This window comes from Pan paniscus, chromosome 21 (assembly GCF_029289425.2).
Source record: "Pan paniscus chromosome 21, NHGRI_mPanPan1-v2.0_pri, whole genome shotgun sequence".
NCBI lineage: Eukaryota > Metazoa > Chordata > Mammalia > Primates > Hominidae > Pan > Pan paniscus.
In genome coordinates, this window is record NC_073270.2 from 33,000,200 (window position 1) to 34,153,632 (window position 1,153,433).

Here is a 1,153,433-nt window from a genome sequence, read left to right on the forward strand (position 1 = left end):
AATATTGAAAAGGAAAGGTAAATGCTAATTTGGAGATGGCATGGTTATGTACAAATGTCAACAATTATCTACAAACAATTAGAAATAAAAGCCAGTTTGGTAAGGTGACTGGATTTATAACAAATGCACAAAAAGCAAAAATCAATTGTATACCTGTTACACTTTTTATTTGATAAAGTAGAAATAATTCATCACAAACAAGGACAGAAAGGAAAGGGATTAAACACGTCCTTAAATTGTGTACCCTAGATGCCTCTCTTGCTTCACCCAAGGCTCAGTCCAGATGAAAATGGCTCATTATTTGTTAGAGAAATTTAAATTAAAACTGTAGTGACATGCCATTCTACACATACTAGTTTGTCTAACATTAAAAGACTAACAATAACGATTACAAATGAAGATACAGAACAAGGGAAATTCTCATAGACTGTTGGAGAAAAAGTAAATGGATGCAGCTACCCACTTACATATTTATACCACAAGATACAAGCAAGGATGTACATAGCAGCATTATTTGTTTAAAAAAAGATGAATTTTTAAAATTGCATATTGAATATTATTCAGCAATGAAAATGAACAAATTAGAACTACATGTAACAACATAGGTCAAACTCACAATGCATAATGTTAAGCAGTAAAATAAAATAAATGGGTGTGTATTTGTTTTCTGGGGCTGTTGTAACAACTTATCACAAACTTAGTGATTTTAAACAAGATAAATTTATTCTCTCTCAGTTAGAGAGACCAGAAGTACAACATTTGTTTCACTGACCTAAAGTCAAGATGGTAGAAGGGCTATATTCTCCATGAAGACTCCAAAAGATAATCCATTCATGGCCTCTTCCATCCTGTGGGCCTTCCTCTATTTTCAAAGCCAGCATCACAGCATCTTCAAACTTCTCCGTTTCTATTGTCCCATTGCCTTCTGCTCCCTCTGTCTCCTTTTTACAAGGACACTTGTGATGGCATTTAGGGCTCACTCAGATAACCCAGGATGATCTCCTCTCAAATTTCTTTTTTCTTTCTTCTTTTATTTTTTGTATTGTTTTGCTTTTTTGAGACAGAGTCTTGCTCTGCCACCCAGGCTGGAGTGCAATGGTGCGATCTTGGCTTACTGCAACCTCTGCCTCCTGTGTTCAAGAGATTCTCCCTGCCTCTGACTCTCGAGTAGCTGGGATTATAGGCGCCGCCACCACCACACACAGCTAACTTTTGTATTTTTGGTAGATACGGGCTTTTCACCATGTTGGCCAGGCTGGTCTAGAACTCCTGACCTCAGGTGAATACACCTGCCTCAGCCTTTCAAAGTGGTGGGATTACAGACATGAGTCATTGTGCCCGGCCTCAAATATCTTAAATACATCTGCAAATGCCCTACTTCAAATAAAGTCAGGCTCCATGGATTAAGACATGGACATGCCTTTCAGAGGCATTATTGGCCTACCACAGAGTGGGTATATAAATATCAAAACTTTAAGAAAAGTAAACTCCAAATAGTGGGTATCTTTCAAGACAAATGAAGGAGTAGTAATCTATTTTGCAAAAAAATGTTATTCTGAGTGTTTGTTATGGAGGTGTTTGTTTTGTGATAATTCCTTAAGGTGTATACATTTTCTTAGGATTTGACATTACATGTATATGTTTATGCATAAATTATTCATAGATATATATATAATTAAAATTTAAGACATAAATTATAATGATGCAATCTTCTAATATTTTTTAATTTTTTTTAAAAATGTGACCTTTTAGGAAATAATGCAGTCACATAGATAAATTTAATACTTCCAATTAAAAAAGCAGATATAGTATTCTTTTATTATAAAATTATTTTTTATCTATTCTGCTAACTCTCTCTCTCTCACTATACATATAGTTATGTATCTTCCATCTATATCCAAACTTTTTGGAGTATGAAATTTGAAACACATACAACTATTTTACAGCTATTATAATAATTGTATGTGCTTCTTCCTTTTAAACTTGAAAAATACCAAAAAGTGCAAAGAAGAAACAAAAAAACATCACCCAAATGAATTCCACCAACTGTTAACATTGGTTGTTTCTGAAAATTTGGGGTGATTTATTTTGTTTTCTTTGTACTCTTTGGCATGAAGCATTTTTATAAAATAAGCAAAGTCATTACTATAAAAATCACTGAAATAAAACCTATGTATAAATTGTAATAATGAAGATAACAAAGAGAGGAATCACTGCTTACATAGCCATTTATTTAGTGCTTCCCATCTACTATGCATTATTCAGTGTGTATTACGTTTCATTTTTCATCATCACAATAATTTTGCAAGATATATACATATATATAAAACAAAATATTGTATCTGTATTTATTACAGATGACAAAACAGAGGAGTTTTGTGAGTTTAAGTGACAGCCAGCAAACAATATTGCTGGGTTATGGTACCCAAGAGTTCAGGCTTCAGTGTGAAAAAAATATTCAATGTTTTCCACCGCAGCTCAGAATGATTCTAATTCAATTATGACTGAATCAGATGGATGTATTGACAATTCAGAAGTGCAGATTATTCAATGAAACCATGTACATGTGCATGTTTGTTTTCTCCTCAAATCTTGCTCCCCTTCCTCATTCTTTCAACCAACACCTAACCTCCCTCAAAACACACAATACACACAAACACAACTAATGCCTTGAGAGCTGAGGCCATAGCTGACACATATTTCAACACCAGAGTCTAGCACAGAATCTAGCACTAAAAGTCTCCCCCAGAGTGTTTACTATAAATAAAGTAGTGATAAGACTGTAGCTTAAATCCATGACTCTGCTCTTAAATCCATGACTCTTAAATCCAACTCTGCTGCCACACTTCCAAGCAAGAGTTAGGTCCATCATTGAAGCTATGTAGTTGTGATTTATGCAGAAGCTTTGTAAAGAAAACCAGAGCTTGGGTAGTGGGTAGCAGTAATCTCTTCTCAATTTCCCCTATGAAGAGATAAACTCATTGCAGTCTATAGCTACCAAACACAGAGGTCACAAGATTTCTGTGACAAGAACTCCCACTGCTATGGTCTTCCACAAATAATGCTAATGGAAACAGAGAGGAAAAACAATTATCAAACAATCAAATAAAGGTCTGACTGCAAGCTCTTTTTCAAGATTTTGCATCTGAGGATATCAGAAAGGAAAGCAATTCAGAGGTGCAAATTGCCTAATGTGCAAATCAATAACATGCTGATCTAATGCTCGATTTCATGAGATTGCTGTTATATAAATGTAGGGAAAAGCAAATAATCGGAGCCAAAATTGTCTCTTATCAGAGAAAGTTCATAATTAGTTTGCATTTTCACAGAGTTCCAAATAGTACTGATTAATTAAGCCAATATATATTCCAAGCAGCAACAGCTACGAAGAGTCAGCCTGTGTGGGGAGAAGCACAAATCCAATGAACTCAAATTTAATACCCCTAATTGTACCAAAGTAAGTAACAGTCAATGACTGAGCATGCAGCCCTTTCCCTAGACAATCTCTAAAATAGTTTTTAACTGAATTTTGTGAACAGTATGTAGAGAAAATCTAAGGAAAAGAACAGAGTGAAGGCAAGAATTCCCAAAATGCAAATCAGAAAACATTAAAATAATACTATGAAAGTTTGTTTTTCACAATTAGGGTATTTTTCAAGTTCAATTCACTTTCTCATTGTTGTATTTTTCTTTTAATTTTTCAATTTCTAGACATATTTATGCAATTATTTGTAAATCTGTCTAAATTCTAGAAAAAATTTTGCCCATTTGAATGTCATAGAAACAGAAATATAAAAGCAATTTTAAGGTATAAATATTCTTGAGGATTTATAACAAAATATTTTTATTCCTTATTCAACTAAAAATATTCCTTCATATCTGTGCCCCAATTAAAATAAAATTGAATAAAATGAATATTTTAAGATACTGGTTTTCAGCACTTTCTTACTTTTTTTGTAAATCGTACAAAACTAAGTAACCAGTTCTCCTTTGCATAAAGAACTGCTCACCACTCTCCAAGAACAGCTGTTTAATTCAGACAAAGAAGAAAATAATACTGATACACCTTTCTCTCCTCCAGAACAAAGCAAAGAGAAAGAGATCCAATTGGCAGAGAGTTGGAAGAGAGATGATTTGTTTTTGAAGACAGACATGAAAGGTCAAGATACGAATTTTAGAAAGTGTAAGAACTTGACAAGTGAAAAAATAATCAACTTTGTGATCGAGGTCAGGAGATCGCGACCATCCTGGATAATACGGTGAAACCCCGTCTCTACTGAAAAATAGAAAAAAAATAGCCAGGCGTGGTGGCGGGCGCCTGTAGACCCAGCTACTCGGGAGGCTGAGGCAGGAGAATGACGTGAAGCCTGGAGGCGGAGCTTGCAGTGAGGATCGTGCCACTACACTCCAGCCTGGGTGACAGAGCGAGAATCCGTCTCAAAAAAAAAAAAAAAAAAGAAAAGAAAAAAAAACTTTGTGATCTGTTATATACTTGTAATGTCAGAAAAAAATAAGATATTATGCTTCAACTTCAAACCGTCAACTATAGTACTGTAGTTGATGCAAGGGATGTAGATTTTAGGAAGAACAAAGAGACCATGAGCTAGACTTGAGTGCCCTTCCTCCAGGAGTTTTTTTGTCATCTTAATCAAACTAAGGCTCCTGTATATTTGGGATTCATTGCTAGAAGTTTAATCTGCCCCGTTGTTGCCTTTCGTCTGCTTCTTTGTTGCCTGAGCAGTAGATTGATTTATTGATTTTGATTTTTAAGTTCAAGAAGGATATTTTAGTGCCAGGCAAAAGTACCTAATTTATAAGGTGCTGAAAATGTGTGAAGATGCCACCTTTCCACTGAGTTTCTAAAAAACTTAATTGGCCTACTAAAATAATAGGCTTGATTTTGAGGCCTGACTGCCAGGTTACAAAGTGCTAGCTGGCTCAGATCTGTCCCTTTCAAGCTTAATGAACAGTCTTTGTTCAACTTCCAAACATTCCATGTGGTTAGTTCTTGATGGAACACAATATTTTCACCAAGAAAGAGAAGTTCAATACATTTACTCATAACTGCTAACTGAATAGCCTATAAGAGTCAAAATTTAGCCCATGTGTCTCTAATTTTTCTAATGAATTATATATATAGATTATATATATGGAGAAGTTCTATGTTCATATATATATATATATATATATATATATTTTGTTTTGGAGAAGTTCTATGTTCACTAGCTACTCTACTCTGGGGAACTTATATAAAATGGGCTGCCAGAACATGCATGATGGATTTGGTTTTGTCGCTGATACCCACAAAATCTTGATTTCCCTTGACTTTCTACTCAGCAAGCTAGTAAATAAATTTATTAGTGGCAATATCATAGCACTTTTCTCTGATGAGCTCAAAGTATTTTCCAAGCATCTCCTCATTAATCCTTACAATATTTCTATGAAGTTAAGTAGCAGAGATATATCTATTTTAAGGTAGAGATCAAATTGTTTTATGGATAGGTGAGTTGTCCAGAATTGTATAGATTATTACTGGGGAAGAAGGAAGAAAATTAGGTTTCCCATATCTCAGATAACCATATAATTTATTCTGCACACCAGGAAACTTGTGAAAGTGATAGGGACACTATTAATAATGATGCCTGGAGAACACTGACAAACTGAGAATACAAACATGCCACCTATATCCTACTGAATGGAATAGTAAGAAAATCACAATACCTAGTTGAAAGTTGTAAGCCAGAGGATTTGTTTCATTATTTTGAGTTGTTGTAAAATAAAATTCTACTATGAATAGTTTGTTGCATTTACTTCCATTATTTTTATATGTAATTTTTCAAACATACTTGGAATTATAACTTACATGTAATTTTGTATTCAGGATTTTTAATTTGACACTTCAAATTGTTTTGCTAATATACAAGAATGCTTTATAAACATTTACAAATTACCACATTATGTTAACAAACGTATATGGATTTACCATAATCAACATAACCATAGTTATTATTTACAATTTTTTAGATTTATGAATAGTGCTCCAATGAGATTTTTAGCATACATTTTTCATATAGCTTTAACAATCTCCTTAGGATATATATGTTTTTGATTGCCTCCAGTTATATTTTTAATCTTTATTTACAATTTATTCTAATTTTTAGGCTTTAAGTTTACCTTTTGGGGGAATTTATTCTTTAATCTTGTTAGAACTTGTTTTGGTGACTGGTAGATGGGAACAATCATGAATGGTGTCATTATTTGTCTTAGTCTGCTCGAACTGTCATCACAAAATACCACAGACTGAGTGGTTTAAACAGAAATGTATTTTCTTACACATCTGGAGGCTGGAATGTCCAAGATCAGGATCTGTGAATGTTTGCTATCTGGTGAGCGTTCTCTTGCAGACAGTCAAGTTCTCTCACTCTGTCCTCACATTGCAGGGAAAGAGAGCAAGCTCTCTGGTGTCTGTGTTATAAGGGAACTAATTCCATCATGAGAACCCTGCCCTGATGACATCATCTAAACCTTGTTACTTCCCAAAGGCCCTGTACCCAAACACCATCACATAAATTCTGAATTTTGGATTAAATTGCATCTATCTCATTATAATACTATTCTATTAATATTATTTAGTTGGTAATATATGTTGAAGTTTCTGGAGATTATTGTTTTTCTATTAACATGATAAATTATAGTAAACTATTTCCTAATAGTCATCCATTCTTGCTTACTAGCATGAACACTACTTGATTATGAAGTATGATTTTAATGGGATTGCAACTTTTAAGTGTAAAGTACAGCTTTAGAATATTTGCAGTAATATTTATTAGTGGAATAGGCCTATATTTTATTTTGTGTAGTGTATATGAGAGAGACGAAGGGAAAGGGATGGGAAGAGAACACATGTGTTCAGCTTTGGTCCAGTTTAGTATAAATACAATATTTATTCATAAATATATTTGGAAGTATTTTTATTTTCTTTACATGGAAACATTTAAAGCTATGGATTTCTCCTCTCCCTCTCACTGTCACTCTCGCTTTGTTTGTGTGTGCAGGCACATGTGTGTGCATGCATCATTTAGCTCTGCTGACTGATATGCCTACTTATTTATGATCAAGAGCCAGACATTGACCTAAGAGAAAAAGTCTTTAGATGGGATCTCCCTCCAAAGAAATTGTAGTTTTCTTCTGGCTTAGAGGTAGATCCTCTTGGTCCAATCAGGCTGAAATGCCTTGAGGCTAGATTTCAGTTTTTGTGGCAGCTGGTGCATTTCTAGTTTGCCTTTTCAGCTAGGGATTAGCTTTTTAGGGGTCTCAATGCCTAGGGAGATTTCTAGGTCCTCTGTTCCTTGTTGAACTCCAATTTTGTCTATCCTTTTGCTGAGAGGTCTGCTTAACTTCCTTTTAGTCGGGTAGCTCCATTTTATGCTAAGCTTCTTAGTTGCTCACCTTCTGCAACTAAAGAATCAGAAAATGCTGTGAAGGAAAAACAAAACGAAATTGTTTTGTTTCTACTGGCCCTTTATCAAGCCCTGGCCACCATGATAGTCATGAATTCCAATTTTTGTCTATGCAGGCCTATCAGATTTCTAACATCTCTGAGCTACCATTTTCTTCTTAGCTATCTGCTCAGCAAATGTATCCAAATGAAAGGTTGTGGAGAATGTTGAAATCAATTCAATGTGTTTCTCTTCTTTCTGGGAGCTTACACACTCAAGTTCTGGATACTTTGATTGCTATCAGAAGCCCTTAAATAGCTACTTATTTTTAATTAATTTTATCCAGCTTTCATAATTGTTCTAGCCAGGTGGGATGGCCTAATACAAATTAATTTGTCATAGCTAGAATTAGAAGAAGAAAACATTAACAGCATTGAGTTATCAGGACTTTCATGTCTTGATACATTTCTTCTTGAAAATGTTCATGCCTGCTGATTTGTCTGTTTTTTTTTTTCTGACAAACTCATCTTTTATTTTTGATGTGTGTGTGTGTGTGTGTGTGTTTTTAACAGGGATTTGGGGAATTATTTGAGAAAGCAAAACCAAATGATAACAATAGAAAAACTTCTAATGGTGATGACAGCCTCTTCTTCAGTAATTTCTCACTTCTTTGTACTCCTGTCCTGAAAGATATTTCAAGATAGAAAGAGGACAGCTGTTGGTGGTTGCTGGATCCACTGGAGCAGGCAAGGTAGTCTCTTTTATTCTTCATTATTAAGAACTTAATTTGGTATCCATGTCTCTTTTTTCTTCTAGTTTGTAGTGCTGGAAGGTATTTTTGGAGAAATTCTTACATGAGCATTAGGAGAATATTTGGGTGTAGTGTCTTGTATAATAGAAATTATTCCACTGATAATTTACTCTAGTTTTTTGTTTCCTCATATTATTTTCAGTGGCTTTTTCTTCCACATCTTTATATTTTGCACCACATTCAACACTGTATCTTGCACATGGCGAGCATTCAATAACTTTATTGAATAAACAAATCATCCATTTTACCCAGTCTTAACCAGAACAGACATTTTTTCAGAGCTGGTCCAGGAAAATCATGACTTACATTTTGCCTAAGTAACCACATAAGCAAATGGTCCCCATTTTTTTTCTTTAAAAGTTTTTATTTATTTATTTATTTATTATTATTATACTTTAAGTTTTAGGGTACATGTGCACAATGTGCAGGTTAGTTACATATGTATACATGTGCCATGCTGGTGCGCTTTCTGTTGTGGGGTGAGGGGAGGAGGGATGGATAGCATTGGGAGATATAGCTAATGCTAGATGACGAGTTGGTGTCTGTTTGTTGAGAGGAGAATGTTCAGAATTTTATATCTTCAACATCTTTTTCTGCATTAATAAGATACTGAGATTTTATAACTCTTGTCATTTTGGTCACTTATATTTTCATATGGAAAAAATCATATAATCCAGGGTTTCCAATATATTTGTGTAAAATTAAGAAAATGATCTTATCTAATTACTTGATCAATATCTGTGATTATATTTTCATTGCCTTCCAACTTTAATATTTGTTCTCTATTCCTTCTTAATCTGGATTGAGGTTCTGATTAATTATTTTAATGTTGCAAATTGTTTTCACTTTTTCCATAAAATGAGTTCTTGAGTTTATTTCTTTACTGCATCAATTTTCAAGTCATGAACTTCTGCCTCAATTAAAAAAAAGCCTCACCATTTCTATGAAATTGTTGTGTTCATATTTTATTTTTTATTTACTGTACAATTCAGTATAGAACATATAATATTATAAAATATGTAATAATAGGATAAAAAATAAGATACAAAAAGTAAGGGGTGTGAGTTTGGAAAATTATACTTGCTGATATGGTGAAATAACTCTAACCAAATTAACCTTCCAGCAATAAAAACAAAATTGGAAAACTGGATAAAATATACATGGTAACACGTTAGGTCAGCATTGTCTGTCTTCAAACAACTATAAATATTGTTCTACCCTTGTTGCCTATTTATTCTTTTCCATTTTGTTTTGCTCAATTTTTTTCTTATACCCATTTATTTGAGTAAATTTTGAAAATATCTATTCTTCATTTTTGCTGTTTCTAGTGTGGTATATATTTCTCAGATAAAAGGTATTTTCCCTTTTATCTTTCCCTAAACTCACACTACATATATTGCATTTATCTTATATCTGCTTTAAAACCTATTTATGTCCTTTTAGGTCACTTACATCAGAGGAGTTGTATTGGTGCGGGAAGGGGAATTTGATTTAATGAAACAATGCATTAAAAATTTGTACTCACTTTGTGATTCAATGATAGTCAATGTGGCATGTAATTTTTTTCTGTCTTTTAATATTATATTGTCTTTGTTGCTTTTCTCTAACATGAAATATATGTTACACAGGCACAGTGCTGGTGTCTTTTCTATTATTATCTTTGAATGGGACTCATTACTGTCTGAGCTATTTATTAAAATGGTGAAGGAAAAGATCAGTAAGGTAAATTATGTCAACAGGCAGTATCAATTTAGGTCTATTTTCCATGAATATTTTCTCAGCAACTGTGGTGTTATGATGTATATTGGTTTTCATCCACAGTTCCTGGCTTATAACTCCCCTAGCACTTGTTACAATCTTTTGTTATAATATTGGATGTGTTAGGTCTCAGGAGCAGGCCTCTCAGCTTCTCATGGCCTTTTTTCATTTTTATGTTCCTGCCTTTCTGGTTGTGGGTCTTAAGACCATCTCAGGAGAGAGTCCCACCCTATACCCTGGAGGGAGGAATGCTGTTATCATGAAACTTCCATGAAAATCCAGGAGGACAGGGTTCAGTGAGCTTCTGGGCAGTTGAACACATGGATGTTCCTGGAGGGTGGCCCACCCAGGGATGACATGGAAGCTCTGCTCCCTTCCCCCATGCATTGCTCTAAATGTCTCTTCATCTATGTCCTTTGCAATATCCTTTATAATACACCAGGAAATGTAAGTGTTTCCCTTAGTTCCGTGAGCCACTCCAACAAATTAATCAAACCCAAAGAGGGGGTCATGAGAACCCAACTTGAAGCCAGTAGGTCAGAAGTTCAGAGGCCTGGGCTTGTGGCTGGTAGGTTGAGGGTGGGCAGTCTTGGGGACTGACCTGTGAGACCTGACACTATCTCCAGGTAGACAGTGTAGTGTCAGAACTGAATTAGAGGACACTCAGCTGATGTCTGCTCCTTGGTATATGTATGGAGGAAAAAACGCACACATTTGGCCACAGAAGTCTTCTGTGTTGCTGATTGATCTTTGTGGTGTCAGACTAGAGGAAAAACATAGAGTGTTTTCTCTACACAGCAACTATATAATCTGTGGGAATATCTCCTTTTACAACTAGCCCTACATCTGTCTGGCTACAGTCATTTATCTGGCCTTGGGAAATGTGACCACAGAATCAGATATACACATGAGATTAAATAATACACGTGTTTGTCATTTAAATATCCAGAAAAGTTATGACTTCACCAGGTATGAAGAATATAAAAAGAACTCTGTCAAGAATCATACAGTAAATAGATTTTTGAATTTAATCTAGTACCTAAACAATCAGAGTAGGAAGGTTAGATATTAAAATCAGGCTAAAGATATAGGCAACATGGATCTAGAAAACATGGATTGCATGGCCATTTCACTTAGAGTTCATGGGCTTGGAATCTCTATTAACATAACTTTTACAACGTTAGAATTTGTTGCCATATTAATGAGGGAAAAACAAACAATTACCCTGAGTATCTGAAGCTCCAGATCTCATTTTCCAGTCAAAATCTCTGATAGGTAAACAACCTGAAAAAGTAGCCACAACTCGCTGAGGTGATAACCTCATTTGCTTAAGATAATATAATTGTTTTTAGGAAATTTTTTATCCCAGGAAAACATTGAAAAAAAGTTTAGAGATGATGAAGTATATGAAAACTATAATATTTATACTTTAGAGATGTGATATTTATTTATAATTGTAGTAGTATTTAAATATAGATTAGCATTTTACATTCCAATTTTAAATGTGTAACAGTATATTTTAGATATTGGGGTTTTTTTTAGTTTAAATTATAAGCAGCTTTACCGAGTTGCCAGTAATGGTTTAACATTGAAGATAATTTAAGATTCATGATTTTGTGGGTTTAATTTATTAGCTCTGTAAGGGTTGTTTAAGTACTCTGAAGGCTTTATTTGTTAGTCCGATAATTAAAATGTTCACAAGGATAATTGAACATATTAAATTTATAAATGTAGTTTAAAATCTTTAAGGGAGTTTAATTAACTAAGGTGTAAATGGACCAAACATTAATCAAAGTTCCTCTTAAAAATAATTTTTAATGTACTGGTTTTATAAATAGAACAATAAAATTTCTAATTTAAACTCAAAAAATTTTTAAATTGGTTAACAATTTAATATAATATGCTGCACATTAATTCAGAATATGAAATCTTATAAGCAGTCCTTTTTACATTCAAGAATCACATTGATAAACATCACAAAATGCCCACTGGCAACCACTATGAAACTCTTTAAGCGATAGGTCCTGTATGAATTTTACTCCACATGATTTGAAGATTATGCATAAATTCCTTCTTCTTGTTATTTTGTTTCCAATTTAGTCTTTACATAGACAAAACTCCTATAACAGAAAAACTGAAAACAAAGAGAGTGCATTCCTTCGCTTGCTTTCTGAGGATGCCCTACTCTAAAAGGCAGTAGCTTTCAATAAACTATGTCTTCTTCTCATTGTACTCGGTGACTCACCTTGAATTCTTTCCTGTGTGAGGCCCAAGAACCCTCTCTTGAAGTGTGGATCAGGACCCCTTTTTGCAGTAACACTAGTACTGTTATAATTAGGTAAATGTTACTCACACCTGAAACATGGAGCATAAATGATTGAATTTCATTTCTACACAATATTTTTTTCCTTAAACTGACAATTTTTTAAAATTTTTGTTTTTTTCATTTTTCTATGTATGTATCAATGTACCAACTCCAAACCCTACCCCAGTTTTCTAATGAGTCTCATAATACATTCAGAAGCATTAGACATTTTATCAGATTTATCTTTTTGAATTTTTTTTTCTAGATAGCTCTAATTTACACAGGTTGCTGTGTACACATACTACACATCTAACAACCAGGAGATTCCCTGTACTTTATACCCTACCCTGTCTTCATTTACTTTCTCATTTTAGTGAAACTCTTCTCCAGTAAATTCCGGAGATAGGATGTATTGGATGTAGAGTTTTAGAATCTTGCCGTGCTGTAAATGCTTATTATTGTTTCCTCCTATCTGATTTACAGTTTGGTTGGAGATACTATTCTGCATTAGAAATAATTTGTTTTGCAATTTACAAGGCTTTGCTTGTCTTCTAGTGACCACTTTTATTTCTCTTCTCTGGAAATTTGAAGTGTCTTCTTTTTTTTTTCCTGGAGTGTGCTGATTTGTGTGTGTGTGTCTGTGTGTGTGTGTTGGTCTAGGTCTATTTTCACCACTGGTTTGAATTCTGGTGGACACATTCTATGTGAAATTCATACACTTTAACTCTTACCCATTTCAAAAAATAATTTATATATATCATACTTCATTGTATTTTTTTCTTTTCCCAAATGCCTGTATTTTGTTGCTGGCCCTGTAGGACCAATTATTTAATTCATTAAACTTTCCATTTCTTATTCCCAACTCTGTTTACACTAACTTTTCTGGAGATGCAGTCAGCTTTACCTTCCAAATCTCCCATAAGTTATCTATTTCTGCAATAAATTTCTTAATTTTTAAGAATTCTATTTTTTTGAATATCCATTTTATATCACATCTTGTTCTTGTTGTATTATCTTATCTTCCCTCTCTGAGGAAATTAATAATTACTTTTTTCCCACACTGTATAGACTCTGTTTACTTTCAGATGTTTTGTTTATTTTTTGTTTCTGTGTTTGTTATTGGCTGTACCTAGAATCTCGTGATTGTTGGTTATCTGTTTGTGTTCAAGAGCAATACAATAAACGTTTACAGTAAGCTTCAGGTTCTTAGGTAATAATTGTCAACTGTGGCTTCCAGACAGGGCAATCAGGTCGAGAAGTTTTCCCAGAAAAGCCCCTCATGACATATCCACTGGACTATTCCTTTGGGCTGATCATGATCTTCCAACTAGAGCCTTCCAGTCTTCTCTGAGGGTATAAGACTAATAGACTGTTATGTTTGAATCTAGATAGAGGTGAAAATTGGGGAGATCTAGCTTTCAGTAGTTTCTGTTCATTTTGCCCCCCTAATTTATGTATGACCAATGAAGATGATATTGCCAGTACTAAGATTCCCTGTTACCTCTCTAGACAGAAAATGTCTACTTTTCCACCAGCAGATCCTAGAGGCACTTAAGAGGCTTGATGGAGTGGGCATTGGAAACAGTCTTTCAACCAATGTTCCTGGGTTTTAGCCCTACCTTTACTTCTACTTTCAGAGGTATCCTGTGCAACCAATTTATGAACATTTTGTAGAATCAGATTTCTCCGCTACTTACAATTTTGCACTTTTTGGTAAGCTAAGTCAGTTACCAGCCATTTATGGACATCCTATTTTCAAAAATGTTGCTGTTTTCTTTTTATATCACTTGAATAAGCCATTTGCCATCATGTTATAGCTTCAGGTGGGAAAATAAGTCTCTGTATGTGTTTAACATGCCATATTTGCTCAGGTGTCTGCATCTACTCTCACCATTTTTTGAAGAAAGGCTAAATTGTTATGGCACTGACTAGTCTTCATAGTTTGGTTTATAATTTTTAATGGTGTTTATTTTTAACAAAATTGGTGGAGTTTTTTTCTTTGTATGTTGATTTTTCTTTTGGTTTTCAGTTGTTTTAAGAAATAAATGGAGGGAGAGATATGCTTCCTTTGCTCCCATTAACCAAAAGAATAGTTTGAACAACACAGGAATTAACTTTTCCATTAAGTTTAAGAGGACCTTCTTGAGACACAGCTGGGCCTTGAGCTTTTAAAGGTGCTATAACTTCATAGCAGTTTCATTTTTTCTATTGTTGGTATCTTCAAATGTTCTCATTTCTCTAGATTTATTTTTATAGTTAAATTCTCCCTAAAAAATTAACCTCTTTATATATATTTTCAAATATAATGACCAAAAGTTACATATTAGATTCTTTTGAAATTTTCAGTTATCCAGTTTTCCATTTTTCTTGTTATATTTTAATAGGCTCTCTCTTTTCTGTCATCTAATTTATTTGTCTTTTCAAAGAAACATTTTTTTGGATTTATTGAAAAATTCCATTGTTGTTGGGATGGGAGAAGATTAAATCCTTCAAATAATAGGCCAGGCATGGTGGCTCACACCTGTAATCCCAGCACTTTGGGAGGCCGAGGTGGAAGGATCACTTGAGGACAGGGTTTCAAGGCCAGCCTGGCCGATATGGTGAAACCCCTTCTCTACTAAAAACACAAAAATACAAAAATTAGCTGGGCATGGTGGCACATGCCTGCAGTCTCAGCTACTTGTGAAACTGAGGCACAAGAAATCACTCAAACCCGGGAGGTGGAGGTTGTATTGAGCCAAGATTGTGCCACTGAACTCCAGCCTGGGTGACAGAGCAAGACTCTGTCTCAAAAAAATAAACAAACAAACAAAAACAAAACAAAACAAAAAAGAACTTTAAATAATAGTATATTGTTTTGCAGATTATAAGATGAATAGGTATTTATTGTAAAATGCACAAATAGTGCAACATTTCTTAAAGTAGACAGTGAAATACTTCATGTTGCCATGTTTCTCCAAGAGGAACTATTGGGCCTTCATACGAAGCAATTCTTCCTTATACAGGACTGTTTGTCTCAATGCACTGTTTGGCCCAGTGCGTGCTGCATGTGATCTCTACCCTTTACTTGTAAGTGCTCTTCATGTCTCTGTCACTGATACAACCAAAAATAACCTACATTTCCAAAATCACTCCAAAGGAATGGTCCTGAGAAAGAGTTGAAAATTCTCAACTCCTCAGATTAGATCTCTATTAAATAATTGAACAAGTGTGCTAACTAATATTTGCAAAGCTGTTCATTATACAAGTGTATAAAAAAATGCAAAGATGGTAATGACAAATTTTCAATAGACATGTTTTATAAAAATACTGTTAAAAATAAACAATTTACAGTCATTTTAAATGATGGCAAGATATCCAATGTATTTTCGAATGAAATATGAGGTCACTACAAATAATAATTAGCATAATCCCATTTTTTAAATAGTACACATATGCCTTTTTTGAGTGAGAGTATTTGAGTTCTAATTAAATTGTTGTCGGTGGATTTCTAAGGAATAGATGAAATGATGAGGCATGTGGGATTGTAGAGAGAGGGAGATTTCAATTTACATTTAATTCACTCCTGGAGTGTTTGAGTTTTTGTAATAAAACATTGTAAAACGTTATATCATTTACACTATGATCACTTATAAACTTTCATTTCAATTAAAAGGAAATTTTTAAAAAGAGGACTACCAAATAACTACTGCAGCCATTGTAGTTTCATAAATGACTTTTTCCTTCCTTCATGTTGTGTTAATGTGTGCCTGCTAGGTCAAGACCCAGATTTGACACTGTGTACAGTCAGGCTATAAGTATCAAAACAGAAGATTACCTATCTGGGTACCCAGCTTCCCCATTCCTGATCAAGTTGGGAAGCCATAGGGTCCAACTCTCTCAATATGTACTAATGAAACAGAGATTCTTTTGCCGAAGGATATTCTTCTTGATGGTAAAAATATTAGCTAACATTTGTTAGCTGAGAAAAATGAAGTATATTAAATATGCTAAGAGAAACTGTGGTTCAAGTGATAGAGATTTTTAATTCTTTTTGAGATCATGTTATTATACCCATGACAAGGTAAGTTTGATTCAGAATAATTTCTGCCAAAATAAAGGATGCTGTTGATGGCCTGCTCGTCCACTGCCTATTGACTATTATTCTCAAACTCAAGCAAAATTAATTTTTAAATAACAGGATAAGAAATATAAGTAAGCTCTGCCTTTTGGGGGCAGGTTGAAAGTATGGAAGAAATTCAGAAAGGACATAGTCAGGAATAGATAAGAAAAGAAAAATATATATTGGCCATTGATATGGTTTTGCTCTGTGTCCCCACCTGAATCTCATCTCGAATTGTAATCCCCACGTGTAAAGGAAGGAACCTGGTGGGAGGTGATTGGATCATGGCAGCAGCTTCCCCCATGCTGTTCTCATGATAATGAGTTAAGTTCTCAAGAGATCTGATGGGTTCATAAGTGTTTGACAGTTCCTCCTTCACATGCTTACTTTCTTCCTTGCCTGCCACCATAGAAGACATGTCTGCTTCTCCTCCCACCATCATGGTAAGTTTCCTGAAGCCTCTCCAGCATGCAGAACTGTGAGTCAATTAAACCTTTTTTCCTTTATAAATTACGTAGTCTCAGGAAAGTCTTTTATGACAGTGTGAAAACGGACTAATACAGCCATGAAAAATGAATATTGGTTAAATGGTAGGAATAAGAAAGAACATTCTTGGCCTAGAGAGTACAAAAGGAAAGCCATGGGGTTGGACCTAAAAAGAATACAAAGGAAGAGGAGAGAAGAGTACTCATTGTGCTATGGAGTTGAATTGGGAAATTTTTTACAAAACCAAGAAATACCAAAGTTAGTGAACTATTGTGGGACCAGTGAATAAAGAAATATTAAAGCAATGGAAAATAATTTAAGTAAATATGAGAAGAAAAATTAAGCATATCTGTATATTTTTGATCAAAGGATGTAATGATTAAAGTTACATTACAAATTATTCTATCTATGGAATTAATTATGGATTAAAAGAATAAAAGTCAGACAAACTATAAACTCCTGTCATTCTTTATTTTGGAACTTAAAGAACTTATGTATCTAAGTTAATCGGATATTTTTATGTTATTTTTACAAAAATAATTTACAAAATTAATTTTACAAAATTAATTTAGAAATATTTTTATTGTCTGTTTTCTATAAAAATAAAGTGTAAGATTTTACTACTTCAGATAACATTTGCTATAAGTCAATCTATGTCTTCCAAGAAAATCTCTTGGTCAGGGCTCATACTTCTCCACCATGTTTTAGATTTGATTTCTTTTCAGAGAGGTAAGATTTGTTACTGTGTCCCTTTAAATTGAAATAGATGTAATTAATGTGGCTATAGTGAGATTCATCTTCAATATAGTAATTGTGTTCTGAAACAGTTATCATAAAATGAAATATTTTCTCCTCTAACTGGAGTCCTTCATTTACAATTAACTTAAATTTTTAGTCTTTACACTGGAAACTCTTCTTTAAAGAAGATATGACTATTTTGTTCTCATAAAAGCTAGACTCTTGCAGAAGACAGAAACTGCAACTGCAGGAAGATTAATGTGGATCCTGGAATCTAGAAACTTGTCTACAGACTATTTAAAATGGTTACTGCAAGAAAGCTCAAAAAGAGAATAATCATTCAGAATAGGAAGAGATAGAAATCCTTAAACAATTAAAATAACGATACCAGGTATGTATAGTCAGAGGGAGAGATTTTGCCTATATTATTCTGGGGAAAGAAATAAAATATTTCTGTATAACATCATAGAAATGTAAATGGAGATATTAAACTTCTCTGATGGGTAGTTTGAGAAAAATTTTAAAAATTGAAAAGTTTTTTTTTTTTTTTCTTTGAGACGGAGTCTCGCTGTGTCATCCAGGCTGGAGTGCAGTGGCGCCACCTCGTCTCACTGCGAGCTCAGCCTCCCGGGATCATGCCATTCTCCTGCCTCAGCCTCTCGAGTGGCAGGACTACAGGTGCCCGCCACCACGCCCGGCTAATTTTTTTTTTTGTATTTTTATTAGAGACGGGGTTTCACCGTGTTAGCCAGGATGATCTCAATCTTCTGACCTCGTGATCCGCCTGCCTCGACCTCCCAAAGTGCTGGGAATACAGGCACAAGCCACCGTGCAGGGCCAAGATTATTGTTTTAAAGTGTGAAAATTAATATTGAATTCTTGTGTTTATATAATATGGTGTCCTATAATTTCTGTTTGGAATATAAAATCAGCAACTAATATGTATTTTCAAAGCATTATAAATACAGAGTGCTAAGTTACTTCACTGTGAAATGTAGTCATATAAAGAATATAATAATTATACTGGATTCTTTTTAAATGGGCTAACATTATATTAAAAGGTTTCCCCAGTAATTCATTATATCCAAATGCTCCTGGCCGGGTGTTGTGGCTTACACCATAATCCCAGCACTTTCGGAGTTCGAGGTGGGCAGATCCCTTGAGGTGGGGAGTTGGAGACCAGCCTGGCCAACATGGTGAAATCCCATCTCTAATAAAATAAAACAAAAAATTAGCTGGGTGTGGTGGTGGGCAACTGTAATCTCAGCTAATCAGGAGGCTGAGACAGGAGAATTGCTTGAACTTGGAAGGAAGAGGTTGCAGTGTGCCAAGATCACACCACCCCACTCCAGCCTGGGTGATAGAGCAAGACTCAGTCTCAAGGAAAAAAAAAATCTCGAAAAATGTTTGCTTATTTTGGTAAAATTATTCATTGACTATGCTCAGAAATCAAGCAAACTGTCCATATTTCATTTTTAGAAATTACATATTAAAGCTCTAAAACAAAGGATAAAATATATGCAAAAATATTTGTATGTCTGGATAAATTAGTTTCCTGAGTTAACTCCTTGACTGTTGACATTGAATCTATTTTAAATTAAACAAGGTGCTGATAAAACAAAAGACAAAGAAAGAAATTCAAAATAAAATTGAAGGATGAAATCAGAGCTTACCAGAGGTAAAATTTCCTCTGACAGTGTAAAAGAGATCTTCATACAAAAAGCAAAATTTATATAGTCTCTTTCCAAAAGACCATAAAACCAATCAGTTAATAGTTGATTTTTATGTGAAAAAGGAGAGTGTAAAAGAAAAAAATAATGACACCAAAATCCCTTTTAAATTCAGAGTCATAAAGTTTCAAAAATGTAATTCAGATAAGAAATTAATGTCAGCCACATTCCTCCACAGTAAAGGTTTGCATCAACTTTTCACCGAATAGTTTTAGCATTCATTAGAAAACTTGTTTCAACCATTATTTTACTAGGTGTTATAACTGGGTACTACATTCTTTCATTTTTTTCTTCATTTATTAGCTGGAATAATTTCTAAGAGAACATTTCCTCCCAAATGTGTATTGATTACACCAAAACACAGTTTGGACAGGAAAACAAGATAAGTAGACAAATGCTTGATTTTTATTCCCCTCCCCACTTTTCACCGTAATGAAGTAGTGCTTCAACAAACTTTAGTAGTGATTAAAAACTTATTTCCCATAATAAAAATTTTAAATATTTGTAAGTAAATGATAAATAATAATTTATCCAGTATTTCATGAGTACTTATAATCAGCCAGGATCCATTCTCCCACACTGCGGGGAAAGGAACCCAGTTTAAAATTCCTGTCAGGACACCAGCAAGATGATGAAATAGAAAGCCTCAAAGCCCCTCCACACTCCTCTCCAAGGAGACACCAGCTCGATAATAATACACAGATAAATCCCGTTTGTGAAAAGTACAGAGGCGAATTTAAAGACTCTGGATTCCCTGGTAGGCTTCAAGCCAGGCACATCTAAACCAGCAGGTAAATTTGCTGCACTCACTCATCCTCCCTCTGGAGTACAACGCAATGGAGAGAAAGCTCCAAACTCCCAGCTCATCTCTAGGGAGAGAAAGAAAATTCTAGACCATATGTCCAACATTTTGACTTTTTGGGAAGGCACTAGAACCTATCTACCCTGAATCTAAGTGCTAACAGGAAAGGATGCCAGATTGCATGCCTGCTGATAAAGCCACAGTTTGGACTGTCACTCAATCAGCATCATTCCTCCTGTGACTCAGTATAACAAATTGGGAGAATACTCTACAGTTCCTGATTCCCCCACAGAAGTGAAAGAGAATACTGAGACACACATTCAGTGTTCAGACTTCAGGGGAGTTGCCAAGTGATTGTTTTCTCTCTTGCCTGAATTTAAGTGCTAACAGGAAAGCTTTCCAGGTTGGGGATATTAAGAACAAATGAGTTGAGGCAGTTTGGGTTAGCATACATTAACTTATCATACTATCCTTCCCTGGATCAATATGCAATGAGTGGGAGAAAACCCTCAACTCCTGGCTTCCCCTTGGAGAAGGAAAAAGCTGGAGTGTGCATCCAGAATTCCAACTTTTCCCAGTCAGCCTGACGGACTGTTTTCTGTCTGACCGAATACTCTTGATGTCTGAGCACTGCTGAGAACAAAAGAGAGCTAGGGGGTTATAGCAACTCCAGATAATCTACAGTACTACAGATAGATAACAAAGAGAGCAAGAGATTACACGCTCCTGAAGAAAGACCTGCAAATTTTTCTAAGAATTTACACACAATTCCAGAGACAATACATTCATGGAAAGATTTGACACACTTCAGAATCTCTAGCTGGGCTGACTGGTGAAAGGATTTCCCAGTGCAAAACCAGTCTGTAAAGACAGAGAGAAGTGGTTATTTTTTTCAAATCCTAGAATCGCAGCATAAAATTAAAAGGTACAAAAGGAAACAGCGGAAAATGGCCCAATAAAAGGAACAAAATAAGTTTCAAATATCAACCCTTCAAAAATGGAGGTATATAAATTATCTGGCAAAGTGACATATCCTGACATATTCTCCAGGATAGATCACATGTTAGGTCACAAAACAAGTTTTAACAAATTTAAGACAAAGGAAATCAAGAACCTGTTTTGACCAAAAGTAGGATGAAGCAAAAATTCAATAGTAGAAGGAAAACTGAAACATTTACAAATATATGGAAATTAAACAACATACAATTGAACAACCAATGAGTCAAAGAAGAAATCAAAAAGAATATTAGAAAACAAGCTGACAAAAAAAATAAAAAACACAACATAGCAAAACTTAGAAATGCTCAAATAAACAACCTAACTTTACAACTCAAGGAACTAAAAAAGGAGAACTAAGCCCAAACCCAGCAAATGGAAGGAAATAATAAAGATTAATGCAAATAAAGGATATTTTCACACACATATTTTCGTTATAACCAGAAAGTAGAACCAATGCAAGTGAATAGATTTAAAAAAACTGTGGTATTACTATACAATGGAATATGGCAATTAAAAAGAGAAAAGACTCAACCAAATAAAATAAAAAATGAAAAAGTAGACATTGCAATTGATGCCACAGAAATAAGAAAAGATTATAAGAGACTGCTGTGAATGATTATGGTAGTAATTGGATAACCTAGAAAAAAAATCAAATTACTGGAAATATACAACCCACAACACTGAATCAAGAAGAAATAAAAATATGAACAAATCTATAGCTAGTAAGGTGTTTAAATTAGTAATCAAAAATCTTCCAGCAAAGAAAATCTCAGGCACAGGTGACTTTACTAGAGAATTCTGCCAACATTTAAGGAAGAATTAATGCCAATATTTCTCAAACATTCCTAAAAAATTAAAGAAGAAAGAACAATTCTAAACTCCTGCTGTGAAGCTAGCATAACCCTAATATCAAAGCCAGACAATGGTGCTACAAGAAAAAAAAGTTAAATATTCCTAATGAATGTAGATGCAAAATCCTCAACAAATACCAGCAAATGGAATTCAACAGCACTATAAAGTATCATCCACCATAATTATGATGGAATTTTTCCTGGAATGCAAGAAGGGTTCAACATGTGCAAATCAATATAATATGCCACATTAACAAAACAATTAAAATAACATGTTCATCTCTGTAGATGGAGAAAGAGCATTTGACAAAATTCAACATTCTGTCGTTAGAAAAACACTTGAAAAAATAGGAATAGAAGGAAATTATTCCAACAGAATAAAGGCCATATGTAAAAACCCACAGCTCACATCATATTAAGGAAGAAAAACTGAAATCTCTTCTTCTAAGATCAGGATCAGGAACAAGGCAAGGACACCTTTATGAAGTACATAAAGTCCTAGCTAAAATAATTAAGCAAGGAAAAGATATAAAAGGCATCCAAATTGGAAAGGAAGAAGTAAAATTTTCTCTATTCACAGAAAACATCATCTTATATATAAAAAAACCCCTAAAGATTCAACAAAAAGCTCTTAGAACTAATAAATTCAACAAAGTTGCAGGATTGAAAGTAAAGATTCAAAAAAACACAAACAGCAAACATTCTGAAAAGGAAATTAAGAAAACAATCCATTTGCAATGGCATCAAAATGAATAAAATACTTAGGAATAAACTTAGCTGGTGGGGGAAAGACTTATACACTGAATACTGCAAAATATTGCTGAAAGAAATTAAGGAAGACACAAGTAAATGGAAACCCATCTCATTTTCATGAATTGAAAGAATATTTACAAATTCTAATACTAGCCAAAGCAATTTACAGATTTGATGTAATCCCTATAAAAATTCCAATGCTAATTTTAGAGAAATAGAAAGGACAATTTTAAAATCCATATGGAACCACAACGGACCCTGAATATCCAAAACAATCCTAAGAAAGAAAAACAAAGTTAGAGGCTTCACATTTTCTAACTTCGAAATATACTACAAAGCTACAGCAATCCCAATAGTGTGATATTAATGTAAAACTAATCATATAGATGAATGGAAGAGAATGGATTAGTGGAACAGAATAGAAAGCCCATTGGAAGGCCAAGGCGGGCGGATCATCTAAGGTCGGGAGTTCAAGACCAGCCTGGCTAACATGGTGAAACCCCGTCTCTATGGAAAAATACAAAAATTAGCTGGGCATGGTTATGGGCACCTGTAATTCCAGCTACTCGGGAGGCTGAGGTAGGAGAATCGCTTGAACCCAGGAGGAAGAGGTTGCAGTGAGCCAAGATCACAACACTGCACTCCCACCTGGGTTACAGAGCAAGACTCCATCTCAAAAAAGAAAGAAAGAAAGAAAGAAAGCCCAGAAATAAACCCACTTGCATATAGTCAAATGATCTTTGACGAGGGTGCCAAAACCTTACAATGCAGAAAGGATAATTTCTTCAACAAATATTGTTGGGAAAACTGGATATCCATATGCAAAAGAATGAAAGTGAACCCTTATCTTACAGTGTTCACAAATGTTAACTCCAAATGGATTGAAGACTTAAATGTAAGAATTAAAGCTGTAAAGCTCCTACAAGAAAACATAAAGAAAGGCTTTATCACATTGGTCATGGCAATAATTCCTTGGATTTGACACCAAAAGCACAGGCAACCAAAGCAAAAATAGGTTAGGGTGATTACATCAAGATAAAATGCTTCTGTGCAAAAAAGGAAACAACGGAGTGAACAGGCAGCCTACAGAATTGGAGAAAATATTTGAAAACTGTATATGTGCTAAGCGCTTAATATCCAAAATATATAAGAAACACCTATAACTCAAAAGCAAATAAACACATAACCCAATTTAAAAATGGCTAAATTCTTAAATAGATATTTTTCAGGAAGACATGCAAATGACCAACAGGGATATAAAAAGATACTCAACATCATTAATCATCAGGGAAATGCTAATTAAAATCACAACAGGATTTATCACCTCATAACTGTATGACCATTTTTTAAAAAAGGAAAATAGCAAGTGTTGATGAAGATGTGGAGAAATTGAATTAGAACCCTATGTACTGTCAGTAGGAATGTAAAATGGTAGAGCCACTATGGAAAACAGTATGGAGGGTCCTCAAAACATTAAAAAAATAGACCTACCATATGATACAGCAATCCCACTTGTGGGCATTTTTCCAAAATAATTGAATAATTCCAAAATAATTGAAAACAAGATCTTGAAGTGATATTTGCATTCCCATATTCATTACAGAATTATTCACAATAGCCAAAAAGTAGAAACAATCTAAAAGTCCATCATCAAATGAACAGATGAAGAAAATATGGTATATATATATATATATGTATATATATATGTATACGTATGATATATATACATGTATGATATATATAGTATGGTGCATATATATGTATGGTATATATGTGTGTGTATATATATACACACACAATGGAATATTATTCAGCCTTGAAAAGAGAAATTCTGTCATATTTCAACATGTGTCAATCTTAAGGATATTGTGCTAAGTGAAATAAGCCAGACACAAAGACAAATATATCGTGATTCCATTTATATGAGGTATTGAAAGTAGCCAAACACATGGAAACAGAAGATAAAATGGTAGTTGTCAGGGCCTGGAGGAAACAGGAAATCTGGAGTTGCTGTTCACCAGGTGTGGAGTTTCAGTCAAGCAAGATAAAAACATTCTAGATTTCTGCTGTACAACAATGTGTATATCATTAACAAAATGTTCTGCAAACTTAAAATTTTGTTAAGATGGTAGATATTTTTGTTATGTGTTTTTTAATTACAAAAATTTCTGTCTGTATTTAGTTTACATTTTAGTAAGGAAAGACAAATAAGCTAATAAGTGGTAATGATAAATGCTGTAAGGATATCTAGAGCAATAAAAGAAGTTATGGATATGGGAGTATAATTTTAGATAGTGAAGATTTCTGTATTCAAATGCCACATGGAAAAAGAACTAAGGGGAATGAGGAGATTAGTCATATGGAATGCCCAAGACACAGAAGAAGGCAGGCAGAGAAAAGAACAAGGATAAAGACACTGAAGTAAAATCATGCTTTCTATATTTCAAAACAGCAGCAAGGACACTAGTGTGACAGAGAAGGAGTGATCAATGGGAGGTTGCAGATTTTGTCAGAGATATTGTCAAGGCTCAGGATCATACAGGGACTTGTAAGCCTGGAAATCACTTTGAATTTTATTCAGAATGAGATGAGAAGCCATTGAAAAGTTTTTAAGCAGATGAGTAAAATAATCTACCTTGTATTTTAAGAGGAGCATTCTACCTTCTCTGTGGGATAGAGAGGTGGAAGGGCAAAGCTTGAAGCAGAGAGAGCAGTGAAGAGTGTACTGTAATATTCTTATGTGAGAAATAGTGGAGAGAATGAGAGGTGGTCAGCCTTAAACTGCCATTTGCTCTCTGTATCAGGGCTCAGGGGCTTTCAGACTCTCCAGGGATTCCTTACAGTTTTTACATTCGTTTCTCAGTTGCAAACATAATTTATTCACTCTATGAGAACTCTAGATCTGAATCCTTGTAATGAGTCAGGAGTCCACTCTAGTTTACTCTGTGGTCAGTAACTAGACTTGAAATGTTTTGATATTAATTGATGTAGTAATACGATTGGTTAGAGAAGTAGCAAAGAGCGAGCATCCCCATCCTATGACCATATCAGCACCAGAAGAGAAAAACACATCTACACAGTTTTTCCCTTGGCATAGGCCCTGGTATTCTGTAAGGGAACAGGTTATAAAGGAAATACAAAGGGTCTTTGTAGTTACTTTCAGAATGTATTTTCTTTAACATGAAAAGAATCCAAGGCCTTATTGCTTCTAATTGCTTTTTGTGTATCTACTACCATCCCTTGCTAAATTATTTATACTTTTCCTCAAATCTCGGCATGATGTCCTACATTCCAAATTTTCAATAGCTGAAAATTTCACCTTTTCAGTGCCTTCATGTTTATCTTAGTAAAAATTTGAGAAAGACTGTAATAGAGTTATTTAATCAGATTTTTTATCTACCATAATTTTTGAATAAGGAAAAACATCAACAGTTTCTCCTTATTTGGCAAATAATTTCCATAGAGAGGAAAAAAACAATCAAAACAGGTACAAAATGTAACAAAACCAAAGGACCATGTGAGTTGAAATTTAAAATGAGAAAAATGTCCACATTACTTTGGGCAATGCAACTCCTGGGAAATAGTAACTCAGCACCTGAGAGCTAAATCATTCTATAGGACTAAATATATATTCTGGTACCCAAGGGGAAAATGACATCATAGAGAGGTTAGGTCTATTGAAACATATTTGTAGATGTGTAGGTATAAAAATGCTTTTAGAGATGGGAAGAGAAAAAACTCATTTATTTAACAAGTTCTGTTGGGTGCTTTTCACTAAAAGAGAAACATCAAATATTTATAACACTGAGGATGTAAATTGCAGTACATTTCAAATTACATGAGAAAATAAAGAAAATATCTGTTTCAAGTCACTGAATAATTCATCCTTATTTAGTGTTTGTCCCTAATTTCTGTGATTTTATGAATAATTCAGAGCAATGATTTTACCTTTCTCTACAGCTGTATTTGGCAAAGGTCCACATTATTTTTGTTGCAAAGATGCAGCCAAGTTTCTTAGAATAGGAACAATGTATAGAATGTATTTTTTCCATAATGAAAAATATTATGAAAGGGGCAACTAAGATATAGCTTACAGGTTTCTCTATTGTGATAACTAAAACAGACTTAGCCTCAAGTAAAATTGACATCTTGCTAATTGTTGGTGGTGAAGGAGAAAGAAGACAACACTGAACCAGACTGGGGAAAGATGAATTCAAATTAGTTAGAGATTTGTCACCCAAAGCAAAACAAATTCAAGCTTGAACTGAGTTGACATTGATAGTTATTATGAACTGCAAATCCCTCAAATTCATACGTTGAAATCCTAACTCTCAATGTATTGGCATTAGGAGGTAAAACTTTGGGAGGTAATTAGGTCATGAAGAGGAAACCCTCATCAAAGGAAAGTAGTGCCCTTCTAAGAGGATATACGAGAGAGATTTTTCTCTCCTCCATGTGAGGATAAAATAAGACAGCCATCTGTAAGTCAGGAAGACAGCCTTCACCAAGAACCCAACCATGCTGACTCCCTGATTTCAGATTTACAGCCTACAGATCTGTGAAAAACAAATGTTTGTTGTTTTAGCCACTCAATCTGTGTTTTCTGTTATAGCAGCCCACATTGACTAAGAAAATACTAAAGCCTTTATTTGATAGATGAAGATAGTATCAGACAAGGTATCATATGAGTAAAAACCTAAGATTTATGTGTGATCATTTTACATTGGAGCAGCTACTGAAACTTAAGACCAAAACCACTAGCTAACATCAGTATGTCAACCCAAAACATTTGAGACAGTAATGAAGTTACAGCAAATGAATTGTTTAAATATATAATCCAGGCAAAATTATCAGCAGAAATATAGGAAAAATATCCACTAAATTTGGTTTATGAGAAATTCATGATTCATTGTATACCTTGATACTGGGCTTAAAGCAGCAATCCTAATTCCAGATCTACCTTCAAGTCTGGGTCAGTGTTCTCAAATGCTGCCAGTTTCATGTCAGGACCGGCTTAATATTGAAGGTAACTGAGAATTGCTAATGTCTGACTGGAGCTGAAAGAGGCCAAAAGCAGGGTTATAACTTTCAGAAAACTGACCTGGTGTTAACTTCCATCCCTTCCATTTCAAACGGGAAGGTATCGCAATTAGAAACTATTAGCAGTCTTATCTAATAACTTGTGGATAATTCCTTTTTTTTTTTCTTTTTTTAAGAGTCAGGGTCTCACTCTGTCACCTAGGCTGGAGTGCAGTGGTGCAATTGTTATGGAATCTTTGGGGTGTCGATTTTCTGGTTGGAAAACTGTGGTTGGTGGCATCTTTGCACGAGTTCTTGTCCTGCATCCAGGAAGAATGGTGTAGGTAGACAAGTGAAGGGTTAAAGGAGAGGAGCTTTATTAAGTGCTAGAACAGCTCAGAGGAGACCCATAGTGGGTAGCTCCTCTCTAGGTTGTTGTGTCAAGTGTTCAGCTCTCAGCAGAAAGGGAAGCCCTGGAGAGGGTTGCTTCTATCTGCAGCTGTTTGTTCCCAGACATCTCTGCAGGTCTCTGAAGCATTCCGCAGAGAAAGTAGCTGGCCCTCCCATTGTCTCCAGCTATCAGCAGAAAGGATAACTCCTTCCTGCCTCTAGTCTTCCCTCCTCTGTCTTCTGCCCTGTTCTGGCTCATTCCTGGGCTTTTATGGATGTCAGAGGGGAGGAAGTGTATGCCCATTGGTCCATGGGCAGCCATGGGCGGGCCCAGGAAAAAGCACCATGAGTTTTGCTTCCAATCTGCAGGACTGGCAGCCTAGCCTGCAGGTGGGGCTTCACTGGGGACCCATTCCCTTCCACCCAGGAGCCTGTCTGCCTCCCACAGCCATCCATGGCACCCAGGCTTCTGGCATCAAAGGGCACTTGCAGGCCAGTGCCCAGCCACCCTCGGACCCCCTCAGCTTCCCCTCCCATGCTCCTGCTCCTCGGTGTCCAAAGTCCAGAGGGGGCTGAGGTGGCAGGGGACTGGAATCTCAGCACTGCTTCCAATGTGTGCACACCTGGCTGGGCTGTGACAGCACCCTGCTGGGTCCCAAACCCACTCTGAGATCAGAGCACAGAGCCAGGAGGTGGGAGAGACCAGGCAGCAGGAGGAGGTGCCTCCAAGCCTGCAAGGGGCAAGGGGGTCATTCCCAGCCTCCCCAAGAGTGCAGGTTTGCCTGAGTCTGCAGCATTGGTTTGGGTGGCTGGGTGGTGGGCTGGGGTGGGGACAGAGTAGGGGAGTTGGATAAAGTCCTGTCTGCTCCATGGAGTGGGAGGTCCAGCTCTACAGCTACAGCTGCAGTTTGGCAGCTGCAGCAGCACCCAGGGAGCTCCCATTCCAACTCAGAAAGGGCAGGGCTCCCACTTGTCCCCATCCTGCCAACTCCAGGGAGCATACAACCCCGGCCACACCTCTCCCCTGCAGCTGGCGTGAAGGCAGCAGCCGCTGCCATCACAATCATAGCTTATTGTAGCCTCAAACTCCTGGTCCCAAGTGATCTTTTTACCACAGTCTCCCCAATAGCTGGGGCCACAGGCATGTGCCACAATGCCCATCTAATTGTTTTTTATTTTTTGTAGAGAAGGTGGTCTGGCTATATTGCCCAGGTTAATCTCTAATTCCTGGACTTAAGCCGTCTTCCTGCCTCATCCTCCTACATGGCTGGGATTACAGGCATGAGCGACTGTGCCCAGCTCCTGATAAATCCTTTCTTAATCAAAGTCTTCATCAGCAGCCTTACTTACCACAGTCTTGCCAGATGATCTCAGGTATCCAAATAAATTAAAAGTAGCTACTGCTGACAAAACTGTTGGGTTCTCTGATATTGTGCAAGAATAAAATTATGCTAGGTCTTCCGTTAGCTAGCTCTTCTTCTGTAACAGTCTCTTTCTATGTATTAATCAAAACTGATGCAACTTTTTAAATAACTATTCCTAGAGACTTTCTTCCTTCCCAGTCAGAATTAATGTATTATTTATCCATTTAAAGGACTATATAAGTAGGACATGGTTTGGGTATATAACAGCACTTACGGCCATTTACTTTGTGGTTCAGTGATTTCTGTGTGCTTCTGACTTGTATATACTTTCAGCCCTTGTAGATGTAGTGGTGGTAGTTTTCCCAACTTAAATTTATCTTTATCATCCACCTTTATCCACAGTCCTCCTCATGATTAGCACATTGTCAATAAATATTTACTAAGCTGAACTGAAAGTTTTTATTATGCATAAATACTAAGATGTACATGTCCATGGTCATGCAGGACAGCAGAAGTCCTATTTTTTTTTACAAGTGTATCTATTGCTAACAATTGCTTCAAGGTCAGGAGCCAACTCATGTATAAGACATGTAAATCTTGTGAAAATATTCATATTGGAAACAGCATGTAGCAAGTGCAAACAGAACTAAATATATCCTTAAATTTATCACAGTCCCTTCAAAGTATGAATTCTTCTTCTAGCATTACATCAAATTTGATAAAATCCAAAAATATTTTATCTCAATGTTTCAAAAGTGTTGATGCTGTATACATTGAGTTGTTGTACAATTGAATGGAACCCACATTCAAAGTTTTTCCTCAATGTTAAAATTAAATGGTTCTCTCTGTGATTCTTTCTGTTTGCAGTTCTTCTCATTTCATTGTGAGAATTTGCCTCTACTAATGTAATTCATTTGGCATTGCAGACATTCTGATCTTTTCAAATGTGTATTTTGACAGGTGCCTCAAACATTCATCCTTGGTTTGTGCTGTGGGCTGAAAGTTTAAATCTCTCCAAATTTCATATATTGAAATCTAATTCCCAATATGTTGGTGTTAAGATGTGAGGACAGGCTGGACACAGTGGCTTACACCTGTAATCCCAGCACTTTAGGAGGCCAAAGTGGACAGATCACGAGGTCAGGAGTTCAAGACCAGCCTGGCCAACATGGTAAAACCCCATCTCTACTAAAAATACAAAAATTAGCCAGGTGTGGTGGCACATGACTGTAATCCCAGCTACTCAGGAGGCTGAGGCAGGAGAATTGCTTGAAGCTGGGAAGCAGAAGTTGCAGTGAGCTGAGATTGCGCCACTGCACTCCAGCCTGGGCAACACAGCAAGACTCCATCTCGAAAAATAAATAAATAAATAAATAAATAAATAAATAAATAAACAAACAAACAAAGAGGGGAGGTCTTTGGGATGTGAGTAGGTTAAGGGGGTTGGGGAGCCATCATGAATGGGTTAGTCCCCTTATAAAAGAACCCATAGGGAGCTACTTTGCCCCTTTTGCCCTTATGCCATGTGAAGATGTAGCAGTAAGTTTGAGAAACAAACCTCACCAGGTAACAACTCTGCTGGCACCTAGATCTTGGACTTCCCAACGCCCAGAACTGAGAATAATAAATTTGGTTTATAAGTTACCCAGTCTAAGGTAATTTATTACAGCAGTCCAAATGGACTCACACAGGTTGTAAACAGTTGAAAAATGAGTATCTGTATTGAATCGCATATTTTAGCCAAAGTTTGCTAGTAGGAATACAGCCTATGACCAAAGAATTAATAGTTGACTCTCATTTGAATGGCCAAGATTTGCTCTCTATTTCCAGTATTTTATTTTTTTGCCTGTATGTTGGATATAGGCAAATTTTTACACAACAAACCAGAAAAGTTCAATAGTCTTTCATTCTCTGCTTTCACTAACTTCTTCTAAGTATATTTCAACAATTATCTTAATAATGTCACCAGTATATTAAGCGTACCATTATAAACACTCTATTTCTATTTATTCAAAACTTGAATTGAGCTAGTCGCTAATAACATTTTTTAATTAGCATTGCAACCATATTCACCTACCATATTTTTCCCTCTCCTTTGATTTCTGGGTCATTACTTTCACAATTTGTATGTGACTCACCATTCTATACCTACTTTTGCCTTACCTTAAAATATTTTTCAATTTAATACATTTACATTTTTTCTCCTTTTGCTTTTAGAATTGTATTACTATCATGGAGAGTTTTCTTTTCCTTTTTCAAGAGTTTCTCAAAATTCTTGACCAAAGCCCTATCCCCTGAAGTGAGTAATATTCTTCACTATATTACCGCATCACATGTTTCCATCTAGCTAAAGTAAGAAACACTACTCGTGTTCTGTAGCTAATTGATAATTGTTAAAATAAACTTAACAATTGATAACAAATTATAGAAAATGATTATTTTAAGGTTCTTTATACTTGTAATATTTGTAAATAATATGAGTTATCACCTCTTTCTGTAGCTAATTGTATAGGGAGCACATGCAGTTAGTAGCATGTTTCTTAACACATTTCTCATATCAAGAATAACAAATACAATGCAGTGGGGAGTGGAGAAAAGAAATTAAATGTTGCTACATCTGTAAGTAACAATTGCAGCCACTTTGTCAAGGGTAAAACAATCATCCATGAGCTATACAGATTATTTGTCACCAGAATAACTGAATCAAGAGGTTCCAACTCATTAATTTGTTTCATTCCCATATACCTGAACATCTGGGACATGAAGAAATAGTGTGTATGTGTTAATAGGCAAAGCTGTAGTAATGACTTCTACTTACTAGAAGCAGTTATCTATTTTCCTGTTACTATCTAATTTTTACACAAAAATACTTCAGATGAATATTGACAGAAACTCAGAAAGAAGTATGGCATAAATTAATATGAAGGTAATGTAGTAATGGCAGACATTTACAGCTTAAAAGTTTTTACAGTGGGAAGATTATTGTAATAGTGAGAGCCATGTATAAGTTTGTTTTGAAATGATAATTTACAGCTAAAGAGTACAATACTCAAATTTTTGTATATGTAGTTTTTGTAATTCAACAAGTAGGGTTAAGAGACAATAAGAATTATACAGAATGTTGGATTTTATTTCACGTCTGTTCCTCTTGTGAGACACTGCCATCTTTCCCATGTTTCATCAGGTGTTCAGTAAGTTAACAACATTCACTCTGTGAAAAGTACGACATGATTTATAGTACAAATATAGTTGGAAATACACTGTGGTTCCTCATATCCTCAAGCTTATAATTCAGTTTGGAGACTACACTATATAAATGTAGAAATGCCATAATTATGCTTATAAATTGACTTTTTAAAACATGCAAATTAATATGGTAGAAACTGAATACATAAGTATGGGGGTGCCATATAAAATAATGATCAATGCCAGTGGGATTAATCAAGGAAAGTTTCTTGGGGAAGTGAATTCTAAACAGAATTTGGTATATTTGTTTGTTTAGCACTCATTTTATGTTTTCTAATTATAAATACAATGTATTCTCATATTCTCAAGGTAGTAAATTTGCAAATTTTAAATTAGTAGGAAGAGTAAAAGGAACTAAGATCCCACTGTCCAAAGGTAATCATTATTCAGGTTCTGCTCTTTTCCTTCCATTTGGTTCTCTGATATTTTCTTCATGGTTGCCATTATATCACATATTCAATATTATAACCCACTTTGTGTTTCAGTCAGTGTCTATACATACAACTTTGAATGATACAAATGTCTCATAGAAACTAAGTTTAATCAAATCAAGAAACTAAGTTTAATGCCAGTCTATATCAATGTACCATTTCCTTCTAGCTAAATATTTAGGCTTTTCCAAATTTTGTTAACATAAATAACTCCAAAGATATTTTTGTTAACATTTTCTCTTAGTGTTATTTTCCTAAGGTAGACTTTAACAATTTACTATAATAAATTATAGAAAATGATCATTTTAAGGTTCCTTTTACTTGTAATATTTGTAAATAATATGTTATCACCTCTTTCAAATTAGTTATTTTGCTTGATATTTTATTGCATTCATCAGAATTCCCAGAATTGTAATATAATGCTAATTATTAAATCTTACATTCCTTCTCATGTTAATAGTTATTATTTTGTAAATATGATGCTATTAGCAAATTTTAGATTGACATCCTTAATATATTAGTTAGACGTTAGTAATTCTACTTTTTCTTATAACTGTATTTTTCTTTTTAATCAGAAATCAATCTTGAGTTTTGTTCAATAATTTTATGATATTTATTCTGATTTTCATATTACTTCCTATTAACATATTGGTAAGTTTTTCTAAGATTTTCCATATGTTTATCTGAAAGAAGTTCTGTAATTTTCTTCACTGTTGCCATTATCAGATTATATATCCGATTTACAAAAGTTTTGTTAAAAATTTGGATCCCCCCATTTTTGTATGTCATTGAACATTTTGTTGACGTTTCACATTTCTTGATTATTGAAGGAAATCTATAAGTCCATTGCTTGTAAAGGTTTTTTTGGAGAAAAGTTACTCTTTTTTAGTATATACTACTTTGTTATTGCTATGTTCACCTATTAAAGTTAAATTATCTACTTTATTAAGACTTAAAATATTAATATATCATAGTATCAACTTTAAATATCTTCACATCTGTTGTTATATGCTTTATTTCTAATTTTAAATGTGTACTTTATCTTGATTAAATTTTATTGAAACTTATCTATTTTCTTATTGTTTCTTTTTTAAACAATCCAGTCAGGATTTTGCAATTATATTTTTTATGATTTATGATTTTATTGTTATTGTTACCCTCATATATCTTGCTTTTTAAATAAATTTGTATAACTTCTTAAATTTGATGCTGTTTATTTTCTTTTTTTAAGCAGACCTTTACCTATTCTTTCTTCACCCACTTACGTTTGAGTCACCTGCAATGTGTCAGCTTCTACTTTCCCTGAACTTCCTTGTTGCTTTCCCTTATTTCTTCCTATAATCCAGGTATGATGATCTTCCAATTGGCTCTCATGGCACCCTACACTTCTGTTATCACAGCACATGCTATTCCATTGTGCAAATGGATGGGCAACTAAGAGCACTTTCAGGACTTTATCATAATGTTTCAAAGTCATATTTTTTTTAAGAGACAGGGTTGTGTTCTATCACCTAGCCTGGGGGAGTACAGTGGTGTAATCATGGTTCCCTACAGCCTTGAACTCCTGGATTCAAACAATCCTCCCACCTCAGCCTCTAGACTAAAAGGGTGTACAGCCACACCCAGCTAATTTTTTGCTTTTCATTTTTGTAGAGATGGGGTCTCACTCTGTTAACCAGGCTGGTCTTGACCTCCTGGCCTCAAGTGATCTTCCCACCTTAGCCTCCCAAAGTACTGAAATTACAGGCATGAGCCACCACAACTGGTCTGAAAAATTCTTAAATCCACTCATGGGCTAACTTCTAACTGTTCCCTTCCTCTATTTATGTCTCCAGTAAATTTCAACTCGTTCTTCAAATCTGGCTTCTGAGTGACCTTTTCAGAGATTCTCCAATGTATTCAAGTAAATAAAATAACTGACTTCTATGTTTTTTCATTTTATTTTATGATTAAATATCAAAATATTGAAATAAACAATATGTCCTAAGTAGGTTTTCTTTCTATTTCAAGTTCTAGATTTTGAGGCCTTTAAAGTAGAAACAACGGAATCAAGTCCTTGAACACAGGAGTTAATCAGTAAGCACTTGTTGAATAAACAATAACAGGACATCTTTCCAATTTCCTAAAACTCATCAAAGAATTCTTACTCATTCTAATCCATCTTCCTTTATGATGAGACCAAACCACTCACTGTGGTCAACGGCATTAAAAAATAAAAAGTGGGGAATTTCCAGAGGTTAAAAAATGTGGACAAAACTATTTGAAATATTCATGTACTTATGAACTGATTCATTAAAAAATTTTCACTATTAATATTTGTTAAATGCCTACACATCATTAGGGACCATAAGTATAACAGAGAACAAAACAGAAAAATTTTCTGGCCACATGAAATCTATATTCTAGAGGACAGAAGAAATGGTCTGATAAGAATCAGGAAAGAACAAGATATGTCCAGATTAAATCATAACCTTTTTGTAGAATAAGAGTGAAATCACTGTAAGCTATGTTGATATTTGACCAGGGTACTTGAACACTTTTAGATAAGTGCTTTAAAGCTATTGGTGGCTTTTGAACAAGGAACTACTGTGGTCATTGAATTTCATGACAGAGTGCAATAGAAGTGGAAAATGTACATATAAATATTCTCAGGCCACAGTGTGCCATATCATGGAAACTTTGCAATTTTCCAGATGACAGAGAATAGAAATATGAGACATGACAATGGAAATGATAGTGAAAGGATGAATGTTAATACACTGCAGAGGAGTAAGAACTGGCAAGAATTGACAAATGATGAGTTAAACAAGGAAAATGAAAAAATGAGGAGTCAGGTGAGTAAGAAGGGAGGGGGAATAAAATCATGCATCGCTTAATAACAGAGATACTTTCTGAAAAATGCTTTGTTAGGCAATTTCATTTTCCTGCAAACATCATAGAGTGAACTTACACTAACCTAAATTGCAGCCCACTACTGCACAACTAGGCAATATGGTATAGCCTATTGCTCCTAGGCTACAAAACTTTATAGCATGTTACTTTACTCAATACTGTAGGCAATTGTAACACAATGGTAGATATTTGTGTTTCTAAACAAGCAACAACATAGAAAAGGTACAGTAAAATACAATAAGGTATTCTTATGGGTCTACCATCTTATATACAAGTCTGTCATTGACCAAACATTGTTATGGGGCGCATGACTGTAATATGGTATCATGTTGAGCAGAAACTCTCAACCTTCCCTGTTGAGGTACACTGATAAAAACTATAATAAGAAATGTATTACTGATTGCAAAATCTCATAATTATGAGCAATTTGTTCTTTCATAAATTTAAGAGAATTTCTCCAGAATAACAACACTCACTTTCATTGCTGTATGCTTGTCTTTAAAAGTAGAAGGAAAAGTTGATGAAAGTATGGCTAAAGTTGGAACTTCTCTCTCTTCTACCCTGGATGCAGCATTAGTGAATAAGTATAATTTTTATGACTGTAACAATTAAATATTTCTCTTTCTGGACTTTACTTTTCCAGAAAGAGAATCTTTGGAGGAAAAGCTGATCTGTGAGGCAGTAAAGGAAAAGTGTTAATGTTAATGCCATATGAACCTTTAGAAGAAAGTCATTTTCTGATGGAAGCTTGCTTGTATCAATACATGCATGCATGGAAACAAATACTCTCTTCTTCCCCATGTCTTTTGTATGCTATCCTATTCCACTAGTCCTGAATTAGTGCTTTTGCTCTGCAGCTAACTCTCTCAAGTTCGTCTTTCTGAAGTCCGAATCTCTCTCTTGAATGTTTCTGGCCTTAGTACCTACCCTGTAAATGCACTAAACCTGATCCATTTACAGATTAGATAGTTTTTTGTTCCAAAAGATAATTCATGGAATTTCCCTAATAAATGTATATTAATTTATATTACTTTAACAATTGATTTTCATTGATCCTGATGAGGATTGGCTATTAGTTGATTACTATGTGTATTTTGTAAAGATATACATGGCTGTCAGAAAAGAAGCTATTTTATGCCATAAAATATTATGAGACAATTTTTTAAAAATGAGACTATGTTTTTCCTGAAACAAGCTATTTCTACAAACATATGCTTTCATGAAATTTTATTTCTCATGCTACCTTTATGATTACCTTGTTGTATGCTGACTATATTAATAAAGTTAGAGACTCTATGAAGTTTTAAGAGATTTTCTCTCTCTTGTTTTTTTTTCTTTAAGTTCTGGGACAGAACATGTACAGAACATGCAGGTTTGTTACATAGGTACACATTTGTCATGGTGGTTTGCTGCACCTATCAACCTACGATCTAGGTTTTAAGCTGCACATGCATTAGGTATTTATTCTAATGCTCTCCCTCCTCTTGCTCCACACCCCCCAACAGGCCCTGGTGTGTGATCTTCCCCTCCATGTGTCTATGTGTTCTCATTGTTCAACTCCCATTTATGAATGAGGAAATGCAGTGTTTGGTTTTCTGTTCCTGTGTTAGTTTGCTGAGAATGGTGGCTTCCAACTTCATCCATGTCCCTGCAAAAGACATGAACTCATTCTTTTTATGGTTGCATAGTATTCCATGGTGTATACATGCCACATTTTCTTTATCCAGTCTATCATTGATGGGCATTTGGATTGTTTCCAAGTATTTGCTATTGTAAATAGTGCTGCACTAAATATATGTGTGCATGTGTCTTTATAGTAGAATGATTTATAATCTATTGGGTATATACCCTGTAATGAGATGGCTGGGTCAAATAGTATTTCTGGCTCTAGGTCTTGAGAAATTGCCACACTGTCTTCCACAATGGTGGAACTAATTTACACTCTCACCAACAGTGTAAAAGCATTCCTATTTCTCCACAGCCTTGCCAGAATCTGTTGTTTCCTGACATTTTAATAATCATCATTCTAACTGGCATGAGATGGTATCTCACTGTGGTTTTGATTTGTATTTCTCTAATGACCAGTGATGATGAGCGTTTTTTCATATGTTTATTGGCTGCATAAACGCCTTTTTTTTTTTTGAGTCAGATTTTCGCTCTTGTTGCCCAAGCCGGAGTAGTTAACAGCACGATCTCGGCTCACTGCAACCTCCGCCTCCTGGGTTAAAGTGATTCTCCTGCCTCAGCCTCCCAAGTAGCTGGGATTACAGGCATGCATCACCATGCCCAGCTAATTTTTTGTAGTTTTAGTTGAAACGGGGTTTCACCATGTTAACCAGGCTGGTCTTGAACTCTTGACCTTGGGTAATCCACCCACCCCGGCCTCCCAAAGTGCTGGGATTACAGGCGTGAGTCACCATGCCCAGCCCTCAATGTCTTCTTTTGAGAAGTGTCTGCTTATATCCTTCACACACTTTTTGATAGGGTTGTTTTTTTCTTGTAAATTTGTTTAATTTCCTTGTAGATTCTGGATATTAGACCTTTGTCCAGTGGGTAGATCACAAAAATGTTCTCCCATTCTTTAGGTTGCCAGTTCACACTGATGATAGTTTCTTTTGCTGTGCAGAAGCTTTTTAGTTTAATTAGATTCCATTTGTCAATTTTGGCTTTTGTTGCAATTGCTTTTGGTGTTCTAGTCATGAAGTCTGCTCATCCCTATGTCCTGAATGGTATTGGCTAGGCTTTCTTCTAGGGTTTTTGTGGTTTTAGGTTTTTAGTCTGTCTCGAGTTAATTTTTGTATGAGGTGTAAGGAAGGGGCCCAGTTTCTGTTTTCTGCATATGGCTAGCCAGTTTTCTCAGCACCATTTATGAAATAGGGAATCCTTTCCCTGTTGCTTGTTTTTATCAGGTTTGTCGAAGACCAGATGGTTGTAGATGTGTGGTATTATTTTTGAGGTCTCTGTTCTGTTCCATTGGTCTATATATTTGTTAGGTACCAAAACCATGCTGTTTTGGTTACCATAGCCTTGTAGTATGGTTTGAAGTCATGTAGCGTGATGCCTCCAAATTTGTTCTTTTTGCTTAGGATTATCTTGGCTATATGGACTCTTTTTTGGTTCCATATGGAATTTAAAGTGGTTTTTTTCTAATTCTGTGAAGAAAGTCAATAGTAGCTTGATAGGAATAGCATTGAATCTATAAATTACATTGAGCAGTATGGACATTTTCATTATATTGATTCTTCCTATCCATGAGTATGGACTTTTTTTTTCCATTTGTTTGTGTCCTGTGTTATTTTCTTGAGCAGTGGTTTGTAGTTCTCCTTGAAGAGGTCCTTCATGTCCCTTGTAAGATCTATTCCTTGGTAGTTTCTTCTTTGTAGCAATTGTGAATGGGAAATGACTCATTATTTGGCTCTCTGCTTGTCTATTATTGGTGTACATGAATACTTGTGATTTTTTCACATTGATTTTGCATCCTGATACTTTGCTGACGTTGCAGCTTAAAGAGTTTTGGGGCTGAGACGATGGGGTTTTCTACATATGCAGTCATGTCATCTGCAAACAGAGGCAATTTGACTTCCCCTCTTCCTATTGGATACCTTTTATTTCTTTCTCTTGCATGATTGCCCTGGCCAGAACTTCCAATCCTATGCTGAATAGGAGTCGCGAGAGAGGGCATCCTTGTCTTGTGCCAGTTTTCAAAGAGAATGCTTCCGCTTTTGCAATAAGTGTTTATTGTGTTGAAGTTTTGTGAAAATAGTAGATTAGGTTTTTCTACCAGTTGGGTATCTTAAAAAATCCTTTAGTACTCAGTTTTTAAGTTTTAAGTAAAAAAGATCACAAGTGACTAATTAAAATAATAATGAGAGTACTATAAGTATTCCAAAATAGTTGTTGCTAGTGGTGATATTTAGGGTGTATATTTGGTTCGGATTTTGTGCATATGTATTTCTAAGTTACCTACAGTGAATACATTTGTGGACATCAAACACTCTATGTTCCTTTTTTTGTGATAGCTTGTGCCTGACCTAATTCTACATTAGCGAACAGATTGAAGAAGTGAGGAGACATCAGATAGATGTAGACACTTCACCAAGGAGTCCCCCTGCAGTGCCACAGGGGCAGTAGGCTCACTTATTCCATATCCTTGGCATTTGCAGGGATAGACATACACAGGGAGGCACGGGGAGCTCCTGAGGAGCAAGGGCAGATGGTCAATGATGGGAAAAAATTGCAGTGCCATAGACCATCTTTCTTTTAATGGAAACTCAGGGATGGATGGTATGGCCATAAACTATTAATAGTACCTCTGGGAAATAATAATACTCAATACAGGGCCCATCAAAACTGTTTCTCAAATTTAAAGGAGCCACAGGGTTGCAGAACAGGGACTTAGAAATAGTAGAGGCAATTATATTTAAAATGGATGGTCACAAAACCATGATTCTGGGTTAGTATGGTTTGCCTCCTCAGTAATAAGACATGCAATCATAACAGTAAAAGTATTTTGAGTCTGGCATTTTACACATAGAAATGTGAATGCATTTTTACATTAAAAAATGCAAATCAATAGAAAATATGTGGTTTTATACATAGGATTTTTGTTTAAGGACTATATTTTAGTGAACAGTCTTCTACTTAACAAAATATATCTGCATTCAAAATAAATTATTTGCTATGAAGCAGAGAGTGAAATTTATCAGGGTCTTAATATTATAAGTTAAATTTTATATTTTGAGGTTATTAACCTGGTTTGGATTTTGTACATTTACACAACACCTTACAGAAGAGGTTTTCAAACCACATTCCACAGAATGTCCCTTTTTAAGGCTAAGTAATATTCCACTGTATATCTGTACCACATTTTGTTTATACATTCTTGTGTCAATGAATGCTTCCACCTTTTGGCTATCATGAATAAAATTGCTATGCACATGAATTTGCAAATATCTGTTGAAGTCCCTGCTTTCAATTTTCGTGGGTTTAAACCCAGAAGTGGACTTGGTGACGGATATAGTAATTCTATGTTTCATTTTTATTTATTTATTTATTTATTTATTTTTGAGATGGAGTCTGACTCTCTTGGCTCACTGCAACTTCCACCTCCCAGATTCAAGTGATTCTGCTGTCTCAGCCTCCTGAGTAGCTGGGATTACAGGCACGCAGCACCACGCCCAGTTAATTTTTGTATTTTTAGTTGAGACAGGTTTTCACCAGGTTGGTCAGGCTGATCTTGAACTCCTGACTTCGTGATCTGGCCACCTCAGTGTCCTAAAGCGCTGGGATAACAGACATGAGCCACTGAGTCCAGCCTATGTTCCATTTATTTTTAATTTTGGAAGAACTGTACTCTTTTCCACCATGACTATACCACTGTAGAGTCCACTGGCAATGTACAAGAGTTTCGATTTGGCTACATCCTCACCAACACTTGTTATTCCCTGCTTTTTTGATGATTGCCATCTTAATGTGTATGAAGTGCTATCTTACTATGGTTTTGATGTGCATTTCCTTAGTAATCAGTGATGTTGAGCATCTTTCATGTGCTTGATGGCCACTTGTATATCTTTTTTGGGAAATTTTCTATGTAAGTCCTTGCCTACTTTTTAATAGGGTTGTTTATTTATTGTTGAGTTGTAGGAATTCTTTATATATTCTGCATATTGATCCCTTATCAAAGATATTATATGAAATATTTTCTTCCATTCTGCCAGTTGTTCTCTGATTGTACAAAAGTTTTAAATTTTGGTGAAGTCCAATTTACTTGTTTTTTTCCTTTGTTACTTATGCTTTTGGTGTCAGAAATCTTTTAGTTTATAATTTTAACTATATCATGTCTCCTGCCTCATATGTACCACTGGACAATATCTCTTTTATGTGCTCTTCTTCTGTCAGAGGTAAATGTATTTTGAAGTGGAGAACAAAGATAATTGCAAAATTGGCCTGGAGAACTAAGGTAATTATGAAAGTTCCAGATACAAGGAAAGAGGGCTTAATATGCCAGCAGTTCTCTACCAATCCATCCTAGCGGTCTTCTTTTAGGATTGCCTAAATAATGCAGGGGATGGGTGCAGGACACACAAGTGTTCCAGAAGCATGTAAACAAGGTACAGAGAAAAGGATAAGATAAAATAAGATGAGCTAAGAATATTAGGAAAGCCCTGTTCAGAAGATTGCCTACAGAGGCAAAAGGGACAGTTTCATTTTGCTGAGGGAAAGAGGGTGGTAAGAAGCCTCGTGGGGAAGATCCGCGCTTACCCTGTTACAGAGAGGTGTAAAATAACGTAATGGGAGAGCATTAGGCTGAGATAGCTCCCATGGCCAGTGTTCCTACGTAGACAAAATGAAACAAGCTTAGCCCACCAACAAGTGGCCCGCTGAGTATTAGTTGTGTAATGAGAGACCTACCGCCAGGATAGTTCCAATAATGCAACTGCCCAAATTTTTGCCAAACAAATAATTTCTCTACTCTACTTCTACATTCACCCTATAAAAGCCTTCCCTACAAACGCCTCCAGTAGATCCTCCAACCACTTTCAGTTTGGAGCTGGCTGATCCATGAATCTCTGTTTGCTTAAACTCTTTAAAATGTTAATATGCTTACGTTTATCTATTTTTTTCTCATTTTTAAAAATTGAGATGGGATCTTCCTATGTTGTCCAGGCTGGTCTTAGACTCCTGAACTCAAGGGATCCTCCTGCCTCAGCCTCCTGAGTAGCTGGAATTATTGATGTGTGCCTCCACACCCAGCTTACATTTATCTTTAAACAAGGGTTTGACCCCTTTCTGAAATGTATTTGTGTTAAGACCTGTACCCTAAGTGATATGGCAGGCTCATTTTAGACCATTGGACACTTTTGTCTCTGGACCACAATTTGCCCTTTGTGACCTGCTTTCCTAAGAAATTCAAGTGTAATTCAAGTTAGTTTACCCTCTGCTGATCAGGGGAGATTGCTCTGGGTGCAAACTCAAGACAGGCACTCACACCTTCATTCACACCCCAAATCTCAACATCACACAATACACCCATGTAATAAACCTGCACAGGTACCCTCCGGAATCTAAAATGAAAATTGAAATTCCCTAAAATTGTAATTTCACCTTACTAAAAAACAAAGATAAATTTACTTCTTTCCAATTTTGATATACAGTATACTGACATACACACTATATTCTATAGTGAATTATGTTGATTGAATTTCACATTTTAAACTAACACTGAGTTACTTTGAAAAACTCTATTGGGTCATAATATATTATGTTTTTAATATATTTTAATACAATTTGCAAATATTCTGTTTTAAAATTACATCTATGGTCCATAAATAAATAAATATGTAAAAATAATAAATGTTTATATTATTCAAGTGAAGATTACAGCAATCTTTTTGAATATCTACTTAACCTCAGCTGGCTTTAAATTCAGAAGTAGCAACTCCATAGAAATTCAACTTATTTCTACCTTATTACTCATAGTTGTCTCCTTGAAGAAGCTTCATTGCTATCATCCAGTTTAGACTGGGATGTCACAGATCTCTAGACTGAGTAGTATAATACTCACTGTTCAAATAAAATCAAATTATTATAATGTTATGACACCTCCAAATACAAAAATGAAGCCCATGGATGTTAGTTTAAGGTATAGAGACAAGTATTCCTACTTACTATCTTTTAGGGCAGACATATCCCAGCTAAGGTGATTGCAAAATGAAATGGAAACCATATTGTGGAAGGGGACTTGAGACTCAGATTGGATTTTCATTCCAACACTTACATACAGAAGCTGCATGACTCTGGGTAAATTGCACATTCTCTTAGAGTTTCAGTTTCTTCATCTGTACAATGGAGGTTAATGCCTATGGGCTACGGCTGATGTGGGGATAAAAGAACCAACAGGGATGCACGGGCAGGACCTTGTCCATAAAGCAGCTGGCATCAACAAATGGAAGCCCCCTTCCCATCTTGTCTTTGCATGCACTACAAAATCTGGAATATGTGGGTATAAAAAATACTCTTATAAGAGACAGAATTGGAAACTTTTGCAAAAAGAGATTGGAAAGGTGTCACATCTTGTGGCATGAGGAGTTGTGGGCATACACTTGAATTTTGCGCTGTGAGATATCCACAGAACTTCAGTAGCTTAAGAGAACAGTTTAGATGTCATCTTATTCATCTACCATAGAACTTCCTCTTCTTTTCCGAGACTTCTAGACAGTAACTTTTACAGCTCTAATAATACAGTTCTCTCCCAATTGTTTGGACTATTCTAATAGATACAAAGCAGTATTCCACCAGCAGATGCTACTGCATTTCATATGATGATTTCAAACTGAGAATCCATTTACAGTTATGCAATACATATTTTTTGGAAATAGGGTGAAAGTACTTTAAGATTAAAATCCTATGAAATAGGTTTACAGTAAATAATTATTTGTTGCAATGTCTATCTTACTATCTTATATTCACACATGTATCGGTGTCCTAACAAATATATGTGGTGAGTGAAAGTTACTTGAGGGCAGAGACTGTGCCATATGTTCCCTGCACCGCTGATGCCTATATCAGCACGTGATATACAGTAGATGCTCAGTAAATACTTTAACTTAAAAAACGCACTAAGAATAAATCTTAGAAGATATCAAAATACATATGAGTACAATCTAGGGACATGGTCAGGAGCTCAAAATTCAATCTTATTTGTTTATTTATTTATTTATTGACAGAGTCTTACTCTGTCGCCCAGGCTGGAGTGCAGTGGCACGATCTTGGCTTACTGCAACCTTCCTCTCCCAGGTTCAAGCGATTCTCCTGCCTCAGCCTCCAGAGTAGCTGGGTTTACAGGTGCACACTAACACGCCTGGCTAATTTTTTTTATTTTTAATAGACACAGGGTTTCACCAAGTTGGCCAGGCTGGTCTCAAACTCCTGAGCTCAGGCGATCTGCCCACTTTGGTCTCCCAAAATGCTGGGATTATAGGCATCAGCCACCGCGCACGACCACAAAATGTTTTAATGTAACTTCAAAACCCCTTTGCAAATAGGCGTATTCATAACAAGATGAAAACAAGAAAACATTGAGCTTCATATAACAGAAGGGTTCTGCCTGGATTTGCATGTGGCCCCATCATTTGTTTGCTGTTGGGCCATGGTCAGGTTACTTAGCTGCTCTCTGCCTCCACATAGGCTTTATGCCTGTGCATCCCTCATCTAGAAAACGGGAATAATAAGAATATCTAACAGTTAGAAGTGGAGAAAACATATATAAAGGCCTTTGAAAAGATCTTGTCAAAGCTCAATAATTGTTCTCAATAATTGCTCTCAATAATTGTCAGCTATTATTCAATAATAATTATAATCATGGAAATGTATGACTCAAAGAAAGATTCCTACTTCATATCCAGCTTGCCAAAAGAATATCAGACATTGGACCTGTGAAAGGAATGACATTGAGATTTATTTTCACATCGCTAAGTTGGTTTTTTCTTTGCCATTCAATTTCTGCAGTCCCCACTCTAAGTCCATGGTCCACCTTTTTATTTTTCCTTCTAAGATGTCTTCCCTTCTTGTAAGATTTTCTTTGCCTTAAGAAGGGCCCTTTTCATCCACCCACTCTTTTACCCTTCCCAGAAGTTGGTTAATGGGCACAAAAATACAGTTAGATGGAAGGAACAGAAGAAGTTCTAGTGTTCAATAGCACAATAGGGTGATGATCGTTAACAATAACTTATTATACATTTCAAAATGGCTAGAGAAAGATGTGGAACTTTCCTAACACAAATAAATGATAAATATTTGAGGTGATGGATATGCAAATTATCTTGATTTGATCAGTGCACATTGTATGCATGTATCAAAATATCACATGTACCCTAGAAATAATTATAATTGTCATGTATCAATAAAAACAAAAAGGGCTTATTTCTCTTTCCTTCCTCCCAGCATTCCCTCCTATCCCAGATATGTGTTGCTCCTGGGGCTCTCCTTCTCCACGTTCAGTCAGCACTGAGCCAGCAGGAAGGATTTCACAGGTCATATCCTGAGATCAACCCTCCACCCCTTCAGGTAATGATCCTCCTGCTCTTAGTCATTTATATGCTTTGCTTCATAGATATTTTGAGTCAAGTGCCTTCTAACCGCTGAGCTACATAATATCCCTTGGTTTTTAAAGATAATACATAGTGGATTTTAGCAATAATCTTGAGTCTTCACAGAAGCTAATGAATTTGGGGATTCCATGAAGCCATCCAAGCACATAAAGCCCATTTCCTGGGTCCCTTTTCCCTATCTCAAGGCCACAAAATTCAGAACATGAATTCCAGCCCATATTTGCATTATGTCTAAATAATTATGAATTATAAATGAAGCTAAAAAATAGCTAAATATGTTCTATTCTTCTACTTCAATAACTATACCGCCATAATATCCCACAAGATCAAAGTCCAGTGTAGAATTCTCTGAGTTCTTGGTGCTCTGCATGGGAATGTGGTAGTAAAGGGAGAGCTTATCCTCAGCCCCAGGCTAAATTTTTTTCTTTCATCATAGCTAGCCCTGTCCTTACTTGAGAAGCCTTGCTTTCTCCTGTGTGGGGGACTCCCTAGGCCCCATGCAAGCTCCATCCACAATTCTCACCCCTTCAGACAGTAGAGCCTTGGGCACCACTTGGACAAGCATAGTTTTCACTTTGAAATAGACCCAGGGAAGAGGCCATGCAGGCTCAGGTACCTTTGGCCAGGGGCCTGAGTGCCCAGCGTATGCCCTAGAAGAGAGGGTGAGAGCTCTGGGTGGGCCGGGGTACAGTCAGTGGAGGGCCAGAGAGACACCTTCTCAAGCGCAGGATTCAGGGCGGGGGTCCTCTTGCCAAGATCGATGGCTATGATTCCTCCGTGCAATGACGACTGCGTCACGTCTTCTCAGCGCACCTTTCTTTCAGTCTCAGCCACGGTGAGGAGTTCCATGGAAGCACAGGCTTCCCTTGTGCTGCCAGCAAACTCAAGCTACATTTTCCGCCCCGGGACATCTCCACTATTGTAGGGTTTTGCCTAAGCACAAATACAGCCTAGAAACACTTGCAGGTTAACAGCCTCAGGGGAAGACCTCAACCAGTGTGGGACAGGTGGGCAAATGCTCGAGGCTCATGTTTCAGGTGGACAGTCCTGGATAACTTTCCAGAGCCTCTCGGGAGGTCCCGCATAAAAAAAGTCCATGGGAGCAGCCTCAATGGCATTCTATTATTTTGGCTTTTTTTTCTTGCCTGGCTCACTCTTCCCACATCTCACTCTTGCTTCTTGGAATCACTTCCCAAATAAATCATCCACACCCAAGTCTTAACTCCAGCTCTGCTTTCAGGGGTACAGGCACACCTTGGAGATATTGCATGTTTGGTTCTAGGTCATCACAATAAGGCGAATATCACAATAGAGCAAGTCACATGAAATTTTTTGTGAGTCACAAGAAATTTTTTGCTTTCTGGTGCATATAAAAGTTATGTTGCCGGGCATGGTGGCTCATGCCTGTTATCCCAGCACATTGGGAGGCTGAGGCGGGTGGATCACCAGAGGTCAGAAGTTCGAGACCAGCCTGGCCAACATGGGGAAACCCTGTGAAAATACAAAAATGGTGGTGAGCGCCTGTATTCCTAGCTACTCAAGAGGCTGAGGCAGGAGAATTGTTTCAACCTGGGAAGCGGAGTTTGCGGTGAGACAAGATCACACCACTGTACTCCAACCTGGGCAACAGAGTAAGACTCCATCTCAAAAAAGAAAGTTGTGTTTAAACTACTGTAGTCAATTAAGTGTGCAATAGCATTATGTCTAAAATATAATGTATATACCTTACTTTGAAAATACTTGACTGCCAAAAAATGCTAACCATCATCTGGGCCTTCAGCAAGTCATAATCATTTTGCTGGTGGATGGTCTCGTCTCAGTGTTGATAGCTACTGACTGATCAGGGTGATGGTTGCTGAGGGCTGGAGAGGGTGTGGCAATTTCTTAAAATAACACGACAGGGAAGTTTGCCGCGTTGACTGACTCTTGCTTTCACAAAAGATTTCACTGTAGAATGCTACGCAGTTTGGTAGCATTTTACCCACAGTAGAATTTATATCAAAACTGGAACCAATCTTCTCAAACCCTGCCACTCCTCTGTCAACTAAGTTTATGGAATATTCTAAGTCCTTTGTTGTTCTTTCCACAATGTTCACGGCATCTTCACCAGGAGTAGATTCCATCCCAAGAAACCAATTTCTTTGCTCATTTATAATAAGCAACTCCTCATCCATTAAGATTGCAGCAATCTGGCCAGGTGTGGTGGCTCATGCCTGTAATCCCAGCACTTTTGTAGGCTGAAATGGGTGGATCATCTGACGTTGGGAGTTCGAGATCAGCCTGGACAATATGGTGAAACTCCATCTGTACTAAAAATGCAAAATTAGCCGGGTGTTGTGGCACATGCCTACAATACCAGCTACTCGGGAGGCTGAGGCAGGAGAATCGCTTTAACCCAGGAGGTGGAGGTTGCAGTGAGCTGAGATCGCACCATTGCACTCCAGCCTGGGCAACAAGAGCAAAACTCCATCTCGGAAAAAAAAAAAAAAAAGATTGCAACAATTCACTCACATCTTCACGCTCCACTTTTCATACTAGTCCTCTTGCTATCTTCACCACATCTGTGGTTACTTCCTCTGCTATGGTCTTGAACCCCTCAAAGTCATTTATGGGAGTTAGAATCAACTTCTTCCAAACTCCCATTAATGCTGCTATTTTTACCTCCTCTGGTGAATCATGAATGTTCTTAGTGGCATCTACAATAGTGAATCCATTTATAGAGCATGGGTAGAGTAGATTTAGCATAATTCTTAAGAGGTGCCCTAGGATTTGTGGAATGGCAAATGAGCATTGGCTTGTAATAAGAGAGTCAGTCTGTCCTTTAAATCATTTTTTTTTTCTTGAGATAAGGTCTCACTCTGTTGCCCAGGCTGGATTGCAGTGGCATGATCTTGGCCCACTTCAGACTTGACCTCCTTGACTCAAGCAATCCTCCCACCTCAGCCTCCTGAGTAGCTGGACTAGTAGCATACACCACCATACATGGCTTTTTTTTTATTCATTTATTTTTGGTTAAAGACAGGGTTTCACCATGTTGCCCAGGCTGGCCTCAAACTCCTAAGCTAAAGCTATTCTCCCACTTCAGCCTCCCAGAGACATGAGCCACCCTGCCTGGCCTCTAAATTCGTGTTATGTAGACTGACTTTCATGGTTAAAATGTCCTGAATTGACTGTGGCTTGTTGGGAGGCGGGATGGAGGAAACTACTTATGGAAATTGAAGAAGAAAGGGAAGCACACCAGGAACAAGAAAGTGTCATTCGATTTTTACATCAAGGACTCCATGGTAAAGAGAAAGAACAGGTAGCCTGTTTTTGTGGCTGACCATTGGACTGCAGACTGCACCTGCATCTACCAGGTTCTTCTGGATAGTCCCAGTTTTAAATTTTTGACCTGGCATTCATGAACACAGTGCTACTGGTCAGACCTTTGTCCAGGTTTAAGCTTCAGAAAATAAGGTCTTCACGCAGTGGGAGGCCTGGTTAGGGTTATGATTCTGCCCTGGGGCATCTGACCCTTCTGACCTGGAGGTAAACTTGGCATCTACAATTTACCTCCACATTTGAACAGCCAAGGATGGGCTGAGAACAACGGCTCGCATCTGTAACTCCAACACTTTGGGAGGCCAAGGCAGGAGGATCGTTTGAGGCCAGGAGTTGTAGACCAACCTGGGCAATATAGTGAGACCTTGTCTCTATAAAAACAAACAAACAAACAAACAAAACCAAGGATGCATGGGTGGCAGGGAGCAGTTCAACATGGGAAACCATTAATCTGAGAGCTGGAAGGACCCTTAGACCAGCCCCCTATTAACAGATGAGACTGCCCTGGGATTATAGCCTAAGGTAATTCATTGAACTTTTCTAGAGATTTGAAAATCAACATTCCTAAAACCCCCAATCATACTGCTACTGTTTGCTATTGAATAGTGTTTTCTGGTCCAGGTGTGGTGGGTCATGCTTGCAATCCCAACAGTTTGGAAGGTTGAGGCAAGTGGATCACCTGAGGTCAGGAGTTCGACACCAGCCTGGCCAACATGTTGAAACCCTGTCTCTACTAAAAATACAAAAAGTTATCACGCCATGGTGGTGCATGCCTGTAATCCCAGCTGCTTGGGAGGCTGAGGCAGGAGAATACTTTGATCCTGGGAGGCAGAAGTTGCAGTGAGCTGAGATTGGACCATTGCACTCCAGCCTGGGCTACAAGACTCAAATTCCATCTCGAAAATACTAATGATAATAATAATGTTTTCCACAAGCAAGGGGTTACTTTGTACTGGGAACTGGTGTGAAGGGATCCACCATGTGTCAGCTTTTGGATTGATGACAGTTATTTCCAGATCATGGAGGTGGGAATGCTTGTTGATCATCTTCTATGTTCTTCGTTATATTGATTGATTTTTTAAAAAAGCTAGCATTTTTATAGCAATAAAGTCATAAAAATAAGTAACTAAAATAAAGTAAAATAATCTAAAAAGGCCAAGCGCGGTGGCTCACACCTGTAATCCCATCACTTTGGGAGGCCAAGGTGGGTGGATCACGTGAGGTCAGGAGTTCAAGACCAGCCTGGCCAACATGGTGAAACCCCATCTCTACTGAAAATACAAAAATTAGCCAGGCATGGTGGCAGGCACCTGTAATCCCAGCTACTCAGGAGGTTGAGGCAAGAGAATTGCTTGAACCTGGGAGAAGGTGCTTGCAGTGATCTGAGATTGCGCCATTGCATTCCAGCCTGGGTGACAAGAGCTAAATTCCGTCTCGAAACAAAACAAAACAAAAATCTAAATGTAATTGAGTTGAATATTTAAACTTTTAATTGACATTTCAAATTAGGTTCTAATTCCATTTAAAAGAGCATCTTATAGAAGCAAATGTACTCAATTATGTTAACTCTGTGGTTTCATTTAAGCAATTTGTTTTGTGAAGGGACACAAAGCCAACCAGATTTTAACAGTGTATAAATATGTATTTATTAATTTAATTACAATGACAATACTCTCAACTCCCCATTTGAATAAAGGAGAGCATCTGATCTGTGTTCTGGGACAGCGTGAACTGTAGGTGTGTGGAAATACCGGTGACCTCAGCTGTGTGGCAGGCTCAGAGGGACCTGGAGTGCAGGAGCCCCTGGGCCATTCACCTCTGGCCACAAAAGTCATTGTCCATTTACCCCCAACTGCTATAGAAATATTATTTTCAGTGGTTGTTATGATGCAAAAGAAAAGATGCAGGGAGATTTATTAAACCTTTACATATAAGATATGTTAGTAAATAAAGTCTACTTTCTTCTGGCTTAACTAAAAATCTTTACTAGTATTTATGCATTTTGGAAAATAAAGATGCCAATTTAAATATTATGAAGCAAAGCAATTGATTATTAGTTAAGACAGCCAAGTACAACTGCAGAATTGTAGAGGTTATGTGTTACATGTGTAAGAATATTTCATAGCAATAATCTTTTAAGACTCTGTGAAGACACTCCACAGTGAAGCAGAAATTAGAACAGAATTAATAATACTGTGTATGCTCTCAGTTCACCAATTTATCAAAACTAGCTTTGTAATTCAGGAGGCTGTCTGCTCTTTTGCAATTGGAAGAAAAGAAATAACATTTTATTTTTCAACTCTTTAGATTTTCTTCATTAAGAGTATTTCCAAAGCTAAGTAAGGGAATTGCCAGTAGCACCAAGAGAAAAAAGCAGTCTTGAGCAGCTTTTAAAAAATGGTCTTAAAATATGGAAAATGGAGCCAGGTGTGGTGGCTCACTCTTGTAATCCCAGCACTTTGGGAGCTTGAGGTGGGAGGATTGCTTGAGGCCAAAAGTTTGAGACCAGCCTGGGCAGCATAGCAAGATCCCCATTGTTACAAAAATAATATTTTTTTAAAATTAGCTGGATGAGGTGGTGCATGCATTAGAGTCCCAGTTACTTGGGAGGCTGAGGTAGGAGGAGTTCTTGAGCCCAGCAGTTCAAGTCTGCAGTGAGCTATGATTGCACCAGTCCTCAAGCCTGGGCAACAAAGTGAGACCTTGCCTCTCTCTCTCTAAAAATATATATAAATATATATAAATAATATATATCCATATATATATGGAAAAGGGAAGGGGCCAAGAATATCAAAGACATTATTGAAGAAGAGGAAAGATTTGTGCTGGCAAATATCAGAACTTTTATAAAGCTACAGCAATTAAGACAGTGTGGTCCTCACTGATAAACTGACTAATGAAACAGAATAGAGAGTTCCCAAACAAATCTCCACAAATTTAATCTTTGATATGTGATGTAGGTGACATGGCAGATCAGCAAGGAAAGAAAGGACTTTTCAATAAATAGAATAGAAAAATAATGGTTATTGATATAAGAAACAAAATGAAATTATATTCCTGCCTTGCTCTATATACAAACATTAAATTCCTGAGGACCAAAGACTTACATGTCAGAAACAAAACTTCAAAACTTTTAGTAGAAAATGTAAGTGAATGAGACACAAAAAGCCATTTAACCATTAAAAAAGATTAGACATTTTGACTATCACAAAATTAAGAACTTTTTACACCAAAAACTGGAAAGATAGGCTGGGCACAGTGTCTCAAGCCTGCAATCCCAACAGTACATCACCTGAGGTCAGGAGTTTGAGACCAGGCTGGCCAACATGGTGAAACGCCATCTATCCTAAAAATACAAGAAATTAGCTTGGCATTAGTGGCAGACACCTGTAATCCCGGCTACTTGGGAAGCTGAGGCACGATAATCGTCTGAACCCAAGAGGTGGAGTGAGCCACTGCACTCCAGCCTGAATAACAGAGCAAGACTCTGTCTAAAAAAAAAAAAAGAAAAGAAATTAAAAAATAAAAGTAAAAAAGTGAAAAGATAAACTATAAATTAGAAGATATTTGCAGTACCTAAAACCTATGAAAGATTACAATCAGATCAACTAAGTATAAGGAGCTCCTATGAATTAATTTTAAAAATAGCAACCCAACAGAAAATTCGGAAAAGACATCAATAGGGATTTCTCAAAAGATGAAGCATGCAAAATGTAAAAAAAATTCTCTACCTCATTAGTAATCAGGAAAATGCACAAGATACTACACATCTATTCTCCCCACAATTATTAAGAAATTTGACAATACCAAATGTATTAGTCCACATTTGCACTGCTGATGAAGACATACCTGAGACAGGGAAGAAAAAGAGGTTTAATTGGATTTAGGGTTTCACATGGTTGAGGAGGACTCAGAGTTACGGCAGCGGGTGAACAGCACTTCTTACATGGCAGTGGCAAGAGAATATGAGACGGAGGCAAAAGAAGCAAAAGACGAACCCCCTAATAATCCCATCAGATCTTGTGAGATTTATCCACTATCACAAGAATAGCATGGGAAAGACCAGCCCCAAAGATTCAACTACCTCCCCCTGGTTCCCTCCCCGAACACGTAGGAATTCTGAGCAATACAATTCAAGTTGAGATGTGGGTGGGGACATAGTCAAACCATATTTTTCCACTCCTGGACCCTCCAAATGTCATGTCCTCACATTTCAAAATTTATCACGCCTTCCCAACAGTCCCCCAAAGTCTTAACTCATTTCAGCATTAACCCAAAAGTGCACTGTTCACCGGGCACAAGCATGAACACAACTGTTTATTTCGCCGTCGCCCCATATGTCTCCGGTGACACACAATCACACCATCTGCTCTGGGATACTCCAGTACCACGCCTGGCCGCATGGTCTCCACCTCGGATTAACCCCTGTTCCTGTTTGCTCGTGTCCTGTAAAGCACTCTCGGCTTTCTGGAGGCCCAGAGCTTTTAGAAGCAGGGCAGGCCCCTGCTCTTTCAAAGGAGGAGGGAGGCAGAGGGCTGATGGATCAGTGAATTTTCAGCTGACAACACGCCTTGAGACTCATGGGATTGATTTGTGCTGCAGCGAGGCCCTGCCTGCCTCATCAGGAGTGGTGAGCCCATCGTATCTCACTCGGAAGGGGCCAAAATCGCATCTGAAGGGGAGTCCTGAAGCTCCCCCTCCCTCGGTGGAAGTCCGCCCAAGGAGGTCCTGAGGACAGGACTCTTGGGAGTTTCGTGCTGGGACAGGACCCCCGCAGCCTCCTCTCAAACGCCACCCCCAACTGGACCCCGGGTCCAGCCACCACCGTGGCTGCAGGAGGAGACTCGCTGCCGACGCTTAGCTGTGGACTTATTTAAAGGGGATGCAGCCTGAGTCGGCGCAGCCAATGCGCATGCGCAAGGCGCGAGCGGCTTCTCCCATCACAGTGCTTCCTGCAGTTGTCTTAGAAACCAGTCCCTGAGGCTTGGCAGAGCAGGAGCCCTCCGTGGCACTGCTTGGGTGTCGGGCTCTGAGGCTCTGGCCTGACCTCTCCACGGGGTCGACGGGAACGTCTCCGGATGCCAGGGGTCGCAAAGGGCCGACCAGGATGCGGAAACCCCAGGTGGAGTTCGCGGGAAGCAGCATGGCATCCCAGCCTCAGGCCTGCCTGGACCGCGTTGGGGTGAGTCTCCCCAAAAGTCGTGCCGCCGTGGTCTCGAGGACAGGTCGGACTGCGTGCCCCTGGGCTTCTCCCTCACCCGAGGGTCGTTCTCGTGGAGAGCAGAACCCCGCAGCCTCAGGGGTTGCCTGGGGGTGTGTGTTTCAATGCCTCTGCTGTATGACTCTGTGTGTGTGTGTGTGTGTGTGTGTGTGTGTGTGTGTGTGTGTGTGTCTCCCATTGTCTCTTCTCTCTTTGTCTCTCGGTCTCTTGTGTTTCTTTCCCTCTCTGTGTGGGTGCCCGCGTGCGTGTGTGTCTTTGGCCGAATGCACACTGTGCGCCACAGAGCGATTTCTCGCATGTCGGCCTCTCTTTGGTGAGCCTCTTTCTGTGTCTCTTCCTAGGTCGTGCGTCCGGTTGTCAATCGTCTTCACCGCCGCGGACCCGCTTTGGGTGTGTGAAGGCCTGGCCCACGTGAGGAGATGCGTCGGTCCCGGAGCAATTGTAATCTCATCCCCATCCTGAGCGGCCTCTTTCCTAGGATCAAGGTGAACACACTGCAGCCAAGGACAAGAGACCCACAGGAGCTCTTCGTCCTGCAGGAGAGGAGAGGACCCACGTCAGTGAATATGGTTGTATCTTTTCACGGCTCTTCTCTGAGAAATGAAGCCACACCACGATACAGTCTGCAAGAGGAAGCCGGTAATGGGAGTTGGCAACAATCCCTGTCACTGGAATGCTGACATCTCTGGACAAGCCACCCTTTTGGAACCCTACCCTTATGCCAGTGGCAGTGGCACGGTTCTGTATCCTGCCTGGGCTCTGGGCTCTGGCCTCTGCTCTGTCTTCCCTCTTGCTGTGCCTCCCCTGTTTCTCAGGGGCCTGGATGCCTCTCGCTCAGGCCAAATATCTGCAACGAAGATGACTTCCCAGTCCTTCAGGGAGACACTTCCTGGAGATCAGTGTCATGATTGTTTCTCTCTCCAAACGTGTTTCTGCTTGAATGGGGAAGTTTTGAAACACTCCTTTTGTTTAATCTGCTATTGGATATTTGGGGCTCTGTGAGACATTCGATGGAATCAGGAATATCTTCACATAAAAACTAGACAGAAGCATTCTCAGAAACTGCATTGTGATGTGTGTATTCAACTCACAGAATTGAACCTTTCTTTCAATGGAGCAGTTTTGAAACAGTCTTTTTGTAGAATCTGCAAGTGGGTATTTGGAGCGATTTGAGGCCTATGGTGGAAAAAGAAATATCTTCACATAAAAACTAGACAGAAGCGTTCTCACGAACTTCTTTGTGATGTGGGCATTCAGCTAACCGAGTTGAAGCTTTCTTTTGATAGAGCACTTTTGATACACTCCTTTTGTAGAATCTGACAGTGGATATTTGGAGATTTTTGAAGCCTACATTGGAAACCACAATATCTTCCCAGAAAAAGTAGACAGAAGCATTCTCAGAAAGTTCTTTGTGATGTGTGCATTCAACTCACGGAGTGGAACCTTTCTTTGCATAGAGCAGTTTCGAAACACTCTTTATGTAGAATCTGCAATTGTTTATTTGGAGCGCTTTGAGGCCTATGGTGTAAAAGAAAATATGTTCACATAAAAACTAGATGGAAGGATTCTCAGAAACTTCTTTGTGATGTTTGCATTCAACTCACAGAGTTGAACATACCTTTTGATAAAGCAGTTTTGAATCAGTCTTTTTGTAGATCTGCAAGTGGATATTTGGAGCAATTTGAGACCTAGGGTGGAAAAGGAAATATCTTCACACAAAAACTAGAGAGAAGAATTCTTAGAAACTTATTTGTGATGTGTGCATTCAACTCACAGAGTTGAAACTTTCTTTTGATAGAGCAGTTTTGAAACACTCCTTTTGTAGAATCTGCTGGTGGATATTTGGGGCTCTTTGTGGCCTTCGTTGGAAACGGGAATATCATCACATAAAAACTAGACAGAAGTATTCTCACAAACTTCTTTGTGATCTGTGCATTCAACTCACAGAGTTGAACCTTCCTTTTGATAGAGCAGTTTTGAAACATTCTTTTTGTAGAATCTGCAAGTGGATATTTAGAGCAATTTGAGGCCTATGGTGGAAAAGGAAATATCTCCACATAATACCTAGAGAGAAGCATTCTCATAAACTTCTTTGGGATGCGTGCATTCAACTCACAGAGTTGAACTTTTCTTTAGATAGAGCAGTTTTGCAACACTCCTTTTGCAGAATCTGCATGTAGATATTTGGAGCTCTTTGAGGCCTTCGTTGTAAACGGGATATCATCTCATAAAAACTAGACAGAAGCATTCTCAGAAACTGCTTTGGATGTATGCATTAAACTCACAGAGTTGAACCTTTCTTTTGATAGAGCAGTTTTGAAACACTCCTTTTGTAGAATCTTCATGTGTTCATTTGGAGTGCTTTGAGGCCTATGGTGGAAAAGGAAATATCTTCAAATAAAAACTAGACAGCAGCATTATCAGAAACTTCTTTGTGATGTGTGCATTCAACTCACAGAGTTTTACCTTCTTTTTAGGAGAGCAGTTTTGAAACAGTCTTTTTGTAGAATCTGCAAGTGGATATTTTGAGACATTTGAGGCCTATGGTGGGAAAGGAAACATCTTCACATAAAAACTAGACCGAAGCATTTCAGAAACTTCTTTGTGATGTGCGCATTCAGTTCACAGAATTGAACCTTTCTTTTGATAGAGCAGTCTTGAAACACTCCTTTTGTAGAATCTGCTAGTGGCTATTTGGAGCTTTGAGGCCTTCAATGGAAACGGGAATATCTTCACATAAAAACCGGACAGACATATTCTCACAAACGTCTTTGTGAAGTGTGCTTTCAACTCACAGAGTTTAACCTTTCTTTTGATAGAGCAGTTTTGAAACATTCCTTTTGTAGAATCTGCAAGTAATCATTTGGAGAGCTTTGAGGCCTATGGTGGAAAAGGAAATATCTTCTCACAAAAATTAGGCAGAAGTACTCTCAGAAACTACTTTGTGATGTGTACATCCAACTCACAGAGTTGAACCTTCCTTTTGATAGAGCAGTTTTAAAACAGTCTTTTTGTAGAATCTGCAAGTGGATATTTGTGGAGATGTGAGGCCTATGGTGGAAAAGGAAATATCTTCACATAAAAACTAGACAGATGCATTCTAAGAAACTTCTTTGTGATGTGTGCATTCAACTCACTGAGTTGAACCTTTCTTTTGATAGAGTAGTCTTGAAACACTCCTTTTGAATAATCTGCTAGTGGATATTTGGAGCTCTTTGAGACTTTCGTTGGAAACGGGGATATCTTCACATAAGAACCAGACAGACGCATTCTCGCAAACAGCTTTGTGAAGTGGGCTTTCAATTCACAGAGTTTAACCTTTCTTTTGATAAAGCAGTTTTGAAACATTCTTTTTGTAGAATCTGAATGTGTTCATTTGGAGCGCTTTGAGGCCTATGGTGGAAAAGGAAATATCTTCACATAAAAGCTAGACAGAGGCATTCTCAGAAACTTCTTTGTGATGTCTGCATTCAAACCACAGAGTTGAGTTTTCATTTTGAGAGAGCAGTTTTGAAATAGTCTTTTGTAGAATCTGCAAATGGATATTGGGAGCGATTTGTGGCCTATGGTAGAAAAGGAAATATCTTCACATAAAAACTAGATAGAAGCATTCTCAGAAACTTATTTGTGTTGTGTGCATTCAACTCACTGAGTTGAACCTTCCTCTTGATAGAGCAGTTTTGAAAGTCTTTTTGTTGTATCTCAAAGTAGATAATTGGAGAAACTTGAGGCTTATGGTGGAAAAGAAAATATCTTCACATAAAAACTAGACAGAAGAATTCTCAGAAACTTCTTTGTGATGTGTGCATTCAACTCACAGAGTTTAACTTTACTTTTCATAGAGTAGTTTTGAAACACTCCTTTTCTAGAATCTGCTAGTGGATATTTGGAGCTCTTTGAGGCCTTCTTTGGAAACGGGAATATCTTCACATAAAAAGTCGACAGAAGCATTCTCAGAAACTGCTTTGTGATGTGTGCATTCAATTCACAGAGTTGAATCTTTCTTTTGATAGAGCAGTTTTGAAACAATCTTTTTGAATAATCTGCAACTGGACATTTGGAGGGCTTTGAAGATTATGGTGAGAAAGGAAATATCTTCACATAAAAACTACACAGAAGCCTTCTCAGAAACTTCTCTGTTGTTTGCTTTAAACTCACAGAGTTGAACATTCCTTTTCACAGAACAGTTTTGAAACACTCTTTTTGTTGAATATGCAAGTGGATATTTGGACTGCTTTGAGTCCATCGTTGGAAAGGGATAACTTCACAAAAACTAGACAGAAGTATTCTCAGAAACTTCTTTGTTATATTTGCATTCAACTCACAGAGTTGAACCTTTCTTTTGATAGAGCAGTTTTGACACACTTTTTGTAGAATCTGCAAGTGGACATTTGTAGCACTTTGAGGCCGATGGTGAAATAGTAAATATCTTCACATAAAAACTAGACAAAAGCATTCTCAGAAACTTCTTTGTGATGTCTGCATTCAACTCACAGAGTTGAAACTTTCCTTTGATAGAGTAATTTTGAAACACTCTTCTTGTAGAATCTGCAAGTGGACATTTGGAGTGCTTTGAGGCCTGTGGTGAAAAACAAATATCTTCACATAAAAACTACACAGAAGCATTCTCAGAAACTTCTTTGTGATGTGTGCATTCAACTCTTTCTTTTGATAGAGCAGTTTTGAAACACTCTTTTTGTAGAATCTCCAACTGGACATTTGGGGCGCTTTGAGGCCCATGGTGAAAAAGGAAATATCTTCACATAAGAACTACATAGAAGCATTCTCAGAAACTTCTTAGTGTTGTTTGCTTTCAACTCACAGAGTTGAACATTCCTTTTCATAGAGCAGTTTTGAGGCACCCTTTTTGTAGAATTTGCAAGTGGATATTGGACCGCTTTGAGGCCTTCACTAGAAACGGGATATCTACACAAAAACTAGACAGAAGCATTCTCAGAAATTTATTTGTGATGTGTGCATTCAACTCACAGTGTTGAATCTTTCTTTTGATAGAGCAATTTTGAAACACTCTTTTTGTGGAATCTGCAATTGGACATTTGTAGCGCTTTGAGGCCTATGGTTAAAAAGGAAATATCTTCCCATAAAAACTAGACAGAAGCACTCTCAGAAACTTCTTCATGATGTGTGCATTCAATCCCCAGAGTTGAACCTTTCTTCTGATAGAGTAGTTTTTTCACACTCTATTTGTAGAATCTGCAAGTGGACATTGGGAGCGCTTAGAGGCCTATGGTGAAAAAAGAAATGTCTTCACATAAAAACTTCACAGAAGGATTCTCAGAAACTCCATTGTGTTGTTTGCTTTCAACTCACAGAGTTGAACATTCTTTTTCATAGAGCAGTTTTGAAACACTCTTTTTGTAGAATTTGCAAGTGGATATTTGGACCACTTTGAGGCCTTCTTTGGAAATGGGATATCATCACAAAAACTAGACAGAAGCATTCTTAGAAACTACTTTGTGATGTGTTCATTCAACTCACAGAGTTGAACCTTTCTTTTGATAGAGCAGTTTTGAAACACTTTTTTTGTAGAATCTGCATGTGGACAATTGGAGCGCTTTGAGTCCTATGGTGAAAAAAAATCTTTAAATAAAAACTAGACAGAAGCATTCAGAGAAACTTCTTTGTGATGTGTGCATTCAACTCACAGAGTTGAAGCTTTTCTTTGATAGAGCAGTTTCGAAACACTCTTTTTGTAGTATCTGCAAGTGGAAACTTGGAGCGCTTTAAGGCCTGTGGTGAAAAAGGAAACATCTTCACATAAAAACTACACAGAAGCATTCTCAGAAACTTCTTTGTGATATTTGCTTTCAACGCAGAGAGTTAAAAATTCCTTTCACAGAACAGTTTTGGAACACTCTTTGTGTTGAATTTCCAGTGGATATTTGGACCGCTTTGAAGCCTGCGTTGGAAATGGGATATCTTCACAAAAGCTAGACAGAAGCATTCCCAGAGACTTCTTTGTGATGTGTGCATTCAACACACAGAGTTGAACCTTTCTTTTGATAGAGCAGTTTTGAAACAATCTTTTTGAAGAATCTGCAACTGGACATTTGGAGGGCTTTGAGGACTATGGTGAAAAAGGGAATATCTTCACATGAAAACTACACAGAATCATTCCCAGAAACTTCTCTGTTGTTTGGTTTAAACTCACAGAGTTGAACATTCCTTTTCATAGAATAGTTTTGAAACATTCTTTTTGTTGAACATGCAAGTGGATATTTGGACTGCTTTGAGTCCATCGTTGGAAAAGGGATAACTTCACAAAAACTAGACAGAAGTATTCTCAGAAACTTCTTTGTGATGTGTGCATACAACTCACAGAGTTGAACCTTTCTTTTGATAGAGCAGTTCTGACACTCTTTTTGTAGAATCTGCAAGTGGACATTTGTAGCACTTTGAGGCCTATGGTGAAAAAGGAAATATCTTCACATAAAAACTAGACAGAAGCATTCTCAGAAACTTCTTTTTGATGTTTGCATTCAACTCACAGAGTTGAACCTTTCTTTTGATAGAGCAGTTTTGAAACACTCTTTTTGAAGAATCTGCAAGTGGACATTTGTAGCGCTTTGAGGCCTACGGTGAAAAAGGAAATATCTTCACATAAATACTAGACAGAACCATTCTCAGAAACTTCTTTGTGATGTGTGTGCTCAACTCACAGAGTTGAACCTTTCTTTTGATAGAGCATTTTGAAACAATCTTTTTGTAGAATCTGCAAGTGGACATTTGGAGCACTTGAGGCCTGTGGTGAAAAAGCGAATATCTTCACATAAAAACTACCCAGAAGCATTCTCAGAAACTTCTTTTTGTTGTGTGCTTTCAATTCACAGATTTGAACATTCATTTTCATCGTGCAGTTTTGAAACACTCTTTTTGAAGAATTTGCAAGGGGATATTTGGCCCGCTTTGCGGCCTTCATTGGAAAAGGGAAATCTTCACAAAATATAGACAGAAGTATTCTAAGAAACTCCTTTGTTATGTGTGCATTCAACTCACAGTGTTGAACACTCCTTTTGATAGAGCAGTTTTGAAACACTCTTTTTGTGGAATCTGCAAGTGGACTTTTGTAGTGCTTTGAGACCTATGGTGAAAAAGGAAATATCTTCATGTAAAAACTACACAGACACATCCTCAAAAACTTTGTGACGTGTGCACTGAACTCAGAGATTTGAACCTTACTTTTGATAGAGCAATTTTGACACACTCTCTTTGCAGAATTTCCATGTGAACATTTGGACCGCTTTGAGGCCTTCGTTGGAAAAGGGATATCTTCACAAAAACTAGACAGAAACATTCCCAGAAACTTCTTTGTGATGTGTGCATTCAACCCAAAGAGGTGAACGTTTCTTTTGATAGAGCAGTTTTAAAACAAACTTTTTGCAGAATCTGCAAGTGGTCATTTGGAGGGCTTTGAGGCCTGCCATGAAAAAGGAAATATCTTCACAAAACAACTACACAGAAGCATTTTCAGAAACTTCTTTGTGATGTGTGCATTCAACTCTCAGAGTTGAACCGTTCTTTTGATAGAGCCGTTTTGAAATACTCTTTTTGTAGAATCTGCAATTATTCGTTTGGAGCACTTTGAGGCCTATGGTGAAAAAGGAAATATCTTCACAGAAAAACTATACAGAAGAATTCTCAGAAACTTCCTTGTGTTGTGTGTATTCAACTCTATCTTTTGATACAGCAGTTTTGAAACCCTCTTTTTGTAGAAGCTGCAACAGGATATTTTGAGGGTTTTGAGGCCTATGGTGAAAAAGAACTATCTTCACATAGAAACTACACATAAGCATTCTCAGAAACTTCTTTATGTTGTTTGCTTTCAACTCACAGAGTTGAACATTCATTTTCATAGAGCAGTTTTGAAACACTGTTTTGTAGAATTTGCAAGTGGATATTTGGACCGCTTTGAGGCCTTTGTTGGAAATGGTATATCGTCACAAAAACTAGACAGAAGCATTCTTTTATTTATTTATTTATTTTTTATTGATCATTCTTGGGTGTTTCTCACAGCGGGGGATTTGGCAGGGTCATAGGACAATAGTGGAGGGAAGGTCAGCAGATAAACAAGTGAACAAAGGTCTCTGGCTTTCCTAGGCAGAGGACTGTGCGGCCTTGCAGTGTTTGTGGCCCTGGGTACTTGAGATTAGGGAGTGGTGATGACTCTTAACGAGCATGCTGCCTTCAAGCATCTGTTTAACAAAGCACATCTTGCACCACCCTTAATCCATTTAACCCTGAATGGACACAGCACATGTTTCAGAGAGCACAGGGTTGGGGGTAGGGTCATAGATCAACAGCATCCCAAGGCAGAAGAATTTTTCTAGTACAGAACAGAATGAAGTCTCCCATGTCTACCTCCTTCTACACAGACACAGCAACAATCTGATTTCTCTATCTTTTCCCCACATTTCCCCCTTTTCTATTCCACAAAACTGCCATCGTCATCATGGCCCGTTCTCAATGAGCTGTTGGGTACACCTCCCAGATGGGGTGGTGGCCGGGCAGAGGTGCTCCTCACTTCCCAGAAGGGGCGGCCGGGCAGAGGCAGCCCCCACCTACCGGACGGGGCGGCTGGCCGGGCGGGGGCTGACCCCCCACCTCCCTCCCGGCTGGGGAGGCTGGCCAGGTGGGGGCTGACCCCCACCTCCCTCCCAGATGGGGTGGCTGCCAGGCAGAGATGCTCCTCACTTCCCAGATGGGGTGGCTGCCGGGCAGAGGGGCTCCTCACTTCTCAGATGGTGTGGCTGCCGGGCGGAGGGGCTCCTCACTTCTCAGACGGGGTGGCTGCCGGGCAAAGGGGCTCCTCACTTCTCAGATGGGGTGGCTGCCGGGTGGAGGGGCTCCTCACCTCCCAGATGGGGTGGCCGGGCAGAGGCGCTCCCCACATCTCAGATGATGGACAGCCAGGCAGAGACGCTCCTCACTTCCTAGATGGGATAGCAGCTGGGAAGACGTGCTCCTCACTTCCCAGACTGGGCAGCTGGGCAGAAGGACTCCTCACATCCCAGATGATGGGCGGCCAGGCAGAGATGCTCCTCACTTCCCAGACGGGGTGGCAGCCGGGCAGAGGCTGCAATCTCGGCACTTTGGGAGGCCAAGGCAGGTAGCTGGGAGGTGGAGATTGTAGCTAGCTGAGATCATGCCACTGCACTCCAGCCTGGGCAACATTGAGCACTGAGTGAACGAGACTCCATCTGCAATCCCGGCACCTCGGGAGGCCGAGGCTGGCAGATCACTCGTGGTTAGGAGCTGGAGACCAGCCCGGCCAACACAGCGAAACCCCGTCTCCACTAAAAAAATACGAAAACCAGTCAGGCATGGTGGTGCGTGCCTGCAATCGCAGGCACTCCGCAGGCTGAGGCAGGAGAATCAGGCAGGGAGGTTGCAGTGAGCCGAGATGGCAGCAGTACAGTCTAGCTTTGGCTCGGCATCAGAGGGAGACCATGGAAAGAGAGGGAGAGGGAGACCATGGGGAGAGGGAGAGGGAGAGGGAGAGGGCTAGACAGAAGCATTCTCAGAAACTACTTTGTGATGGTTTCATTCAACTCGCAGAATTCAAACTTTCTTTTATTAAAGCAGTTTTGAAACACTCCTTTTGTAGCATCTGCAAGTGGATATTTGTAGCGCTTTGAGGCCTATGGTGAAAAGAAAAATATCTTCAAATAAAAACAAGACAGAAGCATTCAGAAAAACTTCTTTGTGATGTGTGCATTCAACTCACGGTGTTGAAGCTTTCTTTTGATACAGCAGTTTCAAAACACGGTTTTTGTAGAATCTGCAAGTGGAGATTTGGAGAGCTTTGAGGCCTATGGTGAAAAAGGAAATATCTTCACATAAAAACTACACAGAAGCTTTCTCAGAAACTATTTTGTGATGTTTGCCTTCAAATCACAGAGTTGAACATTCCTTTTCATAGAGCAGTTTTGAAGCACTCTTTTTGTAGAATTTGCAAGTGTATATTTGGACGACTTTGAGGCCTTCATTGGACAAGGGATATCTTCACAAAAACTAGACGGAAGTATTCTCAGAAACTTCTTGTGATGTGTGCATTCAACTCACAGAGTTGAAATTTTGTTTTGATAGAGCAGTTTTGAAACACTCTTTTTGTAGAATCTGCAAGTGGACATTTGCAGCGATTTGAGGCCTAAGGTGAAAAAGGAAATATCTTCATATAAAAACTAGACAGACGCATTCTCAGAAACTTCTTTGTGATGTATGCATTCAACTCACAGAGTTGAACCTTTCTTTTGATAGAGCAGTTTTGAACCACTCTTTTTGAAGTATCTGCAAGTGGACATTTGTAGCGCCTTGAGGCCTATGGTGAAAAAGGAAATATCTTCACATAAAAACTACACAGAAGCATTCTCAGAATCTTCTTTGTGATGTGTGCATTCAACTCTTTCTTTTGATAGAGCAGTTTTGAAACACTCTTTTTGTAGAATCTGCAACTGGACATTTGGGGCGCTTTGTGGCCTGTGGTGTGGTGAAAAAGGAAATATCTTCACATAAAAACTACACAGAAACATTCTCAGAAACTTCTTTTTGTTGTTTGCTTTCAACTCAAAGAGTTGAACATTCCTTTTCATAGAGCAGTTTTGAAACACACTTTATGTAGAATTTGCAAGTGGATATTTGGACCGCTTTGAGGTCTTCGTTGGAAACGGGATATCTTCACAAAAACTAGACAGAAGGATTCCCAGAATATTCGTTGTGATGTGTGCATTCATCTCAACGAGTTGAACCTTTCTTTTGATAGAGCAGTTTTGAAACTATCTTTTTGTAGCATCTGCAAGTGGTCATTTGGAGGGCTTTGAGACCTGGAGTGAAAATGGAAATATATTCACAAAACAACTACACAGAAGCATTCTCAGAAACTTCTTTGTGATGTGTGCATTCAACTCAAAGAATTGAACTGCTCTTTTGACAGAGCAGTTTTGAAACACTCTTTTTCTACAATCTGCAAGTGGACATTTGGAGCGCTTTGAAGCCTATGGTGAAAAAGGAAATATCTTAACATAAAAACTAGACAGAAGCATTCACAGAATCTTATTTGTGATGTGTGCATTCCACTCCCAGAGTTGAACCTTCCTTTTGATAGAGCAGTTTTGAAACACTCTATTTGTAGTATCTGCAAGGGGACATTTGGAGTGCTTAGAGGCCTACGGTGAAAAAGGAAATATCTTCACATAAAAACTACACAGAAGAATTCTCAGAAACTTCTTTGTGTTGTTTGCTTTCAACTCACATAGTTGAACCTTTCTTTTGATAGAGCAGTTTTGAAACTCTCTTTTTGTAGAATTTGCAAGTGGATATTTGGACCGCTTTGAGGCCTTCGTTGGAAACGGGATATCGTCACAAAAACTAGACAGGAGCATTCTCAGAAACTACCATGTGATGTGTGCATTGAACTCACAGTGTTGAACTTTTCTTTTGAGAGAGCAGTTTTGAAAAACTCTTTTGTAGCATCTGCAAGTGGACATTTGGAGCGCTATAAGGCCCGTGTTGAAAAAGGAAATATCTTCACATAAAAACTACACGGAAGCCTTCTCAGAAACTTCTTTGTGATGTTTGCTTTCAACACACAGAGTTGAACATTCCTTTTCATAGAGCAGTTTCAAAACACTCTTTTTCTAGAATCTGCAAGTGGACATTTGGAGCGCTTTGAGGCCTGTGGTGAAAAAGTAAATATCTTCACATAAAAACTACGCAGAAGCATTCTCACAAACTTCTTTTTGATGTTTGCTTTCAACTCACAGAGTTGAACACTCCTTTTCATAGAGCAGGTTTGAAACACTCTTTTTGTAGAATTTGCAAGTGGATATTTGGACTGCTTTGAGGCCTTCTTTGGAAAGGGGATTTCTTCACAAAAACTAGACAGAAGCCTTCACAGAAACTTCTTTGTGATGGGTGCATTCAACTCACAGAGTTAAACCGTTCTTTTGATAGAGCAGTTTAGAAACACTCTTTTTGTAGCTACTGGAAGTAGACATTTGTAGCGCTTTGAGGCCTATGGTGAAAAGGAAAATATCTTCAAATAAAAACTAGACAGAAGCACTCTCAGAAACTTCTTTGTGATGTGTGCATTCAACTCCCAGAGTTGAACCTTTCTTTTGATAGAGCATGTTTGAAACACTCCATTTGTAGAATATGCAAGGGGACATTTGGAGCACTAAGAGGCCTACGGTGAAAAAGGAAATATCTTCACATAAAAACTACACAGAAGCATTCACAGAAAATTCTTTGTTTTGTTTGCTTTCATCTCACAGAGTTGAACATTCCTTTTCATAGAGCAGTTTTGAAACACTCTTTTTGTAGAATTTGCAAGTGGATATTTGGACCACTTTGAGGCCTTCATTGGAAAAGGGATATCGTCACAAAAACTAGACAGAAGCATTATCAGAAACTACTTTGTGATGTGTTCATTCAACTCACAGAGTTGAACCATTCTTTTGACAGAGTAGTTATGAAACACTCTTTTTGTAGAATCTGCAAGTGGACATTTGTAGCACTTTGAGGTCTATGGTGAAAAGAAAAATATCTTCGAATAAAAACTAGACAGAAGCATTCAGAGAAACTTCTTTGTGATGTGTGCATTCAACTCACAGAGTTGAACCTTTCTTTTGAGAGAGCAGTTTTGAAAAACTCTTTTGTAGAATCTGCAAGTGGACATTTGGAGTGCTTTGAGGCCTGTGTTGAAAAAGGAAATATCTTCACATAAAAACTACACAGAAGCCTTCTCAGAAACTTCTTTGTGATGTGTGCTTTCAACACGCAGAGTTGAACATTCCTTTTCATAGAGCAGTTTCGAAACACTCTTTGTATAATCTGCAAGTGGGCATTTGGAGCGCTTTAGAACCTATGGTGAAAAAGGAAGTAACTTCACATAAAAACTACACTGAAGCATTCTCAGAAACTTCTTTGTGATGTGTGCATTCAACTCACAGAGTTGAACCATTCTTTTGACCGAGCAGTTTTGAAACAATATTTTTCAAGAATCGGCAAGTGGACATTTGTAGCGCTTTGAGGCCTATGGTGATAAAGGAAACAACTTCAAATAAAAACTAGACAGAAGCATTCTCAGAAACTTCTTTTTGATATGTGTATTCAACTCACAGAGTTGAACCCTTCTTTTGATAGAGCAGTTTTAAAAAAATCTTTTTGTAGAATCTGCAACTGGACATTTGGAGGGCTTTGAGGCTTATGAAAAAGGAAATATCTTCACATAAAAACTACACGGAAGCATTCTCAGAAACTTCTTTGTGTTGTTTGCTTTCAACTCACCGACTTGAACATTCCTTTTCATAGAGCATTTTTGAAACACTCTTTTTGTAGAATCTGCAATTGGATATTTCGACTGCTTTAAGGCCTTCGTTGGAAATGGGAATATCTTCGCAAAAAAACTAGACAGAAGCATTCTCAGAAACTTCTCTGTGATGTGTGCATTCAACTCACAGAGTTGAACCTTTCTTTTGATAGAGCTGTTTTGAAACACTCTTTTTATAGAATCTGCAACTGGACATTTGTGGTGCTTTGAGGCCTACGGTGAAATAGGAAATATCTTCACATTAAAACTAGACAGAAGCATTCTCAGAAACTTCTTTATGATGTGTGCATTGAACTCACAGAGTTGAACCTTTCTTTATATAGAGCAGTTTTGAAAGACTCTTTTTGTAAAATCTGCAAGTGGACGTTTGGAGCGCTTTGAGGCCTGTGGTGAAATAGGAAATATCTTCACATGAAAACTACACAGAAGTAATCTCAGAAATTTCTTTGTGATATTTGCTTTCAACTCACAGAGTTGAATGTGCCCTTTCATGGAGTAGTTTTGAAACACTGTTTGTGTACAATTTGGAAGTGGATATTTGGATCGCTTTGAGTCCTTTGTTTGAAACGGGATATCTTCACAAAAACTAGACAGAAGCATTCCCAGAGACTGCTTTGTGATGTGTGCATTGAACCCACAGAGCTGAACCTTTGTTTTGATAGAGCAGTTTTGAAACTCTCTTTTTGTACAATCTGCAAGTGGACATTTGGAGCTTTTGAGGCCTATGGTGAAAACGTAAATATCTTCTCATAAAAACTACACAGAAGCATTCTCAGCAACTTCTTTCTGATGTGTGCATTCAACTCTTTCTTTTGATTGAGCAGTTTTGAAACACTGTTTTTGTAGAATCTGCAGCTGGGCATTTGGAGTGCTTTGAGGCCCATGGTGAAAAAGGAAATATCTTCACATAAAAACTACACTGAAGAATACTCAGAAACTTCTTTGTGTTGTTTGCTTTCAACTCACAGAGTTGAACATTCCCTTTCATAGAGCAGTTTTGAAACACTCTTTATGTAGAATTTGCAAGTGTATATTTGTACTGCTTAGAGGCCTTCGTTGGAAATGGGATATCTTCACAAAAACTATACAGAAGCATTCTCAGAAACTTCTTTGTGGTGTGTGCATTCAACTCACAGAGTTGAACATTTCTTTTTATAGCGCAGTTTTGAAACACTCCTTTGTAGAATCTGCAAGTGGACATTTGGATCGCTTAGAAGCCTATGGTGAAAAGGGAAATATCTTCACATAAAAACTACACAGAAGCATTGTGAGAAACTTCTTTCTGATGTGGGCCTGCAACTCACAGACTTGAACGTTTATTTTGATAGAGCAGTTTTGAAACACTCTTTTTGTAGAATTTCCAAGTGGACGTTTTGACCGCTTTAAGATCTTCGTTGGAAATGGGATACCTTCACAAAAAAACTAGACAGAAGAATTCTCAGAAAGTTCTTTTTAATGTGTGCATTCAACTCACAGAGTTGAACATTTCCTTTAATAGAGCAGTTTTGAAACACTTTTTTTGTGGGATCTCCAAGTGGACATTAGGAGCGCTTTGAGGCCTATGGTGAAAAAGGAAATATCTTCACATAAAAACTAGACAGAAGCATTCTCTAGAAACTTCTTTGTAATGTGTGCATTCAACTAACAGAGTTGAACCTCTCTTTTTATAGAGCAGTTTTGAGACACTCTTTTTGTAGAATCTGCAAGTGGACATTTGGAACGCTTTGATGCCTGTGGTGAAAAAGGAAATATCTTCACAGAAAAAATACACAGAAGACTTCTGAGAAACTTCTTTGTGATGTGTGCTTTCAACTCACAGTGTTTAACCTTTCCTTTTGAGAGCAGTTTTGAAACACTCTTTTTGTAGAATCTGCAAGTGGACATTTGGAGCACTTTGAGGCCTATGGTGAAAAAGGAAATATCTTCACATAAAAACTACACAGAAGCATTCTCAGAAACTACCTTTGATGTTTGTTTCAACTCACAGTGTTGAACATTCCTTTTCATAGAGCAGTTTTGAAACACTGTTTTTGTAGAATATGCAAATGGATATTTGGGCCGATTTGAGGCGTTCGTTGGAAAAAGGATATTTCACAAAATTTGTCAGAAGCATTCTCAGAAATTTCTTTGCGATATGTGCATTCAACAAACAGAGTTGAACCTTTCTTTTGATAGAGCAGTTTTGAAACAGTCTTTTTGTAAAATCTATAAGTGGACATGTGGAGTGCTTTGAGGCTTGTGCGGAAAAAGGAAATATCTTCACATAAAAACTACACAGAAGCATTCTCAGAAACTAGTTTTCATGTTTGCTTTCAACTCACAGAGTTGAACATTCCTTTTCATAGAGTAGTTTTGAAACACTCTTTTTGTAGAATTTGCATGTGGATATTTTGACGGCTTTGAGGCTTTCGTTGGAAATGGGATATCTTCACAAAAACTAGACAGAAGCAATCCAAAAACTCCTTCGCGATGTGTGCATTCCACTCAAAGAGTTGAACCTTTCTTTTGATAGAGCAGTTTAGATACACTTTTTTTGTGGAATCTGCAATTGGACATTAGGAGCTCTTTGAGGCCTATGGTGAAAAAGGAAATATCATCACTTAAAAACTTCACAGAACCATTCTCTGAAACTTCTTTGTGATGTGTGAATTAAACTCACAGAGGTGAAACTTTCTTTTCATAGAGCAGTTGTGAAACACTCTTTTTGTAGACTCTGCAACTGGAAATTTGGAGAGCTTTGAGGCCTATGGTGAAAAACTAAATATTTTCACATAAAAACTTGACAGAAGCATTCTCAGAAACTTCTTTGTGATGTGTGCATTCAACTCACAGAGTTGAACTTTTATTTTGATAGAGCAGTTTTGAAACACTCTTTTCGTAAAATCTACAAGTGGACATTTGGAGCGCTTTGAGGCCTCTGGTGAAAAAGGAAATATCTTCTCATAAATACTACACAGAAGCATTCTTAGAAACTTCTTTGTGATGAGTGCTTTCAGCTCAGAGTGGTGAAACTTTCTTTTGATAGAGCACTTTTGAAACACTCTTTTTGTAGAATCTGCAAGTGGACATTTGGGGCGATTTGTAGCCTGCAGTGAAAAAGGAAATATCTTCACATAAAAACTACACAGAAGCATTTTCAGAAACTTCTTTGTGATGTTTGCTTTTAACTCACAGAGTGGGACATTCCTTTTCATAGAGCAGTTTTGAAACATTCTTTTTGTAGTATTTGCAAGTGGATATTTTGACCACTTTGAGGCCTTCGTTGGAAATGGGATATCTTCACATAAAAACTAGACAGAAGCATTCTCAGAAACTTCTTTGTGATGTGTTCATTCAACTCACAGAGTTGAACCTTTCTTTTGACAGAGCAGTTTTGAAACACTCTTTTTGAAAGATCTGCAAGTGGACATTTGGAACGCTTTGAGGACTATGGTGAAAAGGGAAATATATTCACGTAGAAACTAAACAGAAGCATTGGCAGAAACTTCTTTGTGATGTGTTCATTCAACTCACAGAGTTGAAACTTTCCTTTGATAGAGTAGTTTTGAAACACTCTTCTTGTAGAATCTGCAAGTGGACATTTGGAGTGCTTTGAGGCCTGTGGTGAAAAAGGTAATATCTTCACATAAGAAGTAGACAGAAGCATTCTCAGAAACTTCTTTGTGATGTTTGCTGTCAACTCACAGAATTGAACATTCCTTTTCATAGAGCAGTTTTGAAACACTCTTTTTAGAATCTGCAAGTGGACATTTGGAGCGCTTTGAGGCCTATGGTGAGTAAGGAAATAACTTCACATAAAAACTAGACAGAGGCATTCTCAGAAACTTCTTTGTGATGTGTGCATTCAAATTGCAGAGTTGAACATTTCTTCTGATAGAGCAGCTTGTAAACACTCTTTTTGTAGAACCTGCAAGTGTACATTTGGAGCGCTTTGTGGCCTACGGTGTAAAAGGTAATATGTTCACATAAAAACTACACAGAAGAATTCTCAAACAGTTGTTGTGGTGTCTGCTGTCAACTCACAAAGTTGAAAGTTTCTCATGATAGAGCAGTTTTGAAACCCTCTTTTTGTAGAATCTGCAAGTGGACATTTTGAGCTCTTTGAGGCATGTGGTGAAAAAGGAAATATCTTCACAGAAAAACTACTCAGAAGCATTCTCACAAACTTCTTTGTGATGCTTCCTTTCAACTCAAAGAGTAGAACATTCCTTTTCATATTCCAGTTTTGAAAGACTTTTTTGTAGAATTTGCAGGTGGATATTTGGACCGATTTGAGGACTTCGTTGGAAACGGGATATATTCACATAAAAACTAGACAGAAGCATTCTCAGAAACTTCTTTGTGATGTGCGTGCTCATCCCACACTGTTGAATCTTTCTTTTTATACAGCGGTTTTGAAACCCTCTTTTTGTAGAATCTGCAAGTGGACATTTGGAGCACTTTAAGGCCTATGGTGAAAAAGGAAATACCCTCACATAAAAACTACACAGAAGCATTCTCAGAAACTTCTTTGTGATGTGTGCATTGAACTCACACTGTTGAACCATTCTTTTGATAGAGCAGTATAGAAATACTCTTATTGTAGAATCTGGAAGTGCACATTTGGAGTGCTTTGAGGCCTAGGGTGAAAAAGGAAATATGTTCACATAAAATTAAACAGAAAAATTCTCAGAAACTTCTTTGCAAATTGTGCATTCAACTCACAGAGTTTAACCGTTCTTTTCATAGAGCAGTTTTGAAACACTATTTTTGTGGCATCTGCAAGTGGACCTTTGGAGCGATTTGGGGCCTAGGGTGAAAAAGGAAATAAATTCTGATAAAAACTACCCAGAAGCATCCTGAGAAACTTCTTTTTGATATGTGCATTCAACTCACAGATTTGAACCTTTCTTTTGATAGAGCAGTTTTGAAACACTGTTTTTGTAGAATCTGCAATTGGACATTTTGAGCGCTTTGAGGCCTTCGTTGGAAACGGGATATATTCACAAAAACAAGACAGAAGCATTTTCAGAAACTTCTCTGTGATGAGTGCATTCAACTCACAGAATTGAGCCTTCCTTTTGATAGAGCAGTTTCGAAACACTCTTTTTGAAGAATCTGCAAGTGGACTTTTGGGAGCTTTAAGCCTATGGTGAAAAAGGAGATATCTTCACATAAAAACTAGACAGAGGCATTCTCAGAAACTTGTTCGTGATGTCTGCTTTCAACTCACAGAGTTGAAGCTTTGTTTTGATAGAGCACTTTTGAAACACTCTTTTTGTAGAAAGTGCAAGTGGACATTAGGTGCGCTTTGAGGCCTGTGGTGAAAAAGGAAATATCTTCACAAAAAAACTACACGGAAGCATTCTCAGAAACTTCTTTGTGATGTTTCCTTTAAATCACAGAGTAGAACATTACTTTTCATAGAGCAGTTTTGAAACACTTTTTGTAGAATTTGCAAGTGGATATTTGAAATGCTTTGAGGCCTTCGTTGGAAAGGGGATATCTCCACAAAAATTAGACAGAAGCATTCTCAGAAACTTCTTTGTGATGGGTGAATTCAACTCACAGAGTTGAAACTTCCTTTTGATAGAGCAGTTTTGAAACACTCTTTTAGAAATATATGCAAGTGGACATTTGGGGTGCTTTGACGTCTGTGGTGAAAAAGGAAATATCTTCACATAAAAACTACACAGAAGCATTCTGAGAAACTTCTTTGTGATGTGTGAAGTCAACTGTGTGACACTGTGCAGTGAGCTGACAGTGTTGAACCTTTCTTTTGATAGAGCAGCTTTGAATCACTCTTTTTGTAGAATCTGCATGTGGACATTTGGAGCGCTTTGTGGCCTATGGTGAAAAAGGAATTATATTTAAACAAAAAATAGACAGAAGCATTCTCAGAAAATTCTTTGTGATGCTTACTTCCAACTCACAGAGTTGAACGATACTTTTCATAGAGTAGTTTTGAAACATTCTTTTTTTAGAATCTGCAGGTGGACATTTGGACCGCTTTGAGGCCTTCATTGGAAACGGCATATCTTCACATAAAAACTAGACAGAAGCATTCTCAGAATCTTCTTTGTGATGTGTGCATTCAACTCACAGAGTTGAACCTTTCTTTTGATAGAGCAGTTTTGAAACACACTTTTTGTAGCATCTGCAACTGGAAATTTGGGACGCTTTGGGGCCTATGGTGAAAAAGGAAATATCTTCACATAAAAACTATGCAGAAGCATTCTCAGAAACTTGTTCGTAATGTGTGCATTCAACTCACGGAGTTGAAGATTTCTTTTGATAGAGGAGTTTTGAGACACTCTTTTTGTACCATCTCCAAGTGGACATTTCGAGCGCTTTGAGGCCTATGTTGAAAAAGGAAATATCTTGATATAAAAACTACACAGAAGTATTCTCAGAAACTTCTTTGTGATGTTGGCTTTCAACTCACAGAGTTGAACATTCCTTTTCATAGAGCAGTTTTGAAACACTCTTTTTGTAGAATTTGCAAGGGGATATTTGGACCACTTTGACGCCTTCGTTGGAAACGGGATATCTTCACAAAAACTTGACAGAAGAATTCTCAGAAACTTCTTTGTGATTTGTGCATTTAACTCACAGAGTAGAAACTTTCTTTTGATAGAGCAGTTTTCAAACACTCTTTTTGTAGAATTTGCAAATGGACATTTGGAGCGCTTCGAGGCCTAAGGTTAAAAAGGAAGCATCTTCACATAAAAACTACAAGGAAGCATTCTCAGAAACTACTTTGTGATGTTTGCTTTCAAATCACAGAGTTGATCATTCCTTTTCATAGGGCCGTTTTGAAAAACTCTTTGTAGAATTTGCAAGGGCATATTGGACCGTTTTCAGGACTTCATTGGAAACGGGATATCTTCACATAACTAGACATAAGCATTCTCAGAAACTTCTTTGTGATGTGTGCATTCAGCTTCCAGAGTTGAACCTTTCTTTTGATAGAGCAGTTTAGAAACACTCTTTTCGTCGTATCTGCAAGTGGACACTTGGAGCGCTTTGAGGCCTATGGTGAAGAAGGAAATATGTTGACGTAAAAACTACACAGAAGCATTCTGAGAAACTTCTTGTGTTGTTCGCTTTCAACTAACAGAGTTGAACATTCATTTTCATAAAGCAGTTTTGAAACACTCTTTTTGTCGAATTTGCAAGTGTATATTTGGACCAATATGAGGACTTCGTTGGAAAAGGGATATATTCACAAAAACTAGACAGAAACATTCCCAGAAACTTCTTTGTGGGGTGCGCATTCAACTCAAAAGGTTGAAACTTTCCTTTGATAGAGCAGTTTTGAAACACTCTTTTTGTAGTATCTGCAAGTGGACATTTGTAAAGCTTTGAGGCCTATGGTGAAAAATGAAATATCTTCACATAAACACTAGACAGAAGCATTCTCAGAAACTTCTGTGGGATGGATGCACTCAACTCACAGAGTTGAAGCTTTTTTTTGATAGAGCAGTTTTGAAACACTTTTTTTGTACAATCTGCAAGTGGATATTTAGAGCGCTTTGTGGCCTGTGGTGAAATAGGAAATATCTTCACCTAAAAACAACACAGAAGTATTCTCAGAAACTTCTTTGTGATGTGTGTACTCAACTCACACAGTTGAAAATTCCTTTTCATAGAGCAGTTTTGAAACACTCTTTTTGTACAATTTGCAAGTGTATAATTCGACCGCTTTGAGGCCTTCATTGGAAAAGGGATATCTTCACAAGAACTAGACAGAAACATTCTCAGGAACTGCTTTTTGATGTGTGCATTCAACTCAGAGAGTTGAACCTTTCTTTGATAGAGCAGTTTTGAAACACTCTTTTTGTAGAATCTGCAAGTGGACATTTGGAGAGCTTTGAGGCCTATGGTGGAAAAGGAAATATCTTCACATGAAAACTGGACAGAAGCATTCTCAGAAACTTGTTTGTGATGTTGGCATTCAACTCACGGAGTTGAACATACCTTTTCACAGAGCAGTTTTGAAATACTCTTTTCGTAGAGTCTGCAATTGAATATTTGGAATAATTTTAGGCCTCCGTTGGAAACGGGAATATCTTCACATAAAAACTAGACCGAAGCATTCTCAGAAACTTCTTTGTGATGTGCGCCTTCAACTCACAGAGTTGAAATTTTCTTTTGATGGAGCTGATTTGAAACACTCTTTTGCAGAATCTGTAAGTGGACATTTGGAAAGCTTTGAGGCCTACGTTGGAAAAGGAAATATCTTCACATAAAAGCTAGACAGTAGCATTCTCAGAAACTTCTCTGTGATATTTTCACTAAACTCACACAGTTGAACATACCTTTTCATAGAGCAGTTTTGAAACACTCTTTTTGTAGAATCTGCAAGTGGATATTTGGACTGCCTTGAGGATTTCATTGGAAATGGGAATATCTTCACATATAAATGAGACAGAAGCATTCTCAGAAACTTATTTGTGATGTGTGCATTCCACTCACAGAGTTGAACCTTTCTTTTGGTAGAGAAGTTTAGAAACACCCTTTTAGTAGAATCTGCAAGTGGACATTTGGAAACATTTGAGGCCTATGGTGGAAAAGGAAATATTTTCACATAAAAACTAGACAGAAGCATTCTTAGAAACCTCTTTGTGATGTTTACATTCAACACAAAGAGTTGAACATACGTTGTCATAGCTCAGTTTTGAAACACTCTTTTCGTGGAATCTGCAAGTGTATATTTGGACAGCTTTGAGGCCTTCGATGGAAACGGGAATATCTTCACATAAAAACTAGACAGAAGCATTCTCAGAAACTTTTTTGTGATGTGTGCATTCAACTCACAGAGGTGAACATACTTTTTCATAGAGCAGATTTGAAACATTCTTTTCATAAAGTCTGTAAGGGGATATTTGGACTTCTTTAAGGCCTTGGTTGGAAAAGGGAATGTCTTCACATAAAAATTAGACAGGAGCATTCTCAGAAACTTCTTTGTGATGGTTGCATTCAACTCACAGAATTAAACATACCTTTTCATAGAGAAGTTTTGAAACACTCTTTTCGTAGAATCTGCAAATGGATACTTGGATGGCTTTGAGGCCTTCGTTGGAAATGAGAAAATCTTCACATAAAAACGAAACTGAAGCATTCTCAGAACCTTCTTTGTGATGTTTGCATTCAACCCACACAGAGATGAACATACTTTTTCATAGAGCAGTTTTGAAACACCCTTTTCATTTAATCTGCAATTGGATATTTGGACTGCTTTAAGGACTTCGTTGGAAGCAGGAATATCTTCACATAAAAACTAGACAGAAGCATTCTCAGAAACACCTTTGTGAAGTGGGCATTCAACTCAGAGAGTTGAACCTTTCTTTTGATAGAGCAGTTTTGAAACACTCTCTTTGAACAATCTGCAAGTTGACATTTGGGGAGCTTTGAGGCCTACGGTGGAAAAGGAAATATCCTCACATAAAAACTAGACAGAAGAATTCTCAGAAACTTCTTTGTGATGTTTGCATTCAGCTAAGAGAGTTGAACATACCTTTTCATAGAGCAGTTTTGAAGCACTCTTTTTGTAGTATCTGCAAGTGTATATTTGGACTGCTTTGAAGCCTTCGTTGTAAACGAGAATATCTTCACATAAAAACTAGACAGAAGCATTCTCAGCAACTACTTTGTGATGACTGCATTCAACTCACAGTGTTAACGTTTATTTTGATAGGACAGTTTTGAAACACTGTTTTTGTAGCGTCTGCAAGTGGTCATTTGGAGAGCTTTGAGGCCTATGGTGGAAAATGAAATATCTTCACATAAAAACTGGACAGAAACATTCTCAGAATCTCGTCTGTGATGTTGGCATTCAACTCACGGAGTTGAGCAAAGCTTTTCATTGAGCAGTTTTGAAACACTCTTTTCGTAGAATCCACAAGTGGATATTTGGACTGATTTGATGCCTTTGTTGGAAACGGGAATATCTTCACATAAAAACTAGAAAGAAGAATTCTCAGAAACTTCTTTGTGATGTGTGCATTCAACTCAGAGATTTGAACTTTTCTTTTGATAGATCAGTTTTGAAACAGACTTTTTGCAGAATCTGCAACTGGACATTTGGGAAGCTTTGAGGCCTATGGTGGAAAACGATATACCTTCACATAAAAACCAGACAGAAGCATTTTCAGAAACTTCTCTGTGACGTTTGCATTCAACTCACAGAGTTGAACATAACTTTTCACAGCGCAGTTTTGAAAAACTCTTCGTAATATCTGCAAGGGGATATTTGGACTGCTTTGAGGACTTCGGAGGATACGGAGGTATCTTAACATAAAAACTAGACAGAAGTATTCTCAGAAACTTCTGTGTGATGAGGCCATTCAACTCACAGAGCTGAACCACTCTTTTTAAGGAGCAGTTTGAAACATTCTTTTTGTAGAATCTGCAAGTGGACATTTGGAGAGCTTTGAGGTCTACTGTGGAAAAGGAAATATCTTGACATAAAAACTGGACAGAAGTATTCTCAGAAACATCTTTGTGATATTTGCATTCAACTCACAGAGTTGAAAATAACTTTTCATAGAGCAGTTTTGAAACACTATTTTCATAGAATCTGCAAATGGACATTTGGAGATCTTTGAGGCCTATGGTGGAGAAGGAAATATCTTCATATAAAAACTAGACAGAACCATTCTCAGAAACTTCTTTGTGCTGTCTGCATTCAACTAATAGAGTTTAACATACCTTTTCATAGAGCAGATTTGAAACACTCTTTTCGTAGAATCTGCAAGTCTATATTTGGAAAGCTTTGAGGCCTTCATAGGAAATGGGAATATCTTCACATGAAAACTACACACAAGCATTCTGAGAAACTTCTTTGTGATGTGTGCATTCAACTCAAAGAGTTGAACCTTTCTTTTGATAGAGCAGTTTGGAAACACTCTTTTCGCAAAATCTGCGAAGTGGATATTTGCACTACTTTGAGGCCTTCATTGGAAACGGGAATATCTTCACATAAAAACTAGACAGAAGCATTCTCAGAAACTTCTTTGTGATCTGCACATTCAGCACAAAGAGTTGAACCTTTCATTTGATAGAGCAGTTTTTAAACACTCTTTTTGTAGAATCTGCAAGTGGACATTTGGAAAGCTTTGAGGCCTGTGGTGGAAAAGGAAATACCTTCACATAAAAACCTGACAGAAGCAGCCTCAGAAACTTCTTTGTGTTGTTTGCATTCAACTCACAGAATTGCACCTTTCTTTTGATAGAGCAGTTTTGAAACACTCTTTTCGTAGAATCTGCAATTGGATATTTGGAGTGCTTTGAGGCATTCGTTGGAAATGGGAATATCTTCACAGAAAAACTAGACAGAGTCATTCTCAAAAACCTTTTTGTGAGGTTTGCATTCAACTCACATATTTGAACACACGTTTTCTTAGAGCAGTTTTGAAACACTCTTTTCGTAGAATCTGCAAGTGGATATTTGGACTGCTTTGAGGCCTTCGTTGGAAACGGGAATACCTTCACTTAAAAACTAGACAGAAGCATTCAGAGAAACTTCTCTGAGATGTGTGCATTCAACTCACAGAGTTGAAGCTTTCTTTTGATAGAGCAGTTTTAAAACACTCTTTTTGTCGAATCTGCAAGTGGACACTTAGAGAGCTTTGAGGCCTATGGTGGAAAAGGAGATATCTTCACATTAAAACCAGACAGAAGCATTCTCACAAACTTCTTTTTGATGCTTGATTCAACACACAGAGTTGAACATACGTTTTCATAGAGCAGTTTTGAAACACACTTTTCGTAGAACCTGCAAGAGGATATTTTGATGGCAGTGAGGCCTTCTTTGGAAACGGGAATATCTTCCCATAAAAATTACACAGAAGAATTCCCAGAAACTTCTTTGTGATGTGTGCATTCAACTTACAGAGTTGAAACTTCCTTTTCATAGAGCCGTTTTGAAACAATCTTTTTCAATAATCTACAAGTGGACATTTGGAGAGCTTTGAGGCATATGGTGGAAATGAGTTATCTTCACATAAAAACTAGACAGAAGCATTCTCAGAAAGTTTTTGTGATGTTTGCATTCAACTCACAGAGTAGAACATACCTTTTCACAGAGCAGTTTTGAAACACTCTTTTCGTGGTATCTGCAAGTAGATATTTTGACTGCTTTGAGGCCTTCATTGGACTTGGCAATATCTTCACATAAAAACTAGACAGAAGAATTCTGAGAATGTACTTTTTGATATGTGCCTTCAACTCAATGAGTTGAAACTTTCTTATGATAGAGCAGTTTTGAAACACTCTTTTTGTAGAATCTGCAAGTGGACATTTGGAGAGCTTCGAGGTCTATGGTAGAAAGGGGAATATCTTCACTTAAAATCCAGACAGAAGCATTCACAGAAACTTCTTTGTGATGTTTGTATTCAACTCACAGAATTTAATATATTTTTTCATATATGAGTTTTGAAACACTCTTTTCTTAGTATCTGCAAGTGGATATTTGGGCTACTTTGAGGCCTTCATTGGAAACGGGAATATCTTCACATAAAAACTAGACAGAAACATTCTCAGAAACTTCTTTGTGATGTGTGCATTCAACTCATAGAGTTGAACCTTTCTTTTGATTCAGCAGCTTTGAAAAATTCTTTTTGTAGAATCTGCAAGTGGACTTTGGGAGTGCTTTGAGGCCTAGGGTGGAAAATGAAATATCTTCAGAAAAAAACTTGACAGAAGCATTCTCAGAAACTTCTTTGTGTTGTTTGCATTCAACTCACAGAGATGAAGATACCTTTTCATAGAGTAGTTTTGAAACACTGTTTTCGTAGAGTCTGCAAGTGGATATTTTGATTGCTTTGAGGCCTTCGTTGTAAACAGGAATATGTTCACATAAAAACTAGAGAGAAGAATTCTCAGAAACTTCTTTGTGATGTGTGTATTCAACTCACAGAGTTGAACCTTTCTTTTGATAGAGCAGTTTTCAAACACTCATTTTGCAGAATGTACAAGTGGTCATTTGGAGAGATTTGAGGCCTATGGTGGAAGTAAATGTCATCACATAAACATTAGACAGAACAATTCTCAGAAACTCCTTTCTGATACTTGCATTCAACTCACAGAGTTGAACATACATTTTCATTGAGCAGTTTTGAAACACTCTTTTTGTAGAATCTGCAAATGGATATTTGGATTGCTTTGAGGCCTTCGTTGGAAATGGGAATATCTTCACATAAAAACTAGACAGAAGAATTCTCAGAAACTTCTTTGTGATGTGTGTATTCAACTCACAGAATTGAACCTTTCTTTTGATAGAGCAGTTTTCAAACACTCATTTTGCAGAATCTACAAGTGGTCATTTGGAGAGATTTGAGGCCTATGGTGGAAGTAATTGTCTTCATATAAACATTAGGCAGAATAATTCTCATAAACTCCTTTCTGATACTTGCAGTCAACTCACAGAGTTGAACATACCTTTTCATTGAGCAGTTTTGAAACACTCTTTGTAGAATCTGCAAATGGATATTCGGACTGCTTTGAGGCCTTCGTTGGAAACGGGAATATCTTCACATAAAAACTAGACAGAAGCATTCTCAGAAACCTCTTTGTGATGGGTGCATTCAACTCACAGGGTTGAACCTTTCTTTTGATTGAGCAGTTTTGAAACACTCATTTTGAAGGATCCGCAAGTGGACATTTGCAGAGCTTTGAGGCCTATGTTGGAAAGGAAATATATTCACATAAAAACTAGACAGAAGCATTCTCAGAAACTTCTTCTTTGTGAATTTTGCATTCACCTGACAGAGTTGAAAATATCTTTTCATACAGCAGTTTTGAAACACTCTTTTCGTAGAATCTCCAAGTGGATAATTGGACTGCATTGAGGCTTTTGTTGGAAACGGGAATATCTTCACATAAAAACTGGACAGAAGCATTCTCAGAAACTTCCCTGTCATGTGGGCATTCAACTCACAGAGTTGAACCTTTCTTTTGTTGAGTAGTTTTAAAGCACTCATTTTGTAAAATCTGCAAGTGTACATTTGCAGAGCTTTGAGGCCTATGGTGGAAGGGAAATATCTTCACATAAAAACTAGATAGAAGCACTCTCAGAAACATCTTTGTGAATTTTGCATTCAACTCACATAATTGAACGTACCGTTTCATAGAGTAGTTTTGAAACACCCTTTTCGAGCATTCTGCAAATGGATATTTGGACAGCTTTGAGGCCTTCGTTGGAAACGGGAATATTTTCACATAAAAACCAGACAGAAGCATTCTCAGAAATTTCTTTGTGATGCGTTCATTCAACTCACAGATTGGAACCTTACTTTTGATAGGACAGTTTTGAAACACTCTTTTTGTAGAAACTGCAAGTGGACATTTGGAGAGCTTTGAGGTCTACGGCTTAAAAGGAAATATCTTCAAATAAGAACTAGACAAAAACATTCTCATAAACTTCTTTGTGATGTTTGCATTCAACTCACTGAGTTGAAGATACCTTTTCATAGAGCAGTTTTGAAACATTCTTTTCGTAGAATCTGAAATTGGATATTTGGACTGCTTTGAGGCCTTCGTTGGAAATGTTAATATCTTCGCATAAAAACTAGACTGAAGCATTCTCAGAAACTTCTTTGTGATGTGTGCATTCAACTCACAGAGTTGAAGCTTTCTTTTGATAGAGCCGTTTTGAACACTCTTTTTGTGGAATCTGCATGTGGATATTAGGAGAGCTTTGAGGACTATGGTGGAAAATGAAATAGCTTCACAAAAACTAGACAGAAGCATTCACAGAAAATTTTTTGTGATATTTGCATTCAACTCACAGAGTTGAACATACCTTTTCATAGAGCAGTTTTGAAACATTCTTTTCGTAGATTCTGCAAGTGGATATTTGGACTGCTTTGAGGCCTTCGTTGGAAACGGGAATATCTTCACTTAAAAACTAGACAGAAGCATTCTGAGAAACTTCTTTGAGATGTGTGCAGTCAACTCGCAGATTTGAACCTTTCTTTTGATAGAGCAGTTTTGAAACACTGTTCTTGTAGCATCTGCAATTGAACATTTGGAGAGCTTTGAAGCCTATGGTGGAAAGGAAATATCTTCAGATAAAAACTAGACAAAAGCATTCTCAGAAACTTCTTTGTGATGTTTGCATGCAACTCTCAGAGTTGAAAATACCTTTTCATAGAGCAGTTTTTAAGCACTCTTTTCATAGAATCTGCAAGTGGATATTTGTACTGCTTTGAGGCCTTCATTGGAAACGGAAATATCTTCACATAAAAACTAGACAGAAACATTCTCAGAAACTTCTTTGTGATGTGTGCATTCAACTCACAGAGTTCAACCTTTCTTTTGACAGAGGAGCTTTTGAAACACACTTTTTATAGAATATATAAGTGGACATTTGGAAAGCTTTACGGCCTTTGGTGGAAAAGGAAATATCTTAATGTAAAAACCGGACAGAAGCATTCTCAGAAACAGTTTTGTGATGTTTGCATTCAAGTCACAGAATGGAACATACTTTTTCATAGAACAGTTTTCAAACACTCTTTTCGTAGAATCTGCAAGTGGATATTTGGACTGCTTTGAGGCCTTCGTTGGACATGGGAATATCTTCACATAAAAACTAGACAGAAGAACTCTGAGAAACGACTTTGTGATGTTTGCATTCTACTCACAGAGTTGAACCTTTCTTTTGATAAAGTAGCTTTGAAACACACTTTTTGTTGGATCTGTAAGTGGATATTTGGAGAGTTTCGAGGCCTTTGGTGGAATATGAAATATCTTCACATAAAAACTAGAAAGAATAATTCTCAGAAACTTCTCTGTCATATGTGCATTCAATTCACAGAGTTGACATTTTCTTTTGAAAGAGCAGCTTTGAAACACTCTTTATGTAGAATTAGTAAGTGGACATTTGGAGAGCTTCGAAGCCTACAGTGGAAAGGAAATATCTTCACATAAAAACTAGACAGAAGCATTCTCAGAAACTTCTTTGTGATGTTTTCATTCAATTCACCGAGTTGAACATACCTTTTCATAGAGCAGTTTTGAAACACTCTTTTTGTAGAATCTGCAAGTGGATATTTGGACTGCTTTGAGACTTTCGCTGGAAACGGGAATATGTTCACATAAAAACTAGATAGAAGCATTCTCAGAAACTTCTTAGTGATGTGTGCATTAAACTCACAGAGTTGAGCTTTTCTTTTGATAGTGCAGTTTTGAAACACTCTTTTTGGGTGCTGGGAAAACTGGCTAGCCATATGCAGAAAGCTGAAATTGGATACCTTCCTTACACTGTGTACAAAAATCAATTCAAGATGGATTAAAGACTTAAACGTTAGACCTAAAACCATAAAAACCCTAGAAGAAAACCTAGGCATTACCATTCAGGACATAGGCATGGGCAAGGACTTCATGTCTAAAACACCAAAAGCAATGGCAACAAAAGACAAAATTGACAAATGGGATCTAGTTAAACTAAAGAGCTTCTGCACAGCAAAAGAAACTAACATCAGAGTGAACAGGCAACCTACAAAATGGGAGAAAATTTTCGCAACCTACTCATCTGACAAAGGGCTAATATCCAGAATCTACAATGAACTCAAAGAAATTTACAAGAAAAAATCAAACAACCCCATCAAAAAGTGGGCAAAGGACATGAACAGACACTTCTCAAAAGAAGACATTTATGCAGCCAAAAAACACATGAAAAAATGCTCATCATCACTGGCCATCAGAAAAATGCAAATCAAAACCACAATGAGATAGCATCTCACACCAGTTAGAATGGTAATCATTAAAAAGTCAGGAAACAACAGGTGCTGGAGAGGATGTGGAGAAATAGGAACACTTTTACACTGTTGGTGGGACTGTAAACTAGTTCAACCATTGTGGAAGTCAGTTTGGTGATTCCTCAGGGATCTAGAACTAGAAATACCATTTGACCCAGCCATCTCATTACTGGGTATATACCCAAAGGACTATAAATCATGCTGCTATAAAGACACATGCACACGTATGTTTATTGTGGCATTATTCACAATAGCAAAGACTTGGAACCAACCCAAATGTTCAACAATGATATACTGGATTAAGAAAACGTGGCACATATACATCATGGAATACTATGCAGCCATAAAAAATGATGAGTTCATGTCCTTTGTAGGGACATGGATGAAACAGGAAATCATCATTCTCAGTAAACTATCACAAGAACAAAAAACCAAACACCGCATATTGTCACTCATAGGTGGGAATTGAACAATGAGATCACAGGGACACAGGAAGGGGAACATCACACTCTGGGGACTGTTGTGCGGTGGGAGAAGGAGGGAGGGATAGCACTGGGAGACATACCTAATGCTAGATGACGAGTTAGTGGGTGCAGCGCACCAGCGTGGCACATGTATACATGTGTAACTAACCTGCACAATGTGCACATGTACCCTAAAACTTTAAGTATAATAATAATAAAACAAACAAACAAACAAACAAAAAAAACCATATTTGACATATGTTAATGCTCCCCAATAATACATCAGTGCAGAAGATATTCTTCTGATTTTCAAGTATGGATATTGACACACAGACCCATTTTCTTTTGTATGATGCTCCTCTATTCCTCAATTGCCACTTATTCTAACAGCACCACCAATAACAACAACAACAACGACAACAACAACAACAACAAAAACCAAACTGGTAAAGTATTTTAAAATAACTACAATTTTTATATTTATGAAAAGCATTATATAAAATAAAAATATACCCTTTATAATTAAAAAAAAAGAAACACTCTTTTTGTAGAATCTGCAAGATTACATTTGGAGAGCATTGAGGCCAATGGTGGAAAAGGAAATATCTTCACATAAAAACCAGACAGAAGCATTTTCAGAAACTTTTTGTGATGTTTGCATGCAACACAAAGAGTTGAACACAAGTTTTCACAGAGTAGTTTTGAAACAGACTTTTCGTAGTATCTGCAAGTGGATATTTTTATGCACTGTGGCCTTCTTTCGAAACGGGAATATCTTCACATAAAAACTACACAGAAGCATTCCCAGAGACTTCTTTGTGATGTCTGCATTCAACTCACAGAGTTGAACCTTTCTATTGATGGAGCAGTATTGAAACACTCATTTTGCAGAAACTACTAGTGGTCATTTGGAGAGCTTTGAGGTCTATGGTGGAAGTAAATATCTTCACATAAAATTTAGAGACAAGCATTCTCAGGAACTTCCTTCTGATGATGGAATTTAACTCACAGAGTTGAACATACCTTTTCATTGAGCAATTTCGAAACACTCTTTTCATAGAATCTGCAAGTGGATATTTGGACTGCTTTGAGGCCATCTTTGGAAACGGGAATATCTTCACATAAAAACTAGAATGAAGCATTCTCAGAAACCTCTTTGTGATGGGTTCATTGAACTCACAAAGTTGAACCTTTCTTTTGATTGGGCAGTTTTGAAACACTCATTTTGTAGGATCTACAAGTGGACATTTGCAGAGCTTTGAGGCCTACGGTGGAAATGAAATATCTTCACAAAGAAACTAGATGGAAGCATTCTCAGAAACTACTTTTTGAATTTTGCATTCAACTCACAGAGTTGAACATACCTTTTCATAGAGCTGTTTGAAACACTCTTTTCGAAGCATCGGCATGTGAATATTTGGACAGCATTGAGTTCTTCCTTAGAAACGGGAATATCTTCACATAAAAACCAGACAGAAGCATTCTCAGAAACTTCTTTGTGATGTGTGCATTCAACTCACAGAGTTGAACCTTCCTTTTGATAGGGCAGTTTTGAAACACACTTTTTGTAGAATCTGCAAGTGGACATTTGGACAGCTTTGAGGCCTACGGTGTAAAAGGAAATATCTTCACATAAAAACTAGACAGAAGCATTCTCAGAAACTTCTTTGTGATGTTTGCATTCAACTCTCTGTGTTGAAGATACCTTTTCATAGAGCAGTTTTGAAACACTCTTTTCGTCGAATCTGCAAGTGGATATTTTGACAGCTTTGAGGCCTTCGTTGGAAACGGGAATATCTTCACATAAAAACTAGGCAGAAGGATTCTCAGAAACTTCTTTGTGATGTGTGGATTCAACTAACAGATTTGAACCTTTCTTTTGATACAGCAGTTTTGAAACACTTTTTTTCTAGAATCTGCAAGTGGACATTTGGAGAGCTTTGAGGACTTCGGTGGAAAAGGAAATCTCTTCACATAAAAAGTAGACAGAAGCATTCTCAGAAACTTCTTTGTGATGTTTGCATTCAACTCTCTGTGTTGAAGATACCTTTTCATAGAGCAGTTTTGAAACACTCTTTTCGTAGAATCTGCAAGTGGATATTTTGACAGCTTTGAGGCCTTCGTTGGAAACGGGAATATCTTCACATAAAAACTAGACAGAAGGATTCTCAGAAACTTCTTTGTGATGTGTGGATTCAACTAACAGATTTGAACCTTTCTTTTGATACAGCAGTTTTGAAACACTTTTTTTCTAGAATCTGCAAGTGGACATTTGGAGAGCTTTGAGGACTTCGGTGGAAAAGGAAATCTCTTCACATAAAAACTAGAAAGAAGCATTCTCAGAAACTTCTTGGTGATATTAGCGTTAAACTCACAGAGCTGAACATACATTTTCATAGTGCAGTTTTGAAGCACTCTTTTCATAGAATCTGCAAGTGGATATTTGAACTGCTTTGAGGACTTCCTTGGAAATGGGAATATCTTCACATAAAAACTAGACAGAAGCATTCTCAGAAACTTTTCTGTGATGTTTGCATTCCACTCACATAGTTGAACACACCTTTTCATAGAGCAGTTTGGAAACACTCTTTTCGTAGAATCTGCAAGTGGATATTTGGACAGCTTTGAGGCCTTCGTTTTAAACGGGAATATCTTCATATAAAAACTCGATAGAAGCATTCCAGAAACTTCTTTGGATGTGTGCATTCAACTCACAGAGTTGAGCCGTTCTTTTGATAGAGCTGTTTTGAAACACCATTTTTGTAGTACCTGCAATGGGACATTTGGAGAGCTTTGAGGCCTATGGTGGAAAGGAAATATCTTCACATAAAAATTAGACTGAAACATTCTCAGAAACTTCTTTCCGAATTTTGCATTCAACTGACAGAGTTGAACACAGCTTTTCATAGAGCAGTTTTGAAACACTCTTTTCTTTTCTTTTTTTTTTTTTTTATTGATCATTCTTGGGTGTTTCTCACAGAGGGGGATTTGGCAGGGTCATAGGACAATAGTGGAGGGAGGGTCAGCAGATAAACAAGTGAACAAAGGTCTCTGGTTTTCCTATGCAGAGGACCCTGCAGCCTTCCACAGTGTTTGTGTCCCTGGGTACTTGAGATTCAGGAGTGGTGATGACTCTTCAAGCATCTGTTTAACAAAGCACATCTTGCACCACCCTTAATCCATTTAACCCTGAGTGTATACAGCACATGTTTCAGAGAGCACAGGGTTGGGGGTAGGGTCACCGATCAACAGGATCACAAGGCAGAAGAATTTCTCTTAGTACAGAACAAAATGAAAAGTCTCCCATGTCTACCTCTTTCTACACAGACATGGCAACCATCCGATTTCTCAATCCTTTCCCCGCCTTTCCCCCCTTTCTATTCCACAAAACCACCATTGTCATCATGGCCCGTTCTCAATGAGCTGTTGGGTACACCTCCCAGACGGTGTGGTGGCCGAGCAGAGGGGCTCCTCACTTCCCAGTAGGGGTGGCCAGGCAGAGGCGCCCCTCACCTCCTGGACGGGGCGGCTGGCCGGGCAGTGGGCTGACACCCCCACCTCCCTCCTGGACGGGGCGGCTGGCCGGGCAGAGGGGCTCCTCACTTCCCAGTAGGGGCGGCCGGGCAGAGGCACCCCTCACCTCCCGGACGGGGCGGCTGGCCGGGCGGGGGCTGACCCCCCCACCTCCTTCCCGGACGGGGCGGCTGGCTGGGCAGAGGGGATCCTCACTTCCCAGTAGGGGCGGCCGGGCAGAGGCGCCCCTCACCTCCCAGACGGGGCTGCTGGCCGGGCAGGGGGCTGACCCCCACACCTCCCTCCCGGACGGGGTGGCTGGCCGGGCAGAAGGGCTCCTCACTTCCCAGTAGGGGCAGCCGGGCAGAGGCGCCCCTCACCTCCCGGATGGGGTGGCTGGCCTGGCGGGGGGCTGACCCCCCCACCTCCATCCCGGACGGGCGGCTGGCCGGGCAGAGGGGCTCCTCGCTTCCCAGTAGGGGCGGCTGGGCAGAGGCGCCCCTCACCTCCCGGATGGGGTGGCTGGCCGGGCGGGGGGCTGACCCCCCCACCTCCCTCCCAGACGGGGCAGCTGGCCGGGCAGAGGGGCTCCTCACTTCCCAGTAGGGGCGGCCGGGCAGAGGCGCCCCTCACCTCCCGGACAGGGCGGCTGGCCCGGCGGGGGGCTGACCCCCCCACCTCCCTCCCGGATGGGGCGGCTGGCCGGGCGGGGGGCTGACCCCCCCACCTCCCTCCCGGATGGGGCGACTGGCCGGGTGGGGGGCTGACCCCCCACCACCCTCCCGGACGGGGCGGCTGGCCTGGCAGGGGCTGACCCCCACCTCCCTCCCAGATGGGGTGGCTGCCAGTCAGAGATGCTCCTCACTTCCCAGATGGGGTGGCTGCCGGGCGGAGGGACTCCTCACTTCTCATATGGGGCGGTTGCCAGGCGGAGGGTCTCCTCACTTCTCAGATGGGGCGGCTGGGCAGAGACGCTCCTCACCTCCCAGACGGGGTCGCGGCCGGGTAGAGGTGCTCCTCACATCCCAGACGGGGTGGCGGGGCAGAGGCACTCCCCACATCTTAGACGATGGGTGGCCGGGCAGAGACGCTCCTCACTTCCTAGATGGGATGGCGGCCGGGAAGAGGTGCTCCTCACTTCCTAGATGGGATGGTGGCCGGGCAGAGACGCTCCTCACTTTCCAGACTGGGCAGCCAGGCAGAGGGGCTCCCCATGTCCCAGACGATGGGTGGCCAGGCAGAGACGCTCCTCACTTCCCAGATGGGGTGGCGGCCGGGCAGAGGCTGCAATCTTGGCACTTTGGGAGGCCAAGGCAGGCGGCTGGGAGGTGGAGGTTGTAGCGAGCCGAGATCACACCACTGCACTCCAGCCTGGGCACCATTGAGCACTGAGTAAACCAGACTCCGTCTGCAATCCCGGCACTTTGGGAGGCCGAGGTTAGGGGATCACTCACAGTTAGGAGCTGGAGACCAGCCCGGCCAACACAGCGAAACCCCGTCTCCACCAAAAAAATATGAAAACCAGTCAGGCTTGGTGGCGCGCGCCTGCAATCGCAGGCACTCGGCAGGCTGAGGCAGGAGAATCAGGCAGGGAGGCTGCAGTGAGCCGAGATGGCAGCAGTACAGTCCAGCTTCGGCTCGGCGTCAGTGGGAGACCGTGGAAAGAGAGGGAGAGGGAGACCGTGGGGAGAGGGAGAGGAGGGAGAGGGAGAGGGAGAGGGAGAGCTGAAACACTCTTTTTGTAGAATCTCCAAGTGGATATTTGGACTGCATTGAGGCCTTCTTTGGAAACGGGAATATCTTCACATAAAAACCGGACGGAAGCATTCTCAGAAACTTCTTTCTGATGCTTGCATTCAACTCACAGAGTTGAATCTTTCTTTTGATAGGGCAGTTTTGAAACACTCTTTTTGTAGAATATGCAATTGGTCATTTGGAAACTTTGAGGCCTGTGGTGGAAAAGGAAATATGTTCACATAAAACCTAGACAGAAACATTCTCAGAAACTTTTTTGTGATGTGTGCATTCAACTCACAGAGCTGAAACTTTCTTTTGATACTGCTGTTTTGAAACACTCTTTTTGTAGAATGTGCAAGTGGACATTTGGAGAACTTTGAGGCCAGCGGTGGAAAAGAAAATACCTTCACATAAAAACTAGACAGAAGCATTCTCAGAAACTGATTTGTGATGTTTGCATTCAACTCACAGAGTTGAAGATACATTTTCATAGAGCAGTTTTGAAACACTCTTTTCATAGAATCTGCAAGTGGATATTTGGACTGATCTGAGACCTTTGTTGCAAACAGGAATATCTTCGCATAAAAACCAGACAGAAGCATTCTCAGAAACTTCTTTGTGATGTTTGCATTCAACTCACATATTTGAACATATCTTTTCATAGAGCAGTTTTGAAACACTCTTTTCATAGAATCTGCAAGTGGATATTTGGACTGCGTCGAGGGCTTCGTTGGAAACGGGAATATCTTCACTTAAAAACTAGACAGAGGTTTTCTGAGAAACATCTTTGATATGTGTGCATTCAACTGAAAGAGTTGAACATTTCTTTTGATAGAGCAGTTTTGAAACACTCTTTTCGTAGAATCTGCAAGTGGATATTTGGACTGCCTTGAAGCCTTCGTTGGAAATGGGAATATCTTCACATAAAAACTAGACAGAAGCACTCTCAGAAACGTCTTTGTGATGGGTGCATTCAACTCATAAATTTGAATCTTTCTTTTGAAAGAGCAGTTTTGAAACACTCTTTTTGTAGAATCTGCAAGTGGACATTTAGAGAGCATTGAGGCCTTGTGTGGAAAAGGAAATATCTTCACATAAAAACCAGACAGAAGCATTCTCAGAAACTTCTTTGTGATGTTTACATTCAACAAACAGGGTTTAACATATGTTTTCATAGAGCAGTTTGGAAACACTCTTTTCGTAGAATCTGCAAGTGGATATTTTGATGGCATTGAGGCCTTCATTGGAAAAGGGAATATCTTCACATGAAAACTACACAGAAGCATTCTCAGAAACTTCTTTGTGATGTGAGCATTCAGCTCACCGAGTTGAACATTTCTTTTGATACAGCAGTTTTGAAACACTCTTTTCGTTGTATCTGCAAGTGGATATTTGGACTACGTTGAGGCATTCGTTGGAAATGGGCATATATTCCATAAAATCTAGACAGAAGCATTTTCAGAAACTTCTTTGTGATATGTGGATTCAACTCACAGTGTTGAACCTTTCTTTTGATAGAGCAGTTTTGAAACACTCTTTTTGTAGAATATGCAAGTGGTCATTTGGAGAGCTTTGAGGACTGTGGTGAAAAAAATATATTCACATAAAAGCTAGACAGAAGCATTTTCAGAAACATCTTTGTGATGTGTGCATTCAATTCACAGAGTTGAAAATATCTTTTCATATAGCAGATTTGAAACACTCTATTTGTAGTATCTGCAAGTCTATATTTGGACTGCTTTGAGGCCTTCGTTGGAAAAGGGAATATCTTCACACAAAAAATAGAAACAGTCTCACAGAAACTTCTTTTTGATGTGTGCATTCAATTCACAGAGTTGAACCTTACTTTTCGTAGAGCAGTGACAGAAGTAGTCTCAGAAACTTATTTGTGATGTGTACATTTAACTCAAAGAGTTGAACCTTCCTTTTTTTTTATTATACTTTAAGTTTTATGGTACATGTACACATTGTGCAGGTTAGTCACATATGTATGCATATGCCAGGCTGGTGTGCTGCACCCACTAACTCGTCATCTAGCATTAGGTATATCTCCCAATGCTATCCCTCCCTCCTCTCCCCACTTCACAACAGTCCCCAGAGTGTGATATTCCCCTTCCTGTGTCCATGCGATCTCATTGTTCAATTCCCACCTATGAGTGAGAATATGCAGTGTTTGGTTTTTTGTTCTTGCGATAGTTTACTGAGAATGATGATTTCCAATTTCATCCATGTCTCTACAAAGGACATGAACTCATCATTTTTTATGGCTGCATAGTATTCCATGATGTATATATGCCACATTTTCTTAATCCGTCTATCATTGTTGGACATTTGGTTTGGTTCCAAGTCTTTGCTATTGTGAATAATGCCACAATAAACATACGTGTGCATGTGTCTTTATAGCAGCATGATTTATAGCCCTTTGGGTATATACCCAGTAATGAGATGGCTGGGTCAAATGGTATTTCTAGTTCTAGATCCCTGAGGAATTGCCACACTGACTTCCACAATGGTTGAACTAGTTTACAGTCCCACCAACAGTGTAAAAGTGTTCCTGTTTCTCCACATCCTCTCCAGCACCTGTTGTTTCCTGACTTTTTAATGATTGCCATTCTAACTGGTGTGAGATGGTATCTCATTGTGGTTTTGATTTGCATTTCTCTGATGGCCAGTGATGATGAGCATTTTTTCATGTGTTTTTTGGCTGCATAAATGTCTTCTTTTGAGAAGTGTCTGTTCATGTCCTCTCCCCACTTTTTGATGGGGTTGTTTGTTTTTTTCTTGTAAATTTGTTTGAGTTCATTGTAGATTCTGGATATTAGCCCTTTGTCAGATGAGTAGGTTGTGAAAATTTTCTCCCATTTTGTAGGTTGCCTGTTCACTCTGATATTAGTTTCTTTTGCTGTGCAGAAGCTCTTTAGTTTAATTAGATCCCATTTATCAATTTTGTCTTTTGTTGCCATTGCTTTTGGTGTTTTAGACATGAAGTCCTTGCCCATGCCTATGTCCTGAATGGTAATGCCTAGGTTTTCTTCTAGGGTTTTTATGGTTTTAGGTCTAACGTTTAAGTCTTTAATCCATCTTGAATTGATTTTTGTATAAGGTGTAAGGAAGGGATCCAGTTTCAGCTTTCTACATATGGCTAGCCAGTTTTACCTGCACCATTTATTAATTAAGGAATCCTTCCCCCATTGCTTGTTTTTCTCAGGTTTGTCAAAGATCAGATAGTTATAGATATGTGGCATTATTTCTGAGGGCTCTGTTCTGTTCCATTTGTTTATATCTCTGTTTTGGTACCAGTACCATGCTGTTTTGGTAACTGTAGCCTTGTAATGTAATTTGAAGTCAGGTAGTGTGATGTCTCCAGCTTTGTTCTGAACCTTCCTTTTCATAGAGCAGTTTTAAAACACTTTTTTTGTAGAATCTGCAAGTGGACTTTTGGAGCTCTTTGAGTCCTTCGGTGGACAAGGAAATATTTTCACATAAAATCTAGATAGAACCATTCTCAGAAACTTCTTTGTGATGTGTTCATTCAACTCACAGAGTTGAACCTTCTTTTTGATAGAGCAGTTTAGAAACACTCTTTTTGTAGAATCTGAAAGTGGAGGTTGGAGCACGTTGAGGGTTATGGTGGAAAAGGAAATATCTTCACATAAAAACTAGACATAATCGTTTCAGAAACTCCTTTGTGATGTATGCATTCAACTCACAGAGGTGAATATACCATTTCATAGAGCAGTTTTGAAACACTCTTTCTGTACAATCTGCAAGTGAATACTTGGAGCACTTTGAGGCCTATGGTTGAAAAGGGAATATCTTCACATAAAAACTAGACAGAAGCATTCTCACAAACTTCTTTGTGATGTGTGCATTAAACTAAAAGCGAATGTAAACCTCAAAAAGAAGTTTGTGATAATGTTTCTGTCCAGTTTTATGTGAATTTATTTCCTTTTCTACTATAGTCCTCAAAGCTCTGCAAATATGTACTTGCAGATTTTACAAAAAGATTGTTTCAAAACTACTTTTTCCAAAGGACTCTTCAACTCACTGAGTTGAGTGCACACATCACAAAGAAGTTTCTGATAATGCTTCTGTCTACTTTTTATTTGAAGATATACCGTTTCTACCATGGGACCTAAAGAGCTCCAAATATCCACTTGCAGAATCTGCAAAAAGAGTGTTTCAAAACTGCTCTTTCAAAAGAAAGTTTCACCTCTGTTTGTTGAACACATCACAAAGAAATTTCTGAGAATGCTTCTGTCTACTTTTTATGTGAAGATACTTCCTTTTCCAACATAGACCTCAAAGTGCTCCAAATATACAATTCCAGATTCTACAAAAAGAGTGTTTCAAAACTGCTCTATCAAAACGATGGTTCAACTCTGTGAAGTGAATGCACACATCACAAAGAAGTTTTTGATAGTGCTTCTGTCTAGTTTTTATATGAAGATGTTCCCGTTTGCACCGAAGGCCTCAGAGAGGTCCAAATATCCACTTTCAGATTCTACAAAAAGAGTGTTTTGAAACTGCTCTATGAATAGGAATGTTCAACTCTGTGAGTTGAATGCAAACAACACAAAGAAGTTTCTGAGAAAGCTTCTGTTTGGTTTTGCAGTGAAGTTATTTCTTTTTTTTTTAATTTTATTTTTTATTGATCATTCTTGGGTGTTTCTCGCAGAGGCAGATTTGGCAGGGTCATAGGACAATAGTGGAGGGAAGGTCAGCAGATAAACAAGTGAACAAAGGTCTCTGGTTTTCCTAGGCAGAGTGTTTGTGTCCCTGGGTACTTGAGATTAGGGAGTGGTGATGACTCTTAACGAACATGCTGCCTTCAAGCATCTGTTTAACAGAGCACATCTTGAACCGCCCTTAATCCATTTAACCCTGAGTGGACACAGCACATGTTTCAGAGAGCCCAGGGTTGGGGGTAAGGTCATAGATCAACAGGATCCCAAGGCAGAAGAATTTTTCTTAGTACAGAACAAAATGAAAAGTCTCCCATGTCTACTTCTTTCTACACAGACACGGAAACCATCCGATTTCTCAATCTTTTCCCCAGCTTGCCCCCTTTTCTATTCCACAAAACTGCCATCGTCATCATGGCCCGTTCTCAATGAGCTGTTGGGTACACCTCCCAGATGGGGTGGTGGCCGGGCAGAGGGGCTCCTCACTTCCCAGTAGGGGCGGCTGGGCAGAGGCGCCCCTCACCTCCCGGACGGGGCGGCTGGCCGGGCGGGGGGCTGACCCCCACCTCCCTCCCGGACAGGGCGGCTGGCCGGGCAGAGGGGCTCCTCACTTCCCAGTAGGGGCGGCCGGGCAGAGGTGCCCCTCACCTCCCGGACGGGGCGGCTGGCCGGGTGGGGGGCTGATCCCCCCACCTCCCTCCTGGACGGGGCAGCTGGTCAGGTGGGGGGCTGACCCCCCAACCTCCCTCCCAGATGGGGCAGCTGGCCGGGCGGGGGGCTGAGCCCCCACCTCCCTCCCGGACGGGGCGGCTGGCCGGGCAGGGGGGCTGACACCCCCCACCTCCCTCCTGGCCGGGGCGGCTGGCCGGGTGGGGGGCTGACCCCCTCACCTCCCTCCCGGATGGGGCGGCTGGCCGGGTGGGGGGCTGACCCCCCACCTCCCTCCTGGACGGGGCGGCTGGCTGGGAAGAGGGGCTCCTCACTTCCCAGTAGTGGCGGCCGGGCAGAGGCGCCCCTCACCTCCCAGACGGGGCGGCTGGCCGGGTGCGGGGCTGACCCCCCCACCTCCCTCCCAGCCGAGGCGGCTGGCTGGGCAAGGGGCTGACACCCCCACCTCCCTCCCGGATGGGGCGGCTGGCCGGGCAGGGGACTGACCCCCCCACCTCCCTCCCGGACGGGGCGGCTGGCCGTGCAGAGGGGCTCCTCACTTCCCAGTAGGGGTGGCCGGGCAGAGGCTCCCCTCACCTCCCGGATGGGGTGGCGGGGCGGCTGGCTGGGCAGGGGGCTGACCCCCCACCTCCCTCCCGGACGGGGCGCTGGCCTGGCGGGGGCTGACCCCCACCTCCCTCCCGGACGGGGTGGCTGCTGGGTGCAGACACTCCTCACTTCCCAGACGGGGTGGCAGCCGGGCGGAGGGGCTCCTCACTTCTCAGATGGGGTGGTTGTCAGGCGGAGGGTCTCCTCACTTCTCAGACAGGGCGGCCATGCAGAGACACTCCTCACCTCCCAGACGGGGTCACAGCCAGGCAGAGACGCTCCTCACATCCCAGACGGGGTGGCGAGGCAGAGGCACTCCCCACATCTCAGACGATGGGTGGCTGGGCAGAGATGCTCCTCACTTCCTAGATGTGATGGCGGCCGGGAAGAGGCGCTCCTCACTTTCCAGGTGGGATGGCGGCTGGGCAGAGACGTTCCTCACTTTCCTGACTGGGCAGCCAGGCAGAGGGGCTCCTCACATCCCAGATGATAGGCGGCCAGGCAGAGACGCTCCTCACTTCCCAGATGGGGTGGCGGCCGGGCAGAGGCTGCAATCTCTGCACTTTGGGGGGCCAAGGCAGGCAGCTGGGAGGTGGAGGCCGTAGCGAGCCGAGATCACGCCACTGCACTCCAGCCTGGGCACCATTGAGCACTGAGTTAACGAGATTCCGTCTGCAATCCCGGCACCACGGGAGGCCGAGGCTGGCGGATCACTCACGGCTAGGAGCTGGAGACCAGTCCGGCCAACACAGTGAAACCCCATCCCCACCAAAAAAAACCACGAAAACCAGTCAGGCGTGGCGGCGCGCACCTGCAATCACAGGCACTCGGCAGGCTGGGGCAGGAGAATCAGGCAGGGAGGCTGCAGTGAGCCGAGATGGCAGCAGTACAGTCCAGCTTTGGCCCGGCATGAGAGGGAGACCGTGGAAGGGAGAGGGAGAGGGAGACGGGAGAGGGAGACGGGAGATGGGAGACGGGAGACGGGAGACGGAGACGGGAGAGGGAGACGGGAGATGGGAGATGGGAGACGGGAGCGGGAGAGGGAGAAGGAGACGGGAGAGGGAGAGGAAGACGGCAGAGGGAGAGGGAGACAGGAGAAAGTACAACTTTAATGCATCTGCAGCCAGTTTTTCGAAGTTATTTCTTTTTTCACCACAGGCATCAACGTTCTCAAAATGTCCACTTGCAGATTCTACAAAAAGAGTTTTTCAAAACTTCTTTATCCAAAGAAAGGTTCAACACTGTAGGTTAAATGCACACATCACAAAATAGTTTCTGAGAATGCTTCTGTATAGTTTTTAATATGAAGAAATTTCCTTTTATACCTTCGGCCTAAAAGTGCTCCAAATATCCCATTGCAGATTCTAGAAAAAGAGTGTTTCAAAACTACTCTGTGAAAAGCAAGGTTAAACTCTCTGAGTTGAATGCACACATCACAAAGAAGTTTCTGAGACTGTTTCTCTCTAGTTTTTATGTGAAGATACTTCCTTTTCCACCGTATGCCTCAAAGCTTTCCAAAAGTCCACTTGCAGATTCAACGAAAAGAGTGTTTCAAAACTGCTCTATGAAAAGGAATGTTCAACTCTGTGAGTTGAATGGAAACATCACAAATAAGTTTCTGAGAATGCTTCAGTCTAATTTTTATGTGAAGATATTCCCGTTTCCAATGAAGGCCTCAAAGCGCTCCAAATATCCACTTGCAGATTCTACAAAAAGTGTGTTTCAAAACTGTTCTACCAACAGAAAGGTTCAACTCTGTGAGTTGAATGCACACATCACAGAGAAGTTTCTCAGAATAATTCTGTCTAGCTTTTATGTGAAGATGTTCCCGTTTGCACAGAAGCCTCATAGCGCTTAAAATATCCACATGCAGATCCTACAAAAATAGTGTTTCAAAACTGCTCTACAAAAAGGAATGTTCAACTTCGTGAGTTGAATACAAACATCACAAAGCAGTTTCTGAGAATGCTTCTGTCTAGTTTTTATGTGAAGATATTTCCTTTTCTACCATAAGCCCCAAAGCCCTGCAAATATCCACTCGCAGATTCTACAAAAAGAGTGTTTCAAAACTCCTCTATCAAAAAGAAGGCTCAACTCTCTGAGTTGAATGCACACATCACAAAGAAGTTTTTGAGAATTCTTCAGTCGAGATTTTAGGTGAAGATATTCCTGTTTCCACCAAAGGCCTCAAAGCTGTACAAATATCCACCTCCAGATCTTACAAAGAGTGATGCAAAACTACCCTATCAAAAGTAATGTTCAACAATATGAGTTGAATGCGAACGTCACAAATTAGTTTCTGAGAATGCTTCTATCTAGTTTTTATATGAAGACATTTCCTCTCCTGCCATACGCCTCAAGGCACTCTACATATCCACTTGCACATTCTACAAAAAAGTGTTTCATATTTGTTCTATGAAAAGGAAGGTTCAACTCCCTGAGTTGCATGCTCACATCACAAAGAAGTTTCTGAGAATGCTTCTGTCTAGTTTTTATGTGAAGATATTCCCCTTTCCACCATAGTCCTCAACGTTCTCCAAGTATCCACTTGCAGATCCTACAAAAAGAGTGTTTCAAAACTGATCTATGAAATGGTATGTTCACCTCTGTGAGTTTAATGCACACATCACAAAGAAGTTTCTGAGAATGCTTCTCTCTTTTTTTATGTGAAGATATTCCCGTTTCCACCGCAGGCCACATAGAGACCAAAATATCCATTGCAGACTCAACAAAAAGAATGTTTGAACACTTCTCTATCAAAAGAAAGATTTAAATGCATTAGTTGAATGCACACATCGCAGAGAAGTTTCTGAAACTGCTTCTGTCTACTTTTTATGTGAAGATAATTCCTGTTCCACCATAGGCTTCAAAGCTCTCAAAACGTTCACTTGCAGATTCTACAAAAAGAGGGTTTCAAAACTGCTCTATCAAAATAAAGTTTCAATTCTGTGAGTTAAATACACGCATCACAAAGAAGTTTCTTAGAAAGCTTCTTTCTACTTTTTATGTGACGATTTTCCCGTTTCCAAGAAAGCCTGAAAGCAGTCAAAATATCCCCTTGTAGATACTATGAAAAGAGTGTTTCAAAACGACTCCATGAAAAGTTATGTTCAACTCTGTGAGATGAATGCAAACATAAGAAAGAAGCTTCTGAGAATGCTTCTGTCTGGTTTTTATCTGAAGATATTTCCTTTTCCACCACAGGCCTCCAAGCATTCCAAATGTCCACTTGCAGATTCTACAAAAAGAGTGTTTCAAAACTGTTCTATCAAAACAAAGGTTCAGCTCTGTGAGTTGAATTCACACATCACAAAGAAGTTTCTGAGAATGCTTCTGTCTAGTTTTTATGTGAACATATTCCCGTTTCCAATGAAGGCCTCAAGGCAGTCCAAATATCCACCTGATGATACTATGAAAAGAGTGTTTCAAAACTGCTCTATGAAAAGGTGTGTTCAGCTCTGCGAGTTGAATGCAAACATCACCAAGAAGTTTCTGAGAATGATTCTGTATAGTTTTTATGTGAAGATATTTCCTTTTCCACCATAGGCCTCAAAGCTCTCCAAATGTCCCGTTGCAGGTCCTACAAAAATTGTGTTTCAAAACAGCTCTATCAAAAGAAAGGTTCAACTCTGAGAGTTGAATGCACACATCACAAAGAAGTTTCTGGAATGCTTCTATCTAGTTTTTGTGTGAAGATATTCCTGTTTCAAACGAAGGCCTCCAAGCAGTCAAAATATTCACTTGCAGATTCAAAGAAAAGAGTGTTTCAAATATGCTCTAAGAATAGGTAAGTTCAACAACTTGAGTTGAATGCACACATCACAAAGAAGTTTCTGAGAATGCTTCTGTCTAGTTTTAAATGTGAAGATATTCCCGTTTCCATTGTAGGCCTCAAGGCAGGCTAAATATCCACTTGCAGATTCTACGAAAAGACTGTTTCAAAACTGCTTTGTGAAAAGGAATGTTCAACTCTGTGAGTTGAATGCAAACATCACAAAGAAGTTTCTGAGAATGCTTCTGTCTAGTTTTAAATGTGAAGATATTCCCGTTTCCATTGTAGGCCTCAAGGCAGGCTAAATATCCACTTGCAGATTCTACGAAAAGACTGTTTCAAAACTGCTTTGTGAAAAGGAATGTTCAACTCTGTGAGTTGAATGCAAACATCACAAAGAATTTTCTGAGAATGCTGCTCTCCACTTTTTATGTGAAGATATTTCCTTTTCATCGAGAGGCCTCAAAGCTCTCCAAATGTCCACTTGCAGATTGTGCAAAAAGATTGTTTCAGAACTGCTCTATCAAAAGAAAGGTTCAGCTCTGTGAGTTGAATGCACACATCACAAAGAATTTTGTGAGAATGCTTCTGTCTAGTTTTTATGTGAAGATATTACTGTTTCCAACAAAGGTCTCAAAGCAGTCTAAATATCCAATTGCAGATTCTACTTAAAGAGTGTTTCAAAACTGCTCTATGAAAAGGTATGTTCAACTCTGTGAGATGAATGCACACATCACAAAGAAGTTTCTGAGAATGCTTCTGTCTAGTTTTTTTGTGAAGATATTCCCATTTCCGACGAACACCTCAAAGCAATCCAAATAACCACTTGCAGATTCTACGAAAAGAGTGTTTAAAAACTTCTCTATGAAAAGGTATGTTCAACTCTGTGAGTATAATGCACACATCACAAAGAAGTTTCAGAGAATTCTTATGTCTAGTTTTTATGTGAAGATATTCCTGTTGCCAATGAAGGTCTCAAAGCAGTCAAAATAGCTACGTGCAGATTTTACGAAAACATTGTTACAAATCTGCTCTATGAAAAGGTATGTTCAACACAGTGATTTGAATGCAATCATCAAAAACAAGTTTCTGAGAATGCTTCTGTCTGTTTTTTTATTATTATTTATTTATTTATTTATTTATTTATTTTATTATACTTTAAGTTTTAGGGTACATGTGCACATTGTGCAGGCCAGTCACATATGCATACATGTGCCATGCTGGTGCGCTGCACCCACAGTTTTTATGTGAACATATTTCCTTTCCACTTTAGGCCTCATATCTTTCCAAATGTCCACTTGCAGATTCTGCAAAAAAGAGTGTTTCATAATTGCTCTATCAAAAGAATGGTTCAAATCTGTGAGTTAAATGCACTCATCACAATGGAGTTTCTGAGAATCCTTCTGTCTAGTTTTTATGGGAAGACTTTCCCGTTTCCAAGGAAGGCCTCAAAGCAGTCCAAATATCCAGTTGCAGATTATACAAAAAGAGAGTTTCAAAACTGGTCTATGAAAAGGTATGTTTAACTCTATGAGTTGAATGCACACATCACAAAGAAGTTTCTGAGAATGCTTGTTTACACGTTTTATGTGAAGATATTCTCGTTTCCAACGAAGGCCTCAAAGCAGTCCAAATATCAACTTGCAGATTCTAGGAAAATAGTGTCTCAAAACTTCCCTATGAAAAGTTATGTTCAACACTGTGAGTTGAATGCACACGTAACAAAGAAGTTTCGGAGAATGCTTCTGTCTAGTTTTTATGTGACGATATAACCGTTTCCAACGAAGGCCTCAAAGCAGTCCAAATATCCACTTGAATATTTCATAAAAAGAGTGTTTCAAAACTGCTCTATGAAAAGGTTTGTTCAACTCTTTCAAGTGAATGCAAACACTACAGAGAAGTTTTTGAGAATGCTTCTGTCTAGTTTTCATGTGAAGATATTTCCTTTTCCACAACAGGCCTCAAAACTTTACCAATGTCCACTTGGAGATTCTACAAAAAGAGAGGTTCAAAATTGCTATATCAAAAGAAAGGTTCAAATAGGTGAATTTAATGCACACATCACAAAGAAGTTTCAGAGAATAGTTCTGTCTTGTTTTTATGTGAATATATTCCCGTTTCCATCGAAAGCCCCAAAGCAGTCCAAATACCCACTTGCAGATTCTACGAAACGAGTGTTTCAAAACTGCTCTACGAAAAGGCATGTTCATCTCCATGAGTTGAATGCAAACAACACAAAGAAGTTTCTGGGAATGCTTTTGTCTGGTTTTTATGTGAATATATTCCCATGTCCATCGAAAGCCTCAAAGCAGTCCAAATATCCACTTGCAGATTCTACGAAAAGAGTGTTTCAAAACTGCTCTATGAAAAGGTATGTTCAACTATGTGAGTGTAATGAAAACATCAAAAAGATGTTTCTGAGAATGCTGCTATCCAGTTGTTATGTGAAGATATTTCCTTTTCCAACATAGGCCTCAAAGCTCTCCAAATGTCCACTTCCAGATTCCACAAAAAGAGTTTTTCATAACTGCTCTGTCAAAAGAAGGCTTCAACTCTGTGAATTGAATGCACACATCACAATGAAGATTCTGAGAATGCTTCTGTCTAGTTTTTAAATAAAGACATTCCCGTTTCAAAGGAAGGCCCCAAAGCAGTCCAAATATTCACCTGCAGATTCTACGAGAAGAGTGTTTCATAACTGCTCGATGAACAGTAAGTTCAAATCTGTGAGTTGAATGCAAACGTCAAAAAGAAGTTTCTGAGAATGCTTCTGTCTGTATTTTCTGTGTAGATACTTACATTTCCACCAGAGGTCTCACAGCTCTCCAAATGTCCACTTGCAGATTCTACAAAAAGAGTGTTTCAAAACTGCTCTATCAAAATACAGGTTCAACTCTGTGAGTTGAACGCACATGTCACAAAGAAGTTACTGTGAATGCTTCCGTCTTGTCTTTATGTGAAGATATTCCTGGTTCCAATGAAGACCTCAAAGCATTCCAAATATCCACTTGCAGACTCTACGAGAAGAGGGTTTCATAACTGCTCTATGAACAGGTAAGTTCAATTCTGTGAGTTGAATGCAAACATCACAAAAAGTTTCTGAGAATGCTTCTCTCTGGATTTTCTTGGTAGATATTTACATTTCCAACATAGGCCTCAAAGCAGTCGAAATATATACTTGCAGATACTACGAAAAGAGTGTTTCAAAACTGCTCTATGAAAAGGTATGTTGAAATCTGTGAGTTGAATGCAGACATCAGAGAGGAGTTTCTGGGAATGCTTCTGTTTACTTTTTATGTCAAGATATTCCCTTTTCCAATGAAGGCCTCAAAGCAGTCCAAATATTCAATTGAAGATCCTACGACGAGAGTGTTTCAAAACTGCTCTATGAAAAGAAAGGTTCAAATCTGTGAGTTGAATGCACACATCACAAAGAAGTTTCTGAGAATCCTTTTGTCTAATTTTTAGATGAAGACATTCCCATTTAAAATGAAGGCCCCAGAGCAGTTTCAATATCCACTTTCATATTAACAAAAAGAGTGTTTCAAAATTGCTCTATGAAAAGTGATGTTCAACTCTGTGAGTTGAATGCACACATCACAACGTAGTTTCTGAGAATGCTTCTGGCTAGTTTTTATGTGAAGATATTCCCGTTTCCAACGAAGGCCTCACAGCAGTCCAAATATCCACTTGCATTTACTACGAAACGAGTGTTTCAAAATTGCTCTATGAAAAGGTATGTTCAAATTGGTGAGTCGAATGAACCATCACAAAAAGTCACTGAGAACGCTACTGTCTAGTTTTTGTGTGTAGATATTTCGTTTTCCATCACAGGCCTCAAAGCTCTCCAAATGTCAAATTGCAGATTCCACAAAAAGAGTGTTTCAAAACTACTCTATCAAGAAAAATTTTCAACTCTGTTTGTTGAACGCACACATGACAAAGTAGTTTCTGAGAATGCTTCTGTCTAGTTTTAATGTGAAGATTTTCCCTTTTCCAAAGAAGGCATCAAAGCAGTGCAAATATCCACTTGCAGATTCTAAGAAATGAATGTTTTAAAACTGCTGTACGAATGGTATGTTCAACTCTTTGAGTGGAATGCAAACATCACAAAGAAGTTTCTGAGAATGCTTCCGTCTAGATTTTACGTGAAGATATTTCCTTTTCCACTGTTGGCCTCTAAGCTTTCCCAATGTCCACTTGCAGATTCTACACAAAGAGTGTTTCAAAACTACTCTAACAAGAAAAAGTTTCAACTCTGTGTGTTGAACGCACACATCACAAAGACGTTTCGGAGAATGCTTCTGTCTAGTTTTTATGTGAAGATTTTCCCGTTTCCAACGAAGGCCTCAAAACCGTCCAAATATCCACTTGCATATTCTATGAAAAGAGTGTTTCAAAACTGCTCTATGAAAAGGTTTGTTCAACTCTTTCAATTGAATGCAAACATTACACAGAAGTTTCTGAGAATGCTTCTGTCTAGTTTTTATGTGAAGATATTTCCTTTTCCACCATATGCCTCAAAGCTCTCCAAATGTGCACTTGGAGATTCTACAAAAAGAGTGTCTCAAAACTGTTCTATCTAAAGAAAGGTTCAACTCCTTGAGTTGAATGCACGCATCACAAAGTAGTTTCTGAGAATGCTTCTGTCTAATTTTTATGTGAAGATATTTCCATTTCCAACGAAGGCCTCAAATCAAACGAAATATCCACCTGCAGATTCTACGAGAAGACGGTTTCATAACTGCTCTATGAACAGGTAAGTTCAACTCTGTGAGTTGAATGCAAACATCACAAAAAGTTTCTGAGAATGCTTCTCTCTGTATTTTCTCGATAGATATTTACATTTCCACCAGAGGCCTCAAAGCAGTCCAAATATATACTTGCAGATTCTACGAAAAGAGAGTTTCAAAACTGCTCTATGAAAAGGTATGTTGAAATCAATGAGTTGAATGCAGACATCAGAGAGCAGTTTCTGGGAATGCTTCTGTTTACTTTTTATGTCAAGATATTCCCTTTTTCAACGAAGGCCTCATTGCAGTCCAAATATTCAGTTGAACATCCTATGAAGAGAGTGTTTCAAAACTGCTCTATGAAAAGAAAGGTTCAAATCTGTGAGTTGAATGCACACATCACAAAGAAGTTTCTGAGAATCCATTTGTCTAATTTTTAAGTGAAGATATTCCCGTTTCAAACGAAGGCCCCAAAGCAGTTTAAATATCCACTTTCATATTAACGAAAAGAGTGCTTCAAAACTGCTCTATGAAAAGTTATGTTTAACTCTGTGAGTTAAACGCACACATCACAACGAGGTTTCTGAGAATGCTTCTGGCTAGTTTTTATGGGAAGACATTCCCGTTTCCAACGAGGGCCTCAAATCAGTCCAGATATCCACTGTCATTTACTAAGAAACGAGTGTTTCAAAACTGCTCTATGAAAAGTTATGCCCAAATTTCTGAGTCGAATGCAAACATCACAAAGAAGTCACTGAGAACACTTCTGTCTAGTTTTTATGTGTAGATATTTCGTTTTCGACCACAGGCCTCAAAGCTCTCTAAATGTCAAATTGCAGATTCTACAAAAAGAGTGTTTCAAAACTGCTCTATCAAGAAAATGTTTCAACCCTGTGTGTTAAACGCACACATCACAAAGTAGTTTCTGAGAATGCTTCAGTCTAGTTTTTATGTGAAGATTGTCCCGTTTCCAACGAAGGCCTCCAAGCAGTGCAAATATCCATTTGCAGATTCTAAGAGAAGAATGTATTAAAACTGCTGTAGGAAAGGTATGTTCAACTCTTTGAGTGGAATGCAAACATCGCAAAGAAGTTTCTGAGAATGCTTCCGTCTAGATTTTACGTGAAGATATTTCCTTTTCCACTGTAGGCCTCTAAGCTTTCCCAATGTCCACTTGCAGATTCCACAAAAAGAAGGCTTCAAAACTGCTCTATCAAAAGAAAGAAAGGTTCAACTCTATGAGTTAAATGCACACATCACAGAGACGTTTCGGAGAATGCTTCTGTCTAGTTTTTATATGAGAATATTCCCATTTCCAACGAAGGCCTCAAAGCAGTCCAAATATCCAGTTGCATATTCTATGAAAAGAGTGTTTCAAAACTGCCCTATGAAAAGGTTTGTTCAACTCTTTCAACTGAATGCAAACATTACAGAGAAGTTTTGGAGAATGCTTCTGTCTAGTTTTTATGTGAAGATATTTCCTTTTCCACCATATGCCTCAAAGCTCTCCAAATGTCCACTTGGAGGTTCTACAAAAAGAGTGTTTCAAAACTGCTCTTTCAAAGGAAAGGTTCTACTCTTTGAGTTGAATGCACGCATCACAAAGTAGTTTCTGAGAATGCTTCTGTATAATTTTTATGTGAAGATATTTCCGTTTCCAAAGAAGGCCTCAAATCAATCCAAATGTCCACCTGCAGATTCCCCGAGAAAATTGTTTCATAACTGCTCTATGAACAGTAAGTTCAACTCTGTGAGTTGAATGCCAATATCAAAAAGAAGTTTTTGAGAAATGCTTCTGTCTGGATTTTCTGTGTAGATACTTACTTTTCCACCAAAGGTCTCAAAGCTCTCCAAATGTCCACTTGCAGATTCTACAAAAAGAGTGTTTCAAAACTGCTCTACCAAAATAAAGGTTCAACTCTGTGAGTTGAATGTGCACATCACAAAGAAGTTACTGTGAATGCTTCCGTCTTGTTTTTATGTGAAGATATTCCTGATTCCCATGAAGGCCTCAAAGCATTCCAAATATCCACTTCCAGATTCTACGAAAAGAGTGTTTCATAACTGCTCTATGAACAGGTAAGTTCAACTCTGCGACTTGAATGCAAACGTCACAAAAAGTTTCTGAGAATACTTCTGTCTGGATTTTCTCGAAAGATAATTACATTTCCACCGGAGGCCTCAAAGCAGTCCAATTATATACTTGCAGATTCTACGAAAAGAGAGTTTCAAAACTGCTCTATGAAAAGGTATGTTGAAATCTATGAGTTGAATGCAGACATCAGAGAGGAGTTTCTGGGAATGCTTCTGTTTACTTTTTATGTCAAGATATTCCCTTTTCCAACGAAGGCCTCAAAGCAGTCCAAATATTCAATTGAACATCCTACGACGAGAGTGTTTCAAAACTGCTCTATGAAAAGGTATGTCCAAATTTCTGAGTCGAATGTAAACATCACAATGAAGTCACTGACAACACTTCTTTCTAGTTTTTATGTGTAGATATTTCATTTTCCACCACTGGCCTCAAAGCTCTCCAAATGTCAAATGGCAGATTCTACAAAAAGATTGTTTCAAAACTGCTCTATCAAGAAAAAGTTTCAACCCTGTGTGTTGAACGCACACATTACAAAGTAGTTTCTGAGAATGCTTCTGTCTAGTTTTTATGTGAAGATTGTCCCGTTTCCAACGAAGGCCTCCAAGCAGTGCAAATATCCACTTGTAGGTTCTAAGAAAAGAATGTTTTAAAACTGCTGTACGAAAGGTATGTTCAACTCGTTGAGTGGAATGCAAACATCACAAAGAAGGTTCTGAGAATGCTTCCATCTAGATTTTACGTGAAGATATTTCGTTTTCCACTGTAGGCCTCTAAGCTTTCCAAATGTTCACTTGCAGATTCTACAAAAAGAGGGCTTCAAAACTGCTCTATCAAAAGAAAGAAAGGTTCAACTCTGTGAGTTAAATGCACACATCACAAAGACGTTTCAGAGAATGCTTCTGTCTATTTTTTATGAGAGAATATTCCCATTTCCAACGAAGGCCTCAAAGCAGTCCAAATATCCACTTGCATATTCTATGAAAAGAGTGTTTCAAAACTGCCCTATGAAAAGGTTTTTTCAACTCTTTCGATTGAATGCAAACATTACAGAGAAGTTTTTGAGAATGCTTCTGTCTAGTTTTTATGTGAAGATATTTCCTTTTCCACCATAGGCCTCAAAGCTCTCCAAATGTCCACTTGGAGTTTCTACAAAAAGAGTGTTTCAAAACTGCTCTACCAAAGGAAAGGTTCTACTCTTTGAGTTGAATGCACGCATCACAAAGTAGTTTCAGAGAATGCTTCTGTCTAATTTTTATGTGAAGATATTTCGGTTTCCAACGAAGGCCTCAAATCAATCCATATATCCACCTGCAGATTCTACGAGAAGACTGTTTCATAACTGCTCTATGAACAGTAAGTTCAACTCTGTGAGTTGAATGCCAGCATCCAAAGGAAGTTTCTGAGAATGCTTCTGTCTGGATTTTCTGTGTAGACAGTTACTTTTCCTCCAAAGGTCTCAAAGCTCTCCAAATGTCCACTTGCAGATTCTACAAAAAGAGTGTTTCAAAACTGCTCTACCAAAATAAAGGTTCAACTCTGTGAGTTGAATGCGCACATCACAAAGAAGTTACTGTGAATGATTCCGTCTTGGTTTTATGTGAAGATATTCCTGGTTCCAATGAAGACCTCAAAGCATTCCAAATATCCACTTGCAGATTCTACGAAAAGAGTGTTTCATAACTGCTCTATGAACAGGTAAGTTCAACTCTGTGAGTTGAATGCAAACATCACAAAAAGTTTCTGAGAATGCTTCTCTCTGGATTTTCTTGGTAGAGATTTACATTTCCACTAGAGGCCTCAAAGCAGTCCAAATATATACTTGCAGATTCTACGAAAAGAGAGTTTCAAAACTGCTCTATGAAAAGGTATGTTGAAATCTATGAGTTGCATGCAGACATCAGAGAGGAGTTTCTGAGAATCCTTCTGTTTACTTTTTATGTTAAGTTACTCCCTTTTCCAACGAAGGCCTCAAAGGAATCAAAATATTCAATTGAAGATCCTACGACGAGAGTGTTTCAAAACTGCTCAATGAAAAGAAAGGTTCAAATCTGTGACTTGAATGCACACATCACAGAGAAGTTTCTGAGAATCCTTTTGTCTAATTTTCAAGTGAAGATATTCCTGTTTCAAACGAAGGCCCCAAAGCAGTTTAAATATCCACTTTCATATTAACGAAAAGAGTGTTTCAAAACTGCTCTATGAAAATTTATGTTCAACTCTGTGAGTTGAACGTACACATCACAACGAAGTTTCTGAGAATGCTTCTGGCTAGTTTTTATGTGAAGATATTTCCTTTTCTACCATAAGCCCCAAAGCCCTGCAAATATCCACTCGCAGATTCTACAAAAAGAGTGTTTCAAAACTCCTCTATCAAAAAGAAGGCTCAACTCTCTGAGTTGAATGCACACATCACAAAGAAGTTTTTGAGAATTCTTCAGTCGAGATTTTAGGTGAAGATATTCCTGTTTCCACCAAAGGCCTCAAAGCTGTACAAATATCCACCTCCAGATCTTACAAAGAGTGATGCAAAACTACCCTATCAAAAGTAATGTTCAACAATATGAGTTGAATGCGAACGTCACAAATTAGTTTCTGAGAATGCTTCTATCTAGTTTTTATATGAAGACATTTCCTCTCCTGCCATACGCCTCAAGGCACTCTACATATCCACTTGCACATTCTACAAAAAAGTGTTTCATATTTGTTCTATGAAAAGGAAGGTTCAACTCCCTGAGTTGCATGCTCACATCACAAAGAAGTTTCTGAGAATGCTTCTGTCTAGTTTTTATGTGAAGATATTCCCCTTTCCACCATAGTCCTCAACGTTCTCCAAGTATCCACTTGCAGATCCTACAAAAAGAGTGTTTCAAAACTGATCTATGAAATGGTATGTTCACCTCTGTGAGTTTAATGCACACATCACAAAGAAGTTTCTGAGAATGCTTCTCTCTTTTTTTATGTGAAGATATTCCCGTTTCCACCGCAGGCCACATAGAGACCAAAATATCCATTGCAGACTCAACAAAAAGAATGTTTGAACACTTCTCTATCAAAAGAAAGATTTAAATGCATTAGTTGAATGCACACATCGCAGAGAAGTTTCTGAAACTGCTTCTGTCTACTTTTTATGTGAAGATAATTCCTGTTCCACCATAGGCTTCAAAGCTCTCAAAACGTTCACTTGCAGATTCTACAAAAAGAGGGTTTCAAAACTGCTCTATCAAAATAAAGTTTCAATTCTGTGAGTTAAATACACGCATCACAAAGAAGTTTCTTAGAAAGCTTCTTTCTACTTTTTATGTGACGATTTTCCCGTTTCCAAGAAAGCCTGAAAGCAGTCAAAATATCCCCTTGTAGATACTATGAAAAGAGTGTTTCAAAACGACTCCATGAAAAGTTATGTTCAACTCTGTGAGATGAATGCAAACATAAGAAAGAAGCTTCTGAGAATGCTTCTGTCTGGTTTTTATCTGAAGATATTTCCTTTTCCACCACAGGCCTCCAAGCATTCCAAATGTCCACTTGCAGATTCTACAAAAAGAGTGTTTCAAAACTGTTCTATCAAAACAAAGGTTCAGCTCTGTGAGTTGAATTCACACATCACAAAGAAGTTTCTGAGAATGCTTCTGTCTAGTTTTTATGTGAACATATTCCCGTTTCCAATGAAGGCCTCAAGGCAGTCCAAATATCCACCTGATGATACTATGAAAAGAGTGTTTCAAAACTGCTCTATGAAAAGGTGTGTTCAGCTCTGCGAGTTGAATGCAAACATCACCAAGAAGTTTCTGAGAATGATTCTGTATAGTTTTTATGTGAAGATATTTCCTTTTCCACCATAGGCCTCAAAGCTCTCCAAATGTCCCGTTGCAGGTCCTACAAAAATTGTGTTTCAAAACAGCTCTATCAAAAGAAAGGTTCAACTCTGAGAGTTGAATGCACACATCACAAAGAAGTTTCTGGAATGCTTCTATCTAGTTTTTGTGTGAAGATATTCCTGTTTCAAACGAAGGCCTCCAAGCAGTCAAAATATTCACTTGCAGATTCAAAGAAAAGAGTGTTTCAAATATGCTCTAAGAATAGGTAAGTTCAACAACTTGAGTTGAATGCACACATCACAAAGAAGTTTCTGAGAATGCTTCTGTCTAGTTTTAAATGTGAAGATATTCCCGTTTCCATTGTAGGCCTCAAGGCAGGCTAAATATCCACTTGCAGATTCTACGAAAAGACTGTTTCAAAACTGCTTTGTGAAAAGGAATGTTCAACTCTGTGAGTTGAATGCAAACATCACAAAGAAGTTTCTGAGAATGCTTCTGTCTAGTTTTAAATGTGAAGATATTCCCGTTTCCATTGTAGGCCTCAAGGCAGGCTAAATATCCACTTGCAGATTCTACGAAAAGACTGTTTCAAAACTGCTTTGTGAAAAGGAATGTTCAACTCTGTGAGTTGAATGCAAACATCACAAAGAATTTTCTGAGAATGCTGCTCTCCACTTTTTATGTGAAGATATTTCCTTTTCATCGAGAGGCCTCAAAGCTCTCCAAATGTCCACTTGCAGATTGTGCAAAAAGATTGTTTCAGAACTGCTCTATCAAAAGAAAGGTTCAGCTCTGTGAGTTGAATGCACACATCACAAAGAATTTTGTGAGAATGCTTCTGTCTAGTTTTTATGTGAAGATATTACTGTTTCCAACAAAGGTCTCAAAGCAGTCTAAATATCCAATTGCAGATTCTACTTAAAGAGTGTTTCAAAACTGCTCTATGAAAAGGTATGTTCAACTCTGTGAGATGAATGCACACATCACAAAGAAGTTTCTGAGAATGCTTCTGTCTAGTTTTTTTGTGAAGATATTCCCATTTCCGACGAACACCTCAAAGCAATCCAAATAACCACTTGCAGATTCTACGAAAAGAGTGTTTAAAAACTTCTCTATGAAAAGGTATGTTCAACTCTGTGAGTATAATGCACACATCACAAAGAAGTTTCAGAGAATTCTTATGTCTAGTTTTTATGTGAAGATATTCCTGTTGCCAATGAAGGTCTCAAAGCAGTCAAAATAGCTACGTGCAGATTTTACGAAAACATTGTTACAAATCTGCTCTATGAAAAGGTATGTTCAACACAGTGATTTGAATGCAATCATCAAAAACAAGTTTCTGAGAATGCTTCTGTCTGTTTTTTTATTATTATTTATTTATTTATTTATTTATTTATTTTATTATACTTTAAGTTTTAGGGTACATGTGCACATTGTGCAGGCCAGTCACATATGCATACATGTGCCATGCTGGTGCGCTGCACCCACAGTTTTTATGTGAACATATTTCCTTTCCACTTTAGGCCTCATATCTTTCCAAATGTCCACTTGCAGATTCTGCAAAAAAGAGTGTTTCATAATTGCTCTATCAAAAGAATGGTTCAAATCTGTGAGTTAAATGCACTCATCACAATGGAGTTTCTGAGAATCCTTCTGTCTAGTTTTTATGGGAAGACTTTCCCGTTTCCAAGGAAGGCCTCAAAGCAGTCCAAATATCCAGTTGCAGATTATACAAAAAGAGAGTTTCAAAACTGGTCTATGAAAAGGTATGTTTAACTCTATGAGTTGAATGCACACATCACAAAGAAGTTTCTGAGAATGCTTGTTTACACGTTTTATGTGAAGATATTCTCGTTTCCAACGAAGGCCTCAAAGCAGTCCAAATATCAACTTGCAGATTCTAGGAAAATAGTGTCTCAAAACTTCCCTATGAAAAGTTATGTTCAACACTGTGAGTTGAATGCACACGTAACAAAGAAGTTTCGGAGAATGCTTCTGTCTAGTTTTTATGTGACGATATAACCGTTTCCAACGAAGGCCTCAAAGCAGTCCAAATATCCACTTGAATATTTCATAAAAAGAGTGTTTCAAAACTGCTCTATGAAAAGGTTTGTTCAACTCTTTCAAGTGAATGCAAACACTACAGAGAAGTTTTTGAGAATGCTTCTGTCTAGTTTTCATGTGAAGATATTTCCTTTTCCACAACAGGCCTCAAAACTTTACCAATGTCCACTTGGAGATTCTACAAAAAGAGAGGTTCAAAATTGCTATATCAAAAGAAAGGTTCAAATAGGTGAATTTAATGCACACATCACAAAGAAGTTTCAGAGAATAGTTCTGTCTTGTTTTTATGTGAATATATTCCCGTTTCCATCGAAAGCCCCAAAGCAGTCCAAATACCCACTTGCAGATTCTACGAAACGAGTGTTTCAAAACTGCTCTACGAAAAGGCATGTTCATCTCCATGAGTTGAATGCAAACAACACAAAGAAGTTTCTGGGAATGCTTTTGTCTGGTTTTTATGTGAATATATTCCCATGTCCATCGAAAGCCTCAAAGCAGTCCAAATATCCACTTGCAGATTCTACGAAAAGAGTGTTTCAAAACTGCTCTATGAAAAGGTATGTTCAACTATGTGAGTGTAATGAAAACATCAAAAAGATGTTTCTGAGAATGCTGCTATCCAGTTGTTATGTGAAGATATTTCCTTTTCCAACATAGGCCTCAAAGCTCTCCAAATGTCCACTTCCAGATTCCACAAAAAGAGTTTTTCATAACTGCTCTGTCAAAAGAAGGCTTCAACTCTGTGAATTGAATGCACACATCACAATGAAGATTCTGAGAATGCTTCTGTCTAGTTTTTAAATAAAGACATTCCCGTTTCAAAGGAAGGCCCCAAAGCAGTCCAAATATTCACCTGCAGATTCTACGAGAAGAGTGTTTCATAACTGCTCGATGAACAGTAAGTTCAAATCTGTGAGTTGAATGCAAACGTCAAAAAGAAGTTTCTGAGAATGCTTCTGTCTGTATTTTCTGTGTAGATACTTACATTTCCACCAGAGGTCTCACAGCTCTCCAAATGTCCACTTGCAGATTCTACAAAAAGAGTGTTTCAAAACTGCTCTATCAAAATACAGGTTCAACTCTGTGAGTTGAACGCACATGTCACAAAGAAGTTACTGTGAATGCTTCCGTCTTGTCTTTATGTGAAGATATTCCTGGTTCCAATGAAGACCTCAAAGCATTCCAAATATCCACTTGCAGACTCTACGAGAAGAGGGTTTCATAACTGCTCTATGAACAGGTAAGTTCAATTCTGTGAGTTGAATGCAAACATCACAAAAAGTTTCTGAGAATGCTTCTCTCTGGATTTTCTTGGTAGATATTTACATTTCCAACATAGGCCTCAAAGCAGTCGAAATATATACTTGCAGATACTACGAAAAGAGTGTTTCAAAACTGCTCTATGAAAAGGTATGTTGAAATCTGTGAGTTGAATGCAGACATCAGAGAGGAGTTTCTGGGAATGCTTCTGTTTACTTTTTATGTCAAGATATTCCCTTTTCCAATGAAGGCCTCAAAGCAGTCCAAATATTCAATTGAAGATCCTACGACGAGAGTGTTTCAAAACTGCTCTATGAAAAGAAAGGTTCAAATCTGTGAGTTGAATGCACACATCACAAAGAAGTTTCTGAGAATCCTTTTGTCTAATTTTTAGATGAAGACATTCCCATTTAAAATGAAGGCCCCAGAGCAGTTTCAATATCCACTTTCATATTAACAAAAAGAGTGTTTCAAAATTGCTCTATGAAAAGTGATGTTCAACTCTGTGAGTTGAATGCACACATCACAACGTAGTTTCTGAGAATGCTTCTGGCTAGTTTTTATGTGAAGATATTCCCGTTTCCAACGAAGGCCTCACAGCAGTCCAAATATCCACTTGCATTTACTACGAAACGAGTGTTTCAAAATTGCTCTATGAAAAGGTATGTTCAAATTGGTGAGTCGAATGAACCATCACAAAAAGTCACTGAGAACGCTACTGTCTAGTTTTTGTGTGTAGATATTTCGTTTTCCATCACAGGCCTCAAAGCTCTCCAAATGTCAAATTGCAGATTCCACAAAAAGAGTGTTTCAAAACTACTCTATCAAGAAAAATTTTCAACTCTGTTTGTTGAACGCACACATGACAAAGTAGTTTCTGAGAATGCTTCTGTCTAGTTTTAATGTGAAGATTTTCCCTTTTCCAAAGAAGGCATCAAAGCAGTGCAAATATCCACTTGCAGATTCTAAGAAATGAATGTTTTAAAACTGCTGTACGAATGGTATGTTCAACTCTTTGAGTGGAATGCAAACATCACAAAGAAGTTTCTGAGAATGCTTCCGTCTAGATTTTACGTGAAGATATTTCCTTTTCCACTGTTGGCCTCTAAGCTTTCCCAATGTCCACTTGCAGATTCTACACAAAGAGTGTTTCAAAACTACTCTAACAAGAAAAAGTTTCAACTCTGTGTGTTGAACGCACACATCACAAAGACGTTTCGGAGAATGCTTCTGTCTAGTTTTTATGTGAAGATTTTCCCGTTTCCAACGAAGGCCTCAAAACCGTCCAAATATCCACTTGCATATTCTATGAAAAGAGTGTTTCAAAACTGCTCTATGAAAAGGTTTGTTCAACTCTTTCAATTGAATGCAAACATTACACAGAAGTTTCTGAGAATGCTTCTGTCTAGTTTTTATGTGAAGATATTTCCTTTTCCACCATATGCCTCAAAGCTCTCCAAATGTGCACTTGGAGATTCTACAAAAAGAGTGTCTCAAAACTGTTCTATCTAAAGAAAGGTTCAACTCCTTGAGTTGAATGCACGCATCACAAAGTAGTTTCTGAGAATGCTTCTGTCTAATTTTTATGTGAAGATATTTCCATTTCCAACGAAGGCCTCAAATCAAACGAAATATCCACCTGCAGATTCTACGAGAAGACGGTTTCATAACTGCTCTATGAACAGGTAAGTTCAACTCTGTGAGTTGAATGCAAACATCACAAAAAGTTTCTGAGAATGCTTCTCTCTGTATTTTCTCGATAGATATTTACATTTCCACCAGAGGCCTCAAAGCAGTCCAAATATATACTTGCAGATTCTACGAAAAGAGAGTTTCAAAACTGCTCTATGAAAAGGTATGTTGAAATCAATGAGTTGAATGCAGACATCAGAGAGCAGTTTCTGGGAATGCTTCTGTTTACTTTTTATGTCAAGATATTCCCTTTTTCAACGAAGGCCTCATTGCAGTCCAAATATTCAGTTGAACATCCTATGAAGAGAGTGTTTCAAAACTGCTCTATGAAAAGAAAGGTTCAAATCTGTGAGTTGAATGCACACATCACAAAGAAGTTTCTGAGAATCCATTTGTCTAATTTTTAAGTGAAGATATTCCCGTTTCAAACGAAGGCCCCAAAGCAGTTTAAATATCCACTTTCATATTAACGAAAAGAGTGCTTCAAAACTGCTCTATGAAAAGTTATGTTTAACTCTGTGAGTTGAACGCACACATCACAACGAGGTTTCTGAGAATGCTTCTGGCTAGTTTTTATGGGAAGACATTCCCGTTTCCAACGAGGGCCTCAAATCAGTCCAGATATCCACTGTCATTTACTAAGAAACGAGTGTTTCAAAACTGCTCTATGAAAAGTTATGCCCAAATTTCTGAGTCGAATGCAAACATCACAAAGAAGTCACTGAGAACACTTCTGTCTAGTTTTTATGTGTAGATATTTCGTTTTCGACCACAGGCCTCAAAGCTCTCTAAATGTCAAATTGCAGATTCTACAAAAAGAGTGTTTCAAAACTGCTCTATCAAGAAAATGTTTCAACCCTGTGTGTTAAACGCACACATCACAAAGTAGTTTCTGAGAATGCTTCAGTCTAGTTTTTATGTGAAGATTGTCCCGTTTCCAACGAAGGCCTCCAAGCAGTGCAAATATCCATTTGCAGATTCTAAGAGAAGAATGTATTAAAACTGCTGTAGGAAAGGTATGTTCAACTCTTTGAGTGGAATGCAAACATCGCAAAGAAGTTTCTGAGAATGCTTCCGTCTAGATTTTACGTGAAGATATTTCCTTTTCCACTGTAGGCCTCTAAGCTTTCCCAATGTCCACTTGCAGATTCCACAAAAAGAAGGCTTCAAAACTGCTCTATCAAAAGAAAGAAAGGTTCAACTCTATGAGTTAAATGCACACATCACAGAGACGTTTCGGAGAATGCTTCTGTCTAGTTTTTATATGAGAATATTCCCATTTCCAACGAAGGCCTCAAAGCAGTCCAAATATCCAGTTGCATATTCTATGAAAAGAGTGTTTCAAAACTGCCCTATGAAAAGGTTTGTTCAACTCTTTCAACTGAATGCAAACATTACAGAGAAGTTTTGGAGAATGCTTCTGTCTAGTTTTTATGTGAAGATATTTCCTTTTCCACCATATGCCTCAAAGCTCTCCAAATGTCCACTTGGAGGTTCTACAAAAAGAGTGTTTCAAAACTGCTCTTTCAAAGGAAAGGTTCTACTCTTTGAGTTGAATGCACGCATCACAAAGTAGTTTCTGAGAATGCTTCTGTATAATTTTTATGTGAAGATATTTCCGTTTCCAAAGAAGGCCTCAAATCAATCCAAATGTCCACCTGCAGATTCCCCGAGAAAATTGTTTCATAACTGCTCTATGAACAGTAAGTTCAACTCTGTGAGTTGAATGCCAATATCAAAAAGAAGTTTTTGAGAAATGCTTCTGTCTGGATTTTCTGTGTAGATACTTACTTTTCCACCAAAGGTCTCAAAGCTCTCCAAATGTCCACTTGCAGATTCTACAAAAAGAGTGTTTCAAAACTGCTCTACCAAAATAAAGGTTCAACTCTGTGAGTTGAATGTGCACATCACAAAGAAGTTACTGTGAATGCTTCCGTCTTGTTTTTATGTGAAGATATTCCTGATTCCCATGAAGGCCTCAAAGCATTCCAAATATCCACTTCCAGATTCTACGAAAAGAGTGTTTCATAACTGCTCTATGAACAGGTAAGTTCAACTCTGCGACTTGAATGCAAACGTCACAAAAAGTTTCTGAGAATACTTCTGTCTGGATTTTCTCGAAAGATAATTACATTTCCACCGGAGGCCTCAAAGCAGTCCAATTATATACTTGCAGATTCTACGAAAAGAGAGTTTCAAAACTGCTCTATGAAAAGGTATGTTGAAATCTATGAGTTGAATGCAGACATCAGAGAGGAGTTTCTGGGAATGCTTCTGTTTACTTTTTATGTCAAGATATTCCCTTTTCCAACGAAGGCCTCAAAGCAGTCCAAATATTCAATTGAACATCCTACGACGAGAGTGTTTCAAAACTGCTCTATGAAAAGGTATGTCCAAATTTCTGAGTCGAATGTAAACATCACAATGAAGTCACTGACAACACTTCTTTCTAGTTTTTATGTGTAGATATTTCATTTTCCACCACTGGCCTCAAAGCTCTCCAAATGTCAAATGGCAGATTCTACAAAAAGATTGTTTCAAAACTGCTCTATCAAGAAAAAGTTTCAACCCTGTGTGTTGAACGCACACATTACAAAGTAGTTTCTGAGAATGCTTCTGTCTAGTTTTTATGTGAAGATTGTCCCGTTTCCAACGAAGGCCTCCAAGCAGTGCAAATATCCACTTGTAGGTTCTAAGAAAAGAATGTTTTAAAACTGCTGTACGAAAGGTATGTTCAACTCGTTGAGTGGAATGCAAACATCACAAAGAAGGTTCTGAGAATGCTTCCATCTAGATTTTACGTGAAGATATTTCGTTTTCCACTGTAGGCCTCTAAGCTTTCCAAATGTTCACTTGCAGATTCTACAAAAAGAGGGCTTCAAAACTGCTCTATCAAAAGAAAGAAAGGTTCAACTCTGTGAGTTAAATGCACACATCACAAAGACGTTTCAGAGAATGCTTCTGTCTATTTTTTATGAGAGAATATTCCCATTTCCAACGAAGGCCTCAAAGCAGTCCAAATATCCACTTGCATATTCTATGAAAAGAGTGTTTCAAAACTGCCCTATGAAAAGGTTTTTTCAACTCTTTCGATTGAATGCAAACATTACAGAGAAGTTTTTGAGAATGCTTCTGTCTAGTTTTTATGTGAAGATATTTCCTTTTCCACCATAGGCCTCAAAGCTCTCCAAATGTCCACTTGGAGTTTCTACAAAAAGAGTGTTTCAAAACTGCTCTACCAAAGGAAAGGTTCTACTCTTTGAGTTGAATGCACGCATCACAAAGTAGTTTCAGAGAATGCTTCTGTCTAATTTTTATGTGAAGATATTTCGGTTTCCAACGAAGGCCTCAAATCAATCCATATATCCACCTGCAGATTCTACGAGAAGACTGTTTCATAACTGCTCTATGAACAGTAAGTTCAACTCTGTGAGTTGAATGCCAGCATCCAAAGGAAGTTTCTGAGAATGCTTCTGTCTGGATTTTCTGTGTAGACAGTTACTTTTCCTCCAAAGGTCTCAAAGCTCTCCAAATGTCCACTTGCAGATTCTACAAAAAGAGTGTTTCAAAACTGCTCTACCAAAATAAAGGTTCAACTCTGTGAGTTGAATGCGCACATCACAAAGAAGTTACTGTGAATGATTCCGTCTTGGTTTTATGTGAAGATATTCCTGGTTCCAATGAAGACCTCAAAGCATTCCAAATATCCACTTGCAGATTCTACGAAAAGAGTGTTTCATAACTGCTCTATGAACAGGTAAGTTCAACTCTGTGAGTTGAATGCAAACATCACAAAAAGTTTCTGAGAATGCTTCTCTCTGGATTTTCTTGGTAGAGATTTACATTTCCACTAGAGGCCTCAAAGCAGTCCAAATATATACTTGCAGATTCTACGAAAAGAGAGTTTCAAAACTGCTCTATGAAAAGGTATGTTGAAATCTATGAGTTGCATGCAGACATCAGAGAGGAGTTTCTGAGAATCCTTCTGTTTACTTTTTATGTTAAGTTACTCCCTTTTCCAACGAAGGCCTCAAAGGAATCAAAATATTCAATTGAAGATCCTACGACGAGAGTGTTTCAAAACTGCTCAATGAAAAGAAAGGTTCAAATCTGTGACTTGAATGCACACATCACAGAGAAGTTTCTGAGAATCCTTTTGTCTAATTTTCAAGTGAAGATATTCCTGTTTCAAACGAAGGCCCCAAAGCAGTTTAAATATCCACTTTCATATTAACGAAAAGAGTGTTTCAAAACTGCTCTATGAAAATTTATGTTCAACTCTGTGAGTTGAACGTACACATCACAACGAAGTTTCTGAGAATGCTTCTGGCTAGTTTTTATGTGAAGATACTCCCGTTTCCAATGAGGGCATCCCAGCAGTCCAAATATCCAATTTCATTTACTATGAAACGAGTGTTTTAAAACTGCTCTATGAAAAGGTTTCTCCAACTTGTGAGTAGAATGCAAACGTCAAAAAGAAGTCAGTGAGAACACTTCTGTCTAGTTTTTATGTGTAGATATTTCGTTTTCCACCACAGGCCTCAAAGATCTCCAAATGTCAAATTGCAGATTCTACAAAAAGAGTGTTTCAAAACTACTCTAACAAGAAAAAGTTTCAACTCTGTGTGTTGAACGCACACATCACCAAGTAGTTTCTGAGAATGCTTCTGTCTAGTTTTTATGTGAAGGTTTTCCCGATGCCAACGATGGTCTCCAAGCAGTGCAAATATCCACCTGCATATTCTAAGCAAGGAATGTTTTAAAACTGCTGTACGAAAGGTATGTTCAACACGTTGAGTGGAATGCAAACATCACAAGAAAGTTTCTGAGAATGCTTCCGTCTAGATTTTACGTGAAGATATTTCTTTTTCCACTGTAGGCCTCCAAGCTTTCCCAATGTCCACTTGCAGATTCTACAAAAAGAGGGCTTCAAAACTGCTCTGTCAAAAGAAAGAAAGGTTCAACTCTGTGAGTTTAATGCACACATCACAAAGACGTTTCAGAGAATGCTTCTGTCTAGTTTTTATGTGAGAATATTCCCATCTCCAACGAAGGCCTCAAAGCAGTCCAAATATCCACTTGCATATTCTATGAAAAGAGTGTTTCAAAACTGCCCTATGAAAAGGTTTGTTCAACTCTTTCAATTGAATGCAAACATTACAGAGAAGTTTTTGAGAATGCTTCTGTCTAGTTTTGAAGTGTAGATATTTCCTTTTCGACCATATTCCTCAAAGCTTTCAAAATGTCCACTTGGAGATTCTACAAAAAGAGTGTTTCAAAACTGCTCTACCAAAGGAAAGGTTCAACTCTTTGAGTTGAATGCACGCATCACTAAGTAGTTTCTGAGAATGCTTCTGTCTAATTTTTAAGTGAAGATATTTCCATTTCCAACGAAGGCCTCAAATCAATCAAAATATCCACCTGCAGATTCTACGAGAAGACTGTTTCATAACTGCTCTATGAACAGAAAGTTCAACTCTGGGAGTTGAATGCCAACATCAAAAAGAAGTTTCTGAGAATGCTTCTGTCTGGATTTTCTGTGTAGCTACTTACTTTTCCACCACAGTTCTCAAAGCTCTCCAAATGTCCACTTGCAGATTCTACAAAAAGAGTGTTTCAAAACTGCTCTACCAAATTAAAGGTTCAGCTCTGTGAGTTGAATGCGCACATCACAAAGAAGTTCCTGTGAATGCTTCCGTCTTGTTTTTATGTGATGATATTCCTGGTTCCAATGAAGGCCTCAAAGCATTCCAAATATCCACTTGCAGATTCTACGAAAAGAGTGTTTCATAACCGCTCTATGAACAGGTAAGTTCAACTCTGTTTGTTGAATGCAAACATCACGAAAAGTTTCTGAGAATGCTTCTCTCTGGATTTTCTTGGTAGATATTTACATTTCCACCAGAGGCCTAAAAACACTCCAAATATATACTTGCAGATTCTACGAAAAGACTGTTTCAAAACTGCTCTATGAAAAGGTATGTTGAAATCTATGAGTTGAATGCAGACATCAGAGAGGAGTTTCTGGGAATGCTTCTGTTTACTTTTTTTGTCAAGATATTCCCTTTTCCAACGAAGGCCTCAGAGCACACCAAGTATTCAATTGAAGATCCTACGACGAGAGCGTTTCAAAACTGATCTATGAAAAGAAACGTATAAATCTGTGAGTTGAATGCACACACCACAAAGAAGTTTCTGAGAATCCTTTTGTCTCATTTTTAAGTGAAGATATTCCCGTTTCAAACGAAGGCCCCAAAGCAGTTTAAATATCCATTTTCATATTAACGAAAAGAGTGCTTCAAAACTGCTCTATGAAAAGTTATGTTCAACTCTGTGAGCTGAACGCACACATCACAACGAAGTTTCTGAGAATGCTTCTGGCCAGTTTTTATGTGAAGACATTCCCGTTTCCAACGAGGGACTCACAGCAGTCCAAATATCCACTTGCATTTTCTATGAAACGAGTGTTTCAAAACTGCTCTATGAAAAGTATGTCCAAATTTGTGAGTCGAATGCAAACATCACAAAGAAGTCACTGAGAACGCTTCTGTCTAGTTTTTGTGTGTAGATAATTCGTTTTCCACCACAGGCCTCAAAGCTCTTCAAATGTCAAATTGCAGATTCTACAAAAAGAGGGTTTCAAAACTACTTTATCAAGAGAAAGTTTCAACTCTGTGTGTTGAACGCACACATCACAAATAAGTTTCTGAGAATGCTTCTGTCCAGTTTTTATGTGAAGATTTACCGTTTCCAAGGAATGCCTCAAAGCAGTGCAAATATCCACTTGCAGATTCTAAGAAAAGAATGTTTTAAAACTGCTGTACGAAAGGATTGTTCAACTCGTTGAGTGGAATGCAAACTTCACATAAAAGTTTCTGAGAATGCTTCCGTCTAGAGTTTACGTGAAGATATTTCCTTTTCCACCGTAGGCCTCTAAGCTTTCCCAATGTCCACTTGCAGATTCTACAGAAAGAGGGCTTCAAAACTGCTCTATCAAAAGAAAGAAAGGTTCAACTCTGTGAGTTAAATGCACACATCACAAAGACGATTCGGAGAATGCTTCTGTCTAGTTTTTATGTCAGAATATTCCCATTTCCAACGAAGGCCTCAAAGCAGTCCAAATATCCACTTGCATATTCTATGAAAAGAGTGTTTCAAAACTGCCCTATGAAAAGGTTTGTTCAACTCTTTCAATTGAATGCAAACATTACAGAGAAGTTTTTGAGAATGCTTCCGTCTTGTTTTTATGTGAAGATATTCCTGGTTCCAATGAAGGCCTCAAAGCATTCCAAATATCCACTTGCAGATTCTACGAAAAGAGTGTTTAATAACTGCTCTATGAACAGGTATGTTCAACTCTGTGAGTTGAATGCAAACATCACAAAAAGTTTCTGAGAATGCTTCTCACTGGATTTTCTTGGTAGATATTTACATTTCCACTAGAGGCCTCAAAGCCGTCCAAATATATACTTGCAGGTTCTACGAAAAGAGAATTTCAAAACTGCTCTATGAAAAGGTATGTTGAAATCTGTGAGTTGAATGCAGACATCAGAGACGAGTTGCTGGGAATGCTTCTGTTTACTTTTTATGTCAAGATATTCCCTTTTCCAAAGAAGGCCTCAAAGCAGTCCGAATATTCAATTGAAGATCCTACGACGAGAGTGTTTCAAAACTGCTCTATGAAAAGAAAGGTTCAAATCTGTGAGTTGAATGCACACATCACAAATAAGTTTCTGAGAATCCTTTTGTCTCATTTTAAGTGAAGATATTCCCATTTCAAACGAAGGCCCCAGAGCAGTTTAAATATCCACTTTCATATTAACGAAAAGAGTGTTTAAAAACTGCTCTATGAAAAGTTATGTTCAACTCTGTGATGTGAACGCAGACATCACAACGAAGTTTCTGAGAATTCTTCTGGCTAGTTTTTATAGGAAGACATTCCTGTTTCCAACGAAGACCTCACAACAGTCCCAACATCCACTTGCATTTACTATGAAACGAGTGTTTCAAAACTGCTCTATGAATAGGTATGTCCAAATTTGTGAGTCGAATGCAAACATCACAAAGAAGTCACTGAGAACCCTTCTGTCTAGTTTTTATGTGTAGATATTTCGTTTTCCAACTCAGGCCGCAAAGCTCTCCAAATGTCAAATTGCAGATTCTACAAAAAGTGTGTTTCAAAACTACTGTATCAAGAGAAAGTTTCAACTCTGTGTGCTGAACGCACACATCACAAAGTAGTTTCTGAGAATGCTTCTGTCTAGTTTTTATGTGAAGATTTTCCCGTTTCCAACGAAGGCCTCAAAGCAGTGCAAATATCCACTTGCAAATTCTATGAAAAGAATGTTTTAAACCTGCCGTACTAAAGGTGCGTTCAACTCTTTGAATGAAATGCAAATATCACAAAGAAGTTTCTGAGAATGCTTCTGTCTAGATTTTACGTGGAGATATTTCGTTTTCCACTGAAGGCCTATAAGCTATCCCAATGTCCACTTGCAGGTTCTACAAAAAGCGGGCTTCAAAACTGCTCTATCAAAAGAAAGAAAGGTTCAACTCTGTGAGTTAAATGGACACATCACAAAGACGTTTCGGAGAATGCTTCTGTCTAGTTTTTATGTGAGAATATTCCTATTTCCAACGAAGGCCTCAAAGCAGTCCAAATATCCACTTGCATATTCTATGAAAAGAGTGTTTCAAAACTACCCTAAGAAAAACTTTGTTCAAGTCTTTCAACTGAATGCAACCATTACAGAGAAGTTTTTGAGAATGCTTCTCTCTAATTTTTATGTGAAGATATTTCCTTTTCCACCATATGCCTCAAAGCTCTCCAAATGTCCACTTGGACTTTCTACAAAAAGAGTGTTTCAAAACTGCTCTACCAAAGGAAAGGTTCAACTCTTTGAGTTGAATGCACGCATCGCAATGTAGTTTCTGAGAATGCTACTGTATAATTTTTATGTGAAGGTATTTCCATTTCCAACGAAGGCCTCAAATCAATCCAAATATCCACCTGCAGATTCTACGAGAAGACTTTTTCATAACTGCTCTATGAACAGTAAGTTCAACTCTGTGAGTTGAATGCCAACATCAAAAAGCAGTTTCTGAGAATGCTTCTGTCTGGATTTTCTGTGAAGATACTTACTTTTCCACCAAAGGTCTCAAAGCTCTCCAAATGTCCACTAGCAGATTCTACAAAAAGAGTGTTTCAAAACTGCTCTACCAAAATAAAGGTTCAACTGTGTGAGTTGAATGCGCACATCACAAAGAAGTTACTGTGAATGCTTCCGTCTTGTTTTTATGTGAAGATATTCCTGGTTCCAATGAAGGCCTCAAAGCATACCAAGTATCCACGACAGATTCTACGAAAAGAGTGTTTCATAACTGCTCTATGAACAGGTAAGTTGAACTCTGTGAGTTGAATGCAAGCATCACAAAAAGTTTCTGAGAATGCTTCTCTCTGGATTTTCTTGGTAGATATTTACATTTCCACCAGAGGCATCAAAGCAGTCCATATATATACTTGCACATTCTACGAAAAGAGTGTCTCAAAACCGCTCTCGGAAAAGGTATGTTGAAATCTGTGAGTTGAATGCAGACATCAGAGAGGTGTTTCTGGGAATGCTTCTGTTTACTTTTTATGTCAACATATTCCCTTTTCCAACGAAGGCCTCAAAGCAGTCCGAATATTCAATTGAAGATCCTACGACGAGAGTGTTTCAAAACTGCTCTACGAAAAGAAAGGTTCAAATCTGTGAGTTGAATGCACACATCACAAAGAAGTTTCTGAGAATCCTTTTGTCTAATTTTTAAGTGAAGATATTCCCATTTCAAAAGAAGGCCCCAAAGCAGTTTAAATATCCACTTTCATATTAACGAAAAGAGTGTTTCCAAACTGCTCTATGAAAAGTTATGTTCAACTCTGTGAGTTGAATGCACACATCACAACGAAGTTTCTGAGAATGCTTCTGGCTAGTTTTTATGTGAAGACATTCCCGTTTCCAACGAGGGCCTTACAGCAGTCCAAATATCCACTTGCATTTACTACGAAACGAATGTTTCAAAACTGCTCTATGAAAAGGTATGTACAATTTTGTGAGTCGAATGCAAACATCACAAAGAAGACACTGAGAAAGCTTCTGTCTAGTTTTCATGTGTAGATATTTCGTTTTCCAACACAGGCATCAAAGCTCTCCAAATGTCCACTCGGAGATTCTACAAAAAGAGTGTTTCAAAACTGCTCTATCAAAGGAAAGGTTCAACTCTTTGAGTTGAACGCACGCATCACAAAGTAGTTTCTGAGCATGCGTCTGTCTAATTTGTATGTGAAGATATTTCCGTTTCCAACGAAGGCCTCAAATCAATCCAAATATCCACCTGCAGATTCTACGAGAAGACTGTTTCATAACTGCTCTATCAACAGTAAGTTCAACTCTGTGAGTTGAATGCCAACATCAAAAAGAAGTTTCTGAGAATGCTTCTGTCTGGATTTTCTGTGTAGATACTTACTTTTCCACCAAAGGTCTCAAAGCTCCCCGAATGTCCACTTGCAGATTCTACAAAAAGAGTGTTTCAAAACTGCTCTACCAAAATAAAGGTTCAACTCTGTGAGTTGAATGCGCACATCACAAAGAAGTTCCTGTGAATGCTTCCGTCTTGTTTTTATGTGAAGATATTCCTGGTTCCAATGAAGGCCTCAAAGCATTCCAAATATCCACTTGCAGATTCTACGAAAAGAGTGTTTCAGAACTGCTCTATGAACAGGTAAGTTCAACGCCGAGAGTTGAATGCAAACATCACAAAAAGTATCTGAGAATGCTTCTCTCTGGATTTTCTTGGTAGATATTTACATTTCCAGCAGAGGCCTCAAAGCAGTCCAAATATATACTTGCAGATTCTACGAAAAGAGAGCTTCAAAACTGCTCTATGAAAAGGTATGTTGAAATCTGTGAGTTGAATGCAGACATCAGAGAGGAGTTTCTGGGAATGCTTCTGTTTACTTTTTATGTCAAGATATTCCCTTTTCCAACGAAGGCCTCAAAGCAGTCCAAATATTCAATTGAAGATCCTACGACGAGAGTGTTTCAAAGCTGCTCTATGAAAAGAAAGGTTCAAATCTGTGAGTTGAATGCACACATCACAAAGAAGTTTCTGAGAATCCTTTTGTCTAATTTTGAATGAAGATATTCCCGTTTCAAACGAAGGCCCCAAAGCAGTTTAAATATCCACTTTCATATGAAGGAAAACAGTGTTTCAAAACTGCTCTATGAAAAGTTATGTTCAACTCTGTGAGCTGAACGCACACATCACAACGAAGTCTCTGAGAATGCTTCTGGCTGGTTTTTATGTGAAGACATTCCCGTTTCCAACGAGGGCCTCAGAGCAGTCCAAATATCCACTTGCGTTTACTACGAAACGAGTGTTTCAAAACGGCTCGATGAAAAGATATGTCCAGATTTGTGAGTCGAATGCAAACATCACAAGGCAGTCACTGAGAACGCTTCTGTCTAGTTTTTATGTGTAGATATTTCGTTTTCCACCACAGGCCTCAAAGCTCTCCAAACGTCAAATTGCAGATTCTACAAAAAGAGGGTTTCAAAACTATTCTATCAAGAAAAAGTTTCAACCCTGTGTGTTGAACGCACACATCACAAAGTAGTTTCTGAGAATGCTTCTATCTAGTTTTTATGTGAAGATTTTCCCGTTTCCAACGGAGGCCTCCAAGCAGTGCCAATATCCACTTGCAGATTCGAAGAAAAGAATGTTTTAAAACTGCTGTACGAAAGGGATGTTCCACTCTTTGAGTGGAATGCAAACATCGCAAAGAAGGTGCTGAGAATGCTTCCGTCGAGATTTTACGTGAAGATATTTCCTTTTCCACTGTAGGCCTCTAAGCTTTCCCAATGTCCACTTGCTGATTCTACAAGAAAAGGGCTTCAAAACTGCTCTAACAAAAGAAAGAGAGGTTCAAATCTGTGAATTAAATGCACACATCACAAAGACGTTTCGGAGAATGCTTCTGTCTAGTTTTTATGTGAGAATATTCCTATTTCCAACGAAGGCCTCAAAGCAGTCCAAATATCCACTTGCATATTCTATGAAAAGAGTGTTTCAAAACTGCCCTATGAAAAGGTTTGTTCAAATCTTTCGATTGAATGCAAACATTACAGAGAAGTTTTTGAGAATGCTTCTGTCTAGTTTTTATGTGAAGAGATTTCCTTTTCCACCATATGCCTCAAAGCTCTCCAAATGTCCACTCGGGGATTCTACAAAAAGAGTGTTTCAAAACTGCTCTATCAAAGGAAAGGTTCAACTCTTTGAGTTGAATGCACGCATCACAAAGTAGTTTCTGAGCATGCGTCTGTCTAATTTGTATGTGAAGATATTTCCGTTTCCAACGAAGGCCTCAAATCAATCCAAATATCCACCTGCAGATTCTACGAGAAGACTGTTTCATAACTGCTCTATGAACAGTAAGTTCAACTCTGTGAGTTGAATGCCAACATCAAAAAGAAGTTTCTGAGAATGCTTCTGTCTGGATTTTCTGTGTAGATACTTACTTTTCCACCAAAGGTCTCAAAGCTCCCCGAATGTCCACTTGCAGATTCTACAAAAAGAGTGTTTCAAAACTGCTCTACCAAAATAAAGGTTCAACTCTGTGAGTTGAATGCGCACATCACAAAGAAGTTCCTGTGAATGCTTCCGTCTTGTTTTTATGTGAAGATATTCCTGGTTCCAATGAAGGCCTCAAAGCATTCCAAATATCCACTTGCAGATTCTACGAAAAGAGTGTTTCAGAACTGCTCTATGAACAGGTAAGTTCAACGCCGAGAGTTGAATGCAAACATCACAAAAAGTATCTGAGAATGCTTCTCTCTGGATTTTCTTGGTAGATATTTACATTTCCAGCAGATGCCTCAGAGCAGTCCAAATATATACTTGCAGATTCTACGAAAAGAGAGCTTCAAAACTGCTCTATGAAAAGGTATGTTGAAATCTGTGAGTTGAATGCAGACATCAGAGAGGAGTTTCTGGGAATGCTTCTGTTTACTTTTTATGTCAAGATATTCCCTTTTCCAACGAAGGCCTCAAAGCAATCCAAATATTCAATTGAAGATCCTACGACGAGAGTGTTTCAAAGCTGCTCTATGAAAAGAAAGGTTCAAATCTGTGAGTTGAATGCACACATCACAAAGAAGTTTCTGAGAATCCTTTTGTCTAATTTTGAATGAAGATATTCCCGTTTCAAACGAAGGCCCCAAAGCAGTTTAAATATCCACTTTCATATGAAGGAAAACAGTGTTTCAAAACTGCTCTATGAAAAGTTATGTTCAACTCCGTGAGCTGAACGCACACATCACAACGAAGTCTCTGAGAATGCTTCTGGCTGGTTTTTATGTGAAGACATTCCCGTTTCCAACGAGGGCCTCAGAGCAGTCCAAATATCCACTTGCGTTTACTACGAAACGAGTGTTTCAAAACGGCTCTATGAAAAGATATGTCCAGATTTGTGAGTCGAATGCAAACATCACAAGGAAGTCACTGAGAACGCTTCTGTCTAGTTTTTATGTGTAGATATTTCGTTTTCCACCACAGGCCTCAAAGCTCTCCAAACGTCAAATTGCAGATTCTACAAAAAGAGGGTTTCAAAACTATTCTATCAAGAAAAAGTTTCAACCCTGTGTGTTGAACGCACACATCACAAAGTAGTTTCTGAGAATGCTTCTGTCTAGTTTTTATGTGAAGATTTTCCCGTTTGCAACGGAGGCCTCCAAGCAGTGCCAATATCCACTTGCAGATTCGAAGAAAAGAATGTTTTAAAACTGCTGTACGAAAGGGATGTTCCACTCTTTGAGTGGAATGCAAACATCGCAAAGAAGGTGCTGAGAATGCTTCCGTCGAGATTTTACGTGAAGATATTTCCTTTTCCACTGTAGGCCTCTAAGCTTTCCCAATGTCCACTTGCAGATTCTACAAGAAAAGGGCTTCAAAACTGCTCTAACAAAAGAAAGAAAGGTTCAAATCTGTGAGTTAAATGCACACATCACAAAGACGTTTCGGAGAATGCTTCTGTCTAGTTTTTATGTGAGAATATTCCTATTTCCAACGAAGGCCTCAAAGCAGTCCAAATATCCACTTGCATATTCTATGAAAAGAGTGTTTCAAAACTGCCCTATGAAAAGGTTTGTTCAAATCTTTCGATTGAATGCAAACATTACAGAGAAGTTTCTGAGAATGCTTCTGTCTAGTTTTTATGTGAAGATATTTCCTTTTCCACCATATGCCTCAAAGCTCTCCAAATGTCCACTCGGAGATTCTACAAAAAGAGTGTTTCAAAACTGCTCTATCAAAGGAAAGGTTCAACTCTTTGAGTTGAATGCACGCATCACAAAGTAGTTTCTGAGCATGCGTCTGTCTAATTTGTATGTGAAGATATTTCCGTTTCCAACGAAGGCCTCAAATCAATCCAAATATCCACCTGCAGATTCTACGAGAAGACTGTTTCATAACTGCTCTATGAACAGTAAGTTCAACTCTGTGAGTTGAATGCCAACATCAAAAAGAAGTTTCTGAGAATGCTTCTGTCTGGATTTTCTGTGTAGATACTTACTTTTCCACCAAAGGTCTCAAAGCTCCCCGAATGTCCACTTGCAGATTCTACAAAAAGAGTGTTTCAAAACTGCTCTACCAAAATAAAGGTTCAACTCTGTGAGTTGAATGCGCACATCACAAAGAAGTTCCTGTGAATGCTTCCGTCTTGTTTTTATGTGAAGATATACCTGGTTCCAATGAAGGCCTCAAAGCATTCCAAATACCCACTTGCAGATTCTACGAAAAGAGTGTTTCAGAACTGCTCTATGAACAGGTAAGTTCAACGCCGAGAGTTGAATGCAAACATCACAAAAAGTATCTGAGAATGCTTCTCTCTGGATTTTCTTGGTAGATATTTACATTTCCAGCAGAGGCCTCAAAGCAGTCCAAATATATACTTGCAGATTCTAGGAAAAGAGAGTTTCAAAACTGCTCTATGAAAAGGTATGTTGAAATCTGTGAGTTGAATGCAGACATCAGAGAGGAGTTTCTGGGAATGCTTCTGTTTACTTTATATGTCAAGATATTCCCTTTTCCAACGAAGGCCTCAAAGCAGTCCAAGTATTCAATTGAAGATCCTACGACGAGAGTGTTTCAAAGCTGCTCTATGAAAAGAAAGGTTCAAATCTGTGAGTTGAATGCACACATCACAAAGAAGTTTCTGAGAATCCTTTTGTCTAATTTTGAATGAAGATATTCCCGTTTCAAACGAAGGCCCCAAAGCAGTTTAAATATCCACTTTCATATGAAGGAAAACAGTGTTTCAAAACTGCTCTATGAAAAGTTATGTTCAACTCTGTGAGCTGAACGCACACATCACAACGAAGTCTCTGAGAATGCTTCTGGCTGGTTTTTATGTGAAGACATTCCCGTTTCCAACGAGGGCCTCAGAGCAGTCCAAATATCCACTTGCGTTTACTACGAAACGAGTGTTTCAAAACGGCTCGATGAAAAGATATGTCCAGATTTGTGAGTCGAATGCAAACATCACAAGGAAGTCACTGAGAACGCTTCTGTCTAGTTTTTATGTGTAGATATTTCGTTTTCCACCACAGGCCTCAAAGCTCTCCAAACGTCAAATTGCAGATTCTACACAAAGAGGGTTTCAAAACTATTCTATCAAGAAAAAGTTTCAACCCTGTGTGTTGAACGCACACATCACAAAGTAGTTTCTGAGAATGCTTCTGTCTAGTTTTTATGTGAAGATTTTCCCGTTTCCAACGGAGGCCTCCAAGCAGTGCCAATATCCACTTGCAGATTCGAAGAAAAGAATGTTTTAAAACTGCTGTACGAAAGGGATGTTCCACTCTTTGAGTGGAATGCAAACATCGCAAAGAAGGTGCTGAGAATGCTTCCGTCTAGATTTTACGTGAAGATATTTCCTTTTCCACTGTAGGCCTCTAAGCTTTCCCAATGTCCACTTGCAGATTCTACAAAAAAAGGGCTTCAAAACTGCTCTAACAAAAGAAAGAAAGGTTCAAATCTGTGAGTTAAATGCACACATCACAAAGACGTTTCGGAGAATGCTTCTGTCTAGTTTTTATGTGAGAATATTCCTATTTCCAACGAAGGCCTCAAAGCAGTCCAAATATCCACTTGCATATCCTATGAAAAGAGTGTTTCAAAACTGCCCTATGAAAAGGTTTGTTCAAATCTTTCGATTGAATGCAAACATTACAGAGAAGTTTTTGAGAATGCTTCTGTCTAGTTTTTATGTGAAGATATTTCCTTTTCCACCATATGCCTCAAAGCTCTCCAAATGTCCACTCGGAGATTCTACAAAAAGAGTGTTTCCAAACTGCTCTATCAAAGGAAATGTTCAACTCTTTGAGTTGAATGCACGCATCACAAAGTAGTTTCTGAGCATGCGTCTGTCTAATTTGTATGTGAAGATATTTCCGTTTCCAACGAAGGCCTCAAATCAATCCAAATATCCACCTGCAGATTCTACGAGAAGACTGTTTCATAACTGCTCTATGAACAGTAAGTTCAACTCTGTGAGTTGAATGCCAACATCAAAAAGAAGTTTCTGAGAATGCTTCTGTCTGGATTTTCTGTGTAGATACTTACTTTTCCACCAAAGGTCTCAAAGCTCCACGAATGTCCACTTGCAGATTCTACAAAAAGAGTGTTTCAAAACTGCTCTACCAAAATAAAGGTTCAACTCTGTGAGTTGAATGCGCACATCACAAAGAAGTTCCTGTGAATGCTTCCGTCTTGTTTTTATGTGAAGATATTCCTGGTTCCAATGAAGGCCTCAAAGCATTCCAAATACCCACTTGCAGATTCTACGAAAAGAGTGTTTCATAACTGCTCTATGAACAGGTAAGTTCAATGCCGAGAGTTGAATGCAAACATCACAAAAAGTATCTGAGAATGCTTCTCTCTGGATTTTCTTGGTAGATATTTACATTTCCAGCAGAGGCCTCAAAGCAGTCCAAATATATACTAGCAGATTCTACGAAAAGAGAGTTTCAAAACTGCTCTATGAAAAGCTATGTTGAAATCTGTGAGTTGAATGCAGACATCAGAGAGGAGTTTCTGGGAATGCTTCTGTTTACTTTTTATGTCAAGATATTCCCTTTTCCAACGAAGGCCTCAAAGCAGTCCAAATATTCAATTGAAGATCCTACGACGAGAGTGTTTCAAAGCTGCTCTATGAAAAGAAAGGTTCAAATCTGTGAGTTGAATGCACACATCACAAAGAAGTTTCTGAGAATCCTTTTGTCTAATTTTGAATGAAGATATTCCCGTTTCAAACGAAGGCCCCAAAGCAGTTTAAATATCCACTTTCATATGAAGGAAAACAGTGTTTCAAAACTGCTCTATGAAAAGTTATGTTCAACTCTGTGAGCTGAACGCACACATCACAACGAAGTCTCTGAGAATGCTTCTGGCTGGTTTTTATGTGAAGACATTCCCGTTTCCAACGAGGGCCTCAGAGCAGTCCAAATATCCACTTGCGTTTACTACGAAAGGAGTGTTTCAAAACGGCTCGATGAAAAGATATGTCCAGATTTGTGAGTCGAATGCAAACATCACAAGGAAGTCACTGAGAACGCTTCTGTCTAGTTTTTATGTGTAGATATTTCGTTTTCCACCACAGGCCTCAAAGCTCTCCAAACGTCAAATTGCAGATTCTACAAAAAGAGGGTTTCAAAACTATTCTATCAAGAAAAAGTTTCAACCCTGTGTGTTGAACGCACACATCACAAAGTAGTTTCTGAGAATGCTTCTGTCTAGTTTTTATGTGAAGATTTTCCCGTTTCCAACGGAGGCCTCCAAGCAGTGCCAATATCCACTTGCAGATTCGAAGAAAAGAATGTTTTAAAACTGCTGTACGAAAGGGATGTTCCACTCTTTGAGTGGAATGCAAACATCGCAAAGAAGGTGCTGAGAATGCTTCCGTCGAGATTTTACGTGAAGATATTTCCTTTTCCACTGTAGGCCTCTAAGCTTTCCCAATGTCCACTTGCAGATTCTACAAAAAAAGGGCTTCAAAACTGCTCTAACAAAAGAAAGAAAGGTTCAAATCTGTGAGTTAAATGGACACATCACAAAGACGTTTCGGAGAATGCTTCTGTCTAGTTTTTATGTGAGAATATTCCTATTTCCAACGAAGGCCTCAAAGCAGTCCAAATATCCACTTGCATATCCTATGAAAAGAGTGTTTCAAAACTGCCCTATGAAAAGGTTTGTTCACATCTTTCGATTGAATGCAAACATTACAGAGAAGTTTTTGAGAATGCTTCTGTCTAGTTTTTATGTGAAGATATTTCCTTTTCCACCATATGCCTCAAAGCTCTCCAAATGTCCACTCGGAGATTCTACAAAAAGAGTGTTTCAAAACTGCTCTATCAAAGGAAAGGTTCAACTCTTTGAGTTGAATGCACGCATCACAAAGTAGTTTCTGAGCATGCGTCTGTCTAATTTGTATGTGAAGATATTTCCGTTTCCAACGAAGGCCTCAAATCAATCCAAATATCCACCTGCAGATTCTACGAGAAGACTGTTTCATAACTGCTCTATGAACAGTAAGTTCAACTCTGTGAGTTGAATGCCAACATCAAAAAGAAGTTTCTGAGAATGCTTCTGTCTGGATTTTCTGTGTAGATACTTACTTTTCCACCAAAGGTCTCAAAGCTCCCCGAATGTCCACTTGCAGATTCTACAAAAAGAGTGTTTCAAAACTGCTCTACCAAAATAAAGGTTCAACTCTGTGAGTTGAATGCGCACATCACGAAGAAGTTCCTGTGAATGCTTCCGTCTTGTTTTTATGTGAAGATATTCCTGGTTCCAATGAAGGCCTCAAAGCATTCCAAATATCCACTTGCAGATTCTACGAAAAGAGTGTTTCAGAACTGCTCTATGAACAGGTAAGTTCAACGCCGAGAGTTGAATGCAAACATCACAAAAAGTATCTGAGAATGCTTCTCTCTGGATTTTCTTGGTAGATATTTACATTTCCAGCAGAGGCCTCAGAGCAGTCCAAATATATACTTGCAGATTCTAGGAAAAGAGAGCTTCAAAACTGCTCTATGAAAAGGTATGTTGAAATCTGTGAGTTGAATGCAGACATCAGAGAGGAGTTTCTGGGAATCCTTCTGTTTACTTTTTATGTCAAGATATTCCCTTTTCCAACGAAGGCCTCAAAGCAGTCCAAATATTCAATTGAAGATCCTACGACGAGAGTGTTTCAAAGCTGCTCTATGAAAAGAAAGGTTCAAATCTGTGAGTTGAATGCACACATCACAAAGAAGTTTCTGAGAATCCTTTTGTCTAATTTTGAATGAAGATATTCCCGTTTCAAACGAAGGCCCCAAAGCAGTTTAAATATCCACTTTCATATGAAGGAAAACAGTGTTTCAAACCTGCTCTATGAAAAGTTATGTTCAACTCTGTGAGCTGAACGCACACATCACAACGAAGTCTCTGAGAATGCTTCTGGCTGGTTTTTATGTGAAGACATTCCCGTTTCCAACGAGGGCCTCAGAGCAGTCCAAATATCCACTTGCGTTTACTACGAAACGAGTGTTTCAAAACGGCTCTATGAAAAGATATGTCCAGATTTGTGAGTCGAATGCAAACATCACAAGGAAGTCACTGAGAACGCTTCTGTCTAGTTTTTATGTGTAGATATTTCGTTTTCCACCACAGGCCTCAAAGCTCTCCAAACGTCAAATTGCAGATTCTACAAAAAGAGGGTTTCAAAACTATTCTATCAAGAAAAAGTTTCAACCCTGTGTGTTGAACGCACACATCACAAAGTAGTTTCTGAGAATGCTTCTGTCTAGTTTTTATGTGAAGATTTTCCCGTTTCCAACGGAGGCCTCCAAGCAGTGCCAATATCCACTTGCAGATTCGAAGAAAAGAATGTTTTAAAACTGCTGCACGAAAGGGATGTTCCACTCTTTGAGTGGAATGCAAACATCGCAAAGAAGGTGCTGAGAATGCTTCCGTCGAGATTTTACGTGAAGATATTTCCTTTTCCACTGTAGGCCTCTAAGCTTTCCCAATGTCCACTTGCAGATTCTACAAAAAAAGGGCTTCAAAACTGCTCTAACAAAAGAAAGAAAGGTTCAAATCTGTGAGTTAAATGCACACATCACAAAGACGTTTCGGAGAATGCTTCTGTCTAGTTTTTATGTGAGAATATTCCTATTTCCAACGAAGGCCTCAAAGCCGTCCAAATATCCACTTGCATATTCTATGAAAGGAGTGTTTCAAAACTGCCCTATGAAAAGGTTTGTTCACATCTTTCGATTGCATGCAAACATTACAGAGAAGTTTTTGAGAATGCTTCTGTCTAGTTTTTATGTGAAGATATTTCCTTTTCCACCATATGCCTCAAAGCTCTCCAAATGTCCACTCGGAGATTCTACAAAAAGAGTGTTTCAAAACTGCTCTATCAAAGGAAAAGTTCAACTCTTTGAGTTGAATGCACGCGTCACAAAGTAGTTTCTGAGCATGCGTCTGTCTAATTTGTATGTGAAGATATTTCCGTTTCCAACGAAGGCCTCAAATCAATCCAAATATCCACCTGCAGATTCTACGAGAAGACTGTTTCATAACTGCTCTATGAACAGTAAGTTCAACTCTGTGAGTTGAATGCCAACATCAAAAAGAAGTTTCTGAGAATGCTTCTGTCTGGATTTTCTGTGTAGATACTTACTTTTCCACCAAAGGTCTCAAAGCTCCCCGAATGTCCACTTGCAGATTCTACAAAAAGAGTGTTTCAAAACTGCTCTACCAAAATAAAGGTTCAACTCTGTGAGTTGAATGCGCACATCACAAAGAAGTTCCTGTGAATGCTTCCGTCTTGTTTTTATGTGAAGATATTCCTGGTTCCAATGAAGGCCTCAAAGCATTCCAAATATCCACTTGCAGATTCTACGAAAAGAGTGTTTCAGAACTGCTCTATGAACAGGTAAGTTCAACGCCGAGAGTTGAATGCAAACATCACAAAAAGTATCCGAGAATGCTTCTCTCTGGATTTTCTTGGTAGATATTTACATTTCCAGCAGAGGCCTCAAAGCAGTCCAAATATATACTTGCAGATTCTACGAAAAGAGAGCTTCAAAACTGCTCTATGAAAAGGTATGTTGAAATCTGTGAGTTGAATGCAGACATCAGAGAGGAGTTTCTGGGAATGCTTCTGTTTACTTTTTATGTCAAGATATTCCCTTTTCCAACGAAGGCCTCAAAGCAGTCCAAGTATTCAATTGAAGATCCTACGACGAGAGTGTTTCAAAGCTGCTCTATGAAAAGAAAGGTTCAAATCTGTGAGTTGAATGCACACATCACAAAGAAGTTTCTGAGAATCCTTTTGTCTAATTTTGAATGAAGATATTCCCGTTTCAAACGAAGGCCCCAAAGCAGTTTAAATATCCTCTTTCATATGAAGGAAAACAGTGTTTCAAAACTGCTCTATGAAAAGTTATGTTCAACTCTGTGAGCTGAACGCACACATCACAACGAAGTCTCTGAGAATGCTTCTGGCTGGTTTTTATGTGAAGACATTCCCGTTTCCAACGAGGGCCTCAGAGCAGTCCAAATATCCACTTGCGTTTACTACGAAACGAGTGTTTCAAAACGGCTCGATGAAAAGATATGTCCAGATTTGTGAGTCGAATGCAAACATCACAAGGAAGTCACTGAGAACGCTTCTGTCTAGTTTTTATGTGTAGATATTTCGTTTTCCACCACAGGCCTCAAAGCTCTCCAAACGTCAAATTGCAGATTCTACACAAAGAGGGTTTCAAAACTATTCTATCAAGAAAAAGTTTCAACCCTGTGTGTTGAACGCACACATCACAAAGTAGTTTCTGAGAATGCTTCTGTCTAGTTTTTATGTGAAGATTTTCCCGTTTCCAACGGAGGCCTCCAAGCAGTGCCAATATCCACTTGCAGATTCGAAGAAAAGAATGTTTTAAAACTGCTGTACGAAAGGGATGTTCCACTCTTTGAGTGGAATGCAAACATCGCAAAGAAGGTGCTGAGAATGCTTCCGTCGAGATTTTACGTGAAGATATTTCCTTTTCCACTGTAGGCCTCTAAGCTTTCCCAATGTCCACTTGCCGATTCTACAAAAAAAGGGCTTCAAAACTGCTCTAACAAAAGAAAGAAAGGTTCAAATCTGTGAGTTAAATGCACACATCACAAAGACGTTTCGGAGAATGCTTCTGTCTAGTTTTTATGTGAGAATATTCCTATTTCCAACGAAGGCCTCAAAGCAGTCCAAATATCCACTTGCATATTCTATGAAAGGAGTGTTTCAAAACTGCCCTATGAAAAGGTTTGTTCACATCTTTCGATTGCATGCAAACATTACAGAGAAGTTTTTGAGAATGCTTCTGTCTAGTTTTTATGTGAAGATATTTCCTTTTCCACCATATGCCTCAAAGCTCTCCAAATGTCCACTCGGAGATTCTACAAAAAGAGTGTTTCAAAACTGCTCTATCACAGGAAAGGTTCAACTCTTTGAGTTGAATGCACACGTCACAAAGTAGTTTCTGAGCATGCGTCTGTCTAATTTGTATGTGAAGATATTTCCGTTTCCAACGAAGGCCTCAAATCAATCCAAATATCCACCTGCAGATTCTACGAGAAGACTGTTTCATAACTGCTCTATGAACAGTAAGTTCAACTCTGTGAGTTGAATGCCAACATCAAAAAGAAGTTTCTGAGAATGCTTCTGTCTGGATTTTCTGTGTAGATACTTACTTTTCCACCAAAGGTCTCAAAGCTCCCCGAATGTCCACTTGCAGATTCTACAAAAAGAGTGTTTCAAAACTGCTCTACCAAAATAAAGGTTCAACTCTGTGAGTTGAATGCGCACATCACAAAGAAGTTCCTGTGAATGCTTCCGTCTTGTTTTTATGTGAAGATATTCCTGGTTCCAATGAAGGCCTCAAAGCATTCCAAATATCCACTTGCAGATTCTACGAAAAGAGTGTTTCAGAACTGCTCTATGAACAGGTAAGTTCAACGCCGAGAGTTGAATGCAAACATCACAAAAAGTATCCGAGAATGCTTCTCTCTGGATTTTCTTGGTAGATATTTACATTTCCAGCAGAGGCCTCAAAGCAGTCCAAATATATACTTGCAGATTCTACGAAAAGAGAGCTTCAAAACTGCTCTATGAAAAGGTATGTTGAAATCTGTGAGTTGAATGCAGACATCAGAGAGGAGTTTCTGGGAATGCTTCTGTTTACTTTTTATGTCAAGATATTCCCTTTTCCAACGAAGGCCTCAAAGCAGTCCAAGTATTCAATTGAAGATCCTACGACGAGAGTGTTTCAAAGCTGCTCTATGAAAAGAAAGGTTCAAATCTGTGAGTTGAATGCACACATCACAAAGAAGATTCTGAGAATCCTTTTGTCTAATTTTGAATGAAGATATTCCCGTTTCAAACGAAGGCCCCAAAGCAGTTTAAATATCCTCTTTCATATGAAGGAAAACAGTGTTTCAAAACTGCTCTATGAAAAGTTATGTTCAACTCTGTGAGCTGAACGCACACATCACAACGAAGTCTCTGAGAATGCTTCTGGCTGGTTTTTATGTGAAGACATTCCCGTTTCCAACGAGGGCCTCAGAGCAGTCCAAATATCCACTTGCGTTTACTACGAAACGAGTGTTTCAAAACGGCTCGATGAAAAGATATGTCCAGATTTGTGAGTCGAATGCAAACATCACAAGGAAGTCACTGAGAACGCTTCTGTCTAGTTTTTATGTGTAGATATTTCGTTTTCCACCACAGGCCTCAAAGCTCTCCAAACGTCAAATTGCAGATTCTACACAAAGAGGGTTTCAAAACTATTCTATCAAGAAAAAGTTTCAACCCTGTGTGTTGAACGCACACATCACAAAGTAGTTTCTGAGAATGCTTCTGTCTAGTTTTTATGTGAAGATTTTCCCGTTTCCAACGGAGGCCTCCAAGCAGTGCCAATATCCACTTGCAGATTCGAAGAAAAGAATGTTTTAAAACTGCTGTACGAAAGGGATGTTCCACTCTTTGAGTGGAATGCAAACATCGCAAAGAAGGTGCTGAGAATGCTTCCGTCGAGATTTTACGTGAAGATATTTCCTTTTCCACTGTAGGCCTCTAAGCTTTCCCAATGTCCACTTGCCGATTCTACAAAAAAAGGGCTTCAAAACTGCTCTAACAAAAGAAAGAAAGGTTCAAATCTGTGAGTTAAATGCACACATCACAAAGACGTTTCGGAGAATGCTTCTGTCTAGTTTTTATGTGAGAATATTCCTATTTCCAACGAAGGCCTCAAAGCAGTCCAAATATCCACTTGCATATTCTATGAAAGGAGTGTTTCAAAACTGCCCTATGAAAAGGTTTGTTCACATCTTTCGATTGCATGCAAACATTACAGAGAAGTTTTTGAGAATGCTTCTGTCTAGTTTTTATGTGAAGATATTTCCTTTTCCACCATATGCCTCAAAGCTCTCCAAATGTCCACTCGGAGATTCTACAAAAAGAGTGTTTCAAAACTGCTCTATCACAGGAAAGGTTCAACTCTTTGAGTTGAATGCACACGTCACAAAGTAGTTTCTGAGCATGCGTCTGTCTAATTTGTATGTGAAGATATTTCCGTTTCCAACGAAGGCCTCAAATCAATCCAAATATCCACCTGCAGATTCTACGAGAAGACTGTTTCATAACTGCTCTATGAACAGTAAGTTCAACTCTGTGAGTTGAATGCCAACATCAAAAAGAAGTTTCTGAGAATGCTTCTGTCTGGATTTTCTGTGTAGATACTTACTTTTCCACCAAAGGTCTCAAAGCTCCCCGAATGTCCACTTGCAGATTCTACAAAAAGAGTGTTTCAAAACTGCTCTACCAAAATAAAGGTTCAACTCTGTGAGTTGAATGCGCACATCACAAAGAAGTTCCTGTGAATGCTTCCGTCTTGTTTTTATGTGAAGATATTCCTGGTTCCAATGAAGGCCTCAAAGCATTCCAAATATCCACTTGCAGATTCTACGAAAAGAGTGTTTCAGAACTGCTCTATGAACAGGTAAGTTCAACGCCGAGAGTTGAATGCAAACATCACAAAAAGTATCCGAGAATGCTTCTCTCTGGATTTTCTTGGTAGATATTTACATTTCCAGCAGAGGCCTCAAAGCAGTCCAAATATATACTTGCAGATTCTACGAAAAGAGAGCTTCAAAACTGCTCTATGAAAAGGTATGTTGAAATCTGTGAGTTGAATGCAGACATCAGAGAGGAGTTTCTGGGAATGCTTCTGTTTACTTTTTATGTCAAGATATTCCCTTTTCCAACGAAGGCCTCAAAGCAGTCCAAGTATTCAATTGAAGATCCTACGACGAGAGTGTTTCAAAGCTGCTCTATGAAAAGAAAGGTTCAAATCTGTGAGTTGAATGCACACATCACAAAGAAGATTCTGAGAATCCTTTTGTCTAATTTTGAATGAAGATATTCCCGTTTCAAACGAAGGCCCCAAAGCAGTTTAAATATCCTCTTTCATATGAAGGAAAACAGTGTTTCAAAACTGCTCTATGAAAAGTTATGTTCAACTCTGTGAGCTGAACGCACACATCACAACGAAGTCTCTGAGAATGCTTCTGTCTGGTTTTTATGTGAAGACATTCCCGTTTCCAACGAGGGCCTCAGAGCAGTCCAAATATCCACTTGCGTTTACTACGAAACGAGTGTTTCAAAACGGCTCGATGAAAAGATATGTCCAGATTTGTGAGTCGAATGCAAACATCACAAGGAAGTCACTGAGAACGCTTCTGTCTAGTTTTTATGTGTAGATATTTCGTTTTCCACCACAGGCCTCAAAGCTCTCCAAACGTCAAATTGCAGATTCTACACAAAGAGGGTTTCAAAACTATTCTATCAAGAAAAAGTTTCAACCCTGTGTGTTGAACGCACACATCACAAAGTAGTTTCTGAGAATGCTTCTGTCTAGTTTTTATGTGAAGATTTTCCCGTTTCCAACGGAGGCCTCCAAGCAGTGCCAATATCCACTTGCAGATTCGAAGAAAAGAATGTTTTAAAACTGCTGTACGAAAGGGATGTTCCACTCTTTGAGTGGAATGCAAACATCGCAAAGAAGGTGCTGAGAATGCTTCCGTCGAGATTTTACGTGAAGATATTTCCTTTTCCACTGTAGGCCTCTAAGCTTTCCCAATGTCCACTTGCCGATTCTACAAAAAAAGGGCTTCAAAACTGCTCTAACAAAAGAAAGAAAGGTTCAAATCTGTGAGTTAAATGCACACATCACAAAGACGTTTCGGAGAATGCTTCTGTCTAGTTTTTATGTGAGAATATTCCTATTTCCAACGAAGGCCTCAAAGCAGTCCAAATATCCACTTGCATATTCTATGAAAGGAGTGTTTCAAAACTGCCCTATGAAAAGGTTTGTTCACATCTTTCGATTGCATGCAAACATTACAGAGAAGTTTTTGAGAATGCTTCTGTCTAGTTTTTATGTGAAGATATTTCCTTTTCCACCATATGCCTCAAAGCTCTCCAAATGTCCACTCGGAGATTCTACAAAAAGAGTGTTTCAAAACTGCTCTATCACAGGAAAGGTTCAACTCTTTGAGTTGAATGCACACGTCACAAAGTAGTTTCTGAGCATGCGTCTGTCTAATTTGTATGTGAAGATATTTCCGTTTCCAACGAAGGCCTCAAATCAATCCAAATATCCACCTGCAGATTCTACGAGAAGACTGTTTCATAACTGCTCTATGAACAGTAAGTTCAACTCTGTGAGTTGAATGCCAACATCAAAAAGAAGTTTCTGAGAATGCTTCTGTCTGGATTTTCTGTGTAGATACTTACTTTTCCACCAAAGGTCTCAAAGCTCCCCGAATGTCCACTTGCAGATTCTACAAAAAGAGTGTTTCAAAACTGCTCTACCAAAATAAAGGTTCAACTCTGTGAGTTGAATGCGCACATCACAAAGAAGTTCCTGTGAATGCTTCCGTCTTGTTTTTATGTGAAGATATTCCTGGTTCCAATGAAGGCCTCAAAGCATTCCAAATATCCACTTGCAGATTCTACGAAAAGAGTGTTTCAGAACTGCTCTATGAACAGGTAAGTTCAACGCCGAGAGTTGAATGCAAACATCAGAAAAAGTATCCGAGAATGCTTCTCTCTGGATTTTCTTGGTAGATATTTACATTTCCAGCAGAGGCCTCAAAGCAGTCCAAATATATACTTGCAGATTCTACGAAAAGAGAGCTTCAAAACTGCTCTATGAAAAGGTATGTTGAAATCTGTGAGTTGAATGCAGACATCAGAGAGGAGTTTCTGGGAATGCTTCTGTTTACTTTTTATGTCAAGATATTCCCTTTTCCAACGAAGGCCTCAAAGCAGTCCAAGTATTCAATTGAAGATCCTACGACGAGAGTGTTTCAAAGCTGCTCTATGAAAAGAAAGGTTCAAATCTGTGAGTTGAATGCACACATCACAAAGAAGATTCTGAGAATCCTTTTGTCTAATTTTGAATGAAGATATTCCCGTTTCAAACGAAGGCCCCAAAGCAGTTTAAATATCCTCTTTCATATGAAGGAAAACAGTGTTTCAAAACTGCTCTATGAAAAGTTATGTTCAACTCTGTGAGCTGAACGCACACATCACAACGAAGTCTCTGAGAATGCTTCTGGCTGGTTTTTATGTGAAGACATTCCCGTTTCCAACGAGGGCCTCAGAGCAGTCCAAATATCCACTTGCGTTTACTACGAAACGAGTGTTTCAAAACGGCTCGATGAAAAGATATGTCCAGATTTGTGAGTCGAATGCAAACATCACAAGGAAGTCACTGAGAACGCTTCTGTCTAGTTTTTATGTGTAGATATTTCGTTTTCCACCACAGGCCTCAAAGCTCTCCAAACGTCAAATTGCAGATTCTACACAAAGAGGGTTTCAAAACTATTCTATCAAGAAAAAGTTTCAACCCTGTGTGTTGAACGCACACATCACAAAGTAGTTTCTGAGAATGCTTCTGTCTAGTTTTTATGTGAAGATTTTCCCGTTTCCAACGGAGGCCTCCAAGCAGTGCCAATATCCACTTGCAGATTCGAAGAAAAGAATGTTTTAAAACTGCTGTACGAAAGGGATGTTCCACTCTTTGAGTGGAATGCAAACATCGCAAAGAAGGTGCTGAGAATGCTTCCGTCGAGATTTTACGTGAAGATATTTCCTTTTCCACTGTAGGCCTCTAAGCTTTCCCAATGTCCACTTGCCGATTCTACAAAAAAAGGGCTTCAAAACTGCTCTAACAAAAGAAAGAAAGGTTCAAATCTGTGAGTTAAATGCACACATCACAAAGACGTTTCGGAGAATGCTTCTGTCTAGTTTTTATGTGAGAATATTCCTATTTCCAACGAAGGCCTCAAAGCAGTCCAAATATCCACTTGCATATTCTATGAAAGGAGTGTTTCAAAACTGCCCTATGAAAAGGTTTGTTCACATCTTTCGATTGCATGCAAACATTACAGAGAAGTTTTTGAGAATGCTTCTGTCTAGTTTTTATGTGAAGATATTTCCTTTTCCACCATATGCCTCAAAGCTCTCCAAATGTCCACTCGGAGATTCTACAAAAAGAGTGTTTCAAAACTGCTCTATCACAGGAAAGGTTCAACTCTTTGAGTTGAATGCACGCGTCACAAAGTAGTTTCTGAGCATGCGTCTGTCTAATTTGTATGTGAAGATATTTCCGTTTCCAACGAAGGCCTCAAATCAATCCAAATATCCACCTGCAGATTCTACGAGAAGACTGTTTCATAACTGCTCTATGAACAGTAAGTTCAACTCTGTGAGTTGAATGCCAACATCAAAAAGAAGTTTCTGAGAATGCTTCTGTCTGGATTTTCTGTGTAGATACTTACTTTTCCACCAAAGGTCTCAAAGCTCCCCGAATGTCCACTTGCAGATTCTACAAAAAGAGTGTTTCAAAACTGCTCTACCAAAATAAAGGTTCAACTCTGTGAGTTGAATGCGCACATCACAAAGAAGTTCCTGTGAATGCTTCCGTCTTGTTTTTATGTGAAGATATTCCTGGTTCCAATGAAGGCCTCAAAGCATTCCAAATATCCACTTGCAGATTCTACGAAAAGAGTGTTTCAGAACTGCTCTATGAACAGGTAAGTTCAACGCCGAGAGTTGAATGCAAACATCAGAAAAAGTATCCGAGAATGCTTCTCTCTGGATTTTCTTGGTAGATATTTACATTTCCAGCAGAGGCCTCAAAGCAGTCCAAATATATACTTGCAGATTCTACGAAAAGAGAGCTTCAAAACTGCTCTATGAAAAGGTATGTTGAAATCTGTGAGTTGAATGCAGACATCAGAGAGGAGTTTCTGGGAATGCTTCTGTTTACTTTTTATGTCAAGATATTCCCTTTTCCAACGAAGGCCTCAAAGCAGTCCAAGTATTCAATTGAAGATCCTACGACGAGAGTGTTTCAAAGCTGCTCTATGAAAAGAAAGGTTCAAATCTGTGAGTTGAATGCACACATCACAAAGAAGTTTCTGAGAATCCTTTTGTCTAATTTTGAATGAAGATATTCCCGTTTCAAACGAAGGCCCCAAAGCAGTTTAAATATCCTCTTTCATATGAAGGAAAACAGTGTTTCAAAACTGCTCTATGAAAAGTTATGTTCAACTCTGTGAGCTGAACGCACACATCACAACGAAGTCTCTGAGAATGCTTCTGGCTGGTTTTTATGTGAAGACATTCCCGTTTCCAACGAGGGCCTCAGAGCAGTCCAAATATCCACTTGCGTTTACTACGAAACGAGTGTTTCAAAACGGCTCGATGAAAAGATATGTCCAGATTTGTGAGTCGAATGCAAACATCACAAGGAAGTCACTGAGAACGCTTCTGTCTAGTTTTTATGTGTAGATATTTCGTTTTCCACCACAGGCCTCAAAGCTCTCCAAACGTCAAATTGCAGATTCTACACAAAGAGGGTTTCAAAACTATTCTATCAAGAAAAAGTTTCAACCCTGTGTGTTGAACGCACACATCACAAAGTAGTTTCTGAGAATGCTTCTGTCTAGTTTTTATGTGAAGATTTTCCCGTTTCCAACGGAGGCCTCCAAGCAGTGCCAATATCCACTTGCAGATTCGAAGAAAAGAATGTTTTAAAACTGCTGTACGAAAGGGATGTTCCACTCTTTGAGTGGAATGCAAACATCGCAAAGAAGGTGCTGAGAATGCTTCCGTCGAGATTTTACGTGAAGATATTTCCTTTTCCACTGTAGGCCTCTAAGCTTTCCCAATGTCCACTTGCCGATTCTACAAAAAAAGGGCTTCAAAACTGCTCTAACAAAAGAAAGAAAGGTTCAAATCTGTGAGTTAAATGCACACATCACAAAGACGTTTCGGAGAATGCTTCTGTCTAGTTTTTATGTGAGAATATTCCTATTTCCAACGAAGGCCTCAAAGCAGTCCAAATATCCACTTGCATATTCTATGAAAGGAGTGTTTCAAAACTGCCCTATGAAAAGGTTTGTTCACATCTTTCGATTGCATGCAAACATTACAGAGAAGTTTTTGAGAATGCTTCTGTCTAGTTTTTATGTGAAGATATTTCCTTTTCCACCATATGCCTCAAAGCTCTCCAAATGTCCACTCGGAGATTCTACAAAAAGAGTGTTTCAAAACTGCTCTATCACAGGAAAGGTTCAACTCTTTGAGTTGAATGCACGCGTCACAAAGTAGTTTCTGAGCATGCGTCTGTCTAATTTGTATGTGAAGATATTTCCGTTTCCAACGAAGGCCTCAAATCAATCCAAATATCCACCTGCAGATTCTACGAGAAGACTGTTTCATAACTGCTCTATGAACAGTAAGTTCAACTCTGTGAGTTGAATGCCAACATCAAAAAGAAGTTTCTGAGAATGCTTCTGTCTGGATTTTCTGTGTAGATACTTACTTTTCCACCAAAGGTCTCAAAGCTCCCCGAATGTCCACTTGCAGATTCTACAAAAAGAGTGTTTCAAAACTGCTCTACCAAAATAAAGGTTCAACTCTGTGAGTTGAATGCGCACATCACAAAGAAGTTCCTGTGAATGCTTCCGTCTTGTTTTTATGTGAAGATATTCCTGGTTCCAATGAAGGCCTCAAAGCATTCCAAATATCCACTTGCAGATTCTACGAAAAGAGTGTTTCAGAACTGCTCTATGAACAGGTAAGTTCAACGCCGAGAGTTGAATGCAAACATCACAAAAAGTATCCGAGAATGCTTCTCTCTGGATTTTCTTGGTAGATATTTACATTTCCAGCAGAGGCCTCAAAGCAGTCCAAATATATACTTGCAGATTCTACGAAAAGAGAGCTTCAAAACTGCTCTATGAAAAGGTATGTTGAAATCTGTGAGTTGAATGCAGACATCAGAGAGGAGTTTCTGGGAATGCTTCTGTTTACTTTTTATGTCAAGATATTCCCTTTTCCAACGAAGGCCTCAAAGCAGTCCAAGTATTCAATTGAAGATCCTACGACGAGAGTGTTTCAAAGCTGCTCTATGAAAAGAAAGGTTCAAATCTGTGAGTTGAATGCACACATCACAAAGAAGTTTTTGAGAATCCTTTTGTCTAATTTTGAATGAAGATATTCCCGTTTCAAACGAAGGCCCCAAAGCAGTTTAAATATCCTCTTTCATATGAAGGAAAACAGTGTTTCAAAACTGCTCTATGAAAAGTTATGTTCAACTCTGTGAGCTGAACGCACACATCACAACGAAGTCTCTGAGAATGCTTCTGGCTGGTTTTTATGTGAAGACATTCCCGTTTCCAACGAGGGCCTCAGAGCAGTCCAAATATCCACTTGCGTTTACTACGAAACGAGTGTTTCAAAACGGCTCGATGAAAAGATATGTCCAGATTTGTGAGTCGAATGCAAACATCACAAGGAAGTCACTGAGAACGCTTCTGTCTAGTTTTTATGTGTAGATATTTCGTTTTCCACCACAGGCCTCAAAGCTCTCCAAACGTCAAATTGCAGATTCTACACAAAGAGGGTTTCAAAACTATTCTATCAAGAAAAAGTTTCAACCCTGTGTGTTGAACGCACACATCACAAAGTAGTTTCTGAGAATGCTTCTGTCTAGTTTTTATGTGAAGATTTTCCCGTTTCCAACGGAGGCCTCCAAGCAGTGCCAATATCCACTTGCAGATTCGAAGAAAAGAATGTTTTAAAACTGCTGTATGAAAGGGATGTTCCACTCTTTGAGTGGAATGCAAACATCGCAAAGAAGGTGCTGAGAATGCTTCCGTCGAGATTTTACGTGAAGATATTTCCTTTTCCACTGTAGGCCTCTAAGCTTTCCCAATGTCCACTTGCCGATTCTACAAAAAAAGGGCTTCAAAACTGCTCTAACAAAAGAAAGAAAGGTTCAAATCTGTGAGTTAAATGCACACATCACAAAGACGTTTCGGAGAATGCTTCTGTCTAGTTTTTATGTGAGAATATTCCTATTTCCAACGAAGGCCTCAAAGCAGTCCAAATATCCACTTGCATATTCTATGAAAGGAGTGTTTCAAAACTGCCCTATGAAAAGGTTTGTTCACATCTTTCGATTGCATGCAAACATTACAGAGAAGTTTTTGAGAATGCTTCTGTCTAGTTTTTATGTGAAGATATTTCCTTTTCCACCATATGCCTCAAAGCTCTCCAAATGTCCACTCGGAGATTCTACAAAAAGAGTGTTTCAAAACTGCTCTATCACAGGAAAGGTTCAACTCTTTGAGTTGAATGCACGCGTCACAAAGTAGTTTCTGAGCATGCGTCTGTCTAATTTGTATGTGAAGATATTTCCGTTTCCAACGAAGGCCTCAAATCAATCCAAATATCCACCTGCAGATTCTACGAGAAGACTGTTTCATAACTGCTCTATGAACAGTAAGTTCAACTCTGTGAGTTGAATGCCAACATCAAAAAGAAGTTTCTGAGAATGCTTCTGTCTGGATTTTCTGTGTAGATACTTACTTTTCCACCAAAGGTCTCAAAGCTCCCCGAATGTCCACTTGCAGATTCTACAAAAAGAGTGTTTCAAAACTGCTCTACCAAAATAAAGGTTCAACTCTGTGAGTTGAATGCGCACATCACAAAGAAGTTCCTGTGAATGCTTCCGTCTTGTTTTTATGTGAAGATATTCCTGGTTCCAATGAAGGCCTCAAAGCATTCCAAATATCCACTTGCAGATTCTACGAAAAGAGTGTTTCAGAACTGCTCTATGAACAGGTAAGTTCAACGCCGAGAGTTGAATGCAAACATCACAAAAAGTATCCGAGAATGCTTCTCTCTGGATTTTCTTGGTAGATATTTACATTTCCAGCAGAGGCCTCAAAGCAGTCCAAATATATACTTGCAGATTCTACGAAAAGAGAGCTTCAAAACTGCTCTATGAAAAGGTATGTTGAAATCTGTGAGTTGAATGCAGACATCAGAGAGGAGTTTCTGGGAATGCTTCTGTTTACTTTTTATGTCAAGATATTCCCTTTTCCAACGAAGGCCTCAAAGCAGTCCAAGTATTCAATTGAAGATCCTACGACGAGAGTGTTTCAAAGCTGCTCTATGAAAAGAAAGGTTCAAATCTGTGAGTTGAATGCACACATCACAAAGAAGTTTCTGAGAATCCTTTTGTCTAATTTTGAATGAAGATAATCCCGTTTCAAACGAAGGCCCCAAAGCAGTTTAAATATCCTCTTTCATATGAAGGAAAACAGTGTTTCAAAACTGCTCTATGAAAAGTTATGTTCAACTCTGTGAGCTGAACGCACACATCACAACGAAGTCTCTGAGAATGCTTCTGGCTGGTTTTTATGTGAAGACATTCCCGTTTCCAACGAGGGCCTCAGAGCAGTCCAAATATCCACTTGCGTTTACTACGAAACGAGTGTTTCAAAACGGCTCGATGAAAAGATATGTCCAGATTTGTGAGTCGAATGCAAACATCACAAGGAAGTCACTGAGAACGCTTCTGTCTAGTTTTTATGTGTAGATATTTCGTTTTCCACCACAGGCCTCAAAGCTCTCCAAACGTCAAATTGCAGATTCTACACAAAGAGGGTTTCAAAACTATTCTATCAAGAAAAAGTTTCAACCCTGTGTGTTGAACACACACATCACAAAGTAGTTTCTGAGAATGCTTCTGTCTAGTTTTTATGTGAAGATTTTCCCGTTTCCAACGGAGGCCTCCAAGCAGTGCCAATATCCACTTGCAGATTCGAAGAAAAGAATGTTTTAAAACTGCTGTACGAAAGGGATGTTCCACTCTTTGAGTGGAATGCAAACATCGCAAAGAAGGTGCTGAGAATGCTTCCGTCGAGATTTTACGTGAAGATATTTCCTTTTCCACTGTAGGCCTCTAAGCTTTCCCAATGTCCACTTGCCGATTCTACAAAAAAAGGGCTTCAAAACTGCTCTAACAAAAGAAAGAAAGGTTCAAATCTGTGAGTTAAATGCACACATCACAAAGACGTTTCGGAGAATGCTTCTGTCTAGTTTTTATGTGAGAATATTCCTATTTCCAACGAAGGCCTCAAAGCAGTCCAAATATCCACTTGCATATTCTATGAAAGGAGTGTTTCAAAACTGCCCTATGAAAAGGTTTGTTCACATCTTTCGATTGCATGCAAACATTACAGAGAAGTTTTTGAGAATGCTTCTGTCTAGTTTTTATGTGAAGATATTTCCTTTTCCACCATATGCCTCAAAGCTCTCCAAATGTCCACTCGGAGATTCTACAAAAAGAGTGTTTCAAAACTGCTCTATCACAGGAAAGGTTCAACTCTTTGAGTTGAATGCACGCGTCACAAAGTAGTTTCTGAGCATGCGTCTGTCTAATTTGTATGTGAAGATATTTCCGTTTCCAACGAAGGCCTCAAATCAATCCAAATATCCACCTGCAGATTCTACGAGAAGACTGTTTCATAACTGCTCTATGAACAGTAAGTTCAACTCTGTGAGTTGAATGCCAACATCAAAAAGAAGTTTCTGAGAATGCTTCTGTCTGGATTTTCTGTGTAGATACTTACTTTTCCACCAAAGGTCTCAAAGCTCCCCGAATGTCCACTTGCAGATTCTACAAAAAGAGTGTTTCAAAACTGCTCTACCAAAATAAAGGTTCAACTCTGTGAGTTGAATGCGCACATCACAAAGAAGTTCCTGTGAATGCTTCCGTCTTGTTTTTATGTGAAGATATTCCTGGTTCCAATGAAGGCCTCAAAGCATTCCAAATATCCACTTGCAGATTCTACGAAAAGAGTGTTTCAGAACTGCTCTATGAACAGGTAAGTTCAACGCCGAGAGTTGAATGCAAACATCACAAAAAGTATCCGAGAATGCTTCTCTCTGGATTTTCTTGGTAGATATTTACATTTCCAGCAGAGGCCTCAAAGCAGTCCAAATATATACTTGCAGATTCTACGAAAAGAGAGCTTCAAAACTGCTCTATGAAAAGGTATGTTGAAATCTGTGAGTTGAATGCAGACATCAGAGAGGAGTTTCTGGGAATGCTTCTGTTTACTTTTTATGTCAAGATATTCCCTTTTCCAACGAAGGCCTCAAAGCAGTCCAAGTATTCAATTGAAGATCCTACGACGAGAGTGTTTCAAAGCTGCTCTATGAAAAGAAAGGTTCAAATCTGTGAGTTGAATGCACACATCACAAAGAAGTTTCTGAGAATCCTTTTGTCTAATTTTGAATGAAGATATTCCCGTTTCAAACGAAGGCCCCAAAGCAGTTTAAATATCCTCTTTCATATGAAGGAAAACAGTGTTTCAAAACTGCTCTATGAAAAGTTATGTTCAACTCTGTGAGCTGAACGCACACATCACAACGAAGTCTCTGAGAATGCTTCTGGCTGGTTTTTATGTGAAGACATTCCCGTTTCCAACGAGGGCCTCAGAGCAGTCCAAATATCCACTTGCGTTTACTACGAAACGAGTGTTTCAAAACGGCTCGATGAAAAGATATGTCCAGATTTGTGAGTCGAATGCAAACATCACAAGGAAGTCACTGAGAACGCTTCTGTCTAGTTTTTATGTGTAGATATTTCGTTTTCCACCACAGGCCTCAAAGCTCTCCAAACGTCAAATTGCAGATTCTACACAAAGAGGGTTTCAAAACTATTCTATCAAGAAAAAGTTTCAACCCTGTGTGTTGAACGCACACATCACAAAGTAGTTTCTGAGAATGCTTCTGTCTAGTTTTTATGTGAAGATTTTCCCGTTTCCAACGGAGGCCTCCAAGCAGTGCCAATATCCACTTGCAGATTCGAAGAAAAGAATGTTTTAAAACTGCTGTACGAAAGGGATGTTCCACTCTTTGAGTGGAATGCAAACATCGCAAAGAAGGTGCTGAGAATGCTTCCGTCGAGATTTTACGTGAAGATATTTCCTTTTCCACTGTAGGCCTCTAAGCTTTCCCAATGTCCACTTGCCGATTCTACAAAAAAAGGGCTTCAAAACTGCTCTAACAAAAGAAAGAAAGGTTCAAATCTGTGAGTTAAATGCACACATCACAAAGACGTTTCGGAGAATGCTTCTGTCTAGTTTTTATGTGAGAATATTCCTATTTCCAACGAAGGCCTCAAAGCAGTCCAAATATCCACTTGCATATTCTATGAAAGGAGTGTTTCAAAACTGCCCTATGAAAAGGTTTGTTCACATCTTTCGATTGCATGCAAACATTACAGAGAAGTTTTTGAGAATGCTTCTGTCTAGTTTTTATGTGAAGATATTTCCTTTTCCACCATATGCCTCAAAGCTCTCCAAATGTCCACTCGGAGATTCTACAAAAAGAGTGTTTCAAAACTGCTCTATCACAGGAAAGGTTCAACTCTTTGAGTTGAATGCACGCGTCACAAAGTAGTTTCTGAGCATGCGTCTGTCTAATTTGTATGTGAAGATATTTCCGTTTCCAACGAAGGCCTCAAATCAATCCAAATATCCACCTGCAGATTCTACGAGAAGACTGTTTCATAACTGCTCTATGAACAGTAAGTTCAACTCTGTGAGTTGAATGCCAACATCAAAAAGAAGTTTCTGAGAATGCTTCTGTCTGGATTTTCTGTGTAGATACTTACTTTTCCACCAAAGGTCTCAAAGCTCCCCGAATGTCCACTTGCAGATTCTACAAAAAGAGTGTTTCAAAACTGCTCTACCAAAATAAAGGTTCAACTCTGTGAGTTGAATGCGCACATCACAAAGAAGTTCCTGTGAATGCTTCCGTCTTGTTTTTATGTGAAGATATTCCTGGTTCCAATGAAGGCCTCAAAGCATTCCAAATATCCACTTGCAGATTCTACGAAAAGAGTGTTTCAGAACTGCTCTATGAACAGGTAAGTTCAACGCCGAGAGTTGAATGCAAACATCACAAAAAGTATCCGAGAATGCTTCTCTCTGGATTTTCTTGGTAGATATTTACATTTCCAGCAGAGGCCTCAAAGCAGTCCAAATATATACTTGCAGATTCTACGAAAAGAGAGCTTCAAAACTGCTCTATGAAAAGGTATGTTGAAATCTGTGAGTTGAATGCAGACATCAGAGAGGAGTTTCTGGGAATGCTTCTGTTTACTTTTTATGTCAAGATATTCCCTTTTCCAACGAAGGCCTCAAAGCAGTCCAAGTATTCAATTGAAGATCCTACGACGAGAGTGTTTCAAAGCTGCTCTATGAAAAGAAAGGTTCAAATCTGTGAGTTGAATGCACACATCACAAAGAAGTTTCTGAGAATCCTTTTGTCTAATTTTGAATGAAGATATTCCCGTTTCAAACGAAGGCCCCAAAGCAGTTTAAATATCCTCTTTCATATGAAGGAAAACAGTGTTTCAAAACTGCTCTATGAAAAGTTATGTTCAACTCTGTGAGCTGAACGCACACATCACAACGAAGTCTCTGAGAATGCTTCTGGCTGGTTTTTATGTGAAGACATTCCCGTTTCCAACGAGGGCCTCAGAGCAGTCCAAATATCCACTTGCGTTTACTACGAAACGAGTGTTTCAAAACGGCTCGATGAAAAGATATGTCCAGATTTGTGAGTCGAATGCAAACATCACAAGGAAGTCACTGAGAACGCTTCTGTCTAGTTTTTATGTGTAGATATTTCGTTTTCCACCACAGGCCTCAAAGCTCTCCAAACGTCAAATTGCAGATTCTACACAAAGAGGGTTTCAAAACTATTCTATCAAGAAAAAGTTTCAACCCTGTGTGTTGAACGCACACATCACAAAGTAGTTTCTGAGAATGCTTCTGTCTAGTTTTTATGTGAAGATTTTCCCGTTTCCAACGGAGGCCTCCAAGCAGTGCCAATATCCACTTGCAGATTCGAAGAAAAGAATGTTTTAAAACTGCTGTACGAAAGGGATGTTCCACTCTTGAGTGGAATGCAAACATCGCAAAGAAGGTGCTGAGAATGCTTCCGTCGAGATTTTACGTGAAGATATTTCCTTTTCCACTGTAGGCCTCTAAGCTTTCCCAATGTCCACTTGCCGATTCTACAAAAAAAGGGCTTCAAAACTGCTCTAACAAAAGAAAGTAAGGTTCAAATCTGTGAGTTAAATGCACACATCACAAAGACGTTTCGGAGAATGCTTCTGTCTAGTTTTTATGTGAGAATATTCCTATTTCCAACGAAGGCCTCAAAGCAGTCCAAATATCCACTTGCATATTCTATGAAAGGAGTGTTTCAAAACTGCCCTATGAAAAGGTTTGTTCACATCTTTCGATTGAATGCAAACATTACAGAGAAGTTTTTGAGAATGCTTCTGTCTAGTTTTTATGTGAAGATATTTCCTTTTCCACCATATGCCTCAAAGCTCTCCAAATGTCCACTCGGAGATTCTACAAAAAGAGTGTTTCAAAACTGCTCTATCACAGGAAAGGTTCAACTCTTTGAGTTGAATGCACGCGTCACAAAGTAGTTTCTGAGCATGCGTCTGTCTAATTTGTATGTGAAGATATTTCCGTTTCCAACGAAGGCCTCAAATCAATCCAAATATCCACCTGCAGATTCTACGAGAAGACTGTTTCATAACTGCTCTATGAACAGTAAGTTCAACTCTGTGAGTTGAATGCCAACATCAAAAAGAAGTTTCTGAGAATGCTTCTGTCTGGATTTTCTGTGTAGATACTTACTTTTCCACCAAAGGTCTCAAAGCTCCCCGAATGTCCACTTGCAGATTCTACAAAAAGAGTGTTTCAAAACTGCTCTACCAAAATAAAGGTTCAACTCTGTGAGTTGAATGCGCACATCACAAAGAAGTTCCTGTGAATGCTTCCGTCTTGTTTTTATGTGAAGATATTCCTGGTTCCAATGAAGGCCTCAAAGCATTCCAAATATCCACTTGCAGATTCTACGAAAAGAGTGTTTCAGAACTGCTCTATGAACAGGTAAGTTCAACGCCGAGAGTTGAATGCAAACATCACAAAAAGTATCCGAGAATGCTTCTCTCTGGATTTTCTTGGTAGATATTTACATTTCCAGCAGAGGCCTCAAAGCAGTCCAAATATATACTTGCAGATTCTACGAAAAGAGAGCTTCAAAACTGCTCTATGAAAAGGTATGTTGAAATCTGTGAGTTGAATGCAGACATCAGAGAGGAGTTTCTGGGAATGCTTCTGTTTACTTTTTATGTCAAGATATTCCCTTTTCCAACGAAGGCCTCAAAGCAGTCCAAGTATTCAATTGAAGATCCTACGACGAGAGTGTTTCAAAGCTGCTCTATGAAAAGAAAGGTTCAAATCTGTGAGTTGAATGCACACATCACAAAGAAGTTTCTGAGAATCCTTTTGTCTAATTTTGAATGAAGATATTCCCGTTTCAAACGAAGGCCCCAAAGCAGTTTAAATATCCTCTTTCATATGAAGGAAAACAGTGTTTCAAAACTGCTCTATGAAAAGTTATGTTCAACTCTGTGAGCTGAACGCACACATCACAACGAAGTCTCTGAGAATGCTTCTGGCTGGTTTTTATGTGAAGACATTCCCGTTTCCAACGAGGGCCTCAGAGCAGTCCAAATATCCACTTGCGTTTACTACGAAACGAGTGTTTCAAAACGGCTCGATGAAAAGATATGTCCAGATTTGTGAGTCGAATGCAAACATCACAAGGAAGTCACTGAGAACGCTTCTGTCTAGTTTTTATGTGTAGATATTTCGTTTTCCACCACAGGCCTCAAAGCTCTCCAAACGTCAAATTGCAGATTCTACACAAAGAGGGTTTCAAAACTATTCTATCAAGAAAAAGTTTCAACCCTGTGTGTTGAACGCACACATCACAAAGTAGTTTCTGAGAATGCTTCTGTCTAGTTTTTATGTGAAGATGTTCCCGTTTCCAACGGAGGCCTCCAAGCAGTGCCAATATCCACTTGCAGATTCGAAGAAAAGAATGTTTTAAAACTGCTGTACGAAAGGGATGTTCCACTCTTTGAGTGGAATGCAAACATCGCAAAGAAGGTGCTGAGAATGCTTCCGTCGAGATTTTACGTGAAGATATTTCCTTTTCCACTGTAGGCCTCTAAGCTTTCCCAATGTCCACTTGCAGATTCTACAAAAAAAGGGCTTCAAAACTGCTCTAACAAAAGAAAGAAAGGTTCAAATCTGTGAGTTAAATGCACACATCACAAAGACGTTTCGGAGAATGCTTCTGTCTAGTTTTTATGTGAGAATATTCCTATTTCCAACGAAGGCCTCAAAGCAGTCCAAATATCCACTTGCATATTCTATGAAAGGAGTGTTTCAAAACTGCCCTATGAAAAGGTTTGTTCACATCTTTCGATTGCATGCAAACATTACAGAGAAGTTTTTGAGAATGCTTCTGTCTAGTTTTTATGTGAAGATATTTCCTTTTCCACCATATGCCTCAAAGCTCTCCAAATGTCCACTCGGAGATTCTACAAAAAGAGTGTTTCAAAACTGCTCTATCACAGGAAAGGTTCAACTCTTTGAGTTGAATGCACGCGTCACAAAGTAGTTTCTGAGCATGCGTCTGTCTAATTTGTATGTGAAGATATTTCCGTTTCCAACGAAGGCCTCAAATCAATCCAAATATCCACCTGCAGATTCTACGAGAAGACTGTTTCATAACTGCTCTATGAACAGTAAGTTCAACTCTGTGAGTTGAATGCCAACATCAAAAAGAAGTTTCTGAGAATGCTTCTGTCTGGATTTTCTGTGTAGATACTTACTTTTCCACCAAAGGTCTCAAAGCTCCCCGAATGTCCACTTGCAGATTCTACAAAAAGAGTGTTTCAAAACTGCTCTACCAAAATAAAGGTTCAACTCTGTGAGTTGAATGCGCACATCACAAAGAAGTTCCTGTGAATGCTTCCGTCTTGTTTTTATGTGAAGATATTCCTGGTTCCAATGAAGGCCTCAAAGCATTCCAAATATCCACTTGCAGATTCTACGAAAAGAGTGTTTCAGAACTGCTCTATGAACAGGTAAGTTCAACGCCGAGAGTTGAATGCAAACATCACAAAAAGTATCCGAGAATGCTTCTCTCTGGATTTTCTTGGTAGATATTTACATTTCCAGCAGAGGCCTCAAAGCAGTCCAAATATATACTTGCAGATTCTACGAAAAGAGAGCTTCAAAACTGCTCTATGAAAAGGTATGTTGAAATCTGTGAGTTGAATGCAGACATCAGAGAGGAGTTTCTGGGAATGCTTCTGTTTACTTTTTATGTCAAGATATTCCCTTTTCCAACGAAGGCCTCAAAGCAGTCCAAGTATTCAATTGAAGATCCTACGACGAGAGTGTTTCAAAGCTGCTCTATGAAAAGAAAGGTTCAAATCTGTGAGTTGAATGCACACATCACAAAGAAGTTTCTGAGAATCCTTTTGTCTAATTTTGAATGAAGATATTCCCGTTTCAAACGAAGGCCCCAAAGCAGTTTAAATATCCTCTTTCATATGAAGGAAAACAGTGTTTCAAAACTGCTCTATGAAAAGTTATGTTCAACTCTGTGAGCTGAACGCACACATCACAACGAAGTCTCTGAGAATGCTTCTGGCTGGTTTTTATGTGAAGACATTCCCGTTTCCAACGAGGGCCTCAGAGCAGTCCAAATATCCACTTGCGTTTACTACGAAACGAGTGTTTCAAAACGGCTCGATGAAAAGATATGTCCAGATTTGTGAGTCGAATGCAAACATCACAAGGAAGTCACTGAGAACGCTTCTGTCTAGTTTTTATGTGTAGATATTTCGTTTTCCACCACAGGCCTCAAAGCTCTCCAAACGTCAAATTGCAGATTCTACACAAAGAGGGTTTCAAAACTATTCTATCAAGAAAAAGTTTCAACCCTGTGTGTTGAACGCACACATCACAAAGTAGTTTCTGAGAATGCTTCTGTCTAGTTTTTATGTGAAGATGTTCCCGTTTCCAACGGAGGCCTCCAAGCAGTGCCAATATCCACTTGCAGATTCGAAGAAAAGAATGTTTTAAAACTGCTGTACGAAAGGGATGTTCCACTCTTTGAGTGGAATGCAAACATCGCAAAGAAGTTGCTGAGAATGCTTCCGTCGAGATTTTACGTGAAGATATTTCCTTTTCCACTGTAGGCCTCTAAGCTTTCCCAATGTCCACTTGCGGATTCTACAAAAAAAAAGGGCTTCAAATCTGCTCTAACAAAAGAAAGAAAGGTTCAAATCTGTGAGTTAAATGCACACATCACAAAGACGTTTCGGAGAATGCTTCTGTCTAGTTTTTATGTGAGAATATTCCTATTTCCAACGAAGGCCTCAAAGCAGTCCAAATATCCACTTGCATATCCTATGAAAAGAGTGTTTCAAAACTGCCCTATGAAAAGGTTTGTTCACATCTTTCGATTGAATGCAAACATTACAGAGAAGTTTTTGAGAATGCTTCTGTCTAGTTTTTATGTGAAGATATTTCCTTTTCCACCATATGCCTCAAAGCTCTCCAAATGTCCACTCGGAGATTCTACAAAAAGAGTGTTTCAAAACTGCTCTATCAAAGGAAAGGTTCAACTCTTTGAGTTGAATGCACGCGTCACAAAGTAGTTTCTGAGCATGCGTCTGTCTAATTTGTATGTGAAGATATTTCCGTTTCCAACGAAGGCCTCAAATCAATCCAAATATCCACCTGCAGATTCTATGAGAAGACTGTTTCATAACTGCTCTATGAACAGTAAGTTCAACTCTGTGAGTTGAATGCCAACATCAAAAAGAAGTTTCTGAGAATGCTTCTGTCTGGATTTTCTGTGTAGATACTTACTTTTCCACCAAAGGTCTCAAAGCTCCCCGAATGTCCACTTGCAGATTCTACAAAAAGAGTGTTTCAAAACTGCTCTACCAAAATAAAGGTTCAACTCTGTGAGTTGAATGCGCACATCACAAAGAAGTTCCTGTGAATGCTTCCGTCTTGTTTTTATGTGAAGATATTCCTGGTTCCAATGAAGGCCTCAAAGCATTCCAAATATCCACTTGCAGATTCTACGAAAAGAGTGTTTCAGAACTGCTCTATGAACAGGTAAGTTCAACGCCGAGAGTTGAATGCAAACATCACAAAAAGTATCCGAGAATGCTTCTCTCTGGATTTTCTTGGTAGATATTTACATTTCCAGCAGAGGCCTCAAAGCAGTCCAAATATATACTTGCAGATTCTACGAAAAGAGAGCTTCAAAACTGCTCTATGAAAAGGTATGTTGAAATCTGTGAGTTGAATGCAGACATCAGAGAGGAGTTTCTGGGAATGCTTCTGTTTACTTTTTATGTCAAGATATTCCCTTTTCCAACGAAGGCCTCAAAGCAGTCCAAGTATTCAATTGAAGATCCTACGACGAGAGTGTTTCAAAGCTGCTCTATGAAAAGAAAGGTTCAAATCTGTGAGTTGAATGCACACATCACAAAGAAGTTTCTGAGAATCCTTTTGTCTAATTTTGAATGAAGATAATCCCGTTTCAAACGAAGGCCCCAAAGCAGTTTAAATATCCTCTTTCATATGAAGGAAAACAGTGTTTCAAAACTGCTCTATGAAAAGTTATGTTCAACTCTGTGAGCTGAACGCACACATCACAACGAAGTCTCTGAGAATGCTTCTGGCTGGTTTTTATGTGAAGACATTCCCGTTTCCAACGAGGGCCTCAGAGCAGTCCAAATATCCACTTGCGTTTACTACGAAACGAGTGTTTCAAAACGGCTCGATGAAAAGATATGTCCAGATTTGTGAGTCGAATGCAAACATCACAAGGAAGTCACTGAGAACGCTTCTGTCTAGTTTTTATGTGTAGATATTTCGTTTTCCACCACAGGCCTCAAAGCTCTCCAAACGTCAAATTGCAGATTCTACACAAAGAGGGTTTCAAAACTATTCTATCAAGAAAAAGTTTCAACCCTGTGTGTTGAACGCACACATCACAAAGTAGTTTCTGAGAATGCTTCTGTCTAGTTTTTATGTGAAGATGTTCCCGTTTCCAACGGAGGCCTCCAAGCAGTGCCAATATCCACTTGCAGATTCGAAGAAAAGAATGTTTTAAAACTGCTGTACGAAAGGGATGTTCCACTCTTTGAGTGGAATGCAAACATCGCAAAGAAGTTGCTGAGAATGCTTCCGTCGAGATTTTACGTGAAGATATTTCCTTTTCCACTGTAGGCCTCTAAGCTTTCCCAATGTCCACTTGCGGATTCTACAAAAAAAAAAGGGCTTCAAATCTGCTCTAACAAAAGAAAGAAAGGTTCAAATCTGTGAGTTAAATGCACACATCACAAAGACGTTTCGGAGAATGCTTCTGTCTAGTTTTTATGTGAGAATATTCCTATTTCCAACGAAGGCCTCAAAGCAGTCCAAATATCCACTTGCATATCCTATGAAAAGAGTGTTTCAAAACTGCCCTATGAAAAGGTTTGTTCACATCTTTCGATTGAATGCAAACATTACAGAGAAGTTTTTGAGAATGCTTCTGTCTAGTTTTTATGTGAAGATATTTCCTTTTCCACCATATGCCTCAAAGCTCTCCAAATGTCCACTCGGAGATTCTACAAAAAGAGTGTTTCAAAACTGCTCTATCAAAGGAAAGGTTCAACTCTTTGAGTTGAATGCACGCGTCACAAAGTAGTTTCTGAGCATGCGTCTGTCTAATTTGTATGTGAAGATATTTCCGTTTCCAACGAAGGCCTCAAATCAATCCAAATATCCACCTGCAGATTCTACGAGAAGACTGTTTCATAACTGCTCTATGAACAGTAAGTTCAACTCTGTGAGTTGAATGCCAACATCAAAAAGAAGTTTCTGAGAATGCTTCTGTCTGGATTTTCTGTGTAGATACTTACTTTTCCACCAAAGGTCTCAAAGCTCCCCGAATGTCCACTTGCAGATTCTACAAAAAGAGTGTTTCAAAACTGCTCTACCAAAATAAAGGTTCAACTCTGTGAGTTGAATGCGCACATCACAAAGAAGTTCCTGTGAATGCTTCCGTCTTGTTTTTATGTGAAGATATTCCTGGTTCCAATGAAGGCCTCAAAGCATTCCAAATATCCACTTGCAGATTCTACGAAAAGAGTGTTTCAGAACTGCTCTATGAACAGGTAAGTTCAACGCCGAGAGTTGAATGCAAACATCACAAAAAGTATCCGAGAATGCTTCTCTCTGGATTTTCTTGGTAGATATTTACATTTCCAGCAGAGGCCTCAAAGCAGTCCAAATATATACTTGCAGATTCTACGAAAAGAGAGCTTCAAAACTGCTCTATGAAAAGGTATGTTGAAATCTGTGAGTTGAATGCAGACATCAGAGAGGAGTTTCTGGGAATGCTTCTGTTTACTTTTTATGTCAAGATATTCCCTTTTCCAACGAAGGCCTCAAAGCAGTCCAAGTATTCAATTGAAGATCCTACGACGAGAGTGTTTCAAAGCTGCTCTATGAAAAGAAAGGTTCAAATCTGTGAGTTGAATGCACACATCACAAAGAAGTTTCTGAGAATCCTTTTGTCTAATTTTGAATGAAGATAATCCCGTTTCAAACGAAGGCCCCAAAGCAGTTTAAATATCCTCTTTCATATGAAGGAAAACAGTGTTTCAAAACTGCTCTATGAAAAGTTATGTTCAACTCTGTGAGCTGAACGCACACATCACAACGAAGTCTCTGAGAATGCTTCTGGCTGGTTTTTATGTGAAGACATTCCCGTTTCCAACGAGGGCCTCAGAGCAGTCCAAATATCCACTTGCGTTTACTACGAAACGAGTGTTTCAAAACGGCTCGATGAAAAGATATGTCCAGATTTGTGAGTCGAATGCAAACATCACAAGGAAGTCACTGAGAACGCTTCTGTCTAGTTTTTATGTGTAGATATTTCGTTTTCCACCACAGGCCTCAAAGCTCTCCAAACGTCAAATTGCAGATTCTACACAAAGAGGGTTTCAAAACTATTCTATCAAGAAAAAGTTTCAACCCTGTGTGTTGAACGCACACATCACAAAGTAGTTTCTGAGAATGCTTCTGTCTAGTTTTTATGTGAAGATGTTCCCGTTTCCAACGGAGGCCTCCAAGCAGTGCCAATATCCACTTGCAGATTCGAAGAAAAGAATGTTTTAAAACTGCTGTACGAAAGGGATGTTCCACTCTTTGAGTGGAATGCAAACATCGCAAAGAAGTTGCTGAGAATGCTTCCGTCGAGATTTTACGTGAAGATATTTCCTTTTCCACTGTAGGCCTCTAAGCTTTCCCAATGTCCACTTGCGGATTCTACAAAAAAAAAGGGCTTCAAATCTGCTCTAACAAAAGAAAGAAAGGTTCAAATCTGTGAGTTAAATGCACACATCACAAAGACGTTTCGGAGAATGCTTCTGTCTAGTTTTTATGTGAGAATATTCCTATTTCCAACGAAGGCCTCAAAGCAGTCCAAATATCCACTTGCATATCCTATGAAAAGAGTGTTTCAAAACTGCCCTATGAAAAGGTTTGTTCACATCTTTCGATTGAATGCAAACATTACAGAGAAGTTTTTGAGAATGCTTCTGTCTAGTTTTTATGTGAAGATATTTCCTTTTCCACCATATGCCTCAAAGCTCTCCAAATGTCCACTCGGAGATTCTACAAAAAGAGTGTTTCAAAACTGCTCTATCAAAGGAAAGGTTCAACTCTTTGAGTTGAATGCACGCGTCACAAAGTAGTTTCTGAGCATGCGTCTGTCTAATTTGTATGTGAAGATATTTCCGTTTCCAACGAAGGCCTCAAATCAATCCAAATATCCACCTGCAGATTCTACGAGAAGACTGTTTCATAACTGCTCTATGAACAGTAAGTTCAACTCTGTGAGTTGAATGCCAACATCAAAAAGAAGTTTCTGAGAATGCTTCTGTCTGGATTTTCTGTGTAGATACTTACTTTTCCACCAAAGGTCTCAAAGCTCCCCGAATGTCCACTTGCAGATTCTACAAAAAGAGTGTTTCAAAACTGCTCTACCAAAATAAAGGTTCAACTCTGTGAGTTGAATGCGCACATCACAAAGAAGTTCCTGTGAATGCTTCCGTCTTGTTTTTATGTGAAGATATTCCTGGTTCCAATGAAGGCCTCAAAGCATTCCAAATATCCACTTGCAGATTCTACGAAAAGAGTGTTTCAGAACTGCTCTATGAACAGGTAAGTTCAACGCCGAGAGTTGAATGCAAACATCACAAAAAGTATCCGAGAATGCTTCTCTCTGGATTTTCTTGGTAGATATTTACATTTCCAGCAGAGGCCTCAAAGCAGTCCAAATATATACTTGCAGATTCTACGAAAAGAGAGCTTCAAAACTGCTCTATGAAAAGGTATGTTGAAATCTGTGAGTTGAATGCAGACATCAGAGAGGAGTTTCTGGGAATGCTTCTGTTTACTTTTTATGTCAAGATATTCCCTTTTCCAACGAAGGCCTCAAAGCAGTCCAAGTATTCAATTGAAGATCCTACGACGAGAGTGTTTCAAAGCTGCTCTATGAAAAGAAAGGTTCAAATCTGTGAGTTGAATGCACACATCACAAAGAAGTTTCTGAGAATCCTTTTGTCTAATTTTGAATGAAGATAATCCCGTTTCAAACGAAGGCCCCAAAGCAGTTTAAATATCCTCTTTCATATGAAGGAAAACAGTGTTTCAAAACTGCTCTATGAAAAGTTATGTTCAACTCTGTGAGCTGAACGCACACATCACAACGAAGTCTCTGAGAATGCTTCTGGCTGGTTTTTATGTGAAGACATTCCCGTTTCCAACGAGGGCCTCAGAGCAGTCCAAATATCCACTTGCGTTTACTACGAAACGAGTGTTTCAAAACGGCTCGATGAAAAGATATGTCCAGATTTGTGAGTCGAATGCAAACATCACAAGGAAGTCACTGAGAACGCTTCTGTCTAGTTTTTATGTGTAGATATTTCGTTTTCCACCACAGGCCTCAAAGCTCTCCAAACGTCAAATTGCAGATTCTACACAAAGAGGGTTTCAAAACTATTCTATCAAGAAAAAGTTTCAACCCTGTGTGTTGAACGCACACATCACAAAGTAGTTTCTGAGAATGCTTCTGTCTAGTTTTTATGTGAAGATGTTCCCGTTTCCAACGGAGGCCTCCAAGCAGTGCCAATATCCACTTGCAGATTCGAAGAAAAGAATGTTTTAAAACTGCTGTACGAAAGGGATGTTCCACTCTTTGAGTGGAATGCAAACATCGCAAAGAAGTTGCTGAGAATGCTTCCGTCGAGATTTTACGTGAAGATATTTCCTTTTCCACTGTAGGCCTCTAAGCTTTCCCAATGTCCACTTGCGGATTCTACAAAAAAAAAGGGCTTCAAATCTGCTCTAACAAAAGAAAGAAAGGTTCAAATCTGTGAGTTAAATGCACACATCACAAAGACGTTTCGGAGAATGCTTCTGTCTAGTTTTTATGTGAGAATATTCCTATTTCCAACGAAGGCCTCAAAGCAGTCCAAATATCCACTTGCATATCCTATGAAAAGAGTGTTTCAAAACTGCCCTATGAAAAGGTTTGTTCACATCTTTCGATTGAATGCAAACATTACAGAGAAGTTTTTGAGAATGCTTCTGTCTAGTTTTTATGTGAAGATATTTCCTTTTCCACCATATGCCTCAAAGCTCTCCAAATGTCCACTCGGAGATTCTACAAAAAGAGTGTTTCAAAACTGCTCTATCAAAGGAAAGGTTCAACTCTTTGAGTTGAATGCACGCGTCACAAAGTAGTTTCTGAGCATGCGTCTGTCTAATTTGTATGTGAAGATATTTCCGTTTCCAACGAAGGCCTCAAATCAATCCAAATATCCACCTGCAGATTCTACGAGAAGACTGTTTCATAACTGCTCTATGAACAGTAAGTTCAACTCTGTGAGTTGAATGCCAACATCAAAAAGAAGTTTCTGAGAATGCTTCTGTCTGGATTTTCTGTGTAGATACTTACTTTTCCACCAAAGGTCTCAAAGCTCCCCGAATGTCCACTTGCAGATTCTACAAAAAGAGTGTTTCAAAACTGCTCTACCAAAATAAAGGTTCAACTCTGTGAGTTGAATGCGCACATCACAAAGAAGTTCCTGTGAATGCTTCCGTCTTGTTTTTATGTGAAGATATTCCTGGTTCCAATGAAGGCCTCAAAGCATTCCAAATATCCACTTGCAGATTCTACGAAAAGAGTGTTTCAGAACTGCTCTATGAACAGGTAAGTTCAACGCCGAGAGTTGAATGCAAACATCACAAAAAGTATCCGAGAATGCTTCTCTCTGGATTTTCTTGGTAGATATTTACATTTCCAGCAGAGGCCTCAAAGCAGTCCAAATATATACTTGCAGATTCTACGAAAAGAGAGCTTCAAAACTGCTCTATGAAAAGGTATGTTGAAATCTGTGAGTTGAATGCAGACATCAGAGAGGAGTTTCTGGGAATGCTTCTGTTTACTTTTTATGTCAAGATATTCCCTTTTCCAACGAAGGCCTCAAAGCAGTCCAAGTATTCAATTGAAGATCCTACGACGAGAGTGTTTCAAAGCTGCTCTATGAAAAGAAAGGTTCAAATCTGTGAGTTGAATGCACACATCACAAAGAAGTTTCTGAGAATCCTTTTGTCTAATTTTGAATGAAGATAATCCCGTTTCAAACGAAGGCCCCAAAGCAGTTTAAATATCCTCTTTCATATGAAGGAAAACAGTGTTTCAAAACTGCTCTATGAAAAGTTATGTTCAACTCTGTGAGCTGAACGCACACATCACAACGAAGTCTCTGAGAATGCTTCTGGCTGGTTTTTATGTGAAGACATTCCCGTTTCCAACGAGGGCCTCAGAGCAGTCCAAATATCCACTTGCGTTTACTACGAAACGAGTGTTTCAAAACGGCTCGATGAAAAGATATGTCCAGATTTGTGAGTCGAATGCAAACATCACAAGGAAGTCACTGAGAACGCTTCTGTCTAGTTTTTATGTGTAGATATTTCGTTTTCCACCACAGGCCTCAAAGCTCTCCAAACGTCAAATTGCAGATTCTACACAAAGAGGGTTTCAAAACTATTCTATCAAGAAAAAGTTTCAACCCTGTGTGTTGAACGCACACATCACAAAGTAGTTTCTGAGAATGCTTCTGTCTAGTTTTTATGTGAAGATGTTCCCGTTTCCAACGGAGGCCTCCAAGCAGTGCCAATATCCACTTGCAGATTCGAAGAAAAGAATGTTTTAAAACTGCTGTACGAAAGGGATGTTCCACTCTTTGAGTGGAATGCAAACATCGCAAAGAAGTTGCTGAGAATGCTTCCGTCGAGATTTTACGTGAAGATATTTCCTTTTCCACTGTAGGCCTCTAAGCTTTCCCAATGTCCACTTGCGGATTCTACAAAAAAAAAGGGCTTCAAATCTGCTCTAACAAAAGAAAGAAAGGTTCAAATCTGTGAGTTAAATGCACACATCACAAAGACGTTTCGGAGAATGCTTCTGTCTAGTTTTTATGTGAGAATATTCCTATTTCCAACGAAGGCCTCAAAGCAGTCCAAATATCCACTTGCATATCCTATGAAAAGAGTGTTTCAAAACTGCCCTATGAAAAGGTTTGTTCACATCTTTCGATTGAATGCAAACATTACAGAGAAGTTTTTGAGAATGCTTCTGTCTAGTTTTTATGTGAAGATATTTCCTTTTCCACCATATGCCTCAAAGCTCTCCAAATGTCCACTCGGAGATTCTACAAAAAGAGTGTTTCAAAACTGCTCTATCAAAGGAAAGGTTCAACTCTTTGAGTTGAATGCACGCGTCACAAAGTAGTTTCTGAGCATGCGTCTGTCTAATTTGTATGTGAAGATATTTCCGTTTCCAACGAAGGCCTCAAATCAATCCAAATATCCACCTGCAGATTCTACGAGAAGACTGTTTCATAACTGCTCTATGAACAGTAAGTTCAACTCTGTGAGTTGAATGCCAACATCAAAAAGAAGTTTCTGAGAATGCTTCTGTCTGGATTTTCTGTGTAGATACTTACTTTTCCACCAAAGGTCTCAAAGCTCCCCGAATGTCCACTTGCAGATTCTACAAAAAGAGTGTTTCAAAACTGCTCTACCAAAATAAAGGTTCAACTCTGTGAGTTGAATGCGCACATCACAAAGAAGTTCCTGTGAATGCTTCCGTCTTGTTTTTATGTGAAGATATTCCTGGTTCCAATGAAGGCCTCAAAGCATTCCAAATATCCACTTGCAGATTCTACGAAAAGAGTGTTTCAGAACTGCTCTATGAACAGGTAAGTTCAACGCCGAGAGTTGAATGCAAACATCACAAAAAGTATCCGAGAATGCTTCTCTCTGGATTTTCTTGGTAGATATTTACATTTCCAGCAGAGGCCTCAAAGCAGTCCAAATATATACTTGCAGATTCTACGAAAAGAGAGCTTCAAAACTGCTCTATGAAAAGGTATGTTGAAATCTGTGAGTTGAATGCAGACATCAGAGAGGAGTTTCTGGGAATGCTTCTGTTTACTTTTTATGTCAAGATATTCCCTTTTCCAACGAAGGCCTCAAAGCAGTCCAAGTATTCAATTGAAGATCCTACGACGAGAGTGTTTCAAAGCTGCTCTATGAAAAGAAAGGTTCAAATCTGTGAGTTGAATGCACACATCACAAAGAAGTTTCTGAGAATCCTTTTGTCTAATTTTGAATGAAGATAATCCCGTTTCAAACGAAGGCCCCAAAGCAGTTTAAATATCCTCTTTCATATGAAGGAAAACAGTGTTTCAAAACTGCTCTATGAAAAGTTATGTTCAACTCTGTGAGCTGAACGCACACATCACAACGAAGTCTCTGAGAATGCTTCTGGCTGGTTTTTATGTGAAGACATTCCCGTTTCCAACGAGGGCCTCAGAGCAGTCCAAATATCCACTTGCGTTTACTACGAAACGAGTGTTTCAAAACGGCTCGATGAAAAGATATGTCCAGATTTGTGAGTCGAATGCAAACATCACAAGGAAGTCACTGAGAACGCTTCTGTCTAGTTTTTATGTGTAGATATTTCGTTTTCCACCACAGGCCTCAAAGCTCTCCAAACGTCAAATTGCAGATTCTACACAAAGAGGGTTTCAAAACTATTCTATCAAGAAAAAGTTTCAACCCTGTGTGTTGAACGCACACATCACAAAGTAGTTTCTGAGAATGCTTCTGTCTAGTTTTTATGTGAAGATGTTCCCGTTTCCAACGGAGGCCTCCAAGCAGTGCCAATATCCACTTGCAGATTCGAAGAAAAGAATGTTTTAAAACTGCTGTACGAAAGGGATGTTCCACTCTTTGAGTGGAATGCAAACATCGCAAAGAAGTTGCTGAGAATGCTTCCGTCGAGATTTTACGTGAAGATATTTCCTTTTCCACTGTAGGCCTCTAAGCTTTCCCAATGTCCACTTGCGGATTCTACAAAAAAAAAGGGCTTCAAATCTGCTCTAACAAAAGAAAGAAAGGTTCAAATCTGTGAGTTAAATGCACACATCACAAAGACGTTTCGGAGAATGCTTCTGTCTAGTTTTTATGTGAGAATATTCCTATTTCCAACGAAGGCCTCAAAGCAGTCCAAATATCCACTTGCATATCCTATGAAAAGAGTGTTTCAAAACTGCCCTATGAAAAGGTTTGTTCACATCTTTCGATTGAATGCAAACATTACAGAGAAGTTTTTGAGAATGCTTCTGTCTAGTTTTTATGTGAAGATATTTCCTTTTCCACCATATGCCTCAAAGCTCTCCAAATGTCCACTCGGAGATTCTACAAAAAGAGTGTTTCAAAACTGCTCTATCAAAGGAAAGGTTCAACTCTTTGAGTTGAATGCACGCGTCACAAAGTAGTTTCTGAGCATGCGTCTGTCTAATTTGTATGTGAAGATATTTCCGTTTCCAACGAAGGCCTCAAATCAATCCAAATATCCACCTGCAGATTCTACGAGAAGACTGTTTCATAACTGCTCTATGAACAGTAAGTTCAACTCTGTGAGTTGAATGCCAACATCAAAAAGAAGTTTCTGAGAATGCTTCTGTCTGGATTTTCTGTGTAGATACTTACTTTTCCACCAAAGGTCTCAAAGCTCCCCGAATGTCCACTTGCAGATTCTACAAAAAGAGTGTTTCAAAACTGCTCTACCAAAATAAAGGTTCAACTCTGTGAGTTGAATGCGCACATCACAAAGAAGTTCCTGTGAATGCTTCCGTCTTGTTTTTATGTGAAGATATTCCTGGTTCCAATGAAGGCCTCAAAGCATTCCAAATATCCACTTGCAGATTCTACGAAAAGAGTGTTTCAGAACTGCTCTATGAACAGGTAAGTTCAACGCCGAGAGTTGAATGCAAACATCACAAAAAGTATCCGAGAATGCTTCTCTCTGGATTTTCTTGGTAGATATTTACATTTCCAGCAGAGGCCTCAAAGCAGTCCAAATATATACTTGCAGATTCTACGAAAAGAGAGCTTCAAAACTGCTCTATGAAAAGGTATGTTGAAATCTGTGAGTTGAATGCAGACATCAGAGAGGAGTTTCTGGGAATGCTTCTGTTTACTTTTTATGTCAAGATATTCCCTTTTCCAACGAAGGCCTCAAAGCAGTCCAAGTATTCAATTGAAGATCCTACGACGAGAGTGTTTCAAAGCTGCTCTATGAAAAGAAAGGTTCAAATCTGTGAGTTGAATGCACACATCACAAAGAAGTTTCTGAGAATCCTTTTGTCTAATTTTGAATGAAGATAATCCCGTTTCAAACGAAGGCCCCAAAGCAGTTTAAATATCCTCTTTCATATGAAGGAAAACAGTGTTTCAAAACTGCTCTATGAAAAGTTATGTTCAACTCTGTGAGCTGAACGCACACATCACAACGAAGTCTCTGAGAATGCTTCTGGCTGGTTTTTATGTGAAGACATTCCCGTTTCCAACGAGGGCCTCAGAGCAGTCCAAATATCCACTTGCGTTTACTACGAAACGAGTGTTTCAAAACGGCTCGATGAAAAGATATGTCCAGATTTGTGAGTCGAATGCAAACATCACAAGGAAGTCACTGAGAACGCTTCTGTCTAGTTTTTATGTGTAGATATTTCGTTTTCCACCACAGGCCTCAAAGCTCTCCAAACGTCAAATTGCAGATTCTACACAAAGAGGGTTTCAAAACTATTCTATCAAGAAAAAGTTTCAACCCTGTGTGTTGAACGCACACATCACAAAGTAGTTTCTGAGAATGCTTCTGTCTAGTTTTTATGTGAAGATGTTCCCGTTTCCAACGGAGGCCTCCAAGCAGTGCCAATATCCACTTGCAGATTCGAAGAAAAGAATGTTTTAAAACTGCTGTACGAAAGGGATGTTCCACTCTTTGAGTGGAATGCAAACATCGCAAAGAAGTTGCTGAGAATGCTTCCGTCGAGATTTTACGTGAAGATATTTCCTTTTCCACTGTAGGCCTCTAAGCTTTCCCAATGTCCACTTGCGGATTCTACAAAAAAAAAGGGCTTCAAATCTGCTCTAACAAAAGAAAGAAAGGTTCAAATCTGTGAGTTAAATGCACACATCACAAAGACGTTTCGGAGAATGCTTCTGTCTAGTTTTTATGTGAGAATATTCCTATTTCCAACGAAGGCCTCAAAGCAGTCCAAATATCCACTTGCATATCCTATGAAAAGAGTGTTTCAAAACTGCCCTATGAAAAGGTTTGTTCACATCTTTCGATTGAATGCAAACATTACAGAGAAGTTTTTGAGAATGCTTCTGTCTAGTTTTTATGTGAAGATATTTCCTTTTCCACCATATGCCTCAAAGCTCTCCAAATGTCCACTCGGAGATTCTACAAAAAGAGTGTTTCAAAACTGCTCTATCAAAGGAAAGGTTCAACTCTTTGAGTTGAATGCACGCGTCACAAAGTAGTTTCTGAGCATGCGTCTGTCTAATTTGTATGTGAAGATATTTCCGTTTCCAACGAAGGCCTCAAATCAATCCAAATATCCACCTGCAGATTCTACGAGAAGACTGTTTCATAACTGCTCTATGAACAGTAAGTTCAACTCTGTGAGTTGAATGCCAACATCAAAAAGAAGTTTCTGAGAATGCTTCTGTCTGGATTTTCTGTGTAGATACTTACTTTTCCACCAAAGGTCTCAAAGCTCCCCGAATGTCCACTTGCAGATTCTACAAAAAGAGTGTTTCAAAACTGCTCTACCAAAATAAAGGTTCAACTCTGTGAGTTGAATGCGCACATCACAAAGAAGTTCCTGTGAATGCTTCCGTCTTGTTTTTATGTGAAGATATTCCTGGTTCCAATGAAGGCCTCAAAGCATTCCAAATATCCACTTGCAGATTCTACGAAAAGAGTGTTTCAGAACTGCTCTATGAACAGGTAAGTTCAACGCCGAGAGTTGAATGCAAACATCACAAAAAGTATCCGAGAATGCTTCTCTCTGGATTTTCTTGGTAGATATTTACATTTCCAGCAGAGGCCTCAAAGCAGTCCAAATATATACTTGCAGATTCTACGAAAAGAGAGCTTCAAAACTGCTCTATGAAAAGGTATGTTGAAATCTGTGAGTTGAATGCAGACATCAGAGAGGAGTTTCTGGGAATGCTTCTGTTTACTTTTTATGTCAAGATATTCCCTTTTCCAACGAAGGCCTCAAAGCAGTCCAAGTATTCAATTGAAGATCCTACGACGAGAGTGTTTCAAAGCTGCTCTATGAAAAGAAAGGTTCAAATCTGTGAGTTGAATGCACACATCACAAAGAAGTTTCTGAGAATCCTTTTGTCTAATTTTGAATGAAGATAATCCCGTTTCAAACGAAGGCCCCAAAGCAGTTTAAATATCCTCTTTCATATGAAGGAAAACAGTGTTTCAAAACTGCTCTATGAAAAGTTATGTTCAACTCTGTGAGCTGAACGCACACATCACAACGAAGTCTCTGAGAATGCTTCTGGCTGGTTTTTATGTGAAGACATTCCCGTTTCCAACGAGGGCCTCAGAGCAGTCCAAATATCCACTTGCGTTTACTACGAAACGAGTGTTTCAAAACGGCTCGATGAAAAGATATGTCCAGATTTGTGAGTCGAATGCAAACATCACAAGGAAGTCACTGAGAACGCTTCTGTCTAGTTTTTATGTGTAGATATTTCGTTTTCCACCACAGGCCTCAAAGCTCTCCAAACGTCAAATTGCAGATTCTACACAAAGAGGGTTTCAAAACTATTCTATCAAGAAAAAGTTTCAACCCTGTGTGTTGAACGCACACATCACAAAGTAGTTTCTGAGAATGCTTCTGTCTAGTTTTTATGTGAAGATGTTCCCGTTTCCAACGGACGCCTCCAAGCAGTGCCAATATCCACTTGCAGATTCGAAGAAAAGAATGTTTTAAAACTGCTGTACGAAAGGGATGTTCCACTCTTTGAGTGGAATGCAAACATCGCAAAGAAGTTGCTGAGAATGCTTCCGTCGAGATTTTACGTGAAGATATTTCCTTTTCCACTGTAGGCCTCTAAGCTTTCCCAATGTCCACTTGCGGATTCTACAAAAAAAAAGGGCTTCAAATCTGCTCTAACAAAAGAAAGAAAGGTTCAAATCTGTGAGTTAAATGCACACATCACAAAGACGTTTCGGAGAATGCTTCTGTCTAGTTTTTATGTGAGAATATTCCTATTTCCAACGAAGGCCTCAAAGCAGTCCAAATATCCACTTGCATATCCTATGAAAAGAGTGTTTCAAAACTGCCCTATGAAAAGGTTTGTTCACATCTTTCGATTGAATGCAAACATTACAGAGAAGTTTTTGAGAATGCTTCTGTCTAGTTTTTATGTGAAGATATTTCCTTTTCCACCATATGCCTCAAAGCTCTCCAAATGTCCACTCGGAGATTCTACAAAAAGAGTGTTTCAAAACTGCTCTATCAAAGGAAAGGTTCAACTCTTTGAGTTGAATGCACGCGTCACAAAGTAGTTTCTGAGCATGCGTCTGTCTAATTTGTATGTGAAGATATTTCCGTTTCCAACGAAGGCCTCAAATCAATCCAAATATCCACCTGCAGATTCTACGAGAAGACTGTTTCATAACTGCTCTATGAACAGTAAGTTCAACTCTGTGAGTTGAATGCCAACATCAAAAAGAAGTTTCTGAGAATGCTTCTGTCTGGATTTTCTGTGTAGATACTTACTTTTCCACCAAAGGTCTCAAAGCTCCCCGAATGTCCACTTGCAGATTCTACAAAAAGAGTGTTTCAAAACTGCTCTACCAAAATAAAGGTTCAACTCTGTGAGTTGAATGCGCACATCACAAAGAAGTTCCTGTGAATGCTTCCGTCTTGTTTTTATGTGAAGATATTCCTGGTTCCAATGAAGGCCTCAAAGCATTCCAAATATCCACTTGCAGATTCTACGAAAAGAGTGTTTCAGAACTGCTCTATGAACAGGTAAGTTCAACGCCGAGAGTTGAATGCAAACATCACAAAAAGTATCCGAGAATGCTTCTCTCTGGATTTTCTTGGTAGATATTTACATTTCCAGCAGAGGCCTCAAAGCAGTCCAAATATATACTTGCAGATTCTACGAAAAGAGAGCTTCAAAACTGCTCTATGAAAAGGTATGTTGAAATCTGTGAGTTGAATGCAGACATCAGAGAGGAGTTTCTGGGAATGCTTCTGTTTACTTTTTATGTCAAGATATTCCCTTTTCCAACGAAGGCCTCAAAGCAGTCCAAGTATTCAATTGAAGATCCTACGACGAGAGTGTTTCAAAGCTGCTCTATGAAAAGAAAGGTTCAAATCTGTGAGTTGAATGCACACATCACAAAGAAGTTTCTGAGAATCCTTTTGTCTAATTTTGAATGAAGATAATCCCGTTTCAAACGAAGGCCCCAAAGCAGTTTAAATATCCTCTTTCATATGAAGGAAAACAGTGTTTCAAAACTGCTCTATGAAAAGTTATGTTCAACTCTGTGAGCTGAACGCACACATCACAACGAAGTCTCTGAGAATGCTTCTGGCTGGTTTTTATGTGAAGACATTCCCGTTTCCAACGAGGGCCTCAGAGCAGTCCAAATATCCACTTGCGTTTACTACGAAACGAGTGTTTCAAAACGGCTCGATGAAAAGATATGTCCAGATTTGTGAGTCGAATGCAAACATCACAAGGAAGTCACTGAGAACGCTTCTGTCTAGTTTTTATGTGTAGATATTTCGTTTTCCACCACAGGCCTCAAAGCTCTCCAAACGTCAAATTGCAGATTCTACACAAAGAGGGTTTCAAAACTATTCTATCAAGAAAAAGTTTCAACCCTGTGTGTTGAACGCACACATCACAAAGTAGTTTCTGAGAATGCTTCTGTCTAGTTTTTATGTGAAGATGTTCCCGTTTCCAACGGAGGCCTCCAAGCAGTGCCAATATCCACTTGCAGATTCGAAGAAAAGAATGTTTTAAAACTGCTGTACGAAAGGGATGTTCCACTCTTTGAGTGGAATGCAAACATCGCAAAGAAGTTGCTGAGAATGCTTCCGTCGAGATTTTACGTGAAGATATTTCCTTTTCCACTGTAGGCCTCTAAGCTTTCCCAATGTCCACTTGCGGATTCTACAAAAAAAAAGGGCTTCAAATCTGCTCTAACAAAAGAAAGAAAGGTTCAAATCTGTGAGTTAAATGCACACATCACAAAGACGTTTCGGAGAATGCTTCTGTCTAGTTTTTATGTGAGAATATTCCTATTTCCAACGAAGGCCTCAAAGCAGTCCAAATATCCACTTGCATATCCTATGAAAAGAGTGTTTCAAAACTGCCCTATGAAAAGGTTTGTTCACATCTTTCGATTGAATGCAAACATTACAGAGAAGTTTTTGAGAATGCTTCTGTCTAGTTTTTATGTGAAGATATTTCCTTTTCCACCATATGCCTCAAAGCTCTCCAAATGTCCACTCGGAGATTCTACAAAAAGAGTGTTTCAAAACTGCTCTATCAAAGGAAAGGTTCAACTCTTTGAGTTGAATGCACGCGTCACAAAGTAGTTTCTGAGCATGCGTCTGTCTAATTTGTATGTGAAGATATTTCCGTTTCCAACGAAGGCCTCAAATCAATCCAAATATCCACCTGCAGATTCTACGAGAAGACTGTTTCATAACTGCTCTATGAACAGTAAGTTCAACTCTGTGAGTTGAATGCCAACATCAAAAAGAAGTTTCTGAGAATGCTTCTGTCTGGATTTTCTGTGTAGATACTTACTTTTCCACCAAAGGTCTCAAAGCTCCCCGAATGTCCACTTGCAGATTCTACAAAAAGAGTGTTTCAAAACTGCTCTACCAAAATAAAGGTTCAACTCTGTGAGTTGAATGCGCACATCACAAAGAAGTTCCTGTGAATGCTTCCGTCTTGTTTTTATGTGAAGATATTCCTGGTTCCAATGAAGGCCTCAAAGCATTCCAAATATCCACTTGCAGATTCTACGAAAAGAGTGTTTCAGAACTGCTCTATGAACAGGTAAGTTCAACGCCGAGAGTTGAATGCAAACATCACAAAAAGTATCCGAGAATGCTTCTCTCTGGATTTTCTTGGTAGATATTTACATTTCCAGCAGAGGCCTCAAAGCAGTCCAAATATATACTTGCAGATTCTACGAAAAGAGAGCTTCAAAACTGCTCTATGAAAAGGTATGTTGAAATCTGTGAGTTGAATGCAGACATCAGAGAGGAGTTTCTGGGAATGCTTCTGTTTACTTTTTATGTCAAGATATTCCCTTTTCCAACGAAGGCCTCAAAGCAGTCCAAGTATTCAATTGAAGATCCTACGACGAGAGTGTTTCAAAGCTGCTCTATGAAAAGAAAGGTTCAAATCTGTGAGTTGAATGCACACATCACAAAGAAGTTTCTGAGAATCCTTTTGTCTAATTTTGAATGAAGATAATCCCGTTTCAAACGAAGGCCCCAAAGCAGTTTAAATATCCTCTTTCATATGAAGGAAAACAGTGTTTCAAAACTGCTCTATGAAAAGTTATGTTCAACTCTGTGAGCTGAACGCACACATCACAACGAAGTCTCTGAGAATGCTTCTGGCTGGTTTTTATGTGAAGACATTCCCGTTTCCAACGAGGGCCTCAGAGCAGTCCAAATATCCACTTGCGTTTACTACGAAACGAGTGTTTCAAAACGGCTCGATGAAAAGATATGTCCAGATTTGTGAGTCGAATGCAAACATCACAAGGAAGTCACTGAGAACGCTTCTGTCTAGTTTTTATGTGTAGATATTTCGTTTTCCACCACAGGCCTCAAAGCTCTCCAAACGTCAAATTGCAGATTCTACACAAAGAGGGTTTCAAAACTATTCTATCAAGAAAAAGTTTCAACCCTGTGTGTTGAACGCACACATCACAAAGTAGTTTCTGAGAATGCTTCTGTCTAGTTTTTATGTGAAGATGTTCCCGTTTCCAACGGACGCCTCCAAGCAGTGCCAATATCCACTTGCAGATTCGAAGAAAAGAATGTTTTAAAACTGCTGTACGAAAGGGATGTTCCACTCTTTGAGTGGAATGCAAACATCGCAAAGAAGTTGCTGAGAATGCTTCCGTCGAGATTTTACGTGAAGATATTTCCTTTTCCACTGTAGGCCTCTAAGCTTTCCCAATGTCCACTTGCGGATTCTACAAAAAAAAAGGGCTTCAAATCTGCTCTAACAAAAGAAAGAAAGGTTCAAATCTGTGAGTTAAATGCACACATCACAAAGACGTTTCGGAGAATGCTTCTGTCTAGTTTTTATGTGAGAATATTCCTATTTCCAACGAAGGCCTCAAAGCAGTCCAAATATCCACTTGCATATCCTATGAAAAGAGTGTTTCAAAACTGCCCTATGAAAAGGTTTGTTCACATCTTTCGATTGAATGCAAACATTACAGAGAAGTTTTTGAGAATGCTTCTGTCTAGTTTTTATGTGAAGATATTTCCTTTTCCACCATATGCCTCAAAGCTCTCCAAATGTCCACTCGGAGATTCTACAAAAAGAGTGTTTCAAAACTGCTCTATCAAAGGAAAGGTTCAACTCTTTGAGTTGAATGCACGCGTCACAAAGTAGTTTCTGAGCATGCGTCTGTCTAATTTGTATGTGAAGATATTTCCGTTTCCAACGAAGGCCTCAAATCAATCCAAATATCCACCTGCAGATTCTACGAGAAGACTGTTTCATAACTGCTCTATGAACAGTAAGTTCAACTCTGTGAGTTGAATGCCAACATCAAAAAGAAGTTTCTGAGAATGCTTCTGTCTGGATTTTCTGTGTAGATACTTACTTTTCCACCAAAGGTCTCAAAGCTCCCCGAATGTCCACTTGCAGATTCTACAAAAAGAGTGTTTCAAAACTGCTCTACCAAAATAAAGGTTCAACTCTGTGAGTTGAATGCGCACATCACAAAGAAGTTCCTGTGAATGCTTCCGTCTTGTTTTTATGTGAAGATATTCCTGGTTCCAATGAAGGCCTCAAAGCATTCCAAATATCCACTTGCAGATTCTACGAAAAGAGTGTTTCAGAACTGCTCTATGAACAGGTAAGTTCAACGCCGAGAGTTGAATGCAAACATCACAAAAAGTATCCGAGAATGCTTCTCTCTGGATTTTCTTGGTAGATATTTACATTTCCAGCAGAGGCCTCAAAGCAGTCCAAATATATACTTGCAGATTCTACGAAAAGAGAGCTTCAAAACTGCTCTATGAAAAGGTATGTTGAAATCTGTGAGTTGAATGCAGACATCAGAGAGGAGTTTCTGGGAATGCTTCTGTTTACTTTTTATGTCAAGATATTCCCTTTTCCAACGAAGGCCTCAAAGCAGTCCAAGTATTCAATTGAAGATCCTACGACGAGAGTGTTTCAAAGCTGCTCTATGAAAAGAAAGGTTCAAATCTGTGAGTTGAATGCACACATCACAAAGAAGTTTCTGAGAATCCTTTTGTCTAATTTTGAATGAAGATAATCCCGTTTCAAACGAAGGCCCCAAAGCAGTTTAAATATCCTCTTTCATATGAAGGAAAACAGTGTTTCAAAACTGCTCTATGAAAAGTTATGTTCAACTCTGTGAGCTGAACGCACACATCACAACGAAGTCTCTGAGAATGCTTCTGGCTGGTTTTTATGTGAAGACATTCCCGTTTCCAACGAGGGCCTCAGAGCAGTCCAAATATCCACTTGCGTTTACTACGAAACGAGTGTTTCAAAACGGCTCGATGAAAAGATATGTCCAGATTTGTGAGTCGAATGCAAACATCACAAGGAAGTCACTGAGAACGCTTCTGTCTAGTTTTTATGTGTAGATATTTCGTTTTCCACCACAGGCCTCAAAGCTCTCCAAACGTCAAATTGCAGATTCTACACAAAGAGGGTTTCAAAACTATTCTATCAAGAAAAAGTTTCAACCCTGTGTGTTGAACGCACACATCACAAAGTAGTTTCTGAGAATGCTTCTGTCTAGTTTTTATGTGAAGATGTTCCCGTTTCCAACGGAGGCCTCCAAGCAGTGCCAATATCCACTTGCAGATTCGAAGAAAAGAATGTTTTAAAACTGCTGTACGAAAGGGATGTTCCACTCTTTGAGTGGAATGCAAACATCGCAAAGAAGTTGCTGAGAATGCTTCCGTCGAGATTTTACGTGAAGATATTTCCTTTTCCACTGTAGGCCTCTAAGCTTTCCCAATGTCCACTTGCGGATTCTACAAAAAAAAAGGGCTTCAAATCTGCTCTAACAAAAGAAAGAAAGGTTCAAATCTGTGAGTTAAATGCACACATCACAAAGACGTTTCGGAGAATGCTTCTGTCTAGTTTTTATGTGAGAATATTCCTATTTCCAACGAAGGCCTCAAAGCAGTCCAAATATCCACTTGCATATCCTATGAAAAGAGTGTTTCAAAACTGCCCTATGAAAAGGTTTGTTCACATCTTTCGATTGAATGCAAACATTACAGAGAAGTTTTTGAGAATGCTTCTGTCTAGTTTTTATGTGAAGATATTTCCTTTTCCACCATATGCCTCAAAGCTCTCCAAATGTCCACTCGGAGATTCTACAAAAAGAGTGTTTCAAAACTGCTCTATCAAAGGAAAGGTTCAACTCTTTGAGTTGAATGCACGCGTCACAAAGTAGTTTCTGAGCATGCGTCTGTCTAATTTGTATGTGAAGATATTTCCGTTTCCAACGAAGGCCTCAAATCAATCCAAATATCCACCTGCAGATTCTACGAGAAGACTGTTTCATAACTGCTCTATGAACAGTAAGTTCAACTCTGTGAGTTGAATGCCAACATCAAAAAGAAGTTTCTGAGAATGCTTCTGTCTGGATTTTCTGTGTAGATACTTACTTTTCCACCAAAGGTCTCAAAGCTCCCCGAATGTCCACTTGCAGATTCTACAAAAAGAGTGTTTCAAAACTGCTCTACCAAAATAAAGGTTCAACTCTGTGAGTTGAATGCGCACATCACAAAGAAGTTCCTGTGAATGCTTCCGTCTTGTTTTTATGTGAAGATATTCCTGGTTCCAATGAAGGCCTCAAAGCATTCCAAATATCCACTTGCAGATTCTACGAAAAGAGTGTTTCAGAACTGCTCTATGAACAGGTAAGTTCAACGCCGAGAGTTGAATGCAAACATCACAAAAAGTATCCGAGAATGCTTCTCTCTGGATTTTCTTGGTAGATATTTACATTTCCAGCAGAGGCCTCAAAGCAGTCCAAATATATACTTGCAGATTCTACGAAAAGAGAGCTTCAAAACTGCTCTATGAAAAGGTATGTTGAAATCTGTGAGTTGAATGCAGACATCAGAGAGGAGTTTCTGGGAATGCTTCTGTTTACTTTTTATGTCAAGATATTCCCTTTTCCAACGAAGGCCTCAAAGCAGTCCAAGTATTCAATTGAAGATCCTACGACGAGAGTGTTTCAAAGCTGCTCTATGAAAAGAAAGGTTCAAATCTGTGAGTTGAATGCACACATCACAAAGAAGTTTCTGAGAATCCTTTTGTCTAATTTTGAATGAAGATAATCCCGTTTCAAACGAAGGCCCCAAAGCAGTTTAAATATCCTCTTTCATATGAAGGAAAACAGTGTTTCAAAACTGCTCTATGAAAAGTTATGTTCAACTCTGTGAGCTGAACGCACACATCACAACGAAGTCTCTGAGAATGCTTCTGGCTGGTTTTTATGTGAAGACATTCCCGTTTCCAACGAGGGCCTCAGAGCAGTCCAAATATCCACTTGCGTTTACTACGAAACGAGTGTTTCAAAACGGCTCGATGAAAAGATATGTCCAGATTTGTGAGTCGAATGCAAACATCACAAGGAAGTCACTGAGAACGCTTCTGTCTAGTTTTTATGTGTAGATATTTCGTTTTCCACCACAGGCCTCAAAGCTCTCCAAACGTCAAATTGCAGATTCTACACAAAGAGGGTTTCAAAACTATTCTATCAAGAAAAAGTTTCAACCCTGTGTGTTGAACGCACACATCACAAAGTAGTTTCTGAGAATGCTTCTGTCTAGTTTTTATGTGAAGATGTTCCCGTTTCCAACGGAGGCCTCCAAGCAGTGCCAATATCCACTTGCAGATTCGAAGAAAAGAATGTTTTAAAACTGCTGTACGAAAGGGATGTTCCACTCTTTGAGTGGAATGCAAACATCGCAAAGAAGTTGCTGAGAATGCTTCCGTCGAGATTTTACGTGAAGATATTTCCTTTTCCACTGTAGGCCTCTAAGCTTTCCCAATGTCCACTTGCGGATTCTACAAAAAAAAAGGGCTTCAAATCTGCTCTAACAAAAGAAAGAAAGGTTCAAATCTGTGAGTTAAATGCACACATCACAAAGACGTTTCGGAGAATGCTTCTGTCTAGTTTTTATGTGAGAATATTCCTATTTCCAACGAAGGCCTCAAAGCAGTCCAAATATCCACTTGCATATCCTATGAAAAGAGTGTTTCAAAACTGCCCTATGAAAAGGTTTGTTCACATCTTTCGATTGAATGCAAACATTACAGAGAAGTTTTTGAGAATGCTTCTGTCTAGTTTTTATGTGAAGATATTTCCTTTTCCACCATATGCCTCAAAGCTCTCCAAATGTCCACTCGGAGATTCTACAAAAAGAGTGTTTCAAAACTGCTCTATCAAAGGAAAGGTTCAACTCTTTGAGTTGAATGCACGCGTCACAAAGTAGTTTCTGAGCATGCGTCTGTCTAATTTGTATGTGAAGATATTTCCGTTTCCAACGAAGGCCTCAAATCAATCCAAATATCCACCTGCAGATTCTACGAGAAGACTGTTTCATAACTGCTCTATGAACAGTAAGTTCAACTCTGTGAGTTGAATGCCAACATCAAAAAGAAGTTTCTGAGAATGCTTCTGTCTGGATTTTCTGTGTAGATACTTACTTTTCCACCAAAGGTCTCAAAGCTCCCCGAATGTCCACTTGCAGATTCTACAAAAAGAGTGTTTCAAAACTGCTCTACCAAAATAAAGGTTCAACTCTGTGAGTTGAATGCGCACATCACAAAGAAGTTCCTGTGAATGCTTCCGTCTTGTTTTTATGTGAAGATATTCCTGGTTCCAATGAAGGCCTCAAAGCATTCCAAATATCCACTTGCAGATTCTACGAAAAGAGTGTTTCAGAACTGCTCTATGAACAGGTAAGTTCAACGCCGAGAGTTGAATGCAAACATCACAAAAAGTATCCGAGAATGCTTCTCTCTGGATTTTCTTGGTAGATATTTACATTTCCAGCAGAGGCCTCAAAGCAGTCCAAATATATACTTGCAGATTCTACGAAAAGAGAGCTTCAAAACTGCTCTATGAAAAGGTATGTTGAAATCTGTGAGTTGAATGCAGACATCAGAGAGGAGTTTCTGGGAATGCTTCTGTTTACTTTTTATGTCAAGATATTCCCTTTTCCAACGAAGGCCTCAAAGCAGTCCAAGTATTCAATTGAAGATCCTACGACGAGAGTGTTTCAAAGCTGCTCTATGAAAAGAAAGGTTCAAATCTGTGAGTTGAATGCACACATCACAAAGAAGTTTCTGAGAATCCTTTTGTCTAATTTTGAATGAAGATAATCCCGTTTCAAACGAAGGCCCCAAAGCAGTTTAAATATCCTCTTTCATATGAAGGAAAACAGTGTTTCAAAACTGCTCTATGAAAAGTTATGTTCAACTCTGTGAGCTGAACGCACACATCACAACGAAGTCTCTGAGAATGCTTCTGGCTGGTTTTTATGTGAAGACATTCCCGTTTCCAACGAGGGCCTCAGAGCAGTCCAAATATCCACTTGCGTTTACTACGAAACGAGTGTTTCAAAACGGCTCGATGAAAAGATATGTCCAGATTTGTGAGTCGAATGCAAACATCACAAGGAAGTCACTGAGAACGCTTCTGTCTAGTTTTTATGTGTAGATATTTCGTTTTCCACCACAGGCCTCAAAGCTCTCCAAACGTCAAATTGCAGATTCTACACAAAGAGGGTTTCAAAACTATTCTATCAAGAAAAAGTTTCAACCCTGTGTGTTGAACGCACACATCACAAAGTAGTTTCTGAGAATGCTTCTGTCTAGTTTTTATGTGAAGATGTTCCCGTTTCCAACGGAGGCCTCCAAGCAGTGCCAATATCCACTTGCAGATTCGAAGAAAAGAATGTTTTAAAACTGCTGTACGAAAGGGATGTTCCACTCTTTGAGTGGAATGCAAACATCGCAAAGAAGTTGCTGAGAATGCTTCCGTCGAGATTTTACGTGAAGATATTTCCTTTTCCACTGTAGGCCTCTAAGCTTTCCCAATGTCCACTTGCGGATTCTACAAAAAAAAAGGGCTTCAAATCTGCTCTAACAAAAGAAAGAAAGGTTCAAATCTGTGAGTTAAATGCACACATCACAAAGACGTTTCGGAGAATGCTTCTGTCTAGTTTTTATGTGAGAATATTCCTATTTCCAACGAAGGCCTCAAAGCAGTCCAAATATCCACTTGCATATCCTATGAAAAGAGTGTTTCAAAACTGCCCTATGAAAAGGTTTGTTCACATCTTTCGATTGAATGCAAACATTACAGAGAAGTTTTTGAGAATGCTTCTGTCTAGTTTTTATGTGAAGATATTTCCTTTTCCACCATATGCCTCAAAGCTCTCCAAATGTCCACTCGGAGATTCTACAAAAAGAGTGTTTCAAAACTGCTCTATCAAAGGAAAGGTTCAACTCTTTGAGTTGAATGCACGCGTCACAAAGTAGTTTCTGAGCATGCGTCTGTCTAATTTGTATGTGAAGATATTTCCGTTTCCAACGAAGGCCTCAAATCAATCCAAATATCCACCTGCAGATTCTACGAGAAGACTGTTTCATAACTGCTCTATGAACAGTAAGTTCAACTCTGTGAGTTGAATGCCAACATCAAAAAGAAGTTTCTGAGAATGCTTCTGTCTGGATTTTCTGTGTAGATACTTACTTTTCCACCAAAGGTCTCAAAGCTCCCCGAATGTCCACTTGCAGATTCTACAAAAAGAGTGTTTCAAAACTGCTCTACCAAAATAAAGGTTCAACTCTGTGAGTTGAATGCGCACATCACAAAGAAGTTCCTGTGAATGCTTCCGTCTTGTTTTTATGTGAAGATATTCCTGGTTCCAATGAAGGCCTCAAAGCATTCCAAATATCCACTTGCAGATTCTACGAAAAGAGTGTTTCAGAACTGCTCTATGAACAGGTAAGTTCAACGCCGAGAGTTGAATGCAAACATCACAAAAAGTATCCGAGAATGCTTCTCTCTGGATTTTCTTGGTAGATATTTACATTTCCAGCAGAGGCCTCAAAGCAGTCCAAATATATACTTGCAGATTCTACGAAAAGAGAGCTTCAAAACTGCTCTATGAAAAGGTATGTTGAAATCTGTGAGTTGAATGCAGACATCAGAGAGGAGTTTCTGGGAATGCTTCTGTTTACTTTTTATGTCAAGATATTCCCTTTTCCAACGAAGGCCTCAAAGCAGTCCAAGTATTCAATTGAAGATCCTACGACGAGAGTGTTTCAAAGCTGCTCTATGAAAAGAAAGGTTCAAATCTGTGAGTTGAATGCACACATCACAAAGAAGTTTCTGAGAATCCTTTTGTCTAATTTTGAATGAAGATAATCCCGTTTCAAACGAAGGCCCCAAAGCAGTTTAAATATCCTCTTTCATATGAAGGAAAACAGTGTTTCAAAACTGCTCTATGAAAAGTTATGTTCAACTCTGTGAGCTGAACGCACACATCACAACGAAGTCTCTGAGAATGCTTCTGGCTGGTTTTTATGTGAAGACATTCCCGTTTCCAACGAGGGCCTCAGAGCAGTCCAAATATCCACTTGCGTTTACTACGAAACGAGTGTTTCAAAACGGCTCGATGAAAAGATATGTCCAGATTTGTGAGTCGAATGCAAACATCACAAGGAAGTCACTGAGAACGCTTCTGTCTAGTTTTTATGTGTAGATATTTCGTTTTCCACCACAGGCCTCAAAGCTCTCCAAACGTCAAATTGCAGATTCTACACAAAGAGGGTTTCAAAACTATTCTATCAAGAAAAAGTTTCAACCCTGTGTGTTGAACGCACACATCACAAAGTAGTTTCTGAGAATGCTTCTGTCTAGTTTTTATGTGAAGATGTTCCCGTTTCCAACGGAGGCCTCCAAGCAGTGCCAATATCCACTTGCAGATTCGAAGAAAAGAATGTTTTAAAACTGCTGTACGAAAGGGATGTTCCACTCTTTGAGTGGAATGCAAACATCGCAAAGAAGTTGCTGAGAATGCTTCCGTCGAGATTTTACGTGAAGATATTTCCTTTTCCACTGTAGGCCTCTAAGCTTTCCCAATGTCCACTTGCGGATTCTACAAAAAAAAAGGGCTTCAAATCTGCTCTAACAAAAGAAAGAAAGGTTCAAATCTGTGAGTTAAATGCACACATCACAAAGACGTTTCGGAGAATGCTTCTGTCTAGTTTTTATGTGAGAATATTCCTATTTCCAACGAAGGCCTCAAAGCAGTCCAAATATCCACTTGCATATCCTATGAAAAGAGTGTTTCAAAACTGCCCTATGAAAAGGTTTGTTCACATCTTTCGATTGAATGCAAACATTACAGAGAAGTTTTTGAGAATGCTTCTGTCTAGTTTTTATGTGAAGATATTTCCTTTTCCACCATATGCCTCAAAGCTCTCCAAATGTCCACTCGGAGATTCTACAAAAAGAGTGTTTCAAAACTGCTCTATCAAAGGAAAGGTTCAACTCTTTGAGTTGAATGCACGCGTCACAAAGTAGTTTCTGAGCATGCGTCTGTCTAATTTGTATGTGAAGATATTTCCGTTTCCAACGAAGGCCTCAAATCAATCCAAATATCCACCTGCAGATTCTACGAGAAGACTGTTTCATAACTGCTCTATGAACAGTAAGTTCAACTCTGTGAGTTGAATGCCAACATCAAAAAGAAGTTTCTGAGAATGCTTCTGTCTGGATTTTCTGTGTAGATACTTACTTTTCCACCAAAGGTCTCAAAGCTCCCCGAATGTCCACTTGCAGATTCTACAAAAAGAGTGTTTCAAAACTGCTCTACCAAAATAAAGGTTCAACTCTGTGAGTTGAATGCGCACATCACAAAGAAGTTCCTGTGAATGCTTCCGTCTTGTTTTTAGGTGAAGATATTCCTGGTTCCAAAGAAGGCCTCAAAGCATTCCAAATATCCACTTGCAGATTCTACGAAAAGAGTGTTTCAGAACTGCTCTATGAACAGGTAAGTTCAACGCCGAGAGTTGAATGCAAACATCACAAAAAGTATCCGAGAATGCTTCTCTCTGGATTTTCTTGGTAGATATTTACATTTCCAGCAGAGGCCTCAAAGCAGTCCAAATATATACTTGCAGATTCTACGAAAAGAGAGCTTCAAAACTGCTCTATGAAAAGGTATGTTGAAATCTGTGAGTTGAATGCAGACATCAGAGAGGAGTTTCTGGGAATGCTTCTGTTTACTTTTTATGTCAAGATATTCCCTTTTCCAACGAAGGCCTCAAAGCAGTCCAAATATTCAATTGAAGATCCTACGACGAGAGTGTTTCAAAGCTGCTCTATGAAAAGAAAGGTTCAAATCTGTGAGTTGAATGCACACATCACAAAGAAGTTTCTGAGAATCCTTTTGTCTAATTTTGAATGAAGATATTCCCGTTTCAAACGAAGGCCCCAAAGCAGTTTAAATATCCACTTTCATATGAAGGAAAACAGTGTTTCAAAACTGCTCTATGAAAAGTTATGTTCAACTCTGTGAGCTGAACGCACACATCACAACGAAGTCTCTGAGAATGCTTCTGGCTGGTTTTTATGTGAAGACATTCCCGTTTCCAACGAGGGCCTCAGAGCAGTCCAAATATCCACTTGCGTTTACTACGAAACGAGTGTTTCAAAACGGCTCTATGAAAAGATATGTCCAAATTTGTGAGTCGAATGCAAACATCACAAGGAAGTCACTGAGAACGCTTCTGTCTAGTTTTTATGTGTAGATATTTCGTTTTCCACCACAGGCCTCAAAGCTCTCCAAACGTCAAATTGCAGATTCTACACAAAGAGGGTTTCAAAACTATTCTATCAAGAAAAAGTTTCAACCCTGTGTGTTGAACGCACACATCACAAAGTAGTTTCTGAGAATGCTTCTGTCTAGTTTTTATGTGAAGATGTTCCCGTTTCCAACGGAGGCCTCCAAGCAGTGCCAATATCCACTTGCAGATTCGAAGAAAAGAATGTTTTAAAACTGCTGTACGAAAGGGATGTTCCACTCTTTGAGTGGAATGCAAACATCGCAAAGAAGTTGCTGAGAATGCTTCCGTCGAGATTTTACGTGAAGATATTTCCTTTTCCACTGTAGGCCTCTAAGCTTTCCCAATGTCCACTTGCGGATTCTACAAAAAAAAAGGGCTTCAAATCTGCTCTAACAAAAGAAAGAAAGGTTCAAATCTGTGAGTTAAATGCACACATCACAAAGACGTTTCGGAGAATGCTTCTGTCTAGTTTTTATGTGAGAATATTCCTATTTCCAACGAAGGCCTCAAAGCAGTCCAAATATCCACTTGCATATCCTATGAAAAGAGTGTTTCAAAACTGCCCTATGAAAAGGTTTGTTCACATCTTTCGATTGAATGCAAACATTACAGAGAAGTTTTTGAGAATGCTTCTGTCTAGTTTTTATGTGAAGATATTTCCTTTTCCACCATATGCCTCAAAGCTCTCCAAATGTCCACTCGGAGATTCTACAAAAAGAGTGTTTCAAAACTGCTCTATCAAAGGAAAGGTTCAACTCTTTGAGTTGAATGCACGCGTCACAAAGTAGTTTCTGAGCATGCGTCTGTCTAATTTGTATGTGAAGATATTTCCGTTTCCAACGAAGGCCTCAAATCAATCCAAATATCCACCTGCAGATTCTACGAGAAGACTGTTTCATAACTGCTCTATGAACAGTAAGTTCAACTCTGTGAGTTGAATGCCAACATCAAAAAGAAGTTTCTGAGAATGCTTCTGTCTGGATTTTCTGTGTAGATACTTACTTTTCCACCAAAGGTCTCAAAGCTCCCCGAATGTCCACTTGCAGATTCTACAAAAAGAGTGTTTCAAAACTGCTCTACCAAAATAAAGGTTCAACTCTGTGAGTTGAATGCGCACATCACAAAGAAGTTCCTGTGAATGCTTCCGTCTTGTTTTTATGTGAAGATATTCCTGGTTCCAATGAAGGCCTCAAAGCATTCCAAATATCCACTTGCAGATTCTACGAAAAGAGTGTTTCAGAACTGCTCTATGAACAGGTAAGTTCAACGCCGAGAGTTGAATGCAAACATCACAAAAAGTATCCGAGAATGCTTCTCTCTGGATTTTCTTGGTAGATATTTACATTTCCAGCAGAGGCCTCAAAGCAGTCCAAATATATACTTGCAGATTCTACGAAAAGAGAGCTTCAAAACTGCTCTATGAAAAGGTATGTTGAAATCTGTGAGTTGAATGCAGACATCAGAGAGGAGTTTCTGGGAATGCTTCTGTTTACTTTTTATGTCAAGATATTCCCTTTTCCAACGAAGGCCTCAAAGCAGTCCAAGTATTCAATTGAAGATCCTACGACGAGAGTGTTTCAAAGCTGCTCTATGAAAAGAAAGGTTCAAATCTGTGAGTTGAATGCACACATCACAAAGAAGTTTCTGAGAATCCTTTTGTCTAATTTTGAATGAAGATAATCCCGTTTCAAACGAAGGCCCCAAAGCAGTTTAAATATCCTCTTTCATATGAAGGAAAACAGTGTTTCAAAACTGCTCTATGAAAAGTTATGTTCAACTCTGTGAGCTGAACGCACACATCACAACGAAGTCTCTGAGAATGCTTCTGGCTGGTTTTTATGTGAAGACATTCCCGTTTCCAACGAGGGCCTCAGAGCAGTCCAAATATCCACTTGCGTTTACTACGAAACGAGTGTTTCAAAACGGCTCGATGAAAAGATATGTCCAGATTTGTGAGTCGAATGCAAACATCACAAGGAAGTCACTGAGAACGCTTCTGTCTAGTTTTTATGTGTAGATATTTCGTTTTCCACCACAGGCCTCAAAGCTCTCCAAACGTCAAATTGCAGATTCTACACAAAGAGGGTTTCAAAACTATTCTATCAAGAAAAAGTTTCAACCCTGTGTGTTGAACGCACACATCACAAAGTAGTTTCTGAGAATGCTTCTGTCTAGTTTTTATGTGAAGATGTTCCCGTTTCCAACGGAGGCCTCCAAGCAGTGCCAATATCCAATTGCAGATTCGAAGAAAAGAATGTTTTAAAACTGCTGTACGAAAGGGATGTTCCACTCTTTGAGTGGAATGCAAACATCGCAAAGAAGTTGCTGAGAATGCTTCCGTCGAGATTTTACGTGAAGATATTTCCTTTTCCACTGTAGGCCTCTAAGCTTTCCCAATGTCCACTTGCGGATTCTACAAAAAAAAAGGGCTTCAAATCTGCTCTAACAAAAGAAAGAAAGGTTCAAATCTGTGAGTTAAATGCACACATCACAAAGACGTTTCGGAGAATGCTTCTGTCTAGTTTTTATGTGAGAATATTCCTATTTCCAACGAAGGCCTCAAAGCAGTCCAAATATCCACTTGCATATCCTATGAAAAGAGTGTTTCAAAACTGCCCTATGAAAAGGTTTGTTCACATCTTTCGATTGAATGCAAACATTACAGAGAAGTTTTTGAGAATGCTTCTGTCTAGTTTTTATGTGAAGATATTTCCTTTTCCACCATATGCCTCAAAGCTCTCCAAATGTCCACTCGGAGATTCTACAAAAAGAGTGTTTCAAAACTGCTCTATCAAAGGAAAGGTTCAACTCTTTGAGTTGAATGCACGCGTCACAAAGTAGTTTCTGAGCATGCGTCTGTCTAATTTGTATGTGAAGATATTTCCGTTTCCAACGAAGGCCTCAAATCAATCCAAATATCCACCTGCAGATTCTACGAGAAGACTGTTTCATAACTGCTCTATGAACAGTAAGTTCAACTCTGTGAGTTGAATGCCAACATGAAAAAGAAGTTTCTGAGAATGCTTCTGTCTGGATTTTCTGTGTAGATACTTACTTTTCCACCAAAGGTCTCAAAGCTCCCCGAATGTCCACTTGCAGATTCTACAAAAAGAGTGTTTCAAAACTGCTCTACCAAAATAAAGGTTCAACTCTGTGAGTTGAATGCGCACATCACAAAGAAGTTCCTGTGAATGCTTCCGTCTTGTTTTTAGGTGAAGATATTCCTGGTTCCAATGAAGGCCTCAAAGCATTCCAAATATCCACTTGCAGATTCTACGAAAAGAGTGTTTCAGAACTGCTCTATGAACAGGTAAGTTCAACGCCGAGAGTTGAATGCAAACATCACAAAAAGTATCCGAGAATGCTTCTCTCTGGATTTTCTTGGTAGATATTTACATTTCCAGCAGAGGCCTCAAAGCAGTCCAAATATATACTTGCAGATTCTACGAAAAGAGAGCTTCAAAACTGCTCTATGAAAAGGTATGTTGAAATCTGTGAGTTGAATGCAGACATCAGAGAGGAGTTTCTGGGAATGCTTCTGTTTACTTTTTATGTCAAGATATTCCCTTTTCCAACGAAGGCCTCAAAGCAGTCCAAATATTCAATAAAGGTCCTACGACGAGAGTGTTTCAAAGCTGCTCTATGAAAAGAAAGGTTCAAATCTGTGAGTTGAATGCACACATCACAAAGAAGTTTCTGAGAATCCTTTTGTCTAATTTTGAATGAAGATATTCCCGTTTCAAACGAAGGCCCCAAAGCAGTTTAAATATCCACTTTCATATGAAGGAAAACAGTGTTTCAAAACTGCTCTATGAAAAGTTATGTTCAACTCTGTGAGCTGAACGCACACATCACAACGAAGTCTCTGAGAATGCTTCTGGCTGGTTTTTATGTGAAGACATTCCCGTTTCCAACGAGGGCCTCAGAGCAGTCCAAATATCCACTTGCGTTTACTACGAAACGAGTGTTTCAAAACGGCTCGATGAAAAGATATGTCCAAATTTGTGAGTCGAATGCAAACATCACAAGGAAGTCACTGAGAACGCTTCTGTCTAGTTTTTATGTGTAGATATTTCGTTTTCCACCACAGGCCTCAAAGCTCTCCAAACGTCAAATTGCAGATTCTACACAAAGAGGGTTTCAAAACTATTCTATCAAGAAAAAGTTTCAACCCTGTGTGTTGAACGCACACATCACAAAGTAGTTTCTGAGAATGCTTCTGTCTAGTTTTTATGTGAAGATGTTCCCGTTTCCAACGGAGGCCTCCAAGCAGTGCCAATATCCACTTGCAGATTCGAAGAAAAGAATGTTTTAAAACTGCTGTACGAAAGGGATGTTCCACTCTTTGAGTGGAATGCAAACATCGCAAAGAAGTTGCTGAGAATGCTTCCGTCGAGATTTTACGTGAAGATATTTCCTTTTCCACTGTAGGCCTCTAAGCTTTCCCAATGTCCACTTGCGGATTCTACAAAAAAAAAGGGCTTCAAATCTGCTCTAACAAAAGAAAGAAAGGTTCAAATCTGTGAGTTAAATGCACACATCACAAAGACGTTTCGGAGAATGCTTCTGTCTAGTTTTTATGTGAGAATATTCCTATTTCCAACGAAGGCCTCAAAGCAGTCCAAATATCCACTTGCATATCCTATGAAAAGAGTGTTTCAAAACTGCCCTATGAAAAGGTTTGTTCACATCTTTCGATTGAATGCAAACATTACAGAGAAGTTTTTGAGAATGCTTCTGTCTAGTTTTTATGTGAAGATATTTCCTTTTCCACCATATGCCTCAAAGCTCTCCAAATGTCCACTCGGAGATTCTACAAAAAGAGTGTTTCAAAACTGCTCTATCAAAGGAAAGGTTCAACTCTTTGAGTTGAATGCACGCGTCACAAAGTAGTTTCTGAGCATGCGTCTGTCTAATTTGTATGTGAAGATATTTCCGTTTCCAACGAAGGCCTCAAATCAATCCAAATATCCACCTGCAGATTCTACGAGAAGACTGTTTCATAACTGCTCTATGAACAGTAAGTTCAACTCTGTGAGTTGAATGCCAACATCAAAAAGAAGTTTCTGAGAATGCTTCTGTCTGGATTTTCTGTGTAGATACTTACTTTTCCACCAAAGGTCTCAAAGCTCCCCGAATGTCCACTTGCAGATTCTACAAAAAGAGTGTTTCAAAACTGCTCTACCAAAATAAAGGTTCAACTCTGTGAGTTGAATGCGCACATCACAAAGAAGTTCCTGTGAATGCTTCCGTCTTGTTTTTAGGTGAAGATATTCCTGGTTCCAAAGAAGGCCTCAAAGCATTCCAAATATCCACTTGCAGATTCTACGAAAAGAGTGTTTCAGAACTGCTCTATGAACAGGTAAGTTCAACGCCGAGAGTTGAATGCAAACATCACAAAAAGTATCCGAGAATGCTTCTCTCTGGATTTTCTTGGTAGATATTTACATTTCCAGCAGAGGCCTCAAAGCAGTCCAAATATATACTTGCAGATTCTACGAAAAGAGAGCTTCAAAACTGCTCTATGAAAAGGTATGTTGAAATCTGTGAGTTGAATGCAGACATCAGAGAGGAGTTTCTGGGAATGCTTCTGTTTACTTTTTATGTCAAGATATTCCCTTTTCCAACGAAGGCCTCAAAGCAGTCCAAATATTCAATTGAAGATCCTACGACGAGAGTGTTTCAAAGCTGCTCTATGAAAAGAAATGTTCAAATCTGTGAGTTGAATGCACACATCACAAAGAAGTTTCTGAGAATCCTTTTGTCTAATTTTGAATGAAGATATTCCCGTTTCAAACGAAGGCCCCAAAGCAGTTTAAATATCCACTTTCATATGAAGGAAAACAGTGTTTCAAAACTGCTCTATGAAAAGTTATGTTCAACTCTGTGAGCTGAACGCACACATCACAACGAAGTCTCTGAGAATGCTTCTGGCTGGTTTTTATGTGAAGACATTCCCGTTTCCAACGAGGGCCTCAGAGCAGTCCAAATATCCACTTGCGTTTACTACGAAACGAGTGTTTCAAAACGGCTCTATGAAAAGATATGTCCAAATTTGTGAGTCGAATGCAAACATCACAAGGAAGTCACTGAGAACGCTTCTGTCTAGTTTTTATGTGTAGATATTTCGTTTTCCACCACAGGCCTCAAAGCTCTCCAAACGTCAAATTGCAGATTCTACACAAAGAGGGTTTCAAAACTATTCTATCAAGAAAAAGTTTCAACCCTGTGTGTTGAACGCACACATCACAAAGTAGTTTCTGAGAATGCTTCTGTCTAGTTTTTATGTGAAGATGTTCCCGTTTCCAACGGAGGCCTCCAAGCAGTGCCAATATCCACTTGCAGATTCGAAGAAAAGAATGTTTTAAAACTGCTGTACGAAAGGGATGTTCCACTCTTTGAGTGGAATGCAAACATCGCAAAGAAGTTGCTGAGAATGCTTCCGTCGAGATTTTACGTGAAGATATTTCCTTTTCCACTGTAGGCCTCTAAGCTTTCCCAATGTCCACTTGCGGATTCTACAAAAAAAAAGGGCTTCAAATCTGCTCTAACAAAAGAAAGAAAGGTTCAAATCTGTGAGTTAAATGCACACATCACAAAGACGTTTCGGAGAATGCTTCTGTCTAGTTTTTATGTGAGAATATTCCTATTTCCAACGAAGGCCTCAAAGCAGTCCAAATATCCACTTGCATATCCTATGAAAAGAGTGTTTCAAAACTGCCCTATGAAAAGGTTTGTTCACATCTTTCGATTGAATGCAAACATTACAGAGAAGTTTTTGAGAATGCTTCTGTCTAGTTTTTATGTGAAGATATTTCCTTTTCCACCATATGCCTCAAAGCTCTCCAAATGTCCACTCGGAGATTCTACAAAAAGAGTGTTTCAAAACTGCTCTATCAAAGGAAAGGTTCAACTCTTTGAGTTGAATGCACGCGTCACAAAGTAGTTTCTGAGCATGCGTCTGTCTAATTTGTATGTGAAGATATTTCCGTTTCCAACGAAGGCCTCAAATCAATCCAAATATCCACCTGCAGATTCTACGAGAAGACTGTTTCATAACTGCTCTATGAACAGTAAGTTCAACTCTGTGAGTTGAATGCCAACATCAAAAAGAAGTTTCTGAGAATGCTTCTGTCTGGATTTTCTGTGTAGATACTTACTTTTCCACCAAAGGTCTCAAAGCTCCCCGAATGTCCACTTGCAGATTCTACAAAAAGAGTGTTTCAAAACTGCTCTACCAAAATAAAGGTTCAACTCTGTGAGTTGAATGCGCACATCACAAAGAAGTTCCTGTGAATGCTTCCGTCTTGTTTTTAGGTGAAGATATTCCTGGTTCCAATGAAGGCCTCAAAGCATTCCAAATATCCACTTGCAGATTCTACGAAAAGAGTGTTTCAGAACTGCTCTATGAACAGGTAAGTTCAACGCCGAGAGTTGAATGCAAACATCACAAAAAGTATCCGAGAATGCTTCTCTCTGGATTTTCTTGGTAGATATTTACATTTCCAGCAGAGGCCTCAAAGCAGTCCTAATATATACTTGCAGATTCTACGAAAAGAGAGCTTCAAAACTGCTCTATGAAAAGGTATGTTGAAATCTGTGAGTTGAATGCAGACATCAGAGAGGAGTTTCTGGGAATGCTTCTGTTTACTTTTTATGTCAAGATATTCCCTTTTCCAACGAAGGCCTCAAAGCAGTCCAAATATTCAATTGAAGATCCTACGACGAGAGTGTTTCAAAGCTGCTCTATGAAAAGAAAGGTTCAAATCTGTGAGTTGAATGCACACATCACAAAGAAGTTTCTGAGAATCCTTTTGTCTAATTTTGAATGAAGATATTCCCGTTTCAAACGAAGGCCCCAAAGCAGTTTAAATATCCACTTTCATATGAAGGAAAACAGTGTTTCAAAACTGCTCTATGAAAAGTTATGTTCAACTCTGTGAGCTGAACGCACACATCACAACGAAGTCTCTGAGAATGCTTCTGGCTGGTTTTTATGTGAAGACATTCCCGTTTCCAACGAGGGCCTCAGAGCAGTCCAAATATCCACTTGCGTTTACTACGAAACGAGTGTTTCAAAACGGCTCTATGAAAAGATATGTCCAAATTTGTGAGTCGAATGCAAACATCACAAGGAAGTCACTGAGAACGCTTCTGTCTAGTTTTTATGTGTAGATATTTCGTTTTCCACCACAGGCCTCAAAGCTCTCCAAACGTCAAATTGCAGATTCTACACAAAGAGGGTTTCAAAACTATTCTATCAAGAAAAAGTTTCAACCCTGTGTGTTGAACGCACACATCACAAAGTAGTTTCTGAGAATGCTTCTGTCTAGTTTTTATGTGAAGATGTTCCCGTTTCCAACGGAGGCCTCCAAGCAGTGCCAATATCCACTTGCAGATTCGAAGAAAAGAATGTTTTAAAACTGCTGTACGAAAGGGATGTTCCACTCTTTGAGTGGAATGCAAACATCGCAAAGAAGGTGCTGAGAATGCTTCCGTCTAGATTTTACGTGAAGATATTTCCTTTTCCACTGTAGGCCTCTAAGCTTTCCCAATGTCCACTTGCCGATTCTACATAAAAAGGGCTTCAAAACTGCTCTAACAAAAGAAAGAAAGGTTCAAATCTGTGAGTTAAATGCACACATCACAAAGACGTTTCGGAGAATGCTTCTGTCTAGTTTTTATGTGAGAATATTCCTATTTCCAACGAAGGCCTCAAAGCAGTCCAAATATCCACTTGCATATTCTATGAAAGGAGTGTTTCAAAACTGCCCTATGAAAAGGTTTGTTCAAATCTTTCGATTGCATGCAAACATTACAGAGAAGTTTTTGAGAATGCTTCTGTCTAGTTTTTATGTGAAGATATTTCCTTTTCCACCATATGCCTCAAAGCTCTCCAAATGTCCACTCGGAGATTCTACAAAAAGAGTGTTTCAAAACTGCTCTATCAAAGGAAAGGTTCAACTCTTTGAGTTGAATGCACGCGTCACAAAGTAGTTTCTGAGCATGCGTCTGTCTAATTTGTATGTGAAGATATTTCCGTTTCCAACGAAGGCCTCAAATCAATCCAAATATCCACCTGCAGATTCTACGAGAAGACTGTTTCATAACTGCTCTATGAACAGTAAGTTCAACTCTGTGAGTTGAATGCCAACATCAAAAAGAAGTTTCTGAGAATGCTTCTGTCTGGATTTTCTGTGTAGATACTTACTTTTCCACCAAAGGTCTCAAAGCTCCCCGAATGTCCACTTGCAGATTCTACAAAAAGAGTGTTTCAAAACTGCTCTACCAAAATAAAGGTTCAACTCTGTGAGTTGAATGCGCACATCACAAAGAAGTTCCTGTGAATGCTTCCGTCTTGTTTTTATGTGAAGATATTCCTGGTTCCAATGAAGGCCTCAAAGCATTCCAAATATCCACTTGCAGATTCTACGAAAAGAGTGTTTCAGAACTGCTCTATGAACAGGTAAGTTCAACTCCGAGAGTTGAATGCAAACATCACAAAAAGTATCCGAGAATGCTTCTCTCTGGATTTTCTTGGTAGATATTTACATTTCCAGCAGAGGCCTCAAAGCAGTCCAAATATATACTTGCAGATTCTACGAAAAGAGAGCTTCAAAACTGCTCTATGAAAAGGTATGTTGAAATCTGTGAGTTGAATGCAGACATCAGAGAGGAGTTTCTGGGAATGCTTCTGTTTACTTTTTATGTCAAGATATTCCCTTTTCCAACGAAGGCCTCAAAGCAGTCCAAATATTCAATTGAAGATCCTACGACGAGAGTGTTTCAAAGCTGCTCTATGAAAAGAAATGTTCAAATCTGTGAGTTGAATGCACACATCACAAAGAAGTTTCTGAGAATCCTTTTGTCTAATTTTGAATGAAGATATTCCCGTTTCAAACGAAGGCCCCAAAGCAGTTTAAATATCCACTTTCATATGAAGGAAAACAGTGTTTCAAAACTGCTCTATGAAAAGTTATGTTCAACTCTGTGAGCTGAACGCACACATCACAACGAAGTCTCTGAGAATGCTTCTGGCTGGTTTTTATGTGAAGACATTCCCGTTTCCAACGAGGGCCTCAGAGCAGTCCAAATATCCACTTGCGTTTACTACGAAACGAGTGTTTCAAAACGGCTCTATGAAAAGATATGTCCAAATTTGTGAGTCGAATGCAAACATCACAAGGAAGTCACGGAGAACGCTTCTGTCTAGTTTTTATGTGTAGATATTTCGTTTTCCACCACAGGCCTCAAAGCTCTCCAAACGTCAAATTGCAGATTCTACACAAAGAGGGTTTCAAAACTATTCTATCAAGAAAAAGTTTCAACCCTGTGTGTTGAACGCACACATCACAAAGTAGTTTCTGAGAATGCTTCTGTCTAGTTTTTATGTGAAGATGTTCCCGTTTCCAACGGAGGCCTCCAAGCAGTGCCAATATCCACTTGCAGATTCGAAGAAAAGAATGTTTTAAAACTGCTGTACGAAAGGGATGTTCCACTCTTTGAGTGGAATGCAAACATCGCAAAGAAGTTGCTGAGAATGCTTCCGTCGAGATTTTACGTGAAGATATTTCCTTTTCCACTGTAGGCCTCTAAGCTTTCCCAATGTCCACTTGCGGATTCTACAAAAAAAAAGGGCTTCAAATCTGCTCTAACAAAAGAAAGAAAGGTTCAAATCTGTGAGTTAAATGCACACATCACAAAGACGTTTCGGAGAATGCTTCTGTCTAGTTTTTATGTGAGAATATTCCTATTTCCAACGAAGGCCTCAAAGCAGTCCAAATATCCACTTGCATATCCTATGAAAAGAGTGTTTCAAAACTGCCCTATGAAAAGGTTTGTTCACATCTTTCGATTGAATGCAAACATTACAGAGAAGTTTTTGAGAATGCTTCTGTCTAGTTTTTATGTGAAGATATTTCCTTTTCCACCATATGCCTCAAAGCTCTCCAAATGTCCACTCGGAGATTCTACAAAAAGAGTGTTTCAAAACTGCTCTATCAAAGGAAAGGTTCAACTCTTTGAGTTGAATGCACGCGTCACAAAGTAGTTTCTGAGCATGCGTCTGTCTAATTTGTATGTGAAGATATTTCCGTTTCCAACGAAGGCCTCAAATCAATCCAAATATCCACCTGCAGATTCTACGAGAAGACTGTTTCATAACTGCTCTATGAACAGTAAGTTCAACTCTGTGAGTTGAATGCCAACATCAAAAAGAAGTTTCTGAGAATGCTTCTGTCTGGATTTTCTGTGTAGATACTTACTTTTCCACCAAAGGTCTCAAAGCTCCCCGAATGTCCACTTGCAGATTCTACAAAAAGAGTGTTTCAAAACTGCTCTACCAAAATAAAGGTTCAACTCTGTGAGTTGAATGCGCACATCACAAAGAAGTTCCTGTGAATGCTTCCGTCTTGTTTTTATGTGAAGATATTCCTGGTTCCAATGAAGGCCTCAAAGCATTCCAAATATCCACTTGCAGATTCTACGAAAAGAGTGTTTCAGAACTGCTCTATGAACAGGTAAGTTCAACGCCGAGAGTTGAATGCAAACATCACAAAAAGTATCCGAGAATGCTTCTCTCTGGATTTTCTTGGTAGATATTTACATTTCCAGCAGAGGCCTCAAAGCAGTCCAAATATATACTTGCAGATTCTACGAAAAGAGAGCTTCAAAACTGCTCTATGAAAAGGTATGTTGAAATCTGTGAGTTGAATGCAGACATCAGAGAGGAGTTTCTGGGAATGCTTCTGTTTACTTTTTATGTCAAGATATTCCCTTTTCCAACGAAGGCCTCAAAGCAGTCCAAATATTCAATTGAAGATCCTACGACGAGAGTGTTTCAAAGCTGCTCTATGAAAAGAAAGGTTCAAATCTGTGAGTTGAATGCACACATCACAAAGAAGTTTCTGAGAATCCTTTTGTCTAATTTTGAATGAAGATATTCCCGTTTCAAACGAAGGCCCCAAAGCAGTTTAAATATCCACTTTCATATGAAGGAAAACAGTGTTTCAAAACTGCTCTATGAAAAGTTATGTTCAACTCTGTGAGCTGAACGCACACATCACAACGAAGTCTCTGAGAATGCTTCTGGCTGGTTTTTATGTGAAGACATTCCCGTTTCCAACGAGGGCCTCAGAGCAGTCCAAATATCCACTTGCGTTTACTACGAAACGAGTGTTTCAAAACGGCTCTATGAAAAGATATGTCCAAATTTGTGAGTCGAATGCAAACATCACAAGGAAGTCACTGAGAACGCTTCTGTCTAGTTTTTATGTGTAGATATTTCGTTTTCCACCACAGGCCTCAAAGCTCTCCAAACGTCAAATTGCAGATTCTACACAAAGAGGGTTTCAAAACTATTCTATCAAGAAAAAGTTTCAACCCTGTGTGTTGAACGCACACATCACAAAGTAGTTTCTGAGAATGCTTCTGTCTAGTTTTTATGTGAAGATGTTCCCGTTTCCAACGGAGGCCTCCAAGCAGTGCCAATATCCACTTGCAGATTCGAAGAAAAGAATGTTTTAAAACTGCTGTACGAAAGGGATGTTCCACTCTTTGAGTGGAATGCAAACATCGCAAAGAAGGTGCTGAGAATGCTTCCGTCTAGATTTTACGTGAAGATATTTCCTTTTCCACTGTAGGCCTCTAAGCTTTCCCAATGTCCACTTGCCGATTCTACAAAAAAAGGGCTTCAAAACTGCTCTAACAAAAGAAAGAAAGGTTCAAATCTGTGAGTTAAATGCACACATCACAAAGACGTTTCGGAGAATGCTTCTGTCTAGTTTTTATGTGAGAATATTCCTATTTCCAACGAAGGCCTCAAAGCAGTCCAAATATCCACTTGCATATTCTATGAAAGGAGTGTTTCAAAACTGCCCTATGAAAAGGTTTGTTCAAATCTTTCGATTGCATGCAAACATTACAGAGAAGTTTTTGAGAATGCTTCTGTCTAGTTTTTATGTGAAGATATTTCCTTTTCCACCATATGCCTCAAAGCTCTCCAAATGTCCACTCGGAGATTCTACAAAAAGAGTGTTTCAAAACTGCTCTATCAAAGGAAAGGTTCAACTCTTTGAGTTGAATGCACGCGTCACAAAGTAGTTTCTGAGCATGCGTCTGTCTAATTTGTATGTGAAGATATTTCCGTTTCCAACGAAGGCCTCAAATCAATCCAAATATCCACCTGCAGATTCTACGAGAAGACTGTTTCATAACTGCTCTATGAACAGTAAGTTCAACTCTGTGAGTTGAATGCCAACATCAAAAAGAAGTTTCTGAGAATGCTTCTGTCTGGATTTTCTGTGTAGATACTTACTTTTCCACCAAAGGTCTCAAAGCTCCCCGAATGTCCACTTGCAGATTCTACAAAAAGAGTGTTTCAAAACTGCTCTACCAAAATAAAGGTTCAACTCTGTGAGTTGAATGCGCACATCACAAAGAAGTTCCTGTGAATGCTTCCGTCTTGTTTTTATGTGAAGATATTCCTGGTTCCAATGAAGGCCTCAAAGCATTCCAAATATCCACTTGCAGATTCTACGAAAAGAGTGTTTCAGAACTGCTCTATGAACAGGTAAGTTCAACTCCGAGAGTTGAATGCAAACATCACAAAAAGTATCCGAGAATGCTTCTCTCTGGATTTTCTTGGTAGATATTTACATTTCCAGCAGAGGCCTCAAAGCAGTCCAAATATATACTTGCAGATTCTACGAAAAGAGAGCTTCAAAACTGCTCTATGAAAAGGTATGTTGAAATCTGTGAGTTGAATGCAGACATCAGAGAGGAGTTTCTGGGAATGCTTCTGTTTACTTTTTATGTCAAGATATTCCCTTTTCCAACGAAGGCCTCAAAGCAGTCCAAATATTCAATTGAAGATCCTACGACGAGAGTGTTTCAAAGCTGCTCTATGAAAAGAAATGTTCAAATCTGTGAGTTGAATGCACACATCACAAAGAAGTTTCTGAGAATCCTTTTGTCTAATTTTGAATGAAGATATTCCCGTTTCAAACGAAGGCCCCAAAGCAGTTTAAATATCCACTTTCATATGAAGGAAAACAGTGTTTCAAAACTGCTCTATGAAAAGTTATGTTCAACTCTGTGAGCTGAACGCACACATCACAACGAAGTCTCTGAGAATGCTTCTGGCTGGTTTTTATGTGAAGACATTCCCGTTTCCAACGAGGGCCTCAGAGCAGTCCAAATATCCACTTGCGTTTACTACGAAACGAGTGTTTCAAAACGGCTCTATGAAAAGATATGTCCAAATTTGTGAGTCGAATGCAAACATCACAAGGAAGTCACGGAGAACGCTTCTGTCTAGTTTTTATGTGTAGATATTTCGTTTTCCACCACAGGCCTCAAAGCTCTCCAAACGTCAAATTGCAGATTCTACACAAAGAGGGTTTCAAAACTATTCTATCAAGAAAAAGTTTCAACCCTGTGTGTTGAACGCACACATCACAAAGTAGTTTCTGAGAATGCTTCTGTCTAGTTTTTATGTGAAGATGTTCCCGTTTCCAACGGAGGCCTCCAAGCAGTGCCAATATCCACTTGCAGATTCGAAGAAAAGAATGTTTTAAAACTGCTGTACGAAAGGGATGTTCCACTCTTTGAGTGGAATGCAAACATCGCAAAGAAGTTGCTGAGAATGCTTCCGTCGAGATTTTACGTGAAGATATTTCCTTTTCCACTGTAGGCCTCTAAGCTTTCCCAATGTCCACTTGCGGATTCTACAAAAAAAAAGGGCTTCAAATCTGCTCTAACAAAAGAAAGAAAGGTTCAAATCTGTGAGTTAAATGCACACATCACAAAGACGTTTCGGAGAATGCTTCTGTCTAGTTTTTATGTGAGAATATTCCTATTTCCAACGAAGGCCTCAAAGCAGTCCAAATATCCACTTGCATATCCTATGAAAAGAGTGTTTCAAAACTGCCCTATGAAAAGGTTTGTTCACATCTTTCGATTGAATGCAAACATTACAGAGAAGTTTTTGAGAATGCTTCTGTCTAGTTTTTATGTGAAGATATTTCCTTTTCCACCATATGCCTCAAAGCTCTCCAAATGTCCACTCGGAGATTCTACAAAAAGAGTGTTTCAAAACTGCTCTATCAAAGGAAAGGTTCAACTCTTTGAGTTGAATGCACGCGTCACAAAGTAGTTTCTGAGCATGCGTCTGTCTAATTTGTATGTGAAGATATTTCCGTTTCCAACGAAGGCCTCAAATCAATCCAAATATCCACCTGCAGATTCTACGAGAAGACTGTTTCATAACTGCTCTATGAACAGTAAGTTCAACTCTGTGAGTTGAATGCCAACATCAAAAAGAAGTTTCTGAGAATGCTTCTGTCTGGATTTTCTGTGTAGATACTTACTTTTCCACCAAAGGTCTCAAAGCTCCCCGAATGTCCACTTGCAGATTCTACAAAAAGAGTGTTTCAAAACTGCTCTACCAAAATAAAGGTTCAACTCTGTGAGTTGAATGCGCACATCACAAAGAAGTTCCTGTGAATGCTTCCGTCTTGTTTTTATGTGAAGATATTCCTGGTTCCAATGAAGGCCTCAAAGCATTCCAAATATCCACTTGCAGATTCTACGAAAAGAGTGTTTCAGAACTGCTCTATGAACAGGTAAGTTCAACGCCGAGAGTTGAATGCAAACATCACAAAAAGTATCCGAGAATGCTTCTCTCTGGATTTTCTTGGTAGATATTTACATTTCCAGCAGAGGCCTCAAAGCAGTCCAAATATATACTTGCAGATTCTACGAAAAGAGAGCTTCAAAACTGCTCTATGAAAAGGTATGTTGAAATCTGTGAGTTGAATGCAGACATCAGAGAGGAGTTTCTGGGAATGCTTCTGTTTACTTTTTATGTCAAGATATTCCCTTTTCCAACGAAGGCCTCAAAGCAGTCCAAATATTCAATTGAAGATCCTACGACGAGAGTGTTTCAAAGCTGCTCTATGAAAAGAAAGGTTCAAATCTGTGAGTTGAATGCACACATCACAAAGAAGTTTTTGAGAATCCTTTTGTCTAATTTTGAATGAAGATATTCCCGTTTCAAACGAAGGCCCCAAAGCAGTTTAAATATCCACTTTCATATGAAGGTAAACAGTGTTTCAAAACTGCTCTATGAAAAGTTATGTTCAACTCTGTGAGCTGAACGCACACATCACAACGAAGTCTCTGAGAATGCTTCTGGCTGGTTTTTATGTGAAGACATTCCCGTTTCCAACGAGGGCCTCAGAGCAGTCCAAATATCCACTTGCGTTTACTACGAAACGAGTGTTTCAAAACGGCTCGATGAAAAGATATGTCCAGATTTGTGAGTCGAATGCAAACATCACAAGGAAGTCACTGAGAACGCTTCTGTCTAGTTTTTATGTGTAGATATTTCGTTTTCCACCACAGGCCTCAAAGCTCTCCAAACGTCAAATTGCAGATTCTACACAAAGAGGGTTTCAAAACTATTCTATCAAGAAAAAGTTTCAACCCTGTGTGTTGAACGCACACATCACAAAGTAGTTTCTGAGAATGCTTCTGTCTAGTTTTTATGTGAAGATGTTCCCGTTTCCAACGGAGGCCTCCAAGCAGTGCCAATATCCACTTGCAGATTCGAAGAAAAGAATGTTTTAAAACTGCTGTACGAAAGGGATGTTCCACTCTTTGAGTGGAATGCAAACATCGCAAAGAAGTTGCTGAGAATGCTTCCGTCTAGATTTTACGTGAAGATATTTCCTTTTCCACTGTAGGCCTCTAAGCTTTCCCAATGTCCACTTGCCGATTCTACAAAAAAAGGGCTTCAAAACTGCTCTAACAAAAGAAAGAAAGGTTCAAATCTGTGAGTTAAATGCACACATCACAAAGACGTTTCGGAGAATGCTTCTGTCTAGTTTTTATGTGAGAATATTCCTATTTCCAACGAAGGCCTCAAAGCAGTCCAAATATCCACTTGCATATTCTATGAAAGGAGTGTTTCAAAACTGCCCTATGAAAAGGTTTGTTCAAATCTTTCGATTGCATGCAAACATTACAGAGAAGTTTTTGAGAATGCTTCTGTCTAGTTTTTATGTGAAGATATTTCCTTTTCCACCATATGCCTCAAAGCTCTCCAAATGTCCACTCGGAGATTCTACAAAAAGAGTGTTTCAAAACTGCTCTATCAAAGGAAAGGTTCAACTCTTTGAGTTGAATGCACGCGTCACAAAGTAGTTTCTGAGCATGCGTCTGTCTAATTTGTATGTGAAGATATTTCCGTTTCCAACGAAGGCCTCAAATCAATCCAAATATCCACCTGCAGATTCTACGAGAAGACTGTTTCATAACTGCTCTATGAACAGTAAGTTCAACTCTGTGAGTTGAATGCCAACATCAAAAAGAAGTTTCTGAGAATGCTTCTGTCTGGATTTTCTGTGTAGATACTTACTTTTCCACCAAAGGTCTCAAAGCTCCCCGAATGTCCACTTGCAGATTCTACAAAAAGAGTGTTTCAAAACTGCTCTACCAAAATAAAGGTTCAACTCTGTGAGTTGAATGCGCACATCACAAAGAAGTTCCTGTGAATGCTTCCGTCTTGTTTTTAGGTGAAGATATTCCTGGTTCCAATGAAGGCCTCAAAGCATTCCAAATATCCACTTGCAGATTCTACGAAAAGAGTGTTTCAGAACTGCTCTATGAACAGGTAAGTTCAACGCCGAGAGTTGAATGCAAACATCACAAAAAGTATCCGAGAATGCTTCTCTCTGGATTTTCTTGGTAGATATTTACATTTCCAGCAGAGGCCTCAAAGCAGTCCAAATATATACTTGCAGATTCTACGAAAAGAGAGCTTCAAAACTGCTCTATGAAAAGGTATGTTGAAATCTGTGAGTTGAATGCAGACATCAGAGAGGAGTTTCTGGGAATGCTTCTGTTTACTTTTTATGTCAAGATATTCCCTTTTCCAACGAAGGCCTCAAAGCAGTCCAAATATTCAATTGAAGATCCTACGACGAGAGTGTTTCAAAGCTGCTCTATGAAAAGAAAGGTTCAAATCTGTGAGTTGAATGCACACATCACAAAGAAGTTTCTGAGAATCCTTTTGTCTAATTTTGAATGAAGATATTCCCGTTTCAAACGAAGGCCCCAAAGCAGTTTAAATATCCACTTTCATATGAAGGTAAACAGTGTTTCAAAACTGCTCTATGAAAAGTTATGTTCAACTCTGTGAGCTGAACGCACACATCACAACGAAGTCTCTGAGAATGCTTCTGGCTGGTTTTTATGTGAAGACATTCCCGTTTCCAACGAGGGCCTCAGAGCAGTCCAAATATCCACTTGCGTTTACTACGAAACGAGTGTTTCAAAACGGCTCTATGAAAAGATATGTCCAAATTTGTGAGTCGAATGCAAACATCACAAGGAAGTCACTGAGAACGCTTCTGTCTAGTTTTTATGTGTAGATATTTCGTTTTCCACCACAGGCCTCAAAGCTCTCCAAACGTCAAATTGCAGATTCTACACAAAGAGGGTTTCAAAACTATTCTATCAAGAAAAAGTTTCAACCCTGTGTGTTGAACGCACACATCACAAAGTAGTTTCTGAGAATGCTTCTGTCTAGTTTTTATGTGAAGATGTTCCCGTTTCCAACGGAGGCCTCCAAGCAGTGCCAATATCCACTTGCAGATTCGAAGAAAAGAATGTTTTAAAACTGCTGTACGAAAGGGATGTTCCACTCTTTGAGTGGAATGCAAACATCGCAAAGAAGTTGCTGAGAATGCTTCCGTCTAGATTTTACGTGAAGATATTTCCTTTTCCACTGTAGGCCTCTAAGCTTTCCCAATGTCCACTTGCCGATTCTACAAAAAAAAAGGGCTTCAAAACTGCTCTAACAAAAGAAAGAAAGGTTCAAATCTGTGAGTTAAATGCACACATCACAAAGACGTTTCGGAGAATGCTTCTGTCTAGTTTTTATGTGAGAATATTCCTATTTCCAACGAAGGCCTCAAAGCAGTCCAAATATCCACTTGCATATCCTATGAAAAGAGTGTTTCAAAACTGCCCTATGAAAAGGTTTGTTCACATCTTTCGATTGAATGCAAACATTACAGAGAAGTTTTTGAGAATGCTTCTGTCTAGTTTTTATGTGAAGATATTTCCTTTTCCACCATATGCCTCAAAGCTCTCCAAATGTCCACTCGGAGATTCTACAAAAAGAGTGTTTCAAAACTGCTCTATCAAAGGAAAGGTTCAACTCTTTGAGTTGAATGCACGCGTCACAAAGTAGTTTCTGAGCATGCGTCTGTCTAATTTGTATGTGAAGATATTTCCGTTTCCAACGAAGGCCTCAAATCAATCCAAATATCCACCTGCAGATTCTACGAGAAGACTGTTTCATAACTGCTCTATGAACAGTAAGTTCAACTCTGTGAGTTGAATGCCAACATCAAAAAGAAGTTTCTGAGAATGCTTCTGTCTGGATTTTCTGTGTAGATACTTACTTTTCCACCAAAGATCTCAAAGCTCCCCGAATGTCCACTTGCAGATTCTACAAAAAGAGTGTTTCAAAACTGCTCTACCAAAATAAAGGTTCAACTCTGTGAGTTGAATGCGCACATCACAAAGAAGTTGCTGTGAATGCTTCCATCTTGTTTTTATGTGAAGATATTCCTGGTTCCAATGAAGGCCTCAAAGCATTCCAAATATCCACTTGCAGATTCTACGAAAAGAGTGTTTCATAACTGCTCTATGAACAGGTAAGTTCAACGCCGAGAGTTGAATGCAAACATCACAAAAAGTATCTGAGAATGCTTCTCTCTGGATTTTCTTGGTAGATATTTACATTTCCAGCAGAGGCCTCAAAGCAGTCCAAATATATACTTGCAGATTCTACGAAAAGAGAGCTTCAAAACTGCTCTATGAAAAGGTATGTTGAAATCTGTGAGTTGAATGCAGACATCAGAGAGGAGTTTCTGAGAATGCTTCTGTTTACTTTTTATGTCAAGATATTCCCTTTTCCAACGAAGGCCTCAAAGCAGTCCAAATATTCAGTTGAAGATCCTACGACGAGAGTGTTTCAAAGCTGCTCTATGAAAAGAAAGGTTCAAATCTGTGAGTTGAATGCACACATCACAAAGAAGTTTCTGAGAATCCTTTTGTCTAATTTTGAATGAAGATATTCCCGTTTCAAACGAAGGCCCCAAAGCAGTTTAAATAGCCTCTTTCATATGAAGGAAAACAGTGTTTCAAAACTGCTCTATGAAAAGTTATGTTCAACTCTGTGAGCTGAACGCACACATCACAACGAAGTCTCTGAGAATGCTTCTGGCTGGTTTTTATGTGAAGACATTCCCGTTTCCAACGAGGGCCTCAGAGCAGTCCAAATATCCACTTGCGTTTACTACGAAACGAGTGTTTCAAAACGGCTCGATGAAAAGATATGTCCAAATTTGTGAGTCGAATGCAAACATCACAAGGAAGTCACTGAGAACGCTTCTGTCTAGTTTTTATGTGTAGATATTTCGTTTTCCACCACAGGCCTCAAAGCTCTCCAAACGTCAAATTGCAGATTCTACACAAAGAGGGTTTCAAAACTATTCTATCAAGAAAAAGTTTCAACCCTGTGTGTTGAACGCACACATCACAAAGTAGTTTCTGAGAATGCTTCTGTCTAGTTTTTATGTGAAGATTTTCCCGTTTCCAACGGAGGCCTCCAAGCAGTGCCAATATCCACTTGCAGATTCGAAGAAAAGAATGTTTTAAAACTGCTGTACGAAAGGGATGTTCCACTCTTTGAGTGGAATGCAAACATCGCAAAGAAGGTGCTGAGAATGCTTCCGTCGAGATTTTACGTGAAGATATTTCCTTTTCCACTGTAGGCCTCTAAGCTTTCCCAATGTCCACTTGCCGATTCTACAAAAAAAGGGCTTCAAAACTGCTCTAACAAAAGAAAGAAAGGTTCAAATCTGTGAGTTAAATGCACACATCACAAAGACGTTTCGGAGAATGCTTCTGTCTAGTTTTTATGTGAGAATATTCCTATTTCCAACGAAGGCCTCAAAGCAGTCCAAATATCCACTTGCATATCCTATGAAAGGAGTGTTTCAAAACTGCCCTATGAAAAGGTTTGTTCAAATCTTTCGATTGCATGCAAACATTACAGAGAAGTTTTTGAGAATGCTTCTGTCTAGTTTTTATGTGAAGATATTTCCTTTTCCACCATATGCCTCAAAGCTCTCCAAATGTCCACTCGGAGATTCTACAAAAAGAGTGTTTCAAAACTGCTCTATCAAAGGAAAGGTTCAACTCTTTGAGTTGAATGCACGCGTCACAAAGTAGTTTCTGAGCATGCGTCTGTCTAATTTGTATGTGAAGATATTTCCGTTTCCAACGAAGGCCTCAAATCAATCCAAATATCCACCTGCAGATTCTACGAGAAGACTGTTTCATAACTGCTCTATGAACAGTAAGTTCAACTCTGTGAGTTGAATGCCAACATCAAAAAGAAGTTTCTGAGAATGCTTCTGTCTGGATTTTCTGTGTAGATACTTACTTTTCCACCAAAGGTCTCAAAGCTCCCCGAATGTCCACTTGCAGATTCTACAAAAAGAGTGTTTCAAAACTGCTCTACCAAAATAAAGGTTCAACTCTGTGAGTTGAATGCGCACATCACAAAGAAGTTCCTGTGAATGCTTCCGTCTTGTTTTTAGGTGAAGATATTCCTGGTTCCAATGAAGGCCTCAAAGCATTCCAAATATCCACTTGCAGATTCTACGAAAAGAGTGTTTCAGAACTGCTCTATGAACAGGTAAGTTCAACGCCGAGAGTTGAATGCAAACATCACAAAAAGTATCCGAGAATGCTTCTCTCTGGATTTTCTTGGTAGATATTTACATTTCCAGCAGAGGCCTCAAAGCAGTCCAAATATATACTTGCAGATTCTACGAAAAGAGAGCTTCAAAACTGCTCTATGAAAAGGTATGTTGAAATCTGTGAGTTGAATGCAGACATCAGAGAGGAGTTTCTGGGAATGCTTCTGTTTACTTTTTATGTCAAGATATTCCCTTTTCCAACGAAGGCCTCAAAGCAGTCCAAATATTCAATTGAAGATCCTACGACGAGAGTGTTTCAAAGCTGCTCTATGAAAAGAAAGGTTCAAATCTGTGAGTTGAATGCACACATCACAAAGAAGTTTCTGAGAATCCTTTTGTCTAATTTTGAATGAAGATATTCCCGTTTCAAACGAAGGCCCCAAAGCAGTTTAAATATCCACTTTCATATGAAGGTAAACAGTGTTTCAAAACTGCTCTATGAAAAGTTATGTTCAACTCTGTGAGCTGAACACACACATCACAACGAAGTCTCTGAGAATGCTTCTGGCTGGTTTTTATGTGAAGACATTCCCGTTTCCAACGAGGGCCTCAGAGCAGTCCAAATATCCACTTGCGTTTACTACGAAACGAGTGTTTCAAAACGGCTCTATGAAAAGATATGTCCAAATTTGTGAGTCGAATGCAAACATCACAAGGAAGTCACTGAGAACGCTTCTGTCTAGTTTTTATGTGTAGATATTTCGTTTTCCACCACAGGCCTCAAAGCTCTCCAAACGTCAAATTGCAGATTCTACACAAAGAGGGTTTCAAAACTATTCTATCAAGAAAAAGTTTCAACCCTGTGTGTTGAACGCACACATCACAAAGTAGTTTCTGAGAATGCTTCTGTCTAGTTTTTATGTGAAGATGTTCCCGTTTCCAACGGAGGCCTCCAAGCAGTGCCAATATCCACTTGCAGATTCGAAGAAAAGAATGTTTTAAAACTGCTGTACGAAAGGGATGTTCCACTCTTTGAGTGGAATGCAAACATCGCAAAGAAGTTGCTGAGAATGCTTCCGTCGAGATTTTACGTGAAGATATTTCCTTTTCCACTGTAGGCCTCTAAGCTTTCCCAATGTCCACTTGCCGATTCTACAAAAAAAAGGGCTTCAAAACTGCTCTAACAAAAGAAAGAAAGGTTCAAATCTGTGAGTTAAATGCACACATCACAAAGACGTTTCGGAGAATGCTTCTGTCTAGTTTTTATGTGAGAATATTCCTATTTCCAACGAAGGCCTCAAAGCAGTCCAAATATCCACTTGCATATCCTATGAAAAGAGTGTTTCAAAACTGCCCTATGAAAAGGTTTGTTCACATCTTTCGATTGAATGCAAACATTACAGAGAAGTTTTTGAGAATGCTTCTGTCTAGTTTTTATGTGAAGATATTTCCTTTTCCACCATATGCCTCAAAGCTCTCCAAATGTCCACTCGGAGATTCTACAAAAAGAGTGTTTCAAAACTGCTCTATCAAAGGAAAGGTTCAACTCTTTGAGTTGAATGCACGCGTCACAAAGTAGTTTCTGAGCATGCGTCTGTCTAATTTGTATGTGAAGATATTTCCGTTTCCAACGAAGGCCTCAAATCAATCCAAATATCCACCTGCAGATTCTACGAGAAGACTGTTTCATAACTGCTCTATGAACAGTAAGTTCAACTCTGTGAGTTGAATGCCAACATCAAAAAGAAGTTTCTGAGAATGCTTCTGTCTGGATTTTCTATGTAGATACTTACTTTTCCACCAAAGATCTCAAAGCTCCCCGAATGTCCAATTGCAGATTCTACAAAAAGAGTGTTTCAAAACTGCTCTACCAAAATAAAGGTTCAACTCTGTGAGTTGAATGCGCACATCACAAAGAAGTTCCTGTGAATGCTTCCATCTTGTTTTTATGTGAAGATATTCCTGGTTCCAATGAAGGCCTCAAAGCATTCCAAATATCCACTTGCAGATTCTACGAAAAGAGTGTTTCATAACTGCTCTATGAACAGGTAAGTTCAACGCCGAGAGTTGAATGCAAACATCACAAAAAGTATCTGAGAATGCTTCTCTCTGGATTTTCTTGGTAGATATTTACATTTCCAGCAGAGGCCTCAAAGCAGTCCAAATATATACTTGCAGATTCTACGAAAAGAGAGCTTCAAAACTGCTCTATGAAAAGGTATGTTGAAATCTGTGAGTTGAATGCAGACATCAGAGAGGAGTTTCTGGGAATGCTTCTGTTTACTTTTTATGTCAAGATATTCCCTTTTCCAACGAAGGCCTCAAAGCAGTCCAAATATTCAGTTGAAGATCCTACGACGAGAGTGTTTCAAAGCTGCTCTATGAAAAGAAAGGTTCAAATCTGTGAGTTGAATGCACACATCACAAAGAAGTTTCTGAGAATCCTTTTGTCTAATTTTGAATGAAGATATTCCCGTTTCAAACGAAGGCCCCAAAGCAGTTTAAATAGCCTCTTTCATATGAAGGAAAACAGTGTTTCAAAACTGCTCTATGAAAAGTTATGTTCAACTCTGTGAGCTGAACGCACACATCACAACGAAGTCTCTGAGAATGCTTCTGGCTGGTTTTTATGTGAAGACATTCCCGTTTCCAAGAGGGCCTCAGAGCAGTCCAAATATCCACTTGCGTTTACTACTAAACGAGTGTTTCAAAACGGCTCGATGAAAAGATATGTCCAGATTTGTGAGTCGAATGCAAACATCACAAGGAAGTCACTGAGAACGCTTCTGTCTAGTTTTTATGTGTAGATATTTCGTTTTCCACCACAGGCCTCAAAGCTCTCCAAACGTCAAATTGCAGATTCTACAAAAAGAGGGTTTCAAAACTATTCTATCAAGAAAAAGTTTCAACCCTGTGTGTTGAACGCACACATCACAAAGTAGTTTCTGAGAATGCTTCTGTCTAGTTTTTATGTGAAGATTTTCCCGTTTCCAACGGAGGCCTCCAAGCAGTGCCAATATCCACTTGCAGATTCGAAGAAAAGAATGTTTTAAAACTGCTGTACGAAAGGGACGTTCCACTCTTTGAGTGGAATGCAAACATCGCAAAGAAGGTGCTGAGAATGCTTCCGTCGAGATTTTACGTGAAGATATTTCCTTTTCCACTGTAGGCCTCTAAGCTTTCCCAATGTCCACTTGCAGATTCTACAAAAAAAGGGCTTCAAAACTGCTCTAACAAAAGAAAGAAAGGTTCAAATCTGTGAGTTAAATGCACACATCACAAAGACGTTTCGGAGAATGCTTCTGTCTAGTTTTTATGTGAGAATATTCCTATTTCCAACGAAGGCCTCAAAGCAGTCCAAATATCCACTTGCATATTCTATGAAAGGAGTGTTTCAAAACTGCCCTATGAAAAGGTTTGTTCACATCTTTCGATTGCATGCAAACATTACAGAGAAGTTTTTGAGAATGCTTCTGTCTAGTTTTTATGTGAAGATATTTCCTTTTCCACCATATGCCTCAAAGCTCTCCAAATGTCCACTCGGAGATTCTACAAAAAGAGTGTTTCAAAACTGCTCTATCAAAGGAAAGGTTCAACTCTTTGAGTTGAATGCACGCGTCACAAAGTAGTTTCTGAGCATGCGTCTGTCTAATTTGTATGTGAAGATATTTCCGTTTCCAACGAAGGCCTCAAATCAATCCAAATATCCACCTGCAGATTCTACGAGAAGACTGTTTCATAACTGCTCTATGAACAGTAAGTTCAACTCTGTGAGTTGAATGCCAACATCAAAAAGAAGTTTCTGAGAATGCTTCTGTCTGGATTTTCTGTGTAGATACTTACTTTTCCACCAAAGGTCTCAAAGCTCCCCGAATGTCCACTTGCAGATTCTACAAAAAGAGTGTTTCAAAACTGCTCTACCAAAATAAAGGTTCAACTCTGTGAGTTGAATGCGCACATCACAAAGAAGTTCCTGTGAATGCTTCCGTCTTGTTTTTATGTGAAGATATTCCTGGTTCCAATGAAGGCCTCAAAGCATTCCAAATATCCACTTGCAGATTCTACGAAAAGAGTGTTTCAGAACTGCTCTATGAACAGGTAAGTTCAACGCCGAGAGTTGAATGCAAACATCGCAAAAAGTATCCGAGAATGCTTCTCTCTGGATTTTCTTGGTAGATATTTACATTTCCAGCAGAGGCCTCAAAGCAGTCCAAATATATACTTGCAGATTCTACGAAAAGAGAGCTTCAAAACTGCTCTATGAAAAGGTATGTTGAAATCTGTGAGTTGAATGCAGACATCAGAGAGGAGTTTCTGGGAATGCTTCTGTTTACTTTTTATGTCAAGATATTCCCTTTTCCAACGAAGGCCTCAAAGCAGTCCAAATATTCAATTGAAGATCCTACGACGAGAGTGTTTCAAAGCTGCTCTATGAAAAGAAAGGTTCAAATCTGTGAGTTGAATGCACACATCACAAAGAAGTTTCTGAGAATCCTTTTGTCTAATTTTGAATGAAGATATTCCCGTTTCAAACGAAGGCCCCAAAGCAGTTTAAATATCCACTTTCATATGAAGGAAAACAGTGTTTCAAAACTGCTCTATGAAAAGTTATGTTCAACTCTGTGAGCTGAACGCACACATCACAACGAAGTCTCTGAGAATGCTTCTGGCTGGTTTTTATGTGAAGACATTCCCGTTTCCAACGAGGGCCTCAGAGCAGTCCAAATATCCACTTGCGTTTACTACGAAACGAGTGTTTCAAAACGGCTCTATGAAAAGATATGTCCAGATTTGTGAGTCGAATGCAAACATCACAAGGAAGTCACTGAGAACGCTTCTGTCTAGTTTTTATGTGTAGATATTTCGTTTTCCACCACAGGCCTCAAAGCTCTCCAAACGTCAAATTGCAGATTCTACACAAAGAGGGTTTCAAAACTATTCTATCAAGAAAAAGTTTCAACCCTGTGTGTTGAACGCACACATCACAAAGTAGTTTCTGAGAATGCTTCTGTCTAGTTTTTATGTGAAGATTTTCCCGTTTCCAACGGAGGCCTCCAAGCAGTGCCAATATCCACTTGCAGATTCGAAGAAAAGAATGTTTTAAAACTGCTGTACGAAAGGGATGTTCCACTCTTTGAGTGGAATGCAAACATCGCAAAGAAGTTGCTGAGAATGCTTCCGTCTAGATTTTACGTGAAGATATTTCCTTTTCCACTGTAGGCCTCTAAGCTTTCCCAATGTCCACTTGCCGATTCTACAAAATAAGGGCTTCAAAACTGCTCTAACAAAAGAAAGAAAGGTTCAAATCTGTGAGTTAAATGCACACATCACAAAGACGTTTCGGAGAATGCTTCTGTCTAGTTTTTATGTGAGAATATTCCTATTTCCAACGAAGGCCTCAAAGCAGTCCAAATATCCACTTGCATATCCTATGAAAGGAGTGTTTCAAAACTGCCCTATGAAAAGGTTTGTTCACATCTTTCGATTGCATGCAAACATTACAGAGAAGTTTTTGAGAATGCTTCTGTCTAGTTTTTATGTGAAGATATTTCCTTTTCCACCATATGCCTCAAAGCTCTCCAAATGTCCACTCGGAGATTCTACAAAAAGAGTGTTTCAAAACTGCTCTATCAAAGGAAAGGTTCAACTCTTTGAGTTGAATGCACGCGTCACAAAGTAGTTTCTGAGCATGCGTCTGTCTAATTTGTATGTGAAGATATTTCCGTTTCCAACGAAGGCCTCAAATCAATCCAAATATCCACCTGCAGATTCTACGAGAAGACTGTTTCATAACTGCTCTATGAACAGTAAGTTCAACTCTGTGAGTTGAATGCCAACATCAAAAAGAAGTTTCTGAGAATGCTTCTGTCTGGATTTTCTGTGTAGATACTTACTTTTCCACCAAAGGTCTCAAAGCTCCCCGAATGTCCACTTGCAGATTCTACAAAAAGAGTGTTTCAAAACTGCTCTACCAAAATAAAGGTTCAACTCTGTGAGTTGAATGCGCACATCACAAAGAAGTTCCTGTGAATGCTTCCGTCTTGTTTTTATGTGAAGATATTCCTGGTTCCAATGAAGGCCTCAAAGCATTCCAAATATCCACTTGCAGATTCTACGAAAAGAGTGTTTCAGAACTGCTCTATGAACAGGTAAGTTCAACGCCGAGAGTTGAATGAAAACATCGCAAAAAGTATCCGAGAATGCTTCTCTCTGGATTTTCTTGGTAGATATTTACATTTCCAGCAGAGGCCTCAAAGCAGTCCAAATATATACTTGCAGATTCTACGAAAAGAGAGCTTCAAAACTGCTCTATGAAAAGGTATGTTGAAATCTGTGAGTTGAATGCAGACATCAGAGAGGAGTTTCTGGGAATGCTTCTGTTTACTTTTTATGTCAAGATATTCCCTTTTCCAACGAAGGCCTCAAAGCAGTCCAAATATTCAATTGAAGATCCTACGACGAGAGTGTTTCAAAGCTGCTCTATGAAAAGAAAGGTTCAAATCTGTGAGTTGAATGCACACATCACAAAGAAGTTTCTGAGAATCCTTTTGTCTAATTTTGAATGAAGATATTCCCGTTTCAAACGAAGGCCCCAAAGCAGTTTAAATATCCACTTTCATATGAAGGAAAACAGTGTTTCAAAACTGCTCTATGAAAAGTTATGTTCAACTCTGTGAGCTGAACGCACACATCACAACGAAGTCTCTGAGAATGCTTCTGGCTGGTTTTTATGTGAAGACATTCCCGTTTCCAACGAGGGCCTCAGAGCAGTCCAAATATCCACTTGCGTTTACTACGAAACGAGTGTTTCAAAACGGCTCTATGAAAAGATATGTCCAGATTTGTGAGTCGAATGCAAACATCACAAGGAAGTCACTGAGAACGCTTCTGTCTAGTTTTTATGTGTAGATATTTCGTTTTCCACCACAGGCCTCAAAGCTCTCCAAACGTCAAATTGCAGATTCTACACAAAGAGGGTTTCAAAACTATTCTATCAAGAAAAAGTTTCAACCCTGTGTGTTGAACGCACACATCACAAAGTAGTTTCTGAGAATGCTTCTGTCTAGTTTTTATGTGAAGATTTTCCCGTTTCCAACGGAGGCCTCCAAGCAGTGCCAATATCCACTTGCAGATTCGAAGAAAAGAATGTTTTAAAACTGCTGTACGAAAGGGATGTTCCACTCTTTGAGTGGAATGCAAACATCGCAAAGAAGTTGCTGAGAATGCTTCCGTCTAGATTTTACGTGAAGATATTTCCTTTTCCACTGTAGGCCTCTAAGCTTTCCCAATGTCCACTTGCCGATTCTACAAAAAAAAAGGGCTTCAAAACTGCTCTAACAAAAGAAAGAAAGGTTCAAATCTGTGAGTTAAATGCACACATCACAAAGACGTTTCGGAGAATGCTTCTGTCTAGTTTTTATGTGAGAATATTCCTATTTCCAACGAAGGCCTCAAAGCAGTCCAAATATCCACTTGCATATCCTATGAAAAGAGTGTTTCAAAACTGCCCTATGAAAAGGTTTGTTCACATCTTTCGATTGAATGCAAACATTACAGAGAAGTTTTTGAGAATGCTTCTGTCTAGTTTTTATGTGAAGATATTTCCTTTTCCACCATATGCCTCAAAGCTCTCCAAATGTCCACTCGGAGATTCTACAAAAAGAGTGTTTCAAAACTGCTCTATCAAAGGAAAGGTTCAACTCTTTGAGTTGAATGCACGCGTCACAAAGTAGTTTCTGAGCATGCGTCTGTCTAATTTGTATGTGAAGATATTTCCGTTTCCAACGAAGGCCTCAAATCAATCCAAATATCCACCTGCAGATTCTACGAGAAGACTGTTTCATAACTGCTCTATGAACAGTAAGTTCAACTCTGTGAGTTGAATGCCAACATCAAAAAGAAGTTTCTGAGAATGCTTCTGTCTGGATTTTCTGTGTAGATACTTACTTTTCCACCAAAGATCTCAAAGCTCCCCGAATGTCCACTTGCAGATTCTACAAAAAGAGTGTTTCAAAACTGCTCTACCAAAATAAAGGTTCAACTCTGTGAGTTGAATGCGCACATCACAAAGAAGTTGCTGTGAATGCTTCCATCTTGTTTTTATGTGAAGATATTCCTGGTTCCAATGAAGGCCTCAAAGCATTCCAAATATCCACTTGCAGATTCTACGAAAAGAGTGTTTCATAACTGCTCTATGAACAGGTAAGTTCAACGCCGAGAGTTGAATGCAAACATCACAAAAAGTATCTGAGAATGCTTCTCTCTGGATTTTCTTGGTAGATATTTACATTTCCAGCAGAGGCCTCAAAGCAGTCCAAATATATACTTGCAGATTCTACGAAAAGAGAGCTTCAAAACTGCTCTATGAAAAGGTATGTTGAAATCTGTGAGTTGAATGCAGACATCAGAGAGGAGTTTCTGAGAATGCTTCTGTTTACTTTTTATGTCAAGATATTCCCTTTTCCAACGAAGGCCTCAAAGCAGTCCAAATATTCAGTTGAAGATCCTACGACGAGAGTGTTTCAAAGCTGCTCTATGAAAAGAAAGGTTCAAATCTGTGAGTTGAATGCACACATCACAAAGAAGTTTCTGAGAATCCTTTTGTCTAATTTTGAATGAAGATATTCCCGTTTCAAACGAAGGCCCCAAAGCAGTTTAAATAGCCTCTTTCATATGAAGGAAAACAGTGTTTCAAAACTGCTCTATGAAAAGTTATGTTCAACTCTGTGAGCTGAACGCACACATCACAACGAAGTCTCTGAGAATGCTTCTGGCTGGTTTTTATGTGAAGACATTCCCGTTTCCAACGAGGGCCTCAGAGCAGTCCAAATATCCACTTGCGTTTACTACGAAACGAGTGTTTCAAAACGGCTCGATGAAAAGATATGTCCAAATTTGTGAGTCGAATGCAAACATCACAAGGAAGTCACTGAGAACGCTTCTGTCTAGTTTTTATGTGTAGATATTTCGTTTTCCACCACAGGCCTCAAAGCTCTCCAAACGTCAAATTGCAGATTCTACACAAAGAGGGTTTCAAAACTATTCTATCAAGAAAAAGTTTCAACCCTGTGTGTTGAACGCACACATCACAAAGTAGTTTCTGAGAATGCTTCTGTCTAGTTTTTATGTGAAGATTTTCCCGTTTCCAACGGAGGCCTCCAAGCAGTGCCAATATCCACTTGCAGATTCGAAGAAAAGAATGTTTTAAAACTGCTGTACGAAAGGGATGTTCCACTCTTTGAGTGGAATGCAAACATCGCAAAGAAGGTGCTGAGAATGCTTCCGTCGAGATTTTACGTGAAGATATTTCCTTTTCCACTGTAGGCCTCTAAGCTTTCCCAATGTCCACTTGCCGATTCTACAAAAAAAGGGCTTCAAAACTGCTCTAACAAAAGAAAGAAAGGTTCAAATCTGTGAGTTAAATGCACACATCACAAAGACGTTTCGGAGAATGCTTCTGTCTAGTTTTTATGTGAGAATATTCCTATTTCCAACGAAGGCCTCAAAGCAGTCCAAATATCCACTTGCATATCCTATGAAAGGAGTGTTTCAAAACTGCCCTATGAAAAGGTTTGTTCAAATCTTTCGATTGCATGCAAACATTACAGAGAAGTTTTTGAGAATGCTTCTGTCTAGTTTTTATGTGAAGATATTTCCTTTTCCACCATATGCCTCAAAGCTCTCCAAATGTCCACTCGGAGATTCTACAAAAAGAGTGTTTCAAAACTGCTCTATCAAAGGAAAGGTTCAACTCTTTGAGTTGAATGCACGCGTCACAAAGTAGTTTCTGAGCATGCGTCTGTCTAATTTGTATGTGAAGATATTTCCGTTTCCAACGAAGGCCTCAAATCAATCCAAATATCCACCTGCAGATTCTACGAGAAGACTGTTTCATAACTGCTCTATGAACAGTAAGTTCAACTCTGTGAGTTGAATGCCAACATCAAAAAGAAGTTTCTGAGAATGCTTCTGTCTGGATTTTCTGTGTAGATACTTACTTTTCCACCAAAGGTCTCAAAGCTCCCCGAATGTCCACTTGCAGATTCTACAAAAAGAGTGTTTCAAAACTGCTCTACCAAAATAAAGGTTCAACTCTGTGAGTTGAATGCGCACATCACAAAGAAGTTCCTGTGAATGCTTCCGTCTTGTTTTTAGGTGAAGATATTCCTGGTTCCAATGAAGGCCTCAAAGCATTCCAAATATCCACTTGCAGATTCTACGAAAAGAGTGTTTCAGAACTGCTCTATGAACAGGTAAGTTCAACGCCGAGAGTTGAATGCAAACATCACAAAAAGTATCCGAGAATGCTTCTCTCTGGATTTTCTTGGTAGATATTTACATTTCCAGCAGAGGCCTCAAAGCAGTCCAAATATATACTTGCAGATTCTACGAAAAGAGAGCTTCAAAACTGCTCTATGAAAAGGTATGTTGAAATCTGTGAGTTGAATGCAGACATCAGAGAGGAGTTTCTGGGAATGCTTCTGTTTACTTTTTATGTCAAGATATTCCCTTTTCCAACGAAGGCCTCAAAGCAGTCCAAATATTCAATTGAAGATCCTACGACGAGAGTGTTTCAAAGCTGCTCTATGAAAAGAAAGGTTCAAATCTGTGAGTTGAATGCACACATCACAAAGAAGTTTCTGAGAATCCTTTTGTCTAATTTTGAATGAAGATATTCCCGTTTCAAACGAAGGCCCCAAAGCAGTTTAAATATCCACTTTCATATGAAGGTAAACAGTGTTTCAAAACTGCTCTATGAAAAGTTATGTTCAACTCTGTGAGCTGAACACACACATCACAACGAAGTCTCTGAGAATGCTTCTGGCTGGTTTTTATGTGAAGACATTCCCGTTTCCAACGAGGGCCTCAGAGCAGTCCAAATATCCACTTGCGTTTACTACGAAACGAGTGTTTCAAAACGGCTCTATGAAAAGATATGTCCAAATTTGTGAGTCGAATGCAAACATCACAAGGAAGTCACTGAGAACGCTTCTGTCTAGTTTTTATGTGTAGATATTTCGTTTTCCACCACAGGCCTCAAAGCTCTCCAAACGTCAAATTGCAGATTCTACACAAAGAGGGTTTCAAAACTATTCTATCAAGAAAAAGTTTCAACCCTGTGTGTTGAACGCACACATCACAAAGTAGTTTCTGAGAATGCTTCTGTCTAGTTTTTATGTGAAGATGTTCCCGTTTCCAACGGAGGCCTCCAAGCAGTGCCAATATCCACTTGCAGATTCGAAGAAAAGAATGTTTTAAAACTGCTGTACGAAAGGGATGTTCCACTCTTTGAGTGGAATGCAAACATCGCAAAGAAGTTGCTGAGAATGCTTCCGTCGAGATTTTACGTGAAGATATTTCCTTTTCCACTGTAGGCCTCTAAGCTTTCCCAATGTCCACTTGCCGATTCTACAAAAAAAAGGGCTTCAAAACTGCTCTAACAAAAGAAAGAAAGGTTCAAATCTGTGAGTTAAATGCACACATCACAAAGACGTTTCGGAGAATGCTTCTGTCTAGTTTTTATGTGAGAATATTCCTATTTCCAACGAAGGCCTCAAAGCAGTCCAAATATCCACTTGCATATCCTATGAAAAGAGTGTTTCAAAACTGCCCTATGAAAAGGTTTGTTCACATCTTTCGATTGAATGCAAACATTACAGAGAAGTTTTTGAGAATGCTTCTGTCTAGTTTTTATGTGAAGATATTTCCTTTTCCACCATATGCCTCAAAGCTCTCCAAATGTCCACTCGGAGATTCTACAAAAAGAGTGTTTCAAAACTGCTCTATCAAAGGAAAGGTTCAACTCTTTGAGTTGAATGCACGCGTCACAAAGTAGTTTCTGAGCATGCGTCTGTCTAATTTGTATGTGAAGATATTTCCGTTTCCAACGAAGGCCTCAAATCAATCCAAATATCCACCTGCAGATTCTACGAGAAGACTGTTTCATAACTGCTCTATGAACAGTAAGTTCAACTCTGTGAGTTGAATGCCAACATCAAAAAGAAGTTTCTGAGAATGCTTCTGTCTGGATTTTCTATGTAGATACTTACTTTTCCACCAAAGATCTCAAAGCTCCCCGAATGTCCACTTGCAGATTCTACAAAAAGAGTGTTTCAAAACTGCTCTACCAAAATAAAGGTTCAACTCTGTGAGTTGAATGCGCACATCACAAAGAAGTTCCTGTGAATGCTTCCATCTTGTTTTTATGTGAAGATATTCCTGGTTCCAATGAAGGCCTCAAAGCATTCCAAATATCCACTTGCAGATTCTACGAAAAGAGTGTTTCATAACTGCTCTATGAACAGGTAAGTTCAACGCCGAGAGTTGAATGCAAACATCACAAAAAGTATCTGAGAATGCTTCTCTCTGGATTTTCTTGGTAGATATTTACATTTCCAGCAGAGGCCTCAAAGCAGTCCAAATATATACTTGCAGATTCTACGAAAAGAGAGCTTCAAAACTGCTCTATGAAAAGGTATGTTGAAATCTGTGAGTTGAATGCAGACATCAGAGAGGAGTTTCTGGGAATGCTTCTGTTTACTTTTTATGTCAAGATATTCCCTTTTCCAACGAAGGCCTCAAAGCAGTCCAAATATTCAATTGAAGATCCTACGACGAGAGTGTTTCAAAGCTGCTCTATGAAAAGAAAGGTTCAAATCTGTGAGTTGAATGCACACATCACAAAGAAGTTTCTGAGAATCCTTTTGTCTAATTTTGAATGAAGATATTCCCGTTTCAAACGAAGGCCCCAAAGCAGTTTAAATAGCCTCTTTCATATGAAGGAAAACAGTGTTTCAAAACTGCTCTATGAAAAGTTATGTTCAACTCTGTGAGCTGAACGCACACATCACAACGAAGTCTCTGAGAATGCTTCTGGCTGGTTTTTATGTGAAGACATTCCCGTTTCCAACGAGGGCCTCAGAGCAGTCCAAATATCCACTTGCGTTTACTACTAAACGAGTGTTTCAAAACGGCTCGATGAAAAGATATGTCCAGATTTGTGAGTCGAATGCAAACATCACAAGGAAGTCACTGAGAACGCTTCTGTCTAGTTTTTATGTGTAGATATTTCGTTTTCCACCACAGGCCTCAAAGCTCTCCAAACGTCAAATTGCAGATTCTACAAAAAGAGGGTTTCAAAACTATTCTATCAAGAAAAAGTTTCAACCCTGTGTGTTGAACGCACACATCACAAAGTAGTTTCTGAGAATGCTTCTGTCTAGTTTTTATGTGAAGATTTTCCCGTTTCCAACGGAGGCCTCCAAGCAGTGCCAATATCCACTTGCAGATTCGAAGAAAAGAATGTTTTAAAACTGCTGTACGAAAGGGACGTTCCACTCTTTGAGTGGAATGCAAACATCGCAAAGAAGGTGCTGAGAATGCTTCCGTCGAGATTTTACGTGAAGATATTTCCTTTTCCACTGTAGGCCTCTAAGCTTTCCCAATGTCCACTTGCAGATTCTACAAAAAAAGGGCTTCAAAACTGCTCTAACAAAAGAAAGAAAGGTTCAAATCTGTGAGTTAAATGCACACATCACAAAGACGTTTCGGAGAATGCTTCTGTCTAGTTTTTATGTGAGAATATTCCTATTTCCAACGAAGGCCTCAAAGCAGTCCAAATATCCACTTGCATATTCTATGAAAGGAGTGTTTCAAAACTGCCCTATGAAAAGGTTTGTTCACATCTTTCGATTGCATGCAAACATTACAGAGAAGTTTTTGAGAATGCTTCTGTCTAGTTTTTATGTGAAGATATTTCCTTTTCCACCATATGCCTCAAAGCTCTCCAAATGTCCACTCGGAGATTCTACAAAAAGAGTGTTTCAAAACTGCTCTATCAAAGGAAAGGTTCAACTCTTTGAGTTGAATGCACGCGTCACAAAGTAGTTTCTGAGCATGCGTCTGTCTAATTTGTATGTGAAGATATTTCCGTTTCCAACGAAGGCCTCAAATCAATCCAAATATCCACCTGCAGATTCTACGAGAAGACTGTTTCATAACTGCTCTATGAACAGTAAGTTCAACTCTGTGAGTTGAATGCCAACATCAAAAAGAAGTTTCTGAGAATGCTTCTGTCTGGATTTTCTGTGTAGATACTTACTTTTCCACCAAAGGTCTCAAAGCTCCCCGAATGTCCACTTGCAGATTCTACAAAAAGAGTGTTTCAAAACTGCTCTACCAAAATAAAGGTTCAACTCTGTGAGTTGAATGCGCACATCACAAAGAAGTTCCTGTGAATGCTTCCGTCTTGTTTTTATGTGAAGATATTCCTGGTTCCAATGAAGGCCTCAAAGCATTCCAAATATCCACTTGCAGATTCTACGAAAAGAGTGTTTCAGAACTGCTCTATGAACAGGTAAGTTCAACGCCGAGAGTTGAATGCAAACATCGCAAAAAGTATCCGAGAATGCTTCTCTCTGGATTTTCTTGGTAGATATTTACATTTCCAGCAGAGGCCTCAAAGCAGTCCAAATATATACTTGCAGATTCTACGAAAAGAGAGCTTCAAAACTGCTCTATGAAAAGGTATGTTGAAATCTGTGAGTTGAATGCAGACATCAGAGAGGAGTTTCTGGGAATGCTTCTGTTTACTTTTTATGTCAAGATATTCCCTTTTCCAACGAAGGCCTCAAAGCAGTCCAAATATTCAATTGAAGATCCTACGACGAGAGTGTTTCAAAGCTGCTCTATGAAAAGAAAGGTTCAAATCTGTGAGTTGAATGCACACATCACAAAGAAGTTTCTGAGAATCCTTTTGTCTAATTTTGAATGAAGATATTCCCGTTTCAAACGAAGGCCCCAAAGCAGTTTAAATATCCACTTTCATATGAAGGAAAACAGTGTTTCAAAACTGCTCTATGAAAAGTTATGTTCAACTCTGTGAGCTGAACGCACACATCACAACGAAGTCTCTGAGAATGCTTCTGGCTGGTTTTTATGTGAAGACATTCCCGTTTCCAACGAGGGCCTCAGAGCAGTCCAAATATCCACTTGCGTTTACTACGAAACGAGTGTTTCAAAACGGCTCTATGAAAAGATATGTCCAGATTTGTGAGTCGAATGCAAACATCACAAGGAAGTCACTGAGAACGCTTCTGTCTAGTTTTTATGTGTAGATATTTCGTTTTCCACCACAGGCCTCAAAGCTCTCCAAACGTCAAATTGCAGATTCTACACAAAGAGGGTTTCAAAACTATTCTATCAAGAAAAAGTTTCAACCCTGTGTGTTGAACGCACACATCACAAAGTAGTTTCTGAGAATGCTTCTGTCTAGTTTTTATGTGAAGATTTTCCCGTTTCCAACGGAGGCCTCCAAGCAGTGCCAATATCCACTTGCAGATTCGAAGAAAAGAATGTTTTAAAACTGCTGTACGAAAGGGATGTTCCACTCTTTGAGTGGAATGCAAACATCGCAAAGAAGTTGCTGAGAATGCTTCCGTCTAGATTTTACGTGAAGATATTTCCTTTTCCACTGTAGGCCTCTAAGCTTTCCCAATGTCCACTTGCCGATTCTACAAAATAAGGGCTTCAAAACTGCTCTAACAAAAGAAAGAAAGGTTCAAATCTGTGAGTTAAATGCACACATCACAAAGACGTTTCGGAGAATGCTTCTGTCTAGTTTTTATGTGAGAATATTCCTATTTCCAACGAAGGCCTCAAAGCAGTCCAAATATCCACTTGCATATCCTATGAAAGGAGTGTTTCAAAACTGCCCTATGAAAAGGTTTGTTCACATCTTTCGATTGCATGCAAACATTACAGAGAAGTTTTTGAGAATGCTTCTGTCTAGTTTTTATGTGAAGATATTTCCTTTTCCACCATATGCCTCAAAGCTCTCCAAATGTCCACTCGGAGATTCTACAAAAAGAGTGTTTCAAAACTGCTCTATCAAAGGAAAGGTTCAACTCTTTGAGTTGAATGCACGCGTCACAAAGTAGTTTCTGAGCATGCGTCTGTCTAATTTGTATGTGAAGATATTTCCGTTTCCAACGAAGGCCTCAAATCAATCCAAATATCCACCTGCAGATTCTACGAGAAGACTGTTTCATAACTGCTCTATGAACAGTAAGTTCAACTCTGTGAGTTGAATGCCAACATCAAAAAGAAGTTTCTGAGAATGCTTCTGTCTGGATTTTCTGTGTAGATACTTACTTTTCCACCAAAGGTCTCAAAGCTCCCCGAATGTCCACTTGCAGATTCTACAAAAAGAGTGTTTCAAAACTGCTCTACCAAAATAAAGGTTCAACTCTGTGAGTTGAATGCGCACATCACAAAGAAGTTCCTGTGAATGCTTCCGTCTTGTTTTTATGTGAAGATATTCCTGGTTCCAATGAAGGCCTCAAAGCATTCCAAATATCCACTTGCAGATTCTACGAAAAGAGTGTTTCAGAACTGCTCTATGAACAGGTAAGTTCAACGCCGAGAGTTGAATGCAAACATCGCAAAAAGTATCCGAGAATGCTTCTCTCTGGATTTTCTTGGTAGATATTTACATTTCCAGCAGAGGCCTCAAAGCAGTCCAAATATATACTTGCAGATTCTACGAAAAGAGAGCTTCAAAACTGCTCTATGAAAAGGTATGTTGAAATCTGTGAGTTGAATGCAGACATCAGAGAGGAGTTTCTGGGAATGCTTCTGTTTACTTTTTATGTCAAGATATTCCCTTTTCCAACGAAGGCCTCAAAGCAGTCCAAATATTCAATTGAAGATCCTACGACGAGAGTGTTTCAAAGCTGCTCTATGAAAAGAAAGGTTCAAATCTGTGAGTTGAATGCACACATCACAAAGAAGTTTCTGAGAATCCTTTTGTCTAATTTTGAATGAAGATATTCCCGTTTCAAACGAAGGCCCCAAAGCAGTTTAAATATCCACTTTCATATGAAGGAAAACAGTGTTTCAAAACTGCTCTATGAAAAGTTATGTTCAACTCTGTGAGCTGAACGCACACATCACAACGAAGTCTCTGAGAATGCTTCTGGCTGGTTTTTATGTGAAGACATTCCCGTTTCCAACGAGGGCCTCAGAGCAGTCCAAATATCCACTTGCGTTTACTACGAAACGAGTGTTTCAAAACGGCTCGATGAAAAGATATGTCCAGATTTGTGAGTCGAATGCAAACATCACAAGGAAGTCACTGAGAACGCTTCTGTCTAGTTTTTATGTGTAGATATTTCGTTTTCCACCACAGGCCTCAAAGCTCTCCAAACGTCAAATTGCAGATTCTACACAAAGAGGGTTTCAAAACTATTCTATCAAGAAAAAGTTTCAACCATGTGTGTTGAACGCACACATCACAAAGTAGTTTCTGAGAATGCTTCTGTCTAGTTTTTATGTGAAGATTTTCCCGTTTCCAACGGAGGCCTCCAAGCAGTGCCAATATCCACTTGCAGATTCGAAGAAAAGAATGTTTTAAAACTGCTGTACGAAAGGGATGTTCCACTCTTTGAGTGGAATGCAAACATCGCAAAGAAGTTGCTGAGAATGCTTCCGTCTAGATTTTACGTGAAGATATTTCCTTTTCCACTGTAGGCCTCTAAGCTTTCCCAATGTCCACTTGCCGATTCTACAAAATAAGGGCTTCAAAACTGCTCTAACAAAAGAAAGAAAGGTTCAAATCTGTGAGTTAAATGCACACATCACAAAGACGTTTCGGAGAATGCTTCTGTCTAGTTTTTATGTGAGAATATTCCTATTTCCAACGAAGGCCTCAAAGCAGTCCAAATATCCACTTGCATATCCTATGAAAGGAGTGTTTCAAAACTGCCCTATGAAAAGGTTTGTTCACATCTTTCGATTGCATGCAAACATTACAGAGAAGTTTTTGAGAATGCTTCTGTCTAGTTTTTATGTGAAGATATTTCCTTTTCCACCATATGCCTCAAAGCTCTCCAAATGTCCACTCGGAGATTCTACAAAAAGAGTGTTTCAAAACTGCTCTATCAAAGGAAAGGTTCAACTCTTTGAGTTGAATGCACGCGTCACAAAGTAGTTTCTGAGCATGCGTCTGTCTAATTTGTATGTGAAGATATTTCCGTTTCCAACGAAGGCCTCAAATCAATCCAAATATCCACCTGCAGATTCTACGAGAAGACTGTTTCATAACTGCTCTATGAACAGTAAGTTCAACTCTGTGAGTTGAATGCCAACATCAAAAAGAAGTTTCTGAGAATGCTTCTGTCTGGATTTTCTGTGTAGATACTTACTTTTCCACCAAAGGTCTCAAAGCTCCCCGAATGTCCACTTGCAGATTCTACAAAAAGAGTGTTTCAAAACTGCTCTACCAAAATAAAGGTTCAACTCTGTGAGTTGAATGCGCACATCACAAAGAAGTTCCTGTGAATGCTTCCGTCTTGTTTTTATGTGAAGATATTCCTGGTTCCAATGAAGGCCTCAAAGCATTCCAAATATCCACTTGCAGATTCTACGAAAAGAGTGTTTCAGAACTGCTCTATGAACAGGTAAGTTCAACGCCGAGAGTTGAATGCAAACATCGCAAAAAGTATCCGAGAATGCTTCTCTCTGGATTTTCTTGGTAGATATTTACATTTCCAGCAGAGGCCTCAAAGCAGTCCAAATATATACTTGCAGATTCTACGAAAAGAGAGCTTCAAAACTGCTCTATGAAAAGGTATGTTGAAATCTGTGAGTTGAATGCAGACATCAGAGAGGAGTTTCTGGGAATGCTTCTGTTTACTTTTTATGTCAAGATATTCCCTTTTCCAACGAAGGCCTCAAAGCAGTCCAAATATTCAATTGAAGATCCTACGACGAGAGTGTTTCAAAGCTGCTCTATGAAAAGAAAGGTTCAAATCTGTGAGTTGAATGCACACATCACAAAGAAGTTTCTGAGAATCCTTTTGTCTAATTTTGAATGAAGATATTCCCGTTTCAAACGAAGGCCCCAAAGCAGTTTAAATATCCACTTTCATATGAAGGAAAACAGTGTTTCAAAACTGCTCTATGAAAAGTTATGTTCAACTCTGTGAGCTGAACGCACACATCACAACGAAGTCTCTGAGAATGCTTCTGGCTGGTTTTTATGTGAAGACATTCCCGTTTCCAACGAGGGCCTCAGAGCAGTCCAAATATCCACTTGCGTTTACTACGAAACGAGTGTTTCAAAACGGCTCTATGAAAAGATATGTCCAGATTTGTGAGTCGAATGCAAACATCACAAGGAAGTCACTGAGAACGCTTCTGTCTAGTTTTTATGTGTAGATATTTCGTTTTCCACCACAGGCCTCAAAGCTCTCCAAACGTCAAATTGCAGATTCTACACAAAGAGGGTTTCAAAACTATTCTATCAAGAAAAAGTTTCAACCATGTGTGTTGAACGCACACATCACAAAGTAGTTTCTGAGAATGCTTCTGTCTAGTTTTTATGTGAAGATTTTCCCGTTTCCAACGGAGGCCTCCAAGCAGTGCCAATATCCACTTGCAGATTCGAAGAAAAGAATGTTTTAAAACTGCTGTACGAAAGGGATGTTCCACTCTTTGAGTGGAATGCAAACATCGCAAAGAAGTTGCTGAGAATGCTTCCGTCTAGATTTTACGTGAAGATATTTCCTTTTCCACTGTAGGCCTCTAAGCTTTCCCAATGTCCACTTGCCGATTCTACAAAATAAGGGCTTCAAAACTGCTCTAACAAAAGAAAGAAAGGTTCAAATCTGTGAGTTAAATGCACACATCACAAAGACGTTTCGGAGAATGCTTCTGTCTAGTTTTTATGTGAGAATATTCCTATTTCCAACGAAGGCCTCAAAGCAGTCCAAATATCCACTTGCATATCCTATGAAAGGAGTGTTTCAAAACTGCCCTATGAAAAGGTTTGTTCACATCTTTCGATTGCATGCAAACATTACAGAGAAGTTTTTGAGAATGCTTCTGTCTAGTTTTTATGTGAAGATATTTCCTTTTCCACCATATGCCTCAAAGCTCTCCAAATGTCCACTCGGAGATTCTACAAAAAGAGTGTTTCAAAACTGCTCTATCAAAGGAAAGGTTCAACTCTTTGAGTTGAATGCACGCGTCACAAAGTAGTTTCTGAGCATGCGTCTGTCTAATTTGTATGTGAAGATATTTCCGTTTCCAACGAAGGCCTCAAATCAATCCAAATATCCACCTGCAGATTCTACGAGAAGACTGTTTCATAACTGCTCTATGAACAGTAAGTTCAACTCTGTGAGTTGAATGCCAACATCAAAAAGAAGTTTCTGAGAATGCTTCTGTCTGGATTTTCTGTGTAGATACTTACTTTTCCACCAAAGGTCTCAAAGCTCCCCGAATGTCCACTTGCAGATTCTACAAAAAGAGTGTTTCAAAACTGCTCTACCAAAATAAAGGTTCAACTCTGTGAGTTGAATGCGCACATCACAAAGAAGTTCCTGTGAATGCTTCCGTCTTGTTTTTATGTGAAGATATTCCTGGTTCCAATGAAGGCCTCAAAGCATTCCAAATATCCACTTGCAGATTCTACGAAAAGAGTGTTTCAGAACTGCTCTATGAACAGGTAAGTTCAACGCCGAGAGTTGAATGCAAACATCGCAAAAAGTATCCGAGAATGCTTCTCTCTGGATTTTCTTGGTAGATATTTACATTTCCAGCAGAGGCCTCAAAGCAGTCCAAATATATACTTGCAGATTCTACGAAAAGAGAGCTTCAAAACTGCTCTATGAAAAGGTATGTTGAAATCTGTGAGTTGAATGCAGACATCAGAGAGGAGTTTCTGGGAATGCTTCTGTTTACTTTTTATGTCAAGATATTCCCTTTTCCAACGAAGGCCTCAAAGCAGTCCAAATATTCAATTGAAGATCCTACGACGAGAGTGTTTCAAAGCTGCTCTATGAAAAGAAAGGTTCAAATCTGTGAGTTGAATGCACACATCACAAAGAAGTTTCTGAGAATCCTTTTGTCTAATTTTGAATGAAGATATTCCCGTTTCAAACGAAGGCCCCAAAGCAGTTTAAATATCCACTTTCATATGAAGGAAAACAGTGTTTCAAAACTGCTCTATGAAAAGTTATGTTCAACTCTGTGAGCTGAACGCACACATCACAACGAAGTCTCTGAGAATGCTTCTGGCTGGTTTTTATGTGAAGACATTCCCGTTTCCAACGAGGGCCTCAGAGCAGTCCAAATATCCACTTGCGTTTACTACGAAACGAGTGTTTCAAAACGGCTCGATGAAAAGATATGTCCAGATTTGTGAGTCGAATGCAAACATCACAAGGAAGTCACTGAGAACGCTTCTGTCTAGTTTTTATGTGTAGATATTTCGTTTTCCACCACAGGCCTCAAAGCTCTCCAAACGTCAAATTGCAGATTCTACACAAAGAGGGTTTCAAAACTATTCTATCAAGAAAAAGTTTCAACCATGTGTGTTGAACGCACACATCACAAAGTAGTTTCTGAGAATGCTTCTGTCTAGTTTTTATGTGAAGATTTTCCCGTTTCCAACGGAGGCCTCCAAGCAGTGCCAATATCCACTTGCAGATTCGAAGAAAAGAATGTTTTAAAACTGCTGTACGAAAGGGATGTTCCACTCTTTGAGTGGAATGCAAACATCGCAAAGAAGGTGCTGAGAATGCTTCCGTCAAGATTTTACGTGAAGATATTTCCTTTTCCACTGTAGGCCTCTAAGCTTTCCCAATGTCCACTTGCAGATTCTACAAAAAAAGGGCTTCAAAACTGCTCTAACAAAAGAAAGAAAGGTTCAAATCTGTGAGTTAAATGCACACATCACAAAGACGTTTCGGAGAATGCTTCTGTCTAGTTTTTATGTGAGAATATTCCTATTTCCAACGAAGGCCTCAAAGCAGTCCAAATATCCACTTGCATATTCTATGAAAGGAGTGTTTCAAAACTGCCCTATGAAAAGGTTTGTTCACATCTTTCGATTGCATGCAAACATTACAGAGAAGTTTTTGAGAATGCTTCTGTCTAGTTTTTATGTGAAGATATTTCCTTTTCCACCATATGCCTCAAAGCTCTCCAAATGTCCACTCGGAGATTCTACAAAAAGAGTGTTTCAAAACTGCTCTATCAAAGGAAAGGTTCAACTCTTTGAGTTGAATGCACGCGTCACAAAGTAGTTTCTGAGCATGCGTCTGTCTAATTTGTATGTGAAGATATTTCCGTTTCCAACGAAGGCCTCAAATCAATCCAAATATCCACCTGCAGATTCTACGAGAAGACTGTTTCATAACTGCTCTATGAACAGTAAGTTCAACTCTGTGAGTTGAATGCCAACATCAAAAAGAAGTTTCTGAGAATGCTTCTGTCTGGATTTTCTGTGTAGATACTTACTTTTCCACCAAAGGTCTCAAAGCTCCCCGAATGTCCACTTGCAGATTCTACAAAAAGAGTGTTTCAAAACTGCTCTACCAAAATAAAGGTTCAACTCTGTGAGTTGAATGCGCACATCACAAAGAAGTTCCTGTGAATGCTTCCGTCTTGTTTTTATGTGAAGATATTCCTGGTTCCAATGAAGGCCTCAAAGCATTCCAAATATCCACTTGCAGATTCTACGAAAAGAGTGTTTCAGAACTGCTCTATGAACAGGTAAGTTCAACGCCGAGAGTTGAATGCAAACATCGCAAAAAGTATCCGAGAATGCTTCTCTCTGGATTTTCTTGGTAGATATTTACATTTCCAGCAGAGGCCTCAAAGCAGTCCAAATATATACTTGCAGATTCTACGAAAAGAGAGCTTCAAAACTGCTCTATGAAAAGGTATGTTGAAATCTGTGAGTTGAATGCAGACATCAGAGAGGAGTTTCTGGGAATGCTTCTGTTTACTTTTTATGTCAAGATATTCCCTTTTCCAACGAAGGCCTCAAAGCAGTCCAAATATTCAATTGAAGATCCTACGACGAGAGTGTTTCAAAGCTGCTCTATGAAAAGAAAGGTTCAAATCTGTGAGTTGAATGCACACATCACAAAGAAGTTTCTGAGAATCCTTTTGTCTAATTTTGAATGAAGATATTCCCGTTTCAAACGAAGGCCCCAAAGCAGTTTAAATATCCACTTTCATATGAAGGAAAACAGTGTTTCAAAACTGCTCTATGAAAAGTTATGTTCAACTCTGTGAGCTGAACGCACACATCACAACGAAGTCTCTGAGAATGCTTCTGGCTGGTTTTTATGTGAAGACATTCCCGTTTCCAACGAGGGCCTCAGAGCAGTCCAAATATCCACTTGCGTTTACTACGAAACGAGTGTTTCAAAACGGCTCTATGAAAAGATATGTCCAGATTTGTGAGTCGAATGCAAACATCACAAGGAAGTCACTGAGAACGCTTCTGTCTAGTTTTTATGTGTAGATATTTCGTTTTCCACCACAGGCCTCAAAGCTCTCCAAACGTCAAATTGCAGATTCTACACAAAGAGGGTTTCAAAACTATTCTATCAAGAAAAAGTTTCAACCATGTGTGTTGAACGCACACATCACAAAGTAGTTTCTGAGAATGCTTCTGTCTAGTTTTTATGTGAAGATGTTCCCGTTTCCAACGGAGGCCTCCAAGCAGTGCCAATATCCACTTGCAGATTCGAAGAAAAGAATGTTTTAAAACTGCTGTACGAAAGGGATGTTCCACTCTTTGAGTGGAATGCAAACATCGCAAAGAAGTTGCTGAGAATGCTTCCGTCTAGATTTTACGTGAAGATATTTCCTTTTCCACTGTAGGCCTCTAAGCTTTCCCAATGTCCACTTGCCGATTCTACAAAAAAAAGGGCTTCAAAACTGCTCTAACAAAAGAAAGAAAGGTTCAAATCTGTGAGTTAAATGCACACATCACAAAGACGTTTCGGAGAATGCTTCTGTCTAGTTTTTATGTGAGAATATTCCTATTTCCAACGAAGGCCTCAAAGCAGTCCAAATATCCACTTGCATATCCTATGAAAGGAGTGTTTCAAAACTGCCCTATGAAAAGGTTTGTTCACATCTTTCGATTGCATGCAAACATTACAGAGAAGTTTTTGAGAATGCTTCTGTCTAGTTTTTATGTGAAGATATTTCCTTTTCCACCATATGCCTCAAAGCTCTCCAAATGTCCACTCGGAGATTCTACAAAAAGAGTGTTTCAAAACTGCTCTATCAAAGGAAAGGTTCAACTCTTTGAGTTGAATGCACGCATCACAAAGTAGTTTCTGAGCATGCGTCTGTCTAATTTGTATGTGAAGATATTTCCGTTTCCAACGAAGGCCTCAAATCAATCCAAATATCCACCTGCAGATTCTACGAGAAGACTGTTTCATAACTGCTCTATGAACAGTAAGTTCAACTCTGTGAGTTGAATGCCAACATCAAAAAGAAGTTTCTGAGAATGCTTCTGTCTGGATTTTCTGTGTAGATACTTACTTTTCCACCAAAGGTCTCAAAGCTCCCCGAATGTCCACTTGCAGATTCTACAAAAAGAGTGTTTCAAAACTGCTCTACCAAAATAAAGGTTCAACTCTGTGAGTTGAATGCGCACATCACAAAGAAGTTCCTGTGAATGCTTCCGTCTTGTTTTTATGTGAAGATATTCCTGGTTCCAATGAAGGCCTCAAAGCATTCCAAATATCCACTTGCAGATTCTACGAAAAGAGTGTTTCAGAACTGCTCTATGAACAGGTAAGTTCAACGCCGAGAGTTGAATGCAAACATCGCAAAAAGTATCCGAGAATGCTTCTCTCTGGATTTTCTTGGTAGATATTTACATTTCCAGCAGAGGCCTCAAAGCAGTCCAAATATATACTTGCAGATTCTACGAAAAGAGAGCTTCAAAACTGCTCTATGAAAAGGTATGTTGAAATCTGTGAGTTGAATGCAGACATCAGAGAGGAGTTTCTGGGAATGCTTCTGTTTACTTTTTATGTCAAGATATTCCCTTTTCCAACGAAGGCCTCAAAGCAGTCCAAATATTCAATTGAAGATCCTACGACGAGAGTGTTTCAAAGCTGCTCTATGAAAAGAAAGGTTCAAATCTGTGAGTTGAATGCACACATCACAAAGAAGTTTCTGAGAATCCTTTTGTCTAATTTTGAATGAAGATATTCCCGTTTCAAACGAAGGCCCCAAAGCAGTTTAAATATCCACTTTCATATGAAGGAAAACAGTGTTTCAAAACTGCTCTATGAAAAGTTATGTTCAACTCTGTGAGCTGAACGCACACATCACAACGAAGTCTCTGAGAATGCTTCTGGCTGGTTTTTATGTGAAGACATTCCCGTTTCCAACGAGGGCCTCAGAGCAGTCCAAATATCCACTTGCGTTTACTACGAAACGAGTGTTTCAAAACGGCTCTATGAAAAGATATGTCCAGATTTGTGAGTCGAATGCAAACATCACAAGGAAGTCACTGAGAACGCTTCTGTCTAGTTTTTATGTGTAGATATTTCGTTTTCCACCACAGGCCTCAAAGCTCTCCAAACGTCAAATTGCAGATTCTACACAAAGAGGGTTTCAAAACTATTCTATCAAGAAAAAGTTTCAACCATGTGTGTTGAATGCACACATCACAAAGTAGTTTCTGAGAATGCTTCTGTCTAGTTTTTATGTGAAGATTTTCCCGTTTCCAACGGAGGCCTCCAAGCAGTGCCAATATCCACTTGCAGATTCGAAGAAAAGAATGTTTTAAAACTGCTGTACGAAAGGGATGTTCCACTCTTTGAGTGGAATGCAAACATCGCAAAGAAGTTGCTGAGAATGCTTCCGTCTAGATTTTACGTGAAGATATTTCCTTTTCCACTGTAGGCCTCTAAGCTTTCCCAATGTCCACTTGCCGATTCTACAAAAAAAAGGGCTTCAAAACTGCTCTAACAAAAGAAAGAAAGGTTCAAATCTGTGAGTTAAATGCACACATCACAAAGACGTTTCGGAGAATGCTTCTGTCTAGTTTTTATGTGAGAATATTCCTATTTCCAACGAAGGCCTCAAAGCAGTCCAAATATCCACTTGCATATCCTATGAAAAGAGTGTTTCAAAACTGCCCTATGAAAAGGTTTGTTCACATCTTTCGATTGAATGCAAACATTACAGAGAAGTTTTTGAGAATGCTTCTGTCTAGTTTTTATGTGAAGATATTTCCTTTTCCACCATATGCCTCAAAGCTCTCCAAATGTCCACTCGGAGATTCTACAAAAAGAGTGTTTCAAAACTGCTCTATCAAAGGAAAGGTTCAACTCTTTGAGTTGAATGCACGCGTCACAAAGTAGTTTCTGAGCATGCGTCTGTCTAATTTGTATGTGAAGATATTTCCGTTTCCAACGAAGGCCTCAAATCAATCCAAATATCCACCTGCAGATTCTACGAGAAGACTGTTTCATAACTGCTCTATGAACAGTAAGTTCAACTCTGTGAGTTGAATGCCAACATCAAAAAGAAGTTTCTGAGAATGCTTCTGTCTGGATTTTCTGTGTAGATACTTACTTTTCCACCAAAGATCTCAAAGCTCCCCGAATGTCCACTTGCAGATTCTACAAAAAGAGTGTTTCAAAACTGCTCTACCAAAATAAAGGTTCAACTCTGTGAGTTGAATGCGCACATCACAAAGAAGTTCCTGTGAATGCTTCCATCTTGTTTTTATGTGAAGATATTCCTGGTTCCAATGAAGGCCTCAAAGCATTCCAAATATCCACTTGCAGATTCTACGAAAAGAGTGTTTCATAACTGCTCTATGAACAGGTAAGTTCAACGCCGAGAGTTGAATGCAAACATCACAAAAAGTATCTGAGAATGCTTCTCTCTGGATTTTCTTGGTAGATATTTACATTTCCAGCAGAGGCCTCAAAGCAGTCCAAATATATACTTGCAGATTCTACGAAAAGAGAGCTTCAAAACTGCTCTATGAAAAGGTATGTTGAAATCTGTGAGTTGAATGCAGACATCAGAGAGGAGTTTCTGGGAATGCTTCTGTTTACTTTTTATGTCAAGATATTCCCTTTTCCAACGAAGGCCTCAAAGCAGTCCAAATATTCAGTTGAAGATCCTACGACGAGAGTGTTTCAAAGCTGCTCTATGAAAAGAAAGGTTCAAATCTGTGAGTTGAATGCAGACATCACAAAGAAGTTTCTGAGAATCCTTTTGTCTAATTTTGAATGAAGATATTCCCGTTTCAAACGAAGGCCCCAAAGCAGTTTAAATAGCCTCTTTCATATGAAGGAAAACAGTGTTTCAAAACTGCTCTATGAAAAGTTATGTTCAACTCTGTGAGCTGAACGCACACATCACAACGAAGTCTCTGAGAATGCTTCTGGCTGGTTTTTATGTGAAGACATTCCCGTTTCCAACGAGGGCCTCAGAGCAGTCCAAATATCCACTTGCGTTTACTACGAAACGAGTGTTTCAAAACGGCTCTATGAAAAGATATGTCCAGATTTGTGAGTCGAATGCAAACATCACAAGGAAGTCACTGAGAACGCTTCTGTCTAGTTTTTATGTGTAGATATTTCGTTTTCCACCACAGGCCTCAAAGCTCTCCAAACGTCAAATTGCAGATTCTACACAAAGAGGGTTTCAAAACTATTCTATCAAGAAAAAGTTTCAACCCTGTGTGTTGAACGCACACATCACAAAGTAGTTTCTGAGAATGCTTCTGTCTAGTTTTTATGTGAAGATTTTCCCGTTTCCAACGGAGGCCTCCAAGCAGTGCCAATATCCACTTGCAGATTCGAAGAAAAGAATGTTTTAAAACTGCTGTACGAAAGGGATGTTCCACTCTTTGAGTGGAATGCAAACATCGCAAAGAAGGTGCTGAGAATGCTTCCGTCGAGATTTTACGTGAAGATATTTCCTTTTCCACTGTAGGCCTCTAAGCTTTCCCAATGTCCACTTGCCGATTCTACAAAAAAAGGGCTTCAAAACTGCTCTAACAAAAGAAAGAAAGGTTCAAATCTGTGAGTTAAATGCACACATCACAAAGACGTTTCGGAGAATGCTTCTGTCTAGTTTTTATGTGAGAATATTCCTATTTCCAACGAAGGCCTCAAAGCAGTCCAAATATCCACTTGCATATTCTATGAAAGGAGTGTTTCAAAACTGCCCTATGAAAAGGTTTGTTCACATCTTTCGATTGCATGCAAACATTACAGAGAAGTTTTTGAGAATGCTTCTGTCTAGTTTTTATGTGAAGATATTTCCTTTTCCACCATATGCCTCAAAGCTCTCCAAATGTCCACTCGGAGATTCTACAAAAAGAGTGTTTCAAAACTGCTCTATCAAAGGAAAGGTTCAACTCTTTGAGTTGAATGCACGCGTCACAAAGTAGTTTCTGAGCATGCGTCTGTCTAATTTGTATGTGAAGATATTTCCGTTTCCAACGAAGGCCTCAAATCAATCCAAATATCCACCTGCAGATTCTACGAGAAGACTGTTTCATAACTGCTCTATGAACAGTAAGTTCAACTCTGTGAGTTGAATGCCAACATCAAAAAGAAGTTTCTGAGAATGCTTCTGTCTGGATTTTCTGTGTAGATACTTACTTTTCCACCAAAGGTCTCAAAGCTCCCCGAATGTCCACTTGCAGATTCTACGAAAAGAGTGTTTCAGAACTGCTCTATGAACAGGTAAGTTCAACGCCGAGAGTTGAATGGAAACATCACAAAAAGTATCTGACAATGCTTCTCTCTGGATTTTCTTGGTAGATATTTACATTTCCAGCAGAGGCCTCAAAGCAGTCCAAATATATACTTGCAGATTCTAGGAAAAGAGAGTTTCAAAACTGCTCTATGAAAAGGTATGTTGAAATCTGTGAGTTGAATGCAGACATCAGAGAGGAGTTTCTGGGAATGCTTCTGTTTACTTTTTATGTCAAGATATTCCCTTTTCCAACGAAGGCCTCAAAGCAGTCCAAATATTCAATTGAAGATCCTCCGACGAGAGTGTTTCAAAGCTGCTCTATGAAAAGAAAGGTTCAAATCTGTGAGTTGAATGCACACATCACAAAGAAGTTTCTGAGAATCCTTTTGTCTAATTTTGAATGAAGATATTCCCGTTTCAAACGAAGGCCCCAAAGCAGTTTAAATATCCACTTTCATATGAAGGAAAACAGTGTTTCAAAACTGCTCTATGAAAAGTTATGTTCAACTCTGTGAGCTGAACGCACACATCACAACGAAGTCTCTGAGAATGCTTCTGGCTGGTTTTTATGTGAAGACATTCCCGTTTCCAACGAGGGCCTCAGAGCAGTCCAAATATCCACTTGCGTTTACTACGAAACGAGTGTTTCAAAACGGCTCGATGAAAAGATATGTCCAGATTTGTGAGTCGAATGCAAACATCACAAGGAAGTCACTGAGAACGCTTCTGTCTAGTTTTTATGTGTAGATATTTCGTTTTCCACCACAGGCCTCAAAGCTCTCCAAACGTCAAATTGCAGATTCTACACAAAGAGGGTTTCAAAACTATTCTATCAAGAAAAAGTTTCAACCCTGTGTGTTGAACGCACACATCACAAAGTAGTTTCTGAGAATGCTTCTGTCTAGTTTTTATGTGAAGATTTTCCCGTTTCCAACGGAGGCCTCCAAGCAGTGCCAATATCCACTTGCAGATTCGAAGAAAAGAATGTTTTAAAACTGCTGTACGAAAGGGATGTTCCACTCTTTGAGTGGAATGCAAACATCGCAAAGAAGTTGCTGAGAATGCTTCCGTCTAGATTTTACGTGAAGATATTTCCTTTTCCACTGTAGGCCTCTAAGCTTTCCCAATGTCCACTTGCGGATTCTACAAAAAAAAGGGCTTCAAAACTGCTCTAACAAAAGAAAGAAAGGTTCAAATCTGTGAGTTAAATGCACACATCACAAAGACGTTTCGGAGAATGCTTCTGTCTAGTTTTTATGTGAGAATATTCCTATTTCCAACGAAGGCCTCAAAGCAGTCCAAATATCCACTTGCATATCCTATGAAAGGAGTGTTTCAAAACTGCCCTATGAAAAGGTTTGTTCACATCTTTCGATTGCATGCAAACATTACAGAGAAGTTTTTGAGAATGCTTCTGTCTAGTTTTTATGTGAAGATATTTCCTTTTCCACCATATGCCTCAAAGCTCTCCAAATGTCCACTCGGAGATTCTACAAAAAGAGTGTTTCAAAACTGCTCTATCAAAGGAAAGGTTCAACTCTTTGAGTTGAATGCACGCATCACAAAGTAGTTTCTGAGCATGCGTCTGTCTAATTTGTATGTGAAGATATTTCCGTTTCCAACGAAGGCCTCAAATCAATCCAAATATCCACCTGCAGATTCTACGAGAAGACTGTTTCATAACTGCTCTATGAACAGTAAGTTCAACTCTGTGAGTTGAATGCCAACATCAAAAAGAAGTTTCTGAGAATGCTTCTGTCTGGATTTTCTGTGTAGATACTTACTTTTCCACCAAAGGTCTCAAAGCTCCCCGAATGTCCACTTGCAGATTCTACAAAAAGAGTGTTTCAAAACTGCTCTACCAAAATAAAGGTTCAACTCTGTGAGTTGAATGCGCACATCACAAAGAAGTTCCTGTGAATGCTTCCGTCTTGTTTTTATGTGAAGATATTCCTGGTTCCAATGAAGGCCTCAAAGCATTCCAAATATCCACTTGCAGATTCTACGAAAAGAGTGTTTCAGAACTGCTCTATGAACAGGTAAGTTCAACGCCGAGAGTTGAATGCAAACATCGCAAAAAGTATCCGAGAATGCTTCTCTCTGGATTTTCTTGGTAGATATTTACATTTCCAGCAGAGGCCTCAAAGCAGTCCAAATATATACTTGCAGATTCTACGAAAAGAGAGCTTCAAAACTGCTCTATGAAAAGGTATGTTGAAATCTGTGAGTTGAATGCAGACATCAGAGAGGAGTTTCTGGGAATGCTTCTGTTTACTTTTTATGTCAAGATATTCCCTTTTCCAACGAAGGCCTCAAAGCAGTCCAAATATTCAATTGAAGATCCTACGACGAGAGTGTTTCAAAGCTGCTCTATGAAAAGAAAGGTTCAAATCTGTGAGTTGAATGCACACATCACAAAGAAGTTTCTGAGAATCCTTTTGTCTAATTTTGAATGAAGATATTCCCGTTTCAAACGAAGGCCCCAAAGCAGTTTAAATATCCACTTTCATATGAAGGAAAACAGTGTTTCAAAACTGCTCTATGAAAAGTTATGTTCAACTCTGTGAGCTGAACGCACACATCACAACGAAGTCTCTGAGAATGCTTCTGGCTGGTTTTTATGTGAAGACATTCCCGTTTCCAACGAGGGCCTCAGAGCAGTCCAAATATCCACTTGCGTTTACTACGAAACGAGTGTTTCAAAACGGCTCTATGAAAAGATATGTCCAGATTTGTGAGTCGAATGCAAACATCACAAGGAAGTCACTGAGAACGCTTCTGTCTAGTTTTTATGTGTAGATATTTCGTTTTCCACCACAGGCCTCAAAGCTCTCCAAACGTCAAATTGCAGATTCTACACAAAGAGGGTTTCAAAACTATTCTATCAAGAAAAAGTTTCAACCATGTGTGTTGAACGCACACATCACAAAGTAGTTTCTGAGAATGCTTCTGTCTAGTTTTTATGTGAAGATTTTCCCGTTTCCAACGGAGGCCTCCAAGCAGTGCCAATATCCACTTGCAGATTCGAAGAAAAGAATGTTTTAAAACTGCTGTACGAAAGGGATGTTCCACTCTTTGAGTGGAATGCAAACATCGCAAAGAAGTTGCTGAGAATGCTTCCGTCTAGATTTTACGTGAAGATATTTCCTTTCCCACTGTAGGCCTCTAAGCTTTCCCAATGTCCACTTGCGGATTCTACAAAAAAAAGGGCTTCAAAACTGCTCTAACAAAAGAAAGAAAGGTTCAAATCTGTGAGTTAAATGCACACATCACAAAGACGTTTCGGAGAATGCTTCTGTCTAGTTTTTATGTGAGAATATTCCTATTTCCAACGAAGGCCTCAAAGCAGTCCAAATATCCACTTGCATATCCTATGAAAAGAGTGTTTCAAAACTGCCCTATGAAAAGGTTTGTTCACATCTTTCGATTGAATGCAAACATTACAGAGAAGTTTTTGAGAATGCTTCTGTCTAGTTTTTATGTGAAGATATTTCCTTTTCCACCATATGCCTCAAAGCTCTCCAAATGTCCACTCGGAGATTCTACAAAAAGAGTGTTTCAAAACTGCTCTATCAAAGGAAAGGTTCAACTCTTTGAGTTGAATGCACGCGTCACAAAGTAGTTTCTGAGCATGCGTCTGTCTAATTTGTATGTGAAGATATTTCCGTTTCCAACGAAGGCCTCAAATCAATCCAAATATCCACCTGCAGATTCTACGAGAAGACTGTTTCATAACTGCTCTATGAACAGTAAGTTCAACTCTGTGAGTTGAATGCCAACATCAAAAAGAAGTTTCTGAGAATGCTTCTGTCTGGATTTTCTGTGTAGATACTTACTTTTCCACCAAAGATCTCAAAGCTCCCCGAATGTCCACTTGCAGATTCTACAAAAAGAGTGTTTCAAAACTGCTCTACCAAAATAAAGGTTCAACTCTGTGAGTTGAATGCGCACATCACAAAGAAGTTCCTGTGAATGCTTCCATCTTGTTTTTATGTGAAGATATTCCTGGTTCCAATGAAGGCCTCAAAGCATTCCAAATATCCACTTGCAGATTCTACGAAAAGAGTGTTTCAGAACTGCTCTATGAACAGGTAAGTTCAACGCCGAGAGTTGAATGCAAACATCACAAAAAGTATCTGAGAATGCTTCTCTCTGGATTTTCTTGGTAGATATTTACATTTCCAGCAGAGGCCTCAAAGCAGTCCAAATATATACTTGCAGATTCTACGAAAAGAGAGCTTCAAAACTGCTCTATGAAAAGGTATGTTGAAATCTGTGAGTTGAATGCAGACATCAGAGAGGAGTTTCTGGGAATGCTTCTGTTTACTTTTTATGTCAAGATATTCCCTTTTCCAACGAAGGCCTCAAAGCAGTCCAAATATTCAGTTGAAGATCCTACGACGAGAGTGTTTCAAAGCTGCTCTATGAAAAGAAAGGTTCAAATCTGTGAGTTGAATGCAGACATCACAAAGAAGTTTCTGAGAATCCTTTTGTCTAATTTTGAATGAAGATATTCCCGTTTCAAACGAAGGCCCCAAAGCAGTTTAAATAGCCTCTTTCATATGAAGGAAAACAGTGTTTCAAAACTGCTCTATGAAAAGTTATGTTCAACTCTGTGAGCTGAACGCACACATCACAACGAAGTCTCTGAGAATGCTTCTGGCTGGTTTTTATGTGAAGACATTCCCGTTTCCAACGAGGGCCTCAGAGCAGTCCAAATATCCACTTGCGTTTACTACGAAACGAGTGTTTCAAAACGGCTCTATGAAAAGATATGTCCAGATTTGTGAGTCGAATGCAAACATCACAAGGAAGTCACTGAGAACGCTTCTGTCTAGTTTTTATGTGTAGATATTTCGTTTTCCACCACAGGCCTCAAAGCTCTCCAAACGTCAAATTGCAGATTCTACAAAAAGAGGGTTTCAAAACTATTCTATCAAGAAAAAGTTTCAACCCTGTGTGTTGAACGCACACATCACAAAGTAGTTTCTGAGAATGCTTCTGTCTAGTTTTTATGTGAAGATTTTCCCGTTTCCAACGGAGGCCTCCAAGCAGTGCCAATATCCACTTGCAGATTCGAAGAAAAGAATGTTTTAAAACTGCTGTACGAAAGGGATGTTCCACTCTTTGAGTGGAATGCAAACATCGCAAAGAAGGTGCTGAGAATGCTTCCGTCGAGATTTTACGTGAAGATATTTCCTTTTCCACTGTAGGCCTCTAAGCTTTCCCAATGTCCACTTGCCGATTCTACAAAAAAAGGGCTTCAAAACTGCTCTAACAAAAGAAAGAAATGTTCAAATCTGTGAGTTAAATGCACACATCACAAAGACGTTTCGGAGAATGCTTCTGTCTAGTTTTTATGTGAGAATATTCCTATTTCCAACGAAGGCCTCAAAGCAGTCCAAATATCCACTTGCATATTCTATGAAAGGAGTGTTTCAAAACTGCCCTATGAAAAGGTTTGTTCACATCTTTCGATTGCATGCAAACATTACAGAGAAGTTTTTGAGAATGCTTCTGTCTAGTTTTTATGTGAAGATATTTCCTTTTCCACCATATGCCTCAAAGCTCTCCAAATGTCCACTCGGAGATTCTACAAAAAGAGTGTTTCAAAACTGCTCTATCAAAGGAAAGGTTCAACTCTTTGAGTTGAATGCACGCGTCACAAAGTAGTTTCTGAGCATGCGTCTGTCTAATTTGTATGTGAAGATATTTCCGTTTCCAACGAAGGCCTCAAATCAATCCAAATATCCACCTGCAGATTCTACGAGAAGACTGTTTCATAACTGCTCTATGAACAGTAAGTTCAACTCTGTGAGTTGAATGCCAACATCAAAAAGAAGTTTCTGAGAATGCTTCTGTCTGGATTTTCTGTGTAGATACTTACTTTTCCACCAAAGGTCTCAAAGCTCCCCGAATGTCCACTTGCAGATTCTACGAAAAGAGTGTTTCAGAACTGCTCTATGAACAGGTAAGTTCAACGCCGAGAGTTGAATGGAAACATCACAAAAAGTATCTGACAATGCTTCTCTCTGGATTTTCTTGGTAGATATTTACATTTCCAGCAGAGGCCTCAAAGCAGTCCAAATATATACTTGCAGATTCTACGAAAAGAGAGCTTCAAAACTGCTCTATGAAAAGGTATGTTGAAATCTGTGAGTTGAATGCAGACATCAGAGAGGAGTTTCTGGGAATGCTTCTGTTTACTTTTTATGTCAAGATATTCCCTTTTCCAACGAAGGCCTCAAAGCAGTCCAAATATTCAATTGAAGATCCTCCGACGAGAGTGTTTCAAAGCTGCTCTATGAAAAGAAAGGTTCAAATCTGTGAGTTGAATGCACACATCACAAAGAAGTTTCTGAGAATCCTTTTGTCTAATTTTGAATGAAGATATTCCCGTTTCAAACGAAGGCCCCAAAGCAGTTTAAATATCCACTTTCATATGAAGGAAAACAGTGTTTCAAAACTGCTCTATGAAAAGTTATGTTCAACTCTGTGAGCTGAACGCACACATCACAACGAAGTCTCTGAGAATGCTTCTGGCTGGTTTTTATGTGAAGACATTCCCGTTTCCAACGAGGGCCTCAGAGCAGTCCAAATATCCACTTGCGTTTACTACGAAACGAGTGTTTCAAAACGGCTCGATGAAAAGATATGTCCAGATTTGTGAGTCGAATGCAAACATCACAAGGAAGTCACTGAGAACGCTTCTGTCTAGTTTTTATGTGTAGATATTTCGTTTTCCACCACAGGCCTCAAAGCTCTCCAAACGTCAAATTGCAGATTCTACACAAAGAGGGTTTCAAAACTATTCTATCAAGAAAAAGTTTCAACCCTGTGTGTTGAACGCACACATCACAAAGTAGTTTCTGAGAATGCTTCTGTCTAGTTTTTATGTGAAGATTTTCCCGTTTCCAACGGAGGCCTCCAAGCAGTGCCAATATCCACTTGCAGATTCGAAGAAAAGAATGTTTTAAAACTGCTGTACGAAAGGGATGTTCCACTCTTTGAGTGGAATGCAAACATCGCAAAGAAGTTGCTGAGAATGCTTCCGTCTAGATTTTACGTGAAGATATTTCCTTTTCCACTGTAGGCCTCTAAGCTTTCCCAATGTCCACTTGCGGATTCTACAAAAAAAAGGGCTTCAAAACTGCTCTAACAAAAGAAAGAAAGGTTCAAATCTGTGAGTTAAATGCACACATCACAAAGACGTTTCGGAGAATGCTTCTGTCTAGTTTTTATGTGAGAATATTCCTATTTCCAACGAAGGCCTCAAAGCAGTCCAAATATCCACTTGCATATCCTATGAAAAGAGTGTTTCAAAACTGCCCTATGAAAAGGTTTGTTCACATCTTTCGATTGAATGCAAACATTACAGAGAAGTTTTTGAGAATGCTTCTGTCTAGTTTTTATGTGAAGATATTTCCTTTTCCACCATATGCCTCAAAGCTCTCCAAATGTCCACTCGGAGATTCTACAAAAAGAGTGTTTCAAAACTGCTCTATCAAAGGAAAGGTTCAACTCTTTGAGTTGAATGCACGCGTCACAAAGTAGTTTCTGAGCATGCGTCTGTCTAATTTGTATGTGAAGATATTTCCGTTTCCAACGAAGGCCTCAAATCAATCCAAATATCCACCTGCAGATTCTACGAGAAGACTGTTTCATAACTGCTCTATGAACAGTAAGTTCAACTCTGTGAGTTGAATGCCAACATCAAAAAGAAGTTTCTGAGAATGCTTCTGTCTGGATTTTCTGTGTAGATACTTACTTTTCCACCAAAGGTCTCAAAGCTCCCCGAATGTCCACTTGCAGATTCTACAAAAAGAGTGTTTCAAAACTGCTCTACCAAAATAAAGGTTCAACTCTGTGAGTTGAATGCGCACATCACAAAGAAGTTCCTGTGAATGCTTCCGTCTTGTTTTTATGTGAAGATATTCCTGGTTCCAATGAAGGCCTCAAAGCATTCCAAATATCCACTTGCAGATTCTACGAAAAGAGTGTTTCAGAACTGCTCTATGAACAGGTAAGTTCAACGCCGAGAGTTGAATGCAAACATCACAAAAAGTATCCGAGAATGCTTCTCTCTGGATTTTCTTGGTAGATATTTACATTTCCAGCAGAGGCCTCAAAGCAGTCCAAATATATACTTGCAGATTCTACGAAAAGAGAGCTTCAAAACTGCTCTATGAAAAGGTATGTTGAAATCTGTGAGTTGAATGCAGACATCAGAGAGGAGTTTCTGGGAATGCTTCTGTTTACTTTTTATGTCAAGATATTCCCTTTTCCAACGAAGGCCTCAAAGCAGTCCAAATATTCAATTGAAGATCCTACGACGAGAGTGTTTCAAAGCTGCTCTATGAAAAGAAAGGTTCAAATCTGTGAGTTGAATGCACACATCACAAAGAAGTTTCTGAGAATCCTTTTGTCTAATTTTGAATGAAGATATTCCCGTTTCAAACGAAGGCCCCAAAGCAGTTTAAATATCCACTTTCATATGAAGGAAAACAGTGTTTCAAAACTGCTCTATGAAAAGTTATGTTCAACTCTGTGAGCTGAACGCACACATCACAACGAAGTCTCTGAGAATGCTTCTGGCTGGTTTTTATGTGAAGACATTCCCGTTTCCAACGAGGGCCTCAGAGCAGTCCAAATATCCACTTGCGTTTACTACGAAACGAGTGTTTCAAAACGGCTCTATGAAAAGATATGTCCAAATTTGTGAGTCGAATGCAAACATCACAAGGAAGTCACTGAGAACGCTTCTGTCTAGTTTTTATGTGTAGATATTTCGTTTTCCACCACAGGCCTCAAAGCTCTCCAAACGTCAAATTGCAGATTCTACACAAAGAGGGTTTCAAAACTATTCTATCAAGAAAAAGTTTCAACCCTGTGTGTTGAACGCACACATCACAAAGTAGTTTCTGAGAATGCTTCTGTCTAGTTTTTATGTGAAGATGTTCCCGTTTCCAACGGAGGCCTCCAAGCAGTGCCAATATCCACTTGCAGATTCGAAGAAAAGAATGTTTTAAAACTGCTGTACGAAAGGGATGTTCCACTCTTTGAGTGGAATGCAAACATCGCAAAGAAGTTGCTGAGAATGCTTCCGTCTAGATTTTACGTGAAGATATTTCCTTTTCCACTGTAGGCCTCTAAGCTTTCCCAATGTCCACTTGCCAATTCTACAAAAAAAAGGGCTTCAAAACTGCTCTAACAAAAGAAAGAAAGGTTCAAATCTGTGAGTTAAATGCACACATCACAAAGACGTTTCGGAGAATGCTTCTGTCTAGTTTTTATGTGAGAATATTCCTATTTCCAACGAAGGCCTCAAAGCAGTCCAAATATCCACTTGCATATCCTATGAAAAGAGTGTTTCAAAACTGCCCTATGAAAAGGTTTGTTCACATCTTTCGATTGCATGCAAACATTACAGAGAAGTTTTTGAGAATGCTTCTGTCTAGTTTTTATGTGAAGATATTTCCTTTTCCACCATATGCCTCAAAGCTCTCCAAATGTCCACTCGGAGATTCTACAAAAAGAGTGTTTCAAAACTGCTCTATCAAAGGAAAGGTTCAACTCTTTGAGTTGAATGCACGCGTCACAAAGTAGTTTCTGAGCATGCGTCTGTCTAATTTGTATGTGAAGATATTTCCGTTTCCAACGAAGGCCTCAAATCAATCCAAATATCCACCTGCAGATTCTACGAGAAGACTGTTTCATAACTGCTCTATGAACAGTAAGTTCAACTCTGTGAGTTGAATGCCAACATCAAAAAGAAGTTTCTGAGAATGCTTCTGTCTGGATTTTCTGTGTAGATACTTACTTTTCCACCAAAGGTCTCAAAGCTCCCCGAATGTCCACTTGCAGATTCTACAAAAAGAGTGTTTCAAAACTGCTCTACCAAAATAAAGGTTCAACTCTGTGAGTTGAATGCGCACATCACAAAGAAGTTCCTGTGAATGCTTCCGTCTTGTTTTTATGTGAAGATATTCCTGGTTCCAATGAAGGCCTCAAAGCATTCCAAATATCCACTTGCAGATTCTACGAAAAGAGTGTTTCAGAACTGCTCTATGAACAGGTAAGTTCAACACCGAGAGTTGAATGCAAACATCGCAAAAAGTATCCGAGAATGCTTCTCTCTGGATTTTCTTGGTAGATATTTACATTTCCAGCAGAGGCCTCAAAGCAGTCCAAATATATACTTGCAGATTCTACGAAAAGAGAGCTTCAAAACTGCTCTATGAAAAGGTATGTTGAAATCTGTGAGTTGAATGCAGACATCAGAGAGGAGTTTCTGGGAATGCTTCTGTTTACTTTTTATGTCAAGATATTCCCTTTTCCAACGAAGGCCTCAAAGCAGTCCAAATATTCAATTGAAGATCCTACGACGAGAGTGTTTCAAAGCTGCTCTATGAAAAGAAAGGTTCAAATCTGTGAGTTGAATGCACACATCACAAAGAAGTTTCTGAGAATCCTTTTGTCTAATTTTGAATGAAGATATTCCCGTTTCAAACGAAGGCCCCAAAGCAGTTTAAATATCCACTTTCATATGAAGGAAAACAGTGTTTCAAAACTGCTCTATGAAAAGTTATGTTCAACTCTGTGAGCTGAACGCACACATCACAACGAAGTCTCTGAGAATGCTTCTGGCTGGTTTTTATGTGAAGACATTCCCGTTTCCAACGAGGGCCTCAGAGCAGTCCAAATATCCACTTGCGTTTACTACGAAACGAGTGTTTCAAAACGGCTCTATGAAAAGATATGTCCAAATTTGTGAGTCGAATGCAAACATCACAAGGAAGTCACTGAGAACGCTTCTGTCTAGTTTTTATGTGTAGATATTTCGTTTTCCACCACAGGCCTCAAAGCTCTCCAAACGTCAAATTGCAGATTCTACACAAAGAGGGTTTCAAAACTATTCTATCAAGAAAAAGTTTCAACCCTGTGTGTTGAACGCACACATCACAAAGTAGTTTCTGAGAATGCTTCTGTCTAGTTTTTATGTGAAGATGTTCCCGTTTCCAACGGAGGCCTCCAAGCAGTGCCAATATCCACTTGCAGATTCGAAGAAAAGAATGTTTTAAAACTGCTGTACGAAAGGGATGTTCCACTCTTTGAGTGGAATGCAAACATCGCAAAGAAGTTGCTGAGAATGCTTCCGTCTAGATTTTACGTGAAGATATTTCCTTTTCCACTGTAGGCCTCTAAGCTTTCCCAATGTCCACTTGCCAATTCTACAAAAAAAAGGGCTTCAAAACTGCTCTAACAAAAGAAAGAAAGGTTCAAATCTGTGAGTTAAATGCACACATCACAAAGACGTTTCGGAGAATGCTTCTGTCTAGTTTTTATGTGAGAATATTCCTATTTCCAACGAAGGCCTCAAAGCAGTCCAAATATCCACTTGCATATCCTATGAAAAGAGTGTTTCAAAACTGCCCTATGAAAAGGTTTGTTCACATCTTTCGATTGCATGCAAACATTACAGAGAAGTTTTTGAGAATGCTTCTGTCTAGTTTTTATGTGAAGATATTTCCTTTTCCACCATATGCCTCAAAGCTCTCCAAATGTCCACTCGGAGATTCTACAAAAAGAGTGTTTCAAAACTGCTCTATCAAAGGAAAGGTTCAACTCTTTGAGTTGAATGCACGCGTCACAAAGTAGTTTCTGAGCATGCGTCTGTCTAATTTGTATGTGAAGATATTTCCGTTTCCAACGAAGGCCTCAAATCAATCCAAATATCCACCTGCAGATTCTACGAGAAGACTGTTTCATAACTGCTCTATGAACAGTAAGTTCAACTCTGTGAGTTGAATGCCAACATCAAAAAGAAGTTTCTGAGAATGCTTCTGTCTGGATTTTCTGTGTAGATACTTACTTTTCCACCAAAGGTCTCAAAGCTCCCCGAATGTCCACTTGCAGATTCTACAAAAAGAGTGTTTCAAAACTGCTCTACCAAAATAAAGGTTCAACTCTGTGAGTTGAATGCGCACATCACAAAGAAGTTCCTGTGAATGCTTCCGTCTTGTTTTTATGTGAAGATATTCCTGGTTCCAATGAAGGCCTCAAAGCATTCCAAATATCCACTTGCAGATTCTACGAAAAGAGTGTTTCAGAACTGCTCTATGAACAGGTAAGTTCAACACCGAGAGTTGAATGCAAACATCGCAAAAAGTATCCGAGAATGCTTCTCTCTGGATTTTCTTGGTAGATATTTACATTTCCAGCAGAGGCCTCAAAGCAGTCCAAATATATACTTGCAGATTCTACGAAAAGAGAGCTTCAAAACTGCTCTATGAAAAGGTATGTTGAAATCTGTGAGTTGAATGCAGACATCAGAGAGGAGTTTCTGGGAATGCTTCTGTTTACTTTTTATGTCAAGATATTCCCTTTTCCAACGAAGGCCTCAAAGCAGTCCAAATATTCAATTGAAGATCCTACGACGAGAGTGTTTCAAAGCTGCTCTATGAAAAGAAAGGTTCAAATCTGTGAGTTGAATGCACACATCACAAAGAAGTTTCTGAGAATCCTTTTGTCTAATTTTGAATGAAGATATTCCCGTTTCAAACGAAGGCCCCAAAGCAGTTTAAATATCCACTTTCATATGAAGGAAAACAGTGTTTCAAAACTGCTCTATGAAAAGTTATGTTCAACTCTGTGAGCTGAACGCACACATCACAACGAAGTCTCTGAGAATGCTTCTGGCTGGTTTTTATGTGAAGACATTCCCGTTTCCAACGAGGGCCTCAGAGCAGTCCAAATATCCACTTGCGTTTACTACGAAACGAGTGTTTCAAAACGGCTCGATGAAAAGATATGTCCAGATTTGTGAGTCGAATGCAAACATCACAAGGAAGTCACTGAGAACGCTTCTGTCTAGTTTTTATGTGTAGATATTTCGTTTTCCACCACAGGCCTCAAAGCTCTCCAAACGTCAAATTGCAGATTCTACACAAAGAGGGTTTCAAAACTATTCTATCAAGAAAAAGTTTCAACCATGTGTGTTGAACGCACACATCACAAAGTAGTTTCTGAGAATGCTTCTGTCTAGTTTTTATGTGAAGATTTTCCCGTTTCCAACGGAGGCCTCCAAGCAGTGCCAATATCCACTTGCAGATTCGAAGAAAAGAATGTTTTAAAACTGCTGTACGAAAGGGATGTTCCACTCTTTGAGTGGAATGCAAACATCGCAAAGAAGTTGCTGAGAATGCTTCCGTCTAGATTTTACGTGAAGATATTTCCTTTTCCACTGTAGGCCTCTAAGCTTTCCCAATGTCCACTTGCGGATTCTACAAAAAAAAGGGCTTCAAAACTGCTCTAACAAAAGAAAGAAAGGTTCAAATCTGTGAGTTAAATGCACACATCACAAAGACGTTTCGGAGAATGCTTCTGTCTAGTTTTTATGTGAGAATATTCCTATTTCCAACGAAGGCCTCAAAGCAGTCCAAATATCCACTTGCATATCCTATGAAAAGAGTGTTTCAAAACTGCCCTATGAAAAGGTTTGTTCACATCTTTCGATTGAATGCAAACATTACAGAGAAGTTTTTGAGAATGCTTCTGTCTAGTTTTTATGTGAAGATATTTCCTTTTCCACCATATGCCTCAAAGCTCTCCAAATGTCCACTCGGAGATTCTACAAAAAGAGTGTTTCAAAACTGCTCTATCAAAGGAAAGGTTCAACTCTTTGAGTTGAATGCACGCGTCACAAAGTAGTTTCTGAGCATGCGTCTGTCTAATTTGTATGTGAAGATATTTCCGTTTCCAACGAAGGCCTCAAATCAATCCAAATATCCACCTGCAGATTCTACGAGAAGACTGTTTCATAACTGCTCTATGAACAGTAAGTTCAACTCTGTGAGTTGAATGCCAACATCAAAAAGAAGTTTCTGAGAATGCTTCTGTCTGGATTTTCTGTGTAGATACTTACTTTTCCACCAAAGGTCTCAAAGCTCCCCGAATGTCCACTTGCAGATTCTACAAAAAGAGTGTTTCAAAACTGCTCTACCAAAATAAAGGTTCAACTCTGTGAGTTGAATGCGCACATCACAAAGAAGTTCCTGTGAATGCTTCCGTCTTGTTTTTATGTGAAGATATTCCTGGTTCCAATGAAGGCCTCAAAGCATTCCAAATATCCACTTGCAGATTCTACGAAAAGAGTGTTTCAGAACTGCTCTATGAACAGGTAAGTTCAACGCCGAGAGTTGAATGCAAACATCACAAAAAGTATCCGAGAATGCTTCTCTCTGGATTTTCTTGGTAGATATTTACATTTCCAGCAGAGGCCTCAAAGCAGTCCAAATATATACTTGCAGATTCTACGAAAAGAGAGCTTCAAAACTGCTCTATGAAAAGGTATGTTGAAATCTGTGAGTTGAATGCAGACATCAGAGAGGAGTTTCTGGGAATGCTTCTGTTTACTTTTTATGTCAAGATATTCCCTTTTCCAACGAAGGCCTCAAAGCAGTCCAAATATTCAATTGAAGATCCTACGACGAGAGTGTTTCAAAGCTGCTCTATGAAAAGAAAGGTTCAAATCTGTGAGTTGAATGCACACATCACAAAGAAGTTTCTGAGAATCCTTTTGTCTAATTTTGAATGAAGATATTCCCGTTTCAAACGAAGGCCCCAAAGCAGTTTAAATATCCACTTTCATATGAAGGAAAACAGTGTTTCAAAACTGCTCTATGAAAAGTTATGTTCAACTCTGTGAGCTGAACGCACACATCACAACGAAGTCTCTGAGAATGCTTCTGGCTGGTTTTTATGTGAAGACATTCCCGTTTCCAACGAGGGCCTCAGAGCAGTCCAAATATCCACTTGCGTTTACTACGAAACGAGTGTTTCAAAACGGCTCGATGAAAAGATATGTCCAGATTTGTGAGTCGAATGCAAACATCACAAGGAAGTCACTGAGAACGCTTCTGTCTAGTTTTTATGTGTAGATATTTCGTTTTCCACCACAGGCCTCAAAGCTCTCCAAACGTCAAATTGCAGATTCTACACAAAGAGGGTTTCAAAACTATTCTATCAAGAAAAAGTTTCAACCATGTGTGTTGAACGCACACATCACAAAGTAGTTTCTGAGAATGCTTCTGTCTAGTTTTTATGTGAAGATTTTCCCGTTTCCAACGGAGGCCTCCAAGCAGTGCCAATATCCACTTGCAGATTCGAAGAAAAGAATGTTTTAAAACTGCTGTACGAAAGGGATGTTCCACTCTTTGAGTGGAATGCAAACATCGCAAAGAAGTTGCTGAGAATGCTTCCGTCTAGATTTTACGTGAAGATATTTCCTTTTCCACTGTAGGCCTCTAAGCTTTCCCAATGTCCACTTGCCAATTCTACAAAAAAAAGGGCTTCAAAACTGCTCTAACAAAAGAAAGAAAGGTTCAAATCTGTGAGTTAAATGCACACATCACAAAGACGTTTCGGAGAATGCTTCTGTCTAGTTTTTATGTGAGAATATTCCTATTTCCAACGAAGGCCTCAAAGCAGTCCAAATATCCACTTGCATATCCTATGAAAAGAGTGTTTCAAAACTGCCCTATGAAAAGGTTTGTTCACATCTTTCGATTGAATGCAAACATTACAGAGAAGTTTTTGAGAATGCTTCTGTCTAGTTTTTATGTGAAGATATTTCCTTTTCCACCATATGCCTCAAAGCTCTCCAAATGTCCACTCGGAGATTCTACAAAAAGAGTGTTTCAAAACTGCTCTATCAAAGGAAAGGTTCAACTCTTTGAGTTGAATGCACGCGTCACAAAGTAGTTTCTGAGCATGCGTCTGTCTAATTTGTATGTGAAGATATTTCCGTTTCCAACGAAGGCCTCAAATCAATCCAAATATCCACCTGCAGATTCTACGAGAAGACTGTTTCATAACTGCTCTATGAACAGTAAGTTCAACTCTGTGAGTTGAATGCCAACATCAAAAAGAAGTTTCTGAGAATGCTTCTGTCTGGATTTTCTGTGTAGATACTTACTTTTCCACCAAAGGTCTCAAAGCTCCCCGAATGTCCACTTGCAGATTCTACAAAAAGAGTGTTTCAAAACTGCTCTACCAAAATAAAGGTTCAACTCTGTGAGTTGAATGCGCACATCACAAAGAAGTTCCTGTGAATGCTTCCATCTTGTTTTTATGTGAAGATATTCCTGGTTCCAATGAAGGCCTCAAAGCATTCCAAATATCCACTTGCAGATTCTACGAAAAGAGTGTTTCAGAACTGCTCTATGAACAGGTAAGTTCAACGCCGAGAGTTGAATGCAAACATCACAAAAAGTATCTGAGAATGCTTCTCTCTGGATTTTCTTGGTAGATATTTACATTTCCAGCAGAGGCCTCAAAGCAGTCCAAATATATACTTGCAGATTCTACGAAAAGAGAGCTTCAAAACTGCTCTATGAAAAGGTATGTTGAAATCTGTGAGTTGAATGCAGACATCAGAGAGGAGTTTCTGGGAATGCTTCTGTTTACTTTTTATGTCAAGATATTCCCTTTTCCAACGAAGGCCTCAAAGCAGTCCAAATATTCAGTTGAAGATCCTACGACGAGAGTGTTTCAAAGCTGCTCTATGAAAAGAAAGGTTCAAATCTGTGAGTTGAATGCACACATCACAAAGAAGTTTCTGAGAATCCTTTTGTCTAATTTTGAATGAAGATATTCCCGTTTCAAACGAAGGCCCCAAAGCAGTTTAAATAGCCTCTTTCATATGAAGGAAAACAGTGTTTCAAAACTGCTCTATGAAAAGTTATGTTCAACTCTGTGAGCTGAACGCACACATCACAACGAAGTCTCTGAGAATGCTTCTGGCTGGTTTTTATGTGAAGACATTCCCGTTTCCAACGAGGGCCTCAGAGCAGTCCAAATATCCACTTGCGTTTACTACGAAACGAGTGTTTCAAAACGGCTCGATGAAAAGATATGTCCAGATTTGTGAGTCGAATGCAAACATCACAAGGAAGTCACTGAGAACGCTTCTGTCTAGTTTTTATGTGTAGATATTTCGTTTTCCACCACAGGCCTCAAAGCTCTCCAAACGTCAAATTGCAGATTCTACACAAAGAGGGTTTCAAAACTATTCTATCAAGAAAAAGTTTCAACCCTGTGTGTTGAACGCACACATCACAAAGTAGTTTCTGAGAATGCTTCTGTCTAGTTTTTATGTGAAGATGTTCCCGTTTCCAACGGAGGCCTCCAAGCAGTGCCAATATCCACTTGCAGATTCGAAGAAAAGAATGTTTTAAAACTGCTGTACGAAAGGGATGTTCCACTCTTTGAGTGGAATGCAAACATCGCAAAGAAGGTGCTGAGAATGCTTCCGTCGAGATTTTACGTGAAGATATTTCCTTTTCCACTGTAGGCCTCTAAGCTTTCCCAATGTCCACTTGCCGATTCTACAAAAAAAGGGCTTCAAAACTGCTCTAACAAAAGAAAGAAAGGTTCAAATCTGTGAGTTAAATGCACACATCACAAAGACGTTTCGGAGAATGCTTCTGTCTAGTTTTTATGTGAGAATATTCCTATTTCCAACGAAGGCCTCAAAGCAGTCCAAATATCCACTTGCATATCCTATGAAAGGAGTGTTTCAAAACTGCACTATGAAAAGGTTTGTTCACATCTTTCGATTGCATGCAAACATTACAGAGAAGTTTTTGAGAATGCTTCTGTCTAGTTTTTATGTGAAGATATTTCCTTTTCCACCATATGCCTCAAAGCTCTCCAAATGTCCACTCGGAGATTCTACAAAAAGAGTGTTTCAAAACTGCTCTATCAAAGGAAAGGTTCAACTCTTTGAGTTGAATGCACGCGTCACAAAGTAGTTTCTGAGCATGCGTCTGTCTAATTTGTATGTGAAGATATTTCCGTTTCCAACGAAGGCCTCAAATCAATCCAAATATCCACCTGCAGATTCTACGAGAAGACTGTTTCATAACTGCTCTATGAACAGTAAGTTCAACTCTGTGAGTTGAATGCCAACATCAAAAAGAAGTTTCTGAGAATGCTTCTGTCTGGATTTTCTGTGTAGATACTTACTTTTCCACCAAAGGTCTCAAAGCTCCCCGAATGTCCACTTGCAGATTCTACAAAAAGAGTGTTTCAAAACTGCTCTACCAAAATAAAGGTTCAACTCTGTGAGTTGAATGCGCACATCACAAAGAAGTTCCTGTGAATGCTTCCGTCTTGTTTTTATGTGAAGATATTCCTGGTTCCAATGAAGGCCTCAAAGCATTCCAAATATCCACTTGCAGATTCTACGAAAAGAGTGTTTCAGAACTGCTCTATGAACAGGTAAGTTCAACGCCGAGAGTTGAATGGAAACATCACAAAAAGTATCTGACAATGCTTCTCTCTGGATTTTCTTGGTAGATATTTACATTTCCAGCAGAGGCCTCAAAGCAGTCCAAATATATACTTGCAGATTCTACGAAAAGAGAGCTTCAAAACTGCTCTATGAAAAGGTATGTTGAAATCTGTGAGTTGAATGCAGACATCAGAGAGGAGTTTCTGGGAATGCTTCTGTTTACTTTTTATGTCAAGATATTCCCTTTTCCAACGAAGGCCTCAAAGCAGTCCAAATATTCAGTTGAAGATCCTACGACGAGAGTGTTTCAAAGCTGCTCTATGAAAAGAAAGGTTCAAATCTGTGAGTTGAATGCACACATCACAAAGAAGTTTCTGAGAATCCTTTTGTCTAATTTTGAATGAAGATATTCCCGTTTCAAACGAAGGCCCCAAAGCAGTTTAAATAGCCTCTTTCATATGAAGGAAAACAGTGTTTCAAAACTGCTCTATGAAAAGTTATGTTCAACTCTGTGAGCTGAACGCACACATCACAACGAAGTCTCTGAGAATGCTTCTGGCTGGTTTTTATGTGAAGACATTCCCGTTTCCAACGAGGGCCTCAGAGCAGTCCAAATATCCACTTGCGTTTACTACGAAACGAGTGTTTCAAAACGGCTCTATGAAAAGATATGTCCAGATTTGTGAGTCGAATGCAAACATCACAAGGAAGTCACTGAGAACGCTTCTGTCTAGTTTTTATGTGTAGATATTTCGTTTTCCACCACAGGCCTCAAAGCTCTCCAAACGTCAAATTGCAGATTCTACACAAAGAGGGTTTCAAAACTATTCTATCAAGAAAAAGTTTCAACCATGTGTGTTGAACGCACACATCACAAAGTAGTTTCTGAGAATGCTTCTGTCTAGTTTTTATGTGAAGATTTTCCCGTTTCCAACGGAGGCCTCCAAGCAGTGCCAATATCCACTTGCAGATTCGAAGAAAAGAATGTTTTAAAACTGCTGTACGAAAGGGATGTTCCACTCTTTGAGTGGAATGCAAACATCGCAAAGAAGGTGCTGAGAATGCTTCCGTCGAGATTTTACGTGAAGATATTTCCTTTTCCACTGTAGGCCTCTAAGCTTTCCCAATGTCCACTTGCCGATTCTACAAAAAAAGGGCTTCAAAACTGCTCTAACAAAAGAAAGAAAGGTTCAAATCTGTGAGTTAAATGCACACATCACAAAGACGTTTCAGAGAATGCTTCTGTCTAGTTTTTATGTGAGAATATTCCTATTTCCAACGAAGGCCTCAAAGCAGTCCAAATATCCACTTGCATATTCTATGAAAGGAGTGTTTCAAAACTGCCCTATGAAAAGGTTTGTTCACATCTTTCGATTGCATGCAAACATTACAGAGAAGTTTTTGAGAATGCTTCTGTCTAGTTTTTATGTGAAGATATTTCCTTTTCCACCATATGCCTCAAAGCTCTCCAAATGTCCACTCGGAGATTCTACAAAAAGAGTGTTTCAAAACTGCTCTATCAAAGGAAAGGTTCAACTCTTTGAGTTGAATGCACGCGTCACAAAGTAGTTTCTGAGCATGCGTCTGTCTAATTTGTATGTGAAGATATTTCCGTTTCCAACGAAGGCCTCAAATCAATCCAAATATCCACCTGCAGATTCTACGAGAAGACTGTTTCATAACTGCTCTATGAACAGTAAGTTCAACTCTGTGAGTTGAATGCCAACATCAAAAAGAAGTTTCTGAGAATGCTTCTGTCTGGATTTTCTGTGTAGATACTTACTTTTCCACCAAAGGTCTCAAAGCTCCCCGAATGTCCACTTGCAGATTCTACAAAAAGAGTGTTTCAAAACTGCTCTACCAAAATAAAGGTTCAACTCTGTGAGTTGAATGCGCACATCACAAAGAAGTTCCTGTGAATGCTTCCGTCTTGTTTTTATGTGAAGATATTCCTGGTTCCAATGAAGGCCTCAAAGCATTCCAAATATCCACTTGCAGATTCTACGAAAAGAGTGTTTCAGGACTGCTCTATGAACAGGTAAGTTCAACGCCGAGAGTTGAATGCAAACATCACAAAAAGTATCTGACAATGCTTCTCTCTGGATTTTCTTGGTAGATATTTACATTTCCAGCAGAGGCCTCAAAGCAGTCCAAATATATACTTGCAGATTCTACGAAAAGAGAGCTTCAAAACTGCTCTATGAAAAGGTATGTTGAAATCTGTGAGTTGAATGCAGACATCAGAGAGGAGTTTCTGGGAATGCTTCTGTTTACTTTTTATGTCAAGATATTCCCTTTTCCAACGAAGGCCTCAAAGCAGTCCAAATATTCAATTGAAGATCCTACGACGAGAGTGTTTCAAAGCTGCTCTATGAAAAGAAAGGTTCAAATCTGTGAGTTGAATGCACACATCACAAAGAAGTTTCTGAGAATCCTTTTGTCTAATTTTGAATGAAGATATTCCCGTTTCAAACGAAGGCCCCAAAGCAGTTTAAATATCCACTTTCATATGAAGGAAAACAGTGTTTCAAAACTGCTCTATGAAAAGTTATGTTCAACTCTGTGAGCTGAACGCACACATCACAACGAAGTCTCTGAGAATGCTTTTGGCTGGTTTTTATGTGAAGACATTCCCGTTTCCAACGAGGGCCTCAGAGCAGTCCAAATATCCACTTGCGTTTACTACGAAACGAGTGTTTCAAAACGGCTCTATGAAAAGATATGTCCAGATTTGTGAGTCGAATGCAAACATCACAAGGAAGTCACTGAGAACGCTTCTGTCTAGTTTTTATGTGTAGATATTTCGTTTTCCACCACAGGCCTCAAAGCTCTCCAAACGTCAAATTGCAGATTCTACACAAAGAGGGTTTCAAAACTATTCTATCAAGAAAAAGTTTCAACCCTGTGTGTTGAACGCACACATCACAAAGTAGTTTCTGAGAATGCTTCTGTCTAGTTTTTATGTGAAGATGTTCCCGTTTCCAACGGAGGCCTCCAAGCAGTGCCAATATCCACTTGCAGATTCGAAGAAAAGAATGTTTTAAAACTGCTGTACGAAAGGGATGTTCCACTCTTTGAGTGGAATGCAAACATCGCAAAGAAGTTGCTGAGAATGCTTCCGTCTAGATTTTACGTGAAGATATTTCCTTTTCCACTGTAGGCCTCTAAGCTTTCCCAATGTCCACTTGCGGATTCTACAAAAAAAAGGGCTTCAAAACTGCTCTAACAAAAGAAAGAAAGGTTCAAATCTGTGAGTTAAATGCACACATCACAAAGACGTTTCGGAGAATGCTTCTGTCTAGTTTTTATGTGAGAATATTCCTATTTCCAATGAAGGCCTCAAAGCAGTCCAAATATCCACTTGCATATCCTATGAAAAGAGTGTTTCAAAACTGCCCTATGAAAAGGTTTGTTCACATCTTTCGATTGAATGCAAACATTACAGAGAAGTTTTTGAGAATGCTTCTGTCTAGTTTTTATGTGAAGATATTTCCTTTTCCACCATATGCCTCAAAGCTCTCCAAATGTCCACTCGGAGATTCTACAAAAAGAGTGTTTCAAAACTGCTCTATCAAAGGAAAGGTTCAACTCTTTGAGTTGAATGCACGCGTCACAAAGTAGTTTCTGAGCATGCGTCTGTCTAATTTGTATGTGAAGATATTTCCGTTTCCAACGAAGGCCTCAAATCAATCCAAATATCCACCTGCAGATTCTACGAGAAGACTGTTTCATAACTGCTCTATGAACAGTAAGTTCAACTCTGTGAGTTGAATGCCAACATCAAAAAGAAGTTTCTGAGAATGCTTCTGTCTGGATTTTCTGTGTAGATACTTACTTTTCCACCAAAGATCTCAAAGCTCCCCGAATGTCCACTTGCAGAATCTACAAAAAGAGTGTTTCAAAACTGCTCTACCAAAATAAAGGTTCAACTCTGTGAGTTGAATGCGCACATCACAAAGAAGTTCCTGTGAATGCTTCCGTCTTGTTTTTATGTGAAGATATTCCTGGTTCCAATGAAGGCCTCAAAGCATTCCAAATATCCACTTGCAGATTCTACGAAAAGAGTGTTTCAGAACTGCTCTATGAACAGGTAAGTTCAACGCCGAGAGTTGAATGCAAACATCACAAAAAGTATCTGAGAATGCTTCTCTCTGGATTTTCTTGGTAGATATTTACATTTCCAGCAGAGGCCTCAAAGCAGTCCAAATATATACTTGCAGATTCTACGAAAAGAGAGCTTCAAAACTGCTCTATGAAAAGGTATGTTGAAATCTGTGAGTTGAATGCAGACATCAGAGAGGAGTTTCTGGGAATGCTTCTGTTTACTTTTTATGTCAAGATATTCCCTTTTCCAACGAAGGCCTCAAAGCAGTCCAAATATTCAGTTGAAGATCCTACGACGAGAGTGTTTCAAAGCTGCTCTATGAAAAGAAAGGTTCAAATCTGTGAGTTGAATGCACACATCACAAAGAAGTTTCTGAGAATCCTTTTGTCTAATTTTGAATGAAGATATTCCCGTTTCAAACGAAGGCCCCAAAGCAGTTTAAATATCCACTTTCATATGAAGGAAAACAGTGTTTCAAAACTGCTCTATGAAAAGTTATGTTCAACTCTGTGAGCTGAACGCACACATCACAACGAAGTCTCTGAGAATGCTTCTGGCTGGTTTTTATGTGAAGACATTCCCGTTTCCAACGAGGGCCTCAGAGCAGTCCAAATATCCACTTGCGTTTACTACGAAACGAGTGTTTCAAAACGGCTCGATGAAAAGATATGTCCAGATTTGTGAGTCGAATGCAAACATCACAAGGAAGTCACTGAGAACGCTTCTGTCTAGTTTTTATGTGTAGATATTTCGTTTTCCACCACAGGCCTCAAAGCTCTCCAAACGTCAAATTGCAGATTCTACACAAAGAGGGTTTCAAAACTATTCTATCAAGAAAAAGTTTCAACCCTGTGTGTTGAACGCACACATCACAAAGTAGTTTCTGAGAATGCTTCTGTCTAGTTTTTATGTGAAGATGTTCCCGTTTCCAACGGAGGCCTCCAAGCAGTGCCAATATCCACTTGCTGATTCGAAGAAAAGAATGTTTTAAAACTGCTGTACGAAAGGGATGTTCCACTCTTTGAGTGGAATGCAAACATCGCACAGAAGTTGCTGAGAATGCTTCCGTCTAGATTTTACGTGAAGATATTTCCTTTTCCACTGTAGGCCTCTAAGCTTTCCCAATGTCCACTTGCGGATTCTACAAAAAAAAGGGCTTCAAAACTGCTCTAACAAAAGAAAGAAAGGTTCAAATCTGTGAGTTAAATGCACACATCACAAAGACGTTTCGGAGAATGCTTCTGTCTAGTTTTTATGTGAGAATATTCCTATTTCCAACGAAGGCCTCAAAGCAGTCCAAATATCCACTTGCATATTCTATGAAAGGAGTGTTTCAAAACTGCCCTATGAAAAGGTTTGTTCACATCTTTCGATTGCATGCAAACATTACAGAGAAGTTTTTGAGAATGCTTCTGTCTAGTTTTTATGTGAAGATATTTCCTTTTCCACCATATGCCTCAAAGCTCTCCAAATGTCCACTCGGAGATTCTACAAAAAGAGTGTTTCAAAACTGCTCTATCAAAGGAAAGGTTCAACTCTTTGAGTTGAATGCACGCGTCACAAAGTAGTTTCTGAGCATGCGTCTGTCTAATTTGTATGTGAAGATATTTCCGTTTCCAACGAAGGCCTCAAATCAATCCAAATATCCACCTGCAGATTCTACGAGAAGACTGTTTCATAACTGCTCTATGAACAGTAAGTTCAACTCTGTGAGTTGAATGCCAACATCAAAAAGAAGTTTCTGAGAATGCTTCTGTCTGGATTTTCTGTGTAGATACTTACTTTTCCACCAAAGGTCTCAAAGCTCCCCGAATGTCCACTTGCAGATTCTACAAAAAGAGTGTTTCAAAACTGCTCTACCAAAATAAAGGTTCAACTCTGTGAGTTGAATGCGCACATCACAAAGAAGTTGCTGTGAATGCTTCCGTCTTGTTTTTATGTGAAGATATTCCTGGTTCCAATGAAGGCCTCAAAGCATTCCAAATATCCACTTGCAGATTCTACGAAAAGAGTGTTTCAGAACTGCTCTATGAACAGGTAAGTTCAACGCCGAGAGTTGAATGCAAACATCACAAAAAGTATCTGAGAATGCTTCTCTCTGGATTTTCTTGGTAGATATTTACATTTCCAGCAGAGGCCTCAAAGCAGTCCAAATATATACTTGCAGATTCTACGAAAAGAGAGCTTCAAAACTGCTCTATGAAAAGGTATGTTGAAATCTGTGAGTTGAATGCAGACATCAGAGAGGAGTTTCTGGGAATGCTTCTGTTTACTTTTTATGTCAAGATATTCCCTTTTCCAACGAAGGCCTCAAAGCAGTCCAAATATTCAATTGAAGATCCTACGACGAGAGTGTTTCAAAGCTGCTCTATGAAAAGAAAGGTTCAAATCTGTGAGTTGAATGCACACATCACAAAGAAGTTTCTGAGAATCCTTTTGTCTAATTTTGAATGAAGATATTCCCGTTTCAAACGAAGGCCCCAAAGCAGTTTAAATATCCACTTTCATATGAAGGAAAACAGTGTTTCAAAACTGCTCTATGAAAAGTTATGTTCAACTCTGTGAGCTGAACGCACACATCACAACGAAGTCTCTGAGAATGCTTCTGGCTGGTTTTTATGTGAAGACATTCCCGTTTCCAACGAGGGCCTCAGAGCAGTCCAAATATCCACTTGCGTTTACTACGAAACGAGTGTTTCAAAACGGCTCGATGAAAAGATATGTCCAAATTTGTGAGTCGAATGCAAACATCACAAGGAAGTCACTGAGAACGCTTCTGTCTAGTTTTTATGTGTAGATATTTCGTTTTCCACCACAGGCCTCAAAGCTCTCCAAACGTCAAATTGCAGATTCTACACAAAGAGGGTTTCAAAACTATTCTATCAAGAAAAAGTTTCAACCCTGTGTGTTGAACGCACACATCACAAAGTAGTTTCTGAGAATGCTTCTGTCTAGTTTTTATGTGAAGATTTTCCCGTTTCCAACGGAGGCCTCCAAGCAGTGCCAATATCCACTTGCAGATTCGAAGAAAAGAATGTTTTAAATCTGCTGTACGAAAGGGATGTTCCACTCTTTGAGTGGAATGCAAACATCGCAAAGAAGGTGCTGAGAATGCTTCCGTCGAGATTTTACGTGAAGATATCTCCTTTTCCACTGTAGGCCTCTAAGCTTTCCCAATGTCCACTTGCCGATTCTACAAAAAAAGGGCTTCAAAACTGCTCTAACAAAAGAAAGAAAGGTTCAAATCTGTGAGTTAAATGCACACATCACAAAGACGTTTCGGAGAATGCTTCTGTCTAGTTTTTATGTGAGAATATTCCTATTTCCAACGAAGGCCTCAAAGCAGTCCAAATATCCACTTGCATATTCTATGAAAGGAGTGTTTCAAAACTGCCCTATGAAAAGGTTTGTTCACATCTTTCGATTGCATGCAAACATTACAGAGAAGTTTTTGAGAATGCTTCTGTCTAGTTTTTATGTGAAGATATTTCCTTTTCCACCATATGCCTCAAAGCTCTCCAAATGTCCACTCGGAGATTCTACAAAAAGAGTGTTTCAAAACTGCTCTATCAAAGGAAAGGTTCAACTCTTTGAGTTGAATGCACGCGTCACAAAGTAGTTTCTGAGCATGCGTCTGTCTAATTTGTATGTGAAGATATTTCCGTTTCCAACGAAGGCCTCAAATCAATCCAAATATCCACCTGCAGATTCTACGAGAAGACTGTTTCATAACTGCTCTATGAACAGTAAGTTCAACTCTGTGAGTTGAATGCCAACATCAAAAAGAAGTTTCTGAGAATGCTTCTGTCTGGATTTTCTGTGTAGATACTTACTTTTCCACCAAAGGTCTCAAAGCTCCCCGAATGTCCACTTGCAGGTTCTACAAAAAGAGTGTTTCAAAACTGCTCTACCAAAATAAAGGTTCAACTCTGTGAGTTGAATGCGCACATCACAAAGAAGTTCCTGTGAATGCTTCCGTCTTGTTTTTATGTGAAGATATTCCTGGTTCCAATGAAGGCCTCAAAGCATTCCAAATATCCACTTGCAGATTCTACGAAAAGAGTGTTTCAGAACTGCTCTATGAACAGGTAAGTTCAACGCCGAGAGTTGAATGCAAACATCACAAAAAGTATCCGAGAATGCTTCTCTCTGGATTTTCTTGGTAGATATTTACATTTCCAGCAGAGGCCTCAAAGCAGTCCAAATATATACCTGCAGATTCTACTAAAAGAGAGCTTCAAAACTGCTCTATGAAAAGGTATGTTGAAATCTGTGAGTTGAATGCAGACATCAGAGAGGAGTTTCTGGGAATGCTTCTGTTTACTTTTTATGTCAAGATATTCCCTTTTCCAACGAAGGCCTCAAAGCAGTCCAAATATTCAATTGAAGATCCTACGACGAGAGTGTTTCAAAGCTGCTCTATGAAAAGAAAGGTTCAAATCTGTGAGTTGAATGCACACATCACAAAGAAGTTTCTGAGAATCCTTTTGTCTAATTTTGAATGAAGATATTCCCGTTTCAAACGAAGGCCCCAAAGCAGTTTAAATATCCACTTTCATATGAAGGAAAACAGTGTTTCAAAACTGCTCTATGAAAAGTTATGTTCAACTCTGTGAGCTGAACGCACACATCACAACGAAGTCTCTGAGAATGCTTCTGGCTGGTTTTTATGTGAAGACATTCCCGTTTCCAACGAGGGCCTCAGAGCAGTCCAAATATCCACTTGCGTTTACTACGAAACGAGTGTTTCAAAACGGCTCTATGAAAAGATATGTCCAGATTTGTGAGTCCAATGCAAACATCACAAGGAAGTCACTGAGAACGCTTCTGTCTAGTTTTTATGTGTAGATATTTCGTTTTCCACCACAGGCCTCAAAGCTCTCCAAACGTCAAATTGCAGATTCTACACAAAGAGGGTTTCAAAACTATTCTATCAAGAAAAAGTTTCAACCCTGTGTGTTGAACGCACACATCACAAAGTAGTTTCTGAGAATGCTTCTGTCTAGTTTTTATGTGAAGATGTTCCCGTTTCCAACGGAGGCCTCCAAGCAGTGCCAATATCCACTTGCAGATTCAAAGAAAAGAATGTTTTAAAACTGCTGTACGAAAGGGATGTTCCACTCTTTGAGTGGAATGCAAACATCGCAAAGAAGTTGCTGAGAATGCTTCCGTCTAGATTTTACGTGAAGATATCTCCTTTTCCACTGTAGGCCTCTAAGCTTTCCCAATGTCCACTTGCCGATTCTACAAAAAAAGGGCTTCAAAACTGCTCTAACAAAAGAAAGAATGGTTCAAATCTGTGAGTTAAATGCACACATCACAAAGACGTTTCGGAGAATGCTTCTGTCTAGTTTTTATGTGAGAATATTCCTATTTCCAACGAAGGCCTCAAAGCAGTCCAAATATCCACTTGCATATCCTATGAAAAGAGTGTTTCAAAACTGCCCTATGAAAAGGTTTGTTCACATCTTTCGATTGAATGCAAACATTACAGAGAAGTTTTTGAGAATGCTTCTGTCTAGTTTTTATGTGAAGATATTTCCTTTTCCACCATATGCCTCAAAGCTCTCCAAATGTCCACTCGGAGATTCTACAAAAAGAGTGTTTCAAAACTGCTCTATCAAAGGAAAGGTTCAACTCTTTGAGTTGAATGCACGCGTCACAAAGTAGTTTCTGAGCATGCGTCTGTCTAATTTGTATGTGAAGATATTTCCGTTTCCAACGAAGGCCTCAAATCAATCCAAATATCCACCTGCAGATTCTACGAGAAGACTGTTTCATAACTGCTCTATGAACAGTAAGTTCAACTCTGTGAGTTGAATGCCAACATCAAAAAGAAGTTTCTGAGAATGCTTCTGTCTGGATTTTCTGTGTAGATACTTACTTTTCCACCAAAGGTCTCAAAGCTCCCCGAATGTCCACTTGCAGATTCTACAAAAAGAGTGTTTCAAAACTGCTCTACCAAAATAAAGGTTCAACTCTGTGAGTTGAATGCGCACATCACAAAGAAGTTCCTGTGAATGCTTCCGTCTTGTTTTTATGTGAAGATATTCCTGGTTCCAATGAAGGCCTCAAAGCATTCCAAATATCCACTTGCAGATTCTACGAAAAGAGTGTTTCAGAACTGCTCTATGAACAGGTAAGTTCAACGCCGAGAGTTGAATGCAAACATCACAAAAAGTATCCGAGAATGCTTCTCTCTGGATTTTCTTGGTAGATATTTACATTTCCAGCAGAGGCCTCAAAGCAGTCCAAATATATACTTGCAGATTCTACGAAAAGAGAGTTTCAAAACTGCTCTATGAAAAGGTATGTTGAAATCTGTGAGTTGAATGCAGACATCAGAGAGGAGTTTCTGGGAATGCTTCTGTTTACTTTTTATGTCAAGATATTCCCTTTTCCAACGAAGGCCTCAAAGCAGTCCAAATATTCAATTGAAGATCCTACGACGAGAGTGTTTCAAAGCTGCTCTATGAAAAGAAAGGTTCAAATCTGTGAGTTGAATGCACACATCACAAAGAAGTTTCTGAGAATCCTTTTGTCTTATTTTGAATGAAGATATTCCCGTTTCAAACGAAGGCCCCAAAGCAGTTTAAATATCCACTTTCATATGAAGGAAAACAGTGTTTCAAAACTGCTCTATGAAAAGTTATGTTCAACTCTGTGAGCTGAACGCACACATCACAACGAAGTCTCTGAGAATGCTTCTGGCTGGTTTTTATGTGAAGACATTCCCGTTTCCAACGAGGGCCTCAGAGCAGTCCAAATATCCACTTGCGTTTACTACGAAACGAGTGTTTCAAAACGGCTCGATGAAAAGATATGTCCAGATTTGTGAGTCGAATGCAAACATCACAAGGAAGTCACTGAGAACGCTTCTGTCTAGTTTTTATGTGTAGATATTTCGTTTTCCACCACAGGCCTCAAAGCTCTCCAAACGTCAAATTGCAGATTCTACACAAAGAGGGTTTCAAAACTATTCTATCAAGAAAAAGTTTCAACCCTGTGTGTTGAACGCACACATCACAAAGTAGTTTCTGAGAATGCTTCTGTCTAGTTTTTATGTGAAGATGTTCCCGTTTCCAACGGAGGCCTCCAAGCAGTGCCAATATCCACTTGCTGATTCGAAGAAAAGAATGTTTTAAAACTGCTGTACGAAAGGGATGTTCCACTCTTTGAGTGGAATGCAAACATCGCACAGAAGTTGCTGAGAATGCTTCCGTCTAGATTTTACGTGAAGATATTTCCTTTTCCACTGTAGGCCTCTAAGCTTTCCCAATGTCCACTTGCGGATTCTACAAAAAAAAGGGCTTCAAAACTGCTCTAACAAAAGAAAGAAAGGTTCAAATCTGTGAGTTAAATGCACACATCACAAAGACGTTTCGGAGAATGCTTCTGTCTAGTTTTTATGTGAGAATATTCCTATTTCCAACGAAGGCCTCAAAGCAGTCCAAATATCCACTTGCATATTCTATGAAAGGAGTGTTTCAAAACTGCCCTATGAAAAGGTTTGTTCACATCTTTCGATTGCATGCAAACATTACAGAGAAGTTTTTGAGAATGCTTCTGTCTAGTTTTTATGTGAAGATATTTCCTTTTCCACCATATGCCTCAAAGCTCTCCAAATGTCCACTCGGAGATTCTACAAAAAGAGTGTTTCAAAACTGCTCTATCAAAGGAAAGGTTCAACTCTTTGAGTTGAATGCACGCGTCACAAAGTAGTTTCTGAGCATGCGTCTGTCTAATTTGTATGTGAAGATATTTCCGTTTCCAACGAAGGCCTCAAATCAATCCAAATATCCACCTGCAGATTCTACGAGAAGACTGTTTCATAACTGCTCTATGAACAGTAAGTTCAACTCTGTGAGTTGAATGCCAACATCAAAAAGAAGTTTCTGAGAATGCTTCTGTCTGGATTTTCTGTGTAGATACTTACTTTTCCACCAAAGGTCTCAAAGCTCCCCGAATGTCCACTTGCAGATTCTACAAAAAGAGTGTTTCAAAACTGCTCTACCAAAATAAAGGTTCAACTCTGTGAGTTGAATGCGCACATCACAAAGAAGTTGCTGTGAATGCTTCCGTCTTGTTTTTATGTGAAGATATTCCTGGTTCCAATGAAGGCCTCAAAGCATTCCAAATATCCACTTGCAGATTCTACGAAAAGAGTGTTTCAGAACTGCTCTATGAACAGGTAAGTTCAACGCCGAGAGTTGAATGCAAACATCACAAAAAGTATCTGAGAATGCTTCTCTCTGGATTTTCTTGGTAGATATTTACATTTCCAGCAGAGGCCTCAAAGCAGTCCAAATATATACTTGCAGATTCTACGAAAAGAGAGCTTCAAAACTGCTCTATGAAAAGGTATGTTGAAATCTGTGAGTTGAATGCAGACATCAGAGAGGAGTTTCTGGGAATGCTTCTGTTTACTTTTTATGTCAAGATATTCCCTTTTCCAACGAAGGCCTCAAAGCAGTCCAAATATTCAATTGAAGATCCTACGACGAGAGTGTTTCAAAGCTGCTCTATGAAAAGAAAGGTTCAAATCTGTGAGTTGAATGCACACATCACAAAGAAGTTTCTGAGAATCCTTTTGTCTAATTTTGAATGAAGATATTCCCGTTTCAAACGAAGGCCCCAAAGCAGTTTAAATATCCACTTTCATATGAAGGAAAACAGTGTTTCAAAACTGCTCTATGAAAAGTTATGTTCAACTCTGTGAGCTGAACGCACACATCACAACGAAGTCTCTGAGAATGCTTCTGGCTGGTTTTTATGTGAAGACATTCCCGTTTCCAACGAGGGCCTCAGAGCAGTCCAAATATCCACTTGCGTTTACTACGAAACGAGTGTTTCAAAACGGCTCGATGAAAAGATATGTCCAAATTTGTGAGTCGAATGCAAACATCACAAGGAAGTCACTGAGAACGCTTCTGTCTAGTTTTTATGTGTAGATATTTCGTTTTCCACCACAGGCCTCAAAGCTCTCCAAACGTCAAATTGCAGATTCTACACAAAGAGGGTTTCAAAACTATTCTATCAAGAAAAAGTTTCAACCCTGTGTGTTGAACGCACACATCACAAAGTAGTTTCTGAGAATGCTTCTGTCTAGTTTTTATGTGAAGATTTTCCCGTTTCCAACGGAGGCCTCCAAGCAGTGCCAATATCCACTTGCAGATTCGAAGAAAAGAATGTTTTAAATCTGCTGTACGAAAGGGATGTTCCACTCTTTGAGTGGAATGCAAACATCGCAAAGAAGGTGCTGAGAATGCTTCCGTCGAGATTTTACGTGAAGATATCTCCTTTTCCACTGTAGGCCTCTAAGCTTTCCCAATGTCCACTTGCCGATTCTACAAAAAAAGGGCTTCAAAACTGCTCTAACAAAAGAAAGAAAGGTTCAAATCTGTGAGTTAAATGCACACATCACAAAGACGTTTCGGAGAATGCTTCTGTCTAGTTTTTATGTGAGAATATTCCTATTTCCAACGAAGGCCTCAAAGCAGTCCAAATATCCACTTGCATATTCTATGAAAGGAGTGTTTCAAAACTGCCCTATGAAAAGGTTTGTTCACATCTTTCGATTGCATGCAAACATTACAGAGAAGTTTTTGAGAATGCTTCTGTCTAGTTTTTATGTGAAGATATTTCCTTTTCCACCATATGCCTCAAAGCTCTCCAAATGTCCACTCGGAGATTCTACAAAAAGAGTGTTTCAAAACTGCTCTATCAAAGGAAAGGTTCAACTCTTTGAGTTGAATGCACGCGTCACAAAGTAGTTTCTGAGCATGCGTCTGTCTAATTTGTATGTGAAGATATTTCCGTTTCCAACGAAGGCCTCAAATCAATCCAAATATCCACCTGCAGATTCTACGAGAAGACTGTTTCATAACTGCTCTATGAACAGTAAGTTCAACTCTGTGAGTTGAATGCCAACATCAAAAAGAAGTTTCTGAGAATGCTTCTGTCTGGATTTTCTGTGTAGATACTTACTTTTCCACCAAAGGTCTCAAAGCTCCCCGAATGTCCACTTGCAGGTTCTACAAAAAGAGTGTTTCAAAACTGCTCTACCAAAATAAAGGTTCAACTCTGTGAGTTGAATGCGCACATCACAAAGAAGTTCCTGTGAATGCTTCCGTCTTGTTTTTATGTGAAGATATTCCTGGTTCCAATGAAGGCCTCAAAGCATTCCAAATATCCACTTGCAGATTCTACGAAAAGAGTGTTTCAGAACTGCTCTATGAACAGGTAAGTTCAACGCCGAGAGTTGAATGCAAACATCACAAAAAGTATCCGAGAATGCTTCTCTCTGGATTTTCTTGGTAGATATTTACATTTCCAGCAGAGGCCTCAAAGCAGTCCAAATATATACCTGCAGATTCTACTAAAAGAGAGCTTCAAAACTGCTCTATGAAAAGGTATGTTGAAATCTGTGAGTTGAATGCAGACATCAGAGAGGAGTTTCTGGGAATGCTTCTGTTTACTTTTTATGTCAAGATATTCCCTTTTCCAACGAAGGCCTCAAAGCAGTCCAAATATTCAATTGAAGATCCTACGACGAGAGTGTTTCAAAGCTGCTCTATGAAAAGAAAGGTTCAAATCTGTGAGTTGAATGCACACATCACAAAGAAGTTTCTGAGAATCCTTTTGTCTAATTTTGAATGAAGATATTCCCGTTTCAAACGAAGGCCCCAAAGCAGTTTAAATATCCACTTTCATATGAAGGAAAACAGTGTTTCAAAACTGCTCTATGAAAAGTTATGTTCAACTCTGTGAGCTGAACGCACACATCACAACGAAGTCTCTGAGAATGCTTCTGGCTGGTTTTTATGTGAAGACATTCCCGTTTCCAACGAGGGCCTCAGAGCAGTCCAAATATCCACTTGCGTTTACTACGAAACGAGTGTTTCAAAACGGCTCTATGAAAAGATATGTCCAGATTTGTGAGTCCAATGCAAACATCACAAGGAAGTCACTGAGAACGCTTCTGTCTAGTTTTTATGTGTAGATATTTCGTTTTCCACCACAGGCCTCAAAGCTCTCCAAACGTCAAATTGCAGATTCTACACAAAGAGGGTTTCAAAACTATTCTATCAAGAAAAAGTTTCAACCCTGTGTGTTGAACGCACACATCACAAAGTAGTTTCTGAGAATGCTTCTGTCTAGTTTTTATGTGAAGATGTTCCCGTTTCCAACGGAGGCCTCCAAGCAGTGCCAATATCCACTTGCAGATTCAAAGAAAAGAATGTTTTAAAACTGCTGTACGAAAGGGATGTTCCACTCTTTGAGTGGAATGCAAACATCGCAAAGAAGTTGCTGAGAATGCTTCCGTCTAGATTTTACGTGAAGATATCTCCTTTTCCACTGTAGGCCTCTAAGCTTTCCCAATGTCCACTTGCCGATTCTACAAAAAAAGGGCTTCAAAACTGCTCTAACAAAAGAAAGAATGGTTCAAATCTGTGAGTTAAATGCACACATCACAAAGACGTTTCGGAGAATGCTTCTGTCTAGTTTTTATGTGAGAATATTCCTATTTCCAACGAAGGCCTCAAAGCAGTCCAAATATCCACTTGCATATCCTATGAAAAGAGTGTTTCAAAACTGCCCTATGAAAAGGTTTGTTCACATCTTTCGATTGAATGCAAACATTACAGAGAAGTTTTTGAGAATGCTTCTGTCTAGTTTTTATGTGAAGATATTTCCTTTTCCACCATATGCCTCAAAGCTCTCCAAATGTCCACTCGGAGATTCTACAAAAAGAGTGTTTCAAAACTGCTCTATCAAAGGAAAGGTTCAACTCTTTGAGTTGAATGCACGCGTCACAAAGTAGTTTCTGAGCATGCGTCTGTCTAATTTGTATGTGAAGATATTTCCGTTTCCAACGAAGGCCTCAAATCAATCCAAATATCCACCTGCAGATTCTACGAGAAGACTGTTTCATAACTGCTCTATGAACAGTAAGTTCAACTCTGTGAGTTGAATGCCAACATCAAAAAGAAGTTTCTGAGAATGCTTCTGTCTGGATTTTCTGTGTAGATACTTACTTTTCCACCAAAGGTCTCAAAGCTCCCCGAATGTCCACTTGCAGATTCTACAAAAAGAGTGTTTCAAAACTGCTCTACCAAAATAAAGGTTCAACTCTGTGAGTTGAATGCGCACATCACAAAGAAGTTCCTGTGAATGCTTCCGTCTTGTTTTTATGTGAAGATATTCCTGGTTCCAATGAAGGCCTCAAAGCATTCCAAATATCCACTTGCAGATTCTACGAAAAGAGTGTTTCAGAACTGCTCTATGAACAGGTAAGTTCAACGCCGAGAGTTGAATGCAAACATCACAAAAAGTATCCGAGAATGCTTCTCTCTGGATTTTCTTGGTAGATATTTACATTTCCAGCAGAGGCCTCAAAGCAGTCCAAATATATACTTGCAGATTCTACGAAAAGAGAGTTTCAAAACTGCTCTATGAAAAGGTATGTTGAAATCTGTGAGTTGAATGCAGACATCAGAGAGGAGTTTCTGGGAATGCTTCTGTTTACTTTTTATGTCAAGATATTCCCTTTTCCAACGAAGGCCTCAAAGCAGTCCAAATATTCAATTGAAGATCCTACGACGAGAGTGTTTCAAAGCTGCTCTATGAAAAGAAAGGTTCAAATCTGTGAGTTGAATGCACACATCACAAAGAAGTTTCTGAGAATCCTTTTGTCTTATTTTGAATGAAGATATTCCCGTTTCAAACGAAGGCCCCAAAGCAGTTTAAATATCCACTTTCATATGAAGGAAAACAGTGTTTCAAAACTGCTCTATGAAAAGTTATGTTCAACTCTGTGAGCTGAACGCACACATCACAACGAAGTCTCTGAGAATGCTTCTGGCTGGTTTTTATGTGAAGACATTCCCGTTTCCAACGAGGGCCTCAGAGCAGTCCAAATATCCACTTGCGTTTACTACGAAACGAGTGTTTCAAAACGGCTCGATGAAAAGATATGTCCAGATTTGTGAGTCGAATGCAAACATCACAAGGAAGTCACTGAGAACGCTTCTGTCTAGTTTTTATGTGTAGATATTTCGTTTTCCACCACAGGCCTCAAAGCTCTCCAAACGTCAAATTGCAGATTCTACACAAAGAGGGTTTCAAAACTATTCTATCAAGAAAAAGTTTCAACCCTGTGTGTTGAACGCACACATCACAAAGTAGTTTCTGAGAATGCTTCTGTCTAGTTTTTATGTGAAGATGTTCCCGTTTCCAACGGAGGCCTCCAAGCAGTGCCAATATCCACTTGCTGATTCGAAGAAAAGAATGTTTTAAAACTGCTGTACGAAAGGGATGTTCCACTCTTTGAGTGGAATGCAAACATCGCACAGAAGTTGCTGAGAATGCTTCCGTCTAGATTTTACGTGAAGATATTTCCTTTTCCACTGTAGGCCTCTAAGCTTTCCCAATGTCCACTTGCGGATTCTACAAAAAAAAGGGCTTCAAAACTGCTCTAACAAAAGAAAGAAAGGTTCAAATCTGTGAGTTAAATGCACACATCACAAAGACGTTTCGGAGAATGCTTCTGTCTAGTTTTTATGTGAGAATATTCCTATTTCCAACGAAGGCCTCAAAGCAGTCCAAATATCCACTTGCATATTCTATGAAAGGAGTGTTTCAAAACTGCCCTATGAAAAGGTTTGTTCACATCTTTCGATTGCATGCAAACATTACAGAGAAGTTTTTGAGAATGCTTCTGTCTAGTTTTTATGTGAAGATATTTCCTTTTCCACCATATGCCTCAAAGCTCTCCAAATGTCCACTCGGAGATTCTACAAAAAGAGTGTTTCAAAACTGCTCTATCAAAGGAAAGGTTCAACTCTTTGAGTTGAATGCACGCGTCACAAAGTAGTTTCTGAGCATGCGTCTGTCTAATTTGTATGTGAAGATATTTCCGTTTCCAACGAAGGCCTCAAATCAATCCAAATATCCACCTGCAGATTCTACGAGAAGACTGTTTCATAACTGCTCTATGAACAGTAAGTTCAACTCTGTGAGTTGAATGCCAACATCAAAAAGAAGTTTCTGAGAATGCTTCTGTCTGGATTTTCTGTGTAGATACTTACTTTTCCACCAAAGGTCTCAAAGCTCCCCGAATGTCCACTTGCAGATTCTACAAAAAGAGTGTTTCAAAACTGCTCTACCAAAATAAAGGTTCAACTCTGTGAGTTGAATGCGCACATCACAAAGAAGTTGCTGTGAATGCTTCCGTCTTGTTTTTATGTGAAGATATTCCTGGTTCCAATGAAGGCCTCAAAGCATTCCAAATATCCACTTGCAGATTCTACGAAAAGAGTGTTTCAGAACTGCTCTATGAACAGGTAAGTTCAACGCCGAGAGTTGAATGCAAACATCACAAAAAGTATCTGAGAATGCTTCTCTCTGGATTTTCTTGGTAGATATTTACATTTCCAGCAGAGGCCTCAAAGCAGTCCAAATATATACTTGCAGATTCTACGAAAAGAGAGCTTCAAAACTGCTCTATGAAAAGGTATGTTGAAATCTGTGAGTTGAATGCAGACATCAGAGAGGAGTTTCTGGGAATGCTTCTGTTTACTTTTTATGTCAAGATATTCCCTTTTCCAACGAAGGCCTCAAAGCAGTCCAAATATTCAATTGAAGATCCTACGACGAGAGTGTTTCAAAGCTGCTCTATGAAAAGAAAGGTTCAAATCTGTGAGTTGAATGCACACATCACAAAGAAGTTTCTGAGAATCCTTTTGTCTAATTTTGAATGAAGATATTCCCGTTTCAAACGAAGGCCCCAAAGCAGTTTAAATATCCACTTTCATATGAAGGAAAACAGTGTTTCAAAACTGCTCTATGAAAAGTTATGTTCAACTCTGTGAGCTGAACGCACACATCACAACGAAGTCTCTGAGAATGCTTCTGGCTGGTTTTTATGTGAAGACATTCCCGTTTCCAACGAGGGCCTCAGAGCAGTCCAAATATCCACTTGCGTTTACTACGAAACGAGTGTTTCAAAACGGCTCGATGAAAAGATATGTCCAAATTTGTGAGTCGAATGCAAACATCACAAGGAAGTCACTGAGAACGCTTCTGTCTAGTTTTTATGTGTAGATATTTCGTTTTCCACCACAGGCCTCAAAGCTCTCCAAACGTCAAATTGCAGATTCTACACAAAGAGGGTTTCAAAACTATTCTATCAAGAAAAAGTTTCAACCCTGTGTGTTGAACGCACACATCACAAAGTAGTTTCTGAGAATGCTTCTGTCTAGTTTTTATGTGAAGATTTTCCCGTTTCCAACGGAGGCCTCCAAGCAGTGCCAATATCCACTTGCAGATTCGAAGAAAAGAATGTTTTAAATCTGCTGTACGAAAGGGATGTTCCACTCTTTGAGTGGAATGCAAACATCGCAAAGAAGGTGCTGAGAATGCTTCCGTCGAGATTTTACGTGAAGATATCTCCTTTTCCACTGTAGGCCTCTAAGCTTTCCCAATGTCCACTTGCCGATTCTACAAAAAAAGGGCTTCAAAACTGCTCTAACAAAAGAAAGAAAGGTTCAAATCTGTGAGTTAAATGCACACATCACAAAGACGTTTCGGAGAATGCTTCTGTCTAGTTTTTATGTGAGAATATTCCTATTTCCAACGAAGGCCTCAAAGCAGTCCAAATATCCACTTGCATATTCTATGAAAGGAGTGTTTCAAAACTGCCCTATGAAAAGGTTTGTTCACATCTTTCGATTGCATGCAAACATTACAGAGAAGTTTTTGAGAATGCTTCTGTCTAGTTTTTATGTGAAGATATTTCCTTTTCCACCATATGCCTCAAAGCTCTCCAAATGTCCACTCGGAGATTCTACAAAAAGAGTGTTTCAAAACTGCTCTATCAAAGGAAAGGTTCAACTCTTTGAGTTGAATGCACGCGTCACAAAGTAGTTTCTGAGCATGCGTCTGTCTAATTTGTATGTGAAGATATTTCCGTTTCCAACGAAGGCCTCAAATCAATCCAAATATCCACCTGCAGATTCTACGAGAAGACTGTTTCATAACTGCTCTATGAACAGTAAGTTCAACTCTGTGAGTTGAATGCCAACATCAAAAAGAAGTTTCTGAGAATGCTTCTGTCTGGATTTTCTGTGTAGATACTTACTTTTCCACCAAAGGTCTCAAAGCTCCCCGAATGTCCACTTGCAGGTTCTACAAAAAGAGTGTTTCAAAACTGCTCTACCAAAATAAAGGTTCAACTCTGTGAGTTGAATGCGCACATCACAAAGAAGTTCCTGTGAATGCTTCCGTCTTGTTTTTATGTGAAGATATTCCTGGTTCCAATGAAGGCCTCAAAGCATTCCAAATATCCACTTGCAGATTCTACGAAAAGAGTGTTTCAGAACTGCTCTATGAACAGGTAAGTTCAACGCCGAGAGTTGAATGCAAACATCACAAAAAGTATCCGAGAATGCTTCTCTCTGGATTTTCTTGGTAGATATTTACATTTCCAGCAGAGGCCTCAAAGCAGTCCAAATATATACCTGCAGATTCTACTAAAAGAGAGCTTCAAAACTGCTCTATGAAAAGGTATGTTGAAATCTGTGAGTTGAATGCAGACATCAGAGAGGAGTTTCTGGGAATGCTTCTGTTTACTTTTTATGTCAAGATATTCCCTTTTCCAACGAAGGCCTCAAAGCAGTCCAAATATTCAATTGAAGATCCTACGACGAGAGTGTTTCAAAGCTGCTCTATGAAAAGAAAGGTTCAAATCTGTGAGTTGAATGCACACATCACAAAGAAGTTTCTGAGAATCCTTTTGTCTAATTTTGAATGAAGATATTCCCGTTTCAAACGAAGGCCCCAAAGCAGTTTAAATATCCACTTTCATATGAAGGAAAACAGTGTTTCAAAACTGCTCTATGAAAAGTTATGTTCAACTCTGTGAGCTGAACGCACACATCACAACGAAGTCTCTGAGAATGCTTCTGGCTGGTTTTTATGTGAAGACATTCCCGTTTCCAACGAGGGCCTCAGAGCAGTCCAAATATCCACTTGCGTTTACTACGAAACGAGTGTTTCAAAACGGCTCTATGAAAAGATATGTCCAGATTTGTGAGTCCAATGCAAACATCACAAGGAAGTCACTGAGAACGCTTCTGTCTAGTTTTTATGTGTAGATATTTCGTTTTCCACCACAGGCCTCAAAGCTCTCCAAACGTCAAATTGCAGATTCTACACAAAGAGGGTTTCAAAACTATTCTATCAAGAAAAAGTTTCAACCCTGTGTGTTGAACGCACACATCACAAAGTAGTTTCTGAGAATGCTTCTGTCTAGTTTTTATGTGAAGATGTTCCCGTTTCCAACGGAGGCCTCCAAGCAGTGCCAATATCCACTTGCAGATTCAAAGAAAAGAATGTTTTAAAACTGCTGTACGAAAGGGATGTTCCACTCTTTGAGTGGAATGCAAACATCGCAAAGAAGTTGCTGAGAATGCTTCCGTCTAGATTTTACGTGAAGATATCTCCTTTTCCACTGTAGGCCTCTAAGCTTTCCCAATGTCCACTTGCCGATTCTACAAAAAAAGGGCTTCAAAACTGCTCTAACAAAAGAAAGAATGGTTCAAATCTGTGAGTTAAATGCACACATCACAAAGACGTTTCGGAGAATGCTTCTGTCTAGTTTTTATGTGAGAATATTCCTATTTCCAACGAAGGCCTCAAAGCAGTCCAAATATCCACTTGCATATCCTATGAAAAGAGTGTTTCAAAACTGCCCTATGAAAAGGTTTGTTCACATCTTTCGATTGAATGCAAACATTACAGAGAAGTTTTTGAGAATGCTTCTGTCTAGTTTTTATGTGAAGATATTTCCTTTTCCACCATATGCCTCAAAGCTCTCCAAATGTCCACTCGGAGATTCTACAAAAAGAGTGTTTCAAAACTGCTCTATCAAAGGAAAGGTTCAACTCTTTGAGTTGAATGCACGCGTCACAAAGTAGTTTCTGAGCATGCGTCTGTCTAATTTGTATGTGAAGATATTTCCGTTTCCAACGAAGGCCTCAAATCAATCCAAATATCCACCTGCAGATTCTACGAGAAGACTGTTTCATAACTGCTCTATGAACAGTAAGTTCAACTCTGTGAGTTGAATGCCAACATCAAAAAGAAGTTTCTGAGAATGCTTCTGTCTGGATTTTCTGTGTAGATACTTACTTTTCCACCAAAGGTCTCAAAGCTCCCCGAATGTCCACTTGCAGATTCTACAAAAAGAGTGTTTCAAAACTGCTCTACCAAAATAAAGGTTCAACTCTGTGAGTTGAATGCGCACATCACAAAGAAGTTCCTGTGAATGCTTCCGTCTTGTTTTTATGTGAAGATATTCCTGGTTCCAATGAAGGCCTCAAAGCATTCCAAATATCCACTTGCAGATTCTACGAAAAGAGTGTTTCAGAACTGCTCTATGAACAGGTAAGTTCAACGCCGAGAGTTGAATGCAAACATCACAAAAAGTATCCGAGAATGCTTCTCTCTGGATTTTCTTGGTAGATATTTACATTTCCAGCAGAGGCCTCAAAGCAGTCCAAATATATACTTGCAGATTCTACGAAAAGAGAGTTTCAAAACTGCTCTATGAAAAGGTATGTTGAAATCTGTGAGTTGAATGCAGACATCAGAGAGGAGTTTCTGGGAATGCTTCTGTTTACTTTTTATGTCAAGATATTCCCTTTTCCAACGAAGGCCTCAAAGCAGTCCAAATATTCAATTGAAGATCCTACGACGAGAGTGTTTCAAAGCTGCTCTATGAAAAGAAAGGTTCAAATCTGTGAGTTGAATGCACACATCACAAAGAAGTTTCTGAGAATCCTTTTGTCTTATTTTGAATGAAGATATTCCCGTTTCAAACGAAGGCCCCAAAGCAGTTTAAATATCCACTTTCATATGAAGGAAAACAGTGTTTCAAAACTGCTCTATGAAAAGTTATGTTCAACTCTGTGAGCTGAACGCACACATCACAACGAAGTCTCTGAGAATGCTTCTGGCTGGTTTTTATGTGAAGACATTCCCGTTTCCAACGAGGGCCTCAGAGCAGTCCAAATATCCACTTGCGTTTACTACGAAACGAGTGTTTCAAAACGGCTCGATGAAAAGATATGTCCAGATTTGTGAGTCGAATGCAAACATCACAAGGAAGTCACTGAGAACGCTTCTGTCTAGTTTTTATGTGTAGATATTTCGTTTTCCACCACAGGCCTCAAAGCTCTCCAAACGTCAAATTGCAGATTCTACACAAAGAGGGTTTCAAAACTATTCTATCAAGAAAAAGTTTCAACCCTGTGTGTTGAACGCACACATCACAAAGTAGTTTCTGAGAATGCTTCTGTCTAGTTTTTATGTGAAGATGTTCCCGTTTCCAACGGAGGCCTCCAAGCAGTGCCAATATCCACTTGCTGATTCGAAGAAAAGAATGTTTTAAAACTGCTGTACGAAAGGGATGTTCCACTCTTTGAGTGGAATGCAAACATCGCACAGAAGTTGCTGAGAATGCTTCCGTCTAGATTTTACGTGAAGATATTTCCTTTTCCACTGTAGGCCTCTAAGCTTTCCCAATGTCCACTTGCGGATTCTACAAAAAAAAGGGCTTCAAAACTGCTCTAACAAAAGAAAGAAAGGTTCAAATCTGTGAGTTAAATGCACACATCACAAAGACGTTTCGGAGAATGCTTCTGTCTAGTTTTTATGTGAGAATATTCCTATTTCCAACGAAGGCCTCAAAGCAGTCCAAATATCCACTTGCATATTCTATGAAAGGAGTGTTTCAAAACTGCCCTATGAAAAGGTTTGTTCACATCTTTCGATTGCATGCAAACATTACAGAGAAGTTTTTGAGAATGCTTCTGTCTAGTTTTTATGTGAAGATATTTCCTTTTCCACCATATGCCTCAAAGCTCTCCAAATGTCCACTCGGAGATTCTACAAAAAGAGTGTTTCAAAACTGCTCTATCAAAGGAAAGGTTCAACTCTTTGAGTTGAATGCACGCGTCACAAAGTAGTTTCTGAGCATGCGTCTGTCTAATTTGTATGTGAAGATATTTCCGTTTCCAACGAAGGCCTCAAATCAATCCAAATATCCACCTGCAGATTCTACGAGAAGACTGTTTCATAACTGCTCTATGAACAGTAAGTTCAACTCTGTGAGTTGAATGCCAACATCAAAAAGAAGTTTCTGAGAATGCTTCTGTCTGGATTTTCTGTGTAGATACTTACTTTTCCACCAAAGGTCTCAAAGCTCCCCGAATGTCCACTTGCAGATTCTACAAAAAGAGTGTTTCAAAACTGCTCTACCAAAATAAAGGTTCAACTCTGTGAGTTGAATGCGCACATCACAAAGAAGTTGCTGTGAATGCTTCCGTCTTGTTTTTATGTGAAGATATTCCTGGTTCCAATGAAGGCCTCAAAGCATTCCAAATATCCACTTGCAGATTCTACGAAAAGAGTGTTTCAGAACTGCTCTATGAACAGGTAAGTTCAACGCCGAGAGTTGAATGCAAACATCACAAAAAGTATCTGAGAATGCTTCTCTCTGGATTTTCTTGGTAGATATTTACATTTCCAGCAGAGGCCTCAAAGCAGTCCAAATATATACTTGCAGATTCTACGAAAAGAGAGCTTCAAAACTGCTCTATGAAAAGGTATGTTGAAATCTGTGAGTTGAATGCAGACATCAGAGAGGAGTTTCTGGGAATGCTTCTGTTTACTTTTTATGTCAAGATATTCCCTTTTCCAACGAAGGCCTCAAAGCAGTCCAAATATTCAATTGAAGATCCTACGACGAGAGTGTTTCAAAGCTGCTCTATGAAAAGAAAGGTTCAAATCTGTGAGTTGAATGCACACATCACAAAGAAGTTTCTGAGAATCCTTTTGTCTAATTTTGAATGAAGATATTCCCGTTTCAAACGAAGGCCCCAAAGCAGTTTAAATATCCACTTTCATATGAAGGAAAACAGTGTTTCAAAACTGCTCTATGAAAAGTTATGTTCAACTCTGTGAGCTGAACGCACACATCACAACGAAGTCTCTGAGAATGCTTCTGGCTGGTTTTTATGTGAAGACATTCCCGTTTCCAACGAGGGCCTCAGAGCAGTCCAAATATCCACTTGCGTTTACTACGAAACGAGTGTTTCAAAACGGCTCGATGAAAAGATATGTCCAAATTTGTGAGTCGAATGCAAACATCACAAGGAAGTCACTGAGAACGCTTCTGTCTAGTTTTTATGTGTAGATATTTCGTTTTCCACCACAGGCCTCAAAGCTCTCCAAACGTCAAATTGCAGATTCTACACAAAGAGGGTTTCAAAACTATTCTATCAAGAAAAAGTTTCAACCCTGTGTGTTGAACGCACACATCACAAAGTAGTTTCTGAGAATGCTTCTGTCTAGTTTTTATGTGAAGATTTTCCCGTTTCCAACGGAGGCCTCCAAGCAGTGCCAATATCCACTTGCAGATTCGAAGAAAAGAATGTTTTAAATCTGCTGTACGAAAGGGATGTTCCACTCTTTGAGTGGAATGCAAACATCGCAAAGAAGGTGCTGAGAATGCTTCCGTCGAGATTTTACGTGAAGATATCTCCTTTTCCACTGTAGGCCTCTAAGCTTTCCCAATGTCCACTTGCCGATTCTACAAAAAAAGGGCTTCAAAACTGCTCTAACAAAAGAAAGAAAGGTTCAAATCTGTGAGTTAAATGCACACATCACAAAGACGTTTCGGAGAATGCTTCTGTCTAGTTTTTATGTGAGAATATTCCTATTTCCAACGAAGGCCTCAAAGCAGTCCAAATATCCACTTGCATATTCTATGAAAGGAGTGTTTCAAAACTGCCCTATGAAAAGGTTTGTTCACATCTTTCGATTGCATGCAAACATTACAGAGAAGTTTTTGAGAATGCTTCTGTCTAGTTTTTATGTGAAGATATTTCCTTTTCCACCATATGCCTCAAAGCTCTCCAAATGTCCACTCGGAGATTCTACAAAAAGAGTGTTTCAAAACTGCTCTATCAAAGGAAAGGTTCAACTCTTTGAGTTGAATGCACGCGTCACAAAGTAGTTTCTGAGCATGCGTCTGTCTAATTTGTATGTGAAGATATTTCCGTTTCCAACGAAGGCCTCAAATCAATCCAAATATCCACCTGCAGATTCTACGAGAAGACTGTTTCATAACTGCTCTATGAACAGTAAGTTCAACTCTGTGAGTTGAATGCCAACATCAAAAAGAAGTTTCTGAGAATGCTTCTGTCTGGATTTTCTGTGTAGATACTTACTTTTCCACCAAAGGTCTCAAAGCTCCCCGAATGTCCACTTGCAGGTTCTACAAAAAGAGTGTTTCAAAACTGCTCTACCAAAATAAAGGTTCAACTCTGTGAGTTGAATGCGCACATCACAAAGAAGTTCCTGTGAATGCTTCCGTCTTGTTTTTATGTGAAGATATTCCTGGTTCCAATGAAGGCCTCAAAGCATTCCAAATATCCACTTGCAGATTCTACGAAAAGAGTGTTTCAGAACTGCTCTATGAACAGGTAAGTTCAACGCCGAGAGTTGAATGCAAACATCACAAAAAGTATCCGAGAATGCTTCTCTCTGGATTTTCTTGGTAGATATTTACATTTCCAGCAGAGGCCTCAAAGCAGTCCAAATATATACCTGCAGATTCTACTAAAAGAGAGCTTCAAAACTGCTCTATGAAAAGGTATGTTGAAATCTGTGAGTTGAATGCAGACATCAGAGAGGAGTTTCTGGGAATGCTTCTGTTTACTTTTTATGTCAAGATATTCCCTTTTCCAACGAAGGCCTCAAAGCAGTCCAAATATTCAATTGAAGATCCTACGACGAGAGTGTTTCAAAGCTGCTCTATGAAAAGAAAGGTTCAAATCTGTGAGTTGAATGCACACATCACAAAGAAGTTTCTGAGAATCCTTTTGTCTAATTTTGAATGAAGATATTCCCGTTTCAAACGAAGGCCCCAAAGCAGTTTAAATATCCACTTTCATATGAAGGAAAACAGTGTTTCAAAACTGCTCTATGAAAAGTTATGTTCAACTCTGTGAGCTGAACGCACACATCACAACGAAGTCTCTGAGAATGCTTCTGGCTGGTTTTTATGTGAAGACATTCCCGTTTCCAACGAGGGCCTCAGAGCAGTCCAAATATCCACTTGCGTTTACTACGAAACGAGTGTTTCAAAACGGCTCTATGAAAAGATATGTCCAGATTTGTGAGTCCAATGCAAACATCACAAGGAAGTCACTGAGAACGCTTCTGTCTAGTTTTTATGTGTAGATATTTCGTTTTCCACCACAGGCCTCAAAGCTCTCCAAACGTCAAATTGCAGATTCTACACAAAGAGGGTTTCAAAACTATTCTATCAAGAAAAAGTTTCAACCCTGTGTGTTGAACGCACACATCACAAAGTAGTTTCTGAGAATGCTTCTGTCTAGTTTTTATGTGAAGATGTTCCCGTTTCCAACGGAGGCCTCCAAGCAGTGCCAATATCCACTTGCAGATTCAAAGAAAAGAATGTTTTAAAACTGCTGTACGAAAGGGATGTTCCACTCTTTGAGTGGAATGCAAACATCGCAAAGAAGTTGCTGAGAATGCTTCCGTCTAGATTTTACGTGAAGATATCTCCTTTTCCACTGTAGGCCTCTAAGCTTTCCCAATGTCCACTTGCCGATTCTACAAAAAAAGGGCTTCAAAACTGCTCTAACAAAAGAAAGAATGGTTCAAATCTGTGAGTTAAATGCACACATCACAAAGACGTTTCGGAGAATGCTTCTGTCTAGTTTTTATGTGAGAATATTCCTATTTCCAACGAAGGCCTCAAAGCAGTCCAAATATCCACTTGCATATCCTATGAAAAGAGTGTTTCAAAACTGCCCTATGAAAAGGTTTGTTCACATCTTTCGATTGAATGCAAACATTACAGAGAAGTTTTTGAGAATGCTTCTGTCTAGTTTTTATGTGAAGATATTTCCTTTTCCACCATATGCCTCAAAGCTCTCCAAATGTCCACTCGGAGATTCTACAAAAAGAGTGTTTCAAAACTGCTCTATCAAAGGAAAGGTTCAACTCTTTGAGTTGAATGCACGCGTCACAAAGTAGTTTCTGAGCATGCGTCTGTCTAATTTGTATGTGAAGATATTTCCGTTTCCAACGAAGGCCTCAAATCAATCCAAATATCCACCTGCAGATTCTACGAGAAGACTGTTTCATAACTGCTCTATGAACAGTAAGTTCAACTCTGTGAGTTGAATGCCAACATCAAAAAGAAGTTTCTGAGAATGCTTCTGTCTGGATTTTCTGTGTAGATACTTACTTTTCCACCAAAGGTCTCAAAGCTCCCCGAATGTCCACTTGCAGATTCTACAAAAAGAGTGTTTCAAAACTGCTCTACCAAAATAAAGGTTCAACTCTGTGAGTTGAATGCGCACATCACAAAGAAGTTCCTGTGAATGCTTCCGTCTTGTTTTTATGTGAAGATATTCCTGGTTCCAATGAAGGCCTCAAAGCATTCCAAATATCCACTTGCAGATTCTACGAAAAGAGTGTTTCAGAACTGCTCTATGAACAGGTAAGTTCAACGCCGAGAGTTGAATGCAAACATCACAAAAAGTATCCGAGAATGCTTCTCTCTGGATTTTCTTGGTAGATATTTACATTTCCAGCAGAGGCCTCAAAGCAGTCCAAATATATACTTGCAGATTCTACGAAAAGAGAGCTTCAAAACTGCTCTATGAAAAGGTATGTTGAAATCTGTGAGTTGAATGCAGACATCAGAGAGGAGTTTCTGGGAATGCTTCTGTTTACTTTTTATGTCAAGATATTCCCTTTTCCAACGAAGGCCTCAAAGCAGTCCAAATATTCAATTGAAGATCCTACGACGAGAGTGTTTCAAAGCTGCTCTATGAAAAGAAAGGTTCAAATCTGTGAGTTGAATGCACACATCACAAAGAAGTTTCTGAGAATCCTTTTGTCTAATTTTGAATGAAGATATTCCCGTTTCAAACGAAGGCCCCAAAGCAGTTTAAATATCCACTTTCATATGAAGGAAAACAGTGTTTCAAAACTGCTCTATGAAAAGTTATGTTCAACTCTGTGAGCTGAACGCACACATCACAACGAAGTCTCTGAGAATGCTTCTGGCTGGTTTTTATGTGAAGACATTCCCGTTTCCAACGAGGGCCTCAGAGCAGTCCAAATATCCACTTGCGTTTACTACGAAACGAGTGTTTCAAAACGGCTCTATGAAAAGATATGTCCAAATTTGTGAGTCGAATGCAATCATCACAAGGAAGTCACTGAGAACGCTTCTGTCTAGTTTTTATGTGTAGATATTTCGTTTTCCACCACAGGCCTCAAAGCTCTCCAAACGTCAAATTGCAGATTCTACACAAAGAGGGTTTCAAAACTATTCTATCAAGAAAAAGTTTCAACCCTGTGTGTTGAACGCACACATCACAAAGTAGTTTCTGAGAATGCTTCTGTCTAGTTTTTATGTGAAGATGTTCCCGTTTCCAACGGAGGCCTCCAAGCAGTGCCAATATCCACTTGCAGATTCGAAGAAAAGAATGTTTTAAAACTGCTGTACGAAAGGGATGTTCCACTCTTTGAGTGGAATGCAAACATCGCAAAGAAGTTGCTGAGAATGCTTCCGTCGAGATTTTACGTGAAGATATTTCCTTTTCCACTGTAGGCCTCTAAGCTTTCCCAATGTCCACTTGCGGATTCTACAAAAAAAAGGGCTTCAAAACTGCTCTAACAAAAGAAAGAAAGGTTCAAATCTGTGAGTTAAATGCACACATCACAAAGACGTTTCGGAGAATGCTTCTGTCTAGTTTTTATGTGAGAATATTCCTATTTCCAACGAAGGCCTCAAAGCAGTCCAAATATCCACTTGCATATCCTATGAAAAGAGTGTTTCAAAACTGCCCTATGAAAAGGTTTGTTCACATCTTTCGATTGAATGCAAACATTACAGAGAAGTTTTTGAGAATGCTTCTGTCTAGTTTTTATGTGAAGATATTTCCTTTTCCACCATATGCCTCAAAGCTCTCCAAATGTCCACTCGGAGATTCTACAAAAAGAGTGTTTCAAAACTGCTCTATCAAAGGAAAGGTTCAACTCTTTGAGTTGAATGCACGCGTCACAAAGTAGTTTCTGAGCATGCGTCTGTCTAATTTGTATGTGAAGATATTTCCGTTTCCAACGAAGGCCTCAAATCAATCCAAATATCCACCTGCAGATTCTACGAGAAGACTGTTTCATAACTGCTCTATGAACAGTAAGTTCAACTCTGTGAGTTGAATGCCAACATCAAAAAGAAGTTTCTGAGAATGCTTCTGTCTGGATTTTCTGTGTAGATACTTACTTTTCCACCAAAGGTCTCAAAGCTCCCCGAATGTCCACTTGCAGATTCTACAAAAAGAGTGTTTCAAAACTGCTCTACCAAAATAAAGGTTCAACTCTGTGAGTTGAATGCGCACATCACAAAGAAGTTCCTGTGAATGCTTCCGTCTTGTTTTTATGTGAAGATATTCCTGGTTCCAATGAAGGCCTCAAAGCATTCCAAATATCCACTTGCAGATTCTACGAAAAGAGTGTTTCAGAACTGCTCTATGAACAGGTAAGTTCAACGCCGAGAGTTGAATGCAAACATCACAAAAAGTATCCGAGAATGCTTCTCTCTGGATTTTCTTGGTAGATATTTACATTTCCAGCAGAGGCCTCAAAGCAGTCCAAATATATACTTGCAGATTCTACGAAAAGAGAGCTTCAAAACTGCTCTATGAAAAGGTATGTTGAAATCTGTGAGTTGAATGCAGACATCAGAGAGGAGTTTCTGGGAATGCTTCTGTTTACTTTTTATGTCAAGATATTCCCTTTTCCAACGAAGGCCTCAAAGCAGTCCAAATATTCAATTGAAGATCCTACGACGAGAGTGTTTCAAAGCTGCTCTATGAAAAGAAAGGTTCAAATCTGTGAGTTGAATGCACACATCACAAAGAAGTTTCTGAGAATCCTTTTGTCTAATTTTGAATGAAGATATTCCCGTTTCAAACGAAGGCCCCAAAGCAGTTTAAATATCCACTTTCATATGAAGGAAAACAGTGTTTCAAAACTGCTCTATGAAAAGTTATGTTCAACTCTGTGAGCTGAACGCACACATCACAACGAAGTCTCTGAGAATGCTTCTGGCTGGTTTTTATGTGAAGACATTCCCGTTTCCAACGAGGGCCTCAGAGCAGTCCAAATATCCACTTGCGTTTACTACGAAACGAGTGTTTCAAAACGGCTCTATGAAAAGATATGTCCAGATTTGTGAGTCCAATGCAAACATCACAAGGAAGTCACTGAGAACGCTTCTGTCTAGTTTTTATGTGTAGATATTTCGTTTTCCACCACAGGCCTCAAAGCTCTCCAAACTTCAAATTGCAGATTCTACACAAAGAGGGTTTCAAAACTATTCTATCAAGAAAAAGTTTCAACCCTGTGTGTTGAACGCACACATCACAAAGTAGTTTCTGAGAATGCTTCTGTCTAGTTTTTATGTGAAGATGTTCCCGTTTCCAACGGAGGCCTCCAAGCAGTGCCAATATCCACTTGCAGATTCAAAGAAAAGAATGTTTTAAAACTGCTGTACGAAAGGGATGTTCCACTCTTTGAGTGGAATGCAAACATCGCAAAGAAGTTGCTGAGAATGCTTCCGTCTAGATTTTACGTGAAGATATTTCCTTTTCCACTGTAGGCCTCTAAGCTTTCCCAATGTCCACTTGCGGATTCTACAAAAAAAAGGGCTTCAAAACTGCTCTAACAAAAGAAAGAAAGGTTCAAATCTGTGAGTTAAATGCACACATCACAAAGACGTTTCGGAGAATGCTTCTGTCTAGTTTTTATGTGAGAATATTCCTATTTCCAACGAAGGCCTCAAAGCAGTCCAAATATCCACTTGCATATCCTATGAAAAGAGTGTTTCAAAACTGCCCTATGAAAAGGTTTGTTCACATCTTTCGATTGAATGCAAACATTACAGAGAAGTTTTTGAGAATGCTTCTGTCTAGTTTTTATGTGAAGATATTTCCTTTTCCACCATATGCCTCAAAGCTCTCCAAATGTCCACTCGGAGATTCTACAAAAAGAGTGTTTCAAAACTGCTCTATCAAAGGAAAGGTTCAACTCTTTGAGTTGAATGCACGCGTCACAAAGTAGTTTCTGAGCATGCGTCTGTCTAATTTGTATGTGAAGATATTTCCGTTTCCAACGAAGGCCTCAAATCAATCCAAATATCCACCTGCAGATTCTACGAGAAGACTGTTTCATAACTGCTCTATGAACAGTAAGTTCAACTCTGTGAGTTGAATGCCAACATCAAAAAGAAGTTTCTGAGAATGCTTCTGTCTGGATTTTCTGTGTAGATACTTACTTTTCCACCAAAGGTCTCAAAGCTCCCCGAATGTCCACTTGCAGATTCTACAAAAAGAGTGTTTCAAAACTGCTCTACCAAAATAAAGGTTCAACTCTGTGAGTTGAATGCGCACATCACAAAGAAGTTCCTGTGAATGCTTCCGTCTTGTTTTTATGTGAAGATATTCCTGGTTCCAATGAAGGCCTCAAAGCATTCCAAATATCCACTTGCAGATTCTACGAAAAGAGTGTTTCAGAACTGCTCTATGAACAGGTAAGTTCAACGCCGAGAGTTGAATGCAAACATCACAAAAAGTATCCGAGAATGCTTCTCTCTGGATTTTCTTGGTAGATATTTACATTTCCAGCAGAGGCCTCAAAGCAGTCCAAATATATACTTGCAGATTCTACGAAAAGAGAGCTTCAAAACTGCTCTATGAAAAGGTATGTTGAAATCTGTGAGTTGAATGCAGACATCAGAGAGGAGTTTCTGGGAATGCTTCTGTTTACTTTTTATGTCAAGATATTCCCTTTTCCAACGAAGGCCTCAAAGCAGTCCAAATATTCAATTGAAGATCCTACGACGAGAGTGTTTCAAAGCTGCTCTATGAAAAGAAAGGTTCAAATCTGTGAGTTGAATGCACACATCACAAAGAAGTTTCTGAGAATCCTTTTGTCTAATTTTGAATGAAGATATTCCCGTTTCAAACGAAGGCCCCAAAGCAGTTTAAATATCCACTTTCATATGAAGGAAAACAGTGTTTCAAAACTGCTCTATGAAAAGTTATGTTCAACTCTGTGAGCTGAACGCACACATCACAACGAAGTCTCTGAGAATGCTTCTGGATGGTTTTTATGTGAAGACATTCCCGTTTCCAACGAGGGCCTCAGAGCAGTCCAAATATCCACTTGCGTTTACTACGAAACGAGTGTTTCAAAACGGCTCTATGAAAAGATATGTCCAGATTTGTGAGTCCAATGCAAACATCACAAGGAAGTCACTGAGAACGCTTCTGTCTAGTTTTTATGTGTAGATATTTCGTTTTCCACCACAGGCCTCAAAGCTCTCCAAACGTCAAATTGCAGATTCTACACAAAGAGGGTTTCAAAACTATTCTATCAAGAAAAAGTTTCAACCCTGTGTGTTGAACGCACACATCACAAAGTAGTTTCTGAGAATGCTTCTGTCTAGTTTTTATGTGAAGATGTTCCCGTTTCCAACGGAGGCCTCCAAGCAGTGCCAATATCCACTTGCAGATTCGAAGAAAAGAATGTTTTAAAACTGCTGTACGAAAGGGATGTTCCACTCTTTGAGTGGAATGCAAACATCGCAAAGAAGTTGCTGAGAATGCTTCCGTCTAGATTTTACGTGAAGATATTTCCTTTTCCACTGTAGGCCTCTAAGCTTTCCCAATGTCCACTTGCCGATTCTACAAAAAAAAGGGCTTCAAAACTGCTCTAACAAAAGAAAGAAAGGTTCAAATCTGTGAGTTAAATGCACACATCACAAAGACGTTTCGGAGAATGCTTCTGTCTAGTTTTTATGTGAGAATATTCCTATTTCCAACGAAGGCCTCAAAGCAGTCCAAATATCCACTTGCATATCCTATGAAAAGAGTGTTTCAAAACTGCCCTATGAAAAGGTTTGTTCACATCTTTCGATTGAATGCAAACATTACAGAGAAGTTTTTGAGAATGCTTCTGTCTAGTTTTTATGTGAAGATATTTCCTTTTCCACCATATGCCTCAAAGCTCTCCAAATGTCCACTCGGAGATTCTACAAAAAGAGTGTTTCAAAACTGCTCTATCAAAGGAAAGGTTCAACTCTTTGAGTTGAATGCACGCGTCACAAAGTAGTTTCTGAGCATGCGTCTGTCTAATTTGTATGTGAAGATATTTCCGTTTCCAACGAAGGCCTCAAATCAATCCAAATATCCACCTGCAGATTCTACGAGAAGACTGTTTCATAACTGCTCTATGAACAGTAAGTTCAACTCTGTGAGTTGAATGCCAACATCAAAAAGAAGTTTCTGAGAATGCTTCTGTCTGGATTTTCTGTGTAGATACTTACTTTTCCACCAAAGGTCTCAAAGCTCCCCGAATGTCCACTTGCAGATTCTACAAAAAGAGTGTTTCAAAACTGCTCTACCAAAATAAAGGTTCAACTCTGTGAGTTGAATGTGCACATCACAAAGAAGTTCCTGTGAATGCTTTCGTCTTGTTTTTATGTGAAGATATTCCTGGTTCCAATGAAGGCCTCAAAGCATTCCAAATATCCACTTGCAGATTCTACGAAAAGAGTGTTTCAGAACTGCTCTATGAACAGGTAAGTTCAACGCCGAGAGTTGAATGCAAACATCACAAAAAGTATCCGAGAATGCTTCTCTCTGGATTTTCTTGGTAGATATTTACATTTCCAGCAGAGGCCTCAAAGCCGTCCAAATATAGACTTGCAGATTCTACGAAAAGAGAGTTTCAAAACTGCTCTATGAAAAGGTATGTTGAAATCTGTGAGTTGAATGCAGACATCAGAGAGGAGTTTCTGGGAATGCTTCTGTTTACTTTTTATGTCAAGATATTCCCTTTTCCAACGAAGGCCTCAAAGCAGTCCAAATATTCAATTGAAGATCCTACGACGAGAGTGTTTCAAAGCTGCTCTATGAAAAGAAAGGTTCAAATCTGTGAGTTGAATGCACACATCACAAAGAAGTTTCTGAGAATCCTTTTGTCTAATTTTGAATGAAGATATTCCCGTTTCAAACGAAGGCCCCAAAGCAGTTTAAATATCCACTTTCATATGAAGGAAAACAGTGTTTCAAAACTGCTCTATGAAAAGTTATGTTCAACTCTGTGAGCTGAACGCACACATCACAACGAAGTCTCTGAGAATGCTTCTGGCTGGTTTTTATGTGAAGACATTCCCGTTTCCAACGAGGGCCTCAGAGCAGTCCAAATATCCACTTGCGTTTACTACGAAACGAGTGTTTCAAAACGGCTCTATGAAAAGATATGTCCAGATTTGTGAGTCCAATGCAAACATCACAAGGAAGTCACTGAGAACGCTTCTGTCTAGTTTTTATGTGTAGATATTTCGTTTTCCACCACAGGCCTCAAAGCTCTCCAAACGTCAAATTGCAGATTCTACACAAAGAGGGTTTCAAAACTATTCTATCAAGAAAAAGTTTCAACCCTGTGTGTTGAACGCACACATCACAAAGTAGTTTCTGAGAATGCTTCTGTCTAGTTTTTATGTGAAGATTTTCCCGTTTCCAACGGAGGCCTCCAAGCAGTGCCAATATCCACTTGCAGATTCGAAGAAAAGAATGTTTTAAAACTGCTGTACGAAAGGGATGTTCCACTCTTTGAGTGGAATGCAAACATCGCAAAGAAGTTGCTGAGAATGCTTCCGTCTAGATTTTACGTGAAGATATTTCCTTTTCCACTGTAGGCCTCTAAGCTTTCCCAATGTCCACTTGCGGATTCTACAAAAAAAAGGGCTTCAAAACTGCTCTAACAAAAGAAAGAAAGGTTCAAATCTGTGAGTTAAATGCACACATCACAAAGACGTTTCGGAGAATGCTTCTGTCTAGTTTTTATGTGAGAATATTCCTATTTCCAACGAAGGCCTCAAAGCAGTCCAAATATCCACTTGCATATCCTATGAAAAGAGTGTTTCAAAACTGCCCTATGAAAAGGTTTGTTCACATCTTTCGATTGAATGCAAACATTACAGAGAAGTTTTTGAGAATGCTTCTGTCTAGTTTTTATGTGAAGATATTTCCTTTTCCACCATATGCCTCAAAGCTCTCCAAATGTCCACTCGGAGATTCTACAAAAAGAGTGTTTCAAAACTGCTCTATCAAAGGAAAGGTTCAACTCTTTGAGTTGAATGCACGCGTCACAAAGTAGTTTCTGAGCATGCGTCTGTCTAATTTGTATGTGAAGATATTTCCGTTTCCAACGAAGGCCTCAAATCAATCCAAATATCCACCTGCAGATTCTACGAGAAGACTGTTTCATAACTGCTCTATGAACAGTAAGTTCAACTCTGTGAGTTGAATGCCAACATCAAAAAGAAGTTTCTGAGAATGCTTCTGTCTGGATTTTCTGTGTAGATACTTACTTTTCCACCAAAGGTCTCAAGGCTCCCCGAATGTCCACTTGCAGATTCTACAAAAAGAGTGTTTCAAAACTGCTCTACCAAAATAAAGGTTCAACTCTGTGAGTTGAATGCGCACATCACAAAGAAGTTCCTGTGAATGCTTCCGTCTTGTTTTTATGTGAAGATATTCCTGGTTCCAATGAAGGCCTCAAAGCATTCCAAATATCCACTTGCAGATTCTACGAAAAGAGTGTTTCAGAACTGCTCTATGAACAGGTAAGTTCAACGCCGAGAGTTGAATGCAAACATCACAAAAAGTATCCGAGAATGCTTCTCTCTGGATTTTCTTGGTAGATATTTACATTTCCAGCAGAGGCCTCAAAGCAGTCCAAATATATACTTGCAGATTCTACGAAAAGAGAGTTTCAAAACTGCTCTATGAAAAGGTATGTTGAAATCTGTGAGTTGAATGCAGACATCAGAGAGGAGTTTCTGGGAATGCTTCTGTTTACTTTTTATGTCAAGATATTCCCTTTTCCAACGAAGGCCTCAAAGCAGTCCAAATATTCAATTGAAGATCCTACGACGAGAGTGTTTCAAAGCTGCTCTATGAAAAGAAAGGTTCAAATCTGTGAGTTGAATGCACACATCACAAAGAAGTTTCTGAGAATCCTTTTGTCTAATTTTGAATGAAGATATTCCCGTTTCAAACGAAGGCCCCAAAGCAGTTTAAATATCCACTTTCATATGAAGGAAAACAGTGTTTCAAAACTGCTCTATGAAAAGTTATGTTCAACTCTGTGAGCTGAACGCACACATCACAACGAAGTCTCTGAGAATGCTTCTGGCTGGTTTTTATGTGAAGACATTCCCGTTTCCAACGAGGGCCTCAGAGCAGTCCAAATATCCACTTGCGTTTAATACGAAACGAGTGTTTCAAAACGGCTCTATGAAAAGATATGTCCAAATTTGTGAGTCGAATGCAAACATCACAAGGAAGTCATTGAGAACGCTTCTGTCTAGTTTTTATGTGTAGATATTTCGTTTTCCACCACAGGCCTCAAAGCTCTCCAAACGTCAAATTGCAGATTCTACACAAAGAGGGTTTCAAAACTATTCTATCAAGAAAAAGTTTCAACCCTGTGTGTTGAACGCACACATCACAAAGTAGTTTCTGAGAATGCTTCTGTCTAGTTTTTATGTGAAGATGTTCCCGTTTCCAACGGATGCCTCCAAGCAGTGCCAATATCCACTTGCAGATTCGAAGAAAAGAATGTTTTAAAACTGCTGTACGAAAGGGATGTTCCACTCTTTGAGTGGAATGCAAACATCGCAAAGAAGTTGCTGAGAATGCTTCCGTCTAGATTTTACGTGAAGATATTTCCTTTTCCACTGTAGGCCTCTAAGCTTTCCCAATGTCCACTTGCGGATTCTACAAAAAAAAGGGCTTCAAAACTGCTCTAACAAAAGAAAGAAAGGTTCAAATCTGTGAGTTAAATGCACACATCACAAAGACGTTTCGGAGAATGCTTCTGTCTAGTTTTTATGTGAGAATATTCCTATTTCCAACGAAGGCCTCAAAGCAGTCCAAATATCCACTTGCATATCCTATGAAAAGAGTGTTTCAAAACTGCCCTATGAAAAGGTTTGTTCACATCTTTCGATTGAATGCAAACATTACAGAGAAGTTTTTGAGAATGCTTCTGTCTAGTTTTTATGTGAAGATATTTCCTTTTCCACCATATGCCTCAAAGCTCTCCAAATGTCCACTCGGAGATTCTACAAAAAGAGTGTTTCAAAACTGCTCTATCAAAGGAAAGGTTCAACTCTTTGAGTTGAATGCACGCGTCACAAAGTAGTTTCTGAGCATGCGTCTGTCTAATTTGTATGTGAAGATATTTCCGTTTCCAACGAAGGCCTCAAATCAATCCAAATATCCACCTGCAGATTCTACGAGAAGACTGTTTCATAACTGCTCTATGAACAGTAAGTTCAACTCTGTGAGTTGAATGCCAACATCAAAAAGAAGTTTCTGAGAATGCTTCTGTCTGGATTTTCTGTGTAGATACTTACTTTTCCACCAAAGGTCTCAAAGCTCCCCGAATGTCCACTTGCAGATTCTACAAAAAGAGTGTTTCAAAACTGCTCTACCAAAATAAAGGTTCAACTCTGTGAGTTGAATGCGCACATCACAAAGAAGTTCCTGTGAATGCTTCCGTCTTGTTTTTATGTGAAGATATTCCTGGTTCCAATGAAGGCCTCAAAGCATTCCAAATATCCACTTGCAGATTCTACGAAAAGAGTGTTTCAGAACTGCTCTATGAACAGGTAAGTTCAACGCCGAGAGTTGAATGCAAACATCACAAAAAGTATCCGAGAATGCTTCTCTCTGGATTTTCTTGGTAGATATTTACATTTCCAGCAGAGGCCTCAAAGCAGTCCAAATATATACTTGCAGATTCTACGAAAAGAGAGTTTCAAAACTGCTCTATGAAAAGGTATGTTGAAATCTGTGAGTTGAATGCAGACATCAGAGAGGAGTTTCTGGGAATGCTTCTGTTTACTTTTTATGTCAAGATATTCCCTTTTCCAACGAAGGCCTCAAAGCAGTCCAAATATTCAATTGAAGATCCTACGACGAGAGTGTTTCAAAGCTGCTCTATGAAAAGAAAGGTTCAAATCTGTGAGTTGAATGCACACATCACAAAGAAGTTTCTGAGAATCCTTTTGTCTAATTTTGAATGAAGATATTCCCGTTTCAAACGAAGGCCCCAAAGCAGTTTAAATATCCACTTTCATATGAAGGAAAACAGTGTTTCAAAACTGCTCTATGAAAAGTTATGTTCAACTCTGTGAGCTGAACGCACACATCACAACGAAGTCTCTGAGAATGCTTCTGGCTGGTTTTTATGTGAAGACATTCCCGTTTCCAACGAGGGCCTCAGAGCAGTCCAAATATCCACTTGCGTTTACTACGAAACGAGTGTTTCAAAACGGCTCTATGAAAAGATATGTCCAAATTTGTGAGTCGAATGCAAACATCACAAGGAAGTCACTGAGAACGCTTCTGTCTAGTTTTTATGTGTAGATATTTCGTTTTCCACCACAGGCCTCAAAGCTCTCCAAACGTCAAATTGCAGATTCTACACAAAGAGGGTTTCAAAACTATTCTATCAAGAAAAAGTTTCAACCCTGTGTGTTGAACGCACACATCACAAAGTAGTTTCTGAGAATGCTTCTGTCTAGTTTTTATGTGAAGATGTTCCCGTTTCCAACGGAGGCCTCCAAGCAGTGCCAATATCCACTTGCAGATTCGAAGAAAAGAATGTTTTAAAACTGCTGTACGAAAGGGATGTTCCACTCTTTGAGTGGAATGCAAACATCGCAAAGAAGTTGCTGAGAATGCTTCCGTCGAGATTTTACGTGAAGATATTTCCTTTTCCACTGTAGGCCTCTAAGCTTTCCCAATGTCCACTTGCGGATTCTACAAAAAAAAGGGCTTCAAAACTGCTCTAACAAAAGAAAGAAAGGTTCAAATCTGTGAGTTAAATGCACACATCACAAAGACGTTTCGGAGAATGCTTCTGTCTAGTTTTTATGTGAGAATATTCCTATTTCCAACGAAGGCCTCAAAGCAGTCCAAATATCCACTTGCATATCCTATGAAAAGAGTGTTTCAAAACTGCCCTATGAAAAGGTTTGTTCACATCTTTCGATTGAATGCAAACATTACAGAGAAGTTTTTGAGAATGCTTCTGTCTAGTTTTTATGTGAAGATATTTCCTTTTCCACCATATGCCTCAAAGCTCTCCAAATGTCCACTCGGAGATTCTACAAAAAGAGTGTTTCAAAACTGCTCTATCAAAGGAAAGGTTCAACTCTTTGAGTTGAATGCACGCGTCACAAAGTAGTTTCTGAGCATGCGTCTGTCTAATTTGTATGTGAAGATATTTCCGTTTCCAACGAAGGCCTCAAATCAATCCAAATATCCACCTGCAGATTCTACGAGAAGACTGTTTCATAACTGCTCTATGAACAGTAAGTTCAACTCTGTGAGTTGAATGCCAACATCAAAAAGAAGTTTCTGAGAATGCTTCTGTCTGGATTTTCTGTGTAGATACTTACTTTTCCACCAAAGGTCTCAAGGCTCCCCGAATGTCCACTTGCAGATTCTACAAAAAGAGTGTTTCAAAACTGCTCTACCAAAATAAAGGTTCAACTCTGTGAGTTGAATGCGCACATCACAAAGAAGTTCCTGTGAATGCTTCCGTCTTGTTTTTATGTGAAGATATTCCTGGTTCCAATGAAGGCCTCAAAGCATTCCAAATATCCACTTGCAGATTCTACGAAAAGAGTGTTTCAGAACTGCTCTATGAACAGGTAAGTTCAACGCCGAGAGTTGAATGCAAACATCACAAAATGTATCCGAGAATGCTTCTCTCTGGATTTTCTTGGTAGATATTTACATTTCCAGCAGAGGCCTCAAAGCAGTCCAAATATATACTTGCAGATTCTACGAAAAGAGAGCTTCAAAACTGCTCTATGAAAAGGTATGTTGAAATCTGTGAGTTGAATGCAGACATCAGAGAGGAGTTTCTGGGAATGCTTCTGTTTACTTTTTATGTCAAGATATTCCCTTTTCCAACGAAGGCCTCAAAGCAGTCCAAATATTCAATTGAAGATCCTACGACGAGAGTGTTTCAAAGCTGCTCTATGAAAAGAAAGGTTCAAATCTGTGAGTTGAATGCACACATCACAAAGAAGTTTCTGAGAATCCTTTTGTCTAATTTTGAATGAAGATATTCCCGTTTCAAACGAAGGCCCCAAAGCAGTTTAAATATCCACTTTCATATGAAGGAAAACAGTGTTTCAAAACTGCTCTATGAAAAGTTATGTTCAACTCTGTGAGCTGAACGCACACATCACAACGAAGTCTCTGAGAATGCTTCTGGCTGGTTTTTATGTGAAGACATTCCCGTTTCCAACGAGGGCCTCAGAGCAGTCCAAATATCCACTTGCGTTTACTACGAAACGAGTGTTTCAAAACGGCTCTATGAAAAGATATGTCCAGATTTGTGAGTCGAATGCAAACATCACAAGGAAGTCACTGAGAACGCTTCTGTCTAGTTTTTATGTGTAGATATTTCGTTTTCCACCACAGGCCTCAAAGCTCTCCAAACGTCAAATTGCAGATTCTACACAAAGAGGGTTTCAAAACTATTCTATCAAGAAAAAGTTTCAACCCTGTGTGTTGAACGCACACATCACAAAGTAGTTTCTGAGAATGCTTCTGTCTAGTTTTTATGTGAAGATGTTCCCGTTTCCAACGGAGGCCTCCAAGCAGTGCCAATATCCACTTGCAGATTCGAAGAAAAGAATGTTTTAAAACTGCTGTACGAAAGGGATGTTCCACTCTTTGAGTGGAATGCAAACATCGCAAAGAAGTTGCTGAGAATGCTTCCGTCGAGATTTTACGTGAAGATATTTCCTTTTCCACTGTAGGCCTCTAAGCTTTCCCAATGTCCACTTGCGGATTCTACAAAAAAAAGGGCTTCAAAACTGCTCTAACAAAAGAAAGAAAGGTTCAAATCTGTGAGTTAAATGCACACATCACAAAGACGTTTCGGAGAATGCTTCTGTCTAGTTTTTATGTGAGAATATTCCTATTTCCAACGAAGGCCTCAAAGCAGTCCAAATATCCACTTGCATATCCTATGAAAAGAGTGTTTCAAAACTGCCCTATGAAAAGGTTTGTTCACATCTTTCGATTGAATGCAAACATTACAGAGAAGTTTTTGAGAATGCTTCTGTCTAGTTTTTATGTGAAGATATTTCCTTTTCCACCATATGCCTCAAAGCTCTCCAAATGTCCACTCGGAGATTCTACAAAAAGAGTGTTTCAAAACTGCTCTATCAAAGGAAAGGTTCAACTCTTTGAGTTGAATGCACGCGTCACAAAGTAGTTTCTGAGCATGCGTCTGTCTAATTTGTATGTGAAGATATTTCCGTTTCCAACGAAGGCCTCAAATCAATCCAAATATCCACCTGCAGATTCTACGAGAAGACTGTTTCATAACTGCTCTATGAACAGTAAGTTCAACTCTGTGAGTTGAATGCCAACATCAAAAAGAAGTTTCTGAGAATGCTTCTGTCTGGATTTTCTGTGTAGATACTTACTTTTCCACCAAAGGTCTCAAGGCTCCCCGAACGTCCACTTGCAGATTCTACAAAAAGAGTGTTTCAAAACTGCTCTACCAAAATAAAGGTTCAACTCTGTGAGTTGAATGCGCACATCACAAAGAAGTTCCTGTGAATGCTTCCGTCTTGTTTTTATGTGAAGATATTCCTGGTTCCAATGAAGGCCTCAAAGCATTCCAAATATCCACTTGCAGATTCTACGAAAAGAGTGTTTCAGAACTGCTCTATGAACAGGTAAGTTCAACGCCGAGAGTTGAATGCAAACATCACAAAAAGTATCCGAGAATGCTTCTCTCTGGATTTTCTTGGTAGATATTTACATTTCCAGCAGAGGCCTCAAAGCAGTCCAAATATATACTTGCAGATTCTACGAAAAGAGAGCTTCAAAACTGCTCTATGAAAAGGTATGTTGAAATCTGTGAGTTGAATGCAGACATCAGAGAGGAGTTTCTGGGAATGCTTCTGTTTACTTTTTATGTCAAGATATTCCCTTTTCCAACGAAGGCCTCAAAGCAGTCCAAATATTCAATTGAAGATCCTACGACGAGAGTGTTTCAAAGCTGTTCTATGAAAAGAAAGGTTCAAATCTGTGAGTTGAATGCACACATCACAAAGAAGTTTCTGAGAATCCTTTTGTCTAATTTTGAATGAAGATATTCCCGTTTCAAACGAAGGCCCCAAAGCAGTTTAAATATCCACTTTCATATGAAGGAAAACAGTGTTTCAAAACTGCTCTATGAAAAGTTATGTTCAACTCTGTGAGCTGAACGCACACATCACAACGAAGTCTCTGAGAATGCTTCTGGCTGGTTTTTATGTGAAGACATTCCCGTTTCCAACGAGGGCCTCAGAGCAGTCCAAATATCCACTTGCGTTTACTACGAAACGAGTGTTTCAAAACGGCTCTATGAAAAGATATGTCCAGATTTGTGAGTCGAATGCAAACATCACAAGGAAGTCACTGAGAACGCTTCTGTCTAGTTTTTATGTGTAGATATTTCGTTTTCCACCACAGGCCTCAAAGCTCTCCAAACGTCAAATTGCAGATTCTACACAAAGAGGGTTTCAAAACTATTCTATCAAGAAAAAGTTTCAACCCTGTGTGTTGAACGCACACATCACAAAGTAGTTTCTGAGAATGCTTCTGTCTAGTTTTTATGTGAAGATGTTCCCGTTTCCAACGGAGGCCTCCAAGCAGTGCCAATATCCACTTGCAGATTCGAAGAAAAGAATGTTTTAAAACTGCTGTACGAAAGGGATGTTCCACTCTTTGAGTGGAATGCAAACATCGCAAAGAAGTTGCTGAGAATGCTTCCGTCGAGATTTTACGTGAAGATATTTCCTTTTCCACTGTAGGCCTCTAAGCTTTCCCAATGTCCACTTGCGGATTCTACAAAAAAAAGGGCTTCAAAACTGCTCTAACAAAAGAAAGAAAGGTTCAAATCTGTGAGTTAAATGCACACATCACAAAGACGTTTCGGAGAATGCTTCTGTCTAGTTTTTATGTGAGAATATTCCTATTTCCAACGAAGGCCTCAAAGCAGTCCAAATATCCACTTGCATATCCTATGAAAAGAGTGTTTCAAAACTGCCCTATGAAAAGGTTTGTTCACATCTTTCGATTGAATGCAAACATTACAGAGAAGTTTTTGATAATGCTTCTGTCTAGTTTTTATGTGAAGATATTTCCTTTTCCACCATATGCCTCAAAGCTCTCCAAATGTCCACTCGGAGATTCTACAAAAAGAGTGTTTCAAAACTGCTCTATCAAAGGAAAGGTTCAACTCTTTGAGTTGAATGCACGCGTCACAAAGTAGTTTCTGAGCATGCGTCTGTCTAATTTGTATGTGAAGATATTTCCGTTTCCAACGAAGGCCTCAAATCAATCCAAATATCCACCTGCAGATTCTACGAGAAGACTGTTTCATAACTGCTCTATGAACAGTAAGTTCAACTCTGTGAGTTGAATGCCAACATCAAAAAGAAGTTTCTGAGAATGCTTCTGTCTGGATTTTCTGTGTAGATACTTACTTTTCCACCAAAGGTCTCAAAGCTCCCCGAATGTCCACTTGCAGATTCTACAAAAAGAGTGTTTCAAAACTGCTCTACCAAAATAAAGGTTCAACTCTGTGAGTTGAATGCGCACATCACAAAGAAGTTCCTGTGAATGCTTCCGTCTTGTTTTTATGTGAAGATATTCCTGGTTCCAATAAAGGCCTCAAAGCATTCCAAATATCCACTTGCAGATTCTACGAAAAGAGTGTTTCAGAACTGCTCTATGAACAGGTAAGTTCAACGCCGAGAGTTGAATGCAAACATCACAAAAAGTATCCGAGAATGCTTCTCTCTGGATTTTCTTGGTAGATATTTACATTTCCAGCAGAGGCCTCAAAGCAGTCCAAATATATACTTGCAGATTCTACGAAAAGAGAGTTTCAAAACTGCTCTATGAAAAGGTATGTTGAAATCTGTGAGTTGAATGCAGACATCAGAGAGGAGTTTCTGGGAATGCTTCTGTTTACTTTTTATGTCAAGATATTCCCTTTTCCAACGAAGGCCTCAAAGCAGTCCAAATATTCAATTGAAGATCCTACGACGAGAGTGTTTCAAAGCTGCTCTATGAAAAGAAAGGTTCAAATCTGTGAGTTGAATGCACACATCACAAAGAAGTTTCTGAGAATCCTTTTGTCTAATTTTGAATGAAGATATTCCCGTTTCAAATGAAGGCCCCAAAGCAGTTTAAATATCCACTTTCATATGAAGGAAAACAGTGTTTCAAAACTGCTCTATGAAAAGTTATGTTCAACTCTGTGAGCTGAACGCACACATCACAACGAAGTCTCTGAGAATGCTTCTGGCTGGTTTTTATGTGAAGACATTCCCGTTTCCAACGAGGGCCTCAGAGCAGTCCAAATATCCACTTGCGTTTACTACGAAACGAGTGTTTCAAAACGGCTCTATGAAAAGATATGTCCAGATTTGTGAGTCGAATGCAATCATCACAAGGAAGTCACTGAGAACGCTTCTGTCTAGTTTTTATGTGTAGATATTTCGTTTTCCACCACAGGCCTCAAAGCTCTCCAAACGTCAAATTGCAGATTCTACACAAAGAGGGTTTCAAAACTATTCTATCAAGAAAAAGTTTCAACCCTGTGTGTTGAACGCACACATCACAAAGTAGTTTCTGAGAATGCTTCTGTCTAGTTTTTATGTGAAGATGTTCCCGTTTCCAACGGAGGCCTCCAAGCAGTGCCAATATCCACTTGCAGATTCGAAGAAAAGAATGTTTTAAAACTGCTGTACGAAAGGGATGTTCCACTCTTTGAGTGGAATGCAAACATCGCAAAGAAGTTGCTGAGAATGCTTCCGTCGAGATTTTACGTGAAGATATTTCCTTTTCCACGGTAGGCCTCTAAGCTTTCCCAATGTCCACTTGCGGATTCTACAAAAAAAAGGGCTTCAAAACTGCTCTAACAAAAGAAAGAAAGGTTCAAATCTGTGAGTTAAATGCACACATCACAAAGACGTTTCGGAGAATGCTTCTGTCTAGTTTTTATGTGAGAATATTCCTATTTCCAACGAAGGCCTCAAAGCAGTCCAAATATCCACTTGCATATCCTATGAAAAGAGTGTTTCAAAACTGCCCTATGAAAAGGTTTGTTCACATCTTTCGATTGAATGCAAACATTACAGAGAAGTTTTTGAGAATGCTTCTGTCTAGTTTTTATGTGAAGATATTTCCTTTTCCACCATATGCCTCAAAGCTCTCCAAATGTCCACTCGGAGATTCTACAAAAAGAGTGTTTCAAAACTGCTCTATCAAAGGAAAGGTTCAACTCTTTGAGTTGAATGCACGCGTCACAAAGTAGTTTCTGAGCATGCGTCTGTCTAATTTGTATGTGAAGATATTTCCGTTTCCAACGAAGGCCTCAAATCAATCCAAATATCCACCTGCAGATTCTACGAGAAGACTGTTTCATAACTGCTCTATGAACAGTAAGTTCAACTCTGTGAGTTGAATGCCAACATCAAAAAGAAGTTTCTGAGAATGCTTCTGTCTGGATTTTCTGTGTAGATACTTACTTTTCCACCAAAGGTCTCAAAGCTCCCCGAATGTCCACTTGCAGATTCTACAAAAAGAGTGTTTCAAAACTGCTCTACCAAAATAAAGGTTCAACTCTGTGAGTTGAATGCGCACATCACAAAGAAGTTCCTGTGAATGCTTCCGTCTTGTTTTTATGTGAAGATATTCCTGGTTCCAATAAAGGCCTCAAAGCATTCCAAATATCCACTTGCAGATTCTACGAAAAGAGTGTTTCAGAACTGCTCTATGAACAGGTAAGTTCAACGCCGAGAGTTGAATGCAAACATCACAAAAAGTATCCGAGAATGCTTCTCTCTGGATTTTCTTGGTAGATATTTACATTTCCAGCAGAGGCCTCAAAGCAGTCCAAATATATACTTGCAGATTCTACGAAAAGAGAGTTTCAAAACTGCTCTATGAAAAGGTATGTTGAAATCTGTGAGTTGAATGCAGACATCAGAGAGGAGTTTCTGGGAATGCTTCTGTTTACTTTTTATGTCAAGATATTCCCTTTTCCAACGAAGGCCTCAAAGCAGTCCAAATATTCAATTGAAGATCCTACGACGAGAGTGTTTCAAAGCTGCTCTATGAAAAGAAAGGTTCAAATCTGTGAGTTGAATGCACACATCACAAAGAAGTTTCTGAGAATCCTTTTGTCTAATTTTGAATGAAGATATTCCCGTTTCAAACGAAGGCCCCAAAGCAGTTTAAATATCCACTTTCATATGAAGGAAAACAGTGTTTCAAAACTGCTCTATGAAAAGTTATGTTCAACTCTGTGAGCTGAACGCACACATCACAACGAAGTCTCTGAGAATGCTTCTGGCTGGTTTTTATGTGAAGACATTCCCGTTTCCAACGAGGGCCTCAGAGCAGTCCAAATATCCACTTGCGTTTACTACGAAACGAGTGTTTCAAAACGGCTCTATGAAAAGATATGTCCAAATTTGTGAGTCGAATGCAATCATCACAAGGAAGTCACTGAGAACGCTTCTGTCTAGTTTTTATGTGTAGATATTTCGTTTTCCACCACAGGCCTCAAAGCTCTCCAAACGTCAAATTGCAGATTCTACACAAAGAGGGTTTCAAAACTATTCTATCAAGAAAAAGTTTCAACCCTGTGTGTTGAACGCACACATCACAAAGTAGTTTCTGAGAATGCTTCTGTCTAGTTTTTATGTGAAGATGTTCCCGTTTCCAACGGAGGCCTCCAAGCAGTGCCAATATCCACTTGCAGATTCGAAGAAAAGAATGTTTTAAAACTGCTGTACGAAAGGGATGTTCCACTCTTTGAGTGGAATGCAAACATCGCAAAGAAGTTGCTGAGAATGCTTCCGTCGAGATTTTACGTGAAGATATTTCCTTTTCCACGGTAGGCCTCTAAGCTTTCCCAATGTCCACTTGCGGATTCTACAAAAAAAAGGGCTTCAAAACTGCTCTAACAAAAGAAAGAAAGGTTCAAATCTGTGAGTTAAATGCACACATCACAAAGACGTTTCGGAGAATGCTTCTGTCTAGTTTTTATGTGAGAATATTCCTATTTCCAACGAAGGCCTCAAAGCAGTCCAAATATCCACTTGCATATCCTATGAAAAGAGTGTTTCAAAACTGCCCTATGAAAAGGTTTGTTCACATCTTTCGATTGAATGCAAACATTACAGAGAAGTTTTTGAGAATGCTTCTGTCTAGTTTTTATGTGAAGATATTTCCTTTTCCACCATATGCCTCAAAGCTCTCCAAATGTCCACTCGGAGATTCTACAAAAAGAGTGTTTCAAAACTGCTCTATCAAAGGAAAGGTTCAACTCTTTGAGTTGAATGCACGCGTCACAAAGTAGTTTCTGAGCATGCGTCTGTCTAATTTGTATGTGAAGATATTTCCGTTTCCAACGAAGGCCTCAAATCAATCCAAATATCCACCTGCAGATTCTACGAGAAGACTGTTTCATAACTGCTCTATGAACAGTAAGTTCAACTCTGTGAGTTGAATGCCAACATCAAAAAGAAGTTTCTGAGAATGCTTCTGTCTGGATTTTCTGTGTAGATACTTACTTTTCCACCAAAGGTCTCAAAGCTCCCCGAATGTCCACTTGCAGATTCTACAAAAAGAGTGTTTCAAAACTGCTCTACCAAAATAAAGGTTCAACTCTGTGAGTTGAATGCGCACATCACAAAGAAGTTCCTGTGAATGCTTCCGTCTTGTTTTTATGTGAAGATATTCCTGGTTCCAATAAAGGCCTCAAAGCATTCCAAATATCCACTTGCAGATTCTACGAAAAGAGTGTTTCAGAACTGCTCTATGAACAGGTAAGTTCAACGCCGAGAGTTGAATGCAAACATCACAAAAAGTATCCGAGAATGCTTCTCTCTGGATTTTCTTGGTAGATATTTACATTTCCAGCAGAGGCCTCAAAGCAGTCCAAATATATACTTGCAGATTCTACGAAAAGAGAGTTTCAAAACTGCTCTATGAAAAGGTATGTTGAAATCTGTGAGTTGAATGCAGACATCAGAGAGGAGTTTCTGGGAATGCTTCTGTTTACTTTTTATGTCAAGATATTCCCTTTTCCAACGAAGGCCTCAAAGCAGTCCAAATATTCAATTGAACATCCTACGACGAGAGTGTTTCAAAGCTGCTCTATGAAAAGAAAGGTTCAAATCTGTGAGTTGAATGCACACATCACAAAGAAGTTTCTGAGAATCCTTTTGTCTAATTTTGAATGAAGATATTCCCGTTTCAAACGAAGGCCCCAAAGCAGTTTAAATATCCACTTTCATATGAAGGAAAACAGTGTTTCAAAACTGCTCTATGAAAAGTTATGTTCAACTCTGTGAGCTGAACGCACACATCACAACGAAGTCTCTGAGAATGCTTCTGGCTGGTTTTTATGTGAAGACATTCCCGTTTCCAACGAGGGCCTCAGAGCAGTCCAAATATCCACTTGCGTTTACTACGAAACGAGTGTTTCAAAACGGCTCTATGAAAAGATATGTCCAGATTTGTGAGTCGAATGCAATCATCACAAGGAAGTCACTGAGAACGCTTCTGTCTAGTTTTTATGTGTAGATATTTCGTTTTCCACCACAGGCCTCAAAGCTCTCCAAACGTCAAATTGCAGATTCTACACAAAGAGGGTTTCAAAACTATTCTATCAAGAAAAAGTTTCAACCCTGTGTGTTGAACGCACACATCACAAAGTAGTTTCTGAGAATGCTTCTGTCTAGTTTTTATGTGAAGATGTTCCCGTTTCCAACGGAGGCCTCCAAGCAGTGCCAATATCCACTTGCAGATTCGAAGAAAAGAATGTTTTAAAACTGCTGTACGAAAGGGATGTTCCACTCTTTGAGTGGAATGCAAACATCGCAAAGAAGTTGCTGAGAATGCTTCCGTCTAGATTTTACGTGAAGATATTTCCTTTTCCACGGTAGGCCTCTAAGCTTTCCCAATGTCCACTTGCGGATTCTACAAAAAAAAGGGCTTCAAAACTGCTCTAACAAAAGAAAGAAAGGTTCAAATCTGTGAGTTAAATGCACACATCACAAAGACGTTTCGGAGAATGCTTCTGTCTAGTTTTTATGTGAGAATATTCCTATTTCCAACGAAGGCCTCAAAGCAGTCCAAATATCCACTTGCATATCCTATGAAAAGAGTGTTTCAAAACTGCCCTATGAAAAGGTTTGTTCACATCTTTCGATTGAATGCAAACATTACAGAGAAGTTTTTGAGAATGCTTCTGTCTAGTTTTTATGTGAAGATATTTCCTTTTCCACCATATGCCTCAAAGCTCTCCAAATGTCCACTCGGAGATTCTACAAAAAGAGTGTTTCAAAACTGCTCTATCAAAGGAAAGGTTCAACTCTTTGAGTTGAATGCACGCGTCACAAAGTAGTTTCTGAGCATGCGTCTGTCTAATTTGTATGTGAAGATATTTCCGTTTCCAACGAAGGCCTCAAATCAATCCAAATATCCACCTGCAGATTCTACGAGAAGACTGTTTCATAACTGCTCTATGAACAGTAAGTTCAACTCTGTGAGTTGAATGCCAACATCAAAAAGAAGTTTCTGAGAATGCTTCTGTCTGGATTTTCTGTGTAGATACTTACTTTTCCACCAAAGGTCTCAAAGCTCCCCGAATGTCCACTTGCAGATTCTACAAAAAGAGTGTTTCAAAACTGCTCTACCAAAATAAAGGTTCAACTCTGTGAGTTGAATGCGCACATCACAAAGAAGTTCCTGTGAATGCTTCCGTCTTGTTTTTATGTGAAGATATTCCTGGTTCCAATGAAGGCCTCAAAGCATTCCAAATATCCACTTGCAGATTCTACGAAAAGAGTGTTTCAGAACTGCTCTATGAACAGGTAAGTTCAACGCCGAGAGTTGAATGCAAACATCACAAAAAGTATCCGAGAATGCTTCTCTCTGGATTTTCTTGGTAGATATTTACATTTCCAGCAGAGGCCTCAAAGCAGTCCAAATATATACTTGCAGATTCTACGAAAAGAGAGCTTCAAAACTGCTCTATGAAAAGGTATGTTGAAATCTGTGAGTTGAATGCAGACATCAGAGAGGAGTTTCTGGGAATGCTTCTGTTTACTTTTTATGTCAAGATATTCCCTTTTCCAACGAAGGCCTCAAAGCAGTCCAAATATTCAATTGAAGATCCTACGACGAGAGTGTTTCAAAGCTGCTCTATGAAAAGAAAGGTTCAAATCTGTGAGTTGAATGCACACATCACAAAGAAGTTTCTGAGAATCCTTTTGTCTAATTTTGAATGAAGATATTCCCGTTTCAAACGAAGGCCCCAAAGCAGTTTAAATATCCACTTTCATATGAAGGAAAACAGTGTTTCAAAACTGCTCTATGAAAAGTTATGTTCAACTCTGTGAGCTGAACGCACACATCACAACGAAGTCTCTGAGAATGCTTCTGGCTGGTTTTTATGTGAAGACATTCCCGTTTCCAACGAGGGCCTCAGAGCAGTCCAAATATCCACTTGCGTTTACTACGAAACGAGTGTTTCAAAACGGCTCTATGAAAAGATATGTCCAGATTTGTGAGTCGAATGCAAACATCACAAGGAAGTCACTGAGAACGCTTCTGTCTAGTTTTTATGTGTAGATATTTCGTTTTCCACCACAGGCCTCAAAGCTCTCCAAACGTCAAATTGCAGATCCTACACAAAGAGGGTTTCAAAACTATTCTATCAAGAAAAAGTTTCAACCCTGTGTGTTGAACGCACACATCACAAAGTAGTTTCTGAGAATGCTTCTGTCTAGTTTTTATGTGAAGATGTTCCCGTTTCCAACGGAGGCCTCCAAGCAGTGCCAATATCCACTTGCAGATTCGAAGAAAAGAATGTTTTAAAACTGCTGTACGAAAGGGATGTTCCACTCTTTGAGTGGAATGCAAACATCGCAAAGAAGTTGCTGAGAATGCTTCCGTCGAGATTTTACGTGAAGATATTTCCTTTTCCACTGTAGGCCTCTAAGCTTTCCCAATGTCCACTTGCGGATTCTACAAAAAAAAGGGCTTCAAAACTGCTCTAACAAAAGAAAGAAAGGTTCAAATCTGTGAGTTAAATGCACACATCACAAAGACGTTTCGGAGAATGCTTCTGTCTAGTTTTTATGTGAGAATATTCCTATTTCCAACGAAGGCCTCAAAGCAGTCCAAATATCCACTTGCATATCCTATGAAAAGAGTGTTTCAAAACTGCCCTATGAAAAGGTTTGTTCACATCTTTCGATTGAATGCAAACATTACAGAGAAGTTTTTGAGAATGCTTCTGTCTAGTTTTTATGTGAAGATATTTCCTTTTCCACCATATGCCTCAAAGCTCTCCAAATGTCCACTCGGAGATTCTACAAAAAGAGTGTTTCAAAACTGCTCTATCAAAGGAAAGGTTCAACTCTTTGAGTTGAATGCACGCGTCACAAAGTAGTTTCTGAGCATGCGTCTGTCTAATTTGTATGTGAAGATATTTCCGTTTCCAACGAAGGCCTCAAATCAATCCAAATATCCACCTGCAGATTCTACGAGAAGACTGTTTCATAACTGCTCTATGAACAGTAAGTTCAACTCTGTGAGTTGAATGCCAACATCAAAAAGAAGTTTCTGAGAATGCTTCTGTCTGGATTTTCTGTGTAGATACTTACTTTTCCACCAAAGGTCTCAAAGCTCCCCGAATGTCCACTTGCAGATTCTACAAAAAGAGTGTTTCAAAACTGCTCTACCAAAATAAAGGTTCAACTCTGTGAGTTGAATGCGCACATCACAAAGAAGTTCCTGTGAATGCTTCCGTCTTGTTTTTATGTGAAGATATTCCTGGTTCCAATGAAGGCCTCAAAGCATTCCAAATATCCACTTGCAGATTCTACGAAAAGAGTGTTTCAGAACTGCTCTATGAACAGGTAAGTTCAACGCCGAGAGTTGAATGCAAACATCACAAAAAGTATCCGAGAATGCTTCTCTCTGGATTTTCTTGGTAGATATTTACATTTCCAGCAGAGGCCTCAAAGCAGTCCAAATATATACTTGCAGATTCTACGAAAAGAGAGCTTCAAAACTGCTCTATGAAAAGGTATGTTGAAATCTGTGAGTTGAATGCAGACATCAGAGAGGAGTTTCTGGGAATGCTTCTGTTTACTTTTTATGTCAAGATATTCCCTTTTCCAACGAAGGCCTCAAAGCAGTCCAAATATTCAATTGAAGATCCTACGACGAGAGTGTTTCAAAGCTGCTCTATGAAAAGAAAGGTTCAAATCTGTGAGTTGAATGCACACATCACAAAGAAGTTTCTGAGAATCCTTTTGTCTAATTTTGAATGAAGATATTCCCGTTTCAAACGAAGGCCCCAAAGCAGTTTAAATATCCACTTTCATATGAAGGAAAACAGTGTTTCAAAACTGCTCTATGAAAAGTTATGTTCAACTCTGTGAGCTGAACGCACACATCACAACGAAGTCTCTGAGAATGCTTCTGGCTGGTTTTTATGTGAAGACATTCCCGTTTCCAACGAGGGCCTCAGAGCAGTCCAAATATCCACTTGCGTTTACTACGAAACGAGTGTTTCAAAACGGCTCTATGAAAAGATATGTCCAGATTTGTGAGTCGAATGCAAACATCACAAGGAAGTCACTGAGAACGCTTCTGTCTAGTTTTTATGTGTAGATATTTCGTTTTCCACCACAGGCCTCAAAGCTCTCCAAACGTCAAATTGCAGATCCTACACAAAGAGGGTTTCAAAACTATTCTATCAAGAAAAAGTTTCAACCCTGTGTGTTGAACGCACACATCACAAAGTAGTTTCTGAGAATGCTTCTGTCTAGTTTTTATGTGAAGATGTTCCCGTTTCCAACGGAGGCCTCCAAGCAGTGCCAATATCCACTTGCAGATTCGAAGAAAAGAATGTTTTAAAACTGCTGTACGAAAGGGATGTTCCACTCTTTGAGTGGAATGCAAACATCGCAAAGAAGTTGCTGAGAATGCTTCCGTCGAGATTTTACGTGAAGATATTTCCTTTTCCACTGTAGGCCTCTAAGCTTTCCCAATGTCCACTTGCGGATTCTACAAAAAAAAGGGCTTCAAAACTGCTCTAACAAAAGAAAGAAAGGTTCAAATCTGTGAGTTAAATGCACACATCACAAAGACGTTTCGGAGAATGCTTCTGTCTAGTTTTTATGTGAGAATATTCCTATTTCCAACGAAGGCCTCAAAGCAGTCCAAATATCCACTTGCATATCCTATGAAAAGAGTGTTTCAAAACTGCCCTATGAAAAGGTTTGTTCACATCTTTCGATTGAATGCAAACATTACAGAGAAGTTTTTGAGAATGCTTCTGTCTAGTTTTTATGTGAAGATATTTCCTTTTCCACCATATGCCTCAAAGCTCTCCAAATGTCCACTCGGAGATTCTACAAAAAGAGTGTTTCAAAACTGCTCTATCAAAGGAAAGGTTCAACTCTTTGAGTTGAATGCACGCGTCACAAAGTAGTTTCTGAGCATGCGTCTGTCTAATTTGTATGTGAAGATATTTCCGTTTCCAACGAAGGCCTCAAATCAATCCAAATATCCACCTGCAGATTCTACGAGAAGACTGTTTCATAACTGCTCTATGAACAGTAAGTTCAACTCTGTGAGTTGAATGCCAACATCAAAAAGAAGTTTCTGAGAATGCTTCTGTCTGGATTTTCTGTGTAGATACTTACTTTTCCACCAAAGGTCTCAAAGCTCCCCGAATGTCCACTTGCAGATTCTACAAAAAGAGTGTTTCAAAACTGCTCTACCAAAATAAAGGTTCAACTCTGTGAGTTGAATGCGCACATCACAAAGAAGTTCCTGTGAATGCTTCCGTCTTGTTTTTATGTGAAGATATTCCTGGTTCCAATGAAGGCCTCAAAGCATTCCAAATATCCACTTGCAGATTCTACGAAAAGAGTGTTTCAGAACTGCTCTATGAACAGGTAAGTTCAACGCCGAGAGTTGAATGCAAACATCACAAAAAGTATCCGAGAATGCTTCTCTCTGGATTTTCTTGGTAGATATTTACATTTCCAGCAGAGGCCTCAAAGCAGTCCAAATATATACTTGCAGATTCTACGAAAAGAGAGCTTCAAAACTGCTCTATGAAAAGGTATGTTGAAATCTGTGAGTTGAATGCAGACATCAGAGAGGAGTTTCTGGGAATGCTTCTGTTTACTTTTTATGTCAAGATATTCCCTTTTCCAACGAAGGCCTCAAAGCAGTCCAAATATTCAATTGAAGATCCTACGACGAGAGTGTTTCAAAGCTGCTCTATGAAAAGAAAGGTTCAAATCTGTGAGTTGAATGCACACATCACAAAGAAGTTTCTGAGAATCCTTTTGTCTAATTTTGAATGAAGATATTCCCGTTTCAAACGAAGGCCCCAAAGCAGTTTAAATATCCACTTTCATATGAAGGAAAACAGTGTTTCAAAACTGCTCTATGAAAAGTTATGTTCAACTCTGTGAGCTGAACGCACACATCACAACGAAGTCTCTGAGAATGCTTCTGGCTGGTTTTTATGTGAAGACATTCCCGTTTCCAACGAGGGCCTCAGAGCAGTCCAAATATCCACTTGCGTTTACTACGAAACGAGTGTTTCAAAACGGCTCTATGAAAAGATATGTCCAGATTTGTGAGTCGAATGCAATCATCACAAGGAAGTCACTGAGAACGCTTCTGTCTAGTTTTTACGTGTAGATATTTCGTTTTCCACCACAGGCCTCAAAGCTCTCCAAACGTCAAATTGCAGATTCTACACAAAGTGGGTTTCAAAACTATTCTATCAAGAAAAAGTTTCAACCCTGTGTGTTGAACGCACACATCACAAAGTAGTTTCTGAGAATGCTTCTGTCTAGTTTTTATGTGAAGATGTTCCCGTTTCCAACGGAGGCCTCCAAGCAGTGCCAATATCCACTTGCAGATTCGAAGAAAAGAATGTTTTAAAACTGCTGTACGAAAGGGATGTTCCACTCTTTGAGTGGAATGCAAACATCGCAAAGAAGTTGCTGAGAATGCTTCCGTCTAGATTTTACGTGAAGATATTTCCTTTTCCACGGTAGGCCTCTAAGCTTTCCCAATGTCCACTTGCGGATTCTACAAAAAAAAGGGCTTCAAAACTGCTCTAACAAAAGAAAGAAAGGTTCAAATCTGTGAGTTAAATGCACACATCACAAAGACGTTTCGGAGAATGCTTCTGTCTAGTTTTTATGTGAGAATATTCCTATTTCCAACGAAGGCCTCAAAGCAGTCCAAATATCCACTTGCATATCCTATGAAAAGAGTGTTTCAAAACTGCCCTATGAAAAGGTTTGTTCACATCTTTCGATTGAATGCAAACATTACAGAGAAGTTTTTGAGAATGCTTCTGTCTAGTTTTTATGTGAAGATATTTCCTTTTCCACCATATGCCTCAAAGCTCTCCAAATGTCCACTCGGAGATTCTACAAAAAGAGTGTTTCAAAACTGCTCCATCAAAGGAAAGGTTCAACTCTTTGAGTTGAATGCACGCGTCACAAAGTAGTTTCTGAGCATGCGTCTGTCTAATTTGTATGTGAAGATATTTCCGTTTCCAACGAAGGCCTCAAATCAATCCAAATATCCACCTGCAGATTCTACGAGAAGACTGTTTCATAACTGCTCTATGAACAGTAAGTTCAACTCTGTGAGTTGAATGCCAACATCAAAAAGAAGTTTCTGAGAATGCTTCTGTCTGGATTTTCTGTGTAGATACTTACTTTTCCACCAAAGGTCTCAAAGCTCCCCGAATGTCCACTTGCAGATTCTACAAAAAGAGTGTTTCAAAACTGCTCTACCAAAATAAAGGTTCAACTCTGTGAGTTGAATGCGCACATCACAAAGAAGTTCCTGTGAATGCTTCCGTCTTGTTTTTATGTGAAGATATTCCTGGTTCCAATGAAGGCCTCAAAGCATTCCAAATATCCACTTGCAGATTCTACGAAAAGAGTGTTTCAGAACTGCTCTATGAACAGGTAAGTTCAACGCCGAGAGTTGAATGCAAACATCACAAAAAGTATCCGAGAATGCTTCTCTCTGGATTTTCTTGGTAGATATTTACATTTCCAGCAGAGGCCTCAAAGCAGTCCAAATATATACTTGCAGATTCTACGAAAAGAGAGCTTCAAAACTGCTCTATGAAAAGGTATGTTGAAATCTGTGAGTTGAATGCAGACATCAGAGAGGAGTTTCTGGGAATGCTTCTGTTTACTTTTTATGTCAAGATATTCCCTTTTCCAACGAAGGCCTCAAAGCAGTCCAAATATTCAATTGAAGATCCTACGACGAGAGTGTTTCAAAGCTGCTCTATGAAAAGAAAGGTTCAAATCTGTGAGTTGAATGCACACATCACAAAGAAGTTTCTGAGAATCCTTTTGTCTAATTTTGAATGAAGATATTCCCGTTTCAAACGAAGGCCCCAAAGCAGTTTAAATATCCACTTTCATATGAAGGAAAACAGTGTTTCAAAACTGCTCTATGAAAAGTTATGTTCAACTCTGTGAGCTGAACGCACACATCACAACGAAGTCTCTGAGAATGCTTCTGGCTGGTTTTTATGTGAAGACATTCCCGTTTCCAACGAGGGCCTCAGAGCAGTCCAAATATCCACTTGCGTTTACTACGAAACGAGTGTTTCAAAACGGCTCTATGAAAAGATATGTCCAGATTTGTGAGTCGAATGCAATCATCACAAGGAAGTCACTGAGAACGCTTCTGTCTAGTTTTTACGTGTAGATATTTCGTTTTCCACCACAGGCCTCAAAGCTCTCCAAACGTCAAATTGCAGATTCTACACAAAGTGGGTTTCAAAACTATTCTATCAAGAAAAAGTTTCAACCCTGTGTGTTGAACGCACACATCACAAAGTAGTTTCTGAGAATGCTTCTGTCTAGTTTTTATGTGAAGATGTTCCCGTTTCCAACGGAGGCCTCCAAGCAGTGCCAATATCCACTTGCAGATTCGAAGAAAAGAATGTTTTAAAACTGCTGTACGAAAGGGATGTTCCACTCTTTGAGTGGAATGCAAACATCGCAAAGAAGTTGCTGAGAATGCTTCCGTCTAGATTTTACGTGAAGATATTTCCTTTTCCACGGTAGGCCTCTAAGCTTTCCCAATGTCCACTTGCGGATTCTACAAAAAAAAGGGCTTCAAAACTGCTCTAACAAAAGAAAGAAAGGTTCAAATCTGTGAGTTAAATGCACACATCACAAAGACGTTTCGGAGAATGCTTCTGTCTAGTTTTTATGTGAGAATATTCCTATTTCCAACGAAGGCCTCAAAGCAGTCCAAATATCCACTTGCATATCCTATGAAAAGAATGTTTCAAAACTGCCCTATGAAAAGGTTTGTTCACATCTTTCGATTGAATGCAAACATTACAGAGAAGTTTTTGAGAATGCTTCTGTCTAGTTTTTATGTGAAGATATTTCCTTTTCCACCATATGCCTCAAAGCTCTCCAAATGTCCACTCGGAGATTCTACAAAAAGAGTGTTTCAAAACTGCTCTATCAAAGGAAAGGTTCAACTCTTTGAGTTGAATGCACGCGTCACAAAGTAGTTTCTGAGCATGCGTCTGTCTAATTTGTATGTGAAGATATTTCCGTTTCCAACGAAGGCCTCAAATCAATCCAAATATCCACCTGCAGATTCTACGAGAAGACTGTTTCATAACTGCTCTATGAACAGTAAGTTCAACTCTGTGAGTTGAATGCCAACATCAAAAAGAAGTTTCTGAGAATGCTTCTGTCTGGATTTTCTGTGTAGATACTTACTTTTCCACCAAAGGTCTCAAAGCTCCCCGAATGTCCACTTGCAGATTCTACAAAAAGAGTGTTTCAAAACTGCTCTACCAAAATAAAGGTTCAACTCTGTGAGTTGAATGCGCACATCACAAAGAAGTTCCTGTGAATGCTTCCGTCTTGTTTTTATGTGAAGATATTCCTGGTTCCAATGAAGGCCTCAAAGCATTCCAAATATCCACTTGCAGATTCTACGAAAAGAGTGTTTCAGAACTGCTCTATGAACAGGTAAGTTCAACGCCGAGAGTTGAATGCAAACATCACAAAAAGTATCCGAGAATGCTTCTCTCTGGATTTTCTTGGTAGATATTTACATTTCCAGCAGAGGCCTCAAAGCAGTCCAAATATATACTTGCAGATTCTACGAAAAGAGAGCTTCAAAACTGCTCTATGAAAAGGTATGTTGAAATCTGTGAGTTGAATGCAGACATCAGAGAGGAGTTTCTGGGAATGCTTCTGTTTACTTTTTATGTCAAGATATTCCCTTTTCCAACGAAGGCCTCAAAGCAGTCCAAATATTCAATTGAAGATCCTACGACGAGAGTGTTTCAAAGCTGCTCTATGAAAAGAAAGGTTCAAATCTGTGAGTTGAATGCACACATCACAAAGAAGTTTCTGAGAATCCTTTTGTCTAATTTTGAATGAAGATATTCCCGTTTCAAACGAAGGCCCCAAAGCAGTTTAAATATCCACTTTCATATGAAGGAAAACAGTGTTTCAAAACTGCTCTATGAAAAGTTATGTTCAACTCTGTGAGCTGAACGCACACATCACAACGAAGTCTCTGAGAATGCTTCTGGCTGGTTTTTATGTGAAGACATTCCCGTTTCCAACGAGGGCCTCAGAGCAGTCCAAATATCCACTTGCGTTTACTACGAAACGAGTGTTTCAAAACGGCTCTATGAAAAGATATGTCCAGATTTGTGAGTCGAATGCAAACATCACAAGGAAGTCACTGAGAACGCTTCTGTCTAGTTTTTATGTGTAGATATTTCGTTTTCCACCACAGGCCTCAAAGCTCTCCAAACGTCAAATTGCAGATTCTACACAAAGAGGGTTTCAAAACTATTCTATCAAGAAAAAGTTTCAACCCTGTGTGTTGAACGCACACATCACAAAGTAGTTTCTGAGAATGCTTCTGTCTAGTTTTTATGTGAAGATGTTCCCGTTTCCAACGGAGGCCTCCAAGCAGTGCCAATATCCACTTGCAGATTCGAAGAAAAGAATGTTTTAAAACTGCTGTACGAAAGGGATGTTCCACTCTTTGAGTGGAATGCAAACATCGCAAAGAAGTTGCTGAGAATGCTTCCGTCGAGATTTTACGTGAAGATATTTCCTTTTCCACTGTAGGCCTCTAAGCTTTCCCAATGTCCACTTGCGGATTCTACAAAAAAAAAGGGCTTCAAAACTGCTCTAACAAAAGAAAGAAAGGTTCAAATCTGTGAGTTAAATGCACACATCACAAAGACGTTTCGGATAATGCTTCTGTCTAGTTTTTATGTGAGAATATTCCTATTTCCAACGAAGGCCTCAAAGCAGTCCAAATATCCACTTGCATATCCTATGAAAAGAGTGTTTCAAAACTGCCCTATGAAAAGGTTTGTTCACATCTTTCGATTGAATGCAAACATTACAGAGAAGTTTTTGAGAATGCTTCTGTCTAGTTTTTATGTGAAGATATTTCCTTTTCCACCATATGCCTCAAAGCTCTCCAAATGTCCACTCGGAGATTCTACAAAAAGAGTGTTTCAAAACTGCTCTATCAAAGGAAAGGTTCAACTCTTTGAGTTGAATGCACGCGTCACAAAGTAGTTTCTGAGCATGCGTCTGTCTAATTTGTATGTGAAGATATTTCCGTTTCCAACGAAGGCCTCAAATCAATCCAAATATCCACCTGCAGATTCTACGAGAAGACTGTTTCATAACTGCTCTATGAACAGTAAGTTCAACTCTGTGAGTTGAATGCCAACATCAAAAAGAAGTTTCTGAGAATGCTTCTGTCTGGATTTTCTGTGTAGATACTTACTTTTCCACCAAAGGTCTCAAAGCTCCCCGAATGTCCACTTGCAGATTCTACAAAAAGAGTGTTTCAAAACTGCTCTACCAAAATAAAGGTTCAACTCTGTGAGTTGAATGCGCACATCACAAAGAAGTTCCTGTGAATGCTTCCGTCTTGTTTTTATGTGAAGATATTCCTGGTTCCAATGAAGGCCTCAAAGCATTCCAAATATCCACTTGCAGATTCTACGAAAAGAGTGTTTCAGAACTGCTCTATGAACAGGTAAGTTCAACGCCGAGAGTTGAATGCAAACATCATAAAAAGTATCCGAGAATGCTTCTCTCTGGATTTTCTTGGTAGATATTTACATTTCCAGCAGAGGCCTCAAAGCAGTCCAAATATATACTTGCAGATTCTACGAAAAGAGAGCTTCAAAACTGCTCTATGAAAAGGTATGTTGAAATCTGTGAGTTGAATGCAGACATCAGAGAGGAGTTTCTGGGAATGCTTCTGTTTACTTTTTATGTCAAGATATTCCCTTTTCCAACGAAGGCCTCAAAGCAGTCCAAATATTCAATTGAAGATCCTATGACGAGAGTGTTTCAAAGCTGCTCTATGAAAAGAAAGGTTCAAATCTGTGAGTTGAATGCACACATCACAAAGAAGTTTCTGAGAATCCTTTTGTCTAATTTTGAATGAAGATATTCCCGTTTCAAACGAAGGCCCCAAAGCAGTTTAAATATCCACTTTCATATGAAGGAAAACAGTGTTTCAAAACTGCTCTATGAAAAGTTATGTTCAACTCTGTGAGCTGAACGCACACATCACAACGAAGTCTCTGAGAATGCTTCTGGCTGGTTTTTATGTGAAGACATTCCCGTTTCCAACGAGGGCCTCAGAGCAGTCCAAATATCCACTTGCGTTTACTACGAAACGAGTGTTTCAAAACGGCTCTATGAAAAGATATGTCCAGATTTGTGAGTCGAATGCAATCATCACAAGGAAGTCACTGAGAACGCTTCTGTCTAGTTTTTACGTGTAGATATTTCGTTTTCCACCACAGGCCTCAAAGCTCTCCAAACGTCAAATTGCAGATTCTACACAAAGTGGGTTTCAAAACTATTCTATCAAGAAAAAGTTTCAACCCTGTGTGTTGAACGCACACATCACAAAGTAGTTTCTGAGAATGCTTCTGTCTAGTTTTTATGTGAAGATGTTCCCGTTTCCAACGGAGGCCTCCAAGCAGTGCCAATATCCACTTGCAGATTCGAAGAAAAGAATGTTTTAAAACTGCTGTACGAAAGGGATGTTCCACTCTTTGAGTGGAATGCAAACATCGCAAAGAAGTTGCTGAGAATGCTTCCGTCTAGATTTTACGTGAAGATATTTCCTTTTCCACGGTAGGCCTCTAAGCTTTCCCAATGTCCACTTGCGGATTCTACAAAAAAAAGGGCTTCAAAACTGCTCTAACAAAAGAAAGAAAGGTTCAAATCTGTGAGTTAAATGCACACATCACAAAGACGTTTCGGAGAATGCTTCTGTCTAGTTTTTATGTGAGAATATTCCTATTTCCAACGAAGGCCTCAAAGCAGTCCAAATATCCACTTGCATATCCTATGAAAAGAGTGTTTCAAAACTGCCCTATGAAAAGGTTTGTTCACATCTTTCGATTGAATGCAAACATTACAGAGAAGTTTTTGAGAATGCTTCTGTCTAGTTTTTATGTGAAGATATTTCCTTTTCCACCATATGCCTCAAAGCTCTCCAAATGTCCACTCGGAGATTCTACAAAAAGAGTGTTTCAAAACTGCTCTATCAAAGGAAAGGTTCAACTCTTTGAGTTGAATGCACGCGTCACAAAGTAGTTTCTGAGCATGCGTCTGTCTAATTTGTATGTGAAGATATTTCCGTTTCCAACGAAGGCCTCAAATCAATCCAAATATCCACCTGCAGATTCTACGAGAAGACTGTTTCATAACTGCTCTATGAACAGTAAGTTCAACTCTGTGAGTTGAATGCCAACATCAAAAAGAAGTTTCTGAGAATGCTTCTGTCTGGATTTTCTGTGTAGATACTTACTTTTCCACCAAAGGTCTCAAAGCTCCCCGAATGTCCACTTGCAGATTCTACAAAAAGAGTGTTTCAAAACTGCTCTACCAAAATAAAGGTTCAACTCTGTGAGTTGAATGCGCACATCACAAAGAAGTTCCTGTGAATGCTTCCGTCTTGTTTTTATGTGAAGATATTCCTGGTTCCAATGAAGGCCTCAAAGCATTCCAAATATCCACTTGCAGATTCTACGAAAAGAGTGTTTCAGAACTGCTCTATGAACAGGTAAGTTCAACGCCGAGAGTTGAATGCAAACATCACAAAAAGTATCCGAGAATGCTTCTCTCTGGATTTTCTTGGTAGATATTTACATTTCCAGCAGAGGCCTCAAAGCAGTCCAAATATATACTTGCAGATTCTACGAAAAGAGAGCTTCAAAACTGCTCTATGAAAAGGTATGTTGAAATCTGTGAGTTGAATGCAGACATCAGAGAGGAGTTTCTGGGAATGCTTCTGTTTACTTTTTATGTCAAGATATTCCCTTTTCCAACGAAGGCCTCAAAGCAGTCCAAATATTCAATTGAAGATCCTACGACGAGAGTGTTTCAAAGCTGCTCTATGAAAAGAAAGGTTCAAATCTGTGAGTTGAATGCACACATCACAAAGAAGTTTCTGAGAATCCTTTTGTCTAATTTTGAATGAAGATATTCCCGTTTCAAACGAAGGCCCCAAAGCAGTTTAAATATCCACTTTCATATGAAGGAAAACAGTGTTTCAAAACTGCTCTATGAAAAGTTATGTTCAACTCTGTGAGCTGAACGCACACATCACAACGAAGTCTCTGAGAATGCTTCTGGCTGGTTTTTATGTGAAGACATTCCCGTTTCCAACGAGGGCCTCAGAGCAGTCCAAATATCCACTTGCGTTTACTACGAAACGAGTGTTTCAAAACGGCTCTATGAAAAGATATGTCCAGATTTGTGAGTCGAATGCAATCATCACAAGGAAGTCACTGAGAACGCTTCTGTCTAGTTTTTACGTGTAGATATTTCGTTTTCCACCACAGGCCTCAAAGCTCTCCAAACGTCAAATTGCAGATTCTACACAAAGTGGGTTTCAAAACTATTCTATCAAGAAAAAGTTTCAACCCTGTGTGTTGAACGCACACATCACAAAGTAGTTTCTGAGAATGCTTCTGTCTAGTTTTTATGTGAAGATGTTCCCGTTTCCAACGGAGGCCTCCAAGCAGTGCCAATATCCACTTGCAGATTCGAAGAAAAGAATGTTTTAAAACTGCTGTACGAAAGGGATGTTCCACTCTTTGAGTGGAATGCAAACATCGCAAAGAAGTTGCTGAGAATGCTTCCGTCTAGATTTTACGTGAAGATATTTCCTTTTCCACGGTAGGCCTCTAAGCTTTCCCAATGTCCACTTGCGGATTCTACAAAAAAAAGGGCTTCAAAACTGCTCTAACAAAAGAAAGAAAGGTTCAAATCTGTGAGTTAAATGCACACATCACAAAGACGTTTCGGAGAATGCTTCTGTCTAGTTTTTATGTGAGAATATTCCTATTTCCAACGAAGGCCTCAAAGCAGTCCAAATATCCACTTGCATATCCTATGAAAAGAGTGTTTCAAAACTGCCCTATGAAAAGGTTTGTTCACATCTTTCGATTGAATGCAAACATTACAGAGAAGTTTTTGAGAATGCTTCTGTCTAGTTTTTATGTGAAGATATTTCCTTTTCCACCATATGCCTCAAAGCTCTCCAAATGTCCACTCGGAGATTCTACAAAAAGAGTGTTTCAAAACTGCTCTATCAAAGGAAAGGTTCAACTCTTTGAGTTGAATGCACGCGTCACAAAGTAGTTTCTGAGCATGCGTCTGTCTAATTTGTATGTGAAGATATTTCCGTTTCCAACGAAGGCCTCAAATCAATCCAAATATCCACCTGCAGATTCTACGAGAAGACTGTTTCATAACTGCTCTATGAACAGTAAGTTCAACTCTGTGAGTTGAATGCCAACATCAAAAAGAAGTTTCTGAGAATGCTTCTGTCTGGATTTTCTGTGTAGATACTTACTTTTCCACCAAAGGTCTCAAAGCTCCCCGAATGTCCACTTGCAGATTCTACAAAAAGAGTGTTTCAAAACTGCTCTACCAAAATAAAGGTTCAACTCTGTGAGTTGAATGCGCACATCACAAAGAAGTTCCTGTGAATGCTTCCGTCTTGTTTTTATGTGAAGATATTCCTGGTTCCAATGAAGGCCTCAAAGCATTCCAAATATCCACTTGCAGATTCTACGAAAAGAGTGTTTCAGAACTGCTCTATGAACAGGTAAGTTCAACGCCGAGAGTTGAATGCAAACATCACAAAAAGTATCCGAGAATGCTTCTCTCTGGATTTTCTTGGTAGATATTTACATTTCCAGCAGAGGCCTCAAAGCAGTCCAAATATATACTTGCAGATTCTACGAAAAGAGAGCTTCAAAACTGCTCTATGAAAAGGTATGTTGAAATCTGTGAGTTGAATGCAGACATCAGAGAGGAGTTTCTGGGAATGCTTCTGTTTACTTTTTATGTCAAGATATTCCCTTTTCCAACGAAGGCCTCAAAGCAGTCCAAATATTCAATTGAAGATCCTACGACGAGAGTGTTTCAAAGCTGCTCTATGAAAAGAAAGGTTCAAATCTGTGAGTTGAATGCACACATCACAAAGAAGTTTCTGAGAATCCTTTTGTCTAATTTTGAATGAAGATATTCCCGTTTCAAACGAAGGCCCCAAAGCAGTTTAAATATCCACTTTCATATGAAGGAAAACAGTGTTTCAAAACTGCTCTATGAAAAGTTATGTTCAACTCTGTGAGCTGAACGCACACATCACAACGAAGTCTCTGAGAATGCTTCTGGCTGGTTTTTATGTGAAGACATTCCCGTTTCCAACGAGGGCCTCAGAGCAGTCCAAATATCCACTTGCGTTTACTACGAAACGAGTGTTTCAAAACGGCTCTATGAAAAGATATGTCCAGATTTGTGAGTCGAATGCAAACATCACAAGGAAGTCACTGAGAACGCTTCTGTCTAGTTTTTATGTGTAGATATTTCGTTTTCCACCACAGGCCTCAAAGCTCTCCAAACGTCAAATTGCAGATTCTACACAAAGAGGGTTTCAAAACTATTCTATCAAGAAAAAGTTTCAACCCTGTGTGTTGAACGCACACATCACAAAGTAGTTTCTGAGAATGCTTCTGTCTAGTTTTTATGTGAAGATGTTCCCGTTTCCAACGGAGGCCTCCAAGCAGTGCCAATATCCACTTGCAGATTCGAAGAAAAGAATGTTTTAAAACTGCTGTACGAAAGGGATGTTCCACTCTTTGAGTGGAATGCAAACATCGCAAAGAAGTTGCTGAGAATGCTTCCGTCGAGATTTTACGTGAAGATATTTCCTTTTCCACTGTAGGCCTCTAAGCTTTCCCAATGTCCACTTGCGGATTCTACAAAAAAAAAGGGCTTCAAAACTGCTCTAACAAAAGAAAGAAAGGTTCAAATCTGTGAGTTAAATGCACACATCACAAAGACGTTTCGGATAATGCTTCTGTCTAGTTTTTATGTGAGAATATTCCTATTTCCAACGAAGGCCTCAAAGCAGTCCAAATATCCACTTGCATATCCTATGAAAAGAGTGTTTCAAAACTGCCCTATGAAAAGGTTTGTTCACATCTTTCGATTGAATGCAAACATTACAGAGAAGTTTTTGAGAATGCTTCTGTCTAGTTTTTATGTGAAGATATTTCCTTTTCCACCATATGCCTCAAAGCTCTCCAAATGTCCACTCGGAGATTCTACAAAAAGAGTGTTTCAAAACTGCTCTATCAAAGGAAAGGTTCAACTCTTTGAGTTGAATGCACGCGTCACAAAGTAGTTTCTGAGCATGCGTCTGTCTAATTTGTATGTGAAGATATTTCCGTTTCCAACGAAGGCCTCAAATCAATCCAAATATCCACCTGCAGATTCTACGAGAAGACTGTTTCATAACTGCTCTATGAACAGTAAGTTCAACTCTGTGAGTTGAATGCCAACATCAAAAAGAAGTTTCTGAGAATGCTTCTGTCTGGATTTTCTGTGTAGATACTTACTTTTCCACCAAAGGTCTCAAAGCTCCCCGAATGTCCACTTGCAGATTCTACAAAAAGAGTGTTTCAAAACTGCTCTACCAAAATAAAGGTTCAACTCTGTGAGTTGAATGCGCACATCACAAAGAAGTTCCTGTGAATGCTTCCGTCTTGTTTTTATGTGAAGATATTCCTGGTTCCAATGAAGGCCTCAAAGCATTCCAAATATCCACTTGCAGATTCTACGAAAAGAGTGTTTCAGAACTGCTCTATGAACAGGTAAGTTCAACGCCGAGAGTTGAATGCAAACATCATAAAAAGTATCCGAGAATGCTTCTCTCTGGATTTTCTTGGTAGATATTTACATTTCCAGCAGAGGCCTCAAAGCAGTCCAAATATATACTTGCAGATTCTACGAAAAGAGAGCTTCAAAACTGCTCTATGAAAAGGTATGTTGAAATCTGTGAGTTGAATGCAGACATCAGAGAGGAGTTTCTGGGAATGCTTCTGTTTACTTTTTATGTCAAGATATTCCCTTTTCCAACGAAGGCCTCAAAGCAGTCCAAATATTCAATTGAAGATCCTATGACGAGAGTGTTTCAAAGCTGCTCTATGAAAAGAAAGGTTCAAATCTGTGAGTTGAATGCACACATCACAAAGAAGTTTCTGAGAATCCTTTTGTCTAATTTTGAATGAAGATATTCCCGTTTCAAACGAAGGCCCCAAAGCAGTTTAAATATCCACTTTCATATGAAGGAAAACAGTGTTTCAAAACTGCTCTATGAAAAGTTATGTTCAACTCTGTGAGCTGAACGCACACATCACAACGAAGTCTCTGAGAATGCTTCTGGCTGGTTTTTATGTGAAGACATTCCCGTTTCCAACGAGGGCCTCAGAGCAGTCCAAATATCCACTTGCGTTTACTACGAAACGAGTGTTTCAAAACGGCTCTATGAAAAGATATGTCCAGATTTGTGAGTCGAATGCAATCATCACAAGGAAGTCACTGAGAACGCTTCTGTCTAGTTTTTACGTGTAGATATTTCGTTTTCCACCACAGGCCTCAAAGCTCTCCAAACGTCAAATTGCAGATTCTACACAAAGTGGGTTTCAAAACTATTCTATCAAGAAAAAGTTTCAACCCTGTGTGTTGAACGCACACATCACAAAGTAGTTTCTGAGAATGCTTCTGTCTAGTTTTTATGTGAAGATGTTCCCGTTTCCAACGGAGGCCTCCAAGCAGTGCCAATATCCACTTGCAGATTCGAAGAAAAGAATGTTTTAAAACTGCTGTACGAAAGGGATGTTCCACTCTTTGAGTGGAATGCAAACATCGCAAAGAAGTTGCTGAGAATGCTTCCGTCTAGATTTTACGTGAAGATATTTCCTTTTCCACGGTAGGCCTCTAAGCTTTCCCAATGTCCACTTGCGGATTCTACAAAAAAAAGGGCTTCAAAACTGCTCTAACAAAAGAAAGAAAGGTTCAAATCTGTGAGTTAAATGCACACATCACAAAGACGTTTCGGAGAATGCTTCTGTCTAGTTTTTATGTGAGAATATTCCTATTTCCAACGAAGGCCTCAAAGCAGTCCAAATATCCACTTGCATATCCTATGAAAAGAGTGTTTCAAAACTGCCCTATGAAAAGGTTTGTTCACATCTTTCGATTGAATGCAAACATTACAGAGAAGTTTTTGAGAATGCTTCTGTCTAGTTTTTATGTGAAGATATTTCCTTTTCCACCATATGCCTCAAAGCTCTCCAAATGTCCACTCGGAGATTCTACAAAAAGAGTGTTTCAAAACTGCTCTATCAAAGGAAAGGTTCAACTCTTTGAGTTGAATGCACGCGTCACAAAGTAGTTTCTGAGCATGCGTCTGTCTAATTTGTATGTGAAGATATTTCCGTTTCCAACGAAGGCCTCAAATCAATCCAAATATCCACCTGCAGATTCTACGAGAAGACTGTTTCATAACTGCTCTATGAACAGTAAGTTCAACTCTGTGAGTTGAATGCCAACATCAAAAAGAAGTTTCTGAGAATGCTTCTGTCTGGATTTTCTGTGTAGATACTTACTTTTCCACCAAAGGTCTCAAAGCTCCCCGAATGTCCACTTGCAGATTCTACAAAAAGAGTGTTTCAAAACTGCTCTACCAAAATAAAGGTTCAACTCTGTGAGTTGAATGCGCACATCACAAAGAAGTTCCTGTGAATGCTTCCGTCTTGTTTTTATGTGAAGATATTCCTGGTTCCAATGAAGGCCTCAAAGCATTCCAAATATCCACTTGCAGATTCTACGAAAAGAGTGTTTCAGAACTGCTCTATGAACAGGTAAGTTCAACGCCGAGAGTTGAATGCAAACATCACAAAAAGTATCCGAGAATGCTTCTCTCTGGATTTTCTTGGTAGATATTTACATTTCCAGCAGAGGCCTCAAAGCAGTCCAAATATGTACTTGCAGATTCTACGAAAAGAGAGTTTCAAAACTGCTCTATGAAAAGGTATGTTGAAATCTGTGAGTTGAATGCAGACATCAGAGAGGAGTTTCTGGGAATGCTTCTGTTTACTTTTTATGTCAAGATATTCCCTTTTCCAACGAAGGCCTCAAAGCAGTCCAAATATTCAATTGAAGATCCTACGACGAGAGTGTTTCAAAGCTGCTCTATGAAAAGAAAGGTTCAAATCTGTGAGTTGAATGCACACATCACAAAGAAGTTTCTGAGAATCCTTTTGTCTAATTTTGAATGAAGATATTCCCGTTTCAAACGAAGGCCCCAAAGCAGTTTAAATATCCACTTTCATATGAAGGAAAACAGTGTTTCAAAACTGCTCTATGAAAAGTTATGTTCAACTCTGTGAGCTGAACGCACACATCACAACGAAGTCTCTGAGAATGCTTCTGGCTGGTTTTTAAGTGAAGACATTCCCGTTTCCAACGAGGGCCTCAGAGCAGTCCAAATATCCACTTGCGTTTACTACGAAACGAGTGTTTCAAAACGGCTCTATGAAAAGATATGTCCAGATTTGTGAGTCGAATGCAATCATCACAAGGAAGTCACTGAGAACGCTTCTGTCTAGTTTTTATGTGTAGATATTTCGTTTTCCACCACAGGCCTCAAAGCTCTCCAAACGTCAAATTGCAGATTCTACACAAAGAGGGTTTCAAAACTATTCTATCAAGAAAAAGTTTCAACCCTGTGTGTTGAACGCACACATCACAAAGTAGTTTCTGAGAATGCTTCTGTCTAGTTTTTATGTGAAGATGTTCCCGTTTCCAACGGAGGCCTCCAAGCAGTGCCAATATCCACTTGCAGATTCGAAGAAAAGAATGTTTTAAAACTGCTGTACGAAAGGGATGTTCCACTCTTTGAGTGGAATGCAAACATCGCAAAGAAGTTGCTGAGAATGCTTCCGTCTAGATTTTACGTGAAGATATTTCCTTTTCCACGGTAGGCCTCTAAGCTTTCCCAATGTCCACTTGCGGATTCTATAACAAAAGAAAGAAAGGTTCAAATCTGTGAGTTAAATGCACACATCACAAAGACGTTTCGGAGAATGCTTCTGTCTAGTTTTTATGTGAGAATATTCCTATTTCCAGCGAAGGCCTCAAAGCAGTCCAAATATCCACTTGCATATCCTATGAAAAGAGTGTTTCAAAACTGCCCTATGAAAAGGTTTGTTCACATCTTTCGATTGAATGCAAACATTACAGAGAAGTTTTTGAGAATGCTTCTGTCTAGTTTTTATGTGAAGATATTTCCTTTTCCACCATATGCCTCAAAGCTCTCCAAATGTCCACTCGGAGATTCTACAAAAAGAGTGTTTCAAAACTGCTCTATCAAAGGAAAGGTTCAACTCTTTGAGTTGAATGCACGCGTCACAAAGTAGTTTCTGAGCATGCGTCTGTCTAATTTGTATGTGAAGATATTTCCGTTTCCAACGAAGGCCTCAAATCAATCCAAATATCCACCTGCAGATTCTACGAGAAGACTGTTTCATAACTGCTCTATGAACAGTAAGTTCAACTCTGTGAGTTGAATGCCAACATCAAAAAGAAGTTTCTGAGAATGCTTCTGTCTGGATTTTCTGTGTAGATACTTACTTTTCCACCAAAGGTCTCAAAGCTCCCCGAATGTCCACTTGCAGATTCTACAAAAAGAGTGTTTCAAAACTGCTCTACCAAAATAAAGGTTCAACTCTGTGAGTTGAATGCGCACATCACAAAGAAGTTCCTGTGAATGCTTCCGTCTTGTTTTTATGTGAAGATATTCCTGGTTCCAATGAAGGCCTCAAAGCATTCCAAATATCCACTTGCAGATTCTACGAAAAGAGTGTTTCAGAACTGCTCTATGAACAGGTAAGTTCAACGCCGAGAGTTGAATGCAAACATCACAAAAAGTATCCGAGAATGCTTCTCTCTGGATTTTCTTGGTAGATATTTACATTTCCAGCAGAGGCCTCAAAGCAGTCCAAATATATATTTGCAGATTCTACGAAAAGAGAGCTTCAAAACTGCTCTATGAAAAGGTATGTTGAAATCTGTGAGTTGAATGCAGACATCAGAGAGGAGTTTCTGGGAATGCTTCTGTTTACTTTTTATGTCAAGATATTCCCTTTTCCAACGAAGGCCTCAAAGCAGTCCAAATATTCAATTGAAGATCCTACGACGAGAGTGTTTCAAAGCTGCTCTATGAAAAGAAAGGTTCAAATCTGTGAGTTGAATGCACACATCACAAAGAAGTTTCTGAGAATCCTTTTGTCTAATTTTGAATGAACATATTCCCGTTTCAAACGAAGGCCCCAAAGCAGTTTAAATATCCACTTTCATATGAAGGAAAACAGTGTTTCAAAACTGCTCTATGAAAAGTTATGTTCAACTCTGTGAGCTGAACGCACACATCACAACGAAGTCTCTGAGAATGCTTCTGGCTGGTTTTTATGTGAAGACATTCCCGTTTCCAACGAGGGCCTCAGAGCAGTCCAAATATCCACTTGCGTTTACTACGAAACGAGTGTTTCAAAACGGCTCTATGAAAAGATATGTCCAGATTTGTGAGTCGAATGCAAACATCACAAGGAAGTCACTGAGAACGCTTCTGTCTAGTTTTTATGTGTAGATATTTCGTTTTCCACCACAGGCCTCAAAGCTCTCCAAACGTCAAATTGCAGATTCTACACAAAGAGGGTTTCAAAACTATTCTATCAAGAAAAAGTTTCAACCCTGTGTGTTGAACGCACACATCACAAAGTAGTTTCTGAGAATGCTTCTGTCTAGTTTTTATGTGAAGATGTTCCCGTTTCCAACGGAGGCCTCCAAGCAGTGCCAATATCCACTTGCAGATTCGAAGAAAAGAATGTTTTAAAACTGCTGTACGAAAGGGATGTTCCACTCTTTGAGTGGAATGCAAACATCGCAAAGAAGTTGCTGAGAATGCTTCCGTCGAGATTTTACGTGAAGATATTTCCTTTTCCACTGTAGGCCTCTAAGCTTTCCCAATGTCCTCTTGCAGTTTCTACAAAAAAAAGGGCTTCAAAACTGCTCTAACAAAAGAAAGAAAGGTTCACATCTGTGAGTTAAATGCACACATCACAAAGACGTTTCGGAGAATGCTTCTGTCTAGTTTTTATGTGAGAATATTCCTATTTCCAACGAAGGCCTCAAAGCAGTCCAAATATCCACTTGCATATCCTATGAAAAGAGTGTTTCAAAACTGCCCTATGAAAAGGTTTGTTCACATCTTTCGATTGAATGCAAACATTACAGAGAAGTTTTTGAGAATGCTTCTGTCTAGTTTTTATGTGAAGATATTTCCTTTTCCACCATATGCCTCAAAGCTCTCCAAATGTCCACTCGGAGATTCTACAAAAAGAGTGTTTCAAAACTGCTCTATCAAAGGAAAGGTTCAACTCTTTGAGTTGAATGCACGCGTCACAAAGTAGTTGCTGAGCATGCGTCTGTCTAATTTGTATGTGAAGATATTTCCGTTTCCAACGAAGGCCTCAAATCAATCCAAATATCCACCTGCAGATTCTACGAGAAGACTGTTTCATAACTGCTCTATGAACAGTAAGTTCAACTCTGTGAGTTGAATGCCAACATCAAAAAGAAGTTTCTGAGAATGCTTCTGTCTGGATTTTCTGTGTAGATACTTACTTTTCCACCAAAGGTCTCAAAGCTCCCCGAATGTCCACTTGCAGATCCTACAAAAAGAGTGTTTCAAAACTGCTCTACCAAAATAAAGGTTCAACTCTGTGAGTTGAATGTGCACATCACAAAGAAGTTCCTGTGAATGCTTCCGTCTTGTTTTTATGTGAAGATATTCCTGGTTCCAATGAAGGCCTCAAAGCATTCCAAATATCCACTTGCAGATTCTACGAAAAGAGTGTTTCAGAACTGCTCTATGAACAGGTAAGTTCAACGCCGAGAGTTGAATGCAAACATCACAAAAAGTATCCGAGAATGCTTCTCTCTGGATTTTCTTGGTAGATATTTACATTTCCAGCAGAGGCCTCAAAGCAGTCCAAATATATACTTGCAGATTCTACGAAAAGAGAGTTTCAAAACTGCTCTATGAAAAGGTATGTTGAAATCTGTGAGTTGAATGCAGACATCAGAGAGGAGTTTCTGGGAATGCTTCTGTTTACTTTTTATGTCAAGATATTCCCTTTTCCAACGAAGGCCTCAAAGCAGTCCAAATATTCAATTGAAGATCCTACGACGAGAGTGTTTCAAAGCTGCTCTATGAAAAGAAAGGTTCAAATCTGTGAGTTGAATGCACACATCACAAAGAAGTTTCTGAGAATCCTTTTGTCTAATTTTGAATGAAGATATTCCCGTTTCAAACGAAGGCCCCAAAGCAGTTTAAATATCCACTTTCATATGAAGGAAAACAGTGTTTCAAAACTGCTCTATGAAAAGTTATGTTCAACTCTGTGAGCTGAACGCACACATCACAACGAAGTCTCTGAGAATGCTTCTGGCTGGTTTTTATGTGAAGACATTCCCGTTTCCAACGAGGGCCTCAGAGCAGTCCAAATATCCACTTGCGTTTACTACGAAACGAGTGTTTCAAAACGGCTCTATGGAAAGATATGTCCAGATTTGTGAGTCGAATGCAAACATCACAAGGAAGTCACTGAGAACGCTTCTGTCTAGTTTTTATGTGTAGATATTTCGTTTTCCACCACAGGCCTCAAAGCTCTCCAAACGTCAAATTGCAGATTCTACACAAAGAGGGTTTCAAAACTATTCTATCAAGAAAAAGTTTCAACCCTGTGTGTTGAACGCACACATCACAAAGTAGTTTCTGAGAATGCTTCTGTCTAGTTTTTATGTGAAGATTTTCCCGTTTCCAACGGAGGCCTCCAAGCAGTGCCAATATCCACTTGCAGATTCGAAGAAAAGAATGTTTTAAAACTGCTGTACGAAAGGGATGTTCCACTCTTTGAGTGGAATGCAAACATCGCAAAGAAGTTGCTGAGAATGCTTCCGTCTAGATTTTACGTGAAGATATTTCCTTTTCCACTGTAGGCCTCTAAGCTTTCCCAATGTCCACTTGCCGATTCTACAAAAAAAAGGGCTTCAAAACTGCTCTAACAAAAGAAAGAAAGGTTCAAATCTGTGAGTTAAATGCACACATCACAAAGACGTTTCGGAGAATGCTTCTGTCTAGTTTTTATGTGAGAATATTCCTATTTCCAACGAAGGCCTCAAAGCAGTCCAAATATCCACTTGCATATCCTATGAAAAGAGTGTTTCAAAACTGCCCTATGAAAAGGTTTGTTCACATCTTTCGATTGAATGCAAACATTACAGAGAAGTTTTTGAGAATGCTTCTGTCTAGTTTTTATGTGAAGATATTTCCTTTTCCACCATATGCCTCAAAGCTCTCCAAATGTCCACTCGGAGATTCTACAAAAAGAGTGTTTCAAAACTGCTCTATCAAAGGAAAGGTTCAACTCTTTGAGTTGAATGCACGCGTCACAAAGTAGTTTCTGAGCATGCGTCTGTCTAATTTGTATGTGAAGATATTTCCGTTTCCAACGAAGGCCTCAAATCAATCCAAATATCCACCTGCAGATTCTACGAGAAGACTGTTTCATAACTGCTCTATGAACAGTAAGTTCAACTCTGTGAGTTGAATGCCAACATCAAAAAGAAGTTTCTGAGAATGCTTCTGTCTGGATTTTCTGTGTAGATACTTACTTTTCCACCAAAGGTCTCAAAGCTCCCCGAATGTCCACTTGCAGATTCTACAAAAAGAGTGCTTCAAAACTGCTCTACCAAAATAAAGGTTCAACTCTGTGAGTTGAATGCGCACATCACAAAGAAGTTCCTGTGAATGCTTCCGTCTTGTTTTTATGTGAAGATATTCCTGGTTCCAATGAAGGCCTCAAAGCATTCCAAATATCCACTTGCAGATTCTACGAAAAGAGTGTTTCAGAACTGCTCTATGAACAGGTAAGTTCAACGCCGAGAGTTGAATGCAAACATCACAAAAAGTATCCGAGAATGCTTCTCTCTGGATTTTCTTGGTAGATATTTACATTTCCAGCAGAGGCCTCAAAGCAGTCCAAATATATACTTGCAGATTCTACGAAAAGAGAGTTTCAAAACTGCTCTATGAAAAGGTATGTTGAAATCTGTGAGTTGAATGCAGACATCAGAGAGGAGTTTCTGGGAATGCTTCTGTTTACTTTTTATGTCAAGATATTCCCTTTTCCAACGAAGGCCTCAAAGCAGTCCAAATATTCAATTGAAGATCCTACGACGAGAGTGTTTCAAAGCTGCTCTATGAAAAGAAAGGTTCAAATCTGTGAGTTGAATGCACACATCACAAAGAAGTTTCTGAGAATCCTTTTGTCTAATTTTGAATGAAGATATTCCCGTTTCAAACGAAGGCCCCAAAGCAGTTTAAATATCCACTTTCATATGAAGGAAAACAGTGTTTCAAAACTGCTCTATGAAAAGTTATGTTCAACTCTGTGAGCTGAACGCACACATCACAACGAAGTCTCTGAGAATGCTTCTGGCTGGTTTTTATGTGAAGACATTCCCGTTTCCAACGAGGGCCTCAGAGCAGTCCAAATATCCACTTGCGTTTACTACGAAACGAGTGTTTCAAAACGGCTCTATGAAAAGATATGTCCAGATTTGTGAGTCGAATGCAAACATCACAAGGAAGTCACTGAGAACGCTTCTGTCTAGTTTTTATGTGTAGATATTTCGTTTTCCACCACAGGCCTCAAAGCTCTCCAAACGTCAAATTGCAGATTCTACACAAAGAGGGTTTCAAAACTATTCTATCAAGAAAAAGTTTCAACCCTGTGTGTTGAACGCACACATCACAAAGTAGTTTCTGAGAATGCTTCTGTCTAGTTTTTATGTGAAGATGTTCCCGTTTCCAACGGAGGCCTCCAAGCAGTGCCAATATCCACTTGCAGATTCGAAGAAAAGAATGTTTTAAAACTGCTGTACGAAAGGGATGTTCCACTCTTTGAGTGGAATGCAAACATCGCAAAGAAGTTGCTGAGAATGCTTCCGTCGAGATTTTACGTGAAGATATTTCCTTTTCCACTGTAGGCCTCTAAGCTTTCCCAATGTCCTCTTGCAGTTTCTACAAAAAAAAGGGCTTCAAAACTGCTCTAACAAAAGAAAGAAAGGTTCAAATCTGTGAGTTAAATGCACACATCACAAAGACGTTTCGGAGAATGCTTCTGTCTAGTTTTTATGTGAGAATATTCCTATTTCCAACGAAGGCCTCAAAGCAGTCCAAATATCCACTTGCATATCCTATGAAAAGAGTGTTTCAAAACTGCCCTATGAAAAGGTTTGTTCACATCTTTCGATTGAATGCAAACATTACAGAGAAGTTTTTGAGAATGCTTCTGTCTAGTTTTTATGTGAAGATATTTCCTTTTCCACCATATGCCTCAAAGCTCTCCAAATGTCCACTCGGAGATTCTACAAAAAGAGTGTTTCAAAACTGCTCTATCAAAGGAAAGGTTCAACTCTTTGAGTTGAATGCACGCGTCACAAAGTAGTTGCTGAGCATGCGTCTGTCTAATTTGTATGTGAAGATATTTCCGTTTCCAACGAAGGCCTCAAATCAATCCAAATATCCACCTGCAGATTCTACGAGAAGACTGTTTCATAACTGCTCTATGAACAGTAAGTTCAACTCTGTGAGTTGAATGCCAACATGAAAAAGAAGTTTCTGAGAATGCTTCTGTCTGGATTTTCTGTGTAGATACTTACTTTTCCACCAAAGGTCTCAAAGCTCCCCGAATGTCCACTTGCAGATCCTACAAAAAGAGTGTTTCAAAACTGCTCTACCAAAATAAAGGTTCAACTCTGTGAGTTGAATGTGCACATCACAAAGAAGTTCCTGTGAATGCTTCCGTCTTGTTTTTATGTGAAGATATTCCTGGTTCCAATGAAGGCCTCAAAGCATTCCAAATATCCACTTGCAGATTCTACGAAAAGAGTGTTTCAGAACTGCTCTATGAACAGGTAAGTTCAACGCCGAGAGTTGAATGCAAACATCACAAAAAGTATCCGAGAATGCTTCTCTCTGGATTTTCTTGGTAGATATTTACATTTCCAGCAGAGGCCTCAAAGCAGTCCAAATATATACTTGCAGATTCTACGAAAAGAGAGCTTCAAAACTGCTCTATGAAAAGGTATGTTGAAATCTGTGAGTTGAATGCAGACATCAGAGAGGAGTTTCTGGGAATGCTTCTGTTTACTTTTTATGTCAAGATATTCCCTTTTCCAACGAAGGCCTCAAAGCAGTCCAAATATTCAATTGAAGATCCTACGACGAGAGTGTTTCAAAGCTGCTCTATGAAAAGAAAGGTTCAAATCTGTGAGTTGAATGCACACATCACAAAGAAGTTTCTGAGAATCCTTTTGTCTAATTTTGAATGAAGATATTCCCGTTTCAAACGAAGGCCCCAAAGCAGTTTAAATATCCACTTTCATATGAAGGAAAACAGTGTTTCAAAACTGCTCTATGAAAAGTTATGTTCAACTCTGTGAGCTGAACGCACACATCACAACGAAGTCTCTGAGAATGCTTCTGGCTGGTTTTTATGTGAAGACATTCCCGTTTCCAACGAGGGCCTCAGAGCAGTCCAAATATCCACTTGCGTTTAATACGAAACGAGTGTTTCAAAACGGCTCTATGAAAAGATATGTCCAGATTTGTGAGTCGAATGCAAACATCACAAGGAAGTCACTGAGAACGCTTCTGTCTAGTTTTTATGTGTAGATATTTCGTTTTCCACCACAGGCCTCAAAGCTCTCCAAACGTCAAATTGCAGATTCTACACAAAGAGGGTTTCAAAACTATTCTATCAAGAAAAAGTTTCAACCCTGTGTGTTGAACGCACACATCACATAGTAGTTTCTGAGAATGCTTCTGTCTAGTTTTTATGTGAAGATTTTCCCGTTTCCAACGGAGGCCTCCAAGCAGTGCCAATATCCACTTGCAGATTCGAAGAAAAGAATGTTTTAAAACTGCTGTACGAAAGGGATGTTCCACTCTTTGAGTGGAATGCAAACATCGCAAAGAAGTTGCTGAGAATGCTTCCGTCTAGATTTTACGTGAAGATATTTCCTTTTCCACTGTAGGCCTCTAAGCTTTCCCAATGTCCACTTGCCGATTCTACAAAAAAAAGGGCTTCAAAACTGCTCTAACAAAAGAAAGAAAGGTTCAAATCTGTGAGTTAAATGCACACATCACAAAGACGTTTCGGAGAATGCTTCTGTCTAGTTTTTATGTGAGAATATTCCTATTTCCAACGAAGGCCTCAAAGCAGTCCAAATATCCACTTGCATATCCTATGAAAAGAGTGTTTCAAAACTGCCCTATGAAAAGGTTTGTTCACATCTTTCGATTGAATGCAAACATTACAGAGAAGTTTTTGAGAATGCTTCTGTCTAGTTTTTATGTGAAGATATTTCCTTTTCCACCATATGCCTCAAAGCTCTCCAAATGTCCACTCGGAGATTCTACAAAAAGAGTGTTTCAAAACTGCTCTATCAAAGGAAAGGTTCAACTCTTTGAGTTGAATGCACGCGTCACAAAGTAGTTTCTGAGCATGCGTCTGTCTAATTTGTATGTGAAGATATTTCCGTTTCCAACGAAGGCCTCAAATCAATCCAAATATCCACCTGCAGATTCTACGAGAAGACTGTTTCATAACTGCTCTATGAACAGTAAGTTCAACTCTGTGAGTTGAATGCCAACATCAAAAAGAAGTTTCTGAGAATGCTTCTGTCTGGATTTTCTGTGTAGATACTTACTTTTCCACCAAAGGTCTCAAAGCTCCCCGAATGTCCACTTGCAGATTCTACAAAAAGAGTGCTTCAAAACTGCTCTACCAAAATAAAGGTTCAACTCTGTGAGTTGAATGCGCACATCACAAAGAAGTTCCTGTGAATGCTTCCGTCTTGTTTTTATGTGAAGATATTCCTGGTTCCAATGAAGGCCTCAAAGCATTCCAAATATCCACTTGCAGATTCTACGAAAAGAGTGTTTCAGAACTGCTCTATGAACAGGTAAGTTCAACGCCGAGAGTTGAATGCAAACATCACAAAAAGTATCCGAGAATGCTTCTCTCTGGATTTTCTTGGTAGATATTTACATTTCCAGCAGAGGCCTCAAAGCAGTCCAAATATATACTTGCAGATTCTACGAAAAGAGAGTTTCAAAACTGCTCTATGAAAAGGTATGTTGAAATCTGTGAGTTGAATGCAGACATCAGAGAGGAGTTTCTGGGAATGCTTCTGTTTACTTTTTATGTCAAGATATTCCCTTTTCCAACGAAGGCCTCAAAGCAGTCCAAATATTCAATTGAAGATCCTACGACGAGAGTGTTTCAAAGCTGCTCTATGAAAAGAAAGGTTCAAATCTGTGAGTTGAATGCACACATCACAAAGAAGTTTCTGAGAATCCTTTTGTCTAATTTTGAATGAAGATATTCCCGTTTCAAACGAAGGCCCCAAAGCAGTTTAAATATCCACTTTCATATGAAGGAAAACAGTGTTTCAAAACTGCTCTATGAAAAGTTATGTTCAACTCTGTGAGCTGAACGCACACATCACAACGAAGTCTCTGAGAATGCTTCTGGCTGGTTTTTATGTGAAGACATTCCCGTTTCCAACGAGGGCCTCAGAGCAGTCCAAATATCCACTTGCGTTTACTACGAAACGAGTGTTTCAAAACGGCTCTATGAAAAGATATGTCCAAATTTGTGAGTCGAATGCAAACATCACAAGGAAGTCACTGAGAACACTTCTGTCTAGTTTTTATGTGTAGATATTTCGTTTTCCACCACAGGCCTCAAAGCTCTCCAAACGTCAAATTGCAGATTCTACACAAAGAGGGTTTCAAAACTATTCTATCAAGAAAAAGTTTCAACCCTGTGTGTTGAACGCACACATCACAAAGTAGTTTCTGAGAATGCTTCTGTCTAGTTTTTATGTGAAGATGTTCCCGTTTCCAACGGAGGCCTCCAAGCAGTGCCAATATCCACTTGCAGATTCGAAGAAAAGAATGTTTTAAAACTGCTGTACGAAAGGGATGTTCCACTCTTTGAGTGGAATGCAAACATCGCAAAGAAGTTGCTGAGAATGCTTCCGTCTAGATTTTACGTGAAGATATTTCCTTTTCCACTGTAGGCCTCTAAGCTTTCCCAATGTCCTCTTGCAGTTTCTAAAAAATAAAGGGCTTCAAAACTGCTCTAACAAAAGAAAGAAAGGTTCAAATCTGTGAGTTAAATGCACACATCACAAAGACGTTTCGGAGAATGCTTCTGACTAGTTTTTATGTGAGAATATTCCTATTTCCAACGAAGGCCTCAAAGCAGTCCAAATATCCACTTGCATATCCTATGAAAAGAGTGTTTCAAAACTGCCCTATGAAAAGGTTTGTTCACATCTTTCGATTGAATGCAAACATTACAGACAAGTTTTTGAGAATGCTTCTGTCTAGTTTTTATGTGAAGGTATTTCCTTTTCCACCATATGCCTCAAAGCTCTCCAAATGTCCACTCGGAGATTCTACAAAAAGAGTGTTTCAAAACTGCTCTATCAAAGGAAAGGTTCAACTCTTTGAGTTGAATGCACGCGTCACAAAGTAGTTTCTGAGCATGCGTCTGTCTAATTTGTATGTGAAGATATTTGCGTTTCCAACGAAGGCCTCAAATCAATCCAAATATCCACCTGCAGATTCTACGAGAAGACTGTTTCATAACTGCTCTATGAACAGTAAGTTCAACTCTGTGAGTTGAATGCCAACATCAAAAAGAAGTTTCTGAGAATGCTTCTGTCTGGATTTTCTGTGTAGATACTTACTTTTCCACCAAAAGTCTCAAAGCTCCCCGAATGTCCACTTGCAGATTCTACAAAAAGAGTGTTTCAAAACTGCTCTACCAAAATAAAGGTTCAACTCTGTGAGTTGAATGCGCACATCACAAAGAAGTTCCTGTGAATGCTTCTGTCTTGTTTTTATGTGAAGATATTCCTGGTTCCAATGAATGCCTCAAAGCATTCCAAATATCCACTTGCAGATTCTACGAAAAGAGTGTTTCAGAACTGCTCTATGAACAGGTAAGTTCAACGCCGAGAGTTGAATGCAAACATCACAAAAAGTATCCGAGAATGCTTCTCTCTGGATTTTCTTGGTAGATATTTACATTTCCAGCAGAGGCCTCAAAGCAGTCCAAATATATACTTGCAGATTCTACGAAAAGAGAGTTTCAAAACTGCTCTATGAAAAGGTATGTTGAAATCTGTGAGTTGAATGCAGACATCAGAGAGGAGTTTCTGGGAATGCTTCTGTTTACTTTTTATGTCAAGATATTCCCTTTTCCAACGAAGGCCTCAAAGCAGTCCAAATATTCAATTGAAGATCCTACGACGAGAGTGTTTCAAAGCTGCTCTATGAAAAGAAAGGTTCAAATCTGTGAGTTGAATGCACACATCACAAAGAAGTTTCTGAGAATCCTTTTGTCTAATTTTGAATGAAGATATTCCCGTTTCAAACGAAGGCCCCAAAGCAGTTTAAATATCCACTTTCATATGAAGGAAAACAGTGTTTCAAAACTGCTCTAGGAAAAGTTATGTTCAACTCTGTGAGCTGAACGCACACATCACAACGAAGTCTCTGAGAATGCTTCTGGCTGGTTTTTATGTGAAGACATTCCCGTTTCCAACGAGGGCCTCAGAGCAGTCCAAATATCCACTTGCGTTTACTACGAAACGAGTGTTTCAAAACGGCTCTATGAAAAGATATGTCCAAATTTGTGAGTCGAATGCAAACATCACAAGGAAGTCACTGAGAACGCTTCTGTCTAGTTTTTATGTGTAGATATTTCGTTTTCCACCACAGGCCTCAAAGCTCTCCAAACGTCAAATTGCAGATTCTACACAAAGAGGGTTTCAAAACTATTCTATCAAGAAAAAGTTTCAACCCTGTGTGTTGAACGCACACATCACAAAGTAGTTTCTGAGAATGCTTCTGTCTAGTTTTTATGTGAAGATTTTCCCGTTTCCAACGGAGGCCTCCAAGCAGTGCCAATATCCACTTGCAGATTCGAAGAAAAGAATGTTTTAAAACTGCTGTACGAAAGGGATGTTCCACTCTTTGAGTGGAATGCAAACATCGCAAAGAAGTTGCTGAGAATGCTTCCGTCTAGATTTTACGTGAAGATATTTCCTTTTCCACTGTAGGCCTCTAAGCTTTCCCAATGTCCTCTTGCAGTTTCTACAAAAAAAAGGGCTTCAAAACTGCTCTAACAAAAGAAAGAAAGGTTCAAATCTGTGAGTTAAATGCACACATCACAAAGACGTTTTGGAGAATGCTTCTGTCTAGTTTTTATGTGAGAATATTCCTATTTCCAACGAAGGCCTCAAAGCAGTCCAAATATCCACTTGCATATCCTATGAAAAGAGTGTTTCAAAACTGCCCTATGAAAAGGTCTGTTCACAACTTTCGATTGAATGCAAACATTACAGAGAAGTTTTTGAGAATGCTTCTGTCTAGTTTTTATGTGAAGATATTTCCTTTTCCACCATATGCCTCAAAGCTCTCCAAATGTCCACTCGGAGATTCTACAAAAAGAGTGTTTCAAAACTGCTCTATCAAAGGAAAGGTTCAACTCTTTGAGTTGAATGCACGCGTCACAAAGTAGTTTCTGAGCATGCGTCTGTCTAATTTGTATGTGAAGATATTTCCGTTTCCAACGAAGGCCTCAAATCAATCCAAATATCCACCTGCAGATTCTACAAGAAGACTGTTTCATAACTGCTCTATGAACAGTAAGTTCAACTCTGTGAGTTGAATGCCAACATCAAAAAGAAGTTTCTGAGAATGCTTCTGTCTGGATTTTCTGTGTAGATACTTACTTTTCCACCAAAGGTCTCAAAGCTCCCCGAATGTCCACTTGCAGATTCTACAAAAAGAGTGTTTCAAAACTGCTCTACCAAAATAAAGGTTCAACTCTGTGAGTTGAATGCGCACATCACAAAGAAGTTCCTGTGAATGCTTCCGTCTTGTTTTTATGTGAAGATATTCCTGGTTCCAATGAAGGCCTCAAAGCATTCCAAATATCCACTTGCAGATTCTACGAAAAGAGTGTTTCAGAACTGCTCTATGAACAGGTAAGTTCAACGCCGAGAGTTGAATGCAAACATCACAAAAAGTATCCGAGAATGCTTCTCTCTGGATTTTCTTGGTAGATATTTACATTTCCAGCAGAGGCCTCAAAGCAGTCCAAATATAGACTTGCAGATTCTACGAAAAGAGAGTTTCAAAACTGCTCTATGAAAAGGTATGTTGAAATCTGTGAGTTGAATGCAGACATCAGAGAGCAGTTTCTGGGAATGCTTCTGTTTACTTTTTATGTCAAGATATTCCCTTTTCCAACGAAGGCCTCAAAGCAGTCCAAATATTCAATTGAAGATCCTACGACGAGAGTGTTTCAAAGCTGCTCTATGAAAAGAAAGGTTCAAATCTGTGAGTTGAATGCACACATCACAAAGAAGTTTCTGAGAATCCTTTTGTCTAATTTTGAATGAAGATATTCCCGTTTCAAACGAAGGCCCCAAAGCAGTTTAAATATCCACTTTCATATGAAGGAAAACAGTGTTTCAAAACTGCTCTATGAAAAGTTATGTTCAACTCTGTGAGCTGAACGCACACATCACAACGAAGTCTCTGAGAATGCTTCTGGCTGGTTTTTATGTGAAGACATTCCCGTTTCCAACGAGGGCCTCAGAGCAGTCCAAATATCCACTTGCGTTTACTACGAAACGAGTGTTTCAAAACGGCTCTATGAAAAGATATGTCCAAATTTGTGAGTCGAATGCAAACATCACAAGGAAGTCACTGAGAACACTTCTGTCTAGTTTTTATGTGTAGATATTTCGTTTTCCACCACAGGCCTCAAAGCTCTCCAAACGTCAAATTGCAGATTCTACACAAAGAGGGTTTCAAAACTATTCTATCAAGAAAAAGTTTCAACCCTGTGTGTTGAACGCACACATCACAAAGTAGTTTCTGAGAATGCTTCTGTCTAGTTTTTATGTGAAGATTTTCCCGTTTCCAACGGAGGCCTCCAAGCAGTGCCAATATCCACTTGCAGATTCGAAGAAAAGAATGTTTTAAAACTGCTGTACGAAAGGGATGTTCCACTCTTTGAGTGGAATGCAAACATCGCAAAGAAGTTGCTGAGAATGCTTCCGTCTAGATTTTACGTGAAGATATTTCCTTTTCCACTGTAGGCCTCTAAGCTTTCCCAATGTCCTCTTGCAGTTTCTACAAAAAAAAGGGCTTCAAAACTGCTCTAACAAAAGAAAGAAAGGTTCAAATCTGTGAGTTAAATGCACACATCACAAAGACGTTTCGGAGAATGCTTCTGTCTATTTTTTATGTGAGAATATTCCTATTTCCAACGAAGGCCTCAAAGCAGTCCAAATATCCACTTGCATATCCTATGAAAAGAGTGTTTCAAAACTGCCCTATGAAAAGGTCTGTTCAAATCTTTCGATTGAATGCAAACATTACAGAGAAGTTTTTGAGAATGCTTCTGTCTAGTTTTTATGTGAAGATATTTCCTTTTCCACCATATGCCTCAAAGCTCTCCAAATGTCCACTCGGAGATTCTACAAAAAGAGTGTTTCAAAACTGCTCTATCAAAGGAAAGGTTCAACTCTTTGAGTTGAATGCACGCGTCACAAAGTAGTTTCTGAGCATGCGTCTGTCTAATTTGTATGTGAAGATATTTCCGTTTCCAACGAAGGCCTCAAATCAATCCAAATATCCACCTGCAGATTCTACGAGAAGACTGTTTCATAACTGCTCTATGAACAGTAAGTTCAACTCTGTGAGTTGAATGCCAACATCAAAAAGAAGTTTCTGAGAATGCTTCTGTCTGGATTTTCTGTGTAGATACTTACTTTTCCACCAAAGGTCTCAAAGCTCCCCGAATGTCCACTTGCAGATTCTACAAAAAGAGTGTTTCAAAACTGCTCTACCAAAATAAAGGTTCAACTCTGTGAGTTGAATGTGCACATCACAAAGAAGTTCCTGTGAATGCTTCCGTCTTGTTTTTATGTGAAGATATTCCTGGTTCCAATGAAGGCCTCAAAGCATTCCAAATATCCACTTGCAGATTCTACGAAAAGAGTGTTTCAGAACTGCTCTATGAACAGGTAAGTTCAACGCCGAGAGTTGAATGCAAACATCACAAAAAGTATCCGAGAATTCTTCTCTCTGGATTTTCTTGGTAGATATTTACATTTCCAGCAGAGGCCTCAAAGCAGTCCAAATATATACTTGCAGATTCTACGAAAAGAGAGTTTCAAAACTGCTCTATGAAAAGGTATGTTGAAATCTGTGAGTTGAATGCAGACATCAGAGAGCAGTTTCTGGGAATGCTTCTGTTTACTTTTTATGTCAAGATATTCCCTTTTCCAACGAAGGCCTCAAAGCAGTCCAAATATTCAATTGAAGATCCTACGACGAGAGTGTTTCAAAGCTGCTCTATGAAAAGAAAGGTTCAAATCTGTGAGTTGAATGCACACATCACAAAGAAGTTTCTGAGAATCCTTTTGTCTAATTTTGAATGAAGATATTCCCGTTTCAAACGAAGGCCCCAAAGCAGTTTAAATATCCACTTTCATATGAAGGAAAACAGTGTTTCAAAACTGCTCTATGAAAAGTTATGTTCAACTCTGTGAGCTGAACGCACACATCACAACGAAGTCTCTGAGAATGCTTCTGGCTGGTTTTTATGTGAAGACATTCCCGTTTCCAACGAGGGCCTCAGAGCAGTCCAAATATCCACTTGCGTTTACTACGAAACGAGTGTTTCAAAACGGCTCTATGAAAAGATATGTCCAAATTTGTGAGTCGAATGCAAACATCACAAGGAAGTCACTGAGAACGCTTCTGTCTAGTTTTTATGTGTAGATATTTCGTTTTCCACCACAGGCCTCAAAGCTCTCCAAACGTCAAATTGCAGATTCTACACAAAGAGGGTTTCAAAACTATTCTATCAAGAAAAAGTTTCAACCCTGTGTGTTGAACGCACACATCACAAAGTAGTTTCTGAGAATGCTTCTGTCTAGTTTTTATGTGAAGATTTTCCCGTTTCCAACGGAGGCCTCCAAGCAGTGCCAATATCCACTTGCAGATTCGAAGAAAAGAATGTTTTAAAACTGCTGTACGAAAGGGATGTTCCACTCTTTGAGTGGAATGCAAACATCGCAAAGAAGTTGCTGAGAATGCTTCCGTCTAGATTTTACGTGAAGATATTTCCTTTTCCACTGTAGGCCTCTAAGCTTTCCCAATGTCCTCTTGCAGTTTCTACAAAAAAAAAGGGCTTCAAAACTGCTCTAACAAAAGAAAGAAAGGTTCAAATCTGTGAGTTAAATGCACACATCACAAAGACGTTTCGGAGAATGCTTCTGTCTAGTTTTTATGTGAGAATATTCCTATTTCCAACGAAGGCCTCAAAGCAGTCCAAATATCCACTTGCATATCCTATGAAAAGAGTGTTTCAAAACTGCCCTATGAAAAGGTCTGTTCACAACTTTCGATTGAATGCAAACATTACAGAGAAGTTTTTGAGAATGCTTCTGTCTAGTTTTTATGTGAAGATATTTCCTTTTCCACCATATGCCTCAAAGCTCTCCAAATGTCCACTCGGAGATTCTACAAAAGAGTGTTTCAAAACTGCTCTATCAAAGGAAAGGTTCAACTCTTTGAGTTGAATGCACGCGTCACAAAGTAGTTTCTGAGCATGCGTCTGTCTAATTTGTATGTGAAGATATTTCCGTTTCCAACGAAGGCCTCAAATCAATCCAAATATCCACCTGCAGATTCTACGAGAAGACTGTTTCATAACTGCTCTATGAACAGTAAGTTCAACTCTGTGAGTTGAATGCCAACATCAAAAAGAAGTTTCTGAGAATGCTTCTGTCTGGATTTTCTGTGTAGATACTTACTTTTCCACCAAAGGTCTCAAAGCTCCCCGAATGTCCACTTGCAGATTCTACAAAAAGAGTGTTTCAAAACTGCTCTACCAAAATAAAGGTTCAACTCTGTGAGTTGAATGCGCACATCACAAAGAAGTTCCTGTGAATGCTTCCGTCTTGTTTTTATGTGAAGATATTCCTGGTTCCAATGAAGGCCTCAAAGCATTCCAAATATCCACTTGCAGATTCTACGAAAAGAGTGTTTCAGAACTGCTCTATGAACAGGTAAGTTCAACGCCGAGAGTTGAATGCAAACATCACAAAAAGTATCCGAGAATGCTTCTCTCTGGATTTTCTTGGTAGATATTTACATTTCCAGCAGAGGCCTCAAAGCAGTCCAAATATAGACTTGCAGATTCTACGAAAAGAGAGTTTCAAAACTGCTCTATGAAAAGGTATGTTGAAATCTGTGAGTTGAATGCAGACATCAGAGAGGAGTTTCTGGGAATGCTTCTGTTTACTTTTTATGTCAAGATATTCCCTTTTCCAACGAAGGCCTCAAAGCAGTCCAAATATTCAATTGAAGATCCTACGACGAGAGTGGTTCAAAGCTGTTCTATGAAAAGAAAGGTTCAAATCTGTGAGTTGAATGCACACATCACAAAGAAGTTTCTGAGAATCCTTTTGTCTAATTTTGAATGAAGATATTCCCGTTTCAAACGAAGGCCCCAAAGCAGTTTAAATATCCACTTTCATATGAAGGAAAACAGTGTTTCAAAACTGCTCTATGAAAAGTTATGTTCAACTCTGTGAGCTGAACGCACACATCACAACGAAGTCTCTGAGAATGCTTCTGGCTGGTTTTTATGTGAAGACATTCCCGTTTCCAACGAGGGCCTCAGAGCAGTCCAAATATCCACTTGCGTTTACTACGAAACGAGTGTTTCAAAACGGCTCTATGAAAAGATATGTCCAGATTTGTGAGTCGAATGCAAACATCACAAGGAAGTCACTGAGAACGCTTCTGTCAAGTTTTTATGTGTAGATATTTGGTTTTCCGCCACAGGCCTCAAAGCTCTCCAAACGTCAAATTGCAGATTCTACACAAAGAGGGTTTCAAAACTATTCTATCAAGAAAAAGTTTCAACCCTGTGTGTTGAACGCACACATCACAAATTAGTTTCTGAGAATGCTTCTGTCTAGTTTTTATGTGAAGATTTTCCCGTTTCCAACGGAGGCCTCCAAGCAGTGCCAATATCCACTTGCAGATTCGAAGAAAAGAATGTTTTAAAACTGCTGTACGAAAGGGATGTTCCACTCTTTGAGTGGAATGCAAACATCGCAAAGAAGTTGCTGAGAATGCTTCCGTCTAGATTTTACGTGAAGATATTTCCTTTTCCACTGTAGGCCTCTAAGCTTTCCCAATGTCCACTTGCCGATTCTACAAAAATAAGGGCTTCAAAACTGCTCTAACAAAAGAAAGAAAGGTTCAAATCTGTGAGTTAAATGCACACATCACAAAGACGTTTCGGAGAATGCTTCTGTCTATTTTTTATGTGAGAATATACCTATTTCCAACGAAGGCCTCAAAGCAGTCCAAATATCCACTTGCATATCCTATGAAAAGAGTGTTTCAAAACTGCCCTATGAAAAGGTTTGTTCACATCTTTCGATTGAATGCAAACATTACATAGAAGTTTTTGAGAATGCTTCTGTCTAGTTTTTATGTGAAGATATTTCCTTTTCCACCATATGCCTCAAAGCTCTCCAAATGTCCACTCGGAGATTCTACAAAAAGAGTGTTTCAAAACTGCTCTATCAAAGGAAAGGTTCAACTCTTTGAGTTGAATGCACGCGTCACAAAGTAGTTTCTGAGCATGCGTCTGTCTAATTTGTATGTGAAGATATTTCCGTTTCCAACGAAGGCCTCAAATCAATCCAAATATCCACCTGCAGATTCTACGAGAAGACTGTTTCATAACTGCTCTATGAACAGTAAGTTCAACTCTGTGAGTTGAATTCCAACATCAAAAAGAAGTTTCTGAGAATGCTTCTGTCTGGATTTTCTGTGTAGATACTTACTTTTCCACCAAAGGTCTCAAAGCTCCCCGAATGTCCACTTGCAGATCCTACAAAAAGTGTGTTTCAAAACTGCTCTACCAAAATAAAGGTTCAACTCTGTGAGTTGAATGCGCACATCACAAAGAAGTTCCTGTGAATGCTTCCGTCTTGTTTTTATGTGAAGATATTCCTGGTTCCAATGAAGGCCTCAAAGCATTCCAAATATCCACTTGCAGATTCTACGAAAAGAGTGTTTCAGAACTGCTCTATGAACAGGTAAGTTCAACGCCGAGAGTTGAATGCAAACATCACAAAAAGTATCCGAGAATGCTTCTCTCTGGATTTTCTTGGTAGATATTTACATTTCCAGCAGAGGCCTCAAAGCAGTCCAAATATATACTTGCAGATTCTACGAAAAGAGAGTTTCAAAACTGCTCTATGAAAAGGTATGTTGAAATCTGTGAGTTGAATGCAGACATCAGAGAGGAGTTTCTGGGAATGCTTCTGTTTACTTTTTATGTCAAGATATTCCCTTTTCCAACGAAGGCCTCAAAGCAGTCCAAATATTCAATTGAAGATCCTACGACGAGAGTGTTTCAAAGCTGCTCTATGAAAAGAAAGGTTCAAATCTGTGAGTTGAATGCACACATCACAAAGAAGTTTCTGAGAATCCTTTTGTCTAATTTTGAATGAAGATATTCCCGTTTCAAACGAAGGCCCCAAAGCAGTTTAAATATCCACTTTCATATGAAGGAAAACAGTGTTTCAAAACTGCTCTATGAAAAGTTATGTTCAACTCTGTGAGCTGAACGCAAACATCACAACGAAGTCTCTGAGAATGCTTCTGGCTGGTTTTTATGTGAAGACATTCCCGTTTCCAACGAGGGCCTCAGAGCAGTCCAAATATCCACTTGCGTTTACTACGAAACGAGTGTTTCAAAACGGCTCTATGAAAAGATATGTCCAAATTTGTGAGTCGAATGCAAACATCACAAGGAAGTCACTGAGAACGCTTCTGTCTAGTTTTTATGTGTAGATATTTCGTTTTCCACCACAGGCCTCAAAGCTCTCCAAACGTCAAATTGCAGATTCTACACAAAGAGGGTTTCAAAACTATTCTATCAAGAAAAAGTTTCAACCCTGTGTGTTGAACGCACACATCACAAAGTAGTTTCTGAGAATGCTTCTGTCTAGTTTTTATGTGAAGATTTTCCCGTTTCCAACGGAGGCCTCCAAGCAGTGCCAATATCCACTTGCAGATTCGAAGAAAAGAATGTTTTAAAACTGCTGTACGAAAGGGATGTTCCACTCTTTGAGTGGAATGCAAACATCGCAAAGAAGTTGCTGAGAATGCTTCCGTCTAGATTTTACGTGAAGATATTTCCTTTTCCACTGTAGGCCTCTAAGCTTTCCCAATGTCCTCTTGCAGTTTCTACAAAAAAAAGGGCTTCAAAACTGCTCTAACAAAAGAAAGAAAGGTTCAAATCTGTGAGTTAAATGCACACATCACAAAGACGTTTCGGAGAATGCTTCTGTCTAGTTTTTATGTGAGAATATTCCTATTTCCAACGAAGGCCTCAAAGCAGTCCAAATATCCACTTGCATATCCTATGAAAAGAGTGTTTCAAAACTGCCCTATGAAAAGGTCTGTTCACATCTTTCGATTGAATGCAAACATTACAGAGAAGTTTTTGAGAATGCTTCTGTCTAGTTTTTATGTGAAGATATTTCCTTTTCCACCATATGCCTCAAAGCTCTCCAAATGTCCACTCGGAGATTCTACAAAAAGAGTGTTTCAAAACTGCTCTATCAAAGGAAAGGTTCAACTCTTTGAGTTGAATGCACGCGTCACAAAGTAGTTTCTGAGCATGCGTCTGTCTAACTTGTATGTGAAGATATTTCCGTTTCCAACGAAGGCCTCAAATCAATCCAAATATCCACCTGCAGATTCTACGAGAAGACTGTTTCATAACTGCTCTATGAACAGTAAGTTCAACTCTGTGAGTTGAATGCCAACATCAAAAAGAAGTTTCTGAGAATGCTTCTGTCTGGATTTTCTGTGTAGATACTTACTTTTCCACCAAAGGTCTCAAAGCTCCCCGAATGTCCACTTGCAGATCCTACAAAAAGTGTGTTTCAAAACTGCTCTACCAAAATAAAAGTTCAACTCTGTGAGTTGAATGCGCACATCACAAAGAAGTTCCTGTGAATGCTTCCGTCTTGTTTTTATGTGAAGATATTCCTGGTTCCAATGAAGGCCTCAAAGCATTCCAAATATCCACTTGCAGATTCTACGAAAAGAGTGTTTCAGAACTGCTCTATGAACAGGTAAGTTCAACGCCGAGAGTTGAATGCAAACATCACAAAAAGTATCCGAGAATGCTTCTCTCTGGATTTTCTTGGTAGATATTTACATTTCCAGCAGAGGCCTCAAAGCAGTCCAAATATATACTTGCAGATTCTACGAAAAGAGAGTTTCAAAACTGCTCTATGAAAAGGTATGTTGAAATCTGTGAGTTGAATGCAGACATCAGAGAGGAGTTTCTGGGAATGCTTCTGTTTACTTTTTATGTCAAGATATTCCCTTTTCCAACGAAGGCCTCAAAGCAGTCCAAATATTCAATTGAAGATCCTACGACGAGAGTGTTTCAAAGCTGCTCTATGAAAAGAAAGGTTCAAATCTGTGAGTTGAATGCACACATCACAAAGAAGTTTCTGAGAATCCTTTTGTCTAATTTTGAATGAAGATATTCCCGTTTCAAACGAAGGCCCCAAAGCAGTTTAAATATCCACTTTCATATGAAGGAAAACAGTGTTTCAAAACTGCTCTATGAAAAGTTATGTTCAACTCTGTGAGCTGAACGCAAACATCACAACGAAGTCTCTGAGAATGCTTCTGGCTGGTTTTTATGTGAAGACATTCCCGTTTCCAACGAGGGCCTCAGAGCAGTCCAAATATCCACTTGCGTTTACTATGAAACGAGTGTTTCAAAACGGCTCTATGAAAAGATATGTCCAAATTTGTGAGTCGAATGCAAACATCACAAGGAAGTCACTGAGAACGCTTCTGTCTAGTTTTTATGTGTAGATATTTCGTTTTCCACCACAGGCCTCAAAGCTCTCCAAACGTCAAATTGCAGATTCTACACAAAGAGGGTTTCAAAACTATTCTATCAAGAAAAAGTTTCAACCCTGTGTGTTGAACGCACACATCACAAAGTAGTTTCTGAGAATGCTTCTGTCTAGTTTTTATGTGAAGATTTTCCCGTTTCCAACGGAGGCCTCCAAGCAGTGCCAATATCCACTTGCAGATTCGAAGAAAAGAATGTTTTAAAACTGCTGTACGAAAGGGATGTTCCACTCTTTGAGTGGAATGCAAACATCGCAAAGAAGTTGCTGAGAATGCTTCCGTCTAGATTTTACGTGAAGATATTTCCTTTTCCACTGTAGGCCTCTAAGCTTTCCCAATGTCCTCTTGCAGTTTCTACAAAAAAAAGGGCTTCAAAACTGCTCTAACAAAAGAAAGAAAGGTTCAAATCTGTGAGTTAAATGCACACATCACAAAGACGTTTCGGAGAATGCTTCTGTCTAGTTTTTATGTGAGAATATTCCTATTTCCAACGAAGGCCTCAAAGCAGTCCAAATATCCACTTGCATATCCTATGAAAAGAGTGTTTCAAAACTGCCCTATGAAAAGGTCTGTTCACATCTTTTGATTGATTGCAAACATTACAGAGAAGTTTTTGAGAATGCTTCTGTCTAGTTTTTATGTGAAGATATTTCCTTTTCCACCATATGCCTCAAAGCTCTCCAAATGTCCACTCGGAGATTCTACAAAAAGAGTGTTTCAAAACTGCTCTATCAAAGGAAAGGTTCAACTCTTTGAGTTGAATGCACGCGTCACAAAGTAGTTTCTGAGCATGCGTCTGTCTAACTTGTATGTGAAGATATTTCCGTTTCCAACGAAGGCCTCAAATCAATCCAAATATCCACCTGCAGATTCTACGAGAAGACTGTTTCATAACTGCTCTATGAACAGTAAGTTCAACTCTGTGAGTTGAATGCCAACATCAAAAAGAAGTTTCTGAGAATGCTTCTGTCTGGATTTTCTGTGTAGATACTTACTTTTCCACCAAAGGTCTCAAAGCTCCCCGAATGTCCACTTGCAGATCCTACAAAAAGTGTGTTTCAAAACTGCTCTACCAAAATAAAGGTTCAACTCTGTGAGTTGAATGCGCACATCACAAGGAAGTTCCTGTGAATGCTTCCGTCTTGTTTTTATGTGAAGATATTCCTGGTTCCAATGAAGGCCTCAAAGCATTCCAAATATCCACTTGCAGATTCTACAAAAAGAGTGTTTCAGAACTGCTCTATGAACAGGTAAGTTCAACGCCGAGAGTTGAATGCAAACATCACAAAAAGTATCCGAGAATGCTTCTCTCTGGATTTTCTTGGTAGATATTTACATTTCCAGCAGAGGCCTCAAAGCAGTCCAAATATATACTTGCAGATTCTACGAAAAGAGAGTTTCAAAACTGCTCTATGAAAAGGTATGTTGAAATCTGTGAGTTGAATGCAGACATCAGAGAGGAGTTTCTGGGAATGCTTCTGTTTACTTTTTATGTCAAGATATTCCCTTTTCCAACGAAGGCCTCAAAGCAGTCCAAATATTCAATTGAAGATCCTACGACGAGAGTGTTTCAAAGCTGCTCTATGAAAAGAAAGGTTCAAATCTGTGAGTTGAATGCACACATCACAAAGAAGTTTCTGAGAATCCTTTTGTCTAATTTTGAATGAAGATATTCCCGTTTCAAACGAAGGCCCCAAAGCAGTTTAAATATCCACTTTCATATGAAGGAAAACAGTGTTTCAAAACTGCTCTATGAAAAGTTATGTTCAACTCTGTGAGCTGAACGCAAACATCACAACGAAGTCTCTGAGAATGCTTCTGGCTGGTTTTTATGTGAAGACATTCCCGTTTCCAACGAGGGCCTCAGAGCAGTCCAAATATCCACTTGCGTTTACTATGAAACGAGTGTTTCAAAACGGCTCTATGAAAAGATATGTCCAAATTTGTGAGTCGAATGCAAACATCACAAGGAAGTCACTGAGAACGCTTCTGTCTAGTTTTTATGTGTAGATATTTCGTTTTCCACCACAGGCCTCAAAGCTCTCCAAACGTCAAATTGCAGATTCTACACAAAGAGGGTTTCAAAACTATTCTATCAAGAAAAAGTTTCAACCCTGTGTGTTGAACGCACACATCACAAAGTAGTTTCTGAGAATGCTTCTGTCTAGTTTTTATGTGAAGATTTTCCCGTTTCCAACGGAGGCCTCCAAGCAGTGCCAATATCCACTTGCAGATTCGAAGAAAAGAATGTTTTAAAACTGCTGTACGAAAGGGATGTTCCACTCTTTGAGTGGAATGCAAACATCGCAAAGAAGTTGCTGAGAATGCTTCCGTCTAGATTTTACGTGAAGATATTTCCTTTTCCACTGTAGGCCTCTAAGCTTTCCCAATGTCCTCTTGCAGTTTCTACAAAAAAAAGGGCTTCAAAACTGCTCTAACAAAAGAAAGAAAGGTTCAAATCTGTGAGTTAAATGCACACATCACAAAGACGTTTCGGAGAATGCTTCTGTCTAGTTTTTATGTGAGAATATTCCTATTTCCAACGAAGGCCTCAAAGCAGTCCAAATATCCACTTGCATATCCTATGAAAAGAGTGTTTCAAAACTGCCCTATGAAAAGGTCTGTTCACATCTTTCGATTGAATGCAAACATTACAGAGAAGTTTTTGAGAATGCTTCTGTCTAGTTTTTATGTGAAGATATTTCCTTTTCCACCATATGCCTCAAAGCTCTCCAAATGTCCACTCGGAGATTCTACAAAAAGAGTGTTTCAAAACTGCTCTATCAAAGGAAAGGTTCAACTCTTTGAGTTGAATGCACGCGTCACAAAGTAGTTTCTGAGCATGCGTCTGTCTAATTTGTATGTGAAGATATTTCCGTTTCCAACGAAGGCCTCAAATCAATCCAAATATCCACCTGCAGATTCTACGAGAAGACTGTTTCATAACTGCTCTATGAACAGTAAGTTCAACTCTGTGAGTTGAATGCCAACATCAAAAAGAAGTTTCTGAGAATGCTTCTGTCTGGATTTTCTGTGTAGATACTTACTTTTCCACCAAAGGTCTCAAAGCTCCCCGAATGTCCACTTGCAGATCCTACAAAAAGTGTGTTTCAAAACTGCTCTACCAAAATAAAGGTTCAACTCTGTGAGTTGAATGCGCACATCACAAGGAAGTTCCTGTGAATGCTTCCGTCTTGTTTTTATGTGAAGATATTCCTGGTTCCAATGAAGGCCTCAAAGCATTCCAAATATCCACTTGCAGATTCTACAAAAAGAGTGTTTCAGAACTGCTCTATGAACAGGTAAGTTCAACGCCGAGAGTTGAATGCAAACATCACAAAAAGTATCCGAGAATGCTTCTCTCTGGATTTTCTTGGTAGATATTTACATTTCCAGCAGAGGCCTCAAAGCAGTCCAAATATATACTTGCAGATTCTACGAAAAGAGAGTTTCAAAACTGCTCTATGAAAAGGTATGTTGAAATCTGTGAGTTGAATGCAGACATCAGAGAGGAGTTTCTGGGAATGCTTCTGTTTACTTTTTATGTCAAGATATTCCCTTTTCCAACGAAGGCCTCAAAGCAGTCCAAATATTCAATTGAAGATCCTACGACGAGAGTGTTTCAAAGCTGCTCTATGAAAAGAAAGGTTCAAATCTGTGAGTTGAATGCACACATCACAAAGAAGTTTCTGAGAATCCTTTTGTCTAATTTTGAATGAAGATATTCCCGTTTCAAACGAAGGCCCCAAAGCAGTTTAAATATCCACTTTCATATGAAGGAAAACAGTGTTTCAAAACTGCTCTATGAAAAGTTATGTTCAACTCTGTGAGCTGAACGCAAACATCACAACGAAGTCTCTGAGAATGCTTCTGGCTGGTTTTTATGTGAAGACATTCCCGTTTCCAACGAGGGCCTCAGAGCAGTCCAAATATCCACTTGCGTTTACTATGAAACGAGTGTTTCAAAACGGCTCTATGAAAAGATATGTCCAAATTTGTGAGTCGAATGCAAACATCACAAGGAAGTCACTGAGAACGCTTCTGTCTAGTTTTTATGTGTAGATATTTCGTTTTCCACCACAGGCCTCAAAGCTCTCCAAACGTCAAATTGCAGATTCTACACAAAGAGGGTTTCAAAACTATTCTATCAAGAAAAAGTTTCAACCCTGTGTGTTGAACGCACACATCACAAAGTAGTTTCTGAGAATGCTTCTGTCTAGTTTTTATGTGAAGATTTTCCCGTTTCCAACGGAGGCCTCCAAGCAGTGCCAATATCCACTTGCAGATTCGAAGAAAAGAATGTTTTAAAACTGCTGTACGAAAGGGATGTTCCACTCTTTGAGTGGAATGCAAACATCGCAAAGAAGTTGCTGAGAATGCTTCCGTCTAGATTTTACGTGAAGATATTTCCTTTTCCACTGTAGGCCTCTAAGCTTTCCCAATGTCCTCTTGCAGTTTCTACAAAAAAAAGGGCTTCAAAACTGCTCTAACAAAAGAAAGAAAGGTTCAAATCTGTGAGTTAAATGCACACATCACAAAGACGTTTCGGAGAATGCTTCTGTCTAGTTTTTATGTGAGAATATTCCTATTTCCAACGAAGGCCTCAAAGCAGTCCAAATATCCACTTGCATATCCTATGAAAAGAGTGTTTCAAAACTGCCCTATGAAAAGGTCTGTTCACATCTTTCGATTGAATGCAAACATTACAGAGAAGTTTTTGAGAATGCTTCTGTCTAGTTTTTATGTGAAGATATTTCCTTTTCCACCATATGCCTCAAAGCTCTCCAAATGTCCACTCGGAGATTCTACAAAAAGAGTGTTTCAAAACTGCTCTATCAAAGGAAAGGTTCAACTCTTTGAGTTGAATGCACGCGTCACAAAGTAGTTTCTGAGCATGCGTCTGTCTAATTTGTATGTGAAGATATTTCCGTTTCCAACGAAGGCCTCAAATCAATCCAAATATCCACCTGCAGATTCTACGAGAAGACTGTTTCATAACTGCTCTATGAACAGTAAGTTCAACTCTGTGAGTTGAATGCCAACATCAAAAAGAAGTTTCTGAGAATGCTTCTGTCTGGATTTTCTGTGTAGATACTTACTTTTCCACCAAAGGTCTCAAAGCTCCCCGAATGTCCACTTGCAGATCCTACAAAAAGTGTGTTTCAAAACTGCTCTACCAAAATAAAGGTTCAACTCTGTGAGTTGAATGCGCACATCACAAAGAAGTTCCTGTGAATGCTTCCGTCTTGTTTTTATGTGAAGATATTCCTGGTTCCAATGAAGGCCTCAAAGCATTCCAAATATCCACTTGCAGATTCTACAAAAAGAGTGTTTCAGAACTGCTCTATGAACAGGTAAGTTCAACGCCGAGAGTTGAATGCAAACATCACAAAAAGTATCCGAGAATGCTTCTCTCTGGATTTTCTTGGTAGATATTTACATTTCCAGCAGAGGCCTCAAAGCAGTCCAAATATATACTTGCAGATTCTACGAAAAGAGAGTTTCAAAACTGCTCTATGAAAAGGTATGTTGAAATCTGTGAGTTGAATGCAGACATCAGAGAGGAGTTTCTGGGAATGCTTCTGTTTACTTTTTATGTCAAGATATTCCCTTTTCCAACGAAGGCCTCAAAGCAGTCCAAATATTCAATTGAAGATCCTACGACGAGAGTGTTTCAAAGCTGCTCTATGAAAAGAAAGGTTCAAATCTGTGAGTTGAATGCACACATCACAAAGAAGTTTCTGAGAATCCTTTTGTCTAATTTTGAATGAAGATATTCCCGTTTCAAACGAAGGCCCCAAAGCAGTTTAAATATCCACTTTCATATGAAGGAAAACAGTGTTTCAAAACTGCTCTATGAAAAGTTATGTTCAACTCTGTGAGCTGAACGCACACATCACAACGAAGTCTCTGAGAATGCTTCTGGCTGGTTTTTATGTGAAGACATTCCCGTTTCCAACGAGGGCCTCAGAGCAGTCCAAATATCCACTTGCGTTTACTACGAAACGAGTGTTTCAAAACGGCTCTATGAAAAGATATGTCCAGATTTGTGAGTCGAATGCAAACATCACAAGGAAGTCACTGAGAACGCTTCTGTCTAGTTTTTATGTGTAGATATTTCGTTTTCCACCACAGGCCTCAAAGCTCTCCAAACGTCAAATTGCAGATTCTACACAAAGAGGGTTTCAAAACTATTCTATCAAGAAAAAGTTTCAACCCTGTGTGTTGAACGCACACATCACAAAGTAGTTTCTGAGAATGCTTCTGTCTAGTTTTTATGTGAAGATTTTCCCGTTTCCAACGGAGGCCTCCAAGCAGTGCCAATATCCACTTGCAGATTCGAAGAAAAGAATGTTTTAAAACTGCTGTACGAAAGGGATGTTCCACTCTTTGAGTGGAATGGAAACATCGCAAAGAAGTTGCTGAGAATGCTTCCGTCTAGATTTTACGTGAAGATATTTCCTTTTCCACTGTAGGCCTCTAAGCTTTCCCAATGTCCACTTGCCGATTCTACAAAAATAAGGGCTTCAAAACTGCTCTAACAAAAGAAAGAAAGGTTCAAATCTGTGAGTTAAATGCACACATCACAAAGACGTTTCGGAGAATGCTTCTGTCTAGTTTTTATGTGAGAATATTCCTATTTCCAACGAAGGCCTCAAAGCAGTCCAAATATCCACTTGCATATCCTATGAAAAGAGTGTTTCAAAACTGCCCTATGAAAAGGTTTGTTCACATCTTTCGATTGAATGCAAACATTACAGAGAAGTTTTTGAGAATGCTTCTGTCTAGTTTTTATGTGAAGATATTTCCTTTTCCACCATATGCCTCAAAGCTCTCCAAATGTCCACTCGGAGATTCTACAAAAAGAGTGTTTCAAAACTGCTCTATCAAAGGAAAGGTTCAACTCTTTGAGTTGAATGCACGCGTCACAAAGTAGTTTCTGAGCATGCGTCTGTCTAATTTGTATGTGAAGATATTTCCGTTTCCAACGAAGGCCTCAAATCAATCCAAATATCCACCTGCAGATTCTACGAGAAGACTGTTTCATAACTGCTCTATGAACAGTAAGTTCAACTCTGTGAGTTGAATGCCAACATCAAAAAGAAGTTTCTGAGAATGCTTCTGTCTGGATTTTCTGTGTAGATACTTACTTTTCCACCAAAGGTCTCAAAGCTCCCCGAATGTCCACTTGCAGATCCTACAAAAAGTGTGTTTCAAAACTGCTCTACCAAAATAAAGGTTCAACTCTGTGAGTTGAATGCGCACATCACAAAGAAGTTCCTGTGAATGCTTCCGTCTTGTTTTTATGTGAAGATATTCCTGGTTCCAATGAAGGCCTCAAAGCATTCCAAATATCCACTTGCAGATTCTACAAAAAGAGTGTTTCAGAACTGCTCTATGAACAGGTAAGTTCAACGCCGAGAGTTGAATGCAAACATCACAAAAAGTATCCGAGAATGCTTCTCTCTGGATTTTCTTGGTAGATATTTACATTTCCAGCAGAGGCCTCAAAGCAGTCCAAATATATACTTGCAGATTCTACGAAAAGAGAGTTTCAAAACTGCTCTATGAAAAGGTATGTTGAAATCTGTGAGTTGAATGCAGACATCAGAGAGGAGTTTCTGGGAATGCTTCTGTTTACTTTTTATGTCAAGATATTCCCTTTTCCAACGAAGGCCTCAAAGCAGTCCAAATATTCAATTGAAGATCCTACGACGAGAGTGTTTCAAAGCTGCTCTATGAAAAGAAAGGTTCAAATCTGTGAGTTGAATGCACACATCACAAAGAAGTTTCTGAGAATCCTTTTGTCTAATTTTGAATGAAGATATTCCCGTTTCAAACGAAGGCCCCAAAGCAGTTTAAATATCCACTTTCATATGAAGGAAAACAGTGTTTCAAAACTGCTCTATGAAAAGTTATGTTCAACTCTGTGAGCTGAACGCACACATCACAACGAAGTCTCTGAGAATGCTTCTGGCTGGTTTTTATGTGAAGACATTCCCGTTTCCAACGAGGGCCTCAGAGCAGTCCAAATATCCACTTGCGTTTACTACGAAACGAGTGTTTCAAAACGGCTCTATGAAAAGATATGTCCAGATTTGTGAGTCGAATGCAAACATCACAAGGAAGTCACTGAGAACGCTTCTGTCTAGTTTTTATGTGTAGATATTTCGTTTTCCACCACAGGCCTCAAAGCTCTCCAAACGTCAAATTGCAGATTCTACACAAAGAGGGTTTCAAAACTATTCTATCAAGAAAAAGTTTCAACCCTGTGTGTTGAACGCACACATCACAAAGTAGTTTCTGAGAATGCTTCTGTCTAGTTTTTATGTGAAGATTTTCCCGTTTCCAACGGAGGCCTCCAAGCAGTGCCAATATCCACTTGCAGATTCGAAGAAAAGAATGTTTTAAAACTGCTGTACGAAAGGGATGTTCCACTCTTTGAGTGGAATGCAAACATCGCAAAGAAGTTGCTGAGAATGCTTCCGTCTAGATTTTACGTGAAGATATTTCCTTTTCCACTGTAGGCCTCTAAGCTTTCCCAATGTCCACTTGCCGATTCTACAAAAATAAGGGCTTCAAAACTGCTCTAACAAAATAAAGAAAGGTTCAAATCTGTGAGTTAAATGCACACATCACAAAGACGTTTCGGAGAATGCTTCTGTCTAGTTTTTATGTGAGAATATTCCTATTTCCAACGAAGGCCTCAAAGCAGTCCAAATATCCACTTGCATATCCTATGAAAAGAGTGTTTCAAAACTGCCCTATGAAAAGGTTTGTTCACATCTTTCGATTGAATGCAAACATTACAGAGAAGTTTTTGAGAATGCTTCTGTCTAGTTTTTATGTGAAGATATTTCCTTTTCCACCATATGCCTCAAAGCTCTCCAAATGTCCACTCGGAGATTCTACAAAAAGAGTGTTTCAAAACTGCTCTATCAAAGGAAAGGTTCAACTCTTTGAGTTGAATGCACGCGTCACAAAGTAGTTTCTGAGCATGCGTCTGTCTAATTTGTATGTGAAGATATTTCCGTTTCCAACGAAGGCCTCAAATCAATCCAAATATCCACCTGCAGATTCTACGAGAAGACTGTTTCATAACTGCTCTATGAACAGTAAGTTCAACTCTGTGAGTTGAATGCCAACATCAAAAAGAAGTTTCTGAGAATGCTTCTGTCTGGATTTTCTGTGTAGATACTTACTTTTCCACCAAAGGTCTCAAAGCTCCCCGAATGTCCACTTGCAGATCCTACAAAAAGTGTGTTTCAAAACTGCTCTACCAAAATAAAGGTTCAACTCTGTGAGTTGGATGCGCACATCACAAAGAAGTTCCTGTGAATGCTTCCGTCTTGTTTTTATGTGAGGATATTCCTGGTTCCAATGAAGGCCTCAAAGCATTCCAAATATCCACTTGCAGATTCTACGAAAAGAGTGTTTCAGAACTGCTCTATGAACAGGTAAGTTCAACGCCGAGAGTTGAATGCAAACATCACAAAAAGTATCCGAGAATGCTTCTCTCTGGATTTTCTTGGTAGATATTTACATTTCCAGCAGAGGCCTCAAAGCAGTCCAAATATATACTTGCAGATTCTACGAAAAGAGAGTTTCAAAACTGCTCTATGAAAAGGTATGTTGAAATCTGTGAGTTGAATGCAGACATCAGAGAGGAGTTTCTGGGAATGCTTCTGTTTACTTTTTATGTCAAGATATTCCCTTTTCCAACGAAGGCCTCAAAGCAGTCCAAATATTCAATTGAAGATCCTACGACGAGAGTGTTTCAAAGCTGCTCTATGAAAAGAAAGGTTCAAATCTGTGAGTTGAATGCACACATCACAAAGAAGTTTCTGAGAATCCTTTTGTCTAATTTTGAATGAAGATATTCCCGTTTCAAACGAAGGCCCCAAAGCAGTTTAAATATCCACTTTCATATGAAGGAAAACAGTGTTTCAAAACTGCTCTATGAAAAGTTATGTTCAACTCTGTGAGCTGAACGCACACATCACAACGAAGTCTCTGAGAATGCTTCTGGCTGGTTTTTATGTGAAGACATTCCCGTTTCCAACGAGGGCCTCAGAGCAGTCCAAATATCCACTTGCGTTTACTATGAAACGAGTGTTTCAAAACGGCTCTATGAAAAGATATGTCCAAATTTGTGAGTCGAATGCAAACATCACAAGGAAGTCACTGAGAACGCTTCTGTCTAGTTTTTATGTGTAGATATTTCGTTTTCCACCACAGGCCTCAAAGCTCTCCAAACGTCAAATTGCAGATTCTACACAAAGAGGGTTTCAAAACTATTCTATCAAGAAAAAGTTTCAACCCTGTGTGTTGAACGCACACATCACAAAGTAGTTTCTGAGAATGCTTCTGTCTAGTTTTTATGTGAAGATTTTCCCGTTTCCAACGGAGGCCTCCAAGCAGTGCCAATATCCACTTGCAGATTCGAAGAAAAGAATGTTTTAAAACTGCTGTACGAAAGGGATGTTCCACTCTTTGAGTGGAATGCAAACATCGCAAAGAAGTTGCTGAGAATGCTTCCGTCTAGATTTTACGTGAAGATATTTCCTTTTCCACTGTAGGCCTCTAAGCTTTCCCAATGTCCTCTTGCAGTTTCTACAAAAAAAAGGGCTTCAAAACTGCTCTAACAAAAGAAAGAAAGGTTCAAATCTGTGAGTTAAATGCACACATCACAAAGACGTTTCGGAGAATGCTTCTGTCTAGTTTTTATGTGAGAATATTCCTATTTCCAACGAAGGCCTCAAAGCAGTCCAAATATCCACTTGCATATCCTATGAAAAGAGTGTTTCAAAACTGCCCTATGAAAAGGTTTGTTCACATCTTTTGATTGAATGCAAACATTACAGAGAAGTTTTTGAGAATGCTTCTGTCTAGTTTTTATGTGAAGATATTTCCTTTTCCACCATATGCCTCAAAGCTCTCCAAATGTCCACTCGGAGATTCTACAAAAAGAGTGTTTCAAAACTGCTCTATCAAAGGAAAGGTTCAACTCTTTGAGTTGAATGCACGCGTCACAAAGTAGTTTCTGAGCATGCGTCTGTCTAACTTGTATGTGAAGATATTTCCGTTTCCAACGAAGGCCTCAAATCAATCCAAATATCCACCTGCAGATTCTACGAGAAGACTGTTTCATAACTGCTCTATGAACAGTAAGTTCAACTCTGTGAGTTGAATGCCAACATCAAAAAGAAGTTTCTGAGAATGCTTCTGTCTGGATTTTCTGTGTAGATACTTACTTTTCCACCAAAGGTCTCAAAGCTCCCCGAATGTCCACTTGCAGATCCTACAAAAAGTGTGTTTCAAAGCTGCTCTACCAAAATAAAGGTTCAACTCTGTGAGTTGGATGCGCACATCACAAAGAAGTTCCTGTGAATGCTTCCGTCTTGTTTTTATGTGAGGATATTCCTGGTTCCAATGAAGGCCTCAAAGCATTCCAAATATCCACTTGCAGATTCTACGAAAAGAGTGTTTCAGAACTGCTCTATGAACAGGTAAGTTCAACGCCGAGAGTTGAATGCAAACATCACAAAAAGTATCCGAGAATGCTTCTCTCTGGATTTTCTTGGTAGATATTTACATTTCCAGCAGAGGCCTCAAAGCAGTCCAAATATATACTTGCAGATTCTACGAAAAGAGAGTTTCAAAACTGCTCTATGAAAAGGTATGTTGAAATCTGTGAGTTGAATGCAGACATCAGAGAGGAGTTTCTGGGAATGCTTCTGTTTACTTTTTATGTCAAGATATTCCCTTTTCCAACGAAGGCCTCAAAGCAGTCCAAATATTCAATTGAAGATCCTACGACGAGAGTGTTTCAAAGCTGCTCTATGAAAAGAAAGGTTCAAATCTGTGAGTTGAATGCACACATCACAAAGAAGTTTCTGAGAATCCTTTTGTCTAATTTTGAATGAAGATATTCCCGTTTCAAACGAAGGCCCCAAAGCAGTTTAAATATCCACTTTCATATGAAGGAAAACAGTGTTTCAAAACTGCTCTATGAAAAGTTATGTTCAACTCTGTGAGCTGAACGCACACATCACAACGAAGTCTCTGAGAATGCTTCTGGCTGGTTTTTATGTGAAGACATTCCCGTTTCCAACGAGGGCCTCAGAGCAGTCCAAATATCCACTTGCGTTTACTATGAAACGAGTGTTTCAAAACGGCTCTATGAAAAGATATGTCCAAATTTGTGAGTCGAATGCAAACATCACAAGGAAGTCACTGAGAACGCTTCTGTCTAGTTTTTATGTGTAGATATTTCGTTTTCCACCACAGGCCTCAAAGCTCTCCAAACGTCAAATTGCAGATTCTACACAAAGAGGGTTTCAAAACTATTCTATCAAGAAAAAGTTTCAACCCTGTGTGTTGAACGCACACATCACAAAGTAGTTTCTGAGAATGCTTCTTTCTAGTTTTTATGTGAAGATTTTCCCGTTTCCAACGGAGGCCTCCAAGCAGTGCCAATATCCACTTGCAGATTCGAAGAAAAGAATGTTTTAAAACTGCTGTACGAAAGGGATGTTCCACTCTTTGAGTGGAATGCAAACATCGCAAAGAAGTTGCTGAGAATGCTTCCGTCTAGATTTTACGTGAAGATATTTCCTTTTCCACTGTAGGCCTCTAAGCTTTCCCAATGTCCTCTTGCAGTTTCTACAAAAAAAAGGGCTTCAAAACTGCTCTAACAAAAGAAAGAAAGGTTCAAATCTGTGAGTTAAATGCACACATCACAAAGACGTTTCGGAGAATGCTTCTGTCTAGTTTTTATGTGAGAATATTCCTATTTCCAACGAAGGCCTCAAAGCAGTCCAAATATCCACTTGCATATCCTATGAAAAGAGTGTTTCAAAACTGCCCTATGAAAAGGTTTGTTCAAATCTTTTGATTGAATGCAAACATTACAGAGAAGTTTTTGAGAATGCTTCTGTCTAGTTTTTATGTGAAGATATTTCCTTTTCCACCATATGCCTCAAAGCTCTCCAAATGTCCACTCGGAGATTCTACAAAAAGAGTGTTTCAAAACTGCTCTATCAAAGGAAAGGTTCAACTCTTTGAGTTGAATGCACGCGTCACAAAGTAGTTTCTGAGCATGCGTCTGTCTAATTTGTATGTGAAGATATTTCCGTTTCCAACGAAGGCCTCAAATCAATCCAAATATCCACCTGCAGATTCTACGAGAAGACTGTTTCATAACTGCTCTATGAACAGTAAGTTCAACTCTGTGAGTTGAATGCCAACATCAAAAAGAAGTTTCTGAGAATGCTTCTGTCTGGATTTTCTGTGTAGATACTTACTTTTCCACCAAAGGTCTCAAAGCTCCCCGAATGTCCACTTGCAGATCCTACAAAAAGAGTGTTTCAAAACTGCTCTACCAAAATAAAGGTTCAAATCTGTGAGTTGAATGCGCACATCACAAAGAAGTTCCTGTGAATGCTTCCGTCTTGTTTTTATGTGAAGATATTCCTGGTTCCAATGAAGGCCTCAAAGCATTCCAAATATCCACTTGCAGATTCTACGAAAAGAGTGTTTCAGAACTGCTCTATGAACAGGTAAGTTCAACGCCGAGAGTTGAATGCAAACATCACAAAAAGTATCCGAGAATGCTTCTCTCTGGATTTTCTTGGTAGATATTTACATTTCCAGCAGAGGCCTCAAAGCAGTCCAAATATATACTTGCAGATTCTACGAAAAGAGAGTTTCAAAACTGCTCTATGAAAAGGTATGTTGAAATCTGTGAGTTGAATGCAGACATCAGAGAGGAGTTTCTGGGAATGCTTCTGTTTACTTTTTATGTCAAGATATTCCCTTTTCCAACGAAGGCCTCAAAGCAGTCCAAATATTCAATTGAAGATCCTACGACGAGAGTGTTTCAAAGCTGCTCTATGAAAAGAAAGGTTCAAATCTGTGAGTTGAATGCACACATCACAAAGAAGTTTCTGAGAATCCTTTTGTCTAATTTTGAATGAAGATATTCCCGTTTCAAACGAAGGCCCCAAAGCAGTTTAAATATCCACTTTCATATGAAGGAAAACAGTGTTTCAAAACTGCTCTATGAAAAGTTATGTTCAACTCTGTGAGCTGAACGCACACATCACAACGAAGTCTCTGAGAATGCTTCTGGCTGGTTTTTATGTGAAGACATTCCCGTTTCCAACGAGGGCCTCAGAGCAGTCCAAATATCCACTTGCGTTTACTACGAAACGAGTGTTTCAAAACGGCTCTATGAAAAGAGATGTCCAAATTTGTGAGTCGAATGCAAACATCACAAGGAAGTCACTGAGAACGCTTCTGTCTAGTTTTTATGTGTAGATATTTCGTTTTCCACCACAGGCCTCAAAGCTCTCCAAACGTCAAATTGCAGATTCTACACAAAGAGGGTTTCAAAACTATTCTATCAAGAAAAAGTTTCAACCCTGTGTGTTGAACGCACACATCACAAAGTAGTTTCTGAGAATGCTTCTTTCTAGTTTTTATGTGAAGATTTTCCCGTTTCCAACGGAGGCCTCCAAGCAGTGCCAATATCCACTTGCAGATTCGAAGAAAAGAATGTTTTAAAACTGCTGTACGAAAGGGATGTTCCACTCTTTGAGTGGAATGCAAACATCGCAAAGAAGTTGCTGAGAATGCTTCCGTCTAGATTTTACGTGAAGATATTTCCTTTTCCACTGTAGGCCTCTAAGCTTTCCCAATGTCCTCTTGCAGTTTCTACAAAAAAAAGGGCTTCAAAACTGCTCTAACAAAAGAAAGAAAGGTTCAAATCTGTGAGTTAAATGCACACATCACAAAGACGTTTCGGAGAATGCTTCTGTCTAGTTTTTATGTGAGAATATTCCTATTTCCAACGAAGGCCTCAAAGCAGTCCAAATATCCACTTGCATATCCTATGAAAAGAGTGTTTCAAAACTACCCTATGAAAAGGTTTGTTCAAATCTTTCGATTGAATGCAAACATTACAGAGAAGTTTTTGAGAATGCTTCTGTCTAGTTTTTATGTGAAGATATTTCCTTTTCCACCATATGCCTCAAAGCTCTCCAAATGTCCACTCGGAGATTCTACAAAAAGAGTGTTTCAAAACTGCTCTATCAAAGGAAAGGTTCAACTCTTTGAGTTGAATGCACGCGTCACAAAGTAGTTTCTGAGCATGCGTCTGTCTAATTTGTATGTGAAGATATTTCCGTTTCCAACGAAGGCCTCAAATCAATCCAAATATCCACCTGCAGATTCTACGAGAAGACTGTTTCATAACTGCTCTATGAACAGTAAGTTCAACTCTGTGAGTTGAATGCCAACATCAAAAAGAAGTTTCTGAGAATGCTTCTGTCTGGATTTTCTGTGTAGATACTTACTTTTCCACCAAAGGTCTCAAAGCTCCCCGAATGTCCACTTGCAGATCCTACAAAAAGAGTGTTTCAAAACTGCTCTACCAAAATAAAGGTTCAAATCTGTGAGTTGAATGCGCACATCACAAAGAAGTTCCTGTGAATCCTTCCGTCTTGTTTTTATGTGAAGATATTCCTGGTTCCAATGAAGGCCTCAAAGCATTCCAAATATCCACTTGCAGATTCTACGAAAAGAGTGTTTCAGAACTGCTCTATGAACAGGTAAGTTCAACGCCGAGAGTTGAATGCAAACATCACAAAAAGTATCCGAGAATGCTTCTCTCTGGATTTTCTTGGTAGATATTTACATTTCCAGCAGAGGCCTCAAAGCAGTCCAAATATATACTTGCAGATTCTACGAAAAGAGAGTTTCAAAACTGCTCTATGAAAAGGTATGTTGAAATCTGTGAGTTGAATGCAGACATCAGAGAGGAGTTTCTGGGAATGCTTCTGTTTACTTTTTATGTCAAGATATTCCCTTTTCCAACGAAGGCCTCAAAGCAGTCCAAATATTCAATTGAAGATCCTACGACGAGAGTGTTTCAAAGCTGCTCTATGAAAAGAAAGGTTCAAATCTGTGAGTTGAATGCACACATCACAAAGAAGTTTCTGAGAATCCTTTTGTCTAATTTTGAATGAAGATATTCCCGTTTCAAACGAAGGCCCCAAAGCAGTTTAAATATCCACTTTCATATGAAGGAAAACAGTGTTTCAAAACTGCTCTATGAAAAGTTATGTTCAACTCTGTGAGCTGAACGCACACATCACAACGAAGTCTCTGAGAATGCTTCTGGCTGGTTTTTATGTGAAGACATTCCCGTTTCCAACGAGGGCCTCAGAGCAGTCCAAATATCCACTTGCGTTTACTACGAAACGAGTGTTTCAAAACGGCTCTATGAAAAGAGATGTCCAAATTTGTGAGTCGAATGCAAACATCACAAGGAAGTCACTGAGAACGCTTCTGTCTAGTTTTTATGTGTAGATATTTCGTTTTCCACCACAGGCCTCAAAGCTCTCCAAACGTCAAATTGCAGATTCTACACAAAGAGGGTTTCAAAACTATTCTATCAAGAAAAAGTTTCAACCCTGTGTGTTGAACGCACACATCACAAAGTAGTTTCTGAGAATGCTTCTTTCTAGTTTTTATGTGAAGATTTTCCCGTTTCCAACGGAGGCCTCCAAGCAGTGCCAATATCCACTTGCAGATTCGAAGAAAAGAATGTTTTAAAACTGCTGTACGAAAGGGATGTTCCACTCTTTGAGTGGAATGCAAACATCGCAAAGAAGTTGCTGAGAATGCTTCCGTCTAGATTTTACGTGAAGATATTTCCTTTTCCACTGTAGGCCTCTAAGCTTTCCCAATGTCCTCTTGCAGTTTCTACAAAAAAAAGGGCTTCAAAACTGCTCTAACAAAAGAAAGAAAGGTTCAAATCTGTGAGTTAAATGCACACATCACAAAGACGTTTCGGAGAATGCTTCTGTCTAGTTTTTATGTGAGAATATTCCTATTTCCAACGAAGGCCTCAAAGCAGTCCAAATATCCACTTGCATATCCTATGAAAAGAGTGTTTCAAAACTACCCTATGAAAAGGTTTGTTCAAATCTTTCGATTGAATGCAAACATTACAGAGAAGTTTTTGAGAATGCTTCTGTCTAGTTTTTATGTGAAGATATTTCCTTTTCCACCATATGCCTCAAAGCTCTCCAAATGTCCACTCGGAGATTCTACAAAAAGAGTGTTTCAAAACTGCTCTATCAAAGGAAAGGTTCAACTCTTTGAGTTGAATGCACGCGTCACAAAGTAGTTTCTGAGCATGCGTCTGTCTAATTTGTATGTGAAGATATTTCCGTTTCCAACGAAGGCCTCAAATCAATCCAAATATCCACCTGCAGATTCTACGAGAAGACTGTTTCATAACTGCTCTATGAACAGTAAGTTCAACTCTGTGAGTTGAATGCCAACATCAAAAAGAAGTTTCTGAGAATGCTTCTGTCTGGATTTTCTGTGTAGATACTTACTTTTCCACCAAAGGTCTCAAAGCTCCCCGAATGTCCACTTGCAGATCCTACAAAAAGAGTGTTTCAAAACTGCTCTACCAAAATAAAGGTTCAAATCTGTGAGTTGAATGCGCACATCACAAAGAAGTTCCTGTGAATGCTTCCGTCTTGTTTTTATGTGAAGATATTCCTGGTTCCAATGAAGGCCTCAAAGCATTCCAAATATCCACTTGCAGATTCTACGAAAAGAGTGTTTCAGAACTGCTCTATGAACAGGTAAGTTCAACGCCGAGAGTTGAATGCAAACATCACAAAAAGTATCCGAGAATGCTTCTCTCTGGATTTTCTTGGTAGATATTTACATTTCCAGCAGAGGCCTCAAAGCAGTCCAAATATATACTTGCAGATTCTACGAAAAGAGAGTTTCAAAACTGCTCTATGAAAAGGTATGTTGAAATCTGTGAGTTGAATGCAGACATCAGAGAGGAGTTTCTGGGAATGCTTCTGTTTACTTTTTATGTCAAGATATTCCCTTTTCCAACGAAGGCCTCAAAGCAGTCCAAATATTCAATTGAAGATCCTACGACGAGAGTGTTTCAAAGCTGCTCTATGAAAAGAAAGGTTCAAATCTGTGAGTTGAATGCACACATCACAAAGAAGTTTCTGAGAATCCTTTTGTCTAATTTTGAATGAAGATATTCCCGTTTCAAACGAAGGCCCCAAAGCAGTTTAAATATCCACTTTCATATGAAGGAAAACAGTGTTTCAAAACTGCTCTATGAAAAGTTATGTTCAACTCTGTGAGCTGAACGCACACATCACAACGAAGTCTCTGAGAATGCTTCTGGCTGGTTTTTATGTGAAGACATTCCCGTTTCCAACGAGGGCCTCAGAGCAGTCCAAATATCCACTTGCGTTTACTACGAAACGAGTGTTTCAAAACGGCTCTATGAAAAGAGATGTCCAAATTTGTGAGTCGAATGCAAACATCACAAGGAAGTCACTGAGAACGCTTCTGTCTAGTTTTTATGTGTAGATATTTCGTTTTCCACCACAGGCCTCAAAGCTCTCCAAACGTCAAATTGCAGATTCTACACAAAGAGGGTTTCAAAACTATTCTATCAAGAAAAAGTTTCAACCATGTGTGTTGAACGCACACATCACAAAGTAGTTTCTGAGAATGCTTCTGTCTAGTTTTTATGTGAAGATTTTCCCGTTTCCAACGGAGGCCTCCAAGCAGTGCCAATATCCACTTGCAGATTCGAAGAAAAGAATGTTTTAAAACTGCTGTACGAAAGGGATGTTCCACTCTTTGAGTGGAATGCAAACATCGCAAAGAAGTTGCTGAGAATGCTTCCGTCTAGATTTTACGTGAAGATATTTCCTTTTCCACTGTAGGCCTCTAAGCTTTCCCAATGTCCACTTGCGGATTCTACAAAAAAAAGGGCTTCAAAACTGCTCTAACAAAAGAAAGAAAGGTACAAATCTGTGAGTTAAATGCACACATCACAAAGACGTTTCGGAGAATGCTTCTGTCTAGTTTTTATGTGAGAATATTCCTATTTCCAACGAAGGCCTCAAAGCAGTCCAAATATCCACTTGCATATCCTATGAAAAGAGTGTTTCAAAACTGCCCTATGAAAAGGTTTGTTCACATCTTTCGATTGAATGCAAACATTACAGAGAAGTTTTTGAGAATGCTTCTGTCTAGTTTTTATGTGAAGATATTTCCTTTTCCACCATATGCCTCAAAGCTCTCCAAATGTCCACTCGGAGATTCTACAAAAAGAGTGTTTCAAAACTGCTCTATCAAAGGAAAGGTTCAACTCTTTGAGTTGAATGCACGCGTCACAAAGTAGTTTCTGAGCATGCGTCTGTCTAATTTGTATGTGAAGATATTTCCGTTTCCAACGAAGGCCTCAAATCAATCCAAATATCCACCTGCAGATTCTACGAGAAGACTGTTTCATAACTGCTCTATGAACAGTAAGTTCAACTCTGTGAGTTGAATGCCAACATCAAAAAGAAGTTTCTGAGAATGCTTCTGTCTGGATTTTCTGTGTAGATACTTACTTTTCCACCAAAGGTCTCAAAGCTCCCCGAATGTCCACTTGCAGATCCTACAAAAAGAGTGTTTCAAAACTGCTCTACCAAAATAAAGGTTCAAATCTGTGAGTTGAATGCGCACATCACAAAGAAGTTCCTGTGAATGCTTCCGTCTTGTTTTTATGTGAAGATATTCCTGGTTCCAATGAAGGCCTCAAAGCATTCCAAATATCCACTTGCAGATTCTACGAAAAGAGTGTTTCAGAACTGCTCTATGAACAGGTAAGTTCAACGCCGAGAGTTGAATGCAAACATCACAAAAAGTATCCGAGAATGCTTCTCTCTGGATTTTCTTGGTAGATATTTACATTTCCAGCAGAGGCCTCAAAGCAGTCCAAATATATACTTGCAGATTCTACGAAAAGAGAGTTTCAAAACTGCTCTATGAAAAGGTATGTTGAAATCTGTGAGTTGAATGCAGACATCAGAGAGGAGTTTCTGGGAATGCTTCTGTTTACTTTTTATGTCAAGATATTCCCTTTTCCAACGAAGGCCTCAAAGCAGTCCAAATATTCAATTGAAGATCCTACGACGAGAGTGTTTCAAAGCTGCTCTATGAAAAGAAAGGTTCAAATCTGTGAGTTGAATGCACACATCACAAAGAAGTTTCTGAGAATCCTTTTGTCTAATTTTGAATGAAGATATTCCCGTTTCAAACGAAGGCCCCAAAGCAGTTTAAATATCCACTTTCATATGAAGGAAAACAGTGTTTCAAAACTGCTCTATGAAAAGTTATGTTCAACTCTGTGAGCTGAACGCACACATCACAACGAAGTCTCTGAGAATGCTTCTGGCTGGTTTTTATGTGAAGACATTCCCGTTTCCAACGAGGGCCTCAGAGCAGTCCAAATATCCACTTGCGTTTACTACGAAACGAGTGTTTCAAAACGGCTCTATGAAAAGATATGTCCAAATTTGTGAGTCGAATGCAAACATCACAAGGAAGTCACTGAGAACGCTTCTGTCTAGTTTTTATGTGTAGATATTTCGTTTTCCACCACAGGCCTCAAAGCTCTCCAAACGTCAAATTGCAGATTCTACACAAAGAGGGTTTCAAAACTATTCTATCAAGAAAAAGTTTCAACCCTGTGTGTTGAACGCACACATCACAAAGTAGTTTCTGAGAATGCTTCTGTCTAGTTTTTATGTGAAGATTTTCCCGTTTCCAACGGAGGCCTCCAAGCAGTGCCAATATCCACTTGCAGATTCGAAGAAAAGAATGTTTTAAAACTGCTGTACGAAAGGGATGTTCCACTCTTTGAGTGGAATGCAAACATCGCAAAGAAGTTGCTGAGAATGCTTCCGTCTAGATTTTACGTGAAGATATTTCCTTTTCCACTGTAGGCCTCTAAGCTTTCCCAATGTCCACTTGCCGATTCTACAAAAAAAAGGGCTTCAAAACTGCTCTAACAAAAGAAAGAAAGGTTCAAATCTGTGAGTTAAATGCACACATCACAAAGACGTTTCGGAGAATGCTTCTGTCTAGTTTTTATGTGAGAATATTCCTATTTCCAACGAAGGCCTCAAAGCAGTCCAAATATCCACTTGCATATCCTATGAAAAGAGTGTTTCAAAACTACCCTATGAAAAGGTTTGTTCAAATCTTTCGATTGAATGCAAACATTACAGAGAAGTTTTTGAGAATGCTTCTGTCTAGTTTTTATGTGAAGATATTTCCTTTTCCACCATATGCCTCAAAGCTCTCCAAATGTCCACTCGGAGATTCTACAAAAAGAGTGTTTCAAAACTGCTCTATCAAAGGAAAGGTTCAACTCTTTGAGTTGAATGCACGCGTCACAAAGTAGTTTCTGAGCATGCGTCTGTCTAATTTGTATGTGAAGATATTTCCGTTTCCAACGAAGGCCTCAAATCAATCCAAATATCCACCTGCAGATTCTACGAGAAGACTGTTTCATAACTGCTCTATGAACAGTAAGTTCAACTCTGTGAGTTGAATGCCAACATCAAAAAGAAGTTTCTGAGAATGCTTCTGTCTGGATTTTCTGTGTAGATACTTACTTTTCCACCAAAGGTCTCAAAGCTCCCCGAATGTCCACTTGCAGATCCTACAAAAAGAGTGTTTCAAAACTGCTCTACCAAAATAAAGGTTCAAATCTGTGAGTTGAATGCGCACATCACAAAGAAGTTCCTGTGAATGCTTCCGTCTTGTTTTTATGTGAAGATATTCCTGGTTCCAATGAAGGCCTCAAAGCATTCCAAATATCCACTTGCAGATTCTACGAAAAGAGTGTTTCAGAACTGCTCTATGAACAGGTAAGTTCAACGCCGAGAGTTGAATGCAAACATCACAAAAAGTATCCGAGAATGCTTCTCTCTGGATTTTCTTGGTAGATATTTACATTTCCAGCAGAGGCCTCAAAGCAGTCCAAATATATACTTGCAGATTCTACGAAAAGAGAGTTTCAAAACTGCTCTATGAAAAGGTATGTTGAAATCTGTGAGTTGAATGCAGACATCAGAGAGGAGTTTCTGGGAATGCTTCTGTTTACTTTTTATGTCAAGATATTCCCTTTTCCAACGAAGGCCTCAAAGCAGTCCAAATATTCAATTGAAGATCCTACGACGAGAGTGTTTCAAAGCTGCTCTATGAAAAGAAAGGTTCAAATCTGTGAGTTGAATGCACACATCACAAAGAAGTTTCTGAGAATCCTTTTGTCTAATTTTGAATGAAGATATTCCCGTTTCAAACGAAGGCCCCAAAGCAGTTTAAATATCCACTTTCATATGAAGGAAAACAGTGTTTCAAAACTGCTCTATGAAAAGTTATGTTCAACTCTGTGAGCTGAACGCACACATCACAACGAAGTCTCTGAGAATGCTTCTGGCTGGTTTTTATGTGAAGACATTCCCGTTTCCAACGAGGGCCTCAGAGCAGTCCAAATATCCACTTGCGTTTACTACGAAACGAGTGTTTCAAAACGGCTCTATGAAAAGATATGTCCAAATTTGTGAGTCGAATGCAAACATCACAAGGAAGTCACTGAGAACGCTTCTGTCTAGTTTTTATGTGTAGATATTTCGTTTTCCACCACAGGCCTCAAAGCTCTCCAAACGTCAAATTGCAGATTCTACACAAAGAGGGTTTCAAAACTATTCTATCAAGAAAAAGTTTCAACCCTGTGTGTTGAACGCACACATCACAAAGTAGTTTCTGAGAATGCTTCTGTCTAGTTTTTATGTGAAGATTTTCCCGTTTCCAACGGAGGCCTCCAAGCAGTGCCAATATCCACTTGCAGATTCGAAGAAAAGAATGTTTTAAAACTGCTGTACGAAAGGGATGTTCCACTCTTTGAGTGGAATGCAAACATTGCAAAGAAGTTGCTGAGAATGCTTCCGTCTAGATTTTACGTGAAGATATTTCCTTTTCCACTGTAGGCCTCTAAGCTTTCCCAATGTCCACTTGCCGATTCTACAAAAAAAAGGGCTTCAAAACTGCTCTAACAAAAGAAAGAAAGGTTCAAATCTGTGAGTTAAATGCACACATCACAAAGACGTTTCGGAGAATGCTTCTGTCTAGTTTTTATGTGAGAATATTCCTATTTCCAACGAAGGCCTCAAAGCAGTCCAAATATCCACTTGCATATCCTATGAAAAGAGTGTTTCAAAACTGCCCTATGAAAAGGTCTGTTCACATCTTTCGATTGAATGCAAACATTACAGAGAAGTTTTTGAGAATGCTTCTGTCTAGTTTTTGTGTGAAGATATTTCCTTTTCCACCATATGCCTCAAAGCTCTCCAAATGTCCACTCGGAGATTCTACAAAAAGAGTGTTTCAAAACTGCTCTATCAAAGGAAAGGTTCAACTCTTTGAGTTGAATGCACGCGTCACAAAGTAGTTTCTGAGCATGCGTCTGTCTAATTTGTATGTGAAGATATTTCCGTTTCCAACGAAGGCCTCAAATCAATCCAAATATCCACCTGCAGATTCTACGAGAAGACTGTTTCATAACTGCTCTATGAACAGTAAGTTCAACTCTGTGAGTTGAATGCCAACATCAAAAAGAAGTTTCTGAGAATGCTTCTGTCTGGATATTCTGTGTAGATACTTACTTTTCCACCAAACGTCTCAAAGCTCCCCGAATGTCCACTTGCAGATTCTACAAAAAGAGTGTTTCAAAACTGCTCTACCAAAATAAAGGTTCAACTCTGTGAGTTGAATGCGCACATCACAAAGAAGTTCCTGTGAATGCTTCCGTCTTGTTTTTAGGTGAAGATATTCCTGGTTCCAATGAAGGCCTCAAAGCATTCCCAATATCCACTTGCAGATTCTACGAAAAGAGTGTTTCAGAACTGCTCTATGAACAGGTAAGTTCAACGCCGAGAGTTGAATGCAAACATCACAAAAAGTATCCGAGAATGCTTCTCTCTGGATTTTCTTGGTAGATATTTACATTTCCAGCAGAGGCCTCAAAGCAGTCCAAATATATACTTGCAGATTCTACGAAAAGAGAGTTTCAAAACTGCTCTATGAAAAGGTATGTTGAAATCTGTGAGTTGAATGCAGACATCAGAGAGGAGTTTCTGGGAATGCTTCTGTTTACTTTTTATGTCAAGATATTCCCTTTTCCAACGAAGGCCTCAAAGCAGTCCAAATATTCAATTGAAGATACTACGACGAGAGTGTTTCAAAGCTGCTCTATGAAAAGAAAGGTTCAAATCTGTGAGTTGAATGCACACATCACAAAGAAGTTTCTGAGAATCCTTTTGTCTAATTTTGAATGAAGATATTCCCGTTTCAAACGAAGGCCCCAAAGCAGTTTAAATATCCACTTTCATATGAAGGAAAACAGTGTTTCAAAACTGCTCTATGAAAAGTTATGTTCAACTCCGTGAGCTGAACGCACACATCACAACGAAGTCTCTGAGAATGCTTCTGGCTAGTTTTTATGTGAAGACATTCCCGTTTCCAACGAGGGCCTCAGAGCAGTCCAAATATCCACTTGCGTTTACTACGAAACGAGTGTTTCAAAACGGCTCTATGAAAAGAGATGTCCAAATTTGTGAGTCCAATGCAAACATCACAAGGAAGTCACTGAGAACGCTTCTGTCTAGTTTTTATGTGTAGATATTTCGTTTTCCACCACAGGCCTCAAAGCTCTCCAAACGTCAAATTGCAGATTCTACACAAAGAGGGTTTCAAAACTATTCTATCAAGAAAAAGTTTCAACCCTGTGTGTTGAACGCACACATCACAAAGTAGTTTCTGAGAATGCTTCTGTCTAGTTTTTATGTGAAGATGTTCCCGTTTCCAACGGAGGCCTCCAAGCAGTGCCAATATCCACTTGCAGATTCGAAGAAAAGAATGTTTTAAAACTGCTGTACGAAAGGGATGTTCCACTCTTTGAGTGGAATGCAAACATCGCAAAGAAGTTGCTGAGAATGCTTCCGTCTAGATTTTACGTGAAGATATTTCCTTTTCCACTGTAGGCCTCTAAGCTTTCCCAATGTCCTCTTGCAGTTTCTACAAAAAAAAAGGGCTTCAAAACTGCTCTAACAAAAGAAAGAAAGGTTCAAATCTGTGAGTTAAATGCACACATCACAAAGACGTTTCGGAGAATGCTTCTGTCTAGTTTTTATGTGAGAATATTCCTATTTCCAACGAAGGCCTCAAAGCAGTCCAAATATCCACTTGCATATCCTATGAAAAGAGTGTTTCAAAACTGCCCTATGAAAAGGTCTGTTCACATCTTTCGATTGAATGCAAACATTACAGAGAAGTTTTTGAGAATGCTTCTGTCTAGTTTTTGTGTGAAGATATTTCCTTTTCCACCATATGCCTCAAAGCTCTCCAAATGTCCACTCGGAGATTCTACAAAAAGAGTGTTTCAAAACTGCTCTATCAAAGGAAAGGTTCAACTCTTTGAGTTGAATGCACGCGTCACAAAGTAGTTTCTGAGCATGCGTCTGTCTAATTTGTATGTGAAGATATTTCCGTTTCCAACGAAGGCCTCAAATCAATCCAAATATCCACCTGCAGATTCTACGAGAAGACTGTTTCATAACTGCTCTATGAACAGTAAGTTCAACTCTGTGAGTTGAATGCCAACATCAAAAAGAAGTTTCTGAGAATGCTTCTGTCTGGATTTTCTGTGTAGATACTTACTTTTCCACCAAAGGTCTCAAAGCTCCCCGAATGTCCACTTGCAGATTCTACAAAAAGAGTGTTTCAAAACTGCTCTACCAAAATAAAGGTTCAACTCTGTGAGTTGAATGCGCACATCACAAAGAAGTTCCTGTGAATGCTTCCGTCTTGTTTTTAGGTGAAGATATTCCTGGTTCCAATGAAGGCCTCAAAGCATTCCAAATATCCACTTGCAGATACTACGAAAAGAGTGTTTCAGAACTGCTCTATGAACAGGTAAGTTCAACGCCGAGAGTTGAATGCAAACATCACAAAAAGTATCCGAGAATGCTTCTCTCTGGATTTTCTTGGTAGATATTTACATTTCCAGCAGAGGCCTCAAAGCAGTCCAAATATATACTTGCAGATTCTACGAAAAGAGAGTTTCAAAACTGCTCTATGAAAAGGTATGTTGAAGTCTGTGAGTTGAATGCAGACATCAGAGAGGAGTTTCTGGGAATGCTTCTGTTTACTTTTTATGTCAAGATATTCCCTTTTCCAACGAAGGCCTCAAAGCAGTCCAAATATTCAATTGAAGATCCTACGACGAGAGTGTTTCAAAGCTGCTCTATGAAAAGAAAGGTTCAAATCTGTGAGTTGAATGCACACATCACAAAGAAGTTTCTGAGAATCCTTTTGTCTAATTTTGAATGAAGATATTCCCGTTTCAAACGAAGGCCCCAAAGCAGTTTAAATATCCACTTTCATATGAAGGAAAACAGTGTTTCAAAACTGCTCTATGAAAAGTTATGTTCAACTCTGTGAGCTGAACGCACACATCACAACGAAGTCTCTGAGAATGCTTCTGGCTGGTTTTTATGTGAAGACATTCCCGTTTCCAACGAGGGCCTCAGAGCAGTCCAAATATCCACTTGCGTTTACTACGAAACGAGTGTTTCAAAACGGCTCTATGAAAAGATATGTCCAAATTTGTGAGTCGAATGCAAACATCACAAAGAAGTCACTGAGAACGCTTCTGTCTAGTTTTTATGTGTAGATATTTCGTTTTCCACCACAGGCCTCAAAGCTCTCCAAACGTCAAATTGCAGATTCTACACAAAGAGGGTTTCAAAACTATTCTATCAAGAAAAAGTTTCAACCCTGTGTGTTGAACGCACACATCACAAAGTAGTTTCTGAGAATGCTTCTGTCTAGTTTTTATGTGAAGATTTTCCCGTTTCCAACGGAGGCCTCCAAGCAGTGCCAATATCCACTTGCAGATTCGAAGAAAAGAATGTTTTAAAACTGCTGTACGAAAGGGATGTTCCACTCTTTGAGTGGAATGCAAACATCGCAAAGAAGTTGCTGAGAATGCTTCCGTCTAGATTTTACGTGAAGATATTTCCTTTTCCACTGTAGGCCTCTAAGCTTTCCCAATGTCCTCTTGCAGTTTCTACAAAAAAAAAGGGCTTCAAAACTGCTCTAACAAAAGAAAGAAAGGTTCAAATCTGTGAGTTAAATGCACACATCACAAAGACGTTTCGGAGAATGCTTCTGTCTAGTTTTTATGTGAGAATATTCCTATTTCCAACGAAGGCCTCAAAGCAGTCCAAATATCCACTTGCATATCCTATGAAAAGAGTGTTTCAAAACTACCCTATGAAAAGGTTTGTTCAAATCTTTCGATTGAATGCAAACATTACAGAGAAGTTTTTGAGAATGCTTCTGTCTAGTTTTTATGTGAAGATATTTCCTTTTCCACTGTAGGACTCTAAGCTTTCCCAATGTCCTCTTGCAGTTTCTACAAAAAAAAGGGCTTCAAAACTGCTCTAACAAAAGAAAGAAAGGTTCAAATCTGTGAGTTAAATGCACACATCACAAAGACGTTTCGGAGAATGCTTCTGTCTAGTTTTTATGTGAGAATATTCCTATTTCCAACGAAGGCCTCAAAGCAGTCCAAATATCCACTTGCATATCCTATGAAAAGAGTGTTTCAAAACTACCCTATGAAAAGGTTTGTTCAAATCTTTCGATTGAATGCAAACATTACAGAGAAGTTTTTGAGAATGCTTCTGTCTAGTTTTTATGTGAAGATATTTCCTTTTCCACCATATGCCTCAAAGCTCTCCAAATGTCCACTCGGAGATTCTACAAAAAGAGTGTTTCAAAACTGCTCTATCAAAGGAAAGGTTCAACTCTTTGAGTTGAATGCACGCGTCACAAAGTAGTTTCTGAGCATGCGTCTGTCTAATTTGTATGTGAAGATATTTCCGTTTCCAACGAAGGCCTCAAATCAATCCAAATATCCACCTGCAGATTCTACGAGAAGACTGTTTCATAACTGCTCTATGAACAGTAAGTTCAACTCTGTGAGTTGAATGCCAACATCAAAAAGAAGTTTCTGAGAATGCTTCTGTCTGGATTTTCTGTGTAGATACTTACTTTTCCACCAAAGGTCTCAAAGCTCCCCGAATGTCCACTTGCAGATCCTACAAAAAGAGTGTTTCAAAACTGCTCTACCAAAATAAAGGTTCAAATCTGTGAGTTGAATGCGCACATCACAAAGAAGTTCCTGTGAATGCTTCCGTCTTGTTTTTAGGTGAAGATATTCCTGGTTCCAATGAAGGCCTCAAAGCATTCCAAATATCCACTTGCAGATTCTACGAAAAGAGTGTTTCAGAACTGCTCTATGAACAGGTAAGTTCAACGCCGAGAGTTGAATGCAAACATCACAAAAAGTATCCGAGAATGCTTCTCTCTGGATTTTCTTGGTAGATATTTACATTTCCAGCAGAGGCCTCAAAGCAGTCCAAATATATACTTGCAGATTCTACGAAAAGAGAGTTTCAAAACTGCTCTATGAAAAGGTATGTTGAAATCTGTGAGTTGAATGCAGACATCAGAGAGGAGTTTCTGGGAATGCTTCTGTTTACTTTTTATGTCAAGATATTCCCTTTTCCAACGAAGGCCTCAAAGCAGTCCAAATATTCAATTGAAGATCCTACGACGAGAGTGTTTCAAAGCTGCTCTATGAAAAGAAAGGTTCAAATCTGTGAGTTGAATGCACACATCACAAAGAAGTTTCTGAGAATCCTTTTGTCTAATTTTGAATGAAGATATTCCCGTTTCAAACGAAGGCCCCAAAGCAGTTTAAATATCCACTTTCATATGAAGGAAAACAGTGTTTCAAAACTGCTCTATGAAAAGTTATGTTCAACTCTGTGAGCTGAACGCACACATCACAACGAAGTCTCTGAGAATGCTTCTGGCTGGTTTTTATGTGAAGACATTCCCGTTTCCAACGAGGGCCTCAGAGCAGTCCAAATATCCACTTGCGTTTACTACGAAACGAGTGTTTCAAAACGGCTCTATGAAAAGATATGTCCAAATTTGTGAGTCGAATGCAAACATCACAAGGAAGTCACTGAGAATGCTTCTGTCTAGTTTTTATGTGTAGATATTTCGTTTTCCACCACAGGCCTCAAAGCTCTCCAAACGTCAAATTGCAGATTCTACACAAAGAGGGTTTCAAAACTATTCTATCAAGAAAAAGTTTCAACCCTGTGTGTTGAACGCACACATCACAAAGTAGTTTCTGAGAATGCTTCTGTCTAGTTTTTATGTGAAGATTTTCCCGTTTCCAACGGAGGCCTCCAAGCAGTGCCAATATCCACTTGCAGATTCGAAGAAAAGAATGTTTTAAAACTGCTGTACGAAAGGGATGTTCCACTCTTTGAGTGGAATGCAAACATCGCAAAGAAGTTGCTGAGAATGCTTCCGTCTAGATTTTACGTGAAGATATTTCCTTTTCCACTGTAGGCCTCTAAGCTTTCCCAATGTCCACTTGCCGATTCTACAAAAAAAAGGGCTTCAAAACTGCTCTAACAAAAGAAAGAAAGGTTCAAATCTGTGAGTTAAATGCACACATCACAAAGACGTTTCGGAGAATGCTTCTGTCTAGTTTTTATGTGAGAATATTCCTATTTCCAACGAAGGCCTCAAAGAAGTCCAAATATCCACTTGCATATCCTATGAAAAGAGTGTTTCAAAACTGCCCTATGAAAAGGTCTGTTCACATCTTTCGATTGAATGCAAACATTACAGAGAAGTTTTTGAGAATGCTTCTGTCTAGTTTTTGTGTGAAGATATTTCCTTTTCCACCATATGCCTCAAAGCTCTCCAAATGTCCACTCGGAGATTCTACAAAAAGAGTGTTTCAAAACTGCTCTATCAAAGGAAAGGTTCAACTCTTTGAGTTGAATGCACGCGTCACAAAGTAGTTTCTGAGCATGCGTCTGTCTAATTTGTATGTGAAGATATTTCCGTTTCCAACGAAGGCCTCAAATCAATCCAAATATCCACCTGCAGATTCTACGAGAAGACTGTTTCATAACTGCTCTATGAACAGTAAGTTCAACTCTGTGAGTTGAATGCCAACATCAAAAAGAAGTTTCTGAGAATGCTTCTGTCTGGATATTCTGTGTAGATACTTACTTTTCCACCAAACGTCTCAAAGCTCCCCGAATGTCCACTTGCAGATTCTACAAAAAGAGTGTTTCAAAACTGCTCTACCAAAATAAAGGTTCAACTCTGTGAGTTGAATGCGCACATCACAAAGAAGTTCCTGTGAATGCTTCCGTCTTGTTTTTAGGTGAAGATATTCCTGGTTCCAATGAAGGCCTCAAAGCATTCCAAATATCCACTTGCAGATTCTACGAAAAGAGTGTTTCAGAACTGCTCTATGAACAGGTAAGTTCAACGCCGAGAGTTGAATGCAAACATCACAAAAAGTATCCGAGAATGCTTCTCTCTGGATTTTCTTGGTAGATATTTACATTTCCAGCAGAGGCCTCAAAGCAGTCCAAATATATACTTGCAGATTCTACGAAAAGAGAGTTTCAAAACTGCTCTATGAAAAGGTATGTTGAAATCTGTGAGTTGAATGCAGACATCAGAGAGGAGTTTCTGGGAATGCTTCTGTTTACTTTTTATGTCAAGATATTCCCTTTTCCAACGAAGGCCTCAAAGCAGTCCAAATATTCAATTGAAGATCCTACGACGAGAGTGTTTCAAAGCTGCTCTATGAAAAGAAAGGTTCAAATCTGTGAGTTGAATGCACACATCACAAAGAAGTTTCTGAGAATCCTTTTGTCTAATTTTGAATGAAGATATTCCCGTTTCAAACGAAGGCCCCAAAGCAGTTTAAATATCCACTTTCATATGAAGGAAAACAGTGTTTCAAAACTGCTCTATGAAAAGTTATGTTCAACTCCGTGAGCTGAACGCACACATCACAACGAAGTCTCTGAGAATGCTTCTGGCTAGTTTTTATGTGAAGACATTCCCGTTTCCAACGAGGGCCTCAGAGCAGTCCAAATATCCACTTGCGTTTACTACGAAACGAGTGTTTCAAAACGGCTCTATGAAAAGAGATGTCCAAATTTGTGAGTCCAATGCAAACATCACAAGGAAGTCACTGAGAACGCTTCTGTCTAGTTTTTATGTGTAGATATTTCGTTTTCCACCACAGGCCTCAAAGCTCTCCAAACGTCAAATTGCAGATTCTACACAAAGAGGGTTTCAAAACTATTCTATCAAGAAAAAGTTTCAACCCTGTGTGTTGAACGCACACATCACAAAGTAGTTTCTGAGAATGCTTCTGTCTAGTTTTTATGTGAAGATTTTCCCGTTTCCAACGGAGGCCTCCAAGCAGTGCCAATATCCACTTGCAGATTCGAAGAAAAGAATGTTTTAAAACTGCTGTACGAAAGGGATGTTCCACTCTTTGAGTGGAATGCAAACATCGCAAAGAAGTTGCTGAGAATGCTTCCGTCTAGATTTTACGTGAAGATATTTCCTTTTCCACTGTAGGCCTCTAAGCTTTCCCAATGTCCTCTTGCAGTTTCTACAAAAAAAAAGGGCTTCAAAACTGCTCTAACAAAAGAAAGAAAGGTTCAAATCTGTGAGTTAAATGCACACATCACAAAGACGTTTCGGAGAATGCTTCTGTCTAGTTTTTATGTGAGAATATTCCTATTTCCAACGAAGGCCTCAAAGCAGTCCAAATATCCACTTGCATATCCTATGAAAAGAGTGTTTCAAAACTACCCTATGAAAAGGTTTGTTCAAATCTTTCGATTGAATGCAAACATTACAGAGAAGTTTTTGAGAATGCTTCTGTCTAGTTTTTATGTGAAGATATTTCCTTTTCCACCATATGCCTCAAAGCTCTCCAAATGTCCACTCGGAGATTCTACAAAAAGAGTGTTTCAAAACTGCTCTATCAAAGGAAAGGTTCAACTCTTTGAGTTGAATGCACGCGTCACAAAGTAGTTTCTGAGCATGCGTCTGTCTAATTTGTATGTGAAGATATTTCCGTTTCCAACGAAGGCCTCAAATCAATCCAAATATCCACCTGCAGATTCTACGAGAAGACTGTTTCATAACTGCTCTATGAACAGTAAGTTCAACTCTGTGAGTTGAATGCCAACATCAAAAAGAAGTTTCTGAGAATGCTTCTGTCTGGATTTTCTGTGTAGATACTTACTTTTCCACCAAAGGTCTCAAAGCTCCCCGAATGTCCACTTGCAGATCCTACAAAAAGAGTGTTTCAAAACTGCTCTACCAAAATAAAGGTTCAAATCTGTGAGTTGAATGCGCACATCACAAAGAAGTTCCTGTGAATGCTTCCGTCTTGTTTTTATGTGAAGATATTCCTGGTTCCAATGAAGGCCTCAAAGCATTCCAAATATCCACTTGCAGATTCTACGAAAAGAGTGTTTCAGAACTGCTCTATGAACAGGTAAGTTCAACGCCGAGAGTTGAATGCAAACATCACAAAAAGTATCCGAGAATGCTTCTCTCTGGATTTTCTTGGTAGATATTTACATTTCCAGCAGAGGCCTCAAAGCAGTCCAAATATATACTTGCAGATTCTACGAAAAGAGAGTTTCAAAACTGCTCTATGAAAAGGTATGTTGAAATCTGTGAGTTGAATGCAGACATCAGAGAGGAGTTTCTGGGAATGCTTCTGTTTACTTTTTATGTCAAGATATTCCCTTTTCCAACGAAGGCCTCAAAGCAGTCCAAATATTCAATTGAAGATCCTACGACGAGAGTGTTTCAAAGCTGCTCTATGAAAAGAAAGGTTCAAATCTGTGAGTTGAATGCACACATCACAAAGAAGTTTCTGAGAATCCTTTTGTCTAATTTTGAATGAAGATATTCCCGTTTCAAACGAAGGCCCCAAAGCAGTTTAAATATCCACTTTCATATGAAGGAAAACAGTGTTTCAAAACTGCTCTATGAAAAGTTATGTTCAACTCTGTGAGCTGAACGCACACATCACAACGAAGTCTCTGAGAATGCTTCTGGCTGGTTTTTATGTGAAGACATTCCCGTTTCCAACGAGGGCCTCAGAGCAGTCCAAATATCCACTTGCGTTTACTACGAAACGAGTGTTTCAAAACGGCTCTATGAAAAGATATGTCCAAATTTGTGAGTCGAATGCAAACATCACAAGGAAGTCACTGAGAATGCTTCTGTCTAGTTTTTATGTGTAGATATTTCGTTTTCCACCACAGGCCTCAAAGCTCTCCAAACGTCAAATTGCAGATTCTACACAAAGAGGGTTTCAAAACTATTCTATCAAGAAAAAGTTTCAACCCTGTGTGTTGAACGCACACATCACAAAGTAGTTTCTGAGAATGCTTCTGTCTAGTTTTTATGTGAAGATTTTCCCGTTTCCAACGGAGGCCTCCAAGCAGTGCCAATATCCACTTGCAGATTCGAAGAAAAGAATGTTTTAAAACTGCTGTACGAAAGGGATGTTCCACTCTTTGAGTGGAATGCAAACATCGCAAAGAAGTTGCTGAGAATGCTTCCGTCTAGATTTTACGTGAAGATATTTCCTTTTCCACTGTAGGCCTCTAAGCTTTCCCAATGTCCACTTGCCGATTCTACAAAAAAAAGGGCTTCAAAACTGCTCTAACAAAAGAAAGAAAGGTTCAAATCTGTGAGTTAAATGCACACATCACAAAGACGTTTCGGAGAATGCTTCTGTCTAGTTTTTATGTGAGAATATTCCTATTTCCAACGAAGGCCTCAAAGAAGTCCAAATATCCACTTGCATATCCTATGAAAAGAGTGTTTCAAAACTACCCTATGAAAAGGTTTGTTCAAATCTTTCGATTGAATGCAAACATTACAGAGAAGTTTTTGAGAATGCTTCTGTCTAGTTTTTATGTGAAGATATTTCCTTTTCCACCATATGCCTCAAAGCTCTCCAAATGTCCACTCGGAGATTCTACAAAAAGAGTGTTTCAAAACTGCTCTATCAAAGGAAAGGTTCAACTCTTTGAGTTAAATGCACGCATCACAAAGTAGTTTCTGAGCATGCGTCTGTCTAATTTGTATGTGAAGATATTTCCGTTTCCAACGAAGGCCTCAAATCAATCCAAATATCCACCTGCAGATTCTACGAGAAGACTGTTTCATAACTGCTCTATGAACAGTAAGTTCAACTCTGTGAGTTGAATGCCAACATCAAAAAGAAGTTTCTGAGAATGCTTCTGTCTGGATTTTCTGTGTAGATACTTACTTTTCCACCAAAGGTCTCAAAGCTCCCCGAATGTCCACTTGCAGATTCTACAAAAAGAGTGTTTCAAAACTGCTCTACCAAAATAAAGGTTCAACTCTGTGAGTTGAATGCGCACATCACAAAGAAGTTCCTGTGAATGCTTCCGTCTTGTTTTTATGTGAAGATATTCCTGGTTCCAATGAAGGCCTCAAAGCATTCCAAATATCCACTTGCAGATTCTACGAAAAGAGTGTTTCAGAACTGCTCTATGAACAGGTAAGTTCAACGCCGAGAGTTGAATGCAAACATCACAAAAAGTATCCGAGAATGCTTCTCTCTGGATTTTCTTGGTAGATATTTACATTTCCAGCAGAGGCCTCAAAGCAGTCCAAATATATACTTGCAGATTCTACGAAAAGAGAGTTTCAAAACTGCTCTATGAAAAGGTATGTTGAAATCTGTGAGTTGAATGCAGACATCAGAGAGGAGTTTCTGGGAATGCTTCTGTTTACTTTTTATGTCAAGATATTCCCTTTTCCAACGAAGGCCTCAAAGCAGTCCAAATATTCAATTGAAGATCCTACGACGAGAGTGTTTCAAAGCTGCTCTATGAAAAGAAAGGTTCAAATCTGTGAGTTGAATGCACACATCACAAAGAAGTTTCTGAGAATCCTTTTGTCTAATTTTGAATGAAGATATTCCCGTTTCAAACGAAGGCCCCAAAGCAGTTTAAATATCCACTTTCATATGAAGGAAAACAGTGTTTCAAAACTGCTCTATGAAAAGTTATGTTCAACTCCGTGAGCTGAACGCACACATCACAACGAAGTCTATGAGAATGCTTCTGGCTGGTTTTTATGTGAAGACATTCCCGTTTCCAACGAGGGCCTCAGAGCAGTCCAAATATCCACTTGCGTTTACTACGAAACGAGTGTTTCAAAACGGCTCTATGAAAAGAGATGTCCAAATTTGTGAGTCGAATGCAAACATCACAAGGAAGTCACTGAGAACGCTTCTGTCTAGTTTTTATGTGTAGATATTTCGTTTTCCACCACAGGCCTCAAAGCTCTCCAAACGTCAAATTGCAGATTCTACACAAAGAGGGTTTCAAAACTATTCTATCAAGAAAAAGTTTCAACCCTGTGTGTTGAACGCACACATCACAAAGTAGTTTCTGAGAATGCTTCTGTCTAGTTTTTATGTGAAGATTTTCCCGTTTCCAACGGAGGCCTCCAAGCAGTGCCAATATCCACTTGCAGATTCGAAGAAAAGAATGTTTTAAAACTGCTGTACGAAATGGATGTTCCACTCTTTGAGTGGAATGCAAACATCGCAAAGAAGTTGCTGAGAATGCTTCCGTCTAGATTTTACGTGAAGATATTTCCTTTTCCACTGTAGGCCTCTAAGCTTTCCCAATGTCCACTGGCCGATTCTACAAAAAAAAGGGCTTCAAAACTGCTCTAACAAAAGAAAGAAAGGTTCAAATCTGTGAGTTAAATGCACACATCACAAAGACGTTTCGGAGAATGCTTCTGTCTAGTTTTTATGTGAGAATATTCCTATTTCCAACGAAGGCCTCAAAGCAGTCCAAATATCCACTTGCATATCCTATGAAAAGAGTGTTTCAAAACTGCCCTATGAAAAGGTCTGTTCACATCTTTCGATTGAATGCAAACATTACAGAGAAGTTTTTGAGAATGCTTCTGTCTAGTTTTTGTGTGAAGATATTTCCTTTTCCACCATATGCCTCAAAGCTCTCCAAATGTCCACTCGGAGATTCTACAAAAAGAGTGTTTCAAAACTGCTCTATCAAAGGAAAGGTTCAACTCTTTGAGTTGAATGCACGCGTCACAAAGTAGTTTCTGAGCATGCGTCTGTCTAATTTGTATGTGAAGATATTTCCGTTTCCAACGAAGGCCTCAAATCAATCCAAATATCCACCTGCAGATTCTACGAGAAGACTGTTTCATAACTGCTCTATGAACAGTAAGTTCAACTCTGTGAGTTGAATGCCAACATCAAAAAGAAGTTTCTGAGAATGCTTCTGTCTGGATTTTCTGTGTAGATACTTACTTTTCCACCAAAGGTCTCAAAGCTCCCCGAATGTCCACTTGCAGATTCTACAAAAAGAGTGTTTCAAAACTGCTCTACCAAAATAAAGGTTCAACTCTGTGAGTTGAATGCGCACATCACAAAGAAGTTCCTGTGAATGCTTCCGTCTTGTTTTTAGGTGAAGATATTCCTGGTTCCAATGAAGGCCTCAAAGCATTCCAAATATCCACTTGCAGATACTACGAAAAGAGTGTTTCAGAACTGCTCTATGAACAGGTAAGTTCAACGCCGAGAGTTGAATGCAAACATCACAAAAAGTATCCGAGAATGCTTCTCTCTGGATTTTCTTGGTAGATATTTACATTTCCAGCAGAGGCCTCAAAGCAGTCCAAATATATACTTGCAGATTCTACGAAAAGAGAGTTTCAAAACTGCTCTATGAAAAGGTATGTTGAAGTCTGTGAGTTGAATGCAGACATCAGAGAGGAGTTTCTGGGATTGCTTCTGTTTACTTTTTATGTCAAGATATTCCCTTTTCCAACGAAGGCCTCAAAGCAGTCCAAATATTCAATTGAAGATCCTACGACGAGAGTGTTTCAAAGCTGCTCTATGAAAAGAAAGGTTCAAATCTGTGAGTTGAATGCACACATCACAAAGAAGTTTCTGAGAATCCTTTTGTCTAATTTTGAATGAAGATATTCCCGTTTCAAACGAAGGCCCCAAAGCAGTTTAAATATCCACTTTCATATGAAGGAAAACAGTGTTTCAAAACTGCTCTATGAAAAGTTATGTTCAACTCTGTGAGCTGAACGCACACATCACAACGAAGTCTCTGAGAATGCTTCTGGCTGGTTTTTATGTGAAGACATTCCCGTTTCCAACGAGGGCCTCAGAGCAGTCCAAATATCCACTTGCGTTTACTACGAAACGAGTGTTTCAAAACGGCTCTATGAAAAGAGATGTCCAAATTTGTGAGTCGAATGCAAACATCACAAGGAAGTCACTGAGAACGCTTCTGTCTAGTTTTTATGTGTAGATATTTCGTTTTCCACCACAGGCCTCAAAGCTCTCCAAACGTCAAATTGCAGATTCTACACAAAGAGGGTTTCAAAACTATTCTATCAAGAAAAAGTTTCAACCCTGTGTGTTGAACGCACACATCACAAAGTAGTTTCTGAGAATGCTTCTGTCTAGTTTTTATGTGAAGATTTTCCCGTTTCCAACGGAGGCCTCCAAGCAGTGCCAATATCCACTTGCAGATTCGAAGAAAAGAATGTTTTAAAACTGCTGTACGAAAGGGATGTTCCACTCTTTGAGTGGAATGCAAACATCGCAAAGAAGTTGCTGAGAATGCTTCCGTCTAGATTTTACGTGAAGATATTTCCTTTTCCACTGTAGGCCTCTAAGCTTTCCCAATGTCCTCTTGCAGTTTCTACAAAAAAAAAGGGCTTCAAAACTGCTCTAACAAAAGAAAGAAAGGTTCAAATCTGTGAGTTAAATGCACACATCACAAAGACGTTTCGGAGAATGCTTCTGTCTAGTTTTTATGTGAGAATATTCCTATTTCCAACGAACGCCTCAAAGCAGTCCAAATATCCACTTGCATATCCTATGAAAAGAGTGTTTCAAAACTACCCTATGAAAAGGTTTGTTCAAATCTTTCGATTGAATGCAAACATTACAGAGAAGTTTTTGAGAATGCTTCTGTCTAGTTTTTATGTGAAGATATTTCCTTTTCCACTGTAGGACTCTAAGCTTTCCCAATGTCCTCTTGCAGTTTCTACAAAAAAAAGGGCTTCAAAACTGCTCTAACAAAGGAAAGAAAGGTTCAAATCTGTGAGTTAAATGCAGACATCACAAAGACGTTTCGGAGAATGCTTCTGTCTAGTTTTTATGTGAGAATATTCCTATTTCCAACGAAGGCCTCAAAGCAGTCCAAATATCCACTTGCATATTCTATGAAAAGAGTGTTTCAATACTGCCCTATGAAAAGGCTTGTTCAAATCTTTCGATTGAATGCCAACATTACAGAGAAGTTTTTGAGAATGCTTCTGTCTAGTTTTTATGTGAAGATATTTCCTTTTCCACCATATGCCTCAAAGCTCTCCAAATGTCCACTCGGAGATTCTACAAAAAGAGTGTTTCAAAACTGCTCTATCAAAGGAAAGGTTCAACTCTTTGAGTTGAATGCACGCGTCACAAAGTAGTTTCTGAGCATGCGTCTGTCTAATTTGTATGTGAAGATATTTCCGTTTCCAACGAAGGCCTCAAATCAATCCAAATATCCACCTGCAGATTCTACGAGAAGACTGTTTCATAACTGCTCTATGAACAGTAAGTTCAACTCTGTGAGTTGAATGCCAACATCAAAAAGAAGTTTCTGAGAATGCTTCTGTCTGGATTTTCTGTGTAGATACTTACTTTTCCACCAAAGGTCTCAAAGCTCCCCGAATGTCCACTTGCAGATTCTACAAAAAGAGTGTTTCAAAACTGCTCTACCAAAATAAAGGTTCAACTCTGTGAGTTGAATGCGCACATCACAAAGAAGTTCCTGTGAATGCTTCCGTCTTGTTTTTATGTGAAGATATTCCTGGTTCCAATGAAGGCCTCAAAGCATTCCAAATATCCACTTGCAGATTCTACGAAAAGAGTGTTTCAGAACTGCTCTATGAACAGGTAAGTTCAACGCCGAGAGTTGAATGCAAACATCACAAAAAGTATCCGAGAATGCTTCTCTCTGGATTTTCTTGGTAGATATTTACATTTCCAGCAGAGGCCTCAAAGCAGTCCAAATATAGACTTGCAGATTCTACGAAAAGAGAGTTTCAAAACTGCTCTATGAAAAGGTATGTTGAAATCTGTGAGTTGAATGCAGACATCAGAGAGGAGTTTCTGGGAATGCTTCTGTTTACTTTTTATGTCAAGATATTCCCTTTTCCAACGAAGGCCTCAAAGCAGTCCAAATATTCAATTGAAGATCCTACGACGAGAGTGTTTCAAAGCTGCTCTATGAAAAGAAAGGTTCAAATCTGTGAGTTGAATGCACACATCACAAAGAAGTTTCTGAGAATCCTTTTGTCTAATTTTGAATGAAGATATTCCCGTTTCAAACGAAGGCCCCAAAGCAGTTTAAATATCCACTTTCATATGAAGGAAAACAGTGTTTCAAAACTGCTCTATGAAAAGTTATGTTCAACTCTGTGAGCTGAACGCACACATCACAACGAAGTCTCTGAGAATGCTTCTGGCTGGTTTTTATGTGAAGACATTCCCGTTTCCAACGAGGGCCTCAGAGCAGTCCAAATATCCACTTGCGTTTACTACGAAACGAGTGTTTCAAAACGGCTCTATGAAAAGAGATGTCCAAATTTGTGAGTCGAATGCAAACATCACAAGGAAGTCACTGAGAACGCTTCTGTCTAGTTTTTATGTGTAGATATTTCGTTTTCCACCACAGGCCTCAAAGCTCTCGAAACGTCAAATTGCAGATTCTACAAAAAGAGGGTTTCAAAACTATTCTATCAAGAAAAAGTTTCAACCCTGTGTGTTGAACGCACACATCACAAAGTAGTTTCTGAGAATGCTTCTGTCTAGTTTTTATGTGAAGATTTTCCCGTTTCCAACGGAGGCCTCCAAGCAGTGCCAATATCCACTTGCAGATTCGAAGAAAAGAATGTTTTAAAACTGCTGTACGAAAGGGATGTTCCACTCTTTGAGTGGAATGCAAACATCGCAAAGAAGTTGCTGAGAATGCTTCCGTCTAGATTTTACGTGAAGATATTTCCTTTTCCACTGTAGGCCTCTAAGCTTTCCCAATGTCCACTTGCAGATTCTACAAAAAAAAGGGCTTCAAAACTGCTCTAACAAAAGAAAGAAAGGTTCAAATCTGTCAGTTAAATGCACACATCACAAAGACGTTTCGGAGAATGCTTCTGTCTAGTTTTTATGTGAGAATATTCCTATTTCCAACGAAGGCCTCAAAGCAGTCCAAATATCCACTTGCATATCCTATGAAAAGAGTGTTTCAAAACTGCCCTATGAAAAGGTTTGTTCACATCTTTCGATTGAATGCAAACATTACAGAGACGTTTTTGAGAATGCTTCTGTCTAGTTTTTGTGTGAAGATATTTCCTTTTCCACCATATGCCTCAAAGCTCTCCAAATGTCCACTCGGAGATTCTACAAAAAGAGTGTTTCAAAACTGCTCTATCAAAGGAAAGGTTCAACTCTTTGAGTTGAATGCACGCATCACAAAGTAGTTTCTGGGCATGCGTCTGTCTAATTTGTATGTGAAGATATTTCCGTTTCCAGCGAAGGCCTCAAATCAATCCAAATATCCACCTGCAGATTCTACGAGAAGACTGTTTCATAACTGCTCTATGAACAGTAAGTTCAACTCTGTGAGTTGAATGCCAACATCAAAAAGAAGTTTCTGAGAATGCTTCTGTCTGGATTTTCTGTGTAGATACTTACTTTTCCACCAAAGGTCTCAAAGCTCCCCGAATGTCCACTTGCAGATTCTACAAAAAGAGTGTTTCAAAACTGCTCTACCAAAATAAAGGTTCAACTCTGTGAGTTGAATGCGCACATCACAAAGAAGTTCCTGTGAATGCTTCCGTCTTGTTTTTATGTGAAGATATTCCTGGTTCCAATGAAGGCCTCAAAGCATTCCAAATATCCACTTGCAGATTCTACGAAAAGAGTGTTTCAGAACTGCTCTATGAACAGGTAAGTTCAACGCCGAGAGTTGAATGCAAACATCACAAAAAGTATCCGAGAATGCTTCTCTCTGGATTTTCTTGGTAGATATTTACATTTCCAGCAGAGGCCTCAAAGCAGTCCAAATATAGACTTGCAGATTCTACGAAAAGAGAGTTTCAAAACTGCTCTATGAAAAGGTATGTTGAAATCTGTGAGTTGAATGCAGACATCAGAGAGGAGTTTCTGGGAATGCTTCTGTTTACTTTTTATGTCAAGATATTCCCTTTTCCAACGAAGGCCTCAAAGCAGTCCAAATATTCAATTGAAGATCCTACGACGAGAGTGTTTCAAAGCTGCTGTATGAAAAGAAAGGTTCAAATCTGTGAGTTGAATGCACACATCACAAAGACGTTTCTGAGAATCCTTTTGTCTAATTTTGAATGAAGATATTCCCGTTTCAAACGAAGGCCCCAAAGCAGTTTAAATATCCACTTTCATATGAAGGAAAACAGTGTTTCAAAACTGCTCTATGAAAAGTTATGTTCAACTCTGTGAGCTGAACGCACACATCACAACGAAGTCTCTGAGAATGCTTCTGGCTGGTTTTTATGTGAAGACATTCCCGTTTCCAACGAGGGCCTCAGAGCAGTCCAAATATCCACTTGCGTTTACTACGAAACGAGTGTTTCAAAACGGCTCTATGAAAAGAGATGTCCAAATTTGTGAGTCGAATGCAAACATCACAAGGAAGTCACTGAGAACGCTTCTGTCTAGTTTTTATGTGTAGATATTTCGTTTTCCACCACAGGCCTCAAAGCTCTCCAAACGTCAAATTGCAGATTCTACAAAAAGAGGGTTTCAAAACTATTCTATCAAGAAAAAGTTTCAACCCTGTGTGTTGAACGCACACATCACAAAGTAGTTTCTGAGAATGCTTCTGTCTAGTTTTTATGTGAAGATTTTCCCGTTTCCAACGGAGGCCTCCAAGCAGTGCCAATATCCACTTGCAGATTCGAAGAAAAGAATGTTTTAAAACTGCTGTACGAAAGGGATGTTCCACTCTTTGAGTGGAATGCAAACATCGCAAAGAAGGTGCTGAGAATGCTTCCGTCTAGATTTTACGTGAAGATATTTCCTTTTCCACTGTAGGCCTCTAAGATTTCCCAATGTCCACTTGCAGATTCTACAAAAAAAAGGGCTTCAAAACTGCTCTAACAAAAGAAAGAAAGGTTCAAATCTGTCAGTTAAATGCACACATCACAAAGACGTTTCGGAGAATGCTTCTGTCTAGTTTTTATGTGAGAATATTCCTATTTCCAACGAAGGCCTCAAAGCAGTCCAAATATCCACTTGCATATCCTATGAAAAGAGTGTTTCAAAACTGCCCTATGAAAAGGTTTGTTCACATCTTTCGATTGAATGCAAACATTACAGAGACGTTTTTGAGAATGCTTCTGTCTAGTTTTTGTGTGAAGATATTTCCTTTTCCACCATATGCCTCAAAGCTCTCCAAATGTCCACTCGGAGATTCTACAAAAAGAGTGTTTCAAAACTGCTCTATCAAAGGAAAGGTTCAACTCTTTGAGTTGAATGCACGCGTCACAAAGTAGTTTCTGGGCATGCGTCTGTCTAATTTGTATGTGAAGATATTTCCGTTTCCAACGAAGGCCTCAAATCAATCCAAATATCCACCTGCAGATTCTACGAGAAGACTGTTTCATAACTGCTCTATGAACAGTAAGTTCAACTCTGTGAGTTGAATGCCAACATCAAAAAGAAGTTTCTGAGAATGCTTCTGTCTGGATTTTCTGTGTAGATACTTACTTTTCCACCAAAGGTCTCAAAGCTCCCCGAATGTCCACTTGCAGATTCTACAAAAAGAGTGTTTCAAAACTGCTCTACCAAAATAAAGGTTCAACTCTGTGAGTTGAATGCGCACATCACAAAGAAGTTCCTGTGAATGCTTCCGTCTTGTTTTTATGTGAAGATATTCCTGGTTCCAATGAAGGCCTCAAAGCATTCCAAATATCCACTTGCAGATTCTACGAAAAGAGTGTTTCAGAACTGCTCTATGAACAGGTAAGTTCAACGCCGAGAGTTGAATGCAAACATCACAAAAAGTATCCGAGAATGCTTCTCTCTGGATTTTCTTGGTAGATATTTACATTTCCAGCAGAGGCCTCAAAGCAGTCCAAATATATACTTGCAGATTCTACGAAAAGAGAGTTTCAAAACTGCTCTATGAAAAGGTATGTTGAAATCTGTGAGTTGAATGCAGACATCAGAGAGGAGTTTCTGGGAATGCTTCTGTTTACTTTTTATGTCAAGATATTCCCTTTTCCAACGAAGGCCTCAAAGCAGTCCAAATATTCAATTGAAGATCCTACGACGAGAGTGTTTCAAAGCTGCTCTATGAAAAGAAAGGTTCAAATCTGTGAGTTGAATGCACACATCACAAAGAAGTTTCTGAGAATCCTTTTGTCTAATTTTGAATGAAGATATTCCCGTTTCAAACGAAGGCCCCAAAGCAGTTTAAATATCCACTTTCATATGAAGGAAAACAGTGTTTCAAAACTGCTCTATGAAAAGTTATGTTCAACTCTGTGAGCTGAACGCACACATCACAACGAAGTCTCTGAGAATGCTTCTGGCTGGTTTTTATGTGAAGACATTCCCGTTTCCAACGAGGGCCTCAGAGCAGTCCAAATATCCACTTGCGTTTACTACGAAACGAGTGTTTCAAAACGGCTCTATGAAAAGAGATGTCCAAATTTGTGAGTCGAATGCAAACATCACAAGGAAGTCACTGAGAACGCTTCTGTCTAGTTTTTATGTGTAGATATTTCGTTTTCCACCACAGGCCTCAAAGCTCTCGAAACGTCAAATTGCAGATTCTACAAAAAGAGGGTTTCAAAACTATTCTATCAAGAAAAAGTTTCAACCCTGTGTGTTGAACGCACACATCACAAAGTAGTTTCTGAGAATGCTTCTGTCTAGTTTTTATGTGAAGATTTTCCCGTTTCCAACGGAGGCCTCCAAGCAGTGCCAATATCCACTTGCAGATTCGAAGAAAAGAATGTTTTAAAACTGCTGTACGAAAGGGATGTTCCACTCTTTGAGTGGAATGCAAACATCGCAAAGAAGGTGCTGAGAATGCTTCCGTCTAGATTTTACGTGAAGATATTTCCTTTTCCACTGTAGGCCTCTAAGCTTTCCCAATGTCCACTTGCAGATTCTACAAAAAAAAGGGCTTCAAAACTGCTCTAACAAAAGAAAGAAAGGTTCAAATCTGTCAGTTAAATGCACACATCACAAAGACGTTTCGGAGAATGCTTCTGTCTAGTTTTTATGTGAGAATATTCCTATTTCCAACGAAGGCCTCAAAGCAGTCCAAATATCCACTTGCATATCCTATGAAAAGAGTGTTTCAAAACTGCCCTATGAAAAGGTTTGTTCACATCTTTCGATTGAATGCAAACATTACAGAGACGTTTTTGAGAATGCTTCTGTCTAGTTTTTGTGTGAAGATATTTCCTTTTCCACCATATGCCTCAAAGCTCTCCAAATGTCCACTCGGAGATTCTACAAAAAGAGTGTTTCAAAACTGCTCTATCAAAGGAAAGGTTCAACTCTTTGAGTTGAATGCACGCGTCACAAAGTAGTTTCTGGGCATGCGTCTGTCTAATTTGTATGTGAAGATATTTCCGTTTCCAACGAAGGCCTCAAATCAATCCAAATATCCACCTGCAGATTCTACGAGAAGACTGTTTCATAACTGCTCTATGAACAGTAAGTTCAACTCTGTGAGTTGAATGCCAACATCAAAAAGAAGTTTCTGAGAATGCTTCTGTCTGGATTTTCTGTGTAGATACTTACTTTTCCACCAAAGGTCTCAAAGCTCCCCGAATGTCCACTTGCAGATTCTACAAAAAGAGTGTTTCAAAACTGCTCTACCAAAATAAAGGTTCAACTCTGTGAGTTGAATGCGCACATCACAAAGAAGTTCCTGTGAATGCTTCCGTCTTGTTTTTATGTGAAGATATTCCTGGTTCCAATGAAGGCCTCAAAGCATTCCAAATATCCACTTGCAGATTCTACGAAAAGAGTGTTTCAGAACTGCTCTATGAACAGGTAAGTTCAACGCCGAGAGTTGAATGCAAACATCACAAAAAGTATCCGAGAATGCTTCTCTCTGGATTTTCTTGGTAGATATTTACATTTCCAGCAGAGGCCTCAAAGCAGTCCAAATATAGACTTGCAGATTCTACGAAAAGAGAGTTTCAAAACTGCTCTATGAAAAGGTATGTTGAAATCTGTGAGTTGAATGCAGACATCAGAGAGGAGTTTCTGGGAATGCTTCTGTTTACTTTTTATGTCAAGATATTCCCTTTTCCAACGAAGGCCTCAAAGCAGTCCAAATATTCAATTGAAGATCCTACGACGAGAGTGTTTCAAAGCTGCTGTATGAAAAGAAAGGTTCAAATCTGTGAGTTGAATGCACACATCACAAAGACGTTTCTGAGAATCCTTTTGTCTAATTTTGAATGAAGATATTCCCGTTTCAAACGAAGGCCCCAAAGCAGTTTAAATATCCACTTTCATATGAAGGAAAACAGTGTTTCAAAACTGCTCTATGAAAAGTTATGTTCAACTCTGTGAGCTGAACGCACACATCACAACGAAGTCTCTGAGAATGCTTCTGGCTGGTTTTTATGTGAAGACATTCCCGTTTCCAACGAGGGCCTCAGAGCAGTCCAAATATCCACTTGCGTTTACTACGAAACGAGTGTTTCAAAACGGCTCTATGAAAAGAGATGTCCAAATTTGTGAGTCGAATGCAAACATCACAAGGAAGTCACTGAGAACGCTTCTGTCTAGTTTTTATGTGTAGATATTTCGTTTTCCACCACAGGCCTCAAAGCTCTCCAAACGTCAAATTGCAGATTCTACAAAAAGAGGGTTTCAAAACTATTCTATCAAGAAAAAGTTTCAACCCTGTGTGTTGAACGCACACATCACAAAGTAGTTTCTGAGAATGCTTCTGTCTAGTTTTTATGTGAAGATGTTCCCGTTTCCAACGGAGGCCTCCAAGCAGTGCCAATATCCACTTGCAGATTCGAAGAAAAGAATGTTTTAAAACTGCTGTACGAAAGGGATGTTCCACTCTTTGAGTGGAATGCAAACATCGCAAAGAAGGTGCTGAGAATGCTTCCGTCTAGATTTTACGTGAAGATATTTCCTTTTCCACTGTAGGCCTCTAAGCTTTCCCAATGTCCACTTGCAGATTCTACAAAAAAAAGGGCTTCAAAACTGCTCTAACAAAAGAAAGAAAGGTTCAAATCTGTCAGTTAAATGCACACATCACAAAGACGTTTCGGAGAATGCTTCTGTCTAGTTTTTATGTGAGAATATTCCTATTTCCAACGAAGGCCTCAAAGCAGTCCAAATATCCACTTGCATATCCTATGAAAAGAGTGTTTCAAAACTGCCCTATGAAAAGGTTTGTTCACATCTTTCGATTGAATGCAAACATTACAGAGAAGTTTTTGAGAATGCTTCTGTTTAGTTTTTGTGTGAAGATATTTCCTTTTCCACCATATGCCTCAAAGCTCTCCAAATGTCCACTCGGAGATTCTACAAAAAGAGTGTTTCAAAACTGCTCTATCAAAGGAAAGGTTCAACTCTTTGAGTTGAATGCACGCATCACAAAGTAGTTTCTGAGCATGCGTCTGTCTAATTTGTATGTGAAGATATTTCCGTTTCCAACGAAGGCCTCAAATCAATCCAAATATCCACCTGCAGATTCTACGAGAAGACTGTTTCATAACTGCTCTATGAACAGTAAGTTCAACTCTGTGAGTTGAATGCCAACATCAAAAAGAAGTTTCTGAGAATGCTTCTGTCTGGATTTTCTGTGTAGATACTTACTTTTCCACCAAAGGTCTCAAAGCTCCCCGAATGTCCACTTGCAGATTCTACAAAAAGAGTGTTTCAAAACTGCTCTACCAAAATAAAGGTTCAACTCTGTGAGTTGAATGCGCACATCAAAAAGAAGTTCCTGTGAATGCTTCCGTCTTGTTTTTATGTGAAGATATTCCTGGTTCCAATGAAGGCCTCAAAGCATTCCAAATATCCACTTGCAGATTCTACGAAAAGAGTGTTTCAGAACTGCTCTATGAACAGGTAAGTTCAACGCCGAGAGTTGAATGCAAACATCACAAAAAGTATCCGAGAATGCTTCTCTCTGGATTTTCTTGGTAGATATTTACATTTCCAGCAGAGGCCTCAAAGCAGTCCAAATATATACTTGCAGATTCTACGAAAAGAGAGTTTCAAAACTGCTCTATGAAAAGGTATGTTGAAATCTGTGAGTTGAATGCAGACATCAGAGAGGAGTTTCTGGGAATGCTTCTGTTTACTTTTTATGTCAAGATATTCCCTTTTCCAACGAAGGCCTCAAAGCAGTCCAAATATTCAATTGAAGATCCTACGACGAGAGTGTTTCAAAGCTGCTGTATGAAAAGAAAGGTTCAAATCTGTGAGTTGAATGCACACATCACAAAGACGTTTCTGAGAATCCTTTTGTCTAATTTTGAATGAAGATATTCCCGTTTCAAACGAAGGCCCCAAAGCAGTTTAAATATCCACTTTCATATGAAGGAAAACAGTGTTTCAAAACTGCTCTATGAAAAGTTATGTTCAACCCTGTGAGCTGAATGCACACATCACAACGAAGTCTCTGAGAATGCTTCTGGCTGGTTTTTATGTGAAGACATTCCCGTTTCCAACGAGGGCCTCAGAGCAGTCCAAATATCCACTTGCGTTTACTACGAAACGAGTGTTTCAAAACGGCTCTATGTAAAGAGATGTCCAAATTTGTGAGTCGAATGCAAACATCACAAGGAAGTCACTGAGAACGCTTCTGTCTAGTTTTTATGTGTAGATATTTCGTTTTCCACCACAGGCCTCAAAGCTCTCCAAACGTCAAATTGCAGATTCTACAAAAAGAGGGTTTCAAAACTACTCTATCAAGAAAAAGTTTCAACCCTGTGTGTTGAACGCACACATCACAAAGTAGTTTCTGAGAATGCTTCTGTCTAGTTTTTATGTGAAGATGTTCCCGTTTCCAACGGAGGCCTCCAAGCAGTGCCAATATCCACTTGCAGATTCGAGGAAAAGAATGTTTTAAAACTGCTGTATGAAAGGGATGTTCCACTCTTTGTGTGGAATGCAAACATCGCAAAGAAGGTGCTGAGAATGCTTCCGTCGAGATTTTACGTGAAGATATTTCCTTTTCCACTGTAGGCCTCTAAGCTTTCCCAATGTCCACTTGCAGATTCTACAAAAAAAGGGCTTCAAAACTGCTCTAACAAAAGAAAGAAAGGTTCAAATCTGTGAGTTAAATGCACACATCACAAAGACGTTTCGGAGAATGCTTCTGTCTAGTTTTTATGTGAGAATATTCCTATTTCCAACGAAGGCCTCAAAGCAGTCCAAATATCCACTTGCATATCCTATGAAAAGAGTGTTTCAAAACTGCCCTATGAAAAGGTTTGTTCACATCTTTCGATTGAATGCAAACATTACAGAGAAGTTTTTGAGAATGCTTCTGTTTAGTTTTTGTGTGAAGATATTTCCTTTTCCACCATATGCCTCAAAGCTCTCCAAATGTCCACTCGGAGATTCTACAAAAAGAGTGTTTCAAAACTGCTCTATCAAAGGAAAGGTTCAACTCTTTGAGTTGAATGCACGCATCACAAAGTAGTTTCTGAGCATGCGTCTGTCTAATTTGTATGTGAAGATATTTCCGTTTCCAACGAAGGCCTCAAATCAATCCAAATATCCACCTGCAGATTCTACGAGAAGACTGTTTCATAACAGCTCTATGAACAGTAAGTTCAACTCTGTGAGTTGAATGCCAACATCAAAAAGAAGTTTCTGAGAATGCTTCTGTCTGGATTTTCTGTGTAGATACTTACTTTTCCACCAAAGGTCTCAAAGCTCCCCGAATGTCCACTTGCAGATTCTACAAAAAGAGTGTTTCAAAACTGCTCTACCAAAATAAAGGTTCAACTCTGTGAGTTGAATGCGCACATCAAAAAGAAGTTCCTGTGAATGCTTCCGTCTTGTTTTTATGTGAAGATATTCCTGGTTCCAATGAAGGCCTCAAAGCATTCCAAATATCCACTTGCAGATTCTACGAAAAGAGTGTTTCAGAACTGCTCTATGAACAGGTAAGTTCAACGCCGAGAGTTGAATGCAAACATCACAAAAAGTATCCGAGAATGCTTCTCTCTGGATTTTCTTGGTAGATATTTACATTTCCAGCAGAGGCCTCAAAGCAGTCCAAATATAGACTTGCAGATTCTACGAAAAGAGAGTTTCAAAACTGCTCTATGAAAAGGTATGTTGAAATCTGTGAGTTGAATGCAGACATCAGAGAGGAGTTTCTGGGAATGCTTCTGTTTACTTTTTATGTCAAGATATTCCCTTTTCCAACGAAGGCCTCAAAGCAGTCCAAATATTCAATTGAAGATCCTACGACGAGAGTGTTTCAAAGCTGCTGTATGAAAAGAAAGGTTCAAATCTGTGAGTTGAATGCACACATCACAAAGACGTTTCTGAGAATCCTTTTGTCTAATTTTGAATGAAGATATTCCCGTTTCAAACGAAGGCCCCAAAGCAGTTTAAATATCCACTTTCATATGAAGGAAAACAGTGTTTCAAAACTGCTCTATGAAAAGTTATGTTCAACCCTGTGAGCTGAATGCACACATCACAACGAAGTCTCTGAGAATGCTTCTGGCTGGTTTTTATGTGAAGACATTCCCGTTTCCAACGAGGGCCTCAGAGCAGTCCAAATATCCACTTGCGTTTACTACGAAACGAGTGTTTCAAAACGGCTCTATGTAAAGAGATGTCCAAATTTGTGAGTCGAATGCAAACATCACAAGGAAGTCACTGAGAACGCTTCTGTCTAGTTTTTATGTGTAGATATTTCGTTTTCCACCACAGGCCTCAAAGCTCTCCAAACGTCAAATTGCAGATTCTACAAAAAGAGGGTTTCAAAACTACTCTATCAAGAAAAAGTTTCAACCCTGTGTGTTGAACGCACACATCACAAAGTAGTTTCTGAGAATGCTTCTGTCTAGTTTTTATGTGAAGATGTTCCCGTTTCCAACGGAGGCCTCCAAGCAGTGCCAATATCCACTTGCAGATTCGAGGAAAAGAATGTTTTAAAACTGCTGTACGAAAGGGATGTTCCACTCTTTGTGTGGAATGCAAACATCGCAAAGAAGGTGCTGAGAATGCTTCCGTCGAGATTTTACGTGAAGATATTTCCTTTTCCACTGTAGGCCTCTAAGCTTTCCCAATGTCCACTTGCAGATTCTACAAAAAAAGGGCTTCAAAACTGCTCTAACAAAAGAAAGAAAGGTTCAAATCTGTGAGTTAAATGCACACATCACAAAGACGTTTCGGAGAATGCTTCTGTCTAGTTTTTATGTGAGAATATTCCTATTTCCAACGAAGGCCTCAAAGCAGTCCAAATATCCACTTGCATATCCTATGAAAAGAGTGTTTCAAAACTGCCCTATGAAAAGGTTTGTTCAAATCTTTCGATTGAATGCAAACATTACAGAGAAGTTTTTGAGGATGCTTCTGTCTAGTTTTTATGTGAAGATATTTCCTTTTCCACCATATGCCTCAAAGCTCTCCAAACGTCCACTCGGAGATTCTACAAAAAGAGTGTTTCAAAACTGCTCTATCAAAGGAAAGGTTCAACTCTTTGAGTTGAATGCACGCATCACAAAGTAGTTTCTGAGCATGCGTCTGTCTAATTTGTATGTGAAGATATTTCCGTTTCCAACGAAGGCCTCAAATCAATCCAAATATCCACCTGCAGAATCTACGAGAAGACTGTTTCATAACTGCTCTATGAACAGTAAGTTCAACTCTGTGAGTTGAATGCCAACATCAAAAAGAAGTTTCTGAGAATGCTTCTGTCTGGATTTTCTGTGTAGATACTTACTTTTCCACCAAAGGTCTCAAAGCTCCCCGAATGTCCACTTGCAGATTCTACAAAAAGAGTGTTTCAAAACTGCTCTACCAAAATAAAGGTTCAACTCTGTGAGTTGAATGCGCACATCACAAAGAAGTTCCTGTGAATGCTTCCGTCTTGTTTTTATGTGAAGATATTCCTGGTTCCAATGAAGGCCTCAAAGCATTCCAAATATCCACTTGCGGATTCTACGAAAAGAGTGTTTCAGAACTGCTCTATGAACAGGTTAGTTCAACGCCGAGAGTTGAATGCAAACATCACTAAAAGTATCTGAGAATGCTTCTCTCTGGATTTTCTTGGTAGATATTTACATTTCCAGCAGAGGCCTCAAAGCAGTCCAAATATATACTTGCAGATTCTACGAAAAGAGAGTTTCAAAACTGCTCTATGAAAAGGTATGTTGAAATCTGTGAGTTGAATGCAGACATCAGAGAGGAGTTTCTGGGAATGCTTCTGTTTACTTTTTATGTCAAGATATTCCCTTTTCCAACGAAGGCCTCAAAGCAGTCCAAATATTCAATTGAAGATCCTACGACGAGAGTGTTTCAAAGCTGCTCTATGAAAAGAAAGGTTCAAATCTGTGAGTTGAATGCACGCATCACAAAGAAGTTCCTGAGAATCCTTTTGTCTAATTTTGAATGAAGATATTCCCGTTTCAAACGAAGGCCCCAAAGCAGTTTAAATATCCACTTTCATATGAAGGAAAACAGTGTTTCAAAACTGCTCTATGAAAAGTTATGTTCAACTCCGTGAGCTGAACGCACACATCACAACGAAGTCTCTGAGAATGCTTCTGGCTAGTTTTTATGTGAAGACATTCCCGTTTCCAACGAGGGCCTCAGAGCAGTCCAAATATCCACTTGCGTTTACTACGAAACGAGTGTTTCAAAACGGCTCTATGAAAAGATATGTCCAAATTTGTGAGGCGAATGCAAACATCACAAGGAAGTCACTGAGAACGCTTCTGTCTAGTTTTTATGTGTAGATATTTCGTTTTCCACCACAGGCCTGAAAGCTCTCCAAACGTCAAATTGCAGATTCTACACAAAGAGGGTTTCAAAACTATTCTATCAAGAAAAAGTTTCAACCCTGTGTGTTGAACGCACACATCACAAAGTAGTTTCTGAGAATGCTTCTGTCTAGTTTTTATGTGAAGATGTTCCCGTTTCCAACGGAGGCCTCCAAGCAGTGCCAATATCCACTTGCAGATTCGAGGAAAAGAATGTTTTAAAACTGCTGTACGAAAGGGATGTTCCACTCTTCGAGTGGAATGCAAACATCGCAAAGAAGGTGCTGAGAATGCTTCCGTCTAGATTTTACGTGAAGATATTTCCTTTTCCACTGTAGGCCTCTAAGCTTTCCCAATGTGCACTTGCAGATTCTACAAAAAAAGGGCTTCAAAACTGCTCTAACAAAAGAAAGAAAGGTTCAAATCTGTGAGTTAAATGCACACATCACAAAGACGTTTCGGAGAATGCTTCTGTCTAGTTTTTATGTGAGAATATTCCTATTTCCAACGAAGGCCTCAAAGCAGTCCAAATATCCACTTGCATATTCTATGAAAAGAGTGTTTGAAAACTGCCCTATGAAAAGGTTTGTTCAAATCTTTCGATTGAATGCAAACATTACAGAGAAGTTTTTGAGAATGCTTCTGTCTAGTTTTTATGTGAAGATATTTCCTTTTCCACCATATGCCTCAAAGCTCTCCAAATGTCCACTCGGAGATTCTACAAAAAGAGTGTTTCAAAACTGCTCTATCAAAGGAAAGGTTCAACTCTTTGAGTTGAATGCACGCATCACAAAGTAGTTTCTGAGCATGCGTCTGTCTAATTTGTATGTGAAGATATTTCCGTTTCCAACGACGGCCTCATATCAATCCAAATATCCACCTGCAGATTCTACGAGAAGACTGTTTCATAACTGCTCTATGAACAGTAAGTTCAACTCTGTGAGTCGAATGCCAACATCAAAAAGAAGTTTCTGAGAATGCTTCTGTCTGGATTTTCTGTGTAGATACTTACTTTTCCACCAAAGGTCTCAAAGCTCCCCGAATGTCCACTTGCAGATTCTACAAAAAGAGTGTTTCAAAACTGCTCTACCAAAATAAAGGTTCAACTCTGTGAGTTGAATGCGCACATCACAAAGAAGTTCCTGTGAATGCTTCCGTCTTGTTTTTATGTGAAGATATTCCTGGTTCCAATGAAGGCCTCAAAGCATTCCAAATATCCACTTGCAGATTCTACGAAAAGAGTGTTTCAGAACTGCTCTATGAACAGGTAAGTTCAACGCCGAGAGTTGAATGCAAACATCACAAAAAGTATCTGAGAATGCTTCTCTCTGGATTTTCTTGGTAGATATTTACATTTCCAGCAGAGGCCTCAAAGCAGTCCAAATATATACTTGCAGATTCTACGAAAAGAGAGTTTCAAAACTGCTCTATGAAAAGGTATGTTGAAATCTGTGAGTTGAATGCAGACATCAGAGAGGAGTTTCTGGGAATGCTTCTGTTTACTTTTTATGTCAAGATATTCCCTTTTCCAACGAAGGCCTCAAAGCAGTCCAAATATTCAATTGAAGATCCTACGACGAGAGTGTTTCAAAGCTGCTCTATGAAAAGAAAGGTTCAAATCTGTGAGTTGAATGCACACATCACAAAGAAGTTTCTGAGAATCCTTTTGTCTAATTTTGAATGAAGATATTCCCGTTTCAAACGAAGGCCCCAAAGCAGTTAAATATCCACTTTCATATGAAGGAAAACAGTGTTTCAAAACTGCTCTATGAAAAGTTATGTTGTACTCCGTGAGCTGAACGTACACATCACAACGAAGTCTCTGAGAATGCTTCTGGCTAATTTTTATGTGACGACATTCCCTTTTCCAACGAGGGCCTCAGAGCAGTCCAAATATCCACTTGCGTTTACTACGAAACGAGTGTTTCAAAACGGCTCTATGAAAAGATATGTCCAAATTTGTGAGTCGAATGCAAACATCACAAGGAAGTCACTGAGAACGCTTCTGTCTAGTTTTTATGTGTAGATATTTCGTTTTCCACCACAGGCCTCAAAGCTCTCCAAACGTCAAATTGCAGATTCTACAAAAAGAGGGTTTCAAAACTATTCTATCAAGAAAAAGTTTCAACCCTGTGTGTTGAACGCACACATCACAAAGTAGTTTCTGAGAATGCTTCTGTCTAGTTTTTATGTGAAGATGTTCCCGTTTCCCACGGAGGCCTCCAAGCAGTGCCAATATCCACTTGCAGACTCGAAGAAAAGAATGTTTTAAAACTGCTGTACGAAAGGGATGTTCCACTCTTTGAGTGGAATGCAAACATCGCAAAGAAGGTGCTGAGAATGCTTCCGTCTAAATTTTACGTGAAGATATTTCCTTTTCCACTGTAGGCCTCTAAGCTTTCCCAATGTGCACTTGCAGATTCTACAAAAAAAGGGCTTCAAAACTGCTCTAACAAAAGACAGAAAGGTTCAAATCTGTGAGTTAAATGCACACATCACAAAGACGTTTCGGAGCATGCTTCTGTCTAGTTTTTATGTGAGAATATTCCTATTTCCAACGAAGGCCTCAAAGCAGTCCAAATATCCACTTGCATATTCTATGAAAAGAGTGTTTCAAAACTGCTCTATCAAAGGAAAGGTTCAACTCTTTTAGTTGAATGCACGCATCACAAAGTAGTTTCTGAGCATTCGTCTGTCTAATTTGTATGTGAAGATATTTCCGTTTCCAACGAAGGCCTCAAATCAATCCAAATATCCACCTGCAGAATCTACGAGAAGACTGTTTCATAACTGCTCTATGAACAGTAAGTTCAACTCTGTGAGTTGAATGCCAACATCAAAAAGAAGTTTCTGAGAATGCTTCTGTCTGGATTTTCTGTGTAGATACTTACTTTTCCACCAAAGGTCTCAAAGCTCCCCGAATGTCCACTTGCAGATTCTACAAAAAGAGTGTTTCAAAACTGCTCTACCAAAATAAAGGTTCAACTCTGTGAGTTGAATGCGCACATCACAAAGAAGTTCCTGTGAATGCTTCCGTCTTGTTTTTATGTGAAGATATTCCTGGTTCCAATGAAGGCCTCAAAGCATTCCAAATATCCAATTGCGGATTCTACGAAAAGAGTGTTTCAGAACTGCTCTATGAACAGGTAAGTTCAACGCCGAGAGTTGAATGCAAACATCACAAAAAGTATCTGAGAATGCTTCTCTCTGGATTTTCTTGGTAGATATTTACATTTCCAGCAGAGGCCTCAAAGCAGTCCAAATATATACTTGCAGATTCTACGAAAAGAGAGTTTCAAAACTGCTCTATGAAAAGGTATGTTGAAATCTGTGAGTTGAATGCAGACATCAGAGAGGAGTTTCTGGGAATGCTTCTGTTTACTTTTTATGTCAAGATATTCCCTTTTCCAACGAAGGCCTCAAAGCAGTCCAAATATTCAATTGAAGATCCTACGACGAGAGTGTTTCAAAGCTGCTCTATGAAAAGAAAGGTTCAAATCTGTGAGTTGAATGCACACATCACAAAGAAGTTCCTGAGAATCCTTTTGTCTAATTTTGAATGAAGATATTCCCGTTTCAAACGAAGGCCCCAAAGCAGTTTAAATATCCACTTTCATATGAAGGAAAACAGTGTTTCAAAACTGCTCTATGAAAAGTTATGTTCAACTCCGTGAGCTGAACGCACACATCACAACGAAGTCTCTGAGAATGCTTCTGGCTAGTTTTTATGTGAAGACATTCCCGTTTCCAACGAGGGCCTCAGAGCAGTCCAAATATCCACTTGCGTTTACTACGAAACGAGTGTTTCAAAACGGCTCTATGAAAAGATATGTCCAAATTTGTGAGGCGAATGCAAACATCACAAGGAAGTCACTGAGAACGCTTCTGTCTAGTTTTTATGTGTAGATATTTCGTTTTCCACCACAGGCCTGAAAGCTCTCCAAACGTCAAATTGCAGATTCTACAAAAAGAGGGTTTCAAAACTATTCTATCAAGAAAAAGTTTCAACCCTGTGTGTTGAACGCACACATCACAAAGTAGTTTCTGAGAATGCTTCTGTCTAGTTTTTATGTGAAGATGTTCCCGTTTCCAACGGAGGCCTCCAAGCAGTGCCAATATCCACTTGCAGATTCGAGGAAAAGAATGTTTTAAAACTGCTGTACGAAAGGGATGTTCCACTCTTTGAGTGGAATGCAAACATCGCAAAGAAGGTGCTGAGAATGCTTCCGTCTAGATTTTACGTGAAGATATTTCCTTTTCCACTGTAGGCCTCTAAGCTTTCCCAATGTCCACTTGCAGATTCTACAAAAAAAGGGCTTCAAAACTGCTCTAACAAAAGAAAGAAAGGTTCAAATCTGTGAGTTAAATGCACACATCACAAAGACGTTTCGGAGAATGCTTCTGTCTAGTTTTTATGTGAGAATATTCCTATTTCCAACGAAGGCCTCAAAGCAGTCCAAATATCCACTTGCATATTCTATGAAAAGAGTGTTTGAAAACTGCCCTATGAAAAGGTTTGTTCAAATCTTTCGATTGAATGCAAACATTACAGAGAAGTTTTTGAGAATGCTTCTGTCTAGTTTTTATGTGAAGATATTTCCTTTTCCACCATATGCCTCAAAGCTCTCCAAATGTCCACTCGGAGATTCTACAAAAAGAGTGTTTCAAAACTGCTCTATCAAAGGAAAGGTTCAACTCTTTGAGTTGAATGCACGCATCACAAAGTAGTTTCTGAGCATGCGTCTGTCTAATTTGTATGTGAAGATATTTCCGTTTCCAACGACGGCCTCATATCAATCCAAATATCCACCTGCAGATTCTACGAGAAGACTGTTTCATAACTGCTCTATGAACAGTAAGTTCAACTCTGTGAGTCGAATGCCAACATCAAAAAGAAGTTTCTGAGAATGCTTCTGTCTGGATTTTCTGTGTAGATACTTACTTTTCCACCAAAGGTCTCAAAGCTCCCCGAATGTCCACTTGCAGATTCTACAAAAAGAGTGTTTCAAAACTGCTCTACCAAAATAAAGGTTCAACTCTGTGAGTTGAATGCGCACATCACAAAGAAGTTCCTGTGAATGCTTCCGTCTTGTTTTTATGTGAAGATATTCCTGGTTCCAATGAAGGCCTCAAAGCATTCCAAATATCCACTTGCAGATTCTACGAAAAGAGTGTTTCAGAACTGCTCTATGAACAGGTAAGTTCAACGCCGAGAGTTGAATGCAAACATCACAAAAAGTATCTGAGAATGCTTCTCTCTGGATTTTCTTGGTAGATATTTACATTTCCAGCAGAGGCCTCAAAGCAGTCCAAATATATACTTGCAGATTCTACGAAAAGAGAGTTTCAAAACTGCTCTATGAAAAGGTATGTTGAAATCTGTGAGTTGAATGCAGACATCAGAGAGGAGTTTCTGGGAATGCTTCTGTTTACTTTTTATGTCAAGATATTCCCTTTTCCAACGAAGGCCTCAAAGCAGTCCAAATATTCAATTGAAGATCCTACGACGAGAGTGTTTCAAAGCTGCTCTATGAAAAGAAAGGTTCAAATCTGTGAGTTGAATGCACACATCACAAAGAAGTTCCTGAGAATCCTTTTGTCTAATTTTGAATGAAGATATTCCCGTTTCAAACGAAGGCCCCAAAGCAGTTTAAATATCCACTTTCATATGAAGGAAAACAGTGTTTCAAAACTGCTCTATGAAAAGTTATGTTCAACTCCGTGAGCTGAACGCACACATCACAACGAAGTCTCTGAGAATGCTTCTGGCTAGTTTTTATGTGAAGACATTCCCGTTTCCAACGAGGGCCTCAGAGCAGTCCAAATATCCACTTGCGTTTACTACGAAACGAGTGTTTCAAAACGGCTCTATGAAAAGATATGTCCAAATTTGTGAGGCGAATGCAAACATCACAAGGAAGTCACTGAGAACGCTTCTGTCTAGTTTTTATGTGTAGATATTTCGTTTTCCACCACAGGCCTGAAAGCTCTCCAAACGTCAAATTGCAGATTCTACAAAAAGAGGGTTTCAAAACTATTCTATCAAGAAAAAGTTTCAACCCTGTGTGTTGAACGCACACATCACAAAGTAGTTTCTGAGAATGCTTCTGTCTAGTTTTTATGTGAAGATGTTCCCGTTTCCAACGGAGGCCTCCAAGCAGTGCCAATATCCACTTGCAGATTCGAAGAAAAGAATGTTTTAAAACTGCTGTACGAAAGGGATGTTCCACTCTTTGAGCGGAATGCAAACATCGCAAAGAAGGTGCTGAGAATGCTTCCGTCGAGATTTTACGTGAAGATATTTCCTTTTCCACTGTAGGCCTCTAAGCTTTCCCAATGTCCACTTGCAGATTCTACAAAAAGAGGGCTTCAAAACTGCTCTAACAAAAGAAAGAAAGGTTCAAATCTGTGAGTTAAATGCACACATCACAAAGACGTTTCGGAGAATGCTTCTGTCTAGTTTTTATGTGAGAATATTCCTATTTCCAACGAAGGCCTCAAAGCAGTCCAAATATCCACTTGCATATCCTATGAAAAGAGGGTTTCAAAACTGCCCTATGAAAAGGTTTGTTCAAATCTTTCGATTGAATGCAAACATTACAGAGAAGTTTTTGAGGATGCTTCTGTCTAGTTTTTATGTGAAGATATTTCCTTTTCCACCATATGCCTCAAAGCTCTCCAAATGTCCACTCGGAGATTCTACAAAAAGAGTGTTTCAAAACTGCTCTATCAAAGGAAAGGTTCAACTCTTTGAGTTGAATGCACGCATCACAAAGTAGTTTCTGAGCATGCGTCTGTCTAATTTGCATGTGAAGATATTTCCGTTTCCAACGAAGGCCTCAAATCAATCCAAATATCCACCTGCAGATTCTACGAGAAGACTGTTTCATAACTGCTCTATGAACAGTAAGTTCAACTCTGTGAGTTGAATGCCAACATCAAAAAGAAGTTTCTGAGAATGCTTCTGTCTGGATTTTCTGTGTAGATACTTACTTTTCCACCAAAGGTCTCAAAGCTCCCCGAATGTCCACTTGCAGATTCTACAAAAAGAGTGTTTCAAAACTGCTCTACCAAAATAAAGGTTCAACTCTGTGAGTTGAATGCGCACATCACAAAGAAGTTCCTGTGAATGCTTCCGTCTTGTTTTTATGTGAAGATATTCCTGGTTCCAATGAAGGCCTCAAAGCATTCCAAATATTCACTTGCAGATTCTACGAAAAGAGTGTTTCAGAACTGCTCTATGAACAGGTAGTTCAACGCCGAGAGTTGAATGCAAACATCACAAAAAGTATCTGAGAATGCTTCTCTCTGGATTTTCTTGGTAGATATTTATATTTCCAGCAGAGGCCTCAAAGCAGTCCAAATATATACTTGCAGATTCTAGGAAAAGAGAGTTTCAAAACTGCTCTATGAAAAGGTATGTAGAAATCTGTGAGGTGAATGCAGACATCAGAGAGGAGTTTCTGGGAATGCTTCTGTTTGCTTTTTATGTCAAGATATTCCCTTTTCCAACGAAGGCCTCAAAGCAGTCCAAATATTCAATTGAAGATCCTACGACGAGAGTGTTTCAAAGCTGCTCTATGAAAAGAAAGGTTCAAATCTGTGAGTTGAATGCACACATCACAAAGAAGTTTCTGAGAATCCTTTTGTCTAATTTTGAATGAAGATATTCCCGTTTCAAACGAAGGCCCCAAAGCAGTTTAAATATCCACTTTCATATGAAGGAAAACAGTGTTTCAAAACTGCTCTATGAAAAGTTATGTTCAACTCCGTGAGCTGAACGCACACATCACAACGAAGTCTCTGAGAATGCTTCTGGCTAGTTTTTATGTGAAGACATTCCCGTTTCCAACGAGGGCCTCAGAGCAGTCCAAATATCCACTTGCGTTTACTACGAAACGAGTGTTTCAAAACGGCTCTATGAAAAGATATGTCCAAATTTGTGAGTCCAATGCAAACATCACAAGGAAGTCACTGAGAACGCTTCTGTCTAGTTTTTATGTGTAGATATTTCGTTTTCCACCATAGGCCTGAAAGCTCTCCAAACGTCAAATTGCAGATTCTACAAAAAGAGGGTTTCAAAACTATTCTATCAAGAAAAAGTTTCAACCCTGTGTGTTGAACGCACACATCACAAAGTAGTTTCTGAGAATGCTTCTGTCTAGTTTTTATGTGAAGATGTTCCCGTTTCCAACGGAGGCCTCCAAGCAGTGCCAATATCCACTTGCAGATTCGAAGAAAAGAATGTTTTAAAACTGCTGTACGAAAGGGATGTTCCACTCTTTGAGCGGAATGCAAACATCGCAAAGAAGGTGCTGAGAATGCTTCCGTCTAAATTTTACATGAAGATATTTCCTTTTCCACTGTAGGCCTCTAAGCTTTCCCAATGTCCACTTGCAGATTCTACAAAAAAAGGGCTTCAAAACTGCTCTAACAAAAGAAAGAAAGGTTCAAATCTGTGAGTTAAATGCACACATCACAAAGACGTTTTGGAGAATGCTTCTGTCTAGTTTTTATGTGAGAATATTCCTATTTCCAACGAAGGCCTCAAAGCAGTCCAAATATCCACTTGCATATCCTATGAAAAGAGTGTTTCAAAACTGCCCTATGAAAAGGTTTGTTCAAATCTTTCGATTGAATGCAAACATTACAGAGAAGTTTTTGAGAATGCTTCTGTCTAGTTTTTATGTGAAGATATTTCCTTTTCCACCATATGCCTCAAAGCTCTCCAAATGTCCACTCGGAGATTCTACAAAAAGAGTGTTTCAAAACTGCTCTATCAAAGGAATGGTTCAACTCTTTGAGTTGAATGCACGCATCACAAAGTAGTTTCTGAGCATGCGTCTGTCTAATTTGTATGTGAAGATATTTCCGTTTCCAACGAAGGCCTCAAATCAATCCAAATATCCACCTGCAGATTCTACGAGAAGACTGTTTCATAACTGCTCTATGAACAGTAAGTTCAACTCTGTGAGTTGAATGCCAACATCAAAAAGAAGTTTCTGAGAATGCTTCTGTCTGGATTTTCTGTGTAGATATTTACTTTTCCACCAAAGGTCTCAAAGCTCCCCGAATGTCCACTTGCAGATTCTACAAAAAGAGTGTTTCAAAACTGCTCTACCAAAATAAAGGTTCAACTCTGTGAGTTGAATGCGCACATCACGAAGAAGTTCCTGTGAATGCTTCCGTCTTGTTTTTATGTGAAGATATTCCTGGTTCCAATGAAGGCCTCAAAGCATTCCAAATATTCACTTGCAGATTCTACGAAAAGAGTGTTTCAGAACTGCTCTATGAACAGGTAAGTTCAACGCCGAGAGTTGAATGCAAACATCACAAAAAGTATCTGAGAATGCTTCTCTCTGGATTTTCTTGGTAGATATTTATATTTCCAGCAGAGGCCTCAAAGCAGTCCAAATATATACTTGCAGATTCTACGAAAAGAGAGTTTCAAAACTGCTCTATGAAAAGGTATGTTGAAATCTGTGAGTTGAATGCAGACATCAGAGAGGAGTTTCTGGGAATGCTTCTGTTTACTTTTTATGTCAAGATATTCCCTTTTCCAACGAAGGCCTCAAAGCAGTCCAAATATTCAATTGAAGATCCTACGACGAGAGTGTTTCAAAGCTGCTCTATGAAAAGAAAGGTTCAAATCTGTGAGTTGAATGCACACATCACAAAGAAGTTCCTGAGAATCCTTTTGTCTAATTTTGAATGAAGATATTCCCGTTTCAAACGAAGGCCCCAAAGCAGTTTAAATATCCACTTTCATATGAAGGAAAACAGTGTTTCAAAACTGCTCTATGAAAAGTTATGTTCAACTCCGTGAGCTGAACGCACACATCACAACGAAGTCTCTGAGAATGCTTCTGGCTGGTTTTTATGTGAAGACATTCCCGTTTCCAACGAGGGCCTCAGAGCAGTCCAAATATCCACTTGCGTTTACTACGAAACGAGTGTTTCAAAACGGCTCTATGAAAAGATATGTCCAAATTTGTGAGTCGAATGCAAACATCACAAGGAAGTCACTGAGAACGCTTCTGTCTAGTTTTTATGTGTAGATATTTCGTTTTCCACCACAGGCCTGAAAGCTCTCCAAACGTCAAATTGCAGATTCTACAAAAAGAGGGTTTCAAAACTATTCTATCAAGAAAAAGTTTCAACCCTGTGTGTTGAACGCACACATCACAAAGTAGTTTCTGAGAATGCTTCTGTCTAGTTTTTATGTGAAGATGTTCCCGTTTCCAACGGAGGCCTCCAAGCAGTGCCAATATCCACTTGCAGATTCGAGGAAAAGAATGTTTTAAAACTGCTGTATGAAAGGGATGTTCCACTCTTTGAGTGGAATGCAAACATCGCAAAGAAGGTGCTGAGAATGCTTCCGTCTAGATTTTACGTGAAGATATTTCCTTTTCCACTGTAGGCCTCTAAGCTTTCCCAATGTCCACTTGCAGATTCTTCAAAAAAAGGGCTTCAAAACTGCTCTAACAAAAGAAAGAAAGGTTCAAATCTGTGAGTTAAATGCACACATCACAAAGACGTTTCGGAGAATGCTTCTGTCTAGTTTTTATGTGAGAATATTCCTATTTCCAACGAAGGCCTCAAAGCAGTCCAAATATCCACTTGCATATCCTATGAAAAGAGTGTTTCAAAACTGCCCTATGAAAAGGTTTGTTCAAATCTTTCGATTGAATGCAAACATTACAGAGAAGTTTTTGAGGATGCTTCTGTCTAGTTTTTATGTGAAGATATTTCCTTTTCCACCATATGCCTCAAAGCTCTCCAAATGTCCACTCGGAGATTCTACAAAAAGAGTGTTTCAAAACTGCTCTATCAAAGGAAAGGTTCAACTCTTTGAGTTGAATGCACGCGTCACAAAGTAGTTTCTGAGCATGCGTCTGTCTAATTTGTATGTGAAGATATTTGCGTTTCCAACGAAGGCCTCAAATCAATCCAAATATCCACCTGCAGATTCTACGAGAAGACTGTTTCATAACTGCTCTATGAACAGTAAGTTCAACTCTGTGAGTTGAATGCCAACATCAAAAAGAAGTTTCTGAGAATGCTTCTGTCTGGATTTTCTGTGTAGATACTTACTTTTCCACCAAAGGTCTCAAAGCTCCCCGAATGTCCACTTGCAGATTCTACAAAAAGAGTGTTTCAAAACTGCTCTACCAAAATAAAGGTTCAACTCTGTGAGTTGAATGCGCACATCACAAAGAAGTTCCTGTGAATGCTTCCGTCTTGTTTTTATGTGAAGATATTCCTGGTTCCAATGAAGGCCTCAAAGCATTCCAAATATTCACTTGCAGATTCTACGAAAAGAGTGTTTCAGAACTGCTCTATGAACAGGTAAGTTCAACGCCGAGAGTTGAATGCAAACATCACTAAAAGTATCTGAGAATGCTTCTCTCTGGATTTTCTTGGTAGATATTTACATTTCCAGCAGAGGCCTCAAAGCAGTCCAAATATATACTTGCAGATTCTACGAAAAGAGAGTTTCAAAACTGCTCTATGAAAAGGTATGTTGAAATCTGTCAGTTGAATGCAGACATCAGAGAGGAGTTTCTGGGAATGCTTCTGTTTACTTTTTATGTCAAGATATTCCCTTTTCCAACGAAGGCCTCAAAGCAGTCCAAATATTCAATTGAAGATCCTTCGACGAGAGTGTTTCAAAGCTGCTCTATGAAAAGAAAGGTTCAAATCTGTGAGTTGAATGCACACATCACAAAGAAGTTTCTGAGAATCCTTTTGTCTAATTTTGAATGAAGATATTCCCGTTTCAAACGAAGGCCCCAAAGCAGTTTAAATATCCACTTTCATATGAAGGAAAACAGTGTTTCAAAACTGCTCTATGAAAAGTTATGTTCAACTCCGTGAGCTGAACGCACACATCACAACGAAGTCTCTGAGAATGCTTCTGGCTAGTTTTTATGTGAAGACATTCCCTTTCCAACGAGGGCCTCAGAGCAGTCCAAATATCCACTTGCGTTTACTACGAAACGAGTGTTTCAAAACGGCTCTATGAAAAGATATGTCCAAATTTGTGAGTCGAATGCAAACATCACAAGGAAGTCACTGAGAACGCTTCTGTCTAGTTTTTATGTGTAGATATTTCGTTTTCCACCACAGGCCTGAAAGCTCTCCAAACGTCAAATTGCAGATTCTACAAAAAGAGGGTTTCAAAACTATTCTATCAAGAAAAAGTTTCAACCCTGTGTGTTGAACGCACACATCACAAAGTAGTTTCTGAGAATGCCTCTGTCTAGTTTTTATGTGAAGATGTTCCCGTTTCCAACGGAGGCCTCCAAGCAGTGCCAATATCCACTTGCAGATTCGAAGAAAAGAATGTTTTAAAACTGCTGTACGAAAGGGATGTTCCACTCTTTGAGCGGAATGCAAACATCGCAAAGAAGGTGCTGAGAATGCTTCCGTCTAGATTTTACGTGAAGATATTTCCTTTTCCACTGTAGGCCTCTAGGCTTTCCCAATGTCCACTTGCAGATTCTACAAAAAAAGGGCTTCAAAACTGCTCTAACAAAAGAAAGAAAGGTTCAAATCTGTGAGTTAAATGCACACATCACAAAGACGTTTCGGAGAATGCTTCTGTGTAGTTTTTATGTGAGAATATTCCTATTTCCAACGAAGGCCTCAAAGCAGTCCAAATATCCACTTGCATATCCTATGAAAAGAGTGTTTCAAAACTGCCCTATGAAAAGGTTTGTTCAAATCTTTCGATTGAATGCAAACATTACAGAGAAGTTTTGGAGGATGCTTCTGTCTAGTTTTTATGTGAAGATATTTCCTTTTCCACCATATGCCTCAAAGCTCTCCAAATGTCCACTCGGAGATTCTACAAAAAGAGTGTTTCAAAACTGCTCTATCAAAGGAAAGGTTCAACTCTTTGAGTTGAATGCATGCATCACAAAGTAGTTTCTGAGCATGCGTCTGTCTAATTTGTATGTGAAGATATTTCCGTTTCCAACGAAGGCCTCAAATCAATCCAAATATCCACCTGCAGATTCTACGAGAAGACTGTTTCATAACTGCTCTATGAACAGTAAGTTCAACTCTGTGAGTTGAATGCCAACATCAAAAAGAAGTTTCTGAGAATGCTTCTGTCTGGATTTTCTGTGTAGATACTTACTTTTCCACCAAAGGTCTCAAAGCTCCCCGAATGTCCACTTGCAGATTCTACAAAAAGAGTGTTTCAAAACTGCTCTACCAAAATAAAGGTTCAACTCTGTGAGTTGAATGCGCACATCACAAAGAAGTTCCTGTGAATGCTTCCGTCTTGTTTTTAGGTGAAGATATTCCTGGTTCCAATGAAGGCCTCAAAGCATTCCAAATATCCACTTGCAGATTCTACGAAAAGAGTGTTTCAGAACTGCTCTATGAACAGGTAAGTTCAACGCCGAGAGTTGAATGCAAACATCACAAAAAGTATCTGAGAATGCTTCTCTCTGGATTTTCTTGGTAGATATTTACATTTCCAGCAGAGGCCTCAAAGCAGTCCAAATATATACTTGCAGATTCTACGAAAAGAGAGTTTCAAAACTGCTCTATGAAAAGGTATGTTGAAATCTGTGAGTTGAATGCAGACATCAGAGAGGAGTTTCTGGGAATGCTTCTGTTTACTTTTTATGTCAAGATATTCCCTTTTCCAACGAAGTCCTCAAAGCAGTCCAAATATTCAATTGAAGGTCCTACGACGAGAGTGTTTCAAAGCTGCTCTATGAAAAGAAAGGTTCAAATCTGTGAGTTGAATGCACACATCACAAAGAAGTTTCTGAGAATCCTTTTGTCTAATTTTGAATGAAGATATTCCCGTTTCAAACGAAGGCCCCAAAGCAGTTTAAATATCCACTTTCATATGAAGGAAAACAGTGTTTCAAAACTGCTCTATGAAAAGTTATGTTCAACTCCGTGAGCTGAACGCACACATCACAACGAAGTCTCTGAGAATGCTTCTGGCTAGTTTTTATGTGAAGACATTCCCGTTTCCAATGAGGGCCTCAGAGCAGTCCAAATATCCACTTGCGTTTACTACGAAACGAGTGTTTCAAAACGGCTCTATGAAAAGATATGTCCAAATTTGTGAGTCGAATGCAAACATCACAAGGAAGTCACTGAGAACGCTTCTGTCTAGTTTTTATGTGTAGATATTTCGTTTTCCACCACAGGCCTCAAAGCTCTCCAAACGTCAAATTGCAGATTCTACAAAAAGAGGGTTTCAAAACTATTCTATCAAGAAAAAGTTTCAACCCTGTGTGTTGAACGCACACATCACAAAGTAGTTTCTGAGAATGCTTCTGTCTAGTTTTTATGTGAAGATGTTCCCGTTTCCAACGGAGGCCTCCAAGCAGTGCCAATATCCACTTGCAGATTCGAGGAAAAGAATGTTTTAAAACTGCTGTACGAAAGGGATGTTCCACTCTTTGAGTGGAATGCAAACATCGCAAAGAAGGTGCTGAGAATGCTTCCGTCTAGATTTTACGTGAAGATATTTCCTTTTCCACTGTAGGCCTCTAAGCTTTCCCAATGTCCACTTGCAGATTCTACAAAAAAAGGGCTTCAAAACTGCTCTAACAAAAGAAAGAAAGGTTCAAATCTGTGAGTTAAATGCACACATCACAAAGACGTTTCGGAGAATGCTTCTGTCTAGTTTTTATGTGAGAATATTCCTATTTCCAACGAAGGCCTCAAAGCAGTCCAAATATCCACTTGCATATTCTATGAAAAGAGTGTTTGAAAACTGCCCTATGAAAAGGTTTGTTCAAATCTTTCGATTGAATGCAAACATTACAGAGAAGTTTTTGAGAATGCTTCTGTCTAGTTTTTATGTGAAGATATTTCCTTTTCCACCATATGCCTCAAAGCTCTCCAAATGTCCACTCGGAGATTCTACAAAAAGAGTGTTTCAAAACTGCTCTATCAAAGGAAAGGTTCAACTCTTTGAGTTGAATGCACGCATCACAAAGTAGTTTCTGAGCATGCGTCTGTCTAATTTGTATGTGAAAATATTTCCGTTTCCAACGAAGGCCTCATATCAATCCAAATATCCACCTGCAGATTCTACGAGAAGACTGTTTCATAACTGCTCTATGAACAGTAAGTTCAACTCTGTGAGTTGAATGCCAACATCAAAAAGAAGTTTCTGAGAATGCTTCTGTCTGGATTTTCTGTGTAGATACTTACTTTTCCACCAAAGGTCTCAAAGCTCCCCGAATGTCCACTTGCAGATTCTACAAAAAGAGTGTTTCAAAACTGCTCTACCAAAATAAAGGTTCAACTCTGTGAGTTGAATGCGCACATCACAAAGAAGTTCCTGTGAATGCTTCCGTCTTGTTTTTATGTGAAGATATTCCTGGTTCCAATGAAGGCCTCAAAGCATTCCAAATATCCACTTGCAGATTCTACGAAAAGAGTGTTTCAGAACTGCTCTATGAACAGGTAAGTTCAACGCCGAGAGTTGAATGCAAACATCACAAAAAGTATCTGAGAATGCTTCTCTCTGGATTTTCTTGGTAGATATTTACATTTCCAGCAGAGGCCTCAAAGCAGTCCAAATATATACTTGCAGATTCTACGAAAAGAGAGTTTCAAAACTGCTCTATGAAAAGGTATGTTGAAATCTGTCAGTTGAATGCAGACATCAGAGAGGAGTTTTTCGGAATGCTTCTGTTTACTTTTTATGTCAAGATATTCCCTTTTCCAACGAAGGCCTCAAAGCAGTCCAAGTATTCAATTGAAGATCCTACGACGAGAGTGTTTCAAAGCTGCTCTATGAAAAGAAAGGTTCAAATCTGTGAGTTGAATGCACACGTCACAAAGAAGTTTCTGAGAATCCTTTTGTCTAATTTTGAATGAAGATATTCCCGTTTCAAACGAAGGCCCCAAAGCAGTTTAAATATCCACTTTCATATGAAGGAAAACAGTGTTTCAAAACTGCTCTATGAAAAGTTATGTTCAACTCCGTGAGCTGAACGCACACATCACAACGAAGTCTCTGAGAATGCTTCTGGCTAGTTTTTATGTGAAGACATTCCCGTTTCCAACGAGGGCCTCAGAGCAGTCCAAATATCCACTTGCGTTTACTACGAAACGAGTGTTTCAAAACGGCTCTATGAAAAGATATGTCCAAATTTGTGAGTCGAATGCAAACATCACAAGGAAGTCACTGAGAACGCTTCTGTCTAGTTTTTATGTGTAGATATTTCGTTTTCCACCACAGGCCTCAAAGCTCTCCAAACGTCAAATTGCAGATTCTACAAAAAGAGGGTTTCAAAACTATTCTATCAAGAAAAAGTTTCAACCCTGTGTGTTGAACGCACACATCACAAAGTAGTTTCTGAGAATGCTTCTGTCTAGTTTTTATGTGAAGATGTTCCCGTTTCCAACGGAGGCCTCCAAGCAGTGCCAATATCCACTTGCAGATTCGAAGAAAAGAATGTTTTAAAACTGCTGTACGAAAGGGATGTTCCACTCTTTGAGCGGAATGCAAACATCGCAAAGAAGGTGCTGAGAATGCTTCCGTCGTGATTTTACGTGAAGATATTTCCTTTTCCACTGTAGGCCTCTAAGCTTTCCCAATGTCCACTTGCAGATTCTACAAAAAAAGGGCTTCAAAACTGCTCTAACAAAAGAAAGAAAGGTTCAAATCTGTGAGTTAAATGCACACATCACAAAAACGTTTCGGAGAATGCTTCTGTGTAGTTTTTATGTGAGAATATTCCTATTTCCAACGAAGGCCTCAAAGCAGTCCAAATATCCACTTGCATATCCTATGAAAAGAGTGTTTCAAAACTGCCCTATGAAAAGGTTTGTTCAAATCTTTCGATTGAATGCAAACATTACAGAGAAGTTTTTGAGGATGCTTCTGTCTAGTTTTTATGTGAAGATATTTCCTTTTCCACCATATGCCTCAAAGCTCTCCAAATGTCCACTCGGAGATTCTACAAAAAGAGTGTTTCAAAACTGCTCTATCAAAGGAAAGGTTCAACTCTTTGAGTTGAATGCACGCATCACAAAGTAGTTTCTGAGCATGCGTCTGTCTAATTTGTATGTGAAGATATTTGCGTTTCCAACGAAGGCCTCAAATCAATCCAAATATCCACCTGCAGATTCTACGAGAAGACTGTTTCATAACTGCTCTATGAACAGTAAGTTCAACTCTGTGAGTTGAATGCCAACATCAAAAAGAAGTTTCTGAGAATGCTTCTGTCTGGATTTTCTGTGTAGATACTTATTTTTCCACCAAAGGTCTCAAAGCTCCCCGAATGTCCACTTGCAGATTCTACAAAAAGAGTGTTTCAAAACTGCTCTACCAAAATAAAGGTTCAACTCTGTGAGTTGAATGCGCACATCACAAAGAAGTTCCTGTGAATGCTTCCGTCTTGTTTTTATGTGAAGATATTCCTGGTTCCAATGAAGGCCTCAAAGCATTCCAAATATCCACTTGCAGATTCTACGAAAAGAGTGTTTCAGAACTGCTCTATGAACAGGTAAGTTTAACGCCGAGAGTTGAATGCAAACATCACAAAAAGTATCTGAGAATGCTTCTCTCTGGATTTTCTTGGTAGATATTTACATTTCCAGCAGAGGCCTCAAAGCAGTCCAAATATATACTTGCAGATTCTACGAAAAGAGAGTTTCAAAACTGCTCTATGAAAAGGTATGTTGAAATCTGTGAGTTGAATGCAGACATCAGAGAGGAGTTTCTGGGAATGCTTCTGTTTACTTTTTATGTCAAGATATTCCCTTTTCCAACGAAGGCCTCAAAGCAGTCCAAGTATTCAATTGAAGATCCTACGACGAGAGTGTTTCAAAGCTGCTCTATGAAAAGAAAGGTTCAAATCTGTGAGTTGAATGCACACGTCACAAAGAAGTTTCTGAGAATCCTTTTGTCTAATTTTGAATGAAGATATTCCCGTTTCAAACGAAGGCCCCAAAGCAGTTTAAATATCCACTTTCATATGAAGGAAAACAGTGTTTCAAAACTGCTCTATGAAAAGTTATGTTCAACTCCGTGAGCTGAACGCACACATCACAACGAAGTCTCTGAGAATGCTTCTGGCTAGTTTTTATGTGAAGACATTCCCGTTTCCAATGAGGGCCTCAGAGCAGTCCAAATATCCACTTGCGTTTACTACGAAACGAGTGTTTCAAAACGGCTCTATGAAAAGATATGTCCAAATTTGTGAGTCGAATGCAAACATCACAAGGAAGTCACTGAGAACGCTTCTGTCTAGTTTTTATGTGTAGATATTTCGTTTTCCACCACAGGCCTCAAAGCTCTCCAAACGTCAAATTGCAGATTCTACAAAAAGAGGGTTTCAAAACTATTCTATCAAGAAAAAGTTTCAAACCTGTGTGTTGAACGCACACATCACAAAGTAGTTTCTGAGAATGCTTCTGTCTAGTTTTTATGTGAAGATGTTCCCGTTTCCAATGGAGGCCTCCAAGCAGTGCCAATATCCACTTGCAGATTCGAAGAAAAGAATGTTTTAAAACTGCTGTACGAAAGGGATGTTCCACTCTTTGAGCGGAATGCAAACATCGCAAAGAAGGTGCTGAGAATGCTTCCGTCGAGATTTTACGTGAAGATATTTCCTTTTCCACTGTAGGCCTCTAAGCTTTCCCAATGTCCACTTGCAGATTCTACAAAAAAAGGGCTTCAAAACTGCTCTAACAAAAGAAAGAAAGGTTCAAATCTGTGAGTTAAATGCACACATCACAAAAACGTTTCGGAGAATGCTTCTGTGTAGTTTTTATGTGAGAATATTCCTATTTCCAACGAAGGCCTCAAAGCAGTCCAAATATCCACTTGCATATCCTATGAAAAGAGTGTTTCAAAACTGCCCTATGAAAAGGTTTGTTCAAATCTTTCGATTGAATGCAAACATTACAGAGAAGTTTTGGAGGATGCTTCTGTCTAGTTTTTATGTGAAGATATTTCCTTTTCCACCATATGCCTCAAAGCTCTCCAAATGTCCACTCGGAGATTCTACAAAAAGAGTGTTTCAAAACTGCTCTATCAAAGGAAAGGTTCAACTCTTTGAGTTGAATGCACGCATCACAAAGTAGTTTCTGAGCATGCGTCTGTCTAATTTGTATGTGAAGATATTTCCGTTTCCAACGAAGGCCTCAAATCAATCCAAATATCCACCTGCAGATTCTACGAGAAGACTGTTTCATAACTGCTCTATGAACAGTAAGTTCAACTCTGTGAGTTGAATGCCAACATCAAAAAGAAGTTTCTGAGAATGCTTCTGTCTGGATTTTCTGTGTAGATACTTACTTTTCCACCAAAGGTCTCAAAGCTCCCCGAATGTCCACTTGCAGATTCTACAAAAAGAGTGTTTCAAAACTGCTCTACCAAAATAAAGGTTCAACTCTGTGAGTTGAATGCGCACATCACAAAGAAGTTCCTGTGAATGCTTCCGTCTTGTTTTTAGGTGAAGATATTCCTGGTTCCAATGAAGGCCTCAAAGCATTCCAAATATCCACTTGCAGATTCTACGAAAAGAGTGTTTCAGAACTGCTCTATGAACAGGTAAGTTCAACGCCGAGAGTTGAATGCAAACATCACAAAAAGTATCTGAGAATGCTTCTCTCTGGATTTTCTTGGTAGATATTTACATTTCCAGCAGAGGCCTCAAAGCAGTCCAAATATATACTTGCAGATTCTACGAAAAGAGAGTTTCAAAACTGCTCTATGAAAAGGTATGTTGAAATCTGTGAGTTGAATGCAGACATCAGAGAGGAGTTTCTGGGAATGCTTCTGTTTACTTTTTATGTCAAGATATTCCCTTTTCCAACGAAGGCCTCAAAGCAGTCCAAGTATTCAATTGAAGATCCTACGACGAGAGTGTTTCAAAGCTGCTCTATGAAAAGAAAGGTTCAAATCTGTGAGTTGAATGCACACGTCACAAAGAAGTTTCTGAGAATCCTTTTGTCTAATTTTGAATGAAGATATTCCCGTTTCAAACGAAGGCCCCAAAGCAGTTTAAATATCCACTTTCATATGAAGGAAAACAGTGTTTCAAAACTGCTCTATGAAAAGTTATGTTCAACTCCGTGAGCTGAACGCACACATCACAACGAAGTCTCTGAGAATGCTTCTGGCTAGTTTTTATGTGAAGACATTCCCGTTTCCAACGAGGGCCTCAGAGCAGTCCAAATATCCACTTGCGTTTACTACGAAACGAGTGTTTCAAAACGGCTCTATGAAAAGATATGTCCAAATTTGTGAGTCGAATGCAAACATCACAAGGAAGTCACTGAGAACGCTTCTGTCTAGTTTTTATGTGTAGATATTTCGTTTTCCACCACAGGCCTGAAAGCTCTCCAAACGTCAAATTGCAGATTCTACAAAAAGAGGGTTTCAAAACTATTCTATCAAGAAAAAGTTTCAACCCTGTGTGTTGAACGCACACATCACAAAGTAGTTTCTGAGAATGCTTCTGTCTAGTTTTTATGTGAAGATGTTCCCGTTTCCAACGGAGGCCTCCAAGCAGTGCCAATATCCACTTGCAGATTCGAAGAAAAGAATGTTTTAAAACTGCTGTACGAAAGGGATGTTCCACTCTTTGAGCGGAATGCAAACATCGCAAAGAAGGTGCTGAGAATGCTTCCGTCGAGATTTTACGTGAAGATATTTCCTTTTCCACTGTAGGCCTCTAAGCTTTCCCAATGTCCACTTGCAGATTCTACAAAAAAAGGGCTTCAAAACTGCTCTAACAAAAGAAAGAAAGGTTCAAATCTGTGAGTTAAATGCACACATCACAAAGACGTTTCGGAGAATGCTTCTGTGTAGTTTTTATGTGAGAATATTCCTATTTCCAACGAAGGCCTCAAAGCAGTCCAAATATCCACTTGCATATCCTATGAAAAGAGTGTTTCAAAACTGCCCTATGAAAAGGTTTGTTCAAATCTTTCGATTGAATGCAAACATTACAGAGAAGTTTTTGAGGATGCTTCTGTCTAGTTTTTATGTGAAGATATTTCCTTTTCCACCATATGCCTCAAAGCTCTCCAAATGTCCACTCGGAGATTCTACAAAAAGAGTGTTTCAAAACTGCTCTATCAAAGGAAAGGTTCAACTCTTTGAGTTGAATGCACGCATCACAAAGTAGTTTCTGAGCATGCGTCTGTCTAATTTGTATGTGAAGATATTTCCGTTTCCAACGAAGGCCTCAAATCAATCCAAATATCCACCTGCAGATTCTACGAGAAGACTGTTTCATAACTGCTCTATGAACAGTAAGTTCAACTCTGTGAGTTGAATGCCAACATCAAAACGAAGTTTCTGAGAATGCTTCTGTCTGGATTTTCTGTGTAGATACTTACTTTTCCACCAAAGGTCTCAAAGCTCCCCGAATGTCCACTTGCAGATTCTACAAAAAGAGTGTTTCAAAACTGCTCTACCAAAATAAAGGTTCAACTCTGTGAGTTGAATGCGCACATCACAAAGAAGTTCCTGTGAATGCTTCCGTCTTGTTTTTAGGTGAAGATATTCCTGGTTCCAATGAAGGCCTCAAAGCATTCCAAATATCCACTTGCAGATTCTACGAAAAGAGTGTTTCAGAACTGCTCTATGAACAGGTAAGTTCAACGCCGAGAGTTGAATGCAAACATCACAAAAAGTATCTGAGAATGCTTCTCTCTGGATTTTCTTGGTAGATATTTACATTTCCAGCAGAGGCCTCAAAGCAGTCCAAATATATACTTGCAGATTCTACGAAAAGAGAGTTTCAAAACTGCTCTATGAAAAGGTATGTTGAAATCTGTGAGTTGAATGCAGACATCAGAGAGGAGTTTCTGGGAATGCTTCTGTTTACTTTTTATGTCAAGATATTCCCTTTTCCAACGAAGGCCTCAAAGCAGTCCAAGTATTCAATTGAAGATCCTACGACGAGAGTGTTTCAAAGCTGCTCTATGAAAAGAAAGGTTCAAATCTGTGAGTTGAATGCACACGTCACAAAGAAGTTTCTGAGAATCCTTTTGTCTAATTTTGAATGAAGATATTCCCGTTTCAAACGAAGGCCCCAAAGCAGTTTAAATATCCACTTTCATATGAAGGAAAACAGTGTTTCAAAACTGCTCTATGAAAAGTTATGTTCAACTCCGTGAGCTGAACGCACACATCACAACGAAGTCTCTGAGAATGCTTCTGGCTAGTTTTTATGTGAAGACATTCCCGTTTCCAACGAGGGCCTCAGAGCAGTCCAAATATCCACTTGCGTTTACTACGAAACGAGTGTTTCAAAACGGCTCTATGAAAAGATATGTCCAAATTTGTGAGTCGAATGCAAACATCACAAGGAAGTCACTGAGAACGCTTCTGTCTAGTTTTTATGTGTAGATATTTCGTTTTCCACCACAGGCCTGAAAGCTCTCCAAACGTCAAATTGCAGATTCTACAAAAAGAGGGTTTCAAAACTATTCTATCAAGAAAAAGTTTCAACCCTGTGTGTTGAACGCACACATCACAAAGTAGTTTCTGAGAATGCTTCTGTCTAGTTTTTATGTGAAGATGTTCCCGTTTCCAACGGAGGCCTCCAAGCAGTGCCAATATCCACTTGCAGATTCGAAGAAAAGAATGTTTTAAAACTGCTGTACGAAAGGGATGTTCCACTCTTTGAGCGGAATGCAAACATCGCAAAGAAGGTGCTGAGAATGCTTCCGTCGAGATTTTACGTGAAGATATTTCCTTTTCCACTGTAGGCCTCTAAGCTTTCCCAATGTCCACTTGCAGATTCTACAAAAAAAGGGCTTCAAAACTGCTCTAACAAAAGAAAGAAAGGTTCAAATCTGTGAGTTAAATGCACACATCACAAAAACGTTTCGGAGAATGCTTCTGTCTAGTTTTTATGTGAGAATATTCCTATTTCCAACGAAGGCCTCAAAGCAGTCCAAATATCCACTTGCATATCCTATGAAAAGAGTGTTTCAAAACTGCCCTATGAAAAGGTTTGTTCAAATCTTTCGATTGAATGCAAACATTACAGAGAAGTTTTTGAGGATGCTTCTGTCTAGTTTTTATGTGAAGATATTTCCTTTTCCACCATATGCCTCAAAGCTCTCCAAATGTCCACTCGGAGATTCTACAAAAAGAGTGTTTCAAAACTGCTCTATCAAAGGAAAGGTTCAACTCTTTGAGTTGAATGCACGCATCACAAAGTAGTTTCTGAGCATGCGTCTGTCTAATTTGTATGTGAAGATATTTCCGTTTCCAACGAAGGCCTCAAATCAATCCAAATATCCACCTGCAGATTCTACGAGAAGACTGTTTCATAACTGCTCTATGAACAGTAAGTTCAACTCTGTGAGTTGAATGCCAACATCAAAAAGAAGTTTCTGAGAATGCTTCTGTCTGGATTTTCTGTGTAGATACTTACTTTTCCACCAAAGGTCTCAAAGCTCCCCGAATGTCCACTTGCAGATTCTACAAAAAGAGTGTTTCAAAACTGCTCTACCAAAATAAAGGTTCAACTCTGTGAGTTGAATGCGCACATCACAAAGAAGTTCCTGTGAATGCTTCCGTCTTGTTTTTAGGTGAAGATATTCCTGGTTCCAATGAAGGCCTCAAAGCATTCCAAATATCCACTTGCAGATTCTACGAAAAGAGTGTTTCAGAACTGCTCTATGAACAGGTAAGTTCAACGCCGAGAGTTGAATGCAAACATCACAAAAAGTATCTGAGAATGCTTCTCTCTGGATTTTCTTGGTAGATATTTACATTTCCAGCAGAGGCCTCAAAGCAGTCCAAATATATACTTGCAGATTCTACGAAAAGAGAGTTTCAAAACTGCTCTATGAAAAGGTATGTTGAAATCTGTGAGTTGAATGCAGACATCAGAGAGGAGTTTCTGGGAATGCTTCTGTTTACTTTTTATGTCAAGATATTCCCTTTTCCAACGAAGGCCTCAAAGCAGTCCAAGTATTCAATTGAAGATCCTACGACGAGAGTGTTTCAAAGCTGCTCTATGAAAAGAAAGGTTCAAATCTGTGAGTTGAATGCACACGTCACAAAGAAGTTTCTGAGAATCCTTTTGTCTAATTTTGAATGAAGATATTCCCGTTTCAAACGAAGGCCCCAAAGCAGTTTAAATATCCACTTTCATATGAAGGAAAACAGTGTTTCAAAACTGCTCTATGAAAAGTTATGTTCAACTCCGTGAGCTGAACGCACACATCACAACGAAGTCTCTGAGAATGCTTCTGGCTAGTTTTTATGTGAAGACATTCCCGTTTCCAACGAGGGCCTCAGAGCAGTCCAAATATCCACTTGCGTTTACTACGAAACGAGTGTTTCAAAACGGCTCTATGAAAAGATATGTCCAAATTTGTGAGGCGAATGCAAACATCACAAGGAAGTCACTGAGAACGCTTCTGTCTAGTTTTTATGTGTAGATATTTCGTTTTCCACCACAGGCCTGAAAGCTCTCCAAACGTCAAATTGCAGATTCTACAAAAAGAGGGTTTCAAAACTATTCTATCAAGAAAAAGTTTCAACCCTGTGTGTTGAACGCACACATCACAAAGTAGTTTCTGAGAATGCTTCTGTCTAGTTTTTATGTGAAGATGTTCCCGTTTCCAACGGAGGCCTCCAAGCAGTGCCAATATCCACTTGCAGATTCGAAGAAAAGAATGTTTTAAAACTGCTGTACGAAAGGGATGTTCCACTCTTTGAGCGGAATGCAAACATCGCAAAGAAGGTGCTGAGAATGCTTCCGTCGAGATTTTACGTGAAGATATTTCCTTTTCCACTGTAGGCCTCTAAGCTTTCCCAATGTCCACTTGCAGATTCTACAAAAAAAGGGCTTCAAAACTGCTCTAACAAAAGAAAGAAAGGTTCAAATCTGTGAGTTAAATGCACACATCACAAAGACGTTTCGGAGAATGCTTCTGTGTAGTTTTTATGTGAGAATATTCCTATTTCCAACGAAGGCCTCAAAGCAGTCCAAATATCCACTTGCATATCCTATGAAAAGAGTGTTTCAAAACTGCCCTATGAAAAGGTTTGTTCAAATCTTTCGATTGAATGCAAACATTACAGAGAAGTTTTTGAGGATGCTTCTGTCTAGTTTTTATGTGAAGATATTTCCTTTTCCACCATATGCCTCAAAGCTCTCCAAATGTCCACTCGGAGATTCTACAAAAAGAGTGTTTCAAAACTGCTCTATCAAAGGAAAGGTTCAACTCTTTGAGTTGAATGCACGCATCACAAAGTAGTTTCTGAGCATGCGTCTGTCTAATTTGTATGTGAAGATATTTCCGTTTCCAACGAAGGCCTCAAATCAATCCAAATATCCACCTGCAGATTCTACGAGAAGACTGTTTCATAACTGCTCTATGAACAGTAAGTTCAACTCTGTGAGTTGAATGCCAACATCAAAAAGAAGTTTCTGAGAATGCTTCTGTCTGGATTTTCTGTGTAGATACTTACTTTTCCACCAAAGGTCTCAAAGCTCCCCGAATGTCCACTTGCAGATTCTACAAAAAGAGTGTTTCAAAACTGCTCTACCAAAATAAAGGTTCAACTCTGTGAGTTGAATGCGCACATCACAAAGAAGTTCCTGTGAATGCTTCCGTCTTGTTTTTAGGTGAAGATATTCCTGGTTCCAATGAAGGCCTCAAAGCATTCCAAATATCCACTTGCAGATTCTACGAAAAGAGTGTTTCAGAACTGCTCTATGAACAGGTAAGTTCAACGCCGAGAGTTGAATGCAAACATCACAAAAAGTATCTGAGAATGCTTCTCTCTGGATTTTCTTGGTAGATATTTACATTTCCAGCAGAGGCCTCAAAGCAGTCCAAATATATACTTGCAGATTCTACGAAAAGAGAGTTTCAAAACTGCTCTATGAAAAGGTATGTTGAAATCTGTGAGTTGAATGCAGACATCAGAGAGGAGTTTCTGGGAATGCTTCTGTTTACTTTTTATGTCAAGATATTCCCTTTTCCAACGAAGGCCTCAAAGCAGTCCAAGTATTCAATTGAAGATCCTACGACGAGAGTGTTTCAAAGCTGCTCTATGAAAAGAAAGGTTCAAATCTGTGAGTTGAATGCACACGTCACAAAGAAGTTTCTGAGAATCCTTTTGTCTAATTTTGAATGAAGATATTCCCGTTTCAAACGAAGGCCCCAAAGCAGTTTAAATATCCACTTTCATATGAAGGAAAACAGTGTTTCAAAACTGCTCTATGAAAAGTTATGTTCAACTCCGTGAGCTGAACGCACACATCACAACGAAGTCTCTGAGAATGCTTCTGGCTAGTTTTTATGTGAAGACATTCCCGTTTCCAACGAGGGCCTCAGAGCAGTCCAAATATCCACTTGCGTTTACTACGAAACGAGTGTTTCAAAACGGCTCTATGAAAAGATATGTCCAAATTTGTGAGTCGAATGCAAACATCACAAGGAAGTCACTGAGAACGCTTCTGTCTAGTTTTTATGTGTAGATATTTCGTTTTCCACCACAGGCCTGAAAGCTCTCCAAACGTCAAATTGCAGATTCTACAAAAAGAGGGTTTCAAAACTATTCTATCAAGAAAAAGTTTCAACCCTGTGTGTTGAACGCACACATCACAAAGTAGTTTCTGAGAATGCTTCTGTCTAGTTTTTATGTGAAGATGTTCCCGTTTCCAACGGAGGCCTCCAAGCAGTGCCAATATCCACTTGCAGATTCGAAGAAAAGAATGTTTTAAAACTGCTGTACGAAAGGGATGTTCCACTCTTTGAGCGGAATGCAAACATCGCAAAGAAGGTGCTGAGAATGCTTCCGTCGAGATTTTACGTGAAGATATTTCCTTTTCCACTGTAGGCCTCTAAGCTTTCCCAATGTCCACTTGCAGATTCTACAAAAAAAGGGCTTCAAAACTGCTCTAACAAAAGAAAGAAAGGTTCAAATCTGTGAGTTAAATGCACACATCACAAAGACGTTTCGGAGAATGCTTCTGTCTAGTTTTTATGTGAGAATATTCCTATTTCCAACGAAGGCCTCAAAGCAGTCCAAATATCCACTTGCATATCCTATGAAAAGAGTGTTTCAAAACTGCCCTATGAAAAGGTTTGTTCAAATCTTTCGATTGAATGCAAACATTACAGAGAAGTTTTTGAGGATGCTTCTGTCTAGTTTTTATGTGAAGATATTTCCTTTTCCACCATATGCCTCAAAGCTCTCCAAATGTCCACTCGGAGATTCTACAAAAAGAGTGTTTCAAAACTGCTCTATCAAAGGAAAGGTTCAACTCTTTGAGTTGAATGCACGCATCACAAAGTAGTTTCTGAGCATGCGTCTGTCTAATTTGTATGTGAAGATATTTGCGTTTCCAACGAAGGCCTCAAATCAATCCAAATATCCACCTGCAGATTCTACGAGAAGACTGTTTCATAACTGCTCTATGAACAGTAAGTTCAACTCTGTGAGTTGAATGCCAACATCAAAAAGAAGTTTCTGAGAATGCTTCTGTCTGGATTTTCTGTGTAGATACTTACTTTTCCACCAAAGGTCTCAAAGCTCCCCGAATGTCCACTTGCAGATTCTACAAAAAGAGTGTTTCAAAACTGCTCTACCAAAATAAAGGTTCAACTCTGTGAGTTGAATGCGCACGTCACGAAGAAGTTCCTGTGAATGCTTCCGTCTTGTTTTTATGTGAAGATATTCCTGGTTCCAATGAAGGCCTGAAAGCATTCCAAATATCCACTTGCAGATTCTACGAAAAGAGTGTTTCAGAACTGCTCTATGAACAGGTAAGTTCAACGCCGAGAGTTGAATGCAAACATCACAAAAAGTATCTGAGAATGCTTCTCTCTGGATTTTCTTGGTAGATATTTACATTTCCAGCAGAGGCCTCAAAGCAGTCCAAATATATACTTGCAGATTCTACGAAAAGAGAGTTTCAAAACTGCTCTATGAAAAGGTATGTTGAAATCTGTGAGTTGAATGCAGACATCAGAGAGGAGTTTCTGGGAATGCTTCTGTTTACTTTTTATGTCAAGATATTCCCTTTTCCAACGAAGGCCTCAAAGCAGTCCAAGTATTCAATTGAAGATCCTACGACGAGAGTGTTTCAAAGCTGCTCTATGAAAAGAAAGGTTCAAATCTGTGAGTTGAATGCACACGTCACAAAGAAGTTTCTGAGAATCCTTTTGTCTAATTTTGAATGAAGATATTCCCGTTTCAAACGAAGGCCCCAAAGCAGTTTAAATATCCACTTTCATATGAAGGAAAACAGTGTTTCAAAACTGCTCTATGAAAAGTTATGTTCAACTCCGTGAGCTGAACGCACACATCACAACGAAGTCTCTGAGAATGCTTCTGGCTAGTTTTTATGTGAAGACATTCCCGTTTCCAACGAGGGCCTCAGAGCAGTCCAAATATCCACTTGCGTTTACTACGGAACGAGTGTTTCAAAACGGCTCTATGAAAAGATATGTCCAAATTTGTGAGGCGAATGCAAACATCACAAGGAAGTCACTGAGAACGCTTCTGTCTAGTTTTTATGTGTAGATATTTCGTTTTCCACCACAGGCCTCAAAGCTCTCCAAACGTCAAATTGCAGATTCTACAAAAAGAGGGTTCAAAACTATTCTATCAAGAAAAAGTTTCAACCCTGTGTGTTGAACGCACACATCACAAAGTAGTTTCTGAGAATGCTTCTGTCTAGTTTTTATGTGAAGATGTTCCCGTTTCCAATGGAGGCCTCCAAGCAGTGCCAATATCCACTTGCAGATTCGAAGAAAAGAATGTTTTAAAACTGCTGTACGAAAGGGATGTTCCACTCTTTGAGCGGAATGCAAACATCGCAAAGAAGGTGCTGAGAATGCTTCCGTCGAGATTTTACGTGAAGATATTTCCATTTCCACTGTAGGCCTCTAAGCTTTCCCAATGTCCACTTGCAGATTCTACAAAAAAAGGGCTTCAAAACTGCTCTAACAAAAGAAAGAAAGGTTCAAATCTGTGAGTTAAATGCACACATCACAAAGACGTTTCGGAGAATGCTTCTGTCTAGTTTTTATGTGAGAATATTACTATTTCCAACGAAGGCCTCAAAGCAGTCCAAATATCCACTTGCATATCCTATGAAAAGAGTGTTTCAAAACTGCCCTATGAAAAGGTTTGTTCAAATCTTTCGATTGAATGCAAACATTACAGAGAAGTTTTTGAGGATGCTTCTGTCTAGTTTTTATGTGAAGATATTTCCTTTTCCACCATATGCCTCAAAGCTCTCCAAATGTCCACTCGGAGATTCTACAAAAAGAGTGTTTCAAAACTGCTCTATCAAAGGAAAGGTTCAACTCTTTGAGTTGAATGCACGCATCACAAAGTAGTTTCTGAGCATGCGTCTGTCTAATTTGTATGTGAAGATATTTCCGTTTCCAACGAAGGCCTCAAATCAATCCAAATATCCACCTGCAGATTCTACGAGAAGACTGTTTCATAACTGCTCTATGAACAGTAAGTTCAACTCTGTGAGTTGAATGCCAACATCAAAAAGAAGTTTCTGAGAATGCTTCTGTCTGGATTTTCTGTGTAGATACTTACTTTTCCACCAAAGGTCTCAAAGCTCCCCGAATGTCCACTTGCAGATTCTACAAAAAGAGTGTTTCAAAACTGCTCTACCAAAATAAAGGTTCAACTCTGTGAGTTGAATGCGCACGTCACGAAGAAGTTCCTGTGAATGCTTCCGTCTTGTTTTTATGTGAAGATATTCCTGGTTCCAATGAAGGCCTGAAAGCATTCCAAATATCCACTTGCAGATTCTACGAAAAGAGTGTTTCAGAACTGCTCTATGAACAGGTAAGTTCAACGCCGAGAGTTGAATGCAAACATCACAAAAAGTATCTGAGAATGCTTCTCTCTGGATTTTCTTGGTAGATATTTACATTTCCAGCAGAGGCCTCAAAGCAGTCCAAATATATACTTGCAGATTCTACGAAAAGAGAGTTTCAAAACTGCTCTATGAAAAGGTATGTTGAAATCTGTGAGTTGAATGCAGACATCAGAGAGGAGTTTCTGGGAATGCTTCTGTTTACTTTTTATGTCAAGATATTCCCTTTTCCAACGAAGGCCTCAAAGCAGTCCAAGTATTCAATTGAAGATCCTACGACGAGAGTGTTTCAAAGCTGCTCTATGAAAAGAAAGGTTCAAATCTGTGAGTTGAATGCACACGTCACAAAGAAGTTTCTGAGAATCCTTTTGTCTAATTTTGAATGAAGATATTCCCGTTTCAAACGAAGGCCCCAAAGCAGTTTAAATATCCACTTTCATATGAAGGAAAACAGTGTTTCAAAACTGCTCTATGAAAAGTTATGTTCAACTCCGTGAGCTGAACGCACACATCACAACGAAGTCTCTGAGAATGCTTCTGGCTAGTTTTTATGTGAAGACATTCCCGTTTCCAACGAGGGCCTCAGAGCAGTCCAAATATCCACTTGCGTTTACTACGGAACGAGTGTTTCAAAACGGCTCTATGAAAAGATATGTCCAAATTTGTGAGGCGAATGCAAACATCACAAGGAAGTCACTGAGAACGCTTCTGTCTAGTTTTTATGTGTAGATATTTCGTTTTCCACCACAGGCCTGAAAGCTCTCCCAACGTCAAATTGCAGATTCTACAAAAAGAGGGTTTCAAAACTATTCTATCAAGAAAAAGTTTCAACTCTGTGTGTTGAACGCACACATCACAAAGTAGTTTCTGAGAATGCTTCTGTCTAGTTTTTATGTGAAGATGTTCCCGTTTCCAATGGAGGCCTCCAAGCAGTGCCAATATCCACTTGCAGATTCGAAGAAAAGAATGTTTTAAAACTGCTGTACGAAAGGGATGTTCCACTCTTTGAGTGGAATGCAAACATCGCAAAGAAGGTGCTGAGAATGCTTCCGTCGAGATTTTACGTGAAGATATTTCCATTTCCACTGTAGGCCTCTAAGCTTTCCCAATGTCCACTTGCAGATTCTACAAAAAAAGGGCTTCAAAACTGCTCTAACAAAAGAAAGAAAGGTTCAAATCTGTGAGTTAAATGCACACATCACAAAGACGTTTCGGAGAATGCTTCTGTCTAGTTTTTATGTGAGAATATTCCTATTTCCAACGAAGGCCTCAAAGCAGTCCAAATATCCACTTGCATATCCTATGAAAAGAGTGTTTCAAAACTGCCCTATGAAAAGGTTTGTTCAAATCTTTCGATTGAATGCAAACATTACAGAGAAGTTTTTGAGGATGCTTCTGTCTAGTTTTTATGTGAAGATATTTCCTTTTCCACCATATGCCTCAAAGCTCTCCAAATGTCCACTCGGAGATTCTACAAAAAGAGTGTTTCAAAACTGCTCTATCAAAGGAAAGGTTCAACTCTTTGAGTTGAATGCACGCATCACAAAGTAGTTTCTGAGCATGCGTCTGTCTAATTTGTATGTGAAGATATTTCCGTTTCCAACGAAGGCCTCAAATCAATCCAAATATCCACCTGCAGATTCTACGAGAAGACTGTTTCATAACTGCTCTATGAACAGTAAGTTCAACTCTGTGAGTTGAATGCCAACATCAAAAAGAAGTTTCTGAGAATGCTTCTGTCTGGATTTTCTGTGTAGATACTTACTTTTCCACCAAAGGTCTCAAAGCTCCCCGAATGTCCACTTGCAGATTCTACAAAAAGAGTGTTTCAAAACTGCTCTACCAAAATAATGCTTCAACTCTGTGAGTTGAATGCGCACGTCACGAAGAAGTTCCTGTGAATGCTTCCGTCTTGTTTTTATGTGAAGATATTCCTGGTTCCAATGAAGGCCTGAAAGCATTCCAAATATCCACTTGCAGATTCTACGAAAAGAGTGTTTCAGAACTGCTCTATGAACAGGTAAGTTCAACGCCGAGAGTTGAATGCAAACATCACAAAAAGTATCTGAGAATGCTTCTCTCTGGATTTTCTTGGTAGATATTTACATTTCCAGCAGAGGCCTCAAAGCAGTCCAAATATATACTTGCAGATTCTACGAAAAGAGAGTTTCAAAACTGCTCCATGAAAAGGTATGTTGAAATCTGTGAGTTGAATGCAGACATCAGAGAGGAGTTTCTGGGAATGCTTCTGTTTACTTTTTATGTCAAGATATTCCCTTTTCCAACGAAGGCCTCAAAGCAGTCCAAGTATTCAATTGAAGATCCTACGACGAGAGTGTTTCAAAGCTGCTCTATGAAAAGAAAGGTTCAAATCTGTGAGTTGAATGCACACGTCACAAAGAAGTTTCTGAGAATCCTTTTGTCTAATTTTGAATGAAGATATTCCCGTTTCAAACGAAGGCCCCAAAGCAGTTTAAATATCCACTTTCATATGAAGGAAAACAGTGTTTCAAAACTGCTCTATGAAAAGTTATGTTCAACTCCGTGAGCTGAACGCACACATCACAACGAAGTCTCTGAGAATGCTTCTGGCTAGTTTTTATGTGAAGACATTCCCGTTTCCAACGAGGGCCTCAGAGCAGTCCAAATATCCACTTGCGTTTACTACGGAACGAGTGTTTCAAAACGGCTCTATGAAAAGATATGTCCAAATTTGTGAGTCGAATGCAAACATCACAAGGAAGTCACTGAGAACGCTTCTGTCTAGTTTTTATGTGTAGATATTTCGTTTTCCACCACAGACCTCAAAGCTCTCCAAACGTCAAATTGCAGATTCTACAAAAAGAGGGTTTCAAAACTATTCTATCAAGAAAAAGTTTCAACCCTGTGTGTTGAACGCACACATCACAAAGTAGTTTCTGAGAATGCTTCTGTCTAGTTTTTATGTGAAGATATTTCCTTTTCCACCATATGCCTCAAAGCTCTCCAAATGTCCACTCGGAGATTCTACAAAAAGAGTGTTTCAAAACTGCTCTATCAAAGGAAAGGTTCAACTCTTTGAGTTGAATGCACGCATCACAAAGTAGTTTCTGAGCATGCGTCTGTCTAATTTGTATGTGAAGATATTTCCGTTTCCAACGAAGGCCTCAAATCAATCCAAATATCCACCTGCAGATTCTACGAGAAGACTGTTTCATAACTGCTCTATGAACAGTAAGTTCAACTCTGTGAGTTGAATGCCAACATCAAAAAGAAGTTTCTGAGAATGCTTCTGTCTGGATTTTCTGTGTAGATACTTACTTTTCCACCAAAGGTCTCAAAGCTCCCCGAATGTCCACTTGCAGATTCTACAAAAAGAGTGTTTCAAAACTGCTCTACCAAAATAAAGGTTCAACTCTGTGAGTTGAATGCGCACGTCACGAAGAAGTTCCTGTGAATGCTTCCGTCTTGTTTTTATGTGAAGATATTCCTGGTTCCAATGAAGGCCTGAAAGCATTCCAAATATCCACTTGCAGATTCTACGAAAAGAGTGTTTCAGAACTGCTCTATGAACAGGTAAGTTCAACGCCGAGAGTTGAATGCAAACATCACAAAAAGTATCTGAGAATGCTTCTCTCTGGATTTTCTTGGTAGATATTTACATTTCCAGCAGAGGCCTCAAAGCAGTCCAAATATATACTTGCAGATTCTACGAAAAGAGAGTTTCAAAACTGCTCTATGAAAAGGTATGTTGAAATCTGTGAGTTGAATGCAGACATCAGAGAGGAGTTTCTGGGAATGCTTCTGTTTACTTTTTATGTCAAGATATTCCCTTTTCCAACGAAGGCCTCAAAGCAGTCCAAGTATTCAATTGAAGATCCTACGACGAGAGTGTTTCAAAGCTGCTCTATGAAAAGAAAGGTTCAAATCTGTGAGTTGAATGCACACGTCACAAAGAAGTTTCTGAGAATCCTTTTGTCTAATTTTGAATGAAGATATTCCCGTTTCAAACGAAGGCCCCAAAGCAGTTTAAATATCCACTTTCATATGAAGGAAAACAGTGTTTCAAAACTGCTCTATGAAAAGTTATGTTCAACTACGTGAGCTGAACGCACACATCACAACGAAGTCTCTGAGAATGCTTCTGGCTAGTTTTTATGTGAAGACATTCCCGTTTCCAACGAGGGCCTCAGAGCAGTCCAAATATCCACTTGCGTTTACTACGGAACGAGTGTTTCAAAACGGCTCTATGAAAAGATATGTCCAAATTTGTGAGGCGAATGCAAACATCACAAGGAAGTCACTGAGAACGCTTCTGTCTAGTTTTTATGTGTAGATATTTCGTTTTCCACCACAGGCCTGAAAGCTCTCCCAACGTCAAATTGCAGATTCTACAAAAAGAGGGTTTCAAAACTATTCTATCAAGAAAAAGTTTCAACTCTGTGTGTTGAACGCACACATCACAAAGTAGTTTCTGAGAATGCTTCTGTCTAGTTTTTATGTGAAGATGTTCCCGTTTCCAATGGAGGCCTCCAAGCAGTGCCAATATCCACTTGCAGATTCGAAGAAAAGAATGTTTTAAAACTGCTGTACGAAAGGGATGTTCCACTCTTTGAGTGGAATGCAAACATCGCAAAGAAGGTGCTGAGAATGCTTCCGTCGAGATTTTACGTGAAGATATTTCCATTTCCACTGTAGGCCTCTAAGCTTTCCCAATGTCCACTTGCAGATTCTACAAAAAAAGGGCTTCAAAACTGCTCTAACAAAAGAAAGAAAGGTTCAAATCTGTGAGTTAAATGCACACATCACAAAGACGTTTCGGAGAATGCTTCTGTCTAGTTTTTATGTGAGAATATTCCTATTTCCAACGAAGGCCTCAAAGCAGTCCAAATATCCACTTGCATATCCTATGAAAAGAGTGTTTCAAAACTGCCCTATGAAAAGGTTTGTTCAAATCTTTCGATTGAATGCAAACATTACAGAGAAGTTTTTGAGGATGCTTCTGTCTAGTTTTTATGTGAAGATATTTCCTTTTCCACCATATGCCTCAAAGCTCTCCAAATGTCCACTCGGAGATTCTACAAAAAGAGTGCTTCAAAACTGCTCTATCAAAGGAAAGGTTCAACTCTTTGAGTTGAATGCACGCATCACAAAGTAGTTTCTGAGCATGCGTCTGTCTAATTTGTATGTGAAGATATTTCCGTTTCCAACGAAGGCCTCAAATCAATCCAAATATCCACCTGCAGATTCTACGAGAAGACTGTTTCATAACTGCTCTATGAACAGTAAGTTCAACTCTGTGAGTTGAATGCCAACATCAAAAAGAAGTTTCTGAGAATGCTTCTGTCTGGATTTTCTGTGTAGATACTTACTTTTCCACCAAAGGTCTCAAAGCTCCCCGAATGTCCACTTGCAGATTCTACAAAAAGAGTGTTTCAAAACTGCTCTACCAAAATAAAGGTTCAACTCTGTGAGTTGAATGCGCACGTCACGAAGAAGTTCCTGTGAATGCTTCCGTCTTGTTTTTATGTGAAGATATTCCTGGTTCCAATGAAGGCCTGAAAGCATTCCAAATATCCACTTGCAGATTCTACGAAAAGAGTGTTTCAGAACTGCTCTATGAACAGGTAAGTTCAACGCCGAGAGTTGAATGCAAACATCACAAAAAGTATCTGAGAATGCTTCTCTCTGGATTTTCTTGGTAGATATTTACATTTCCAGCAGAGGCCTCAAAGCAGTCCAAATATATACTTGCAGATTCTACGAAAAGAGAGTTTCAAAACTGCTCTATGAAAAGGTATGTTGAAATCTGTGAGTTGAATGCAGACATCAGAGAGGAGTTTCTGGGAATGCTTCTGTTTACTTTTTATGTCAAGATATTCCCTTTTCCAACGAAGGCCTCAAAGCAGTCCAAGTATTCAATTGAAGATCCTACGACGAGAGTGTTTCAAAGCTGCTCTATGAAAAGAAAGGTTCAAATCTGTGAGTTGAATGCACACGTCACAAAGAAGTTTCTGAGAATCCTTTTGTCTAATTTTGAATGAAGATATTCCCGTTTCAAACGAAGGCCCCAAAGCAGTTTAAATATCCACTTTCATATGAAGGAAAACAGTGTTTCAAAACTGCTCTATGAAAAGTTATGTTCAACTACGTGAGCTGAACGCACACATCACAACGAAGTCTCTGAGAATGCTTCTGGCTAGTTTTTATGTGAAGACATTCCCGTTTCCAACGAGGGCCTCAGAGCAGTCCAAATATCCACTTGCGTTTACTACGGAACGAGTGTTTCAAAACGGCTCTATGAAAAGATATGTCCAAATTTGTGAGGCGAATGCAAACATCACAAGGAAGTCACTGAGAACGCTTCTGTCTAGTTTTTATGTGTAGATATTTCGTTTTCCACCACAGGCCTGAAAGCTCTCCCAACGTCAAATTGCAGATTCTACAAAAAGAGGGTTTCAAAACTATTCTATCAAGAAAAAGTTTCAACTCTGTGTGTTGAACGCACACATCACAAAGTAGTTTCTGAGAATGCTTCTGTCTAGTTTTTATGTGAAGATGTTCCCGTTTCCAATGGAGGCCTCCAAGCAGTGCCAATATCCACTTGCAGATTCGAAGAAAAGAATGTTTTAAAACTGCTGTACGAAAGGGATGTTCCACTCTTTGAGTGGAATGCAAACATCGCAAAGAAGGTGCTGAGAATGCTTCCGTCGAGATTTTACGTGAAGATATTTCCATTTCCACTGTAGGCCTCTAAGCTTTCCCAATGTCCACTTGCAGATTCTACAAAAAAAGGGCTTCAAAACTGCTCTAACAAAAGAAAGAAAGGTTCAAATCTGTGAGTTAGATGCACACATCACAAAGACGTTTCGGAGAATGCTTCTGTCTAGTTTTTATGTGAGAATATTCCTATTTCCAACGAAGGCCTCAAAGCAGTCCAAATATCCACTTGCATATCCTATGAAAAGAGTGTTTCAAAACTGCCCTATGAAAAGGTTTGTTCAAATCTTTCGATTGAATGCAAACATTACAGAGAAGTTTTTGAGGATGCTTCTGTCTAGTTTTTATGTGAAGATATTTCCTTTTCCACCATATGCCTCAAAGCTCTCCAAATGTCCACTCGGAGATTCTACAAAAAGAGTGCTTCAAAACTGCTCTATCAAAGGAAAGGTTCAACTCTTTGAGTTGAATGCACGCATCACAAAGTAGTTTCTGAGCATGCGTCTGTCTAATTTGTATGTGAAGATATTTCCGTTTCCAACGAAGGCCTCAAATCAATCCAAATATCCACCTGCAGATTCTACGAGAAGACTGTTTCATAACTGCTCTATGAACAGTAAGTTCAACTCTGTGAGTTGAATGCCAACATCAAAAAGAAGTTTCTGAGAATGCTTCTGTCTGGATTTTCTGTGTAGATACTTACTTTTCCACCAAAGGTCTCAAAGCTCCCCGAATGTCCACTTGCAGATTCTACAAAAAGAGTGTTTCAAAACTGCTCTACCAAAATAATGCTTCAACTCTGTGAGTTGAATGCGCACGTCACGAAGAAGTTCCTGTGAATGCTTCCGTCTTGTTTTTATGTGAAGATATTCCTGGTTCCAATGAAGGCCTGAAAGCATTCCAAATATCCACTTGCAGATTCTACGAAAAGAGTGTTTCAGAACTGCTCTATGAACAGGTAAGTTCAACGCCGAGAGTTGAATGCAAACATCACAAAAAGTATCTGAGAATGCTTCTCTCTGGATTTTCTTGGTAGATATTTACATTTCCAGCAGAGGCCTCAAAGCAGTCCAAATATATACTTGCAGATTCTACGAAAAGAGAGTTTCAAAACTGCTCCATGAAAAGGTATGTTGAAATCTGTGAGTTGAATGCAGACATCAGAGAGGAGTTTCTGGGAATGCTTCTGTTTACTTTTTATGTCAAGATATTCCCTTTTCCAACGAAGGCCTCAAAGCAGTCCAAGTATTCAATTGAAGATCCTACGACGAGAGTGTTTCAAAGCTGCTCTATGAAAAGAAAGGTTCAAATCTGTGAGTTGAATGCACACGTCACAAAGAAGTTTCTGAGAATCCTTTTGTCTAATTTTGAATGAAGATATTCCCGTTTCAAACGAAGGCCCCAAAGCAGTTTAACTATCCACTTTCATATGAAGGAAAACAGTGTTTCAAAACTGCTCTATGAAAAGTTATGTTCAACTCCGTGAGCTGAACGCACACATCACAACGAAGTCTCTGAGAATGCTTCTGGCTAGTTTTTATGTGAAGACATTCCCGTTTCCAACGAGGGCCTCAGAGCAGTCCAAATATCCACTTGCGTTTACTACGGAACGAGTGTTTCAAAACGGCTCTATGAAAAGATATGTCCAAATTTGTGAGTCGAATGCAAACATCACAAGGAAGTCACTGAGAACGCTTCTGTCTAGTTTTTATGTGTAGATATTTCGTTTTCCACCACAGACCTCAAAGCTCTCCAAACGTCAAATTGCAGATTCTACAAAAAGAGGGTTTCAAAACTATTCTATCAAGAAAAAGTTTCAACCCTGTGTGTTGAACGCACACATCACAAAGTAGTTTCTGAGAATGCTTCTGTCTAGTTTTCATGTGAAGATGTTCCCGTTTCCAATGGAGGCCTCCAAGCAGTGCCAATATCCACTTGCAGATTCGAAGAAAAGAATGTTTTAAAACTGCTGTACGAAAGGGATGTTCCACTCTTTGAGTGGAATGCAAACATCGCAAAGAAGGTGCTGAGAATGCTTCCGTCGAGATTTTACGTGAAGATATTTCCTTTTCCACTGTAGGCCTCTAAGCTTTCCCAATGTCCACTTGCAGATTCTACAAAAAAAGGGCTTCAAAACTGCTCTTACAAAAGAAAGAAAGGTTCAAATCTGTGAGTTAAATGCACACATCACAAAGACGTTTCGGAGAATGCTTCTGTCTAGTTTTTATGTGAGAATATTCCTATTTCCAACGAAGGCCTCAAAGCAGTCCAAATATCCACTTGCATATCCTATGAAAAGAGTGTTTCAAAACTGCCCTATGAAAAGGTTTGTTCAAATCTTTCGATTGAATGCAAACATTACAGAGAAGTTTTTGAGGATGCTTCTGTCTAGTTTTTATGTGAAGATATTTCCTTTTCCACCATATGCCTCAAAGCTCTCCAAATGTCCACTCGGAGATTCTACAAAAAGAGTGTTTCAAAACTGCTCTATCAAAGGAAAGGTTCAACTCTTTGAGTTGAATGCACGCATCACAAAGTAGTTTCTGAGCATGCGTCTGTCTAATTTGTATGTGAAGATATTTCCGTTTCCAACGAAGGCCTCAAATCAATCCAAATATCCACCTGCAGATTCTACGAGAAGACTGTTTCATAACTGCTCTATGAACAGTAAGTTCAACTCTGTGAGTTGAATGCCAACATCAAAAAGAAGTTTCTGAGAATGCTTCTGTCTGGATTTTCTGTGTAGATACTTACTTTTCCACCAAAGGTCTCAAAGCTCCCCGAATGTCCACTTGCAGATTCTACAAAAAGAGTGTTTCAAAACTGCTCTACCAAAATAAAGGTTCAACTCTGTGAGTTGAATGCGCACGTCACAAAGAAGTTCCTGTGAATGCTTCCGTCTTGTTTTTATGTGAAGATATTCCTGGTTCCAATGAAGGCCTGAAAGCATTCCAAATATCCACTTGCAGATTCTACGAAAAGAGTGTTTCAGAACTGCTCTATGAACAGGTAAGTTCAACGCCGAGAGTTGAATGCAAACATCACAAAAAGTATCTGAGAATGCTTCTCTCTGGATTTTCTTGGTAGATATTTACATTTCCAGCAGAGGCCTCAAAGCAGTCCAAATATATACTTGCAGATTCTACGAAAAGAGAGTTTCAAAACTGCTCTATGAAAAGGTATGTTGAAATCTGTGAGTTGAATGCAGACATCAGAGAGGAGTTTCTGGGAATGCTTCTGTTTACTTTTTATGTCAAGATATTCCCTTTTCCAACGAAGGCCTCAAAGCAGTCCAAGTATTCAATTGAAGATCCTACGACGAGAGTGTTTCAAAGCTGCTCTATGAAAAGAAAGGTTCAAATCTGTGAGTTGAATGCACACGTCACAAAGAAGTTTCTGAGAATCCTTTTGTCTAATTTTGAATGAAGATATTCCCATTTCAAACGAAGGCCCCAAAGCAGTTTAAATATCCACTTTCATATGAAGGAAAACAGTGTTTCAAAACTGCTCAATGAAAAGTTATGTTCAACTCCGTGAGCTGAACGCACACATCACAACGAAGTCTCTGAGAATGCTTCTGGCTAGTTTTTATGTGAAGACATTCCCGTTTCCAACGAGGGCCTCAGAGCAGTCCAAATATCCACTTGCGTTTACTACGGAACGAGTGTTTCAAAACGGCTCTATGAAAAGATATGTCCAAATTTGTGAGTCGAATGCAAACATCACAAGGAAGTCACTGAGAACGCTTCTGTCTAGGTTTTATGTGTAGATATTTCGTTTTCCACCACAGGCCTCAAAGCTCTCCAAACGTCAAATTGCAGATTCTACAAAAAGAGGGTTTCAAAACTATTCTATCAAGAAAAAGTTTCAACCCTGTGTGTTGAACGCACACATCACAAAGTAGTTTCTGAGAATGCTTCTGTCTAGTTTTTATGTGAAGATGTTCCCGTTTCCAACGGAGGCCTCCAAGCAGTGCCAATATCCACTTGCAGATTCGAAGAAAAGAATGTTTTAAAACTGCTGTACGAAAGGGATGTTCCACTCTTTGAGCGGAATGCAAACATCGCAAAGAAGGTGCTGAGAATGCTTCCGTCTAGATTTTACGTGAAGATATTTCCTTTTCCACTGTAGGCCTCTAAGCTTTCCCAATGTCCACTTGCAGATTCTACAAAAAAAGGGCTTCAAAACTGCTCTAACAAAAGAAAGAAAGGTTCAAATCTGTGAGTTAAATGCACACATCACAACGACGTTTCGGAGAATGCTTCTGTCTAGTTTTTATGTGAGAATATTCCTATTTCCAACGAAGGCCTCAAAGCAGTCCAAATATCCACTTGCATATCCTATGAAAAGAGTGTTTCAAAACTGCCCTATGAAAAGGTTTGTTCAAATCTTTCGATTGAATGCAAACATTACAGAGAAGTTTTTGAGGATGCTTCTGTCTAGTTTTTATGTGAAGATATTTCCTTTTCCACCATATGCCTCAAAGCTCTCCAAATGTCCACTCGGAGATTCTACAAAAAGAGTGTTTCAAAACTGCTCTATCAAAGGAAAGGTTCAACTCTTTGAGTTGAATGCACGCATCACAAAGTAGTTTCTGAGCATGCGTCTGTCTAATTTGTATGTGAAGATATTTCCGTTTCCAACGAAGGCCTCAAATCAATCCAAATATCCACCTGCAGATTCTACGAGAAGACTGTTTCATAACTGCTCTATGAACAGTAAGTTCAACTCTGTGAGTTGAATGCCAACATCAAAAAGAAGTTTCTGAGAATGCTTCTGTCTGGATTTTCTGTGTAGATACTTACTTTTCCACCAAAGGTCTCAAAGCTCCCCGAATGTCCACTTGCAGATTCTACAAAAAGAGTGTTTCAAAACTGCTCTACCAAAATAAAGGTTCAACTCTGTGAGTTGAATGCGCACGTCACAAAGAAGTTCCTGTGAATGCTTCCATCTTGTTTTTATGTGAAGATATTCCTGGTTCCAATGAAGGCCTCAAAGCATTCCAAATATCCACTTGCAGATTCTACGAAAAGAGTGTTTCAGAACTGCTCTATGAACAGGTAAGTTCAACGCCAAGAGTTGAATGCAAACATCACAAAAAGTATCTGAGAATGCTTCTCTCTGGATTTTCTTGGTAGATATTTACATTTCCAGCAGAGGCCTCAAAGCAGTCCAAATATATACTTGCAGATTCTACGAAAAGAGAGTTTCAAAACTGCTCTATGAAAAGGTATGTTGAAATCTGTGAGTTGAATGCAGACATCAGAGAGGAGTTTCTGGGAATGCTTCTGTTTACTTTTTATGTCAAGATATTCCCTTTTCCAACGAAGGCCTCAAAGCAGTCCAAGTATTCAATTGAAGATCCTACGACGAGAGTGTTTCAAAGCTGCTCTATGAAAAGAAAGGTTCAAATCTGTGAGTTGAATGCACACGTCACAAAGAAGTTTCTGAGAATCCTTTTGTCTAATTTTGAATGAAGATATTCCCGTTTCAAACGAAGGCCCCAAAGCAGTTTAAATATCCACTTTCATATGAAGGAAAACAGTGTTTCAAAACTGCTCTATGAAAAGTTATGTTCAACTCCGTGAGCTGAACGCACACATCACAACGAAGTCTCTGAGAATGCTTCTGGCTAGTTTTTATGTGAAGACATTCCCGTTTCCAACGAGGGCCTCAGAGCAGTCCAAATATCCACTTGCGTTTACTACGAAACGAGTGTTTCAAAACGGCTCTATGAAAAGATATGTCCAAATTTGTGAGTCGAATGCAAACATCACAAGGAAGTCACTGAGAACGCTTCTGTCTAGTTTTTATGTGTAGATATTTCGTTTTCCACCACAGGCCTCAAAGCTCTCCAAACGTCAAATTGCAGATTCTACAAAAAGAGGGTTTAAAATCTATTCTAACAAGAAAAAGTTTCAACCCTGTGTGTTGAACGCACACATCACAAAGTAGTTTCTGAGAATGCTTCTGTCTAGTTTTTATGTGAAGATGTTCCCGTTTCCAACGGAGGCCTCCAAGCAGTGCCAATATCCACTTGCAGATTCGAAGAAAAGAATGTTTTAAAACTGCTGTACGAAAGGGATGTTCCACTCTTTGAGCGGAATGCAAACATCGCAAAGAAGGTGCTGAGAATGCTTCCGTCGAGATTTTACGTGAAGATATTTCCTTTTCCACTGTAGGCCTCTAAGCTTTCCCAATGTCCACTTGCAGATTCTACAAAAAAAGGGCTTCAAAACTGCTCTAACAAAAGAAAGAAAGGTTCAAATCTGTCAGTTAAATGCACACATCACAAAGACGTTTCGGAGAATGCTTCTGTCTAGTTTTTATGTGAGAATATTCCTATTTCCAACGAAGGCCTCAAAGCAGTCCAAATATCCACTTGCATATCCTATGAAAAGAGTGTTTCAAAACTGCCCTATGAAAAGGTTTGTTCAAATCTTTCGATTGAATGCAAACATTACAGAGAAGTTTTTGAGGATGCTTCTGTCTAGTTTTTACGTGAAGATATTTCCTTTTCCACCATATGCCTCAAAGCTCTCCAAATGTCCACTCGGAGATTCTACAAAAAGAGTGTTTCAAAACTGCTCTATCAAAGGAAAGGTTCAACTCTTTGAGTTGAATGCACGCATCACAAAGTAGTTTCTGAGCATGCGTCTGTCTAATTTGTATGTGAAGATATTTCCGTTTCCAACGAAGGCCTCAAATCAATCCAAATATCCACCTGCAGATTCTACGAGAAGACTGTTTCATAACTGCTCTATGAACAGTAAGTTCAACTCTGTGAGTTGAATGCCAACATCAAAAAGAAGTTTCTGAGAATGCTTCTGTCTGGATTTTCTGTGTAGATACTTACTTTTCCACCAAAGGTCTCAAAGCTCCCCGAATGTCCACTTGCAGATTCTACAAAAAGAGTGTTTCAAAACTGCTCTACCAAAATAAAGGTTCAACTCTGTGAGTTGAATGCGCACGTCACAAAGAAGTTCCTGTGAATGCTTCCATCTTGTTTTTATGTGAAGATATTCCTGGTTCCAATGAAGGCCTCAAAGCATTCCAAATATCCACTTGCAGATTCTACGAAAAGAGTGTTTCAGAACTGCTCTATGAACAGGTAAGTTCAACGCCAAGAGTTGAATGCAAACATCACAAAAAGTATCTGAGAATGCTTCTCTCTGGATTTTCTTGGTAGATATTTACATTTCCAGCAGAGGCCTCAAAGCAGTCCAAATATATACTTGCAGATTCTACGAAAAGAGAGTTTCAAAACTGCTCTATGAAAAGGTATGTTGAAATCTGTGAGTTGAATGCAGACATCAGAGAGGAGTTTCTGGGAATGCTTCTGTTTACTTTTTATGTCAAGATATTCCCTTTTCCAACGAAGGCCTCAAAGCAGTCCAAGTATTCAATTGAAGATCCTACAACGAGAGTGTTTCAAAGCTGCTCTATGAAAAGAAAGGTTCAAATCTGTGAGTTGAATGCACACGTCACAAAGAAGTTTCTGAGAATCCTTTTGTCTAATTTTGAATGAAGATATTCCCGTTTCAAACGAAGGCCCCAAAGCAGTTTAAATATCCACTTTCATATGAAGGAAAACAGTGTTTCAAAACTGCTCTATGAAAAGTTATGTTCAACTCCGTGAGCTGAACGCACACATCACAACGAAGTCTCTGAGAATGCTTCTGGCTAGTTTTTATGTGAAGACATTCCCGTTTCCAACGAGGGCCTCAGAGCAGTCCAAATATCCACTTGCGTTTACTACGAAACGAGTGTTTCAAAACGGCTCTATGAAAAGATATGTCCAAATTTGTGAGTCGAATGCAAACATCACAAGGAAGTCACTGAGAACGCTTCTGTCTAGTTTTTATGTGTAGATATTTCGTTTTCCACCACAGGCCTCAAAGCTCTCCAAACGTCAAATTGCAGATTCTACAAAAAGAGGGTTTAAAATCTATTCTAACAAGAAAAAGTTTCAACCCTGTGTGTTGAACGCACACATCACAAAGTAGTTTCTGAGAATGCTTCTGTCTAGTTTTTATGTGAAGATGTTCCCGTTTCCAACGGAGGCCTCCAAGCAGTGCCAATATCCACTTGCAGATTCGAAGAAAAGAATGTTTTAAAACTGCTGTACGAAAGGGATGTTCCACTCTTTGAGCGGAATGCAAACATCGCAAAGAAGGTGCTGAGAATGCTTCCGTCGAGATTTTACGTGAAGATATTTCCTTTTCCACTGTAGGCCTCTAAGCTTTCCCAATGTCCACTTGCAGATTCTACAAAAAAAGGGCTTCAAAACTGCTCTAACAAAAGAAAGAAAGGTTCAAATCTGTCAGTTAAATGCACACATCACAAAGACGTTTCGGAGAATGCTTCTGTCTAGTTTTTATGTGAGAATATTCCTATTTCCAACGAAGGCCTCAAAGCAGTCCAAATATCCACTTGCATATCCTATGAAAAGAGTGTTTCAAAACTGCCCTATGAAAAGGTTTGTTCAAATCTTTCGATTGAATGCAAACATTACAGAGAAGTTTTTGAGGATGCTTCTGTCTAGTTTTTACGTGAAGATATTTCCTTTTCCACCATATGCCTCAAAGCTCTCCAAATGTCCACTCGGAGATTCTACAAAAAGAGTGTTTCAAAACTGGTCTATCAAAGGAAAGGTTCAACTCTTTGAGTTGAATGCACGCATCACAAAGTAGTTTCTGAGCATGCGTCTGTCTAATTTGTATGTGAAGATATTTCCGTTTCCAACGAAGGCCTCAAATCAATCCAAATATCCACCTGCAGATTCTACGAGAAGACTGTTTCATAACTGCTCTATGAACAGTAAGTTCAACTCTGTGAGTTGAATGCCAACATCAAAAAGAAGTTTCTGAGAATGCTTCTGTCTGGATTTTCTGTGTAGATACTTACTTTTCCACCAAAGGTCTCAAAGCTCCCCGAATGTCCACTTGCAGATTCTACAAAAAGAGGGTTTAAAAACTATTCTAACAAGAAAAAGTTTCAACCCTGTGTGTTGAACGCACACATCACAAAGTAGTTTCTGAGAATGCTTCTGTCTAGTTTTTATGTGAAGATGTTCCCGTTTCCAACGGAGGCCTCCAAGCAGTGCCAATATCCACTTGCAGATTCGAAGAAAAGAATGGTTTAAAACTGCTGTACGAAAGGGATGTTCCACTCTTTGAGCGGAATGCAAACATCGCAAAGAAGGTGCTGAGAATGCTTCCGTCTAGATTTTACGTGAAGATATTCCCTTTTCCACTGTAGGCCTCTAAGCTTTCCCAATGTCCACTTGCAGATTCTACAAAAAAAGGGCTTCAAAACTGCTCTAACAAAAGAAAGAAAGGTTCAAATCTGTGAGTTAAATGCACACATCACAAAGACGTTTCGGAGAATGCTTCTGTCTAGTTTTTATGTGAGAATATTCCTATTTCCAACGAAGGCCTCAAAGCAGTCCAAATATCCACTTGCATATCCTATGAAAAGAGTGTTTCAAAACTGCCCTATGAGAAGGTTTGTTCAAATCTTTCGTTTGAATGCAAACATTACAGAGAAGTTTTTGAGGATGCTTCTGTCTAGTTTTTATGTGAAGATATTTCCTTTTCCACCATATGCCTCAAAGCTCTCCAAATGTCCACTCGGAGATTCTACAAAAAGAGTGTTTCAAAACTGCTCTATCAAAGGAAAGGTTCAACTCTTTGAGTTGAATGCACGCATCACAAAGTAGTTTCTGAGCATGCGTCTGTCTAATTTGTATGTGAAGATATTTCCGTTTCCAACGAAGGCCTCAAATCAATCCAAATATCCACCTGCAGATTCTACGAGAAGACTGTTTCATAACTGCTCTATGAACAGTAAGTTCAACTCTGTGAGTTGAATGCCAACATCAAAAAGAAGTTTCTGAGAATGCTTCTGTCTGGATTTTCTGTGGAGATACTTACTTTTCCACCAAAGGTCTCAAAGCTCCCCGAATGTCCACTTGCAGATTCTACAAAAAGAGTGTTTCAAAACTGCTCTACCAAAATAAAGGTTCAACTCTGTGAGTTGAATGCGCACGTCACAAAGAAGTTCCTGTGAATGCTTCCATCTTGTTTTTATGTGAAGATATTCCTGGTTCCAATGAAGGCCTGAAAGCATTCCAAATATCCACTTGCAGATTCTACGAAAAGAGTGTTTCAGAACTGCTCTATGAACAGGTAAGTTCAACGCCGAGAGTTGAATGCAAACATCACAAAAAGTATCTGAGAATGCTTCTCTCTGGATTTTCTTGGTAGATATTTACATTTCCAGCAGAGGCCTCAAAGCAGTCCAAATATATACTTGCAGATTTTACGAAAAGAGAGTTTCAAAACTGCTCTATGAAAAGGTATGTTGAAATCTGTGAGTTGAATGCAGACATCAGAGAGGAGTCTCTGGGAATGCTTCTGTTTACTTTTTATGTCAATATATTCCCTTTTCCAACGAAGGCCTCAAAGCAGTCCAAGTATTCAATTGAAGATCCTACGACGAGAGTGTTTCAAAGCTGCTCTATGAAAAGAAAGGTTCAAATCTGTGAGTTGAATGCGCACGTCACAAAGAAGTTTCTGAGAATCCTTTTGTCTAATTTTGAATGAAGATATTCCCGTTTCAAACGAAGGCCCCAAAGCAGTTTAAATATCCACTTTCATATGAAGGAAAACAGTGTTTCAAAACTGCTCTATGAAAAGTTATGTTCAACTCCGTGAGCTGAACGCACACATCACAACGAAGTCTCTGAGAATGCTTCTGGCTAGTTTTTATGTGAAGACATTCCCGTTTCCAACGAGGGCCTCAGAGCAGTCCAAATATCCACTTGCGTTTACTACGAAACGAGTGTTTCAAAACGGCTCTATGAAAAGATATGTCCAAATTTGTGAGTCGAATGCAAACATCACAAGGAAGTCACTGAGAACGCTTCTGTCTAGTTTTTATGTGTAGATATTTCGTTTTCCACCACAGGCCTCAAAGCTCTCCAAACGTCAAATTGCAGATTCTACAAAAAGAGGGTTTAAAAACTATTCTAACAAGAAAAAGTTTCAACCCTGTGTGTTGAACGCACACATCACAAAGTAGTTTCTGAGAATGCTTCTGTCTAGTTTTTATGTGAAGATGTTCCCGTTTCCAACGGAGGCCTCCAAGCAGTGCCAATATCCACTTGCAGATTCGAAGAAAAGAATGTTTTAAAACTGCTGTATGAAAGGGATGTTCCACTCTTTGAGCGGAATGCAAACATCGCAAAGAAGGTGCTGAGAATGCTTCCGTCGAGATTTTACGTGAAGATATTTCCTTTTCCACTGTAGGCCTCTAAGCTTTCCCAATGTCCACTTGCAGATTCTACAAAAAAAGGGCTTCAAAACTGCTCTAACAAAAGAAAGAAAGGTTCAAATCTGTGAGTTAAATGCACACATCACAAAGACGTTTCGGAGAATGCTTCTGTCTAGTTTTTATGTGAGAATATTCCTATTTCCAACGAAGGCCTCAAAGCAGTCCAAATATCCACTTGCATATCCTATGAAAAGAGTGTTTCAAAACTGCCCTATGAAAAGGTTTGTTCAAATCTTTCGATTGAATGCAAACATTACAGAGAAGTTTTTGAGGATGCTTCTGTCTAGTTTTTATGTGAAGATATTTCCTTTTCCACCATATGCCTCAAAGCTCTCCAAATGTCCACTCGGAGATTCTACAAAAAGAGTGTTTCAAAACTGCTCTATCAAAGGAAAGGTTCAACTCTTTGAGTTGAATGCACGCATCACAAAGTAGTTTCTGAGCATGCGTCTGTCTAATTTGTATGTGAAGATATTTCCGTTTCCAACGAAGGCCTCAAATCAATCCAAATATCCACCTGCAGATTCTACGAGAAGACTGTTTCATAACTGCTCTATGAACAGTAAGTTCAACTCTGTGAGTTGAATGCCAACATCAAAAAGAAGTTTCTGAGAATGCTTCTGTCTGGATTTTCTGTGTAGATACTTACTTTTCCACCAAAGGTCTCAAAGCTCCCCGAATGTCCACTTGCAGATTCTACAAAAAGAGTGTTTCAAAACTGCTCTACCAAAATAAAGGTTCAACTCTGTGAGTTGAATGCGCACATCACAAAGAAGTTCCTGTGAATGCTTCCGTCTTGTTTTTATGTGAAGATATTCCTGGTTCCAATGAAGGCCTCAAAGCATTCCAAATATCCACTTGCAGATTCTACGAAAAGAGTGTTTCAGAACTGCTCCATGAACAGGTAAGTTCAACGCCGAGAGTTGAATGCAAACATCACAAAAAGTATCTGAGAATGCTTCTCTCTGGATTTTCTTGGTAGATATTTACATTTCCAGCAGAGGCCTCAAGGCAGTCCAAATATATACTTGCAGATTCTACGAAAAGAGAGTTTCAAAACTGCTCTATGAAAAGGTATGTTGAAATCTGTGAGTTGAATGCAGACATCAGAGAGGAGTTTCTGGGAATGCTTCTGTTTACTTTTTATGTCAAGATATTCCCTTTTCCAACGAAGGCCTCAAAGCAGTCCAAGTATTCAATTGAAGATCCTACGACGAGAGTGTTTCAAAGCTGCTCTATGAAAAGAAAGGTTCAAATCTGTGAGTTGAATGCACACGTCACAAAGAAGTTTCTGAGAATCCTTTTGTCTAATTTTGAATGAAGATATTCCCGTTTCAAACGAAGGCCCCAAAGCAGTTTAAATATCCACTTTCATATGAAGGAAAACAGTGTTTCAAAACTGCTCTATGAAAAGTTATGTTCAACACCGTGAGCTGAACGCACACATCACAACGAAGTCTCTGAGAATGCTTCTGGCTAGTTTTTATGTGAAGACATTCCCGTTTCCAACGAGGGCCTCAGAGCAGTCCAAATATCCACTTGCGTTTACTACGGAACGAGTGTTTCAAAACGGCTCTATGAAAAGATATGTCCAAATTTGTGAGTCGAATGCAAACATCACAAGGAAGTCACTGAGAACGCTTCTGTCTAGTTTTTATGTGTAGATATTTCGTTTTCCACCACAGGCCTCAAAGCTCTCCAAACGTCAAATTGCAGATTCTACAAAAAGAGGGTTTCAAAACTATTCTATCAAGAAAAAGTTTCAACCCTGTGTGTTGAACGCACACATCACAAAGTAGTTTCTGAGAATGCTTCTGTCTAGTTTTTATGTGAAGATGCTCCCGTTTCCAACGGAGGCCTCCAAGCAGTGCCAATATCCACTTGCAGATTCGAAGAAAAGAATGTTTTAAAACTGCTGTACGAAAGGGATGTTCCACTCTTTGAGCGGAATGCAAACATCGCAAAGAAGGTGCTGAGAATGCTTCCGTCGAGATTTTACGTGAAGATATTTCCTTTTCCACTGTAGGCCTCTAAGCTTTCCCAATGTCCACTTGCAGATTCTACAAAAAAAGGGCTTCAAAACTGCTCTAACAAAAGAAAGAAAGGTTCAAATCTGTGAGTTAAATGCACACATCACAAAGACGTTTCGGAGAATGCTTCTGTCTAGTTTTTATGTGAGAATATTCCTATTTCCAACGAAGGCCTCAAAGCAGTCCAAATATCCACTTGCATATCCTATGAAAAGAGTGTTTCAAAACCGCCCTATGAAAAGGTTTGTTCAAATCTTTCGATTGAATGCAAACATTACAGAGAAGTTTTTGAGGATGCTTCTGTCTAGTTTTTATGTGAAGATATTTCCTTTTCCACCATATGCCTCAAAGCTCTCCAAATGTCCACTCGGAGATTCTACAAAAAGAGTGTTTCAAAACTGCTCTATCAAAGGAAAGGTTCAACTCTTTGAGTTGAATGCACGCATCACAAAGTAGTTTCTGAGCATGCGTCTGTCTAATTTGTATGTGAAGATATTTGCGTTTCCAACGAAGGCCTCAAATCAATCCAAATATCCACCTGCAGATTCTACGAGAAGACTGTTTCATAACTGCTCTATGAACAGTAAGTTCAAATCTGTGAGTTGAATGCCAACATCAAAAAGAAGTTTCTGAGAATGCTTCTGTCTGGATTTTCTGTGTAGATACTTACTTTTCCACCAAAGGTCTCAAAGATCCCCGAATGTCCACTTGCAGATTCTACAAAAAGAGTGTTTCAAAACTGCTCTACCAAAATAAAGGTTCAACTCTGTGAGTTGAATGCGCACATCACAAAGAAGTTCCTGTGAATGCTTCCGTCTTGTTTTTATGTGAAGATATTCCTGGTTCCAATGAAGGCCTCAAAGCATTCCAAATATCCACTTGCAGATTCTACGAAAAGAGTGTTTCAGAACTGCTCTATGAACAGGTAAGTTCAACGCTGAGAGTTGAATGCAAACATCACAAAAAGTATCTGAGAATGCTTCTCTCTGGATTTCCGTGGTAGATATTTACATTTCCAGCAGAGGCCTCAAAGCAGTCCAAATATATACTTGCAGATCCTACGAAAATAGAGTTTCAAAACTGCTCTATGAAAAGGTATGTTGAAATCTGTGAGGTGAATGCAGACATCAGAGAGGAGTTTCTGGGAATGCTTCTGTTTACTTTTTATGTCAAGATATTCCCTTTTCCAACGAAGGCCTCAAAGCAGTCCAAGTATTCAATTGAAGATCCTACGACGAGAGTGTTTCAAAGCTGCTCTATGAAAAGAAAGGTTCAAATCTGTGAGTTGAATGCACACGTCACAACGAAATTTCTGAGAATCCTTTTGTCTAATTTTGAATGAAGATATTCCCGTTTCAAACGAAGGCCCCAAAGCAGTTTAAATATCCACTTTCATATGAAGGAAAACAGTGTTTCAAAACTGCTCTATGAAAAGTTATGTTCAACTCCGTGAGCTGAACGCACACATCACAACGAAGTCTCTGAGAATGCTTCTGGCTAGTTTTTATGTGAAGACATTCCCGTTTCCAACGAGGGCCTCGGAGCAGTCCAAATATCCACTTGCGTTTACTACGAAACGAGTGTTTCAAAACGGCTCTATGAAAAGATATGTCCAAATTTGTGAGTCGAATGCAAACATCACAAGGAAGTCACTGAGAACGCTTCCGTCTAGTTTTTATGTGTAGATATTTCGTTTTCCACCACAGGCCTCAAAGCTCTCCAAACGTCAAATTGCAGATTCTACAAAAAGAGGGTTTCAAAACTATTCTATCAAGAAAAAGTTTCAACCCTGTGTGTTGAACGCACACATCACAAAGTAGTTTCTGAGAATGCTTCTGTCTAGTTTTTATGTGAAGATGTTCCCGTTTCCAACGGAGGCCTCCAAGCAGTGCCAATATCCACTTGCAGATTCGAAGAAAAGAATGTTTTAAAACTGCTGTACGAAAGGGATGTTCCACTCTTTGAGCGGAATGCAAACATCGCAAAGAAGGTGCTGAGAATGCTTCCGTCGAGATTTTACGTGAAGATATTTCCTTTTCCACTGTAGGCCTCTAAGCTTTCCCAATGTCCACTTGCAGATTCTACAAAAAAAGGGCTTCAAAACTGCTCTAACAAAAGAAAGAAAGGTTCAAATCTGTGAGTTAAATGCACACATCACAAAGACGTTTCGGAGAATGCTTCTGTCTAGTTTTTATGTGAGAATATTCCTATTTCCAACGAAGGCCTCAAAGCAGTCCAAATATCCACTTGCATATCCTATGAAAAGAGTGTTTCAAAACTGCCCTATGAAAAGGTTTGTTCAAATCTTTCGATTGAATGCAAACATTACAGAGAAGTTTTTGAGGATGCTTCTGTCTAGTTTTTATGTGAAGATATTTCCTTTTCCACCATATGCCTCAAAGCTCTCCAAATGTCCACTCGGAGATTCTACAAAAAGAGTGTTTCAAAACTGCTCCATCAAAGGAAAGGTTCAACTCTTTGAGTTGAATGCACGCATCACAAAGTAGTTTCTGAGCATGCGTCTGTCTAATTTGTATGTGAAGATATTTGCGTTTCCAACGAAGGCCTCAAATCAATCCAAATATCCACCTGCAGATTCTACGAGAAGACTGTTTCATAACTGCTCTATGAACAGTAAGTTCAACTCTGTGAGTTGAATGCCAACATCAAAAAGAAGTTTCTGAGAATGCTTCTGTCTGGATTTTCTGTGTAGATACTTACTTTTCCACCAAAGGTCTCAAAGCTCCCCGAATGTCCACTTGCAGATTCTACAAAAAGAGTGTTTCAAAACTGCTCTACCAAAATAAAGGTTCAACTCTGTGAGTTGAATGCGCACGTCACGAAGAAGTTCCTGTGAATGCTTCCGTCTTGTTTTTATGTGAAGATATTCCTGGTTCCAATGAAGGCCTCAAAGCATTCCAAATATCCACTTGCAGATTCTACGAAAAGAGTGTTTCAGAACTGCTCTATGAACAGGTAAGTTCAACGCCGAGAGTTGAATGCAAACATCACAAAAAGTATCTGAGAATGCTTCTCTCTGGATTTTCTTGGTAGATATTTACATTTCCAGCAGAGGCCTCAAAGCAGTCCAAATATATACTTGCAGATTCTACGAAAAGAGAGTTTCAAAACTGCTCTATGAAAAGGTATGTTGAAATCTGTGAGTTGAATGCAGACATCAGAGAGGAGTTTCTGGGAATGCTTCTGTTTACTTTTTATGTCAAGATATTCCCTTTTCCAACGAAGGCCTCAAAGCAGTCCAAGTATTCAATTGAAGATCCTACGACGAGAGTGTTTCAAAGCTGCTCTATGAAAAGAAAGGTTCAAATCTGTGAGTTGAATGCACACGTCACAAAGAAGTTTCTGAGAATCCTTTTGTCTAATTTTGAATGAAGATATTCCCGTTTCAAACGAAGGCCCCAAAGCAGTTTAAATATCCACTTTCATATGAAGGAAAACAGTGTTTCAAAACTGCTCTATGAAAAGTTATGTTCAACTCCGTGAGCTGAACGCACACATCACAACGAAGTCTCTGAGAATGCTTCTGGCTAGTTTTTATGTGAAGACATTCCCGTTTCCAACGAGGGCCTCAGAGCAGTCCAAATATCCACTTGCGTTTACTACGGAACGAGTGTTTCAAAACGGCTCTATGAAAAGATATGTCCAAATTTGTGAGTCGAATGCAAACATCACAAGGAAGTCACTGAGAACGCTTCTGTCTAGTTTTTATGTGTAGATATTTCGTTTTCCACCACAGACCTCAAAGCTCTCCAAACGTCAAATTGCAGATTCTACAAAAAGAGGGTTTCAAAACTATTCTATCAAGAAAAAGTTTCAACCCTGTGTGTTGAACGCACACATCACAAAGTGGTTTCTGAGAATGCTTCTGTCTAGTTTTTATGTGAAGATGTTCCCGTTTCCAACGGAGGCCTCCAAGCAGTGCCAATATCCACTTGCAGATTCGAAGAAAAGAATGTTTTAAAACTGCTGTACGAAAGGGATGTTCCACTCTTTGAGCGGAATGCAAACATCGCAAAGAAGGTGCTGAGAATGCTTCCGTCGAGATTTTACGTGAAGATATTTCCTTTTCCACTGTAGGCCTCTAAGCTTTCCCAATGTCCACTTGCAGATTCTACAAAAAAAGGGCTTCAAAACTGCTCTAACAAAAGAAAGAAAGGTTCAAATCTGTGAGTTAAATGCACACATCACAAAGACGTTTCGGAGAATGCTTCTGTCTAGTTTTTATGTGAGAATATTCCTATTTCCAACGAAGGCCTCAAAGCAGTCCAAATATCCACTTGCATATCCTATGAAAAGAGTGTTTCAAAACTGCCCTATGAAAAGGTTTGTTCAAATCTTTCGATTGAATGCAAACATTACAGAGAAGTTTTTGAGGATGCTTCTGTCTAGTTTTTATGTGAAGATATTTCCTTTTCCACCATATGCCTCAAAGCTCTCCAAATGTCCACTCGGAGATTCTACAAAAAGAGTGTTTCAAAACTGCTCTATCAAAGGAAAGGTTCAACTCTTTGAGTTGAATGCACGCATCACAAAGTAGTTTCTGAGCATGCGTCTGTCTAATTTGTAGGTGAAGATATTTGCGTTTCCAACGAAGGCCTCAAATCAATCCAAATATCCACCTGCAGATTCTACGAGAAGACTGTTTCATAACTGCTCTATGAACAGTAAGTTCAACTCTGTGAGTTGAATGCCAACATCAAAAAGAAGTTTCTGAGAATGCTTCTGTCTGGATTTTCTGTGTAGATACTTACTTTTCCACCAAAGGTCTCAAAGCTCCCCGAATGTCCACTTGCAGATTCTACAAAAAGAGTGTTTCAAAACTGCTCTACCAAAATAAAGGTTCAACTCTGTGAGTTGAATGCGCACATCACAAAGAAGTTCCTGTGAATGCTTCCGTCTTGTTTTTATGTGAAGATATTCCTGGTTCCAATGAAGGCCTCAAAGCATTCCAAATATCCACTTGCAGATTCTACGAAAAGAGTGTTTCAGAACTGCTCTATGAACAGGTAAGTTCAATGCCGAGAGTTGAATGCAAACATCACAAAAAGTATCTGAGAATGCTTCTCTCTGGATTTTCTTGGTAGATATTTACATTTCCAGCAGAGGCCTCAAAGCAGTCCAAATATATACTTGCAGATTCTACGAAAAGAGAGTTTCAAAACTTCTCTATGAAAAGGTATGTTGAAATCTGTGAGTTGAATGCAGACATCAGAGAGGAGTTTCTGGGAATGCTTCTGTTTACTTTTTATGTCAAGATATTCCCTTTTCCAACGAAGGCCTCAAAGCAGTCCAAGTATTCAATTGAAGATCCTACGACGAGAGTGTTTCAAAGCTGCTCTATGAAAAGAAAGGTTCAAATCTGTGAGTTGAATGCACACGTCACAAAGAAGTTTCTGAGAATCCTTTTGTCTAATTTTGAATGAAGATATTCCCGTTTCAAACGAAGGCCCCAAAGCAGTTTAAATATCCACTTTCATATGAAGGAAAACAGTGTTTCAAAACTGCTCTATGAAAAGTTATGTTCAACTCCGTGAGCTGAACGCACACATCACAACGAAGTCTCTGAGAATGCTTCTGGCTAGTTTTTATGTGAAGACATTCCCGTTTCCAACGAGGGCCTCAGAGCAGTCCAAATATCCACTTGCGTTTACTACGGAACGAGTGTTTCAAAACGGCTCTATGAAAAGATATGTCCAAATTTGTGAGTCGAATGCAAACATCACAAGGAAGTCACTGAGAACGCTTCCGTCTAGTTTTTATGTGTAGATATTTCGTTTTCCACCACAGGCCTCAAAGCTCTCCAAACGTCAAATTGCAGATTCTACAAAAAGAGGGTTTCAAAACTATTCTATCAAGAAAAAGTTTCAACCCTGTGTGTTGAACGCACACATCACAAAGTAGTTTCTGAGAATGCTTCTGTCTAGTTTTTATGTGAAGATGTTCCCGTTTCCAACGGAGGCCTCCAAGCAGTGCCAATATCCACTTGCAGATTCGAAGAAAAGAATGTTTTAAAACTGCTGTACGAAAGGGATGTTCCACTCTTTGAGCGGAATGCAAACATCGCAAAGAAGGTGCTGAGAATGCTTCCGTCGAGATTTTACGTGAAGATATTTCCTTTTCCACTGTAGGCCTCTAAGCTTTCCCAATGTCCACTTGCAGATTCTACAAAAAAAGGGCTTCAAAACTGCTCTAACAAAAGAAAGAAAGGTTCAAATCTGTGAGTTAAATGCACACATCACAAAGACGTTTCGGAGAATGCTTCTGTCTAGTTTTTATGTGAGAATATTCCTATTTCCAACGAAGGCCTCAAAGCAGTCCAAATATCCACTTGCATATCCTATGAAAAGAGTGTTTCAAAACTGCCCTATGAAAAGGTTTGTTCAAATCTTTCGATTGAATGCAAACATTACAGAGAAGTTTTTGAGGATGCTTCTGTCTAGTTTTTATGTGAAGATATTTCCTTTTCCACCATATGCCTCAAAGCTCTCCAAATGTCCACTCGGAGATTCTACAAAAAGAGTGTTTCAAAACTGCTCTATCAAAGGAAAGGTTCAACTCTTTGAGTTGAATGCACGCATCACAAAGTAGTTTCTGAGCATGCGTCTGTCTAATTTGTATGTGAAGATATTTGCGTTTCCAACGAAGGCCTCAAATCAATCCAAATATCCACCTGCAGATTCTACGAGAAGACTGTTTCATAACTGCTCTATGAACAGTAAGTTCAACTCTGTGAGTTGAATGCCAACATCAAAAAGAAGTTTCTGAGAATGCTTCTGTCTGGATTTTCTGTGTAGATACTTACTTTTCCACCAAAGGTCTCAAAGCTCCCCGAATGTCCACTTGCAGATTCTACAAAAAGAGTGTTTCAAAACTGCTCTACCAAAATAAAGGTTCAACTCTGTGAGTTGAATGCGCACATCACGAAGAAGTTCCTGTGAATGCTTCCGTCTTGTTTTTATGTGAAGATATTCCTGGTTCCAATGAAGGCCTCAAAGCATTCCAAATATCCACTTGCAGATTCTACGAAAAGAGTGTTTCAGAACTGCTCTATGAACAGGTAAGTTCAATGCCGAGAGTTGAATGCAAACATCACAAAAAGTATCTGAGAATGCTTCTCTCTGGATTTTCTTGGTAGATATTTACATTTCCAGCAGAGGCCTCAAAGCAGTCCAAATATATACTTGCAGATTCTACGAAAAGAGAGTTTCAAAACTTCTCTATGAAAAGGTATGTTGAAATCTGTGAGTTGAATGCAGACATCAGAGAGGAGTTTCTGGGAATGCTTCTGTTTACTTTTTATGTCAAGATATTCCCTTTTCCAACGAAGGCCTCAAAGCAGTCCAAGTATTCAATTGAAGATCCTACGACGAGAGTGTTTCAAAGCTGCTCTATGAAAAGAAAGGTTCAAATCTGTGAGTTGAATGCACACGTCACAAAGAAGTTTCTGAGAATCCTTTTGTCTAATTTTGAATGAAGATATTCCCGTTTCAAACGAAGGCCCCAAAGCAGTTTAAATATCCACTTTCATATGAAGGAAAACAGTGTTTCAAAACTGCTCTATGAAAAGTTATGTTCAACTCCGTGAGCTGAACGCACACATCACAACGAAGTCTCTGAGAATGCTTCTGGCTAGTTTTTATGTGAAGACATTCCCGTTTCCAACGAGGGCCTCAGAGCAGTCCAAATATCCACTTGCGTTTACTACGGAACGAGTGTTTCAAAACGGCTCTATGAAAAGATATGTCCAAATTTGTGAGTCGAATGCAAACATCACAAGGAAGTCACTGAGAACGCTTCCGTCTAGTTTTTATGTGTAGATATTTCGTTTTCCACCACAGGCCTCAAAGCTCTCCAAACGTCAAATTGCAGATTCTACAAAAAGAGGGTTTCAAAACTATTCTATCAAGAAAAAGTTTCAACCCTGTGTGTTGAACGCACACATCACAAAGTAGTTTCTGAGAATGCTTCTGTCTAGTTTTTATGTGAAGATGTTCCCGTTTCCAACGGAGGCCTCCAAGCAGTGCCAATATCCACTTGCAGATTCGAAGAAAAGAATGTTTTAAAACTGCTGTACGAAAGGGATGTTCCACTCTTTGAGCGGAATGCAAACATCGCAAAGAAGGTGCTGAGAATGCTTCCGTCGAGATTTTACGTGAAGATATTTCCTTTTCCACTGTAGGCCTCTAAGCTTTCCCAATGTCCACTTGCAGATTCTACAAAAAAAGGGCTTCAAAACTGCTCTAACAAAAGAAAGAAAGGTTCAAATCTGTGAGTTAAATGCACACATCACAAAGACGTTTCGGAGAATGCTTCTGTCTAGTTTTTATGTGAGAATATTCCTATTTCCAACGAAGGCCTCAAAGCAGTCCAAATATCCACTTGCATATCCTATGAAAAGAGTGTTTCAAAACTGCCCTATGAAAAGGTTTGTTCAAATCTTTCGATTGAATGCAAACATTACAGAGAAGTTTTTGAGGATGCTTCTGTCTAGTTTTTATGTGAAGATATTTCCTTTTCCACCATATGCCTCAAAGCTCTCCAAATGTCCACTCGGAGATTCTACAAAAAGAGTGTTTCAAAACTGCTCTATCAAAGGAAAGGTTCAACTCTTTGAGTTGAATGCACGCATCACAAAGTAGTTTCTGAGCATGCGTCTGTCTAATTTGTATGTGAAGATATTTGCGTTTCCAACGAAGGCCTCAAATCAATCCAAATATCCACCTGCAGATTCTACGAGAAGACTGTTTCATAACTGCTCTATGAACAGTAAGTTCAACTCTGTGAGTTGAATGCCAACATCAAAAAGAAGTTTCTGAGAATGCTTCTGTCTGGATTTTCTGTGTAGATACTTACTTTTCCACCAAAGGTCTCAAAGCTCCCCGAATGTCCACTTGCAGATTCTACAAAAAGAGTGTTTCAAAACTGCTCTACCAAAATAAAGGTTCAACTCTGTGAGTTGAATGCGCACATCACGAAGAAGTTCCTGTGAATGCTTCCGTCTTGTTTTTATGTGAAGATATTCCTGGTTCCAATGAAGGCCTCAAAGCATTCCAAATATCCACTTGCAGATTCTACGAAAAGAGTGTTTCAGAACTGCTCTATGAACAGGTAAGTTCAATGCCGAGAGTTGAATGCAAACATCACAAAAAGTATCTGAGAATGCTTCTCTCTGGATTTTCTTGGTAGATATTTACATTTCCAGCAGAGGCCTCAAAGCAGTCCAAATATATACTTGCAGATCCTACGAAAAGAGAGTTTCAAAACTGCTCTATGAAAAGGTATGTTGAAATCTGTGAGTTGAATGCAGACATCAGAGAGGAGTTTCTGGGAATGCTTCTGTTTACTTTTTATGTCAAGATATTCCCTTTTCCAACGAAGGCCTCAAAGCAGTCCAAGTATTCAATTGAAGATCCTACGACGAGAGTGTTTCAAAGCTGCTCTATGAAAAGAAAGGTTCAAATCTGTGAGTTGAATGCACACGTCACAAAGAAGTTTCTGAGAATCCTTTTGTCTAATTTTGAATGAAGATATTCCCGTTTCAAACGAAGGCCCCAAAGCAGTTTAAATATCCACTTTCATATGAAGGAAAACAGTGTTTCAAAACTGCTCTATGAAAAGTTATGTTCAACTCCGTGAGCTGAACGCACACATCACAACGAAGTCTCTGAGAATGCTTCTGGCTAGTTTTTATGTGAAGACATTCCCGTTTCCAACGAGGGCCTCAGAGCAGTCCAAATATCCACTTGCGTTTACTACGGAACGAGTGTTTCAAAACGGCTCTATGAAAAGATATGTCCAAATTTGTGAGTCGAATGCAAACATCACAAGGAAGTCACTGAGAACGCTTCCGTCTAGTTTTTATGTGTAGATATTTCGTTTTCCACCACAGGCCTCAAAGCTCTCCAAACGTCAAATTGCAGATTCTACAAAAAGAGGGTTTCAAAACTATTCTATCAAGAAAAAGTTTCAACCCTGTGTGTTGAACGCACACATCACAAAGTAGTTTCTGAGAATGCTTCTGTCTAGTTTTTATGTGAAGATGTTCCCGTTTCCAACGGAGGCCTCCAAGCAGTGCCAATATCCACTTGCAGATTCGAAGAAAAGAATGTTTTAAAACTGCTGTACGAAAGGGATGTTCCACTCTTTGAGCGGAATGCAAACATCGCAAAGAAGGTGCTGAGAATGCTTCCGTCGAGATTTTACGTGAAGATATTTCCTTTTCCACTGTAGGCCTCTAAGCTTTCCCAATGTCCACTTGCAGATTCTACAAAAAAAGGGCTTCAAAACTGCTCTAACAAAAGAAAGAAAGGTTCAAATCTGTGAGTTAAATGCACACATCACAAAGACGTTTCGGAGAATGCTTCTGTCTAGTTTTTATGTGAGAATATTCCTATTTCCAACGAAGGCCTCAAAGCAGTCCAAATATCCACTTGCATATCCTATGAAAAGAGTGTTTCAAAACTGCCCTATGAAAAGGTTTGTTCAAATCTTTCGATTGAATGCAAACATTACAGAGAAGTTTTTGAGGATGCTTCTGTCTAGTTTTTATGTGAAGATATTTCCTTTTCCACCATATGCCTCAAAGCTCTCCAAATGTCCACTCGGAGATTCTACGAAAAGAGTGTTTCAAAACTGCTCTATCAAAGGAAAGGTTCAACTCTTTGAGTTGAATGCACGCATCACAAAGTAGTTTCTGAGCATGCGTCTGTCTAATTTGTATGTGAAGATATTTGCGTTTCCAACGAAGGCCTCAAATCAATCCAAATATCCACCTGCAGATTCTACGAGAAGACTGTTTCATAACTGCTCTATGAACAGTAAGTTCAACTCTGTGAGTTGAATGCCAACATCAAAAAGAAGTTTCTGAGAATGCTTCTGTCTGGATTTTCTGTGTAGATACTTACTTTTCCACCAAAGGTCTCAAAGCTCCCCGAATGTCCACTTGCAGATTCTACAAAAAGAGTGTTTCAAAACTGCTCTACCAAAATAAAGGTTCAACTCTGTGAGTTGAATGCGCACATCACAAAGAAGTTCCTGTGAATGCTTCCGTCTTGTTTTTATGTGAAGATATTCCTGGTTCCAATGAAGGCCTCAAAGCATTCCAAATATCCACTTGCAGATTCTACGAAAAGAGTGTTTCAGAACTGCTCTATGAACAGGTAAGTTCAACGCCGAGAGTTGAATGCAAACATCACAAAAAGTATCTGAGAATGCTTCTCTCTGGATTTTCTTGGTAGATATTTACATTTCCAGCAGAGGCCTCAAAGCAGTCCAAATATATACTTGCAGATTCTACGAAAAGAGAGTTTCAAAACTGCTCTATGAAAAGTTATGTTGAAATCTGTGAGTTCAATGCAGACATCAGAGAGGAGTTTCTGGGAATGCTTCTGTTTACTTTTTATGTCAAGATATTCCCTTTTCCAACGAAGGCCTCAAAGCAGTCCAAGTATTCAATTGAAGATCCTACGACGAGAGTGTTTCAAAGCTGCTCTATGAAAAGAAAGGTTCAAATCTGTGAGTTGAATGCACACGTCACAAAGAAGTTTCTGAGAATCCTTTTGTCTAATTTTGAATGAAGATATTCCCGTTTCAAACGAAGGCACCAAAGCAGTTTAAATATCCACTTTCATATGAAGGAAAACAGTGTTTCAAAACTGCTCTATGAAAAGTTATGTTCAACTCCGTGAGCTGAACGCACACATCACAACGAAGTCTCTGAGAATGCTTCTGGCTAGTTTTTATGTGAAGACATTCCCGTTTCCAACGAGGGCCTCAGAGCAGTCCAAATATCCACTTGCGTTTAATACGGAACGAGTGTTTCAAAACGGCTCTATGAAAAGATATGTCCAAATTTGTGAGTCGAATGCAAACATCACAAGGAAGTCACTGAGAACGCTTCCGTCTAGTTTTTATGTGTAGATATTTCGTTTTCCACCACAGGCCTCAAAGCTCTCCAAACGTCAAATTGCAGATTCTACAAAAAGAGGGTTTCAAAACTATTCTATCAAGAAAAAGTTTCAACCCTGTGTGTTGAACGCACACATCACAAAGTAGTTTCTGAGAATGCTTCTGTCTAGTTTTTATGTGAAGATGTTCCCGTTTCCAACGGAGGCCTCCAAGCAGTGCCAATATCCACTTGCAGATTCGAAGAAAAGAATGTTTTAAAACTGCTGTACGAAAGGGATGTTCCACTCTTTGAGCGGAATGCAAACATCGCAAAGAAGGTGCTGAGAATGCTTCCGTCGAGATTTTACGTGAAGATATTTCCTTTTCCACTGTAGGCCTCTAAGCTTTCCCAATGTCCACTTGCAGATTCTACAAAAAAAGGGCTTCAAAACTGCTCTAACAAAAGAAAGAAAGGTTCAAATCTGTGAGTTAAATGCACACATCACAAAGACGTTTCGGAGAATGCTTCTGTCTAGTTTTTATGTGAGAATATTCCTATTTCCAACGAAGGCCTCAAAGCAGTCCAAATATCCACTTGCATATCCTATGAAAAGAGTGTTTCAAAACTGCCCTATGAAAAGGTTTGTTCAAATCTTTCGATTGAATGCAAACATTACAGAGAAGTTTTTGAGGATGCTTCTGTCTAGTTTTTATGTGAAGATATTTCCTTTTCCACCATATGCCTCAAAGCTCTCCAAATGTCCACTCGGAGATTCTACAAAAAGAGTGTTTCAAAACTGCTCTATCAAAGGAAAGGTTCAACTCTTTGAGTTGAATGCACGCATCACAAAGTAGTTTCTGAGCATGCGTCTGTCTAATTTGTATGTGAAGATATTTGCGTTTCCAACGAAGGCCTCAAATCAATCCAAATATCCACCTGCAGATTCTACGAGAAGACTGTTTCATAACTGCTCTATGAACAGTAAGTTCAACTCTGTGAGTTGAATGCCAACATCAAAAAGAAGTTTCTGAGAATGCTTCTGTCTGGATTTTCTGTGTAGATACTTACTTTTCCACCAAAGGTCTCAAAGCTCCCCGAATGTCCACTTGCAGATTCTACAAAAAGAGTGTTTCAAAACTGCTCTACCAAAATAAAGGTTCAACTCTGTGAGTTGAATGCGCACATCACAAAGAAGTTCCTGTGAATGCTTCCGTCTTGTTTTTATGTGAAGATATTCCTGGTTCCAATGAAGGCCTCAAAGCATTCCAAATATCCACTTGCAGATTCTACGAAAAGAGTGTTTCAGAACTGCTCTATGAACAGGTAAGTTCAACGCCGAGAGTTGAATGCAAACATCACAAAAAGTATCTGAGAATGCTTCTCTCTGGATTTTCTTGGTAGATATTTACATTTCCAGCAGAGGCCTCAAAGCAGTCCAAATATATACTTGCAGATTCTACGAAAAGAGAGTTTCAAAACTGCTCTATGAAAAGTTATGTTGAAATCTGTGAGTTCAATGCAGACATCAGAGAGGAGTTTCTGGGAATGCTTCTGTTTACTTTTTATGTCAAGATATTCCCTTTTCCAACGAAGGCCTCAAAGCAGTCCAAGTATTCAATTGAAGATCCTACGACGAGAGTGTTTCAAAGCTGCTCTATGAAAAGAAAGGTTCAAATCTGTGAGTTGAATGCACACGTCACAAAGAAGTTTCTGAGAATCCTTTTGTCTAATTTTGAATGAAGATATTCCCGTTTCAAACGAAGGCACCAAAGCAGTTTAAATATCCACTTTCATATGAAGGAAAACAGTGTTTCAAAACTGCTCTATGAAAAGTTATGTTCAACTCCGTGAGCTGAACGCACACATCACAACGAAGTCTCTGAGAATGCTTCTGGCTAGTTTTTATGTGAAGACATTCCCGTTTCCAACGAGGGCCTCAGAGCAGTCCAAATATCCACTTGCGTTTACTACGGAACGAGTGTTTCAAAACGGCTCTATGAAAAGATATGTCCAAATTTGTGAGTCGAATGCAAACATCACAAGGAAGTCACTGAGAACGCTTCCGTCTAGTTTTTATGTGTAGATATTTCGTTTTCCACCACAGGCCTCAAAGCTCTCCAAACGTCAAATTGCAGATTCTACAAAAAGAGGGTTTCAAAACTATTCTATCAAGAAAAAGTTTCAACCCTGTGTGTTGAACGCACACATCACAAAGTAGTTTCTGAGAATGCTTCTGTCTAGTTTTTATGTGAAGATGTTCCCGTTTCCAACGGAGGCCTCCAAGCAGTGCCAATATCCACTTGCAGATTCGAAGAAAAGAATGTTTTAAAACTGCTGTACGAAAGGGATGTTCCACTCTTTGAGCGGAATGCAAACATCGCAAAGAAGGTGCTGAGAATGCTTCCGTCGAGATTTTACGTGAAGATATTTCCTTTTCCACTGTAGGCCTCTAAGCTTTCCCAATGTCCACTTGCAGATTCTACAAAAAAAGGGCTTCAAAACTGCTCTAACAAAAGAAAGAAAGGTTCAAATCTGTGAGTTAAATGCACACATCACAAAGACGTTTCGGAGAATGCTTCTGTCTAGTTTTTATGTGAGAATATTCCTATTTCCAACGAAGGCCTCAAAGCAGTCCAAATATCCACTTGCATATCCTATGAAAAGAGTGTTTCAAAACTGCCCTATGAAAAGGTTTGTTCAAATCTTTCGATTGAATGCAAACATTACAGAGAAGTTTTTGAGGATGCTTCTGTCTAGTTTTTATGTGAAGATATTTCCTTTTCCACCATATGCCTCAAAGCTCTCCAAATGTCCACTCGGAGATTCTACAAAAAGAGTGTTTCAAAACTGCTCTATCAAAGGAAAGGTTCAACTCTTTGAGTTGAATGCACGCATCACAAAGTAGTTTCTGAGCATGCGTCTGTCTAATTTGTATGTGAAGATATTTGCGTTTCCAACGAAGGCCTCAAATCAATCCAAATATCCACCTGCAGATTCTACGAGAAGACTGTTTCATAACTGCTCTATGAACAGTAAGTTCAACTCTGTGAGTTGAATGCCAACATCAAAAAGAAGTTTCTGAGAATGCTTCTGTCTGGATTTTCTGTGTAGATACTTACTTTTCCACCAAAGGTCTCAAAGCTCCCCGAATGTCCACTTGCAGATTCTACAAAAAGAGTGTTTCAAAACTGCTCTACCAAAATAAAGGTTCAACTCTGTGAGTTGAATGCGCACATCACGAAGAAGTTCCTGTGAATGCTTCCGTCTTGTTTTTATGTGAAGATATTCCTGGTTCCAATGAAGGCCTCAAAGCATTCCAAATATCCACTTGCAGATTCTACGAAAAGAGTGTTTCAGAACTGCTCTATGAACAGGTAAGTTCAACGCCGAGAGTTGAATGCAAACATCACAAAAAGTATCTGAGAATGCTTCTCTCTGGATTTTCTTGGTAGATATTTACATTTCCAGCAGAGGCCTCAAAGCAGTCCAAATATATACTTGCAGATCCTACGAAAAGAGAGTTTCAAAACTGCTCTATGAAAAGGTATGTTGAAATCTGTGAGTTGAATGCAGACATCAGAGAGGAGTTTCTGGGAATGCTTCTGTTTACTTTTTATGTCAAGATATTCCCTTTTCCAACGAAGGCCTCAAAGCAGTCCAAGTATTCAATTGAAGATCCTACGACGAGAGTGTTTCAAAGCTGCTCTATGAAAAGAAAGGTTCAAATCTGTGAGTTGAATGCACACGTCACAAAGAAGTTTCTGAGAATCCTTTTGTCTAATTTTGAATGAAGATATTCCCGTTTCAAACGAAGGCCCCAAAGCAGTTTAAATATCCACTTTCATATGAAGGAAAACAGTGTTTCAAAACTGCTCTATGAAAAGTTATGTTCAACTCCGTGAGCTGAACGCACACATCACAACGAAGTCTCTGAGAATGCTTCTGGCTAGTTTTTATGTGAAGACATTCCCGTTTCCAACGAGGGCCTCAGAGCAGTCCAAATATCCACTTGCGTTTACTACGGAACGAGTGTTTCAAAACGGCTCTATGAAAAGATATGTCCAAATTTGTGAGTCGAATGCAAACATCACAAGGAAGTCACTGAGAACGCTTCCGTCTAGTTTTTATGTGTAGATATTTCGTTTTCCACCACAGGCCTCAAAGCTCTCCAAACGTCAAATTGCAGATTCTACAAAAAGAGGGTTTCAAAACTATTCTATCAAGAAAAAGTTTCAACCCTGTGTGTTGAACGCACACATCACAAAGTAGTTTCTGAGAATGCTTCTGTCTAGTTTTTATGTGAAGATGTTCCCGTTTCCAACGGAGGCCTCCAAGCAGTGCCAATATCCACTTGCAGATTCGAAGAAAAGAATGTTTTAAAACTGCTGTACGAAAGGGATGTTCCACTCTTTGAGCGGAATGCAAACATCGCAAAGAAGGTGCTGAGAATGCTTCCGTCGAGATTTTACGTGAAGATATTTCCTTTTCCACTGTAGGCCTCTAAGCTTTCCCAATGTCCACTTGCAGATTCTACAAAAAAAGGGCTTCAAAACTGCTCTAACAAAAGAAAGAAAGGTTCAAATCTGTGAGTTAAATGCACACATCACAAAGACGTTTCGGAGAATGCTTCTGTCTAGTTTTTATGTGAGAATATTCCTATTTCCAACGAAGGCCTCAAAGCAGTCCAAATATCCACTTGCATATCCTATGAAAAGAGTGTTTCAAAACTGCCCTATGAAAAGGTTTGTTCAAATCTTTCGATTGAATGCAAACATTACAGAGAAGTTTTTGAGGATGCTTCTGTCTAGTTTTTATGTGAAGATATTTCCTTTTCCACCATATGCCTCAAAGCTCTCCAAATGTCCACTCGGAGATTCTACAAAAAGAGTGTTTCAAAACTGCTCTATCAAAGGAAAGGTTCAACTCTTTGAGTTGAATGCACGCTTCACAAAGTAGTTTCTGAGCATGCGTCTGTCTAATTTGTATGTGAAGATATTTCCGTTTCCAACGAAGGCCTCAAATCAATCCAAATATCCACCTGCAGATTCTACGAGAAGACTGTTTCATAACTGCTCTATGAACAGTAAGTTCAACTCTGTGAGTTGAATGCCAACATCAAAAAGAAGTTTCTGAGAATGCTTCTGTCTGGATTTTCTGTGTAGATACTTACTTTTCCACCAAAGGTCTCAAAGCTCCCCGAATGTCCACTTGCAGATTCTACAAAAAGAGTGTTTCAAAACTGCTCTACCAAAATAAAGGTTCAACTCTGTGAGTTGAATGCGCACATCACGAAGAAGTTCCTGTGAATGCTTCCGTCTTGTTTTTATGTGAAGATATTCCTGGTTCCAATGAAGGCCTGAAAGCATTCCAAATATCCACTTGCAGATTCTACGAAAAGAGTGTTTCAGAACTGCTCTATGAACAGGTAAGTTCAACGCCGAGAGTTGAATGCAAACATCACAAAAAGTATCTGAGAATGCTTCTCTCTGGATTTTCTTGGTAGATATTTACATTTCCAGCAGAGGCCTCAAAGCAGTCCAAATATATACTTGCAGATCCTACGAAAAGAGAGTTTCAAAACTGCTCTATGAAAAGGTATGTTGAAATCTGTGAGTTGAATGCAGACATCAGAGAGGAGTTTCTGGGAATGCTTCTGTTTACTTTTTATGTCAAGATATTCCCTTTTCCAACGAAGGCCTCAAAGCAGTCCAAGTATTCAATTGAAGATCCTACGACGAGAGTGTTTCAAAGCTGCTCTATGAAAAGAAAGGTTCAAATCTGTGAGTTGAATGCACACGTCACAAAGAAGTTTCTGAGAATCCTTTTGTCTAATTTTGAATGAAGATATTCCCGTTTCAAACGAAGGCCCCAAAGCAGTTTAAATATCCACTTTCATATGAAGGAAAACAGTGTTTCAAAACTGCTCTATGAAAAGTTATGTTCAACTCCGTGAGCTGAACGCACACATCACAACGAAGTCTCTGAGAATGCTTCTGGCTAGTTTTTATGTGAAGACATTCCCGTTTCCAACGAGGGCCTCAGAGCAGTCCAAATATCCACTTGCGTTTACTACGGAACGAGTGTTTCAAAACGGCTCTATGAAAAGATATGTCCAAATTTGTGAGTCGAATGCAAACATCACAAGGAAGTCACTGAGAACGCTTCCGTCTAGTTTTTATGTGTAGATATTTCGTTTTCCACCACAGGCCTCAAAGCTCTCCAAACGTCAAATTGCAGATTCTACAAAAAGAGGGTTTCAAAACTATTCTATCAAGAAAAAGTTTCAACCCTGTGTGTTGAACGCACACATCACAAAGTAGTTTCTGAGAATGCTTCTGTCTAGTTTTTATGTGAAGATGTTCCCGTTTCCAACGGAGGCCTCCAAGCAGTGCCAATATCCACTTGCAGATTCGAAGAAAAGAATGTTTTAAAACTGCTGTACGAAAGGGATGTTCCACTCTTTGAGCGGAATGCAAACATCGCAAAGAAGGTGCTGAGAATGCTTCCGTCGAGATTTTACGTGAAGATATTTCCTTTTCCACTGTAGGCCTCTAAGCTTTCCCAATGTCCACTTGCAGATTCTACAAAAAAAGGGCTTCAAAACTGCTCTAACAAAAGAAAGAAAGGTTCAAATCTGTGAGTTAAATGCACACATCACAAAGACGTTTCGGAGAATGCTTCTGTCTAGTTTTTATGTGAGAATATTCCTATTTCCAACGAAGGCCTCAAAGCAGTCCAAATATCCACTTGCATATCCTATGAAAAGAGTGTTTCAAAACTGCCCTATGAAAAGGTTTGTTCAAATCTTTCGATTGAATGCAAACATTACAGAGAAGTTTTGGAGGATGCTTCTGTCTAGTTTTTATGTGAAGATATTTCCTTTTCCACCATATGCCTCAAAGCTCTCCAAATGTCCACTCGGAGATTCTACAAAAAGAGTGTTTCAAAACTGCTCTATCAAAGGAAAGGTTCAACTCTTTGAGTTGAATGCACGCATCACAAAGTAGTTTCTGAGCATGCGTCTGTCTAATTTGTATGTGAAGATATTTGCGTTTCCAACGAAGGCCTCAAATCAATCCAAATATCCACCTGCAGATTCTACGAGAAGACTGTTTCATAACTGCTCTATGAACAGTAAGTTCAACTCTGTGAGTTGAATGCCAACATCAAAAAGAAGTTTCTGAGAATGCTTCTGTCTGGATTTTCTGTGTAGATACTTACTTTTCCACCAAAGGTCTCAAAGCTCCCCGAATGTCCACTTGCAGATTCTACAAAAAGAGTGTTTCAAAACTGCTCTACCAAAATAAAGGTTCAACTCTGTGAGTTGAATGCGCACATCACGAAGAAGTTCCTGTGAATGCTTCCGTCTTGTTTTTATGTGAAGATATTCCTGGTTCCAATGAAGGCCTCAAAGCATTCCAAATATCCACTTGCAGATTCTACGAAAAGAGTGTTTCAGAACTGCTCTATGAACAGGTAAGTTCAACGCCGAGAGTTGAATGCAAACATCACAAAAAGTATCTGAGAATGCTTCTCTCTGGATTTTCTTGGTAGATATTTACATTTCCAGCAGAGGCCTCAAAGCAGTCCAAATATATACTTGCAGATCCTACGAAAAGAGAGTTTCAAAACTGCTCTATGAAAAGGTATGTTGAAATCTGTGAGTTGAATGCAGACATCAGAGAGGAGTTTCTGGGAATGCTTCTGTTTACTTTTTATGTCAAGATATTCCCTTTTCCAACGAAGGCCTCAAAGCAGTCCAAGTATTCAATTGAAGATCCTACGACGAGAGTGTTTCAAAGCTGCTCTATGAAAAGAAAGGTTCAAATCTGTGAGTTGAATGCACACGTCACAAAGAAGTTTCTGAGAATCCTTTTGTCTAATTTTGAATGAAGATATTCCCGTTTCAAACGAAGGCCCCAAAGCAGTTTAAATATCCACTTTCATATGAAGGAAAACAGTGTTTCAAAACTGCTCTATGAAAAGTTATGTTCAACTCCGTGAGCTGAACGCACACATCACAACGAAGTCTCTGAGAATGCTTCTGGCTAGTTTTTATGTGAAGACATTCCCGTTTCCAACGAGGGCCTCAGAGCAGTCCAAATATCCACTTGCGTTTACTACGGAACGAGTGTTTCAAAACGGCTCTATGAAAAGATATGTCCAAATTTGTGAGTCGAATGCAAACATCACAAGGAAGTCACTGAGAACGCTTCCGTCTAGTTTTTATGTGTAGATATTTCGTTTTCCACCACAGGCCTCAAAGCTCTCCAAACGTCAAATTGCAGATTCTACAAAAAGAGGGTTTCAAAACTATTCTATCAAGAAAAAGTTTCAACCCTGTGTGTTGAACGCACACATCACAAAGTAGTTTCTGAGAATGCTTCTGTCTAGTTTTTATGTGAAGATGTTCCCGTTTCCAACGGAGGCCTCCAAGCAGTGCCAATATCCACTTGCAGATTCGAAGAAAAGAATGTTTTAAAACTGCTGTACGAAAGGGATGTTCCACTCTTTGAGCGGAATGCAAACATCGCAAAGAAGGTGCTGAGAATGCTTCCGTCGAGATTTTACGTGAAGATATTTCCTTTTCCACTGTAGGCCTCTAAGCTTTCCCAATGTCCACTTGCAGATTCTACAAAAAAAGGGCTTCAAAACTGCTCTAACAAAAGAAAGAAAGGTTCAAATCTGTGAGTTAAATGCACACATCACAAAGACGTTTCGGAGAATGCTTCTGTCTAGTTTTTATGTGAGAATATTCCTATTTCCAACGAAGGCCTCAAAGCAGTCCAAATATCCACTTGCATATCCTATGAAAAGAGTGTTTCAAAACTGCCCTATGAAAAGGTTTGTTCAAATCTTTCGATTGAATGCAAACATTACAGAGAAGTTTTTGAGGATGCTTCTGTCTAGTTTTTATGTGAAGATATTTCCTTTTCCACCATATGCCTCAAAGCTCTCCAAATGTCCACTCGGAGATTCTACAAAAAGAGTGTTTCAAAACTGCTCTATCAAAGGAAAGGTTCAACTCTTTGAGTTGAATGCACGCTTCACAAAGTAGTTTCTGAGCATGCGTCTGTCTAATTTGTATGTGAAGATATTTCCGTTTCCAACGAAGGCCTCAAATCAATCCAAATATCCACCTGCAGATTCTACGAGAAGACTGTTTCATAACTGCTCTATGAACAGTAAGTTCAACTCTGTGAGTTGAATGCCAACATCAAAAAGAAGTTTCTGAGAATGCTTCTGTCTGGATTTTCTGTGTAGATACTTACTTTTCCACCAAAGGTCTCAAAGCTCCCCGAATGTCCACTTGCAGATTCTACAAAAAGAGTGTTTCAAAACTGCTCTACCAAAATAAAGGTTCAACTCTGTGAGTTGAATGCGCACATCACGAAGAAGTTCCTGTGAATGCTTCCGTCTTGTTTTTATGTGAAGATATTCCTGGTTCCAATGAAGGCCTGAAAGCATTCCAAATATCCACTTGCAGATTCTACGAAAAGAGTGTTTCAGAACTGCTCTATGAACAGGTAAGTTCAACGCCGAGAGTTGAATGCAAACATCACAAAAAGTATCTGAGAATGCTTCTCTCTGGATTTTCTTGGTAGATATTTACATTTCCAGCAGAGGCCTCAAAGCAGTCCAAATATATACTTGCAGATCCTACGAAAAGAGAGTTTCAAAACTGCTCTATGAAAAGGTATGTTGAAATCTGTGAGTTGAATGCAGACATCAGAGAGGAGTTTCTGGGAATGCTTCTGTTTACTTTTTATGTCAAGATATTCCCTTTTCCAACGAAGGCCTCAAAGCAGTCCAAGTATTCAATTGAAGATCCTACGACGAGAGTGTTTCAAAGCTGCTCTATGAAAAGAAAGGTTCAAATCTGTGAGTTGAATGCACACGTCACAAAGAAGTTTCTGAGAATCCTTTTGTCTAATTTTGAATGAAGATATTCCCGTTTCAAACGAAGGCCCCAAAGCAGTTTAAATATCCACTTTCATATGAAGGAAAACAGTGTTTCAAAACTGCTCTATGAAAAGTTATGTTCAACTCCGTGAGCTGAACGCACACATCACAACGAAGTCTCTGAGAATGCTTCTGGCTAGTTTTTATGTGAAGACATTCCCGTTTCCAACGAGGGCCTCAGAGCAGTCCAAATATCCACTTGCGTTTACTACGGAACGAGTGTTTCAAAACGGCTCTATGAAAAGATATGTCCAAATTTGTGAGTCGAATGCAAACATCACAAGGAAGTCACTGAGAACGCTTCCGTCTAGTTTTTATGTGTAGATATTTCGTTTTCCACCACAGGCCTCAAAGCTCTCCAAACGTCAAATTGCAGATTCTACAAAAAGAGGGTTTCAAAACTATTCTATCAAGAAAAAGTTTCAACCCTGTGTGTTGAACGCACACATCACAAAGTAGTTTCTGAGAATGCTTCTGTCTAGTTTTTATGTGAAGATGTTCCCGTTTCCAACGGAGGCCTCCAAGCAGTGCCAATATCCACTTGCAGATTCGAAGAAAAGAATGTTTTAAAACTGCTGTACGAAAGGGATGTTCCACTCTTTGAGCGGAATGCAAACATCGCAAAGAAGGTGCTGAGAATGCTTCCGTCGAGATTTTACGTGAAGATATTTCCTTTTCCACTGTAGGCCTCTAAGCTTTCCCAATGTCCACTTGCAGATTCTACAAAAAAAGGGCTTCAAAACTGCTCTAACAAAAGAAAGAAAGGTTCAAATCTGTGAGTTAAATGCACACATCACAAAGACGTTTCGGAGAATGCTTCTGTCTAGTTTTTATGTGAGAATATTCCTATTTCCAACGAAGGCCTCAAAGCAGTCCAAATATCCACTTGCATATCCTATGAAAAGAGTGTTTCAAAACTGCCCTATGAAAAGGTTTGTTCAAATCTTTCGATTGAATGCAAACATTACAGAGAAGTTTTGGAGGATGCTTCTGTCTAGTTTTTATGTGAAGATATTTCCTTTTCCACCATATGCCTCAAAGCTCTCCAAATGTCCACTCGGAGATTCTACAAAAAGAGTGTTTCAAAACTGCTCTATCAAAGGAAAGGTTCAACTCTTTGAGTTGAATGCACGCATCACAAAGTAGTTTCTGAGCATGCGTCTGTCTAATTTGTATGTGAAGATATTTGCGTTTCCAACGAAGGCCTCAAATCAATCCAAATATCCACCTGCAGATTCTACGAGAAGACTGTTTCATAACTGCTCTATGAACAGTAAGTTCAACTCTGTGAGTTGAATGCCAACATCAAAAAGAAGTTTCTGAGAATGCTTCTGTCTGGATTTTCTGTGTAGATACTTACTTTTCCACCAAAGGTCTCAAAGCTCCCCGAATGTCCACTTGCAGATTCTACAAAAAGAGTGTTTCAAAACTGCTCTACCAAAATAAAGGTTCAACTCTGTGAGTTGAATGCGCACATCACGAAGAAGTTCCTGTGAATGCTTCCGTCTTGTTTTTATGTGAAGATATTCCTGGTTCCAATGAAGGCCTCAAAGCATTCCAAATATCCACTTGCAGATTCTACGAAAAGAGTGTTTCAGAACTGCTCTATGAACAGGTAAGTTCAACGCCGAGAGTTGAATGCAAACATCACAAAAAGTATCTGAGAATGCTTCTCTCTGGATTTTCTTGGTAGATATTTACATTTCCAGCAGAGGCCTCAAAGCAGTCCAAATATATACTTGCAGATCCTACGAAAAGAGAGTTTCAAAACTGCTCTATGAAAAGGTATGTTGAAATCTGTGAGTTGAATGCAGACATCAGAGAGGAGTTTCTGGGAATGCTTCTGTTTACTTTTTATGTCAAGATATTCCCTTTTCCAACGAAGGCCTCAAAGCAGTCCAAGTATTCAATTGAAGATCCTACGACGAGAGTGTTTCAAAGCTGCTCTATGAAAAGAAAGGTTCAAATCTGTGAGTTGAATGCACACGTCACAAAGAAGTTTCTGAGAATCCTTTTGTCTAATTTTGAATGAAGATATTCCCGTTTCAAACGAAGGCCCCAAAGCAGTTTAAATATCCACTTTCATATGAAGGAAAACAGTGTTTCAAAACTGCTCTATGAAAAGTTATGTTCAACTCCGTGAGCTGAACGCACACATCACAACGAAGTCTCTGAGAATGCTTCTGGCTAGTTTTTATGTGAAGACATTCCCGTTTCCAACGAGGGCCTCAGAGCAGTCCAAATATCCACTTGCGTTTACTACGGAACGAGTGTTTCAAAACGGCTCTATGAAAAGATATGTCCAAATTTGTGAGTCGAATGCAAACATCACAAGGAAGTCACTGAGAACGCTTCCGTCTAGTTTTTATGTGTAGATATTTCGTTTTCCACCACAGGCCTCAAAGCTCTCCAAACGTCAAATTGCAGATTCTACAAAAAGAGGGTTTCAAAACTATTCTATCAAGAAAAAGTTTCAACCCTGTGTGTTGAACGCACACATCACAAAGTAGTTTCTGAGAATGCTTCTGTCTAGTTTTTATGTGAAGATGTTCCCGTTTCCAACGGAGGCCTCCAAGCAGTGCCAATATCCACTTGCAGATTCGAAGAAAAGAATGTTTTAAAACTGCTGTACGAAAGGGATGTTCCACTCTTTGAGCGGAATGCAAACATCGCAAAGAAGGTGCTGAGAATGCTTCCGTCGAGATTTTACGTGAAGATATTTCCTTTTCCACTGTAGGCCTCTAAGCTTTCCCAATGTCCACTTGCAGATTCTACAAAAAAAGGGCTTCAAAACTGCTCTAACAAAAGAAAGAAAGGTTCAAATCTGTGAGTTAAATGCACACATCACAAAGACGTTTCGGAGAATGCTTCTGTCTAGTTTTTATGTGAGAATATTCCTATTTCCAACGAAGGCCTCAAAGCAGTCCAAATATCCACTTGCATATCCTATGAAAAGAGTGTTTGAAAACTGCCCTATGAAAAGGTTTGTTCAAATCTTTCGATTGAATGCAAACATTACAGAGAAGTTTTGGAGGATGCTTCTGTCTAGTTTTTATGTGAAGATATTTCCTTTTCCACCATATGCCTCAAAGCTCTCCAAATGTCCACTCGGAGATTCTACAAAAAGAGTGTTTCAAAACTGCTCTATCAAAGGAAAGGTTCAACTCTTTGAGTTGAATGCACGCTTCACAAAGTAGTTTCTGAGCATGCGTCTGTCTAATTTGTATGTGAAGATATTTCCGTTTCCAACGAAGGCCTCAAATCAATCCAAATATCCACCTGCAGATTCTACGAGAAGACTGTTTCATAACTGCTCTATGAACAGTAAGTTCAACTCTGTGAGTTGAATGCCAACATCAAAAAGAAGTTTCTGAGAATGCTTCTGTCTGGATTTTCTGTGTAGATACTTACTTTTCCACCAAAGGTCTCAAAGCTCCCCGAATGTCCACTTGCAGATTCTACAAAAAGAGTGTTTCAAAACTGCTCTACCAAAATAAAGGTTCAACTCTGTGAGTTGAATGCGCACATCACGAAGAAGTTCCTGTGAATGCTTCCGTCTTGTTTTTATGTGAAGATATTCCTGGTTCCAATGAAGGCCTCAAAGCATTCCAAATATCCACTTGCAGATTCTACGAAAAGAGTGTTTCAGAACTGCTCTATGAACAGGTAAGTTCAACGCCGAGAGTTGAATGCAAACATCACAAAAAGTATCTGAGAATGCTTCTCTCTGGATTTTCTTGGTAGATATTTACATTTCCAGCAGAGGCCTCAAAGCAGTCCAAATATATACTTGCAGATCCTACGAAAAGAGAGTTTCAAAACTGCTCTATGAAAAGGTATGTTGAAATCTGTGAGTTGAATGCAGACATCAGAGAGGAGTTTCTGGGAATGCTTCTGTTTACTTTTTATGTCAAGATATTCCCTTTTCCAACGAAGGCCTCAAAGCAGTCCAAGTATTCAATTGAAGATCCTACGACGAGAGTGTTTCAAAGCTGCTCTATGAAAAGAAAGGTTCAAATCTGTGAGTTGAATGCACACGTCACAAAGAAGTTTCTGAGAATCCTTTTGTCTAATTTTGAATGAAGATATTCCCGTTTCAAACGAAGGCCCCAAAGCAGTTTAAATATCCACTTTCATATGAAGGAAAACAGTGTTTCAAAACTGCTCTATGAAAAGTTATGTTCAACTCCGTGAGCTGAACGCACACATCACAACGAAGTCTCTGAGAATGCTTCTGGCTAGTTTTTATGTGAAGACATTCCCGTTTCCAACGAGGGCCTCAGAGCAGTCCAAATATCCACTTGCGTTTAATACGGAACGAGTGTTTCAAAACGGCTCTATGAAAAGATATGTCCAAATTTGTGAGTCGAATGCAAACATCACAAGGAAGTCACTGAGAACGCTTCCGTCTAGTTTTTATGTGTAGATATTTCGTTTTCCACCACAGGCCTCAAAGCTCTCCAAACGTCAAATTGCAGATTCTACAAAAAGAGGGTTTCAAAACTATTCTATCAAGAAAAAGTTTCAACCCTGTGTGTTGAACGCACACATCACAAAGTAGTTTCTGAGAATGCTTCTGTCTAGTTTTTATGTGAAGATGTTCCCGTTTCCAACGGAGGCCTCCAAGCAGTGCCAATATCCACTTGCAGATTCGAAGAAAAGAATGTTTTAAAACTGCTGTACGAAAGGGATGTTCCACTCTTTGAGCGGAATGCAAACATCGCAAAGAAGGTGCTGAGAATGCTTCCGTCGAGATTTTACGTAAAGATATTTCCTTTTCCACTGTAGGCCTCTAAGCTTTCCCAATGTCCACTTGCAGATTCTACAAAAAAAGGGCTTCAAAACTGCTCTAACAAAAGAAAGAAAGGTTCAAATCTGTGAGTTAAATGCACACATCACAAAGACGTTTCGGAGAATGCTTCTGTCTAGTTTTTATGTGAGAATATTCCTATTTCCAACGAAGGCCTCAAAGCAGTCCAAATATACACTTGCATATCCTATGAAAAGAGTGTTTGAAAACTGCCCTATGAAAAGGTTTGTTCAAATCTTTCGATTGAATGCAAACATTACAGAGAAGTTTTTGAGGATGCTTCTGTCTAGTTTTTATGTGAAGATATTTCCTTTTCCACCATATGCCTCAAAGCTCTCCAAATGTCCACTCGGAGATTCTACAAAAAGAGTGTTTCAAAACTGCTCTATCAAAGGAAATGTTCAACTCTTTGAGTTGAATGCACGCATCACAAAGTAGTTTCTGAGCATGCGTCTGTCTAATTTGTATGTGAAGATATTTGCGTTTCCAACGAAGGCCTCAAATCAATCCAAATATCCACCTGCAGATTCTACGAGAAGACTGTTTCATAACTGCTCTATGAACAGTAAGTTCAACTCTGTGAGTTGAATGCCAACATCAAAAAGAAGTTTCTGAGAATGCTTCTGTCTGGATTTTCTGTGTAGATACTTACTTTTCCACCAAAGGTCTCAAAGCTCCCCGAATGTCCACTTGCAGATTCTACAAAAAGAGTGTTTCAAAACTGCTCTACCAAAATAAAGGTTCAACTCTGTGAGTTGAATGCGCACATCACGAAGAAGTTCCTGTGAATGCTTCCATCTTGTTTTTATGTGAAGATATTCCTGGTTCCAATGAAGGCCTCAAAGCATTCCAAATATCCACTTGCAGATTCTACGAAAAGAGTGTTTCAGAACTGCTCTATGAACAGGTAAGTTCAACGCCGAGAGTTGAATGCAAACATCACAAAAAGTATCTGAGAATGCTTCTCTCTGGATTTTCTTGGTAGATATTTACATTTCCAGCAGAGGCCTCAAAGCAGTCCAAATATATACTTGCAGATTCTACGAAAAGAGAGTTTCAAAACTGCTCTATGAAAAGGTATGTTGAAATCTGTGAGGTGAATGCAGACATCAGAGAGGAGTTTCTGGGAATGCTTCTGTTTACTTTTTATGTCAAGATATTCCCTTTTCCAACGAAGGCCTCAAAGCAGTCCAAATATTCAATTGAAGATCCTACGACGAGAGTGTTTCAAAGCTGCTCTATGAAAAGAAAGGTTCAAATCTGTGAGTTGAATGCACACGTCACAAAGAAGTTTCTGAGAATCCTTTTGTCTAATTTTGAATGAAGATATTCCCGTTTCCAACGAAGGCCCCAAAGCAGTTTAAATATCCACTTTCATATGAAGGAAAACAGTGTTTCAAAACTGCTCTATGAAAAGTTATGTTCAACTCCGTGAGCTGAACGCACACATCACAACGAAGTCTCTGAGAATGCTTCTGGCTAGTTTTTATGTGAAGACATTCCCGTTTCCAACGAGGGCCTCAGAGCAGTCCAAATATCCACTTGCGTTTACTACGGAACGAGTGTTTCAAAACGGCTCTATGAAAAGATATGTCCAAATTTGTGAGTCGAATGCAAACATCACAAGGAAGTCACTGAGAACGCTTCCGTCTAGTTTTTATGTGTAGATATTTCGTTTTCCACCACAGGCCTCAAAGCTCTCCAAACGTCAAATTGCAGATTCTACAAAAAGAGGGTTTCAAAACTATTCTATCAAGAAAAAGTTTCAACCCTGTGTGTTGAACGCACACATCACAAAGTAGTTTCTGAGAATGCTTCTGTCTAGTTTTTATGTGAAGATGTTCCCGTTTCCAACGGAGGCCTCCAAGCAGTGCCAATATCCACTTGCAGATTCGAAGAAAAGAATGTTTTAAAACTGCTGTACGAAAGGGATGTTCCACTCTTTGAGCGGAATGCAAACATCGCAAAGAAGGTGCTGAGAATGCTTCCGTCGAGATTTTACGTGAAGATATTTCCTTTTCCACTGTAGGCCTCTAAGCTTTCCCAATGTCCACTTGCAGATTCTACAAAAAAAGGGCTTCAAAACTGCTCTAACAAAAGAAAGAAAGGTTCAAATCTGTGAGTTAAATGCACACATCACAAAGACGTTTCGGAGAATGCTTCTGTCTAGTTTTTATGTGAGAATATTCCTATTTCCAACGAAGGCCTCAAAGCAGTCCAAATATCCACTTGCATATCCTATGAAAAGAGTGTTTGAAAACTGCCCTATGAAAAGGTTTGTTCAAATCTTTCGATTGAATGCAAACATTACAGAGAAGTTTTGGAGGATGCTTCTGTCTAGTTTTTATGTGAAGATATTTCCTTTTCCACCATATGCCTCAAAGCTCTCCAAATGTCCACTCGGAGATTCTACAAAAAGAGTGTTTCAAAACTGCTCTATCAAAGGAAAGGTTCAACTCTTTGAGTTGAATGCACGCTTCACAAAGTAGTTTCTGAGCATGCGTCTGTCTAATTTGTATGTGAAGATATTTCCGTTTCCAACGAAGGCCTCAAATCAATCCAAATATCCACCTGCAGATTCTACGAGAAGACTGTTTCATAACTGCTCTATGAACAGTAAGTTCAACTCTGTGAGTTGAATGCCAACATCAAAAAGAAGTTTCTGAGAATGCTTCTGTCTGGATTTTCTGTGTAGATACTTACTTTTCCACCAAAGGTCTCAAAGCTCCCCGAATGTCCACTTGCAGATTCTACAAAAAGAGTGTTTCAAAACTGCTCTACCAAAATAAAGGTTCAACTCTGTGAGTTGAATGCGCACATCACGAAGAAGTTCCTGTGAATGCTTCCGTCTTGTTTTTATGTGAAGATATTCCTGGTTCCAATGAAGGCCTCAAAGCATTCCAAATATCCACTTGCAGATTCTACGAAAAGAGTGTTTCAGAACTGCTCTATGAACAGGTAAGTTCAACGCCGAGAGTTGAATGCAAACATCACAAAAAGTATCTGAGAATGCTTCTCTCTGGATTTTCTTGGTAGATATTTACATTTCCAGCAGAGGCCTCAAAGCAGTCCAAATATATACTTGCAGATCCTACGAAAAGAGAGTTTCAAAACTGCTCTATGAAAAGGTATGTTGAAATCTGTGAGTTGAATGCAGACATCAGAGAGGAGTTTCTGGGAATGCTTCTGTTTACTTTTTATGTCAAGATATTCCCTTTTCCAACGAAGGCCTCAAAGCAGTCCAAGTATTCAATTGAAGATCCTACGACGAGAGTGTTTCAAAGCTGCTCTATGAAAAGAAAGGTTCAAATCTGTGAGTTGAATGCACACGTCACAAAGAAGTTTCTGAGAATCCTTTTGTCTAATTTTGAATGAAGATATTCCCGTTTCAAACGAAGGCCCCAAAGCAGTTTAAATATCCACTTTCATATGAAGGAAAACAGTGTTTCAAAACTGCTCTATGAAAAGTTATGTTCAACTCCGTGAGCTGAACGCACACATCACAACGAAGTCTCTGAGAATGCTTCTGGCTAGTTTTTATGTGAAGACATTCCCGTTTCCAACGAGGGCCTCAGAGCAGTCCAAATATCCACTTGCGTTTAATACGGAACGAGTGTTTCAAAACGGCTCTATGAAAAGATATGTCCAAATTTGTGAGTCGAATGCAAACATCACAAGGAAGTCACTGAGAACGCTTCCGTCTAGTTTTTATGTGTAGATATTTCGTTTTCCACCACAGGCCTCAAAGCTCTCCAAACGTCAAATTGCAGATTCTACAAAAAGAGGGTTTCAAAACTATTCTATCAAGAAAAAGTTTCAACCCTGTGTGTTGAACGCACACATCACAAAGTAGTTTCTGAGAATGCTTCTGTCTAGTTTTTATGTGAAGATGTTCCCGTTTCCAACGGAGGCCTCCAAGCAGTGCCAATATCCACTTGCAGATTCGAAGAAAAGAATGTTTTAAAACTGCTGTACGAAAGGGATGTTCCACTCTTTGAGCGGAATGCAAACATCGCAAAGAAGGTGCTGAGAATGCTTCCGTCGAGATTTTACGTAAAGATATTTCCTTTTCCACTGTAGGCCTCTAAGCTTTCCCAATGTCCACTTGCAGATTCTACAAAAAAAGGGCTTCAAAACTGCTCTAACAAAAGAAAGAAAGGTTCAAATCTGTGAGTTAAATGCACACATCACAAAGACGTTTCGGAGAATGCTTCTGTCTAGTTTTTATGTGAGAATATTCCTATTTCCAACGAAGGCCTCAAAGCAGTCCAAATATACACTTGCATATCCTATGAAAAGAGTGTTTGAAAACTGCCCTATGAAAAGGTTTGTTCAAATCTTTCGATTGAATGCAAACATTACAGAGAAGTTTTTGAGGATGCTTCTGTCTAGTTTTTATGTGAAGATATTTCCTTTTCCACCATATGCCTCAAAGCTCTCCAAATGTCCACTCGGAGATTCTACAAAAAGAGTGTTTCAAAACTGCTCTATCAAAGGAAATGTTCAACTCTTTGAGTTGAATGCACGCATCACAAAGTAGTTTCTGAGCATGCGTCTGTCTAATTTGTATGTGAAGATATTTGCGTTTCCAACGAAGGCCTCAAATCAATCCAAATATCCACCTGCAGATTCTACGAGAAGACTGTTTCATAACTGCTCTATGAACAGTAAGTTCAACTCTGTGAGTTGAATGCCAACATCAAAAAGAAGTTTCTGAGAATGCTTCTGTCTGGATTTTCTGTGTAGATACTTACTTTTCCACCAAAGGTCTCAAAGCTCCCCGAATGTCCACTTGCAGATTCTACAAAAAGAGTGTTTCAAAACTGCTCTACCAAAATAAAGGTTCAACTCTGTGAGTTGAATGCGCACATCACGAAGAAGTTCCTGTGAATGCTTCCATCTTGTTTTTATGTGAAGATATTCCTGGTTCCAATGAAGGCCTCAAAGCATTCCAAATATCCACTTGCAGATTCTACGAAAAGAGTGTTTCAGAACTGCTCTATGAACAGGTAAGTTCAACGCCGAGAGTTGAATGCAAACATCACAAAAAGTATCTGAGAATGCTTCTCTCTGGATTTTCTTGGTAGATATTTACATTTCCAGCAGAGGCCTCAAAGCAGTCCAAATATATACTTGCAGATTCTACGAAAAGAGAGTTTCAAAACTGCTCTATGAAAAGGTATGTTGAAATCTGTGAGGTGAATGCAGACATCAGAGAGGAGTTTCTGGGAATGCTTCTGTTTACTTTTTATGTCAAGATATTCCCTTTTCCAACGAAGGCCTCAAAGCAGTCCAAATATTCAATTGAAGATCCTACGACGAGAGTGTTTCAAAGCTGCTCTATGAAAAGAAAGGTTCAAATCTGTGAGTTGAATGCACACGTCACAAAGAAGTTTCTGAGAATCCTTTTGTCTAATTTTGAATGAAGATATTCCCGTTTCCAACGAAGGCCCCAAAGCAGTTTAAATATCCACTTTCATATGAAGGAAAACAGTGTTTCAAAACTGCTCTATGAAAAGTTATGTTCAACTCCGTGAGCTGAACGCACACATCACAACGAAGTCTCTGAGAATGCTTCTGGCTAGTTTTTATGTGAAGACATTCCCGTTTCCAACGAGGGCCTCAGAGCAGTCCAAATATCCACTTGCGTTTACTACGGAACGAGTGTTTCAAAACGGCTCTATGAAAAGATATGTCCAAATTTGTGAGTCGAATGCAAACATCACAAGGAAGTCACTGAGAACGCTTCCGTCTAGTTTTTATGTGTAGATATTTCGTTTTCCACCACAGGCCTCAAAGCTCTCCAAACGTCAAATTGCAGATTCTACAAAAAGAGGGTTTCAAAACTATTCTATCAAGAAAAAGTTTCAACCCTGTGTGTTGAACGCACACATCACAAAGTAGTTTCTGAGAATGCTTCTGTCTAGTTTTTATGTGAAGATGTTCCCGTTTCCAACGGAGGCCTCCAAGCAGTGCCAATATCCACTTGCAGATTCGAAGAAAAGAATGTTTTAAAACTGCTGTACGAAAGGGATGTTCCACTCTTTGAGCGGAATGCAAACATCGCAAAGAAGGTGCTGAGAATGCTTCCGTCGAGATTTTACGTGAAGATATTTCCTTTTCCACTGTAGGCCTCTAAGCTTTCCCAATGTCCACTTGCAGATTCTACAAAAAAAGGGCTTCAAAACTGCTCTAACAAAAGAAAGAAAGGTTCAAATCTGTGAGTTAAATGCACACATCACAAAGACGTTTCGGAGAATGCTTCTGTCTAGTTTTTATGTGAGAATATTCCTATTTCCAACGAAGGCCTCAAAGCAGTCCAAATATCCACTTGCATATCCTATGAAAAGAGTGTTTGAAAACTGCCCTATGAAAAGGTTTGTTCAAATCTTTCGATTGAATGCAAACATTACAGAGAAGTTTTGGAGGATGCTTCTGTCTAGTTTTTATGTGAAGATATTTCCTTTTCCACCATATGCCTCAAAGCTCTCCAAATGTCCACTCGGAGATTCTACAAAAAGAGTGTTTCAAAACTGCTCTATCAAAGGAAAGGTTCAACTCTTTGAGTTGAATGCACGCTTCACAAAGTAGTTTCTGAGCATGCGTCTGTCTAATTTGTATGTGAAGATATTTCCGTTTCCAACGAAGGCCTCAAATCAATCCAAATATCCACCTGCAGATTCTACGAGAAGACTGTTTCATAACTGCTCTATGAACAGTAAGTTCAACTCTGTGAGTTGAATGCCAACATCAAAAAGAAGTTTCTGAGAATGCTTCTGTCTGGATTTTCTGTGTAGATACTTACTTTTCCACCAAAGGTCTCAAAGCTCCCCGAATGTCCACTTGCAGATTCTACAAAAAGAGTGTTTCAAAACTGCTCTACCAAAATAAAGGTTCAACTCTGTGAGTTGAATGCGCACATCACGAAGAAGTTCCTGTGAATGCTTCCGTCTTGTTTTTATGTGAAGATATTCCTGGTTCCAATGAAGGCCTCAAAGCATTCCAAATATCCACTTGCAGATTCTACGAAAAGAGTGTTTCAGAACTGCTCTATGAACAGGTAAGTTCAACGCCGAGAGTTGAATGCAAACATCACAAAAAGTATCTGAGAATGCTTCTCTCTGGATTTTCTTGGTAGATATTTACATTTCCAGCAGAGGCCTCAAAGCAGTCCAAATATATACTTGCAGATCCTACGAAAAGAGAGTTTCAAAACTGCTCTATGAAAAGGTATGTTGAAATCTGTGAGTTGAATGCAGACATCAGAGAGGAGTTTCTGGGAATGCTTCTGTTTACTTTTTATGTCAAGATATTCCCTTTTCCAACGAAGGCCTCAAAGCAGTCCAAGTATTCAATTGAAGATCCTACGACGAGAGTGTTTCAAAGCTGCTCTATGAAAAGAAAGGTTCAAATCTGTGAGTTGAATGCACACGTCACAAAGAAGTTTCTGAGAATCCTTTTGTCTAATTTTGAATGAAGATATTCCCGTTTCAAACGAAGGCCCCAAAGCAGTTTAAATATCCACTTTCATATGAAGGAAAACAGTGTTTCAAAACTGCTCTATGAAAAGTTATGTTCAACTCCGTGAGCTGAACGCACACATCACAACGAAGTCTCTGAGAATGCTTCTGGCTAGTTTTTATGTGAAGACATTCCCGTTTCCAACGAGGGCCTCAGAGCAGTCCAAATATCCACTTGCGTTTACTACGGAACGAGTGTTTCAAAACGGCTCTATGAAAAGATATGTCCAAATTTGTGAGTCGAATGCAAACATCACAAGGAAGTCACTGAGAACGCTTCCGTCTAGTTTTTATGTGTAGATATTTCGTTTTCCACCACAGGCCTCAAAGCTCTCCAAACGTCAAATTGCAGATTCTACAAAAAGAGGGTTTCAAAACTATTCTATCAAGAAAAAGTTTCAACCCTGTGTGTTGAACGCACACATCACAAAGTAGTTTCTGAGAATGCTTCTGTCTAGTTTTTATGTGAAGATGTTCCCGTTTCCAACGGAGGCCTCCAAGCAGTGCCAATATCCACTTGCAGATTCGAAGAAAAGAATGTTTTAAAACTGCTGTACGAAAGGGATGTTCCACTCTTTGAGCGGAATGCAAACATCGCAAAGAAGGTGCTGAGAATGCTTCCGTCGAGATTTTACGTGAAGATATTTCCTTTTCCACTGTAGGCCTCTAAGCTTTCCCAATGTCCACTTGCAGATTCTACAAAAAAAGGGCTTCAAAACTGCTCTAACAAAAGAAAGAAAGGTTCAAATCTGTGAGTTAAATGCACACATCACAAAGACGTTTCGGAGAATGCTTCTGTCTAGTTTTTATGTGAGAATATTCCTATTTCCAACGAAGGCCTCAAAGCAGTCCAAATATCCACTTGCATATCCTATGAAAAGAGTGTTTCAAAACTGCCCTATGAAAAGGTTTGTTCAAATCTTTCGATTGAATGCAAACATTACAGAGAAGTTTTTGAGGATGCTTCTGTCTAGTTTTTATGTGAAGATATTTCCTTTTCCACCATATGCCTCAAAGCTCTCCAAATGTCCACTCGGAGATTCTACAAAAAGAGTGTTTCAAAACTGCTCTATCAAAGGAAAGGTTCAACTCTTTGAGTTGAATGCACGCATCACAAAGTAGTTTCTGAGCATGCGTCTGTCTAATTTGTATGTGAAGATATTTGCGTTTCCAACGAAGGCCTCAAATCAATCCAAATATCCACCTGCAGATTCTACGAGAAGACTGTTTCATAACTGCTCTATGAACAGTAAGTTCAACTCTGTGAGTTGAATGCCAACATCAAAAAGAAGTTTCTGAGAATGCTTCTGTCTGGATTTTCTGTGTAGATACTTACTTTTCCACCAAAGGTCTCAAAGCTCCCCGAATGTCCACTTGCAGATTCTACAAAAAGAGTGTTTCAAAACTGCTCTACCAAAATAAAGGTTCAACTCTGTGAGTTGAATGCGCACGTCACGAAGAAGTTCCTGTGAATGCTTCCGTCTTGTTTTTATGTGAAGATATTCCTGGTTCCAATGAAGGCCTCAAAGCATTCCAAATATCCACTTGCAGATTCTACGAAAAGAGTGTTTCAGAACTGCTCTATGAACAGGTAAGTTCAACGCCGAGAGTTGAATGCAAACATCACAAAAAGTATCTGAGAATGCTTCTCTCTGGATTTTCTTGGTAGATATTTACATTTCCAGCAGAGGCCTCAAAGCAGTCCAAATATATACTTGCAGATTCTACGAAAAGAGAGTTTCAAAACTGCTCTATGAAAAGGTATGTTGAAATCTGTGAGGTGAATGCAGACATCAGAGAGGAGTTTCTGGGAATGCTTCTGTTTACTTTTTATGTCAAGATATTCCCTTTTCCAACGAAGGCCTCAAAGCAGTCCAAATATTCAATTGAAGATCCTACGACGAGAGTGTTTCAAAGCTGCTCTATGAAAAGAAAGGTTCAAATCTGTGAGTTGAATGCACACGTCACAAAGAAGTTTCTGAGAATCCTTTTGTCTAATTTTGAATGAAGATATTCCCGTTTCCAACGAAGGCCCCAAAGCAGTTTAAATATCCACTTTCATATGAAGGAAAACAGTGTTTCAAAACTGCTCTATGAAAAGTTATGTTCAACTCCGTGAGCTGAACGCACACATCACAACGAAGTCTCTGAGAATGCTTCTGGCTAGTTTTTATGTGAAGACATTCCCGTTTCCAACGAGGGCCTCAGAGCAGTCCAAATATCCACTTGCGTTTACTACGGAACGAGTGTTTCAAAACGGCTCTATGAAAAGATATGTCCAAATTTGTGAGTCGAATGCAAACATCACAAGGAAGTCACTGAGAACGCTTCCGTCTAGTTTTTATGTGTAGATATTTCGTTTTCCACCACAGGCCTCAAAGCTCTCCAAACGTCAAATTGCAGATTCTACAAAAAGAGGGTTTCAAAACTATTCTATCAAGAAAAAGTTTCAACCCTGTGTGTTGAACGCACACATCACAAAGTAGTTTCTGAGAATGCTTCTGTCTAGTTTTTATGTGAAGATGTTCCCGTTTCCAACGGAGGCCTCCAAGCAGTGCCAATATCCACTTGCAGATTCGAAGAAAAGAATGTTTTAAAACTGCTGTACGAAAGGGATGTTCCACTCTTTGAGCGGAATGCAAACATCGCAAAGAAGGTGCTGAGAATGCTTCCGTCGAGATTTTACGTGAAGATATTTCCTTTTCCACTGTAGGCCTCTAAGCTTTCCCAATGTCCACTTGCAGATTCTACAAAAAAAGGGCTTCAAAACTGCTCTAACAAAAGAAAGAAAGGTTCAAATCTGTGAGTTAAATGCACACATCACAAAGACGTTTCGGAGAATGCTTCTGTCTAGTTTTTATGTGAGAATATTCCTATTTCCAACGAAGGCCTCAAAGCAGTCCAAATATCCACTTGCATATCCTATGAAAAGAGTGTTTGAAAACTGCCCTATGAAAAGGTTTGTTCAAATCTTTCGATTGAATGCAAACATTACAGAGAAGTTTTGGAGGATGCTTCTGTCTAGTTTTTATGTGAAGATATTTCCTTTTCCACCATATGCCTCAAAGCTCTCCAAATGTCCACTCGGAGATTCTACAAAAAGAGTGTTTCAAAACTGCTCTATCAAAGGAAAGGTTCAACTCTTTGAGTTGAATGCACGCTTCACAAAGTAGTTTCTGAGCATGCGTCTGTCTAATTTGTATGTGAAGATATTTCCGTTTCCAACGAAGGCCTCAAATCAATCCAAATATCCACCTGCAGATTCTACGAGAAGACTGTTTCATAACTGCTCTATGAACAGTAAGTTCAACTCTGTGAGTTGAATGCCAACATCAAAAAGAAGTTTCTGAGAATGCTTCTGTCTGGATTTTCTGTGTAGATACTTACTTTTCCACCAAAGGTCTCAAAGCTCCCCGAATGTCCACTTGCAGATTCTACAAAAAGAGTGTTTCAAAACTGCTCTACCAAAATAAAGGTTCAACTCTGTGAGTTGAATGCGCACATCACGAAGAAGTTCCTGTGAATGCTTCCGTCTTGTTTTTATGTGAAGATATTCCTGGTTCCAATGAAGGCCTCAAAGCATTCCAAATATCCACTTGCAGATTCTACGAAAAGAGTGTTTCAGAACTGCTCTATGAACAGGTAAGTTCAACGCCGAGAGTTGAATGCAAACATCACAAAAAGTATCTGAGAATGCTTCTCTCTGGATTTTCTTGGTAGATATTTACATTTCCAGCAGAGGCCTCAAAGCAGTCCAAATATATACTTGCAGATCCTACGAAAAGAGAGTTTCAAAACTGCTCTATGAAAAGGTATGTTGAAATCTGTGAGTTGAATGCAGACATCAGAGAGGAGTTTCTGGGAATGCTTCTGTTTACTTTTTATGTCAAGATATTCCCTTTTCCAACGAAGGCCTCAAAGCAGTCCAAGTATTCAATTGAAGATCCTACGACGAGAGTGTTTCAAAGCTGCTCTATGAAAAGAAAGGTTCAAATCTGTGAGTTGAATGCACACGTCACAAAGAAGTTTCTGAGAATCCTTTTGTCTAATTTTGAATGAAGATATTCCCGTTTCAAACGAAGGCCCCAAAGCAGTTTAAATATCCACTTTCATATGAAGGAAAACAGTGTTTCAAAACTGCTCTATGAAAAGTTATGTTCAACTCCGTGAGCTGAACGCACACATCACAACGAAGTCTCTGAGAATGCTTCTGGCTAGTTTTTATGTGAAGACATTCCCGTTTCCAACGAGGGCCTCAGAGCAGTCCAAATATCCACTTGCGTTTAATACGGAACGAGTGTTTCAAAACGGCTCTATGAAAAGATATGTCCAAATTTGTGAGTCGAATGCAAACATCACAAGGAAGTCACTGAGAACGCTTCCGTCTAGTTTTTATGTGTAGATATTTCGTTTTCCACCACAGGCCTCAAAGCTCTCCAAACGTCAAATTGCAGATTCTACAAAAAGAGGGTTTCAAAACTATTCTATCAAGAAAAAGTTTCAACCCTGTGTGTTGAACGCACACATCACAAAGTAGTTTCTGAGAATGCTTCTGTCTAGTTTTTATGTGAAGATGTTCCCGTTTCCAACGGAGGCCTCCAAGCAGTGCCAATATCCACTTGCAGATTCGAAGAAAAGAATGTTTTAAAACTGCTGTACGAAAGGGATGTTCCACTCTTTGAGCGGAATGCAAACATCGCAAAGAAGGTGCTGAGAATGCTTCCGTCGAGATTTTACGTAAAGATATTTCCTTTTCCACTGTAGGCCTCTAAGCTTTCCCAATGTCCACTTGCAGATTCTACAAAAAAAGGGCTTCAAAACTGCTCTAACAAAAGAAAGAAAGGTTCAAATCTGTGAGTTAAATGCACACATCACAAAGACGTTTCGGAGAATGCTTCTGTCTAGTTTTTATGTGAGAATATTCCTATTTCCAACGAAGGCCTCAAAGCAGTCCAAATATACACTTGCATATCCTATGAAAAGAGTGTTTGAAAACTGCCCTATGAAAAGGTTTGTTCAAATCTTTCGATTGAATGCAAACATTACAGAGAAGTTTTTGAGGATGCTTCTGTCTAGTTTTTATGTGAAGATATTTCCTTTTCCACCATATGCCTCAAAGCTCTCCAAATGTCCACTCGGAGATTCTACAAAAAGAGTGTTTCAAAACTGCTCTATCAAAGGAAATGTTCAACTCTTTGAGTTGAATGCACGCATCACAAAGTAGTTTCTGAGCATGCGTCTGTCTAATTTGTATGTGAAGATATTTGCGTTTCCAACGAAGGCCTCAAATCAATCCAAATATCCACCTGCAGATTCTACGAGAAGACTGTTTCATAACTGCTCTATGAACAGTAAGTTCAACTCTGTGAGTTGAATGCCAACATCAAAAAGAAGTTTCTGAGAATGCTTCTGTCTGGATTTTCTGTGTAGATACTTACTTTTCCACCAAAGGTCTCAAAGCTCCCCGAATGTCCACTTGCAGATTCTACAAAAAGAGTGTTTCAAAACTGCTCTACCAAAATAAAGGTTCAACTCTGTGAGTTGAATGCGCACATCACGAAGAAGTTCCTGTGAATGCTTCCATCTTGTTTTTATGTGAAGATATTCCTGGTTCCAATGAAGGCCTCAAAGCATTCCAAATATCCACTTGCAGATTCTACGAAAAGAGTGTTTCAGAACTGCTCTATGAACAGGTAAGTTCAACGCCGAGAGTTGAATGCAAACATCACAAAAAGTATCTGAGAATGCTTCTCTCTGGATTTTCTTGGTAGATATTTACATTTCCAGCAGAGGCCTCAAAGCAGTCCAAATATATACTTGCAGATTCTACGAAAAGAGAGTTTCAAAACTGCTCTATGAAAAGGTATGTTGAAATCTGTGAGGTGAATGCAGACATCAGAGAGGAGTTTCTGGGAATGCTTCTGTTTACTTTTTATGTCAAGATATTCCCTTTTCCAACGAAGGCCTCAAAGCAGTCCAAATATTCAATTGAAGATCCTACGACGAGAGTGTTTCAAAGCTGCTCTATGAAAAGAAAGGTTCAAATCTGTGAGTTGAATGCACACGTCACAAAGAAGTTTCTGAGAATCCTTTTGTCTAATTTTGAATGAAGATATTCCCGTTTCCAACGAAGGCCCCAAAGCAGTTTAAATATCCACTTTCATATGAAGGAAAACAGTGTTTCAAAACTGCTCTATGAAAAGTTATGTTCAACTCCGTGAGCTGAACGCACACATCACAACGAAGTCTCTGAGAATGCTTCTGGCTAGTTTTTATGTGAAGACATTCCCGTTTCCAACGAGGGCCTCAGAGCAGTCCAAATATCCACTTGCGTTTACTACGGAACGAGTGTTTCAAAACGGCTCTATGAAAAGATATGTCCAAATTTGTGAGTCGAATGCAAACATCACAAGGAAGTCACTGAGAACGCTTCCGTCTAGTTTTTATGTGTAGATATTTCGTTTTCCACCACAGGCCTCAAAGCTCTCCAAACGTCAAATTGCAGATTCTACAAAAAGAGGGTTTCAAAACTATTCTATCAAGAAAAAGTTTCAACCCTGTGTGTTGAACGCACACATCACAAAGTAGTTTCTGAGAATGCTTCTGTCTAGTTTTTATGTGAAGATGTTCCCGTTTCCAACGGAGGCCTCCAAGCAGTGCCAATATCCACTTGCAGATTCGAAGAAAAGAATGTTTTAAAACTGCTGTACGAAAGGGATGTTCCACTCTTTGAGCGGAATGCAAACATCGCAAAGAAGGTGCTGAGAATGCTTCCGTCGAGATTTTACGTGAAGATATTTCCTTTTCCACTGTAGGCCTCTAAGCTTTCCCAATGTCCACTTGCAGATTCTACAAAAAAAGGGCTTCAAAACTGCTCTAACAAAAGAAAGAAAGGTTCAAATCTGTGAGTTAAATGCACACATCACAAAGACGTTTCGGAGAATGCTTCTGTCTAGTTTTTATGTGAGAATATTCCTATTTCCAACGAAGGCCTCAAAGCAGTCCAAATATCCACTTGCATATCCTATGAAAAGAGTGTTTGAAAACTGCCCTATGAAAAGGTTTGTTCAAATCTTTCGATTGAATGCAAACATTACAGAGAAGTTTTGGAGGATGCTTCTGTCTAGTTTTTATGTGAAGATATTTCCTTTTCCACCATATGCCTCAAAGCTCTCCAAATGTCCACTCGGAGATTCTACAAAAAGAGTGTTTCAAAACTGCTCTATCAAAGGAAAGGTTCAACTCTTTGAGTTGAATGCACGCTTCACAAAGTAGTTTCTGAGCATGCGTCTGTCTAATTTGTATGTGAAGATATTTCCGTTTCCAACGAAGGCCTCAAATCAATCCAAATATCCACCTGCAGATTCTACGAGAAGACTGTTTCATAACTGCTCTATGAACAGTAAGTTCAACTCTGTGAGTTGAATGCCAACATCAAAAAGAAGTTTCTGAGAATGCTTCTGTCTGGATTTTCTGTGTAGATACTTACTTTTCCACCAAAGGTCTCAAAGCTCCCCGAATGTCCACTTGCAGATTCTACAAAAAGAGTGTTTCAAAACTGCTCTACCAAAATAAAGGTTCAACTCTGTGAGTTGAATGCGCACATCACGAAGAAGTTCCTGTGAATGCTTCCGTCTTGTTTTTATGTGAAGATATTCCTGGTTCCAATGAAGGCCTCAAAGCATTCCAAATATCCACTTGCAGATTCTACGAAAAGAGTGTTTCAGAACTGCTCTATGAACAGGTAAGTTCAACGCCGAGAGTTGAATGCAAACATCACAAAAAGTATCTGAGAATGCTTCTCTCTGGATTTTCTTGGTAGATATTTACATTTCCAGCAGAGGCCTCAAAGCAGTCCAAATATATACTTGCAGATCCTACGAAAAGAGAGTTTCAAAACTGCTCTATGAAAAGGTATGTTGAAATCTGTGAGTTGAATGCAGACATCAGAGAGGAGTTTCTGGGAATGCTTCTGTTTACTTTTTATGTCAAGATATTCCCTTTTCCAACGAAGGCCTCAAAGCAGTCCAAGTATTCAATTGAAGATCCTACGACGAGAGTGTTTCAAAGCTGCTCTATGAAAAGAAAGGTTCAAATCTGTGAGTTGAATGCACACGTCACAAAGAAGTTTCTGAGAATCCTTTTGTCTAATTTTGAATGAAGATATTCCCGTTTCAAACGAAGGCCCCAAAGCAGTTTAAATATCCACTTTCATATGAAGGAAAACAGTGTTTCAAAACTGCTCTATGAAAAGTTATGTTCAACTCCGTGAGCTGAACGCACACATCACAACGAAGTCTCTGAGAATGCTTCTGGCTAGTTTTTATGTGAAGACATTCCCGTTTCCAACGAGGGCCTCAGAGCAGTCCAAATATCCACTTGCGTTTACTACGGAACGAGTGTTTCAAAACGGCTCTATGAAAAGATATGTCCAAATTTGTGAGTCGAATGCAAACATCACAAGGAAGTCACTGAGAACGCTTCCGTCTAGTTTTTATGTGTAGATATTTCGTTTTCCACCACAGGCCTCAAAGCTCTCCAAACGTCAAATTGCAGATTCTACAAAAAGAGGGTTTCAAAACTATTCTATCAAGAAAAAGTTTCAACCCTGTGTGTTGAACGCACACATCACAAAGTAGTTTCTGAGAATGCTTCTGTCTAGTTTTTATGTGAAGATGTTCCCGTTTCCAACGGAGGCCTCCAAGCAGTGCCAATATCCACTTGCAGATTCGAAGAAAAGAATGTTTTAAAACTGCTGTACGAAAGGGATGTTCCACTCTTTGAGCGGAATGCAAACATCGCAAAGAAGGTGCTGAGAATGCTTCCGTCGAGATTTTACGTGAAGATATTTCCTTTTCCACTGTAGGCCTCTAAGCTTTCCCAATGTCCACTTGCAGATTCTACAAAAAAAGGGCTTCAAAACTGCTCTAACAAAAGAAAGAAAGGTTCAAATCTGTGAGTTAAATGCACACATCACAAAGACGTTTCGGAGAATGCTTCTGTCTAGTTTTTATGTGAGAATATTCCTATTTCCAACGAAGGCCTCAAAGCAGTCCAAATATCCACTTGCATATCCTATGAAAAGAGTGTTTGAAAACTGCCCTATGAAAAGGTTTGTTCAAATCTTTCGATTGAATGCAAACATTACAGAGAAGTTTTGGAGGATGCTTCTGTCTAGTTTTTATGTGAAGATATTTCCTTTTCCACCATATGCCTCAAAGCTCTCCAAATGTCCACTCGGAGATTCTACAAAAAGAGTGTTTCAAAACTGCTCTATCAAAGGAAAGGTTCAACTCTTTGAGTTGAATGCACGCATCACAAAGTAGTTTCTGAGCATGCGTCTGTCTAATTTGTATGTGAAGATATTTGCGTTTCCAACGAAGGCCTCAAATCAATCCAAATATCCACCTGCAGATTCTACGAGAAGACTGTTTCATAACTGCTCTATGAACAGTAAGTTCAACTCTGTGAGTTGAATGCCAACATCAAAAAGAAGTTTCTGAGAATGCTTCTGTCTGGATTTTCTGTGTAGATACTTACTTTTCCACCAAAGGTCTCAAAGCTCCCCGAATGTCCACTTGCAGATCCTACAAAAAGAGTGTTTCAAAACTGCTCTACCAAAATAAAGGTTCAACTCTGTGAGTTGAATGCGCACATCACGAAGAAGTTCCTGTGAATGCTTCCGTCTTGTTTTTATGTGAAGATATTCCTGGTTCCAATGAAGGCCTCAAAGCATTCCAAATATCCACTTGCAGATTCTACGAAAAGAGTGTTTCAGAACTGCTCTATGAACAGGTAAGTTCAACGCCGAGAGTTGAATGCAAACATCACAAAAAGTATCTGAGAATGCTTCTCTCTGGATTTTCTTGGTAGATATTTACATTTCCAGCAGAGGCCTCAAAGCAGTCCAAATATATACTTGCAGATTCTACGAAAAGAGAGTTTCAAAACTGCTCTATGAAAAGGTATGTTGAAATCTGTGAGGTGAATGCAGACATCAGAGAGGAGTTTCTGGGAATGCTTCTGTTTACTTTTTATGTCAAGATATTCCCTTTTCCAACGAAGGCCTCAAAGCTGTCCAAGTATTCAATTGAAGATCCTACGACGAGAGTGTTTCAAAGCTGCTCTATGAAAAGAAAGGTTCAAATCTGTGAGTTAAATGCACACGTCACAAAGAAGTTTCTGAGAATCCTTTTGTCTAATTTTGAATGAAGATATTCCCGTTTCAAACGAAGGCCCCAAAGCAGTTTAAATATCCACTTTCATATGAAGGAAAACAGTGTTTCAAAACTGCTCTATGAAAAGTTATGTTCAACTCCGTGAGCTGAACGCACACATCACAACGAAGTCTCTGAGAATGCTTCTGGCTAGTTTTTATGTGAAGACATTCCCGTTTCCAACGAGGGCCTCAGGGCAGTCCAAATATCCACTTGCGTTTACTACGGAACGAGTGTTTCAAAACGGCTCTATGAAAAGATATGTCCAAATTTGTGAGTCGAATGCAAACATCACAAGGAAGTCACTGAGAACGCTTCCGTCTAGTTTTTATGTGTAGATATTTCGTTTTCCACCACAGGCCTCAAAGCTCTCCAAACGTCAAATTGCAGATTCTACAAAAAGAGGGTTTCAAAACTATTCTATCAAGAAAAAGTTTCAACCCTGTGTGTTGAACGCACACATCACAAAGTAGTTTCTGAGAATGCTTCTGTCTAGTTTTTATGTGAAGATGTTCCCGTTTCCAACGGAGGCCTCCAAGCAGTGCCAATATCCACTTGCAGATTCGAAGAAAAGAATGTTTTAAAACTGCTGTACGAAAGGGATGTTCCACTCTTTGAGCGGAATGCAAACATCGCAAAGAAGGTGCTGAGAATGCTTCCGTCGAGATTTTACGTGAAGATATTTCCTTTTCCACTGTAGGCCTCTAAGCTTTCCCAATGTCCACTTGCAGATTCTACAAAAAAAGGGCTTCAAAACTGCTCTAACAAAAGAAAGAAAGGTTCAAATCTGTGAGTTAAATGCACACATCACAAAGACGTTTCGGAGAATGCTTCTGTCTAGTTTTTATGTGAGAATATTCCTATTTCCAACGAAGGCCTCAAAGCAGTCCAAATATCCACTTGCATATCCTATGAAAAGAGTGTTTGAAAACTGCCCTATGAAAAGGTTTGTTCAAATCTTTCGATTGAATGCAAACATTACAGAGAAGTTTTGGAGGATGCTTCTGTCTAGTTTTTATGTGAAGATATTTCCTTTTCCACCATATGCCTCAAAGCTCTCCAAATGTCCACTCGGAGATTCTACAAAAAGAGTGTTTCAAAACTGCTCTATCAAAGGAAAGGTTCAACTCTTTGAGTTGAATGCACGCATCACAAAGTAGTTTCTGAGCATGCGTCTGTCTAATTTGTATGTGAAGATATTTGCGTTTCCAACGAAGGCCTCAAATCAATCCAAATATCCACCTGCAGATTCTACGAGAAGACTGTTTCATAACTGCTCTATGAACAGTAAGTTCAACTCTGTGAGTTGAATGCCAACATCAAAAAGAAGTTTCTGAGAATGCTTCTGTCTGGATTTTCTGTGTAGATACTTACTTTTCCACCAAAGGTCTCAAAGCTCCCCGAATGTCCACTTGCAGATCCTACAAAAAGAGTGTTTCAAAACTGCTCTACCAAAATAAAGGTTCAACTCTGTGAGTTGAATGCGCACATCACGAAGAAGTTCCTGTGAATGCTTCCGTCTTGTTTTTATGTGAAGATATTCCTGGTTCCAATGAAGGCCTCAAAGCATTCCAAATATCCACTTGCAGATTCTACGAAAAGAGTGTTTCAGAACTGCTCTATGAACAGGTAAGTTCAACGCCGAGAGTTGAATGCAAACATCACAAAAAGTATCTGAGAATGCTTCTCTCTGGATTTTCTTGGTAGATATTTACATTTCCAGCAGAGGCCTCAAAGCAGTCCAAATATATACTTGCAGATTCTACGAAAAGAGAGTTTCAAAACTGCTCTATGAAAAGGTATGTTGAAATCTGTGAGGTGAATGCAGACATCAGAGAGGAGTTTCTGGGAATGCTTCTGTTTACTTTTTATGTCAAGATATTCCCTTTTCCAACGAAGGCCTCAAAGCTGTCCAAGTATTCAATTGAAGATCCTACGACGAGAGTGTTTCAAAGCTGCTCTATGAAAAGAAAGGTTCAAATCTGTGAGTTAAATGCACACGTCACAAAGAAGTTTCTGAGAATCCTTTTGTCTAATTTTGAATGAAGATATTCCCGTTTCAAACGAAGGCCCCAAAGCAGTTTAAATATCCACTTTCATATGAAGGAAAACAGTGTTTCAAAACTGCTCTATGAAAAGTTATGTTCAACTCCGTGAGCTGAACGCACACATCACAACGAAGTCTCTGAGAATGCTTCTGGCTAGTTTTTATGTGAAGACATTCCCGTTTCCAACGAGGGCCTCAGGGCCGTCCAAATATCCACTTGCGTTTACTACGGAACGAGTGTTTCAAAACGGCTCTATGAAAAGATATGTCCAAATTTGTGAGTCGAATGCAAACATCACAAGGAAGTCACTGAGAACGCTTCCGTCTAGTTTTTATGTGTAGATATTTCGTTTTCCACCACAGGCCTCAAAGCTCTCCAAACGTCAAATTGCAGATTCTACAAAAAGAGGGTTTCAAAACTATTCTATCAAGAAAAAGTTTCAACCCTGTGTGTTGAACGCACACATCACAAAGTAGTTTCTGAGAATGCTTCTGTCTAGTTTTTATGTGAAGATGTTCCCGTTTCCAACGGAGGCCTCCAAGCAGTGCCAATATCCACTTGCAGATTCGAAGAAAAGAATGTTTTAAAACTGCTGTACGAAAGGGATGTTCCACTCTTTGAGCGGAATGCAAACATCGCAAAGAAGGTGCTGAGAATGCTTCCGTCGAGATTTTACGTGAAGATATTTCCTTTTGCACTGTAGGCCTCTAAGCTTTCCCAATGTCCACTTGCAGATTCTACAAAAAAAGGGCTTCAAAACTGCTCTAACAAAAGAAAGAAAGGTTCAAATCTGTGAGTTAAATGCACACATCACAAAGACGTTTCGGAGAATGCTTCTGTCTAGTTTTTATGTGAGAATATTCCTATTTCCAACGAAGGCCTCAAAGCAGTCCAAATATCCACTTGCATATCCTATGAAAAGAGTGTTTCAAAACTGCCCTATGAAAAGGTTTGTTCAAATCTTTCGATTGAATGCAAACATTACAGAGAAGTTTGTGAGAATGCTTCTGTCTAGTTTTTATGTGAAGATATTTCCTTTTCCACCATATGCCTCAAAGCTCTCCAAATGTCCACTCGGAGATTCTACAAAAAGAGTGTTTCAAAACTGCTCTATCAAAGGAAAGGTTCAACTCTTTGAGTTGAATGCACGCATCACAAAGTAGTATCTGAGCATGCGTCTGTCTAATTTGTATGTGAAGATATTTCCGTTTCCAACGAAGGCCTCAAATCAATCCTAATATCCACCTGCAGATTCTACGAGAAGACTGTTTCATAACTGCTCTATGAAGAGTAAGTTCAACTCTGTGAGTTGAATGCCAACATCAAAAAGAAGTTTCTGAGAATGCTTCTGTCTGGATTTTCTGTGTAGATACTTACTTTTCCACCAAAGGTCTCAAAGCTCCCCGAATGTCCACTTGCAGATTCTACAAAAAGAGTGTTTCTAAACTGCTCTACCAAAATAAAGGTTCAACTCTGTGAGTTGAATGCGCACATCACGAAGAAGTTCCTGTGAATGCTTCCGTCTTGTTTTTATGTGAAGATATTCCTGGTTCCAATGAAGGCCTCAAAGCATTCCAAATATCCACTTGCAGATTCTACGAAAAGAGTGTTTCAGAACTGCTCTATGAACAGGTAAGTTCAACGCCGAGAGTTGAATGCAAACATCACAAAAAGTATCTGAGAATGCTTCTCTCTGGATTTTCTTGGTAGATATTTACATTTCCAGCAGAGGCCTCAAAGCAGTCCAAATATATACTTGCAGATCCTTCGAAAAGAGAGTTTCAAAACTGCTCTATGAAAAGTTATGTTGAAATCTGTGAGGTGAATGCAGACATCAGAGAGGAGTTTCTGGGAATGCTTCTGTTTACTTTTTATGTCAAGATATTCCCTTTTCCAACGAAGGCCTCAAAGCAGTCCAAGTATTCAATTGAAGATCCTACGACGAGAGTGTTTCAAAGCTGCTCTATGAAAAGAAAGGTTCAAATCTGTGAGTTGAATGCACACGTCACAAAGAAGTTTCTGAGAATCCTTTTGTCTAATTTTGAATGAAGATATTCCCGTTTCAAACGAAGGCCCCAAAGCAGTTTAAATATCCACTTTCATATGAAGGAAAACAGTGTTTCAAAACTGCTCTATGAAAAGTTATGTTCAACTCCGTGAGCTGAACGCACACATCACAACGAAGTCTCTGAGAATGCTTCTGGCTAGTTTTTATGTGAAGACATTCCCGTTTCCAACGAGGGCCTCAGAGCAGTCCAAATATCCACTTGCGTTTACTACGGAACGAGTGTTTCAAAACGGCTCTATGAAAAGATATGTCCAAATTTGTGAGTCGAATGCAAACATCACAAGGAAGTCACTGAGAACGCTTCCGTCTAGTTTTTATGTGTAGATATTTCGTTTTCCACCACAGGCCTCAAAGCTCTCCAAACGTCAAATTGCAGATTCTACAAAAAGAGGGTTTCAAAACTATTCTATCAAGAAAAAGTTTCAACCCTGTGTGTTGAACGCACACATCACAAAGTAGTTTCTGAGAATGCTTCTGTGTAGTTTTTATGTGAAGATGTTCCCGTTTCCAACGGAGGCCTCCAAGCATTCCCAATATCCACTTGCAGATTCGAAGAAAAGAATGTTTTAAAACTGCTGTACGAAAGGGATGTTCCACTCTTTGAGCGGAATGCAAACATCGCAAAGAAGGTGCTGAGAATGCTTCCGTCGAGATTTTACGTGAAGATATTTCCTTTTGCACTGTAGGCCTCTAAGCTTTCCCAATGACCACTTGCAGATTCTACAAAAAAAGGGCTTCAAAACTGCTCTAACAAAAGAAAGAAAGGTTCAAATCTGTGAGTTAAATGCACACATCACAAAGACGTTTCGGAGAATGCTTCTGTCTAGTTTTTATGTGAGAATATTCCTATTTCCAACGAAGGCCTCAAAGCAGTCCAAATATCCACTTGCATATCCTATGAAAAGAGTGTTTCAAAACTGCCCCATGAAAAGGTTTGTTCAAATCTTTCGATTGAATGCAAACATTACAGAGAAGTTTTGGAGGATGCTTCTGTCTAGTTTTTATGTGAAGATATTTCCTTTTCCACCATATGCCTCAAAGCTCTCCAAATGTCCACTCGGAGATTCTACAAAAAGAGTGTTTCAAAACTGCTCTATCAAAGGAAAGGTTCAACTCTTTGAGTTGAATGCACGCATCACAAAGTAGTTTCTGAGCATGCGTCTGTCTAATTTGTATGTGAAGATATTTCCGTTTCCAACGAAGGCCTCAAATCAATCCAAATATCCACCTGCAGATTCTACGAGAAGACTGTTTCATAACTGCTCTATGAACAGTAAGTTCAACTCTGTGAGTTGAATGCCAACATCAAAAAGAAGTTTCTGAGAATGCTTCTGTCTGGATTTTCTGTGTAGATACTTACTTTTCCACCAAAGGTCTCAAAGCTCCCCGAATGTCCACTTGCAGATTCTACAAAAAGAGTGTTTCAAAACTGCTCTACCAAAATAAAGGTTCAACTCTGTGAGTTGAATGCGCACATCACGAAGAAGTTCCTGTGAATGCTTCCGTCTTGTTTTTATGTGAAGATATTCCTGGTTCCAATGAAGGCCTCAAAGCATTCCAAATATCCACTTGCAGATTCTACGAAAAGAGTGTTTCAGAACTGCTCTATGAACAGGTAAGTTCAACGCCGAGAGTTGAATGCAAACATCACAAAAAGTATCTGAGAATGCTTCTCTCTGGATTTTCTTGGTAGATATTTACATTTCCAGCAGAGGCCTCAAAGCAGTCCAAATATATACTTGCAGATCCTACGAAAAGAGAGTTTCAAAACTGCTCTATGAAAAGGTATGTTGAAATCTGTGAGTTGAATGCAGACATCAGAGAGGAGTTTCTGGGAATGCTTCTGTTTACTTTTTATGTCAAGATATTCCCTTTTCCAACGAAGGCCTCAAAGCAGTCCAAGTATTCAATTGAAGATCCTACGACGAGAGTGTTTCAAAGCTGCTCTATGAAAAGAAAGGTTCAAATCTGTGAGTTGAATGCACACGTCACAAAGAAGTTTCTGAGAATCCTTTTGTCTAATTTTGAATGAAGATATTCCCGTTTCAAACGAAGGCCCCAAAGCAGTTTAAATATCCACTTTCATATGAAGGAAAACAGTGTTTCAAAACTGCTCTATGAAAAGTTATGTTCAACTCCGTGAGCTGAACGCACACATCACAACGAAGTCTCTGAGAATGCTTCTGGCTAGTTTTTATGTGAAGACATTCCCGTTTCCAACGAGGGCCTCAGAGCAGTCCAAATATCCACTTGCGTTTACTACGGAACGAGTGTTTCAAAACGGCTCTATGAAAAGATATGTCCAAATTTGTGAGTCGAATGCAAACATCACAAGGAAGTCACTGAGAACGCTTCCGTCTAGTTTTTATGTGTAGATATTTCGTTTTCCACCACAGGCCTCAAAGCTCTCCAAACGTCAAATTGCAGATTCTACAAAAAGAGGGTTTCAAAACTATTCTATCAAGAAAAAGTTTCAACCCTGTGTGTTGAACGCACACATCACAAAGTAGTTTCTGAGAATGCTTCTGTCTAGTTTTTATGTGAAGATGTTCCCGTTTCCAACGGAGGCCTCCAAGCAGTGCCAATATCCACTTGCAGATTCGAAGAAAAGAATGTTTTAAAACTGCTGTACGAAAGGGATGTTCCACTCTTTGAGCGGAATGCAAACATCGCAAAGAAGGTGCTGAGAATGCTTCCGTCGAGATTTTACGTGAAGATATTTCCTTTTCCACTGTAGGCCTCTAAGCTTTCCCAATGTCCACTTGCAGATTCTACAAAAAAAGGGCTTCAAAACTGCTCTAACAAAAGAAAGAAAGGTTCAAATCTGTGAGTTAAATGCACACATCACAAAGACGTTTCGGAGAATGCTTCTGTCTAGTTTTTATGTGAGAATATTCCTATTTCCAACGAAGGCCTCAAAGCAGTCCAAATATCCACTTGCATATCCTATGAAAAGAGTGTTTGAAAACTGCCCTATGAAAAGGTTTGTTCAAATCTTTCGATTGAATGCAAACATTACAGAGAAGTTTTGGAGGATGCTTCTGTCTAGTTTTTATGTGAAGATATTTCCTTTTCCACCATATGCCTCAAAGCTCTCCAAATGTCCACTCGGAGATTCTACAAAAAGAGTGTTTCAAAACTGCTCTATCAAAGGAAAGGTTCAACTCTTTGAGTTGAATGCACGCATCACAAAGTAGTTTCTGAGCATGCGTCTGTCTAATTTGTATGTGAAGATATTTGCGTTTCCAACGAAGGCCTCAAATCAATCCAAATATCCACCTGCAGATTCTACGAGAAGACTGTTTCATAACTGCTCTATGAACAGTAAGTTCAACTCTGTGAGTTGAATGCCAACATCAAAAAGAAGTTTCTGAGAATGCTTCTGTCTGGATTTTCTGTGTAGATACTTACTTTTCCACCAAAGGTCTCAAAGCTCCCCGAATGTCCACTTGCAGATCCTACAAAAAGAGTGTTTCAAAACTGCTCTACCAAAATAAAGGTTCAACTCTGTGAGTTGAATGCGCACATCACGAAGAAGTTCCTGTGAATGCTTCCGTCTTGTTTTTATGTGAAGATATTCCTGGTTCCAATGAAGGCCTCAAAGCATTCCAAATATCCACTTGCAGATTCTACGAAAAGAGTGTTTCAGAACTGCTCTATGAACAGGTAAGTTCAACGCCGAGAGTTGAATGCAAACATCACAAAAAGTATCTGAGAATGCTTCTCTCTGGATTTTCTTGGTAGATATTTACATTTCCAGCAGAGGCCTCAAAGCAGTCCAAATATATACTTGCAGATTCTACGAAAAGAGAGTTTCAAAACTGCTCTATGAAAAGGTATGTTGAAATCTGTGAGGTGAATGCAGACATCAGAGAGGAGTTTCTGGGAATGCTTCTGTTTACTTTTTATGTCAAGATATTCCCTTTTCCAACGAAGGCCTCAAAGCTGTCCAAGTATTCAATTGAAGATCCTACGACGAGAGTGTTTCAAAGCTGCTCTATGAAAAGAAAGGTTCAAATCTGTGAGTTAAATGCACACGTCACAAAGAAGTTTCTGAGAATCCTTTTGTCTAATTTTGAATGAAGATATTCCCGTTTCAAACGAAGGCCCCAAAGCAGTTTAAATATCCACTTTCATATGAAGGAAAACAGTGTTTCAAAACTGCTCTATGAAAAGTTATGTTCAACTCCGTGAGCTGAACGCACACATCACAACGAAGTCTCTGAGAATGCTTCTGGCTAGTTTTTATGTGAAGACATTCCCGTTTCCAACGAGGGCCTCAGGGCAGTCCAAATATCCACTTGCGTTTACTACGGAACGAGTGTTTCAAAACGGCTCTATGAAAAGATATGTCCAAATTTGTGAGTCGAATGCAAACATCACAAGGAAGTCACTGAGAACGCTTCCGTCTAGTTTTTATGTGTAGATATTTCGTTTTCCACCACAGGCCTCAAAGCTCTCCAAACGTCAAATTGCAGATTCTACAAAAAGAGGGTTTCAAAACTATTCTATCAAGAAAAAGTTTCAACCCTGTGTGTTGAACGCACACATCACAAAGTAGTTTCTGAGAATGCTTCTGTCTAGTTTTTATGTGAAGATGTTCCCGTTTCCAACGGAGGCCTCCAAGCAGTGCCAATATCCACTTGCAGATTCGAAGAAAAGAATGTTTTAAAACTGCTGTACGAAAGGGATGTTCCACTCTTTGAGCGGAATGCAAACATCGCAAAGAAGGTGCTGAGAATGCTTCCGTCGAGATTTTACGTGAAGATATTTCCTTTTCCACTGTAGGCCTCTAAGCTTTCCCAATGTCCACTTGCAGATTCTACAAAAAAAGGGCTTCAAAACTGCTCTAACAAAAGAAAGAAAGGTTCAAATCTGTGAGTTAAATGCACACATCACAAAGACGTTTCGGAGAATGCTTCTGTCTAGTTTTTATGTGAGAATATTCCTATTTCCAACGAAGGCCTCAAAGCAGTCCAAATATCCACTTGCATATCCTATGAAAAGAGTGTTTGAAAACTGCCCTATGAAAAGGTTTGTTCAAATCTTTCGATTGAATGCAAACATTACAGAGAAGTTTTGGAGGATGCTTCTGTCTAGTTTTTATGTGAAGATATTTCCTTTTCCACCATATGCCTCAAAGCTCTCCAAATGTCCACTCGGAGATTCTACAAAAAGAGTGTTTCAAAACTGCTCTATCAAAGGAAAGGTTCAACTCTTTGAGTTGAATGCACGCATCACAAAGTAGTTTCTGAGCATGCGTCTGTCTAATTTGTATGTGAAGATATTTGCGTTTCCAACGAAGGCCTCAAATCAATCCAAATATCCACCTGCAGATTCTACGAGAAGACTGTTTCATAACTGCTCTATGAACAGTAAGTTCAACTCTGTGAGTTGAATGCCAACATCAAAAAGAAGTTTCTGAGAATGCTTCTGTCTGGATTTTCTGTGTAGATACTTACTTTTCCACCAAAGGTCTCAAAGCTCCCCGAATGTCCACTTGCAGATCCTACAAAAAGAGTGTTTCAAAACTGCTCTACCAAAATAAAGGTTCAACTCTGTGAGTTGAATGCGCACATCACGAAGAAGTTCCTGTGAATGCTTCCGTCTTGTTTTTATGTGAAGATATTCCTGGTTCCAATGAAGGCCTCAAAGCATTCCAAATATCCACTTGCAGATTCTACGAAAAGAGTGTTTCAGAACTGCTCTATGAACAGGTAAGTTCAACGCCGAGAGTTGAATGCAAACATCACAAAAAGTATCTGAGAATGCTTCTCTCTGGATTTTCTTGGTAGATATTTACATTTCCAGCAGAGGCCTCAAAGCAGTCCAAATATATACTTGCAGATTCTACGAAAAGAGAGTTTCAAAACTGCTCTATGAAAAGGTATGTTGAAATCTGTGAGGTGAATGCAGACATCAGAGAGGAGTTTCTGGGAATGCTTCTGTTTACTTTTTATGTCAAGATATTCCCTTTTCCAACGAAGGCCTCAAAGCTGTCCAAGTATTCAATTGAAGATCCTACGACGAGAGTGTTTCAAAGCTGCTCTATGAAAAGAAAGGTTCAAATCTGTGAGTTAAATGCACACGTCACAAAGAAGTTTCTGAGAATCCTTTTGTCTAATTTTGAATGAAGATATTCCCGTTTCAAACGAAGGCCCCAAAGCAGTTTAAATATCCACTTTCATATGAAGGAAAACAGTGTTTCAAAACTGCTCTATGAAAAGTTATGTTCAACTCCGTGAGCTGAACGCACACATCACAACGAAGTCTCTGAGAATGCTTCTGGCTAGTTTTTATGTGAAGACATTCCCGTTTCCAACGAGGGCCTCAGGGCCGTCCAAATATCCACTTGCGTTTACTACGGAACGAGTGTTTCAAAACGGCTCTATGAAAAGATATGTCCAAATTTGTGAGTCGAATGCAAACATCACAAGGAAGTCACTGAGAACGCTTCCGTCTAGTTTTTATGTGTAGATATTTCGTTTTCCACCACAGGCCTCAAAGCTCTCCAAACGTCAAATTGCAGATTCTACAAAAAGAGGGTTTCAAAACTATTCTATCAAGAAAAAGTTTCAACCCTGTGTGTTGAACGCACACATCACAAAGTAGTTTCTGAGAATGCTTCTGTCTAGTTTTTATGTGAAGATGTTCCCGTTTCCAACGGAGGCCTCCAAGCAGTGCCAATATCCACTTGCAGATTCGAAGAAAAGAATGTTTTAAAACTGCTGTACGAAAGGGATGTTCCACTCTTTGAGCGGAATGCAAACATCGCAAAGAAGGTGCTGAGAATGCTTCCGTCGAGATTTTACGTGAAGATATTTCCTTTTGCACTGTAGGCCTCTAAGCTTTCCCAATGTCCACTTGCAGATTCTACAAAAAAAGGGCTTCAAAACTGCTCTAACAAAAGAAAGAAAGGTTCAAATCTGTGAGTTAAATGCACACATCACAAAGACGTTTCGGAGAATGCTTCTGTCTAGTTTTTATGTGAGAATATTCCTATTTCCAACGAAGGCCTCAAAGCAGTCCAAATATCCACTTGCATATCCTATGAAAAGAGTGTTTCAAAACTGCCCTATGAAAAGGTTTGTTCAAATCTTTCGATTGAATGCAAACATTACAGAGAAGTTTGTGAGAATGCTTCTGTCTAGTTTTTATGTGAAGATATTTCCTTTTCCACCATATGCCTCAAAGCTCTCCAAATGTCCACTCGGAGATTCTACAAAAAGAGTGTTTCAAAACTGCTCTATCAAAGGAAAGGTTCAACTCTTTGAGTTGAATGCACGCATCACAAAGTAGTATCTGAGCATGCGTCTGTCTAATTTGTATGTGAAGATATTTCCGTTTCCAACGAAGGCCTCAAATCAATCCTAATATCCACCTGCAGATTCTACGAGAAGACTGTTTCATAACTGCTCTATGAAGAGTAAGTTCAACTCTGTGAGTTGAATGCCAACATCAAAAAGAAGTTTCTGAGAATGCTTCTGTCTGGATTTTCTGTGTAGATACTTACTTTTCCACCAAAGGTCTCAAAGCTCCCCGAATGTCCACTTGCAGATTCTACAAAAAGAGTGTTTCTAAACTGCTCTACCAAAATAAAGGTTCAACTCTGTGAGTTGAATGCGCACATCACGAAGAAGTTCCTGTGAATGCTTCCGTCTTGTTTTTATGTGAAGATATTCCTGGTTCCAATGAAGGCCTCAAAGCATTCCAAATATCCACTTGCAGATTCTACGAAAAGAGTGTTTCAGAACTGCTCTATGAACAGGTAAGTTCAACGCCGAGAGTTGAATGCAAACATCACAAAAAGTATCTGAGAATGCTTCTCTCTGGATTTTCTTGGTAGATATTTACATTTCCAGCAGAGGCCTCAAAGCAGTCCAAATATATACTTGCAGATCCTTCGAAAAGAGAGTTTCAAAACTGCTCTATGAAAAGTTATGTTGAAATCTGTGAGGTGAATGCAGACATCAGAGAGGAGTTTCTGGGAATGCTTCTGTTTACTTTTTATGTCAAGATATTCCCTTTTCCAACGAAGGCCTCAAAGCAGTCCAAGTATTCAATTGAAGATCCTACGACGAGAGTGTTTCAAAGCTGCTCTATGAAAAGAAAGGTTCAAATCTGTGAGTTGAATGCACACGTCACAAAGAAGTTTCTGAGAATCCTTTTGTCTAATTTTGAATGAAGATATTCCCGTTTCAAACGAAGGCCCCAAAGCAGTTTAAATATCCACTTTCATATGAAGGAAAACAGTGTTTCAAAACTGCTCTATGAAAAGTTATGTTCAACTCCGTGAGCTGAACGCACACATCACAACGAAGTCTCTGAGAATGCTTCTGGCTAGTTTTTATGTGAAGACATTCCCGTTTCCAACGAGGGCCTCAGAGCAGTCCAAATATCCACTTGCGTTTACTACGGAACGAGTGTTTCAAAACGGCTCTATGAAAAGATATGTCCAAATTTGTGAGTCGAATGCAAACATCACAAGGAAGTCACTGAGAACGCTTCCGTCTAGTTTTTATGTGTAGATATTTCGTTTTCCACCACAGGCCTCAAAGCTCTCCAAACGTCAAATTGCAGATTCTACAAAAAGAGGGTTTCAAAACTATTCTATCAAGAAAAAGTTTCAACCCTGTGTGTTGAACGCACACATCACAAAGTAGTTTCTGAGAATGCTTCTGTGTAGTTTTTATGTGAAGATGTTCCCGTTTCCAACGGAGGCCTCCAAGCATTCCCAATATCCACTTGCAGATTCGAAGAAAAGAATGTTTTAAAACTGCTGTACGAAAGGGATGTTCCACTCTTTGAGCGGAATGCAAACATCGCAAAGAAGGTGCTGAGAATGCTTCCGTCGAGATTTTACGTGAAGATATTTCCTTTTGCACTGTAGGCCTCTAAGCTTTCCCAATGACCACTTGCAGATTCTACAAAAAAAGGGCTTCAAAACTGCTCTAACAAAAGAAAGAAAGGTTCAAATCTGTGAGTTAAATGCACACATCACAAAGACGTTTCGGAGAATGCTTCTGTCTAGTTTTTATGTGAGAATATTCCTATTTCCAACGAAGGCCTCAAAGCAGTCCAAATATCCACTTGCATATCCTATGAAAAGAGTGTTTCAAAACTGCCCCATGAAAAGGTTTGTTCAAATCTTTCGATTGAATGCAAACATTACAGAGAAGTTTTGGAGGATGCTTCTGTCTAGTTTTTATGTGAAGATATTTCCTTTTCCACCATATGCCTCAAAGCTCTCCAAATGTCCACTCGGAGATTCTACAAAAAGAGTGTTTCAAAACTGCTCTATCAAAGGAAAGGTTCAACTCTTTGAGTTGAATGCACGCATCACAAAGTAGTTTCTGAGCATGCGTCTGTCTAATTTGTATGTGAAGATATTTCCGTTTCCAACGAAGGCCTCAAATCAATCCAAATATCCACCTGCAGATTCTACGAGAAGACTGTTTCATAACTGCTCTATGAACAGTAAGTTCAACTCTGTGAGTTGAATGCCAACATCAAAAAGAAGTTTCTGAGAATGCTTCTGTCTGGATTTTCTGTGTAGATACTTACTTTTCCACCAAAGGTCTCAAAGCTCCCCGAATGTCCACTTGCAGATTCTACAAAAAGAGTGTTTCTAAACTGCTCTACCAAAATAAAGGTTCAACTCTGTGAGTTGAATGCGCACATCACGAAGAAGTTCCTGTGAATGCTTCCGTCTTGTTTTTATGTGAAGATATTCCTGGTTCCAATGAAGGCCTCAAAGCATTCCAAATATCCACTTGCAGATTCTACGAAAAGAGTGTTTCAGAACTGCTCTATGAACAGGTAAGTTCAACGCCGAGAGTTGAATGCAAACATCACAAAAAGTATCTGAGAATGCTTCTCTCTGGATTTTCTTGGTAGATATTTACATTTCCAGCAGAGGCCTCAAAGCAGTCCAAATATATACTTGCAGATCCTTCGAAAAGAGAGTTTCAAAACTGCTCTATGAAAAGTTATGTTGAAATCTGTGAGGTGAATGCAGACATCAGAGAGGAGTTTCTGGGAATGCTTCTGTTTACTTTTTATGTCAAGATATTCCCTTTTCCAACGAAGGCCTCAAAGCAGTCCAAGTATTCAATTGAAGATCCTACGACGAGAGTGTTTCAAAGCTGCTCTATGAAAAGAAAGGTTCAAATCTGTGAGTTGAATGCACACGTCACAAAGAAGTTTCTGAGAATCCTTTTGTCTAATTTTGAATGAAGATATTCCCGTTTCAAACGAAGGCCCCAAAGCAGTTTAAATATCCACTTTCATATGAAGGAAAACAGTGTTTCAAAACTGCTCTATGAAAAGTTATGTTCAACTCCGTGAGCTGAACGCACACATCACAACGAAGTCTCTGAGAATGCTTCTGGCTAGTTTTTATGTGAAGACATTCCCGTTTCCAACGAGGGCCTCAGAGCAGTCCAAATATCCACTTGCGTTTACTACGGAACGAGTGTTTCAAAACGGCTCTATGAAAAGATATGTCCAAATTTGTGAGTCGAATGCAAACATCACAAGGAAGTCACTGAGAACGCTTCCGTCTAGTTTTTATGTGTAGATATTTCGTTTTCCACCACAGGCCTCAAAGCTCTCCAAACGTCAAATTGCAGATTCTACAAAAAGAGGGTTTCAAAACTATTCTATCAAGAAAAAGTTTCAACCCTGTGTGTTGAACGCACACATCACAAAGTAGTTTCTGAGAATGCTTCTGTGTAGTTTTTATGTGAAGATGTTCCCGTTTCCAACGGAGGCCTCCAAGCAGTCCCAATATCCACTTGCAGATTCGAAGAAAAGAATGTTTTAAAACTGCTGTACGAAAGGGATGTTCCACTCTTTGAGCGGAATGCAAACATCGCAAAGAAGGTGCTGAGAATGCTTCCGTCGAGATTTTACGTGAAGATATTTCCTTTTGCACTGTAGGCCTCTAAGCTTTCCCAATGACCACTTGCAGATTCTACAAAAAAAGGGCTTCAAAACTGCTCTAACAAAAGAAAGAAAGGTTCAAATCTGTGAGTTAAATGCACACATCACAAAGACGTTTCGGAGAATGCTTCTGTCTAGTTTTTATGTGAGAATATTCCTATTTCCAACGAAGGCCTCAAAGCAGTCCAAATATCCACTTGCATATCCTATGAAAAGAGTGTTTCAAAACTGCCCCATGAAAAGGTTTGTTCAAATCTTTCGATTGAATGCAAACATTACAGAGAAGTTTTGGAGGATGCTTCTGTCTAGTTTTTATGTGAAGATATTTCCTTTTCCACCATATGCCTCAAAGCTCTCCAAATGTCCACTCGGAGATTCTACAAAAAGAGTGTTTCAAAACTGCTCTATCAAAGGAAAGGTTCAACTCTTTGAGTTGAATGCACGCATCACAAAGTAGTTTCTGAGCATGCGTCTGTCTAATTTGTATGTGAAGATATTTCCGTTTCCAACGAAGGCCTCAAATCAATCCAAATATCCACCTGCAGATTCTACGAGAAGACTGTTTCATAACTGCTCTATGAACAGTAAGTTCAACTCTGTGAGTTGAATGCCAACATCAAAAAGAAGTTTCTGAGAATGCTTCTGTCTGGATTTTCTGTGTAGATACTTACTTTTCCACCAAAGGTCTCAAAGCTCCCCGAATGTCCACTTGCAGATTCTACAAAAAGAGTGTTTCTAAACTGCTCTACCAAAATAAAGGTTCAACTCTGTGAGTTGAATGCGCACATCACGAAGAAGTTCCTGTGAATGCTTCCGTCTTGTTTTTATGTGAAGATATTCCTGGTTCCAATGAAGGCCTCAAAGCATTCCAAATATCCACTTGCAGATTCTACGAAAAGAGTGTTTCAGAACTGCTCTATGAACAGGTAAGTTCAACGCCGAGAGTTGAATGCAAACATCACAAAAAGTATCTGAGAATGCTTCTCTCTGGATTTTCTTGGTAGATATTTACATTTCCAGCAGAGGCCTCAAAGCAGTCCAAATATATACTTGCAGATCCTTCGAAAAGAGAGTTTCAAAACTGCTCTATGAAAAGTTATGTTGAAATCTGTGAGGTGAATGCAGACATCAGAGAGGAGTTTCTGGGAATGCTTCTGTTTACTTTTTATGTCAAGATATTCCCTTTTCCAACGAAGGCCTCAAAGCAGTCCAAGTATTCAATTGAAGATCCTACGACGAGAGTGTTTCAAAGCTGCTCTATGAAAAGAAAGGTTCAAATCTGTGAGTTGAATGCACACGTCACAAAGAAGTTTCTGAGAATCCTTTTGTCTAATTTTGAATGAAGATATTCCCGTTTCAAACGAAGGCCCCAAAGCAGTTTAAATATCCACTTTCATATGAAGGAAAACAGTGTTTCAAAACTGCTCTATGAAAAGTTATGTTCAACTCCGTGAGCTGAACGCACACATCACAACGAAGTCTCTGAGAATGCTTCTGGCTAGTTTTTATGTGAAGACATTCCCGTTTCCAACGAGGGCCTCAGAGCAGTCCAAATATCCACTTGCGTTTACTACGGAACGAGTGTTTCAAAACGGCTCTATGAAAAGATATGTCCAAATTTGTGAGTCGAATGCAAACATCACAAGGAAGTCACTGAGAACGCTTCCGTCTAGTTTTTATGTGTAGATATTTCGTTTTCCACCACAGGCCTCAAAGCTCTCCAAACGTCAAATTGCAGATTCTACAAAAAGAGGGTTTCAAAACTATTCTATCAAGAAAAAGTTTCAACCCTGTGTGTTGAACGCACACATCACAAAGTAGTTTCTGAGAATGCTTCTGTGTAGTTTTTATGTGAAGATGTTCCCGTTTCCAACGGAGGCCTCCAAGCAGTCCCAATATCCACTTGCAGATTCGAAGAAAAGAATGTTTTAAAACTGCTGTACGAAAGGGATGTTCCACTCTTTGAGCGGAATGCAAACATCGCAAAGAAGGTGCTGAGAATGCTTCCGTCGAGATTTTACGTGAAGATATTTCCTTTTGCACTGTAGGCCTCTAAGCTTTCCCAATGACCACTTGCAGATTCTACAAAAAAAGGGCTTCAAAACTGCTCTAACAAAAGAAAGAAAGGTTCAAATCTGTGAGTTAAATGCACACATCACAAAGACGTTTCGGAGAATGCTTCTGTCTAGTTTTTATGTGAGAATATTCCTATTTCCAACGAAGGCCTCAAAGCAGTCCAAATATCCACTTGCATATCCTATGAAAAGAGTGTTTCAAAACTGCCCCATGAAAAGGTTTGTTCAAATCTTTCGATTGAATGCAAACATTACAGAGAAGTTTTGGAGGATGCTTCTGTCTAGTTTTTATGTGAAGATATTTCCTTTTCCACCATATGCCTCAAAGCTCTCCAAATGTCCACTCGGAGATTCTACAAAAAGAGTGTTTCAAAACTGCTCTATCAAAGGAAAGGTTCAACTCTTTGAGTTGAATGCACGCATCACAAAGTAGTTTCTGAGCATGCGTCTGTCTAATTTGTATGTGAAGATATTTCCGTTTCCAACGAAGGCCTCAAATCAATCCAAATATCCACCTGCAGATTCTACGAGAAGACTGTTTCATAACTGCTCTATGAACAGTAAGTTCAACTCTGTGAGTTGAATGCCAACATCCAAAAGAAGTTTCTGAGAATGCTTCTGTCTGGATTTTCTGTGTAGATACTTACTTTTCCACCAAAGGTCTCAAAGCTCCCCGAATGTCCACTTGCAGATTCTACAAAAAGAGTGTTTCAAAACTGCTCTACCAAAATAAAGGTTCAACTCTGTGAGTTGAATGCGCACGTCACGAAGAAGTTCCTGTGAATGCTTCCGTCTTGTTTTTATGTGAAGATATTCCTGGTTCCAATGAAGGCCTCAAAGCATTCCAAATATCCACTTGCAGATTCTACGAAAAGAGTGTTTCAGAACTGCTCTATGAACAGGTAAGTTCAACGCCGAGAGTTGAATGCAAACATCACAAAAAGTATCGGAGAATGCTTCTCTCTGGATTTTCTTGGTAGATATTTACATTTCCAGCAGAGGCCTCAAAGCAGTCCAAATATATACTTGCAGATTCTAGGAAAAGAGAGTTTCAAAACTGCTCTATGAAAAGGTATGTTGAAATCTGTGAGGTGAATGCAGACATCAGAGAGGAGTTTCTGGGAATGCTTCTGTTTACTTTTTATGTCAAGATATTCCCTTTTCCAACGAAGGCCTCAAAGCAGTCCAAATATTCAATTGAAGGTCCTACGACGAGAGTGTTTCAAAGCTGCTCTATGAAAAGAAAGGTTCAAATCTGTGAGTTGAATGCACACATCACAAAGAAGTTTCTGAGAATCCTTTTGTCTAATTTTGAATGAAGATATTCCCGTTTCAAACGAAGGCCCCAAAGCAGTTTAAATATCCACTTTCATATGAAGGAAAACAGTGTTTCAAAACTGCTCTATGAAAAGTTATGTTCAACTCCGTGAGCTGAACGCACACATCACAACGAAGTCTCTGAGAATGCTTCTGGCTAGTTTTTATGTGAAGACATTCCCATTTCCAACGAGGGCCTCTGAGCAGTCCAAATATCCACTTGCGTTTACTACGAAACGAGTGTTTCAAAACGGCTCTATGAAAAGATATGTCCAAATTTGTGAGTCGAATGCAAACATCACAAGGAAGTCACTGAGAACGCTTCCGTCTAGTTTTTATGTGTAGATATTTCGTTTTCCACCACAGGCCTCAAAGCTCTCCAAACGTCAAATTGCAGATTCTACAAAAAGAGGGTTTCAAAACTATTCTATGAAGAAAAAGTTTCAACCCTGTGTGTTGAACGCACACATCACAAAGTAGTTTCTGAGAATGCTTCTGTCTAGTTTTTATGTGAAGATGTTCCCGTTTCCAACGGAGGCCTCCAAGCAGTGCCAATATCCACTTGCAGATTCGAAGAAAAGAATGTTTTAAAACTGCTGTACGAAAGGGATGTTCCACTCTTTGAGCGGAATGCAAACATCGCAAAGAAGGTGCTGAGAATGCTTCCGTCTAGATTTTACGTGAAGATATTTCCTTTTCCACTGTAGGCCTCTAAGCTTTCCCAATGTCCACTTGCAGATTCTACAAAAAAAGGGCTTCAAAACTGCTCTAACAAAAGAAAGAAAGGTTCAAATCTGTGAGTTAAATGCACACATCACAAAGACGTTTCGGAGAATGCTTCTGTCTAGTTTTTATGTGAGAATATTCCTATTTCCAACGAAGGCCTCAAAGCAGTCCAAATATCCACTTGCATATCCTATGAAAAGAGTGTTTGAAAACTGCCCTATGAAAAGGTTTGTTCAAATCTTTCGATTGAATGCAAACATTACAGAGAAGTTTTGGAGGATGCTTCTGTCTAGTTTTTATGTGAAGATATTTCCTTTTCCACCATATGCCTCAAAGCTCTCCAAATGTCCACTCGGAGATTCTACAAAAAGAGTGTTTCAAAACTGCTCTATCAAAGGAAAGGTTCAACTCTTTGAGTTGAATGCACGCATCACAAAGTAGTTTCTGAGCATGCGTCTGTCTAATTTGTATGTGAAGATATTTCCGTTTCCAACGAAGGCCTCAAATCAATCCAAATATCCACCTGCAGATTCTACGAGAAGACTGTTTCATAACTGCTCTATGAACAGTAAGTTCAACTCTGTGAGTTGAATGCCAACATCAAAAAGAAGTTTCTGAGAATGCTTCTGTCTGGATTTTCTGTGTAGATACTTACTTTTCCACCAAAGGTCTCAAAGCTCCCCGAATGTCCACTTGCAGATTCTACAAAAAGAGTGTTTCTAAACTGCTCTACCAAAATAAAGGTTCAACTCTGTGAGTTGAATGCGCACGTCACGAAGAAGTTCCTGTGAATGCTTCCGTCTTGTTTTTATGTGAAGATATTCCTGGTTCCAATGAAGGCCTCAAAGCATTCCAAATATCCACTTGCAGATTCTACGAAAAGAGTGTTTCAGAACTGCTCTATGAACAGGTAAGTTCAACGCCGAGAGTTGAATGCAAACATCACAAAAAGTATCGGAGAATGCTTCTCTCTGGATTTTCTTGGTAGATATTTACATTTCCAGCAGAGGCCTCAAAGCAGTCCAAATATATACTTGCAGATTCTAGGAAAAGAGAGTTTCAAAACTGCTCTATGAAAAGGTATGTTGAAATCTGTGAGGTGAATGCAGACATCAGAGAGGAGTTTCTGGGAATGCTTCTGTTTACTTTTTATGTCAAGATATTCCCTTTTCCAACGAAGGCCTCAAAGCAGTCCAAATATTCAATTGAAGGTCCTACGACGAGAGTGTTTCAAAGCTGCTCTATGAAAAGAAAGGTTCAAATCTGTGAGTTGAATGCACACGTCACAAAGAAGTTTCTGAGAATCCTTTTGTCTAATTTTGAATGAAGATATTCCCGTTTCAAACGAAGGCCCCAAAGCAGTTTAAATATCCACTTTCATATGAAGGAAAACAGTGTTTCAAAACTGCTCTATGAAAAGTTATGTTCAACTCCGTGAGCTGAACGCACACATCACAACGAAGTCTCTGAGAATGCTTCTGGCTAGTTTTTATGTGAAGACATTCCCATTTCCAACGAGGGCCTCAGAGCAGTCCAAATATCCACTTGCGTTTACTACGAAACGAGTGTTTCAAAACGGCTCTATGAAAAGATATGTCCAAATTTGTGAGTCGAATGCAAACATCACAAGGAAGTCACTGAGAACGCTTCCGTCTAGTTTTTATGTGTAGATATTTCGTTTTCCACCACAGGCCTCAAAGCTCTCCAAACGTCAAATTGCAGATTCTACAAAAAGAGGGTTTCAAAACTATTCTATCAAGAAAAAGTTTCAACCCTGTGTGTTGAACGCACACATCACAAAGTAGTTTCTGAGAATGCTTCTGTCTAGTTTTTATGTGAAGATGTTCCCGTTTCCAACGGAGGCCTCCAAGCAGTGCCAATATCCACTTGCAGATTCGAAGAAAAGAATGTTTTAAAACTGCTGTACGAAAGGGATGTTCCACTCTTTGAGCGGAATGCAAACATCGCAAAGAAGGTGCTGAGAATGCTTCCGTCGAGATTTTACGTGAAGATATTTCCTTTTGCACTGTAGGCCTCTAAGCTTTCCCAATGACCACTTGCAGATTCTACAAAAAAAGGGCTTCAAAACTGCTCTAACAAAAGAAAGAAAGGTTCAAATCTGTGAGTTAAATGCACACATCACAAAGACGTTTCGGAGAATGCTTCTGTCTAGTTTTTATGTGAGAATATTCCTATTTCCAACGAAGGCCTCAAAGCAGTCCAAATATCCACTTGCATATCCTATGAAAAGAGTGTTTCAAAACTGCCCCATGAAAAGGTTTGTTCAAATCTTTCGATTGAATGCAAACATTACAGAGAAGTTTTGGAGGATGCTTCTGTCTAGTTTTTATGTGAAGATATTTCCTTTTCCACCATATGCCTCAAAGCTCTCCAAATGTCCACTCGGAGATTCTACAAAAAGAGTGTTTCAAAACTGCTCTATCAAAGGAAAGGTTCAACTCTTTGAGTTGAATGCACGCATCACAAAGTAGTTTCTGAGCATGCGTCTGTCTAATTTGTATGTGAAGATATTTCTGTTTCCAACGAAGGCCTCAAATCAATCCAAATATCCACCTGCAGATTCTACGAGAAGACTGTTTCATAACTGCTCTATGAACAGTAAGTTCAACTCTGTGAGTTGAATGCCAACATCAAAAAGAAGTTTCTGAGAATGCTTCTGTCTGGATTTTCTGTGTAGATACTTACTTTTCCACCAAAGGTCTCAAAGCTCCCCGAATGTCCACTTGCAGATTCTACAAAAAGAGTGTTTCAAAACTGCTCTACCAAAATAAAGGTTCAACTCTGTGAGTTGAATGCGCACGTCACGAAGAAGTTCCTGTGAATGCTTCTGTCTTGTTTTTATGTGAAGATATTCCTGGTTCCAATGAAGGCCTCAAAGCATTCCAAATATCCACTTGCAGATTCTACGAAAAGAGTGTTTCAGAACTGCTCTATGAACAGGTAAGTTCAACGCCGAGAGTTGAATGCAAACATCACAAAAAGTATCTGAGAATGCTTCTCTCTGGATTTTCTTGGTAGATATTTACATTTCCAGCAGAGGCCTCAAAGCAGTCCAAATATATACTTGCAGATCCTACGAAAAGAGAGTTTCAAAACTGCTCTATGAAAAGGTATGTTGAAATCTGTGAGTTGAATGCAGACATCAGAGAGGAGTTTCTGGGAATGCTTCTGTTTACTTTTTATGTCAAGATATTCCCTTTTCCAACGAAGGCCTCAAAGCAGTCCAAATATTCAATTGAAGGTCCTACGACGAGAGTGTTTCAAAGCTGCTCTATGAAAAGAAAGGTTCAAATCTGTGAGTTGAATGCACACATCACAAAGAAGTTTCTGAGAATCCTTTTGTCTAATTTTGAATGAAGATATTCCCGTTTCAAACGAAGGCCCCAAAGCAGTTTAAATATCCACTTTCATATGAAGGAAAACAGTGTTTCAAAACTGCTCTATGAAAAGTTATGTTCAACTCCGTGAGCTGAACGCACACATCACAACGAAGTCTCTGAGAATGCTTCTGGCTAGTTTTTATGTGAAGACATTCCCGTTTCCAACGAGGGCCTCAGAGCAGTCCAAATATCCACTTGCGTTTACTACGAAACGAGTGTTTCAAAACGGCTCTATGAAAAGATATGTCCAAATTTGTGAGTCCAATGCAAACATCACAAGGAAGTCACTGAGAACGCTTCCGTCTAGTTTTTATGTGTAGATATTTCGTTTTCCACCACAGGCCTCAAAGCTCTCCAAACGTCAAATTGCAGATTCTACAAAAAGAGGGTTTCAAAACTATTCTATCAAGAAAAAGTTTCAACCCTGTGTGTTGAACGCACACATCACAAAGTAGTTTCTGAGAATGCTTCTGTCTAGTTTCTATGTGAAGATGTTCCCGTTTCCAACGGAGGCCTCCAAGCAGTGCCAATATCCACTTGCAGATTCGAAGAAAAGAATGTTTTAAAACTGCTGTACGAAAGGGATGTTCCACTCTTTGAGCGGAATGCAAACATCGCAAAGAAGGTGCTGAGAATGCTTCCGTCGAGATTTTACGTGAAGATATTTCCTTTTCCACTGTAGGCCTCTAAGCTTTCCCAATGTCCACTTGCAGATTCTACAAAAAAAGGGCTTCAAAACTGCTCTAACAAAAGAAAGAAAGGTTCAAATCTGTGAGTTAAATGCACACATCACAAAGACGTTTCGGAGTATGCTTCTGTCTAATTTTTATGTGAGAATATTCCTATTTCCAACGAAGGCCTCAAAGCAGTCCAAATATCCACTTGCATATCCTATGAAAAGAGTGTTTCAAAACTGCCCTATGAAAAGGTTTGTTCAAATCTTTCGATTGAATGCAAACATTACAGAGAAGTTTTTGAGGATGCTTCTGTCTAGTTTTTATGTGAAGATATTTCCTTTTCCACCATATGCCTCAAAGCTCTCCAAATGTCCACTCGGAGATTCTACAAAAAGAGTGTTTCAAAACTGCTCTATCAAAGGAAAGGTTCAACTCTTTGAGTTGAATGCACGCATCACAAAGTAGTTTCTGAGCATGCGTCTGTCTAATTTGTATGTGAAGATATTTGCGTTTCCAACGAAGGCCTCAAATCAATCCAAATATCCACCTGCAGATTCTACGAGAAGACTGTTTCATAACTGCTCTATGAACAGTAAGTTCAACTCTGTGAGTTGAATGCCAACATCAAAAAGAAGTTTCTGAGAATGCTTCTGTCTGGATTTTCTGTGTAGATACTTACTTTTCCACCAAAGGTCTCAAAGCTCCCCGAATGTCCACTTGCAGATTCTACAAAAAGAGTGTTTCAAAACTGCTCTACCAAAATAAAGGTTCAACTCTGTGAGTTGAATGCGCACGTCACGAAGAAGTTCCTGTGAATGCTTCCGTCTTGTTTTTATGTGAAGATATTCCTGGTTCCAATGAAGGCCTCAAAGCATTCCAAATATCCACTTGCAGATTCTACGAAAAGAGTGTTTCAGAACTGCTCTATGAACAGGTAAGTTCAACGCCGAGAGTTGAATGCAAACATCACAAAAAGTATCGGAGAATGCTTCTCTCTGGATTTTCTTGGTAGATATTTACATTTCCAGCAGAGGCCTCAAAGCAGTCCAAATATATACTTGCAGATTCTAGGAAAAGAGAGTTTCAAAACTGCTCTATGAAAAGGTATGTTGAAATCTGTGAGGTGAATGCAGACATCAGAGAGGAGTTTCTGGGAATGCTTCTGTTTACTTTTTATGTCAAGATATTCCCTTTTCCAACGAAGGCCTCAAAGCAGTCCAAATATTCAATTGAAGGTCCTACGACGAGAGTGTTTCAAAGCTGCTCTATGAAAAGAAAAGTTCAAATCTGTGAGTTGAATGCACACATCACAAAGAAGTTTCTGAGAATCCTTTTGTCTAATTTTGAATGAAGATATTCCCGTTTCAAACGAAGGCCCCAAAGCAGTTTAAATATCCACTTTCATATGAAGGAAAACAGTGTTTCAAAACTGCTCTATGAAAAGTTATGTTCAACTCCGTGAGCTGAACGCACACATCACAACGAAGTCTCTGAGAATGCTTCTGGCTAGTTTTTATGTGAAGACATTCCCATTTCCAACGAGGGCCTCAGAGCAGTCCAAATATCCACTTGCGTTTACTACGAAACGAGTGTTTCAAAACGGCTCTATGAAAAGATATGTCCAAATTTGTGAGTCGAATGCAAACATCACAAGGAAGTCACTGAGAACGCTTCCGTCTAGTTTTTATGTGTAGATATTTCGTTTTCCACCACAGGCCTCAAAGCTCTCCAAACGTCAAATTGCAGATTCTACAAAAAGAGGGTTTCAAAACTATTCTATGAAGAAAAAGTTTCAACCCTGTGTGTTGAACGCACACATCACAAAGTAGTTTCTGAGAATGCTTCTGTCTAGTTTTTATGTGAAGATGTTCCCGTTTCCAACGGAGGCCTCCAAGCAGTGCCAATATCCACTTGCAGATTCGAAGAAAAGAATGTTTTAAAACTGCTGTACGAAAGGGATGTTCCACTCTTTGAGCGGAATGCAAACATCGCAAAGAAGGTGCTGAGAATGCTTCCGTCGAGATTTTACGTGAAGATATTTCCTTTTGCACTGTAGGCCTCTAAGCTTTCCCAATGACCACTTGCAGATTCTACAAAAAAAGGGCTTCAAAACTGCTCTAACAAAAGAAAGAAAGGTTCAAATCTGTGAGTTAAATGCACACATCACAAAGACGTTTCGGAGAATGCTTCTGTCTAGTTTTTATGTGAGAATATTCCTATTTCCAACGAAGGCCTCAAAGCAGTCCAAATATCCACTTGCATATCCTATGAAAAGAGTGTTTCAAAACTGCCCCATGAAAAGGTTTGTTCAAATCTTTCGATTGAATGCAAACATTACAGAGAAGTTTTGGAGGATGCTTCTGTCTAGTTTTTATGTGAAGATATTTCCTTTTCCACCATATGCCTCAAAGCTCTCCAAATGTCCACTCGGAGATTCTACAAAAAGAGTGTTTCAAAACTGCTCTATCAAAGGAAAGGTTCAACTCTTTGAGTTGAATGCACGCATCACAAAGTAGTTTCTGAGCATGCGTCTGTCTAATTTGTATGTGAAGATATTTCTGTTTCCAACGAAGGCCTCAAATCAATCCAAATATCCACCTGCAGATTCTACGAGAAGACTGTTTCATAACTGCTCTATGAACAGTAAGTTCAACTCTGTGAGTTGAATGCCAACATCAAAAAGAAGTTTCTGAGAATGCTTCTGTCTGGATTTTCTGTGTAGATACTTACTTTTCCACCAAAGGTCTCAAAGCTCCCCGAATGTCCACTTGCAGATTCTACAAAAAGAGTGTTTCAAAACTGCTCTACCAAAATAAAGGTTCAACTCTGTGAGTTGAATGCGCACGTCACGAAGAAGTTCCTGTGAATGCTTCTGTCTTGTTTTTATGTGAAGATATTCCTGGTTCCAATGAAGGCCTCAAAGCATTCCAAATATCCACTTGCAGATTCTACGAAAAGAGTGTTTCAGAACTGCTCTATGAACAGGTAAGTTCAACGCCGAGAGTTGAATGCAAACATCACAAAAAGTATCTGAGAATGCTTCTCTCTGGATTTTCTTGGTAGATATTTACATTTCCAGCAGAGGCCTCAAAGCAGTCCAAATATATACTTGCAGATCCTACGAAAAGAGAGTTTCAAAACTGCTCTATGAAAAGGTATGTTGAAATCTGTGAGTTGAATGCAGACATCAGAGAGGAGTTTCTGGGAATGCTTCTGTTTACTTTTTATGTCAAGATATTCCCTTTTCCAACGAAGGCCTCAAAGCAGTCCAAATATTCAATTGAAGGTCCTACGACGAGAGTGTTTCAAAGCTGCTCTATGAAAAGAAAGGTTCAAATCTGTGAGTTGAATGCACACATCACAAAGAAGTTTCTGAGAATCCTTTTGTCTAATTTTGAATGAAGATATTCCCGTTTCAAACGAAGGCCCCAAAGCAGTTTAAATATCCACTTTCATATGAAGGAAAACAGTGTTTCAAAACTGCTCTATGAAAAGTTATGTTCAACTCCGTGAGCTGAACGCACACATCACAACGAAGTCTCTGAGAATGCTTCTGGCTAGTTTTTATGTGAAGACATTCCCGTTTCCAACGAGGGCCTCAGAGCAGTCCAAATATCCACTTGCGTTTACTACGAAACGAGTGTTTCAAAACGGCTCTATGAAAAGATATGTCCAAATTTGTGAGTCCAATGCAAACATCACAAGGAAGTCACTGAGAACGCTTCCGTCTAGTTTTTATGTGTAGATATTTCGTTTTCCACCACAGGCCTCAAAGCTCTCCAAACGTCAAATTGCAGATTCTACAAAAAGAGGGTTTCAAAACTATTCTATCAAGAAAAAGTTTCAACCCTGTGTGTTGAACGCACACATCACAAAGTAGTTTCTGAGAATGCTTCTGTCTAGTTTCTATGTGAAGATGTTCCCGTTTCCAACGGAGGCCTCCAAGCAGTGCCAATATCCACTTGCAGATTCGAAGAAAAGAATGTTTTAAAACTGCTGTACGAAAGGGATGTTCCACTCTTTGAGCGGAATGCAAACATCGCAAAGAAGGTGCTGAGAATGCTTCCGTCGAGATTTTACGTGAAGATATTTCCTTTTCCACTGTAGGCCTCTAAGCTTTCCCAATGTCCACTTGCAGATTCTACAAAAAAAGGGCTTCAAAACTGCTCTAACAAAAGAAAGAAAGGTTCAAATCTGTGAGTTAAATGCACACATCACAAAGACGTTTCGGAGTATGCTTCTGTCTAATTTTTATGTGAGAATATTCCTATTTCCAACGAAGGCCTCAAAGCAGTCCAAATATCCACTTGCATATCCTATGAAAAGAGTGTTTCAAAACTGCCCTATGAAAAGGTTTGTTCAAATCTTTCGATTGAATGCAAACATTACAGAGAAGTTTTTGAGGATGCTTCTGTCTAGTTTTTATGTGAAGATATTTCCTTTTCCACCATATGCCTCAAAGCTCTCCAAATGTCCACTCGGAGATTCTACAAAAAGAGTGTTTCAAAACTGCTCTATCAAAGGAAAGGTTCAACTCTTTGAGTTGAATGCACGCATCACAAAGTAGTTTCTGAGCATGCGTCTGTCTAATTTGTATGTGAAGATATTTGCGTTTCCAACGAAGGCCTCAAATCAATCCAAATATCCACCTGCAGATTCTACGAGAAGACTGTTTCATAACTGCTCTATGAACAGTAAGTTCAACTCTGTGAGTTGAATGCCAACATCAAAAAGAAGTTTCTGAGAATGCTTCTGTCTGGATTTTCTGTGTAGATACTTACTTTTCCACCAAAGGTCTCAAAGCTCCCCGAATGTCCACTTGCAGATTCTACAAAAAGAGTGTTTCAAAACTGCTCTACCAAAATAAAGGTTCAACTCTGTGAGTTGAATGCGCACGTCACGAAGAAGTTCCTGTGAATGCTTCCGTCTTGTTTTTATGTGAAGATATTCCTGGTTCCAATGAAGGCCTCAAAGCATTCCAAATATCCACTTGCAGATTCTACGAAAAGAGTGTTTCAGAACTGCTCTATGAACAGGTAAGTTCAACGCCGAGAGTTGAATGCAAACATCACAAAAAGTATCTGAGAATGCTTCTCTCTGGATTTTCTTGGTAGATATTTACATTTCCAGCAGAGGCCTCAAAGCAGTCCAAATATATACTTGCAGATTCTAGGAAAAGAGAGTTTCAAAACTGCTCTATGAAAAGGTATGTTGAAATCTGTGAGGTGAGTGCAGACATCAGAGAGGAGTTTCTGGGAATGCTTCTGTTTACTTTTTATGTCAAGATATTCCCTTTTCCAACGAAGGCCTCAAAGCAGTCCAAATATTCAATTGAAGGTCCTACGACGAGAGTGTTTCAAAGCTGCTCTATGAAAAGAAAGGTTCAAATCTGTGAGTTGAATGCACACGTCACAAAGAAGTTTCTGAGAATCCTTTTGTCTAATTTTGAATGAAGATATTCCCGTTTCAAACGAAGGCCCCAAAGCAGTTTAAATATCCACTTTCATATGAAGGAAAACAGTGTTTCAAAACTGCTCTATGAAAAGTTATGTTCAACTCCGTGAGCTGAACGCACACATCACAACGAAGTCTCTGAGAATGCTTCTGGCTAGTTTTTATGTGAAGACATTCCCGTTTCCAACGAGGGCCTCGGAGCAGTCCAAATATCCACTTGCGTTTACTACGAAACGAGTGTTTCAAAACGGCTCTATGAAAAGATATGTCCAAATTTGTGAGTCGAATGCAAACATCACAAGGAAGTCACTGAGAACGCTTCCGTCTAGTTTTTATGTGTAGATATTTCGTTTTCCACCACAGGCCTCAAAGCTCTCCAAACGTCAAATTGCAGATTCTACAAAAAGAGGGTTTCAAAACTATTCTATCAAGAAAAAGTTTCAACCCTGTGTGTTGAACGCACACATCACAAAGTAGTTTCTGAGAATGCTTCTGTCTAGTTTTTATGTGAAGATGTTCCCGTTTCCAACGGAGGCCTCCAAGCAGTGCCAATATCCACTTGCAGATTCGAAGAAAAGAATGTTTTAAAACTGCTGTACGAAAGGGATGTTCCACTCTTTGAGCGGAATGCAAACATCGCAAAGAAGGTGCTGAGAATGCTTCCGTCTAGATTTTACGTGAAGATATTTCCTTTTCCACTGTAGGCCTCTAAGCTTTCCCAATGTCCACTTGCAGATTCTACAAAAAAAGGGCTTCAAAACTGCTCTAACAAAAGAAAGAAAGGTTCAAATCTGTGAGTTAAATGCACACATCACAAAGACGTTTCGGAGAATGCTTCTGTCTAGTTTTTATGTGAGAATATTCCTATTTCCAACGAAGGCCTCAAAGCAGTCCAAATATCCACTTGCATATCCTATGAAAAGAGTGTTTCAAAACTGCCCTATGAAAAGGTTTGTTCAAATCTTTCGATTGAATGCAAACATTACAGAGAAGTTTTGGAGGATGCTTCTGTCTAGTTTTTATGTGAAGATATTTCCTTTTCCACCATATGCCTCAAAGCTCTCCAAATGTCCACTCGGAGATTCTACAAAAAGAGTGTTTCAAAACTGCTCTATCAAAGGAAAGGTTCAACTCTTTGAGTTGAATGCACGCATCACAAAGTAGTTTCTGAGCATGCGTCTGTCTAATTTGTATGTGAAGATATTTGCGTTTCCAACGAAGGCCTCAAATCAATCCAAATATCCACCTGCAGATTCTACGAGAAGACTGTTTCATAACTGCCCTATGAACAGTAAGTTCAACTCTGTGAGTTGAATGCCAACATCAAAAAGAAGTTTCTGAGAATGCTTCTGTCTGGATTTTCTGTGTAGATACTTACTTTTCCACCAAAGGTCTCAAAGCTCCCCGAATGTCCACTTGCAGATTCTACAAAAAGAGTGTTTCAAAACTGCTCTACCAAAATAAAGGTTCAACTCTGTGAGTTGAATGCGCACGTCACGAAGAAGTTCCTGTGAATGCTTCCGTCTTGTTTTTATGTGAAGATATTCCTGGTTCCAATGAAGGCCTCAAAGCATTCCAAATATCCACTTGCAGATTCTACGAAAAGAGTGTTTCAGAACTGCTCTATGAACAGGTAAGTTCAACGCCGAGAGTTGAATGCAAACATCACAAAAAGTATCTGAGAATGCTTCTCTCTGGATTTTCTTGGTAGATATTTACATTTCCAGCAGAGGCCTCAAAGCAGTCCAAATATATACTTGCAGATTCTAGGAAAAGAGAGTTTCAAAACTGCTCTATGAAAAGGTATGTTGAAATCTGTGAGGTGAGTGCAGACATCAGAGAGGAGTTTCTGGGAATGCTTCTGTTTACTTTTTATGTCAAGATATTCCCTTTTCCAACGAAGGCCTCAAAGCAGTCCAAATATTCAATTGAAGGTCCTACGACGAGAGTGTTTCAAAGCTGCTCTATGAAAAGAAAGGTTCAAATCTGTGAGTTGAATGCACACGTCACAAAGAAGTTTCTGAGAATCCTTTTGTCTAATTTTGAATGAAGATATTCCCGTTTCAAACGAAGGCCCCAAAGCAGTTTAAATATCCACTTTCATATGAAGGAAAACAGTGTTTCAAAACTGCTCTATGAAAAGTTATGTTCAACTCCGTGAGCTGAACGCACACATCACAACGAAGTCTCTGAGAATGCTTCTGGCTAGTTTTTATGTGAAGACATTCCCGTTTCCAACGAGGGCCTCGGAGCAGTCCAAATATCCACTTGCGTTTACTACGAAACGAGTGTTTCAAAACGGCTCTATGAAAAGATATGTCCAAATTTGTGAGTCGAATGCAAACATCACAAGGAAGTCACTGAGAACGCTTCCGTCTAGTTTTTATGTGTAGATATTTCGTTTTCCACCACAGGCCTCAAAGCTCTCCAAACGTCAAATTGCAGATTCTACAAAAAGAGGGTTTCAAAACTATTCTATCAAGAAAAAGTTTCAACCCTGTGTGTTGAACGCACACATCACAAAGTAGTTTCTGAGAATGCTTCTGTCTAGTTTTTATGTGAAGATGTTCCCGTTTCCAACGGAGGCCTCCAAGCAGTGCCAATATCCACTTGCAGATTCGAAGAAAAGAATGTTTTAAAACTGCTGTACGAAAGGGATGTTCCACTCTTTGAGCGGAATGCAAACATCGCAAAGAAGGTGCTGAGAATGCTTCCGTCTAGATTTTACGTGAAGATATTTCCTTTTCCACTGTAGGCCTCTAAGCTTTCCCAATGTCCACTTGCAGATTCTACAAAAAAAGGGCTTCAAAACTGCTCTAACAAAAGAAAGAAAGGTTCAAATCTGTGAGTTAAATGCACACATCACAAAGACGTTTCGGAGAATGCTTCTGTCTAGTTTTTATGTGAGAATATTCCTATTTCCAACGAAGGCCTCAAAGCAGTCCAAATATCCACTTGCATATCCTATGAAAAGAGTGTTTCAAAACTGCCCTATGAAAAGGTTTGTTCAAATCTTTCGATTGAATGCAAACATTACAGAGAAGTTTTGGAGGATGCTTCTGTCTAGTTTTTATGTGAAGATATTTCCTTTTCCACCATATGCCTCAAAGCTCTCCAAATGTCCACTCGGAGATTCTACAAAAAGAGTGTTTCAAAACTGCTCTATCAAAGGAAAGGTTCAACTCTTTGAGTTGAATGCACGCATCACAAAGTAGTTTCTGAGCATGCGTCTGTCTAATTTGTAGGTGAAGATATTTGCGTTTCCAACGAAGGCCTCAAATCAATCCAAATATCCACCTGCAGATTCTACGAGAAGACTGTTTCATAACTGCTCTATGAACAGTAAGTTCAACTCTGTGAGTTGAATGCCAACATCAAAAAGAAGTTTCTGAGAATGCTTCTGTCTGGATTTTCTGTGGAGATACTTACTTTTCCACCAAAGGTCTCAAAGCTCCCCGAATGTCCACTTGCAGATTCTACAAAAAGAGTGTTTCAAAACTGCTCTACCAAAATAAAGGTTCAACTCTGTGAGTTGAATGCGCACGTCACGAAGAAGTTCCTGTGAATGCTTCCGTCTTGTTTTTATGTGAAGATATTCCTGGTTCCAATGAAGGCCTCAAAGCATTCCAAATATCCACTTGCAGATTCTACGAAAAGAGTGTTTCAGAACTGCTCTATGAACAGGTAAGTTCAACGCCGAGAGTTGAATGCAAACATCACAAAAAGTATCCGAGAATGCTTCTCTCTGGATTTTCTTGGTAGATATTTACATTTCCAGCAGAGGCCTCAAAGCAGTCCAAATATATACTTGCAGATTCTAGGAAAAGAGAGTTTCAAAACTGCTCTATGAAAAGGTATGTTGAAATCTGTGAGGTGAATGCAGACATCAGAGAGGAGTTTCTGGGAATGCTTCTGTTTACTTTTTATGTCAAGATATTCCCTTTTCCAACGAAGGCCTCAAAGCAGTCCAAATATTCAATTGAAGATCCTACGACGAGAGTGTTTCAAAGCTGCTCTATGAAAAGAAAGGTTCAAATCTGTGAGTTGAATGCACACGTCACAAAGAAGTTTCTGAGAATCCTTTTGTCTAATTTTGAATGAAGATATTCCCGTTTCAAACGAAGGCCCCAAAGCAGTTTAAATATCCACTTTCATATGAAGGAAAACAGTGTTTCAAAACTGCTCTATGAAAAGTTATGTTCAACTCTGTGAGCTGAACGCACACATCACAACGAAGTCTCTGAGAATGCTTCTGGCTAGTTTTTATGTGAAGACATTCCCGTTTCCAACGAGGGCCTCGGAGCAGTCCAAATATCCACTTGCGTTTACTACGAAACGAGTGTTTCAAAACGGCTCTATGAAAAGATATGTCCAAATTTGTGAGTCGAATGCAAACATCACAAGGAAGTCACTGAGAACGCTTCCGTCTAGTTTTTATGTGTAGATATTTCGTTTTCCACCACAGGCCTCAAAGCTCTCCAAACGTCAAATTGCAGATTCTACAAAAAGAGGGTTTCAAAACTATTCTATCAAGAAAAAGTTTCAACCCTGTGTGTTGAACGCACACATCACAAAGTAGTTTCTGAGAATGCTTCTGTCTAGTTTTTATGTGAAGATGTTCCCGTTTCCAACGGAGGCCTCCAAGCAGTGCCAATATCCACTTGCAGATTCGAAGAAAAGAATGTTTTAAAACTGCTGTACGAAAGGGATGTTCCACTCTTTGAGCGGAATGCAAACATCGCAAAGAAGGTGCTGAGAATGCTTCCGTCGAGATTTTACGTGAAGATATTTCCTTTTCCACTGTAGGCCTCTAAGCTTTCCCAATGTCCACTTGCAGATTCTACAAAAAAAGGGCTTCAAAACTGCTCTAACAAAAGAAAGAAAGGTTCAAATCTGTGAGTTAAATGCACACATCACAAAGACGTTTCGGAGAATGCTTCTGTCTAGTTTTTATGTGAGAATATTCCTATTTCCAACGAAGGCCTCAAAGCAGTCCAAATATCCACTTGCATATCCTATGAAAAGAGTGTTTCAAAACTGCCCTATGAAAAGGTTTGTTCAAATCTTTCGATTGAATGCAAACATTACAGAGAAGTTTTGGAGGATGCTTCTGTCTAGTTTTTATGTGAAGATATTTCCTTTTCCACCATATGCCTCAAAGCTCTCCAAATGTCCACTCGGAGATTCTACAAAAAGAGTGTTTCAAAACTGCTCTATCAAAGGAAAGGTTCAACTCTTTGAGTTGAATGCACGCATCACAAAGTAGTTTCTGAGCATGCGTCTGTCTAATTTGTAGGTGAAGATATTTGCGTTTCCAACGAAGGCCTCAAATCAATCCAAATATCCACCTGCAGATTCTACGAGAAGACTGTTTCATAACTGCTCTATGAACAGTAAGTTCAACTCTGTGAGTTGAATGCCAACATCAAAAAGAAGTTTCTGAGAATGCTTCTGTCTGGATTTTCTGTGTAGATACTTACTTTTCCACCAAAGGTCTCAAAGCTCCCCGAATGTCCACTTGCAGATTCTACAAAAAGAGTGTTTCAAAACTGCTCTACCAAAATAAAGGTTCAACTCTGTGAGTTGAATGCGCACGTCACGAAGAAGTTCCTGTGAATGCTTCCGTCTTGTTTTTATGTGAAGATATTCCTGGTTCCAATGAAGGCCTCAAAGCATTCCAAATATCCACTTGCAGATTCTACGAAAAGAGTGTTTCAGAACTGCTCTATGAACAGGTAAGTTCAACGCCGAGAGTTGAATGCAAACATCACAAAAAGTATCCGAGAATGCTTCTCTCTGGATTTTCTTGGTAGATATTTACATTTCCAGCAGAGGCCTCAAAGCAGTCCAAATATATACTTGCAGATTCTAGGAAAAGAGAGTTTCAAAACTGCTCTATGAAAAGGTATGTTGAAATCTGTGAGGTGAATGCAGACATCAGAGAGGAGTTTCTGGGAATGCTTCTGTTTACTTTTTATGTCAAGATATTCCCTTTTCCAACGAAGGCCTCAAAGCAGTCCAAATATTCAATTGAAGATCCTACGACGAGAGTGTTTCAAAGCTGCTCTATGAAAAGACAGGTTCAAATCTGTGAGTTGAATGCACACGTCACAAAGAAGTTTCTGAGAATCCTTTTGTCTAATTTTGAATGAAGATATTCCCGTTTCAAACGAAGGCCCCAAAGCAGTTTAAATATCCACTTTCATATGAAGGAAAACAGTGTTTCAAAACTGCTCTATGAAAAGTTATGTTCAACTCCGTGAGCTGAACGCACACATCACAACGAAGTCTCTGAGAATGCTTCTGGCTAGTTTTTATGTGAAGACATTCCCGTTTCCAACGAGGGCCTCGGAGCAGTCCAAATATCCACTTGCGTTTACTACGAAACGAGTGTTTCAAAACGGCTCTATGAAAAGATATGTCCAAATTTGTGAGTCGAATGCAAACATCACAAGGAAGTCACTGAGAACGCTTCCGTCTAGTTTTTATGTGTAGATATTTCGTTTTCCACCACAGGCCTCAAAGCTCTCCAAACGTCAAATTGCAGATTCTACAAAAAGAGGGTTTCAAAACTATTCTATCAAGAAAAAGTTTCAACCCTGTGTGTTGAACGCACACATCACAAAGTAGTTTCTGAGAATGCTTCTGTCTAGTTTTTATGTGAAGATGTTCCCGTTTCCAACGGAGGCCTCCAAGCAGTGCCAATATCCACTTGCAGATTCGAAGAAAAGAATGTTTTAAAACTGCTGTACGAAAGGGATGTTCCACTCTTTGAGCGGAATGCAAACATCGCAAAGAAGGTGCTGAGAATGCTTCCGTCGAGATTTTACGTGAAGATATTTCCTTTTCCACTGTAGGCCTCTAAGCTTTCCCAATGTCCACTTGCAGATTCTACAAAAAAAGGGCTTCAAAACTGCTCTAACAAAAGAAAGAAAGGTTCAAATCTGTGAGTTAAATGCACACATCACAAAGACGTTTCGGAGAATGCGTCTGTCTAGTTTTTATGTGAGAATATTCCTATTTCCAACGAAGGCCTCAAAGCAGTCCAAATATCCACTTGCATATCCTATGAAAAGAGTGTTTCAAAACTGCCCTATGAAAAGGTTTGTTCAAATCTTTCGATTGAATGCAAACATTACAGAGAAGTTTTGGAGGATGCTTCTGTCTAGTTTTTATGTGAAGATATTTCCTTTTCCACCATATGCCTCAAAGCTCTCCAAATGTCCACTCGGAGATTCTACAAAAAGAGTGTTTCAAAACTGCTCTATCAAAGGAAAGGTTCAACTCTTTGAGTTGAATGCACGCATCACAAAGTAGTTTCTGAGCATGCGCCTGTCTAATTTGTAGGTGAAGATATTTCCGTTTCCAACGAAGGCCTCAAATCAATCCAAATATCCACCTGCAGATTCTACGAGAAGACTGTTTCATAACTGCTCTATGAACAGTAAGTTCAACTCTGTGAGTTGAATGCCAACATCAAAAAGAAGTTTCTGAGAATGCTTCTGTCTGGATTTTCTGTGTAGATACTTACTTTTCCACCAAAGGTCTCAAAGCTCCCCGAATGTCCACTTGCAGATTCTACAAAAAGAGTGTTTCAAAACTGCTCTACCAAAATAAAGGTTCAACTCTGTGAGTTGAATGCGCACGTCACGAAGAAGTTCCTGTGAATGCTTCCGTCTTGTTTTTATGTGAAGATATTCCTGGTTCCAATGAAGGCCTCAAAGCATTCCAAATATCCACTTGCAGATTCTACGAAAAGAGTGTTTCAGAACTGCTCTATGAACAGGTAAGTTCAACGCCGAGAGTTGAATGCAAACATCACAAAAAGTATCCGAGAATGCTTCTCTCTGGATTTTCTTGGTAGATATTTACATTTCCAGCAGAGGCCTCAAAGCAGTCCAAATATATACTTGCAGATTCTAGGAAAAGAGAGTTTCAAAACTGCTCTATGAAAAGGTATGTTGAAATCTGTGAGGTGAATGCAGACATCAGAGAGGAGTTTCTGGGAATGCTTCTGTTTACTTTTTATGTCAAGATATTCCCTTTTCCAACGAAGGCCTCAAAGCAGTCCAAATATTCAATTGAAGATCCTACGACGAGAGTGTTTCAAAGCTGCTCTATGAAAAGACAGGTTCAAATCTGTGAGTTGAATGCACACGTCACAAAGAAGTTTCTGAGAATCCTTTTGTCTAATTTTGAATGAAGATATTCCCGTTTCAAACGAAGGCCCCAAAGCAGTTTAAATATCCACTTTCATATGAAGGAAAACAGTGTTTCAAAACTGCTCTATGAAAAGTTATGTTCAACTCCGTGAGCTGAACGCACACATCACAACGAAGTCTCTGAGAATGCTTCTGGCTAGTTTTTATGTGAAGACATTCCCGTTTCCAACGAGGGCCTCGGAGCAGTCCAAATATCCACTTGCGTTTACTACGAAACGAGTGTTTCAAAACGGCTCTATGAAAAGATATGTCCAAATTTGTGAGTCGAATGCAAACATCACAAGGAAGTCACTGAGAACGCTTCCGTCTAGTTTTTATGTGTAGATATTTCGTTTTCCACCACAGGCCTCAAAGCTCTCCAAACGTCAAATTGCAGATTCTACAAAAAGAGGGTTTCAAAACTATTCTATCAAGAAAAAGTTTCAACCCTGTGTGTTGAACGCACACATCACAAAGTAGTTTCTGAGAATGCTTCTGTCTAGTTTTTATGTGAAGATGTTCCCGTTTCCAACGGAGGCCTCCAAGCAGTGCCAATATCCACTTGCAGATTCGAAGAAAAGAATGTTTTAAAACTGCTGTACGAAAGGGATGTTCCACTCTTTGAGCGGAATGCAAACATCGCAAAGAAGGTGCTGAGAATGCTTCCGTCGAGATTTTACGTGAAGATATTTCCTTTTCCACTGTAGGCCTCTAAGCTTTCCCAATGTCCACTTGCAGATTCTACAAAAAAAGGGCTTCAAAACTGCTCTAACAAAAGAAAGAAAGGTTCAAATCTGTGAGTTAAATGCACACATCACAAAGACGTTTCGGAGAATGCGTCTGTCTAGTTTTTATGTGAGAATATTCCTATTTCCAACGAAGGCCTCAAAGCAGTCCAAATATCCACTTGCATATCCTATGAAAAGAGTGTTTCAAAACTGCCCTATGAAAAGGTTTGTTCAAATCTTTCGATTGAATGCAAACATTACAGAGAAGTTTTGGAGGATGCTTCTGTCTAGTTTTTATGTGAAGATATTTCCTTTTCCACCATATGCCTCAAAGCTCTCCAAATGTCCACTCGGAGATTCTACAAAAAGAGTGTTTCAAAACTGCTCTATCAAAGGAAAGGTTCAACTCTTTGAGTTGAATGCACGCATCACAAAGTAGTTTCTGAGCATGCGCCTGTCTAATTTGTAGGTGAAGATATTTCCGTTTCCAACGAAGGCCTCAAATCAATCCAAATATCCACCTGCAGATTCTACGAGAAGACTGTTTCATAACTGCTCTATGAACAGTAAGTTCAACTCTGTGAGTTGAATGCCAACATCAAAAAGAAGTTTCTGAGAATGCTTCTGTCTGGATTTTCTGTGTAGATACTTACTTTTCCACCAAAGGTCTCAAAGCTCCCCGAATGTCCACTTGCAGATTCTACAAAAAGAGTGTTTCAAAACTGCTCTACCAAAATAAAGGTTCAACTCTGTGAGTTGAATGCGCACGTCACGAAGAAGTTCCTGTGAATGCTTCCGTCTTGTTTTTATGTGAAGATATTCCTGGTTCCAATGAAGGCCTCAAAGCATTCCAAATATCCACTTGCAGATTCTACGAAAAGAGTGTTTCAGAACTGCTCTATGAACAGGTAAGTTCAACGCCGAGAGTTGAATGCAAACATCACAAAAAGTATCCGAGAATGCTTCTCTCTGGATTTTCTTGGTAGATATTTACATTTCCAGCAGAGGCCTCAAAGCAGTCCAAATATATACTTGCAGATTCTAGGAAAAGAGAGTTTCAAAACTGCTCTATGAAAAGGTATGTTGAAATCTGTGAGGTGAATGCAGACATCAGAGAGGAGTTTCTGGGAATGCTTCTGTTTACTTTTTATGTCAAGATATTCCCTTTTCCAACGAAGGCCTCAAAGCAGTCCAAATATTCAATTGAAGATCCTACGACGAGAGTGTTTCAAAGCTGCTCTATGAAAAGACAGGTTCAAATCTGTGAGTTGAATGCACACGTCACAAAGAAGTTTCTGAGAATCCTTTTGTCTAATTTTGAATGAAGATATTCCCGTTTCAAACGAAGGCCCCAAAGCAGTTTAAATATCCACTTTCATATGAAGGAAAACAGTGTTTCAAAACTGCTCTATGAAAAGTTATGTTCAACTCCGTGAGCTGAACGCACACATCACAACGAAGTCTCTGAGAATGCTTCTGGCTAGTTTTTATGTGAAGACATTCCCGTTTCCAACGAGGGCCTCGGAGCAGTCCAAATATCCACTTGCGTTTACTACGAAACGAGTGTTTCAAAACGGCTCTATGAAAAGATATGTCCAAATTTGTGAGTCGAATGCAAACATCACAAGGAAGTCACTGAGAACGCTTCCGTCTAGTTTTTATGTGTAGATATTTCGTTTTCCACCACAGGCCTCAAAGCTCTCCAAACGTCAAATTGCAGATTCTACAAAAAGAGGGTTTCAAAACTATTCTATCAAGAAAAAGTTTCAACCCTGTGTGTTGAACGCACACATCACAAAGTAGTTTCTGAGAATGCTTCTGTCTAGTTTTTATGTGAAGATGTTCCCGTTTCCAACGGAGGCCTCCAAGCAGTGCCAATATCCACTTGCAGATTCGAAGAAAAGAATGTTTTAAAACTGCTGTACGAAAGGGATGTTCCACTCTTTGAGCGGAATGCAAACATCGCAAAGAAGGTGCTGAGAATGCTTCCGTCGAGATTTTACGTGAAGATATTTCCTTTTCCACTGTAGGCCTCTAAGCTTTCCCAATGTCCACTTGCAGATTCTACAAAAAAAGGGCTTCAAAACTGCTCTAACAAAAGAAAGAAAGGTTCAAATCTGTGAGTTAAATGCACACATCACAAAGACGTTTCGGAGAATGCGTCTGTCTAGTTTTTATGTGAGAATATTCCTATTTCCAACGAAGGCCTCAAAGCAGTCCAAATATCCACTTGCATATCCTATGAAAAGAGTGTTTCAAAACTGCCCTATGAAAAGGTTTGTTCAAATCTTTCGATTGAATGCAAACATTACAGAGAAGTTTTTGAGGATGCTTCTGTCTAGTTTTTATGTGAAGATATTTCCTTTTCCACCATATGCCTCAAAGCTCTCCAAATGTCCACTCGGAGATTCTACAAAAAGAGTGTTTCAAAACTGCTCTATCAAAGGAAAGGTTCAACTCTTTGAGTTGAATGCACGCATCACAAAGTAGTTTCTGAGCATGCGCCTGTCTAATTTGTAGGTGAAGATATTTCCGTTTCCAACGAAGGCCTCAAATCAATCCAAATATCCACCTGCAGATTCTACGAGAAGACTGTTTCATAACTGCTCTATGAACAGTAAGTTCAACTCTGTGAGTTGAATGCCAACATCAAAAAGAAGTTTCTGAGAATGCTTCTGTCTGGATTTTCTGTGTAGATACTTACTTTTCCACCAAAGGTCTCAAAGCTCCCCGAATGTCCACTTGCAGATTCTACAAAAAGAGTGTTTCAAAACTGCTCTACCAAAATAAAGGTTCAACTCTGTGAGTTGAATGCGCACGTCACGAAGAAGTTCCTGTGAATGCTTCCGTCTTGTTTTTATGTGAAGATATTCCTGGTTCCAATGAAGGCCTCAAAGCATTCCAAATATCCACTTGCAGATTCTACGAAAAGAGTGTTTCAGAACTGCTCTATGAACAGGTAAGTTCAACGCCGAGAGTTGAATGCAAACATCACAAAAAGTATCCGAGAATGCTTCTCTCTGGATTTTCTTGGTAGATGTTTACATTTCCAGCAGAGGCCTCAAAGCAGTCCAAATATATACTTGCAGATTCTAGGAAAAGAGAGTTTCAAAACTGCTCTATGAAAAGGTATGTTGAAATCTGTGAGGTGAATGCAGACATCAGAGAGGAGTTTCTGGGAATGCTTCTGTTTACTTTTTATGTCAAGATATTCCCTTTTCCAACGAAGGCCTCAAAGCAGTCCAAATATTCAATTGAAGATCCTACGACGAGAGTGTTTCAAAGCTGCTCTATGAAAAGACAGGTTCAAATCTGTGAGTTGAATGCACACGTCACAAAGAAGTTTCTGAGAATCCTTTTGTCTAATTTTGAATGAAGATATTCCCGTTTCAAACGAAGGCCCCAAAGCAGTTTAAATATCCACTTTCATATGAAGGAAAACAGTGTTTCAAAACTGCTCTATGAAAAGTTATGTTCAACTCCGTGAGCTGAACGCACACATCACAACGAAGTCTCTGAGAATGCTTCTGGCTAGTTTTTATGTGAAGACATTCCCGTTTCCAACGAGGGCCTCGGAGCAGTCCAAATATCCACTTGCGTTTACTACGAAACGAGTGTTTCAAAACGGCTCTATGAAAAGATATGTCCAAATTTGTGAGTCGAATGCAAACATCACAAGGAAGTCACTGAGAACGCTTCCGTCTAGTTTTTATGTGTAGATATTTCGTTTTCCACCACAGGCCTCAAAGCTCTCCAAACGTCAAATTGCAGATTCTACAAAAAGAGGGTTTCAAAACTATTCTATCAAGAAAAAGTTTCAACCCTGTGTGTTGAACGCACACATCACAAAGTAGTTTCTGAGAATGCTTCTGTCTAGTTTTTATGTGAAGATGTTCCCGTTTCCAACGGAGGCCTCCAAGCAGTGCCAATATCCACTTGCAGATTCGAAGAAAAGAATGTTTTAAAACTGCTGTACGAAAGGGATGTTCCACTCTTTGAGCGGAATGCAAACATCGCAAAGAAGGTGCTGAGAATGCTTCCGTCGAGATTTTACGTGAAGATATTTCCTTTTCCACTGTAGGCCTCTAAGCTTTCCCAATGTCCACTTGCAGATTCTACAAAAAAAGGGCTTCAAAACTGCTCTAACAAAAGAAAGAAAGGTTCAAATCTGTGAGTTAAATGCACACATCACAAAGACGTTTCGGAGAATGCGTCTGTCTAGTTTTTATGTGAGAATATTCCTATTTCCAACGAAGGCCTCAAAGCAGTCCAAATATCCACTTGCATATCCTATGAAAAGAGTGTTTCAAAACTGCCCTATGAAAAGGTTTGTTCAAATCTTTCGATTGAATGCAAACATTACAGAGAAGTTTTGGAGGATGCTTCTGTCTAGTTTTTATGTGAAGATATTTCCTTTTCCACCATATGCCTCAAAGCTCTCCAAATGTCCACTCGGAGATTCTACAAAAAGAGTGTTTCAAAACTGCTCTATCAAAGGAAAGGTTCAACTCTTTGAGTTGAATGCACGCATCACAAAGTAGTTTCTGAGCATGCGCCTGTCTAATTTGTAGGTGAAGATATTTGCGTTTCCAACGAAGGCCTCAAATCAATCCAAATATCCACCTGCAGATTCTACGAGAAGACTGTTTCATAACTGCTCTATGAACAGTAAGTTCAACTCTGTGAGTTGAATGCCAACATCAAAAAGAAGTTTCTGAGAATGCTTCTGTCTGGATTTTCTGTGTAGATACTTACTTTTCCACCAAAGGTCTCAAAGCTCCCCGAATGTCCACTTGCAGATTCTACAAAAAGAGTGTTTCAAAACTGCTCTACCAAAATAAAGGTTCAACTCTGTGAGTTGAATGCGCACGTCACGAAGAAGTTCCTGTGAATGCTTCCGTCTTGTTTTTATGTGAAGATATTCCTGGTTCCAATGAAGGCCTCAAAGCATTCCAAATATCCACTTGCAGATTCTACGAAAAGAGTGTTTCAGAACTGCTCTATGAACAGGTAAGTTCAACGCCGAGAGTTGAATGCAAACATCACAAAAAGTATCCGAGAATGCTTCTCTCTGGATTTTCTTGGTAGATGTTTACATTTCCAGCAGAGGCCTCAAAGCAGTCCAAATATATACTTGCAGATTCTAGGAAAAGAGAGTTTCAAAACTGCTCTATGAAAAGGTATGTTGAAATCTGTGAGGTGAATGCAGACATCAGAGAGGAGTTTCTGGGAATGCTTCTGTTTACTTTTTATGTCAAGATATTCCCTTTTCCAACGAAGGCCTCAAAGCAGTCCAAATATTCAATTGAAGATCCTACGACGAGAGTGTTTCAAAGCTGCTCTATGAAAAGACAGGTTCAAATCTGTGAGTTGAATGCACACGTCACAAAGAAGTTTCTGAGAATCCTTTTGTCTAATTTTGAATGAAGATATTCCCGTTTCAAACGAAGGCCCCAAAGCAGTTTAAATATCCACTTTCATATGAAGGAAAACAGTGTTTCAAAACTGCTCTATGAAAAGTTATGTTCAACTCCGTGAGCTGAACGCACACATCACAACGAAGTCTCTGAGAATGCTTCTGGCTAGTTTTTATGTGAAGACATTCCCGTTTCCAACGAGGGCCTCGGAGCAGTCCAAATATCCACTTGCGTTTACTACGAAACGAGTGTTTCAAAACGGCTCTATGAAAAGATATGTCCAAATTTGTGAGTCGAATGCAAACATCACAAGGAAGTCACTGAGAACGCTTCCGTCTAGTTTTTATGTGTAGATATTTCGTTTTCCACCACAGGCCTCAAAGCTCTCCAAACGTCAAATTGCAGATTCTACAAAAAGAGGGTTTCAAAACTATTCTATCAAGAAAAAGTTTCAACCCTGTGTGTTGAACGCACACATCACAAAGTAGTTTCTGAGAATGCTTCTGTCTAGTTTTTATGTGAAGATGTTCCCGTTTCCAACGGAGGCCTCCAAGCAGTGCCAATATCCACTTGCAGATTCGAAGAAAAGAATGTTTTAAAACTGCTGTACGAAAGGGATGTTCCACTCTTTGAGCGGAATGCAAACATCGCAAAGAAGGTGCTGAGAATGCTTCCGTCGAGATTTTACGTGAAGATATTTCCTTTTCCACTGTAGGCCTCTAAGCTTTCCCAATGTCCACTTGCAGATTCTACAAAAAAAGGGCTTCAAAACTGCTCTAACAAAAGAAAGAAAGGTTCAAATCTGTGAGTTAAATGCACACATCACAAAGACGTTTCGGAGAATGCGTCTGTCTAGTTTTTATGTGAGAATATTCCTATTTCCAACGAAGGCCTCAAAGCAGTCCAAATATCCACTTGCATATCCTATGAAAAGAGTGTTTCAAAACTGCCCTATGAAAAGGTTTGTTCAAATCTTTCGATTGAATGCAAACATTACAGAGAAGTTTTGGAGGATGCTTCTGTCTAGTTTTTATGTGAAGATATTTCCTTTTCCACCATATGCCTCAAAGCTCTCCAAATGTCCACTCGGAGATTCTACAAAAAGAGTGTTTCAAAACTGCTCTATCAAAGGAAAGGTTCAACTCTTTGAGTTGAATGCACGCATCACAAAGTAGTTTCTGAGCATGCGCCTGTCTAATTTGTAGGTGAAGATATTTGCGTTTCCAACGAAGGCCTCAAATCAATCCAAATATCCACCTGCAGATTCTACGAGAAGACTGTTTCATAACTGCTCTATGAACAGTAAGTTCAACTCTGTGAGTTGAATGCCAACATCAAAAAGAAGTTTCTGAGAATGCTTCTGTCTGGATTTTCTGTGTAGATACTTACTTTTCCACCAAAGGTCTCAAAGCTCCCCGAATGTCCACTTGCAGATTCTACAAAAAGAGTGTTTCAAAACTGCTCTACCAAAATAAAGGTTCAACTCTGTGAGTTGAATGCGCACGTCACGAAGAAGTTCCTGTGAATGCTTCCGTCTTGTTTTTATGTGAAGATATTCCTGGTTCCAATGAAGGCCTCAAAGCATTCCAAATATCCACTTGCAGATTCTACGAAAAGAGTGTTTCAGAACTGCTCTATGAACAGGTAAGTTCAACGCCGAGAGTTGAATGCAAACATCACAAAAAGTATCCGAGAATGCTTCTCTCTGGATTTTCTTGGTAGATGTTTACATTTCCAGCAGAGGCCTCAAAGCAGTCCAAATATATACTTGCAGATTCTAGGAAAAGAGAGTTTCAAAACTGCTCTATGAAAAGGTATGTTGAAATCTGTGAGGTGAATGCAGACATCAGAGAGGAGTTTCTGGGAATGCTTCTGTTTACTTTTTATGTCAAGATATTCCCTTTTCCAACGAAGGCCTCAAAGCAGTCCAAATATTCAATTGAAGATCCTACGACGAGAGTGTTTCAAAGCTGCTCTATGAAAAGACAGGTTCAAATCTGTGAGTTGAATGCACACGTCACAAAGAAGTTTCTGAGAATCCTTTTGTCTAATTTTGAATGAAGATATTCCCGTTTCAAACGAAGGCCCCAAAGCAGTTTAAATATCCACTTTCATATGAAGGAAAACAGTGTTTCAAAACTGCTCTATGAAAAGTTATGTTCAACTCCGTGAGCTGAACGCACACATCACAACGAAGTCTCTGAGAATGCTTCTGGCTAGTTTTTATGTGAAGACATTCCCGTTTCCAACGAGGGCCTCAGAGCAGTCCAAATATCCACTTGCGTTTACTACGAAACGAGTGTTTCAAAACGGCTCTATGAAAAGATATGTCCAAATTTGTGAGTCGAATGCAAACATCACAAGGAAGTCACTGAGAACGCTTCCGTCTAGTTTTTATGTGTAGATATTTCGTTTTCCACCACAGGCCTCAAAGCTCTCCAAACGTCAAATTGCAGATTCTACAAAAAGAGGGTTTCAAAACTATTCTATCAAGAAAAAGTTTCAACCCTGTGTGTTGAACGCACACATCACAAAGTAGTTTCTGAGAATGCTTCTGTCTAGTTTTTATGTGAAGATGTTCCCGTTTCCAACGGAGGCCTCCAAGCAGTGCCAATATCCACTTGCAGATTCGAAGAAAAGAATGTTTTAAAACTGCTGTACGAAAGGGATGTTCCACTCTTTGAGCGGAATGCAAACATCGCAAAGAAGGTGCTGAGAATGCTTCCGTCGAGATTTTACGTGAAGATATTTCCTTTTCCACTGTAGGCCTCTAAGCTTTCCCAATGTCCACTTGCAGATTCTACAAAAAAAGGGCTTCAAAACTGCTCTAACAAAAGAAAGAAAGGTTCAAATCTGTGAGTTAAATGCACACATCACAAAGACGTTTCGGAGAATGCGTCTGTCTAGTTTTTATGTGAGAATATTCCTATTTCCAACGAAGGCCTCAAAGCAGTCCAAATATCCACTTGCATATCCTATGAAAAGAGTGTTTCAAAACTGCCCTATGAAAAGGTTTGTTCAAATCTTTCGATTGAATGCAAACATTACAGAGAAGTTTTGGAGGATGCTTCTGTCTAGTTTTTATGTGAAGATATTTCCTTTTCCACCATATGCCTCAAAGCTCTCCAAATGTCCACTCGGAGATTCTACAAAAAGAGTGTTTCAAAACTGCTCTATCAAAGGAAAGGTTCAACTCTTTGAGTTGAATGCACGCATCACAAAGTAGTTTCTGAGCATGCGCCTGTCTAATTTGTAGGTGAAGATATTTGCGTTTCCAACGAAGGCCTCAAATCAATCCAAATATCCACCTGCAGATTCTACGAGAAGACTGTTTCATAACTGCTCTATGAACAGTAAGTTCAACTCTGTGAGTTGAATGCCAACATCAAAAAGAAGTTTCTGAGAATGCTTCTGTCTGGATTTTCTGTGTAGATACTTACTTTTCCACCAAAGGTCTCAAAGCTCCCCGAATGTCCACTTGCAGATTCTACAAAAAGAGTGTTTCAAAACTGCTCTACCAAAATAAAGGTTCAACTCTGTGAGTTGAATGCGCACGTCACGAAGAAGTTCCTGTGAATGCTTCCGTCTTGTTTTTATGTGAAGATATTCCTGGTTCCAATGAAGGCCTCAAAGCATTCCAAATATCCACTTGCAGATTCTACGAAAAGAGTGTTTCAGAACTGCTCTATGAACAGGTAAGTTCAACGCCGAGAGTTGAATGCAAACATCACAAAAAGTATCCGAGAATGCTTCTCTCTGGATTTTCTTGGTAGATATTTACATTTCCAGCAGAGGCCTCAAAGCAGTCCAAATATATACTTGCAGATTCTAGGAAAAGAGAGTTTCAAAACTGCTCTATGAAAAGGTATGTTGAAATCTGTGAGGTGAATGCAGACATCAGAGAGGAGTTTCTGGGAATGCTTCTGTTTACTTTTTATGTCAAGATATTCCCTTTTCCAACGAAGGCCTCAAAGCAGTCCAAATATTCAATTGAAGATCCTACGACGAGAGTGTTTCAAAGCTGCTCTATGAAAAGACAGGTTCAAATCTGTGAGTTGAATGCACACGTCACAAAGAAGTTTCTGAGAATCCTTTTGTCTAATTTTGAATGAAGATATTCCCGTTTCAAACGAAGGCCCCAAAGCAGTTTAAATATCCACTTTCATATGAAGGAAAACAGTGTTTCAAAACTGCTCTATGAAAAGTTATGTTCAACTCCGTGAGCTGAACGCACACATCACAACGAAGTCTCTGAGAATGCTTCTGGCTAGTTTTTATGTGAAGACATTCCCGTTTCCAACGAGGGCCTCAGAGCAGTCCAAATATCCACTTGCGTTTACTACGAAACGAGTGTTTCAAAACGGCTCTATGAAAAGATATGTCCAAATTTGTGAGTCGAATGCAAACATCACAAGGAAGTCACTGAGAACGCTTCCGTCTAGTTTTTATGTGTAGATATTTCGTTTTCCACCACAGGCCTCAAAGCTCTCCAAACGTCAAATTGCAGATTCTACAAAAAGAGGGTTTCAAAACTATTCTATCAAGAAAAAGTTTCAACCCTGTGTGTTGAACGCACACATCACAAAGTAGTTTCTGAGAATGCTTCTGTCTAGTTTTTATGTGAAGATGTTCCCGTTTCCAACGGAGGCCTCCAAGCAGTGCCAATATCCACTTGCAGATTCGAAGAAAAGAATGTTTTAAAACTGCTGTACGAAAGGGATGTTCCACTCTTTGAGCGGAATGCAAACATCGCAAAGAAGGTGCTGAGAATGCTTCCGTCGAGATTTTACGTGAAGATATTTCCTTTTCCACTGTAGGCCTCTAAGCTTTCCCAATGTCCACTTGCAGATTCTACAAAAAAAGGGCTTCAAAACTGCTCTAACAAAAGAAAGAAAGGTTCAAATCTGTGAGTTAAATGCACACATCACAAAGACGTTTCGGAGAATGCGTCTGTCTAGTTTTTATGTGAGAATATTCCTATTTCCAACGAAGGCCTCAAAGCAGTCCAAATATCCACTTGCATATCCTATGAAAAGAGTGTTTCAAAACTGCCCTATGAAAAGGTTTGTTCAAATCTTTCGATTGAATGCAAACATTACAGAGAAGTTTTGGAGGATGCTTCTGTCTAGTTTTTATGTGAAGATATTTCCTTTTCCACCATATGCCTCAAAGCTCTCCAAATGTCCACTCGGAGATTCTACAAAAAGAGTGTTTCAAAACTGCTCTATCAAAGGAAAGGTTCAACTCTTTGAGTTGAATGCACGCATCACAAAGTAGTTTCTGAGCATGCGCCTGTCTAATTTGTAGGTGAAGATATTTGCGTTTCCAACGAAGGCCTCAAATCAATCCAAATATCCACCTGCAGATTCTACGAGAAGACTGTTTCATAACTGCTCTATGAACAGTAAGTTCAACTCTGTGAGTTGAATGCCAACATCAAAAAGAAGTTTCTGAGAATGCTTCTGTCTGGATTTTCTGTGTAGATACTTACTTTTCCACCAAAGGTCTCAAAGCTCCCCGAATGTCCACTTGCAGATTCTACAAAAAGAGTGTTTCAAAACTGCTCTACCAAAATAAAGGTTCAACTCTGTGAGTTGAATGCGCACGTCACGAAGAAGTTCCTGTGAATGCTTCCGTCTTGTTTTTATGTGAAGATATTCCTGGTTCCAATGAAGGCCTCAAAGCATTCCAAATATCCACTTGCAGATTCTACGAAAAGAGTGTTTCAGAACTGCTCTATGAACAGGTAAGTTCAACGCCGAGAGTTGAATGCAAACATCACAAAAAGTATCCGAGAATGCTTCTCTCTGGATTTTCTTGGTAGATATTTACATTTCCAGCAGAGGCCTCAAAGCAGTCCAAATATATACTTGCAGATTCTAGGAAAAGAGAGTTTCAAAACTGCTCTATGAAAAGGTATGTTGAAATCTGTGAGGTGAATGCAGACATCAGAGAGGAGTTTCTGGGAATGCTTCTGTTTACTTTTTATGTCAAGATATTCCCTTTTCCAACGAAGGCCTCAAAGCAGTCCAAATATTCAATTGAAGATCCTACGACGAGAGTGTTTCAAAGCTGCTCTATGAAAAGACAGGTTCAAATCTGTGAGTTGAATGCACACGTCACAAAGAAGTTTCTGAGAATCCTTTTGTCTAATTTTGAATGAAGATATTCCCGTTTCAAACGAAGGCCCCAAAGCAGTTTAAATATCCACTTTCATATGAAGGAAAACAGTGTTTCAAAACTGCTCTATGAAAAGTTATGTTCAACTCCGTGAGCTGAACGCACACATCACAACGAAGTCTCTGAGAATGCTTCTGGCTAGTTTTTATGTGAAGACATTCCCGTTTCCAACGAGGGCCTCAGAGCAGTCCAAATATCCACTTGCGTTTACTACGAAACGAGTGTTTCAAAACGGCTCTATGAAAAGATATGTCCAAATTTGTGAGTCGAATGCAAACATCACAAGGAAGTCACTGAGAACGCTTCCGTCTAGTTTTTATGTGTAGATATTTCGTTTTCCACCACAGGCCTCAAAGCTCTCCAAACGTCAAATTGCAGATTCTACAAAAAGAGGGTTTCAAAACTATTCTATCAAGAAAAAGTTTCAACCCTGTGTGTTGAACGCACACATCACAAAGTAGTTTCTGAGAATGCTTCTGTCTAGTTTTTATGTGAAGATGTTCCCGTTTCCAACGGAGGCCTCCAAGCAGTGCCAATATCCACTTGCAGATTCGAAGAAAAGAATGTTTTAAAACTGCTGTACGAAAGGGATGTTCCACTCTTTGAGCGGAATGCAAACATCGCAAAGAAGGTGCTGAGAATGCTTCCGTCGAGATTTTACGTGAAGATATTTCCTTTTCCACTGTAGGCCTCTAAGCTTTCCCAATGTCCACTTGCAGATTCTACAAAAAAAGGGCTTCAAAACTGCTCTAACAAAAGAAAGAAAGGTTCAAATCTGTGAGTTAAATGCACACATCACAAAGACGTTTCGGAGAATGCGTCTGTCTAGTTTTTATGTGAGAATATTCCTATTTCCAACGAAGGCCTCAAAGCAGTCCAAATATCCACTTGCATATCCTATGAAAAGAGTGTTTCAAAACTGCCCTATGAAAAGGTTTGTTCAAATCTTTCGATTGAATGCAAACATTACAGAGAAGTTTTGGAGGATGCTTCTGTCTAGTTTTTATGTGAAGATATTTCCTTTTCCACCATATGCCTCAAAGCTCTCCAAATGTCCACTCGGAGATTCTACAAAAAGAGTGTTTCAAAACTGCTCTATCAAAGGAAAGGTTCAACTCTTTGAGTTGAATGCACGCATCACAAAGTAGTTTCTGAGCATGCGCCTGTCTAATTTGTAGGTGAAGATATTTGCGTTTCCAACGAAGGCCTCAAATCAATCCAAATATCCACCTGCAGATTCTACGAGAAGACTGTTTCATAACTGCTCTATGAACAGTAAGTTCAACTCTGTGAGTTGAATGCCAACATCAAAAAGAAGTTTCTGAGAATGCTTCTGTCTGGATTTTCTGTGTAGATACTTACTTTTCCACCAAAGGTCTCAAAGCTCCCCGAATGTCCACTTGCAGATTCTACAAAAAGAGTGTTTCAAAACTGCTCTACCAAAATAAAGGTTCAACTCTGTGAGTTGAATGCGCACGTCACGAAGAAGTTCCTGTGAATGCTTCCGTCTTGTTTTTATGTGAAGATATTCCTGGTTCCAATGAAGGCCTCAAAGCATTCCAAATATCCACTTGCAGATTCTACGAAAAGAGTGTTTCAGAACTGCTCTATGAACAGGTAAGTTCAACGCCGAGAGTTGAATGCAAACATCACAAAAAGTATCCGAGAATGCTTCTCTCTGGATTTTCTTGGTAGATGTTTACATTTCCAGCAGAGGCCTCAAAGCAGTCCAAATATATACTTGCAGATTCTAGGAAAAGAGAGTTTCAAAACTGCTCTATGAAAAGGTATGTTGAAATCTGTGAGGTGAATGCAGACATCAGAGAGGAGTTTCTGGGAATGCTTCTGTTTACTTTTTATGTCAAGATATTCCCTTTTCCAACGAAGGCCTCAAAGCAGTCCAAATATTCAATTGAAGATCCTACGACGAGAGTGTTTCAAAGCTGCTCTATGAAAAGACAGGTTCAAATCTGTGAGTTGAATGCACACGTCACAAAGAAGTTTCTGAGAATCCTTTTGTCTAATTTTGAATGAAGATATTCCCGTTTCAAACGAAGGCCCCAAAGCAGTTTAAATATCCACTTTCATATGAAGGAAAACAGTGTTTCAAAACTGCTCTATGAAAAGTTATGTTCAACTCCGTGAGCTGAACGCACACATCACAACGAAGTCTCTGAGAATGCTTCTGGCTAGTTTTTATGTGAAGACATTCCCGTTTCCAACGAGGGCCTCAGAGCAGTCCAAATATCCACTTGCGTTTACTACGAAACGAGTGTTTCAAAACGGCTCTATGAAAAGATATGTCCAAATTTGTGAGTCGAATGCAAACATCACAAGGAAGTCACTGAGAACGCTTCCGTCTAGTTTTTATGTGTAGATATTTCGTTTTCCACCACAGGCCTCAAAGCTCTCCAAACGTCAAATTGCAGATTCTACAAAAAGAGGGTTTCAAAACTATTCTATCAAGAAAAAGTTTCAACCCTGTGTGTTGAACGCACACATCACAAAGTAGTTTCTGAGAATGCTTCTGTCTAGTTTTTATGTGAAGATGTTCCCGTTTCCAACGGAGGCCTCCAAGCAGTGCCAATATCCAATTGCAGATTCGAAGAAAAGAATGTTTTAAAACTGCTGTACGAAAGGGATGTTCCACTCTTTGAGCGGAATGCAAACATCGCGAAGAAGGTGCTGAGAATGCTTCCGTCGAGATTTTACGTGAAGATATTTCCTTTTCCACTGTAGGCCTCTAAGCTTTCCCAATGTCCACTTGCAGATTCTACAAAAAAAGGGCTTCAAAACTGCTCTAACAAAAGAAAGAAAGGTTCAAATCTGTGAGTTAAATGCACACATCACAAAGACGTTTCGGAGAATGCGTCTGTCTAGTTTTTATGTGAGAATATTCCTATTTCCAACGAAGGCCTCAAAGCAGTCCAAATATCCACTTGCATATCCTATGAAAAGAGTGTTTCAAAACTGCCCTATGAAAAGGTTTGTTCAAATCTTTCGATTGAATGCAAACATTACAGAGAAGTTTTGGAGGATGCTTCTGTCTAGTTTTTATGTGAAGATATTTCCTTTTCCACCATATGCCTCAAAGCTCTCCAAATGTCCACTCGGAGATTCTACAAAAAGAGTGTTTCAAAACTGCTCTATCAAAGGAAAGGTTCAACTCTTTGAGTTGAATGCACGCATCACAAAGTAGTTTCTGAGCATGCGTCTGTCTAATTTGTAGGTGAAGATATTTGCGTTTCCAACGAAGGCCTCAAATCAATCCAAATATCCACCTGCAGATTCTACGAGAAGACTGTTTCATAACTGCTCTATGAACAGTAAGTTCAACTCTGTGAGTTGAATGCCAACATCAAAAAGAAGTTTCTGAGAATGCTTCTGTCTGGATTTTCTGTGTAGATACTTACTTTTCCACCAAAGGTCTCAAAGCTCCCCGAATGTCCACTTGCAGATTCTACAAAAAGAGTGTTTCAAAACTGCTCTACCAAAATAAAGGTTCAACTCTGTGAGTTGAATGCGCACGTCACGAAGAAGTTCCTGTGAATGCTTCCGTCTTGTTTTTATGTGAAGATATTCCTGGTTCCAATGAAGGCCTCAAAGCATTCCAAATATCCACTTGCAGATTCTACGAAAAGAGTGTTTCAGAACTGCTCTATGAACAGGTAAGTTCAACGCCGAGAGTTGAATGCAAACATCACAAAAAGTATCCGAGAATGCTTCTCTCTGGATTTTCTTGGTAGATGTTTACATTTCCAGCAGAGGCCTCAAAGCAGTCCAAATATATACTTGCAGATTCTAGGAAAAGAGAGTTTCAAAACTGCTCTATGAAAAGGTATGTTGAAATCTGTGAGGTGAATGCAGACATCAGAGAGGAGTTTCTGGGAATGCTTCTGTTTACTTTTTATGTCACGATATTCCCTTTTCCAACGAAGGCCTCAAAGCAGTCCAAATATTCAATTGAAGATCCTACGACGAGAGTGTTTCAAAGCTGCTCTATGAAAAGACAGGTTCAAATCTGTGAGTTGAATGCACACGTCACAAAGAAGTTTCTGAGAATCCTTTTGTCTAATTTTGAATGAAGATATTCCCGTTTCAAACGAAGGCCCCAAAGCAGTTTAAATATCCACTTTCATATGAAGGAAAACAGTGTTTCAAAACTGCTCTATGAAAAGTTATGTTCAACTCCGTGAGCTGAACGCACACATCACAACGAAGTCTCTGAGAATGCTTCTGGCTAGTTTTTATGTGAAGACATTCCCGTTTCCAACGAGGGCCTCAGAGCAGTCCAAATATCCACTTGCGTTTACTACGAAACGAGTGTTTCAAAACGGCTCTATGAAAAGATAGGTCCAAATTTGTGAGTCGAATGCAAACATCACAAGGAAGTCACTGAGAACGCTTCCGTCTAGTTTTTATGTGTAGATATTTCGTTTTCCACCACAGGCCTCAAAGCTCTCCAAACGTCAAATTGCAGATTCTACAAAAAGAGGGTTTCAAAACTATTCTATCAAGAAAAAGTTTCAACCCTGTGTGTTGAACGCACACATCACAAAGTAGTTTCTGAGAATGCTTCTGTCTAGTTTTTATGTGAAGATGTTCCCGTTTCCAACGGAGGCCTCCAAGCAGTGCCAATATCCACTTGCAGATTCGAAGAAAAGAATGTTTTAAAACTGCTGTACGAAAGGGATGTTCCACTCTTTGAGCGGAATGCAAACATCGCAAAGAAGGTGCTGAGAATGCTTCCGTCGAGATTTTACGTGAAGATATTTCCTTTTCCACTGTAGGCCTCTAAGCTTTCCCAATGTCCACTTGCAGATTCTACAAAAAAAGGGCTTCAAAACTGCTCTAACAAAAGAAAGAAAGGTTCAAATCTGTGAGTTAAATGCACACATCACAAAGACGTTTCGGAGAATGCGTCTGTCTAGTTTTTATGTGAGAATATTCCTATTTCCAACGAAGGCCTCAAAGCAGTCCAAATATCCACTTGCATATCCTATGAAAAGAGTGTTTCAAAACTGCCCTATGAAAAGGTTTGTTCAAATCTTTCGATTGAATGCAAACATTACAGAGAAGTTTTGGAGGATGCTTCTGTCTAGTTTTTATGTGAAGATATTTCCTTTTCCACCATATGCCTCAAAGCTCTCCAAATGTCCACTCGGAGATTCTACAAAAAGAGTGTTTCAAAACTGCTCTATCAAAGGAAAGGTTCAACTCTTTGAGTTGAATGCACGCATCACAAAGTAGTTTCTGAGCATGCGTCTGTCTAATTTGTAGGTGAAGATATTTGCGTTTCCAACGAAGGCCTCAAATCAATCCAAATATCCACCTGCAGATTCTACGAGAAGACTGTTTCATAACTGCTCTATGAACAGTAAGTTCAACTCTGTGAGTTGAATGCCAACATCAAAAAGAAGTTTCTGAGAATGCTTCTGTCTGGATTTTCTGTGTAGATACTTACTTTTCCACCAAAGGTCTCAAAGCTCCCCGAATGTCCACTTGCAGATTCTACAAAAAGAGTGTTTCAAAACTGCTCTACCAAAATAAAGGTTCAACTCTGTGAGTTGAATGCGCACGTCACGAAGAAGTTCCTGTGAATGCTTCCGTCTTGTTTTTATGTGAAGATATTCCTGGTTCCAATGAAGGCCTCAAAGCATTCCAAATATCCACTTGCAGATTCTACGAAAAGAGTGTTTCAGAACTGCTCTATGAACAGGTAAGTTCAACGCCGAGAGTTGAATGCAAACATCACAAAAAGTATCCGAGAATGCTTCTCTCTGGATTTTCTTGGTAGATATTTACATTTCCAGCAGAGGCCTCAAAGCAGTCCAAATATATACTTGCAGATTCTACGAAAAGAGAGTTTCAAAACTGCTCTATGAAAAGGTATGTTGAAATCTGTGAGGTGAATGCAGACATCAGAGAGGAGTTTCTGGGAATGCTTCTGTTTACTTTTTATGTCACGATATTCCCTTTTCCAACGAAGGCCTCAAAGCAGTCCAAATATTCAATTGAAGATCCTACGACGAGAGTGTTTCAAAGCTGCTCTATGAAAAGACAGGTTCAAATCTGTGAGTTGAATGCACACGTCACAAAGAAGTTTCTGAGAATCCTTTTATCTAATTTTGAATGAAGATATTCCCGTTTCAAACGAAGGCCCCAAAGCAGTTTAAATATCCACTTTCATATGAAGGAAAACAGTGTTTCAAAACTGCTCTATGAAAAGTTATGTTCAACTCCGTGAGCTGAACGCACACATCACAACGAAGTCTCTGAGAATGCTTCTGGCTAGTTTTTATGTGAAGACATTCCCGTTTCCAACGAGGGCCTCAGAGCAGTCCAAATATCCACTTGCGTTTACTACGAAACGAGTGTTTCAAAACGGCTCTATGAAAAGATAGGTCCAAATTTGTGAGTCGAATGCAAACATCACAAGGAAGTCACTGAGAACGCTTCCGTCTAGTTTTTATGTGTAGATATTTCGTTTTCCACCACAGGCCTCAAAGCTCTCCAAACGTCAAATTGCAGATTCTACAAAAAGAGGGTTTCAAAACTATTCTATCAAGAAAAAGTTTCAACCCTGTGTGTTGAACGCACACATCACAAAGTAGTTTCTGAGAATGCTTCTGTCTAGTTTTTATGTGAAGATGTTCCCGTTTCCAACGGAGGCCTCCAAGCAGTGCCAATATCCACTTGCAGATTCGAAGAAAAGAATGTTTTAAAACTGCTGTACGAAAGGGATGTTCCACTCTTTGAGCGGAATGCAAACATCGCAAAGAAGGTGCTGAGAATGCTTCCGTCGAGATTTTACGTGAAGATATTTCCTTTTCCACTGTAGGCCTCTAAGCTTTCCCAATGTCCACTTGCAGATTCTACAAAAAAAGGGCTTCAAAACTGCTCTAACAAAAGAAAGAAAGGTTCAAATCTGTGAGTTAAATGCACACATCACAAAGACGTTTCGGAGAATGCGTCTGTCTAGTTTTTATGTGAGAATATTCCTATTTCCAACGAAGGCCTCAAAGCAGTCCAAATATCCACTTGCATATCCTATGAAAAGAGTGTTTCAAAACTGCCCTATGAAAAGGTTTGTTCAAATCTTTCGATTGAATGCAAACATTACAGAGAAGTTTTGGAGGATGCTTCTGTCTAGTTTTTATGTGAAGATATTTCCTTTTCCACCATATGCCTCAAAGCTCTCCAAATGTCCACTCGGAGATTCTACAAAAAGAGTGTTTCAAAACTGCTCTATCAAAGGAAAGGTTCAACTCTTTGAGTTGAATGCACGCATCACAAAGTAGTTTCTGAGCATGCGTCTGTCTAATTTGTAGGTGAAGATATTTGCGTTTCCAACGAAGGCCTCAAATCAATCCAAATATCCACCTGCAGATTCTACGAGAAGACTGTTTCATAACTGCTCTATGAACAGTAAGTTCAACTCTGTGAGTTGAATGCCAACATCAAAAAGAAGTTTCTGAGAATGCTTCTGTCTGGATTTTCTGTGTAGATACTTACTTTTCCACCAAAGGTCTCAAAGCTCCCCGAATGTCCACTTGCAGATTCTACAAAAAGAGTGTTTCAAAACTGCTCTACCAAAATAAAGGTTCAACTCTGTGAGTTGAATGCGCACGTCACGAAGAAGTTCCTGTGAATGCTTCCGTCTTGTTTTTATGTGAAGATATTCCTGGTTCCAATGAAGGCCTCAAAGCATTCCAAATATCCACTTGCAGATTCTACGAAAAGAGTGTTTCAGAACTGCTCTATGAACAGGTAAGTTCAACGCCGAGAGTTGAATGCAAACATCACAAAAAGTATCCGAGAATGCTTCTCTCTGGATTTTCTTGGTAGATATTTACATTTCCAGCAGAGGCCTCAAAGCAGTCCAAATATATACTTGCAGATTCTAGGAAAAGAGAGTTTCAAAACTGCTCTATGAAAAGGTATGTTGAAATCTGTGAGGTGAATGCAGACATCAGAGAGGAGTTTCTGGGAATGCTTCTGTTTACTTTTTATGTCACGATATTCCCTTTTCCAACGAAGGCCTCAAAGCAGTCCAAATATTCAATTGAAGATCCTACGACGAGAGTGTTTCAAAGCTGCTCTATGAAAAGACAGGTTCAAATCTGTGAGTTGAATGCACACGTCACAAAGAAGTTTCTGAGAATCCTTTTGTCTAATTTTGAATGAAGATATTCCCGTTTCAAACGAAGGCCCCAAAGCAGTTTAAATATCCACTTTCATATGAAGGAAAACAGTGTTTCAAAACTGCTCTATGAAAAGTTATGTTCAACTCCGTGAGCTGAACGCACACATCACAACGAAGTCTCTGAGAATGCTTCTGGCTGGTTTTTATGTGAAGACATTCCCGTTTCCAACGAGGGCCTCAGAGCAGTCCAAATATCCACTTGCGTTTACTACGAAACGAGTGTTTCAAAACGGCTCTATGAAAAGATATGTCCAAATTTGTGAGTCGAATGCAAACATCACAAGGAAGTCACTGAGAACGCTTCCGTCTAGTTTTTATGTGTAGATATTTCGTTTTCCACCACAGGCCTCAAAGCTCTCCAAACGTCAAATTGCAGATTCTACAAAAAGAGGGTTTCAAAACTATTCTATCAAGAAAAAGTTTCAACCCTGTGTGTTGAACGCACACATCACAAAGTAGTTTCTGAGAATGCTTCTGTCTAGTTTTTATGTGAAGATGTTCCCGTTTCCAACGGAGGCCTCCAAGCAGTGCCAATATCCACTTGCAGATTCGAAGAAAAGAATGTTTTAAAACTGCTGTACGAAAGGGATGTTCCACTCTTTGAGCGGAATGCAAACATCGCGAAGAAGGTGCTGAGAATGCTTCCGTCGAGATTTTACGTGAAGATATTTCCTTTTCCACTGTAGGCCTCTAAGCTTTCCCAATGTCCACTTGCAGATTCTACAAAAAAAGGGCTTCAAAACTGCTCTAACAAAAGAAAGAAAGGTTCAAATCTGTGAGTTAAATGCACACATCACAAAGACGTTTCGGAGAATGCGTCTGTCTAGTTTTTATGTGAGAATATTCCTATTTCCAACGAAGGCCTCAAAGCAGTCCAAATATCCACTTGCATATCCTATGAAAAGAGTGTTTCAAAACTGCCCTATGAAAAGGTTTGTTCAAATCTTTCGATTGAATGCAAACATTACAGAGAAGTTTTGGAGGATGCTTCTGTCTAGTTTTTATGTGAAGATATTTCCTTTTCCACCATATGCCTCAAAGCTCTCCAAATGTCCACTCGGAGATTCTACAAAAAGAGTGTTTCAAAACTGCTCTATCAAAGGAAAGGTTCAACTCTTTGAGTTGAATGCACGCATCACAAAGTAGTTTCTGAGCATGCGTCTGTCTAATTTGTAGGTGAAGATATTTGCGTTTCCAACGAAGGCCTCAAATCAATCCAAATATCCACCTGCAGATTCTACGAGAAGACTGTTTCATAACTGCTCTATGAACAGTAAGTTCAACTCTGTGAGTTGAATGCCAACATCAAAAAGAAGTTTCTGAGAATGCTTCTGTCTGGATTTTCTGTGTAGATACTTACTTTTCCACCAAAGGTCTCAAAGCTCCCCGAATGTCCACTTGCAGATTCTACAAAAAGAGTGTTTCAAAACTGCTCTACCAAAATAAAGGTTCAACTCTGTGAGTTGAATGCGCACGTCACGAAGAAGTTCCTGTGAATGCTTCCGTCTTGTTTTTATGTGAAGATATTCCTGGTTCCAATGAAGGCCTCAAAGCATTCCAAATATCCACTTGCAGATTCTACGAAAAGAGTGTTTCAGAACTGCTCTATGAACAGGTAAGTTCAACGCCGAGAGTTGAATGCAAACATCACAAAAAGTATCCGAGAATGCTTCTCTCTGGATTTTCTTGGTAGATATTTACATTTCCAGCAGAGGCCTCAAAGCAGTCCAAATATATACTTGCAGATTCTAGGAAAAGAGAGTTTCAAAACTGCTCTATGAAAAGGTATGTTGAAATCTGTGAGGTGAATGCAGACATCAGAGAGGAGTTTCTGGGAATGCTTCTGTTTACTTTTTATGTCACGATATTCCCTTTTCCAACGAAGGCCTCAAAGCAGTCCAAATATTCAATTGAAGATCCTACGACGAGAGTGTTTCAAAGCTGCTCTATGAAAAGACAGGTTCAAATCTGTGAGTTGAATGCACACGTCACAAAGAAGTTTCTGAGAATCCTTTTGTCTAATTTTGAATGAAGATATTCCCGTTTCAAACGAAGGCCCCAAAGCAGTTTAAATATCCACTTTCATATGAAGGAAAACAGTGTTTCAAAACTGCTCTATGAAAAGTTATGTTCAACTCCGTGAGCTGAACGCACACATCACAACGAAGTCTCTGAGAATGCTTCTGGCTGGTTTTTATGTGAAGACATTCCCGTTTCCAACGAGGGCCTCAGAGCAGTCCAAATATCCACTTGCGTTTACTACGAAACGAGTGTTTCAAAACGGCTCTATGAAAAGATAGGTCCAAATTTGTGAGTCGAATGCAAACATCACAAGGAAGTCACTGAGAACGCTTCCGTCTAGTTTTTATGTGTAGATATTTCGTTTTCCACCACAGGCCTCAAAGCTCTCCAAACGTCAAATTGCAGATTCTACAAAAAGAGGGTTTCAAAACTATTCTATCAAGAAAAAGTTTCAACCCTGTGTGTTGAACGCACACATCACAAAGTAGTTTCTGAGAATGCTTCTGTCTAGTTTTTATGTGAAGATGTTCCCGTTTCCAACGGAGGCCTCCAAGCAGTGCCAATATCCACTTGCAGATTCGAAGAAAAGAATGTTTTAAAACTGCTGTACGAAAGGGATGTTCCACTCTTTGAGCGGAATGCAAACATCGCGAAGAAGGTGCTGAGAATGCTTCCGTCGAGATTTTACGTGAAGATATTTCCTTTTCCACTGTAGGCCTCTAAGCTTTCCCAATGTCCACTTGCAGATTCTACAAAAAAAGGGCTTCAAAACTGCTCTAACAAAAGAAAGAAAGGTTCAAATCTGTGAGTTAAATGCACACATCACAAAGACGTTTCGGAGAATGCGTCTGTCTAGTTTTTATGTGAGAATATTCCTATTTCCAACGAAGGCCTCAAAGCAGTCCAAATATCCACTTGCATATCCTATGAAAAGAGTGTTTCAAAACTGCCCTATGAAAAGGTTTGTTCAAATCTTTCGATTGAATGCAAACATTACAGAGAAGTTTTGGAGGATGCTTCTGTCTAGTTTTTATGTGAAGATATTTCCTTTTCCACCATATGCCTCAAAGCTCTCCAAATGTCCACTCGGAGATTCTACAAAAAGAGTGTTTCAAAACTGCTCTATCAAAGGAAAGGTTCAACTCTTTGAGTTGAATGCACGCATCACAAAGTAGTTTCTGAGCATGCGTCTGTCTAATTTGTAGGTGAAGATATTTGCGTTTCCAACGAAGGCCTCAAATCAATCCAAATATCCACCTGCAGATTCTACGAGAAGACTGTTTCATAACTGCTCTATGAACAGTAAGTTCAACTCTGTGAGTTGAATGCCAACATCAAAAAGAAGTTTCTGAGAATGCTTCTGTCTGGATTTTCTGTGTAGATACTTACTTTTCCACCAAAGGTCTCAAAGCTCCCCGAATGTCCACTTGCAGATTCTACAAAAAGAGTGTTTCAAAACTGCTCTACCAAAATAAAGGTTCAACTCTGTGAGTTGAATGCGCACGTCACGAAGAAGTTCCTGTGAATGCTTCCGTCTTGTTTTTATGTGAAGATATTCCTGGTTCCAATGAAGGCCTCAAAGCATTCCAAATATCCACTTGCAGATTCTACGAAAAGAGTGTTTCAGAACTGCTCTATGAACAGGTAAGTTCAACGCCGAGAGTTGAATGCAAACATCACAAAAAGTATCCGAGAATGCTTCTCTCTGGATTTTCTTGGTAGATATTTACATTTCCAGCAGAGGCCTCAAAGCAGTCCAAATATATACTTGCAGATTCTAGGAAAAGAGAGTTTCAAAACTGCTCTATGAAAAGGTATGTTGAAATCTGTGAGGTGAATGCAGACATCAGAGAGGAGTTTCTGGGAATGCTTCTGTTTACTTTTTATGTCACGATATTCCCTTTTCCAACGAAGGCCTCAAAGCAGTCCAAATATTCAATTGAAGATCCTACGACGAGAGTGTTTCAAAGCTGCTCTATGAAAAGACAGGTTCAAATCTGTGAGTTGAATGCACACGTCACAAAGAAGTTTCTGAGAATCCTTTTGTCTAATTTTGAATGAAGATATTCCCGTTTCAAACGAAGGCCCCAAAGCAGTTTAAATATCCACTTTCATATGAAGGAAAACAGTGTTTCAAAACTGCTCTATGAAAAGTTATGTTCAACTCCGTGAGCTGAACGCACACATCACAACGAAGTCTCTGAGAATGCTTCTGGCTGGTTTTTATGTGAAGACATTCCCGTTTCCAACGAGGGCCTCAGAGCAGTCCAAATATCCACTTGCGTTTACTACGAAACGAGTGTTTCAAAACGGCTCTATGAAAAGATAGGTCCAAATTTGTGAGTCGAATGCAAACATCACAAGGAAGTCACTGAGAACGCTTCCGTCTAGTTTTTATGTGTAGATATTTCGTTTTCCACCACAGGCCTCAAAGCTCTCCAAACGTCAAATTGCAGATTCTACAAAAAGAGGGTTTCAAAACTATTCTATCAAGAAAAAGTTTCAACCCTGTGTGTTGAACGCACACATCACAAAGTAGTTTCTGAGAATGCTTCTGTCTAGTTTTTATGTGAAGATGTTCCCGTTTCCAACGGAGGCCTCCAAGCAGTGCCAATATCCACTTGCAGATTCGAAGAAAAGAATGTTTTAAAACTGCTGTACGAAAGGGATGTTCCACTCTTTGAGCGGAATGCAAACATCGCAAAGAAGGTGCTGAGAATGCTTCCGTCGAGATTTTACGTGAAGATATTTCCTTTTCCACTGTAGGCCTCTAAGCTTTCCCAATGTCCACTTGCAGATTCTACAAAAAAAGGGCTTCAAAACTGCTCTAACAAAAGAAAGAAAGGTTCAAATCTGTGAGTTAAATGCACACATCACAAAGACGTTTCGGAGAATGCGTCTGTCTAGTTTTTATGTGAGAATATTCCTATTTCCAACGAAGGCCTCAAAGCAGTCCAAATATCCACTTGCATATCCTATGAAAAGAGTGTTTCAAAACTGCCCTATGAAAAGGTTTGTTCAAATCTTTCGATTGAATGCAAACATTACAGAGAAGTTTTGGAGGATGCTTCTGTCTAGTTTTTATGTGAAGATATTTCCTTTTCCACCATATGCCTCAAAGCTCTCCAAATGTCCACTCGGAGATTCTACAAAAAGAGTGTTTCAAAACTGCTCTATCAAAGGAAAGGTTCAACTCTTTGAGTTGAATGCACGCATCACAAAGTAGTTTCTGAGCATGCGTCTGTCTAATTTGTAGGTGAAGATATTTGCGTTTCCAACGAAGGCCTCAAATCAATCCAAATATCCACCTGCAGATTCTACGAGAAGACTGTTTCATAACTGCTCTATGAACAGTAAGTTCAACTCTGTGAGTTGAATGCCAACATCAAAAAGAAGTTTCTGAGAATGCTTCTGTCTGGATTTTCTGTGTAGATACTTACTTTTCCACCAAAGGTCTCAAAGCTCCCCGAATGTCCACTTGCAGATTCTACAAAAAGAGTGTTTCAAAACTGCTCTACCAAAATAAAGGTTCAACTCTGTGAGTGGAATGCGCACGTCACGAAGAAGTTCCTGTGAATGCTTCCGTCTTGTTTTTATGTGAAGATATTCCTGGTTCCAATGAAGGCCTCAAAGCATTCCAAATATCCACTTGCAGATTCTACGAAAAGAGTGTTTCAGAACTGCTCTATGAACAGGTAAGTTCAACGCCGAGAGTTGAATGCAAACATCACAAAAAGTATCCGAGAATGCTTCTCTCTGGATTTTCTTGGTAGATATTTACATTTCCAGCAGAGGCCTCAAAGCAGTCCAAATATATACTTGCAGATTCTAGGAAAAGAGAGTTTCAAAACTGCTCTATGAAAAGGTATGTTGAAATCTGTGAGGTGAATGCAGACATCAGAGAGGAGTTTCTGGGAATGCTTCTGTTTACTTTTTATGTCACGATATTCCCTTTTCCAACGAAGGCCTCAAAGCAGTCCAAATATTCAATTGAAGATCCTACGACGAGAGTGTTTCAAAGCTGCTCTATGAAAAGACAGGTTCAAATCTGTGAGTTGAATGCACACGTCACAAAGAAGTTTCTGAGAATCCTTTTGTCTAATTTTGAATGAAGATATTCCCGTTTCAAACGAAGGCCCCAAAGCAGTTTAAATATCCACTTTCATATGAAGGAAAACAGTGTTTCAAAACTGCTCTATGAAAAGTTATGTTCAACTCCGTGAGCTGAACGCACACATCACAACGAAGTCTCTGAGAATGCTTCTGGCTGGTTTTTATGTGAAGACATTCCCGTTTCCAACGAGGGCCTCAGAGCAGTCCAAATATCCACTTGCGTTTACTACGAAACGAGTGTTTCAAAACGGCTCTATGAAAAGATAGGTCCAAATTTGTGAGTCGAATGCAAACATCACAAGGAAGTCACTGAGAACGCTTCCGTCTAGTTTTTATGTGTAGATATTTCGTTTTCCACCACAGGCCTCAAAGCTCTCCAAACGTCAAATTGCAGATTCTACAAAAAGAGGGTTTCAAAACTATTCTATCAAGAAAAAGTTTCAACCCTGTGTGTTGAACGCACACATCACAAAGTAGTTTCTGAGAATGCTTCTGTCTAGTTTTTATGTGAAGATGTTCCCGTTTCCAACGGAGGCCTCCAAGCAGTGCCAATATCCACTTGCAGATTCGAAGAAAAGAATGTTTTAAAACTGCTGTACGAAAGGGATGTTCCACTCTTTGAGCGGAATGCAAACATCGCAAAGAAGGTGCTGAGAATGCTTCCGTCGAGATTTTACGTGAAGATATTTCCTTTTCCACTGTAGGCCTCTAAGCTTTCCCAATGTCCACTTGCAGATTCTACAAAAAAAGGGCTTCAAAACTGCTCTAACAAAAGAAAGAAAGGTTCAAATCTGTGAGTTAAATGCACACATCACAAAGACGTTTCGGAGAATGCGTCTGTCTAGTTTTTATGTGAGAATATTCCTATTTCCAACGAAGGCCTCAAAGCAGTCCAAATATCCACTTGCATATCCTATGAAAAGAGTGTTTCAAAACTGCCCTATGAAAAGGTTTGTTCAAATCTTTCGATTGAATGCAAACATTACAGAGAAGTTTTGGAGGATGCTTCTGTCTAGTTTTTATGTGAAGATATTTCCTTTTCCACCATATGCCTCAAAGCTCTCCAAATGTCCACTCGGAGATTCTACAAAAAGAGTGTTTCAAAACTGCTCTATCAAAGGAAAGGTTCAACTCTTTGAGTTGAATGCACGCATCACAAAGTAGTTTCTGAGCATGCGTCTGTCTAATTTGTAGGTGAAGATATTTGCGTTTCCAACGAAGGCCTCAAATCAATCCAAATATCCACCTGCAGATTCTACGAGAAGACTGTTTCATAACTGCTCTATGAACAGTAAGTTCAACTCTGTGAGTTGAATGCCAACATCAAAAAGAAGTTTCTGAGAATGCTTCTGTCTGGATTTTCTGTGTAGATACTTACTTTTCCACCAAAGGTCTCAAAGCTCCCCGAATGTCCACTTGCAGATTCTACAAAAAGAGTGTTTCAAAACTGCTCTACCAAAATAAAGGTTCAACTCTGTGAGTGGAATGCGCACGTCACGAAGAGGTTCCTGTGAATGCTTCCGTCTTGTTTTTATGTGAAGATATTCCTGGTTCCAATGAAGGCCTCAAAGCATTCCAAATATCCACTTGCAGATTCTACGAAAAGAGTGTTTCAGAACTGCTCTATGAACAGGTAAGTTCAACGCCGAGAGTTGAATGCAAACATCACAAAAAGTATCCGAGAATGCTTCTCTCTGGATTTTCTTGGTAGATATTTACATTTCCAGCAGAGGCCTCAAAGCAGTCCAAATATATACTTGCAGATTCTAGGAAAAGAGAGTTTCAAAACTGCTCTATGAAAAGGTATGTTGAAATCTGTGAGGTGAATGCAGACATCAGAGAGGAGTTTCTGGGAATGCTTCTGTTTACTTTTTATGTCACGATATTCCCTTTTCCAACGAAGGCCTCAAAGCAGTCCAAATATTCAATTGAAGATCCTACGACGAGAGTGTTTCAAAGCTGCTCTATGAAAAGACAGGTTCAAATCTGTGAGTTGAATGCACACGTCACAAAGAAGTTTCTGAGAATCCTTTTGTCTAATTTTGAATGAAGATATTCCCGTTTCAAACGAAGGCCCCAAAGCAGTTTAAATATCCACTTTCATATGAAGGAAAACAGTGTTTCAAAACTGCTCTATGAAAAGTTATGTTCAACTCCGTGAGCTGAACGCACACATCACAACGAAGTCTCTGAGAATGCTTCTGGCTGGTTTTTATGTGAAGACATTCCCGTTTCCAACGAGGGCCTCAGAGCAGTCCAAATATCCACTTGCGTTTACTACGAAACGAGTGTTTCAAAACGGCTCTATGAAAAGATATGTCCAAATTTGTGAGTCGAATGCAAACATCACAAGGAAGTCACTGAGAACGCTTCCGTCTAGTTTTTATGTGTAGATATTTCGTTTTCCACCACAGGCCTCAAAGCTCTCCAAACGTCAAATTGCAGATTCTACAAAAAGAGGGTTTCAAAACGATTCTATCAAGAAAAAGTTTCAACCCTGTGTGTTGAACGCACACATCACAAAGTAGTTTCTGAGAATGCTTCTGTCTAGTTTTTATGTGAAGATGTTCCCGTTTCCAACGGAGGCCTCCAAGCAGTGCCAATATCCACTTGCAGATTCGAAGAAAAGAATGTTTTAAAACTGCTGTACGAAAGGGATGTTCCACTCTTTGAGCGGAATGCAAACATCGCAAAGAAGGTGCTGAGAATGCTTCCGTCGAGATTTTACGTGAAGATATTTCCTTTTCCACTGTAGGCCTCTAAGCTTTCCCAATGTCCACTTGCAGATTCTACAAAAAAAGGGCTTCAAAACTGCTCTAACAAAAGAAAGAAAGGTTCAAATCTGTGAGTTAAATGCACACATCACAAAGACGTTTCGGAGAATGCTTCTGTCTAGTTTTTATGTGAGAATATTCCTATTTCCAACGAAGGCCTCAAAGCAGTCCAAATATCCACTTGCATATCCTATGAAAAGAGTGTTTCAAAACTGCCCTATGAAAAGGTTTGTTCAAATCTTTCGATTGAATGCAAACATTACAGAGAAGTTTTGGAGGATGCTTCTGTCTAGTTTTTATGTGAAGATATTTCCTTTTCCACCATATGCCTCAAAGCTCTCCAAATGTCCACTCGGAGATTCTACAAAAAGAGTGTTTCAAAACTGCTCTATCAAAGGAAAGGTTCAACTCTTTGAGTTGAATGCACGCATCACAAAGTAGTTTCTGAGCATGCGTCTGTCTAATTTGTAGGTGAAGATATTTGCGTTTCCAACGAAGGCCTCAAATCAATCCAAATATCCACCTGCAGATTCTACGAGAAGACTGTTTCATAACTGCTCTATGAACAGTAAGTTCAACTCTGTGAGTTGAATGCCAACATCAAAAAGAAGTTTCTGAGAATGCTTCTGTCTGGATTTTCTGTGTAGATACTTACTTTTCCACCAAAGGTCTCAAAGCTCCCCGAATGTCCACTTGCAGATTCTACAAAAAGAGTGTTTCAAAACTGCTCTACCAAAATAAAGGTTCAACTCTGTGAGTTGAATGCGCACGTCACGAAGAGGTTCCTGTGAATGCTTCCGTCTTGTTTTTATGTGAAGATATTCCTGGTTCCAATGAAGGCCTCAAAGCATTCCAAATATCCACTTGCAGATTCTACGAAAAGAGTGTTTCAGAACTGCTCTATGAACAGGTAAGTTCAACGCCGAGAGTTGAATGCAAACATCACAAAAAGTATCCGAGAATGCTTCTCTCTGGATTTTCTTGGTAGATATTTACATTTCCAGCAGAGGCCTCAAAGCAGTCCAAATATATACTTGCAGATTCTAGGAAAAGAGAGTTTCAAAACTGCTCTATGAAAAGGTATGTTGAAATCTGTGAGGTGAATGCAGACATCAGAGAGGAGTTTCTGGGAATGCTTCTGTTTACTTTTTATGTCACGATATTCCCTTTTCCAACGAAGGCCTCAAAGCAGTCCAAATATTCAATTGAAGGTCCTACGACGAGAGTGTTTCAAAGCTGCTCTATGAAAAGACAGGTTCAAATCTGTGAGTTGAATGCACACGTCACAAAGAAGTTTCTGAGAATCCTTTTGTCTAATTTTGAATGAAGATATTCCCGTTTCAAACGAAGGCCCCAAAGCAGTTTAAATATCCACTTTCATATGAAGGAAAACAGTGTTTCAAAACTGCTCTATGAAAAGTTATGTTCAACTCCGTGAGCTGAACGCACACATCACAACGAAGTCTCTGAGAATGCTTCTGGCTGGTTTTTATGTGAAGACATTCCCGTTTCCAACGAGGGCCTCAGAGCAGTCCAAATATCCACTTGCGTTTACTACGAAACGAGTGTTTCAAAACGGCTCTATGAAAAGATATGTCCAAATTTGTGAGTCGAATGCAAACATCACAAGGAAGTCACTGAGAACGCTTCCGTCTAGTTTTTATGTGTAGATATTTCGTTTTCCACCACAGGCCTCAAAGCTCTCCAAACGTCAAATTGCAGATTCTACAAAAAGAGGGTTTCAAAACGATTCTATCAAGAAAAAGTTTCAACCCTGTGTGTTGAACGCACACATCACAAAGTAGTTTCTGAGAATGCTTCTGTCTAGTTTTTATGTGAAGATGTTCCCGTTTCCAACGGAGGCCTCCAAGCAGTGCCAATATCCACTTGCAGATTCGAAGAAAAGAATGTTTTAAAACTGCTGTACGAAAGGGATGTTCCACTCTTTGAGCGGAATGCAAACATCGCAAAGAAGGTGCTGAGAATGCTTCCGTCGAGATTTTACGTGAAGATATTTCCTTTTCCACTGTAGGCCTCTAAGCTTTCCCAATGTCCACTTGCAGATTCTACAAAAAAAGGGCTTCAAAACTGCTCTAACAAAAGAAAGAAAGGTTCAAATCTGTGAGTTAAATGCACACATCACAAAGACGTTTCGGAGAATGCTTCTGTCTAGTTTTTATGTGAGAATATTCCTATTTCCAACGAAGGCCTCAAAGCAGTCCAAATATCCACTTGCATATCCTATGAAAAGAGTGTTTCAAAACTGCCCTATGAAAAGGTTTGTTCAAATCTTTCGATTGAATGCAAACATTACAGAGAAGTTTTGGAGGATGCTTCTGTCTAGTTTTTATGTGAAGATATTTCCTTTTCCACCATATGCCTCAAAGCTCTCCAAATGTCCACTCGGAGATTCTACAAAAAGAGTGTTTCAAAACTGCTCTATCAAAGGAAAGGTTCAACTCTTTGAGTTGAATGCACGCATCACAAAGTAGTTTCTGAGCATGCGTCTGTCTAATTTGTAGGTGAAGATATTTGCGTTTCCAACGAAGGCCTCAAATCAATCCAAATATCCACCTGCAGATTCTACGAGAAGACTGTTTCATAACTGCTCTATGAACAGTAAGTTCAACTCTGTGAGTTGAATGCCAACATCAAAAAGAAGTTTCTGAGAATGCTTCTGTCTGGATTTTCTGTGTAGATACTTACTTTTCCACCAAAGGTCTCAAAGCTCCCCGAATGTCCACTTGCAGATTCTACAAAAAGAGTGTTTCAAAACTGCTCTACCAAAATAAAGGTTCAACTCTGTGAGTTGAATGCGCACGTCACGAAGAGGTTCCTGTGAATGCTTCCGTCTTGTTTTTATGTGAAGATATTCCTGGTTCCAATGAAGGCCTCAAAGCATTCCAAATATCCACTTGCAGATTCTACGAAAAGAGTGTTTCAGAACTGCTCTATGAACAGGTAAGTTCAACGCCGAGAGTTGAATGCAAACATCACAAAAAGTATCCGAGAATGCTTCTCTCTGGATTTTCTTGGTAGATATTTACATTTCCAGCAGAGGCCTCAAAGCAGTCCAAATATATACTTGCAGATTCTAGGAAAAGAGAGTTTCAAAACTGCTCTATGAAAAGGTATGTTGAAATCTGTGAGGTGAATGCAGACATCAGAGAGGAGTTTCTGGGAATGCTTCTGTTTACTTTTTATGTCACGATATTCCCTTTTCCAACGAAGGCCTCAAAGCAGTCCAAATATTCAATTGAAGGTCCTACGACGAGAGTGTTTCAAAGCTGCTCTATGAAAAGACAGGTTCAAATCTGTGAGTTGAATGCACACGTCACAAAGAAGTTTCTGAGAATCCTTTTGTCTAATTTTGAATGAAGATATTCCCGTTTCAAACGAAGGCCCCAAAGCAGTTTAAATATCCACTTTCATATGAAGGAAAACAGTGTTTCAAAACTGCTCTATGAAAAGTTATGTTCAACTCCGTGAGCTGAACGCACACATCACAACGAAGTCTCTGAGAATGCTTCTGGCTGGTTTTTATGTGAAGACATTCCCGTTTCCAACGAGGGCCTCAGAGCAGTCCAAATATCCACTTGCGTTTACTACGAAACGAGTGTTTCAAAACGGCTCTATGAAAAGATATGTCCAAATTTGTGAGTCGAATGCAAACATCACAAGGAAGTCCCTGAGAACGCTTCCGTCTAGTTTTTATGTGTAGATATTTCGTTTTCCACCACAGGCCTCAAAGCTCTCCAAACGTCAAATTGCAGATTCTACAAAAAGAGGGTTTCAAAACGATTCTATCAAGAAAAAGTTTCAACCCTGTGTGTTGAACGCACACATCACAAAGTAGTTTCTGAGAATGCTTCTGTCTAGTTTTTATGTGAAGATGTTCCCGTTTCCAACGGAGGCCTCCAAGCAGTGCCAATATCCACTTGCAGATTCGAAGAAAAGAATGTTTTAAAACTGCTGTACGAAAGGGATGTTCCACTCTTTGAGCGGAATGCAAACATCGCAAAGAAGGTGCTGAGAATGCTTCCGTCGAGATTTTACGTGAAGATATTTCCTTTTCCACTGTAGGCCTCTAAGCTTTCCCAATGTCCACTTGCAGATTCTACAAAAAAAGGGCTTCAAAACTGCTCTAACAAAAGAAAGAAAGGTTCAAATCTGTGAGTTAAATGCACACATCACAAAGACGTTTCGGAGAATGCTTCTGTCTAGTTTTTATGTGAGAATATTCCTATTTCCAACGAAGGCCTCAAAGCAGTCCAAATATCCACTTGCATATCCTATGAAAAGAGGGTTTCAAAACTGCCCTATGAAAAGGTTTGTTCAAATCTTTCGATTGAATGCAAACATTACAGAGAAGTTTTTGAGGATGCTTCTGTCTAGTTTTTATGTGAAGATATTTCCTTTTCCACCATATGCCTCAAAGCTCTCCAAATGTCCACTCGGAGATTCTACAAAAAGAGTGTTTCAAAACTGCTCTATCAAAGGAAAGGTTCAACTCTTTGAGTTGAATGCACGCATCACAAAGTAGTTTCTGAGCATGCGTCTGTCTAATTTGTAGGTGAAGATATTTGCGTTTCCAACGAAGGCCTCAAATCAATCCAAATATCCACCTGCAGATTCTACGAGAAGACTGTTTCATAACTGCTCTATGAACAGTAAGTTCAACTCTGTGAGTTGAATGCCAACATCAAAAAGAAGTTTCTGAGAATGCTTCTGTCTGGATTTTCTGTGGAGATACTTACTTTTCCACCAAAGGTCTCAAAGCTCCCCGAATGTCCACTTGCAGATTCTACAAAAAGAGTGTTTCAAAACTGCTCTACCAAAATAAAGGTTCAACTCTGTGAGTTGAATGCGCACGTCACGAAGAGGTTCCTGTGAATGCTTCCGTCTTGTTTTTATGTGAAGATATTCCTGGTTCCAATGAAGGCCTCAAAGCATTCCAAATATCCACTTGCAGATTCTACGAAAAGAGTGTTTCAGAACTGCTCTATGAACAGGTAAGTTCAACGCCGAGAGTTGAATGCAAACATCACAAAAAGTATCCGAGAATGCTTCTCTCTGGATTTTCTTGGTAGATATTTACATTTCCAGCAGAGGCCTCAAAGCAGTCCAAATATATACTTGCAGATTCTAGGAAAAGAGAGTTTCAAAACTGCTCTATGAAAAGGTATGTTGAAATCTGTGAGGTGAATGCAGACATCAGAGAGGAGTTTCTGGGAATGCTTCTGTTTACTTTTTATGTCACGATATTCCCTTTTCCAACGAAGGCCTCAAAGCAGTCCAAATATTCAATTGAAGGTCCTACGACGAGAGTGTTTCAAAGCTGCTCTATGAAAAGAAAGGTTCAAATCTGTGAGTTGAATGCACACGTCACAAAGAAGTTTCTGAGAATCCTTTTGTCTAATTTTGAATGAAGATATTCCCGTTTCAAACGAAGGCCCCAAAGCAGTTTAAATATCCACTTTCATATGAAGGAAAACAGTGTTTCAAAACTGCTCTATGAAAAGTTATGTTCAACTCCGTGAGCTGAACGCACACATCACAACGAAGTCTCTGAGAATGCTTCTGGCTGGTTTTTATGTGAAGACATTCCCGTTTCCAACGAGGGCCTCAGAGCAGTCCAAATATCCACTTGCGTTTACTACGAAACGAGTGTTTCAAAACGGCTCTATGAAAAGATATGTCCAAATTTGTGAGTCGAATGCAAACATCACAAGGAAGTCACTGAGAACGCTTCCGTCTAGTTTTTATGTGTAGATATTTCGTTTTCCACCACAGGCCTCAAAGCTCTCCAAACGTCAAATTGCAGATTCTACAAAAAGAGGGTTTCAAAACTATTCTATCAAGAAAAAGTTTCAACCCTGTGTGTTGAACGCACACATCACAAAGTAGTTTCTGAGAATGCTTCTGTCTAGTTTTTATGTGAAGATGTTCCCGTTTCCAACGGAGGCCTCCAAGCAGTGCCAATATCCACTTGCAGATTCGAAGAAAAGAATGTTTTAAAACTGCTGTACGAAAGGGATGTTCCACTCTTTGAGCGGAATGCAAACATCGCAAAGAAGGTGCTGAGAATGCTTCCGTCGAGATTTTACGTGAAGATATTTCCTTTTCCACTGTAGGCCTCTAAGCTTTCCCAATGTCCACTTGCAGATTCTACAAAAAAAGGGCTTCAAAACTGCTCTAACAAAAGAAAGAAAGGTTCAAATCTGTGAGTTAAATGCACACATCACAAAGACGTTTCGGAGAATGCTTCTGTCTAGTTTTTATGTGAGAATATTCCTATTTCCAACGAAGGCCTCAAAGCAGTCCAAATATCCACTTGCATATCCTATGAAAAGAGGGTTTCAAAACTGCCCTATGAAAAGGTTTGTTCAAATCTTTCGATTGAATGCAAACATTACAGAGAAGTTTTTGAGGATGCTTCTGTCTAGTTTTTATGTGAAGATATTTCCTTTTCCACCATATGCCTCAAAGCTCTCCAAATGTCCACTCGGAGATTCTACAAAAAGAGTGTTTCAAAACTGCTCTATCAAAGGAAAGGTTCAACTCTTTGAGTTGAATGCACGCATCACAAAGTAGTTTCTGAGCATGCGTCTGTCTAATTTGTAGGTGAAGATATTTGCGTTTCCAACGAAGGCCTCAAATCAATCCAAATATCCACCTGCAGATTCTACGAGAAGACTGTTTCATAACTGCTCTATGAACAGTAAGTTCAACTCTGTGAGTTGAATGCCAACATCAAAAAGAAGTTTCTGAGAATGCTTCTGTCTGGATTTTCTGTGGAGATACTTACTTTTCCACCAAAGGTCTCAAAGCTCCCCGAATGTCCACTTGCAGATTCTACAAAAAGAGTGTTTCAAAACTGCTCTACCAAAATAAAGGTTCAACTCTGTGAGTTGAATGCGCACGTCACGAAGAGGTTCCTGTGAATGCTTCCGTCTTGTTTTTATGTGAAGATATTCCTGGTTCCAATGAAGGCCTCAAAGCATTCCAAATATCCACTTGCAGATTCTACGAAAAGAGTGTTTCAGAACTGCTCTATGAACAGGTAAGTTCAACGCCGAGAGTTGAATGCAAACATCACAAAAAGTATCCGAGAATGCTTCTCTCTGGATTTTCTTGGTAGATATTTACATTTCCAGCAGAGGCCTCAAAGCAGTCCAAATATATACTTGCAGATTCTAGGAAAAGAGAGTTTCAAAACTGCTCTATGAAAAGGTATGTTGAAATCTGTGAGGTGAATGCAGACATCAGAGAGGAGTTTCTGGGAATGCTTCTGTTTACTTTTTATGTCAAGATATTCCCTTTTCCAACGAAGGCCTCAAAGCAGTCCAAATATTCAATTGAAGGTCCTACGACGAGAGTGTTTCAAAGCTGCTCTATGAAAAGAAAGGTTCAAATCTGTGAGTTGAATGCACACGTCACAAAGAAGTTTCTGAGAATCCTTTTGTCTAATTTTGAATGAAGATATTCCCGTTTCAAACGAAGGCCCCAAAGCAGTTTAAATATCCACTTTCATATGAAGGAAAACAGTGTTTCAAAACTGCTCTATGAAAAGTTATGTTCAACTCCGTGAGCTGAACGCACACATCACAACGAAGTCTCTGAGAATGCTTCTGGCTGGTTTTTATGTGAAGACATTCCCGTTTCCAACGAGGGCCTCAGAGCAGTCCAAATATCCACTTGCGTTTACTACGAAACGAGTGTTTCAAAACGGCTCTATGAAAAGATATGTCCAAATTTGTGAGTCGAATGCAAACATCACAAGGAAGTCACTGAGAACGCTTCCGTCTAGTTTTTATGTGTAGATATTTCGTTTTCCACCACAGGCCTCAAAGCTCTCCAAACGTCAAATTGCAGATTCTACAAAAAGAGGGTTTCAAAACGATTCTATCAAGAAAAAGTTTCAACCCTGTGTGTTGAACGCACACATCACAAAGTAGTTTCTGAGAATGCTTCTGTCTAGTTTTTATGTGAAGATGTTCCCGTTTCCAACGGAGGCCTCCAAGCAGTGCCAATATCCACTTGCAGATTCGAAGAAAAGAATGTTTTAAAACTGCTGTACGAAAGGGATGTTCCACTCTTTGAGCGGAATGCAAACATCGCAAAGAAGGTGCTGAGAATGCTTCCGTCGAGATTTTACGTGAAGATATTTCCTTTTCCACTGTAGGCCTCTAAGCTTTCCCAATGTCCACTTGCAGATTCTACAAAAAAAGGGCTTCAAAACTGCTCTAACAAAAGAAAGAAAGGTTCAAATCTGTGAGTTAAATGCACACATCACAAAGACGTTTCGGAGAATGCTTCTGTCTAGTTTTTATGTGAGAATATTCCTATTTCCAACGAAGGCCTCAAAGCAGTCCAAATATCCACTTGCATATCCTATGAAAAGAGTGTTTCAAAACTGCCCTATGAAAAGGTTTGTTCAAATCTTTCGATTGAATGCAAACATTACAGAGAAGTTTTTGAGGATGCTTCTGTCTAGTTTTTATGTGAAGATATTTCCTTTTCCACCATATGCCTCAAAGCTCTCCAAATGTCCACTCGGAGATTCTACAAAAAGAGTGTTTCAAAACTGCTCTATCAAAGGAAAGGTTCAACTCTTTGAGTTGAATGCACGCATCACAAAGTAGTTTCTGAGCATGCGTCTGTCTAATTTGTATGTGAAGATATTTCCGTTTCCAACGAAGGCCTCAAATCAATCCAAATATCCACCTGCAGATTCTACGAGAAGACTGTTTCATAACTGCTCTATGAACAGTAAGTTCAACTCTGTGAGTTGAATGCCAACATCAAAAAGAAGTTTCTGAGAATGCTTCTGTCTGGATTTTCTGTGTAGATACTTACTTTTCCACCAAAGGTCTCAAAGCTCCCCGAATGTCCACTTGCAGATTCTACAAAAAGAGTGTTTCAAAACTGCTCTACCAAAATAAAGGTTCAACTCTGTGAGTTGAATGCGCACGTCACGAAGAAGTTCCTGTGAATGCTTCCGTCTTGTTTTTATGTGAAGATATTCCTGGTTCCAATGAAGGCCTCAAAGCATTCCAAATATCCACTTGCAGATTCTACGAAAAGAGTGTTTCAGAACTGCTCTATGAACAGGTAAGTTCAACGCCGAGAGTTGAATGCAAACATCACAAAAAGTATCCGAGAATGCTTCTCTCTGGATTTTCTTGGTAGATATTTACATTTCCAGCAGAGGCCTCAAAGCAGTCCAAATATATACTTGCAGATTCTAGGAAAAGAGAGTTTCAAAACTGCTCTATGAAAAGGTATGTTGAAATCTGTGAGGTGAATGCAGACATCAGAGAGGAGTTTCTGGGAATGCTTCTGTTTACTTTTTATGTCAAGATATTCCCTTTTCCAACGAAGGCCTCAAAGCAGTCCAAATACTCAATTGAAGGTCCTACGACGAGAGTGTTTCAAAGCTGCTCTATGAAAAGAAAGGTTCAAATCTGTGAGTTGAATGCACACGTCACAAAGAAGTTTCTGAGAATCCTTTTGTCTAATTTTGAATGAAGATATTCCCGTTTCAAACGAAGGCCCCAAAGCAGTTTAAATATCCACTTTCATATGAAGGAAAACAGTGTTTCAAAACTGCTCTATGAAAAGTTATGTTCAACTCCGTGAGCTGAACGCACACATCACAACGAAGTCTCTGAGAATGCTTCTGGCTAGTTTTTATGTGAAGACATTCCCGTTTCCAACGAGGGCCTCAGAGCAGTCCAAATATCCACTTGCGTTTACTACGAAACGAGTGTTTCAAAACGGCTCTATGAAAAGATATGTCCAAATTTGTGAGTCGAATGCAAACATCACAAGGAAGTCACTGAGAACGCTTCCGTCTAGTTTTTATGTGTAGATATTTCGTTTTCCACCACAGGCCTCAAAGCTCTCCAAACGTCAAATTGCAGATTCTACAAAAAGAGGGTTTCAAAACGATTCTATCAAGAAAAAGTTTCAACCCTGTGTGTTGAACGCACACATCACAAAGTAGTTTCTGAGAATGCTTCTGTCTAGTTTTTATGTGAAGATGTTCCCGTTTCCAACGGAGGCCTCCAAGCAGTGCCAATATCCACTTGCAGATTCGAAGAAAAGAATGTTTTAAAACTGCTGTACGAAAGGGATGTTCCACTCTTTGAGCGGAATGCAAACATCGCAAAGAAGGTGCTGAGAATGCTTCCGTCGAGATTTTACGTGAAGATATTTCCTTTTCCACTGTAGGCCTCTAAGCTTTCCCAATGTCCACTTGCAGATTCTACAAAAAAAGGGCTTCAAAACTGCTCTAACAAAAGAAAGAAAGGTTCAAATCTGTGAGTTAAATGCACACATCACAAAGACGTTTCGGAGAATGCTTCTGTCTAGTTTTTATGTGAGAATATTCCTATTTCCAACGAAGGCCTCAAAGCAGTCCAAATATCCACTTGCATATCCTATGAAAAGAGTGTTTCAAAACTGCCCTATGAAAAGGTTTGTTCAAATCTTTCGATTGAATGCAAACATTACAGAGAAGTTTTTGAGGATGCTTCTGTCTAGTTTTTATGTGAAGATATTTCCTTTTCCACCATATGCCTCAAAGCTCTCCAAATGTCCACTCGGAGATTCTACAAAAAGAGTGTTTCAAAACTGCTCTATCAAAGGAAAGGTTCAACTCTTTGAGTTGAATGCACGCATCACAAAGTAGTTTCTGAGCATGCGTCTGTCTAATTTGTATGTGAAGATATTTCCGTTTCCAACGAAGGCCTCAAATCAATCCAAATATCCACCTGCAGATTCTACGAGAAGACTGTTTCATAACTGCTCTATGAACAGTAAGTTCAACTCTGTGAGTTGAATGCCAACATCAAAAAGAAGTTTCTGAGAATGCTTCTGTCTGGATTTTCTGTGTAGATACTTACTTTTCCACCAAAGGTCTCAAAGCTCCCCGAATGTCCACTTGCAGATTCTACAAAAAGAGTGTTTCAAAACTGCTCTACCAAAATAAAGGTTCAACTCTGTGAGTTGAATGCGCACGTCACGAAGAAGTTCCTGTGAATGCTTCCGTCTTGTTTTTATGTGAAGATATTCCTGGTTCCAATGAAGGCCTCAAAGCATTCCAAATATCCACTTGCAGATTCTACGAAAAGAGTGTTTCAGAACTGCTCTATGAACAGGTAAGTTCAACGCCGAGAGTTGAATGCAAACATCACAAAAAGTATCCGAGAATGCTTCTCTCTGGATTTTCTTGGTAGATATTTACATTTCCAGCAGAGGCCTCAAAGCAGTCCAAATATATACTTGCAGATTCTAGGAAAAGAGAGTTTCAAAACTGCTCTATGAAAAGGTATGTTGAAATCTGTGAGGTGAATGCAGACATCAGAGAGGAGTTTCTGGGAATGCTTCTGTTTACTTTTTATGTCAAGATATTCCCTTTTCCAACGAAGGCCTCAAAGCAGTCCAAATACTCAATTGAAGGTCCTACGACGAGAGTGTTTCAAAGCTGCTCTATGAAAAGAAAGGTTCAAATCTGTGAGTTGAATGCACACGTCACAAAGAAGTTTCTGAGAATCCTTTTGTCTAATTTTGAATGAAGATATTCCCGTTTCAAACGAAGGCCCCAAAGCAGTTTAAATATCCACTTTCATATGAAGGAAAACAGTGTTTCAAAACTGCTCTATGAAAAGTTATGTTCAACTCCGTGAGCTGAACGCACACATCACAACGAAGTCTCTGAGAATGCTTCTGGCTAGTTTTTATGTGAAGACATTCCCGTTTCCAACGAGGGCCTCAGAGCAGTCCAAATATCCACTTGCGTTTACTACGAAACGAGTGTTTCAAAACGGCTCTATGAAAAGATATGTCCAAATTTGTGAGTCGAATGCAAACATCACAAGGAAGTCACTGAGAACGCTTCCGTCTAGTTTTTATGTGTAGATATTTCGTTTTCCACCACAGGCCTCAAAGCTCTCCAAACGTCAAATTGCAGATTCTACAAAAAGAGGGTTTCAAAACGATTCTATCAAGAAAAAGTTTCAACCCTGTGTGTTGAACGCACACATCACAAAGTAGTTTCTGAGAATGCTTCTGTCTAGTTTTTATGTGAAGATGTTCCCGTTTCCAACGGAGGCCTCCAAGCAGTGCCAATATCCACTTGCAGATTCGAAGAAAAGAATGTTTTAAAACTGCTGTACGAAAGGGATGTTCCACTCTTTGAGCGGAATGCAAACATCGCAAAGAAGGTGCTGAGAATGCTTCCGTCGAGATTTTACGTGAAGATATTTCCTTTTCCACTGTAGGCCTCTAAGCTTTCCCAATGTCCACTTGCAGATTCTACAAAAAAAGGGCTTCAAAACTGCTCTAACAAAAGAAAGAAAGGTTCAAATCTGTGAGTTAAATGCACACATCACAAAGACGTTTCGGAGAATGCTTCTGTCTAGTTTTTATGTGAGAATATTCCTATTTCCAACGAAGGCCTCAAAGCAGTCCAAATATCCACTTGCATATCCTATGAAAAGAGTGTTTCAAAACTGCCCTATGAAAAGGTTTGTTCAAATCTTTCGATTGAATGCAAACATTACAGAGAAGTTTTTGAGGATGCTTCTGTCTAGTTTTTATGTGAAGATATTTCCTTTTCCACCATATGCCTCAAAGCTCTCCAAATGTCCACTCGGAGATTCTACAAAAAGAGTGTTTCAAAACTGCTCTATCAAAGGAAAGGTTCAACTCTTTGAGTTGAATGCACGCATCACAAAGTAGTTTCTGAGCATGCGTCTGTCTAATTTGTATGTGAAGATATTTCCGTTTCCAACGAAGGCCTCAAATCAATCCAAATATCCACCTGCAGATTCTACGAGAAGACTGTTTCATAACTGCTCTATGAACAGTAAGTTCAACTCTGTGAGTTGAATGCCAACATCAAAAAGAAGTTTCTGAGAATGCTTCTGTCTGGATTTTCTGTGTAGATACTTACTTTTCCACCAAAGGTCTCAAAGCTCCCCGAATGTCCACTTGCAGATTCTACAAAAAGAGTGTTTCAAAACTGCTCTACCAAAATAAAGGTTCAACTCTGTGAGTTGAATGCGCACGTCACGAAGAAGTTCCTGTGAATGCTTCCGTCTTGTTTTTATGTGAAGATATTCCTGGTTCCAATGAAGGCCTCAAAGCATTCCAAATATCCACTTGCAGATTCTACGAAAAGAGTGTTTCAGAACTGCTCTATGAACAGGTAAGTTCAACGCCGAGAGTTGAATGCAAACATCACAAAAAGTATCCGAGAATGCTTCTCTCTGGATTTTCTTGGTAGATATTTACATTTCCAGCAGAGGCCTCAAAGCAGTCCAAATATATACTTGCAGATTCTAGGAAAAGAGAGTTTCAAAACTGCTCTATGAAAAGGTATGTTGAAATCTGTGAGGTGAATGCAGACATCAGAGAGGAGTTTCTGGGAATGCTTCTGTTTACTTTTTATGTCAAGATATTCCCTTTTCCAACGAAGGCCTCAAAGCAGTCCAAATATTCAATTGAAGGTCCTACGACGAGAGTGTTTCAAAGCTGCTCTATGAAAAGAAAGGTTCAAATCTGTGAGTTGAATGCACACGTCACAAAGAAGTTTCTGAGAATCCTTTTGTCTAATTTTGAATGAAGATATTCCCGTTTCAAACGAAGGCCCCAAAGCAGTTTAAATATCCACTTTCATATGAAGGAAAACAGTGTTTCAAAACTGCTCTATGAAAAGTTATGTTCAACTCCGTGAGCTGAACGCACACATCACAACGAAGTCTCTGAGAATGCTTCTGGCTAGTTTTTATGTGAAGACATTCCCGTTTCCAACGAGGGCCTCAGAGCAGTCCACATATCCACTTGCGTTTACTACGAAACGAGTGTTTCAAAACGGCTCTATGAAAAGATATGTCCAAATTTGTGAGTCGAATGCAAACATCACAAGGAAGTCACTGAGAACGCTTCCGTCTAGTTTTTATGTGTAGATATTTCGTTTTCCACCACAGGCCTCAAAGCTCTCCAAACGTCAAATTGCAGATTCTACAAAAAGAGGGTTTCAAAACTATTCTATCAAGAAAAAGTTTCAACCCTGTGTGTTGAACGCACACATCACAAAGTAGTTTCTGAGAATGCTTCTGTCTAGTTTTTATGTGAAGATGTTCCCGTTTCCAACGGAGGCCTCCAAGCAGTGCCAATATCCACTTGCAGATTCGAAGAAAAGAATGTTTTAAAACTGCTGTACGAAAGGGATGTTCCACTCTTTGAGCGGAATGCAAACATCGCAAAGAAGGTGCTGAGAATGCTTCCGTCGAGATTTTACGTGAAGATATTTCCTTTTCCACTGTAGGCCTCTAAGCTTTCCCAATGTCCACTTGCAGATTCTACAAAAAAAGGGCTTCAAAACTGCTCTAACAAAAGAAAGAAAGGTTCAAATCTGTGAGTTAAATGCACACATCACAAAGACGTTTCGGAGAATGCTTCTGTCTAGTTTTTATGTGAGAATATTCCTATTTCCAACGAAGGCCTCAAAGCAGTCCAAATATCCACTTGCATATCCTATGAAAAGAGTGTTTCAAAACTGCCCTATGAAAAGGTTTGTTCAAATCTTTCGATTGAATGCAAACATTACAGAGAAGTTTTTGAGGATGCTTCTGTCTAGTTTTTATGTGAAGATATTTCCTTTTCCACCATATGCCTCAAAGCTCTCCAAATGTCCACTCGGAGATTCTACAAAAAGAGTGTTTCAAAACTGCTCTATCAAAGGAAAGGTTCAACTCTTTGAGTTGAATGCACGCATCACAAAGTAGTTTCTGAGCATGCGTCTGTCTAATTTGTATGTGAAGATATTTCCGTTTCCAACGAAGGCCTCAAATCAATCCAAATATCCACCTGCAGATTCTACGAGAAGACTGTTTCATAACTGCTCTATGAACAGTAAGTTCAACTCTGTGAGTTGAATGCCAACATCAAAAAGAAGTTTCTGAGAATGCTTCTGTCTGGATTTTCTGTGTAGATACTTACTTTTCCACCAAAGGTCTCAAAGCTCCCCGAATGTCCACTTGCAGATTCTACAAAAAGAGTGTTTCAAAACTGCTCTACCAAAATAAAGGTTCAACTCTGTGAGTTGAATGCGCACGTCACGAAGAAGTTCCTGTGAATGCTTCCGTCTTGTTTTTATGTGAAGATATTCCTGGTTCCAATGAAGGCCTCAAAGCATTCCAAATATCCACTTGCAGATTCTACGAAAAGAGTGTTTCAGAACTGCTCTATGAACAGGTAAGTTCAACGCCGAGAGTTGAATGCAAACATCACAAAAAGTATCCGAGAATGCTTCTCTCTGGATTTTCTTGGTAGATATTTACATTTCCAGCAGAGGCCTCAAAGCAGTCCAAATATATACTTGCAGATTCTAGGAAAAGAGAGTTTCAAAACTGCTCTATGAAAAGGTATGTTGAAATCTGTGAGGTGAATGCAGACATCAGAGAGGAGTTTCTGGGAATGCTTCTGTTTACTTTTTATGTCACGATATTCCCTTTTCCAACGAAGGCCTCAAAGCAGTCCAAATATTCAATTGAAGATCCTACGACGAGAGTGTTTCAAAGCTGCTCTATGAAAAGACAGGTTCAAATCTGTGAGTTGAATGCACACGTCACAAAGAAGTTTCTGAGAATCCTTTTGTCTAATTTTGAATGAAGATATTCCCGTTTCAAACGAAGGCCCCAAAGCAGTTTAAATATCCACTTTCATATGAAGGAAAACAGTGTTTCAAAACTGCTCTATGAAAAGTTATGTTCAACTCCGTGAGCTGAACGCACACATCACAACGAAGTCTCTGAGAATGCTTCTGGCTGGTTTTTATGTGAAGACATTCCCGTTTCCAACGAGGGCCTCAGAGCAGTCCAAATATCCACTTGCGTTTACTACGAAACGAGTGTTTCAAAACGGCTCTATGAAAAGATAGGTCCAAATTTGTGAGTCGAATGCAAACATCACAAGGAAGTCACTGAGAACGCTTCCGTCTAGTTTTTATGTGTAGATATTTCGTTTTCCACCACAGGCCTCAAAGCTCTCCAAACGTCAAATTGCAGATTCTACAAAAAGAGGGTTTCAAAACTATTCTATCAAGAAAAAGTTTCAACCCTGTGTGTTGAACGCACACATCACAAAGTAGTTTCTGAGAATGCTTCTGTCTAGTTTTTATGTGAAGATGTTCCCGTTTCCAACGGAGGCCTCCAAGCAGTGCCAATATCCACTTGCAGATTCGAAGAAAAGAATGTTTTAAAACTGCTGTACGAAAGGGATGTTCCACTCTTTGAGCGGAATGCAAACATCGCGAAGAAGGTGCTGAGAATGCTTCCGTCGAGATTTTACGTGAAGATATTTCCTTTTCCACTGTAGGCCTCTAAGCTTTCCCAATGTCCACTTGCAGATTCTACAAAGAAAGGGCTTCAAAACTGCTCTAACAAAAGAAAGAAAGGTTCAAATCTGTGAGTTAAATGCACACATCACAAAGACGTTTCGGAGAATGCGTCTGTCTAGTTTTTATGTGAGAATATTCCTATTTCCAACGAAGGCCTCAAAGCAGTCCAAATATCCACTTGCATATCCTATGAAAAGAGTGTTTCAAAACTGCCCTATGAAAAGGTTTGTTCAAATCTTTCGATTGAATGCAAACATTACAGAGAAGTTTTGGAGGATGCTTCTGTCTAGTTTTTATGTGAAGATATTTCCTTTTCCACCATATGCCTCAAAGCTCTCCAAATGTCCACTCGGAGATTCTACAAAAAGAGTGTTTCAAAACTGCTCTATCAAAGGAAAGGTTCAACTCTTTGAGTTGAATGCACGCATCACAAAGTAGTTTCTGAGCATGCGTCTGTCTAATTTGTAGGTGAAGATATTTGCGTTTCCAACGAAGGCCTCAAATCAATCCAAATATCCACCTGCAGATTCTACGAGAAGACTGTTTCATAACTGCTCTATGAACAGTAAGTTCAACTCTGTGAGTTGAATGCCAACATCAAAAAGAAGTTTCTGAGAATGCTTCTGTCTGGATTTTCTGTGTAGATACTTACTTTTCCACCAAAGGTCTCAAAGCTCCCCGAATGTCCACTTGCAGATTCTACAAAAAGAGTGTTTCAAAACTGCTCTACCAAAATAAAGGTTCAACTCTGTGAGTTGAATGCGCACGTCACGAAGAAGTTCCTGTGAATGCTTCCGTCTTGTTTTTATGTGAAGATATTCCTGGTTCCAATGAAGGCCTCAAAGCATTCCAAATATCCACTTGCAGATTCTACGAAAAGAGTGTTTCAGAACTGCTCTATGAACAGGTAAGTTCAACGCCGAGAGTTGAATGCAAACATCACAAAAAGTATCCGAGAATGCTTCTCTCTGGATTTTCTTGGTAGATATTTACATTTCCAGCAGAGGCCTCAAAGCAGTCCAAATATATACTTGCAGATTCTAGGAAAAGAGAGTTTCAAAACTGCTCTATGAAAAGGTATGTTGAAATCTGTGAGGTGAATGCAGACATCAGAGAGGAGTTTCTGGGAATGCTTCTGTTTACTTTTTATGTCACGATATTCCCTTTTCCAACGAAGGCCTCAAAGCAGTCCAAATATTCAATTGAAGATCCTACGACGAGAGTGTTTCAAAGCTGCTCTATGAAAAGACAGGTTCAAATCTGTGAGTTGAATGCACACGTCACAAAGAAGTTTCTGAGAATCCTTTTGTCTAATTTTGAATGAAGATATTCCCGTTTCAAACGAAGGCCCCAAAGCAGTTTAAATATCCACTTTCATATGAAGGAAAACAGTGTTTCAAAACTGCTCTATGAAAAGTTATGTTCAACTCCGTGAGCTGAACGCACACATCACAACGAAGTCTCTGAGAATGCTTCTGGCTGGTTTTTATGTGAAGACATTCCCGTTTCCAACGAGGGCCTCAGAGCAGTCCAAATATCCACTTGCGTTTACTACGAAACGAGTGTTTCAAAACGGCTCTATGAAAAGATAGGTCCAAATTTGTGAGTCGAATGCAAACATCACAAGGAAGTCACTGAGAACGCTTCCGTCTAGTTTTTATGTGTAGATATTTCGTTTTCCACCACAGGCCTCAAAGCTCTCCAAACGTCAAATTGCAGATTCTACAAAAAGAGGGTTTCAAAACTATTCTATCAAGAAAAAGTTTCAACCCTGTGTGTTGAACGCACACATCACAAAGTAGTTTCTGAGAATGCTTCTGTCTAGTTTTTATGTGAAGATGTTCCCGTTTCCAACGGAGGCCTCCAAGCAGTGCCAATATCCACTTGCAGATTCGAAGAAAAGAATGTTTTAAAACTGCTGTACGAAAGGGATGTTCCACTCTTTGAGCGGAATGCAAACATCGCGAAGAAGGTGCTGAGAATGCTTCCGTCGAGATTTTACGTGAAGATATTTCCTTTTCCACTGTAGGCCTCTAAGCTTTCCCAATGTCCACTTGCAGATTCTACAAAGAAAGGGCTTCAAAACTGCTCTAACAAAAGAAAGAAAGGTTCAAATCTGTGAGTTAAATGCACACATCACAAAGACGTTTCGGAGAATGCGTCTGTCTAGTTTTTATGTGAGAATATTCCTATTTCCAACGAAGGCCTCAAAGCAGTCCAAATATCCACTTGCATATCCTATGAAAAGAGTGTTTCAAAACTGCCCTATGAAAAGGTTTGTTCAAATCTTTCGATTGAATGCAAACATTACAGAGAAGTTTTGGAGGATGCTTCTGTCTAGTTTTTATGTGAAGATATTTCCTTTTCCACCATATGCCTCAAAGCTCTCCAAATGTCCACTCGGAGATTCTACAAAAAGAGTGTTTCAAAACTGCTCTATCAAAGGAAAGGTTCAACTCTTTGAGTTGAATGCACGCATCACAAAGTAGTTTCTGAGCATGCGTCTGTCTAATTTGTAGGTGAAGATATTTGCGTTTCCAACGAAGGCCTCAAATCAATCCAAATATCCACCTGCAGATTCTACGAGAAGACTGTTTCATAACTGCTCTATGAACAGTAAGTTCAACTCTGTGAGTTGAATGCCAACATCAAAAAGAAGTTTCTGAGAATGCTTCTGTCTGGATTTTCTGTGTAGATACTTACTTTTCCACCAAAGGTCTCAAAGCTCCCCGAATGTCCACTTGCAGATTCTACAAAAAGAGTGTTTCAAAACTGCTCTACCAAAATAAAGGTTCAACTCTGTGAGTTGAATGCGCACGTCACGAAGAAGTTCCTGTGAATGCTTCCGTCTTGTTTTTATGTGAAGATATTCCTGGTTCCAATGAAGGCCTCAAAGCATTCCAAATATCCACTTGCAGATTCTACGAAAAGAGTGTTTCAGAACTGCTCTATGAACAGGTAAGTTCAACGCCGAGAGTTGAATGCAAACATCACAAAAAGTATCCGAGAATGCTTCTCTCTGGATTTTCTTGGTAGATATTTACATTTCCAGCAGAGGCCTCAAAGCAGTCCAAATATATACTTGCAGATTCTAGGAAAAGAGAGTTTCAAAACTGCTCTATGAAAAGGTATGTTGAAATCTGTGAGGTGAATGCAGACATCAGAGAGGAGTTTCTGGGAATGCTTCTGTTTACTTTTTATGTCACGATATTCCCTTTTCCAACGAAGGCCTCAAAGCAGTCCAAATATTCAATTGAAGATCCTACGACGAGAGTGTTTCAAAGCTGCTCTATGAAAAGACAGGTTCAAATCTGTGAGTTGAATGCACACGTCACAAAGAAGTTTCTGAGAATCCTTTTGTCTAATTTTGAATGAAGATATTCCCGTTTCAAACGAAGGCCCCAAAGCAGTTTAAATATCCACTTTCATATGAAGGAAAACAGTGTTTCAAAACTGCTCTATGAAAAGTTATGTTCAACTCCGTGAGCTGAACGCACACATCACAACGAAGTCTCTGAGAATGCTTCTGGCTGGTTTTTATGTGAAGACATTCCCGTTTCCAACGAGGGCCTCAGAGCAGTCCAAATATCCACTTGCGTTTACTACGAAACGAGTGTTTCAAAACGGCTCTATGAAAAGATAGGTCCAAATTTGTGAGTCGAATGCAAACATCACAAGGAAGTCACTGAGAACGCTTCCGTCTAGTTTTTATGTGTAGATATTTCGTTTTCCACCACAGGCCTCAAAGCTCTCCAAACGTCAAATTGCAGATTCTACAAAAAGAGGGTTTCAAAACTATTCTATCAAGAAAAAGTTTCAACCCTGTGTGTTGAACGCACACATCACAAAGTAGTTTCTGAGAATGCTTCTGTCTAGTTTTTATGTGAAGATGTTCCCGTTTCCAACGGAGGCCTCCAAGCAGTGCCAATATCCACTTGCAGATTCGAAGAAAAGAATGTTTTAAAACTGCTGTACGAAAGGGATGTTCCACTCTTTGAGCGGAATGCAAACATCGCAAAGAAGGTGCTGAGAATGCTTCCGTCGAGATTTTACGTGAAGATATTTCCTTTTCCACTGTAGGCCTCTAAGCTTTCCCAATGTCCACTTGCAGATTCTACAAAAAAGGGGCTTCAAAACTGCTCTAACAAAAGAAAGAAAGGTTCAAATCTGTGAGTTAAATGCACACATCACAAAGACGTTTCGGAGAATGCGTCTGTCTAGTTTTTATGTGAGAATATTCCTATTTCCAACGAAGGCCTCAAAGCAGTCCAAATATCCACTTGCATATCCTATGAAAAGAGTGTTTCAAAACTGCCCTATGAAAAGGTTTGTTCAAATCTTTCGATTGAATGCAAACATTACAGAGAAGTTTTGGAGGATGCTTCTGTCTAGTTTTTATGTGAAGATATTTCCTTTTCCACCATATGCCTCAAAGCTCTCCAAATGTCCACTCGGAGATTCTACAAAAAGAGTGTTTCAAAACTGCTCTATCAAAGGAAAGGTTCAACTCTTTGAGTTGAATGCACGCATCACAAAGTAGTTTCTGAGCATGCGTCTGTCTAATTTGTAGGTGAAGATATTTGCGTTTCCAACGAAGGCCTCAAATCAATCCAAATATCCACCTGCAGATTCTACGAGAAGACTGTTTCATAACTGCTCTATGAACAGTAAGTTCAACTCTGTGAGTTGAATGCCAACATCAAAAAGAAGTTTCTGAGAATGCTTCTGTCTGGATTTTCTGTGTAGATACTTACTTTTCCACCAAAGGTCTCAAAGCTCCCCGAATGTCCACTTGCAGATTCTACAAAAAGAGTGTTTCAAAACTGCTCTACCAAAATAAAGGTTCAACTCTGTGAGTGGAATGCGCACGTCACGAAGAAGTTCCTGTGAATGCTTCCGTCTTGTTTTTATGTGAAGATATTCCTGGTTCCAATGAAGGCCTCAAAGCATTCCAAATATCCACTTGCAGATTCTACGAAAAGAGTGTTTCAGAACTGCTCTATGAACAGGTAAGTTCAACGCCGAGAGTTGAATGCAAACATCACAAAAAGTATCCGAGAATGCTTCTCTCTGGATTTTCTTGGTAGATATTTACATTTCCAGCAGAGGCCTCAAAGCAGTCCAAATATATACTTGCAGATTCTAGGAAAAGAGAGTTTCAAAACTGCTCTATGAAAAGGTATGTTGAAATCTGTGAGGTGAATGCAGACATCAGAGAGGAGTTTCTGGGAATGCTTCTGTTTACTTTTTATGTCACGATATTCCCTTTTCCAACGAAGGCCTCAAAGCAGTCCAAATATTCAATTGAAGATCCTACGACGAGAGTGTTTCAAAGCTGCTCTATGAAAAGACAGGTTCAAATCTGTGAGTTGAATGCACACGTCACAAAGAAGTTTCTGAGAATCCTTTTGTCTAATTTTGAATGAAGATATTCCCGTTTCAAACGAAGGCCCCAAAGCAGTTTAAATATCCACTTTCATATGAAGGAAAACAGTGTTTCAAAACTGCTCTATGAAAAGTTATGTTCAACTCCGTGAGCTGAACGCACACATCACAACGAAGTCTCTGAGAATGCTTCTGGCTGGTTTTTATGTGAAGACATTCCCGTTTCCAACGAGGGCCTCAGAGCAGTCCAAATATCCACTTGCGTTTACTACGAAACGAGTGTTTCAAAACGGCTCTATGAAAAGATAGGTCCAAATTTGTGAGTCGAATGCAAACATCACAAGGAAGTTACTGAGAACGCTTCCGTCTAGTTTTTATGTGTAGATATTTCGTTTTCCACCACAGGCCTCAAAGCTCTCCAAACGTCAAATTGCAGATTCTACAAAAAGAGGGTTTCAAAACTATTCTATCAAGAAAAAGTTTCAACCCTGTGTGTTGAACGCACACATCACAAAGTAGTTTCTGAGAATGCTTCTGTCTAGTTTTTATGTGAAGATGTTCCCGTTTCCAACGGAGGCCTCCAAGCAGTGCCAATATCCACTTGCAGATTCGAAGAAAAGAATGTTTTAAAACTGCTGTACGAAAGGGATGTTCCACTCTTTGAGCGGAATGCAAACATCGCAAAGAAGGTGCTGAGAATGCTTCCGTCGAGATTTTACGTGAAGATATTTCCTTTTCCACTGTAGGCCTCTAAGCTTTCCCAATGTCCACTTGCAGATTCTACAAAAAAAGGGCTTCAAAACTGCTCTAACAAAAGAAAGAAAGGTTCAAATCTGTGAGTTAAATGCACACATCACAAAGACGTTTCGGAGAATGCGTCTGTCTAGTTTTTATGTGAGAATATTCCTATTTCCAACGAAGGCCTCAAAGCAGTCCAAATATCCACTTGCATATCCTATGAAAAGAGTGTTTCAAAACTGCCCTATGAAAAGGTTTGTTCAAATCTTTCGATTGAATGCAAACATTACAGAGAAGTTTTGGAGGATGCTTCTGTCTAGTTTTTATGTGAAGATATTTCCTTTTCCACCATATGCCTCAAAGCTCTCCAAATGTCCACTCGGAGATTCTACAAAAAGAGTGTTTCAAAACTGCTCTATCAAAGGAAAGGTTCAACTCTTTGAGTTGAATGCACGCATCACAAAGTAGTTTCTGAGCATGCGTCTGTCTAATTTGTAGGTGAAGATATTTGCGTTTCCAACGAAGGCCTCAAATCAATCCAAATATCCACCTGCAGATTCTACGAGAAGACTGTTTCATAACTGCTCTATGAACAGTAAGTTCAACTCTGTGAGTTGAATGCCAACATCAAAAAGAAGTTTCTGAGAATGCTTCTGTCTGGATTTTCTGTGTAGATACTTACTTTTCCACCAAAGGTCTCAAAGCTCCCCGAATGTCCACTTGCAGATTCTACAAAAAGAGTGTTTCAAAACTGCTCTACCAAAATAAAGGTTCAACTCTGTGAGTGGAATGCGCACGTCACGAAGAGGTTCCTGTGAATGCTTCCGTCTTGTTTTTATGTGAAGATATTCCTGGTTCCAATGAAGGCCTCAAAGCATTCCAAATATCCACTTGCAGATTCTACGAAAAGAGTGTTTCAGAACTGCTCTATGAACAGGTAAGTTCAACGCCGAGAGTTGAATGCAAACATCACAAAAAGTATCCGAGAATGCTTCTCTCTGGATTTTCTTGGTAGATATTTACATTTCCAGCAGAGGCCTCAAAGCAGTCCAAATATATACTTGCAGATTCTAGGAAAAGAGAGTTTCAAAACTGCTCTATGAAAAGGTATGTTGAAATCTGTGAGGTGAATGCAGACATCAGAGAGGAGTTTCTGGGAATGCTTCTGTTTACTTTTTATGTCACGATATTCCCTTTTCCAACGAAGGCCTCAAAGCAGTCCAAATATTCAATTGAAGATCCTACGACGAGAGTGTTTCAAAGCTGCTCTATGAAAAGACAGGTTCAAATCTGTGAGTTGAATGCACACGTCACAAAGAAGTTTCTGAGAATCCTTTTGTCTAATTTTGAATGAAGATATTCCCGTTTCAAACGAAGGCCCCAAAGCAGTTTAAATATCCACTTTCATATGAAGGAAAACAGTGTTTCAAAACTGCTCTATGAAAAGTTATGTTCAACTCCGTGAGCTGAACGCACACATCACAACGAAGTCTCTGAGAATGCTTCTGGCTGGTTTTTATGTGAAGACATTCCCGTTTCCAACGAGGGCCTCAGAGCAGTCCAAATATCCACTTGCGTTTACTACGAAACGAGTGTTTCAAAACGGCTCTATGAAAAGATATGTCCAAATTTGTGAGTCGAATGCAAACATCACAAGGAAGTCACTGAGAACGCTTCCGTCTAGTTTTTATGTGTAGATATTTCGTTTTCCACCACAGGCCTCAAAGCTCTCCAAACGTCAAATTGCAGATTCTACAAAAAGAGGGTTTCAAAACGATTCTATCAAGAAAAAGTTTCAACCCTGTGTGTTGAACGCACACATCACAAAGTAGTTTCTGAGAATGCTTCTGTCTAGTTTTTATGTGAAGATGTTCCCGTTTCCAACGGAGGCCTCCAAGCAGTGCCAATATCCACTTGCAGATTCGAAGAAAAGAATGTTTTAAAACTGCTGTACGAAAGGGATGTTCCACTCTTTGAGCGGAATGCAAACATCGCAAAGAAGGTGCTGAGAATGCTTCCGTCGAGATTTTACGTGAAGATATTTCCTTTTCCACTGTAGGCCTCTAAGCTTTCCCAATGTCCACTTGCAGATTCTACAAAAAAAGGGCTTCAAAACTGCTCTAACAAAAGAAAGAAAGGTTCAAATCTGTGAGTTAAATGCACACATCACAAAGACGTTTCGGAGAATGCTTCTGTCTAGTTTTTATGTGAGAATATTCCTATTTCCAACGAAGGCCTCAAAGCAGTCCAAATATCCACTTGCATATCCTATGAAAAGAGTGTTTCAAAACTGCCCTATGAAAAGGTTTGTTCAAATCTTTCGATTGAATGCAAACATTACAGAGAAGTTTTTGAGGATGCTTCTGTCTAGTTTTTATGTGAAGATATTTCCTTTTCCACCATATGCCTCAAAGCTCTCCAAATGTCCACTCGGAGATTCTACAAAAAGAGTGTTTCAAAACTGCTCTATCAAAGGAAAGGTTCAACTCTTTGAGTTGAATGCACGCATCACAAAGTAGTTTCTGAGCATGCGTCTGTCTAATTTGTAGGTGAAGATATTTGCGTTTCCAACGAAGGCCTCAAATCAATCCAAATATCCACCTGCAGATTCTACGAGAAGACTGTTTCATAACTGCTCTATGAACAGTAAGTTCAACTCTGTGAGTTGAATGCCAACATCAAAAAGAAGTTTCTGAGAATGCTTCTGTCTGGATTTTCTGTGTAGATACTTACTTTTCCACCAAAGGTCTCAAAGCTCCCCGAATGTCCACTTGCAGATTCTACAAAAAGAGTGTTTCAAAACTGCTCTACCAAAATAAAGGTTCAACTCTGTGAGTTGAATGCGCACGTCACGAAGAGGTTCCTGTGAATGCTTCCGTCTTGTTTTTATGTGAAGATATTCCTGGTTCCAATGAAGGCCTCAAAGCATTCCAAATATCCACTTGCAGATTCTACGAAAAGAGTGTTTCAGAACTGCTCTATGAACAGGTAAGTTCAACGCCGAGAGTTGAATGCAAACATCACAAAAAGTATCCGAGAATGCTTCTCTCTGGATTTTCTTGGTAGATATTTACATTTCCAGCAGAGGCCTCAAAGCAGTCCAAATATATACTTGCAGATTCTAGGAAAAGAGAGTTTCAAAACTGCTCTATGAAAAGGTATGTTGAAATCTGTGAGGTGAATGCAGACATCAGAGAGGAGTTTCTGGGAATGCTTCTGTTTACTTTTTATGTCACGATATTCCCTTTTCCAACGAAGGCCTCAAAGCAGTCCAAATATTCAATTGAAGGTCCTACGACGAGAGTGTTTCAAAGCTGCTCTATGAAAAGACAGGTTCAAATCTGTGAGTTGAATGCACACGTCACAAAGAAGTTTCTGAGAATCCTTTTGTCTAATTTTGAATGAAGATATTCCCGTTTCAAACGAAGGCCCCAAAGCAGTTTAAATATCCACTTTCATATGAAGGAAAACAGTGTTTCAAAACTGCTCTATGAAAAGTTATGTTCAACTCCGTGAGCTGAACGCACACATCACAACGAAGTCTCTGAGAATGCTTCTGGCTGGTTTTTATGTGAAGACATTCCCGTTTCCAACGAGGGCCTCAGAGCAGTCCAAATATCCACTTGCGTTTACTACGAAACGAGTGTTTCAAAACGGCTCTATGAAAAGATATGTCCAAATTTGTGAGTCGAATGCAAACATCACAAGGAAGTCACTGAGAACGCTTCCGTCTAGTTTTTATGTGTAGATATTTCGTTTTCCACCACAGGCCTCAAAGCTCTCCAAACGTCAAATTGCAGATTCTACAAAAAGAGGGTTTCAAAACGATTCTATCAAGAAAAAGTTTCAACCCTGTGTGTTGAACGCACACATCACAAAGTAGTTTCTGAGAATGCTTCTGTCTAGTTTTTATGTGAAGATGTTCCCGTTTCCAACGGAGGCCTCCAAGCAGTGCCAATATCCACTTGCAGATTCGAAGAAAAGAATGTTTTAAAACTGCTGTACGAAAGGGATGTTCCACTCTTTGAGCGGAATGCAAACATCGCAAAGAAGGTGCTGAGAATGCTTCCGTCGAGATTTTACGTGAAGATATTTCCTTTTCCACTGTAGGCCTCTAAGCTTTCCCAATGTCCACTTGCAGATTCTACAAAAAAAGGGCTTCAAAACTGCTCTAACAAAAGAAAGAAAGGTTCAAATCTGTGAGTTAAATGCACACATCACAAAGACGTTTCGGAGAATGCTTCTGTCTAGTTTTTATGTGAGAATATTCCTATTTCCAACGAAGGCCTCAAAGCAGTCCAAATATCCACTTGCATATCCTATGAAAAGAGTGTTTCAAAACTGCCCTATGAAAAGGTTTGTTCAAATCTTTCGATTGAATGCAAACATTACAGAGAAGTTTTGGAGGATGCTTCTGTCTAGTTTTTATGTGAAGATATTTCCTTTTCCACCATATGCCTCAAAGCTCTCCAAATGTCCACTCGGAGATTCTACAAAAAGAGTGTTTCAAAACTGCTCTATCAAAGGAAAGGTTCAACTCTTTGAGTTGAATGCACGCATCACAAAGTAGTTTCTGAGCATGCGTCTGTCTAATTTGTAGGTGAAGATATTTGCGTTTCCAACGAAGGCCTCAAATCAATCCAAATATCCACCTGCAGATTCTACGAGAAGACTGTTTCATAACTGCTCTATGAACAGTAAGTTCAACTCTGTGAGTTGAATGCCAACATCAAAAAGAAGTTTCTGAGAATGCTTCTGTCTGGATTTTCTGTGTAGATACTTACTTTTCCACCAAAGGTCTCAAAGCTCCCCGAATGTCCACTTGCAGATTCTACAAAAAGAGTGTTTCAAAACTGCTCTACCAAAATAAAGGTTCAACTCTGTGAGTTGAATGCGCACGTCACGAAGAGGTTCCTGTGAATGCTTCCGTCTTGTTTTTATGTGAAGATATTCCTGGTTCCAATGAAGGCCTCAAAGCATTCCAAATATCCACTTGCAGATTCTACGAAAAGAGTGTTTCAGAACTGCTCTATGAACAGGTAAGTTCAACGCCGAGAGTTGAATGCAAACATCACAAAAAGTATCCGAGAATGCTTCTCTCTGGATTTTCTTGGTAGATATTTACATTTCCAGCAGAGGCCTCAAAGCAGTCCAAATATATACTTGCAGATTCTAGGAAAAGAGAGTTTCAAAACTGCTCTATGAAAAGGTATGTTGAAATCTGTGAGGTGAATGCAGACATCAGAGAGGAGTTTCTGGGAATGCTTCTGTTTACTTTTTATGTCACGATATTCCCTTTTCCAACGAAGGCCTCAAAGCAGTCCAAATATTCAATTGAAGGTCCTACGACGAGAGTGTTTCAAAGCTGCTCTATGAAAAGACAGGTTCAAATCTGTGAGTTGAATGCACACGTCACAAAGAAGTTTCTGAGAATCCTTTTGTCTAATTTTGAATGAAGATATTCCCGTTTCAAACGAAGGCCCCAAAGCAGTTTAAATATCCACTTTCATATGAAGGAAAACAGTGTTTCAAAACTGCTCTATGAAAAGTTATGTTCAACTCCGTGAGCTGAACGCACACATCACAACGAAGTCTCTGAGAATGCTTCTGGCTGGTTTTTATGTGAAGACATTCCCGTTTCCAACGAGGGCCTCAGAGCAGTCCAAATATCCACTTGCGTTTACTACGAAACGAGTGTTTCAAAACGGCTCTATGAAAAGATATGTCCAAATTTGTGAGTCGAATGCAAACATCACAAGGAAGTCCCTGAGAACGCTTCCGTCTAGTTTTTATGTGTAGATATTTCGTTTTCCACCACAGGCCTCAAAGCTCTCCAAACGTCAAATTGCAGATTCTACAAAAAGAGGGTTTCAAAACGATTCTATCAAGAAAAAGTTTCAACCCTGTGTGTTGAACGCACACATCACAAAGTAGTTTCTGAGAATGCTTCTGTCTAGTTTTTATGTGAAGATGTTCCCGTTTCCAACGGAGGCCTCCAAGCAGTGCCAATATCCACTTGCAGATTCGAAGAAAAGAATGTTTTAAAACTGCTGTACGAAAGGGATGTTCCACTCTTTGAGCGGAATGCAAACATCGCAAAGAAGGTGCTGAGAATGCTTCCGTCGAGATTTTACGTGAAGATATTTCCTTTTCCACTGTAGGCCTCTAAGCTTTCCCAATGTCCACTTGCAGATTCTACAAAAAAAGGGCTTCAAAACTGCTCTAACAAAAGAAAGAAAGGTTCAAATCTGTGAGTTAAATGCACACATCACAAAGACGTTTCGGAGAATGCTTCTGTCTAGTTTTTATGTGAGAATATTCCTATTTCCAACGAAGGCCTCAAAGCAGTCCAAATATCCACTTGCATATCCTATGAAAAGAGGGTTTCAAAACTGCCCTATGAAAAGGTTTGTTCAAATCTTTCGATTGAATGCAAACATTACAGAGAAGTTTTTGAGGATGCTTCTGTCTAGTTTTTATGTGAAGATATTTCCTTTTCCACCATATGCCTCAAAGCTCTCCAAATGTCCACTCGGAGATTCTACAAAAAGAGTGTTTCAAAACTGCTCTATCAAAGGAAAGGTTCAACTCTTTGAGTTGAATGCACGCATCACAAAGTAGTTTCTGAGCATGCGTCTGTCTAATTTGTAGGTGAAGATATTTGCGTTTCCAACGAAGGCCTCAAATCAATCCAAATATCCACCTGCAGATTCTACGAGAAGACTGTTTCATAACTGCTCTATGAACAGTAAGTTCAACTCTGTGAGTTGAATGCCAACATCAAAAAGAAGTTTCTGAGAATGCTTCTGTCTGGATTTTCTGTGGAGATACTTACTTTTCCACCAAAGGTCTCAAAGCTCCCCGAATGTCCACTTGCAGATTCTACAAAAAGAGTGTTTCAAAACTGCTCTACCAAAATAAAGGTTCAACTCTGTGAGTTGAATGCGCACGTCACGAAGAGGTTCCTGTGAATGCTTCCGTCTTGTTTTTATGTGAAGATATTCCTGGTTCCAATGAAGGCCTCAAAGCATTCCAAATATCCACTTGCAGATTCTACGAAAAGAGTGTTTCAGAACTGCTCTATGAACAGGTAAGTTCAACGCCGAGAGTTGAATGCAAACATCACAAAAAGTATCCGAGAATGCTTCTCTCTGGATTTTCTTGGTAGATATTTACATTTCCAGCAGAGGCCTCAAAGCAGTCCAAATATATACTTGCAGATTCTAGGAAAAGAGAGTTTCAAAACTGCTCTATGAAAAGGTATGTTGAAATCTGTGAGGTGAATGCAGACATCAGAGAGGAGTTTCTGGGAATGCTTCTGTTTACTTTTTATGTCACGATATTCCCTTTTCCAACGAAGGCCTCAAAGCAGTCCAAATATTCAATTGAAGGTCCTACGACGAGAGTGTTTCAAAGCTGCTCTATGAAAAGAAAGGTTCAAATCTGTGAGTTGAATGCACACGTCACAAAGAAGTTTCTGAGAATCCTTTTGTCTAATTTTGAATGAAGATATTCCCGTTTCAAACGAAGGCCCCAAAGCAGTTTAAATATCCACTTTCATATGAAGGAAAACAGTGTTTCAAAACTGCTCTATGAAAAGTTATGTTCAACTCCGTGAGCTGAACGCACACATCACAACGAAGTCTCTGAGAATGCTTCTGGCTGGTTTTTATGTGAAGACATTCCCGTTTCCAACGAGGGCCTCAGAGCAGTCCAAATATCCACTTGCGTTTACTACGAAACGAGTGTTTCAAAACGGCTCTATGAAAAGATATGTCCAAATTTGTGAGTCGAATGCAAACATCACAAGGAAGTCACTGAGAACGCTTCCGTCTAGTTTTTATGTGTAGATATTTCGTTTTCCACCACAGGCCTCAAAGCTCTCCAAACGTCAAATTGCAGATTCTACAAAAAGAGGGTTTCAAAACTATTCTATCAAGAAAAAGTTTCAACCCTGTGTGTTGAACGCACACATCACAAAGTAGTTTCTGAGAATGCTTCTGTCTAGTTTTTATGTGAAGATGTTCCCGTTTCCAACGGAGGCCTCCAAGCAGTGCCAATATCCACTTGCAGATTCGAAGAAAAGAATGTTTTAAAACTGCTGTACGAAAGGGATGTTCCACTCTTTGAGCGGAATGCAAACATCGCAAAGAAGGTGCTGAGAATGCTTCCGTCGAGATTTTACGTGAAGATATTTCCTTTTCCACTGTAGGCCTCTAAGCTTTCCCAATGTCCACTTGCAGATTCTACAAAAAAAGGGCTTCAAAACTGCTCTAACAAAAGAAAGAAAGGTTCAAATCTGTGAGTTAAATGCACACATCACAAAGACGTTTCGGAGAATGCTTCTGTCTAGTTTTTATGTGAGAATATTCCTATTTCCAACGAAGGCCTCAAAGCAGTCCAAATATCCACTTGCATATCCTATGAAAAGAGTGTTTCAAAACTGCCCTATGAAAAGGTTTGTTCAAATCTTTCGATTGAATGCAAACATTACAGAGAAGTTTTTGAGGATGCTTCTGTCTAGTTTTTATGTGAAGATATTTCCTTTTCCACCATATGCCTCAAAGCTCTCCAAATGTCCACTCGGAGATTCTACAAAAAGAGTGTTTCAAAACTGCTCTATCAAAGGAAAGGTTCAACTCTTTGAGTTGAATGCACGCATCACAAAGTAGTTTCTGAGCATGCGTCTGTCTAATTTGTATGTGAAGATATTTCCGTTTCCAACGAAGGCCTCAAATCAATCCAAATATCCACCTGCAGATTCTACGAGAAGACTGTTTCATAACTGCTCTATGAACAGTAAGTTCAACTCTGTGAGTTGAATGCCAACATCAAAAAGAAGTTTCTGAGAATGCTTCTGTCTGGATTTTCTGTGTAGATACTTACTTTTCCACCAAAGGTCTCAAAGCTCCCCGAATGTCCACTTGCAGATTCTACAAAAAGAGTGTTTCAAAACTGCTCTACCAAAATAAAGGTTCAACTCTGTGAGTTGAATGCGCACGTCACGAAGAAGTTCCTGTGAATGCTTCCGTCTTGTTTTTATGTGAAGATATTCCTGGTTCCAATGAAGGCCTCAAAGCATTCCAAATATCCACTTGCAGATTCTACGAAAAGAGTGTTTCAGAACTGCTCTATGAACAGGTAAGTTCAACGCCGAGAGTTGAATGCAAACATCACAAAAAGTATCCGAGAATGCTTCTCTCTGGATTTTCTTGGTAGATATTTACATTTCCAGCAGAGGCCTCAAAGCAGTCCAAATATATACTTGCAGATTCTAGGAAAAGAGAGTTTCAAAACTGCTCTATGAAAAGGTATGTTGAAATCTGTGAGGTGAATGCAGACATCAGAGAGGAGTTTCTGGGAATGCTTCTGTTTACTTTTTATGTCAAGATATTCCCTTTTCCAACGAAGGCCTCAAAGCAGTCCAAATACTCAATTGAAGGTCCTACGACGAGAGTGTTTCAAAGCTGCTCTATGAAAAGAAAGGTTCAAATCTGTGAGTTGAATGCACACGTCACAAAGAAGTTTCTGAGAATCCTTTTGTCTAATTTTGAATGAAGATATTCCCGTTTCAAACGAAGGCCCCAAAGCAGTTTAAATATCCACTTTCATATGAAGGAAAACAGTGTTTCAAAACTGCTCTATGAAAAGTTATGTTCAACTCCGTGAGCTGAACGCACACATCACAACGAAGTCTCTGAGAATGCTTCTGGCTAGTTTTTATGTGAAGACATTCCCGTTTCCAACGAGGGCCTCAGAGCAGTCCAAATATCCACTTGCGTTTACTACGAAACGAGTGTTTCAAAACGGCTCTATGAAAAGATATGTCCAAATTTGTGAGTCGAATGCAAACATCACAAGGAAGTCACTGAGAACGCTTCCGTCTAGTTTTTATGTGTAGATATTTCGTTTTCCACCACAGGCCTCAAAGCTCTCCAAACGTCAAATTGCAGATTCTACAAAAAGAGGGTTTCAAAACGATTCTATCAAGAAAAAGTTTCAACCCTGTGTGTTGAACGCACACATCACAAAGTAGTTTCTGAGAATGCTTCTGTCTAGTTTTTATGTGAAGATGTTCCCGTTTCCAACGGAGGCCTCCAAGCAGTGCCAATATCCACTTGCAGATTCGAAGAAAAGAATGTTTTAAAACTGCTGTACGAAAGGGATGTTCCACTCTTTGAGCGGAATGCAAACATCGCAAAGAAGGTGCTGAGAATGCTTCCGTCGAGATTTTACGTGAAGATATTTCCTTTTCCACTGTAGGCCTCTAAGCTTTCCCAATGTCCACTTGCAGATTCTACAAAAAAAGGGCTTCAAAACTGCTCTAACAAAAGAAAGAAAGGTTCAAATCTGTGAGTTAAATGCACACATCACAAAGACGTTTCGGAGAATGCTTCTGTCTAGTTTTTATGTGAGAATATTCCTATTTCCAACGAAGGCCTCAAAGCAGTCCAAATATCCACTTGCATATCCTATGAAAAGAGTGTTTCAAAACTGCCCTATGAAAAGGTTTGTTCAAATCTTTCGATTGAATGCAAACATTACAGAGAAGTTTTTGAGGATGCTTCTGTCTAGTTTTTATGTGAAGATATTTCCTTTTCCACCATATGCCTCAAAGCTCTCCAAATGTCCACTCGGAGATTCTACAAAAAGAGTGTTTCAAAACTGCTCTATCAAAGGAAAGGTTCAACTCTTTGAGTTGAATGCACGCATCACAAAGTAGTTTCTGAGCATGCGTCTGTCTAATTTGTATGTGAAGATATTTCCGTTTCCAACGAAGGCCTCAAATCAATCCAAATATCCACCTGCAGATTCTACGAGAAGACTGTTTCATAACTGCTCTATGAACAGTAAGTTCAACTCTGTGAGTTGAATGCCAACATCAAAAAGAAGTTTCTGAGAATGCTTCTGTCTGGATTTTCTGTGTAGATACTTACTTTTCCACCAAAGGTCTCAAAGCTCCCCGAATGTCCACTTGCAGATTCTACAAAAAGAGTGTTTCAAAACTGCTCTACCAAAATAAAGGTTCAACTCTGTGAGTTGAATGCGCACGTCACGAAGAAGTTCCTGTGAATGCTTCCGTCTTGTTTTTATGTGAAGATATTCCTGGTTCCAATGAAGGCCTCAAAGCATTCCAAATATCCACTTGCAGATTCTACGAAAAGAGTGTTTCAGAACTGCTCTATGAACAGGTAAGTTCAACGCCGAGAGTTGAATGCAAACATCACAAAAAGTATCCGAGAATGCTTCTCTCTGGATTTTCTTGGTAGATATTTACATTTCCAGCAGAGGCCTCAAAGCAGTCCAAATATATACTTGCAGATTCTAGGAAAAGAGAGTTTCAAAACTGCTCTATGAAAAGGTATGTTGAAATCTGTGAGGTGAATGCAGACATCAGAGAGGAGTTTCTGGGAATGCTTCTGTTTACTTTTTATGTCAAGATATTCCCTTTTCCAACGAAGGCCTCAAAGCAGTCCAAATACTCAATTGAAGGTCCTACGACGAGAGTGTTTCAAAGCTGCTCTATGAAAAGAAAGGTTCAAATCTGTGAGTTGAATGCACACGTCACAAAGAAGTTTCTGAGAATCCTTTTGTCTAATTTTGAATGAAGATATTCCCGTTTCAAACGAAGGCCCCAAAGCAGTTTAAATATCCACTTTCATATGAAGGAAAACAGTGTTTCAAAACTGCTCTATGAAAAGTTATGTTCAACTCCGTGAGCTGAACGCACACATCACAACGAAGTCTCTGAGAATGCTTCTGGCTAGTTTTTATGTGAAGACATTCCCGTTTCCAACGAGGGCCTCAGAGCAGTCCAAATATCCACTTGCGTTTACTACGAAACGAGTGTTTCAAAACGGCTCTATGAAAAGATATGTCCAAATTTGTGAGTTGAATGCAAACATCACAAGGAAGTCACTGAGAACGCTTCCGTCTAGTTTTTATGTGTAGATATTTCGTTTTCCACCACAGGCCTCAAAGCTCTCCAAACGTCAAATTGCAGATTCTACAAAAAGAGGGTTTCAAAACGATTCTATCAAGAAAAAGTTTCAACCCTGTGTGTTGAACGCACACATCACAAAGTAGTTTCTGAGAATGCTTCTGTCTAGTTTTTATGTGAAGATGTTCCCGTTTCCAACGGAGGCCTCCAAGCAGTGCCAATATCCACTTGCAGATTCGAAGAAAAGAATGTTTTAAAACTGCTGTACGAAAGGGATGTTCCACTCTTTGAGCGGAATGCAAACATCGCAAAGAAGGTGCTGAGAATGCTTCCGTCGAGATTTTACGTGAAGATATTTCCTTTTCCACTGTAGGCCTCTAAGCTTTCCCAATGTCCACTTGCAGATTCTACAAAAAAAGGGCTTCAAAACTGCTCTAACAAAAGAAAGAAAGGTTCAAATCTGTGAGTTAAATGCACACATCACAAAGACGTTTCGGAGAATGCTTCTGTCTAGTTTTTATGTGAGAATATTCCTATTTCCAACGAAGGCCTCAAAGCAGTCCAAATATCCACTTGCATATCCTATGAAAAGAGTGTTTCAAAACTGCCCTATGAAAAGGTTTGTTCAAATCTTTCGATTGAATGCAAACATTACAGAGAAGTTTTTGAGGATGCTTCTGTCTAGTTTTTATGTGAAGATATTTCCTTTTCCACCATATGCCTCAAAGCTCTCCAAATGTCCACTCGGAGATTCTACAAAAAGAGTGTTTCAAAACTGCTCTATCAAAGGAAAGGTTCAACTCTTTGAGTTGAATGCACGCATCACAAAGTAGTTTCTGAGCATGCGTCTGTCTAATTTGTATGTGAAGATATTTCCGTTTCCAACGAAGGCCTCAAATCAATCCAAATATCCACCTGCAGATTCTACGAGAAGACTGTTTCATAACTGCTCTATGAACAGTAAGTTCAACTCTGTGAGTTGAATGCCAACATCAAAAAGAAGTTTCTGAGAATGCTTCTGTCTGGATTTTCTGTGTAGATACTTACTTTTCCACCAAAGGTCTCAAAGCTCCCCGAATGTCCACTTGCAGATTCTACAAAAAGAGTGTTTCAAAACTGCTCTACCAAAATAAAGGTTCAACTCTGTGAGTTGAATGCGCACGTCACGAAGAAGTTCCTGTGAATGCTTCCGTCTTGTTTTTATGTGAAGATATTCCTGGTTCCAATGAAGGCCTCAAAGCATTCCAAATATCCACTTGCAGATTCTACGAAAAGAGTGTTTCAGAACTGCTCTATGAACAGGTAAGTTCAACGCCGAGAGTTGAATGCAAACATCACAAAAAGTATCCGAGAATGCTTCTCTCTGGATTTTCTTGGTAGATATTTACATTTCCAGCAGAGGCCTCAAAGCAGTCCAAATATATACTTGCAGATTCTAGGAAAAGAGAGTTTCAAAACTGCTCTATGAAAAGGTATGTTGAAATCTGTGAGGTGAATGCAGACATCAGAGAGGAGTTTCTGGGAATGCTTCTGTTTACTTTTTATGTCAAGATATTCCCTTTTCCAACGAAGGCCTCAAAGCAGTCCAAATATTCAATTGAAGGTCCTACGACGAGAGTGTTTCAAAGCTGCTCTATGAAAAGAAAGGTTCAAATCTGTGAGTTGAATGCACACGTCACAAAGAAGTTTCTGAGAATCCTTTTGTCTAATTTTGAATGAAGATATTCCCGTTTCAAACGAAGGCCCCAAAGCAGTTTAAATATCCACTTTCATATGAAGGAAAACAGTGTTTCAAAACTGCTCTATGAAAAGTTATGTTCAACTCCGTGAGCTGAACGCACACATCACAACGAAGTCTCTGAGAATGCTTCTGGCTAGTTTTTATGTGAAGACATTCCCGTTTCCAACGAGGGCCTCAGAGCAGTCCACATATCCACTTGCGTTTACTACGAAACGAGTGTTTCAAAACGGCTCTATGAAAAGATATGTCCAAATTTGTGAGTCGAATGCAAACATCACAAGGAAGTCACTGAGAACGCTTCCGTCTAGTTTTTATGTGTAGATATTTCGTTTTCCACCACAGGCCTCAAAGCTCTCCAAACGTCAAATTGCAGATTCTACAAAAAGAGGGTTTCAAAACTATTCTATCAAGAAAAAGTTTCAACCCTGTGTGTTGAACGCACACATCACAAAGTAGTTTCTGAGAATGCTTCTGTCTAGTTTTTATGTGAAGATGTTCCCGTTTCCAACGGAGGCCTCCAAGCAGTGCCAATATCCACTTGCAGATTCGAAGAAAAGAATGTTTTAAAACTGCTGTACGAAAGGGATGTTCCACTCTTTGAGCGGAATGCAAACATCGCAAAGAAGGTGCTGAGAATGCTTCCGTCGAGATTTTACGTGAAGATATTTCCTTTTCCACTGTAGGCCTCTAAGCTTTCCCAATGTCCACTTGCAGATTCTACAAAAAAAGGGCTTCAAAACTGCTCTAACAAAAGAAAGAAAGGTTCAAATCTGTGAGTTAAATGCACACATCACAAAGACGTTTCGGAGAATGCTTCTGTCTAGTTTTTATGTGAGAATATTCCTATTTCCAACGAAGGCCTCAAAGCAGTCCAAATATCCACTTGCATATCCTATGAAAAGAGTGTTTCAAAACTGCCCTATGAAAAGGTTTGTTCAAATCTTTCGATTGAATGCAAACATTACAGAGAAGTTTTTGAGGATGCTTCTGTCTAGTTTTTATGTGAAGATATTTCCTTTTCCACCATATGCCTCAAAGCTCTCCAAATGTCCACTCGGAGATTCTACAAAAAGAGTGTTTCAAAACTGCTCTATCAAAGGAAAGGTTCAACTCTTTGAGTTGAATGCACGCATCACAAAGTAGTTTCTGAGCATGCGTCTGTCTAATTTGTATGTGAAGATATTTCCGTTTCCAACGAAGGCCTCAAATCAATCCAAATATCCACCTGCAGATTCTACGAGAAGACTGTTTCATAACTGCTCTATGAACAGTAAGTTCAACTCTGTGAGTTGAATGCCAACATCAAAAAGAAGTTTCTGAGAATGCTTCTGTCTGGATTTTCTGTGTAGATACTTACTTTTCCACCAAAGGTCTCAAAGCTCCCCGAATGTCCACTTGCAGATTCTACAAAAAGAGTGTTTCAAAACTGCTCTACCAAAATAAAGGTTCAACTCTGTGAGTTGAATGCGCACGTCACGAAGAAGTTCCTGTGAATGCTTCCGTCTTGTTTTTATGTGAAGATATTCCTGGTTCCAATGAAGGCCTCAAAGCATTCCAAATATCCACTTGCAGATTCTACGAAAAGAGTGTTTCAGAACTGCTCTATGAACAGGTAAGTTCAACGCCGAGAGTTGAATGCAAACATCACAAAAAGTATCCGAGAATGCTTCTCTCTGGATTTTCTTGGTAGATATTTACATTTCCAGCAGAGGCCTCAAAGCAGTCCAAATATATACTTGCAGATTCTAGGAAAAGAGAGTTTCAAAACTGCTCTATGAAAAGGTATGTTGAAATCTGTGAGGTGAATGCAGACATCAGAGAGGAGTTTCTGGGAATGCTTCTGTTTACTTTTTATGTCAAGATATTCCCTTTTCCAACGAAGGCCTCAAAGCAGTCCAAATACTCAATTGAAGGTCCTACGACGAGAGTGTTTCAAAGCTGCTCTATGAAAAGAAAGGTTCAAATCTGTGAGTTGAATGCACACGTCACGAAGAAGTTTCTGAGAATCCTTTTGTCTAATTTTGAATGAAGATATTCCCGTTTCAAACGAAGGCCCCAAAGCAGTTTAAATATCCACTTTCATATGAAGGAAAACAGTGTTTCAAAACTGCTCTATGAAAAGTTATGTTCAACTCCGTGAGCTGAACGCACACATCACAACGAAGTCTCTGAGAATGCTTCTGGCTAGTTTTTATGTGAAGACATTCCCGTTTCCAACGAGGGCCTCAGAGCAGTCCACATATCCACTTGCGTTTACTACGAAACGAGTGTTTCAAAACGGCTCTATGAAAAGATATGTCCAAATTTGTGAGTCGAATGCAAACATCACAAGGAAGTCACTGAGAACGCTTCCGTCTAGTTTTTATGTGTAGATATTTCGTTTTCCACCACAGGCCTCAAAGCTCTCCAAACGTCAAATTGCAGATTCTACAAAAAGAGGGTTTCAAAACTATTCTATCAAGAAAAAGTTTCAACCCTGTGTGTTGAACGCACACATCACAAAGTAGTTTCTGAGAATGCTTCTGTCTAGTTTTTATGTGAAGATGTTCCCGTTTCCAACGGAGGCCTCCAAGCAGTGCCAATATCCACTTGCAGATTCGAAGAAAAGAATGTTTTAAAACTGCTGTACGAAAGGGATGTTCCACTCTTTGAGCGGAATGCAAACATCGCAAAGAAGGTGCTGAGAATGCTTCCGTCGAGATTTTACGTGAAGATATTTCCTTTTCCACTGTAGGCCTCTAAGCTTTCCCAATGTCCACTTGCAGATTCTACAAAAAAAGGGCTTCAAAACTGCTCTAACAAAAGAAAGAAAGGTTCAAATCTGTGAGTTAAATGCACACATCACAAAGACGTTTCGGAGAATGCTTCTGTCTAGTTTTTATGTGAGAATATTCCTATTTCCAACGAAGGCCTCAAAGCAGTCCAAATATCCACTTGCATATCCTATGAAAAGAGTGTTTCAAAACTGCCCTATGAAAAGGTTTGTTCAAATCTTTCGATTGAATGCAAACATTACAGAGAAGTTTTTGAGGATGCTTCTGTCTAGTTTTTATGTGAAGATATTTCCTTTTCCACCATATGCCTCAAAGCTCTCCAAATGTCCACTCGGAGATTCTACAAAAAGAGTGTTTCAAAACTGCTCTATCAAAGGAAAGGTTCAACTCTTTGAGTTGAATGCACGCATCACAAAGTAGTTTCTGAGCATGCGTCTGTCTAATTTGTATGTGAAGATATTTCCGTTTCCAACGAAGGCCTCAAATCAATCCAAATATCCACCTGCAGATTCTACGAGAAGACTGTTTCATAACTGCTCTATGAACAGTAAGTTCAACTCTGTGAGTTGAATGCCAACATCAAAAAGAAGTTTCTGAGAATGCTTCTGTCTGGATTTTCTGTGTAGATACTTACTTTTCCACCAAAGGTCTCAAAGCTCCCCGAATGTCCACTTGCAGATTCTACAAAAAGAGTGTTTCAAAACTGCTCTACCAAAATAAAGGTTCAACTCTGTGAGTTGAATGCGCACGTCACGAAGAAGTTCCTGTGAATGCTTCCGTCTTGTTTTTATGTGAAGATATTCCTGGTTCCAATGAAGGCCTCAAAGCATTCCAAATATCCACTTGCAGATTCTACGAAAAGAGTGTTTCAGAACTGCTCTATGAACAGGTAAGTTCAACGCCGAGAGTTGAATGCAAACATCACAAAAAGTATCCGAGAATGCTTCTCTCTGGATTTTCTTGGTAGATATTTACATTTCCAGCAGAGGCCTCAAAGCAGTCCAAATATATACTTGCAGATTCTAGGAAAAGAGAGTTTCAAAACTGCTCTATGAAAAGGTATGTTGAAATCTGTGAGGTGAATGCAGACATCAGAGAGGAGTTTCTGGGAATGCTTCTGTTTACTTTTTATGTCAAGATATTCCCTTTTCCAACGAAGGCCTCAAAGCAGTCCAAATACTCAATTGAAGGTCCTACGACGAGAGTGTTTCAAAGCTGCTCTATGAAAAGAAAGGTTCAAATCTGTGAGTTGAATGCACACGTCACAAAGAAGTTTCTGAGAATCCTTTTGTCTAATTTTGAATGAAGATATTCCCGTTTCAAACGAAGGCCCCAAAGCAGTTTAAATATCCACTTTCATATGAAGGAAAACAGTGTTTCAAAACTGCTCTATGAAAAGTTATGTTCAACTCCGTGAGCTGAACGCACACATCACAACGAAGTCTCTGAGAATGCTTCTGGCTAGTTTTTATGTGAAGACATTCCCGTTTCCAACGAGGGCCTCAGAGCAGTCCACATATCCACTTGCGTTTACTACGAAACGAGTGTTTCAAAACGGCTCTATGAAAAGATATGTCCAAATTTGTGAGTCGAATGCAAACATCACAAGGAAGTCACTGAGAACGCTTCCGTCTAGTTTTTATGTGTAGATATTTCGTTTTCCACCACAGGCCTCAAAGCTCTCCAAACGTCAAATTGCAGATTCTACAAAAAGAGGGTTTCAAAACTATTCTATCAAGAAAAAGTTTCAACCCTGTGTGTTGAACGCACACATCACAAAGTAGTTTCTGAGAATGCTTCTGTCTAGTTTTTATGTGAAGATGTTCCCGTTTCCAACGGAGGCCTCCAAGCAGTGCCAATATCCACTTGCAGATTCGAAGAAAAGAATGTTTTAAAACTGCTGTACGAAAGGGATGTTCCACTCTTTGAGCGGAATGCAAACATCGCAAAGAAGGTGCTGAGAATGCTTCCGTCGAGATTTTACGTGAAGATATTTCCTTTTCCACTGTAGGCCTCTAAGCTTTCCCAATGTCCACTTGCAGATTCTACAAAAAAAGGGCTTCAAAACTGCTCTAACAAAAGAAAGAAAGGTTCAAATCTGTGAGTTAAATGCACACATCACAAAGACGTTTCGGAGAATGCTTCTGTCTAGTTTTTATGTGAGAATATTCCTATTTCCAACGAAGGCCTCAAAGCAGTCCAAATATCCACTTGCATATCCTATGAAAAGAGTGTTTCAAAACTGCCCTATGAAAAGGTTTGTTCAAATCTTTCGATTGAATGCAAACATTACAGAGAAGTTTTTGAGGATGCTTCTGTCTAGTTTTTATGTGAAGATATTTCCTTTTCCACCATATGCCTCAAAGCTCTCCAAATGTCCACTCGGAGATTCTACAAAAAGAGTGTTTCAAAACTGCTCTATCAAAGGAAAGGTTCAACTCTTTGAGTTGAATGCACGCATCACAAAGTAGTTTCTGAGCATGCGTCTGTCTAATTTGTATGTGAAGATATTTCCGTTTCCAACGAAGGCCTCAAATCAATCCAAATATCCACCTGCAGATTCTACGAGAAGACTGTTTCATAACTGCTCTATGAACAGTAAGTTCAACTCTGTGAGTTGAATGCCAACATCAAAAAGAAGTTTCTGAGAATGCTTCTGTCTGGATTTTCTGTGTAGATACTTACTTTTCCACCAAAGGTCTCAAAGCTCCCCGAATGTCCACTTGCAGATTCTACAAAAAGAGTGTTTCAAAACTGCTCTACCAAAATAAAGGTTCAACTCTGTGAGTTGAATGCGCACGTCACGAAGAAGTTCCTGTGAATGCTTCCGTCTTGTTTTTATGTGAAGATATTCCTGGTTCCAATGAAGGCCTCAAAGCATTCCAAATATCCACTTGCAGATTCTACGAAAAGAGTGTTTCAGAACTGCTCTATGAACAGGTAAGTTCAACGCCGAGAGTTGAATGCAAACATCACAAAAAGTATCCGAGAATGCTTCTCTCTGGATTTTCTTGGTAGATATTTACATTTCCAGCAGAGGCCTCAAAGCAGTCCAAATATATACTTGCAGATTCTAGGAAAAGAGAGTTTCAAAACTGCTCTATGAAAAGGTATGTTGAAATCTGTGAGTTGAATGCAGACATCAGAGAGGAGTTTCTGGGAATGCTTCTGTTTACTTTTTATGTCAAGATATTCCCTTTTCCAACGAAGGCCTCAAAGCAGTCCAAATACTCAATTGAAGGTCCTACGACGAGAGTGTTTCAAAGCTGCTCTATGAAAAGAAAGGTTCAAATCTGTGAGTTGAATGCACACGTCACAAAGAAGTTTCTGAGAATCCTTTTGTCTAATTTTGAATGAAGATATTCCCGTTTCAAACGAAGGCCCCAAAGCAGTTTAAATATCCACTTTCATATGAAGGAAAACAGTGTTTCAAAACTGCTCTATGAAAAGTTATGTTCAACTCCGTGAGCTGAACGCACACATCACAACGAAGTCTCTGAGAATGCTTCTGGCTAGTTTTTATGTGAAGACATTCCCGTTTCCAACGAGGGCCTCAGAGCAGTCCACATATCCACTTGCGTTTACTACGAAACGAGTGTTTCAAAACGGCTCTATGAAAAGATATGTCCAAATTTGTGAGTCGAATGCAAACATCACAAGGAAGTCACTGAGAACGCTTCCGTCTAGTTTTTATGTGTAGATATTTCGTTTTCCACCACAGGCCTCAAAGCTCTCCAAACGTCAAATTGCAGATTCTACAAAAAGAGGGTTTCAAAACTATTCTATCAAGAAAAAGTTTCAACCCTGTGTGTTGAACGCACACATCACAAAGTAGTTTCTGAGAATGCTTCTGTCTAGTTTTTATGTGAAGATGTTCCCGTTTCCAACGGAGGCCTCCAAGCAGTGCCAATATCCACTTGCAGATTCGAAGAAAAGAATGTTTTAAAACTGCTGTACGAAAGGGATGTTCCACTCTTTGAGCGGAATGCAAACATCGCAAAGAAGGTGCTGAGAATGCTTCCGTCGAGATTTTACGTGAAGATATTTCCTTTTCCACTGTAGGCCTCTAAGCTTTCCCAATGTCCACTTGCAGATTCTACAAAAAAAGGGCTTCAAAACTGCTCTAACAAAAGAAAGAAAGGTTCAAATCTGTGAGTTAAATGCACACATCACAAAGACGTTTCGGAGAATGCTTCTGTCTAGTTTTTATGTGAGAATATTCCTATTTCCAACGAAGGCCTCAAAGCAGTCCAAATATCCACTTGCATATCCTATGAAAAGAGTGTTTCAAAACTGCCCTATGAAAAGGTTTGTTCAAATCTTTCGATTGAATGCAAACATTACAGAGAAGTTTTTGAGGATGCTTCTGTCTAGTTTTTATGTGAAGATATTTCCTTTTCCACCATATGCCTCAAAGCTCTCCAAATGTCCACTCGGAGATTCTACAAAAAGAGTGTTTCAAAACTGCTCTATCAAAGGAAAGGTTCAACTCTTTGAGTTGAATGCACGCATCACAAAGTAGTTTCTGAGCATGCGTCTGTCTAATTTGTATGTGAAGATATTTCCGTTTCCAACGAAGGCCTCAAATCAATCCAAATATCCACCTGCAGATTCTACGAGAAGACTGTTTCATAACTGCTCTATGAACAGTAAGTTCAACTCTGTGAGTTGAATGCCAACATCAAAAAGAAGTTTCTGAGAATGCTTCTGTCTGGATTTTCTGTGTAGATACTTACTTTTCCACCAAAGGTCTCAAAGCTCCCCGAATGTCCACTTGCAGATTCTACAAAAAGAGTGTTTCAAAACTGCTCTACCAAAATAAAGGTTCAACTCTGTGAGTTGAATGCGCACGTCACGAAGAAGTTCCTGTGAATGCTTCCGTCTTGTTTTTATGTGAAGATATTCCTGGTTCCAATGAAGGCCTCAAAGCATTCCAAATATCCACTTGCAGATTCTACGAAAAGAGTGTTTCAGAACTGCTCTATGAACAGGTAAGTTCAACGCCGAGAGTTGAATGCAAACATCACAAAAAGTATCCGAGAATGCTTCTCTCTGGATTTTCTTGGTAGATATTTACATTTCCAGCAGAGGCCTCAAAGCAGTCCAAATATATACTTGCAGATTCTAGGAAAAGAGAGTTTCAAAACTGCTCTATGAAAAGGTATGTTGAAATCTGTGAGGTGAATGCAGACATCAGAGAGGAGTTTCTGGGAATGCTTCTGTTTACTTTTTATGTCAAGATATTCCCTTTTCCAACGAAGGCCTCAAAGCAGTCCAAATACTCAATTGAAGGTCCTACGACGAGAGTGTTTCAAAGCTGCTCTATGAAAAGAAAGGTTCAAATCTGTGAGTTGAATGCACACGTCACGAAGAAGTTTCTGAGAATCCTTTTGTCTAATTTTGAATGAAGATATTCCCGTTTCAAACGAAGGCCCCAAAGCAGTTTAAATATCCACTTTCATATGAAGGAAAACAGTGTTTCAAAACTGCTCTATGAAAAGTTATGTTCAACTCCGTGAGCTGAACGCACACATCACAACGAAGTCTCTGAGAATGCTTCTGGCTAGTTTTTATGTGAAGACATTCCCGTTTCCAACGAGGGCCTCAGAGCAGTCCAAATATCCACTTGCGTTTACTACGAAACGAGTGTTTCAAAACGGCTCTATGAAAAGATATGTCCAAATTTGTGAGTCGAATGCAAACATCACAAGGAAGTCACTGAGAACGCTTCCGTCTAGTTTTTATGTGTAGATATTTCGTTTTCCACCACAGGCCTCAAAGCTCTCCAAACGTCAAATTGCAGATTCTACAAAAAGAGGGTTTCAAAACTATTCTATCAAGAAAAAGTTTCAACCCTGTGTGTTGAACGCACACATCACAAAGTAGTTTCTGAGAATGCTTCTGTCTAGTTTTTATGTGAAGATGTTCCCGTTTCCAACGGAGGCCTCCAAGCAGTGCCAATATCCACTTGCAGATTCGAAGAAAAGAATGTTTTAAAACTGCTGTACGAAAGGGATGTTCCACTCTTTGAGCGGAATGCAAACATCGCAAAGAAGGTGCTGAGAATGCTTCCGTCGAGATTTTACGTGAAGATATTTCCTTTTCCACTGTAGGCCTCTAAGCTTTCCCAATGTCCACTTGCAGATTCTACAAAAAAAGGGCTTCAAAACTGCTCTAACAAAAGAAAGAAAGGTTCAAATCTGTGAGTTAAATGCACACATCACAAAGACGTTTCGGAGAATGCTTCTGTCTAGTTTTTATGTGAGAATATTCCTATTTCCAACGAAGGCCTCAAAGCAGTCCAAATATCCACTTGCATATCCTATGAAAAGAGTGTTTCAAAACTGCCCTATGAAAAGGTTTGTTCAAATCTTTCGATTGAATGCAAACATTACAGAGAAGTTTTTGAGGATGCTTCTGTCTAGTTTTTATGTGAAGATATTTCCTTTTCCACCATATGCCTCAAAGCTCTCCAAATGTCCACTCGGAGATTCTACAAAAAGAGTGTTTCAAAACTGCTCTATCAAAGGAAAGGTTCAACTCTTTGAGTTGAATGCACGCATCACAAAGTAGTTTCTGAGCATGCGTCTGTCTAATTTGTATGTGAAGATATTTCCGTTTCCAACGAAGGCCTCAAATCAATCCAAATATCCACCTGCAGATTCTACGAGAAGACTGTTTCATAACTGCTCTATGAACAGTAAGTTCAACTCTGTGAGTTGAATGCCAACATCAAAAAGAAGTTTCTGAGAATGCTTCTGTCTGGATTTTCTGTGTAGATACTTACTTTTCCACCAAAGGTCTCAAAGCTCCCCGAATGTCCACTTGCAGATTCTACAAAAAGAGTGTTTCAAAACTGCTCTACCAAAATAAAGGTTCAACTCTGTGAGTTGAATGCGCACGTCACGAAGAAGTTCCTGTGAATGCTTCCGTCTTGTTTTTATGTGAAGATATTCCTGGTTCCAATGAAGGCCTCAAAGCATTCCAAATATCCACTTGCAGATTCTACGAAAAGAGTGTTTCAGAACTGCTCTATGAACAGGTAAGTTCAACGCCGAGAGTTGAATGCAAACATCACAAAAAGTATCCGAGAATGCTTCTCTCTGGATTTTCTTGGTAGATATTTACATTTCCAGCAGAGGCCTCAAAGCAGTCCAAATATATACTTGCAGATTCTAGGAAAAGAGAGTTTCAAAACTGCTCTATGAAAAGGTATGTTGAAATCTGTGAGGTGAATGCAGACATCAGAGAGGAGTTTCTGGGAATGCTTCTGTTTACTTTTTATGTCAAGATATTCCCTTTTCCAACGAAGGCCTCAAAGCAGTCCAAATACTCAATTGAAGGTCCTACGACGAGAGTGTTTCAAAGCTGCTCTATGAAAAGAAAGGTTCAAATCTGTGAGTTGAATGCACACGTCACAAAGAAGTTTCTGAGAATCCTTTTGTCTAATTTTGAATGAAGATATTCCCGTTTCAAACGAAGGCCCCAAAGCAGTTTAAATATCCACTTTCATATGAAGGAAAACAGTGTTTCAAAACTGCTCTATGAAAAGTTATGTTCAACTCCGTGAGCTGAACGCACACATCACAACGAAGTCTCTGAGAATGCTTCTGGCTAGTTTTTATGTGAAGACATTCCCGTTTCCAACGAGGGCCTCAGAGCAGTCCAAATATCCACTTGCGTTTACTACGAAACGAGTGTTTCAAAACGGCTCTATGAAAAGATATGTCCAAATTTGTGAGTCGAATGCAAACATCACAAGGAAGTCACTGAGAACGCTTCCGTCTAGTTTTTATGTGTAGATATTTCGTTTTCCACCACAGGCCTCAAAGCTCTCCAAACGTCAAATTGCAGATTCTACAAAAAGAGGGTTTCAAAACTATTCTATCAAGAAAAAGTTTCAACCCTGTGTGTTGAACGCACACATCACAAAGTAGTTTCTGAGAATGCTTCTGTCTAGTTTTTATGTGAAGATGTTCCCGTTTCCAACGGAGGCCTCCAAGCAGTGCCAATATCCACTTGCAGATTCGAAGAAAAGAATGTTTTAAAACTGCTGTACGAAAGGGATGTTCCACTCTTTGAGCGGAATGCAAACATCGCAAAGAAGGTGCTGAGAATGCTTCCGTCGAGATTTTACGTGAAGATATTTCCTTTTCCACTGTAGGCCTCTAAGCTTTCCCAATGTCCACTTGCAGATTCTACAAAAAAAGGGCTTCAAAACTGCTCTAACAAAAGAAAGAAAGGTTCAAATCTGTGAGTTAAATGCACACATCACAAAGACGTTTCGGAGAATGCTTCTGTCTAGTTTTTATGTGAGAATATTCCTATTTCCAACGAAGGCCTCAAAGCAGTCCAAATATCCACTTGCATATCCTATGAAAAGAGTGTTTCAAAACTGCCCTATGAAAAGGTTTGTTCAAATCTTTCGATTGAATGCAAACATTACAGAGAAGTTTTTGAGGATGCTTCTGTCTAGTTTTTATGTGAAGATATTTCCTTTTCCACCATATGCCTCAAAGCTCTCCAAATGTCCACTCGGAGATTCTACAAAAAGAGTGTTTCAAAACTGCTCTATCAAAGGAAAGGTTCAACTCTTTGAGTTGAATGCACGCATCACAAAGTAGTTTCTGAGCATGCGTCTGTCTAATTTGTATGTGAAGATATTTCCGTTTCCAACGAAGGCCTCAAATCAATCCAAATATCCACCTGCAGATTCTACGAGAAGACTGTTTCATAACTGCTCTATGAACAGTAAGTTCAACTCTGTGAGTTGAATGCCAACATCAAAAAGAAGTTTCTGAGAATGCTTCTGTCTGGATTTTCTGTGTAGATACTTACTTTTCCACCAAAGGTCTCAAAGCTCCCCGAATGTCCACTTGCAGATTCTACAAAAAGAGTGTTTCAAAACTGCTCTACCAAAATAAAGGTTCAACTCTGTGAGTTGAATGCGCACGTCACGAAGAAGTTCCTGTGAATGCTTCCGTCTTGTTTTTATGTGAAGATATTCCTGGTTCCAATGAAGGCCTCAAAGCATTCCAAATATCCACTTGCAGATTCTACGAAAAGAGTGTTTCAGAACTGCTCTATGAACAGGTAAGTTCAACGCCGAGAGTTGAATGCAAACATCACAAAAAGTATCCGAGAATGCTTCTCTCTGGATTTTCTTGGTAGATATTTACATTTCCAGCAGAGGCCTCAAAGCAGTCCAAATATATACTTGCAGATTCTAGGAAAAGAGAGTTTCAAAACTGCTCTATGAAAAGGTATGTTGAAATCTGTGAGGTGAATGCAGACATCAGAGAGGAGTTTCTGGGAATGCTTCTGTTTACTTTTTATGTCAAGATATTCCCTTTTCCAACGAAGGCCTCAAAGCAGTCCAAATACTCAATTGAAGGTCCTACGACGAGAGTGTTTCAAAGCTGCTCTATGAAAAGAAAGGTTCAAATCTGTGAGTTGAATGCACACGTCACAAAGAAGTTTCTGAGAATCCTTTTGTCTAATTTTGAATGAAGATATTCCCGTTTCAAACGAAGGCCCCAAAGCAGTTTAAATATCCACTTTCATATGAAGGAAAACAGTGTTTCAAAACTGCTCTATGAAAAGTTATGTTCAACTCCGTGAGCTGAACGCACACATCACAACGAAGTCTCTGAGAATGCTTCTGGCTAGTTTTTATGTGAAGACATTCCCGTTTCCAACGAGGGCCTCAGAGCAGTCCAAATATCCACTTGCGTTTACTACGAAACGAGTGTTTCAAAACGGCTCTATGAAAAGATATGTCCAAATTTGTGAGTCGAATGCAAACATCACAAGGAAGTCACTGAGAACGCTTCCGTCTAGTTTTTATGTGTAGATATTTCGTTTTCCACCACAGGCCTCAAAGCTCTCCAAACGTCAAATTGCAGATTCTACAAAAAGAGGGTTTCAAAACTATTCTATCAAGAAAAAGTTTCAACCCTGTGTGTTGAACGCACACATCACAAAGTAGTTTCTGAGAATGCTTCTGTCTAGTTTTTATGTGAAGATGTTCCCGTTTCCAACGGAGGCCTCCAAGCAGTGCCAATATCCACTTGCAGATTCGAAGAAAAGAATGTTTTAAAACTGCTGTACGAAAGGGATGTTCCACTCTTTGAGCGGAATGCAAACATCGCAAAGAAGGTGCTGAGAATGCTTCCGTCGAGATTTTACGTGAAGATATTTCCTTTTCCACTGTAGGCCTCTAAGCTTTCCCAATGTCCACTTGCAGATTCTACAAAAAAAGGGCTTCAAAACTGCTCTAACAAAAGAAAGAAAGGTTCAAATCTGTGAGTTAAATGCACACATCACAAAGACGTTTCGGAGAATGCTTCTGTCTAGTTTTTATGTGAGAATATTCCTATTTCCAACGAAGGCCTCAAAGCAGTCCAAATATCCACTTGCATATCCTATGAAAAGAGTGTTTCAAAACTGCCCTATGAAAAGGTTTGTTCAAATCTTTCGATTGAATGCAAACATTACAGAGAAGTTTTTGAGGATGCTTCTGTCTAGTTTTTATGTGAAGATATTTCCTTTTCCACCATATGCCTCAAAGCTCTCCAAATGTCCACTCGGAGATTCTACAAAAAGAGTGTTTCAAAACTGCTCTATCAAAGGAAAGGTTCAACTCTTTGAGTTGAATGCACGCATCACAAAGTAGTTTCTGAGCATGCGTCTGTCTAATTTGTATGTGAAGATATTTCCGTTTCCAACGAAGGCCTCAAATCAATCCAAATATCCACCTGCAGATTCTACGAGAAGACTGTTTCATAACTGCTCTATGAACAGTAAGTTCAACTCTGTGAGTTGAATGCCAACATCAAAAAGAAGTTTCTGAGAATGCTTCTGTCTGGATTTTCTGTGTAGATACTTACTTTTCCACCAAAGGTCTCAAAGCTCCCCGAATGTCCACTTGCAGATTCTACAAAAAGAGTGTTTCAAAACTGCTCTACCAAAATAAAGGTTCAACTCTGTGAGTTGAATGCGCACGTCACGAAGAAGTTCCTGTGAATGCTTCCGTCTTGTTTTTATGTGAAGATATTCCTGGTTCCAATGAAGGCCTCAAAGCATTCCAAATATCCACTTGCAGATTCTACGAAAAGAGTGTTTCAGAACTGCTCTATGAACAGGTAAGTTCAACGCCGAGAGTTGAATGCAAACATCACAAAAAGTATCCGAGAATGCTTCTCTCTGGATTTTCTTGGTAGATATTTACATTTCCAGCAGAGGCCTCAAAGCAGTCCAAATATATACTTGCAGATTCTAGGAAAAGAGAGTTTCAAAACTGCTCTATGAAAAGGTATGTTGAAATCTGTGAGGTGAATGCAGACATCAGAGAGGAGTTTCTGGGAATGCTTCTGTTTACTTTTTATGTCAAGATATTCCCTTTTCCAACGAAGGCCTCAAAGCAGTCCAAATACTCAATTGAAGGTCCTACGACGAGAGTGTTTCAAAGCTGCTCTATGAAAAGAAAGGTTCAAATCTGTGAGTTGAATGCACACGTCACAAAGAAGTTTCTGAGAATCCTTTTGTCTAATTTTGAATGAAGATATTCCCGTTTCAAACGAAGGCCCCAAAGCAGTTTAAATATCCACTTTCATATGAAGGAAAACAGTGTTTCAAAACTGCTCTATGAAAAGTTATGTTCAACTCCGTGAGCTGAACGCACACATCACAACGAAGTCTCTGAGAATGCTTCTGGCTAGTTTTTATGTGAAGACATTCCCGTTTCCAACGAGGGCCTCAGAGCAGTCCAAATATCCACTTGCGTTTACTACGAAACGAGTGTTTCAAAACGGCTCTATGAAAAGATATGTCCAAATTTGTGAGTCGAATGCAAACATCACAAGGAAGTCACTGAGAACGCTTCCGTCTAGTTTTTATGTGTAGATATTTCGTTTTCCACCACAGGCCTCAAAGCTCTCCAAACGTCAAATTGCAGATTCTACAAAAAGAGGGTTTCAAAACTATTCTATCAAGAAAAAGTTTCAACCCTGTGTGTTGAACGCACACATCACAAAGTAGTTTCTGAGAATGCTTCTGTCTAGTTTTTATGTGAAGATGTTCCCGTTTCCAACGGAGGCCTCCAAGCAGTGCCAATATCCACTTGCAGATTCGAAGAAAAGAATGTTTTAAAACTGCTGTACGAAAGGGATGTTCCACTCTTTGAGCGGAATGCAAACATCGCAAAGAAGGTGCTGAGAATGCTTCCGTCGAGATTTTACGTGAAGATATTTCCTTTTCCACTGTAGGCCTCTAAGCTTTCCCAATGTCCACTTGCAGATTCTACAAAAAAAGGGCTTCAAAACTGCTCTAACAAAAGAAAGAAAGGTTCAAATCTGTGAGTTAAATGCACACATCACAAAGACGTTTCGGAGAATGCTTCTGTCTAGTTTTTATGTGAGAATATTCCTATTTCCAACGAAGGCCTCAAAGCAGTCCAAATATCCACTTGCATATCCTATGAAAAGAGTGTTTCAAAACTGCCCTATGAAAAGGTTTGTTCAAATCTTTCGATTGAATGCAAACATTACAGAGAAGTTTTTGAGGATGCTTCTGTCTAGTTTTTATGTGAAGATATTTCCTTTTCCACCATATGCCTCAAAGCTCTCCAAATGTCCACTCGGAGATTCTACAAAAAGAGTGTTTCAAAACTGCTCTATCAAAGGAAAGGTTCAACTCTTTGAGTTGAATGCACGCATCACAAAGTAGTTTCTGAGCATGCGTCTGTCTAATTTGTATGTGAAGATATTTCCGTTTCCAACGAAGGCCTCAAATCAATCCAAATATCCACCTGCAGATTCTACGAGAAGACTGTTTCATAACTGCTCTATGAACAGTAAGTTCAACTCTGTGAGTTGAATGCCAACATCAAAAAGAAGTTTCTGAGAATGCTTCTGTCTGGATTTTCTGTGTAGATACTTACTTTTCCACCAAAGGTCTCAAAGCTCCCCGAATGTCCACTTGCAGATTCTACAAAAAGAGTGTTTCAAAACTGCTCTACCAAAATAAAGGTTCAACTCTGTGAGTTGAATGCGCACGTCACGAAGAAGTTCCTGTGAATGCTTCCGTCTTGTTTTTATGTGAAGATATTCCTGGTTCCAATGAAGGCCTCAAAGCATTCCAAATATCCACTTGCAGATTCTACGAAAAGAGTGTTTCAGAACTGCTCTATGAACAGGTAAGTTCAACGCCGAGAGTTGAATGCAAACATCACAAAAAGTATCCGAGAATGCTTCTCTCTGGATTTTCTTGGTAGATATTTACATTTCCAGCAGAGGCCTCAAAGCAGTCCAAATATATACTTGCAGATTCTAGGAAAAGAGAGTTTCAAAACTGCTCTATGAAAAGGTATGTTGAAATCTGTGAGTTGAATGCAGACATCAGAGAGGAGTTTCTGGGAATGCTTCTGTTTACTTTTTATGTCAAGATATTCCCTTTTCCAACGAAGGCCTCAAAGCAGTCCAAATACTCAATTGAAGGTCCTACGACGAGAGTGTTTCAAAGCTGCTCTATGAAAAGAAAGGTTCAAATCTGTGAGTTGAATGCACACGTCACAAAGAAGTTTCTGAGAATCCTTTTGTCTAATTTTGAATGAAGATATTCCCGTTTCAAACGAAGGCCCCAAAGCAGTTTAAATATCCACTTTCATATGAAGGAAAACAGTGTTTCAAAACTGCTCTATGAAAAGTTATGTTCAACTCCGTGAGCTGAACGCACACATCACAACGAAGTCTCTGAGAATGCTTCTGGCTAGTTTTTATGTGAAGACATTCCCGTTTCCAACGAGGGCCTCAGAGCAGTCCAAATATCCACTTGCGTTTACTACGAAACGAGTGTTTCAAAACGGCTCTATGAAAAGATATGTCCAAATTTGTGAGTCGAATGCAAACATCACAAGGAAGTCACTGAGAACGCTTCCGTCTAGTTTTTATGTGTAGATATTTCGTTTTCCACCACAGGCCTCAAAGCTCTCCAAACGTCAAATTGCAGATTCTACAAAAAGAGGGTTTCAAAACTATTCTATCAAGAAAAAGTTTCAACCCTGTGTGTTGAACGCACACATCACAAAGTAGTTTCTGAGAATGCTTCTGTCTAGTTTTTATGTGAAGATGTTCCCGTTTCCAACGGAGGCCTCCAAGCAGTGCCAATATCCACTTGCAGATTCGAAGAAAAGAATGTTTTAAAACTGCTGTACGAAAGGGATGTTCCACTCTTTGAGCGGAATGCAAACATCGCAAAGAAGGTGCTGAGAATGCTTCCGTCGAGATTTTACGTGAAGATATTTCCTTTTCCACTGTAGGCCTCTAAGCTTTCCCAATGTCCACTTGCAGATTCTACAAAAAAAGGGCTTCAAAACTGCTCTAACAAAAGAAAGAAAGGTTCAAATCTGTGAGTTAAATGCACACATCACAAAGACGTTTCGGAGAATGCTTCTGTCTAGTTTTTATGTGAGAATATTCCTATTTCCAACGAAGGCCTCAAAGCAGTCCAAATATCCACTTGCATATCCTATGAAAAGAGTGTTTCAAAACTGCCCTATGAAAAGGTTTGTTCAAATCTTTCGATTGAATGCAAACATTACAGAGAAGTTTTTGAGGATGCTTCTGTCTAGTTTTTATGTGAAGATATTTCCTTTTCCACCATATGCCTCAAAGCTCTCCAAATGTCCACTCGGAGATTCTACAAAAAGAGTGTTTCAAAACTGCTCTATCAAAGGAAAGGTTCAACTCTTTGAGTTGAATGCACGCATCACAAAGTAGTTTCTGAGCATGCGTCTGTCTAATTTGTATGTGAAGATATTTCCGTTTCCAACGAAGGCCTCAAATCAATCCAAATATCCACCTGCAGATTCTACGAGAAGACTGTTTCATAACTGCTCTATGAACAGTAAGTTCAACTCTGTGAGTTGAATGCCAACATCAAAAAGAAGTTTCTGAGAATGCTTCTGTCTGGATTTTCTGTGTAGATACTTACTTTTCCACCAAAGGTCTCAAAGCTCCCCGAATGTCCACTTGCAGATTCTACAAAAAGAGTGTTTCAAAACTGCTCTACCAAAATAAAGGTTCAACTCTGTGAGTTGAATGCGCACGTCACGAAGAAGTTCCTGTGAATGCTTCCGTCTTGTTTTTATGTGAAGATATTCCTGGTTCCAATGAAGGCCTCAAAGCATTCCAAATATCCACTTGCAGATTCTACGAAAAGAGTGTTTCAGAACTGCTCTATGAACAGGTAAGTTCAACGCCGAGAGTTGAATGCAAACATCACAAAAAGTATCCGAGAATGCTTCTCTCTGGATTTTCTTGGTAGATATTTACATTTCCAGCAGAGGCCTCAAAGCAGTCCAAATATATACTTGCAGATTCTAGGAAAAGAGAGTTTCAAAACTGCTCTATGAAAAGGTATGTTGAAATCTGTGAGTTGAATGCAGACATCAGAGAGGAGTTTCTGGGAATGCTTCTGTTTACTTTTTATGTCAAGATATTCCCTTTTCCAACGAAGGCCTCAAAGCAGTCCAAATACTCAATTGAAGGTCCTACGACGAGAGTGTTTCAAAGCTGCTCTATGAAAAGAAAGGTTCAAATCTGTGAGTTGAATGCACACGTCACAAAGCAGTTTCTGAGAATCCTTTTGTCTAATTTTGAATGAAGATATTCCCGTTTCAAACGAAGGCCCCAAAGCAGTTTAAATATCCACTTTCATATGAAGGAAAACAGTGTTTCAAAACTGCTCTATGAAAAGTTATGTTCAACTCCGTGAGCTGAACGCACACATCACAACGAAGTCTCTGAGAATGCTTCTGGCTAGTTTTTATGTGAAGACATTCCCGTTTCCAACGAGGGCCTCAGAGCAGTCCAAATATCCACTTGCGTTTACTACGAAACGAGTGTTTCAAAACGGCTCTATGAAAAGATATGTCCAAATTTGTGAGTCGAATGCAAACATCACAAGGAAGTCACTGAGAACGCTTCCGTCTAGTTTTTATGTGTAGATATTTCGTTTTCCACCACAGGCCTCAAAGCTCTCCAAACGTCAAATTGCAGATTCTACAAAAAGAGGGTTTCAAAACTATTCTATCAAGAAAAAGTTTCAACCCTGTGTGTTGAACGCACACATCACAAAGTAGTTTCTGAGAATGCTTCTGTCTAGTTTTTATGTGAAGATGTTCCCGTTTCCAACGGAGGCCTCCAAGCAGTGCCAATATCCACTTGCAGATTCGAAGAAAAGAATGTTTTAAAACTGCTGTACGAAAGGGATGTTCCACTCTTTGAGCGGAATGCAAACATCGCAAAGAAGGTGCTGAGAATGCTTCCGTCGAGATTTTACGTGAAGATATTTCCTTTTCCACTGTAGGCCTCTAAGCTTTCCCAATGTCCACTTGCAGATTCTACAAAAAAAGGGCTTCAAAACTGCTCTAACAAAAGAAAGAAAGGTTCAAATCTGTGAGTTAAATGCACACATCACAAAGACGTTTCGGAGAATGCTTCTGTCTAGTTTTTATGTGAGAATATTCCTATTTCCAACGAAGGCCTCAAAGCAGTCCAAATATCCACTTGCATATCCTATGAAAAGAGTGTTTCAAGACTGCCCTATGAAAAGGTTTGTTCAAATCTTTCGATTGAATGCAAACATTACAGAGAAGTTTTTGAGGATGCTTCTGTCTAGTTTTTATGTGAAGATATTTCCTTTTCCACCATATGCCTCAAAGCTCTCCAAATGTCCACTCGGAGATTCTACAAAAAGAGTGTTTCAAAACTGCTCTATCAAAGGAAAGGTTCAACTCTTTGAGTTGAATGCACGCATCACAAAGTAGTTTCTGAGCATGCGTCTGTCTAATTTGTATGTGAAGATATTTCCGTTTCCAACGAAGGCCTCAAATCAATCCAAATATCCACCTGCAGATTCTACGAGAAGACTGTTTCATAACTGCTCTATGAACAGTAAGTTCAACTCTGTGAGTTGAATGCCAACATCAAAAAGAAGTTTCTGAGAATGCTTCTGTCTGGATTTTCTGTGTAGATACTTACTTTTCCACCAAAGGTCTCAAAGCTCCCCGAATGTCCACTTGCAGATTCTACAAAAAGAGTGTTTCAAAACTGCTCTACCAAAATAAAGGTTCAACTCTGTGAGTTGAATGCGCACGTCACGAAGAAGTTCCTGTGAATGCTTCCGTCTTGTTTTTATGTGAAGATATTCCTGGTTCCAATGAAGGCCTCAAAGCATTCCAAATATCCACTTGCAGATTCTACGAAAAGAGTGTTTCAGAACTGCTCTATGAACAGGTAAGTTCAACGCCGAGAGTTGAATGCAAACATCACAAAAAGTATCCGAGAATGCTTCTCTCTGGATTTTCTTGGTAGATATTTACATTTCCAGCAGAGGCCTCAAAGCAGTCCAAATATATACTTGCAGATTCTAGGAAAAGAGAGTTTCAAAACTGCTCTATGAAAAGGTATGTTGAAATCTGTGAGGTGAATGCAGACATCAGAGAGGAGTTTCTGGGAATGCTTCTGTTTACTTTTTATGTCAAGATATTCCCTTTTCCAACGAAGGCCTCAAAGCAGTCCAAATACTCAATTGAAGGTCCTACGACGAGAGTGTTTCAAAGCTGCTCTATGAAAAGAAAGGTTCAAATCTGTGAGTTGAATGCACACGTCACAAAGCAGTTTCTGAGAATCCTTTTGTCTAATTTTGAATGAAGATATTCCCGTTTCAAACGAAGGCCCCAAAGCAGTTTAAATATCCACTTTCATATGAAGGAAAACAGTGTTTCAAAACTGCTCTATGAAAAGTTATGTTCAACTCCGTGAGCTGAACGCACACATCACAACGAAGTCTCTGAGAATGCTTCTGGCTAGTTTTTATGTGAAGACATTCCCGTTTCCAACGAGGGCCTCAGAGCAGTCCAAATATCCACTTGCGTTTACTACGAAACGAGTGTTTCAAAACGGCTCTATGAAAAGATATGTCCAAATTTGTGAGTCGAATGCAAACATCACAAGGAAGTCACTGAGAACGCTTCCGTCTAGTTTTTATGTGTAGATATTTCGTTTTCCACCACAGGCCTCAAAGCTCTCCAAACGTCAAATTGCAGATTCTACAAAAAGAGGGTTTCAAAACTATTCTATCAAGAAAAAGTTTCAACCCTGTGTGTTGAACGCACACATCACAAAGTAGTTTCTGAGAATGCTTCTGTCTAGTTTTTATGTGAAGATGTTCCCGTTTCCAACGGAGGCCTCCAAGCAGTGCCAATATCCACTTGCAGATTCGAAGAAAAGAATGTTTTAAAACTGCTGTACGAAAGGGATGTTCCACTCTTTGAGCGGAATGCAAACATCGCAAAGAAGGTGCTGAGAATGCTTCCGTCGAGATTTTACGTGAAGATATTTCCTTTTCCACTGTAGGCCTCTAAGCTTTCCCAATGTCCACTTGCAGATTCTACAAAAAAAGGGCTTCAAAACTGCTCTAACAAAAGAAAGAAAGGTTCAAATCTGTGAGTTAAATGCACACATCACAAAGACGTTTCGGAGAATGCTTCTGTCTAGTTTTTATGTGAGAATATTCCTATTTCCAACGAAGGCCTCAAAGCAGTCCAAATATCCACTTGCATATCCTATGAAAAGAGTGTTTCAAAACTGCCCTATGAAAAGGTTTGTTCAAATCTTTCGATTGAATGCAAACATTACAGAGAAGTTTTTGAGGATGCTTCTGTCTAGTTTTTATGTGAAGATATTTCCTTTTCCACCATATGCCTCAAAGCTCTCCAAATGTCCACTCGGAGATTCTACAAAAAGAGTGTTTCAAAACTGCTCTATCAAAGGAAAGGTTCAACTCTTTGAGTTGAATGCACGCATCACAAAGTAGTTTCTGAGCATGCGTCTGTCTAATTTGTATGTGAAGATATTTCCGTTTCCAACGAAGGCCTCAAATCAATCCAAATATCCACCTGCAGATTCTACGAGAAGACTGTTTCATAACTGCTCTATGAACAGTAAGTTCAACTCTGTGAGTTGAATGCCAACATCAAAAAGAAGTTTCTGAGAATGCTTCTGTCTGGATTTTCTGTGTAGATACTTACTTTTCCACCAAAGGTCTCAAAGCTCCCCGAATGTCCACTTGCAGATTCTACAAAAAGAGTGTTTCAAAACTGCTCTACCAAAATAAAGGTTCAACTCTGTGAGTTGAATGCGCACGTCACGAAGAAGTTCCTGTGAATGCTTCCGTCTTGTTTTTATGTGAAGATATTCCTGGTTCCAATGAAGGCCTCAAAGCATTCCAAATATCCACTTGCAGATTCTACGAAAAGAGTGTTTCAGAACTGCTCTATGAACAGGTAAGTTCAACGCCGAGAGTTGAATGCAAACATCACAAAAAGTATCCGAGAATGCTTCTCTCTGGATTTTCTTGGTAGATATTTACATTTCCAGCAGAGGCCTCAAAGCAGTCCAAATATATACTTGCAGATTCTAGGAAAAGAGAGTTTCAAAACTGCTCTATGAAAAGGTATGTTGAAATCTGTGAGGTGAATGCAGACATCAGAGAGGAGTTTCTGGGAATGCTTCTGTTTACTTTTTATGTCAAGATATTCCCTTTTCCAACGAAGGCCTCAAAGCAGTCCAAATACTCAATTGAAGGTCCTACGACGAGAGTGTTTCAAAGCTGCTCTATGAAAAGAAAGGTTCAAATCTGTGAGTTGAATGCACACGTCACAAAGAAGTTTCTGAGAATCCTTTTGTCTAATTTTGAATGAAGATATTCCCGTTTCAAACGAAGGCCCCAAAGCAGTTTAAATATCCACTTTCATATGAAGGAAAACAGTGTTTCAAAACTGCTCTATGAAAAGTTATGTTCAACTCCGTGAGCTGAACGCACACATCACAACGAAGTCTCTGAGAATGCTTCTGGCTAGTTTTTATGTGAAGACATTCCCGTTTCCAACGAGGGCCTCAGAGCAGTCCAAATATCCACTTGCGTTTACTACGAAACGAGTGTTTCAAAACGGCTCTATGAAAAGATATGTCCAAATTTGTGAGTCGAATGCAAACATCACAAGGAAGTCACTGAGAACGCTTCCGTCTAGTTTTTATGTGTAGATATTTCGTTTTCCACCACAGGCCTCAAAGCTCTCCAAACGTCAAATTGCAGATTCTACAAAAAGAGGGTTTCAAAACTATTCTATCAAGAAAAAGTTTCAACCCTGTGTGTTGAACGCACACATCACAAAGTACTTTCTGAGAATGCTTCTGTCTAGTTTTTATGTGAAGATGTTCCCGTTTCCAACGGAGGCCTCCAAGCAGTGCCAATATCCACTTGCAGATTCGAAGAAAAGAATGTTTTAAAACTGCTGTACGAAAGGGATGTTCCACTCTTTGAGCGGAATGCAAACATCGCAAAGAAGGTGCTGAGAATGCTTCCGTCGAGATTTTACGTGAAGATATTTCCTTTTCCACTGTAGGCCTCTAAGCTTTCCCAATGTCCACTTGCAGATTCTACAAAAAAAGGGCTTCAAAACTGCTCTAACAAAAGAAAGAAAGGTTCAAATCTGTGAGTTAAATGCACACATCACAAAGACGTTTCGGAGAATGCTTCTGTCTAGTTTTTATGTGAGAATATTCCTATTTCCAACGAAGGCCTCAAAGCAGTCCAAATATCCACTTGCATATCCTATGAAAAGAGTGTTTCAAAACTGCCCTATGAAAAGGTTTGTTCAAATCTTTCGATTGAATGCAAACATTACAGAGAAGTTTTTGAGGATGCTTCTGTCTAGTTTTTATGTGAAGATATTTCCTTTTCCACCATATGCCTCAAAGCTCTCCAAATGTCCACTCGGAGATTCTACAAAAAGAGTGTTTCAAAACTGCTCTATCAAAGGAAAGGTTCAACTCTTTGAGTTGAATGCACGCATCACAAAGTAGTTTCTGAGCATGCGTCTGTCTAATTTGTATGTGAAGATATTTCCGTTTCCAACGAAGGCCTCAAATCAATCCAAATATCCACCTGCAGATTCTACGAGAAGACTGTTTCATAACTGCTCTATGAACAGTAAGTTCAACTCTGTGAGTTGAATGCCAACATCAAAAAGAAGTTTCTGAGAATGCTTCTGTCTGGATTTTCTGTGTAGATACTTACTTTTCCACCAAAGGTCTCAAAGCTCCCCGAATGTCCACTTGCAGATTCTACAAAAAGAGTGTTTCAAAACTGCTCTACCAAAATAAAGGTTCAACTCTGTGAGTTGAATGCGCACGTCACGAAGAAGTTCCTGTGAATGCTTCCGTCTTGTTTTTATGTGAAGATATTCCTGGTTCCAGTGAAGGCCTCAAAGCATTCCAAATATCCACTTGCAGATTCTACGAAAAGAGTGTTTCAGAACTGCTCTATGAACAGGTAAGTTCAACGCCGAGAGTTGAATGCAAACATCACAAAAAGTATCCGAGAATGCTTCTCTCTGGATTTTCTTGGTAGATATTTACATTTCCAGCAGAGGCCTCAAAGCAGTCCAAATATATACTTGCAGATTCTAGGAAAAGAGAGTTTCAAAACTGCTCTATGAAAAGGTATGTTGAAATCTGTGAGGTGAATGCAGACATCAGAGAGGAGTTTCTGGGAATGCTTCTGTTTACTTTTTATGTCAAGATATTCCCTTTTCCAACGAAGGCCTCAAAGCAGTCCAAATACTCAATTGAAGGTCCTACGACGAGAGTGTTTCAAAGCTGCTCTATGAAAAGAAAGGTTCAAATCTGTGAGTTGAATGCACACGTCACAAAGAAGTTTCTGAGAATCCTTTTGTCTAATTTTGAATGAAGATATTCCCGTTTCAAACGAAGGCCCCAAAGCAGTTTAAATATCCACTTTCATATGAAGGAAAACAGTGTTTCAAAACTGCTCTATGAAAAGTTATGTTCAACTCCGTGAGCTGAACGCACACATCACAACGAAGTCTCTGAGAATGCTTCTGGCTAGTTTTTATGTGAAGACATTCCCGTTTCCAACGAGGGCCTCAGAGCAGTCCAAATATCCACTTGCGTTTACTACGAAACGAGTGTTTCAAAACGGCTCTATGAAAAGATATGTCCAAATTTGTGAGTCGAATGCAAACATCACAAGGAAGTCACTGAGAACGCTTCCGTCTAGTTTTTATGTGTAGATATTTCGTTTTCCACCACAGGCCTCAAAGCTCTCCAAACGTCAAATTGCAGATTCTACAAAAAGAGGGTTTCAAAACTATTCTATCAAGAAAAAGTTTCAACCCTGTGTGTTGAACGCACACATCACAAAGTAGTTTCTGAGAATGCTTCTGTCTAGTTTTTATGTGAAGATGTTCCCGTTTCCAACGGAGGCCTCCAAGCAGTGCCAATATCCACTTGCAGATTCGAAGAAAAGAATGTTTTAAAACTGCTGTACGAAAGGGATGTTCCACTCTTTGAGCGGAATGCAAACATCGCAAAGAAGGTGCTGAGAATGCTTCCGTCGAGATTTTACGTGAAGATATTTCCTTTTCCACTGTAGGCCTCTAAGCTTTCCCAATGTCCACTTGCAGATTCTACAAAAAAAGGGCTTCAAAACTGCTCTAACAAAAGAAAGAAAGGTTCAAATCTGTGAGTTAAATGCACACATCACAAAGACGTTTCGGAGAATGCTTCTGTCTAGTTTTTATGTGAGAATATTCCTATTTCCAACGAAGGCCTCAAAGCAGTCCAAATATCCACTTGCATATCCTATGAAAAGAGTGTTTCAAAACTGCCCTATGAAAAGGTTTGTTCAAATCTTTCGATTGAATGCAAACATTACAGAGAAGTTTTTGAGGATGCTTCTGTCTAGTTTTTATGTGAAGATATTTCCTTTTCCACCATATGCCTCAAAGCTCTCCAAATGTCCACTCGGAGATTCTACAAAAAGAGTGTTTCAAAACTGCTCTATCAAAGGAAAGGTTCAACTCTTTGAGTTGAATGCACGCATCACAAAGTAGTTTCTGAGCATGCGTCTGTCTAATTTGTATGTGAAGATATTTCCGTTTCCAACGAAGGCCTCAAATCAATCCAAATATCCACCTGCAGATTCTACGAGAAGACTGTTTCATAACTGCTCTATGAACAGTAAGTTCAACTCTGTGAGTTGAATGCCAACATCAAAAAGAAGTTTCTGAGAATGCTTCTGTCTGGATTTTCTGTGTAGATACTTACTTTTCCACCAAAGGTCTCAAAGCTCCCCGAATGTCCACTTGCAGATTCTACAAAAAGAGTGTTTCAAAACTGCTCTACCAAAATAAAGGTTCAACTCTGTGAGTTGAATGCGCACGTCACGAAGAAGTTCCTGTGAATGCTTCCGTCTTGTTTTTATGTGAAGATATTCCTGGTTCCAATGAAGGCCTCAAAGCATTCCAAATATCCACTTGCAGATTCTACGAAAAGAGTGTTTCAGAACTGCTCTATGAACAGGTAAGTTCAACGCCGAGAGTTGAATGCAAACATCACAAAAAGTATCCGAGAATGCTTCTCTCTGGATTTTCTTGGTAGATATTTACATTTCCAGCAGAGGCCTCAAAGCAGTCCAAATATATACTTGCAGATTCTAGGAAAAGAGAGTTTCAAAACTGCTCTATGAAAAGGTATGTTGAAATCTGTGAGGTGAATGCAGACATCAGAGAGGAGTTTCTGGGAATGCTTCTGTTTACTTTTTATGTCAAGATATTCCCTTTTCCAACGAAGGCCTCAAAGCAGTCCAAATACTCAATTGAAGGTCCTACGACGAGAGTGTTTCAAAGCTGCTCTATGAAAAGAAAGGTTCAAATCTGTGAGTTGAATGCACACGTCACAAAGAAGTTTCTGAGAATCCTTTTGTCTAATTTTGAATGAAGATATTCCCGTTTCAAACGAAGGCCCCAAAGCAGTTTAAATATCCACTTTCATATGAAGGAAAACAGTGTTTCAAAACTGCTCTATGAAAAGTTATGTTCAACTCCGTGAGCTGAACGCACACATCACAACGAAGTCTCTGAGAATGCTTCTGGCTAGTTTTTATGTGAAGACATTCCCGTTTCCAACGAGGGCCTCAGAGCAGTCCAAATATCCACTTGCGTTTACTACGAAACGAGTGTTTCAAAACGGCTCTATGAAAAGATATGTCCAAATTTGTGAGTCGAATGCAAACATCACAAGGAAGTCACTGAGAACGCTTCCGTCTAGTTTTTATGTGTAGATATTTCGTTTTCCACCACAGGCCTCAAAGCTCTCCAAACGTCAAATTGCAGATTCTACAAAAAGAGGGTTTCAAAACTATTCTATCAAGAAAAAGTTTCAACCCTGTGTGTTGAACGCACACATCACAAAGTAGTTTCTGAGAATGCTTCTGTCTAGTTTTTATGTGAAGATGTTCCCGTTTCCAACGGAGGCCTCCAAGCAGTGCCAATATCCACTTGCAGATTCGAAGAAAAGAATGTTTTAAAACTGCTGTACGAAAGGGATGTTCCACTCTTTGAGCGGAATGCAAACATCGCAAAGAAGGTGCTGAGAATGCTTCCGTCGAGATTTTACGTGAAGATATTTCCTTTTCCACTGTAGGCCTCTAAGCTTTCCCAATGTCCACTTGCAGATTCTACAAAAAAAGGGCTTCAAAACTGCTCTAACAAAAGAAAGAAAGGTTCAAATCTGTGAGTTAAATGCACACATCACAAAGACGTTTCGGAGAATGCTTCTGTCTAGTTTTTATGTGAGAATATTCCTATTTCCAACGAAGGCCTCAAAGCAGTCCAAATATCCACTTGCATATCCTATGAAAAGAGTGTTTCAAAACTGCCCTATGAAAAGGTTTGTTCAAATCTTTCGATTGAATGCAAACATTACAGAGAAGTTTTTGAGGATGCTTCTGTCTAGTTTTTATGTGAAGATATTTCCTTTTCCACCATATGCCTCAAAGCTCTCCAAATGTCCACTCGGAGATTCTACAAAAAGAGTGTTTCAAAACTGCTCTATCAAAGGAAAGGTTCAACTCTTTGAGTTGAATGCACGCATCACAAAGTAGTTTCTGAGCATGCGTCTGTCTAATTTGTATGTGAAGATATTTCCGTTTCCAACGAAGGCCTCAAATCAATCCAAATATCCACCTGCAGATTCTACGAGAAGACTGTTTCATAACTGCTCTATGAACAGTAAGTTCAACTCTGTGAGTTGAATGCCAACATCAAAAAGAAGTTTCTGAGAATGCTTCTGTCTGGATTTTCTGTGTAGATACTTACTTTTCCACCAAAGGTCTCAAAGCTCCCCGAATGTCCACTTGCAGATTCTACAAAAAGAGTGTTTCAAAACTGCTCTACCAAAATAAAGGTTCAACTCTGTGAGTTGAATGCGCACGTCACGAAGAAGTTCCTGTGAATGCTTCCGTCTTGTTTTTATGTGAAGATATTCCTGGTTCCAATGAAGGCCTCAAAGCATTCCAAATATCCACTTGCAGATTCTACGAAAAGAGTGTTTCAGAACTGCTCTATGAACAGGTAAGTTCAACGCCGAGAGTTGAATGCAAACATCACAAAAAGTATCCGAGAATGCTTCTCTCTGGATTTTCTTGGTAGATATTTACATTTCCAGCAGAGGCCTCAAAGCAGTCCAAATATATACTTGCAGATTCTAGGAAAAGAGAGTTTCAAAACTGCTCTATGAAAAGGTATGTTGAAATCTGTGAGTTGAATGCAGACATCAGAGAGGAGTTTCTGGGAATGCTTCTGTTTACTTTTTATGTCAAGATATTCCCTTTTCCAACGAAGGCCTCAAAGCAGTCCAAATACTCAATTGAAGGTCCTACGACGAGAGTGTTTCAAAGCTGCTCTATGAAAAGAAAGGTTCAAATCTGTGAGTTGAATGCACACGTCACAAAGAAGTTTCTGAGAATCCTTTTGTCTAATTTTGAATGAAGATATTCCCGTTTCAAACGAAGGCCCCAAAGCAGTTTAAATATCCACTTTCATATGAAGGAAAACAGTGTTTCAAAACTGCTCTATGAAAAGTTATGTTCAACTCCGTGAGCTGAACGCACACATCACAACGAAGTCTCTGAGAATGCTTCTGGCTAGTTTTTATGTGAAGACATTCCCGTTTCCAACGAGGGCCTCAGAGCAGTCCAAATATCCACTTGCGTTTACTACGAAACGAGTGTTTCAAAACGGCTCTATGAAAAGATATGTCCAAATTTGTGAGTCGAATGCAAACATCACAAGGAAGTCACTGAGAACGCTTCCGTCTAGTTTTTATGTGTAGATATTTCGTTTTCCACCACAGGCCTCAAAGCTCTCCAAACGTCAAATTGCAGATTCTACAAAAAGAGGGTTTCAAAACTATTCTATCAAGAAAAAGTTTCAACCCTGTGTGTTGAACGCACACATCACAAAGTAGTTTCTGAGAATGCTTCTGTCTAGTTTTTATGTGAAGATGTTCCCGTTTCCAACGGAGGCCTCCAAGCAGTGCCAATATCCACTTGCAGATTCGAAGAAAAGAATGTTTTAAAACTGCTGTACGAAAGGGATGTTCCACTCTTTGAGCGGAATGCAAACATCGCAAAGAAGGTGCTGAGAATGCTTCCGTCGAGATTTTACGTGAAGATATTTCCTTTTCCACTGTAGGCCTCTAAGCTTTCCCAATGTCCACTTGCAGATTCTACAAAAAAAGGGCTTCAAAACTGCTCTAACAAAAGAAAGAAAGGTTCAAATCTGTGAGTTAAATGCACACATCACAAAGACGTTTCGGAGAATGCTTCTGTCTAGTTTTTATGTGAGAATATTCCTATTTCCAACGAAGGCCTCAAAGCAGTCCAAATATCCACTTGCATATCCTATGAAAAGAGTGTTTCAAAACTGCCCTATGAAAAGGTTTGTTCAAATCTTTCGATTGAATGCAAACATTACAGAGAAGTTTTTGAGGATGCTTCTGTCTAGTTTTTATGTGAAGATATTTCCTTTTCCACCATATGCCTCAAAGCTCTCCAAATGTCCACTCGGAGATTCTACAAAAAGAGTGTTTCAAAACTGCTCTATCAAAGGAAAGGTTCAACTCTTTGAGTTGAATGCACGCATCACAAAGTAGTTTCTGAGCATGCGTCTGTCTAATTTGTATGTGAAGATATTTCCGTTTCCAACGAAGGCCTCAAATCAATCCAAATATCCACCTGCAGATTCTACGAGAAGACTGTTTCATAACTGCTCTATGAACAGTAAGTTCAACTCTGTGAGTTGAATGCCAACATCAAAAAGAAGTTTCTGAGAATGCTTCTGTCTGGATTTTCTGTGTAGATACTTACTTTTCCACCAAAGGTCTCAAAGCTCCCCGAATGTCCACTTGCAGATTCTACAAAAAGAGTGTTTCAAAACTGCTCTACCAAAATAAAGGTTCAACTCTGTGAGTTGAATGCGCACGTCACGAAGAAGTTCCTGTGAATGCTTCCGTCTTGTTTTTATGTGAAGATATTCCTGGTTCCAATGAAGGCCTCAAAGCATTCCAAATATCCACTTGCAGATTCTACGAAAAGAGTGTTTCAGAACTGCTCTATGAACAGGTAAGTTCAACGCCGAGAGTTGAATGCAAACATCACAAAAAGTATCCGAGAATGCTTCTCTCTGGATTTTCTTGGTAGATATTTACATTTCCAGCAGAGGCCTCAAAGCAGTCCAAATATATACTTGCAGATTCTAGGAAAAGAGAGTTTCAAAACTGCTCTATGAAAAGGTATGTTGAAATCTGTGAGGTGAATGCAGACATCAGAGAGGAGTTTCTGGGAATGCTTCTGTTTACTTTTTATGTCAAGATATTCCCTTTTCCAACGAAGGCCTCAAAGCAGTCCAAATATTCAATTGAAGGTCCTACGACGAGAGTGTTTCAAAGCTGCTCTATGAAAAGAAAGGTTCAAATCTGTGAGTTGAATGCACACGTCACAAAGAAGTTTCTGAGAATCCTTTTGTCTAATTTTGAATGAAGATATTCCCGTTTCAAACGAAGGCCCCAAAGCAGTTTAAATATCCACTTTCATATGAAGGAAAACAGTGTTTCAAAACTGCTCTATGAAAAGTTATGTTCAACTCCGTGAGCTGAACGCACACATCACAACGAAGTCTCTGAGAATGCTTCTGGCTAGTTTTTATGTGAAGACATTCCCGTTTCCAACGAGGGCCTCAGAGCAGTCCAAATATCCACTTGCGTTTACTACGAAACGAGTGTTTCAAAACGGCTCTATGAAAAGATATGTCCAAATTTGTGAGTCGAATGCAAACATCACAAGGAAGTCACTGAGAACGCTTCCGTCTAGTTTTTATGTGTAGATATTTCGTTTTCCACCACAGGCCTCAAAGCTCTCCAAACGTCAAATTGCAGATTCTACAAAAAGAGGGTTTCAAAACTATTCTATCAAGAAAAAGTTTCAACCCTGTGTGTTGAACGCACACATCACAAAGTAGTTTCTGAGAATGCTTCTGTCTAGTTTTTATGTGAAGATGTTCCCGTTTCCAACGGAGGCCTCCAAGCAGTGCCAATATCCACTTGCAGATTCGAAGAAAAGAATGTTTTAAAACTGCTGTACGAAAGGGATGTTCCACTCTTTGAGCGGAATGCAAACATCGCAAAGAAGGTGCTGAGAATGCTTCCGTCGAGATTTTACGTGAAGATATTTCCTTTTCCACTGTAGGCCTCTAAGCTTTCCCAATGTCCACTTGCAGATTCTACAAAAAAAGGGCTTCAAAACTGCTCTAACAAAAGAAAGAAAGGTTCAAATCTGTGAGTTAAATGCACACATCACAAAGACGTTTCGGAGAATGCTTCTGTCTAGTTTTTATGTGAGAATATTCCTATTTCCAACGAAGGCCTCAAAGCAGTCCAAATATCCACTTGCATATCCTATGAAAAGAGTGTTTCAAAACTGCCCTATGAAAAGGTTTGTTCAAATCTTTCGATTGAATGCAAACATTACAGAGAAGTTTTTGAGGATGCTTCTGTCTAGTTTTTATGTGAAGATATTTCCTTTTCCACCATATGCCTCAAAGCTCTCCAAATGTCCACTCGGAGATTCTACAAAAAGAGTGTTTCAAAACTGCTCTATCAAAGGAAAGGTTCAACTCTTTGAGTTGAATGCACGCATCACAAAGTAGTTTCTGAGCATGCGTCTGTCTAATTTGTATGTGAAGATATTTCCGTTTCCAACGAAGGCCTCAAATCAATCCAAATATCCACCTGCAGATTCTACGAGAAGACTGTTTCATAACTGCTCTATGAACAGTAAGTTCAACTCTGTGAGTTGAATGCCAACATCAAAAAGAAGTTTCTGAGAATGCTTCTGTCTGGATTTTCTGTGTAGATACTTACTTTTCCACCAAAGGTCTCAAAGCTCCCCGAATGTCCACTTGCAGATTCTACAAAAAGAGTGTTTCAAAACTGCTCTACCAAAATAAAGGTTCAACTCTGTGAGTTGAATGCGCACGTCACGAAGAAGTTCCTGTGAATGCTTCCGTCTTGTTTTTATGTGAAGATATTCCTGGTTCCAATGAAGGCCTCAAAGCATTCCAAATATCCACTTGCAGATTCTACGAAAAGAGTGTTTCAGAACTGCTCTATGAACAGGTAAGTTCAACGCCGAGAGTTGAATGCAAACATCACAAAAAGTATCCGAGAATGCTTCTCTCTGGATTTTCTTGGTAGATATTTACATTTCCAGCAGAGGCCTCAAAGCAGTCCAAATATATACTTGCAGATTCTAGGAAAAGAGAGTTTCAAAACTGCTCTATGAAAAGGTATGTTGAAATCTGTGAGGTGAATGCAGACATCAGAGAGGAGTTTCTGGGAATGCTTCTGTTTACTTTTTATGTCAAGATATTCCCTTTTCCAACGAAGGCCTCAAAGCAGTCCAAATATTCAATTGAAGGTCCTACGACGAGAGTGTTTCAAAGCTGCTCTATGAAAAGAAAGGTTCAAATCTGTGAGTTGAATGCACACGTCACAAAGAAGTTTCTGAGAATCCTTTTGTCTAATTTTGAATGAAGATATTCCCGTTTCAAACGAAGGCCCCAAAGCAGTTTAAATATCCACTTTCATATGAAGGAAAACAGTGTTTCAAAACTGCTCTATGAAAAGTTATGTTCAACTCCGTGAGCTGAACGCACACATCACAACGAAGTCTCTGAGAATGCTTCTGGCTAGTTTTTATGTGAAGACATTCCCGTTTCCAACGAGGGCCTCAGAGCAGTCCAAATATCCACTTGCGTTTACTACGAAACGAGTGTTTCAAAACGGCTCTATGAAAAGATATGTCCAAATTTGTGAGTCGAATGCAAACATCACAAGGAAGTCACTGAGAACGCTTCCGTCTAGTTTTTATGTGTAGATATTTCGTTTTCCACCACAGGCCTCAAAGCTCTCCAAACGTCAAATTGCAGATTCTACAAAAAGAGGGTTTCAAAACTATTCTATCAAGAAAAAGTTTCAACCCTGTGTGTTGAACGCACACATCACAAAGTAGTTTCTGAGAATGCTTCTGTCTAGTTTTTATGTGAAGATGTTCCCGTTTCCAACGGAGGCCTCCAAGCAGTGCCAATATCCACTTGCAGATTCGAAGAAAAGAATGTTTTAAAACTGCTGTACGAAAGGGATGTTCCACTCTTTGAGCGGAATGCAAACATCGCAAAGAAGGTGCTGAGAATGCTTCCGTCGAGATTTTACGTGAAGATATTTCCTTTTCCACTGTAGGCCTCTAAGCTTTCCCAATGTCCACTTGCAGATTCTACAAAAAAAGGGCTTCAAAACTGCTCTAACAAAAGAAAGAAAGGTTCAAATCTGTGAGTTAAATGCACACATCACAAAGACGTTTCGGAGAATGCTTCTGTCTAGTTTTTATGTGAGAATATTCCTATTTCCAACGAAGGCCTCAAAGCAGTCCAAATATCCACTTGCATATCCTATGAAAAGAGTGTTTCAAAACTGCCCTATGAAAAGGTTTGTTCAAATCTTTCGATTGAATGCAAACATTACAGAGAAGTTTTTGAGGATGCTTCTGTCTAGTTTTTATGTGAAGATATTTCCTTTTCCACCATATGCCTCAAAGCTCTCCAAATGTCCACTCGGAGATTCTACAAAAAGAGTGTTTCAAAACTGCTCTATCAAAGGAAAGGTTCAACTCTTTGAGTTGAATGCACGCATCACAAAGTAGTTTCTGAGCATGCGTCTGTCTAATTTGTATGTGAAGATATTTCCGTTTCCAACGAAGGCCTCAAATCAATCCAAATATCCACCTGCAGATTCTACGAGAAGACTGTTTCATAACTGCTCTATGAACAGTAAGTTCAACTCTGTGAGTTGAATGCCAACATCAAAAAGAAGTTTCTGAGAATGCTTCTGTCTGGATTTTCTGTGTAGATACTTACTTTTCCACCAAAGGTCTCAAAGCTCCCCGAATGTCCACTTGCAGATTCTACAAAAAGAGTGTTTCAAAACTGCTCTACCAAAATAAAGGTTCAACTCTGTGAGTTGAATGCGCACGTCACGAAGAAGTTCCTGTGAATGCTTCCGTCTTGTTTTTATGTGAAGATATTCCTGGTTCCAATGAAGGCCTCAAAGCATTCCAAATATCCACTTGCAGATTCTACGAAAAGAGTGTTTCAGAACTGCTCTATGAACAGGTAAGTTCAACGCCGAGAGTTGAATGCAAACATCACAAAAAGTATCCGAGAATGCTTCTCTCTGGATTTTCTTGGTAGATATTTACATTTCCAGCAGAGGCCTCAAAGCAGTCCAAATATATACTTGCAGATTCTAGGAAAAGAGAGTTTCAAAACTGCTCTATGAAAAGGTATGTTGAAATCTGTGAGGTGAATGCAGACATCAGAGAGGAGTTTCTGGGAATGCTTCTGTTTACTTTTTATGTCAAGATATTCCCTTTTCCAACGAAGGCCTCAAAGCAGTCCAAATATTCAATTGAAGATCCTACGACGAGAGTGTTTCAAAGCTGCTCTATGAAAAGAAAGGTTCAAATCTGTGAGTTGAATGCACACGTCACAAAGAAGTTTCTGAGAATCCTTTTGTCTAATTTTGAATGAAGATATTCCCGTTTCAAACGAAGGCCCCAAAGCAGTTTAAATATCCACTTTCATATGAAGGAAAACAGTGTTTCAAAACTGCTCTATGAAAAGTTATGTTCAACTCCGTGAGCTGAACGCACACATCACAACGAAGTCTCTGAGAATGCTTCTGGCTAGTTTTTATGTGAAGACATTCCCGTTTCCAACGAGGGCCTCAGAGCAGTCCAAATATCCACTTGCGTTTACTACGAAACGAGTGTTTCAAAACGGCTCTATGAAAAGATATGTCCAAATTTGTGAGTCGAATGCAAACATCACAAGGAAGTCACTGAGAACGCTTCCGTCTAGTTTTTATGTGTAGATATTTCGTTTTCCACCACAGGCCTCAAAGCTCTCCAAACGTCAAATTGCAGATTCTACAAAAAGAGGGTTTCAAAACTATTCTATCAAGAAAAAGTTTCAACCCTGTGTGTTGAACGCACACATCACAAAGTAGTTTCTGAGAATGCTTCTGTCTAGTTTTTATGTGAAGATGTTCCCGTTTCCAACGGAGGCCTCCAAGCAGTGCCAATATCCACTTGCAGATTCGAAGAAAAGAATGTTTTAAAACTGCTGTACGAAAGGGATGTTCCACTCTTTGAGCGGAATGCAAACATCGCAAAGAAGGTGCTGAGAATGCTTCCGTCGAGATTTTACGTGAAGATATTTCCTTTTCCACTGTAGGCCTCTAAGCTTTCCCAATGTCCACTTGCAGATTCTACAAAAAAAGGGCTTCAAAACTGCTCTAACAAAAGAAAGAAAGGTTCAAATCTGTGAGTTAAATGCACACATCACAAAGACGTTTCGGAGAATGCTTCTGTCTAGTTTTTATGTGAGAATATTCCTATTTCCAACGAAGGCCTCAAAGCAGTCCAAATATCCACTTGCATATCCTATGAAAAGAGTGTTTCAAAACTGCCCTATGAAAAGGTTTGTTCAAATCTTTCGATTGAATGCAAACATTACAGAGAAGTTTTTGAGGATGCTTCTGTCTAGTTTTTATGTGAAGATATTTCCTTTTCCACCATATGCCTCAAAGCTCTCCAAATGTCCACTCGGAGATTCTACAAAAAGAGTGTTTCAAAACTGCTCTATCAAAGGAAAGGTTCAACTCTTTGAGTTGAATGCACGCATCACAAAGTAGTTTCTGAGCATGCGTCTGTCTAATTTGTATGTGAAGATATTTCCGTTTCCAACGAAGGCCTCAAATCAATCCAAATATCCACCTGCAGATTCTACGAGAAGACTGTTTCATAACTGCTCTATGAACAGTAAGTTCAACTCTGTGAGTTGAATGCCAACATCAAAAAGAAGTTTCTGAGAATGCTTCTGTCTGGATTTTCTGTGTAGATACTTACTTTTCCACCAAAGGTCTCAAAGCTCCCCGAATGTCCACTTGCAGATTCTACAAAAAGAGTGTTTCAAAACTGCTCTACCAAAATAAAGGTTCAACTCTGTGAGTTGAATGCGCACGTCACGAAGAAGTTCCTGTGAATGCTTCCGTCTTGTTTTTATGTGAAGATATTCCTGGTTCCAATGAAGGCCTCAAAGCATTCCAAATATCCACTTGCAGATTCTACGAAAAGAGTGTTTCAGAACTGCTCTATGAACAGGTAAGTTCAACGCCGAGAGTTGAATGCAAACATCACAAAAAGTATCCGAGAATGCTTCTCTCTGGATTTTCTTGGTAGATATTTACATTTCCAGCAGAGGCCTCAAAGCAGTCCAAATATATACTTGCAGATTCTAGGAAAAGAGAGTTTCAAAACTGCTCTATGAAAAGGTATGTTGAAATCTGTGAGGTGAATGCAGACATCAGAGAGGAGTTTCTGGGAATGCTTCTGTTTACTTTTTATGTCAAGATATTCCCTTTTCCAACGAAGGCCTCAAAGCAGTCCAAATATTCAATTGAAGATCCTACGACGAGAGTGTTTCAAAGCTGCTCTATGAAAAGAAAGGTTCAAATCTGTGAGTTGAATGCACACGTCACAAAGAAGTTTCTGAGAATCCTTTTGTCTAATTTTGAATGAAGATATTCCCGTTTCAAACGAAGGCCCCAAAGCAGTTTAAATATCCACTTTCATATGAAGGAAAACAGTGTTTCAAAACTGCTCTATGAAAAGTTATGTTCAACTCCGTGAGCTGAACGCACACATCACAACGAAGTCTCTGAGAATGCTTCTGGCTAGTTTTTATGTGAAGACATTCCCGTTTCCAACGAGGGCCTCAGAGCAGTCCAAATATCCACTTGCGTTTACTACGAAACGAGTGTTTCAAAACGGCTCTATGAAAAGATATGTCCAAATTTGTGAGTCGAATGCAAACATCACAAGGAAGTCACTGAGAACGCTTCCGTCTAGTTTTTATGTGTAGATATTTCGTTTTCCACCACAGGCCTCAAAGCTCTCCAAACGTCAAATTGCAGATTCTACAAAAAGAGGGTTTCAAAACTATTCTATCAAGAAAAAGTTTCAACCCTGTGTGTTGAACGCACACATCACAAAGTAGTTTCTGAGAATGCTTCTGTCTAGTTTTTATGTGAAGATGTTCCCGTTTCCAACGGAGGCCTCCAAGCAGTGCCAATATCCACTTGCAGATTCGAAGAAAAGAATGTTTTAAAACTGCTGTACGAAAGGGATGTTCCACTCTTTGAGCGGAATGCAAACATCGCAAAGAAGGTGCTGAGAATGCTTCCGTCGAGATTTTACGTGAAGATATTTCCTTTTCCACTGTAGGCCTCTAAGCTTTCCCAATGTCCACTTGCAGATTCTACAAAAAAAGGGCTTCAAAACTGCTCTAACAAAAGAAAGAAAGGTTCAAATCTGTGAGTTAAATGCACACATCACAAAGACGTTTCGGAGAATGCTTCTGTCTAGTTTTTATGTGAGAATATTCCTATTTCCAACGAAGGCCTCAAAGCAGTCCAAATATCCACTTGCATATCCTATGAAAAGAGTGTTTCAAAACTGCCCTATGAAAAGGTTTGTTCAAATCTTTCGATTGAATGCAAACATTACAGAGAAGTTTTTGAGGATGCTTCTGTCTAGTTTTTATGTGAAGATATTTCCTTTTCCACCATATGCCTCAAAGCTCTCCAAATGTCCACTCGGAGATTCTACAAAAAGAGTGTTTCAAAACTGCTCTATCAAAGGAAAGGTTCAACTCTTTGAGTTGAATGCACGCATCACAAAGTAGTTTCTGAGCATGCGTCTGTCTAATTTGTATGTGAAGATATTTGCGTTTCCAACGAAGGCCTCAAATCAATCCAAATATCCACCTGCAGATTCTACGAGAAGACTGTTTCATAACTGCTCTATGAACAGTAAGTTCAACTCTGTGAGTTGAATGCCAACATCAAAAAGAAGTTTCTGAGAATGCTTCTGTCTGGATTTTCTGTGTAGATACTTACTTTTCCACCAAAGGTCTCAAAGCTCCCCGAATGTCCACTTGCAGATTCTACAAAAAGAGTGTTTCAAAACTGCTCTACCAAAATAAAGGTTCAACTCTGTGAGTTGAATGCGCACGTCACGAAGAAGTTCCTGTGAATGCTTCCGTCTTGTTTTTATGTGAAGATATTCCTGGTTCCAATGAAGGCCTCAAAGCATTCCAAATATCCACTTGCAGATTCTACGAAAAGAGTGTTTCAGAACTGCTCTATGAACAGGTAAGTTCAACGCCGAGAGTTGAATGCAAACATCACAAAAAGTATCCGAGAATGCTTCTCTCTGGATTTTCTTGGTAGATATTTACATTTCCAGCAGAGGCCTCAAAGCAGTCCAAATATATACTTGCAGATTCTAGGAAAAGAGAGTTTCAAAACTGCTCTATGAAAAGGTATGTTGAAATCTGTGAGGTGAATGCAGACATCAGAGAGGAGTTTCTGGGAATGCTTCTGTTTACTTTTTATGTCAAGATATTCCCTTTTCCAACGAAGGCCTCAAAGCAGTCCAAATATTCAATTGAAGATCCTACGACGAGAGTGTTTCAAAGCTGCTCTATGAAAAGAAAGGTTCAAATCTGTGAGTTGAATGCACACGTCACAAAGAAGTTTCTGAGAATCCTTTTGTCTAATTTTGAATGAAGATATTCCCGTTTCAAACGAAGGCCCCAAAGCAGTTTAAATATCCACTTTCATATGAAGGAAAACAGTGTTTCAAAACTGCTCTATGAAAAGTTATGTTCAACTCCGTGAGCTGAACGCACACATCACAACGAAGTCTCTGAGAATGCTTCTGGCTAGTTTTTATGTGAAGACATTCCCGTTTCCAACGAGGGCCTCAGAGCAGTCCAAATATCCACTTGCGTTTACTACGAAACGAGTGTTTCAAAACGGCTCTATGAAAAGATATGTCCAAATTTGTGAGTCGAATGCAAACATCACAAGGAAGTCACTGAGAACGCTTCCGTCTAGTTTTTATGTGTAGATATTTCGTTTTCCACCACAGGCCTCAAAGCTCTCCAAACGTCAAATTGCAGATTCTACAAAAAGAGGGTTTCAAAACTATTCTATCAAGAAAAAGTTTCAACCCTGTGTGTTGAACGCACACATCACAAAGTAGTTTCTGAGAATGCTTCTGTCTAGTTTTTATGTGAAGATGTTCCCGTTTCCAACGGAGGCCTCCAAGCAGTGCCAATATCCACTTGCAGATTCGAAGAAAAGAATGTTTTAAAACTGCTGTACGAAAGGGATGTTCCACTCTTTGAGCGGAATGCAAACATCGCAAAGAAGGTGCTGAGAATGCTTCCGTCGAGATTTTACGTGAAGATATTTCCTTTTCCACTGTAGGCCTCTAAGCTTTCCCAATGTCCACTTGCAGATTCTACAAAAAAAGGGCTTCAAAACTGCTCTAACAAAAGAAAGAAAGGTTCAAATCTGTGAGTTAAATGCACACATCACAAAGACGTTTCGGAGAATGCTTCTGTCTAGTTTTTATGTGAGAATATTCCTATTTCCAACGAAGGCCTCAAAGCAGTCCAAATATCCACTTGCATATCCTATGAAAAGAGTGTTTCAAAACTGCCCTATGAAAAGGTTTGTTCAAATCTTTCGATTGAATGCAAACATTACAGAGAAGTTTTTGAGGATGCTTCTGTCTAGTTTTTATGTGAAGATATTTCCTTTTCCACCATATGCCTCAAAGCTCTCCAAATGTCCACTCGGAGATTCTACAAAAAGAGTGTTTCAAAACTGCTCTATCAAAGGAAAGGTTCAACTCTTTGAGTTGAATGCACGCATCACAAAGTAGTTTCTGAGCATGCGTCTGTCTAATTTGTATGTGAAGATATTTCCGTTTCCAACGAAGGCCTCAAATCAATCCAAATATCCACCTGCAGATTCTACGAGAAGACTGTTTCATAACTGCTCTATGAACAGTAAGTTCAACTCTGTGAGTTGAATGCCAACATCAAAAAGAAGTTTCTGAGAATGCTTCTGTCTGGATTTTCTGTGTAGATACTTACTTTTCCACCAAAGGTCTCAAAGCTCCCCGAATGTCCACTTGCAGATTCTACAAAAAGAGTGTTTCAAAACTGCTCTACCAAAATAAAGGTTCAACTCTGTGAGTGGAATGCGCACGTCACGAAGAAGTTCCTGTGAATGCTTCCGTCTTGTTTTTATGTGAAGATATTCCTGGTTCCAATGAAGGCCTCAAAGCATTCCAAATATCCACTTGCAGATTCTACGAAAAGAGTGTTTCAGAACTGCTCTATGAACAGGTAAGTTCAACGCCGAGAGTTGAATGCAAACATCACAAAAAGTATCCGAGAATGCTTCTCTCTGGATTTTCTTGGTAGATATTTACATTTCCAGCAGAGGCCTCAAAGCAGTCCAAATATATACTTGCAGATTCTAGGAAAAGAGAGTTTCAAAACTGCTCTATGAAAAGGTATGTTGAAATCTGTGAGGTGAATGCAGACATCAGAGAGGAGTTTCTGGGAATGCTTCTGTTTACTTTTTATGTCAAGATATTCCCTTTTCCAACGAAGGCCTCAAAGCAGTCCAAATATTCAATTGAAGATCCTACGACGAGAGTGTTTCAAAGCTGCTCTATGAAAAGAAAGGTTCAAATCTGTGAGTTGAATGCACACGTCACAAAGAAGTTTCTGAGAATCCTTTTGTCTAATTTTGAATGAAGATATTCCCGTTTCAAACGAAGGCCCCAAAGCAGTTTAAATATCCACTTTCATATGAAGGAAAACAGTGTTTCAAAACTGCTCTATGAAAAGTTATGTTCAACTCCGTGAGCTGAACGCACACATCACAACGAAGTCTCTGAGAATGCTTCTGGCTAGTTTTTATGTGAAGACATTCCCGTTTCCAACGAGGGCCTCAGAGCAGTCCAAATATCCACTTGCGTTTACTACGAAACGAGTGTTTCAAAACGGCTCTATGAAAAGATATGTCCAAATTTGTGAGTCGAATGCAAACATCACAAGGAAGTCACTGAGAACGCTTCCGTCTAGTTTTTATGTGTAGATATTTCGTTTCCCACCACAGGCCTCAAAGCTCTCCAAACGTCAAATTGCAGATTCTACAAAAAGAGGGTTTCAAAACTATTCTATCAAGAAAAAGTTTCAACCCTGTGTGTTGAACGCACACATCACAAAGTAGTTTCTGAGAATGCTTCTGTCTAGTTTTTATGTGAAGATGTTCCCGTTTCCAACGGAGGCCTCCAAGCAGTGCCAATATCCACTTGCAGATTCGAAGAAAAGAATGTTTTAAAACTGCTGTACGAAAGGGATGTTCCACTCTTTGAGCGGAATGCAAACATCGCAAAGAAGGTGCTGAGAATGCTTCCGTCGAGATTTTACGTGAAGATATTTCCTTTTCCACTGTAGGCCTCTAAGCTTTCCCAATGTCCACTTGCAGATTCTACAAAAAAAGGGCTTCAAAACTGCTCTAACATAAGAAAGAAAGGTTCAAATCTGTGAGTTAAATGCACACATCACAAAGACGTTTCGGAGAATGCTTCTGTCTAGTTTTTATGTGAGAATATTCCTATTTCCAACGAAGGCCTCAAAGCAGTCCAAATATCCACTTGCATATCCTATGAAAAGAGTGTTTCAAAACTGCCCTATGAAAAGGTTTGTTCAAATCTTTCGATTGAATGCAAACATTACAGAGAAGTTTTTGAGGATGCTTCTGTCTAGTTTTTATGTGAAGATATTTCCTTTTCCACCATATGCCTCAAAGCTCTCCAAATGTCCACTCGGAGATTCTACAAAAAGAGTGTTTCAAAACTGCTCTATCAAAGGAAAGGTTCAACTCTTTGAGTTGAATGCACGCATCACAAAGTAGTTTCTGAGCATGCGTCTGTCTAATTTGTATGTGAAGATATTTCCGTTTCCAACGAAGGCCTCAAATCAATCCAAATATCCACCTGCAGATTCTACGAGAAGACTGTTTCATAACTGCTCTATGAACAGTAAGTTCAACTCTGTGAGTTGAATGCCAACATCAAAAAGAAGTTTCTGAGAATGCTTCTGTCTGGATTTTCTGTGGAGATACTTACTTTTCCACCAAAGGTCTCAAAGCTCCCCGAATGTCCACTTGCAGATTCTACAAAAAGAGTGTTTCAAAACTGCTCTACCAAAATAAAGGTTCAACTCTGTGAGTGGAATGCGCACGTCACGAAGAAGTTCCTGTGAATGCTTCCGTCTTGTTTTTATGTGAAGATATTCCTGGTTCCAATGAAGGCCTCAAAGCATTCCAAATATCCACTTGCAGATTCTACGAAAAGAGTGTTTCAGAACTGCTCTATGAACAGGTAAGTTCAACGCCGAGAGTTGAATGCAAACATCACAAAAAGTATCCGAGAATGCTTCTCTCTGGATTTTCTTGGTAGATATTTACATTTCCAGCAGAGGCCTCAAAGCAGTCCAAATATATACTTGCAGATTCTAGGAAAAGAGAGTTTCAAAACTGCTCTATGAAAAGGTATGTTGAAATCTGTGAGGTGAATGCAGACATCAGAGAGGAGTTTCTGGGAATGCTTCTGTTTACTTTTTATGTCAAGATATTCCCTTTTCCAACGAAGGCCTCAAAGCAGTCCAAATATTCAATTGAAGATCCTACGACGAGAGTGTTTCAAAGCTGCTCTATGAAAAGAAAGGTTCAAATCTGTGAGTTGAATGCACACGTCACAAAGAAGTTTCTGAGAATCCTTTTGTCTAATTTTGAATGAAGATATTCCCGTTTCAAACGAAGGCCCCAAAGCAGTTTAAATATCCACTTTCATATGAAGGAAAACAGTGTTTCAAAACTGCTCTATGAAAAGTTATGTTCAACTCCGTGAGCTGAACGCACACATCACAACGAAGTCTCTGAGAATGCTTCTGGCTAGTTTTTATGTGAAGACATTCCCGTTTCCAACGAGGGCCTCAGAGCAGTCCAAATATCCACTTGCGTTTACTACGAAACGAGTGTTTCAAAACGGCTCTATGAAAAGATATGTCCAAATTTGTGAGTCGAATGCAAACATCACAAGGAAGTCACTGAGAACGCTTCCGTCTAGTTTTTATGTGTAGATATTTCGTTTTCCACCACAGGCCTCAAAGCTCTCCAAACGTCAAATTGCAGATTCTACAAAAAGAGGGTTTCAAAACTATTCTATCAAGAAAAAGTTTCAACCCTGTGTGTTGAACGCACACATCACAAAGTAGTTTCTGAGAATGCTTCTGTCTAGTTTTTATGTGAAGATGTTCCCGTTTCCAACGGAGGCCTCCAAGCAGTGCCAATATCCACTTGCAGATTCGAAGAAAAGAATGTTTTAAAACTGCTGTACGAAAGGGATGTTCCACTCTTTGAGCGGAATGCAAACATCGCAAAGAAGGTGCTGAGAATGCTTCCGTCGAGATTTTACGTGAAGATATTTCCTTTTCCACTGTAGGCCTCTAAGCTTTCCCAATGTCCACTTGCAGATTCTACAAAAAAAGGGCTTCAAAACTGCTCTAACATAAGAAAGAAAGGTTCAAATCTGTGAGTTAAATGCACACATCACAAAGACGTTTCGGAGAATGCTTCTGTCTAGTTTTTATGTGAGAATATTCCTATTTCCAACGAAGGCCTCAAAGCAGTCCAAATATCCACTTGCATATCCTATGAAAAGAGTGTTTCAAAACTGCCCTATGAAAAGGTTTGTTCAAATCTTTCGATTGAATGCAAACATTACAGAGAAGTTTTTGAGGATGCTTCTGTCTAGTTTTTATGTGAAGATATTTCCTTTTCCACCATATGCCTCAAAGCTCTCCAAATGTCCACTCGGAGATTCTACAAAAAGAGTGTTTCAAAACTGCTCTATCAAAGGAAAGGTTCAACTCTTTGAGTTGAATGCACGCATCACAAAGTAGTTTCTGAGCATGCGTCTGTCTAATTTGTATGTGAAGATATTTCCGTTTCCAACGAAGGCCTCAAATCAATCCAAATATCCACCTGCAGATTCTACGAGAAGACTGTTTCATAACTGCTCTATGAACAGTAAGTTCAACTCTGTGAGTTGAATGCCAACATCAAAAAGAAGTTTCTGAGAATGCTTCTGTCTGGATTTTCTGTGGAGATACTTACTTTTCCACCAAAGGTCTCAAAGCTCCCCGAATGTCCACTTGCAGATTCTACAAAAAGAGTGTTTCAAAACTGCTCTACCAAAATAAAGGTTCAACTCTGTGAGTGGAATGCGCACGTCACGAAGAAGTTCCTGTGAATGCTTCCGTCTTGTTTTTATGTGAAGATATTCCTGGTTCCAATGAAGGCCTCAAAGCATTCCAAATATCCACTTGCAGATTCTACGAAAAGAGTGTTTCAGAACTGCTCTATGAACAGGTAAGTTCAACGCCGAGAGTTGAATGCAAACATCACAAAAAGTATCCGAGAATGCTTCTCTCTGGATTTTCTTGGTAGATATTTACATTTCCAGCAGAGGCCTCAAAGCAGTCCAAATATATACTTGCAGATTCTAGGAAAAGAGAGTTTCAAAACTGCTCTATGAAAAGGTATGTTGAAATCTGTGAGGTGAATGCAGACATCAGAGAGGAGTTTCTGGGAATGCTTCTGTTTACTTTTTATGTCAAGATATTCCCTTTTCCAACGAAGGCCTCAAAGCAGTCCAAATATTCAATTGAAGATCCTACGACGAGAGTGTTTCAAAGCTGCTCTATGAAAAGAAAGGTTCAAATCTGTGAGTTGAATGCACACGTCACAAAGAAGTTTCTGAGAATCCTTTTGTCTAATTTTGAATGAAGATATTCCCGTTTCAAACGAAGGCCCCAAAGCAGTTTAAATATCCACTTTCATATGAAGGAAAACAGTGTTTCAAAACTGCTCTATGAAAAGTTATGTTCAACTCCGTGAGCTGAACGCACACATCACAACGAAGTCTCTGAGAATGCTTCTGGCTAGTTTTTATGTGAAGACATTCCCGTTTCCAACGAGGGCCTCAGAGCAGTCCAAATATCCACTTGCGTTTACTACGAAACGAGTGTTTCAAAACGGCTCTATGAAAAGATATGTCCAAATTTGTGAGTCGAATGCAAACATCACAAGGAAGTCACTGAGAACGCTTCCGTCTAGTTTTTATGTGTAGATATTTCGTTTTCCACCACAGGCCTCAAAGCTCTCCAAACGTCAAATTGCAGATTCTACAAAAAGAGGGTTTCAAAACTATTCTATCAAGAAAAAGTTTCAACCCTGTGTGTTGAACGCACACATCACAAAGTAGTTTCTGAGAATGCTTCTGTCTAGTTTTTATGTGAAGATGTTCCCGTTTCCAACGGAGGCCTCCAAGCAGTGCCAATATCCACTTGCAGATTCGAAGAAAAGAATGTTTTAAAACTGCTGTACGAAAGGGATGTTCCACTCTTTGAGCGGAATGCAAACATCGCAAAGAAGGTGCTGAGAATGCTTCCGTCGAGATTTTACGTGAAGATATTTCCTTTTCCACTGTAGGCCTCTAAGCTTTCCCAATGTCCACTTGCAGATTCTACAAAAAAAGGGCTTCAAAACTGCTCTAACAAAAGAAAGAAAGGTTCAAATCTGTGAGTTAAATGCACACATCACAAAGACGTTTCGGAGAATGCTTCTGTCTAGTTTTTATGTGAGAATATTCCTATTTCCAACGAAGGCCTCAAAGCAGTCCAAATATCCACTTGCATATCCTATGAAAAGAGTGTTTCAAAACTGCCCTATGAAAAGGTTTGTTCAAATCTTTCGATTGAATGCAAACATTACAGAGAAGTTTTTGAGGATGCTTCTGTCTAGTTTTTATGTGAAGATATTTCCTTTTCCACCATATGCCTCAAAGCTCTCCAAATGTCCACTCGGAGATTCTACAAAAAGAGTGTTTCAAAACTGCTCTATCAAAGGAAAGGTTCAACTCTTTGAGTTGAATGCACGCATCACAAAGTAGTTTCTGAGCATGCGTCTGTCTAATTTGTATGTGAAGATATTTCCGTTTCCAACGAAGGCCTCAAATCAATCCAAATATCCACCTGCAGATTCTACGAGAAGACTGTTTCATAACTGCTCTATGAACAGTAAGTTCAACTCTGTGAGTTGAATGCCAACATCAAAAAGAAGTTTCTGAGAATGCTTCTGTCTGGATTTTCTGTGGAGATACTTACTTTTCCACCAAAGGTCTCAAAGCTCCCCGAATGTCCACTTGCAGATTCTACAAAAAGAGTGTTTCAAAACTGCTCTACCAAAATAAAGGTTCAACTCTGTGAGTGGAATGCGCACGTCACGAAGAAGTTCCTGTGAATGCTTCCGTCTTGTTTTTATGTGAAGATATTCCTGGTTCCAATGAAGGCCTCAAAGCATTCCAAATATCCACTTGCAGATTCTACGAAAAGAGTGTTTCAGAACTGCTCTATGAACAGGTAAGTTCAACGCCGAGAGTTGAATGCAAACATCACAAAAAGTATCCGAGAATGCTTCTCTCTGGATTTTCTTGGTAGATATTTACATTTCCAGCAGAGGCCTCAAAGCAGTCCAAATATATACTTGCAGATTCTAGGAAAAGAGAGTTTCAAAACTGCTCTATGAAAAGGTATGTTGAAATCTGTGAGGTGAATGCAGACATCAGAGAGGAGTTTCTGGGAATGCTTCTGTTTACTTTTTATGTCAAGATATTCCCTTTTCCAACGAAGGCCTCAAAGCAGTCCAAATATTCAATTGAAGATCCTACGACGAGAGTGTTTCAAAGCTGCTCTATGAAAAGAAAGGTTCAAATCTGTGAGTTGAATGCACACGTCACAAAGAAGTTTCTGAGAATCCTTTTGTCTAATTTTGAATGAAGATATTCCCGTTTCAAACGAAGGCCCCAAAGCAGTTTAAATATCCACTTTCATATGAAGGAAAACAGTGTTTCAAAACTGCTCTATGAAAAGTTATGTTCAACTCCGTGAGCTGAACGCACACATCACAACGAAGTCTCTGAGAATGCTTCTGGCTAGTTTTTATGTGAAGACATTCCCGTTTCCAACAAGGGCCTCAGAGCAGTCCAAATATCCACTTGCGTTTACTACGAAACGAGTGTTTCAAAACGGCTCTATGAAAAGATATGTCCAAATTTGTGAGTCGAATGCAAACATCACAAGGAAGTCACTGAGAACGCTTCCGTCTAGTTTTTATGTGTAGATATTTCGTTTTCCACCACAGGCCTCAAAGCTCTCCAAACGTCAAATTGCAGATTCTACAAAAAGAGGGTTTCAAAACTATTCTATCAAGAAAAAGTTTCAACCCTGTGTGTTGAACGCACACATCACAAAGTAGTTTCTGAGAATGCTTCTGTCTAGTTTTTATGTGAAGATGTTCCCGTTTCCAACGGAGGCCTCCAAGCAGTGCCAATATCCACTTGCAGATTCGAAGAAAAGAATGTTTTAAAACTGCTGTACGAAAGGGATGTTCCACTCTTTGAGCGGAATGCAAACATCGCAAAGAAGGTGCTGAGAATGCTTCCGTCGAGATTTTACGTGAAGATATTTCCTTTTCCACTGTAGGCCTCTAAGCTTTCCCAATGTCCACTTGCAGATTCTACAAAAAAAGGGCTTCAAAACTGCTCTAACAAAAGAAAGAAAGGTTCAAATCTGTGAGTTAAATGCACACATCACAAAGACGTTTCGGAGAATGCTTCTGTCTAGTTTTTATGTGAGAATATTCCTATTTCCAACGAAGGCCTCAAAGCAGTCCAAATATCCACTTGCATATCCTATGAAAAGAGTGTTTCAAAACTGCCCTATGAAAAGGTTTGTTCAAATCTTTCGATTGAATGCAAACATTACAGAGAAGTTTTTGAGGATGCTTCTGTCTAGTTTTTATGTGAAGATATTTCCTTTTCCACCATATGCCTCAAAGCTCTCCAAATGTCCACTCGGAGATTCTACAAAAAGAGTGTTTCAAAACTGCTCTATCAAAGGAAAGGTTCAACTCTTTGAGTTGAATGCACGCATCACAAAGTAGTTTCTGAGCATGCGTCTGTCTAATTTGTATGTGAAGATATTTCCGTTTCCAACGAAGGCCTCAAATCAATCCAAATATCCACCTGCAGATTCTACGAGAAGACTGTTTCATAACTGCTCTATGAACAGTAAGTTCAACTCTGTGAGTTGAATGCCAACATCAAAAAGAAGTTTCTGAGAATGCTTCTGTCTGGATTTTCTGTGTAGATACTTACTTTTCCACCAAAGGTCTCAAAGCTCCCCGAATGTCCACTTGCAGATTCTACAAAAAGAGTGTTTCAAAACTGCTCTACCAAAATAAAGGTTCAACTCTGTGAGTTGAATGCGCACGTCACGAAGAAGTTCCTGTGAATGCTTCCGTCTTGTTTTTATGTGAAGATATTCCTGGTTCCAATGAAGGCCTCAAAGCATTCCAAATATCCACTTGCAGATTCTACGAAAAGAGTGTTTCAGAACTGCTCTATGAACAGGTAAGTTCAACGCCGAGAGTTGAATGCAAACATCACAAAAAGTATCCGAGAATGCTTCTCTCTGGATTTTCTTGGTAGATATTTACATTTCCAGCAGAGGCCTCAAAGCAGTCCAAATATATACTTGCAGATTCTAGGAAAAGAGAGTTTCAAAACTGCTCTATGAAAAGGTATGTTGAAATCTGTGAGGTGAATGCAGACATCAGAGAGGAGTTTCTGGGAATGCTTCTGTTTACTTTTTATGTCAAGATATTCCCTTTTCCAACGAAGGCCTCAAAGCAGTCCAAATATTCAATTGAAGATCCTACGACGAGAGTGTTTCAAAGCTGCTCTATGAAAAGAAAGGTTCAAATCTGTGAGTTGAATGCACACGTCACAAAGAAGTTTCTGAGAATCCTTTTGTCTAATTTTGAATGAAGATATTCCCGTTTCAAACGAAGGCCCCAAAGCAGTTTAAATATCCACTTTCATATGAAGGAAAACAGTGTTTCAAAACTGCTCTATGAAAAGTTATGTTCAACTCCGTGAGCTGAACGCACACATCACAACGAAGTCTCTGAGAATGCTTCTGGCTAGTTTTTATGTGAAGACATTCCCGTTTCCAACGAGGGCCTCAGAGCAGTCCAAATATCCACTTGCGTTTACTACGAAACGAGTGTTTCAAAACGGCTCTATGAAAAGATATGTCCAAATTTGTGAGTCGAATGCAAACATCACAAGGAAGTCACTGAGAACGCTTCCGTCTAGTTTTTATGTGTAGATATTTCGTTTTCCACCACAGGCCTCAAAGCTCTCCAAACGTCAAATTGCAGATTCTACAAAAAGAGGGTTTCAAAACTATTCTATCAAGAAAAAGTTTCAACCCTGTGTGTTGAACGCACACATCACAAAGTAGTTTCTGAGAATGCTTCTGTCTAGTTTTTATGTGAAGATGTTCCCGTTTCCAACGGAGGCCTCCAAGCAGTGCCAATATCCACTTGCAGATTCGAAGAAAAGAATGTTTTAAAACTGCTGTACGAAAGGGATGTTCCACTCTTTGAGCGGAATGCAAACATCGCAAAGAAGGTGCTGAGAATGCTTCCGTCGAGATTTTACGTGAAGATATTTCCTTTTCCACTGTAGGCCTCTAAGCTTTCCCAATGTCCACTTGCAGATTCTACAAAAAGAGGGCTTCAAAACTGCTCTAACAAAAGAAAGAAAGGTTCAAATCTGTGAGTTAAATGCACACATCACAAAGACGTTTCGGAGAATGCTTCTGTCTAGTTTTTATGTGAGAATATTCCTATTTCCAACGAAGGCCTCAAAGCAGTCCAAATATCCACTTGCATATCCTATGAAAAGAGTGTTTCAAAACTGCCCTATGAAAAGGTTTGTTCAAATCTTTCGATTGAATGCAAACATTACAGAGAAGTTTTTGAGGATGCTTCTGTCTAGTTTTTATGTGAAGATATTTCCTTTTCCACCATATGCCTCAAAGCTCTCCAAATGTCCACTCGGAGATTCTACAAAAAGAGTGTTTCAAAACTGCTCTATCAAAGGAAAGGTTCAACTCTTTGAGTTGAATGCACGCATCACAAAGTAGTTTCTGAGCATGCGTCTGTCTAATTTGTATGTGAAGATATTTCCGTTTCCAACGAAGGCCTCAAATCAATCCAAATATCCACCTGCAGATTCTACGAGAAGACTGTTTCATAACTGCTCTATGAACAGTAAGTTCAACTCTGTGAGTTGAATGCCAACATCAAAAAGAAGTTTCTGAGAATGCTTCTGTCTGGATTTTCTGTGTAGATACTTACTTTTCCACCAAAGGTCTCAAAGCTCCCCGAATGTCCACTTGCAGATTCTACAAAAAGAGTGTTTCAAAACTGCTCTACCAAAATAAAGGTTCAACTCTGTGAGTTGAATGCGCACGTCACGAAGAAGTTCCTGTGAATGCTTCCGTCTTGTTTTTATGTGAAGATATTCCTGGTTCCAATGAAGGCCTGAAAGCATTCCAAATATCCACTTGCAGATTCTACGAAAAGAGTGTTTCAGAACTGCTCTATGAACAGGTAAGTTCAACGCCGAGAGTTGAATGCAAACATCACAAAAAGTATCCGAGAATGCTTCTCTCTGGATTTTCTTGGTAGATATTTACATTTCCAGCAGAGGCCTCAAAGCAGTCCAAATATATACTTGCAGATTCTAGGAAAAGAGAGTTTCAAAACTGCTCTATGAAAAGGTATGTTGAAATCTGTGAGGTGAATGCAGACATCAGAGAGGAGTTTCTGGGAATGCTTCTGTTTACTTTTTATGTCAAGATATTCCCTTTTCCAACGAAGGCCTCAAAGCAGTCCAAATATTCAATTGAAGATCCTACGACGAGAGTGTTTCAAAGCTGCTCTATGAAAAGAAAGGTTCAAATCTGTGAGTTGAATGCACACGTCACAAAGAAGTTTCTGAGAATCCTTTTGTCTAATTTTGAATGAAGATATTCCCGTTTCAAACGAAGGCCCCAAAGCAGTTTAAATATCCACTTTCATATGAAGGAAAACAGTGTTTCAAAACTGCTCTATGAAAAGTTATGTTCAACTCCGTGAGCTGAACGCACACATCACAACGAAGTCTCTGAGAATGCTTCTGGCTAGTTTTTATGTGAAGACATTCCCGTTTCCAACGAGGGCCTCAGAGCAGTCCAAATATCCACTTGCGTTTACTACGAAACGAGTGTTTCAAAACGGCTCTATGAAAAGATATGTCCAAATTTGTGAGTCGAATGCAAACATCACAAGGAAGTCACTGAGAACGCTTCCGTCTAGTTTTTATGTGTAGATATTTCGTTTTCCACCACAGGCCTCAAAGCTCTCCAAACGTCAAATTGCAGATTCTACAAAAAGAGGGTTTCAAAACTATTCTATCAAGAAAAAGTTTCAACCCTGTGTGTTGAACGCACACATCACAAAGTAGTTTCTGAGAATGCTTCTGTCTAGTTTTTATGTGAAGATGTTCCCGTTTCCAACGGAGGCCTCCAAGCAGTGCCAATATCCACTTGCAGATTCGAAGAAAAGAATGTTTTAAAACTGCTGTACGAAAGGGATGTTCCACTCTTTGAGCGGAATGCAAACATCGCAAAGAAGGTGCTGAGAATGCTTCCGTCGAGATTTTACGTGAAGATATTTCCTTTTCCACTGTAGGCCTCTAAGCTTTCCCAATGTCCACTTGCAGATTCTACAAAAAGAGGGCTTCAAAACTGCTCTAACAAAAGAAAGAAAGGTTCAAATCTGTGAGTTAAATGCACACATCACAAAGACGTTTCGGAGAATGCTTCTGTCTAGTTTTTATGTGAGAATATTCCTATTTCCAACGAAGGCCTCAAAGCAGTCCAAATATCCACTTGCATATCCTATGAAAAGAGTGTTTCAAAACTGCCCTATGAAAAGGTTTGTTCAAATCTTTCGATTGAATGCAAACATTACAGAGAAGTTTTTGAGGATGCTTCTGTCTAGTTTTTATGTGAAGATATTTCCTTTTCCACCATATGCCTCAAAGCTCTCCAAATGTCCACTCGGAGATTCTACAAAAAGAGTGTTTCAAAACTGCTCTATCAAAGGAAAGGTTCAACTCTTTGAGTTGAATGCACGCATCACAAAGTAGTTTCTGAGCATGCGCCTGTCTAATTTGTATGTGAAGATATTTCCGTTTCCAACGAAGGCCTCAAATCAATCCAAATATCCACCTGCAGATTCTACGAGAAGACTGTTTCATAACTGCTCTATGAACAGTAAGTTCAACTCTGTGAGTTGAATGCCAACATCAAAAAGAAGTTTCTGAGAATGCTTCTGTCTGGATTTTCTGTGTAGATACTTACTTTTCCACCAAAGGTCTCAAAGCTCCCCGAATGTCCACTTGCAGATTCTACAAAAAGAGTGTTTCAAAACTGCTCTACCAAAATAAAGGTTCAACTCTGTGAGTTGAATGCGCACGTCACGAAGAAGTTCCTGTGAATGCTTCCGTCTTGTTTTTATGTGAAGATATTCCTGGTTCCAATGAAGGCCTGAAAGCATTCCAAATATCCACTTGCAGATTCTACGAAAAGAGTGTTTCAGAACTGCTCTATGAACAGGTAAGTTCAACGCCGAGAGTTGAATGCAAACATCACAAAAAGTATCCGAGAATGCTTCTCTCTGGATTTTCTTGGTAGATATTTACATTTCCAGCAGAGGCCTCAAAGCAGTCCAAATATATACTTGCAGATTCTAGGAAAAGAGAGTTTCAAAACTGCTCTATGAAAAGGTATGTTGAAATCTGTGAGGTGAATGCAGACATCAGAGACGAGTTTCTGGGAATGCTTCTGTTTACTTTTTATGTCAAGATATTCCCTTTTCCAACGAAGGCCTCAAAGCAGTCCAAATATTCAATTGAAGATCCTACGACGAGAGTGTTTCAAAGCTGCTCTATGAAAAGAAAGGTTCAAATCTGTGAGTTGAATGCACACGTCACAAAGAAGTTTCTGAGAATCCTTTTGTCTAATTTTGAATGAAGATATTCCCGTTTCAAACGAAGGCCCCAAAGCAGTTTAAATATCCACTTTCATATGAAGGAAAACAGTGTTTCAAAACTGCTCTATGAAAAGTTATGTTCAACTCCGTGAGCTGAACGCACACATCACAACGAAGTCTCTGAGAATGCTTCTGGCTAGTTTTTATGTGAAGACATTCCCGTTTCCAACGAGGGCCTCAGAGCAGTCCAAATATCCACTTGCGTTTACTACGAAACGAGTGTTTCAAAACGGCTCTATGAAAAGATATGTCCAAATTTGTGAGTCGAATGCAAACATCACAAGGAAGTCACTGAGAACGCTTCCGTCTAGTTTTTATGTGTAGATATTTCGTTTTCCACCACAGGCCTCAAAGCTCTCCAAACGTCAAATTGCAGATTCTACAAAAAGAGGGTTTCAAAACTATTCTATCAAGAAAAAGTTTCAACCCTGTGTGTTGAACGCACACATCACAAAGTAGTTTCTGAGAATGCTTCTGTCTAGTTTTTATGTGAAGATGTTCCCGTTTCCAACGGAGGCCTCCAAGCAGTGCCAATATCCACTTGCAGATTCGAAGAAAAGAATGTTTTAAAACTGCTGTACGAAAGGGATGTTCCACTCTTTGAGCGGAATGCAAACATCGCAAAGAAGGTGCTGAGAATGCTTCCGTCGAGATTTTACGTGAAGATATTTCCTTTTCCACTGTAGGCCTCTAAGCTTTCCCAATGTCCACTTGCAGATTCTACAAAAAGAGGGCTTCAAAACTGCTCTAACAAAAGAAAGAAAGGTTCAAATCTGTGAGTTAAATGCACACATCACAAAGACGTTTCGGAGAATGCTTCTGTCTAGTTTTTATGTGAGAATATTCCTATTTCCAACGAAGGCCTCAAAGCAGTCCAAATATCCACTTGCATATCCTATGAAAAGAGGGTTTCAAAACTGCCCTATGAAAAGGTTTGTTCAAATCTTTCGATTGAATGCAAACATTACAGAGAAGTTTTTGAGGATGCTTCTGTCTAGTTTTTATGTGAAGATATTTCCTTTTCCACCATATGCCTCAAAGCTCTCCAAATGTCCACTCGGAGATTCTACAAAAAGAGTGTTTCAAAACTGCTCTATCAAAGGAAAGGTTCAACTCTTTGAGTTGAATGCACGCATCACAAAGTAGTTTCTGAGCATGCGCCTGTCTAATTTGTATGTGAAGATATTTCCGTTTCCAACGAAGGCCTCAAATCAATCCAAATATCCACCTGCAGATTCTACGAGAAGACTGTTTCATAACTGCTCTATGAACAGTAAGTTCAACTCTGTGAGTTGAATGCCAACATCAAAAAGAAGTTTCTGAGAATGCTTCTGTCTGGATTTTCTGTGTAGATACTTACTTTTCCACCAAAGGTCTCAAAGCTCCCCGAATGTCCACTTGCAGATTCTACAAAAAGAGTGTTTCAAAACTGCTCTACCAAAATAAAGGTTCAACTCTGTGAGTTGAATGCGCACGTCACGAAGAAGTTCCTGTGAATGCTTCCGTCTTGTTTTTATGTGAAGATATTCCTGGTTCCAATGAAGGCCTGAAAGCATTCCAAATATCCACTTGCAGATTCTACGAAAAGAGTGTTTCAGAACTGCTCTATGAACAGGTAAGTTCAACGCCGAGAGTTGAATGCAAACATCACAAAAAGTATCCGAGAATGCTTCTCTCTGGATTTTCTTGGTAGATATTTACATTTCCAGCAGAGGCCTCAAAGCAGTCCAAATATATACTTGCAGATTCTAGGAAAAGAGAGTTTCAAAACTGCTCTATGAAAAGGTATGTTGAAATCTGTGAGGTGAATGCAGACATCAGAGAGGAGTTTCTGGGAATGCTTCTGTTTACTTTTTATGTCAAGATATTCCCTTTTCCAACGAAGGCCTCAAAGCAGTCCAAATATTCAATTGAAGATCCTACGACGAGAGTGTTTCAAAGCTGCTCTATGAAAAGAAAGGTTCAAATCTGTGAGTTGAATGCACACGTCACAAAGAAGTTTCTGAGAATCCTTTTGTCTAATTTTGAATGAAGATATTCCCGTTTCAAACGAAGGCCCCAAAGCAGTTTAAATATCCACTTTCATATGAAGGAAAACAGTGTTTCAAAACTGCTCTATGAAAAGTTATGTTCAACTCCGTGAGCTGAACGCACACATCACAACGAAGTCTCTGAGAATGCTTCTGGCTAGTTTTTATGTGAAGACATTCCCGTTTCCAACGAGGGCCTCAGAGCAGTCCAAATATCCACTTGCGTTTACTACGAAACGAGTGTTTCAAAACGGCTCTATGAAAAGATATGTCCAAATTTGTGAGTCGAATGCAAACATCACAAGGAAGTCACTGAGAACGCTTCCGTCTAGTTTTTATGTGTAGATATTTCGTTTTCCACCACAGGCCTCAAAGCTCTCCAAACGTCAAATTGCAGATTCTACAAAAAGAGGGTTTCAAAACTATTCTATCAAGAAAAAGTTTCAACCCTGTGTGTTGAACGCACACATCACAAAGTAGTTTCTGAGAATGCTTCTGTCTAGTTTTTATGTGAAGATGTTCCCGTTTCCAACGGAGGCCTCCAAGCAGTGCCAATATCCACTTGCAGATTCGAAGAAAAGAATGTTTTAAAACTGCTGTACGAAAGGGATGTTCCACTCTTTGAGCGGAATGCAAACATCGCAAAGAAGGTGCTGAGAATGCTTCCGTCGAGATTTTACGTGAAGATATTTCCTTTTCCACTGTAGGCCTCTAAGCTTTCCCAATGTCCACTTGCAGATTCTACAAAAAGAGGGCTTCAAAACTGCTCTAACAAAAGAAAGAAAGGTTCAAATCTGTGAGTTAAATGCACACATCACAAAGACGTTTCGGAGAATGCTTCTGTCTAGTTTTTATGTGAGAATATTCCTATTTCCAACGAAGGCCTCAAAGCAGTCCAAATATCCACTTGCATATCCTATGAAAAGAGGGTTTCAAAACTGCCCTATGAAAAGGTTTGTTCAAATCTTTCGATTGAATGCAAACATTACAGAGAAGTTTTTGAGGATGCTTCTGTCTAGTTTTTATGTGAAGATATTTCCTTTTCCACCATATGCCTCAAAGCTCTCCAAATGTCCACTCGGAGATTCTACAAAAAGAGTGTTTCAAAACTGCTCTATCAAAGGAAAGGTTCAACTCTTTGAGTTGAATGCACGCATCACAAAGTAGTTTCTGAGCATGCGCCTGTCTAATTTGTATGTGAAGATATTTCCGTTTCCAACGAAGGCCTCAAATCAATCCAAATATCCACCTGCAGATTCTACGAGAAGACTGTTTCATAACTGCTCTATGAACAGTAAGTTCAACTCTGTGAGTTGAATGCCAACATCAAAAAGAAGTTTCTGAGAATGCTTCTGTCTGGATTTTCTGTGTAGATACTTACTTTTCCACCAAAGGTCTCAAAGCTCCCCGAATGTCCACTTGCAGATTCTACAAAAAGAGTGTTTCAAAACTGCTCTACCAAAATAAAGGTTCAACTCTGTGAGTTGAATGCGCACGTCACGAAGAAGTTCCTGTGAATGCTTCCGTCTTGTTTTTATGTGAAGATATTCCTGGTTCCAATGAAGGCCTGAAAGCATTCCAAATATCCACTTGCAGATTCTACGAAAAGAGTGTTTCAGAACTGCTCTATGAACAGGTAAGTTCAACGCCGAGAGTTGAATGCAAACATCACAAAAAGTATCCGAGAATGCTTCTCTCTGGATTTTCTTGGTAGATATTTACATTTCCAGCAGAGGCCTCAAAGCAGTCCAAATATATACTTGCAGATTCTAGGAAAAGAGAGTTTCAAAACTGCTCTATGAAAAGGTATGTTGAAATCTGTGAGGTGAATGCAGACATCAGAGAGGAGTTTCTGGGAATGCTTCTGTTTACTTTTTATGTCAAGATATTCCCTTTTCCAACGAAGGCCTCAAAGCAGTCCAAATATTCAATTGAAGATCCTACGACGAGAGTGTTTCAAAGCTGCTCTATGAAAAGAAAGGTTCAAATCTGTGAGTTGAATGCACACGTCACAAAGAAGTTTCTGAGAATCCTTTTGTCTAATTTTGAATGAAGATATTCCCGTTTCAAACGAAGGCCCCAAAGCAGTTTAAATATCCACTTTCATATGAAGGAAAACAGTGTTTCAAAACTGCTCTATGAAAAGTTATGTTCAACTCCGTGAGCTGAACGCACACATCACAACGAAGTCTCTGAGAATGCTTCTGGCTAGTTTTTATGTGAAGACATTCCCGTTTCCAACGAGGGCCTCAGAGCAGTCCAAATATCCACTTGCGTTTACTACGAAACGAGTGTTTCAAAACGGCTCTATGAAAAGATATGTCCAAATTTGTGAGTCGAATGCAAACATCACAAGGAAGTCACTGAGAACGCTTCCGTCTAGTTTTTATGTGTAGATATTTCGTTTTCCACCACAGGCCTCAAAGCTCTCCAAACGTCAAATTGCAGATTCTACAAAAAGAGGGTTTCAAAACTATTCTATCAAGAAAAAGTTTCAACCCTGTGTGTTGAACGCACACATCACAAAGTAGTTTCTGAGAATGCTTCTGTCTAGTTTTTATGTGAAGATGTTCCCGTTTCCAACGGAGGCCTCCAAGCAGTGCCAATATCCACTTGCAGATTCGAAGAAAAGAATGTTTTAAAACTGCTGTACGAAAGGGATGTTCCACTCTTTGAGCGGAATGCAAACATCGCAAAGAAGGTGCCGAGAATGCTTCCGTCGAGATTTTACGTGAAGATATTTCCTTTTCCACTGTAGGCCTCTAAGCTTTCCCAATGTCCACTTGCAGATTCTACAAAAAAAGGGCTTCAAAACTGCTCTAACAAAAGAAAGAAAGGTTCAAATCTGTGAGTTAAATGCACACATCACAAAGACGTTTCGGAGAATGCTTCTGTCTAGTTTTTATGTGAGAATATTCCTATTTCCAACGAAGGCCTCAAAGCAGTCCAAATATCCACTTGCATATCCTATGAAAAGAGGGTTTCAAAACTGCCCTATGAAAAGGTTTGTTCAAATCTTTCGATTGAATGCAAACATTACAGAGAAGTTTTTGAGGATGCTTCTGTCTAGTTTTTATGTGAAGATATTTCCTTTTCCACCATATGCCTCAAAGCTCTCCAAATGTCCACTCGGAGATTCTACAAAAAGAGTGTTTCAAAACTGCTCTATCAAAGGAAAGGTTCAACTCTTTGAGTTGAATGCACGCATCACAAAGTAGTTTCTGAGCATGCGCCTGTCTAATTTGTATGTGAAGATATTTCCGTTTCCAACGAAGGCCTCAAATCAATCCAAATATCCACCTGCAGATTCTACGAGAAGACTGTTTCATAACTGCTCTATGAACAGTAAGTTCAACTCTGTGAGTTGAATGCCAACATCAAAAAGAAGTTTCTGAGAATGCTTCTGTCTGGATTTTCTGTGTAGATACTTACTTTTCCACCAAAGGTCTCAAAGCTCCCCGAATGTCCACTTGCAGATTCTACAAAAAGAGTGTTTCAAAACTGCTCTACCAAAATAAAGGTTCAACTCTGTGAGTTGAATGCGCACGTCACGAAGAAGTTCCTGTGAATGCTTCCGTCTTGTTTTTATGTGAAGATATTCCTGGTTCCAATGAAGGCCTGAAAGCATTCCAAATATCCACTTGCAGATTCTACGAAAAGAGTGTTTCAGAACTGCTCTATGAACAGGTAAGTTCAACGCCGAGAGTTGAATGCAAACATCACAAAAAGTATCCGAGAATGCTTCTCTCTGGATTTTCTTGGTAGATATTTACATTTCCAGCAGAGGCCTCAAAGCAGTCCAAATATATACTTGCAGATTCTAGGAAAAGAGAGTTTCAAAACTGCTCTATGAAAAGGTATGTTGAAATCTGTGAGGTGAATGCAGACATCAGAGAGGAGTTTCTGGGAATGCTTCTGTTTACTTTTTATGTCAAGATATTCCCTTTTCCAACGAAGGCCTCAAAGCAGTCCAAATATTCAATTGAAGATCCTACGACGAGAGTGTTTCAAAGCTGCTCTATGAAAAGAAAGGTTCAAATCTGTGAGTTGAATGCACACGTCACAAAGAAGTTTCTGAGAATCCTTTTGTCTAATTTTGAATGAAGATATTCCCGTTTCAAACGAAGGCCCCAAAGCAGTTTAAATATCCACTTTCATATGAAGGAAAACAGTGTTTCAAAACTGCTCTATGAAAAGTTATGTTCAACTCCGTGAGCTGAACGCACACATCACAACGAAGTCTCTGAGAATGCTTCTGGCTAGTTTTTATGTGAAGACATTCCCGTTTCCAACGAGGGCCTCAGAGCAGTCCAAATATCCACTTGCGTTTACTACGAAACGAGTGTTTCAAAACGGCTCTATGAAAAGATATGTCCAAATTTGTGAGTCGAATGCAAACATCACAAGGAAGTCACTGAGAACGCTTCCGTCTAGTTTTTATGTGTAGATATTTCGTTTTCCACCACAGGCCTCAAAGCTCTCCAAACGTCAAATTGCAGATTCTACAAAAAGAGGGTTTCAAAACTATTCTATCAAGAAAAAGTTTCAACCCTGTGTGTTGAACGCACACATCACAAAGTAGTTTCTGAGAATGCTTCTGTCTAGTTTTTATGTGAAGATGTTCCCGTTTCCAACGGAGGCCTCCAAGCAGTGCCAATATCCACTTGCAGATTCGAAGAAAAGAATGTTTTAAAACTGCTGTACGAAAGGGATGTTCCACTCTTTGAGCGGAATGCAAACATCGCAAAGAAGGTGCCGAGAATGCTTCCGTCGAGATTTTACGTGAAGATATTTCCTTTTCCACTGTAGGCCTCTAAGCTTTCCCAATGTCCACTTGCAGATTCTACAAAAAAAGGGCTTCAAAACTGCTCTAACAAAAGAAAGAAAGGTTCAAATCTGTGAGTTAAATGCACACATCACAAAGACGTTTCGGAGAATGCTTCTGTCTAGTTTTTATGTGAGAATATTCCTATTTCCAACGAAGGCCTCAAAGCAGTCCAAATATCCACTTGCATATCCTATGAAAAGAGGGTTTCAAAACTGCCCTATGAAAAGGTTTGTTCAAATCTTTCGATTGAATGCAAACATTACAGAGAAGTTTTTGAGGATGCTTCTGTCTAGTTTTTATGTGAAGATATTTCCTTTTCCACCATATGCCTCAAAGCTCTCCAAATGTCCACTCGGAGATTCTACAAAAAGAGTGTTTCAAAACTGCTCTATCAAAGGAAAGGTTCAACTCTTTGAGTTGAATGCACGCATCACAAAGTAGTTTCTGAGCATGCGCCTGTCTAATTTGTATGTGAAGATATTTCCGTTTCCAACGAAGGCCTCAAATCAATCCAAATATCCACCTGCAGATTCTACGAGAAGACTGTTTCATAACTGCTCTATGAACAGTAAGTTCAACTCTGTGAGTTGAATGCCAACATCAAAAAGAAGTTTCTGAGAATGCTTCTGTCTGGATTTTCTGTGTAGATACTTACTTTTCCACCAAAGGTCTCAAAGCTCCCCGAATGTCCACTTGCAGATTCTACAAAAAGAGTGTTTCAAAACTGCTCTACCAAAATAAAGGTTCAACTCTGTGAGTTGAATGCGCACGTCACGAAGAAGTTCCTGTGAATGCTTCCGTCTTGTTTTTATGTGAAGATATTCCTGGTTCCAATGAAGGCCTGAAAGCATTCCAAATATCCACTTGCAGATTCTACGAAAAGAGTGTTTCAGAACTGCTCTATGAACAGGTAAGTTCAACGCCGAGAGTTGAATGCAAACATCACAAAAAGTATCCGAGAATGCTTCTCTCTGGATTTTCTTGGTAGATATTTACATTTCCAGCAGAGGCCTCAAAGCAGTCCAAATATATACTTGCAGATTCTAGGAAAAGAGAGTTTCAAAACTGCTCTATGAAAAGGTATGTTGAAATCTGTGAGGTGAATGCAGACATCAGAGAGGAGTTTCTGGGAATGCTTCTGTTTACTTTTTATGTCAAGATATTCCCTTTTCCAACGAAGGCCTCAAAGCAGTCCAAATATTCAATTGAAGATCCTACGACGAGAGTGTTTCAAAGCTGCTCTATGAAAAGAAAGGTTCAAATCTGTGAGTTGAATGCACACGTCACAAAGAAGTTTCTGAGAATCCTTTTGTCTAATTTTGAATGAAGATATTCCCGTTTCAAACGAAGGCCCCAAAGCAGTTTAAATATCCACTTTCATATGAAGGAAAACAGTGTTTCAAAACTGCTCTATGAAAAGTTATGTTCAACTCCGTGAGCTGAACGCACACATCACAACGAAGTCTCTGAGAATGCTTCTGGCTAGTTTTTATGTGAAGACATTCCCGTTTCCAACGAGGGCCTCAGAGCAGTCCAAATATCCACTTGCGTTTACTACGAAACGAGTGTTTCAAAACGGCTCTATGAAAAGATATGTCCAAATTTGTGAGTCGAATGCAAACATCACAAGGAAGTCACTGAGAACGCTTCCGTCTAGTTTTTATGTGTAGATATTTCGTTTTCCACCACAGGCCTCAAAGCTCTCCAAACGTCAAATTGCAGATTCTACAAAAAGAGGGTTTCAAAACTATTCTATCAAGAAAAAGTTTCAACCCTGTGTGTTGAACGCACACATCACAAAGTAGTTTCTGAGAATGCTTCTGTCTAGTTTTTATGTGAAGATGTTCCCGTTTCCAACGGAGGCCTCCAAGCAGTGCCAATATCCACTTGCAGATTCGAAGAAAAGAATGTTTTAAAACTGCTGTACGAAAGGGATGTTCCACTCTTTGAGCGGAATGCAAACATCGCAAAGAAGGTGCCGAGAATGCTTCCGTCGAGATTTTACGTGAAGATATTTCCTTTTCCACTGTAGGCCTCTAAGCTTTCCCAATGTCCACTTGCAGATTCTACAAAAAAAGGGCTTCAAAACTGCTCTAACAAAAGAAAGAAAGGTTCAAATCTGTGAGTTAAATGCACACATCACAAAGACGTTTCGGAGAATGCTTCTGTCTAGTTTTTATGTGAGAATATTCCTATTTCCAACGAAGGCCTCAAAGCAGTCCAAATATCCACTTGCATATCCTATGAAAAGAGGGTTTCAAAACTGCCCTATGAAAAGGTTTGTTCAAATCTTTCGATTGAATGCAAACATTACAGAGAAGTTTTTGAGGATGCTTCTGTCTAGTTTTTATGTGAAGATATTTCCTTTTCCACCATATGCCTCAAAGCTCTCCAAATGTCCACTCGGAGATTCTACAAAAAGAGTGTTTCAAAACTGCTCTATCAAAGGAAAGGTTCAACTCTTTGAGTTGAATGCACGCATCACAAAGTAGTTTCTGAGCATGCGCCTGTCTAATTTGTATGTGAAGATATTTCCGTTTCCAACGAAGGCCTCAAATCAATCCAAATATCCACCTGCAGATTCTACGAGAAGACTGTTTCATAACTGCTCTATGAACAGTAAGTTCAACTCTGTGAGTTGAATGCCAACATCAAAAAGAAGTTTCTGAGAATGCTTCTGTCTGGATTTTCTGTGTAGATACTTACTTTTCCACCAAAGGTCTCAAAGCTCCCCGAATGTCCACTTGCAGATTCTACAAAAAGAGTGTTTCAAAACTGCTCTACCAAAATAAAGGTTCAACTCTGTGAGTTGAATGCGCACGTCACGAAGAAGTTCCTGTGAATGCTTCCGTCTTGTTTTTATGTGAAGATATTCCTGGTTCCAATGAAGGCCTCAAAGCATTCCAAATATCCACTTGCAGATTCTACGAAAAGAGTGTTTCGGAACTGCTCTATGAACAGGTAAGTTCAACGCCGAGAGTTGAATGCAAACATCACAAAAAGTATCCGAGAATGCTTCTCTCTGGATTTTCTTGGTAGATATTTACATTTCCAGCAGAGGCCTCAAAGCAGTCCAAATATATACTTGCAGATTCTAGGAAAAGAGAGTTTCAAAACTGCTCTATGAAAAGGTATGTTGAAATCTGTGAGGTGAATGCAGACATCAGAGACGAGTTTCTGGGAATGCTTCTGTTTACTTTTTATGTCAAGATATTCCCTTTTCCAACGAAGGCCTCAAAGCAGTCCAAATATTCAATTGAAGATCCTACGACGAGAGTGTTTCAAAGCTGCTCTATGAAAAGAAAGGTTCAAATCTGTGAGTTGAATGCACACGTCACAAAGAAGTTTCTGAGAATCCTTTTGTCTAATTTTGAATGAAGATATTCCCGTTTCAAACGAAGGCCCCAAAGCAGTTTAAATATCCACTTTCATATGAAGGAAAACAGTGTTTCAAAACTGCTCTACGAAAAGTTATGTTCAACTCCGTGAGCTGAACGCACACATCACAACGAAGTCTCTGAGAATGCTTCTGGCTAGTTTTTATGTGAAGACATTCCCGTTTCCAACGAGGGCCTCAGAGCAGTCCAAATATCCACTTGCGTTTACTACGAAACGAGTGTTTCAAAACGGCTCTATGAAAAGATATGTCCAAATTTGTGAGTCGAATGCAAACATCACAAGGAAGTCACTGAGAACGCTTCCGTCTAGTTTTTATGTGTAGATATTTCGTTTTCCACCACAGGCCTCAAAGCTCTCCAAACGTCAAATTGCAGATTCTACAAAAAGAGGGTTTCAAAACTATTCTATCAAGAAAAAGTTTCAACCCTGTGTGTTGAACGCACACATCACAAAGTAGTTTCTGAGAATGCTTCTGTCTAGTTTTTATGTGAAGATGTTCCCGTTTCCAACGGAGGCCTCCAAGCAGTGCCAATATCCACTTGCAGATTCGAAGAAAAGAATGTTTTAAAACTGCTGTACGAAAGGGATGTTCCACTCTTTGAGCGGAATGCAAACATCGCAAAGAAGGTGCCGAGAATGCTTCCGTCGAGATTTTACGTGAAGATATTTCCTTTTCCACTGTAGGCCTCTAAGCTTTCCCAATGTCCACTTGCAGATTCTACAAAAAAAGGGCTTCAAAACTGCTCTAACAAAAGAAAGAAAGGTTCAAATCTGTGAGTTAAATGCACACATCACAAAGACGTTTCGGAGAATGCTTCTGTCTAGTTTTTATGTGAGAATATTCCTATTTCCAACGAAGGCCTCAAAGCAGTCCAAATATCCACTTGCATATCCTATGAAAAGAGGGTTTCAAAACTGCCCTATGAAAAGGTTTGTTCAAATCTTTCGATTGAATGCAAACATTACAGAGAAGTTTTTGAGGATGCTTCTGTCTAGTTTTTATGTGAAGATATTTCCTTTTCCACCATATGCCTCAAAGCTCTCCAAATGTCCACTCGGAGATTCTACAAAAAGAGTGTTTCAAAACTGCTCTATCAAAGGAAAGGTTCAACTCTTTGAGTTGAATGCACGCATCACAAAGTAGTTTCTGAGCATGCGCCTGTCTAATTTGTATGTGAAGATATTTCCGTTTCCAACGAAGGCCTCAAATCAATCCAAATATCCACCTGCAGATTCTACGAGAAGACTGTTTCATAACTGCTCTATGAACAGTAAGTTCAACTCTGTGAGTTGAATGCCAACATCAAAAAGAAGTTTCTGAGAATGCTTCTGTCTGGATTTTCTGTGTAGATACTTACTTTTCCACCAAAGGTCTCAAAGCTCCCCGAATGTCCACTTGCAGATTCTACAAAAAGAGTGTTTCAAAACTGCTCTACCAAAATAAAGGTTCAACTCTGTGAGTTGAATGCGCACGTCACGAAGAAGTTCCTGTGAATGCTTCCGTCTTGTTTTTATGTGAAGATATTCCTGGTTCCAATGAAGGCCTCAAAGCATTCCAAATATCCACTTGCAGATTCTACGAAAAGAGTGTTTCGGAACTGCTCTATGAACAGGTAAGTTCAACGCCGAGAGTTGAATGCAAACATCACAAAAAGTATCCGAGAATGCTTCTCTCTGGATTTTCTTGGTAGATATTTACATTTCCAGCAGAGGCCTCAAAGCAGTCCAAATATATACTTGCAGATTCTAGGAAAAGAGAGTTTCAAAACTGCTCTATGAAAAGGTATGTTGAAATCTGTGAGGTGAATGCAGACATCAGAGACGAGTTTCTGGGAATGCTTCTGTTTACTTTTTATGTCAAGATATTCCCTTTTCCAACGAAGGCCTCAAAGCAGTCCAAATATTCAATTGAAGATCCTACGACGAGAGTGTTTCAAAGCTGCTCTATGAAAAGAAAGGTTCAAATCTGTGAGTTGAATGCACACGTCACAAAGAAGTTTCTGAGAATCCTTTTGTCTAATTTTGAATGAAGATATTCCCGTTTCAAACGAAGGCCCCAAAGCAGTTTAAATATCCACTTTCATATGAAGGAAAACAGTGTTTCAAAACTGCTCTACGAAAAGTTATGTTCAACTCCGTGAGCTGAACGCACACATCACAACGAAGTCTCTGAGAATGCTTCTGGCTAGTTTTTATGTGAAGACATTCCCGTTTCCAACGAGGGCCTCAGAGCAGTCCAAATATCCACTTGCGTTTACTACGAAACGAGTGTTTCAAAACGGCTCTATGAAAAGATATGTCCAAATTTGTGAGTCGAATGCAAACATCACAAGGAAGTCACTGAGAACGCTTCCGTCTAGTTTTTATGTGTAGATATTTCGTTTTCCACCACAGGCCTCAAAGCTCTCCAAACGTCAAATTGCAGATTCTACAAAAAGAGGGTTTCAAAACTATTCTATCAAGAAAAAGTTTCAACCCTGTGTGTTGAACGCACACATCACAAAGTAGTTTCTGAGAATGCTTCTGTCTAGTTTTTATGTGAAGATGTTCCCGTTTCCAACGGAGGCCTCCAAGCAGTGCCAATATCCACTTGCAGATTCGAAGAAAAGAATGTTTTAAAACTGCTGTACGAAAGGGATGTTCCACTCTTTGAGCGGAATGCAAACATCGCAAAGAAGGTGCCGAGAATGCTTCCGTCGAGATTTTACGTGAAGATATTTCCTTTTCCACTGTAGGCCTCTAAGCTTTCCCAATGTCCACTTGCAGATTCTACAAAAAAAGGGCTTCAAAACTGCTCTAACAAAAGAAAGAAAGGTTCAAATCTGTGAGTTAAATGCACACATCACAAAGACGTTTCGGAGAATGCTTCTGTCTAGTTTTTATGTGAGAATATTCCTATTTCCAACGAAGGCCTCAAAGCAGTCCAAATATCCACTTGCATATCCTATGAAAAGAGGGTTTCAAAACTGCCCTATGAAAAGGTTTGTTCAAATCTTTCGATTGAATGCAAACATTACAGAGAAGTTTTTGAGGATGCTTCTGTCTAGTTTTTATGTGAAGATATTTCCTTTTCCACCATATGCCTCAAAGCTCTCCAAATGTCCACTCGGAGATTCTACAAAAAGAGTGTTTCAAAACTGCTCTATCAAAGGAAAGGTTCAACTCTTTGAGTTGAATGCACGCATCACAAAGTAGTTTCTGAGCATGCGCCTGTCTAATTTGTATGTGAAGATATTTCCGTTTCCAACGAAGGCCTCAAATCAATCCAAATATCCACCTGCAGATTCTACGAGAAGACTGTTTCATAACTGCTCTATGAACAGTAAGTTCAACTCTGTGAGTTGAATGCCAACATCAAAAAGAAGTTTCTGAGAATGCTTCTGTCTGGATTTTCTGTGTAGATACTTACTTTTCCACCAAAGGTCTCAAAGCTCCCCGAATGTCCACTTGCAGATTCTACAAAAAGAGTGTTTCAAAACTGCTCTACCAAAATAAAGGTTCAACTCTGTGAGTTGAATGCGCACGTCACGAAGAAGTTCCTGTGAATGCTTCCGTCTTGTTTTTATGTGAAGATATTCCTGGTTCCAATGAAGGCCTCAAAGCATTCCAAATATCCACTTGCAGATTCTACGAAAAGAGTGTTTCGGAACTGCTCTATGAACAGGTAAGTTCAACGCCGAGAGTTGAATGCAAACATCACAAAAAGTATCCGAGAATGCTTCTCTCTGGATTTTCTTGGTAGATATTTACATTTCCAGCAGAGGCCTCAAAGCAGTCCAAATATATACTTGCAGATTCTAGGAAAAGAGAGTTTCAAAACTGCTCTATGAAAAGGTATGTTGAAATCTGTGAGGTGAATGCAGACATCAGAGACGAGTTTCTGGGAATGCTTCTGTTTACTTTTTATGTCAAGATATTCCCTTTTCCAACGAAGGCCTCAAAGCAGTCCAAATATTCAATTGAAGATCCTACGACGAGAGTGTTTCAAAGCTGCTCTATGAAAAGAAAGGTTCAAATCTGTGAGTTGAATGCACACGTCACAAAGAAGTTTCTGAGAATCCTTTTGTCTAATTTTGAATGAAGATATTCCCGTTTCAAACGAAGGCCCCAAAGCAGTTTAAATATCCACTTTCATATGAAGGAAAACAGTGTTTCAAAACTGCTCTACGAAAAGTTATGTTCAACTCCGTGAGCTGAACGCACACATCACAACGAAGTCTCTGAGAATGCTTCTGGCTAGTTTTTATGTGAAGACATTCCCGTTTCCAACGAGGGCCTCAGAGCAGTCCAAATATCCACTTGCGTTTACTACGAAACGAGTGTTTCAAAACGGCTCTATGAAAAGATATGTCCAAATTTGTGAGTCGAATGCAAACATCACAAGGAAGTCACTGAGAACGCTTCCGTCTAGTTTTTATGTGTAGATATTTCGTTTTCCACCACAGGCCTCAAAGCTCTCCAAACGTCAAATTGCAGATTCTACAAAAAGAGGGTTTCAAAACTATTCTATCAAGAAAAAGTTTCAACCCTGTGTGTTGAACGCACACATCACAAAGTAGTTTCTGAGAATGCTTCTGTCTAGTTTTTATGTGAAGATGTTCCCGTTTCCAACGGAGGCCTCCAAGCAGTGCCAATATCCACTTGCAGATTCGAAGAAAAGAATGTTTTAAAACTGCTGTACGAAAGGGATGTTCCACTCTTTGAGCGGAATGCAAACATCGCAAAGAAGGTGCCGAGAATGCTTCCGTCGAGATTTTACGTGAAGATATTTCCTTTACCACTGTAGGCCTCTAAGCTTTCCCAATGTCCACTTGCAGATTCTACAAAAAAAGGGCTTCAAAACTGCTCTAACAAAAGAAAGAAAGGTTCAAATCTGTGAGTTAAATGCACACATCACAAAGACGTTTCGGAGAATGCTTCTGTCTAGTTTTTATGTGAGAATATTCCTATTTCCAACGAAGGCCTCAAAGCAGTCCAAATATCCACTTGCATATCCTATGAAAAGAGGGTTTCAAAACTGCCCTATGAAAAGGTTTGTTCAAATCTTTCGATTGAATGCAAACATTACAGAGAAGTTTTTGAGGATGCTTCTGTCTAGTTTTTATGTGAAGATATTTCCTTTTCCACCATATGCCTCAAAGCTCTCCAAATGTCCACTCGGAGATTCTACAAAAAGAGTGTTTCAAAACTGCTCTATCAAAGGAAAGGTTCAACTCTTTGAGTTGAATGCACGCATCACAAAGTAGTTTCTGAGCATGCGCCTGTCTAATTTGTATGTGAAGATATTTCCGTTTCCAACGAAGGCCTCAAATCAATCCAAATATCCACCTGCAGATTCTACGAGAAGACTGTTTCATAACTGCTCTATGAACAGTAAGTTCAACTCTGTGAGTTGAATGCCAACATCAAAAAGAAGTTTCTGAGAATGCTTCTGTCTGGATTTTCTGTGTAGATACTTACTTTTCCACCAAAGGTCTCAAAGCTCCCCGAATGTCCACTTGCAGATTCTACAAAAAGAGTGTTTCAAAACTGCTCTACCAAAATAAAGGTTCAACTCTGTGAGTTGAATGCGCACGTCACGAAGAAGTTCCTGTGAATGCTTCCGTCTTGTTTTTATGTGAAGATATTCCTGGTTCCAATGAAGGCCTCAAAGCATTCCAAATATCCACTTGCAGATTCTACGAAAAGAGTGTTTCAGAACTGCTCTATGAACAGGTAAGTTCAACGCCGAGAGTTGAATGCAAACATCACAAAAAGTATCCGAGAATGCTTCTCTCTGGATTTTCTTGGTAGATATTTACATTTCCAGCAGAGGCCTCAAAGCAGTCCAAATATATACTTGCAGATTCTAGGAAAAGAGAGTTTCAAAACTGCTCTATGAAAAGGTATGTTGAAATCTGTGAGGTGAATGCAGACATCAGAGAGGAGTTTCTGGGAATGCTTCTGTTTACTTTTTATGTCAAGATATTCCCTTTTCCAACGAAGGCCTCAAAGCAGTCCAAATATTCAATTGAAGATCCTACGACGAGAGTGTTTCAAAGCTGCTCTATGAAAAGAAAGGTTCAAATCTGTGAGTTGAATGCACACGTCACAAAGAAGTTTCTGAGAATCCTTTTGTCTAATTTTGAATGAAGATATTCCCGTTTCAAACGAAGGCCCCAAAGCAGTTTAAATATCCACTTTCATATGAAGGAAAACAGTGTTTCAAAACTGCTCTACGAAAAGTTATGTTCAACTCCGTGAGCTGAACGCACACATCACAACGAAGTCTCTGAGAATGCTTCTGGCTAGTTTTTATGTGAAGACATTCCCGTTTCCAACAAGGGCCTCAGAGCAGTCCAAATATCCACTTGCGTTTACTACGAAACGAGTGTTTCAAAACGGCTCTATGAAAAGATATGTCCAAATTTGTGAGTCGAATGCAAACATCACAAGGAAGTCACTGAGAACGCTTCCGTCTAGTTTTTATGTGTAGATATTTCGTTTTCCACCACAGGCCTCAAAGCTCTCCAAACGTCAAATTGCAGATTCTACAAAAAGAGGGTTTCAAAACTATTCTATCAAGAAAAAGTTTCAACCCTGTGTGTTGAACGCACACATCACAAAGTAGTTTCTGAGAATGCTTCTGTCTAGTTTTTATGTGAAGATGTTCCCGTTTCCAACGGAGGCCTCCAAGCAGTGCCAATATCCACTTGCAGATTCGAAGAAAAGAATGTTTTAAAACTGCTGTACGAAAGGGATGTTCCACTCTTTGAGCGGAATGCAAACATCGCAAAGAAGGTGCCGAGAATGCTTCCGTCGAGATTTTACGTGAAGATATTTCCTTTTCCACTGTAGGCCTCTAAGCTTTCCCAATGTCCACTTGCAGATTCTACAAAAAAAGGGCTTCAAAACTGCTCTAACAAAAGAAAGAAAGGTTCAAATCTGTGAGTTAAATGCACACATCACAAAGACGTTTCGGAGAATGCTTCTGTCTAGTTTTTATGTGAGAATATTCCTATTTCCAACGAAGGCCTCAAAGCAGTCCAAATATCCACTTGCATATCCTATGAAAAGAGGGTTTCAAAACTGCCCTATGAAAAGGTTTGTTCAAATCTTTCGATTGAATGCAAACATTACAGAGAAGTTTTTGAGGATGCTTCTGTCTAGTTTTTATGTGAAGATATTTCCTTTTCCACCATATGCCTCAAAGCTCTCCAAATGTCCACTCGGAGATTCTACAAAAAGAGTGTTTCAAAACTGCTCTATCAAAGGAAAGGTTCAACTCTTTGAGTTGAATGCACGCATCACAAAGTAGTTTCTGAGCATGCGCCTGTCTAATTTGTATGTGAAGATATTTCCGTTTCCAACGAAGGCCTCAAATCAATCCAAATATCCACCTGCAGATTCTACGAGAAGACTGTTTCATAACTGCTCTATGAACAGTAAGTTCAACTCTGTGAGTTGAATGCCAACATCAAAAAGAAGTTTCTGAGAATGCTTCTGTCTGGATTTTCTGTGTAGATACTTACTTTTCCACCAAAGGTCTCAAAGCTCCCCGAATGTCCACTTGCAGATTCTACAAAAAGAGTGTTTCAAAACTGCTCTACCAAAATAAAGGTTCAACTCTGTGAGTTGAATGCGCACGTCACGAAGAAGTTCCTGTGAATGCTTCCGTCTTGTTTTTATGTGAAGATATTCCTGGTTCCAATGAAGGCCTCAAAGCATTCCAAATATCCACTTGCAGATTCTACGAAAAGAGTGTTTCAGAACTGCTCTATGAACAGGTAAGTTCAACGCCGAGAGTTGAATGCAAACATCACAAAAAGTATCCGAGAATGCTTCTCTCTGGATTTTCTTGGTAGATATTTACATTTCCAGCAGAGGCCTCAAAGCAGTCCAAATATATACTTGCAGATTCTAGGAAAAGAGAGTTTCAAAACTGCTCTATGAAAAGGTATGTTGAAATCTGTGAGGTGAATGCAGACATCAGAGAGGAGTTTCTGGGAATGCTTCTGTTTACTTTTTATGTCAAGATATTCCCTTTTCCAACGAAGGCCTCAAAGCAGTCCAAATATTCAATTGAAGATCCTACGACGAGAGTGTTTCAAAGCTGCTCTATGAAAAGAAAGGTTCAAATCTGTGAGTTGAATGCACACGTCACAAAGAAGTTTCTGAGAATCCTTTTGTCTAATTTTGAATGAAGATATTCCCGTTTCAAACGAAGGCCCCAAAGCAGTTTAAATATCCACTTTCATATGAAGGAAAACAGTGTTTCAAAACTGCTCTACGAAAAGTTATGTTCAACTCCGTGAGCTGAACGCACACATCACAACGAAGTCTCTGAGAATGCTTCTGGCTAGTTTTTATGTGAAGACATTCCCGTTTCCAACGAGGGCCTCAGAGCAGTCCAAATATCCACTTGCGTTTACTACGAAACGAGTGTTTCAAAACGGCTCTATGAAAAGATATGTCCAAATTTGTGAGTCGAATGCAAACATCACAAGGAAGTCACTGAGAACGCTTCCGTCTAGTTTTTATGTGTAGATATTTCGTTTTCCACCACAGGCCTCAAAGCTCTCCAAACGTCAAATTGCAGATTCTACAAAAAGAGGGTTTCAAAACTATTCTATCAAGAAAAAGTTTCAACCCTGTGTGTTGAACGCACACATCACAAAGTAGTTTCTGAGAATGCTTCTGTCTAGTTTTTATGTGAAGATGTTCCCGTTTCCAACGGAGGCCTCCAAGCAGTGCCAATATCCACTTGCAGATTCGAAGAAAAGAATGTTTTAAAACTGCTGTACGAAAGGGATGTTCCACTCTTTGAGCGGAATGCAAACATCGCAAAGAAGGTGCCGAGAATGCTTCCGTCGAGATTTTACGTGAAGATATTTCCTTTTCCACTGTAGGCCTCTAAGCTTTCCCAATGTCCACTTGCAGATTCTACAAAAAAAGGGCTTCAAAACTGCTCTAACAAAAGAAAGAAAGGTTCAAATCTGTGAGTTAAATGCACACATCACAAAGACGTTTCGGAGAATGCTTCTGTCTAGTTTTTATGTGAGAATATTCCTATTTCCAACGAAGGCCTCAAAGCAGTCCAAATATCCACTTGCATATCCTATGAAAAGAGGGTTTCAAAACTGCCCTATGAAAAGGTTTGTTCAAATCTTTCGATTGAATGCAAACATTACAGAGAAGTTTTTGAGGATGCTTCTGTCTAGTTTTTATGTGAAGATATTTCCTTTTCCACCATATGCCTCAAAGCTCTCCAAATGTCCACTCGGAGATTCTACAAAAAGAGTGTTTCAAAACTGCTCTATCAAAGGAAAGGTTCAACTCTTTGAGTTGAATGCACGCATCACAAAGTAGTTTCTGAGCATGCGCCTGTCTAATTTGTATGTGAAGATATTTCCGTTTCCAACGAAGGCCTCAAATCAATCCAAATATCCACCTGCAGATTCTACGAGAAGACTGTTTCATAACTGCTCTATGAACAGTAAGTTCAACTCTGTGAGTTGAATGCCAACATCAAAAAGAAGTTTCTGAGAATGCTTCTGTCTGGATTTTCTGTGTAGATACTTACTTTTCCACCAAAGGTCTCAAAGCTCCCCGAATGTCCACTTGCAGATTCTACAAAAAGAGTGTTTCAAAACTGCTCTACCAAAATAAAGGTTCAACTCTGTGAGTTGAATGCGCACGTCACGAAGAAGTTCCTGTGAATGCTTCCGTCTTGTTTTTATGTGAAGATATTCCTGGTTCCAATGAAGGCCTCAAAGCATTCCAAATATCCACTTGCAGATTCTACGAAAAGAGTGTTTCAGAACTGCTCTATGAACAGGTAAGTTCAACGCCGAGAGTTGAATGCAAACATCACAAAAAGTATCCGAGAATGCTTCTCTCTGGATTTTCTTGGTAGATATTTACATTTCCAGCAGAGGCCTCAAAGCAGTCCAAATATATACTTGCAGATTCTAGGAAAAGAGAGTTTCAAAACTGCTCTATGAAAAGGTATGTTGAAATCTGTGAGGTGAATGCAGACATCAGAGAGGAGTTTCTGGGAATGCTTCTGTTTACTTTTTATGTCAAGATATTCCCTTTTCCAACGAAGGCCTCAAAGCAGTCCAAATATTCAATTGAAGATCCTACGACGAGAGTGTTTCAAAGCTGCTCTATGAAAAGAAAGGTTCAAATCTGTGAGTTGAATGCACACGTCACAAAGAAGTTTCTGAGAATCCTTTTGTCTAATTTTGAATGAAGATATTCCCGTTTCAAACGAAGGCCCCAAAGCAGTTTAAATATCCACTTTCATATGAAGGAAAACAGTGTTTCAAAACTGCTCTACGAAAAGTTATGTTCAACTCCGTGAGCTGAACGCACACATCACAACGAAGTCTCTGAGAATGCTTCTGGCTAGTTTTTATGTGAAGACATTCCCGTTTCCAACGAGGGCCTCAGAGCAGTCCAAATATCCACTTGCGTTTACTACGAAACGAGTGTTTCAAAACGGCTCTATGAAAAGATATGTCCAAATTTGTGAGTCGAATGCAAACATCACAAGGAAGTCACTGAGAACGCTTCCGTCTAGTTTTTATGTGTAGATATTTCGTTTTCCACCACAGGCCTCAAAGCTCTCCAAACGTCAAATTGCAGATTCTACAAAAAGAGGGTTTCAAAACTATTCTATCAAGAAAAAGTTTCAACCCTGTGTGTTGAACGCACACATCACAAAGTAGTTTCTGAGAATGCTTCTGTCTAGTTTTTATGTGAAGATGTTCCCGTTTCCAACGGAGGCCTCCAAGCAGTGCCAATATCCACTTGCAGATTCGAAGAAAAGAATGTTTTAAAACTGCTGTACGAAAGGGATGTTCCACTCTTTGAGCGGAATGCAAACATCGCAAAGAAGGTGCCGAGAATGCTTCCGTCGAGATTTTACGTGAAGATATTTCCTTTTCCACTGTAGGCCTCTAAGCTTTCCCAATGTCCACTTGCAGATTCTACAAAAAAAGGGCTTCAAAACTGCTCTAACAAAAGAAAGAAAGGTTCAAATCTGTGAGTTAAATGCACACATCACAAAGACGTTTCGGAGAATGCTTCTGTCTAGTTTTTATGTGAGAATATTCCTATTTCCAACGAAGGCCTCAAAGCAGTCCAAATATCCACTTGCATATCCTATGAAAAGAGGGTTTCAAAACTGCCCTATGAAAAGGTTTGTTCAAATCTTTCGATTGAATGCAAACATTACAGAGAAGTTTTTGAGGATGCTTCTGTCTAGTTTTTATGTGAAGATATTTCCTTTTCCACCATATGCCTCAAAGCTCTCCAAATGTCCACTCGGAGATTCTACAAAAAGAGTGTTTCAAAACTGCTCTATCAAAGGAAAGGTTCAACTCTTTGAGTTGAATGCACGCATCACAAAGTAGTTTCTGAGCATGCGCCTGTCTAATTTGTATGTGAAGATATTTCCGTTTCCAACGAAGGCCTCAAATCAATCCAAATATCCACCTGCAGATTCTACGAGAAGACTGTTTCATAACTGCTCTATGAACAGTAAGTTCAACTCTGTGAGTTGAATGCCAACATCAAAAAGAAGTTTCTGAGAATGCTTCTGTCTGGATTTTCTGTGTAGATACTTACTTTTCCACCAAAGGTCTCAAAGCTCCCCGAATGTCCACTTGCAGATTCTACAAAAAGAGTGTTTCAAAACTGCTCTACCAAAATAAAGGTTCAACTCTGTGAGTTGAATGCGCACGTCACGAAGAAGTTCCTGTGAATGCTTCCGTCTTGTTTTTATGTGAAGATATTCCTGGTTCCAATGAAGGCCTGAAAGCATTCCAAATATCCACTTGCAGATTCTACGAAAAGAGTGTTTCAGAACTGCTCTATGAACAGGTAAGTTCAACGCCGAGAGTTGAATGCAAACATCACAAAAAGTATCCGAGAATGCTTCTCTCTGGATTTTCTTGGTAGATATTTACATTTCCAGCAGAGGCCTCAAAGCAGTCCAAATATATACTTGCAGATTCTAGGAAAAGAGAGTTTCAAAACTGCTCTATGAAAAGGTATGTTGAAATCTGTGAGGTGAATGCAGACATCAGAGAGGAGTTTCTGGGAATGCTTCTGTTTACTTTTTATGTCAAGATATTCCCTTTTCCAACGAAGGCCTCAAAGCAGTCCAAATATTCAATTGAAGATCCTACGACGAGAGTGTTTCAAAGCTGCTCTATGAAAAGAAAGGTTCAAATCTGTGAGTTGAATGCACACGTCACAAAGAAGTTTCTGAGAATCCTTTTGTCTAATTTTGAATGAAGATATTCCCGTTTCAAACGAAGGCCCCAAAGCAGTTTAAATATCCACTTTCATATGAAGGAAAACAGTGTTTCAAAACTGCTCTACGAAAAGTTATGTTCAACTCCGTGAGCTGAACGCACACATCACAACGAAGTCTCTGAGAATGCTTCTGGCTAGTTTTTATGTGAAGACATTCCCGTTTCCAACGAGGGCCTCAGAGCAGTCCAAATATCCACTTGCGTTTACTACGAAACGAGTGTTTCAAAACGGCTCTATGAAAAGATATGTCCAAATTTGTGAGTCGAATGCAAACATCACAAGGAAGTCACTGAGAACGCTTCCGTCTAGTTTTTATGTGTAGATATTTCGTTTTCCACCACAGGCCTCAAAGCTCTCCAAACGTCAAATTGCAGATTCTACAAAAAGAGGGTTTCAAAACTATTCTATCAAGAAAAAGTTTCAACCCTGTGTGTTGAACGCACACATCACAAAGTAGTTTCTGAGAATGCTTCTGTCTAGTTTTTATGTGAAGATGTTCCCGTTTCCAACGGAGGCCTCCAAGCAGTGCCAATATCCACTTGCAGATTCGAAGAAAAGAATGTTTTAAAACTGCTGTACGAAAGGGATGTTCCACTCTTTGAGCGGAATGCAAACATCGCAAAGAAGGTGCCGAGAATGCTTCCGTCGAGATTTTACGTGAAGATATTTCCTTTTCCACTGTAGGCCTCTAAGCTTTCCCAATGTCCACTTGCAGATTCTACAAAAAAAGGGCTTCAAAACTGCTCTAACAAAAGAAAGAAAGGTTCAAATCTGTGAGTTAAATGCACACATCACAAAGACGTTTCGGAGAATGCTTCTGTCTAGTTTTTATGTGAGAATATTCCTATTTCCAACGAAGGCCTCAAAGCAGTCCAAATATCCACTTGCATATCCTATGAAAAGAGGGTTTCAAAACTGCCCTATGAAAAGGTTTGTTCAAATCTTTCGATTGAATGCAAACATTACAGAGAAGTTTTTGAGGATGCTTCTGTCTAGTTTTTATGTGAAGATATTTCCTTTTCCACCATATGCCTCAAAGCTCTCCAAATGTCCACTCGGAGATTCTACAAAAAGAGTGTTTCAAAACTGCTCTATCAAAGGAAAGGTTCAACTCTTTGAGTTGAATGCACGCATCACAAAGTAGTTTCTGAGCATGCGCCTGTCTAATTTGTATGTGAAGATATTTCCGTTTCCAACGAAGGCCTCAAATCAATCCAAATATCCACCTGCAGATTCTACGAGAAGACTGTTTCATAACTGCTCTATGAACAGTAAGTTCAACTCTGTGAGTTGAATGCCAACATCAAAAAGAAGTTTCTGAGAATGCTTCTGTCTGGATTTTCTGTGTAGATACTTACTTTTCCACCAAAGGTCTCAAAGCTCCCCGAATGTCCACTTGCAGATTCTACAAAAAGAGTGTTTCAAAACTGCTCTACCAAAATAAAGGTTCAACTCTGTGAGTTGAATGCGCACGTCACGAAGAAGTTCCTGTGAATGCTTCCGTCTTGTTTTTATGTGAAGATATTCCTGGTTCCAATGAAGGCCTGAAAGCATTCCAAATATCCACTTGCAGATTCTACGAAAAGAGTGTTTCAGAACTGCTCTATGAACAGGTAAGTTCAACGCCGAGAGTTGAATGCAAACATCACAAAAAGTATCCGAGAATGCTTCTCTCTGGATTTTCTTGGTAGATATTTACATTTCCAGCAGAGGCCTCAAAGCAGTCCAAATATATACTTGCAGATTCTAGGAAAAGAGAGTTTCAAAACTGCTCTATGAAAAGGTATGTTGAAATCTGTGAGGTGAATGCAGACATCAGAGAGGAGTTTCTGGGAATGCTTCTGTTTACTTTTTATGTCAAGATATTCCCTTTTCCAACGAAGGCCTCAAAGCAGTCCAAATATTCAATTGAAGATCCTACGACGAGAGTGTTTCAAAGCTGCTCTATGAAAAGAAAGGTTCAAATCTGTGAGTTGAATGCACACGTCACAAAGAAGTTTCTGAGAATCCTTTTGTCTAATTTTGAATGAAGATATTCCCGTTTCAAACGAAGGCCCCAAAGCAGTTTAAATATCCACTTTCATATGAAGGAAAACAGTGTTTCAAAACTGCTCTACGAAAAGTTATGTTCAACTCCGTGAGCTGAACGCACACATCACAACGAAGTCTCTGAGAATGCTTCTGGCTAGTTTTTATGTGAAGACATTCCCGTTTCCAACGAGGGCCTCAGAGCAGTCCAAATATCCACTTGCGTTTACTACGAAACGAGTGTTTCAAAACGGCTCTATGAAAAGATATGTCCAAATTTGTGAGTCGAATGCAAACATCACAAGGAAGTCACTGAGAACGCTTCCGTCTAGTTTTTATGTGTAGATATTTCGTTTTCCACCACAGGCCTCAAAGCTCTCCAAACGTCAAATTGCAGATTCTACAAAAAGAGGGTTTCAAAACTATTCTATCAAGAAAAAGTTTCAACCCTGTGTGTTGAACGCACACATCACAAAGTAGTTTCTGAGAATGCTTCTGTCTAGTTTTTATGTGAAGATGTTCCCGTTTCCAACGGAGGCCTCCAAGCAGTGCCAATATCCACTTGCAGATTCGAAGAAAAGAATGTTTTAAAACTGCTGTACGAAAGGGATGTTCCACTCTTTGAGCGGAATGCAAACATCGCAAAGAAGGTGCCGAGAATGCTTCCGTCGAGATTTTACGTGAAGATATTTCCTTTTCCACTGTAGGCCTCTAAGCTTTCCCAATGTCCACTTGCAGATTCTACAAAAAAAGGGCTTCAAAACTGCTCTAACAAAAGAAAGAAAGGTTCAAATCTGTGAGTTAAATGCAAACATCACAAAGACGTTTCGGAGAATGCTTCTGTCTAGTTTTTATGTGAGAATATTCCTATTTCCAACGAAGGCCTCAAAGCAGTCCAAATATCCACTTGCATATCCTATGAAAAGAGGGTTTCAAAACTGCCCTATGAAAAGGTTTGTTCAAATCTTTCGATTGAATGCAAACATTACAGAGAAGTTTTTGAGGATGCTTCTGTCTAGTTTTTATGTGAAGATATTTCCTTTTCCACCATATGCCTCAAAGCTCTCCAAATGTCCACTCGGAGATTCTACAAAAAGAGTGTTTCAAAACTGCTCTATCAAAGGAAAGGTTCAACTCTTTGAGTTGAATGCACGCATCACAAAGTAGTTTCTGAGCATGCGCCTGTCTAATTTGTATGTGAAGATATTTCCGTTTCCAACGAAGGCCTCAAATCAATCCAAATATCCACCTGCAGATTCTACGAGAAGACTGTTTCATAACTGCTCTATGAACAGTAAGTTCAACTCTGTGAGTTGAATGCCAACATCAAAAAGAAGTTTCTGAGAATGCTTCTGTCTGGATTTTCTGTGTAGATACTTACTTTTCCACCAAAGGTCTCAAAGCTCCCCGAATGTCCACTTGCAGATTCTACAAAAAGAGTGTTTCAAAACTGCTCTACCAAAATAAAGGTTCAACTCTGTGAGTTGAATGCGCACGTCACGAAGAAGTTCCTGTGAATGCTTCCGTCTTGTTTTTATGTGAAGATATTCCTGGTTCCAATGAAGGCCTCAAAGCATTCCAAATATCCACTTGCAGATTCTACGAAAAGAGTGTTTCAGAACTGCTCTATGAACAGGTAAGTTCAACGCCGAGAGTTGAATGCAAACATCACAAAAAGTATCCGAGAATGCTTCTCTCTGGATTTTCTTGGTAGATATTTACATTTCCAGCAGAGGCCTCAAAGCAGTCCAAATATATACTTGCAGATTCTAGGAAAAGAGAGTTTCAAAACTGCTCTATGAAAAGGTATGTTGAAATCTGTGAGGTGAATGCAGACATCAGAGAGGAGTTTCTGGGAATGCTTCTGTTTACTTTTTATGTCAAGATATTCCCTTTTCCAACGAAGGCCTCAAAGCAGTCCAAATATTCAATTTAAGATCCTACGACGAGAGTGTTTCAAAGCTGCTCTATGAAAAGAAAGGTTCAAATCTGTGAGTTGAATGCACACGTCACAAAGAAGTTTCTGAGAATCCTTTTGTCTAATTTTGAATGAAGATATTCCCGTTTCAAACGAAGGCCCCAAAGCAGTTTAAATATCCACTTTCATATGAAGGAAAACAGTGTTTCAAAACTGCTCTATGAAAAGTTATGTTCAACTCCGTGAGCTGAACGCACACATCACAACGAAGTCTCTGAGAATGCTTCTGGCTAGTTTTTATGTGAAGACATTCCCGTTTCCAACGAGGGCCTCAGAGCAGTCCAAATATCCACTTGCGTTTACTACGAAACGAGTGTTTCAAAACGGCTCTATGAAAAGATATGTCCAAATTTGTGAGTCGAATGCAAACATCACAAGGAAGTCACTGAGAACGCTTCCGTCTAGTTTTTATGTGTAGATATTTCGTTTTCCACCACAGGCCTCAAAGCTCTCCAAACGTCAAATTGCAGATTCTACAAAAAGAGGGTTTCAAAACTATTCTATCAAGAAAAAGTTTCAACCCTGTGTGTTGAACGCACACATCACAAAGTAGTTTCTGAGAATGCTTCTGTCTAGTTTTTATGTGAAGATGTTCCCGTTTCCAACGGAGGCCTCCAAGCAGTGCCAATATCCACTTGCAGATTCGAAGAAAAGAATGTTTTAAAACTGCTGTACGAAAGGGATGTTCCACTCTTTGAGCGGAATGCAAACATCGCAAAGAAGGTGCCGAGAATGCTTCCGTCGAGATTTTACGTGAAGATATTTCCTTTTCCACTGTAGGCCTCTAAGCTTTCCCAATGTCCACTTGCAGATTCTACAAAAAAAGGGCTTCAAAACTGCTCTAACAAAAGAAAGAAAGGTTCAAATCTGTGAGTTAAATGCACACATCACAAAGACGTTTCGGAGAATGCTTCTGTCTAGTTTTTATGTGAGAATATTCCTATTTCCAACGAAGGCCTCAAAGCAGTCCAAATATCCACTTGCATATCCTATGAAAAGAGGGTTTCAAAACTGCCCTATGAAAAGGTTTGTTCAAATCTTTCGATTGAATGCAAACATTACAGAGAAGTTTTTGAGGATGCTTCTGTCTAGTTTTTATGTGAAGATATTTCCTTTTCCACCATATGCCTCAAAGCTCTCCAAATGTCCACTCGGAGATTCTACAAAAAGAGTGTTTCAAAACTGCTCTATCAAAGGAAAGGTTCAACTCTTTGAGTTGAATGCACGCATCACAAAGTAGTTTCTGAGCATGCGCCTGTCTAATTTGTATGTGAAGATATTTCCGTTTCCAACGAAGGCCTCAAATCAATCCAAATATCCACCTGCAGATTCTACGAGAAGACTGTTTCATAACTGCTCTATGAACAGTAAGTTCAACTCTGTGAGTTGAATGCCAACATCAAAAAGAAGTTTCTGAGAATGCTTCTGTCTGGATTTTCTGTGTAGATACTTACTTTTCCACCAAAGGTCTCAAAGCTCCCCGAATGTCCACTTGCAGATTCTACAAAAAGAGTGTTTCAAAACTGCTCTACCAAAATAAAGGTTCAACTCTGTGAGTTGAATGCGCACGTCACGAAGAAGTTCCTGTGAATGCTTCCGTCTTGTTTTTATGTGAAGATATTCCTGGTTCCAATGAAGGCCTCAAAGCATTCCAAATATCCACTTGCAGATTCTACGAAAAGAGTGTTTCAGAACTGCTCTATGAACAGGTAAGTTCAACGCCGAGAGTTGAATGCAAACATCACAAAAAGTATCCGAGAATGCTTCTCTCTGGATTTTCTTGGTAGATATTTACATTTCCAGCAGAGGCCTCAAAGCAGTCCAAATATATACTTGCAGATTCTAGGAAAAGAGAGTTTCAAAACTGCTCTATGAAAAGGTATGTTGAAATCTGTGAGGTGAATGCAGACATCAGAGAGGAGTTTCTGGGAATGCTTCTGTTTACTTTTTATGTCAAGATATTCCCTTTTCCAACGAAGGCCTCAAAGCAGTCCAAATATTCAATTGAAGATCCTACGACGAGAGTGTTTCAAAGCTGCTCTATGAAAAGAAAGGTTCAAATCTGTGAGTTGAATGCACACGTCACAAAGAAGTTTCTGAGAATCCTTTTGTCTAATTTTGAATGAAGATATTCCCGTTTCAAACGAAGGCCCCAAAGCAGTTTAAATATCCACTTTCATATGAAGGAAAACAGTGTTTCAAAACTGCTCTATGAAAAGTTATGTTCAACTCCGTGAGCTGAACGCACACATCACAACGAAGTCTCTGAGAATGCTTCTGGCTAGTTTTTATGTGAAGACATTCCCGTTTCCAACGAGGGCCTCAGAGCAGTCCAAATATCCACTTGCGTTTACTACGAAACGAGTGTTTCAAAACGGCTCTATGAAAAGATATGTCCAAATTTGTGAGTCGAATGCAAACATCACAAGGAAGTCACTGAGAACGCTTCCGTCTAGTTTTTATGTGTAGATATTTCGTTTTCCACCACAGGCCTCAAAGCTCTCCAAACGTCAAATTGCAGATTCTACAAAAAGAGGGTTTCAAAACTATTCTATCAAGAAAAAGTTTCAACCCTGTGTGTTGAACGCACACATCACAAAGTAGTTTCTGAGAATGCTTCTGTCTAGTTTTTATGTGAAGATGTTCCCGTTTCCAACGGAGGCCTCCAAGCAGTGCCAATATCCACTTGCAGATTCGAAGAAAAGAATGTTTTAAAACTGCTGTACGAAAGGGATGTTCCACTCTTTGAGCGGAATGCAAACATCGCAAAGAAGGTGCCGAGAATGCTTCCGTCGAGATTTTACGTGAAGATATTTCCTTTTCCACTGTAGGCCTCTAAGCTTTCCCAATGTCCACTTGCAGATTCTACAAAAAAAGGGCTTCAAAACTGCTCTAACAAAAGAAAGAAAGGTTCAAATCTGTGAGTTAAATGCACACATCACAAAGACGTTTCGGAGAATGCTTCTGTCTAGTTTTTATGTGAGAATATTCCTATTTCCAACGAAGGCCTCAAAGCAGTCCAAATATCCACTTGCATATCCTATGAAAAGAGTGTTTCAAAACTGCCCTATGAAAAGGTTTGTTCAAATCTTTCGATTGAATGCAAACATTACAGAGAAGTTTTTGAGGATGCTTCGGTCTAGTTTTTATGTGAAGATATTTCCTTTTCCACCATATGCCTCAAAGCTCTCCAAATGTCCACTCGGAGATTCTACAAAAAGAGTGTTTCAAAACTGCTCTATCAAAGGAAAGGTTCAACTCTTTGAGTTGAATGCACGCATCACAAAGTAGTTTCTGAGCATGCGCCTGTCTAATTTGTAGGTGAAGATATTTCCGTTTCCAACGAAGGCCTCAAATCAATCCAAATATCCACCTGCAGATTCTACGAGAAGACTGTTTCATAACTGCTCTATGAACAGTAAGTTCAACTCTGTGAGTTGAATGCCAACATCAAAAAGAAGTTTCTGAGAATGCTTCTGTCTGGATTTTCTGTGTAGATACTTACTTTTCCACCAAAGGTCTCAAAGCTCCCCGAATGTCCACTTGCAGATTCTACAAAAAGAGTGTTTCAAAACTGCTCTACCAAAATAAAGGTTCAACTCTGTGAGTGGAATGCGCACGTCACGAAGAAGTTCCTGTGAATGCTTCCGTCTTGTTTTTATGTGAAGATATTCCTGGTTCCAATGAAGGCCTCAAAGCATTCCAAATATCCACTTGCAGATTCTACGAAAAGAGTGTTTCAGAACTGCTCTATGAACAGGTAAGTTCAACGCCGAGAGTTGAATGCAAACATCACAAAAAGTATCCGAGAATGCTTCTCTCTGGATTTTCTTGGTAGATATTTACATTTCCAGCAGAGGCCTCAAAGCAGTCCAAATATATACTTGCAGATTCTAGGAAAAGAGAGTTTCAAAACTGCTCTATGAAAAGGTATGTTGAAATCTGTGAGGTGAATGCAGACATCAGAGAGGAGTTTCTGGGAATGCTTCTGTTTACTTTTTATGTCAAGATATTCCCTTTTCCAACGAAGGCCTCAAAGCAGTCCAAATATTCAATTGAAGATCCTACGACGAGAGTGTTTCAAAGCTGCTCTATGAAAAGAAAGGTTCAAATCTGTGAGTTGAATGCACACGTCACAAAGAAGTTTCTGAGAATCCTTTTGTCTAATTTTGAATGAAGATATTCCCGTTTCAAACGAAGGCCCCAAAGCAGTTTAAATATCCACTTTCATATGAAGGAAAACAGTGTTTCAAAACTGCTCTATGAAAAGTTATGTTCAACTCCGTGAGCTGAACGCACACATCACAACGAAGTCTCTGAGAATGCTTCTGGCTAGTTTTTATGTGAAGACATTCCCGTTTCCAACGAGGGCCTCAGAGCAGTCCAAATATCCACTTGCGTTTACTACGAAACGAGTGTTTCAAAACGGCTCTATGAAAAGATATGTCCAAATTTGTGAGTCGAATGCAAACATCACAAGGAAGTCACTGAGAACGCTTCCGTCTAGTTTTTATGTGTAGATATTTCGTTTTCCACCACAGGCCTCAAAGCTCTCCAAACGTCAAATTGCAGATTCTACAAAAAGAGGGTTTCAAAACTATTCTATCAAGAAAAAGTTTCAACCCTGTGTGTTGAACGCACACATCACAAAGTAGTTTCTGAGAATGCTTCTGTCTAGTTTTTATGTGAAGATGTTCCCGTTTCCAACGGAGGCCTCCAAGCAGTGCCAATATCCACTTGCAGATTCGAAGAAAAGAATGTTTTAAAACTGCTGTACGAAAGGGATGTTCCACTCTTTGAGCGGAATGCAAACATCGCAAAGAAGGTGCCGAGAATGCTTCCGTCGAGATTTTACGTGAAGATATTTCCTTTTCCACTGTAGGCCTCTAAGCTTTCCCAATGTCCACTTGCAGATTCTACAAAAAAAGGGCTTCAAAACTGCTCTAACAAAAGAAAGAAAGGTTCAAATCTGTGAGTTAAATGCACACATCACAAAGACGTTTCGGAGAATGCTTCTGTCTAGTTTTTATGTGAGAATATTCCTATTTCCAACGAAGGCCTCAAAGCAGTCCAAATATCCACTTGCATATCCTATGAAAAGAGTGTTTCAAAACTGCCCTATGAAAAGGTTTGTTCAAATCTTTCGATTGAATGCAAACATTACAGAGAAGTTTTGGAGGATGCTTCTGTCTAGTTTTTATGTGAAGATATTTCCTTTTCCACCATATGCCTCAAAGCTCTCCAAATGTCCACTCGGAGATTCTACAAAAAGAGTGTTTCAAAACTGCTCTATCAAAGGAAAGGTTCAACTCTTTGAGTTGAATGCACGCATCACAAAGTAGTTTCTGAGCATGCGTCTGTCTAATTTGTAGGTGAAGATATTTGCGTTTCCAACGAAGGCCTCAAATCAATCCAAATATCCACCTGCAGATTCTACGAGAAGACTGTTTCATAACTGCTCTATGAACAGTAAGTTCAACTCTGTGAGTTGAATGCCAACATCAAAAAGAAGTTTCTGAGAATGCTTCTGTCTGGATTTTCTGTGGAGATACTTACTTTTCCACCAAAGGTCTCAAAGCTCCCCGAATGTCCACTTGCAGATTCTACAAAAAGAGTGTTTCAAAACTGCTCTACCAAAATAAAGGTTCAACTCTGTGAGTGGAATGCGCACGTCACGAAGAAGTTCCTGTGAATGCTTCCGTCTTGTTTTTATGTGAAGATATTCCTGGTTCCAATGAAGGCCTCAAAGCATTCCAAATATCCACTTGCAGATTCTACGAAAAGAGTGTTTCAGAACTGCTCTATGAACAGGTAAGTTCAACGCCGAGAGTTGAATGCAAACATCACAAAAAGTATCCGAGAATGCTTCTCTCTGGATTTTCTTGGTAGATATTTACATTTCCAGCAGAGGCCTCAAAGCAGTCCAAATATATACTTGCAGATTCTAGGAAAAGAGAGTTTCAAAACTGCTCTATGAAAAGGTATGTTGAAATCTGTGAGTTGAATGCAGACATCAGAGAGGAGTTTCTGGGAATGCTTCTGTTTACTTTTTATGTCAAGATATTCCCTTTTCCAACGAAGGCCTCAAAGCAGTCCAAATATTCAATTGAAGATCCTACGACGAGAGTGTTTCAAAGCTGCTCTATGAAAAGAAAGGTTCAAATCTGTGAGTTGAATGCACATGTCACAAAGAAGTTTCTGAGAATCCTTTTGTCTAATTTTGAATGAAGATATTCCCGTTTCAAACGAAGGCCCCAAAGCAGTTTAAATATCCACTTTCATATGAAGGAAAACAGTGTTTCAAAACTGCTCTATGAAAAGTTATGTTCAACTCCGTGAGCTGAACGCACACATCACAACGAAGTCTCTGAGAATGCTTCTGGCTAGTTTTTATGTGAAGACATTCCCGTTTCCAACGAGGGCCTCAGAGCAGTCCAAATATCCACTTGCGTTTACTACGAAACGAGTGTTTCAAAACGGCTCTATGAAAAGATATGTCCAAATTTGTGAGTCGAATGCAAACATCACAAGGAAGTCACTGAGAACGCTTCCGTCTAGTTTTTATGTGTAGATATTTCGTTTTCCACCACAGGCCTCAAAGCTCTCCAAACGTCAAATTGCAGATTCTACAAAAAGAGGGTTTCAAAACTATTCTATCAAGAAAAAGTTTCAACCCTGTGTGTTGAACGCACACATCACAAAGTAGTTTCTGAGAATGCTTCTGTCTAGTTTTTATGTGAAGATGTTCCCGTTTCCAACGGAGGCCTCCAAGCAGTGCCAATATCCACTTGCAGATTCGAAGAAAAGAATGTTTTAAAACTGCTGTACGAAAGGGATGTTCCACTCTTTGAGCGGAATGCAAACATCGCAAAGAAGGTGCCGAGAATGCTTCCGTCGAGATTTTACGTGAAGATATTTCCTTTTCCACTGTAGGCCTCTAAGCTTTCCCAATGTCCACTTGCAGATTCTACAAAAAAAGGGCTTCAAAACTGCTCTAACAAAAGAAAGAAAGGTTCAAATCTGTGAGTTAAATGCACACATCACAAAGACGTTTCGGAGAATGCTTCTGTCTAGTTTTTATGTGAGAATATTCCTATTTCCAACGAAGGCCTCAAAGCAGTCCAAATATCCACTTGCATATCCTATGAAAAGAGTGTTTCAAAACTGCCCTATGAAAAGGTTTGTTCAAATCTTTCGATTGAATGCAAACATTACAGAGAAGTTTTGGAGGATGCTTCTGTCTAGTTTTTATGTGAAGATATTTCCTTTTCCACCATATGCCTCAAAGCTCTCCAAATGTCCACTCGGAGATTCTACAAAAAGAGTGTTTCAAAACTGCTCTATCAAAGGAAAGGTTCAACTCTTTGAGTTGAATGCACGCATCACAAAGTAGTTTCTGAGCATGCGTCTGTCTAATTTGTAGGTGAAGATATTTGCGTTTCCAACGAAGGCCTCAAATCAATCCAAATATCCACCTGCAGATTCTACGAGAAGACTGTTTCATAACTGCTCTATGAACAGTAAGTTCAACTCTGTGAGTTGAATGCCAACATCAAAAAGAAGTTTCTGAGAATGCTTCTGTCTGGATTTTCTGTGGAGATACTTACTTTTCCACCAAAGGTCTCAAAGCTCCCCGAATGTCCACTTGCAGATTCTACAAAAAGAGTGTTTCAAAACTGCTCTACCAAAATAAAGGTTCAACTCTGTGAGTGGAATGCGCACGTCACGAAGAAGTTCCTGTGAATGCTTCCGTCTTGTTTTTATGTGAAGATATTCCTGGTTCCAATGAAGGCCTCAAAGCATTCCAAATATCCACTTGCAGATTCTACGAAAAGAGTGTTTCAGAACTGCTCTATGAACAGGTAAGTTCAACGCCGAGAGTTGAATGCAAACATCACAAAAAGTATCCGAGAATGCTTCTCTCTGGATTTTCTTGGTAGATATTTACATTTCCAGCAGAGGCCTCAAAGCAGTCCAAATATATACTTGCAGATTCTAGGAAAAGAGAGTTTCAAAACTGCTCTATGAAAAGGTATGTTGAAATCTGTGAGTTGAATGCAGACATCAGAGAGGAGTTTCTGGGAATGCTTCTGTTTACTTTTTATGTCAAGATATTCCCTTTTCCAACGAAGGCCTCAAAGCAGTCCAAATATTCAATTGAAGATCCTACGACGAGAGTGTTTCAAAGCTGCTCTATGAAAAGAAAGGTTCAAATCTGTGAGTTGAATGCACACGTCACAAAGAAGTTTCTGAGAATCCTTTTGTCTAATTTTGAATGAAGATATTCCCGTTTCAAACGAAGGCCCCAAAGCAGTTTAAATATCCACTTTCATATGAAGGAAAACAGTGTTTCAAAACTGCTCTATGAAAAGTTATGTTCAACTCCGTGAGCTGAACGCACACATCACAACGAAGTCTCTGAGAATGCTTCTGGCTAGTTTTTATGTGAAGACATTCCCGTTTCCAACGAGGGCCTCAGAGCAGTCCAAATATCCACTTGCGTTTACTACGAAACGAGTGTTTCAAAACGGCTCTATGAAAAGATATGTCCAAATTTGTGAGTCGAATGCAAACATCACAAGGAAGTCACTGAGAACGCTTCCGTCTAGTTTTTATGTGTAGATATTTCGTTTTCCACCACAGGCCTCAAAGCTCTCCAAACGTCAAATTGCAGATTCTACAAAAAGAGGGTTTCAAAACTATTCTATCAAGAAAAAGTTTCAACCCTGTGTGTTGAACGCACACATCACAAAGTAGTTTCTGAGAATGCTTCTGTCTAGTTTTTATGTGAAGATGTTCCCGTTTCCAACGGAGGCCTCCAAGCAGTGCCAATATCCACTTGCAGATTCGAAGAAAAGAATGTTTTAAAACTGCTGTACGAAAGGGATGTTCCACTCTTTGAGCGGAATGCAAACATCGCAAAGAAGGTGCCGAGAATGCTTCCGTCGAGATTTTACGTGAAGATATTTCCTTTTCCACTGTAGGCCTCTAAGCTTTCCCAATGTCCACTTGCAGATTCTACAAAAAAAGGGCTTCAAAACTGCTCTAACAAAAGAAAGAAAGGTTCAAATCTGTGAGTTAAATGCACACATCACAAAGACGTTTCGGAGAATGCTTCTGTCTAGTTTTTATGTGAGAATATTCCTATTTCCAACGAAGGCCTCAAAGCAGTCCAAATATCCACTTGCATATCCTATGAAAAGAGTGTTTCAAAACTGCCCTATGAAAAGGTTTGTTCAAATCTTTCGATTGAATGCAAACATTACAGAGAAGTTTTTGAGGATGCTTCTGTCTAGTTTTTATGTGAAGATATTTCCTTTTCCACCATATGCCTCAAAGCTCTCCAAATGTCCACTCGGAGATTCTACAAAAAGAGTGTTTCAAAACTGCTCTATCAAAGGAAAGGTTCAACTCTTTGAGTTGAATGCACGCATCACAAAGTAGTTTCTGAGCATGCGTCTGTCTAATTTGTAGGTGAAGATATTTGCGTTTCCAACGAAGGCCTCAAATCAATCCAAATATCCACCTGCAGATTCTACGAGAAGACTGTTTCATAACTGCTCTATGAACAGTAAGTTCAACTCTGTGAGTTGAATGCCAACATCAAAAAGAAGTTTCTGAGAATGCTTCTGTCTGGATTTTCTGTGGAGATACTTACTTTTCCACCAAAGGTCTCAAAGCTCCCCGAATGTCCACTTGCAGATTCTACAAAAAGAGTGTTTCAAAACTGCTCTACCAAAATAAAGGTTCAACTCTGTGAGTGGAATGCGCACGTCACGAAGAAGTTCCTGTGAATGCTTCCGTCTTGTTTTTATGTGAAGATATTCCTGGTTCCAATGAAGGCCTCAAAGCATTCCAAATATCCACTTGCAGATTCTACGAAAAGAGTGTTTCAGAACTGCTCTATGAACAGGTAAGTTCAACGCCGAGAGTTGAATGCAAACATCACAAAAAGTATCCGAGAATGCTTCTCTCTGGATTTTCTTGGTAGATATTTACATTTCCAGCAGAGGCCTCAAAGCAGTCCAAATATATACTTGCAGATTCTAGGAAAAGAGAGTTTCAAAACTGCTCTATGAAAAGGTATGTTGAAATCTGTGAGTTGAATGCAGACATCAGAGAGGAGTTTCTGGGAATGCTTCTGTTTACTTTTTATGTCAAGATATTCCCTTTTCCAACGAAGGCCTCAAAGCAGTCCAAATATTCAATTGAAGATCCTACGACGAGAGTGTTTCAAAGCTGCTCTATGAAAAGAAAGGTTCAAATCTGTGAGTTGAATGCACACGTCACAAAGAAGTTTCTGAGAATCCTTTTGTCTAATTTTGAATGAAGATATTCCCGTTTCAAACGAAGGCCCCAAAGCAGTTTAAATATCCACTTTCATATGAAGGAAAACAGTGTTTCAAAACTGCTCTATGAAAAGTTATGTTCAACTCCGTGAGCTGAACGCACACATCACAACGAAGTCTCTGAGAATGCTTCTGGCTAGTTTTTATGTGAAGACATTCCCGTTTCCAACGAGGGCCTCAGAGCAGTCCAAATATCCACTTGCGTTTACTACGAAACGAGTGTTTCAAAACGGCTCTATGAAAAGATATGTCCAAATTTGTGAGTCGAATGCAAACATCACAAGGAAGTCACTGAGAACGCTTCCGTCTAGTTTTTATGTGTAGATATTTCGTTTTCCACCACAGGCCTCAAAGCTCTCCAAACGTCAAATTGCAGATTCTACAAAAAGAGGGTTTCAAAACTATTCTATCAAGAAAAAGTTTCAACCCTGTGTGTTGAACGCACACATCACAAAGTAGTTTCTGAGAATGCTTCTGTCTAGTTTTTATGTGAAGATGTTCCCGTTTCCAACGGAGGCCTCCAAGCAGTGCCAATATCCACTTGCAGATTCGAAGAAAAGAATGTTTTAAAACTGCTGTACGAAAGGGATGTTCCACTCTTTGAGCGGAATGCAAACATCGCAAAGAAGGTGCCGAGAATGCTTCCGTCGAGATTTTACGTGAAGATATTTCCTTTTCCACTGTAGGCCTCTAAGCTTTCCCAATGTCCACTTGCAGATTCTACAAAAAAAGGGCTTCAAAACTGCTCTAACAAAAGAAAGAAAGGTTCAAATCTGTGAGTTAAATGCACACATCACAAAGACGTTTCGGAGAATGCTTCTGTCTAGTTTTTATGTGAGAATATTCCTATTTCCAACGAAGGCCTCAAAGCAGTCCAAATATCCACTTGCATATCCTATGAAAAGAGTGTTTCAAAACTGCCCTATGAAAAGGTTTGTTCAAATCTTTCGATTGAATGCAAACATTACAGAGAAGTTTTTGAGGATGCTTCTGTCTAGTTTTTATGTGAAGATATTTCCTTTTCCACCATATGCCTCAAAGCTCTCCAAATGTCCACTCGGAGATTCTACAAAAAGAGTGTTTCAAAACTGCTCTATCAAAGGAAAGGTTCAACTCTTTGAGTTGAATGCACGCATCACAAAGTAGTTTCTGAGCATGCGTCTGTCTAATTTGTAGGTGAAGATATTTGCGTTTCCAACGAAGGCCTCAAATCAATCCAAATATCCACCTGCAGATTCTACGAGAAGACTGTTTCATAACTGCTCTATGAACAGTAAGTTCAACTCTGTGAGTTGAATGCCAACATCAAAAAGAAGTTTCTGAGAATGCTTCTGTCTGGATTTTCTGTGGAGATACTTACTTTTCCACCAAAGGTCTCAAAGCTCCCCGAATGTCCACTTGCAGATTCTACAAAAAGAGTGTTTCAAAACTGCTCTACCAAAATAAAGGTTCAACTCTGTGAGTGGAATGCGCACGTCACGAAGAAGTTCCTGTGAATGCTTCCGTCTTGTTTTTATGTGAAGATATTCCTGGTTCCAATGAAGGCCTCAAAGCATTCCAAATATCCACTTGCAGATTCTACGAAAAGAGTGTTTCAGAACTGCTCTATGAACAGGTAAGTTCAACGCCGAGAGTTGAATGCAAACATCACAAAAAGTATCCGAGAATGCTTCTCTCTGGATTTTCTTGGTAGATATTTACATTTCCAGCAGAGGCCTCAAAGCAGTCCAAATATATACTTGCAGATTCTAGGAAAAGAGAGTTTCAAAACTGCTCTATGAAAAGGTATGTTGAAATCTGTGAGTTGAATGCAGACATCAGAGAGGAGTTTCTGGGAATGCTTCTGTTTACTTTTTATGTCAAGATATTCCCTTTTCCAACGAAGGCCTCAAAGCAGTCCAAATATTCAATTGAAGATCCTACGACGAGAGTGTTTCAAAGCTGCTCTATGAAAAGAAAGGTTCAAATCTGTGAGTTGAATGCACACGTCACAAAGAAGTTTCTGAGAATCCTTTTGTCTAATTTTGAATGAAGATATTCCCGTTTCAAACGAAGGCCCCAAAGCAGTTTAAATATCCACTTTCATATGAAGGAAAACAGTGTTTCAAAACTGCTCTATGAAAAGTTATGTTCAACTCCGTGAGCTGAACGCACACATCACAACGAAGTCTCTGAGAATGCTTCTGGCTAGTTTTTATGTGAAGACATTCCCGTTTCCAACGAGGGCCTCAGAGCAGTCCAAATATCCACTTGCGTTTACTACGAAACGAGTGTTTCAAAACGGCTCTATGAAAAGATATGTCCAAATTTGTGAGTCGAATGCAAACATCACAAGGAAGTCACTGAGAACGCTTCCGTCTAGTTTTTATGTGTAGATATTTCGTTTTCCACCACAGGCCTCAAAGCTCTCCAAACGTCAAATTGCAGATTCTACAAAAAGAGGGTTTCAAAACTATTCTATCAAGAAAAAGTTTCAACCCTGTGTGTTGAACGCACACATCACAAAGTAGTTTCTGAGAATGCTTCTGTCTAGTTTTTATGTGAAGATGTTCCCGTTTCCAACGGAGGCCTCCAAGCAGTGCCAATATCCACTTGCAGATTCGAAGAAAAGAATGTTTTAAAACTGCTGTACGAAAGGGATGTTCCACTCTTTGAGCGGAATGCAAACATCGCAAAGAAGGTGCCGAGAATGCTTCCGTCGAGATTTTACGTGAAGATATTTCCTTTTCCACTGTAGGCCTCTAAGCTTTCCCAATGTCCACTTGCAGATTCTAGAAAAAAAGGGCTTCAAAACTGCTCTAACAAAAGAAAGAAAGGTTCAAATCTGTGAGTTAAATGCACACATCACAAAGACGTTTCGGAGAATGCTTCTGTCTAGTTTTTATGTGAGAATATTCCTATTTCCAACGAAGGCCTCAAAGCAGTCCAAATATCCACTTGCATATCCTATGAAAAGAGTGTTTCAAAACTGCCCTATGAAAAGGTTTGTTCAAATCTTTCGATTGAATGCAAACATTACAGAGAAGTTTTTGAGGATGCTTCTGTCTAGTTTTTATGTGAAGATATTTCCTTTTCCACCATATGCCTCAAAGCTCTCCAAATGTCCACTCGGAGATTCTACAAAAAGAGTGTTTCAAAACTGCTCTATCAAAGGAAAGGTTCAACTCTTTGAGTTGAATGCACGCATCACAAAGTAGTTTCTGAGCATGCGTCTGTCTAATTTGTAGGTGAAGATATTTGCGTTTCCAACGAAGGCCTCAAATCAATCCAAATATCCACCTGCAGATTCTACGAGAAGACTGTTTCATAACTGCTCTATGAACAGTAAGTTCAACTCTGTGAGTTGAATGCCAACATCAAAAAGAAGTTTCTGAGAATGCTTCTGTCTGGATTTTCTGTGGAGATACTTACTTTTCCACCAAAGGTCTCAAAGCTCCCCGAATGTCCACTTGCAGATTCTACAAAAAGAGTGTTTCAAAACTGCTCTACCAAAATAAAGGTTCAACTCTGTGAGTGGAATGCGCACGTCACGAAGAAGTTCCTGTGAATGCTTCCGTCTTGTTTTTATGTGAAGATATTCCTGGTTCCAATGAAGGCCTCAAAGCATTCCAAATATCCACTTGCAGATTCTACGAAAAGAGTGTTTCAGAACTGCTCTATGAACAGGTAAGTTCAACGCCGAGAGTTGAATGCAAACATCACAAAAAGTATCCGAGAATGCTTCTCTCTGGATTTTCTTGGTAGATATTTACATTTCCAGCAGAGGCCTCAAAGCAGTCCAAATATATACTTGCAGATTCTAGGAAAAGAGAGTTTCAAAACTGCTCTATGAAAAGGTATGTTGAAATCTGTGAGGTGAATGCAGACATCAGAGAGGAGTTTCTGGGAATGCTTCTGTTTACTTTTTATGTCAAGATATTCCCTTTTCCAACGAAGGCCTCAAAGCAGTCCAAATATTCAATTGAAGATCCTACGACGAGAGTGTTTCAAAGCTGCTCTATGAAAAGAAAGGTTCAAATCTGTGAGTTGAATGCACACGTCACAAAGAAGTTTCTGAGAATCCTTTTGTCTAATTTTGAATGAAGATATTCCCGTTTCAAACGAAGGCCCCAAAGCAGTTTAAATATCCACTTTCATATGAAGGAAAACAGTGTTTCAAAACTGCTCTATGAAAAGTTATGTTCAACTCCGTGAGCTGAACGCACACATCACAACGAAGTCTCTGAGAATGCTTCTGGCTAGTTTTTATGTGAAGACATTCCCGTTTCCAACGAGGGCCTCAGAGCAGTCCAAATATCCACTTGCGTTTACTACGAAACGAGTGTTTCAAAACGGCTCTATGAAAAGATATGTCCAAATTTGTGAGTCGAATGCAAACATCACAAGGAAGTCACTGAGAACGCTTCCGTCTAGTTTTTATGTGTAGATATTTCGTTTTCCACCACAGGCCTCAAAGCTCTCCAAACGTCAAATTGCAGATTCTACAAAAAGAGGGTTTCAAAACTATTCTATCAAGAAAAAGTTTCAACCCTGTGTGTTGAACGCACACATCACAAAGTAGTTTCTGAGAATGCTTCTGTCTAGTTTTTATGTGAAGATGTTCCCGTTTCCAACGGAGGCCTCCAAGCAGTGCCAATATCCACTTGCAGATTCGAAGAAAAGAATGTTTTAAAACTGCTGTACGAAAGGGATGTTCCACTCTTTGAGCGGAATGCAAACATCGCAAAGAAGGTGCCGAGAATGCTTCCGTCGAGATTTTACGTGAAGATATTTCCTTTTCCACTGTAGGCCTCTAAGCTTTCCCAATGTCCACTTGCAGATTCTACAAAAAAAGGGCTTCAAAACTGCTCTAACAAAAGAAAGAAAGGTTCAAATCTGTGAGTTAAATGCACACATCACAAAGACGTTTCGGAGAATGCTTCTGTCTAGTTTTTATGTGAGAATATTCCTATTTCCAACGAAGGCCTCAAAGCAGTCCAAATATCCACTTGCATATCCTATGAAAAGAGTGTTTCAAAACTGCCCTATGAAAAGGTTTGTTCAAATCTTTCGATTGAATGCAAACATTACAGAGAAGTTTTTGAGGATGCTTCTGTCTAGTTTTTATGTGAAGATATTTCCTTTTCCACCATATGCCTCAAAGCTCTCCAAATGTCCACTCGGAGATTCTACAAAAAGAGTGTTTCAAAACTGCTCTATCAAAGGAAAGGTTCAACTCTTTGAGTTGAATGCACGCATCACAAAGTAGTTTCTGAGCATGCGTCTGTCTAATTTGTAGGTGAAGATATTTGCGTTTCCAACGAAGGCCTCAAATCAATCCAAATATCCACCTGCAGATTCTACGAGAAGACTGTTTCATAACTGCTCTATGAACAGTAAGTTCAACTCTGTGAGTTGAATGCCAACATCAAAAAGAAGTTTCTGAGAATGCTTCTGTCTGGATTTTCTGTGGAGATACTTACTTTTCCACCAAAGGTCTCAAAGCTCCCCGAATGTCCACTTGCAGATTCTACAAAAAGAGTGTTTCAAAACTGCTCTACCAAAATAAAGGTTCAACTCTGTGAGTGGAATGCGCACGTCACGAAGAAGTTCCTGTGAATGCTTCCGTCTTGTTTTTATGTGAAGATATTCCTGGTTCCAATGAAGGCCTCAAAGCATTCCAAATATCCACTTGCAGATTCTACGAAAAGAGTGTTTCAGAACTGCTCTATGAACAGGTAAGTTCAACGCCGAGAGTTGAATGCAAACATCACAAAAAGTATCCGAGAATGCTTCTCTCTGGATTTTCTTGGTAGATATTTACATTTCCAGCAGAGGCCTCAAAGCAGTCCAAATATATACTTGCAGATTCTAGGAAAAGAGAGTTTCAAAACTGCTCTATGAAAAGGTATGTTGAAATCTGTGAGGTGAATGCAGACATCAGAGAGGAGTTTCTGGGAATGCTTCTGTTTACTTTTTATGTCAAGATATTCCCTTTTCCAACGAAGGCCTCAAAGCAGTCCAAATATTCAATTGAAGATCCTACGACGAGAGTGTTTCAAAGCTGCTCTATGAAAAGAAAGGTTCAAATCTGTGAGTTGAATGCACACGGCACAAAGAAGTTTCTGAGAATCCTTTTGTCTAATTTTGAATGAAGATATTCCCGTTTCAAACGAAGGCCCCAAAGCAGTTTAAATATCCACTTTCATATGAAGGAAAACAGTGTTTCAAAACTGCTCTATGAAAAGTTATGTTCAACTCCGTGAGCTGAACGCACACATCACAACGAAGTCTCTGAGAATGCTTCTGGCTAGTTTTTATGTGAAGACATTCCCGTTTCCAACGAGGGCCTCAGAGCAGTCCAAATATCCACTTGCGTTTACTACGAAACGAGTGTTTCAAAACGGCTCTATGAAAAGATATGTCCAAATTTGTGAGTCGAATGCAAACATCACAAGGAAGTCACTGAGAACGCTTCCGTCTAGTTTTTATGTGTAGATATTTCGTTTTCCACCACAGGCCTCAAAGCTCTCCAAACGTCAAATTGCAGATTCTACAAAAAGAGGGTTTCAAAACTATTCTATCAAGAAAAAGTTTCAACCCTGTGTGTTGAACGCACACATCACAAAGTAGTTTCTGAGAATGCTTCTGTCTAGTTTTTATGTGAAGATGTTCCCGTTTCCAACGGAGGCCTCCAAGCAGTGCCAATATCCACTTGCAGATTCGAAGAAAAGAATGTTTTAAAACTGCTGTACGAAAGGGATGTTCCACTCTTTGAGCGGAATGCAAACATCGCAAAGAAGGTGCCGAGAATGCTTCCGTCGAGATTTTACGTGAAGATATTTCCTTTTCCACTGTAGGCCTCTAAGCTTTCCCAATGTCCACTTGCAGATTCTACAAAAAAAGGGCTTCAAAACTGCTCTAACAAAAGAAAGAAAGGTTCAAATCTGTGAGTTAAATGCACACATCACAAAGACGTTTCGGAGAATGCTTCTGTCTAGTTTTTATGTGAGAATATTCCTATTTCCAACGAAGGCCTCAAAGCAGTCCAAATATCCACTTGCATATCCTATGAAAAGAGTGTTTCAAAACTGCCCTATGAAAAGGTTTGTTCAAATCTTTCGATTGAATGCAAACATTACAGAGAAGTTTTTGAGGATGCTTCTGTCTAGTTTTTATGTGAAGATATTTCCTTTTCCACCATATGCCTCAAAGCTCTCCAAATGTCCACTCGGAGATTCTACAAAAAGAGTGTTTCAAAACTGCTCTATCAAAGGAAAGGTTCAACTCTTTGAGTTGAATGCACGCATCACAAAGTAGTTTCTGAGCATGCGTCTGTCTAATTTGTAGGTGAAGATATTTGCGTTTCCAACGAAGGCCTCAAATCAATCCAAATATCCACCTGCAGATTCTACGAGAAGACTGTTTCATAACTGCTCTATGAACAGTAAGTTCAACTCTGTGAGTTGAATGCCAACATCAAAAAGAAGTTTCTGAGAATGCTTCTGTCTGGATTTTCTGTGGAGATACTTACTTTTCCACCAAAGGTCTCAAAGCTCCCCGAATGTCCACTTGCAGATTCTACAAAAAGAGTGTTTCAAAACTGCTCTACCAAAATAAAGGTTCAACTCTGTGAGTGGAATGCGCACGTCACGAAGAAGTTCCTGTGAATGCTTCCGTCTTGTTTTTATGTGAAGATATTCCTGGTTCCAATGAAGGCCTCAAAGCATTCCAAATATCCACTTGCAGATTCTACGAAAAGAGTGTTTCAGAACTGCTCTATGAACAGGTAAGTTCAACGCCGAGAGTTGAATGCAAACATCACAAAAAGTATCTGAGAATGCTTCTCTCTGGATTTTCTTGGTAGATATTTACATTTCCAGCAGAGGCCTCAAAGCAGTCCAAATATATACTTGCAGATTCTAGGAAAAGAGAGTTTCAAAACTGCTCTATGAAAAGGTATGTTGAAATCTGTGAGGTGAATGCAGACATCAGAGAGGAGTTTCTGGGAATGCTTCTGTTTACTTTTTATGTCAAGATATTCCCTTTTCCAACGAAGGCCTCAAAGCAGTCCAAATATTCAATTGAAGATCCTACGACGAGAGTGTTTCAAAGCTGCTCTATGAAAAGAAAGGTTCAAATCTGTGAGTTGAATGCACACGTCACAAAGAAGTTTCTGAGAATCCTTTTGTCTAATTTTGAATGAAGATATTCCCGTTTCAAACGAAGGCCCCAAAGCAGTTTAAATATCCACTTTCATATGAAGGAAAACAGTGTTTCAAAACTGCTCTATGAAAAGTTATGTTCAACTCCGTGAGCTGAACGCACACATCACAACGAAGTCTCTGAGAATGCTTCTGGCTAGTTTTTATGTGAAGACATTCCCGTTTCCAACGAGGGCCTCAGAGCAGTCCAAATATCCACTTGCGTTTACTACGAAACGAGTGTTTCAAAACGGCTCTATGAAAAGATATGTCCAAATTTGTGAGTCGAATGCAAACATCACAAGGAAGTCACTGAGAACGCTTCCGTCTAGTTTTTATGTGTAGATATTTCGTTTTCCACCACAGGCCTCAAAGCTCTCCAAACGTCAAATTGCAGATTCTACACAAAGAGGGTTTCAAAACTATTCTATCAAGAAAAAGTTTCAACCCTGTGTGTTGAACGCACACATCACAAAGTAGTTTCTGAGAATGCTTCTGTCTAGTTTTTATGTGAAGATGTTCCCGTTTCCAACGGAGGCCTCCAAGCAGTGCCAATATCCACTTGCAGATTCGAAGAAAAGAATGTTTTAAAACTGCTGTACGAAAGGGATGTTCCACTCTTTGAGCGGAATGCAAACATCGCAAAGAAGGTGCCGAGAATGCTTCCGTCGAGATTTTACGTGAAGATATTTCCTTTTCCACTGTAGGCCTCTAAGCTTTCCCAATGTCCACTTGCAGATTCTACAAAAAAAGGGCTTCAAAACTGCTCTAACAAAAGAAAGAAAGGTTCAAATCTGTGAGTTAAATGCACACATCACAAAGACGTTTCGGAGAATGCTTCTGTCTAGTTTTTATGTGAGAATATTCCTATTTCCAACGAAGGCCTCAAAGCAGTCCAAATATCCACTTGCATATCCTATGAAAAGAGTGTTTCAAAACTGCCCTATGAAAAGGTTTGTTCAAATCTTTCGATTGAATGCAAACATTACAGAGAAGTTTTTGAGGATGCTTCTGTCTAGTTTTTATGTGAAGATATTTCCTTTTCCACCATATGCCTCAAAGCTCTCCAAATGTCCACTCGGAGATTCTACAAAAAGAGTGTTTCAAAACTGCTCTATCAAAGGAAAGGTTCAACTCTTTGAGTTGAATGCACGCATCACAAAGTAGTTTCTGAGCATGCGTCTGTCTAATTTGTAGGTGAAGATATTTCCGTTTCCAACGAAGGCCTCAAATCAATCCAAATATCCACCTGCAGATTCTACGAGAAGACTGTTTCATAACTGCTCTATGAACAGTAAGTTCAACTCTGTGAGTTGAATGCCAACATCAAAAAGAAGTTTCTGAGAATGCTTCTGTCTGGATTTTCTGTGGAGATACTTACTTTTCCACCAAAGGTCTCAAAGCTCCCCGAATGTCCACTTGCAGATTCTACAAAAAGAGTGTTTCAAAACTGCTCTACCAAAATAAAGGTTCAACTCTGTGAGTGGAATGCGCACGTCACGAAGAAGTTCCTGTGAATGCTTCCGTCTTGTTTTTATGTGAAGATATTCCTGGTTCCAATGAAGGCCTCAAAGCATTCCAAATATCCACTTGCAGATTCTACGAAAAGAGTGTTTCAGAACTGCTCTATGAACAGGTAAGTTCAACGCCGAGAGTTGAATGCAAACATCACAAAAAGTATCTGAGAATGCTTCTCTCTGGATTTTCTTGGTAGATATTTACATTTCCAGCAGAGGCCTCAAAGCAGTCCAAATATATACTTGCAGATTCTAGGAAAAGAGAGTTTCAAAACTGCTCTATGAAAAGGTATGTTGAAATCTGTGAGGTGAATGCAGACATCAGAGAGGAGTTTCTGGGAATGCTTCTGTTTACTTTTTATGTCAAGATATTCCCTTTTCCAACGAAGGCCTCAAAGCAGTCCAAATATTCAATTGAAGATCCTACGACGAGAGTGTTTCAAAGCTGCTCTATGAAAAGAAAGGTTCAAATCTGTGAGTTGAATGCACACGTCACAAAGAAGTTTCTGAGAATCCTTTTGTCTAATTTTGAATGAAGATATTCCCGTTTCAAACGAAGGCCCCAAAGCAGTTTAAATATCCACTTTCATATGAAGGAAAACAGTGTTTCAAAACTGCTCTACGAAAAGTTATGTTCAACTCCGTGAGCTGAACGCACACATCACAACGAAGTCTCTGAGAATGCTTCTGGCTAGTTTTTATGTGAAGACATTCCCGTTTCCAACGAGGGCCTCAGAGCAGTCCAAATATCCACTTGCGTTTACTACGAAACGAGTGTTTCAAAACGGCTCTATGAAAAGATATGTCCAAATTTGTGAGTCGAATGCAAACATCACAAGGAAGTCACTGAGAACGCTTCCGTCTAGTTTTTATGTGTAGATATTTCGTTTTCCACCACAGGCCTCAAAGCTCTCCAAACGTCAAATTGCAGATTCTACACAAAGAGGGTTTCAAAACTATTCTATCAAGAAAAAGTTTCAACCCTGTGTGTTGAACGCACACATCACAAAGTAGTTTCTGAGAATGCTTCTGTCTAGTTTTTATGTGAAGATGTTCCCGTTTCCAACGGAGGCCTCCAAGCAGTGCCAATATCCACTTGCAGATTCGAAGAAAAGAATGTTTTAAAACTGCTGTACGAAAGGGATGTTCCACTCTTTGAGCGGAATGCAAACATCGCAAAGAAGGTGCCGAGAATGCTTCCGTCGAGATTTTACGTGAAGATATTTCCTTTTCCACTGTAGGCCTCTAAGCTTTCCCAATGTCCACTTGCAGATTCTACAAAAAAAGGGCTTCAAAACTGCTCTAACAAAAGAAAGAAAGGTTCAAATCTGTGAGTTAAATGCACACATCACAAAGACGTTTCGGAGAATGCTTCTGTCTAGTTTTTATGTGAGAATATTCCTATTTCCAACGAAGGCCTCAAAGCAGTCCAAATATCCACTTGCATATCCTATGAAAAGAGTGTTTCAAAACTGCCCTATGAAAAGGTTTGTTCAAATCTTTCGATTGAATGCAAACATTACAGAGAAGTTTTTGAGGATGCTTCTGTCTAGTTTTTATGTGAAGATATTTCCTTTTCCACCATATGCCTCAAAGCTCTCCAAATGTCCACTCGGAGATTCTACAAAAAGAGTGTTTCAAAACTGCTCTATCAAAGGAAAGGTTCAACTCTTTGAGTTGAATGCACGCATCACAAAGTAGTTTCTGAGCATGCGTCTGTCTAATTTGTAGGTGAAGATATTTGCGTTTCCAACGAAGGCCTCAAATCAATCCAAATATCCACCTGCAGATTCTACGAGAAGACTGTTTCATAACTGCTCTATGAACAGTAAGTTCAACTCTGTGAGTTGAATGCCAACATCAAAAAGAAGTTTCTGAGAATGCTTCTGTCTGGATTTTCTGTGGAGATACTTACTTTTCCACCAAAGGTCTCAAAGCTCCCCGAATGTCCACTTGCAGATTCTACAAAAAGAGTGTTTCAAAACTGCTCTACCAAAATAAAGGTTCAACTCTGTGAGTGGAATGCGCACGTCACGAAGAAGTTCCTGTGAATGCTTCCGTCTTGTTTTTATGTGAAGATATTCCTGGTTCCAATGAAGGCCTCAAAGCATTCCAAATATCCACTTGCAGATTCTACGAAAAGAGTGTTTCAGAACTGCTCTATGAACAGGTAAGTTCAACGCCGAGAGTTGAATGCAAACATCACAAAAAGTATCCGAGAATGCTTCTCTCTGGATTTTCTTGGTAGATATTTACATTTCCAGCAGAGGCCTCAAAGCAGTCCAAATATATACTTGCAGATTCTAGGAAAAGAGAGTTTCAAAACTGCTCTATGAAAAGGTATGTTGAAATCTGTGAGGTGAATGCAGACATCAGAGAGGAGTTTCTGGGAATGCTTCTGTTTACTTTTTATGTCAAGATATTCCCTTTTCCAACGAAGGCCTCAAAGCAGTCCAAATATTCAATTGAAGATCCTACGACGAGAGTGTTTCAAAGCTGCTCTATGAAAAGAAAGGTTCAAATCTGTGAGTTGAATGCACACGTCACAAAGAAGTTTCTGAGAATCCTTTTGTCTAATTTTGAATGAAGATATTCCCGTTTCAAACGAAGGCCCCAAAGCAGTTTAAATATCCACTTTCATATGAAGGAAAACAGTGTTTCAAAACTGCTCTATGAAAAGTTATGTTCAACTCCGTGAGCTGAACGCACACATCACAACGAAGTCTCTGAGAATGCTTCTGGCTAGTTTTTATGTGAAGACATTCCCGTTTCCAACGAGGGCCTCAGAGCAGTCCAAATATCCACTTGCGTTTACTACGAAACGAGTGTTTCAAAACGGCTCTATGAAAAGATATGTCCAAATTTGTGAGTCGAATGCAAACATCACAAGGAAGTCACTGAGAACGCTTCCGTCTAGTTTTTATGTGTAGATATTTCGTTTTCCACCACAGGCCTCAAAGCTCTCCAAACGTCAAATTGCAGATTCTACAAAAAGAGGGTTTCAAAACTATTCTATCAAGAAAAAGTTTCAACCCTGTGTGTTGAACGCACACATCACAAAGTAGTTTCTGAGAATGCTTCTGTCTAGTTTTTATGTGAAGATGTTCCCGTTTCCAACAGAGGCCTCCAAGCAGTGCCAATATCCACTTGCAGATTCGAAGAAAAGAATGTTTTAAAACTGCTGTACGAAAGGGATGTTCCACTCTTTGAGCGGAATGCAAACATCGCAAAGAAGGTGCCGAGAATGCTTCCGTCGAGATTTTACGTGAAGATATTTCCTTTTCCACTGTAGGCCTCTAAGCTTTCCCAATGTCCACTTGCAGATTCTACAAAAAAAGGGCTTCAAAACTGCTCTAACAAAAGAAAGAAAGGTTCAAATCTGTGAGTTAAATGCACACATCACAAAGACGTTTCGGAGAATGCTTCTGTCTAGTTTTTATGTGAGAATATTCCTATTTCCAACGAAGGCCTCAAAGCAGTCCAAATATCCACTTGCATATCCTATGAAAAGAGTGTTTCAAAACTGCCCTATGAAAAGGTTTGTTCAAATCTTTCGATTGAATGCAAACATTACAGAGAAGTTTTTGAGGATGCTTCTGTCTAGTTTTTATGTGAAGATATTTCCTTTTCCACCATATGCCTCAAAGCTCTCCAAATGTCCACTCGGAGATTCTACAAAAAGAGTGTTTCAAAACTGCTCTATCAAAGGAAAGGTTCAACTCTTTGAGTTGAATGCACGCATCACAAAGTAGTTTCTGAGCATGCGTCTGTCTAATTTGTAGGTGAAGATATTTGCGTTTCCAACGAAGGCCTCAAATCAATCCAAATATCCACCTGCAGATTCTACGAGAAGACTGTTTCATAACTGCTCTATGAACAGTAAGTTCAACTCTGTGAGTTGAATGCCAACATCAAAAAGAAGTTTCTGAGAATGCTTCTGTCTGGATTTTCTGTGGAGATACTTACTTTTCCACCAAAGGTCTCAAAGCTCCCCGAATGTCCACTTGCAGATTCTACAAAAAGAGTGTTTCAAAACTGCTCTACCAAAATAAAGGTTCAACTCTGTGAGTGGAATGCGCACGTCACGAAGAAGTTCCTGTGAATGCTTCCGTCTTGTTTTTATGTGAAGATATTCCTGGTTCCAATGAAGGCCTCAAAGCATTCCAAATATCCACTTGCAGATTCTACGAAAAGAGTGTTTCAGAACTGCTCTATGAACAGGTAAGTTCAACGCCGAGAGTTGAATGCAAACATCACAAAAAGTATCCGAGAATGCTTCTCTCTGGATTTTCTTGGTAGATATTTACATTTCCAGCAGAGGCCTCAAAGCAGTCCAAATATATACTTGCAGATTCTAGGAAAAGAGAGTTTCAAAACTGCTCTATGAAAAGGTATGTTGAAATCTGTGAGGTGAATGCAGACATCAGAGAGGAGTTTCTGGGAATGCTTCTGTTTACTTTTTATGTCAAGATATTCCCTTTTCCAACGAAGGCCTCAAAGCAGTCCAAATATTCAATTGAAGATCCTACGACGAGAGTGTTTCAAAGCTGCTCTATGAAAAGAAAGGTTCAAATCTGTGAGTTGAATGCACACGGCACAAAGAAGTTTCTGAGAATCCTTTTGTCTAATTTTGAATGAAGATATTCCCGTTTCAAACGAAGGCCCCAAAGCAGTTTAAATATCCACTTTCATATGAAGGAAAACAGTGTTTCAAAACTGCTCTATGAAAAGTTATGTTCAACTCCGTGAGCTGAACGCACACATCACAACGAAGTCTCTGAGAATGCTTCTGGCTAGTTTTTATGTGAAGACATTCCCGTTTCCAACGAGGGCCTCAGAGCAGTCCAAATATCCACTTGCGTTTACTACGAAACGAGTGTTTCAAAACGGCTCTATGAAAAGATATGTCCAAATTTGTGAGTCGAATGCAAACATCACAAGGAAGTCACTGAGAACGCTTCCGTCTAGTTTTTATGTGTAGATATTTCGTTTTCCACCACAGGCCTCAAAGCTCTCCAAACGTCAAATTGCAGATTCTACAAAAAGAGGGTTTCAAAACTATTCTATCAAGAAAAAGTTTCAACCCTGTGTGTTGAACGCACACATCACAAAGTAGTTTCTGAGAATGCTTCTGTCTAGTTTTTATGTGAAGATGTTCCCGTTTCCAACGGAGGCCTCCAAGCAGTGCCAATATCCACTTGCAGATTCGAAGAAAAGAATGTTTTAAAACTGCTGTACGAAAGGGATGTTCCACTCTTTGAGCGGAATGCAAACATCGCAAAGAAGGTGCCGAGAATGCTTCCGTCGAGATTTTACGTGAAGATATTTCCTTTTCCACTGTAGGCCTCTAAGCTTTCCCAATGTCCACTTGCAGATTCTACAAAAAAAGGGCTTCAAAACTGCTCTAACAAAAGAAAGAAAGGTTCAAATCTGTGAGTTAAATGCACACATCACAAAGACGTTTCGGAGAATGCTTCTGTCTAGTTTTTATGTGAGAATATTCCTATTTCCAACGAAGGCCTCAAAGCAGTCCAAATATCCACTTGCATATCCTATGAAAAGAGTGTTTCAAAACTGCCCTATGAAAAGGTTTGTTCAAATCTTTCGATTGAATGCAAACATTACAGAGAAGTTTTTGAGGATGCTTCTGTCTAGTTTTTATGTGAAGATATTTCCTTTTCCACCATATGCCTCAAAGCTCTCCAAATGTCCACTCGGAGATTCTACAAAAAGAGTGTTTCAAAACTGCTCTATCAAAGGAAAGGTTCAACTCTTTGAGTTGAATGCACGCATCACAAAGTAGTTTCTGAGCATGCGTCTGTCTAATTTGTAGGTGAAGATATTTGCGTTTCCAACGAAGGCCTCAAATCAATCCAAATATCCACCTGCAGATTCTACGAGAAGACTGTTTCATAACTGCTCTATGAACAGTAAGTTCAACTCTGTGAGTTGAATGCCAACATCAAAAAGAAGTTTCTGAGAATGCTTCTGTCTGGATTTTCTGTGGAGATACTTACTTTTCCACCAAAGGTCTCAAAGCTCCCCGAATGTCCACTTGCAGATTCTACAAAAAGAGTGTTTCAAAACTGCTCTACCAAAATAAAGGTTCAACTCTGTGAGTGGAATGCGCACGTCACGAAGAAGTTCCTGTGAATGCTTCCGTCTTGTTTTTATGTGAAGATATTCCTGGTTCCAATGAAGGCCTCAAAGCATTCCAAATATCCACTTGCAGATTCTACGAAAAGAGTGTTTCAGAACTGCTCTATGAACAGGTAAGTTCAACGCCGAGAGTTGAATGCAAACATCACAAAAAGTATCTGAGAATGCTTCTCTCTGGATTTTCTTGGTAGATATTTACATTTCCAGCAGAGGCCTCAAAGCAGTCCAAATATATACTTGCAGATTCTAGGAAAAGAGAGTTTCAAAACTGCTCTATGAAAAGGTATGTTGAAATCTGTGAGGTGAATGCAGACATCAGAGAGGAGTTTCTGGGAATGCTTCTGTTTACTTTTTATGTCAAGATATTCCCTTTTCCAACGAAGGCCTCAAAGCAGTCCAAATATTCAATTGAAGATCCTACGACGAGAGTGTTTCAAAGCTGCTCTATGAAAAGAAAGGTTCAAATCTGTGAGTTGAATGCACACGTCACAAAGAAGTTTCTGAGAATCCTTTTGTCTAATTTTGAATGAAGATATTCCCGTTTCAAACGAAGGCCCCAAAGCAGTTTAAATATCCACTTTCATATGAAGGAAAACAGTGTTTCAAAACTGCTCTATGAAAAGTTATGTTCAACTCCGTGAGCTGAACGCACACATCACAACGAAGTCTCTGAGAATGCTTCTGGCTAGTTTTTATGTGAAGACATTCCCGTTTCCAACGAGGGCCTCAGAGCAGTCCAAATATCCACTTGCGTTTACTACGAAACGAGTGTTTCAAAACGGCTCTATGAAAAGATATGTCCAAATTTGTGAGTCGAATGCAAACATCACAAGGAAGTCACTGAGAACGCTTCCGTCTAGTTTTTATGTGTAGATATTTCGTTTTCCACCACAGGCCTCAAAGCTCTCCAAACGTCAAATTGCAGATTCTACACAAAGAGGGTTTCAAAACTATTCTATCAAGAAAAAGTTTCAACCCTGTGTGTTGAACGCACACATCACAAAGTAGTTTCTGAGAATGCTTCTGTCTAGTTTTTATGTGAAGATGTTCCCGTTTCCAACGGAGGCCTCCAAGCAGTGCCAATATCCACTTGCAGATTCGAAGAAAAGAATGTTTTAAAACTGCTGTACGAAAGGGATGTTCCACTCTTTGAGCGGAATGCAAACATCGCAAAGAAGGTGCCGAGAATGCTTCCGTCGAGATTTTACGTGAAGATATTTCCTTTTCCACTGTAGGCCTCTAAGCTTTCCCAATGTCCACTTGCAGATTCTACAAAAAAAGGGCTTCAAAACTGCTCTAACAAAAGAAAGAAAGGTTCAAATCTGTGAGTTAAATGCACACATCACAAAGACGTTTCGGAGAATGCTTCTGTCTAGTTTTTATGTGAGAATATTCCTATTTCCAACGAAGGCCTCAAAGCAGTCCAAATATCCACTTGCATATCCTATGAAAAGAGTGTTTCAAAACTGCCCTATGAAAAGGTTTGTTCAAATCTTTCGATTGAATGCAAACATTACAGAGAAGTTTTTGAGGATGCTTCTGTCTAGTTTTTATGTGAAGATATTTCCTTTTCCACCATATGCCTCAAAGCTCTCCAAATGTCCACTCGGAGATTCTACAAAAAGAGTGTTTCAAAACTGCTCTATCAAAGGAAAGGTTCAACTCTTTGAGTTGAATGCACGCATCACAAAGTAGTTTCTGAGCATGCGTCTGTCTAATTTGTAGGTGAAGATATTTCCGTTTCCAACGAAGGCCTCAAATCAATCCAAATATCCACCTGCAGATTCTACGAGAAGACTGTTTCATAACTGCTCTATGAACAGTAAGTTCAACTCTGTGAGTTGAATGCCAACATCAAAAAGAAGTTTCTGAGAATGCTTCTGTCTGGATTTTCTGTGGAGATACTTACTTTTCCACCAAAGGTCTCAAAGCTCCCCGAATGTCCACTTGCAGATTCTACAAAAAGAGTGTTTCAAAACTGCTCTACCAAAATAAAGGTTCAACTCTGTGAGTGGAATGCGCACGTCACGAAGAAGTTCCTGTGAATGCTTCCGTCTTGTTTTTATGTGAAGATATTCCTGGTTCCAATGAAGGCCTCAAAGCATTCCAAATATCCACTTGCAGATTCTACGAAAAGAGTGTTTCAGAACTGCTCTATGAACAGGTAAGTTCAACGCCGAGAGTTGAATGCAAACATCACAAAAAGTATCCGAGAATGCTTCTCTCTGGATTTTCTTGGTAGATATTTACATTTCCAGCAGAGGCCTCAAAGCAGTCCAAATATATACTTGCAGATTCTAGGAAAAGAGAGTTTCAAAACTGCTCTATGAAAAGGTATGTTGAAATCTGTGAGGTGAATGCAGACATCAGAGAGGAGTTTCTGGGAATGCTTCTGTTTACTTTTTATGTCAAGATATTCCCTTTTCCAACGAAGGCCTCAAAGCAGTCCAAATATTCAATTGAAGATCCTACGACGAGAGTGTTTCAAAGCTGCTCTATGAAAAGAAAGGTTCAAATCTGTGAGTTGAATGCACACGTCACAAAGAAGTTTCTGAGAATCCTTTTGTCTAATTTTGAATGAAGATATTCCCGTTTCAAACGAAGGCCCCAAAGCAGTTTAAATATCCACTTTCATATGAAGGAAAACAGTGTTTCAAAACTGCTCTACGAAAAGTTATGTTCAACTCCGTGAGCTGAACGCACACATCACAACGAAGTCTCTGAGAATGCTTCTGGCTAGTTTTTATGTGAAGACATTCCCGTTTCCAACGAGGGCCTCAGAGCAGTCCAAATATCCACTTGCGTTTACTACGAAACGAGTGTTTCAAAACGGCTCTATGAAAAGATATGTCCAAATTTGTGAGTCGAATGCAAACATCACAAGGAAGTCACTGAGAACGCTTCCGTCTAGTTTTTATGTGTAGATATTTCGTTTTCCACCACAGGCCTCAAAGCTCTCCAAACGTCAAATTGCAGATTCTACACAAAGAGGGTTTCAAAACTATTCTATCAAGAAAAAGTTTCAACCCTGTGTGTTGAACGCACACATCACAAAGTAGTTTCTGAGAATGCTTCTGTCTAGTTTTTATGTGAAGATGTTCCCGTTTCCAACGGAGGCCTCCAAGCAGTGCCAATATCCACTTGCAGATTCGAAGAAAAGAATGTTTTAAAACTGCTGTACGAAAGGGATGTTCCACTCTTTGAGCGGAATGCAAACATCGCAAAGAAGGTGCCGAGAATGCTTCCGTCGAGATTTTACGTGAAGATATTTCCTTTTCCACTGTAGGCCTCTAAGCTTTCCCAATGTCCACTTGCAGATTCTACAAAAAAAGGGCTTCAAAACTGCTCTAACAAAAGAAAGAAAGGTTCAAATCTGTGAGTTAAATGCACACATCACAAAGACGTTTCGGAGAATGCTTCTGTCTAGTTTTTATGTGAGAATATTCCTATTTCCAACGAAGGCCTCAAAGCAGTCCAAATATCCACTTGCATATCCTATGAAAAGAGTGTTTCAAAACTGCCCTATGAAAAGGTTTGTTCAAATCTTTCGATTGAATGCAAACATTACAGAGAAGTTTTTGAGGATGCTTCTGTCTAGTTTTTATGTGAAGATATTTCCTTTTCCACCATATGCCTCAAAGCTCTCCAAATGTCCACTCGGAGATTCTACAAAAAGAGTGTTTCAAAACTGCTCTATCAAAGGAAAGGTTCAACTCTTTGAGTTGAATGCACGCATCACAAAGTAGTTTCTGAGCATGCGTCTGTCTAATTTGTAGGTGAAGATATTTCCGTTTCCAACGAAGGCCTCAAATCAATCCAAATATCCACCTGCAGATTCTACGAGAAGACTGTTTCATAACTGCTCTATGAACAGTAAGTTCAACTCTGTGAGTTGAATGCCAACATCAAAAAGAAGTTTCTGAGAATGCTTCTGTCTGGATTTTCTGTGGAGATACTTACTTTTCCACCAAAGGTCTCAAAGCTCCCCGAATGTCCACTTGCAGATTCTACAAAAAGAGTGTTTCAAAACTGCTCTACCAAAATAAAGGTTCAACTCTGTGAGTGGAATGCGCACGTCACGAAGAAGTTCCTGTGAATGCTTCCGTCTTGTTTTTATGTGAAGATATTCCTGGTTCCAATGAAGGCCTCAAAGCATTCCAAATATCCACTTGCAGATTCTACGAAAAGAGTGTTTCAGAACTGCTCTATGAACAGGTAAGTTCAACGCCGAGAGTTGAATGCAAACATCACAAAAAGTATCTGAGAATGCTTCTCTCTGGATTTTCTTGGTAGATATTTACATTTCCAGCAGAGGCCTCAAAGCAGTCCAAATATATACTTGCAGATTCTAGGAAAAGAGAGTTTCAAAACTGCTCTATGAAAAGGTATGTTGAAATCTGTGAGGTGAATGCAGACATCAGAGAGGAGTTTCTGGGAATGCTTCTGTTTACTTTTTATGTCAAGATATTCCCTTTTCCAACGAAGGCCTCAAAGCAGTCCAAATATTCAATTGAAGATCCTACGACGAGAGTGTTTCAAAGCTGCTCTATGAAAAGAAAGGTTCAAATCTGTGAGTTGAATGCACACGTCACAAAGAAGTTTCTGAGAATCCTTTTGTCTAATTTTGAATGAAGATATTCCCGTTTCAAACGAAGGCCCCAAAGCAGTTTAAATATCCACTTTCATATGAAGGAAAACAGTGTTTCAAAACTGCTCTACGAAAAGTTATGTTCAACTCCGTGAGCTGAACGCACACATCACAACGAAGTCTCTGAGAATGCTTCTGGCTAGTTTTTATGTGAAGACATTCCCGTTTCCAACGAGGGCCTCAGAGCAGTCCAAATATCCACTTGCGTTTACTACGAAACGAGTGTTTCAAAACGGCTCTATGAAAAGATATGTCCAAATTTGTGAGTCGAATGCAAACATCACAAGGAAGTCACTGAGAACGCTTCCGTCTAGTTTTTATGTGTAGATATTTCGTTTTCCACCACAGGCCTCAAAGCTCTCCAAACGTCAAATTGCAGATTCTACAAAAAGAGGGTTTCAAAACTATTCTATCAAGAAAAAGTTTCAACCCTGTGTGTTGAACGCACACATCACAAAGTAGTTTCTGAGAATGCTTCTGTCTAGTTTTTATGTGAAGATGTTCCCGTTTCCAACGGAGGCCTCCAAGCAGTGCCAATATCCACTTGCAGATTCGAAGAAAAGAATGTTTTAAAACTGCTGTACGAAAGGGATGTTCCACTCTTTGAGCGGAATGCAAACATCGCAAAGAAGGTGCCGAGAATGCTTCCGTCGAGATTTTACGTGAAGATATTTCCTTTTCCACTGTAGGCCTCTAAGCTTTCCCAATGTCCACTTGCAGATTCTACAAAAAAAGGGCTTCAAAACTGCTCTAACAAAAGAAAGAAAGGTTCAAATCTGTGAGTTAAATGCACACATCACAAAGACGTTTCGGAGAATGCTTCTGTCTAGTTTTTATGTGAGAATATTCCTATTTCCAACGAAGGCCTCAAAGCAGTCCAAATATCCACTTGCATATCCTATGAAAAGAGTGTTTCAAAACTGCCCTATGAAAAGGTTTGTTCAAATCTTTCGATTGAATGCAAACATTACAGAGAAGTTTTTGAGGATGCTTCTGTCTAGTTTTTATGTGAAGATATTTCCTTTTCCACCATATGCCTCAAAGCTCTCCAAATGTCCACTCGGAGATTCTACAAAAAGAGTGTTTCAAAACTGCTCTATCAAAGGAAAGGTTCAACTCTTTGAGTTGAATGCACGCATCACAAAGTAGTTTCTGAGCATGCGTCTGTCTAATTTGTAGGTGAAGATATTTCCGTTTCCAACGAAGGCCTCAAATCAATCCAAATATCCACCTGCAGATTCTACGAGAAGACTGTTTCATAACTGCTCTATGAACAGTAAGTTCAACTCTGTGAGTTGAATGCCAACATCAAAAAGAAGTTTCTGAGAATGCTTCTGTCTGGATTTTCTGTGGAGATACTTACTTTTCCACCAAAGGTCTCAAAGCTCCCCGAATGTCCACTTGCAGATTCTACAAAAAGAGTGTTTCAAAACTGCTCTACCAAAATAAAGGTTCAACTCTGTGAGTGGAATGCGCACGTCACGAAGAAGTTCCTGTGAATGCTTCCGTCTTGTTTTTATGTGAAGATATTCCTGGTTCCAATGAAGGCCTCAAAGCATTCCAAATATCCACTTGCAGATTCTACGAAAAGAGTGTTTCAGAACTGCTCTATGAACAGGTAAGTTCAACGCCGAGAGTTGAATGCAAACATCACAAAAAGTATCTGAGAATGCTTCTCTCTGGATTTTCTTGGTAGATATTTACATTTCCAGCAGAGGCCTCAAAGCAGTCCAAATATATACTTGCAGATTCTAGGAAAAGAGAGTTTCAAAACTGCTCTATGAAAAGGTATGTTGAAATCTGTGAGGTGAATGCAGACATCAGAGAGGAGTTTCTGGGAATGCTTCTGTTTACTTTTTATGTCAAGATATTCCCTTTTCCAACGAAGGCCTCAAAGCAGTCCAAATATTCAATTGAAGATCCTACGACGAGAGTGTTTCAAAGCTGCTCTATGAAAAGAAAGGTTCAAATCTGTGAGTTGAATGCACACGTCACAAAGAAGTTTCTGAGAATCCTTTTGTCTAATTTTGAATGAAGATATTCCCGTTTCAAACGAAGGCCCCAAAGCAGTTTAAATATCCACTTTCATATGAAGGAAAACAGTGTTTCAAAACTGCTCTATGAAAAGTTATGTTCAACTCCGTGAGCTGAACGCACACATCACAACGAAGTCTCTGAGAATGCTTCTGGCTAGTTTTTATGTGAAGACATTCCCGTTTCCAACGAGGGCCTCAGAGCAGTCCAAATATCCACTTGCGTTTACTACGAAACGAGTGTTTCAAAACGGCTCTATGAAAAGATATGTCCAAATTTGTGAGTCGAATGCAAACATCACAAGGAAGTCACTGAGAACGCTTCCGTCTAGTTTTTATGTGTAGATATTTCGTTTTCCACCACAGGCCTCAAAGCTCTCCAAACGTCAAATTGCAGATTCTACAAAAAGAGGGTTTCAAAACTATTCTATCAAGAAAAAGTTTCAACCCTGTGTGTTGAACGCACACATCACAAAGTAGTTTCTGAGAATGCTTCTGTCTAGTTTTTATGTGAAGATGTTCCCGTTTCCAACGGAGGCCTCCAAGCAGTGCCAATATCCACTTGCAGATTCGAAGAAAAGAATGTTTTAAAACTGCTGTACGAAAGGGATGTTCCACTCTTTGAGCGGAATGCAAACATCGCAAAGAAGGTGCCGAGAATGCTTCCGTCGAGATTTTACGTGAAGATATTTCCTTTTCCACTGTAGGCCTCTAAGCTTTCCCAATGTCCACTTGCAGATTCTACAAAAAAAGGGCTTCAAAACTGCTCTAACAAAAGAAAGAAAGGTTCAAATCTGTGAGTTAAATGCACACATCACAAAGACGTTTCGGAGAATGCTTCTGTCTAGTTTTTATGTGAGAATATTCCTATTTCCAACGAAGGCCTCAAAGCAGTCCAAATATCCACTTGCATATCCTATGAAAAGAGTGTTTCAAAACTGCCCTATGAAAAGGTTTGTTCAAATCTTTCGATTGAATGCAAACATTACAGAGAAGTTTTTGAGGATGCTTCTGTCTAGTTTTTATGTGAGGATATTTCCTTTTCCACCATATGCCTCAAAGCTCTCCAAATGTCCACTCGGAGATTCTACAAAAAGAGTGTTTCAAAACTGCTCTATCAAAGGAAAGGTTCAACTCTTTGAGTTGAATGCACGCATCACAAAGTAGTTTCTGAGCATGCGTCTGTCTAATTTGTATGTGAAGATATTTCCGTTTCCAACGAAGGCCTCAAATCAATCCAAATATCCACCTGCAGATTCTACGAGAAGACTGTTTCATAACTGCTCTATGAACAGTAAGTTCAACTCTGTGAGTTGAATGCCAACATCAAAAAGAAGTTTCTGAGAATGCTTCTGTCTGGATTTTCTGTGTAGATACTTACTTTTCCACCAAAGGTCTCAAAGCTCCCCGAATGTCCACTTGCAGATTCTACAAAAAGAGTGTTTCAAAACTGCTCTACCAAAATAAAGGTTCAACTCTGTGAGTTGAATGCGCACGTCACGAAGAAGTTCCTGTGAATGCTTCCGTCTTGTTTTTATGTGAAGATATTCCTGGTTCCAATGAAGGCCTCAAAGCATTCCAAATATCCACTTGCAGATTCTACGAAAAGAGTGTTTCAGAACTGCTCTATGAACAGGTAAGTTCAACGCCGAGAGTTGAATGCAAACATCACAAAAAGTATCCGAGAATGCTTCTCTCTGGATTTTCTTGGTAGATATTTACATTTCCAGCAGAGGCCTCAAAGCAGTCCAAATATATACTTGCAGATTCTAGGAAAAGAGAGTTTCAAAACTGCTCTATGAAAAGGTATGTTGAAATCTGTGAGGTGAATGCAGACATCAGAGAGGAGTTTCTGGGAATGCTTCTGTTTACTTTTTATGTCAAGATATTCCCTTTTCCAACGAAGGCCTCAAAGCAGTCCAAATATTCAATTGAAGATCCTACGACGAGAGTGTTTCAAAGCTGCTCTATGAAAAGAAAGGTTCAAATCTGTGAGTTGAATGCACACGTCACAAAGAAGTTTCTGAGAATCCTTTTGTCTAATTTTGAATGAAGATATTCCCGTTTCAAACGAAGGCCCCAAAGCAGTTTAAATATCCACTTTCATATGAAGGAAAACAGTGTTTCAAAACTGCTCTACGAAAAGTTATGTTCAACTCCGTGAGCTGAACGCACACATCACAACGAAGTCTCTGAGAATGCTTCTGGCTAGTTTTTATGTGAAGACATTCCCGTTTCCAACGAGGGCCTCAGAGCAGTCCAAATATCCACTTGCGTTTACTACGAAACGAGTGTTTCAAAACGGCTCTATGAAAAGATATGTCCAAATTTGTGAGTCGAATGCAAACATCACAAGGAAGTCACTGAGAACGCTTCCGTCTAGTTTTTATGTGTAGATATTTCGTTTTCCACCACAGGCCTCAAAGCTCTCCAAACGTCAAATTGCAGATTCTACAAAAAGAGGGTTTCAAAACTATTCTATCAAGAAAAAGTTTCAACCCTGTGTGTTGAACGCACACATCACAAAGTAGTTTCTGAGAATGCTTCTGTCTAGTTTTTATGTGAAGATGTTCCCGTTTCCAACGGAGGCCTCCAAGCAGTGCCAATATCCACTTGCAGATTCGAAGAAAAGAATGTTTTAAAACTGCTGTACGAAAGGGATGTTCCACTCTTTGAGCGGAATGCAAACATCGCAAAGAAGGTGCCGAGAATGCTTCCGTCGAGATTTTACGTGAAGATATTTCCTTTTCCACTGTAGGCCTCTAAGCTTTCCCAATGTCCACTTGCAGATTCTACAAAAAAAGGGCTTCAAAACTGCTCTAACAAAAGAAAGAAAGGTTCAAATCTGTGAGTTAAATGCACACATCACAAAGACGTTTCGGAGAATGCTTCTGTCTAGTTTTTATGTGAGAATATTCCTATTTCCAACGAAGGCCTCAAAGCAGTCCAAATATCCACTTGCATATCCTATGAAAAGAGTGTTTCAAAACTGCCCTATGAAAAGGTTTGTTCAAATCTTTCGATTGAATGCAAACATTACAGAGAAGTTTTTGAGGATGCTTCTGTCTAGTTTTTATGTGAGGATATTTCCTTTTCCACCATATGCCTCAAAGCTCTCCAAATGTCCACTCGGAGATTCTACAAAAAGAGTGTTTCAAAACTGCTCTATCAAAGGAAAGGTTCAACTCTTTGAGTTGAATGCACGCATCACAAAGTAGTTTCTGAGCATGCGTCTGTCTAATTTGTATGTGAAGATATTTCCGTTTCCAACGAAGGCCTCAAATCAATCCAAATATCCACCTGCAGATTCTACGAGAAGACTGTTTCATAACTGCTCTATGAACAGTAAGTTCAACTCTGTGAGTTGAATGCCAACATCAAAAAGAAGTTTCTGAGAATGCTTCTGTCTGGATTTTCTGTGTAGATACTTACTTTTCCACCAAAGGTCTCAAAGCTCCCCGAATGTCCACTTGCAGATTCTACAAAAAGAGTGTTTCAAAACTGCTCTACCAAAATAAAGGTTCAACTCTGTGAGTTGAATGCGCACGTCACGAAGAAGTTCCTGTGAATGCTTCCGTCTTGTTTTTATGTGAAGATATTCCTGGTTCCAATGAAGGCCTCAAAGCATTCCAAATATCCACTTGCAGATTCTACGAAAAGAGTGTTTCAGAACTGCTCTATGAACAGGTAAGTTCAACGCCGAGAGTTGAATGCAAACATCACAAAAAGTATCCGAGAATGCTTCTCTCTGGATTTTCTTGGTAGATATTTACATTTCCAGCAGAGGCCTCAAAGCAGTCCAAATATATACTTGCAGATTCTAGGAAAAGAGAGTTTCAAAACTGCTCTATGAAAAGGTATGTTGAAATCTGTGAGGTGAATGCAGACATCAGAGAGGAGTTTCTGGGAATGCTTCTGTTTACTTTTTATGTCAAGATATTCCCTTTTCCAACGAAGGCCTCAAAGCAGTCCAAATATTCAATTGAAGATCCTACGACGAGAGTGTTTCAAAGCTGCTCTATGAAAAGAAAGGTTCAAATCTGTGAGTTGAATGCACACGTCACAAAGAAGTTTCTGAGAATCCTTTTGTCTAATTTTGAATGAAGATATTCCCGTTTCAAACGAAGGCCCCAAAGCAGTTTAAATATCCACTTTCATATGAAGGAAAACAGTGTTTCAAAACTGCTCTACGAAAAGTTATGTTCAACTCCGTGAGCTGAACGCACACATCACAACGAAGTCTCTGAGAATGCTTCTGGCTAGTTTTTATGTGAAGACATTCCCGTTTCCAACGAGGGCCTCAGAGCAGTCCAAATATCCACTTGCGTTTACTACGAAACGAGTGTTTCAAAACGGCTCTATGAAAAGATATGTCCAAATTTGTGAGTCGAATGCAAACATCACAAGGAAGTCACTGAGAACGCTTCCGTCTAGTTTTTATGTGTAGATATTTCGTTTTCCACCACAGGCCTCAAAGCTCTCCAAACGTCAAATTGCAGATTCTACAAAAAGAGGGTTTCAAAACTATTCTATCAAGAAAAAGTTTCAACCCTGTGTGTTGAACGCACACATCACAAAGTAGTTTCTGAGAATGCTTCTGTCTAGTTTTTATGTGAAGATGTTCCCGTTTCCAACGGAGGCCTCCAAGCAGTGCCAATATCCACTTGCAGATTCGAAGAAAAGAATGTTTTAAAACTGCTGTACGAAAGGGATGTTCCACTCTTTGAGCGGAATGCAAACATCGCAAAGAAGGTGCCGAGAATGCTTCCGTCGAGATTTTACGTGAAGATATTTCCTTTTCCACTGTAGGCCTCTAAGCTTTCCCAATGTCCACTTGCAGATTCTACAAAAAAAGGGCTTCAAAACTGCTCTAACAAAAGAAAGAAAGGTTCAAATCTGTGAGTTAAATGCACACATCACAAAGACGTTTCGGAGAATGCTTCTGTCTAGTTTTTATGTGAGAATATTCCTATTTCCAACGAAGGCCTCAAAGCAGTCCAAATATCCACTTGCATATCCTATGAAAAGAGTGTTTCAAAACTGCCCTATGAAAAGGTTTGTTCAAATCTTTCGATTGAATGCAAACATTACAGAGAAGTTTTTGAGGATGCTTCTGTCTAGTTTTTATGTGAAGATATTTCCTTTTCCACCATATGCCTCAAAGCTCTCCAAATGTCCACTCGGAGATTCTACAAAAAGAGTGTTTCAAAACTGCTCTATCAAAGGAAAGGTTCAACTCTTTGAGTTGAATGCACGCATCACAAAGTAGTTTCTGAGCATGCGTCTGTCTAATTTGTATGTGAAGATATTTCCGTTTCCAACGAAGGCCTCAAATCAATCCAAATATCCACCTGCAGATTCTACGAGAAGACTGTTTCATAACTGCTCTATGAACAGTAAGTTCAACTCTGTGAGTTGAATGCCAACATCAAAAAGAAGTTTCTGAGAATGCTTCTGTCTGGATTTTCTGTGTAGATACTTACTTTTCCACCAAAGGTCTCAAAGCTCCCCGAATGTCCACTTGCAGATTCTACAAAAAGAGTGTTTCAAAACTGCTCTACCAAAATAAAGGTTCAACTCTGTGAGTTGAATGCGCACGTCACGAAGAAGTTCCTGTGAATGCTTCCGTCTTGTTTTTATGTGAAGATATTCCTGGTTCCAATGAAGGCCTCAAAGCATTCCAAATATCCACTTGCAGATTCTACGAAAAGAGTGTTTCAGAACTGCTCTATGAACAGGTAAGTTCAACGCCGAGAGTTGAATGCAAACATCACAAAAAGTATCCGAGAATGCTTCTCTCTGGATTTTCTTGGTAGATATTTACATTTCCAGCAGAGGCCTCAAAGCAGTCCAAATATATACTTGCAGATTCTAGGAAAAGAGAGTTTCAAAACTGCTCTATGAAAAGGTATGTTGAAATCTGTGAGGTGAATGCAGACATCAGAGAGGAGTTTCTGGGAATGCTTCTGTTTACTTTTTATGTCAAGATATTCCCTTTTCCAACGAAGGCCTCAAAGCAGTCCAAATATTCAATTGAAGATCCTACGACGAGAGTGTTTCAAAGCTGCTCTATGAAAAGAAAGGTTCAAATCTGTGAGTTGAATGCACACGTCACAAAGAAGTTTCTGAGAATCCTTTTGTCTAATTTTGAATGAAGATATTCCCGTTTCAAACGAAGGCCCCAAAGCAGTTTAAATATCCACTTTCATATGAAGGAAAACAGTGTTTCAAAACTGCTCTACGAAAAGTTATGTTCAACTCCGTGAGCTGAACGCACACATCACAACGAAGTCTCTGAGAATGCTTCTGGCTAGTTTTTATGTGAAGACATTCCCGTTTCCAACGAGGGCCTCAGAGCAGTCCAAATATCCACTTGCGTTTACTACGAAACGAGTGTTTCAAAACGGCTCTATGAAAAGATATGTCCAAATTTGTGAGTCGAATGCAAACATCACAAGGAAGTCACTGAGAACGCTTCCGTCTAGTTTTTATGTGTAGATATTTCGTTTTCCACCACAGGCCTCAAAGCTCTCCAAACGTCAAATTGCAGATTCTACAAAAAGAGGGTTTCAAAACTATTCTATCAAGAAAAAGTTTCAACCCTGTGTGTTGAACGCACACATCACAAAGTAGTTTCTGAGAATGCTTCTGTCTAGTTTTTATGTGAAGATGTTCCCGTTTCCAACGGAGGCCTCCAAGCAGTGCCAATATCCACTTGCAGATTCGAAGAAAAGAATGTTTTAAAACTGCTGTACGAAAGGGATGTTCCACTCTTTGAGCGGAATGCAAACATCGCAAAGAAGGTGCCGAGAATGCTTCCGTCGAGATTTTACGTGAAGATATTTCCTTTTCCACTGTAGGCCTCTAAGCTTTCCCAATGTCCACTTGCAGATTCTACAAAAAAAGGGCTTCAAAACTGCTCTAACAAAAGAAAGAAAGGTTCAAATCTGTGAGTTAAATGCACACATCACAAAGACGTTTCGGAGAATGCTTCTGTCTAGTTTTTATGTGAGAATATTCCTATTTCCAACGAAGGCCTCAAAGCAGTCCAAATATCCACTTGCATATCCTATGAAAAGAGTGTTTCAAAACTGCCCTATGAAAAGGTTTGTTCAAATCTTTCGATTGAATGCAAACATTACAGAGAAGTTTTTGAGGATGCTTCTGTCTAGTTTTTATGTGAGGATATTTCCTTTTCCACCATATGCCTCAAAGCTCTCCAAATGTCCACTCGGAGATTCTACAAAAAGAGTGTTTCAAAACTGCTCTATCAAAGGAAAGGTTCAACTCTTTGAGTTGAATGCACGCATCACAAAGTAGTTTCTGAGCATGCGTCTGTCTAATTTGTATGTGAAGATATTTCCGTTTCCAACGAAGGCCTCAAATCAATCCAAATATCCACCTGCAGATTCTACGAGAAGACTGTTTCATAACTGCTCTATGAACAGTAAGTTCAACTCTGTGAGTTGAATGCCAACATCAAAAAGAAGTTTCTGAGAATGCTTCTGTCTGGATTTTCTGTGTAGATACTTACTTTTCCACCAAAGGTCTCAAAGCTCCCCGAATGTCCACTTGCAGATTCTACAAAAAGAGTGTTTCAAAACTGCTCTACCAAAATAAAGGTTCAACTCTGTGAGTTGAATGCGCACGTCACGAAGAAGTTCCTGTGAATGCTTCCGTCTTGTTTTTATGTGAAGATATTCCTGGTTCCAATGAAGGCCTCAAAGCATTCCAAATATCCACTTGCAGATTCTACGAAAAGAGTGTTTCAGAACTGCTCTATGAACAGGTAAGTTCAACGCCGAGAGTTGAATGCAAACATCACAAAAAGTATCCGAGAATGCTTCTCTCTGGATTTTCTTGGTAGATATTTACATTTCCAGCAGAGGCCTCAAAGCAGTCCAAATATATACTTGCAGATTCTAGGAAAAGAGAGTTTCAAAACTGCTCTATGAAAAGGTATGTTGAAATCTGTGAGGTGAATGCAGACATCAGAGAGGAGTTTCTGGGAATGCTTCTGTTTACTTTTTATGTCAAGATATTCCCTTTTCCAACGAAGGCCTCAAAGCAGTCCAAATATTCAATTGAAGATCCTACGACGAGAGTGTTTCAAAGCTGCTCTATGAAAAGAAAGGTTCAAATCTGTGAGTTGAATGCACACGTCACAAAGAAGTTTCTGAGAATCCTTTTGTCTAATTTTGAATGAAGATATTCCCGTTTCAAACGAAGGCCCCAAAGCAGTTTAAATATCCACTTTCATATGAAGGAAAACAGTGTTTCAAAACTGCTCTACGAAAAGTTATGTTCAACTCCGTGAGCTGAACGCACACATCACAACGAAGTCTCTGAGAATGCTTCTGGCTAGTTTTTATGTGAAGACATTCCCGTTTCCAACGAGGGCCTCAGAGCAGTCCAAATATCCACTTGCGTTTACTACGAAACGAGTGTTTCAAAACGGCTCTATGAAAAGATATGTCCAAATTTGTGAGTCGAATGCAAACATCACAAGGAAGTCACTGAGAACGCTTCCGTCTAGTTTTTATGTGTAGATATTTCGTTTTCCACCACAGGCCTCAAAGCTCTCCAAACGTCAAATTGCAGATTCTACAAAAAGAGGGTTTCAAAACTATTCTATCAAGAAAAAGTTTCAACCCTGTGTGTTGAACGCACACATCACAAAGTAGTTTCTGAGAATGCTTCTGTCTAGTTTTTATGTGAAGATGTTCCCGTTTCCAACGGAGGCCTCCAAGCAGTGCCAATATCCACTTGCAGATTCGAAGAAAAGAATGTTTTAAAACTGCTGTACGAAAGGGATGTTCCACTCTTTGAGCGGAATGCAAACATCGCAAAGAAGGTGCCGAGAATGCTTCCGTCGAGATTTTACGTGAAGATATTTCCTTTTCCACTGTAGGCCTCTAAGCTTTCCCAATGTCCACTTGCAGATTCTACAAAAAAAGGGCTTCAAAACTGCTCTAACAAAAGAAAGAAAGGTTCAAATCTGTGAGTTAAATGCACACATCACAAAGACGTTTCGGAGAATGCTTCTGTCTAGTTTTTATGTGAGAATATTCCTATTTCCAACGAAGGCCTCAAAGCAGTCCAAATATCCACTTGCATATCCTATGAAAAGAGTGTTTCAAAACTGCCCTATGAAAAGGTTTGTTCAAATCTTTCGATTGAATGCAAACATTACAGAGAAGTTTTTGAGGATGCTTCTGTCTAGTTTTTATGTGAGGATATTTCCTTTTCCACCATATGCCTCAAAGCTCTCCAAATGTCCACTCGGAGATTCTACAAAAAGAGTGTTTCAAAACTGCTCTATCAAAGGAAAGGTTCAACTCTTTGAGTTGAATGCACGCATCACAAAGTAGTTTCTGAGCATGCGTCTGTCTAATTTGTATGTGAAGATATTTCCGTTTCCAACGAAGGCCTCAAATCAATCCAAATATCCACCTGCAGATTCTACGAGAAGACTGTTTCATAACTGCTCTATGAACAGTAAGTTCAACTCTGTGAGTTGAATGCCAACATCAAAAAGAAGTTTCTGAGAATGCTTCTGTCTGGATTTTCTGTGTAGATACTTACTTTTCCACCAAAGGTCTCAAAGCTCCCCGAATGTCCACTTGCAGATTCTACAAAAAGAGTGTTTCAAAACTGCTCTACCAAAATAAAGGTTCAACTCTGTGAGTTGAATGCGCACGTCACGAAGAAGTTCCTGTGAATGCTTCCGTCTTGTTTTTATGTGAAGATATTCCTGGTTCCAATGAAGGCCTCAAAGCATTCCAAATATCCACTTGCAGATTCTACGAAAAGAGTGTTTCAGAACTGCTCTATGAACAGGTAAGTTCAACGCCGAGAGTTGAATGCAAACATCACAAAAAGTATCCGAGAATGCTTCTCTCTGGATTTTCTTGGTAGATATTTACATTTCCAGCAGAGGCCTCAAAGCAGTCCAAATATATACTTGCAGATTCTAGGAAAAGAGAGTTTCAAAACTGCTCTATGAAAAGGTATGTTGAAATCTGTGAGGTGAATGCAGACATCAGAGAGGAGTTTCTGGGAATGCTTCTGTTTACTTTTTATGTCAAGATATTCCCTTTTCCAACGAAGGCCTCAAAGCAGTCCAAATATTCAATTGAAGATCCTACGACGAGAGTGTTTCAAAGCTGCTCTATGAAAAGAAAGGTTCAAATCTGTGAGTTGAATGCACACGTCACAAAGAAGTTTCTGAGAATCCTTTTGTCTAATTTTGAATGAAGATATTCCCGTTTCAAACGAAGGCCCCAAAGCAGTTTAAATATCCACTTTCATATGAAGGAAAACAGTGTTTCAAAACTGCTCTACGAAAAGTTATGTTCAACTCCGTGAGCTGAACGCACACATCACAACGAAGTCTCTGAGAATGCTTCTGGCTAGTTTTTATGTGAAGACATTCCCGTTTCCAACGAGGGCCTCAGAGCAGTCCAAATATCCACTTGCGTTTACTACGAAACGAGTGTTTCAAAACGGCTCTATGAAAAGATATGTCCAAATTTGTGAGTCGAATGCAAACATCACAAGGAAGTCACTGAGAACGCTTCCGTCTAGTTTTTATGTGTAGATATTTCGTTTTCCACCACAGGCCTCAAAGCTCTCCAAACGTCAAATTGCAGATTCTACAAAAAGAGGGTTTCAAAACTATTCTATCAAGAAAAAGTTTCAACCCTGTGTGTTGAACGCACACATCACAAAGTAGTTTCTGAGAATGCTTCTGTCTAGTTTTTATGTGAAGATGTTCCCGTTTCCAACGGAGGCCTCCAAGCAGTGCCAATATCCACTTGCAGATTCGAAGAAAAGAATGTTTTAAAACTGCTGTACGAAAGGGATGTTCCACTCTTTGAGCGGAATGCAAACATCGCAAAGAAGGTGCCGAGAATGCTTCCGTCGAGATTTTACGTGAAGATATTTCCTTTTCCACTGTAGGCCTCTAAGCTTTCCCAATGTCCACTTGCAGATTCTACAAAAAAAGGGCTTCAAAACTGCTCTAACAAAAGAAAGAAAGGTTCAAATCTGTGAGTTAAATGCACACATCACAAAGACGTTTCGGAGAATGCTTCTGTCTAGTTTTTATGTGAGAATATTCCTATTTCCAACGAAGGCCTCAAAGCAGTCCAAATATCCACTTGCATATCCTATGAAAAGAGTGTTTCAAAACTGCCCTATGAAAAGGTTTGTTCAAATCTTTCGATTGAATGCAAACATTACAGAGAAGTTTTTGAGGATGCTTCTGTCTAGTTTTTATGTGAGGATATTTCCTTTTCCACCATATGCCTCAAAGCTCTCCAAATGTCCACTCGGAGATTCTACAAAAAGAGTGTTTCAAAACTGCTCTATCAAAGGAAAGGTTCAACTCTTTGAGTTGAATGCACGCATCACAAAGTAGTTTCTGAGCATGCGTCTGTCTAATTTGTATGTGAAGATATTTCCGTTTCCAACGAAGGCCTCAAATCAATCCAAATATCCACCTGCAGATTCTACGAGAAGACTGTTTCATAACTGCTCTATGAACAGTAAGTTCAACTCTGTGAGTTGAATGCCAACATCAAAAAGAAGTTTCTGAGAATGCTTCTGTCTGGATTTTCTGTGTAGATACTTACTTTTCCACCAAAGGTCTCAAAGCTCCCCGAATGTCCACTTGCAGATTCTACAAAAAGAGTGTTTCAAAACTGCTCTACCAAAATAAAGGTTCAACTCTGTGAGTTGAATGCGCACGTCACGAAGAAGTTCCTGTGAATGCTTCCGTCTTGTTTTTATGTGAAGATATTCCTGGTTCCAATGAAGGCCTCAAAGCATTCCAAATATCCACTTGCAGATTCTACGAAAAGAGTGTTTCAGAACTGCTCTATGAACAGGTAAGTTCAACGCCGAGAGTTGAATGCAAACATCACAAAAAGTATCCGAGAATGCTTCTCTCTGGATTTTCTTGGTAGATATTTACATTTCCAGCAGAGGCCTCAAAGCAGTCCAAATATATACTTGCAGATTCTAGGAAAAGAGAGTTTCAAAACTGCTCTATGAAAAGGTATGTTGAAATCTGTGAGGTGAATGCAGACATCAGAGAGGAGTTTCTGGGAATGCTTCTGTTTACTTTTTATGTCAAGATATTCCCTTTTCCAACGAAGGCCTCAAAGCAGTCCAAATATTCAATTGAAGATCCTACGACGAGAGTGTTTCAAAGCTGCTCTATGAAAAGAAAGGTTCAAATCTGTGAGTTGAATGCACACGTCACAAAGAAGTTTCTGAGAATCCTTTTGTCTAATTTTGAATGAAGATATTCCCGTTTCAAACGAAGGCCCCAAAGCAGTTTAAATATCCACTTTCATATGAAGGAAAACAGTGTTTCAAAACTGCTCTACGAAAAGTTATGTTCAACTCCGTGAGCTGAACGCACACATCACAACGAAGTCTCTGAGAATGCTTCTGGCTAGTTTTTATGTGAAGACATTCCCGTTTCCAACGAGGGCCTCAGAGCAGTCCAAATATCCACTTGCGTTTACTACGAAACGAGTGTTTCAAAACGGCTCTATGAAAAGATATGTCCAAATTTGTGAGTCGAATGCAAACATCACAAGGAAGTCACTGAGAACGCTTCCGTCTAGTTTTTATGTGTAGATATTTCGTTTTCCACCACAGGCCTCAAAGCTCTCCAAACGTCAAATTGCAGATTCTACAAAAAGAGGGTTTCAAAACTATTCTATCAAGAAAAAGTTTCAACCCTGTGTGTTGAACGCACACATCACAAAGTAGTTTCTGAGAATGCTTCTGTCTAGTTTTTATGTGAAGATGTTCCCGTTTCCAACGGAGGCCTCCAAGCAGTGCCAATATCCACTTGCAGATTCGAAGAAAAGAATGTTTTAAAACTGCTGTACGAAAGGGATGTTCCACTCTTTGAGCGGAATGCAAACATCGCAAAGAAGGTGCCGAGAATGCTTCCGTCGAGATTTTACGTGAAGATATTTCCTTTTCCACTGTAGGCCTCTAAGCTTTCCCAATGTCCACTTGCAGATTCTACAAAAAAAGGGCTTCAAAACTGCTCTAACAAAAGAAAGAAAGGTTCAAATCTGTGAGTTAAATGCACACATCACAAAGACGTTTCGGAGAATGCTTCTGTCTAGTTTTTATGTGAGAATATTCCTATTTCCAACGAAGGCCTCAAAGCAGTCCAAATATCCACTTGCATATCCTATGAAAAGAGTGTTTCAAAACTGCCCTATGAAAAGGTTTGTTCAAATCTTTCGATTGAATGCAAACATTACAGAGAAGTTTTTGAGGATGCTTCTGTCTAGTTTTTATGTGAGGATATTTCCTTTTCCACCATATGCCTCAAAGCTCTCCAAATGTCCACTCGGAGATTCTACAAAAAGAGTGTTTCAAAACTGCTCTATCAAAGGAAAGGTTCAACTCTTTGAGTTGAATGCACGCATCACAAAGTAGTTTCTGAGCATGCGTCTGTCTAATTTGTATGTGAAGATATTTCCGTTTCCAACGAAGGCCTCAAATCAATCCAAATATCCACCTGCAGATTCTACGAGAAGACTGTTTCATAACTGCTCTATGAACAGTAAGTTCAACTCTGTGAGTTGAATGCCAACATCAAAACGAAGTTTCTGAGAATGCTTCTGTCTGGATTTTCTGTGTAGATACTTACTTTTCCACCAAAGGTCTCAAAGCTCCCCGAATGTCCACTTGCAGATTCTACAAAAAGAGTGTTTCAAAACTGCTCTACCAAAATAAAGGTTCAACTCTGTGAGTTGAATGCGCACGTCACGAAGAAGTTCCTGTGAATGCTTCCGTCTTGTTTTTATGTGAAGATATTCCTGGTTCCAATGAAGGCCTCAAAGCATTCCAAATATCCACTTGCAGATTCTACGAAAAGAGTGTTTCAGAACTGCTCTATGAACAGGTAAGTTCAACGCCGAGAGTTGAATGCAAACATCACAAAAAGTATCCGAGAATGCTTCTCTCTGGATTTTCTTGGTAGATATTTACATTTCCAGCAGAGGCCTCAAAGCAGTCCAAATATATACTTGCAGATTCTAGGAAAAGAGAGTTTCAAAACTGCTCTATGAAAAGGTATGTTGAAATCTGTGAGGTGAATGCAGACATCAGAGAGGAGTTTCTGGGAATGCTTCTGTTTACTTTTTATGTCAAGATATTCCCTTTTCCAACGAAGGCCTCAAAGCAGTCCAAATATTCAATTGAAGATCCTACGACGAGAGTGTTTCAAAGCTGCTCTATGAAAAGAAAGGTTCAAATCTGTGAGTTGAATGCACACGTCACAAAGAAGTTTCTGAGAATCCTTTTGTCTAATTTTGAATGAAGATATTCCCGTTTCAAACGAAGGCCCCAAAGCAGTTTAAATATCCACTTTCATATGAAGGAAAACAGTGTTTCAAAACTGCTCTACGAAAAGTTATGTTCAACTCCGTGAGCTGAACGCACACATCACAACGAAGTCTCTGAGAATGCTTCTGGCTAGTTTTTATGTGAAGACATTCCCGTTTCCAACGAGGGCCTCAGAGCAGTCCAAATATCCACTTGCGTTTACTACGAAACGAGTGTTTCAAAACGGCTCTATGAAAAGATATGTCCAAATTTGTGAGTCGAATGCAAACATCACAAGGAAGTCACTGAGAACGCTTCCGTCTAGTTTTTATGTGTAGATATTTCGTTTTCCACCACAGGCCTCAAAGCTCTCCAAACGTCAAATTGCAGATTCTACAAAAAGAGGGTTTCAAAACTATTCTATCAAGAAAAAGTTTCAACCCTGTGTGTTGAACGCACACATCACAAAGTAGTTTCTGAGAATGCTTCTGTCTAGTTTTTATGTGAAGATGTTCCCGTTTCCAACGGAGGCCTCCAAGCAGTGCCAATATCCACTTGCAGATTCGAAGAAAAGAATGTTTTAAAACTGCTGTACGAAAGGGATGTTCCACTCTTTGAGCGGAATGCAAACATCGCAAAGAAGGTGCCGAGAATGCTTCCGTCGAGATTTTACGTGAAGATATTTCCTTTTCCACTGTAGGCCTCTAAGCTTTCCCAATGTCCACTTGCAGATTCTACAAAAAAAGGGCTTCAAAACTGCTCTAACAAAAGAAAGAAAGGTTCAAATCTGTGAGTTAAATGCACACATCACAAAGACGTTTCGGAGAATGCTTCTGTCTAGTTTTTATGTGAGAATATTCCTATTTCCAACGAAGGCCTCAAAGCAGTCCAAATATCCACTTGCATATCCTATGAAAAGAGTGTTTCAAAACTGCCCTATGAAAAGGTTTGTTCAAATCTTTCGATTGAATGCAAACATTACAGAGAAGTTTTGGAGGATGCTTCTGTCTAGTTTTTATGTGAAGATATTTCCTTTTCCACCATATGCCTCAAAGCTCTCCAAATGTCCACTCGGAGATTCTACAAAAAGAGTGTTTCAAAACTGCTCTATCAAAGGAAAGGTTCAACTCTTTGAGTTGAATGCACGCATCACAAAGTAGTTTCTGAGCATGCGTCTGTCTAATTTGTATGTGAAGATATTTCCGTTTCCAACGAAGGCCTCAAATCAATCCAAATATCCACCTGCAGATTCTACGAGAAGACTGTTTCATAACTGCTCTATGAACAGTAAGTTCAACTCTGTGAGTTGAATGCCAACATCAAAAAGAAGTTTCTGAGAATGCTTCTGTCTGGATTTTCTGTGTAGATACTTACTTTTCCACCAAAGGTCTCAAAGCTCCCCGAATGTCCACTTGCAGATTCTACAAAAAGAGTGTTTCAAAACTGCTCTACCAAAATAAAGGTTCAACTCTGTGAGTTGAATGCGCACGTCACGAAGAAGTTCCTGTGAATGCTTCCGTCTTGTTTTTATGTGAAGATATTCCTGGTTCCAATGAAGGCCTCAAAGCATTCCAAATATCCACTTGCAGATTCTACGAAAAGAGTGTTTCAGAACTGCTCTATGAACAGGTAAGTTCAACGCCGAGAGTTGAATGCAAACATCACAAAAAGTATCCGAGAATGCTTCTCTCTGGATTTTCTTGGTAGATATTTACATTTCCAGCAGAGGCCTCAAAGCAGTCCAAATATATACTTGCAGATTCTAGGAAAAGAGAGTTTCAAAACTGCTCTATGAAAAGGTATGTTGAAATCTGTGAGGTGAATGCAGACATCAGAGAGGAGTTTCTGGGAATGCTTCTGTTTACTTTTTATGTCAAGATATTCCCTTTTCCAACGAAGGCCTCAAAGCAGTCCAAATATTCAATTGAAGATCCTACGACGAGAGTGTTTCAAAGCTGCTCTATGAAAAGAAAGGTTCAAATCTGTGAGTTGAATGCACACGTCACAAAGAAGTTTCTGAGAATCCTTTTGTCTAATTTTGAATGAAGATATTCCCGTTTCAAACGAAGGCCCCAAAGCAGTTTAAATATCCACTTTCATATGAAGGAAAACAGTGTTTCAAAACTGCTCTACGAAAAGTTATGTTCAACTCCGTGAGCTGAACGCACACATCACAACGAAGTCTCTGAGAATGCTTCTGGCTAGTTTTTATGTGAAGACATTCCCGTTTCCAACGAGGGCCTCAGAGCAGTCCAAATATCCACTTGCGTTTACTACGAAACGAGTGTTTCAAAACGGCTCTATGAAAAGATATGTCCAAATTTGTGAGTCGAATGCAAACATCACAAGGAAGTCACTGAGAACGCTTCCGTCTAGTTTTTATGTGTAGATATTTCGTTTTCCACCACAGGCCTCAAAGCTCTCCAAACGTCAAATTGCAGATTCTACAAAAAGAGGGTTTCAAAACTATTCTATCAAGAAAAAGTTTCAACCCTGTGTGTTGAACGCACACATCACAAAGTAGTTTCTGAGAATGCTTCTGTCTAGTTTTTATGTGAAGATGTTCCCGTTTCCAACGGAGGCCTCCAAGCAGTGCCAATATCCACTTGCAGATTCGAAGAAAAGAATGTTTTAAAACTGCTGTACGAAAGGGATGTTCCACTCTTTGAGCGGAATGCAAACATCGCAAAGAAGGTGCCGAGAATGCTTCCGTCGAGATTTTACGTGAAGATATTTCCTTTTCCACTGTAGGCCTCTAAGCTTTCCCAATGTCCACTTGCAGATTCTACAAAAAAAGGGCTTCAAAACTGCTCTAACAAAAGAAAGAAAGGTTCAAATCTGTGAGTTAAATGCACACATCACAAAGACGTTTCGGAGAATGCTTCTGTCTAGTTTTTATGTGAGAATATTCCTATTTCCAACGAAGGCCTCAAAGCAGTCCAAATATCCACTTGCATATCCTATGAAAAGAGTGTTTCAAAACTGCCCTATGAAAAGGTTTGTTCAAATCTTTCGATTGAATGCAAACATTACAGAGAAGTTTTTGAGGATGCTTCTGTCTAGTTTTTATGTGAGGATATTTCCTTTTCCACCATATGCCTCAAAGCTCTCCAAATGTCCACTCGGAGATTCTACAAAAAGAGTGTTTCAAAACTGCTCTATCAAAGGAAAGGTTCAACTCTTTGAGTTGAATGCACGCATCACAAAGTAGTTTCTGAGCATGCGTCTGTCTAATTTGTATGTGAAGATATTTCCGTTTCCAACGAAGGCCTCAAATCAATCCAAATATCCACCTGCAGATTCTACGAGAAGACTGTTTCATAACTGCTCTATGAACAGTAAGTTCAACTCTGTGAGTTGAATGCCAACATCAAAAAGAAGTTTCTGAGAATGCTTCTGTCTGGATTTTCTGTGTAGATACTTACTTTTCCACCAAAGGTCTCAAAGCTCCCCGAATGTCCACTTGCAGATTCTACAAAAAGAGTGTTTCAAAACTGCTCTACCAAAATAAAGGTTCAACTCTGTGAGTTGAATGCGCACGTCACGAAGAAGTTCCTGTGAATGCTTCCGTCTTGTTTTTATGTGAAGATATTCCTGGTTCCAATGAAGGCCTCAAAGCATTCCAAATATCCACTTGCAGATTCTACGAAAAGAGTGTTTCAGAACTGCTCTATGAACAGGTAAGTTCAACGCCGAGAGTTGAATGCAAACATCACAAAAAGTATCCGAGAATGCTTCTCTCTGGATTTTCTTGGTAGATATTTACATTTCCAGCAGAGGCCTCAAAGCAGTCCAAATATATACTTGCAGATTCTAGGAAAAGAGAGTTTCAAAACTGCTCTATGAAAAGGTATGTTGAAATCTGTGAGGTGAATGCAGACATCAGAGAGGAGTTTCTGGGAATGCTTCTGTTTACTTTTTATGTCAAGATATTCCCTTTTCCAACGAAGGCCTCAAAGCAGTCCAAATATTCAATTGAAGATCCTACGACGAGAGTGTTTCAAAGCTGCTCTATGAAAAGAAAGGTTCAAATCTGTGAGTTGAATGCACACGTCACAAAGAAGTTTCTGAGAATCCTTTTGTCTAATTTTGAATGAAGATATTCCCGTTTCAAACGAAGGCCCCAAAGCAGTTTAAATATCCACTTTCATATGAAGGAAAACAGTGTTTCAAAACTGCTCTACGAAAAGTTATGTTCAACTCCGTGAGCTGAACGCACACATCACAACGAAGTCTCTGAGAATGCTTCTGGCTAGTTTTTATGTGAAGACATTCCCGTTTCCAACGAGGGCCTCAGAGCAGTCCAAATATCCACTTGCGTTTACTACGAAACGAGTGTTTCAAAACGGCTCTATGAAAAGATATGTCCAAATTTGTGAGTCGAATGCAAACATCACAAGGAAGTCACTGAGAACGCTTCCGTCTAGTTTTTATGTGTAGATATTTCGTTTTCCACCACAGGCCTCAAAGCTCTCCAAACGTCAAATTGCAGATTCTACAAAAAGAGGGTTTCAAAACTATTCTATCAAGAAAAAGTTTCAACCCTGTGTGTTGAACGCACACATCACAAAGTAGTTTCTGAGAATGCTTCTGTCTAGTTTTTATGTGAAGATGTTCCCGTTTCCAACGGAGGCCTCCAAGCAGTGCCAATATCCACTTGCAGATTCGAAGAAAAGAATGTTTTAAAACTGCTGTACGAAAGGGATGTTCCACTCTTTGAGCGGAATGCAAACATCGCAAAGAAGGTGCCGAGAATGCTTCCGTCGAGATTTTACGTGAAGATATTTCCTTTTCCACTGTAGGCCTCTAAGCTTTCCCAATGTCCACTTGCAGATTCTACAAAAAAAGGGCTTCAAAACTGCTCTAACAAAAGAAAGAAAGGTTCAAATCTGTGAGTTAAATGCACACATCACAAAGACGTTTCGGAGAATGCTTCTGTCTAGTTTTTATGTGAGAATATTCCTATTTCCAACGAAGGCCTCAAAGCAGTCCAAATATCCACTTGCATATCCTATGAAAAGAGTGTTTCAAAACTGCCCTATGAAAAGGTTTGTTCAAATCTTTCGATTGAATGCAAACATTACAGAGAAGTTTTTGAGGATGCTTCTGTCTAGTTTTTATGTGAGGATATTTCCTTTTCCACCATATGCCTCAAAGCTCTCCAAATGTCCACTCGGAGATTCTACAAAAAGAGTGTTTCAAAACTGCTCTATCAAAGGAAAGGTTCAACTCTTTGAGTTGAATGCACGCATCACAAAGTAGTTTCTGAGCATGCGTCTGTCTAATTTGTATGTGAAGATATTTCCGTTTCCAACGAAGGCCTCAAATCAATCCAAATATCCACCTGCAGATTCTACGAGAAGACTGTTTCATAACTGCTCTATGAACAGTAAGTTCAACTCTGTGAGTTGAATGCCAACATCAAAAAGAAGTTTCTGAGAATGCTTCTGTCTGGATTTTCTGTGTAGATACTTACTTTTCCACCAAAGGTCTCAAAGCTCCCCGAATGTCCACTTGCAGATTCTACAAAAAGAGTGTTTCAAAACTGCTCTACCAAAATAAAGGTTCAACTCTGTGAGTTGAATGCGCACGTCACGAAGAAGTTCCTGTGAATGCTTCCGTCTTGTTTTTATGTGAAGATATTCCTGGTTCCAATGAAGGCCTCAAAGCATTCCAAATATCCACTTGCAGATTCTACGAAAAGAGTGTTTCAGAACTGCTCTATGAACAGGTAAGTTCAACGCCGAGAGTTGAATGCAAACATCACAAAAAGTATCCGAGAATGCTTCTCTCTGGATTTTCTTGGTAGATATTTACATTTCCAGCAGAGGCCTCAAAGCAGTCCAAATATATACTTGCAGATTCTAGGAAAAGAGAGTTTCAAAACTGCTCTATGAAAAGGTATGTTGAAATCTGTGAGGTGAATGCAGACATCAGAGAGGAGTTTCTGGGAATGCTTCTGTTTACTTTTTATGTCAAGATATTCCCTTTTCCAACGAAGGCCTCAAAGCAGTCCAAATATTCAATTGAAGATCCTACGACGAGAGTGTTTCAAAGCTGCTCTATGAAAAGAAAGGTTCAAATCTGTGAGTTGAATGCACACGTCACAAAGAAGTTTCTGAGAATCCTTTTGTCTAATTTTGAATGAAGATATTCCCGTTTCAAACGAAGGCCCCAAAGCAGTTTAAATATCCACTTTCATATGAAGGAAAACAGTGTTTCAAAACTGCTCTACGAAAAGTTATGTTCAACTCCGTGAGCTGAACGCACACATCACAACGAAGTCTCTGAGAATGCTTCTGGCTAGTTTTTATGTGAAGACATTCCCGTTTCCAACGAGGGCCTCAGAGCAGTCCAAATATCCACTTGCGTTTACTACGAAACGAGTGTTTCAAAACGGCTCTATGAAAAGATATGTCCAAATTTGTGAGTCGAATGCAAACATCACAAGGAAGTCACTGAGAACGCTTCCGTCTAGTTTTTATGTGTAGATATTTCGTTTTCCACCACAGGCCTCAAAGCTCTCCAAACGTCAAATTGCAGATTCTACAAAAAGAGGGTTTCAAAACTATTCTATCAAGAAAAAGTTTCAACCCTGTGTGTTGAACGCACACATCACAAAGTAGTTTCTGAGAATGCTTCTGTCTAGTTTTTATGTGAAGATGTTCCCGTTTCCAACGGAGGCCTCCAAGCAGTGCCAATATCCACTTGCAGATTCGAAGAAAAGAATGTTTTAAAACTGCTGTACGAAAGGGATGTTCCACTCTTTGAGCGGAATGCAAACATCGCAAAGAAGGTGCCGAGAATGCTTCCGTCGAGATTTTACGTGAAGATATTTCCTTTTCCACTGTAGGCCTCTAAGCTTTCCCAATGTCCACTTGCAGATTCTACAAAAAAAGGGCTTCAAAACTGCTCTAACAAAAGAAAGAAAGGTTCAAATCTGTGAGTTAAATGCACACATCACAAAGACGTTTCGGAGAATGCTTCTGTCTAGTTTTTATGTGAGAATATTCCTATTTCCAACGAAGGCCTCAAAGCAGTCCAAATATCCACTTGCATATCCTATGAAAAGAGTGTTTCAAAACTGCCCTATGAAAAGGTTTGTTCAAATCTTTCGATTGAATGCAAACATTACAGAGAAGTTTTTGAGGATGCTTCTGTCTAGTTTTTATGTGAAGATATTTCCTTTTCCACCATATGCCTCAAAGCTCTCCAAATGTCCACTCGGAGATTCTACAAAAAGAGTGTTTCAAAACTGCTCTATCAAAGGAAAGGTTCAACTCTTTGAGTTGAATGCACGCATCACAAAGTAGTTTCTGAGCATGCGTCTGTCTAATTTGTATGTGAAGATATTTCCGTTTCCAACGAAGGCCTCAAATCAATCCAAATATCCACCTGCAGATTCTACGAGAAGACTGTTTCATAACTGCTCTATGAACAGTAAGTTCAACTCTGTGAGTTGAATGCCAACATCAAAAAGAAGTTTCTGAGAATGCTTCTGTCTGGATTTTCTGTGTAGATACTTACTTTTCCACCAAAGGTCTCAAAGCTCCCCGAATGTCCACTTGCAGATTCTACAAAAAGAGTGTTTCAAAACTGCTCTACCAAAATAAAGGTTCAACTCTGTGAGTTGAATGCGCACGTCACGAAGAAGTTCCTGTGAATGCTTCCGTCTTGTTTTTATGTGAAGATATTCCTGGTTCCAATGAAGGCCTCAAAGCATTCCAAATATCCACTTGCAGATTCTACGAAAAGAGTGTTTCAGAACTGCTCTATGAACAGGTAAGTTCAACGCCGAGAGTTGAATGCAAACATCACAAAAAGTATCCGAGAATGCTTCTCTCTGGATTTTCTTGGTAGATATTTACATTTCCAGCAGAGGCCTCAAAGCAGTCCAAATATATACTTGCAGATTCTAGGAAAAGAGAGTTTCAAAACTGCTCTATGAAAAGGTATGTTGAAATCTGTGAGGTGAATGCAGACATCAGAGAGGAGTTTCTGGGAATGCTTCTGTTTACTTTTTATGTCAAGATATTCCCTTTTCCAACGAAGGCCTCAAAGCAGTCCAAATATTCAATTGAAGATCCTACGACGAGAGTGTTTCAAAGCTGCTCTATGAAAAGAAAGGTTCAAATCTGTGAGTTGAATGCACACGTCACAAAGAAGTTTCTGAGAATCCTTTTGTCTAATTTTGAATGAAGATATTCCCGTTTCAAACGAAGGCCCCAAAGCAGTTTAAATATCCACTTTCATATGAAGGAAAACAGTGTTTCAAAACTGCTCTACGAAAAGTTATGTTCAACTCCGTGAGCTGAACGCACACATCACAACGAAGTCTCTGAGAATGCTTCTGGCTAGTTTTTATGTGAAGACATTCCCGTTTCCAACGAGGGCCTCAGAGCAGTCCAAATATCCACTTGCGTTTACTACGAAACGAGTGTTTCAAAACGGCTCTATGAAAAGATATGTCCAAATTTGTGAGTCGAATGCAAACATCACAAGGAAGTCACTGAGAACGCTTCCGTCTAGTTTTTATGTGTAGATATTTCGTTTTCCACCACAGGCCTCAAAGCTCTCCAAACGTCAAATTGCAGATTCTACAAAAAGAGGGTTTCAAAACTATTCTATCAAGAAAAAGTTTCAACCCTGTGTGTTGAACGCACACATCACAAAGTAGTTTCTGAGAATGCTTCTGTCTAGTTTTTATGTGAAGATGTTCCCGTTTCCAACGGAGGCCTCCAAGCAGTGCCAATATCCACTTGCAGATTCGAAGAAAAGAATGTTTTAAAACTGCTGTACGAAAGGGATGTTCCACTCTTTGAGCGGAATGCAAACATCGCAAAGAAGGTGCCGAGAATGCTTCCGTCGAGATTTTACGTGAAGATATTTCCTTTTCCACTGTAGGCCTCTAAGCTTTCCCAATGTCCACTTGCAGATTCTACAAAAAAAGGGCTTCAAAACTGCTCTAACAAAAGAAAGAAAGGTTCAAATCTGTGAGTTAAATGCACACATCACAAAGACGTTTCGGAGAATGCTTCTGTCTAGTTTTTATGTGAGAATATTCCTATTTCCAACGAAGGCCTCAAAGCAGTCCAAATATCCACTTGCATATCCTATGAAAAGAGTGTTTCAAAACTGCCCTATGAAAAGGTTTGTTCAAATCTTTCGATTGAATGCAAACATTACAGAGAAGTTTTTGAGGATGCTTCTGTCTAGTTTTTATGTGAAGATATTTCCTTTTCCACCATATGCCTCAAAGCTCTCCAAATGTCCACTCGGAGATTCTACAAAAAGAGTGTTTCAAAACTGCTCTATCAAAGGAAAGGTTCAACTCTTTGAGTTGAATGCACGCATCACAAAGTAGTTTCTGAGCATGCGTCTGTCTAATTTGTATGTGAAGATATTTCCGTTTCCAACGAAGGCCTCAAATCAATCCAAATATCCACCTGCAGATTCTACGAGAAGACTGTTTCATAACTGCTCTATGAACAGTAAGTTCAACTCTGTGAGTTGAATGCCAACATCAAAAAGAAGTTTCTGAGAATGCTTCTGTCTGGATTTTCTGTGTAGATACTTACTTTTCCACCAAAGGTCTCAAAGCTCCCCGAATGTCCACTTGCAGATTCTACAAAAAGAGTGTTTCAAAACTGCTCTACCAAAATAAAGGTTCAACTCTGTGAGTTGAATGCGCACGTCACGAAGAAGTTCCTGTGAATGCTTCCGTCTTGTTTTTATGTGAAGATATTCCTGGTTCCAATGAAGGCCTCAAAGCATTCCAAATATCCACTTGCAGATTCTACGAAAAGAGTGTTTCAGAACTGCTCTATGAACAGGTAAGTTCAACGCCGAGAGTTGAATGCAAACATCACAAAAAGTATCCGAGAATGCTTCTCTCTGGATTTTCTTGGTAGAGATTTACGTTTCCAGCAGAGGCCTCAAAGCAGTCCAAATATATACTTGCAGATTCTAGGAAAAGAGAGTTTCAAAACTGCTCTATGAAAAGGTATGTTGAAATCTGTGAGGTGAATGCAGACATCAGAGAGGAGTTTCTGGGAATGCTTCTGTTTACTTTTTATGTCAAGATATTCCCTTTTCCAACGAAGGCCTCAAAGCAGTCCAAATATTCAATTGAAGATCCTACGACGAGAGTGTTTCAAAGCTGCTCTATGAAAAGAAAGGTTCAAATCTGTGAGTTGAATGCACACGTCACAAAGAAGTTTCTGAGAATCCTTTTGTCTAATTTTGAATGAAGATATTCCCGTTTCAAACGAAGGCCCCAAAGCAGTTTAAATATCCACTTTCATATGAAGGAAAACAGTGTTTCAAAACTGCTCTACGAAAAGTTATGTTCAACTCCGTGAGCTGAACGCACACATCACAACGAAGTCTCTGAGAATGCTTCTGGCTAGTTTTTATGTGAAGACATTCCCGTTTCCAACGAGGGCCTCAGAGCAGTCCAAATATCCACTTGCGTTTACTACGAAACGAGTGTTTCAAAACGGCTCTATGAAAAGATATGTCCAAATTTGTGAGTCGAATGCAAACATCACAAGGAAGTCACTGAGAACGCTTCCGTCTAGTTTTTATGTGTAGATATTTCGTTTTCCACCACAGGCCTCAAAGCTCTCCAAACGTCAAATTGCAGATTCTACAAAAAGAGGGTTTCAAAACTATTCTATCAAGAAAAAGTTTCAACCCTGTGTGTTGAACGCACACATCACAAAGTAGTTTCTGAGAATGCTTCTGTCTAGTTTTTATGTGAAGATGTTCCCGTTTCCAACGGAGGCCTCCAAGCAGTGCCAATATCCACTTGCAGATTCGAAGAAAAGAATGTTTTAAAACTGCTGTACGAAAGGGATGTTCCACTCTTTGAGCGGAATGCAAACATCGCAAAGAAGGTGCCGAGAATGCTTCCGTCGAGATTTTACGTGAAGATATTTCCTTTTCCACTGTAGGCCTCTAAGCTTTCCCAATGTCCACTTGCAGATTCTACAAAAAAAGGGCTTCAAAACTGCTCTAACAAAAGAAAGAAAGGTTCAAATCTGTGAGTTAAATGCACACATCACAAAGACGTTTCGGAGAATGCTTCTGTCTAGTTTTTATGTGAGAATATTCCTATTTCCAACGAAGGCCTCAAAGCAGTCCAAATATCCACTTGCATATCCTATGAAAAGAGTGTTTCAAAACTGCCCTATGAAAAGGTTTGTTCAAATCTTTCGATTGAATGCAAACATTACAGAGAAGTTTTTGAGGATGCTTCTGTCTAGTTTTTATGTGAAGATATTTCCTTTTCCACCATATGCCTCAAAGCTCTCCAAATGTCCACTCGGAGATTCTACAAAAAGAGTGTTTCAAAACTGCTCTATCAAAGGAAAGGTTCAACTCTTTGAGTTGAATGCACGCATCACAAAGTAGTTTCTGAGCATGCGTCTGTCTAATTTGTATGTGAAGATATTTCCGTTTCCAACGAAGGCCTCAAATCAATCCAAATATCCACCTGCAGATTCTACGAGAAGACTGTTTCATAACTGCTCTATGAACAGTAAGTTCAACTCTGTGAGTTGAATGCCAACATCAAAAAGAAGTTTCTGAGAATGCTTCTGTCTGGATTTTCTGTGTAGATACTTACTTTTCCACCAAAGGTCTCAAAGCTCCCCGAATGTCCACTTGCAGATTCTACAAAAAGAGTGTTTCAAAACTGCTCTACCAAAATAAAGGTTCAACTCTGTGAGTTGAATGCGCACGTCACGAAGAAGTTCCTGTGAATGCTTCCGTCTTGTTTTTATGTGAAGATATTCCTGGTTCCAATGAAGGCCTCAAAGCATTCCAAATATCCACTTGCAGATTCTACGAAAAGAGTGTTTCAGAACTGCTCTATGAACAGGTAAGTTCAACGCCGAGAGTTGAATGCAAACATCACAAAAAGTATCCGAGAATGCTTCTCTCTGGATTTTCTTGGTAGAGATTTACGTTTCCAGCAGAGGCCTCAAAGCAGTCCAAATATATACTTGCAGATTCTAGGAAAAGAGAGTTTCAAAACTGCTCTATGAAAAGGTATGTTGAAATCTGTGAGGTGAATGCAGACATCAGAGAGGAGTTTCTGGGAATGCTTCTGTTTACTTTTTATGTCAAGATATTCCCTTTTCCAACGAAGGCCTCAAAGCAGTCCAAATATTCAATTGAAGATCCTACGACGAGAGTGTTTCAAAGCTGCTCTATGAAAAGAAAGGTTCAAATCTGTGAGTTGAATGCACACGTCACAAAGAAGTTTCTGAGAATCCTTTTGTCTAATTTTGAATGAAGATATTCCCGTTTCAAACGAAGGCCCCAAAGCAGTTTAAATATCCACTTTCATATGAAGGAAAACAGTGTTTCAAAACTGCTCTACGAAAAGTTATGTTCAACTCCGTGAGCTGAACGCACACATCACAACGAAGTCTCTGAGAATGCTTCTGGCTAGTTTTTATGTGAAGACATTCCCGTTTCCAACGAGGGCCTCAGAGCAGTCCAAATATCCACTTGCGTTTACTACGAAACGAGTGTTTCAAAACGGCTCTATGAAAAGATATGTCCAAATTTGTGAGTCGAATGCAAACATCACAAGGAAGTCACTGAGAACGCTTCCGTCTAGTTTTTATGTGTAGATATTTCGTTTTCCACCACAGGCCTCAAAGCTCTCCAAACGTCAAATTGCAGATTCTACAAAAAGAGGGTTTCAAAACTATTCTATCAAGAAAGAGTTTCAACCCTGTGTGTTGAACGCACACATCACAAAGTAGTTTCTGAGAATGCTTCTGTCTAGTTTTTATGTGAAGATGTTCCCGTTTCCAACGGAGGCCTCCAAGCAGTGCCAATATCCACTTGCAGATTCGAAGAAAAGAATGTTTTAAAACTGCTGTACGAAAGGGATGTTCCACTCTTTGAGCGGAATGCAAACATCGCAAAGAAGGTGCCGAGAATGCTTCCGTCGAGATTTTACGTGAAGATATTTCCTTTTCCACTGTAGGCCTCTAAGCTTTCCCAATGTCCACTTGCAGATTCTACAAAAAAAGGGCTTCAAAACTGCTCTAACAAAAGAAAGAAAGGTTCAAATCTGTGAGTTAAATGCACACATCACAAAGACGTTTCGGAGAATGCTTCTGTCTAGTTTTTATGTGAGAATATTCCTATTTCCAACGAAGGCCTCAAAGCAGTCCAAATATCCACTTGCATATCCTATGAAAAGAGTGTTTCAAAACTGCCCTATGAAAAGGTTTGTTCAAATCTTTCGATTGAATGCAAACATTACAGAGAAGTTTTGGAGGATGCTTCTGTCTAGTTTTTATGTGAAGATATTTCCTTTTCCACCATATGCCTCAAAGCTCTCCAAATGTCCACTCGGAGATTCTACAAAAAGAGTGTTTCAAAACTGCTCTATCAAAGGAAAGGTTCAACTCTTTGAGTTGAATGCACGCATCACAAAGTAGTTTCTGAGCATGCGTCTGTCTAATTTGTATGTGAAGATATTTCCGTTTCCAACGAAGGCCTCAAATCAATCCAAATATCCACCTGCAGATTCTACGAGAAGACTGTTTCATAACTGCTCTATGAACAGTAAGTTCAACTCTGTGAGTTGAATGCCAACATCAAAAAGAAGTTTCTGAGAATGCTTCTGTCTGGATTTTCTGTGTAGATACTTACTTTTCCACCAAAGGTCTCAAAGCTCCCCGAATGTCCACTTGCAGATTCTACAAAAAGAGTGTTTCAAAACTGCTCTACCAAAATAAAGGTTCAACTCTGTGAGTTGAATGCGCACGTCACGAAGAAGTTCCTGTGAATGCTTCCGTCTTGTTTTTATGTGAAGATATTCCTGGTTCCAATGAAGGCCTCAAAGCATTCCAAATATCCACTTGCAGATTCTACGAAAAGAGTGTTTCAGAACTGCTCTATGAACAGGTAAGTTCAACGCCGAGAGTTGAATGCAAACATCACAAAAAGTATCCGAGAATGCTTCTCTCTGGATTTTCTTGGTAGATATTTACGTTTCCAGCAGAGGCCTCAAAGCAGTCCAAATATATACTTGCAGATTCTAGGAAAAGAGAGTTTCAAAACTGCTCTATGAAAAGGTATGTTGAAATCTGTGAGGTGAATGCAGACATCAGAGAGGAGTTTCTGGGAATGCTTCTGTTTACTTTTTATGTCAAGATATTCCCTTTTCCAACGAAGGCCTCAAAGCAGTCCAAATATTCAATTGAAGATCCTACGACGAGAGTGTTTCAAAGCTGCTCTATGAAAAGAAAGGTTCAAATCTGTGAGTTGAATGCACACGTCACAAAGAAGTTTCTGAGAATCCTTTTGTCTAATTTTGAATGAAGATATTCCCGTTTCAAACGAAGGCCCCAAAGCAGTTTAAATATCCACTTTCATATGAAGGAAAACAGTGTTTCAAAACTGCTCTACGAAAAGTTATGTTCAACTCCGTGAGCTGAACGCACACATCACAACGAAGTCTCTGAGAATGCTTCTGGCTAGTTTTTATGTGAAGACATTCCCGTTTCCAACGAGGGCCTCAGAGCAGTCCAAATATCCACTTGCGTTTACTACGAAACGAGTGTTTCAAAACGGCTCTATGAAAAGATATGTCCAAATTTGTGAGTCGAATGCAAACATCACAAGGAAGTCACTGAGAACGCTTCCGTCTAGTTTTTATGTGTAGATATTTCGTTTTCCACCACAGGCCTCAAAGCTCTCCAAACGTCAAATTGCAGATTCTACAAAAAGAGGGTTTCAAAACTATTCTATCAAGAAAGAGTTTCAACCCTGTGTGTTGAACGCACACATCACAAAGTAGTTTCTGAGAATGCTTCTGTCTAGTTTTTATGTGAAGATGTTCCCGTTTCCAACGGAGGCCTCCAAGCAGTGCCAATATCCACTTGCAGATTCGAAGAAAAGAATGTTTTAAAACTGCTGTACGAAAGGGATGTTCCACTCTTTGAGCGGAATGCAAACATCGCAAAGAAGGTGCCGAGAATGCTTCCGTCGAGATTTTACGTGAAGATATTTCCTTTTCCACTGTAGGCCTCTAAGCTTTCCCAATGTCCACTTGCAGATTCTACAAAAAAAGGGCTTCAAAACTGCTCTAACAAAAGAAAGAAAGGTTCAAATCTGTGAGTTAAATGCACACATCACAAAGACGTTTCGGAGAATGCTTCTGTCTAGTTTTTATGTGAGAATATTCCTATTTCCAACGAAGGCCTCAAAGCAGTCCAAATATCCACTTGCATATCCTATGAAAAGAGTGTTTCAAAACTGCCCTATGAAAAGGTTTGTTCAAATCTTTCGATTGAATGCAAACATTACAGAGAAGTTTTGGAGGATGCTTCTGTCTAGTTTTTATGTGAAGATATTTCCTTTTCCACCATATGCCTCAAAGCTCTCCAAATGTCCACTCGGAGATTCTACAAAAAGAGTGTTTCAAAACTGCTCTATCAAAGGAAAGGTTCAACTCTTTGAGTTGAATGCACGCATCACAAAGTAGTTTCTGAGCATGCGTCTGTCTAATTTGTATGTGAAGATATTTCCGTTTCCAACGAAGGCCTCAAATCAATCCAAATATCCACCTGCAGATTCTACGAGAAGACTGTTTCATAACTGCTCTATGAACAGTAAGTTCAACTCTGTGAGTTGAATGCCAACATCAAAAAGAAGTTTCTGAGAATGCTTCTGTCTGGATTTTCTGTGTAGATACTTACTTTTCCACCAAAGGTCTCAAAGCTCCCCGAATGTCCACTTGCAGATTCTACAAAAAGAGTGTTTCAAAACTGCTCTACCAAAATAAAGGTTCAACTCTGTGAGTTGAATGCGCACGTCACGAAGAAGTTCCTGTGAATGCTTCCGTCTTGTTTTTATGTGAAGATATTCCTGGTTCCAATGAAGGCCTCAAAGCATTCCAAATATCCACTTGCAGATTCTACGAAAAGAGTGTTTCAGAACTGCTCTATGAACAGGTAAGTTCAACGCCGAGAGTTGAATGCAAACATCACAAAAAGTATCCGAGAATGCTTCTCTCTGGATTTTCTTGGTAGATATTTACGTTTCCAGCAGAGGCCTCAAAGCAGTCCAAATATATACTTGCAGATTCTAGGAAAAGAGAGTTTCAAAACTGCTCTATGAAAAGGTATGTTGAAATCTGTGAGGTGAATGCAGACATCAGAGAGGAGTTTCTGGGAATGCTTCTGTTTACTTTTTATGTCAAGATATTCCCTTTTCCAACGAAGGCCTCAAAGCAGTCCAAATATTCAATTGAAGATCCTACGACGAGAGTGTTTCAAAGCTGCTCTATGAAAAGAAAGGTTCAAATCTGTGAGTTGAATGCACACGTCACAAAGAAGTTTCTGAGAATCCTTTTGTCTAATTTTGAATGAAGATATTCCCGTTTCAAACGAAGGCCCCAAAGCAGTTTAAATATCCACTTTCATATGAAGGAAAACAGTGTTTCAAAACTGCTCTACGAAAAGTTATGTTCAACTCCGTGAGCTGAACGCACACATCACAACGAAGTCTCTGAGAATGCTTCTGGCTAGTTTTTATGTGAAGACATTCCCGTTTCCAACGAGGGCCTCAGAGCAGTCCAAATATCCACTTGCGTTTACTACGAAACGAGTGTTTCAAAACGGCTCTATGAAAAGATATGTCCAAATTTGTGAGTCGAATGCAAACATCACAAGGAAGTCACTGAGAACGCTTCCGTCTAGTTTTTATGTGTAGATATTTCGTTTTCCACCACAGGCCTCAAAGCTCTCCAAACGTCAAATTGCAGATTCTACAAAAAGAGGGTTTCAAAACTATTCTATCAAGAAAGAGTTTCAACCCTGTGTGTTGAACGCACACATCACAAAGTAGTTTCTGAGAATGCTTCTGTCTAGTTTTTATGTGAAGATGTTCCCGTTTCCAACGGAGGCCTCCAAGCAGTGCCAATATCCACTTGCAGATTCGAAGAAAAGAATGTTTTAAAACTGCTGTACGAAAGGGATGTTCCACTCTTTGAGCGGAATGCAAACATCGCAAAGAAGGTGCCGAGAATGCTTCCGTCGAGATTTTACGTGAAGATATTTCCTTTTCCACTGTAGGCCTCTAAGCTTTCCCAATGTCCACTTGCAGATTCTACAAAAAAAGGGCTTCAAAACTGCTCTAACAAAAGAAAGAAAGGTTCAAATCTGTGAGTTAAATGCACACATCACAAAGACGTTTCGGAGAATGCTTCTGTCTAGTTTTTATGTGAGAATATTCCTATTTCCAACGAAGGCCTCAAAGCAGTCCAAATATCCACTTGCATATCCTATGAAAAGAGTGTTTCAAAACTGCCCTATGAAAAGGTTTGTTCAAATCTTTCGATTGAATGCAAACATTACAGAGAAATTTTGGAGGATGCTTCTGTCTAGTTTTTATGTGAAGATATTTCCTTTTCCACCATATGCCTCAAAGCTCTCCAAATGTCCACTCGGAGATTCTACAAAAAGAGTGTTTCAAAACTGCTCTATCAAAGGAAAGGTTCAACTCTTTGAGTTGAATGCACGCATCACAAAGTAGTTTCTGAGCATGCGTCTGTCTAATTTGTATGTGAAGATATTTCCGTTTCCAACGAAGGCCTCAAATCAATCCAAATATCCACCTGCAGATTCTACGAGAAGACTGTTTCATAACTGCTCTATGAACAGTAAGTTCAACTCTGTGAGTTGAATGCCAACATCAAAAAGAAGTTTCTGAGAATGCTTCTGTCTGGATTTTCTGTGTAGATACTTACTTTTCCACCAAAGGTCTCAAAGCTCCCCGAATGTCCACTTGCAGATTCTACAAAAAGAGTGTTTCAAAACTGCTCTACCAAAATAAAGGTTCAACTCTGTGAGTTGAATGCGCACGTCACGAAGAAGTTCCTGTGAATGCTTCCGTCTTGTTTTTATGTGAAGATATTCCTGGTTCCAATGAAGGCCTCAAAGCATTCCAAATATCCACTTGCAGATTCTACGAAAAGAGTGTTTCAGAACTGCTCTATGAACAGGTAAGTTCAACGCCGAGAGTTGAATGCAAACATCACAAAAAGTATCCGAGAATGCTTCTCTCTGGATTTTCTTGGTAGATATTTACGTTTCCAGCAGAGGCCTCAAAGCAGTCCAAATATATACTTGCAGATTCTAGGAAAAGAGAGTTTCAAAACTGCTCTATGAAAAGGTATGTTGAAATCTGTGAGGTGAATGCAGACATCAGAGAGGAGTTTCTGGGAATGCTTCTGTTTACTTTTTATGTCAAGATATTCCCTTTTCCAACGAAGGCCTCAAAGCAGTCCAAATATTCAATTGAAGATCCTACGACGAGAGTGTTTCAAAGCTGCTCTATGAAAAGAAAGGTTCAAATCTGTGAGTTGAATGCACACGTCACAAAGAAGTTTCTGAGAATCCTTTTGTCTAATTTTGAATGAAGATATTCCCGTTTCAAACGAAGGCCCCAAAGCAGTTTAAATATCCACTTTCATATGAAGGAAAACAGTGTTTCAAAACTGCTCTACGAAAAGTTATGTTCAACTCCGTGAGCTGAACGCACACATCACAACGAAGTCTCTGAGAATGCTTCTGGCTAGTTTTTATGTGAAGACATTCCCGTTTCCAACGAGGGCCTCAGAGCAGTCCAAATATCCACTTGCGTTTACTACGAAACGAGTGTTTCAAAACGGCTCTATGAAAAGATATGTCCAAATTTGTGAGTCGAATGCAAACATCACAAGGAAGTCACTGAGAACGCTTCCGTCTAGTTTTTATGTGTAGATATTTCGTTTTCCACCACAGGCCTCAAAGCTCTCCAAACGTCAAATTGCAGATTCTACAAAAAGAGGGTTTCAAAACTATTCTATCAAGAAAAAGTTTCAACCCTGTGTGTTGAACGCACACATCACAAAGTAGTTTCTGAGAATGCTTCTGTCTAGTTTTTATGTGAAGATGTTCCCGTTTCCAACGGAGGCCTCCAAGCAGTGCCAATATCCACTTGCAGATTCGAAGAAAAGAATGTTTTAAAACTGCTGTACGAAAGGGATGTTCCACTCTTTGAGCGGAATGCAAACATCGCAAAGAAGGTGCCGAGAATGCTTCCGTCGAGATTTTACGTGAAGATATTTCCTTTTCCACTGTAGGCCTCTAAGCTTTCCCAATGTCCACTTGCAGATTCTACAAAAAAAGGGCTTCAAAACTGCTCTAACAAAAGAAAGAAAGGTTCAAATCTGTGAGTTAAATGCACACATCACAAAGACGTTTCGGAGAATGCTTCTGTCTAGTTTTTATGTGAGAATATTCCTATTTCCAACGAAGGCCTCAAAGCAGTCCAAATATCCACTTGCATATCCTATGAAAAGAGTGTTTCAAAACTGCCCTATGAAAAGGTTTGTTCAAATCTTTCGATTGAATGCAAACATTACAGAGAAGTTTTTGAGGATGCTTCTGTCTAGTTTTTATGTGAAGATATTTCCTTTTCCACCATATGCCTCAAAGCTCTCCAAATGTCCACTCGGAGATTCTACAAAAAGAGTGTTTCAAAACTGCTCTATCAAAGGAAAGGTTCAACTCTTTGAGTTGAATGCACGCATCACAAAGTAGTTTCTGAGCATGCGTCTGTCTAATTTGTATGTGAAGATATTTCCGTTTCCAACGAAGGCCTCAAATCAATCCAAATATCCACCTGCAGATTCTACGAGAAGACTGTTTCATAACTGCTCTATGAACAGTAAGTTCAACTCTGTGAGTTGAATGCCAACATCAAAAAGAAGTTTCTGAGAATGCTTCTGTCTGGATTTTCTGTGTAGATACTTACTTTTCCACCAAAGGTCTCAAAGCTCCCCGAATGTCCACTTGCAGATTCTACAAAAAGAGTGTTTCAAAACTGCTCTACCAAAATAAAGGTTCAACTCTGTGAGTTGAATGCGCACGTCACGAAGAAGTTCCTGTGAATGCTTCCGTCTTGTTTTTATGTGAAGATATTCCTGGTTCCAATGAAGGCCTCAAAGCATTCCAAATATCCACTTGCAGATTCTACGAAAAGAGTGTTTCAGAACTGCTCTATGAACAGGTAAGTTCAACGCCGAGAGTTGAATGCAAACATCACAAAAAGTATCCGAGAATGCTTCTCTCTGGATTTTCTTGGTAGATATTTACGTTTCCAGCAGAGGCCTCAAAGCAGTCCAAATATATACTTGCAGATTCTAGGAAAAGAGAGTTTCAAAACTGCTCTATGAAAAGGTATGTTGAAATCTGTGAGGTGAATGCAGACATCAGAGAGGAGTTTCTGGGAATGCTTCTGTTTACTTTTTATGTCAAGATATTCCCTTTTCCAACGAAGGCCTCAAAGCAGTCCAAATATTCAATTGAAGATCCTACGACGAGAGTGTTTCAAAGCTGCTCTATGAAAAGAAAGGTTCAAATCTGTGAGTTGAATGCACACGTCACAAAGAAGTTTCTGAGAATCCTTTTGTCTAATTTTGAATGAAGATATTCCCGTTTCAAACGAAGGCCCCAAAGCAGTTTAAATATCCACTTTCATATGAAGGAAAACAGTGTTTCAAAACTGCTCTACGAAAAGTTATGTTCAACTCCGTGAGCTGAACGCACACATCACAACGAAGTCTCTGAGAATGCTTCTGGCTAGTTTTTATGTGAAGACATTCCCGTTTCCAACGAGGGCCTCAGAGCAGTCCAAATATCCACTTGCGTTTACTACGAAACGAGTGTTTCAAAACGGCTCTATGAAAAGATATGTCCAAATTTGTGAGTCGAATGCAAACATCACAAGGAAGTCACTGAGAACGCTTCCGTCTAGTTTTTATGTGTAGATATTTCGTTTTCCACCACAGGCCTCAAAGCTCTCCAAACGTCAAATTGCAGATTCTACAAAAAGAGGGTTTCAAAACTATTCTATCAAGAAAAAGTTTCAACCCTGTGTGTTGAACGCACACATCACAAAGTAGTTTCTGAGAATGCTTCTGTCTAGTTTTTATGTGAAGATGTTCCCGTTTCCAACGGAGGCCTCCAAGCAGTGCCAATATCCACTTGCAGATTCGAAGAAAAGAATGTTTTAAAACTGCTGTACGAAAGGGATGTTCCACTCTTTGAGCGGAATGCAAACATCGCAAAGAAGGTGCCGAGAATGCTTCCGCCGAGATTTTACGTGAAGATATTTCCTTTTCCACTGTAGGCCTCTAAGCTTTCCCAATGTCCACTTGCAGATTCTACAAAAAAAAGGGCTTCAAAACTGCTCTAACAAAAGAAAGAAAGGTTCAAATCTGTGAGTTAAATGCACACATCACAAAGACGTTTCGGAGAATGCTTCTGTCTAGTTTTTATGTGAGAATATTCCTATTTCCAACGAAGGCCTCAAAGCAGTCCAAATATCCACTTGCATATCCTATGAAAAGAGTGTTTCAAAACTGCCCTATGAAAAGGTTTGTTCAAATCTTTCGACTGAATGCAAACATTACAGAGAAGTTTTGGAGGATGCTTCTGTCTAGTTTTTATGTGAAGATATTTCCTTTTCCACCATATGCCTCAAAGCTCTCCAAATGTCCACTCGGAGATTCTACAAAAAGAGTGTTTCAAAACTGCTCTATCAAAGGAAAGGTTCAACTCTTTGAGTTGAATGCACGCATCACAAAGTAGTTTCTGAGCATGCGTCTGTCTAATTTGTATGTGAAGATATTTCCGTTTCCAACGAAGGCCTCAAATCAATCCAAATATCCACCTGCAGATTCTACGAGAAGACTGTTTCATAACTGCTCTATGAACAGTAAGTTCAACTCTGTGAGTTGAATGCCAACATCAAAAAGAAGTTTCTGAGAATGCTTCTGTCTGGATTTTCTGTGTAGATACTTACTTTTCCACCAAAGGTCTCAAAGCTCCCCGAATGTCCACTTGCAGATTCTACAAAAAGAGTGTTTCAAAACTGCTCTACCAAAATAAAGGTTCAACTCTGTGAGTTGAATGCGCACGTCACGAAGAAGTTCCTGTGAATGCTTCCGTCTTGTTTTTATGTGAAGATATTCCTGGTTCCAATGAAGGCCTCAAAGCATTCCAAATATCCACTTGCAGATTCTACGAAAAGAGTGTTTCAGAACTGCTCTATGAACAGGTAAGTTCAACGCCGAGAGTTGAATGCAAACATCACAAAAAGTATCCGAGAATGCTTCTCTCTGGATTTTCTTGGTAGATATTTACATTTCCAGCAGAGGCCTCAAAGCAGTCCAAATATATACTTGCAGATTCTAGGAAAAGAGAGTTTCAAAACTGCTCTATGAAAAGGTATGTTGAAATCTGTGAGGTGAATGCAGACATCAGAGAGGAGTTTCTGGGAATGCTTCTGTTTACTTTTTATGTCAAGATATTCCCTTTTCCAACGAAGGCCTCAAAGCAGTCCAAATATTCAATTGAAGATCCTACGACGAGAGTGTTTCAAAGCTGCTCTATGAAAAGAAAGGTTCAAATCTGTGAGTTGAATGCACACGTCACAAAGAAGTTTCTGAGAATCCTTTTGTCTAATTTTGAATGAAGATATTCCCGTTTCAAACGAAGGCCCCAAAGCAGTTTAAATATCCACTTTCATATGAAGGAAAACAGTGTTTCAAAACTGCTCTACGAAAAGTTATGTTCAACTCCGTGAGCTGAACGCACACATCACAACGAAGTCTCTGAGAATGCTTCTGGCTAGTTTTTATGTGAAGACATTCCCGTTTCCAACGAGGGCCTCAGAGCAGTCCAAATATCCACTTGCGTTTACTACGAAACGAGTGTTTCAAAACGGCTCTATGAAAAGATATGTCCAAATTTGTGAGTCGAATGCAAACATCACAAGGAAGTCACTGAGAACGCTTCCGTCTAGTTTTTATGTGTAGATATTTCGTTTTCCACCACAGGCCTCAAAGCTCTCCAAACGTCAAATTGCAGATTCTACAAAAAGAGGGTTTCAAAACTATTCTATCAAGAAAAAGTTTCAACCCTGTGTGTTGAACGCACACATCACAAAGTAGTTTCTGAGAATGCTTCTGTCTAGTTTTTATGTGAAGATGTTCCCGTTTCCAACGGAGGCCTCCAAGCAGTGCCAATATCCACTTGCAGATTCGAAGAAAAGAATGTTTTAAAACTGCTGTACGAAAGGGATGTTCCACTCTTTGAGCGGAATGCAAACATCGCAAAGAAGGTGCCGAGAATGCTTCCGCCGAGATTTTACGTGAAGATATTTCCTTTTCCACTGTAGGCCTCTAAGCTTTCCCAATGTCCACTTGCAGATTCTACAAAAAAAAGGGCTTCAAAACTGCTCTAACAAAAGAAAGAAAGGTTCAAATCTGTGAGTTAAATGCACACATCACAAAGACGTTTCGGAGAATGCTTCTGTCTAGTTTTTATGTGAGAATATTCCTATTTCCAACGAAGGCCTCAAAGCAGTCCAAATATCCACTTGCATATCCTATGAAAAGAGTGTTTCAAAACTGCCCTATGAAAAGGTTTGTTCAAATCTTTCGATTGAATGCAAACATTACAGAGAAGTTTTGGAGGATGCTTCTGTCTAGTTTTTATGTGAAGATATTTCCTTTTCCACCATATGCCTCAAAGCTCTCCAAATGTCCACTCGGAGATTCTACAAAAAGAGTGTTTCAAAACTGCTCTATCAAAGGAAAGGTTCAACTCTTTGAGTTGAATGCACGCATCACAAAGTAGTTTCTGAGCATGCGTCTGTCTAATTTGTATGTGAAGATATTTCCGTTTCCAACGAAGGCCTCAAATCAATCCAAATATCCACCTGCAGATTCTACGAGAAGACTGTTTCATAACTGCTCTATGAACAGTAAGTTCAACTCTGTGAGTTGAATGCCAACATCAAAAAGAAGTTTCTGAGAATGCTTCTGTCTGGATTTTCTGTGTAGATACTTACTTTTCCACCAAAGGTCTCAAAGCTCCCCGAATGTCCACTTGCAGATTCTACAAAAAGAGTGTTTCAAAACTGCTCTACCAAAATAAAGGTTCAACTCTGTGAGTTGAATGCGCACGTCACGAAGAAGTTCCTGTGAATGCTTCCGTCTTGTTTTTATGTGAAGATATTCCTGGTTCCAATGAAGGCCTCAAAGCATTCCAAATATCCACTTGCAGATTCTACGAAAAGAGTGTTTCAGAACTGCTCTATGAACAGGTAAGTTCAACGCCGAGAGTTGAATGCAAACATCACAAAAAGTATCCGAGAATGCTTCTCTCTGGATTTTCTTGGTAGATATTTACATTTCCAGCAGAGGCCTCAAAGCAGTCCAAATATATACTTGCAGATTCTAGGAAAAGAGAGTTTCAAAACTGCTCTATGAAAAGGTATGTTGAAATCTGTGAGGTGAATGCAGACATCAGAGAGGAGTTTCTGGGAATGCTTCTGTTTACTTTTTATGTCAAGATATTCCCTTTTCCAACGAAGGCCTCAAAGCAGTCCAAATATTCAATTGAAGATCCTACGACGAGAGTGTTTCAAAGCTGCTCTATGAAAAGAAAGGTTCAAATCTGTGAGTTGAATGCACACGTCACAAAGAAGTTTCTGAGAATCCTTTTGTCTAATTTTGAATGAAGATATTCCCGTTTCAAACGAAGGCCCCAAAGCAGTTTAAATATCCACTTTCATATGAAGGAAAACAGTGTTTCAAAACTGCTCTACGAAAAGTTATGTTCAACTCCGTGAGCTGAACGCACACATCACAACGAAGTCTCTGAGAATGCTTCTGGCTAGTTTTTATGTGAAGACATTCCCGTTTCCAACGAGGGCCTCAGAGCAGTCCAAATATCCACTTGCGTTTACTACGAAACGAGTGTTTCAAAACGGCTCTATGAAAAGATATGTCCAAATTTGTGAGTCGAATGCAAACATCACAAGGAAGTCACTGAGAACGCTTCCGTCTAGTTTTTATGTGTAGATATTTCGTTTTCCACCACAGGCCTCAAAGCTCTCCAAACGTCAAATTGCAGATTCTACAAAAAGAGGGTTTCAAAACTATTCTATCAAGAAAAAGTTTCAACCCTGTGTGTTGAACGCACACATCACAAAGTAGTTTCTGAGAATGCTTCTGTCTAGTTTTTATGTGAAGATGTTCCCGTTTCCAACGGAGGCCTCCAAGCAGTGCCAATATCCACTTGCAGATTCGAAGAAAAGAATGTTTTAAAACTGCTGTACGAAAGGGATGTTCCACTCTTTGAGCGGAATGCAAACATCGCAAAGAAGGTGCCGAGAATGCTTCCGCCGAGATTTTACGTGAAGATATTTCCTTTTCCACTGTAGGCCTCTAAGCTTTCCCAATGTCCACTTGCAGATTCTACAAAAAAAAGGGCTTCAAAACTGCTCTAACAAAAGAAAGAAAGGTTCAAATCTGTGAGTTAAATGCACACATCACAAAGACGTTTCGGAGAATGCTTCTGTCTAGTTTTTATGTGAGAATATTCCTATTTCCAACGAAGGCCTCAAAGCAGTCCAAATATCCACTTGCATATCCTATGAAAAGAGTGTTTCAAAACTGCCCTATGAAAAGGTTTGTTCAAATCTTTCGATTGAATGCAAACATTACAGAGAAGTTTTGGAGGATGCTTCTGTCTAGTTTTTATGTGAAGATATTTCCTTTTCCACCATATGCCTCAAAGCTCTCCAAATGTCCACTCGGAGATTCTACAAAAAGAGTGTTTCAAAACTGCTCTATCAAAGGAAAGGTTCAACTCTTTGAGTTGAATGCACGCATCACAAAGTAGTTTCTGAGCATGCGTCTGTCTAATTTGTATGTGAAGATATTTCCGTTTCCAACGAAGGCCTCAAATCAATCCAAATATCCACCTGCAGATTCTACGAGAAGACTGTTTCATAACTGCTCTATGAACAGTAAGTTCAACTCTGTGAGTTGAATGCCAACATCAAAAAGAAGTTTCTGAGAATGCTTCTGTCTGGATTTTCTGTGGAGATACTTACTTTTCCACCAAAGGTCTCAAAGCTCCCCGAATGTCCACTTGCAGATTCTACAAAAAGAGTGTTTCAAAACTGCTCTACCAAAATAAAGGTTCAACTCTGTGAGTTGAATGCGCACATCACGAAGAAGTTCCTGTGAATGCTTCCGTCTTGTTTTTATGTGAAGATATTCCTGGTTCCAATGAAGGCCTCAAAGCATTCCAAATATCCACTTGCAGATTCTACGAAAAGAGTGTTTCAGAACTGCTCTATGAACAGGTAAGTTCAACGCCGAGAGTTGAATGCAAACATCACAAAAAGTATCCGAGAATGCTTCTCTCTGGATTTTCTTGGTAGATATTTACATTTCCAGCAGAGGCCTCAAAGCAGTCCAAATATATACTTGCAGATTCTAGGAAAAGAGAGTTTCGAAACTGCTCTATGAAAAGGTATGTTGAAATCTGTGAGGTGAATGCAGACATCAGAGAGGAGTTTCTGGGAATGCTTCTGTTTACTTTTTATGTCAAGATATTCCCTTTTCCAACGAAGGCCTCAAAGCAGTCCAAATATTCAATTGAAGATCCTACGACGAGAGTGTTTCAAAGCTGCTCTATGAAAAGAAAGGTTCAAATCTGTGAGTTGAATGCACACGTCACAAAGAAGTTTCTGAGAATCCTTTTGTCTAATTTTGAATGAAGATATTCCCGTTTCAAACGAAGGCCCCAAAGCAGTTTAAATATCCACTTTCATATGAAGGAAAACAGTGTTTCAAAACTGCTCTACGAAAAGTTATGTTCAACTCCGTGAGCTGAACGCACACATCACAACGAAGTCTCTGAGAATGCTTCTGGCTAGTTTTTATGTGAAGACATTCCCGTTTCCAACGAGGGCCTCAGAGCAGTCCAAATATCCACTTGCGTTTACTACGAAACGAGTGTTTCAAAACGGCTCTATGAAAAGATATGTCCAAATTTGTGAGTCGAATGCAAACATCACAAGGAAGTCACTGAGAACGCTTCCGTCTAGTTTTTATGTGTAGATATTTCGTTTTCCACCACAGGCCTCAAAGCTCTCCAAACGTCAAATTGCAGATTCTACAAAAAGAGGGTTTCAAAACTATTCTATCAAGAAAAAGTTTCAACCCTGTGTGTTGAACGCACACATCACAAAGTAGTTTCTGAGAATGCTTCTGTCTAGTTTTTATGTGAAGATGTTCCCGTTTCCAACGGAGGCCTCCAAGCAGTGCCAATATCCACTTGCAGATTCGAAGAAAAGAATGTTTTAAAACTGCTGTACGAAAGGGATGTTCCACTCTTTGAGCGGAATGCAAACATCGCAAAGAAGGTGCCGAGAATGCTTCCGCCGAGATTTTACGTGAAGATATTTCCTTTTCCACTGTAGGCCTCTAAGCTTTCCCAATGTCCACTTGCAGATTCTACAAAAAAAAGGGCTTCAAAACTGCTCTAACAAAAGAAAGAAAGGTTCAAATCTGTGAGTTAAATGCACACATCACAAAGACGTTTCGGAGAATGCTTCTGTCTAGTTTTTATGTGAGAATATTCCTATTTCCAACGAAGGCCTCAAAGCAGTCCAAATATCCACTTGCATATCCTATGAAAAGAGTGTTTCAAAACTGCCCTATGAAAAGGTTTGTTCAAATCTTTCGATTGAATGCAAACATTACAGAGAAGTTTTGGAGGATGCTTCTGTCTAGTTTTTATGTGAAGATATTTCCTTTTCCACCATATGCCTCAAAGCTCTCCAAATGTCCACTCGGAGATTCTACAAAAAGAGTGTTTCAAAACTGCTCTATCAAAGGAAAGGTTCAACTCTTTGAGTTGAATGCACGCATCACAAAGTAGTTTCTGAGCATGCGTCTGTCTAATTTGTATGTGAAGATATTTCCGTTTCCAACGAAGGCCTCAAATCAATCCAAATATCCACCTGCAGATTCTACGAGAAGACTGTTTCATAACTGCTCTATGAACAGTAAGTTCAACTCTGTGAGTTGAATGCCAACATCAAAAAGAAGTTTCTGAGAATGCTTCTGTCTGGATTTTCTGTGGAGATACTTACTTTTCCACCAAAGGTCTCAAAGCTCCCCGAATGTCCACTTGCAGATTCTACAAAAAGAGTGTTTCAAAACTGCTCTACCAAAATAAAGGTTCAACTCTGTGAGTTGAATGCGCACATCACGAAGAAGTTCCTGTGAATGCTTCCGTCTTGTTTTTATGTGAAGATATTCCTGGTTCCAATGAAGGCCTCAAAGCATTCCAAATATCCACTTGCAGATTCTACGAAAAGAGTGTTTCAGAACTGCTCTATGAACAGGTAAGTTCAACGCCGAGAGTTGAATGCAAACATCACAAAAAGTATCCGAGAATGCTTCTCTCTGGATTTTCTTGGTAGATATTTACATTTCCAGCAGAGGCCTCAAAGCAGTCCAAATATATACTTGCAGATTCTAGGAAAAGAGAGTTTCGAAACTGCTCTATGAAAAGGTATGTTGAAATCTGTGAGGTGAATGCAGACATCAGAGAGGAGTTTCTGGGAATGCTTCTGTTTACTTTTTATGTCAAGATATTCCCTTTTCCAACGAAGGCCTCAAAGCAGTCCAAATATTCAATTGAAGATCCTACGACGAGAGTGTTTCAAAGCTGCTCTATGAAAAGAAAGGTTCAAATCTGTGAGTTGAATGCACACGTCACAAAGAAGTTTCTGAGAATCCTTTTGTCTAATTTTGAATGAAGATATTCCCGTTTCAAACGAAGGCCCCAAAGCAGTTTAAATATCCACTTTCATATGAAGGAAAACAGTGTTTCAAAACTGCTCTACGAAAAGTTATGTTCAACTCCGTGAGCTGAACGCACACATCACAACGAAGTCTCTGAGAATGCTTCTGGCTAGTTTTTATGTGAAGACATTCCCGTTTCCAACGAGGGCCTCAGAGCAGTCCAAATATCCACTTGCGTTTACTACGAAACGAGTGTTTCAAAACGGCTCTATGAAAAGAGATGTCCAAATTTGTGAGTCGAATGCAAACATCACAAGGAAGTCACTGAGAACGCTTCCGTCTAGTTTTTATGTGTAGATATTTCGTTTTCCACCACAGGCCTCAAAGCTCTCCAAACGTCAAATTGCAGATTCTACAAAAAGAGGGTTTCAAAACTATTCTATCAAGAAAAAGTTTCAACCCTGTGTGTTGAACGCACACATCACAAAGTAGTTTCTGAGAATGCTTCTGTCTAGTTTTTATGTGAAGATGTTCCCGTTTCCAACGGAGGCCTCCAAGCAGTGCCAATATCCACTTGCAGATTCGAAGAAAAGAATGTTTTAAAACTGCTGTACGAAAGGGATGTTCCACTCTTTGAGCGGAATGCAAACATCGCAAAGAAGGTGCCGAGAATGCTTCCGCCGAGATTTTACGTGAAGATATTTCCTTTTCCACTGTAGGCCTCTAAGCTTTCCCAATGTCCACTTGCAGATTCTACAAAAAAAAGGGCTTCAAAACTGCTCTAACAAAAGAAAGAAAGGTTCAAATCTGTGAGTTAAATGCACACATCACAAAGACGTTTCGGAGAATGCTTCTGTCTAGTTTTTATGTGAGAATATTCCTATTTCCAACGAAGGCCTCAAAGCAGTCCAAATATCCACTTGCATATCCTATGAAAAGAGTGTTTCAAAACTGCCCTATGAAAAGGTTTGTTCAAATCTTTCGATTGAATGCAAACATTACAGAGAAGTTTTGGAGGATGCTTCTGTCTAGTTTTTATGTGAAGATATTTCCTTTTCCACCATATGCCTCAAAGCTCTCCAAATGTCCACTCGGAGATTCTACAAAAAGAGTGTTTCAAAACTGCTCTATCAAAGGAAAGGTTCAACTCTTTGAGTTGAATGCACGCATCACAAAGTAGTTTCTGAGCATGCGTCTGTCTAATTTGTATGTGAAGATATTTCCGTTTCCAACGAAGGCCTCAAATCAATCCAAATATCCACCTGCAGATTCTACGAGAAGACTGTTTCATAACTGCTCTATGAACAGTAAGTTCAACTCTGTGAGTTGAATGCCAACATCAAAAAGAAGTTTCTGAGAATGCTTCTGTCTGGATTTTCTGTGGAGATACTTACTTTTCCACCAAAGGTCTCAAAGCTCCCCGAATGTCCACTTGCAGATTCTACAAAAAGAGTGTTTCAAAACTGCTCTACCAAAATAAAGGTTCAACTCTGTGAGTTGAATGCGCACATCACGAAGAAGTTCCTGTGAATGCTTCCGTCTTGTTTTTATGTGAAGATATTCCTGGTTGCAATGAAGGCCTCAAAGCATTCCAAATATCCACTTGCAGATTCTACGAAAAGAGTGTTTCAGAACTGCTCTATGAACAGGTAAGTTCAACGCCGAGAGTTGAATGCAAACATCACAAAAAGTATCCGAGAATGCTTCTCTCTGGATTTTCTTGGTAGATATTTACATTTCCAGCAGAGGCCTCAAAGCAGTCCAAATATATACTTGCAGATTCTAGGAAAAGAGAGTTTCGAAACTGCTCTATGAAAAGGTATGTTGAAATCTGTGAGGTGAATGCAGACATCAGAGAGGAGTTTCTGGGAATGCTTCTGTTTACTTTTTATGTCAAGATATTCCCTTTTCCAACGAAGGCCTCAAAGCAGTCCAAATATTCAATTGAAGATCCTACGACGAGAGTGTTTCAAAGCTGCTCTATGAAAAGAAAGGTTCAAATCTGTGAGTTGAATGCACACGTCACAAAGAAGTTTCTGAGAATCCTTTTGTCTAATTTTGAATGAAGATATTCCCGTTTCAAACGAAGGCCCCAAAGCAGTTTAAATATCCACTTTCATATGAAGGAAAACAGTGTTTCAAAACTGCTCTATGAAAAGTTATGTTCAACTCCGTGAGCTGAACGCACACATCACAACGAAGTCTCTGAGAATGCTTCTGGCTAGTTTTTATGTGAAGACATTCCCGTTTCCAACGAGGGCCTCAGAGCAGTCCAAATATCCACTTGCGTTTACTACGAAACGAGTGTTTCAAAACGGCTCTATGAAAAGAGATGTCCAAATTTGTGAGTCGAATGCAAACATCACAAGGAAGTCACTGAGAACGCTTCCGTCTAGTTTTTATGTGTAGATATTTCGTTTTCCACCACAGGCCTCAAAGCTCTCCAAACGTCAAATTGCAGATTCTACAAAAAGAGGGTTTCAAAACTATTCTATCAAGAAAAAGTTTCAACCCTGTGTGTTGAACGCACACATCACAAAGTAGTTTCTGAGAATGCTTCTGTCTAGTTTTTATGTGAAGATGTTCCCGTTTCCAACGGAGGCCTCCAAGCAGTGCCAATATCCACTTGCAGATTCGAAGAAAAGAATGTTTTAAAACTGCTGTACGAAAGGGATGTTCCACTCTTTGAGCGGAATGCAAACACCGCAAAGAAGGTGCCGAGAATGCTTCCGTCGAGATTTTACGTGAAGATATTTCCTTTTCCACTGTAGGCCTCCAAGCTTTCCCAATGTCCACTTGCAGATTCTGCAAAAAAAAGGGCTTCAAAACTGCTCTAACAAAAGAAAGAAAGGTTCAAATCTGTGAGTTAAATGCACACATCACAAAGACGTTTCGGAGAATGCTTCTGTCTAGTTTTTATGTGAGAATATTCCTATTTCCAACGAAGGCCTCAAAGCAGTCCAAATATCCACTTGCATATCCTATGAAAAGAGTGTTTCAAAACTGCCCTATGAAAAGGTTTGTTCAAATCTTTCGATTGAATGCAAACATTACAGAGAAGTTTTGGAGGATGCTTCTGTCTAGTTTTTATGTGAAGATATTTCCTTTTCCACCATATGCCTCAAAGCTCTCCAAATGTCCACTCGGAGATTCTACAAAAAGAGTGTTTCAAAACTGCTCTATCAAAGGAAAGGTTCAACTCTTTGAGTTGAATGCACGCATCACAAAGTAGTTTCTGAGCATGCGTCTGTCTAATTTGTATGTGAAGATATTTCCGTTTCCAACGAAGGCCTCAAATCAATCCAAATATCCACCTGCAGATTCTACGAGAAGACTGTTTCATAACTGCTCTATGAACAGTAAGTTCAACTCTGTGAGTTGAATGCCAACATCAAAAAGAAGTTTCTGAGAATGCTTCTGTCTGGATTTTCTGTGGAGATACTTACTTTTCCACCAAAGGTCTCAAAGCTCCCCGAATGTCCACTTGCAGATTCTACAAAAAGAGTGTTTCAAAACTGCTCTACCAAAATAAAGGTTCAACTCTGTGAGTTGAATGCGCACATCACGAAGAAGTTCCTGTGAATGCTTCCGTCTTGTTTTTATGTGAAGATATTCCTGGTTGCAATGAAGGCCTCAAAGCATTCCAAATATCCACTTGCAGATTCTACGAAAAGAGTGTTTCAGAACTGCTCTATGAACAGGTAAGTTCAACGCCGAGAGTTGAATGCAAACATCACAAAAAGTATCCGAGAATGCTTCTCTCTGGATTTTCTTGGTAGATATTTACATTTCCAGCAGAGGCCTCAAAGCAGTCCAAATATATACTTGCAGATTCTAGGAAAAGAGAGTTTCGAAACTGCTCTATGAAAAGGTATGTTGAAATCTGTGAGGTGAATGCAGACATCAGAGAGGAGTTTCTGGGAATGCTTCTGTTTACTTTTTATGTCAAGATATTCCCTTTTCCAACGAAGGCCTCAAAGCAGTCCAAATATTCAATTGAAGATCCTACGACGAGAGTGTTTCAAAGCTGCTCTATGAAAAGAAAGGTTCAAATCTGTGAGTTGAATGCACACGTCACAAAGAAGTTTCTGAGAATCCTTTTGTCTAATTTTGAATGAAGATATTCCCGTTTCAAACGAAGGCCCCAAAGCAGTTTAAATATCCACTTTCATATGAAGGAAAACAGTGTTTCAAAACTGCTCTATGAAAAGTTATGTTCAACTCCGTGAGCTGAACGCACACATCACAACGAAGTCTCTGAGAATGCTTCTGGCTAGTTTTTATGTGAAGACATTCCCGTTTCCAACGAGGGCCTCAGAGCAGTCCAAATATCCACTTGCGTTTACTACGAAACGAGTGTTTCAAAACGGCTCTATGAAAAGAGATGTCCAAATTTGTGAGTCGAATGCAAACATCACAAGGAAGTCACTGAGAACGCTTCCGTCTAGTTTTTATGTGTAGATATTTCGTTTTCCACCACAGGCCTCAAAGCTCTCCAAACGTCAAATTGCAGATTCTACAAAAAGAGGGTTTCAAAACTATTCTATCAAGAAAAAGTTTCAACCCTGTGTGTTGAACGCACACATCACAAAGTAGTTTCTGAGAATGCTTCTGTCTAGTTTTTATGTGAAGATGTTCCCGTTTCCAACGGAGGCCTCCAAGCAGTGCCAATATCCACTTGCAGATTCGAAGAAAAGAATGTTTTAAAACTGCTGTACGAAAGGGATGTTCCACTCTTTGAGCGGAATGCAAACACCGCAAAGAAGGTGCCGAGAATGCTTCCGTCGAGATTTTACGTGAAGATATTTCCTTTTCCACTGTAGGCCTCCAAGCTTTCCCAATGTCCACTTGCAGATTCTGCAAAAAAAAGGGCTTCAAAACTGCTCTAACAAAAGAAAGAAAGGTTCAAATCTGTGAGTTAAATGCACACATCACAAAGACGTTTCGGAGAATGCTTCTGTCTAGTTTTTATGTGAGAATATTCCTATTTCCAACGAAGGCCTCAAAGCAGTCCAAATATCCACTTGCATATCCTATGAAAAGAGTGTTTCAAAACTGCCCTATGAAAAGGTTTGTTCAAATCTTTCGATTGAATGCAAACATTACAGAGAAGTTTTGGAGGATGCTTCTGTCTAGTTTTTATGTGAAGATATTTCCTTTTCCACCATATGCCTCAAAGCTCTCCAAATGTCCACTCGGAGATTCTACAAAAAGAGTGTTTCAAAACTGCTCTATCAAAGGAAAGGTTCAACTCTTTGAGTTGAATGCACGCATCACAAAGTAGTTTCTGAGCATGCGTCTGTCTAATTTGTATGTGAAGATATTTCCGTTTCCAACGAAGGCCTCAAATCAATCCAAATATCCACCTGCAGATTCTACGAGAAGACTGTTTCATAACTGCTCTATGAACAGTAAGTTCAACTCTGTGAGTTGAATGCCAACATCAAAAAGAAGTTTCTGAGAATGCTTCTGTCTGGATTTTCTGTGGAGATACTTACTTTTCCACCAAAGGTCTCAAAGCTCCCCGAATGTCCACTTGCAGATTCTACAAAAAGAGTGTTTCAAAACTGCTCTACCAAAATAAAGGTTCAACTCTGTGAGTTGAATGCGCACATCACGAAGAAGTTCCTGTGAATGCTTCCGTCTTGTTTTTACGTGAAGATATTCCTGGTTGCAATGAAGGCCTCAAAGCATTCCAAATATCCACTTGCAGATTCTACGAAAAGAGTGTTTCAGAACTGCTCTATGAACAGGTAAGTTCAACGCCGAGAGTTGAATGCAAACATCACAAAAAGTATCCGAGAATGCTTCTCTCTGGATTTTCTTGGTAGATATTTACATTTCCAGCAGAGGCCTCAAAGCAGTCCAAATATATACTTGCAGATTCTAGGAAAAGAGAGTTTCGAAACTGCTCTATGAAAAGGTATGTTGAAATCTGTGAGGTGAATGCAGACATCAGAGAGGAGTTTCTGGGAATGCTTCTGTTTACTTTTTATGTCAAGATATTCCCTTTTCCAACGAAGGCCTCAAAGCAGTCCAAATATTCAATTGAAGATCCTACGACGAGAGTGTTTCAAAGCTGCTCTATGAAAAGAAAGGTTCAAATCTGTGAGTTGAATGCACACGTCACAAAGAAGTTTCTGAGAATCCTTTTGTCTAATTTTGAATGAAGATATTCCCGTTTCAAACGAAGGCCCCAAAGCAGTTTAAATATCCACTTTCATATGAAGGAAAACAGTGTTTCAAAACTGCTCTATGAAAAGTTATGTTCAACTCCGTGAGCTGAACGCACACATCACAACGAAGTCTCTGAGAATGCTTCTGGCTAGTTTTTATGTGAAGACATTCCCGTTTCCAACGAGGGCCTCAGAGCAGTCCAAATATCCACTTGCGTTTACTACGAAACGAGTGTTTCAAAACGGCTCTATGAAAAGAGATGTCCAAATTTGTGAGTCGAATGCAAACATCACAAGGAAGTCACTGAGAACGCTTCCGTCTAGTTTTTATGTGTAGATATTTCGTTTTCCACCACAGGCCTCAAAGCTCTCCAAACGTCAAATTGCAGATTCTACAAAAAGAGGGTTTCAAAACTATTCTATCAAGAAAAAGTTTCAACCCTGTGTGTTGAACGCACACATCACAAAGTAGTTTCTGAGAATGCTTCTGTCTAGTTTTTATGTGAAGATGTTCCCGTTTCCAACGGAGGCCTCCAAGCAGTGCCAATATCCACTTGCAGATTCGAAGAAAAGAATGTTTTAAAACTGCTGTACGAAAGGGATGTTCCACTCTTTGAGCGGAATGCAAACACCGCAAAGAAGGTGCCGAGAATGCTTCCGTCGAGATTTTACGTGAAGATATTTCCTTTTCCACTGTAGGCCTCCAAGCTTTCCCAATGTCCACTTGCAGATTCTGCAAAAAAAGGGCTTCAAAACTGCTCTAACAAAAGAAAGAAAGGTTCAAATCTGTGAGTTAAATGCACACATCACAAAGACGTTTCGGAGAATGCTTCTGTCTAGTTTTTATGTGAGAATATTCCTATTTCCAACGAAGGCCTCAAAGCAGTCCAAATATCCACTTGCATATCCTATGAAAAGAGTGTTTCAAAACTGCCCTATGAAAAGGTTTGTTCAAATCTTTCGATTGAATGCAAACATTACAGAGAAGTTTTGGAGGATGCTTCTGTCTAGTTTTTATGTGAAGATATTTCCTTTTCCACCATATGCCTCAAAGCTCTCCAAATGTCCACTCGGAGATTCTACAAAAAGAGTGTTTCAAAACTGCTCTATCAAAGGAAAGGTTCAACTCTTTGAGTTGAATGCACGCATCACAAAGTAGTTTCTGAGCATGCGTCTGTCTAATTTGTATGTGAAGATATTTCCGTTTCCAACGAAGGCCTCAAATCAATCCAAATATCCACCTGCAGATTCTACGAGAAGACTGTTTCATAACTGCTCTATGAACAGTAAGTTCAACTCTGTGAGTTGAATGCCAACATCAAAAAGAAGTTTCTGAGAATGCTTCTGTCTGGATTTTCTGTGGAGATACTTACTTTTCCACCAAAGGTCTCAAAGCTCCCCGAATGTCCACTTGCAGATTCTACAAAAAGAGTGTTTCAAAACTGCTCTACCAAAATAAAGGTTCAACTCTGTGAGTTGAATGCGCACGTCACGAAGAAGTTCCTGTGAATGCTTCCGTCTTGTTTTTACGTGAAGATATTCCTGGTTGCAATGAAGGCCTCAAAGCATTCCAAATATCCACTTGCAGATTCTACGAAAAGAGTGTTTCAGAACTGCTCTATGAACAGGTAAGTTCAACGCCGAGAGTTGAATGCAAACATCACAAAAAGTATCCGAGAATGCTTCTCTCTGGATTTTCTTGGTAGATATTTACATTTCCAGCAGAGGCCTCAAAGCAGTCCAAATATATACTTGCAGATTCTAGGAAAAGAGAGTTTCGAAACTGCTCTATGAAAAGGTATGTTGAAATCTGTGAGGTGAATGCAGACATCAGAGAGGAGTTTCTGGGAATGCTTCTGTTTACTTTTTATGTCAAGATATTCCCTTTTCCAACGAAGGCCTCAAAGCAGTCCAAATATTCAATTGAAGATCCTACGACGAGAGTGTTTCAAAGCTGCTCTATGAAAAGAAAGGTTCAAATCTGTGAGTTGAATGCACACGTCACAAAGAAGTTTCTGAGAATCCTTTTGTCTAATTTTGAATGAAGATATTCCCGTTTCAAACGAAGGCCCCAAAGCAGTTTAAATATCCACTTTCATATGAAGGAAAACAGTGTTTCAAAACTGCTCTATGAAAAGTTATGTTCAACTCCGTGAGCTGAACGCACACATCACAACGAAGTCTCTGAGAATGCTTCTGGCTAGTTTTTATGTGAAGACATTCCCGTTTCCAACGAGGGCCTCAGAGCAGTCCAAATATCCACTTGCGTTTACTACGAAACGAGTGTTTCAAAACGGCTCTATGAAAAGAGATGTCCAAATTTGTGAGTCGAATGCAAACATCACAAGGAAGTCACTGAGAACGCTTCCGTCTAGTTTTTATGTGTAGATATTTCGTTTTCCACCACAGGCCTCAAAGCTCTCCAAACGTCAAATTGCAGATTCTACAAAAAGAGGGTTTCAAAACTATTCTATCAAGAAAAAGTTTCAACCCTGTGTGTTGAACGCACACATCACAAAGTAGTTTCTGAGAATGCTTCTGTCTAGTTTTTATGTGAAGATGTTCCCGTTTCCAACGGAGGCCTCCAAGCAGTGCCAATATCCACTTGCAGATTCGAAGAAAAGAATGTTTTAAAACTGCTGTACGAAAGGGATGTTCCACTCTTTGAGCGGAATGCAAACACCGCAAAGAAGGTGCCGAGAATGCTTCCGTCGAGATTTTACGTGAAGATATTTCCTTTTCCACTGTAGGCCTCCAAGCTTTCCCAATGTCCACTTGCAGATTCTGCAAAAAAAGGGCTTCAAAACTGCTCTAACAAAAGAAAGAAAGGTTCAAATCTGTGAGTTAAATGCACACATCACAAAGACGTTTCGGAGAATGCTTCTGTCTAGTTTTTATGTGAGAATATTCCTATTTCCAACGAAGGCCTCAAAGCAGTCCAAATATCCACTTGCATATCCTATGAAAAGAGTGTTTCAAAACTGCCCTATGAAAAGGTTTGTTCAAATCTTTCGATTGAATGCAAACATTACAGAGAAGTTTTGGAGGATGCTTCTGTCTAGTTTTTATGTGAAGATATTTCCTTTTCCACCATATGCCTCAAAGCTCTCCAAATGTCCACTCGGAGATTCTACAAAAAGAGTGTTTCAAAACTGCTCTATCAAAGGAAAGGTTCAACTCTTTGAGTTGAATGCACGCATCACAAAGTAGTTTCTGAGCATGCGTCTGTCTAATTTGTATGTGAAGATATTTCCGTTTCCAACGAAGGCCTCAAATCAATCCAAATATCCACCTGCAGATTCTACGAGAAGACTGTTTCATAACTGCTCTATGAACAGTAAGTTCAACTCTGTGAGTTGAATGCCAACATCAAAAAGAAGTTTCTGAGAATGCTTCTGTCTGGATTTTCTGTGGAGATACTTACTTTTCCACCAAAGGTCTCAAAGCTCCCCGAATGTCCACTTGCAGATTCTACAAAAAGAGTGTTTCAAAACTGCTCTACCAAAATAAAGGTTCAACTCTGTGAGTTGAATGCGCACGTCACGAAGAAGTTCCTGTGAATGCTTCCGTCTTGTTTTTACGTGAAGATATTCCTGGTTGCAATGAAGGCCTCAAAGCATTCCAAATATCCACTTGCAGATTCTACGAAAAGAGTGTTTCAGAACTGCTCTATGAACAGGTAAGTTCAACGCCGAGAGTTGAATGCAAACATCACAAAAAGTATCCGAGAATGCTTCTCTCTGGATTTTCTTGGTAGATATTTACATTTCCAGCAGAGGCCTCAAAGCAGTCCAAATATATACTTGCAGATTCTAGGAAAAGAGAGTTTCGAAACTGCTCTATGAAAAGGTATGTTGAAATCTGTGAGGTGAATGCAGACATCAGAGAGGAGTTTCTGGGAATGCTTCTGTTTACTTTTTATGTCAAGATATTCCCTTTTCCAACGAAGGCCTCAAAGCAGTCCAAATATTCAATTGAAGATCCTACGACGAGAGTGTTTCAAAGCTGCTCTATGAAAAGAAAGGTTCAAATCTGTGAGTTGAATGCACACGTCACAAAGAAGTTTCTGAGAATCCTTTTGTCTAATTTTGAATGAAGATATTCCCGTTTCAAACGAAGGCCCCAAAGCAGTTTAAATATCCACTTTCATATGAAGGAAAACAGTGTTTCAAAACTGCTCTATGAAAAGTTATGTTCAACTCCGTGAGCTGAACGCACACATCACAACGAAGTCTCTGAGAATGCTTCTGGCTAGTTTTTATGTGAAGACATTCCCGTTTCCAACGAGGGCCTCAGAGCAGTCCAAATATCCACTTGCGTTTACTACGAAACGAGTGTTTCAAAACGGCTCTATGAAAAGAGATGTCCAAATTTGTGAGTCGAATGCAAACATCACAAGGAAGTCACTGAGAACGCTTCCGTCTAGTTTTTATGTGTAGATATTTCGTTTTCCACCACAGGCCTCAAAGCTCTCCAAACGTCAAATTGCAGATTCTACAAAAAGAGGGTTTCAAAACTATTCTATCAAGAAAAAGTTTCAACCCTGTGTGTTGAACGCACACATCACAAAGTAGTTTCTGAGAATGCTTCTGTCTAGTTTTTATGTGAAGATGTTCCCGTTTCCAACGGAGGCCTCCAAGCAGTGCCAATATCCACTTGCAGATTCGAAGAAAAGAATGTTTTAAAACTGCTGTACGAAAGGGATGTTCCACTCTTTGAGCGGAATGCAAACATCGCAAAGAAGGTGCCGAGAATGCTTCCGCCGAGATTTTACGTGAAGATATTTCCTTTTCCACTGTAGGCCTCCAAGCTTTCCCAATGTCCACTTGCAGATTCTACAAAAAAAAGGGCTTCAAAACTGCTCTAACAAAAGAAAGAAAGGTTCAAATCTGTGAGTTAAATGCACACATCACAAAGACGTTTCGGAGAATGCTTCTGTCTAGTTTTTATGTGAGAATATTCCTATTTCCAACGAAGGCCTCAAAGCAGTCCAAATATCCACTTGCATATCCTATGAAAAGAGTGTTTCAAAACTGCCCTATGAAAAGGTTTGTTCAAATCTTTCGATTGAATGCAAACATTACAGAGAAGTTTTGGAGGATGCTTCTGTCTAGTTTTTATGTGAAGATATTTCCTTTTCCACCATATGCCTCAAAGCTCTCCAAATGTCCACTCGGAGATTCTACAAAAAGAGTGTTTCAAAACTGCTCTATCAAAGGAAAGGTTCAACTCTTTGAGTTGAATGCACGCATCACAAAGTAGTTTCTGAGCATGCGTCTGTCTAATTTGTATGTGAAGATATTTCCGTTTCCAACGAAGGCCTCAAATCAATCCAAATATCCACCTGCAGATTCTACGAGAAGACTGTTTCATAACTGCTCTATGAACAGTAAGTTCAACTCTGTGAGTTGAATGCCAACATCAAAAAGAAGTTTCTGAGAATGCTTCTGTCTGGATTTTCTGTGGAGATACTTACTTTTCCACCAAAGGTCTCAAAGCTCCCCGAATGTCCACTTGCAGATTCTACAAAAAGAGTGTTTCAAAACTGCTCTACCAAAATAAAGGTTCAACTCTGTGAGTTGAATGCGCACGTCACGAAGAAGTTCCTGTGAATGCTTCCGTCTTGTTTTTACGTGAAGATATTCCTGGTTGCAATGAAGGCCTCAAAGCATTCCAAATATCCACTTGCAGATTCTACGAAAAGAGTGTTTCAGAACTGCTCTATGAACAGGTAAGTTCAACGCCGAGAGTTGAATGCAAACATCACAAAAAGTATCCGAGAATGCTTCTCTCTGGATTTTCTTGGTAGATATTTACATTTCCAGCAGAGGCCTCAAAGCAGTCCAAATATATACTTGCAGATTCTAGGAAAAGAGAGTTTCGAAACTGCTCTATGAAAAGGTATGTTGAAATCTGTGAGGTGAATGCAGACATCAGAGAGGAGTTTCTGGGAATGCTTCTGTTTACTTTTTATGTCAAGATATTCCCTTTTCCAACGAAGGCCTCAAAGCAGTCCAAATATTCAATTGAAGATCCTACGACGAGAGTGTTTCAAAGCTGCTCTATGAAAAGAAAGGTTCAAATCTGTGAGTTGAATGCACACGTCACAAAGAAGTTTCTGAGAATCCTTTTGTCTAATTTTGAATGAAGATATTCCCGTTTCAAACGAAGGCCCCAAAGCAGTTTAAATATCCACTTTCATATGAAGGAAAACAGTGTTTCAAAACTGCTCTATGAAAAGTTATGTTCAACTCCGTGAGCTGAACGCACACATCACAACGAAGTCTCTGAGAATGCTTCTGGCTAGTTTTTATGTGAAGACATTCCCGTTTCCAACGAGGGCCTCAGAGCAGTCCAAATATCCACTTGCGTTTACTACGAAACGAGTGTTTCAAAACGGCTCTATGAAAAGATATGTCCAAATTTGTGAGTCGAATGCAAACATCACAAGGAAGTCACTGAGAACGCTTCCGTCTAGTTTTTATGTGTAGATATTTCGTTTTCCACCACAGGCCTCAAAGCTCTCCAAACGTCAAATTGCAGATTCTACAAAAAGAGGGTTTCAAAACTATTCTATCAAGAAAAAGTTTCAACCCTGTGTGTTGAACGCACACATCACAAAGTAGTTTCTGAGAATGCTTCTGTCTAGTTTTTATGTGAAGATGTTCCCGTTTCCAACGGAGGCCTCCAAGCAGTGCCAATATCCACTTGCAGATTCGAAGAAAAGAATGTTTTAAAACTGCTGTACGAAAGGGATGTTCCACTCTTTGAGCGGAATGCAAACATCGCAAAGAAGGTGCCGAGAATGCTTCCGCCGAGATTTTACGTGAAGATATTTCCTTTTCCACTGTAGGCCTCCAAGCTTTCCCAATGTCCACTTGCAGATTCTACAAAAAAAAGGGCTTCAAAACTGCTCTAACAAAAGAAAGAAAGGTTCAAATCTGTGAGTTAAATGCACACATCACAAAGACGTTTCGGAGAATGCTTCTGTCTAGTTTTTATGTGAGAATATTCCTATTTCCAACGAAGGCCTCAAAGCAGTCCAAATATCCACTTGCATATCCTATGAAAAGAGTGTTTCAAAACTGCCCTATGAAAAGGTTTGTTCAAATCTTTCGATTGAATGCAAACATTACAGAGAAGTTTTGGAGGATGCTTCTGTCTAGTTTTTATGTGAAGATATTTCCTTTTCCACCATATGCCTCAAAGCTCTCCAAATGTCCACTCGGAGATTCTACAAAAAGAGTGTTTCAAAACTGCTCTATCAAAGGAAAGGTTCAACTCTTTGAGTTGAATGCACGCATCACAAAGTAGTTTCTGAGCATGCGTCTGTCTAATTTGTATGTGAAGATATTTCCGTTTCCAACGAAGGCCTCAAATCAATCCAAATATCCACCTGCAGATTCTACGAGAAGACTGTTTCATAACTGCTCTATGAACAGTAAGTTCAACTCTGTGAGTTGAATGCCAACATCAAAAAGAAGTTTCTGAGAATGCTTCTGTCTGGATTTTCTGTGGAGATACTTACTTTTCCACCAAAGGTCTCAAAGCTCCCCGAATGTCCACTTGCAGATTCTACAAAAAGAGTGTTTCAAAACTGCTCTACCAAAATAAAGGTTCAACTCTGTGAGTTGAATGCGCACGTCACGAAGAAGTTCCTGTGAATGCTTCCGTCTTGTTTTTATGTGAAGATATTCCTGGTTGCAATGAAGGCCTCAAAGCATTCCAAATATCCACTTGCAGATTCTACGAAAAGAGCGTTTCAGAACTGCTCTATGAACAGGTAAGTTCAACGCCGAGAGTTGAATGCAAACATCACAAAAAGTATCCGAGAATGCTTCTCTCTGGATTTTCTTGGTAGATATTTACATTTCCAGCAGAGGCCTCAAAGCAGTCCAAATATATACTTGCAGATTCTACGAAAAGAGAGTTTCAAAACTGCTCTATGAAAAGGTATGTTGAAATCTGTGAGGTGAATGCAGACATCAGAGAGGAGTTTCTGGGAATGCTTCTGTTTACTTTTTATGTCAAGATATTCCCTTTTCCAACGAAGGCCTCAAAGCAGTCCAAATATTCAATTGAAGATCCTACGACGAGAGTGTTTCAAAGCTGCTCTATGAAAAGAAAGGTTCAAATCTGTGAGTTGAATGCACACGTCACAAAGAAGTTTCTGAGAATCCTTTTGTCTAATTTTGAATGAAGATATTCCCGTTTCAATCGAAGGCCCCAAAGCAGTTTAAATATCCACTTTCATATGAAGGAAAACAGTGTTTCAAAACTGCTCTATGAAAAGTTATGTTCAACTCCGTGAGCTGAACGCACACATCACAACGAAGTCTCTGAGAATGCTTCTGGCTAGTTTTTATGTGAAGACATTCCCGTTTCCAACGAGGGCCTCAGAGCAGTCCAAATATCCACTTGCGTTTACTACGAAACGAGTGTTTCAAAACGGCTCTATGAAAAGATATGTCCAAATTTGTGAGTCGAATGCAAACATCACAAGGAAGTCACTGAGAACGCTTCCGTCTAGTTTTTATGTGTAGATATTTCGTTTTCCACCACAGGCCTCAAAGCTCTCCAAACGTCAAATTGCAGATTCTACACAAAGAGGGTTTCAAAACTATTCTATCAAGAAAAAGTTTCAACCCTGTGTGTTGAACGCACACATCACAAAGTAGTTTCTGAGAATGCTTCTGTCTAGTTTTTATGTGAAGATGTTCCCGTTTCCAACGGAGGCCTCCAAGCAGTGCCAATATCCACTTGCAGATTCGAAGAAAAGAATGTTTTAAAACTGCTGTACGAAAGGGATGTTCCACTCTTTGAGCGGAATGCAAACATCGCAAAGAAGGTGCCGAGAATGCTTCCGCCGAGATTTTACGTGAAGATATTTCCTTTTCCACTGTAGGCCTCCAAGCTTTCCCAATGTCCACTTGCAGATTCTACAAAAAAAAGGGCTTCAAAACTGCTCTAACAAAAGAAAGAAAGGTTCAAATCTGTGAGTTAAATGCACACATCACAAAGACGTTTCGGAGAATGCTTCTGTCTAGTTTTTATGTGAGAATATTCCTATTTCCAACGAAGGCCTCAAAGCAGTCCAAATATCCACTTGCATATCCTATGAAAAGAGTGTTCCAAAACTGCCCTATGAAAAGGTTTGTTCAAATCTTTCGATTGAATGCAAACATTACAGAGAAGTTTTGGAGGATGCTTCTGTCTAGTTTTTATGTGAAGATATTTCCTTTTCCACCATATGCCTCAAAGCTCTCCAAATGTCCACTCGGAGATTCTACAAAAAGAGTGTTTCAAAACTGCTCTATCAAAGGAAAGGTTCAACTCTTTGAGTTGAATGCACGCATCACAAAGTAGTTTCTGAGCATGCGTCTGTCTAATTTGTATGTGAAGATATTTCCGTTTCCAACGAAGGCCTCAAATCAATCCAAATATCCACCTGCAGATTCTACGAGAAGACTGTTTCATAACTGCTCTATGAACAGTAAGTTCAACTCTGTGAGTTGAATGCCAACATCAAAAAGAAGTTTCTGAGAATGCTTCTGTCTGGATTTTCTGTGGAGATACTTACTTTTCCACCAAAGGTCTCAAAGCTCCCCGAATGCCACTTGCAGATTCTACAAAAAGAGTGTTTCAAAACTGCTCTACCAAAATAAAGGTTCAACTCTGTGAGTTGAATGCGCACGTCACGAAGAAGTTCCTGTGAATGCTTCCGTCTTGTTTTTATGTGAAGATATTCCTGGTTGCAATGAAGGCCTCAAAGCATTCCAAATATCCACTTGCAGATTCTACGAAAAGAGCGTTTCAGAACTGCTCTATGAACAGGTAAGTTCAACGCCGAGAGTTGAATGCAAACATCACAAAAAGTATCCGAGAATGCTTCTCTCTGGATTTTCTTGGTAGATATTTACATTTCCAGCAGAGGCCTCAAAGCAGTCCAAATATATACTTGCAGATTCTACGAAAAGAGAGTTTCAAAACTGCTCTATGAAAAGGTATGTTGAAATCTGTGAGGTGAATGCAGACATCAGAGAGGAGTTTCTGGGAATGCTTCTGTTTACTTTTTATGTCACGATATTCCCTTTTCCAACGAAGGCCTCAAAGCAGTCCAAATATTCAATTGAAGATCCTACGACGAGAGTGTTTCAAAGCTGCTCTATGAAAAGAAAGGTTCAAATCTGTGAGTTGAATGCACACGTCACAAAGAAGTTTCTGAGAATCCTTTTGTCTAATTTTGAATGAAGATATTCCCGTTTCAATCGAAGGCCCCAAAGCAGTTTAAATATCCACTTTCATATGAAGGAAAACAGTGTTTCAAAACTGCTCTATGAAAAGTTATGTTCAACTCCGTGAGCTGAACGCACACATCACAACGAAGTCTCTGAGAATGCTTCTGGCTAGTTTTTATGTGAAGACATTCCCGTTTCCAACGAGGGCCTCAGAGCAGTCCAAATATCCACTTGCGTTTACTACGAAACGAGTGTTTCAAAACGGCTCTATGAAAAGATATGTCCAAATTTGTGAGTCGAATGCAAACATCACAAGGAAGTCACTGAGAACGCTTCCGTCTAGTTTTTATGTGTAGATATTTCGTTTTCCACCACAGGCCTCAAAGCTCTCCAAACGTCAAATTGCAGATTCTACAAAAAGAGGGTTTCAAAACTATTCTATCAAGAAAAAGTTTCAACCCTGTGTGTTGAACGCACACATCACAAAGTAGTTTCTGAGAATGCTTCTGTCTAGTTTTTATGTGAAGATGTTCCCGTTTCCAACGGAGGCCTCCAAGCAGTGCCAATATCCACTTGCAGATTCGAAGAAAAGAATGTTTTAAAACTGCTGTACGAAAGGGATGTTCCACTCTTTGAGCGGAATGCAAACATCGCAAAGAAGGTGCCGAGAATGCTTCCGCCGAGATTTTACGTGAAGATATTTCCTTTTCCACTGTAGGCCTCCAAGCTTTCCCAATGTCCACTTGCAGATTCTACAAAAAAAAGGGCTTCAAAACTGCTCTAACAAAAGAAAGAAAGGTTCAAATCTGTGAGTTAAATGCACACATCACAAAGACGTTTCGGAGAATGCTTCTGTCTAGTTTTTATGTGAGAATATTCCTATTTCCAACGAAGGCCTCAAAGCAGTCCAAATATCCACTTGCATATCCTATGAAAAGAGTGTTTCAAAACTGCCCTATGAAAAGGTTTGTTCAAATCTTTCGATTGAATGCAAACATTACAGAGAAGTTTTGGAGGATGCTTCTGTCTAGTTTTTATGTGAAGATATTTCCTTTTCCACCATATGCCTCAAAGCTCTCCAAATGTCCACTCGGAGATTCTACAAAAAGAGTGTTTCAAAACTGCTCTATCAAAGGAAAGGTTCAACTCTTTGAGTTGAATGCACGCATCACAAAGTAGTTTCTGAGCATGCGTCTGTCTAATTTGTATGTGAAGATATTTCCGTTTCCAACGAAGGCCTCAAATCAATCCAAATATCCACCTGCAGATTCTACGAGAAGACTGTTTCATAACTGCTCTATGAACAGTAAGTTCAACTCTGTGAGTTGAATGCCAACATCAAAAAGAAGTTTCTGAGAATGCTTCTGTCTGGATTTTCTGTGGAGATACTTACTTTTCCACCAAAGGTCTCAAAGCTCCCCGAATGTCCACTTGCAGATTCTACAAAAAGAGTGTTTCAAAACTGCTCTACCAAAATAAAGGTTCAACTCTGTGAGTTGAATGCGCTCGTCGCGAAGAAGTTCCTGTGAATGCTTCCGTCTTGTTTTTATGTGAAGATATTCCTGGTTGCAATGAAGGCCTCAAAGCATTCCAAATATCCACTTGCAGATTCTACGAAAAGAGCGTTTCAGAACTGCTCTATGAACAGGTAAGTTCAACGCCGAGAGTTGAATGCAAACATCACAAAAAGTATCCGAGAATGCTTCTCTCTGGATTTTCTTGGTAGATATTTACATTTCCAGCAGAGGCCTCAAAGCAGTCCAAATATATACTTGCAGATTCTACGAAAAGAGAGTTTCAAAACTGCTCTATGAAAAGGTATGTTGAAATCTGTGAGGTGAATGCAGACATCAGAGAGGAGTTTCTGGGAATGCTTCTGTTTACTTTTTATGTCACGATATTCCCTTTTCCAACGAAGGCCTCAAAGCAGTCCAAATATTCAATTGAAGATCCTACGACGAGAGTGTTTCAAAGCTGCTCTATGAAAAGAAAGGTTCAAATCTGTGAGTTGAATGCACACGTCACAAAGAAGTTTCTGAGAATCCTTTTGTCTAATTTTGAATGAAGATATTCCCGTTTCAATCGAAGGCCCCAAAGCAGTTTAAATATCCACTTTCATATGAAGGAAAACAGTGTTTCAAAACTGCTCTATGAAAAGTTATGTTCAACTCCGTGAGCTGAACGCACACATCACAACGAAGTCTCTGAGAATGCTTCTGGCTAGTTTTTATGTGAAGACATTCCCGTTTCCAACGAGGGCCTCAGAGCAGTCCAAATATCCACTTGCGTTTACTACGAAACGAGTGTTTCAAAACGGCTCTATGAAAAGATATGTCCAAATTTGTGAGTCGAATGCAAACATCACAAGGAAGTCACTGAGAACGCTTCCGTCTAGTTTTTATGTGTAGATATTTCGTTTTCCACCACAGGCCTCAAAGCTCTCCAAACGTCAAATTGCAGATTCTACAAAAAGAGGGTTTCAAAACTATTCTATCAAGAAAAAGTTTCAACCCTGTGTGTTGAACGCACACATCACAAAGTAGTTTCTGAGAATGCTTCTGTCTAGTTTTTATGTGAAGATGTTCCCGTTTCCAACGGAGGCCTCCAAGCAGTGCCAATATCCACTTGCAGATTCGAAGAAAAGAATGTTTTAAAACTGCTGTACGAAAGGGATGTTCCACTCTTTGAGCGGAATGCAAACATCGCAAAGAAGGTGCCGAGAATGCTTCCGTCGAGATTTTACGTGAAGATATTTCCTTTTCCACTGTAGGCCTCCAAGCTTTCCCAATGTCCACTTGCAGATTCTACAAAAAAAAGGGCTTCAAAACTGCTCTAACAAAAGAAAGAAAGGTTCAAATCTGTGAGTTAAATGCACACATCACAAAGACGTTTCGGAGAATGCTTCTGTCTAGTTTTTATGTGAGAATATTCCTATTTCCAACGAAGGCCTCAAAGCAGTCCAAATATCCACTTGCATATCCTATGAAAAGAGTGTTTCAAAACTGCCCTATGAAAAGGTTTGTTCAAATCTTTCGATTGAATGCAAACATTACAGAGAAGTTTTGGAGGATGCTTCTGTCTAGTTTTTATGTGAAGATATTTCCTTTTCCACCATATGCCTCAAAGCTCTCCAAATGTCCACTCGGAGATTCTACAAAAAGAGTGTTTCAAAACTGCTCTATCAAAGGAAAGGTTCAACTCTTTGAGTTGAATGCACGCATCACAAAGTAGTTTCTGAGCATGCGTCTGTCTAATTTGTATGTGAAGATATTTCCGTTTCCAACGAAGGCCTCAAATCAATCCAAATATCCACCTGCAGATTCTACGAGAAGACTGTTTCATAACTGCTCTATGAACAGTAAGTTCAACTCTGTGAGTTGAATGCCAACATCAAAAAGAAGTTTCTGAGAATGCTTCTGTCTGGATTTTCTGTGGAGATACTTACTTTTCCACCAAAGGTCTCAAAGCTCCCCGAATGTCCACTTGCAGATTCTACAAAAAGAGTGTTTCAAAACTGCTCTACCAAAATAAAGGTTCAACTCTGTGAGTTGAATGCGCTCGTCACGAAGAAGTTCCTGTGAATGCTTCCGTCTTGTTTTTATGTGAAGATATTCCTGGTTGCAATGAAGGCCTCAAAGCATTCCAAATATCCACTTGCAGATTCTACGAAAAGAGCGTTTCAGAACTGCTCTATGAACAGGTAAGTTCAACGCCGAGAGTTGAATGCAAACATCACAAAAAGTATCCGAGAATGCTTCTCTCTGGATTTTCTTGGTAGATATTTACATTTCCAGCAGAGGCCTCAAAGCAGTCCAAATATATACTTGCAGATTCTACGAAAAGAGAGTTTCAAAACTGCTCTATGAAAAGGTATGTTGAAATCTGTGAGGTGAATGCAGACATCAGAGAGGAGTTTCTGGGAATGCTTCTGTTTACTTTTTATGTCACGATATTCCCTTTTCCAACGAAGGCCTCAAAGCAGTCCAAATATTCAATTGAAGATCCTACGACGAGAGTGTTTCAAAGCTGCTCTATGAAAAGAAAGGTTCAAATCTGTGAGTTGAATGCACACGTCACAAAGAAGTTTCTGAGAATCCTTTTGTCTAATTTTGAATGAAGATATTCCCGTTTCAAACGAAGGCCCCAAAGCAGTTTAAATATCCACTTTCATATGAAGGAAAACAGTGTTTCAAAACTGCTCTATGAAAAGTTATGTTCAACTCCGTGAGCTGAACGCACACATCACAACGAAGTCTCTGAGAATGCTTCTGGCTAGTTTTTATGTGAAGACATTCCCGTTTCCAACGAGGGCCTCAGAGCAGTCCAAATATCCACTTGCGTTTACTACGAAACGAGTGTTTCAAAACGGCTCTATGAAAAGATATGTCCAAATTTGTGAGTCGAATGCAAACATCACAAGGAAGTCACTGAGAACGCTTCCGTCTAGTTTTTATGTGTAGATATTTCGTTTTCCACCACAGGCCTCAAAGCTCTCCAAACGTCAAATTGCAGATTCTACAAAAAGAGGGTTTCAAAACTATTCTATCAAGAAAAAGTTTCAACCCTGTGTGTTGAACGCACACATCACAAAGTAGTTTCTGAGAATGCTTCTGTCTAGTTTTTATGTGAAGATGTTCCCGTTTCCAACGGAGGCCTCCAAGCAGTGCCAATATCCACTTGCAGATTCGAAGAAAAGAAAGTTTTAAAACTGCTGTACGAAAGGGATGTTCCACTCTTTGAGCGGAATGCAAACATCGCAAAGAAGGTGCCGAGAATGCTTCCGTCGAGATTTTACGTGAAGATATTTCCTTTTCCACTGTAGGCCTCCAAGCTTTCCCAATGTCCACTTGCAGATTCTACAAAAAAAAGGGCTTCAAAACTGCTCTAACAAAAGAAAGAAAGGTTCAAATCTGTGAGTTAAATGCACACATCACAAAGACGTTTCGGAGAATGCTTCTGTCTAGCTTTTATGTGAGAATATTCCTATTTCCAACGAAGGCCTCAAAGCAGTCCAAATATCCACTTGCATATCCTATGAAAAGAGTGTTTCAAAACTGCCCTATGAAAAGGTTTGTTCAAATCTTTCGATTGAATGCAAACATTACAGAGAAGTTTTGGAGGATGCTTCTGTCTAGTTTTTATGTGAAGATATTTCCTTTTCCACCATATGCCTCAAAGCTCTCCAAATGTCCACTCGGAGATCCTACAAAAAGAGTGTTTCAAAACTGCTCTATCAAAGGAAAGGTTCAACTCTTTGAGTTGAATGCACGCATCACAAAGTAGTTTCTGAGCATGCGTCTGTCTAATTTGTATGTGAAGATATTTCCGTTTCCAACGAAGGCCTCAAATCAATCCAAATATCCACCTGCAGATTCTACGAGAAGACTGTTTCATAACTGCTCTATGAACAGTAAGTTCAACTCTGTGAGTTGAATGCCAACATCAAAAAGAAGTTTCTGAGAATGCTTCTGTCTGGATTTTCTGTGGAGATACTTACTTTTCCACCAAAGGTCTCAAAGCTCCCCGAATGTCCACTTGCAGATTCTACAAAAAGAGTGTTTCAAAACTGCTCTACCAAAATAAAGGTTCAACTCTGTGAGTTGAATGCGCACGTCACGAAGAAGTTCCTGTGAATGCTTCCGTCTTGTTTTTATGTGAAGATATTCCTGGTTCCAATGAAGGCCTCAAAGCATTCCAAATATCCACTTGCAGATTCTACGAAAAGAGCGTTTCAGAACTGCTCTATGAACAGGTAAGTTCAACGCCGAGAGTTGAATGCAAACATCACAAAAAGTATCCGAGAATGCTTCTCTCTGGATTTTCTTGGTAGATATTTACATTTCCAGCAGAGGCCTCAAAGCAGTCCAAATATATACTTGCAGATTCTACGAAAAGAGAGTTTCAAAACTGCTCTATGAAAAGGTATGTTGAAATCTGTGAGGTGAATGCAGACATCAGAGAGGAGTTTCTGGGAATGCTTCTGTTTACTTTTTATGTCACGATATTCCCTTTTCCAACGAAGGCCTCAAAGCAGTCCAAATATTCAATTGAAGATCCTACGACGAGAGTGTTTCAAAGCTGCTCTATGAAAAGAAAGGTTCAAATCTGTGAGTTGAATGCACACGTCACAAAGAAGTTTCTGAGAATCCTTTTGTCTAATTTTGAATGAAGATATTCCCGTTTCAAACGAAGGCCCCAAAGCAGTTTAAATATCCACTTTCATATGAAGGAAAACAGTGTTTCAAAACTGCTCTATGAAAAGTTATGTTCAACTCCGTGAGCTGAACGCACACATCACAACGAAGTCTCTGAGAATGCTTCTGGCTAGTTTTTATGTGAAGACATTCCCGTTTCCAACGAGGGCCTCAGAGCAGTCCAAATATCCACTTGCGTTTACTACGAAACGAGTGTTTCAAAACGGCTCTATGAAAAGATATGTCCAAATTTGTGAGTCGAATGCAAACATCACAAGGAAGTCACTGAGAACGCTTCCGTCTAGTTTTTATGTGTAGATATTTCGTTTTCCACCACAGGCCTCAAAGCTCTCCAAACGTCAAATTGCAGATTCTACAAAAAGAGGGTTTCAAAACTATTCTATCAAGAAAAAGTTTCAACCCTGTGTGTTGAACGCACACATCACAAAGTAGTTTCTGAGAATGCTTCTGTCTAGTTTTTATGTGAAGATGTTCCCGTTTCCAACGGAGGCCTCCAAGCAGTGCCAATATCCACTTGCAGATTCGAAGAAAAGAATGTTTTAAAACTGCTGTACGAAAGGGATGTTCCACTCTTTGAGCGGAATGCAAACATCGCAAAGAAGGTGCCGAGAATGCTTCCGTCGAGATTTTACGTGAAGATATTTCCTTTTCCACTGTAGGCCTCCAAGCTTTCCCAATGTCCACTTGCAGATTCTACAAAAAAAAGGGCTTCAAAACTGCTCTAACAAAAGAAAGAAAGGTTCAAATCTGTGAGTTAAATGCACACATCACAAAGACGTTTCGGAGAATGCTTCTGTCTAGTTTTTATGTGAGAATATTCCTATTTCCAACGAAGGCCTCAAAGCAGTCCAAATATCCACTTGCATATCCTATGAAAAGAGTGTTTCAAAACTGCCCTATGAAAAGGTTTGTTCAAATCTTTCGATTGAATGCAAACATTACAGAGAAGTTTTGGAGGATGCTTCTGTCTAGTTTTTATGTGAAGATATTTCCTTTTCCACCATATGCCTCAAAGCTCTCCAAATGTCCACTCGGAGATTCTACAAAAAGAGTGTTTCAAAACTGCTCTATCAAAGGAAAGGTTCAACTCTTTGAGTTGAATGCACGCATCACAAAGTAGTTTCTGAGCATGCGTCTGTCTAATTTGTATGTGAAGATATTTCCGTTTCCAACGAAGGCCTCAAATCAATCCAAATATCCACCTGCAGATTCTACGAGAAGACTGTTTCATAACTGCTCTATGAACAGTAAGTTCAACTCTGTGAGTTGAATGCCAACATCAAAAAGAAGTTTCTGAGAATGCTTCTGTCTGGATTTTCTGTGGAGATACTTACTTTTCCACCAAAGGTCTCAAAGCTCCCCGAATGTCCACTTGCAGATTCTACAAAAAGAGTGTTTCAAAACTGCTCTACCAAAATAAAGGTTCAACTCTGTGAGTTGAATGCGCTCGTCACGAAGAAGTTCCTGTGAATGCTTCCGTCTTGTTTTTATGTGAAGATATTCCTGGTTGCAATGAAGGCCTCAAAGCATTCCAAATATCCACTTGCAGATTCTACGAAAAGAGCGTTTCAGAACTGCTCTATGAACAGGTAAGTTCAACGCCGAGAGTTGAATGCAAACATCACAAAAAGTATCCGAGAATGCTTCTCTCTGGATTTTCTTGGTAGATATTTACATTTCCAGCAGAGGCCTCAAAGCAGTCCAAATATATACTTGCAGATTCTACGAAAAGAGAGTTTCAAAACTGCTCTATGAAAAGGTATGTTGAAATCTGTGAGGTGAATGCAGACATCAGAGAGGAGTTTCTGGGAATGCTTCTGTTTACTTTTTATGTCACGATATTCCCTTTTCCAACGAAGGCCTCAAAGCAGTCCAAATATTCAATTGAAGATCCTACGACGAGAGTGTTTCAAAGCTGCTCTATGAAAAGAAAGGTTCAAATCTGTGAGTTGAATGCACACGTCACAAAGAAGTTTCTGAGAATCCTTTTGTCTAATTTTGAATGAAGATATTCCCGTTTCAAACGAAGGCCCCAAAGCAGTTTAAATATCCACTTTCATATGAAGGAAAACAGTGTTTCAAAACTGCTCTATGAAAAGTTATGTTCAACTCCGTGAGCTGAACGCACACATCACAACGAAGTCTCTGAGAATGCTTCTGGCTAGTTTTTATGTGAAGACATTCCCGTTTCCAACGAGGGCCTCAGAGCAGTCCAAATATCCACTTGCGTTTACTACGAAACGAGTGTTTCAAAACGGCTCTATGAAAAGATATGTCCAAATTTGTGAGTCGAATGCAAACATCACAAGGAAGTCACTGAGAACGCTTCCGTCTAGTTTTTATGTGTAGATATTTCGTTTTCCACCACAGGCCTCAAAGCTCTCCAAACGTCAAATTGCAGATTCTACAAAAAGAGGGTTTCAAAACTATTCTATCAAGAAAAAGTTTCAACCCTGTGTGTTGAACGCACACATCACAAAGTAGTTTCTGAGAATGCTTCTGTCTAGTTTTTATGTGAAGATGTTCCCGTTTCCAACGGAGGCCTCCAAGCAGTGCCAATATCCACTTGCAGATTCGAAGAAAAGAAAGTTTTAAAACTGCTGTACGAAAGGGATGTTCCACTCTTTGAGCGGAATGCAAACATCGCAAAGAAGGTGCCGAGAATGCTTCCGTCGAGATTTTACGTGAAGATATTTCCTTTTCCACTGTAGGCCTCCAAGCTTTCCCAATGTCCACTTGCAGATTCTACAAAAAAAAGGGCTTCAAAACTGCTCTAACAAAAGAAAGAAAGGTTCAAATCTGTGAGTTAAATGCACACATCACAAAGACGTTTCGGAGAATGCTTCTGTCTAGCTTTTATGTGAGAATATTCCTATTTCCAACGAAGGCCTCAAAGCAGTCCAAATATCCACTTGCATATCCTATGAAAAGAGTGTTTCAAAACTGCCCTATGAAAAGGTTTGTTCAAATCTTTCGATTGAATGCAAACATTACAGAGAAGTTTTGGAGGATGCTTCTGTCTAGTTTTTATGTGAAGATATTTCCTTTTCCACCATATGCCTCAAAGCTCTCCAAATGTCCACTCGGAGATCCTACAAAAAGAGTGTTTCAAAACTGCTCTATCAAAGGAAAGGTTCAACTCTTTGAGTTGAATGCACGCATCACAAAGTAGTTTCTGAGCATGCGTCTGTCTAATTTGTATGTGAAGATATTTCCGTTTCCAACGAAGGCCTCAAATCAATCCAAATATCCACCTGCAGATTCTACGAGAAGACTGTTTCATAACTGCTCTATGAACAGTAAGTTCAACTCTGTGAGTTGAATGCCAACATCAAAAAGAAGTTTCTGAGAATGCTTCTGTCTGGATTTTCTGTGGAGATACTTACTTTTCCACCAAAGGTCTCAAAGCTCCCCGAATGTCCACTTGCAGATTCTACAAAAAGAGTGTTTCAAAACTGCTCTACCAAAATAAAGGTTCAACTCTGTGAGTTGAATGCGCACGTCACGAAGAAGTTCCTGTGAATGCTTCCGTCTTGTTTTTATGTGAAGATATTCCTGGTTCCAATGAAGGCCTCAAAGCATTCCAAATATCCACTTGCAGATTCTACGAAAAGAGCGTTTCAGAACTGCTCTATGAACAGGTAAGTTCAACGCCGAGAGTTGAATGCAAACATCACAAAAAGTATCCGAGAATGCTTCTCTCTGGATTTTCTTGGTAGATATTTACATTTCCAGCAGAGGCCTCAAAGCAGTCCAAATATATACTTGCAGATTCTACGAAAAGAGAGTTTCAAAACTGCTCTATGAAAAGGTATGTTGAAATCTGTGAGGTGAATGCAGACATCAGAGAGGAGTTTCTGGGAATGCTTCTGTTTACTTTTTATGTCACGATATTCCCTTTTCCAACGAAGGCCTCAAAGCAGTCCAAATATTCAATTGAAGATCCTACGACGAGAGTGTTTCAAAGCTGCTCTATGAAAAGAAAGGTTCAAATCTGTGAGTTGAATGCACACGTCACAAAGAAGTTTCTGAGAATCCTTTTGTCTAATTTTGAATGAAGATATTCCCGTTTCAAACGAAGGCCCCAAAGCAGTTTAAATATCCACTTTCATATGAAGGAAAACAGTGTTTCAAAACTGCTCTATGAAAAGTTATGTTCAACTCCGTGAGCTGAACGCACACATCACAACGAAGTCTCTGAGAATGCTTCTGGCTAGTTTTTATGTGAAGACATTCCCGTTTCCAACGAGGGCCTCAGAGCAGTCCAAATATCCACTTGCGTTTACTACGAAACGAGTGTTTCAAAACGGCTCTATGAAAAGATATGTCCAAATTTGTGAGTCGAATGCAAACATCACAAGGAAGTCACTGAGAACGCTTCCGTCTAGTTTTTATGTGTAGATATTTCGTTTTCCACCACAGGCCTCAAAGCTCTCCAAACGTCAAATTGCAGATTCTACAAAAAGAGGGTTTCAAAACTATTCTATCAAGAAAAAGTTTCAACCCTGTGTGTTGAACGCACACATCACAAAGTAGTTTCTGAGAATGCTTCTGTCTAGTTTTTATGTGAAGATGTTCCCGTTTCCAACGGAGGCCTCCAAGCAGTGCCAATATCCACTTGCAGATTCGAAGAAAAGAATGTTTTAAAACTGCTGTACGAAAGGGATGTTCCACTCTTTGAGCGGAATGCAAACATCGCAAAGAAGGTGCCGAGAATGCTTCCGTCGAGATTTTACGTGAAGATATTTCCTTTTCCACTGTAGGCCTCCAAGCTTTCCCAATGTCCACTTGCAGATTCTACAAAAAAAAGGGCTTCAAAACTGCTCTAACAAAAGAAAGAAAGGTTCAAATCTGTGAGTTAAATGCACACATCACAAAGACGTTTCGGAGAATGCTTCTGTCTAGTTTTTATGTGAGAATATTCCTATTTCCAACGAAGGCCTCAAAGCAGTCCAAATATCCACTTGCATATCCTATGAAAAGAGTGTTTCAAAACTGCCCTATGAAAAGGTTTGTTCACATCTTTCGATTGAATGCAAACATTACAGAGAAGTTTTGGAGGATGCTTCTGTCTAGTTTTTATGTGAAGATATTTCCTTTTCCACCATATGCCTCAAAGCTCTCCAAATGTCCACTCGGAGATCCTACAAAAAGAGTGTTTCAAAACTGCTCTATCAAAGGAAAGGTTCAACTCTTTGAGTTGAATGCACGCATCACAAAGTAGTTTCTGAGCATGCGTCTGTCTAATTTGTATGTGAAGATATTTCCGTTTCCAACGAAGGCCTCAAATCAATCCAAATATCCACCTGCAGATTCTACGAGAAGACTGTTTCATAACTGCTCTATGAACAGTAAGTTCAACTCTGTGAGTTGAATGCCAACATCAAAAAGAAGTTTCTGAGAATGCTTCTGTCTGGATTTTCTGTGGAGATACTTACTTTTCCACCAAAGGTCTCAAAGCTCCCCGAATGTCCACTTGCAGATTCTACAAAAAGAGTGTTTCAAAACTGCTCTACCAAAATAAAGGTTCAACTCTGTGAGTTGAATGCGCACGTCACGAAGAAGTTCCTGTGAATGCTTCCGTCTTGTTTTTATGTGAAGATATTCCTGGTTGCAATGAAGGCCTCAAAGCATTCCAAATATCCACTTGCAGATTCTACGAAAAGAGCGTTTCAGAACTGCTCTATGAACAGGTAAGTTCAACGCCGAGAGTTGAATGCAAACATCACAAAAAGTATCCGAGAATGCTTCTCTCTGGATTTTCTTGGTAGATATTTACATTTCCAGCAGAGGCCTCAAAGCAGTCCAAATATATACTTGCAGATTCTACGAAAAGAGAGTTTCAAAACTGCTCTATGAAAAGGTATGTTGAAATCTGTGAGGTGAATGCAGACATCAGAGAGGAGTTTCTGGGAATGCTTCTGTTTACTTTTTATGTCACGATATTCCCTTTTCCAACGAAGGCCTCAAAGCAGTCCAAATATTCAATTGAAGATCCTACGACGAGAGTGTTTCAAAGCTGCTCTATGAAAAGAAAGGTTCAAATCTGTGAGTTGAATGCACACGTCACAAAGAAGTTTCTGAGAATCCTTTTGTCTAATTTTGAATGAAGATATTCCCGTTTCAAACGAAGGCCCCAAAGCAGTTTAAATATCCACTTTCATATGAAGGAAAACAGTGTTTCAAAACTGCTCTATGAAAAGTTATGTTCAACTCCGTGAGCTGAACGCACACATCACAACGAAGTCTCTGAGAATGCTTCTGGCTAGTTTTTATGTGAAGACATTCCCGTTTCCAACGAGGGCCTCAGAGCAGTCCAAATATCCACTTGCGTTTACTACGAAACGAGTGTTTCAAAACGGCTCTATGAAAAGATATGTCCAAATTTGTGAGTCGAATGCAAACATCACAAGGAAGTCACTGAGAACGCTTCCGTCTAGTTTTTATGTGTAGATATTTCGTTTTCCACCACAGGCCTCAAAGCTCTCCAAACGTCAAATTGCAGATTCTACAAAAAGAGGGTTTCAAAACTATTCTATCAAGAAAAAGTTTCAACCCTGTGTGTTGAACGCACACATCACAAAGTAGTTTCTGAGAATGCTTCTGTCTAGTTTTTATGTGAAGATGTTCCCGTTTCCAACGGAGGCCTCCAAGCAGTGCCAATATCCACTTGCAGATTCGAAGAAAAGAATGTTTTAAAACTGCTGTACGAAAGGGATGTTCCACTCTTTGAGCGGAATGCAAACATCGCAAAGAAGGTGCCGAGAATGCTTCCGTCGAGATTTTACGTGAAGATATTTCCTTTTCCACTGTAGGCCTCCAAGCTTTCCCAATGTCCACTTGCAGATTCTACAAAAAAAAGGGCTTCAAAACTGCTCTAACAAAAGAAAGAAAGGTTCAAATCTGTGAGTTAAATGCACACATCACAAAGACGTTTCGGAGAATGCTTCTGTCTAGTTTTTATGTGAGAATATTCCTATTTCCAACGAAGGCCTCAAAGCAGTCCAAATATCCACTTGCATATCCTATGAAAAGAGTGTTTCAAAACTGCCCTATGAAAAGGTTTGTTCACATCTTTCGATTGAATGCAAACATTACAGAGAAGTTTTGGAGGATGCTTCTGTCTAGTTTTTATGTGAAGATATTTCCTTTTCCACCATATGCCTCAAAGCTCTCCAAATGTCCACTCGGAGATCCTACAAAAAGAGTGTTTCAAAACTGCTCTATCAAAGGAAAGGTTCAACTCTTTGAGTTGAATGCACGCATCACAAAGTAGTTTCTGAGCATGCGTCTGTCTAATTTGTATGTGAAGATATTTCCGTTTCCAACGAAGGCCTCAAATCAATCCAAATATCCACCTGCAGATTCTACGAGAAGACTGTTTCATAACTGCTCTATGAACAGTAAGTTCAACTCTGTGAGTTGAATGCCAACATCAAAAAGAAGTTTCTGAGAATGCTTCTGTCTGGATTTTCTGTGGAGATACTTACTTTTCCACCAAAGGTCTCAAAGCTCCCCGAATGTCCACTTGCAGATTCTACAAAAAGAGTGTTTCAAAACTGCTCTACCAAAATAAAGGTTCAACTCTGTGAGTTGAATGCGCACGTCACGAAGAAGTTCCTGTGAATGCTTCCGTCTTGTTTTTATGTGAAGATATTCCTGGTTGCAATGAAGGCCTCAAAGCATTCCAAATATCCACTTGCAGATTCTACGAAAAGAGCGTTTCAGAACTGCTCTATGAACAGGTAAGTTCAACGCCGAGAGTTGAATGCAAACATCACAAAAAGTATCCGAGAATGCTTCTCTCTGGATTTTCTTGGTAGATATTTACATTTCCAGCAGAGGCCTCAAAGCAGTCCAAATATATACTTGCAGATTCTACGAAAAGAGAGTTTCAAAACTGCTCTATGAAAAGGTATGTTGAAATCTGTGAGGTGAATGCAGACATCAGAGAGGAGTTTCTGGGAATGCTTCTGTTTACTTTTTATGTCACGATATTCCCTTTTCCAACGAAGGCCTCAAAGCAGTCCAAATATTCAATTGAAGATCCTACGACGAGAGTGTTTCAAAGCTGCTCTATGAAAAGAAAGGTTCAAATCTGTGAGTTGAATGCACACGTCACAAAGAAGTTTCTGAGAATCCTTTTGTCTAATTTTGAATGAAGATATTCCCGTTTCAAACGAAGGCCCCAAAGCAGTTTAAATATCCACTTTCATATGAAGGAAAACAGTGTTTCAAAACTGCTCTATGAAAAGTTATGTTCAACTCCGTGAGCTGAACGCACACATCACAACGAAGTCTCTGAGAATGCTTCTGGCTAGTTTTTATGTGAAGACATTCCCGTTTCCAACGAGGGCCTCAGAGCAGTCCAAATATCCACTTGCGTTTACTACGAAACGAGTGTTTCAAAACGGCTCTATGAAAAGATATGTCCAAATTTGTGAGTCGAATGCAAACATCACAAGGAAGTCACTGAGAACGCTTCCGTCTAGTTTTTATGTGTAGATATTTCGTTTTCCACCACAGGCCTCAAAGCTCTCCAAACGTCAAATTGCAGATTCTACAAAAAGAGGGTTTCAAAACTATTCTATCAAGAAAAAGTTTCAACCCTGTGTGTTGAACGCACACATCACAAAGTAGTTTCTGAGAATGCTTCTGTCTAGTTTTTATGTGAAGATGTTCCCGTTTCCAACGGAGGCCTCCAAGCAGTGCCAATATCCACTTGCAGATTCGAAGAAAAGAATGTTTTAAAACTGCTGTACGAAAGGGATGTTCCACTCTTTGAGCGGAATGCAAACATCGCAAAGAAGGTGCCGAGAATGCTTCCGTCGAGATTTTACGTGAAGATATTTCCTTTTCCACTGTAGGCCTCCAAGCTTTCCCAATGTCCACTTGCAGATTCTACAAAAAAAAGGGCTTCAAAACTGCTCTAACAAAAGAAAGAAAGGTTCAAATCTGTGAGTTAAATGCACACATCACAAAGACGTTTCGGAGAATGCTTCTGTCTAGTTTTTATGTGAGAATATTCCTATTTCCAACGAAGGCCTCAAAGCAGTCCAAATATCCACTTGCATATCCTATGAAAAGAGTGTTTCAAAACTGCCCTATGAAAAGGTTTGTTCACATCTTTCGATTGAATGCAAACATTACAGAGAAGTTTTGGAGGATGCTTCTGTCTAGTTTTTATGTGAAGATATTTCCTTTTCCACCATATGCCTCAAAGCTCTCCAAATGTCCACTCGGAGATCCTACAAAAAGAGTGTTTCAAAACTGCTCTATCAAAGGAAAGGTTCAACTCTTTGAGTTGAATGCACGCATCACAAAGTAGTTTCTGAGCATGCGTCTGTCTAATTTGTATGTGAAGATATTTCCGTTTCCAACGAAGGCCTCAAATCAATCCAAATATCCACCTGCAGATTCTACGAGAAGACTGTTTCATAACTGCTCTATGAACAGTAAGTTCAACTCTGTGAGTTGAATGCCAACATCAAAAAGAAGTTTCTGAGAATGCTTCTGTCTGGATTTTCTGTGGAGATACTTACTTTTCCACCAAAGGTCTCAAAGCTCCCCGAATGTCCACTTGCAGATTCTACAAAAAGAGTGTTTCAAAACTGCTCTACCAAAATAAAGGTTCAACTCTGTGAGTTGAATGCGCACGTCACGAAGAAGTTCCTGTGAATGCTTCCGTCTTGTTTTTATGTGAAGATATTCCTGGTTGCAATGAAGGCCTCAAAGCATTCCAAATATCCACTTGCAGATTCTACGAAAAGAGCGTTTCAGAACTGCTCTATGAACAGGTAAGTTCAACGCCGAGAGTTGAATGCAAACATCACAAAAAGTATCCGAGAATGCTTCTCTCTGGATTTTCTTGGTAGATATTTACATTTCCAGCAGAGGCCTCAAAGCAGTCCAAATATATACTTGCAGATTCTACGAAAAGAGAGTTTCAAAACTGCTCTATGAAAAGGTATGTTGAAATCTGTGAGGTGAATGCAGACATCAGAGAGGAGTTTCTGGGAATGCTTCTGTTTACTTTTTATGTCACGATATTCCCTTTTCCAACGAAGGCCTCAAAGCAGTCCAAATATTCAATTGAAGATCCTACGACGAGAGTGTTTCAAAGCTGCTCTATGAAAAGAAAGGTTCAAATCTGTGAGTTGAATGCACACGTCACAAAGAAGTTTCTGAGAATCCTTTTGTCTAATTTTGAATGAAGATATTCCCGTTTCAAACGAAGGCCCCAAAGCAGTTTAAATATCCACTTTCATATGAAGGAAAACAGTGTTTCAAAACTGCTCTATGAAAAGTTATGTTCAACTCCGTGAGCTGAACGCACACATCACAACGAAGTCTCTGAGAATGCTTCTGGCTAGTTTTTATGTGAAGACATTCCCGTTTCCAACGAGGGCCTCAGAGCAGTCCAAATATCCACTTGCGTTTACTACGAAACGAGTGTTTCAAAACGGCTCTATGAAAAGATATGTCCAAATTTGTGAGTCGAATGCAAACATCACAAGGAAGTCACTGAGAACGCTTCCGTCTAGTTTTTATGTGTAGATATTTCGTTTTCCACCACAGGCCTCAAAGCTCTCCAAACGTCAAATTGCAGATTCTACAAAAAGAGGGTTTCAAAACTATTCTATCAAGAAAAAGTTTCAACCCTGTGTGTTGAACGCACACATCACAAAGTAGTTTCTGAGAATGCTTCTGTCTAGTTTTTATGTGAAGATGTTCCCGTTTCCAACGGAGGCCTCCAAGCAGTGCCAATATCCACTTGCAGATTCGAAGAAAAGAATGTTTTAAAACTGCTGTACGAAAGGGATGTTCCACTCTTTGAGCGGAATGCAAACATCGCAAAGAAGGTGCCGAGAATGCTTCCGTCGAGATTTTACGTGAAGATATTTCCTTTTCCACTGTAGGCCTCCAAGCTTTCCCAATGTCCACTTGCAGATTCTACAAAAAAAAGGGCTTCAAAACTGCTCTAACAAAAGAAAGAAAGGTTCAAATCTGTGAGTTAAATGCACACATCACAAAGACGTTTCGGAGAATGCTTCTGTCTAGTTTTTATGTGAGAATATTCCTATTTCCAACGAAGGCCTCAAAGCAGTCCAAATATCCACTTGCATATCCTATGAAAAGAGTGTTTCAAAACTGCCCTATGAAAAGGTTTGTTCACATCTTTCGATTGAATGCAAACATTACAGAGAAGTTTTGGAGGATGCTTCTGTCTAGTTTTTATGTGAAGATATTTCCTTTTCCACCATATGCCTCAAAGCTCTCCAAATGTCCACTCGGAGATCCTACAAAAAGAGTGTTTCAAAACTGCTCTATCAAAGGAAAGGTTCAACTCTTTGAGTTGAATGCACGCATCACAAAGTAGTTTCTGAGCATGCGTCTGTCTAATTTGTATGTGAAGATATTTCCGTTTCCAACGAAGGCCTCAAATCAATCCAAATATCCACCTGCAGATTCTACGAGAAGACTGTTTCATAACTGCTCTATGAACAGTAAGTTCAACTCTGTGAGTTGAATGCCAACATCAAAAAGAAGTTTCTGAGAATGCTTCTGTCTGGATTTTCTGTGGAGATACTTACTTTTCCACCAAAGGTCTCAAAGCTCCCCGAATGTCCACTTGCAGATTCTACAAAAAGAGTGTTTCAAAACTGCTCTACCAAAATAAAGGTTCAACTCTGTGAGTTGAATGCGCACGTCACGAAGAAGTTCCTGTGAATGCTTCCGTCTTGTTTTTATGTGAAGATATTCCTGGTTGCAATGAAGGCCTCAAAGCATTCCAAATATCCACTTGCAGATTCTACGAAAAGAGCGTTTCAGAACTGCTCTATGAACAGGTAAGTTCAACGCCGAGAGTTGAATGCAAACATCACAAAAAGTATCCGAGAATGCTTCTCTCTGGATTTTCTTGGTAGATATTTACATTTCCAGCAGAGGCCTCAAAGCAGTCCAAATATATACTTGCAGATTCTACGAAAAGAGAGTTTCAAAACTGCTCTATGAAAAGGTATGTTGAAATCTGTGAGGTGAATGCAGACATCAGAGAGGAGTTTCTGGGAATGCTTCTGTTTACTTTTTATGTCACGATATTCCCTTTTCCAACGAAGGCCTCAAAGCAGTCCAAATATTCAATTGAAGATCCTACGACGAGAGTGTTTCAAAGCTGCTCTATGAAAAGAAAGGTTCAAATCTGTGAGTTGAATGCACACGTCACAAAGAAGTTTCTGAGAATCCTTTTGTCTAATTTTGAATGAAGATATTCCCGTTTCAAACGAAGGCCCCAAAGCAGTTTAAATATCCACTTTCATATGAAGGAAAACAGTGTTTCAAAACTGCTCTATGAAAAGTTATGTTCAACTCCGTGAGCTGAACGCACACATCACAACGAAGTCTCTGAGAATGCTTCTGGCTAGTTTTTATGTGAAGACATTCCCGTTTCCAACGAGGGCCTCAGAGCAGTCCAAATATCCACTTGCGTTTACTACGAAACGAGTGTTTCAAAACGGCTCTATGAAAAGATATGTCCAAATTTGTGAGTCGAATGCAAACATCACAAGGAAGTCACTGAGAACGCTTCCGTCTAGTTTTTATGTGTAGATATTTCGTTTTCCACCACAGGCCTCAAAGCTCTCCAAACGTCAAATTGCAGATTCTACAAAAAGAGGGTTTCAAAACTATTCTGTCAAGAAAAAGTTTCAACCCTGTGTGTTGAACGCACACATCACAAAGTAGTTTCTGAGAATGCTTCTGTCTAGTTTTTATGTGAAGATGTTCCCGTTTCCAACGGAGGCCTCCAAGCAGTGCCAATATCCAGTTGCAGATTCGAAGAAAAGAATGTTTTAAAACTGCTGTACGAAAGGGATGTTCCACTCTTTGAGCGGAATGCAAACATCGCAAAGAAGGTGCCGAGAATGCTTCCGTCGAGATTTTACGTGAAGATATTTCCTTTTCCACTGTAGGCCTCTAAGCTTTCCCAATGTCCACTTGCAGATTCTACAAAAAAAGGGCTTCAAAACTGCTCTAACAAAAGAAAGAAAGGTTCAAATCTGTGAGTTAAATGCACACATCACAAAGACGTTTCGGAGAATGCTTCTGTCTAGCTTTTATGTGAGAATATTCCTATTTCCAACGAAGGCCTCAAAGCAGTCCAAATATCCACTTGCATATCCTATGAAAAGAGTGTTTCAAAACTGCCCTATGAAAAGGTTTGTTCACATCTTTCGATTGAATGCAAACATTACAGAGAAGTTTTTGAGGATGCTTCTGTCTAGTTTTTATGTGAAGATATTTCCTTTTCCACCATATGCCTCAAAGCTCTCCAAATGTCCACTCGGAGATTCTACAAAAAGAGTGTTTCAAAACTGCTCTATCAAAGGAAAGGTTCAACTCTTTGAGTTGAATGCACGCATCACAAAGTAGTTTCTGAGCATGCGTCTGTCTAATTTGTATGTGAAGATATTTCCGTTTCCAACGAAGGCCTCAAATCAATCCAAATATCCACCTGCAGATTCTACGAGAAGACTGTTTCATAACTGCTCTATGAACAGTAAGTTCAACTCTGTGAGTTGAATGCCAACATCAAAAAGAAGTTTCTGAGAATGCTTCTGTCTGGATTTTCTGTGGAGATACTTACTTTTCCACCAAAGGTCTCAAAGCTCCCCGAATGTCCACTTGCAGATTCTACAAAAAGAGTGTTTCAAAACTGCTCTACCAAAATAAAGGTTCAACTCTGTGAGTTGAATGCGCACGTCACGAAGAAGTTCCTGTGAATGCTTCCGTCTTGTTTTTATGTGAAGATATTCCTGGTTCCAATGAAGGCCTCAAAGCATTCCAAATATCCACTTGCAGATTCTACGAAAAGAGCGTTTCAGAACTGCTCTATGAACAGGTAAGTTCAACGCCGAGAGTTGAATGCAAACATCACAAAAAGTATCCGAGAATGCTTCTCTCTGGATTTTCTTGGTAGATATTTACATTTCCAGCAGAGGCCTCAAAGCAGTCCAAATATATACTTGCAGATTCTAGGAAAAGAGAGTTTCAAAACTGCTCTATGAAAAGGTATGTTGAAATCTGTGAGGTGAATGCAGACATCAGAGAGGAGTTTCTGGGAATGCTTCTGTTTACTTTTTATGTCACGATATTCCCTTTTCCAACGAAGGCCTCAAAGCAGTCCAAATATTCAATTGAAGGTCCTACGACGAGAGTGTTTCAAAGCTGCTCTATGAAAAGAAAGTTTCAAATCTGTGAGTTGAATGCACACGTCACAAAGAAGTTTCTGAGAATCCTTTTGTCTAATTTTGAATGAAGATATTCCCGTTTCAAACGAAGGCCCCAAAGCAGTTTAAATATCCACTTTCATATGAAGGAAAACAGTGTTTCAAAACTGCTCTATGAAAAGTTATGTTCAACTCCGTGAGCTGAACGCACACATCACAACGAAGTCTCTGAGAATGCTTCTGGCTAGTTTTTATGTGAAGACATTCCCGTTTCCAACGAGGGCCTCAGAGCAGTCCAAATATCCACTTGCGTTTACTACGAAACGAGTGTTTCAAAACGGCTCTATGAAAAGATATGTCCAAATTTGTGAGTCGAATGCAAACATCACAAGGAAGTCACTGAGAACGCTTCCGTCTAGTTTTTATGTGTAGATATTTCGTTTTCCACCACAGGCCTCAAAGCTCTCCAAACGTCAAATTGCAGATTCTACAAAAAGAGGGTTTCAAAACTATTCTGTCAAGAAAAAGTTTCAACCCTGTGTGTTGAACGCACACATCACAAAGTAGTTTCTGAGAATGCTTCTGTCTAGTTTTTATGTGAAGATGTTCCCGTTTCCAACGGAGGCCTCCAAGCAGTGCCAATATCCAGTTGCAGATTCGAAGAAAAGAATGTTTTAAAACTGCTGTACGAAAGGGATGTTCCACTCTTTGAGCGGAATGCAAACATCGCAAAGAAGGTGCCGAGAATGCTTCCGTCGAGATTTTACGTGAAGATATTTCCTTTTCCACTGTAGGCCTCTAAGCTTTCCCAATGTCCACTTGCAGATTCTACAAAAAAAGGGCTTCAAAACTGCTCTAACAAAAGAAAGAAAGGTTCAAATCTGTGAGTTAAATGCACACATCACAAAGACGTTTCGGAGAATGCTTCTGTCTAGCTTTTATGTGAGAATATTCCTATTTCCAACGAAGGCCTCAAAGCAGTCCAAATATCCACTTGCATATCCTATGAAAAGAGTGTTTCAAAACTGCCCTATGAAAAGGTTTGTTCACATCTTTCGATTGAATGCAAACATTACAGAGAAGTTTTTGAGGATGCTTCTGTCTAGTTTTTATGTGAAGATATTTCCTTTTCCACCATATGCCTCAAAGCTCTCCAAATGTCCACTCGGAGATTCTACAAAAAGAGTGTTTCAAAACTGCTCTATCAAAGGAAAGGTTCAACTCTTTGAGTTGAATGCACGCATCACAAAGTAGTTTCTGAGCATGCGTCTGTCTAATTTGTATGTGAAGATATTTCCGTTTCCAACGAAGGCCTCAAATCAATCCAAATATCCACCTGCAGATTCTACGAGAAGACTGTTTCATAACTGCTCTATGAACAGTAAGTTCAACTCTGTGAGTTGAATGCCAACATCAAAAAGAAGTTTCTGAGAATGCTTCTGTCTGGATTTTCTGTGGAGATACTTACTTTTCCACCAAAGGTCTCAAAGCTCCCCGAATGTCCACTTGCAGATTCTACAAAAAGAGTGTTTCAAAACTGCTCTACCAAAATAAAGGTTCAACTCTGTGAGTTGAATGCGCACGTCACGAAGAAGTTCCTGTGAATGCTTCCGTCTTGTTTTTATGTGAAGATATTCCTGGTTCCAATGAAGGCCTCAAAGCATTCCAAATATCCACTTGCAGATTCTACGAAAAGAGTGTTTCAGAACTGCTCTATGAACAGGTAAGTTCAACGCCGAGAGTTGAATGCAAACATCACAAAAAGTATCCGAGAATGCTTCTCTCTGGATTTTCTTGGTAGATATTTACATTTCCAGCAGAGGCCTCAAAGCAGTCCAAATATATACTTGCAGATTCTAGGAAAAGAGAGTTTCAAAACTGCTCTATGAAAAGGTATGTTGAAATCTGTGAGGTGAATGCAGACATCAGAGAGGAGTTTCTGGGAATGCTTCTGTTTACTTTTTATGTCACGATATTCCCTTTTCCAACGAAGGCCTCAAAGCAGTCCAAATATTCAATTGAAGGTCCTACGACGAGAGTGTTTCAAAGCTGCTCTATGAAAAGAAAGTTTCAAATCTGTGAGTTGAATGCACACGTCACAAAGAAGTTTCTGAGAATCCTTTTGTCTAATTTTGAATGAAGATATTCCCGTTTCAAACGAAGGCCCCAAAGCAGTTTAAATATCCACTTTCATATGAAGGAAAACAGTGTTTCAAAACTGCTCTATGAAAAGTTATGTTCAACTCCGTGAGCTGAACGCACACATCACAACGAAGTCTCTGAGAATGCTTCTGGCTAGTTTTTATGTGAAGACATTCCCGTTTCCAACGAGGGCCTCAGAGCAGTCCAAATATCCACTTGCGTTTACTACGAAACGAGTGTTTCAAAACGGCTCTATGAAAAGATATGTCCAAATTTGTGAGTCGAATGCAAACATCACAAGGAAGTCACTGAGAACGCTTCCGTCTAGTTTTTATGTGTAGATATTTCGTTTTCCACCACAGGCCTCAAAGCTCTCCAAACGTCAAATTGCAGATTCTACAAAAAGAGGGTTTCAAAACTATTCTGTCAAGAAAAAGTTTCAACCCTGTGTGTTGAACGCACACATCACAAAGTAGTTTCTGAGAATGCTTCTGTCTAGTTTTTATGTGAAGATGTTCCCGTTTCCAACGGAGGCCTCCAAGCAGTGCCAATATCCACTTGCAGATTCGAAGAAAAGAATGTTTTAAAACTGCTGTACGAAAGGGATGTTGCACTCTTTGAGCGGAATGCAAACATCGCAAAGAAGGTGCCGAGAATGCTTCCGTCGAGATTTTACGTGAAGATATTTCCTTTTCCACTGTAGGCCTCTAAGCTTTCCCAATGTCCACTTGCAGATTCTACAAAAAAAGGGCTTCAAAACTGCTCTAACAAAAGAAAGAAAGGTTCAAATCTGTGAGTTAAATGCACACATCACAAAGACGTTTCGGAGAATGCTTCTGTCTAGCTTTTATGTGAGAATATTCCTATTTCCAACGAAGGCCTCAAAGCAGTCCAAATATCCACTTGCATATCCTATGAAAAGAGTGTTTCAAAACTGCCCTATGAAAAGGTTTGTTCACATCTTTCGATTGAATGCAAACATTACAGAGAAGTTTTTGAGGATGCTTCTGTCTAGTTTTTATGTGAAGATATTTCCTTTTCCACCATATGCCTCAAAGCTCTCCAAATGTCCACTCGGAGATTCTACAAAAAGAGTGTTTCAAAACTGCTCTATCAAAGGAAAGGTTCAAATCTTTGAGTTGAATGCACGCATCACAAAGTAGTTTCTGAGCATGCGTCTGTCTAATTTGTATGTGAAGATATTTCCGTTTCCAACGAAGGCCTCAAATCAATCCAAATATCCACCTGCAGATTCTACGAGAAGACTGTTTCATAACTGCTCTATGAACAGTAAGTTCAACTCTGTGAGTTGAATGCCAACATCAAAAAGAAGTTTCTGAGAATGGTTCTGTCTGGATTTTCTGTGGAGATACTTACTTTTCCACCAAAGGTCTCAAAGCTCCCCGAATGTCCACTTGCAGATTCTACAAAAAGAGTGTTTCAAAACTGCTCTACCAAAATAAAGGTTCAACTCTGTGAGTTGAATGCGCACGTCACGAAGAAGTTCCTGTGAATGCTTCCGTCTTGTTTTTATGTGAAGATATTCCTGGTTCCAATGAAGGCCTCAAAGCATTCCAAATATCCACTTGCAGACTCTACGAAAAGAGTGTTTCAGAACTGCTCTATGAACAGGTAAGTTCAACGCCGAGAGTTGAATGCAAACATCACAAAAAGTATCCGAGAATGCTTCTCTCTGGATTTTCTTGGTAGATATTTACATTTCCAGCAGAGGCCTCAAAGCAGTCCAAATATATACTTGCAGATTCTAGGAAAAGAGAGTTTCAAAACTGCTCTATGAAAAGGTATGTTGAAATCTGTGAGGTGAATGCAGACATCAGAGAGGAGTTTCTGGGAATGCTTCTGTTTACTTTTTATGTCACGATATTCCCTTTTCCAACGAAGGCCTCAAAGCAGTCCAAATATTCAATTGAAGGTCCTACGACGAGAGTGTTTCAAAGCTGCTCTATGAAAAGAAAGTTTCAAATCTGTGAGTTGAATGCACACGTCACAAAGAAGTTTCTGAGAATCCTTTTGTCTAATTTTGAATGAAGATATTCCCGTTTCAAACGAAGGCCCCAAAGCAGTTTAAATATCCACTTTCATATGAAGGAAAACAGTGTTTCAAAACTGCTCTATGAAAAGTTATGTTCAACTCCGTGAGCTGAACGCACACATCACAACGAAGTCTCTGAGAATGCTTCTGGCTAGTTTTTATGTGAAGACATTCCCGTTTCCAACGAGGGCCTCAGAGCAGTCCAAATATCCACTTGCGTTTACTACGAAACGAGTGTTTCAAAACGGCTCTATGAAAAGATATGTCCAAATTTGTGAGTCGAATGCAAACATCACAAGGAAGTCACTGAGAACGCTTCCGTCTAGTTTTTATGTGTAGATATTTCGTTTTCCACCACAGGCCTCAAAGCTCTCCAAACGTCAAATTGCAGATTCTACAAAAAGAGGGTTTCAAAACTATTCTGTCAAGAAAAAGTTTCAACCCTGTGTGTTGAACGCACACATCACAAAGTAGTTTCTGAGAATGCTTCTGTCTAGTTTTTATGTGAAGATGTTCCCGTTTCCAACGGAGGCCTCCAAGCAGTGCCAATATCCACTTGCAGATTCGAAGAAAAGAATGTTTTAAAACTGCTGTACGAAAGGGATGTTGCACTCTTTGAGCGGAATGCAAACATCGCAAAGAAGGTGCCGAGAATGCTTCCGTCGAGATTTTACGTGAAGATATTTCCTTTTCCACTGTAGGCCTCTAAGCTTTCCCAATGTCCACTTGCAGATTCTACAAAAAAAGGGCTTCAAAACTGCTCTAACAAAAGAAAGAAAGGTTCAAATCTGTGAGTTAAATGCACACATCACAAAGACGTTTCGGAGAATGCTTCTGTCTAGCTTTTATGTGAGAATATTCCTATTTCCAACGAAGGCCTCAAAGCAGTCCAAATATCCACTTGCATATCCTATGAAAAGAGTGTTTCAAAACTGCCCTATGAAAAGGTTTGTTCACATCTTTCGATTGAATGCAAACATTACAGAGAAGTTTTTGAGGATGCTTCTGTCTAGTTTTTATGTGAAGATATTTCCTTTTCCACCATATGCCTCAAAGCTCTCCAAATGTCCACTCGGAGATTCTACCAAAAGAGTGTTTCAAAACTGCTCTATCAAAGGAAAGGTTCAACTCTTTGAGTTGAATGCACGCATCACAAAGTAGTTTCTGAGCATGCGTCTGTCTAATTTGTATGTGAAGATATTTCCGTTTCCAACGAAGGCCTCAAATCAATCCAAATATCCACCTGCAGATTCTACGAGAAGACTGTTTCATAACTGCTCTATGAACAGTAAGTTCAACTCTGTGAGTTGAATGCCAACATCAAAAAGAAGTTTCTGAGAATGGTTCTGTCTGGATTTTCTGTGGAGATACTTACTTTTCCACCAAAGGTCTCAAAGCTCCCCGAATGTCCACTTGCAGATTCTACAAAAAGAGTGTTTCAAAACTGCTCTACCAAAATAAAGGTTCAACTCTGTGAGTTGAATGCGCACGTCACGAAGAAGTTCCTGTGAATGCTTCCGTCTTGTTTTTATGTGAAGATATTCCTGGTTCCAATGAAGGCCTCAAAGCATTCCAAATATCCACTTGCAGACTCTACGAAAAGAGTGTTTCAGAACTGCTCTATGAACAGGTAAGTTCAACGCCGAGAGTTGAATGCAAACATCACAAAAAGTATCCGAGAATGCTTCTCTCTGGATTTTCTTGGTAGATATTTACATTTCCAGCAGAGGCCTCAAAGCAGTCCAAATATATACTTGCAGATTCTAGGAAAAGAGAGTTTCAAAACTGCTCTATGAAAAGGTATGTTGAAATCTGTGAGGTGAATGCAGACATCAGAGAGGAGTTTCTGGGAATGCTTCTGTTTACTTTTTATGTCACGATATTCCCTTTTCCAACGAAGGCCTCAAAGCAGTCCAAATATTCAATTGAAGGTCCTACGACGAGAGTGTTTCAAAGCTGCTCTATGAAAAGAAAGTTTCAAATCTGTGAGTTGAATGCACACGTCACAAAGAAGTTTCTGAGAATCCTTTTGTCTAATTTTGAATGAAGATATTCCCGTTTCAAACGAAGGCCCCAAAGCAGTTTAAATATCCACTTTCATATGAAGGAAAACAGTGTTTCAAAACTGCTCTATGAAAAGTTATGTTCAACTCCGTGAGCTGAACGCACACATCACAACGAAGTCTCTGAGAATGCTTCTGGCTAGTTTTTATGTGAAGACATTCCCGTTTCCAACGAGGGCCTCAGAGCAGTCCAAATATCCACTTGCGTTTACTACGAAACGAGTGTTTCAAAACGGCTCTATGAAAAGATATGTCCAAATTTGTGAGTCGAATGCAAACATCACAAGGAAGTCACTGAGAACGCTTCCGTCTAGTTTTTATGTGTAGATATTTCGTTTTCCACCACAGGCCTCAAAGCTCTCCAAACGTCAAATTGCAGATTCTACAAAAAGAGGGTTTCAAAACTATTCTGTCAAGAAAAAGTTTCAACCCTGTGTGTTGAACGCACACATCACAAAGTAGTTTCTGAGAATGCTTCTGTCTAGTTTTTATGTGAAGATGTTCCCGTTTCCAACGGAGGCCTCCAAGCAGTGCCAATATCCACTTGCAGATTCGAAGAAAAGAATGTTTTAAAACTGCTGTACGAAAGGGATGTTCCACTCTTTGAGTGGAATGCAAACATCGCAAAGAAGTTGCCGAGAATGCTTCCGTCTAGATTTTACGTGAAGATATTTCCTTTTCCACTGTAGGCCTCTAAGCTTTCCCAATGCCCTCTTGCAGTTTCTACAAAAAAAAGGGCTTCAAAACTGCTCTAACAAAAGAAAGAAAGGTTCAAATCTGTGAGTTAAATGCACACATCACAAAGACGTTTCGGAGAATGCTTCTGTCTAGTTTTTATGTGAGAATATTCCTATTTCCAACGAAGGCCTCAAAGCAGTCCAAATATCCACTTGCATATCCTATGAAAAGAGTGTTTCAAAACTGCCCTATGAAAAGGTCTGTTCACATCTTTTGATTGAATGCAAACATTACAGAGAAGTTTTTGAGAATGCTTCTGTCTAGTTTTTATGTGAAGATATTTCCTTTTCCACCATATGCCTCAAAGCTCTCCAAATGTCCACTCGGAGATTCTACAAAAAGAGTGTTTCAAAACTGCTCTATCAAAGGAAAGGTTCAACTCTTTGAGTTGAATGCATGCATCACAAAGTAGTTTCTGAGCATGCGTCTGTCTAACTTGTATGTGAAGATATTTCCGTTTCCAACGAAGGCCTCAAATCAATCCAAATGTCCACCTGCAGATTCTACGAGAAGACTGTTTCATAACTGCTCTATGAACAGTAAGTTCAACTCTGTGAGTTGAATGCCAACATCAAAAAGAAGTTTCTGAGAATGCTTCTGTCTGGATTTTCTGTGTAGATACTTACTTTTCCACCAAAGGTCTCAAAGCTCCCCGAATGTCCACTTGCAGATCCTACAAAAAGAGTGTTTCAAAACTGCTCTACCAAAATAAAGGTTCAACTCTGTGAGTTGAATGCGCACATCACAAAGAAGTTCCTGTGAATGCTTCCGTCTTGTTTTTAGGTGAAGATATTCCTGGTTCCAATGAAGGCCTCAAAGCATTCCAAATATCCACTTGCAGATTCTACGAAAAGAGTGTTTCAGAACTGCTCTATGAACAGGTAAGTTCAACGCCGAGAGTTGAATGCAAACATCACAAAAAGTATCCGAGAATGCTTCTCTCTGGATTTTCTTGGTAGATATTTACATTTCCAGCAGAGGCCTCAAAGCAGTCCAAATATATACTTGCAGATTCTACGAAAAGAGAGTTTCAAAACTGCTCTATGAAAAGGTATGTTGAAATCTGTGAGTTGAATGCAGACATCAGAGAGGAGTTTCTGGGAATGCTTCTGTTTACTTTTTATGTCAAGATATTCCCTTTTCCAACGAAGGCCTCAAAGCAGTCCAAATATTCAATTGAAGATCCTACGACGAGAGTGTTTCAAAGCTGCTCTATGAAAAGAAAGGTTCAAATCTGTGAGTTGAATGCACACATCACAAAGAAGTTTCTGAGAATCCTTTTGTCTAATTTTGAATGAAGATATTCCCGTTTCAAACGAAGGCCCCAAAGCAGTTTAAATATCCACTTTCATATGAAGGAAAACAGTGTTTCAAAACTGCTCTATGAAAAGTTATGTTCAACTCTGTGAGCTGAACGCACACATCACAACGAAGTCTCTGAGAATGCTTCTGGCTGGTTTTTATGTGAAGACATTCCCGTTTCCAACGAGGGCCTCAGAGCAGTCCAAATATCCACTTGCGTTTACTACGAAACGAGTGTTTCAAAACGGCTCTATGAAAAGATATGTCCAGATTTGTGAGTCGAATGCAAACATCACAAGGAAGTCACTGAGAACGCTTCTGTCTAGTTTTTATGTGTAGATATTTCGTTTTCCACCACAGGCCTCAAAGCTCTCCAAACGTCAAATTGCAGATTCTACACAAAGAGGGTTTCAAAACTATTCTATCAAGAAAAAGTTTCAACCCTGTGTGTTGAACGCACACATCACAAAGTAGTTTCTGAGAATGCTTCTGTCTAGTTTTTATGTGAAGATTTTCCCGTTTCCAACGGAGGCCTCCAAGCAGTGCCAATATCCACTTGCAGATTCGAAGAAAAGAATGTTTTAAAACTGCTGTACGAAAGGGATGTTCCACTCTTTGAGTGGAATGCAAACATCGCAAAGAAGTTGCTGAGAATGCTTCCGTCTAGATTTTACGTGAAGATATTTCCTTTTCCACTGTAGGCCTCTAAGCTTTCCCAATGTCCACTTGCCGATTCTACAAAAATAAGGGCTTCAAAACTGCTCTAACAAAAGAAAGAAAGGTTCAAATCTGTGAGTTAAATGCACACATCACAAAGACGTTTCGGAGAATGCTTCTGTCTAGTTTTTATGTGAGAATATTCCTATTTCCAACAAAGGCCTCAAAGCAGTCCAAATATCCACTTGCATATCCTATGAAAAGAGTGTTTCAAAACTGCCCTATGAAAAGGTCTGTTCACATCTTTTGATTGAATGCAAACATTACAGAGAAGTTTTTGAGAATGCTTCTGTCTAGTTTTTATGTGAAGATATTTCCTTTTCCACCATATGCCTCAAAGCTCTCCAAATGTCCACTCGGAGATTCTACAAAAAGAGTGTTTCAAAACTGCTCTATCAAAGGAAAGGTTCAACTCTTTGAGTTGAATGCACGCGTCACAAAGTAGTTTCTGAGCATGCGTCTGTCTAATTTGTATGTGAAGATATTTCCGTTTCCAACGAAGGCCTCAAATCAATCCAAATATCCACCTGCAGATTCTACGAGAAGACTGTTTCATAACTGCTCTATGAACAGTAAGTTCAACTCTGTGAGTTGAATGCCAACATCAAAAAGAAGTTTCTGAGAATGCTTCTGTCTGGATTTTCTGTGTAGATACTTACTTTTCCACCAAAGGTCTCAAAGCTCCCCGAATGTCCACTTGCAGATCCTACAAAAAGAGTGTTTCAAAACTGCTCTACCAAAATAAAGGTTCAACTCTGTGAGTTGAATGCGCACATCACAAAGAAGTTCCTGTGAATGCTTCCGTCTTGTTTTTAGGTGAAGATATTCCTGGTTCCAATGAAGGCCTCAAAGCATTCCAAATATCCACTTGCAGATTCTACGAAAAGAGTGTTTCAGAACTGCTCTATGAACAGGTAAGTTCAACGCCGAGAGTTGAATGCAAACATCACAAAAAGTATCCGAGAATGCTTCTCTCTGGATTTTCTTGGTAGATATTTACATTTCCAGCAGAGGCCTCAAAGCAGTCCAAATATATACTTGCAGATTCTACGAAAAGAGAGTTTCAAAACTGCTCTATGAAAAGGTATGTTGAAATCTGTGAGTTGAATGCAGACATCAGAGAGGAGTTTCTGGGAATGCTTCTGTTTACTTTTTATGTCAAGATATTCCCTTTTCCAACGAAGGCCTCAAAGCAGTCCAAATATTCAATTGAAGATCCTATGACGAGAGTGTTTCAAAGCTGCTCTATGAAAAGAAAGGTTCAAATCTGTGAGTTGAATGCACACATCACAAAGAAGTTTCTGAGAATCCTTTTGTCTAATTTTGAATGAAGATATTCCCGTTTCAAACGAAGGCCCCAAAGCAGTTTAAATATCCACTTTCATATGAAGGAAAACAGTGTTTCAAAACTGCTCTATGAAAAGTTATGTTCAACTCTGTGAGCTGAACGCACACATCACAACGAAGTCTCTGAGAATGCTTCTGGCTGGTTTTTATGTGAAGACATTCCCGTTTCCAACGAGGGCCTCAGAGCAGTCCAAATATCCACTTGCGTTTACTACGAAACGAGTGTTTCAAAACGGCTCTATGAAAAGATATGTCCAGATTTGTGAGTCGAATGCAAACATCACAAGGAAGTCACTGAGAACGCTTCTGTCTAGTTTTTATGTGTAGATATTTCGTTTTCCACCACAGGCCTCAAAGCTCTCCAAACGTCAAATTGCAGATTCTACACAAAGAGGGTTTCAAAACTATTCTATCAAGAAAAAGTTTCAACCCTGTGTGTTGAACGCACACATCACAAAGTAGTTTCTGAGAATGCTTCTGTCTAGTTTTTATGTGAAGATTTTCCCGTTTCCAACGGAGGCCTCCAAGCAGTGCCAATATCCACTTGCAGATTCGAAGAAAAGAATGTTTTAAAACTGCTGTACGAAAGGGATGTTCCACTCTTTGAGTGGAATGCAAACATCGCAAAGAAGTTGCTGAGAATGCTTCCGTCTAGATTTTACGTGAAGATATTTCCTTTTCCACTGTAGGCCTCTAAGATTTCCCAATGTCCACTTGCCGATTCTACAAAAATAAGGGCTTCAAAACTGCTCTAACAAAAGAAAGAAAGGTTCAAATCTGTGAGTTAAATGCACACATCACAAAGACGTTTCGGAGAATGCTTCTGTCTAGTTTTTATGTGAGAATATTCCTATTTCCAACAAAGGCCTCAAAGCAGTCCAAATATCCACTTGCATATCCTATGAAAAGAGTGTTTCAAAACTGCCCTATGAAAAGGTCTGTTCACATCTTTTGATTGAATGCAAACATTACAGAGAAGTTTTTGAGAATGCTTCTGTCTAGTTTTTATGTGAAGATATTTCCTTTTCCACCATATGCCTCAAAGCTCTCCAAATGTCCACTCGGAGATTCTACAAAAAGAGTGTTTCAAAACTGCTCTATCAAAGGAAAGGTTCAACTCTTTGAGTTGAATGCACGCGTCACAAAGTAGTTTCTGAGCATGCGTCTGTCTAATTTGTATGTGAAGATATTTCCGTTTCCAACGAAGGCCTCAAATCAATCCAAATATCCACCTGCAGATTCTACGAGAAGACTGTTTCATAACTGCTCTATGAACAGTAAGTTCAACTCTGTGAGTTGAATGCCAACATCAAAAAGAAGTTTCTGAGAATGCTTCTGTCTGGATTTTCTGTGTAGATACTTACTTTTCCACCAAAGGTCTCAAAGCTCCCCGAATGTCCACTTGCAGATTCTACAAAAAGAGTGTTTCAAAACTGCTCTACCAAAATAAAGGTTCAACTCTGTGAGTTGAATGCGCACATCACAAAGAAGTTCCTGTGAATGCTTCCGTCTTGTTTTTAGGTGAAGATATTCCTGGTTCCAATGAAGGCCTCAAAGCATTCCAAATATCCACTTGCAGATTCTACGAAAAGAGTGTTTCAGAACTGCTCTATGAACAGGTAAGTTCAACGCCGAGAGTTGAATGCAAACATCACAAAAAGTATCCGAGAATGCTTCTCTCTGGATTTTCTTGGTAGATATTTACATTTCCAGCAGAGGCCTCAAAGCAGTCCAAATATATACTTGCAGATTCTACGAAAAGAGAGTTTCAAAACTGCTCTATGAAAAGGTATGTTGAAATCTGTGAGTTGAATGCAGACATCAGAGAGGAGTTTCTGGGAATGCTTCTGTTTACTTTTTATGTCAAGATATTCCCTTTTCCAACGAAGGCCTCAAAGCAGTCCAAATATTCAATTGAAGATCCTACGACGAGAGTGTTTCAAAGCTGCTCTATGAAAAGAAAGGTTCAAATCTGTGAGTTGAATGCACACATCACAAAGAAGTTTCTGAGAATCCTTTTGTCTAATTTTGAATGAAGATATTCCCGTTTCAAACGAAGGCCCCAAAGCAGTTTAAATATCCACTTTCATATGAAGGAAAACAGTGTTTCAAAACTGCTCTATGAAAAGTTATGTTCAACTCCGTGAGCTGAACGCACACATCACAACGAAGTCTCTGAGAATGCTTCTGGCTAGTTTTTATGTGAAGACATTCCCGTTTCCAACGAGGGCCTCAGAGCAGTCCAAATATCCACTTGCGTTTACTACGAAACGAGTGTTTCAAAACGGCTCTATGAAAAGAGATGTCCAAATTTGTGAGTCCAATGCAAACATCACAAGGAAGTCACTGAGAACGCTTCTGTCTAGTTTTTATGTGTAGATATTTCGTTTTCCACCACAGGCCTCAAAGCTCTCCAAACGTCAAATTGCAGATTCTACACAAAGAGGGTTTCAAAACTATTCTATCAAGAAAAAGTTTCAACCCTGTGTGTTGAACGCACACATCACAAAGTAGTTTCTGAGAATGCTTCTGTCTAGTTTTTATGTGAAGATTTTCCCGTTTCCAACGGAGGCCTCCAAGCAGTGCCAATATCCACTTGCAGATTCGAAGAAAAGAATGTTTTAAAACTGCTGTACGAAAGGGATGTTCCACTCTTTGAGTGGAATGCAAACATCGCAAAGAAGTTGCTGAGAATGCTTCCGTCTAGATTTTACGTGAAGATATTTCCTTTTCCACTGTAGGCCTCTAAGCTTTCCTAATGTCCTCTTGCAGTTTCTACAAAAAAAAAGGGCTTCAAAACTGCTCTAACAAAAGAAAGAAAGGTTCAAATCTGTGAGTTAAATGCACACATCACAAAGACGTTTCGGAGAATGCTTCTGTCTAGTTTTTATGTGAGAATATTCCTATTTCCAACGAAGGCCTCAAAGCAGTCCAAATATCCACTTGCATATCCTATGAAAAGAGTGTTTCAAAACTGCCCTATGAAAAGGTCTGTTCAAATCTTTCGATTGAATGCAAACATTACAGAGAAGTTTTTGAGAATGCTTCTGTCTAGTTTTTGTGTGAAGATATTTCCTTTTCCACCATATGCCTCAAAGCTCTCCAAATGTCCACTCGGAGATTCTACAAAAAGAGTGTTTCAAAACTGCTCTATCAAAGGAAAGGTTCAACTCTTTGAGTTGAATGCACGCGTCACAAAGTAGTTTCTGAGCATGCGTCTGTCTAATTTGTATGTGAAGATATTTCCGTTTCCAACGAAGGCCTCAAATCAATCCAAATATCCACCTGCAGATTCTACGAGAAGACTGTTTCATAACTGCTCTATGAACAGTAAGTTCAACTCTGTGAGTTGAATGCCAACATCAAAAAGAAGTTTCTGAGAATGCTTCTGTCTGGATTTTCTGTGTAGATACTTACTTTTCCACCAAAGGTCTCAAAGCTCCCCGAATGTCCACTTGCAGATTCTACAAAAAGAGTGTTTCAAAACTGCTCTACCAAAATAAAGGTTCAACTCTGTGAGTTGAATGCGCACATCACAAAGAAGTTCCTGTGAATGCTTCCGTCTTGTTTTTAGGTGAAGATATTCCTGGTTCCAATGAAGGCCTCAAAGCATTCCAAATATCCACTTGCAGATTCTACGAAAAGAGTGTTTCAGAACTGCTCTATGAACAGGTAAGTTCAACGCCGAGAGTTGAATGCAAACATCACAAAAAGTATCCGAGAATGCTTCTCTCTGGATTTTCTTGGTAGATATTTACATTTCCAGCAGAGGCCTCAAAGCAGTCCAAATATATACTTGCAGATTCTACGAAAAGAGAGTTTCAAAACTGCTCTATGAAAAGGTATGTTGAAATCTGTGAGTTGAATGCAGACATCAGAGAGGAGTTTCTGGGAATGCTTCTGTTTACTTTTTATGTCAAGATATTCCCTTTTCCAACGAAGGCCTCAAAGCAGTCCAAATATTCAATTGAAGATCCTACGACGAGAGTGTTTCAAAGCTGCTCTATGAAAAGAAAGGTTCAAATCTGTGAGTTGAATGCACACATCACAAAGAAGTTTCTGAGAATCCTTTTGTCTAATTTTGAATGAAGATATTCCCGTTTCAAACGAAGGCCCCAAAGCAGTTTAAATATCCACTTTCATATGAAGGAAAACAGTGTTTCAAAACTGCTCTATGAAAAGTTATGTTCAACTCCGTGAGCTGAACGCACACATCACAACGAAGTCTCTGAGAATGCTTCTGGCTAGTTTTTATGTGAAGACATTCCCGTTTCCAACGAGGGCCTCAGAGCAGTCCAAATATCCACTTGCGTTTACTACGAAACGAGTGTTTCAAAACGGCTCTATGAAAAGAGATGTCCAAATTTGTGAGTCCAATGCAAACATCACAAGGAAGTCACTGAGAACGCTTCTGTCTAGTTTTTATGTGTAGATATTTCGTTTTCCACCACAGGCCTCAAAGCTCTCCAAACGTCAAATTGCAGATTCTACACAAAGAGGGTTTCAAAACTATTCTATCAAGAAAAAGTTTCAACCCTGTGTGTTGAACGCACACATCACAAAGTAGTTTCTGAGAATGCTTCTGTCTAGTTTTTATGTGAAGATTTTCCCGTTTCCAACGGAGGCCTCCAAGCAGTGCCAATATCCACTTGCAGATTCGAAGAAAAGAATGTTTTAAAACTGCTGTACGAAAGGGATGTTCCACTCTTTGAGTGGAATGCAAACATCGCAAAGAAGTTGCTGAGAATGCTTCCGTCTAGATTTTACGTGAAGATATTTCCTTTTCCACTGTAGGCCTCTAAGCTTTCCTAATGTCCTCTTGCAGTTTCTACAAAAAAAAAGGGCTTCAAAACTGCTCTAACAAAAGAAAGAAAGGTTCAAATCTGTGAGTTAAATGCACACATCACAAAGACGTTTCGGAGAATGCTTCTGTCTAGTTTTTATGTGAGAATATTCCTATTTCCAACGAAGGCCTCAAAGCAGTCCAAATATCCACTTGCATATCCTATGAAAAGAGTGTTTCAAAACTGCCCTATGAAAAGGTCTGTTCAAATCTTTCGATTGAATGCAAACATTACAGAGAAGTTTTTGAGAATGCTTCTGTCTAGTTTTTGTGTGAAGATATTTCCTTTTCCACCATATGCCTCAAAGCTCTCCAAATGTCCACTCGGAGATTCTACAAAAAGAGTGTTTCAAAACTGCTCTATCAAAGGAAAGGTTCAACTCTTTGAGTTGAATGCACGCGTCACAAAGTAGTTTCTGAGCATGCGTCTGTCTAATTTGTATGTGAAGATATTTCCGTTTCCAACGAAGGCCTCAAATCAATCCAAATATCCACCTGCAGATTCTACGAGAAGACTGTTTCATAACTGCTCTATGAACAGTAAGTTCAACTCTGTGAGTTGAATGCCAACATCAAAAAGAAGTTTCTGAGAATGCTTCTGTCTGGATTTTCTGTGTAGATACTTACTTTTCCACCAAAGGTCTCAAAGCTCCCCGAATGTCCACTTGCAGATTCTACAAAAAGAGTGTTTCAAAACTGCTCTACCAAAATAAAGGTTCAACTCTGTGAGTTGAATGCGCACATCACAAAGAAGTTCCTGTGAATGCTTCCGTCTTGTTTTTAGGTGAAGATATTCCTGGTTCCAATGAAGGCCTCAAAGCATTCCAAATATCCACTTGCAGATTCTACGAAAAGAGTGTTTCAGAACTGCTCTATGAACAGGTAAGTTCAACGCCGAGAGTTGAATGCAAACATCACAAAAAGTATCCGAGAATGCTTCTCTCTGGATTTTCTTGGTAGATATTTACATTTCCAGCAGAGGCCTCAAAGCAGTCCAAATATATACTTGCAGATTCTACGAAAAGAGAGTTTCAAAACTGCTCTATGAAAAGGTATGTTGAAATCTGTGAGTTGAATGCAGACATCAGAGAGGAGTTTCTGGGAATGCTTCTGTTTACTTTTTATGTCAAGATATTCCCTTTTCCAACGAAGGCCTCAAAGCAGTCCAAATATTCAATTGAAGATCCTACGACGAGAGTGTTTCAAAGCTGCTCTATGAAAAGAAAGGTTCAAATCTGTGAGTTGAATGCACACATCACAAAGAAGTTTCTGAGAATCCTTTTGTCTAATTTTGAATGAAGATATTCCCGTTTCAAACGAAGGCCCCAAAGCAGTTTAAATATCCACTTTCATATGAAGGAAAACAGTGTTTCAAAACTGCTCTATGAAAAGTTATGTTCAACTCCGTGAGCTGAACGCACACATCACAACGAAGTCTCTGAGAATGCTTCTGGCTAGTTTTTATGTGAAGACATTCCCGTTTCCAACGAGGGCCTCAGAGCAGTCCAAATATCCACTTGCGTTTACTACGAAACGAGTGTTTCAAAACGGCTCTATGAAAAGAGATGTCCAAATTTGTGAGTCCAATGCAAACATCACAAGGAAGTCACTGAGAACGCTTCTGTCTAGTTTTTATGTGTAGATATTTCGTTTTCCACCACAGGCCTCAAAGCTCTCCAAACGTCAAATTGCAGATTCTACACAAAGAGGGTTTCAAAACTATTCTATCAAGAAAAAGTTTCAACCCTGTGTGTTGAACGCACACATCACAAAGTAGTTTCTGAGAATGCTTCTGTCTAGTTTTTATGTGAAGATTTTCCCGTTTCCAACGGAGGCCTCCAAGCAGTGCCAATATCCACTTGCAGATTCGAAGAAAAGAATGTTTTAAAACTGCTGTACGAAAGGGATGTTCCACTCTTTGAGTGGAATGCAAACATCGCAAAGAAGTTGCTGAGAATGCTTCCGTCTAGATTTTACGTGAAGATATTTCCTTTTCCACTGTAGGCCTCTAAGCTTTCCTAATGTCCTCTTGCAGTTTCTACAAAAAAAAAGGGCTTCAAAACTGCTCTAACAAAAGAAAGAAAGGTTCAAATCTGTGAGTTAAATGCACACATCACAAAGACGTTTCGGAGAATGCTTCTGTCTAGTTTTTATGTGAGAATATTCCTATTTCCAACGAAGGCCTCAAAGCAGTCCAAATATCCACTTGCATATCCTATGAAAAGAGTGTTTCAAAACTGCCCTATGAAAAGGTCTGTTCAAATCTTTCGATTGAATGCAAACATTACAGAGAAGTTTTTGAGAATGCTTCTGTCTAGTTTTTGTGTGAAGATATTTCCTTTTCCACCATATGCCTCAAAGCTCTCCAAATGTCCACTCGGAGATTCTACAAAAAGAGTGTTTCAAAACTGCTCTATCAAAGGAAAGGTTCAACTCTTTGAGTTGAATGCACGCGTCACAAAGTAGTTTCTGAGCATGCGTCTGTCTAATTTGTATGTGAAGATATTTCCGTTTCCAACGAAGGCCTCAAATCAATCCAAATATCCACCTGCAGATTCTACGAGAAGACTGTTTCATAACTGCTCTATGAACAGTAAGTTCAACTCTGTGAGTTGAATGCCAACATCAAAAAGAAGTTTCTGAGAATGCTTCTGTCTGGATTTTCTGTGTAGATACTTACTTTTCCACCAAAGGTCTCAAAGCTCCCCGAATGTCCACTTGCAGATTCTACAAAAAGAGTGTTTCAAAACTGCTCTACCAAAATAAAGGTTCAACTCTGTGAGTTGAATGCGCACATCACAAAGAAGTTCCTGTGAATGCTTCCGTCTTGTTTTTAGGTGAAGATATTCCTGGTTCCAATGAAGGCCTCAAAGCATTCCAAATATCCACTTGCAGATTCTACGAAAAGAGTGTTTCAGAACTGCTCTATGAACAGGTAAGTTCAACGCCGAGAGTTGAATGCAAACATCACAAAAAGTATCCGAGAATGCTTCTCTCTGGATTTTCTTGGTAGATATTTACATTTCCAGCAGAGGCCTCAAAGCAGTCCAAATATATACTTGCAGATTCTACGAAAAGAGAGTTTCAAAACTGCTCTATGAAAAGGTATGTTGAAATCTGTGAGTTGAATGCAGACATCAGAGAGGAGTTTCTGGGAATGCTTCTGTTTACTTTTTATGTCAAGATATTCCCTTTTCCAACGAAGGCCTCAAAGCAGTCCAAATATTCAATTGAAGATCCTACGACGAGAGTGTTTCAAAGCTGCTCTATGAAAAGAAAGGTTCAAATCTGTGAGTTGAATGCACACATCACAAAGAAGTTTCTGAGAATCCTTTTGTCTAATTTTGAATGAAGATATTCCCGTTTCAAACGAAGGCCCCAAAGCAGTTTAAATATCCACTTTCATATGAAGGAAAACAGTGTTTCAAAACTGCTCTATGAAAAGTTATGTTCAACTCCGTGAGCTGAACGCACACATCACAACGAAGTCTCTGAGAATGCTTCTGGCTAGTTTTTATGTGAAGACATTCCCGTTTCCAACGAGGGCCTCAGAGCAGTCCAAATATCCACTTGCGTTTACTACGAAACGAGTGTTTCAAAACGGCTCTATGAAAAGAGATGTCCAAATTTGTGAGTCGAATGCAAACATCACAAGGAAGTCACTGAGAACGCTTCTGTCTAGTTTTTATGTGTAGATATTTCGTTTTCCACCACAGGCCTCAAAGCTCTCCAAACGTCAAATTGCAGATTCTACACAAAGAGGGTTTCAAAACTATTCTATCAAGAAAAAGTTTCAACCCTGTGTGTTGAACGCACACATCACAAAGTAGTTTCTGAGAATGCTTCTGTCTAGTTTTTATGTGAAGATTTTCCCGTTTCCAACGGAGGCCTCCAAGCAGTGCCAATATCCACTTGCAGATTCGAAGAAAAGAATGTTTTAAAACTGCTGTACGAAAGGGATGTTCCACTCTTTGAGTGGAATGCAAACATCGCAAAGAAGTTGCTGAGAATGCTTCCGTCTAGATTTTACGTGAAGATATTTCCTTTTCCACTGTAGGCCTCTAAGCTTTCCTAATGTCCTCTTGCAGTTTCTACAAAAAAAAAGGGCTTCAAAACTGCTCTAACAAAAGAAAGAAAGGTTCAAATCTGTGAGTTAAATGCACACATCACAAAGACGTTTCGGAGAATGCTTCTGTCTAGTTTTTATGTGAGAATATTCCTATTTCCAACGAAGGCCTCAAAGCAGTCCAAATATCCACTTGCATATCCTATGAAAAGAGTGTTTCAAAACTGCCCTATGAAAAGGTCTGTTCAAATCTTTCGATTGAATGCAAACATTACAGAGAAGTTTTTGAGAATGCTTCTGTCTAGTTTTTGTGTGAAGATATTTCCTTTTCCACCATATGCCTCAAAGCTCTCCAAATGTCCACTCGGAGATTCTACAAAAAGAGTGTTTCAAAACTGCTCTATCAAAGGACAGGTTCAACTCTTTGAGTTGAATGCACGCGTCACAAAGTAGTTTCTGAGCATGCGTCTGTCTAATTTGTATGTGAAGATATTTCCGTTTCCAACGAAGGCCTCAAATCAATCCAAATATCCACCTGCAGATTCTACGAGAAGACTGTTTCATAACTGCTCTATGAACAGTAAGTTCAACTCTGTGAGTTGAATGCCAACATCAAAAAGAAGTTTCTGAGAATGCTTCTGTCTGGATTTTCTGTGGAGATACTTACTTTTCCACCAAAGGTCTCAAAGCTCCCCGAATGTCCACTTGCAGATTCTACAAAAAGAGTGTTTCAAAACTGCTCTACCAAAATAAAGGTTCAACTCTGTGAGTTGAATGCGCACATCACAAAGAAGTTCCTGTGAATGCTTCCGTCTTGTTTTTAGGTGAAGATATTCCTGGTTCCAATGAAGGCCTCAAAGCATTCCAAATATCCACTTGCAGATTCTACGAAAAGAGTGTTTCAGAACTGCTCTATGAACAGGTAAGTTCAACGCCGAGAGTTGAATGCAAACATCACAAAAAGTATCCGAGAATGCTTCTCTCTGGATTTTCTTGGTAGATATTTACATTTCCAGCAGAGGCCTCAAAGCAGTCCAAATATATACTTGCAGATTCTACGAAAAGAGAGTTTCAAAACTGCTCTATGAAAAGGTATGTTGAAATCTGTGAGTTGAATGCAGACATCAGAGAGGAGTTTCTGGGAATGCTTCTGTTTACTTTTTATGTCAAGATATTCCCTTTTCCAACGAAGGCCTCAAAGCAGTCCAAATATTCAATTGAAGATCCTACGACGAGAGTGTTTCAAAGCTGCTCTATGAAAAGAAAGGTTCAAATCTGTGAGTTGAATGCACACATCACAAAGAAGTTTCTGAGAATCCTTTTGTCTAATTTTGAATGAAGATATTCCCGTTTCAAACGAAGGCCCCAAAGCAGTTTAAATATCCACTTTCATATGAAGGAAAACAGTGTTTCAAAACTGCTCTATGAAAAGTTATGTTCAACTCCGTGAGCTGAACGCACACATCACAACGAAGTCTCTGAGAATGCTTCTGGCTAGTTTTTATGTGAAGACATTCCCGTTTCCAACGAGGGCCTCAGAGCAGTCCAAATATCCACTTGCGTTTACTACGAAACGAGTGTTTCAAAACGGCTCTATGAAAAGAGATGTCCAAATTTGTGAGTCGAATGCAAACATCACAAGGAAGTCACTGAGAACGCTTCTGTCTAGTTTTTATGTGTAGATATTTCGTTTTCCACCACAGGCCTCAAAGCTCTCCAAACGTCAAATTGCAGATTCTACACAAAGAGGGTTTCAAAACTATTCTATCAAGAAAAAGTTTCAACCCTGTGTGTTGAACGCACACATCACAAAGTAGTTTCTGAGAATGCTTCTGTCTAGTTTTTATGTGAAGATTTTCCCGTTTCCAACGGAGGCCTCCAAGCAGTGCCAATATCCACTTGCAGATTCGAAGAAAAGAATGTTTTAAAACTGCTGTACGAAAGGGATGTTCCACTCTTTGAGTGGAATGCAAACATCGCAAAGAAGTTGCTGAGAATGCTTCCGTCTAGATTTTACGTGAAGATATTTCCTTTTCCACTGTAGGCCTCTAAGCTTTCCTAATGTCCTCTTGCAGTTTCTACAAAAAAAAAGGGCTTCAAAACTGCTCTAACAAAAGAAAGAAAGGTTCAAATCTGTGAGTTAAATGCACACATCACAAAGACGTTTCGGAGAATGCTTCTGTCTAGTTTTTATGTGAGAATATTCCTATTTCCAACGAAGGCCTCAAAGCAGTCCAAATATCCACTTGCATATCCTATGAAAAGAGTGTTTCAAAACTGCCCTATGAAAAGGTCTGTTCAAATCTTTCGATTGAATGCAAACATTACAGAGAAGTTTTTGAGAATGCTTCTGTCTAGTTTTTGTGTGAAGATATTTCCTTTTCCACCATATGCCTCAAAGCTCTCCAAATGTCCACTCGGAGATTCTACAAAAAGAGTGTTTCAAAACTGCTCTATCAAAGGACAGGTTCAACTCTTTGAGTTGAATGCACGCGTCACAAAGTAGTTTCTGAGCATGCGTCTGTCTAATTTGTATGTGAAGATATTTCCGTTTCCAACGAAGGCCTCAAATCAATCCAAATATCCACCTGCAGATTCTACGAGAAGACTGTTTCATAACTGCTCTATGAACAGTAAGTTCAACTCTGTGAGTTGAATGCCAACATCAAAAAGAAGTTTCTGAGAATGCTTCTGTCTGGATTTTCTGTGGAGATACTTACTTTTCCACCAAAGGTCTCAAAGCTCCCCGAATGTCCACTTGCAGATTCTACAAAAAGAGTGTTTCAAAACTGCTCTACCAAAATAAAGGTTCAACTCTGTGAGTTGAATGCGCACATCACAAAGAAGTTCCTGTGAATGCTTCCGTCTTGTTTTTAGGTGAAGATATTCCTGGTTCCAATGAAGGCCTCAAAGCATTCCAAATATCCACTTGCAGATTCTACGAAAAGAGTGTTTCAGAACTGCTCTATGAACAGGTAAGTTCAACGCCGAGAGTTGAATGCAAACATCACAAAAAGTATCCGAGAATGCTTCTCTCTGGATTTTCTTGGTAGATATTTACATTTCCAGCAGAGGCCTCAAAGCAGTCCAAATATATACTTGCAGATTCTACGAAAAGAGAGTTTCAAAACTGCTCTATGAAAAGGTATGTTGAAATCTGTGAGTTGAATGCAGACATCAGAGAGGAGTTTCTGGGAATGCTTCTGTTTACTTTTTATGTCAAGATATTCCCTTTTCCAACGAAGGCCTCAAAGCAGTCCAAATATTCAATTGAAGATCCTACGACGAGAGTGTTTCAAAGCTGCTCTATGAAAAGAAAGGTTCAAATCTGTGAGTTGAATGCACACATCACAAAGAAGTTTCTGAGAATCCTTTTGTCTAATTTTGAATGAAGATATTCCCGTTTCAAACGAAGGCCCCAAAGCAGTTTAAATATCCACTTTCATATGAAGGAAAACAGTGTTTCAAAACTGCTCTATGAAAAGTTATGTTCAACTCCGTGAGCTGAACGCACACATCACAACGAAGTCTCTGAGAATGCTTCTGGCTAGTTTTTATGTGAAGACATTCCCGTTTCCAACGAGGGCCTCAGAGCAGTCCAAATATCCACTTGCGTTTACTACGAAACGAGTGTTTCAAAACGGCTCTATGAAAAGAGATGTCCAAATTTGTGAGTCCAATGCAAACATCACAAGGAAGTCACTGAGAACGCTTCTGTCTAGTTTTTATGTGTAGATATTTCGTTTTCCACCACAGGCCTCAAAGCTCTCCAAACGTCAAATTGCAGATTCTACACAAAGAGGGTTTCAAAACTATTCTATCAAGAAAAAGTTTCAACCCTGTGTGTTGAACGCACACATCACAAAGTAGTTTCTGAGAATGCTTCTGTCTAGTTTTTATGTGAAGATTTTCCCGTTTCCAACGGAGGCCTCCAAGCAGTGCCAATATCCACTTGCAGATTCGAAGAAAAGAATGTTTTAAAACTGCTGTACGAAAGGGATGTTCCACTCTTTGAGTGGAATGCAAACATCGCAAAGAAGTTGCTGAGAATGCTTCCGTCTAGATTTTACGTGAAGATATTTCCTTTTCCACTGTAGGCCTCTAAGCTTTCCTAATGTCCTCTTGCAGTTTCTACAAAAAAAAAGGGCTTCAAAACTGCTCTAACAAAAGAAAGAAAGGTTCAAATCTGTGAGTTAAATGCACACATCACAAAGACGTTTCGGAGAATGCTTCTGTCTAGTTTTTATGTGAGAATATTCCTATTTCCAACGAAGGCCTCAAAGCAGTCCAAATATCCACTTGCATATCCTATGAAAAGAGTGTTTCAAAACTGCCCTATGAAAAGGTCTGTTCAAATCTTTCGATTGAATGCAAACATTACAGAGAAGTTTTTGAGAATGCTTCTGTCTAGTTTTTGTGTGAAGATATTTCCTTTTCCACCATATGCCTCAAAGCTCTCCAAATGTCCACTCGGAGATTCTACAAAAAGAGTGTTTCAAAACTGCTCTATCAAAGGAAAGGTTCAACTCTTTGAGTTGAATGCACGCGTCACAAAGTAGTTTCTGAGCATGCGTCTGTCTAATTTGTATGTGAAGATATTTCCGTTTCCAACGAAGGCCTCAAATCAATCCAAATATCCACCTGCAGATTCTACGAGAAGACTGTTTCATAACTGCTCTATGAACAGTAAGTTCAACTCTGTGAGTTGAATGCCAACATCAAAAAGAAGTTTCTGAGAATGCTTCTGTCTGGATTTTCTGTGTAGATACTTACTTTTCCACCAAAGGTCTCAAAGCTCCCCGAATGTCCACTTGCAGATTCTACAAAAAGAGTGTTTCAAAACTGCTCTACCAAAATAAAGGTTCAACTCTGTGAGTTGAATGCGCACATCACAAAGAAGTTCCTGTGAATGCTTCCGTCTTGTTTTTAGGTGAAGATATTCCTGGTTCCAATGAAGGCCTCAAAGCATTCCAAATATCCACTTGCAGATTCTACGAAAAGAGTGTTTCAGAACTGCTCTATGAACAGGTAAGTTCAACGCCGAGAGTTGAATGCAAACATCACAAAAAGTATCCGAGAATGCTTCTCTCTGGATTTTCTTGGTAGATATTTACATTTCCAGCAGAGGCCTCAAAGCAGTCCAAATATATACTTGCAGATTCTACGAAAAGAGAGTTTCAAAACTGCTCTATGAAAAGGTATGTTGAAATCTGTGAGTTGAATGCAGACATCAGAGAGGAGTTTCTGGGAATGCTTCTGTTTACTTTTTATGTCAAGATATTCCCTTTTCCAACGAAGGCCTCAAAGCAGTCCAAATATTCAATTGAAGATCCTACGACGAGAGTGTTTCAAAGCTGCTCTATGAAAAGAAAGGTTCAAATCTGAGTTGAATGCACACATCACAAAGAAGTTTCTGAGAATCCTTTTGTCTAATTTTGAATGAAGATATTCCCGTTTCAAACGAAGGCCCCAAAGCAGTTTAAATATCCACTTTCATATGAAGGAAAACAGTGTTTCAAAACTGCTCTATGAAAAGTTATGTTCAACTCCGTGAGCTGAACGCACACATCACAACGAAGTCTCTGAGAATGCTTCTGGCTAGTTTTTATGTGAAGACATTCCCGTTTCCAACGAGGGCCTCAGAGCAGTCCAAATATCCACTTGCGTTTACTACGAAACGAGTGTTTCAAAACGGCTCTATGAAAAGAGATGTCCAAATTTGTGAGTCCAATGCAAACATCACAAGGAAGTCACTGAGAACGCTTCTGTCTAGTTTTTATGTGTAGATATTTCGTTTTCCACCACAGGCCTCAAAGCTCTCCAAACGTCAAATTGCAGATTCTACACAAAGAGGGTTTCAAAACTATTCTATCAAGAAAAAGTTTCAACCCTGTGTGTTGAACGCACACATCACAAAGTAGTTTCTGAGAATGCTTCTGTCTAGTTTTTATGTGAAGATGTTCCCGTTTCCAACGGAGGCCTCCAAGCAGTGCCAATATCCACTTGCAGATTCGAAGAAAAGAATGTTTTAAAACTGCTGTACGAAAGGGATGTTCCACTCTTTGAGTGGAATGCAAACATCGCAAAGAAGTTGCTGAGAATGCTTCCGTCTAGATTTTACGTGAAGATATTTCCTTTTCCACTGTAGGCCTCTAAGCTTTCCTAATGTCCTCTTGCAGTTTCTACAAAAAAAAAGGGCTTCAAAACTGCTCTAACAAAAGAAAGAAAGGTTCAAATCTGTGAGTTAAATGCACACATCACAAAGACGTTTCGGAGAATGCTTCTGTCTAGTTTTTATGTGAGAATATTCCTATTTCCAACGAAGGCCTCAAAGCAGTCCAAATATCCACTTGCATATCCTATGAAAAGAGTGTTTCAAAACTGCCCTATGAAAAGGTCTGTTCAAATCTTTCGATTGAATGCAAACATTACAGAGAAGTTTTTGAGAATGCTTCTGTCTAGTTTTTGTGTGAAGATATTTCCTTTTCCACCATATGCCTCAAAGCTCTCCAAATGTCCACTCGGAGATTCTACAAAAAGAGTGTTTCAAAACTGCTCTATCAAAGGAAAGGTTCAACTCTTTGAGTTGAATGCACGCGTCACAAAGTAGTTTCTGAGCATGCGTCTGTCTAATTTGTATGTGAAGATATTTCCGTTTCCAACGAAGGCCTCAAATCAATCCAAATATCCACCTGCAGATTCTACGAGAAGACTGTTTCATAACTGCTCTATGAACAGTAAGTTCAACTCTGTGAGTTGAATGCCAACATCAAAAAGAAGTTTCTGAGAATGCTTCTGTCTGGATTTTCTGTGTAGATACTTACTTTTCCACCAAAGGTCTCAAAGCTCCCCGAATGTCCACTTGCAGATTCTACAAAAAGAGTGTTTCAAAACTGCTCTACCAAAATAAAGGTTCAACTCTGTGAGTTGAATGCGCACATCACAAAGAAGTTCCTGTGAATGCTTCCGTCTTGTTTTTAGGTGAAGATATTCCTGGTTCCAATGAAGGCCTCAAAGCATTCCAAATATCCACTTGCAGATTCTACGAAAAGAGTGTTTCAGAACTGCTCTATGAACAGGTAAGTTCAACGCCGAGAGTTGAATGCAAACATCACAAAAAGTATCCGAGAATGCTTCTCTCTGGATTTTCTTGGTAGATATTTACATTTCCAGCAGAGGCCTCAAAGCAGTCCAAATATAGACTTGCAGATTCTACGAAAAGAGAGTTTCAAAACTGCTCTATGAAAAGGTATGTTGAAATCTGTGAGTTGAATGCAGACATCAGAGAGGAGTTTCTGGGAATGCTTCTGTTTACTTTTTATGTCAAGATATTCCCTTTTCCAACGAAGGCCTCAAAGCAGTCCAAATATTCAATTGAAGATCCTACGACGAGAGTGTTTCAAAGCTGCTCTATGAAAAGAAAGGTTCAAATCTGTGAGTTGAATGCACACATCACAAAGAAGTTTCTGAGAATCCTTTTGTCTAATTTTGAATGAAGATATTCCCGTTTCAAACGAAGGCCCCAAAGCAGTTTAAATATCCACTTTCATATGAAGGAAAACAGTGTTTCAAAACTGCTCTATGAAAAGTTATGTTCAACTCCGTGAGCTGAACGCACACATCACAACGAAGTCTCTGAGAATGCTTCTGGCTAGTTTTTATGTGAAGACATTCCCGTTTCCAACGAGGGCCTCAGAGCAGTCCAAATATCCACTTGCGTTTACTACGAAACGAGTGTTTCAAAACGGCTCTATGAAAAGAGATGTCCAAATTTGTGAGTCCAATGCAAACATCACAAGGAAGTCACTGAGAACGCTTCTGTCTAGTTTTTATGTGTAGATATTTCGTTTTCCACCACAGGCCTCAAAGCTCTCCAAACGTCAAATTGCAGATTCTACACAAAGAGGGTTTCAAAACTATTCTATCAAGAAAAAGTTTCAACCCTGTGTGTTGAACGCACACATCACAAAGTAGTTTCTGAGAATGCTTCTGTCTAGTTTTTATGTGAAGATTTTCCCGTTTCCAACGGAGGCCTCCAAGCAGTGCCAATATCCACTTGCAGATTCGAAGAAAAGAATGTTTTAAAACTGCTGTACGAAAGGGATGTTCCACTCTTTGAGTGGAATGCAAACATCGCAAAGAAGTTGCTGAGAATGCTTCCGTCTAGATTTTACGTGAAGATATTTCCTTTTCCACTGTAGGCCTCTAAGCTTTCCTAATGTCCTCTTGCAGTTTCTACAAAAAAAAAGGGCTTCAAAACTGCTCTAACAAAAGAAAGAAAGGTTCAAATCTGTGAGTTAAATGCACACATCACAAAGACGTTTCGGAGAATGCTTCTGTCTAGTTTTTATGTGAGAATATTCCTATTTCCAACGAAGGCCTCAAAGCAGTCCAAATATCCACTTGCATATCCTATGAAAAGAGTGTTTCAAAACTGCCCTATGAAAAGGTCTGTTCAAATCTTTCGATTGAATGCAAACATTACAGAGAAGTTTTTGAGAATGCTTCTGTCTAGTTTTTGTGTGAAGATATTTCCTTTTCCACCATATGCCTCAAAGCTCTCCAAATGTCCACTCGGAGATTCTACAAAAAGAGTGTTTCAAAACTGCTCTATCAAAGGAAAGGTTCAACTCTTTGAGTTGAATGCACGCGTCACAAAGTAGTTTCTGAGCATGCGTCTGTCTAATTTGTATGTGAAGATATTTCCGTTTCCAACGAAGGCCTCAAATCAATCCAAATATCCACCTGCAGATTCTACGAGAAGACTGTTTCATAACTGCTCTATGAACAGTAAGTTCAACTCTGTGAGTTGAATGCCAACATCAAAAAGAAGTTTCTGAGAATGCTTCTGTCTGGATTTTCTGTGTAGATACTTACTTTTCCACCAAAGGTCTCAAAGCTCCCCGAATGTCCACTTGCAGATTCTACAAAAAGAGTGTTTCAAAACTGCTCTACCAAAATAAAGGTTCAACTCTGTGAGTTGAATGCGCACATCACAAAGAAGTTCCTGTGAATGCTTCCGTCTTGTTTTTAGGTGAAGATATTCCTGGTTCCCATGAAGGCCTCAAAGCATTCCAAATATCCACTTGCAGATTCTACGAAAAGAGTGTTTCAGAACTGCTCTATGAACAGGTAAGTTCAACGCCGAGAGTTGAATGCAAACATCACAAAAAGTATCCGAGAATGCTTCTCTCTGGATTTTCTTGGTAGATATTTACATTTCCAGCAGAGGCCTCAAAGCAGTCCAAATATATACTTGCAGATTCTACGAAAAGAGAGTTTCAAAACTGCTCTATGAAAAGGTATGTTGAAATCTGTGAGTTGAATGCAGACATCAGAGAGGAGTTTCTGGGAATGCTTCTGTTTACTTTTTATGTCAAGATATTCCCTTTTCCAACGAAGGCCTCAAAGCAGTCCAAATATTCAATTGAAGATCCTACGACGAGAGTGTTTCAAAGCTGCTCTATGAAAAGAAAGGTTCAAATCTGTGAGTTGAATGCACACATCACAAAGAAGTTTCTGAGAATCCTTTTGTCTAATTTTGAATGAAGATATTCCCGTTTCAAACGAAGGCCCCAAAGCAGTTTAAATATCCACTTTCATATGAAGGAAAACAGTGTTTCAAAACTGCTCTATGAAAAGTTATGTTCAACTCCGTGAGCTGAACGCACACATCACAACGAAGTCTCTGAGAATGCTTCTGGCTAGTTTTTATGTGAAGACATTCCCGTTTCCAACGAGGGCCTCAGAGCAGTCCAAATATCCACTTGCGTTTACTACGAAACGAGTGTTTCAAAACGGCTCTATGAAAAGAGATGTCCAAATTTGTGAGTCCAATGCAAACATCACAAGGAAGTCACTGAGAACGCTTCTGTCTAGTTTTTATGTGTAGATATTTCGTTTTCCACCACAGGCCTCAAAGCTCTCCAAACGTCAAATTGCAGATTCTACACAAAGAGGGTTTCAAAACTATTCTATCAAGAAAAAGTTTCAACCCTGTGTGTTGAACGCACACATCACAAAGTAGTTTCTGAGAATGCTTCTGTCTAGTTTTTATGTGAAGATTTTCCCGTTTCCAACGGAGGCCTCCAAGCAGTGCCAATATCCACTTGCAGATTCGAAGAAAAGAATGTTTTAAAACTGCTGTACGAAAGGGATGTTCCACTCTTTGAGTGGAATGCAAACATCGCAAAGAAGTTGCTGAGAATGCTTCCGTCTAGATTTTACGTGAAGATATTTCCTTTTCCACTGTAGGCCTCTAAGCTTTCCTAATGTCCTCTTGCAGTTTCTACAAAAAAAAAGGGCTTCAAAACTGCTCTAACAAAAGAAAGAAAGGTTCAAATCTGTGAGTTAAATGCACACATCACAAAGACGTTTCGGAGAATGCTTCTGTCTAGTTTTTATGTGAGAATATTCCTATTTCCAACGAAGGCCTCAAAGCAGTCCAAATATCCACTTGCATATCCTATGAAAAGAGTGTTTCAAAACTGCCCTATGAAAAGGTCTGTTCAAATCTTTCGATTGAATGCAAACATTACAGAGAAGTTTTTGAGAATGCTTCTGTCTAGTTTTTGTGTGAAGATATTTCCTTTTCCACCATATGCCTCAAAGCTCTCCAAATGTCCACTCGGAGATTCTACAAAAAGAGTGTTTCAAAACTGCTCTATCAAAGGAAAGGTTCAACTCTTTGAGTTGAATGCACGCGTCACAAAGTAGTTTCTGAGCATGCGTCTGTCTAATTTGTATGTGAAGATATTTCCGTTTCCAACGAAGGCCTCAAATCAATCCAAATATCCACCTGCAGATTCTACGAGAAGACTGTTTCATAACTGCTCTATGAACAGTAAGTTCAACTCTGTGAGTTGAATGCCAACATCAAAAAGAAGTTTCTGAGAATGCTTCTGTCTGGATTTTCTGTGTAGATACTTACTTTTCCACCAAAGGTCTCAAAGCTCCCCGAATGTCCACTTGCAGATTCTACAAAAAGAGTGTTTCAAAACTGCTCTACCAAAATAAAGGTTCAACTCTGTGAGTTGAATGCGCACATCACAAAGAAGTTCCTGTGAATGCTTCCGTCTTGTTTTTAGGTGAAGATATTCCTGGTTCCAATGAAGGCCTCAAAGCATTCCAAATATCCACTTGCAGATTCTACGAAAAGAGTGTTTCAGAACTGCTCTATGAACAGGTAAGTTCAACGCCGAGAGTTGAATGCAAACATCACAAAAAGTATCCGAGAATGCTTCTCTCTGGATTTTCTTGGTAGATATTTACATTTCCAGCAGAGGCCTCAAAGCAGTCCAAATATATACTTGCAGATTCTACGAAAAGAGAGTTTCAAAACTGCTCTATGAAAAGGTATGTTGAAATCTGTGAGTTGAATGCAGACATCAGAGAGGAGTTTCTGGGAATGCTTCTGTTTACTTTTTATGTCAAGATATTCCCTTTTCCAACGAAGGCCTCAAAGCAGTCCAAATATTCAATTGAAGATCCTACGACGAGAGTGTTTCAAAGCTGCTCTATGAAAAGAAAGGTTCAAATCTGTGAGTTGAATGCACACATCACAAAGAAGTTTCTGAGAATCCTTTTGTCTAATTTTGAATGAAGATATTCCCGTTTCAAACGAAGGCCCGAAAGCAGTTTAAATATCCACTTTCATATGAAGGAAAACAGTGTTTCAAAACTGCTCTATGAAAAGTTATGTTCAACTCCGTGAGCTGAACGCACACATCACAACGAAGTCTCTGAGAATGCTTCTGGCTAGTTTTTATGTGAAGACATTCCCGTTTCCAACGAGGGCCTCAGAGCAGTCCAAATATCCACTTGCGTTTACTACGAAACGAGTGTTTCAAAACGGCTCTATGAAAAGAGATGTCCAAATTTGTGAGTCCAATGCAAACATCACAAGGAAGTCACTGAGAACGCTTCTGTCTAGTTTTTATGTGTAGATATTTCGTTTTCCACCACAGGCCTCAAAGCTCTCCAAACGTCAAATTGCAGATTCTACACAAAGAGGGTTTCAAAACTATTCTATCAAGAAAAAGTTTCAACCCTGTGTGTTGAACGCACACATCACAAAGTAGTTTCTGAGAATGCTTCTGTCTAGTTTTTATGTGAAGATTTTCCCGTTTCCAACGGAGGCCTCCAAGCAGTGCCAATATCCACTTGCAGATTCGAAGAAAAGAATGTTTTAAAACTGCTGTACGAAAGGGATGTTCCACTCTTTGAGTGGAATGCAAACATCGCAAAGAAGTTGCTGAGAATGCTTCCGTCTAGATTTTACGTGAAGATATTTCCTTTTCCACTGTAGGCCTCTAAGCTTTCCTAATGTCCTCTTGCAGTTTCTACAAAAAAAAAGGGCTTCAAAACTGCTCTAACAAAAGAAAGAAAGGTTCAAATCTGTGAGTTAAATGCACACATCACAAAGACGTTTCGGAGAATGCTTCTGTCTAGTTTTTATGTGAGAATATTCCTATTTCCAACGAAGGCCTCAAAGCAGTCCAAATATCCACTTGCATATCCTATGAAAAGAGTGTTTCAAAACTGCCCTATGAAAAGGTCTGTTCAAATCTTTCGATTGAATGCAAACATTACAGAGAAGTTTTTGAGAATGCTTCTGTCTAGTTTTTGTGTGAAGATATTTCCTTTTCCACCATATGCCTCAAAGCTCTCCAAATGTCCACTCGGAGATTCTACAAAAAGAGTGTTTCAAAACTGCTCTATCAAAGGAAAGGTTCAACTCTTTGAGTTGAATGCACGCGTCACAAAGTAGTTTCTGAGCATGCGTCTGTCTAATTTGTATGTGAAGATATTTCCGTTTCCAACGAAGGCCTCAAATCAATCCAAATATCCACCTGCAGATTCTACGAGAAGACTGTTTCATAACTGCTCTATGAACAGTAAGTTCAACTCTGTGAGTTGAATGCCAACATCAAAAAGAAGTTTCTGAGAATGCTTCTGTCTGGATTTTCTGTGTAGATACTTACTTTTCCACCAAAGGTCTCAAAGCTCCCCGAATGTCCACTTGCAGATTCTACAAAAAGAGTGTTTCAAAACTGCTCTACCAAAATAAAGGTTCAACTCTGTGAGTTGAATGCGCACATCACAAAGAAGTTCCTGTGAATGCTTCCGTCTTGTTTTTAGGTGAAGATATTCCTGGTTCCAATGAAGGCCTCAAAGCATTCCAAATATCCACTTGCAGATTCTACGAAAAGAGTGTTTCAGAACTGCTCTATGAACAGGTAAGTTCAACGCCGAGAGTTGAATGCAAACATCACAAAAAGTATCCGAGAATGCTTCTCTCTGGATTTTCTTGGTAGATATTTACATTTCCAGCAGAGGCCTCAAAGCAGTCCAAATATAGACTTGCAGATTCTACGAAAAGAGAGTTTCAAAACTGCTCTATGAAAAGGTATGTTGAAATCTGTGAGTTGAATGCAGACATCAGAGAGGAGTTTCTGGGAATGCTTCTGTTTACTTTTTATGTCAAGATATTCCCTTTTCCAACGAAGGCCTCAAAGCAGTCCAAATATTCAATTGAAGATCCTACGACGAGAGTGTTTCAAAGCTGCTCTATGAAAAGAAAGGTTCAAATCTGTGAGTTGAATGCACACATCACAAAGAAGTTTCTGAGAATCCTTTTGTCTAATTTTGAATGAAGATATTCCCGTTTCAAACGAAGGCCCGAAAGCAGTTTAAATATCCACTTTCATATGAAGGAAAACAGTGTTTCAAAACTGCTCTATGAAAAGTTATGTTCAACTCCGTGAGCTGAACGCACACATCACAACGAAGTCTCTGAGAATGCTTCTGGCTAGTTTTTATGTGAAGACATTCCCGTTTCCAACGAGGGCCTCAGAGCAGTCCAAATATCCACTTGCGTTTACTACGAAACGAGTGTTTCAAAACGGCTCTATGAAAAGAGATGTCCAAATTTGTGAGTCCAATGCAAACATCACAAGGAAGTCACTGAGAACGCTTCTGTCTAGTTTTTATGTGTAGATATTTCGTTTTCCACCACAGGCCTCAAAGCTCTCCAAACGTCAAATTGCAGATTCTACACAAAGAGGGTTTCAAAACTATTCTATCAAGAAAAAGTTTCAACCCTGTGTGTTGAACGCACACATCACAAAGTAGTTTCTGAGAATGCTTCTGTCTAGTTTTTATGTGAAGATTTTCCCGTTTCCAACGGAGGCCTCCAAGCAGTGCCAATATCCACTTGCAGATTCGAAGAAAAGAATGTTTTAAAACTGCTGTACGAAAGGGATGTTCCACTCTTTGAGTGGAATGCAAACATCGCAAAGAAGTTGCTGAGAATGCTTCCGTCTAGATTTTACGTGAAGATATTTCCTTTTCCACTGTAGGCCTCTAAGCTTTCCTAATGTCCTCTTGCAGTTTCTACAAAAAAAAAGGGCTTCAAAACTGCTCTAACAAAAGAAAGAAAGGTTCAAATCTGTGAGTTAAATGCACACATCACAAAGACGTTTCGGAGAATGCTTCTGTCTAGTTTTTATGTGAGAATATTCCTATTTCCAACGAAGGCCTCAAAGCAGTCCAAATATCCACTTGCATATCCTATGAAAAGAGTGTTTCAAAACTGCCCTATGAAAAGGTCTGTTCAAATCTTTCGATTGAATGCAAACATTACAGAGAAGTTTTTGAGAATGCTTCTGTCTAGTTTTTGTGTGAAGATATTTCCTTTTCCACCATATGCCTCAAAGCTCTCCAAATGTCCACTCGGAGATTCTACAAAAAGAGTGTTTCAAAACTGCTCTATCAAAGGAAAGGTTCAACTCTTTGAGTTGAATGCACGCGTCACAAAGTAGTTTCTGAGCATGCGTCTGTCTAATTTGTATGTGAAGATATTTCCGTTTCCAACGAAGGCCTCAAATCAATCCAAATATCCACCTGCAGATTCTACGAGAAGACTGTTTCATAACTGCTCTATGAACAGTAAGTTCAACTCTGTGAGTTGAATGCCAACATCAAAAAGAAGTTTCTGAGAATGCTTCTGTCTGGATTTTCTGTGTAGATACTTACTTTTCCACCAAAGGTCTCAAAGCTCCCCGAATGTCCACTTGCAGATTCTACAAAAAGAGTGTTTCAAAACTGCTCTACCAAAATAAAGGTTCAACTCTGTGAGTTGAATGCGCACATCACAAAGAAGTTCCTGTGAATGCTTCCGTCTTGTTTTTAGGTGAAGATATTCCTGGTTCCAATGAAGGCCTCAAAGCATTCCAAATATCCACTTGCAGATTCTACGAAAAGAGTGTTTCAGAACTGCTCTATGAACAGGTAAGTTCAACGCCGAGAGTTGAATGCAAACATCACAAAAAGTATCCGAGAATGCTTCTCTCTGGATTTTCTTGGTAGATATTTACATTTCCAGCAGAGGCCTCAAAGCAGTCCAAATATAGACTTGCAGATTCTACGAAAAGAGAGTTTCAAAACTGCTCTATGAAAAGGTATGTTGAAATCTGTGAGTTGAATGCAGACATCAGAGAGGAGTTTCTGGGAATGCTTCTGTTTACTTTTTATGTCAAGATATTCCCTTTTCCAACGAAGGCCTCAAAGCAGTCCAAATATTCAATTGAAGATCCTACGACGAGAGTGTTTCAAAGCTGCTCTATGAAAAGAAAGGTTCAAATCTGTGAGTTGAATGCACACATCACAAAGAAGTTTCTGAGAATCCTTTTGTCTAATTTTGAATGAAGATATTCCCGTTTCAAACGAAGGCCCCAAAGCAGTTTAAATATCCACTTTCATATGAAGGAAAGCAGTGTTTCAAAACTGCTCTATGAAAAGTTATGTTCAACTCCGTGAGCTGAACGCACACATCACAACGAAGTCTCTGAGAATGCTTCTGGCTAGTTTTTATGTGAAGACATTCCCGTTTCCAACGAGGGCCTCAGAGCAGTCCAAATATCCACTTGCGTTTACTACGAAACGAGTGTTTCAAAACGGCTCTATGAAAAGAGATGTCCAAATTTGTGAGTCCAATGCAAACATCACAAGGAAGTCACTGAGAACGCTTCTGTCTAGTTTTTATGTGTAGATATTTCGTTTTCCACCACAGGCCTCAAAGCTCTCCAAACGTCAAATTGCAGATTCTACACAAAGAGGGTTTCAAAACTATTCTATCAAGAAAAAGTTTCAACCCTGTGTGTTGAACGCACACATCACAAAGTAGTTTCTGAGAATGCTTCTGTCTAGTTTTTATGTGAAGATTTTCCCGTTTCCAACGGAGGCCTCCAAGCAGTGCCAATATCCACTTGCAGATTCGAAGAAAAGAATGTTTTAAAACTGCTGTACGAAAGGGATGTTCCACTCTTTGAGTGGAATGCAAACATCGCAAAGAAGTTGCTGAGAATGCTTCCGTCTAGATTTTACGTGAAGATATTTCCTTTTCCACTGTAGGCCTCTAAGCTTTCCTAATGTCCTCTTGCAGTTTCTACAAAAAAAAAGGGCTTCAAAACTGCTCTAACAAAAGAAAGAAAGGTTCAAATCTGTGAGTTAAATGCACACATCACAAAGACGTTTCGGAGAATGCTTCTGTCTAGTTTTTATGTGAGAATATTCCTATTTCCAACGAAGGCCTCAAAGCAGTCCAAATATCCACTTGCATATCCTATGAAAAGAGTGTTTCAAAACTGCCCTATGAAAAGGTCTGTTCAAATCTTTCGATTGAATGCAAACATTACAGAGAAGTTTTTGAGAATGCTTCTGTCTAGTTTTTGTGTGAAGATATTTCCTTTTCCACCATATGCCTCAAAGCTCTCCAAATGTCCACTCGGAGATTCTACAAAAAGAGTGTTTCAAAACTGCTCTATCAAAGGAAAGGTTCAACTCTTTGAGTTGAATGCACGCGTCACAAAGTAGTTTCTGAGCATGCGTCTGTCTAATTTGTATGTGAAGATATTTCCGTTTCCAACGAAGGCCTCAAATCAATCCAAATATCCACCTGCAGATTCTACGAGAAGACTGTTTCATAACTGCTCTATGAACAGTAAGTTCAACTCTGTGAGTTGAATGCCAACATCAAAAAGAAGTTTCTGAGAATGCTTCTGTCTGGATTTTCTGTGTAGATACTTACTTTTCCACCAAAGGTCTCAAAGCTCCCCGAATGTCCACTTGCAGATTCTACAAAAAGAGTGTTTCAAAACTGCTCTACCAAAATAAAGGTTCAACTCTGTGAGTTGAATGCGCACATCACAAAGAAGTTCCTGTGAATGCTTCCGTCTTGTTTTTAGGTGAAGATATTCCTGGTTCCAATGAAGGCCTCAAAGCATTCCAAATATCCACTTGCAGATTCTACGAAAAGAGTGTTTCAGAACTGCTCTATGAACAGGTAAGTTCAACGCCGAGAGTTGAATGCAAACATCACAAAAAGTATCCGAGAATGCTTCTCTCTGGATTTTCTTGGTAGATATTTACATTTCCAGCAGAGGCCTCAAAGCAGTCCAAATATAGACTTGCAGATTCTACGAAAAGAGAGTTTCAAAACTGCTCTATGAAAAGGTATGTTGAAATCTGTGAGTTGAATGCAGCCATCAGAGAGGAGTTTCTGGGAATGCTTCTGTTTACTTTTTATGTCAAGATATTCCCTTTTCCAACGAAGGCCTCAAAGCAGTCCAAATATTCAATTGAAGATCCTACGACGAGAGTGTTTCAAAGCTGCTCTATGAAAAGAAAGGTTCAAATCTGTGAGTTGAATGCACACATCACAAAGAAGTTTCTGAGAATCCTTTTGTCTAATTTTGAATGAAGATATTCCCGTTTCAAACGAAGGCCCCAAAGCAGTTTAAATATCCACTTTCATATGAAGGAAAACAGTGTTTCAAAACTGCTCTATGAAAAGTTATGTTCAACTCTGTGAGCTGAACGCACACATCACAACGAAGTCTCTGAGAATGCTTCTGGCTGGTTTTTATGTGAAGACATTCCCGTTTCCAATGAGGGCCTCAGAGCAGTCCAAATATCCACTTGCGTTTACTACGAAACGAGTGTTTCAAAACGGCTCTATGAAAAGATATGTCCAGATTTGTGAGTCGAATGCAAACATCACAAGGAAGTCACTGAGAACGCTTCTGTCTAGTTTTTATGTGTAGATATTTCGTTTTCCACCACAGGCCTCAAAGCTCTCCAAACGTCAAATTGCAGATTCTACACAAAGAGGGTTTCAAAACTATTCTATCAAGAAAAAGTTTCAACCCTGTGTGTTGAACGCACACATCACAAAGTAGTTTCTGAGAATGCTTCTGTCTAGTTTTTATGTGAAGATTTTCCCGTTTCCAACGGAGGCCTCCAAGCAGTGCCAATATCCACTTGCAGATTCGAAGAAAAGAATGTTTTAAAACTGCTGTACGAAAGGGATGTTCCACTCTTTGAGTGGAATGCAAACATCGCAAAGAAGTTGCTGAGAATGCTTCCGTCTAGATTTTACGTGAAGATATTTCCTTTTCCACTGTAGGCCTCTAAGCTTTCCTAATGTCCTCTTGCAGTTTCTACAAAAAAAAAGGGCTTCAAAACTGCTCTAACAAAAGAAAGAAAGGTTCAAATCTGTGAGTTAAATGCACACATCACAAAGACGTTTCGGAGAATGCTTCTGTCTAGTTTTTATGTGAGAATATTCCTATTTCCAACGAAGGCCTCAAAGCAGTCCAAATATCCACTTGCATATCCTATGAAAAGAGTGTTTCAAAACTGCCCTATGAAAAGGTCTGTTCAAATCTTTCGATTGAATGCAAACATTACAGAGAAGTTTTTGAGAATGCTTCTGTCTAGTTTTTGTGTGAAGATATTTCCTTTTCCACCATATGCCTCAAAGCTCTCCAAATGTCCACTCGGAGATTCTACAAAAAGAGTGTTTCAAAACTGCTCTATCAAAGGAAAGGTTCAACTCTTTGAGTTGAATGCACGCGTCACAAAGTAGTTTCTGAGCATGCGTCTGTCTAATTTGTATGTGAAGATATTTCCGTTTCCAACGAAGGCCTCAAATCAATCCAAATATCCACCTGCAGATTCTACGAGAAGACTGTTTCATAACTGCTCTATGAACAGTAAGTTCAACTCTGTGAGTTGAATGCCAACATCAAAAAGAAGTTTCTGAGAATGCTTCTGTCTGGATTTTCTGTGTAGATACTTACTTTTCCACCAAAGGTCTCAAAGCTCCCCGAATGTCCACTTGCAGATTCTACAAAAAGAGTGTTTCAAAACTGCTCTACCAAAATAAAGGTTCAACTCTGTGAGTTGAATGCGCACATCACAAAGAAGTTCCTGTGAATGCTTCCGTCTTGTTTTTAGGTGAAGATATTCCTGGTTCCAATGAAGGCCTCAAAGCATTCCAAATATCCACTTGCAGATTCTACGAAAAGAGTGTTTCAGAACTGCTCTATGAACAGGTAAGTTCAACGCCGAGAGTTGAATGCAAACATCACAAAAAGTATCCGAGAATGCTTCTCTCTGGATTTTCTTGGTAGATATTTACATTTCCAGCAGAGGCCTCAAAGCAGTCCAAATATAGACTTGCAGATTCTACGAAAAGAGAGTTTCAAAACTGCTCTATGAAAAGGTATGTTGAAATCTGTGAGTTGAATGCAGACATCAGAGAGGAGTTTCTGGGAATGCTTCTGTTTACTTTTTATGTCAAGATATTCCCTTTTCCAACGAAGGCCTCAAAGCAGTCCAAATATTCAATTGAAGATCCTACGACGAGAGTGTTTCAAAGCTGCTCTATGAAAAGAAAGGTTCAAATCTGTGAGTTGAATGCACACATCACAAAGAAGTTTCTGAGAATCCTTTTGTCTAATTTTGAATGAAGATATTCCCGTTTCAAACGAAGGCCCCAAAGCAGTTTAAATATCCACTTTCATATGAAGGAAAGCAGTGTTTCAAAACTGCTCTATGAAAAGTTATGTTCAACTCCGTGAGCTGAACGCACACATCACAACGAAGTCTCTGAGAATGCTTCTGGCTAGTTTTTATGTGAAGACATTCCCGTTTCCAACGAGGGCCTCAGAGCAGTCCAAATATCCACTTGCGTTTACTACGAAACGAGTGTTTCAAAACGGCTCTATGAAAAGAGATGTCCAAATTTGTGAGTCCAATGCAAACATCACAAGGAAGTCACTGAGAACGCTTCTGTCTAGTTTTTATGTGTAGATATTTCGTTTTCCACCACAGGCCTCAAAGCTCTCCAAACGTCAAATTGCAGATTCTACACAAAGAGGGTTTCAAAACTATTCTATCAAGAAAAAGTTTCAACCCTGTGTGTTGAACGCACACATCACAAAGTAGTTTCTGAGAATGCTTCTGTCTAGTTTTTATGTGAAGATTTTCCCGTTTCCAACGGAGGCCTCCAAGCAGTGCCAATATCCACTTGCAGATTCGAAGAAAAGAATGTTTTAAAACTGCTGTACGAAAGGGATGTTCCACTCTTTGAGTGGAATGCAAACATCGCAAAGAAGTTGCTGAGAATGCTTCCGTCTAGATTTTACGTGAAGATATTTCCTTTTCCACTGTAGGCCTCTAAGCTTTCCTAATGTCCTCTTGCAGTTTCTACAAAAAAAAAGGGCTTCAAAACTGCTCTAACAAAAGAAAGAAAGGTTCAAATCTGTGAGTTAAATGCACACATCACAAAGACGTTTCGGAGAATGCTTCTGTCTAGTTTTTATGTGAGAATATTCCTATTTCCAACGAAGGCCTCAAAGCAGTCCAAATATCCACTTGCATATCCTATGAAAAGAGTGTTTCAAAACTGCCCTATGAAAAGGTCTGTTCAAATCTTTCGATTGAATGCAAACATTACAGAGAAGTTTTTGAGAATGCTTCTGTCTAGTTTTTGTGTGAAGATATTTCCTTTTCCACCATATGCCTCAAAGCTCTCCAAATGTCCACTCGGAGATTCTACAAAAAGAGTGTTTCAAAACTGCTCTATCAAAGGAAAGGTTCAACTCTTTGAGTTGAATGCACGCGTCACAAAGTAGTTTCTGAGCATGCGTCTGTCTAATTTGTATGTGAAGATATTTCCGTTTCCAACGAAGGCCTCAAATCAATCCAAATATCCACCTGCAGATTCTACGAGAAGACTGTTTCATAACTGCTCTATGAACAGTAAGTTCAACTCTGTGAGTTGAATGCCAACATCAAAAAGAAGTTTCTGAGAATGCTTCTGTCTGGATTTTCTGTGTAGATACTTACTTTTCCACCAAAGGTCTCAAAGCTCCCCGAATGTCCACTTGCAGATTCTACAAAAAGAGTGTTTCAAAACTGCTCTACCAAAATAAAGGTTCAACTCTGTGAGTTGAATGCGCACATCACAAAGAAGTTCCTGTGAATGCTTCCGTCTTGTTTTTAGGTGAAGATATTCCTGGTTCCAATGAAGGCCTCAAAGCATTCCAAATATCCACTTGCAGATTCTACGAAAAGAGTGTTTCAGAACTGCTCTATGAACAGGTAAGTTCAACGCCGAGAGTTGAATGCAAACATCACAAAAAGTATCCGAGAATGCTTCTCTCTGGATTTTCTTGGTAGATATTTACATTTCCAGCAGAGGCCTCAAAGCAGTCCAAATATAGACTTGCAGATTCTACGAAAAGAGAGTTTCAAAACTGCTCTATGAAAAGGTATGTTGAAATCTGTGAGTTGAATGCAGACATCAGAGAGGAGTTTCTGGGAATGCTTCTGTTTACTTTTTATGTCAAGATATTCCCTTTTCCAACGAAGGCCTCAAAGCAGTCCAAATATTCAATTGAAGATCCTACGACGAGAGTGTTTCAAAGCTGCTCTATGAAAAGAAAGGTTCAAATCTGTGAGTTGAATGCACACATCACAAAGAAGTTTCTGAGAATCCTTTTGTCTAATTTTGAATGAAGATATTCCCGTTTCAAACGAAGGCCCCAAAGCAGTTTAAATATCCACTTTCATATGAAGGAAAACAGTGTTTCAAAACTGCTCTATGAAAAGTTATGTTCAACTCTGTGAGCTGAACGCACACATCACAACGAAGTCTCTGAGAATGCTTCTGGCTGGTTTTTATGTGAAGACATTCCCGTTTCCAATGAGGGCCTCAGAGCAGTCCAAATATCCACTTGCGTTTACTACGAAACGAGTGTTTCAAAACGGCTCTATGAAAAGATATGTCCAGATTTGTGAGTCGAATGCAAACATCACAAGGAAGTCACTGAGAACGCTTCTGTCTAGTTTTTATGTGTAGATATTTCGTTTTCCACCACAGGCCTCAAAGCTCTCCAAACGTCAAATTGCAGATTCTACACAAAGAGGGTTTCAAAACTATTCTATCAAGAAAAAGTTTCAACCCTGTGTGTTGAACGCACACATCACAAAGTAGTTTCTGAGAATGCTTCTGTCTAGTTTTTATGTGAAGATTTTCCCGTTTCCAACGGAGGCCTCCAAGCAGTGCCAATATCCACTTGCAGATTCGAAGAAAAGAATGTTTTAAAACTGCTGTACGAAAGGGATGTTCCACTCTTTGAGTGGAATGCAAACATCGCAAAGAAGTTGCTGAGAATGCTTCCGTCTAGATTTTACGTGAAGATATTTCCTTTTCCACTGTAGGCCTCTAAGCTTTCCTAATGTCCTCTTGCAGTTTCTACAAAAAAAAAGGGCTTCAAAACTGCTCTAACAAAAGAAAGAAAGGTTCAAATCTGTGAGTTAAATGCACACATCACAAAGACGTTTCGGAGAATGCTTCTGTCTAGTTTTTATGTGAGAATATTCCTATTTCCAACGAAGGCCTCAAAGCAGTCCAAATATCCACTTGCATATCCTATGAAAAGAGTGTTTCAAAACTGCCCTATGAAAAGGTCTGTTCAAATCTTTCGATTGAATGCAAACATTACAGAGAAGTTTTTGAGAATGCTTCTGTCTAGTTTTTGTGTGAAGATATTTCCTTTTCCACCATATGCCTCAAAGCTCTCCAAATGTCCACTCGGAGATTCTACAAAAAGAGTGTTTCAAAACTGCTCTATCAAAGGAAAGGTTCAACTCTTTGAGTTGAATGCACGCGTCACAAAGTAGTTTCTGAGCATGCGTCTGTCTAATTTGTATGTGAAGATATTTCCGTTTCCAACGAAGGCCTCAAATCAATCCAAATATCCACCTGCAGATTCTACGAGAAGACTGTTTCATAACTGCTCTATGAACAGTAAGTTCAACTCTGTGAGTTGAATGCCAACATCAAAAAGAAGTTTCTGAGAATGCTTCTGTCTGGATTTTCTGTGTAGATACTTACTTTTCCACCAAAGGTCTCAAAGCTCCCCGAATGTCCACTTGCAGATTCTACAAAAAGAGTGTTTCAAAACTGCTCTACCAAAATAAAGGTTCAACTCTGTGAGTTGAATGCGCACATCACAAAGAAGTTCCTGTGAATGCTTCCGTCTTGTTTTTAGGTGAAGATATTCCTGGTTCCCATGAAGGCCTCAAAGCATTCCAAATATCCACTTGCAGATTCTACGAAAAGAGTGTTTCAGAACTGCTCTATGAACAGGTAAGTTCAACGCCGAGAGTTGAATGCAAACATCACAAAAAGTATCCGAGAATGCTTCTCTCTGGATTTTCTTGGTAGATATTTACATTTCCAGCAGAGGCCTCAAAGCAGTCCAAATATAGACTTGCAGATTCTACGAAAAGAGAGTTTCAAAACTGCTCTATGAAAAGGTATGTTGAAATCTGTGAGTTGAATGCAGACATCAGAGAGGAGTTTCTGGGAATGCTTCTGTTTACTTTTTATGTCAAGATATTCCCTTTTCCAACGAAGGCCTCAAAGCAGTCCAAATATTCAATTGAAGATCCTACGACGAGAGTGTTTCAAAGCTGCTCTATGAAAAGAAAGGTTCAAATCTGTGAGTTGAATGCACACATCACAAAGAAGTTTCTGAGAATCCTTTTGTCTAATTTTGAATGAAGATATTCCCGTTTCAAACGAAGGCCCCAAAGCAGTTTAAATATCCACTTTCATATGAAGGAAAGCAGTGTTTCAAAACTGCTCTATGAAAAGTTATGTTCAACTCCGTGAGCTGAACGCACACATCACAACGAAGTCTCTGAGAATGCTTCTGGCTAGTTTTTATGTGAAGACATTCCCGTTTCCAACGAGGGCCTCAGAGCAGTCCAAATATCCACTTGCGTTTACTACGAAACGAGTGTTTCAAAACGGCTCTATGAAAAGAGATGTCCAAATTTGTGAGTCCAATGCAAACATCACAAGGAAGTCACTGAGAACGCTTCTGTCTAGTTTTTATGTGTAGATATTTCGTTTTCCACCACAGGCCTCAAAGCTCTCCAAACGTCAAATTGCAGATTCTACACAAAGAGGGTTTCAAAACTATTCTATCAAGAAAAAGTTTCAACCCTGTGTGTTGAACGCACACATCACAAAGTAGTTTCTGAGAATGCTTCTGTCTAGTTTTTATGTGAAGATTTTCCCGTTTCCAACGGAGGCCTCCAAGCAGTGCCAATATCCACTTGCAGATTCGAAGAAAAGAATGTTTTAAAACTGCTGTACGAAAGGGATGTTCCACTCTTTGAGTGGAATGCAAACATCGCAAAGAAGTTGCTGAGAATGCTTCCGTCTAGATTTTACGTGAAGATATTTCCTTTTCCACTGTAGGCCTCTAAGCTTTCCTAATGTCCTCTTGCAGTTTCTACAAAAAAAAAGGGCTTCAAAACTGCTCTAACAAAAGAAAGAAAGGTTCAAATCTGTGAGTTAAATGCACACATCACAAAGACGTTTCGGAGAATGCTTCTGTCTAGTTTTTATGTGAGAATATTCCTATTTCCAACGAAGGCCTCAAAGCAGTCCAAATATCCACTTGCATATCCTATGAAAAGAGTGTTTCAAAACTGCCCTATGAAAAGGTCTGTTCAAATCTTTCGATTGAATGCAAACATTACAGAGAAGTTTTTGAGAATGCTTCTGTCTAGTTTTTGTGTGAAGATATTTCCTTTTCCACCATATGCCTCAAAGCTCTCCAAATGTCCACTCGGAGATTCTACAAAAAGAGTGTTTCAAAACTGCTCTATCAAAGGAAAGGTTCAACTCTTTGAGTTGAATGCATGCGTCACAAAGTAGTTTCTGAGCATGCGTCTGTCTAATTTGTATGTGAAGATATTTCCATTTCCAACGAAGGCCTCAAATCAATCCAAATATCCACCTGCAGATTCTACGAGAAGACTGTTTCATAACTGCTCTATGAACAGTAAGTTCAACTCTGTGAGTTGAATGCCAACATCAAAAAGAAGTTTCTGAGAATGCTTCTGTCTGGATTTTCTGTGTAGATACTTACTTTTCCACCAAAGGTCTCAAAGCTCCCCGAATGTCCACTTGCAGATTCTACAAAAAGAGTGTTTCAAAACTGCTCTACCAAAATAAAGGTTCAACTCTGTGAGTTGAATGCGCACATCACAAAGAAGTTCCTGTGAATGCTTCCGTCTTGTTTTTAGGTGAAGATATTCCTGGTTCCAATGAAGGCCTCAAAGCATTCCAAATATCCACTTGCAGATTCTACGAAAAGAGTGTTTCAGAACTGCTCTATGAACAGGTAAGTTCAACGCCGAGAGTTGAATGCAAACATCACAAAAAGTATCCGAGAATGCTTCTCTCTGGATTTTCTTGGTAGATATTTACATTTCCAGCAGAGGCCTCAAAGCAGTCCAAATATAGACTTGCAGATTCTACGAAAAGAGAGTTTCAAAACTGCTCTATGAAAAGGTATGTTGAAATCTGTGAGTTGAATGCAGACATCAGAGAGGAGTTTCTGGGAATGCTTCTGTTTACTTTTTATGTCAAGATATTCCCTTTTCCAACGAAGGCCTCAAAGCAGTCCAAATATTCAATTGAAGATCCTACGACGAGAGTGTTTCAAAGCTGCTCTATGAAAAGAAAGGTTCAAATCTGTGAGTTGAATGCACACATCACAAAGCAGTTTCTGAGAATCCTTTTGTCTAATTTTGAATGAAGATATTCCCGTTTCAAACGAAGGCCCCAAAGCAGTTTAAATATCCACTTTCATATGAAGGAAAACAGTGTTTCAAAACTGCTCTATGAAAAGTTATGTTCAACTCTGTGAGCTGAACGCACACATCACAACGAAGTCTCTGAGAATGCTTCTGGCTGGTTTTTATGTGAAGACATTCCCGTTTCCAACGAGGGCCTCAGAGCAGTCCAAATATCCACTTGCGTTTACTACGAAACGAGTGTTTCAAAACGGCTCTATGAAAAGAGATGTCCAAATTTGTGATTCGAATGCAAACATCACAAGGAAGTCACTGAGAACGCTTCTGTCTAGTTTTTATGTGTAGATATTTCGTTTTCCACCACAGGCCTCAAAGCTCTCCAAACGTCAAATTGCAGATTCTACACAAAGAGGGTTTCAAAACTATTCTATCAAGAAAAAGTTTCAACCCTGTGTGTTGAATGCACACATCACAAAGTAGTTTCTGAGAATGCTTCTGTCTAGTTTTTATGTGAAGATGTTCCCGTTTCCAACGGAGGCCTCCAAGCAGTGCCAATATCCACTTGCAGATTCGAAGAAAAGAATGTTTTAAAACTGCTGTACGAAAGGGATGTTCCACTCTTTGAGTAGAATGCAAACATCGCAAAGAAGTTGCTGAGAATGCTTCCGTCTAGATTTTACGTGAAGATATTTCCTTTTCCACTGTAGGCCTCTAAGCTTTCCCAATGTCCACTTGCGGATTCTACAAAAAAAAGGGCTTCAAAACTGCTCTAACAAAAGAAAGAAAGGTTCAAATCTGTGAGTTAAATGCACACATCACAAAGACGTTTCGGAGAATGCTTCTGTCTAGTTTTTATGTGAGAATATTCCTATTTCCAACGAAGGCCTCAAAGCAGTCCAAATATCCACTTGCATATCCTATGAAAAGAGTGTTTCAAAACTGCCCTATGAAAAGGTTTGTTCACATCTTTCGATTGAATGCAAACATTACAGAGAAGTTTTTGAGAATGCTTCTGTCTAGTTTTTGTGTGAAGATATTTCCTTTTCCACCATATGCCTCAAAGCTCTCCAAATGTCCACTCGGAGATTCTACAAAAAGAGTGTTTCAAAACTGCTCTATCAAAGGAAAGGTTCAACTCTTTGAGTTGAATGCACGCGTCACAAAGTAGTTTCTGAGCATGCGTCTGTCTAATTTGTATGTGAAGATATTTCCGTTTCCAACGAAGGCCTCAAATCAATCCAAATATCCACCTGCAGATTCTACGAGAAGACTGTTTCATAACTGCTCTATGAACAGTAAGTTCAACTCTGTGAGTTGAATGCCAACATCAAAAAGAAGTTTCTGAGAATGCTTCTGTCTGGATTTTCTGTGTAGATACTTACTTTTCCACCAAAGGTCTCAAAGCTCCCCGAATGTCCACTTGCAGATTCTACAAAAAGAGTGTTTCAAAACTGCTCTACCAAAATAAAGGTTCAACTCTGTGAGTTGAATGCGCACATCACAAAGAAGTTCCTGTGAATGCTTCCGTCTTGTTTTTAGGTGAAGATATTCCTGGTTCCAATGAAGGCCTCAAAGCATTCCAAATATCCACTTGCAGATTCTACGAAAAGAGTGTTTCAGAACTGCTCTATGAACAGGTAAGTTCAACGCCGAGAGTTGAATGCAAACATCACAAAAAGTATCCGAGAATGCTTCTCTCTGGATTTTCTTGGTAGATATTTACATTTCCAGCAGAGGCCTCAAAGCAGTCCAAATATAGACTTGCAGATTCTACGAAAAGAGAGTTTCAAAACTGCTCTATGAAAAGGTATGTTGAAATCTGTGAGGTGAATGCAGACATCAGAGAGGAGTTTCTTGGAATGCTTCTGTTTACTTTTTATGTCAAGATATTCCCTTTTCCAACGAAGGCCTCAAAGCAGTCCAAATATTCAATTGAAGATCCTACGACGAGAGTGTTTCAAAGCTGCTCTATGAAAAGAAAGGTTCAAATCTGTGAGTTGAATGCACACATCACAAAGAAGTTTCTGAGAATCCTTTTGTCTAATTTTGAATGAAGATATTCCCGTTTCAAACGAAGGCCCCAAAGCAGTTTAAATATCCACTTTCATATGAAGGAAAACAGTGTTTCAAAACTGCTCTATGAAAAGTTATGTTCAACTCTGTGAGCTGAACGCACACATCACAACGAAGTCTCTGAGAATGCTTCTGGCTGGTTTTTATGTGAAGACATTCCCGTTTCCAACGAGGGCCTCAGAGCAGTCCAAATATCCACTTGCGTTTACTACGAAACGAGTGTTTCAAAACGGCTCTATGAAAAGATATGTCCAAATTTGTGAGTCGAATGCAAACATCACAAGGAAGTCACTGAGAACGCTTCTGTCTAGTTTTTATGTGTAGATATTTCGTTTTCCACCACAGGCCTCAAAGCTCTCCAAACGTCAAATTGCAGATTCTACACAAAGAGGGTTTCAAAACTATTCTATCAAGAAAAAGTTTCAACCCTGTGTGTTGAACGCACACATCACAAAGTAGTTTCTGAGAATGCTTCTGTCTAGTTTTTATGTGAAGATTTTCCCGTTTCCAACGGAGGCCTCCAAGCAGTGCCAATATCCACTTGCAGATTCGAAGAAAAGAATGTTTTAAAACTGCTGTACGAAAGGGATGTTCCACTCTTTGAGTGGAATGCAAACATCGCAAAGAAGTTGCTGAGAATGCTTCCGTCTAGATTTTACGTGAAGATATTTCCTTTTCCACTGTAGGCCTCTAAGCTTTCCCAATGTCCTCTTGCAGTTTCTACAAAAAAAAGGGCTTCAAAACTGCTCTAACAAAAGAAAGAAAGGTTCAAATCTGTGAGTTAAATGCACACATCACAAAGACGTTTCGGAGAATGCTTCTGTCTAGTTTTTATGTGAGAATATTCCTATTTCCAACGAAGGCCTCAAAGCAGTCCAAATATCCACTTGCATATCCTATGAAAAGAGTGTTTCAAAACTACCCTATGAAAAGGTTTGTTCAAATCTTTCGATTGAATGCAAACATTACAGAGAAGTTTTTGAGAATGCTTCTGTCTAGTTTTTATGTGAAGATATTTCCTTTTCCACCATATGCCTCAAAGCTCTCCAAATGTCCACTCGGAGATTCTACAAAAAGAGTGTTTCAAAACTGCTCTATCAAAGGAAAGGTTCAACTCTTTGAGTTGAATGCACGCATCACAAAGTAGTTTCTGAGCATGCGTCTGTCTAATTTGTATGTGAAGATATTTCCGTTTCCAACGAAGGCCTCAAATCAATCCAAATATCCACCTGCAGATTCTACGAGAAGACTGTTTCATAACTGCTCTATGAACAGTAAGTTCAACTCTGTGAGTTGAATGCCAACATCAAAAAGAAGTTTCTGAGAATGCTTCTGTCTGGATTTTCTGTGTAGATACTTACTTTTCCACCAAAGGTCTCAAAGCTCCCCGAATGTCCACTTGCAGATTCTACAAAAAGAGTGTTTCAAAACTGCTCTACCAAAATAAAGGTTCAACTCTGTGAGTTGAATGCGCACATCACAAAGAAGTTCCTGTGAATGCTTCCGTCTTGTTTTTAGGTGAAGATATTCCTGGTTCCAATGAAGGCCTCAAAGCATTCCAAATATCCACTTGCAGATTCTACGAAAAGAGTGTTTCAGAACTGCTCTATGAACAGGTAAGTTCAACGCCGAGAGTTGAATGCAAACATCACAAAAAGTATCCGAGAATCCTTCTCTCTGGATTTTCTTGGTAGATATTTACATTTCCAGCAGAGGCCTCAAAGCAGTCCAAATATATACTTGCAGATTCTACGAAAAGAGAGTTTCAAAACTGCTCTATGAAAAGGTATGTTGAAATCTGTGAGTTGAATGCAGACATCAGAGAGGAGTTTCTGGGAATGCTTCTGTTTACTTTTTATGTCAAGATATTCCCTTTTCCAACGAAGGCCTCAAAGCAGTCCAAATATTCAATTGAAGATCCTACGACGAGAGTGTTTCAAAGCTGCTCTATGAAAAGAAAGGTTCAAATCTGTGAGTTGAATGCACACATCACAAAGAAGTTTCTGAGAATCCTTTTGTCTAATTTTGAATGAAGATATTCCCGTTTCAAACGAAGGCCCCAAAGCAGTTTAAATATCCACTTTCATATGAAGGAAAACAGTGTTTCAAAACTGCTCTATGAAAAGTTATGTTCAACTCCGTGAGCTGAACGCACACATCACAACGAAGTCTCTGAGAATGCTTCTGGCTAGTTTTTATGTGAAGACATTCCCGTTTCCAACGAGGGCCTCAGAGCAGTCCAAATATCCACTTGCGTTTACTACGAAACGAGTGTTTCAAAACGGCTCTATGAAAAGAGATGTCCAAATTTGTGAGTCCAATGCAAACATCACAAGGAAGTCACTGAGAACGCTTCTGTCTAGTTTTTATGTGTAGATATTTCGTTTTCCACCACAGGCCTCAAAGCTCTCCAAACGTCAAATTGCAGATTCTACACAAAGAGGGTTTCAAAACTATTCTATCAAGAAAAAGTTTCAACCCTGTGTGTTGAACGCACACATCACAAAGTAGTTTCTGAGAATGCTTCTGTCTAGTTTTTATGTGAAGATTTTCCCGTTTCCAACGGAGGCATCCAAGCAGTGCCAATATCCACTTGCAGATTCGAAGAAAAGAATGTTTTAAAACTGCTGTACGAAAGGGATGTTCCACTCTTTGAGTGGAATGCAAACATCGCAAAGAAGTTGCTGAGAATGCTTCCGTCTAGATTTTACGTGAAGATATTTCCTTTTCCACTGTAGGCCTCTAAGCTTTCCCAATGTCCTCTTGCAGTTTCTACAAAAAAAAAGGGCTTCAAAACTGCTCTAACAAAAGAAAGAAAGGTTCAAATCTGTGAGTTAAATGCACACATCACAAAGACGTTTCGGAGAATGCTTCTGTCTAGTTTTTATGTGAGAATATTCCTATTTCCAACGAAGGCCTCAAAGCAGTCCAAATATCCACTTGCATATCCTATGAAAAGAGTGTTTCAAAACTACCCTATGAAAAGGTTTGTTCAAATCTTTCGATTGAATGCAAACATTACAGAGAAGTTTTTGAGAATGCTTCTGTCTAGTTTTTATGTGAAGATATTTCCTTTTCCACCATATGCCTCAAAGCTCTCCAAATGTCCACTCGGAGATTCTACAAAAAGAGTGTTTCAAAACTGCTCTATCAAAGGAAAGGTTCAACTCTTTGAGTTGAATGCACGCATCACAAAGTAGTTTCTGAGCATGCGTCTGTCTAATTTGTATGTGAAGATATTTCCGTTTCCAACGAAGGCCTCAAATCAATCCAAATATCCACCTGCAGATTCTACGAGAAGACTGTTTCATAACTGCTCTATGAACAGTAAGTTCAACTCTGTGAGTTGAATGCCAACATCAAAAAGAAGTTTCTGAGAATGCTTCTGTCTGGATTTTCTGTGTAGATACTTACTTTTCCACCAAAGGTCTCAAAGCTCCCCGAATGTCCACTTGCAGATTCTACAAAAAGAGTGTTTCAAAACTGCTCTACCAAAATAAAGGTTCAACTCTGTGAGTTGAATGCGCACATCACAAAGAAGTTCCTGTGAATGCTTCCGTCTTGTTTTTAGGTGAAGATATTCCTGGTTCCAATGAAGGCCTCAAAGCATTCCAAATATCCACTTGCAGATTCTACGAAAAGAGTGTTTCAGAACTGCTCTATGAACAGGTAAGTTCAACGCCGAGAGTTGAATGCAAACATCACAAAAAGTATCCGAGAATGCTTCTCTCTGGATTTTCTTGGTAGATATTTACATTTCCAGCAGAGGCCTCAAAGCAGTCCAAATATATACTTGCAGATTCTACGAAAAGAGAGTTTCAAAACTGCTCTATGAAAAGGTATGTTGAAATCTGTGAGTTGAATGCAGACATCAGAGAGGAGTTTCTGGGAATGCTTCTGTTTACTTTTTATGTCAAGATATTCCCTTTTCCAACGAAGGCCTCAAAGCAGTCCAAATATTCAATTGAAGATCCTACGACGAGAGTGTTTCAAAGCTGCTCTATGAAAAGAAAGGTTCAAATCTGTGAGTTGAATGCACACATCACAAAGAAGTTTCTGAGAATCCTTTTGTCTAATTTTGAATGAAGATATTCCCGTTTCAAACGAAGGCCCCAAAGCAGTTTAAATATCCACTTTCATATGAAGGAAAACAGTGTTTCAAAACTGCTCTATGAAAAGTTATGTTCAACTCCGTGAGCTGAACGCACACATCACAACGAAGTCTCTGAGAATGCTTCTGGCTAGTTTTTATGTGAAGACATTCCCGTTTCCAACGAGGGCCTCAGAGCAGTCCAAATATCCACTTGCGTTTACTACGAAACGAGTGTTTCAAAACGGCTCTATGAAAAGAGATGTCCAAATTTGTGAGTCCAATGCAAACATCACAAGGAAGTCACTGAGAACGCTTCTGTCTAGTTTTTATGTGTAGATATTTCGTTTTCCACCACAGGCCTCAAAGCTCTCCAAACGTCAAATTGCAGATTCTACACAAAGAGGGTTTCAAAACTATTCTATCAAGAAAAAGTTTCAACCCTGTGTGTTGAACGCACACATCACAAAGTAGTTTCTGAGAATGCTTCTGTCTAGTTTTTATGTGAAGATTTTCCCGTTTCCAACGGAGGCCTCCAAGCAGTGCCAATATCCACTTGCAGATTCGAAGAAAAGAATGTTTTAAAACTGCTGTACGAAAGGGATGTTCCACTCTTTGAGTGGAATGCAAACATCGCAAAGAATTTGCTGAGAATGCTTCCGTCTAGATTTTACGTGAAGATATTTCCTTTTCCACTGTAGGCCTCTAAGCTTTCCCAATGTCCTCTTGCAGTTTCTACAAAAAAAAAGGGCTTCAAAACTGCTCTAACAAAAGAAAGAAAGGTTCAAATCTGTGAGTTAAATGCACACATCACAAAGACGTTTCGGAGAATGCTTCTGTCTAGTTTTTATGTGAGAATATTCCTATTTCCAACGAAGGCCTCAAAGCAGTCCAAATATCCACTTGCATATCCTATGAAAAGAGTGTTTCAAAACTACCCTATGAAAAGGTTTGTTCAAATCTTTCGATTGAATGCAAACATTACAGAGAAGTTTTTGAGAATGCTTCTGTCTAGTTTTTATGTGAAGATATTTCCTTTTCCACCATATGCCTCAAAGCTCTCCAAATGTCCACTCGGAGATTCTACAAAAAGAGTGTTTCAAAACTGCTCTATCAAAGGAAAGGTTCAACTCTTTGAGTTGAATGCACGCATCACAAAGTAGTTTCTGAGCATGCGTCTGTCTAATTTGTATGTGAAGATATTTCCATTTCCAACGAAGGCCTCAAATCAATCCAAATATCCACCTGCAGATTCTACGAGAAGACTGTTTCATAACTGCTCTATGAACAGTAAGTTCAACTCTGTGAGTTGAATGCCAACACCAAAAAGAAGTTTCTGAGAATGCTTCTGTCTGGATTTTCTGTGTAGATACTTACTTTTCCACCAAAGGTCTCAAAGCTCCCCGAATGTCCACTTGCAGATTCTACAAAAAGAGTGTTTCAAAACTGCTCTACCAAAATAAAGGTTCAACTCTGTGAGTTGAATGCGCACATCACAAAGAAGTTCCTGTGAATGCTTCCGTCTTGTTTTTAGGTGAAGATATTCCTGGTTCCAATGAAGGCCTCAAAGCATTCCAAATATCCACTTGCAGATTCTACGAAAAGAGTGTTTCAGAACTGCTCTATGAACAGGTAAGTTCAACGCCGAGAGTTGAATGCAAACATCACAAAAAGTATCCGAGAATGCTTCTCTCTGGATTTTCTTGGTAGATATTTACATTTCCAGCAGAGGCCTCAAAGCAGTCCAAATATATACTTGCAGATTCTACGAAAAGAGAGTTTCAAAACTGCTCTATGAAAAGGTATGTTGAAATCTGTGAGTTGAATGCAGACATCAGAGAGGAGTTTCTGGGAATGCTTCTGTTTACTTTTTATGTCAAGATATTCCCTTTTCCAACGAAGGCCTCAAAGCAGTCCAAATATTCAATTGAAGATCCTACGACGAGAGTGTTTCAAAGCTGCTCTATGAAAAGAAAGGTTCAAATCTGTGAGTTGAATGCACACATCACAAAGAAGTTTCTGAGAATCCTTTTGTCTAATTTTGAATGAAGATATTCCCGTTTCAAACGAAGGCCCCAAAGCAGTTTAAATATCCACTTTCATATGAAGGAAAACAGTGTTTCAAAACTGCTCTATGAAAAGTTATGTTCAACTCCGTGAGCTGAACGCACACATCACAACGAAGTCTCTGAGAATGCTTCTGGCTAGTTTTTATGTGAAGACATTCCCGTTTCCAACGAGGGCCTCAGAGCAGTCCAAATATCCACTTGCGTTTACTACGAAACGAGTGTTTCAAAACGGCTCTATGAAAAGAGATGTCCAAATTTGTGAGTCCAATGCAAACATCACAAGGAAGTCACTGAGAACGCTTCTGTCTAGTTTTTATGTGTAGATATTTCGTTTTCCACCACAGGCCTCAAAGCTCTCCAAACGTCAAATTGCAGATTCTACACAAAGAGGGTTTCAAAACTATTCTATCAAGAAAAAGTTTCAACCCTGTGTGTTGAACGCACACATCACAAAGTAGTTTCTGAGAATGCTTCTGTCTAGTTTTTATGTGAAGATTTTCCCGTTTCCAACGGAGGCCTCCAAGCAGTGCCAATATCCACTTGCAGATTCGAAGAAAAGAATGTTTTAAAACTGCTGTACGAAAGGGATGTTCCACTCTTTGAGTGGAATGCAAACATCGCAAAGAAGTTGCTGAGAATGCTTCCGTCTAGATTTTACGTGAAGATATTTCCTTTTCCACTGTAGGCCTCTAAGCTTTCCCAATGTCCTCTTGCAGTTTCTACAAAAAAAAAGGGCTTCAAAACTGCTCTAACAAAAGAAAGAAAGGTTCAAATCTGTGAGTTAAATGCACACATCACAAAGACGTTTCGGAGAATGCTTCTGTCTAGTTTTTATGTGAGAATATTCCTATTTCCAACGAAGGCCTCAAAGCAGTCCAAATATCCACTTGCATATCCTATGAAAAGAGTGTTTCAAAACTACCCTATGAAAAGGTTTGTTCAAATCTTTCGATTGAATGCAAACATTACAGAGAAGTTTTTGAGAATGCTTCTGTCTAGTTTTTATGTGAAGATATTTCCTTTTCCACCATATGCCTCAAAGCTCTCCAAATGTCCACTCGGAGATTCTACAAAAAGAGTGTTTCAAAACTGCTCTATCAAAGGAAAGGTTCAACTCTTTGAGTTGAATGCACGCATCACAAAGTAGTTTCTGAGCATGCGTCTGTCTAATTTGTATGTGAAGATATTTCCGTTTCCAACGAAGGCCTCAAATCAATCCAAATATCCACCTGCAGATTCTACGAGAAGACTGTTTCATAACTGCTCTATGAACAGTAAGTTCAACTCTGTGAGTTGAATGCCAACATCAAAAAGAAGTTTCTGAGAATGCTTCTGTCTGGATTTTCTGTGTAGATACTTACTTTTCCACCAAAGGTCTCAAAGCTCCCCGAATGTCCACTTGCAGATTCTACAAAAAGAGTGTTTCAAAACTGCTCTACCAAAATAAAGGTTCAACTCTGTGAGTTGAATGCGCACATCACAAAGAAGTTCCTGTGAATGCTTCCGTCTTGTTTTTAGGTGAAGATATTCCTGGTTCCAATGAAGGCCTCAAAGCATTCCAAATATCCACTTGCAGATTCTACGAAAAGAGTGTTTCAGAACTGCTCTATGAACAGGTAAGTTCAACGCCGAGAGTTGAATGCAAACATCACAAAAAGTATCCGAGAATGCTTCTCTCTGGATTTTCTTGGTAGATATTTACATTTCCAGCAGAGGCCTCAAAGCAGTCCAAATATATACTTGCAGATTCTACGAAAAGAGAGTTTCAAAACTGCTCTATGAAAAGGTATGTTGAAATCTGTGAGTTGAATGCAGACATCAGAGAGGAGTTTCTGGGAATGCTTCTGTTTACTTTTTATGTCAAGATATTCCCTTTTCCAACGAAGGCCTCAAAGCAGTCCAAATATTCAATTGAAGATCCTACGACGAGAGTGTTTCAAAGCTGCTCTATGAAAAGAAAGGTTCAAATCTGTGAGTTGAATGCACACATCACAAAGAAGTTTCTGAGAATCCTTTTGTCTAATTTTGAATGAAGATATTCCCGTTTCAAACGAAGGCCCCAAAGCAGTTTAAATATCCACTTTCATATGAAGGAAAACAGTGTTTCAAAACTGCTCTATGAAAAGTTATGTTCAACTCCGTGAGCTGAACGCACACATCACAACGAAGTCTCTGAGAATGCTTCTGGCTAGTTTTTATGTGAAGACATTCCCGTTTCCAACGAGGGCCTCAGAGCAGTCCAAATATCCACTTGCGTTTACTACGAAACGAGTGTTTCAAAACGGCTCTATGAAAAGAGATGTCCAAATTTGTGAGTCCAATGCAAACATCACAAGGAAGTCACTGAGAACGCTTCTGTCTAGTTTTTATGTGTAGATATTTCGTTTTCCACCACAGGCCTCAAAGCTCTCCAAACGTCAAATTGCAGATTCTACACAAAGAGGGTTTCAAAACTATTCTATCAAGAAAAAGTTTCAACCCTGTGTGTTGAACGCACACATCACAAAGTAGTTTCTGAGAATGCTTCTGTCTAGTTTTTATGTGAAGATTTTCCCGTTTCCAACGGAGGCCTCCAAGCAGTGCCAATATCCACTTGCAGATTCGAAGAAAAGAATGTTTTAAAACTGCTGTACGAAAGGGATGTTCCACTCTTTGAGTGGAATGCAAACATCGCAAAGAAGTTGCTGAGAATGCTTCCGTCTAGATTTTACGTGAAGATATTTCCTTTTCCACTGTAGGCCTCTAAGCTTTCCCAATGTCCTCTTGCAGTTTCTACAAAAAAAAAGGGCTTCAAAACTGCTCTAACAAAAGAAAGAAAGGTTCAAATCTGTGAGTTAAATGCACACATCACAAAGACGTTTCGGAGAATGCTTCTGTCTAGTTTTTATGTGAGAATATTCCTATTTCCAACGAAGGCCTCAAAGCAGTCCAAATATCCACTTGCATATCCTATGAAAAGAGTGTTTCAAAACTACCCTATGAAAAGGTTTGTTCAAATCTTTCGATTGAATGCAAACATTACAGAGAAGTTTTTGAGAATGCTTCTGTCTAGTTTTTATGTGAAGATATTTCCTTTTCCACCATATGCCTCAAAGCTCTCCAAATGTCCACTCGGAGATTCTACAAAAAGAGTGTTTCAAAACTGCTCTATCAAAGGAAAGGTTCAACTCTTTGAGTTGAATGCACGCATCACAAAGTAGTTTCTGAGCATGCGTCTGTCTAATTTGTATGTGAAGATATTTCCATTTCCAACGAAGGCCTCAAATCAATCCAAATATCCACCTGCAGATTCTACGAGAAGACTGTTTCATAACTGCTCTATGAACAGTAAGTTCAACTCTGTGAGTTGAATGCCAACACCAAAAAGAAGTTTCTGAGAATGCTTCTGTCTGGATTTTCTGTGTAGATACTTACTTTTCCACCAAAGGTCTCAAAGCTCCCCGAATGTCCACTTGCAGATTCTACAAAAAGAGTGTTTCAAAACTGCTCTACCAAAATAAAGGTTCAACTCTGTGAGTTGAATGCGCACATCACAAAGAAGTTCCTGTGAATGCTTCCGTCTTGTTTTTAGGTGAAGATATTCCTGGTTCCAATGAAGGCCTCAAAGCATTCCAAATATCCACTTGCAGATTCTACGAAAAGAGTGTTTCAGAACTGCTCTATGAACAGGTAAGTTCAACGCCGAGAGTTGAATGCAAACATCACAAAAAGTATCCGAGAATGCTTCTCTCTGGATTTTCTTGGTAGATATTTACATTTCCAGCAGAGGCCTCAAAGCAGTCCAAATATATACTTGCAGATTCTACGAAAAGAGAGTTTCAAAACTGCTCTATGAAAAGGTATGTTGAAATCTGTGAGTTGAATGCAGACATCAGAGAGGAGTTTCTGGGAATGCTTCTGTTTACTTTTTATGTCAAGATATTCCCTTTTCCAACGAAGGCCTCAAAGCAGTCCAAATATTCAATTGAAGATCCTACGACGAGAGTGTTTCAAAGCTGCTCTATGAAAAGAAAGGTTCAAATCTGTGAGTTGAATGCACACATCACAAAGAAGTTTCTGAGAATCCTTTTGTCTAATTTTGAATGAAGATATTCCCGTTTCAAACGAAGGCCCCAAAGCAGTTTAAATATCCACTTTCATATGAAGGAAAACAGTGTTTCAAAACTGCTCTATGAAAAGTTATGTTCAACTCCGTGAGCTGAACGCACACATCACAACGAAGTCTCTGAGAATGCTTCTGGCTAGTTTTTATGTGAAGACATTCCCGTTTCCAACGAGGGCCTCAGAGCAGTCCAAATATCCACTTGCGTTTACTACGAAACGAGTGTTTCAAAACGGCTCTATGAAAAGAGATGTCCAAATTTGTGAGTCCAATGCAAACATCACAAGGAAGTCACTGAGAACGCTTCTGTCTAGTTTTTATGTGTAGATATTTCGTTTTCCACCACAGGCCTCAAAGCTCTCCAAACGTCAAATTGCAGATTCTACACAAAGAGGGTTTCAAAACTATTCTATCAAGAAAAAGTTTCAACCCTGTGTGTTGAACGCACACATCACAAAGTAGTTTCTGAGAATGCTTCTGTCTAGTTTTTATGTGAAGATTTTCCCGTTTCCAACGGAGGCCTCCAAGCAGTGCCAATATCCACTTGCAGATTCGAAGAAAAGAATGTTTTAAAACTGCTGTACGAAAGGGATGTTCCACTCTTTGAGTGGAATGCAAACATCGCAAAGAAGTTGCTGAGAATGCTTCCGTCTAGATTTTACGTGAAGATATTTCCTTTTCCACTGTAGGCCTCTAAGCTTTCCCAATGTCCTCTTGCAGTTTCTACAAAAAAAAAGGGCTTCAAAACTGCTCTAACAAAAGAAAGAAAGGTTCAAATCTGTGAGTTAAATGCACACATCACAAAGACGTTTCGGAGAATGCTTCTGTCTAGTTTTTATGTGAGAATATTCCTATTTCCAACGAAGGCCTCAAAGCAGTCCAAATATCCACTTGCATATCCTATGAAAAGAGTGTTTCAAAACTACCCTATGAAAAGGTTTGTTCAAATCTTTCGATTGAATGCAAACATTACAGAGAAGTTTTTGAGAATGCTTCTGTCTAGTTTTTATGTGAAGATATTTCCTTTTCCACCATATGCCTCAAAGCTCTCCAAATGTCCACTCGGAGATTCTACAAAAAGAGTGTTTCAAAACTGCTCTATCAAAGGAAAGGTTCAACTCTTTGAGTTGAATGCACGCATCACAAAGTAGTTTCTGAGCATGCGTCTGTCTAATTTGTATGTGAAGATATTTCCGTTTCCAACGAAGGCCTCAAATCAATCCAAATATCCACCTGCAGATTCTACGAGAAGACTGTTTCATAACTGCTCTATGAACAGTAAGTTCAACTCTGTGAGTTGAATGCCAACATCAAAAAGAAGTTTCTGAGAATGCTTCTGTCTGGATTTTCTGTGTAGATACTTACTTTTCCACCAAAGGTCTCAAAGCTCCCCGAATGTCCACTTGCAGATTCTACAAAAAGAGTGTTTCAAAACTGCTCTACCAAAATAAAGGTTCAACTCTGTGAGTTGAATGCGCACATCACAAAGAAGTTCCTGTGAATGCTTCCGTCTTGTTTTTAGGTGAAGATATTCCTGGTTCCAATGAAGGCCTCAAAGCATTCCAAATATCCACTTGCAGATTCTACGAAAAGAGTGTTTCAGAACTGCTCTATGAACAGGTAAGTTCAACGCCGAGAGTTGAATGCAAACATCACAAAAAGTATCCGAGAATGCTTCTCTCTGGATTTTCTTGGTAGATATTTACATTTCCAGCAGAGGCCTCAAAGCAGTCCAAATATATACTTGCAGATTCTACGAAAAGAGAGTTTCAAAACTGCTCTATGAAAAGGTATGTTGAAATCTGTGAGTTGAATGCAGACATCAGAGAGGAGTTTCTGGGAATGCTTCTGTTTACTTTTTATGTCAAGATATTCCCTTTTCCAACGAAGGCCTCAAAGCAGTCCAAATATTCAATTGAAGATCCTACGACGAGAGTGTTTCAAAGCTGCTCTATGAAAAGAAAGGTTCAAATCTGTGAGTTGAATGCACACATCACAAGGAAGTTTCTGAGAATCCTTTTGTCTAATTTTGAATGAAGATATTCCCGTTTCAAACGAAGGCCCCAAAGCAGTTTAAATATCCACTTTCATATGAAGGAAAACAGTGTTTCAAAACTGCTCTATGAAAAGTTATGTTCAACTCCGTGAGCTGAACGCACACATCACAACGAAGTCTCTGAGAATGCTTCTGGCTAGTTTTTATGTGAAGACATTCCCGTTTCCAACGAGGGCCTCAGAGCAGTCCAAATATCCACTTGCGTTTACTACGAAACGAGTGTTTCAAAACGGCTCTATGAAAAGAGATGTCCAAATTTGTGAGTCCAATGCAAACATCACAAGGAAGTCACTGAGAACGCTTCTGTCTAGTTTTTATGTGTAGATATTTCGTTTTCCACCACAGGCCTCAAAGCTCTCCAAACGTCAAATTGCAGATTCTACACAAAGAGGGTTTCAAAACTATTCTATCAAGAAAAAGTTTCAACCCTGTGTGTTGAACGCACACATCACAAAGTAGTTTCTGAGAATGCTTCTGTCTAGTTTTTATGTGAAGATTTTCCCGTTTCCAACGGAGGCCTCCAAGCAGTGCCAATATCCACTTGCAGATTCGAAGAAAAGAATGTTTTAAAACTGCTGTACGAAAGGGATGTTCCACTCTTTGAGTGGAATGCAAACATCGCAAAGAAGTTGCTGAGAATGCTTCCGTCTAGATTTTACGTGAAGATATTTCCTTTTCCACTGTAGGCCTCTAAGCTTTCCCAATGTCCTCTTGCAGTTTCTACAAAAAAAAAGGGCTTCAAAACTGCTCTAACAAAAGAAAGAAAGGTTCAAATCTGTGAGTTAAATGCACACATCACAAAGACGTTTCGGAGAATGCTTCTGTCTAGTTTTTATGTGAGAATATTCCTATTTCCAACGAAGGCCTCAAAGCAGTCCAAATATCCACTTGCATATCCTATGAAAAGAGTGTTTCAAAACTACCCTATGAAAAGGTTTGTTCAAATCTTTCGATTGAATGCAAACATTACAGAGAAGTTTTTGAGAATGCTTCTGTCTAGTTTTTATGTGAAGATATTTCCTTTTCCACCATATGCCTCAAAGCTCTCCAAATGTCCACTCGGAGATTCTACAAAAAGAGTGTTTCAAAACTGCTCTATCAAAGGAAAGGTTCAACTCTTTGAGTTGAATGCACGCATCACAAAGTAGTTTCTGAGCATGCGTCTGTCTAATTTGTATGTGAAGATATTTCCGTTTCCAACGAAGGCCTCAAATCAATCCAAATATCCACCTGCAGATTCTACGAGAAGACTGTTTCATAACTGCTCTATGAACAGTAAGTTCAACTCTGTGAGTTGAATGCCAACATCAAAAAGAAGTTTCTGAGAATGCTTCTGTCTGGATTTTCTGTGTAGATACTTACTTTTCCACCAAAGGTCTCAAAGCTCCCCGAATGTCCACTTGCAGATTCTACAAAAAGAGTGTTTCAAAACTGCTCTACCAAAATAAAGGTTCAACTCTGTGAGTTGAATGCGCACATCACAAAGAAGTTCCTGTGAATGCTTCCGTCTTGTTTTTAGGTGAAGATATTCCTGGTTCCAATGAAGGCCTCAAAGCATTCCAAATATCCACTTGCAGATTCTACGAAAAGAGTGTTTCAGAACTGCTCTATGAACAGGTAAGTTCAACGCCGAGAGTTGAATGCAAACATCACAAAAAGTATCCGAGAATGCTTCTCTCTGGATTTTCTTGGTAGATATTTACATTTCCAGCAGAGGCCTCAAAGCAGTCCAAATATATACTTGCAGATTCTACGAAAAGAGAGTTTCAAAACTGCTCTATGAAAAGGTATGTTGAAATCTGTGAGTTGAATGCAGACATCAGAGAGGAGTTTCTGGGAATGCTTCTGTTTACTTTTTATGTCAAGATATTCCCTTTTCCAACGAAGGCCTCAAAGCAGTCCAAATATTCAATTGAAGATCCTACGACGAGAGTGTTTCAAAGCTGCTCTATGAAAAGAAAGGTTCAAATCTGTGAGTTGAATGCACACATCACAAGGAAGTTTCTGAGAATCCTTTTGTCTAATTTTGAATGAAGATATTCCCGTTTCAAACGAAGGCCCCAAAGCAGTTTAAATATCCACTTTCATATGAAGGAAAACAGTGTTTCAAAACTGCTCTATGAAAAGTTATGTTCAACTCCGTGAGCTGAACGCACACATCACAACGAAGTCTCTGAGAATGCTTCTGGCTAGTTTTTATGTGAAGACATTCCCGTTTCCAACGAGGGCCTCAGAGCAGTCCAAATATCCACTTGCGTTTACTACGAAACGAGTGTTTCAAAACGGCTCTATGAAAAGAGATGTCCAAATTTGTGAGTCCAATGCAAACATCACAAGGAAGTCACTGAGAACGCTTCTGTCTAGTTTTTATGTGTAGATATTTCGTTTTCCACCACAGGCCTCAAAGCTCTCCAAACGTCAAATTGCAGATTCTACACAAAGAGGGTTTCAAAACTATTCTATCAAGAAAAAGTTTCAACCCTGTGTGTTGAACGCACACATCACAAAGTAGTTTCTGAGAATGCTTCTGTCTAGTTTTTATGTGAAGATTTTCCCGTTTCCAACGGAGGCCTCCAAGCAGTGCCAATATCCACTTGCAGATTCGAAGAAAAGAATGTTTTAAAACTGCTGTACGAAAGGGATGTTCCACTCTTTGAGTGGAATGCAAACATCGCAAAGAAGTTGCTGAGAATGCTTCCGTCTAGATTTTACGTGAAGATATTTCCTTTTCCACTGTAGGCCTCTAAGCTTTCCCAATGTCCTCTTGCAGTTTCTACAAAAAAAAAGGGCTTCAAAACTGCTCTAACAAAAGAAAGAAAGGTTCAAATCTGTGAGTTAAATGCACACATCACAAAGACGTTTCGGAGAATGCTTCTGTCTAGTTTTTATGTGAGAATATTCCTATTTCCAACGAAGGCCTCAAAGCAGTCCAAATATCCACTTGCATATCCTATGAAAAGAGTGTTTCAAAAATACCCTATGAAAAGGTTTGTTCAAATCTTTCGATTGAATGCAAACATTACAGAGAAGTTTTTGAGAATGCTTCTGTCTAGTTTTTATGTGAAGATATTTCCTTTTCCACCATATGCCTCAAAGCTCTCCAAATGTCCACTCGGAGATTCTACAAAAAGAGTGTTTCAAAACTGCTCTATCAAAGGAAAGGTTCAACTCTTTGAGTTGAATGCACGCATCACAAAGTAGTTTCTGAGCATGCGTCTGTCTAATTTGTATGTGAAGATATTTCCATTTCCAACGAAGGCCTCAAATCAATCCAAATATCCACCTGCAGATTCTACGAGAAGACTGTTTCATAACTGCTCTATGAACAGTAAGTTCAACTCTGTGAGTTGAATGCCAACACCAAAAAGAAGTTTCTGAGAATGCTTCTGTCTGGATTTTCTGTGTAGATACTTACTTTTCCACCAAAGGTCTCAAAGCTCCCCGAATGTCCACTTGCAGATTCTACAAAAAGAGTGTTTCAAAACTGCTCTACCAAAATAAAGGTTCAACTCTGTGAGTTGAATGCGCACATCACAAAGAAGTTCCTGTGAATGCTTCCGTCTTGTTTTTAGGTGAAGATATTCCTGGTTCCAATGAAGGCCTCAAAGCATTCCAAATATCCACTTGCAGATTCTACGAAAAGAGTGTTTCAGAACTGCTCTATGAACAGGTAAGTTCAACGCCGAGAGTTGAATGCAAACATCACAAAAAGTATCCGAGAATGCTTCTCTCTGGATTTTCTTGGTAGATATTTACATTTCCAGCAGAGGCCTCAAAGCAGTCCAAATATATACTTGCAGATTCTACGAAAAGAGAGTTTCAAAACTGCTCTATGAAAAGGTATGTTGAAATCTGTGAGTTGAATGCAGACATCAGAGAGGAGTTTCTGGGAATGCTTCTGTTTACTTTTTATGTCAAGATATTCCCTTTTCCAACGAAGGCCTCAAAGCAGTCCAAATATTCAATTGAAGATCCTACGACGAGAGTGTTTCAAAGCTGCTCTATGAAAAGAAAGGTTCAAATCTGTGAGTTGAATGCACACATCACAAAGAAGTTTCTGAGAATCCTTTTGTCTAATTTTGAATGAAGATATTCCCGTTTCAAACGAAGGCCCCAAAGCAGTTTAAATATCCACTTTCATATGAAGGAAAACAGTGTTTCAAAACTGCTCTATGAAAAGTTATGTTCAACTCTGTGAGCTGAACGCACACATCACAACGAAGTCTCTGAGAATGCTTCTGGCTGGTTTTTATGTGAAGACATTCCCGTTTCCAACGAGGGCCTCAGAGCAGTCCAAATATCCACTTGCGTTTACTACGAAACGAGTGTTTCAAAACGGCTCTATGAAAAGATATGTCCAAATTTGTGAGTCGAATGCAAACATCACAAGGAAGTCACTGAGAACGCTTCTGTCTAGTTTTTATGTGTAGATATTTCGTTTTCCACCACAGGCCTCAAAGCTCTCCAAACGTCAAATTGCAGATTCTACACAAAGAGGGTTTCAAAACTATTCTATCAAGAAAAAGTTTCAACCCTGTGTGTTGAACGCACACATCACAAAGTAGTTTCTGAGAATGCTTCTGTCTAGTTTTTATGTGAAGATTTTCCCGTTTCCAACGGAGGCCTCCAAGCAGTGCCAATATCCACTTGCAGATTCGAAGAAAAGAATGTTTTAAAACTGCTGTACGAAAGGGATGTTCCACTCTTTGAGTGGAATGCAAACATCGCAAAGAATTTGCTGAGAATGCTTCCGTCTAGATTTTACGTGAAGATATTTCCTTTTCCACTGTAGGCCTCTAAGCTTTCCCAATGTCCTCTTGCAGTTTCTACAAAAAAAAAGGGCTTCAAAACTGCTCTAACAAAAGAAAGAAAGGTTCAAATCTGTGAGTTAAATGCACACATCACAAAGACGTTTCGGAGAATGCTTCTGTCTAGTTTTTATGTGAGAATATTCCTATTTCCAACGAAGGCCTCAAAGCAGTCCAAATATCCACTTGCATATCCTATGAAAAGAGTGTTTCAAAAATACCCTATGAAAAGGTCTGTTCACATCTTTCGATTGAATGCAAACATTACAGAGAAGTTTTTGAGAATGCTTCTGTCTAGTTTTTGTGTGAAGATATTTCCTTTTCCACCATATGCCTCAAAGCTCTCCAAATGTCCACTCGGAGATTCTACAAAAAGAGTGTTTCAAAACTGCTCTATCAAAGGAAAGGTTCAACTCTTTGAGTTGAATGCACGCGTCACAAAGTAGTTTCTGAGCATGCGTCTGTCTAATTTGTATGTGAAGATATTTCCGTTTCCAACGAAGGCCTCAAATCAATCCAAATATCCACCTGCAGATTCTACGAGAAGACTGTTTCATAACTGCTCTATGAACAGTAAGTTCAACTCTGTGAGTTGAATGCCAACATCAAAAAGAAGTTTCTGAGAATGCTTCTGTCTGGATTTTCTGTGTAGATACTTACTTTTCCACCAAAGGTCTCAAAGCTCCCCGAATGTCCACTTGCAGATTCTACAAAAAGAGTGTTTCAAAACTGCTCTACCAAAATAAAGGTTCAACTCTGTGAGTTGAATGCGCACATCACAAAGAAGTTCCTGTGAATGCTTCCGTCTTGTTTTTAGGTGAAGATATTCCTGGTTCCAATGAAGGCCTCAAAGCATTCCAAATATCCACTTGCAGATTCTACGAAAAGAGTGTTTCAGAACTGCTCTATGAACAGGTAAGTTCAACGCCGAGAGTTGAATGCAAACATCACAAAAAGTATCCGAGAATGCTTCTCTCTGGATTTTCTTGGTAGATATTTACATTTCCAGCAGAGGCCTCAAAGCAGTCCAAATATATACTTGCAGATTCTACGAAAAGAGAGTTTCAAAACTGCTCTATGAAAAGGTATGTTGAAATCTGTGAGTTGAATGCAGACATCAGAGAGGAGTTTCTGGGAATGCTTCTGTTTACTTTTTATGTCAAGATATTCCCTTTTCCAACGAAGGCCTCAAAGCAGTCCAAATATTCAATTGAAGATCCTACGACGAGAGTGTTTCAAAGCTGCTCTATGAAAAGAAAGGTTCAAATCTGTGAGTTGAATGCACACATCACAAAGAAGTTTCTGAGAATCCTTTTGTCTAATTTTGAATGAAGATATTCCCGTTTCAAACGAAGGCCCCAAAGCAGTTTAAATATCCACTTTCATATGAAGGAAAACAGTGTTTCAAAACTGCTCTATGAAAAGTTATGTTCAACTCCGTGAGCTGAACGCACACATCACAACGAAGTCTCTGAGAATGCTTCTGGCTGGTTTTTATGTGAAGACATTCCCGTTTCCAACGAGGGCCTCAGAGCAGTCCAAATATCCACTTGCGTTTACTACGAAACGAGTGTTTCAAAACGGCTCTATGAAAAGAGATGTCCAAATTTGTGAGTCGAATGCAAACATCACAAGGAAGTCACTGAGAACGCTTCTGTCTAGTTTTTATGTGTAGATATTTCGTTTTCCACCACAGGCCTCAAAGCTCTCCAAACGTCAAATTGCAGATTCTACACAAAGAGGGTTTCAAAACTATTCTATCAAGAAAAAGTTTCAACCCTGTGTGTTGAACGCACACATCACAAAGTAGTTTCTGAGAATGCTTCTGTCTAGTTTTTATGTGAAGATTTTCCCGTTTCCAACGGAGGCCTCCAAGCAGTGCCAATATCCACTTGCAGATTCGAAGAAAAGAATGTTTTAAAACTGCTGTACGAAAGGGATGTTCCACTCTTTGAGTGGAATGCAAACATCGCAAAGAATTTGCTGAGAATGCTTCCGTCTAGATTTTACGTGAAGATATTTCCTTTTCCACTGTAGGCCTCTAAGCTTTCCCAATGTCCTCTTGCAGTTTCTACAAAAAAAAAGGGCTTCAAAACTGCTCTAACAAAAGAAAGAAAGGTTCAAATCTGTGAGTTAAATGCACACATCACAAAGACGTTTCGGAGAATGCTTCTGTCTAGTTTTTATGTGAGAATATTCCTATTTCCAACGAAGGCCTCAAAGCAGTCCAAATATCCACTTGCATATCCTATGAAAAGAGTGTTTCAAAAATACCCTATGAAAAGGTCTGTTCACATCTTTCGATTGAATGCAAACATTACAGAGAAGTTTTTGAGAATGCTTCTGTCTAGTTTTTGTGTGAAGATATTTCCTTTTCCACCATATGCCTCAAAGCTCTCCAAATGTCCACTCGGAGATTCTACAAAAAGAGTGTTTCAAAACTGCTCTATCAAAGGAAAGGTTCAACTCTTTGAGTTGAATGCACGCGTCACAAAGTAGTTTCTGAGCATGCGTCTGTCTAATTTGTATGTGAAGATATTTCCGTTTCCAACGAAGGCCTCAAATCAATCCAAATATCCACCTGCAGATTCTACGAGAAGACTGTTTCATAACTGCTCTATGAACAGTAAGTTCAACTCTGTGAGTTGAATGCCAACATCAAAAAGAAGTTTCTGAGAATGCTTCTGTCTGGATTTTCTGTGTAGATACTTACTTTTCCACCAAAGGTCTCAAAGCTCCCCGAATGTCCACTTGCAGATTCTACAAAAAGAGTGTTTCAAAACTGCTCTACCAAAATAAAGGTTCAACTCTGTGAGTTGAATGCGCACATCACAAAGAAGTTCCTGTGAATGCTTCCGTCTTGTTTTTAGGTGAAGATATTCCTGGTTCCAATGAAGGCCTCAAAGCATTCCAAATATCCACTTGCAGATTCTACGAAAAGAGTGTTTCAGAACTGCTCTATGAACAGGTAAGTTCAACGCCGAGAGTTGAATGCAAACATCACAAAAAGTATCCGAGAATGCTTCTCTCTGGATTTTCTTGGTAGATATTTACATTTCCAGCAGAGGCCTCAAAGCAGTCCAAATATATACTTGCAGATTCTACGAAAAGAGAGTTTCAAAACTGCTCTATGAAAAGGTATGTTGAAATCTGTGAGTTGAATGCAGACATCAGAGAGGAGTTTCTGGGAATGCTTCTGTTTACTTTTTATGTCAAGATATTCCCTTTTCCAACGAAGGCCTCAAAGCAGTCCAAATATTCAATTGAAGATCCTACGACGAGAGTGTTTCAAAGCTGCTCTATGAAAAGAAAGGTTCAAATCTGTGAGTTGAATGCACACATCACAAAGAAGTTTCTGAGAATCCTTTTGTCTAATTTTGAATGAAGATATTCCCGTTTCAAACGAAGGCCCCAAAGCAGTTTAAATATCCACTTTCATATGAAGGAAAACAGTGTTTCAAAACTGCTCTATGAAAAGTTATGTTCAACTCCGTGAGCTGAACGCACACATCACAACGAAGTCTCTGAGAATGCTTCTGGCTGGTTTTTATGTGAAGACATTCCCGTTTCCAACGAGGGCCTCAGAGCAGTCCAAATATCCACTTGCGTTTACTACGAAACGAGTGTTTCAAAACGGCTCTATGAAAAGAGATGTCCAAATTTGTGAGTCCAATGCAAACATCACAAGGAAGTCACTGAGAACGCTTCTGTCTAGTTTTTATGTGTAGATATTTCGTTTTCCACCACAGGCCTCAAAGCTCTCCAAACGTCAAATTGCAGATTCTACACAAAGAGGGTTTCAAAACTATTCTATCAAGAAAAAGTTTCAACCCTGTGTGTTGAACGCACACATCACAAAGTAGTTTCTGAGAATGCTTCTGTCTAGTTTTTATGTGAAGATTTTCCCGTTTCCAACGGAGGCCTCCAAGCAGTGCCAATATCCACTTGCAGATTCGAAGAAAAGAATGTTTTAAAACTGCTGTACGAAAGGGATGTTCCACTCTTTGAGTGGAATGCAAACATCGCAAAGAAGTTGCTGAGAATGCTTCCGTCTAGATTTTACGTGAAGATATTTCCTTTTCCACTGTAGGCCTCTAAGCTTTCCCAATGTCCTCTTGCAGTTTCTACAAAAAAAAAGGGCTTCAAAACTGCTCTAACAAAAGAAAGAAAGGTTCAAATCTGTGAGTTAAATGCACACATCACAAAGACGTTTCGGAGAATGCTTCTGTCTAGTTTTTATGTGAGAATATTCCTATTTCCAACGAAGGCCTCAAAGCAGTCCAAATATCCACTTGCATATCCTATGAAAAGAGTGTTTCAAAACTACCCTATGAAAAGGTCTGTTCAAATCTTTCGATTGAATGCAAACATTACAGAGAAGTTTTTGAGAATGCTTCTGTCTAGTTTTTATGTGAAGATATTTCCTTTTCCACCATATGCCTCAAAGCTCTCCAAATGTCCACTCGGAGATTCTACAAAAAGAGTGTTTCAAAACTGCTCTATCAAAGGAAAGGTTCAACTCTTTGAGTTGAATGCACGCGTCACAAAGTAGTTTCTGAGCATGCGTCTGTCTAATTTGTATGTGAAGATATTTCCGTTTCCAACGAAGGCCTCAAATCAATCCAAATATCCACCTGCAGATTCTACGAGAAGACTGTTTCATAACTGCTCTATGAACAGTAAGTTCAACTCTGTGAGTTGAATGCCAACATCAAAAAGAAGTTTCTGAGAATGCTTCTGTCTGGATATTCTGTGTAGATACTTACTTTTCCACCAAAGGTCTCAAAGCTCCCCGAATGTCCACTTGCAGATTCTACAAAAAGAGTGTTTCAAAACTGCTCTACCAAAATAAAGGTTCAACTCTGTGAGTTGAATGCGCACATCACAAAGAAGTTCCTGTGAATGCTTCCGTCTTGTTTTTAGGTGAAGATATTCCTGGTTCCAATGAAGGCCTCAAAGCATTCCAAATATCCACTTGCAGATTCTACGAAAAGAGTGTTTCAGAACTGCTCTATGAACAGGTAAGTTCAACGCCGAGAGTTGAATGCAAACATCACAAAAAGTATCCGAGAATGCTTCTCTCTTGATTTTCTTGGTAGATATTTACATTTCCAGCAGAGGCCTCAAAGCAGTCCAAATATAGACTTGCAGATTCCACGAAAAGAGAGTTTCAAAACTGCTCTATGAAAAGGTATGTTGAAGTCTGTGAGTTGAATGCAGACATCAGAGAGGAGTTTCTGGGAATGCTTCTGTTTACTTTTTATGTCAAGATATTCCCTTTTCCAACGAAGGCCTCAAAGCAGTCCAAATATTCAATTGAAGATCCTACGACGAGAGTGTTTCAAAGCTGCTCTATGAAAAGAAAGGTTCAAATCTGTGAGTTGAATGCACACATCACAAAGAAGTTTCTGAGAATCCTTTTGTCTAATTTTGAATGAAGATATTCCCGTTTCAAACGAAGGCCCCAAAGCAGTTTAAATATCCACTTTCATATGAAGGAAAACAGTGTTTCAAAACTGCTCTATGAAAAGTTATGTTCAACTCTGTGAGCTGAACGCACACATCACAACGAAGTCTCTGAGAATGCTTCTGGCTGGTTTTTATGTGAAGACATTCCCGTTTCCAACGAGGGCCTCAGAGCAGTCCAAATATCCACTTGCGTTTACTACGAAACGAGTGTTTCAAAACGGCTCTATGAAAAGAGATGTCCAAATTTGTGAGTCGAATGCAAACATCACAAGGAAGTCACTGAGAACGCTTCTGTCTAGTTTTTATGTGTAGATATTTCGTTTTCCACCACAGGCCTCAAAGCTCTCCAAACGTCAAATTGCAGATTCTACACAAAGAGGGTTTCAAAACTATTCTATCAAGAAAAAGTTTCAACCCTGTGTGTTGAACGCACACATCACAAAGTAGTTTCTGAGAATGCTTCTGTCTAGTTTTTATGTGAAGATTTTCCCGTTTCCAACGGAGGCCTCCAAGCAGTGCCAATATCCACTTGCAGATTCGAAGAAAAGAATGTTTTAAAACTGCTGTACGAAAGGGATGTTCCACTCTTTGAGTGGAATGCAAACATCGCAAAGAAGTTGCTGAGAATGCTTCCGTCTAGATTTTACGTGAAGATATTTCCTTTTCCACTGTAGGCCTCTAAGCTTTCCCAATGTCCACTTGCGGATTCTACAAAAAAAAGGGCTTCAAAACTGCTCTAACAAAAGAAAGAAAGGTACAAATCTGTGAGTTAAATGCACACATCACAAAGACGTTTCGGAGAATGCTTCTGTCTAGTTTTTATGTGAGAATATTCCTATTTCCAACGAAGGCCTCAAAGCATTCCAAATATCCACTTGCATATCCTATGAAAAGAGTGTTTCAAAACTGCCCTATGAAAAGGTTTGTTCACATCTTTCGATTGAATGCAAACATTACAGAGAAGTTTTTGAGAATGCTTCTGTCTAGTTTTTATGTGAAGATATTTCCTTTTCCACCATATGCCTCAAAGCTCTCCAAATGTCCACTCGGAGATTCTACAAAAAGAGTGTTTCAAAACTGCTCTATCAAAGGAAAGGTTCAACTCTTTGAGTTGAATGCACGCGTCACAAAGTAGTTTCTGAGCATGCGTCTGTCTAATTTGTATGTGAAGATATTTCCGTTTCCAACGAAGGCCTCAAATCAATCCAAATATCCACCTGCAGATTCTACGAGAAGACTGTTTCATAACTGCTCTATGAACAGTAAGTTCAACTCTGTGAGTTGAATGCCAACATCAAAAAGAAGTTTCTGAGAATGCTTCTGTCTGGATTTTCTGTGTAGATACTTACTTTTCCACCAAAGGTCTCAAAGCTCCCCGAATGTCCACTTGCAGATCCTACAAAAAGAGTGTTTCAAAACTGCTCTACCAAAATAAAGGTTCAACTCTGTGAGTTGAATGCGCACATCACAAAGAAGTTCCTGTGAATGCTTCCGTCTTGTTTTTAGGTGAAGATATTCCTGGTTCCAATGAAGGCCTCAAAGCATTCCAAATATCCACTTGCAGATTCTACGAAAAGAGTGTTTCAGAACTGCTCTATGAACAGGTAAGTTCAACGCCGAGAGTTGAATGCAAACATCACAAAAAGTATCCGAGAATGCTTCTCTCTGGATTTTCTTGGTAGATATTTACATTTCCAGCAGAGGCCTCAAAGCAGTCCAAATATATACTTGCAGATTCTACGAAAAGAGAGTTTCAAAACTGCTCTATGAAAAGGTATGTTGAAGTCTGTGAGTTGAATGCAGACATCAGAGAGGAGTTTCTGGGAATGCTTCTGTTTACTTTTTATGTCAAGATATTCCCTTTTCCAACGAAGGCCTCAAAGCAGTCCAAATATTCAATTGAAGATCCTACGACGAGAGTGTTTCAAAGCTGCTCTATGAAAAGAAAGGTTCAAATCTGTGAGTTGAATGCACACATCACAAAGAAGTTTCTGAGAATCCTTTTGTCTAATTTTGAATGAAGATATTCCCGTTTCAAACGAAGGCCCCAAAGCAGTTTAAATATCCACTTTCATATGAAGGAAAACAGTGTTTCAAAACTGCTCTATGAAAAGTTATGTTCAACTCCGTGAGCTGAACGCACACATCACAACGAAGTCTCTGAGAATGCTTCTGGCTGGTTTTTATGTGAAGACATTCCCGTTTCCAACGAGGGCCTCAGAGCAGTCCAAATATCCACTTGCGTTTATTACGAAACGAGTGTTTCAAAACGGCTCTATGAAAAGATATGTCCAGATTTGTGAGTCGAATGCAAACATCACAAGGAAGTCACTGAGAACGCTTCTGTCTAGTTTTTATGTGTAGATATTTCGTTTTCCACCACAGGCCTCAAAGCTCTCCAAACGTCAAATTGCAGATTCTACACAAAGAGGGTTTCAAAACTATTCTATCAAGAAAAAGTTTCAACCCTGTGTGTTGAACGCACACATCACAAAGTAGTTTCTGAGAATGCTTCTGTCTAGTTTTTATGTGAAGATTTTCCCGTTTCCAACGGAGGCCTCCAAGCAGTGCCAATATCCACTTGCAGATTCGAAGAAAAGAATGTTTTAAAACTGCTGTACGAAAGGGATGTTCCACTCTTTGAGTGGAATGCAAACATCGCAAAGAAGTTGCTGAGAATGCTTCCGTCTAGATTTTACGTGAAGATATTTCCTTTTCCACTGTAGGCCTCTAAGCTTTCCCAATGTCCTCTTGCAGTTTCTACAAAAAAAAGGGCTTCAAAACTGCTCTAACAAAAGAAAGAAAGGTTCAAATCTGTGAGTTAAATGCACACATCACAAAGACGTTTCGGAGAATGCTTCTGTCTAGTTTTTATGTGAGAATATTCCTATTTCCAACGAAGGCCTCAAAGCAGTCCAAATATCCACTTGCATATCCTATGAAAAGAGTGTTTCAAAACTACCCTATGAAAAGGTTTGTTCAAATCTTTCGATTGAATGCAAACATTACAGAGAAGTTTTTGAGAATGCTTCTGTCTAGTTTTTATGTGAAGATATTTCCTTTTCCACCATATGCCTCAAAGCTCTCCAAATGTCCACTCGGAGATTCTACAAAAAGAGTGTTTCAAAACTGCTCTATCAAAGGAAAGGTTCAACTCTTTGAGTTGAATGCACGCGTCACAAAGTAGTTTCTGAGCATGCGTCTGTCTAATTTGTATGTGAAGATATTTCCGTTTCCAACGAAGGCCTCAAATCAATCCAAATGTCCACCTGCAGATTCTACGAGAAGACTGTTTCATAACTGCTCTATGAACAGTAAGTTCAACTCTGTGAGTTGAATGCCAACATCAAAAAGAAGTTTCTGAGAATGCTTCTGTCTGGATTTTCTGTGTAGATACTTACTTTTCCACCAAAGGTCTCAAAGCTCCCCGAATGTCCACTTGCAGATTCTACAAAAAGAGTGTTTCAAAACTGCTCTACCAAAATAAAGGTTCAACTCTGTGAGTTGAATGCGCACATCACAAAGAAGTTCCTGTGAATGCTTCCGTCTTGTTTTTAGGTGAAGATATTCCTGGTTCCAATGAAGGCCTCAAAGCATTCCAAATATCCACTTGCAGATTCTACGAAAAGAGTGTTTCAGAACTGCTCTATGAACAGGTAAGTTCAACGCCGAGAGTTGAATGCAAACATCACAAAAAGTATCCGAGAATCCTTCTCTCTGGATTTTCTTGGTAGATATTTACATTTCCAGCAGAGGCCTCAAAGCAGTCCAAATATAGACTTGCAGATTCTACGAAAAGAGAGTTTCAAAACTGCTCTATGAAAAGGTATGTTGAAGTCTGTGAGTTGAATGCAGACATCAGAGAGGAGTTTCTGGGAATGCTTCTGTTTACTTTTTATGTCAAGATATTCCCTTTTCCAACGAAGGCCTCAAAGCAGTCCAAATATTCAATTGAAGATCCTACGACGAGAGTGTTTCAAAGCTGCTCTATGAAAAGAAAGGTTCAAATCTGTGAGTTGAATGCACACATCACAAAGAAGTTTCTGAGAATCCTTTTGTCTAATTTTGAATGAAGATATTCCCGTTTCAAACGAAGGCCCCAAAGCAGTTTAAATATCCACTTTCATATGAAGGAAAACAGTGTTTCAAAACTGCTCTATGAAAAGTTATGTTCAACTCTGTGAGCTGAACGCACACATCACAACGAAGTCTCTGAGAATGCTTCTGGCTGGTTTTTATGTGAAGACATTCCCGTTTCCAACGAGGGCCTCAGAGCAGTCCAAATATCCACTTGCGTTTACTACGAAACGAGTGTTTCAAAACGGCTCTATGAAAAGAGATGTCCAAATTTGTGAGTCGAATGCAAACATCACAAGGAAGTCACTGAGAACGCTTCTGTCTAGTTTTTATGTGTAGATATTTCGTTTTCCACCACAGGCCTCAAAGCTCTCCAAACGTCAAATTGCAGATTCTACACAAAGAGGGTTTCAAAACTATTCTATCAAGAAAAAGTTTCAACCCTGTGTGTTGAACGCACACATCACAAAGTAGTTTCTGAGAATGCTTCTGTCTAGTTTTTATGTGAAGATTTTCCCGTTTCCAACGGAGGCCTCCAAGCAGTGCCAATATCCACTTGCAGATTCGAAGAAAAGAATGTTTTAAAACTGCTGTACGAAAGGGATGTTCCACTCTTTGAGTGGAATGCAAACATCGCAAAGAAGTTGCTGAGAATGCTTCCATCTAGATTTTACGTGAAGATATTTCCTTTTCCACTGTAGGCCTCTAAGCTTTCCCAATGTCCACTTGCGGATTCTACAAAAAAAAGGGCTTCAAAACTGCTCTAACAAAAGAAAGAAAGGTACAAATCTGTGAGTTAAATGCACACATCACAAAGACGTTTCGGAGAATGCTTCTGTCTAGTTTTTATGTGAGAATATTCCTATTTCCAACGAAGGCCTCAAAGCAGTCCAAATATCCACTTGCATATTCTATGAAAAGAGTGTTTCAAAACTGCCCTATGAAAAGGTTTGTTCACATCTTTCGATTGAATGCAAACATTACAGAGAAGTTTTTGAGAATGCTTCTGTCTAGTTTTTATGTGAAGATATTTCCTTTTCCACCATATGCCTCAAAGCTCTCCAAATGTCCACTCGGAGATTCTACAAAAAGAGTGTTTCAAAACTGCTCTATCAAAGGAAAGGTTCAACTCTTTGAGTTGAATGCACGCGTCACAAAGTAGTTTCTGAGCATGCGTCTGTCTAATTTGTATGTGAAGATATTTCCGTTTCCAACGAAGGCCTCAAATCAATCCAAATATCCACCTGCAGATTCTACGAGAAGACTGTTTCATAACTGCTCTATGAACAGTAAGTTCAACTCTGTGAGTTGAATGCCAACATCAAAAAGAAGTTTCTGAGAATGCTTCTGTCTGGATTTTCTGTGTAGATACTTACTTTTCCACCAAAGGTCTCAAAGCTCCCCGAATGTCCACTTGCAGATCCTACAAAAAGAGTGTTTCAAAACTGCTCTACCAAAATAAAGGTTCAACTCTGTGAGTTGAATGCGCACATCACAAAGAAGTTCCTGTGAATGCTTCCGTCTTGTTTTTAGGTGAAGATATTCCTGGTTCCAATGAAGGCCTCAAAGCATTCCAAATATCCACTTGCAGATTCTACGAAAAGAGTGTTTCAGAACTGCTCTATGAACAGGTAAGTTCAACGCCGAGAGTTGAATGCAAACATCACAAAAAGTATCCGAGAATGCTTCTCTCTGGATTTTCTTGGTAGATATTTACATTTCCAGCAGAGGCCTCAAAGCAGTCCAAATATATACTTGCAGATTCTACGAAAAGAGAGTTTCAAAACTGCTCTATGAAAAGGTATGTTGAAGTCTGTGAGTTGAATGCAGACATCAGAGAGGAGTTTCTGGGAATGCTTCTGTTTACTTTTTATGTCAAGATATTCCCTTTTCCAACGAAGGCCTCAAAGCAGTCCAAATATTCAATTGAAGATCCTACGACGAGAGTGTTTCAAAGCTGCTCTATGAAAAGAAAGGTTCAAATCTGTGAGTTGAATGCACACATCACAAAGAAGTTTCTGAGAATCCTTTTGTCTAATTTTGAATGAAGATATTCCCGTTTCAAACGAAGGCCCCAAAGCAGTTTAAATATCCACTTTCATATGAAGGAAAACAGTGTTTCAAAACTGCTCTATGAAAAGTTATGTTCAACTCTGTGAGCTGAACGCACACATCACAACGAAGTCTCTGAGAATGCTTCTGGCTGGTTTTTATGTGAAGACATTCCCGTTTCCAACGAGGGCCTCAGAGCAGTCCAAATATCCACTTGCGTTTATTACGAAACGAGTGTTTCAAAACGGCTCTATGAAAAGATATGTCCAGATTTGTGAGTCGAATGCAAACATCACAAGGAAGTCACTGAGAACGCTTCTGTCTAGTTTTTATGTGTAGATATTTCGTTTTCCACCACAGGCCTCAAAGCTCTCCAAACGTCAAATTGCAGATTCTACACAAAGAGGGTTTCAAAACTATTCTATCAAGAAAAAGTTTCAACCCTGTGTGTTGAACGCACACATCACAAAGTAGTTTCTGAGAATGCTTCTGTCTAGTTTTTATGTGAAGATTTTCCCGTTTCCAACGGAGGCCTCCAAGCAGTGCCAATATCCACTTGCAGATTCGAAGAAAAGAATGTTTTAAAACTGCTGTACGAAAGGGATGTTCCACTCTTTGAGTGGAATGCAAACATCGCAAAGAAGTTGCTGAGAATGCTTCCGTCTAGATTTTACGTGAAGATATTTCCTTTTCCACTGTAGGCCTCTAAGCTTTCCCAATGTCCTCTTGCAGTTTCTACAAAAAAAAGGGCTTCAAAACTGCTCTAACAAAAGAAAGAAAGGTTCAAATCTGTGAGTTAAATGCACACATCACAAAGACGTTTCGGAGAATGCTTCTGTCTAGTTTTTATGTGAGAATATTCCTATTTCCAACGAAGGCCTCAAAGCAGTCCAAATATCCACTTGCATATCCTATGAAAAGAGTGTTTCAAAACTACCCTATGAAAAGGTTTGTTCAAATCTTTCGATTGAATGCAAACATTACAGAGAAGTTTTTGAGAATGCTTCTGTCTAGTTTTTATGTGAAGATATTTCCTTTTCCACCATATGCCTCAAAGCTCTCCAAATGTCCACTCGGAGATTCTACAAAAAGAGTGTTTCAAAACTGCTCTATCAAAGGAAAGGTTCAACTCTTTGAGTTGAATGCACGCGTCACAAAGTAGTTTCTGAGCATGCGTCTGTCTAATTTGTATGTGAAGATATTTCCGTTTCCAACGAAGGCCTCAAATCAATCCAAATATCCACCTGCAGATTCTACGAGAAGACTGTTTCATAACTGCTCTATGAACAGTAAGTTCAACTCTGTGAGTTGAATGCCAACATCAAAAAGAAGTTTCTGAGAATGCTTCTGTCTGGATTTTCTGTGTAGATACTTACTTTTCCACCAAAGGTCTCAAAGCTCCCCGAATGTCCACTTGCAGATTCTACAAAAAGAGTGTTTCAAAACTGCTCTACCAAAATAAAGGTTCAACTCTGTGAGTTGAATGCGCACATCACAAAGAAGTTCCTGTGAATGCTTCCGTCTTGTTTTTAGGTGAAGATATTCCTGGTTCCAATGAAGGCCTCAAAGCATTCCAAATATCCACTTGCAGATTCTACGAAAAGAGTGTTTCAGAACTGCTCTATGAACAGGTAAGTTCAACGCCGAGAGTTGAATGCAAACATCACAAAAAGTATCCGAGAATGCTTCTCTCTGGATTTTCTTGGTAGATATTTACATTTCCAGCAGAGGCCTCAAAGCAGTCCAAATATAGACTTGCAGATTCTACGAAAAGAGAGTTTCAAAACTGCTCTATGAAAAGGTATGTTGAAATCTGTGAGTTGAATGCAGACATCAGAGAGGAGTTTCTGGGAATGCTTCTGTTTACTTTTTATGTCAAGATATTCCCTTTTCCAACGAAGGCCTCAAAGCAGTCCAAATATTCAATTGAAGATCCTACGACGAGAGTGTTTCAAAGCTGCTCTATGAAAAGAAAGGTTCAAATCTGTGAGTTGAATGCACACATCACAAAGAAGTTTCTGAGAATCCTTTTGTCTAATTTTGAATGAAGATATTCCCGTTTCAAACGAAGGCCCCAAAGCAGTTTAAATATCCACTTTCATATGAAGGAAAACAGTGTTTCAAAACTGCTCTATGAAAAGTTATGTTCAACTCTGTGAGCTGAACGCACACATCACAACGAAGTCTCTGAGAATGCTTCTGGCTGGTTTTTATGTGAAGACATTCCCGTTTCCAACGAGGGCCTCAGAGCAGTCCAAATATCCACTTGCGTTTACTACGAAACGAGTGTTTCAAAACGGCTCTTTGAAAAGATATGTCCAGATTTGTGAGTCGAATGCAAACATCACAAGGAAGTCACTGAGAACGCTTCTGTCTAGTTTTTATGTGTAGATATTTCGTTTTCCACCACAGGCCTAAAAGCTCTCCAAACGTCAAATTGCAGATTCTACACAAAGAGGGTTTCAAAACTATTCTATCAAGAAAAAGTTTCAACCCTGTGTGTTGAACGCACACATCACAAAGTAGTTTCTGAGAATGCTTCTGTCTAGTTTTTATGTGAAGATTTTCCCGTTTCCAACGGAGGCCTCCAAGCAGTGCCAATATCCACTTGCAGATTCGAAGAAAAGAATGTTTTAAAACTGCTGTACGAAAGGGATGTTCCACTCTTTGAGTGGAATGCAAACATTGCAAAGAAGTTGCTGAGAATGCTTCCGTCTAGATTTTACGTGAAGATATTTCCTTTTCCACTGTAGGCCTCTAAGCTTTCCCAATGTCCTCTTGCAGTTTCTACAAAAAAAAGGGCTTCAAAACTGCTCTAACAAAAGAAAGAAAGGTTCAAATCTGTGAGTTAAATGCACACATCACAAAGACGTTTCGGAGAATGCTTCTGTCTAGTTTTTATGTGAGAATATTCCTATTTCCAACGAAGGCCTCAAAGCAGTCCAAATATCCACTTGCATATCCTATGAAAAGAGTGTTTCAAAACTACCCTATGAAAAGGTTTGTTCAAATCTTTCGATTGAATGCAAACATTACAGAGAAGTTTTTGAGAATGCTTCTGTCTAGTTTTTATGTGAAGATATTTCCTTTTCCACCATATGCCTCAAAGCTCTCCAAATGTCCACTCAGAGATTCTACAAAAAGAGTGTTTCAAAACTGCTCTATCAAAGGAAAGGTTCAACTCTTTGAGTTGAATGCACGCGTCACAAAGTAGTTTCTGAGCATGCGTCTGTCTAATTTGTATGTGAAGATATTTCCGTTTCCAACGAAGGCCTCAAATCAATCCAAATGTCCACCTGCAGATTCTACGAGAAGACTGTTTCATAACTGCTCTATGAACAGTAAGTTCAACTCTGTGAGTTGAATGCCAACATCAAAAAGAAGTTTCTGAGAATGCTTCTGTCTGGATTTTCTGTGTAGATACTTACTTTTCCACCAAAGGTCTCAAAGCTCCCCGAATGTCCACTTGCAGATTCTACAAAAAGAGTGTTTCAAAACTGCTCTACCAAAATAAAGGTTCAACTCTGTGAGTTGAATGCGCACATCACAAAGAAGTTCCTGTGAATGCTTCCGTCTTGTTTTTAGGTGAAGATATTCCTGGTTCCCATGAAGGCCTCAAAGCATTCCAAATATCCACTTGCAGATTCTACGAAAAGAGTGTTTCAGAACTGCTCTATGAACAGGTAAGTTCAACGCCGAGAGTTGAATGCAAACATCACAAAAAGTATCCGAGAATGCTTCTCTCTGGATTTTCTTGGTAGATATTTACATTTCCAGCAGAGGCCTCAAAGCAGTCCAAATATAGACTTGCAGATTCTACGAAAAGAGAGTTTCAAAACTGCTCTATGAAAAGGTATGTTGAAATCTGTGAGTTGAATGCAGACATCAGAGAGGAGTTTCTGGGAATGCTTCTGTTTACTTTTTATGTCAAGATATTCCCTTTTCCAACGAAGGCCTCAAAGCAGTCCAAATATTCAATTGAAGATCCTACGACGAGAGTGTTTCAAAGCTGCTCTATGAAAAGAAAGGTTCAAATCTGTGAGTTGAATGCACACATCACAAAGCAGTTTCTGAGAATCCTTTTGTCTAATTTTGAATGAAGATATTCCCGTTTCAAACGAAGGCCCCAAAGCAGTTTAAATATCCACTTTCATATGAAGGAAAACAGTGTTTCAAAACTGCTCTATGAAAAGTTATGTTCAACTCTGTGAGCTGAACGCACACATCACAACGAAGTCTCTGAGAATGCTTCTGGCTGGTTTTTATGTGAAGACATTCCCGTTTCCAACGAGGGCCTCAGAGCAGTCCAAATATCCACTTGCGTTTACTACGAAACGAGTGTTTCAAAACGGCTCTATGAAAAGAGATGTCCAAATTTGTGAGTCGAATGCAAACATCACAAGGAAGTCACTGAGAACGCTTCTGTCTAGTTTTTATGTGTAGATATTTCGTTTTCCACCACAGGCCTCAAAGCTCTCCAAACGTCAAATTGCAGATTCTACACAAAGAGGGTTTCAAAACTATTCTATCAAGAAAAAGTTTCAACCCTGTGTGTTGAACGCACACATCACAAAGTAGTTTCTGAGAATGCTTCTGTCTAGTTTTTATGTGAAGATGTTCCCGTTTCCAACGGAGGCCTCCAAGCAGTGCCAATATCCACTTGCAGATTCGAAGAAAAGAATGTTTTAAAACTGCTGTACGAAAGGGATGTTCCACTCTTTGAGTGGAATGCAAACATCGCAAAGAAGTTGCTGAGAATGCTTCCGTCTAGATTTTACGTGAAGATATTTCCTTTTCCACTGTAGGCCTCTAAGCTTTCCCAATGTCCACTTGCGGATTCTACAAAAAAAAGGGCTTCAAAACTGCTCTAACAAAAGAAAGAAAGGTTCAAATCTGTGAGTTAAATGCACACATCACAAAGACGTTTCGGAGAATGCTTCTGTCTAGTTTTTATGTGAGAATATTCCTATTTCCAACGAAGGCCTCAAAGCAGTCCAAATATCCACTTGCATATCCTATGAAAAGAGTGTTTCAAAACTGCCCTATGAAAAGGTTTGTTCACATCTTTCGATTGAATGCAAACATTACAGAGAAGTTTTTGAGAATGCTTCTGTCTAGTTTTTGTGTGAAGATATTTCCTTTTCCACCATATGCCTCAAAGCTCTCCAAATGTCCACTCGGAGATTCTACAAAAAGAGTGTTTCAAAACTGCTCTATCAAAGGAAAGGTTCAACTCTTTGAGTTGAATGCACGCGTCACAAAGTAGTTTCTGAGCATGCGTCTGTCTAATTTGTATGTGAAGATATTTCCGTTTCCAACGAAGGCCTCAAATCAATCCAAATATCCACCTGCAGATTCTACGAGAAGACTGTTTCATAACTGCTCTATGAACAGTAAGTTCAACTCTGTGAGTTGAATGCCAACATCAAAAAGAAGTTTCTGAGAATGCTTCTGTCTGGATTTTCTGTGTAGATACTTACTTTTCCACCAAAGGTCTCAAAGCTCCCCGAATGTCCACTTGCAGATTCTACAAAAAGAGTGTTTCAAAACTGCTCTACCAAAATAAAGGTTCAACTCTGTGAGTTGAATGCGCACATCACAAAGAAGTTCCTGTGAATGCTTCCGTCTTGTTTTTATGTGAAGATATTTCTGGTTCCAATGAAGGCCTCAAAGCATTCCAAATATCCACTTGCAGATTCTACGAAAAGAGTGTTTCAGAACTGCTCTATGAACAGGTAAGTTCAACGCCGAGAGTTGAATGCAAACATCACAAAAAGTATCCGAGAATGCTTCTCTCTGGATTTTCTTGGTAGATATTTACATTTCCAGCAGAGGCCTCAAAGCAGTCCAAATATAGACTTGCAGATTCTACGAAAAGAGAGTTTCAAAACTGCTCTATGAAAAGGTATGTTGAAATCTGTGAGTTGAATGCAGACATCAGAGAGGAGTTTCTGGGAATGCTTCTGTTTACTTTTTATGTCAAGATATTCCCTTTTCCAACGAAGGCCTCAAAGCAGTCCAAATATTCAATTGAAGATCCTATGACGAGAGTGTTTCAAAGCTGCTCTATGAAAAGAAAGGTTCAAATCTGTGAGTTGAATGCACACATCACAAAGAAGTTTCTGAGAATCCTTTTGTCTAATTTTGAATGAAGATATTCCCGTTTCAAACGAAGGCCCCAAAGCAGTTTAAATATCCACTTTCATATGAAGGAAAACAGTGTTTCAAAACTGCTCTATGAAAAGTTATGTTCAACTCTGTGAGCTGAACGCACACATCACAACGAAGTCTCTGAGAATGCTTCTGGCTGGTTTTTATGTGAAGACATTCCCGTTTCCAATGAGGGCCTCAGAGCAGTCCAAATATCCACTTGCGTTTACTACGAAACGAGTGTTTCAAAACGGCTCTATGAAAAGAGATGTCCAAATTTGTGAGTCGAATGCAAACATCACAAGGAAGTCACTGAGAACGCTTCTGTCTAGTTTTTATGTGTAGATATTTCGTTTTCCACCACAGGCCTCAAAGCTCTCCAAACGTCAAATTGCAGATTCTACACAAAGAGGGTTTCAAAACTATTCTATCAAGAAAAAGTTTCAACCCTGTGTGTTGAACGCACACATCACAAAGTAGTTTCTGAGAATGCTTCTGTCTAGTTTTTATGTGAAGATGTTCCCGTTTCCAACGGAGGCCTCCAAGCAGTGCCAATATCCACTTGCAGATTCGAAGAAAAGAATGTTTTAAAACTGCTGTACGAAAGGGATGTTCCACTCTTTGAGTGGAATGCAAACATCGCAAAGAAGTTGCTGAGAATGCTTCCGTCTAGATTTTACGTGAAGATATTTCCTTTTCCACTGTAGGCCTCTAAGCTTTCCCAATGTCCACTTGCGGATTCTACAAAAAAAAGGGCTTCAAAACTGCTCTAACAAAAGAAAGAAAGGTTCAAATCTGTGAGTTAAATGCACACATCACAAAGACGTTTCGGAGAATGCTTCTGTCTAGTTTTTATGTGAGAATATTCCTATTTCCAACGAAGGCCTCAAAGCAGTCCAAATATCCACTTGCATATCCTATGAAAAGAGTGTTTCAAAACTGCCCTATGAAAAGGTTTGTTCACATCTTTCGATTGAATGCAAACATTACAGAGAAGTTTTTGAGAATGCTTCTGTCTAGTTTTTGTGTGAAGATATTTCCTTTTCCACCATATGCCTCAAAGCTCTCCAAATGTCCACTCGGAGATTCTACAAAAAGAGTGTTTCAAAACTGCTCTATCAAAGGAAAGGTTCAACTCTTTGAGTTGAATGCACGCGTCACAAAGTAGTTTCTGAGCATGCGTCTGTCTAATTTGTATGTGAAGATATTTCCGTTTCCAACGAAGGCCTCAAATCAATCCAAATGTCCACCTGCAGATTCTACGAGAAGACTGTTTCATAACTGCTCTATGAACAGTAAGTTCAACTCTGTGAGTTGAATGCCAACATCAAAAAGAAGTTTCTGAGAATGCTTCTGTCTGGATTTTCTGTGTAGATACTTACTTTTCCACCAAAGGTCTCAAAGCTCCCCGAATGTCCACTTGCAGATTCTACAAAAAGAGTGTTTCAAAACTGCTCTACCAAAATAAAGGTTCAACTCTGTGAGTTGAATGCGCACATCACAAAGAAGTTCCTGTGAATGCTTCCGTCTTGTTTTTAGGTGAAGATATTCCTGGTTCCCATGAAGGCCTCAAAGCATTCCAAATATCCACTTGCAGGTTCTACGAAAAGAGTGTTTCAGAACTGCTCTATGAACAGGTAAGTTCAACGCCGAGAGTTGAATGCAAACATCACAAAAAGTATCCGAGAATGCTTCTCTCTGGATTTTCTTGGTAGATATTTACATTTCCAGCAGAGGCCTCAAAGCAGTCCAAATATAGACTTGCAGATTCTACGAAAAGAGAGTTTCAAAACTGCTCTATGAAAAGGTATGTTGAAATCTGTGAGTTGAATGCAGACATCAGAGAGGAGTTTCTGGGAATGCTTCTGTTTACTTTTTATGTCAAGATATTCCCTTTTCCAACGAAGGCCTCAAAGCAGTCCAAATATTCAATTGAAGATCCTACGACGAGAGTGTTTCAAAGCTGCTCTATGAAAAGAAAGGTTCAAATCTGTGAGTTGAATGCACACATCACAAAGCAGTTTCTGAGAATCCTTTTGTCTAATTTTGAATGAAGATATTCCCGTTTCAAACGAAGGCCCCAAAGCAGTTTAAATATCCACTTTCATATGAAGGAAAACAGTGTTTCAAAACTGCTCTATGAAAAGTTATGTTCAACTCTGTGAGCTGAACGCACACATCACAACGAAGTCTCTGAGAATGCTTCTGGCTGGTTTTTATGTGAAGACATTCCCGTTTCCAACGAGGGCCTCAGAGCAGTCCAAATATCCACTTGCGTTTACTACGAAACGAGTGTTTCAAAACGGCTCTATGAAAAGAGATGTCCAAATTTGTGAGTCGAATGCAAACATCACAAGGAAGTCACTGAGAACGCTTCTGTCTAGTTTTTATGTGTAGATATTTCGTTTTCCACCACAGGCCTCAAAGCTCTCCAAACGTCAAATTGCAGATTCTACACAAAGAGGGTTTCAAAACTATTCTATCAAGAAAAAGTTTCAACCCTGTGTGTTGAACGCACACATCACAAAGTAGTTTCTGAGAATGCTTCTGTCTAGTTTTTATGTGAAGATGTTCCCGTTTCCAACGGAGGCCTCCAAGCAGTGCCAATATCCACTTGCAGATTCGAAGAAAAGAATGTTTTAAAACTGCTGTACGAAAGGGATGTTCCACTCTTTGAGTGGAATGCAAACATCGCAAAGAAGTTGCTGAGAATGCTTCCGTCTAGATTTTACGTGAAGATATTTCCTTTTCCACTGTAGGCCTCTAAGCTTTCCCAATGTCCACTTGCGGATTCTACAAAAAAAAGGGCTTCAAAACTGCTCTAACAAAAGAAAGAAAGGTTCAAATCTGTGAGTTAAATGCACACATCACAAAGACGTTTCGGAGAATGCTTCTGTCTAGTTTTTATGTGAGAATATTCCTATTTCCAACGAAGGCCTCAAAGCAGTCCAAATATCCACTTGCATATCCTATGAAAAGAGTGTTTCAAAACTGCCCTATGAAAAGGTTTGTTCACATCTTTCGATTGAATGCAAACATTACAGAGAAGTTTTTGAGAATGCTTCTGTCTAGTTTTTGTGTGAAGATATTTCCTTTTCCACCATATGCCTCAAAGCTCTCCAAATGTCCACTCGGAGATTCTACAAAAAGAGTGTTTCAAAACTGCTCTATCAAAGGAAAGGTTCAACTCTTTGAGTTGAATGCACGCGTCACAAAGTAGTTTCTGAGCATGCGTCTGTCTAATTTGTATGTGAAGATATTTCCGTTTCCAACGAAGGCCTCAAATCAATCCAAATATCCACCTGCAGATTCTACGAGAAGACTGTTTCATAACTGCTCTATGAACAGTAAGTTCAACTCTGTGAGTTGAATGCCAACATCAAAAAGAAGTTTCTGAGAATGCTTCTGTCTGGATTTTCTGTGTAGATACTTACTTTTCCACCAAAGGTCTCAAAGCTCCCCGAATGTCCACTTGCAGATTCTACAAAAAGAGTGTTTCAAAACTGCTCTACCAAAATAAAGGTTCAACTCTGTGAGTTGAATGCGCACATCACAAAGAAGTTCCTGTGAATGCTTCCGTCTTGTTTTTATGTGAAGATATTCCTGGTTCCAATGAAGGCCTCAAAGCATTCCAAATATCCACTTGCAGATTCTACGAAAAGAGTGTTTCAGAACTGCTCTATGAACAGGTAAGTTCAACGCCGAGAGTTGAATGCAAACATCACAAAAAGTATCCGAGAATGCTTCTCTCTGGATTTTCTTGGTAGATATTTACATTTCCAGCAGAGGCCTCAAAGCAGTCCAAATATATACTTGCAGATTCTAGGAAAAGAGAGTTTCAAAACTGCTCTATGAAAAGGTATGTTGAAATCTGTGAGTTGAATGCAGACATCAGAGAGGAGTTTCTGGGAATGCTTCTGTTTACTTTTTATGTCAAGATATTCCCTTTTCCAACGAAGGCCTCAAAGCAGTCCAAATATTCAATTGAAGATCCTACGACGAGAGTGTTTCAAAGCTGCTCTATGAAAAGAAAGGTTCAAATCTGTGAGTTGAATGCACACATCACAAAGAAGTTTCTGAGAATCCTTTTGTCTAATTTTGAATGAAGATATTCCCGTTTCAAACGAAGGCCCCAAAGCAGTTTAAATATCCACTTTCATATGAAGGAAAACAGTGTTTCAAAACTGCTCTATGAAAAGTTATGTTCAACTCCGTGAGCTGAACGCACACATCACAACGAAGTCTCTGAGAATGCTTCTGGCTAGTTTTTATGTGAAGACATTCCCGTTTCCAACGAGGGCCTCAGAGCAGTCCAAATATCCACTTGCGTTTACTACGAAACGAGTGTTTCAAAACGGCTCTATGAAAAGAGATGTCCAAATTTGTGAGTCCAATGCAAACATCACAAGGAAGTCACTGAGAACGCTTCTGTCTAGTTTTTATGTGTAGATATTTCGTTTTCCACCACAGGCCTCAAAGCTCTCCAAACGTCAAATTGCAGATTCTACACAAAGAGGGTTTCAAAACTATTCTATCAAGAAAAAGTTTCAACCCTGTGTGTTGAACGCACACATCACAAAGTAGTTTCTGAGAATGCTTCTGTCTAGTTTTTATGTGAAGATTTTCCCGTTTCCAACGGAGGCCTCCAAGCAGTGCCAATATCCACTTGCAGATTCGAAGAAAAGAATGTTTTAAAACTGCTGTACGAAAGGGATGTTCCACTCTTTGAGTGGAATGCAAACATCGCAAAGAAGTTGCTGAGAATGCTTCCGTCTAGATTTTACGTGAAGATATTTCCTTTTCCACTGTAGGCCTCTAAGCTTTCCCAATGTCCTCTTGCAGTTTCTACAAAAAAAAGGGCTTCAAAACTGCTCTAACAAAAGAAAGAAAGGTTCAAATCTGTGAGTTAAATGCACACATCACAAAGACGTTTCGGAGAATGCTTCTGTCTAGTTTTTATGTGAGAATATTCCTATTTCCAACGAAGGCCTCAAAGCAGTCCAAATATCCACTTGCATATCCTATGAAAAGAGTGTTTCAAAACTACCCTATGAAAAGGTTTGTTCAAATCTTTCGATTGAATGCAAACATTACAGAGAAGTTTTTGAGAATGCTTCTGTCTAGTTTTTATGTGAAGATATTTCCTTTTCCACCAAATGCCTCAAAGCTCTCCAAATGTCCACTCGGAGATTCTACAAAAAGAGTGTTTCAAAACTGCTCTATCAAAGGAAAGGTTCAACTCTTTGAGTTGAATGCACGCGTCACAAAGTAGTTTCTGAGCATGCGTCTGTCTAATTTGTATGTGAAGATATTTCCGTTTCCAACGAAGGCCTCAAATCAATCCAAATGTCCACCTGCAGATTCTACGAGAAGACTGTTTCATAACTGCTCTATGAACAGTAAGTTCAACTCTGTGAGTTGAATGCCAACATCAAAAAGAAGTTTCTGAGAATGCTTCTGTCTGGATTTTCTGTGTAGATACTTACTTTTCCACCAAAGGTCTCAAAGCTCCCCGAATGTCCACTTGCAGATTCTACAAAAAGAGTGTTTCAAAACTGCTCTACCAAAATAAAGGTTCAACTCTGTGAGTTGAATGCGCACATCACAAAGAAGTTCCTGTGAATGCTTCCGTCTTGTTTTTAGGTGAAGATATTCCTGGTTCCCATGAAGGCCTCAAAGCATTCCAAATATCCACTTGCAGATTCTACGAAAAGAGTGTTTCAGAACTGCTCTATGAACAGGTAAGTTCAACGCCGAGAGTTGAATGCAAACATCACAAAAAGTATCCGAGAATGCTTCTCTCTGGATTTTCTTGGTAGATATTTACATTTCCAGCAGAGGCCTCAAAGCAGTCCAAATATAGACTTGCAGATTCTACGAAAAGAGAGTTTCAAAACTGCTCTATGAAAAGGTATGTTGAAATCTGTGAGTTGAATGCAGACATCAGAGAGGAGTTTCTGGGAATGCTTCTGTTTACTTTTTATGTCAAGATATTCCCTTTTCCAACGAAGGCCTCAAAGCAGTCCAAATATTCAATTGAAGATCCTACGACGAGAGTGTTTCAAAGCTGCTCTATGAAAAGAAAGGTTCAAATCTGTGAGTTGAATGCACACATCACAAAGCAGTTTCTGAGAATCCTTTTGTCTAATTTTGAATGAAGATATTCCCGTTTCAAACGAAGGCCCCAAAGCAGTTTAAATATCCACTTTCATATGAAGGAAAACAGTGTTTCAAAACTGCTCTATGAAAAGTTATGTTCAACTCTGTGAGCTGAACGCACACATCACAACGAAGTCTCTGAGAATGCTTCTGGCTGGTTTTTATGTGAAGACATTCCCGTTTCCAACGAGGGCCTCAGAGCAGTCCAAATATCCACTTGCGTTTACTACGAAACGAGTGTTTCAAAACGGCTCTATGAAAAGAGATGTCCAAATTTGTGAGTCGAATGCAAACATCACAAGGAAGTCACTGAGAACGCTTCTGTCTAGTTTTTATGTGTAGATATTTCGTTTTCCACCACAGGCCTCAAAGCTCTCCAAACGTCAAATTGCAGATTCTACACAAAGAGGGTTTCAAAACTATTCTATCAAGAAAAAGTTTCAACCCTGTGTGTTGAACGCACACATCACAAAGTAGTTTCTGAGAATGCTTCTGTCTAGTTTTTATGTGAAGATGTTCCCGTTTCCAACGGAGGCCTCCAAGCAGTGCCAATATCCACTTGCAGATTCGAAGAAAAGAATGTTTTAAAACTGCTGTACGAAAGGGATGTTCCACTCTTTGAGTGGAATGCAAACATCGCAAAGAAGTTGCTGAGAATGCTTCCGTCTAGATTTTACGTGAAGATATTTCCTTTTCCACTGTAGGCCTCTAAGCTTTCCCAATGTCCACTTGCGGATTCTACAAAAAAAAGGGCTTCAAAACTGCTCTAACAAAAGAAAGAAAGGTTCAAATCTGTGAGTTAAATGCACACATCACAAAGACGTTTCGGAGAATGCTTCTGTCTAGTTTTTATGTGAGAATATTCCTATTTCCAACGAAGGCCTCAAAGCAGTCCAAATATCCACTTGCATATCCTATGAAAAGAGTGTTTCAAAACTGCCCTATGAAAAGGTTTGTTCACATCTTTCGATTGAATGCAAACATTACAGAGAAGTTTTTGAGAATGCTTCTGTCTAGTTTTTGTGTGAAGATATTTCCTTTTCCACCATATGCCTCAAAGCTCTCCAAATGTCCACTCGGAGATTCTACAAAAAGAGTGTTTCAAAACTGCTCTATCAAAGGAAAGGTTCAACTCTTTGAGTTGAATGCACGCGTCACAAAGTAGTTTCTGAGCATGCGTCTGTCTAATTTGTATGTGAAGATATTTCCGTTTCCAACGAAGGCCTCAAATCAATCCAAATGTCCACCTGCAGATTCTACGAGAAGACTGTTTCATAACTGCTCTATGAACAGTAAGTTCAACTCTGTGAGTTGAATGCCAACATCAAAAAGAAGTTTCTGAGAATGCTTCTGTCTGGATTTTCTGTGTAGATACTTACTTTTCCACCAAAGGTCTCAAAGCTCCCCGAATGTCCACTTGCAGATTCTACAAAAAGAGTGTTTCAAAACTGCTCTACCAAAATAAAGGTTCAACTCTGTGAGTTGAATGCGCACATCACAAAGAAGTTCCTGTGAATGCTTCCGTCTTGTTTTTAGGTGAAGATATTCCTGGTTCCCATGAAGGCCTCAAAGCATTCCAAATATCCACTTGCAGGTTCTACGAAAAGAGTGTTTCAGAACTGCTCTATGAACAGGTAAGTTCAACGCCGAGAGTTGAATGCAAACATCACAAAAAGTATCCGAGAATGCTTCTCTCTGGATTTTCTTGGTAGATATTTACATTTCCAGCAGAGGCCTCAAAGCAGTCCAAATATAGACTTGCAGATTCTACGAAAAGAGAGTTTCAAAACTGCTCTATGAAAAGGTATGTTGAAATCTGTGAGTTGAATGCAGACATCAGAGAGGAGTTTCTGGGAATGCTTCTGTTTACTTTTTATGTCAAGATATTCCCTTTTCCAACGAAGGCCTCAAAGCAGTCCAAATATTCAATTGAAGATCCTACGACGAGAGTGTTTCAAAGCTGCTCTATGAAAAGAAAGGTTCAAATCTGTGAGTTGAATGCACACATCACAAAGCAGTTTCTGAGAATCCTTTTGTCTAATTTTGAATGAAGATATTCCCGTTTCAAACGAAGGCCCCAAAGCAGTTTAAATATCCACTTTCATATGAAGGAAAACAGTGTTTCAAAACTGCTCTATGAAAAGTTATGTTCAACTCTGTGAGCTGAACGCACACATCACAACGAAGTCTCTGAGAATGCTTCTGGCTGGTTTTTATGTGAAGACATTCCCGTTTCCAACGAGGGCCTCAGAGCAGTCCAAATATCCACTTGCGTTTACTACGAAACGAGTGTTTCAAAACGGCTCTATGAAAAGAGATGTCCAAATTTGTGAGTCGAATGCAAACATCACAAGGAAGTCACTGAGAACGCTTCTGTCTAGTTTTTATGTGTAGATATTTCGTTTTCCACCACAGGCCTCAAAGCTCTCCAAACGTCAAATTGCAGATTCTACACAAAGAGGGTTTCAAAACTATTCTATCAAGAAAAAGTTTCAACCCTGTGTGTTGAACGCACACATCACAAAGTAGTTTCTGAGAATGCTTCTGTCTAGTTTTTATGTGAAGATGTTCCCGTTTCCAACGGAGGCCTCCAAGCAGTGCCAATATCCACTTGCAGATTCGAAGAAAAGAATGTTTTAAAACTGCTGTACGAAAGGGATGTTCCACTCTTTGAGTGGAATGCAAACATCGCAAAGAAGTTGCTGAGAATGCTTCCGTCTAGATTTTACGTGAAGATATTTCCTTTTCCACTGTAGGCCTCTAAGCTTTCCCAATGTCCACTTGCGGATTCTACAAAAAAAAGGGCTTCAAAACTGCTCTAACAAAAGAAAGAAAGGTTCAAATCTGTGAGTTAAATGCACACATCACAAAGACGTTTCGGAGAATGCTTCTGTCTAGTTTTTATGTGAGAATATTCCTATTTCCAACGAAGGCCTCAAAGCAGTCCAAATATCCACTTGCATATCCTATGAAAAGAGTGTTTCAAAACTGCCCTATGAAAAGGTTTGTTCACATCTTTCGATTGAATGCAAACATTACAGAGAAGTTTTTGAGAATGCTTCTGTCTAGTTTTTGTGTGAAGATATTTCCTTTTCCACCATATGCCTCAAAGCTCTCCAAATGTCCACTCGGAGATTCTACAAAAAGAGTGTTTCAAAACTGCTCTATCAAAGGAAAGGTTCAACTCTTTGAGTTGAATGCACGCGTCACAAAGTAGTTTCTGAGCATGCGTCTGTCTAATTTGTATGTGAAGATATTTCCGTTTCCAACGAAGGCCTCAAATCAATCCAAATATCCACCTGCAGATTCTACGAGAAGACTGTTTCATAACTGCTCTATGAACAGTAAGTTCAACTCTGTGAGTTGAATGCCAACATCAAAAAGAAGTTTCTGAGAATGCTTCTGTCTGGATTTTCTGTGTAGATACTTACTTTTCCACCAAAGGTCTCAAAGCTCCCCGAATGTCCACTTGCAGATTCTACAAAAAGAGTGTTTCAAAACTGCTCTACCAAAATAAAGGTTCAACTCTGTGAGTTGAATGCGCACATCACAAAGAAGTTCCTGTGAATGCTTCCGTCTTGTTTTTATGTGAAGATATTCCTGGTTCCAATGAAGGCCTCAAAGCATTCCAAATATCCACTTGCAGATTCTACGAAAAGAGTGTTTCAGAACTGCTCTATGAACAGGTAAGTTCAACGCCGAGAGTTGAATGCAAACATCACAAAAAGTATCCGAGAATGCTTCTCTCTGGATTTTCTTGGTAGATATTTACATTTCCAGCAGAGGCCTCAAAGCAGTCCAAATATATACTTGCAGATTCTAGGAAAAGAGAGTTTCAAAACTGCTCTATGAAAAGGTATGTTGAAATCTGTGAGTTGAATGCAGACATCAGAGAGGAGTTTCTGGGAATGCTTCTGTTTACTTTTTATGTCAAGATATTCCCTTTTCCAACGAAGGCCTCAAAGCAGTCCAAATATTCAATTGAAGATCCTACGACGAGAGTGTTTCAAAGCTGCTCTATGAAAAGAAAGGTTCAAATCTGTGAGTTGAATGCACACATCACAAAGAAGTTTCTGAGAATCCTTTTGTCTAATTTTGAATGAAGATATTCCCGTTTCAAACGAAGGCCCCAAAGCAGTTTAAATATCCACTTTCATATGAAGGAAAACAGTGTTTCAAAACTGCTCTATGAAAAGTTATGTTCAACTCCGTGAGCTGAACGCACACATCACAACGAAGTCTCTGAGAATGCTTCTGGCTAGTTTTTATGTGAAGACATTCCCGTTTCCAACGAGGGCCTCAGAGCAGTCCAAATATCCACTTGCGTTTACTACGAAACGAGTGTTTCAAAACGGCTCTATGAAAAGAGATGTCCAAATTTGTGAGTCCAATGCAAACATCACAAGGAAGTCACTGAGAACGCTTCTGTCTAGTTTTTATGTGTAGATATTTCGTTTTCCACCACAGGCCTCAAAGCTCTCCAAACGTCAAATTGCAGATTCTACACAAAGAGGGTTTCAAAACTATTCTATCAAGAAAAAGTTTCAACCCTGTGTGTTGAACGCACACATCACAAAGTAGTTTCTGAGAATGCTTCTGTCTAGTTTTTATGTGAAGATTTTCCCGTTTCCAACGGAGGCCTCCAAGCAGTGCCAATATCCACTTGCAGATTCGAAGAAAAGAATGTTTTAAAACTGCTGTACGAAAGGGATGTTCCACTCTTTGAGTGGAATGCAAACATCGCAAAGAAGTTGCTGAGAATGCTTCCGTCTAGATTTTACGTGAAGATATTTCCTTTTCCACTGTAGGACTCTAAGCTTTCCCAATGTCCTCTTGCAGTTTCTACAAAAAAAAGGGCTTCAAAACTTCTCTAACAAAGGAAAGAAAGTTTCAAATCTGTGAGTTAAATGCACACATCACAAAGACGTTTCGGAGAATGCTTCTGTCTAGATTTTATGTGAGAATATTCCTATTTCCAACGAAGGCCTCAAATCAGTCCAAATATCCACTTGCATATCCTATGAAAAGAGTGTTTCAAAACTGCCCTATGAAAAGGCTTGTTCAAATCTTTCGATTGAATGCCAACATTACAGAGAAGTTTTTGAGAATGCTTCTGTCTAGTTTTTATGTGAAGATATTTCCTTTTCCACCATATGCCTCAAAGCTCTCCAAATGTCCACTCGGAGATTCTACAAAAAGAGTGTTTCAAAACTGCTCTATCAAAGGAAAGGTTCAACTCTTTGAGTTGAATGCACGCATCACAAAGTAGTTTCTGAGCATGCGTCTGTCTAATTTGTATGTGAAGATATTTCCGTTTCCAACGAAGGCCTCAAATCAATCCAAATATCCACCTGCAGATTCTACGAGAAGACTGTTTCATAACTGCTCTATGAACAGTAAGTTCAACTCTGTGAGTTGAATGCCAACATCAAAAAGAAGTTTCTGAGAATGCTTCTGTCTGGATTTTCTGTGTAGATACTTACTTTTCCACCAAAGGTCTCAAAGCTCCCCGAATGTCCACTTGCAGATTCTACAAAAAGAGTGTTTCAAAACTGCTCTACCAAAATAAAGGTTCAACTCTGTGAGTTGAATGCGCACATCACAAAGAAGTTCCTGTGAATGCTTCCGTCTTGTTTTTATGTGAAGATATTCCTGGTTCCAATGAAGGCCTCAAAGCATTCCAAATATCCACTTGCAGATTCTACGAAAAGAGTGTTTCAGAACTGCTCTATGAACAGGTAAGTTCAACGCCGAGAGTTGAATGCAAACATCACAAAAAGTATCCGAGAATGCTTCTCTCTGGATTTTCTTGGTAGATATTTACATTTCCAGCAGAGGCCTCAAAGCAGTCCAAATATATACTTGCAGATTCTACGAAAAGAGAGTTTCAAAACTGCTCTATGAAAAGGTATGTTGAAATCTGTGAGTTGAATGCAGACATCAGAGAGGAGTTTCTGGGAATGCTTCTGTTTACTTTTTATGTCAAGATATTCCCTTTTCCAACGAAGGCCTCAAAGCAGTCCAAATATTCAATTGAAGATCCTACGACGAGAGTGTTTCAAAGCTGCTCTATGAAAAGAAAGGTTCAAATCTGTGAGTTGAATGCACACATCACAAAGAAGTTTCTGAGAATCCTTTTGTCTAATTTTGAATGAAGATATTCCCGTTTCAAACGAAGGCCCCAAAGCAGTTTAAATATCCACTTTCATATGAAGGAAAACAGTGTTTCAAAACTGCTCTATGAAAAGTTATGTTCAACTCTGTGAGCTGAACGCACACATCACAACGAAGTCTCTGAGAATGCTTCTGGCTGGTTTTTATGTGAAGACATTCCCGTTTCCAACGAGGGCCTCAGAGCAGTCCAAATATCCACTTGCGTTTACTACGAAACGAGTGTTTCAAAACGGCTCTATGAAAAGATATGTCCAAATTTGTGAGTCCAATGCAAACATCACAAGGAAGTCACTGAGAACGCTTCTGTCTAGTTTTTATGTGTAGATATTTCGTTTTCCACCACAGGCCTCAAAGCTCTCCAAACGTCAAATTGCAGATTCTACAAAAAGAGGGTTTCAAAACTATTCTATCAAGAAAAAGTTTCAACCCTGTGTGTTGAACGCACACATCACAAAGTAGCTTCTGAGAATGCTTCTGTCTAGTTTTTATGTGAAGATTTTCCCGTTTCCAACGGAGGCCTCCAAGCAGTGCCAATATCCACTTGCAGATTCGAAGAAAAGAATGTTTTAAAACTGCTGTACGAAAGGGATGTTCCACTCTTTGAGTGGAATGCAAACATCGCAAAGAAGGTGCTGAGAATGCTTCCGTCGAGATTTTACGTGAAGATATTTCCTTTTCCACTGTAGGCCTCTAAGCTTTCCCAATGTCCACTTGCGGATTCTACAAAAAAAAAGGGCTTCAAATCTGCTCTAACAAAAGAAAGAAAGGTTCAAATCTGTGAGTTAAATGCACACATCACAAAGACGTTTCGGAGAATGCTTCTGTCTAGTTTTTATGTGAGAATATTCCTATTTCCAACGAAGGCCTCAAAGCAGTCCAAATATCCACTTGCATATCCTATGAAAAGAGTGTTTCAAAACTGCCCTATGAAAAGGTTTGTTCACATCTTTCGATTGAATGCAAACATTACAGAGAAGTTTTTGAGAATGCTTCTGTCTAGTTTTTATGTGAAGATATTTCCTTTTCCACCATATGCCTCAAAGCTCTCCAAATGTCCACTCGGAGATTCTACAAAAAGAGTGTTTCAAAACTGCTCTATCAAAGGAAAGGTTCAACTCTTTGAGTTGAATGCACGCGTCACAAAGTAGTTTCTGAGCATGCGTCTGTCTAATTTGTATGTGAAGATATTTCCGTTTCCAACGAAGGCCTCAAATCAATCCAAATATCCACCTGCAGATTCTACGAGAAGACTGTTTCATAACTGCTCTATGAACAGTAAGTTCAACTCTGTGAGTTGAATGCCAACATCAAAAAGAAGTTTCTGAGAATGCTTCTGTCTGGATTTTCTGTGTAGATACTTACTTTTCCACCAAAGGTCTCAAAGCTCCCCGAATGTCCACTTGCAGATTCTACAAAAAGAGTGTTTCAAAACTGCTCTACCAAAATAAAGGTTCAACTCTGTGAGTTGAATGCGCACATCACAAAGAAGTTCCTGTGAATGCTTCCGTCTTGTTTTTATGTGAAGATATTCCTGGTTCCAATGAAGGCCTCAAAGCATTCCAAATATCCACTTGCAGATTCTACGAAAAGAGTGTTTCAGAACTGCTCTATGAACAGGTAAGTTCAACGCCGAGAGTTGAATGCAAACATCACAAAAAGTATCCGAGAATGCTTCTCTCTGGATTTTCTTGGTAGATATTTACATTTCCAGCAGAGGCCTCAAAGCAGTCCAAATATAGACTTGCAGATTCTACGAAAAGAGAGTTTCAAAACTGCTCTATGAAAAGGTATGTTGAAATCTGTGAGTTGAATGCAGACATCAGAGAGGAGTTTCTGGGAATGCTTCTGTTTACTTTTTATGTCAAGATATTCCCTTTTCCAACGAAGGCCTCAAAGCAGTCCAAATATTCAATTGAAGATCCTACGACGAGAGTGTTTCAAAGCTGCTCTATGAAAAGAAAGGTTCAAATCTGTGAGTTGAATGCACACATCACAAAGAAGTTTCTGAGAATCCTTTTGTCTAATTTTGAATGAAGATATTCCCGTTTCAAACGAAGGCCCCAAAGCAGTTTAAATATCCACTTTCATATGAAGGAAAACAGTGTTTCAAAACTGCTCTATGAAAAGTTATGTTCAACTCTGTGAGCTGAACGCACACATCACAACGAAGTCTCTGAGAATGCTTCTGGCTGGTTTTTATGTGAAGACATTCCCGTTTCCAACGAGGGCCTCAGAGCAGTCCAAATATCCACTTGCGTTTACTACGAAACGAGTGTTTCAAAACGGCTCTATGAAAAGAGATGTCCAAATTTGTGAGTCGAATGCAAACATCACAAGGAAGTCACTGAGAACGCTTCTGTCTAGTTTTTATGTGTAGATATTTCGTTTTCCACCACAGGCCTCAAAGCTCTCCAAACGTCAAATTGCAGATTCTACAAAAAGAGGGTTTCAAAACTATTCTATCAAGAAAAAGTTTCAACCCTGTGTGTTGAACGCACACATCACAAAGTAGTTTCTGAGAATGCTTCTGTCTAGTTTTTATGTGAAGATTTTCCCGTTTCCAACGGAGGCCTCCAAGCAGTGCCAATATCCACTTGCAGATTCGAAGAAAAGAATGTTTTAAAACTGCTGTACGAAAGGGATGTTCCACTCTTTGAGTTGAATGCAAACATCGCAAAGAAGGTGCTGAGAATGCTTCCGTCTAGATTTTACGTGAAGATATTTCCTTTTCCACTGTAGGCCTCTAAGCTTTCCCAATGTCCACTTGCAGATTCTACAAAAAAAAGGGCTTCAAAACTGCTCTAACAAAAGAAAGAAAGGTTCAAATCTGTCAGTTAAATGCACACATCACAAAGACGTTTCGGAGAATGCTTCTGTCTAGTTTTTATGTGAGAATATTCCTATTTCCAACGAAGGCCTCAAAGCAGTCCAAATATCCACTTGCATATCCTATGAAAAGAGTGTTTCAAAACTGCCCTATGAAAAGGTTTGTTCACATCTTTCGATTGAATGCAAACATTACAGAGAAGTTTTTGAGAATGCTTCTGTCTAGTTTTTGTGTGAAGATATTTCCTTTTCCACCATATGCCTCAAAGCTCTCCAAATGTCCACTCGGAGATTCTACAAAAAGAGTGTTTCAAAACTGCTCTATCAAAGGAAAGGTTCAACTCTTTGAGTTGAATGCACGCGTCACAAAGTAGTTTCTGAGCATGCGTCTGTCTAATTTGTATGTGAAGATATTTCCGTTTCCAACGAAGGCCTCAAATCAATCCAAATATCCACCTGCAGATTCTACGAGAAGACTGTTTCATAACTGCTCTATGAACAGTAAGTTCAACTCTGTGAGTTGAATGCCAACATCAAAAAGAAGTTTCTGAGAATGCTTCTGTCTGGATTTTCTGTGTAGATACTTACTTTTCCACCAAAGGTCTCAAAGCTCCCCGAATGTCCACTTGCAGATTCTACAAAAAGAGTGTTTCAAAACTGCTCTACCAAAATAAAGGTTCAACTCTGTGAGTTGAATGCGCACATCACAAAGAAGTTCCTGTGAATGCTTCCGTCTTGTTTTTATGTGAAGATATTCCTGGTTCCAATGAAGGCCTCAAAGCATTCCAAATATCCACTTGCAGATTCTACGAAAAGAGTGTTTCAGAACTGCTCTATGAACAGGTAAGTTCAACGCCGAGAGTTGAATGCAAACATCACAAAAAGTATCCGAGAATGCTTCTCTCTGGATTTTCTTGGTAGATATTTACATTTCCAGCAGAGGCCTCAAAGCAGTCCAAATATAGACTTGCAGATTCTACGAAAAGAGAGTTTCAAAACTGCTCTATGAAAAGGTATGTTGAAATCTGTGAGTTGAATGCAGACATCAGAGAGGAGTTTCTGGGAATGCTTCTGTTTACTTTTTATGTCAAGATATTCCCTTTTCCAACGAAGGCCTCAAAGCAGTCCAAATATTCAATTGAAGATCCTACGACGAGAGTGTTTCAAAGCTGCTGTATGAAAAGAAAGGTTCAAATCTGTGAGTTGAATGCACACATCACAAAGACGTTTCTGAGAATCCTTTTGTCTAATTTTGAATGAAGATATTCCCGTTTCAAACGAAGGCCCCAAAGCAGTTTAAATATCCACTTTCATATGAAGGAAAACAGTGTTTCAAAACTGCTCTATGAAAAGTTATGTTCAACTCTGTGAGCTGAATGCACACATCACAACGAAGTCTCTGAGAATGCTTCTGGCTGGTTTTTATGTGAAGACATTCCCGTTTCCTACGAGGGCCTCAGAGCAGTCCAAATATCCACTTGCGTTTACTACGAAACGAGTGTTTCAAAACGGCTCTATGAAAAGAGATGTCCAAATTTGTGAGTCGAATGCAAACATCACAAGGAAGTCACTGAGAACGCTTCTGTCTAGTTTTTATGTGTAGATATTTCGTTTTCCACCACAGGCCTCAAAGCTCTCCAAACGTCAAATTGCAGATTCTACAAAAAGAGGGTTTCAAAACTACTCTATCAAGAAAAAGTTTCAACCCTGTGTGTTGAACGCACACATCACAAAGTAGTTTCTGAGAATGCTTCTGTCTAGTTTTTATGTGAAGATGTTCCCGTTTCCAACGGAGGCCTCCAAGCAGTGCCAATATCCACTTGCAGATTCGAGGAAAAGAATGTTTTAAAACTGCTGTATGAAAGGGATGTTCCACTCTTTGTGTGGAATGCAAACATCGCAAAGAAGGTGCTGAGAATGCTTCCGTCGAGATTTTACGTGAAGATATTTCCTTTTCCACTGTAGGCCTCTAAGCTTTCCCAATGTCCACTTGCAGATTCTACAAAAAAAGGGCTTCAAAACTGCTCTAACAAAAGAAAGAAAGGTTCAAATCTGTGAGTTAAATGCACACATCACAAAGACGTTTCGGAGAATGCTTCTGTCTAGTTTTTATGTGAGAATATTCCTATTTCCAACGAAGGCCTCAAAGCAGTCCAAATATCCACTTGCATATCCTATGAAAAGAGTGTTTCAAAACTGCCCTATGAAAAGGTTTGTTCAAATCTTTCGATTGAATGCAAACATTACAGAGAAGTTTTTGAGGATGCTTCTGTCTAGTTTTTATGTGAAGATATTTCCTTTTCCACCATATGCCTCAAAGCTCTCCAAATGTCCACTCGGAGATTCTACAAAAAGAGTGTTTCAAAACTGCTCTATCAAAGGAAAGGTTCAACTCTTTGAGTTGAATGCACGCATCACAAAGTAGTTTCTGAGCATGCGTCTGTCTAATTTGTATGTGAAGATATTTCCGTTTCCAACGAAGGCCTCAAATCAATCCAAATATCCACCTGCAGATTCTACGAGAAGACTGTTTCATAACTGCTCTATGAACAGTAAGTTCAACTCTGTGAGTTGAATGCCAACATCAAAAAGAAGTTTCTGAGAATGCTTCTGTCTGGATTTTCTGTGTAGATACTTACTTTTCCACCAAAGGTCTCAAAGCTCCCCGAATGTCCACTTGCAGATTCTACAAAAAGAGTGTTTCAAAACTGCTCTACCAAAATAAAGGTTCAACTCTGTGAGTTGAATGCGCACATCACAAAGAAGTTCCTGTGAATGCTTCCGTCTTGTTTTTATGTGAAGATATTCCTGGTTCCAATGAAGGCCTCAAAGAATTCCAAATATCCACTTGCGGATTCTACGAAAAGTGTTTCAGAACTGCTCTATGAACAGGTAAGTTCAACGCCGAGAGTTGAATGCAAACATCACAAAAAGTATCTGAGAATGCTTCTCTCTGGATTTTCTTGGTAGATATTTACATTTCCAGCAGAGGCCTCAAAGCAGTCCAAATATATACTTGCAGATTCTACGAAAAGAGAGTTTCAAAACTGCTCTATGAAAAGGTTTGTTGAAATCTGTGAGTTGAATGCAGACATCAGAGAGGAGTTTCTGGGAATGCTTCTGTTTACTTTTTATGTCAAGATATTCCCTTTTCCAACGAAGGCCTCAAAGCAGTACAAATATTCAATTGAAGATCCTACGACGAGAGTGTTTCAAAGCTGCTCTATGAAAAGAAAGGTTCAAATCTGTGAGTTGAATGCACACATCACAAAGAAGTTTCTGAGAATCCTTTTGTCTAATTTTGAATGAAGATATTCCCGTTTCCAACGAAGGCCCCAAAGCAGTTTAAATATCCACTTTCATATGAAGGAAAACAGTGTTTCAAAACTGCTCTATGAAAAGTTTTGTTCAACTCCGTGAGCTGAACGCACACATCACAACGAAGTCTCTGAGAATGCTTCTGGCTGGTTTTTATGTGAAGACATTCCCGTTTCCAACGAGGGCCTCAGAGCAGTCCAAATATCCACTTGCGTTTACTACGAAACGAGTGTTTCAAAACGGCTCTATGAAAAGATATGTCCAAATTTGTGAGTCGAATGCAATCATCACAAGGAAGTCACTGAGAACGCTTCTGTCTAGTTTTTATGTGTAGATATTTCGTTTTCCACCACAGGCCTCAAAGCTCTCCAAACGTCAAATTGCAGATTCTACAAAAAGAGGGTTTCAAAACTATTCTATCAAGAAAAAGTTTCAACCCTGTGTGTTGAACGCACACATCACAAAGTAGTTTCTGAGAATGCTTCTGTCTAGTTTTTATGTGAAGATGTTCCCGTTTCCAACGGAGGCCTCCAAGCAGTGCCAATATCCACTTGCAGATTCGAGGAAAAGAATGTTTTAAAACTGCTGTACGAAAGGGATGTTCCACTCTTTGAGTGGAATGCAAACATCGCAAAGAAGGTGCTGAGAATGCTTCCGTCGAGATTTTACGTGAAGATATTTCCTTTTCCACTGTAGGCCTCTAAGCTTTCCCAATGTCCACTTGCAGATTCTACAAAAAAAGGGCTTCAAAACTGCTCTAAGAAAAGAAAGAAAGGTTCAAATCTGTGAGTTAAATGCACACATCACAAAGACGTTTCGGAGAATGCTTCTGTCTAGTTTTTATGTGAGAATATTCCTATTTCCAACGAAGGCCTCAAAGCAGTCCAAATATCCACTTGCATATTCTATGAAAAGAGTGTTTCAAAACTGCCCTATGAAAAGGTTTGTTCAAATCTTTCGATTGAATGCAAACATTACAGAGAAGTTTTTGAGAATGCTTCTGTCTAGTTTTTATGTGAAGATATTTCCTTTTCCACCATATGCCTCAAAGCTCTCCAAATGTCCACTCGGAGATTCTACAAAAAGAGTGTTTCAAAACTGCTCTATCAAAGGAAAGGTTCAACTCTTTGAGTTGAATGCACGCATCACAAAGTAGTTTCTGAGCATGCGTCTGTCTAATTTGTATGTGAAGATATTTCCGTTTCCAACGAAGGCCTCAAATCAATCCAAATATCCACCTGCAGATTCTACGAGAAGACTGTTTCATAACTGCTCTATGAACAGTAAGTTCAACTCTGTGAGTTGAATGCCAACATCAAAAAGAAGTTTCTGAGAATGCTTCTGTCTGGATTTTCTGTGTAGATACTTACTTTTCCACCAAAGGTCTCAAAGCTCCCCGAATGTCCACTTGCAGATTCTACAAAAAGAGTGTTTCAAAACTGCTCTACCAAAATAAAGGTTCAACTCTGTGAGTTGAATGCGCACATCACGAAGAAGTTCCTGTGAATGCTTCCGTCTTGTTTTTATGTGAAGATATTCCTGGTTCCAATGAAGGCCTCAAAGCATTCCAAATATCCACTTGCGGATTCTACGAAAAGAGTGTTTCAGAACTGCTCTATGAACAGGTAAGTTCAACGCCGAGAGTTGAATGCAAACATCACAAAAAGTATCTGAGAATGCTTCTCTCTGGATTTTCTTGGTAGATATTTACATTTCCAGCAGAGGCCTCAAAGCAGTCCAAATATATACTTGCAGATTCTAGGAAAAGAGAGTTTCAAAACTGCTCTATGAAAAGGTATGTTGAAATCTGTGAGTTGAATGCAGACATCAGAGAGGAGTTTCTGGGAATGCTTCTGTTTACTTTTTATGTCAAGATATTCCCTTTTCCAACGAAGGCCTCAAAGCAGTCCAAATATTCAATTGAAGATCCTACGACGAGAGTGTTTCAAAGCTGCTCTATGAAAAGAAAGGTTCAAATCTGTGAGTTGAATGCACACATCACAAAGAAGTTTCTGAGAAACCTTTTGTCTAATTTTGAATGAAGATATTCCCGTTTCCAACGAAGGCCCCAAAGCAGTTTAAATATCCACTTTCATATGAAGGAAAACAGTGTTTCAAAACTGCTCTATGAAAAGTTATGTTCAACTCCGTGAGCTGAACGCACACATCACAACGAAGTCTCTGAGAATGCTTCTGGCTGGTTTTTATGTGAAGACATTCCCGTTTCCAACGAGGGCCTCAGAGCAGTCCAAATATCCACTTGCGTTTACTACGAAACGAGTGTTTCAAAACGGCTCTATGAAAAGATATGTCCAAATTTGTGAGTCGAATGCAAACATCACAAGGAAGTCACTGAGAACGCTTCTGTCTAGTTTTTATGTGTAGATATTTCGTTTTCCACCACAGGCCTCAAAGCTCTCCAAACGTCAAATTGCAGATTCTACAAAAAGAGGGTTTCAAAACTATTCTATCAAGAAAAAGTTTCAACCCTGTGTGTTGAACGCACACATCACAAAGTAGTTTCTGAGAATGCTTCTGTCTAGTTTTTATGTGAAGATGTTCCCGTTTCCAACGGAGGCCTCCAAGCAGTGCCAATATCCACTTGCAGATTCGAGGAAAAGAATGTTTTAAAACTGCTGTACGAAAGGGATGTTCCACTCTTTGAGTGGAATGCAAACATCGCAAAGAAGGTGCTGAGAATGCTTCCGTCTAGATTTTACGTGAAGATATTTCCTTTTCCACTGTAGGCCTCTAAGCTTTCCCAATGTGCACTTGCAGATTCTACAAAAAAAGGGCTTCAAAACTGCTCTAACAAAAGAAAGAAAGGTTCAAATCTGTGAGTTAAATGCACACATCACAAAGACGTTTCGGAGAATGCTTCTGTCTAGTTTTTATGTGAGAATATTCCTATTTCCAACGAAGGCCTCAAAGCAGTCCAAATATCCACTTGCATATCCTATGAAAAGAGTGTTTCAAAACTGCCCTATGAAAAGGTTTGTTCAAATCTTTCGATTGAATGCAAACATTACAGAGAAGTTTTTGAGAATGCTTCTGTCTAGTTTTTATGTGAAGATATTTCCTTTTCCACCATATGCCTCAAAGCTCTCCAAATGTCCACTCGGAGATTCTACAAAAAGAGTGTTTCAAAACTGCTCTATCAAAGGAAAGGTTCAACTCTTTGAGTTGAATGCACGCATCACAAAGTAGTTTCTGAGCATGCGTCTGTCTAATTTGTATGTGAAGATATTTCCGTTTCCAACGAAGGCCTCAAATCAATCCAAATATCCACCTGCAGATTCTACGAGAAGACTGTTTCATAACTGCTCTATGAACAGTAAGTTCAACTCTGTGAGTTGAATGCCAACATCAAAAAGAAGTTTCTGAGAATGCTTCTGTCTGGATTTTCTGTGTAGATACTTACTTTTCCACCAAAGGTCTCAAAGCTCCCCGAATGTCCACTTGCAGATTCTACAAAAAGAGTGTTTCAAAACTGCTCTACCAAAATAAAGGTTCAACTCTGTGAGTTGAATGCGCACATCAGAAAGTAGTTCCTGTGAATGCTTACGTCTTGTTTTTATGTGAAGATATTCCTGGTTCCAATGAAGGCCTCAAAGCATTCCAAATATCCACTTGCAGATTCTACGAAAAGAGTGTTTCAGAACTGCTCTATGAACAGGTAAGTTCAACGCCGAGAGTTGAATGCAAACATCACAAAAAGTATCTGAGAATTCTTCTCTCTGGATTTTCTTGGTAGATATTTACATTTCCAGCAGAGGCCTCAAAGCAGTCCAAATATATACTTGCAGATTCTACGAAAAGAGAGTTTCAAAACTGCTCTATGAAAAGGTATGTTGAAATCTGTGAGTTGAATGCAGACATCAGAGAGGAGTTTCTGGGAATGCTTCTGTTTACTTTTTATGTCAAGATATTCCCTTTTCCAACGAAGGCCTCAAAGCAGTCCAAATATTCAATTGAAGATCCTACGACGAGAGTGTTTCAAAGCTGCTCTATGAAAAGAAAGGTTCAAATCTGTGAGTTGAATGCACACATCACAAAGAAGTTTCTGAGAATCCTTTTGTCTAATTTTGAATGAAGATATTCCCGTTTCAAACGAAGGCCCCAAAGCAGTTTAAATATCCACTTTCATATGAAGGAAAACAGTGTTTCAAAACTGCTCTATGAAAAGTTATGTTGTACTCCGTGAGCTGAACGTACACATCACAACGAAGTCTCTGAGAATGCTTCTGGCTAATTTTTATGTGACGACATTCCCTTTTCCAACGAGGGCCTCAGAGCAGTCCAAATATCCACTTGCGTTTACTACGAAACGAGTGTTTCAAAACGGCTCTATGAAAAGATATGTCCAAATTTGTGAGTCGAATGCAAACATCACAAGGAAGTCACTGAGAACGCTTCTGTCTAGTTTTTATGTGTAGATATTTCGTTTTCCACCACAGGCCTCAAAGCTCTCCAAACGTCAAATTGCAGATTCTACAAAAAGAGGGTTTCAAAACTATTCTATCAAGAAAAAGTTTCAACCCTGTGTGTTGAACGCACACATCACAAAGTAGTTTCTGAGAATGCTTCTGTCTAGTTTTTATGTGAAGATGTTCCCGTTTCCAACGGAGGCCTCCAAGCAGTGCCAATATCCACTTGCAGACTCGAAGAAAAGAATGTTTTAAAACTGCTGTACGAAAGGGATGTTCCACTCTTTGAGTGGAATGCAAACATCGCAAAGAAGGTGCTGAGAATGCTTCCGTCTAAATTTTACGTGAAGATATTTCCTTTTCCACTGTAGGCCTCTAAGCTTTCCCAATGTCCACTTGCAGATTCTACAAAATAGGGCTTCAAAACTGCTCTAACAAAAGACAGAAAGGATCAAATCTGTGAGTTAAATGCACACATCACAAAGACGTTTCGGAGAATGCTTCTGTCTAGTTTTTATGTGAGAATATTCCTATTTCCAACGAAGGCCTCAAAGCAGTCCAAATATCCACTTGCATATTCTATGAAAAGAGTGTTTCAAAACTGCTCTATCAAAGGAAAGGTTCAACTCTTTGAGTTGAATGCACGCATCACAAAGTAGTTTCTGAGCATGCGTCTGTCTAATTTGTATGTGAAGATATTTCCGTTTCCAACGAAGGCCTCAAATCAATCCAAATATCCACCTGCAGATTCTACGAGAAGACTGTTTCATAACTGCTCTATGAACAGTAAGTTCAACTCTGTGAGTTGAATGCCAACATCAAAAAGAAGTTTCTGAGAATGCTTCTGTCTGGATTTTCTGTGTAGATACTTACTTTTCCAGCAAAGGTCTCAAAGCTCCCCGAATGTCCACTTGCAGATTCTACAAAAAGAGTGTTTCAAAACTGCTCTACCAAAATAAAGGTTCAACTCTGTGAGTTGAATGCGCACATCACAAAGAAGTTCCTGTGAATGCTTCCGTCTTGTTTTTATGTGAAGATATTCCTGGTTCCAATGAAGGCCTCAAAGCATTCCAAATATCCACTTGCAGATTCTACGAAAAGAGTGTTTCAGAACTGCTCTATGAACAGGTAAGTTCAACGCCGAGAGTTGAATGCAAACATCACTAAAAGTATCTGAGAATGCTTCTCTCTGGATTTTCTTGGTAGATATTTACATTTCCAGCAGAGGCCTCAAAGCAGTCCAAATATATACTTGCAGATTCTACGAAAAGAGAGTTTCAAAACTGCTCTATGAAAAGGTATGTTGAAATCTGTGAGTTGAATGCAGACATCAGAGAGGAGTTTCTGGGAATGCTTCTGTTTACTTTTTATGTCAAGATATTCCCTTTTCCAACGAAGGCCTCAAAGCACTCCAAATATTCAATTGAAGCTCCTACGACGAGAGTGTTTCAAAGCTGCTCTATGAAAACAAAGGTTCAAATCTGTGAGTTGAATGCACACATAACAAAGAATTTCCTGAGAATTCTTTTGTCTAATTTTGAATGAAGATATTCCCGTTTCAAACGAAGGCCCCAAAGCAGTTTAAATATCCACTTTCATATGAAGGAAAACAGTGTTTCAAAACTGCTCTATGAAAAGTTATGTTCAACTCCGTGAGCTGAACGCACACATCACAACGAAGTCTCTGAGAATGCTTCTGGCTAGTTTTTATGTGAAGACATTCCCGTTTCCAACGAGGGCCTAAGAGCAGTCCAAATATCCACTTGCGTTTACTACGAAACGAGTGTTTCAAAACGGCTCTATGAAAAGATATGTCCAAATTTGTGAGGCGAATGCAAACATCACAAGGAAGTCACTGAGAACGCTTCTGTCTAGTTTTTATGTGTAGATATTTCGTTTTCCACCACAGGCCTGAAAGCTCTCCAAACGTCAAATTGCAGATTCTACAAAAAGAGGGTTTCAAAACTATTCTATCAAGAAAAAGTTTCAACCCTGTGTGTTGAACGCACACATCACAAAGTAGTTTCTGAGAATGCTTCTGTCTAGTTTTTATGTGAAGATGTTCCCGTTTCCAACGGAGGCCTCCAAGCAGTGCCAATATCCACTTGCAGATTCGAGGAAAAGAATGTTTTAAAACTGCTGTACGAAAGGGATGTTCCACTCTTTGAGTGGAATGCAAACATCGCAAAGAAGGTGCTGAGAATGCTTCCGTCTAGATTTTACGTGAAGATATTTCCTTTTCCACTGTAGGCCTCTAAGCTTTCCCAATGTGCACTTGCAGATTCTACAAAAAAAGGGCTTCAAAACTGCTCTAACAAAAGAAAGAAAGGTTCAAATCTGTGAGTTAAATGCACACATCACAAAGACGTTTCGGAGAATGCTTCTGTCTAGTTTTTATGTGAGAATATTCCTATTTCCAACGAAGGCCTCAAAGCAGTCCAAATATCCACTTGCATATTCTATGAAAAGAGTGTTTCAAAACTGCCCTATGAAAAGGTTTGTTCAAATCTTTCGATTGAATGCAAACATTACAGAGAAGTTTTTGAGAATGCTTCTGTCTAGTTTTTATGTGAAGATATTTCCTTTTCCACCATATGCCTCAAAGCTCTCCAAATGTCCACTCGGAGATTCTACAAAAAGAGTGTTTCAAAACTGCTCTATCAAAGGAAAGGTTCAACTCTTTGAGTTGAATGCACGCATCACAAAGTAGTTTCTGAGCATGCGTCTGTCTAATTTGTATGTGAAGATATTTCCGTTTCCAACGACGGCCTCATATCAATCCAAATATCCACCTGCAGATTCTACGAGAAGACTGTTTCATAACTGCTCTATGAACAGTAAGTTCAACTCTGTGAGTCGAATGCCAACATCAAAAAGAAGTTTCTGAGAATGCTTCTGTCTGGATTTTCTGTGTAGATACTTACTTTTCCACCAAAGGTCTCAAAGCTCCCCGAATGTCCACTTGCAGATTCTACAAAAAGAGTGTTTCAAAACTGCTCTACCAAAATAAAGGTTCAACTCTGTGAGTTGAATGCGCACATCACAAAGAAGTTCCTGTGAATGCTTCCGTCTTGTTTTTATGTGAAGATATTCCTGGTTCCAATGAAGGCCTCAAAGCATTCCAAATATCCACTTGCAGATTCTACGAAAAGAGTGTTTCAGAACTGCTCTATGAACAGGTAAGTTCAACGCCGAGAGTTGAATGCAAACATCACAAAAAGTATCTGAGAATGCTTCTCTCTGGATTTTCTTGGTAGATATTTACATTTCCAGCAGAGGCCTCAAAGCAGTCCAAATATATACTTGCAGATTCTACGAAAAGAGAGTTTCAAAACTGCTCTATGAAAAGGTATGTTGAAATCTGTGAGTTGAATGCAGACATCAGAGAGGAGTTTCTGGGAATGCTTCTGTTTACTTTTTATGTCAAGATATTCCCTTTTCCAACGAAGGCCTCAAAGCAGTCCAAATATTCAATTGAAGATCCTACGACGAGAGTGTTTCAAAGCTGCTCTATGAAAAGAAAGGTTCAAATCTGTGAGTTGAATGCACACATCACAAAGAAGTTTCTGAGAATCCTTTTGTCTAATTTTGAATGAAGATATTCCCGTTTCAAACGAAGGCCCCAAAGCAGTTTAAATATCCACTTTCATATGAAGGAAAACAGTGTTTCAAAACTGCTCTATGAAAAGTTATGTTGTACTCCTTGAGCTGAACGTACACATCACAACGAAGTCTCTGAGAATGCTTCTGGCTAATTTTTATGTGACGACATTCCCTTTTCCAACGAGGGCCTCAGAGCAGTCCAAATATCCACTTGCGTTTACTACGAAACGAGTGTTTCAAAACGGCTCTATGAAAAGATATGTCCAAATTTGTGAGTCGAATGCAAACATCACAAGGAAGTCACTGAGAACGCTTCTGTCTAGTTTTTATGTGTAGATATTTCGTTTTCCACCACAGGCCTCAAAGCTCTCCAAACGTCAAATTGCAGATTCTACAAAAAGAGGGTTTCAAAACTATTCTATCAAGAAAAAGTTTCAACCCTGTGTGTTGAACGCACACATCACAAAGTAGTTTCTGAGAATGCTTCTGTCTAGTTTTTATGTGAAGATGTTCCCGTTTCCAACGGAGGCCTCCAAGCAGTGCCAATATCCACTTGCAGACTCGAAGAAAAGAATGTTTTAAAACTGCTGTACGAAAGGGATGTTCCACTCTTTGAGTGGAATGCAAACATCGCAAAGAAGGTGCTGAGAATGCTTCCGTCTAAATTTTACGTGAAGATATTTCCTTTTCCACTGTAGGCCTCTAAGCTTTCCCAATGTCCACTTGCAGATTCTACAAAAAAAGGGCTTCAAAACTGCTCTAACAAAAGACAGAAAGGTTCAAATCTGTGAGTTAAATGCACACATCACAAAGACGTTTCGGAGAATGCTTCTGTCTAGTTTTTATGTGAGAATATTCCTATTTCCAACGAAGGCCTCAAAGCAGTCCAAATATCCACTTGCATATTCTATGAAAAGAGTGTTTCAAAACTGCTCTATCAAAGGAAAGGTTCAACTCTTTTAGTTGAATGCACGCATCACAAAGTAGTTTCTGAGCATGCGTCTGTCTAATTTGTATGTGAAGATATTTCCGTTTCCAACGAAGGCCTCAAATCAATCCAAATATCCACCTGCAGATTCTACGAGAAGACTGTTTCATAACTGCTCTATGAACAGTAAGTTCAACTCTGTGAGTTGAATGCCAACATCAAAAAGAAGTTTCTGAGAATGCTTCTGTCTGGATTTTCTGTGTAGATACTTACTTTTCCACCAAAGGTCTCAAAGCTCCCCGAATGTCCACTTGCAGATTCTACAAAAAGAGTGTTTCAAAACTGCTCTACCAAAATAAAGGTTCAACTCTGTGAGTTGAATGTGCACATCACAAAGAAGTTCCTGTGAATGCTTCCGTCTTGTTTTTATGTGAAGATATTCCTGGTTCCAATGAAGGCCTCAAAGCATTCCAAATATCCACTTGCGGATTCTACGAAAAGAGTGTTTCAGAACTGCTCTATGAACAGGTAAGTTCAACGCCGAGAGTTGAATGCAAACATCACTAAAAGTATCTGAGAATGCTTCTCTCTGGATTTTCTTGATAGATATTTACATTTCCAGCAGAGGCCTCAAAGCAGTCCAAATATATACTTGCAGATTCTACGAAAAGAGAGTTTCAAAACTGCTCTATGAAAAGGTATGTTGAAATCTGTGAGTTGAATGCAGACATCAGAGAGGAGTTTCTGGGAATGCTTCTGTTTACTTTTTATGTCAAGATATTCCCTTTTCCAACGAAGGCCTCAAAGCAGTCCAAATATTCAATTGAAGATCCTACGACGAGAGTGTTTCAAAGCTGCTCTATGAAAACAAAGGTTCAAATCTGTGAGTTGAATGCACACATAACAAAGAAGTTCCTGAGAATCCTTTTGTCTAATTTTGAATGAAGATATTCCCGTTTCAAACGAAGGCCCCAAAGCAGTTTAAATATCCACTTTCATATGAAGGAAAACAGTGTTTCAAAACTGCTCTATGAAAAGTTATGTTCAACTCCGTGAGCTGAACGCACACATCACAACGAAGTCTCTGAGAATGCTTCTGGCTAGTTTTTATGTGAAGACATTCCCGTTTCCAACGAGGGCCTCAGAGCAGTCCAAATATCCACTTGCGTTTACTACGAAACGAGTGTTTCAAAACGGCTCTATGAAAAGATATGTCCAAATTTGTGAGGCGAATGCAAACATCACAAGGAAGTCACTGAGAACGCTTCTGTCTAGTTTTTATGTGTAGATATTTCGTTTTCCACCACAGGCCTGAAAGCTCTCCAAACGTCAAATTGCAGATACTACAAAGAGAGGGTTTCAAAACTATTCTATCAAGAAAAAGTTTCAACCCTGTGTGTTGAACGCACACATCACAAAGTAGTTTCTGAGAATGCTTCTGTCTAGTTTTTATGTGAAGATGTTCCCGTTTCCAACGGAGGCCTCTAAGCAGTGCCAATATCCACTTGCAGATTCGAGGAAAAGAATGTTTTAAAACTGCTGTACGAAAGGGATGTTCCACTCTTTGAGTGGAATGCAAACATCGCAAAGAAGGTGCTGAGAATGCTTCCGTCTAGATTTTACGTGAAGATATTTCCTTTTCCACTGTAGGCCTCTAAGCTTTCCCAATGTGCACTTGCAGATTCTACAAAAAAAGGGCTTCAAAACTGCTCTAACAAAAGAAAGAAAGGTTCAAATCTGTGAGTTAAATGCACACATCACAAAGACGTTTCGGAGAATGCTTCTGTCTAGTTTTTATGTGAGAATATTCCTATTTCCAACGAAGGCCTCAAAGCAGTCCAAATATCCACTTGCATATTCTATGAAAAGAGTGTTTCAAAACTGCCCTATGAAAAGGTTTGTTCAAATCTTTCGATTGAATGCAAACATTACAGAGAAGTTTTTGAGAATGCTTCTGTCTAGTTTTTATGTGAAGATATTTCCTTTTCCACCATATGCCTCAAAGCTCTCCAAATGTCCACTCGGAGATTCTACAAAAAGAGTGTTTCAAAACTGCTCTATCAAAGGAAAGGTTCAACTCTTTGAGTTGAATGCACGCATCACAAAGTAGTTTCTGAGCATGCGTCTGTCTAATTTGTATGTGAAGATATTTCCGTTTCCAACGACGGCCTCATATCAATCCAAATATCCACCTGCAGATTCTACGAGAAGACTGTTTCATAACTGCTCTATGAACAGTAAGTTCAACTCTGTGAGTCGAATGCCAACATCAAAAAGAAGTTTCTGAGAATGCTTCTGTCTGGATTTTCTGTGTAGATACTTACTTTTCCACCAAAGGTCTCAAAGCTCCCCGAATGTCCACTTGCAGATTCTACAAAAAGAGTGTTTCAAAACTGCTCTACCAAAATAAAGGTTCAACTCTGTGAGTTGAATGCACACATCACAAAGAAGTTCCTGTGAATGCTTCCGTCTTGTTTTTATGTGAAGATATTCCTGGTTCCAATGAAGGCCTCAAAGCATTCCAAATATCCACTTGCAGATTCTACGAAAAGAGTGTTTCAGAACTGCTCTATGAACAGGTAAGTTCAACGCCGAGAGTTGAATGCAAACATCACAAAAAGTATCTGAGAATGCTTCTCTCTGGATTTTCTTGGTAGATATTTACATTTCCAGCAGAGGCCTCAAAGCAGTCCAAATATATACTTGCAGATTCTACGAAAAGAGAGTTTCAAAACTGCTCTATGAAAAGGTATGTTGAAATCTGTGAGTTGAATGCAGACATCAGAGAGGAGTTTCTGGGAATGCTTCTGTTTACTTTTTATGTCAAGATATTCCCTTTTCCAACGAAGGCCTCAAAGCAGTCCAAATATTCAATTGAAGATCCTACGACGAGAGTGTTTCAAAGCTGCTCTATGAAAAGAAAGGTTCAAATCTGTGAGTTGAATGCACACATCACAAAGAAGTTTCTGAGAATCCTTTTGTCTAATTTTGAATGAAGATATTCCCGTTTCAAACGAAGGCCCCAAAGCAGTTTAAATATCCACTTTCATATGAAGGAAAACAGTGTTTCAAAACTGCTCTATGAAAAGTTATGTTGTACTCCGTGAGCTGAACGTACTCATCACAACGAAGTCTCTGAGAATGCTTCTGGCTAATTTTTATGTGACGACATTCCCTTTTCCAACGAGGGCCTCAGAGCAGTCCAAATATCCACTTGCGTTTACTACGAAACGAGTGTTTCAAAACGGCTCTATGAAAAGATATGTCCAAATTTGTGAGTCGAATGCAAACATCACAAGGAAGTCACTGAGAACGCTTCTGTCTAGTTTTTATGTGTAGATATTTCGTTTTCCACCACAGGCCTCAAAGCTCTCCAAACGTCAAATTGCAGATTCTACAAAAAGAGGGTTTCAAAACTATTCTATGAAGAAAAAGTTTCAACCCTGTGTGTTGAACGCACACATCACAAAGTAGTTTCTGAGAATGCTTCTGTCTAGTTTTTATGTGAAGATGTTCCCGTTTCCAACGGAGGCCTCCAAGCAGTGCCAATATCCACTTGCAGACTCGAAGAAAAGAATGTTTTAAAACTGCTGTACGAAAGGGATGTTCCACTCTTTGAGTGGAATGCAAACATCGCAAAGAAGGTGCTGAGAATGCTTCCGTCTAAATTTTACGTGAAGATATTTCCTTTTCCACTGTAGGCCTCTAAGCTTTCCCAATGTCCACTTGCAGATTCTACAAAAAAAGGGCTTCAAAACTGCTCTAACAAAAGACAGAAAGGTTCAAATCTGTGAGTTAAATGCACACATCACAAAGACGTTTCGGAGAATGCTTCTGTCTAGTTTTTATGTGAGAATATTCCTATTTCCAATGAACGCCTCAAAGCAGTCCAAATATCCACTTGCATATTCTATGAAAAGAGTGTTTCAAAACTGCTCTATCAAAGGAAAGGTTCAACTCTTTTAGTTGAATGCACGCATCACAAAGTAGTTTCTGAGCATGCGTCTGTCTAATTTGTATGTGAAGATATTTGCGTTTCCAACGAAGGCCTCAAATCAATCCAAATATCCACCTGCAGAATCTACGAGAAGACTGTTTCATAACTGCTCTATGAACAGTAAGTTCAACTCTGTGAGTTGAATGCCAACATCAAAAAGAAGTTTCTGAGAATGCTTCTGTCTGGATTTTCTGTGTAGATACTTACTTTTCCACCAAAGGTCTCAAAGCTCCCCGAATGTCCACTTGCAGATTCTACAAAAAGAGTGTTTCAAAACTGCTCTACCAAAATAAAGGTTCAACTCTGTGAGTTGAATGCGCACATCACAAAGAAGTTCCTGTGAATGCTTCCGTCGGGTTTTTATGTGAAGATATTCCTGGTTCCAATGAAGGCCTCAAAGCATTCCAAATATCCACTTGCGGATTCTACGAAAAGAGTGTTTCAGAACTGCTCTATGAACAGGTAAGTTCAACGCCGAGAGTTGAATGCAAACATCACTAAAAGTATCTGAGAATGCTTCTCTCTGGATTTTCTTGGTAGATATTTACATTTCCAGCAGAGGCCTCAAAGCAGTCCAAATATATACTTGCAGATTCTACGAAAAGAGAGTTTCAAAACTGCTCTATGAAAAGTTATGTTGAAATCTGTGAGTTGAATGCAGACATCAGAGAGGAGTTTCTGGGAATGCTTCTGTTTACTTTTTATGTCAAGATATTCCCTTTTCCAACGAAGGCCTCAAAGCAGTCCAAATATTCAATTGAAGATCCTACGACGAGAGTGTTTCAAAGCTGCTCTATGAAAAGAAAGGTTCAAATCTGTGAGTTGAATGCACACATCACAAAGAAGTTTCTGAGAATCCTTTTGTCTAATTTTGAATGAAGATATTCCCGTTTCAAACGAAGGCCCCAAAGCAGTTTAAATATCCACTTTCATATGAAGGAAAACAGTGTTTCAAAACTGCTCTATGAAAAGTTATGTTCTACTCTGTGAGCTGAACGCACACATCACAACGATGTCTCTGAGAATGCTTCTGGCTAATTTTTATGTGAAGACATTCCCGTTTCCAACGAGGGCCTCAGAGCAGTCCAAATATCCACTTGCGTTTACTACGAAACGAGTGTTTCAAAACGGCTCTATGAAAAGATATGTCCAAATTTGTGAGTCGAATGCAAACATCACAAGGAAGTCACTGAGAACGCTTCTGTCTAGTTTTTATGTGTAGATATTTCGTTTTCCACCACAGACCTCAAAGCTCTCCAAACGTCAAATTTCAGATTCTACAAAAAGAGGGTTTCAAAACTATTCTATCAAGAAAAAGTTTCAACCCTGTGTGTTGAACGCACACATCACAAAGTAGTTTCTGAGAATGCTTCTGTCTAGTTTTTATGTGAAGATGTTCCCGTTTCCAACGGAGGCCTCCAAGCAGTGCCAATATCCACTTGCAGATTCGAAGAAAAGAATGTTTTAAAACTGCTGTACGAAAGGGATGTTCCACTCTTTGAGCGGAATGCAAACATCGCAAAGAAGGTGCTGAGAATGCTTCCGTCTAGATTTTACGTGAAGATATTTCCTTTTCCACTGTAGGCCTCTAAGCTTTCCCAATGTCCACTTGCAGATTCTACAAAAAAAGGGCTTCAAAACTGCTCTAACAAAAGAAAGAAAGGTTCAAATCTGTGAGTTAAATGCACACATCACAAAGACGTTTCGGAGAATGCTTCTGTCTAGTTTTTATGTGAGAATATTCCTATTTCCAACGAAGGCCTCAAAGCAGTCCAAATATCCACTTGCATATCCTATGAAAAGAGTGTTTCAAAACTGCCCTATGAAAAGGTTTGTTCAAATCTTTCGATTGAATGCAAACATTACAGAGAAGTTTTTGAGGATGCTTCTGTCTAGTTTTTATGTGAAGATATTTCCTTTTCCACCATATGCCTCAAAGCTCTCCAAATGTCCACTCGGAGATTCTACAAAAAGAGTGTTTCAAAACTGCTCTATCAAAGGAAAGGTTCAACTCTTTGAGTTGAATGCACGCATCACAAAGTAGTTTCTGAGCATGCGTCTGTCTAATTTGTATGTGAAGATATTTGCGTTTCCAACGAAGGCCTCAAATCAATCCAAATATCCACCTGCAGATTCTACGAGAAGACTGTTTCATAACTGCTCTATGAACAGTAAGTTCAACTCTGTGAGTTGAATGCCAACATCAAAAAGAAGTTTCTGAGAATGCTTCTGTCTGGATTTTCTGTGGAGATACTTACTTTTCCACCAAAGGTCTCAAAGCTCCCCGAATGTCCACTTGCAGATTCTACAAAAAGAGTGTTTCAAAACTGCTCTACCAAAATAAAGGTTCAACTCTGTGAGTTGAATGCGCACATCACAAAGAAGTTCCTGTGAATGCTTCCGTCTTGTTTTTATGTGAAGATATTCCTGGTTCCAATGAAGGCCTCAAAGCATTCCAAATATTCACTTGCAGATTCTACGAAAAGAGTGTTTCAGAACTGCTCTATGAACAGGTAGTTCAACGCCGAGAGTTGAATGCAAACATCACAAAAAGTATCTGAGAATGCTTCTCTCTGGATTTTCTTGGTAGATATTTACATTTCCAGCAGAGGCCTCAAAGCAGTCCAAATATATACTTGCAGATTCTAGGAAAAGAGAGTTTCAAAACTGCTCTATGAAAAGGTATGTTGAAATCTGTGAGTTGAATGCAGACATCAGAGAGGAGTTTCTGGGAATGCTTCTGTTTACTTTTTATGTCAAGATATTCCCTTTTCCAACGAAGGCCTCAAAGCAGTCCAAATATTCAATTGAAGATCCTACGACGAGAGTGTTTCAAAGCTGCTCTATGAAAAGAAAGGTTCAAATCTGTGAGTTGAATGCACACATCACAAAGAAGTTTCTGAGAATCCTTTTGTCTAATTTTGAATGAAGATATTCCCGTTTCAAACGAAGGCCCCAAAGCAGTTTAAATATCCACTTTCATATGAAGGAAAACAGTGTTTCAAAACTGCTCTATGAAAAGTTATGTTCAACTCCGTGAGCTGAACGCACACATCACAACGAAGTCTCTGAGAATGCTTCTGGCTAGTTTTTATGTGAAGACATTCCCGTTTCCAACGAGGGCCTCAGAGCAGTCCAAATATCCACTTGCGTTTACTACGAAACGAGTGTTTCAAAACGGCTCTATGAAAAGATATGTCCAAATTTGTGAGTCCAATGCAAACATCACAAGGAAGTCACTGAGAACGCTTCTGTCTAGTTTTTATGTGTAGATATTTCGTTTTCCACCACAGGCCTGAAAGCTCTCCAAACGTCAAATTGCAGATTCTACAAAAAGAGGGTTTCAAAACTATTCTATCAAGAAAAAGTTTCAACCCTGTGTGTTGAACGCACACATCACAAAGTAGTTTCTGAGAATGCTTCTGTCTAGTTTTTATGTGAAGATGTTCCCGTTTCCAACGGAGGCCTCCAAGCAGTGCCAATATCCACTTGCAGATTCGAGGAAAAGAATGTTTTAAAACTGCTGTACGAAAGGGATGTTCCACTCTTTGAGTGGAATGCAAACATCGCAAAGAAGGTGCTGAGAATGCTTCCGTCTAGATTTTACGTGAAGATATTTCCTTTTCCACTGTAGGCCTCTAAGCTTTCCCAATGTGCACTTGCAGATTCTACAAAAAAAGGGCTTCAAAACTGCTCTAACAAAAGAAAGAAAGGTTCAAATCTGTGAGTTAAATGCACACATCACAAAGACGTTTCGGAGAATGCTTCTGTCTAGTTTTTATGTGAGAATATTCCTATTTCCAATGAAGGCCTCAAAGCAGTCCAAATATCCACTTGCATATTCTATGAAAATAGTGTTTCAAAACTGCCCTATGAAAAGGTTTGTTCAAATCTTTCGATTGAATGCAAACATTACAGAGAAGTTTTTGAGAATGCTTCTGTCTAGTTTTTATGTGAAGATATTTCCTTTTCCACCATATGCCTCAAAGCTCTCCAAATGTCCACTCGGAGATTCTACAAAAAGAGTGTTTCAAAACTGCTCTATCAAAGGAAAGGTTCAACTCTTTGAGTTGAATGCACGCATCACAAAGTAGTTTCTGAGCATGCGTCTGTCTAATTTGTATGTGAAGATATTTCCGTTTCCAACGACGGCCTCATATCAATCCAAATATCCACCTGCAGATTCTACGAGAAGACTGTTTCATAACTGCTCTATGAACAGTAAGTTCAACTCTGTGAGTCGAATGCCAACATCAAAAAGAAGTTTCTGAGAATGCTTCTGTCTGGATTTTCTGTGTAGATACTTACTTTTCCACCAAAGGTCTCAAAGCTCCCCGAATGTCCACTTGCAGATTCTACAAAAAGAGTGTTTCAAAACTGCTCTACCAAAATAAAGGTTCAACTCTGTGAGTTGAATGCGCACATCACAAAGAAGTTCCTGTGAATGCTTCCGTCTTGTTTTTATGTGAAGATATTCCTGGTTCCAATGAAGGCCTCAAAGCATTCCAAATATCCACTTGCAGATTCTACGAAAAGAGTGTTTCAGAACTGCTCTATGAACAGGTAAGTTCAACGCCGAGAGTTGAATGCAAACATCACAAAAAGTATCTGAGAATGCTTCTCTCTGGATTTTCTTGGTAGATATTTACATTTCCAGCAGAGGCCTCAAAGCAGTCCAAATATATACTTGCAGATTCTAGGAAAAGAGAGTTTCAAAACTGCTCTATGAAAAGGTATGTTGAAATCTGTGAGTTGAATGCAGACATCAGAGAGGAGTTTCTGGGAATGCTTCTGTTTACTTTTTATGTCAAGATATTCCCTTTTCCAACGAAGGCCTCAAAGCAGTCCAAATATTCAATTGAAGATCCTACGACGAGAGTGTTTCAAAGCTGCTCTATGAAAAGAAAGGTTCAAATCTGTGAGTTGAATGCACACATCACAAAGAAGTTTCTGAGAATCCTTTTGTCTAATTTTGAATGAAGATATTCCCGTTTCAAACGAAGGCCCCAAAGCAGTTTAAATATCCACTTTCATATGAAGGAAAACAGTGTTTCAAAACTGCTCTATGAAAAGTTATGTTCAACTCCGTGAGCTGAACGCACACATCACAACGAAGTCTCTGAGAATGCTTCTGGCTAGTTTTTATGTGAAGACATTCCCGTTTCCAACGAGGGCCTCAGAGCAGTCCAAATATCCACTTGCGTTTACTACGAAACGAGTGTTTCAAAACGGCTCTATGAAAAGATATGTCCAAATTTGTGAGTCCAATGCAAACATCACAAGGAAGTCACTGAGAACGCTTCTGTCTAGTTTTTATGTGTAGATATTTCGTTTTCCACCACAGGCCTGAAAGCTCTCCAAACGTCAAATTGCAGATTCTACAAAAAGAGGGTTTCAAACCTATTCTATCAAGAAAAAGTTTCAACCCTGTGTGTTGAACGCACACATCACAAAGTAGTTTCTGAGAATGCTTCTGTCTAGTTTTTATGTGAAGATGTTCCCGTTTCCAACGGAGGCCTCCAAGCAGTGCCAATATCCACTTGCAGATTCGAGGAAAAGAATGTTTTAAAACTGCTGTACGAAAGGGATGTTCCACTCTTTGAGTGGAATGCAAACATCGCAAAGAAGGTGCTGAGAATGCTTCCGTCTAGATTTTACGTGAAGATATTTCCTTTTCCACTGTAGGCCTCTAAGCTTTCCCAATGTGCACTTGCAGATTCTACAAAAAAAGGGCTTCAAAACTGCTCTAACAAAAGAAAGAAAGGTTCAAATCTGTGAGTTAAATGCACACATCACAAAGACGTTTCGGAGAATGCTTCTGTCTAGTTTTTATGTGAGAATATTCCTATTTCCAATGAAGGCCTCAAAGCAGTCCAAATATCCACTTGCATATTCTATGAAAATAGTGTTTCAAAACTGCCCTATGAAAAGGTTTGTTCAAATCTTTCGATTGAATGCAAACATTACAGAGAAGTTTTTGAGAATGCTTCTGTCTAGTTTTTATGTGAAGATATTTCCTTTTCCACCATATGCCTCAAAGCTCTCCAAATGTCCACTCGGAGATTCTACAAAAAGAGTGTTTCAAAACTGCTCTATCAAAGGAAAGGTTCAACTCTTTGAGTTGAATGCACGCATCACAAAGTAGTTTCTGAGCATGCGTCTGTCTAATTTGTATGTGAAGATATTTCCGTTTCCAACGACGGCCTCATATCAATCCAAATATCCACCTGCAGATTCTACGAGAAGACTGTTTCATAACTGCTCTATGAACAGTAAGTTCAACTCTGTGAGTCGAATGCCAACATCAAAAAGAAGTTTCTGAGAATGCTTCTGTCTGGATTTTCTGTGTAGATACTTACTTTTCCACCAAAGGTCTCAAAGCTCCCCGAATGTCCACTTGCAGATTCTACAAAAAGAGTGTTTCAAAACTGCTCTACCAAAATAAAGGTTCAACTCTGTGAGTTGAATGCGCACATCACAAGGAAGTTCCTGTGAATGCTTCCGTCTTGTTTTTATGTGAAGATATTCCTGGTTCCAATGAAGGCCTCAAAGCATTCCAAATATCCACTTGCAGATTCTACGAAAAGAGTGTTTCAGAACTGCTCTATGAACAGGTAAGTTCAACGCCGAGAGTTGAATGCAAACATCACAAAAAGTATCTGAGAATGCTTCTCTCTGGATTTTCTTGGTAGATATTTACATTTCCAGCAGAGGCCTCAAAGCAGTCCAAATATATACTTGCAGATTCTACGAAAAGAGAGTTTCAAAACTGCTCTATGAAAAGTTATGTTGAAATCTGTGAGTTGAATGCAGACATCAGAGAGGAGTTTCTGGGAATGCTTCTGTTTACTTTTTATGTCAAGATATTCCCTTTTCCAACGAAGGCCTCAAAGCAGTCCAAATATTCAATTGAAGATCCTACGACGAGAGTGTTTCAAAGCTGCTCTATGAAAAGAAAGGTTCAAATCTGTGAGTTGAATGCACACATCACAAAGAAGTTTCTGAGAATCCTTTTGTCTAATTTTGAATGAAGATATTCCCGTTTCAAACGAAGGCCCCAAAGCAGTTTAAATATCCACTTTCATATGAAGGAAAACAGTGTTTCAAAACTGCTCTATGAAAAGTTATGTTCTACACTGTGAGCTGAACGCACACATCACAACGATGTCTCTGAGAATGCTTCTGGCTAATTTTTATGTGAAGACATTCCCGTTTCCAACGAGGGCCTCAGAGCAGTCCAAATATCCACTTGCGTTTACTACGAAACGAGTGTTTCAAAACGGCTCTATGAAAAGATATGTCCAAATTTGTGAGTCGAATGCAAACATCACAAGGAAGTCACTGAGAACGCTTCTGTCTAGTTTTTATGTGTAGATATTTCGTTTTCCACCACAGACCTCAAAGCTCTCCAAACGTCAAATTTCAGATTCTACAAAAAGAGGGTTTCAAAACTATTCTATCAAGAAAAAGTTTCAACCCTGTGTGTTGAACGCACACATCACAAAGTAGTTTCTGAGAATGCTTCTGTCTAGTTTTTATGTGAAGATGTTCCCGTTTCCAACGGAAGCCTCCAAGCAGTGCCAATATCCACTTGCAGATTCGAAGAAAAGAATGTTTTAAAACTGCTGTACGAAAGGGATGTTCCACTCTTTGAGCGGAATGCAAACATCGCAAAGAAGGTGCTGAGAATGCTTCCGTCTAGATTTTACGTGAAGATATTTCCTTTTCCACTGTAGGCCTCTAAGCTTTCCCAATGTCCACTTGCAGATTATACAAAAAAAGGGCTTCAAAACTGCTCTAACAAAAGAAAGAAAGGTTCAAATCTGTGAGTTAAATGCACACATCACAAAGACGTTTCGGAGAATGCTTCTGTCTAGTTTTTATGTGAGAATATTCCTATTTCCAACGAAGGCCTCAAAGCAGTCCAAATATCCACTTGCATATCCTATGAAAAGAGTGTTTCAAAACTGCCCTATGAAAAGGTTTGTTCAAATCTTTCGATTGAATGCAAACATTACAGAGAAGTTTTTGAGGATGCTTCTGTCTAGTTTTTATGTGAAGATATTTCCTTTTCCACCATATGCCTCAAAGCTCTCCAAATGTCCACTCGGAGATTCTACAAAAAGAGTGTTTCAAAACTGCTCTATCAAAGGAAAGGTTCAACTCTTTGAGTTGAATGCACGCATCACAAAGTAGTTTCTGAGCATGCGTCTGTCTAATTTGTATGTGAAGATATTTCCGTTTCCAACGAAGGCCTCAAATCAATCCAAATATCCACCTGCAGATTCTACGAGAAGACTGTTTCATAACTGCTCTATGAACAGTAAGTTCAACTCTGTGAGTTGAATGCCAACATCAAAAAGAAGTTTCTGAGAATGCTTCTGTCTGGATTTTCTGTGGAGATACTTACTTTTCCACCAAAGGTCTCAAAGCTCCCCGAATGTCCACTTGCAGATTCTACAAAAAGAGTGTTTCAAAACTGCTCTACCAAAATAAAGGTTCAACTCTGTGAGTTGAATGCGCACATCACAAAGAAGTTCCTGTGAATGCTTCCGTCTTGTTTTTATGTGAAGATATTCCTGGTTCCAATGAAGGCCTCAAAGCATTCCAAATATTCACTTGCAGATTCTACGAAAAGAGTGTTTCAGAACTGCTCTATGAACAGGTAGTTCAATGCCGAGAGTTGAATGCAAACATCACAAAAAGTATCTGAGAATGCTTCTCTCTGGATTTTCTTGGTAGATATTTACATTTCCAGCAGAGGCCTCAAAGCAGTCCAAATATATACTTGCAGATTCTAGGAAAAGAGAGTTTCAAAACTGCTCTATGAAAAGGTATGTTGAAATCTGTGAGTTGAATGCAGACATCAGAGAGGAGTTTCTGGGAATGCTTCTGTTTACTTTTTATGTCAAGATATTCCCTTTTCCAACGAAGGCCTCAAAGCAGTCCAAATATTCAATTGAAGATCCTACGACGAGAGTGTTTCAAAGCTGCTCTATGAAAAGAAAGGTTCAAATCTGTGAGTTGAATGCACACATCACAAAGAAGTTTCTGAGAATCCTTTTGTCTAATTTTGAATGAAGATATTCCCGTTTCAAACGAAGGCCCCAAAGCAGTTTAAATATCCACTTTCATATGAAGGAAAACAGTGTTTCAAAACTGCTCTATGAAAAGTTATGTTCAACTCCGTGAGCTGAACGCACACATCACAACGAAGTCTCTGAGAATGCTTCTGGCTAGTTTTTATGTGAAGACATTCCCGTTTCCAACGAGGGCCTCAGAGCAGTCCAAATATCCACTTGCGTTTACTACGAAACGAGTGTTTCAAAACGGCTCTATGAAAAGATATGTCCAAATTTGTGAGTCCAATGCAAACATCACAAGGAAGTCACTGAGAACGCTTCTGTCTAGTTTTTATGTGTAGATATTTCGTTTTCCACCACAGGCCTGAAAGCTCTCCAAACGTCAAATTGCAGATTCTACAAAAAGAGGGTTTCAAAACTATTCTATCAAGAAAAAGTTTCAACCCTGTGTGTTGAACGCACACATCACAAAGTAGTTTCTGAGAATGCTTCTGTCTAGTTTTTATGTGAAGATGTTCCCGTTTCCAACGGAGGCCTCCAAGCAGTGCCAATATCCACTTGCAGATTCGAAGAAAAGAATGTTTTAAAACTGCTGTACGAAAGGGATGTTCCACTCTTTGAGCGGAATGCAAACATCGCAAAGAAGGTGCTGAGAATGCTTCCGTCTAAATTTTACATGAAGATATTTCCTTTTCCACTGTAGGCCTCTAAGCTTTCCCAATGTCCACTTGCAGATTCTACAAAAAAAGGGCTTCAAAACTGCTCTAACAAAAGAAAGAAAGGTTCAAATCTGTGAGTTAAATGCACACATCACAAAGACGTTTCGGAGAATGCTTCTGTCTAGTTTTTATGTGAGAATATTCCTATTTCCAAAGAAGGCCTCAAAGCAGTCCAAATATTCACTTGCATATCCTATGAAAAGAGTGTTTCAAAACTGCCCTATGAAAAGGTTTGTTCAAATCTTTCGATTGAATGCAAACATTACAGAGAAGTTTTTGAGGATGCTTCTGTCTAGTTTTTATGTGAAGATATTTCCTTTTCCACCATATGCCTCAAAGCTCTCCAAATGTCCACTCGGAGATTCTACAAAAAGAGTGTTTCAAAACTGCTCTATCAAAGGAAAGGTTCAACTCTTTGAGTTGAATGCACGCATCACAAAGTAGTTTCTGAGCATGCGTCTGTCTAATTTGTATGTGAAGATATTTCCGTTTCCAACGAAGGCCTCAAATCAATCCAAATATCCACCTGCAGATTCTACGAGAAGACTGTTTCATAACTGCTCTATGAACAGTAAGTTCAACTCTGTGAGTTGAATGCCAACATCAAAAAGAAGTTTCTGAGAATGCTTCTGTCTGGATTTTCTGTGTAGATACTTACTTTTCCACCAAAGGTCTCAAAGCTCCCCGAATGTCCACTTGCAGATTCTACAAAAAGAGTGTTTCAAAACTGCTCTACCAAAATAAAGGTTCAACTCTGTGAGTTGAATGCGCACATCACAAAGAAGTTCCTGTGAATGCTTCCGTCTTGTTTTTATGTGAAGATATTCCTGGTTCCCATGAAGGCCTCAAAGCATTCCAAATATTCACTTGCAGATTCTACGAAAAGAGTGTTTCAGAACTGCTCTATGAACAGGTAAGTTCAACGCCGAGAGTTGAATGCAAACATCACAAAAAGTATCTGAGAATGCTTCTCTCTGGATTTTCTTGGTAGATATTTATATTTCCAGCAGAGGCCTCAAAGCAGTCCAAATATATACTTGCAGATTCTACGAAAAGAGAGTTTCAAAACTGCTCTATGAAAAGGTATGTTGAAATCTGTGAGTTGAATGCAGACATCAGAGAGGAGTTTCTGGGAATGTTTCTGTTTACTTTTTATGTCAAGATATTCCCTTTTCCAACGAAGGCCTCAAAGCAGTCCAAATATTCAATTGAAGATCCTACGACGAGAGTGTTTCAAAGCTGCTCTATGAAAAGAAAGGTTCAAATCTGTGAGTTGAATGCACACATCACAAAGAAGTTCCTGAGAATCCTTTTGTCTAATTTTGAATGAAGATATTCCCGTTTCAAACGAAGGCCCCAAAGCAGTTTAAATATCCACTTTCATATGAAGGAAAACAGTGTTTCAAAACTGCTCTATGAAAAGTTATGTTCAACTCCGTGAGCTGAACGCACACATCACAACGAAGTCTCTGAGAATGCTTCTGGCTAGTTTTTATGTGAAGACATTCCCGTTTCCAACGAGGGCCTCAGAGCAGTCCAAATATCCACTTGCGTTTACTACGAAACGAGTGTTTCAAAACGGCTCTATGAAAAGATATGTCCAAATTTGTGAGGCGAATGCAAACATCACAAGGAAGTCACTGAGAACGCTTCTGTCTAGTTTTTATGTGTAGATATTTCGTTTTCCACCACAGGCCTCAAAGCTCTCCAAACGTCAAATTGCAGATTCTACAAAAAGAGGGTTTCAAAACTATTCTATCAAGAAAAAGTTTCAACCCTGTGTGTTGAACGCACACATCACAAAGTAGTTTCTGAGAATGCTTCTGTCTAGTTTTTATGTGAAGATGTTCCCGTTTCCAACGGAGGCCTCCAAGCAGTGCCAATATCCACTTGCAGATTCGAGGAAAAGAATGTTTTAAAACTGCTGTACGAAAGGGATGTTCCACTCTTTTAGTGGAATGCAAACATCGCAAAGAAGGTGCTGAGAATGCTTCCGTCTAGATTTTACGTGAAGATATTTCCTTTTCCACTGTAGGCCTCTAAGCTTTCCCAATGTCCACCTGCAGATTCTTCAAAAAAAGGGCTTCAAAACTGCTCTAACAAAAGAAAGAAAGGTTCAAATCTGTGAGTTAAATGCACACATCACAAAGACGTTTCGGAGAATGCTTCTGTCTAGTTTTTATGTGAGAATATTCCTATTTCCAACGAAGGCCTCAAAGCAGTCCAAATATCCACTTGCATATCCTATGAAAAGAGTGTTTCAAAACTGCCCTATGAAAAGGTTTGTTCAAATCTTTCGATTGAATGCAAACATTACAGAGAAGTTTTTGAGGATGCTTCTGTCTAGTTTTTATGTGAAGATATTTCCTTTTCCACCATATGCCTCAAAGCTCTCCAAATGTCCACTCGGAGATTCTACAAAAAGAGTGTTTCAAAACTGCTCTATCAAAGGAAAGGTTCAACTCTTTGAGTTGAATGCACGCATCACAAAGTAGTTTCTGAGCATGCGTCTGTCTAATTTGTATGTGAAGATATTTCCGTTTCCAACGAAGGCCTCAAATCAATCCAAATATCCACCTGCAGATTCTACGAGAAGACTGTTTCATAACTGCTCTATGAACAGTAAGTTCAACTCTGTGAGTTGAATGCCAACATCAAAAAGAAGTTTCTGAGAATGCTTCTGTCTGGATTTTCTGTGGAGATACTTACTTTTCCACCAAAGGTCTCAAAGCTCCCCGAATGTCCACTTGCAGATTCTACAAAAAGAGTGTTTCAAAACTGCTCTACCAAAATAAAGGTTCAACTCTGTGAGTTGAATGCGCACATCACGAAGAAGTTCCTGTGAATGCTTCCGTCTTGTTTTTATGTGAAGATATTCCTGGTTCCAATGAAGGCCTCAAAGCATTCCAAATATCCACTTGCAGATTCTACGAAAAGAGTGTTTCAGAACTGCTCTATGAACAGGTAAGTTCAACGCCGAGAGTTGAATGCAAACATCACAAAAAGTATCTGAGAATGCTTCTCTCTGGATTTTCTTGGTAGATATTTACATTTCCAGCAGAGGCCTCAAAGCAGTCCAAATATATACTTGCAGATTCTACGAAAAGAGAGTTTCAAAACTGCTCTATGAAAAGGTATGTTGAAATCTGTGAGTTGAATGCAGACATCAGAGAGGAGTTTCTGGGAATGCTTCTGTTTACTTTTTATGTCAAGATATTCCCTTTTCCAACGAAGGCCTCAAAGCAGTCCAAATATTCAATTGAAGATCCTACGACGAGAGTGTTTCAAAGCTGCTCTATGAAAAGAAAGGTTCAAATCTGTGAGTTGAATGCACACATCACAAAGAAGTTTCTGAGAATCCTTTTGTCTAATTTTGAATGAAGATATTCCCGTTTCAAACGAAGGCCCCAAAGCAGTTTAAATATCCACTTTCATATGAAGGAAAACAGTGTTTCAAAACTGCTCTATGAAAAGTTATGTTCAACTCCGTGAGCTGAACGCACACATCACAACGAAGTCTCTGAGAATGCTTCTGGCTAGTTTTTATGTGAAGACATTCCCGTTTCCAACGAGGGCCTCAGAGCAGTCCAAATATCCACTTGCGTTTACTACGAAACGAGTGTTTCAAAACGGCTCTATGAAAAGATATGTCCAAATTTGTGAGTCAAATGCAAACATCACAAGGAAGTCACTGAGAACGCTTCTGTCTAGTTTTTATGTGTAGGTATTTCGTTTTCCACCACAGACCTCAAAGCTCTCGAAACGTCAAATTGCAGATTCTACAAAAAGAGGGTTTCAAAACTATTCTATCAAGAAAAAGTTTCAACCCTGTGTGTTGAACGCACACATCACAAAGTAGTTTCTGAGAATGCTTCTGTCTAGTTTTTATGTGAAGATGTTCCCGTTTCCAACGGAGGCCTCCAAGCAGTGCCAATATCCACTTGCAGATTCGAAGAAAAGAATGTTTTAAAACTGCTGTACGAAAGGGATGTTCCACTCTTTGAGCGGGATGCAAACATCGCAAAGAAGGTGCTGAGAATGCTTCCGTCTAGATTTTACGTGAAGATATTTCCTTTTCCACTGTAGGCCTCTAAGCTTTCCCAATGTCCACTTGCATATTCTACAAAAAAAGGGCTTCAAAACTGCTCTAACAAAAGAAAGAAAGGTTCAAATCTGTGAGTTAAATGCACACATCACAAAGACGTTTCGGAGAATGCTTCTGTCTAGTTTTTATGTGAGAATATTCCTATTTCCAACGAAGGCCTCAAAGCAGTCCAAATATCCACTTGCATATCCTATGAAAAGAGTGTTTCAAAACTGCCCTATGAAAAGGTTTGTTCAAATCTTTCGATTGAATGCAAACATTACAGAGAAGTTTTTGAGGATGCTTCTGTCTAGTTTTTATGTGAAGATATTTCCTTTTCCACCATATGCCTCAAAGCTCTCCAAATGTCCACTCGGAGATTCTACAAAAAGAGTGTTTCAAAACTGCTCTATCAAAGGAAAGGTTCAACTCTTTGAGTTGAATGCACGCATCACAAAGTAGTTTCTGAGCATGCGTCTGTCTAATTTGTATGTGAAGATATTTCCGTTTCCAACGAAGGCCTCAAATCAATCCAAATATCCACCTGCAGATTCTACGAGAAGACTGTTTCATAACTGCTCTATGAACAGTAAGTTCAACTCTGTGAGTCGAATGCCAACATCAAAAAGAAGTTTCTGAGAATGCTTCTGTCTGGATTTTCTGTGTAGATACTTACTTTTCCACCAAAGGTCTCAAAGCTCCCCGAATGTCCACTTGCAGATTCTACAAAAAGAGTGTTTCAAAACTGCTCTACCAAAATAAAGGTTCAACTCTGTGAGTTGAATGCGCACATCACAAAGAAGTTCCTGTGAATGCTTCCGTCTTGTTTTTATGTGAAGATATTCCTGGTTCCAATGAAGGCCTCAAAGCATTCCAAATATCCACTTGCAGATTCTACGAAAAGAGTGTTTCAGAACTGCTCTATGAACAGGTAAGTTCAACGCCGAGAGTTGAATGCAAACATCACAAAAAGTATCTGAGAATGCTTCTCTCTGGATTTTCTTGGTAGATATTTACATTTCCAGCAGAGGCCTCAAAGCAGTCCAAATATATACTTGCAGATTCTACGAAAAGAGAGTTTCAAAACTGCTCTATGAAAAGTTATGTTGAAATCTGTGAGTTGAATGCAGACATCAGAGAGGAGTTTCTGGGAATGCTTCTGTTTACTTTTTATGTCAAGATATTCCCTTTTCCAACGAAGGCCTCAAAGCAGTCCAAATATTCAATTGAAGATCCTACGACGAGAGTGTTTCAAAGCTGCTCTATGAAAAGAAAGGTTCAAATCTGTGAGTTGAATGCACACATCACAAAGAAGTTTCTGAGAATCCTTTTGTCTAATTTTGAATGAAGATATTCCCGTTTCAAACGAAGGCCCCAAAGCAGTTTAAATATCCACTTTCATATGAAGGAAAACAGTGTTTCAAAACTGCTCTATGAAAAGTTATGTTCAACTCCGTGAGCTGAACGCACACATCACAACGAAGTCTCTGAGAATGCTTCTGGCTAGTTTTTATGTGAAGACATTCCCGTTTCCAACGAGGGCCTCAGAGCAGTCCAAATATCCACTTGCGTTTACTACGAAACGAGTGTTTCAAAACGGCTCTATGAAAAGATATGTCCAAATTTGTGAGTCAAATGCAAACATCACAAGGAAGTCACTGAGAACGCTTCTGTCTAGTTTTTATGTGTAGGTATTTCGTTTTCCACCACAGACCTCAAAGCTCTCGAAACGTCAAATTGCAGATTCTACAAAAAGAGGGTTTCAAAACTATTCTATCAAGAAAAAGTTTCAACCCTGTGTGTTGAACGCACACATCACAAAGTAGTTTCTGAGAATGCTTCTGTCTAGTTTTTATGTGAAGATGTTCCCGTTTCCAACGGAGGCCTCCAAGCAGTGCCAATATCCACTTGCAGATTCGAAGAAAAGAATGTTTTAAAACTGCTGTACGAAAGGGATGTTCCACTCTTTGAGCGGGATGCAAACATCGCAAAGAAGGTGCTGAGAATGCTTCCGTCTAGATTTTACGTGAAGATATTTCCTTTTCCACTGTAGGCCTCTAAGCTTTCCCAATGTCCACTTGCATATTCTACAAAAAAAGGGCTTCAAAACTGCTCTAACAAAAGAAAGAAAGGTTCAAATCTGTGAGTTAAATGCACACATCACAAAGACGTTTCGGAGAATGCTTCTGTCTAGTTTTTATGTGAGAATATTCCTATTTCCAACGAAGGCCTCAAAGCAGTCCAAATATCCACTTGCATATCCTATGAAAAGAGTGTTTCAAAACTGCCCTATGAAAAGGTTTGTTCAAATCTTTCGATTGAATGCAAACATTACAGAGAAGTTTTTGAGGATGCTTCTGTCTAGTTTTTATGTGAAGATATTTCCTTTTCCACCATATGCCTCAAAGCTCTCCAAATGTCCACTCGGAGATTCTACAAAAAGAGTGTTTCAAAACTGCTCTATCAAAGGAAAGGTTCAACTCTTTGAGTTGAATGCACGCATCACAAAGTAGTTTCTGAGCATGCGTCTGTCTAATTTGTATGTGAAGATATTTCCGTTTCCAACGAAGGCCTCAAATCAATCCAAATATCCACCTGCAGATTCTACGAGAAGACTGTTTCATAACTGCTCTATGAACAGTAAGTTCAACTCTGTGAGTCGAATGCCAACATCAAAAAGAAGTTTCTGAGAATGCTTCTGTCTGGATTTTCTGTGTAGATACTTACTTTTCCACCAAAGGTCTCAAAGCTCCCCGAATGTCCACTTGCAGATTCTACAAAAAGAGTGTTTCAAAACTGCTCTACCAAAATAAAGGTTCAACTCTGTGAGTTGAATGCGCACATCACAAAGAAGTTCCTGTGAATGCTTCCGTCTTGTTTTTATGTGAAGATATTCCTGGTTCCAATGAAGGCCTCAAAGCATTCCAAATATCCACTTGCAGATTCTACGAAAAGAGTGTTTCAGAACTGCTCTATGAACAGGTAAGTTCAACGCCGAGAGTTGAATGCAAACATCACAAAAAGTATCTGAGAATGCTTCTCTCTGGATTTTCTTGGTAGATATTTACATTTCCAGCAGAGGCCTCAAAGCAGTCCAAATATATACTTGCAGATTCTACGAAAAGAGAGTTTCAAAACTGCTCTATGAAAAGTTATGTTGAAATCTGTGAGTTGAATGCAGACATCAGAGAGGAGTTTCTGGGAATGCTTCTGTTTACTTTTTATGTCAAGATATTCCCTTTTCCAACGAAGGCCTCAAAGCAGTCCAAATATTCAATTGAAGATCCTACGACGAGAGTGTTTCAAAGCTGCTCTATGAAAAGAAAGGTTCAAATCTGTGAGTTGAATGCACACATCACAAAGAAGTTTCTGAGAATCCTTTTGTCTAATTTTGAATGAAGATATTCCCGTTTCAAACGAAGGCCCCAAAGCAGTTTAAATATCCACTTTCATATGAAGGAAAACAGTGTTTCAAAACTGCTCTATGAAAAGTTATGTTCTACTCTGTGAGCTGAACGCACACATCACAACGATGTCTCTGAGAATGCTTCTGGCTAATTTTTATGTGAAGACATTCCCGTTTCCAACGAGGGCCTCAGAGCAGTCCAAATATCCACTTGCGTTTACTACGAAACGAGTGTTTCAAAACGGCTCTATGAAAAGATATGTCCAAATTTGTGAGTCGAATGCAAACATCACAAGGAAGTCACTGAGAACGCTTCTGTCTAGTTTTTATGTGTAGATATTTCGTTTTCCACCACAGACCTCAAAGCTCTCCAAACGTCAAATTTCAGATTCTACAAAAAGAGGGTTTCAAAACTATTCTATCAAGAAAAAGTTTCAACCCTGTGTGTTGAACGCACACATCACAAAGTAGTTTCTGAGAATGCTTCTGTCTAGTTTTTATGTGAAGATGTTCCCGTTTCCAACGGAGGCCTCCAAGCAGTGCCAATATCCACTTGCAGATTCGAAGAAAAGAATGTTTTAAAACTGCTGTACGAAAGGGATGTTCCACTCTTTGAGCGGAATGCAAACATCGCAAAGAAGGTGCTGAGAATGCTTCCGTCGAGATTTTACGTGAAGATATTTCCTTTTCCACTGTAGGCCTCTAAGCTTTCCCAATGTCCACTTGCAGATTCTACAAAAAAAGGGCTTCAAAACTGCTCTAACAAAAGAAAGAAAGGTTCAAATCTGTGAGTTAAATGCACACATCACAAAGACGTTTCGGAGAATGCTTCTGTCTAGTTTTTATGTGAGAATATTCCTATTTCCAACGAAGGCCTCAAAGCAGTCCAAATATCCACTTGCATATCCTATGAAAAGAGTGTTTCAAAACTGCCCTATGAAAAGGTTTGTTCAAATCTTTCGATTGAATGCAAACATTACAGAGAAGTTTTTGAGGATGCTTCTGTCTAGTTTTTATGTGAAGATATTTCCTTTTCCACCATATGCCTCAAAGCTCTCCAAATGTCCACTCGGAGATTCTACAAAAAGAGTGTTTCAAAACTGCTCTATCAAAGGAAAGGTTCAACTCTTTGAGTTGAATGCACGCATCACAAAGTAGTTTCTGAGCATGCGTCTGTCTAATTTGTATGTGAAGATATTTCCGTTTCCAACGAAGGCCTCAAATCAATCCAAATATCCACCTGCAGATTCTACGAGAAGACTGTTTCATAACTGCTCTATGAACAGTAAGTTCAACTCTGTGAGTTGAATGCCAACATCAAAAAGAAGTTTCTGAGAATGCTTCTGTCTGGATTTTCTGTGGAGATACTTACTTTTCCACCAAAGGTCTCAAAGCTCCCCGAATGTCCACTTGCAGATTCTACAAAAAGAGTGTTTCAAAACTGCTCTACCAAAATAAAGGTTCAACTCTGTGAGTTGAATGCGCACATCACAAAGAAGTTCCTGTGAATGCTTCCGTCTTGTTTTTATGTGAAGATATTCCTGGTTCCAATGAAGGCCTCAAAGCATTCCAAATATTCACTTGCAGATTCTACGAAAAGAGTGTTTCAGAACTGCTCTATGAACAGGTAGTTCAACGCCGAGAGTTGAATGCAAACATCACAAAAAGTATCTGAGAATGCTTCTCTCTGGATTTTCTTGGTAGATATTTACATTTCCAGCAGAGGCCTCAAAGCAGTCCAAATATATACTTGCAGATTCTAGGAAAAGAGAGTTTCAAAACTGCTCTATGAAAAGGTATGTTGAAATCTGTGAGTTGAATGCAGACATCAGAGAGGAGTTTCTGGGAATGCTTCTGTTTACTTTTTATGTCAAGATATTCCCTTTTCCAACGAAGGCCTCAAAGCAGTCCAAATATTCAATTGAAGATCCTACGACGAGAGTGTTTCAAAGCTGCTCTATGAAAAGAAAGGTTCAAATCTGTGAGTTGAATGCACACATCACAAAGAAGTTTCTGAGAATCCTTTTGTCTAATTTTGAATGAAGATATTCCCGTTTCAAACGAAGGCCCCAAAGCAGTTTAAATATCCACTTTCATATGAAGGAAAACAGTGTTTCAAAACTGCTCTATGAAAAGTTATGTTCAACTCCGTGAGCTGAACGCACACATCACAACGAAGTCTCTGAGAATGCTTCTGGCTAGTTTTTATGTGAAGACATTCCCGTTTCCAACGAGGGCCTCAGAGCAGTCCAAATATCCACTTGCGTTTACTACGAAACGAGTGTTTCAAAACGGCTCTATGAAAAGATATGTCCAAATTTGTGAGTCCAATGCAAACATCACAAGGAAGTCACTGAGAACGCTTCTGTCTAGTTTTTATGTGTAGATATTTCGTTTTCCACCACAGGCCTGAAAGCTCTCCAAACGTCAAATTGCAGATTCTACAAAAAGAGGGTTTCAAAACTATTCTATCAAGAAAAAGTTTCAACCCTGTGTGTTGAACGCACACATCACAAAGTAGTTTCTGAGAATGCTTCTGTCTAGTTTTTATGTGAAGATGTTCCCGTTTCCAACGGAGGCCTCCAAGCAGTGCCAATATCCACTTGCAGATTCGAAGAAAAGAATGTTTTAAAACTGCTGTACGAAAGGGATGTTCCACTCTTTGAGCGGAATGCAAACATCGCAAAGAAGGTGCTGAGAATGCTTCCGTCTAAATTTTACATGAAGATATTTCCTTTTCCACTGTAGGCCTCTAAGCTTTCCCAATGTCCACTTGCAGATTCTACAAAAAAAGGGCTTCAAAACTGCTCTAACAAAAGAAAGAAAGGTTCAAATCTGTGAGTTAAATGCACACATCACAAAGACGTTTCGGAGAATGCTTCTGTCTAGTTTTTATGTGAGAATATTCCTATTTCCAAAGAAGGCCTCAAAGCAGTCCAAATATTCACTTGCATATCCTATGAAAAGAGTGTTTCAAAACTGCCCTATGAAAAGGTTTGTTCAAATCTTTCGATTGAATGCAAACATTACAGAGAAGTTTTTGAGGATACTTCTGTCTAGTTTTTATGTGAAGATATTTCCTTTTCCACCATATGCCTCAAAGCTCTCCAAATGTCCACTCGGAGATTCTACAAAAAGAGTGTTTCAAAACTGCTCTATCAAAGGAAAGGTTCAACTCTTTGAGTTGAATGCACGCATCACAAAGTAGTTTCTGAGCATGCGTCTGTCTAATTTGTATGTGAAGATATTTCCGTTTCCAACGAAGGCCTCAAATCAATCCAAATATCCACCTGCAGATTCTACGAGAAGACTGTTTCATAACTGCTCTATGAACAGTAAGTTCAACTCTGTGAGTTGAATGCCAACATCAAAAAGAAGTTTCTGAGAATGCTTCTGTCTGGATTTTCTGTGTAGATACTTACTTTTCCACCAAAGGTCTCAAAGCTCCCCGAATGTCCACTTGCAGATTCTACAAAAAGAGTGTTTCAAAACTGCTCTACCAAAATAAAGGTTCAACTCTGTGAGTTGAATGCGCACATCACAAAGAAGTTCCTGTGAATGCTTCCGTCTTGTTTTTATGTGAAGATATTCCTGGTTCCCATGAAGGCCTCAAAGCATTCCAAATATTCACTTGCAGATTCTACGAAAAGAGTGTTTCAGAACTGCTCTATGAACAGGTAAGTTCAACGCCGAGAGTTGAATGCAAACATCACAAAAAGTATCTGAGAATGCTTCTCTCTGGATTTTCTTGGTAGATATTTATATTTCCAGCAGAGGCCTCAAAGCAGTCCAAATATATACTTGCAGATTCTACGAAAAGAGAGTTTCAAAACTGCTCTATGAAAAGGTATGTTGAAATCTGTGAGTTGAATGCAGACATCAGAGAGGAGTTTCTGGGAATGTTTCTGTTTACTTTTTATGTCAAGATATTCCCTTTTCCAACGAAGGCCTCAAAGCAGTCCAAATATTCAATTGAAGATCCTACGACGAGAGTGTTTCAAAGCTGCTCTATGAAAAGAAAGGTTCAAATCTGTGAGTTGAATGCACACATCACAAAGAAGTTCCTGAGAATCCTTTTGTCTAATTTTGAATGAAGATATTCCCGTTTCAAACGAAGGCCCCAAAGCAGTTTAAATATCCACTTTCATATGAAGGAAAACAGTGTTTCAAAACTGCTCTATGAAAAGTTATGTTCAACTCCGTGAGCTGAACGCACACATCACAACGAAGTCTCTGAGAATGCTTCTGGCTAGTTTTTATGTGAAGACATTCCCGTTTCCAACGAGGGCCTCAGAGCAGTCCAAATATCCACTTGCGTTTACTACGAAACGAGTGTTTCAAAACGGCTCTATGAAAAGATATGTCCAAATTTGTGAGGCGAATGCAAACATCACAAGGAAGTCACTGAGAACGCTTCTGTCTAGTTTTTATGTGTAGATATTTCGTTTTCCACCACAGGCCTCAAAGCTCTCCAAACGACAAATTGCAGATTCTACAAAAAGAGGGTTTCAAAACTATTCTATCAAGAAAAAGTTTCAACCCTGTGTGTTGAACGCACACATCACAAAGTAGTTTCTGAGAATGCTTCTGTCTAGTTTTTATGTGAAGATGTTCCCGTTTCCAACGGAGGCCTCCAAGCAGTGCCAATATCCACTTGCAGATTCGAGGAAAAGAATGTTTTAAAACTGCTGTACGAAAGGGATGTTCCACTCTTTGAGTGGAATGCAAACATCGCAAAGAAGGTGCTGAGAATGCTTCCGTCTAGATTTTACGTGAAGATATTTCCTTTTCCACTGTAGGCCTCTAAGCTTTCCCAATGTCCACCTGCAGATTCTTCAAAAAAAGGGCTTCAAAACTGCTCTAACAAAAGAAAGAAAGGTTCAAATCTGTGAGTTAAATGCACACATCACAAAGACGTTTCGGAGAATGCTTCTGTCTAGTTTTTATGTGAGAATATTCCTATTTCCAACGAAGGCCTCAAAGCAGTCCAAATATCCACTTGCATATCCTATGAAAAGAGTGTTTCAAAACTGCCCTATGAAAAGGTTTGTTCAAATCTTTCGATTGAATGCAAACATTACAGAGAAGTTTTTGAGGATGCTTCTGTCTAGTTTTTATGTGAAGATATTTCCTTTTCCACCATATGCCTCAAAGCTCTCCAAATGTCCACTCGGAGATTCTACAAAAAGAGTGTTTCAAAACTGCTCTATCAAAGGAAAGGTTCAACTCTTTGAGTTGAATGCACGCATCACAAAGTAGTTTCTGAGCATGCGTCTGTCTAATTTGTATGTGAAGATATTTCCGTTTCCAACGAAGGCCTCAAATCAATCCAAATATCCACCTGCAGATTCTACGAGAAGACTGTTTCATAACTGCTCTATGAACAGTAAGTTCAACTCTGTGAGTTGAATGCCAACATCAAAAAGAAGTTTCTGAGAATGCTTCTGTCTGGATTTTCTGTGTAGATACTTACTTTTCCACCAAAGGTCTCAAAGCTCCCCGAATGTCCACTTGCAGATTCTACAAAAAGAGTGTTTCAAAACTGCTCTACCAAAATAAAGGTTCAACTCTGTGAGTTGAATGCGCACATCATGAAGAAGTTCCTGTGAATGCTTCCGTCTTGTTTTTATGTGAAGATATTCCTGGTTCCAATGAAGGCCTCAAAGCATTCCAAATATCCACTTGCAGATTCTACGAAAAGAGTGTTTCAGAACTGCTCTATGAACAGGTAAGTTCAACGCCGAGAGTTGAATGCAAACATCACAAAAAGTATCTGAGAATGCTTCTCTCTGGATTTTCTTGGTAGATATTTACATTTCCAGCAGAGGCCTCAAAGCAGTCCAAATATATACTTGCAGATTCTACGAAAAGAGAGTTTCAAAACTGCTCTATGAAAAGGTATGTTGAAATCTGTGAGTTGAATGCAGACATCAGAGAGGAGTTTCTGGGAATGCTTCTGTTTACTTTTTATGTCAAGATATTCCCTTTTCCAACGAAGGCCTCAAAGCAGTCCAAATATTCAATTGAAGATCCTACGACGAGAGTGTTTCAAAGCTGCTCTATGAAAAGAAAGGTTCAAATCTGTGAGTTGAATGCACACATCACAAAGAAGTTTCTGAGAATCCTTTTGTCTAATTTTGAATGAAGATATTCCCGTTTCAAACGAAGGCCCCAAAGCAGTTTAAATATCCACTTTCATATGAAGGAAAACAGTGTTTCAAAACTGCTCTATGAAAAGTTATGTTCAACTCCGTGAGCTGAACGCACACATCACAACGAAGTCTCTGAGAATGCTTCTGGCTAGTTTTTATGTGAAGACATTCCCGTTTCCAACGAGGGCCTCAGAGCAGTCCAAATATCCACTTGCGTTTACTACGAAACGAGTGTTTCAAAACGGCTCTATGAAAAGATATGTCCAAATTTGTGAGTCCAATGCAAACATCACAAGGAAGTCACTGAGAACGCTTCTGTCTAGTTTTTATGTGTAGATATTTCGTTTTCCACCATAGGCCTGAAAGCTCTCCAAACGTCAAATTGCAGATTCTACAAAAAGAGGGTTTCAAAACTATTCTATCAAGAAAAAGTTTCAACCCTGTGTGTTGAACGCACACATCACAAAGTAGTTTCTGAGAATGCTTCTGTCTAGTTTTTATGTGAAGATGTTCCCGTTTCCAACGGAGGCCTCCAAGCAGTGCCAATATCCACTTGCAGATTCGAAGAAAAGAATGTTTTAAAACTGCTGTACCGAAGGGATGTTCCACTCTTTGAGTGGAATGCAAACATCGCAAAGAAGGTGCTGAGAATGCTTCCGTCGAGATTTTACGTGAAGATATTTCCTTTTCCACTGTAGGCCTCTAGGCTTTCCCAATGTCCACTTGCAGATTCTACAAAAAAAGGGCTTCAAAACTGCTCTAACAAAAGAAAGAAAGGTTCAAATCTGTGAGTTAAATGCACACATCACAAAGACGTTTCGGAGAATGCTTCTGTCTAGTTTTTATGTGAGAATATTCCTATTTCCAACGAAGGCCTCAAAGCAGTCCAAATATCCACTTGCATATCCTATGAAAAGAGTGTTTCAAAACTGCCCTATGAAAAGGTTTGTTCAAATCTTTCGATTGAATGCAAACATTACAGAGAAGTTTTTGAGGATGCTTCTGTCTAGTTTTTATGTGAAGATATTTCCTTTTCCACCATATGCCTCAAAGCTCTCCAAATGTCCACTCGGAGATTCTACAAAAAGAGTGTTTCAAAACTGCTCTATCAAAGGAAAGGTTCAACTCTTTGAGTTGAATGCACGCATCACAAAGTAGTTTCTGAGCATGCGTCTGTGTAATTTGTATGTGAAGATATTTCCGTTTCCAACGAAGGCCTCAAATCAATCCAAATATCCACCTGCAGATTCTACGAGAAGACTGTTTCATAACTGCTCTATGAACAGTAAGTTCAACTCTGTGAGTTGAATGCCAACATCAAAAAGAAGTTTCTGAGAATGCTTCTGTCTGGATTTTCTGTGGAGATACTTACTTTTCCACCAAAGGTCTCAAAGCTCCCCGAATGTCCACTTGCAGATTCTACAAAAAGAGTGTTTCAAAACTGCTCTACCAAAATAAAGGTTCAACTCTGTGAGTTGAATGCGCACATCACAAAGAAGTTCCTGTGAATGCTTCCGTCTTGTTTTTATGTGAAGATATTCCTGGTTCCAATGAAGGCCTCAAAGCATTCCAAATATCCACTTGCAGATTCTATGAAAAGAGTGTTTCAGAACTGCTCTATGAACAGGTAAGTTCAATGCCGAGAGTTGAATGCAAACATCACAAAAAGTATCTGCGAATGCTTCTCTCTGGATTTTCTTGGTAGATATTTACATTTCCAGCAGAGGACTCAAAGCAGACCAAATATATACTTGCAGATTCTACGAAAAGAGAGTTTCAAAACTGCTCTATGAAAAGGTATGTTGAAATCTGTGAGTTGAATGCAGACATCAGAGAGGAGTTTCTGGGAATGCTTCTGTTTACTTTTTATGTCAAGATATTCCCTTTTCCAACGAAGGCCTCAAAGCAGTCCAAATATTCAATTGAAGATCCTACGACGAGAGTGTTTCAAAGCTGCTCTATGAAAAGAAAGGTTCAAATCTGTGAGTTGAATGCACACATCACAAAGAAGTTTCTGAGAATCCTTTTGTCTAATTTTGAATGAAGATATTCCCGTTTCAAACGAAGGCCCCAAAGCAGTTTAAATATCCACTTTCATATGAAGGAAAACAGTGTTTCAAAACTGCTCTATGAAAAGTTATGTTCAACTCCGTGAGCTGAACGCACACATCACAACGAAGTCTCTGAGAATGCTTCTGGCTAGTTTTTATGTGAAGACATTCCCGTTTCCAACGAGGGCCTCAGAGCAGTCCAAATATCCACTTGCGTTTACTACGAAACGAGTGTTTCAAAACGGCTCTATGAAAAGATATGTCCAAATTTGTGAGTCGAATGCAAACATCACAAGGAAGTCACTGAGAACGCTTCTGTCTAGTTTTTATGTGTAGATATTTCGTTTTCCACCACAGACCTCAAAGCTCTCCAAACGTCAAATTGCAGATTCTACAAAAAGAGGGTTTCAAAACTATTCTATCAAGAAAAAGTTTCAACCCTGTGTGTTGAACGCACACATCACAAAGTAGTTTCTGAGAATGCTTCTGTCTAGTTTTTATGTGAAGATGTTCCCGTTTCCAACGGAGGCCTCCAAGCAGTGCCAATATCCACTTGCAGATTCGAAGAAAGGAATGTTTTAAAACTGCTGTATGAAAGGGATGTTCCACTCTTTGAGCGGAATGCAAACATCGCAAAGAAGGTGCTGAGAATGCTTCCGTCGAGATTTTACGTGAAGATATTTCCTTTTCCACTGTAGGCCTCTAGGCTTTCCCAATGTCCACTTGCAGATTCTACAAAAAAAGGGCTTCAAAACTGCTCTAACAAAAGAAAGAAAGGTTCAAATCTGTGAGTTAAATGCACACATCACAAAGACGTTTCGGAGAATGCTTCTATCTAGTTTTTATGTGAGAATATTCCTATTTCCAACGAAGGCCTCAAAGCAGTCCAAATATCCACTTGCATATCCTATGAAAAGAGTGTTTCAAAACTGCCCTATGAAAAGGTTTGTTCAAATCTTTCGATTGAATGCAAACATTACAGAGAAGTTTTTGAGGATGCTTCTGTCTAGTTTTTATGTGAAGATATTTCCTTTTCCACCATATGCCTCAAAGCTCTCCAAATGTCCACTCGGAGATTCTACAAAAAGAGTGTTTCAAAACTGCTCTATCAAAGGAAAGGTTCAACTCTTTGAGTTGAATGCACGCATCACAAAGTAGTTTCTGAGCATGCGTCTGTCTAATTTGTATGTGAAGATATTTCCGTTTCCAACGAAGGCCTCAAATCAATCCAAATATCCACCTGCAGATTGTACGAGAAGACTGTTTCATAACTGCTCTATGAACAGTAAGTTCAACTCTGTGAGTTGAATGCCAACATCAAAAAGAAGTTTCTGAGAATGCTTCTGTCTGGATTTTCTGTGTAGATACTTACTTTTCCACCAAAGGTCTCAAAGATCCCCGAATGTCCACTTGCAGATTCTACAAAAAGAGTGTTTCAAATCTGCTCTACCAAAATAAAGGTTCAACTCTGTGAGTTGAATGCGCACATCACAAAGAAGTTCCTGTGAATGCTTCCGTCTTGTTTTTATGTGAAGATATTCCTGGTTCCAATGAAGGCCTCAAAGCATTCCAAATATCCACTTGCAGATACTATGAAAAGAGTGTTTCAGAACTGCTCTATGAACAGGTAAGTTCAATGCCGAGAGTTGAATGCAAACATCACAAAAAGTATCTGCGAATGCTTCTCTCTGGATTTTCTTGGTAGATATTTACATTTCCAGCAGAGGACTCAAAGCAGTCCAAATATATACTTGCAGATTCTACGAAAAGAGAGTTTCAAAACTGCTCTATGAAAAGTTATGTTGAAATCTGTGAGTTGAATGCAGACATCAGAGAGGAGTTTCTGGGAATGCTTCTGTTTACTTTTTATGTCAAGATATTCCCTTTTCCAACGAAGGCCTCAAAGCAGTCCAAGTATTCAATTGAAGATCCTACGACGAGAGTGTTTCAAAGCTGCTCTATGAAAAGAAAGGTTCAAATCTGTGAGTTGAATGCACACGTCACAAAGAAGTTTCTGAGAATCCTTTTGTCTAATTTTGAATGAAGATATTCCCGTTTCAAACGAAGGCCCCAAAGCAGTTTAAATATCCACTTTCATATGAAGGAAAACAGTGTTTCAAAACTGCTCTATGAAAAGTTATGTTCAACTCCGTGAGCTGAACGCACACATCACAACGAAGTCTCTGAGAATGCTTCTGGCTAGTTTTTATGTGAAGACATTCCCGTTTCCAACGAGGGCCTCAGAGCAGTCCAAATATCCACTTGCGTTTACTACGAAACGAGTGTTTCAAAACGGCTCTATGAAAAGATATGTCCAAATTTGTGAGTCCAATGCAAACATCACAAGGAAGTCACTGAGAACGCTTCTGTCTAGTTTTTATGTGTAGATATTTCGTTTTCCACCATAGGCCTGAAAGCTCTCCAAACGTCAAATTGCAGATTCTACAAAAAGAGGGTTTCAAAACTATTCTATCAAGAAAAAGTTTCAACCCTGTGTGTTGAACGCACACATCACAAAGTAGTTTCTGAGAATGCTTCTGTCTAGTTTTTATGTGAAGATGTTCCCGTTTCCAACGGAGGCCTCCAAGCAGTGCCAATATCCACTTGCAGATTCGAAGAAAAGAATGTTTTAAAACTGCTGTACGAAAGGGATGTTCCACTCTTTGAGCGGAATGCAAACATCGCAAAGAAGGTGCTGAGAATGCTTCCGTCTAAATTTTACATGAAGATATTTCCTTTTCCACTGTAGGCCTCTAAGCTTTCCCAATGTCCACTTGCAGATTCTACAAAAAAAGGGCTTCAAAACTGCTCTAACAAAAGAAAGAAAGGTTCAAATCTGTGAGTTAAATGCACACATCACAAAGACGTTTCGGAGAATGCTTCTGTCTAGTTTTTATGTGAGAATATTCCTATTTCCAACGAAGGCCTCAAAGCAGTCCAAATATCCACTTGCATATCCTATGAAAAGAGTGTTTCAAAACTGCCCTATGAAAAGGTTTGTTCAAATCTTTCGATTGAATGCAAACATTACAGAGAAGTTTTTGAGGATGCTTCTGTCTAGTTTTTATGTGAAGATATTTCCTTTTCCACCATATGCCTCAAAGCTCTCCAAATGTCCACTCGGAGATTCTACAAAAAGAGTGTTTCAAAACTGCTCTATCAAAGGAAAGGTTCAACTCTTTGAGTTGAATGCACGCATCACAAAGTAGTTTCTGAGCATGCGTCTGTCTAATTTGTATGTGAAGATATTTCCGTTTCCAACGAAGGCCTCAAATCAATCCAAATATCCACCTGCAGATTCTACGAGAAGACTGTTTCATAACTGCTCTATGAACAGTAAGTTCAACTCTGTGAGTTGAATGCCAACATCAAAAAGAAGTTTCTGAGAATGCTTCTGTCTGGATTTTCTGTGGAGATACTTACTTTTCCACCAAAGGTCTCAAAGCTCCCCGAATGTCCACTTGCAGATTCTACAAAAAGAGTGTTTCAAAACTGCTCTACCAAAATAAAGGTTCAACTCTGTGAGTTGAATGCGCACATCATGAAGAAGTTCCTGTGAATGCTTCCGTCTTGTTTTTATGTGAAGATATTCCTGGTTCCAATGAAGGCCTCAAAGCATTCCAAATATCCACTTGCAGATTCTACGAAAAGAGTGTTTCAGAACTGCTCTATGAACAGGTAAGTTCAACGCCGAGAGTTGAATGCAAACATCACAAAAAGTATCTGAGAATGCTTCTCTCTGGATTTTCTTGGTAGATATTTACATTTCCAGCAGAGGCCTCAAAGCAGTCCAAATATATACTTGCAGATTCTACGAAAAGAGAGTTTCAAAACTGCTCTATGAAAAGGTATGTTGAAATCTGTGAGTTGAATGCAGACATCAGAGAGGAGTTTCTGGGAATGCTTCTGTTTACTTTTTATGTCAAGATATTCCCTTTTCCAACGAAGGCCTCAAAGCAGTCCAAATATTCAATTGAAGATCCTACGACGAGAGTGTTTCAAAGCTGCTCTATGAAAAGAAAGATTCAAATCTGTGAGTTGAATGCACACATCACAAAGAAGTTTCTGAGAATCCTTTTGTCTAATTTTGAATGAAGATATTCCCGTTTCAAACGAAGGCCCCAAAGCAGTTTAAATATCCACTTTCATATGAAGGAAAACAGTGTTTCAAAACTGCTCTATGAAAAGTTATGTTCAACTCCGTGAGCTGAACGCACACATCACAACGAAGTCTCTGAGAATGCTTCTGGCTAGTTTTTATGTGAAGACATTCCCGTTTCCAACGAGGGCCTCAGAGCAGTCCAAATATCCACTTGCGTTTACTACGAAACGAGTGTTTCAAAACGGCTCTATGAAAAGATATGTCCAAATTTGTGAGTCGAATGCAAACATCACAAGGAAGTCACTGAGAACGCTTCTGTCTAGTTTTTATGTGTAGGTATTTCGTTTTCCACCACAGACCTCAAAGCTCTCCAAACGTCAAATTGCAGATTCTACAAAAAGAGGGTTTCAAAACTATTCTATCAAGAAAAAGTTTCAACCCTGTGTGTTGAACGCACACATCACAAAGTAGTTTCTGAGAATGCTTCTGTCTAGTTTTTATGTGAAGATGTTCCCGTTTCCAACGGAGGCCTCCAAGCAGTGCCAATATCCACTTGCAGATTCGAAGAAAAGAATGTTTTAAAACTGCTGTACGAAAGGGATGTTCCACTCTTTGAGTGGAATGCAAACATCGCAAAGAAGGTGCTGAGAATGCTTCCGTCTAGATTTTACGTGAAGATATTTCCTTTTCCATTGTAGGCCTCTAAGCTTTCCCAATGTCCACTTGCATATTCTACAAAAAAAGGGCTTCAAAACTGCTCTAACAAAAGAAAGAAAGGTTCAAATCTGTGAGTTAAATGCACACATCACAAAGACGTTTCGGAGAATGCTTCTGTCTAGTTTTTATGTGAGAATATTCCTATTTCCAACGAAGGCCTCAAAGCAGTCCAAATATCCACTTGCATATCCTATGAAAAGAGTGTTTCAAAACTGCCCTATGAAAAGGTTTGTTCAAATCTTTCGATTGAATGCAAACATTACAGAGAAGTTTTTGAGGATGCTTCTGTCTAGTTTTTATGTGAAGATATTTCCTTTTCCACCATATGCCTCAAAGCTCTCCAAATGTCCACTCGGAGATTCTACAAAAAGAGTGTTTCAAAACTGCTCTATCAAAGGAAAGGTTCAACTCTTTGAGTTGAATGCACGCATCACAAAGTAGTTTCTGAGCATGCGTCTGTCTAATTTGTATGTGAAGATATTTCCGTTTCCAACGAAGGCCTCAAATCAATCCAAATATCCACCTGCAGATTCTACGAGAAGACTGTTTCATAACTGCTCTATGAACAGTAAGTTCAACTCTGTGAGTTGAATGCCAACATCAAAAAGAAGTTTCTGAGAATGCTTCTGTCTGGATTTTCTGTGTAGATACTTACTTTTCCACCAAAGGTCTCAAAGCTCCCCGAATGTCCACTTGCAGATTCTACAAAAAGAGTGTTTCAAAACTGCTCTACCAAAATAAAGGTTCAACTCTGTGAGTTGAATGCGCACATCACAAAGAAGTTCCTGTGAATGCTTCCGTCTTGTTTTTATGTGAAGATATTCCTGGTTCCAATGAAGGCCTCAAAGCATTCCAAATATTCACTTGCAGATTCTACGAAAAGAGTGTTTCAGAACTGCTCTATGAACAGGTAAGTTCAACGCCGAGAGTTGAATGCAAACATCACAAAAAGTATCTGAGAATGCTTCTCTCTGGATTTTCTTGGTAGATATTTACATTTCCAGCAGAGGCCTCAAAGCAGTCCAAATATATACTTGCAGATTCTACGAAAAGAGAGTTTCAAAACTGCTCTATGAAAAGGTATGTTGAAATCTGTGAGTTGAATGCAGACATCAGAGAGGAGTTTCTGGGAATGCTTCTGTTTACTTTTTATATCAAGATATTCCCTTTTCCAACGAAGGCCTCAAAGCAGTCCAAATATTCAATTGAAGATCCTTCGACGAGAGTGTTTCAAAGCTGCTCTATGAAAAGAAAGGTTCAAATCTGTGAGTTGAATGCACACATCACAAAGAAGTTTCTGAGAATCCTTTTGTCTAATTTTGAATGAAGATATTCCCGTTTCAAACGAAGGCCCCAAAGCAGTTTAAATATCCACTTTCATATGAAGGAAAACAGTGTTTCAAAACTGCTCTATGAAAAGTTATGTTCAACTCCGTGAGCTGAACGCACACATCACAACGAAGTCTCTGAGAATGCTTCTGGCTAGTTTTTATGTGAAGACATTCCCGTTTCCAACGAGGGCCTCAGAACAGTCCAAATATCCACTTGCGTTTACTACGAAACGAGTGTTTCAAAACGGCTCTATGAAAAGATATGTCCAAATTTGTGAGTCGAATGCAAACATCACAAGGAAGTCACTGAGAACGCTTCTGTCTAGTTTTTATGTGTAGATATTTCGTTTTCCACCATAGGCCTGAAAGCTCTCCAAACGTCAAATTGCAGATTCTACAAAAAGAGGGTTTCAAAACTATTCTATCAAGAAAAAGTTTCAACCCTGTGTGTTGAACGCACACATCACAAAGTAGTTTCTGAGAATGCTTCTGTCTAGTTTTTATGTGAAGATGTTCCCGTTTCCAACGGAGGCCTCCAAGCAGTGCCAATATCCACTTGCAGATTCGAAGAAAAGAATGTTTTAAAACTGCTGTACGAAAGGGATGTTCCACTCTTTGAGCGGAATGCAAACATCGCAAAGAAGGTGCTGAGAATGCTTCCGTCGAGATTTTACGTGAAGATATTTCCTTTTCCACTGTAGGCCTCTAGGCTTTCCCAATGTCCACTTGCAGATTCTACAAAAAAAGGGCTTCAAAACTGCTCTAACAAAAGAAAGAAAGGTTCAAATCTGTGAGTTAAATGCACACATCACAAAGACGTTTCGGAGAATGCTTCTGTCTAGTTTTTATGTGAGAATATTCCTATTTCCAACGAAGGCCTCAAAGCAGTCCAAATATCCACTTGCATATCCTATGAAAAGAGTGTTTCAAAACTGCCCTATGAAAAGGTTTGTTCAAATCTTTCGATTGAATGCAAACATTACAGAGAAGTTTTTGAGGATGCTTCTGTCTAGTTTTTATGTGAAGATATTTCCTTTTCCACCATATGCCTCAAAGCTCTCCAAATGTCCACTCGGAGATTCTACAAAAAGAGTGTTTCAAAACTGCTCTATCAAAGGAAAGGTTCAACTCTTTGAGTTGAATGCACGCATCACAAAGTAGTTTCTGAGCATGCGTCTGTCTAATTTGTATGTGAAGATATTTCCGTTTCCAACGAAGGCCTCAAATCAATCCAAATATCCACCTGCAGATTCTACGAGAAGACTGTTTCATAACTGCTCTATGAACAGTAAGTTCAACTCTGTGAGTTGAATGCCAACATCAAAAAGAAGTTTCTGAGAATGCTTCTGTCTGGATTTTCTGTGGAGATACTTACTTTTCCACCAAAGGTCTCAAAGCTCCCCGAATGTCCACTTGCAGATTCTACAAAAAGAGTGTTTCAAAACTGCTCTACCAAAATAAAGGTTCAACTCTGTGAGTTGAATGCGCACATCACAAAGAAGTTCCTGTGAATGCTTCCGTCTTGTTTTTATGTGAAGATATTCCTGGTTCCAATGAAGGCCTCAAAGCATTCCAAATATCCACTTGCAGATTCTATGAAAAGAGTGTTTCAGAACTGCTCTATGAACAGGTAAGTTCAATGCCGAGAGTTGAATGCAAACATCACAAAAAGTATCTGCGAATGCTTCTCTCTGGATTTTCTTGGTAGATATTTACATTTCCAGCAGAGGACTCAAAGCAGTCCAAATATATACTTGCAGATTCTACGAAAAGAGAGTTTCAAAACTGCTCTATGAAAAGGTATGTTGAAATCTGTGAGTTGAATGCAGACATCAGAGAGGAGTTTCTGGGAATGCTTCTGTTTACTTTTTATGTCAAGATATTCCCTTTTCCAACGAAGGCCTCAAAGCAGTCCAAATATTCAATTGAAGATCCTACGACGAGAGTGTTTCAAAGCTGCTCTATGAAAAGAAAGGTTCAAATCTGTGAGTTGAATGCACACATCACAAAGAAGTTTCTGAGAATCCTTTTGTCTAATTTTGAATGAAGATATTCCCGTTTCAATCGAAGGCCCCAAAGCAGTTTAAATATCCACTTTCATATGAAGGAAAACAGTGTTTCAAAACTGCTCTATGAAAAGTTATGTTCAACTCCGTGAGCTGAACGCACACATCACAACGAAGTCTCTGAGAATGCTTCTGGCTAGTTTTTATGTGAAGACATTCCCGTTTCCAACGAGGGCCTCAGAGCAGTCCAAATATCCACTTGCGTTTACTACGAAACGAGTGTTTCAAAACGGCTCTATGAAAAGATATGTCCAAATTTGTGAGTCGAATGCAAACATCACAAGGAAGTCACTGAGAACGCTTCTGTCTAGTTTTTATGTGTAGATATTTCGTTTTCCACCACAGACCTCAAAGCTCTCCAAACGTCAAATTGCAGATTCTACAAAAAGAGGGTTTCAAAACTATTCTATCAAGAAAAAGTTTCAACCCTGTGTGTTGAACGCACACATCACAAAGTAGTTTCTGAGAATGCTTCTGTCTAGTTTTTATGTGAAGATGTTCCCGTTTCCAACGGAGGCCTCCAAGCAGTGCCAATATCCACTTGCAGATTCGAAGAAAAGAATGTTTTAAAACTGCTGTACGAAAGGGATGTTCCACTCTTTGAGCGGAATGCAAACATCGCAAAGAAGGTGCTGAGAATGCTTCCGTCTAGATTTTACGTGAAGATATTTCCTTTTCCACTGTAGGCCTCTAAGCTTTCCCAATGTCCACTTGCAGATTCTACAAAAAAAGGGCTTCAAAACTGCTCTAACAAAAGAAAGAAAGGTTCAAATCTGTGAGTTAAATGCACACATCACAAAGACGTTTCGGAGAATGCTTCTGTCTAGTTTTTATGTGAGAATATTCCTATTTCCAACGAAGGCCTCAAAGCAGTCCAAATATCCACTTGCATATCCTATGAAAAGAGTGTTTCAAAACTGCCCTATGAAAAGGTTTGTTCAAATCTTTCGATTGAATGCAAACATTACAGAGAAGTTTTTGAGGATGCTTCTGTCTAGTTTTTATGTGAAGATATTTCCTTTTCCACCATATGCCTCAAAGCTCTCCAAATGTCCACTCGGAGATTCTACAAAAAGAGTGTTTCAAAACTGCTCTATCAAAGGAAAGGTTCAACTCTTTGAGTTGAATGCACGCATCACAAAGTAGTTTCTGAGCATGCGTCTGTCTAATTTGTATGTGAAGATATTTCCGTTTCCAACGAAGGCCTCAAATCAATCCAAATATCCACCTGCAGATTCTAAGAGAAGACTGTTTCATAACTGCTCTATGAACAGTAAGTTCAACTCTGTGAGTTGAATGCCAACATCAAAAAGAAGTTTCTGAGAATGCTTCTGTCTGGATTTTCTGTGTAGATACTTACTTTTCCACCAAAGGTCTCAAAGCTCCCCGAATGTCCACTTGCAGATTCTACAAAAAGAGTGTTTCAAAACTGCTCTACCAAAATAAAGGTTCAACTCTGTGAGTTGAATGTGCACATCACAAAGAAGTTCCTGTGAATGCTTCCGTCTTGTTTTTATGTGAAGATATTCCTGGTTCCAATGAAGGCCTCAAAGCATTCCAAATATCCACTTGCAGATTCTATGAAAAGAGTGTTTCAGAACTGCTCTATGAACAGGTAAGTTCAATGCCGAGAGTTGAATGCAAACATCACAAAAAGTATCTGCGAATGCTTCTCTCTGGATTTTCTTGTCAGATATTTACATTTCCAGCAGAGGACTCAAAGCAGTCCAAATATATACTTGCAGATTCTACGAAAAGAGAGTTTCAAAACTGCTCTATGAAAAGGTATGTTGAAATCTGTGAGTTGAATGCAGACATCAGAGAGGAGTTTCTGGGAATGCTTCTGTTTACTTTTTATGTCAAGATATTCCCTTTTCCAACGAAGGCCTCAAAGCAGTCCAAATATTCAATTGAAGATCCTACGACGAGAGTGTTTCAAAGCTGCTCTATGAAAAGAAAGGTTCAAATCTGTGAGTTGAATGCACACATCACAAAGAAGTTTCTGAGAATCCTTTTGTCTAATTTTGAATGAAGATATTCCCGTTTCAAACGAAGGCCCCAAAGCAGTTTAAATATCCACTTTCATATGAAGGAAAACAGTGTTTCAAAACTGCTCTATGAAAAGTTATGTTCAACTCCGTGAGCTGAACGCACACATCACAACGAAGTCTCTGAGAATGCTTCTGGCTAGTTTTTATGTGAAGACATTCCCGTTTCCAACGAGGGCCTCAGAGCAGTCCAAATATCCACTTGCGTTTACTACGAAACGAGTGTTTCAAAACGGCTCTATGAAAAGATATGTCCAAATTTGTGAGTCGAATGCAAACATCACAAGGAAGTCACTGAGAACGCTTCCGTCTAGTTTTTATGTGTAGATATTTCGTTTTCCACCACAGGCCTCAAAGCTCTCCAAACGTCAAATTGCAGATTCTACAAAAAGAGGGTTTCAAAACTATTCTATCAAGAAAAAGTTTCAACCCTGTGTGTTGGACGCACACATCACAAAGTAGTTTCTGAGAATGCTTCTGTCTAGTTTTTATGTGAAGATGTTCCCGTTTCCAACGGAGGCCTCCAAGCAGTGCCAATATCCACTTGCAGATTCGAAGAAAAGAATGTTTTAAAACTGCTGTACGAAAGGGATGTTCCACTCTTTGAGCGGAATGCAAACATCGCAAAGAAGGTGCTGAGAATGCTTCCGTCTAGATTTTACGTGAAGATATTTCCTTTTCCACTGTAGGCCTCTAAGCTTTCCCAATGTCCACTTGCAGATTCTACAAAAAAAGGGCTTCAAAACTGCTCTAACAAAAGAAAGAAAGGTTCAAATCTGTGAGTTAAATGCACACATCACAAAGACGTTTCGGAGAATGCTTCTGTCTAGTTTTTATGTGAGAATATTCCTATTTCCAACGAAGGCCTCAAAGCAGTCCAAATATCCACTTGCATATCCTATGAAAAGAGTGTTTCAAAACTGCCCTATGAAAAGGTTTGTTCAAATCTTTCGATTGAATGCAAACATTACAGAGAAGTTTTTGAGGATGCTTCTGTCTAGTTTTTATGTGAAGATATTTCCTTTTCCACCATATGCCTCAAAGCTCTCCAAATGTCCACTCGGAGATTCTACAAAAAGAGTGTTTCAAAACTGCTCTATCAAAGGAAAGGTTCAACTCTTTGAGTTGAATGCACGCATCACAAAGTAGTTTCTGAGCATGCGTCTGTGTAATTTGTATGTGAAGATATTTCCGTTTCCAACGAAGGCCTCAAATCAATCCAAATATCCACCTGCAGATTCTACGAGAAGACTGTTTCATAACTGCTCTATGAACAGTAAGTTCAACTCTGTGAGTTGAATGCCAACATCAAAAAGAAGTTTCTGAGAATGCTTCTGTCTGGATTTTCTGTGTAGATACTTACTTTTCCACCAAAGGTCTCAAAGCTCCCCGAATGTCCACTTGCAGATTCTACAAAAAGAGTGTTTCAAAACTGCTCTACCAAAATAAAGGTTCAACTCTGTGAGTTGAATGCGCACATCACAAAGAAGTTCCTGTGAATGCTTCCGTCTTGTTTTTATGTGAAGATATTCCTGGTTCCAATGAAGGCCTCAAAGCATTCCAAATATCCACTTGCAGATTCTACGAAAAGAGTGTTTCAGAACTGCTCTATGAACAGGTAAGTTCAACGCAGAGAGTTGAATGCAAACATCACAAAAAGTATCTGAGAATGCTTCTCTCTGGATTTTCTTGGTAGATATTTACATTTCCAGCAGAGGACTCAAAGCAGTCCAAATATATACTTGCAGATTCTACGAAAAGAGAGTTTCAAAACTGCTCTATGAAAAGGTATGTTGAAATCTGTGAGGTGAATGCAGACATCAGAGAGGAGTTTCTGGGAATGCTTCTGTTTACTTTTTATGTCAAGATATTCCCTTTCCCAACGAAGGCCTCAAAGCAGTCCAAATATTCAATTGAAGATCCTACGACGAGAGTGTTTCAAAGATGCTCTATGAAAAGAAAGGTTCAAATCTGTGAGTTGAATGCACACATCACAAAGAAGTTTCTGAGAATCCTTTTGTCTAATTTTGAATGAAGATATTCCCGTTTCAAACGAAGGCCCCAAAGCAGTTTAAATATCCACTTTCATATGAAGGAAAACAGTGTTTCAAAACTGCTCTATGAAAAGTTATGTTCAACTCCGTGAGCTGAACGCACACATCACAACGAAGTCTCTGAGAATGCTTCTGGCTAGTTTTTATGTGAAGACATTCCCGTTTCCAACGAGGGCCTCAGAGCAGTCCAAATATCCACTTGCGTTTACTACGGAACGAGTGTTTCAAAACGGCTCTATGAAAAGATATGTCCAAATTTGTGAGTCGAATGCAAACATCACAAGGAAGTCACTGAGAACGCTTCTGTCTAGTTTTTATGTGTAGATATTTCGTTTTCCACCACAGACCTCAAAGCTCTCCAAACGTCAAATTGCAGATTCTACAAAAAGAGGGTTTCAAAACTATTCTATCAAGAAAAAGTTTCAACCCTGTGTGTTGAACGCACACATCACAAAGTAGTTTCTGAGAATGCTTCTGTCTAGTTTTTATGTGAAGATGTTCCCGTTTCCAACGGAGGCCTCCAAGCAGTGCCAATATCCACTTGCAGATTCGAAGAAAAGAATGTTTTAAAACTGCTGTACGAAAGGGATGTTCCACTCTTTGAGCGGAATGCAAACATCGCAAAGAAGGTGCTGAGAATGCTTCCGTCTAGATTTTACGTGAAGATATTTCCTTTTCCACTGTAGGCCTCTAAGCTTTCCCAATGTCCACTTGCAGATTCTACAAAAAAAGGGCTTCAAAACTGCTCTAACAAAAGAAAGAAAGGTTCAAATCTGTGAGTTAAATGCACACATCACAAAGACGTTTCGGAGAATGCTTCTGTCTAGTTTTTATGTGAGAATATTCCTATTTCCAACGAAGGCCTCAAAGCAGTCCAAATATCCACTTGCATATCCTATGAAAAGAGTGTTTCAAAACTGCCCTATGAAAAGGTTTGTTCAAATCTTTCGATTGAATGCAAACATTACAGAGAAGTTTTTGAGGATGCTTCTGTCTAGTTTTTATGTGAAGATATTTCCTTTTCCACCATATGCCTCAAAGCTCTCCAAATGTCCACTCGGAGATTCTACAAAAAGAGTGTTTCAAAACTGCTCTATCAAAGGAAAGGTTCAACTCTTTGAGTTGAATGCACGCATCACAAAGTAGTTTCTGAGCATGCGTCTGTCTAATTTGTATGTGAAGATATTTCCGTTTCCAACGAAGGCCTCAAATCAATCCAAATATCCACCTGCAGATTCTACGAGAAGACTGTTTCATAACTGCTCTATGAACAGTAAGTTCAACTCTGTGAGTTGAATGCCAACATCAAAAAGAAGTTTCTGAGAATGCTTCTGTCTGGATTTTCTGTGTAGATACTTACTTTTCCACCAAAGGTCTCAAAGCTCCCCGAATGTCCACTTGCAGATTCTACAAAAAGATTGTTTCAAAACTGCTCTACCAAAATAAAGGTTCAACTCTGTGAGTTGAATGCGCACATCACAAAGAAGTTCCTGTGAATGCTTCCGTCTTGTTTTTATGTGCAGATATTCCTGGTTCCAATGAAGGCCTCAAAGCATTCCAAATATCCACTTGCAGATTCTATGAAAAGAGTGTTTCAGAACTGCTCTATGAACAGGTAAGTTCAATGCCGAGAGTTGAATGCAAACATCACAAAAAGTATCTGCGAATGCTTCTCTCTGGATTTTCTTGGTAGATATTTACATTTCCAGCAGAGGCCTCAAAGCAGTCCAAATATATACTTGCAGATTCTACGAAAAGAGAGTTTCAAAACTGCTCTATGAAAAGGTATGTTGAAATCTGTGAGTTGAATGCAGACATCAGAGAGGAGTTTCTGGGAATGCTTCTGTTTACTTTTTATGTCAAGATATTCCCTTTTCCAACGAAGGCCTCAAAGCAGTCCAAGTATTCAATTGAAGATCCTACGACGAGAGTGTTTCAAAGCTGCTCTATGAAAAGAAAGGTTCAAATCTGTGAGTTGAATGCACACGTCACAAAGAAGTTTCTGAGAATCCTTTTGTCTAATTTTGAATGAAGATATTCCCGTTTCAAACGAAGGCCCCAAAGCAGTTTAAATATCCACTTTCATATGAAGGAAAACAGTGTTTCAAAACTGCTCTATGAAAAGTTATGTTCAACTCCGTGAGCTGAACGCACACATCACAACGAAGTCTCTGAGAATGCTTCTGGCTAGTTTTTATGTGAAGACATTCCCGTTTCCAACGAGGGCCTCAGAGCAGTCCAAATATACACTTGCGTTTACTACGAAACGAGTGTTTCAAAACGGCTCTATGAAAAGATATGTCCAAATTTGTGAGTCGAATGCAAACATCACAAGGAAGTCACTGAGAACGCTTCTGTCTAGTTTTTATGTGTAGATATTTCGTTTTCCACCACAGGCCTCAAAGCTCTCCAAACGTCAAATTGCAGATTCTACAAAAAGAGGGTTTCAAAACTATTCTATCAAGAAAAAGTTTCAACCCTGTGTGTTGAACGCACACATCACAAAGTAGTTTCTGAGAATGCTTCTGTCTAGTTTTTATGTGAAGATGTTCCCGTTTCCAACGGAGGCCTCCAAGCAGTGCCAATATCCACTTGCAGATTCGAGGAAAAGAATGTTTTAAAACTGCTGTACGAAAGGGATGTTCCACTCTTTGAGTGGAATGCAAACATCGCAAAGAAGGTGCTGAGAATGCTTCCGTCTAGATTTTACGTGAAGATATTTCCTTTTCCACTGTAGGCCTCTAAGCTTTCCCAATGTCCACTTGCAGATTCTACAAAAAAAGGGCTTCAAAACTGCTCTAACAAAAGAAAGAAAGGTTCAAATCTGTGAGTTAAATGCACACATCACAAAGACGTTTCGGAGAATGCTTCTGTCTAGTTTTTATGTGCGAATATTCCTATTTCCAACGAAGGCCTCAAAGCAGTCCAAATATCCACTTGCATATTCTATGAAAAGAGTGTTTGAAAACTGCCCTATGAAAAGGTTTGTTCAAATCTTTCGATTGAATGCAAACATTACAGAGAAGTTTTTGAGAATGCTTCTGTCTAGTTTTTATGTGAAGATATTTCCTTTTCCACCATATGCCTCAAAGCTCTCCAAATGTCCACTCGGAGATTCTACAAAAAGAGTGTTTCAAAACTGCTCTATCAAAGGAAAGGTTCAACTCTTTGAGTTGAATGCACGCATCACAAAGTAGTTTCTGAGCATGCGTCTGTCTAATTTGTATGTGAAGATATTTCCGTTTCCAACGAAGGCCTCATATCAATCCAAATATCCACCTGCAGATTCTACGAGAAGACTGTTTCATAACTGCTCTATGAACAGTAAGTTCAACTCTGTGAGTTGAATGCCAACATCAAAAAGAAGTTTCTGAGAATGCTTCTGTCTGGATTTTCTGTGTAGATACTTACTTTTCCACCAAAGGTCTCAAAGCTCCCCGAATGTCCACTTGCAGATTCTACAAAAAGAGTGTTTCAAAACTGCTCTACCAAAATAAAGGTTCAACTCTGTGAGTTGAATGCGCACATCACAAAGAAGTTCCTGTGAATGCTTCCGTCTTGTTTTTATGTGAAGATATTCCTGGTTCCAATGAAGGCCTCAAAGCATTCCAAATATCCACTTGCAGATTCTACGAAAAGCGTGTTTCAGAACTGCTCTATGAACAGGTAAGTTCAACGCCGAGAGTTGAATGCAAACATCACAAAAAGTATCTGAGAATGCTTCTCTCTGGATTTTCTTGGTAGATATTTACATTTCCAGCAGAGGCCTCAAAGCAGTCCAAATATATACTTGCAGATTCTACGAAAAGAGAGTTTCAAAACTGCTCTATGAAAAGGTATGTTGAAATCTGTCAGTTGAATGCAGACATCAGAGAGGAGTTTTTCGGAATGCTTCTGTTTACTTTTTATGTCAAGATATTCCCTTTTCCAACGAAGGCCTCAAAGCAGTCCAAGTATTCAATTGAAGATCCTACGACGAGAGTGTTTCAAAGCTGCTCTATGAAAAGAAATGTTCAAATCTGTGAGTTGAATGCACACATCACAAAGAAGTTTCTGAGAATCCTTTTGTCTAATTTTGAATGAAGATATTCCCGTTTCAAACGAAGGCCCCAAAGCAGTTTAAATATCCACTTTCATATGAAGGAAAACAGTGTTTCAAAACTGCTCTATGAAAAGTTATGTTCAACTCCGTGAGCTGAACGCACACATCACAACGAAGTCTCTGAGAATGCTTCTGGCTAGTTTTTATGTGAAGACATTCCCGTTTCCAACGAGGGCCTCAGAGCAGTCCAAATATACACTTGCGTTTACTACGAAACGAGTGTTTCAAAACGGCTCTATGAAAAGATATGTCCAAATTTGTGAGTCGAATGCAAACATCACAAGGAAGTCACTGAGAACGCTTCTGTCTAGTTTTTATGTGTAGATATTTCGTTTTCCACCATAGGCCTGAAAGCTCTCGAAACGCCAAATTGCAGATTCTACAAAAAGAGGGTTTCAAAACTATTCTATCAAGAAAAAGTTTCAACCCTGTGTGTTGAACGCACACATCACAAAGTAGTTTCTGAGAATGCTTCTGTCTAGTTTTTATGTGAAGATGTTCCCGTTTCCAACGGAGGCCTCCAAGCAGTGCCAATATCCACTTGCAGATTCGAAGAAAAGAATGTTTTAAAACTGCTGTACGAAAGGGATGTTCCACTCTTTGAGCGGAATGCAAACATCGCAAAGAAGGTGCTGAGAATGCTTCCGTCGAGATTTTACGTGAAGATATTTCCTTTTCCACTGTAGGCCTCTAAGCTTTCCCAATGTCCACTTGCAGATTCTACAAAAAAAGGGCTTCAAAACTGCTCTAACAAAAGAAAGAAAGGTTCAAATCTGTGAGTTAAATGCACACATCACAAAGACGTTTCGGAGAATGCTTCTGTCTAGTTTTTATGTGAGAATATTCCTATTTCCAACGAAGGCCTCAAAGCAGTCCAAATATCCACTTGCATATCCTATGAAAAGAGTGTTTCAAAACTGCCCTATGAAAAGGTTTGTTCAAATCTTTCGATTGAATGCAAACATTACAGAGAAGTTTTTGAGAATGCTTCTGTCTAGTTTTTATGTGAAGATATTTCCTTTTCCACCATATGCCTCAAAGCTCTCCAAATGTCCACTCGGAGATTCTACAAAAAGAGTGTTTCAAAACTGCTCTATCAAAGGAAAGGTTCAACTCTTTGAGTTGAATGCACGCATCACAAAGTAGTTTCTGAGCATGCGTCTGTCTAATTTGTATGTGAAGATATTTCCGTTTCCAACGAAGGCCTCATATCAATCCAAATATCCACCTGCAGATTCTACGAGAAGACTGTTTCATAACTGCTCTAAGAACAGTAAGTTCAACTCTGTGAGTTGAATGTCAACATCAAAAAGAAGTTTCTGAGAATGCTTCTGTCTGGATTTTCTGTGTAGATACTTACTTTTCCACCAAAGGTCTCAAAGCTCCCCGAATGTCCACTTGCAGATTCTACAAAAAGAGTGTTTCAAAACTGCTCTACCAAAATAAAGGTTCAACTCTGTGAGTTGAATGCGCACATCACAAAGAAGTTCCTGTGAATGCTTCCGTCTTGTTTTTATGTGAAGATATTCCTGGTTCCAATGAAGGCCTCAAAGCATTCCAAATATCCACTTGCAGATTCTACGAAAAGAGTGTTTCAGAACTGCTCTATGAACAGGTAAGTTCAACGCCGAGAGTTGAATGCAAACATCACAAAAAGTATCTGAGAATGCTTCTCTCTGGATTTTCTTGGTAGATATTTACATTTCCAGCAGAGGCCTCAAAGCAGTCCAAATATATACTTGCAGATTCTACGAAAAGAGAGTTTCAAAACTGCTCTATGAAAAGGTATGTTGAAAACTGTCAGTTGAATGCAGACATCAGAGAGGAGTTTTTCGGAATGCTTCTGTTTACTTTTTATGTCAAGATATTCCCTTTTCCAACGAAGGCCTCAAAGCAGTCCAAGTATTCAATTGAAGATCCTACGACGAGAGTGTTTCAAAGCTGCTCTATGAAAAGAAAGGTTCAAATCTGTGAGTTGAATGCACACATCACAAAGAAGTTTCTGAGAATCCTTTTGTCTAATTTTGAATGAAGATATTCCCGTTTCAAACGAAGGCCCCAAAGCAGTTTAAATATCCACTTTCATATGAAGGAAAACAGTGTTTCAAAACTGCTCTATGAAAAGTTATGTTCAACTCCGTGAGCTGAACGCACACATCACAACGAAGTCTCTGAGAATGCTTCTGGCTAGTTTTTATGTGAAGACATTCCCGTTTCCAACGAGGGCCTCAGAGCAGTCCAAATATACACTTGCGTTTACTACGAAACGAGTGTTTCAAAACGGCTCTATGAAAAGATATGTCCAAATTTGTGAGTCGAATGCAAACATCACAAGGAAGTCACTGAGAACGCTTCTGTCTAGTTTTTATGTGTAGATATTTCGTTTTCCACCATAGGCCTGAAAGCTCTCGAAACGTCAAATTGCAGATTCTACAAAAAGAGGGTTTCAAAACTATTCTATCAAGAAAAAGTTTCAACCCTGTGTGTTGAACGCACACATCACAAAGTAGTTTCTGAGAATGCTTCTGTCTAGTTTTTATGTGAAGATGTTCCCGTTTCCAACGGAGGCCTCCAAGCAGTGCCAATATCCACTTGCAGATTCGAAGAAAAGAATGTTTTAAAACTGCTGTACGAAAGGGATGTTCCACTCTATGAGCGGAATGCAAACATCGCAAAGAAGGTGCTGAGAATGCTTCCGTCGAGATTTTACGTGAAGATATTTCCTTTTCCACTGTAGGCCTCTAAGCTTTCCCAATGTCCACTTGCAGATTCTACAAAAAAGGGCTTCAAAACTGCTCTAACAAAAGAAAGAAAGGTTCAAATCTGTGAGTTAAATGCACACATCACAAAGACGTTTCGGAGAATGCTTCTGTCTAGTTTTTATGTGAGAATATTCCTATTTCCAACGAAGGCCTCAAAGCAGTCCAAATATCCACTTGCATATCCTATGAAAAGAGTGTTTCAAAACTGCCCTATGAAAAGGTTTGTTCAAATCTTTCGATTGAATGCAAACATTACAGAGAAGTTTTTGAGAATGCTTCTGTCTAGTTTTTATGTGAAGATATTTCCTTTTCCACCATATGCCTCAAAGCTCTCCAAATGTCCACTCGGAGATTCTACAAAAAGAGTGTTTCAAAACTGCTCTATCAAAGGAAAGGTTCAACTCTTTGAGTTGAATGCACGCATCACAAAGTAGTTTCTGAGCATGCGTCTGTCTAATTTGTATGTGAAGATATTTCCGTTTCCAACGAAGGCCTCAAATCAATCCAAATATCCACCTGCAGATTCTACGAGAAGACTGTTTCACAACTGCTCTAAGAACAGTAAGTTCAACTCTGTGAGTTGAATGCCAACATCAAAAAGAAGTTTCTGAGAATGCTTCTGTCTGGATTTTCTGTGTAGATACTTACTTTTCCACCAAAGGTCTCAAAGCTCCCCGAATGTCCACTTGCAGATTCTACAAAAAGAGTGTTTCAAAACTGCTCTTCCAAAATAAAGGTTCAACTCTGTGAGTTGAATGCGCACATCACAAAGAAGTTCCTGTGAATGCTTCCGTCTTGTTTTTATGTGAAGATATTCCTGGTTCCAATGAAGGCCTCAAAGCATTCCAAATATCCACTTGCAGATTCTACGAAAAGCGTGTTTCAGAACTGCTCTATGAACAGGTAAGTTCAACGCCGAGAGTTGAATGCAAACATCACAAAAAGTATCTGAGAATGCTTCTCTCTGGATTTTCTTGGTAGATATTTACATTTCCAGCAGAGGCCTCAAAGCAGTCCAAATATATACTTGCAGATTCTACGAAAAGAGAGTTTCAAAACTGCTCTATGAAAAGGTATGTTGAAATCTGTCAGTTGAATGCAGACATCAGAGAGGAGTTTTTCGGAATGCTTCTGTTTACTTTTTATGTCAAGATATTCCCTTTTCCAACGAAGGCCTCAAAGCAGTCCAAGTATTCAATTGAAGATCCTACGACGAGAGTGTTTCAAAGCTGCTCTATGAAAAGAAATGTTCAAATCTGTGAGTTGAATGCACACATCACAAAGAAGTTTCTGAGAATCCTTTTGTCTAATTTTGAATGAAGATATTCCCGTTTCAAACGAAGGCCCCAAAGCAGTTTAAATATCCACTTTCATATGAAGGAAAACAGTGTTTCAAAACTGCTCTATGAAAAGTTATGTTCAACTCCGTGAGCTGAACGCACACATCACAACGAAGTCTCTGAGAATGCTTCTGGCTAGTTTTTATGTGAAGACATTCCCGTTTCCAACGAGGGCCTCAGAGCAGTCCAAATATACACTTGCGTTTACTACGAAACGAGTGTTTCAAAACGGCTCTATGAAAAGATATGTCCAAATTTGTGAGTCGAATGCAAACATCACAAGGAAGTCACTGAGAACGCTTCTGTCTAGTTTTTATGTGTAGATATTTCGTTTTCCACCATAGGCCTGAAAGCTCTCGAAACGCCAAATTGCAGATTCTACAAAAAGAGGGTTTCAAAACTATTCTATCAAGAAAAAGTTTCAACCCTGTGTGTTGAACGCACACATCACAAAGTAGTTTCTGAGAATGCTTCTGTCTAGTTTTTATGTGAAGATGTTCCCGTTTCCAACGGAGGCCTCCAAGCAGTGCCAATATCCACTTGCAGATTCGAAGAAAAGAATGTTTTAAAACTGCTGTACGAAAGGGATGTTCCACTCTTTGAGCGGAATGCAAACATCGCAAAGAAGGTGCTGAGAATGCTTCCGTCGAGATTTTACGTGAAGATATTTCCTTTTCCACTGTAGGCCTCTAAGCTTTCCCAATGTCCACTTGCAGATTCTACAAAAAAGGGCTTCAAAACTGCTCTAACAAAAGAAAGAAAGGTTCAAATCTGTGAGTTAAATGCACACATCACAAAGACGTTTCGGAGAATGCTTCTGTCTAGTTTTTATGTGAGAATATTCCTATTTCCAACGAAGGCCTCAAAGCAGTCCAAATATCCACTTGCATATCCTATGAAAAGAGTGTTTCAAAACTGCCCTATGAAAAGGTTTGTTCAAATCTTTCGATTGAATGCAAACATTACAGAGAAGTTTTTGAGAATGCTTCTGTCTAGTTTTTATGTGAAGATATTTCCTTTTCCACCATATGCCTCAAAGCTCTCCAAATGTCCACTCGGAGATTCTACAAAAAGAGTGTTTCAAAACTGCTCTATCAAAGGAAAGGTTCAACTCTTTGAGTTGAATGCACGCATCACAAAGTAGTTTCTGAGCATGCGTCTGTCTAATTTGTATGTGAAGATATTTCCGTTTCCAACGAAGGCCTCATATCAATCCAAATATCCACCTGCAGATTCTACGAGAAGACTGTTTCATAACTGCTCTAAGAACAGTAAGTTCAACTCTGTGAGTTGAATGTCAACATCAAAAAGAAGTTTCTGAGAATGCTTCTGTCTGGATTTTCTGTGTAGATACTTACTTTTCCACCAAAGGTCTCAAAGCTCCCCGAATGTCCACTTGCAGATTCTACAAAAAGAGTGTTTCAAAACTGCTCTACCAAAATAAAGGTTCAACTCTGTGAGTTGAATGCGCACATCACAAAGAAGTTCCTGTGAATGCTTCCGTCTTGTTTTTATGTGAAGATATTCCTGGTTCCAATGAAGGCCTCAAAGCATTCCAAATATCCACTTGCAGATTCTACGAAAAGAGTGTTTCAGAACTGCTCTATGAACAGGTAAGTTCAACGCCGAGAGTTGAATGCAAACATCACAAAAAGTATCTGAGAATGCTTCTCTCTGGATTTTCTTGGTAGATATTTACATTTCCAGCAGAGGCCTCAAAGCAGTCCAAATATATACTTGCAGATTCTACGAAAAGAGAGTTTCAAAACTGCTCTATGAAAAGGTATGTTGAAAACTGTCAGTTGAATGCAGACATCAGAGAGGAGTTTTTCGGAATGCTTCTGTTTACTTTTTATGTCAAGATATTCCCTTTTCCAACGAAGGCCTCAAAGCAGTCCAAGTATTCAATTGAAGATCCTACGACGAGAGTGTTTCAAAGCTGCTCTATGAAAAGAAATGTTCAAATCTGTGAGTTGAATGCACACATCACAAAGAAGTTTCTGAGAATCCTTTTGTCTAATTTTGAATGAAGATATTCCCGTTTCAAACGAAGGCCCCAAAGCAGTTTAAATATCCACTTTCATATGAAGGAAAACAGTGTTTCAAAACTGCTCTATGAAAAGTTATGTTCAACTCCGTGAGCTGAACGCACACATCACAACGAAGTCTCTGAGAATGCTTCTGGCTAGTTTTTATGTGAAGACATTCCCGTTTCCAACGAGGGCCTCAGAGCAGTCCAAATATACACTTGCGTTTACTACGAAACGAGTGTTTCAAAACGGCTCTATGAAAAGATATGTCCAAATTTGTGAGTCGAATGCAAACATCACAAGGAAGTCACTGAGAACGCTTCTGTCTAGTTTTTATGTGTAGATATTTCGTTTTCCACCATAGGCCTGAAAGCTCTCGAAACGTCAAATTGCAGATTCTACAAAAAGAGGGTTTCAAAACTATTCTATCAAGAAAAAGTTTCAACCCTGTGTGTTGAACGCACACATCACAAAGTAGTTTCTGAGAATGCTTCTGTCTAGTTTTTATGTGAAGATGTTCCCGTTTCCAACGGAGGCCTCCAAGCAGTGCCAATATCCACTTGCAGATTCGAAGAAAAGAATGTTTTAAAACTGCTGTACGAAAGGGATGTTCCACTCTATGAGCGGAATGCAAACATCGCAAAGAAGGTGCTGAGAATGCTTCCGTCGAGATTTTACGTGAAGATATTTCCTTTTCCACTGTAGGCCTCTAAGCTTTCCCAATGTCCACTTGCAGATTCTACAAAAAAGGGCTTCAAAACTGCTCTAACAAAAGAAAGAAAGGTTCAAATCTGTGAGTTAAATGCACACATCACAAAGACGTTTCGGAGAATGCTTCTGTCTAGTTTTTATGTGAGAATATTCCTATTTCCAACGAAGGCCTCAAAGCAGTCCAAATATCCACTTGCATATCCTATGAAAAGAGTGTTTCAAAACTGCCCTATGAAAAGGTTTGTTCAAATCTTTCGATTGAATGCAAACATTACAGAGAAGTTTTTGAGAATGCTTCTGTCTAGTTTTTATGTGAAGATATTTCCTTTTCCACCATATGCCTCAAAGCTCTCCAAATGTCCACTCGGAGATTCTACAAAAAGAGTGTTTCAAAACTGCTCTATCAAAGGAAAGGTTCAACTCTTTGAGTTGAATGCACGCATCACAAAGTAGTTTCTGAGCATGCGTCTGTCTAATTTGTATGTGAAGATATTTCCGTTTCCAACGAAGGCCTCAAATCAATCCAAATATCCACCTGCAGATTCTACGAGAAGACTGTTTCACAACTGCTCTAAGAACAGTAAGTTCAACTCTGTGAGTTGAATGCCAACATCAAAAAGAAGTTTCTGAGAATGCTTCTGTCTGGATTTTCTGTGTAGATACTTACTTTTCCACCAAAGGTCTCAAAGCTCCCCGAATGTCCACTTGCAGATTCTACAAAAAGAGTGTTTCAAAACTGCTCTTCCAAAATAAAGGTTCAACTCTGTGAGTTGAATGCGCACATCACAAAGAAGTTCCTGTGAATGCTTCCGTCTTGTTTTTATGTGAAGATATTCCTGGTTCCAATGAAGGCCTCAAAGCATTCCAAATATCCACTTGCAGATTCTACGAAAAGCGTGTTTCAGAACTGCTCTATGAACAGGTAAGTTCAACGCCGAGAGTTGAATGCAAACATCACAAAAAGTATCTGAGAATGCTTCTCTCTGGATTTTCTTGGTAGATATTTACATTTCCAGCAGAGGCCTCAAAGCAGTCCAAATATATACTTGCAGATTCTACGAAAAGAGAGTTTCAAAACTGCTCTATGAAAAGGTATGTTGAAATCTGTCAGTTGAATGCAGACATCAGAGAGGAGTTTCTGGGAATGCTTCTGTTTACTTTTTATGTCAAGATATTCCCTTTTCCAACGAAGGCCTCAAAGCAGTCCAAGTATTCAATTGAAGATCCTACGACGAGAGTGTTTCAAAGCTGCTCTATGAAAAGAAAGGTTCAAATCTGTGAGTTGAATGCACACATCACAAAGAAGTTTCTGAGAATCCTTTTGTCTAATTTTGAATGAAGATATTCCCGTTTCAAACGAAGGCCCCAAAGCAGTTTAAATATCCACTTTCATATGAAGGAAAACAGTGTTTCAAAACTGCTCTATGAAAAGTTATGTTCAACTCCGTGAGCTGAACGCACACATCACAACGAAGTCTCTGAGAATGCTTCTGGCTAGTTTTTATGTGAAGACATTCCCGTTTCCAACGAGGGCCTCAGAGCAGTCCAAATATCCACTTGCGTTTACTACGAAACGAGTGTTTCAAAACGGCTCTATGAAAAGATATGTCCAAATTTGTGAGTCGAATGCAATCATCACAAGGAAGTCACTGAGAACGCTTCTGTCTAGTTTTTATGTGTAGATATTTCGTTTTCCACCACAGGCCTCAAAGCTCTCCAAACGTCAAATTGCAGATTCTACAAAAAGAGGGTTTCAAAACTATTCTATCAAGAAAAAGTTTCAACCCTGTGTGTTGAACGCACACATCACAAAGTAGTTTCTGAGAATGCTTCCGTCTAGTTTTTATGTGAAGATGTTCCCGTTTCCAATGGAGGCCTCCAAGCAGTGCCAATATCCACTTGCAGATTCGAAGAAAAGAATGTTTTAAAACTGCTGTACGAAAGGGATGTTCCACTCTTTGAGCGGAATGCAAACATCGCAAAGAAGGTGCTGAGAATGCTTCCGTCGAGATTTTACGTGAAGATATTTCCTTTTCCACTGTAGGCCTCTAAGCTTTCCCAATGTCCACTTGCAGATTCCACAAAAAAAGGGCTTCAAAACTGCTCTAACAAAAGAAAGAAAGGTTCAAATCTGTGAGTTAAATGCACACATCACAAAAACGTTTCGGAGAATGCTTCTGTGTAGTTTTTATGTGAGAATATTCCTATTTCCAACGAAGGCCTCAAAGCAGTCCAAATATCCACTTGCATATCCTATGAAAAGAGTGTTTCAAAACTGCCCTATGAAAAGGTTTGTTCAAATCTTTCGATTGAATGCAAACATTACAGAGAAGTTTTTGAGGATGCTTCTGTCTAGTTTTTATGTGAAGATATTTCCTTTTCCACCATATGCCTCAAATCTCTCCAAATGTCCACTCGGAGATTCTACAAAAAGAGTGTTTCAAAACTGCTCTATCAAAGGAAAGGTTCAACTCTTTGAGTTGAATGCACGCATCACAAAGTAGTTTCTGAGCATGCGTCTGTCTAATTTGTATGTGAAGATATTTGCGTTTCCAACGAAGGCCTCAAATCAATCCAAATATCCACCTGCAGATTCTACGAGAAGACTGTTTCATAACTGCTCTATGAACAGTAAGTTCAACTCTGTGAGTTGAATGCCAACATCAAAAAGAAGTTTCTGAGAATGCTTCTGTCTGGATTTTCTGTGTAGATACTTACTTTTCCACCAAAGGTCTCAAAGCTCCCCGAATGTCCACTTGCAGATTCTACAAAAAGAGTGTTTCAAAACTGCTCTACCAAAATAAAGGTTCAACTCTGTGAGTTGAATGCGCACATCACAAAGAAGTTCCTGTGAATGCTTCCGTCTTGTTTTTAGGTGAAGATATTCCTGGTTCCAATGAAGGCCTCAAAGCATTCCAAATATCCACTTGCAGATTCTACGAAAAGAGTGTTTCAGAACTGCTCTATGAACAGGTAAGTTCAACGCCGAGAGTTGAATGCAAACATCACAAAAAGTATCTGAGAATGCTTCTCTCTGGATTTTCTTGGTAGATATTTACATTTCCAGCAGAGGCCTCAAAGCAGTCCAAATATATACTTGCAGATTCTACGAAATGAGAGTTTCAAAACTGCTCTATGAAAAGGTATGTTGAAATCTGTGAGTTGAATGCAGACATCAGAGAGGAGTTTCTGGGAATGCTTCTGTTTACTTTTTATGTCAAGATATTCCCTTTTCCAACGAAGGCCTCAAAGCAGTCCAAGTATTCAATTGAAGATCCTACGACGAGAGTGTTTCAAAGCTGCTCTATGAAAAGAAAGGTTCAAATCTGTGAGTTGAATGCACACGTCACAAAGAAGTTTCTGAGAATCCTTTTGTCTAATTTTGAATGAAGATATTCCCGTTTCAAACGAAGGCCCCAAAGCAGTTTAAATATCCACTTTCATATGAAGGAAAACAGTGTTTCAAAACTGCTCTATGAAAAGTTATGTTCAACTCCGTGAGCTGAACGCACACATCACAACGAAGTCTCTGAGAATGCTTCTGGCTAGTTTTTATGTGAAGACATTCCCGTTTCCAACGAGGGCCTCAGAGCAGTCCAAATATCCACTTGCGTTTACTACGAAACGAGTGTTTCAAAACGGCTCTATGAAAAGATATGTCCAAATTTGTGAGTCGAATGCAATCATCACAAGGAAGTCACTGAGAACGCTTCTGTCTAGTTTTTATGTGTAGATATTTCGTTTTCCACCACAGGCCTCAAAGCTCTCCAAACGTCAAATTGCAGATTCTACAAAAAGAGGGTTTCAAAACTATTCTATCAAGAAAAAGTTTCAACCCTGTGTGTTGAACGCACACATCACAAAGTAGTTTCTGAGAATGCTTCCGTCTAGTTTTTATGTGAAGATGTTCCCGTTTCCAATGGAGGCCTCCAAGCAGTGCCAATATCCACTTGCAGATTCGAAGAAAAGAATGTTTTAAAACTGCTGTACGAAAGGGATGTTCCACTCTTTGAGCGGAATGCATACATCGCAAAGAAGGTGCTGAGAATGCTTCCGTCTAGATTTTACGTGAAGATATTTCCTTTTCCACTGTAGGCCTCTAAGCTTTCCCAATGTCCACTTGCAGATTCTACAAAAAAAGGGCTTCAAAACTGCTCTAACAAAAGAAAGAAAGGTTCAAATCTGTGAGTTAAATGCACACATCACAAAGACGTTTCGGAGAATGCTTCTGTCTAGTTTTTATGTGAGAATATTCCTATTTCCAACGAAGGCCTCAAAGCAGTCCAAATATCCACTTGCATATCCTATGAAAAGAGTGTTTCAAAACTGCCCTATGAAAAGGTTTGTTCAAATCTTTCGATTGAATGCAAACATTACAGAGAAGTTTTTGAGGATGCTTCTGTCTAGTTTTTATGTGAAGATATTTCCTTTTCCACCATATGCCTCAAAGCTCTCCAAATGTCCACTCGGAGATTCTACAAAAAGAGTGTTTCAAAACTGCTCTATCAAAGGAAAGGTTCAACTCTTTGAGTTGAATGCACGCATCACAAAGTAGTTTCTGAGCATGCGTCTGTCTAATTTGTATGTGAAGATATTTCCGTTTCCAACGAAGGCCTCAAATCAATCCAAATATCCACCTGCAGATTCTACGAGAAGACTGTTTCATAACTGCTCTATGAACAGTAAGTTCAACTCTGTGAGTTGAATGCCAACATCAAAAAGAAGTTTCTGAGAATGCTTCTGTCTGGATTTTCTGTGTAGATACTTACTTTTCCACCAAAGGTCTCAAAGCTCCCCGAATGTCCACTTGCAGATTCTACAAAAAGAGTGTTTCAAAACTGCTCTACCAAAATAAAGGTTCAACTCTGTGAGTTGAATGCGCACATCACAAAGAAGTTCCTGTGAATGCTTCCGTCTTGTTTTTAGGTGAAGATATTCCTGATTCCAATGAAGGCCTGAAAGCATTCCAAATATCCACTTGCAGATTCTACGAAAAGAGTGTTTCAGAACTGCTCTATGAACAGGTAAGTTCAACGCCGAGAGTTGAATGCAAACATCACAAAAAGTATCTGAGAATGCTTCTCTCTGGATTTTCTTGGTAGATATTTACATTTCCAGCAGAGGCCTCAAAGCAGTCCAAATATAGACTTGCAGATTCTACGAAAAGAGAGTTTCAAAACTGCTCTATGAAAAGGTATGTTGAAATCTGTGAGTTGAATGCAGACATCAGAGAGGAGTTTCTGGGAATGCTTCTGTTTACTTTTTATGTCAAGATATTCCCTTTTCCAACGAAGGCCTCAAAGCAGTCCAAGTATTCAATTGAAGATCCTACGACGAGAGTGTTTCAAAGCTGCTCTATGAAAAGAAAGGTTCAAATCTGTGAGTTGAATGCACACGTCACAAAGAAGTTTCTGAGAATCCTTTTGTCTAATTTTGAATGAAGATATTCCCGTTTCAAACGAAGGCCCCAAAGCAGTTTAAATATCCACTTTCATATGAAGGAAAACAGTGTTTCAAAACTGCTCTATGAAAAGTTATGTTCAACTCCGTGAGCTGAACGCACACATCACAACGAAGTCTCTGAGAATGCTTCTGGCTAGTTTTTATGTGAAGACATTCCCGTTTCCAACGAGGGCCTCAGAGCAGTCCAAATATCCACTTGCGTTTACTACGAAACGAGTGTTTCAAAACGGCTCTATGAAAAGATATGTCCAAATTTGTGAGTCGAATGCAAACATCACAAGGAAGTCACTGAGAACGCTTCTGTCTAGTTTTTATGTGTAGATATTTCGTTTTCCACCACAGGCCTGAAAGCTCTCCAAACGTCAAATTGCAGATTCTACAAAAAGAGGGTTTCAAAACTATTCTATCAAGAAAAAGTTTCAACCCTGTGTGTTGAACGCACACATCACAAAGTAGTTTCTGAGAATGCTTCTGTCTAGTTTTTATGTGAAGATGTTCCCGTTTCCAACGGAGGCCTCCAAGCAGTGCCAATATCCACTTGCAGATTCGAAGAAAAGAATGTTTTAAAACTGCTGTACGAAAGGGATGTTCCACTCTTTGAGCGGAATGCAAACATCGCAAAGAAGGTGCTGAGAATGCTTCCGTCGAGATTTTACGTGAAGATATTTCCTTTTCCACTGTAGGCCTCTAAGCTTTCCCAATGTCCACTTGCAGATTCTACAAAAAAAGGGCTTGAAAACTGCTCTAACAAAAGAAAGAAAGGTTCAAATCTGTGAGTTAAATGCACACATCACAAAGACGTTTCGGAGAATGCTTCTGTCTAGTTTTTATGTGAGAATATTCCTATTTCCAACGAAGGCCTCAAAGCAGTCCAAATATCCACTTGCATATCCTATGAAAAGAGTGTTTCAAAACTGCCCTATGAAAAGGTTTGTTCAAATCTTTCGATTGAATGCAAACATTACAGAGAAGTTTTTGAGGATGCTTCTGTCTAGTTTTTATGTGAAGATATTTCCTTTTCCACCATATGCCTCAAAGCTCTCCAAATGTCCACTCGGAGATTCTACAAAAAGAGTGTTTCAAAACTGCTCTATCAAAGGAAAGGTTCAACTCTTTGAGTTGAATGCACGCATCACAAAGTAGTTTCTGAGCATGCGTCTGTCTAATTTGTATGTGAAGATATTTCCGTTTCCAACGAAGGCCTCAAATCAATCCAAATATCCACCTGCAGATTCTACGAGAAGACTGTTTCATAACTGCTCTATGAACAGTAAGTTCAACTCTGTGAGTTGAATGCCAACATCAAAAAGAAGTTTCTGAGAATGCTTCTGTCTGGATTTTCTGTGTAGATACTTACTTTTCCACCAAAGGTCTCAAAGCTCCCCGAATGTCCACTTGCAGATTCTACAAAAAGAGTGTTTCAAAACTGCTCTACCAAAATAAAGGTTCAACTCTGTGAGTTGAATGCGCACATCACAAAGAAGTTCCTGTGAATGCTTCCGTCTTGTTTTTAGGTGAAGATATTCCTGATTCCAATGAAGGCCTGAAAGCATTCCAAATATCCACTTGCAGATTCTACGAAAAGAGTGTTTCAGAACTGCTCTATGAACAGGTAAGTTCAACGCCGAGAGTTGAATGCAAACATCACAAAAAGTATCTGAGAATGCTTCTCTCTGGATTTTCTTGGTAGATATTTACATTTCCAGCAGAGGCCTCAAAGCAGTCCAAATATATACTTGCAGATTCTACGAAAAGAGAGTTTCAAAACTGCTCTATGAAAAGGTATGTTGAAATCTGTGAGTTGAATGCAGACATCAGAGAGGAGTTTCTGGGAATGCTTCTGTTTACTTTTTATGTCAAGATATTCCCTTTTCCAACGAAGGCCTCAAAGCAGTCCAAGTATTCAATTGAAGATCCTACGACGAGAGTGTTTCAAAGCTGCTCTATGAAAAGAAAGGTTCAAATCTGTGAGTTGAATGCACACGTCACAAAGAAGTTTCTGAGAATCCTTTTGTCTAATTTTGAATGAAGATATTCCCGTTTCAAACGAAGGCCCCAAAGCAGTTTAAATATCCACTTTCATATGAAGGAAAACAGTGTTTCAAAACTGCTCTATGAAAAGTTATGTTCAACTCCGTGAGCTGAACGCACACATCACAACGAAGTCTCTGAGAATGCTTCTGGCTAGTTTTTATGTGAAGACATTCCCGTTTCCAACGAGGGCCTCAGAGCAGTCCAAATATCCACTTGCGTTTACTACGAAACGAGTGTTTCAAAACGGCTCTATGAAAAGATATGTCCAAATTTGTGAGTCGAATGCAAACATCACAAGGAAGTCACTGAGAACGCTTCTGTCTAGTTTTTATGTGTAGATATTTCGTTTTCCACCACAGGCCTCAAAGCTCTCCAAACGTCAAATTGCAGATTCTACAAAAAGAGGGTTTCAAAACTATTCTATCAAGAAAAAGTTTCAACCCTGTGTGTTGAACGCACACATCACAAAGTAGTTTCTGAGAATGCTTCTGTCTAGTTTTTATGTGAAGATGTTCCCGTTTCCAACGGAGGCCTCCAAGCAGTGCCAATATCCACTTGCAGATTCGAAGAAAAGAATGTTTTAAAACTGCTGTACGAAAGGGATGTTCCACTCTTTGAGCGGAATGCAAACATCGCAAAGAAGGTGCTGAGAATGCTTCCGTCGAGATTTTACGTGAAGATATTTCCTTTTCCACTGTAGGCCTCTAAGCTTTCCCAATGTCCACTTGCAGATTCTACAAAAAAAGGGCTTCAAAACTGCTCTAACAAAAGAAAGAAAGGTTCAAATCTGTGAGTTAAATGCACACATCACAAAGACGTTTCGGAGAATGCTTCTGTCTAGTTTTTATGTGAGAATATTCCTATTTCCAACGAAGGCCTCAAAGCAGTCCAAATATCCACTTGCATATCCTATGAAAAGAGTGTTTCAAAACTGCCCTATGAAAAGGTTTGTTCAAATCTTTCGATTGAATGCAAACATTACAGAGAAGTTTTGGAGGATGCTTCTGTCTAGTTTTTATGTGAAGATATTTCCTTTTCCACCATATGCCTCAAAGCTCTCCAAATGTCCACTCGGAGATTCTACAAAAAGAGTGTTTCACAACTGCTCTATCAAAGGAAAGGTTCAACTCTTTGAGTTGAATGCACGCATCACAAAGTAGTTTCTGAGCATGCGTCTGTCTAATTTGTATGTGAAGATATTTGCGTTTCCAACGAAGGCCTCAAATCAATCCAAATATCCACCTGCAGATTCTACGAGAAGACTGTTTCATAACTGCTCTATGAACAGTAAGTTCAACTCCGTGAGTTGAATGCCAACATCAAAAAGAAGTTTCTGAGAATGCTTCTGTCTGGATTTTCTGTGGAGATACTTACTTTTCCACCAAAGGTCTCAAAGCTCCCCGAATGTCCACTTGCAGATTCTACAAAAAGAGTGTTTCAAAACTGCTCTACCAAAATAAAGGTTCAACTCTGTGAGTTGAATGCGCACGTCACGAAGAAGTTCCTGTGAATGCTTCCGTCTTGTTTTTATGTGAAGATATTCCTGGTTCCAATGAAGGCCTGAAAGCATTCCAAATATCCACTTGCAGATTCTACGAAAAGAGTGTTTCAGAACTGCTCTATGAACAGGTAAGTTCAACGCCGAGAGTTGAATGCAAACATCACAAAAAGTATCTGAGAATGCTTCTCTCTGGATTTTCTTGGTAGATATTTACATTTCCAGCAGAGGCCTCAAAGCAGTCCAAATATATACTTGCAGATTCTACGAAAAGAGAGTTTCAAAACTGCTCTATGAAAAGGTATGTTGAAATCTGTGAGTTGAATGCAGACATCAGAGAGGAGTTTCTGGGAATGCTTCTGTTTACTTTTTATGTCAAGATATTCCCTTTTCCAACGAAGGCCTCAAAGCAGTCCAAGTATTCAATTGAAGATCCTACGACGAGAGTGTTTCAAAGCTGCTCTATGAAAAGAAAGGTTCAAATCTGTGAGTTGAATGCACACGTCACAAAGAAGTTTCTGAGAATCCTTTTGTCTAATTTTGAATGAAGATATTCCCGTTTCAAACGAAGGCCCCAAAGCAGTTTAAATATCCACTTTCATATGAAGGAAAACAGTGTTTCAAAACTGCTCTATGAAAAGTTATGTTCAACTCCGTGAGCTGAACGCACACATCACAACGAAGTCTCTGAGAATGCTTCTGGCTAGTTTTTATGTGAAGACATTCCCGTTTCCAACGAGGGCCTCAGAGCAGTCCAAATATCCACTTGCGTTTACTACGGAACGAGTGTTTCAAAACGGCTCTATGAAAAGATATGTCCAAATTTGTGAGGCGAATGCAAACATCACAAGGAAGTCACTGAGAACGCTTCTGTCTAGTTTTTATGTGTAGATATTTCGTTTTCCACCACAGGCCTGAAAGCTCTCCAAACGTCAAATTGCAGATTCTACAAAAAGAGGGTTTCAAAACTATTCTATCAAGAAAAAGTTTCAACCCTGTGTGTTGAACGCACACATCACAAAGTAGTTTCTGAGAATGCTTCTGTCTAGTTTTTATGTGAAGATGTTCCCGTTTCCAATGGAGGCCTCCAAGCAGTGCCAATATCCACTTGCAGATTCGAAGAAAAGAATGTTTTAAAACTGCTGTACGAAATGGATGTTCCACTCTTTGAGCGGAATGCAAACATCGCAAAGAAGGTGCTGAGAATGCTTCCGTCGAGATTTTACGTGAAGATATTTCCTTTTCCACTGTAGGCCTCTAAGCTTTCCCAATGTCCACTTGCAGATTCTACAAAAAAAGGGCTTCAAAACTGCTCTAACAAAAGAAAGAAAGGTTCAAATCTGTGAGTTAAATGCACACATCACAAAGACGTTTCGGAGAATGCTTCTGTCTAGTTTTTATGTGAGAATATTCCTATTTCCAACGAAGGCCTCAAAGCAGTCCAAATATCCACTTGCATATCCTATGAAAAGAGTGTTTCAAAACTGCCCTATGAAAAGGTTTGTTCAAATCTTTCGATTGAATGCAAACATTACAGAGAAGTTTTTGAGGATGCTTCTGTCTAGTTTTTATGTGAAGATATTTCCTTTTCCACCATATGCCTCAAAGCTCTCCAAATGTCCACTCGGAGATTCTACAAAAAGAGTGTTTCAAAACTGCTCTATCAAAGGAAAGGTTCAACTCTTTGAGTTGAATGCACGCATCACAAAGTAGTTTCTGAGCATGCGTCTGTCTAATTTGTATGTGAAGATATTTGCGTTTCCAACGAAGGCCTCAAATCAATCCAAATATCCACCTGCAGATTCTACGAGAAGACTGTTTCATAACTGCTCTATGAACAGTAAGTTCAACTCTGTGAGTTGAATGCCAACATCAAAAAGAAGTTTCTGAGAATGCTTCTGTCTGGATTTTCTGTGTAGATACTTACTTTTCCACCAAAGGTCTCAAAGCTCCCCGAATGTCCACTTGCAGATTCTACAAAAAGAGTGTTTCAAAACTGCTCTACCAAAATAAAGGTTCAACTCTGTGAGTTGAATGCGCACATCACAAAGAAGTTCCTGTGAATGCTTCCGTCTTGTTTTTAGGTGAAGATATTCCTGGTTCCAATGAAGGCCTCAAAGCATTCCAAATATCCACTTGCAGATTCTACGAAAAGAGTGTTTCAGAACTGCTCTATGAACAGGTAAGTTCAACGCCGAGAGTTGAATGCAAACATCACAAAAAGTATCTGAGAATGCTTCTCTCTGGATTTTCTTGGTAGATATTTACATTTCCAGCAGAGGCCTCAAAGCAGTCCAAATATATACTTGCAGATTCTACGAAAAGAGAGTTTCAAAACTGCTCTATGAAAAGGTATGTTGAAATCTGTGAGTTGAATGCAGACATCAGAGAGGAGTTTCTGGGAATGCTTCTGTTTACTTTTTATGTCAAGATATTCCCTTTTCCAACGAAGGCCTCAAAGCAGTCCAAGTATTCAATTGAAGATCCTACGACGAGAGTGTTTCAAAGCTGCTCTATGAAAAGAAAGGTTCAAATCTGTGAGTTGAATGCACACGTCACAAAGAAGTTTCTGAGAATCCTTTTGTCTAATTTTGAATGAAGATATTCCCGTTTCAAACGAAGGCCCCAAAGCAGTTTAAATATCCACTTTCATATGAAGGAAAACAGTGTTTCAAAACTGCTCTATGAAAAGTTATGTTCAACTCCGTGAGCTGAACGCACACATCACAACGAAGTCTCTGAGAATGCTTCTGGCTAGTTTTTATGTGAAGACATTCCCGTTTCCAACGAGGGCCTCAGAGCAGTCCAAATATCCACTTGCGTTTACTACGGAACGAGTGTTTCAAAACGGCTCTATGAAAAGATATGTCCAAATTTGTGAGTCGAATGCAAACATCACAAGGAAGTCACTGAGAACGCTTCTGTCTAGTTTTTATGTGTAGATATTTCGTTTTCCACCACAGGCCTGAAAGCTCTCCAAACGTCAAATTGCAGATTCTACAAAAAGAGGGTTTCAAAACTATTCTATCAAGAAAATGTTTCAACCCTGTGTGTTGAACGCACACATCACAAAGTAGTTTCTGAGAATGCTTCTGTCTAGTTTTTATGTGAAGATGTTCCCGTTTCCAATGGAGGCCTCCAAGCAGTGCCAATATCCACTTGCAGATTCGAAGAAAAGAATGTTTTAAAACTGCTGTACGAAAGGGATGTTCCACTCTATGAGCGGAATGCAAACATCGCAAAGAAGGTGCTGAGAATGCTTCCGTCGAGATTTTACGTGAAGATATTTCCATTTCCACTGTAGGCCTCTAAGCTTTCCCAATGTCCACTTGCAGATTCTACAAAAAAAGGGCTTCAAAACTGCTCTAACAAAAGAAAGAAAGGTTCAAATCTGTGAGTTAAATGCACACATCACAAAGACGTTTCGGAGAATGCTTCTGTCTAGTTTTTATGTGAGAATATTCCTATTTCCAACGAAGGCCTCAAAGCAGTCCAAATATCCACTTGCATATCCTATGAAAAGAGTGTTTCAAAACTGCCCTATGAAAAGGTTTGTTCAAATCTTTCGATTGAATGCAAACATTACAGAGAAGTTTTTGAGGATGCTTCTGTCTAGTTTTTATGTGAAGATATTTCCTTTTCCACCATATGCCTCAAAGCTCTCCAAATGTCCACTCGGAGATTCTACAAAAAGAGTGTTTCAAAACTGCTCTATCAAAGGAAAGGTTCAACTCTTTGAGTTGAATGCACGCATCACAAAGTAGTTTCTGAGCATGCGTCTGTCTAATTTGTATGTGAAGATATTTCCGTTTCCAACGAAGGCCTCAAATCAATCCAAATATCCACCTGCAGATTCTACGAGAAGACTGTTTCATAACTGCTCTATGAACAGTAAGTTCAACTCTGTGAGTTGAATGCCAACATCAAAAAGAAGTTTCTGAGAATGCTTCTGTCTGGATTTTCTGTGTAGATACTTACTTTTCCACCAAAGGTCTCAAAGCTCCCCGAATGTCCACTTGCAGATTCTACAAAAAGAGTGTTTCAAAACTGCTCTACCAAAATAAAGGTTCAACTCTGTGAGTTGAATGCGCACATCACAAAGAAGTTCCTGTGAATGCTTCCGTCTTGTTTTTATGTGAAGATATTCCTGGTTGCAATGAAGGCCTCAAAGCATTCCAAATATCCACTTGCAGATTCTACGAAAAGAGTGTTTCAGAACTGCTCTATGAACAGGTAAGTTCAACGCCGAGAGTTGAATGCAAACATCACAAAAAGTATCTGAGAATGCTTCTCTCTGGATTTTCTTGGTAGATATTTACATTTCCAGCAGAGGCCTCAAAGCAGTCCAAATATATACTTGCAGATTCTACGAAAAGAGAGTTTCAAAACTGCTCTATGAAAAGGTATGTTGAAATCTGTGAGTTGAATGCAGACATCAGAGAGGAGTTTCTGGGAATGCTTCTGTTTACTTTTTATGTCAAGATATTCCCTTTTCCAACGAAGGCCTCAAAGCAGTCCAAGTATTCAATTGAAGATCCTACGACGAGAGTGTTTCAAAGCTGCTCTATGAAAAGAAAGGTTCAAATCTGTGAGTTGAATGCACACGTCACAAAGAAGTTTCTGAGAATCCTTTTGTCTAATTTTGAATGAAGATATTCCCGTTTCAAACGAAGGCCCCAAAGCAGTTTAAATATCCACTTTCATATGAAGGAAAACAGTGTTTCAAAACTGCTCTATGAAAAGTTATGTTCAACTCCGTGAGCTGAACGCACACATCACAACGAAGTCTCTGAGAATGCTTCTGGCTAGTTTTTATGTGAAGACATTCCCGTTTCCAACGAGGGCCTCAGAGCAGTCCAAATATCCACTTGCGTTTACTACGGAACGAGTGTTTCAAAACGGCTCTATGAAAAGATATGTCCAAATTTGTGAGTCGAATGCAAACATCACAAGGAAGTCACTGAGAACGCTTCCGTCTAGTTTTTATGTGTAGATATTTCGTTTTCCACCACAGGCCTCAAAGCTCTCCAAACGTCAAATTGCAGATTCTACAAAAAGAGGGTTTCAAAACTATTCTATCAAGAAAAAGTTTCAACCCTGTGTGTTGAACGCACACATCACAAAGTAGTTTCTGAGAATGCTTCTGTCTAGTTTTTATGTGAAGATGTTCCCGTTTCCAACGGAGGCCTCCAAGCAGTGCCAATATCCACTTGCAGATTCGAAGAAAAGAATGTTTTAAAACTGCTGTACGAAAGGGATGTTCCACTCTTTGAGCGGAATGCAAACATCGCAAAGAAGGTGCTGAGAATGCTTCCGTCGAGATTTTACGTGAAGATATTTCCTTTTCCACTGTAGGCCTCTAAGCTTTCCCAATGTCCACTTGCAGATTCTACAAAAAAAGGGCTTCAAAACTGCTCTAACAAAAGAAAGAAAGGTTCAAATCTGTGAGTTAAATGCACACATCACAAAGACGTTTCGGAGAATGCTTCTGTCTAGTTTTTATGTGAGAATATTCCTATTTCCAACGAAGGCCTCAAAGCAGTCCAAATATCCACTTGCATATCCTATGAAAAGAGTGTTTCAAAACTGCCCTATGAAAAGGTTTGTTCAAATCTTTCGATTGAATGCAAACATTACAGAGAAGTTTTTGAGGATGCTTCTGTCTAGTTTTTATGTGAAGATATTTCCTTTTCCACCATATGCCTCAAAGCTCTCCAAATGTCCACTCGGAGATTCTACAAAAAGAGTGTTTCAAAACTGCTCTATCAAAGGAAAGGTTCAACTCTTTGAGTTGAATGCACGCATCACAAAGTAGTTTCTGAGCATGCGTCTGTCTAATTTGTATGTGAAGATATTTGCGTTTCCAACGAAGGCCTCAAATCAATCCAAATATCCACCTGCAGATTCTACGAGAAGACTGTTTCATAACTGCTCTATGAACAGTAAGTTCAACTCTGTGAGTTGAATGCCAACATCAAAAAGAAGTTTCTGAGAATGCTTCTGTCTGGATTTTCTGTGTAGATACTTACTTTTCCACCAAAGGTCTCAAAGCTCCCCGAATGTCCACTTGCAGATTCTACAAAAAGAGTGTTTCAAAACTGCTCTACCAAAATAAAGGTTCAACTCTGTGAGTTGAATGCGCACATCACAAAGAAGTTCCTGTGAATGCTTCCGTCTTGTTTTTATGTGAAGATATTCCTGGTTCCAATGAAGGCCTCAAAGCATTCCAAATATCCACTTGCAGATTCTACGAAAAGAGTGTTTCAGAACTGCTCTATGAACAGGTAAGTTCAACGCCGAGAGTTGAATGCAAACATCACAAAAAGTATCTGAGAATGCTTCTCTCTGGATTTTCTTGGTAGATATTTACATTTCCAGCAGAGGCCTCAAAGCAGTCCAAATATATACTTGCAGATCCTACGAAAAGAGAGTTTCAAAACTGCTCTATGAAAAGGTATGTTGAAATCTGTGAGTTGAATGCAGACATCAGAGAGGAGTTTCTGGGAATGCTTCTGTTTACTTTTTATGTCAAGATATTCCCTTTTCCAACGAAGGCCTCAAAGCAGTCCAAGTATTCAATTGAAGATCCTACGACGAGAGTGTTTCAAAGCTGCTCTATGAAAAGAAAGGTTCAAATCTGTGAGTTGAATGCACACGTCACAAAGAAGTTTCTGAGAATCCTTTTGTCTAATTTTGAATGAAGATATTCCCGTTTCAAACGAAGGCCCCAAAGCAGTTTAAATATCCACTTTCATATGAAGGAAAACAGTGTTTCAAAACTGCTCTATGAAAAGTTATGTTCAACTCCGTGAGCTGAACGCACACATCACAACGAAGTCTCTGAGAATGCTTCTGGCTAGTTTTTATGTGAAGACATTCCCGTTTCCAACGAGGGCCTCAGAGCAGTCCAAATATCCACTTGCGTTTACTACGGAACGAGTGTTTCAAAACGGCTCTATGAAAAGATATGTCCAAATTTGTGAGTCGAATGCAAACATCACAAGGAAGTCACTGAGAACGCTTCTGTCTAGTTTTTATGTGTAGATATTTCGTTTTCCACCACAGGCCTGAAAGCTCTCCAAACGTCAAATTGCAGATTCTACAAAAAGAGGGTTTCAAAACTATTCTATCAAGAAAATGTTTCAACCCTGTGTGTTGAACGCACACATCACAAAGTAGTTTCTGAGAATGCTTCTGTCTAGTTTTTATGTGAAGATGTTCCCGTTTCCAATGGAGGCCTCCAAGCAGTGCCAATATCCACTTGCAGATTCGAAGAAAAGAATGTTTTAAAACTGCTGTACGAAAGGGATGTTCCACTCTATGAGCGGAATGCAAACATCGCAAAGAAGGTGCTGAGAATGCTTCCGTCGAGATTTTACGTGAAGATATTTCCATTTCCACTGTAGGCCTCTAAGCTTTCCCAATGTCCACTTGCAGATTCTACAAAAAAAGGGCTTCAAAACTGCTCTAACAAAAGAAAGAAAGGTTCAAATCTGTGAGTTAAATGCACACATCACAAAGACGTTTCGGAGAATGCTTCTGTCTAGTTTTTATGTGAGAATATTCCTATTTCCAACGAAGGCCTCAAAGCAGTCCAAATATCCACTTGCATATCCTATGAAAAGAGTGTTTCAAAACTGCCCTATGAAAAGGTTTGTTCAAATCTTTCGATTGAATGCAAACATTACAGAGAAGTTTTTGAGGATGCTTCTGTCTAGTTTTTATGTGAAGATATTTCCTTTTCCACCATATGCCTCAAAGCTCTCCAAATGTCCACTCGGAGATTCTACAAAAAGAGTGTTTCAAAACTGCTCTATCAAAGGAAAGGTTCAACTCTTTGAGTTGAATGCACGCATCACAAAGTAGTTTCTGAGCATGCGTCTGTCTAATTTGTATGTGAAGATATTTCCGTTTCCAACGAAGGCCTCAAATCAATCCAAATATCCACCTGCAGATTCTACGAGAAGACTGTTTCATAACTGCTCTATGAACAGTAAGTTCAACTCTGTGAGTTGAATGCCAACATCAAAAAGAAGTTTCTGAGAATGCTTCTGTCTGGATTTTCTGTGTAGATACTTACTTTTCCACCAAAGGTCTCAAAGCTCCCCGAATGTCCACTTGCAGATTCTACAAAAAGAGTGTTTCAAAACTGCTCTACCAAAATAAAGGTTCAACTCTGTGAGTTGAATGCGCACATCACAAAGAAGTTCCTGTGAATGCTTCCGTCTTGTTTTTATGTGAAGATATTCCTGGTTGCAATGAAGGCCTCAAAGCATTCCAAATATCCACTTGCAGATTCTACGAAAAGAGTGTTTCAGAACTGCTCTATGAACAGGTAAGTTCAACGCCGAGAGTTGAATGCAAACATCACAAAAAGTATCTGAGAATGCTTCTCTCTGGATTTTCTTGGTAGATATTTACATTTCCAGCAGAGGCCTCAAAGCAGTCCAAATATATACTTGCAGATTCTACGAAAAGAGAGTTTCAAAACTGCTCTATGAAAAGGTATGTTGAAATCTGTGAGTTGAATGCAGACATCAGAGAGGAGTTTCTGGGAATGCTTCTGTTTACTTTTTATGTCAAGATATTCCCTTTTCCAACGAAGGCCTCAAAGCAGTCCAAGTATTCAATTGAAGATCCTACGACGAGAGTGTTTCAAAGCTGCTCTATGAAAAGAAAGGTTCAAATCTGTGAGTTGAATGCACACGTCACAAAGAAGTTTCTGAGAATCCTTTTGTCTAATTTTGAATGAAGATATTCCCGTTTCAAACGAAGGCCCCAAAGCAGTTTAAATATCCACTTTCATATGAAGGAAAACAGTGTTTCAAAACTGCTCTATGAAAAGTTATGTTCAACTCCGTGAGCTGAACGCACACATCACAACGAAGTCTCTGAGAATGCTTCTGGCTAGTTTTTATGTGAAGACATTCCCGTTTCCAACGAGGGCCTCAGAGCAGTCCAAATATCCACTTGCGTTTACTACGGAACGAGTGTTTCAAAACGGCTCTATGAAAAGATATGTCCAAATTTGTGAGTCGAATGCAAACATCACAAGGAAGTCACTGAGAACGCTTCCGTCTAGTTTTTATGTGTAGATATTTCGTTTTCCACCACAGGCCTCAAAGCTCTCCAAACGTCAAATTGCAGATTCTACAAAAAGAGGGTTTCAAAACTATTCTATCAAGAAAAAGTTTCAACCCTGTGTGTTGAACGCACACATCACAAAGTAGTTTCTGAGAATGCTTCTGTCTAGTTTTTATGTGAAGATGTTCCCGTTTCCAACGGAGGCCTCCAAGCAGTGCCAATATCCACTTGCAGATTCGAAGAAAAGAATGTTTTAAAACTGCTGTACGAAAGGGATGTTCCACTCTTTGAGCGGAATGCAAACATCGCAAAGAAGGTGCTGAGAATGCTTCCGTCGAGATTTTACGTGAAGATATTTCCTTTTCCACTGTAGGCCTCTAAGCTTTCCCAATGTCCACTTGCAGATTCTACAAAAAAAGGGCTTCAAAACTGCTCTAACAAAAGAAAGAAAGGTTCAAATCTGTGAGTTAAATGCACACATCACAAAGACGTTTCGGAGAATGCTTCTGTCTAGTTTTTATGTGAGAATATTCCTATTTCCAACGAAGGCCTCAAAGCAGTCCAAATATCCACTTGCATATCCTATGAAAAGAGTGTTTCAAAACTGCCCTATGAAAAGGTTTGTTCAAATCTTTCGATTGAATGCAAACATTACAGAGAAGTTTTTGAGGATGCTTCTGTCTAGTTTTTATGTGAAGATATTTCCTTTTCCACCATATGCCTCAAAGCTCTCCAAATGTCCACTCGGAGATTCTACAAAAAGAGTGTTTCAAAACTGCTCTATCAAAGGAAAGGTTCAACTCTTTGAGTTGAATGCACGCATCACAAAGTAGTTTCTGAGCATGCGTCTGTCTAATTTGTATGTGAAGATATTTGCGTTTCCAACGAAGGCCTCAAATCAATCCAAATATCCACCTGCAGATTCTACGAGAAGACTGTTTCATAACTGCTCTATGAACAGTAAGTTCAACTCTGTGAGTTGAATGCCAACATCAAAAAGAAGTTTCTGAGAATGCTTCTGTCTGGATTTTCTGTGTAGATACTTACTTTTCCACCAAAGGTCTCAAAGCTCCCCGAATGTCCACTTGCAGATTCTACAAAAAGAGTGTTTCAAAACTGCTCTACCAAAATAAAGGTTCAACTCTGTGAGTTGAATGCGCACATCACAAAGAAGTTCCTGTGAATGCTTCCGTCTTGTTTTTATGTGAAGATATTCCTGGTTCCAATGAAGGCCTCAAAGCATTCCAAATATCCACTTGCAGATTCTACGAAAAGAGTGTTTCAGAACTGCTCTATGAACAGGTAAGTTCAACGCCGAGAGTTGAATGCAAACATCACAAAAAGTATCTGAGAATGCTTCTCTCTGGATTTTCTTGGTAGATATTTACATTTCCAGCAGAGGCCTCAAAGCAGTCCAAATATATACTTGCAGATCCTACGAAAAGAGAGTTTCAAAACTGCTCTATGAAAAGGTATGTTGAAATCTGTGAGTTGAATGCAGACATCAGAGAGGAGTTTCTGGGAATGCTTCTGTTTACTTTTTATGTCAAGATATTCCCTTTTCCAACGAAGGCCTCAAAGCAGTCCAAGTATTCAATTGAAGATCCTACGACGAGAGTGTTTCAAAGCTGCTCTATGAAAAGAAAGGTTCAAATCTGTGAGTTGAATGCACACGTCACAAAGAAGTTTCTGAGAATCCTTTTGTCTAATTTTGAATGAAGATATTCCCGTTTCAAACGAAGGCCCCAAAGCAGTTTAAATATCCACTTTCATATGAAGGAAAACAGTGTTTCAAAACTGCTCTATGAAAAGTTATGTTCAACTCCGTGAGCTGAACGCACACATCACAACGAAGTCTCTGAGAATGCTTCTGGCTAGTTTTTATGTGAAGACATTCCCGTTTCCAACGAGGGCCTCAGAGCAGTCCAAATATCCACTTGCGTTTACTACGAAACGAGTGTTTCAAAACGGCTCTATGAAAAGATATGTCCAAATTTGTGAGTCGAATGCAAACATCACAAGGAAGTCACTGAGAACGCTTCTGTCTAGTTTTTATGTGTAGATATTTCGTTTTCCACCACAGACCTCAAAGCTCTCCAAACGTCAAATTGCAGATTCTACAAAAAGAGGGTTTCAAAACTATTCTATCAAGAAAAAGTTTCAACCCTGTGTGTTGAACGCACACATCACAAAGTGGTTTCTGAGAATGCTTCTGTCTAGTTTTTATGTGAAGATGTTCCCGTTTCCAACGGAGGCCTCCAAGCAGTGCCAATATCCACTTGCAGATTCGAAGAAAAGAATGTTTTAAAACTGCTGTACGAAAGGGATGTTCCACTCTTTGAGCGGAATGCAAACATCGCAAAGAAGGTGCTGAGAATGCTTCCGTCGAGATTTTACGTGAAGATATTTCCTTTTCCACTGTAGGCCTCTAAGCTTTCCCAATGTCCACTTGCAGATTCTACAAAAAAAGGGCTTCAAAACTGCTCTAACAAAAGAAAGAAAGGTTCAAATCTGTGAGTTAAATGCACACATCACAAAGACGTTTCGGAGAATGCTTCTGTCTAGTTTTTATGTGAGAATATTCCTATTTCCAACGAAGGCCTCAAAGCAGTCCAAATATCCACTTGCATATCCTATGAAAAGAGTGTTTCAAAACTGCCCTATGAAAAGGTTTGTTCAAATCTTTCGATTGAATGCAAACATTACAGAGAAGTTTTTGAGGATGCTTCTGTCTAGTTTTTATGTGAAGATATTTCCTTTTCCACCATATGCCTCAAAGCTCTCCAAATGTCCACTCGGAGATTCTACAAAAAGAGTGTTTCAAAACTGCTCTATCAAAGGAAAGGTTCAACTCTTTGAGTTGAATGCACGCATCACAAAGTAGTTTCTGAGCATGCGTCTGTCTAATTTGTATGTGAAGATATTTGCGTTTCCAACGAAGGCCTCAAATCAATCCAAATATCCACCTGCAGATTCTACGAGAAGACTGTTTCATAACTGCTCTATGAACAGTAAGTTCAACTCTGTGAGTTGAATGCCAACATCAAAAAGAAGTTTCTGAGAATGCTTCTGTCTGGATTTTCTGTGTAGATACTTACTTTTCCACCAAAGGTCTCAAAGCTCCCCGAATGTCCACTTGCAGATTCTACAAAAAGAGTGTTTCAAAACTGCTCTACCAAAATAAAGGTTCAACTCTGTGAGTTGAATGCGCACATCACAAAGAAGTTCCTGTGAATGCTTCCGTCTTGTTTTTATGTGAAGATATTCCTGGTTCCAATGAAGGCCTCAAAGCATTCCAAATATCCACTTGCAGATTCTACGAAAAGAGTGTTTCAGAACTGCTCTATGAACAGGTAAGTTCAACGCCGAGAGTTGAATGCAAACATCACAAAATTATCTGAGAATGCTTCTCTCTGGATTTTCTTGGTAGATATTTACATTTCCAGCAGAGGCCTCAAAGCAGTCCAAATATATACTTGCAGATTCTACGAAAAGAGAGTTTCAAAACTGCTCTATGAAAAGGTATGTTGAAATCTGTGAGTTGAATGCAGACATCAGAGAGGAGTTTCTGGGAATGCTTCTGTTTACTTTTTATGTCAAGATATTCCCTTTTCCAACGAAGGCCTCAAAGCAGTCCAAGTATTCAATTGAAGATCCTACGACGAGAGTGTTTCAAAGCTGCTCTATGAAAAGAAAGGTTCAAATTTGTGAGTTGAATGCACACGTCACAAAGAAGTTTCTGAGAATCCTTTTGTCTAATTTTGAATGAAGATATTCCCGTTTCAAACGAAGGCCCCAAAGCAGTTTAAATATCCACTTTCATATGAAGGAAAACAGTGTTTCAAAACTGCTCTATGAAAAGTTATGTTCAACTCCGTGAGCTGAATGCACACATCACAACGAAGTCTCTGAGAATGCTTCTGGCTAGTTTTTATGTGAAGACATTCCCGTTTCCAACGAGGGCCTCAGAGCAGTCCAAATATCCACTTGCGTTTACTACGGAACGAGTGTTTCAAAACGGCTCTATGAAAAGATATGTCCAAATTTGTGAGTCGAATGCAAACATCACAAGGAAGTCACTGAGAACGCTTCCGTCTGGTTTTTATGTGTAGATATTTCGTTTTCCACCACAGGCCTCAAAGCTCTCCAAACGTCAAATTGCAGATTCTACAAAAAGAGGGTTTCAAAACTATTCTATCAAGAAAAATTTCAACCCTGTGTGTTGAATGCACACATCACAAAGAAGTTTCTGAGAATGCTTCTGTCTAGTTTTTATGTGAAGATGTTCCCGTTTCCAACGGAGGCCTCCAAGCAGTGCCAATATCCACTTGCAGATTCGAAGAAAAGAATGTTTTAAAACTGCTGTACGAAAGGGATGTTCCACTCTTTGAGCGGAATGGAAACATCGCAAAGAAGGTGCTGAGAATGCTTCCGTCGAGATTTTACGTGAAGATATTTCCTTTTCCACTGTAGGCCTCTAAGCTTTCCCAATGTCCACTTGCAGATTCTACAAAAAAAGGGCTTCAAAACTGCTCTAACAAAAGAAAGAAAGGTTCAAATCTGTGAGTTAAATGCACACATCACAAAGACGTTTCGGAGAATGCTTCTGTCTAGTTTTTATGTGAGAATATTCCTATTTCCAACGAAGGCCTCAAAGCAGTCCAAATATCCACTTGCATATCCTATGAAAAGAGTGTTTCAAAACTGCCCTATGAAAAGGTTTGTTCAAATCTTTCGATTGAATGCAAACATTACAGAGAAGTTTTTGAGGATGCTTCTGTCTAGTTTTTATGTGAAGATATTTCCTTTTCCACCATATGCCTCAAAGCTCTCCAAATGTCCACTCGGAGATTCTACAAAAAGAGTGTTTCAAAACTGCTCTATCAAAGGAAAGGTTCAACTCTTTGAGTTGAATGCACGCATCACAAAGTAGTTTCTGAGCATGCGTCTGTCTAATTTGTATGTGAAGATATTTGCGTTTCCAACGAAGGCCTCAAATCAATCCAAATATCCACCTGCAGATTCTACGAGAAGACTGTTTCATAACTGCTCTATGAACAGTAAGTTCAACTCTGTGAGTTGAATGCCAACATCAAAAAGAAGTTTCTGAGAATGCTTCTGTCTGGATTTTCTGTGTAGATACTTACTTTTCCACCAAAGGTCTCAAAGCTCCCCGAATGTCCACTTGCAGATTCTACAAAAAGAGTGTTTCAAAACTGCTCTACCAAAATAAAGGTTCAACTCTGTGAGTTGAATGCGCACATCACGAAGAAGTTCCTGTGAATGCTTCCGTCTTGTTTTTATGTGAAGATATTCCTGGTTCCAATGAAGGCCTCAAAGCATTCCAAATATCCACTTGCAGATTCTACGAAAAGAGTGTTTCAGAACTGCTCTATGAACAGGTAAGTTCAACGCCGAGAGTTGAATGCAAACATCACAAAAAGTATCTGAGAATGCTTCTCTCTGGATTTTCTTGGTAGATATTTACATTTCCAGCAGAGGCCTCAAAGCAGTCCAAATATATACTTGCAGATCCTACGAAAAGAGAGTTTCAAAACTGCTGTATGAAAAGGTATGTTGAAATCTGTGAGTTGAATGCAGACATCAGAGAGGAGTTTCTGGGAATGCTTCTGTTTACTTTTTATGTCAAGATATTCCCTTTTCCAACGAAGGCCTCAAAGCAGTCCAACTATTCAATTGAAGATCCTACGACGAGAGTGTTTCAAAGCTGCTCTATGAAAAGAAAGGTTCAAATCTGTGAGTTGAATGCACACGTCACAAAGAAGTTTCTGAGAATCCTTTTGTCTAATTTTGAATGAAGATATTCCCGTTTCAAACGAAGGCCCCAAAGCAGTTTAAATATCCACTTTCATATGAAGGAAAACAGTGTTTCAAAACTGCTCTATGAAAAGTTATGTTCAACTCCGTGAGCTGAACGCACACATCACAACGAAGTCTCTGAGAATGCTTCTGGCTAGTTTTTATGTGAAGACATTCCCGTTTCCAATGAGGGCCTCAGAGCAGTCCAAATATCCACTTGCGTTTACTACAGAACGAGTGTTTCAAAACGGCTCTATGAAAAGATATGTCCAAATTTGTGAGTCGAATGCAAACATCACAAGGAAGTCACTGAGAACGCTTCTGTCTAGTTTTTATGTGTAGATATTTCGTTTTCCACCACAGACCTCAAAGCTCTCCAAACGTCAAATTGCAGATTCTACAAAAAGAGGGTTTCAAAACTATTCTATCAAGAAAAAGTTTCAACCCTGTGTGTGGAACGCACACATCACAAAGTGGTTTCTGAGAATGCTTCTGTCTAGTTTTTATGTGAAGATGTTCCCGTTTCCAACGGAGGCCTCCAAGCAGTGCCAATATCCACTTGCAGATTCGAAGAAAAGAATGTTTTAAAACTGCTGTACGAAAGGGATGTTCCACTCTTTGAGCGGAATGCAAACATCGCAAAGAAGGTGCTGAGAATGCTTCCGTCGAGATTTTACGTGAAGATATTTCCTTTTCCACTGTAGGCCTCTAAGCTTTCCCAATGTCCACTTGCAGATTCTACAAAAAAAGGGCTTCAAAACTGCTCTAACAAAAGAAAGAAAGGTTCAAATCTGTGAGTTAAATGCACACATCACAAAGACGTTTCGGAGAATGCTTCTGTCTAGTTTTTATGTGAGAATATTCCTATTTCCAACGAAGGCCTCAAAGCAGTCCAAATATCCACTTGCATATCCTATGAAAAGAGTGTTTCAAAACTGCCCTATGAAAAGGTTTGTTCAAATCTTTCGATTGAATGCAAACATTACAGAGAAGTTTTTGAGGATGCTTCTGTCTAGTTTTTATGTGAAGATATTTCCTTTTCCACCATATGCCTCAAAGCTCTCCAAATGTCCACTCGGAGATTCTACAAAAAGAGTGTTTCAAAACTGCTCTATCAAAGGAAAGGTTCAACTCTTTGAGTTGAATGCACGCATCACAAAGTAGTTTCTGAGCATGCGTCTGTCTAATTTGTATGTGAAGATATTTGCGTTTCCAACGAAGGCCTCAAATCAATCCAAATATCCACCTGCAGATTCTACGAGAAGACTGTTTCATAACTGCTCTATGAACAGTAAGTTCAACTCTGTGAGTTGAATGCCAACATCAAAAAGAAGTTTCTGAGAATGCTTCTGTCTGAATTTTCTGTGTAGATTCTTACTTTTCCACCAAAGGTCTCAAAGCTCCCCGAATGTCCACTTGCAGATTCTACAAAAAGAGTGTTTCAAAACTGCTCTACCAAAATAAAGGTTCAACTCTGTGAGTTGAATGCGCACATCACAAAGAAGTTCCTGTGAATGCTTCCGACTTGTTTTTATGTGAAGATATTCCTGGTTCCAATGAAGGCCTCAAAGCATTCCAAATATCCACTTGCAGATTCTACGAAAAGAGTGTTTCAGAACTGCTCTATGAACAGGTAAGTTCAACGCCGAGAGTTGAATGCAAACATCACAAAAAGTATCTGAGAATGCTTCTCTCTGGATTTTCTTGGTAGATATTTACATTTCCAGCAGAGGCCTCAAAGCAGTCCAAATATATACTTGCAGATTCTACGAAAAGAGAGTTTCAAAACTGCTCTATGAAAAGGTATGTTGAAATCTGTGAGTTGAATGCAGACATCAGAGAGGAGTTTCTGGGAATGCTTCTGTTTACTTTTTATGTCAAGATATTCCCTTTTCCAACGAAGGCCTCAAAGCAGTCCAAGTATTCAATTGAAGATCCTACGACGAGAGTGTTTCAAAGCTGCTCTATGAAAAGAAAGGTTCAAATCTGTGAGTTGAATGCACACGTCACAAAGAAGTTTCTGAGAATCCTTTTGTCTAATTTTGAATGAAGATATTCCCGTTTCAAACGAAGGCCCCAAAGCAGTTTAAATATCCACTTTCATATGAAGGAAAACAGTGTTTCAAAACTGCTCTATGAAAAGTTATGTTCAACTCCGTGAGCTGAACGCACACATCACAACGAAGTCTCTGAGAATGCTTCTGGCTAGTTTTTATGTGAAGACATTCCCGTTTCCAACGAGGGCCTCAGAGCAGTCCAAATATCCACTTGCGTTTACTACGGAACGAGTGTTTCAAAACGGCTCTATGAAAAGATATGTCCAAATTTGTGAGTCGAATGCAAACATCACAAGGAAGTCACTGAGAACGCTTCCGTCTAGTTTTTATGTGTAGATATTTCGTTTTCCACCACAGGCCTCAAAGCTCTCCAAACGTCAAATTGCAGATTCTACAAAAAGAGGGTTTCAAAACTATTCTATCAAGAAAAAGTTTCAACCCTGTGTGTTGAACGCACACATCACAAAGTAGTTTCTGAGAATGCTTCTGTCTAGTTTTTATGTGAAGATGTTCCCGTTTCCAACGGAGGCCTCCAAGCAGTGCCAATATCCACTTGCAGATTCGAAGAAAAGAATGTTTTAAAACTGCTGTACGAAAGGGATGTTCCACTCTTTGAGCGGAATGCAAACATCGCAAAGAAGGTGCTGAGAATGCTTCCGTCGAGATTTTACGTGAAGATATTTCCTTTTCCACTGTAGGCCTCTAAGCTTTCCCAATGTCCACTTGCAGATTCTACAAAAAAAGGGCTTCAAAACTGCTCTAACAAAAGAAAGAAAGGTTCAAATCTGTGAGTTAAATGCACACATCACAAAGACGTTTCGGAGAATGCTTCTGTCTAGTTTTTATGTGAGAATATTCCTATTTCCAACGAAGGCCTCAAAGCAGTCCAAATATCCACTTGCATATCCTATGAAAAGAGTGTTTCAAAACTGCCCTATGAAAAGGTTTGTTCAAATCTTTCGATTGAATGCAAACATTACAGAGAAGTTTTTGAGGATGCTTCTGTCTAGTTTTTATGTGAAGATATTTCCTTTTCCACCATATGCCTCAAAGCTCTCCAAATGTCCACTCGGAGATTCTACAAAAAGAGTGTTTCAAAACTGCTCTATCAAAGGAAAGGTTCAACTCTTTGAGTTGAATGCACGCATCACAAAGTAGTTTCTGAGCATGCGTCTGTCTAATTTGTATGTGAAGATATTTGCGTTTCCAAGGAAGGCCTCAAATCAATCCAAATATCCACCTGCAGATTCTACGAGAAGACTGTTTCATAACTGCTCTATGAACAGTAAGTTCAACTCTGTGAGTTGAATGCCAACATCAAAAAGAAGTTTCTGAGAATGCTTCTGTCTGGATTTTCTGTGTAGATACTTACTTTTCCACCAAAGGTCTCAAAGCTCCCCGAATGTCCACTTGCAGATTCTACAAAAAGAGTGTTTCAAAACTGCTCTACCAAAATAAAGGTTCAACTCTGTGAGTTGAATGCGCACATCACAAAGAAGTTCCTGTGAATGCTTCCGTCTTGTTTTTATGTGAAGATATTCCTGGTTCCAATGAAGGCCTCAAAGCATTCCAAATATCCACTTGCAGATTCTACGAAAAGAGTGTTTCAGAACTGCTCTATGAACAGGTAAGTTCAACGCCGAGAGTTGAATGCAAACATCACAAAAAGTATCTGAGAATGCTTCTCTCTGGATTTTCTTGGTAGATATTTACATTTCCAGCAGAGGCCTCAAAGCAGTCCAAATATATACTTGCAGATTCTACGAAAAGAGAGTTTCAAAACTGCTCTATGAAAAGGTATGTTGAAATCTGTGAGTTGAATGCAGACATCAGAGAGGAGTTTCTGGGAATGCTTCTGTTTACTTTTTATGTCAAGATATTCCCTTTTCCAACGAAGGCCTCAAAGCAGTCCAAGTATTCAATTGAAGATCCTACGACGAGAGTGTTTCAAAGCTGCTCTATGAAAAGAAAGGTTCAAATCTGTGAGTTGAATGCACACGTCACAAAGAAGTTTCTGAGAATCCTTTTGTCTAATTTTGAATGAAGATATTCCCGTTTCAAACGAAGGCCCCAAAGCAGTTTAAATATCCACTTTCATATGAAGGAAAACAGTGTTTCAAAACTGCTCTATGAAAAGTTATGTTCAACTCCGTGAGCTGAACGCACACATCACAACGAAGTCTCTGAGAATGCTTCTGGCTAGTTTTTATGTGAAGACATTCCCGTTTCCAACGAGGGCCTCAGAGCAGTCCAAATATCCACTTGCGTTTACTACGGAACGAGTGTTTCAAAACGGCTCTATGAAAAGATATGTCCAAATTTGTGAGTCGAATGCAAACATCACAAGGAAGTCACTGAGAACGCTTCCGTCTAGTTTTTATGTGTAGATATTTCGTTTTCCACCACAGGCCTCAAAGCTCTCCAAACGTCAAATTGCAGATTCTACAAAAAGAGGGTTTCAAAACTATTCTATCAAGAAAAAGTTTCAACCCTGTGTGTTGAACGCACACATCACAAAGTAGTTTCTGAGAATGCTTCTGTCTAGTTTTTATGTGAAGATGTTCCCGTTTCCAACGGAGGCCTCCAAGCAGTGCCAATATCCACTTGCAGATTCGAAGAAAAGAATGTTTTAAAACTGCTGTACGAAAGGGATGTTCCACTCTTTGAGCGGAATGCAAACATCGCAAAGAAGGTGCTGAGAATGCTTCCGTCGAGATTTTACGTGAAGATATTTCCTTTTCCACTGTAGGCCTCTAAGCTTTCCCAATGTCCACTTGCAGATTCTACAAAAAAAGGGCTTCAAAACTGCTCTAACAAAAGAAAGAAAGGTTCAAATCTGTGAGTTAAATGCACACATCACAAAGACGTTTCGGAGAATGCTTCTGTCTAGTTTTTATGTGAGAATATTCCTATTTCCAACGAAGGCCTCAAAGCAGTCCAAATATCCACTTGCATATCCTATGAAAAGAGTGTTTCAAAACTGCCCTATGAAAAGGTTTGTTCAAATCTTTCGATTGAATGCAAACATTACAGAGAAGTTTTTGAGGATGCTTCTGTCTAGTTTTTATGTGAAGATATTTCCTTTTCCACCATATGCCTCAAAGCTCTCCAAATGTCCACTCGGAGATTCTACAAAAAGAGTGTTTCAAAACTGCTCTATCAAAGGAAAGGTTCAACTCTTTGAGTTGAATGCACGCATCACAAAGTAGTTTCTGAGCATGCGTCTGTCTAATTTGTATGTGAAGATATTTGCGTTTCCAACGAAGGCCTCAAATCAATCCAAATATCCACCTGCAGATTCTACGAGAAGACTGTTTCATAACTGCTCTATGAACAGTAAGTTCAACTCTGTGAGTTGAATGCCAACATCAAAAAGAAGTTTCTGAGAATGCTTCTGTCTGGATTTTCTGTGGAGATACTTACTTTTCCACCAAAGGTCTCAAAGCTCCCCGAATGTCCACTTGCAGATTCTACAAAAAGAGTGTTTCAAAACTGCTCTACCAAAATAAAGGTTCAACTCTGTGAGTTGAATGCGCACATCACAAAGAAGTTCCTGTGAATGCTTCCGTCTTGTTTTTATGTGAAGATATTCCTGGTTCCAATGAAGGTCTCAAAGCATTCCAAATATCCACTTGCAGATTCTACGAAAAGAGTGTTTCAGAACTGCTCTATGAACAGGTAAGTTCAACGCCGAGAGTTGAATGCAAACATCACAAAAAGTATCTGAGAATGCTTCTCTCTGGATTTTCTTGGTAGATATTTACATTTCCAGCAGAGGCCTCAAAGCAGTCCAAATATATACTTGCAGATTCTACGAAAAGAGAGTTTCAAAACTGCTCTATGAAAAGGTATGTTGAAATCTGTGAGTTGAATGCAGACATCAGAGAGGAGTTTCTGGGAATGCTTCTGTTTACTTTTTATGTCAAGATATTCCCTTTTCCAACGAAGGCCTCAAAGCAGTCCAAGTATTCAATTGAAGATCCTACGACGAGAGTGTTTCAAAGCTGCTCTATGAAAAGAAAGGTTCAAATCTGTGAGTTGAATGCACACGTCACAAAGAAGTTTCTGAGAATCCTTTTGTCTAATTTTGAATGAAGATATTCCCGTTTCAAACGAAGGCCCCAAAGCAGTTTAAATATCCACTTTCATATGAAGGAAAACAGTGTTTCAAAACTGCTCTATGAAAAGTTATGTTCAACTCCGTGAGCTGAACGCACACATCACAACGAAGTCTCTGAGAATGCTTCTGGCTAGTTTTTATGTGAAGACATTCCCGTTTCCAACGAGGGCCTCAGAGCAGTCCAAATATCCACTTGCGTTTACTACGGAACGAGTGTTTCAAAACGGCTCTATGAAAAGATATGTCCAAATTTGTGAGTCGAATGCAAACATCACAAGGAAGTCACTGAGAACGCTTCCGTCTAGTTTTTATGTGTAGATATTTCGTTTTCCACCACAGGCCTCAAAGCTCTCCAAACGTCAAATTGCAGATTCTACAAAAAGAGGGTTTCAAAACTATTCTATCAAGAAAAAGTTTCAACCCTGTGTGTTGAATGCACACATCACAAAGAAGTTTCTGAGAATGCTTCTGTCTAGTTTTTATGTGAAGATGTTCCCGTTTCCAACTGAGGCCTCCAAGCAGTGCCAATATCCACTTGCAGATTCGAAGAAAAGAATGTTTTAAAACTGCTGTACGAAAGGGATGTTCCACTCTTTGAGCGGAATGGAAACATCGCAAAGAAGGTGCTGAGAATGCTTCCGTCGAGATTTTACGTGAAGATATTTCCTTTTCCACTGTAGGCCTCTAAGCTTTCCCAATGTCCACTTGCAGATTCTACAAAAAAAGGGCTTCAAAACTGCTCTAACAAAAGAAAGAAAGGTTCAAATCTGTGAGTTAAATGCACACATCACAAAGACGTTTCGGAGAATGCTTCTGTCTAGTTTTTATGTGAGAATATTCCTATTTCCAACGAAGGCCTCAAAGCAGTCCAAATATCCACTTGCATATCCTATGAAAAGAGTGTTTCAAAACTGCCCTATGAAAAGGTTTGTTCAAATCTTTCTATTGAATGCAAACATTACAGAGAAGTTTTTGAGGATGCTTCTGTCTAGTTTTTATGTGAAGATATTTCCTTTTCCACCATATGCCTCAAAGCTCTCCAAATGTCCACTCGGAGATTTTACAAAAAGAGTGTTTCAAAACTGCTCTATCAAAGGAAAGGTTCAACTCTTTGAGTTGAATGCACGCATCACAAAGTAGTTTCTGAGCATGCGTCTGTCTAATTTGTATGTGAAGATATTTGCGTTTCCAACGAAGGCCTCAAATCAATCCAAATATCCACCTGCAGATTCTACGAGAAGACTGTTTCATAACTGCTCTATGAACAGTAAGTTCAACTCTGTGAGTTGAATGCCAACATCAAAAAGAAGTTTCTGAGAATGCTTCTGTCTGGATTTTCTGTGTAGATACTTACTTTTCCACCAAAGGTCTCAAAGCTCCCCGAATGTCCACTTGCAGATTCTACAAAAAGAGTGTTTCAAAACTGCTCTACCAAAATAAAGGTTCAACTCTGTGAGTTGAATGCGCACATCACAAAGAAGTTCCTGTGAATGCTTCCGTCTTGTTTTTATGTGAAGATATTCGTGGTTCCAATGAAGGCCTCAAAGCATTCCAAATATCCACTTGCAGATTCTACGAAAAGAGTGTTTCAGAACTGCTCTATGAACAGGTAAGTTCAACGCCGAGAGTTGAATGCAAACATCACAAAAAGTATCTGAGAATGCTTCTCTCTGGATTTTCTTGGTAGATATTTACATTTCCAGCAGAGGCCTCAAAGCAGTCCAAATATATACTTGCAGATTCTAGGAAAAGAGAGTTTCAAAACTGCTCTATGAAAAGGTATGTTGAAATCTGTGAGTTGAATGCAGACATCAGAGAGGAGTTTCTGGGAATGCTTCTGTTTACTTTTTATGTCAAGATATTCCCTTTTCCAACGAAGGCCTCAAAGCAGTCCAAGTATTCAATTGAAGATCCTACGACGAGAGTGTTTCAAAGCTGCTCTATGAAAAGAAAGGTTCAAATCTGTGAGTTGAATGCACACGTCACAAAGAAGTTTCTGAGAATCCTTTTGTCTAATTTTGAATGAAGATATTCCCGTTTCAAACGAAGGCCCCAAAGCAGTTTAAATATCCACTTTCATATGAAGGAAAACAGTGTTTCAAAACTGCTCTATGAAAAGTTATGTTCAACTCCGTGAGCTGAACGCACACATCACAACGAAGTCTCTGAGAATGCTTCTGGCTAGTTTTTATGTGAAGACATTCCCGTTTCCAACGAGGGCCTCAGAGCAGTCCAAATATCCACTTGCGTTTACTACGGAACGAGTGTTTCAAAACGGCTCTATGAAAAGATATGTCCAAATTTGTGAGTCGAATGCAAACATCACAAGGAAGTCACTGAGAACGCTTCCGTCTAGTTTTTATGTGTAGATATTTCGTTTTCCACCACAGGCCTCAAAGCTCTCCAAACGTCAAATTGCAGATTCTACAAAAAGAGGGTTTCAAAACTATTCTATCAAGAAAAAGTTTCAACCCTGTGTGTTGAACGCACACATCACAAAGTAGTTTCTGAGAATGCTTCTGTCTAGTTTTTATGTGAAGATGTTCCCGTTTCCAACGGAGGCCTCCAAGCAGTGCCAATATCCACTTGCAGATTCGAAGAAAAGAATGTTTTAAAACTGCTGTATGAAAGGGATGTTCCACTCTTTGAGCGGAATGCAAACATCGCAAAGAAGGTGCTGAGAATGCTTCCGTCGAGATTTTACGTGAAGATATTTCCTTTTCCACTGTAGGCCTCTAAGCTTTCCCAATGTCCACTTGCAGATTCTACAAAAAAAGGGCTTCAAAACTGCTCTAACAAAAGAAAGAAAGGTTCAAATCTGTGAGTTAAATGCACACATCACAAAGACGTTTCGGAGAATGCTTCTGTCTAGTTTTTATGTGAGAATATTCCTATTTCCAACGAAGGCCTCAAAGCAGTCCAAATATCCACTTGCATATCCTATGAAAAGAGTGTTTCAAAACTGCCCTATGAAAAGGTTTGTTCAAATCTTTCTATTGAATGCAAACATTACAGAGAAGTTTTTGAGGATGCTTCTGTCTAGTTTTTATGTGAAGATATTTCCTTTTCCACCATATGCCTCAAAGCTCTCCAAATGTCCACTCGGAGATTTTACAAAAAGAGTGTTTCAAAACTGCTCTATCAAAGGAAAGGTTCAACTCTTTGAGTTGAATGCACGCATCACAAAGTAGTTTCTGAGCATGCGTCTGTCTAATTTGTATGTGAAGATATTTGCGTTTCCAACGAAGGCCTCAAATCAATCCAAATATCCACCTGCAGATTCTACGAGAAGACTGTTTCATAACTGCTCTATGAACAGTAAGTTCAACTCTGTGAGTTGAATGCCAACATCAAAAAGAAGTTTCTGAGAATGCTTCTGTCTGGATTTTCTGTGTAGATACTTACTTTTCCACCAAAGGTCTCAAAGCTCCCCGAATGTCCACTTGCAGATTCTACAAAAAGAGTGTTTCAAAACTGCTCTACCAAAATAAAGGTTCAACTCTGTGAGTTGAATGCGCACATCACAAAGAAGTTCCTGTGAATGCTTCCGTCTTGTTTTTATGTGAAGATATTCGTGGTTCCAATGAAGGCCTCAAAGCATTCCAAATATCCACTTGCAGATTCTACGAAAAGAGTGTTTCAGAACTGCTCTATGAACAGGTAAGTTCAACGCCGAGAGTTGAATGCAAACATCACAAAAAGTATCTGAGAATGCTTCTCTCTGGATTTTCTTGGTAGATATTTACATTTCCAGCAGAGGCCTCAAAGCAGTCCAAATATATACTTGCAGATTCTACGAAAAGAGAGTTTCAAAACTGCTCTATGAAAAGGTATGTTGAAATCTGTGAGTTGAATGCAGACATCAGAGAGGAGTTTCTGGGAATGCTTCTGTTTACTTTTTATGTCAAGATATTCCCTTTTCCAACGAAGGCCTCAAAGCAGTCCAAGTATTCAATTGAAGATCCTACGACGAGAGTGTTTCAAAGCTGCTCTATGAAAAGAAAGGTTCAAATCTGTGAGTTGAATGCACACGTCACAAAGAAGTTTCTGAGAATCCTTTTGTCTAATTTTGAATGAAGATATTCCCGTTTCAAACGAAGGCCCCAAAGCAGTTTAAATATCCACTTTCATATGAAGGAAAACAGTGTTTCAAAACTGCTCTATGAAAAGTTATGTTCAACTCCGTGAGCTGAACGCACACATCACAACGAAGTCTCTGAGAATGCTTCTGGCTAGTTTTTATGTGAAGACATTCCCGTTTCCAACGAGGGCCTCAGAGCAGTCCAAATATCCACTTGCGTTTACTACGGAACGAGTGTTTCAAAACGGCTCTATGAAAAGATATGTCCAAATTTGTGAGTCGAATGCAAACATCACAAGGAAGTCACTGAGAACGCTTCCGTCTAGTTTTTATGTGTAGATATTTCGTTTTCCACCACAGGCCTCAAAGCTCTCCAAACGTCAAATTGCAGATTCTACAAAAAGAGGGTTTCAAAACTATTCTATCAAGAAAAAGTTTCAACCCTGTGTGTTGAACGCACACATCACAAAGTAGTTTCTGAGAATGCTTCTGTCTAGTTTTTATGTGAAGATGTTCCCGTTTCCAACGGAGGCCTCCAAGCAGTGCCAATATCCACTTGCAGATTCGAAGAAAAGAATGTTTTAAAACTGCTGTACGAAAGGGATGTTCCACTCTTTGAGCGGAATGCAAACATCGCAAAGAAGGTGCTGAGAATGCTTCCGTCGAGATTTTACGTGAAGATATTTCCTTTTCCACTGTAGGCCTCTAAGCTTTCCCAATGTCCACTTGCAGATTCTACAAAAAAAGGGCTTCAAAACTGCTCTAACAAAAGAAAGAAAGGTTCAAATCTGTGAGTTAAATGCACACATCACAAAGACGTTTCGGAGAATGCTTCTGTCTAGTTTTTATGTGAGAATATTCCTATTTCCAACGAAGGCCTCAAAGCAGTCCAAATATCCACTTGCATATCCTATGAAAAGAGTGTTTCAAAACTGCCCTATGAAAAGGTTTGTTCAAATCTTTCGATTGAATGCAAACATTACAGAGAAGTTTTTGAGGATGCTTCTGTCTAGTTTTTATGTGAAGATATTTCCTTTTCCACCATATGCCTCAAAGCTCTCCAAATGTCCACTCGGAGATTCTACAAAAAGAGTGTTTCAAAACTGCTCTATCAAAGGAAAGGTTCAACTCTTTGAGTTGAATGCACGCATCACAAAGTAGTTTCTGAGCATGCGTCTGTCTAATTTGTATGTGAAGATATTTGCGTTTCCAACGAAGGCCTCAAATCAATCCAAATATCCACCTGCAGATTCTACGAGAAGACTGTTTCATAACTGCTCTATGAACAGTAAGTTCAACTCTGTGAGTTGAATGCCAACATCAAAAAGAAGTTTCTGAGAATGCTTCTGTCTGGATTTTCTGTGTAGATACTTACTTTTCCACCAAAGGTCTCAAAGCTCCCCGAATGTCCACTTGCAGATTCTACAAAAAGAGTGTTTCAAAACTGCTCTACCAAAATAAAGGTTCAACTCTGTGAGTTGAATGCGCACATCACAAAGAAGTTCCTGTGAATGCTTCCGTCTTGTTTTTATGTGAAGATATTCCTGGTTCCAATGAAGGCCTCAAAGCATTCCAAATATCCACTTGCAGATTCTACGAAAAGAGTGTTTCAGAACTGCTCTATGAACAGGTAAGTTCAACGCCGAGAGTTGAATGCAAACATCACAAAAAGTATCTGAGAATGCTTCTCTCTGGATTTTCTTGGTAGATATTTACATTTCCAGCAGAGGCCTCAAAGCAGTCCAAATATATACTTGCAGATTCTACGAAAAGAGAGTTTCAAAACTGCTCTATGAAAAGGTATGTTGAAATCTGTGAGTTGAATGCAGACATCAGAGAGGAGTTTCTGGGAATGCTTCTGTTTACTTTTTATGTCAAGATATTCCCTTTTCCAACGAAGGCCTCAAAGCAGTCCAAGTATTCAATTGAAGATCCTACGACGAGAGTGTTTCAAAGCTGCTCTATGAAAAGAAAGGTTCAAATCTGTGAGTTGAATGCACACGTCACAAAGAAGTTTCTGAGAATCCTTTTGTCTAATTTTGAATGAAGATATTCCCGTTTCAAACGAAGGCCCCAAAGCAGTTTAAATATCCACTTTCATATGAAGGAAAACAGTGTTTCAAAACTGCTCTATGAAAAGTTATGTTCAACTCCGTGAGCTGAACGCACACATCACAACGAAGTCTCTGAGAATGCTTCTGGCTAGTTTTTATGTGAAGACATTCCCGTTTCCAACGAGGGCCTCAGAGCAGTCCAAATATCCACTTGCGTTTACTACGGAACGAGTGTTTCAAAACGGCTCTATGAAAAGATATGTCCAAATTTGTGAGTCGAATGCAAACATCACAAGGAAGTCACTGAGAACGCTTCCGTCTAGTTTTTATGTGTAGATATTTCGTTTTCCACCACAGGCCTCAAAGCTCTCCAAACGTCAAATTGCAGATTCTACAAAAAGAGGGTTTCAAAACTATTCTATCAAGAAAAAGTTTCAACCCTGTGTGTTGAACGCACACATCACAAAGTAGTTTCTGAGAATGCTTCTGTCTAGTTTTTATGTGAAGATGTTCCCGTTTCCAACGGAGGCCTCCAAGCAGTGCCAATATCCACTTGCAGATTCGAAGAAAAGAATGTTTTAAAACTGCTGTACGAAAGGGATGTTCCACTCTTTGAGCGGAATGCAAACATCGCAAAGAAGGTGCTGAGAATGCTTCCGTCGAGATTTTACGTGAAGATATTTCCTTTTCCACTGTAGGCCTCTAAGCTTTCCCAATGTCCACTTGCAGATTCTACAAAAAAAGGGCTTCAAAACTGCTCTAACAAAAGAAAGAAAGGTTCAAATCTGTGAGTTAAATGCACACATCACAAAGACGTTTCGGATAATGCTTCTGTCTAGTTTTTATGTGAGAATATTCCTATTTCCAACGAAGGCCTCAAAGCAGTCCAAATATCCACTTGCATATCCTATGAAAAGAGTGTTTCAAAACTGCCCTATGAAAAGGTTTGTTCAAATCTTTCGATTGAATGCAAACATTACAGAGAAGTTTTTGAGGATGCTTCTGTCTAGTTTTTATGTGAAGATATTTCCTTTTCCACCATATGCCTCAAAGCTCTCCAAATGTCCACTCGGAGATTCTACAAAAAGAGTGTTTCAAAACTGCTCTATCAAAGGAAAGGTTCAACTCTTTGAGTTGAATGCACGCATCACAAAGTAGTTTCTGAGCATGCGTCTGTCTAATTTGTATGTGAAGATATTTGCGTTTCCAACGAAGGCCTCAAATCAATCCAAATATCCACCTGCAGATTCTACGAGAAGACTGTTTCATAACTGCTCTATGAACAGTAAGTTCAACTCTGTGAGTTGAATGCCAACATCAAAAAGAAGTTTCTGAGAATGCTTCTGTCTGGATTTTCTGTGTAGATACTTACTTTTCCACCAAAGGTCTCAAAGCTCCCCGAATGTCCACTTGCAGATTCTACAAAAAGAGTGTTTCAAAACTGCTCTACCAAAATAAAGGTTCAACTCTGTGAGTTGAATGCACACATCACAAAGAAGTTCCTGTGAATGCTTCCGTCTTGTTTTTATGTGAAGATATTCCTGGTTCCAATGAAGGCCTCAAAGCATTCCAAATATCCACTTGCAGATTCTACGAAAAGAGTGTTTCAGAACTGCTCTATGAACAGGTAAGTTCAACGCCGAGAGTTGAATGCAAACATCACAAAAAGTATCTGAGAATGCTTCTCTCTGGATTTTCTTGGTAGATATTTACATTTCCAGCAGAGGCCTCAAAGCAGTCCAAATATATACTTGCAGATCCTACGAAAAGAGAGTTTCAAAACTGCTCTATGAAAAGGTATGTTGAAATCTGTGAGTTGAATGCAGACATCAGAGAGGAGTTTCTGGGAATGCTTCTGTTTACTTTTTATGTCAAGATATTCCCTTTTCCAACGAAGGCCTCAAAGCAGTCCAAGTATTCAATTGAAGATCCTACGACGAGAGTGTTTCAAAGCTGCTCTATGAAAAGAAAGGTTCAAATCTGTGAGTTGAATGCACACGTCACAAAGAAGTTTCTGAGAATCCTTTTGTCTAATTTTGAATGAAGATATTCCCGTTTCAAACGAAGGCCCCAAAGCAGTTTAAATATCCACTTTCATATGAAGGAAAACAGTGTTTCAAAACTGCTCTATGAAAAGTTATGTTCAACTCCGTGAGCTGAACGCACACATCACAACGAAGTCTCTGAGAATGCTTCTGGCTAGTTTTTATGTGAAGACATTCCCGTTTCCAACGAGGGCCTCAGAGCAGTCCAAATATCCACTTGCGTTTACTACGGAACGAGTGTTTCAAAACGGCTCTATGAAAAGATATGTCCAAATTTGTGAGTCGAATGCAAACATCACAAGGAAGTCACTGAGAACGCTTCCATCTAGTTTTTATGTGTAGATATTTCGTTTTCCACCACAGGCCTCAAAGCTCTCCAAACGTCAAATTGCAGATTCTACAAAAAGAGGGTTTCAAAACTATTCTATCAAGAAAAAGTTTCAACCCTGTGTGTTGAACGCACACATCACAAAGTAGTTTCTGAGAATGCTTCTGTCTAGTTTTTATGTGAAGATGTTCCCGTTTCCAACGGAGGCCTCCAAGCAGTGCCAATATCCACTTGCAGATTCGAAGAAAAGAATGTTTTAAAACTGCTGTACGAAAGGGATGTTCCACTCTTTGAGCGGAATGCAAACATCGCAAAGAAGGTGCTGAGAATGCTTCCGTCGAGATTTTACGTGAAGATATTTCCTTTTCCACTGTAGGCCTCTAAGCTTTCCCAATGTCCACTTGCAGATTCTACAAAAAAAGGGCTTCAAAACTGCTCTAACAAAAGAAAGAAAGGTTCAAATCTGTGAGTTAAATGCACACATCACAAAGACGTTTCGGAGAATGCTTCTGTCTAGTTTTTATGTGAGAATATTCCTATTTCCAACGAAGGCCTCAAAGCAGTCCAAATATCCACTTGCATATCCTATGAAAAGAGTGTTTCAAAACTGCCCTATGAAAAGGTTTGTTCAAATCTTTCGATTGAATGCAAACATTACAGAGAAGTTTTTGAGGATGCTTCTGTCTAGTTTTTATGTGAAGATATTTCCTTTTCCACCATATGCCTCAAAGCTCTCCAAATGTCCACTCGGAGATTCTACAAAAAGAGTGTTTCAAAACTGCTCTATCAAAGGAAAGGTTCAACTCTTTGAGTTGAATGCACGCATCACAAAGTAGTTTCTGAGCATGCGTCTGTCTAATTTGTATGTGAAGATATTTGCGTTTCCAACGAAGGCCTCAAATCAATCCAAATATCCACCTGCAGATTCTACGAGAAGACTGTTTCATAACTGCTCTACGAACAGTAAGTTCAACTCTGTGAGTTGAATGCCAACATCAAAAAGAAGTTTCTGAGAATGCTTCTGTCTGGATTTTCTGTGTAGATACTTACTTTTCCACCAAAGGTCTCAAAGCTCCCCGAATGTCCACTTGCAGATTCTACAAAAAGAGTGTTTCAAAACTGCTCTACCAAAATAAAGGTTCAACTCTGTGAGTTGAATGCGCACGTCACGAAGAAGTTCCTGTGAATGCTTCCGTCTTGTTTTTATGTGAAGATATTCCTGGTTCCAATGAAGGCCTCAAAGCATTCCAAATATCCACTTGCAGATTCTACGAAAAGAGTGTTTCAGAACTGCTCTATGAACAGGTAAGTTCAACGCCGAGAGTTGAATGCAAACATCACAAAAAGTATCTGAGAATGCTTCTCTCTGGATTTTCTTGGTAGATATTTACATTTCCAGCAGAGGCCTCAAAGCAGTCCAAATATATACTTGCAGATCCTACGAAAAGAGAGTTTCAAAACTGCTCTATGAAAAGGTATGTTGAAATCTGTGAGTTGAATGCAGACATCAGAGAGGAGTTTCTGGGAATGCTTCTGTTTACTTTTTATGTCAAGATATTCCCTTTTCCAACGAAGGCCTCAAAGCAGCCCAAGTATTCAATTGAAGATCCTACGACGAGAGTGTTTCAAAGCTGCTCTATGAAAAGAAAGGTTCAAATCTGTGAGTTGAATGCACACGTCACAAAGAAGTTTCTGAGAATCCTTTTGTCTAATTTTGAATGAAGATATTCCCGTTTCAAACGAAGGCCCCAAAGCAGTTTAAATATCCACTTTCATATGAAGGAAAACAGTGTTTCAAAACTGCTCTATGAAAAGTTATGTTCAACTCCGTGAGCTGAACGCACACATCACAACGAAGTCTCTGAGAATGCTTCTGGCTAGTTTTTATGTGAAGACATTCCCGTTTCCAACGAGGGCCTCAGAGCAGTCCAAATATCCACTTGCGTTTACTACGGAACGAGTGTTTCAAAACGGCTCTATGAAAAGATATGTCCAAATTTGTGAGTCGAATGCAAACATCACAAGGAAGTCACTGAGAACGCTTCCGTCTAGTTTTTATGTGTAGATATTTCGTTTTCCACCACAGGCCTCAAAGCTCTCCAAACGTCAAATTGCAGATTCTACAAAAAGAGGGTTTCAAAACTATTCTATCAAGAAAAAGTTTCAACCCTGTGTGTTGAACGCACACATCACAAAGTAGTTTCTGAGAATGCTTCTGTCTAGTTTTTATGTGAAGATGTTCCCGTTTCCAACGGAGGCCTCCAAGCAGTGCCAATATCCACTTGCAGATTCGAAGAAAAGAATGTTTTAAAACTGCTGTACGAAAGGGATGTTCCACTCTTTGAGCGGAATGCAAACATCGCAAAGAAGGTGCTGAGAATGCTTCCGTCGAGATTTTACGTGAAGATATTTCCTTTTCCACTGTAGGCCTCTAAGCTTTCCCAATGTCCACTTGCAGATTCTACAAAAAAAGGGCTTCAAAACTGCTCTAACAAAAGAAAGAAAGGTTCAAATCTGTGAGTTAAATGCACACATCACAAAGACGTTTCGGAGAATGCTTCTGTCTAGTTTTTATGTGAGAATATTCCTATTTCCAACGAAGGCCTCAAAGCAGTCCAAATATCCACTTGCATATCCTATGAAAAGAGTGTTTCAAAACTGCCCTATGAAAAGGTTTGTTCAAATCTTTCGATTGAATGCAAACATTACAGAGAAGTTTTTGAGGATGCTTCTGTCTAGTTTTTATGTGAAGATATTTCCTTTTCCACCATATGCCTCAAAGCTCTCCAAATGTCCACTCGGAGATTCTACAAAAAGAGTGTTTCAAAACTGCTCTATCAAAGGAAAGGTTCAACTCTTTGAGTTGAATGCACGCATCACAAAGTAGTTTCTGAGCATGCGTCTGTCTAATTTGTATGTGAAGATATTTGCGTTTCCAACGAAGGCCTCAAATCAATCCAAATATCCACCTGCAGATTCTACGAGAAGACTGTTTCATAACTGCTCTATGAACAGTAAGTTCAACTCTGTGAGTTGAATGCCAACATCAAAAAGAAGTTTCTGAGAATGCTTCTGTCTGGATTTTCTGTGTAGATACTTACTTTTCCACCAAAGGTCTCAAAGCTCCCCGAATGTCCACTTGCAGATTCTACAAAAAGAGTGTTTCAAAACTGCTCTACCAAAATAAAGGTTCAACTCTGTGAGTTGAATGCGCACGTCACGAAGAAGTTCCTGTGAATGCTTCTGTCTTGTTTTTATGTGAAGATATTCCTGGTTCCAATGAAGGCCTCAAAGCATTCCAAATATCCACTTGCAGATTCTACGAAAAGAGTGTTTCAGAACTGCTCTATGAACAGGTAAGTTCAACGCCGAGAGTTGAATGCAAACATCACAAAAAGTATCTGAGAATGCTTCTCTCTGGATTTTCTTGGTAGATATTTACATTTCCAGCAGAGGCCTCAAAGCAGTCCAAATATATACTTGCAGATCCTACGAAAAGAGAGTTTCAAAACTGCTCTATGAAAAGGTATGTTGAAATCTGTGAGTTGAATGCAGACATCAGAGAGGAGTTTCTGGGAATGCTTCTGTTTACTTTTTATGTCAAGATATTCCCTTTTCCAACGAAGGCCTCAAAGCAGTCCAAGTATTCAATTGAAGATCCTACGACGAGAGTGTTTCAAAGCTGCTCTATGAAAAGAAAGGTTCAAATCTGTGAGTTGAATGCACACGTCACAAAGAAGTTTCTGAGAATCCTTTTGTCTAATTTTGAATGAAGATATTCCCGTTTCAAACGAAGGCCCCAAAGCAGTTTAAATATCCACTTTCATATGAAGGAAAACAGTGTTTCAAAACTGCTCTATGAAAAGTTATGTTCAACTCCGTGAGCTGAACGCACACATCACAACGAAGTCTCTGAGAATGCTTCTGGCTAGTTTTTATGTGAAGACATTCCCGTTTCCAATGAGGGCCTCAGAGCAGTCCAAATATCCACTTGCGTTTACTACGGAACGAGTGTTTCAAAACGGCTCTATGAAAAGATATGTCCAAATTTGTGAGTCGAATGCAAACATCACAAGGAAGTCACTGAGAACGCTTCCGTCTAGTTTTTATGTGTAGATATTTCGTTTTCCACCACAGGCCTCAAAGCTCTCCAAACGTCAAATTGCAGATTCTACAAAAAGAGGGTTTCAAAACTATTCTATCAAGAAAAAGTTTCAACCCTGTGTGTTGAACGCACACATCACAAAGTAGTTTCTGAGAATGCTTCTGTCTAGTTTTTATGTGAAGATGTTCCCGTTTCCAACGGAGGCCTCCAAGCAGTGCCAATATCCACTTGCAGATTCGAAGAAAAGAATGTTTTAAAACTGCTGTACGAAAGGGATGTTCCACTCTTTGAGCGGAATGCAAACATCGCAAAGAAGGTGCTGAGAATGCTTCCGTCGAGATTTTACGTGAAGATATTTCCTTTTCCACTGTAGGCCTCTAAGCTTTCCCAATGTCCACTTGCAGATTCTACAAAAAAAGGGCTTCAAAACTGCTCTAACAAAAGAAAGAAAGGTTCAAATCTGTGAGTTAAATGCACACATCACAAAGACGTTTCGGAGAATGCTTCTGTCTAGTTTTTATGTGAGAATATTCCTATTTCCAACGAAGGCCTCAAAGCAGTCCAAATATCCACTTGCATATCCTATGAAAAGAGTGTTTCAAAACTGCCCTATGAAAAGGTTTGTTCAAATCTTTCGATTGAATGCAAACATTACAGAGAAGTTTTGGAGGATGCTTCTGTCTAGTTTTTATGTGAAGATATTTCCTTTTCCACCATATGCCTCAAAGCTCTCCAAATGTCCACTCGGAGATTCTACAAAAAGAGTGTTTCAAAACTGCTCTATCAAAGGAAAGGTTCAACTCTTTGAGTTGAATGCACGCATCACAAAGTAGTTTCTGAGCATGCGTCTGTCTAATTTGTATGTGAAGATATTTGCGTTTCCAACGAAGGCCTCAAATCAATCCAAATATCCACCTGCAGATTCTACGAGAAGACTGTTTCATAACTGCTCTATGAACAGTAAGTTCAACTCTGTGAGTTGAATGCCAACATCAAAAAGAAGTTTCTGAGAATGCTTCTGTCTGGATTTTCTGTGTAGATACTTACTTTTCCACCAAAGGTCTCAAAGCTCCCCGAATGTCCACTTGCAGATTCTACAAAAAGAGTGTTTCAAAACTGCTCTAGCAAAATAAAGGTTCAACTCTGTGAGTTGAATGCGCACGTCACGAAGAAGTTCCTGTGAATGCTTCTGTCTTGTTTTTATGTGAAGATATTCCTGGTTCCAATGAAGGCCTCAAAGCATTCCAAATATCCACTTGCAGATTCTACGAAAAGAGTGTTTCAGAACTGCTCTATGAACAGGTAAGTTCAACGCCGAGAGTTGAATGCAAACATCACAAAAAGTATCTGAGAATGCTTCTCTCTGGATTTTCTTGGTAGATATTTACATTTCCAGCAGAGGCCTCAAAGCAGTCCAAATATATACTTGCAGATCCTACGAAAAGAGAGTTTCAAAACTGCTCTATGAAAAGGTATGTTGAAATCTGTGAGTTGAATGCAGACATCAGAGAGGAGTTTCTGGGAATGCTTCTGTTTACTTTTTATGTCAAGATATTCCCTTTTCCAACGAAGGCCTCAAAGCAGCCCAAGTATTCAATTGAAGATCCTACGACGAGAGTGTTTCAAAGCTGCTCTATGAAAAGAAAGGTTCAAATCTGTGAGTTGAATGCACACGTCACAAAGAAGTTTCTGAGAATCCTTTTGTCTAATTTTGAATGAAGATATTCCCGTTTCAAACGAAGGCCCCAAAGCAGTTTAAATATCCACTTTCATATGAAGGAAAACAGTGTTTCAAAACTGCTCTATGAAAAGTTATGTTCAACTCCGTGAGCTGAACGCACACATCACAACGAAGTCTCTGAGAATGCTTCTGGCTAGTTTTTATGTGAAGACATTCCCGTTTCCAACGAGGGCCTCAGAGCAGTCCAAATATCCACTTGCGTTTACTACGGAACGAGTGTTTCAAAACGGCTCTATGAAAAGATATGTCCAAATTTGTGAGTCGAATGCAAACATCACAAGGAAGTCACTGAGAACGCTTCCGTCTAGTTTTTATGTGTAGATATTTCGTTTTCCACCACAGGCCTCAAAGCTCTCCAAACGTCAAATTGCAGATTCTACAAAAAGAGGGTTTCAAAACTATTCTATCAAGAAAAAGTTTCAACCCTGTGTGTTGAACGCACACATCACAAAGTAGTTTCTGAGAATGCTTCTGTCTAGTTTTTATGTGAAGATGTTCCCGTTTCCAACGGAGGCCTCCAAGCAGTGCCAATATCCACTTGCAGATTCGAAGAAAAGAATGTTTTAAAACTGCTGTACGAAAGGGATGTTCCACTCTTTGAGCGGAATGCAAACATCGCAAAGAAGGTGCTGAGAATGCTTCCGTCGAGATTTTACGTGAAGATATTTCCTTTTCCACTGTAGGCCTCTAAGCTTTCCCAATGTCCACTTGCAGATTCTACAAAAAAAGGGCTTCAAAACTGCTCTAACAAAAGAAAGAAAGGTTCAAATCTGTGAGTTAAATGCACACATCACAAAGACGTTTCGGAGAATGCTTCTGTCTAGTTTTTATGTGAGAATATTCCTATTTCCAACGAAGGCCTCAAAGCAGTCCAAATATCCACTTGCATATCCTATGAAAAGAGTGTTTCAAAACTGCCCTATGAAAAGGTTTGTTCAAATCTTTCGATTGAATGCAAACATTACAGAGAAGTTTTGGAGGATGCTTCTGTCTAGTTTTTATGTGAAGATATTTCCTTTTCCACCATATGCCTCAAAGCTCTCCAAATGTCCACTCGGAGATTCTACAAAAAGAGTGTTTCAAAACTGCTCTATCAAAGGAAAGGTTCAACTCTTTGAGTTGAATGCACGCATCACAAAGTAGTTTCTGAGCATGCGTCTGTCTAATTTGTATGTGAAGATATTTGCGTTTCCAACGAAGGCCTCAAATCAATCCAAATATCCACCTGCAGATTCTACGAGAAGACTGTTTCATAACTGCTCTATGAACAGTAAGTTCAACTCTGTGAGTTGAATGCCAACATCAAAAAGAAGTTTCTGAGAATGCTTCTGTCTGGATTTTCTGTGTAGATACTTACTTTTCCACCAAAGGTCTCAAAGCTCCCCGAATGTCCACTTGCAGATTCTACAAAAAGAGTGTTTCAAAACTGCTCTAGCAAAATAAAGGTTCAACTCTGTGAGTTGAATGCGCACGTCACGAAGAAGTTCCTGTGAATGCTTCTGTCTTGTTTTTATGTGAAGATATTCCTGGTTCCAATGAAGGCCTCAAAGCATTCCAAATATCCACTTGCAGATTCTACGAAAAGAGTGTTTCAGAACTGCTCTATGAACAGGTAAGTTCAACGCCGAGAGTTGAATGCAAACATCACAAAAAGTATCTGAGAATGCTTCTCTCTGGATTTTCTTGGTAGATATTTACATTTCCAGCAGAGGCCTCAAAGCAGTCCAAATATATACTTGCAGATCCTACGAAAAGAGAGTTTCAAAACTGCTCTATGAAAAGGTATGTTGAAATCTGTGAGTTGAATGCAGACATCAGAGAGGAGTTTCTGGGAATGCTTCTGTTTACTTTTTATGTCAAGATATTCCCTTTTCCAACGAAGGCCTCAAAGCAGCCCAAGTATTCAATTGAAGATCCTACGACGAGAGTGTTTCAAAGCTGCTCTATGAAAAGAAAGGTTCAAATCTGTGAGTTGAATGCACACGTCACAAAGAAGTTTCTGAGAATCCTTTTGTCTAATTTTGAATGAAGATATTCCCGTTTCAAACGAAGGCCCCAAAGCAGTTTAAATATCCACTTTCATATGAAGGAAAACAGTGTTTCAAAACTGCTCTATGAAAAGTTATGTTCAACTCCGTGAGCTGAACGCACACATCACAACGAAGTCTCTGAGAATGCTTCTGGCTAGTTTTTATGTGAAGACATTCCCGTTTCCAACGAGGGCCTCAGAGCAGTCCAAATATCCACTTGCGTTTACTACGGAACGAGTGTTTCAAAACGGCTCTATGAAAAGATATGTCCAAATTTGTGAGTCGAATGCAAACATCACAAGGAAGTCACTGAGAACGCTTCCGTCTAGTTTTTATGTGTAGATATTTCGTTTTCCACCACAGGCCTCAAAGCTCTCCAAACGTCAAATTGCAGATTCTACAAAAAGAGGGTTTCAAAACTATTCTATCAAGAAAAAGTTTCAACCCTGTGTGTTGAACGCACACATCACAAAGTAGTTTCTGAGAATGCTTCTGTCTAGTTTTTATGTGAAGATGTTCCCGTTTCCAACGGAGGCCTCCAAGCAGTGCCAATATCCACTTGCAGATTCGAAGAAAAGAATGTTTTAAAACTGCTGTACGAAAGGGATGTTCCACTCTTTGAGCGGAATGCAAACATCGCAAAGAAGGTGCTGAGAATGCTTCCGTCGAGATTTTACGTGAAGATATTTCCTTTTCCACTGTAGGCCTCTAAGCTTTCCCAATGTCCACTTGCAGATTCTACAAAAAAAGGGCTTCAAAACTGCTCTAACAAAAGAAAGAAAGGTTCAAATCTGTGAGTTAAATGCACACATCACAAAGACGTTTCGGAGAATGCTTCTGTCTAGTTTTTATGTGAGAATATTCCTATTTCCAACGAAGGCCTCAAAGCAGTCCAAATATCCACTTGCATATCCTATGAAAAGAGTGTTTCAAAACTGCCCTATGAAAAGGTTTGTTCAAATCTTTCGATTGAATGCAAACATTACAGAGAAGTTTTTGAGGATGCTTCTGTCTAGTTTTTATGTGAAGATATTTCCTTTTCCACCATATGCCTCAAAGCTCTCCAAATGTCCACTCGGAGATTCTACAAAAAGAGTGTTTCAAAACTGCTCTATCAAAGGAAAGGTTCAACTCTTTGAGTTGAATGCACGCATCACAAAGTAGTTTCTGAGCATGCGTCTGTCTAATTTGTATGTGAAGATATTTGCGTTTCCAACGAAGGCCTCAAATCAATCCAAATATCCACCTGCAGATTCTACGAGAAGACTGTTTCATAACTGCTCTATGAACAGTAAGTTCAACTCTGTGAGTTGAATGCCAACATCAAAAAGAAGTTTCTGAGAATGCTTCTGTCTGGATTTTCTGTGTAGATACTTACTTTTCCACCAAAGGTCTCAAAGCTCCCCGAATGTCCACTTGCAGATTCTACAAAAAGAGTGTTTCAAAACTGCTCTAGCAAAATAAAGGTTCAACTCTGTGAGTTGAATGCGCACGTCACGAAGAAGTTCCTGTGAATGCTTCTGTCTTGTTTTTATGTGAAGATATTCCTGGTTCCAATGAAGGCCTCAAAGCATTCCAAATATCCACTTGCAGATTCTACGAAAAGAGTGTTTCAGAACTGCTCTATGAACAGGTAAGTTCAACGCCGAGAGTTGAATGCAAACATCACAAAAAGTATCTGAGAATGCTTCTCTCTGGATTTTCTTGGTAGATATTTACATTTCCAGCAGAGGCCTCAAAGCAGTCCAAATATATACTTGCAGATCCTACGAAAAGAGAGTTTCAAAACTGCTCTATGAAAAGGTATGTTGAAATCTGTGAGTTGAATGCAGACATCAGAGAGGAGTTTCTGGGAATGCTTCTGTTTACTTTTTATGTCAAGATATTCCCTTTTCCAACGAAGGCCTCAAAGCAGCCCAAGTATTCAATTGAAGATCCTACGACGAGAGTGTTTCAAAGCTGCTCTATGAAAAGAAAGGTTCAAATCTGTGAGTTGAATGCACACGTCACAAAGAAGTTTCTGAGAATCCTTTTGTCTAATTTTGAATGAAGATATTCCCGTTTCAAACGAAGGCCCCAAAGCAGTTTAAATATCCACTTTCATATGAAGGAAAACAGTGTTTCAAAACTGCTCTATGAAAAGTTATGTTCAACTCCGTGAGCTGAACGCACACATCACAACGAAGTCTCTGAGAATGCTTCTGGCTAGTTTTTATGTGAAGACATTCCCGTTTCCAACGAGGGCCTCAGAGCAGTCCAAATATCCACTTGCGTTTACTACGGAACGAGTGTTTCAAAACGGCTCTATGAAAAGATATGTCCAAATTTGTGAGTCGAATGCAAACATCACAAGGAAGTCACTGAGAACGCTTCCGTCTAGTTTTTATGTGTAGATATTTCGTTTTCCACCACAGGCCTCAAAGCTCTCCAAACGTCAAATTGCAGATTCTACAAAAAGAGGGTTTCAAAACTATTCTATCAAGAAAAAGTTTCAACCCTGTGTGTTGAACGCACACATCACAAAGTAGTTTCTGAGAATGCTTCTGTCTAGTTTTTATGTGAAGATGTTCCCGTTTCCAACGGAGGCCTCCAAGCAGTGCCAATATCCACTTGCAGATTCGAAGAAAAGAATGTTTTAAAACTGCTGTACGAAAGGGATGTTCCACTCTTTGAGCGGAATGCAAACATCGCAAAGAAGGTGCTGAGAATGCTTCCGTCGAGATTTTACGTGAAGATATTTCCTTTTCCACTGTAGGCCTCTAAGCTTTCCCAATGTCCACTTGCAGATTCTACAAAAAAAGGGCTTCAAAACTGCTCTAACAAAAGAAAGAAAGGTTCAAATCTGTGAGTTAAATGCACACATCACAAAGACGTTTCGGAGAATGCTTCTGTCTAGTTTTTATGTGAGAATATTCCTATTTCCAACGAAGGCCTCAAAGCAGTCCAAATATCCACTTGCATATCCTATGAAAAGAGTGTTTCAAAACTGCCCTATGAAAAGGTTTGTTCAAATCTTTCGATTGAATGCAAACATTACAGAGAAGTTTTTGAGGATGCTTCTGTCTAGTTTTTATGTGAAGATATTTCCTTTTCCACCATATGCCTCAAAGCTCTCCAAATGTCCACTCGGAGATTCTACAAAAAGAGTGTTTCAAAACTGCTCTATCAAAGGAAAGGTTCAACTCTTTGAGTTGAATGCACGCATCACAAAGTAGTTTCTGAGCATGCGTCTGTCTAATTTGTATGTGAAGATATTTGCGTTTCCAACGAAGGCCTCAAATCAATCCAAATATCCACCTGCAGATTCTACGAGAAGACTGTTTCATAACTGCTCTATGAACAGTAAGTTCAACTCTGTGAGTTGAATGCCAACATCAAAAAGAAGTTTCTGAGAATGCTTCTGTCTGGATTTTCTGTGTAGATACTTACTTTTCCACCAAAGGTCTCAAAGCTCCCCGAATGTCCACTTGCAGATTCTACAAAAAGAGTGTTTCAAAACTGCTCTAGCAAAATAAAGGTTCAACTCTGTGAGTTGAATGCGCACGTCACGAAGAAGTTCCTGTGAATGCTTCTGTCTTGTTTTTATGTGAAGATATTCCTGGTTCCAATGAAGGCCTCAAAGCATTCCAAATATCCACTTGCAGATTCTACGAAAAGAGTGTTTCAGAACTGCTCTATGAACAGGTAAGTTCAACGCCGAGAGTTGAATGCAAACATCACAAAAAGTATCTGAGAATGCTTCTCTCTGGATTTTCTTGGTAGATATTTACATTTCCAGCAGAGGCCTCAAAGCAGTCCAAATATATACTTGCAGATCCTACGAAAAGAGAGTTTCAAAACTGCTCTATGAAAAGGTATGTTGAAATCTGTGAGTTGAATGCAGACATCAGAGAGGAGTTTCTGGGAATGCTTCTGTTTACTTTTTATGTCAAGATATTCCCTTTTCCAACGAAGGCCTCAAAGCAGTCCAAGTATTCAATTGAAGATCCTACGACGAGAGTGTTTCAAAGCTGCTCTATGAAAAGAAAGGTTCAAATCTGTGAGTTGAATGCACACGTCACAAAGAAGTTTCTGAGAATCCTTTTGTCTAATTTTGAATGAAGATATTCCCGTTTCAAACGAAGGCCCCAAAGCAGTTTAAATATCCACTTTCATATGAAGGAAAACAGTGTTTCAAAACTGCTCTATGAAAAGTTATGTTCAACTCCGTGAGCTGAACGCACACATCACAACGAAGTCTCTGAGAATGCTTCTGGCTAGTTTTTATGTGAAGACATTCCCGTTTCCAACGAGGGCCTCAGAGCAGTCCAAATATCCACTTGCGTTTACTACGGAACGAGTGTTTCAAAACGGCTCTATGAAAAGATATGTCCAAATTTGTGAGTCGAATGCAAACATCACAAGGAAGTCACTGAGAATGCTTCCGTCTAGTTTTTATGTGTAGATATTTCGTTTTCCACCACAGGCCTCAAAGCTCTCCAAACGTCAAATTGCAGATTCTACAAAAAGAGGGTTTCAAAACTATTCTATCAAGAAAAAGTTTCAACCCTGTGTGTTGAACGCACACATCACAAAGTAGTTTCTGAGAATGCTTCTGTCTAGTTTTTATGTGAAGATGTTCCCGTTTCCAACGGAGGCCTCCAAGCAGTGCCAATATCCACTTGCAGATTCGAAGAAAAGAATGTTTTAAAACTGCTGTACGAAAGGGATGTTCCACTCTTTGAGCGGAATGCAAACATCGCAAAGAAGGTGCTGAGAATGCTTCCGTCGAGATTTTACGTGAAGATATTTCCTTTTCCACTGTAGGCCTCTAAGCTTTCCCAATGTCCACTTGCAGATTCTACAAAAAAAGGGCTTCAAAACTGCTCTAACAAAAGAAAGAAAGGTTCAAATCTGTGAGTTAAATGCACACATCACAAAGACGTTTCGGAGAATGCTTCTGTCTAGTTTTTATGTGAGAATATTCCTATTTCCAACGAAGGCCTCAAAGCAGTCCAAATATCCACTTGCATATCCTATGAAAAGAGTGTTTCAAAACTGCCCTATGAAAAGGTTTGTTCAAATCTTTCGATTGAATGCAAACATTACAGAGAAGTTTTGGAGGATGCTTCTGTCTAGTTTTTATGTGAAGATATTTCCTTTTCCACCATATGCCTCAAAGCTCTCCAAATGTCCACTCGGAGATTCTACAAAAAGAGTGTTTCAAAACTGCTCTATCAAAGGAAAGGTTCAACTCTTTGAGTTGAATGCACGCTTCACAAAGTAGTTTCTGAGCATGCGTCTGTCTAATTTGTATGTGAAGATATTTCCGTTTCCAACGAAGGCCTCAAATCAATCCAAATATCCACCTGCAGATTCTACGAGAAGACTGTTTCATAACTGCTCTATGAACAGTAAGTTCAACTCTGTGAGTTGAATGCCAACATCAAAAAGAAGTTTCTGAGAATGCTTCTGTCTGGATTTTCTGTGTAGATACTTACTTTTCCACCAAAGGTCTCAAAGCTCCCCGAATGTCCACTTGCAGATTCTACAAAAAGAGTGTTTCAAAACTGCTCTACCAAAATAAAGGTTCAACTCTGTGAGTTGAATGCGCACGTCACGAAGAAGTTCCTGTGAATGCTTCCGTCTTGTTTTTATGTGAAGATATTCCTGGTTCCAATGAAGGCCTCAAAGCATTCCAAATATCCACTTGCAGATTCTACGAAAAGAGTGTTTCAGAACTGCTCTATGAACAGGTAAGTTCAACGCCGAGAGTTGAATGCAAACATCACAAAAAGTATCTGAGAATGCTTCTCTCTGGATTTTCTTGGTAGATATTTACATTTCCAGCAGAGGCCTCAAAGCAGTCCAAATATATACTTGCAGATCCTACGAAAAGAGAGTTTCAAAACTGCTCTATGAAAAGGTATGTTGAAATCTGTGAGTTGAATGCAGACATCAGAGAGGAGTTTCTGGGAATGCTTCTGTTTACTTTTTATGTCAAGATATTCCCTTTTCCAACGAAGGCCTCAAAGCAGTCCAAGTATTCAATTGAAGATCCTACGACGAGAGTGTTTCAAAGCTGCTCTATGAAAAGAAAGGTTCAAATCTGTGAGTTGAATGCACACGTCACAAAGAAGTTTCTGAGAATCCTTTTGTCTAATTTTGAATGAAGATATTCCCGTTTCAAACGAAGGCCCCAAAGCAGTTTAAATATCCACTTTCATATGAAGGAAAACAGTGTTTCAAAACTGCTCTATGAAAAGTTATGTTCAACTCCGTGAGCTGAACGCACACATCACAACGAAGTCTCTGAGAATGCTTCTGGCTAGTTTTTATGTGAAGACATTCCCGTTTCCAACGAGGGCCTCAGAGCAGTCCAAATATCCACTTGCGTTTACTACGGAACGAGTGTTTCAAAACGGCTCTATGAAAAGATATGTCCAAATTTGTGAGTCGAATGCAAACATCACAAGGAAGTCACTGAGAACGCTTCCGTCTAGTTTTTATGTGTAGATATTTCGTTTTCCACCACAGGCCTCAAAGCTCTCCAAACGTCAAATTGCAGATTCTACAAAAAGAGGGTTTCAAAACTATTCTATCAAGAAAAAGTTTCAACCCTGTGTGTTGAACGCACACATCACAAAGTAGTTTCTGAGAATGCTTCTGTCTAGTTTTTATGTGAAGATGTTCCCGTTTCCAACGGAGGCCTCCAAGCAGTGCCAATATCCACTTGCAGATTCGAAGAAAAGAATGTTTTAAAACTGCTGTACGAAAGGGATGTTCCACTCTTTGAGCGGAATGCAAACATCGCAAAGAAGGTGCTGAGAATGCTTCCGTCGAGATTTTACGTGAAGATATTTCCTTTTCCACTGTAGGCCTCTAAGCTTTCCCAATGTCCACTTGCAGATTCTACAAAAAAAGGGCTTCAAAACTGCTCTAACAAAAGAAAGAAAGGTTCAAATCTGTGAGTTAAATGCACACATCACAAAGACGTTTCGGAGAATGCTTCTGTCTAGTTTTTATGTGAGAATATTCCTATTTCCAACGAAGGCCTCAAAGCAGTCCAAATATCCACTTGCATATCCTATGAAAAGAGTGTTTCAAAACTGCCCTATGAAAAGGTTTGTTCAAATCTTTCGATTGAATGCAAACATTACAGAGAAGTTTTTGAGGATGCTTCTGTCTAGTTTTTATGTGAAGATATTTCCTTTTCCACCATATGCCTCAAAGCTCTCCAAATGTCCACTCGGAGATTCTACAAAAAGAGTGTTTCAAAACTGCTCTATCAAAGGAAAGGTTCAACTCTTTGAGTTGAATGCACGCATCACAAAGTAGTTTCTGAGCATGCGTCTGTCTAATTTGTATGTGAAGATATTTGCGTTTCCAACGAAGGCCTCAAATCAATCCAAATATCCACCTGCAGATTCTACGAGAAGACTGTTTCATAACTGCTCTATGAACAGTAAGTTCAACTCTGTGAGTTGAATGCCAACATCAAAAAGAAGTTTCTGAGAATGCTTCTGTCTGGATTTTCTGTGTAGATACTTACTTTTCCACCAAAGGTCTCAAAGCTCCCCGAATGTCCACTTGCAGATTCTACAAAAAGAGTGTTTCAAAACTGCTCTACCAAAATAAAGGTTCAACTCTGTGAGTTGAATGCGCACGTCACGAAGAAGTTCCTGTGAATGCTTCCGTCTTGTTTTTATGTGAAGATATTCCTGGTTCCAATGAAGGCCTCAAAGCATTCCAAATATCCACTTGCAGATTCTACGAAAAGAGTGTTTCAGAACTGCTCTATGAACAGGTAAGTTCAACGCCGAGAGTTGAATGCAAACATCACAAAAAGTATCTGAGAATGCTTCTTTCTGGATTTTCTTGGTAGATATTTACATTTCCAGCAGAGGCCTCAAAGCAGTCCAAATATATACTTGCAGATCCTACGAAAAGAGAGTTTCAAAACTGCTCTATGAAAAGGTATGTTGAAATCTGTGAGTTGAATGCAGACATCAGAGAGGAGTTTCTGGGAATGCTTCTGTTTACTTTTTATGTCAAGATATTCCCTTTTCCAACGAAGGCCTCAAAGCAGTCCAAGTATTCAATTGAAGATCCTACGACGAGAGTGTTTCAAAGCTGCTCTATGAAAAGAAAGGTTCAAATCTGTGAGTTGAATGCACACGTCACAAAGAAGTTTCTGAGAATCCTTTTGTCTAATTTTGAATGAAGATATTCCCGTTTCAAACGAAGGCCCCAAAGCAGTTTAAATATCCACTTTCATATGAAGGAAAACAGTGTTTCAAAACTGCTCTATGAAAAGTTATGTTCAACTCCGTGAGCTGAACGCACACATCACAACGAAGTCTCTGAGAATGCTTCTGGCTAGTTTTTATGTGAAGACATTCCCGTTTCCAACGAGGGCCTCAGAGCAGTCCAAATATCCACTTGCGTTTACTACGGAACGAGTGTTTCAAAACGGCTCTATGAAAAGATATGTCCAAATTTGTGAGTCGAATGCAAACATCACAAGGAAGTCACTGAGAACGCTTCCGTCTAGTTTTTATGTGTAGATATTTCGTTTTCCACCACAGGCCTCAAAGCTCTCCAAACGTCAAATTGCAGATTCTACAAAAAGAGGGTTTCAAAACTATTCTATCAAGAAAAAGTTTCAACCCTGTGTGTTGAACGCACACATCACAAAGTAGTTTCTGAGAATGCTTCTGTCTAGTTTTTATGTGAAGATGTTCCCGTTTCCAACGGAGGCCTCCAAGCAGTGCCAATATCCACTTGCAGATTCGAAGAAAAGAATGTTTTAAAACTGCTGTACGAAAGGGATGTTCCACTCTTTGAGCGGAATGCAAACATCGCAAAGAAGGTGCTGAGAATGCTTCCGTCGAGATTTTACGTGAAGATATTTCCTTTTCCACTGTAGGCCTCTAAGCTTTCCCAATGTCCACTTGCAGATTCTACAAAAAAAGGGCTTCAAAACTGCTCTAACAAAAGAAAGAAAGGTTCAAATCTGTGAGTTAAATGCACACATCACAAAGACGTTTCGGAGAATGCTTCTGTCTAGTTTTTATGTGAGAATATTCCTATTTCCAACGAAGGCCTCAAAGCAGTCCAAATATCCACTTGCATATCCTATGAAAAGAGTGTTTCAAAACTGCCCTATGAAAAGGTTTGTTCAAATCTTTCGATTGAATGCAAACATTACAGAGAAGTTTTGGAGGATGCTTCTGTCTAGTTTTTATGTGAAGATATTTCCTTTTCCACCATATGCCTCAAAGCTCTCCAAATGTCCACTCGGAGATTCTACAAAAAGAGTGTTTCAAAACTGCTCTATCAAAGGAAAGGTTCAACTCTTTGAGTTGAATGCACGCATCACAAAGTAGTTTCTGAGCATGCGTCTGTCTAATTTGTATGTGAAGATATTTGCGTTTCCAACGAAGGCCTCAAATCAATCCAAATATCCACCTGCAGATTCTACGAGAAGACTGTTTCATAACTGCTCTATGAACAGTAAGTTCAACTCTGTGAGTTGAATGCCAACATCAAAAAGAAGTTTCTGAGAATGCTTCTGTCTGGATTTTCTGTGTAGATACTTACTTTTCCACCAAAGGTCTCAAAGCTCCCCGAATGTCCACTTGCAGATTCTACAAAAAGAGTGTTTCAAAACTGCTCTACCAAAATAAAGGTTCAACTCTGTGAGTTGAATGCGCACGTCACGAAGAAGTTCCTGTGAATGCTTCTGTCTTGTTTTTATGTGAAGATATTCCTGGTTCCAATGAAGGCCTCAAAGCATTCCAAATATCCACTTGCAGATTCTACGAAAAGAGTGTTTCAGAACTGCTCTATGAACAGGTAAGTTCAACGCCGAGAGTTGAATGCAAACATCACAAAAAGTATCTGAGAATGCTTCTCTCTGGATTTTCTTGGTAGATATTTACATTTCCAGCAGAGGCCTCAAAGCAGTCCAAATATATACTTGCAGATCCTACGAAAAGAGAGTTTCAAAACTGCTCTATGAAAAGGTATGTTGAAATCTGTGAGTTGAATGCAGACATCAGAGAGGAGTTTCTGGGAATGCTTCTGTTTACTTTTTATGTCAAGATATTCCCTTTTCCAACGAAGGCCTCAAAGCAGTCCAAGTATTCAATTGAAGATCCTACGACGAGAGTGTTTCAAAGCTGCTCTATGAAAAGAAAGGTTCAAATCTGTGAGTTGAATGCACACGTCACAAAGAAGTTTCTGAGAATCCTTTTGTCTAATTTTGAATGAAGATATTCCCGTTTCAAACGAAGGCCCCAAAGCAGTTTAAATATCCACTTTCATATGAAGGAAAACAGTGTTTCAAAACTGCTCTATGAAAAGTTATGTTCAACTCCGTGAGCTGAACGCACACATCACAACGAAGTCTCTGAGAATGCTTCTGGCTAGTTTTTATGTGAAGACATTCCCGTTTCCAACGAGGGCCTCAGAGCAGTCCAAATATCCACTTGCGTTTACTACGGAATGAGTGTTTCAAAACGGCTCTATGAAAAGATATGTCCAAATTTGTGAGTCGAATGCAAACATCACAAGGAAGTCACTGAGAATGCTTCCGTCTAGTTTTTATGTGTAGATATTTCGTTTTCCACCACAGGCCTCAAAGCTCTCCAAACGTCAAATTGCAGATTCTACAAAAAGAGGGTTTCAAAACTATTCTATCAAGAAAAAGTTTCAACCCTGTGTGTTGAACGCACACATCACAAAGTAGTTTCTGAGAATGCTTCTGTCTAGTTTTTATGTGAAGATGTTCCCGTTTCCAACGGAGGCCTCCAAGCAGTGCCAATATCCACTTGCAGATTCGAAGAAAAGAATGTTTTAAAACTGCTGTACGAAAGGGATGTTCCACTCTTTGAGCGGAATGCAAACATCGCAAAGAAGGTGCTGAGAATGCTTCCGTCGAGATTTTACGTGAAGATATTTCCTTTTCCACTGTAGGCCTCTAAGCTTTCCCAATGTCCACTTGCAGATTCTACAAAAAAAGGGCTTCAAAACTGCTCTAACAAAAGAAAGAAAGGTTCAAATCTGTGAGTTAAATGCACACATCACAAAGACGTTTCGGAGAATGCTTCTGTCTAGTTTTTATGTGAGAATATTCCTATTTCCAACGAAGGCCTCAAAGCAGTCCAAATATCCACTTGCATATCCTATGAAAAGAGTGTTTCAAAACTGCCCTATGAAAAGGTTTGTTCAAATCTTTCGATTGAATGCAAACATTACAGAGAAGTTTTGGAGGATGCTTCTGTCTAGTTTTTATGTGAAGATATTTCCTTTTCCACCATATGCCTCAAAGCTCTCCAAATGTCCACTCGGAGATTCTACAAAAAGAGTGTTTCAAAACTGCTCTATCAAAGGAAAGGTTCAACTCTTTGAGTTGAATGCACGCATCACAAAGTAGTTTCTGAGCATGCGTCTGTCTAATTTGTATGTGAAGATATTTGCGTTTCCAACGAAGGCCTCAAATCAATCCAAATATCCACCTGCAGATTCTACGAGAAGACTGTTTCATAACTGCTCTATGAACAGTAAGTTCAACTCTGTGAGTTGAATGCCAACATCAAAAAGAAGTTTCTGAGAATGCTTCTGTCTGGATTTTCTGTGTAGATACTTACTTTTCCACCAAAGGTCTCAAAGCTCCCCGAATGTCCACTTGCAGATTCTACAAAAAGAGTGTTTCAAAACTGCTCTACCAAAATAAAGGTTCAACTCTGTGAGTTGAATGCGCACGTCACGAAGAAGTTCCTGTGAATGCTTCCGTCTTGTTTTTATGTGAAGATATTCCTGGTTCCAATGAAGGCCTCAAAGCATTCCAAATATCCACTTGCAGATTCTACGAAAAGAGTGTTTCAGAACTGCTCTATGAACAGGTAAGTTCAACGCCGAGAGTTGAATGCAAACATCACAAAAAGTATCTGAGAATGCTTCTTTCTGGATTTTCTTGGTAGATATTTACATTTCCAGCAGAGGCCTCAAAGCAGTCCAAATATATACTTGCAGATCCTACGAAAAGAGAGTTTCAAAACTGCTCTATGAAAAGGTATGTTGAAATCTGTGAGTTGAATGCAGACATCAGAGAGGAGTTTCTGGGAATGCTTCTGTTTACTTTTTATGTCAAGATATTCCCTTTTCCAACGAAGGCCTCAAAGCAGTCCAAGTATTCAATTGAAGATCCTACGACGAGAGTGTTTCAAAGCTGCTCTATGAAAAGAAAGGTTCAAATCTGTGAGTTGAATGCACACGTCACAAAGAAGTTTCTGAGAATCCTTTTGTCTAATTTTGAATGAAGATATTCCCGTTTCAAACGAAGGCCCCAAAGCAGTTTAAATATCCACTTTCATATGAAGGAAAACAGTGTTTCAAAACTGCTCTATGAAAAGTTATGTTCAACTCCGTGAGCTGAACGCACACATCACAACGAAGTCTCTGAGAATGCTTCTGGCTAGTTTTTATGTGAAGACATTCCCGTTTCCAACGAGGGCCTCAGAGCAGTCCAAATATCCACTTGCGTTTACTACGGAACGAGTGTTTCAAAACGGCTCTATGAAAAGATATGTCCAAATTTGTGAGTCGAATGCAAACATCACAAGGAAGTCACTGAGAACGCTTCCGTCTAGTTTTTATGTGTAGATATTTCGTTTTCCACCACAGGCCTCAAAGCTCTCCAAACGTCAAATTGCAGATTCTACAAAAAGAGGGTTTCAAAACTATTCTATCAAGAAAAAGTTTCAACCCTGTGTGTTGAACGCACACATCACAAAGTAGTTTCTGAGAATGCTTCTGTCTAGTTTTTATGTGAAGATGTTCCCGTTTCCAACGGAGGCCTCCAAGCAGTGCCAATATCCACTTGCAGATTCGAAGAAAAGAATGTTTTAAAACTGCTGTACGAAAGGGATGTTCCACTCTTTGAGCGGAATGCAAACATCGCAAAGAAGGTGCTGAGAATGCTTCCGTCGAGATTTTACGTGAAGATATTTCCTTTTCCACTGTAGGCCTCTAAGCTTTCCCAATGTCCACTTGCAGATTCTACAAAAAAAGGGCTTCAAAACTGCTCTAACAAAAGAAAGAAAGGTTCAAATCTGTGAGTTAAATGCACACATCACAAAGACGTTTCGGAGAATGCTTCTGTCTAGTTTTTATGTGAGAATATTCCTATTTCCAACGAAGGCCTCAAAGCAGTCCAAATATCCACTTGCATATCCTATGAAAAGAGTGTTTCAAAACTGCCCTATGAAAAGGTTTGTTCAAATCTTTCGATTGAATGCAAACATTACAGAGAAGTTTTTGAGGATGCTTCTGTCTAGTTTTTATGTGAAGATATTTCCTTTTCCACCATATGCCTCAAAGCTCTCCAAATGTCCACTCGGAGATTCTACAAAAAGAGTGTTTCAAAACTGCTCTATCAAAGGAAAGGTTCAACTCTTTGAGTTGAATGCATGCATCACAAAGTAGTTTCTGAGCATGCGTCTGTCTAATTTGTATGTGAAGATATTTCCGTTTCCAACGAAGGCCTCAAATCAATCCAAATATCCACCTGCAGATTCTACGAGAAGACTGTTTCATAACTGCTCTATGAAGAGTAAGTTCAACTCTGTGAGTTGAATGCCAACATCAAAAAGAAGTTTCTGAGAATGGTTCTGTCTGGATTTTCTGTGTAGATACTTACTTTTCCACCAAAGGTCTCAAAGCTCCCCGAATGTCCACTTGCAGATTCTACAAAAACAGTGTTTCAAAACTGCTCTACCAAAATAAAGGTTCAAATCTGTGAGTTGAATGCGCACATCACGAAGAAGTTCCTGTGAATGCTTCCGTCTTGTTTTTATGTGAAGATATTCGTGGTTCCAATGAAGGCCTCAAAGCATTCCAAATATCCACTTGCAGATTCTACGAAAAGAGTGTTTCAGAACTGCTCTATGAACAGGTAAGTTCAACGCCGAGAGTTGAATGCAAACATCACAAAAAGTATCTGAGAATGCTTCTCTCTGGATTTTCTTGGTAGATATTTACATTTCCAGCAGAGGCCTCAAAGCAGTCCAAATATATACTTGCAGATTCTACGAAAAGAGAGTTTCAAAACTGCTCTATGAAAAGGTATGTTGAAATCTGTCAGTTGAATGCAGACATCAGAGAGGAGTTTCTGGGAATGCTTCTGTTTACTTTTTATGTCAAGATATTCCCTTTTCCAACGAAGGCCTCAAAGCAGTCTAAGTATTCAATTGAAGATCCTACGACGAGAGTGTTTCAAAGCTGCTCTATGAAAAGAAAGGTTCAAATCTGTGAGTTGAATGCACACGTCACAAAGAAGTTTCTGAGAATCCTTTTGTCTAATTTTGAATGAAGATATTCCCGTTTCCAACGAAGGCCCCAAAGCAGTTTAAATATCCACTTTCATATGAAGGAAAACAGTGTTTCAAAACTGCTCTATGAAAAGTTATGTTCAACTCCGTGAGCTGAACGCACACATCACAACGAAGTCTCTGAGAATGCTTCTGGCTAGTTTTTATGTGAAGACATTCCCGTTTCCAACGAGGGCCTCAGAGCAGTCCAAATATCCACTTGCGTTTACTACGGAACGAGTGTTTCAAAACGGCTCTATGAAAAGATATGTCCAAATTTGTGAGTCGAATGCAAACATCACAAGGAAGTCACTGAGAACGCTTCCGTCTAGTTTTTATGTGTAGATATTTCGTTTTCCACCACAGGCCTCAAAGCTCTCCAAACGTCAAATTGCAGATTCTACAAAAAGAGGGTTTCAAAACTATTCTATCAAGAAAAAGTTTCAACCCTGTGTGTTGAACGCACACATCACAAAGTAGTTTCTGAGAATGCTTCTGTCTAGTTTTTATGTGAAGATGTTCCCGTTTCCAACGGAGGCCTCCAAGCAGTGCCAATATCCACTTGCAGATTCGAAGAAAAGAATGTTTTAAAACTGCTGTACGAAAGGGATGTTCCACTCTTTGAGCGGAATGCAAACATCGCAAAGAAGGTGCTGAGAATGCTTCCGTCGAGATTTTACGTGAAGATATTTCCTTTTCCACTGTAGGCCTCTAAGCTTTCCCAATGTCCACTTGCAGATTCTACAAAAAAAGGGCTTCAAAACTGCTCTAACAAAAGAAAGAAAGGTTCAAATCTGTGAGTTAAATGCACACATCACAAAGACGTTTCGGAGAATGCTTCTGTCTAGTTTTTATGTGAGAATATTCCTATTTCCAACGAAGGCCTCAAAGCAGTCCAAATATCCACTTGCATATCCTATGAAAAGAGTGTTTGAAAACTGCCCTATGAAAAGGTTTGTTCAAATCTTTCGATTGAATGCAAACATTACAGAGAAGTTTTTGAGGATGCTTCTGTCTAGTTTTTATGTGAAGATATTTCCTTTTCCACCATATGCCTCAAAGCTCTCCAAATGTCCACTCGGAGATTCTACAAAAAGAGTGTTTCAAAACTGCTCTATCAAAGGAAAGGTTCAACTCTTTGAGTTGAATGCACGCATCACAAAGTAGTTTCTGAGCATGCGTCTGTCTAACTTGTATGTGAAGATATTTCCGTTTCCAACGAAGGCCTCAAATCAATCCAAATATCCACCTGCAGATTCTACGAGAAGACTGTTTCATAACTGCTCTATGAAGAGTAAGTTCAACTCTGTGAGTTGAATGCCAACATCAAAAAGAAGTTTCTGAGAATGCTTCTGTCTGGATTTTCTGTGGAGATACTTACTTTTCCACCAAAGGTCTCAAAGCTCCCCGAATGTCCACTTGCAGATTCTACAAAAAGAGTGTTTCAAAACTGCTCTACCAAAATAAAGGTTCAAATCTGTGAGTTGAATGCGCACATCACGAAGAAGTTCCTGTGAATGCTTCCGTCTTGTTTTTATGTGAAGATATTCGTGGTTCCAATGAAGGCCTCAAAGCATTCCAAATATCCACTTGCAGATTCTACGAAAAGAGTGTTTCAGAACTGCTCTAAGAACAGGTAAGTTCAACGCCGAGAGTTGAATGCAAACATCACAAAAAGTATCTGAGAATGCTTCTCTCTGGATTTTCTTGGTAGATATTTACATTTCCAGCAGAGGCCTCAAAGCAGTCCAAATATATACTTGCAGATCCTACGAAAAGAGAGTTTCAAAACTGCTCTATGAAAAGGTATGTTGAAATCTGTGAGTTGAATGCAGACATCAGAGAGGAGTTTCTGGGAATGCTTCTGTTTACTTTTTATGTCAAGATATTCCCTTTTCCAACGAAGGCCTCAAAGCAGTCCAAGTATTCAATTGAAGATCCTACGACGAGAGTGTTTCAAAGCTGCTCTATGAAAAGAAAGGTTCAAATCTGTGAGTTGAATGCACACGTCACAAAGAAGTTTCTGAGAATCCTTTTGTCTAATTTTGAATGAAGATATTCCCGTTTCCAACGAAGGCCCCAAAGCAGTTTAAATATCCACTTTCATATGAAGGAAAACAGTGTTTCAAAACTGCTCTATGAAAAGTTATGTTCAACTCCGTGAGCTGAACGCACACATCACAACGAAGTCTCTGAGAATGCTTCTGGCTAGTTTTTATGTGAAGACATTCCCGTTTCCAACGAGGGCCTCAGAGCAGTCCAAATATCCACTTGCGTTTACTACGAAACGAGTGTTTCAAAACGGCTCTATGAAAAGATATGTCCAAATTTGTGAGTCGAATGCAAACATCACAAGGAAGTCACTGAGAACGCTTCCGTCTAGTTTTTATGTGTAGATATTTCGTTTTCCACCACAGACCTCAAAGCTCTCCAAACGTCAAATTGCAGATTCTACAAAAAGAGGGTTTCAAAACTATTCTATCAAGAAAAAGTTTCAACCCTGTGTGTTGAACGCACACATCACAAAGTAGTTTCTGAGAATGCTTCTGTCTAGTTTTTATGTGAAGATGTTCCCGTTTCCAACGGAGGCCTCCAAGCAGTGCCAATATCCACTTGCAGATTCGAAGAAAAGAATGTTTTAAAACTGCTGTACGAAAGGGATGTTCCACTCTTTGAGCGGAATGCAAACATCGCAAAGAAGGTGCTGAGAATGCTTCCGTCGAGATTTTACGTGAAGATATTTCCTTTTCCACTGTAGGCCTCTAAGCTTTCCCAATGTCCACTTGCAGATTCTACAAAAAAAGGGCTTCAAAACTGCTCTAACAAAAGAAAGAAAGGTTCAAATCTGTGAGTTAAATGCACACATCACAAAGACGTTTCGGAGAATGCTTCTGTCTAGTTTTTATGTGAGAATATTCCTATTTCCAACGAAGGCCTCAAAGCAGTCCAAATATCCACTTGCATATCCTATGAAAAGAGTGTTTGAAAACTGCCCTATGAAAAGGTTTGTTCAAATCTTTCGATTGAATGCAAACATTACAGAGAAGTTTTGGAGGATGCTTCTGTCTAGTTTTTATGTGAAGATATTTCCTTTTCCACCATATGCCTCAAAGCTCTCCAAATGTCCACTCGGAGATTCTACAAAAAGAGTGTTTCAAAACTGCTCTATCAAAGGAAAGGTTCAACTCTTTTAGTTGAATGCACGCATCACAAAGTAGTTTCTGAGCATGCGTCTGTCTAATTTGTATGTGAAGATATTTGCGTTTCCAAGGAAGGCCTCAAATCAATCCAAATATCCACCTGCAGATTCTATGAGAAGACTGTTTCATAACTGCTCTATGAAGAGTAAGTTCAACTCTGTGAGTTGAATGCCAACATCAAAAAGAAGTTTCTGAGAATGCTTCTGTCTGGATTTTCTGTGTAGATACTTACTTTTCCACCAAAGGTCTCAAAGCTCCCCGAATGTCCACTTGCAGATTCTACAAAAAGAGTGTTTCAAAACTGCTCTACCAAAATAAAGGTTCAACTCTGTGAGTTGAATGCGCACATCACGAAGAAGTTCCTGTGAATGCTTCCGTCTTGTTTTTATGTGAAGATATTCCTGGTTCCAATGAAGGCCTCAAAGCATTCCAAATATCCACTTGCAGATTCTACGAAAAGAGTGTTTCAGAACTGCTCTATGAACAGGTAAGTTCAACGCCGAGAGTTGAATGCAAACATCACAAAAAGTATCTGAGAATGCTTCTCTCTGGATTTTCTTGGTAGATATTTACATTTCCAGCAGAGGCCTCAAAGCAGTCCAAATATATACTTGCAGATTCTACGAAAAGAGAGTTTCAAAACTGCTCTATGAAAAGGTATGTTGAAATCTGTGAGGTGAATGCAGACATCAGAGAGGAGTTTCTGGGAATGCTTCTGTTTACTTTTTATGTCAAGATATTCCCTTTTCCAACGAAGGCCTCAAAGCAGTCCAAGTATTCAATTGAAGATCCTACGACGAGAGTGTTTCAAAGCTGCTCTATGAAAAGAAAGGTTCAAATCTGTGAGTTGAATGCACACGTCACAAAGAAGTTTCTGAGAATCCTTTTGTCTAATTTTGAATGAAGATATTCCCGTTTCAAACGAAGGCCCCAAAGCAGTTTAAATATCCACTTTCATATGAAGGAAAACAGTGTTTCAAAACTGCTCTATGAAAAGTTATGTTCAACTCCGTGAGCTGAACGCACACATCACAACGAAGTCTCTGAGAATGCTTCTGGCTAGTTTTTATGTGAAGACATTCCCGTTTCCAACGAGGGCCTCAGAGCAGTCCAAATATCCACTTGCGTTTACTACGGAACGAGTGTTTCAAAACGGCTCTATGAAAAGATATGTCCAAATTTGTGAGTCGAATGCAAACATCACAAGGAAGTCACTGAGAACGCTTCTGTCTAGTTTTTATGTGTAGATATTTCGTTTTCCACCACAGGCCTCAAAGCTCTCCAAACGTCAAATTGCAGATTCTACAAAAAGAGGGTTTCAAAACTATTCTATCAAGAAAAAGTTTCAACCCTGTGTGTTGAACGCACACATCACAAAGTAGTTTCTGAGAATGCTTCTGTGTAGTTTTTATGTGAAGATGTTCCCGTTTCCAACGGAGGCCTCCAAGCAGTGCCAATATCCACTTGCAGATTCGAAGAAAAGAATGTTTTAAAACTGCTGTACGAAAGGGATGTTCCACTCTTTGAGCGGAATGCAAACATCGCAAAGAAGGTGCTGAGAATGCTTCCGTCGAGATTTTACGTGAAGATATTTCCTTTTGCACTGTAGGCCTCTAAGCTTTCCCAATGACCACTTGCAGATTCTACAAAAAAAGGGCTTCAAAACTGCTCTAACAAAAGAAAGAAAGGTTCAAATCTGTGAGTTAAATGCACACATCACAAAGACGTTTCGGAGAATGCTTCTGTCTAGTTTTTATGTGAGAATATTCCTATTTCCAACGAAGGCCTCAAAGCAGTCCAAATATCCACTTGCATATCCTATGAAAAGAGTGTTTGAAAACTGCCCTATGAAAAGGTTTGTTCAAATCTTTCGATTGAATGCAAACATTACAGAGAAGTTTTGGAGGATGCTTCTGTCTAGTTTTTATGTGAAGATATTTCCTTTTCCACCGTATGCCTCAAAGCTCTCCAAATGTCCACTCGGAGATTCTACAAAAAGAGTGTTTCAAAACTGCTCTATCAAAGGAAAGGTTCAACTCTTTGAGTTGAATGCACGCATCACAAAGTAGTTTCTGAGCATGCGCCTGTCTAATTTGTAGGTGAAGATATTTCCGTTTCCAACGAAGGCCTCAAATCAATCCAAATATCCACCTGCAGATTCTACGAGAAGACTGTTTCATAACTGCTCTATGAACAGTAAGTTCAACTCTGTGAGTTGAATGCCAACATCAAAAAGAAGTTTCTGAGAATGCTTCTGTCTGGATTTTCTGTGTAGATACTTACTTTTCCACCAAAGGTCTCAAAGCTCCCCGAATGTCCACTTGCAGATTCTACAAAAAGAGTGTTTCAAAACTGCTCTACCAAAATAAAGGTTCAACTCTGTGAGTTGAATGCGCACGTCACGAAGAAGTTCCTGTGAATGCTTCCGTCTTGTTTTTATGTGAAGATATTCCTGGTTCCAATGAAGGCCTGAAAGCATTCCAAATATCCACTTGCAGATTCTACGAAAAGAGTGTTTCAGAACTGCTCTATGAACAGGTAAGTTCAACGCCGAGAGTTGAATGCAAACATCACAAAAAGTATCCGAGAATGCTTCTCTCTGGATTTTCTTGGTAGATATTTACATTTCCAGCAGAGGCCTCAAAGCAGTCCAAATATATACTTGCAGATTCTAGGAAAAGAGATTTTCAAAACTGCTCTATGAAAAGGTATGTTGAAATCTGTGAGGTGAATGCAGACATCAGAGAGGAGTTTCTGGGAATGCTTCTGTTTACTTTTTATGTCAAGATATTCCCTTTTCCAACGAAGGCCTCAAAGCAGTCCAAATATTCAATTGAAGATCCTACGACGAGAGTGTTTCAAAGCTGCTCTATGAAAAGAAAGGTTCAAATCTGTGAGTTGAATGCACACGTCACAAAGAAGTTTCTGAGAATCCTTTTGTCTAATTTTGAATGAAGATATTCCCGTTTCAAACGAAGGCCCCAAAGCAGTTTAAATATCCACTTTCATATGAAGGAAAACAGTGTTTCAAAACTGCTCTATGAAAAGTTATGTTCAACTCCGTGAGCTGAACGCACACATCACAACGAAGTCTCTGAGAATGCTTCTGGCTAGTTTTTATGTGAAGACATTCCCGTTTCCAACGAGGGCCTCGGAGCAGTCCAAATATCCACTTGCGTTTACTACGAAACGAGTGTTTCAAAACGGCTCTATGAAAAGATATGTCCAAATTTGTGAGTCGAATGCAAACATCACAAGGAAGTCACTGAGAACGCTTCCGTCTAGTTTTTATGTGTAGATATTTCGTTTTCCACCACAGGCCTCAAAGCTCTCCAAACGTCAAATTGCAGATTCTACAAAAAGAGGGTTTCAAAACTATTCTATCAAGAAAAAGTTTCAACCCTGTGTGTTGAACGCACACATCACAAAGTAGTTTCTGAGAATGCTTCTGTCTAGTTTTTATGTGAAGATGTTCCCGTTTCCAACGGAGGCCTCCAAGCAGTGCCAATATCCACTTGCAGATTCGAAGAAAAGAATGTTTTAAAACTGCTGTACGAAAGGGATGTTCCACTCTTTGAGCGGAATGCAAACATCGCAAAGAAGGTGCTGAGAATGCTTCCGTCGAGATTTTACGTGAAGATATTTCCTTTTCCACTGTAGGCCTCTAAGCTTTCCCAATGTCCACTTGCAGATTCTACAAAAAAAGGGCTTCAAAACTGCTCTAACAAAAGAAAGAAAGGTTCAAATCTGTGAGTTAAATGCACACATCACAAAGACGTTTCGGAGAATGCTTCTGTCTAGTTTTTATGTGAGAATATTCCTATTTCCAACGAAGGCCTCAAAGCAGTCCAAATATCCACTTGCATATCCTATGAAAAGAGTGTTTCAAAACTGCCCTATGAAAAGGTTTGTTCAAATCTTTCGATTGAATGCAAACATTACAGAGAAGTTTTTGAGGATGCTTCTGTCTAGTTTTTATGTGAAGATATTTCCTTTTCCACCATATGCCTCAAAGCTCTCCAAATGTCCACTCGGAGATTCTACAAAAAGAGTGTTTCAAAACTGCTCTATCAAAGGAAAGGTTCAACTCTTTGAGTTGAATGCACGCATCACAAAGTAGTTTCTGAGCATGCGTCTGTCTAATTTGTAGGTGAAGATATTTGCGTTTCCAAGGAAGGCCTCAAATCAATCCAAATATCCACCTGCAGATTCTATGAGAAGACTGTTTCATAACTGCTCTATGAAGAGTAAGTTCAACTCTGTGAGTTGAATGCCAACATCAAAAAGAAGTTTCTGAGAATGCTTCTGTCTGGATTTTCTGTGTAGATACTTACTTTTCCACCAAAGGTCTCAAAGCTCCCCGAATGTCCACTTGCAGATTCTACAAAAAGAGTGTTTCAAAACTGCTCTACCAAAATAAAGGTTCAACTCTGTGAGTTGAATGCGCACATCACGAAGAAGTTCCTGTGAATGCTTCCGTCTTGTTTTTATGTGAAGATATTCCTGGTTCCAATGAAGGCCTCAAAGCATTCCAAATATCCACTTGCAGATTCTACGAAAAGAGTGTTTCAGAACTGCTCTATGAACAGGTAAGTTCAACGCCGAGAGTTGAATGCAAACATCACAAAAAGTATCTGAGAATGCTTCTCTCTGGATTTTCTTGGTAGATATTTACATTTCCAGCAGAGGCCTCAAAGCAGTCCAAATATATACTTGCAGATTCTACGAAAAGAGAGTTTCAAAACTGCTCTATGAAAAGGTATGTTGAAATCTGTGAGGTGAATGCAGACATCAGAGAGGAGTTTCTGGGAATGCTTCTGTTTACTTTTTATGTCAAGATATTCCCTTTTCCAACGAAGGCCTCAAAGCAGTCCAAGTATTCAATTGAAGATCCTACGACGAGAGTGTTTCAAAGCTGCTCTATGAAAAGAAAGGTTCAAATCTGTGAGTTGAATGCACACGTCACAAAGAAGTTTCTGAGAATCCTTTTGTCTAATTTTGAATGAAGATATTCCCGTTTCAAACGAAGGCCCCAAAGCAGTTTAAATATCCACTTTCATATGAAGGAAAACAGTGTTTCAAAACTGCTCTATGAAAAGTTATGTTCAACTCCGTGAGCTGAACGCACACATCACAACGAAGTCTCTGAGAATGCTTCTGGCTAGTTTTTATGTGAAGACATTCCCGTTTCCAACGAGGGCCTCAGAGCAGTCCAAATATCCACTTGCGTTTACTACGGAACGAGTGTTTCAAAACGGCTCTATGAAAAGATATGTCCAAATTTGTGAGTCGAATGCAAACATCACAAGGAAGTCACTGAGAACGCTTCTGTCTAGTTTTTATGTGTAGATATTTCGTTTTCCACCACAGGCCTCAAAGCTCTCCAAACGTCAAATTGCAGATTCTACAAAAAGAGGGTTTCAAAACTATTCTATCAAGAAAAAGTTTCAACCCTGTGTGTTGAACGCACACATCACAAAGTAGTTTCTGAGAATGCTTCTGTGTAGTTTTTATGTGAAGATGTTCCCGTTTCCAACGGAGGCCTCCAAGCAGTGCCAATATCCACTTGCAGATTCGAAGAAAAGAATGTTTTAAAACTGCTGTACGAAAGGGATGTTCCACTCTTTGAGCGGAATGCAAACATCGCAAAGAAGGTGCTGAGAATGCTTCCGTCGAGATTTTACGTGAAGATATTTCCTTTTGCACTGTAGGCCTCTAAGCTTTCCCAATGACCACTTGCAGATTCTACAAAAAAAGGGCTTCAAAACTGCTCTAACAAAAGAAAGAAAGGTTCAAATCTGTGAGTTAAATGCACACATCACAAAGACGTTTCGGAGAATGCTTCTGTCTAGTTTTTATGTGAGAATATTCCTATTTCCAACGAAGGCCTCAAAGCAGTCCAAATATCCACTTGCATATCCTATGAAAAGAGTGTTTGAAAACTGCCCTATGAAAAGGTTTGTTCAAATCTTTCGATTGAATGCAAACATTACAGAGAAGTTTTGGAGGATGCTTCTGTCTAGTTTTTATGTGAAGATATTTCCTTTTCCACCGTATGCCTCAAAGCTCTCCAAATGTCCACTCGGAGATTCTACAAAAAGAGTGTTTCAAAACTGCTCTATCAAAGGAAAGGTTCAACTCTTTGAGTTGAATGCACGCATCACAAAGTAGTTTCTGAGCATGCGCCTGTCTAATTTGTAGGTGAAGATATTTCCGTTTCCAACGAAGGCCTCAAATCAATCCAAATATCCACCTGCAGATTCTACGAGAAGACTGTTTCATAACTGCTCTATGAACAGTAAGTTCAACTCTGTGAGTTGAATGCCAACATCAAAAAGAAGTTTCTGAGAATGCTTCTGTCTGGATTTTCTGTGTAGATACTTACTTTTCCACCAAAGGTCTCAAAGCTCCCCGAATGTCCACTTGCAGATTCTACAAAAAGAGTGTTTCAAAACTGCTCTACCAAAATAAAGGTTCAACTCTGTGAGTTGAATGCGCACGTCACGAAGAAGTTCCTGTGAATGCTTCCGTCTTGTTTTTATGTGAAGATATTCCTGGTTCCAATGAAGGCCTCAAAGCATTCCAAATATCCACTTGCAGATTCTACGAAAAGAGTGTTTCAGAACTGCTCTATGAACAGGTAAGTTCAACGCCGAGAGTTGAATGCAAACATCACAAAAAGTATCTGAGAATGCTTCTCTCTGGATTTTCTTGGTAGATATTTACATTTCCAGCAGAGGCCTCAAAGCAGTCCAAATATATACTTGCAGATTCTAGGAAAAGAGAGTTTCAAAACTGCTCTATGAAAAGGTATGTTGAAATCTGTGAGGTGAATGCAGACATCAGAGAGGAGTTTCTGGGAATGCTTCTGTTTACTTTTTATGTCAAGATATTCCCTTTTCCAACGAAGGCCTCAAAGCAGTCCAAATATTCAATTGAAGATCCTACGACGAGAGTGTTTCAAAGCTGCTCTATGAAAAGAAAGGTTCAAATCTGTGAGTTGAATGCACACGTCACAAAGAAGTTTCTGAGAATCCTTTTGTCTAATTTTGAATGAAGATATTCCCGTTTCAAACGAAGGCCCCAAAGCAGTTTAAATATCCACTTTCATATGAAGGAAAACAGTGTTTCAAAACTGCTCTATGAAAAGTTATGTTCAACTCCGTGAGCTGAACGCACACATCACAACGAAGTCTCTGAGAATGCTTCTGGCTAGTTTTTATGTGAAGACATTCCCGTTTCCAACGAGGGCCTCGGAGCAGTCCAAATATCCACTTGCGTTTACTACGAAACGAGTGTTTCAAAACGGCTCTATGAAAAGATATGTCCAAATTTGTGAGTCGAATGCAAACATCACAAGGAAGTCACTGAGAACGCTTCTGTCTAGTTTTTATGTGTAGATATTTCGTTTTCCACCACAGGCCTCAAAGCTCTCCAAACGTCAAATTGCAGATTCTACAAAAAGAGGGTTTCAAAACTATTCTATCAAGAAAAAGTTTCAACCCTGTGTGTTGAACGCACACATCACAAAGTAGTTTCTGAGAATGCTTCTGTCTAGTTTTTATGTGAAGATGTTCCCGTTTCCAACGGAGGCCTCCAAGCAGTGCCAATATCCACTTGCAGATTCGAAGAAAAGAATGTTTTAAAACTGCTGTACGAAAGGGATGTTCCACTCTTTGAGCGGAATGCAAACATCGCAAAGAAGGTGCTGAGAATGCTTCCGTCGAGATTTTACGTGAAGATATTTCCTTTTCCACTGTAGGCCTCTAAGCTTTCCCAATGTCCACTTGCAGATTCTACAAAAAAAGGGCTTCAAAACTGCTCTAACAAAAGAAAGAAAGGTTCAAATCTGTGAGTTAAATGCACACATCACAAAGACGTTTCGGAGAATGCTTCTGTCTAGTTTTTATGTGAGAATATTCCTATTTCCAACGAAGGCCTCAAAGCAGTCCAAATATCCACTTGCATATCCTATGAAAAGAGTGTTTCAAAACTGCCCTATGAAAAGGTTTGTTCAAATCTTTCGATTGAATGCAAACATTACAGAGAAGTTTTGGAGGATGCTTCTGTCTAGTTTTTATGTGAAGATATTTCCTTTTCCACCATATGCCTCAAAGCTCTCCAAATGTCCACTCGGAGATTCTACAAAAAGAGTGTTTCAAAACTGCTCTATCAAAGGAAAGGTTCAACTCTTTGAGTTGAATGCACGCATCACAAAGTAGTTTCTGAGCATGCGCCTGTCTAATTTGTAGGTGAAGATATTTCCGTTTCCAACGAAGGCCTCAAATCAATCCAAATATCCACCTGCAGATTCTACGAGAAGACTGTTTCATAACTGCTCTATGAACAGTAAGTTCAACTCTGTGAGTTGAATGCCAACATCAAAAAGAAGTTTCTGAGAATGCTTCTGTCTGGATTTTCTGTGGAGATACTTACTTTTCCACCAAAGGTCTCAAAGCTCCCCGAATGTCCACTTGCAGATTCTACAAAAAGAGTGTTTCAAAACTGCTCTACCAAAATAAAGGTTCAACTCTGTGAGTTGAATGCGCACGTCACGAAGAAGTTCCTGTGAATGCTTCCGTCTTGTTTTTATGTGAAGATATTCCTGGTTCCAATGAAGGCCTCAAAGCATTCCAAATATCCACTTGCAGATTCTACGAAAAGAGTGTTTCAGAACTGCTCTATGAACAGGTAAGTTCAACGCCGAGAGTTGAATGCAAACATCACAAAAAGTATCTGAGAATGCTTCTCTCTGGATTTTCTTGGTAGATATTTACATTTCCAGCAGAGGCCTCAAAGCAGTCCAAATATATACTTGCAGATTCTAGGAAAAGAGAGTTTCAAAACTGCTCTATGAAAAGGTATGTTGAAATCTGTGAGGTGAATGCAGACATCAGAGAGGAGTTTCTGGGAATGCTTCTGTTTACTTTTTATGTCAAGATATTCCCTTTTCCAACGAAGGCCTCAAAGCAGTCCAAATATTCAATTGAAGATCCTACGACGAGAGTGTTTCAAAGCTGCTCTATGAAAAGAAAGGTTCAAATCTGTGAGTTGAATGCACACGTCACAAAGAAGTTTCTGAGAATCCTTTTGTCTAATTTTGAATGAAGATATTCCCGTTTCAAACGAAGGCCCCAAAGCAGTTTAAATATCCACTTTCATATGAAGGAAAACAGTGTTTCAAAACTGCTCTATGAAAAGTTATGTTCAACTCCGTGAGCTGAACGCACACATCACAACGAAGTCTCTGAGAATGCTTCTGGCTAGTTTTTATGTGAAGACATTCCCGTTTCCAACGAGGGCCTCGGAGCAGTCCAAATATCCACTTGCGTTTACTACGAAACGAGTGTTTCAAAACGGCTCTATGAAAAGATATGTCCAAATTTGTGAGTCGAATGCAAACATCACAAGGAAGTCACTGAGAACGCTTCCGTCTAGTTTTTATGTGTAGATATTTCGTTTTCCACCACAGGCCTCAAAGCTCTCCAAACGTCAAATTGCAGATTCTACAAAAAGAGGGTTTCAAAACTATTCTATCAAGAAAAAGTTTCAACCCTGTGTGTTGAACGCACACATCACAAAGTAGTTTCTGAGAATGCTTCTGTCTAGTTTTTATGTGAAGATGTTCCCGTTTCCAACGGAGGCCTCCAAGCAGTGCCAATATCCACTTGCAGATTCGAAGAAAAGAATGTTTTAAAACTGCTGTACGAAAGGGATGTTCCACTCTTTGAGCGGAATGCAAACATCGCAAAGAAGGTGCTGAGAATGCTTCCGTCGAGATTTTACGTGAAGATATTTCCTTTTCCACTGTAGGCCTCTAAGCTTTCCCAATGTCCACTTGCAGATTCTACAAAAAAAGGGCTTCAAAACTGCTCTAACAAAAGAAAGAAAGGTTCAAATCTGTGAGTTAAATGCACACATCACAAAGACGTTTCGGAGAATGCGTCTGTCTAGTTTTTATGTGAGAATATTCCTATTTCCAACGAAGGCCTCAAAGCAGTCCAAATATCCACTTGCATATCCTATGAAAAGAGTGTTTCAAAACTGCCCTATGAAAAGGTTTGTTCAAATCTTTCGATTGAATGCAAACATTACAGAGAAGTTTTGGAGGATGCTTCTGTCTAGTTTTTATGTGAAGATATTTCCTTTTCCACCATATGCCTCAAAGCTCTCCAAATGTCCACTCGGAGATTCTACAAAAAGAGTGTTTCAAAACTGCTCTATCAAAGGAAAGGTTCAACTCTTTGAGTTGAATGCACGCATCACAAAGTAGTTTCTGAGCATGCGCCTGTCTAATTTGTAGGTGAAGATATTTCCGTTTCCAACGAAGGCCTCAAATCAATCCAAATATCCACCTGCAGATTCTACGAGAAGACTGTTTCATAACTGCTCTATGAACAGTAAGTTCAACTCTGTGAGTTGAATGCCAACATCAAAAAGAAGTTTCTGAGAATGCTTCTGTCTGGATTTTCTGTGGAGATACTTACTTTTCCACCAAAGGTCTCAAAGCTCCCCGAATGTCCACTTGCAGATTCTACAAAAAGAGTGTTTCAAAACTGCTCTACCAAAATAAAGGTTCAACTCTGTGAGTTGAATGCGCACGTCACGAAGAAGTTCCTGTGAATGCTTCCGTCTTGTTTTTATGTGAAGATATTCCTGGTTCCAATGAAGGCCTGAAAGCATTCCAAATATCCACTTGCAGATTCTACGAAAAGAGTGTTTCAGAACTGCTCTATGAACAGGTAAGTTCAACGCCGAGAGTTGAATGCAAACATCACAAAAAGTATCCGAGAATGCTTCTCTCTGGATTTTCTTGGTAGATATTTACATTTCCAGCAGAGGCCTCAAAGCAGTCCAAATATATACTTGCAGATTCTAGGAAAAGAGAGTTTCAAAACTGCTCTATGAAAAGGTATGTTGAAATCTGTGAGGTGAATGCAGACATCAGAGAGGAGTTTCTGGGAATGCTTCTGTTTACTTTTTATGTCAAGATATTCCCTTTTCCAACGAAGGCCTCAAAGCAGTCCAAATATTCAATTGAAGATCCTACGACGAGAGTGTTTCAAAGCTGCTCTATGAAAAGAAAGGTTCAAATCTGTGAGTTGAATGCACACGTCACAAAGAAGTTTCTGAGAATCCTTTTGTCTAATTTTGAATGAAGATATTCCCGTTTCAAACGAAGGCCCCAAAGCAGTTTAAATATCCACTTTCATATGAAGGAAAACAGTGTTTCAAAACTGCTCTATGAAAAGTTATGTTCAACTCCGTGAGCTGAACGCACACATCACAACGAAGTCTCTGAGAATGCTTCTGGCTAGTTTTTATGTGAAGACATTCCCGTTTCCAACGAGGGCCTCAGAGCAGTCCAAATATCCACTTGCGTTTACTACGAAACGAGTGTTTCAAAACGGCTCTATGAAAAGATATGTCCAAATTTGTGAGTCGAATGCAAACATCACAAGGAAGTCACTGAGAACGCTTCCGTCTAGTTTTTATGTGTAGATATTTCGTTTTCCACCACAGGCCTCAAAGCTCTCCAAACGTCAAATTGCAGATTCTACAAAAAGAGGGTTTCAAAACTATTCTATCAAGAAAAAGTTTCAACCCTGTGTGTTGAACGCACACATCACAAAGTAGTTTCTGAGAATGCTTCTGTCTAGTTTTTATGTGAAGATGTTCCCGTTTCCAACGGAGGCCTCCAAGCAGTGCCAATATCCACTTGCAGATTCGAAGAAAAGAATGTTTTAAAACTGCTGTACGAAAGGGATGTTCCACTCTTTGAGCGGAATGCAAACATCGCAAAGAAGGTGCTGAGAATGCTTCCGTCGAGATTTTACGTGAAGATATTTCCTTTTCCACTGTAGGCCTCTAAGCTTTCCCAATGTCCACTTGCAGATTCTACAAAAAAAGGGCTTCAAAACTGCTCTAACAAAAGAAAGAAAGGTTCAAATCTGTGAGTTAAATGCACACATCACAAAGACGTTTCGGAGAATGCGTCTGTCTAGTTTTTAAGTGAGAATATTCCTATTTCCAACGAAGGCCTCAAAGCAGTCCAAATATCCACTTGCATATCCTATGAAAAGAGTGTTTCAAAACTGCCCTATGAAAAGGTTTGTTCAAATCTTTCGATTGAATGCAAACATTACAGAGAAGTTTTGGAGGATGCTTCTGTCTAGTTTTTATGTGAAGATATTTCCTTTTCCACCATATGCCTCAAAGCTCTCCAAATGTCCACTCGGAGATTCTACAAAAAGAGTGTTTCAAAACTGCTCTATCAAAGGAAAGGTTCAACTCTTTGAGTTGAATGCACGCATCACAAAGTAGTTTCTGAGCATGCGTCTGTCTAATTTGTAGGTGAAGATATTTGCGTTTCCAACGAAGGCCTCAAATCAATCCAAATATCCACCTGCAGATTCTACGAGAAGACTGTTTCATAACTGCTCTATGAACAGTAAGTTCAACTCTGTGAGTTGAATGCCAACATCAAAAAGAAGTTTCTGAGAATGCTTCTGTCTGGATTTTCTGTGTAGATACTTACTTTTCCACCAAAGGTCTCAAAGCTCCCCGAATGTCCACTTGCAGATTCTACAAAAAGAGTGTTTCAAAACTGCTCTACCAAAATAAAGGTTCAACTCTGTGAGTTGAATGCGCACGTCACGAAGAAGTTCCTGTGAATGCTTCCGTCTTGTTTTTATGTGAAGATATTCCTGGTTCCAATGAAGGCCTCAAAGCATTCCAAATATCCACTTGCAGATTCTACGAAAAGAGTGTTTCAGAACTGCTCTATGAACAGGTAAGTTCAACGCCGAGAGTTGAATGCAAACATCACAAAAAGTATCCGAGAATGCTTCTCTCTGGATTTTCTTGGTAGATATTTACATTTCCAGCAGAGGCCTCAAAGCAGTCCAAATATATACTTGCAGATTCTAGGAAAAGAGAGTTTCAAAACTGCTCTATGAAAAGGTATGTTGAAATCTGTGAGGTGAATGCAGACATCAGAGAGGAGTTTCTGGGAATGCTTCTGTTTACTTTTTATGTCACGATATTCCCTTTTCCAACGAAGGCCTCAAAGCAGTCCAAATATTCAATTGAAGATCCTACGACGAGAGTGTTTCAAAGCTGCTCTATGAAAAGACAGGTTCAAATCTGTGAGTTGAATGCACACGTCACAAAGCAGTTTCTGAGAATCCTTTTGTCTAATTTTGAATGAAGATATTCCCGTTTCAAACGAAGGCCCCAAAGCAGTTTAAATATCCACTTTCATATGAAGGAAAACAGTGTTTCAAAACTGCTCTATGAAAAGTTATGTTCAACTCCGTGAGCTGAACGCACACATCACAACGAAGTCTCTGAGAATGCTTCTGGCTAGTTTTTATGTGAAGACATTCCCGTTTCCAACGAGGGCCTCAGAGCAGTCCAAATATCCACTTGCGTTTACTACGAAACGAGTGTTTCAAAACGGCTCTATGAAAAGATATGTCCAAATTTGTGAGTCGAATGCAAACATCACAAGGAAGTCACTGAGAACGCTTCCGTCTAGTTTTTATGTGTAGATATTTCGTTTTCCACCACAGGCCTCAAAGCTCTCCAAACGTCAAATTGCAGATTCTACAAAAAGAGGGTTTCAAAACTATTCTATCAAGAAAAAGTTTCAACCCTGTGTGTTGAACGCACACATCACAAAGTAGTTTCTGAGAATGCTTCTGTCTAGTTTTTATGTGAAGATGTTCCCGTTTCCAACGGAGGCCTCCAAGCAGTGCCAATATCCACTTGCAGATTCGAAGAAAAGAATGTTTTAAAACTGCTGTACGAAAGGGATGTTCCACTCTTTGAGCGGAATGCAAACATCGCAAAGAAGGTGCTGAGAATGCTTCCGTCGAGATTTTACGTGAAGATATTTCCTTTTCCACTGTAGGCCTCTAAGCTTTCCCAATGTCCACTTGCAGATTCTACAAAAAAAGGGCTTCAAAACTGCTCTAACAAAAGAAAGAAAGGTTCAAATCTGTGAGTTAAATGCACACATCACAAAGACGTTTCGGAGAATGCGTCTGTCTAGTTTTTATGTGAGAATATTCCTATTTCCAACGAAGGCCTCAAAGCAGTCCAAATATCCACTTGCATATCCTATGAAAAGAGTGTTTCAAAACTGCCCTATGAAAAGGTTTGTTCAAATCTTTCGATTGAATGCAAACATTACAGAGAAGTTTTGGAGGATGCTTCTGTCTAGTTTTTATGTGAAGATATTTCCTTTTCCACCATATGCCTCAAAGCTCTCCAAATGTCCACTCGGAGATTCTACAAAAAGAGTGTTTCAAAACTGCTCTATCAAAGGAAAGGTTCAACTCTTTGAGTTGAATGCACGCATCACAAAGTAGTTTCTGAGCATGCGTCTGTCTAATTTGTAGGTGAAGATATTTGCGTTTCCAACGAAGGCCTCAAATCAATCCAAATATCCACCTGCAGATTCTACGAGAAGACTGTTTCATAACTGCTCTATGAACAGTAAGTTCAACTCTGTGAGTTGAATGCCAACATCAAAAAGAAGTTTCTGAGAATGCTTCTGTCTGGATTTTCTGTGTAGATACTTACTTTTCCACCAAAGGTCTCAAAGCTCCCCGAATGTCCACTTGCAGATTCTACAAAAAGAGTGTTTCAAAACTGCTCTACCAAAATAAAGGTTCAACTCTGTGAGTTGAATGCGCACGTCACGAAGAAGTTCCTGTGAATGCTTCCGTCTTGTTTTTATGTGAAGATATTCCTGGTTCCAATGAAGGCCTCAAAGCATTCCAAATATCCACTTGCAGATTCTACGAAAAGAGTGTTTCAGAACTGCTCTATGAACAGGTAAGTTCAACGCCGAGAGTTGAATGCAAACATCACAAAAAGTATCCGAGAATGCTTCTCTCTGGATTTTCTTGGTAGATATTTACATTTCCAGCAGAGGCCTCAAAGCAGTCCAAATATATACTTGCAGATTCTAGGAAAAGAGAGTTTCAAAACTGCTCTATGAAAAGGTATGTTGAAATCTGTGAGGTGAATGCAGACATCAGAGAGGAGTTTCTGGGAATGCTTCTGTTTACTTTTTATGTCACGATATTCCCTTTTCCAACGAAGGCCTCAAAGCAGTCCAAATATTCAATTGAAGATCCTACGACGAGAGTGTTTCAAAGCTGCTCTATGAAAAGACAGGTTCAAATCTGTGAGTTGAATGCACACGTCACAAAGCAGTTTCTGAGAATCCTTTTGTCTAATTTTGAATGAAGATATTCCCGTTTCAAACGAAGGCCCCAAAGCAGTTTAAATATCCACTTTCATATGAAGGAAAACAGTGTTTCAAAACTGCTCTATGAAAAGTTATGTTCAACTCCGTGAGCTGAACGCACACATCACAACGAAGTCTCTGAGAATGCTTCTGGCTAGTTTTTATGTGAAGACATTCCCGTTTCCAACGAGGGCCTCAGAGCAGTCCAAATATCCACTTGCGTTTACTACGAAACGAGTGTTTCAAAACGGCTCTATGAAAAGATATGTCCAAATTTGTGAGTCGAATGCAAACATCACAAGGAAGTCACTGAGAACGCTTCCGTCTAGTTTTTATGTGTAGATATTTCGTTTTCCACCACAGGCCTCAAAGCTCTCCAAACGTCAAATTGCAGATTCTACAAAAAGAGGGTTTCAAAACTATTCTATCAAGAAAAAGTTTCAACCCTGTGTGTTGAACGCACACATCACAAAGTAGTTTCTGAGAATGCTTCTGTCTAGTTTTTATGTGAAGATGTTCCCGTTTCCAACGGAGGCCTCCAAGCAGTGCCAATATCCACTTGCAGATTCGAAGAAAAGAATGTTTTAAAACTGCTGTACGAAAGGGATGTTCCACTCTTTGAGCGGAATGCAAACATCGCAAAGAAGGTGCTGAGAATGCTTCCGTCGAGATTTTACGTGAAGATATTTCCTTTTCCACTGTAGGCCTCTAAGCTTTCCCAATGTCCACTTGCAGATTCTACAAAAAAAGGGCTTCAAAACTGCTCTAACAAAAGAAAGAAAGGTTCAAATCTGTGAGTTAAATGCACACATCACAAAGACGTTTCGGAGAATGCGTCTGTCTAGTTTTTAAGTGAGAATATTCCTATTTCCAACGAAGGCCTCAAAGCAGTCCAAATATCCACTTGCATATCCTATGAAAAGAGTGTTTCAAAACTGCCCTATGAAAAGGTTTGTTCAAATCTTTCGATTGAATGCAAACATTACAGAGAAGTTTTGGAGGATGCTTCTGTCTAGTTTTTATGTGAAGATATTTCCTTTTCCACCATATGCCTCAAAGCTCTCCAAATGTCCACTCGGAGATTCTACAAAAAGAGTGTTTCAAAACTGCTCTATCAAAGGAAAGGTTCAACTCTTTGAGTTGAATGCACGCATCACAAAGTAGTTTCTGAGCATGCGTCTGTCTAATTTGTAGGTGAAGATATTTGCGTTTCCAACGAAGGCCTCAAATCAATCCAAATATCCACCTGCAGATTCTACGAGAAGACTGTTTCATAACTGCTCTATGAACAGTAAGTTCAACTCTGTGAGTTGAATGCCAACATCAAAAAGAAGTTTCTGAGAATGCTTCTGTCTGGATTTTCTGTGTAGATACTTACTTTTCCACCAAAGGTCTCAAAGCTCCCCGAATGTCCACTTGCAGATTCTACAAAAAGAGTGTTTCAAAACTGCTCTACCAAAATAAAGGTTCAACTCTGTGAGTTGAATGCGCACGTCACGAAGAAGTTCCTGTGAATGCTTCCGTCTTGTTTTTATGTGAAGATATTCCTGGTTCCAATGAAGGCCTCAAAGCATTCCAAATATCCACTTGCAGATTCTACGAAAAGAGTGTTTCAGAACTGCTCTATGAACAGGTAAGTTCAATGCCGAGAGTTGAATGCAAACATCACAAAAAGTATCCGAGAATGCTTCTCTCTGGATTTTCTTGGTAGATATTTACATTTCCAGCAGAGGCCTCAAAGCAGTCCAAATATATACTTGCAGATCCTACGAAAAGAGAGTTTCAAAACTGCTCTATGAAAAGGTATGTTGAAATCTGTGAGGTGAATGCAGACATCAGAGAGGAGTTTCTGGGAATGCTTCTGTTTACTTTTTATGTCACGATATTCCCTTTTCCAACGAAGGCCTCAAAGCAGTCCAAATATTCAATTGAAGATCCTACGACGAGAGTGTTTCAAAGCTGCTCTATGAAAAGACAGGTTCAAATCTGTGAGTTGAATGCACACGTCACAAAGCAGTTTCTGAGAATCCTTTTGTCTAATTTTGAATGAAGATATTCCCGTTTCAAACGAAGGCCCCAAAGCAGTTTAAATATCCACTTTCATATGAAGGAAAACAGTGTTTCAAAACTGCTCTATGAAAAGTTATGTTCAACTCCGTGAGCTGAACGCACACATCACAACGAAGTCTCTGAGAATGCTTCTGGCTAGTTTTTATGTGAAGACATTCCCGTTTCCAACGAGGGCCTCGGAGCAGTCCAAATATCCACTTGCGTTTACTACGAAACGAGTGTTTCAAAACGGCTCTATGAAAAGATATGTCCAAATTTGTGAGTCGAATGCAAACATCACAAGGAAGTCACTGAGAACGCTTCCGTCTAGTTTTTATGTGTAGATATTTCGTTTTCCACCACAGGCCTCAAAGCTCTCCAAACGTCAAATTGCAGATTCTACAAAAAGAGGGTTTCAAAACTATTCTATCAAGAAAAAGTTTCAACCCTGTGTGTTGAACGCACACATCACAAAGTAGTTTCTGAGAATGCTTCTGTCTAGTTTTTATGTGAAGATGTTCCCGTTTCCAACGGAGGCCTCCAAGCAGTGCCAATATCCACTTGCAGATTCGAAGAAAAGAATGTTTTAAAACTGCTGTACGAAAGGGATGTTCCACTCTTTGAGCGGAATGCAAACATCGCAAAGAAGGTGCTGAGAATGCTTCCGTCGAGATTTTACGTGAAGATATTTCCTTTTCCACTGTAGGCCTCTAAGCTTTCCCAATGTCCACTTGCAGATTCTACAAAAAAAGGGCTTCAAAACTGCTCTAACAAAAGAAAGAAAGGTTCAAATCTGTGAGTTAAATGCACACATCACAAAGACGTTTCGGAGAATGCGTCTGTCTAGTTTTTAAGTGAGAATATTCCTATTTCCAACGAAGGCCTCAAAGCAGTCCAAATATCCACTTGCATATCCTATGAAAAGAGTGTTTCAAAACTGCCCTATGAAAAGGTTTGTTCAAATCTTTCGATTGAATGCAAACATTACAGAGAAGTTTTGGAGGATGCTTCTGTCTAGTTTTTATGTGAAGATATTTCCTTTTCCACCATATGCCTCAAAGCTCTCCAAATGTCCACTCGGAGATTCTACAAAAAGAGTGTTTCAAAACTGCTCTATCAAAGGAAAGGTTCAACTCTTTGAGTTGAATGCACGCATCACAAAGTAGTTTCTGAGCATGCGTCTGTCTAATTTGTAGGTGAAGATATTTGCGTTTCCAACGAAGGCCTCAAATCAATCCAAATATCCACCTGCAGATTCTACGAGAAGACTGTTTCATAACTGCTCTATGAACAGTAAGTTCAACTCTGTGAGTTGAATGCCAACATCAAAAAGAAGTTTCTGAGAATGCTTCTGTCTGGATTTTCTGTGTAGATACTTACTTTTCCACCAAAGGTCTCAAAGCTCCCCGAATGTCCACTTGCAGATTCTACAAAAAGAGTGTTTCAAAACTGCTCTACCAAAATAAAGGTTCAACTCTGTGAGTTGAATGCGCACGTCACGAAGAAGTTCCTGTGAATGCTTCCGTCTTGTTTTTATGTGAAGATATTCCTGGTTCCAATGAAGGCCTCAAAGCATTCCAAATATCCACTTGCAGATTCTACGAAAAGAGTGTTTCAGAACTGCTCTATGAACAGGTAAGTTCAACGCCGAGAGTTGAATGCAAACATCACAAAAAGTATCCGAGAATGCTTCTCTCTGGATTTTCTTGGTAGATATTTACATTTCCAGCAGAGGCCTCAAAGCAGTCCAAATATATACTTGCAGATTCTAGGAAAAGAGAGTTTCAAAACTGCTCTATGAAAAGGTATGTTGAAATCTGTGAGGTGAATGCAGACATCAGAGAGGAGTTTCTGGGAATGCTTCTGTTTACTTTTTATGTCACGATATTCCCTTTTCCAACGAAGGCCTCAAAGCAGTCCAAATATTCAATTGAAGATCCTACGACGAGAGTGTTTCAAAGCTGCTCTATGAAAAGACAGGTTCAAATCTGTGAGTTGAATGCACACGTCACAAAGCAGTTTCTGAGAATCCTTTTGTCTAATTTTGAATGAAGATATTCCCGTTTCAAACGAAGGCCCCAAAGCAGTTTAAATATCCACTTTCATATGAAGGAAAACAGTGTTTCAAAACTGCTCTATGAAAAGTTATGTTCAACTCCGTGAGCTGAACGCACACATCACAACGAAGTCTCTGAGAATGCTTCTGGCTAGTTTTTATGTGAAGACATTCCCGTTTCCAACGAGGGCCTCGGAGCAGTCCAAATATCCACTTGCGTTTACTACGAAACGAGTGTTTCAAAACGGCTCTATGAAAAGATATGTCCAAATTTGTGAGTCGAATGCAAACATCACAAGGAAGTCACTGAGAACGCTTCCGTCTAGTTTTTATGTGTAGATATTTCGTTTTCCACCACAGGCCTCAAAGCTCTCCAAACGTCAAATTGCAGATTCTACAAAAAGAGGGTTTCAAAACTATTCTATCAAGAAAAAGTTTCAACCCTGTGTGTTGAACGCACACATCACAAAGTAGTTTCTGAGAATGCTTCTGTCTAGTTTTTATGTGAAGATGTTCCCGTTTCCAACGGAGGCCTCCAAGCAGTGCCAATATCCACTTGCAGATTCGAAGAAAAGAATGTTTTAAAACTGCTGTACGAAAGGGATGTTCCACTCTTTGAGCGGAATGCAAACATCGCAAAGAAGGTGCTGAGAATGCTTCCGTCGAGATTTTACGTGAAGATATTTCCTTTTCCACTGTAGGCCTCTAAGCTTTCCCAATGTCCACTTGCAGATTCTACAAAAAAAGGGCTTCAAAACTGCTCTAACAAAAGAAAGAAAGGTTCAAATCTGTGAGTTAAATGCACACATCACAAAGACGTTTCGGAGAATGCGTCTGTCTAGTTTTTAAGTGAGAATATTCCTATTTCCAACGAAGGCCTCAAAGCAGTCCAAATATCCACTTGCATATCCTATGAAAAGAGTGTTTCAAAACTGCCCTATGAAAAGGTTTGTTCAAATCTTTCGATTGAATGCAAACATTACAGAGAAGTTTTGGAGGATGCTTCTGTCTAGTTTTTATGTGAAGATATTTCCTTTTCCACCATATGCCTCAAAGCTCTCCAAATGTCCACTCGGAGATTCTACAAAAAGAGTGTTTCAAAACTGCTCTATCAAAGGAAAGGTTCAACTCTTTGAGTTGAATGCACGCATCACAAAGTAGTTTCTGAGCATGCGTCTGTCTAATTTGTAGGTGAAGATATTTGCGTTTCCAACGAAGGCCTCAAATCAATCCAAATATCCACCTGCAGATTCTACGAGAAGACTGTTTCATAACTGCTCTATGAACAGTAAGTTCAACTCTGTGAGTTGAATGCCAACATCAAAAAGAAGTTTCTGAGAATGCTTCTGTCTGGATTTTCTGTGTAGATACTTACTTTTCCACCAAAGGTCTCAAAGCTCCCCGAATGTCCACTTGCAGATTCTACAAAAAGAGTGTTTCAAAACTGCTCTACCAAAATAAAGGTTCAACTCTGTGAGTTGAATGCGCACGTCACGAAGAAGTTCCTGTGAATGCTTCCGTCTTGTTTTTATGTGAAGATATTCCTGGTTCCAATGAAGGCCTCAAAGCATTCCAAATATCCACTTGCAGATTCTACGAAAAGAGTGTTTCAGAACTGCTCTATGAACAGGTAAGTTCAACGCCGAGAGTTGAATGCAAACATCACAAAAAGTATCCGAGAATGCTTCTCTCTGGATTTTCTTGGTAGATATTTACATTTCCAGCAGAGGCCTCAAAGCAGTCCAAATATATACTTGCAGATTCTAGGAAAAGAGAGTTTCAAAACTGCTCTATGAAAAGGTATGTTGAAATCTGTGAGGTGAATGCAGACATCAGAGAGGAGTTTCTGGGAATGCTTCTGTTTACTTTTTATGTCACGATATTCCCTTTTCCAACGAAGGCCTCAAAGCAGTCCAAATATTCAATTGAAGATCCTACGACGAGAGTGTTTCAAAGCTGCTCTATGAAAAGACAGGTTCAAATCTGTGAGTTGAATGCACACGTCACAAAGAAGTTTCTGAGAATCCTTTTGTCTAATTTTGAATGAAGATATTCCCGTTTCAAACGAAGGCCCCAAAGCAGTTTAAATATCCACTTTCATATGAAGGAAAACAGTGTTTCAAAACTGCTCTATGAAAAGTTATGTTCAACTCCGTGAGCTGAACGCACACATCACAACGAAGTCTCTGAGAATGCTTCTGGCTAGTTTTTATGTGAAGACATTCCCGTTTCCAACGAGGGCCTCGGAGCAGTCCAAATATCCACTTGCGTTTACTACGAAACGAGTGTTTCAAAACGGCTCTATGAAAAGATATGTCCAAATTTGTGAGTCGAATGCAAACATCACAAGGAAGTCACTGAGAACGCTTCCGTCTAGTTTTTATGTGTAGATATTTCGTTTTCCACCACAGGCCTCAAAGCTCTCCAAACGTCAAATTGCAGATTCTACAAAAAGAGGGTTTCAAAACTATTCTATCAAGAAAAAGTTTCAACCCTGTGTGTTGAACGCACACATCACAAAGTAGTTTCTGAGAATGCTTCTGTCTAGTTTTTATGTGAAGATGTTCCCGTTTCCAACGGAGGCCTCCAAGCAGTGCCAATATCCACTTGCAGATTCGAAGAAAAGAATGTTTTAAAACTGCTGTACGAAAGGGATGTTCCACTCTTTGAGCGGAATGCAAACATCGCAAAGAAGGTGCTGAGAATGCTTCCGTCGAGATTTTACGTGAAGATATTTCCTTTTCCACTGTAGGCCTCTAAGCTTTCCCAATGTCCACTTGCAGATTCTACAAAAAAAGGGCTTCAAAACTGCTCTAACAAAAGAAAGAAAGGTTCAAATCTGTGAGTTAAATGCACACATCACAAAGACGTTTCGGAGAATGCGTCTGTCTAGTTTTTAAGTGAGAATATTCCTATTTCCAACGAAGGCCTCAAAGCAGTCCAAATATCCACTTGCATATCCTATGAAAAGAGTGTTTCAAAACTGCCCTATGAAAAGGTTTGTTCAAATCTTTCGATTGAATGCAAACATTACAGAGAAGTTTTGGAGGATGCTTCTGTCTAGTTTTTATGTGAAGATATTTCCTTTTCCACCATATGCCTCAAAGCTCTCCAAATGTCCACTCGGAGATTCTACAAAAAGAGTGTTTCAAAACTGCTCTATCAAAGGAAAGGTTCAACTCTTTGAGTTGAATGCACGCATCACAAAGTAGTTTCTGAGCATGCGTCTGTCTAATTTGTAGGTGAAGATATTTGCGTTTCCAACGAAGGCCTCAAATCAATCCAAATATCCACCTGCAGATTCTACGAGAAGACTGTTTCATAACTGCTCTATGAACAGTAAGTTCAACTCTGTGAGTTGAATGCCAACATCAAAAAGAAGTTTCTGAGAATGCTTCTGTCTGGATTTTCTGTGTAGATACTTACTTTTCCACCAAAGGTCTCAAAGCTCCCCGAATGTCCACTTGCAGATTCTACAAAAAGAGTGTTTCAAAACTGCTCTACCAAAATAAAGGTTCAACTCTGTGAGTTGAATGCGCACGTCACGAAGAAGTTCCTGTGAATGCTTCCGTCTTGTTTTTATGTGAAGATATTCCTGGTTCCAATGAAGGCCTCAAAGCATTCCAAATATCCACTTGCAGATTCTACGAAAAGAGTGTTTCAGAACTGCTCTATGAACAGGTAAGTTCAACGCCGAGAGTTGAATGCAAACATCACAAAAAGTATCCGAGAATGCTTCTCTCTGGATTTTCTTGGTAGATATTTACATTTCCAGCAGAGGCCTCAAAGCAGTCCAAATATATACTTGCAGATTCTAGGAAAAGAGAGTTTCAAAACTGCTCTATGAAAAGGTATGTTGAAATCTGTGAGGTGAATGCAGACATCAGAGAGGAGTTTCTGGGAATGCTTCTGTTTACTTTTTATGTCACGATATTCCCTTTTCCAACGAAGGCCTCAAAGCAGTCCAAATATTCAATTGAAGATCCTACGACGAGAGTGTTTCAAAGCTGCTCTATGAAAAGACAGGTTCAAATCTGTGAGTTGAATGCACACGTCACAAAGAAGTTTCTGAGAATCCTTTTGTCTAATTTTGAATGAAGATATTCCCGTTTCAAACGAAGGCCCCAAAGCAGTTTAAATATCCACTTTCATATGAAGGAAAACAGTGTTTCAAAACTGCTCTATGAAAAGTTATGTTCAACTCCGTGAGCTGAACGCACACATCACAACGAAGTCTCTGAGAATGCTTCTGGCTAGTTTTTATGTGAAGACATTCCCGTTTCCAACGAGGGCCTCGGAGCAGTCCAAATATCCACTTGCGTTTACTACGAAACGAGTGTTTCAAAACGGCTCTATGAAAAGATATGTCCAAATTTGTGAGTCGAATGCAAACATCACAAGGAAGTCACTGAGAACGCTTCCGTCTAGTTTTTATGTGTAGATATTTCGTTTTCCACCACAGGCCTCAAAGCTCTCCAAACGTCAAATTGCAGATTCTACAAAAAGAGGGTTTCAAAACTATTCTATCAAGAAAAAGTTTCAACCCTGTGTGTTGAACGCACACATCACAAAGTAGTTTCTGAGAATGCTTCTGTCTAGTTTTTATGTGAAGATGTTCCCGTTTCCAACGGAGGCCTCCAAGCAGTGCCAATATCCACTTGCAGATTCGAAGAAAAGAATGTTTTAAAACTGCTGTACGAAAGGGATGTTCCACTCTTTGAGCGGAATGCAAACATCGCAAAGAAGGTGCTGAGAATGCTTCCGTCGAGATTTTACGTGAAGATATTTCCTTTTCCACTGTAGGCCTCTAAGCTTTCCCAATGTCCACTTGCAGATTCTACAAAAAAAGGGCTTCAAAACTGCTCTAACAAAAGAAAGAAAGGTTCAAATCTGTGAGTTAAATGCACACATCACAAAGACGTTTCGGAGAATGCGTCTGTCTAGTTTTTATGTGAGAATATTCCTATTTCCAACGAAGGCCTCAAAGCAGTCCAAATATCCACTTGCATATCCTATGAAAAGAGTGTTTCAAAACTGCCCTATGAAAAGGTTTGTTCAAATCTTTCGATTGAATGCAAACATTACAGAGAAGTTTTGGAGGATGCTTCTGTCTAGTTTTTATGTGAAGATATTTCCTTTTCCACCATATGCCTCAAAGCTCTCCAAATGTCCACTCGGAGATTCTACAAAAAGAGTGTTTCAAAACTGCTCTATCAAAGGAAAGGTTCAACTCTTTGAGTTGAATGCACGCATCACAAAGTAGTTTCTGAGCATGCGTCTGTCTAATTTGTAGGTGAAGATATTTGCGTTTCCAACGAAGGCCTCAAATCAATCCAAATATCCACCTGCAGATTCTACGAGAAGACTGTTTCATAACTGCTCTATGAACAGTAAGTTCAACTCTGTGAGTTGAATGCCAACATCAAAAAGAAGTTTCTGAGAATGCTTCTGTCTGGATTTTCTGTGTAGATACTTACTTTTCCACCAAAGGTCTCAAAGCTCCCCGAATGTCCACTTGCAGATTCTACAAAAAGAGTGTTTCAAAACTGCTCTACCAAAATAAAGGTTCAACTCTGTGAGTTGAATGCGCACGTCACGAAGAAGTTCCTGTGAATGCTTCCGTCTTGTTTTTATGTGAAGATATTCCTGGTTCCAATGAAGGCCTCAAAGCATTCCAAATATCCACTTGCAGATTCTACGAAAAGAGTGTTTCAGAACTGCTCTATGAACAGGTAAGTTCAACGCCGAGAGTTGAATGCAAACATCACAAAAAGTATCCGAGAATGCTTCTCTCTGGATTTTCTTGGTAGATATTTACATTTCCAGCAGAGGCCTCAAAGCAGTCCAAATATATACTTGCAGATTCTAGGAAAAGAGAGTTTCAAAACTGCTCTATGAAAAGGTATGTTGAAATCTGTGAGGTGAATGCAGACATCAGAGAGGAGTTTCTGGGAATGCTTCTGTTTACTTTTTATGTCACGATATTCCCTTTTCCAACGAAGGCCTCAAAGCAGTCCAAATATTCAATTGAAGATCCTACGACGAGAGTGTTTCAAAGCTGCTCTATGAAAAGACAGGTTCAAATCTGTGAGTTGAATGCACACGTCACAAAGAAGTTTCTGAGAATCCTTTTGTCTAATTTTGAATGAAGATATTCCCGTTTCAAACGAAGGCCCCAAAGCAGTTTAAATATCCACTTTCATATGAAGGAAAACAGTGTTTCAAAACTGCTCTATGAAAAGTTATGTTCAACTCCGTGAGCTGAACGCACACATCACAACGAAGTCTCTGAGAATGCTTCTGGCTAGTTTTTATGTGAAGACATTCCCGTTTCCAACGAGGGCCTCGGAGCAGTCCAAATATCCACTTGCGTTTACTACGAAACGAGTGTTTCAAAACGGCTCTATGAAAAGATATGTCCAAATTTGTGAGTCGAATGCAAACATCACAAGGAAGTCACTGAGAACGCTTCCGTCTAGTTTTTATGTGTAGATATTTCGTTTTCCACCACAGGCCTCAAAGCTCTCCAAACGTCAAATTGCAGATTCTACAAAAAGAGGGTTTCAAAACTATTCTATCAAGAAAAAGTTTCAACCCTGTGTGTTGAACGCACACATCACAAAGTAGTTTCTGAGAATGCTTCTGTCTAGTTTTTATGTGAAGATGTTCCCGTTTCCAACGGAGGCCTCCAAGCAGTGCCAATATCCACTTGCAGATTCGAAGAAAAGAATGTTTTAAAACTGCTGTACGAAAGGGATGTTCCACTCTTTGAGCGGAATGCAAACATCGCAAAGAAGGTGCTGAGAATGCTTCCGTCGAGATTTTACGTGAAGATATTTCCTTTTCCACTGTAGGCCTCTAAGCTTTCCCAATGTCCACTTGCAGATTCTACAAAAAAAGGGCTTCAAAACTGCTCTAACAAAAGAAAGAAAGGTTCAAATCTGTGAGTTAAATGCACACATCACAAAGACGTTTCGGAGAATGCGTCTGTCTAGTTTTTAAGTGAGAATATTCCTATTTCCAACGAAGGCCTCAAAGCAGTCCAAATATCCACTTGCATATCCTATGAAAAGAGTGTTTCAAAACTGCCCTATGAAAAGGTTTGTTCAAATCTTTCGATTGAATGCAAACATTACAGAGAAGTTTTGGAGGATGCTTCTGTCTAGTTTTTATGTGAAGATATTTCCTTTTCCACCATATGCCTCAAAGCTCTCCAAATGTCCACTCGGAGATTCTACAAAAAGAGTGTTTCAAAACTGCTCTATCAAAGGAAAGGTTCAACTCTTTGAGTTGAATGCACGCATCACAAAGTAGTTTCTGAGCATGCGTCTGTCTAATTTGTAGGTGAAGATATTTGCGTTTCCAACGAAGGCCTCAAATCAATCCAAATATCCACCTGCAGATTCTACGAGAAGACTGTTTCATAACTGCTCTATGAACAGTAAGTTCAACTCTGTGAGTTGAATGCCAACATCAAAAAGAAGTTTCTGAGAATGCTTCTGTCTGGATTTTCTGTGTAGATACTTACTTTTCCACCAAAGGTCTCAAAGCTCCCCGAATGTCCACTTGCAGATTCTACAAAAAGAGTGTTTCAAAACTGCTCTACCAAAATAAAGGTTCAACTCTGTGAGTTGAATGCGCACGTCACGAAGAAGTTCCTGTGAATGCTTCCGTCTTGTTTTTATGTGAAGATATTCCTGGTTCCAATGAAGGCCTCAAAGCATTCCAAATATCCACTTGCAGATTCTACGAAAAGAGTGTTTCAGAACTGCTCTATGAACAGGTAAGTTCAACGCCGAGAGTTGAATGCAAACATCACAAAAAGTATCCGAGAATGCTTCTCTCTGGATTTTCTTGGTAGATATTTACATTTCCAGCAGAGGCCTCAAAGCAGTCCAAATATATACTTGCAGATTCTAGGAAAAGAGAGTTTCAAAACTGCTCTATGAAAAGGTATGTTGAAATCTGTGAGGTGAATGCAGACATCAGAGAGGAGTTTCTGGGAATGCTTCTGTTTACTTTTTATGTCACGATATTCCCTTTTCCAACGAAGGCCTCAAAGCAGTCCAAATATTCAATTGAAGATCCTACGACGAGAGTGTTTCAAAGCTGCTCTATGAAAAGACAGGTTCAAATCTGTGAGTTGAATGCACACGTCACAAAGAAGTTTCTGAGAATCCTTTTGTCTAATTTTGAATGAAGATATTCCCGTTTCAAACGAAGGCCCCAAAGCAGTTTAAATATCCACTTTCATATGAAGGAAAACAGTGTTTCAAAACTGCTCTATGAAAAGTTATGTTCAACTCCGTGAGCTGAACGCACACATCACAACGAAGTCTCTGAGAATGCTTCTGGCTAGTTTTTATGTGAAGACATTCCCGTTTCCAACGAGGGCCTCAGAGCAGTCCAAATATCCACTTGCGTTTACTACGAAACGAGTGTTTCAAAACGGCTCTATGAAAAGATATGTCCAAATTTGTGAGTCGAATGCAAACATCACAAGGAAGTCACTGAGAACGCTTCCGTCTAGTTTTTATGTGTAGATATTTCGTTTTCCACCACAGGCCTCAAAGCTCTCCAAACGTCAAATTGCAGATTCTACAAAAAGAGGGTTTCAAAACTATTCTATCAAGAAAAAGTTTCAACCCTGTGTGTTGAACGCACACATCACAAAGTAGTTTCTGAGAATGCTTCTGTCTAGTTTTTATGTGAAGATGTTCCCGTTTCCAACGGAGGCCTCCAAGCAGTGCCAATATCCACTTGCAGATTCGAAGAAAAGAATGTTTTAAAACTGCTGTACGAAAGGGATGTTCCACTCTTTGAGCGGAATGCAAACATCGCAAAGAAGGTGCTGAGAATGCTTCCGTCGAGATTTTACGTGAAGATATTTCCTTTTCCACTGTAGGCCTCTAAGCTTTCCCAATGTCCACTTGCAGATTCTACAAAAAAAGGGCTTCAAAACTGCTCTAACAAAAGAAAGAAAGGTTCAAATCTGTGAGTTAAATGCACACATCACAAAGACGTTTCGGAGAATGCGTCTGTCTAGTTTTTATGTGAGAATATTCCTATTTCCAACGAAGGCCTCAAAGCAGTCCAAATATCCACTTGCATATCCTATGAAAAGAGTGTTTCAAAACTGCCCTATGAAAAGGTTTGTTCAAATCTTTCGATTGAATGCAAACATTACAGAGAAGTTTTGGAGGATGCTTCTGTCTAGTTTTTATGTGAAGATATTTCCTTTTCCACCATATGCCTCAAAGCTCTCCAAATGTCCACTCGGAGATTCTACAAAAAGAGTGTTTCAAAACTGCTCTATCAAAGGAAAGGTTCAACTCTTTGAGTTGAATGCACGCATCACAAAGTAGTTTCTGAGCATGCGTCTGTCTAATTTGTAGGTGAAGATATTTGCGTTTCCAACGAAGGCCTCAAATCAATCCAAATATCCACCTGCAGATTCTACGAGAAGACTGTTTCATAACTGCTCTATGAACAGTAAGTTCAACTCTGTGAGTTGAATGCCAACATCAAAAAGAAGTTTCTGAGAATGCTTCTGTCTGGATTTTCTGTGTAGATACTTACTTTTCCACCAAAGGTCTCAAAGCTCCCCGAATGTCCACTTGCAGATTCTACAAAAAGAGTGTTTCAAAACTGCTCTACCAAAATAAAGGTTCAACTCTGTGAGTTGAATGCGCACGTCACGAAGAAGTTCCTGTGAATGCTTCCGTCTTGTTTTTATGTGAAGATATTCCTGGTTCCAATGAAGGCCTCAAAGCATTCCAAATATCCACTTGCAGATTCTACGAAAAGAGTGTTTCAGAACTGCTCTATGAACAGGTAAGTTCAACGCCGAGAGTTGAATGCAAACATCACAAAAAGTATCCGAGAATGCTTCTCTCTGGATTTTCTTGGTAGATATTTACATTTCCAGCAGAGGCCTCAAAGCAGTCCAAATATATACTTGCAGATTCTAGGAAAAGAGAGTTTCAAAACTGCTCTATGAAAAGGTATGTTGAAATCTGTGAGGTGAATGCAGACATCAGAGAGGAGTTTCTGGGAATGCTTCTGTTTACTTTTTATGTCACGATATTCCCTTTTCCAACGAAGGCCTCAAAGCAGTCCAAATATTCAATTGAAGATCCTACGACGAGAGTGTTTCAAAGCTGCTCTATGAAAAGACAGGTTCAAATCTGTGAGTTGAATGCACACGTCACAAAGAAGTTTCTGAGAATCCTTTTGTCTAATTTTGAATGAAGATATTCCCGTTTCAAACGAAGGCCCCAAAGCAGTTTAAATATCCACTTTCATATGAAGGAAAACAGTGTTTCAAAACTGCTCTATGAAAAGTTATGTTCAACTCCGTGAGCTGAACGCACACATCACAACGAAGTCTCTGAGAATGCTTCTGGCTAGTTTTTATGTGAAGACATTCCCGTTTCCAACGAGGGCCTCAGAGCAGTCCAAATATCCACTTGCGTTTACTACGAAACGAGTGTTTCAAAACGGCTCTATGAAAAGATATGTCCAAATTTGTGAGTCGAATGCAAACATCACAAGGAAGTCACTGAGAACGCTTCCGTCTAGTTTTTATGTGTAGATATTTCGTTTTCCACCACAGGCCTCAAAGCTCTCCAAACGTCAAATTGCAGATTCTACAAAAAGAGGGTTTCAAAACTATTCTATCAAGAAAAAGTTTCAACCCTGTGTGTTGGACGCACACATCACAAAGTAGTTTCTGAGAATGCTTCTGTCTAGTTTTTATGTGAAGATGTTCCCGTTTCCAACGGAGGCCTCCAAGCAGTGCCAATATCCACTTGCAGATTCGAAGAAAAGAATGTTTTAAAACTGCTGTACGAAAGGGATGTTCCACTCTTTGAGCGGAATGCAAACATCGCAAAGAAGGTGCTGAGAATGCTTCCGTCGAGATTTTACGTGAAGATATTTCCTTTTCCACTGTAGGCCTCTAAGCTTTCCCAATGTCCACTTGCAGATTCTACAAAAAAAGGGCTTCAAAACTGCTCTAACAAAAGAAAGAAAGGTTCAAATCTGTGAGTTAAATGCACACATCACAAAGACGTTTCGGAGAATGCGTCTGTCTAGTTTTTATGTGAGAATATTCCTATTTCCAACGAAGGCCTCAAAGCAGTCCAAATATCCACTTGCATATCCTATGAAAAGAGTGTTTCAAAACTGCCCTATGAAAAGGTTTGTTCAAATCTTTCGATTGAATGCAAACATTACAGAGAAGTTTTGGAGGATGCTTCTGTCTAGTTTTTATGTGAAGATATTTCCTTTTCCACCATATGCCTCAAAGCTCTCCAAATGTCCACTCGGAGATTCTACAAAAAGAGTGTTTCAAAACTGCTCTATCAAAGGAAAGGTTCAACTCTTTGAGTTGAATGCACGCATCACAAAGTAGTTTCTGAGCATGCGTCTGTCTAATTTGTAGGTGAAGATATTTGCGTTTCCAACGAAGGCCTCAAATCAATCCAAATATCCACCTGCAGATTCTACGAGAAGACTGTTTCATAACTGCTCTATGAACAGTAAGTTCAACTCTGTGAGTTGAATGCCAACATCAAAAAGAAGTTTCTGAGAATGCTTCTGTCTGGATTTTCTGTGTAGATACTTACTTTTCCACCAAAGGTCTCAAAGCTCCCCGAATGTCCACTTGCAGATTCTACAAAAAGAGTGTTTCAAAACTGCTCTACCAAAATAAAGGTTCAACTCTGTGAGTTGAATGCGCACGTCACGAAGAAGTTCCTGTGAATGCTTCCGTCTTGTTTTTATGTGAAGATATTCCTGGTTCCAATGAAGGCCTCAAAGCATTCCAAATATCCACTTGCAGATTCTACGAAAAGAGTGTTTCAGAACTGCTCTATGAACAGGTAAGTTCAACGCCGAGAGTTGAATGCAAACATCACAAAAAGTATCCGAGAATGCTTCTCTCTGGATTTTCTTGGTAGATATTTACATTTCCAGCAGAGGCCTCAAAGCAGTCCAAATATATACTTGCAGATTCTAGGAAAAGAGAGTTTCAAAACTGCTCTATGAAAAGGTATGTTGAAATCTGTGAGGTGAATGCAGACATCAGAGAGGAGTTTCTGGGAATGCTTCTGTTTACTTTTTATGTCACGATATTCCCTTTTCCAACGAAGGCCTCAAAGCAGTCCAAATATTCAATTGAAGATCCTACGACGAGAGTGTTTCAAAGCTGCTCTATGAAAAGACAGGTTCAAATCTGTGAGTTGAATGCACACGTCACAAAGAAGTTTCTGAGAATCCTTTTGTCTAATTTTGAATGAAGATATTCCCGTTTCAAACGAAGGCCCCAAAGCAGTTTAAATATCCACTTTCATATGAAGGAAAACAGTGTTTCAAAACTGCTCTATGAAAAGTTATGTTCAACTCCGTGAGCTGAACGCACACATCACAACGAAGTCTCTGAGAATGCTTCTGGCTAGTTTTTATGTGAAGACATTCCCGTTTCCAACGAGGGCCTCAGAGCAGTCCAAATATCCACTTGCGTTTACTACGAAACGAGTGTTTCAAAACGGCTCTATGAAAAGATATGTCCAAATTTGTGAGTCGAATGCAAACATCACAAGGAAGTCACTGAGAACGCTTCCGTCTAGTTTTTATGTGTAGATATTTCGTTTTCCACCACAGGCCTCAAAGCTCTCCAAACGTCAAATTGCAGATTCTACAAAAAGAGGGTTTCAAAACTATTCTATCAAGAAAAAGTTTCAACCCTGTGTGTTGGACGCACACATCACAAAGTAGTTTCTGAGAATGCTTCTGTCTAGTTTTTATGTGAAGATGTTCCCGTTTCCAACGGAGGCCTCCAAGCAGTGCCAATATCCACTTGCAGATTCGAAGAAAAGAATGTTTTAAAACTGCTGTACGAAAGGGATGTTCCACTCTTTGAGCGGAATGCAAACATCGCAAAGAAGGTGCTGAGAATGCTTCCGTCGAGATTTTACGTGAAGATATTTCCTTTTCCACTGTAGGCCTCTAAGCTTTCCCAATGTCCACTTGCAGATTCTACAAAAAAAGGGCTTCAAAACTGCTCTAACAAAAGAAAGAAAGGTTCAAATCTGTGAGTTAAATGCACACATCACAAAGACGTTTCGGAGAATGCGTCTGTCTAGTTTTTATGTGAGAATATTCCTATTTCCAACGAAGGCCTCAAAGCAGTCCAAATATCCACTTGCATATCCTATGAAAAGAGTGTTTCAAAACTGCCCTATGAAAAGGTTTGTTCAAATCTTTCGATTGAATGCAAACATTACAGAGAAGTTTTGGAGGATGCTTCTGTCTAGTTTTTATGTGAAGATATTTCCTTTTCCACCATATGCCTCAAAGCTCTCCAAATGTCCACTCGGAGATTCTACAAAAAGAGTGTTTCAAAACTGCTCTATCAAAGGAAAGGTTCAACTCTTTGAGTTGAATGCACGCATCACAAAGTAGTTTCTGAGCATGCGTCTGTCTAATTTGTAGGTGAAGATATTTGCGTTTCCAACGAAGGCCTCAAATCAATCCAAATATCCACCTGCAGATTCTACGAGAAGACTGTTTCATAACTGCTCTATGAACAGTAAGTTCAACTCTGTGAGTTGAATGCCAACATCAAAAAGAAGTTTCTGAGAATGCTTCTGTCTGGATTTTCTGTGTAGATACTTACTTTTCCACCAAAGGTCTCAAAGCTCCCCGAATGTCCACTTGCAGATTCTACAAAAAGAGTGTTTCAAAACTGCTCTACCAAAATAAAGGTTCAACTCTGTGAGTTGAATGCGCACGTCACGAAGAAGTTCCTGTGAATGCTTCCGTCTTGTTTTTATGTGAAGATATTCCTGGTTCCAATGAAGGCCTCAAAGCATTCCAAATATCCACTTGCAGATTCTACGAAAAGAGTGTTTCAGAACTGCTCTATGAACAGGTAAGTTCAACGCCGAGAGTTGAATGCAAACATCACAAAAAGTATCCGAGAATGCTTCTCTCTGGATTTTCTTGGTAGATATTTACATTTCCAGCAGAGGCCTCAAAGCAGTCCAAATATATACTTGCAGATTCTAGGAAAAGAGAGTTTCAAAACTGCTCTATGAAAAGGTATGTTGAAATCTGTGAGGTGAATGCAGACATCAGAGAGGAGTTTCTGGGAATGCTTCTGTTTACTTTTTATGTCACGATATTCCCTTTTCCAACGAAGGCCTCAAAGCAGTCCAAATATTCAATTGAAGATCCTACGACGAGAGTGTTTCAAAGCTGCTCTATGAAAAGACAGGTTCAAATCTGTGAGTTGAATGCACACGTCACAAAGAAGTTTCTGAGAATCCTTTTGTCTAATTTTGAATGAAGATATTCCCGTTTCAAACGAAGGCCCCAAAGCAGTTTAAATATCCACTTTCATATGAAGGAAAACAGTGTTTCAAAACTGCTCTATGAAAAGTTATGTTCAACTCCGTGAGCTGAACGCACACATCACAACGAAGTCTCTGAGAATGCTTCTGGCTAGTTTTTATGTGAAGACATTCCCGTTTCCAACGAGGGCCTCAGAGCAGTCCAAATATCCACTTGCGTTTACTACGAAACGAGTGTTTCAAAACGGCTCTATGAAAAGATATGTCCAAATTTGTGAGTCGAATGCAAACATCACAAGGAAGTCACTGAGAACGCTTCCGTCTAGTTTTTATGTGTAGATATTTCGTTTTCCACCACAGGCCTCAAAGCTCTCCAAACGTCAAATTGCAGATTCTACAAAAAGAGGGTTTCAAAACTATTCTATCAAGAAAAAGTTTCAACCCTGTGTGTTGGACGCACACATCACAAAGTAGTTTCTGAGAATGCTTCTGTCTAGTTTTTATGTGAAGATGTTCCCGTTTCCAACGGAGGCCTCCAAGCAGTGCCAATATCCACTTGCAGATTCGAAGAAAAGAATGTTTTAAAACTGCTGTACGAAAGGGATGTTCCACTCTTTGAGCGGAATGCAAACATCGCAAAGAAGGTGCCGAGAATGCTTCCGTCGAGATTTTACGTGAAGATATTTCCTTTTCCACTGTAGGCCTCTAAGCTTTCCCAATGTCCACTTGCAGATTCTACAAAAAAAGGGCTTCAAAACTGCTCTAACAAAAGAAAGAAAGGTTCAAATCTGTGAGTTAAATGCACACATCACAAAGACGTTTCGGAGAATGCGTCTGTCTAGTTTTTATGTGAGAATATTCCTATTTCCAACGAAGGCCTCAAAGCAGTCCAAATATCCACTTGCATATCCTATGAAAAGAGTGTTTCAAAACTGCCCTATGTAAAGGTTTGTTCAAATCTTTCGATTGAATGCAAACATTACAGAGAAGTTTTGGAGGATGCTTCTGTCTAGTTTTTATGTGAAGATATTTCCTTTTCCACCATATGCCTCAAAGCTCTCCAAATGTCCACTCGGAGATTCTACAAAAAGAGTGTTTCAAAACTGCTCTATCAAAGGAAAGGTTCAACTCTTTGAGTTGAATGCACGCATCACAAAGTAGTTTCTGAGCATGCGTCTGTCTAATTTGTAGGTGAAGATATTTGCGTTTCCAACGAAGGCCTCAAATCAATCCAAATATCCACCTGCAGATTCTACGAGAAGACTGTTTCATAACTGCTCTATGAACAGTAAGTTCAACTCTGTGAGTTGAATGCCAACATCAAAAAGAAGTTTCTGAGAATGCTTCTGTCTGGATTTTCTGTGTAGATACTTACTTTTCCACCAAAGGTCTCAAAGCTCCCCGAATGTCCACTTGCAGATTCTACAAAAAGAGTGTTTCAAAACTGCTCTACCAAAATAAAGGTTCAACTCTGTGAGTTGAATGCGCACGTCACGAAGAAGTTCCTGTGAATGCTTCCGTCTTGTTTTTATGTGAAGATATTCCTGGTTCCAATGAAGGCCTCAAAGCATTCCAAATATCCACTTGCAGATTCTACGAAAAGAGTGTTTCAGAACTGCTCTATGAACAGGTAAGTTCAACGCCGAGAGTTGAATGCAAACATCACAAAAAGTATCCGAGAATGCTTCTCTCTGGATTTTCTTGGTAGATATTTACATTTCCAGCTGAGGCCTCAAAGCAGTCCAAATATATACTTGCAGATTCTAGGAAAAGAGAGTTTCAAAACTGCTCTATGAAAAGGTATGTTGAAATCTGTGAGGTGAATGCAGACATCAGAGAGGAGTTTCTGGCAATGCTTCTGTTTACTTTTTATGTCACGATATTCCCTTTTCCAACGAAGGCCTCAAAGCAGTCCAAATATTCAATTGAAGATCCTACGACGAGAGTGTTTCAAAGCTGCTCTATGAAAAGACAGGTTCAAATCTGTGAGTTGAATGCACACGTCACAAAGCAGTTTCTGAGAATCCTTTTGTCTAATTTTGAATGAAGATATTCCCGTTTCAAACGAAGGCCCCAAAGCAGTTTAAATATCCACTTTCATATGAAGGAAAACAGTGTTTCAAAACTGCTCTATGAAAAGTTATGTTCAACTCCGTGAGCTGAACGCACACATCACAACGAAGTCTCTGAGAATGCTTCTGGCTAGTTTTTATGTGAAGACATTCCCGTTTCCAACGAGGGCCTCAGAGCAGTCCAAATATCCACTTGCGTTTACTACGAAACGAGTGTTTCAAAACGGCTCTATGAAAAGATATGTCCAAATTTGTGAGTCGAATGCAAACATCACAAGGAAGTCACTGAGAACGCTTCCGTCTAGTTTTTATGTGTAGATATTTCGTTTTCCACCACAGGCCTCAAAGCTCTCCAAACGTCAAATTGCAGATTCTACAAAAAGAGGGTTTCAAAACTATTCTATCAAGAAAAAGTTTCAACCCTGTGTGTTGGACGCACACATCACAAAGTAGTTTCTGAGAATGCTTCTGTCTAGTTTTTATGTGAAGATGTTCCCGTTTCCAACGGAGGCCTCCAAGCAGTGCCAATATCCACTTGCAGATTCGAAGAAAAGAATGTTTTAAAACTGCTGTACGAAAGGGATGTTCCACTCTTTGAGCGGAATGCAAACATCGCAAAGAAGGTGCCGAGAATGCTTCCGTCGAGATCTTACGTGAAGATATTTCCTTTTCCACTGTAGGCCTCTAAGCTTTCCCAATGTCCACTTGCAGATTCTACAAAAAAAGGGCTTCAAAACTGCTCTAACAAAAGAAAGAAAGGTTCAAATCTGTGAGTTAAATGCACACATCACAAAGACGTTTCGGAGAATGCGTCTGTCTAGTTTTTATGTGAGAATATTCCTATTTCCAACGAAGGCCTCAAAGCAGTCCAAATATCCACTTGCATATCCTATGAAAAGAGTGTTTCAAAACTGCCCTATGAAAAGGTTTGTTCAAATCTTTCGATTGAATGCAAACATTACAGAGAAGTTTTGGAGGATGCTTCTGTCTAGTTTTTATGTGAAGATATTTCCTTTTCCACCATATGCCTCAAAGCTCTCCAAATGTCCACTCGGAGATTCTACAAAAAGAGTGTTTCAAAACTGCTCTATCAAAGGAAAGGTTCAACTCTTTGAGTTGAATGCACGCATCACAAAGTAGTTTCTGAGCATGCGTCTGTCTAATTTGTAGGTGAAGATATTTGCGTTTCCAACGAAGGCCTCAAATCAATCCAAATATCCACCTGCAGATTCTACGAGAAGACTGTTTCATAACTGCTCTATGAACAGTAAGTTCAACTCTGTGAGTTGAATGCCAACATCAAAAAGAAGTTTCTGAGAATGCTTCTGTCTGGATTTTCTGTGTAGATACTTACTTTTCCACCAAAGGTCTCAAAGCTCCCCGAATGTCCACTTGCAGATTCTACAAAAAGAGTGTTTCAAAACTGCTCTACCAAAATAAAGGTTCAACTCTGTGAGTTGAATGCGCACGTCACGAAGAAGTTCCTGTGAATGCTTCCGTCTTGTTTTTATGTGAAGATATTCCTGGTTCCAATGAAGGCCTCAAAGCATTCCAAATATCCACTTGCAGATTCTACGAAAAGAGTGTTTCAGAACTGCTCTATGAACAGGTAAGTTCAACGCCGAGAGTTGAATGCAAACATCACAAAAAGTATCCGAGAATGCTTCTCTCTGGATTTTCTTGGTAGATATTTACATTTCCAGCAGAGGCCTCAAAGCAGTCCAAATATATACTTGCAGATTCTAGGAAAAGAGAGTTTCAAAACTGCTCTATGAAAAGGTATGTTGAAATCTGTGAGGTGAATGCAGACATCAGAGAGGAGTTTCTGGGAATGCTTCTGTTTACTTTTTATGTCACGATATTCCCTTTTCCAACGAAGGCCTCAAAGCAGTCCAAATATTCAATTGAAGATCCTACGACGAGAGTGTTTCAAAGCTGCTCTATGAAAAGACAGGTTCAAATCTGTGAGTTGAATGCACACGTCACAAAGCAGTTTCTGAGAATCCTTTTGTCTAATTTTGAATGAAGATATTCCCGTTTCAAACGAAGGCCCCAAAGCAGTTTAAATATCCACTTTCATATGAAGGAAAACAGTGTTTCAAAACTGCTCTATGAAAAGTTATGTTCAACTCCGTGAGCTGAACGCGCACATCACAACGAAGTCTCTGAGAATGCTTCTGGCTAGTTTTTATGTGAAGACATTCCCGTTTCCAACGAGGGCCTCAGAGCAGTCCAAATATCCACTTGCGTTTACTACGAAACGAGTGTTTCAAAACGGCTCTATGAAAAGATATGTCCAAATTTGTGAGTCGAATGCAAACATCACAAGGAAGTCACTGAGAACGCTTCCGTCTAGTTTTTATGTGTAGATATTTCGTTTTCCACCACAGGCCTCAAAGCTCTCCAAACGTCAAATTGCAGATTCTACAAAAAGAGGGTTTCAAAACTATTCTATCAAGAAAAAGTTTCAACCCTGTGTGTTGGACGCACACATCACAAAGTAGTTTCTGAGAATGCTTCTGTCTAGTTTTTATGTGAAGATGTTCCCGTTTCCAACGGAGGCCTCCAAGCAGTGCCAATATCCACTTGCAGATTCGAAGAAAAGAATGTTTTAAAACTGCTGTACGAAAGGGATGTTCCACTCTTTGAGCGGAATGCAAACATCGCAAAGAAGGTGCCGAGAATGCTTCCGTCGAGATCTTACGTGAAGATATTTCCTTTTCCACTGTAGGCCTCTAAGCTTTCCCAATGTCCACTTGCAGATTCTACAAAAAAAGGGCTTCAAAACTGCTCTAACAAAAGAAAGAAAGGTTCAAATCTGTGAGTTAAATGCACACATCACAAAGACGTTTCGGAGAATGCGTCTGTCTAGTTTTTATGTGAGAATATTCCTATTTCCAACGAAGGCCTCAAAGCAGTCCAAATATCCACTTGCATATCCTATGAAAAGAGTGTTTCAAAACTGCCCTATGAAAAGGTTTGTTCAAATCTTTCGATTGAATGCAAACATTACAGAGAAGTTTTGGAGGATGCTTCTGTCTAGTTTTTATGTGAAGATATTTCCTTTTCCACCATATGCCTCAAAGCTCTCCAAATGTCCACTCGGAGATTCTACAAAAAGAGTGTTTCAAAACTGCTCTATCAAAGGAAAGGTTCAACTCTTTGAGTTGAATGCACGCATCACAAAGTAGTTTCTGAGCATGCGTCTGTCTAATTTGTAGGTGAAGATATTTGCGTTTCCAACGAAGGCCTCAAATCAATCCAAATATCCACCTGCAGATTCTACGAGAAGACTGTTTCATAACTGCTCTATGAACAGTAAGTTCAACTCTGTGAGTTGAATGCCAACATCAAAAAGAAGTTTCTGAGAATGCTTCTGTCTGGATTTTCTGTGTAGATACTTACTTTTCCACCAAAGGTCTCAAAGCTCCCCGAATGTCCACTTGCAGATTCTACAAAAAGAGTGTTTCAAAACTGCTCTACCAAAATAAAGGTTCAACTCTGTGAGTTGAATGCGCACGTCACGAAGAAGTTCCTGTGAATGCTTCCGTCTTGTTTTTATGTGAAGATATTCCTGGTTCCAATGAAGGCCTCAAAGCATTCCAAATATCCACTTGCAGATTCTACGAAAAGAGTGTTTCAGAACTGCTCTATGAACAGGTAAGTTCAACGCCGAGAGTTGAATGCAAACATCACAAAAAGTATCCGAGAATGCTTCTCTCTGGATTTTCTTGGTAGATATTTACATTTCCAGCAGAGGCCTCAAAGCAGTCCAAATATATACTTGCAGATTCTAGGAAAAGAGAGTTTCAAAACTGCTCTATGAAAAGGTATGTTGAAATCTGTGAGGTGAATGCAGACATCAGAGAGGAGTTTCTGGGAATGCTTCTGTTTACTTTTTATGTCACGATATTCCCTTTTCCAACGAAGGCCTCAAAGCAGTCCAAATATTCAATTGAAGATCCTACGACGAGAGTGTTTCAAAGCTGCTCTATGAAAAGACAGGTTCAAATCTGTGAGTTGAATGCACACGTCACAAAGCAGTTTCTGAGAATCCTTTTGTCTAATTTTGAATGAAGATATTCCCGTTTCAAACGAAGGCCCCAAAGCAGTTTAAATATCCACTTTCATATGAAGGAAAACAGTGTTTCAAAACTGCTCTATGAAAAGTTATGTTCAACTCCGTGAGCTGAACGCACACATCACAACGAAGTCTCTGAGAATGCTTCTGGCTAGTTTTTATGTGAAGACATTCCCGTTTCCAACGAGGGCCTCAGAGCAGTCCAAATATCCACTTGCGTTTACTACGAAACGAGTGTTTCAAAACGGCTCTATGAAAAGATATGTCCAAATTTGTGAGTCGAATGCAAACATCACAAGGAAGTCACTGAGAACGCTTCCGTCTAGTTTTTATGTGTAGATATTTCGTTTTCCACCACAGGCCTCAAAGCTCTCCAAACGTCAAATTGCAGATTCTACAAAAAGAGGGTTTCAAAACTATTCTATCAAGAAAAAGTTTCAACCCTGTGTGTTGGACGCACACATCACAAAGTAGTTTCTGAGAATGCTTCTGTCTAGTTTTTATGTGAAGATGTTCCCGTTTCCAACGGAGGCCTCCAAGCAGTGCCAATATCCACTTGCAGATTCGAAGAAAAGAATGTTTTAAAACTGCTGTACGAAAGGGATGTTCCACTCTTTGAGCGGAATGCAAACATCGCAAAGAAGGTGCCGAGAATGCTTCCGTCGAGATCTTACGTGAAGATATTTCCTTTTCCACTGTAGGCCTCTAAGCTTTCCCAATGTCCACTTGCAGATTCTACAAAAAAAGGGCTTCAAAACTGCTCTAACAAAAGAAAGAAAGGTTCAAATCTGTGAGTTAAATGCACACATCACAAAGACGTTTCGGAGAATGCGTCTGTCTAGTTTTTATGTGAGAATATTCCTATTTCCAACGAAGGCCTCAAAGCAGTCCAAATATCCACTTGCATATCCTATGAAAAGAGTGTTTCAAAACTGCCCTATGAAAAGGTTTGTTCAAATCTTTCGATTGAATGCAAACATTACAGAGAAGTTTTGGAGGATGCTTCTGTCTAGTTTTTATGTGAAGATATTTCCTTTTCCACCATATGCCTCAAAGCTCTCCAAATGTCCACTCGGAGATTCTACAAAAAGAGTGTTTCAAAACTGCTCTATCAAAGGAAAGGTTCAACTCTTTGAGTTGAATGCACGCATCACAAAGTAGTTTCTGAGCATGCGTCTGTCTAATTTGTAGGTGAAGATATTTGCGTTTCCAACGAAGGCCTCAAATCAATCCAAATATCCACCTGCAGATTCTACGAGAAGACTGTTTCATAACTGCTCTATGAACAGTAAGTTCAACTCTGTGAGTTGAATGCCAACATCAAAAAGAAGTTTCTGAGAATGCTTCTGTCTGGATTTTCTGTGTAGATACTTACTTTTCCACCAAAGGTCTCAAAGCTCCCCGAATGTCCACTTGCAGATTCTACAAAAAGAGTGTTTCAAAACTGCTCTACCAAAATAAAGGTTCAACTCTGTGAGTTGAATGCGCACGTCACGAAGAAGTTCCTGTGAATGCTTCCGTCTTGTTTTTATGTGAAGATATTCCTGGTTCCAATGAAGGCCTCAAAGCATTCCAAATATCCACTTGCAGATTCTACGAAAAGAGTGTTTCAGAACTGCTCTATGAACAGGTAAGTTCAACGCCGAGAGTTGAATGCAAACATCACAAAAAGTATCCGAGAATGCTTCTCTCTGGATTTTCTTGGTAGATATTTACATTTCCAGCAGAGGCCTCAAAGCAGTCCAAATATATACTTGCAGATTCTAGGAAAAGAGAGTTTCAAAACTGCTCTATGAAAAGGTATGTTGAAATCTGTGAGGTGAATGCAGACATCAGAGAGGAGTTTCTGGGAATGCTTCTGTTTACTTTTTATGTCACGATATTCCCTTTTCCAACGAAGGCCTCAAAGCAGTCCAAATATTCAATTGAAGATCCTACGACGAGAGTGTTTCAAAGCTGCTCTATGAAAAGACAGGTTCAAATCTGTGAGTTGAATGCACACGTCACAAAGCAGTTTCTGAGAATCCTTTTGTCTAATTTTGAATGAAGATATTCCCGTTTCAAACGAAGGCCCCAAAGCAGTTTAAATATCCACTTTCATATGAAGGAAAACAGTGTTTCAAAACTGCTCTATGAAAAGTTATGTTCAACTCCGTGAGCTGAACGCACACATCACAACGAAGTCTCTGAGAATGCTTCTGGCTAGTTTTTATGTGAAGACATTCCCGTTTCCAACGAGGGCCTCAGAGCAGTCCAAATATCCACTTGCGTTTACTACGAAACGAGTGTTTCAAAACGGCTCTATGAAAAGATATGTCCAAATTTGTGAGTCGAATGCAAACATCACAAGGAAGTCACTGAGAACGCTTCCGTCTAGTTTTTATGTGTAGATATTTCGTTTTCCACCACAGGCCTCAAAGCTCTCCAAACGTCAAATTGCAGATTCTACAAAAAGAGGGTTTCAAAACTATTCTATCAAGAAAAAGTTTCAACCCTGTGTGTTGGACGCACACATCACAAAGTAGTTTCTGAGAATGCTTCTGTCTAGTTTTTATGTGAAGATGTTCCCGTTTCCAACGGAGGCCTCCAAGCAGTGCCAATATCCACTTGCAGATTCGAAGAAAAGAATGTTTTAAAACTGCTGTACGAAAGGGATGTTCCACTCTTTGAGCGGAATGCAAACATCGCAAAGAAGGTGCCGAGAATGCTTCCGTCGAGATCTTACGTGAAGATATTTCCTTTTCCACTGTAGGCCTCTAAGCTTTCCCAATGTCCACTTGCAGATTCTACAAAAAAAGGGCTTCAAAACTGCTCTAACAAAAGAAAGAAAGGTTCAAATCTGTGAGTTAAATGCACACATCACAAAGACGTTTCGGAGAATGCGTCTGTCTAGTTTTTATGTGAGAATATTCCTATTTCCAACGAAGGCCTCAAAGCAGTCCAAATATCCACTTGCATATCCTATGAAAAGAGTGTTTCAAAACTGCCCTATGAAAAGGTTTGTTCAAATCTTTCGATTGAATGCAAACATTACAGAGAAGTTTTGGAGGATGCTTCTGTCTAGTTTTTATGTGAAGATATTTCCTTTTCCACCATATGCCTCAAAGCTCTCCAAATGTCCACTCGGAGATTCTACAAAAAGAGTGTTTCAAAACTGCTCTATCAAAGGAAAGGTTCAACTCTTTGAGTTGAATGCACGCATCACAAAGTAGTTTCTGAGCATGCGTCTGTCTAATTTGTAGGTGAAGATATTTGCGTTTCCAACGAAGGCCTCAAATCAATCCAAATATCCACCTGCAGATTCTACGAGAAGACTGTTTCATAACTGCTCTATGAACAGTAAGTTCAACTCTGTGAGTTGAATGCCAACATCAAAAAGAAGTTTCTGAGAATGCTTCTGTCTGGATTTTCTGTGTAGATACTTACTTTTCCACCAAAGGTCTCAAAGCTCCCCGAATGTCCACTTGCAGATTCTACAAAAAGAGTGTTTCAAAACTGCTCTACCAAAATAAAGGTTCAACTCTGTGAGTTGAATGCGCACGTCACGAAGAAGTTCCTGTGAATGCTTCCGTCTTGTTTTTATGTGAAGATATTCCTGGTTCCAATGAAGGCCTCAAAGCATTCCAAATATCCACTTGCAGATTCTACGAAAAGAGTGTTTCAGAACTGCTCTATGAACAGGTAAGTTCAATGCCGAGAGTTGAATGCAAACATCACAAAAAGTATCCGAGAATGCTTCTCTCTGGATTTTCTTGGTAGATATTTACATTTCCAGCAGAGGCCTCAAAGCAGTCCAAATATATACTTGCAGATTCTAGGAAAAGAGAGTTTCAAAACTGCTCTATGAAAAGGTATGTTGAAATCTGTGAGGTGAATGCAGACATCAGAGAGGAGTTTCTGGGAATGCTTCTGTTTACTTTTTATGTCACGATATTCCCTTTTCCAACGAAGGCCTCAAAGCAGTCCAAATATTCAATTGAAGATCCTACGACGAGAGTGTTTCAAAGCTGCTCTATGAAAAGACAGGTTCAAATCTGTGAGTTGAATGCACACGTCACAAAGCAGTTTCTGAGAATCCTTTTGTCTAATTTTGAATGAAGATATTCCCGTTTCAAACGAAGGCCCCAAAGCAGTTTAAATATCCACTTTCATATGAAGGAAAACAGTGTTTCAAAACTGCTCTATGAAAAGTTATGTTCAACTCCGTGAGCTGAACGCACACATCACAACGAAGTCTCTGAGAATGCTTCTGGCTAGTTTTTATGTGAAGACATTCCCGTTTCCAACGAGGGCCTCAGAGCAGTCCAAATATCCACTTGCGTTTACTACGAAACGAGTGTTTCAAAACGGCTCTATGAAAAGATATGTCCAAATTTGTGAGTCGAATGCAAACATCACAAGGAAGTCACTGAGAACGCTTCCGTCTAGTTTTTATGTGTAGATATTTCGTTTTCCACCACAGGCCTCAAAGCTCTCCAAACGTCAAATTGCAGATTCTACAAAAAGAGGGTTTCAAAACTATTCTATCAAGAAAAAGTTTCAACCCTGTGTGTTGGACGCACACATCACAAAGTAGTTTCTGAGAATGCTTCTGTCTAGTTTTTATGTGAAGATGTTCCCGTTTCCAACGGAGGCCTCCAAGCAGTGCCAATATCCACTTGCAGATTCGAAGAAAAGAATGTTTTAAAACTGCTGTACGAAAGGGATGTTCCACTCTTTGAGCGGAATGCAAACATCGCAAAGAAGGTGCCGAGAATGCTTCCGTCGAGATCTTACGTGAAGATATTTCCTTTTCCACTGTAGGCCTCTAAGCTTTCCCAATGTCCACTTGCAGATTCTACAAAAAAAGGGCTTCAAAACTGCTCTAACAAAAGAAAGAAAGGTTCAAATCTGTGAGTTAAATGCACACATCACAAAGACGTTTCGGAGAATGCGTCTGTCTAGTTTTTATGTGAGAATATTCCTATTTCCAACGAAGGCCTCAAAGCAGTCCAAATATCCACTTGCATATCCTATGAAAAGAGTGTTTCAAAACTGCCCTATGAAAAGGTTTGTTCAAATCTTTCGATTGAATGCAAACATTACAGAGAAGTTTTGGAGGATGCTTCTGTCTAGTTTTTATGTGAAGATATTTCCTTTTCCACCATATGCCTCAAAGCTCTCCAAATGTCCACTCGGAGATTCTACAAAAAGAGTGTTTCAAAACTGCTCTATCAAAGGAAAGGTTCAACTCTTTGAGTTGAATGCACGCATCACAAAGTAGTTTCTGAGCATGCGTCTGTCTAATTTGTAGGTGAAGATATTTGCGTTTCCAACGAAGGCCTCAAATCAATCCAAATATCCACCTGCAGATTCTACGAGAAGACTGTTTCATAACTGCTCTATGAACAGTAAGTTCAACTCTGTGAGTTGAATGCCAACATCAAAAAGAAGTTTCTGAGAATGCTTCTGTCTGGATTTTCTGTGGAGATACTTACTTTTCCACCAAAGGTCTCAAAGCTCCCCGAATGTCCACTTGCAGATTCTACAAAAAGAGTGTTTCAAAACTGCTCTACCAAAATAAAGGTTCAACTCTGTGAGTTGAATGCGCACGTCACGAAGAAGTTCCTGTGAATGCTTCCGTCTTGTTTTTATGTGAAGATATTCCTGGTTCCAATGAAGGCCTCAAAGCATTCCAAATATCCACTTGCAGATTCTACGAAAAGAGTGTTTCAGAACTGCTCTATGAACAGGTAAGTTCAACGCCGAGAGTTGAATGCAAACATCACAAAAAGTATCCGAGAATGCTTCTCTCTGGATTTTCTTGGTAGATATTTACATTTCCAGCAGAGGCCTCAAAGCAGTCCAAATATATACTTGCAGATTCTAGGAAAAGAGAGTTTCAAAACTGCTCTATGAAAAGGTATGTTGAAATCTGTGAGGTGAATGCAGACATCAGAGAGGAGTTTCTGGGAATGCTTCTGTTTACTTTTTATGTCACGATATTCCCTTTTCCAACGAAGGCCTCAAAGCAGTCCAAATATTCAATTGAAGATCCTACGACGAGAGTGTTTCAAAGCTGCTCTATGAAAAGACAGGTTCAAATCTGTGAGTTGAATGCACACGTCACAAAGCAGTTTCTGAGAATCCTTTTGTCTAATTTTGAATGAAGATATTCCCGTTTCAAACGAAGGCCCCAAAGCAGTTTAAATATCCACTTTCATATGAAGGAAAACAGTGTTTCAAAACTGCTCTATGAAAAGTTATGTTCAACTCCGTGAGCTGAACGCACACATCACAACGAAGTCTCTGAGAATGCTTCTGGCTAGTTTTTATGTGAAGACATTCCCGTTTCCAACGAGGGCCTCAGAGCAGTCCAAATATCCACTTGCGTTTACTACGAAACGAGTGTTTCAAAACGGCTCTATGAAAAGATATGTCCAAATTTGTGAGTCGAATGCAAACATCACAAGGAAGTCACTGAGAACGCTTCCGTCTAGTTTTTATGTGTAGATATTTCGTTTTCCACCACAGGCCTCAAAGCTCTCCAAACGTCAAATTGCAGATTCTACAAAAAGAGGGTTTCAAAACTATTCTATCAAGAAAAAGTTTCAACCCTGTGTGTTGGACGCACACATCACAAAGTAGTTTCTGAGAATGCTTCTGTCTAGTTTTTATGTGAAGATGTTCCCGTTTCCAACGGAGGCCTCCAAGCAGTGCCAATATCCACTTGCAGATTCGAAGAAAAGAATGTTTTAAAACTGCTGTACGAAAGGGATGTTCCACTCTTTGAGCGGAATGCAAACATCGCAAAGAAGGTGCCGAGAATGCTTCCGTCGAGATCTTACGTGAAGATATTTCCTTTTCCACTGTAGGCCTCTAAGCTTTCCCAATGTCCACTTGCAGATTCTACAAAAAAAGGGCTTCAAAACTGCTCTAACAAAAGAAAGAAAGGTTCAAATCTGTGAGTTAAATGCACACATCACAAAGACGTTTCGGAGAATGCGTCTGTCTAGTTTTTATGTGAGAATATTCCTATTTCCAACGAAGGCCTCAAAGCAGTCCAAATATCCACTTGCATATCCTATGAAAAGAGTGTTTCAAAACTGCCCTATGAAAAGGTTTGTTCAAATCTTTCGATTGAATGCAAACATTACAGAGAAGTTTTGGAGGATGCTTCTGTCTAGTTTTTATGTGAAGATATTTCCTTTTCCACCATATGCCTCAAAGCTCTCCAAATGTCCACTCGGAGATTCTACAAAAAGAGTGTTTCAAAACTGCTCTATCAAAGGAAAGGTTCAACTCTTTGAGTTGAATGCACGCATCACAAAGTAGTTTCTGAGCATGCGTCTGTCTAATTTGTAGGTGAAGATATTTGCGTTTCCAACGAAGGCCTCAAATCAATCCAAATATCCACCTGCAGATTCTACGAGAAGACTGTTTCATAACTGCTCTATGAACAGTAAGTTCAACTCTGTGAGTTGAATGCCAACATCAAAAAGAAGTTTCTGAGAATGCTTCTGTCTGGATTTTCTGTGGAGATACTTACTTTTCCACCAAAGGTCTCAAAGCTCCCCGAATGTCCACTTGCAGATTCTACAAAAAGAGTGTTTCAAAACTGCTCTACCAAAATAAAGGTTCAACTCTGTGAGTTGAATGCGCACGTCACGAAGAAGTTCCTGTGAATGCTTCCGTCTTGTTTTTATGTGAAGATATTCCTGGTTCCAATGAAGGCCTCAAAGCATTCCAAATATCCACTTGCAGATTCTACGAAAAGAGTGTTTCAGAACTGCTCTATGAACAGGTAAGTTCAACGCCGAGAGTTGAATGCAAACATCACAAAAAGTATCCGAGAATGCTTCTCTCTGGATTTTCTTGGTAGATATTTACATTTCCAGCAGAGGCCTCAAAGCAGTCCAAATATATACTTGCAGATTCTAGGAAAAGAGAGTTTCAAAACTGCTCTATGAAAAGGTATGTTGAAATCTGTGAGGTGAATGCAGACATCAGAGAGGAGTTTCTGGGAATGCTTCTGTTTACTTTTTATGTCACGATATTCCCTTTTCCAACGAAGGCCTCAAAGCAGTCCAAATATTCAATTGAAGATCCTACGACGAGAGTGTTTCAAAGCTGCTCTATGAAAAGACAGGTTCAAATCTGTGAGTTGAATGCACACGTCACAAAGCAGTTTCTGAGAATCCTTTTGTCTAATTTTGAATGAAGATATTCCCGTTTCAAACGAAGGCCCCAAAGCAGTTTAAATATCCACTTTCATATGAAGGAAAACAGTGTTTCAAAACTGCTCTATGAAAAGTTATGTTCAACTCCGTGAGCTGAACGCACACATCACAACGAAGTCTCTGAGAATGCTTCTGGCTAGTTTTTATGTGAAGACATTCCCGTTTCCAACGAGGGCCTCAGAGCAGTCCAAATATCCACTTGCGTTTACTACGAAACGAGTGTTTCAAAACGGCTCTATGAAAAGATATGTCCAAATTTGTGAGTCGAATGCAAACATCACAAGGAAGTCACTGAGAACGCTTCCGTCTAGTTTTTATGTGTAGATATTTCGTTTTCCACCACAGGCCTCAAAGCTCTCCAAACGTCAAATTGCAGATTCTACAAAAAGAGGGTTTCAAAACTATTCTATCAAGAAAAAGTTTCAACCCTGTGTGTTGGACGCACACATCACAAAGTAGTTTCTGAGAATGCTTCTGTCTAGTTTTTATGTGAAGATGTTCCCGTTTCCAACGGAGGCCTCCAAGCAGTGCCAATATCCACTTGCAGATTCGAAGAAAAGAATGTTTTAAAACTGCTGTACGAAAGGGATGTTCCACTCTTTGAGCGGAATGCAAACATCGCAAAGAAGGTGCCGAGAATGCTTCCGTCGAGATCTTACGTGAAGATATTTCCTTTTCCACTGTAGGCCTCTAAGCTTTCCCAATGTCCACTTGCAGATTCTACAAAAAAAGGGCTTCAAAACTGCTCTAACAAAAGAAAGAAAGGTTCAAATCTGTGAGTTAAATGCACACATCACAAAGACGTTTCGGAGAATGCGTCTGTCTAGTTTTTATGTGAGAATATTCCTATTTCCAACGAAGGCCTCAAAGCAGTCCAAATATCCACTTGCATATCCTATGAAAAGAGTGTTTCAAAACTGCCCTATGAAAAGGTTTGTTCAAATCTTTCGATTGAATGCAAACATTACAGAGAAGTTTTGGAGGATGCTTCTGTCTAGTTTTTATGTGAAGATATTTCCTTTTCCACCATATGCCTCAAAGCTCTCCAAATGTCCACTCGGAGATTCTACAAAAAGAGTGTTTCAAAACTGCTCTATCAAAGGAAAGGTTCAACTCTTTGAGTTGAATGCACGCATCACAAAGTAGTTTCTGAGCATGCGTCTGTCTAATTTGTAGGTGAAGATATTTGCGTTTCCAACGAAGGCCTCAAATCAATCCAAATATCCACCTGCAGATTCTACGAGAAGACTGTTTCATAACTGCTCTATGAACAGTAAGTTCAACTCTGTGAGTTGAATGCCAACATCAAAAAGAAGTTTCTGAGAATGCTTCTGTCTGGATTTTCTGTGGAGATACTTACTTTTCCACCAAAGGTCTCAAAGCTCCCCGAATGTCCACTTGCAGATTCTACAAAAAGAGTGTTTCAAAACTGCTCTACCAAAATAAAGGTTCAACTCTGTGAGTTGAATGCGCACGTCACGAAGAAGTTCCTGTGAATGCTTCCGTCTTGTTTTTATGTGAAGATATTCCTGGTTCCAATGAAGGCCTCAAAGCATTCCAAATATCCACTTGCAGATTCTACGAAAAGAGTGTTTCAGAACTGCTCTATGAACAGGTAAGTTCAACGCCGAGAGTTGAATGCAAACATCACAAAAAGTATCCGAGAATGCTTCTCTCTGGATTTTCTTGGTAGATATTTACATTTCCAGCAGAGGCCTCAAAGCAGTCCAAATATATACTTGCAGATTCTAGGAAAAGAGAGTTTCAAAACTGCTCTATGAAAAGGTATGTTGAAATCTGTGAGGTGAATGCAGACATCAGAGAGGAGTTTCTGGGAATGCTTCTGTTTACTTTTTATGTCACGATATTCCCTTTTCCAACGAAGGCCTCAAAGCAGTCCAAATATTCAATTGAAGATCCTACGACGAGAGTGTTTCAAAGCTGCTCTATGAAAAGACAGGTTCAAATCTGTGAGTTGAATGCACACGTCACAAAGCAGTTTCTGAGAATCCTTTTGTCTAATTTTGAATGAAGATATTCCCGTTTCAAACGAAGGCCCCAAAGCAGTTTAAATATCCACTTTCATATGAAGGAAAACAGTGTTTCAAAACTGCTCTATGAAAAGTTATGTTCAACTCCGTGAGCTGAACGCACACATCACAACGAAGTCTCTGAGAATGCTTCTGGCTAGTTTTTATGTGAAGACATTCCCGTTTCCAACGAGGGCCTCAGAGCAGTCCAAATATCCACTTGCGTTTACTACGAAACGAGTGTTTCAAAACGGCTCTATGAAAAGATATGTCCAAATTTGTGAGTCGAATGCAAACATCACAAGGAAGTCACTGAGAACGCTTCCGTCTAGTTTTTATGTGTAGATATTTCGTTTTCCACCACAGGCCTCAAAGCTCTCCAAACGTCAAATTGCAGATTCTACAAAAAGAGGGTTTCAAAACTATTCTATCAAGAAAAAGTTTCAACCCTGTGTGTTGGACGCACACATCACAAAGTAGTTTCTGAGAATGCTTCTGTCTAGTTTTTATGTGAAGATGTTCCCGTTTCCAACGGAGGCCTCCAAGCAGTGCCAATATCCACTTGCAGATTCGAAGAAAAGAATGTTTTAAAACTGCTGTACGAAAGGGATGTTCCACTCTTTGAGCGGAATGCAAACATCGCAAAGAAGGTGCCGAGAATGCTTCCGTCGAGATTTTACGTGAAGATATTTCCTTTTCCACTGTAGGCCTCTAAGCTTTCCCAATGTCCACTTGCAGATTCTACAAAAAAAGGGCTTCAAAACTGCTCTAACAAAAGAAAGAAAGGTTCAAATCTGTGAGTTAAATGCACACATCACAAAGACGTTTCGGAGAATGCGTCTGTCTAGTTTTTATGTGAGAATATTCCTATTTCCAACGAAGGCCTCAAAGCAGTCCAAATATCCACTTGCATATCCTATGAAAAGAGTGTTTCAAAACTGCCCTATGAAAAGGTTTGTTCAAATCTTTCGATTGAATGCAAACATTACAGAGAAGTTTTGGAGGATGCTTCTGTCTAGTTTTTATGTGAAGATATTTCCTTTTCCACCATATGCCTCAAAGCTCTCCAAATGTCCACTCGGAGATTCTACAAAAAGAGTGTTTCAAAACTGCTCTATCAAAGGAAAGGTTCAACTCTTTGAGTTGAATGCACGCATCACAAAGTAGTTTCTGAGCATGCGTCTGTCTAATTTGTAGGTGAAGATATTTGCGTTTCCAACGAAGGCCTCAAATCAATCCAAATATCCACCTGCAGATTCTACGAGAAGACTGTTTCATAACTGCTCTATGAACAGTAAGTTCAACTCTGTGAGTTGAATGCCAACATCAAAAAGAAGTTTCTGAGAATGCTTCTGTCTGGATTTTCTGTGGAGATACTTACTTTTCCACCAAAGGTCTCAAAGCTCCCCGAATGTCCACTTGCAGATTCTACAAAAAGAGTGTTTCAAAACTGCTCTACCAAAATAAAGGTTCAACTCTGTGAGTTGAATGCGCACGTCACGAAGAAGTTCCTGTGAATGCTTCCGTCTTGTTTTTATGTGAAGATATTCCTGGTTCCAATGAAGGCCTCAAAGCATTCCAAATATCCACTTGCAGATTCTACGAAAAGAGTGTTTCAGAACTGCTCTATGAACAGGTAAGTTCAACGCCGAGAGTTGAATGCAAACATCACAAAAAGTATCCGAGAATGCTTCTCTCTGGATTTTCTTGGTAGATATTTACATTTCCAGCAGAGGCCTCAAAGCAGTCCAAATATATACTTGCAGATTCTAGGAAAAGAGAGTTTCAAAACTGCTCTATGAAAAGGTATGTTGAAATCTGTGAGGTGAATGCAGACATCAGAGAGGAGTTTCTGGGAATGCTTCTGTTTACTTTTTATGTCACGATATTCCCTTTTCCAACGAAGGCCTCAAAGCAGTCCAAATATTCAATTGAAGATCCTACGACGAGAGTGTTTCAAAGCTGCTCTATGAAAAGACAGGTTCAAATCTGTGAGTTGAATGCACACGTCACAAAGCAGTTTCTGAGAATCCTTTTGTCTAATTTTGAATGAAGATATTCCCGTTTCAAACGAAGGCCCCAAAGCAGTTTAAATATCCACTTTCATATGAAGGAAAACAGTGTTTCAAAACTGCTCTATGAAAAGTTATGTTCAACTCCGTGAGCTGAACGCACACATCACAACGAAGTCTCTGAGAATGCTTCTGGCTAGTTTTTATGTGAAGACATTCCCGTTTCCAACGAGGGCCTCAGAGCAGTCCAAATATCCACTTGCGTTTACTACGAAACGAGTGTTTCAAAACGGCTCTATGAAAAGATATGTCCAAATTTGTGAGTCGAATGCAAACATCACAAGGAAGTCACTGAGAACGCTTCCGTCTAGTTTTTATGTGTAGATATTTCGTTTTCCACCACAGGCCTCAAAGCTCTCCAAACGTCAAATTGCAGATTCTACAAAAAGAGGGTTTCAAAACTATTCTATCAAGAAAAAGTTTCAACCCTGTGTGTTGGACGCACACATCACAAAGTAGTTTCTGAGAATGCTTCTGTCTAGTTTTTATGTGAAGATGTTCCCGTTTCCAACGGAGGCCTCCAAGCAGTGCCAATATCCACTTGCAGATTCGAAGAAAAGAATGTTTTAAAACTGCTGTACGAAAGGGATGTTCCACTCTTTGAGCGGAATGCAAACATCGCAAAGAAGGTGCCGAGAATGCTTCCGTCGAGATTTTACGTGAAGATATTTCCTTTTCCACTGTAGGCCTCTAAGCTTTCCCAATGTCCACTTGCAGATTCTACAAAAAAAGGGCTTCAAAACTGCTCTAACAAAAGAAAGAAAGGTTCAAATCTGTGAGTTAAATGCACACATCACAAAGACGTTTCGGAGAATGCGTCTGTCTAGTTTTTATGTGAGAATATTCCTATTTCCAACGAAGGCCTCAAAGCAGTCCAAATATCCACTTGCATATCCTATGAAAAGAGTGTTTCAAAACTGCCCTATGAAAAGGTTTGTTCAAATCTTTCGATTGAATGCAAACATTACAGAGAAGTTTTGGAGGATGCTTCTGTCTAGTTTTTATGTGAAGATATTTCCTTTTCCACCATATGCCTCAAAGCTCTCCAAATGTCCACTCGGAGATTCTACAAAAAGAGTGTTTCAAAACTGCTCTATCAAAGGAAAGGTTCAACTCTTTGAGTTGAATGCACGCATCACAAAGTAGTTTCTGAGCATGCGTCTGTCTAATTTGTAGGTGAAGATATTTGCGTTTCCAACGAAGGCCTCAAATCAATCCAAATATCCACCTGCAGATTCTACGAGAAGACTGTTTCATAACTGCTCTATGAACAGTAAGTTCAACTCTGTGAGTTGAATGCCAACATCAAAAAGAAGTTTCTGAGAATGCTTCTGTCTGGATTTTCTGTGGAGATACTTACTTTTCCACCAAAGGTCTCAAAGCTCCCCGAATGTCCACTTGCAGATTCTACAAAAAGAGTGTTTCAAAACTGCTCTACCAAAATAAAGGTTCAACTCTGTGAGTTGAATGCGCACGTCACGAAGAAGTTCCTGTGAATGCTTCCGTCTTGTTTTTATGTGAAGATATTCCTGGTTCCAATGAAGGCCTCAAAGCATTCCAAATATCCACTTGCAGATTCTACGAAAAGAGTGTTTCAGAACTGCTCTATGAACAGGTAAGTTCAACGCCGAGAGTTGAATGCAAACATCACAAAAAGTATCCGAGAATGCTTCTCTCTGGATTTTCTTGGTAGATATTTACATTTCCAGCAGAGGCCTCAAAGCAGTCCAAATATATACTTGCAGATTCTAGGAAAAGAGAGTTTCAAAACTGCTCTATGAAAAGGTATGTTGAAATCTGTGAGGTGAATGCAGACATCAGAGAGGAGTTTCTGGGAATGCTTCTGTTTACTTTTTATGTCACGATATTCCCTTTTCCAACGAAGGCCTCAAAGCAGTCCAAATATTCAATTGAAGATCCTACGACGAGAGTGTTTCAAAGCTGCTCTATGAAAAGACAGGTTCAAATCTGTGAGTTGAATGCACACGTCACAAAGAAGTTTCTGAGAATCCTTTTGTCTAATTTTGAATGAAGATATTCCCGTTTCAAACGAAGGCCCCAAAGCAGTTTAAATATCCACTTTCATATGAAGGAAAACAGTGTTTCAAAACTGCTCTATGAAAAGTTATGTTCAACTCCGTGAGCTGAACGCACACATCACAACGAAGTCTCTGAGAATGCTTCTGGCTAGTTTTTATGTGAAGACATTCCCGTTTCCAACGAGGGCCTCAGAGCAGTCCAAATATCCACTTGCGTTTACTACGAAACGAGTGTTTCAAAACGGCTCTATGAAAAGATATGTCCAAATTTGTGAGTCGAATGCAAACATCACAAGGAAGTCACTGAGAACGCTTCCGTCTAGTTTTTATGTGTAGATATTTCGTTTTCCACCACAGGCCTCAAAGCTCTCCAAACGTCAAATTGCAGATTCTACAAAAAGAGGGTTTCAAAACTATTCTATCAAGAAAAAGTTTCAACCCTGTGTGTTGGACGCACACATCACAAAGTAGTTTCTGAGAATGCTTCTGTCTAGTTTTTATGTGAAGATGTTCCCGTTTCCAACGGAGGCCTCCAAGCAGTGCCAATATCCACTTGCAGATTCGAAGAAAAGAATGTTTTAAAACTGCTGTACGAAAGGGATGTTCCACTCTTTGAGCGGAATGCAAACATCGCAAAGAAGGTGCCGAGAATGCTTCCGTCGAGATTTTACGTGAAGATATTTCCTTTTCCACTGTAGGCCTCTAAGCTTTCCCAATGTCCACTTGCAGATTCTACAAAAAAAGGGCTTCAAAACTGCTCTAACAAAAGAAAGAAAGGTTCAAATCTGTGAGTTAAATGCACACATCACAAAGACGTTTCGGAGAATGCGTCTGTCTAGTTTTTATGTGAGAATATTCCTATTTCCAACGAAGGCCTCAAAGCAGTCCAAATATCCACTTGCATATCCTATGAAAAGAGTGTTTCAAAACTGCCCTATGAAAAGGTTTGTTCAAATCTTTCGATTGAATGCAAACATTACAGAGAAGTTTTGGAGGATGCTTCTGTCTAGTTTTTATGTGAAGATATTTCCTTTTCCACCATATGCCTCAAAGCTCTCCAAATGTCCACTCGGAGATTCTACAAAAAGAGTGTTTCAAAACTGCTCTATCAAAGGAAAGGTTCAACTCTTTGAGTTGAATGCACGCATCACAAAGTAGTTTCTGAGCATGCGTCTGTCTAATTTGTAGGTGAAGATATTTGCGTTTCCAACGAAGGCCTCAAATCAATCCAAATATCCACCTGCAGATTCTACGAGAAGACTGTTTCATAACTGCTCTATGAACAGTAAGTTCAACTCTGTGAGTTGAATGCCAACATCAAAAAGAAGTTTCTGAGAATGCTTCTGTCTGGATTTTCTGTGTAGATACTTACTTTTCCACCAAAGGTCTCAAAGCTCCCCGAATGTCCACTTGCAGATTCTACAAAAAGAGTGTTTCAAAACTGCTCTACCAAAATAAAGGTTCAACTCTGTGAGTTGAATGCGCACGTCACGAAGAAGTTCCTGTGAATGCTTCCGTCTTGTTTTTATGTGAAGATATTCCTGGTTCCAATGAAGGCCTCAAAGCATTCCAAATATCCACTTGCAGATTCTACGAAAAGAGTGTTTCAGAACTGCTCTATGAACAGGTAAGTTCAACGCCGAGAGTTGAATGCAAACATCACAAAAAGTATCCGAGAATGCTTCTCTCTGGATTTTCTTGGTAGATATTTACATTTCCAGCAGAGGCCTCAAAGCAGTCCAAATATATACTTGCAGATTCTAGGAAAAGAGAGTTTCAAAACTGCTCTATGAAAAGGTATGTTGAAATCTGTGAGGTGAATGCAGACATCAGAGAGGAGTTTCTGGGAATGCTTCTGTTTACTTTTTATGTCACGATATTCCCTTTTCCAACGAAGGCCTCAAAGCAGTCCAAATATTCAATTGAAGATCCTACGACGAGAGTGTTTCAAAGCTGCTCTATGAAAAGACAGGTTCAAATCTGTGAGTTGAATGCACACGTCACAAAGAAGTTTCTGAGAATCCTTTTGTCTAATTTTGAATGAAGATATTCCCGTTTCAAACGAAGGCCCCAAAGCAGTTTAAATATCCACTTTCATATGAAGGAAAACAGTGTTTCAAAACTGCTCTATGAAAAGTTATGTTCAACTCCGTGAGCTGAACGCACACATCACAACGAAGTCTCTGAGAATGCTTCTGGCTAGTTTTTATGTGAAGACATTCCCGTTTCCAACGAGGGCCTCAGAGCAGTCCAAATATCCACTTGCGTTTACTACGAAACGAGTGTTTCAAAACGGCTCTATGAAAAGATATGTCCAAATTTGTGAGTCGAATGCAAACATCACAAGGAAGTCACTGAGAACGCTTCCGTCTAGTTTTTATGTGTAGATATTTCGTTTTCCACCACAGGCCTCAAAGCTCTCCAAACGTCAAATTGCAGATTCTACAAAAAGAGGGTTTCAAAACTATTCTATCAAGAAAAAGTTTCAACCCTGTGTGTTGAACGCACACATCACAAAGTAGTTTCTGAGAATGCTTCTGTCTAGTTTTTATGTGAAGATGTTCCCGTTTCCAACGGAGGCCTCCAAGCAGTGCCAATATCCACTTGCAGATTCGAAGAAAAGTATGTTTTAAAACTGCTGTACGAAAGGGATGTTCCACTCTTTGAGCGGAATGCAAACATCGCAAAGAAGGTGCTGAGAATGCTTCCGTCGAGATTTTACGTGAAGATATTTCCTTTTCCACTGTAGGCCTCTAAGCTTTCCCAATGTCCACTTGCAGATTCTACAAAAAAAGGGCTTCAAAACTGCTCTAACAAAAGAAAGAAAGGTTCAAATCTGTGAGTTAAATGCACACATCACAAAGACGTTTCGGAGAATGCTTCTGTCTAGTTTTTATGTGAGAATATTCCTATTTCCAACGAAGGCCTCAAAGCAGTCCAAATATCCACTTGCATATCCTATGAAAAGAGTGTTTCAAAACTGCCCTATGAAAAGGTTTGTTCAAATCTTTCGATTGAATGCAAACATTACAGAGAAGTTTTGGAGGATGCTTCTGTCTAGTTTTTATGTGAAGATATTTCCTTTTCCACCATATGCCTCAAAGCTCTCCAAATGTCCACTCGGAGATTCTACAAAAAGAGTGTTTCAAAACTGCTCTATCAAAGGAAAGGTTCAACTCTTTGAGTTGAATGCACGCATCACAAAGTAGTTTCTGAGCATGCGTCTGTCTAATTTGTAGGTGAAGATATTTGCGTTTCCAACGAAGGCCTCAAATCAATCCAAATATCCACCTGCAGATTCTACGAGAAGACTGTTTCATAACTGCTCTATGAACAGTAAGTTCAACTCTGTGAGTTGAATGCCAACATCAAAAAGAAGTTTCTGAGAATGCTTCTGTCTGGATTTTCTGTGTAGATACTTACTTTTCCACCAAAGGTCTCAAAGCTCCCCGAATGTCCACTTGCAGATTCTACAAAAAGAGTGTTTCAAAACTGCTCTACCAAAATAAAGGTTCAACTCTGTGAGTTGAATGCGCACGTCACGAAGAAGTTCCTGTGAATGCTTCCGTCTTGTTTTTATGTGAAGATATTCCTGGTTCCAATGAAGGCCTCAAAGCATTCCAAATATCCACTTGCAGATTCTACGAAAAGAGTGTTTCAGAACTGCTCTATGAACAGGTAAGTTCAACGCCGAGAGTTGAATGCAAACATCACAAAAAGTATCCGAGAATGCTTCTCTCTGGATTTTCTTGGTAGATATTTACATTTCCAGCAGAGGCCTCAAAGCAGTCCAAATATATACTTGCAGATTCTAGGAAAAGAGAGTTTCAAAACTGCTCTATGAAAAGGTATGTTGAAATCTGTGAGTTGAATGCAGACATCAGAGAGGAGTTTCTGGGAATGCTTCTGTTTACTTTTTATGTCAAGATATTCCCTTTTCCAACGAAGGCCTCAAAGCAGTCCAAATATTCAATTGAAGGTCCTACGACGAGAGTGTTTCAAAGCTGCTCTATGAAAAGAAAGGTTCAAATCTGTGAGTTGAATGCACACGTCACAAAGAAGTTTCTGAGAATCCTTTTGTCTAATTTTGAATGAAGATATTCCCGTTTCAAACGAAGGCCCCAAAGCAGTTTAAATATCCACTTTCATATGAAGGAAAACAGTGTTTCAAAACTGCTCTATGAAAAGTTATGTTCAACTCCGTGAGCTGAACGCACACATCACAACGAAGTCTCTGAGAATGCTTCTGGCTAGTTTTTATGTGAAGACATTCCCGTTTCCAACGAGGGCCTCAGAGCAGTCCAAATATCCACTTGCGTTTACTACGAAACGAGTGTTTCAAAACGGCTCTATGAAAAGATATGTCCAAATTTGTGAGTCGAATGCAAACATCACAAGGAAGTCACTGAGAACGCTTCCGTCTAGTTTTTATGTGTAGATATTTCGTTTTCCACCACAGGCCTCAAAGCTCTCCAAACGTCAAATTGCAGATTCTACAAAAAGAGGGTTTCAAAACTATTCTATCAAGAAAAAGTTTCAACCCTGTGTGTTGAACGCACACATCACAAAGTAGTTTCTGAGAATGCTTCTGTCTAGTTTTTATGTGAAGATGTTCCCGTTTCCAACGGAGGCCTCCAAGCAGTGCCAATATCCACTTGCAGATTCGAAGAAAAGAATGTTTTAAAACTGCTGTACGAAAGGGATGTTCCACTCTTTGAGCGGAATGCAAACATCGCAAAGAAGGTGCTGAGAATGCTTCCGTCGAGATTTTACGTGAAGATATTTCCTTTTCCACTGTAGGCCTCTAAGCTTTCCCAATGTCCACTTGCAGATTCTACAAAAAAAGGGCTTCAAAACTGCTCTAACAAAAGAAAGAAAGGTTCAAATCTGTGAGTTAAATGCACACATCACAAAGACGTTTCGGAGAATGCTTCTGTCTAGTTTTTATGTGAGAATATTCCTATTTCCAACGAAGGCCTCAAAGCAGTCCAAATATCCACTTGCATATCCTATGAAAAGAGTGTTTCAAAACTGCCCTATGAAAAGGTTTGTTCAAATCTTTCGATTGAATGCAAACATTACAGAGAAGTTTTGGAGGATGCTTCTGTCTAGTTTTTATGTGAAGATATTTCCTTTTCCACCATATGCCTCAAAGCTCTCCAAATGTCCACTCGGAGATTCTACAAAAAGAGTGTTTCAAAACTGCTCTATCAAAGGAAAGGTTCAACTCTTTGAGTTGAATGCACGCATCACAAAGTAGTTTCTGAGCATGCGTCTGTCTAATTTGTAGGTGAAGATATTTGCGTTTCCAACGAAGGCCTCAAATCAATCCAAATATCCACCTGCAGATTCTACGAGAAGACTGTTTCATAACTGCTCTATGAACAGTAAGTTCAACTCTGTGAGTTGAATGCCAACATCAAAAAGAAGTTTCTGAGAATGCTTCTGTCTGGATTTTCTGTGTAGATACTTACTTTTCCACCAAAGGTCTCAAAGCTCCCCGAATGTCCACTTGCAGATTCTACAAAAAGAGTGTTTCAAAACTGCTCTACCAAAATAAAGGTTCAACTCTGTGAGTTGAATGCGCACGTCACGAAGAAGTTCCTGTGAATGCTTCCGTCTTGTTTTTATGTGAAGATATTCCTGGTTCCAATGAAGGCCTCAAAGCATTCCAAATATCCACTTGCAGATTCTACGAAAAGAGTGTTTCAGAACTGCTCTATGAACAGGTAAGTTCAACGCCGAGAGTTGAATGCAAACATCACAAAAAGTATCCGAGAATGCTTCTCTCTGGATTTTCTTGGTAGATATTTACATTTCCAGCAGAGGCCTCAAAGCAGTCCAAATATATACTTGCAGATTCTAGGAAAAGAGAGTTTCAAAACTGCTCTATGAAAAGGTATGTTGAAATCTGTGAGGTGAATGCAGACATCAGAGAGGAGTTTCTGGGAATGCTTCTGTTTACTTTTTATGTCACGATATTCCCTTTTCCAACGAAGGCCTCAAAGCAGTCCAAATATTCAATTGAAGATCCTACGACGAGAGTGTTTCAAAGCTGCTCTATGAAAAGACAGGTTCAAATCTGTGAGTTGAATGCACACGTCACAAAGAAGTTTCTGAGAATCCTTTTGTCTAATTTTGAATGAAGATATTCCCGTTTCAAACGAAGGCCCCAAAGCAGTTTAAATATCCACTTTCATATGAAGGAAAACAGTGTTTCAAAACTGCTCTATGAAAAGTTATGTTCAACTCCGTGAGCTGAACGCACACATCACAACGAAGTCTCTGAGAATGCTTCTGGCTAGTTTTTATGTGAAGACATTCCCGTTTCCAACGAGGGCCTCAGAGCAGTCCAAATATCCACTTGCGTTTACTACGAAACGAGTGTTTCAAAACGGCTCTATGAAAAGATATGTCCAAATTTGTGAGTCGAATGCAAACATCACAAGGAAGTCACTGAGAACGCTTCCGTCTAGTTTTTATGTGTAGATATTTCGTTTTCCACCACAGGCCTCAAAGCTCTCCAAACGTCAAATTGCAGATTCTACAAAAAGAGGGTTTCAAAACTATTCTATCAAGAAAAAGTTTCAACCCTGTGTGTTGAACGCACACATCACAAAGTAGTTTCTGAGAATGCTTCTGTCTAGTTTTTATGTGAAGATGTTCCCGTTTCCAACGGAGGCCTCCAAGCAGTGCCAATATCCACTTGCAGATTCGAAGAAAAGAATGTTTTAAAACTGCTGTACGAAAGGGATGTTCCACTCTTTGAGCGGAATGCAAACATCGCAAAGAAGGTGCTGAGAATGCTTCCGTCGAGATTTTACGTGAAGATATTTCCTTTTCCACTGTAGGCCTCTAAGCTTTCCCAATGTCCACTTGCAGATTCTACAAAAAAAGGGCTTCAAAACTGCTCTAACAAAAGAAAGAAAGGTTCAAATCTGTGAGTTAAATGCACACATCACAAAGACGTTTCGGAGAATGCTTCTGTCTAGTTTTTATGTGAGAATATTCCTATTTCCAACGAAGGCCTCAAAGCAGTCCAAATATCCACTTGCATATCCTATGAAAAGAGTGTTTCAAAACTGCCCTATGAAAAGGTTTGTTCAAATCTTTCGATTGAATGCAAACATTACAGAGAAGTTTTGGAGGATGCTTCTGTCTAGTTTTTATGTGAAGATATTTCCTTTTCCACCATATGCCTCAAAGCTCTCCAAATGTCCACTCGGAGATTCTACAAAAAGAGTGTTTCAAAACTGCTCTATCAAAGGAAAGGTTCAACTCTTTGAGTTGGATGCACGCATCACAAAGTAGTTTCTGAGCATGCGTCTGTCTAATTTGTAGGTGAAGATATTTGCGTTTCCAACGAAGGCCTCAAATCAATCCAAATATCCACCTGCAGATTCTACGAGAAGACTGTTTCATAACTGCTCTATGAACAGTAAGTTCAACTCTGTGAGTTGAATGCCAACATCAAAAAGAAGTTTCTGAGAATGCTTCTGTCTGGATTTTCTGTGTAGATACTTACTTTTCCACCAAAGGTCTCAAAGCTCCCCGAATGTCCACTTGCAGATTCTACAAAAAGAGTGTTTCAAAACTGCTCTACCAAAATAAAGGTTCAACTCTGTGAGTTGAATGCGCACGTCACGAAGAAGTTCCTGTGAATGCTTCCGTCTTGTTTTTATGTGAAGATATTCCTGGTTCCAATGAAGGCCTCAAAGCATTCCAAATATCCACTTGCAGATTCTACGAAAAGAGTGTTTCAGAACTGCTCTATGAACAGGTAAGTTCAACGCCGAGAGTTGAATGCAAACATCACAAAAAGTATCCGAGAATGCTTCTCTCTGGATTTTCTTGGTAGATATTTACATTTCCAGCAGAGGCCTCAAAGCAGTCCAAATATATACTTGCAGATTCTAGGAAAAGAGAGTTTCAAAACTGCTCTATGAAAAGGTATGTTGAAATCTGTGAGGTGAATGCAGACATCAGAGAGGAGTTTCTGGGAATGCTTCTGTTTACTTTTTATGTCACGATATTCCCTTTTCCAACGAAGGCCTCAAAGCAGTCCAAATATTCAATTGAAGATCCTACGACGAGAGTGTTTCAAAGCTGCTCTATGAAAAGACAGGTTCAAATCTGTGAGTTGAATGCACACGTCACAAAGAAGTTTCTGAGAATCCTTTTGTCTAATTTTGAATGAAGATATTCCCGTTTCAAACGAAGGCCCCAAAGCAGTTTAAATATCCACTTTCATATGAAGGAAAACAGTGTTTCAAAACTGCTCTATGAAAAGTTATGTTCAACTCCGTGAGCTGAACGCACACATCACAACGAAGTCTCTGAGAATGCTTCTGGCTAGTTTTTATGTGAAGACATTCCCGTTTCCAACGAGGGCCTCAGAGCAGTCCAAATATCCACTTGCGTTTACTACGAAACGAGTGTTTCAAAACGGCTCTATGAAAAGATATGTCCAAATTTGTGAGTCGAATGCAAACATCACAAGGAAGTCACTGAGAACGCTTCCGTCTAGTTTTTATGTGTAGATATTTCGTTTTCCACCACAGGCCTCAAAGCTCTCCAAACGTCAAATTGCAGATTCTACAAAAAGAGGGTTTCAAAACTATTCTATCAAGAAAAAGTTTCAACCCTGTGTGTTGAACGCACACATCACAAAGTAGTTTCTGAGAATGCTTCTGTCTAGTTTTTATGTGAAGATGTTCCCGTTTCCAACGGAGGCCTCCAAGCAGTGCCAATATCCACTTGCAGATTCGAAGAAAAGAATGTTTTAAAACTGCTGTACGAAAGGGATGTTCCACTCTTTGAGCGGAATGCAAACATCGCAAAGAAGGTGCTGAGAATGCTTCCGTCGAGATTTTACGTGAAGATATTTCCTTTTCCACTGTAGGCCTCTAAGCTTTCCCAATGTCCACTTGCAGATTCTACAAAAAAAGGGCTTCAAAACTGCTCTAACAAAAGAAAGAAAGGTTCAAATCTGTGAGTTAAATGCACACATCACAAAGACGTTTCGGAGAATGCTTCTGTCTAGTTTTTATGTGAGAATATTCCTATTTCCAACGAAGGCCTCAAAGCAGTCCAAATATCCACTTGCATATCCTATGAAAAGAGTGTTTCAAAACTGCCCTATGAAAAGGTTTGTTCAAATCTTTCGATTGAATGCAAACATTACAGAGAAGTTTTGGAGGATGCTTCTGTCTAGTTTTTATGTGAAGATATTTCCTTTTCCACCATATGCCTCAAAGCTCTCCAAATGTCCACTCGGAGATTCTACAAAAAGAGTGTTTCAAAACTGCTCTATCAAAGGAAAGGTTCAACTCTTTGAGTTGGATGCACGCATCACAAAGTAGTTTCTGAGCATGCGTCTGTCTAATTTGTAGGTGAAGATATTTGCGTTTCCAACGAAGGCCTCAAATCAATCCAAATATCCACCTGCAGATTCTACGAGAAGACTGTTTCATAACTGCTCTATGAACAGTAAGTTCAACTCTGTGAGTTGAATGCCAACATCAAAAAGAAGTTTCTGAGAATGCTTCTGTCTGGATTTTCTGTGTAGATACTTACTTTTCCACCAAAGGTCTCAAAGCTCCCCGAATGTCCACTTGCAGATTCTACAAAAAGAGTGTTTCAAAACTGCTCTACCAAAATAAAGGTTCAACTCTGTGAGTTGAATGCGCACGTCACGAAGAAGTTCCTGTGAATGCTTCCGTCTTGTTTTTATGTGAAGATATTCCTGGTTCCAATGAAGGCCTCAAAGCATTCCAAATATCCACTTGCAGATTCTACGAAAAGAGTGTTTCAGAACTGCTCTATGAACAGGTAAGTTCAACGCCGAGAGTTGAATGCAAACATCACAAAAAGTATCCGAGAATGCTTCTCTCTGGATTTTCTTGGTAGATATTTACATTTCCAGCAGAGGCCTCAAAGCAGTCCAAATATATACTTGCAGATTCTAGGAAAAGAGAGTTTCAAAACTGCTCTATGAAAAGGTATGTTGAAATCTGTGAGGTGAATGCAGACATCAGAGAGGAGTTTCTGGGAATGCTTCTGTTTACTTTTTATGTCACGATATTCCCTTTTCCAACGAAGGCCTCAAAGCAGTCCAAATATTCAATTGAAGATCCTACGACGAGAGTGTTTCAAAGCTGCTCTATGAAAACACAGGTTCAAATCTGTGAGTTGAATGCACACGTCACAAAGAAGTTTCTGAGAATCCTTTTGTCTAATTTTGAATGAAGATATTCCCGTTTCAAACGAAGGCCCCAAAGCAGTTTAAATATCCACTTTCATATGAAGGAAAACAGTGTTTCAAAACTGCTCTATGAAAAGTTATGTTCAACTCCGTGAGCTGAACGCACACATCACAACGAAGTCTCTGAGAATGCTTCTGGCTAGTTTTTATGTGAAGACATTCCCGTTTCCAACGAGGGCCTCAGAGCAGTCCAAATATCCACTTGCGTTTACTACGAAACGAGTGTTTCAAAACGGCTCTATGAAAAGATATGTCCAAATTTGTGAGTCGAATGCAAACATCACAAGGAAGTCACTGAGAACGCTTCCGTCTAGTTTTTATGTGTAGATATTTCGTTTTCCACCACAGGCCTCAAAGCTCTCCAAACGTCAAATTGCAGATTCTACAAAAAGAGGGTTTCAAAACTATTCTATCAAGAAAAAGTTTCAACCCTGTGTGTTGAACGCACACATCACAAAGTAGTTTCTGAGAATGCTTCTGTCTAGTTTTTATGTGAAGATGTTCCCGTTTCCAACGGAGGCCTCCAAGCAGTGCCAATATCCACTTGCAGATTCGAAGAAAAGAATGTTTTAAAACTGCTGTACGAAAGGGATGTTCCACTCTTTGAGCGGAATGCAAACATCGCAAAGAAGGTGCTGAGAATGCTTCCGTCGAGATTTTACGTGAAGATATTTCCTTTTCCACTGTAGGCCTCTAAGCTTTCCCAATGTCCACTTGCAGATTCTACAAAAAAAGGGCTTCAAAACTGCTCTAACAAAAGAAAGAAAGGTTCAAATCTGTGAGTTAAATGCACACATCACAAAGACGTTTCGGAGAATGCTTCTGTCTAGTTTTTATGTGAGAATATTCCTATTTCCAACGAAGGCCTCAAAGCAGTCCAAATATCCACTTGCATATCCTATGAAAAGAGTGTTTCAAAACTGCCCTATGAAAAGGTTTGTTCAAATCTTTCGATTGAATGCAAACATTACAGAGAAGTTTTGGAGGATGCTTCTGTCTAGTTTTTATGTGAAGATATTTCCTTTTCCACCATATGCCTCAAAGCTCTCCAAATGTCCACTCGGAGATTCTACAAAAAGAGTGTTTCAAAACTGCTCTATCAAAGGAAAGGTTCAACTCTTTGAGTTGGATGCACGCATCACAAAGTAGTTTCTGAGCATGCGTCTGTCTAATTTGTAGGTGAAGATATTTGCGTTTCCAACGAAGGCCTCAAATCAATCCAAATATCCACCTGCAGATTCTACGAGAAGACTGTTTCATAACTGCTCTATGAACAGTAAGTTCAACTCTGTGAGTTGAATGCCAACATCAAAAAGAAGTTTCTGAGAATGCTTCTGTCTGGATTTTCTGTGTAGATACTTACTTTTCCACCAAAGGTCTCAAAGCTCCCCGAATGTCCACTTGCAGATTCTACAAAAAGAGTGTTTCAAAACTGCTCTACCAAAATAAAGGTTCAACTCTGTGAGTTGAATGCGCACGTCACGAAGAAGTTCCTGTGAATGCTTCCGTCTTGTTTTTATGTGAAGATATTCCTGGTTCCAATGAAGGCCTCAAAGCATTCCAAATATCCACTTGCAGATTCTACGAAAAGAGTGTTTCAGAACTGCTCTATGAACAGGTAAGTTCAACGCCGAGAGTTGAATGCAAACATCACAAAAAGTATCCGAGAATGCTTCTCTCTGGATTTTCTTGGTAGATATTTACATTTCCAGCAGAGGCCTCAAAGCAGTCCAAATATATACTTGCAGATTCTAGGAAAAGAGAGTTTCAAAACTGCTCTATGAAAAGGTATGTTGAAATCTGTGAGGTGAATGCAGACATCAGAGAGGAGTTTCTGGGAATGCTTCTGTTTACTTTTTATGTCACGATATTCCCTTTTCCAACGAAGGCCTCAAAGCAGTCCAAATATTCAATTGAAGATCCTACGACGAGAGTGTTTCAAAGCTGCTCTATGAAAACACAGGTTCAAATCTGTGAGTTGAATGCACACGTCACAAAGAAGTTTCTGAGAATCCTTTTGTCTAATTTTGAATGAAGATATTCCCGTTTCAAACGAAGGCCCCAAAGCAGTTTAAATATCCACTTTCATATGAAGGAAAACAGTGTTTCAAAACTGCTCTATGAAAAGTTATGTTCAACTCCGTGAGCTGAACGCACACATCACAACGAAGTCTCTGAGAATGCTTCTGGCTAGTTTTTATGTGAAGACATTCCCGTTTCCAACGAGGGCCTCAGAGCAGTCCAAATATCCACTTGCGTTTACTACGAAACGAGTGTTTCAAAACGGCTCTATGAAAAGATATGTCCAAATTTGTGAGTCGAATGCAAACATCACAAGGAAGTCACTGAGAACGCTTCCGTCTAGTTTTTATGTGTAGATATTTCGTTTTCCACCACAGGCCTCAAAGCTCTCCAAACGTCAAATTGCAGATTCTACAAAAAGAGGGTTTCAAAACTATTCTATCAAGAAAAAGTTTCAACCCTGTGTGTTGAACGCACACATCACAAAGTAGTTTCTGAGAATGCTTCTGTCTAGTTTTTATGTGAAGATGTTCCCGTTTCCAACGGAGGCCTCCAAGCAGTGCCAATATCCACTTGCAGATTCGAAGAAAAGAATGTTTTAAAACTGCTGTACGAAAGGGATGTTCCACTCTTTGAGCGGAATGCAAACATCGCAAAGAAGGTGCTGAGAATGCTTCCGTCGAGATTTTACGTGAAGATATTTCCTTTTCCACTGTAGGCCTCTAAGCTTTCCCAATGTCCACTTGCAGATTCTACAAAAAAAGGGCTTCAAAACTGCTCTAACAAAAGAAAGAAAGGTTCAAATCTGTGAGTTAAATGCACACATCACAAAGACGTTTCGGAGAATGCTTCTGTCTAGTTTTTATGTGAGAATATTCCTATTTCCAACGAAGGCCTCAAAGCAGTCCAAATATCCACTTGCATATCCTATGAAAAGAGTGTTTCAAAACTGCCCTATGAAAAGGTTTGTTCAAATCTTTCGATTGAATGCAAACATTACAGAGAAGTTTTGGAGGATGCTTCTGTCTAGTTTTTATGTGAAGATATTTCCTTTTCCACCATATGCCTCAAAGCTCTCCAAATGTCCACTCGGAGATTCTACAAAAAGAGTGTTTCAAAACTGCTCTATCAAAGGAAAGGTTCAACTCTTTGAGTTGGATGCACGCATCACAAAGTAGTTTCTGAGCATGCGTCTGTCTAATTTGTAGGTGAAGATATTTGCGTTTCCAACGAAGGCCTCAAATCAATCCAAATATCCACCTGCAGATTCTACGAGAAGACTGTTTCATAACTGCTCTATGAACAGTAAGTTCAACTCTGTGAGTTGAATGCCAACATCAAAAAGAAGTTTCTGAGAATGCTTCTGTCTGGATTTTCTGTGTAGATACTTACTTTTCCACCAAAGGTCTCAAAGCTCCCCGAATGTCCACTTGCAGATTCTACAAAAAGAGTGTTTCAAAACTGCTCTACCAAAATAAAGGTTCAACTCTGTGAGTTGAATGCGCACGTCACGAAGAAGTTCCTGTGAATGCTTCCGTCTTGTTTTTATGTGAAGATATTCCTGGTTCCAATGAAGGCCTCAAAGCATTCCAAATATCCACTTGCAGATTCTACGAAAAGAGTGTTTCAGAACTGCTCTATGAACAGGTAAGTTCAACGCCGAGAGTTGAATGCAAACATCACAAAAAGTATCCGAGAATGCTTCTCTCTGGATTTTCTTGGTAGATATTTACATTTCCAGCAGAGGCCTCAAAGCAGTCCAAATATATACTTGCAGATTCTAGGAAAAGAGAGTTTCAAAACTGCTCTATGAAAAGGTATGTTGAAATCTGTGAGGTGAATGCAGACATCAGAGAGGAGTTTCTGGGAATGCTTCTGTTTACTTTTTATGTCACGATATTCCCTTTTCCAACGAAGGCCTCAAAGCAGTCCAAATATTCAATTGAAGGTCCTACGACGAGAGTGTTTCAAAGCTGCTCTATGAAAAGACAGGTTCAAATCTGTGAGTTGAATGCACACGTCACAAAGAAGTTTCTGAGAATCCTTTTGTCTAATTTTGAATGAAGATATTCCCGTTTCAAACGAAGGCCCCAAAGCAGTTTAAATATCCACTTTCATATGAAGGAAAACAGTGTTTCAAAACTGCTCTATGAAAAGTTATGTTCAACTCCGTGAGCTGAACGCACACATCACAACGAAGTCTCTGAGAATGCTTCTGGCTAGTTTTTATGTGAAGACATTCCCGTTTCCAACGAGGGCCTCAGAGCAGTCCAAATATCCACTTGCGTTTACTACGAAACGAGTGTTTCAAAACGGCTCTAGGAAAAGATATGTCCAAATTTGTGAGTCGAATGCAAACATCACAAGGAAGTCACTGAGAACGCTTCCGTCTAGTTTTTATGTGTAGATATTTCGTTTTCCACCACAGGCCTCAAAGCTCTCCAAACGTCAAATTGCAGATTCTACAAAAAGAGGGTTTCAAAACTATTCTATCAAGAAAAAGTTTCAACCCTGTGTGTTGAACGCACACATCACAAAGTAGTTTCTGAGAATGCTTCTGTCTAGTTTTTATGTGAAGATGTTCCCGTTTCCAACGGAGGCCTCCAAGCAGTGCCAATATCCACTTGCAGATTCGAAGAAAAGAATGTTTTAAAACTGCTGTACGAAAGGGATGTTCCACTCTTTGAGCGGAATGCAAACATCGCAAAGAAGGTGCTGAGAATGCTTCCGTCGAGATTTTACGTGAAGATATTTCCTTTTCCACTGTAGGCCTCTAAGCTTTCCCAATGTCCACTTGCAGATTCTACAAAAAAAGGGCTTCAAAACTGCTCTAACAAAAGAAAGAAAGGTTCAAATCTGTGAGTTAAATGCACACATCACAAAGACGTTTCGGAGAATGCGTCTGTCTAGTTTTTATGTGAGAATATTCCTATTTCCAACGAAGGCCTCAAAGCAGTCCAAATATCCACTTGCATATCCTATGAAAAGAGTGTTTCAAAACTGCCCTATGAAAAGGTTTGTTCAAATCTTTCGATTGAATGCAAACATTACAGAGAAGTTTTGGAGGATGCTTCTGTCTAGTTTTTATGTGAAGATATTTCCTTTTCCACCATATGCCTCAAAGCTCTCCAAATGTCCACTCGGAGATTCTACAAAAAGAGTGTTTCAAAACTGCTCTATCAAAGGAAAGGTTCAACTCTTTGAGTTGGATGCACGCGTCACAAAGTAGTTTCTGAGCATGCGTCTGTCTAATTTGTAGGTGAAGATATTTGCGTTTCCAACGAAGGCCTCAAATCAATCCAAATATCCACCTGCAGATTCTACGAGAAGACTGTTTCATAACTGCTCTATGAACAGTAAGTTCAACTCTGTGAGTTGAATGCCAACATCAAAAAGAAGTTTCTGAGAATGCTTCTGTCTGGATTTTCTGTGTAGATACTTACTTTTCCACCAAAGGTCTCAAAGCTCCCCGAATGTCCACTTGCAGATTCTACAAAAAGAGTGTTTCAAAACTGCTCTACCAAAATAAAGGTTCAACTCTGTGAGTTGAATGCGCACGTCACGAAGAAGTTCCTGTGAATGCTTCCGTCTTGTTTTTATGTGAAGATATTCCTGGTTCCAATGAAGGCCTCAAAGCATTCCAAATATCCACTTGCAGATTCTACGAAAAGAGTGTTTCAGAACTGCTCTATGAACAGGTAAGTTCAACGCCGAGAGTTGAATGCAAACATCACAAAAAGTATCCGAGAATGCTTCTCTCTGGATTTTCTTGGTAGATATTTACATTTCCAGCAGAGGCCTCAAAGCAGTCCAAATATATACTTGCAGATTCTAGGAAAAGAGAGTTTCAAAACTGCTCTATGAAAAGGTATGTTGAAATCTGTGAGGTGAATGCAGACATCAGAGAGGAGTTTCTGGGAATGCTTCTGTTTACTTTTTATGTCAAGATATTCCCTTTTCCAACGAAGGCCTCAAAGCAGTCCAAATATTCAATTGAAGGTCCTACGACGAGAGTGTTTCAAAGCTGCTCTATGAAAAGAAAGGTTCAAATCTGTGAGTTGAATGCACACGTCACAAAGAAGTTTCTGAGAATCCTTTTGTCTAATTTTGAATGAAGATATTCCCGTTTCAAACGAAGGCCCCAAAGCAGTTTAAATATCCACTTTCATATGAAGGAAAACAGTGTTTCAAAACTGCTCTATGAAAAGTTATGTTCAACTCCGTGAGCTGAACGCACACATCACAACGAAGTCTCTGAGAATGCTTCTGGCTAGTTTTTATGTGAAGACATTCCCGTTTCCAACGAGGGCCTCAGAGCAGTCCAAATATCCACTTGCGTTTACTACGAAACGAGTGTTTCAAAACGGCTCTAGGAAAAGATATGTCCAAATTTGTGAGTCGAATGCAAACATCACAAGGAAGTCACTGAGAACGCTTCCGTCTAGTTTTTATGTGTAGATATTTCGTTTTCCACCACAGGCCTCAAAGCTCTCCAAACGTCAAATTGCAGATTCTACAAAAAGAGGGTTTCAAAACTATTCTATCAAGAAAAAGTTTCAACCCTGTGTGTTGAACGCACACATCACAAAGTAGTTTCTGAGAATGCTTCTGTCTAGTTTTTATGTGAAGATGTTCCCGTTTCCAACGGAGGCCTCCAAGCAGTGCCAATATCCACTTGCAGATTCGAAGAAAAGAATGTTTTAAAACTGCTGTACGAAAGGGATGTTCCACTCTTTGAGCGGAATGCAAACATCGCAAAGAAGGTGCTGAGAATGCTTCCGTCGAGATTTTACGTGAAGATATTTCCTTTTCCACTGTAGGCCTCTAAGCTTTCCCAATGTCCACTTGCAGATTCTACAAAAAAAGGGCTTCAAAACTGCTCTAACAAAAGAAAGAAAGGTTCAAATCTGTGAGTTAAATGCACACATCACAAAGACGTTTCGGAGAATGCTTCTGTCTAGTTTTTATGTGAGAATATTCCTATTTCCAACGAAGGCCTCAAAGCAGTCCAAATATCCACTTGCATATCCTATGAAAAGAGTGTTTCAAAACTGCCCTATGAAAAGGTTTGTTCAAATCTTTCGATTGAATGCAAACATTACAGAGAAGTTTTGGAGGATGCTTCTGTCTAGTTTTTATGTGAAGATATTTCCTTTTCCACCATATGCCTCAAAGCTCTCCAAATGTCCACTCGGAGATTCTACAAAAAGAGTGTTTCAAAACTGCTCTATCAAAGGAAAGGTTCAACTCTTTGAGTTGAATGCACGCATCACAAAGTAGTTTCTGAGCATGCGTCTGTCTAATTTGTATGTGAAGATATTTCCGTTTCCAACGAAGGCCTCAAATCAATCCAAATATCCACCTGCAGATTCTACGAGAAGACTGTTTCATAACTGCTCTATGAACAGTAAGTTCAACTCTGTGAGTTGAATGCCAACATCAAAAAGAAGTTTCTGAGAATGCTTCTGTCTGGATTTTCTGTGGAGATACTTACTTTTCCACCAAAGGTCTCAAAGCTCCCCGAATGTCCACTTGCAGATTCTACAAAAAGAGTGTTTCAAAACTGCTCTACCAAAATAAAGGTTCAACTCTGTGAGTTGAATGCGCACGTCACGAAGAAGTTCCTGTGAATGCTTCCGTCTTGTTTTTATGTGAAGATATTCCTGGTTCCAATGAAGGCCTCAAAGCATTCCAAATATCCACTTGCAGATTCTACGAAAAGAGTGTTTCAGAACTGCTCTATGAACAGGTAAGTTCAACGCCGAGAGTTGAATGCAAACATCACAAAAAGTATCCGAGAATGCTTCTCTCTGGGTTTTCTTGGTAGATATTTACATTTCCAGCAGAGGCCTCAAAGCAGTCCAAATATATACTTGCAGATTCTAGGAAAAGAGAGTTTCAAAACTGCTCTATGAAAAGGTATGTTGAAATCTGTGAGGTGAATGCAGACATCAGAGAGGAGTTTCTGGGAATGCTTCTGTTTACTTTTTATGTCAAGATATTCCCTTTTCCAACGAAGGCCTCAAAGCAGTCCAAATATTCAATTGAAGGTCCTACGACGAGAGTGTTTCAAAGCTGCTCTATGAAAAGAAAGGTTCAAATCTGTGAGTTGAATGCACACGTCACAAAGAAGTTCCTGAGAATCCTTTTGTCTAATTTTGAATGAAGATATTCCCGTTTCAAACGAAGGCCCCAAAGCAGTTTAAATATCCACTTTCATATGAAGGAAAACAGTGTTTCAAAACTGCTCTATGAAAAGTTATGTTCAACTCCGTGAGCTGAACGCACACATCACAACGAAGTCTCTGAGAATGCTTCTGGCTAGTTTTTATGTGAAGACATTCCCGTTTCCAACGAGGGCCTCAGAGCAGTCCAAATATCCACTTGCGTTTACTACGAAACGAGTGTTTCAAAACGGCTCTAGGAAAAGATATGTCCAAATTTGTGAGTCGAATGCAAACATCACAAGGAAGTCACTGAGAACGCTTCCGTCTAGTTTTTATGTGTAGATATTTCGTTTTCCACCACAGGCCTCAAAGCTCTCCAAACGTCAAATTGCAGATTCTACAAAAAGAGGGTTTCAAAACTATTCTATCAAGAAAAAGTTTCAACCCTGTGTGTTGAACGCACACATCACAAAGTAGTTTCTGAGAATGCTTCTGTCTAGTTTTTATGTGAAGATGTTCCCGTTTCCAACGGAGGCCTCCAAGCAGTGCCAATATCCACTTGCAGATTCGAAGAAAAGAATGTTTTAAAACTGCTGTACGAAAGGGATGTTCCACTCTTTGAGCGGAATGCAAACATCGCAAAGAAGGTGCCGAGAATGCTTCCGTCGAGATTTTACGTGAAGATATTTCCTTTTCCACTGTAGGCCTCTAAGCTTTCCCAATGTCCACTTGCAGATTCTACAAAAAAAGGGCTTCAAAACTGCTCTAACAAAAGAAAGAAAGGTTCAAATCTGTGAGTTAAATGCACACATCACAAAGACGTTTCGGAGAATGCTTCTGTCTAGTTTTTATGTGAGAATATTCCTATTTCCAACGAAGGCCTCAAAGCAGTCCAAATATCCACTTGCATATCCTATGAAAAGAGTGTTTCAAAACTGCCCTATGAAAAGGTTTGTTCAAATCTTTCGATTGAATGCAAACATTACAGAGAAGTTTTGGAGGATGCTTCTGTCTAGTTTTTATGTGAAGATATTTCCTTTTCCACCATATGCCTCAAAGCTCTCCAAATGTCCACTCGGAGATTCTACAAAAAGAGTGTTTCAAAACTGCTCTATCAAAGGAAAGGTTCAACTCTTTGAGTTGAATGCACGCATCACAAAGTAGTTTCTGAGCATGCGTCTGTCTAATTTGTAGGTGAAGATATTTCCGTTTCCAACGAAGGCCTCAAATCAATCCAAATATCCACCTGCAGATTCTACGAGAAGACTGTTTCATAACTGCTCTATGAACAGTAAGTTCAACTCTGTGAGTTGAATGCCAACATCAAAAAGAAGTTTCTGAGAATGCTTCTGTCTGGATTTTCTGTGTAGATACTTACTTTTCCACCAAAGGTCTCAAAGCTCCCCGAATGTCCACTTGCAGATTCTACAAAAAGAGTGTTTCAAAACTGCTCTACCAAAATAAAGGTTCAACTCTGTGAGTGGAATGCGCACGTCACGAAGAAGTTCCTGTGAATGCTTCCGTCTTGTTTTTATGTGAAGATATTCCTGGTTCCAATGAAGGCCTCAAAGCATTCCAAATATCCACTTGCAGATTCTACGAAAAGAGTGTTTCAGAACTGCTCTATGAACAGGTAAGTTCAACGCCGAGAGTTGAATGCAAACATCACAAAAAGTATCCGAGAATGCTTCTCTCTGGGTTTTCTTGGTAGATATTTACATTTCCAGCAGAGGCCTCAAAGCAGTCCAAATATATACTTGCAGATTCTAGGAAAAGAGAGTTTCAAAACTGCTCTATGAAAAGGTATGTTGAAATCTGTGAGGTGAATGCAGACATCAGAGAGGAGTTTCTGGGAATGCTTCTGTTTACTTTTTATGTCAAGATATTCCCTTTTCCAACGAAGGCCTCAAAGCAGTCCAAATATTCAATTGAAGGTCCTACGACGAGAGTGTTTCAAAGCTGCTCTATGAAAAGAAAGGTTCAAATCTGTGAGTTGAATGCACACGTCACAAAGAAGTTTCTGAGAATCCTTTTGTCTAATTTTGAATGAAGATATTCCCGTTTCAAACGAAGGCCCCAAAGCAGTTTAAATATCCACTTTCATATGAAGGAAAACAGTGTTTCAAAACTGCTCTATGAAAAGTTATGTTCAACTCCGTGAGCTGAACGCACACATCACAACGAAGTCTCTGAGAATGCTTCTGGCTAGTTTTTATGTGAAGACATTCCCGTTTCCAACGAGGGCCTCAGAGCAGTCCAAATATCCACTTGCGTTTACTACGAAACGAGTGTTTCAAAACGGCTCTAGGAAAAGATATGTCCAAATTTGTGAGTCGAATGCAAACATCACAAGGAAGTCACTGAGAACGCTTCCGTCTAGTTTTTATGTGTAGATATTTCGTTTTCCACCACAGGCCTCAAAGCTCTCCAAACGTCAAATTGCAGATTCTACAAAAAGAGGGTTTCAAAACTATTCTATCAAGAAAAAGTTTCAACCCTGTGTGTTGAACGCACACATCACAAAGTAGTTTCTGAGAATGCTTCTGTCTAGTTTTTATGTGAAGATGTTCCCGTTTCCAACGGAGGCCTCCAAGCAGTGCCAATATCCACTTGCAGATTCGAAGAAAAGAATGTTTTAAAACTGCTGTACGAAAGGGATGTTCCACTCTTTGAGCGGAATGCAAACATCGCAAAGAAGGTGCCGAGAATGCTTCCGTCGAGATTTTACGTGAAGATATTTCCTTTTCCACTGTAGGCCTCTAAGCTTTCCCAATGTCCACTTGCAGATTCTACAAAAAAAGGGCTTCAAAACTGCTCTAACAAAAGAAAGAAAGGTTCAAATCTGTGAGTTAAATGCACACATCACAAAGACGTTTCGGAGAATGCTTCTGTCTAGTTTTTATGTGAGAATATTCCTATTTCCAACGAAGGCCTCAAAGCAGTCCAAATATCCACTTGCATATCCTATGAAAAGAGTGTTTCAAAACTGCCCTATGAAAAGGTTTGTTCAAATCTTTCGATTGAATGCAAACATTACAGAGAAGTTTTGGAGGATGCTTCTGTCTAGTTTTTATGTGAAGATATTTCCTTTTCCACCATATGCCTCAAAGCTCTCCAAATGTCCACTCGGAGATTCTACAAAAAGAGTGTTTCAAAACTGCTCTATCAAAGGAAAGGTTCAACTCTTTGAGTTGAATGCACGCATCACAAAGTAGTTTCTGAGCATGCGTCTGTCTAATTTGTAGGTGAAGATATTTCCGTTTCCAACGAAGGCCTCAAATCAATCCAAATATCCACCTGCAGATTCTACGAGAAGACTGTTTCATAACTGCTCTATGAACAGTAAGTTCAACTCTGTGAGTTGAATGCCAACATCAAAAAGAAGTTTCTGAGAATGCTTCTGTCTGGATTTTCTGTGTAGATACTTACTTTTCCACCAAAGGTCTCAAAGCTCCCCGAATGTCCACTTGCAGATTCTACAAAAAGAGTGTTTCAAAACTGCTCTACCAAAATAAAGGTTCAACTCTGTGAGTGGAATGCGCACGTCACGAAGAAGTTCCTGTGAATGCTTCCGTCTTGTTTTTATGTGAAGATATTCCTGGTTCCAATGAAGGCCTCAAAGCATTCCAAATATCCACTTGCAGATTCTACGAAAAGAGTGTTTCAGAACTGCTCTATGAACAGGTAAGTTCAACGCCGAGAGTTGAATGCAAACATCACAAAAAGTATCCGAGAATGCTTCTCTCTGGGTTTTCTTGGTAGATATTTACATTTCCAGCAGAGGCCTCAAAGCAGTCCAAATATATACTTGCAGATTCTAGGAAAAGAGAGTTTCAAAACTGCTCTATGAAAAGGTATGTTGAAATCTGTGAGGTGAATGCAGACATCAGAGAGGAGTTTCTGGGAATGCTTCTGTTTACTTTTTATGTCAAGATATTCCCTTTTCCAACGAAGGCCTCAAAGCAGTCCAAATATTCAATTGAAGGTCCTACGACGAGAGTGTTTCAAAGCTGCTCTATGAAAAGAAAGGTTCAAATCTGTGAGTTGAATGCACACGTCACAAAGAAGTTTCTGAGAATCCTTTTGTCTAATTTTGAATGAAGATATTCCCGTTTCAAACGAAGGCCCCAAAGCAGTTTAAATATCCACTTTCATATGAAGGAAAACAGTGTTTCAAAACTGCTCTATGAAAAGTTATGTTCAACTCCGTGAGCTGAACGCACACATCACAACGAAGTCTCTGAGAATGCTTCTGGCTAGTTTTTATGTGAAGACATTCCCGTTTCCAACGAGGGCCTCAGAGCAGTCCAAATATCCACTTGCGTTTACTACGAAACGAGTGTTTCAAAACGGCTCTAGGAAAAGATATGTCCAAATTTGTGAGTCGAATGCAAACATCACAAGGAAGTCACTGAGAACGCTTCCGTCTAGTTTTTATGTGTAGATATTTCGTTTTCCACCACAGGCCTCAAAGCTCTCCAAACGTCAAATTGCAGATTCTACAAAAAGAGGGTTTCAAAACTATTCTATCAAGAAAAAGTTTCAACCCTGTGTGTTGAACGCACACATCACAAAGTAGTTTCTGAGAATGCTTCTGTCTAGTTTTTATGTGAAGATGTTCCCGTTTCCAACGGAGGCCTCCAAGCAGTGCCAATATCCACTTGCAGATTCGAAGAAAAGAATGTTTTAAAACTGCTGTACGAAAGGGATGTTCCACTCTTTGAGCGGAATGCAAACATCACAAAGAAGGTGCTGAGAATGCTTCCGTCGAGATTTTACGTGAAGATATTTCCTTTTCCACTGTAGGCCTCTAAGCTTTCCCAATGTCCACTTGCAGATTCTACAAAAAAAGGGCTTCAAAACTGCTCTAACAAAAGAAAGAAAGGTTCAAATCTGTGAGTTAAATGCACACATCACAAAGACGTTTCGGAGAATGCTTCTGTCTAGTTTTTATGTGAGAATATTCCTATTTCCAACGAAGGCCTCAAAGCAGTCCAAATATCCACTTGCATATCCTATGAAAAGAGTGTTTCAAAACTGCCCTATGAAAAGGTTTGTTCAAATCTTTCGATTGAATGCAAACATTACAGAGAAGTTTTGGAGGATGCTTCTGTCTAGTTTTTATGTGAAGATATTTCCTTTTCCACCATATGCCTCAAAGCTCTCCAAATGTCCACTCGGAGATTCTACAAAAAGAGTGTTTCAAAACTGCTCTATCAAAGGAAAGGTTCAACTCTTTGAGTTGAATGCACGCATCACAAAGTAGTTTCTGAGCATGCGTCTGTCTAATTTGTAGGTGAAGATATTTCCGTTTCCAACGAAGGCCTCAAATCAATCCAAATATCCACCTGCAGATTCTACGAGAAGACTGTTTCATAACTGCTCTATGAACAGTAAGTTCAACTCTGTGAGTTGAATGCCAACATCAAAAAGAAGTTTCTGAGAATGCTTCTGTCTGGATTTTCTGTGTAGATACTTACTTTTCCACCAAAGGTCTCAAAGCTCCCCGAATGTCCACTTGCAGATTCTACAAAAAGAGTGTTTCAAAACTGCTCTACCAAAATAAAGGTTCAACTCTGTGAGTTGAATGCGCACGTCACGAAGAAGTTCCTGTGAATGCTTCCGTCTTGTTTTTATGTGAAGATATTCCTGGTTCCAATGAAGGCCTCAAAGCATTCCAAATATCCACTTGCAGATTCTACGAAAAGAGTGTTTCAGAACTGCTCTATGAACAGGTAAGTTCAACGCCGAGAGTTGAATGCAAACATCACAAAAAGTATCCGAGAATGCTTCTCTCTGGGTTTTCTTGGTAGATATTTACATTTCCAGCAGAGGCCTCAAAGCAGTCCAAATATATACTTGCAGATTCTAGGAAAAGAGAGTTTCAAAACTGCTCTATGAAAAGGTATGTTGAAATCTGTGAGGTAAATGCAGACATCAGAGAGGAGTTTCTGGGAATGCTTCTGTTTACTTTTTATGTCAAGATATTCCCTTTTCCAACGAAGGCCTCAAAGCAGTCCAAATATTCAATTGAAGGTCCTACGACGAGAGTGTTTCAAAGCTGCTCTATGAAAAGAAAGGTTCAAATCTGTGAGTTGAATGCACACGTCACAAAGAAGTTTCTGAGAATCCTTTTGTCTAATTTTGAATGAAGATATTCCCGTTTCAAACGAAGGCCCCAAAGCAGTTTAAATATCCACTTTCATATGAAGGAAAACAGTGTTTCAAAACTGCTCTATGAAAAGTTATGTTCAACTCCGTGAGCTGAACGCACACATCACAACGAAGTCTCTGAGAATGCTTCTGGCTAGTTTTTATGTGAAGACATTCCCGTTTCCAACGAGGGCCTCAGAGCAGTCCAAATATCCACTTGCGTTTACTACGAAACGAGTGTTTCAAAACGGCTCTAGGAAAAGATATGTCCAAATTTGTGAGTCGAATGCAAACATCACAAGGAAGTCACTGAGAACGCTTCCGTCTAGTTTTTATGTGTAGATATTTCGTTTTCCACCACAGGCCTCAAAGCTCTCCAAACGTCAAATTGCAGATTCTACAAAAAGAGGGTTTCAAAACGATTCTATCAAGAAAAAGTTTCAACCCTGTGTGTTGAACGCACACATCACAAAGTAGTTTCTGAGAATGCTTCTGTCTAGTTTTTATGTGAAGATGTTCCCGTTTCCAACGGAGGCCTCCAAGCAGTGCCAATATCCACTTGCAGATTCGAAGAAAAGAATGTTTTAAAACTGCTGTACGAAAGGGATGTTCCACTCTTTGAGCGGAATGCAAACATCGCAAAGAAGGTGCTGAGAATGCTTCCGTCGAGATTTTACGTGAAGATATTTCCTTTTCCACTGTAGGCCTCTAAGCTTTCCCAATGTCCACTTGCAGATTCTACAAAAAAAGGGCTTCAAAACTGCTCTAACAAAAGAAAGAAAGGTTCAAATCTGTGAGTTAAATGCACACATCACAAAGACGTTTCGGAGAATGCTTCTGTCTAGTTTTTATGTGAGAATATTCCTATTTCCAACGAAGGCCTCAAAGCAGTCCAAATATCCACTTGCATATCCTATGAAAAGAGTGTTTCAAAACTGCCCTATGAAAAGGTTTGTTCAAATCTTTCGATTGAATGCAAACATTACAGAGAAGTTTTGGAGGATGCTTCTGTCTAGTTTTTATGTGAAGATATTTCCTTTTCCACCATATGCCTCAAAGCTCTCCAAATGTCCACTCGGAGATTCTACAAAAAGAGTGTTTCAAAACTGCTCTATCAAAGGAAAGGTTCAACTCTTTGAGTTGAATGCACGCATCACAAAGTAGTTTCTGAGCATGCGTCTGTCTAATTTGTAGGTGAAGATATTTCCGTTTCCAACGAAGGCCTCAAATCAATCCAAATATCCACCTGCAGATTCTACGAGAAGACTGTTTCATAACTGCTCTATGAACAGTAAGTTCAACTCTGTGAGTTGAATGCCAACATCAAAAAGAAGTTTCTGAGAATGCTTCTGTCTGGATTTTCTGTGTAGATACTTACTTTTCCACCAAAGGTCTCAAAGCTCCCCGAATGTCCACTTGCAGATTCTACAAAAAGAGTGTTTCAAAACTGCTCTACCAAAATAAAGGTTCAACTCTGTGAGTTGAATGCGCACGTCACGAAGAAGTTCCTGTGAATGCTTCCGTCTTGTTTTTATGTGAAGATATTCCTGGTTCCAATGAAGGCCTCAAAGCATTCCAAATATCCACTTGCAGATTCTACGAAAAGAGTGTTTCAGAACTGCTCTATGAACAGGTAAGTTCAACGCCGAGAGTTGAATGCAAACATCACAAAAAGTATCCGAGAATGCTTCTCTCTGGGTTTTCTTGGTAGATATTTACATTTCCAGCAGAGGCCTCAAAGCAGTCCAAATATATACTTGCAGATTCTAGGAAAAGAGAGTTTCAAAACTGCTCTATGAAAAGGTATGTTGAAATCTGTGAGGTGAATGCAGACATCAGAGAGGAGTTTCTGGGAATGCTTCTGTTTACTTTTTATGTCAAGATATTCCCTTTTCCAACGAAGGCCTCAAAGCAGTCCAAATATTCAATTGAAGGTCCTACGACGAGAGTGTTTCAAAGCTGCTCTATGAAAAGAAAGGTTCAAATCTGTGAGTTGAATGCACACGTCACAAAGAAGTTTCTGAGAATCCTTTTGTCTAATTTTGAATGAAGATATTCCCGTTTCAAACGAAGGCCCCAAAGCAGTTTAAATATCCACTTTCATATGAAGGAAAACAGTGTTTCAAAACTGCTCTATGAAAAGTTATGTTCAACTCCGTGAGCTGAATGCACACATCACAACGAAGTCTCTGAGAATGCTTCTGGCTAGTTTTTATGTGAAGACATTCCCGTTTCCAACGAGGGCCTCAGAGCAGTCCAAATATCCACTTGCGTTTACTACGAAACGAGTGTTTCAAAACGGCTCTAGGAAAAGATATGTCCAAATTTGTGAGTCGAATGCAAACATCACAAGGAAGTCACTGAGAACGCTTCCGTCTAGTTTTTATGTGTAGATATTTCGTTTTCCACCACAGGCCTCAAAGCTCTCCAAACGTCAAATTGCAGATTCTACAAAAAGAGGGTTTCAAAACTATTCTATCAAGAAAAAGTTTCAACCCTGTGTGTTGAACGCACACATCACAAAGTAGTTTCTGAGAATGCTTCTGTCTAGTTTTTATGTGAAGATGTTCCCGTTTCCAACGGAGGCCTCCAAGCAGTGCCAATATCCACTTGCAGATTCGAAGAAAAGAATGTTTTAAAACTGCTGTACGAAAGGGATGTTCCACTCTTTGAGCGGAATGCAAACATCGCAAAGAAGGTGCTGAGAATGCTTCCGTCGAGATTTTACGTGAAGATATTTCCTTTTCCACTGTAGGCCTCTAAGCTTTCCCAATGTCCACTTGCAGATTCTACAAAAAAAGGGCTTCAAAACTGCTCTAACAAAAGAAAGAAAGGTTCAAATCTGTGAGTTAAATGCACACATCACAAAGACGTTTCGGAGAATGCTTCTGTCTAGTTTTTATGTGAGAATATTCCTATTTCCAACGAAGGCCTCAAAGCAGTCCAAATATCCACTTGCATATCCTATGAAAAGAGTGTTTCAAAACTGCCCTATGAAAAGGTTTGTTCAAATCTTTCGATTGAATGCAAACATTACAGAGAAGTTTTGGAGGATGCTTCTGTCTAGTTTTTATGTGAAGATATTTCCTTTTCCACCATATGCCTCAAAGCTCTCCAAATGTCCACTCGGAGATTCTACAAAAAGAGTGTTTCAAAACTGCTCTATCAAAGGAAAGGTTCAACTCTTTGAGTTGGATGCACGCGTCACAAAGTAGTTTCTGAGCATGCGTCTGTCTAATTTGTAGGTGAAGATATTTGCGTTTCCAACGAAGGCCTCAAATCAATCCAAATATCCACCTGCAGATTCTACGAGAAGACTGTTTCATAACTGCTCTATGAACAGTAAGTTCAACTCTGTGAGTTGAATGCCAACATCAAAAAGAAGTTTCTGAGAATGCTTCTGTCTGGATTTTCTGTGTAGATACTTACTTTTCCACCAAAGGTCTCAAAGCTCCCCGAATGTCCACTTGCAGATTCTACAAAAAGAGTGTTTCAAAACTGCTCTACCAAAATAAAGGTTCAACTCTGTGAGTTGAATGCGCACGTCACGAAGAAGTTCCTGTGAATGCTTCCGTCTTGTTTTTATGTGAAGATATTCCTGGTTCCAATGAAGGCCTCAAAGCATTCCAAATATCCACTTGCAGATTCTACGAAAAGAGTGTTTCAGAACTGCTCTATGAACAGGTAAGTTCAACGCCGAGAGTTGAATGCAAACATCACAAAAAGTATCCGAGAATGCTTCTCTCTGGGTTTTCTTGGTAGATATTTACATTTCCAGCAGAGGCCTCAAAGCAGTCCAAATATATACTTGCAGATTCTAGGAAAAGAGAGTTTCAAAACTGCTCTATGAAAAGGTATGTTGAAATCTGTGAGGTGAATGCAGACATCAGAGAGGAGTTTCTGGGAATGCTTCTGTTTACTTTTTATGTCAAGATATTCCCTTTTCCAACGAAGGCCTCAAAGCAGTCCAAATATTCAATTGAAGGTCCTACGACGAGAGTGTTTCAAAGCTGCTCTATGAAAAGAAAGGTTCAAATCTGTGAGTTGAATGCACACGTCACAAAGAAGTTTCTGAGAATCCTTTTGTCTAATTTTGAATGAAGATATTCCCGTTTCAAACGAAGGCCCCAAAGCAGTTTAAATATCCACTTTCATATGAAGGAAAACAGTGTTTCAAAACTGCTCTATGAAAAGTTATGTTCAACTCCGTGAGCTGAACGCACACATCACAACGAAGTCTCTGAGAATGCTTCTGGCTAGTTTTTATGTGAAGACATTCCCGTTTCCAACGAGGGCCTCAGAGCAGTCCAAATATCCACTTGCGTTTACTACGAAACGAGTGTTTCAAAACGGCTCTAGGAAAAGATATGTCCAAATTTGTGAGTCGAATGCAAACATCACAAGGAAGTCACTGAGAACGCTTCCGTCTAGTTTTTATGTGTAGATATTTCGTTTTCCACCACAGGCCTCAAAGCTCTCCAAACGTCAAATTGCAGATTCTACAAAAAGAGGGTTTCAAAACTATTCTATCAAGAAAAAGTTTCAACCCTGTGTGTTGAACGCACACATCACAAAGTAGTTTCTGAGAATGCTTCTGTCTAGTTTTTATGTGAAGATGTTCCCGTTTCCAACGGAGGCCTCCAAGCAGTGCCAATATCCACTTGCAGATTCGAAGAAAAGAATGTTTTAAAACTGCTGTACGAAAGGGATGTTCCACTCTTTGAGCGGAATGCAAACATCGCAAAGAAGGTGCTGAGAATGCTTCCGTCGAGATTTTACGTGAAGATATTTCCTTTTCCACTGTAGGCCTCTAAGCTTTCCCAATGTCCACTTGCAGATTCTACAAAAAAAGGGCTTCAAAACTGCTCTAACAAAAGAAAGAAAGGTTCAAATCTGTGAGTTAAATGCACACATCACAAAGACGTTTCGGAGAATGCTTCTGTCTAGTTTTTATGTGAGAATATTCCTATTTCCAACGAAGGCCTCAAAGCAGTCCAAATATCCACTTGCATATCCTATGAAAAGAGTGTTTCAAAACTGCCCTATGAAAAGGTTTGTTCAAATCTTTCGATTGAATGCAAACATTACAGAGAAGTTTTGGAGGATGCTTCTGTCTAGTTTTTATGTGAAGATATTTCCTTTTCCACCATATGCCTCAAAGCTCTCCAAATGTCCACTCGGAGATTCTACAAAAAGAGTGTTTCAAAACTGCTCTATCAAAGGAAAGGTTCAACTCTTTGAGTTGAATGCACGCATCACAAAGTAGTTTCTGAGCATGCGTCTGTCTAATTTGTAGGTGAAGATATTTCCGTTTCCAACGAAGGCCTCAAATCAATCCAAATATCCACCTGCAGATTCTACGAGAAGACTGTTTCATAACTGCTCTATGAACAGTAAGTTCAACTCTGTGAGTTGAATGCCAACATCAAAAAGAAGTTTCTGAAAATGCTTCTGTCTGGATTTTCTGTGTAGATACTTACTTTTCCACCAAAGGTCTCAAAGCTCCCCGAATGTCCACTTGCAGATTCTACAAAAAGAGTGTTTCAAAACTGCTCTACCAAAATAAAGGTTCAACTCTGTGAGTTGAATGCGCACGTCACGAAGAAGTTCCTGTGAATGCTTCCGTCTTGTTTTTATGTGAAGATATTCCTGGTTCCAATGAAGGCCTCAAAGCATTCCAAATATCCACTTGCAGATTCTACGAAAAGAGTGTTTCAGAACTGCTCTATGAACAGGTAAGTTCAACGCCGAGAGTTGAATGCAAACATCACAAAAAGTATCCGAGAATGCTTCTCTCTGGGTTTTCTTGGTAGATATTTACATTTCCAGCAGAGGCCTCAAAGCAGTCCAAATATATACTTGCAGATTCTAGGAAAAGAGAGTTTCAAAACTGCTCTATGAAAAGGTATGTTGAAATCTGTGAGGTGAATGCAGACATCAGAGAGGAGTTTCTGGGAATGCTTCTGTTTACTTTTTATGTCAAGATATTCCCTTTTCCAACGAAGGCCTCAAAGCAGTCCAAATATTCAATTGAAGGTCCTACGACGAGAGTGTTTCAAAGCTGCTCTATGAAAAGAAAGGTTCAAATCTGTGAGTTGAATGCACACGTCACAAAGAAGTTCCTGAGAATCCTTTTGTCTAATTTTGAATGAAGATATTCCCGTTTCAAACGAAGGCCCCAAAGCAGTTTAAATATCCACTTTCATATGAAGGAAAACAGTGTTTCAAAACTGCTCTATGAAAAGTTATGTTCAACTCCGTGAGCTGAACGCACACATCACAACGAAGTCTCTGAGAATGCTTCTGGCTAGTTTTTATGTGAAGACATTCCCGTTTCCAACGAGGGCCTCAGAGCAGTCCAAATATCCACTTGCGTTTACTACGAAACGAGTGTTTCAAAACGGCTCTAGGAAAAGATATGTCCAAATTTGTGAGTCGAATGCAAACATCACAAGGAAGTCACTGAGAACGCTTCCGTCTAGTTTTTATGTGTAGATATTTCGTTTTCCACCACAGGCCTCAAAGCTCTCCAAACGTCAAATTGCAGATTCTACAAAAAGAGGGTTTCAAAACGATTCTATCAAGAAAAAGTTTCAACCCTGTGTGTTGAACGCACACATCACAAAGTAGTTTCTGAGAATGCTTCTGTCTAGTTTTTATGTGAAGATGTTCCCGTTTCCAACGGAGGCCTCCAAGCAGTGCCAATATCCACTTGCAGATTCGAAGAAAAGAATGTTTTAAAACTGCTGTACGAAAGGGATGTTCCACTCTTTGAGCGGAATGCAAACATCGCAAAGAAGGTGCTGAGAATGCTTCCGTCGAGATTTTACGTGAAGATATTTCCTTTTCCACTGTAGGCCTCTAAGCTTTCCCAATGTCCACTTGCAGATTCTACAAAAAAAGGGCTTCAAAACTGCTCTAACAAAAGAAAGAAAGGTTCAAATCTGTGAGTTAAATGCACACATCACAAAGACGTTTCGGAGAATGCTTCTGTCTAGTTTTTATGTGAGAATATTCCTATTTCCAACGAAGGCCTCAAAGCAGTCCAAATATCCACTTGCATATCCTATGAAAAGAGTGTTTCAAAACTGCCCTATGAAAAGGTTTGTTCAAATCTTTCGATTGAATGCAAACATTACAGAGAAGTTTTGGAGGATGCTTCTGTCTAGTTTTTATGTGAAGATATTTCCTTTTCCACCATATGCCTCAAAGCTCTCCAAATGTCCACTCGGAGATTCTACAAAAAGAGTGTTTCAAAACTGCTCTATCAAAGGAAAGGTTCAACTCTTTGAGTTGAATGCACGCATCACAAAGTAGTTTCTGAGCATGCGTCTGTCTAATTTGTAGGTGAAGATATTTCCGTTTCCAACGAAGGCCTCAAATCAATCCAAATATCCACCTGCAGATTCTACGAGAAGACTGTTTCATAACTGCTCTATGAACAGTAAGTTCAACTCTGTGAGTTGAATGCCAACATCAAAAAGAAGTTTCTGAGAATGCTTCTGTCTGGATTTTCTGTGTAGATACTTACTTTTCCACCAAAGGTCTCAAAGCTCCCCGAATGTCCACTTGCAGATTCTACAAAAAGAGTGTTTCAAAACTGCTCTACCAAAATAAAGGTTCAACTCTGTGAGTTGAATGCGCACGTCACGAAGAAGTTCCTGTGAATGCTTCCGTCTTGTTTTTATGTGAAGATATTCCTGGTTCCAATGAAGGCCTCAAAGCATTCCAAATATCCACTTGCAGATTCTACGAAAAGAGTGTTTCAGAACTGCTCTATGAACAGGTAAGTTCAACGCCGAGAGTTGAATGCAAACATCACAAAAAGTATCCGAGAATGCTTCTCTCTGGGTTTTCTTGGTAGATATTTACATTTCCAGCAGAGGCCTCAAAGCAGTCCAAATATATACTTGCAGATTCTAGGAAAAGAGAGTTTCAAAACTGCTCTATGAAAAGGTATGTTGAAATCTGTGAGGTGAATGCAGACATCAGAGAGGAGTTTCTGGGAATGCTTCTGTTTACTTTTTATGTCAAGATATTCCCTTTTCCAACGAAGGCCTCAAAGCAGTCCAAATATTCAATTGAAGGTCCTACGACGAGAGTGTTTCAAAGCTGCTCTATGAAAAGAAAGGTTCAAATCTGTGAGTTGAATGCACACGTCACAAAGAAGTTCCTGAGAATCCTTTTGTCTAATTTTGAATGAAGATATTCCCGTTTCAAACGAAGGCCCCAAAGCAGTTTAAATATCCACTTTCATATGAAGGAAAACAGTGTTTCAAAACTGCTCTATGAAAAGTTATGTTCAACTCCGTGAGCTGAACGCACACATCACAACGAAGTCTCTGAGAATGCTTCTGGCTAGTTTTTATGTGAAGACATTCCCGTTTCCAACGAGGGCCTCAGAGCAGTCCAAATATCCACTTGCGTTTACTACGAAACGAGTGTTTCAAAACGGCTCTAGGAAAAGATATGTCCAAATTTGTGAGTCGAATGCAAACATCACAAGGAAGTCACTGAGAACGCTTCCGTCTAGTTTTTATGTGTAGATATTTCGTTTTCCACCACAGGCCTCAAAGCTCTCCAAACGTCAAATTGCAGATTCTACAAAAAGAGGGTTTCAAAACGATTCTATCAAGAAAAAGTTTCAACCCTGTGTGTTGAACGCACACATCACAAAGTAGTTTCTGAGAATGCTTCTGTCTAGTTTTTATGTGAAGATGTTCCCGTTTCCAACGGAGGCCTCCAAGCAGTGCCAATATCCACTTGCAGATTCGAAGAAAAGAATGTTTTAAAACTGCTGTACGAAAGGGATGTTCCACTCTTTGAGCGGAATGCAAACATCGCAAAGAAGGTGCTGAGAATGCTTCCGTCGAGATTTTACGTGAAGATATTTCCTTTTCCACTGTAGGCCTCTAAGCTTTCCCAATGTCCACTTGCAGATTCTACAAAAAAAGGGCTTCAAAACTGCTCTAACAAAAGAAAGAAAGGTTCAAATCTGTGAGTTAAATGCACACATCACAAAGACGTTTCGGAGAATGCTTCTGTCTAGTTTTTATGTGAGAATATTCCTATTTCCAACGAAGGCCTCAAAGCAGTCCAAATATCCACTTGCATATCCTATGAAAAGAGTGTTTCAAAACTGCCCTATGAAAAGGTTTGTTCAAATCTTTCGATTGAATGCAAACATTACAGAGAAGTTTTGGAGGATGCTTCTGTCTAGTTTTTATGTGAAGATATTTCCTTTTCCACCATATGCCTCAAAGCTCTCCAAATGTCCACTCGGAGATTCTACAAAAAGAGTGTTTCAAAACTGCTCTATCAAAGGAAAGGTTCAACTCTTTGAGTTGAATGCACGCATCACAAAGTAGTTTCTGAGCATGCGTCTGTCTAATTTGTATGTGAAGATATTTCCGTTTCCAACGAAGGCCTCAAATCAATCCAAATATCCACCTGCAGATTCTACGAGAAGACTGTTTCATAACTGCTCTATGAACAGTAAGTTCAACTCTGTGAGTTGAATGCCAACATCAAAAAGAAGTTTCTGAGAATGCTTCTGTCTGGATTTTCTGTGGAGATACTTACTTTTCCACCAAAGGTCTCAAAGCTCCCCGAATGTCCACTTGCAGATTCTACAAAAAGAGTGTTTCAAAACTGCTCTACCAAAATAAAGGTTCAACTCTGTGAGTTGAATGCGCACGTCACGAAGAAGTTCCTGTGAATGCTTCCGTCTTGTTTTTATGTGAAGATATTCCTGGTTCCAATGAAGGCCTCAAAGCATTCCAAATATCCACTTGCAGATTCTACGAAAAGAGTGTTTCAGAACTGCTCTATGAACAGGTAAGTTCAACGCCGAGAGTTGAATGCAAACATCACAAAAAGTATCCGAGAATGCTTCTCTCTGGGTTTTCTTGGTAGATATTTACATTTCCAGCAGAGGCCTCAAAGCAGTCCAAATATATACTTGCAGATTCTAGGAAAAGAGAGTTTCAAAACTGCTCTATGAAAAGGTATGTTGAAATCTGTGAGGTGAATGCAGACATCAGAGAGGAGTTTCTGGGAATGCTTCTGTTTACTTTTTATGTCAAGATATTCCCTTTTCCAACGAAGGCCTCAAAGCAGTCCAAATATTCAATTGAAGGTCCTACGACGAGAGTGTTTCAAAGCTGCTCTATGAAAAGAAAGGTTCAAATCTGTGAGTTGAATGCACACGTCACAAAGAAGTTCCTGAGAATCCTTTTGTCTAATTTTGAATGAAGATATTCCCGTTTCAAACGAAGGCCCCAAAGCAGTTTAAATATCCACTTTCATATGAAGGAAAACAGTGTTTCAAAACTGCTCTATGAAAAGTTATGTTCAACTCCGTGAGCTGAACGCACACATCACAACGAAGTCTCTGAGAATGCTTCTGGCTAGTTTTTATGTGAAGACATTCCCGTTTCCAACGAGGGCCTCAGAGCAGTCCAAATATCCACTTGCGTTTACTACGAAACGAGTGTTTCAAAACGGCTCTAGGAAAAGATATGTCCAAATTTGTGAGTCGAATGCAAACATCACAAGGAAGTCACTGAGAACGCTTCCGTCTAGTTTTTATGTGTAGATATTTCGTTTTCCACCACAGGCCTCAAAGCTCTCCAAACGTCAAATTGCAGATTCTACAAAAAGAGGGTTTCAAAACGATTCTATCAAGAAAAAGTTTCAACCCTGTGTGTTGAACGCACACATCACAAAGTAGTTTCTGAGAATGCTTCTGTCTAGTTTTTATGTGAAGATGTTCCCGTTTCCAACGGAGGCCTCCAAGCAGTGCCAATATCCACTTGCAGATTCGAAGAAAAGAATGTTTTAAAACTGCTGTACGAAAGGGATGTTCCACTCTTTGAGCGGAATGCAAACATCGCAAAGAAGGTGCTGAGAATGCTTCCGTCGAGATTTTACGTGAAGATATTTCCTTTTCCACTGTAGGCCTCTAAGCTTTCCCAATGTCCACTTGCAGATTCTACAAAAAAAGGGCTTCAAAACTGCTCTAACAAAAGAAAGAAAGGTTCAAATCTGTGAGTTAAATGCACACATCACAAAGACGTTTCGGAGAATGCTTCTGTCTAGTTTTTATGTGAGAATATTCCTATTTCCAACGAAGGCCTCAAAGCAGTCCAAATATCCACTTGCATATCCTATGAAAAGAGTGTTTCAAAACTGCCCTATGAAAAGGTTTGTTCAAATCTTTCGATTGAATGCAAACATTACAGAGAAGTTTTGGAGGATGCTTCTGTCTAGTTTTTATGTGAAGATATTTCCTTTTCCACCATATGCCTCAAAGCTCTCCAAATGTCCACTCGGAGATTCTACAAAAAGAGTGTTTCAAAACTGCTCTATCAAAGGAAAGGTTCAACTCTTTGAGTTGAATGCACGCATCACAAAGTAGTTTCTGAGCATGCGTCTGTCTAATTTGTATGTGAAGATATTTCCGTTTCCAACGAAGGCCTCAAATCAATCCAAATATCCACCTGCAGATTCTACGAGAAGACTGTTTCATAACTGCTCTATGAACAGTAAGTTCAACTCTGTGAGTTGAATGCCAACATCAAAAAGAAGTTTCTGAGAATGCTTCTGTCTGGATTTTCTGTGTAGATACTTACTTTTCCACCAAAGGTCTCAAAGCTCCCCGAATGTCCACTTGCAGATTCTACAAAAAGAGTGTTTCAAAACTGCTCTACCAAAATAAAGGTTCAACTCTGTGAGTTGAATGCGCACGTCACGAAGAAGTTCCTGTGAATGCTTCCGTCTTGTTTTTATGTGAAGATATTCCTGGTTCCAATGAAGGCCTCAAAGCATTCCAAATATCCACTTGCAGATTCTACGAAAAGAGTGTTTCAGAACTGCTCTATGAACAGGTAAGTTCAACGCCGAGAGTTGAATGCAAACATCACAAAAAGTATCCGAGAATGCTTCTCTCTGGGTTTTCTTGGTAGATATTTACATTTCCAGCAGAGGCCTCAAAGCAGTCCAAATATATACTTGCAGATTCTAGGAAAAGAGAGTTTCAAAACTGCTCTATGAAAAGGTATGTTGAAATCTGTGAGGTGAATGCAGACATCAGAGAGGAGTTTCTGGGAATGCTTCTGTTTACTTTTTATGTCAAGATATTCCCTTTTCCAACGAAGGCCTCAAAGCAGTCCAAATATTCAATTGAAGGTCCTACGACGAGAGTGTTTCAAAGCTGCTCTATGAAAAGAAAGGTTCAAATCTGTGAGTTGAATGCACACGTCACAAAGAAGTTCCTGAGAATCCTTTTGTCTAATTTTGAATGAAGATATTCCCGTTTCAAACGAAGGCCCCAAAGCAGTTTAAATATCCACTTTCATATGAAGGAAAACAGTGTTTCAAAACTGCTCTATGAAAAGTTATGTTCAACTCCGTGAGCTGAACGCACACATCACAACGAAGTCTCTGAGAATGCTTCTGGCTAGTTTTTATGTGAAGACATTCCCGTTTCCAACGAGGGCCTCAGAGCAGTCCAAATATCCACTTGCGTTTACTACGAAACGAGTGTTTCAAAACGGCTCTAGGAAAAGATATGTCCAAATTTGTGAGTCGAATGCAAACATCACAAGGAAGTCACTGAGAACGCTTCCGTCTAGTTTTTATGTGTAGATATTTCGTTTTCCACCACAGGCCTCAAAGCTCTCCAAACGTCAAATTGCAGATTCTACAAAAAGAGGGTTTCAAAACGATTCTATCAAGAAAAAGTTTCAACCCTGTGTGTTGAACGCACACATCACAAAGTAGTTTCTGAGAATGCTTCTGTCTAGTTTTTATGTGAAGATGTTCCCGTTTCCAACGGAGGCCTCCAAGCAGTGCCAATATCCACTTGCAGATTCGAAGAAAAGAATGTTTTAAAACTGCTGTACGAAAGGGATGTTCCACTCTTTGAGCGGAATGCAAACATCGCAAAGAAGGTGCTGAGAATGCTTCCGTCGAGATTTTACGTGAAGATATTTCCTTTTCCACTGTAGGCCTCTAAGCTTTCCCAATGTCCACTTGCAGATTCTACAAAAAAAGGGCTTCAAAACTGCTCTAACAAAAGAAAGAAAGGTTCAAATCTGTGAGTTAAATGCACACATCACAAAGACGTTTCAGAGAATGCTTCTGTCTAGTTTTTATGTGAGAATATTCCTATTTCCAACGAAGGCCTCAAAGCAGTCCCAATATCCACTTGCATATCCTATGAAAAGAGTGTTTCAAAACTGCCCTATGAAAAGGTTTGTTCAAATCTTTCGATTGAATGCAAACATTACAGAGAAGTTTTGGAGGATGCTTCTGTCTAGTTTTTATGTGAAGATATTTCCTTTTCCACCATATGCCTCAAAGCTCTCCAAATGTCCACTCGGAGATTCTACAAAAAGAGTGTTTCAAAACTGCTCTATCAAAGGAAAGGTTCAACTCTTTGAGTTGAATGCACGCATCACAAAGTAGTTTCTGAGCATGCGTCTGTCTAATTTGTATGTGAAGATATTTCCGTTTCCAACGAAGGCCTCAAATCAATCCAAATATCCACCTGCAGATTCTACGAGAAGACTGTTTCATAACTGCTCTATGAACAGTAAGTTCAACTCTGTGAGTTGAATGCCAACATCAAAAAGAAGTTTCTGAGAATGCTTCTGTCTGGATTTTCTGTGTAGATACTTACTTTTCCACCAAAGGTCTCAAAGCTCCCCGAATGTCCACTTGCAGATTCTACAAAAAGAGTGTTTCAAAACTGCTCTACCAAAATAAAGGTTCAACTCTGTGAGTTGAATGCGCACGTCACGAAGAAGTTCCTGTGAATGCTTCCGTCTTGTTTTTATGTGAAGATATTCCTGGTTCCAATGAAGGCCTCAAAGCATTCCAAATATCCACTTGCAGATTCTACGAAAAGAGTGTTTCAGAACTGCTCTATGAACAGGTAAGTTCAACGCCGAGAGTTGAATGCAAACATCACAAAAAGTATCCGAGAATGCTTCTCTCTGGGTTTTCTTGGTAGATATTTACATTTCCAGCAGAGGCCTCAAAGCAGTCCAAATATATACTTGCAGATTCTAGGAAAAGAGAGTTTCAAAACTGCTCTATGAAAAGGTATGTTGAAATCTGTGAGGTGAATGCAGACATCAGAGAGGAGTTTCTGGGAATGCTTCTGTTTACTTTTTATGTCAAGATATTCCCTTTTCCAACGAAGGCCTCAAAGCAGTCCAAATATTCAATTGAAGGTCCTACGACGAGAGTGTTTCAAAGCTGCTCTATGAAAAGAAAGGTTCAAATCTGTGAGTTGAATGCACACGTCACAAAGAAGTTTCTGAGAATCCTTTTGTCTAATTTTGAATGAAGATATTCCCGTTTCAAACGAAGGCCCCAAAGCAGTTTAAATATCCACTTTCATATGAAGGAAAACAGTGTTTCAAAACTGCTCTATGAAAAGTTATGTTCAACTCCGTGAGCTGAACGCACACATCACAACGAAGTCTCTGAGAATGCTTCTGGCTAGTTTTTATGTGAAGACATTCCCGTTTCCAACGAGGGCCTCAGAGCAGTCCAAATATCCACTTGCGTTTACTACGAAACGAGTGTTTCAAAACGGCTCTAGGAAAAGATATGTCCAAATTTGTGAGTCGAATGCAAACATCACAAGGAAGTCACTGAGAACGCTTCCGTCTAGTTTTTATGTGTAGATATTTCGTTTTCCACCACAGGCCTCAAAGCTCTCCAAACGTCAAATTGCAGATTCTACAAAAAGAGGGTTTCAAAACGATTCTATCAAGAAAAAGTTTCAACCCTGTGTGTTGAACGCACACATCACAAAGTAGTTTCTGAGAATGCTTCTGTCTAGTTTTTATGTGAAGATGTTCCCGTTTCCAACGGAGGCCTCCAAGCAGTGCCAATATCCACTTGCAGATTCGAAGAAAAGAATGTTTTAAAACTGCTGTACGAAAGGGATGTTCCACTCTTTGAGCGGAATGCAAACATCGCAAAGAAGGTGCTGAGAATGCTTCCGTCGAGATTTTACGTGAAGATATTTCCTTTTCCACTGTAGGCCTCTAAGCTTTCCCAATGTCCACTTGCAGATTCTACAAAAAAAGGGCTTCAAAACTGCTCTAACAAAAGAAAGAAAGGTTCAAATCTGTGAGTTAAATGCACACATCACAAAGACGTTTCGGAGAATGCTTCTGTCTAGTTTTTATGTGAGAATATTCCTATTTCCAACGAAGGCCTCAAAGCAGTCCAAATATCCACTTGCATATCCTATGAAAAGAGTGTTTCAAAACTGCCCTATGAAAAGGTTTGTTCAAATCTTTCGATTGAATGCAAACATTACAGAGAAGTTTTGGAGGATGCTTCTGTCTAGTTTTTATGTGAAGATATTTCCTTTTCCACCATATGCCTCAAAGCTCTCCAAATGTCCACTCGGAGATTCTACAAAAAGAGTGTTTCAAAACTGCTCTATCAAAGGAAAGGTTCAACTCTTTGAGTTGAATGCACGCATCACAAAGTAGTTTCTGAGCATGCGTCTGTCTAATTTGTATGTGAAGATATTTCCGTTTCCAACGAAGGCCTCAAATCAATCCAAATATCCACCTGCAGATTCTACGAGAAGACTGTTTCATAACTGCTCTATGAACAGTAAGTTCAACTCTGTGAGTTGAATGCCAACATCAAAAAGAAGTTTCTGAGAATGCTTCTGTCTGGATTTTCTGTGTAGATACTTACTTTTCCACCAAAGGTCTCAAAGCTCCCCGAATGTCCACTTGCAGATTCTACAAAAAGAGTGTTTCAAAACTGCTCTACCAAAATAAAGGTTCAACTCTGTGAGTTGAATGCGCACGTCACGAAGAAGTTCCTGTGAATGCTTCCGTCTTGTTTTTATGTGAAGATATTCCTGGTTCCAATGAAGGCCTCAAAGCATTCCAAATATCCACTTGCAGATTCTACGAAAAGAGTGTTTCAGAACTGCTCTATGAACAGGTAAGTTCAACGCCGAGAGTTGAATGCAAACATCACAAAAAGTATCCGAGAATGCTTCTCTCTGGGTTTTCTTGGTAGATATTTACATTTCCAGCAGAGGCCTCAAAGCAGTCCAAATATATACTTGCAGATTCTAGGAAAAGAGAGTTTCAAAACTGCTCTATGAAAAGGTATGTTGAAATCTGTGAGTTGAATGCAGACATCAGAGAGGAGTTTCTGGGAATGCTTCTGTTTACTTTTTATGTCAAGATATTCCCTTTTCCAACGAAGGCCTCAAAGCAGTCCAAATATTCAATTGAAGGTCCTACGACGAGAGTGTTTCAAAGCTGCTCTATGAAAAGAAAGGTTCAAATCTGTGAGTTGAATGCACACGTCACAAAGAAGTTTCTGAGAATCCTTTTGTCTAATTTTGAATGAAGATATTCCCGTTTCAAACGAAGGCCCCAAAGCAGTTTAAATATCCACTTTCATATGAAGGAAAACAGTGTTTCAAAACTGCTCTATGAAAAGTTGTGTTCAACTCCGTGAGCTGAACGCACACATCACAACGAAGTCTCTGAGAATGCTTCTGGCTAGTTTTTATGTGAAGACATTCCCGTTTCCAACGAGGGCCTCAGAGCAGTCCAAATATCCACTTGCGTTTACTACGAAACGAGTGTTTCAAAACGGCTCTATGAAAAGATATGTCCAAATTTGTGAGTCGAATGCAAACATCACAAGGAAGTCACTGAGAACGCTTCCGTCTAGTTTTTATGTGTAGATATTTCGTTTTCCACCACAGGCCTCAAAGCTCTCCAAACGTCAAATTGCAGATTCTACAAAAAGAGGGTTTCAAAACTATTCTATCAAGAAAAAGTTTCAACCCTGTGTGTTGAACGCACACATCACAAAGTAGTTTCTGAGAATGCTTCTGTCTAGTTTTTATGTGAAGATGTTCCCGTTTCCAACGGAGGCCTCCAAGCAGTGCCAATATCCACTTGCAGATTCGAAGAAAAGAATGTTTTAAAACTGCTGTACGAAAGGGATGTTCCACTCTTTGAGCGGAATGCAAACATCGCAAAGAAGGTGCTGAGAATGCTTCCGTCGAGATTTTACGTGAAGATATTTCCTTTTCCACTGTAGGCCTCTAAGCTTTCCCAATGTCCACTTGCAGATTCTACAAAAAAAGGGCTTCAAAACTGCTCTAACAAAAGAAAGAAAGGTTCAAATCTGTGAGTTAAATGCACACATCACAAAGACGTTTCGGAGAATGCTTCTGTCTAGTTTTTATGTGAGAATATTCCTATTTCCAACGAAGGCCTCAAAGCAGTCCAAATATCCACTTGCATATCCTATGAAAAGAGTGTTTCAAAACTGCCCTATGAAAAGGTTTGTTCAAATCTTTCGATTGAATGCAAACATTACAGAGAAGTTTTGGAGGATGCTTCTGTCTAGTTTTTATGTGAAGATATTTCCTTTTCCACCATATGCCTCAAAGCTCTCCAAATGTCCACTCGGAGATTCTACAAAAAGAGTGTTTCAAAACTGCTCTATCAAAGGAAAGGTTCAACTCTTTGAGTTGAATGCACGCATCACAAAGTAGTTTCTGAGCATGCGTCTGTCTAATTTGTATGTGAAGATATTTCCGTTTCCAACGAAGGCCTCAAATCAATCCAAATATCCACCTGCAGATTCTACGAGAAGACTGTTTCATAACTGCTCTATGAACAGTAAGTTCAACTCTGTGAGTTGAATGCCAACATCAAAAAGAAGTTTCTGAGAATGCTTCTGTCTGGATTTTCTGTGTAGATACTTACTTTTCCACCAAAGGTCTCAAAGCTCCCCGAATGTCCACTTGCAGATTCTACAAAAAGAGTGTTTCAAAACTGCTCTACCAAAATAAAGGTTCAACTCTGTGAGTTGAATGCGCACGTCACGAAGAAGTTCCTGTGAATGCTTCCGTCTTGTTTTTATGTGAAGATATTCCTGGTTCCAATGAAGGCCTCAAAGCATTCCAAATATCCACTTGCAGATTCTACGAAAAGAGTGTTTCAGAACTGCTCTATGAACAGGTAAGTTCAACGCCGAGAGTTGAATGCAAACATCACAAAAAGTATCCGAGAATGCTTCTCTCTGGGTTTTCTTGGTAGATATTTACATTTCCAGCAGAGGCCTCAAAGCAGTCCAAATATATACTTGCAGATTCTAGGAAAAGAGAGTTTCAAAACTGCTCTATGAAAAGGTATGTTGAAATCTGTGAGTTGAATGCAGACATCAGAGAGGAGTTTCTGGGAATGCTTCTGTTTACTTTTTATGTCAAGATATTCCCTTTTCCAACGAAGGCCTCAAAGCAGTCCAAATATTCAATTGAAGGTCCTACGACGAGAGTGTTTCAAAGCTGCTCTATGAAAAGAAAGGTTCAAATCTGTGAGTTGAATGCACACGTCACAAAGAAGTTTCTGAGAATCCTTTTGTCTAATTTTGAATGAAGATATTCCCGTTTCAAACGAAGGCCCCAAAGCAGTTTAAATATCCACTTTCATATGAAGGAAAACAGTGTTTCAAAACTGCTCTATGAAAAGTTATGTTCAACTCCGTGAGCTGAACGCACACATCACAACGAAGTCTCTGAGAATGCTTCTGGCTAGTTTTTATGTGAAGACATTCCCGTTTCCAACGAGGGCCTCAGAGCAGTCCAAATATCCACTTGCGTTTACTACGAAACGAGTGTTTCAAAACGGCTCTATGAAAAGATATGTCCAAATTTGTGAGTCGAATGCAAACATCACAAGGAAGTCACTGAGAACGCTTCCGTCTAGTTTTTATGTGTAGATATTTCGTTTTCCACCACAGGCCTCAAAGCTCTCCAAACGTCAAATTGCAGATTCTACAAAAAGAGGGTTTCAAAACTATTCTATCAAGAAAAAGTTTCAACCCTGTGTGTTGAACGCACACATCACAAAGTAGTTTCTGAGAATGCTTCTGTCTAGTTTTTATGTGAAGATGTTCCCGTTTCCAACGGAGGCCTCCAAGCAGTGCCAATATCCACTTGCAGATTCGAAGAAAAGAATGTTTTAAAACTGCTGTACGAAAGGGATGTTCCACTCTTTGAGCGGAATGCAAACATCGCAAAGAAGGTGCTGAGAATGCTTCCGTCGAGATTTTACGTGAAGATATTTCCTTTTCCACTGTAGGCCTCTAAGCTTTCCCAATGTCCACTTGCAGATTCTACAAAAAAAGGGCTTCAAAACTGCTCTAACAAAAGAAAGAAAGGTTCAAATCTGTGAGTTAAATGCACACATCACAAAGACGTTTCGGAGAATGCTTCTGTCTAGTTTTTATGTGAGAATATTCCTATTTCCAACGAAGGCCTCAAAGCAGTCCAAATATCCACTTGCATATCCTATGAAAAGAGTGTTTCAAAACTGCCCTATGAAAAGGTTTGTTCAAATCTTTCGATTGAATGCAAACATTACAGAGAAGTTTTGGAGGATGCTTCTGTCTAGTTTTTATGTGAAGATATTTCCTTTTCCACCATATGCCTCAAAGCTCTCCAAATGTCCACTCGGAGATTCTACAAAAAGAGTGTTTCAAAACTGCTCTATCAAAGGAAAGGTTCAACTCTTTGAGTTGAATGCACGCATCACAAAGTAGTTTCTGAGCATGCGTCTGTCTAATTTGTATGTGAAGATATTTCCGTTTCCAACGAAGGCCTCAAATCAATCCAAATATCCACCTGCAGATTCTACGAGAAGACTGTTTCATAACTGCTCTATGAACAGTAAGTTCAACTCTGTGAGTTGAATGCCAACATCAAAAAGAAGTTTCTGAGAATGCTTCTGTCTGGATTTTCTGTGTAGATACTTACTTTTCCACCAAAGGTCTCAAAGCTCCCCGAATGTCCACTTGCAGATTCTACAAAAAGAGTGTTTCAAAACTGCTCTACCAAAATAAAGGTTCAACTCTGTGAGTTGAATGCGCACGTCACGAAGAAGTTCCTGTGAATGCTTCCGTCTTGTTTTTATGTGAAGATATTCCTGGTTCCAATGAAGGCCTCAAAGCATTCCAAATATCCACTTGCAGATTCTACGAAAAGAGTGTTTCAGAACTGCTCTATGAACAGGTAAGTTCAACGCCGAGAGTTGAATGCAAACATCACAAAAAGTATCCGAGAATGCTTCTCTCTGGGTTTTCTTGGTAGATATTTACATTTCCAGCAGAGGCCTCAAAGCAGTCCAAATATATACTTGCAGATTCTAGGAAAAGAGAGTTTCAAAACTGCTCTATGAAAAGGTATGTTGAAATCTGTGAGTTGAATGCAGACATCAGAGAGGAGTTTCTGGGAATGCTTCTGTTTACTTTTTATGTCAAGATATTCCCTTTTCCAACGAAGGCCTCAAAGCAGTCCAAATATTCAATTGAAGGTCCTACGACGAGAGTGTTTCAAAGCTGCTCTATGAAAAGAAAGGTTCAAATCTGTGAGTTGAATGCACACGTCACAAAGAAGTTTCTGAGAATCCTTTTGTCTAATTTTGAATGAAGATATTCCCGTTTCAAACGAAGGCCCCAAAGCAGTTTAAATATCCACTTTCATATGAAGGAAAACAGTGTTTCAAAACTGCTCTATGAAAAGTTATGTTCAACTCCGTGAGCTGAACGCACACATCACAACGAAGTCTCTGAGAATGCTTCTGGCTAGTTTTTATGTGAAGACATTCCCGTTTCCAACGAGGGCCTCAGAGCAGTCCAAATATCCACTTGCGTTTACTACGAAACGAGTGTTTCAAAACGGCTCTATGAAAAGATATGTCCAAATTTGTGAGTCGAATGCAAACATCACAAGGAAGTCACTGAGAACGCTTCCGTCTAGTTTTTATGTGTAGATATTTCGTTTTCCACCACAGGCCTCAAAGCTCTCCAAACGTCAAATTGCAGATTCTACAAAAAGAGGGTTTCAAAACTATTCTATCAAGAAAAAGTTTCAACCCTGTGTGTTGAACGCACACATCACAAAGTAGTTTCTGAGAATGCTTCTGTCTAGTTTTTATGTGAAGATGTTCCCGTTTCCAACGGAGGCCTCCAAGCAGTGCCAATATCCACTTGCAGATTCGAAGAAAAGAATGTTTTAAAACTGCTGTACGAAAGGGATGTTCCACTCTTTGAGTGGAATGCAAACATCGCAAAGAAGGTGCTGAGAATGCTTCCGTCGAGATTTTACGTGAAGATATTTCCTTTTCCACTGTAGGCCTCTAAGCTTTCCCAATGTCCACTTGCAGATTCTACAAAAAAAGGGCTTCAAAACTGCTCTAACAAAAGAAAGAAAGGTTCAAATCTGTGAGTTAAATGCACACATCACAAAGACGTTTCGGAGAATGCTTCTGTCTAGTTTTTATGTGAGAATATTCCTATTTCCAACGAAGGCCTCAAAGCAGTCCAAATATCCACTTGCATATCCTATGAAAAGAGTGTTTCAAAACTGCCCTATGAAAAGGTTTGTTCAAATCTTTCGATTGAATGCAAACATTACAGAGAAGTTTTGGAGGATGCTTCTGTCTAGTTTTTATGTGAAGATATTTCCTTTTCCACCATATACCTCAAAGCTCTCCAAATGTCCACTCGGAGATTCTACAAAAAGAGTGTTTCAAAACTGCTCTATCAAAGGAAAGGTTCAACTCTTTGAGTTGAATGCACGCATCACAAAGTAGTTTCTGAGCATGCGTCTGTCTAATTTGTATGTGAAGATATTTCCGTTTCCAACGAAGGCCTCAAATCAATCCAAATATCCACCTGCAGATTCTACGAGAAGACTGTTTCATAACTGCTCTATGAACAGTAAGTTCAACTCTGTGAGTTGAATGCCAACATCAAAAAGAAGTTTCTGAGAATGCTTCTGTCTGGATTTTCTGTGGAGATACTTACTTTTCCACCAAAGGTCTCAAAGCTCCCCGAATGTCCACTTGCAGATTCTACAAAAAGAGTGTTTCAAAACTGCTCTACCAAAATAAAGGTTCAACTCTGTGAGTTGAATGCGCACGTCACGAAGAAGTTCCTGTGAATGCTTCCGTCTTGTTTTTATGTGAAGATATTCCTGGTTCCAATGAAGGCCTCAAAGCATTCCAAATATCCACTTGCAGATTCTACGAAAAGAGTGTTTCAGAACTGCTCTATGAACAGGTAAGTTCAACGCCGAGAGTTGAATGCAAACATCACAAAAAGTATCCGAGAATGCTTCTCTCTGGGTTTTCTTGGTAGATATTTACATTTCCAGCAGAGGCCTCAAAGCAGTCCAAATATATACTTGCAGATTCTAGGAAAAGAGAGTTTCAAAACTGCTCTATGAAAAGGTATGTTGAAATCTGTGAGGTGAATGCAGACATCAGAGAGGAGTTTCTGGGAATGCTTCTGTTTACTTTTTATGTCAAGATATTCCCTTTTCCAACGAAGGCCTCAAAGCAGTCCAAATATTCAATTGAAGGTCCTACGACGAGAGTGTTTCAAAGCTGCTCTATGAAAAGAAAGGTTCAAATCTGTGAGTTGAATGCACACGTCACAAAGAAGTTTCTGAGAATCCTTTTGTCTAATTTTGAATGAAGATATTCCCGTTTCAAACGAAGGCCCCAAAGCAGTTTAAATATCCACTTTCATATGAAGGAAAACAGTGTTTCAAAACTGCTCTATGAAAAGTTATGTTCAACTCCGTGAGCTGAACGCACACATCACAACGAAGTCTCTGAGAATGCTTCTGGCTAGTTTTTATGTGAAGACATTCCCGTTTCCAACGAGGGCCTCAGAGCAGTCCAAATATCCACTTGCGTTTACTACGAAACGAGTGTTTCAAAACGGCTCTATGAAAAGATATGTCCAAATTTGTGAGTCGAATGCAAACATCACAAGGAAGTCACTGAGAACGCTTCCGTCTAGTTTTTATGTGTAGATATTTCGTTTTCCACCACAGGCCTCAAAGCTCTCCAAACGTCAAATTGCAGATTCTACAAAAAGAGGGTTTCAAAACTATTCTATCAAGAAAAAGTTTCAACCCTGTGTGTTGAACGCACACATCACAAAGTAGTTTCTGAGAATGCTTCTGTCTAGTTTTTATGTGAAGATGTTCCCGTTTCCAACGGAGGCCTCCAAGCAGTGCCAATATCCACTTGCAGATTCGAAGAAAAGAATGTTTTAAAACTGCTGTACGAAAGGGATGTTCCACTCTTTGAGCGGAATGCAAACATCGCAAAGAAGGTGCTCAGAATGCTTCCGTCGAGATTTTACGTGAAGATATTTCCTTTTCCACTGTAGGCCTCTAAGCTTTCCCAATGTCCACTTGCAGATTCTACAAAAAAAGGGCTTCAAAACTGCTCTAACAAAAGAAAGAAAGGTTCAAATCTGTGAGTTAAATGCACACATCACAAAGACGTTTCGGAGAATGCTTCTGTCTAGTTTTTATGTGAGAATATTCCTATTTCCAACGAAGGCCTCAAAGCAGTCCAAATATCCACTTGCATATCCTATGAAAAGAGTGTTTCAAAACTGCCCTATGAAAAGGATTGTTCAAATCTTTCGATTGAATGCAAACATTACAGAGAAGTTTTGGAGGATGCTTCTGTCTAGTTTTTATGTGAAGATATTTCCTTTTCCACCATATGCCTCAAAGCTCTCCAAATGTCCACTCGGAGATTCTACAAAAAGAGTGTTTCAAAACTGCTCTATCAAAGGAAAGGTTCAACTCTTTGAGTTGAATGCACGCATCACAAAGTAGTTTCTGAGCATGCGTCTGTCTAATTTGTATGTGAAGATATTTCCGTTTCCAACGAAGGCCTCAAATCAATCCAAATATCCACCTGCAGATTCTACGAGAAGACTGTTTCATAACTGCTCTATGAACAGTAAGTTCAACTCTGTGAGTTGAATGCCAACATCAAAAAGAAGTTTCTGAGAATGCTTCTGTCTGGATTTTCTGTGTAGATACTTACTTTTCCACCAAAGGTCTCAAAGCTCCCCGAATGTCCACTTGCAGATTCTACAAAAAGAGTGTTTCAAAACTGCTCTACCAAAATAAAGGTTCAACTCTGTGAGTTGAATGCGCACGTCACGAAGAAGTTCCTGTGAATGCTTCCGTCTTGTTTTTATGTGAAGATATTCCTGGTTCCAATGAAGGCCTCAAAGCATTCCAAATATCCACTTGCAGATTCTACGAAAAGAGTGTTTCAGAACTGCTCTATGAACAGGTAAGTTCAACGCCGAGAGTTGAATGCAAACATCACAAATAGTATCCGAGAATGCTTCTCTCTGGATTTTCTTGGTAGATATTTACATTTCCAGCAGAGGCCTCAAAGCAGTCCAAATATATACTTGCAGATTCTAGGAAAAGAGAGTTTCAAAACTGCTCTATGAAAAGGTATGTTGAAATCTGTGAGGTGAATGCAGACATCAGAGAGGAGTTTCTGGGAATGCTTCTGTTTACTTTTTATGTCAAGATATTCCCTTTTCCAACGAAGGCCTCAAAGCAGTCCAAATATTCAATTGAAGATCCTACGACGAGAGTGTTTCAAAGCTGCTCTATGAAAAGAAAGGTTCAAATCTGTGAGTTGAATGCACACGTCACAAAGAAGTTTCTGAGAATCCTTTTGTCTAATTTTGAATGAAGATATTCCCGTTTCAAACGAAGGCCCCAAAGCAGTTTAAATATCCACTTTCATATGAAGGAAAACAGTGTTTCAAAACTGCTCTATGAAAAGTTATGTTCAACTCCGTGAGCTGAACGCACACATCACAACGAAGTCTCTGAGAATGCTTCTGGCTAGTTTTTATGTGAAGACATTCCCGTTTCCAACGAGGGCCTCAGAGCAGTCCAAATATCCACTTGCGTTTACTACGAAACGAGTGTTTCAAAACGGCTCTATGAAAAGATATGTCCAAATTTGTGAGTCGAATGCAAACATCACAAGGAAGTCACTGAGAACGCTTCCGTCTAGTTTTTATGTGTAGATATTTCGTTTTCCACCACAGGCCTCAAAGCTCTCCAAACGTCAAATTGCAGATTCTACAAAAAGAGGGTTTCAAAACTATTCTATCAAGAAAAAGTTTCAACCCTGTGTGTTGAACGCACACATCACAAAGTAGTTTCTGAGAATGCTTCTGTCTAGTTTTTATGTGAAGATGTTCCCGTTTCCAACGGAGGCCTCCAAGCAGTGCCAATATCCACTTGCAGATTCGAAGAAAAGAATGTTTTAAAACTGCTGTACGAAAGGGATGTTCCACTCTTTGAGCGGAATGCAAACATCGCAAAGAAGGTGCTGAGAATGCTTCCGTCGAGATTTTACGTGAAGATATTTCCTTTTCCACTGTAGGCCTCTAAGCTTTCCCAATGTCCACTTGCAGATTCTACAAAAAAAGGGCTTCAAAACTGCTCTAACAAAAGAAAGAAAGGTTCAAATCTGTGAGTTAAATGCACACATCACAAAGACGTTTCGGAGAATGCTTCTGTCTAGTTTTTATGTGAGAATATTCCTATTTCCAACGAAGGCCTCAAAGCAGTCCAAATATCCACTTGCATATCCTATGAAAAGAGTGTTTCAAAACTGCCCTATGAAAAGGTTTGTTCAAATCTTTCGATTGAATGCAAACATTACAGAGAAGTTTTTGAGGATGCTTCTGTCTAGTTTTTGTGTGAAGATATTTCCTTTTCCACCATATGCCTCAAAGCTCTCCAAATGTCCACTCGGAGATTCTACAAAAAGAGTGTTTCAAAACTGCTCTATCAAAGGAAAGGTTCAACTCTTTGAGTTGAATGCACGCATCACAAAGTAGTTTCTGAGCATGCGTCTGTCTAATTTGTATGTGAAGATATTTCCGTTTCCAACGAAGGCCTCAAATCAATCCAAATATCCACCTGCAGATTCTACGAGAAGACTGTTTCATAACTGCTCTATGAACAGTAAGTTCAACTCTGTGAGTTGAATGCCAACATCAAAAAGAAGTTTCTGAGAATGCTTCTGTCTGGATTTTCTGTGTAGATACTTACTTTTCCACCAAAGGCCTCAAAGCTCCCCGAATGTCCACTTGCAGATTCTACAAAAAGAGTGTTTCAAAACTGCTCTACCAAAATAAAGGTTCAACTCTGTGAGTTGAATGCGCACGTCACGAAGAAGTTCCTGTGAATGCTTCCGTCTTGTTTTTATGTGAAGATATTCCTGGTTCCAATGAAGGCCTCAAAGCATTCCAAATATCCACTTGCAGATTCTACGAAAAGAGTGTTTCAGAACTGCTCTATGAACAGGTAAGTTCAACGCCGAGAGTTGAATGCAAACATCACAAAAAGTATCCGAGAATGCTTCTCTCTGGATTTTCTTGGTAGATATTTACATTTCCAGCAGAGGCCTCAAAGCAGTCCAAATATATACTTGCAGATTCTAGGAAAAGAGAGTTTCAAAACTGCTCTATGAAAAGGTATGTTGAAATCTGTGAGGTGAATGCAGACATCAGAGAGGAGTTTCTGGGAATGCTTCTGTTTACTTTTTATGTCAAGATATTCCCTTTTCCAACGAAGGCCTCAAAGCAGTCCAAATATTCAATTGAAGATCCTACGACGAGAGTGTTTCAAAGCTGCTCTATGAAAAGAAAGGTTCAAATCTGTGAGTTGAATGCACACGTCACAAGGAAGTTTCTGAGAATCCTTTTGTCTAATTTTGAATGAAGATATTCCCGTTTCAAACGAAGGCCCCAAAGCAGTTTAAATATCCACTTTCATATGAAGGAAAACAGTGTTTCAAAACTGCTCTATGAAAAGTTATGTTCAACTCCGTGAGCTGAACGCACACATCACAACGAAGTCTCTGAGAATGCTTCTGGCTAGTTTTTATGTGAAGACATTCCCGTTTCCAACGAGGGCCTCAGAGCAGTCCAAATATCCACTTGCGTTTACTACGAAACGAGTGTTTCAAAACGGCTCTAGGAAAAGATATGTCCAAATTTGTGAGTCGAATGCAAACATCACAAGGAAGTCACTGAGAACGCTTCCGTCTAGTTTTTATGTGTAGATATTTCGTTTTCCACCACAGGCCTCAAAGCTCTCCAAACGTCAAATTGCAGATTCTACAAAAAGAGGGTTTCAAAACTATTCTATCAAGAAAAAGTTTCAACCCTGTGTGTTGAACGCACACATCACAAAGTAGTTTCTGAGAATGCTTCTGTCTAGTTTTTATGTGAAGATGTTCCCGTTTCCAACGGAGGCCTCCAAGCAGTGCCAATATCCACTTGCAGATTCGAAGAAAAGAATGTTTTAAAACTGCTGTACGAAAGGGATGTTCCACTCTTTGAGCGGAATGCAAACATCGCAAAGAAGGTGCTGAGAATGCTTCCGTCGAGATTTTACGTGAAGATATTTCCTTTTCCACTGTAGGCCTCTAAGCTTTCCCAATGTCCACTTGCAGATTCTACAAAAAAAGGGCTTCAAAACTGCTCTAACAAAAGAAAGAAAGGTTCAAATCTGTGAGTTAAATGCACACATCACAAAGACGTTTCGGAGAATGCTTCTGTCTAGTTTTTATGTGAGAATATTCCTATTTCCAACGAAGGCCTCAAAGCAGTCCAAATATCCACTTGCATATCCTATGAAAAGAGTGTTTCAAAACTGCCCTATGAAAAGGTTTGTTCAAATCTTTCGATTGAATGCAAACATTACAGAGAAGTTTTTGAGGATGCTTCTGTCTAGTTTTTATGTGAAGATATTTCCTTTTCCACCATATGCCTCAAAGCTCTCCAAATGTCCACTCGGAGATTCTACAAAAAGAGTGTTTCAAAACTGCTCTATCAAAGGAAAGGTTCAACTCTTTGAGTTGAATGCACGCATCACAAAGTAGTTTCTGAGCATGCGTCTGTCTAATTTGTATGTGAAGATATTTCCGTTTCCAACGAAGGCCTCAAATCAATCCAAATATCCACCTGCAGATTCTACGAGAAGACTGTTTCATAACTGCTCTATGAACAGTAAGTTCAACTCTGTGAGTTGAATGCCAACATCAAAAAGAAGTTTCTGAGAATGCTTCTGTCTGGATTTTCTGTGTAGATACTTACTTTTCCACCAAAGGCCTCAAAGCTCCCCGAATGTCCACTTGCAGATTCTACAAAAAGAGTGTTTCAAAACTGCTCTACCAAAATAAAGGTTCAACTCTGTGAGTTGAATGCGCACGTCACGAAGAAGTTCCTGTGAATGCTTCCGTCTTGTTTTTATGTGAAGATATTCCTGGTTCCAATGAAGGCCTGAAAGCATTCCAAATATCCACTTGCAGATTCTACGAAAAGAGTGTTTCAGAACTGCTCTATGAACAGGTAAGTTCAACGCCGAGAGTTGAATGCAAACATCACAAAAAGTATCCGAGAATGCTTCTCTCTGGATTTTCTTGGTAGATATTTACATTTCCAGCAGAGGCCTCAAAGCAGTCCAAATATATACTTGCAGATTCTAGGAAAAGAGAGTTTCAAAACTGCTCTATGAAAAGGTATGTTGAAATCTGTGAGGTGAATGCAGACATCAGAGAGGAGTTTCTGGGAATGCTTCTGTTTACTTTTTATGTCAAGATATTCCCTTTTCCAACGAAGGCCTCAAAGCAGTCCAAATATTCAATTGAAGATCCTACGACGAGAGTGTTTCAAAGCTGCTCTATGAAAAGAAAGGTTCAAATCTGTGAGTTGAATGCACACGTCACAAGGAAGTTTCTGAGAATCCTTTTGTCTAATTTTGAATGAAGATATTCCCGTTTCAAACGAAGGCCCCAAAGCAGTTTAAATATCCACTTTCATATGAAGGAAAACAGTGTTTCAAAACTGCTCTATGAAAAGTTATGTTCAACTCCGTGAGCTGAACGCACACATCACAACGAAGTCTCTGAGAATGCTTCTGGCTAGTTTTTATGTGAAGACATTCCCGTTTCCAACGAGGGCCTCAGAGCAGTCCAAATATCCACTTGCGTTTACTACGAAACGAGTGTTTCAAAACGGCTCTATGAAAAGATATGTCCAAATTTGTGAGTCGAATGCAAACATCACAAGGAAGTCACTGAGAACGCTTCCGTCTAGTTTTTATGTGTAGATATTTCGTTTTCCACCACAGGCCTCAAAGCTCTCCAAACGTCAAATTGCAGATTCTACAAAAAGAGGGTTTCAAAACTATTCTATCAAGAAAAAGTTTCAACCCTGTGTGTTGAACGCACACATCACAAAGTAGTTTCTGAGAATGCTTCTGTCTAGTTTTTATGTGAAGATGTTCCCGTTTCCAACGGAGGCCTCCAAGCAGTGCCAATATCCACTTGCAGATTCGAAGAAAAGAATGTTTTAAAACTGCTGTACGAAAGGGATGTTCCACTCTTTGAGCGGAATGCAAACATCGCAAAGAAGGTGCTGAGAATGCTTCCGTCGAGATTTTACGTGAAGATATTTCCTTTTCCACTGTAGGCCTCTAAGCTTTCCCAATGTCCACTTGCAGATTCTACAAAAAAAGGGCTTCAAAACTGCTCTAACAAAAGAAAGAAAGGTTCAAATCTGTGAGTTAAATGCACACATCACAAAGACGTTTCGGAGAATGCTTCTGTCTAGTTTTTATGTGAGAATATTCCTATTTCCAACGAAGGCCTCAAAGCAGTCCAAATATCCACTTGCATATCCTATGAAAAGAGTGTTTCAAAACTGCCCTATGAAAAGGTTTGTTCAAATCTTTCGATTGAATGCAAACATTACAGAGAAGTTTTGGAGGATGCTTCTGTCTAGTTTTTATGTGAAGATATTTCCTTTTCCACCATATGCCTCAAAGCTCTCCAAATGTCCACTCGGAGATTCTACAAAAAGAGTGTTTCAAAACTGCTCTATCAAAGGAAAGGTTCAACTCTTTGAGTTGAATGCACGCATCACAAAGTAGTTTCTGAGCATGCGTCTGTCTAATTTGTATGTGAAGATATTTCCGTTTCCAACGAAGGCCTCAAATCAATCCAAATATCCACCTGCAGATTCTACGAGAAGACTGTTTCATAACTGCTCTATGAACAGTAAGTTCAACTCTGTGAGTTGAATGCCAACATCAAAAAGAAGTTTCTGAGAATGCTTCTGTCTGGATTTTCTGTGTAGATACTTACTTTTCCACCAAAGGCCTCAAAGCTCCCCGAATGTCCACTTGCAGATTCTACAAAAAGAGTGTTTCAAAACTGCTCTACCAAAATAAAGGTTCAACTCTGTGAGTTGAATGCGCACGTCACGAAGAAGTTCCTGTGAATGCTTCCGTCTTGTTTTTATGTGAAGATATTCCTGGTTCCAATGAAGGCCTGAAAGCATTCCAAATATCCACTTGCAGATTCTACGAAAAGAGTGTTTCAGAACTGCTCTATGAACAGGTAAGTTCAACGCCGAGAGTTGAATGCAAACATCACAAAAAGTATCCGAGAATGCTTCTCTCTGGATTTTCTTGGTAGATATTTACATTTCCAGCAGAGGCCTCAAAGCAGTCCAAATATATACTTGCAGATTCTAGGAAAAGAGAGTTTCAAAACTGCTCTATGAAAAGGTATGTTGAAATCTGTGAGGTGAATGCAGACATCAGAGAGGAGTTTCTGGGAATGCTTCTGTTTACTTTTTATGTCAAGATATTCCCTTTTCCAACGAAGGCCTCAAAGCAGTCCAAATATTCAATTGAAGATCCTACGACGAGAGTGTTTCAAAGCTGCTCTATGAAAAGAAAGGTTCAAATCTGTGAGTTGAATGCACACGTCACAAGGAAGTTTCTGAGAATCCTTTTGTCTAATTTTGAATGAAGATATTCCCGTTTCAAACGAAGGCCCCAAAGCAGTTTAAATATCCACTTTCATATGAAGGAAAACAGTGTTTCAAAACTGCTCTATGAAAAGTTATGTTCAACTCCGTGAGCTGAACGCACACATCACAACGAAGTCTCTGAGAATGCTTCTGGCTAGTTTTTATGTGAAGACATTCCCGTTTCCAACGAGGGCCTCAGAGCAGTCCAAATATCCACTTGCGTTTACTACGAAACGAGTGTTTCAAAACGGCTCTATGAAAAGATATGTCCAAATTTGTGAGTCGAATGCAAACATCACAAGGAAGTCACTGAGAACGCTTCCGTCTAGTTTTTATGTGTAGATATTTCGTTTTCCACCACAGGCCTCAAAGCTCTCCAAACGTCAAATTGCAGATTCTACAAAAAGAGGGTTTCAAAACTATTCTATCAAGAAAAAGTTTCAACCCTGTGTGTTGAACGCACACATCACAAAGTAGTTTCTGAGAATGCTTCTGTCTAGTTTTTATGTGAAGATGTTCCCGTTTCCAACGGAGGCCTCCAAGCAGTGCCAATATCCACTTGCAGATTCGAAGAAAAGAATGTTTTAAAACTGCTGTACGAAAGGGATGTTCCACTCTTTGAGCGGAATGCAAACATCGCAAAGAAGGTGCTGAGAATGCTTCCGTCGAGATTTTACGTGAAGATATTTCCTTTTCCACTGTAGGCCTCTAAGCTTTCCCAATGTCCACTTGCAGATTCTACAAAAAAAGGGCTTCAAAACTGCTCTAACAAAAGAAAGAAAGGTTCAAATCTGTGAGTTAAATGCACACATCACAAAGACGTTTCGGAGAATGCTTCTGTCTAGTTTTTATGTGAGAATATTCCTATTTCCAACGAAGGCCTCAAAGCAGTCCAAATATCCACTTGCATATCCTATGAAAAGAGTGTTTCAAAACTGCCCTATGAAAAGGTTTGTTCAAATCTTTCGATTGAATGCAAACATTACAGAGAAGTTTTGGAGGATGCTTCTGTCTAGTTTTTATGTGAAGATATTTCCTTTTCCACCATATGCCTCAAAGCTCTCCAAATGTCCACTCGGAGATTCTACAAAAAGAGTGTTTCAAAACTGCTCTATCAAAGGAAAGGTTCAACTCTTTGAGTTGAATGCACGCATCACAAAGTAGTTTCTGAGCATGCGTCTGTCTAATTTGTATGTGAAGATATTTCCGTTTCCAACGAAGGCCTCAAATCAATCCAAATATCCACCTGCAGATTCTACGAGAAGACTGTTTCATAACTGCTCTATGAACAGTAAGTTCAACTCTGTGAGTTGAATGCCAACATCAAAAAGAAGTTTCTGAGAATGCTTCTGTCTGGATTTTCTGTGTAGATACTTACTTTTCCACCAAAGGCCTCAAAGCTCCCCGAATGTCCACTTGCAGATTCTACAAAAAGAGTGTTTCAAAACTGCTCTACCAAAATAAAGGTTCAACTCTGTGAGTTGAATGCGCACGTCACGAAGAAGTTCCTGTGAATGCTTCCGTCTTGTTTTTATGTGAAGATATTCCTGGTTCCAATGAAGGCCTCAAAGCATTCCAAATATCCACTTGCAGATTCTACGAAAAGAGTGTTTCAGAACTGCTCTATGAACAGGTAAGTTCAACGCCGAGAGTTGAATGCAAACATCACAAAAAGTATCCGAGAATGCTTCTCTCTGGATTTTCTTGGTAGATATTTACATTTCCAGCAGAGGCCTCAAAGCAGTCCAAATATATACTTGCAGATTCTAGGAAAAGAGAGTTTCAAAACTGCTCTATGAAAAGGTATGTTGAAATCTGTGAGGTGAATGCAGACATCAGAGAGGAGTTTCTGGGAATGCTTCTGTTTACTTTTTATGTCAAGATATTCCCTTTTCCAACGAAGGCCTCAAAGCAGTCCAAATATTCAATTGAAGATCCTACGACGAGAGTGTTTCAAAGCTGCTCTATGAAAAGAAAGGTTCAAATCTGTGAGTTGAATGCACACGTCACAAGGAAGTTTCTGAGAATCCTTTTGTCTAATTTTGAATGAAGATATTCCCGTTTCAAACGAAGGCCCCAAAGCAGTTTAAATATCCACTTTCATATGAAGGAAAACAGTGTTTCAAAACTGCTCTATGAAAAGTTATGTTCAACTCCGTGAGCTGAACGCACACATCACAACGAAGTCTCTGAGAATGCTTCTGGCTAGTTTTTATGTGAAGACATTCCCGTTTCCAACGAGGGCCTCAGAGCAGTCCAAATATCCACTTGCGTTTACTACGAAACGAGTGTTTCAAAACGGCTCTATGAAAAGATATGTCCAAATTTGTGAGTCGAATGCAAACATCACAAGGAAGTCACTGAGAACGCTTCCGTCTAGTTTTTATGTGTAGATATTTCGTTTTCCACCACAGGCCTCAAAGCTCTCCAAACGTCAAATTGCAGATTCTACAAAAAGAGGGTTTCAAAACTATTCTATCAAGAAAAAGTTTCAACCCTGTGTGTTGAACGCACACATCACAAAGTAGTTTCTGAGAATGCTTCTGTCTAGTTTTTATGTGAAGATGTTCCCGTTTCCAACGGAGGCCTCCAAGCAGTGCCAATATCCACTTGCAGATTCGAAGAAAAGAATGTTTTAAAACTGCTGTACGAAAGGGATGTTCCACTCTTTGAGCGGAATGCAAACATCGCAAAGAAGGTGCCGAGAATGCTTCCGTCGAGATTTTACGTGAAGATATTTCCTTTTCCACTGTAGGCCTCTAAGCTTTCCCAATGTCCACTTGCAGATTCTACAAAAAAAGGGCTTCAAAACTGCTCTAACAAAAGAAAGAAAGGTTCAAATCTGTGAGTTAAATGCACACATCACAAAGACGTTTCGGAGAATGCTTCTGTCTAGTTTTTATGTGAGAATATTCCTATTTCCAACGAAGGCCTCAAAGCAGTCCAAATATCCACTTGCATATCCTATGAAAAGAGTGTTTCAAAACTGCCCTATGAAAAGGTTTGTTCAAATCTTTCGATTGAATGCAAACATTACAGAGAAGTTTTGGAGGATGCTTCTGTCTAGTTTTTATGTGAAGATATTTCCTTTTCCACCATATGCCTCAAAGCTCTCCAAATGTCCACTCGGAGATTCTACAAAAAGAGTGTTTCAAAACTGCTCTATCAAAGGAAAGGTTCAACTCTTTGAGTTGAATGCACGCATCACAAAGTAGTTTCTGAGCATGCGTCTGTCTAATTTGTATGTGAAGATATTTCCGTTTCCAACGAAGGCCTCAAATCAATCCAAATATCCACCTGCAGATTCTACGAGAAGACTGTTTCATAACTGCTCTATGAACAGTAAGTTCAACTCTGTGAGTTGAATGCCAACATCAAAAAGAAGTTTCTGAGAATGCTTCTGTCTGGATTTTCTGTGTAGATACTTACTTTTCCACCAAAGGCCTCAAAGCTCCCCGAATGTCCACTTGCAGATTCTACAAAAAGAGTGTTTCAAAACTGCTCTACCAAAATAAAGGTTCAACTCTGTGAGTTGAATGCGCACGTCACGAAGAAGTTCCTGTGAATGCTTCCGTCTTGTTTTTATGTGAAGATATTCCTGGTTCCAATGAAGGCCTCAAAGCATTCCAAATATCCACTTGCAGATTCTACGAAAAGAGTGTTTCAGAACTGCTCTATGAACAGGTAAGTTCAACGCCGAGAGTTGAATGCAAACATCACAAAAAGTATCCGAGAATGCTTCTCTCTGGATTTTCTTGGTAGATATTTACATTTCCAGCAGAGGCCTCAAAGCAGTCCAAATATATACTTGCAGATTCTAGGAAAAGAGAGTTTCAAAACTGCTCTATGAAAAGGTATGTTGAAATCTGTGAGGTGAATGCAGACATCAGAGAGGAGTTTCTGGGAATGCTTCTGTTTACTTTTTATGTCAAGATATTCCCTTTTCCAACGAAGGCCTCAAAGCAGTCCAAATATTCAATTGAAGGTCCTACGACGAGAGTGTTTCAAAGCTGCTCTATGAAAAGAAAGGTTCAAATCTGTGAGTTGAATGCACACGTCACAAAGAAGTTTCTGAGAATCCTTTTGTCTAATTTTGAATGAAGATATTCCCGTTTCAAACGAAGGCCCCAAAGCAGTTTAAATATCCACTTTCATATGAAGGAAAACAGTGTTTCAAAACTGCTCTATGAAAAGTTATGTTCAACTCCGTGAGCTGAACGCACACATCACAACGAAGTCTCTGAGAATGCTTCTGGCTAGTTTTTATGTGAAGACATTCCCGTTTCCAACGAGGGCCTCAGAGCAGTCCAAATATCCACTTGCGTTTACTACGAAACGAGTGTTTCAAAACGGCTCTATGAAAAGATATGTCCAAATTTGTGAGTCGAATGCAAACATCACAAGGAAGTCACTGAGAACGCTTCCGTCTAGTTTTTATGTGTAGATATTTCGTTTTCCACCACAGGCCTCAAAGCTCTCCAAACGTCAAATTGCAGATTCTACAAAAAGAGGGTTTCAAAACTATTCTATCAAGAAAAAGTTTCAACCCTGTGTGTTGAACGCACACATCACAAAGTAGTTTCTGAGAATGCTTCTGTCTAGTTTTTATGTGAAGATGTTCCCGTTTCCAACGGAGGCCTCCAAGCAGTGCCAATATCCACTTGCAGATTCGAAGAAAAGAATGTTTTAAAACTGCTGTACGAAAGGGATGTTCCACTCTTTGAGCGGAATGCAAACATCGCAAAGAAGGTGCCGAGAATGCTTCCGTCGAGATTTTACGTGAAGATATTTCCTTTTCCACTGTAGGCCTCTAAGCTTTCCCAATGTCCACTTGCAGATTCTACAAAAAAAGGGCTTCAAAACTGCTCTAACAAAAGAAAGAAAGGTTCAAATCTGTGAGTTAAATGCACACATCACAAAGACGTTTCGGAGAATGCTTCTGTCTAGTTTTTATGTGAGAATATTCCTATTTCCAGCGAAGGCCTCAAAGCAGTCCAAATATCCACTTGCATATCCTGTGAAAAGAGTGTTTCAAAACTGCCCTATGAAAAGGTTTGTTCAAATCTTTCGATTGAATGCAAACATTACAGAGAAGTTTTTGAGGATGCTTCTGTCTAGTTTTTATGTGAAGATATTTCCTTTTCCACCATATGCCTCAAAGCTCTCCAAATGTCCACTCGGAGATTCTACAAAAAGAGTGTTTCAAAACTGCTCTATCAAAGGAAAGGTTCAACTCTTTGAGTTGAATGCACGCATCACAAAGTAGTTTCTGAGCATGCGCCTGTCTAATTTGTATGTGAAGATATTTCCGTTTCCAACGAAGGCCTCAAATCAATCCAAATATCCACCTGCAGATTCTACGAGAAGACTGTTTCATAACTGCTCTATGAACAGTAAGTTCAACTCTGTGAGTTGAATGCCAACATCAAAAAGAAGTTTCTGAGAATGCTTCTGTCTGGATTTTCTGTGTAGATACTTACTTTTCCACCAAAGGTCTCAAAGCTCCCCGAATGTCCACTTGCAGATTCTACAAAAAGAGTGTTTCAAAACTGCTCTACCAAAATAAAGGTTCAACTCTGTGAGTTGAATGCGCACGTCACGAAGAAGTTCCTGTGAATGCTTCCGTCTTGTTTTTATGTGAAGATATTCCTGGTTCCAATGAAGGCCTCAAAGCATTCCAAATATCCACTTGCAGATTCTACGAAAAGAGTGTTTCAGAACTGCTCTATGAACAGGTAAGTTCAACGCCGAGAGTTGAATGCAAACATCACAAAAAGTATCCGAGAATGCTTCTCTCTGGATTTTCTTGGTAGATATTTACATTTCCAGCAGAGGCCTCAAAGCAGTCCAAATATATACTTGCAGATTCTAGGAAAAGAGAGTTTCAAAACTGCTCTATGAAAAGGTATGTTGAAATCTGTGAGGTGAATGCAGACATCAGAGAGGAGTTTCTGGGAATGCTTCTGTTTACTTTTTATGTCAAGATATTCCCTTTTCCAACGAAGGCCTCAAAGCAGTCCAAATATTCAATTGAAGGTCCTACGACGAGAGTGTTTCAAAGCTGCTCTATGAAAAGAAAGGTTCAAATCTGTGAGTTGAATGCACACGTCACAAAGAAGTTTCTGAGAATCCTTTTGTCTAATTTTGAATGAAGATATTCCCGTTTCAAACGAAGGCCCCAAAGCAGTTTAAATATCCACTTTCATATGAAGGAAAACAGTGTTTCAAAACTGCTCTATGAAAAGTTATGTTCAACTCCGTGAGCTGAACGCACACATCACAACGAAGTCTCTGAGAATGCTTCTGGCTAGTTTTTATGTGAAGACATTCCCGTTTCCAACGAGGGCCTCAGAGCAGTCCAAATATCCACTTGCGTTTACTACGAAACGAGTGTTTCAAAACGGCTCTATGAAAAGATATGTCCAAATTTGTGAGTCGAATGCAAACATCACAAGGAAGTCACTGAGAACGCTTCCGTCTAGTTTTTATGTGTAGATATTTCGTTTTCCACCACAGGCCTCAAAGCTCTCCAAACGTCAAATTGCAGATTCTACAAAAAGAGGGTTTCAAAACTATTCTATCAAGAAAAAGTTTCAACCCTGTGTGTTGAACGCACACATCACAAAGTAGTTTCTGAGAATGCTTCTGTCTAGTTTTTATGTGAAGATGTTCCCGTTTCCAACGGAGGCCTCCAAGCAGTGCCAATATCCACTTGCAGATTCGAAGAAAAGAATGTTTTAAAACTGCTGTACGAAAGGGATGTTCCACTCTTTGAGCGGAATGCAAACATCGCAAAGAAGGTGCCGAGAATGCTTCCGTCGAGATTTTACGTGAAGATATTTCCTTTTCCACTGTAGGCCTCTAAGCTTTCCCAATGTCCACTTGCAGATTCTACAAAAAAAGGGCTTCAAAACTGCTCTAACAAAAGAAAGAAAGGTTCAAATCTGTGAGTTAAATGCACACATCACAAAGACGTTTCGGAGAATGCTTCTGTCTAGTTTTTATGTGAGAATATTCCTATTTCCAGCGAAGGCCTCAAAGCAGTCCAAATATCCACTTGCATATCCTGTGAAAAGAGTGTTTCAAAACTGCCCTATGAAAAGGTTTGTTCAAATCTTTCGATTCAATGCAAACATTACAGAGAAGTTTTTGAGGATGCTTCTGTCTAGTTTTTATGTGAAGATATTTCCTTTTCCACCATATGCCTCAAAGCTCTCCAAATGTCCACTCGGAGATTCTACAAAAAGAGTGTTTCAAAACTGCTCTATCAAAGGAAAGGTTCAACTCTTTGAGTTGAATGCACGCATCACAAAGTAGTTTCTGAGCATGCGCCTGTCTAATTTGTATGTGAAGATATTTCCGTTTCCAACGAAGGCCTCAAATCAATCCAAATATCCACCTGCAGATTCTACGAGAAGACTGTTTCATAACTGCTCTATGAACAGTAAGTTCAACTCTGTGAGTTGAATGCCAACATCAAAAAGAAGTTTCTGAGAATGCTTCTGTCTGGATTTTCTGTGTAGATACTTACTTTTCCACCAAAGGTCTCAAAGCTCCCCGAATGTCCACTTGCAGATTCTACAAAAAGAGTGTTTCAAAACTGCTCTACCAAAATAAAGGTTCAACTCTGTGAGTTGAATGCGCACGTCACGAAGAAGTTCCTGTGAATGCTTCCGTCTTGTTTTTATGTGAAGATATTCCTGGTTCCAATGAAGGCCTCAAAGCATTCCAAATATCCACTTGCAGATTCTACGAAAAGAGTGTTTCAGAACTGCTCTATGAACAGGTAAGTTCAACGCCGAGAGTTGAATGCAAACATCACAAAAAGTATCCGAGAATGCTTCTCTCTGGATTTTCTTGGTAGATATTTACATTTCCAGCAGAGGCCTCAAAGCAGTCCAAATATATACTTGCAGATTCTAGGAAAAGAGAGTTTCAAAACTGCTCTATGAAAAGGTATGTTGAAATCTGTGAGGTGAATGCAGACATCAGAGAGGAGTTTCTGGGAATGCTTCTGTTTACTTTTTATGTCAAGATATTCCCTTTTCCAACGAAGGCCTCAAAGCAGTCCAAATATTCAATTGAAGATCCTACGACGAGAGTGTTTCAAAGCTGCTCTATGAAAAGAAAGGTTCAAATCTGTGAGTTGAATGCACACGTCACAAAGAAGTTTCTGAGAATCCTTTTGTCTAATTTTGAATGAAGATATTCCCGTTTCAAACGAAGGCCCCAAAGCAGTTTAAATATCCACTTTCATATGAAGGAAAACAGTGTTTCAAAACTGCTCTATGAAAAGTTATGTTCAACTCCGTGAGCTGAACGCACACATCACAACGAAGTCTCTGAGAATGCTTCTGGCTAGTTTTTATGTGAAGACATTCCCGTTTCCAACGAGGGCCTCAGAGCAGTCCAAATATCCACTTGCGTTTACTACGAAACGAGTGTTTCAAAACGGCTCTATGAAAAGATATGTCCAAATTTGTGAGTCGAATGCAAACATCACAAGGAAGTCACTGAGAACGCTTCCGTCTAGTTTTTATGTGTAGATATTTCGTTTTCCACCACAGGCCTCAAAGCTCTCCAAACGTCAAATTGCAGATTCTACAAAAAGAGGGTTTCAAAACTATTCTATCAAGAAAAAGTTTCAACCCTGTGTGTTGAACGCACACATCACAAAGTAGTTTCTGAGAATGCTTCTGTCTAGTTTTTATGTGAAGATGTTCCCGTTTCCAACGGAGGCCTCCAAGCAGTGCCAATATCCACTTGCAGATTCGAAGAAAAGAATGTTTTAAAACTGCTGTACGAAAGGGATGTTCCACTCTTTGAGCGGAATGCAAACATCGCAAAGAAGGTGCCGAGAATGCTTCCGTCGAGATTTTACGTGAAGATATTTCCTTTTCCACTGTAGGCCTCTAAGCTTTCCCAATGTCCACTTGCAGATTCTACAAAAAAAAGGGCTTCAAAACTGCTCTAACAAAAGAAAGAAAGGTTCAAATCTGTGAGTTAAATGCACACATCACAAAGACGTTTCGGAGAATGCTTCTGTCTAGTTTTTATGTGAGAATATTCCTATTTCCAACGAAGGCCTCAAAGCAGTCCAAATATCCACTTGCATATCCTATGAAAAGAGTGTTTCAAAACTGCCCTATGAAAAGGTTTGTTCAAATCTTTCGATTGAATGCAAACATTACAGAGAAGTTTTTGAGGATGCTTCTGTCTAGTTTTTATGTGAAGATATTTCCTTTTCCACCATATGCCTCAAAGCTCTCCAAATGTCCACTCGGAGATTCTACAAAAAGAGTGTTTCAAAACTGCTCTATCAAAGGAAAGGTTCAACTCTTTGAGTTGAATGCACGCATCACAAAGTAGTTTCTGAGCATGCGTCTGTCTAATTTGTATGTGAAGATATTTCCGTTTCCAACGAAGGCCTCAAATCAATCCAAATATGCACCTGCAGATTCTACGAGAAGACTGTTTCATAACTGCTCTATGAACAGTAAGTTCAAGTCTGTGAGTTGAATGCCAACATCAAAAAGAAGTTTCTGAGAATGCTTCTGTCTGGATTTTCTGTGTAGATACTTACTTTTCCACCAAAGGTCTCAAAGCTCCCCGAATGTCCACTTGCAGATTCTACAAAAAGAGTGTTTCAAAACTGCTCTACCAAAATAAAGGTTCAACTCTGTGAGTTGAATGCGCACATCACGAAGAAGTTCCTGTGAATGATTCCGTCTTGTTTTTATGTGAAGATATTCCTGGTTGCAATGAAGGCCTCAAAGCATTCCAAATATCCACTTGCAGATTCTACGAAAAGAGTGTTTCAGAACTGCTCTATGAACAGGTAAGTTCAACGCCGAGAGTTGAATGCAAACATCACAAAAAGTATCCGAGAATGCTTCTCTCTGGATTTTCTTGGTAGATATTTACATTTCCAGCAGAGGCCTCAAAGCAGTCCAAATATATACTTGCAGATTCTAGGAAAAGAGAGTTTCAAAACTGCTCTATGAAAAGGTATGTTGAAATCTGTGAGGTGAATGCAGACATCAGAGAGGAGTTTCTGGGAATGCTTCTGTTTACTTTTTATGTCAAGATATTCCCTTTTCCAACGAAGGCCTCAAAGCAGTCCAAATATTCAATTGAAGATCCTACGACGAGAGTGTTTCAAAGCTGCTCTATGAAAAGAAAGGTTCAAATCTGTGAGTTGAATGCACACGTCACAAAGAAGTTTCTGAGAATCCTTTTGTCTAATTTTGAATGAAGATATTCCCGTTTCAAAGGAAGGCCCCAAAGCAGTTTAAATATCCACTTTCATATGAAGGAAAACAGTGTTTCAAAACTGCTCTATGAAAAGTTATGTTCAACTCCGTGAGCTGAACGCACACATCACAACGAAGTCTCTGAGAATGCTTCTGGCTAGTTTTTATGTGAAGACATTCCCGTTTCCAACGAGGGCCTCAGAGCAGTCCAAATATCCACTTGCGTTTACTACGAAACGAGTGTTTCAAAACGGCTCTATGAAAAGATATGTCCAAATTTGTGAGTCGAATGCAAACATCACAAGGAAGTCACTGAGAATGCTTCCGTCTAGTTTTTATGTGTAGATATTTCGTTTTCCACCACAGGCCTCAAAGCTCTCCAAACGTCAAATTGCAGATTCTACAAAAAGAGGGTTTCAAAACTATTCTATCAAGAAAAAGTTTCAACCCTGTGTGTTGAACGCACACATCACAAAGTAGTTTCTGAGAATGCTTCTGTCTAGTTTTTATGTGAAGATGTTCCCGTTTCCAACGGAGGCCTCCAAGCAGTGCCAATATCCACTTGCAGATTCGAAGAAAAGAATGTTTTAAAACTGCTGTACGAAAGGGATGTTCCACTCTTTGAGCGGAATGCAAACATCGCAAAGAAGGTGCCGAGAATGCTTCCGTCGAGATTTTACGTGAAGATATTTCCTTTTCCACTGTAGGCCTCTAAGCTTTCCCAATGTCCACTTGCAGATTCTACAAAAAAAAGGGCTTCAAAACTGCTCTAACAAAAGAAAGAAAGGTTCAAATCTGTGAGTTAAATGCACACATCACAAAGACGTTTCGGAGAATGCTTCTGTCTAGTTTTTATGTGAGAATATTCCTATTTCCAACGAAGGCCTCAAAGCAGTCCAAATATCCACTTGCATATCCTATGAAAAGAGTGTTTCAAAACTGCCCTATGAAAAGGTTTGTTCAAATCTTTCGATTGAATGCAAACATTACAGAGAAGTTTTTGAGGATGCTTCTGTCTAGTTTTTATGTGAAGATATTTCCTTTTCCACCATATGCCTCAAAGCTCTCCAAATGTCCACTCGGAGATTCTACAAAAAGAGTGTTTCAAAACTGCTCTATCAAAGGAAAGGTTCAACTCTTTGAGTTGAATGCACGCATCACAAAGTAGTTTCTGAGCATGCGTCTGTCTAATTTGTATGTGAAGATATTTCCGTTTCCAACGAAGGCCTCAAATCAATCCAAATATCCACCTGCAGATTCTACGAGAAGACTGTTTCATAACTGCTCTATGAACAGTAAGTTCAAGTCTGTGAGTTGAATGCCAACATCAAAAAGAAGTTTCTGAGAATGCTTCTGTCTGGATTTTCTGTGTAGATACTTACTTTTCCACCAAAGGTCTCAAAGCTCCCCGAATGTCCACTTGCAGATTCTACAAAAAGAGTGTTTCAAAACTGCTCTACCAAAATAAAGGTTCAACTCTGTGAGTTGAATGCGCACGTCACGAAGAAGTTCCTGTGAATGCTTCCGTCTTGTTTTTATGTGAAGATATTCCTGGTTGCAATGAAGGCCTCAAAGCATTCCAAATATCCACTTGCAGATTCTACGAAAAGAGTGTTTCAGAACTGCTCTATGAACAGGTAAGTTCAACGCCGAGAGTTGAATGCAAACATCACAAAAAGTATCCGAGAATGCTTCTCTCTGGATTTTCTTGGTAGATATTTACATTTCCAGCAGAGGCCTCAAAGCAGTCCAAATATATACTTGCAGATTCTAGGAAAAGAGAGTTTCAAAACTGCTCTATGAAAAGGTATGTTGAAATCTGTGAGGTGAATGCAGACATCAGAGAGGAGTTTCTGGGAATGCTTCTGTTTACTTTTTATGTCTCGATATTCCCTTTTCCAACGAAGGCCTCAAAGCAGTCCAAGTATTCAATTGAAGATCCTACGACGAGAGTGTTTCAAAGCTGCTCTATGAAAAGAAAGGTTCAAATCTGTGAGTTGAATGCACACGTCACAAAGAAGTTTCTGAGAATCCTTTTGTCTAATTTTGAATGAAGATATTCCCGTTTCAAACGAAGGCCCCAAAGCAGTTTAAATATCCACTTTCATATGAAGGAAAACAGTGTTTCAAAACTGCTCTATGAAAAGTTATGTTCAACTCCGTGAGCTGAACGCACACATCACAACGAAGTCTCTGAGAATGCTTCTGGCTAGTTTTTATGTGAAGACATCCCCGTTTCCAACGAGGGCCTCAGAGCAGTCCAAATATCCACTTGCGTTTACTACGAAACGAGTGTTTCAAAACGGCTCTATGAAAAGATATGTCCAAATTTGTGAGTCGAATGCAAACATCACAAGGAAGTCACTGAGAACGCTTCCGTCTAGTTTTTATGTGTAGATATTTCGTTTTCCACCACAGGCCTCAAAGCTCTCCAAACGTCAAATTGCAGATTCTACAAAAAGAGGGTTTCAAAACTATTCTGTCAAGAAAAAGTTTCAACCCTGTGTGTTGAACGCACACATCACAAAGTAGTTTCTGAGAATGCTTCTGTCTAGTTTTTATGTGAAGATGTTCCCGTTTCCAACGGAGGCCTCCAAGCAGTGCCAATATCCACTTGCAGATTCGAAGAAAAGAATGTTTTAAAACTGCTGTACGAAAGGGATGTTCCACTCTTTGAGCGGAATGCAAACATCGCAAAGAAGGTGCCGAGAATGCTTCCGTCGAGATTTTACGTGAAGATATTTCCTTTTCCACTGTAGGCCTCTAAGCTTTCCCAATGTCCACTTGCAGATTCTACAAAAAAAAGGGCTTCAAAACTGCTCTAACAAAAGAAAGAAAGGTTCAAATCTGTGAGTTAAATGCACACATCACAAAGACGTTTCGGAGAATGCTTCTGTCTAGTTTTTATGTGAGAATATTCCTATTTCCAACGAAGGCCTCAAAGCAGTCCAAATATCCACTTGCATATCCTATGAAAAGAGTGTTTCAAAACTGCCCTATGAAAAGGTTTGTTCAAATCTTTCGATTGAATGCAAACATTACAGAGAAGTTTTTGAGGATGCTTCTGTCTAGTTTTTATGTGAAGATATTTCCTTTTCCACCATATGCCTCAAAGCTCTCCAAATGTCCACTCGGAGATTCTACAAAAAGAGTGTTTCAAAACTGCTCTATCAAAGGAAAGGTTCAACTCTTTGAGTTGAATGCACGCATCACAAAGTAGTTTCTGAGCATGCGTCTGTCTAATTTGTATGTGAAGATATTTCCGTTTCCAACGAAGGCCTCAAATCAATCCAAATATCCACCTGCAGATTCTACGAGAAGACTGTTTCATAACTGCTCTATGAACAGTAAGTTCAAGTCTGTGAGTTGAATGCCAACATCAAAAAGAAGTTTCTGAGAATGCTTCTGTCTGGATTTTCTGTGTAGATACTTACTTTTCCACCAAAGGTCTCAAAGCTCCCCGAATGTCCACTTGCAGATTCTACAAAAAGAGTGTTTCAAAACTGCTCTACCAAAATAAAGGTTCAACTCTGTGAGTTGAATGCGCACGTCACGAAGAAGTTCCTGTGAATGCTTCCGTCTTGTTTTTATGTGAAGATATTCCTGGTTGCAATGAAGGCCTCAAAGCATTCCAAATATCCACTTGCAGATTCTACGAAAAGAGTGTTTCAGAACTGCTCTATGAACAGGTAAGTTCAACGCCGAGAGTTGAATGCAAACATCACAAAAAGTATCCGAGAATGCTTCTCTCTGGATTTTCTTGGTAGATATTTACATTTCCAGCAGAGGCCTCAAAGCAGTCCAAATATATACTTGCAGATTCTAGGAAAAGAGAGTTTCAAAACTGCTCTATGAAAAGGTATGTTGAAATCTGTGAGGTGAATGCAGACATCAGAGAGGAGTTTCTGGGAATGCTTCTGTTTACTTTTTATGTCAAGATATTCCCTTTTCCAACGAAGGCCTCAAAGCAGTCCAAGTATTCAATTGAAGATCCTACGACGAGAGTGTTTCAAAGCTGCTCTATGAAAAGAAAGGTTCAAATCTGTGAGTTGAATGCACACGTCACAAAGAAGTTTCTGAGAATCCTTTTGTCTAATTTTGAATGAAGATATTCCCGTTTCAAACGAAGGCCCCAAAGCAGTTTAAATATCCACTTTCATATGAAGGAAAACAGTGTTTCAAAACTGCTCTATGAAAAGTTATGTTCAACTCCGTGAGCTGAACGCACACATCACAACGAAGTCTCTGAGAATGCTTCTGGCTAGTTTTTATGTGAAGACATTCCCGTTTCCAACGAGGGCCTCAGAGCAGTCCAAATATCCACTTGCGTTTACTACGAAACGAGTGTTTCAAAACGGCTCTATGAAAAGATATGTCCAAATTTGTGAGTCGAATGCAAACATCACAAGGAAGTCACTGAGAACGCTTCCGTCTAGTTTTTATGTGTAGATATTTCGTTTTCCACCACAGGCCTCAAAGCTCTCCAAACGTCAAATTGCAGATTCTACAAAAAGAGGGTTTCAAAACTATTCTGTCAAGAAAAAGTTTCAACCCTGTGTGTTGAACGCACACATCACAAAGTAGTTTCTGAGAATGCTTCTGTCTAGTTTTTATGTGAAGATGTTCCCGTTTCCAACGGAGGCCTCCAAGCAGTGCCAATATCCACTTGCAGATTCGAAGAAAAGAATGTTTTAAAACTGCTGTACGAAAGGGATGTTCCACTCTTTGAGCGGAATGCAAACATCGCAAAGAAGGTGCCGAGAATGCTTCCGTCGAGATTTTACGTGAAGATATTTCCTTTTCCACTGTAGGCCTCTAAGCTTTCCCAATGTCCACTTGCAGATTCTACAAAAAAAAGGGCTTCAAAACTGCTCTAACAAAAGAAAGAAAGGTTCAAATCTGTGAGTTAAATGCACACATCACAAAGACGTTTCGGAGAATGCTTCTGTCTAGTTTTTATGTGAGAATATTCCTATTTCCAACGAAGGCCTCAAAGCAGTCCAAATATCCACTTGCATATCCTATGAAAAGAGTGTTTCAAAACTGCCCTATGAAAAGGTTTGTTCAAATCTTTCGATTGAATGCAAACATTACAGAGAAGTTTTGGAGGATGCTTCTGTCTAGTTTTTATGTGAAGATATTTCCTTTTCCACCATATGCCTCAAAGCTCTCCAAATGTCCACTCGGAGATTCTACAAAAAGAGTGTTTCAAAACTGCTCTATCAAAGGAAAGGTTCAACTCTTTGAGTTGAATGCACGCATCACAAAGTAGTTTCTGAGCATGCGTCTGTCTAATTTGTATGTGAAGATATTTCCGTTTCCAACGAAGGCCTCAAATCAATCCAAATATCCACCTGCAGATTCTACGAGAAGACTGTTTCATAACTGCTCTATGAACAGTAAGTTCAACTCTGTGAGTTGAATGCCAACATCAAAAAGAAGTTTCTGAGAATGCTTCTGTCTGGATTTTCTGTGGAGATACTTACTTTTCCACCAAAGGTCTCAAAGCTCCCCGAATGTCCACTTGCAGATTCTACAAAAAGAGTGTTTCAAAACTGCTCTACCAAAATAAAGGTTCAACTCTGTGAGTTGAATGCGCACGTCACGAAGAAGTTCCTGTGAATGCTTCCGTCTTGTTTTTATGTGAAGATATTCCTGGTTCCAATGAAGGCCTCAAAGCATTCCAAATATCCACTTGCAGATTCTACGAAAAGAGTGTTTCAGAACTGCTCTATGAACAGGTAAGTTCAACGCCGAGAGTTGAATGCAAACATCACAAAAAGTATCCGAGAATGCTTCTCTCTGGATTTTCTTGGTAGATATTTACATTTCCAGCAGAGGCCTCAAAGCAGTCCAAATATATACTTGCAGATTCTAGGAAAAGAGAGTTTCAAAACTGCTCTATGAAAAGGTATGTTGAAATCTGTGAGGTGAATGCAGACATCAGAGAGGAGTTTCTGGGAATGCTTCTGTTTACTTTTTATGTCAAGATATTCCCTTTTCCAACGAAGGCCTCAAAGCAGTCCAAGTATTCAATTGAAGATCCTACGACGAGAGTGTTTCAAAGCTGCTCTATGAAAAGAAAGGTTCAAATCTGTGAGTTGAATGCACACGTCACAAAGAAGTTTCTGAGAATCCTTTTGTCTAATTTTGAATGAAGATATTCCCGTTTCAAACGAAGGCCCCAAAGCAGTTTAAATATCCACTTTCATATGAAGGAAAACAGTGTTTCAAAACTGCTCTATGAAAAGTTATGTTCAACTCCGTGAGCTGAACGCACACATCACAACGAAGTCTCTGAGAATGCTTCTGGCTAGTTTTTATGTGAAGACATTCCCGTTTCCAACGAGGGCCTCAGAGCAGTCCAAATATCCACTTGCGTTTACTACGAAACGAGTGTTTCAAAACGGCTCTATGAAAAGATATGTCCAAATTTGTGAGTCGAATGCAAACATCACAAGGAAGTCACTGAGAACGCTTCCGTCTAGTTTTTATGTGTAGATATTTCGTTTTCCACCACAGGCCTCAAAGCTCTCCAAACGTCAAATTGCAGATTCTACAAAAAGAGGGTTTCAAAACTATTCTGTCAAGAAAAAGTTTCAACCCTGTGTGTTGAACGCACACATCACAAAGTAGTTTCTGAGAATGCTTCTGTCTAGTTTTTATGTGAAGATGTTCCCGTTTCCAACGGAGGCCTCCAAGCAGTGCCAATATCCACTTGCAGATTCGAAGAAAAGAATGTTTTAAAACTGCTGTACGAAAGGGATGTTCCACTCTTTGAGCGGAATGCAAACATCGCAAAGAAGGTGCCGAGAATGCTTCCGGCGAGATTTTACGTGAAGATATTTCCTTTTCCACTGTAGGACTCTAAGCTTTCCCAATGTCCACTTGCAGATTCTACAAAAAAAAGGGCTTCAAAACTGCTCTAACAAAAGAAAGAAAGGTTCAAATCTGTGAGTTAAATGCACACATCACAAAGACGTTTCGGAGAATGCTTCTGTCTAGTTTTTATGTGAGAATATTCCTATTTCCAACGAAGGCCTCAAAGCAGTCCAAATATCCACTTGCATATCCTATGAAAAGAGTGTTTCAAAACTGCCCTATGAAAAGGTTTGTTCAAATCTTTCGATTGAATGCAAACATTACAGAGAAGTTTTGGAGGATGCTTCTGTCTAGTTTTTATGTGAAGATATTTCCTTTTCCACCATATGCCTCAAAGCTCTCCAAATGTCCACTCGGAGATTCTACAAAAAGAGTGTTTCAAAACTGCTCTATCAAAGGAAAGGTTCAACTCTTTGAGTTGAATGCACGCATCACAAAGTAGTTTCTGAGCATGCGTCTGTCTAATTTGTATGTGAAGATATTTCCGTTTCCAACGAAGGCCTCAAATCAATCCAAATATCCACCTGCAGATTCTACGAGAAGACTGTTTCATAACTGCTCTATGAACAGTAAGTTCAACTCTGTGAGTTGAATGCCAACATCAAAAAGAAGTTTCTGAGAATGCTTCTGTCTGGATTTTCTGTGGAGATACTTACTTTTCCACCAAAGGTCTCAAAGCTCCCCGAATGTCCACTTGCAGATTCTACAAAAAGAGTGTTTCAAAACTGCTCTACCAAAATAAAGGTTCAACTCTGTGAGTTGAATGCGCACGTCACGAAGAAGTTCCTGTGAATGCTTCCGTCTTGTTTTTATGTGAAGATATTCCTGGTTGCAATGAAGGCCTCAAAGCATTCCAAATATCCACTTGCAGATTCTACGAAAAGAGTGTTTCAGAACTGCTCTATGAACAGGTAAGTTCAACGCCGAGAGTTGAATGCAAACATCACAAAAAGTATCCGAGAATGCTTCTCTCTGGATTTTCTTGGTAGATATTTACATTTCCAGCAGAGGCCTCAAAGCAGTCCAAATATATACTTGCAGATTCTAGGAAAAGAGAGTTTCAAAACTGCTCTATGAAAAGGTATGTTGAAATCTGTGAGGTGAATGCAGACATCAGAGAGGAGTTTCTGGGAATGCTTCTGTTTACTTTTTATGTCAAGATATTCCCTTTTCCAACGAAGGCCTCAAAGCAGTCCAAGTATTCAATTGAAGATCCTACGACGAGAGTGTTTCAAAGCTGCTCTATGAAAAGAAAGGTTCAAATCTGTGAGTTGAATGCACACGTCACAAAGAAGTTTCTGAGAATCCTTTTGTCTAATTTTGAATGAAGATATTCCCGTTTCAAACGAAGGCCCCAAAGCAGTTTAAATATCCACTTTCATATGAAGGAAAACAGTGTTTCAAAACTGCTCTATGAAAAGTTATGTTCAACTCCGTGAGCTGAACGCACACATCACAACGAAGTCTCTGAGAATGCTTCTGGCTAGTTTTTATGTGAAGACATTCCCGTTTCCAACGAGGGCCTCAGAGCAGTCCAAATATCCACTTGCGTTTACTACGAAACGAGTGTTTCAAAACGGCTCTATGAAAAGATATGTCCAAATTTGTGAGTCGAATGCAAACATCACAAGGAAGTCACTGAGAACGCTTCCGTCTAGTTTTTATGTGTAGATATTTCGTTTTCCACCACAGGCCTCAAAGCTCTCCAAACGTCAAATTGCAGATTCTACAAAAAGAGGGTTTCAAAACTATTCTATCAAGAAAAAGTTTCAACCCTGTGTGTTGAACGCACACATCACAAAGTAGTTTCTGAGAATGCTTCTGTCTAGTTTTTATGTGAAGATGTTCCCGTTTCCAACGGAGGCCTCCAAGCAGTGCCAATATCCACTTGCAGATTCGAAGAAAAGAATGTTTTAAAACTGCTGTACGAAAGGGATGTTCCACTCTTTGAGCGGAATGCAAACATCGCAAAGAAGGTGCCGAGAATGCTTCCGTCGAGATTTTACGTGAAGATATTTCCTTTTCCACTGTAGGCCTCTAAGCTTTCCCAATGTCCACTTGCAGATTCTACAAAAAAAAGGGCTTCAAAACTGCTCTAACAAAAGAAAGAAAGGTTCAAATCTGTGAGTTAAATGCACACATCACAAAGACGTTTCGGAGAATGCTTCTGTCTAGTTTTTATGTTAGAATATTCCTATTTCCAACGAAGGCCTCAAAGCAGTCCAAATATCCACTTGCATATCCTATGAAAAGAGTGTTTCAAAACTGCCCTATGAAAAGGTTTGTTCAAATCTTTCGATTGAATGCAAACATTACAGAGAAGTTTTGGAGGATGCTTCTGTCTAGTTTTTATGTGAAGATATTTCCTTTTCCACCATATGCCTCAAAGCTCTCCAAATGTCCACTCGGAGATTCTACAAAAAGAGTGTTTCAAAACTGCTCTATCAAAGGAAAGGTTCAACTCTTTGAGTTGAATGCACGCATCACAAAGTAGTTTCTGAGCATGCGTCTGTCTAATTTGTATGTGAAGATATTTCCGTTTCCAACGAAGGCCTCAAATCAATCCAAATATCCACCTGCAGATTCTACGAGAAGACTGTTTCATAACTGCTCTATGAACAGTAAGTTCAACTCTGTGAGTTGAATGCCAACATCAAAAAGAAGTTTCTGAGAATGCTTCTGTCTGGATTTTCTGTGGAGATACTTACTTTTCCACCAAAGGTCTCAAAGCTCCCCGAATGTCCACTTGCAGATTCTACAAAAAGAGTGTTTCAAAACTGCTCTACCAAAATAAAGGTTCAACTCTGTGAGTTGAATGCGCACGTCACAAAGAAGTTCCTGTGAATGCTTCCGTCTTGTTTTTATGTGAAGATATTCCTGGTTCCAATGAAGGCCTCAAAGCATTCCAAATATCCACTTGCAGATTCTACGAAAAGAGCGTTTCAGAACTGCTCTATGAACAGGTAAGTTCAACGCCGAGAGTTGAATGCAAACATCACAAAAAGTATCCGAGAATGCTTCTCTCTGGATTTTCTTGTTAGATATTTACATTTCCAGCAGAGGCCTCAAAGCAGTCCAAATATATACTTGCAGATTCTAGGAAAAGAGAGTTTCAAAACTGCTCTATGAAAAGGTATGTTGAAATCTGTGAGGTGAATGCAGACATCAGAGAGGAGTTTCTGGGAATGCTTCTGTTTACTTTTTATGTCACGATATTCCCTTTTCCAACGAAGGCCTCAAAGCAGTCCAAATATTCAATTGAAGATCCTACGACGAGAGTGTTTCAAAGCTGCTCTATGAAAAGAAAGTTTCAAATCTGTGAGTTGAATGCACACGTCACAAAGAAGTTTCTGAGAATCCTTTTGTCTAATTTTGAATGAAGATATTCCCGTTTCAAACGAAGGCCCCAAAGCAGTTTAAATATCCACTTTCATATGAAGGAAAACAGTGTTTCAAAACTGCTCTATGAAAAGTTATGTTCAACTCCGTGAGCTGAACGCACACATCACAACGAAGTCTCTGAGAATGCTTCTGGCTAGTTTTTATGTGAAGACATTCCCGTTTCCAACGAGGGCCTCGGAGCAGTCCAAATATCCACTTGCGTTTACTACGAAACGAGTGTTTCAAAACGGCTCTATGAAAAGATATGTCCAAATTTGTGAGTCGAATGCAAACATCACAAGGAAGTCACTGAGAACGCTTCCGTCTAGTTTTTATGTGTAGATATTTCGTTTTCCACCACAGGCCTCAAAGCTCTCCAAACGTCAAATTGCAGATTCTACAAAAAGAGGGTTTCAAAACTATTCTGTCAAGAAAAAGTTTCAACCCTGTGTGTTGAACGCACACATCACAAAGTAGTTTCTGAGAATGCTTCTGTCTAGTTTTTATGGAAGATGTTCCCGTTTCCAACGGAGGCCTCCAAGCAGTGCCAATATCCACTTGCAGATTCGAAGAAAAGAATGTTTTAAAACTGCTGTACGAAAGGGATGTTCCACTCTTTGAGCGGAATGCAAACATCGCAAAGAAGGTGCCGAGAATGCTTCCGTCGAGATTTTACGTGAAGATATTTCCTTTTCCACTGTAGGCCTCTAAGCTTTCCCAATGTCCACTTGCAGATTCTACAAAAAAAGGGCTTCAAAACTGCTCTAACAAAAGAAAGAAAGGTTCAAATCTGTGAGTTAAATGCACACATCACAAAGACGTTTCGGAGAATGCTTCTGTCTAGCTTTTATGTGAGAATATTCCTATTTCCAACGAAGGCCTCAAAGCAGTCCAAATATCCACTTGCATATCCTATGAAAAGAGTGTTTCAAAACTGCCCTATGAAAAGGTTTGTTCACATCTTTCGATTGAATGCAAACATTACAGAGAAGTTTTTGAGGATGCTTCTGTCTAGTTTTTATGTGAAGATATTTCCTTTTCCACCATATGCCTCAAAGCTCTCCAAATGTCCACTCGGAGATTCTACAAAAAGAGTGTTTCAAAACTGCTCTATCAAAGGAAAGGTTCAACTCTTTGAGTTGAATGCACGCATCACAAAGTAGTTTCTGAGCATGCGTCTGTCTAATTTGTATGTGAAGATATTTCCGTTTCCAACGAAGGCCTCAAATCAATCCAAATATCCACCTGCAGATTCTACGAGAAGACTGTTTCATAACTGCTCTATGAACAGTAAGTTCAACTCTGTGAGTTGAATGCCAACATCAAAAAGAAGTTTCTGAGAATGCTTCTGTCTGGATTTTCTGTGGAGATACTTACTTTTCCACCAAAGGTCTCAAAGCTCCCCGAATGTCCACTTGCAGATTCTACAAAAAGAGTGTTTCAAAACTGCTCTACCAAAATAAAGGTTCAACTCTGTGAGTTGAATGCGCACGTCACGAAGAAGTTCCTGTGAATGCTTCCGTCTTGTTTTTATGTGAAGATATTCCTGGTTCCAATGAAGGCCTCAAAGCATTCCAAATATCCACTTGCAGATTCTACGAAAAGAGTGTTTCAGAACTGCTCTATGAACAGGTAAGTTCAACGCCGAGAGTTGAATGCAAACATCACAAAAAGTATCCGAGAATGCTTCTCTCTGGATTTTCTTGGTAGATATTTACATTTCCAGCAGAGGCCTCAAAGCAGTCCAAATATATACTTGCAGATTCTAGGAAAAGAGAGTTTCAAAACTGCTCTATGAAAAGGTATGTTGAAATCTGTGAGTTGAATGCAGACATCAGAGAGGAGTTTCTGGGAATGCTTCTGTTTACTTTTTATGTCACGATATTCCCTTTTCCAACAAAGGCCTCAAAGCAGTCCAAATATTCAATTGAAGGTCCTACGACGAGAGTGTTTCAAAGCTGCTCTATGAAAAGAAAGGTTCAAATCTGTGAGTTGAATGCACACGTCACAAAGAAGTTTCTGAGAATCCTTTTGTCTAATTTTGAATGAAGATATTCCCGTTTCAAACGAAGGCCCCAAAGCAGTTTAAATATCCACTTTCATATGAAGGAAAACAGTGTTTCAAAACTGCTCTATGAAAAGTTATGTTCAACTCCGTGAGCTGAACGCACACATCACAACGAAGTCTCTGAGAATGCTTCTGGCTAGTTTTTATGTGAAGACATTCCCGTTTCCAACGAGGGCCTCGGAGCAGTCCAAATATCCACTTGCGTTTACTACGAAACGAGTGTTTCAAAACGGCTCTATGAAAAGATATGTCCAAATTTGTGAGTCGAATGCAAACATCACAAGGAAGTCACTGAGAACGCTTCCGTCTAGTTTTTATGTGTAGATATTTCGTTTTCCACCACAGGCCTCAAAGCTCTCCAAACGTCAAATTGCAGATTCTACAAAAAGAGGGTTTCAAAACTATTCTGTCAAGAAAAAGTTTCAACCCTGTGTGTTGAACGCACACATCACAAAGTAGTTTCTGAGAATGCTTCTGTCTAGTTTTTATGTGAAGATGTTCCCGTTTCCAACGGAGGCCTCCAAGCAGTGCCAATATCCACTTGCAGATTCGAAGAAAAGAATGTTTTAAAACTGCTGTACGAAAGGGATGTTCCACTCTTTGAGCGGAATGCAAACATCGCAAAGAAGGTGCCGAGAATGCTTCCGTCGAGATTTTACGTGAAGATATTTCCTTTTCCACTGTAGGCCTCTAAGCTTTCCCAATGTCCACTTGCAGATTCTACAAAAAAAGGGCTTCAAAACTGCTCTAACAAAAGAAAGAAAGGTTCAAATCTGTGAGTTAAATGCACACATCACAAAGACGTTTCGGAGAATGCTTCTGTCTAGCTTTTATGTGAGAATATTCCTATTTCCAACGAAGGCCTCAAAGCAGTCCAAATATCCACTTGCATATCCTATGAAAAGAGTGTTTCAAAACTGCCCTATGAAAAGTTTTGTTCACATCTTTCGATTGAATGCAAACATTACAGAGAAGTTTTTGAGGATGCTTCTGTCTAGTTTTTATGTGAAGATATTTCCTTTTCCACCATATGCCTCAAAGCTCTCCAAATGTCCACTCGGAGATTCTACAAAAAGAGTGTTTCAAAACTGCTCTATCAAAGGAAAGGTTCAACTCTTTGAGTTGAATGCACGCATCACAAAGTAGTTTCTGAGCATGCGTCTGTCTAATTTGTATGTGAAGATATTTCCGTTTCCAACGAAGGCCTCAAATCAATCCAAATATCCACCTGCAGATTCTACGAGAAGACTGTTTCATAACTGCTCTATGAACAGTAAGTTCAACTCTGTGAGTTGAATGCCAACATCAAAAAGAAGTTTCTGAGAATGCTTCTGTCTGGATTTTCTGTGGAGATACTTACTTTTCCACCAAAGGTCTCAAAGCTCCCCGAATGTCCACTTGCAGATTCTACAAAAAGAGTGTTTCAAAACTGCTCTACCAAAATAAAGGTTCAACTCTGTGAGTTGAATGCGCACGTCACGAAGAAGTTCCTGTGAATGCTTCCGTCTTGTTTTTATGTGAAGATATTCCTGGTTCCAATGAAGGCCTCAAAGCATTCCAAATATCCACTTGCAGATTCTACGAAAAGAGTGTTTCAGAACTGCTCTATGAACAGGTAAGTTCAACGCCGAGAGTTGAATGCAAACATCACAAAAAGTATCCGAGAATGCTTCTCTCTGGATTTTCTTGGTAGATATTTACATTTCCAGCAGAGGCCTCAAAGCAGTCCAAATATATACTTGCAGATTCTAGGAAAAGAGAGTTTCAAAACTGCTCTATGAAAAGGTATGTTGAAATCTGTGAGTTGAATGCAGACATCAGAGAGGAGTTTCTGGGAATGCTTCTGTTTACTTTTTATGTCACGATATTCCCTTTTCCAACGAAGGCCTCAAAGCAGTCCAAATATTCAATTGAAGGTCCTACGACGAGAGTGTTTCAAAGCTGCTCTATGAAAAGAAAGGTTCAAATCTGTGAGTTGAATGCACACGTCACAAAGAAGTTTCTGAGAATCCTTTTGTCTAATTTTGAATGAAGATATTCCCGTTTCAAACGAAGGCCCCAAAGCAGTTTAAATATCCACTTTCATATGAAGGAAAACAGTGTTTCAAAACTGCTCTATGAAAAGTTATGTTCAACTCCGTGAGCTGAACGCACACATCACAACGAAGTCTCTGAGAATGCTTCTGGCTAGTTTTTATGTGAAGACATTCCCGTTTCCAACGAGGGCCTCGGAGCAGTCCAAATATCCACTTGCGTTTACTACGAAACGAGTGTTTCAAAACGGCTCTATGAAAAGATATGTCCAAATTTGTGAGTCGAATGCAAACATCACAAGGAAGTCACTGAGAACGCTTCCGTCTAGTTTTTATGTGTAGATATTTCGTTTTCCACCACAGGCCTCAAAGCTCTCCAAACGTCAAATTGCAGATTCTACAAAAAGAGGGTTTCAAAACTATTCTGTCAAGAAAAAGTTTCAACCCTGTGTGTTGAACGCACACATCACAAAGTAGTTTCTGAGAATGCTTCTGTCTAGTTTTTATGTGAAGATGTTCCCGTTTCCAACGGAGGCCTCCAAGCAGTGCCAATATCCACTTGCAGATTCGAAGAAAAGAATGTTTTAAAACTGCTGTACGAAAGGGATGTTCCACTCTTTGAGCGGAATGCAAACATCGCAAAGAAGGTGCCGAGAATGCTTCCGTCGAGATTTTACGTGAAGATATTTCCTTTTCCACTGTAGGCCTCTAAGCTTTCCCAATGTCCACTTGCAGATTCTACAAAAAAAGGGCTTCAAAACTGCTCTAACAAAAGAAAGAAAGGTTCAAATCTGTGAGTTAAATGCACACATCACAAAGACGTTTCGGAGAATGCTTCTGTCTAGCTTTTATGTGAGAATATTCCTATTTCCAACGAAGGCCTCAAAGCAGTCCAAATATCCACTTGCATATCCTATGAAAAGAGTGTTTCAAAACTGCCCTATGAAAAGGTTTGTTCACATCTTTCGATTGAATGCAAACATTACAGAGAAGTTTTTGAGGATGCTTCTGTCTAGTTTTTATGTGAAGATATTTCCTTTTCCACCATATGCCTCAAAGCTCTCCAAATGTCCACTCGGAGATTCTACAAAAAGAGTGTTTCAAAACTGCTCTATCAAAGGAAAGGTTCAACTCTTTGAGTTGAATGCACGCATCACAAAGTAGTTTCTGAGCATGCGTCTGTCTAATTTGTATGTGAAGATATTTCCGTTTCCAACGAAGGCCTCAAATCAATCCAAATATCCACCTGCAGATTCTACGAGAAGACTGTTTCATAACTGCTCTATGAACAGTAAGTTCAACTCTGTGAGTTGAATGCCAACATCAAAAAGAAGTTTCTGAGAATGCTTCTGTCTGGATTTTCTGTGGAGATACTTACTTTTCCACCAAAGGTCTCAAAGCTCCCCGAATGTCCACTTGCAGATTCTACAAAAAGAGTGTTTCAAAACTGCTCTACCAAAATAAAGGTTCAACTCTGTGAGTTGAATGCGCACGTCACGAAGAAGTTCCTGTGAATGCTTCCGTCTTGTTTTTATGTGAAGATATTCCTGGTTCCAATGAAGGCCTCAAAGCATTCCAAATATCCACTTGCAGATTCTACGAAAAGAGTGTTTCAGAACTGCTCTATGAACAGGTAAGTTCAACGCCGAGAGTTGAATGCAAACATCACAAAAAGTATCCGAGAATGCTTCTCTCTGGATTTTCTTGGTAGATATTTACATTTCCAGCAGAGGCCTCAAAGCAGTCCAAATATATACTTGCAGATTCTAGGAAAAGAGAGTTTCAAAACTGCTCTATGAAAAGGTATGTTGAAATCTGTGAGTTGAATGCAGACATCAGAGAGGAGTTTCTGGGAATGCTTCTGTTTACTTTTTATGTCACGATATTCCCTTTTCCAACGAAGGCCTCAAAGCAGTCCAAATATTCAATTGAAGGTCCTACGACGAGAGTGTTTCAAAGCTGCTCTATGAAAAGAAAGGTTCAAATCTGTGAGTTGAATGCACACGTCACAAAGAAGTTTCTGAGAATCCTTTTGTCTAATTTTGAATGAAGATATTCCCGTTTCAAACGAAGGCCCCAAAGCAGTTTAAATATCCACTTTCATATGAAGGAAAACAGTGTTTCAAAACTGCTCTATGAAAAGTTATGTTCAACTCCGTGAGCTGAACGCACACATCACAACGAAGTCTCTGAGAATGCTTCTGGCTAGTTTTTATGTGAAGACATTCCCATTTCCAACGAGGGCCTCGGAGCAGTCCAAATATCCACTTGCGTTTACTACGAAACGAGTGTTTCAAAACGGCTCTATGAAAAGATATGTCCAAATTTGTGAGTCGAATGCAAACATCACAAGGAAGTCACTGAGAACGCTTCCGTCTAGTTTTTATGTGTAGATATTTCGTTTTCCACCACAGGCCTCAAAGCTCTCCAAACGTCAAATTGCAGATTCTACAAAAAGAGGGTTTCAAAACTATTCTGTCAAGAAAAAGTTTCAACCCTGTGTGTTGAACG